Source organism: Alternaria rosae (genome assembly GCF_020736505.1).
Source record: "Alternaria rosae strain MPI-PUGE-AT-0040 chromosome Unknown BKA58scaffold_1, whole genome shotgun sequence".
Taxonomy (NCBI): domain Eukaryota; kingdom Fungi; phylum Ascomycota; class Dothideomycetes; order Pleosporales; family Pleosporaceae; genus Alternaria; species Alternaria rosae.
In genome coordinates this window covers 4,795,130-5,613,983 of record NW_025763570.1, presented here as the reverse complement: position 1 = coordinate 5,613,983, position 818,854 = coordinate 4,795,130, and the positions used below count along the sequence as shown (strand labels likewise).

General features: G+C 52.7%; 296 protein-coding genes and 3 non-coding genes across 299 annotated transcripts; 129 read left to right on the top strand and 170 right to left on the bottom strand.

Annotated features, from left to right (window-relative positions):
- Positions 1–27,737: 27,737 nt before the first annotated feature.
- Positions 27,738–28,501, bottom strand: BKA58DRAFT_465249 (uncharacterized protein). Its single transcript, XM_046174955.1, has 2 exons — positions 28,124–28,501; positions 27,738–28,043 (listed from the first exon to the last, which is right to left on the bottom strand). Exons 1-2 carry the CDS (start codon positions 28,404–28,406, stop codon positions 27,787–27,789), a joined length of 540 nt encoding a protein of 179 aa, XP_046032315.1. The 5' UTR covers positions 28,407–28,501; the 3' UTR covers positions 27,738–27,786.
- A 759-nt stretch (positions 28,502–29,260) lies between these two features.
- Positions 29,261–30,210, bottom strand: BKA58DRAFT_448226 (uncharacterized protein; the record flags this gene model as incomplete). The annotated part of the gene is made up of 3 exons (XM_046174271.1): positions 29,986–30,210; positions 29,462–29,927; positions 29,261–29,319 (listed from the first exon to the last, which is right to left on the bottom strand). Exons 1-3 carry the CDS (start codon positions 30,193–30,195, stop codon positions 29,261–29,263), a joined length of 735 nt encoding a protein of 244 aa, XP_046032314.1. The 5' UTR covers positions 30,196–30,210.
- A 1,732-nt stretch (positions 30,211–31,942) lies between these two features.
- Positions 31,943–32,700, top strand: BKA58DRAFT_465248 (uncharacterized protein). The gene is made up of 2 exons (XM_046174954.1): positions 31,943–32,026; positions 32,077–32,700. Exon 2 carries the CDS (start codon positions 32,087–32,089, stop codon positions 32,477–32,479), a length of 393 nt encoding a protein of 130 aa, XP_046032313.1. The 5' UTR covers positions 31,943–32,026; positions 32,077–32,086; the 3' UTR covers positions 32,480–32,700.
- A 2,591-nt stretch (positions 32,701–35,291) lies between these two features.
- Positions 35,292–36,991, bottom strand: BKA58DRAFT_306699 (Tannase/feruloyl esterase; the record flags this gene model as incomplete). The annotated part of the gene is made up of 2 exons (XM_046167125.1): positions 35,292–35,624; positions 35,735–36,991. 2 exons carry the CDS (start codon positions 36,989–36,991, stop codon positions 35,292–35,294), a joined length of 1,590 nt encoding a protein of 529 aa, XP_046032312.1.
- A 139-nt stretch (positions 36,992–37,130) lies between these two features.
- BKA58DRAFT_36346 (uncharacterized protein) lies at positions 37,131–38,716 on the bottom strand. Its single transcript, XM_046168830.1, has 2 exons — positions 38,485–38,716; positions 37,131–38,403 (listed from the first exon to the last, which is right to left on the bottom strand). The coding sequence occupies exons 1-2, from the start codon at positions 38,563–38,565 to the stop codon at positions 37,210–37,212; spliced, it is 1,275 nt and encodes a 424-aa protein (XP_046032311.1). The 5' UTR covers positions 38,566–38,716; the 3' UTR covers positions 37,131–37,209.
- Positions 38,717–40,053: 1,337 nt separating this feature from the next.
- Positions 40,054–41,991, top strand: BKA58DRAFT_36299 (putative glucose dehydrogenase). The gene is made up of 2 exons (XM_046168819.1): positions 40,054–40,484; positions 40,531–41,991. The coding sequence occupies exons 1-2, from the start codon at positions 40,211–40,213 to the stop codon at positions 41,895–41,897; spliced, it is 1,641 nt and encodes a 546-aa protein (XP_046032310.1). The 5' UTR covers positions 40,054–40,210; the 3' UTR covers positions 41,898–41,991.
- Positions 41,991–44,703, bottom strand: BKA58DRAFT_36293 (heterokaryon incompatibility protein-domain-containing protein). The gene is made up of 3 exons (XM_046168816.1): positions 44,120–44,703; positions 43,248–43,972; positions 41,991–43,095 (listed from the first exon to the last, which is right to left on the bottom strand). Exons 1-3 carry the CDS (start codon positions 44,487–44,489, stop codon positions 42,085–42,087), a joined length of 2,106 nt encoding a protein of 701 aa, XP_046032309.1. The 5' UTR covers positions 44,490–44,703; the 3' UTR covers positions 41,991–42,084.
- On the bottom strand, positions 44,704–46,817 carry BKA58DRAFT_36304 (uncharacterized protein). Its single transcript, XM_046168821.1, has 2 exons — positions 46,046–46,817; positions 44,704–45,994 (listed from the first exon to the last, which is right to left on the bottom strand). Exons 1-2 carry the CDS (start codon positions 46,437–46,439, stop codon positions 44,919–44,921), a joined length of 1,470 nt encoding a protein of 489 aa, XP_046032308.1. The 5' UTR covers positions 46,440–46,817; the 3' UTR covers positions 44,704–44,918.
- Positions 46,818–47,195: 378 nt separating this feature from the next.
- BKA58DRAFT_305880 (uncharacterized protein) lies at positions 47,196–48,535 on the bottom strand (the record flags this gene model as incomplete). The annotated part of the gene is made up of 2 exons (XM_046167081.1): positions 47,196–47,767; positions 47,803–48,535. The coding sequence occupies 2 exons, from the start codon at positions 48,533–48,535 to the stop codon at positions 47,196–47,198; spliced, it is 1,305 nt and encodes a 434-aa protein (XP_046032307.1).
- A 1,100-nt stretch (positions 48,536–49,635) lies between these two features.
- Positions 49,636–51,439, top strand: BKA58DRAFT_417178 (major facilitator superfamily domain-containing protein; the record flags this gene model as incomplete). The annotated part of the gene is made up of 4 exons (XM_046172628.1): positions 49,636–49,814; positions 50,001–50,435; positions 50,485–50,697; positions 50,747–51,439. 4 exons carry the CDS (start codon positions 49,636–49,638, stop codon positions 51,381–51,383), a joined length of 1,464 nt encoding a protein of 487 aa, XP_046032306.1. The 3' UTR covers positions 51,384–51,439.
- Positions 51,440–52,265: 826 nt separating this feature from the next.
- BKA58DRAFT_465241 (uncharacterized protein) lies at positions 52,266–53,861 on the bottom strand (the record flags this gene model as incomplete). The annotated part of the gene is made up of 4 exons (XM_046174953.1): positions 52,266–52,847; positions 52,895–53,044; positions 53,096–53,311; positions 53,382–53,861. The coding sequence occupies 4 exons, from the start codon at positions 53,859–53,861 to the stop codon at positions 52,266–52,268; spliced, it is 1,428 nt and encodes a 475-aa protein (XP_046032305.1).
- A 1,178-nt stretch (positions 53,862–55,039) lies between these two features.
- On the bottom strand, positions 55,040–56,122 carry BKA58DRAFT_375055 (Mss4-like protein). Its single transcript, XM_046169391.1, has one exon. The coding sequence runs from the start codon at positions 56,065–56,067 to the stop codon at positions 55,282–55,284; it is 786 nt and encodes a 261-aa protein (XP_046032304.1). The 5' UTR covers positions 56,068–56,122; the 3' UTR covers positions 55,040–55,281.
- Positions 56,123–57,696: 1,574 nt separating this feature from the next.
- On the bottom strand, positions 57,697–59,683 carry BKA58DRAFT_375053 (transcriptional regulation of mitochondrial recombination-domain-containing protein). Its single transcript, XM_046169390.1, has 2 exons — positions 59,292–59,683; positions 57,697–59,247 (listed from the first exon to the last, which is right to left on the bottom strand). The coding sequence occupies exons 1-2, from the start codon at positions 59,640–59,642 to the stop codon at positions 58,060–58,062; spliced, it is 1,539 nt and encodes a 512-aa protein (XP_046032303.1). The 5' UTR covers positions 59,643–59,683; the 3' UTR covers positions 57,697–58,059.
- Positions 59,684–59,759: 76 nt separating this feature from the next.
- BKA58DRAFT_36241 (UV radiation resistance protein and autophagy-related subunit 14-domain-containing protein) lies at positions 59,760–62,189 on the top strand. Its single transcript, XM_046168809.1, has 2 exons — positions 59,760–59,981; positions 60,031–62,189. Exons 1-2 carry the CDS (start codon positions 59,913–59,915, stop codon positions 61,861–61,863), a joined length of 1,902 nt encoding a protein of 633 aa, XP_046032302.1. The 5' UTR covers positions 59,760–59,912; the 3' UTR covers positions 61,864–62,189.
- Positions 62,190–62,515: 326 nt separating this feature from the next.
- Positions 62,516–64,083, top strand: BKA58DRAFT_305316 (TLC domain-containing protein; the record flags this gene model as incomplete). Its single annotated transcript, XM_046167058.1, has 3 exons — positions 62,516–62,701; positions 62,788–63,534; positions 63,586–64,083. The coding sequence occupies 3 exons, from the start codon at positions 62,516–62,518 to the stop codon at positions 64,081–64,083; spliced, it is 1,431 nt and encodes a 476-aa protein (XP_046032301.1).
- Positions 64,084–64,937: 854 nt separating this feature from the next.
- Positions 64,938–67,107, bottom strand: BKA58DRAFT_465236 (FAD binding domain-containing protein). Its single transcript, XM_046174952.1, has 4 exons — positions 66,888–67,107; positions 66,750–66,830; positions 66,548–66,696; positions 64,938–66,483 (listed from the first exon to the last, which is right to left on the bottom strand). The coding sequence occupies exons 1-4, from the start codon at positions 66,970–66,972 to the stop codon at positions 65,011–65,013; spliced, it is 1,788 nt and encodes a 595-aa protein (XP_046032300.1). The 5' UTR covers positions 66,973–67,107; the 3' UTR covers positions 64,938–65,010.
- A 1,320-nt stretch (positions 67,108–68,427) lies between these two features.
- BKA58DRAFT_397604 (uncharacterized protein) lies at positions 68,428–69,351 on the bottom strand (the record flags this gene model as incomplete). The annotated part of the gene is made up of 2 exons (XM_046171434.1): positions 68,428–68,591; positions 68,658–69,351. The coding sequence occupies 2 exons, from the start codon at positions 69,349–69,351 to the stop codon at positions 68,428–68,430; spliced, it is 858 nt and encodes a 285-aa protein (XP_046032299.1).
- Positions 69,352–70,398: 1,047 nt separating this feature from the next.
- BKA58DRAFT_397603 (uncharacterized protein) lies at positions 70,399–71,409 on the top strand (the record flags this gene model as incomplete). Its single annotated transcript, XM_046171433.1, has 1 exon — positions 70,399–71,409. One exon carries the CDS (start codon positions 70,399–70,401, stop codon positions 71,407–71,409), a length of 1,011 nt encoding a protein of 336 aa, XP_046032298.1.
- A 2,817-nt stretch (positions 71,410–74,226) lies between these two features.
- On the top strand, positions 74,227–74,822 carry BKA58DRAFT_36189 (uncharacterized protein). The gene is made up of 2 exons (XM_046168797.1): positions 74,227–74,524; positions 74,582–74,822. The coding sequence occupies exons 1-2, from the start codon at positions 74,377–74,379 to the stop codon at positions 74,701–74,703; spliced, it is 270 nt and encodes an 89-aa protein (XP_046032297.1). The 5' UTR covers positions 74,227–74,376; the 3' UTR covers positions 74,704–74,822.
- Positions 74,823–75,247: 425 nt separating this feature from the next.
- BKA58DRAFT_36184 (DNA polymerase family A-domain-containing protein) lies at positions 75,248–79,061 on the bottom strand. Its single transcript, XM_046168794.1, has one exon. The coding sequence runs from the start codon at positions 78,904–78,906 to the stop codon at positions 75,412–75,414; it is 3,495 nt and encodes a 1,164-aa protein (XP_046032296.1). The 5' UTR covers positions 78,907–79,061; the 3' UTR covers positions 75,248–75,411.
- On the top strand, positions 79,062–80,407 carry BKA58DRAFT_36185 (uncharacterized protein). Its single transcript, XM_046168795.1, has 2 exons — positions 79,062–79,894; positions 79,940–80,407. The coding sequence occupies exons 1-2, from the start codon at positions 79,216–79,218 to the stop codon at positions 80,161–80,163; spliced, it is 903 nt and encodes a 300-aa protein (XP_046032295.1). The 5' UTR covers positions 79,062–79,215; the 3' UTR covers positions 80,164–80,407.
- On the top strand, positions 80,408–81,937 carry BKA58DRAFT_448196 (lactate dehydrogenase/glycoside hydrolase). Its single transcript, XM_046174270.1, has one exon. The coding sequence runs from the start codon at positions 80,651–80,653 to the stop codon at positions 81,578–81,580; it is 930 nt and encodes a 309-aa protein (XP_046032294.1). The 5' UTR covers positions 80,408–80,650; the 3' UTR covers positions 81,581–81,937.
- Positions 81,938–82,467: 530 nt separating this feature from the next.
- Positions 82,468–85,382, bottom strand: BKA58DRAFT_448190 (uncharacterized protein). Its single transcript, XM_046174269.1, has one exon. It carries the CDS (start codon positions 85,183–85,185, stop codon positions 82,654–82,656), a length of 2,532 nt encoding a protein of 843 aa, XP_046032293.1. The 5' UTR covers positions 85,186–85,382; the 3' UTR covers positions 82,468–82,653.
- BKA58DRAFT_36166 (uncharacterized protein) lies at positions 85,383–86,536 on the top strand. Its single transcript, XM_046168790.1, has one exon. The coding sequence runs from the start codon at positions 85,579–85,581 to the stop codon at positions 86,410–86,412; it is 834 nt and encodes a 277-aa protein (XP_046032292.1). The 5' UTR covers positions 85,383–85,578; the 3' UTR covers positions 86,413–86,536.
- A 735-nt stretch (positions 86,537–87,271) lies between these two features.
- BKA58DRAFT_435148 (FAD binding domain-containing protein) lies at positions 87,272–88,654 on the top strand (the record flags this gene model as incomplete). The annotated part of the gene is made up of 2 exons (XM_046173314.1): positions 87,272–87,567; positions 87,622–88,654. The coding sequence occupies 2 exons, from the start codon at positions 87,272–87,274 to the stop codon at positions 88,652–88,654; spliced, it is 1,329 nt and encodes a 442-aa protein (XP_046032291.1).
- Positions 88,655–89,486: 832 nt separating this feature from the next.
- Positions 89,487–90,490, bottom strand: BKA58DRAFT_375038 (uncharacterized protein). The gene has a single exon (XM_046169389.1). It carries the CDS (start codon positions 90,462–90,464, stop codon positions 89,568–89,570), a length of 897 nt encoding a protein of 298 aa, XP_046032290.1. The 5' UTR covers positions 90,465–90,490; the 3' UTR covers positions 89,487–89,567.
- A 361-nt stretch (positions 90,491–90,851) lies between these two features.
- BKA58DRAFT_408336 (uncharacterized protein) lies at positions 90,852–91,538 on the top strand (the record flags this gene model as incomplete). Its single annotated transcript, XM_046172080.1, has 2 exons — positions 90,852–91,033; positions 91,079–91,538. 2 exons carry the CDS (start codon positions 90,852–90,854, stop codon positions 91,536–91,538), a joined length of 642 nt encoding a protein of 213 aa, XP_046032289.1.
- Positions 91,539–92,269: 731 nt separating this feature from the next.
- BKA58DRAFT_36148 (uncharacterized protein) lies at positions 92,270–93,456 on the bottom strand. Its single transcript, XM_046168782.1, has one exon. It carries the CDS (start codon positions 93,336–93,338, stop codon positions 92,352–92,354), a length of 987 nt encoding a protein of 328 aa, XP_046032288.1. The 5' UTR covers positions 93,339–93,456; the 3' UTR covers positions 92,270–92,351.
- An 834-nt stretch (positions 93,457–94,290) lies between these two features.
- On the top strand, positions 94,291–95,372 carry BKA58DRAFT_375032 (uncharacterized protein). The gene is made up of 3 exons (XM_046169388.1): positions 94,291–94,462; positions 94,511–94,982; positions 95,035–95,372. Exons 1-3 carry the CDS (start codon positions 94,373–94,375, stop codon positions 95,232–95,234), a joined length of 762 nt encoding a protein of 253 aa, XP_046032287.1. The 5' UTR covers positions 94,291–94,372; the 3' UTR covers positions 95,235–95,372.
- Positions 95,190–96,588, bottom strand: BKA58DRAFT_36140 (uncharacterized protein). The gene has a single exon (XM_046168780.1). The coding sequence runs from the start codon at positions 96,377–96,379 to the stop codon at positions 95,372–95,374; it is 1,008 nt and encodes a 335-aa protein (XP_046032286.1). The 5' UTR covers positions 96,380–96,588; the 3' UTR covers positions 95,190–95,371.
- Positions 96,589–96,695: 107 nt separating this feature from the next.
- BKA58DRAFT_375027 (Alpha/Beta hydrolase protein) lies at positions 96,696–98,445 on the top strand. Its single transcript, XM_046169387.1, has 2 exons — positions 96,696–96,912; positions 97,102–98,445. The coding sequence occupies exons 1-2, from the start codon at positions 96,778–96,780 to the stop codon at positions 98,083–98,085; spliced, it is 1,119 nt and encodes a 372-aa protein (XP_046032285.1). The 5' UTR covers positions 96,696–96,777; the 3' UTR covers positions 98,086–98,445.
- A 2,990-nt stretch (positions 98,446–101,435) lies between these two features.
- Positions 101,436–103,124, top strand: BKA58DRAFT_375022 (uncharacterized protein). The gene has a single exon (XM_046169386.1). It carries the CDS (start codon positions 101,830–101,832, stop codon positions 102,709–102,711), a length of 882 nt encoding a protein of 293 aa, XP_046032284.1. The 5' UTR covers positions 101,436–101,829; the 3' UTR covers positions 102,712–103,124.
- Positions 103,125–103,719: 595 nt separating this feature from the next.
- On the top strand, positions 103,720–104,804 carry BKA58DRAFT_408331 (AhpC/TSA antioxidant enzyme-domain-containing protein; the record flags this gene model as incomplete). Its single annotated transcript, XM_046172079.1, has 2 exons — positions 103,720–104,109; positions 104,157–104,804. 2 exons carry the CDS (start codon positions 103,720–103,722, stop codon positions 104,802–104,804), a joined length of 1,038 nt encoding a protein of 345 aa, XP_046032283.1.
- Positions 104,805–105,320: 516 nt separating this feature from the next.
- BKA58DRAFT_36008 (chaperonin 10-like protein) lies at positions 105,321–107,107 on the top strand. Its single transcript, XM_046168747.1, has 4 exons — positions 105,321–105,540; positions 105,612–105,626; positions 105,849–106,099; positions 106,146–107,107. Exons 1-4 carry the CDS (start codon positions 105,517–105,519, stop codon positions 107,008–107,010), a joined length of 1,155 nt encoding a protein of 384 aa, XP_046032282.1. The 5' UTR covers positions 105,321–105,516; the 3' UTR covers positions 107,011–107,107.
- A 2,371-nt stretch (positions 107,108–109,478) lies between these two features.
- BKA58DRAFT_35987 (uncharacterized protein) lies at positions 109,479–111,016 on the bottom strand. The gene is made up of 2 exons (XM_046168740.1): positions 110,135–111,016; positions 109,479–110,083 (listed from the first exon to the last, which is right to left on the bottom strand). The coding sequence occupies exons 1-2, from the start codon at positions 110,796–110,798 to the stop codon at positions 109,554–109,556; spliced, it is 1,194 nt and encodes a 397-aa protein (XP_046032281.1). The 5' UTR covers positions 110,799–111,016; the 3' UTR covers positions 109,479–109,553.
- A 1,778-nt stretch (positions 111,017–112,794) lies between these two features.
- BKA58DRAFT_408328 (amidase signature domain-containing protein) lies at positions 112,795–114,396 on the bottom strand (the record flags this gene model as incomplete). Its single annotated transcript, XM_046172078.1, has 1 exon — positions 112,795–114,396. The coding sequence occupies one exon, from the start codon at positions 114,394–114,396 to the stop codon at positions 112,795–112,797; it is 1,602 nt and encodes a 533-aa protein (XP_046032280.1).
- A 2,331-nt stretch (positions 114,397–116,727) lies between these two features.
- Positions 116,728–117,774, bottom strand: BKA58DRAFT_435138 (uncharacterized protein; the record flags this gene model as incomplete). Its single annotated transcript, XM_046173313.1, has 2 exons — positions 116,728–116,995; positions 117,050–117,774. The coding sequence occupies 2 exons, from the start codon at positions 117,772–117,774 to the stop codon at positions 116,728–116,730; spliced, it is 993 nt and encodes a 330-aa protein (XP_046032279.1).
- Positions 117,775–118,503: 729 nt separating this feature from the next.
- BKA58DRAFT_35929 (uncharacterized protein) lies at positions 118,504–119,589 on the bottom strand. Its single transcript, XM_046168729.1, has 2 exons — positions 119,497–119,589; positions 118,504–119,438 (listed from the first exon to the last, which is right to left on the bottom strand). The coding sequence occupies exon 2, from the start codon at positions 119,371–119,373 to the stop codon at positions 118,594–118,596; it is 780 nt and encodes a 259-aa protein (XP_046032278.1). The 5' UTR covers positions 119,374–119,438; positions 119,497–119,589; the 3' UTR covers positions 118,504–118,593.
- Positions 119,590–120,137: 548 nt separating this feature from the next.
- On the bottom strand, positions 120,138–121,496 carry BKA58DRAFT_448178 (uncharacterized protein; the record flags this gene model as incomplete). The annotated part of the gene is made up of 2 exons (XM_046174268.1): positions 120,138–121,214; positions 121,404–121,496. 2 exons carry the CDS (start codon positions 121,494–121,496, stop codon positions 120,282–120,284), a joined length of 1,026 nt encoding a protein of 341 aa, XP_046032277.1. The 3' UTR covers positions 120,138–120,281.
- Positions 121,497–122,019: 523 nt separating this feature from the next.
- Positions 122,020–124,803, bottom strand: BKA58DRAFT_304847 (uncharacterized protein; the record flags this gene model as incomplete). Its single annotated transcript, XM_046167031.1, has 2 exons — positions 122,020–122,896; positions 122,951–124,803. 2 exons carry the CDS (start codon positions 124,801–124,803, stop codon positions 122,020–122,022), a joined length of 2,730 nt encoding a protein of 909 aa, XP_046032276.1.
- Positions 124,804–125,631: 828 nt separating this feature from the next.
- Positions 125,632–127,284, bottom strand: BKA58DRAFT_305424 (XRCC4-like factor-domain-containing protein; the record flags this gene model as incomplete). The annotated part of the gene is made up of 2 exons (XM_046167064.1): positions 125,632–126,315; positions 126,364–127,284. 2 exons carry the CDS (start codon positions 127,282–127,284, stop codon positions 125,632–125,634), a joined length of 1,605 nt encoding a protein of 534 aa, XP_046032275.1.
- Positions 127,285–127,486: 202 nt separating this feature from the next.
- BKA58DRAFT_35885 (mid region of cactin-domain-containing protein) lies at positions 127,487–129,565 on the top strand. The gene is made up of 4 exons (XM_046168725.1): positions 127,487–128,008; positions 128,053–129,156; positions 129,229–129,261; positions 129,312–129,565. Exons 1-4 carry the CDS (start codon positions 127,568–127,570, stop codon positions 129,327–129,329), a joined length of 1,596 nt encoding a protein of 531 aa, XP_046032274.1. The 5' UTR covers positions 127,487–127,567; the 3' UTR covers positions 129,330–129,565.
- On the top strand, positions 129,386–129,871 carry BKA58DRAFT_35881 (uncharacterized protein). The gene has a single exon (XM_046168722.1). The coding sequence runs from the start codon at positions 129,470–129,472 to the stop codon at positions 129,833–129,835; it is 366 nt and encodes a 121-aa protein (XP_046032273.1). The 5' UTR covers positions 129,386–129,469; the 3' UTR covers positions 129,836–129,871.
- Positions 129,872–130,893: 1,022 nt separating this feature from the next.
- Positions 130,894–132,439, top strand: BKA58DRAFT_408321 (uncharacterized protein; the record flags this gene model as incomplete). The annotated part of the gene is made up of 2 exons (XM_046172077.1): positions 130,894–131,583; positions 131,645–132,439. The coding sequence occupies 2 exons, from the start codon at positions 130,894–130,896 to the stop codon at positions 132,437–132,439; spliced, it is 1,485 nt and encodes a 494-aa protein (XP_046032272.1).
- A 1,215-nt stretch (positions 132,440–133,654) lies between these two features.
- On the top strand, positions 133,655–135,346 carry BKA58DRAFT_330824 (pectin lyase fold/virulence factor). Its single transcript, XM_046168163.1, has 3 exons — positions 133,655–134,182; positions 134,233–135,002; positions 135,056–135,346. Exons 1-3 carry the CDS (start codon positions 133,852–133,854, stop codon positions 135,308–135,310), a joined length of 1,356 nt encoding a protein of 451 aa, XP_046032271.1. The 5' UTR covers positions 133,655–133,851; the 3' UTR covers positions 135,311–135,346.
- Positions 135,347–136,032: 686 nt separating this feature from the next.
- On the bottom strand, positions 136,033–137,854 carry BKA58DRAFT_448170 (uncharacterized protein; the record flags this gene model as incomplete). Its single annotated transcript, XM_046174267.1, has 1 exon — positions 136,033–137,854. One exon carries the CDS (start codon positions 137,852–137,854, stop codon positions 136,229–136,231), a length of 1,626 nt encoding a protein of 541 aa, XP_046032270.1. The 3' UTR covers positions 136,033–136,228.
- Positions 137,855–138,209: 355 nt separating this feature from the next.
- BKA58DRAFT_35863 (heterokaryon incompatibility protein-domain-containing protein) lies at positions 138,210–139,264 on the bottom strand. Its single transcript, XM_046168716.1, has one exon. The coding sequence runs from the start codon at positions 139,062–139,064 to the stop codon at positions 138,378–138,380; it is 687 nt and encodes a 228-aa protein (XP_046032269.1). The 5' UTR covers positions 139,065–139,264; the 3' UTR covers positions 138,210–138,377.
- BKA58DRAFT_35858 (uncharacterized protein) lies at positions 139,265–140,579 on the bottom strand. Its single transcript, XM_046168714.1, has one exon. It carries the CDS (start codon positions 140,290–140,292, stop codon positions 139,465–139,467), a length of 828 nt encoding a protein of 275 aa, XP_046032268.1. The 5' UTR covers positions 140,293–140,579; the 3' UTR covers positions 139,265–139,464.
- Positions 140,580–141,256: 677 nt separating this feature from the next.
- On the top strand, positions 141,257–142,131 carry BKA58DRAFT_35832 (uncharacterized protein). Its single transcript, XM_046168707.1, has one exon. It carries the CDS (start codon positions 141,424–141,426, stop codon positions 141,937–141,939), a length of 516 nt encoding a protein of 171 aa, XP_046032267.1. The 5' UTR covers positions 141,257–141,423; the 3' UTR covers positions 141,940–142,131.
- A 1,461-nt stretch (positions 142,132–143,592) lies between these two features.
- On the top strand, positions 143,593–144,888 carry BKA58DRAFT_35835 (hemolysin-III related-domain-containing protein). The gene is made up of 3 exons (XM_046168709.1): positions 143,593–144,299; positions 144,354–144,584; positions 144,638–144,888. Exons 1-3 carry the CDS (start codon positions 143,760–143,762, stop codon positions 144,839–144,841), a joined length of 975 nt encoding a protein of 324 aa, XP_046032266.1. The 5' UTR covers positions 143,593–143,759; the 3' UTR covers positions 144,842–144,888.
- Positions 144,712–145,828, bottom strand: BKA58DRAFT_375003 (uncharacterized protein). The gene has a single exon (XM_046169385.1). It carries the CDS (start codon positions 145,649–145,651, stop codon positions 144,935–144,937), a length of 717 nt encoding a protein of 238 aa, XP_046032265.1. The 5' UTR covers positions 145,652–145,828; the 3' UTR covers positions 144,712–144,934.
- A 249-nt stretch (positions 145,829–146,077) lies between these two features.
- On the bottom strand, positions 146,078–147,714 carry BKA58DRAFT_375002 (uncharacterized protein). Its single transcript, XM_046169384.1, has 2 exons — positions 147,635–147,714; positions 146,078–147,573 (listed from the first exon to the last, which is right to left on the bottom strand). The coding sequence occupies exon 2, from the start codon at positions 147,254–147,256 to the stop codon at positions 146,126–146,128; it is 1,131 nt and encodes a 376-aa protein (XP_046032264.1). The 5' UTR covers positions 147,257–147,573; positions 147,635–147,714; the 3' UTR covers positions 146,078–146,125.
- Positions 147,715–147,823: 109 nt separating this feature from the next.
- BKA58DRAFT_35802 (uncharacterized protein) lies at positions 147,824–149,011 on the top strand. The gene has a single exon (XM_046168702.1). It carries the CDS (start codon positions 147,930–147,932, stop codon positions 148,851–148,853), a length of 924 nt encoding a protein of 307 aa, XP_046032263.1. The 5' UTR covers positions 147,824–147,929; the 3' UTR covers positions 148,854–149,011.
- Positions 149,012–150,176: 1,165 nt separating this feature from the next.
- Positions 150,177–152,034, bottom strand: BKA58DRAFT_465208 (uncharacterized protein; the record flags this gene model as incomplete). The annotated part of the gene is made up of 1 exon (XM_046174951.1): positions 150,177–152,034. The coding sequence occupies exon 1, from the start codon at positions 151,851–151,853 to the stop codon at positions 150,177–150,179; it is 1,677 nt and encodes a 558-aa protein (XP_046032262.1). The 5' UTR covers positions 151,854–152,034.
- A 927-nt stretch (positions 152,035–152,961) lies between these two features.
- BKA58DRAFT_448152 (uncharacterized protein) lies at positions 152,962–154,327 on the bottom strand (the record flags this gene model as incomplete). Its single annotated transcript, XM_046174266.1, has 2 exons — positions 152,962–153,464; positions 153,897–154,327. 2 exons carry the CDS (start codon positions 154,325–154,327, stop codon positions 153,080–153,082), a joined length of 816 nt encoding a protein of 271 aa, XP_046032261.1. The 3' UTR covers positions 152,962–153,079.
- Positions 154,328–155,793: 1,466 nt separating this feature from the next.
- On the top strand, positions 155,794–158,002 carry BKA58DRAFT_448150 (uncharacterized protein; the record flags this gene model as incomplete). The annotated part of the gene is made up of 5 exons (XM_046174265.1): positions 155,794–155,858; positions 155,912–156,288; positions 156,336–156,657; positions 156,713–156,852; positions 156,950–158,002. 5 exons carry the CDS (start codon positions 155,794–155,796, stop codon positions 157,645–157,647), a joined length of 1,602 nt encoding a protein of 533 aa, XP_046032260.1. The 3' UTR covers positions 157,648–158,002.
- Positions 157,610–159,584, bottom strand: BKA58DRAFT_448146 (uncharacterized protein; the record flags this gene model as incomplete). The annotated part of the gene is made up of 2 exons (XM_046174264.1): positions 157,610–159,277; positions 159,569–159,584. The coding sequence occupies 2 exons, from the start codon at positions 159,582–159,584 to the stop codon at positions 157,944–157,946; spliced, it is 1,350 nt and encodes a 449-aa protein (XP_046032259.1). The 3' UTR covers positions 157,610–157,943.
- A 285-nt stretch (positions 159,585–159,869) lies between these two features.
- BKA58DRAFT_305172 (uncharacterized protein) lies at positions 159,870–161,425 on the bottom strand (the record flags this gene model as incomplete). Its single annotated transcript, XM_046167048.1, has 2 exons — positions 159,870–161,051; positions 161,120–161,425. 2 exons carry the CDS (start codon positions 161,423–161,425, stop codon positions 159,870–159,872), a joined length of 1,488 nt encoding a protein of 495 aa, XP_046032258.1.
- A 421-nt stretch (positions 161,426–161,846) lies between these two features.
- Positions 161,847–163,397, top strand: BKA58DRAFT_35683 (uncharacterized protein). The gene is made up of 2 exons (XM_046168667.1): positions 161,847–162,005; positions 162,100–163,397. The coding sequence occupies exon 2, from the start codon at positions 162,112–162,114 to the stop codon at positions 163,261–163,263; it is 1,152 nt and encodes a 383-aa protein (XP_046032257.1). The 5' UTR covers positions 161,847–162,005; positions 162,100–162,111; the 3' UTR covers positions 163,264–163,397.
- A 301-nt stretch (positions 163,398–163,698) lies between these two features.
- Positions 163,699–164,465, bottom strand: BKA58DRAFT_435118 (necrosis-and ethylene-inducing protein-like protein 1 precursor; the record flags this gene model as incomplete). Its single annotated transcript, XM_046173312.1, has 2 exons — positions 163,699–164,182; positions 164,242–164,465. 2 exons carry the CDS (start codon positions 164,463–164,465, stop codon positions 163,699–163,701), a joined length of 708 nt encoding a protein of 235 aa, XP_046032256.1.
- A 555-nt stretch (positions 164,466–165,020) lies between these two features.
- On the bottom strand, positions 165,021–166,336 carry BKA58DRAFT_35620 (Metallo-dependent phosphatase-like protein). Its single transcript, XM_046168654.1, has 2 exons — positions 165,177–166,336; positions 165,021–165,074 (listed from the first exon to the last, which is right to left on the bottom strand). The coding sequence occupies exon 1, from the start codon at positions 166,232–166,234 to the stop codon at positions 165,248–165,250; it is 987 nt and encodes a 328-aa protein (XP_046032255.1). The 5' UTR covers positions 166,235–166,336; the 3' UTR covers positions 165,021–165,074; positions 165,177–165,247.
- A 393-nt stretch (positions 166,337–166,729) lies between these two features.
- Positions 166,730–168,037, bottom strand: BKA58DRAFT_465203 (uncharacterized protein; the record flags this gene model as incomplete). Its single annotated transcript, XM_046174950.1, has 1 exon — positions 166,730–168,037. One exon carries the CDS (start codon positions 168,035–168,037, stop codon positions 166,730–166,732), a length of 1,308 nt encoding a protein of 435 aa, XP_046032254.1.
- Positions 168,038–169,285: 1,248 nt separating this feature from the next.
- Positions 169,286–171,678, bottom strand: BKA58DRAFT_35536 (kinase-like domain-containing protein). The gene is made up of 4 exons (XM_046168639.1): positions 171,022–171,678; positions 170,870–170,914; positions 170,543–170,787; positions 169,286–170,491 (listed from the first exon to the last, which is right to left on the bottom strand). The coding sequence occupies exons 1-4, from the start codon at positions 171,553–171,555 to the stop codon at positions 169,366–169,368; spliced, it is 1,950 nt and encodes a 649-aa protein (XP_046032253.1). The 5' UTR covers positions 171,556–171,678; the 3' UTR covers positions 169,286–169,365.
- Positions 171,679–173,053: 1,375 nt separating this feature from the next.
- Positions 173,054–174,970, bottom strand: BKA58DRAFT_35533 (uncharacterized protein). Its single transcript, XM_046168637.1, has one exon. The coding sequence runs from the start codon at positions 174,673–174,675 to the stop codon at positions 173,515–173,517; it is 1,161 nt and encodes a 386-aa protein (XP_046032252.1). The 5' UTR covers positions 174,676–174,970; the 3' UTR covers positions 173,054–173,514.
- BKA58DRAFT_448128 (uncharacterized protein) lies at positions 174,964–176,470 on the bottom strand. Its single transcript, XM_046174263.1, has one exon. It carries the CDS (start codon positions 176,120–176,122, stop codon positions 175,253–175,255), a length of 870 nt encoding a protein of 289 aa, XP_046032251.1. The 5' UTR covers positions 176,123–176,470; the 3' UTR covers positions 174,964–175,252.
- A 75-nt stretch (positions 176,471–176,545) lies between these two features.
- On the bottom strand, positions 176,546–177,906 carry BKA58DRAFT_374976 (lactonohydrolase). The gene has a single exon (XM_046169383.1). It carries the CDS (start codon positions 177,818–177,820, stop codon positions 176,654–176,656), a length of 1,167 nt encoding a protein of 388 aa, XP_046032250.1. The 5' UTR covers positions 177,821–177,906; the 3' UTR covers positions 176,546–176,653.
- A 558-nt stretch (positions 177,907–178,464) lies between these two features.
- Positions 178,465–179,617, bottom strand: BKA58DRAFT_448125 (uncharacterized protein; the record flags this gene model as incomplete). The annotated part of the gene is made up of 2 exons (XM_046174262.1): positions 178,465–179,371; positions 179,427–179,617. 2 exons carry the CDS (start codon positions 179,615–179,617, stop codon positions 178,465–178,467), a joined length of 1,098 nt encoding a protein of 365 aa, XP_046032249.1.
- A 370-nt stretch (positions 179,618–179,987) lies between these two features.
- BKA58DRAFT_330795 (hydroxymethylglutaryl-coenzyme A reductase-domain-containing protein) lies at positions 179,988–184,215 on the bottom strand. The gene is made up of 5 exons (XM_046168161.1): positions 184,041–184,215; positions 183,520–183,990; positions 183,100–183,471; positions 180,656–183,054; positions 179,988–180,605 (listed from the first exon to the last, which is right to left on the bottom strand). The coding sequence occupies exons 2-5, from the start codon at positions 183,847–183,849 to the stop codon at positions 180,224–180,226; spliced, it is 3,483 nt and encodes a 1,160-aa protein (XP_046032248.1). The 5' UTR covers positions 183,850–183,990; positions 184,041–184,215; the 3' UTR covers positions 179,988–180,223.
- A 385-nt stretch (positions 184,216–184,600) lies between these two features.
- Positions 184,601–185,635, bottom strand: BKA58DRAFT_374974 (uncharacterized protein). Its single transcript, XM_046169382.1, has 3 exons — positions 185,395–185,635; positions 185,171–185,338; positions 184,601–185,119 (listed from the first exon to the last, which is right to left on the bottom strand). The coding sequence occupies exons 1-3, from the start codon at positions 185,561–185,563 to the stop codon at positions 184,800–184,802; spliced, it is 657 nt and encodes a 218-aa protein (XP_046032247.1). The 5' UTR covers positions 185,564–185,635; the 3' UTR covers positions 184,601–184,799.
- Positions 185,636–186,819: 1,184 nt separating this feature from the next.
- On the top strand, positions 186,820–187,872 carry BKA58DRAFT_35420 (uncharacterized protein). Its single transcript, XM_046168612.1, has one exon. The coding sequence runs from the start codon at positions 186,915–186,917 to the stop codon at positions 187,629–187,631; it is 717 nt and encodes a 238-aa protein (XP_046032246.1). The 5' UTR covers positions 186,820–186,914; the 3' UTR covers positions 187,632–187,872.
- Positions 187,873–187,943: 71 nt separating this feature from the next.
- Positions 187,944–189,140, bottom strand: BKA58DRAFT_330791 (uncharacterized protein). Its single transcript, XM_046168160.1, has 2 exons — positions 188,731–189,140; positions 187,944–188,659 (listed from the first exon to the last, which is right to left on the bottom strand). Exons 1-2 carry the CDS (start codon positions 189,029–189,031, stop codon positions 188,331–188,333), a joined length of 630 nt encoding a protein of 209 aa, XP_046032245.1. The 5' UTR covers positions 189,032–189,140; the 3' UTR covers positions 187,944–188,330.
- Positions 189,141–189,850: 710 nt separating this feature from the next.
- BKA58DRAFT_448114 (uncharacterized protein) lies at positions 189,851–191,041 on the bottom strand (the record flags this gene model as incomplete). The annotated part of the gene is made up of 1 exon (XM_046174261.1): positions 189,851–191,041. The coding sequence occupies one exon, from the start codon at positions 191,039–191,041 to the stop codon at positions 189,851–189,853; it is 1,191 nt and encodes a 396-aa protein (XP_046032244.1).
- Positions 191,042–194,639: 3,598 nt separating this feature from the next.
- BKA58DRAFT_35384 (uncharacterized protein) lies at positions 194,640–196,208 on the top strand. Its single transcript, XM_046168604.1, has one exon. The coding sequence runs from the start codon at positions 194,770–194,772 to the stop codon at positions 196,186–196,188; it is 1,419 nt and encodes a 472-aa protein (XP_046032243.1). The 5' UTR covers positions 194,640–194,769; the 3' UTR covers positions 196,189–196,208.
- Positions 196,209–198,215: 2,007 nt separating this feature from the next.
- Positions 198,216–200,485, bottom strand: BKA58DRAFT_303771 (mannan endo-1,6-alpha-mannosidase DCW1 precursor; the record flags this gene model as incomplete). Its single annotated transcript, XM_046166990.1, has 3 exons — positions 198,216–198,598; positions 198,694–198,781; positions 199,322–200,485. The coding sequence occupies 3 exons, from the start codon at positions 200,483–200,485 to the stop codon at positions 198,216–198,218; spliced, it is 1,635 nt and encodes a 544-aa protein (XP_046032242.1).
- A 747-nt stretch (positions 200,486–201,232) lies between these two features.
- Positions 201,233–202,372, bottom strand: BKA58DRAFT_35367 (uncharacterized protein). Its single transcript, XM_046168601.1, has 2 exons — positions 201,351–202,372; positions 201,233–201,298 (listed from the first exon to the last, which is right to left on the bottom strand). The coding sequence occupies exon 1, from the start codon at positions 202,081–202,083 to the stop codon at positions 201,400–201,402; it is 684 nt and encodes a 227-aa protein (XP_046032241.1). The 5' UTR covers positions 202,084–202,372; the 3' UTR covers positions 201,233–201,298; positions 201,351–201,399.
- Positions 202,373–204,645, bottom strand: BKA58DRAFT_35360 (uncharacterized protein). The gene is made up of 2 exons (XM_046168598.1): positions 204,485–204,645; positions 202,373–204,428 (listed from the first exon to the last, which is right to left on the bottom strand). Exon 2 carries the CDS (start codon positions 204,369–204,371, stop codon positions 202,662–202,664), a length of 1,710 nt encoding a protein of 569 aa, XP_046032240.1. The 5' UTR covers positions 204,372–204,428; positions 204,485–204,645; the 3' UTR covers positions 202,373–202,661.
- Positions 204,646–207,528: 2,883 nt separating this feature from the next.
- On the top strand, positions 207,529–209,662 carry BKA58DRAFT_435097 (uncharacterized protein; the record flags this gene model as incomplete). The annotated part of the gene is made up of 6 exons (XM_046173311.1): positions 207,529–207,913; positions 207,968–208,182; positions 208,250–208,525; positions 208,579–209,064; positions 209,114–209,245; positions 209,294–209,662. The coding sequence occupies 6 exons, from the start codon at positions 207,529–207,531 to the stop codon at positions 209,660–209,662; spliced, it is 1,863 nt and encodes a 620-aa protein (XP_046032239.1).
- A 784-nt stretch (positions 209,663–210,446) lies between these two features.
- BKA58DRAFT_35352 (pectate lyase precursor) lies at positions 210,447–211,581 on the bottom strand. The gene is made up of 3 exons (XM_046168594.1): positions 211,012–211,581; positions 210,797–210,958; positions 210,447–210,743 (listed from the first exon to the last, which is right to left on the bottom strand). The coding sequence occupies exons 1-3, from the start codon at positions 211,331–211,333 to the stop codon at positions 210,460–210,462; spliced, it is 768 nt and encodes a 255-aa protein (XP_046032238.1). The 5' UTR covers positions 211,334–211,581; the 3' UTR covers positions 210,447–210,459.
- A 3,148-nt stretch (positions 211,582–214,729) lies between these two features.
- On the bottom strand, positions 214,730–216,843 carry BKA58DRAFT_35333 (uncharacterized protein). The gene has a single exon (XM_046168587.1). The coding sequence runs from the start codon at positions 216,492–216,494 to the stop codon at positions 214,785–214,787; it is 1,710 nt and encodes a 569-aa protein (XP_046032237.1). The 5' UTR covers positions 216,495–216,843; the 3' UTR covers positions 214,730–214,784.
- BKA58DRAFT_35323 (uncharacterized protein) lies at positions 216,729–219,468 on the bottom strand. The gene is made up of 4 exons (XM_046168586.1): positions 219,091–219,468; positions 217,402–218,874; positions 217,116–217,343; positions 216,729–216,993 (listed from the first exon to the last, which is right to left on the bottom strand). Exons 1-4 carry the CDS (start codon positions 219,148–219,150, stop codon positions 216,964–216,966), a joined length of 1,791 nt encoding a protein of 596 aa, XP_046032236.1. The 5' UTR covers positions 219,151–219,468; the 3' UTR covers positions 216,729–216,963.
- Positions 219,469–220,172: 704 nt separating this feature from the next.
- On the top strand, positions 220,173–220,253 carry BKA58DRAFT_t8. The gene has a single exon. It is a non-coding gene; the product is annotated as a tRNA-Ser (tRNA).
- Positions 220,254–220,400: 147 nt separating this feature from the next.
- Positions 220,401–221,636, bottom strand: BKA58DRAFT_35149 (uncharacterized protein). Its single transcript, XM_046168550.1, has 2 exons — positions 221,182–221,636; positions 220,401–221,057 (listed from the first exon to the last, which is right to left on the bottom strand). Exons 1-2 carry the CDS (start codon positions 221,489–221,491, stop codon positions 220,711–220,713), a joined length of 657 nt encoding a protein of 218 aa, XP_046032235.1. The 5' UTR covers positions 221,492–221,636; the 3' UTR covers positions 220,401–220,710.
- BKA58DRAFT_35282 (RNA polymerase II subunit A C-terminal domain phosphatase SSU72) lies at positions 221,637–222,851 on the bottom strand. The gene is made up of 2 exons (XM_046168584.1): positions 222,489–222,851; positions 221,637–222,439 (listed from the first exon to the last, which is right to left on the bottom strand). The coding sequence occupies exons 1-2, from the start codon at positions 222,683–222,685 to the stop codon at positions 221,782–221,784; spliced, it is 855 nt and encodes a 284-aa protein (XP_046032234.1). The 5' UTR covers positions 222,686–222,851; the 3' UTR covers positions 221,637–221,781.
- Positions 222,852–224,024: 1,173 nt separating this feature from the next.
- BKA58DRAFT_35088 (uncharacterized protein) lies at positions 224,025–226,075 on the top strand. Its single transcript, XM_046168533.1, has one exon. It carries the CDS (start codon positions 224,447–224,449, stop codon positions 225,968–225,970), a length of 1,524 nt encoding a protein of 507 aa, XP_046032233.1. The 5' UTR covers positions 224,025–224,446; the 3' UTR covers positions 225,971–226,075.
- Positions 226,076–227,216: 1,141 nt separating this feature from the next.
- On the bottom strand, positions 227,217–230,050 carry BKA58DRAFT_35234 (uncharacterized protein). The gene is made up of 2 exons (XM_046168571.1): positions 229,454–230,050; positions 227,217–229,359 (listed from the first exon to the last, which is right to left on the bottom strand). Exons 1-2 carry the CDS (start codon positions 229,776–229,778, stop codon positions 227,462–227,464), a joined length of 2,223 nt encoding a protein of 740 aa, XP_046032232.1. The 5' UTR covers positions 229,779–230,050; the 3' UTR covers positions 227,217–227,461.
- A 994-nt stretch (positions 230,051–231,044) lies between these two features.
- Positions 231,045–233,389, top strand: BKA58DRAFT_35095 (dihydroxy-acid dehydratase-like protein). Its single transcript, XM_046168538.1, has 5 exons — positions 231,045–231,402; positions 231,464–231,561; positions 231,610–231,617; positions 231,692–231,799; positions 231,847–233,389. Exons 1-5 carry the CDS (start codon positions 231,244–231,246, stop codon positions 233,289–233,291), a joined length of 1,818 nt encoding a protein of 605 aa, XP_046032231.1. The 5' UTR covers positions 231,045–231,243; the 3' UTR covers positions 233,292–233,389.
- On the bottom strand, positions 233,329–234,504 carry BKA58DRAFT_374939 (40S ribosomal protein S19). Its single transcript, XM_046169381.1, has 5 exons — positions 234,334–234,504; positions 234,299–234,300; positions 234,162–234,191; positions 234,028–234,104; positions 233,329–233,966 (listed from the first exon to the last, which is right to left on the bottom strand). Exons 1-5 carry the CDS (start codon positions 234,420–234,422, stop codon positions 233,715–233,717), a joined length of 450 nt encoding a protein of 149 aa, XP_046032230.1. The 5' UTR covers positions 234,423–234,504; the 3' UTR covers positions 233,329–233,714.
- A 589-nt stretch (positions 234,505–235,093) lies between these two features.
- BKA58DRAFT_35024 (BNR/Asp-box repeat domain-containing protein) lies at positions 235,094–236,393 on the bottom strand. The gene has a single exon (XM_046168513.1). The coding sequence runs from the start codon at positions 236,298–236,300 to the stop codon at positions 235,158–235,160; it is 1,143 nt and encodes a 380-aa protein (XP_046032229.1). The 5' UTR covers positions 236,301–236,393; the 3' UTR covers positions 235,094–235,157.
- Positions 236,394–237,404: 1,011 nt separating this feature from the next.
- BKA58DRAFT_35027 (uncharacterized protein) lies at positions 237,405–240,501 on the top strand. The gene is made up of 3 exons (XM_046168515.1): positions 237,405–237,457; positions 237,563–239,371; positions 239,421–240,501. The coding sequence occupies exons 1-3, from the start codon at positions 237,455–237,457 to the stop codon at positions 240,384–240,386; spliced, it is 2,778 nt and encodes a 925-aa protein (XP_046032228.1). The 5' UTR covers positions 237,405–237,454; the 3' UTR covers positions 240,387–240,501.
- Positions 240,502–241,760: 1,259 nt separating this feature from the next.
- On the bottom strand, positions 241,761–242,663 carry BKA58DRAFT_397540 (uncharacterized protein; the record flags this gene model as incomplete). The annotated part of the gene is made up of 2 exons (XM_046171432.1): positions 241,761–242,001; positions 242,263–242,663. The coding sequence occupies 2 exons, from the start codon at positions 242,661–242,663 to the stop codon at positions 241,761–241,763; spliced, it is 642 nt and encodes a 213-aa protein (XP_046032227.1).
- Positions 242,664–242,855: 192 nt separating this feature from the next.
- On the top strand, positions 242,856–244,254 carry BKA58DRAFT_35013 (glycosyl hydrolase family 61-domain-containing protein). The gene is made up of 2 exons (XM_046168509.1): positions 242,856–243,641; positions 243,695–244,254. Exons 1-2 carry the CDS (start codon positions 243,047–243,049, stop codon positions 244,141–244,143), a joined length of 1,044 nt encoding a protein of 347 aa, XP_046032226.1. The 5' UTR covers positions 242,856–243,046; the 3' UTR covers positions 244,144–244,254.
- Positions 244,255–245,829: 1,575 nt separating this feature from the next.
- BKA58DRAFT_374930 (uncharacterized protein) lies at positions 245,830–247,010 on the bottom strand. The gene has a single exon (XM_046169380.1). It carries the CDS (start codon positions 246,841–246,843, stop codon positions 245,944–245,946), a length of 900 nt encoding a protein of 299 aa, XP_046032225.1. The 5' UTR covers positions 246,844–247,010; the 3' UTR covers positions 245,830–245,943.
- Positions 247,011–247,636: 626 nt separating this feature from the next.
- On the top strand, positions 247,637–250,563 carry BKA58DRAFT_330752 (uncharacterized protein). The gene is made up of 3 exons (XM_046168159.1): positions 247,637–248,667; positions 248,714–249,367; positions 249,418–250,563. Exons 1-3 carry the CDS (start codon positions 247,710–247,712, stop codon positions 250,212–250,214), a joined length of 2,409 nt encoding a protein of 802 aa, XP_046032224.1. The 5' UTR covers positions 247,637–247,709; the 3' UTR covers positions 250,215–250,563.
- A 3,488-nt stretch (positions 250,564–254,051) lies between these two features.
- On the bottom strand, positions 254,052–254,705 carry BKA58DRAFT_397535 (uncharacterized protein; the record flags this gene model as incomplete). The annotated part of the gene is made up of 2 exons (XM_046171431.1): positions 254,052–254,399; positions 254,454–254,705. The coding sequence occupies 2 exons, from the start codon at positions 254,703–254,705 to the stop codon at positions 254,052–254,054; spliced, it is 600 nt and encodes a 199-aa protein (XP_046032223.1).
- A 1,941-nt stretch (positions 254,706–256,646) lies between these two features.
- On the bottom strand, positions 256,647–257,750 carry BKA58DRAFT_374923 (uncharacterized protein). Its single transcript, XM_046169378.1, has one exon. The coding sequence runs from the start codon at positions 257,556–257,558 to the stop codon at positions 256,887–256,889; it is 672 nt and encodes a 223-aa protein (XP_046032222.1). The 5' UTR covers positions 257,559–257,750; the 3' UTR covers positions 256,647–256,886.
- Positions 257,751–262,143: 4,393 nt separating this feature from the next.
- On the top strand, positions 262,144–262,800 carry BKA58DRAFT_397534 (uncharacterized protein; the record flags this gene model as incomplete). Its single annotated transcript, XM_046171430.1, has 1 exon — positions 262,144–262,800. One exon carries the CDS (start codon positions 262,144–262,146, stop codon positions 262,798–262,800), a length of 657 nt encoding a protein of 218 aa, XP_046032221.1.
- An 833-nt stretch (positions 262,801–263,633) lies between these two features.
- Positions 263,634–264,652, top strand: BKA58DRAFT_397533 (uncharacterized protein; the record flags this gene model as incomplete). Its single annotated transcript, XM_046171429.1, has 4 exons — positions 263,634–263,764; positions 263,844–263,963; positions 264,281–264,410; positions 264,470–264,652. 4 exons carry the CDS (start codon positions 263,634–263,636, stop codon positions 264,650–264,652), a joined length of 564 nt encoding a protein of 187 aa, XP_046032220.1.
- A 2,212-nt stretch (positions 264,653–266,864) lies between these two features.
- BKA58DRAFT_374920 (uncharacterized protein) lies at positions 266,865–270,135 on the top strand. Its single transcript, XM_046169377.1, has one exon. It carries the CDS (start codon positions 266,987–266,989, stop codon positions 269,972–269,974), a length of 2,988 nt encoding a protein of 995 aa, XP_046032219.1. The 5' UTR covers positions 266,865–266,986; the 3' UTR covers positions 269,975–270,135.
- A 111-nt stretch (positions 270,136–270,246) lies between these two features.
- Positions 270,247–272,429, top strand: BKA58DRAFT_34942 (uncharacterized protein). Its single transcript, XM_046168491.1, has 5 exons — positions 270,247–270,372; positions 270,420–270,474; positions 270,526–271,683; positions 271,737–272,023; positions 272,073–272,429. Exons 1-5 carry the CDS (start codon positions 270,282–270,284, stop codon positions 272,375–272,377), a joined length of 1,896 nt encoding a protein of 631 aa, XP_046032218.1. The 5' UTR covers positions 270,247–270,281; the 3' UTR covers positions 272,378–272,429.
- Positions 272,430–272,845: 416 nt separating this feature from the next.
- On the top strand, positions 272,846–273,505 carry BKA58DRAFT_298201 (uncharacterized protein; the record flags this gene model as incomplete). Its single annotated transcript, XM_046166901.1, has 1 exon — positions 272,846–273,505. A coding segment is annotated over one exon (660 nt), but the record flags the coding sequence as incomplete, so codon positions are not given.
- A 934-nt stretch (positions 273,506–274,439) lies between these two features.
- BKA58DRAFT_34916 (uncharacterized protein) lies at positions 274,440–276,864 on the bottom strand. Its single transcript, XM_046168485.1, has 4 exons — positions 276,713–276,864; positions 275,905–276,621; positions 275,723–275,857; positions 274,440–275,678 (listed from the first exon to the last, which is right to left on the bottom strand). Exons 1-4 carry the CDS (start codon positions 276,758–276,760, stop codon positions 274,527–274,529), a joined length of 2,052 nt encoding a protein of 683 aa, XP_046032216.1. The 5' UTR covers positions 276,761–276,864; the 3' UTR covers positions 274,440–274,526.
- Positions 276,865–277,136: 272 nt separating this feature from the next.
- Positions 277,137–278,851, top strand: BKA58DRAFT_374912 (heterokaryon incompatibility protein-domain-containing protein). Its single transcript, XM_046169376.1, has 2 exons — positions 277,137–277,459; positions 277,509–278,851. Exons 1-2 carry the CDS (start codon positions 277,315–277,317, stop codon positions 278,597–278,599), a joined length of 1,236 nt encoding a protein of 411 aa, XP_046032215.1. The 5' UTR covers positions 277,137–277,314; the 3' UTR covers positions 278,600–278,851.
- A 1,074-nt stretch (positions 278,852–279,925) lies between these two features.
- BKA58DRAFT_448101 (uncharacterized protein) lies at positions 279,926–282,269 on the bottom strand (the record flags this gene model as incomplete). Its single annotated transcript, XM_046174260.1, has 6 exons — positions 279,926–280,282; positions 280,453–280,497; positions 280,875–281,206; positions 281,264–281,297; positions 281,609–282,075; positions 282,203–282,269. 6 exons carry the CDS (start codon positions 282,267–282,269, stop codon positions 279,926–279,928), a joined length of 1,302 nt encoding a protein of 433 aa, XP_046032214.1.
- Positions 282,270–282,841: 572 nt separating this feature from the next.
- On the bottom strand, positions 282,842–284,794 carry BKA58DRAFT_304991 (photolyase; the record flags this gene model as incomplete). The annotated part of the gene is made up of 2 exons (XM_046167041.1): positions 282,842–283,397; positions 283,449–284,794. The coding sequence occupies 2 exons, from the start codon at positions 284,792–284,794 to the stop codon at positions 282,842–282,844; spliced, it is 1,902 nt and encodes a 633-aa protein (XP_046032213.1).
- A 970-nt stretch (positions 284,795–285,764) lies between these two features.
- On the top strand, positions 285,765–287,563 carry BKA58DRAFT_417110 (carotenoid ester lipase-like protein precursor; the record flags this gene model as incomplete). The annotated part of the gene is made up of 2 exons (XM_046172627.1): positions 285,765–286,821; positions 286,865–287,563. 2 exons carry the CDS (start codon positions 285,765–285,767, stop codon positions 287,467–287,469), a joined length of 1,662 nt encoding a protein of 553 aa, XP_046032212.1. The 3' UTR covers positions 287,470–287,563.
- Positions 287,564–287,582: 19 nt separating this feature from the next.
- Positions 287,583–291,181, bottom strand: BKA58DRAFT_330741 (uncharacterized protein). Its single transcript, XM_046168158.1, has 3 exons — positions 289,624–291,181; positions 288,846–289,578; positions 287,583–288,764 (listed from the first exon to the last, which is right to left on the bottom strand). Exons 1-3 carry the CDS (start codon positions 290,902–290,904, stop codon positions 287,821–287,823), a joined length of 2,958 nt encoding a protein of 985 aa, XP_046032211.1. The 5' UTR covers positions 290,905–291,181; the 3' UTR covers positions 287,583–287,820.
- Positions 291,182–291,309: 128 nt separating this feature from the next.
- On the top strand, positions 291,310–293,089 carry BKA58DRAFT_34861 (maintenance of telomere capping protein 1). The gene is made up of 2 exons (XM_046168477.1): positions 291,310–292,023; positions 292,072–293,089. The coding sequence occupies exons 1-2, from the start codon at positions 291,420–291,422 to the stop codon at positions 293,004–293,006; spliced, it is 1,539 nt and encodes a 512-aa protein (XP_046032210.1). The 5' UTR covers positions 291,310–291,419; the 3' UTR covers positions 293,007–293,089.
- Positions 293,090–293,389: 300 nt separating this feature from the next.
- Positions 293,390–293,706, bottom strand: BKA58DRAFT_435069 (uncharacterized protein; the record flags this gene model as incomplete). Its single annotated transcript, XM_046173310.1, has 2 exons — positions 293,390–293,600; positions 293,660–293,706. 2 exons carry the CDS (start codon positions 293,704–293,706, stop codon positions 293,390–293,392), a joined length of 258 nt encoding a protein of 85 aa, XP_046032209.1.
- A 952-nt stretch (positions 293,707–294,658) lies between these two features.
- BKA58DRAFT_34831 (uncharacterized protein) lies at positions 294,659–298,026 on the top strand. Its single transcript, XM_046168469.1, has 3 exons — positions 294,659–295,260; positions 295,309–296,833; positions 296,886–298,026. Exons 1-3 carry the CDS (start codon positions 294,741–294,743, stop codon positions 297,910–297,912), a joined length of 3,072 nt encoding a protein of 1,023 aa, XP_046032208.1. The 5' UTR covers positions 294,659–294,740; the 3' UTR covers positions 297,913–298,026.
- A 244-nt stretch (positions 298,027–298,270) lies between these two features.
- BKA58DRAFT_34823 (uncharacterized protein) lies at positions 298,271–299,590 on the bottom strand. Its single transcript, XM_046168468.1, has 4 exons — positions 299,117–299,590; positions 298,920–299,024; positions 298,736–298,825; positions 298,271–298,652 (listed from the first exon to the last, which is right to left on the bottom strand). The coding sequence occupies exons 1-4, from the start codon at positions 299,392–299,394 to the stop codon at positions 298,373–298,375; spliced, it is 753 nt and encodes a 250-aa protein (XP_046032207.1). The 5' UTR covers positions 299,395–299,590; the 3' UTR covers positions 298,271–298,372.
- Positions 299,591–301,107: 1,517 nt separating this feature from the next.
- Positions 301,108–302,590, bottom strand: BKA58DRAFT_305959 (SGNH hydrolase-type esterase domain-containing protein; the record flags this gene model as incomplete). The annotated part of the gene is made up of 3 exons (XM_046167085.1): positions 301,108–301,728; positions 301,787–302,386; positions 302,444–302,590. The coding sequence occupies 3 exons, from the start codon at positions 302,588–302,590 to the stop codon at positions 301,108–301,110; spliced, it is 1,368 nt and encodes a 455-aa protein (XP_046032206.1).
- Positions 302,591–303,450: 860 nt separating this feature from the next.
- Positions 303,451–305,258, bottom strand: BKA58DRAFT_374893 (uncharacterized protein). Its single transcript, XM_046169375.1, has 2 exons — positions 304,977–305,258; positions 303,451–304,924 (listed from the first exon to the last, which is right to left on the bottom strand). The coding sequence occupies exons 1-2, from the start codon at positions 305,025–305,027 to the stop codon at positions 303,551–303,553; spliced, it is 1,425 nt and encodes a 474-aa protein (XP_046032205.1). The 5' UTR covers positions 305,028–305,258; the 3' UTR covers positions 303,451–303,550.
- A 365-nt stretch (positions 305,259–305,623) lies between these two features.
- Positions 305,624–310,058, bottom strand: BKA58DRAFT_302766 (permease for cytosine/purines, uracil, thiamine, allantoin-domain-containing protein; the record flags this gene model as incomplete). The annotated part of the gene is made up of 5 exons (XM_046166948.1): positions 305,624–306,220; positions 306,498–307,273; positions 307,331–307,615; positions 308,460–308,529; positions 308,577–310,058. The coding sequence occupies 5 exons, from the start codon at positions 310,056–310,058 to the stop codon at positions 305,624–305,626; spliced, it is 3,210 nt and encodes a 1,069-aa protein (XP_046032204.1).
- Positions 310,059–311,267: 1,209 nt separating this feature from the next.
- Positions 311,268–313,142, top strand: BKA58DRAFT_303097 (polyamine oxidase; the record flags this gene model as incomplete). The annotated part of the gene is made up of 5 exons (XM_046166955.1): positions 311,268–311,386; positions 311,437–311,467; positions 311,582–312,043; positions 312,096–312,174; positions 312,229–313,142. 5 exons carry the CDS (start codon positions 311,268–311,270, stop codon positions 313,140–313,142), a joined length of 1,605 nt encoding a protein of 534 aa, XP_046032203.1.
- A 112-nt stretch (positions 313,143–313,254) lies between these two features.
- BKA58DRAFT_303315 (Endonuclease/exonuclease/phosphatase) lies at positions 313,255–314,457 on the bottom strand (the record flags this gene model as incomplete). The annotated part of the gene is made up of 1 exon (XM_046166964.1): positions 313,255–314,457. One exon carries the CDS (start codon positions 314,455–314,457, stop codon positions 313,255–313,257), a length of 1,203 nt encoding a protein of 400 aa, XP_046032202.1.
- A 284-nt stretch (positions 314,458–314,741) lies between these two features.
- Positions 314,742–316,246, top strand: BKA58DRAFT_352902 (peptidase C14, caspase domain-containing protein). Its single transcript, XM_046168585.1, has 2 exons — positions 314,742–315,693; positions 315,752–316,246. Exons 1-2 carry the CDS (start codon positions 314,842–314,844, stop codon positions 315,857–315,859), a joined length of 960 nt encoding a protein of 319 aa, XP_046032201.1. The 5' UTR covers positions 314,742–314,841; the 3' UTR covers positions 315,860–316,246.
- A 173-nt stretch (positions 316,247–316,419) lies between these two features.
- Positions 316,420–316,788, top strand: BKA58DRAFT_435059 (ribosomal protein S21e; the record flags this gene model as incomplete). The annotated part of the gene is made up of 3 exons (XM_046173309.1): positions 316,420–316,467; positions 316,519–316,525; positions 316,583–316,788. The coding sequence occupies 3 exons, from the start codon at positions 316,420–316,422 to the stop codon at positions 316,786–316,788; spliced, it is 261 nt and encodes an 86-aa protein (XP_046032200.1).
- A 2,575-nt stretch (positions 316,789–319,363) lies between these two features.
- On the bottom strand, positions 319,364–324,019 carry BKA58DRAFT_34651 (uncharacterized protein). The gene is made up of 2 exons (XM_046168432.1): positions 323,685–324,019; positions 319,364–323,305 (listed from the first exon to the last, which is right to left on the bottom strand). Exons 1-2 carry the CDS (start codon positions 323,891–323,893, stop codon positions 319,507–319,509), a joined length of 4,008 nt encoding a protein of 1,335 aa, XP_046032199.1. The 5' UTR covers positions 323,894–324,019; the 3' UTR covers positions 319,364–319,506.
- Positions 324,020–324,375: 356 nt separating this feature from the next.
- On the top strand, positions 324,376–327,305 carry BKA58DRAFT_303611 (heavy metal tolerance protein precursor; the record flags this gene model as incomplete). The annotated part of the gene is made up of 2 exons (XM_046166981.1): positions 324,376–324,783; positions 324,840–327,305. The coding sequence occupies 2 exons, from the start codon at positions 324,376–324,378 to the stop codon at positions 327,303–327,305; spliced, it is 2,874 nt and encodes a 957-aa protein (XP_046032198.1).
- Positions 327,306–328,465: 1,160 nt separating this feature from the next.
- On the bottom strand, positions 328,466–329,595 carry BKA58DRAFT_408280 (JAB1/Mov34/MPN/PAD-1 ubiquitin protease-domain-containing protein; the record flags this gene model as incomplete). The annotated part of the gene is made up of 3 exons (XM_046172076.1): positions 328,466–328,614; positions 328,667–329,202; positions 329,276–329,595. 3 exons carry the CDS (start codon positions 329,593–329,595, stop codon positions 328,466–328,468), a joined length of 1,005 nt encoding a protein of 334 aa, XP_046032197.1.
- A 255-nt stretch (positions 329,596–329,850) lies between these two features.
- BKA58DRAFT_374875 (histone deacetylase 2) lies at positions 329,851–332,174 on the top strand. Its single transcript, XM_046169374.1, has 2 exons — positions 329,851–330,220; positions 330,273–332,174. Exons 1-2 carry the CDS (start codon positions 330,017–330,019, stop codon positions 331,911–331,913), a joined length of 1,845 nt encoding a protein of 614 aa, XP_046032196.1. The 5' UTR covers positions 329,851–330,016; the 3' UTR covers positions 331,914–332,174.
- Positions 332,175–332,218: 44 nt separating this feature from the next.
- On the bottom strand, positions 332,219–332,986 carry BKA58DRAFT_435054 (uncharacterized protein; the record flags this gene model as incomplete). The annotated part of the gene is made up of 1 exon (XM_046173308.1): positions 332,219–332,986. The coding sequence occupies one exon, from the start codon at positions 332,984–332,986 to the stop codon at positions 332,219–332,221; it is 768 nt and encodes a 255-aa protein (XP_046032195.1).
- A 562-nt stretch (positions 332,987–333,548) lies between these two features.
- Positions 333,549–335,369, bottom strand: BKA58DRAFT_408278 (major facilitator superfamily domain-containing protein; the record flags this gene model as incomplete). Its single annotated transcript, XM_046172075.1, has 5 exons — positions 333,549–334,088; positions 334,159–334,553; positions 334,610–334,823; positions 334,878–335,020; positions 335,102–335,369. 5 exons carry the CDS (start codon positions 335,367–335,369, stop codon positions 333,549–333,551), a joined length of 1,560 nt encoding a protein of 519 aa, XP_046032194.1.
- Positions 335,370–335,955: 586 nt separating this feature from the next.
- Positions 335,956–338,828, bottom strand: BKA58DRAFT_34507 (fungal-specific transcription factor domain-containing protein). Its single transcript, XM_046168408.1, has 5 exons — positions 338,445–338,828; positions 337,629–338,242; positions 337,271–337,578; positions 337,040–337,218; positions 335,956–336,991 (listed from the first exon to the last, which is right to left on the bottom strand). The coding sequence occupies exons 1-5, from the start codon at positions 338,558–338,560 to the stop codon at positions 336,139–336,141; spliced, it is 2,070 nt and encodes a 689-aa protein (XP_046032193.1). The 5' UTR covers positions 338,561–338,828; the 3' UTR covers positions 335,956–336,138.
- Positions 338,829–339,099: 271 nt separating this feature from the next.
- BKA58DRAFT_374871 (uncharacterized protein) lies at positions 339,100–340,545 on the bottom strand. The gene has a single exon (XM_046169373.1). The coding sequence runs from the start codon at positions 340,112–340,114 to the stop codon at positions 339,371–339,373; it is 744 nt and encodes a 247-aa protein (XP_046032192.1). The 5' UTR covers positions 340,115–340,545; the 3' UTR covers positions 339,100–339,370.
- Positions 340,546–341,808: 1,263 nt separating this feature from the next.
- Positions 341,809–342,742, bottom strand: BKA58DRAFT_448076 (uncharacterized protein; the record flags this gene model as incomplete). Its single annotated transcript, XM_046174259.1, has 2 exons — positions 342,043–342,742; positions 341,809–341,983 (listed from the first exon to the last, which is right to left on the bottom strand). The coding sequence occupies exons 1-2, from the start codon at positions 342,447–342,449 to the stop codon at positions 341,809–341,811; spliced, it is 582 nt and encodes a 193-aa protein (XP_046032191.1). The 5' UTR covers positions 342,450–342,742.
- Positions 342,743–343,046: 304 nt separating this feature from the next.
- BKA58DRAFT_397506 (aldehyde dehydrogenase domain-containing protein) lies at positions 343,047–344,654 on the bottom strand (the record flags this gene model as incomplete). Its single annotated transcript, XM_046171428.1, has 3 exons — positions 343,047–343,191; positions 343,269–344,126; positions 344,179–344,654. The coding sequence occupies 3 exons, from the start codon at positions 344,652–344,654 to the stop codon at positions 343,047–343,049; spliced, it is 1,479 nt and encodes a 492-aa protein (XP_046032190.1).
- Positions 344,655–345,538: 884 nt separating this feature from the next.
- Positions 345,539–346,591, bottom strand: BKA58DRAFT_397505 (uncharacterized protein; the record flags this gene model as incomplete). The annotated part of the gene is made up of 2 exons (XM_046171427.1): positions 345,539–346,117; positions 346,439–346,591. 2 exons carry the CDS (start codon positions 346,589–346,591, stop codon positions 345,539–345,541), a joined length of 732 nt encoding a protein of 243 aa, XP_046032189.1.
- Positions 346,592–346,766: 175 nt separating this feature from the next.
- Positions 346,767–348,593, bottom strand: BKA58DRAFT_34389 (uncharacterized protein). The gene has a single exon (XM_046168387.1). The coding sequence runs from the start codon at positions 348,478–348,480 to the stop codon at positions 346,942–346,944; it is 1,539 nt and encodes a 512-aa protein (XP_046032188.1). The 5' UTR covers positions 348,481–348,593; the 3' UTR covers positions 346,767–346,941.
- Positions 348,594–348,716: 123 nt separating this feature from the next.
- BKA58DRAFT_34353 (uncharacterized protein) lies at positions 348,717–350,285 on the top strand. The gene is made up of 2 exons (XM_046168384.1): positions 348,717–349,914; positions 349,959–350,285. Exon 1 carries the CDS (start codon positions 348,789–348,791, stop codon positions 349,911–349,913), a length of 1,125 nt encoding a protein of 374 aa, XP_046032187.1. The 5' UTR covers positions 348,717–348,788; the 3' UTR covers position 349,914; positions 349,959–350,285.
- Positions 350,286–351,902: 1,617 nt separating this feature from the next.
- On the top strand, positions 351,903–351,990 carry BKA58DRAFT_t9. The gene has a single exon. It is a non-coding gene; the product is annotated as a tRNA-Gly (tRNA).
- A 441-nt stretch (positions 351,991–352,431) lies between these two features.
- Positions 352,432–354,263, bottom strand: BKA58DRAFT_34371 (uncharacterized protein). The gene is made up of 3 exons (XM_046168385.1): positions 353,796–354,263; positions 353,560–353,726; positions 352,432–353,496 (listed from the first exon to the last, which is right to left on the bottom strand). The coding sequence occupies exons 1-3, from the start codon at positions 354,223–354,225 to the stop codon at positions 352,516–352,518; spliced, it is 1,578 nt and encodes a 525-aa protein (XP_046032186.1). The 5' UTR covers positions 354,226–354,263; the 3' UTR covers positions 352,432–352,515.
- Positions 354,264–354,441: 178 nt separating this feature from the next.
- BKA58DRAFT_417090 (NLI interacting factor-like phosphatase-domain-containing protein) lies at positions 354,442–356,633 on the bottom strand. The gene is made up of 2 exons (XM_046172626.1): positions 355,406–356,633; positions 354,442–355,359 (listed from the first exon to the last, which is right to left on the bottom strand). The coding sequence occupies exons 1-2, from the start codon at positions 356,519–356,521 to the stop codon at positions 354,667–354,669; spliced, it is 1,809 nt and encodes a 602-aa protein (XP_046032185.1). The 5' UTR covers positions 356,522–356,633; the 3' UTR covers positions 354,442–354,666.
- Positions 356,634–356,707: 74 nt separating this feature from the next.
- Positions 356,708–360,293, top strand: BKA58DRAFT_374860 (glycosyl hydrolase family 47-domain-containing protein). Its single transcript, XM_046169372.1, has 2 exons — positions 356,708–356,966; positions 357,014–360,293. Exons 1-2 carry the CDS (start codon positions 356,821–356,823, stop codon positions 360,054–360,056), a joined length of 3,189 nt encoding a protein of 1,062 aa, XP_046032184.1. The 5' UTR covers positions 356,708–356,820; the 3' UTR covers positions 360,057–360,293.
- Positions 360,294–363,499: 3,206 nt separating this feature from the next.
- BKA58DRAFT_34292 (extracellular elastinolytic metallo proteinase precursor) lies at positions 363,500–365,836 on the top strand. Its single transcript, XM_046168374.1, has 3 exons — positions 363,500–364,004; positions 364,069–364,463; positions 364,511–365,836. The coding sequence occupies exons 1-3, from the start codon at positions 363,639–363,641 to the stop codon at positions 365,742–365,744; spliced, it is 1,995 nt and encodes a 664-aa protein (XP_046032183.1). The 5' UTR covers positions 363,500–363,638; the 3' UTR covers positions 365,745–365,836.
- A 718-nt stretch (positions 365,837–366,554) lies between these two features.
- On the bottom strand, positions 366,555–368,170 carry BKA58DRAFT_417087 (ER lumen protein retaining receptor). Its single transcript, XM_046172625.1, has 4 exons — positions 367,829–368,170; positions 367,659–367,774; positions 367,429–367,611; positions 366,555–367,376 (listed from the first exon to the last, which is right to left on the bottom strand). Exons 1-4 carry the CDS (start codon positions 367,923–367,925, stop codon positions 366,699–366,701), a joined length of 1,074 nt encoding a protein of 357 aa, XP_046032182.1. The 5' UTR covers positions 367,926–368,170; the 3' UTR covers positions 366,555–366,698.
- A 2,672-nt stretch (positions 368,171–370,842) lies between these two features.
- On the top strand, positions 370,843–372,579 carry BKA58DRAFT_34213 (uncharacterized protein). The gene is made up of 3 exons (XM_046168360.1): positions 370,843–371,238; positions 371,291–372,109; positions 372,159–372,579. Exons 1-3 carry the CDS (start codon positions 370,984–370,986, stop codon positions 372,363–372,365), a joined length of 1,281 nt encoding a protein of 426 aa, XP_046032181.1. The 5' UTR covers positions 370,843–370,983; the 3' UTR covers positions 372,366–372,579.
- A 4,357-nt stretch (positions 372,580–376,936) lies between these two features.
- On the top strand, positions 376,937–377,862 carry BKA58DRAFT_435039 (2,5-diketo-D-gluconic acid reductase A; the record flags this gene model as incomplete). Its single annotated transcript, XM_046173307.1, has 2 exons — positions 376,937–377,650; positions 377,710–377,862. 2 exons carry the CDS (start codon positions 376,937–376,939, stop codon positions 377,860–377,862), a joined length of 867 nt encoding a protein of 288 aa, XP_046032180.1.
- BKA58DRAFT_34194 (uncharacterized protein) lies at positions 377,797–379,327 on the bottom strand. The gene has a single exon (XM_046168356.1). The coding sequence runs from the start codon at positions 379,174–379,176 to the stop codon at positions 377,914–377,916; it is 1,263 nt and encodes a 420-aa protein (XP_046032179.1). The 5' UTR covers positions 379,177–379,327; the 3' UTR covers positions 377,797–377,913.
- A 369-nt stretch (positions 379,328–379,696) lies between these two features.
- BKA58DRAFT_374845 (ThiJ/PfpI family protein) lies at positions 379,697–380,799 on the top strand. Its single transcript, XM_046169371.1, has one exon. The coding sequence runs from the start codon at positions 379,956–379,958 to the stop codon at positions 380,712–380,714; it is 759 nt and encodes a 252-aa protein (XP_046032178.1). The 5' UTR covers positions 379,697–379,955; the 3' UTR covers positions 380,715–380,799.
- A 545-nt stretch (positions 380,800–381,344) lies between these two features.
- BKA58DRAFT_435036 (uncharacterized protein) lies at positions 381,345–382,033 on the bottom strand (the record flags this gene model as incomplete). Its single annotated transcript, XM_046173306.1, has 3 exons — positions 381,345–381,550; positions 381,629–381,863; positions 381,917–382,033. The coding sequence occupies 3 exons, from the start codon at positions 382,031–382,033 to the stop codon at positions 381,345–381,347; spliced, it is 558 nt and encodes a 185-aa protein (XP_046032177.1).
- A 794-nt stretch (positions 382,034–382,827) lies between these two features.
- Positions 382,828–387,598, top strand: BKA58DRAFT_374838 (Hydantoinase/oxoprolinase-domain-containing protein). The gene is made up of 5 exons (XM_046169370.1): positions 382,828–382,967; positions 383,144–383,157; positions 383,206–386,183; positions 386,234–386,864; positions 386,917–387,598. The coding sequence occupies exons 1-5, from the start codon at positions 382,927–382,929 to the stop codon at positions 387,336–387,338; spliced, it is 4,086 nt and encodes a 1,361-aa protein (XP_046032176.1). The 5' UTR covers positions 382,828–382,926; the 3' UTR covers positions 387,339–387,598.
- Positions 387,425–388,049, bottom strand: BKA58DRAFT_448064 (uncharacterized protein; the record flags this gene model as incomplete). The annotated part of the gene is made up of 1 exon (XM_046174258.1): positions 387,425–388,049. The coding sequence occupies exon 1, from the start codon at positions 388,028–388,030 to the stop codon at positions 387,425–387,427; it is 606 nt and encodes a 201-aa protein (XP_046032175.1). The 5' UTR covers positions 388,031–388,049.
- A 6-nt stretch (positions 388,050–388,055) lies between these two features.
- BKA58DRAFT_417080 (uncharacterized protein) lies at positions 388,056–388,708 on the bottom strand (the record flags this gene model as incomplete). The annotated part of the gene is made up of 2 exons (XM_046172624.1): positions 388,056–388,246; positions 388,292–388,708. The coding sequence occupies 2 exons, from the start codon at positions 388,706–388,708 to the stop codon at positions 388,067–388,069; spliced, it is 597 nt and encodes a 198-aa protein (XP_046032174.1). The 3' UTR covers positions 388,056–388,066.
- Positions 388,669–391,097, bottom strand: BKA58DRAFT_34141 (uncharacterized protein). The gene is made up of 2 exons (XM_046168350.1): positions 390,268–391,097; positions 388,669–390,211 (listed from the first exon to the last, which is right to left on the bottom strand). Exons 1-2 carry the CDS (start codon positions 390,615–390,617, stop codon positions 388,939–388,941), a joined length of 1,623 nt encoding a protein of 540 aa, XP_046032173.1. The 5' UTR covers positions 390,618–391,097; the 3' UTR covers positions 388,669–388,938.
- A 23-nt stretch (positions 391,098–391,120) lies between these two features.
- BKA58DRAFT_374830 (chaperonin 10-like protein) lies at positions 391,121–392,891 on the bottom strand. Its single transcript, XM_046169369.1, has 4 exons — positions 392,463–392,891; positions 392,283–392,410; positions 391,596–392,233; positions 391,121–391,523 (listed from the first exon to the last, which is right to left on the bottom strand). The coding sequence occupies exons 1-4, from the start codon at positions 392,651–392,653 to the stop codon at positions 391,320–391,322; spliced, it is 1,161 nt and encodes a 386-aa protein (XP_046032172.1). The 5' UTR covers positions 392,654–392,891; the 3' UTR covers positions 391,121–391,319.
- A 182-nt stretch (positions 392,892–393,073) lies between these two features.
- On the top strand, positions 393,074–395,528 carry BKA58DRAFT_374829 (dihydroxyacetone synthase). The gene is made up of 3 exons (XM_046169368.1): positions 393,074–393,343; positions 393,392–394,499; positions 394,548–395,528. Exons 1-3 carry the CDS (start codon positions 393,147–393,149, stop codon positions 395,415–395,417), a joined length of 2,175 nt encoding a protein of 724 aa, XP_046032171.1. The 5' UTR covers positions 393,074–393,146; the 3' UTR covers positions 395,418–395,528.
- Positions 395,529–395,552: 24 nt separating this feature from the next.
- BKA58DRAFT_34099 (heterokaryon incompatibility protein-domain-containing protein) lies at positions 395,553–397,936 on the top strand. The gene has a single exon (XM_046168339.1). It carries the CDS (start codon positions 395,820–395,822, stop codon positions 397,737–397,739), a length of 1,920 nt encoding a protein of 639 aa, XP_046032170.1. The 5' UTR covers positions 395,553–395,819; the 3' UTR covers positions 397,740–397,936.
- Position 397,937: 1 nt separating this feature from the next.
- BKA58DRAFT_34118 (cytidine deaminase-like protein) lies at positions 397,938–399,023 on the top strand. Its single transcript, XM_046168342.1, has one exon. The coding sequence runs from the start codon at positions 398,135–398,137 to the stop codon at positions 398,810–398,812; it is 678 nt and encodes a 225-aa protein (XP_046032169.1). The 5' UTR covers positions 397,938–398,134; the 3' UTR covers positions 398,813–399,023.
- On the top strand, positions 398,963–401,319 carry BKA58DRAFT_374827 (uncharacterized protein). Its single transcript, XM_046169367.1, has one exon. It carries the CDS (start codon positions 399,405–399,407, stop codon positions 401,205–401,207), a length of 1,803 nt encoding a protein of 600 aa, XP_046032168.1. The 5' UTR covers positions 398,963–399,404; the 3' UTR covers positions 401,208–401,319.
- A 66-nt stretch (positions 401,320–401,385) lies between these two features.
- Positions 401,386–403,659, bottom strand: BKA58DRAFT_306209 (solute carrier family 6 protein; the record flags this gene model as incomplete). Its single annotated transcript, XM_046167101.1, has 6 exons — positions 401,386–401,709; positions 401,769–402,148; positions 402,201–402,428; positions 402,487–402,731; positions 402,783–403,267; positions 403,324–403,659. The coding sequence occupies 6 exons, from the start codon at positions 403,657–403,659 to the stop codon at positions 401,386–401,388; spliced, it is 1,998 nt and encodes a 665-aa protein (XP_046032167.1).
- A 2,387-nt stretch (positions 403,660–406,046) lies between these two features.
- On the bottom strand, positions 406,047–411,009 carry BKA58DRAFT_34085 (uncharacterized protein). Its single transcript, XM_046168336.1, has 3 exons — positions 407,894–411,009; positions 407,630–407,770; positions 406,047–407,582 (listed from the first exon to the last, which is right to left on the bottom strand). The coding sequence occupies exons 1-3, from the start codon at positions 410,775–410,777 to the stop codon at positions 406,141–406,143; spliced, it is 4,467 nt and encodes a 1,488-aa protein (XP_046032166.1). The 5' UTR covers positions 410,778–411,009; the 3' UTR covers positions 406,047–406,140.
- Positions 411,010–412,192: 1,183 nt separating this feature from the next.
- BKA58DRAFT_397482 (uncharacterized protein) lies at positions 412,193–414,164 on the bottom strand (the record flags this gene model as incomplete). The annotated part of the gene is made up of 3 exons (XM_046171426.1): positions 412,193–412,244; positions 412,341–413,959; positions 413,991–414,164. 3 exons carry the CDS (start codon positions 414,162–414,164, stop codon positions 412,193–412,195), a joined length of 1,845 nt encoding a protein of 614 aa, XP_046032165.1.
- A 402-nt stretch (positions 414,165–414,566) lies between these two features.
- Positions 414,567–417,189, bottom strand: BKA58DRAFT_374819 (UTP-glucose-1-phosphate uridylyltransferase-like protein). Its single transcript, XM_046169366.1, has 3 exons — positions 416,901–417,189; positions 416,405–416,500; positions 414,567–416,248 (listed from the first exon to the last, which is right to left on the bottom strand). The coding sequence occupies exons 1-3, from the start codon at positions 417,003–417,005 to the stop codon at positions 414,881–414,883; spliced, it is 1,569 nt and encodes a 522-aa protein (XP_046032164.1). The 5' UTR covers positions 417,006–417,189; the 3' UTR covers positions 414,567–414,880.
- An 871-nt stretch (positions 417,190–418,060) lies between these two features.
- BKA58DRAFT_34003 (uncharacterized protein) lies at positions 418,061–419,388 on the bottom strand. The gene is made up of 2 exons (XM_046168323.1): positions 418,669–419,388; positions 418,061–418,622 (listed from the first exon to the last, which is right to left on the bottom strand). The coding sequence occupies exons 1-2, from the start codon at positions 419,272–419,274 to the stop codon at positions 418,431–418,433; spliced, it is 798 nt and encodes a 265-aa protein (XP_046032163.1). The 5' UTR covers positions 419,275–419,388; the 3' UTR covers positions 418,061–418,430.
- A 399-nt stretch (positions 419,389–419,787) lies between these two features.
- Positions 419,788–421,722, top strand: BKA58DRAFT_397479 (uncharacterized protein; the record flags this gene model as incomplete). The annotated part of the gene is made up of 5 exons (XM_046171425.1): positions 419,788–419,852; positions 419,903–420,096; positions 420,146–420,875; positions 420,922–421,516; positions 421,570–421,722. The coding sequence occupies 5 exons, from the start codon at positions 419,788–419,790 to the stop codon at positions 421,720–421,722; spliced, it is 1,737 nt and encodes a 578-aa protein (XP_046032162.1).
- Positions 421,723–421,985: 263 nt separating this feature from the next.
- On the bottom strand, positions 421,986–423,481 carry BKA58DRAFT_33909 (uncharacterized protein). The gene has a single exon (XM_046168308.1). The coding sequence runs from the start codon at positions 423,333–423,335 to the stop codon at positions 422,265–422,267; it is 1,071 nt and encodes a 356-aa protein (XP_046032161.1). The 5' UTR covers positions 423,336–423,481; the 3' UTR covers positions 421,986–422,264.
- On the bottom strand, positions 423,482–424,732 carry BKA58DRAFT_33897 (homoserine acetyltransferase family protein). The gene has a single exon (XM_046168305.1). It carries the CDS (start codon positions 424,593–424,595, stop codon positions 423,627–423,629), a length of 969 nt encoding a protein of 322 aa, XP_046032160.1. The 5' UTR covers positions 424,596–424,732; the 3' UTR covers positions 423,482–423,626.
- A 1,364-nt stretch (positions 424,733–426,096) lies between these two features.
- Positions 426,097–431,013, top strand: BKA58DRAFT_330643 (uncharacterized protein). Its single transcript, XM_046168157.1, has 4 exons — positions 426,097–429,701; positions 429,750–429,999; positions 430,053–430,450; positions 430,504–431,013. The coding sequence occupies exons 1-4, from the start codon at positions 426,434–426,436 to the stop codon at positions 430,575–430,577; spliced, it is 3,990 nt and encodes a 1,329-aa protein (XP_046032159.1). The 5' UTR covers positions 426,097–426,433; the 3' UTR covers positions 430,578–431,013.
- A 33-nt stretch (positions 431,014–431,046) lies between these two features.
- On the bottom strand, positions 431,047–435,304 carry BKA58DRAFT_33886 (uncharacterized protein). The gene has a single exon (XM_046168302.1). The coding sequence runs from the start codon at positions 434,977–434,979 to the stop codon at positions 431,374–431,376; it is 3,606 nt and encodes a 1,201-aa protein (XP_046032158.1). The 5' UTR covers positions 434,980–435,304; the 3' UTR covers positions 431,047–431,373.
- A 771-nt stretch (positions 435,305–436,075) lies between these two features.
- BKA58DRAFT_33884 (quinone oxidoreductase) lies at positions 436,076–437,424 on the top strand. Its single transcript, XM_046168300.1, has one exon. It carries the CDS (start codon positions 436,306–436,308, stop codon positions 437,356–437,358), a length of 1,053 nt encoding a protein of 350 aa, XP_046032157.1. The 5' UTR covers positions 436,076–436,305; the 3' UTR covers positions 437,359–437,424.
- Positions 437,425–438,431: 1,007 nt separating this feature from the next.
- On the top strand, positions 438,432–439,169 carry BKA58DRAFT_304163 (uncharacterized protein; the record flags this gene model as incomplete). Its single annotated transcript, XM_046167007.1, has 1 exon — positions 438,432–439,169. One exon carries the CDS (start codon positions 438,432–438,434, stop codon positions 439,167–439,169), a length of 738 nt encoding a protein of 245 aa, XP_046032156.1.
- An 890-nt stretch (positions 439,170–440,059) lies between these two features.
- BKA58DRAFT_465121 (uncharacterized protein) lies at positions 440,060–441,602 on the top strand (the record flags this gene model as incomplete). Its single annotated transcript, XM_046174949.1, has 3 exons — positions 440,060–440,233; positions 440,398–441,331; positions 441,387–441,602. The coding sequence occupies 3 exons, from the start codon at positions 440,060–440,062 to the stop codon at positions 441,407–441,409; spliced, it is 1,131 nt and encodes a 376-aa protein (XP_046032155.1). The 3' UTR covers positions 441,410–441,602.
- A 911-nt stretch (positions 441,603–442,513) lies between these two features.
- BKA58DRAFT_435014 (POT family-domain-containing protein) lies at positions 442,514–444,454 on the top strand (the record flags this gene model as incomplete). The annotated part of the gene is made up of 3 exons (XM_046173305.1): positions 442,514–442,769; positions 442,820–443,343; positions 443,393–444,454. The coding sequence occupies 3 exons, from the start codon at positions 442,514–442,516 to the stop codon at positions 444,452–444,454; spliced, it is 1,842 nt and encodes a 613-aa protein (XP_046032154.1).
- A 387-nt stretch (positions 444,455–444,841) lies between these two features.
- Positions 444,842–445,701, bottom strand: BKA58DRAFT_417061 (uncharacterized protein; the record flags this gene model as incomplete). The annotated part of the gene is made up of 2 exons (XM_046172623.1): positions 445,353–445,701; positions 444,842–445,285 (listed from the first exon to the last, which is right to left on the bottom strand). Exons 1-2 carry the CDS (start codon positions 445,692–445,694, stop codon positions 444,842–444,844), a joined length of 786 nt encoding a protein of 261 aa, XP_046032153.1. The 5' UTR covers positions 445,695–445,701.
- Positions 445,702–446,302: 601 nt separating this feature from the next.
- BKA58DRAFT_417060 (uncharacterized protein) lies at positions 446,303–447,696 on the top strand (the record flags this gene model as incomplete). The annotated part of the gene is made up of 2 exons (XM_046172622.1): positions 446,303–446,830; positions 446,896–447,696. 2 exons carry the CDS (start codon positions 446,303–446,305, stop codon positions 447,694–447,696), a joined length of 1,329 nt encoding a protein of 442 aa, XP_046032152.1.
- Positions 447,697–449,748: 2,052 nt separating this feature from the next.
- Positions 449,749–451,001, bottom strand: BKA58DRAFT_374800 (vacuolar ATP synthase 16 kDa proteolipid subunit). Its single transcript, XM_046169365.1, has 5 exons — positions 450,866–451,001; positions 450,703–450,715; positions 450,484–450,613; positions 450,163–450,423; positions 449,749–450,114 (listed from the first exon to the last, which is right to left on the bottom strand). Exons 1-5 carry the CDS (start codon positions 450,880–450,882, stop codon positions 450,053–450,055), a joined length of 483 nt encoding a protein of 160 aa, XP_046032151.1. The 5' UTR covers positions 450,883–451,001; the 3' UTR covers positions 449,749–450,052.
- Positions 451,002–451,129: 128 nt separating this feature from the next.
- On the top strand, positions 451,130–451,999 carry BKA58DRAFT_352803 (50S ribosomal protein L30e-like protein). The gene is made up of 3 exons (XM_046168583.1): positions 451,130–451,175; positions 451,297–451,455; positions 451,511–451,999. The coding sequence occupies exons 2-3, from the start codon at positions 451,365–451,367 to the stop codon at positions 451,798–451,800; spliced, it is 381 nt and encodes a 126-aa protein (XP_046032150.1). The 5' UTR covers positions 451,130–451,175; positions 451,297–451,364; the 3' UTR covers positions 451,801–451,999.
- A 1,129-nt stretch (positions 452,000–453,128) lies between these two features.
- BKA58DRAFT_330624 (lipase) lies at positions 453,129–454,326 on the bottom strand. Its single transcript, XM_046168156.1, has 2 exons — positions 453,960–454,326; positions 453,129–453,873 (listed from the first exon to the last, which is right to left on the bottom strand). The coding sequence occupies exons 1-2, from the start codon at positions 454,309–454,311 to the stop codon at positions 453,482–453,484; spliced, it is 744 nt and encodes a 247-aa protein (XP_046032149.1). The 5' UTR covers positions 454,312–454,326; the 3' UTR covers positions 453,129–453,481.
- A 910-nt stretch (positions 454,327–455,236) lies between these two features.
- On the bottom strand, positions 455,237–456,323 carry BKA58DRAFT_33745 (uncharacterized protein). The gene has a single exon (XM_046168272.1). The coding sequence runs from the start codon at positions 455,987–455,989 to the stop codon at positions 455,384–455,386; it is 606 nt and encodes a 201-aa protein (XP_046032148.1). The 5' UTR covers positions 455,990–456,323; the 3' UTR covers positions 455,237–455,383.
- BKA58DRAFT_33778 (uncharacterized protein) lies at positions 455,927–456,586 on the top strand. The gene has a single exon (XM_046168280.1). It carries the CDS (start codon positions 456,096–456,098, stop codon positions 456,513–456,515), a length of 420 nt encoding a protein of 139 aa, XP_046032147.1. The 5' UTR covers positions 455,927–456,095; the 3' UTR covers positions 456,516–456,586.
- A 393-nt stretch (positions 456,587–456,979) lies between these two features.
- BKA58DRAFT_33747 (O-methyltransferase-domain-containing protein) lies at positions 456,980–458,641 on the top strand. Its single transcript, XM_046168275.1, has 2 exons — positions 456,980–457,907; positions 457,982–458,641. Exons 1-2 carry the CDS (start codon positions 457,136–457,138, stop codon positions 458,296–458,298), a joined length of 1,089 nt encoding a protein of 362 aa, XP_046032146.1. The 5' UTR covers positions 456,980–457,135; the 3' UTR covers positions 458,299–458,641.
- On the top strand, positions 458,642–459,985 carry BKA58DRAFT_33748 (uncharacterized protein). Its single transcript, XM_046168276.1, has one exon. The coding sequence runs from the start codon at positions 458,985–458,987 to the stop codon at positions 459,573–459,575; it is 591 nt and encodes a 196-aa protein (XP_046032145.1). The 5' UTR covers positions 458,642–458,984; the 3' UTR covers positions 459,576–459,985.
- On the bottom strand, positions 459,871–461,342 carry BKA58DRAFT_306116 (FAD binding domain-containing protein; the record flags this gene model as incomplete). The annotated part of the gene is made up of 2 exons (XM_046167095.1): positions 459,871–460,363; positions 460,417–461,342. Coding segments are annotated over 2 exons (1,419 nt in total), but the record flags the coding sequence as incomplete, so codon positions are not given.
- Positions 461,343–462,591: 1,249 nt separating this feature from the next.
- BKA58DRAFT_435004 (uncharacterized protein) lies at positions 462,592–464,030 on the top strand (the record flags this gene model as incomplete). The annotated part of the gene is made up of 7 exons (XM_046173304.1): positions 462,592–462,781; positions 462,831–462,850; positions 462,919–462,952; positions 463,012–463,085; positions 463,142–463,518; positions 463,567–463,662; positions 463,724–464,030. 7 exons carry the CDS (start codon positions 462,592–462,594, stop codon positions 464,028–464,030), a joined length of 1,098 nt encoding a protein of 365 aa, XP_046032143.1.
- A 450-nt stretch (positions 464,031–464,480) lies between these two features.
- BKA58DRAFT_352795 (uncharacterized protein) lies at positions 464,481–466,103 on the bottom strand (the record flags this gene model as incomplete). Its single annotated transcript, XM_046168582.1, has 2 exons — positions 464,481–465,893; positions 465,942–466,103. 2 exons carry the CDS (start codon positions 466,101–466,103, stop codon positions 464,592–464,594), a joined length of 1,464 nt encoding a protein of 487 aa, XP_046032142.1. The 3' UTR covers positions 464,481–464,591.
- A 997-nt stretch (positions 466,104–467,100) lies between these two features.
- BKA58DRAFT_448035 (uncharacterized protein) lies at positions 467,101–468,659 on the bottom strand (the record flags this gene model as incomplete). The annotated part of the gene is made up of 5 exons (XM_046174257.1): positions 467,101–467,431; positions 467,667–467,901; positions 467,966–468,061; positions 468,317–468,382; positions 468,567–468,659. The coding sequence occupies 5 exons, from the start codon at positions 468,657–468,659 to the stop codon at positions 467,304–467,306; spliced, it is 618 nt and encodes a 205-aa protein (XP_046032141.1). The 3' UTR covers positions 467,101–467,303.
- Positions 468,660–473,065: 4,406 nt separating this feature from the next.
- On the top strand, positions 473,066–473,379 carry BKA58DRAFT_374768 (uncharacterized protein). The gene has a single exon (XM_046169364.1). It carries the CDS (start codon positions 473,108–473,110, stop codon positions 473,345–473,347), a length of 240 nt encoding a protein of 79 aa, XP_046032140.1. The 5' UTR covers positions 473,066–473,107; the 3' UTR covers positions 473,348–473,379.
- A 55-nt stretch (positions 473,380–473,434) lies between these two features.
- Positions 473,435–474,802, bottom strand: BKA58DRAFT_374767 (uncharacterized protein). Its single transcript, XM_046169363.1, has one exon. It carries the CDS (start codon positions 474,742–474,744, stop codon positions 473,749–473,751), a length of 996 nt encoding a protein of 331 aa, XP_046032139.1. The 5' UTR covers positions 474,745–474,802; the 3' UTR covers positions 473,435–473,748.
- A 91-nt stretch (positions 474,803–474,893) lies between these two features.
- BKA58DRAFT_33665 (uncharacterized protein) lies at positions 474,894–476,655 on the bottom strand. Its single transcript, XM_046168260.1, has 2 exons — positions 475,219–476,655; positions 474,894–474,937 (listed from the first exon to the last, which is right to left on the bottom strand). The coding sequence occupies exon 1, from the start codon at positions 476,522–476,524 to the stop codon at positions 475,325–475,327; it is 1,200 nt and encodes a 399-aa protein (XP_046032138.1). The 5' UTR covers positions 476,525–476,655; the 3' UTR covers positions 474,894–474,937; positions 475,219–475,324.
- A 440-nt stretch (positions 476,656–477,095) lies between these two features.
- On the top strand, positions 477,096–478,144 carry BKA58DRAFT_33592 (uncharacterized protein). Its single transcript, XM_046168249.1, has 2 exons — positions 477,096–477,414; positions 477,615–478,144. The coding sequence occupies exons 1-2, from the start codon at positions 477,274–477,276 to the stop codon at positions 477,927–477,929; spliced, it is 456 nt and encodes a 151-aa protein (XP_046032137.1). The 5' UTR covers positions 477,096–477,273; the 3' UTR covers positions 477,930–478,144.
- Positions 478,145–479,305: 1,161 nt separating this feature from the next.
- On the bottom strand, positions 479,306–482,191 carry BKA58DRAFT_33658 (heterokaryon incompatibility protein-domain-containing protein). Its single transcript, XM_046168258.1, has 2 exons — positions 482,128–482,191; positions 479,306–482,071 (listed from the first exon to the last, which is right to left on the bottom strand). The coding sequence occupies exon 2, from the start codon at positions 481,996–481,998 to the stop codon at positions 479,518–479,520; it is 2,481 nt and encodes an 826-aa protein (XP_046032136.1). The 5' UTR covers positions 481,999–482,071; positions 482,128–482,191; the 3' UTR covers positions 479,306–479,517.
- A 4,978-nt stretch (positions 482,192–487,169) lies between these two features.
- BKA58DRAFT_303268 (uncharacterized protein) lies at positions 487,170–488,879 on the bottom strand (the record flags this gene model as incomplete). The annotated part of the gene is made up of 4 exons (XM_046166963.1): positions 487,170–487,562; positions 487,615–488,262; positions 488,309–488,410; positions 488,508–488,879. The coding sequence occupies 4 exons, from the start codon at positions 488,877–488,879 to the stop codon at positions 487,170–487,172; spliced, it is 1,515 nt and encodes a 504-aa protein (XP_046032135.1).
- A 468-nt stretch (positions 488,880–489,347) lies between these two features.
- BKA58DRAFT_33508 (uncharacterized protein) lies at positions 489,348–490,721 on the top strand. The gene is made up of 2 exons (XM_046168234.1): positions 489,348–489,450; positions 489,500–490,721. The coding sequence occupies exons 1-2, from the start codon at positions 489,388–489,390 to the stop codon at positions 490,523–490,525; spliced, it is 1,089 nt and encodes a 362-aa protein (XP_046032134.1). The 5' UTR covers positions 489,348–489,387; the 3' UTR covers positions 490,526–490,721.
- Positions 490,722–492,887: 2,166 nt separating this feature from the next.
- BKA58DRAFT_33461 (survival protein sure-like phosphatase/nucleotidase) lies at positions 492,888–494,615 on the bottom strand. Its single transcript, XM_046168225.1, has 3 exons — positions 494,162–494,615; positions 493,959–494,111; positions 492,888–493,909 (listed from the first exon to the last, which is right to left on the bottom strand). Exons 1-3 carry the CDS (start codon positions 494,171–494,173, stop codon positions 493,022–493,024), a joined length of 1,053 nt encoding a protein of 350 aa, XP_046032133.1. The 5' UTR covers positions 494,174–494,615; the 3' UTR covers positions 492,888–493,021.
- A 279-nt stretch (positions 494,616–494,894) lies between these two features.
- On the top strand, positions 494,895–495,992 carry BKA58DRAFT_374757 (versicolorin reductase). The gene has a single exon (XM_046169362.1). The coding sequence runs from the start codon at positions 495,059–495,061 to the stop codon at positions 495,863–495,865; it is 807 nt and encodes a 268-aa protein (XP_046032132.1). The 5' UTR covers positions 494,895–495,058; the 3' UTR covers positions 495,866–495,992.
- A 2,025-nt stretch (positions 495,993–498,017) lies between these two features.
- BKA58DRAFT_374754 (uncharacterized protein) lies at positions 498,018–502,565 on the bottom strand. The gene is made up of 3 exons (XM_046169361.1): positions 502,169–502,565; positions 501,962–502,115; positions 498,018–501,906 (listed from the first exon to the last, which is right to left on the bottom strand). Exons 1-3 carry the CDS (start codon positions 502,278–502,280, stop codon positions 498,399–498,401), a joined length of 3,774 nt encoding a protein of 1,257 aa, XP_046032131.1. The 5' UTR covers positions 502,281–502,565; the 3' UTR covers positions 498,018–498,398.
- Positions 502,566–502,779: 214 nt separating this feature from the next.
- Positions 502,780–503,596, top strand: BKA58DRAFT_33362 (small nuclear ribonucleoprotein Sm D2). Its single transcript, XM_046168206.1, has 4 exons — positions 502,780–503,041; positions 503,093–503,125; positions 503,178–503,435; positions 503,484–503,596. The coding sequence occupies exons 1-4, from the start codon at positions 503,022–503,024 to the stop codon at positions 503,524–503,526; spliced, it is 354 nt and encodes a 117-aa protein (XP_046032130.1). The 5' UTR covers positions 502,780–503,021; the 3' UTR covers positions 503,527–503,596.
- Positions 503,597–505,729, bottom strand: BKA58DRAFT_33398 (dihydroxyacetone kinase). Its single transcript, XM_046168211.1, has 5 exons — positions 505,600–505,729; positions 505,052–505,550; positions 504,384–504,994; positions 504,204–504,338; positions 503,597–504,154 (listed from the first exon to the last, which is right to left on the bottom strand). Exons 1-5 carry the CDS (start codon positions 505,604–505,606, stop codon positions 503,667–503,669), a joined length of 1,740 nt encoding a protein of 579 aa, XP_046032129.1. The 5' UTR covers positions 505,607–505,729; the 3' UTR covers positions 503,597–503,666.
- A 506-nt stretch (positions 505,730–506,235) lies between these two features.
- Positions 506,236–507,475, top strand: BKA58DRAFT_33358 (uncharacterized protein). Its single transcript, XM_046168203.1, has one exon. The coding sequence runs from the start codon at positions 506,458–506,460 to the stop codon at positions 507,211–507,213; it is 756 nt and encodes a 251-aa protein (XP_046032128.1). The 5' UTR covers positions 506,236–506,457; the 3' UTR covers positions 507,214–507,475.
- BKA58DRAFT_33359 (uncharacterized protein) lies at positions 507,476–508,985 on the top strand. The gene has a single exon (XM_046168204.1). The coding sequence runs from the start codon at positions 507,738–507,740 to the stop codon at positions 508,719–508,721; it is 984 nt and encodes a 327-aa protein (XP_046032127.1). The 5' UTR covers positions 507,476–507,737; the 3' UTR covers positions 508,722–508,985.
- BKA58DRAFT_330590 (YjeF-related protein N-terminus-domain-containing protein) lies at positions 508,889–514,654 on the bottom strand. The gene is made up of 7 exons (XM_046168155.1): positions 513,807–514,654; positions 512,929–513,748; positions 512,294–512,861; positions 511,900–512,031; positions 511,635–511,818; positions 510,813–511,584; positions 508,889–510,752 (listed from the first exon to the last, which is right to left on the bottom strand). Exons 1-7 carry the CDS (start codon positions 514,444–514,446, stop codon positions 509,249–509,251), a joined length of 4,620 nt encoding a protein of 1,539 aa, XP_046032126.1. The 5' UTR covers positions 514,447–514,654; the 3' UTR covers positions 508,889–509,248.
- Positions 514,655–515,584: 930 nt separating this feature from the next.
- BKA58DRAFT_434989 (uncharacterized protein) lies at positions 515,585–518,847 on the bottom strand (the record flags this gene model as incomplete). Its single annotated transcript, XM_046173303.1, has 3 exons — positions 515,585–516,733; positions 516,792–517,805; positions 518,713–518,847. The coding sequence occupies 3 exons, from the start codon at positions 518,845–518,847 to the stop codon at positions 515,585–515,587; spliced, it is 2,298 nt and encodes a 765-aa protein (XP_046032125.1).
- Positions 518,848–518,881: 34 nt separating this feature from the next.
- BKA58DRAFT_33307 (uncharacterized protein) lies at positions 518,882–519,844 on the bottom strand. Its single transcript, XM_046168197.1, has one exon. It carries the CDS (start codon positions 519,650–519,652, stop codon positions 519,107–519,109), a length of 546 nt encoding a protein of 181 aa, XP_046032124.1. The 5' UTR covers positions 519,653–519,844; the 3' UTR covers positions 518,882–519,106.
- Positions 519,845–520,278: 434 nt separating this feature from the next.
- Positions 520,279–522,671, top strand: BKA58DRAFT_33289 (cyclin-like protein). The gene is made up of 3 exons (XM_046168192.1): positions 520,279–520,528; positions 520,672–522,237; positions 522,286–522,671. The coding sequence occupies exons 1-3, from the start codon at positions 520,517–520,519 to the stop codon at positions 522,520–522,522; spliced, it is 1,815 nt and encodes a 604-aa protein (XP_046032123.1). The 5' UTR covers positions 520,279–520,516; the 3' UTR covers positions 522,523–522,671.
- A 515-nt stretch (positions 522,672–523,186) lies between these two features.
- Positions 523,187–524,204, bottom strand: BKA58DRAFT_33281 (uncharacterized protein). The gene is made up of 3 exons (XM_046168190.1): positions 523,923–524,204; positions 523,732–523,864; positions 523,187–523,680 (listed from the first exon to the last, which is right to left on the bottom strand). The coding sequence occupies exons 1-3, from the start codon at positions 524,031–524,033 to the stop codon at positions 523,634–523,636; spliced, it is 291 nt and encodes a 96-aa protein (XP_046032122.1). The 5' UTR covers positions 524,034–524,204; the 3' UTR covers positions 523,187–523,633.
- On the top strand, positions 524,162–526,435 carry BKA58DRAFT_374739 (YAP-binding/ALF4/Glomulin). Its single transcript, XM_046169360.1, has one exon. The coding sequence runs from the start codon at positions 524,333–524,335 to the stop codon at positions 526,340–526,342; it is 2,010 nt and encodes a 669-aa protein (XP_046032121.1). The 5' UTR covers positions 524,162–524,332; the 3' UTR covers positions 526,343–526,435.
- On the bottom strand, positions 526,436–529,199 carry BKA58DRAFT_374738 (uncharacterized protein). The gene is made up of 2 exons (XM_046169359.1): positions 527,417–529,199; positions 526,436–527,367 (listed from the first exon to the last, which is right to left on the bottom strand). Exons 1-2 carry the CDS (start codon positions 528,819–528,821, stop codon positions 526,463–526,465), a joined length of 2,310 nt encoding a protein of 769 aa, XP_046032120.1. The 5' UTR covers positions 528,822–529,199; the 3' UTR covers positions 526,436–526,462.
- Positions 529,200–529,753: 554 nt separating this feature from the next.
- BKA58DRAFT_33026 (amino-acid permease inda1) lies at positions 529,754–532,128 on the bottom strand. Its single transcript, XM_046168151.1, has 3 exons — positions 531,200–532,128; positions 530,802–531,151; positions 529,754–530,742 (listed from the first exon to the last, which is right to left on the bottom strand). The coding sequence occupies exons 1-3, from the start codon at positions 531,703–531,705 to the stop codon at positions 529,907–529,909; spliced, it is 1,692 nt and encodes a 563-aa protein (XP_046032119.1). The 5' UTR covers positions 531,706–532,128; the 3' UTR covers positions 529,754–529,906.
- A 1,287-nt stretch (positions 532,129–533,415) lies between these two features.
- BKA58DRAFT_33003 (uncharacterized protein) lies at positions 533,416–534,444 on the bottom strand. Its single transcript, XM_046168146.1, has 2 exons — positions 533,553–534,444; positions 533,416–533,500 (listed from the first exon to the last, which is right to left on the bottom strand). The coding sequence occupies exon 1, from the start codon at positions 534,221–534,223 to the stop codon at positions 533,804–533,806; it is 420 nt and encodes a 139-aa protein (XP_046032118.1). The 5' UTR covers positions 534,224–534,444; the 3' UTR covers positions 533,416–533,500; positions 533,553–533,803.
- Positions 534,445–535,402: 958 nt separating this feature from the next.
- Positions 535,403–536,638, bottom strand: BKA58DRAFT_374733 (GAF domain-like protein). Its single transcript, XM_046169358.1, is given in 5 exon segments — positions 535,403–535,727; positions 535,782–536,086; positions 536,198–536,200; positions 536,215–536,320; positions 536,396–536,638. The coding sequence occupies 5 exon segments, from the start codon at positions 536,396–536,398 to the stop codon at positions 535,617–535,619; spliced, it is 528 nt and encodes a 175-aa protein (XP_046032117.1). The 5' UTR covers positions 536,399–536,638; the 3' UTR covers positions 535,403–535,616.
- Positions 536,639–537,059: 421 nt separating this feature from the next.
- Positions 537,060–537,148, top strand: BKA58DRAFT_t10. The gene has a single exon. It is a non-coding gene; the product is annotated as a tRNA-Arg (tRNA).
- Positions 537,149–537,479: 331 nt separating this feature from the next.
- Positions 537,480–540,171, bottom strand: BKA58DRAFT_417035 (protein-tyrosine phosphatase-like protein). Its single transcript, XM_046172621.1, has 4 exons — positions 539,870–540,171; positions 539,485–539,806; positions 539,207–539,435; positions 537,480–539,160 (listed from the first exon to the last, which is right to left on the bottom strand). Exons 1-4 carry the CDS (start codon positions 539,939–539,941, stop codon positions 537,897–537,899), a joined length of 1,887 nt encoding a protein of 628 aa, XP_046032116.1. The 5' UTR covers positions 539,942–540,171; the 3' UTR covers positions 537,480–537,896.
- Positions 540,172–540,627: 456 nt separating this feature from the next.
- BKA58DRAFT_32951 (uncharacterized protein) lies at positions 540,628–542,525 on the top strand. The gene is made up of 3 exons (XM_046168138.1): positions 540,628–541,075; positions 541,128–541,639; positions 541,685–542,525. The coding sequence occupies exons 1-3, from the start codon at positions 540,785–540,787 to the stop codon at positions 542,346–542,348; spliced, it is 1,467 nt and encodes a 488-aa protein (XP_046032115.1). The 5' UTR covers positions 540,628–540,784; the 3' UTR covers positions 542,349–542,525.
- Positions 542,526–544,000: 1,475 nt separating this feature from the next.
- BKA58DRAFT_426497 (fungal-specific transcription factor domain-containing protein) lies at positions 544,001–547,459 on the top strand. The gene is made up of 5 exons (XM_046172962.1): positions 544,001–544,793; positions 544,846–545,162; positions 545,211–545,491; positions 545,543–545,900; positions 545,951–547,459. The coding sequence occupies exons 1-5, from the start codon at positions 544,301–544,303 to the stop codon at positions 547,166–547,168; spliced, it is 2,667 nt and encodes an 888-aa protein (XP_046032114.1). The 5' UTR covers positions 544,001–544,300; the 3' UTR covers positions 547,169–547,459.
- A 1,130-nt stretch (positions 547,460–548,589) lies between these two features.
- BKA58DRAFT_434978 (chromatin associated protein KTI12) lies at positions 548,590–549,689 on the bottom strand (the record flags this gene model as incomplete). Its single annotated transcript, XM_046173302.1, has 5 exons — positions 548,590–548,874; positions 548,927–549,195; positions 549,240–549,560; positions 549,620–549,635; positions 549,684–549,689. 5 exons carry the CDS (start codon positions 549,687–549,689, stop codon positions 548,590–548,592), a joined length of 897 nt encoding a protein of 298 aa, XP_046032113.1.
- A 464-nt stretch (positions 549,690–550,153) lies between these two features.
- On the top strand, positions 550,154–550,558 carry BKA58DRAFT_434977 (uncharacterized protein; the record flags this gene model as incomplete). Its single annotated transcript, XM_046173301.1, has 1 exon — positions 550,154–550,558. One exon carries the CDS (start codon positions 550,154–550,156, stop codon positions 550,556–550,558), a length of 405 nt encoding a protein of 134 aa, XP_046032112.1.
- A 1,392-nt stretch (positions 550,559–551,950) lies between these two features.
- Positions 551,951–554,415, bottom strand: BKA58DRAFT_32912 (uncharacterized protein). The gene is made up of 2 exons (XM_046168133.1): positions 553,878–554,415; positions 551,951–553,821 (listed from the first exon to the last, which is right to left on the bottom strand). The coding sequence occupies exons 1-2, from the start codon at positions 554,025–554,027 to the stop codon at positions 552,052–552,054; spliced, it is 1,920 nt and encodes a 639-aa protein (XP_046032111.1). The 5' UTR covers positions 554,028–554,415; the 3' UTR covers positions 551,951–552,051.
- Positions 554,416–555,623: 1,208 nt separating this feature from the next.
- On the bottom strand, positions 555,624–556,842 carry BKA58DRAFT_408214 (uncharacterized protein; the record flags this gene model as incomplete). Its single annotated transcript, XM_046172074.1, has 3 exons — positions 555,624–555,826; positions 555,943–556,391; positions 556,457–556,842. The coding sequence occupies 3 exons, from the start codon at positions 556,840–556,842 to the stop codon at positions 555,624–555,626; spliced, it is 1,038 nt and encodes a 345-aa protein (XP_046032110.1).
- A 173-nt stretch (positions 556,843–557,015) lies between these two features.
- Positions 557,016–564,947, bottom strand: BKA58DRAFT_352726 (uncharacterized protein; the record flags this gene model as incomplete). Its single annotated transcript, XM_046168581.1, has 2 exons — positions 557,016–564,848; positions 564,902–564,947. 2 exons carry the CDS (start codon positions 564,945–564,947, stop codon positions 557,053–557,055), a joined length of 7,842 nt encoding a protein of 2,613 aa, XP_046032109.1. The 3' UTR covers positions 557,016–557,052.
- A 770-nt stretch (positions 564,948–565,717) lies between these two features.
- BKA58DRAFT_426492 (cytochrome p450 monooxygenase) lies at positions 565,718–567,725 on the top strand (the record flags this gene model as incomplete). The annotated part of the gene is made up of 2 exons (XM_046172961.1): positions 565,718–566,746; positions 566,810–567,725. The coding sequence occupies 2 exons, from the start codon at positions 565,718–565,720 to the stop codon at positions 567,515–567,517; spliced, it is 1,737 nt and encodes a 578-aa protein (XP_046032108.1). The 3' UTR covers positions 567,518–567,725.
- A 17-nt stretch (positions 567,726–567,742) lies between these two features.
- On the bottom strand, positions 567,743–570,365 carry BKA58DRAFT_32704 (uncharacterized protein). Its single transcript, XM_046168097.1, has 5 exons — positions 570,238–570,365; positions 569,793–570,122; positions 569,433–569,575; positions 568,828–569,298; positions 567,743–568,754 (listed from the first exon to the last, which is right to left on the bottom strand). Exons 1-5 carry the CDS (start codon positions 570,301–570,303, stop codon positions 567,752–567,754), a joined length of 2,013 nt encoding a protein of 670 aa, XP_046032107.1. The 5' UTR covers positions 570,304–570,365; the 3' UTR covers positions 567,743–567,751.
- A 445-nt stretch (positions 570,366–570,810) lies between these two features.
- On the bottom strand, positions 570,811–572,220 carry BKA58DRAFT_408211 (S-adenosyl-L-methionine-dependent methyltransferase; the record flags this gene model as incomplete). The annotated part of the gene is made up of 3 exons (XM_046172073.1): positions 570,811–571,394; positions 571,450–571,631; positions 571,691–572,220. 3 exons carry the CDS (start codon positions 572,218–572,220, stop codon positions 570,811–570,813), a joined length of 1,296 nt encoding a protein of 431 aa, XP_046032106.1.
- A 455-nt stretch (positions 572,221–572,675) lies between these two features.
- Positions 572,676–574,334, top strand: BKA58DRAFT_303756 (putative HC-toxin efflux carrier; the record flags this gene model as incomplete). Its single annotated transcript, XM_046166988.1, has 1 exon — positions 572,676–574,334. The coding sequence occupies one exon, from the start codon at positions 572,676–572,678 to the stop codon at positions 574,332–574,334; it is 1,659 nt and encodes a 552-aa protein (XP_046032105.1).
- Positions 574,335–574,794: 460 nt separating this feature from the next.
- BKA58DRAFT_417027 (uncharacterized protein) lies at positions 574,795–575,832 on the bottom strand. Its single transcript, XM_046172620.1, has 2 exons — positions 575,307–575,832; positions 574,795–575,239 (listed from the first exon to the last, which is right to left on the bottom strand). Exons 1-2 carry the CDS (start codon positions 575,711–575,713, stop codon positions 575,050–575,052), a joined length of 597 nt encoding a protein of 198 aa, XP_046032104.1. The 5' UTR covers positions 575,714–575,832; the 3' UTR covers positions 574,795–575,049.
- A 536-nt stretch (positions 575,833–576,368) lies between these two features.
- Positions 576,369–577,163, top strand: BKA58DRAFT_448009 (uncharacterized protein; the record flags this gene model as incomplete). Its single annotated transcript, XM_046174256.1, has 3 exons — positions 576,369–576,437; positions 576,494–576,669; positions 576,743–577,163. 3 exons carry the CDS (start codon positions 576,369–576,371, stop codon positions 577,020–577,022), a joined length of 525 nt encoding a protein of 174 aa, XP_046032103.1. The 3' UTR covers positions 577,023–577,163.
- BKA58DRAFT_32675 (uncharacterized protein) lies at positions 577,164–580,763 on the bottom strand. Its single transcript, XM_046168078.1, has 5 exons — positions 580,266–580,763; positions 579,458–580,212; positions 578,872–579,368; positions 578,562–578,823; positions 577,164–578,507 (listed from the first exon to the last, which is right to left on the bottom strand). Exons 1-5 carry the CDS (start codon positions 580,496–580,498, stop codon positions 577,306–577,308), a joined length of 2,949 nt encoding a protein of 982 aa, XP_046032102.1. The 5' UTR covers positions 580,499–580,763; the 3' UTR covers positions 577,164–577,305.
- Positions 580,764–581,091: 328 nt separating this feature from the next.
- On the top strand, positions 581,092–582,626 carry BKA58DRAFT_374707 (cyanate hydratase). The gene is made up of 3 exons (XM_046169357.1): positions 581,092–581,629; positions 581,677–582,113; positions 582,161–582,626. Exons 1-3 carry the CDS (start codon positions 581,483–581,485, stop codon positions 582,180–582,182), a joined length of 606 nt encoding a protein of 201 aa, XP_046032101.1. The 5' UTR covers positions 581,092–581,482; the 3' UTR covers positions 582,183–582,626.
- A 116-nt stretch (positions 582,627–582,742) lies between these two features.
- On the top strand, positions 582,743–584,524 carry BKA58DRAFT_32635 (uncharacterized protein). Its single transcript, XM_046168061.1, has 3 exons — positions 582,743–582,766; positions 582,825–584,020; positions 584,071–584,524. The coding sequence occupies exons 2-3, from the start codon at positions 582,903–582,905 to the stop codon at positions 584,474–584,476; spliced, it is 1,524 nt and encodes a 507-aa protein (XP_046032100.1). The 5' UTR covers positions 582,743–582,766; positions 582,825–582,902; the 3' UTR covers positions 584,477–584,524.
- A 796-nt stretch (positions 584,525–585,320) lies between these two features.
- BKA58DRAFT_306227 (rhomboid family membrane protein) lies at positions 585,321–587,082 on the bottom strand (the record flags this gene model as incomplete). The annotated part of the gene is made up of 3 exons (XM_046167104.1): positions 585,321–585,461; positions 585,525–586,537; positions 586,584–587,082. The coding sequence occupies 3 exons, from the start codon at positions 587,080–587,082 to the stop codon at positions 585,321–585,323; spliced, it is 1,653 nt and encodes a 550-aa protein (XP_046032099.1).
- Positions 587,083–587,848: 766 nt separating this feature from the next.
- Positions 587,849–593,520, bottom strand: BKA58DRAFT_352706 (uncharacterized protein; the record flags this gene model as incomplete). The annotated part of the gene is made up of 3 exons (XM_046168580.1): positions 587,849–590,349; positions 590,757–591,111; positions 591,159–593,520. The coding sequence occupies 3 exons, from the start codon at positions 593,518–593,520 to the stop codon at positions 587,910–587,912; spliced, it is 5,157 nt and encodes a 1,718-aa protein (XP_046032098.1). The 3' UTR covers positions 587,849–587,909.
- A 615-nt stretch (positions 593,521–594,135) lies between these two features.
- Positions 594,136–595,051, top strand: BKA58DRAFT_434962 (charged multivesicular body protein 2a; the record flags this gene model as incomplete). The annotated part of the gene is made up of 6 exons (XM_046173300.1): positions 594,136–594,141; positions 594,190–594,404; positions 594,459–594,519; positions 594,567–594,615; positions 594,664–594,872; positions 594,920–595,051. The coding sequence occupies 6 exons, from the start codon at positions 594,136–594,138 to the stop codon at positions 595,049–595,051; spliced, it is 672 nt and encodes a 223-aa protein (XP_046032097.1).
- Positions 595,052–595,489: 438 nt separating this feature from the next.
- BKA58DRAFT_32502 (phosphatase 2C-like domain-containing protein) lies at positions 595,490–597,925 on the top strand. The gene is made up of 2 exons (XM_046167989.1): positions 595,490–597,199; positions 597,246–597,925. The coding sequence occupies exons 1-2, from the start codon at positions 595,928–595,930 to the stop codon at positions 597,630–597,632; spliced, it is 1,659 nt and encodes a 552-aa protein (XP_046032096.1). The 5' UTR covers positions 595,490–595,927; the 3' UTR covers positions 597,633–597,925.
- Positions 597,926–597,993: 68 nt separating this feature from the next.
- Positions 597,994–599,739, top strand: BKA58DRAFT_352698 (uncharacterized protein). The gene is made up of 6 exons (XM_046168579.1): positions 597,994–598,272; positions 598,323–598,446; positions 598,499–598,648; positions 598,694–599,050; positions 599,097–599,206; positions 599,254–599,739. Exons 1-6 carry the CDS (start codon positions 598,105–598,107, stop codon positions 599,431–599,433), a joined length of 1,089 nt encoding a protein of 362 aa, XP_046032095.1. The 5' UTR covers positions 597,994–598,104; the 3' UTR covers positions 599,434–599,739.
- A 54-nt stretch (positions 599,740–599,793) lies between these two features.
- BKA58DRAFT_417018 (uncharacterized protein) lies at positions 599,794–602,332 on the bottom strand (the record flags this gene model as incomplete). Its single annotated transcript, XM_046172619.1, has 3 exons — positions 602,051–602,332; positions 600,954–601,831; positions 599,794–600,891 (listed from the first exon to the last, which is right to left on the bottom strand). The coding sequence occupies exons 1-3, from the start codon at positions 602,130–602,132 to the stop codon at positions 599,794–599,796; spliced, it is 2,058 nt and encodes a 685-aa protein (XP_046032094.1). The 5' UTR covers positions 602,133–602,332.
- Positions 602,333–602,588: 256 nt separating this feature from the next.
- Positions 602,589–604,808, top strand: BKA58DRAFT_374694 (uncharacterized protein). The gene is made up of 2 exons (XM_046169356.1): positions 602,589–603,633; positions 603,684–604,808. The coding sequence occupies exons 1-2, from the start codon at positions 602,997–602,999 to the stop codon at positions 604,526–604,528; spliced, it is 1,482 nt and encodes a 493-aa protein (XP_046032093.1). The 5' UTR covers positions 602,589–602,996; the 3' UTR covers positions 604,529–604,808.
- Positions 604,809–605,000: 192 nt separating this feature from the next.
- Positions 605,001–605,449, top strand: BKA58DRAFT_374693 (uncharacterized protein). Its single transcript, XM_046169355.1, has one exon. It carries the CDS (start codon positions 605,100–605,102, stop codon positions 605,328–605,330), a length of 231 nt encoding a protein of 76 aa, XP_046032092.1. The 5' UTR covers positions 605,001–605,099; the 3' UTR covers positions 605,331–605,449.
- BKA58DRAFT_374692 (uncharacterized protein) lies at positions 605,450–606,821 on the top strand. The gene has a single exon (XM_046169354.1). It carries the CDS (start codon positions 605,712–605,714, stop codon positions 606,681–606,683), a length of 972 nt encoding a protein of 323 aa, XP_046032091.1. The 5' UTR covers positions 605,450–605,711; the 3' UTR covers positions 606,684–606,821.
- Positions 606,822–606,896: 75 nt separating this feature from the next.
- BKA58DRAFT_417015 (uncharacterized protein) lies at positions 606,897–608,711 on the top strand. The gene is made up of 3 exons (XM_046172618.1): positions 606,897–607,560; positions 607,615–607,746; positions 607,801–608,711. The coding sequence occupies exons 1-3, from the start codon at positions 607,374–607,376 to the stop codon at positions 608,577–608,579; spliced, it is 1,098 nt and encodes a 365-aa protein (XP_046032090.1). The 5' UTR covers positions 606,897–607,373; the 3' UTR covers positions 608,580–608,711.
- A 501-nt stretch (positions 608,712–609,212) lies between these two features.
- Positions 609,213–611,490, top strand: BKA58DRAFT_32465 (amine oxidase). Its single transcript, XM_046167970.1, has 3 exons — positions 609,213–609,588; positions 609,639–609,676; positions 609,727–611,490. The coding sequence occupies exons 1-3, from the start codon at positions 609,310–609,312 to the stop codon at positions 611,105–611,107; spliced, it is 1,698 nt and encodes a 565-aa protein (XP_046032089.1). The 5' UTR covers positions 609,213–609,309; the 3' UTR covers positions 611,108–611,490.
- Positions 611,491–612,573: 1,083 nt separating this feature from the next.
- Positions 612,574–613,173, bottom strand: BKA58DRAFT_304143 (uncharacterized protein; the record flags this gene model as incomplete). The annotated part of the gene is made up of 1 exon (XM_046167006.1): positions 612,574–613,173. One exon carries the CDS (start codon positions 613,171–613,173, stop codon positions 612,574–612,576), a length of 600 nt encoding a protein of 199 aa, XP_046032088.1.
- A 482-nt stretch (positions 613,174–613,655) lies between these two features.
- Positions 613,656–615,730, top strand: BKA58DRAFT_417013 (uncharacterized protein). Its single transcript, XM_046172617.1, has 2 exons — positions 613,656–614,964; positions 615,011–615,730. The coding sequence occupies exons 1-2, from the start codon at positions 614,085–614,087 to the stop codon at positions 615,703–615,705; spliced, it is 1,575 nt and encodes a 524-aa protein (XP_046032087.1). The 5' UTR covers positions 613,656–614,084; the 3' UTR covers positions 615,706–615,730.
- Positions 615,731–618,935, bottom strand: BKA58DRAFT_374683 (ATP dependent DNA ligase domain-containing protein). The gene has a single exon (XM_046169353.1). The coding sequence runs from the start codon at positions 618,775–618,777 to the stop codon at positions 615,799–615,801; it is 2,979 nt and encodes a 992-aa protein (XP_046032086.1). The 5' UTR covers positions 618,778–618,935; the 3' UTR covers positions 615,731–615,798.
- Position 618,936: 1 nt separating this feature from the next.
- Positions 618,937–621,326, top strand: BKA58DRAFT_374681 (uncharacterized protein). The gene has a single exon (XM_046169352.1). It carries the CDS (start codon positions 619,130–619,132, stop codon positions 621,212–621,214), a length of 2,085 nt encoding a protein of 694 aa, XP_046032085.1. The 5' UTR covers positions 618,937–619,129; the 3' UTR covers positions 621,215–621,326.
- On the bottom strand, positions 621,327–622,853 carry BKA58DRAFT_374679 (cupin-like domain-containing protein). Its single transcript, XM_046169351.1, has 3 exons — positions 622,668–622,853; positions 622,560–622,612; positions 621,327–622,339 (listed from the first exon to the last, which is right to left on the bottom strand). Exons 1-3 carry the CDS (start codon positions 622,724–622,726, stop codon positions 621,339–621,341), a joined length of 1,113 nt encoding a protein of 370 aa, XP_046032084.1. The 5' UTR covers positions 622,727–622,853; the 3' UTR covers positions 621,327–621,338.
- Positions 622,854–623,505: 652 nt separating this feature from the next.
- Positions 623,506–625,227, bottom strand: BKA58DRAFT_408192 (uncharacterized protein; the record flags this gene model as incomplete). The annotated part of the gene is made up of 4 exons (XM_046172072.1): positions 623,506–623,766; positions 623,848–624,572; positions 624,633–624,794; positions 624,843–625,227. The coding sequence occupies 4 exons, from the start codon at positions 625,225–625,227 to the stop codon at positions 623,506–623,508; spliced, it is 1,533 nt and encodes a 510-aa protein (XP_046032083.1).
- A 571-nt stretch (positions 625,228–625,798) lies between these two features.
- On the top strand, positions 625,799–626,675 carry BKA58DRAFT_465063 (peptidase S24/S26A/S26B/S26C; the record flags this gene model as incomplete). The annotated part of the gene is made up of 2 exons (XM_046174948.1): positions 625,799–625,857; positions 625,909–626,675. The coding sequence occupies 2 exons, from the start codon at positions 625,799–625,801 to the stop codon at positions 626,453–626,455; spliced, it is 606 nt and encodes a 201-aa protein (XP_046032082.1). The 3' UTR covers positions 626,456–626,675.
- A 193-nt stretch (positions 626,676–626,868) lies between these two features.
- BKA58DRAFT_374672 (uncharacterized protein) lies at positions 626,869–627,920 on the bottom strand. Its single transcript, XM_046169350.1, has 2 exons — positions 627,333–627,920; positions 626,869–627,260 (listed from the first exon to the last, which is right to left on the bottom strand). Exons 1-2 carry the CDS (start codon positions 627,872–627,874, stop codon positions 627,089–627,091), a joined length of 714 nt encoding a protein of 237 aa, XP_046032081.1. The 5' UTR covers positions 627,875–627,920; the 3' UTR covers positions 626,869–627,088.
- A 1,919-nt stretch (positions 627,921–629,839) lies between these two features.
- BKA58DRAFT_374669 (endoplasmic reticulum vesicle transporter-domain-containing protein) lies at positions 629,840–631,711 on the bottom strand. Its single transcript, XM_046169349.1, has 3 exons — positions 631,520–631,711; positions 630,814–631,362; positions 629,840–630,760 (listed from the first exon to the last, which is right to left on the bottom strand). Exons 1-3 carry the CDS (start codon positions 631,602–631,604, stop codon positions 630,216–630,218), a joined length of 1,179 nt encoding a protein of 392 aa, XP_046032080.1. The 5' UTR covers positions 631,605–631,711; the 3' UTR covers positions 629,840–630,215.
- A 149-nt stretch (positions 631,712–631,860) lies between these two features.
- On the bottom strand, positions 631,861–632,856 carry BKA58DRAFT_374665 (uncharacterized protein). Its single transcript, XM_046169348.1, has 2 exons — positions 632,663–632,856; positions 631,861–632,556 (listed from the first exon to the last, which is right to left on the bottom strand). Exons 1-2 carry the CDS (start codon positions 632,684–632,686, stop codon positions 631,945–631,947), a joined length of 636 nt encoding a protein of 211 aa, XP_046032079.1. The 5' UTR covers positions 632,687–632,856; the 3' UTR covers positions 631,861–631,944.
- A 205-nt stretch (positions 632,857–633,061) lies between these two features.
- Positions 633,062–634,184, bottom strand: BKA58DRAFT_32244 (uncharacterized protein). Its single transcript, XM_046167847.1, has 2 exons — positions 633,839–634,184; positions 633,062–633,723 (listed from the first exon to the last, which is right to left on the bottom strand). Exon 2 carries the CDS (start codon positions 633,705–633,707, stop codon positions 633,327–633,329), a length of 381 nt encoding a protein of 126 aa, XP_046032078.1. The 5' UTR covers positions 633,708–633,723; positions 633,839–634,184; the 3' UTR covers positions 633,062–633,326.
- A 396-nt stretch (positions 634,185–634,580) lies between these two features.
- BKA58DRAFT_408188 (uncharacterized protein) lies at positions 634,581–635,735 on the bottom strand (the record flags this gene model as incomplete). The annotated part of the gene is made up of 5 exons (XM_046172071.1): positions 634,581–634,774; positions 634,826–634,864; positions 634,919–635,510; positions 635,577–635,656; positions 635,717–635,735. 5 exons carry the CDS (start codon positions 635,733–635,735, stop codon positions 634,581–634,583), a joined length of 924 nt encoding a protein of 307 aa, XP_046032077.1.
- Positions 635,736–638,333: 2,598 nt separating this feature from the next.
- BKA58DRAFT_447961 (uncharacterized protein) lies at positions 638,334–640,702 on the top strand (the record flags this gene model as incomplete). The annotated part of the gene is made up of 3 exons (XM_046174254.1): positions 638,334–638,792; positions 638,851–638,863; positions 639,000–640,702. The coding sequence occupies 3 exons, from the start codon at positions 638,334–638,336 to the stop codon at positions 640,442–640,444; spliced, it is 1,917 nt and encodes a 638-aa protein (XP_046032076.1). The 3' UTR covers positions 640,445–640,702.
- A 52-nt stretch (positions 640,703–640,754) lies between these two features.
- On the bottom strand, positions 640,755–644,112 carry BKA58DRAFT_330491 (Piwi domain-containing protein). Its single transcript, XM_046168154.1, has 7 exons — positions 643,517–644,112; positions 643,301–643,429; positions 643,086–643,252; positions 642,791–643,035; positions 641,958–642,737; positions 641,444–641,899; positions 640,755–641,390 (listed from the first exon to the last, which is right to left on the bottom strand). The coding sequence occupies exons 1-7, from the start codon at positions 644,038–644,040 to the stop codon at positions 640,974–640,976; spliced, it is 2,718 nt and encodes a 905-aa protein (XP_046032075.1). The 5' UTR covers positions 644,041–644,112; the 3' UTR covers positions 640,755–640,973.
- Positions 644,113–646,053: 1,941 nt separating this feature from the next.
- Positions 646,054–646,893, bottom strand: BKA58DRAFT_303482 (ADP-ribosylation factor family-domain-containing protein; the record flags this gene model as incomplete). Its single annotated transcript, XM_046166972.1, has 5 exons — positions 646,054–646,098; positions 646,152–646,267; positions 646,321–646,467; positions 646,598–646,753; positions 646,800–646,893. 5 exons carry the CDS (start codon positions 646,891–646,893, stop codon positions 646,054–646,056), a joined length of 558 nt encoding a protein of 185 aa, XP_046032074.1.
- Positions 646,894–648,237: 1,344 nt separating this feature from the next.
- On the bottom strand, positions 648,238–649,298 carry BKA58DRAFT_397396 (nucleotide-diphospho-sugar transferase; the record flags this gene model as incomplete). Its single annotated transcript, XM_046171424.1, has 3 exons — positions 648,238–648,694; positions 648,749–649,184; positions 649,241–649,298. The coding sequence occupies 3 exons, from the start codon at positions 649,296–649,298 to the stop codon at positions 648,238–648,240; spliced, it is 951 nt and encodes a 316-aa protein (XP_046032073.1).
- A 179-nt stretch (positions 649,299–649,477) lies between these two features.
- On the top strand, positions 649,478–651,014 carry BKA58DRAFT_374651 (mitochondrial carnitine/acylcarnitine carrier protein). Its single transcript, XM_046169347.1, has 3 exons — positions 649,478–649,973; positions 650,025–650,190; positions 650,241–651,014. The coding sequence occupies exons 1-3, from the start codon at positions 649,826–649,828 to the stop codon at positions 650,899–650,901; spliced, it is 975 nt and encodes a 324-aa protein (XP_046032072.1). The 5' UTR covers positions 649,478–649,825; the 3' UTR covers positions 650,902–651,014.
- A 58-nt stretch (positions 651,015–651,072) lies between these two features.
- Positions 651,073–652,644, bottom strand: BKA58DRAFT_302762 (mannose-6-phosphate isomerase; the record flags this gene model as incomplete). The annotated part of the gene is made up of 5 exons (XM_046166946.1): positions 651,073–652,061; positions 652,111–652,348; positions 652,394–652,482; positions 652,540–652,560; positions 652,614–652,644. The coding sequence occupies 5 exons, from the start codon at positions 652,642–652,644 to the stop codon at positions 651,073–651,075; spliced, it is 1,368 nt and encodes a 455-aa protein (XP_046032071.1).
- A 319-nt stretch (positions 652,645–652,963) lies between these two features.
- Positions 652,964–654,941, top strand: BKA58DRAFT_330477 (SGF29 tudor-like domain-containing protein; the record flags this gene model as incomplete). The annotated part of the gene is made up of 5 exons (XM_046168153.1): positions 652,964–653,102; positions 653,183–653,310; positions 653,394–653,457; positions 653,512–653,937; positions 654,238–654,941. 5 exons carry the CDS (start codon positions 652,964–652,966, stop codon positions 654,720–654,722), a joined length of 1,242 nt encoding a protein of 413 aa, XP_046032070.1. The 3' UTR covers positions 654,723–654,941.
- A 353-nt stretch (positions 654,942–655,294) lies between these two features.
- On the top strand, positions 655,295–656,194 carry BKA58DRAFT_304275 (uncharacterized protein; the record flags this gene model as incomplete). The annotated part of the gene is made up of 2 exons (XM_046167012.1): positions 655,295–655,679; positions 655,761–656,194. The coding sequence occupies 2 exons, from the start codon at positions 655,295–655,297 to the stop codon at positions 656,192–656,194; spliced, it is 819 nt and encodes a 272-aa protein (XP_046032069.1).
- A 285-nt stretch (positions 656,195–656,479) lies between these two features.
- On the bottom strand, positions 656,480–657,997 carry BKA58DRAFT_397392 (uncharacterized protein; the record flags this gene model as incomplete). Its single annotated transcript, XM_046171423.1, has 1 exon — positions 656,480–657,997. One exon carries the CDS (start codon positions 657,995–657,997, stop codon positions 656,480–656,482), a length of 1,518 nt encoding a protein of 505 aa, XP_046032068.1.
- Positions 657,998–658,174: 177 nt separating this feature from the next.
- BKA58DRAFT_374642 (uncharacterized protein) lies at positions 658,175–658,615 on the top strand (the record flags this gene model as incomplete). The annotated part of the gene is made up of 1 exon (XM_046169346.1): positions 658,175–658,615. A coding segment is annotated over one exon (441 nt), but the record flags the coding sequence as incomplete, so codon positions are not given.
- A 1,691-nt stretch (positions 658,616–660,306) lies between these two features.
- BKA58DRAFT_374640 (4-coumarate-CoA ligase-like protein) lies at positions 660,307–662,346 on the top strand. The gene is made up of 2 exons (XM_046169345.1): positions 660,307–660,554; positions 660,620–662,346. The coding sequence occupies exon 2, from the start codon at positions 660,807–660,809 to the stop codon at positions 662,274–662,276; it is 1,470 nt and encodes a 489-aa protein (XP_046032066.1). The 5' UTR covers positions 660,307–660,554; positions 660,620–660,806; the 3' UTR covers positions 662,277–662,346.
- Positions 662,347–662,810: 464 nt separating this feature from the next.
- BKA58DRAFT_434931 (NADH-ubiquinone oxidoreductase B18 subunit family protein) lies at positions 662,811–663,213 on the bottom strand (the record flags this gene model as incomplete). The annotated part of the gene is made up of 3 exons (XM_046173299.1): positions 662,811–662,915; positions 662,971–663,095; positions 663,159–663,213. 3 exons carry the CDS (start codon positions 663,211–663,213, stop codon positions 662,811–662,813), a joined length of 285 nt encoding a protein of 94 aa, XP_046032065.1.
- Positions 663,214–663,392: 179 nt separating this feature from the next.
- Positions 663,393–665,774, top strand: BKA58DRAFT_374635 (uncharacterized protein). Its single transcript, XM_046169344.1, has 3 exons — positions 663,393–663,518; positions 663,586–663,958; positions 664,060–665,774. Exons 1-3 carry the CDS (start codon positions 663,462–663,464, stop codon positions 665,670–665,672), a joined length of 2,043 nt encoding a protein of 680 aa, XP_046032064.1. The 5' UTR covers positions 663,393–663,461; the 3' UTR covers positions 665,673–665,774.
- A 70-nt stretch (positions 665,775–665,844) lies between these two features.
- On the bottom strand, positions 665,845–667,618 carry BKA58DRAFT_374633 (uncharacterized protein). Its single transcript, XM_046169343.1, has 2 exons — positions 666,922–667,618; positions 665,845–666,843 (listed from the first exon to the last, which is right to left on the bottom strand). The coding sequence occupies exons 1-2, from the start codon at positions 667,347–667,349 to the stop codon at positions 666,147–666,149; spliced, it is 1,125 nt and encodes a 374-aa protein (XP_046032063.1). The 5' UTR covers positions 667,350–667,618; the 3' UTR covers positions 665,845–666,146.
- A 1,099-nt stretch (positions 667,619–668,717) lies between these two features.
- BKA58DRAFT_397388 (uncharacterized protein) lies at positions 668,718–670,375 on the bottom strand (the record flags this gene model as incomplete). Its single annotated transcript, XM_046171422.1, has 2 exons — positions 668,718–668,980; positions 669,040–670,375. 2 exons carry the CDS (start codon positions 670,373–670,375, stop codon positions 668,718–668,720), a joined length of 1,599 nt encoding a protein of 532 aa, XP_046032062.1.
- Positions 670,376–672,065: 1,690 nt separating this feature from the next.
- BKA58DRAFT_32037 (uncharacterized protein) lies at positions 672,066–673,690 on the bottom strand. Its single transcript, XM_046167763.1, has 2 exons — positions 672,152–673,690; positions 672,066–672,093 (listed from the first exon to the last, which is right to left on the bottom strand). Exon 1 carries the CDS (start codon positions 673,637–673,639, stop codon positions 672,353–672,355), a length of 1,287 nt encoding a protein of 428 aa, XP_046032061.1. The 5' UTR covers positions 673,640–673,690; the 3' UTR covers positions 672,066–672,093; positions 672,152–672,352.
- Positions 673,691–674,306: 616 nt separating this feature from the next.
- BKA58DRAFT_32010 (smr domain-containing protein) lies at positions 674,307–675,745 on the bottom strand. The gene is made up of 2 exons (XM_046167750.1): positions 675,519–675,745; positions 674,307–675,430 (listed from the first exon to the last, which is right to left on the bottom strand). Exons 1-2 carry the CDS (start codon positions 675,553–675,555, stop codon positions 674,682–674,684), a joined length of 786 nt encoding a protein of 261 aa, XP_046032060.1. The 5' UTR covers positions 675,556–675,745; the 3' UTR covers positions 674,307–674,681.
- On the bottom strand, positions 675,746–677,159 carry BKA58DRAFT_32009 (synaptobrevin). Its single transcript, XM_046167749.1, has 2 exons — positions 676,784–677,159; positions 675,746–676,728 (listed from the first exon to the last, which is right to left on the bottom strand). Exons 1-2 carry the CDS (start codon positions 676,928–676,930, stop codon positions 675,976–675,978), a joined length of 900 nt encoding a protein of 299 aa, XP_046032059.1. The 5' UTR covers positions 676,931–677,159; the 3' UTR covers positions 675,746–675,975.
- A 98-nt stretch (positions 677,160–677,257) lies between these two features.
- On the bottom strand, positions 677,258–677,978 carry BKA58DRAFT_374626 (uncharacterized protein). The gene is made up of 3 exons (XM_046169342.1): positions 677,739–677,978; positions 677,542–677,672; positions 677,258–677,490 (listed from the first exon to the last, which is right to left on the bottom strand). The coding sequence occupies exons 1-3, from the start codon at positions 677,892–677,894 to the stop codon at positions 677,454–677,456; spliced, it is 324 nt and encodes a 107-aa protein (XP_046032058.1). The 5' UTR covers positions 677,895–677,978; the 3' UTR covers positions 677,258–677,453.
- A 3,948-nt stretch (positions 677,979–681,926) lies between these two features.
- On the top strand, positions 681,927–683,557 carry BKA58DRAFT_303194 (uncharacterized protein; the record flags this gene model as incomplete). The annotated part of the gene is made up of 2 exons (XM_046166960.1): positions 681,927–682,957; positions 683,008–683,557. 2 exons carry the CDS (start codon positions 681,927–681,929, stop codon positions 683,555–683,557), a joined length of 1,581 nt encoding a protein of 526 aa, XP_046032057.1.
- A 591-nt stretch (positions 683,558–684,148) lies between these two features.
- Positions 684,149–685,459, top strand: BKA58DRAFT_352625 (thioredoxin-like protein; the record flags this gene model as incomplete). The annotated part of the gene is made up of 3 exons (XM_046168578.1): positions 684,149–684,847; positions 684,928–685,193; positions 685,262–685,459. The coding sequence occupies exons 1-3, from the start codon at positions 684,586–684,588 to the stop codon at positions 685,457–685,459; spliced, it is 726 nt and encodes a 241-aa protein (XP_046032056.1). The 5' UTR covers positions 684,149–684,585.
- Positions 685,460–690,763: 5,304 nt separating this feature from the next.
- Positions 690,764–692,565, top strand: BKA58DRAFT_465036 (uncharacterized protein; the record flags this gene model as incomplete). Its single annotated transcript, XM_046174947.1, has 3 exons — positions 690,764–691,066; positions 691,120–691,337; positions 691,394–692,565. The coding sequence occupies exons 1-3, from the start codon at positions 690,816–690,818 to the stop codon at positions 692,563–692,565; spliced, it is 1,641 nt and encodes a 546-aa protein (XP_046032055.1). The 5' UTR covers positions 690,764–690,815.
- On the bottom strand, positions 692,534–695,194 carry BKA58DRAFT_416983 (P-loop containing nucleoside triphosphate hydrolase protein). Its single transcript, XM_046172616.1, has 7 exons — positions 694,064–695,194; positions 693,731–693,989; positions 693,523–693,678; positions 693,391–693,456; positions 693,210–693,344; positions 693,097–693,159; positions 692,534–693,047 (listed from the first exon to the last, which is right to left on the bottom strand). Exons 1-7 carry the CDS (start codon positions 695,108–695,110, stop codon positions 692,644–692,646), a joined length of 2,130 nt encoding a protein of 709 aa, XP_046032054.1. The 5' UTR covers positions 695,111–695,194; the 3' UTR covers positions 692,534–692,643.
- A 1,466-nt stretch (positions 695,195–696,660) lies between these two features.
- BKA58DRAFT_31725 (bilirubin oxidase) lies at positions 696,661–699,248 on the top strand. The gene is made up of 7 exons (XM_046167615.1): positions 696,661–697,361; positions 697,409–697,566; positions 697,619–697,788; positions 697,844–698,052; positions 698,104–698,183; positions 698,235–698,916; positions 698,967–699,248. Exons 1-7 carry the CDS (start codon positions 697,123–697,125, stop codon positions 699,166–699,168), a joined length of 1,740 nt encoding a protein of 579 aa, XP_046032053.1. The 5' UTR covers positions 696,661–697,122; the 3' UTR covers positions 699,169–699,248.
- A 1,736-nt stretch (positions 699,249–700,984) lies between these two features.
- On the bottom strand, positions 700,985–702,711 carry BKA58DRAFT_31689 (HAD-like domain-containing protein). The gene is made up of 3 exons (XM_046167598.1): positions 702,243–702,711; positions 701,883–702,195; positions 700,985–701,832 (listed from the first exon to the last, which is right to left on the bottom strand). The coding sequence occupies exons 1-3, from the start codon at positions 702,499–702,501 to the stop codon at positions 701,118–701,120; spliced, it is 1,287 nt and encodes a 428-aa protein (XP_046032052.1). The 5' UTR covers positions 702,502–702,711; the 3' UTR covers positions 700,985–701,117.
- Positions 702,712–705,202: 2,491 nt separating this feature from the next.
- Positions 705,203–707,277, top strand: BKA58DRAFT_31642 (uncharacterized protein). The gene is made up of 2 exons (XM_046167577.1): positions 705,203–706,171; positions 706,226–707,277. The coding sequence occupies exons 1-2, from the start codon at positions 705,400–705,402 to the stop codon at positions 707,140–707,142; spliced, it is 1,689 nt and encodes a 562-aa protein (XP_046032051.1). The 5' UTR covers positions 705,203–705,399; the 3' UTR covers positions 707,143–707,277.
- Positions 707,278–709,705: 2,428 nt separating this feature from the next.
- BKA58DRAFT_31614 (uncharacterized protein) lies at positions 709,706–713,500 on the top strand. The gene has a single exon (XM_046167562.1). The coding sequence runs from the start codon at positions 709,812–709,814 to the stop codon at positions 713,166–713,168; it is 3,357 nt and encodes a 1,118-aa protein (XP_046032050.1). The 5' UTR covers positions 709,706–709,811; the 3' UTR covers positions 713,169–713,500.
- Positions 713,501–714,830, bottom strand: BKA58DRAFT_31613 (uncharacterized protein). The gene has a single exon (XM_046167561.1). It carries the CDS (start codon positions 714,410–714,412, stop codon positions 713,834–713,836), a length of 579 nt encoding a protein of 192 aa, XP_046032049.1. The 5' UTR covers positions 714,413–714,830; the 3' UTR covers positions 713,501–713,833.
- A 247-nt stretch (positions 714,831–715,077) lies between these two features.
- BKA58DRAFT_397373 (uncharacterized protein) lies at positions 715,078–716,258 on the top strand (the record flags this gene model as incomplete). The annotated part of the gene is made up of 3 exons (XM_046171421.1): positions 715,078–715,474; positions 715,540–715,662; positions 716,134–716,258. 3 exons carry the CDS (start codon positions 715,078–715,080, stop codon positions 716,256–716,258), a joined length of 645 nt encoding a protein of 214 aa, XP_046032048.1.
- Positions 716,259–722,761: 6,503 nt separating this feature from the next.
- Positions 722,762–723,799, top strand: BKA58DRAFT_374584 (uncharacterized protein; the record flags this gene model as incomplete). Its single annotated transcript, XM_046169341.1, has 3 exons — positions 722,762–723,223; positions 723,327–723,674; positions 723,722–723,799. Coding segments are annotated over exons 1-2 (638 nt in total), but the record flags the coding sequence as incomplete, so codon positions are not given.
- Positions 723,800–728,423: 4,624 nt separating this feature from the next.
- BKA58DRAFT_408166 (uncharacterized protein) lies at positions 728,424–728,963 on the bottom strand (the record flags this gene model as incomplete). Its single annotated transcript, XM_046172070.1, has 1 exon — positions 728,424–728,963. The coding sequence occupies one exon, from the start codon at positions 728,961–728,963 to the stop codon at positions 728,424–728,426; it is 540 nt and encodes a 179-aa protein (XP_046032046.1).
- Positions 728,964–730,900: 1,937 nt separating this feature from the next.
- Positions 730,901–732,410, bottom strand: BKA58DRAFT_416972 (actin family; the record flags this gene model as incomplete). Its single annotated transcript, XM_046172615.1, has 5 exons — positions 732,271–732,410; positions 732,172–732,218; positions 731,966–732,112; positions 731,115–731,906; positions 730,901–731,065 (listed from the first exon to the last, which is right to left on the bottom strand). The coding sequence occupies exons 1-5, from the start codon at positions 732,287–732,289 to the stop codon at positions 730,901–730,903; spliced, it is 1,170 nt and encodes a 389-aa protein (XP_046032045.1). The 5' UTR covers positions 732,290–732,410.
- Positions 732,411–732,877: 467 nt separating this feature from the next.
- On the top strand, positions 732,878–734,025 carry BKA58DRAFT_434912 (uncharacterized protein; the record flags this gene model as incomplete). Its single annotated transcript, XM_046173298.1, has 4 exons — positions 732,878–732,886; positions 733,031–733,103; positions 733,154–733,307; positions 733,359–734,025. The coding sequence occupies 4 exons, from the start codon at positions 732,878–732,880 to the stop codon at positions 734,023–734,025; spliced, it is 903 nt and encodes a 300-aa protein (XP_046032044.1).
- Positions 734,026–734,766: 741 nt separating this feature from the next.
- BKA58DRAFT_31369 (uncharacterized protein) lies at positions 734,767–739,060 on the top strand. The gene is made up of 3 exons (XM_046167441.1): positions 734,767–734,969; positions 735,066–737,915; positions 737,965–739,060. Exons 1-3 carry the CDS (start codon positions 734,879–734,881, stop codon positions 738,645–738,647), a joined length of 3,624 nt encoding a protein of 1,207 aa, XP_046032043.1. The 5' UTR covers positions 734,767–734,878; the 3' UTR covers positions 738,648–739,060.
- Position 739,061: 1 nt separating this feature from the next.
- Positions 739,062–740,938, top strand: BKA58DRAFT_31474 (uncharacterized protein). The gene is made up of 3 exons (XM_046167490.1): positions 739,062–739,181; positions 739,304–739,317; positions 739,377–740,938. The coding sequence occupies exon 3, from the start codon at positions 739,475–739,477 to the stop codon at positions 740,750–740,752; it is 1,278 nt and encodes a 425-aa protein (XP_046032042.1). The 5' UTR covers positions 739,062–739,181; positions 739,304–739,317; positions 739,377–739,474; the 3' UTR covers positions 740,753–740,938.
- Positions 740,671–743,256, bottom strand: BKA58DRAFT_352598 (CoA-transferase family III domain-containing protein). The gene is made up of 3 exons (XM_046168577.1): positions 742,728–743,256; positions 741,953–742,666; positions 740,671–741,903 (listed from the first exon to the last, which is right to left on the bottom strand). The coding sequence occupies exons 1-3, from the start codon at positions 742,938–742,940 to the stop codon at positions 741,124–741,126; spliced, it is 1,707 nt and encodes a 568-aa protein (XP_046032041.1). The 5' UTR covers positions 742,941–743,256; the 3' UTR covers positions 740,671–741,123.
- A 365-nt stretch (positions 743,257–743,621) lies between these two features.
- On the top strand, positions 743,622–745,019 carry BKA58DRAFT_374567 (3-hydroxyacyl-CoA dehyrogenase). The gene is made up of 4 exons (XM_046169340.1): positions 743,622–744,051; positions 744,108–744,183; positions 744,236–744,617; positions 744,674–745,019. Exons 1-4 carry the CDS (start codon positions 743,870–743,872, stop codon positions 744,997–744,999), a joined length of 966 nt encoding a protein of 321 aa, XP_046032040.1. The 5' UTR covers positions 743,622–743,869; the 3' UTR covers positions 745,000–745,019.
- A 580-nt stretch (positions 745,020–745,599) lies between these two features.
- BKA58DRAFT_31352 (uncharacterized protein) lies at positions 745,600–746,604 on the top strand. Its single transcript, XM_046167434.1, has one exon. It carries the CDS (start codon positions 745,707–745,709, stop codon positions 746,382–746,384), a length of 678 nt encoding a protein of 225 aa, XP_046032039.1. The 5' UTR covers positions 745,600–745,706; the 3' UTR covers positions 746,385–746,604.
- On the bottom strand, positions 746,535–747,031 carry BKA58DRAFT_397363 (uncharacterized protein; the record flags this gene model as incomplete). The annotated part of the gene is made up of 2 exons (XM_046171420.1): positions 746,535–746,971; positions 747,025–747,031. The coding sequence occupies 2 exons, from the start codon at positions 747,029–747,031 to the stop codon at positions 746,535–746,537; spliced, it is 444 nt and encodes a 147-aa protein (XP_046032038.1).
- An 819-nt stretch (positions 747,032–747,850) lies between these two features.
- BKA58DRAFT_31282 (ATP-NAD kinase-like domain-containing protein) lies at positions 747,851–750,230 on the bottom strand. The gene has a single exon (XM_046167403.1). It carries the CDS (start codon positions 749,927–749,929, stop codon positions 747,986–747,988), a length of 1,944 nt encoding a protein of 647 aa, XP_046032037.1. The 5' UTR covers positions 749,930–750,230; the 3' UTR covers positions 747,851–747,985.
- A 1,230-nt stretch (positions 750,231–751,460) lies between these two features.
- BKA58DRAFT_31266 (spermidine synthase) lies at positions 751,461–752,869 on the bottom strand. The gene is made up of 4 exons (XM_046167393.1): positions 752,682–752,869; positions 752,435–752,615; positions 751,995–752,383; positions 751,461–751,897 (listed from the first exon to the last, which is right to left on the bottom strand). Exons 1-4 carry the CDS (start codon positions 752,710–752,712, stop codon positions 751,620–751,622), a joined length of 879 nt encoding a protein of 292 aa, XP_046032036.1. The 5' UTR covers positions 752,713–752,869; the 3' UTR covers positions 751,461–751,619.
- A 122-nt stretch (positions 752,870–752,991) lies between these two features.
- On the top strand, positions 752,992–754,248 carry BKA58DRAFT_374560 (uncharacterized protein). The gene is made up of 3 exons (XM_046169339.1): positions 752,992–753,152; positions 753,208–753,477; positions 753,533–754,248. The coding sequence occupies exons 2-3, from the start codon at positions 753,247–753,249 to the stop codon at positions 754,193–754,195; spliced, it is 894 nt and encodes a 297-aa protein (XP_046032035.1). The 5' UTR covers positions 752,992–753,152; positions 753,208–753,246; the 3' UTR covers positions 754,196–754,248.
- Positions 754,249–754,455: 207 nt separating this feature from the next.
- BKA58DRAFT_408155 (coatomer subunit epsilon) lies at positions 754,456–755,514 on the top strand (the record flags this gene model as incomplete). The annotated part of the gene is made up of 4 exons (XM_046172069.1): positions 754,456–754,480; positions 754,533–754,905; positions 754,966–755,101; positions 755,155–755,514. The coding sequence occupies 4 exons, from the start codon at positions 754,456–754,458 to the stop codon at positions 755,512–755,514; spliced, it is 894 nt and encodes a 297-aa protein (XP_046032034.1).
- A 555-nt stretch (positions 755,515–756,069) lies between these two features.
- Positions 756,070–758,551, top strand: BKA58DRAFT_31147 (heterokaryon incompatibility protein-domain-containing protein). Its single transcript, XM_046167333.1, has 2 exons — positions 756,070–757,043; positions 757,109–758,551. Exons 1-2 carry the CDS (start codon positions 756,466–756,468, stop codon positions 758,487–758,489), a joined length of 1,959 nt encoding a protein of 652 aa, XP_046032033.1. The 5' UTR covers positions 756,070–756,465; the 3' UTR covers positions 758,490–758,551.
- A 1,388-nt stretch (positions 758,552–759,939) lies between these two features.
- On the top strand, positions 759,940–762,935 carry BKA58DRAFT_408154 (Tubulin/FtsZ, GTPase domain-containing protein; the record flags this gene model as incomplete). Its single annotated transcript, XM_046172068.1, has 7 exons — positions 759,940–760,108; positions 760,161–760,348; positions 760,397–760,576; positions 760,625–760,923; positions 761,467–762,061; positions 762,108–762,497; positions 762,546–762,935. The coding sequence occupies 7 exons, from the start codon at positions 759,940–759,942 to the stop codon at positions 762,933–762,935; spliced, it is 2,211 nt and encodes a 736-aa protein (XP_046032032.1).
- A 1,460-nt stretch (positions 762,936–764,395) lies between these two features.
- On the bottom strand, positions 764,396–765,384 carry BKA58DRAFT_306506 (carboxyvinyl-carboxyphosphonate phosphorylmutase; the record flags this gene model as incomplete). The annotated part of the gene is made up of 2 exons (XM_046167117.1): positions 764,396–765,172; positions 765,259–765,384. The coding sequence occupies 2 exons, from the start codon at positions 765,382–765,384 to the stop codon at positions 764,396–764,398; spliced, it is 903 nt and encodes a 300-aa protein (XP_046032031.1).
- A 1,486-nt stretch (positions 765,385–766,870) lies between these two features.
- On the bottom strand, positions 766,871–769,776 carry BKA58DRAFT_31106 (C6 zinc finger domain-containing protein). Its single transcript, XM_046167320.1, has 6 exons — positions 769,367–769,776; positions 768,871–769,292; positions 768,388–768,822; positions 768,075–768,337; positions 767,467–768,030; positions 766,871–767,415 (listed from the first exon to the last, which is right to left on the bottom strand). The coding sequence occupies exons 1-6, from the start codon at positions 769,427–769,429 to the stop codon at positions 767,066–767,068; spliced, it is 2,097 nt and encodes a 698-aa protein (XP_046032030.1). The 5' UTR covers positions 769,430–769,776; the 3' UTR covers positions 766,871–767,065.
- A 2,599-nt stretch (positions 769,777–772,375) lies between these two features.
- Positions 772,376–774,149, bottom strand: BKA58DRAFT_31008 (uncharacterized protein). The gene is made up of 2 exons (XM_046167278.1): positions 773,870–774,149; positions 772,376–773,808 (listed from the first exon to the last, which is right to left on the bottom strand). Exons 1-2 carry the CDS (start codon positions 774,047–774,049, stop codon positions 772,468–772,470), a joined length of 1,521 nt encoding a protein of 506 aa, XP_046032029.1. The 5' UTR covers positions 774,050–774,149; the 3' UTR covers positions 772,376–772,467.
- A 736-nt stretch (positions 774,150–774,885) lies between these two features.
- BKA58DRAFT_31006 (uncharacterized protein) lies at positions 774,886–776,296 on the bottom strand. The gene is made up of 2 exons (XM_046167277.1): positions 775,827–776,296; positions 774,886–775,775 (listed from the first exon to the last, which is right to left on the bottom strand). The coding sequence occupies exons 1-2, from the start codon at positions 776,170–776,172 to the stop codon at positions 775,186–775,188; spliced, it is 936 nt and encodes a 311-aa protein (XP_046032028.1). The 5' UTR covers positions 776,173–776,296; the 3' UTR covers positions 774,886–775,185.
- Positions 776,297–777,965: 1,669 nt separating this feature from the next.
- BKA58DRAFT_408150 (guanine nucleotide-binding protein subunit alpha) lies at positions 777,966–779,232 on the bottom strand (the record flags this gene model as incomplete). Its single annotated transcript, XM_046172067.1, has 5 exons — positions 777,966–778,313; positions 778,362–778,620; positions 778,668–778,825; positions 778,875–779,059; positions 779,112–779,232. 5 exons carry the CDS (start codon positions 779,230–779,232, stop codon positions 777,966–777,968), a joined length of 1,071 nt encoding a protein of 356 aa, XP_046032027.1.
- Positions 779,233–779,912: 680 nt separating this feature from the next.
- BKA58DRAFT_374540 (uncharacterized protein) lies at positions 779,913–781,334 on the top strand. Its single transcript, XM_046169338.1, has one exon. The coding sequence runs from the start codon at positions 780,765–780,767 to the stop codon at positions 781,077–781,079; it is 315 nt and encodes a 104-aa protein (XP_046032026.1). The 5' UTR covers positions 779,913–780,764; the 3' UTR covers positions 781,080–781,334.
- A 1,203-nt stretch (positions 781,335–782,537) lies between these two features.
- BKA58DRAFT_426431 (uncharacterized protein) lies at positions 782,538–783,365 on the top strand (the record flags this gene model as incomplete). Its single annotated transcript, XM_046172960.1, has 2 exons — positions 782,538–783,083; positions 783,138–783,365. Coding segments are annotated over exons 1-2 (354 nt in total), but the record flags the coding sequence as incomplete, so codon positions are not given.
- A 1,388-nt stretch (positions 783,366–784,753) lies between these two features.
- BKA58DRAFT_397351 (uncharacterized protein) lies at positions 784,754–785,366 on the bottom strand (the record flags this gene model as incomplete). The annotated part of the gene is made up of 2 exons (XM_046171419.1): positions 784,754–785,211; positions 785,297–785,366. The coding sequence occupies 2 exons, from the start codon at positions 785,364–785,366 to the stop codon at positions 784,754–784,756; spliced, it is 528 nt and encodes a 175-aa protein (XP_046032024.1).
- Positions 785,367–787,631: 2,265 nt separating this feature from the next.
- BKA58DRAFT_434894 (uncharacterized protein) lies at positions 787,632–788,880 on the top strand (the record flags this gene model as incomplete). Its single annotated transcript, XM_046173297.1, has 4 exons — positions 787,632–787,811; positions 787,861–788,319; positions 788,371–788,609; positions 788,661–788,880. The coding sequence occupies 4 exons, from the start codon at positions 787,632–787,634 to the stop codon at positions 788,878–788,880; spliced, it is 1,098 nt and encodes a 365-aa protein (XP_046032023.1).
- A 430-nt stretch (positions 788,881–789,310) lies between these two features.
- Positions 789,311–790,022, bottom strand: BKA58DRAFT_303784 (dynactin subunit 5; the record flags this gene model as incomplete). Its single annotated transcript, XM_046166992.1, has 2 exons — positions 789,311–789,618; positions 789,743–790,022. Coding segments are annotated over 2 exons (588 nt in total), but the record flags the coding sequence as incomplete, so codon positions are not given.
- Positions 790,023–792,047: 2,025 nt separating this feature from the next.
- On the bottom strand, positions 792,048–795,997 carry BKA58DRAFT_30955 (fungal-specific transcription factor domain-containing protein). Its single transcript, XM_046167251.1, has 3 exons — positions 795,741–795,997; positions 792,373–795,681; positions 792,048–792,322 (listed from the first exon to the last, which is right to left on the bottom strand). The coding sequence occupies exons 1-3, from the start codon at positions 795,829–795,831 to the stop codon at positions 792,240–792,242; spliced, it is 3,483 nt and encodes a 1,160-aa protein (XP_046032021.1). The 5' UTR covers positions 795,832–795,997; the 3' UTR covers positions 792,048–792,239.
- Positions 795,998–808,460: 12,463 nt separating this feature from the next.
- BKA58DRAFT_30930 (uncharacterized protein) lies at positions 808,461–811,504 on the bottom strand. Its single transcript, XM_046167234.1, has one exon. The coding sequence runs from the start codon at positions 811,285–811,287 to the stop codon at positions 808,609–808,611; it is 2,679 nt and encodes an 892-aa protein (XP_046032020.1). The 5' UTR covers positions 811,288–811,504; the 3' UTR covers positions 808,461–808,608.
- Between the last annotated feature and the right edge of the window lie 7,350 nt (positions 811,505–818,854).

The following is an 818,854-nucleotide window of genomic DNA, read 5'->3' as shown; positions in this document are numbered from 1 at the left end:
CCTAACCCTAACCCTAACCCTAACCCTAACCCTAACCCTAACCCTAACCCTAACCCTAACCCTAACCCTAACCCTAACCCTAACCCTAACCCTAACCCTAACCCTAACCCTAACCCTAACCCTAACCCTAACCCTAAACACAAAGCGGTCAGCGGTTAGCGCTTGTTTCTTTCTCTTTCCTCCTTCCCACTCTCTGTCCTCTTCTGTACCACGGGCCCACCGCCCACCCCCCGTCTTCTTCTGTACCACGGGCCCACCGCCCACCCCTTATCCTCTTCTATACCACGGGCCTACCGCCCACCCCTTATCCTCTTCTGTACCACGGGCTCGCTACCTACTCTCTTTTTCTATCTACTTATTAGTCTACTACCCTTTGCTCTATTCTTCTATACTACTGTTCTACTCTACGCTACCTCTTAAAATGTACCTTCTAACCTAGTAAATTACCTTGTAAACTTATACCCTAATTACTTTCTCTAATCTTGTACCTTGCATTCTTTTCTTTCTTCTTTTTTATCTTATCTAGTCTTTATCTACTCGCTTGTAATAGCATACAAAAACCCTACTCTATCTCTACAAAATACACCTAACAAACGCTTGCTATCTATTCTACTACTACCTTGTAGCCGCTTCTATCTTTTCTTTCTTTATCTACTTATTTCTCTACTATATCGTACACCTTATCGTCTTTCTCTTCTTCTTTAACCTCTGTCTTTTCTCTTTCTCTTCGCCTGCTACTCTTTTCTTCCTCTTCGCCTTTTACTTGTCTACTCTAACCCTGCCGTAAGTACTAGAACTCTAACCCTGCTATAAATACCAGAACCCTAACCCTGCTATAAATACTAGAACCCTAACCTTGCTGTAAGTACCAGAACTCTAACCCGGCTATAAATACAACAAGTACAAATTCTATACAACTCTACTTTTTTCTTAATTCTTACTACCTCTCTCTTACTTTTTAACCCTTGTTATTGTATACAATTTCTTTTCTCTTTCTTAAAATCTTCTACTACGTATAACCTTTTCTCTTCTTCTCTTATAATTTGTCTCTTCTACCGCTATTTCTTTTAAATAAACAATTGCCTTCTCTTCTTCTTCTAGTAGCTCTTCCTCTTTCTCTAAATATCTCTTCTGTACTACGAATATCTCTTACTCTTTCTTGTAAACGTATCTCTCTCTATTCTACTCTTTCTATTCTATGTCTCTCTACCTTAACATTACCTTTTTCTACTTCTCTTTAATAACATAAAACCGCTTAGCCGGGTACATGTTTTTTCTTCTACTACCCTGCGTTACCTAAGCGCTTAGCCGCGTATATAGTTATTCTTCTCTTTTCTTTTACTCTTCTTATTATTTCTAAGCGCTTAGCCAAGTAGCAACTCTTTCTTCTCTTCTCTTTCTCTCCTTCTGTAGTATCTAAGCACTTACCTAAGTATATCTTGTTTCTCTTCTACTCTGCATTACCTAAGCGCTTAGCCGGGTAGAGATTCTATTTTCCTTCTCTATTCTTTTTTTGCTTCTTACACAGTCTTACTTCTTTACTTCTATAATTCTCTATAATATACTTATTCTATTTCGAGCAAGATAGACTACGCGCTTCTAACTTGCTATTGAAATTCTTACATCTTTTTCTATCCTTTCTCTCTCTTCTTCAACTCTATAGTATATTCTGTAATTATCTTCTTCTTTTTCTTTTAACTCTTTCTTTTTCTTTACTCTTTTCTTTCTACTCTTTTCTTACCTTCCGCCTTCTACTAACCTTCTCTTTTTATGTCTCTCTCTTCTTCTATCTTTCTCCAACTACCTGTTTCTTCTAACGCTATTCCTTATAACATAACGTTTGCCTTTTCTTCTTTCTTCTAGTACTAGTTTCTCTCACACACTTGTCTCTTTTGTACTACAACTCTCTTTTAACCTTTTCTATTAGCTCTAACTTTCTCTATTCTGCTTTCTTGTAACGCTGTCTTTACTACACTTATTCTTTTTTCTCTCCTATCTCTCTTTACCTTAACTCTACTCTTTTCTACTTCTTTCTAGAAACCCTAAGTAGTTAGCGAAGTATCTCTTTCTCTCTTCTCTTTCTCTCTTCTCTTTCTCTCTTCTCTTTCTCTCTTCTCTTTCTCTCTTCTCTTTCTCTCTTCTCTTTCTCTCTTCTCTTTCTCTCTTCTCTTTCTCTCTTCTCTTTCTCTCTTCTTATAACTCCTAAGCAGTTAGCCGGGTAGATGTATATTCTTCTTGTTCTCTTGTAACCCACTACGTTACACGCTATGCTACCTTTCTCTAGATATGCTTACTCCCCCTCTACTATGCTAAGTACAAGTCGAATCCCTACTACCATCGCGTTCGTAAACACCTGCCCCCATACCTCCTCTCTATGCCTCTTCCCTAGCCACACTGCATATGCATCGTCTCCTGTCTCCCTAAACCCTGCCTCTCCTATCGTCTGAATCCCAAGCCGTGTGAGCCGCGCTGCGTATGCCAGCGGTATCACTACATTCGGCCATTGACACCGATTCTCCATGCCCTCTCCCGTTGCACAGTACTTCTGACTCACCCAGCATCGCCGACAGTTATTCTTCACCGTCCGATCTACAATCTTCTTCCGAAACGTATCCGCGTCTGCACCAGACGCCCTCTCCCACGCTGTGCACCCTAGCACCCAGTGCTTCTTCCACTGCTCCTCTTCCTTTGTTACATACTGCTGCCCAACTACCCAGCATATCGCACACCCACCCCGCAACTCCGTAAACGTCTCCTCTACTACCGCCCATTCCCGTGCCCAATGCTCGTGCTCCTCTAACCATACCTCCTCCCCCTCCCCACACCGGTCACAACACACCCCATCCATCTCTCTACACCCTATCCCTTGCCCATCCAAGTACGAGCTCATCAGCGCCCGCCGACACCCATTCCCAATCAAAAACGCCCCCATTGCCTGCACGTCAATATCGCCGCTCTCCTGCTCGATTCTCTTCTCTACCTCCCCCTGTTCGATCATCACCACAACGTCAAACGTCTCTCCGCCTCGCCCTCCACGCCCGCTTGCCTGAGCAAAATCCGTCATGCTCCACGGCATCCCTACATGCAAGATGTACACAATCCCCGCATAGTCCACTCCTGTCCCAAGCGCGGACGTAGCCACAATTAGCCCTCCCTGCTCTACCCACTCCTGCAGCCGCTCTCCTCGCTCCTCTACGTCGGCGTGATAGTGCGCACAGCCAACCTCCCCCGCTATCCACTCACACTGCGCCTTGCTCAGACAGTACACTACCCCCTTCTGCCCTGTCCGCTCTAGCTTTTCGGCCCATCGCTTGCATACCACCACCGCCGTGTCCTCCAATGCCTTGCGTTGACACCACGACACAAAGTAGCGCGCGTTCGGTCGTGCTGTGCTTGCCCGGATATACGTTGCGTTGCGCACCAGCATGCTTGCCTCGAGCTCCCCTTCCTGCACCGGCGGCAGCGTTGCCGTTAACAACACAATCGGACATCCAAGCAGTCGCAAGTTCTTCACCTTAAGCAGATTTGCCCGCCAGTGCCGTGCTGTAAAGAGCAGATGACACTCGTCCACCACAACTCGTTGCAGCAGCCCCTTGTCCTTCATCAGTCGAGCATACCCTAGAAAGTTGCCGTTGCTCGTAATATCGCCTGCTACGTCTGCGCTAACAACCACTACAGACGCCGGGTTGCTCTCGCCGTGCTTCCACTCTATGCAGTCTATACCACAGTTGCGAATCCGGCTCACCAAGTCCTCGATCAACGCTCGGTACGGCACAACGACGACCGTCACCCCGCTCTCCTCTATGCATGCCGGCAGCGTAAACAGCAAGCTCTTGCCTCCTCCTGTCGGAAGCACAACAACAAGCGGTGTTGTCTTGTCCAGCACTGCGTACAGAGCCTGCTCCTGCTCTATTGAGCGAAACCCGACGTCCTGCTTCCCTAGCACCTGCTGCAGCGCCCGACGCACAGCCGCAGCTCGCGCATCTTCTACATGAACAGCCTTTGCTTTCGGGAGCATCGGAAGCCCTGAGATACTCTCTCGCATCGGCCTTTTCCGCTGCAGTCGGCGCTCCTCGGGCGCTTTAGCCTGTCCGTCTACACCTAAAAAGCGGTGCCAAGCGGTACTAAGCGCCCGGAACAGCATCAATAGACCGCGTGCTTAGATGCTTAACGATATCAATCGACACGCTGTAGTTGCCTACTCCCATAACCGTCGTTCGCGAGTTCTGCAGCTCAATCAAGTCCTCCTCCTCCTCGTCTACCTCTGCTTCATCCATCTCGCCAACCTCGTCTTGATACCCCTTGCCAAACGACTCCCCCACCTTCACCCGCCCGATTCCGACAGCCGTGTGACGGTAGCCTAGCGTACTCAGCTCGACGCCAAGTCGCTTACCCGTCTCACGCCGCAGCACCTTCGTAAGTCGATCTGTACCCCATGCGCCTTGCTCATTGCTCCAGATGTAGTCGTCCAACCCGCCCCCAAGCACAGTTGCTACAAGATACTCTCGAAACGGCTGCAAGTAGCTCAAGTACAACACCATCACCTGCCCTAATCGCGGCGGCAGAAAGCGCGGAACCACCTTCGGCTTGTCCCACTGAGACTGTGACTTGTGATACCGCACGACAGTCATAACAGCACCGTCTACAACAAAAACATTGCGGTCCTGTAGCAGCCCATTGCGGTGCCGCATCGTGATAATCTCAGAGCCTCGAGCCGGCTGTCCCGATTCCATGTGCACACAGCCTAGCAGTAGCGCTAAGAAGCGATCTACCTCCCGTAGATACTCCCGCACCTTTTTACTTCTCCACCGGCCGTTAGACGTCTGTAGCCGCATGCCGCTCTCTGTGCTCCGCGCCCTTTTAAGCATCCAAGCCAGCCCATCCAACAGACGGTTACCCGGGGTAGTAACAAACGACCTGCCCCGAGTCGTAAATGTAACGTCGTCTTGAATCTGCGCCAGATCCACCGTAAAGCGGTCAGCTATACGATCAACCCAGCACATCTGCCAAAACGTGTCCTCTACCTCCGCTTCCATGCTCTGCGCCATTGCGCGGAAACGCTCTATCACAATCGGCCGGCCACTCAGATAAAACACCTTCTTGTCGGGGGACCAGTATGCGTTGCCAGCATTGCCCTCGTTCAGCGCTGCGTGCTTGCCATACGCAAGAAGACTAAGCATAATGCTCAGTCGGACTATACGAGCCATCCGCTAGATACTGCTTGCGCATCTCTAAGAATCGCTCGCGGTCTTCTTCCGTCTGATCGTCGCGCTCGGCTGCGGGCAGAATCTTTTCCGCTGCTAGTACGCGAACGCAGTAGACCACGCCAGCAAGCATGTACGAGAAGTTCTTTGCTGTACGCAAGCGGTTTGTCTGCGTGTCAATGCCCAGCACAGCCAGATACTGCACCAGACCACTCGAAAACTCATCGCTGCCATAGCCTGTGAGAATAAACGAAGCTAGCGAGTCAAGCAGCGCGTTTGTCTGAGCAGCTGCGTCGCGGTTACCCAGCGTAAGCCATAGCTGGATTGCTAGCGCCTTCTGATTGTCCTTCCACGTGAACAGCTCGCGCGCATCCTTCATCTTGTCAGCCTGTACAACGCGACGCGGTTGCCGCGGTAGCACAACACCGTCGTTGTCGTTGCTGTCGACAGTGCCTTCCATGTCGCTGTCGTCGTACTCGCTCTCTGTGCCAGCATCCTCGTCGCTTGCACTGTCCACGCCAACAGCTTGATCCCGCTGTGCTACATATTCATCTACTCGACGCTCTTCGTCTGCAACGATGCGGAGATAGAAGCAGACAAATCGGACCATGTAGCTAGTGTACGTTGCCTGACTCTCGGGGTTCTGCAGTCGCGCTAGCGGCCGTTGATCGATTTCCGTCTGCTGCGCACTACGAAGCCAGCGTCGTGTTTCCTGTGGAAGCGTTGCCAAGCCACGAACGGATTTTTCAATTAGTTCTTCTGTCAGCTTAGCAGCCAGCTGCAGCTTTGCTTCGTTTCGGTCGGGCAAGCGGGCTTGATAGCCTAGATGAGCCAGATTTCGGCCCTGCAGAAACGACAACCACCCGGTTCTCTTAAACCAGCCAGTTTTGTCCGTCTTTGCAGCCTCGGCCATCACTTGCATGTCTTCTTCAAGCTGCTGTCGCACGGTCTGCCATCCGCTGAGTTGCTGCTGAACGACCTGATCTTGATCGAGTTTTTCTCCATTTTCCCCAATGCCCAAATCGACAACAAAATATTTCTGCAACCCCCCACCACGGAAAAACGTCTGAACTTTGACAGAATCGAACAGCTCGCTCTTCTCTCCCTTCCATGCTTGTTGGTGATTTTTTTTCAAGTGTTTCCGCAACACGCTCTTGTCTACTGTAAGAAAAGAGCATGTCTTGCAACAGAGCCCATCCAGCGGCGTCCCTAGCTCTTTAATCGGTTGAGCGGGTTGCTCGGGAAGCTTAACATCCTTCGGATCTAACCTCTCGCAACGCGCAAATCGCTGAAGAATCTCCTTTCGCACATTAGCGGGCGTCGCGTGTCGCTCTAAGAGATGTTTGTCTAAATTAACTACGCCGCTGCAGTGCTGCTTGCAGACTAGCACACAAAAATCAGCTAAAAAGCAGAGAATATCAGCACAGTTGTCTAGCGAAACTGCCTGCAGCTTGCTGCGTACGGGCGGGCTGCTGTTGCTGCTCTCTGCGTTCTGCGATGCGGGCGCGCGAGTGTTCCAGACGGGCAGCTCCTATTGTTAGATAACCCTAACCCTAAGCTAGATCCCACAATGTAAATCTACCTGCAACAAGTAGAAACTTTGCAGACACGCTTGTTAAGTATGCGCGAGAAACTTTTGTATGCGAATGTAGTGCTGATAACCGCTGTAGCGTAATGGTTCGGGGGGGTCGGAATTCGCGGTTCGGGGGGTGCAAATCGCTTAATCGGGACACGTAACCCTAACGCTAAGCCTATTGTAGCGCGGGTCGGGGTCCGAACCGCGCCTCATATTGGTTAGGTAGGTAAGAAAAAAGAATACCCACTCCTCCTGTATAACCCTGTGTGTCTGAGCCGTGCCTCCCGCGCCTCTCTTAGAACCCTGTATACCTAAGCAGTGCCACCTACGCCTCCGTCAGAAGCCCCCGCGCCTCCGTCAGAAGCCTGAGTGTCTAAGTAGTGCCTCCCGCGCCTCCGTCAGAAGCCTGTGTGTCTGAGTAGTGCCTCCCGCGCCTCCCTCAGAAGCCTGTGTGTCTGAGTAGTGCCTCCCGCGCCTCCCTCAGAAGCCTGTGTGTCTGAGTAGTGCCTCCCACGCCTCCCTCAGAAGCCTGTGTGTCTGAGTAGTGCCTCCCGCGCCTCCCTCAGAAGCCCGTCTATCCAAGCAGCGCCTCCTACGCCTCCTCCTTGTAGGCCTGTTAGTCTTACTACCAACGAGTAGCCGGTTCTGCGTAGATTCTAGCATATAAGAGCGGGGAAGTAGCTCGCAAAATGACAACGCTAACTACCACAGAGGCAGCAATACATACGTTTACATCTTGCATGTAAGTACGAAGCTGGGTTAGGCTACCTGTCCTGCTTCCCTTGTTAACATACCCTCTAGCTTTACACTCAATTGCTACTACAACTACAACAACGATGAAGTGCAACATCTCCATCTGGGTAGCAGTGGCTATAAGCCTTACCTCCGTTACCGCCAACCCAGTTGCCATCCCTCAACCGGCTGTCAACCCGCAACACTCGCCGCTCCTTGCGTGTATTCAGCAAAAGCATCCCAACTTCCCTACTAAGGGCAAGCCTACGCCTCAAGAGATGCGCAGCTGTCTTGACGAGGCAAAGGCAAACACAAAGCGAGACACGGAAGCGGGAAGCCCTACGGCAGACGTAGGAGCAGAGGAGCTTCTGTACAACCCAGACGAGAAACGATCTGTGCAGCCTCGATACATTATTGATTCCGTTGGACGACTAGGCAAGAGCCTGTACCTGGACAAGAAAGCAACCTGGTGTGATGGGAAAACAGTACACGATAACTTTGTGTGGGTAGCAGACATTGTATCCAGATCAAAGGATATCTGCTCACAGCTCAAAGACCAGATCGACTCCTCAGGCTTAAAGGAGGATGGTGGGGTTGGGCTTGTTATTGACAAGCTAACCAATGGACACGATAAGCAGGGTCACCAACTCAAGGACAAACGCAAGGTTACAGCATCCTACCTGCTTACCTTTGTACCCCCTGCTAAGATGACAATTAACGAGATCAAAGAGCTATCTACAGGAGTGTACGATCTCTGCAACGATGGTATTGAGCGGATTGCTACCAAGGGAGAAGGATGTACGCAGGATATTAAATACTACCGCCCAAGCAAGGCAAAGCACTACACGGATACAGGGGCTATTGGCGGCACTATCCAAATGTACCTAGGCGACTCCGTGAGCCGGGTTGCCGATCTTACTATTGGCTTCTTCGATGACTAGTCGCCTAGTAGAGCAAGCTATGTAAACCCTCTCCTTGCGCATGGAGCTGGCAAAGGATCTCTCATACTGTCTATGTACCAATCTTCTACTAGGGTATACATAGCACCGTATATAGTGTAAGCGCGCTTGTAGAGAAGTAGCTACGCGGGAATACGAAGTTCAACGTCTCTTCTGCTTTATGCTTTTGCGTAGTTACGTGTAATCTAGAGTAGCGTAGCAGTTCCTAGTATACATGGCTTGTAGTGTGTAAGAGAGAGTACAGCTGGGCTCGTAAGAAGCTGTCCGGAGGCGCAGCATATCTAATAATAGAGACCAATAAGAACACACAAGCTATTTTGGATAAGCGCTGACAAGGTAGGGATTACGTATATAGAGTAGAGTAGCTGCGCACTCTTCTAAAAAGTTCTAAGCAGCCTCCCCTCTTCTTAGTGTGGCACACACTAGATCTTGCTGACTACTAAGTACTCTCTCACGTGCGCTCTAGCGGTAGTAACCTATACAGCATGTACGCAGCTAGCACAACTGATCTCTGCAAGCTCTACGCATCACCTCGTACACGTCTGCCACCTTGTTCTTTTGTTTACTAGCTAACTAGAACAGAACATGTCCAGAAGATGTTGCTTGAGCACCTGTTTATAGCAGGGATTCCTAGCTCTACTATAGAGCGCTTCTACGAACACAGTGTAGAGAATAGCTGCTGCCATTGTAGGAGACACATTCTTTGCATCCCAAGTCCTTTGCTAACATACGCCAGACTGGTCCATCTCTTCGGTAGAGACATGGCTTGCTAGCGTATGCTCGGACAACCAGACGATAGCGCGTACAGCCGCGCCTATTGTGTACCAGATCCTCTTGCACTACAGCGCCTGGCCCTTCAAGCCAGATTGTACTACTACGCTCACGCTAGACGGCCTAGCCATTGCCATAGCGCTGCTAACAGGACAAGACCAGTTCTACATCCGCTTTGAGGACCGTTACAGCCGTTCCTACGCTGTAGAGCGACCTCGCAACTAGGCAGATAGAGGCAGGCTGCTCTTCCAAAGTCTCTGTAGCAACACAAACTGGGCAGAGGAGGCTACTTAAAACTGCAGAGCGGGCGGTGACGACGAAGACCTGGTTGCTGTGCTCTATGAGAGCATGCCACAGCGGCAAAAGCCAAATAGAGAACGCTTTCTGCCTGTAGCAGCTACACTCCCAAGCTCCTATGCTACAAAAGTAGCGAGAGAGGTACCGATCCAATCTGTCCAAGTATTGCTGGAGCTACTACTTGTAGCTGCTACACTACCACTCCCTGGCTCCAGTATAGACAGGCAAGAAGGGCTATACAACACAGCAAGAACTGTTGCTTGCTCTCTCCAGGCAGACAGTACCAAGGTAGATTGGGAGCAGTTTACCGAGTTTGCATCAAACGCTGCGGTACGCTACTCTTTTACTGCCGTTTCATCTACTACGCTAACTGAGTAGTAAGCCCCTTCTACTCGCGGAACTAGCTGCTTTTGTGTGGCATGCTTTTCCAAGCCACAGAACTAGCCAGTACGAGGTTCAGCAGTTATGGGGTGTATCACCTGCAGTAGGCTATCACACCCTCGCAGCATCAAGCCAAAGCCGCTAACCAAGGTAGTCCGTTACAACAGAGCCTTTACCTAAGCAGTCCCGCCTAAGCATCCTCCAGCTCTGCCAACTCCGTCTTGTAACCCCCGCTGCTATCCTTACGAGGTTAACGCTGCTGTCTCAGGGTAGCCCTCCTGAGCTATCGTGCTACGCTATATGGCCATTACTCGCTCTAGCGCCAACACATCGGCTCTTATATGTATATAGCACTACACAGGAAGGGCCGCTACTATTCGCTTGCTGTTTGAATGCGCCCATGGTACGGGCGAACTGCCCAGCAGAGATTCGGCGAGGGGCTTAAGCTCTTCTGCCTCCAACCGCGTACTCGGACTGTCTTGTCCAGAGTAGCCCAACCCACAGCGTGCTAAGAGGGAACTGGCCCCAAACTAGGATAGAATTGGAGGCTACTGGCAAGTTGTCCTTACACCTTGGGGGCGTGTCTGTGTGGTTTGACCAAGGACTAGAGACAGGTAGTCTCTGTGCTATGGGTCGTCCAAGGCTGTCTTTTACGTGCCAACAGTTGGAGGTCTGGAGCGAAGAATAGATGCTAACGTAGTTGTATATAGTGGCAGACATAGGTAGTAGGTAGATGAATAGAAACGAAGAACAACATCCAACCTAGCCCTAAGAGTTACTAAATAAGAGACGCCCCCCGAAGAGCTAGCGAGAAAACTGCCTGCCTAGAACTACGGAACCACGCCGCACAACTAGGCTACTAGTAGCGCAGTAACGCGGGGCCCCTAGCACGTATTGCTGCGTTGTGCCACGTACTCTACAAGCATTATCCGCGGACTGTTATTAGTCCAACACAAGGCTTACACGGCACAGCTAACCGGCCTTTGGTAAAAGCAGAGGCAGCGTCGGCGACGTGGCAGCCATGGAATTCCTCCTAACGTAGGAGTACTACGTCTCGACAAGAAATAAATCCGCTACATTTCTATCCGCTACATCCTTCTCTACCAAAAAACACCCTACGGCAGAACAATAACACCCGTATCGCAACTACCATCGCGTTGCTAAAATACTCCCCCCAAACCCGCACCGCATGTCGCTTGGCTAACCATCCTGCATACTCCTTCCAATCTCCTCCTAGCTCTCCTGTATACCCTAGCTCTCGCACCAGCCCTACGCCCGCCGCTTCACTCGCAATCGCTCGAACCACCGGTATCACTACGTTCGGCCACTGACACCGCTGACTCATGCTCTCCCTGGTCGCGCAATACTTCTGACTTACCCAGCACCGTCGGCAGCTATGAATCCTCTCTCCGCTGTCGCACACAAACCGTCGAAACCGGTCCACATCCGTTGCGGTAAGCCCTACGTGTGCTGTGCACTGCACCGCCTTATGCCGCTTCCATCCCTCGCTCCCGCTCTCTCCAGCTACAAAGCACACCCCACATCCATGCCGAATCTCATCCATCATCGCCCGCACATCCTCCCACTCGGCACTCGCCTGACCCTGCGCTTCCTGCACTTCTCCCATCCCCTCCCCGCACCGGTCGCACCCTGCGCTCTCAATGTCGTTGCAGCCTATGCTCTTCCCATCAAGATAACCGCTCATTAGCCCCCTGCGACACCCATTCCCTAGAATAAATAGCCCCATCGCTTGCACGTCCAGTTCTCCCTTCTGCTGCTCGATCCGTCGCTCTACCTCTCCCTGCTCTACAACAAGTACCGAGTCTACCATCTCCCCCGCTCGTCCTCCGCGCCCGCTCTCTTGAGCAAAGTCAATCATACTCCACGGCATCCCTACGTGCACAATCAATACAATGCCCGGAAAATCAACCCCAGTGCCCAATGCGGATGTAGCCACAATCAATCCTCCATCTTTCAGCCACGCTTCGAGCCTCTCGGCTCGATCTATTACCCCAGCGTGATAGTACCCGCAGCCTAGTGCTGTAGCTAACGCTTCGCACTGCGCTTTACTGCGGCTGTATACAATCCCTCTCTGCCGCTTTCTCTTTAACCGCACCTGCTGTCGCCGGCACATAGCTAGCGCCGTCTCTTCTGCCTTGCTCTTCTCGCACCACGACACAAAGTACCGCGTGTTCGGCCGTACAGTACTAGCTCGGATGTGTGTTGCTATCCGTACCTGCATGCTCTCTCCCAGCTCTTCTTCTCGCACCGGCGGCAGCGTCGCGGTAAGTAGTACTATCGGGCACGGTAGCAACCGCAGATTCTTCAGCTTCGCTAGCTTTGGTCGCCAGTCGCTCGACGTAAAGACGAGATGACACTCGTCTACTACTACTCGCCGCAGTAGCCCCTTGCTACTAAGCATGCCGGCATAGCTAATAAAGTTGTCGCTGCTTGTCACGTCCCCTGCTACGTCTGCACTCACTACAACAACAGCGGCCGGGTTCGTCTCGCCGTGCTTCCACTCCATGCAGTCTACCCCGCAGCCCTGTATCCGCTGCACCAGATCCTCAATCAGCGCTCGGTACGGCACCACTACTACAGTAACCCCACCCGCCTCTAAGACTGCCGGCACGGTAAACAGCAAGCTCTTCCCCCCACCCGTCGGAAGCACTACAACAAGCGGCGTCTGTCCGTCTAGTACAGCGTACATTGCCTGCTCCTGCTGCACCGACCGGAAGCCAACCTCTTCTTGCCTAAGCACCTGCTGCATGGCCCTGCGAACCCTCTCTTCCCGCGTGGTTACCGCCAACACCCTTCGCCCCGGCCCTTCTCTTCTGTTCTCCTCTTGCCGCTGCCTCTTCCTCATCCTCATCCTCATCCTCGTCCTCTCTACTACGCGTTCGCCTGTCCATGTTGCCTGCGCCCCGTCTCCCCCCGCTAACCCCAAAAACTGATGCCACCTCGTGCTTAGCGGCCGGAACGTCTCCACCGAGCGCACGCTTAGATGCTTAACAATATCCAACCGTACGCTGTAGTATCCAACGCCCATAACCGTTGTTCGCGAGTTCTGCAGCTCCAGCGCACTCTCTTCTTCTTCATCCATCTCCGCCTCCTCTACTTCTCCCACTTCGTCTTGATACCCTTTACTAAACGACTCGCCCACTACCTCCCGCCCAATCCCAACCGCTGTGTGTCGGTAGTCAAGCGTGTGTAGTTCAACCCCAAGACGCTTGCCCGTCTCTCGCTTTAGCAAGCGCGTTAATCGATCTGTCTTCCACGGCCCCTGCTCATCGCCCCATACATAGTCGCTGAAGCTGCCCCCTAGCACCTCCACCGTAAGATACTCTTGAAACGGCTGCAAGTACGCCAAGTAAACGGCCATGATCTGCCCAACCTGCGGCGGCAGAAAGCGCGGCACTATCTTGGGTTTGTCCCATTGCGACTGCGACTTGTGATAGCGGACTACCGTCATAATCTGCCCGTCTGTGACAAAGATATTACGGTCCTGCAGTACGCCATTTCGATGCCGCATCGTTGTAACCTCAGACCCCCTGCCTGGCTGCCCCGACGTCATGTGCACACAGACGAGCAACAGCTCCAAAAAGCGGTCGACCTGACGTAAGTATCGCTTTATCCGCCACCGACTCCATGTACCAGTACTAGACTGCATCCTCTGACCTGGTTCTCTCTGTCGTGCCCAAGTCAGCATCCACTTGAGCCCATTGTGGAGTCTGTTGTCGCGACGAGTAATAAAAGACTCGCCACGTCGTGTAAAGGTAACGTCGTCCGTAAGCTGATCAAGCGAAATCTCAAAGCGCTCGCTCGGCTGAGCCACCCAGAGAAGCTCCTGCCAAAGCATACGCTCCGCCTCGGCTACTACATCTTGAGCCATCTGACAGAAGCGGCTGATATAGATGGGGCGACCGTTTAGATAAAAGATCTTCTTGTCCTTAGACCAGTACGCATTGCCCGAGTTACCAGCGGCTAACGCAACCGATTTGCTGTATGCGAGTAAACTAATCATTTCGCTCATCGGACTAAAGGATCCATCCGCGAGAAACTTTTGTCTCTCTGCGAGGAAACGATCGCGGTCCTTGTCGGTCTGCTCGTCACGCTCTGCTGCGGGAAGTAGCTTTTCCACCGCAAGCACACGGACGCAGTACACCATGCCAGCAAGCATGTACGAATAGTGTTTCGCTGTGCGCAGACGATCCATCTCGCCATCAATGCCTAGCACAGCGAGAAAATGTAGCAACCCGCTGCAGAATAAGTTGTTGCTAACAGACTGAAAGATAAACGATGCAAGCACGTCGAGTAATGCATCCACCTGAGCCTCCGTGTCGGCCCCATCTAACATGTCCCACAACGTAATCGCCAGTCCCTTCTGCTCTCCTTGCCAGCAGAAGAGCTCGCGGGCATCTTTCATGAAGTCGGGTTCCTTTTTCCGGCGCGTTGGACGGCGCGGGCGGCTGTCGCTGTCGGCTTCACTTCCGGATCTGCTAGACCCAGAAGAAGTAGTATCACTCTCCTCTGCCGCATCGCTATCATCCACACTACCCTGTCGAAACTGGGCAATCCTGCGCTCTTCGTCGGCAAGTATGCGCAGCAAGTAGCACACAAACTTCACCATGTAGCTTGCGTACGTTGCCTGACTCTCTGGGTTCTGCAGTCGAGCCAACGGCCGCACATCTGCCTCCGACATCTTTGCGCTTCGTACCCATCGTCGTGACTCCCGTGCTAGCGTTGACAAGCCCTTGACGCTCCTCTCAATTAGCAGCTCTACTAATTTCCCCGCCCGCTGTAGCTTTATTTCGTTACGGTCAGGCAGCCGCATCTGGTGCGCAAGATGCTTTCGGTTCCGTTTCGCAAGATGCTCCAACCATCCTGTCCGCTTGAACCAACCCGTCTTGTCTGTCTTGGCTGCCTCTTCCTCCATGACGTACGCCCTCTCCTCTTCTTTCTTTCTAGTCTCTTTCCAATTCGCTAGTTGGGCTTCTACTACCCCAGCTTCCTCGCGGGTACTAGACGGCTGGCTGATGTCGTTGCTTGCGTGGACAACAAAGTAACGCCGCAATGCATGTTTTTGGAAGAACGTCTGCACTTTCACCGCTGTGTAGCCAACTCTATCCTTAGCGTTCCATGACGCATTATGCTTGCGCTTGCGGTGTTTCCGCAGCGCATCTTGATGGACAGTAAGGAAGTCGCAATCCTCTTCTGCGCAGTGCAGCCCGTCTAGCGGTGGGCCAAGTTCGGGAATGGGCGGCCCTAACGGTGCAGGCAGCGTGACATCTTCTGGCTGCTGAGCCCATCCATGCTGGCGGAACACAGTCGCAATCTGCGCTCTGCGCTTGGGTGGGACGGCATGCTGGACGCGCAGGTGGGTATCAATATTCTGGACAGCTGTCGCATGCTCTTTGCAGACGAGTACATGGTACGCTGGTAAATAGACAATCTTCTCTTCAATAGTGGCAGTAGATGCGGCTGCTTGTGGAGCACGGCGCGTAGAAGCGGTAGCTAGCTCTGTGTGTGCGGTCCATACAAACTCCATTGTAGTCGTAAGCTGAGGTTGGGGGAAGGCGGGAAGACAATAGGCGTAATAGGCCCTGAGTAGCCCGGCGTAATTTCCCAGCCACGCGACTTCGTCTCGCTGCCTCCCCCATCCGGGCCAGCCACAAAGCTCTCTTCACCAGTATACTTTGTCACGATGGTCATCTCTCATCAGCCTACCCTGGCGCCTGGCAACGCAGCGAGTAGTCAGTCTACAGCGAATAGATCGCGCATTCCGTATACTCCTCCTACGCAAGCCTATCGTGACCTGTTGCGAGCTGCTGCGACAACTTCCCTGCTTTCCCCCATACCTAACTCGCTTGCATACCATGCTGGCTGGTTTAGCGTGGACACAGTGGACTGTCCCCCTCTTTTTATCGCGCATTCTCTTCTAGGGGCACTTAGACTACTGCGTACCAGCCTTCCAGAAGACATTCTGCTCGATAATACCTGGCACCGACTTTTTAGCGCAGCAAGAGTCTTGGAGAGTTCTGGAGTAAGCCTACATTCCCCTCCGTCGGCGCAGAAACGTACGGCAGCTTGGGCAGGAGCCCCCGAACCCTCTCCAAAGCGCACATGCCTCGCCTCTGCCAGCGAGAGCGAGGAGGACCCTGTTGCAGGCCATCACCAGAGGCGAGGCAGACGGAGGAGAAGCTATAGTGCTGGGCAGGATGCAGACGAGACGGAAGACGAAGAAGAAGTTGCTCATGACTATAGGGCCGAGGAGGAGGGTGCTCATGACGATGGGGAAGATGACGCTACACCCCCTCTTTATACCACGCGCGTCTCCAACAACAATCGCAAAGCAGAGGTAGCACGCGAGAAGAAACAGGCAGCCGTTGCGGCCAAGCGGAGAGAAGAACGCGGGCTTGTTGCTCCGAAACCAAATGCTGCTGCTGCCGAGCAGCTAGCGCATCGTGCAATAAGCGACAGTGACGTGCCTGATATCGCCTGGATCCTGGGGCAGAGGATAGGCCAGCTCGACTTCTTTTATACTGCGCGGCTCCCCTACGTCACCGCCACGACAATGCTTCGCAATGCCCGGCAGCTTGGCAGCCCTACGGCAAGACGCGATGCGACGCAGTTTATGCAGAACTGGCGACAATCAGGTCAACCGGTTTGTATTGCCTTGCCATCAAACACAGCAGGTCAGACAAGGTCTCCCTTCAACCTCATCTGGGACGCAGTAACGCAGGCCGAAAACGTAAAGTCCACCGCGGCCATTGTTGTTCGATGGGGTTTGGCTAGCATTGGTCAGAGATACCAGCAGACGGTAGACATGCTGGAGAAAGCGGATCTTCGAAAGGGCCGGGGTAAAAGCCGGCGGGAGGGAGAGGGCCATGTGCGTGCCCAAGCCAAGCGGATCCTCTGGGAACAAGAACAACCTTCTGGTACGTGGGTGGCGTACAACAACCGGCTGAAGCGATCTCGTCGATGGTACGAAGCCGCTCAGGTGCTGGGTTGGGGCTGTCTCTTGCTTATGCCGGCGGATACAGTAACATCCTGTTGGGTGGAGCAGACGCTGCGAGTCGCGGAGTGGACAGTATGGCTACAACTTGTGCAGCGTGTCAATGCGCCTGCAGTGCAGCTCGGCCGCGAGTTCGATGCCTGGTTAGGTCCTGGTGGTCTTAGCGGCGGCCCGATTCCATGCGCAGAGCGATCTGGCATAGAGGCGAGTCAAGCCTTGCGCATCTGTGCGATTCCCGACTCGGACGAGGAGAGCAATGAGAGCGACGAGTTGGAAGACGTCGAGAAGGTCGATTTGGCAGTGGCAGCCAAGGACAAGCGCCAGCTGACTCTACCAGAGCTCGGATGCTGCAGAACGAAAGACTACGTCGAACCTGCTCGTTGCGATGAGGACCTATTACCGTGAAGTACGATGCAAATGGAAAGAGTGGCAAGTGGATAGAATTGTAATCAACTAAGTACCATCTCTTGTCCACCCCAACTCAACAAGTGTCTTCTTCGTAGCTCTCTTTCCCTCCAACTCCTAGCATCCCTCAGAAGCAGCCTCCTCATCTGCCTTTTGCCACTCGCATGCCACACCAGCAGCGAAGCAGTTTGTACAGGTTGGAGCACCAAGACCTAGGCCCTCGAGCAGATTCTCAGCGCTGATATTCCGACACTCATCTATAAGTCGCGCGCTACTCCGAAGACAGCCGTCGCATACCGCACCGTCACCAGGAGGGTAGCTTGTGCGGCTTGCGGTTGCCAACACAGCCGTAAGCGCCTCGAAGTTGATCCCGCTGCTTTGGGCTGGGTTGTACTGGGTAAGAAGCCACCTGAATGTCGGCAGGTCAGGTTGAGAAGTGTGGATGAGATTGGCGTTAGTGCGGACAGGGTCGGTAAGGTAGGACTCGATTGTCTCGCAGGCGAAGAACTCGGAGGCTGGGCTCGGAAACGTAGACGGGTTGATGCAGTTGGCGGCCTCGAAGATGATGGCGCAGGCGCGGGGAGTGATGCGGACACTAAAGAGGTAGGTCTCCACTTCATGCCTTGTTAGCTGTTGTAGATATAGCGCGTGAGGTAATGCTTACAGAACTTGACAAATCGATCGAGAGACGAGTCGTTCGCGAAGAACGCCTTGATCTGATCGTCGCTGGGGAGGGACGTGGAGGCGGACATGGTACTTGGAAAGAGTGGTCGAAAAGTGTGTAGTGGCTGACCAATTCTCTGGTAGTTGGAGGAAGAAAGAGCCAAGGTAACAAAGGACGTCTAGCTTTAAATACGTACTATCCCCTCGTCGATAATCGCACGTGTGGCCTTCACCGTGGGTTGTTCCATCACCGCCCCCTTCACTATGGATATCTTCACACGTCTGACGCCCGGATTGACTGCTGCCTTCACCTCGACAGTCAACGCAGCATCACAGCGACAATCCACTCGCCTTAGCTGCGGATATCTCCAACAGCTTGGCGCTCCGATTGGCTGCCGCCTTCACATCTGGATCTGCCAGATCCACACGTGGAGGCTGGCGGGACTTGCCGCGCGACTTTACCTCGACAATCAACCCACCTTCACAGCGACAACGAGCTCAGCGTCACAGCGATCAAGTCCCCTTCACCACGGGGATGCCCCGCATCCTAGCGCTCCGATTGGCTGCCGCCTTCACATCTGGATCTGCCAGATCCGCACGTGAAGGCTGGCGGCCGCGCGACTTCACCTCGACAAGCAACTCCTCTTCACGGCGACAATCGACCCCGCGTCACCTCAACAATCGGCCCACCTTGACAGCACCCAGCCCAGCGTCAAGGCGACAATAAGCTCGCCTTCGCCGCAAACATCTCCAGCGACCTGGCGCTCCCATTGGCTGCCGCCTTCACATCTGGATCGGCCAGATCCGCATGTGAAGGCCTGCGTCTGCGCGACTTCACCTCGACAGTCAACGCAGCATCACCGCGACAATCAACTCACCTTCGTCGCGGACATCTCCAGCATCCTGGCGCTGCGATTGGCTGCCGCCTTCACACCCCAATTAGCCAGATCCGCATGTGAAGTTCTGCGGGACTTGCCGCGCGACGTCGCTGCGGTCATTTCGACTTCACTGCAGATATCTTGCTCAGTCCAACGCTCGGAGTAGCTGCTGCCTTCACCGCAGATTGTTCCACTTTACCATTCTTCTCATTCAAGTGGCTCGTGCTTCCCTGGGTATATATTGGCGCCTTTCCGCTGCTCCTTCGTTGCAACTTCACAACTTCTCTACATCAACACAATTCCAACACACTTCTCTTACCATGGCATACCTCTCCAACGCCTTGACCTCCGAACACCTATCTACCGACGGTGTCCAAGGCCTACACTATGAGCTGATCAGCAAGGTTGGCCTCAGTGTATGTACCTTCACATCGCTACTTCACCAACACGCAACAAGCTGACCTTGTCTCTAGGACGCTATCGAGCTGCCAACTCCCGCTGAACTCCGCTCCCTCCCTTTGCTGCCCAACACCACGCTTCCCAACGACTACGACCGCACCCCCGGCAAGTTCGTCTTCGCTAATCCCGCGCGCACCTACCCTATCGTCTACAACAACAAGGAAGGCATGCTCGTTGGCAAGTCAGAGAATGGCGATCGCATCTGGGCCCACATCCATCGCGCCTACGGCAACAAGGTCCTCTGTGATCGCCCTCAACGCGCATTTATCTTGTTCCAAGCTGTTAGTAGTGGTGGCGTAGTTCAGTGTCTTTCTAGTCTTAAGCAGGTTAATGAGTGGGATGGATACATCGCGGGCGAGTGCGAGGGCCTGGTTCCGCGCTGGCGTTTTGTGTATGATTCCCTTGTTCAAGAGCTTCAGGCGGAGGCGGAGTAGGGGCTTTGAGGACTTACAGGTAGCAGTACCTTGCGGTAGATAGCATGACTTTGAGATCCAATTCTACCTCTTTCTTTCCTACCTCTTTTGTGTCGACCGGCCTGAACATCGTGACAGTACTATTGTTCCAACGTCGACGTGCTATAGCTCTACTATTATAACTCTAACTTGGAAGGCTATAGAAGAAGACGCATCTTTTACCTATCGCGAGGTAACGTACAGTCTAACGTTCTTATTAGCTACTACCTTAACTTCTGGATCTACCAGATCCGCACGTAAAGGCTCGCGGGACTTGCCGCGCACCAGTTTCGTTCCTCTGTGCCTACTTGCAGACCACAATCGCTATCTAGATCGCATTCTTCATATTCTTACAAGCGTAAGAAGTCCCTCTATCTTGCTGTTATCTAATCTACGAACGTACCTACAGTAGTATGGCTCAAGTCTTGAACTTCCTGACTTCGCGCACAGGCCTGTAGTCGGAGGTTACAAGCTCCGACTTCAGCGAGGAACGTCAAGTCTCTCCAGCCAAAGTTCACGCATAAATATCTCAACAACAGTGCTAGCTGCAGGTATTCTGAAAGATGGAATAGATTTGGAGCGTTGTCTTGCATCTTTTGGGTAAGTTGCAGCACGTTGCGATACTAGTAAAGCCCGCGGATTATGCGCACGGATTATGCCCTCTAGATTTCCTTTCTTGGTTAGCGAACCCTAACGCGATACCTAATCGAGCGCGGATTGTGCATAATCCGTCGCCTCATATTGGTTAGGTAGGTCTATGTTAAGTCTTTTATGCTCTACGACGAAAAACTACTTCTACAGAAACAATACTTTCTTTGCTAACTTAGGTCGTTTAGCCTGTGCCTAAGCAGTGTTACACGGGGTTAGGCTATACTTCTCTAGGCTCGGTCCGTACTAAGGCGAGGTAGACTAAAGCGGTAGTCCGTGAGGTTTGTCTGGCGATTCTGTGGAAAAGAGTTATCGTGGAATAACTGCAGGTAAAGACAATCCAATTCTATAAACGATAGAATAACTAGTTAACAATCTGTGTAAGAGATGAACTATTTGAGTTGACCACAATGAGTGTAATAATGAAATCCAACACATTCTTATACCCATTGCCTTAGGTCCTGTCCTCCCTGGCCTCCTATCCCAGAGGGAGGTTTGGGAGGACCGTGGCTTCCCTAGCCCCACTGGCCTCCCGGAGGCCTGGTCTTGGCGGGGTGCCAATCCTGATCACGTGACCCCGAGCCCCGCGATCATCGTTGCGTTCTGACTTGGTCGTGGTTGGCCTTCAACCCCTTCACCCTATGTCAAGGAGAGAATCCTTTGTGTTACCTGTAACATTATCCCCCCTCTTAGGCGTATCGTCCCGATACCCTGGATTATTATTTTGCCGTGCCAATCGTTGAGGCGTGGGCTGCATATAAGGTCTGCGCGCCCCGGGCCATTGTAGCCGCCTCTTCCTGCCTCCAGCGTCCCTAACTATGCCCAAGGTTCAACCCCCGACTCGCCGTGTCCGTTCGCAAAACTCGACTCAACAGCGTCAGGCCCGGGCTGATCGCGTCCGGCAGCAAGGGAACGAAATGACGTTTCGTTGTAAGCGCTGTGAGGAGAAGAACCTTCGTTGCTTCGTGGACACTGCGTCTGGGCAGTGTGCGGGTTGTATTTCCGTGAAAGCTGAGTGCAGTTTGTTTGTAACCGAGGAAGAGTGGGAAAAGGTTGAAGCTGAGAAGCGTGAGAAGCGTTTAGCGCTTCTCCGTGCAGAGGCCGAGGTCGCGCGGCTTCGTCTAGAAGTCGCGGAAACTGAGGCCTTGGAGCGTTCGTACGCTGATCGAGATCACGCGATCCTGAGCCTTCAAGACCGTGCGAAAGAGCAAGCCGAGGGGAACTCTGCCCCTGGTACGGACTTTCCGACAACCGAACCATCGCTACCCGGACCGTCGACTGACTTGGGCTGGTTACAGGCTGACGCTTCTTTCGACCCTTCTTTTGATTACTTCCTTTCCCTCGAGGACCCGGTCCTTGCTTCTCTGGGTGTTTCCGGTGGTACTCAAGTACCAGTGACTTGCAGTTCGTCAAGCTTTCCTTTGGTTCCCAAGTGTTCTGACCCTCTGGCCATCCTTGCCACTTGACCAAGTATTTCCACTGACGACCGATTTTCCGCAGGTCCCTAATTTCTTCGACCTCGTACTCGTCGTCTTCGAGCTCTATATCCGTTGCTAGCTCGGCATCTGGAGGTGCTGGTTCCAGGAGTTTCTTGTGAAAGACAGGGTGGATGTGCATGCCTGGTGGCAGTTGGAGTTTGTAATTTACTGTGCCTATTTCCTCTAGGATTTCGAATGGTCCTACTCGGAGGTTATCCAGTTTCTTGCTTGGTCGCTTAGTTTTCAGGTTCTGTCGTGACAGGAAAACTTTATCCCCCTTCTTAAAGGTTGGTCCCTCAATCCTTTGCTTATTAGCCGCTTTGGCTGTTGTGAGGTTCCTGTGGGCGATGTTCTTGCTCAATTCCTCGTGTAATTCTCGCATGAGGCGGGCTTTATCATCTGCGCCTACTGCGATGCTTTCTACATCCTTTGGGTCTCGATGAGCAGTCGGCTCATATCCATAGTTTGCGTAGTGCGGCGAGTACTTCGTGGTCGCCGATCTTGTGCTGTTGTAGGCCAATTGTGCTGTCGGCAAGAGTTCAACCCAGTTGTCTTGCAGCTTGTTGGCGTACATCCTTAGATACTGTTCCAGTGTCTGGTTCGTTCGTTCCGTCTGGCCGTCCGTTTCAGGGTGGAAGCTAGTCGATAGCTTCTTCTTTACACCCAGTTTGGCCAGGAATGTTGTCCAATATTTAGACGTGAACAGCTTATCTCTGTCCGTTATGAATTCTTCTGGTATACCATGCTCTGATATCAATGCTTTGGAGACTTCATACGCGCAGTCTTCCGCCGTGATGGTTTCTTCTGTTGGTACGAACTTTGCTCCCTTAGTTAATCGACACACGATTACTAGGATTGTATCACAAAGTCGTCCTGATCCTGGTTCTAACGATTTCGGGAGCTTCACTATGAAGTCCATCGTTACGCTGCTCCATGGCTTGGTTGGTGGCTGTAAGGGTTGTAACAGGCCGTAGGGCTTATGTCTCTTGGGCTTGTTCTGATGACAAGCCAAACAGTTGCCTAGGACATCCTGCACCTTCGCTCGCAAGCGTGGTATCGCAAACACCCTTGATAGTCGCCTAGCCATTTCTTCCAGCGATGCGTGTCCGTATTCCTTGGACTCATGCAGTTCTCTGATGAGTTCTTCCCGTATGGGTGGAGCCACGTACGTTTTCCCGACTTGGGTCATCGCTCTGAGCTCCAACTCATCTTCTTGTATCTCCCGTGGGATTGGCCTTGGTTCTAGTTGCCAGTGCAACGCTTTCCTCTGCCATTGCTGCTGTAGTGTTTCCACCTGCTCGGCCACCTTAGCTACCTTAGCTAGTTCCGGCTGGTTGTATCGTAGTGTGCCATCGGGCATCTTCTTGAACATGGCGTCGTGTGGTTCTTCATGACTTTCTTCTCGTAGGTCAGACCTCCTGCTTAGAGCGTCTGCTGCTCCGTTAAGCGTTCCGGCTCGATGCGTTATCTTAAAGTCAAACTGAGCTAACATCTCAGCATATCGGACTTGTCGTCGGTTGAGTTTCTTGGTTGTCATGAAGCTTGCCAAGTTCTGGTGATCGGTAAAAACCTCGATCGTATGTGGTAGTCCCAGCAAATAGACTTCCCATTGTTCAAAGGCAGCTACTATCCCGAGTAGTTCCTTATCGTGAACGTCGTAGTTAAGTTCTGCTCCGGAGAACTTCCTTGAATGGTAGAACACTGGTCTCCATTTCTTGTCTGGGCACTGCTGTGATAATATAGCACCGAGTGCATAATCTGACGCGTCGGTCTCGACTCGCGTTTCCCGTCTGGGGTCGTACATTTCTAGTACGGGTGCTTCGAGGAAGATCTGTTTGATTCGAACAAAAGCCTCTTGATGTTCCTCGTTCCATTTGAACCCTATTTCTTTCTTCGTGATCTCTGAGAGGGGTGCTGTGATCTTCGAGTAATCCTTGATGAACTTCCGGTAGTAATTGGCAAATCCTAGAAAGGATTGCACATCTTTGACTGTTTTGGGTTGTGGCCACTCCTGTACAGCCGCGATTTTCTTTGGGTTCATCTTAACTCCCTCTGTAGATATAATGAAGCCTAGGAATTCCGTCTCTTTGACGTGGAATTCGCACTTTCCTGGCTGCAGGTACAGCTTGTATTCCTTGAGCTTCCTGAGCACTTTCTTGACATGTTCCACATGTTCTTCGAGCGATCCGCTGGAGTACACTAGTACATCGTCCAGGTACGCTGTGACAAAGATCCCAAGGTACTCGTGGAGAGCGTTGTTGATGACTGATTGAAAGGTTGCCGGCGCGTTCGTCAAACCGAACGGCATAACCGTATACTCGAACAGTCCGTATTTCGTTTTGAACGCTGTCATCCATTCGTGACCTTCTTTGATCCTGATTCGGTAAAATCCTTCCCGAACGTCGAATTTCGTAAACCACTTAGCTCCTTGGAGTCGATCCATGAGCTCTGTAATGAGTGGTAAGGGATATCGGTTCTTCCTCGTGACGCTGTTCAACCTTCGGAAGTCGACACATAGTCGCCACTTTCCGTTAGGCTTCTTTACGAACAAGATGGGTGAGGCCATCGGGCCTGATCCCGGTCGGATGAATCCCTTCTTCAGATTCTTCTGGATGTAGTCCCTTAGCTCAGCATCGTGCTCGGGCGCTATTGGGTACATTGGTCCTGGGCTTAGCTTAGCTCCTTCATCTAGGATGATCTCGTGATCCCACTCCTGATGGTCTGCTAGATCAGTAGCCTCGTTTTCCTCGAAGAGTTCCTTGAACTCGTCGGTTTGATACTCTCGTGGTATTTCTAGTGGTAAGGGTCCTTCCTTCGTGGTCGCGACTTTCCTTATCCAAATGACTCCTATTTTCTGAGGGTCCTTCGCATAGATTCTCGCGATCTTATGCGGTGAGATGCTGCCGAATCTCCCGTCCTGGGGTGAGCTCTGATTCGTCGGGCGTGTCTCGTGGCGTACTCCTGCAACCTTGTGCACAGGTTCTCTTTTGAGTATCGTCCTCATTCGCCAGTCGATGGCGGGGTTATGGGCGTCCAGCCAGTCATAACCTATCAACATATCTAGTCCTCCTAGATCCATGATATCGATGTCCATTTGGCATTCTATGCCCGCTATCCGTAGCTTGGTGGACTCGGTTTCCATTCGTATCATGCCGCTTCCATATTCCATGGGTTTTTCGTCGGCTAGTATTATCGGAATCGGTTTACTCTTGATTCGATATGGTATTTCGTGTTTCTCAACCACTCGTGGGGAGATTAATGTCCGTGCGGCCCCGCTGTCTACGAGCGCCTGGATGTTCTGACCTTGTACAGATACGGTTGTGAGCAACTGCCTTGCTTGACCATCGGTATCCTGTACTTTCCTAAGGGTCGTTTTAGGTATGCCCTCGCCAGTGTGACCCTGTTTCTGGCGGCATCCTAGTTTTTTGCCTGCTTACCTTTCCTTTTCCTGGGAAAGTAGCCTGTGTCGGTTTTGGAACTGTAATGGATTATGCATCTGTCGTCGTAACAAAAGCTCCAATGAAGGTTCTGATGAGGTATCTTTTCCTTGGTGATTTTCTTCCTTGGCTCCGCCTTCTTGGCTTCGTGGATGGGGCAGTTTGTTACTTCGCAGATGTTTGATGACAGGGTGACATGGTAGTAGTCGTCCACTTGTCGTGCTTTCTCGAGTTGGTCGCGGTGGAAGGAACATCCGTTCTTGCACTGTGGCCATAGGAGTCTCTCATGGATTCCTATTTTCTCAGGCTCATGGAGGTGGCAGTTGTCCGCTAGACACTCGTCTGCCCACAGGTTTAGGTGACAGCACCTTTCCTGGTCCTTTCTGCAATCCTCTTTATCCTTTTGGTGGAACTCGCACTCTACTTTGCAGTCGTACCAGCACAATCCTCGGTGTTCTCTGGTGTCCCTTTCTTCGGGTCTTTCGAGGTTGAGAACCTCTGTTCCTGGGTCCTCGAAGTACGGTTGTTGGTGTATCGCCTGATGCCCAACTTCTTCGGCGTCCGGGCCGGTTATTACAATTCGGTCCCGCTTCGCACAGTCGTTGGCGTGATGTGCGGCGTCTCCGCATACCCAACACTGGTTCTTTGCTAGTCGTTCTAGTACGACTCTGTCCTCGACTTTCCAGTCGGTTTCCTTAGGTTTCTCCATCGTGAGGATGTCGTCGGCTCGCTTTGGTTGCTGGATGACCTCGTAGTCTTCCTCCATGCGGGCTTCCTCGTAGAGGTCCATGTCGCTAAGGTTGTCATCCGGTTCTATCTGAGCCGGGTAGGGCGTGCCCTGTCTGACCATCCCGATCTTGACAGCTGCTTGCTTACTTGCTTCACCCGTGCAGCAGTCTCGGGCGAAGTGTCCAACTTCACCGCATCGGAGACATGCTTTCTTGTCATAACGCCTCTGGCGTTCTTCCTTAGAGAGACCGTCGTGTCTCTTTCCTCGGGATTTCTTGTCTTTGGCCTTCTCTTGTACTTTGCCGGTCATGATGGCATCGCCATCCCTGTCATACCTTCCACGCTGTCTCTTTATGTTGGCCATGTTAGGGCGGAAATACTTTTTCTGATCGTTTCGCTCCCATAGCCTGTTGTCGATGCGTGTAGCAAGCTCGATCAACGCGTGTAGTGTTCCGGGCTTGTCGTGGTGTACAAGGCCATCCTTGACATTTTCCTTGAGGCCTGCTTCGAAGACCGTTCGAAGTGCCGCATCATCCCAATCGATCCTGGCCTGTAGTTGCTTGAACTCCGCCGTGTAGGCTGATACAGACTTGGTTTGCCTCAGTTGAGTAATCCGTTTCTCAGCCTGATTCTTCGCGTCTACTTCTCCGAAGATGCGTCCCATTTCTTGTTTGAATTCCGTCCAACTCGCGAACATGGTTCGGGTTTCTTCCTTAGTTCCATGTTGCGTGATATCCGTAAGGTAGTCGTCCACGTATGGCTGCATCCAATTGGAAGCCTTTCCTTTCAGGTACGTGCTTGCCATGAGGATCTTTTCCTGGTCGTTGGGTACTTCGTTGAACTCGCAGTACAAGTCGATGTTGGTGAGGAACGTTCGCAGTTCTTCTCGACTTCCGTCGTACTTCTCGGGTGACGCCATCTTGGGTTTCTTCGTAGTAGATGATCGTTCGTTGGGGGTGGCCATCAGCTGACTTGCAAGCTGATTGATCATGTTCTGCATCTCGAGCATCTGCCGAGACTGAACTTGGGCCTGTTGCCTAAGGTGTCTGAGCTCCGTGGCACTGGGAGTATCTTCTGTCTCCGAGTCGGATGCATCCAGCATCTCATTGTTTGCTGGTGCTGGTGCCGAGGGTCCCGGACCCTGGGCCGCGTTGTTCTGAGTGACTCTTGGGGCTGACATCTTCCTTAATCGGGCAACCTGGTTGTTATTCACGTCCACTGAATCCGATGGTGGTCAAAGTGTTACACGGGGTTAGGCTATACTTCTCTAGGCTCGGTCCGTACTAAGGCGAGGTAGACTAAAGCGGTAGTCCGTGAGGTTTGTCTGGCGATTCTGTGGAAAAGAGTTATCGTGGAATAACTGCAGGTAAAGACAATCCAATTCTATAAACGATAGAATAACTAGTTAACAATCTGTGTAAGAGATGAACTATTTGAGTTGACCACAATGAGTGTAATAATGAAATCCAACACATTCTTATACCCATTGCCTTAGGTCCTGTCCTCCCTGGCCTCCTATCCCAGAGGGAGGTTTGGGAGGACCGTGGCTTCCCTAGCCCCACTGGCCTCCCGGAGGCCTGGTCTTGGCGGGGTGCCAATCCTGATCACGTGACCCCGAGCCCCGCGATCATCGTTGCGTTCTGACTTGGTCGTGGTTGGCCTTCAACCCCTTCACCCTATGTCAAGGAGAGAATCCTTTGTGTTACCTGTAACAAGCAGCACCTGTCTTCTCGTTGTTGCATTTCGTGGATACGCAGCCGTTAGCGTATCCACATCCACTGTAGGTCCCCGATCCGGGTTTGATACAATAATGGCTGATATCCACCTTGCCATTACCCTTGGTCGTGCTGCTCATGCCATCGCTCCTGCGAGTTGTCTCTATCTTGGTTGACAGTCCGTAAATCCAAAAAGTGTCGTTACCCATAACGAGCGTTTGCTCCAGGAACGTAACGTTCGTGTCTATCGCACCAAAATCAGCCTCTTGCACTGAGTTTCGCAGACGTGGATGTCCGGCAGATAGAATAATCAAGATGACTTACAGTCCCATTCATACTTCAATCCCGTGCTACACACATCCGTCTCGGCAGGCGCACTGGTTCCTTGTGGCACGAAGCTGTAGTGACACTTTCCCTCAATGACATTGGTGATTGATGAATGGAAAGTAGCGTTGAAGTCGCGGATGCTGTAGCCTGGGCGACCGGACTGTGTAGAAATGCTCACGTCCCAGTATGTGTCCGCGAGATCGGGGCGGTCGTATTCGCTCTCTGCGACTGTCACGGCGGCCGAGCCGGCGAGCGCAAGCGCGAGGAAGGAGAAACGCATAGTCAATTAATTTAGGTTGTTGTGATAGAGGTGTGTTAAAATGCGCACGGGGCGAACTGTCTTATTTCTACAGCTGCACGGAAAAACACCTCTAGGCACCAGGGAGCTATACGAGCATGCCCCAGATAAACGGTACGCCTTACAAAAATCCTTTCGTGAACGGGCCGTGAGTGGGCCTCCCCGTCCTCGGTTCCTGAAGCTCGCTACACCTGATTGGTCGTGTAAACGGACCTGCATCTCCGACCTTCCGCATTCGGACATTTTAAAGTCGAGACCCTTTCAAGGTAAATTTGATGTGTATTTATATCGTGATGCTTAAGATGCGGTGAGTGTCTATGCATGTTGTCGTGAACGAGATATGGCAGTAGTATTCCATATGTATCTAAGTATTCGTATGTCCTCAATGCATCTCTCAATGGAATAGCAACCCGCAAACAATGGCCAGACGTACCACTATTTCAACTCTACCATGTCTTCCCATCTCTGCAATATTCCAAAAGGACCATGTCCATTCATACAGGGTACCTCCATATAGCAGCCCTGATCGTACGAAGTTCGTCCAGGTGGGCCAGATCACGTTATGAGCATCGTTCAAGCTGCGGCGCAGCTGCCGCTTACGCAAGTGTTCGGCTTCTGACATGGCGTCGAGGCATCACAGGTCCACCCAGTGCATCTGTAGATCCAAGTCAGTTTTCCACGACTCGTCGCACACGTAAAGATCGCTCACCCCCAGTTGCACTGCGCGCTGCTGCAAACGCCATCGGGGCTCAAACATGTCAAGCCAGAGTTGCAATCTGTCGTATTACTGCATTTCGCACCTACAGCGCCGGTGGTCGGAGCTGCGCAGGCGCCGTTTACACACGTGTTTGGTTTCTGGCACGGCGACGAAGCACTACAGGTCCATCCGGTACATCTGAAAATTTTTGTTAGTAAATCTCAAAAGCCAAAGGAAGGAGGATCTAACCCCCAATTACAAGCGGCTGTGCTGCAGACACCATCAGGTGCTAAGCATGTCATGCCAGAATTACAGTTCGTCGAGTCACTGCACTTCGCACCTTCGCCACCACCAGGTGGAGAGGCAGACGGTTTCGGTGAAGCAGAAGTCTGCATCTTTGTAGGAGCAGGAGTCGTTGGTGCTGCTCCAGCTTTTGTTGGCCATACGGCGCCATCCGCAGCATACTTTGTGTTGACGCGTCCTGTAAGCTGCCACTCCACACCCTTGATGACGTCGTTCTTGTTACCGTTGGGGTTCCCGTGGATGTTCGAGAAGGCGTCGATCATGATGTCGATAGACCCCGGCGACTGATGAACCGTGTTACTAAGTGATCTTGCGAAATAGTACTCGAGGAGATCACTTACAAGGACATATTTATCATCAAATGCGTCGCCAATGTACATAAGCATTTGCTTGCCAGTTTTGGGATCCTTAACAGTCGCCTCGAGACCACAGTACTTTTGCGTTGCTGCCTTCCAACCCGCTGGGTCCGAATTGTAGGTCTTGCCGCCCATCGCTTTTAGGGACTGAGCATCGTTCTCGTTAGTGACAATTCCAGAGATCTCGAAAAGGGTTGTTACCTACCACAGCAAAGACAGGATCGCTGTTATAGTACGTGTACGCACACCAGCTCTTGCCGTTTGTCGAGTCTTGGCCGGCAGAGGCACGGTACCATGATCCAATACCGCTCTGTGGACCATCGAAGAAGTTCGAGGGAAGATTGACATTGTGGATGTCTGCGAGCGCGGACCCAATGAGAGCCACAAGAGCGATGGGATAAGCAGGTGATGGCATGTTGGATTCGCTTGGAACTGTTTGTTGAAGCTTGTGAATGTTGATGATTCTGTCTGCAGCGCTCCAGCCTGTCTTTATACAACGCAGACGTCGACGTGACTATTCCCGCAGTGACCTCGATACTCTGTACCTTCTCCTGGTGCTCGATCGATGTAGGCACTAACTGAGCATATGAGGTGCACCAAGCTACACGAGGCCTAAGCTGAAGCTTGAACATCGGAGGTCACTGCATAGTAGTCCTGCAACTGCAGCCTAACTCGATTCATAACGGAATGAAGAGTCCGTACTAGCGGGAAATCGATAGAACGGATGTTAGGCTAGGCGTCCTGTGTATTTGCCTACAGTGGCATCCAAACATACAGCGGCAATGACGATCAAACAATCGAGACGCATCTATCTTCCTTCCTGGGCCTAGCCGGGGCTATTTGAAGCCCCGACACCGAATTCATGCGCTAGAAGTGCATGCCGTACATGGTTCAACCTTCTGTCCAGTTAACAAAAGGAATAACCGATCTTCCATAATTTTCTTGCCAACACATTACGTATACACATGTGCCGAGGCATGGCTACAAAATTGTGGGTTGAAGCGTGCCTCACGCGGCTTCTTGCAGTAGATCAAACCTTCACTTGTCCAAATCGGGCCGAACCGGACGTTAGTAGTCGGACGCTCCGAGATCGTGATCAACAAGACCCGAGTTCGAGAATACGAGCAACTTCGATTGGGTGACTTCATTCCTGATGAAACATGAGGAGCTTGCTACTACAGCCACAATCTACGTGCGAAGAAAGACGGCTGCATGCTATGGAGATGTCGCTGAGCTCATGAATATCTGCGAAGGACACCGAAAAGCTTAGCATCAGAAGCCTCTAATGTTTCTTGGTAGAAACATGCGAATACACACGAACGCATCATCTGCCTGAAAGTCTGAGGTGATCAAAACCAAACTCGCCTCTTGGATCTAGCGCAGATGATCGGTGTGACATGAAAAGCGGTAACCCTCAGGGTTCATTAGATCTATGAACTAGATATGAGTATGCCGGACCGACACAGTGTGCTGCCCTTTCAAGCAAGTATCAGTGTATAGTGAATATTGAAAATACTAGGGCGGTGACAGATAAAACTCTTCATCTCTTTAGCGGCTGCCGTCTATGGCACTTTCACGAATTCAATCGAAGTGAGAAGGTCGAATTGCAATAGAAATCAGAAAGCTACGTGCTTCCACTTGTTCACATAATGACATGATGATGAAAGACCGCTGCGACATCAGCGTCCGCAAAACCGGGGCAGTCATGGTCGTGCAAGAGGCAATGTTATCATATCAGCCTATTTTAGGGATACAGTGGGATAAGCTGCTCTAATATCTGACAGGCCAGTCCATGACAGCTGCACGGACGTACTTAGGCTCATGACTGACGCGTCATGTCTAAGTTGCACGCTTCGGGCCATGGTATAACAGTGCGATGTCATAGTATGATAGTGGCGGTCAACGAACTCAGCACGAGGCTGTGTACAGGCAACGTACGCAGGCAGTGACACCGGGCCGCTTGACGCCCATTGATGTGGCAGAGAACAAGAGCTGCTCTGGTGCTTGAGCAGTTGATCGGACCGTACATTACGATGTAGCATCATCAGACGCGAGGCGTAAGAAGCAGGATGCAATCGGTCCTTTGCCGGGATCTCGTATATCTGTAAGACAACTGTCAGAAGGCGATGCAAAAGCATATATAAGCCCACTAAGTCTCTGTCCCCAAGCTTATCAAAGTCCTCAACATTCGATACGGCTGTTCCACTACCCTCCATCGCTGGGGCATATCCGAGTGCCTTGTTCAAGTGAGTCAAAAGGACAGCCTGGGATCAATATGTACTGATACCTATCCTAGCATACCCAACATGGTCAAATCACTCCTCCTAGCCATCTACGCCACGACTGGTACCCAAGCCCTCTGGCTAGCTGCCGTAAACATGGATTACGGCTCAGCTGTCGGCACTGCGATATTTAGTTCCCCGTATTGCCAAGTCGGTAAGGGCAATACTGAAGCAGAAGCCCTCTCCAAAGCCAGCAACACCGTAGGTGGCACTGCAATCATTGCTGGCGGTCACTGCGATCAGCTTCCGTACCAACATACCAACCAGCTTGGCGGATTCTGGGACGATTACGGAACGATCAATTATGAGGATGACAACTGGCATTGGTATTGCAATCCTGGCCACACGAACAGGAACTCATGCGACGCCGGGAATGGATCGCCAAAGAAGAAGAGAGCAGTGAAGCTCACTGCTTAGCTCTCAGGCGACGCTAAGTATTGTATCGGAGATCTTTCGAAGGGCGTGGTGAAATGTAAAAGAGCTTAGAGACCACGTATCCATGTGGCATGGAGAATCTCTGGCTAATTTTATGAGAGCGTCGCTGTTCAACACAGCAGTTATGTAGTCACCCATTCTACTGCTTGTCAACATGAGTCATGGAAGCCTGTATCTGCCAGCCTCGCATTGCATCGTCTTAGGGTGACTACGTTCCTGCTTTATGATCAACAAATCTTGAGACTGCTTAGACGCGAGAACGAAGTGGATGTTTTCGACCACTGCGCTGTCGCTGTTGAAAGTCCGTATGGGACATACTGCCCTCCGAGCACCGTGGGCTCCAGTGCAACAACACCCGCCATTAACACGCTTCTTTCCTGATGATCCGCGCGTTGAGGAACGTCCCAGTGCAGTTGCTCGAGTTCAAGTTTGGTCATAGTGGGTTGTGCGGCTTTGCGTGCGACGGGGTCTGGGGCTCACCGCCGCCTTCGATTCGGCGGACTGAATCAGGGGAGTGCAGCGTGTCATCATCTTAGCAGGGCGAAGGAGAGGAAAATAGTATCCCGCTACGGGTGCTTTGTTTTCTTCGTGTGGTTGTTCGAGACATGTCCTTGTGATAGGATAAGGACAGGTAAGATGGGTCTTTGGTGGGACGGGTCCGGGGGATTAGCAGCGATTGGGGGCGGGGTCCGCTGCGCCCTGCTAGAATGGCCGCAGCGTGGACCCACCACTCCAACCAGCCATGAAGAGATGACATCAAACTTCGCATGATTTACACAGTGGGGCGACCGTGAGGTGGGACGGCCTCCCGGCTCTGAGTGGTCCAGACTGAGGATCTGCCCAGTAAAAGTTGCCATGGAGTCATCGTCATCTACGTGTATGAACAAGGATGCGTACGCATGCATCAATTTAGGCAACTTCGGACATGTGCGCACATTGAGGCTCTGTCCGCTTTTCTCCGATGCTGCTCTGATATAAAGATCATGCACTTTGCTGATCGATTTGCGGACGCAAGTCTACACAGTTTTGCGACAAGATTGTTGATGTCGATTGTTGAATGCTCTGATTGCTCGAACAGTGTATGCTTTCACTGTGCAAAACTCGCGAATTGAAGCCTGGAGTTCGACTAAGTTTCTGCCATTCCAGGAGTACCACGCTTTGCGAAGCGAAGTATGCTGAATCGGGATCTGGAAAAATATCTCTTCACTAAACCACCTGTCCCAATAAGATAAATGTTTTTGGGAGACTCAGTAACATGTCAGCGTCTCACATCTTCTATTTCTCTCGGCTGTGGTGTGCATGATGAACAGTTCAAGGCGGAGGGGACCGCCTGAGACTTCCGAACTTCACCTTCTCTCAGTGCAGCTCATTATTTTCAGCTCAGTATGTTTGCGTAAAGAACCTGGTACAAGGCCATATTTCGAGCGTCGGTCGGGATGGGGCGAAGAACAAGGAGCTTGTGAGCTGTATGAAAGATCAGCCCACAGAACGCGCTTGATAATGCAGTTTTGGAGGCAACATCGTTGTTTTGACAACGCTGATGTCCGAGCGACAAGCCACCAAGTTGCGGTAAAGTCCTGAACCCTCGGACGTGACCTGGAGCCTTATCTCTGCTTTTCGATCGTCGCTTACTCATTGAATCCCCGCGCTCCCCCCGTCCCGCGGTACCGGCAACGTCGAAGCCATGCGTCTCTTCGCACCTAGGACACCCTAGTCGCTGTTGTGCCCCGTACACCCACCACTCTCTGCTGGTTGGATTCCAAGTTCTTTATACTAAACAGCGAATGCGAGTAGAAGATGATTCCTTCCTTGGCCACAGCCAACGTCGGTAGTGAGCAGGGTGATGAGGATGGCGCCCAATTCTGGCGACGAGAGATGGACAACCACGTTAGAGACGGCATCGTGAACGATCGCGTGACGCAAGTCAAAGCCTCGTCTAAGGGGATTAACCCGTCGCGGAGAGAGCAAATTCTGCTTCTGCGACGTTTTCAAGCCAACGACTCCGCCGCTCTGCTGCTTCTGAGCATTGTGCGTGGACATCGAGTATATCTGCCTGCAGGCATGTCTCCCTAGCTCGACAAGGCGTCATGCGGCACTCCGAGCGACTAGCTGGGACCTGAGTTGGTATGGAAATGCGTGTGGAGGGTTGTTTTTGAAGTCCTGGTGGGTCGGCCGGTCGTCTGTGCTTTGCGCAACGATGTCCTTGATGCACGTCGGCAGCGATGGAACTAATTAAGTGCCCGCCCGGCGGATCTGCATGTACCATTTACCGCATCAGGGCATGGAATTTGGGCCGCAGTGTCATCACTATTTGTCTGATTAGCTGAGGACTGGCGGCAGCCACAATTATCGACTCTTGTTTTGTCGTTGTGGTGCAGAATTGGTGCTTGCATTTCGCGTGCTTCCTGACCGCCGTCATGTTACGCTAAAGCGAACGACTTGCAGACCCGACCAGGTGTCAAGCTCCAACAGCAGAACAGTTGCTTTCATTTTTTGGTCGTCGTAGTTTTGTCTGCACAGGTTGCCGCATTCAAGACTTGTCTCGCTTCCTTAGCAACGACCGCCGTACCATGCGCGTAGAACGTGTGCGAAAACCTTGCGTAAAGACATCGTGCAGAAAGGCAAAGGTTTTGTATTATTAGAGCATCGCACGCGAACGCCACCTCTATCTGACCCGCAGGCAAATCACCGAGAACGAATATCAAAGCTGCTTCTATATACACATCGTCGCAAGACTAGCACCGCCGCAGTGTCGTACGGTCGCACTATCGCAATCATTACGCTTGTCGCACGTTCAAAGCGCACACTCGTACGCCTCCGGCTTCGTCGCATCTGCATCCTTCGAGATAAGGCGCGTCTTCTGCGGGTACGGGCACAGGAACCTGTCGTATTGCGTTCCCTTGGTATCGTTGAAGCTCACGGGCAAGGTCTCAGGCACGACGTCATTCTCGACCCAGTCGACGAGTGCATGGAACGTGGCGGGAGGCTTTCCGCCGGCAGCACCACCGTTGCAATGCCCGAGGCCAGGAACTTGGTAGTAGCGGAAGAACTCGTCCACGTTGGCATCAAGGTCCGTCACGCGGTCGTAGTAGTTGTCGGTCGCCTTGTGCGGAATGACACCATCGGCCTGAAGAAGAGGTTAGTCGGGTTTCAAGAGAAAAAGTGCAACGGGTGAGTTAGAGTAGACAACCGTGTCGCATGCGACGAGCAGCAAGAAGCGCATGATGGGAGACTTACCAAACCGTGGAATGTCATGATCTTGCCACCAGCCTTGCGGTACTCCGAAAGGTCTGCGTCCGCAGTCTCGATGATGGAAGACCATTCCTGGACTGACGACTTGAAGAGACGCATGTACTCCTCCACCGAGCTAATCTGCGTGTAGTTCCACTCGGGGTCTTTCTTGACGAAAAACTTCAACCACAATTCACCTAGGAGCGCAGGTGCTCCGGTACATGTACCATTCGCATTGCACGTGGTTGATGCAAGGGCGACCTGGTAAGGAGTGCCGTCCATGCCATCACTGCCGGTGAGATCGCTCGCATAGTCAACTCCGTACCAGATGAACTCGCCGTCAGGTCCCCTGGGGCCTTCCCACGTAGCGTTCGCGATAACTGCGGCTCCTTCGCTGATAGTAACAGCCTTTCCGGTCGATGTACAGTTCCTAACGCTGCCAACCATTGTGAATGGGTCGAAGAAGCACTTCTCCGGGTCGGAAACGAGACCGTCGATAACGCCGTCGAGAGGGTCGCAAGCGGCGATAGCAGCCGAGGTGATAGCGTCCAGCTCACACTTCGTCGGGAATTGGTTCGTCATTGACATCATGACCTGCGCCCATGCGGCGTTGAAGAACAACTCGTTCCAGTTGATTGCAGCCGCCCCCGCATTAATGCCGTCGTAGGCTTCGGGGTAGCGCTGCGCGAGCATAAACCCCTGGCGGCCACCTTGAGAGCATCCGTTCCAGTAGGAGTACTTCGGAGCTTGTCCGTAGAAGGACTTGGCGACGTCTTTGGCGATGAAAGACTGGTCGTGAAGCGACTTGGAGGCGAGATTCTGTAGCGCATACAGATTGACATTGCCAGGGCTGTTGAGCGCCCACGGATCGGGAAGAGGTGATGAGCCCAGGCCGGCGTCTGTCGTCGAAGCCACATAGCCCTCGCCTATGGCTTCGTCCATGAAAACGTAGGATACAGTGAACCGACCAGCAACCCAGCCTCCACCTCCGACGGCTTGGAGTCGTTCGTTCCAGTTGTCGATTGGGAGCCACGTCTCGACATTAATGTTGTCGTTCTGGCCTTCATGGGTGTATGTTACGGTCACGTTGCAAAAGTCGAGGCCGAGGGCGGCGGGAGAAGGCTTGTTGGTGGTTGTGTCGAAAGCTCCCGTGTAGTTTTGGACGAGCGCAGCGGTGAGACCCGTGACATTGGCGCCAAAGACGACGGGGTACGGGATAGAGCTGGCATTGCAGGCAGAGAATGGGACGGTGAGGTTCTGCATCGTGTTGTATTGTGGAACGAGAGACTGTGGTCGGATGATGGATTGGAACGATCGCGGCATTGCTCATATAAGTAGCGATGGGATACAACAGCTCTCACCGAAATAACCACTGCATCTACTCTGGTACGACGCGCGAGTCCGCTTCGTGGTCGATGCGTGGAGGGGGACGAATACGAGTCATGGTATACGACGTATTCGCTGGTTGGCTAGGTATCGCGCTAGGGTTGCGCAAGTACCTCATTCGGCCAATCAAGCCAACTTTTCCAGAAGCTGCCCAAGAATCTCGAAATCTCCTCGACTAGTATCCTGCCGATATTGCCGACCAGCCAGACCCCGCGTCTTCGATGCAAAAGAACCGCGTAGTGGGCCAGGATGATGAGCGCTTCCGGCTTTCGCATTGATAAAAGTGCCGTGAATTCGTTGGACAGGTTCACAGGCCAAATCCAAATCAAGCCGCCGGGTCCAGGCGACTGGGTCCACGGCTCTGCATAGTCTGGTTCTGTCCGGTAAATAACACCCAGCTCAGTCGCAGCCACACGACAAAGCTGTCGAGATTCGTCGCTCATGTCAGCGTAGTCCAGTAAGTTGGACAAGCGGTCGGCTACCGCCACCGCTGTTTGCCCGTTCAACAACGACCCACGATCGATCGCATCCTCGGCTTGTCTTAGGATAGAGGCGAGGCTGGTCTTGTGTAGGAAGTTCCAGGATTGCGAAATGATGGCTCGAACACCTCGATGCAAGTTCATGTATGTGATGAATCCGTCCAGAACTCCGCCGGCTTCCGCATCCGCATGTCCAGCGACCTCGGCAAGAGCGTGCATGCTGACGAGGGTGGAGAACGACATCATGGAAATGCAGTTGTCTTGAGTGACTTCAATGTGTGCATCGTTGAAGGCACACAAAGCCTGGGTCTGGAGAGCTCTAGCCTCTTCAAGATGCCGGTCCGCTTCTTCCACGTGTTTGTAGCTCATGTGCATAGAGGACAGGGCCAGAAGTTGGTAAACGGTGTAAGGCTGTGAGAGTATCATCGGCATCAGGGCACGTAGTTGCCCGTTGTCCAGCGACCCCGTTTCTTGGACGCTTGGATACGTCTCGTAAATGAAATGACTGAACAACTGCATGTGTCGCAGATTGAACGAGAGATCTGAGCCATGTGGTGACGACGCCGCCGGAGAGAGGAAAGACAGGTCCACGGAAGACGTTACGGCTGGTGACACCGTATTGCTGTGCTCCACCGTACTCGGCACGCCATGCGAGGTTGGAGTCCCGAAGTAAGATCCTGATGTGGTCTCGGGGATTGCATGTGGCGATTGGCTGGTAACCGCGCGTTGAGACAGCTCTGTCGGCCTTTGGTACGTGCATGTTCGATCATCACGCGCGCAATTCTGGCAGGTGGGCTGTGCTTCATCACACTAATAGAATCAGCACGCTTTGTATCTGCATTGCTTCCTGTATAGACGCAGGTACCCGCGTTCAAGATGCAGGTCGCGTACCTTGATGTGGCGTCTTTTGCACTCCTGACAGCCGAGTCGAGATTTCCGATGGGATCTCCGTATAACTTTCCGCGGAGGCATCGCGGACTTTGGTAAATACAATTGTGATTGGCGAAAAGACGATTAAAAGAAATACGTGGAGGCGGGAATACGGAAAGCGGCAAGGGAGACGGCCAGCGTTGAATACGGATACGCTGACTAACCGGCGTTTCAGTTTAGCGCCATCGTCATCTGGAGATGGGCTCGGGAACATCCGTTCACGTTTCATGGATCCAGCACTGCCGCAACGATGTGGGTCTGTCATGGATCATGGTCGGTACATCGTATTGAGTGTACGGCGTACATGGCGACTCGCGGCCGAGCTCGAATATAATCGCTATGACGCGCCTGCAGTTACTACGAGGACCATACGACGTTCGTTCAAACGTACAGCCCGCGAGTGAAATTGACTGCAACGTGCGCTATGCCCCACACGCCCTTGGTACCGTCTTTGAAAGACTTCAAATCGGGCGAAACCTAGAAGAGGATGGACGACGTTTTGAGCCGGACTTGGTATCGAGGTGTCCTTCCAGACAAGCTGCGTTCTCAAGAGAGCGAACTGCTCCGCGGACTCAGTGTCCCATATCAAGAGTGTGTTGAGCGAAGTATTCTGCCACACCGCATTGAAGGAGGCCCAGTCTGGGTCGCGTTGGCCGGTTGCGCAAGTGAAGGGCGCAAACGTCACGAGACCGTGCGCTTAATTACAGATTCGCTGCTTCGTGAAAGTGCCAACAGGATGTTCTACCGTTGGTTTACTTCTGCACGTGGCAGGATGGAGAAGATGGCGACGAGGTGTTAAGAATGGGGGCGCTTATGCCTCGGTACAGAAGGCGCGGCGCGGCGATACGTAGATCCGACACGTCATCGACTAGTCAGACACCGTGCCGCGCTCAACACGAACACAGTCATACACGCATGACCGGATGATCGCCCAGACCCGAGACGGTACACGGCTTCCACAATTGCACTCCAGTGCGATTCAAACCTTCAGCCAAGGCAATAGGGATCTCGCGGTTGCCTCAGGCGTAATTCCGATAGCACACCTGGACTCTTCAACGCACAGCATCTTGAGACTCCCTGGCAACATGGACACTATCAGACCAAGCCGCAGAGAAAAGCTGTGGAGTTTCCGGCATAACGTCGAAGAGACGGTTTACGCTGCCCGGGCGCGTGAGGCTTATACGTTGTACGAGCTCAAGACACTCACTCTTATTGCTTAGCTCTTTGTTGACTTTGTAAACACATACTAAGGGCGATCAGCTTCGAAGCGCGAAGCAAATTCGACCAAGATCCTATACTTCACATCACGCGATGTCTCGTGTACCGACCCTTTACCGCCCTCCGCGATACACACATCCTGTTTTTGATCTGAGCATTCCCGACCGACCGACCATCCTACACTACATCACAGCACCAGCCGACGCCACGGACAGGGAAGGACGATGGATGTGATAGCAGGCTATTACAGGATACCGATGGACTGGCTGGCCGCTGCCACTCTTGTCGTGCGTATTGATGTGGACTGCGCAGTGATAGCTGACCGTATGACTGGACCGTAGCGGCTGACTGCATGCGCCCTAACGCCCCACCTACTTCAAGTGCTAAGGTGCGAGGTACAACGCGCATATAGCTGATTCAACGGCCTCTCGAAACCGCTTCCTCCCTTTGTCGACAAGCTGCGTCTGCAATGGCCGACGTTATCATCGTAGGCGGCGGAATTGCTGGCACAGTAGTAGCGTCGCGTCTGCACGAGAGGAAGCCATTGCTGTCCATTGTACTCATCGAAGCCGGACCCGATCCTACTGGTAGTCCGCATGTTACCATACCAGCCGCGGCCGCGAACCTCCACTTCTCCCAATACGACTATAACTACTCCACAACACCTCAAGAGCATCTCGATGGGAAGCCCAAGCGAAATGTAGGCTTCAGAGGCCTTGGTGGCGGCAGTGTTATCAACAATGGTACATATGGTGACTTCAGGTGCGCGCTATCAGCTGACTGTATCAGGTGGCTGGATTCGAGGCGATGCGCAGGATTACGATGAGTGGGCACGCGATGTGGACGATCTGCGATGGAGCTACGACGGGCTATTGCCATACTTCAAGCGCACGGAAAGGCACTTCGACCCTGGGGCAGATCCCTCGCAGCATGGTCACGACGGCCCGATGCACACGGCATCTGTCACCTCTACCAGTCGTAAATACCCATTGCGTGAAACCGTTCAGAAGCTTTGGTCGAACCTTGACATACCACATATCCATGACTTAAACGACGGCCGTCCTCAAGGCATCAGCGATCTGGTAGAGAACTTCCAGGACGGCAAACGGCAGATGGCGCATTCTGTATACCCGCTGCACGGTGTCCAAGTGCGCACATCAACCATCGCCCGGCGTGTGCTATTCGACGATACGAACACGGCAGTCGGCGTCGAGCTCGCAAATGGCGGACGGATCGATCTCAACGAAGGCGGCCAAGTCATCATAACCGCGGGCGCCTACCGAACGCCCCAAGTCTTGATGCTCTCTGGTATCGGAGACTTTTCCCAGCTATCGCAGTACAACATTCCAGTTGTTTCCGACCTACCAGCCGTCGGCCAGAATTTACATGACCATCTGATGATGTACCGCTATTGGAAGTTGCGAAACCCAGAGAAGGGTCTAGCGATCGGCTCGCCGCTCTTCGGTAGTCCAAACTACGACAAAGGGGGGCCGATAGACTTCTTGGTTCGCGCGCCCATACCCCAAGTCGGGAAACTGAAGGCAGCAATCGAGCGCGATGAGGGTCCGATATCTGATGACCACGCACTGCTCGAGGGCCCACGCACTCACCTCGAGATGCTTCTCATGTACATCGTCGTCGGGGCGGAAGCGCAGGGTCTTAGCATTCCGATTGATGGATCATCCATCATGACCTTCTTCATGGGCTGCCTTCCGACATCGCGAGGCTCGGTGACGCTCGCATCGTCTGACCCGTCCGCGAATCCCATCATCGACCCAAACTACTGCGCGACGGAATCAGATCGCTACGTCATGCGCGAGGGTTTCCGTATGCAGACCGAGCTGATGTTGAATACAGCTGAGGGTAAGGAGCTTGTCGAACGTGAATACATTCCGCTAGGCTATCCGGGGAAGTCTGACGGAGAGATCGATGCGAGAATCAAGATGGGCGCGAGTACCACGTATCATCCTGCAGGGACAGCAGCGATGGGGACGGTTCTTGATGGGTCGCTGAGGGTGTATGGGGTTCAGAACTTGCGCGTCGCTGATGCGAGTGTTATCCCAAAGCCTCTTGCAGCTCATTATCAGGTACCTGTTTACGCGATTGCCGAACAGGCTGTTGATATCGTATTGGGTGAGTGTTTCGACGTGGCATGACAGTAGATGATAATGTCGACAGACTCTTTCATGCTATGCCTCGTCTAGCCCTGTGATCGTGAGTCGCGCTATTGTAAAACATCATCTCGACCTGAACGACCTCACTAAGATAGAGCTACTCGCGCAACATGTCAACCGTCTCTAATTTCCATTTCATATGCAGACTGAGCTTCTTAGCCCCCGAGCCTTACAGCAGGGTGATTATCTTTGGACTTGGGTAGTGAGACGACGAGATTGACCTGTCGCGATCCATGAAAGCGGTGTTGTCACGCCTGAAAGCTTCGGGCGCGGGGTCGTGGATCCTGAACACCGCCACAGCCCCAACCCTTGTGTATGTTCCTTGAGCAACGTCAACTGGTACGATAGTAATACCGGTATGAGGCGTGATCATAAGCACGAAGCAAGAGTTGTGCACTTCAACGTCGAACCAGACACTGCCTTCTGCATGCCTGTCGTTCGTCATGCGGACCTTGCATACCCTGCCGGCATCCGATAGTACGGGCGATACGTCAAAGACTTCAGCGACTGGCGCCTTGATCTTTGCGAACCCGTTCTTCAGTTCTCCGAGAGGATTGACTCCCTTGGGGCAGACGTCGCATTGCAGCAATTCTGCGTATGTCTCCTGCCCAAGGTCATGATCAAGAAGATGATATACTACGACGCCTTCAACAGACGCGAAGGACCACGTCGGGGCTCTCCAGGGGTGGGAGCGCTGCGGCGTCTTGGGAAAGAAGACGTATTCATCCCAGTTGGGATCTTGCAGCCGCCATAACAAGCCTTGCAGAAACCAACTTTTCCAGATGCCAGCGAGGCAAACATCGCCAGTGAGCTTCTGTAGCGCCGAGGTTACACCAGAAAGGGCTGGAAACTTGTCGGATTGGTAGGTCATGTTGCGGGATGTGTACTCTTCAATCAACCGCGACCACACGCGCCATGCAGGGTTAAAGGCCCGAACAATTTCTGCGTCCTGTGATTGCTGGGTGTGTTGGAGCAGTGGCGCATCTTTCACGCTCTTGAGACCTTGCGCGATTCGTTCCAACGAAATCTCTTCACATGCTTTATAGTCTTCGGTGTATCCGTCTTCGGTAAGGACTTGCTCTGAGCACTCCCATTGCATTTGGTAGCTCGCGAAATGTATTGTGCGGCGTGCCAGGACACGTTCCTGGAGGACCCAGACTCGGCTCAAGAGAGGCTCTTCCTAAGCAGCGTTAGCTCCAGATAGTGGGGCACAGAAGGAAGAGGACTAGAGACTACATCAATATGAAAGCATGTAATGTATGTGACCGAACGTCGATGTAGGCTCTCGGGTGTTCATTTCTTCCTAGGTTGACGTGGGGAATTGAAGCTTACCCTTCGCATCTTGATAGACTGGTCGATGATAGACTCCATAGACCCAGGTGACATAGTCAGATCGTCGTAATAGATGTACAAGTCAAACGACCCTTCTTTGTCTGCAAAAGTGACGACGTGTCGGTCTTTGACTTTGCGCGGCTGCAGAAAGCCCTCCCCACAGTGGCTGGCACGAGTAGCAGCGGTTGTAAGGTACGCATTGCTGTACACATCAGCCATACGAGAGGCCTCTTTTTCCCAGTCCGCTTTGTCGTCTTGTATGATGCAGAGGCAGTCTGCCCATAGATATCGGACTCCTAGGTATCTGGTGAGAAATACGGCGTCGCGGAGGGTCGAAGGCAGCTGCATATATTTGATTCCTTCGTTCCCTTTATGCTTTTGCAGATTCTTCGAGGTAGTCGTAATTGGGAGGCCCTGTCCCCAACAATAGCTCAATGCGATGTACCGGCCCGTGCTACCAGGTGGAAGCTCTACAAGCTTGAGTGCTGTATCCTCGAGTAGAGCCCGTGGGTCACCGCGGACGCCTTTGAAGTCAGCGCCGATAGGCAGTGAGCCGAGGTCCAAAAGGCGGGTAGGTAGCAAAGTCGCTTTCGGCGTTGATTGTCGGCAGCTCGCATGGTGGTCGTCGCACTGACTGACCCATGCTGCCGTCTTCTGGAGCACGTAGGGATGTAACGAGTCCGACATGATCTCATGCTCCCGGAAGCAGTCCGCGACGACACTATCTGAACAGCGCGCGTCAATTGAAGCCCATGCAAGAAAAAATCTGAACAGGACTGCAGACTACATCAAGATAAAAGCCTGCAAATTAGGTGACCTAGCGTCGATGTAGGCTCCAGGGTTGAGGTTGACGTGAGAGCAGAAAGACATACCTGGGGTTGACATGTACCAGAACTTGCCACTTAGACGTACTGTAGGCATCTTTTCGCCCATGTACACGCTCAACCTGGCCGAGCCCACGCCCAATTCCAGCCATAGTCTCTCATCGAGGTCTTTGCAATTTGTGTGATAATGGTAGCTGTTACTGAGACGACTGAAGATGGTTTGGCAGAATGGGCACGATTGGCTTGCACTATTTTGTAGGTCGGACAGGCTATTGTGCCATTTGACGAATGGTTGCGTCTCGTTTCCGAAGGATTTGGGTAACGGAAACCACTGGAACTCGTCGATGTCGCTGTCGCTACGGGCAAGCCTGAGAATACTGCGGATTGGTAGGGACTTGCATGTGCTACAGAGTACCATTGTCGCTACGAGAGTTGCACCTTGCAGACCAAACGAAGATAGGAACGTGCAAAGTGGTTAACTCAACGTTGATGCGGGCTCCAAGGGGTTCAATTGTTTCTTGGGTTGATGCGGTCGGGCGAAGATGTTGCGACGAGCGTGGCATGAAGCAGGCGGCTGGTGCCTATTGAGATTGCTTCGCGGGACTTGGCTCGCGTGAGATGACAGCGGGGTTAGTACGTGGATGTTAGCTATGGAGCTGCAGGAGCGCTGGTTTCTCAAGGTTGGCGACTGCCCGGCTGAGACATCCGCTTCGATTCGAGCTCTAAGATACACGGTTGGGGTAGGCGCGAGGTATGCCTATCAGATGAAGATGCGAGGTGCTTGCTCCGATCGGAACCCAATTCCGAAGGCAAGACCAAACCTTCGCGCTCGCACATTCCTTGCTCCCTAGCCATCACACTCCTCACGCCACGACCTCGTGCAATTCACGCACGTCGTGCATCTTCTAAAAGCCTCGCAATGCTCTTTCCAGCTATCGAAGCACTCTCGATGGACACTTTGTCCGCACGAGTCCTTACACCACACGAGGTCTTCCCTGTCCTCCGGCGCGTCTCCCTTTAAGGCATGGCAACAGATAGCACATTCGCCTTCGATCTTCTGCCTACACACCTGAATCTCATCACAGGCGTCGCAAACTGAACGCTCTTCCCAATCGCCGCGGCAGACAGGGCACGTGAAGTCCCGGTGGTCGATGACGCATTGCTTACGCCAATCCTCGAAGCAAGTCCTGTGAAGGCTCCTCCCGCACGTTTTTCTACACCACACAACCTCCGACCTTTCGTATTGGGAGAGAAGGTCGCCTTCTTGGCATATGGGACATTCATCATCCAAGGGTAGGCGCCGGGCATGGGAGCGCGTACATCGGGGTGTTGCTGCTGCCGGCGTAGAGCTTGGTGATACCTCCGGCACAGTGGGGTTCGATGCGACGCTGGATGACGTGCTCAATGAGGCGCTAGACGACGCACTGGAAGACGCACTGGACGAAGGCCATGTGACGGCCGTTGTTGGCCGGCGCACTCCTCGTGCTCGTGCTAGTGTTGAGGGCGTCGAGCGTGGTGGTGCTCCTGACACGGTCGGGCTCGATGCCTCGCTCGATGCCGCGCTTGACGAGTCGCTAGACGATTCGCTGGACGATGTGCTTGATGACGATCGCGCGCCTGCAGTGGTCGGGCTTCTCACTCGACCCGATTCTGCGGTGAGAAGAGGGCAAATCGTTGCTCTGTCCCTTCGCGTGCGCAGGTTAGAGAGGACATTAGTAGGCTGCGAAGACGACAAAGACGGATCGTTCGATGTCGTTATACGAGAAAGACGGGTCTCCAACTGCGCCATGCTTTCGTTCGCAGCTTGACGGGCCGTAAGCTCCTCGATGCGGCGATTCGCATCACGAAGCGACTCTTGCAACACAGCGATGCTCTGCTCTACTTCAGCACGCGCGGCAAGCTCGGTTTCCAATGGCGCAACAACTGAGGAATAATTAGATGGCTGCGCTTTATGGTGGGCAGTAGAAGACTTGCCGTTCGCAGACCCAGGCCGTTGCCTCACCCGCTCCGACGTCGCGTCGATCCGTTCTTCTACACGATCATGCCTTGGGAAAGCCTCCCACATTCGCTTCATCCAACGGTCTAGCATCTCGTCGACTTGATACTGATGAAAACGAACACACAAGCCGTGCTCAGCGAGGCGCTGAAACTTTGGCCGGAGTCGCTCAGGGTCTGGCCCTTCCTTCGCCACATCAGCCAGCAATATTTCGATCCTGTGCACGTTGTCTTGACGTATAGGCATGCGGCACTTTCGACCACGTGAGGGCGCCCAACCAATGCAGCGGCCGTCGAGGGAAAGCTTGAGCACCGCCTCTGGGTCCCATTGGCAGCCAGCGACGATTCCGGAGTTGTATACATTAAGGGGCATGCTTGGAAGAGTATGTCTTCTTGGAGTGTAAGGGACGAAGTGGGCAATGAGTATCAAAGGTAAAGTCGTGATGATGTGGAGTTCTAACGCTGGATGGTGTCGCCCAAGTCTAGGTATACTCACCAGCGCAGTCTTCCTTGACGCTCACAGTCTCCTCAGGATGTCCACAGCCTTCCTGAGACACCCACATACCTCCGCTTGCGCCTGCTGAATCCGGACGGTCATGGCTGTGCTCGGTGCCTTTGAAATGGAATAGCTGGCCAGGCTACATCCTCGCGGTCTATCACTGGACGAACGCTAGGCACAGCGTAGCAGACCAGGTTCTCTGATGCGTAGGAGCGAGGCTGCGCGCCTGTGTTTTCATGCATCCTCTTCTGTCGAGCGTGGGGTAAGTTATGAAGGAGTGTGGTAGCGAGGCTGTGCGGCACAGTCGATCCCAGCGGCTTTCTGGAACGGCTTCCGTTTCTGACCACACAGCAAGGCTCAGCCATCGTTGGACCAGATGATTTGACAAACGGACCGTGAAGCGAAACGCGCTCGAGCCTGGAGCAAGTGTGGCTGCGAAGATGCACGTGCCCAGGTATTGTGATACCACCTTGCCGGGTTCGAGGAACGAAGTGAAGCGCTGCAGCCAACATCAGTATCAAAACGAAAGTTAACAACATCCCGACGCGATGTAAACTTCTCCGTTGTTCGCGTCTGGTCTCCTCTGCAATTAGGTGGTCGGCTTCTTTCTTGAATGGGTTCTTTTCACGACTACGGAGTGTCTGGTGAGCCCTCCTGCACTATGCATCTTGCTTTACTGAGATCATCTGATATCTCATGGTCCCAAATCCACGCCATTCGCGACTGCGCATCAATCCGCAGCGCTTCCAAATCATCGCCTACATCTTCTCCTTCGAACTCCCACAGCATGCCAGCTTCCTTGCTAGTCTTGACCAGCGTCTGACTCCGCGGCCTTCTTACCGCATCGTATGCGTGAAACACCTTCTCGAGACTAGCCTTTTCGTGACATCGGGATAACAGCTCGCTCAGAATGTACACATCTTCAATGCACATACCTGCGCCGGCGCCTTGATGCGGTGTTGAGGCGTGCGCAGCGTCGCCCACAAGGCAGATGAGTGGCTTAGCCATGTAGTAGGTGGGTGCAGGTGGGTGGTTGTAGAGCGCCCAGATATCAGGCTTCCGGATGTTTTGCATGATTGTGCGCACGGCAGGGATCCAGTGCTTGTAGTCCTCTAGCATGTCATCGCGGGATGTTTGGACTACCCAGTTCGAGTCTTCCCATGTGGGTCGCGATGAAAAGGCAACGACTATCATCACGTTAGCTAGGCGAATCGGCGGGCATGTGGAATTGTTGTACCGTTGAATAGGGTGCCGTTCGCAATGGGAAACGTCAGCACATGCCCATGATAACCCATATACATCTGCGGTGTCCTTGGTGCCTCATCGCCCAGGATCTCCACCGCCTCAGACATGGGCAGCAGTCCCCGATACGCATACTTTCCCGAGAAGACTGCCTTCGCCGTCTCCGAATCGCCCAGTACGATGGATCTCACGCGCGACTTGATCCCGTCGCAACCAAGTACTGCACTGTGCTGCGCGGTCGACCCATCGGCAAAGTGCAAGACCGTATCGATGGAGCCGTCATCAGCGCTAGTGATATCAAGTACCCTCTTCTTGAACTGCGCAACTCCTTCTGGTACCAGTCTGACCAGCTCCTCGAGGAAATGCGCTCGATGTACGCCACCTCCCGGACCCTTCCTCCCTGGTATAACAAAGATCTCTTCCCCTAGCTTGACGCCCTTCTTCCTCTCATCACCCACTCTCACCGTGAACCAGTTCGGTGAGTCGGTTACGGTATTCCCTTTACTGCATCTGACAAACGCTTCCGCGATGCGTGGATTGATGAGAGCCATTGTGCGAACCATAACCGGTGAGAAGCCGACACCCGCGCCTATCTCGCCAAAGGCTTCGGCGGACTCGTAAAGGGTGACACTGATGTGTGGAAATTTTGTTAGAAGTGCGATCGTCAATGTTAAACCCGCGATACCTCCGCCGACGATCGCGATGCTCATGCGGCTTCGTTCAGCCATGACGGTGAGCCTCTGTGGGGTATTCAGATCTGATCTCGAAGAATGACACGAGCGAGGGGCTCCGGTATACTGATCTTTGTGGAAGTTGCTGACAGCATACTTTGCATCTGTTCATGCGGGCTAGCTTTTGCTTCCTGAACAATGCAACCATAGCAACTCGGTAACAAGGCGACCCACATCATAGGCGGGGCAGGCTTACAATACAGGATTGCCATAAAGACGCGGCACGGCAAAGCTTTCATCGCGTTATAACCGATCGGCGGTGCGCCATGCTTACCGGCACCTGATCAACTGCCGCTCACTGCCAACTCGAGATTCGTTGACGTTCTCAGCATAAGCTGTGCCATTGCCTCCGTGACGCGCTCACGATAACGAAATCGCGCGTGGCGGTAAACCAACCAAGTCCGATGAACAAAGGTCTGGAGCCTTCCTGTGGACTTGCTGTTGCGGGCCGCTGCGGTGGGGGTGCCTTTTCCCCGCCGAAGGCGCCGTTGTGGCTAGGTGGATCGTAGCTTTCGTCCGAGCTTGCTAGCTCATACCATTGTGATGATACTGGGGTCTGCCGCCGCACTAGTTTCGAAACAAGCATCGCCGCCGAACTGTTCATATAGCGATAGGTTGTTGATGCGCCGTTCGTATAACCAAGCCTCGTAGGATGGAGGGAGCAAAGAGCCATGCGGAGAAAGCTCAGTTCCGCGCGATCGCCTACCCGCCCCATGTCGGACACTTCTCTCATGCCATGTCCGCGCATCCTTCCGCTGACAATAGCCAATCGCGATCGCATGGCGAAGTGAGCGTTGTGAGGAAGCGTAAGAGCTCCGTTAATTCTTCCCAATAAAAGCCTCACATCAGACCATGCCAGAAAGCTTCGCAGCTCGTAGTCGAGGTCATTACTCTCATCTTGGACTAGTACCGACGAGAGCGCAACGCGGCGAGCAAAAATGTGTTGACCGGGCGTAATTAATGTAGTCCTTCGTCTGTTCCGCAGTAGCCCCTGTCCTTGCCCGCATTGCATAGGAAGCGGTCACTGTTGGTCAACTTGGACCGGCTTTCTAGCAGTAACACCACCCCTCTTTCATTTTTCCTCGCATTTCGTCGAAATGACAGACACCAGCGTTGTCGAGAAGGGAGTTCACGTCCACCACTCACCGGTATCTCCGACAAGCTTGATATCCGAGCATGGCTTTGATCGCGCTGCAGAGAGGCGACTTATTCGGAAGCTTGACTTTCGCATCTTACCAGTACTGTGGATTCTTTACTTGGTGAACTTTATCGACCGGTATGTTTGGATGAATAACCTTTGATGGTTGCGATGCTATCACCTTATACAAGGGAAAAAAACCGAATAGGTCTGGAGCCTACATTGACGTTAGGTCACCTACTTCGCATATTTTTATGTCGATGTAGGCTGCAGACCTGTCCAGCGTTTTCCTAGATTAACGTGCTATGCTAACTCGCTCTCAAGAGCGAACATAGGCAACGCGAAGATCCAGGGCATGGAGACAGAACTGAACCTCATCGGCCAGAGGTTCAATATCGCTGTATGGGTTTTTAACCTGGGTTACCTCGTCGCTGGCATCCCGTTGCAAATCGCCTTCAAGAAATATGGGCCTAAGAGTCTTTGCGTAATGATGTTCTGCTGGGGTATCACGGTGATTGGTTGCGGACTTGTAAAGCGATGGGAAGAACTCGTCGTCTGTCGTTTGCTGGAAGGCATCGCTGAGTCGGCCTACATTTCGGGAGCAGCGTATTTGATCGGCGCATACTACTCGAAGCGCGAGTACTTGACCCGCTACGTGTTCTTCTGCACAGCTGGTATCGTCGCAGGCGCCATCAACGGTTTCGTCTCGTCGCTCATTGCTAGGATGGATGGTACCGCCGGGTATGGAGCCTGGAGGTGGTAGGTTAACCCTGGAGTCTTGTGAAATACAGCTGCTGACTTAGAATAGGATTTTTATCATAGAAGGTTGCTTGACTATCGCCGTCAGCATGGCCTGCTGGCCCGTCGTCCCCCCGTTTCCCGAGCACTGCAAGTTCTTGTCTCCCGATGAGAAGGCGCTCATGCTTGCGCGCATCCAGGCTGATGGAGGTCATGTAGTCGACGACGACATATCATTCAAGAAGGCGCTACATTTCCTCAAGGACTGGAAGATCTGGACCGGGTAAGTGGCATATGTGCCGTCGCGCATGGCTGGACTAATGATAGATCAGCGTTTTGATGAACATCGGCGTCACTGAGAATGCGAACTCTCTCGCCAACTTCCAACCGACCATCCTCAAGGGCCTTGGCTACACCGCAACACAAGCGCAGGTCCACACAATCCCGGTATACCTTGTAGGCGCTGCCTTCTCCGTCATCTTCGCCTACATGAGCGAGTGGCTGCAACGCAGATACATGTTCTACGTCTTTGGCTGGGCAGTCCTCGCAACAGGTCTCGTCGTGGAGATTGCGCACCCGTCTGACCCTAGAATCCGTTATATGGGTATATTCTTCATCGCGTCTGGATGCTATCTCGCAATGCCCATCTCCATCATTTGGGTCTCAATGAACTGCGGCTCTGGGTACAAACGCGCAGTGGCTATTGCTGCGATTATCAACTTTGGTACTGCGGGTGCCTTCATTAGCTCGAATGTCTTCCTGTTCAAAGAGGCGCCCGTGTTTCGCACTGGGTTCAGTACGGGCCTCGGTCTGGCTTGTATCGGTGTCATAGCTGCGACGGTGACCTTTTTTGGTTGTAAGAGAGAGAACAAGAAGCGCGACGAGGCGAGGATGCAGATGCCGGAGGTTCTGGACCAGAGTATGAAGGCGTTGGGTGACGATCATCCTGATTACCGATTCGCATTGTAAGACGAGCGTGATGGCTTGCCAAGACAGGGTAGCGATGCGCAACGGTTTAAATGGGTGATGTTTATATGTCTGCATCGTAGAATACCGATACAAACATAGGAAAATACAGCCTTCGGTGATCGTGACTTGGCCCAGATTTGCAGAAGATTTCGTGACGCCGTCACGTTGCCTGAGGCTGCATGGCGTTCTGGCAATTAATCCGTCTATCGTGTCGAATTGCAGAATCGTGACATGAATCTCCATAATCATCCCAGAGTCGCTGGATGCCGAGATGGCGTTGGAGTGTCGGATACTGTCAGATGAGGTACCTCACAGGTGGGTGACTAATCGGCCGTCCGACGCCAAGCAAACGTGGTGCGTCATGGCGATGTTCAACACCACGCCTCTCCAACTACAACGACGTCTCCAGCCTTTGTGGTTCGATGTAGGATAGCATTAATCGAGCCGTGATTGATTATGCGACCCTCGGCCGCTCCTGCCCAATGACAATTGCTGCGCTCTAGTTCCATCCCCCGCGCCATTCGGTCCTTCCATCGCCTGAGCCTACGCGATATATCATCCTTTTGCTAAGAGCATGTGATGCCCAGGATCTCGAAGTCTGACCTCTAAGTTGTTACCGCGTTAGACGCTGCATACCACCAATACAGATCTGTGGTGCGAGGAAGACACATTGGCAGAGCATAGACACATTGCACGGTGCAAATGTGAGGGAGTGGCAGATGATTGTAAAAGTTGATAACCATCATCGCCATACGACTCGACGAATGTCTCAGCCAGCCTTAGCTTTTCTGCCTTTTAGAAAGAGTTGAATACAGCCTGCAGTATTGTCGTTGCCCCAAAGTCAACCCTTACTTCCCATCCGCCGCCCACTGACCATTCATCTCAGCCCATCTCCTCATCTCTTTCGTCCTCCTTATCAGGTTCGTCGCTCACGTTAGCAAGGTCCTTGAGCGCTTGCTTGCACATCTTGATGTGTTCCTCGAGGTTCTTGGTCGTGACGTCGCACTTTGCGACTATCTCCTTGGCGAAGAACTTGGCACTGTCGGTATCAGGCGAGTTTCCGACGTTTTCCCAGAGGTCATGTAGGTTGTCGGGGCATGCTTCTGTGCCGTGGTAGTCGACGATACCTACAAGAGAGTCGACGTGCGCGTCCACGATACATTGCATCATTTTCACGTGGTCGCTGAGCCAGTGCTCTAAGTTGATATCCACCTTGTTGCACTTTCGAGGTGGTCCCTGAAGCTCCTCGTGGAAGTAGAGGCGCATTCGCGCAATTTCTTTGGCGATCGCAGAGTTGGTAGCTGTAGCATACATCTCGTCGTCGATTAGATAGAGGTACGCCCCCAAGCCTGTGCGGATGTCGCCGTAGGTAACGCGGGTATCGGTATTGCGGAGGTATGCGGCGTACTTGGAGACTTTGTCGGGTGTCAGAGCGCCAGTCTTCGTCAGGTTAGGGAATATATCCTGTTGTTATTAGCACTATTACACCGTGCATGACTGTTCAAACGTACCATGAGCCAGCGGTGAGCCTCTTTGGCGTCGGAATCCTCGAACCTGTGATCTAGATTCATAAGATGATAGATGGCGATAAGCTGAGGGATCTTTGCATCTTTGAAGTCGTCCTCCGATCCCAAGATGGCGCGCTCCATCTCGTCCAGTAGCTAAGGGGCGCCCGTCACAGCGTACTGGTTTGCCATCGATTGGAGGTCGACGCACTGGCTGATCTCGGGCGGGAACTCAACACGCGCATGTGACCTTGCAGGGCGGAAGCCTCCATTCTTGAGAGACGTGTTGAAATGTTCTGCGAGGTGTTCCTTGGTCAGCTGAGTCCAGTCCTTCTGCCGATCGACCCATGTAGACAAGCTGTCGTCTCGGTACCGACGGAAGAAGAAACAGTCCAAAGATTTGATGGGGTGTGCCTCACATAGCTGGTGAGAGTGAGTGATTGAGCTATTTAGACCGTCTATTACAGCCTGGATTGAAGTTAGGTGAACTTACATTGGTTAACGGGTCGCGATTGATCAGCTCGTAGACTAGCAGGCGATCTGCGTGCATAGAGTTGTACCGGACTACCACCTGTGTCATGCCGTCCTGCAATGACCAGATCAGAACACTGTTGAGGCGCATGACTGAATCTACTGATGAAGCCTTTTTGATCGTGATGGTCTTGAGTTTAGCCAGAGCCACCTGCGTCTCGGTGTAGTTACCGACAGGCTCGGCAGCTTGTTGGCGCAGCACATCGGCCCTGGCTGGTCGAACGCCGACCCAAAGACCTAGATCTTTTTGGTCGTTGTCCGCCACCGTCTTCTCTTCTGATGAGGCTTCTGCTGCTGTTTCAACACGTCCGTCCGCAGTTGCTGCGCTCGAGCTCCAGTTCTGCACGCGAAGTAGTGTATGGTCCTGGAGAACTGGTGCTTCGACGCCAATCAGAGCGAGGTTGAATGCATACCGGCGTGGAGGACCGATGACGGGCTCCATCTTGTGCTGGGGTCTTTGCGACGTGAGTGTTGTGAGAGGATGAAGAGTGATTCGGTGTTGAGTGAGTGCATGTATATATCCTAACGCCCCCGTTAGTGGCTGCCACAACAAATGCGAAGTCACCTCCGCTTTCACCTTTACCTGGCTGTTTTGACAACGGAATGAGACAACCAAGAGGATTTCGTGCCTTCGATCTTGGCTGGTCAATTCTAGGGCTGTTCCGAATAGAACGTGTATTGAAAGGGTGGCTTGTACTTGGATCAGAAGCTCGAAGTTTACTTGAAGTCCTGAGGTAGTAACATTGTTCCAGAATAAGGAACATAATATCGTCACACCGTTGTACTGGGTAAGTCAGCGTGTACCTTCTAAAATGAGGTGTACAACAATCGATGTAGTTATCCAGATGATCGCTAATTGTAGTCGTGTCCTTGACCGGCCCATTGTATCTCGTAAACCATGTGCCAATAGTCAGCCATGATCAGACGTTCGCCCGTCCTGGCGGGCGCGTCGCGACTTCGTTGTCGGCGTCTTCAAGGTTCCTGGCCTTGTCTTTGGCATTGCGGGCAGCCTCGATGGAGCGCTATCTTGCATATTTGAGATCGATCCATTTGGCCCTCATCACGTGCTTTTGGCCGTCGGTGTACGTAGCGACTGCGGGGAAGCCAGTCTCTTGTTTGGCTCTCATGCGGAAAATAATGGCGGACTTTAGATCATCTTCGCGTAATACTTGCTCTCCTTTACCTATGCGTGCGACGCGTACAAAACTTTGCATGAAATATAGCATCCTAATCTCGGCCAGTGTCAGTCGCGGAGGTTTAGTTCTGGACGGAGGCTTCAAGACATGATTATCAAGCAGGATCCGGGGGTACTGATGCTCTAGGAGTGTACTCAGTCTCTTCCCCTCGTCTGCATCGTACGCGGCGGCAACAAGACTATTAGTGCGGGTCAAGCCTTTGTTCTTAGGTAGTATTGTGAACCAGTGCAGGAAGCGACTCCACAACGGGTGGTTCACGTAAATTGGCGGTGTTGCGTCCGAAGGTGGGTCGCTCATGATGACAGCCTGATTGTCGGTTACGATACGACGCCGCTCCCTAACACAAGTCAGGAAAGCCTCAATATCCGGCAGCTAGAGTAAGTCGGTGACAATCAGTTGGCAAATCGGGCAATCTCAACGATGCGTCCATGAAGTGCAAGACATGATGTCCGTACCATCAGTTGTACAGGCAAACGCGAAGGCTATGCCACCTGCCTTACCGGTGAAGCGCTTACTCGAATACGTCTACATGCAGCAAGGCCATCATAACCTTTCATCCCGACCTGCAAAAACAATACAGTACACATATCAATCGCAATTGAGACACCGTGAAAAGGTGAAGATTGCGCACGTTCTTCAAAGCTCTTGGCGACCTTTTGCACCGTGTTATGAGCTCTTCTTCAAGTCCTCAAGACATGTATCCACCGTCTTCTTCGTGCCTTCCTCATTCTGCAGCTTCAGACTCAGACGCTCCAAACGCTCCAGTAATGCCTTCTCTGTCTCTCTGAATTTTTGATCCTCGGCCTCATCGTCATCGTTGCCCCCAACATCGCCCGCGGTAGGCGTCTTGTCACCCTCTCCACTTCCCTCAACCGCCACAACTCCCTCCGCATTCTTCTCATCTCCACTCATTCCATGAGCACTCTCGTTCATCGCAGCAGCCCTTCTCTTCTTCACCTCTTCCGCTCTCTTCAGGCAGATATCTAATCTTTTGAGACTGCTCTTGGGCCACGATTGCTTATAATCATGGCCTCTTTGCGCCATCTTCGCGCCCTTCGGCAACACGACCCAATCCAATTTACTCTCCACATGAATGTGAATGTCAGGTTCCATAAGTGACGGAAAGTCTAACGTGCCGACTCTCAGCTCAACAACTGCCTCACTCAGGTGGTTACTAGCCCAAAGCTGAACACGACATTGCGGACACTCGGCATACCGATCGACAATGCCTGGCTTGACTTCTCGACTGAGGAATGAAGGCTTCGTTGGAGATAGGATCTCGATGTTGTACAACTCGATGTTCAGGCTAAGGTAGAAGGCGCTGCCTGTCTGCTTTTGGCAGTCCATGCAGTGGCAGGCGTAGCAGTAGAGCGGGGCTGTAAGGAGCCTATAGCGGATGGTATTGCAGACGCAGCCGCCACTTAGCGCTGGGAAAGGCTTCGATGTGGACATGGTGGTGCTCGTCGTACGGAGCCGGTTCGGCTGGATTGACAGTGATTGATAAGCTGGAGGCGGGGTGACATGTAGGCGATCAGGGCTGTGACGTAGTAAGCGACCAAGCCGCTAATGGGCATTTCGAGATTAGCGTTGATTTTCGTGCGGAGGCGTCGCAACTTCAAGATAATGCTGGGAGTTCGCCAGTAACATTAGACGGTGATTTGATGAGCAGCACAATGAGAAACGACTTCCTTCCAGATTAGCTTGCAGAGGAACATTATGACACGGGGCTTGACGACGGCATGAGGGCTATGGAATTTCACGGGACACTTGACGACTGGCCGCTTGCATGCGGCAGAGTATAGCGACTTATGCCGTCAGTCCTGTACGATATCAGGAAGTACATGGTCGTACCCGTATGTCCTGAGCGAAGCATGCACTTGGAAAGGTCGCAGGATTGCCGGAAAGCGCATCTTGCAAGGAAACCACACCTCATGCTGACGGCTACAACCCCATACCCGTCAGTGGAACTACCAGCATCAAGGCTTTTGGAGTCGACAAAGTGGCTGGCGTCCTAGTAAAGAGGTTCTTGAGGTAGCTATTGCTGCATACGTGGTATTCTGTCCTTGACTTAGGAGAGTATACATAGCAATGTATACTCTAAATAAGATCGTGGTATTCACATTTACACGAAGTGGCGTAAATGTAGGCGGTAAGCGATGTGTTCTGTCATCCTCTGGTGGAACGATGGATGACGATACCGCTGAGTCCATCCAAGAACAGGTAGAAGATGAAGAACGAAAAGATGGACAAACGGCAATTACGACACCGTGAAAAGAAACGAAGAAGAGTGGGAAGAAGCGCAAGAACAAGATAGGCACCAAACACCAAATGTTATAAGCGAGTGGCAAGGATGAACCACATGAATATTTTCACCTCACAACGCATCAAGCTGCTGGAGCTATACCGCACGGTTTTGGTACATTACTCGGACGAAAAGAGTATGATACGGAGCAGATTTACATGGGCCTAGTCATCATTGCAGAAGCGTTTCGACGCCGGCACTCGATTGATATGCCGATCTACTCTGGTTCCCTGAGCACTTAAGAGAAGGATGACGTCTTACACCGGTGGCAATTTGTATCGCGTGCAACGACACCCATTGGCTTCCAGGCCAAGGCCGACGGCATCGGGTTCACCATCAATGAAGCATCACAAGTAGTCTTTGTGGAAGTAAGTAGATTCCATACAACACTATCGCTACAACTATACCAACCTGAACTTTGCAGCCATGGTGGAACTCCCTCGATACGCTTTAAATCGAGCGACGCGGTGTGCGAATTGGTCAGGAAAAGCTGGTCCACATCTGGGTGCTGCCCTGCATCAACAGCTTCGCGGACGCAATCATCAATACTGGCGCACTGCAGAAGTTACGCGTCATCGACAGGATCATGGCGGCTCTTCGAACCGCAAAGGGAGCCGAGGTGGAGATTCCGCCGCACGTTCCATAGTTTGGCAAGGTCCCGTACATACCGTACGCGCGATACAGGGAGATGGGTGCAGAAGCGATAAGCCAGGAAGAAGAGGCAGAGGCGAGGAAAGCCGCAGAAGGATAACAAGACGAACAAGAGGATGAGGGGCCAAGCAAGAGGCCCAGGCTCGCAGAGGGCGCTTACGCCGTAGGTGAAGGCTGCGCGCGAAGGTCTTGTAAGACTTCTCGACACTGCATCCTGCGACCAGCTTACACGTCATGTCAGGCGGTCACAACTACGCAGTCGCCGATGAAGGTCTCCTAGCCAGGGCCTTTGAAGTCGACAATGTGGCTGGTGTCACCAGAAGACCTCTTGTCGAGACCTTGTAGCGTAACACAGCGGAAGCCAAGTAGATTGCACAGCAGCTATATCAGTCCCATACACGTGAACGAGAACGCTTCAACAACAAATCAGTCCATTTGAGCACCCACAAATACATTTACGCGTTGTCTTGTTACATACTATACACCCCACTCTACACAGTCGCCCTCTTAAAAGCATCCCGCGGTATCGACATGGCAATCCCGCTCTTGAGTGCCGGGCTATCAAACGAGCTCTTCAACCCATCCTTCTCTTCCAGATACTCCCCTTCCCTCAGATTCAGCGCATCCATGACCCTTCCAATCTCATTTTGCTTCTCGACCTCGTACTCTTCGGCTGAAAGCAATAACGTTTCGCCGCGGGCCTTGTTGATCTCCAAGGGCTCGTGCTCGATGGCTGCGGGCCACTTGCCGGCTGCGTAGAGGGCGTCTTGCATGTCGGCCCACCGTACACTCACACCTTCCAGTGTGTAGGGCTTGACGGGTGGGGTCTTTAGTGCTTTGGGCAAGACGGAGCGGGCGATGTAGTGATCGCGGGATTCGGCCTGGGCCTTTGCTTCGAAGGCCTGCTCGAGGGTGGTGATCTCACTGCGATGACCTGCGAGAATTTCGCGATCCATCTCAAGGTCTTCCTGGGAGCGCGTGGGGTCGGGGTTGTCGAATGCCTCTTGTAGAATACGGGCTTGGTCCTTTAGCTCTTTCAGCTTCACCTCCGCACCGAGCTCATTTGCGGGCGCCGCTCGCTTGATGAGGTCTTCTTGTAGGTTCTTGAACTGCTCCGCTTTTCGCAGGGCGTATTGTAGCTTCCCCAGGCGGGTCTCGAGACTCTCCTTAGCAGCCTTTATGCTCTTCTGGTCGGCCTCGCTCTGGTTGTGCTTCATCTTCAGTTTCAGATCCATAGACCGTATTTGACCCTGCAGCCACTTGACGTTGTCCGTGGGCTTTGCCTTGGCCAGCCCCGCATTCGCCAGGGCATCGATCTGTTCCCATCGCTTGTCGAGGAAAGCCGATGCTTTCTTCTCTTGCTCTAACTGCTCTTCCGTCGTCTGGGCTCCATGCACCTCTTGTATCCGCAGCACCTCGGCCAAGTCGGCGCTGGTGTTGGCGCGCTGGTCCATGATCTTCTTGACCCTCGTCTTCTTATCCATGCGCTTGAATTCGGGATTCGTCTTGTCCCAGGCAGTCTCGTGCAGTCTGCGGAATTCGCGTAGCTTGCGGAAAGCATTGTAGCCTTGGCTGGGGGTAGGGAAGGTGAGGACGCAGTGGGGCACCCATTCGTCAGGACGTAGGGCGGGTGGTTTAGAGTGCTTGCCGATGAAGGGAAGTTGTTCGAGGTGGTGGTTCTACAAAATTAGCAAAGACCAAGCGATTGGCACGTCATTCATACATCCAAGAGTTCCTGCAGCGAGTAGATAATCTGGTTCGACCTGGTGTTGCGGAAAATGTAGATAATCTCGCCGTGCTTGGCAGTGCCTTCTGGGTCTACCACGTCACGTAGTGTGTAGGGCTTGACCGGCGAGATGACATGCTGACCGGTCGCTTGCCGTCTCGCCTTTTCGTTCACGACGGTTTGGAGGCGGAGGTGCTGTGGATTTGACTGCCTTTCAACATAAGCGGCTATTTGCTTTTGCATGTGCGCAACATGCTGAGGGGTGACACGGCTGACGGCGGTGGGGCTGGCGAAGGAGATGGGTTGTAGTGGCGGCTTGTACCGCAGCCGGGCAAGAGATCGAGGCATGGCGGCGGGGTGGTGATGCCAATGGCCGCCGGCGATGTTGGTGGATGAAAGTTGCGAGTCTCAAAAAGCACGGGCCAGGCCGCGGAGGTCCGCTTGATCCAATACGACAACCTGGAACTCCCAACGCGCAATCACCCGGCAAGCTTCTACTATGCGCTGCGCCATTGCAATTGCTCGGGCGCTGGATGTTACTCATAAAAATGCTCCGATGAGAACTTGCCCGAAAATCTCCTGTTCCCGCACCCGCCTATCAACCAGACCAGCGACGTAATGGCCGGCGACTCCCAGGCAGCCGAGCCCAAGTCTCCACCACGTGAGCGCCCGTGGCTGCTTGCATATGTATGCGCGTCGAGGATACAAGGGTTGTAGTTGCTGATAGTCCACCCAGAATCGCAAGCTTAGGCACCTCCAAGGCATCACCATCCGCAACCTCACGCTTAGTCTATCTCCCCCGAAGTCGCGCGGACGGACCATCGACGATGAGGCTATACCGAGTACACTCAAATCGCCCACCAAGGCGCTGGCTCTGAGGGAGAGCAGGGGCCTGGCGCATTCGCGATCTTCAAGCGACCTCACCTCACCCGAGGATACGCGGCGCAGCAATGGCAGCTTGCGCGAACCCATGACTCCGAACACGTCCATCAGACCCGGATATGGAAGGGGACTGAGAAGGCGCTCAACTATGGAGTGGACCAATGCGACCCCGCTGTTCCGCCAGAAGAAGCTAGAAGACATTACCGCAGGGCGCATGGCGGATACCTTCTTCAGCCTGCATGTAGAGGACCAGGACGACCCGGTATACATCTCCGAAGTCGCGGAAAAGGCGATGAATCCAAACTTCAAGTTCTTCGACCTCGGACCCTGTGGCCCTGGTGTCACGCGACTGGATAAACTCACCGTGAGGGTGTGGGCGAAGAGCGAGACGATGCAGGATTGGCAGTACCTCCTGGACTACACAGTGCAGTTCAGGTCGTTGCAGTTCATTGGCAGGACTCTCGGAAGTTTCAGACACCCACTCCCGCAGAACTGCATACTCTTCCACATGACGGACGGAATCTACACCAGCTTTACGGATCTGCCGGTAGAGGAGCGAATGCGCCCTGAGCTCCTCGCGCCGCCGAAGAATAATCCCGACGGGAAAGCCCTTACCTCCTCGTCATACGACGCCCTAATGCGACTGTCAACACTAGACGACTGTATTCAGGATGCGCTGATTACGCGAGACCGGATCGCCGACGAGATTGAGGGCATACTTGCGGCAAACAAGGAGGACATCTGCACAGTTGAGTCGGTCGCCGAGACGGAGGAAAGTCTGCGGACCGTCCAGGCTGCGGTGACTGCTGAGAAGCGAAGAATGGTGGCAGCACGAAGAAGACGCGACGAGCTTCAAGCCAACATCAAGTACCGACGGGACAAGATGCAAGCAGGACGAGACTTGCAAGCACAAGCTGAGACTGCGCTGACTGAAGAGAGAGCCAAGTGTACGGAGAGCAAAGACCTCATAGAGAAGGCTGGCGAGGACATCACTGGCCAACGGCGGAGGGTCTGCGAAGACCTCCTCAGGATATTCCCTATCGAGCCTGTTCAAGGCAAAGCGCTCGCCTTCACGATACGAGGCGTCCCCTTACCCAACTCTCATTTCGACGAAGTAAATCCGGACGTGACCTCCGCAGCACTAGGTTACGTCGCTCAAGTCGTCAACTCGCTGTCGCCCTATCTGTCTGTCATATTACCGTATCCAATATCACCACACGGCTCAACATCGACCATTGATGATCCACTTGCCGTCACGCAGGCCAATCAGAACCCCCAACGCACATACCCTCTCTACATGAAGAATGTTGTGAGGTATCGCTTCGAGTACGGTGTCTTCCTCCTCAACAAAAACATCGAAATCCTATCCAACTCTCTCGGCCTGCGACCCGTCGATATTCGCCACACATTACCGAATCTGAAGTACCTACTTTACGTCGCTACGGCTGGGAAAGGCGAGCTTCCAGCGCGGAAGGCGGGTGGCATCAAAGGCTTGTTGCGGCAGGATGGTGTACTCTCCAGAAAAGGGAGCATGGATAGTACAGTCACAGCGAGCAGCGTTGGCACACCCACAACTGAATTGAAGAAGAATCTTGAGATTGCGGGGAAAAGGCTGGAGATAAAAGCAAATGGTGCGCCTACTCAAGCACATAGTCATGCAGGGAGCAGGCTAAGACCTGCAGCATAGCGGCATAAGCGAAGATGTGTTCATGGGTATGAAGTGTGTAGTCTAGCTGCGTTAGTAGGTGACTGCAGCCATGTAAATACAAAACACCAATAATCAGCGAAATAAGCTTCGAGATTACCGTTGCTTTTGGTCCGGGTGGCTTCCCGCCCCATCATCCCCGTATCTCGATTGCTTGGTCCATGTACCTGTGACGCACGTCGCTGTTCTTCTGTCAAATCCTAGACCCCGCCGACGGGTGCCGGATCATCCTCCATCGGGGTCCAAAAAGCATCTTCACTGTTCACTCGTCCTGAATTGGATTCAAATCGCATCTCTCCATAGAAGTTTTAAGCGAGTACGCCGCTGACATAAGACATACCCCTGGCTACATGGCAGATCAACGCGCTACGGAAAGCCAAGCGCTCCACTGCACCGTTCGGAAATTGCTTGGGACGTCGAGCCAGCGAGGCCTGACTTGCGGCGAGCCTCGGGAAAGCCAGAGAAAGGAGAAGGCGACGCATCCGCTTTTATATCTTCTGTGCCGCAGGCTTTTCTTCGGAGCTTCCTGTGATACTGGGCGGTGTTTTCTTTCTTCTGAACATACGGTACATTATATTGCGACTACCGACCCTGTCTTCCCGCGTGCGGATCAACGCCTCTCTTCAACCTCACAATGACGGAACCGTTTCCTCCCCTCAACGGCGCACTGCCACATAACACGGGGGTCAACGGTGCCGCAAGACGGAGAAGGAAATCTAGTGCGCTTGGTTCCGATGTACCTGGCGATGTCGATGTACCGGCGCTCGCAACACACCGCACGAGCACCCCGCCGCTGAACAGTCCGACGAGCATGGACTCGGTGAGTTACTTTTTCCTTACCCTGACACCGATCAAGTACTTTGTTACGGACCAGTGCCAAGGACATTCGCTAATAACGTCTCCTAGAAACCAGAGAAATCCGCCCGCCGCTCCAAACGACGAACAACACGCCGCTACCTCTCCAAATTCAAGCGCCAGTGCATCCGTCATACCTGGCTGCTCCCCCTCATCATCGGCCTCACAATCGTCACCCTCTACCTCATCTACCCCTACGAGTCAAACCCGCTGTCCGCCTGCCTCTTCCTGTCCTACCCGCTCGCACGCGACGACCCGCTCATCCCCGCCCACGTCCGCGCGGACCCCAATGGCCCAGTTCACTACGGCAAGGGCGGGCGTGATTTCGCTTTCGTCGGTTTCTACATCATCGTGCTGAGCTTCACCCGCGAGTTCTGCATGCAGCGACTCATTCGCCCGATTGCGATTCGGTTCGGGATCAGGAACAGGGATAAACAGTCGAGGTTCATGGAGCAGGCGTACACGGCGCTGTACTTTGCGCTGTACGGGCCGTTTGGTATCTGGATCATGAGTCGCACGCCTGTGTGGTACTTCAACCCTATTGGCATGTATGAGGGCTTTCCGCACCGCACGCACGAGGCGGTTGTCAAGGCGTACTATCTCCTTCAAGCGAGTTACTGGGCGCAGCAGGCGATTGTGCTGTTGCTTATGCTGGAGAAGCCACGGAAGGACTTTAAGGAGTTGGTTGCGCATCATGTCATTACTGTGAGCTTGATTTGGTTGAGCTACAGGTTTCATTTTACGTACATGGGAATTGCAGTGTACATCACGCATGACGTGAGCGATTTCTTTTTGGCTGTAAGTTTGCGATTCTCTCCAACTTCAAGATTGGTTTACTAACACGATCAGACATCCAAATGCCTGAACTACATCGACTCCCCCATCGTCGGCCCCTACTTCTTCGTCTTCATGGTCATCTGGGGCTACACACGTCACTACATCAACCTCAAAATCATCTACTCCATCCTGACCACCTTCAAAACCGTCGGGCCCTTCGAACTCAACTGGGAAACGCAACAATACAAGTGCTGGATCAGTCAGTACATTACCTTCGCTCTGCTCGCATCGCTGCAGGCAGTCAACCTCTTCTGGTGGTTCTTCATCTGCAGGATCGCGTATAGATTTTTGGTGTACAAAGATGCGGATGATGATCGCAGTGAGTATGCGCCGACGGATGAGGAGACTGAGGAGAAGGAGAAGTTGATCAAGGAGGATGTGGAAGTCGAGAAGGACATGGACAGGATTGAGGAGGCGCCGAGTACGCCGGCGAATGGCGTGCCGGGGATGAGCAGTGGGGCGGATAGTATTGGGTCGAGGGTTAAGCAACGGAAGGGTGGGAAGTCATAATGAGGGATGAGAGGGGTGCTAATGGGATGAAATGGGTGATGTTGGGTCAGGACTGGAAACGGGGTTTAGTGATGGGACTGTTGCGCGCTGGACAGATATTCGACTGCCTAAGCATTGGGTGGAGTTTGTGTATAGGTATTTTTTCTCTGATGCGTACGTGAGAACGCAGTTGATGAGTATTTCAAATATTGATTCATTACATGATCATAATGTTGCTTGAACTCGTTGGTCTAGAGTTGCACGAGGTGTTCACCGTCGCGACTTCCTCCCCAGTGCGCCTCTGCTTCCCTCGGCGACGTCTGCCGGAGCGAAGACCCTGAGCCGCATCTCTGCACAGCGACCCTCGAAAGTCATCTATCGGCGTTGCCGCATTCGTATCTTCCATGGATTATCAGGGTCGTTTGCTGACATTGGGCTGTCGCGATGGCGATTGCTGTGCTGCCCTCCTGTCGATGACGTTTGCAGGCGTGCGCGGAATTTGAGCGGCTTCTTCTCTCAGCGTACCCTCGGAAACCGCCTTTCACGATTATCACATTCGGACCAGCCACGGAACATGGGTCTTATTTGCTGACACCGCCCATATCTAAGGAGGATCACTGTGTGGTGGTCCGCATGTGGGCTAGCGCGGCTGGGGAGTCATCTTCGTTCCACGGATGGCTCAGTTGGTGCATCCAGTCACCACCCCAGCTTTTGCAGCGATGGTATCGCTCCGGCGGAGGCTCCTGATCGATGCGTGAAATTGCGCTGCAGTGAGGTACCTACAATGGTTTGTTGCAAACAGCCCTTCTTGCCCTCCCACCTCTAAAAGGCCCACATTCTGGAGAGAATATTGCGAAATTGCTGTCAACAATTATCGATTTATACGATCCATCTGCTGTTATTGACTTCGTTATGTACTATTGAATAGAGTGTACTAAGCTATAGGTTTCACTTGGACAGGATCTTATTGAGTACCTGCCTTAGCTTCTTCTCACAGTCGTTGGGCTGTCCAACAGACCTCCAAGCGACGAATCTATCAGGCCGAACCAAAACACATCCGGTCTCTCCCACTCCACTCTTCCGATGCCAGTCGCGGCGAATGTCAGTATATTCCAAGCCATGCCCGATGCCATAACTGACCATTGGAATGCCCGTGGCTTTACGAATGTTTTCCGCCGCAACCCTCCAAGCTTGCCCACCAACTCCAACCAGCAAGCAAAAGGAGCCTTTCCCAGCGAGATCAAGTGTTGATTCCAATGTATGGCGCGAAGCACCATCGAGCCAGACATGAGGTAGTCGACTGCCGGGATATGTGCTGATCTGCACCTCCACGATGGGGTCGCCCTCCAAGGTAGGCCTGGGGCTGTCCTCGTCGTCCAGGTATACAGCATCAGAGGTGTACCACTGATTGTAGGCCATTCCGAGGCTTTCTAGCTCCTGCCTCTTTTGCTCTAAAGCCTCTTGGAGCCGCACTCGACGAGCTGAGCCTGCAGCGGTCGCCTGCGTCAGCTCTTCCAGCTGCTTAACTCCTTCTTCGGGTGAAGCAGTCATTCCCAGCGCTTCCCATATCTCGGAATTGGCGCGAATTTGGTTGTTGGACTCGCGCACAAGCTTTGCGCCGACTGGTTGCCGCTCCGTGTTATACGACTCCAAGAGATTGGGGCCAGCTAAGCCCTTTGCGACATACGCGACTTTCCATGCTAGGTTGTACGCATCTTGAATGCAAGTGTTGCTCCCCAAGCCAAATGTGGGAGGGTGACGGTGAGCTGCGTCACCGAGCAGGAAGACATTCTTTTCGCTGTTTGAGTATTCTTTTGCAACAGCTTCGCGGACGGTCCAAGGGTCAATCTGCAGGACCTTGACATCTATATTTTCGTCTCCGACAAGCTCTCGGAAACAATCAACAAGCTCAGGGCTCTCTGTAGTAAGTCCTTCGAATGGATTCGTGCCGCCAGGTCCAAAAGCAACCATGACCCATTCGTTCCATGGCCGAACCATGCGCAGGTGAGCAACGACTCCAGGGAAGGTCTTGCGGTCGGGCTTGATCATCCAATGGAGGCCGGCGTACTGCTTCTCCTTTAAGAGATGACCGAGTTCTGCGCGAATTAGAACATTGCAAGCCTTGGGGCCCCCTGGAGTGATCGAGAAGTTGAAATTGAAGGAACGAGCTATCTGGCTTCGCCCCCCATCTGCACCGAAAAGATACTTGGTACGGATGTTGAAGTGCCGGTTTGTTATGTGATCTTGAATAGCACAGAGGTATCCTATACCAAGATCATCACTGATACGCTCCACCTTGATAAGTTCTGTCGAGAAGCGATGTTTAAAGTTGTGATGAGAGGCATAGCGGAGGAGAAGTGGTTCGATGTGGCGTTGAGTCAAGTCGACGTATTCGCATGGAGTCGTTTCCTTCACTCGACCCTGTTTATAGCAGCGATTAGTCGACAAGCCCCCTTCTAACTGGTCGGTATTCTGTTGAGCTTACCGCACTGACTGGCATCTCCTGCCATGCCAGGACTCTCCCGTACTCTTTTTCTCCAATCAAGTTTCGGGAAAATCGCATGGATAGAGGGGTAGAGCCACGAATTGCCAGTCTCAACCCTTCATCCTCAAGATCGATGTCGCGGAGACATTCTAGATGAATAAGTCATGTTTCGGCATACGGAACACCTCTAGGGCTATCTTACCGAAAGCAAAAGGATTAAATCCGTGAGCTCTTGGTGTAAAGGCAGTAGAAGAGTCTTTCGATATCACGAGCCCGCTTAACCCTACCATCTTTGGGTCAGTAGTCATCCAATAACCTTGAGATTAGAGATATTCGTTACCATTCTGGCCCAAGAAAGATGCCAAAGCTGCTCCAGCCGGCCCAGCTCCAATGATCAAGATATCTGTTTGGACCTGAGACCCCATGCCCACTGATTGGATGAAAGGGGGGGGGTGGGTTGAGAAAGGAGTGAGAATGAACAATTTAGCCAGAGAAAAAGTATCCTATGCGATGCTTGACGCTATGCACTTGAGCAGCAACGCATTATATGTATAGTGTTGTCTCGAAGTCTGGCTATACTTTAGATTACTGTAAAATGTTGAACCTAAACATTGCCTCACTTCTCGCGTCTTCGGGACTTCGGTGTGCCGAGCTCGCCTGGTTCCAATTAAGCGTTTATTCAACTGCAAGGTGAGCTACGCGTCAAATAAAGTGACACAAGGAAGCAATCTTTCGCTGGTGGTAATGCGCTTACAGTCCACCGACTCTCGCTCTCGCTCTCACTCCTGCGACTAAAGGCTTGGTAAAATGCTAGCTTGTTGTATCCTCACACTTGTCTGGCCTTGGCTGGGCGCTGTTTGAACCATCTCAACCTATCGGCCTTCTCGCGTCTTCGAAATGTCCGAGCACCCCGAACTGACAGTCGACTTACTTGGCACTTCACAAGAGCATCTGACTTCTAGTCCCACGCGCTTGCTAACGTGTTCCACCACTCATCCGCCAGCCTCACCAAAATGAACGCCACTCTCTACACAACAATGACAATGCTACGACAGCAACGTCCCCTATCGCCTTAGAAAGACTGTAGACTTGCCCTAACTACTATTGCGATCAAGAACAATAGAAGATTACGCGTCTACAAGGTTGCGAAGCTATATAACACTCTTCGCTCTACTCTCTAAGATCGCATCGTGGGCAGCCTACCACAGGCGACTACTAACGCTCGAAAGAAAAGCGATCTATTTATGAAGATCATTCTCTCGTACAGTAGATCCAAGACCTTGATTGACGTGTTCTATCAGTAAGCTGCGCAAACACCGCGGAACGCCCGCGAGAATAGAGGCGCAATCTACGCTAATTCGAAATCGCATGCAAAAGCACCAAGTGTCATCACTAAGTTCATTAAATGAGCATATTGGGCAGCTAAGTAAAGGGGCTCAGCAGATCGCTTATAATATAGTGTTAGTGCAAGTGGAAATAGGCTACCTTCGAGACGCTGTTAACATGCTTACAAAGCGCAAGACTTGCAAAATGCGGTACGTACGCGCAGAGGAGATTTAAATAATTGGTGACGTATCTAAATTAATTGCTAAAAAGGACGGTGGTAGGCGTGAGGACGGCGAGACGACTGCGAAGAGGATGCGCGTAGAGAGGCGCTGCGGCCGTTGCAGCAAGGTTGGGCACAACTCCCACACTTGCAGGGTAGAAATAGAGGATGCAGATAATAGCGACACTTCTAAACAATACTGTAGTATTGCGCACAATATAGTAATCTGTTGTAGTGTTGTACTGCGTTGCTACGCGTGCGCTGCGATGGAGTTGGGGTGGCCGCTCGCTTCTGAACCACGTTGTACAATGTGATCTATATGATCCAATCGCATCTAAGGCCATCCCAGGAGACCAAGCGTAAGGTCCTGCGAGGACTGGAGCTGCTTCTTTTTGGCCTTCAACTCGTCCACGTCCCAGTTTGACCAGACAAATTTGCCACTCAAGAATTCTGCCTCTGGACTGACGATCCAGACTGCAAAGGAAGCTGGTAGTTCGACTACATTGCATGTTAGCACAGTTTCCGCTCAATCATACAGATATAGTAGACGATTGGGCAACTTACTGTCATCAAACTGGAAATCCAAACCACCCTCAGAGCTTTTCTGGTACATGTCTGTCTTGATAACCCCCGGGTGAATATTATGAACCCGGACCTGCGGGTTCTCGAAAGCAAAATATTCCATCAACCTAGCGGCTGCCAATTTGCTTACTGCGTACCCACTGTTTGCCGGCATGGGCTCAATGTGACAACCACCAGTTGAGACATGTACGAATGTCGGTTTCTCGGCGGCGTAGTTAAGGAAAGCTTTGGCAAGGTTAAGGGTTCCTTTGACATTGATTGTCATCCCCTTGAACCATTCCTCAGGATCTGCTTGTGCGATAGGCTTCGTGTCGGGTAAGTAACCTGCGTTACCAATGACTATATGGATTTTGCCCAAGGCTTTTGAGGCGCCCTCAAATGCTTTGTTGACCGCGTTGGCATCGGCGATATCAGCAGTTTCTGCATGGACTGTCACGCCTGCATGGGCTCGCTCTATCTCTTGTTTGGTCTTCTCGAGGCTGGCAACAGTCCGTCCAACAATAGCGATCTTCGTGCATCCAGAAGTTGCAAATGCATGGGCTATGCGGGGTCCAATACCAGAACCACCACCTGTGATGAGAACGACCTTTCCTGCCGTGGAGAGATCAGGGCGAGAAGGGTCGATACTGGGATAGGTGGCTGTGTGGAATGTCTTCGTGTAGGGTGGGAAGGCCATTGCTGTTGAATATGCTTTGCGTCGTAATGTAATTCAGGAACGAGTGGAACGGTCTGTCTAAAATTGAGAGAAGTCTAAAGGATACTTGAGAAGCGCATGGATATGTATGAACGGCTTTACATGTGAGCGGAGCTAACTAACCTTGTCTCCGGAGCTTCGAGCATGAATGTAGTAGCTTCTAATCGCCGTTGAATCGCCGTGCTACGAGAGCCAAAAAGAAATTTCTGCTTACTTACCAGCAGATGCTGCCAAGGGACTCAAGTCTTAGCCCAGGTCAGCCAATTCATATGTCATAGTCAAGCGATAGACCTTCGAAGGGGAAAAATAAAGAATGCACGGCAAGAACATATTTACAAAGAAGGCATTGACAGCAGAGAGACGGGTTAAAACACCAAAAATTAAAATGATAATTCCAGCCAGAGAGAGTTGAAATTCTCACAAGAGCACAATGAACTAGACAGAGTGTAGAGTAAGGACTCGACTTGCATAACGGCAATGCTTCAATCGTGGATTAGATATGTCATGACGTTGCTGCAATCGTTCTCGCTCTCGCGAACATCGTTCTCGCTCTCGTAAAGTTCGCTTCCGGGTAGCGTCGCGTCTAGTGGGTTGCGGCGTCATCTTCTGCATTTCTCGTTGGTCACTTTTGAGCACCATCATAGCGTGACTCGTTACCGAAAAGTGAGTTGTAAATCTCAAAGAACGCCGATCTGGCTCTTGAACGCTCTTACGCTTCTTGCATGAACATATTACGAGATGTGTAACGTCAGATGTGATCTTGGCAGTGTTGGTTAGCTCGTTCAAGTGATCGGCTTGCCCGTGCGGTACGTGATGAGGAAGTTGTTACGTTGGTCGTGTACTTTAATCCCGAGCGGCCTTGAGGTGCCCTAAACTCCGGGAAAGAAATTAGGATATGATCTTGCAAAGATATTCGTCTGCTGGCTATGTCCTACTGTGGAACTCATCCCGGATCACCAATATATATATAATACGCTCCTCCTCAAAATAGTAAAGCTACGTTTTTCTTCTCTCTACCTTTCAATAATTATGCTATCGCGAAAGTTGGTTGTTCTGCTTTTGGGAGGAGCATTGGCAACGTGTCTACCAACAGACCGGTGTGAAACCCAACCAAACTTCGACGTCGGGCTTATTGATGTCATCCCAACCATTCCTACTTTCGAAAACCTCGCTGTCCGAAAAAATGGCGAAGTCCTTATCACGTCTGTTGTCTCTTCCTGGCTACACCAAATCTCACCAAACGCTAGCTATCTGCCTATACCTATCGCCAGAATACCCACATTCACAGGTATACTAGGCATTACCGAGCTACAGAGGGATTTGTTTTACGTCATCTCCTCCAACATGACTGGGACTACCTGTTCGAACTCTGTCTGGGAGATTGATCTGCGCAACGTCACCGTTACACCCTCTGGCGACATCTCTCAGCCAGCCCAGATTTCTCTTATCCAGGAGTTATGTACAGCACGACAACTCAACGGCCTGACTGGCTTGTCTACGAATGATACCACCAACCTTTTGATTTCCGACTCGGCGAACGGTACTGTGTACAAACTGAACGTCAAGACCGGAGATTACAAGATCGTTCTGGAAGAGCCGGAGTTTGATCCTTTGCCTGAAGGTCTACATGTCGGAATAAATGGCATTCACGTTCACGACGATGCTCTATATTTTTCCAGCTTGGACCAAGGGCTCTTTGCTAGGGTTCCAATATCCCTTGCAACTGGCTTTGCTACTGGCGCGGTTGAGATTCTTGCGACGAACATCACCAACGGAGACGATTTCGCCATCTCCCCTCAGGGCACGCGTGCTTGGATAGCTACAAACGGCCCTAACGAAATTGTCGAGGTCGACATTGCAAACAAAACTCAGCGTATCGCGGCCAGTAGTCCTTTCCTAGGATCCGCATCATCGATAGCGCTTGGCTATTGGCAGTCAAAGGAGGTTCTATACGTGACTGGTGGATTAGCTGTTGGGATATCTACTAGTAAAACTCGAGGCCATCTCGCTGCAGCTAGATGGAATTGGCATGGAGTTTGAAACCACTCTTAGTATAAGCAGAAATTAGGGCTTGTTTTTTCCTTTATTTAGGTCTTACTAGGTAGAGCTTAGCTGCACAAGCGTATCGCAGGTCTTCGATTGACTGCATAGAGTGTTTTTTAGAAATAGAAGTAACTATTGCTTTAGAACTCTGCTTGTGAAGGTCGTTCTTAGATAAACTATCTACCTTTCTACCTACCTACCTCTAAGCAACTACCTGGAATTCTACTAGAATTTTAGAATCTAAGCGGAAGCGGTAAAAAGCGATAGGAAATAGAGGGTAGAACTCGACTTTAGAGTTCTAGCACTTAGACTTAGCTATCTAATATGATGTAAGATATCTATATGAGTTATTTTATGTAGAATTGCTTCGCGCAAAAAACTATATCATGCCGGAAATTGAAGGTCCATTCTCACTCGCAAGGATCAATTTCTTCGCCGTTATGGATCTCATACTCGACGTCTGGAAGGAAGTCGCTACACATACTATCGATCCAAGCAACTAGCCAGACTACACACACCTCCTCATGGACACCTTCAAAGTGAATCCCGTGCATGTCCATATACCGTGGCGAATGCTGCAAAGGAAGCGTGTTGAATGTGGCATCAGGTATTTGGAGAAGGTCAGAGAGCATGTGGATGTTTGGGACCAGATGTACCCAGGTCAATGGAGAGGCTTGCGAGAGGAAAAGGGATTGGTATTACTGCGCGATGCGGTTGTCAAGGTTTGCGGCGATGAAAAGGTGGAGGACTTTTTGTGAAAGGATATTTGAGGCTTGGGCGTGGTGATCATAGAGAGTGGTCTCAAGATTCGGTGATAGTTTCACATGTTGAATGCATCGATCTACCAATATTTTCCATCTGAGTATACGTGTCTTGATCATTCAGCTCCATGTAGTACCTAGATCTCTTTCGACTAGTGGATTGCAAAGATGGGCTACATCGTGTCAAAGATGCGACATTCTGGAGCCGTGCGAACGAGGTGATTTGCGCTATGGACCAGTTTTACAAAGCCTACAAAAGTAGTTCAGGAAAGCTCTACCACGACGAAGTTGCTGCTCTCACATGGAAACTCAGGAGGAAGTTGATCGCGTTCACATCCGACAAGACGTTTGACCTTTGTTCGCAAACTCTCTGGGTGATGGGGAGTTACATGTCCGCAATCTCGGATTTCACGCTCTTCGTGTGCCTTCAACATCCTTGACAAGCAGGCACTATTTGGTGCGACGATGTATCTCTACAATATGTTACGACAGATTGGCGATTGTCCCGAGATTCCGATCCTTGATTACTTCCGCACGCTGTTCAAGGATGTCGTATTCGCAGGAAAGCAATTTCCAAAGATGAACTTTTGCAACATCTCTGAGCTGTTCTGTGGAGCGAAGATCTTCAGCCAAACGATTACACCGCACACGATGCTTATCACTGCCCCAAGGAAGAACCCCGCCATGCTAATTGCGCAAAGCAGCGGATGTCTATGGGCACGATGGGCAGTTCGGCATGTGATAGCTTCATCACCCTCTACACGCCCAGCCCAGAATTTTGGGTCAAAGTCATAGGCGATCTTAAGATGACTCGAAGAATTGATAAGGGCCTAGGCTTGGACAACATCTTTCTTAGCTTCCCGCCATGGGAGCTTATTCGTCGTGCACAGGACGTAATCCAGCCGGAGTACGAAGGCGACTTCCCAATAGCTCGGGTGAACTGCTTTGTAGTCTTAGATTCTTGTACGAAGATAATGCTCGAGATTGCTGCTCGCTTCAAAGAAGTTCGGATATGCCATGTGGCTGCCGCAGCTCCATCGTATTCACGAAATGGTTCAAGTGATTGAAGCGCTGAAGGTTAGTATCCCTTCAGCGATAGCATGTGTCCGCCTTACAATGTACGACGTCATTGTTAGGGAACCTGCCGATGTTAAGCAGTGAGATGATAACCCGAGAGACCCTCAATGGCAACGATGTGAGAGATCATCATGAAGGCATGCGGAGGGAAGAAGGTTGAAGACTTCTTATGGAAGAATGCATGAGCGGAGGCTTGTCGTGTCTTCCTGACGGTAACGAGAGAAGTCGATGATGGACACTATGTGTACTCATAGTGTGATTTGACGGCTGTCGCTCGGTATCGCGTGTGGAAGTAAGTTTGTAGAACTGAATGAGTAGATTCCGATGAACTTGGTGATAGTGACGACCTAGGGTTTACGGCCATCGTATGTATTACAGCGGAAGGTGATGACTGCACGGCAAAGACGGAACTATTGGAATGCATGGGAATAAGACAGTGTAGGCTAAAATTGTTGTCGAAATGTTGTTGAGGCTGGGGGTGGCGAAGGCAGGTTAATTCTCGGTAGATTCGTCTAGAAGGCCGGGGGTGCGCCGCAGTGCCGATCTCATAAGCAGGGTCTTTTGCGGCTTGATGCGAAGTAGGGCCGGGCGGAACTCGGAGAGCCTCAACCTCAGTCGCATTCAGTCGCAATACATTGAATGCATCATCTTTGAGACTTGCTACCGTGAGTTCAGCCCTCGTGATGCCAGGGCCATGACTTCGTCAAAAAGTGACAGCTACCCCAGACTTCAGATTTGCTATTTCCGCACCCGACCCACTCACGTGCTGGCGGCCAAGCCTATCTCGACCTGGCACATCCCTGCACGGATCGCTCACCGCCCCTAAATTTTCTGCTCGCGCCATCTCCGGCCTCGCCTCCTTTCTCGTCAGCCCTGTCAACACCTTCCCCAGGCCCACTTTCTTTATATAAACCGTGTTCCGTGTCTGTGTCCTCTTTCTTCCCCGCATTCACTCGAAACTACGAATACCCACGTTCACTTTCATTGAAGAGGATTTACTGTACGACGACTACTATCGTTTGTTTATACGTGTCATCACAGAGATTACTCACGTCGCCACTTGTCATTACTTAAAGTGCTGTTTCGACTCGATAATTCCACCAAACCTCACACTACATCAACAAATATGTTCGCACGCATCGCCACCCGCGTCCCCATAACCGCTGCCTTCGCCGGCAAGCGCATCGCACCCGCCACCATCCGCGCCAACTCCTCCAGCTCAACCAGCAGTGCAGCACGCGTCATGGAGATGGCTGCGCAGGCCGAGCGCCCAAGTACGTCATGAAAAGAAAGAAATAGAAACAAAGAAAGTGTTCTAACATATTTGCCAGCTGGCGCCGAAGCCGCCGTCCCCGTCATGTGGGCCGCCTGCGGTGTCCTCACCTACGCCGCGTGGAACCGCATGAGCGAGCGCAGCGCGGGCGAGAACGTTGAGAAGCTTCTCATCGTTTAAGCGATGTTTGACGGATTACATACTTCTGCGATACCCCCGACACCTTCTTCCTCTTCTTCGTCGATGAGCGATCGCGACGGCGATGACGGTCATTACCTATACATGCGAGTGCTCTTTGGCATAGACGTATAGACCGCGTGTAACATAGCATGGCATCTTGCGATTGCTTGTTTGGTTTGCGGCATATAGATCGTGTCTCCTTTTCTTTTGGTTGGGTTGGATTGGATACTGGTATGGCATGGATATGTCTGGTCGGGATTTTGGGATGGCTGCGGCCAAGGATTCTGGATTATGGTCGACGGCGTTCGACTTTGCGCATCAATGCAATATGGTCTTCAGGGTTATCTCTTTACATCATCCTCTGCCAGGTTATTTTTTGAGTCGCGCATCTTCACACATGACGATGTGAGCTAGGTGCGCGAAGAATTTTCCGCGCTCGCAGTATCGTCCAAGCTTCTACTTTTCGAGTGAAAGAGAATCTCAAACGCGGAGATAAAATGATATGAGATGGAGGAGATGAACGCGAGACCAGATTTCCATTTGATAAAGTGACGATGCGCCGAACCTATGCAAGTGAACCAGACGTTGCGCCGCCCATCTGCCCAAGATAGCCCCATTACCCATCCCGTACATGAAGTTTTGCCATACAAACATCTTACAAAAAGCGTACAAGAAACATACACCCCATCTCCATCCGCCCAGCACATCCTACACCCTCGCACTCCTCACCGCACTCCTGTTATGTGTCGTATACCCATTCTGCCACCACTCGCCCGGTGCCTTCCCCTTGGCCTTTGTGCTAGCGTTCGCGCGCTTGTACACCTCTTTCCAAGGATCACTCACAGCAGACTGCTTAGCCATCTGTTCAAACTGCCTGACTTGTCTCTGAATCTCGCGATTCTCTTGTTCAATGTCCGAGACTTCGTTGCCGACCGTACTTCCGCTCTTGCTCTTCGTCTTGCTAGTGCTGCTGCGCGGCGCTGGCGTTGCGCGTAAGGGCTTAAGGATATCGCGGAGTTCCTGGTCGGAAGAGGAAATTTGCGCTTTGAGATACGCCATCGCTGTTGGATCACCTACTGCATCACCTCGAGAGAGTGTGGTCATGATCGGCGTTCGTGGCGTAAACGCATGTGTATATTTCTCCGGCGTGGGCATATCGGCCTCGCTTGGAACATGCTTGGGATCAAGCCGTGCTTCCTCGCCCTTCTCCAACAGCGCCATAATATCCAGACTCTCACCATGCGGTATCCTCTCCTTGTTACTCGGCGTAATGCAGTCCATGTCAACCTCTTTCCGCAAGACGTGATCGACGTCGACGGCGGAGAAGTAGGCACAGGATTGGGGGAGTTCGTTGATGCCCATCTGTTGGCTGAACATTGCGCGCGTCCAGACGTTGGCAACCTGCAGCGCCATTGCCGCTTTGTACCGATCTTCTTCTTTGACGAGGTACCGGATTTCGTCGTGGACGGTTATGGCCAGGCGAGCGTCGAGGCCGTAGCGTCGGGTTAGGTAGTCCATGGATACGATGAGAAGGTGGAGGTAGTCGACGCCGGAAGACTGAATCGCCCAGTTGATTCGACTTGTCATGAATCCGCCTCTTGACAAGTACCGCCGTTGCAGTGCTTCAGTGATGGCGGCGCCTAGGACAGGTGTGCGGGGTCGTTCTTGCTCGGCAAAGTCTTCCAACTTGTTGAACACGAAAGATTCGGTGCCGCCGCGCCAGAAGGCTCGTTCGTGGAGTTGCTTGCGGTTCGTCTTCTTTCCTTTTGTGTTCTTGTAGAGATCGTCTGCTGTATTTGTAGTCTGCTCGTCTGACAATGAAGGGTTGAATTGGCGGAGGAGGGTAGACGCAAACTTCAGTCCTGCGCCGTAGATTCGGCCGTAGTTGAAGACTTTGGCGTCGTTTCGTGAGATACCCAGAATGGCGGCGGTCCGAGAATGTAGATCTGTCCCTGCTGCCTTGGTTCCTTCAAGTGTCATGAAGCCGACAGCGTTACCGCCGTGGAGTTTGAACGTCGCGTCGCCGATCAAACTAGCAATCCACAGTTCCTGCGAGTCAACATCTGCCCCAACGAAGCAGTATCCTTGGGGTGCTCGTACCATCGACTTCAGCTCTGATCCAACCCGATTCTTTTTCGCGTTACTAGCCGTGAGCCATGTGTTCTCGACTGATCTCCGTGTGATAGTGCCCATGGGTATGATCTGTGGGAGGATGAAGCCGACCTTCTTTCCAGCGCCTTTTCCAGATGCAGATGCGAGTTTTGGTGCATTGGGTACTTCCTTGTTGTAAACGACCATCTGCGACATGATCCTGTCTCTTGCACTGATCCAGTACGAGCAGGACGCGTTCATCTCCAGTGCTTCCTTGGCATACGTATACTCTGATCCCAGCTTCCCCTTCTCGAAATACTGCAAATAGCCCTTGGCGAGTGGGTTGGCGCATCTTGCGAGCGGTCCGTCTTTGTGTGGGATCTTGTAGTAGACATACTCGCTGTCATCCCTAAGCTTCAGATTCTCTTCTTCCGACATGTCCAAGACCTTCAACCCTTTGTCATCGTAGGCAAAGGCCTCATCCACGGGAACCTTGTACGTCCATCCATGAACGTCCGACCACACCAGAGGATTTCCATCCCATGCCAGCTTCAACAGAATCGGCGTGATGCGTGTTCGTACGGTGAGAGCCATCGGGGCATCATTCTTGGCGAAGAGATCCTTGTACCACTTGGGCATGCCAGGCTTCTTCTGGCGAGCTGCCGGTCGAGGTGGGTCACCCTTCTTCTTCCCCTTGACCATCTTGACCTCCTGCCCTGACCAGTCCAACTGGCTCAACCAAGGGTCATTCTCATACACCTCCGGCTGCTCCTTGACCTCGAGCGCCTTTTCCGTCAACGCCACCAAGCGCTCCTTGACAGCATCGTCGAGCTGGTGATATGTCGCTTCGGCGTTGTTGAGATACGCATCCCACGTTTCGTTGACAGGCAGGATCTCGGCAGCTAGAAATCGCAATGCGGCAAAGCTTACAGGATGCGGACATGTTTCGAGGAACAGCGGAAAGACCTTTTGATATACACGATGCGTGATTTCTACATCAGCAGCACAGTAGGAGAGCAGGTCATCCAATTTATCCCTTACGCCCGCACGATCGAGCTCACCAAAGTACTCTCTCTGCGCCTTGTCGAGTGTGATGTTGCAGTGAAACTTGGCCACATCCCGTAGTGAGTTGATTGCGCTTCTTCCCATCCACAGCTCTTCCTCGGTCGGAGGAGCCAAGACCCCGGAAAGACCTGCGTTCTCCTCCGACGTAGCTGCCTTGTCCTGCTCCTCTTGGCTTTTTCTATTCTTCATCCACGACGGGCGTTGGCGCGAGCACATGCCGTTGGAGGCTACATGGAGGGACATGGTATCGACAAAGGCGTTTTTTGATTGAGAAATATTGTACTCTTCCGCTATCCTAGCTCTGTCGTAGCCAATGTTGTGTCCGACGACGACGCGGGGTGTTGAGGTATCGCCCAGTGGGATGAGGTGGCGATCTGATTTGGACTCACCCAGTAGCCATGGCGATAACCAAGCGTACCAGGCGGTAGGACTGGCGGCACAAGCCATGCATGCGAACGACGTCTCTTTCCACATGACTTCGGTGTCGAATGTGAGCATCGTCTCATCTGGCGCATCCACGGCCTCGGTGGTGCCGTCGCTGTTGTACCTGGTCCAGCCGCTCCGTCGCACCCATCTGGTTGGTTTTGGCGGAGGATTCGCCCATGCCAGTTTCTTCGCCATGCTCAGGTATGGTTCCGCCGTGTCCATGCCCAGCTTGTAGAAGTGCTCGTCGAGGCTGGTCCCTTGCAGTTCAGGCAGGTCGAACCCAACCGGCGGTGTCTGGTCCTGGTTCTTGCCGAGCAAGTCATGGCGACTGAGGTGGTCTTGGGATAGTGCGACAAGTTCGGGTGGTGGTTGGGTGCTTGCGCCGGGGAAGACCTGCGAGTGGATGTGCGAGGAAAGGTGCTGGACGCCGATGGGACTGAAGCGGGCTTCCGAGGGGACACTCAGACTCGCCCTTGCATTACTACCGTCTGCATCCGGCGACTGTGTGGGCAACGGGACTGTGGCGAGACATCGTTTCGGGGCGTTGGCGAATTGTGATTGCGCATGGACGGGTCGCGGTCGGGCGGCATTGGCGGCAAGGGAGCGACATGAACAGCGCATCGTCAGACTGGTAGACGGCGGTCACTGCATGGCGTCGGAGTTTAGAACTGTCGTAGTTGAGGTTGCAACTCGGTGTCGTCATGTTCAATGTCTAGTCCAACCGTCAGAATCTTGGCGCGCGATGCAGTTCCCCTCAGCCCTACGCGATGCATGATACAGCACGCCCGAGCCGAAGGGCGGCCGCTGCTTTTGCGTCACCAAGCCCCCGGGACTGCGACACCATGCCCAGCCCTGGAGCTACTGCCATGGTGAAGGAGCACGTTGCCCTTCCTGTCCTGCCCGCCATCTCGGCCTGCGCTTGCCACCACCATGTCGGCCGACCGCTCTCCCAGGGACGACGATGACATAACCCACCCACACGACGACGCCAACCTCGACACCCCCGATAGCCACCACCACAACCACTACTCCCCCGAAGCTTTCGACTTTGGCGAGCTGTTCGGCCACTACAGCGCACCCGCCGACGAGGGCCCGTTCGACGACGTGTACCGCGCCCCGCCCGTGCCCTACTCCACCGGCTTCTTCGACCACATCCTCAATCCAGCCGGGCTCGACCACGGACGATATTCACCCTTTGCTTGGCGCCCGTACAGCCCATTCACCGGAGAGATGCCGCCCACCACACGCGCACGCCCACAGGGCTCACGACCTGACCGTCTCGCAAATGGCTACGTCGACCTCACAAGCGCCCCCGAATCACCGCCGCGGAGAAGGAAGCCGCAGTCGCCCACCCCAGGCCCCTCGGCGAAGCGCCAGAAGCGGGACGATGGCTCAGCTACGGAAACCAAGCAGGAGAGCGCCGAGCCTGAGAAGATCGAAGAGCTTGACCTGACGGAGCAGAAGACGCCGCTGCAAGAGGCCCTGCAGAAGCAACAGGAGGATGCTGTCAAGGCGCAGGCAAAGCCAGAGGAGACTGTCACCACCTTCAACTCGTTCAACTGCGTCATCTGCATGGACAATCCTACAGATCTCACAGCCACTGCATGCGGTAGGTACAATACATACCATCTCAAGTGTTTTACTAATTGTTCAGGCCACCTCTTCTGCCACACCTGCCTCATGGAAGCCCTCATCGCCGGCGAGAACCGAACCGGGCCTCACGAAACGAAGCGTTCACAGTGTCCTGTCTGCCGAAAGACCATCAGCCGGAACAAAGCGACGGATGTTATACCTCTGCTGCTGAAGAAGGGTCTGGCTACACAGCCAAGGAAGAAAGTGGTTGCATCAGCTGCAGCACCCGCACCCAAGGTAGCTTGAGCACTTGGACTTCACGATGCTTCTTTTGCTTTCATCTTTTTTGATGTAGCCCCGGAGACCGTAAACTAAGCCCTCCTAGCCAGTCAAGAAACTGCCCCAACGCCTACCTCGAACCACTACGCGTCGCACGAGACGGGAGGACAACGTGGAGTGGGTGTGAGAGGATAGAATGGACAACGCATGAGGGGGGAAATACTGGGGGTGAGACGGGAGTGGACTGTGATGAGAAGTCAGAGCTGGTCACGTCAGTTACTCCACCAACTCGCAACTGCTTCACGAGCATGTTGATAGGCCGGCTGTCTACGGACTGCATATGCACTAGCGCCATCACGATGACGTAGCCAAGTAGCTTGCATTACCGCATTACTAGATTACAGAAGAAGAAAGAAGTCCACATCCACTAGGTGCTCCTGCCAACTCCCAACGCCACCCCTCTACCCCTCCGTCCCAGTCAATTCTCCAACTATCCCGTACCACAATACCCATCATGTCAGACCCTAAAAACACCTCATCCATCGCCATCCTCGGCGCCGGCGATGTCGGCGCCACAATTGCCTACAGCCTCATCATGAACCCTGTCGCTGGCGACATTCTCCTCGTCGACCCCAAAGAAGAAGTCCGTGACGCCCAAGTGGCAGACTTGTCAGACGCCACCTTCCATGGCAACACCAGCACGCGCATAAGAGCCGGCACGCACAAAGAAGCCGGACAATGCGACATCGTTGTAATCGCAGCAGGCGCAAAGCAGAAGAAAGGCGAGAGCAGGACGGATCTAATCGGCCGCAACAAATCCATTCTCGAATCCGCAATCTCAGATATGAAACCGTTCCGCGAGGACACTGTACTATTGTTGGTTGCAAACCCCGTCGACGTGCTCACCTACTTCGCCCAAGAATACTCCGGTCTACCCAAATCCCAAGTCATTGGTTCGGGAACGTTCCTCGACTCCGCCCGTCTTCGTGGTATCCTCGCGTCTAAAGCCGAAGTCGCGGCGTCTAGCATCGAAGCGTACGTCCTAGGCGAACACGGCGAATCTCAATTCGTAGCCTGGAGTCTGGCTTCCATTGGCGGCGTGCCTCTCTCCTCCGCGTTATCGTCCAAGCAATCAGGAGCGTTGGATAAGAACGCCATTGCCGAGGAAACGAAGAATAAAGCTACCTCCATTATCGAGAACAAGGGCGCGACAAATTACGGGATTGGTGGTGTGGCGGCGAGTATTTGCAAGTCTATTATCTTTGATGAGAAGATTGTAAGGCCTGTTAGCACGTATCAAAAAGATTTGGGGGTTTGTTTGAGTATGCCGGTTGTGTTGGGGAGGAAGGGGGTGGTGAGGGGGGTGCAGATGCCGTTGGATAAGGAGGAGAGGGGGAAGTTGGAGGGAAGTGCGAAGGCGTTAAAGGAGGTTATTGAGGCTTAGGGCGATGCGTTTCGGGGATGATGGGTGGAGTGGAGCGGTGGTGGTGGGGTTTGTGTGTCAGCTATCCGATCCTTCGGGCTGAGGGGATGTAGAAAAGGACAGCTTTTGTCTACTCTCTTCTACTTTCCTATCATCCACTTCAAAAAGGTCTTTTTCCAAAACCCAAGTCGATTTTTGCCATGGCTGCGTCTTCCGTACTCCTCTTCTACCAAAAACAAAATTATGGCAGCTCATATTGTCTCCCAGAACTCCTCTTTTCCAAAACTTCGGTAGAACCAGCACACTCGAGAACAACGCTCTCCTCACCAAATGTGGACTGCTTCTCCAGAGATTCTAACTCCTTCTTTTCAACACCACCGTTGCTCTAAATCAATAGCAAGGAATCTCATGACTGTGGTGCTTCCTCGTTTCCAAAATCCGCGTGAGTACAAATGAATGACGCTGTTCGTCGGCGTTGATTTTCATTTCTTGCCAAAATGCTTGAACATCTTGAAGTATGGGAAGAGAAGAACGAGTGCTTGACTTTTGGCACGTGAACGTGGGCGTGTACATAAAGCTGAATGTCTTCTACCTCTCTCTTCTTCATCACACATCGCCTTCGTACTGTCGAAAAGAGGTACATCGAAATGTACATGTCCGCCTCTTTCTTTCAAAAGATCACTCAAACAACCTCGTGTGACCTGTTATCTCCGCGCTCTCTAACCCACTGCGACTCCAAAAAGTGACGAGCTGATCTTTCATGGTTCTTTTCTGCCCCAACCGAAGCCGGGTTGTATGCGTCGTCGTTTCAAGAAACATATACGTTAACAAATACACGAATACTTCCAGGGGTTACTATACGGATTGAACACATCGTTAGTATCATGATTGCATGGGATCGTCTTGAAAATGTACGCAGCATGTCATATCCACCACTCAATATAGTGAAAGAGCGCTTAGAAGCGGATTAGCGGCCAAACAATTCTCCAGGAAGTCTTGAGAACCTGAAACCCAGCGACACTAATATCCATGTCTTCTCAATCCATATTGCAAAGCCGATACACCAACCCCTCATCTCTCCGAACTCAAACCATCTATCCTCCAGCCTTGCCAACCTTAGCAGCCATAGCGAACGTCTCCCTGTTCCATCCAAAGTGCTTGTTCATGCGACGACCCATACCCTGAAACATGATCGGATCGACCTTCGATGATGGATGCGGGCGATGGAAGATGATCTTACCAGGGCCAGCGTTCTCCTCGAAGATGACGATCGAGCCACCGGCGTTGTGGGAAGAGAAGCCAGCATCGGTCATACTGAGCACAAACGCGTGCCAAGCGATCTCGGCGGAGCGCTCTTGTAAGGTGTCCGGAAACATGCTGCGGAATATGGAGAGCGCACGTTTTGGCACGGGAATCAGCTTTGATGAACTCGCTACGTCCTCGGGGCGCGGAGGCGCCGGCGTGTCAGCTTTGACTTCGCCGTGCGTCTTGATTTTGTCCTTGACTTTGTGTGCATCAACTTCCATTGTGTTGGGAGCAGATAGCGGCAAAGGTAGAAATGCACTATCGCCAACGCGGTTGGTGCGCTTCTCGATATCCGAAAGCACAGCTTTTCGCTTCGCCTGGAGAAGTTTCTCGTAGTCTTCGCTCTTCCAGAACCCCAGCACTTTCACCGAGGCTCTCGTGTCTTCGACGCTGAACTTACACCGTTCGTGCCATTTCTCAAAAGACGTAGAGAATGTCAGCCAGAAATTTTGCGCGGCAGCATGGTCAGCGTTGAATGCCTCTAACCACTTCCGGGTCTTGCCGCCGGCCGGTGGTTGTGTCCTCTGTAACGTTCTGAGACTGCCTAGTAGCCTGGAAACAGGACCCAGAATGGGATCAGCCAGACGTATACGTCTCCATCCGAGGCGATCTTCCGTAAGCTTACAGTCTTCCGCATCCCTTTTTGCGTAGCTTGGACGATGGAAGCGGAGGGACTCGAAAAGCTTGAGCATCGTGGCGTAGTCTGAGAAGCGTTCGTACATGATCTCATCCATCTTCTTCCGTTCTTTGGCGTCGGAGGACTGGAGATGATCGTCCAGCATGCCGAGCAACATGGGGTAGGGCACCCGCGTAGGCATATCGTAGTCGCCAAGCATGTTGCCCAGACACCACCACAGGCGGTGCGTCTTGTACTCGTCCTCCTTTCTAGGCATATCAGGTGTCTTCTTGAGAGACGACAAAGTGGATCTATGTGCGGGGTCGTATATGTATTCGTACAAATCAGAGAAGGCTGGACGTTCATGCTTGAGTGCCGAAAGCTGCAGTGCTCGCAGGTCAATACCCTGTGCCAGCATGGCTTCCAATGACCCCAGAGCCTTCTCGTAATTGACCGGCAAAGGTGAGCCTGGAGCGATCTGGTCGCGGAATCGGTTATAGATCGACGTGATAATGTCCAACTCGTCAGCTACGCCTTGCCAGAACCAGTAAGTGTCGACGATCGCTTTGACCTCAGCCAACAGTATCTCAGCACCCCAGTCAGTGTTTCTATGGGCATCTATTGATGAGGCCTGACCGATGAGCCGTAGATACCGACGTAGGTATATCGGCTCGGTCTGCAACAGCCATAAGTGATCGTGAATATCGTCAAGCCGGGTGCGTACCTCTGATGTGAGGGCGGCGAAATCGAGGCGTGGTGGTGCAGAAGACGGCTGATGGACGTAGCTGGACCATGCCGCATCAGTCTGAGACGAAGTTCGGCCCGATGATAGCGAGTGCGTGAGCAGATCGGTGCCCTGAGGTATAGTAGCGCTAGAGCTCATGCGCTCGAGAGCCTTAGTCATGATATGCCTTAGTATTCGCAGGAGAGTCGCTTGTGCCTCAAGCAGAAGCTCAGCGCGGGGAAATCCCATGGCGTCGCGCCGATGAGCTAAATCAGCATTCCACCTCTTGAGCTTCCCGTAATCTGGACCGTAGAGTATTACACAACCTCGGTTGAAGTTGACATCTAGAAAGCCGCAGTTCCAGTTCAACGTTAGCTGGTCGTTGTCGAAGACTGCCCAGTCCTCGAATGGCGAGCTAGTACGGGCTTGGAGGAGACCGAGCAGTGTGAATGAATCTTTCGCCAGTGTAGGTACGTTCAAGTAAGGTAATAGGAACGCTTGTCGGTTTCGTTTCCTGTCCGCGCGCTTGGTCTCTAACAGATGTTGTGTGCTCATAAATCCGGCATCTGCTAATTTAAACCTTTTGCATTGATAGTCGACTTGCGCTTCCTTGGATTTGGGAAGTTCCGGAGACACCTGTTCGAGAAATGCCTTTCTACCATTTGGGCGTCGCGTTCGCCACCAGTTCAATAGTGCATCACCATAACACTGCAGACTGTCCTTCATGTACTTTTGATCTTCTTTCATATGTTTGACGTACTTGGAAAGCAGACTTTGCGCATCGTGGTTATCGATCGCCTTCGTGTAGGCATATTCGTCAAAACGCTGCTTTTCGTAGAGGCGATATTGTGATTGGCAGACCATGCATGTGCACGGCGGTGAGTGAGTGGTGACCTTGTAGTGACCGGGTACGCAATGTCCTAACTCTTCCCATTCCGAGTCTGGAAGCATATGCGGGGGAAAGTGCTCGGTAGCCTGCATGGCTTGCAGCACTTGGCTCGCGGGTGTTGCAATGAGCAGACACTTGGTAGCTGAATAGCGGTCAAGGTAGCGACGAAGACAACGAGAAGATTACGACAATGGCAGTAGGCTAAGCGGGCTAGCAGGACGTGGGCCGTGCACGAAGTGAAGGTGAGAAAGACCGGACACGGCGGCAGCCTTGCGCTAACGTGCGATCAAATCGCTCACCTTAGTCTATGCGAAAGATTAGCAGGCCAACGACGTCAAAGACGCGGGTTAGACTTGAACCTTCTCATCCTCGACTGCGATTTCACCAGGCTCATGTACTACACTGAGGTCAGTTGCTCACTCGCCCACGTACCAGTCGGGTCCCATTACTATGTGACGATTACTGACAGATCCTGAAGGTCGACAATGTCACCAACACCGCTCAACGACGCGCATCGTGGTCAGCCAGAAGATCTTACCGACGCCAATAACGCGAGCCCTTTGTTGCGACTGCCTGGCGAATTGCGCAACCGCATATACACACACGCTCTTCAAGCAGACGATGGTTTGGAGTTCGACGAAGGTGTTGATGGTCACACACCGCGCTTTCTCGGTCGTAGGCTTAGCAACCGGGACTCTCAAGGCGACTTCAACCAGCTCAAATGGGCCTGTCGCCAATTATACCAGGAGACGTTAGGACTGGAGATACAAGTCAATCGAGTGCACTTCGTTAGCCGCGGTCAATGTGTCGGACCAGGGAAACTCTTGGTGGATTTCATGCGGAACTGTGCGGCGAGTAAACGAGGATGGTTCCGTGCCATCGCCCTCTCGACAGCCGATCTTGACACCATGTGTCGTCTGGACGAATCGCTTGAACCTAAAAATGTCATGATAGCGCTGGCCGAGTTCTGTCGCCAGCATCCTCATGCCGACATTCGCTACGTCGTTCCGAGCATGGAAAACAGTGAATGGGGCGGAGACACTACAGTACAGGGCTTATTTCTGAGCTTGGTGGTACGCGGAGAGGACCTGCGTTCAGTGGCAACAATTGGAACAAACCCCACACTCAAGGAAATTGAAGAGACAAAGTGGTATAAAGACACCGAGCGCGCCGCGAAACTTCGCGTCACAAATCTGCGATTTTGGCTGGCGCAACCATCGAACCTCGAATACTTCAAGCGGGAGGTTGATGGGGCGGCCTGGCTCGATTCTGAAGCATGTCTTGAGATAGCGACAAAGTGGATCGACAATGGAATCTGAGAGTCTTTGCGGTGTGAGAAAGGCTGAGCGAGTTGGCGCTTCTCGTCTGGGGATGCGTGGATAGACGGTGGTGCGGAGAATGAGATCCCAACAAGCTTGAGACGAGGATCGAGGCTTGGCACACTAGTGCTAGCGCCGGGCATCGGCAGCGGGTCCTCCGATCTTCTGCGGGAGTCCACAACATCACGATCACCAATAAAAGAACCTTTGAAAACACCCTTGTGCCCTTCAACCTCCTGCAAATCTGGATGCAGTCTCTACATCACAGTTACGATCTCAAAGCATGCAAAAGACAGGACGTCAACGGGTCACTGCCAGACCTTATTGACAAGCTTATGCGTTCATATGCTCACGCGACAGTTCCTCCTTTCTCTCACTATTTGCAGCAATGGCTCAGCACCCATGCCCTGAGCATCTACATCATGCGCGTCGGTCTTTTTGACATTCCTGTTGCCACTCGCATGAAGTTTCGCAGTACCAAGCATCACCCAGCATCACCCGATTGCACGCGTCTTCGATTCGCGTTCGCCCTCTCATAGCATGACACCAGTGTCACAATACCCCGGCAGCAGTGCCTTTAGCCTCTATCTCACATTGAAAACGAGGGTGGGAATTCTTTGTGACTCTGCTTAACCTCCTCGGCCGAGCATGTTGAAGTTATCCACACGATCTCGGGTGTACTTCGGTTCCCGAGATCTACTCACGATGTGCTATGTACATGTCAAGTATTAATCGGCAGTTCCACGACCCACCAGCGCCTGCATCGATCTTGGTGTCGCGTGTACAGATATATAGGGTTTGAAAGCTTGTTCATGAGGTGGAGAACATCTACTACTTCCCATACTCACAGTCCACAGCAATGGCAAATCAACCCTTCAAAGTCATCGTGATCGGCGGCGGGCCTACCGGACTGACAGCTGCCCATGCACTACATCTAGCAAACATCGACTTTGTCGTTCTGGAACGAAGGGACGATGTCGTTGTCGATGTTGGCGCCAGTCTCATTCTCGGAGCTCATGCAATGCGGATAATGCAACAGCTCGGCTTACTTGACAAGCTGCTTTCAATCGGACAGCGAGTGCTGAACAACAAATCCTTCACAAAGGATGGCAAGAAGTTCGCAGACGGCACATCTGTCCAGATCGTCAAAGAGAAGTAAGTCCTGCCCAACTAGCAAACACGCTTGAGTGCGCACTGACTTCATCACAGCTTCGGCCTTGAGCCCATCGCATTTCATCGCGCCGAACTCGTACAAGCTCTCCTAGAAGGTCTTTCCGACGAAGCAAGAAAAAAATACTATGTTGGCCAGAAAGTGGTCGATATTACAACGACCGAAAGCGGCGTTGTAGTCGCCTGCGCCAATGGAACGACTTTCGCCGGATCCATGGTTCTTGGAGCCGACGGAGTGCACAGCCGGACGCGCAAGATCATGCACAAACTCTCAGAAGAAGACCGATTCTCAGCCTGCCGCAACCCGGAACCACCCTTTTCCGCCCACTACCGTTGTCTATGGTCCAACATACCACGACCATGCGCAGCTGGTCTGGGAAATAATACCCAGGGCAAAGATCGCTCACTCATGTGGATCACTGGTCGTGAACGCGCCTGGTTGTTGCTGTACGAAAAGCTGCCAGAACCGACCCAGGAGCCGAAGCGATATACAAAGGAGGAGATGGACGAATTCGCCGCTAGCTTCGCAGACTGGCCTGTCAACGATGACTTGAAGGTCAAAGACATCTACGATAGCTCGACCGCCGGCATGTCGAATTTGGACGAAGGAGTACTGGATCATTGGAGTTTGGGACGTATTGTACTCGCCGGCGACGCATGTCACAAGTTCACGCCAAATGCCGGTCTGGGATTCACAAACGGCATTCAAGACGTCGCACTGCTTTGCAACCTACTACACAATGCGACCAAATCAAGTGCAAGCTCCGATGTTAGCTTCGACGCTCTCCAACAAATCTTCCAGGAATACCAGTCTTCGCGGAAAGAGCCAACAGCGTTTGACTTTGGTGTTTCAGCTGCCGCAACTCGCAGCCACGCCTGGGCTACCCCGATCTATTGGTTTGTGGGCAGGTTTATCTATCCGCTCTACGCTTTCCAATGGCTCTTGATGAAGTATATTGTCGCTCCACGCATGAAGCAAAGTAGGGTGCTAGATTACGTCTTTGGCGAAGATCGCATCCAAGGCCGCATTCCATGGGCGTATCCTATTCACACGAAGGGGAAGGAGCTGTAGAGGCAGCCTAGTTGTTGTAGCATTAGTCAATGATAATGTGATTCAGTGTTCTTCCAACTTCGATGGCATTGGGTGATCGGCGGCCTTTGCACATGCTCTTCATGGGGAACCGGATAAATACGCGTCAGAACCCACCGTCTCACATCACGAAAAGCAAACAAGCCAGCAAAATCCCCCGAATTGAGGCGGGAGTCTCACATCGCACACTAACACGTCATACATTCGCGGGTAAATAAGCATTTGTGCGCCGGCCCTTGCGGTTGGCAAGGCTTGAATATTGTATGGCGGGGCGAATGCACAGACATCCATTTCATGTTCATTATTTATCTTCTACTTATGCATACATCTCGGGCTACAACGTTGGACGCGAGCGTAACGAGTGGGCGGTGGTGGTGATGATGTAGGCGACACGCGTGAGTGGTTGTGATGTTGACCCCGAAGGGTGGTGCGTCTCCGAAGTGCATCCCGCTGCACTATCCTGCGAGGGAGGTGTCATTCTTGAGGATCTGAAATAGTCAGAGCCATCTACTATCAATCCATCTAATCTATCACTTACATTGTAGGCGGCGAGGAGGTTCTCGTAGTCCTCACGCCTCACACAGCCGCCATGCTAGTAGGCGCATGCCTCCGCAATCTCCAGGAGGCGCTTTTCGCGCACGTTTCGCTGCCGCTGGAAGTACATGTAGGCGCCCAGCCGAAGCGACACCACCACAAGGATCCCGAAGATCCAGTTGTTGCCCGTTTTGGTGTTTGAGGACTACGTAGTATGAAAAATGAAAGAACGTAGAAGAAAAAAAGGCGAGAAGACTTCAAGAGATTTGAAAACACGTTCGTTGCTACAGGCAAAGTGCGGACATGCCTACGATGCGGTTTTATGAATTTTGCCAGTATACCCCCTCCCCAGATACCTGTCTTACGACTTCTTCGTTCCACGCACTACCCATAAGGGATCCAAATGATCTGGAAGTCGCTGCGAACTCACAAGCACTGTCCCCTGATCATCAGTGACGCGCATGCCATTTTCATCCCTCGCGCAAAGATCCACAATCTGCACATCCTTCCATCCCGCGAAATGGAGATAATCACCCACAAACTCGAGTCGCGAGCGCTCATCTAGCATCATCCACCTCCTGACCACTTTGTTTGGGAAGCACCGGTTGCTGATCACGAGGTGAACGCTACCACCCTCTTTCGTGGCCTCCAGAAGCTTCTTGCAAACCTCTAGCGGGTTGTTGAGATAGTCGATACTGACGACACATGTCGTTGCATCGAACTGAAGGTCCTGACCGTTTTCCCATGCAGTGCGTACGTCGTGTGGCGGCTTGTTCAGGTCCAGCACGCGCCAGCGATCCTGGCCCTGGAACACGCCATTAACCACCATCTCCTCCGCGTTGAGTCCGACACCATAAACCTCGACCTCTCCCTTCTGGATGGCCTCCTTGACCGACAATGGATAAAACGACTTCCAACTCGTGCACATGTCCATAATCTTCCCACTCTTCGGCAGCACAGTATCGTAGTACTGCGTCAACCGGGCTATCGACGGGTCATCGATATGCGTGACTAGTCTGGGTTGTCGGTAAAATACGCCATCGTCATTCTCGTCATATCGCACGAAATCTGAGTCTGTATATGGCCAATTGTCGTACTTTGGCGCATAGGATGTTGCTGGAAACGTCGCGGAAGTCATGTTTGCGACGGTGTAGCCGGCGAAGAAGTTGAAGGGGATGGACCGGTTAAGTGAGGAGTATGCGCGCCATGGGTTGGTGAGATTTGGTCTGAGGCTGCGGAGATAGCGGGGGAGGGACATGGGTTGATGAATTGAGGAGGGCAAAGCGTTGTAGTTTTGCTGGGAAGGCGCGTTCAGTTGGTGTGAGTTGGTTGTAAATGATGACGTCACGACACGCGGACTCACGTGCCGACGCGAAGTGCAATCCTATGACTTTCCATTGCCACCTTGTCAAAGGCTCTAGCATTTGTTCGGTCTTCAGACATTAGCGGACACGACATGTATCTAGTCAGTGGCTGCAGTACATCTGGCTCCTACAACAATACCAGCGCCTCGCTGCAGGTACCGGGTCGGCTATTCCGAGCATCGGAACTGGTGTCCCGAGCTTGCGGGGTATCTCCATCCACTACCATAAAACATTGTGAACGGCCACGATCGGTATCTACATGTTCGAGACATTGTGACAAGATGACGGCTATCCTTACTACTGCTAGACTGGTCTTCAAAGATTCAACTGCCCGTCAAAAAGCCATCGACGCGTTCCACAATATCATCGAGTTCACGACACCACATGAGCCGGAGGTTTTGCAGTATGTCTGCACGTTACCGGTGGATGATAGTCTGGGGACCGAGATATATATGATTGAGGAGTGAGTTCCTGGCTTTGGAGGAAAGCATGTCGCTGATCGTGCTAGATACGCAAATCAAGCAGCAAGTGATGCGCATTTGACAACCAAGCCTGTACAGGATCTTATACAGCTCTTCACCACTGGAGACATCCTTGCTCAGCCACCAGAAGTCCACAACTGTCCGATTATCACCAAGAAAACATCATCACCGGTACCGATCTCATCAAGTCCGGCCATTGTCCTCATGAACATTCCCTCCAAAGCGGACACATCCGCCACCAAAGAAGCCGAAAAGTGGAGCGAGCTGTCGCAGATCGTGATGAAGAGCGTGAAAGGCGTGAACTCAGTTACAGTTGTTGAGGACCGAGAAGCAAAGAGCACACGTGTGGAATGCGTACTGCAGAGTTGGGATTCGTTTGCCGCATACCAAGAGTTCATGGTCGATGGCCGGAGAGATGGGGCGGAATTAGTCAAGATTAGGCCTATTGATGGCTTTGTTGGACGTGATAGTTCGAGCAAGTTGTGAGTGACAAGTCAGAGAATGGCAGCGACTCAAAAGCTTGTCGTAACTATCCACCCTGCTCATGAGTTCGACTCTTCGTCTGCGTAATCCACATGTCAAGCCAAAGATCGTGAACTTGTAATCCTGCCTGACTAGCCCCGCGAGTCAAGTGTCGTTGCCCATATAGATGATACCAATAGTCGCCTAAATCTGCTCTCGTCGTGCCGTGTATGCCGTAACGTCGCGAGAGTATGACGGCAAACCATCCGAACGAGCGATGGTGCTGGAATAAGGTGTTAGTGTGTGACATTCGATAATCGCTGGACTAGAAAACCGGTCGTAGAAATCTGATGTAATCCTGTTCAAGGAAGGCGTCTTTGGTGTTGGAATTCAAAAGCCATAACTAGAGCATTCTAGGACTTCGTTGTCGCTCCAATACGACGCATAATCATTGCCGTATTGGTAGAGGACGATGGCGGTGCGAGCCATATCTCAACGCTCTGAGATGCTCCGTTGTGTTCGACCCAGCAATTCAATCGACGAGGACAGGTGTGACCACGATACATGCGGTACCTCGGGGAGCGTACGACCTCCGGCCAACTGATGTTATGGTTGATAGTTTGGCACACATAACGCGCCATTCTGGATATAATCCATCCTCTATGTGGGTTCATCTAGTGTACGCTTAGCCCCACAGGTATCTTTGTTGATGCTGGCAGGTTCAAGTTTGTGCTTGGAGTTTAGCGCAAAACCTTGCGCGACCATGGTTGCAACCTTGGCCTTGTGATTTCTCTGCTGCTCGATATTCCAACGGCATCGTGCAGTCCTCGAACAGGCCTAGGGAAAGAAAAAAGAGTAGTAAGTGGATTGGGAATTCGAACATACCTTGTTCCAACGAAGATCGTTCACTATAAGCGTATCTTTTGGTCCACTGTCATAAGCTTCGGTGGTAGCATCCAGCTCCAGCGCAGCCGGATCGCGCGCGTCTTCTGCTTCTTCCTGGCTTCTCATGATCCACGATTCAAGAAGCTTCTTCCGCAGCCATAGCCTTTTCAGGTTCGTTTCCAGTTCTTGAGAATCACACCATTTGTGAAGTTCGGCGCAGTGTCGGGCTGGTTTGAGTCCATGCCACATGTTCGAAGCCAGTAGTGTGTCATAGACGATGGAGCGGTCGCAGCCAGCTTCGATAACAGCAAATCGCACTGTTTCCAGGTCGGCAGGTCGGCCTAGGCGTCGATTGTGGTTGAACAGCTCTACTGCCTCAAGATTCCGTTCCAGTATAGCTTTCTTTCTTGCAGTAATAGCCGTATGTGCAGTATCAGAGTCCATCCAATCAATACTCATCGCAGTGATCCAGAGTAAGAATCGCAGGAACTCGACTTTGTCCTGGGTCCAAGAGCCCGTCAATAGCTTCTTCGGTAGGCGTCCCTTCACGAAAGCGAGTCGAGGCAAGTGACTTCTAGAGAAGACCATCTGTGAAGCATCTTCAAAGTTTGGCGGCCACTGCGCATCGAAGCAGCCTTCATCTGTCGTCAGGCCACAGAGGCATCCTGCAGGTTCAAATCGTCGCACAGTCCAGGACTTGAAGAAATCCCAGGTCATCCATCTACTGGCGAAGATGAAAGTCTGAGCCGCTGTCTGCTCGGCGCGCTTGCCTCGTACCTCAGTGAGGTAGTAGTCGCATGTTGAGTGATAGACGTATTCGGATGAGAGTCGCGCTGCGATGTAAGTTGACGCTTGAATGAGCGCGATGTTATGGTCGGCGGCAATGAAGATGGGTTGGAGAAGCTCGACGGGTAGACGTTCGATTGGAGCGAGACCCATCTTGTAATTGGGTTGCAAGATGAATGCAGTGGTAGTGAGAATGAAGCAGCCGCTGATTCGCAAGAAGCCAAACACGATCCAGCTGGAATTGGAAACGTGTTCCTGAAGGATGACCACGACGCATCTTGGACAACTCGGTGTTGCATTGGGCCGACTAGGCATCAATCCCCGCATTTGCCCATTGAGGTATGCCGCTGATTACCCCACGCGGTACTAGCGCGGCCTCGGGTTCACGGGTGTCATCCGAGGTTCACTCTTCTATTGCACTTTCCCCATCTCCAATACAGAGCTACAAAACAAATACACCGCCAACACTGTTTCCTGGGATAAGACGTCTCAAGTTTGCGACTACAAGCTCGACCGCATTAGGCGCAAACAACGCGAGGTCGAACTGCAATAATTGAACATTGACCGCGATTGCGCGTTTGTTAATTTGATGCTGGATGGACATCGACCCAGTCTGAACTCATCTGCTCAGGACTCTCAGCCTGTCATGTATAGTAATGCGCATCTAGAGGTGGTTCGCGGCCGGGCGATGTTTATCTAATATGATGGTCTAGAAGCCGGTAATTTCCCAGATTCTATATTCTCCGAGGAGCAGTCGTGTCTGAATTCAAAGAGCTCGAGAGACGCGTCTTTGACCTTGGCAGACACGATGAGCAATGTCTGTCGACAGCGAATAAGATTAGCTCCTCTGAAACCTAGCGACATTAGGGCGGGGTATTTTTCGGCACTATAGCGGGCGCAGTCATGCATCAGCTTCAACCCGTAAGCTTCAACACGTCGCTGTCAACTCGCGGAGCTTCGGTATCTCCGTCCGTACCTCGCGCATTCTCGCTACGGCAGTACCGTCTACATAAGGTAGAGCTTGAATTAGCTGGGAATATACGAACTCTCCACCATGGCTGATCTCGACCCGAGTATTTTGTTCAATGTGAAGGGCCTAGTGGCCGTGGTCACGGGCGGTGGAACAGGTGGGGATAAATTCTTTCCTAATATGCAAGTTTGTTGATTTATGGATAGGCATCGGATTGATGATAGCACAAGCACTCGAGGCGAATGGTGCGATCGTGTACATCCTGGGGCGCCGAGAGGAGGTGTTGAAGCAGGCAGCCAGTACAGCGGTATGCTCGTTAAACGACGTGCTTGACTATGCTGACATGTGATTTTAGAAGCATGGAAACATACACTACTTCAAGACCGATGTGACATCGAAGTCCGATCTCTCCGCAGCAGTCGACCACATCGCTGCTAAATCCGGCTACGTCAACCTCGTTGTCGCCAACTCCGGCATTCAAGGTCCAACACTAAAAGGTTTGGAAAAGGGCGCATCGATAACCGAATTCCGCGATCACCTATGGAACTGGGATATGGACGACTTCACGCAAACCTTTTCTGTCAATACTACATCTGCTTTCTTTACGATGGTTGCATTCCTTGAGCTGCTTGACAAAGGGAACAAAGCCGGCAACATCGAGCAGAAGAGTCAGGTTATATGCATCAGTAGTGCGGGTGCTTTCAACCGCGTACCGATGGCGGGCTATGCGTATGCTGGCTCCAAGTCGGCAGCAGTACATATCATGAAGGCATTGGCGACGACATTGGTGCCGTACGATATTCGCTCCAATGTACTTGCGCCTGGTTGTAAGCCGAAGCATTCCCTTCCTCATGCCTTTTGCTGACTAGCGTCCGACAGTATACCCCAGTGAAATGACCGCGAGCATGCTCAACCAGAAAACGTGGCCAAGAGACTTTATACCCGATCAAAGAGCTGGTAATATCAAGGATATGGCGGGTGCAATACTATTCCTCACGAGTAGAGCCGGAGGATACGTGAATGGCAATGTCCTGCTTACTGATGGTGGGCGTTTGAGCATCCTGCCTGCGACTTACTGAAATGGCAAGAGGAGGGTTCGTTTCCACTTTCTAGATCAGAAGCCTGGTTAGTTCCATTGTATATAGATCATCAAGAACGTTTGTCATTGTAGGCTACAACTGATTCAATGCTCTTCAAAGTACTCAAGACACGGAACCTAGTCTTCTATACGTTCTAAATGTGCACGCCAAACTGGGTCACTCTCTTTTTTCAGACAGCCGAGCCTCCTAGTGATGCATATGTCCAATTCTGTGTGTCCCCTACTGGTATACGAACGTCTGGGACCCACATCCACTGTGGTATTGCAAGCTTCACATTGCACTGGCATGCGCAATCGGCCTCGCGTTAGTCGCTCTATGAAAGCAGGATCCGAGCTAGTCATGTGTGGACAAATCGGAAGATCGATCCTGGTGCATGCGTCGCGTATCTCGGAGACAAGTACATTGCGGTGATCGGGAATATTAACGAGTCGTTTTTCGACTGTCAAGATCACCTCGGGACTCGGAAAGATCCACCAAAGTTTCGCACAGCATTGCACGCAGCGGAAATACACCTCGTAACATTCAGGAGTTTGAAGATGCAGCTTGTCCTCTGCGTTGATCAGATCCCGTAACTCTCGAAATCGGAAAGAACCATGCTGACAAGCTTGGAAAGGTCCGTCGATTGTCGCGTAGCATACACGTTGCCATGGGGGTTCTGAGATTGTTGTTTCGGGGAAGGCGGAACGATCATGAACACATGCGCAGCTGGCGCACCAGACGTTGGATAGTATAGAGTGAAGGGTTGCCCTGGTGCGTTTTCGATAGTAATCGTCTCTGAGAAGCCTTTTTCGAAGAGACATCATGTCTTGGCTCGCCGTTTTTGGAGAAGGCGACGAGGCGACAGATTGGCCAAGGATTTGGTAGGACTTTGTGCAGGAGAATGCGAAACAGGTAGTGTCGACATCGTCTAGGTATCTGGATATTTCTTTTACAATTTCGTAGGGAAGGTCGTATATGTTGCGTGCTTTGCCCCTGCCGTGACCGCTAAACCACGCGGCGGCTGATCCCAACAGATGGGGTAAGTGTGTTTTGACGTCGGTTGCGCCCCGCGCTCGGAAGGAACGCCAGCGCTCGTAGGTACTTCGCGTTGATACCACTGAGCGAGAGCCTTTTGTATGATGCATGGTTGTAAACGAGGTGTGGAGCAGCTGAGACTTTACGATCCAGCAACAATGTACAACTCGCGACTTCCGGAACTCATGCGATCATTATACGGTCCATTCCCCTCTGCGAAGCTGCAGCCTAAGAAAATTCACGGTATTCTGCTTTACCAGACGCGGAAAGCACATACGTTGAGTACGTTTGGTGTATGTTGTACCAGGTTGAGTCAGTCGTGGTCAGTTGATCTCATGGCAAGCTCGAACAGGTGGTTGGCCTATGACTGTTGTGGAAGGCGCATGTAAGCTGCCAAGCCAGCCTCACTTCAACCTGAACATCAACATTTCATCGCGCCGGCTCTACTACGAAACCTGCAGCTATCCTGGAGTAAGTGTACCTTGCCAAGCCGGCTTTCGAGCTCGCGATGCTCTTGTTCAACAACGTGACTGCCTTGCTGGCGCGGATACTCGGCACAAATGATTGGGTGAATGGGGTTGGCGAGGTCGTACCACCGCAACGTGAGTTCTTCTACGTTGGTGGGGAGTATCAGAACCTGTCAGTAAGTCACGCGAAGTTCACGACCGAGTTCTTCTCTCCCAAGTATGTGTGCTACACTCTGAAGGAATACGCTGCATTTTACTCTGACTTACTGCAAGACAAAATGTCGCGTATAACTTCAGGGTGCAGTTTTCTTGGAGGACAAGCTAGCTTTGCCTTTCTAAACTCTCAATAAATGCTGACCGTATAGATAGGAAACACGACCGCGCAATACATGGTCAGCCAGATCTATGTCGAGAAGCTCACCCCGGCAAAGCCAACCCAAGCCTTTCCCCTGGTGTTTATGCACGGGACTGGCCAGACTGCAACAACGTTTCTCGACACACCAGATGGTCGGCAAGGTTGGGCTTCGTTCTTCTTATCGCACGGCTATACTGTCTACTTGAGCGATCAGCCATCGCGCGGTCGTTCTCCATGGCTGCCGACTATAGGTACGATGAAGAGCTCCAGCACGGCCCTGATCGAGCAACTGTTCACTTCAACGTCATCGCATAACCTCTGGCCGCAGTCAGGGTTGCACACCCAATGGCCCGGGACCGGCGAGGCAGGCGATCCGATCTTTGACGCCTTCTATGCATCCCAAATTCAATATCAGGCTGACAACCTAATATCTGAAGCCGAGAACGCCAAAGCATACACGGCTCTTCTCGATAAGATCGGCGGTCAGGCGCACATTATCGCGCACAGTCAAGCCGGTGCGTATGGATGGCGGGTCGGAGACCTTCGCCCTCATCTAGTTAAAAGCATTGTAGCGCTCGAACCCGCGGGCCCACCTTTCATCGGAAGGATCTTCGGATCGGGTCCTGCGCGACCTTTCGGCATCACAGAGCTTGAAGTCACTTACGAGCCGTTGGCAGGGCCAAATGCGACGTACATCCAAACTGTTGTTATCCCTGCAAAAGATGTCAATTCGAGTGAATGTATCATGCAAGATGAGCCAGCGAAGCAGCTGGTAAATTTGGCGCAGATACCGGTGCTGACGGTGACATCGGAAGCGAGTTACCATGCGGTGTACGATCATTGCACTGTGGAGTACATGCGACAGGCGGGTGTGGAGGTAGATCATCTGGAGCTGGGCAAAGACGATGTCCATGGCAATGGACACATGTTCTTCATGGAGAGGAACAGTTTAGATATCGCTGAGAGGGTTTTGGCGTGGTTGCAAAGGCATTGAACTGCCCGAATTATGAAGGAGAGTGGAGGTATTCAGTAAGCTCTACATTAAGATATGCGAACCTAGAACACATTAAATACCTCCAGGGTAGGTTTTGGTGTTTGGAATATGTTTCGCGTGAGGGAAGCCTTGAGAGGAAAAGGGTGCGGTGGCACGGGTGGCTAGGAGATGATCGGCCAGATGACAGCTAGCGCGTCCCAGAACAGACTCGCAGCCCCTTCCGCCCATCCAGATGCCGCACCTTCTCATCTCCTCAACATACATATCACACGACGACCCCAGTCGTACAACACGTTTCCCTCCTTTCTGTCCGCGTTCAATCTCTCCCATATTTCGCCTCATCATACCAGCACGGTAACGAAAATTGCTCTCAAATGGAACTCGAACAATGGTCCGCCTAAACTCATCGTAGCCTGACCACTCACAGCCGCCGTAAAATAAGCGCTACCGGAACGGGGACATAATTGCGAATGATACGCATTCTGGCTATGAGGACAGTCGCTTGAAATCTTGCTTACACACAAATCTCATCGAGCATGAGGCATGGTAGGTCAAACGCTAACCTTTGCCAGTCACTTTCCCAACTATAAAGCCTGCTATGGACTCACTAATCTTGAGCTCATCATCGACCCTGTCAACATCTGTTTGCAACTGAACATCACCATCAGTAATCCCCTAAAAATACTCCGCCGGTGGTGGCGCATGTAGCCAAGGCAGCCTTTGCAAAACCATGGAGAAGTGCAGCTACGCGTTCCTGCACCGCAGCACTCTTTTATTCCACGGCCAATGAGCATGACATCAACGCTTTCAAATTTCTCGGACGATGAAGACCCGCCGCCCTATGTGCAAATCCAGCCCATCCCTTCCAAAGCGCTGTTCCACTTATGCGAGTACACGGCCGGCACTACGACCCAGCCGCGTAGTCTGTATAGCAGATATGGACCTTGGCTATGTCGATGTAGCCGCCACAGTCACGCAAGGCAGGGTATATCGCCGCCCTACATGGAGGTAAATTAGGGCTCGAGCCGCGTAATCGCCACATCGCATTTCCATCTCTTATATCTGACTGCGGCGACTTCGTTATCTCTGCGAGACGTTCAGGAAGCACTCGCTGCCTGTGATAGACCTATCTGCATTCATCTTGAGATCAACGACACCTGTGTCTTCTTATCACTGACGAGGCACTTATATGGTACAACAGAATGCGTTCGACGAGATCATAGTAGGGATAGTGGACGTGAAAGGCGAGGCAACGAGAGTAATCTACAAACCAAGAGTATAGAGCTGTTGAGGAAGGCGCAAGGGCACTGTGCTGAACTACATTGCGACACTCACTTAGGGGCGGAGTGGACGTCTGACGGCAAATCGATCGGGCTGTGGGTAATCCGAGGCGTGGGAGATATATGACCATGGAGCGCTGAAGAGCTTGGCCCTTGAGCTGGACTCCTACCTTAAAATCACCCTGGCAGCTACAACGCGCAGGCTGAAGTCACTGAAAGCTATCTTGGCCTACGTAGCCGCCACGCGCATCGCCAGGAGGGACGGCAGTGTTCGGGCCATGGACACACAACTCGCAAGGATGTCTCCATTCCAGTCAATATACCGCTATAATTCGAGGCCGATGCGATTGATCTTCCACGCTCCGTGATGGAGGTCCGAACGAGTTTACTTTGAAATTTCTTCCAGGAGCAGACATGTTGAGAGAACTGCAACGCAGGTTACCAAATCTAACTCTGGCGTATACGTCGACACTACCAGCACGCTCTCTTCGAGTGTGAACTCTTCGAATGTGGTATATTAGGCCTCGAATCCACGTTCTTTTGCTTCTCCGCAACAGCTACCACTACCGCAACCACCGCAAGCAACTACTACCAAAACCACACTACCAGTTTCGGCAGCCTACCAAAACTCTTGACAGCTTCCCCCAAATTAACTCCCACTTCCGCTTACCACCGTACTCATAACACCTTTACGTCAACCACAAAACATCGCCATGTGCATATACGAGAGAGTGGAATACATGGGCTGTGGCTGCTTCAAGAACGAGTTGGTCAGCCACTGCTCACCAAAGAGCAGAGGGTTTGCATGCTCAGATAGCGTATTCCTTAAGAAGGGGAGGAAGAGCACACTGAAGTGTAATAACCCGTGCAGATGATTCAGAGAGAGGCGACGACGAGAGGGGGAAAGCGGGATGGATAGGGAATTCGCGTGGTTTATGAGATAGTAAATGAATCATTGATGCATGATATGCTCCGGTTGTCCCTTGCTGTGATGATTGTATGAGTGTAGGATATGATGGAGTTCTGATAGCCCGACATTTGGATATACGATTGGGAGTGACACAGAGTATCCGCTTTCAATGAGAAGGTCTTGCCGAATACGTAGATCTAGTCGAGGAATATACTCGAAGCTATACGTCCACGTATGCCTCCAGGAATAGGTGTGAAAGTCTGGAATATAGTGTTGCTGCGGTTGCCACTTAGTTGAGGTGAGCGTTATCATCGTGCGTTCTCATCATGCGTAGTCACGAAGAGTCACACGAAGATATGTCGACGGAACCCACGTTTGATGCTTCGCCCTTCGATGGTCGTGAAGAGGCGATCAAGAATCCTTGAAGCTGTATTGCAATGAACATCTCCCTGTGATAGCGGCAGGAATGTGCAAAGCCTTTAAACTCCTTCCTGCTTTGATATACAAATCATACATACAGCGAAACATCATCCTCCATCATACCAACTATCCATATCCAGTAGCACAGCATCCAGAATACTCGCCAAGAACGCCAGATACCAGAGCTAAAGCCCCTATTAGCCACCCATAGCCCAACGATGTGCGAAAGATACAAAGTGTTGTTCGGTTGCGGGTGCGACAATATTGTCATCAAGTACACATGCAAGCCCCACTGCGTGGGGTCATCCATGATCAACTGGACGAGGACAGATTACAAAACCGAAATGGTGAGGGCTATCCCCCTGAAAAAAAAAGCTAGATGTGTGATGGAGACTGACATTTTGGTGATATCTAGCGTGGGAACAAATGCGCATTCCACGGAGGACCTGCAGACGAAAAGCTGGAAGCAAGAGCCTATAAGGAGTGAGGTGGGTGAGGCGGAAGAGGTGGGTGCGAGAGGTGATGGAGTGGGATGAGAAGAAACGGGATGATGAATGAGGTGGTTTACGAGCGATATCAGCTGTTGAGTGTTCAGTGTAGTCAGAATGAAATATGTAAGTCATACTCGATCACCATTATGTTGTGACTACTCCGGGAGGTGCTCAGTGTCGTTTGTCTTTGCAGGGAAAATACAATGTAGTGCTTCAGACACTACTATCAGTGGAGTGGTTTTAGGGAGTCTCGAGTAGTGATATGCGCGGCCTCGGTCACGGTATGGAGATAGGTGAGACGGGACGAGAAGGTGGGATGTCGGACGCGGCTGGCTTAGATAGAATGCATGGTCCGTACTGAATGCGATATTAGGGTATATTGAAGATGTAACGGCTGCGAGATGTCGACAGAGACGGGCAGGCGTGCCCTCACCTCTCACACATGACGTATGCGTAAACGAAGGCGACAGCAGAGGCTGAAGGTCGCGTAAGTCAGAAAGCTTGCTCCGTCATCGCACGGGTAGCAAACGCTCATAGGCGGGTCGTGCCTGCCTATCCCGAGCTCAACACCCTCAACCTGCATTACCCACCACACAGCCGCCATGGAATTCGGTATGATTCCCACAACGCCAGGTAGGTCGGAATGCTTCGGCGACCCATCGAGGCAGTCGCGCGTGCTCTACCAGCCATGCACATTCATACGAGATCCGCGACGCTAACACCTGCTGTAGTAGGCAACGACTACTATGAGATACGCGCCATCCCCGGAAAAGGCTATGGATGCGTCAGCCTCAAGCCCATTCCGCGCGGCACGCGCATCCTCGCGGAGGACCCGCTCCTGATCGTCCCCGTTGGCGACTACATGCTCTCCGATGTTCAGAAGGCCTTCGATAGCCTCACCCCCTCGCAACAGACACTCTATTACACACTTCACTCCTCCCACGGTCAGGATCCGAAGAAATGGCCGTCCCGCATCCATGAATCAGTCCCAACCCAAGAAGTTCTTCGAATTAAAGAACAACACAAAGCTCGAACGGATTCCTCACCCAGTCTAATCAGTATCTTCCAGACGAACTGTATGGAGATGAATGCTGGCGCCGCAGTATTTCCACACGCTGCCCGCTTCAATCACTCTTGCAACCCAAACGCGTGCTTCTCCTGGAACGCCTCCATCGGCAAGGAAACCATTCACGTCATGAGTCCAATCCCCGCGGGTGAGGAAATCACACTGTCATATTGCGACATGATCCACGACAAGTCGCTCCGCGCATACGAGCTCAAACACTATGGCTTCACATGTGGTTGCCCAGCCTGCAGCGATGATGAAGAGGACGAGACAACGTTTGGGTACCAGAGTGCGGAGCGGCGGTTCCTGTTACAAGAGTTGGAGCGTGAGACGAGGTTCTTCCGTGGTGCAAATCTGGAACGAGGCGCACAGCGAGATGATTTCGTGAAGAAGTTGCTGCAGTTGGCGGCTTTACACAAGGCTGAAGGAGACTATACCGCCAGGCTGGCGAACGTGTAAGTGGAAGCCGACGTGACTACCTCCAAACCTAGATTTCAAAATTTCTCCAGGGGTTGTGGAGGCCATGTAGTCGTCAAAGTGATGTTTGCTTTCAACGTTTTTACTGACTTTGGTATAGATTCCTCGATATTGCGCTGGTCTGTGAGATCAGGGGCGACCTCGGTATGGCGAAGTTGACTGCGTGCAAGGCTGTGGAGGTCAAGAGGGACTGTCAGGGGGTGGACTTTCCCAACTACAGCAGGTATGCTGACGTGCTTCATCGGATCAAGTCGAAGGTGGCTCTACAGGGTTGAGGCGAGGCAGGCAGGTGCTATGGGCTCTGTATTGGGAACGGGCGTTGCGGGGACTGTACATTAGCAAAAGCCGGAAAGGGATTCTTGGGAGTCACGGGTATAGACAAAATTGAAGCGAAGGATGAATTGCGAAGCCACCCCGTCGTGATGTTGTTCCAAGAATACCTGGTATCGCTAGCGCCACCTGCAGCCGCCCCTGCGCATACCCTGAGACACGGCAAGCGTCACGCCAACACGACTGACGGCTGCCAACGCGTCGAGCCCACCGCATCTTCACTTATCGCGCAAGCAACCATCCGCAATGCGAAAAAAAGAAAGATGACCTAGTACTAGAAGCGGACGACGCTATTCCACCCAAGCATCACGACTAACACGACAGCGGGAGCTAACAGGCAGGTTTCAACAGGCGCTGACGTCGCTGCGTGTACCTGCGTCTCACAGCGCGTCGCAAGTCTGGCGGTGTTTCGGGTCTTTGTTCAAATATCCAACAACACGCCTTCCGTGCCTGACGTTCTATACTTGCTGACCTGGTAGATTCCAGTTACGCCTTTTCGTATCGAGAGTGCTGCGCCCCCCGAGCGATCACCATTTCAGCGGCCCTCTAGCTCCGGCCCAGCTGGCATCCGTGAGCTGAGTAACACCGGACAGACAGATACATCACTACATACGCGCCCGAACTCCTTGACACACTTATCGCACGCTTCCCACCGTCACCATGGAAGAGTCAGATAGCAAGAAGGCGGCCGAGGTGCCTGCGCCGATCGCGACTTCCGCACCGCCGCTGTCAACAACGCAACTTCCCTCACCACCCCACTCACAAACCGGCCACCAGGCTGACCCGAAGTTGTCCGTCGACGCCGCAGACAGCATGACGCCCCCGTTCTCGCCGTCGAGCCAAACACCCGTCTTGCAGAAGGAACAGGAGGAGTTTGAGGGCACCGTCGACGTCAACAACGACATCCCCACCGACAAGGACCTGAGCAAGGTGGAGGATCTGCTGGTATTGGATGCGCAAGGCCAGAGCAGACCCTTCAAGGAGCTATACAAGGCGCCACATGTCGCCTCGAGACAGCTGATCATCTTCATACGGCACTTCTTCTGCGGCGTAAGTAGCGACTCACGCGCCATATAGACAGAGCTGACACACCACAGAACTGCCAGGAATACCTCCGCACAATCGCCTCCTCCATCAAACCCGACGACCTCCTCGCGCTGCCCACGCCCACCTTCATAACTGTCATCGGTTGTGGGCGCCCCGAACTCATCCCCATGTACACCGAGACCACCGGCTGCCCCTTTCCCATCTACGCCGACCCCACGCGCAAACTCTACGACCATCTCGGCATGACACGCACCTTCAATCTGGGCAGCAAGCCTGAATACATGCAAACCCATGTCCTCATAAACTCCGTCCAATCCATCTTCCAATCTCTCGGCACTGGTCGCAAAGCGCTCAAAGGCGGCGACTTCAAGCAAGTTGGCGGCGAGTTCCTCTTCGAAAACGGCGAGTGTACATGGGCGCACCGTATGAAGACTACACGGGGACATGCAGAGCTGTCAGAGCTGAGAAAACTGATCGGGCTGGATGATGCGAGGCCGCCTGTGAGGCGGAAGTGGAGTCATGATGTCAAGGAGGACAGCAAGGGCAAGGAGAGGAAGAGGGCGATGAGCTGGGGCAGACTGCGGAGCAAGAGTAAGGGCGGGAAAGACTTCTCAAGGGATGCGAGTAAGGGGTCGACGCCGGAGAGGATCATGGAGGAAGAGGAGCCCCGGAAGATGGTGGGCAGTCCTACGATATGAGCATGAGTGTATGAGGTGTTTGGTGTTTGGGTTTAACTTGGCTGCATGGTTCTGCTGGCGCTACTCATCGGTATCTGTCTACTGCGCGTGGTCTTTTCTGTCGGCTCCTTCTTACGATATCGGCAAATGAAAGCTCTTCAATTCCAGTCACACGTGCGCCGGACGATATGCTATCCATACAAGTCATCTCAACACCATGAATCGCATTGCTAAAAGCCGTATATATGTACATCACCCTGTCGTATACACCGTCCGAATCCGGCAAGTAGATCCGCCGCGCTCACATGCCGAGACAATGACATAACACCTCACTTTCTCCACAAGTGGCTAAGATGCCCGGCCCATGCACCATCGCAACCAATCACAACGCAAGATCCAGCATTTAGGCCTTGAACCGCCAAATCCGAGCCAGCTACGAGTTTGAGCCTCAAGTCGCGAGCCTTACGCGCAGCAGCACCGAGGCGCGTCCGACGAATCGAGGGCGAATGAGGGGCAATGGAGGGGCAGTTATGACGATTACCTATCACTGCGATCAGCCCCACAACGCCTCGTACAAAAGCTACCGGAGCCGCTCGAGCTTTCTGGAGTAGTGTGTTATTTCCCCTCTCAGTGACGGTATCCGTATATATAAGAGCTGGTACTTTGTTACTTCCTCTCGACACACGTCGAATACTCTACCACGAACTACTGAACCTCCGACATCAACGCTACAATGTCTGCTGATACTGTTGGAAAGGTATGCTTGACCCCGCTTCTTGCAATGGGAGCTTTGCGACGCGTTGAACTGTTGCTGACATTGTTGTGTAGACTATTACCTGCAAGGTACGTACCTTTGAGCTTCTACCTCCTACCGCGACATCGCCATCGTGTTGTCTTTCATTCTTTTGAGCTTCAGATTCCATCATCAGGCTTGGCATGCGGATCCGCAGAAGATTCGCGATGCGCGATGCGCGATGACGCTGATGTTACCGGCGAACGCGATCTCGGAAACAATAGCCGAAGAATTGAAGTAGTTCAGAAGAGGCAGCGCTGACATTATCACAGGCTGCAGTTGCTTGGGAAGCCGGCAAGGACCTCTCCATCGAGGAGATTGAGGTTCTTCCTCCCAGGGCCCACGAAGTCCGTATTCAGATCTACTACACCGGTGTCTGCCACACAGATGCCTACACACTCTCCGGCAAGGACCCCGAGGGTGCCTTCCCCATCGTTCTCGGTCACGAGGGTGCCGGATACGTCGAGTCCGTCGGTGAGGGCGTCACCAACGTAAAGCCCGGCGACCATGTCGTTGCCCTCTAGTACGTCCAAACCCCCAAGCCCTCCAACCATATCTAACAAACCCAGCACCCCCGAATGCAAAGAGTGCAAGTTCTGCAAGTCCGGCAAGACCAACCTCTGCGGCAAGATCCGCGCCACACAAGGAAAGGGTGTCATGCCCGACGGCACCTCGCGCTTCCGCTGCAAGGGCAAAGACCTCCTCCACTTCATGGGCACATCCACCTTCTCGCAATACACCGTCGTAGCCGACATCTCCGTCGTCGCCATCGAGGAAGACGCTCCCATGGACCGCACTTGCCTGCTCGGCTGCGGAATCACAACCGGATACGGCGCCGCCGTCATCACCGCCGGTAAGAACGGTGTAGAGGAGGGATCCAACGTCGCCGTCTTCGGCGCCGGCTGTGTCGGTCTATCCGTCATCCAAGGAGCGGCCAAGAACAAGTCTGGCAAGATCATCGTAGTCGACGTCAACGACGCAAAGGAGGAGTGGGCCAAGAAGTTCGGCGCAACTCACTTTGTCAACCCAACCAAGCTCGGCAACCAGTCCATCCAGGAGAAGCTCATCGAGATGACCGACGGTGGCTGTGACTACACATTCGACTGCACCGGCAACGTAAACGTCATGCGCGCCGCTCTCGAAGCCTGCCACAAGGGCTGGGGTGAATCCATCATCATCGGTGTCGCAGCCGCTGGTCAAGAAATCTCCACCCGCCCCTTCCAGCTCGTCACTGGCCGTGTATGGAAGGGCTGCGCATTCGGTGGTGTCAAGGGCCGCAGCCAACTTCCCGGCCTCGTCTCGGATTACAAGCGCGGAGACCTCAAGGTTGACGAGTTCATCACCCATCGCCAACCGCTCGATAAGATCAACCAGGCTTTCGGTGACATGAAGGCTGGTGACTGCATTCGTTGCGTTGTTAACATGCGCGAGTAACTACGCTCGGGCCCCACAGCCAAGTTGTAATGTGGATGTGTTTTGAGCGCCTTTTCTTTCCTTTGTTAGACGTATCTACGACGCGATGCTGGGGATTAGAGAGCATGGCGAGGTGTTGATGACGTATGTAGCATGAGTCGGCGTTGATGTACAAAATGGAATGAGACATGATATCACAGAAAACATTTTGATGCCTACATGACTCTTGTTATCTTCAAAAACCATACCGAAGACCTGAATTTCTGAATACATGGGTTATTCTTGAGGTTTTCGCCCATTTCTAAAAAAACTCCGTAGCTGGTATGTGTGTATTTGAAAATTTCTATGGTTACTTCAAACAGCCTCGTATTCGGTAGGTATGAATGTAAAAATTCATTTGCAGGCTTCCAAAAGTTTTGCAGTCTGCAAACAAGTTTATGCGGTTTTGCTGGCCTATCGAGAGTGGGATGCATGATTCTGGGGGAGTTTTGCCGTACCATGTTCTGAGAGGGCTTGTGCGTGGGCGAGGATATATTCGTACGTCGCTCCTTCCTTCTTTCTTAAACATCAACTCTTCACCTTCACTCACCTTTTCCCAAAATACGAAGACGTTCTTGAGATGACGGCGCTGCCTGCCACTCCAAAAGGCGTTGGGACGAATACATGTCTTCAGCTTTTGATTCAAAATACCTCGAAGTCGATACCATGTCGCTTCCTGCCTGGTGTCCATTTGAAAATATCGCGACGAAATGACCATGGCTGTCCTCTGGCACCGAAATATCACGAAATCATACCATGACCGCCGCTGTCTCTGCCCCTCTGACATCGACACATCATCAAAGCAACACCAAGGACTCTGCGATATTCGTCGTCTCCGTAGGGCTGGCAGATGTATCCATACCTTTGCGCCTCAACATATCTGTCATCTTGCCTCAATTCTTACAGCGACGTACTAGCAACGAAGACTTCAGGCTGTGAGTCACGGACAGAAGTGTCGGCCTCATGGTGACTTCTATCGTCGCGTTGACACATCTCACCACGAAATGATGCTTTCGGTGGCGGACGGTCTTCCATGACACACCTCACCACGACATGCAGCATCGGCTTCTCTCAGACTTGATCTGCAACGACGCACTCACCTTACACACCTCACTGCCTCCCTTCTCTGGTCCACTCTTCCGAGATACTCGTCTTACGAGCCTGTCTCATACCACCACACTCACACGTTCTGCTCCAGACCGGACGCGGCCTACAAGTGTTTCGGTCGACTGCGCGGAATAGCTAGATATCGAAATATACCCGTCTTGCACACCTCATTCTCTCGCTGTCCGTTCCTCTTCCTTACCACATTTCCGTCTTCGCACCTGCTGTCGCATATATGATTTTGGTAGGGTCCTTCCGCGACGCATTTGGGCGCAATAGGTTGGAGGCCAATGTCGGGCAGCAATACTCGCCTTACACAGTCTGGCGGTTGGTGCGTGCTGCTCAAGAATTGGGTTTCAAGTAGCTCTGAGTGCCATCGGTGCCAGAACTCGACTGGATCTGCTCTTGGCCTTTGCATAATTGAGCATCGGCATCTGGTGATGAGTGGTGTGGTGTGGCTACAAGTGGAAGACGGGACGAAAGCGTTCAACCGGATGCTAGATCATCTTTATATGCTACGCAAACGAATGATGAAACTTCACGAACTATTGACCCTGGTCTTGCACCTTCCCGTTCCTTTCGTGCCTGCTCTGTTGGCCTTTTCCAGCTGATTCCGTGTCTCTTTCGTACGCTTTGGGAAGGGCCTTCTTACACTGTGAGGACAAGCAACGATGTGTCACCCCGTCTCTCCTTGAAAAGGAAGATCGAGCTGGCGGTGAGTACAGGTGCGGTCGGTCCGCGTTCTACTGTTGTCGCATTGGCGCAACTTCAAAAGCCTCACCGAACATTAAATGTTCATCACAAGGGTCGATGAGAAGCTAATATCAAATTTGTTAGTCACTACGACTACTCATCTTCATGAATGCACTCGCGCAGTCAAGCTGATAATTCAGCATCCGGGTGTGTGCGTTCCGGTCAGGATGAAACAACATCGAAACGCGATACGCCACATCAATAATAGCCACCCCATCCATGCATCATGCTCATCTTAGAACCACCTAGCGCAGATCCAAAAAGCTTAGCCTGACTTCATGCCTGATTTCAAAGGCGTCAAGGCCAAATGTTAGCTCATACTACATGATCATTGCATGCGGAGAAGTTATAAACATCCATATCGTATATTCCAAACTTATCATTAAGGAGCGTAATAGACCAGGGTTCCCAAGCCCAAGTAAACCACGCAATCCACCACTTCCACCTCCATTCTATCATGCAATACCCAGTATTGACAAGCCTATTCTCTGCGCGTCACAGACGCCGCCCGAGAGATAAGCAATTAGCTCCACCCCACACTAACTATTCCAAACAATTCGAGGTATATACAACCCATTCCATTCCATTACCATAACCATTCATCCTTCTCCTTCGTGTTTATGTTTTTGTAGCTCGTAGCTGATCGTAATGTCATCGAGGCGATGCGTTTAGAAGTCCTCGCCCTCAATGAGGTCGAGCTCTTCCTCCTGGTCGTCGTTGGTGAGTGCGGGCTGGTTGCGGGCAGCCTCACGCTTGCGCTGAGAGGCGCCACCGGTGAGGGGAGCAGTGCCGGTAGTTGAGCCAGTGGTAGAGCCAGTGGCACCAGTTGCGCCAGTAGCACCAGTAGCACCAGTTGCGCCAGTGGCACCAGTAGCGACACCTGCACCGGTAGTAGCACCAGTGGCGCCGGTAGCACCAGACTGAACACCTGCGCCGGATTGGACGCCAGCTGCGGCACCAGCGTTGGCTGCGGGCTGAGCACCAGTAGCACCAGTAGTAGCACCAGTGGCTCCGGTAGCACCAGTTGCGCCAGTAGCAGCACCAGTGGCACCAGTAGCAGCACCGGCGTTAGCAACAGGGGAAGCGACAGCGGGAGCGGCGGCGGCAGGGGCGGCGGCACCAGCAGCGGCACCAGTAGCGGGAGCGGCGGCAGTTCCAGAGGTTGCGGCACCAGCGGCACCAGCGGCGGGAGAAGCAGCTATGTCGGGTTAGATATTGAATGACAGATAGTTGAGTATGGAAAACTTACCAGCAGGGGCGGCACCGGCGGCAGCACCGGCGGCGGGAGCAGCAGCAGCAGCTCCAGCCATCTGAACGGGGACACAGCCACCGAAAGGTCCAGCACGAGCGGGGTTCTGGCAACGGACCATGCAGACGTTGCTCTGGCCAGCGACAGTTCCTGTGCAGGTCATGCCAGCGGGCATGGAGACAGTGAGGGGAAGATCCTGCATCTGAGTGTCCCGGTTGCGGCCACGGTCGTTACCAGGAAGGTTGGTGGTGACAGTGGCGGCTTGCCAGTTGGTACCAGTACCAGTAGCGTCGACCATGCAAGTGTAGGGACCGGCACCGTCAGAGTTGACCTGGTGGACAGTCATCATGACTGAACCACCAGCAGAGACCTGAGGAAGAGTGGCGCCGTTGAGCTGCATGACCTGAGCAGTACCAGCCGCGATGTCGTTGGCACCTCCACCGAGTGTCTCACCGCAAGTGTCTGCGGCGGCACCACGGAAGCGGGTGGCATCCTGTTGGAAGGGGTTGCGGTTGGTGCCGTCACGAGGAGTGTTGGGGTCGACACCGATGGCGGAACCGGCACCTCCAGCATCACCAGTAGCCTTGATGATGGCAGCGTGGCCAGCCACGAGGGAAGAGGAAGCCAAAAGGCTGATGGAGATGGTGGCAATCTTGGAGAACATGTTGATTTTGTTGATTATTGTCTGAACCGGTCAGAGAAAAGATTAGGTAGTGAAGTGAAGAGATATTAGATAGAAGAGAAGAGTAGTGGTGATTACTGTAGTTGCTGGGTTGGGAACCTGTTGCTTGATGCTCTTCTAAGGTTGCGAGGCCGGCCGTCTTTATACAACATCTGACAGCACAGGCAGACACCGAGAAGGGTATTCGGCATCGTGACCAGCATCGGCTTTGGTTAGTTCCAAGGTGGTGAGGCGCTCCGGTTTGGCCAAGACGTGAGAGCCTGGGTATGATGGAGTTTCAAACTCGTCGTGGTCACGTAGAAACGTTGCATGAGGTGCGGAGTCGCTAGACGAAAACGTACGAAACGTGTTTGCGGCAACATCAACTCCACAAACATAACTGCAAAGTTCTGACTCGGGATGCGTGTGCTCGATGATCTCAGGGTGGTTTGGCAAGTGTACCGAGCCAATCTGGCGTAGATTCGACGATAATTACTGGAGACTGAGACGTCTGAGTTGGTGAAGATTCCGGTGATGAGGATGTGTCGGTACGACCTTGGCACCAACTTGTCGTAGTCAGCAACAGCGCACAGTACTGCATGAATCGTCCAAAGTTTACCGGTGGATCAACGGACATGTGGCTAGGGCGAGTTAGGGCTAAGCATTCAGAAGTCTGAGGTTTCAAAGCTTGGCAATGAACACAAATGAACCCTTGAATCTATGAAACTGAGCGTGGCTGAGGCCGCGGACGTTTATGCGTGCTATTTGGGGGTAGTTGACGATGTTCGGGCGATTGATCTACTCGAACGTATTATGAAATGTTACTTTGATGTGAGTTGAGAAGAGCTGTTGTGTCAGTCGCTGTCGTATACGATCTACGTCGAGTCGTGACTGCGCAAGTCCGTCGATCAGCCGTACTGCAATAGCCACAATGAAGATGTGCGCTGGGGTGCTAGGCGAATGCAGAGCACACCTGCAGATGGTGATCAGGGTGATCAGGGTCTCAGACTGACCAATCCAAATCAAGTCAGTGTTTCCATATCTTGAAGCGCGAGAGCGGTCAGTTGAAAGTTTCGTCGTTCCGTTCTGGGAACAAGGTTTTCTAGTGGCACATCGTCGGTTTCATCAGTGATGATACTGCATCTGGGGTAGTTTCTGTCTCCGGGGCGACCATGATCCGGCCTGAGTGTTCCGTTTGTGGCTGTTGGTGCGCAACTGGGGCGGAACTGGTGCTTGCGGTGGGGGTGCGAGGTTGGAGTGTGGTTCTGAGGCGCAGAGGACGGCCACCAGCGGCTAGGCCCGCGCATTAGTCAGGGTCTTGGCAAACCTCCGTTGCCGAACGACCGAGGCGTGTCTCACAACATCGGTCGACCTCCCAAGTAATGCAGTCGCGCTTTCACGTGCCACAGTCTTCGGCAGCGACGGCGTATCTTCTGCTATACAACCGCAGCTATTAGCTGCACAGCCACGATGCAGCGTCGGTACGTTGATGTCGTTGTAAATCCTGATACACATGCCAACTGAGGAGCTGACAGTTGCAGCAGTCTGGACACGAAAGCATGCCCTGAGCGTATGTAGAGTTCAAGTCACATGCGGCGCGCATCCGAATGCGCCATTCTCCACTGCGACGATACGATGAACTAGGCGCCGCTCGGGCCTTGTTACTTTGTCGCAACGTGCCTCACACCTTGCGAAACGCTTCAACAGTCTTCATCGTCCCCGGTCTCTACACATGGCGAGCAGAATGAAGGCAGCCTGCAGCCGGTGCCGCGACTGTGCGTTGGACGATGGGACTTGAGGAGAACTTTCTTGGGTCTGAGCCGATGACAAAGGTAGGGCTATGATGTCTTGCATGGTCGGATAGAGCAGCTGGTCTGATACATGGCTGTGATATTCCTGTGCCTCAAGCCGAGCAGTGTCATCTATGTTGACATTTTGCCGAATACATCTCACACAACAATGACATTCTGCGTCTCCAGCGCCGTTGTCGTCCTCAACCCTATTCCAGCGTTCCCAACGGATACACATCCGGAACATTTCCCGTGTTAGGCTTCATAACCGGCACACTCTCGTACTTCTTCCCCTCTATTATCTCCCTAGCCCAAACCGGACTTCTCCTGACCTTCAACAATTGCTCCACCGCATAGCCAATTCCCAATAGCTTCTCCTCTTCCCATGGCCTCCCCAGAATCTCCATACCAATTGGTACGCCAATCGGCGCCTCGTCACTTGGTTCTGAGAAACCTGCTGGCACGGTCACAACCGGCGTGCCTGTTAACGCGGCCAAGATACCGTTGCGACCAGACTGTGACGGCGAACCAATCTTGACAACGAGGTTCTTTTGCTCGGGGTAGATAATTGCGTCGAGGTCGTTCGAAGTGAATGTGTTGAGAAGCGCAAGCCTGAGATTGCGGATCCCGGCTTGGCGATCGTTGTATGTAGCGTTACCTGTGGAGGACATGAGAGCCGTGTTGACATACTCGTATTGAGAGGGGATGACGAGGAACTCTCCTCCGGACCCATTGATTGCTTTGCGAGAATATAGTTCGTGAAGTGTGCTAGGGTGCTCGCCTTGGAGAGATGGACGGGCCAGGTACTGATCCATGAGCTCGCGGTACTCGAAGCGTTGAACATCGTACGCAGTTTGGATGGCGGTTGCGTTGTAGATGGTCTCGTTGACGGGAATCAGTGTCACGCCTTCTGCGGTGAGACGCGATATGACGGAGTCCATGGCATTGTTGACCGGTGTGACTTCGGATGATTCGGTGCGGTTGAAGAAGCCGTTCAATACGCCGATGCGTAGACCTTTGAGTGAGGTGCTGGAGAGCGAGGAAGCGTAGTCGATGTTGCGAACGGGACCTGGGACAAGTGCGGTGTCGTTGTCGGCTGCATCGTAGCCTGTTGTAGCCATGACAGTCAGAGCTGTGGCGACGTCTTTGATCCTTCGCGCGATAGGACCAATGACATCGTGTGTAGTTGATATGGGTATGATGCCGGTCCGGGTGACGAGCCCACGCGTAGGTCGGATGCTACATAGGGAATTTGCTGAAGCCGGGCTGCGAAGTGAATTTACTGTATCCGTCCCGGTGCCAAATACGCAGAATGACGAGGCGACAGCAGCACCTGTTCCACCCGAACTTCCACCTGGTGTTCGTGTGGAGTCGTATGGGTTGATAGTCTGACCGCCTAGGGAAGATACGCTGATGCCTTCTAGAGCAAGCTCATGTAGATTAGCCTTGCCTAGGATGATGGCTCCTGCCTTCTTGAAAGCAGCAACGCTTGGAGCATCCGAAGTTGGCTGAGACTGTGCCAAAGCCAGATTTCCACCAGTCGTTGGCATATCCGCTGTATCGTAATTGTCTTTGAGCAGTATCGGAACGCAGAAGAGAGGACCAGTAGCATTTCCTGTCGAAAGCTGCTCATCCAGGTCGTCGGCGATATCCAAGGCATTTGGGTTCAATGTGATGATTGCGTTTGTTCGGTCGTTGTTAGCTTCGATATTGGAGAGAAAAGAAGATACCACCTCGCGGCATGTTGAGAGTCCGGAGTAGAGCGCATGGTGTACCGAGTCGATGGTCGCCTCTCGTGCATCGAAAGGCATATTCTGTCCAACCACCACGTGGCAGAGCGCTGCAAATGCTAGGCTTGTAAAGCGCACCATTCTGAATGGCTGGTGTCAGTCTCTGTACCGAAGACGTGAACTACGGACATTTACCAACTTATCGGAATTGCCATTTATACATCCTCTCAGAGTAAAGGCTTGTCATACATCACCGCGGGTAGTTATCGCGACTGCAATTGACGCGGAAAGGCCATGTTCGCATGTAGTCACGATGCTTGATAATGCGCGCCTGCATGTTCTCGCTCCAATCTTATCGCGGGTAGCCTTGCCCAAGTACCGAGCATCGGAATGACGTAAATGCCAAGACTGCTCGCACCTGCCTCATTGGTTCAAGTACACCCAGGTAGCTACATATCGGTCATATTTCTATAAACTTCATCATCCTGTGACATTTATTCGGCAAAGCTGGAAACGCATAGTCGCGCTCAACCTGCTGCGCAGAGTTATTTTGGCCATATTCCATGCTTTAGTCCAGATCTTTGGGATTTGCTCTTGACGATAAGATGGCGTCAAGCTGTCCTCTTTTGAAAAGCCCCATGAGGGCACAGAGCCAGTTCACTAGAGAAGACAGCACAGCACATGACTAATGCATTGTGGGCATTTGGAAAGAGAGAAGAGCAGACAAAACACAAGTTTCGGTTTTCAAATGATTTTTGAGAAAACAGCAAGTGTGGGGTAGAAGTGTGAAAATAGAACTGAAGGCCAGGATTGATTTGTATCGCAAGGGAACGCGAGGATGACTATTGCCACATTGTCATCATCGGGCATCATGCACCCTTTTTGTCGTCTACGTGTTACCCAACCGCAAGGAAAGACATCATTCTACCTTGTTGTAGTTTTCAGAGATTCGCATTATTCCAAACATGCATCTGGTCGTGTTAGCGTTTTGGACAACTTTATTGAAGTTAGACGCGCATGTGCGTTGTAGGTTGAACGAAAAGAATTCTCCGGGAGCAAGTGGCATATAAAGCGATGGTTTTTGATGTATGACCAGCCAATCGGTTCGACAAAGTAGGGAGGTGTATCGCACACGCTTCTCCAAATCATAATAAGTTCGCCTCTGCATTGTGAATTGCCGACTGTAGAAAGACGAGAACACATGCAATGCAGAATAGTCATGTGCAGGTATCAAGATCTCGGCATTGTAATGTATAAGTGAAGAAACAAGAAAGACAACCGCACATGTTATAACAAAGCCAATGACGACGCGGGCAGCTACATGTCCCCGTCGGTTGATACTTGCAAGTCCGGCTTCACAGACATGCATCGAATGTAGAATCTTTGGAGATAGGTGTTTGACCTTTTGCTCCATCGAAATGGCGTTCGCACACTCCCATGACTCTGAACATGTTGCATTCCAACGATTCGAAACCGCACATAGATACTGCAGTGGAAATTTTTGGTGAAAGGAGAAAATGTTTGGGGTAGTGAAGACATGAAGCAGAGACGCTGAGAGGTCTTCATATAAGGACTAGTACGAAGGAGGCGAGTGTATCAGGCAAGGCGTATGGCCGACTGAAGCGGTGGGACACGCGACAGGGCGCCGCCACAAGAGGTGGCTACAATGCGTGGAGCATGATATTGAAACATTATTGGAGCTAGAAGTATATATCGTCTTAGGAACTATCCACTTGTTACGGTTGAGTGGTATGTATGCCACACGGGATCCAACCACCCCTGGAGGCGCATGGTATAGACGTGACCTCGCGCAAAATAGCCCGCAAATGTCTGTCAATTACATGAAAAAGTCAGCAAGCTGTCGTCGCAGAGTACGTTGTATGTATTGTTTTAGATATTAGCTGTGACCTGTGTGTTCTTCTCAGCCATCGTCCCGCCGCCTTCCCATGCTACTGTCTTCTGTAGCGCTTCTTCATGTCTCCCGCCTTCCATCTTCACTCATGGTAGTGTGCTAGTCCTTAGTGTCTGTAGCCATAAAAAATTTGACGCGGTTCAGAATGCGAACAGAGCAGCGCATTCGCGTGGTGGCGGACTTTGTTGTTTCGCATCGCGAGTTTTGGGCGCAGGGATGCTGCAGATGGGCCGCGATAGCCGAACCTCGACGCAATTCGCCACGATTGAGACAGAGCGAATTGTCTCAGTAGACCTGATCGACAGATGCAATTGCTGATGCAATGGGATTTGTAACGAAATGCCGTCGTGGCCTCGTGGGTAGAAGCCGGGTATGCACTTCGTAGAAAAGTTCCGACGGCAAATGTCTTTCATGACGTCATAGGCCCGCCGCAGTCGCGCTCTGAGAAGAGGTTATATCCTGATGTCGATGTTTAAGAGCAATGTTTCTTGTCCAAAACCTCAAGGCGTGTTTTGTTGGCCGGACCGTAATATCTTCCCCAGCATCCAGTGCGCGAATTGCAGGGCCGGCATGATCATCGCAGCAACGAGTCGTGATACACTGTCGTGCAACTTCCACAACACCGTCTCTTGCCATGCGTCCACGTCAATGTTCCTAGCTTGGTCCATTTGGTCTTCAATCTGCCTTCGCAGTCTTACAGCTTTGCTAGGTAGTTCGAGACCCAGGGCAAGGTACAGCCCAACAATGATCCATTCCATGATAATTTGCCTTTGTAGACATTAGCAGATGGGAAAGACGTAATATAAAATCGGTGATACTCACATGCACAATTGCAGAGTCACGTCCCCACTGATGACGTTGAAGCGCATGCTCTTCCAGCCATCGGCACCTTCGTTGACACGCCAGCGCTCAAAAGCAAAGCACATCATGTAGACAACGTCGACGACAAAGAACGGCAGACTCATAACAACAGTCGTCAGAATCCGCACCTCGTCCCTGTCGGCAAGGTAGAGACGCGCCGAGATGACCGTGGTAGACCAGATGAGGACGAGGAAACACGCCAAGTAGAGCGAGACACCGGCTTTAGTGGCTTCCGTCGCTGCAAAAGTGGGTCCGTCTCGAGAGTCGGGATCGATGCCGCCCGCCACGATAAGAATGAAGGAGATGATGAGCGGAATGTGCACCATGAGCAGGATCCATTGCATGCGTCGGCCTTTGGGGCGCGTGGTCGTATTGAGCAAGCTACTGGTAGCCATAAACAATGGCGTCAGGCCCATGGTGGTTAGGATAGCAACACCGCTTTCCAGAGTCGTGTTGGGCGCTGAAAATTTCGGAAACTTGGTCGTGGCTGCCAAATCGAGCGACACCTGCGTGAGCCGACATATAGACAGCAGGGTGAGCCAGATCCATGGCGAGCTGTGGCCCAGGCCCTGGCGGATGATGAGCCAGATGGAGACGAGGAGGTAGAGGAAGAAGATGACAAGTGTCGCTATGTTGACAGTAGCCGGGTAGGTAACAAGACCCACCTCATCTTGCGAGGACACCATTGAATGCGAGACATTGGGGTTCTGGGCGATGGAGGTTTAGAGACGGAAAGGGACGCGAGACGGGAGAGGTTGGCAGCAGCTCCAAGAGGCTTCATCGCTAATTCCGCTGTCCGAGCGCTCCGCCTCAAACGCCAAGCGCGCTATCACGTGTCGGCGTGCATCCGGATTCCAGACCTCGAGCCTGTTATGACGTTGTGACGTGCAGTGTCGCACATCGATGTGCGTAGTTTCGACAATCGCACTTCAACTATTCTGCATATCTTCATCGCTCTCCATCGCATCTCGACGGTATACACGATATACACGCCCGCACATCCGGACATTGGCATCGTCCGATCGCGTCGGCATCGCGCGGAATTGCACTCGATGATCACGCTGCAGGTTGCCACCTAGCGGGCAGTGCCCCCGAAAATCGTCATCGCACTAAGAACGGACCACCGCGCTGCGCCTATTCTACGTCAGTAATTTCATGTCGCGATCTCCATGCTTCATGCGTATGGTGTTGCGATGAGGATGTGCGATGTTGCGCGTCGACGCGGCAGTGAAAGGATGGGTTGTCAAAGGTGTAATTCTATCAAAAGTATGTATGCAACTGAAATGCCGTTCCTATCCCTTCTATGCAGTAAAACATCGCGATAAAACAGTACTCTCGCACAACACTCTGTACACGTGGTTTTATTGCTCCAGCTCAAGCCAATTATCTCGGTCGCATCTTTTTCGAGTATTTTCCTTGATCTCTCTAGGTTCACGAGAGTCGAAGCCGGATACCGCATCGCTGCTTACCTCCAATGACTCGCGGTGTGATGCAGTGTTCCAAAATCACTCGACAAACACAGTCGACCATCGACCATACTCCTCCGGAAGCATATCGTCCAAAGATGGATCAAAATTTGCGCTGAGCGCCGAAGTCTCTTCAAGCCCGGTCGCCGCATGGGGCGCGCCGGACACATCGTTCGAGCCCGACTTATCGACATCGCTGTCTACCCTCTCCATTGCCGTCTCATCCCGGCTTCGTCTTCGGGCGGCTCGTATGACAGCAGCAGTTATCTCCTCCAGATTTCTGGCCTGCGAGTATTGATTGGGCATCTGCGCGCTCTGGCTACTGGGACCACCCATCTCATGTTCATGCGGATGAGCGTATGGCGACGGCATCTGTTGATGACCCGTCGCCAGCTGCTGCTCATGCATCTGTGCCTGCTGGCAGTGGGCCCAGTAGGCGGCTTGTTCCTGCTGTTGACGCTCTCGCTCCCACCTGTGCTTCAACTCCTCGTAGATAGGGTGCCACGGAGCAGGCGGGAAGCGCGAGAGGAGATACACGAGATCGGTCCTCGAATCATATTCTGGCTGCATTTCTCTTGCTCTCGTGACAGGTAGCCATAGAAGGGGAAACAGCCGTGGCACTTGAATGTCCCCGATCTTGTCAAGGAGCAGCAACTGTCCATTTAGACGCTCAGCGAACTCGTTCTGCTGCTCCACCGTGAAGCCGGTGAAGTTGTCTGGGTAACACGGCGGTCCCATACGCGGCGTTGGGGCAGAAATCGATCCCATTGTGGCGCTGGGAGTGGACATTACTCTCATGTTATCGCCGAAGTTTGACATGGACCGGGGAGACGACAAGACTGGGTTTCAGTCGGGATAGTTGGTGTGTTGGCGGACTGTGAAGGCTACAAGGTGAGTCAGTACGCTATTACGCCAACGTTGTGATGGATGTAGGCGTCTTACGGTTGCTCTGGCTGTCACTAACAGGGTGTATAGTGCTACAAAGTCCTCAGAGTCTTGTGAGTAGTGTCAGTAGCGGCGGTCGATAAAGTCAATGAGAGCAGCAGAATGTGCGTTCAGCTTACTCATATACTTTTACCTCGCAGTTCACGTTCACATCGACCAGCCCAAGATCCGCGGTCAACTATGGTTCAGAATCAAAATCCGTCTGACTCTTCGCTTGAAGACACCCCAACACGTGCTTTCGAAGCGAATTCACGCGTAGTCACCACTATGCCTCCCTTGCCATTCGTCTTCCAGAGAGCAAGACACAGAGTTTAATAGACGACGAGCGTACGGCCTGCGTTTTTTCCACCACAGTAACCCTATACATAGCAGCCTCAGACTCCTTCGCTCAATCTCGCGCACTTGAACACACAGAAATCTCCAGCTCGGCATAGTGATGGCCGTAAGGACGTTAGTTCCCAGGCAGCACCTTTCCGTTCTTCTGATGTCCCCCATCAAAGCGCTCAGCCAACCTTGGTTGGATTTGCGTAGGTGTCTTGGTCCTCACCAATCGCACCTACGCGACTTCAAGCATCGGCGGTCCGGCCCGCCCGCCAGTCACATTACGGGTAGACATGCATTTTTAAAAGTGGACGACAGCGCTTCGATCGGATGAGCATGCATTAGGTAGCGCGTCGGGAATTCAAGGCCCGGAGGCGACCATGAGTCGATACGCTCTTCGGAAGACTGCACAGCCAGCCTATGTCCACAACGCCACCAGCACATCAACCATCTTCCAAGACTTATCGTCCATCCAACTCATATCTCGCAACTGCCCCATGTAGTTCAACCCTATTAGCATGCGTCTCCATTTCATGCGTCTCGACTGCGACATGTAGCTCAACCCTATTGCTATCCGTTTCCATCTCGTGCCTCGACGTATCGAACCCGTCAAGTTCACGTTCCAAGCTCTTCTCTCCATCCTTGTTTGGCCTTATTTGGTTGCACGTGACCTCATTCGCTTCTTTAACTTTCCTCCGTAAAGACAACATTCGCACGCCTGCGGCTATGCCCACGAAGAAGATTACGCCACACGGAACACCTGCTGCTAAAGCGACTTTGGCGCTGGAAGAGAGGCGCCGGGCGGATGTTTGTGTTTGTGTCTGTTTCGGCCGTGCTGATAAAGTCGGCGTAACATCCATGTTACTGGTGCTTGCAAGAGCGGAGTCTTGTGCTCTGCTCTCACTGTATATCTCCGTAGTGGTGGTTCCAGGAGCCTCGCTCACGATACGAGAAGATACCGCCGCGTTATTCGAAGTCGCAGGCGTAGGCACATTCGTAATCATAGTCTCCACGACCACCCACCCCTCATCACCCTGACTCATACTCATCTTCATACTCTCACCCCCAGTCGTCTCCAACATACTGGTCTCCCCAGCCGATGATGTCGTTGCCGAAACAGGAAGGGATTCACTTGACACACCATTACGAACACCATCTCCACCACCCCTCACACTCCCACTCCCACACAAACCCCCCAAATACACTTCTGCGTCCTCAAAGTCTTGCGCCCCACACCCCGCATCCATCACCGCCCCATCCGCTTCCACATCGCCGCAAGCGCCCAGGCCGACCACGAGCCTGTTTCGGCGGTAGCAGGTACACGCGGGTTCGGTTAGCGCGCAGAATTCGCTGTTAGAGCCGTGGAAGGTGGTGGTTTCTATGACGCATTTGTGCTGTGGGGAGGGTGAGTGAGAGAAGGAAGGAAGGGGCAGAGGGAGCACCTCATCTGAAGAAAAGTCTGAACACCCTGGAGCCTACGTTGACGTTGGGTCACTTTTCTTGCATGTAATCATGTTGATGTAGGCTCCAGGGTGTTCAGTTTTTCCCCTGAATGATGTGGGAGGGAAGGATGAATGGCTTACAGCGCATAGGGAGAGATTGGATATCTGTAGTGCGGAGGCTTGTTGTTGTCGTGAGGAGAGTACGAGGGGGATGGAGATGAAAGAGAGATGCATAGTTGGGCGATGTCGCTGTCGCCGTCGAGGGTCTCGAAAGAATAGAACTGTAAATTGTTGTAAGTACAATACATCCTTCCGGGTGTATTTATGAAGATTATGGTGCGGGCGCCGGTAACACGCTCCAGGTGGTCTTTAGTGGCCGCATGCGGCCTGAAAGAAAGCCACCACTACACCAATGACGCGAGGATGTCAAAGTACGAAGTAGATACCAAGGCTCACCCTTGCTCTTGGCTGCCTTGCCAAAAGTTACATGTCAGTCATAACCGAAGAGCGAAAAGGCAGTCATAATCACGTACGTTAATCATTTCTCGTTATCAACTACTACTCAAGCAATCCCATCCATCAATCCTATTCATACCCCCATGATAAGACCATGCTTCGTATGCCATGTGCAATCTCAACGACGTATCCAGTGCGATACCAATAGCCTTGTTCTTTCCAAGCTACCTCATACTCCCATATCCATTTCCTTAATCAATCTCTTCTTATTCAAACCACCTGCGACAAAACGACCAATCGCTCAATGATCGGGGGCACATGCATTACATAGCTCGCCACCAGCGCGCTCTGTCGCAACAGTGATGTTGACCAGACCGCAAGACTCCTTTCCAATAGTAAAGTCTGAGTAATCAACGGCTGCGGGCTCGTAGTTCTGGCGTTGGTCGGGTCGACCCTGTGGTGCGGTGGGGTTGGGGAACGGAGCGGTGGCATCAATAGGAACGCCGGCAGCGTTGCAGCGACCGCCGTATAAGCCGTTATCACGGTTGTTGCGGTGACCATGGCGAGGTACTGTGTAGTAGGTGGGAGGGTGCGCGTTGTGAGGGCCAGATGGGAAACCAACCCAGGGCTGTGGGTTAACGCCGAAGTGGCGGGGGGCGTTGCTGTTGGTACGGCTATTCAGGGCGGTCCGCTCGGCGATCAGACCGAGCTGGTGAGCGAAAGGCTGGTTTGGACTAGGCTCGAGTGCCTGCGGGGTTGACCTCATACGACTAGATCCTGCATGGTAGTTTTCTTGATGAGTCTCCTCTTGACGCGGTCTAGCAAGGAGCGGCGGAGGCGTCGCCGGTCCGGGATTGGCGATGGGGACGGCCTTTGAGGAGTAAGGCGGAGCGTCGGCTGGAGAAGAGACGGATGTGCGCTGTTTCCTGGGCGTCTTCCACTTCTTGGGCGACTTTGGGCGACCGTTGCGGTAACCCTGTTCGTAAGCAAACTGTACGCCGTACATGTACCAAAGGAACGGTACGCCGTTTCTATCGAGCACCGTTGCATCTGGCAGGCCAGCGAGATCGAGAGATGGACTCAGAGGTGTGTTCTCTGTGGTGGCGTCGATCGGACTGGTCATGGTAGGTGGCTGAGGTACGAATTCTGTGGCAGTTGCGCGAAGATCCGAGCCCATACTAGATTGCGATGAACGCCCGCTGTCTGCTTGATTATGCTCACTGGGTACATACCGTTCACCCCTTCCTCTAGATGAAGATGCATTCTCGACGTCGTCGACGTGGTTGGTGAAGCTGGCGACAGGCTCGTCTTGCTGGGTGTTAAGATTTAGGTTTCCTAAGTTCAAGTTGTGAGCCATCATGACGACGATTGTGGGTACGCTGATAGGACATATGAGCGTCGTACCATGAGCAAGACTTGTCGGAACACCCCACGGCACGCTCTTGGCTGGTACGGCATTACGTACTGCGTCTTGATCGACCTTGAACGTTTGAGCGTGCTCGTAGCTAGCATCACATTCCGGTGCGTCGTCTGGCTGGTCAGGGTCGGCGGTATCAGCAGACATGGGAGGACCCTTGCCCCGAGTGAACTGTCTTTGGTCATTTTTAGAAGTAACATCAGTCATCTTGCCATGTTTGTGTGACCCAGAACTTCGCGAGATGATCGGAGTTGAACCGGTGCTGTCGACAGTGCGGACGTGACGCAGAGGGGCGGGTGCGGGAGTCTCGCGCAGGGGTATTTGGATTGCATCAAACTGGGCTGCATCCATCTGCATGGCTTCCTGCAGCTGCTTGATCTTGTTCTGCAAAGACTTGACAGATTCGACGCGCTTGATAGTACGCGTGGGGAGCGCGGTCTTGCTGGAGGCGCCAGCTCGAGGAATGCGAGACACCTGGGTAGGCGAATCTGGACTCATCGGACCGCCGGCAAGGTGAGAGTCCATGGAACCTTCACAATTGTCACGACCAGGCGTAGGGATAACAAGCGAGAGTCTCGGCGTCAAGGACTTTCGCTTTCCTTCCACGTTCGTTCTCGCAGCGGCAGATCGTGGACTACCGGACTCGTGGTACACCTGCTCGTCATCGCTGTCAGCACACAAGTCAATACTGGGGACGTCAAGGTCTTCAGGGTTCTCTGCAGCAGATTGGAAGCTACGGTCCGTGCTTGCAGGACTCCTTACTGGCGACCCCTGTGCAGTGTGAAACGAAGCCCTGCCAGTCGAAGTCGCAACGCTGCTAGATGCTCGCGAGTATCCTGCAGAGATCGAGTCGGTGTTGAGGTGTGTTGACTTGGTCGGCGACATGCGAAGGGAGAAGCTGGATGGATGGCGAGCGCTGCTACGTAGAGGCGATCCGGTGGGACTGTTCCAGGGCCGCTTCGGCGGGGAGCGATGCAGGCTGCTAGGACTAAGCGGAGACGTGGGCGATGCTATGGTGTTCTCGACAGTAGCCAGCGCTTCCTTTGTGAGATAGGTTGCGCCGTCCTTGCCAGATATCCTACCAAGATCGACGGAACTGCGTGTCCCGCGGAGTTTCTTGACTTCATCCGGATAGTCACTATCCCATGCTGTCTTGGATGTTCGCGCCTTTGCACGCTGCGCCGTTGCGAGGTTGGGGGCGGTACTCTTTGTGAGCCATTGAGTGGATATGGATTTACGGGGACTGCGCCCTGATGTACCAATGGTATACGAGTCGTACTGGTGCTCCGCTTGCTCTTGATGTGCGGCGACGTTATCGATACCGGAAGATGAGTCGGGGTCGTCGGGAGATACTTCGCAGACGTCAGGGTAAGCGCCATAAGACTCAAATCGAGCGACTAGCTCAGTGACCATACCATTATGAGTGACTTCCATATGCAACGAAGACTTTGGATCCAATGGGATATCAATGTTGACGTTGCTGTAACCTGGCCTATTCAATACAGGCATAGCGTTGTTGAGGGTGTTTGCCCGCCTTGTACGAGGACCGTCGGCAAGGGCAGAGCGTGGGATGAAGGCAGTCTGATGATGGACCTGGGCATCTCGCTCCTGGACGATAGCGTCCCAGGTCGACGCGCGGCCAGCTTCAGACGGCGTGAGAGTGGACATATTATTGTTGTTATGCTGTGACTGGTACTGCTGCTGACTATGCGTATGCGACTGCGAATGCGATGAGCTACTATTGTTGGCGGATGATGCTGGTCGAGGAGTAGATGAGCCAGATGGAGTGCCGGGGTTGTCGTCTGTACTGGGGTCGTCTGGCGAATGACTGACGCTGTGACTATTAGCAAAGACGCGATTGTGCTCAAGAATGAAGTGCTTACGTTCTAGGCAAACCAAGTGTTATCGCGTTGCTGCAGTAGGATATTCTGGTGAATTCGGCGTGTCGACAAACCGCGACGTAAGAGTAATGATAAATACACATGATGCCGGGCAGCGGTTGTCGACCGTAACCAGCAGGCAAGGCCGACGTCGATTATCCAAAAGATGTATAGAGGGAAGGGGGAGGTGAGGTGGGGGAAAGAGCGGTGTTGCGCGACCAGCAGTGACGAGGTAAACGAACGGACGTGACGGACGCGGAAGGAGCGCGCGATCGCAGGTGAAGGTGGACTTCAAGCAGGAACATTAGACACGCTTCCCTCAAGCGAACTATTGTAAATCAGGGACACTGTTTGGCAAGTCTACTATCGTGGACACTGGATTAGATTACTTGCATAGTCAATGGTTTTCTCTGTCCATATGAGATGAGCAGTGAAAACAATGACGGCTTGAACAAGCATGCGAGTAGTCGAACATGAGGCATTAACGCTGTGAAAGAGATATCAAATCCGTTGTTCTTCGCTTCGATCATCACCCTGATAGATGAACTGGAACAATGTCGTCAGAGGGTGTTTTCAGGATAGCCGCGGTATACGAGACTACTATGCCCGCCACGACTCAAAACCTCTTCTTCTTCTTTGCTTGCGCCTGCTTCTTGGCTGCTTCCTCATTCTTCCGCTTCAGCTCAGCGCGCTTTCTCTCTGCCTTCTCCTCGGGTGTTTCTTCATGTAACTCCTCGACGGGCGTCATCTCTTTCATAATCTTCGGCGGGGACGATGGAGGCTCGGCGGTAGGAGAGTGCGTTGCTCTGAAGCGCTGGGTACTTGGTGAAGCTGTCACGTCGCGTTGTGAAGCATCATCCTCAGCTTTCTTACCCTTGCCACCAATTCTGAATGGTTTCCGGGTCTTCTTGGGTGTTGCCGCCTGGTTGGGCTGAGAAGCAGGCACAGACTCTCTGGTTGGTAGGATCTCTGGTTCTGGCTCTACATCTACGGGCTTCGGTGATGGCGGAGGAGACTCGGTTGCTTTCTTTGACTTTCCGCCTATTCGGAAGCTAGTTACCTTTGGCTTCTGTACTGAGGGCGTAAGCACGTTGGGCGAAGAATGCCGTTCAGGTGTGGGCGTCCTCTTGAGTGATGCCTTATGAGGAGTCCGGCCTGGGACCTGGTTCTGACTTTTGGGGGGCGCATCCAGATCCTCATCGTCCTCAGTACTATCGTCTTCAGTCTCACTACCTTTGTCACGTGGCGAAGACGGTAATGGCGCCGGGGTTTTCACTGGCCTTTTGCCGAATTCGCGTGTCTAGAAGTCTTAGTCACTGTCCCCTATGTTGCTTCGTCATAGACTCACCTTGAAGTTCACATGGGTTTCAAACTCGTCCTCTGTCTCATCACCAGAATCCACGGCTGCTTTTGTTGGCTTCGATGCTGCAGCAGGCACTTTGGCCTTAGTCTTGGCTGAGGCTTTCGACAAGCTTAACTTAGTAGGTACCGCAGCCCACCATGTAGTCTCACGATCCCCTGACTTCAACTCCAATGGTACTGTCGGAGTGCTCTGTGCCAGTGCTTCCTGGAACAAGCCTAGCGTAGTCAGGTTTGTGTCTTTCAATTGCTCGGTATCATGCCGCCATGCTTCCTCGTGGAAAGACCGTAAAGCGGGAACGTGCCTTTCCGCTTGTTCACGTTTGACTTTCTTTCGTCCCACCTTGGTTCCACCGGCACTGGGGAAGGCGGCAGCCAGGTCCAAGCCATGGGAGTCGAACTGGTCCACAAGTCGAGTGATTGCTTTGTCTTTGGCAGCGATTGTCGAGATGAGCCCGCTTATGCGTTCATTCTGGATGTGGGAAGAGACAAGTAGCGGGAGGATGAGCTCGTTCTTAAGGTCTGCCGACATTCGCTTCTCCAAGTGAAATTTCCATGTCAAGCGACCAAGAGGCTCCGGCAGACCTATGCTGGTGTGTAGAATGATGCCATCCGTGTCATTGCGAGTGACACGACACATGGAACCCTCCACACTCAGCAGGGGTTTCTTGACATTTTCGAGAAGAATGGCAACCTGCGCCGCATCATGTTTGCTGACTTCGATTGGCGATTGCTCCAATGCAGCCCGCTTGACGATGCCATCTGTGTTTAGCTCCTCACTCCAGATGTTGCTGAGGTCGGTAAGATGGACTGTGTACGAGTCCAGGTCGAAGGCGGGTTTGATGAGTAGCTGGGGAATCTGCTTGCCGTCGGGCTGCTCGGAGAGCTCCAGCACGCGCCAACACGACATGTCAACCTGGAGAGAATGAGGTGACGGAGTGCATGTTTGCAAATGAGAGCAGACGCGTGACACACGCGACCTTTGTGGGGTTTGGGCTGACACGTGAAGTGCAGCGTGAGGCGCAGGTGAAAGGCAGCCGCGCCAAGGCTGTTCCTAAAAGGGAGTAGATCCCTGCACGCGCGGAAGGCAGCCGTACGTCACCAGCCTCGGCCAAAGATTTCGCGATCTGCGCCGGCCTGAACCAAACCTCAACAACATATCTTCATACTACAGATTCGGCCTATTGCGAAAGATGTCGTCACGTGAACCCCCCTGGCGCAATGACCGCAATCGCCTTCCCCAGCGCAATGCGCCGTCTTCGTCTATTCCAGCGAAGCGGTCAGCCGACTCACGAGCACACGACAACCCTGCGAAACGGTCGACGAACGCGGCAGAGGAGGCATGGGTGGCAGACGAGGACCGCTTCGTGCTGCAGCAGGCCAAGAAAAAGGCGGCACTACGCGTCAAGGGCGGGCGCGCGAGACCCATCGACTGGCTGGCCGTCACGTTGCGCTTCATAGATCCGACAGAGAAGTCGATACTGGACGAGGAGGTGGAAGATCACGAGCTGGACATAGTCGATCCAGAGGGCGTGTTGGAGGGGCTCAATAATGAAGATCTTGCCGAGCTAGAAAAGGAGATTGAGAACTACCTCGCGCTTGAGACGAGCAGGAGTAATCGCGACTACTGGAATGTAAGTAACTACCCCCTAGAGACTGCGCAAGGCTAACCCCTCAGTCCCTCAAAGCAATCTGCAAAGATATCCGCCGCAAATCCAAATCCTCCAAATCTGAAGCCCGCGGCACCAGCTCTGTGGCCGCCGACATCGATCAGCTGCTCTCACCCAAGACGTTCGAACAGCTGGAGACGCTAGAGGTGCAAGTCAAGAAGAAGCTCGATTCTGACGAGCCAATCGACTATGACTACTGGGAACAGCTACTGCGGAGTCTGCGTGTGTGGAAGGCCAAGGCGAAGCTGCGGCGCGTCTCGCAGGAGATTGTCAGGGAGCGACTGCAGACATTGCGCAAGCAACAGGCTGACGCAGCTGCATCTGTGCAGAACAGAATATACGCTATGCTCAACGGCACCGATGAGGCGAGCGAGGCGCAGCCAACGACTGTCGAATACGATGCAGCCTTCGATCCTCAACCCCTACTGAAGCTGCGCGCCGAAGACAAAGCGCTACCACAGACGGACGAGAAAGCGTTTCTGGAGAGTCTCGCGACCGAAAGGGGAAAGATCAAGAAGATTGGCTATGTGCCGTCACAGGCCAAATCCAGCGACCCAACCACCACCAGCAGTCAGCCCACGACGAGCCAGACTGTAACGACGAGCGCCTCACGATTTGCCCCTGTCGAGAAAGAAGACTACTCCAAGGCAACCATGGCGCTATACGAGAGAGAAGTCGCGCGAGGCGTGGAGGAAGGCGAGGAAATCTTTACGGCGGAGGAGGAAGTCACGACCGCCCGGCCCCAGTGGGCTGGCAGCTACAAGCCCAGGAAACCCCGCTACTTCAACCGTGTCCAGATGGGCTATGAATGGAACAAGTACAACCAAACGCATTACGATCACGACAACCCCCCACCAAAGGTCGTACAGGGCTACAAGTTCAACATCTTCTATCCCGACCTCATCGACAAGTCGAAAGCACCCACCTACAAGATCGAACGGGAGAACGGCCGTAAGAAGGGCCAGTCCTTCGCCCCGGCCGGTGAAGACGACACGTGCCTCATCCGGTTCATCGCCGGCCCGCCCTACGAGGATATTGCCTTCCGCATCATCGACAAAGAATGGGACTACAGCGCCAAGAGAGAACGTGGGTTCAAGAGCAGTTTTGACAAGGTATGAACTTTCTCTCCGTACTGGGATCCAACCATCTCCCGTCGTACTAGCTACGTGGCTAACGCAATGTAGGGCATCTTGCAACTCCACTTCCAATTTAAGAAGGTATGTCAAGATCGCATGACCGGAACGACATCACACTAACATCGTGGCAGATATACTATCGAAAGTAGCTAAGCCCCCTTTGGGTGACATGGACGCTTCACAGCCTACCCCGCCTGTACCTGGCCTATTCTTATACCAAACGGCGCGATAGGATAAGCAACAGGGCGGACGTTGCACAGGACTCTCCTTCATCGATAGGTACTTCTTCATGCGAGCAAGAGTGCAAGTCCAGGCTTCTCTCGTTGCGCCATCACCCGTGACCACTACATTGGCGGTGACTTTGCCCAGCTGTCCTTCCCTCACAACGCGCAGCATCTTCTTATCCGGGACCGTTGGCGGTGTACACTCCTCTTCGAGCGGTGACAGGACCGTGACGAGGGGACTATCATGGACGGCCATGGCTCTACCTGGGCAAGGGCAAAGACTACGAATGAGCTTCACCGGAAGGAAAATGGTAGAAGTCGTGTTACAGGTCTCTGTGGGGTCTGCTCCCAAACGGTTGCTCGCCTACTGCCTCTTTGCAGGCGCAGCACATCATGTCACATCCTTGCGCATGCAGAACATATGCTGTTAATGTACTTTTCGGGAACGAACTTCCAAGCGAAGAACGCAAGTCCTTGAAGGAAGACACATCTGTCAGGACGATCAATATAGCGCAGAAAGATAGTTGGGACACGTATATTGACTTCTGCAATGAACAAAATCTTGCCTCTTGCTCTTGGAGAATTCCCAGGACATGCACCGAAGGCGGACAGGAACATCGAAGAGCGGGAGACTGCAGTACAGGCGGATGGACGTTTTGATGTTACAAGTGGGCCACCCTGTATGCGCATCTTGACGTTGTGAGTGGGCGTATGCACCTTCCCGTATACCGGTGTCAAGTTGGCAATCGTTGGCTGCAGTGGTGGTACAGAGAGTCATTCACACTAGATGATGGAGTAGTGCAATGAGGGTCTCTAGGCTGCGTCTCGGGCCGTGAGGCGGTGATGCTGTATCGGTGGTTGTCGCTCCGTGACATTAGTCCTGCAGCTGCAGCTGCGGCCAGGGTCCTCAGATCCCCCGTCTTTGCGATGAGATCTCATCCTTTGTTTGTCCATACAAGCGACGCCGCAGCATCAAGCCTGCAGGTGTGCTGGCAGTAGGAACGCGCGCAAAAATCGTCTAGGTGACAATGACCAGGTTTCCAGACAATCCTCTTCGCCGGGGCATAGCGGAGCATGTTAATGTCCTGACGGCCGCTTCATTTGTGAGCATCGCCTCTTACTACTCTCATTTTCTGCCAGTCTTTTGGTTTCACACAACACGTTTGCGTATTCGTATCGATACGTTCCTTGTCTCTACTGTCCAGACCCGTGAGAGGCCGACAACACAACAGCTATGCCACATGCGGAGTCACCTCATCGGCCTTCCTCCGCAGACGTAGGTGTTGAATTCGACAACGTCCAGTCATCTCAAGACGCCTTTTGTGAACCCTTCCAGCCCTCCAAAGACGCTTTTTGTACCCCGCTTCCATTCCACACCCACAGTCCGCTGCTGTCTCTGTCCCCCAAGCTGCCTATTGAGGTCCCGCTCACCGCGCCTTCCGATCAGGAAACCGCACCTCCAAACAACCCCACTGCCCCGCACTCCGTCATGAGCCTCGACGAACAAGAGCCAATGCAGTGGACTGCACCGACCAACCCTCTCCTCAGCTCCATGACCCAGAATAGCGCGGGTTACAATGCGTCTAACCCATTTCCACCTGGTACTGGAGACTTCTACCACTACGCCGAGAACGGAATGTCCTACAACGACAACTTCACTATCGCGTACCCGATTCAGTATTCCAACGCAAGCTGCCCCCGATCTTACACCGGCATTGACCTCCCTGGCCTTCCTGCTGATATCAGTATGACCGACTCGCATCCACCCACCGCCTATCACATCGAACCGCCGAGCCACCTCGACGCTATGGACCTTTCAGACCAAGAGATCAGCGGCCAGCTCATGCAGCTAAGCAACGACTTCGACCATCATCCGTATGGTGCGCACATGAAGGTTGAGGATTCCAATGGCTACCAGAGCCCATACTCCGACCTGACGCGTGCATCCACTCCTCACGATGATCCCCCTCGATATCCTCATGATCTCTCTGGAGATGGCGTCATCGACAAAGAGCAGCCGTACGCACAGCTCATCTACCAAGCCCTGCTCAACGCACCCAGCAATACAATGATTCTCCGCGATATCTATGAGTGGTTCAAGGCCAACACCGACAAGGCCAGCGCCTCGGAGACAAAAGGCTGGCAGAACAGTATCCGACACAATCTGTCAATGAATGGGGTGCGTCATAACTCCCTCCTCCTTCACCATCCTCTCCTGCATTCCATACTAACCCACACAGGCCTTCGAGAAAGTCGACCAACCAGGCGAAGAATCCCGCAAGGGCTTCATGTGGCGCCTAACCGAAGAAGCCATCCGCGAAGGCGTCAAATCCACAACCCGCTACCGCAGCAAGCAGCCCAACAAACGCGGCCACCGGACTCAGCAACCGCAGCCTCAGCGTCAAGCCTCCGGCGCCAAGGGCGGTCAAGCTGCACGTCGCTCGGCGAGGATGAAACGAAGCGGAAGAATGCACGACGGTCATCGCAATGGCAACGACCAGTACATCTCCCGATCTGTCCCCTCGGCTTTCGATCCGAGTTATCGCAGCGTACCAGCAGACGCTTATCCGCCGAGCCCATACTACGGAAGTGACGTGGACTTTGGCTATCCATCTTCTTCTTCGTCCCGAACCGACGACTTCACCCTCAACAATCCCAACGCCAATGTCCTTGGTCCCCATCACCACACTCATCTCGATCTCTTCTCCGCACCTACACGCTCCTACCCGGGTAGTCCCATGTCGCAACACCGTCACGATCTCTCGCACTCCATGTCAATACATCCGCTATCGCAAGGTCTGCCACATGGTCTGCCTATTGGGGATACGGCGTATGTGCTTGAGCAGAGTCCAGAGGGTGGCTTGTTTAGCAATAGTCCTAGTCCGAGTGCAGATGAGCCGAGGACGCCAGTTGATCAAGGGGTTTGGCGCGAGGATGTTGGTTTGGGAATGGGTATGGGTATGGCGGTCGGACAAGGATCGGGGTGTGTGTTTGAGGATGCGGCGGGGATGGGGTATAGGGCTTATACTGGTTAGAGATAGAAGGGGGAGGGAGGGCGCATGTATGCGTCGGACTCGGTCGGTGTACTGATTACTGTATCATGTTTTCAAATTTATATCCTAGGTTTTCTTTGGTCTTGGTTGGAAGATACGGAGTTGCGGGTTGCATAGCATAGGTTTTGAGTAGCGTCACGACGCATATTGAGTGCATCATCACATCAACAGTGGGCATAGCAATGGCGGCCTACCGTCACTGGGAGCTTATTTCTCTCGTAGCATAGCAATGCTTTCTTCTACTGGCTTTTCATTCCTTCTCATCAACGTGATTGCACATCTACTCCTCTCTCCTCTCGAAGATCCTTGCGTGTAGTTGGTGGTTCAAGAGATGAGTTGTCGTCTCGTCAATTCCACAGACGTCTTGACAGGCTCAAGCGAATGACGCAGACCCCGGTTCAGCGGATGCATATTTTACTTCCGCGGTACTCTGACATGCAGGCCATAACGTTCCTAGTATCGGACTTCATACCGTAATCTCATTCAGCTGATACTTAGAGAGTGCGACAAATGAGAGTAGTATTTTACAACGACGTGTCTAAAGCGTCCGTTGGGGATGATTGGAGATGAAAAGTAAGGGCTGATTGACCTTTTGTACAATCGCGTTCCCTAGGTATCGGTCCTCTCGATGGTTTGTCGCACGTCGTTGAATTGACAGAGAAGTCTACCTGCTAAGCTTTCAGGACGGAACGAAGACAGCGCGCTTAGCTCTGGGCATTGCAGAAGTATGCTTTTGCGTTCACCCAAGACGTTATACGTGATAGGCGAATAGCTGTTAAAGGCTTCAGGAGAAGCTGGAGTTGTGCTTACCGCGATTAGTTATCCGGGCGGGCTCCGGTAATTTCGCTCCTATTGTATACCATCTCCATGATGGAAGTATCGCAACGAGGCCCAGCCCTTCCAAGCAGCCACCATGCTTAACCACGCCGGCCGTTCCGCGGCAAAATCTTCAACCGCCACGTTCAGTCACCTCACCCCAGAACACAGCCGTTGACGCGTAGAAGTCGTAGACCGTCTTTTGGGATTTGTCGTGGGGCAAGAAGCACCGGAAATCTGGGGTTGGAGAAACTCCACCAATCGCGCTGGCCAAGCGCCCAGGCGTGTGGGGAAAGCTTCGCTGATCTTGGCTTAGCGCCACAGCTCTGGCCCGTTTAGCCACTTGTGGCCGTGAGGGGACCCCAGGATGAAGTGGATGATCGAAGAGTTCCTCCGCGCCATCCAATTTTACGGGAGCGGGTATCTTGAGCTGGTTCCAGGGCCAAGGCCGCGGCTCGGACGGCTGCTAAGGATGTGATGGGGGTATATTAGGGTGGTCGGGGTCGCGATAAATTCTAGAGCTACAGACGTCGAACTCCAGCTTGTCAATTGAGATCATCGCATATACGTCTACCAATATGCGCGTCACCGAACTTTTCACGTGCGCTCTGCTGCAAGCATCAGCAGTACTATCGACACCCCTTGATGAGCGAAGCGTCAAGGTTGTCGCGTCGAAGAGGCCACACCACCCGGCGTATCCTTTTCACCCCAAAAAGGCATGCCCAGCGTCGCCGCCACGAACCAAGACCTGCAGCGTCAAGGCTCTCGGTAACGGCAAGGATGACTCTGCCAACATCTTGAAGGCGATTAAGAGTTGTAATAACGGTGGCCATGTCGTCTTCCCGAAGGACCAGAAGTTTACAATCGGAACGGCGCTAGATCTCACCTTCCTCAACAGTATCGATCTTGGTATGTCGTCTCCAAATTCAAATGATGTTCCATGGCTAACTTTCAAAAAGACATCCAAGGATCCATCCAATTCACAAACGACACAGACTACTGGCAAGCCAACTCCTTCAAGCAAATCTACCAAAACGCCACCACCTTCTTCCAGCTCGGCGGCAAGGACGTCAACGTCTACGGCGGCGGCACCCTAGACGGAAACGGCCAGGCCTGGTACGACCTCTACGCAAAGGACATCTACATCCTGCGCCCCATCCTCTTCGGTGTCATCGGTGCTGAAGGTGCTACCATTTCCGACTTGAAGTTTAGATACAGTCCGCAATGGTACACGTTTGTTGCCAACTCCAGCGACGTTGTGTTCGACAACATCGACATCTTCGGTGGTAGCAAGAGCAAGAACCCTGCTAAGAACACGGATGGCTGGGACACGTACCGCTCTGATAACATTGTGATTCAGAACTCGCATATCGACAACGGCGACGATTGCGTTTCCTTCAAGCCTAACAGCACCAACATCGTTGTTCAGAACCTGATCTGCAATGGTAGCCACGGTATTAGTGTTGGATCTCTGGGCCAGTACCCCGGCGAAGTTGATATCGTCGAGAACATCTACGTGTACAACATCAGCATGTCGAATGCTTCGGATGGTGCGCGTATCAAGGTCTGGCCTGGTGCTTCTTCGGCTCTCTCTGGCGATCTTCAGGGTGGAGGTGGCGGCGGTGCCGTGAAGAACATTACATACGACGGCATGACCATTTCCAACGTCGACTACGCGATTGAGATTACTCAATGCTACGGTCAGAAAAACTTGACTCTTTGCAATGAGGTTTGTTTCCCTACCAACGTCCCAACCTCTTCCGATGACTAACATGATAATAGTTCCCATCCAACCTCACCATCTCCGACATCACGATTAAGAACTTCCACGGCACGACCAGCAAGAAGTACGATCCGCTTGTTGGGTACTTGGTTTGCTCCAGCCCGACGGTCTGCTCGAACATCAACATCGAGAATGTAAACGTTACAAGCCCGAGTGGAACGAACCAGTACACTTGCTTGAACATTGACGGGATTGAGAGTCAGGTTAACTGCACTACCAACGGAAGTCAAGGCGGGGAGTCAGGAGGGAATTGAGGAAGCTTGAATAGTCATTGCAATACAATATTCACCGTTCAAATGCCCTTGCTTCTGTTGCTATTGTACCGTGATTATACTGCACGTTGCAGATGTTGGTCGCGGCCTATAGACTTGTTGGTGTTGGAGTTGATGGTACCAGGCTCTGCTCGCTGTCGAATGAACTCCTGAGGAAATCGAGCTCTGAGTGAAATAGCTGATGGCTTTCTAGCCCCCGGTGGCGAGCCTATTTCGACCCATGTATACCAGAGTTTCGAGTAGGGGCCTAATTCGTGATTCACAGGCCTGGAGAACGCCCTGTACCCTACATATTCTCGTACGCTTCGGGTCTCTTATCAAACTCTCTACGCAGCAGCCTTCTGACCCTAATAACATATGCATTAGCAAAACACCCAAGGCATGTCTACTTCTCCAAGCAATCTGGTACCCGAGGGTGTCGAGCGCAAGCAGAGGAGTGGATGGGATAGATGGCGTGGCTCAGCTCAGTCATATCCACACGTTCCAAGGACCAAGAACGTTACTTTTGTACGAATTTGCAGCTATGTAACTTGTGCTATCGAGCTGTACATGACTGTGCACCTCATGATGTCTGCTTTTGTCACTGATGAAGAGGCGATGAACTCATGCACTTCTGTGTGCAGCAACTTTTTCTTCATAATTTGGGAGTTAGTGGCTGGACAATGTGGAAATGAAAAGCAAACACGATGAAATTATGTGATAGACTGATGAGTGAAAAGTTATCACTAAACATTCATGGTATCCGAATCCACTCCAATCCGTCTACGTGGGGCGAAGGAAAGAAATTCCTTAACACGAGAGCTCTAAAATGCAGTAAAGAGCTCGAGATCGCATCCAAAAATCTAAAAAAGCATTAGCGAGTTATCCCGACAATATCGTCAGACCATAGCTCTACCGCCACTAGGGTAATTCCCTAAGAAACTCGATCAAGGTGTTCCCATTGCCTGGAGCAACATTGTTGAGCCTCGGATGCCAAGTGTTAGCAAACGTGTTATCGATACACCGAACTCCACCATGACTGTTGTCCAGGTATGGGATTTGCAGAGGTCCCAACCCGAGCTCATCTCCCCATGTCGCTTCTTTCGCTTGACCCCATCCATTCGTCCAGATACTAGGGCACGGAAGGTGGGCACGATCGGGGTAGGTCTTCAGGAAGTTGTATATGCAGGAGAGAACGCTGACCTTTAGTTCGCTCAAGAACAACGTGAAAGTCTGGTTTGGTGTTTCAGAATCGAGCGGATTGCGTACTTCGATCTTCAATTGGACATCGCGGTCGACCGGACTCATCGCAGATAAAAGTTGCAGTGCGTCAAATCGAACATCGTCAAGGGTGAAGTGTTCCGATAGGTCGAAGTACAGATGAAAGTAGCATGGGTGGCCCCGTAGTTGGATGGTTGTGAACCTCTCCAGCTCGGTCGCAAAGTTGTACTTCGGCGTCGAAGCTGTTAACTCAAAGGTCGAGTGATAATCGCCAACTTCCGCAATGATCATGAGACGTAACCAATGATTCACTCCAGCTAGGCTTCTCAGGTTGATGTTCGTAGTCTGTTTCGTCAAGTCGAAGGCTGGTTCCACTTCTGGGGGCTGGACCAGATCGAAGAGCATCTTTTTAATGGAAGATATGGCCATGAGGTCACAAATTCCTGGTTTCCTGTCGGGCGGAATCAGACGCAACTCATCTTCATCGCTGATTGTCATGCGGCCTTTCGTCATCCAGTTACCACCACCGCGATGATTATGGCGGTATGAAACGTATACTTCCGATCCCTTTGTATCGAGCTTGACCCTCAACAGCATGTTCGGAATCCAGTACTTCCTGAGAACGTTGGAGGGATCAGCGATGAGCGCATTCAAGCCTTTGTTGATCTTAGTCGTGTCGTTGGCGGACCATTTCGGACTGCCTTTGAAACCCATGCTTAATCTCTCAGGTGGTGTCACCAAGGTTGCAGTCATGTCCTTGTGTTCCGGCTTCCAGGTGTATTCCAGTATCGGCAAGATCTCCAAGTCTTCGTCTTGGTCAAGCAAATTGCTGATGTCGAACTGGACGACGCGAAGAGAAGATGATTGTTTGCCAATCATGCGAAGCCAGGCCATAGCCCAAGTAAAGTCACCACGCCCAAATGCATCTTTAGGGAGCACTAGGCGGAATACGTTTCGTGCATAGAAGACACCAGTGGCCTCATGTTGGATCTGATGACATGACTGGAAGAGCGCAGTTCCGGCGACGATACTTCCGGAATGGTAATCGAGATAGCTGATGTTGTTCGCGTGAACCTGAATAGGGTCATCGTATACAAAGAGAGCCTCATAGGCAGCGTTGCGAACCTCCCCAGGTAGTGTCAGTAAGGAAGGCGCATCTGGATTGATCGGGTGTGAGATTGGCGACAAAGGGTTGTCCGTCGCAGTTGCTGTACTCGTGTCTGCTCGTGCGTTTGCGATCTTGGTGGTAGCCGTGTCGATTGACTCCGCGTCACTGGCGGAAGCGGAAGTCGCACCACCGGCTGGCGTACTGGGCGTCGTACTCATGTCGCTTGCAGTCACGCTGCGGGAGCGGTTTCAATCAGCGTGGCTCGAGCGATCAGTATGTTGGAATGATGGTGCGACACTAGAAGGAAGATTATTCACTGGTAGCGAGAAAATTTGCAGGGTCAAGGATTCTGAAGTGAGAGAGCGCGACTGCCAAGACGATGGCCGTTTGCTTCACCAGAACTGAAAGAACTACGTCATGGATAGAAATGTTCGTTCTGTTTCGACCCAATGAGCAAGATATTCAGTACTCTTCCAGGGAAGGAAAGCTCTTGGAGGTCGGTAGATGTGAAGGAGTATGAGGACGATGTGAAAGGGGAGAACTATGACATTTTACGATTTTAGAACAATACCGTCGTGCAAGATGGATGCCTGAAAGTCGATTGAGGGCCACGTATCAGCTGGAACAAGACATGCGGTACTGACCTAAATACGGTTCTATACCGAAATATTGGGCGGCAGACGCAGCCGATGAAAACTCTTGTTTTACTTTGCAACATCGCTCATCTTAATTTGGTCGAGGCTATAGTGCTATTTGATATCTGAAGGCAGTTTTGAGCGAATACATGCTAGGCATATCTTGCTTAAGTCCTAGCACACGACGGATCCTTGACTGTACAGATGGATGAATGTCTTGAAGATTTATGGACGACGGCGATCCATTTAAGATGTTTTGGAGCGACTGACGGCAGGACTCGTCTAGCCATGTGATGACGAATTGGCTGTCGCGATAGATATTAGCTATCATGCTAACTTGATGGTTGCGCTCTCGGGTATCCCTTTGGTTGATACAGAGCGAATCGACCCACAAATGCTCGTTCTCGTGCATCTCGCTCTCAGCAAAAGACTCTAAGAAGTTGTAAAGGTTCTCACGGACAACACAACGTTTGCTGTTGATCCAGACATCGCGTACTGGAAGTGAAGCACCCCACGTATACGAAAGGGCGATATAGGGTGGCATTTTGTCGGTGTCGTATGTGTGGATCGTGCAGCCAAAGTCGATGCTTTCGTTCACTGGATATGGCCATGCAGCACAGTAGTAGACCTTGATCAACCGGATCTGGCGCCGGGTGGTGTCCAGAGTCTCATTGATGTATTGATCCTCGATTGGAATTGGATTCGGTGCAGCAGGGTCGCCTTCCAATGGGGAAGGAGGTCTAAGTGCCTGAGGTGTAGGCGGAATAGGCTCGGTCAGCTTCGGTTTAGACATCTTGAGCGGTGAGCTGCTATCGCTGGGCTCTTCCTAGCAGCCTCACACCGAATGCGGCGCCTTAGAGAGGACCGAAAGTTCCAGACTAGCTTGAGATACTTCCAATAATCTCCCTGTCAGAAGCTTGGTGCGAGTTGCGCAATTGATGCGGAAAGTTTGTGTGTATTTGTAAGTAGGTAAGATGGAAGACGTCCTGGGCACGGTGAGAGCGGGGTTGAGAGGTCGCCACCGAGATACGGCTGAACGCCACCACCCGCAAGCAAGAAGGGAAAGAGCGAGCTGGTCAAGCAACTTCGGGTATACGAATCAGAATGATACATGAATATACATAAGAATGACGCGATGTGTACAGTGCGTAGCATGACAGCACGAGCGGGGAATGCAATGGGGCAGACTCATTTCATTGAGTTCCAAGCCCCATCTTTTGCAACACGCTGGCCAAGTCAACCTCCACAATCTTGTCCCAGCCCCTCTCAGGGCCCCAGGCAACGCGCTTCTGATTGAGCTTGGTCTCTTCTACCAGGCCCTTCAGAAGCGGGCTGTCTTTGGACACGCTTGGGTATGCGTCAAACTCCACATCGTCAATCGACGGCACCTGCGCGAGCAAGCCTCTCAGCAGCCCGACGCAGTACTCGGTATAGAAGTTGTTCCCTACGCGCCAGCCCTCAAACACCTCGTTCGATGCCGGGTCAATCTCTACAAAGATCTTCAGCTTGTACACCTTCTTCACCGCCGCCAGGCCGAGCCGGCTATCCACGACCCAGCATTTCGGCGGTTTCGTGAAGCCCGGCCCCAGTCGCAGCTCCAAGCGCGTGAGGTGTGCGCGGTATTTACGAGGGAACCATGCAAGTAGCGGATGCTTGCGGTTTATGTAGCGCCCGTGTATGGGGAAAACGCGGAAGGTGTTGCGACCGTAGAAGACGCGCGACGCTTCGTCGTGCATGCGATGGTCGACGAGGAAGAGGCGGAGGGCGGGGGCAACGGTACGGTAATTCGTAGGGTCGAGGTCGATGGTCTTGGGGAAGACTAAAAGCTCTTCGTATATGCGCAGCCGCAGCTCGGATGGCAGATCGAAGAAGCGGAAGGGCTGGCGCTTCACAGCTTTCTTGTCATCTTCCTGCGCATCTTCTTGAACACCGGGCGGCGGTCGGGCAGCGCGCTCATCCACCAGCCGCACCTTGCTCATGCGATTGACCATGTGGTCAATCGCCTTGGTTTTACGGGCCATCTTATTGTGCAGCGCTTCCAAAGCGATCACTTCTACCGCCTTGGTCGCGCTTATGCATCCATCGTGTCACTCGTGCGTATACGTATCGGTATCGTTCGAGGCCAAGGGAGACGTCGCAATTGATGAAAATTTCTTAAGGGAATGTCTCGGAGCCACGGGACCGACAGCCCATTCGGTAGGGGCAGGCAGTTCTTGGGGGCAAAGATGTTCGTTCTCCCCAGCTTATGTCAACTTCAATCTTGTAGAGGAACAAAGAGTGAGGTCAAATTTCGTGGGTGCAACTTTCTATATGGAAAAAGAAGAGAGGGTGGCGGCGGCGTGGAGAGTTTTGTTCGAGCTCCGGCTAGTCCATTAGTCATCGATATGCCGAGGTAGTACCGTTCCGACCCCCCGACTCCGCTACATCGCCTCGCACATTAGATGGCAGACCCCACTATCCCCCTGCAGGAAAGCGATGGTGCTTCAGAAAACGATCTTTTGCTCAAATGGTTCGGCATCGAGGATCCATCAACCATTTCCCGGGAACCACGAGCCCGATGGCTTGGCTGGGCAGCCCATTTAGATGATCCCCCTCCCCTGTCTGTCGCATCGTCATCCTCAGACCCCGACTACTACTTCTCTGTCTATTCTAGCCCGGACAGAGACACCAACCCCACATTTGTACGCAAAAGTCATTCTTGGAGGTGCTCCGTTGTTGCGCTACTTGACGCACAGCTTGCGAGATACCCATCTAATCTGGACCCACGGCCTGCTGCGACAAACCGCAGTGACGTGTCTACCCCAAGTCATTCCTTGACTGCATCCGCAGTTCATCATGTCCTGCACCTACCGGAATTAGTCGAGCATGTCTTGTGCAGTGCAGACCTTCCAAGCCAACTGCTCGCCGGCCAAGTCTGTACGCTATGGCGAGCCACTGTGAAGCGCATCCTCCGAGACCCCTTCCAAGATACACCGCATCAGAACGCGGTCGAATACTCCGATGTGTGTTCGACTAACAATGACAACCTTCATGTAAACCGCGAAGAGCTACTTGCTTCTGAAGAAAAGGTCCACGCAACGTCTTTGTTCGGCCTGAGTACAAAAGGATAGAACATTTGGACGTATGCACCCGCTTGGCTTACTCAGTCGCATATGCTCAAGCCATCCGTTGCAGAGCTAGTGCGCCATGCATATCGCCGGGCGAGGGGCATCGATCCCGCCCCGGACGACGACTTCAAACCGCAGCCGCAGTGGCTGGACTTTACGCAGTTCACGCTGCATCCGTGTCTCGAGCGCCTATATACCGGCGGGTTCGAGACATATCGTGGTAGTTGTCATGTTTACTTGAACAGCAATGCTCCCACTGGAGGCCTCCTTCATCCGCCCAACTTCCCGCTTGGACCCTTGCACTCCCATATAGGATCGCACTTTGTCACCGACCCACCGTGTAGTTGCATCGGCATCTACATTCGGAGTGATCAGGACGCGGAGCATATTGGACACTACAATAAGCTACTGGCCCGCATCCACAACAAGAATGGAATACGTGTATCACATCTAACAGAAATACTGAACGCAAATACGCTGCCAGTACTATTGCATTGGAGGGGCCAAGTCGAGCGTATGCGAGACAAGTTGGCTTCTATACATCCCACCGTACTGGAGTGACCTTACTCAAAGCGGAATGCCTTCAAAGTCGGTGCCCGTCCACACTTCATACTCATGCTCGATCATCATGAGATGCATGGGAATCCCAATCTCCGCAATCATGTGAGCCAAGGGTCATTTCTGATGAGCGGTGGAGGTGTGAGTAAGTGGCGAAACGAATGGAAAACTTTGGATACCCCAGAGCAATTTATCGACGCCAGCAGTGAGTGTTGGACGGAGTGATTAGCTGATACTTTGGCTGATGATTCTTTGTGGAACTTCTAGCACGATATACCATTGAATGATTTCCTTCTGGCTGTAGAGTGTAGAACTTACTACTACTACTGCGCCACGTCAACCAGAAGGAAAAGGTGGACTCGCTGAGTTCTATGTGCGTAGTGAGTAATGTCTGGAGGATTCATGCACTTCAATGCAAATCCTTGTACCACTCGCCATAGTCTCGGCTGTTGCGAGACCAGCAAAACCCGTGCATTCCAGGTCGGGCCTAGTGCGGGTTACGCGGGGTTCCATTGTCACATCGTCCAGGCGTTTTCTTCACCCCAACTTCATCAGCAGCACGCGCCCAATCAGCTCTGCAGTCCTCAGCCATAAAGGGAATGAAAAAATGGAATGAAACAATGGCCTATCCGGACCTCGAACTCCCATCGAGCATGCGTTCGGACGAAGAGATCATCTTTGAATGGATCACCGGAGACGACATCACCAACATCACGCCTGAGAAGCGTGCCTGCTTCGTGAGATGGAGTCGTATGTACGAGAATATACATAAACAAGGAGGTTGAAGATGCCAGCCCGAACACGTACGAAAGATACTGCCATGGAAAGACAAACTTATAGCTTTTACCAATCGAGCGAGGCAGGTGTGAGATCTCTCTTAGACCGAACGCACCCCCAGCAAATCTGCTGCTAGAATTGAGCATAGAAGTTGCAGCTCTTCGCGGATGCGTAGGCGCAACCTTCGTCTTACTATCAGACAAGCATACTATGATTCAAAGTGCGGACTGGCATGGACACTACAGTCGTGCGGAATTACTTCTCAATTGGTTCTTGACGTTCGTCCTGATAGATGAGTGGATGCATCTGGAGTTTTTGAATCAATATATAGACATCTACATGGTAACACACAGGTGCCCAACGAAAGAGGATGTGCTTTGGGTATCGGGAACAAAGTACGAACCGAAACAAAACGATTTGGCAGGCGATTCAGCAACGCGAAAGCGAACAGATGAAAGCTCTGGGGGCATGCTCTTTCGACAGAGTCTGCCAACACAAACTCGGCAAGGCACTTATACCTTTGGACTTGGTGGCGTGGCAACATCATATGGAGACTTATCCTCAAAACTCAACCGTATGAAAGTCGGTTTCGGGGTCCAGCAAGCACACAGTCCTCCATCGAAATATCAGTCGATACGTCGGGAATGTTGTTCTACGCTTCCAGGGTCTTGGAACGACGGAGCCTCGGCAACGCTACGAATCAGCGCTTGACGGTTTCCAAAGGCCTAAATGTGCGCCAAGCAAACTGCATCCTCAGATGTGGCCTAGTGGCAGTCTACCAGTCGAAGATTGAGCCAAGCAAACCTTGGACTGCCGAGCAGCCGGCTACTTCGCCTTCAAATGCGACTACAAATTGGAAGCGCGCTGCCATTACACCCCAAGCAGTTGCCAATGTTTAGCCAAGGCGATGCCAACTATTGTACCTGTTTTAGCATGCCCATGGCAGACGTCATCTGCGAGAAGAGGTGGGTTCTGTGAGTTATTATAGCTACAAATGCTCGAATTTGCAGCAGTAGGTCGCTGAAATTACTATCACCAAGAACAACATGCGCAATCAAAACGAGAAGATGTCTCCGGGACCACGAAGGACCGCTGCAGGGCAGAAACACGATCCATCCATCGAAAATCCGCTCGTCAACTACGAACAATTACCAGAATGGCGCCAAGAAAACCAATACATCGTCACCAAATACCGTTCCGCCCGCAATTCATATCGCCAATCCATCAAAAGCCTCACATACCTCCATAACGAGACCGGTAACATCTACACCCACCTACTCTTCTTAGTCCTTGTCTTACTTCTCACCATCTACAACCTCCCGCAACTAGGCGGCCCAAAACAGTGGTTCCCCTCCCCACGCAACGGTGATTTACCGGCATTGTCTGCATTCCTCGGCGGTGCGGTATTATGTATGTCGTTCTCCGTCACGTACCACATCTTCCTCGACCATTCAGAATCTGTGGCGACGGCTGGCAAGCAGTTGGACTTTGCGGGTATCACGTGTCTTATTTGGGGCAGCTTGATTGCGACGCTATATTATACGTTTACCTGCGAGGCAGAGCTCATGCGCACCTATATGCTTATTGTAAGATGATTCGGTGCTGCAACGTGAATTATAAGCTGCTGACATCAAATATAGTTCACGGCCTTTGGCGCTATCATGCTGCTCTTCTTCGCTTCGCCTCTGGCTTCCAAATCTTGGGCACAGGCTCTTGTAGTTCCGCTTTTCGTCGCTTTTGCCGCTGCTGGTATTTTTCCGCTGTGGAATGGTATTCGATTGTATGGTTGGGAACGAATGGACGAGTTGGCAGGCTTACGATGGGGGTTAGCTTCTGGATTCGTCTACCTGGCTAGTCTGGGTCCCTTTATAGTGTGTAGTCGTGTTGCACAACACTCAACGATTGCTGGACTAACAGAAGACAGACGAAATTCCCAGAGTGCTGGAAACAAGGCAGATTTGACCTCTGGCTCTCGTCGCACCAGATCTTCCATATCGCTGTGGTGATTGCGGTGTGTTTGCATTTTGTTGGGCTGATGAAGGCCTATTCGTTCCAGCATATGCATACGCAGGTAGCGATTTGCCCCATGCTGAGTACGTGGAAAGATGAGCTCATATATTTGACATGAATACGATAATACGCAGCAATCGTATTGACCCCGAAAGTGTGGCTTGGTTTAGAACCCTCATAACTGAATGCTGATACCAACAACTCTCCACTTTCACCCAGCCTTATCGCCATCAGATATGCGACACCAACCCCCCGAAAACACGATACCGACAAACAATAAGAATATGACTAACAAAACACAAAACCCAATCACACCCTCTAGTCTACGCCATCTCACCTCCTCATCCCGCCATATCAGTACCCCAAGAACATCCTCAACACACTCATACCACAGCCCCAGTACTGCCGCTGGTGCACCAAAGGTGGCGTCCAGAATACACATTGGACCGTTATTTTCCAGCACTAACCTCTGCGTTTCACGGTCGCAATACTTCGTGACCCACTCATCCAGCAGCGTCCAGACATACACATCCAATTCGCACCGGAGCTGTTCGATGCTCACGACGCGATGGCGTGGCGAATGGAGCGTACGACCGAAATACATCCGCATTAAATAGAAGAACCGGTGAATTGCATCACGCGTCGTAACTTCTTCATCTTGGCCGAAATCGGCCAGCATAGCGCGTCTGAGATACCCGTCGTCCATCGCACGAGTCATGGCGCGCGGTTCTAGATACGCGACTATCTTCATGGCGTCCTCGATATGGATATCGACCTCCTGTGCCGGATTAACCTTAGCAGTGTTCTCCGTTATAGACATCAAATCGAGTTCTTCCAGCTCCATAGCAGGTCGGTACCACGATACACTCCACTCTTCTTCCTCCTCTGAAACGCATTGACATATCGGGCTACCAAATCCTTTTGTCATTTGCCTCACACACACTTTGTGGGAGCAATGGAGTGTACAATGCTGTTCTGGTGTTGGCACGGTCTTGCGTATATTGAGGACGTCTTGGAAGGCGGGGAAGCGATGGATGTTTGTATCTTCGTTTATACCGTCGAAGAGGGGGGATTGGAGTGCGACGGGGAGACGCAGGCTGAAGGAGGGGATTTTGAGACGGAGCGGTGACCGTGGAGGTGGGGATGGGTATGCGGCCAGGAAGTCGGTTTCTGTGAACTTCATGATTGCGGGTGAAAGGGTGCTTGATTGATGTTTGCTCGGGAGAGGGAGGTGAAACGCGATGGGCTTGGTTGAGATAGTTTTGGTTGTGTGAAAAGTAACGTTGTGGTCAGACAAGGCGTACACTGAGCGCTGTGTTCTGGTTCACTGAACTATGGATACATGGCAGTGGATGCACAACAGAGCTTTCACTTAATAAATGCTGGCGATGATACAGCTTGATTACGCAGAGTGCCCGTTCTTCTGGCTTGCACTACTCTCCATTCCATATATCATCTCCGCCACGACGTTCTGGCACCTCCCTTCCCCTGCGGAAACAAACTCCATCCTACTCCACCACAACAATACTGCAATAACCATCACTACAACTCCCTCCATCCTCTCAAACAGCACCTTAACTCCCCTACTCATTCTCCCCTTGATCCAATCCCTTCTTGCCATGCCAAAGCAACCTTTCAACTTCCGCGCTCTCTCCATAGCATTATCGCTCCTCTCGACCTGGTTGCGGAAACACCATTCAGATATCCACCAGAAGATGTCCAATCGCATGGTTTCCGTCATCTCTTTGACCAGCTCCGCGATGGTGAGAGTGCGGGTTTGGTTCTCGAGGGGAGATAGCGTGATTGATAGATAATTGAGCAGTTTGGAGATGAGGATGTTGGCTGCTCGCGTTGCGGCGAGGTATTGCGCACAATGTAGTGTGGTATCTCTTGTGAAGTGTTTGGATGCGCGGAGATACTTGGTAAGATTGAGATATCCCATGCTTCGCATCTTTTTTACTAGGGCGGTGGCGGAGTCAAGTTTCAGAGTGATCGTCTCGTCATGGCCGGTCATCTCGTATGCTCTTTGTGCAGCGAGAATGTCTTGGAGCCGAAGACGTGAGATCCTTTCTTGGTTGGAGGAGGTTTCTTCCAGTAGGGGGGGATGCCTGCAGCACCTGCATGCTTTGGACTCCAAATTGCGCTTCCTGTCTTTATCGGTGATGTCGCGGCATATGAGATGCACGCAGTGTCGAATGCAGTGGTCGATGTCGTGGTCATTGACTGTGACCTGATCATTATTCCGCTTCCACTCTTCCCAGTCGCCGTAATTCTCTTCATATGCCGGAAACTGCTCCAACTGATGCGCTGGCAGCTGGTGGGCGAATGGGCATGGTGACGGGCTTCTGGCTCTATCGAGAATTTCCGATATGCTCGAACAGAGTGGACGACCCGCTCGCGGAGGCTTGTTAGATGTTTTGCGATGTTTTAAAGCGAGATATGATGACGGTATGTATCCGACACTGAAATCTTCACCCAGGTGATCTGGATGCACACAAAGTGCATCGGCGACGGTTGCTAGGAGACAGAACATGTTGCTGGTGAAGTTCTTGATGGGATGAGATGACAAGATGGAGTTTACAAGAGAAGAGAAGAGAATAGTATCTTCATAAATGAGCAACAAACCTACCAGACTCCACACTGCTATATGGTACAATAGGTACCTCTGACTCTACGCGATTATCCATCTTGAACTTTGGTCGACTGGATGAGATTGTGGGCCCAGCCGACCAACCAGACTCGGTGCATTTACTGTCGTAGCTAATGAAGACAACGAAATAATAAGAACGTACAATAGTTCTCATCGTGAATCTCCTTCTGTTAATAAGTAACTAGCATGTGTTGTCTTCTCTGCGTTTTGAGCCAAACGTAAGCTGGGGTTAGTCACGGCGGTCCCGTGGAGCGCGCGTACATTAGGTAGACACCAAGAACACGGTGTGGTTTGGAAACAAAATATACAATTTGGCGCTGACCGTGGAGTTTACATAAAGCTGAGAAAGTGTAGTTGCCGTGAACCTGGATGCACCGTGGCAGTGACGGAATGTGAGACTAGGCTCATTCGGGAAAGGTTCCTTGTCGATCATGACGCAGCGCGATTTCGCATCCCACCTCGCGTCGACTAAAGCACACCAGACAGCGGCCTTTCAATCTACCACGATGCCACCACCCAGTAACTAATATCGCACACCTCGATTGCATAATCAGAAATGGCGCTTCCCCTGAGCATTTTCCTCGGCGGCTGCGTGGTCGCCATCCCCGTCGTCACGGGCGTCGCGCAAGGTGTCGAGCACCAAAAGAAGCAGAACGAAGAAGCCGCCAACGAGTCGCGCATGTGGAAGTTCAACTGCCTCGTAGCCTGCGACGACCCCGATTCGATCGCGAAGGAAGAAATTGACAATGGCATCCTCGTTGTGCGCCACGATAAAGTCTGGGTCGTGCCGAGGGACGCGGACAACAAGCCCATGTGGCCGGATGGGATAGATGGGGAAGGGAAGGAGCCTCTGCATCCATTTGCGGGCTTTTACATTGCGTACCCAGATGAAGACAGGAGTCCGCCGGAAAGAGGGCTAGTCACCACCATCAGCGACGACCCGCCGATGCTGAACTGGGTTTACTGCGACACGAAGACGTACGAGCTACGCTACTCGAACCGTACCGGCAGCATTATGCATCATGTCGGTGTCTGGGACTGGACCGAAGACGAGACGCACCTCACATTCGACGGCTGGGAAGGCTTCATGGCCATCGACGAATGGGACGGTGCCGACGAAGATCCGAATACACCGTGGGGCAAGGAAGGACTTCGCTGGGCAGTGTACTTCGACAAAGACGATAACGGGCTTAAGGGAAAACATAAAGGAAGAGACATGTTTGAGATCAGTCTCAAGCGCAGGATACAGAGCGCCGAAGAGCAGTTGAAGCAGAACGAGGCTGCGGAGAAGAAGATGCAAGTCAAGAGTCGAGGTGGTCTTAGCACCCAGTTTGCTGCGCCCCAGAAAGAGCGAGACAAGGAGTGGGAGAAGAAGTTTGGCGAGAAAGCGAGGTTGGAGCTTGAGAGGAAGTTGGCGAAAGACAAGGAAGAAGGGCAAGGCCCAGAATGGGCTAGAGGTGATGTGGGGAAAGAAGACTGAGGACTACGACGACATGAATGTGCGATTCACAGCGTCAAGTACGCCATTTTCGATCCCATACGTACGCCTTCTCCCAAAAGCGCTCCTCATCCCCTAAGTGCGCCAGGTCATGCAAGGACTATCGCGACGCCGAACTCCTCATCATCAACCAGATTGTTTAGCTCGTGGCTATTTGCCGGATAGTACGACTCACAGCAAACAGAGGCAATCCAGTCATGTTATATGATTGCTCATACCCTCGGGGTATAAACTTGGTGCGGCGATCGTTTAATTTCTCTCTCCTCAACAGCGCTGCAAGAAGGGTCATCCGGTTGAAATGTCAACCTCCTATGATCTGTCGACACCAGAGGGCCAACAGAAGTACGCCTTCTCTAAGCTGATATTAACCAACTCGGACGTGTTGGCTCAGAATCAAGCCAAACACCATCCCAATGTCGGCCTTGAGCAGTACCTATGGAAGGTGACCTATGCCATGATGGAGGGAGAGGAGCTCATTGGTTATACCAGCAATGAGGAGATGGCAAGCCTATTCCGCAACACTCTTGGTTGGCCTATAGAGAAACAAGACGGAGAGGACGAATGGACATACCAATACAGCAAGTGCGTTCATGGAGATCACTCGATGGACTGGATAGACCCAGAAGCGAAGACTACTGCTACTTATGGGTGGCGTAAGTATATCCGTACGAACTTCATGTGAGGGACTTCCTGACTGATCACACCGAAATCTAGATCATCCTCAAGTTGGCAATCCCAGCGAGGAGTCCTATCCAGCACTTGAGACGAGGTGGAAGAACTCACATGTTCAAAAAAATCGTAAGGTGATTCACTTCCCCATCTGAATTCGCTAGGCTGACTTGTTGCATAGTGTGGTGGGCGTTCATCGCGCAACGACCACCCATCGAGACAGAGAAACCCAGAGTCCTGACTGCCGATTTCCTCAAGGGTAACGAGAGACTCTTGCCTCAGCATAACGCAAAGGCACTGCTGAAACAAGGTTCTTCCGGGATTCCGAAGCTTGTTGTAGAATGGGTCGAGAGAAGCGCTCGTGAGGGTCCAACAGCTCCTCCAGAGTCTGAAGCATCTGAAACTCCTTTGGCTCCAGCTCCGTTGTAATCTACGAACTCGACGGAACAACGGGCACGTTTACTCGATACTGTCACGATATGGGTGGCTACGTACTAGATCTTATCTATTCTCCTATCTAGTACCAGGTTCTACAATAACGTGACATTGGATACGATCAAGCTACAAATACAGCAGCTAATAGCGGTCCTACAATTTGAAGCGTTCCTCAAAGGCTCTCAACATCTTCACTCTCTTTTAAAATCCATTCCCTTTCTGGTAGCGTGGGTTCTCACGATCTTCCAAGCACGGACGCTGAAATGGTCCATTTAGATGTGCCTCGAGCTGCGCGTCTTCGGCACTACGTTTCAACACTCGGTTAGGTCTAGGAATAGCCATTGGGTGAAAGTACGGAGTGTACGGGTAGCCTTCCATCATGTGCGGCATATAAGACGTTGTCGGCGTCACCGGCGATGGCTGCGTACTCCGAGAATAGATTCCATGCAACGATGGCGTTAGAAGTGGGGCGTAGGAGGCGGATGGCGAAAGCATGTTCGCAGATAGCATCCCAGGCGAGAGCAGAGCGTGATTGAAGACAGGTTGAAGGCCATAATCGTACGAGTTTCCATTGACGTTCTGGTTATTCTCGTACTGCCCGCTGTTGTCGCCCGCGTACTCGAAGACAGCCTGGATGTTGTTGGACTGGAAGTCACCGAAAACACTTGTACCAACGTCGGCAGGTGGCAGAGGCTCTGATGGTTGCAGGCTCATCGCGACATTTGAATAAAATTCTTCTTCAGGTTCGTTTGAAGGCAAGCTGATTGCGACACTTGAATCGAGTTCCTCATCACCGTCCGTGCCTGAGGCTTTATCTTCTGGTGGCGTCGTAGCCTTCTTCTCCTTCACAATCGTTCGACCTTGTTGGATATACTCCTGGCGATTCTCGTTCTGGTGATTGTTCAGGAGCGTACCTGAGTATCGCTGGGCAGGCGCACCTACTGTAGTCTCCAAATTCTCGCCCTTGATGAGTGAGAAGCATCGGCTCTTGGAAAGCCGTAAGAGTGCACAGAGATGACCCATACGCTCACCAAAAGTAAGGAAGCGTGATTGCCACATCGTTTTCAGTGGCGTCGTGTCGTAAATGGAGAATGATTTCGGGCCGATGACATGTAGATTTACGGCGGTGTCAACGAGCTGCCAGCATACTTTCTCCATGTGCTCTGCATGAAACTGTTTGGCGCCCGGAGCCAAACGGTCTATGAATCGGAACTTGTCCTGCTTTTCTGGGCAGGACAAAGTATCTTTCATTGCGTCCAGTAGCTCGGCGACGTATCCGGCTCGTTCTTCGTCGGTAGTTGGAATAGTGCTGTCATCGGCAGGCGCGACCCAGTCCTTTTCGATGTAGCGGTTAAGCATGCTGTCTTTCGCTTCTGCCAGATTCCGAAATGCCAGCCCATAAGGGTTAGGTTGAACTGGAGCAAGTGCAGCAGCGTGAGATTGTGCCGATGGGCTGGGTGTCATGTAGCCGAAACTGTCGTTAAATGGCGCGTGTGCGTCGACCGCGTGTTGTGGCGCATTCGTAGTGCTGTCAGTCTCTATGAATGAATAACGAAGAGGCAGGGTGCCTGAGAAAGGCTGGTGTGAAAGCTGCTCGAGCGTTGGTTGGTTGTATTCGTTGAAACTATATTGCTGCTGACCATCTTCAGGTGCATATAGAGGAAGATCATTCGGCTGATAATTCCCTATGTCATAGGGTTGGATGCCAGATTGAGCAAAGTACACAGGGCCGTCATAGACAGACAACAATGCGCTCTCGTTATCCATAGTTGCTTGAGATTGAGCTTTACGGAGCAATTGCAAGTCTAGGGAGCCGATGTCGAGGTTGTCGAAGCTGTCGTCGGAAGAATTGTTGTCTTGGTGGTATTCTTGAGACATGAGGTCTTCCGTGAACAGGGTCGATGTGTCGAGGAGAAATTGCGAGTATCACCCGGATTCTGATCGGTCGAGTTGGAGAGAGTACCTGGTTAAGAGCTTGGAAGGTTGTAAGCCGGTGATAGGTGGAAAGGAAAAGCTCACACATGTTCTTAACCTGTCGAGGCGCTCCCGCTTAGTGAATCTCATCATCTTTGCAAGTTTGCTACTTGAAGCATCGAGATAGCACAGTTAATTCGAGGGCCATGTTCGCCTATGTTTGCTTGCTGTCGAGAGTATTCCATGGAGAGAAGTCTTATACACTGTGAAGCGGCAATGACTGCAAATACTTGAAGGTGATGCCGACGTCGGCTGGAGAATGTTTAAGCGATAGATATGGAGTCCTGGAAAAAGGACTCGAATACTGTCGGAGTCCAAGTAAGAACATTGATGGCTGGCTTTTCCAACACGAGCTGCTTTCACCGCCTGGAAATACGATGAAGCTAATGCCGAAGTTTCACAATCAAGGGCGGCATTGTAAACTGGGTCGTTCCTTGGTTGCTGTGAATCAGTAGTTCATCGACAGTGAATTGTAGACTACCAGGACAACAAATCAGGAGCGCATTCTGGAGGTACCAAGAATGCCTAGGGTTTAAGATTCACCATGGCGAAGGGCGGAGCGCGAATGCCTAGGTGGTAGTGGGCGGCGTATTGCTGATGGAGTTCCGACGCGTCGACAGCGCGACTGAACGCGTCACAGCCGCATTCAGACATTTGCGGCTTGGTTGACAACATTCTCCTCGATACGGAAGCGGCTCCTCACCCTGATCACCTCACATTGCGTCACCGCGTCGCCATCCGATTCATCTCATCTATACACCGTATGATCGCGCATAGTCGTGAGAATTAACCGGCAATCCCCGGTATCAGCTTCATTCACCTGCTTGACCACCAAGAACCCCGCATTGGCCAGCCCGAACGATCATCAGCACAGCAGACTATCATCAAGTAAAGTCATCCAACTTTTAGGCAATCATAAATGATCATGCATCCAGATATGTAAGGTTTGGGGTCAGAACGCTGATCGTTCTTCAGCATCACGCTAGCCACCGCTATATATGACGCTAATCCAGCTGAATGACTGATATTATATTCCCACGCACAACCATCCGCTCTCCATCAAGCCGCTACATCCTCGCTCTCATCCGACGAACCGCCAAACTGCTCCTTGCGCTTCGCTTGCCGACAATTTACTTCTTGCTATTCCGTCCGTCGCATTTCTCCGCTTCGTCGCGTTCATACTCCTTCCACAGCTTCTCCAGCTGCTTCATAAAGTCGTCATCGTAGTATGACCACGTCTCTGGTACCTTGGTGTTTTTCCACACGAACTCGCGAGACCTACCATTCATTACGTTGTTGTGTCCGTTCGGGCGTTCGCTCTCTGGCAATTTCGAAAGCTCTAATAGCGTCAATCTAACGGCCTCGCGCACGAGGTGGATCGTCTTTTCAAAAGACCTGGTCTTTTCTTCATCATCTTCGTCTTCGAGCAAGACGACATGAGTCTGTTTCAGGACAGCGCTTTCTACTCCAAGTACACCCATGAAGTAACGCGATACCGGCTCACATTCATCATCTCTGTTTCTCCAACGTCAGAGCTTGATTTTGAAGGTAGACCACTCCGGGACGGTCTGTGGTATCATTACTGTGCTGCGATCGATACCTGTGGCGTCGAGCTCAATCGTATACGTATACTTATCACCGATTCGGCGGGGGCGTGTAATAAGATTCCTATACTTATCATCTCAATGCAGAAATCGAGTTTGGACATCGTCGCATGTCAAACCCCGAAGGTAATCACCATGTTGCTTTGCCATACCCGCGGCTTTATCCGCAGCCAGATTCTGTAATACGTAACACTCCTTGTCGATGAAGGTCGTCTGAGGCAACACTGAGTATGCCTTGTTCCAAGTGATGAAGTTTAATGTCGCGGTAGATGAAGCCGCTTTGAGCAATTTTCAGAAAGGAGAATCCATCGAATCGAAGACACAGACGGTCAATCCATCATACTCAGTCCGTTGTGGCTTTCGAAATACGGTCAAGCCCGTCTTGTTGTATTCATCAGCGGTCCAGCATTCTTGCTCTAGAAAGTCGATTATCGAGGTACGGAGGTCCAAGGGCTTGACGTCTGAGTACTGTGTATAGATGTATAGTTCTTGCACTGGAGTTTGTAGCTCGTTAGCGATGAACTTGTGGGCAAAGTCACCGCCAATGATCGCGCCAGTGTTGACTTGAACTTGTCTGAACACCTTGGGATCCTCGAAGAAGGTTTTGAGCTTTGTCTCAATGTTCTGGTAGTATGAAGGAAGCCCATCGCTGAGCGCAGTGCGAACGTCTGTGGATACCCGCACCAAGGTCGAGAACTCCTTCGGGCCGAGGTACGAAATGAGAGTCTTCTGCACTGGGGCTAGCGAAGACGACAGGAGGTAGGAAAGATCCATGGTGATTGCGTGGGTTGACCGGTAGAGGTTATCATTGTGCTGCAGTGTAGATTAACCCGAAAGGCGCAGCAAAGAAGTACCCGGATAGAGGAACGCGCAGGCAGAACTAGCGAGGGAATCACGTGTCGAATGTAAGCCTTGGCTTCAGTCTATCGCAACCATAGATCTCAGTAAGATCTTATCCCAACAACCAAGGTACACCACAATCACGTGCTGCTGCTAGTACCTAGAACGAGAGATGGGAGAATGAAACTTTGCACTTGAATGGCGAGGGAAGGCTGCATTGCCAATTAATTCGGTTAAAGCCTGCCGATTTGGTATTCACACAAACCTACGTCGAATCTCTAAACTTTTCCCCTATTGCCTTGCATGTGGCAAAATCTCCTGGTGAGCAGTTTCACGGCATTGATACGTTCGAAACTTATCCAGGTAGCAGGCCGGCTTACGTGTGTTGCTCCTGCGAAACATCCCATTGGCTGGGTGAATTACCCCGGGCCCGGGCAGTGCTCGGTGTACCGAACCCAAAGGTACGGTTCGCGCAACGTCAACGCAATTGAAGAGATGCAACAACAGTGTAGTGTAGAAGTATTGGGTCTTGGTCGATGACTTCCAAGGCTTTTGACCTGCCGTCATGCGCCCGTGCTCTGATAAGATAATGTCGAGAGCCACCTATCACGAACCTTGTCCTCATCAGTTCCACATCGTTTCGAGGAACTGCTCCAGGCTTCGCCCCCACGGATTGTGTGAGCACTTTATGCAAGGAAAACACCGAACAGGTCTGAAGACTACACTGGGATCAAAGACGCAAATTAGAAACCCTAGCGTCAATGTAGGCTCCAGGGTGTTCAGCTTTCTCCTTGGTTATGGCGTATGCGTAATAACATGGGTACTCAATGCAGCAACTGCTTACTTTCGGATGCATGGTCTTTCTTAAAATCGTTCCATATTTGGTTCACGAGGGCTGTGTTGGCTGCAGTGCATGCGTACGCTGGACGAGAAACGGATACATAACGGCCCATTGCCGTTCAACTATCATTCTGTAAGCGCTGGTACTGTATTCCAAGATGAAGTACTCCCCAAGTACCCTTGTTTCTTCAGTTACTTTCAGCCTCTTATCAATCTACAAACGGCAAGCCAGATTCAGCGGCTGGCGCGGCGGCTTTGTTCTCGCCATTATTGGCTCATCGCTGGTCTTGCTTTTCAACATTATATGCGCCATAGTAGCTGCTGCGGCCGGTAAACCACACGACGGGATCGCTACGATATATGCAGGCAACTGCGTCTTTTCATCACGGTTAACAACAAGTCTACAACTACTCATCAACATACTAAGCAGTTCCTTGTTGGTTGCGTCCAATTATTGTTTACAACGACTTGTAGCACCTACAAGAGAAGAAATTAATAAAGCCCACAAGAAGGGCAAGTCGCTAGATGTAGGAGTCTTAAGTCTAAGAAATCTACCCAACATGAGCAAGAGAAGGCTAGCTGTCTGGTTATTGCTTGCTGTGAGCAGCCTACCTTTGCATTTACTGTAAGGATAATTCGCTTAGTATACCAAAGTTGAGATGTATCTAACATAGCAAGGTACAATTCAGTTGTATTTCAGACAACAGCAACGAACGCCGTCGACATGACGATGATAAATGAATCTTTCCTCAGCACGAGGGGAGGATGGAAGCTCGAGGATGGTGATGATGAGTACCGTCCCCACTTCCAGGCTCTACAGGACACATTTCTGGAAAAGCAGAATTTGAGCGCGACTCCGTTCCAAAACATTTCTGCCACTGTGTGCATTCATCGCTACCAGACGGCCTTCATAAGGGCTGGTAACGGCTTCCCTGTTATGGCAACAAACTACTCAGAAGAGACAGGGGGTGCAATCGGCAACAGCTCACTGTTGGCCTACGGTATGAACATTACCGAGATGTGGTTCGGCCCAAAATTTGTTTCTCATCTCTTATGTAAGTTCATCAGGCTGTGGATTACGTACCTCACTCAAATTTTGCAGATTGTTTGAGTGAATATTCACCCGAGCGATGCCAGGTACAGCTCAACCAGAGCATCTTGTATATTGTCATCGCGTGCAACATCCTGACGACTACTCTCATGCTCATGATACTTGGGTGGATGAATGACGAAACGATCGTTACGGTCGGCGACGCGATCCAGACATTCATCCTGACACCTGACATTTCAACTCAAGATTGCTGTCTCATGACTATTCACGATAAGATATCGGAAGCGCGGAGGTTATATCATCACCAGCCCGGCAATAATGTTCGCTGGTACAGTGTTGTCAGCGGCAAGCGCTGGTTTTGTTTGCTTTTTGTGTGAGACCACGCACCTGACTCTTCTTAGTACAACACAGATTCTAACTCACTCTAGATACTCCATGATCATAGCTACAGCCCTATACTTTTACAGCAGCATTGACCGTCGCTGGGTAACGTGCACAGATCCAGGTGCCTCCGAGTTCAAAGTCGACCAAATTTGCCGGTGGAATGGCTTTGGGAACGTTAGTTTCCGTAAGTTCACATCAAGTGAATTCATTTGGACTCTCTGCACCAATTTGCAACCCTCCAGCCTGCTCATGTTACAAAGTGCTAACTCTGGCCGTATCAGGTTTTATCCTCGATGTATACCTCGGTTCCAAATCCCTGATACCCTACGTTCTTGTGGCCAATGCGCCTCAGGTGGTCATATCGCTTGTATACATCACCTACAACGGGCTTTTTACGACGATGCTCGCGAACCGCGAATGGGCGAGCTACGTACATAAACGAGCTGCACTTCGCGTCACCTTCCCAGCTTCTACCCAGCGCTCTACGTACTTCCTTTCTCTACCGTACAAATTCAGCCTCCCGCTTATCGTCGCCAGCATCTTACTGCATTGGTTCATTTCGCAGACATTGTTCATCGCACCCATTGCTGTTTACAAAAATGGCGTGCTAGAGCCGACGCTGCGAGACTGGTTCCATCACGAGGGAGCTTCAGGTTCTCTGACCGGTCTAGGGTTTTCAGACTCGGCGCTACTTGCCGCAATCATTATGGGATGTCTCTTAGTCGCAGCCTGTTTGACTATCGCCGGATTCTGTAAATATCCGACGGACATGCCACTCGGAGGCACGAATAGTGCGGTTATCAGTGCGGCATGTCATATAAAGCACAGATATGGTGGAAAGGTTGAGGGTCTAGACGATGTTGTCGAGCGTCCGTTGAAGTGGGGTGTCACGATCGAGGGTACCAAGGATCAAGTTGGACACTGTTCTTTTAGCGACAAAGCAGTCCAGAAGCCGGTTGAAGGCTGTTTATACGCTTGAAGGATGGTAGTTACATGAGAGTTTGGGATAGTCCACCCAAAGTCGTTATATGTACGGATGTCTCAAGACACAGTTATCGCTCACTAAATTACATTTGTACAAAATCTGAACATAACAACATGTGCTCAACAAGTCTAGTATCCAACAAACATGCAAGTCGCCAACGGCTCCGAATCCACCATGCATTACCACTGCCTTTCCAAAAACTCGTGATCACATAACACTCCATCGCATCATATTTCCCTCTCTTCAGCAAACTACACCCCCTCTCCCCCTTTCTCTACAAAATCCATCATCTACGCAGCCGCAGCAGGTTTCCTAGACTCCAACTTCCTCGGCGCCTTCTTCGCCGCACCCCCGTTCCCACTACCACCTCCACCACTACCAGCATTACCAACACCCTGCTGCCCCAGCTTCCTCGGTTTCCTCTTCGGCTTCTCCGCAGCAGCCGGAGCATTGTTCTCTTTGTTATCGCTGAACGACACCCTTTTAGGCTGAGCAGATCCATTCGCAGATTTGTTCGCCGTGGATTGGGATTTCTGTGATAAGGACTTGGTAGACGTTTGTTGTGTATTCGGTGTCTGCTTTTGTTGAGAGGGTGGGGTGGATTGGGTTGATGATTGGGGGTTTGCGGGGCCGCGGGTCGTTGGTGGTCGTTGGGAACGGGGTTTCGATGGTTCTTTGGGGGAGTCATTGGATTGGGGCTTTTCTTGCTTTGCGGGTTGCGTCCCGTTTGTCTTCGGTTGCTGCGGCTTCGATTGAGGAGCTTTCTGGGCCTGGGGCTTAGACTGCTGTTTTGGTTGACTCGATGCCTGTTGGGTTTGCTTTTGGGGTTGTTGCTTGGGTTGTGATGTGCCTTGTTGTTGCTGTTGCTGACCTCCACCTCCCCAAGGGTTCATGGCGGCTCCCATTCCCGCGATTCCAGCTCCCGCGGTTTTGACTGCTGACGGCATGCTTGGTCTCCAAGCAGTCATGTCTTTCGCGGACTGGGACCATGACTGCGGCATCATATCCGGTGCGTCATTCTTCATCTGTTCCAGCTCTTCTTTAGATGGTGCCTGCGTATCCTTGGTTTGCATGACCATCTTCTCCAAAGCCTTCTTCTGCGATGGCGTCGACTTGACATCGGGGAGGAAGTCACCAACGACACCTTGGACACCCTGACTTGCCATCTCTCCCAGATCCCACATTGGGCCGTTCATGGCACCGTAAACCGATCCAATACCACCACCAAGCAGTCCAGTCACTGTAGACACCGTGCCACCAACGAGGGCACCGGTCAGCTTTCCAATGGTCACGCCCGGCTGCACCCCCAATCCGGCACCAGCGGCCAGTCCCTGGAAAGCACCTGACTGCGTGTACTTTGCCGCCTTTCCAAACGACTCTGCTTCAATCTCTTTATTAATCGCTTTCGCCAGAATTTCTTCTCTTGCTTTCGCGTCGCTCGCGCCATGCGCAGCTTGCCTCAACTCCCATGCTTTCTGTCCAGCCTGCAGCGCCATACTCGCCGACACACCTGCATTCTGCTTGATCTCATGTTCGGGGACGTTGCACTGGCCGCCGCCAACGTGAATTTCTCCCATATTTTGGTTCGGTGAGTTTGCAGGCGTCGATTTCGATTTCTGTTGTGCTTGTTTTGGTGGTGTTTCCTCTTAATGCAATTCGGACAATGTCATTGTAAAGTCTAGACAGGAGGCTGGTTTGACGGGTCAATGCTAGTATGACAGCTCAAGTGCGAATACGCTACGTCATGCACGATCGACGAGATCGCCGTGGTTACACGTGTGTGGCCAGCCGACAACCTGTTTTGAGCACGGGAACGCGAGACGTAGTTTCTACAGCATGTAGGGTTATCCCTTCTGCGTTCGGCGGAACTCATCAGTAACAAGACCGATGGCTGTCACTGGCGATTGTAAGTCGCTGCGCCAGGGTGTCATGACGTCAGCGGCCTGGCGCCAGGGTCTTTCATCTACCAAATCCCGGTCTGCAGTACGCTATGAACGCACCGCGTTTTTGAGAGCAACCCACACACCCACGCTGTTGGTTCAGTCTTTTGTGGTTTTGACGCGTGCTGCAGTGTCGCGCATGTTACCCGGATGTCAAATTAGTCGCCCAAAGCTCACACGATCCCAGGTGTTTCGCGACCACATCGACATGGATGTATTGCTTCATTGGCTGTGATCAAACCGATCGGAATGCGGCTATATTTCTCTTAGAAGAGGTTACGCTTTCTTCATCGCGTCGCCAATAGAACCAGCTCCCCTTCCACCTCCCTTCAGATCCTTGTTGGTCGCCTGGATCAACACTCTCCGGTAGCTCGTCAGAGGCGGCGTGCCATTATCCGTCACCTCAAGTATGAGATGAAGCAATTGACCTTGGGCAACCGGCTTCTTGCTCATGAGCTCGACCGCGCATTTTTCCGGAGGCGGAAGCCTTACCTCAACCTTCCTGCCCTCATCGTCCAGCTTCTTGATCACAAGTTGCGCAACCTCGCTATAAACCAACCACTGCGTCGCTGTGGGTTCTCGATAATGCCACCACTTGAAAGTGAGCTTACCGCCATCGGGATCGTATGTAGCGGAGGCGTCGAGGGTAACCTTTGATCCGGCCTCCGCGGTGATTTGGACCGGCGCTAAGCCCTTGAATCCACTGATGTTGATGACTGGGTGATGGTTTGCTTTTGTGAAATCAGGCTCCATGCTCCACTTGATGCGCGCGGCAAAGTCGTTTTGGAAAGCATCGCGCCAGCGCCAGATAGTCGCATGGTTGGATGTGTACGTCCTGTCGCCAACTTTGACTCTATCCACTACATCGCTGAAGTGATTGCTGTTCAACCCTTCGGTGCTGATGTCAGTTCGCCCGTAGCGACCTCCCCACGACCCGTAGTTGGGGCAGTCAGGTACACCCAGACCGTTTTGGATGAGGTAAAGGAATGTCGGGGTATCTCCTTCCGGGATGAATAGGTAGTCAGGATACGCCTTTCCGAGTGGCCCGATCTGAATGTTCTCTTTGATCCAGCTCTTTTCCATCTTGGTGAAGTCTGGTCCACCTTCATCGAAGCCGTAGTACTTGTCGCCAGAGATGCCGGTCCACGCTGCCAAACCATACTGATTCCAGCCGTGAATGGAAGCAATGTAGAATACGTCTGGGAAGTTGTTGCGGATCCATGCACCCGTGTCATCTTGGTCGGAGATGGCATAAACGCGTAGACGTGAGAGTAAGCGCTTGGAGTCTTCAGGTTCGAAGTCGTCGTCTACTTTGAGCAATGCTGAGGCGAGTGTATTTGTTCCACCCCAGCAAAGGATCCATAATGGCTGGGTGGAGGGCGCGACGATTCGATCGTACAGCAGCTGCCCGCCTGGAGATAGCAGGATATCTGTGCCAACAGCTGACATTCCGTAAGTCTGAACACCATCAGCACTATCCACACGTGACGTGCTGCATAAGCTTGTATCTAGCAAACGGAACATACCTCGGCGCCCCTGCGAATCAACCCACGCATATGTTCTGCCGTTGGATACTGCCAGTTCGGGTGTACATGTTTGTTCAAGTTGTCGACGGCATCGGCATATGCGTCAATAATCTTCTCCATGTCTTCCGGGTGCACTTTGTTCTTCATCCATGTACTAGTGCAAGCTACAAGACCCTCCGTCTCGAATTCATTGGAATACAGCAGATACCGGCACAGCGACTCGGCATCATCGGGTTCATTCGAGATGTCAGACAAGATGAAAACGCGGGGCTTCTGCGAGTATGTCTGGAGCTTCTCGGTAGTCATGTTGGATGACCTGCTTGTTTGCGTGCTGGCGTTTAATGGTTATGCGTGCAATGAAGAGGAAGCTCTTCTTTTGATGCTGTTGAGCTTTTGAGGTTATCCGATGCTGTACCAAACACCCGAAGTTGTGCCACGGCGTCAGAGGTGGGGCTTTGAGCAACGGTGCGGTGTCCTTAGGCACCTCCTTCCGTCTTGAGGAACGCCGGCTATACTTGCCATCCATACTTCTCCACCTAAACTTGCCCCTCACCATCTGGTCCTGATGTCTGCAAATGCCTCACAGCTCACCCCGGATCCGGCACGATAGGAATACACAAGATACGTGATAGCCGTTGCCACGCGCTCTTAGTGTATTGAGGCTCAGCCGTCTGCGCCACGACTAGGCCGCATTGGACGCCAAGGCTCGCTCCTTGTGACGTAGGAACCTGCCTGCCCCGCTTCAACACCACCAGCCACGACGAGGACAACATTTCGGTTCGGAAATCAGGCGCCCAATAGCCTAAGGAATGGCCATATATTTGTGCCGTCAGGCCGACTGCCAAGCAAGTACAATCATGATCTTTTGCCGTAAGGAGTCGAAGAGGTAGGCTGTGCTTAGCTGCTACCTAGATATATAGCCATCAGGCTACTTCCCAATCGTATCACGCCTTGTTACAACTCACAAACTTCCCTTGCAGAAAAGCTCCACCATGTCAATTCACAACAAGATCCAGCTGGCAGCCCACAAGAACGAGGTATTGCTTCGTGGCCTCGAGGATACAGACTCAGCGCCGTCACAGCTCAAGCAGCAGAACGCCTACATCGCGGACCTCGATGCGCAAATCAATAACATCAGGAAGCGCGTCAACGACCTCAAGCAAAAGACAGCCAGCGAGCTGAAGGACCATGAAAAGTACCGCGACTCGCACTTCCGTCGCTTCGCCCACAAGGCCAGCGGAAAGAAGGAGAAGTTCGCCGAGAAAGCAGCAAAAGAAGAAAAGGAGTATTTCGACGCAATCCAAGAGCAAAAGAGCGCCGAAGACGAACTTGCCTACGCCAAACAACTCCGCGCCGAAGCCGAGACACGCAAGAACGAAATCTCCTCGCAAGCCCAACGCCACAACGCGCTCCAAGCCGACCTCGACGCGCTCTACAATTCCATCTTCGCGGGCCACACACCTGAGTTCCCCGACGAAGACCGCAAAGAAGATGCCTGCGACGCTGCGCACGCCCACGTCCAAGACCTCACCCAACGCCTCGAGCGCGAACGCCACATCCTCTTCCTCCTCGGGCAGACGTCTGTCAAGCTGTCTGCCGCCCGCGAACACCTCGATGGCGCATACGGCATGTCGCAATACGACATGTTTGGCGGAGGCACAATGGCCAGTATGCAGAAGCGGAATTACCTCGAGCGTGCCGAGAGCTCCATCCAACAAGTCCGCATGCTACAACAGCAGGTCAAGCAGGTTGCGCCTGAAATACCTGGGCTGGGTCAACTCAATATCGCTATGGGTAGTATATGGAGCGACGTCGTGTTTGACAATATTTTCTCAGACATGCAGATGCACGATCAGGTTAAGCAGTCTATTGCACAGGTTGACCGTGCGGGGAACAAGTGCGGGGAGATTATTAGACAGCGTGAAGCGCAGGAGAAGGGACTGCAAGGCGAGGTCGATCAGGCAAAGGCGAAGCTACAACATGCGCGCTTGGAACTGCAGCAGGCACGTGAAGAGGCGTTTAGGAGGGTGCTTGGTGGGCAGCAGCAGAATGTGGGTACGGGAGGATTTGCACCGCCTGCTGGTGAGGCTCCGCCGCCGGAGTACACGGCGCCGGCGGGTCCTCCTCCTGGGTATTCGGCTTGAGCCGTGAGGCGGTGGTTCATGCGTGTGGCGTGCTGATACGGATGGGGCTTGTGTTCGGCCCGTATACCCTCCATATTCTATGCTGTGGGGCTCGGCGCACCTTCAGTTGTCGCACGGGTAGATAGATACGGTCTATGAGTTTGAATAGTTCGTAATGACAATGGTATCTTGGCAGTCGTTCTCACTCGGTTGATAAGGAGTTCGCTTCAAGTGCAGAATGTGGAAAGAAGTGAGCAGTTTGCCATGAGTTTGCTGGAAGGAGGATGAATGTGTGAATCTGCTAGACGTGAATCGGATTTCAGACTTGTGTGGCGGAGAGCAAATGATAAAACCACATCTGATCATCACGCTGTCAAACAAGACAAATGCACAACTTCAGTCGAATGTGTAGGATTCGGGCATGCTATGCTAGACACTGCTGTTTACGCCTATTCCTCAAATGAAAGCCTCATCGAGGTAGTTGCCAAAGTTGCTGTCACGGAAAGATGGAGTCGCAGCACCAAAGTCCGTATTCTCAATCGCACTCCTCGCCGCAGCCGTCATACTATCCCACGCAATAAGTGGCTGCTCTCCACCCTGCGTCGTCGTCTCAATCAACTGGTGGTTGACCGGGAAAATAGACCTATACCCAATCCTGGGCCTGGTACCGGTAAGACTGGGGTTGGTAACTTTGTCGTAGTCGCCGTGAGCAGAAATGGCGACCCCACGGATGGTAGCAGTGGTGGACTGAGCGGAGAGCCAGACGACGATGTTTTCCCAGTCGTGGCGATGGCCGAGGCCGGGGCCTGGACTGTCTTTGGGCATGTACCAGGAGTACATGATGGCGTAGGCGCCGTTGTGGGCGGTGGCGCGGGCGTAGACTTGGCCAGGGGAGGAACTGCACATGCCGTTTGAGGAGCCGGAGGGTTGGAGGCCACCGCTGGAGGGGGTTAGAACGGGGGGGTTTTTTTTGGATAGGGATGTGGATGGGAAATTTACCCTGTGTCACCTGCGGCGTTGACGGCAGGGAAGGGAACGCAGCCATTTTCGACCTTGAGGTAGGGCTTGTATTTCAGCATAAGCTGTCCTACGATGCCAGATGGGACGGTCTCGGGGAAGCCAACAACGGCATCATGGGCGATGACAGCACGGCTTTGGAGGTTGACAGGGGAGGCGAGGACGACGCTCGCTGCTGCAAGAAGCTGGACGGCGATGTTGAACATTTTGACTTTCGCTCAAAGCGAATGGAAATAGGAATGAATGACGAGGTGTGTCAAGCGAGTGACAATGTCGTTGAACCGAGAGACTGGCTTGCTCTTCAAAGAATGGCGGCTGCTGGTAGTTTTATATGATGGCTCCGGCGTTGTTCCAGTATCGTACGGCTCTTCCCGATATCGTGCTCACTGAGTACTCGAGTCTCTCGATATTCCAATGGGGAAGTTCACGATACAGACTAGCAAAAGCGCGATACGAGCAGAACCGTGGGAAGCACACAAACAGCGCACATGCCCTCATATACCGCTAGCAATTGGCCGTTTATCCAGCTCCCTTGGACGCATAACAACGTTTCCGACGTTGTCGCTGGGGTACCTGCAGCGCATCGGCGTCCGGCACGGGACGATTCAGGCGTTGCATATTCTACGCTCGGAGTAAACGTGCGTGAAAGGCAACGCAGGATGTCGATCGACTAGATTGAGAACCACGACGGTTGCATGCCGGCGAATAAGGATAAAGCGCGTGGCTGATCGCGTCCGAGCCATTGGTGCTTGGCCGAGACTAGGCCGAGTCCGCATCAGGCAGGTGCAGGGGAGGTGAATGTGACATGCTGCAGTCTGGAGAAACAAAACGAGAGATGCATTAGATTCGTGGATTCATGCTCGTGGGCTGCCGAACGTGAGGAATTGGCGTGGAGTGATTGGACTAGTTAGACGTACCTGCAGTCACGGGGGATACAAAGCATGATCTCGGGTATCGAAGATTAGATTGTATCTCGCAATGCAGTCAATCATCCGAACTGCCTCCAGACCGTATTGCGCCGGTCTTTTGGTGGTGTCTCCGCGCCTGGCATTAGCTCGCGCAGCAGGTCGTTGATGTCGAGGCCTCGCTCTTGACAGTCGTGCCATTGCCGTGGGTAGCCCAGGCTGACCTCTTCAAAGCGCGTATTATCTATCCAGTCTGTTCGCCTGATGTGCAGATGGCCAGAGACGACAACCTTTGCGTTGTACTTGTTGTGCCAGTCTTCGGTCTTCTTTGTGCCGCACCAGAGTGAGAAGCGCGGCACTCTGAATAGCTTCACGAGGTCTTCGCGCAGCGGCCAGTGGCCTACTATGATCAACGGGATATCTGGGTGCGATGCGACAGCCGCTGCGAGCTTCTTCTCCGTCTTCTCGAGAAGCGCATTGCACCATTCGATACGCGACGAGTAGGGGTCGGGATGCAGGAGGTGCTCGTCGGTCGCTTCTATGTCTTTCTCTCGCGCCCACTCCAGCGCATCCTCTAGCTTGACATGACTAGGCCTGAAGCTGTAGTCATATAGCGTGAAGATGGGCGCAATCAGACATGGACCTCCTTCGCCCTCCCACAGCGTGTATGGATCTTCTGGTGTGATTATGCCGTACTCGCGCGCAATCGCAACGCACTCCATGTATTTCGCCTCGCCCCTCGCGCCATGCTCTTTCTCCGAGGGCAGCGTGTACAGCTCGTGATTCCCTGGCACCCAGAACACTTGCCGGAAGCATTCTTTGACCTTGGTGAAGGCTAGCCGACAGTGCTCTGCCGACTCGCCGACATCTCCGCACAGTATGAGGTCATCGTGTGGGTGCGGCAGGAGCTTCTCGAGAGCGTCGCGATTGCCCTTGAAGGAGAGGTGGATGTCGCTGATACCCCAGAGGCGGCTCTCTGGGGGGGTCTCGGCGGAAGGTGGGGAGCTTGGCGGGGTTGACGTTGTGTCGGCGGCGGCTGCGGCTTCGGCGGCGGCGAGAAGAGGGTCCATGGTGGCGATGCGACGACGGTTGACTACTCTTTAGCGACGCCCCTTGATAGAGGTTATATAGTGACAATGTTGCAAAGGGGCGTGTTGTAAAAAGTAAACTACATCATAGTATGTTCCGACGCGTGTCCGCCGTTTCGACGGGCTATTATTATCGATTCGCACAGACCAGTAAGACGTCAGGCTTCGTATCAGCGCAGGAGTGATGCATTTGCTCATTTATCAAGTATCACCTATTCGCTCAAACTTCTTTCATCCAACATACGTATAGCAGTCGTGTATCCTCGTGAGACCGGGTCCCCGCGGTCTACCGGTTGAGGTCGCAAGTAGACTGCACGATACATAGGTACGCTGGCTTTAGAGTTTCACTACCGCAAAGCTGACATGGTACACTACATTTGATCGAAAGAACTACGCACACGAATTATGAACATCGCCGATACTTGGAAGCATCGCGCGCAATAATTGATTCAGAACTTCAATATGCTAACTCATAGCTTAAAGCCGCATCAACTGAGCCATCAACGTCCATCTAGTCGCTCGGGGCACTCCCTCCGCTTCATCCTCGACCCAAACCTCGTCGCGACTCTCCCATGCATCATCCAAATCCGCAAGAATCTCCTCGTCGTAGAACGTCCATGTGGTTGGGAGCGTAAATGCCTGTAGCGTGAAAGCATCTCGCATGTAGGTGGCTCTCAGTTCTCCGCTCTCAAATTCGTAATATGCCAACGGCCGCTCTGCTTCCGGAATCTTCTTCAGCTCAAGTCGTGTCAAGCGATCCAACTTCTTGAGAATAGCGTCGCATTTCTTGTTCATCACCGAATGGCCAGTGCCCGGTGGTATCAGGTACCGATACTTGAGGACTGCGTGGCTGAGATTCTCATATAGCTGATCATATCTCGGATATTTATCCTTGATGCCCAGCGACTCGTTGAAAGCCCTGTATATAAACGGTGAAGAGCAACGTCGAAGCTCGAAACTGGAAGACTCAAGTATGGTGTCAGGCGTCTCAGGTACTGCGACACCGGCAGTGTCGAGATCGAGTATCCAGGTCCGCGAGTCTCCTATCCTGCGAAATATATTGCTTGGTCCATCCATTTCCACGCCCAGTACTCCGTCAGTCATGCAATTTTTCTCGTCGTTCCCTAGGCACTGTGCATTGTATACGTAATACTCAAGTCTCTTGTCGTCAGGTTCCGTCAGATGACACGTCTCTTTGACAAAGGTCTCGTAAGGGAATATCGTATATGCTTTGTTCCACGTCAGGAAGCGCAACTTATGGGTCTCTCGACGGCAGAGCATATGCACATCTAATTGGTTAGTGTCCCAGTAGCGAAGCTCCACATGCCTCAATTCGCCGTCAACACCTAGCTTTTCTGTGCAGTAAAGACCCTCACTCAGGTGTGGTTCCTGTGGAAATGGATCATAATGCACAAAGCCGTCAGAAGCCAGGTAATCCACTAGCGGTGCCCTACGGGTGGCTTCAACCGCTACAATTAATCGCGTACACTCGAGTTTCGAGCGCACAATGAAGCTTAAGCAGCCAATAGCGTTGAACGATTGGAAGCAGTCTTCCAGAAAAGCGCCGCATTCTCCTTGAACGGACCGGAATTCCCGAGGGTCTTTGAAGAAATGCCGAAGTTTGTAGTTGATGTTGTAGTCAGAAGCCATCAGCGTTGGCCACAAACAGCCGAAGGCCTTGCAGGTGCAGGTGAGCCTTGCGATAGCGCCCGGATTTAGATGATCGAGGAGAACGCGTTGGATGGGTGCATACCGGGGACTGAGAAGGTCGATCAGGGAAGTCATGGTTCTGAGATGGTTGTTGATGTAAGAATATACTTATGAGTAGATATAAAGCGAGAGAATCAGGAGGATAGGGGCGCCCATGATGGTTTTTATGTCTCGCTATTAGGTCCGGAAGCCGACTTCACATGCACGATATTGAATGAAAACGTCGACTTCTACGTGTAGTCAATATTCAGTCACGCAGCTGAAAACGCAATGACACGTCACAAGCAATCTATGAAAACACTGCGGTTCCTTTGATGTTGCTGCAATGGCTCCTTCCTCATTTGGTCAAATCCTTCACGGCTGTAGTCAGTATGGAAGGTGAGTTGGGCGGTGACCCGTGTTTTTGTGTCTTATCATCAACACTCACGGCGAAGGTGAAGATGAACTGTCAATTTCTCTAGCGTCTTTACCAAAGTTCTCGATGGTCACAAGACGTCACCCTCTAAGTTCTTTTCAAACGGCTACAACGTCTTTACTTCTCCAACATCTTCCGTTGCTCAAGACCACATACCATCATCACCATCATCATTACTACACCACCTGCCATCATCATCCTAATCCTTGGCAATGGCATCCCCACCCTCCACAGTGCAAACTCGCGCCGAGAACGCCGAAGCGCGTGAGCGCTACCTCAAACCTAATCTCATCCGCTCTCAGCAAGAACTACATGACGCGAAAGAAGAAATCGCGAGTCTCAAACCCGACCTCGCTGCCAGAGACAAGGAGCTTGAAGAATACAAACAAGCAGAAGAGGAGCGAAACAAGAAGCGCAAGAAGGTTGACGAAGACAAGAAAGAGGAATTCGGTGCTGGTGTCGGTAGATTGAAGAACGCGCAGGCATCTGGGGCTACTTTGAGCGAGCAAGCGCAAGCATTCCTGGGTGATAGGCCTCCCCCACTCAGCGCGCAGGAACAGGCGGCTGTGTGGTTGGCGAAGTATGGAAAGAAGAAGTGAGACATACGCCATCATCATACTACGTACACGAGAGAGCGGAAAGTTATTTTCAAACATTATCATTCATGCTACATGGACGACCACGCCACATCGGATGTTACTATAATCCATCCATCGCCATGCCAAAAGCTTCATATACTATGCCTAAACCTCTCTCTTCTCCTGCCTCATGTCATACGCTCCCATCATACCGGGGGACAGACACAAGAGACCGTAAAGCCATGCCATGAGAGGAGAAACACACAAACAAAGCTCGCGTACATGATATAACCAAAATTCGTGGAAAGAACCGGGGAAAGGGCAGGGAAAGAGTGATTAAGGAAACGCAGAAACGCCATCATGACACAGTTCTCATCCACATCTCACCAATCTTTCGCAAGCGAGGATTGTCATTGGACGGAGATGTTGTTCCTCAGGCCGCTGGGCTCGGGACCCTTCTTGTTGCGGCGGCCGAGTAATGTCGAGCTGTCCATGTTGAGCTCAAACGCACCCTTGTTCCTGACTTGGCGCTTAGCCGCAGCCGCAACAGCTGGGGAGTGTTGGCCGTAGCCACGTTCTTGCTGTCTCGGTTGTGCTTGCTGTTGCTGGCGAGCTTGGGCGGCGGCGGACAGTGTGGTGTTGCGCATCTTCTGCTCCATGCCGGATACATCGGCACCTTGAGACTTGGGAAGCTTTGCGGGGGGATGTTGCGACGCTGGATCGTATGGTGCGGACTCGGCAGCGTACTCGTCGTCATCCTCACCCTCATCAAGAGCGTTGAGCGAGTTCATAGCGTTCGCGCCGCGGTAGCCCTGCTTGAACTGCTTCTTCCGCTTGCCCTCTTCTTCTTGTCGGTGCACAGCGTAACTGACATCGAACACTTCTCGCAAGTTGACCGCTCCAGGCGAACGGAAGTCCATGCGGCGAGCACCCGGCGACTCGAGGTGGGAGAAATCTGGCTGAAGGCGCTCCTTCTTAGCGGCGGGTGTGGCGAGCGGTGGGGCGTCGTAGGCGGAGTATGTGGGCTCGTCTGCTTCACGTATCCATGGGTGGTTGAGGAACTGGTTAATGTCGTAGCGCTTCTCGGGGTCGACGGTTAGCAGATGGGAGACGAGATCCTGTGCAGACTTGGAGATGTCGTCCCACCAGGGCGACAGGAAAGTGTACTGGCCGCGTGCGACCTTCTCCGTGAGAGTCTGGATAGACTCGTCGTAGAACGGAGGGAAACCGCAGAGCAGCGTGTAGAGCACACATCCCAGCGCCCACATGTCGACGGACTTGGAGTAGCGCTCATCTTTGACGATCTCAGGGGCGGTGTAACCGACGGTACCACACGGTGTCATAGTCTGCGTATCCCAGATGACCTTGCTCAGACCGAAATCGGCAATCTTGATAAGGCCAATACCACCGGCGCCCTTGCCCTTGACGAACTCGCCCTCGTCGGCCTTGTCTTCATCATCTGGTCCCCGTGGCTTTGGGTTGCGGGTAGGGATGAATGGTGTGGGGTAGAAGAGAAGGTTCTCGGGTTTGATGTCTCTGTGATATGACGTCAGTGACTATGCTTGGCATCGTGACCAAAGATCGTACCGGTGGACAACACCTGCCTCCTCGTGCAGATATTGCAGTGCCTTGGCCACCTGGATGATGGTGTGGCGGGATAGGTCCTCGGAAAAGTACGTCAGACGGACGATTTGGTGGAACAGCTCGCCTCCGGGGCACAGCTCAAGCACAATGTAGTAGTACTGCCGCGACTCGGAGAAGTCGATGAGCTTGACAATGTTGGGATGGTCGAGCTGGCGCATAATCTGTACTTCCTTGAGGATGTTCGCTCTCTATAGGGCAGTTAGTGTCTGCCCTTTAAGCCCGTCGTGAAGGGGGATGCTGAGTCGAGCATCGGGGGTTATATTATCGCACCTCGGCTGCTTTTGGCGTCTTGAAGTCCGGATGCACATGCTTGTCCTACACCGGCCTCGCGTTGGTAACGTCCAAAAACACCCAACTGTTCAACGTGTAGGATAGGGGTGACTAAGAAATGGGCAAGGAGGGCAGGGAGGGGTAATACTAACCTGCTGTGAGTTCATCTCGAACTTGCGGACGACCTTGATGGCAACCTCGTCCCATTGGCCGGTCGTGTCTCGAGCGCGGTAAACGTTGCTGAAGGCGCCGTCGCCCATCTTCTCGAGGAGGGTCCATCGCTCGAGGCCGGGATATCTAGGCAGCTTGCCCTTGGCCTCGCGCTCCTCTGCGACGATGCGCTCGAGTACCTGGGGGTCGACACCTGCGTTCTTGGCAGCGGCCTGCTTCTTGTGGTCCCTACCGGCGGCGTGCGCTGCTGCGTCGCCTGCTTGGGCGGCAATGTTGCGGTTGTCGCCAGCGCCAGCGCCGACGGAGTAGTCGCCATGGGGGGCAGCGTGGTTCTGCAGCGGCTTGTGGTCCAATACCGGCTCCGAGATGCCATGATGTACGGGGTCGGGGTGCTGGTTGTACCGTTGATGTTGCGACTGGGCGTGGACATTGGAGACATTGGTCGTGGGCTCCGCGTTCTGGCGGGCCTGCTTGCCATGGCGCAGGAAGTTCTTAAAATTCTGTATCGCCGCCATGTTTAGTGTCTGGACGCGGGAGATGTATTACAAAGCCCGTCAATAGCGGGGTCGAGGAGGCTGCAATGGAGAGAAGCAAAAAACAAGCGGGTGCAGCCGTTTGTTGGGGCAGAGAGTAGACGGGCGGTAGAACGGCGGGAATACTCGTGTAGTGAGGGGGAGGTCAGGGAGAAACTCTGGTTGGAAAGAAGGTCATGCATGGACGAAGGATGGAGTGAAGCCGGAACAAGAGAGGAGCGACGTTGCGTCATTGGCGCACGGGCTTCATGACGCTGCAGGCTACATCATCGCCAAACAAGCTGCACCACACGCACACGATATGATGCGTGCTGCTGCCCGTGGCGCCTCGCGAAGCTTCTAGTTGTGCATCGTGCAGAGAAGAAATATCTCTGGAGTATATCGAAATGTATCGTACCTCGATGACTGGGAGGCCCATCTTCTTACGTCCTCCGCGGGGAGAAGTGTTCTTGGACTGCATGTAGGGATTCGATCTCGATGATCGTCTGCGTTTCTGTCTATTGGTGATTGACTCGGTGGAGGTATGACGCTCGTTTCTGTTCCGCGTCCCGTCTGGGAGATCTCGTGGCTTCCGCTAGTACGAGCAAGGGTTGAGTTTGAGGGCGTTTAGAGCTGAAGGATTAAATCGCGATGGGGTCGTGATATGGCAGGACAGGCGAGTAACGGCGGCAGGTGTTGCAGTAGTAGAAAGGAAGAGGAAACCGAACTCTATGTATCGTCTCTAGATTATTTGTCTTTTGCTTGGACGAGGCCATTGCGCTACTCCGCGCGAATACTCTTCAGCAATAGTGGCAGACGCTGACGCCCGCGGAATCTCCGGCAGCCTCCTCCCAGTTGCCAGTAGACTCGCAAAGTCGAGCCTGGCTCCATCTAGAGGCTGAGAGGCTCGCTAGGGACGCTGCCGCCGACGCCACGCTGCATGCAAACCTCACTCCGACCTTGGAAGAGGGTCCCGAGACGGCCTGAACGCAGCCCAATGACCGCATATAAGACCAGGGCGGCGCCCGTGATGCCCCTTCCCCCGTCAGGATTGAGATATGGCAATCTCATGGCGCATGCGTCCTCCCAGCGCGCCCGCAGTTCTAATTTCTCGCTCTTCGCGTTTCCAACGGCCTAGCAGCCTGCAGGGTCCAGCTAGCGCGGAGGATCCGTTACGTCACCGTCTAGTGGGGAACTTCATTGAAGACGTCAATTTCGCCCTCTCTCGACGTCTGGGCTGAAACATATGTGCCGCTTACGGCGTCCAGACATATCCATGTAGATCGCATTGGGCAGGCCACGAGACCTTTTCAATAATGTATGTAGCTCTAGTCTCGGTCGTGCCGGCCATGTCGGCCCAAATCCAAGGTCTTGACGCATGGGAGTCGGACCGCCCATCTATCATTGCGCGTTCGCAGGGTTGTGAGCGGAGCTGACATGGGGACTGACATAGGACTGGGCCGGTAAAGATCCCGGAGTTCAGTTTGTCATATTTGGATCTGATAACTAATAGACCCTTTCCCACGATATCCTCGTGGGAATCATCTGGACCCTCGTGGCATGACTAATGAACGTGGCCAAGCGCGGATGGCAACACATGCTGGCCGCCCTGTCACACCAAGAAAAACAGCGTCATGTCAAGTCAACGTTGGAATGAGCAATGCGACAAATGCGTGCGTGAAAGAAGGTTTGCCGTATGCGCTCAATGTCACTAGTGAGCCGGTAGCCGTGAGAAGATCAGGGTACGGCCGGCACGGAGACAGCAACATCCCGCACTTGGCAGCGCTCTGAAACGCAATCGAGTCCACACATAGCTGACGCACCCAATCTCTCCACATCTTACGGGCAAACCAAAGTTAATAATAGAGCATGTACAATGTCAGGCATATAGAACATGTGTTTGCCTGGCTGTGACACCTGTAACTTTCAATCTATTCGCACCATTTATTGCACTACTTTCACTTATAACGCCTCACACCTCACACACCCACAATCAAATCCCCACGTCTTCTTCAGCCTCAACATCCTCTTCCCGCGACTCAGCTTCCTCTCCTCCCCACTAAGATACGTGATGCACAGCTCCTGCCCGGCCTGAATATCCTTCCCAGCCTTAAAGAACCACGTCCTGCCCTCCCTCCTCTTCTCGATGTTCGGCCCGCACGAGTGATTGAAGTAGCTCGCAGCAGGCCAGCACCCGTATCCAAAGAACTCCGAGCCGTCATCCTCAAGGGAGCGGATGCCGAAGGAATTGTGCGAATCACGGGACGAGAGCGTGATGAGCGATTCCGCCGTAACTAGCGGGAGCAGCGGAAGCGGCAGGATAGCGAGGAGGTGCAGGTAGGTTCTTGTAAAGGCGCCAAGGTCGTCGGAGCTGTGGTACGGGGTCTTGTCGTCTGCAAGCGCCTCCACCCGTTCCCATTGGTCGGGGTGGAGAGACCGCCAGACCAGGCCACTGACGCAGAAGCTCATCACGTCGGGTGTGATGTTCTGCTGTAATGCCTTTTGCACGGCCTTCTTGTGCTGCTTGGTGACAGTAACTCCGGCTGCCTGTTCGCTCTCTCGTGCAGCCCGTATCAGCGCCGCTTGTGTACCGACATTCTCCCACGCCTGCTGAATTTCCTTGACCTGTGGGCGTGGTAAGTCGGTGTCCACCATGTCGCTATCCTCCTTGCTCCGCTTCTTGACGAGAGTCTCGACCGCAGTCCATGCCTGAACTCCGACCTCGCCGTTCTCTTCCCGCCACTTCTCCTGGCATGTTTCCGAGCAGAAAGCAAACCCAACCGTCTTATCCCGTATATCCAGATCCCGCCCGTAATCGTATCCGAAACATTGCCCACACACCTCACGTCGGTATTCGCGTAGCAGAACTGAGAGGGAAAGATCTTCTGAGCGCCACACTATTGTGCCTTGTGGTATATCCTGCGTAGCAAAAACTGCACGGCCGGCGGTGGGTGTATGTCGGACTTGGAAGAGGGGAGATATCGGTGCGCCCGCTGGGGGATCGCTCGCTTTGTCGTTCGGCGTATCGGTCGGGTGTATCGAGGAGGCGGAAGAAGGGCGTGAGATGCTGAAGACCGAGTCACTGGCTATAGGAATGGACGAGTCGCTTTCGGTGGCGTCCATTGTAGCAGTGTCGATGGGATTAGCAGCACGGCAAGCGGCAGATGAGTGAATCGTGTGGACGAGTTGAAGCTCCTTTGGGAGTCAAAAAGCAATACTATCGTCGAGTCCACGGAGTATACGGTGAAGAGACTACACCCCTCTTTGTCTAATAGAGGGCAGATGGCTAACGTCGCGCGGGCTGTGGGTCAGTTGCGTATGTCACGTATACTCATGCCAGAATTGAAAGATCGGAGGAAAGCCATTGTGGGTAATTGGGTATGCGGGTGGGTACGTTATCGTGACTGTTGGTTGACAGAAGGCGAGAGATTTGTGTCGGTCGTGCCTGGCCAGACCGATCTTTGGCCGTGCAAGGGGGTGTTGACGCTAGCGTACGATAAGCGAGTCCCTGCTTTTTACTTCTAGAATTCTGAAGACCTCGGCAGGTCTAACACTGCTAAGACGAGGTTTTTGTAATGCTCGCAACTAGTCTTGTGTCAATATAAATGTTTCTCACTCAAGGTAGCTATGTGTATACTTCTTTTAATAAAGTTATTCCTCATCGAGGCCAGAAATGCGCGCTGACTAAATAACAATCTAATCATAGCAAGGCTGATGCGCCAACAGAATACTCCCTTCCTAATTCTTCAAAATAATTCTCCGGTAATTCAGGACTCCGAAGCGCTGCAAGCCCTCTCGAACGCTTCGTCGGTCTATCTATACTGTCTCCCAATTGAGCAGCATCAGCCGATCGTTTACGCGGCTGTTTCGCAGGAACAGACGGAACCAGTGGAGCGATATTGCCTTCATCGAGAGTCTGTATCGTCGCTGTATGTAAAGCTTTGGATCTCTTCCTGAGAATCCGACCAGTACACGCGACAAACATGATCCGCTGCTCGCCCCTCATCAAGCAGTCGACAGCGTTCTTCGACATCAACAAGTGGTCAATCATCGAATTGATGCGCTTACGAAATGTCATCCGTTTGGATATAGCCGCCTTTATCAAGGCACCAGGGTCGTATATTAATAGCGTTCTTGGGCCATTGTTGTGGAGGCGTTCAGCAATTCCGACCAGCTCCTCGCATACTGTCCACATATCGCGGAGATGGTAAGGTGGCTGGTTGCTCCTGGTTGAATGTCTCCATCGCGTGGCGAAGAATTTGGCGGTCTCCAACGTGAGAGGAATACCCAGCATTGCTGTTCTCAAGCGGCGGACGTAGGATTTACGCTGACCATCGTCTCGAGGGATTGTCGAGTCCTTCCTAGGTGGATGCCAGCTCATGCTGCGTTCGGCATGGCAGGCTCGGGCCTCGTCGACATTCTTGAATTGCAGAGTCATGTCGCTGCTGCTTATCGGTGACACATGTAAAGCCGACTTTGGTTGAGTGCCTCCGTTTTGCCGAAGATAGTCTTGTAGAGTAGGCGCCCTCATATCGGGGTCAGAGCATTGGGGTATTGACTGTGTAGGCATCTTGTGTTGTGCCGTACGGAAGGATTGTTTTTGAATTTGGTCAGATCCAGTGGTGCCACAAGATCTGGTGTTAGTTGTGGTGGAAGTTTACACCGTAACGAGAGCCTCGGTAGCGAGCCTTGAAATACTCCAAGGGTGAGAGGTTGCGAGCGTGATAGCAGTTCACCACAGCCGGAGCCAGACCTTTCACACGTGTTTCCCATCTTGATGAAATGTCCAATGACTTCGCGGTGGCATTCACCACCCCCTCATATAGATTCTGTCCTTTGTATAATTCATTAAGTGAATATGGAGGTTTTTGTTCGTTATTCGTTGAATTCGTGTATACTAAAAGTACAAAGACTGGAGTATAGCTTTGTAGACATTGCCATGGAGCGTAAGAAGAAGGATTATATGCAGCGCCGTGTAATATGATTGCTGCTTGCGCAACTTGTATAAACACCATATAGTGTGCTTTTCTTTCTTTTGTTATGATGGCTGCAATGAGCATCGCAGCCAAACGTGTAGTTTGCCGCAAAAACGTCTCCCATCTCAGTAATGGCTCGACAACCCAAAGTCCTTAGCAACCTCCCTCCCCACCGCCTTGATATTCTCCACAATCCACAGCTGCTTATTGCTAAACACCATCACCGCACCGGGCAAGAAGGCAAAGTTCGCCGTCGTAACACCAACCCAAATCTTTCCAATCAGCGTGCCTTTGGGATTCCAAACGTGAATACCATCTCCACATCCAGCCCATACATTACCCTCGGTATCTGTGTGCAGACCGTCGGGGATGCCGTTATCGGAGTAGGCAAATGTGCGGCGGCCGGTTAGTCGCTTTGCGTCGTGTGTGATGTCGAATGCGTAGAGTGTGGCTGGTCGTGTGACGTTTAGACTGTACCCCGCGGCACCCGTGTCGGAGACGTAGAGTGTTTTGTAGTCGGGGCTGAATTCAAGGCCATTGGGTTCAACGAAGTCGTCTGCTACGACAGCAATTTGGCCTGTGGATGGGCTGAAGCGGTAGACCTGCTTCGGGAGGCTAGGCTCAGGGCGGAATCCTTGAACGTATGCGTAGTCTGGGTCGGTGAACCAGAGATCGCCTGTTACGGGGTGTTGGCGAATGTCGTTGGGTGATGTGAAGTTTCGGCCGAGGAAGTTTGATAGGATGAGTTCGGATTCGCCTGTTACGGGGTCCACGGAGACAAGACCTGCTGGGTTGACGAAGTCGCCTTGGTCGCAGTATAGTACTCGTGACGGTGTTGAGCCGTTGGTTTGGGTGCCGGGTGGATAGTAGGATGTTGCGCCGTTGGCCTCGGCGACACCTGGAATCCGCGTGGAGTTGATTGAGTAGTTGTCTGCGAGATCGATGACGGTAACGTTGATGGGGTTGTTCAGGTCTCCAGCCCAGCTACTCGTCACGTAAAGCTTGTTTGTGTCTTTGTTGTAGACACCAGCCTCATGGAAAGCATCCCAATCAAGAGTTTCCAGCAGTCGTCCTATTGCGTTTTCGCCGATTACAGATGCAAAGCTTTCATCGTATGCGAGGAGGTTGATGATATCTGGATTCGAAGCATTGGTGGTTACGATGCTGTTCAGGTACGACGGATCCGTCGCATATGATAGAAGGTCCACGGGGATGATGCTCGACATGATTTTCGTGGCGATACTGAAGATGGAGGCCTGCAAACTACCAGCGCCTGCGCATCCATCTTTCATATACCTCTCCACTGATCGTCGCGCCGGACACCTCACGGTCCCAGGCCATGATCTTTGCAACGTCACTTACCCGCCAAGTTGCCGATGCGATGCTCGTTCATAGTCGACGGAGATATGGTCGGTGAAATGCAGATCTTGGCTATATGCTTGGCTCGGTTGCTTGACTCGAGGGGAGTGTCGTATATATTGCCGCGGCGTTTGCTCCGGTGACTGCTGGTCGGCAACTTCCCCAGGTGTTGTATGCACGCCGCACACATGTTCACTCCACACGTTCGTACTAATAGAACATCGCGCTCGCTTGTGAAAGCTTATTGCTGGTGTCGCCCAAGCCATGCACTATCGAAAGGCTGAGATCTTCATGTTGAGGGCAGACCCGAGCTTTTTGGTGATCTTCGAAACACGCGAACCATGACATCATTACGACCGCGATTGCACCATCAAAAGCCGAACTTCTACATCGGATTCCATGTAAAGTGGTATGTTGCTACAGCCGTGAACATCTACTCATCCCCACATTCCGACCTGACTATCCTGCATTCCCGTGTTTTGCAGGCCGCCTTTCAAGATTGCCTTGCTCGCTTCGCCGATCTATGGTCTAGCCTTAATGCCTTTTCTTCTTCTTCTTCCAATCTTACTTGCTCTTTCTACGCAGCCATCAGGTACGCTTTAATCTCTTCATCGAAATAGCACCAATCTTCTGGTCGAACGAACTCTCTCATTGAGCACGCTATGCCCGAGCCGTTCACCAAATAAACGTACTCAGCGGGCCGCTCGTCTTCATCCATCTTCGTCAACTCAATCGCAGTCGCCTCGCTTAGTCGGTTGTAGAGCTGGACTGATTTCTCGGAGTACAGTGTCTTGATTCCGACATTGAACTTCGTAGTCGAGTATGTATGTCGCAGTAATGGATGGCGAAGCTCGGTGCAAATGTCCATCTCGTAGGAGAGGGTAAAATTACTGTCCCACTCCGGCAGGCTAAGACGAAACGTGGGGGCCTCAAGAACGGAGTCTGGAACAGACGATGGTGTAACACACTCTGTGTCTAGAGGCATCACCCAGGTATGTTCATCTCCTACACGTCGAAGCCGAGTGAGCAGTTGGCAATCTGTGGGGCGTATCTCGTTGTGTGCATTCCAATGCGCGCTCTTGACTTTCATACCGCGTACGCTGTAAAGTTTCAGATCATATGGGTCTGTCTCTTTGATTCCACGCAGCAGATACATCTCCCTCTTGATGAATGAGGTATAAGGCAACAGATGGTATGCCTTGTTCCAGGCGATGAATGTTAGCGCTTCTGTCGCATACGCATCTCGCAAGACCATATGTGTAAGGGACTGGATCTGTATGCCGATAATCATAACTTTCAGCTTGCGGCCCTCAGGTCCATTTTTCTCATATATCCTATCTGATACCACCTCTTCGTCGCGGTATCGAATGGGGCCCTCCTCTGCGTCGGTTGCATCTCGTACGTAACCTTCAACTTTCAGATATCGGATCATAGCATCGACCTCTTGGCCGACATATAGATAGATACAGTCGAAACGAGGAAGCCTGGCGAAGAAGCAGTAGGCGAAATGGCCGCCGATAAGAGTGTTCCTGGAAGAACGGCTTTAGTGTAGCGTCGATGTTGAACGTTCCACTTAGGAGCTTCTCGTTAATACTCTTGTTGATGGTCTTGCTTGTCAACATCAGAGCGATGGTCTCTAACGGGCCCAGCGAGGCCATTATAGCAACTTGGATAGGCACACATCGAGTGCTGAGCAGATCGGCGAGCGTGACGCTGGTGGAGACACCCATGCTGCCTGAATTTGAAATGCAGTGGTGTAGTTGAGTCTCGGTGATGTTCTGTGGAGGAGAAGAAGGGTGGGCAGTTGTCTGACGAAAGTCGTAATAGTCTATAGCTGATTAGGTAGTTGACGTGAAGTGAAACGCAGCAGTTCCAAAGCTAGTATTGCCTTCGGCTCTATTGTCAAATTCGCGAAGGTACCAGCACGCGCCTTTCACCGCGGTTGGATTATTGCCGAGTACGTGAAGTTCTGACGTGAGTTCACCAGAACAAATAAACGAGGGTACCCGCCCAACGCACCTGCTGTTCCAGCTACTTTGGTGAACTTTCTGACTGAATGAGGAAGGACCGACCATAAAAAAACGAAAGAGACCGCGCAGATAATCTTATCTCAAATGCATTAATGATGTATATACTGGTCCTCTCCATATCCTCCAACATAACAACAGAAGACCCATATTCTTGCGAATGCGTATGTATAAATCCTCCAATTCATCCCATCCCATCCCATTCCTTCACCCCGAACCAGATTAATCCTGATATATGCGCAAAACAAATCCAGGTATCTTCCCAACCAACATATCTACAACCCAATTACGCCAAACCTAACTCTAACCCTATCTCCTCGGCGCAATCCCTGCAGAGCTCAACGCAGACAGCGGGCCGCCTCCGGTAACAGGCGTCTGAGCCCCGGTCACAGGCGTCGCAGGCGCAGGTGTAGGTGCACGAGAAGGAACGTTACTTCTGTTGTGTGCCATGTGCGCCTTGACGAGATGGCCCGCACACAGAGCGCTGTTGAGCGACAACTCACCTGCCAGGACACCAGCGGCAATGACACGAGCGAGTTGCCTGGCGTTGTCACCGGGCGATGTTGGGTGAGCGCCACGTACACCGAGGAGGTCGAGCATGGCGGATTGGGGCTCGAGGATGGTACCGCCGCCGATGGTGCCGACTTCGATGGAGGGCATGGAGACGGAGATTTGGAGGTTACCGTTGACACTATACATGTTAGCTATGAACTTTACGTAGTCCATACTGATATAACTTACTTGTGCATGATGGTGATGCAGTTGGCACTCTCAACGACCTGCGCAGGATCCTGTCCAGTTGCCAAGAAGATGGCAGCGACAATGTTCGCCGCGTGGGCGTTGAAACCACCCATAGCACCCGCCATAGCCGATCCGATGAAGTTCTTGGAAATGTTCATTTGGACGAGATCCTCAACCTCGCACTTCAGCACGGACTTGACGACAGAACCGGGAATCATGGCTTCGGCGACAACACCCTTGCCACGACCGTCGATCCAGTTGATGGCGGCAGACTTCTTGTCTGTGCAGTAGTTACCCGACACGGTGACTACGCGCATATCTTCGAAGCCGCAGTCGGTTGCCATGACGGTGAGAGCGTGTTCTACACCCTTGGAGATCATGTTCATGCCCATGGCGTCACCGGTGGTGGCCCTGAAACGGACGTAGATGTTGGTACCGGCAATGGCAGACTTCATAGACTGGAGCCTGGCGAAGCGGGAAGTCGAGTTGAATGCGTCCTTCATCGTTCTTTGACCTTCTTCCGAGTCGAGCCAGATCTTGGCCGCACCAGCGCGTGTCAGGCTGTCGAATCCGATACAAGGTCCGCGGGTCATGCCGTCGCCAGTAACAACAGTAACAGCACCGCCACCAGCGTTGATAGCCTTTGCACCTCGGGAGGTTGAAGCTACAAGCACACCCTCAGTTGTTGCCATGGGGAGGAAGTAGTTCTGGCCGTCAACGAGGATAGGTCCAGCGACACCGAGGGGAAGGGGAAGGTAACCAACGACGTTCTCACAGCATGCGCCGTGGACAAGATCGTAGTTGTAGTCCTTGTATGGGAGCAGTGAGCGTTCGAGGAGAGTTGAGGTCTCGCGTGTAGCGTGGGTACGCGAGACGAGACCACGTCGGATCTTGACAGCGCGGGTCTTGTCACCAAGTGTCTTTTCCAGTGCGTAACCTGGGATCTTCCCCTTGAGCGACATTTCGATAAGCTCTTCGTCAGTCATCTTGGGAGCTTGCTTTTCCTTGATCATCATTTCAAGGACCTCAGCAGCACGGTTTGGTTGTCGTTGTTGTTCATCAGAAGGACCGATAGGCAGTACAGGAGTTTGCGGTACGAGCTGAGTAAGTGGCTGCAATCGAGTATCCTCGGGACCGGGTGTGCGGGGCGGCGTAGGCATGTGCATTGAAGGCACGCGGGGGGTTCCAGGCACAGTGGGCGCTCCATCTTGGACTTCTGAGGGAGAAGCTGGGGCGAGCGGCTGGTGGGGTTCCTTGATTGTCCAGCGAGCGGCGTTGAAGAGGTAGCCGTTCAGCACGACGCTCATGACAAGGGCAAGGACTATCCATTTGCTGAGGAAGGGGTCTTCCAAGCTCTTCAGTACTCCGTCGACAATGTGCGTGCTGATGTTGTTTCCAAAAGCGAACTCGTTGTCGGTGATGGACGGCTCGGCGTAGTGGATAGACGGGAACTCAAGCTCGTACTTGATGGGCATGAGGATGGTGACAATAGTAGACGTGGCGGTGGCCTTGGCTTGCTCGTAGATGTGGTCCAGTCCACTTCCGGCAACCTTGAAAGGATCCAGCGGGGGAGTGGCACCTACGCCAGCAACGTGAGCGACCTTGCTGGGAGCAAGACCGAAGCGGAGGGTTACCACGTTGAGAACGTTGACCAGGATGAATCCGGCAACCATCAGAATCTTGAACTTCGGGACTGTAATCTTCTTTCCAAAGACAGTCGTCGTGTGGTTGGCGACTTGGACATCGCGTGCGTTGGGCCAGTCGTTGTTCCGGGCGACGTTCTCGGCGACCTTGCCATCGACACCGTCGTCTTCAAGAGCTCTGCGAAGAGCCACATGGCGCTTGATTCGGTTGATCTCGAGCTTGATGGTGAGAATTGCGGTGTAGAAAGTCAGGAGCATGAGGGCGTCGAAGAAAAGGATCCAGGCTCCGAGGAAGCAGAATTGTCGTAGACCACCCTGGATTCCAGACATGGCGCCGGCAACCAGGATCAGAATCTCGAAGAAGTAGTCGCGGACAATCTCGAAACCGGTCCTCTTGATGGCAGTCTGTACAGCAGACTGGATAGTCGAGGGCGCGCCCCGCTTCTCTTCAGCCGCCCGTCGGCCATCCAGGGACGCAGAGAGCACGGCCTTGGTGAGGACAATGGGCTTCTCGAACCCGATAATGACGACGAGGAATGGGAGGCCCTCGGAAAGCAGGATCAGGTTGATGGGGACACCGAGGTAGGTTGTAACAGCGAGACCGAAGAGGAAGGCAAAGGCGGACTGCAGGAGAACTGCGGTGGCCAGCCAGAAGTTGGATCCCAGGCGCCTCATGGCGAGGAAGAGAGAGACGAAGGTCAGGTGCATGGCGAGGTATCCGAGGGCCATGATGACGATATCACCGGTATCCGCGTTCTATCGAAGTTAGCCAGATTCACGTCGAATCGCCAAACAACATACCTTGAGAAGATCCACGAAAGACGTCCACGAGTCCAGTATCCAGTTGCGTACACCTCCAGGCGCACTGCCGTTCTTGGAGGCCTTCATCATCCACTTCTTCTCCTCGCGTGTGCCTTCCTGCTCAGAGCCCTGCGACTGGGCAGCATCTTCGGGCGCAGAAATCTCCTGCATGGCCTGGAGAAAGTCGGCGGCTTCGGTGTAGGGGATGGAGAATGCGAGCGACGTGTCGTGGGAGAAGGTAGAGAAGGAGCTGGAGGAGCTGGGGAGGAGCTCGGCGGAGACATTGCTGGGGACGGATTGCTGCGAGGGCGCCGAGTTGATGGTGCTCGATTCGGGGAAGACGAGGGTGACGAGGGCGAGTTCCTGGGCGGTCTGATTTGTTAGCTGGATATCTCAAACCCTACGAATATATATTCTTACCTTATCCTTGTAGATGGCAGTCTTGGGCTCCTCAGCCTCCCACTGCCATGATGTCTCTTCGCCAATCCTGAGTCTCTTGCTGCCGGCCAGAAGAGTGGTGAAGTCGACGCGGCTCGACACTTCCTCAATGCCACTTTCCAGCAGGCCCTTGTCGAGAACGCCCAGATATGAGTAGCTGGCCACAAAGGCAATGGTGACAATGGTGTGGATTGGATGCGTGCATGCCTTCTTCGCGACGGAGAGCAGGATGGGGTTGAAGTGGCGGTCGAACCAGGCGGGGCCCGTCTTCTTCTGCTCGCCCTGCCAGCGGCTGGTGAGGTATCCGAGCATGGTGAGGTGTTTCCACTGAAGTTGATTCAGTGGGCGTGAGGGCTTCTAGAGAGGCGCTCGCATGGGATGACGCGTAGGGTGGCTGTGCGCAGCGTGGAGGGGGATTGGATGCGAGTCTCGCGTGTGACTATGTCAAAAGGCCTTTTTGCGTGTCAGTACATTCACGCCGGATATTCGTTCTTGCGGCGTACCTCGTGCACTCTCCGTGGTCGGTGTGCTATTAAGAGTCCGTCGAGTCTCCAATTTTGGACCTCTGCGATACCGAAACCCGCAATTGGCGTCGCAACACACCGTCAGACGCGCAGAGTCAAAAAGTAAGGAAAGAAAGAGGGGGAGTAGAGGCGGTGCTCACGACACTCGGTGCCGACCAGACTGAAATGTGGAGGAGGCCCCTTGCCGTCCCGCGACTTTTTTGTCCGCGCTAGACCCGACAGCCTCTCACCGCTTTGGCTCCCCGTCCGGCGCGCGATTGTAATTCGACGATAGGCGACAGATAGCAGAGGGTCCTGCAGGAATATGCGCCTAGCATTCTTCGAGTTCTAGTCCGCGCGACAGCTCAGCGTACTTGGGTCAAAGGAGAGTAGGCCGTTGTTGATGGTTGACGGTTGCTGGTTATGCACGGCGAAGTTGCGCCACGCGGAGTTTGCAGTTTGCGCCACGTACGCCACTGGATGACGCTCCAATCAGTCCCAACAACCGGATGATCTTCAGGGGATCAGCCAGAACAAGGCTGGAATTCGTGAATACTTCTGGTGGTATCAATAACAGATTGTGCATTTCTACAAACGTCGCTATCAATCTAATAAACATTCCGTTGATGCGCTTCTATGTTTCTATGACGCGCGAGTGTGTCTACAGGACAACTGCCAACTTCCTTGAAATACCCCGTGGCTTTCAAATATCCCGCCGCCGTCTGGAATACCCCGCGAGCCTGCTAAATCCTCCGTCACCTACTCAAACTTCTCAGTCATCGGAACGTCGCCGTTGGTGACCTCCTTCAAAAACGCTGTGTCCGGCCTGTACAGCATGACGTGAAAGTGCTCGACTGCATGCACACTCTTCAGGCTCTTCCAATTCTTGAACCAGACCAGCTCTTTGACTTTGGGAGCAAACGTCTTTTGCACATACTCATCAATCTGTTTGTGTGATTCTGCCGTAGAGAGTCCAGTGTCGGGGTCGTCGTCGAGTTCAAACTTGGTCCACACGACGAGATGGACAATGTCGGCATCAATACCATACGGCCAGTCGTTGTACAGGATCTTGATGTCCTCTGCGCGGGTAAATGTCATGTCAAGACGGGTAAGGTGAATGTCGAACGCACCATCAAATTGGAACGGCTCGCCCTCCGGCTCCATGCTTCCCCACTTCAGCCGCTCGTTGACAATGAAGTTCATGATACTGCCATAGTCCCTCTCCAGCCGATGCGTAAACTGCCGGTACCGCCTCAACTCACTTGGCAAGCGATGAAACTTGTCTACCCGGTTGCTATCTACCCACTGCCATCAGCGTTTCGCTTATCGCGTGTCGCATCTTCATCAATCTCACCCACTATAGCCCGCACCTCGTCCCACGACAACACCCTGTACTCCTCGTCAGGCGTCCCGATGATGCCCTTGTCTTTGTCACTAATGTCCCTTAGGAAGTCGGGACACTCGCTCGGCCATTGATCTCGAGGCACGTTGACGAGCCAGAACGGCAGCTCCTCGTGTGGCATCCTTGTGCAGCAGCTAATTCCGGGAAATAGGAATGTAAACAATTGCGTAGTCGTACAAGATTGGGATGACAAGGTTTGGGATTGCGCAGCAGGGATGATGAGCTGCCAGTCTAGGGAACCCTAGCGGTGAGCCCTAGGCATGTTGAACGACAGAAACAGCGGGTGGGACCGCGCTGAGGCTGCAAGGCCGTTGTCAAGCCATGTCAAGCCATGTCAAGCCATGTTTTGCGTATAGCGCCTTGTTTCAAGCATCGTCAAGACGGAAGGTGAGACGATCCGGCGATGTAGTTTTCGATGACTCCCGACCACGCAGACGTGGTAATAGTAAGGAGTGCGACGATGCTGGAGCTGAACACACCGCCCAAGCATGTAGAGTAGACCTGTTCTCAGCCTCGAAGAGCCGCATGCACGCAATCAAACAGCCTCATGGCCTTACCAATCAATCAGGCATCCCCCGTCTTAAGTACCCTCTCTCCAATTTCCCGCGCCTTGCCGCCATCGGCGCCATGTGTCCAGCGTGATGGCCTACAGGGATGCCATCCGCCTTGCGCCTCCCTATTGGCCACACCCAACCCGCAAGGCCGAACCTCGAAACCAACGAAAACCACCACACCGGTCGCCCCTTCGCACGACAATATCGCAGTCCTGCTTTGACACCTGGACATGAGAGTCTAGGCAAGCAGTGTTACATCACATGGGTGCAGGGCCCCATCGGCTGTTGTTTTAGGGGCCTGTATAGACAGGCAGGTGTTAAGTATGGTGGTTTCCTCTTTCTCGCCTTAACAACTACTTTTCTTTCACGTCACGACTGCGCCTTGAAGTGCTGCACCTACGAAGTACTGTAAACGATCGCCTTGATCTTCTTCTGATCTCCAACTACTGCCGCTCCTTGTCTGTTTGTATACGACGTCACCTTCCGTTCGCCAAACCATCGTCGATCAACTACTCCGACTTAAGGTTTACCTTGTGTCATTCACTACACACGCGGCGGTTTCCTGGCTCTGCTGGACCCTTTCCAATCTGCATACCCACAACAATCTCGCGTGTTGCTGTGCGACATCGTGCATCTGTCGTTTGGTGTCGTAACGCTCGTGCTAGTGGGAAGTTCGACAGAAGTTAATAGTCGACTGTTGCCTTTTACATCAACATCGATTGTTTTCATCAACCTATACCATCGGCACTACCACTCCTACTACGAGTACATATACTTTGACGGCAACAAAGTCATTACTTCCATTACCACTACTTCCATCACCACCTCCAACGTACATGCCCACCACACCGCATTAACTCGCCATCTCCTACGTACCCTCGCTACCTCAATCCACCCATCCTCCACGCACCTTTCAACATGGTCCGCGACCCCCAATTCTGGAAACGCTTCAGCGTAGCCGTCCACCAAGACGACCTGGAAAAGATCAACCACCCCCAGGACACCAAGCAATCGTACGTCAGCAGTTCCCTATCCCCTCCCCTTGGATCACCCACTTCCCAAACACACCTACCCATCACATCCCCGCCCATGGTCCAACTGCAATCCACACGGTCATCCTACGCCGCTTCGAATTCGTTATCGCCATTGTCTGTGGAGATCTTTTCGGGCGGAATGAATACGCACACGGTGCAGAAGGAGAAGGAGAAAAAGAAAGAGAGACCTCGCTCCAAACTGCAGAAGACGCCGTCCACGAAACCGTTACTCCGCCCCTCCATCTCCATCCAAGAGCTCACCTCTACCACCACACAAAGCGCCTACCAACCGCCATTCTCCCCCCTCCCCTCATCCCCCACACACCCACCCCGATCAACATCTCGCCCACACTCCTTCTTCCGCACCCCCAACCTCTCCACCCTCTCTCTCAGCCACCTCTCCGGACGCCCACAATCCCGCTTCCACTTCACCACGACCATCACGGCTGACGCGTCACACAGAGACTCGTGGCTCGCTAGTCAGCAGCGCAAAGCGAAGCAGCGGACGTGGATTTGCTGGTGTTTCTGGATTTGCTTCCTGATGCTTGTTGCCGGTGTGGTTGTTGCGATTATTATATTGAAACAGCATAAGATCATTTGAGAATGAGAGGGGATGGGAGGGATGAAGGAACGGTGTATATATGAGTGTGTTTTGGGATAGACGGAGTGTATGGGGGCGTTTAATGTCTTTTTATTCAGGGTTGGATTGGGCTGGTGGTTTGGGCATTTGGATGCTCGTTCCTGCTATCCGCGGCTTCTTTCTTTTCGATGTTTATACTTTCAGATGATACCAGGTCCTACGTGGCCACCAATGCGATATCTGCTTCTTTTTCTTGACAAAACTTCAACATGTTGCGCGTACGTGCCTTGACTTGCAAGAGTCGCCTGAATGTGGAAGCCAACGATGTATTGAGGGAGCTTTGGTTTGAGTAAACCGCATTGTCAGCTCTGCTTAGGCATCATTTCCACTTCTTCAAGGGTAGATTCCTTCGGTTGCGAAATCCCATCGGTGTTGCGCATCACTTGAGCATGACCTGGTAGTAGGGAGAGACTGATGTGAACTGACAAGAATGCTTTTACGTATCTAGTCCAGCGCATCATTCACTTTCAGCATTTTTTCAACATATTTTCAGCATGTTTTCCCAGCCTATAATACAAATGCCAATCTGCAAAGCCATGCCCGCAACGGATATCTCAGTCCCAAACAGCGCGAGCATGTCCAACGCCAAAACTCCTTTCTCTTTCACACTCATACATCCCCATTCTCCAGGCACACCTCAGCCGAGGCCGAAGATCTCCTCTAGAATCTACCCTTCGTCGCAGGCGGCGTAGGACTCCTGCTCATACTCCTGGCGTCCCGACCTCTCTCCTTCAACCACTTGCGGGTGCACATGTCCAACTCGCGGTCCAACTCGGCACTCGGTTCCTTGCGATGAATAAAGTTGCAGAAGCCGCCGCGGACACAGCCCTCGCCGCTGTTAAGGCGACAGCAGGCCTCGCGGAAATCCGTGACGGGTGAGAGTTCGCAGTAGATGGGGCGGCCGGCGTACCAGCGCGAGTTGAGCGCGTCGCATGCTTTTTGCGCGTCTTCTTCGTACTTGAAGCGCACGTAGACGTTGCCGATGAGGTCTGTAAGGTTGCGTTAGCAAGTTTCTTCTACTTCTAATGGGAAGGGTAAGGGGACGATAAGAGAGACATACGATCATTGTTGTTATCACAAACCACCAACTCCTCCACCAGTCCATATTGGCACAGCTCGCACCAGATATCCTCGTAAAACGCATCAAAGTGCATCTGCATCTGCTGCGGGTTCATCTTGTTCTTGGGATCGTACGCGGGGTTCTGGTAGAGGTTCGGCAGCAGAATCGTCTGCGAGTACGAGGGCTTGACGTGTTTGCGCGAGCAGCGGTCGCCGTGGCGGCACGCGCCGATCTTGTAGTAGAAGGAGCAGTTGACTTTGTCTTGCTCCGTTCCGAAGATGGAGGCGAGGTAGTTGGCCATGGTGAAGGTTGTGCGGGGTGTTGAATGAGGTATATGGGGCTCGCGACGGCTTTGGCAGGTGGACGGCGATGGTGTGGTGTGTGAGGTTGTCGCGCGCGCGGTGTTGGGAAAATGTCGCGATGCGCGGAGCTCGAAGCTAGGCTGAATGTCGCGGACGCTAGTGGCTGACAAAGCTCAGTGCCGCCAAGGAATCGTCGAGAAACGCCACCTTCACTTACATCTCGACAATCTACACTAATCTACTTATGATCCATGCGCACGATTATAAAGCGATCGCCATTTATTCCAAAAAAGATATTTGCTTACAGTGTGTTGAATGGCGCAGCTGTGGCGCTTGTAGACCCAACGCGCCTGCTATCATGAGTGCTATCGTGAAGTATTTGACTAAGCAAGGAAGGGGCGACCACGGCAACCATGTATGACAAAAGAAACCACGATAGAAATTCCTGAGCTCCCCTAAGGCGCTGTCATCCTTTGTAATTTCCAATTCGCTCTCTTCTCGATCCAATTCTCCTCGAGATTTCGACCCGAAGCTCAGCCTGCTCCTTCAGTAACAGCGAAGTGCAAACGCCAGGTACTTCGCGTATTGACCATGGCCCTTCTCGTTTTGCTCGTGTCCCTCTATAGCCACTCGCAGCTACATATACTGAAGGCTTGGCTCATATTCAGGACGTTCGAATAGTTGTCGTAACTGACGAGCGAGTGCGAGCCGACGTGACGTTGGCGGAGATACCTAGGTATGCGACAAAGGGGCTGAAGAGCCCCTGCAAGGCTGAGGGAGATATCGTTCGGGAGAATTCCATCGTGATTTGAGGTATCTCAGTCATTCCAGGGCGTTTCGTAGAGCTGACGAGATACCGCCCACCAGGCAATCTCTTCGCTATTCACCCAGAGGTCAGACATATCGGTGCGAGGGATGTACAACGCGGGTGCCTCACTCGTACTCCCGAGGTCGATTCTATTAACCTTTCCGCGTACACCACGGCGCCTCCACCGACCCAAAGCTCTCTTCAAACCCTGCGCAACCAATTCGAACAGCATCCTGTTGACCAGCCTGACCGGCCGCTGGAGTATAATATCAAGCCAGTTAAAAAAGTACGACCGTGGTGTGAAGAACACTTCCACGAGCGCGTATCTGATGGGAAATGTATCGCCATCAGGATCGGGATTCGCGAAACGCTTGACCGGATAAACGAGGCAGACCATTCCCACCCATGTGAAGGCTATGATATAGAAGAAGTCGAGCGGAACTCCAAAGAGTGCTTCCAGTGACCACCACCCGTTTCGCGGTGGCATGTTGACTTGGCATGGCACCCGGTAGCTGCAACAGTCTCGAGATACCGTGAAGGTCCAGTCGAAACTTGCTGAGGCTATGGAGTCGCTGAGTGTGATGAGATTGAAAGGGCGGTCTCGGAGGCGAGCGTGCCAGTAGTATAAGCGCATGTACTCGCACTCGGAGAGTATCCAGAAGGACATTGCGAAATGGAGGCTGCATGCTTGGACGTCTGCGCCATTAGGTGTGGCGAAGGTTGAAGGGACGCCGAGGTAGGTTCGCGTCCATATTGCGATTTGACCGAGGAGAACGAGAGATATTGATAATGGTATTGTGTATGACGACGGCGGACTTGGATCCACATATCTTGGACTTCCATCGCTGCTGTGATCGTTGACAGTATAGAAGATTAAGGTGAAGATGAAGGGAATTGTCATCCAAAGTAACTGAACAGCGATATCGGTATTTCCAGCAGGTCGGATCTGAAAGATGGCTACTGATAACAGGCACAGGAAGCAGTATATCGCAAAGCGGGTGTATGTTGGTATCTTATAAGACAGATGCGTCGCTGTGCCCATGCGGGAGACATAGACATGCATCGTTGAGTAGAAGAGGGGGTTTTGTGAGGTTGTACAAGTTATCGCTGAGTTTGAAGCATACATTGGTAATGTGCGCGCAATTTGCGACGTGGTACCATGGGTTGCTGACGACACTGCATTGGCGTGCCACACACACATCTTTCACCCCATTGAAGGTAGACTAAACACCCTGGAGCCTACATCGGTATTAAAATCAAAGTTTGTAAATTCTTGTCGGGATGTAGACTTTTGGGTTGCTATTGCGTTTCCTGCTGTACTTGGATATAGGGTCTTTTCTTTGCATGCGGTGCTCCTGTAGTGTTCAGTCACAATCGAAACTGCTTCCTCGTCCTCCTCTGACCCGGAGCTTTCTGCCTCTTCTACCTCTACCTCTCCCTCACTCTCAACATGCTCAGACGGACATATCCCTCGCCTCTCACGCCAAGCTCCCTCAACATCCCCCAGTCTTTCTGCACATGTGTCGCACGGCTTCAAATGTAGCTCGACGCCTACGATTGCTGGGCGATGATGGCGAGCTGATTCTGGGCAAGTAACAGTGTAGTTATGTCTGTGGCAGTGGCAGGAGAAGGAGTGGATAGTCGCAGCGCAGATACAGTTTGCTGGTTTGATATTGAGAGTTGGCATGATTTATGTCTGGGAAGTGGCGGTGCGTATTACTAGGCGATTGGTGGTGCAGGGGAGCAAGTGGGGAGGAGTCGTGCATAGTGTAGTTATCGAATTATGCAAGAGCCCATGTGAACGACGGGAAGTATTCACATGTCAAGGAGGTGATGGTGCGAGAAGGTACTTGAATGCATGTAGAGCATTATCGTGATGCTGTGAAATGTTTTGGACAGTTACGGCCTACTTCGCCGCATTATCCATCCCTCCCGTGTAAATAGTCCCCTTGACGGATTGCATTGTACGTGTTGGTTCCTTTCCTCTTCCTCGTAATACGTGTCTTGTCGAGCCTGAACGCGTTAGCGGTCTAGATCATATTCAACAGATTCCACGCTACTCATACTTCACTGTGTTTCCTCCTCACGTTGCTCGTAGACCACAATGTCCTTCTCCAACTTATCCAACTTCTTCAAATTGTCCTCTAGGTGTACCTGCTCTAGCTTTGCTAGCTGCGCCAGCTCCAAGCGCCGCTCTGAATTGAGAATTTCTTGCTTCAGTGCCGCGTTCTCGGCTTCGATAGCCAGGCGTCGGCGCTCAGCGTCGTGCGCGTATTCTCGCGCGTCTAGCATTGCTCGCCCCCCGTTGATGACGCGCAACTGGGCATCATGGGCGCGTACTGCGGCATCACGGGCGCGCTTTAGCATCGCATCGAGCTGAGATGGCGCATATGGGGCGGCGTTTGACGGCATTGTTGTAGATGTGGATGGTATGGTAATGTGTAGATGGTAAAATTGATAGAAGTAGGTAGTGAGGATGTTGTGGTTGCAAAGAAAAGCGTCCAGGGTGCGTTTGTATCCCCATAGGTTGTGCCAAAGGACGCTAGCTTGATCAAGGATGCTCCTCTTTCCTCACTCACTACTCCTCGTGAGTTTACTGTCTGCCCTCCTCTCTCCGTGTCCCAACTTCTTCCGTCCTCGCTTCCTGGTGCTCTCTCAGTATACACGCATTGCAAGATTTCTCGTATCGCACTTCGATGATGTTTGACTGCGCGCGGCTGCAGAGACTAAAGCGATTTGGCGACGACGTTAGACTTGCTGGCAATCAAGAGGTTCCTTTGCGGGGCGTATGAGCACACGTGTACATGACGAGTGTGTATTGGCACATGTTCAAGTAGTTAAAGCAGCTAGATTCGACGAGCTATAATCGTAGTTTCCACTCTTGATATGTTTCCGAGCGTGGCAGTTGTGTATTTTTAGTCTTGACGGCAGCTTATTGTTGCTACAGCGTCTTGTTGGAGTGCTTATACGAGGCTGTCGTAGTGATAGACGAGCTCTTCACGTCTGTGGTGCCCATCACTCAACTAGCCATTCGTATGCTATCGCATGTTGCCTGCCAAGACAGCAGATGGCTGTTTGCGTGAGCATATTTGATCGAGTTTTAGACGGTCTCAACGTCAACGGCGTGAAGATGCTACCCACATCAATTTGCCACTGTACTTGGAAACTGATGAATCCTACAGGCATCACCTGTCGAAGCGCTACATGGCCAACCTCGAAACCCCAAAGTCGAGACGTGTTTGCAATAACATTTCGACATGTAAGGACATTGTGAGAGATGAAATGGCACCTTCCAGAAGACACATCTCAGTCTTTAGGTTTGGGTAGCCACCGCACGAGGTCACCTGCTAAGGATATCCGACGTGGTTAGCCTCGGGTTTGGTTCCTGTAATCTGCGAGCCGTTTGACAGGCGGGGATGCTGGCCAGGCCCCCGTTTTTGCCGTTTGCTTTGCCTCAGGGCTGTTCCGCGCCCCGCCGTTTCCCTTATCGATGAAACACGAGGGAGCGATAGCAGTGTGCCTGTATGGATGAGAGGGTACCGCAATAAACATCTCATCTCGCAGCCTGTGCTCGGCATCGGAAAAGAAAAAAAGACGCATGAAGCTGGCCAGGTGTCTGGAATCTCGCTTGTCAAATATAGAGACTGGATGGGCGTCAATCTGGTCGTGGGAAAAGACTAGCTGGCAGGCATCGTGAAATGGAGAAATGCGCTCCAATCAGGCGATATCTCTATTTCCTAGGTTGAAGCCTAGCGTGGCGGCCGATGACCAATCAACGCCCGCGTGCGCTCTGACCTGAAACAGAGCGGAGCCTCCACCAAACTACCTTCACCCCACCACCCGTCGCTTGCGGGTTCACCTTCCTTCTCGAAGCGCTGCACCGGCACACATTCACCTGTCGTCCGGTGGCTCTAGACTCGCTCTCTGGCAATTCGGGTGTTTCTTTAGCTACCCGCTTTGTGATTTCGTACGCGTCACGCGCCTTGTGGGTTCACGATGGTGGGCGATGCAAAAGGCTTCACAGTATTGCAATCACTGGCTCTCGTTATTCCAACCCATCTCACCGAAATCCCATCGATCTAGATGATGCCTAGCTGCCGTCGTTGTGTCGTAGATCAACGGCACACGGTCCTCTGACACTCAACGGCCCCTCTGCATGTCTGAGGATGGCTAGCGCAGCCCTGCCATGCGCATGTATTGCCAACTACCGACTACCAGAGGCCGATCTTCGCGCCGGAGAGTACGGGAGGCTGCAGCAAGAGCGCGCTACGCCGCGACCACGCTGCGGGACGGGAAAGCCATGGCTGGCGGCTACAGCACCGGCCAGCGTTGAAACACACATCCTACACCCACACAGTCAGGCTCGAAAGCTTGCGTGCGGCGTCGCGTGGAGTGGCGCTGTGTTTCGATACCTCGTGTGTCTCCTTCTCTATTGGCTCCTGTCGCTTCTTCCCTTCTAGGCCGGAGATTTTACAACGCTCAACAGCGTCTGTCTCACCACCTCCACCCGCCTGAATAAAGGACTATGGCCGCGTGATAATGCAGTTTGTGTTCACATCCGGCTTGTGCGTCTTCACTTCTTCTCTTGCATTTCTTATTTTCTTGTAGCCTAGAGCGCGCAGTGCGTCGTTCACAAGGTCCGGTACTATTGTCATTGAACAATAGCATCGTTACGTGCGAGGTGAAGACGGATCGAGTCACACGACTATTGACGGCGCGACCACTCACAGTGCCCGCCAAGCCGATACTTCACTTTTCGTCACGATATAATTTCCTATACACCAATTCCCAGTTGTCCCGCTTTTGACAACAACACTCACGTCAGGATATACGTATCGCCAGAAGTTGATAAGACATCCGGCACCGACCATCCCACACCTTACTCTTGCAGGGCAAGATTTCGCTTTCTACACTACAACACACATCAAGATGCCTAGCATACGGAGAACTCTCACCGCCGCGCTCGTCGCCTTCCCTGTCGCTATGGGCCACAGTTGGATCGAGCAAATGCGCAACATCAACGATAAGGGTGAATACGTCGGCCAATACGGATACCCCCGAGGCTACGTCGCAAAGACCGACAACGGATACAACGGAGATTCCATGAACTATCTAGTTCCTCCTCTAACAGAGGGCGCTTACATCAGCAAGAAAACGGCGCTATGTCACCCTTCTCAAACAAAACCGGTCCAGTCTCAAGACAAGTATCCGCGTCTGCAAGCGCCGCCTGGTGGCTTTGTCGCGCTGCGGTATATGGAAAATGGTCACGTCACCGAGCCTGCTGGTCACATGCTGGGCAAGCCACCTGTCGAGGCGGGTGGCACTATATTCGTGTACGGCACTACTGAACCGAAGGAGGACGAGAAGATTTCCACAGTCATGGAGTGGACCAAAGATGGTAGTGGCGGAGACAAACGTGGCAAGCTGCTTGCCGTGAACAACTACAACGACGGTCGATGCTACGAGAAGAACGACACGCCTACCTACAAGGAACGTTCAAAGAAGTTTCCGGCCTATGCTTTCGGTCAGGCTGTCGAAGGCCAACCTGGCAACTACGCGCAGTTCTGTGAAACAAATGTCCAGATTCCGGAGAGCGCTGAGCTTGGAAAGCCATACACCCTGTACTGGACATGGCAGTGGAACACTAGGCCTGGTGGCGTGAAGGAGGGTGGTGACGACGGTCTTCCAAAGGGCAAGAACGAATGGTACACCACTTGCATGGACGTCGACGTTACATCCCCGGATGTTGCCCTGTCCGCCGATGCTTCGCCTAAGTTCGCTCTTGTCCAGCAAGATGCAGGAACAGCCGCCGTATCCGACTTCGCCTCGCGAACCGCTATCCTGACCGATCTTGCCAAGGGCGAGTGGGACTTCCCTATCTTGACCGAGATTTCACTACCAGGTGGAGGTTCCGGCTCTGGCTCTGGCGGCGAAGCTCCTTTCCCCACCAACAGCACTCCTCCCGCCGGCGCTACACCTCCAGTCACTACCAGCGCTGTTCCCGCTCCAAGCGGTGCACCTCCAGCCCCTAGCAACTCTCCTCCAGTTTCTGTCATCGTTCCTTCCGCTACCGGCCAGTTGCCATCTCCCAGCAACTCCGCAGCCTCCAGCGCTACTATGGAGATCCCAACACTCTCAGGTCGCCCCGGTGCTGCACCAACACCACCAGCTGGCAACAATGGCGTCGTCACCATTACTGACACCGTCATGGTTACTGTCACAGCGCCTGCTCCAACAGCACCTGTTCCAACTACACCCACTGCCCCAGCAATCACTCCTCCGGCTATCACTCCTCGTGCAGTGCACAGCATCTACCATAGGAACGGTGCCAAGTTTAGGGGTCTCTAGATTGCGGAAGCCGCCTGTACTCGACTCTCTTATTGCATTTCAGCATTTTCTTCTGTTACATACATACTGCGCTCTCCAGTGGCAGGCCACAGGTACTGATGACGGACACACATGATGATGACTGCATGAAAACGATTGCATGATCATGAAGGTTGGGAGGTTATTTTTGATTTTACATTCAGCGATACCCCTTGCATACATATCGGCGTTTTAGCTAGCATTTCAAGACCTATACCCAGGTGGGTTGGTCAGGCGTTCATCAATAAAAAACATATCACAAGTTTTTCACCTCAATTGCGTCTTGTCTTCTCACCGATCGTGACTGCCTCACTTCACGTTTTCACTACCACGAGCTTGTGGCACTGGCTTCACGTGCAACCACGTGTTCTAACTTCCACGTCCAAAGTCAGGCGACCTCAACGTGACATCCACAACCTCGGCAGAGACATTGACGGCTTTCTATACTGTTCCATGCAACGCTCTCTACCCAGACGCCGAGCATCTCGCATCACCTCCAGCTTCGATGCACGTAGGCTGGGAGAGGTATCCACATCGACCTTTGCGGGCAACTACGATTATGAGATGACGCAACGCTGTTCATTGTGACAATATACCGAACGCCCCTTTCCACTTGGGTCACGGCCCGGATACTACCGTTACCTTCGTCAAGATTCGTTGGCTCAGACAGCAAACTTACTCGTCATCTGTACTACGTCCAAAGCCATTAAGTCTAGACCAGCGGGATCACAACACGATGAACTTCCAGACCATTCGCACCCGTCAATCGCACCCGCCCTCCAGAACCGGGGAACTGGGTCAATCTACGTAAGGCTGAGCAAGTTTCTCCGGATTACTTTATACACATGGCGTGCCACGGCTTCATTCCGATTTGCCCCCAACAGTCCGGCAGATTGTCCTCTCACATCGAACAGTTTGGAGACTCTGCCATGTGGCTTCGCAAAAGACGTTTGCGCTAGTTTTTATGCCTCACGGTAAGGGTGTACATTCGCTGCGAACAGAGTAACCTGCATTCCAAGGTTCGATGAAGCCACACATTGTTCGGTACGTATACTCTTCACCGGTGGGAGGCAGCAGGAGGGTGTTATGAAATAACTCCGCGCTGTTCATACATTGCGAGGATTTGCCTCAAGACTACTGCCCGACTTCCCCGCGGTCAACCGTTGGCTCCCGTGAGATTCAACATGAGTGTGTTGGACGATCGCAACATGGAAGGATGGGTATAAGAGGGGAGATACGGTGGGACTTTCGCAGTCTTCTAGCAAGGCACTGAAATGAGCTCTTTACGATACATCGACCCTCCTGATTTAAACCAAATTATCCTGCCCAAATTTTCGAAGTCAATTCAACTCCACTCCCACTACCTAGGCCCACCCAACGCCATGTGCCGAGACATCTACCGCCACTACGAACGCTGCGCCCACTCTGAATACATCCAAGCTCCACCCTGCCAACACTTCCGCTCCAGTCTAAACCAGATCAACGACCCACGCTACTTCAATCGACCCGGTATCCCTTATCGCCAGTCCAGAAGGTGCCGCGAGCAGAATCAATTCGATTTTCGACGTAATGCCTATTGTACGCCGTGTATGATGACGAGACAGGGTTGGAACTTTCGCGGGTATGTGAGTGGGTTTGGAGGATGGCCCAGGTATAGGTTCGCAGGGTTTTGAGGGATAGTGAGGTCGAAGTGGAGGTGGAATTGAAAGGGAAGAGAGGGTATTTGGACGTTCGAGAGACGTTCCGAGACTTGGAAGTCACCTTGCTTTAGATGAGGCGACGACTAGCTCGGCATAAGTGCACAGGTTTTGGATAGTGATGATTGAACAACTTTCCCTCTTTTAGATACGTATCCTGTCGCTCGTTCCCATAATACGTTACAGTCGCAATTGCTCATGCTTAGACTGTACGGCATTTCTCTTCCATGCCTCCTCGTCTTCGAACTTCCCATCAATATCTCTTTCTCACTGCATTTCCACCCTCTATCCTCCCATCCCATTCCTCAGCGCCTATCTCACTTTCTTAGTTACCTCCTCGACAGGCATCGTTCCCTTATCACTTTGTAACATCGCCAACGTAAACAGTCCGGTCAACGTCAACCACACATTACCCCACACCCCAATGCTCATACTAGTATTGTAATGACTCGGCATCTTGTAATGCTGGTATGCGCCAATGCCCGTCGTGATATGATGAAACACCGTCGCAGCTACCACCGCCTTTGCATATGGAATGGTAGTAAGTTTCGTTGCGGGCGCAGAGTTGAAGGGTATGGCGTTGGTGAAGGAGACGAGGATGAGCGCGAGGGTGACGAGACACCAGCCGTCGTTGCGGACGTTGTAGGCCTCGAGATCGTTGGGAGCGAGGTTTAGTTGCGATGGAGGCCGGAACCCTGTGTTGGTATTAGTCTTGGAATAGAGAGTGAACATCAGGGGATTGAGGCTTTGAAGAGCGGGGTAGGAAGGTTGGAGACTCAAGGTAACGTACAGCCGATGACCATGATGGGGTCGTACACGCGACAGAAGCCACGCAGGGCGTACCAGAATGCTGTGCCATAGGCATACGCATGGAATACCTGCACCTATCAGTCAGCTCCTGCCTGCCTAACTGTTCTATCTCCTGGAATAACTTACAGTCGAGTTTATAGAAGGCATGATGTCGTTACCAGTCAATTGCACAACAACAAAGCAACAATTGCGCGATAAGATGAGAGGTCAATGGACGCGCGAGACCGTATCTTAAATGATGTTTGTTGACGTTCCTGGCAAGCTTCCGTGCTTCCGTACCTGCGACGTCATTATGAGAGCTTTAATAGCTCCATTGGTGTTGAGGGGCTGCAAGCCACGCCGTTAGCTTCCCCAGGGAACTGGAACATCGAGCCGCGTAGATAGCGCACCCGCAAATCGAAGATGAGATCGGCCGCGATACGATTGCGATGACGCTAAAAGCAGGGGTTAATCCGGCAGATGCATGTTCGTGGAGATGTTTTTGGAATGGTGGTAGTGTGCGCGACACGATGTGATTGCGATAGAGAACGGCCTCATGTCGGAAAAAGCAAATCTATCAGGGTATCTGCAATCAATTTCTTACATCACCACGCTATCCTCCCCGCAACACTCCTCGCCATCCTGCTCTTGCCAACTCCAATCGTCCCTTCCCCACCCAACCCCTGCATCCTCAAACTCGCATCAACGACCTCAAGCGCATACGCACTCTCAATAGGCCCCAAGTTCAGAATGCTCCCATTGTGCACCGCATTCGCCGCTGGATTAACAATCTTCTCCACGTCCTCCTTGACCTGCGGCAACAGCACAGCCGTAGCACCCAACCAGCGTGCCAACAGCCCTTTGAAAGAGACTTGATCGGTGTCACACGGCTCTTCAGCATCCTTTGCTTCACACTTGCTCTCAAAAAGCGCGCCAGTATCGGTATTTACAAAGTTCCTCTTCGAGGAAGCGACAAATCCGCGTGTTCTCTCCGTCCACTTCTCGTCTTTGGTGTGCACAGCCATGACTGCAGCGCCGTACATGTAAACGCCCACGTTGTAACTCCACATGTTGTGGTTTAGATCTGAACATCCGTTGTCTTCACTCGTGCCGTCGTAGACATTGAAATCTTGGTCCACAAGTCCGACCTTTGTACTCCAAGCATATGTTTTCTCCGCCCAGGATAGGATTTCAGCATCCTTCGTAAGTTGCGCGATGCGGGCGGCGAGTTGGAAGAAGAGTCCGTTTGTAATGGCGTTCTTGTAGTGCCAGCCGTTCTGGCCGTCTTCGCCGAAATCTACTTTCCAGCGCAGGCCACCACCACATGTGTTGTTGCCATCGATCCAACGCTGTTTTTGCTGGTCGAAGACGTTCTTTGCGAGGTCAACCCAGGCGACGGCTCCTTGTTGCGGGAGTTCCATCTCGGCGGCTGTTATAGCGGCGAGGCCCCACCACGCTTGATCGTCGTTGCCGGTTGCATCGATGGTCATGAAGTCGTTTGCGGGGGTCGCTTGACTCAGGATGGTGGTTTTGAGCAAGTCTTCATACTGGAGGTCGCCGGTGGTGGAGCCGTAGGTTAGGAGCGCTTCGACTGCGGTGCCAGATTGCCACCACCAGTATGGTTGGGGAAGGAGTGCTAGACCGGGGTTTGGGAATGAGACTTTGAGCGATGCAGCGAGAGTGCTTGATGACGATAGTAGAGCCGCTGGCGGTGGGGGCGATGGCGGTGGGGCCTGGATTGCGGCGGTTTGCACGATGAGGGCGACGGCTTTGGTGATGTAGGTAGGTATCATTTTCAAGGTTTGAAATCGGTATAATGGTATCTCGCAGAATTGAACGTAGGCTGATCAAAGCAAAAAAAGAATGTAATTTGTGTAAAGAACGTACTGGTTCACTGAACCATATAAAAAACAACCAAAGAGTGTCTGCGCAAAAAAAGATGCGACGAATAAAGAATGACGGAAAAGGTATCGAAGGGAGGAAGAAGGACAAGGGACGAGGGCTGACGCGTAAAGATAATGAGATACCACTCAACCTACCCACAATACACAACTCAGCCTCAACACAACGCATAAAATGCCATTAGTTTCATCCATCCAGCGTACTCGGCACCCACGCCGTGCCCCGACCCAAAATTAGCAGGTGTCACACATGCGCCTTGGCCTATCCACCCGCACGTGTAAATGAACAAATGCCATGCATGTGCGTTGTCGATAAGAAGACTTCTCTGGGCTTTCTGCAAAAATCTCCTGATCGACAGCTAGGAAGGGATGGTCTAGAACGGATTCGTTGGTATCTGAAACGCGATGCGACGACGTTGCGCGATGTGATTCGTCGGGTATTAGGAATACTGGAGAGGCCGAGAAGACACAGAAAGTTGCGCGGTAGGGGTCGGCAAGATCGGGTTTGCTGCGATAGAGCCTGAATTGGCGTGATGAATGTGCCGTGGTGGTGGATGTGGATGAGCGTGCCCCGGTGTGATGGGGATTGGTGTTGAAGATCTGGACTGTTGATCCCAATGCATGAATCGCGTAGGACGGCTGCGCCTCAGATCCAAACATGTGCGTGCCTTGATTTTGAGATTCGTGCGATGTATGTCATCGAAGCTGTGTATAGTTGAAGATAAGCATTCACCTCAGCGCATCCCTTCATACACACCCCATCCCTTTTATATTCCACACATATATTCCGCCTCCATCACCACCGTCTACATCTTCGCCATAACCACTCTATTCTTGACAAAACTGCCCCACCCCTCCGCAAACACTCCACCCACTCCATCTTCCACCCAGCTCACAGCCTCAACATACCTCCCCTTCTCCCTCATGATCTTCGCCCTAACCTTGACCACAGATGGCGTTACCAGATTCTTCTTATACTTGACCCGCAACTCACTCGTCGCATTCGGAATGCCATAGTACTTGAGTATAAGGCCGCCCATACAATGATCCAGCAGCGACGCCGTAACGCCGCCATGTAGACTCGCCACATTCCCGTCGGCATCATGTGCTAGCGATACTAACACGATGTGTTCCGCTGCTTCCGGGTCGGAGAGATCGTATTGTATATCCTCCTTCGCTGCTTGTCTGGCCGCCTCTTTCGGGTTGTCGCGCGGCACGATATCCTCCCATGTTGTATCCGTGTGTGTGACTATGCTGTTGGGTTCTACAACCTCCCGCCGCTTCCCATGACCCGGTTTCCACAAGTCGAGAAACGCGCGGATCGCGTCGGATGTGAAGAGGCCGCGTGTGAAGAGCAGATTCCAGCCGTCGCGGGCGTCAAACAGGCGGCGATCGTGGATGTGCGTTATCGAGGGGTCGGCGAAGAGGGCTTTACACCATTCGTGAGCGGTGAAGTCTTCCAGGTGTTCGGTTCTTCTTCGGGTGGTCATCGTAGTTCGGGGGAGGTGTAGGTATGGAATTCGCGCGGAGCGGACGATGAAGGATGATTTAAGTAGGGTCTTCGTGGAGGTGGAAACCTATGCGATAAGGCTGGCGGTATGATAAAAGGCATAGTTGCGGTCGGATTTCGTTGCGCGTCGCGTTACTTGCGAAGCAGGGAGCTCAGGTTCCGAGGTTACTGGCGATAAAGTTTAGCGCTGACGTATCTAAGATTGACCGCCGCAGGAAGGTTAGTATCACCGACCTGCATACATACGATTTGGACTTCATTTCAATCATGCAGACCAGACAAGGCACATATGTTTTTGAACGTATTTGAATTGATCCGTCGCGACGTTATCAAGTTATCAAGTTATCAAGAACTACAGTCGAACCTTGGAAACGTCGTGACTTCATGTGCTACTTCAACCTTCAAACCGTGAACTATCTCCATATGATCTCCATTCCGAATCTTGTTCCACCGAAAGGCAGAGCAAAATTGTCATCCATGCTGTTCTTCGGACGACCAAACGTGTGTGTGATCATGCTACGATGCTTGCTGCGATGATATGCTGCAGAGTCATGCTGCTCAAGAGTCGTCACGGAACGCAGCCAACGAACGGGCGCCCTCCATGTCAGCGGCATCGCGGACCTCAGGCTCCACAGTCGAGAAGCCGCCCTGCTCGCGCAGTGTCTTCAGGTTCTTACTGGTCTCGTATTGCATCGCTTTCAGCTCATTCAGCTCAGTCCGAAGCTTGGTGTACTCCTCGCTGGAAACGGGGTCGTCCAGCAGCTTCTTCTGCTTGTGGCTGCGAGTTGGAGAAGCAGAGCCAGGAGAGAGCAGATCATCAGGTGCATCGGACAGCTCAGAGCTGTTGGAGCCAAGCTCATCCATGCCCTTGGTGCCGCAATGGTAGTTGACGAAACCGGTGTCCTTGGTCTTCTTCTTGGTCTTGTCTTTGGAGGAGCTGTCACCGCCGTCGTTAAAGACGTTCTTGCCAATAGCACCCTCGATGAATACGCCCTTGCTGAAAGCGTCCTTGTTGGATGCGTACTTATAGACATGACCACGCAACTCGGCATCCTTGGCGATGAAATCACCTGCTTCGGTGCTATTCTTGCCAACATCTTGTCCGGGGACCGCGACAACAGGCTTCATAGGTGGTACATATGAGAAGGCGACGTCCATGACGGCACCAGGGTGCTGCTCGTCAGAGCCTTTGGCGAGGATATGCTTCTGTGCGGCGTTCACAGCGTCCGTCTTCGTCTTGACGGGAAATGCCTCGACTCCAGAGTCAACGACAATCGCATCGTCATTATACGAAACAGCACGCTTGACGTTCTGACCCAGGAGACTACGCTTCTGACGCTTTTGAGCCGGCTCTCGCGGTTGTACCATAACCTCCAAACCCGGGGTTGCTCCAGGATCATCAGTGGCATCGTCGTCACCGGACGCGATCATCTCAGCCGCTGTACGCCTACCCCGAATCGAACGATTCTGATGGTTCTGGTCGTTGCCGCGGCCGGCCTTGATCCACTGGCCGCGGTGCGCATTCGAGACGCAGTTGACGATGGTGCTACCGTACAGCTTGTGGGGAGCGCCAATCGTAGTCCATGTCTTCTCGTTCTTCATCAGAGTAACGCCGATCTGCTTGGAGGTCTTGAGCACCTCACAGATCCATTCTATACGCTCTTCGAAGGTCCAATCCTGGGTCTGGCTGATAGAGTCGATAATGGACTTATCATAGATGCGGACTTTGAAGCCATTTAGGTGAATGTCCTTGGCCATGCCGACGATGTCCCAAGAGCACGCTTCAATAGCCCAATCCTGGTAATAGACACCTTCACCCGGAGTGAGCCGCTTACGGTAAGCGTTGCCCAGGGTGTCCTTGGCGCGGGTCATGTCCTTGAAAGCATGCACCAATATCCCGACGTATTTGCGATACTCTTCGTCGGTATTGGGGATGGAGGGGTCGACCTCTGGAGAATACCACTGAGGAACGTCCATGGGCGCCCTAGCTTCATCTAGGGTCTTGAAGCGGAAGCCGTCGACCTCTGGAATCTCCTCGTCCTTGTCTAGACATTTCGATGTTTTTTTCTTGAGGCGAGACGGATCCTTGAGACCACTGGGGACCTTTTCCAGGCGCGTATCTGCGAGGCGGGGAATGGTAGTGGGAAAGGGATCGAGAGCACGAGCACCAACGGGGGTTGAGGAAGATGCAGTATGGCTCTTGATCACCATGAGGGTCTTGTTGGATATACCCTTGGGGGTGTCCATGTCGGGGCCGTGGTCGGTCATGTTGTCGGCTTGAGGCTGGCAGCGGGGGGTTTCGGTTTCGACGGTAACTGGCTGCAACTAAGACACATGTTAGCAAGTTCCAGCATGTAATTTCCGGTTCCGGTTGAACTTACTGGAAGAATTGATGAGAATCTATACGGCGTGGAAGGTGAAATGCCTGCGTCTCCTGACACTTATACCTGTAGGGCTGACTCTCTGGCTAGTGAGAGGACGCTGATTGAAGTAGATATGGTGTAGTGTTTACCCAGGCAACGACAGAGTGAAGTAGAAATTGAAGGTCGCCTGTGACAAGCGCGAATGGTCTGTACGCAAAGGGGATATCAGTTCCGAGAGCACGGCATTGTGCTCTGTGAAAGAGACGAAGGTTTGTTGTTGTGATCGCAGCCTGTTGTCTGGGAGAGCTGCGTGTGTATCGACCAGCACAGGCGTGAGTAGGAAGCGTCCGAGCGTCGTTCAAGGTTCTCACATTCACCTCAGAACCTGAGAGCGTTTACTACACCCACGACCCATTGCCCTGATCTACAAGCACCCACAACACTTGCTGCATGGCGATAGTGTATACTGTCGTGATGTCTGCCTTGTCTGGAATACTGGGCGAGGTTGGCGTCGTGTGAATAGCCTTGACTGCTTGCGATGTTGCCTGTGACATGTGTTAACATACTAATGACCTTACATAGAATGACTTGTTGTTGAATTGAAAGACATAAAGAGCTAATAGCATACCTCAAGAACCTCTGCGAGGCCGCCGACAATACTGATGCGCGAGGCCGTCGCTGATCGGGCAGTATGTACGATTGCAGCTGGCAGCGGCAGAGCGCCCAACCGACTAGACACCGTTTGGGTTGCGGCAAAGCAACGTCTTGCCAGACCTTCGCTCTGTGCTCTCTCCGGCTCTCTGATGAGGCGTTGTATGTCCTGCGTATGCATGCGCAAGTCGATACCGTAAAGACGCGAACGGATCTTCGTCGATCAAGACTGGCAAGCGGCAATGCGTTCTATGCGACGTAATACCTTGAGATAATGTTGTTCCTTCTCTTTCAGGTGCCCCCCGGGTTGTTCCAAGCACGAGCGTTCCAGGCGGGATGCGTCATGTGACTTCCTTACCCTGCGGGAAGGTGGACATTTTTGATCGGGAACGAGACCTGGAACAAAGGTGGAAGAGAGTACTTCCATTTCACTTGAATGTGATATTCTCGTGTTGGAAGTCGCTCTTACTTAGAGGATGTTCATCCGGTGAGGTGCAGTCTAGGTTGCGCCAGTTGAGTGGCTCGAAGGCATCGGTAGCCGCACAACCATGGCGTGGCATGCCATCGCGATGTTCAAGAAAGAGTCGGATGCTAGTGGCTGTCAATATGGGCGCGAAAAGTTTCGAAGTGTAATGATTTTGCATGGACTGGCTGGTGCGCGGCAAGGAGGAGATGTTGCCTTGGCATGTTTGTCCCGGGCGATGGCGACATCATCAGACGCGTCGGAAAGGCAGTGTTTGTACCATGCCGTCAGTTGAGCTTGTGTTCCCGATAATCTCAATTGGAGAAGCTTTGGTAAGATCGCGTTCGGTGTAGCATTGTGAGGGTCGCGGTGGCGGTGGTGGGCGTGGCCCGTCGACTTTTATGGCCGCACAGCCATCGGAGCCAGCGTCGGGAAAGGGTTGGACCGTTGGTCACATGAAGACATAATTGCCACTCCAGTGTCTGGAATCACCGGCAGAGAGAACGAACCCGGCAGTAGCAAAGTTGATGATGCTGTCGACGTTTGGTGGAAGCGGATGAAGTTGTATGTTGTGAAGGGACAAGGGGCAGACTCACCGTCGCTAGCGCGCATTGATCCCACCTCAAAATCAACGACAAACCTCCATGGACTCAGCCTAGTGCACGGCAGCTTCTTGCTTCCTTCGAGGACTGGTGCTGCACACTTCCGCAAGCTTTCCTCGAGTACACTCATGTCCAAGGGAATGCTCTTCGAAATGCCGCGATGCGCTGCTCTGCTGCAGCGGACACGCGGCTGCAGATTGATGAGCTCGCTCCGCATCTCCATTGCATCCAATCGCTCGATCTCTCCTTTTCAGATCTCATCACTGAAGATGCTACCTTCAGCAAGATGCCAGAGGAAGTTCTTGTCGCGAAGATCAGTGAATATGTGTCGACAGGGATATAGTACCATCCGATTTATCTGCTACGGAGTGGCTGATGGATGGTCTTACTTTCCTTCTCTTGGGCTCTTTGATCCGGTTGAAAGTTTATTAGAGATTGCGTCGCTTAGTTGCTCCATTTGGCATGCCTTGGTGGGAGTGGCAGTGAACAGAGAATGTCTACCTAGGGGTTAGTTGAGTCGGCATTGTCGTCTCCCGCTTGCCATCCCAGAGAAAGCGAGCATGCTTGTCTGAATGGCGTGGTTGTCATTGTTGATTTTCGAGAATCCCTTGCGTTTGCCGGAAGATTTTGTCGAGGGCAACATTTGGGAGTGTTTTGTAGGTTGAGGCAAGCACCTCGGCGGTAGTAGTCAAGTAGTGGCGTGGATTCCTCGAACACTTATAGGTAGGCAGTCGTATACGGTCCCGCAAGTAAGTAAACTTCCCTTTCTCTTTCACAGATCCTTGCGGGATGTCTTGCAATCGACTCACCGAGTTCGTAGTATTTCGAATGGTACGGCAGGAAGGATGCGGCAAGACGAGCGTGGAAAGAGATATATCAAGTTCATGATAAGAGTCCTGCGCTAAGATCACCGTGTATGAGATGGCGTCAAGGGGATTTGGCTTACTTATAGTTGATTCAGTTGAATTTATATAGTTGACCGGTCAGATACAGCGCGACACCTCGGAGTTTTATACGTAGTCGCGGTACTGACTTCGCCGCCTGTATGCACATTTCGGTAGCCTTCATTTTTCGTGCTTGGCTCTGTAGTGATTACTTTTCGAATGGCCCCTCCCCCGCCTTGGAGCGGCCGGTGTGTAAACACGTGATTCACCCTTCGACCCACTTTATCCTAGTTGGGAGCCTTCTGCTTTGCGCCACAAACAAACTCCTAGCGCGTTGTACCTCCATGGTAGTATTTCTGGGGTTTCATTTCGAGCTCTCAAGGAAAGATTAATCTCCTCAACCACTTCGATTCACAACTACAACCCGCAAGATTCATCGCACACGACGTTGATATCTCTACAATGAATTCCGATAACCCCTCAACTAAGAAGACCGACTACCCAATCACTGAGGAAGTCGACGTCGACTTTTTCATGGAGTACATTGAGCATAACCCTATCTCATCGACCGCTCCTATCGCGCCGGTGGCTCCAACACATCCTAGCTCAATCGCACAGGACGGCTTCAGGTACAACGACCCCAGCGTGTTCGATTACGGCCAATACTGGATATCTTCTCCATCTGAGAGCTTCGTAGACAACAGCGACTGCTCTCCCTATCAAGGAAATATGTACCCTTCTAGCGAGAGCGTACACGGACAGTCTGCCCCTGACTGGAACCATCAAGGAGGACACAATCACTGGAACGCTGGCCACCAGCACCATTCAAAAACCAACGTAGCCTTCGGTACGTCACTATGGTATATAACTTGTGTTTTGCGCTCACACTAACTTCTTCTAGGCGCACCCAACATCTCTTCTCAGATGTCTGCGCATCCCGCCACCGGAATAAACTCATTTTACAACGATGAGTTCACCCAAGCAATGTCTAATCAAACACCAGATCCGGTCCGAGCGCTGTCTTCGGGCTGTCTACCATACGAGAAGCGTCCAACATCCGTCGCCCCTACACCATCGATGGGTCATCTTCCTCCGTGGAGCAATGTAACATCGCCCGTACTCAACAATGGATCAGTTCACGCAACATCGGTGGGGTACGGGCCAGATGCTACCCACGGACCAGCGGCCTTTCACAGACCGGGAACTCTCCAAGCACCAGTACTTCGTACGTCAGCGTCAGTTCATACCTCACCTATGGACCGAATATCAGGGCCTCCTCGCGGAGCAATCGGCTACCAAGCACAAAAGCAGCAACATGTACCAGAGCTACAATATGCACCACGGCCGCTTCAAGTACCAGGACTGCAACATGCACCAGGGCTACGATATCTACCACAGCCGCAAGATGTATCAGGACCGCAATGCGCACCAGAGCCGCGCTGTGTACCAGGATCGCGAAGTAGAGTAGCGCCGTCAGGTACATCGACAACCCCTGATCCATCGTCGATACAGCGCACACCCGCGATCAACCACCAGACAGGCGTCAAACACCACACAGCAGCGAGGGACGACGCATCAGCGCCCCATCAGTCCGAGAACGAGGACTCCGGAGATGGCGGGCAAGCTGCGGTCGATGCGGACGCTGCGAGCGCCGCACACAAGCACATCCTCGCCATAGAGAAGCAAGCCCGGGTCGCGATCAAGAAGTTCCAAAACAAGATAAGTATCAGCGGACAGATGGGAGAGTCCATCACCCTGACGCGTACCAACACTGGAGTTGTGTTCGGTGGTACGATGTGGATGGCGCCGGCCAATGACGGGACCATTCCCACGTCAGACAAGGAGATCAAGGCACGCGTGGATGCCCTTGAGCGAGCCATGTGCAACACCACAAACGTCCGGGAGAAGACTGGAACTGGTGCATCAAAAAATCGTTGGAGCCTTAACTCTGACTACTATACCCCGGAAGAATTCAACGCAGCTGCTGGTCTGCTTGTCGTAAGTCATCTTCGAAGTGTATGCCCCTGCCTTCACTGAATTATCGTAGAAAGAGCTCATCAACATCCACACCAAAGGTTGGACCAAGCAGATCTTCGACAAGAACGAGCGTGATCAATGTCAAGTAACAATGTTCTACACGTTTGAGGATCGGTTCGAAGGTCTTCGGGAACTGCTTGAAGTAAGTCTTCTATCTTGGTGATTACACAACTCAACGCTAACTGTGCAGAAATCCAAGACGTCCGTTCAAGATATCATGAAGGGTTCCCGTTTCTTCACGATTATCGCCAACCCCCGCCTCTTGATCAATCGCACGGCGACCAACAGGACCGCCAACGTGAACAAAGCTGGTCAGATCCAGGCAGGTAAAGAGGTCATGAAGAATGGGAGCAGCGCGGAGGCTTTCAAAAGCGAGAAGAAGAACAAAGGCGAGGAAAATCAGGACAACGAGGAGCGCTCCAACAGCGAAGAGACTCCCAAGGTCAAGAAGGTATCGAAAGGCAAGAAGCGCGCTCACGAAGAGACCTTCGTTGCGGAGGATCCGGCAGGCCAACCACCTCGCAAGAAAGCAGCTGCGAAGAAGCGTCGCAGTGCATGATGGTTTGCTCCTGTGCTTTGCATATCACCGGCGCTTTATACCCAGGGTGGCGGAGTTATTTGCTTTCTGTTATTCTCTCCAAAGCTCGGCGCAGTGTCAGCGATGGCGTCGCCGCCCTGCTTACTTGCATTTTATTTTCCGTTTCTTTCCTACGATCTTGTTGTTTCCTCCAAACCAAAAGCGCTTCCTTACACACAGCGCAATCCAAACTTGTATAGTGGGCCTGTGTCGCAAGCAGGAACCGTGTTACTGTCTTCAACTTCAATGCCAAAAGTCATACCCTTCTCCACCTACTTTGACGCTGATCTTTACAACTTTGGGAAAGACTCATTGTGTTTCATCTGCTCAGGCACTAGCTCCGATGCGTCCGTAGCAGATTAAATGAGGTGCAGATAGTCGATGATAGATTAATCAATCTTACAGAAGCCCCCCAATACCGCCGAGACTGACCAATGAACCTCAACAACAGCACCTCGCTGTCACTGTGGCGCAGTTCTTTTGTATGCCTCGCCCTGCAACTAGAAATCTGAGCGATCAAGTGTGGAGTAGTCGTCGCATCCTCACTGTGGCTTCAGTATCAGACACACGAACTCAAAGGGCCTGAGGCAAAATTCGGATCACCGTGATATCGAGACAGATATTCTTGAAGCAAGTTTATTACATGCACTGCATGTGCGCAAAGGTTATATATACAAAGAATCCTCAGAAGTTTCAAAATCCACATCTACCACATCGTCATCTCCGATGACCACAACACTCTCACTCGACTAAAGTATCGAGCGAGTCGAAGTACTCGTCTAGCAAGACTTGATAGCGGAGGCAGTGTACTTGCAGTTGTTGGAGGGGCCCTTGGAGACAGACTTGGGCTCAGAGCCGGGCTTGGTACCCTGGAACTCCTCGCAGATGGTCTTGACGGAAGTAGCGCAGGTGCCGGAGATGGTAGCGGTACCGCCGAAGTTGGGGTTGATACCAGCGAGGACCTTTCCGTTGTAGGCCTTGACGTTCTTGATGACGACGGAGCGGGCGACGCTGTTCTTGCAGTTACCGCAGGCACGGTAGAGCTTGCCGAAGTTCATGACGGCTGAGAAGTGTTAGTAGTTGTTCAGAAGAGGCTATATTGGAAGGAATGCTTACTGAAGCCGTCAATGGTGACCGTGCCCTTTCCGTTGTGCTGGATGACCTTGTCATCAGCGGACTGGGCGCCTCCGCCCTTGATCATGGCGTTTCCGTCACCCTTGAGGGAAAGCGCATCCTCGCAAACGTCGACCCACCAGACGTTCTCGATGGTGCAGGATCCTGGTTGAGATTAGTCCATGTATGAATCAACATTAACGTGGGAGAATTCTTACCCTCGCAGTGGACGCCCTCAATCTGGTCCTTTCCGATGATAGCGTTCTTAAGAGTTCCGCCGTTCTTGATGAGGAAGACAGCGTCCTTGTCACCGCCCTCGACCTGACCAGTGCAGCTAGCACCACGGCCGTAGGTCTTCATGCCACCATCGAAAGTTCCGCTGACTTGCTGGGGCGCCTTGTAGGTGACGGAGCCCTTGGAAGCGGGGATCGGGAGGGAGGCGCGCTTGGCGAAGGAGGAGAACTCGCTGGGAGTGACAGCGGCAGGGCCGGCGGCGGCAAAGCCAGTGATGGCAGCAACGATGGCGATGGAGAACTTCATGTTGACGATTGAGTTGGTTGATCGAAATTGGAAAGTCGAAAGAGGATGCTTTGGCAAAGTATGTATAAAGAATGTAAGTCTCTGAAAGAGGTAGCGAAAGTGGATGCTTCAAGCAACGAAAGACTGAATGAATGTGATGGTGGTGGTGATTCCTTTTTTGCCGGTGGTCGTTGTGATACTTATACTTCCCCTCAACTCGTCTTTTGGGTACCACACTGAGGCACTCCACATTCGTCCGAAGATGTGCCATGTGGAAGACAGGGTACTGTCCCCCTCCGGCGGTACTCATGAGCCCAGGCCCAGAGCATCATGCGTATGTGAGTAGGATGGCCCAGAAGAAGACGCTCGCAGGGTTCCGAGGACGTCAGAGGCCGTGCTCTGGTGGGGCTTGGAGGTCGGAAACACGCCCAGGGCGAGATATCTCGATAGCACCCATGTCAGGCTCATTTGTATTGTGGAGTTGGTAGAAGGCAATTGTCAAGTAAGCGCCTTCTTTCATGTTCGACTCTTCCTTCCATCATTACCAACGAGACTGGACACTGGTTTGCATCTCAGAGAGACGAGTTCGAGGGAGACATCTTGTTCCTGAACGCCACACGAACGCACACGACCATGGTTTTACCACCCAGAAGCCAGGAAATCGTTACATGTCCGATGGACTAGCGCTGAATCCAGACTGTCACACCGACGCCAACGCTCGCCAAAATGCCAAGCTTTGACATGAAACCGCTCAAATATCCACAGCGTAACCACCTATCTGGAACGCCAAGGAGAACCGAAATTTCCGCTCGTCGTTCGAAAACGTCTGGCCAGTCAAGCATTTCTCCGGGAACATCATTGGGGTCCTGCCAAGACATATTTACGATTCGTGCTACGGGGCGAGCCTTGCGCTAGAATTTGGCTAGAGTGTGAGATTGTTTCGATGACTTTCTTTTGCGTATCTCCGCCAATCGTGACGCTTCCTGGAGGGCTTAAAACACCAGCTCGAGGCGTCTTGGCACGTCATGTCGCGCAAACAGGTGTCGCGCATGACGCCCAGGTGCCGTTCCTGGGTGCACCTCTGTTCACCACGCTGATTAGGATCCCGCGTGTTCAAGAGTCGCTGACAGGACTTGCTTGTCGGGTTGATGTAGCCGGCTGACGCCAACCGCCCTGGAGGTTAGCTGCGTTGCGACTCGAGACAACGTCTAAGGCTGTTCGTCAAACGATCGCTCAGCCCATCCACGGAATACACATGTTGTTGTGGTTAGTAGTATTGTGCCATGGCATGTCGATTACTGATCGATGTAGAGTCGTGGGTAGAGTCGTGGGTGGGTACTGCGCGTGTCGTGCCGTGTTTCGCGGTCGCGATCGGGTAGTTGTATTCCGATACCTCGACTTCCAATTCGCATCCTGCGTCAACACTACGTCGGGATCCTTGTTCGGTCCTTCGAAATCTCTAGTTCTGTGTAGCTATGCTTGGAGGATACGAATTTGTGTCGTCCAAGACGGAGTAATATCGAAAGTGAGAATGTACAGCCCAGGTTTCAGAAAGGGCCGCTGCAGCGGACCGCAATAGTGTGGCGCGGGGTTGTGGCGCAGATCTTGCAGGAGGTGGCGCCTGCACATCCCCACTTCCTACTCCCAACCCTGATTGCGAAAGTCTCCGGCACGGCACAGGCGACGACAATAGCCCGTTCTAGAATCATCCCATCTCGAATCCTCACCGTAACATGAACGACATGCATCTCCTTTCCAGCTACTAATGTACACGTCGTCAGCTAGCAGCATTGCACAACTGACCGCTGCGATGATGCCCAAGCGCAGATTGGACAAGAAAATTTTCTAGACTGAAACAATGTGACAAAAGATCTTCAATCGCACTTTTAGGAACATCGAAGTCATTTCACATCCCTTGAGATCCGAACTTGTTGGTCTCACAGCAGCCAATCGCATGAAGGCGTACTTTTCGAAATGAAGCTTTCATCTAGGCTGCTGGTATCCGTCCGCATAAGAAGGCGTCCAGATGACCAGCGTGGGTGTGCATGCTCTTCTAGATCTTCTGAAAGATGGCGGTGAGCTTATCTTTTTCAGGCCTCACCCCTCTCCCGATGCAATTTGCAGGAAGACGGTCACTATCTTGGTAGATCAGGAGAAGCTCCAATCGGTAGCAATGCGCCATAGAAAGACTGTACCAATTTAGTTCCGTTGCGCATCCTGTGCTTGATGATGATAACGTATAGCAATAATAGAGAAACCCCGATGGATAGAATAATTGTCCGCTATCACTCACCCTCAACATCGAACCTCCCAAACTTATCGCACTTCGCCGTCCTAACTTCCCACCCCCTCTCTGCACTCTCCTTAACAAACTTCTTCTGCCTCTCATCTGCCGGGAGTGCAGCCCCTATTGTCCTCCTCTCCCCACTAATCCTCACAACCTCAACTCCCAACCCCCTCCCAACAACTTCTCTCAACTTCTCAATCCGCCCAAAAAACTCCTCTACTACCCCTTCATCATCAACTTCTATGTCACACCACTTTGGCAGCACAAGCCTAACCACCCTCAAATTCATACACTTCCCCAACGCGACACAAACATCCCTTGAACTACTCGAGTACCCCCCACTCATCAGGAACATTAAAAGGAATCTGCTTCGCCAGTCTAGCGACCGCGCGTTTACTCACCGCAGGCCTAACCATTGCCTACCGCTGCTGTGCTTGACCTTTCGTCGATAACTGAATCGGTAACGGCAAAGTGATAGACTTGATATACTGCCATCCAAACTTCCTAGTCGTGAACATCCATGCGTTCGCGACCATCCACCCGTTCATCCCGCTAAAGCGACACTCATTTTCTCTGTAGAATTCGCGCGTTGCCTCATATCTTATTTGTTTACTTACTCTTAGTATATTTAGGTTTACGCCGCACTGCCGCATCTTGACTTTGAGGTACTGCATGTTGCGGTTTGCGGTGGCGATTTGGTGCGGGGCGATGGGGTTGTCGGTTTCAGGCCAGGGTTTGATGGGGAAGGGGAGGGTAAGTGCGGGGGTGTAGATTATATAGCGGAGTTCAATGGGGAGATTCATGAGCCGGAATGGCTTGGTGGGCTGGCTGGAGGGATTGGAGGGAAGCGGATATCTTCGCTCGGCGTAGAGCTTAGGATAGCGGGTGTAACGGCGGAGCTGGCGGGAGGAGTATGGCGGCGGTAAGATGTTGGCTGCAGGCATCGTCTCGGTTGGGACCATGATCTGAGGGTGAGGTGCTCTTGAACGTTGGCGTAGTACAAGGCGGTGGACGTAGAGAGAGGATAGAAAACTTCAATGGGCATACACGCTGGATAACAATCAGACTTCGCTGATTTACATGGCGCATGAGACATTCAGATGGTCAATTTAAGATTGTTTGAGCGCTACCACATACATCAAACTACCTGACCTGGGGTCCATCCCCGTGCCTTCCACAGTAACATTAGTCCCAATACTCCCCAGTCGTATCAGCTCCCTGTAAGAAACACCCAAGCCTTATAGTTACCCCCAGCAAAGAAGGGTGTAGGGGCGCGCTGAAGTCATACCCGAAGTGGTGGTGGGACCCACCGTCATCGTCATGACAGATAGTGGAAGTGGGTACGTAAGTCGCTATATCCACCTCGTTTCGTTCTATCAGATTGGCGATATGGTAATCAATCTCCTCTTCCATGTCTTCCGGATCCATGCCTTCCCTCTCATAGTTGATCAGGAACTTGCTACCGTTGTCTCGCTCATACTCGACTTCTTTGATGATACAGTTGCCGTCCATGATAACGTCGGGACAGGGTTCATTACTGCGATCTGGGTTTAGGTACAGTATGTCGGCGAGAAAGACAAACATCTGTCGTTGCAGCCTATATAGCATCCCCGTCTTGATTTGCAGGGGCAGGCCGCCATTGAACTGTTCAACCCACAGATTTGAGCTCACAGGGAGTTCGAGCGTTGCCATGATGATATTGGTGATTGGGATCCTGAGACGTGAAAAGTCCTCTCGCTCCGGCAGCTCGAATCGCATTTTGAGAGTAGGTGGAATACCAGGGGAATCTCCAGACCTGCCACGGAAGAACAGTCGACTAGCTGCGCACCAATCCTGCATCGATGAAAAATCATCGCACGTAGCCTGCGCGCTACGCGACGTCATCTTCCCAACGACATGTGTGTTGTGGTACTGTTCGAGGGCAAGTTCTCGGAAGCGGCGATTGATCGAAAATAGCTCGGGTAGGCGCTGTGAAATTGTGCGGCTCTCGATGTTGTACGTAAGACGATGATATATGTTTGAGTCCACAAGCATACCCATGAGGTTGTTCTTGATCGAGGTTGTGTTAAAGAGGCTCGCGATACGGAGTACAGGGTTGAGTGGCATCCTCACAAGTTGGCCGTTGCTGTCCACATCGTATAAAATGATTGAAAAGTCGGTAGCATCGGGGCCATGATGGCAAGACTTGTTCAGGATGAACGTGGCTCGTAGACCGTCGAGTGTGACCTGAATGCTGTGAAGCGACCGGGGTGCTCGTAGATAGGGGCTCATTTCCGGACTACGCTGAGGCGTTAACAGTGCAATCATCGCATTGAGATTGGAGTCGTTGATGGGGTATGGGGTTGGAATGCCCGTGTGGTTATGTGAACGAAGCTGTCGTCCCGAGAACGCGTACGACAGCTCAATATTCGCGCGCTGTCGGTTGCCTTGGCTCGTGAGGATATCCTGATATCGCCAGATCATCATCATAACAGACTTCAGGTCGATCCTATCCCTAGCAAACTGACAGCGTCCCGGGCATAGAGGCTCGAGATCGATGACCACTGTGCGGACATAATCGCGATTGGGACCAAGACCCGCCATCCACCTGCTCAGGAATCCTAGGGTCGAAGCGTCGGCGAAAGCGTCCATTTGCGTAGAGAGCATGAAGGTGTTGTCCGAGAGAAGTATACTTCTGGCTTCGTCGTAGAATTGGCGGCAGGTACTAAGCAACTCGATGTCTGGTATCGCGCAACCCATGACTGGCGCCGAGGGACCTGTCGCCTGTCCGACATATGATGGTACCAGTAAGATGTGGCCCCCGTGCTTGAAGATGTTCCGAAAGATCTTGTTGCGAAGCTCTCCGGGAAGTTGGAGCAGAGGCGAGCCCGGCTGTGGAATGAAGGGAATAGACATGTCTGACACAAGCTCTTTGTCGATGGGGTTGAGTCTGATGCAAATTGACTGCGGAAGTCGTACAGTCTGGTGGCGTAAGGTCTTTTGTATTCCGACAGAAGGAGGGGTATATCCGGTCTTGTGTGACGTCGAAAAGATTTCCCAGTGGGCGGTACTGTACGCACGAGCGCGTTTGGGAAGTATTCATTGTCCCGCTGACAGTTGCAGCATGAACGAAGCCGCGGCCCGGACCGAGAGGAACCGAAGTCTGCGCCGGAAGGCCACTATGCCCGTCCGTCGCCCTGTACAGGCTGTTTGCGATGTTCCCCTGCCTTCGCTCATACTTAGCAGTACTGAATACCTTGTGGAGTTGACCGAGTCTTGTTATACCCGGATGGCCGACTGACAGCTTCTACAGACTTCGCCGTACCGAAGACTTCGTGAAGTCGACCGAGTCCTACCATGCATCCCGATCGTCAACGAACGACTTCTACGGCAACTCTTCCATCACCTCGTCAACCTGTAAACGTCAGGTTCTTTTCTTTCAGTTCAACACTTCGGCCCCGCCAGGATATCCTCCAACGAAGGAAGCGCAGCCTGGAACGAAGCCTCCGTCAAGAGTTCAGGAGCTCGTTGACCCACCTTGCTGTATAAATGCTGATGCGGAACATATGATTCTGGTCCATCGGGCGGAAGGTACTGCGGACAGATACCAAACGCAATGGCACCTTTCTGGTCGAGGTACCGTTTGAGGCGCAGGGCGTTGCCGAAGACGCGGGCTTGCTTGATGCCGAACTCGTGCTCGATGCGCGACATGTACTTTTGGACAAAGTCTTGGCTTTCAGGTGAGGCCATGGGCATGGCGGCGGCCTGTGATGGGGGTTGTTAGTAGCAAGGATATGCTGCTGACGATGAAGATAGGACGTACCACGTAAAGCGCCCATACAGTACTGTAGCCTCCTGCGACGCGTACGATAGGAAGCCGATCCTTGACTGATCCGTTCCCCAGAAGAGCTTTGACGAGCCCGTATGTGTTACCTCGGAAGTTGCCATCGAGGGATTTGAGAGCTATGCGGTATGGGCTTGTTGGAGTGGGGGAAGTCGATCTCGCCCAGGGTGCGCCTCGTCCCGACGTGCGCGGTTCGTCGTAATCGTCATCCGGTGGGGTTGTTGCTCTGCTCGGCGCAGAATCGGGAACGTCATGCATGAATTGGGGCATGCTAGCTATAATGTCAGATTGTAACTGGTACAACGTGTGAGCACTTCTCGCTAGCTGTTCGTGGTATCTGTTGCCAGCAAGTGTTGGTGGAGTAGATGCAAAACCGGCTAGGATGCAATTCCGGATGATGTCGTGGAAGTAGATTCTGTTGTAGCGCACCCAATTCCAAGTCTGAGCTGCTGTGGCAGTCGGATAAACGTGGTAGAAGTTCTCAAAGATACACTCTCGTTTCTCGCAATGCACGACGTCGTACTCCCAGTCCGCTCCTTGATCCTTGAAGATGTTGACAGCGATGTCTTCAAGTTCAAGTGCCGACTCTATGATTTCCGACAACGAGAACGCTGACTGGTTGAGGATGCGAGCTCGTAGGTCGATGGTCTTGATGTGAAGGAAGAAGAATCGGTTTCTTGGGTCATGTGTATCCAAATGCTGAATGACTTCGCTGTTCAGATCGTGGACATATTGAGGAAGGGGAATGCCCTTTCCCATACAGTTCATAGTGAGTAGGCCAATGGTATGGAGGTACATGCGTTGTCCCGCAGGGGTAGAGAATTGCTCCATGCCTCTGAGTCTGATGAGAGATGCAGCACCATCGACGTGGTTACTCCATCCAGCAAGAGAGGTGTCATTGAACGTTGCTTCGAACATACTAAGCAGGTTGACAGCAGTAAGAGTGCTGTCGGCCTTTACATGTTCGGGCGAAGAAATTGCTTTGTTGGCCATCTTGATAGCCTCCAGGTACCAGCGTGTCGCTTCACTTTTCAGACGAGGGTCCATGTAGAGGTTGGCTACACCGGCAATGCCCAGCGCTGTCATTGTCGTAGAGACGAGCGGATGGAAGCCGTGCGTAGACAGATGCTGTTGGTACTCTATTGACTGTATGGACGGCTGATCCACTCCCGTGCAATAGTACGACATGAAGAAGTTGATGCCTTGATCGATGAGTGATGCCGTTATGGCGGTCCCCGGACATTGTTTGGCCATGATCTGGAGATAGGCCTCTCGTACATCTCTGATATCTCGCGCATCACGTGCGGCGATGGCTTTCGCATTTGATGCCTTTGCTTTTGTCTGCACATGTTTGGTCTCGTCGTGGAAGAAGGCGTCGACCGTTCGATCGTATCCCGGGCATTTGAAGTTGCGTTCGGCACACTTGAGACAACCCTCTGGTCGCTCATCGCACTGCAATAGTCTAGTCAGCGGCTCGAGTCAAGGATCTCGGAATGAATGCCTGTTTGCGAATGGGTGTGATCTGGGGATAGGCTCTCGCACAGGATACCCAGTTGGGAAGAAGCTAGTCGCGGGTTGCGGCGCCCAACGCGAACACCACGCACTGCATGCCCTTGTAGGAAAAACCAAGCCAGGTTACGTGATTACATACAATAGAGCTGGACTCACCTTGATCTTTCTCTCGCGACACTTCTTGCACCCCGTTGAAGGTCTCCCGCGATACACCATGCTGGACTAGTGTTATCGCATCAAGGGTACGGTAGACGACAGTTTCAGACAACTAGCAGCTATGGCTGTCGGTAGAGATTAGGTAGAAGTATTGAGAATTAGTTGGCCTGCGATATGTTGATGACGAAAGGATAGACAGCGACTTTTGCTCTGGTGAAATTGCGCTTGGTTGGTTCGCAGTCAGAAACACGCGTCGACGTCTATCGTGACCAAGACAACCATTCCGACTGAACTGACGCATGTCGTGTTGTAACGGCCGAGCTTATGGCGGGACGTTGGCGTTCCGACGGACTCAATGACCAAGGCAACGGGTTTCTCAGCATGCAGAAGGGCGGTGATGAGACGGAACGCCTAGCGCTAGCGCGCACGTTTCCTGTCGCGCGTTGCCTTTCAGAGGATGCTGCACGATTGGCTCTCCGCCGTTCTTTCTGCATCTGGACTTGATGCCACGGCCGGCCACCCGGGTTCGCCATGATTTTTGACTTCAAGATTGTGATGTTGTCTCGTGGAGTTACCAAGACATGAGAAGAACTGGCGTTCCTTAGGTGTTCTTCAGGTATGATGCCCGTGCAGATTTTGATTGCAGGGCAAACTCAACGAACACGAGTTCCTGGTCCGGCTAGTCTGGCGAGATCCGATCGGCGAGTGATGACACTTGGTAATCGACGTGAGCAGTTCGTGAACAGATCGTGGACGATGTGATCTAGATCGTTCAAGGCAGATTGCACGTGTTTTGAGTTCGCTGGCTCAGATAGAGACGGGAAATTTGGAAACGTCTAAACTTTGTTTGGGACCAAGCTATACAGGTTCCGCGCGTGCCATAGAACCTTCGAAGGGGATAAACTAAGATCCGTTCGTACTCGGCGCTCGAAGAAGATAGACTAGAGCGGCCCGTGGCGGTTCTCCAAGTGCATGGACTACGAAACTCGTCCGAACACGGCCGCCCTGCTTTGCCATGGAATCATTGCTGTCGCACCATATATGTCAATAGTTTCTCACACTTCATCAGCCAATAGAAACACGGCGTTGTGGCGGAGTGGTTATCGCGCAAGACTAGAAATCTTGTTCCTTCGGGAGCGTCAGTTCGAATCTGGCCAACGTCGATCTTTTTGCCAGTGTAGATGTCGTGACACGCCTTCAACTAGCCCCAGGTCCTAGTGGTGCGGTAAAAGGTATCTTTTTGCTAATGCCTGTCGATGGACTTCTTGTTCACAGCACGCTAAGCGCCAATATGAGAGGATTACAAACATCATGTAAACACCAGGTAGGTAGATACGGAATACCATCGAAGAAGTACATCGTCCAGGTTCAATGCGACTAGTGCTAGCAGCTAACAGCTAACAGCGCAAAAGCAGGCTGGCATGCAACTCAACACCACGAACTTACCGTGCGTGTGGTCAGAAACATTGATAAGTTACACCGTGTTTGAAAGAATGCGTCTTTCAGCATCGCTACCTAGATGCAAGATCAGGGAGTAGCAGAAGACCTTCGTCAAGAACACCACCACGCTCTTTGCCTCCGCGAATCCACGTCATGTTCCTCACTTTGCTCTACTACCCCTCAGTTCTGCCCATCACAGACCCCAGCATGACAATACTTCTTACACCCCACCTCATACTTCCACTTTCCATACTTGTCACCCAATCCTTTTCGTACCCAGTTCCCATACCGCTCACCAATTTCGTCTTTTTCTTCATCCCCACTTCCTCCATCACTTCCCCCCCTCTCAACACCGTCCTCTTTGGCAACAATGCTATTGCTTTCCCCTCCTCCTTCGTTCCTCCAAACCCCATTCCCGCACTGATAGACGCAAGTACAATACTCGGATCCATCATCTTGCTTTACGCATAAGGAGCGATCACCGGTTTGTTCGGCGTACCAGATGCCGAGTTTGGCGATGGGAATTTCTGGAGTAGTGTTAGATGTGTTCGAGAGAGAAACAAATAAGAATGAGAGGTGAAACAAGGAAGGCTGGTAAAGAAGGAAGATGCATGTAGGTAGTAAGAGGTGGATGACGGTGAGTAGACATACGAATGTTTTGCATGAGTTCCCATCCACAGTACCTCGTCCCGTTTCCCTCTCTCCTCGAGTTCAACGATGATGTCGACGGTGACATCCATGTAGGCGATGAAACAACACTCGCGACGAGCGTGGCGATCAGTAATAGTATCATGTCAAAGCGACGACTTCCCGCCATGTTGTTGACGCGCCGTAAATGACAATGTGTGTTTTGGTGGCGAATCTCCAATCCGCAATCTCCTTGCAGAGGAAGCTTGAGAGACGAAGATCGAAATGTAGGGAAATTACGGTAATGTTGTTGATTTACTTTTGACTTTAGCATCAACGCGCGTGGTACTGTACACGTGGCTAGCCGCAGACCGTGCCTCGAAGCTACAGCAGACGGGGTGTTTGTGCGTTTTTCGCGCTATGGCGTTGGTGATACAAACGTCATGTCGGATGTCACAATCGCGATCGTCACAAACAAACACGGGAAAGACGGTCAACACCAAAGTTTATCTTGAATGGAATCGTGAATTCGTTGGTAACTCATTAGAGATAAGCATGTCCTGCCCAGAACGCCTCGCTATGCAGTATGGGTATCGAATGTGGATAATAAACGCCGTGAGGAAACTAGACCCAGGCCAAACTCCAGAGTGCGGGCATGTTGGGCCAGCGCTCTTGCCAGGTCGCAAGGATGTCGGGAACGCGCTCGTCAAAGCCAGATCGAGCAGCTCCGCCACCGGATTGCCATCCGCTATCGCCATGTTGCTCTCTCTCCTTAGCTGCGGCCTCATTCAGAGTGAGCGCAAGGTCGAGGATAGCTTTGCCGCCAACGAGGGCTTCTTCGTGGTTATCCCTGATGTCTACGTTGAAGACGTGGACAGGGCGGTTGAGCTTTCCGCCTTTGTTGTGTAGGTCTTCCAGCACAGCATCGAAGCAGCGCTCTTCGCAGGTTATGACAACGTCAACGACACCAGACTCTGTGCCCTGCGAACCTTTGTCTTCGGCGTGGTCCAGACGTGGCTTGCCAGGCACCCAGTCTTGGAAGCGCTCAGGGTAGCCTTTGATATTCAAGTTGCGACCAAGCATGTTAAGCAGACCATTGTGGGTATAGAGCGCCGTGTTCTGACCGGCGAGCTCATCGTGGATGGCGCGGTAGGTGGTGCTGTTGAAGTTGTAGACGTTGGGCTGCGTGATGGTCGGACCGGGTAGACGGACGAGAGAGCCAGTACCAAAGCTGATAGTAGGGAGATGGGCTGAGGCAAGCTGAAGATGAGCTTCCATGGAGCTAGTCAAGTTAGCGATATGATTGGCTTGCGGATCAGCGAATGACATACCGGTTCTGGTTACTCGCACACACAGTGCAGAACTTGAGCTTGAAGCTATCGTCCGGTACCATATTCTGCTCTGCGTGCGCATCGCTGGCGCCGTCCGTACCCATGGAAGCGGGCTCAGCTGGCGGCGGCGGGGGTGGTGGAGGTGCAGCGGCGGCAGCCTGCTGCCTCGCGCGCAGTCGTGGGTCGGCAGTGGCCATCCTCGGCGGGGTCGGGTCGTGGTTCGGGGGATGTGACGAGACCGGGCAGCTCTGCAATTTCTTCACAAACGTTAGTTGTGGTTCCACGCAATTATAGATAGCAATCAAACAAGGTTCACAAGAGATCAGAATTTTCAGCGTTAATTGTGAGTCCTCAACGACATCCCAGGTAATTCCTGAGGATTGCCTAGGACAGCTCCAATATGGGTTCATCATCTCAAGGGGGCACGCAGGCACACGAAAGGAGCAAACTTACAGTGACTAAGGCGACTACTCAAGCTCATAGTCCCATGCATAGAGAGACGCGTATGATTATGAGAAGTTGAGGTGGTGGTCGTGGTGGAAGGCACGAGGCCTGTAAAGGTTGAGTCTTTGTCAAGCTCGAGCTCAGGTCATAGTCTGCTTAGTGGCTGACTAAGCGTCGGCTGAAAGATTACGCGGGGCGCCGAACACCCTCGAAATGGAGGGGCTGGTCGGCGATGCTTCATGTCGGGAATCTTGGAACAGACTCTTACCTGTTCCTGAAGCGCTCGGACAATAGCATCATCTCGTATAGGGAGATCGCCTTCATTAAAAGCGATCGCGGGTGACGTGATGCAATTGCGCAAGCATACTGTATACCCAAACGGGACACCTAGGTAACCCGGCTCAAACGCACCTGTCACACAGCGTCTTGGTCTGGGGAATGTGGTCGGAAGAGGACCATGACATGGCGAAGGGAATGATATCCGAGTCGACTGTGATGTGTTTGCCCTCGTGACAGGACGCGGTGAAGAAGGCCCAAGGAAGATGCTCGCGGGCCTGGCAGCGCATTCGACAGGCGGCGCGAGCGCAGTCCCCATGCAGCTAGTCGATGGCCTGAAACGCCTACTAAGGTGAAAGTAGCCTAAGCATGCATTGATGGGGTTTGCAATCATGGAAAGGAAGAGCCGTCAGAACACACACCCCTCGTTGATGCCAGCAAGGCTGTCTCGAGGCCTCTTGACTCGTTGCTTCTGCTTGATATTTCTCAACCGCACAAATACATTTCCATGCCTCTGCCCACTGGCGGCGCTGTCAAGTCGATCCTGAAACACTTTGGCATCTAGCACTCCCCGCCGCCTGGTGCCAAAAATAGAGTTGGCCATCACCACCACGCGCGCGCTGGTCTACACAGCATCCAGAACCTTGAGAGCCTCGCTATAGTCGCGTCGCCCCTTAGCCGCACTGTTGCCGTTCCCCTCCTGCACGGTACCCTCGAAGCCACCAAGTTGGCCCTCGGGTGCGCACCTCAGCAACCGTTCACTGGGCGAGTGTTAGCGCCAGGCCTGACCCCCACAACCCCCAGCGAGCGCTTCTCCAGCCGCTCTACAGTGGAAATATCTTCACGCCCGCCGTGCAACTCCCAATCGCCAGGCGCATCTGCACAGCCGACGTGCTGCTTCCAGAAGGCCTGAAGCGCGCCGCCGGCCCATTGGTCACTGTCGCCTCGAAACATCCGATACAAACATCGAGTCACTGCGCCATCTGCCGTCGCCAGTCCAGGTCGCGCTGATTCGAACGCTGCTTGTGCGCCTTGTGCGCTGGCCACCTGGAGCCCGTCTTCTGCTCCCGCGGCAGTTTTCCGAGTACTGCAAACTGCATACTGAGTCCTAAAGACTGCACTGCACGCCTAGCTGCGTCGCATCCTACTCTGCCACCCTCACTGCCCTCTACCGCGCTTCAAAACTCCATATAGTTACCGCCGGCGCCCGACTTGTCTATTCAAGCAATCTACCGCGCATGACAGACGCCAATTCCGCACCAGAGACGGCCGCCGACTCGCAGCGGCTGAAGAACATCACAGAAGGAGTCGCTGTCCGCGGATACCACAGCGAGCAAGATATGGCGGCCGATGTCTTATCACCCAGGAGTGACCCGGGCGCATCGGCGCAAGTCGGAGTCAATCGCACCTCCCTCCCGCCGCTCGTCACTTCCCCGCCATCCAAGGCGAAGCTCGAGCGCGCCAGCTCCTACATGAACAAGCGACTCTCGACCTTCTCAAACACCTCCAACACACACCAATCTGTCCGCTCCAGGCCGCAGTCGACTGCCTTTCCCATCTTCCACTCGAGTCTGCCCTACTCGCTCGTCCGCGACTTTGCCTACGACCCGCTGCACCCGCTCTTCTACGGCCCTCTTCCGGAACAACCTTCCGATATCTCGACACCGGCCAGCGAACACAGCCGGAGGCTTTCGGACCCGCCACCCGTGGCATGGCGAAGCGACCGAGGCGGTTGGTCCGCGGGGTCTTGGGACGAGAACGGCGAGCAGCTCCCACAAACAGCATACGACGGCGGCCCGCCCTATAGCGAGGACGATGACATATCTAGTCCGGTAGTCACAAGCCATCATGGCGCACGGCACAAGAAGCACAAGTCCAATATCGTCAATTTCGATCACACGCGTGGGCGGAGAGGCTACCCCGAGGAGCAACGGCGGGGCTCGATATTGCCTATGAACGGCGAGAGCAGTCAGTTCGTCAGCGACGAGGCTGCAAATGGGCCTGGGGGTGAGTACATCACATATCCACCCGAGTCATCGCGGCTCGGTGTGCCAGAAGGAGCTTCACGACGAGACTCGCACTTCGCAACCACCCTCCCGCAACGGGCATACGCTGATACCGACGCCGATGTTGAGGGCCCGCCGTACGACTCAGACGACGACATGTCAGAGCCCGAGGACTACATCCACGATGACAACCGATTCTCGCGCGACTACCAGTTCACCATCGCATCACCCGATGAGGAAATGCACGGCAAGGCCGTCGCCTTATTCGATTTCGCACGCGAGAACGACAACGAGCTACCGCTGGTAGAAGGACAAGTGATACTGGTGTCATACAGACATGGTCAAGGTTGGCTCGTAGCTCAAGACCCAAAGACTGGCGAGAGCGGTCTTGTGCCCGAGGAATACGTCCGTTTGCTGCGCGACATTGAAGGCGGCTGGAATGGTCTAGTCGGTGCCATACAACCGCAGCCCGAATTGCTGCCACCTGAAGCCAACAACGGGCCTGAGAGCCTACTCAGCCCGATCTCAGCCGGGCCCGAAGCGAAGACGCCCACACAGGCTGATCACCCTCAGAACTACACGCCAGTCATATCGACCTTCTCAACAAGCCACAAAGATCTGGAGAAGTATCCCACAGATAGGCTTGGCACGCCTACTACCACCGAAGGCGGCCCCTTCTCAAGAAGCAAAGACACTGGCGCTATGGAGGGTGTGGAGTCGACACCCGAGCCGCAGTCTCAAGACCAGAAGCCATGAAGATCGTAAGGTCGCTTGCCTTACCATGGGCAAGCCCGGAAACCAAACTCTACAGCGCGATAGCAAGGGGTGCTGGACCCACACATAACCAGGCAGACGAACTTGCCCGCCGAGGCAAATGAGGTTAGCCATGCCCTATCGTAGCATGGTTTGGCTGGGTGCAAAAAGAAACAAGATGCTCAACGCGTTCACGACATTCGCTTCAACCCATGTCTTTACCCAGTCTCTTATTTCTTACTAACGAACGCATTCTTCGGCATAGCGGATTCTCTTTCTTCTTCACGCGGAGCAGGGCGCTAAAATGGGCTGAAAGGGGTTGGATTAGGTCGGGGTATTACTGTTGTCACGGTAGTAGGAGGCAGGCATGAAGGTGCGACTGGAGTCGTGCCGCATCATCTCAGTATGTCGAGCTGACGAAAGGAAGGGAGCAAGACGGTTTGACGACGTCGTCTCAAATGGTCATCACACGTTGGATAGGGTTTATATGGTGGGGCATCACATCACTATCATTGTAGTTGTACATTTTTCTCTTTCTCATCTTGACGAAACGACACTTGGCTTGTGTTTAAAAAGAGGCAAGCCGAGTAATGACGGGAGGGAGTGTGAGATATGTTTTCTCACGTTGTTTAGCGATGCGAAGATGGGTGGGGGAGGCGGTTCTCAATCCGCCGTCTTCTGTAATACATGATTGTTCCGAGAGAATCTGCTTCATGTGTGCTACAACTTTGGTTGAATGGTGGTGGTGGTGGTGGTGGTTTGGTGATACGTTTTGTTATGTTGACATGTGTCTTTCTAACTACACAAGAAAACATGAGCATCGATTCTACAACACAACGACATCGAGAGCCCAGTTCTATGATATATCTACACACTCCAATTGCTGCCTACAAAACTTCTCCTTCTTTGTACTCTTGAAGGCTCAGATCAAATATAACGACTCGAACTTGCCCATCTTTAGCGTATGCATGACGGCATGCGGTACTAAAGCTATCGATAGGTAGTAGTTAGTTCGTTGCACTACACTACACGTGCGAGTCGTAACAATAAAAGACCAATTAGTAGTATTTACCTCTTGTCCCCAGTCCAACTAAGAAACAACGTGTAAGAGAAAAGCATTGATTCGTGTAGTAATGAGATATACTGTACCTAAAAAGAACTACACTCATCCCATCTAGAGATGGTGCTGGAATAGTCCACAGTACAAGATTCGGAGTGTCGTATGTATCGCCGAAAAGAGCTTTGTTTGAGACGATACCAATGTCATCATGTCATTTAAGGATGTGATCCCAATACCGTATACTATGCCCATATAACCCAGCATCAACCAAACGCCTAAACGCACACGCTTCCCAAACTTCACTCTACCAGAGCCCCAATCCTATTCCGTTTCCATCCTAATACCCCGAAACAATGAGAAAAGAAGAATACTGTACAAAACCCCGACCCCGACCCAGCCAAGCCAAGCCAGCCCAGTAAAGGAACGCCCGCCTCTCACAGCGTAGGCGCCCTTTTCAACCCCCGACAATACCTCACATAAAGCGCATCAATAAAATGGCTATGCCTGATCCCTGGCGGTCTTGCCTGTGCAAACGTCTCAATAGCATCTTCGACACTATATCCCAACCTTTCAATTAGATAAGACACCAGAAAGAAGCCCGTGCGGTTGAACCCATAATGGCAATGCACGCCAATCAACCCCAGCCTCCCCTCCGCACGGATCTTGTCGACAAGGTCGAAAAAGTCATTGACTTCTGCTGCCTGAGGCGGTTGCTTGGACACAGTGGGGAACTTGTGGTATGGAATACCTCCTTCCTCTAGGCCTTTGGGGTCATACACAGGATTATCATGCGAAATGTCGATGACAGCGCATAACTTGCCCTTCCACTGCTTCGTCAACACTTTAGGCGTATGTTCCTCATCGACCTCTCTTAGCGTCTTCATGGCGCGGAAGACGCCTGCGATGGGGGCTGAGACGGGAGGTACCGCTTTCCATTTCGCGAGATTCTTGACGTCCCATTTGCCCTCTGTGGAGAGGTAGGAGAGTTGCCACGCTAAGGAGAGGCGCGGGTCGATGTAGTCGATGAAGAAGGTGTTGATTAGGCCGGCTATGATGCGGGACGTGGAGGGCGCGAAGAGGAGGGAGTGCGCGGCTGGTCTGGGCATTATGGCGGTTTTGACGACGAGGCGGCGGGGGTGCGGGGAGGGAGTATGGGTAGTGGGGGTGATGGGGGTTGTCGTGGCGGAGAGGAGGGGGCCGTCGGTGGTGATTACGCTGCCTTCTGTTGTGTTTTCTGAGGTGGTGGAGAGACTGACGTTCATAGTGGATGCTGATGTTGATCCGATGGTCTTCGTGTCGTCTTCTAGTTTTGGTAGGTCCTTGACATCGATACCGGAATCTTGGTGCTCTGTACGTCCTGGGTTGTCGTTGTCAGGAAGGACTGCGGAGGGTACGAAAGGGGCGGCTGCAATGGGCAGACTCGCCATCTCGCTTGGAGGTTGGATGGCGCTGACATCTCTTCCCAGAAACTCGACGATCTGTTTGACGTTAGACGCAGGAGTGACTGTGTCAGTTTCACCGGCGGCGAGGAACACGGGTATGTTTAGTCCTTTCCAGACCTCCTTGCCAGGAAGACCTCTTTTCGGTGAGCCACTGGAGTAATCGGGACACATTCCACGGGCCATCCTCAACCACACAGCACTTCGGCTCTGCTTGTTGAAGCGCAATTGTAGCTTCTTCGTTTCGTCGTCAGAATCCACTCCCGCCATGCGTAGAACGCTCTTGCTGTTGACACCTCCTCTTCTATCCCAACGTCTAATCAAATCGAAGAGAACGGCAGGCATCAACGTGACGGAGCGCAGTTTCTTGACTTCCTCTTCCATCGGAGGTTCAGCTTTGGGACAGATGGCAATCAAGCCGCTGACATGCTGCGACAGGAGGTTTGCATGAGGTGAAGTTGGGGAAGCCAGGAGCGCGGCAAGTGAGCATCCCATACTGTGGCCAACAAGAACAACAGGCTGTCCATCATTGACTCCGCGATGTGCTTCGATAACGACGGCAAGAAGCTGCACCAGGGCTTCTGTAGTGTAGGCGTCCCATGACTTCGGCTCGAAGCTTGACACACCGCACCCAGGGAGGTCCACGGCCAGACACGGGGCAAGGTTGGAAAGACTGATGAGGATGGGGCTGAACTGAGCGATAGAGCCCCCAAGGCCATGGATGAACACCAGTAGAGGCACAGGACACGGATCCTTGGGAAGTTTGTCCTCTTGATGATGTGGACGGTAAAAGGTCCGGAGCCTGGGGTACACGAAGCCAGTTGACGGGACGGTGTAGGAGCGAATGGTGGAGTACTTCTTCAAAAGGCCTGGGTCCGTACCAGCAGCTTCATCTGCGGAGAATTAGTGAAACAAGGCTAGATGATCGCCAGCTACGCTACGTGATGGATGGCATCCACGCGTATCGCTAGTCCCTGGAACACTCACCAGCTGCGGTATCAGATACATGTTGGGTGTTGATGGCGGTTCCCTTGTTTCCCTTACTCCGATACCAGAGCACAGATCCAAACCCACACAAGGCTGTCAGTTGGAGCATGCCCACAAAAGTCAGAGTTAACCGGTCTCCGCTAACTACGAATGGGTTGAGAAGCCGGAGCAGACGGAGGGCGGATTGCTTTATACTGTGCCCATACCAGAGATTAAGGTCTGAAGCGGTCCGTGTCACTGGGTCGCTGGGTGAGGCAGCGAGGGGAGCCTGTGGAAGACGCAACGTGCCATTGCGGAACAAGCCAGGACGCGAATGAGGCTCCATGTCCCCTTTCGTGCTGGAATGCTGAAAGGATATGCGACGGGGCGTTCGGGTTGCCGGCGTGCGGGACGGTGACGAGCACTGGGCGGCAGCCAATCGAATGAGATGGTGCCTCTCGTGCCCGGATCGCTGGAGAGAAAGAGCCGGTGCTGAGAGCGTCTCTTATTGGAAACCTTGCGCACGTTTGGCAACGGCAAATGCGCGACTACGAAGGGTATTCCTTAATCTGGGATCTGAAGGCGCGATCGATATCTGAGGAGGATATCATCCTGACACAGCGATATGGAGAGATAAAGCGGCACCGAGCGGTTTTGCTTTGTGCGATAGTGTCTTCCAACCCCCAACTCGGCAGGGAATCGCGTGGGAGTGTTTGCGATATGGGAATTGCTTAGTAGAGAGGTTTGCGATGGGCGCATGGGCGGTATGACGTTGGGTTGGGCTGCTGCCAGGCTTCGGCAGCGGCGTTTTCACGTCCATCGTGGGAACTTGGCAGGGATGCTGGAGCCTTCTTCCAACGGCCTTCCCCTGACCATCATCGATTGCGAACTCTATGGTGAACCATACTTAGTCCTCCCATCTCCCCGTCTGATTGAGACCTGTTGCCAATTTGCGCGTGCTTTTCTTGTGATCCGGATCTTCCGGTGTGATGCCAGCGCCCCGATACACCGGCGACATGTGCTCTTCATCGTCAGTTCTTCCAGCCTGCCCAAGGCAGAATACAGTACTCCTACTGGGAACGACCCGGTACTCGGGTCAGATCGACTTACCTGACCATCGCGGTACGACATGGACAGATGAATACTGTACATAACCGACATGCAGCCTTGCGTGCTGCGACGACCATGCAGAGCGCCAGACTCATAGGATGCATGCGAGAGGCTCCCGCCATTCCCATCGCGACCTGGCGTCCTTCCAGAAAAACCCCGCGAGCGACTTCGCCGTTGCAGGCGCCGCATGTGGTCAAGCCGAAGCCGCACCGGTAGTTGCGCCGACACACACCGGATTTGGCCGCGACCAAAGTAAATTCCCCAGACCAAACCACACCGCGCTAGATGGCCTCGAATCGTCATAATCGGCTTTCAATCAGGCCCGTCGCATTGGTCAATGGCAGCGTATGTCAAACTCACGCGTCTACCATGTTCTCATCCGACGGACCCCTCCATCGTTCCGAACGTTGGCTCCAGCGCAACGTGACATAGGACTGTTGACGCCCCACACAGACGTCGCTGGGAGCCTTCGGATTGCTCCTTCGTCACTAGGGCAGCCGACGAATGTGTAGATCCCTGCTACGGGAGTACCTGGGTATACACGGTAACTGCTAGCTATCACCGTATCTCCGACTACTTCATCCTTTGACTCAACTTTACCTTTGCCGATTCCCGCATCATCTTGTTTGAGCTACCTGTGTACCTTCTCTACTCTATCAATAACACTATACTCTCTTACTGCTTACTACAAGCCAGCCGCCATGGACCCGCGCAACCTCCAGAAGCAGCGTGAACCAGAAGAGCCGCGCTTTCTCAGCTTTCCACATCTTCCCGATGACGCGAAGCTTGAGGATGGCAAGCCAGCGCTCAACAAGTACTCATCCACATTGACGGCCGGTCACAACTTCCCAGGAGCCCAGGTCCGCTACCCTGGTGCCACGGCGATTGAAGCACCCATTCACTAATGGCTCCGTCGCATAGGCAATGCTATACGCCGCCGGTGTACCATCACGGGAAGCAATGAAGACGCAGCCCCACGTGGGAATTGCAAGCGTCTGGTGGGAGGGCAACCCTTGCAAGTCAGTGTACCCTTCGGATTCGTTGCCATGATACTGATGATTTTGCAGCATGCATTGTGAGTAGACGAATGCGAACGCCGTGATATAGGCCATGTTGTAATGTCGACGTAGCATACTGATGTCAGGGTAGTGCTGGATCTCGGGAAGGAAATCAAGAAGCACGTCTTGAACGACAACATGCTGGCATGGCAATACAACACAATTGGTGTATCTGACGGAATCACAATGGGTGGAGAAGGTATTTTCACCACTGCTGGCAGCGTCCACACAATCTAACATATCCAGGAATGCGCTTCTCCCTCCAGACCCGCGAAGTCATCGCCGACAGCATCGAAACCGTAACATGCGCCCAGCACCACGACGCCTGCATAGCCATCCCCGGATGTGACAAGAACATGCCTGGAGTCATCATGGCTTTCGCACGACACAACCGTCCCTCGCTCATGGTCTACGGCGGCTCGATAATGCCAGGATACTCCGAGACACTGAAGAAGCCTATCAACATCTCGACCTGCTACGAAAGCCATGGCGCATACATATACAAGAACCTGAAAAGCGCTTCAGAGGGTAAGTTCTCGCCAGATGAGATCATGGAGGATATCGAGAGGAATGCTTGCCCAGGAGCTGGTGCTTGCGGAGGAATGTACACGGCCAACACAATGAGCACTTCGATTGAGGCTATGGGACTGACCCTCCCCAACTCCTCTACAACCCCGGCGACCTCTCCAGCGAAAATGCGCGAATGTGCCAAAGCCGCCGCCGCGATACGAGTCTGTATGGAGAAGAACATCACGCCCCGGAAGCTCCTAACAAAAGCTTCTTTCGAGAATGCCCTCGTTATGATGATGGTACTAGGCGGATCCACAAACGCCGTGCTACATCTCCTCGCTATGGCAGGTACAGCAGGCGTCCCCTTGACACTCGACGACTTCCAGCGCGTCTCCAACAAGATCCCCTTCCTGGCCGACCTCGCGCCATCAGGAAGGTACATGGCGGCGGACCTCTTCGACATCGGCGGTATGCCATCCGTCATGAAACTGCTCGTAGCAGCCAACCTACTCGACGGCAGCATCCTCACCGTCACAGGCAAAACCCTGGCCGAAAACATCGAACCCTACCCGTCCCTCCCCCAAGACCAAGTCCTCATCCGCCCCCTAAACAACCCTATCAAACCCACCGGCCACATCGAGATCCTTCGCGGCAACCTCGCGCCGTCGGGCGCCGTCGCAAAAATCACAGGTAAAGAAGGTCTAATCTTCACCGGCAAAGCCATAGTCTTCAACAAAGAACACGAACTCGACCGCGCCCTCAACCTCGGCCAAATCCCCCACGGCGAAAACGTCGTCGTAGTTGTCCGCTACGAAGGCCCCAAAGGCGGTCCCGGCATGCCTGAACAGCTCAAAGCCTCGGCCGCCATCATGGGCGCTAAACTAACCAACGTGGCACTTATCACTGATGGGCGCTACTCTGGCGCATCTCATGGTTTCATCGTTGGACATATCTGTCCTGAGGCTGCGGTCGGTGGGCCTATTGCGGTCGTACAGAATGGCGATATGATTACGATCGATGCGGAGAAGAATCGTATTGATATGGATGTGCCGCAGGAGGAGATTGATAGGCGGTTGAGGGAGTGGGTGGCGCCTAGTATGCCCGTTACGAGGGGTGTGTTGGCGAAGTATGCGAGGTTAGTGGGGGATGCTAGTCATGGTGCTATGACGGATTTGTTCTGAGGGAGATGTGCCTGGAAGAATTTGCTATAGAATCAACGTATCGTATACACCTGGCATCTGAGTGCAATGCGACTTGTGAAAGCCTTGTTTCTTAGTAGAGCCGGAATGATTGCACTTGTCCGATGATATATTTTGGATGGTCTCAAGACTCGCTCACACTCCAGCGTCGTGTGCGAGTATATTTATGGCGAAGTCACAGTAATAATCGGAAAATGCACACAATTGTCGAAGTAGAGGGTATCATGTTGCTTTTGAGGCCCAAGCCCAGTGTCATTGGAAGTCCTAGGCTAAAAGCAGGCCCGACTCAATCATGTCTTTCAACGCCATAAGCCGTAAACCGTGGTGGATCCGTGAAAACCGCCCCGCAATCAAATGCTAGACAGCTCGTTTCTTTTACACATATTCCGCATAGAAGGTGATAATCTACTCGTCATCCTCCTCCTCCTCAGCCTCGAGGGTGGTTTGCGCAATACGGTCCAAATCACGCTGACCGGACTGTGTGATGCGACGGCCACCCTTGTCCTCGTCTTGCTCGAGCACACCGATCTTCTCAAGAGCCTGCATGACCTTGCGGTCGACGGAGCCGGAGGCGTCGACGTGGTGGGAGGGGCGCGAACCGCGGTTCTTGGTCGAGCCGTGGACCTTGCGGAGGCGGCCTACACCAACGGTCTTGCGCTGTGCCATTCATCAGTATTCCGCACCTTCATGTGTTCGTTGTGGTGGGCATTTTGCGTACCATGTAGACGTGGCGGGCGACAGCGGCGGCGCGGACGTAGAACCAGTCAATGTCCTGGGGAGGAAGCTCGTTGGAGTCTGCGCATGTTAGACTGGAAAGTTTCTCGGGAATGGGAGTATGGAATCGGTGCTTACGGCTTGTCTTGACAGTGTCAACCCAGCCTGTAGATAAGTGGTCAGCGAACTGAGGTTATCCCCCATTTACGGGATTCAGGCTTCATCCTTCACCCGCTGGATAGAGACGAACCTGGACTGACAAAACATTAGCATTCGATATCATGTGGTGTTGCGCAAAGGTAAAACTTACATGGGAAGCTTTCCCTGGCGCTTCAAGAAGGCGGCATAGGCGGCCACAAACTTGTGGGACTCGATGTCCTTGACTGAAACTCCGGGCATGATTGCGGTTGATTTGGGATTGGAGGGTGGAGAGAGGCGGTTCCGTGGGCTTGTCGTTGAATTGCTGCGGCGTTCGAAGATATCGCGAGAGCCAAATTCAGCGACCCACGGTGGCTCGCTTAGGAAAAATGGTCGGGCCGGCGCTAGTGGGGCGCTAGGTGGGGTCGTGAGCCATCACTCTTTGGAGAACGCGAGCGTTGACACGCGAACATCGTCATAGCCCGGGTGTGCAACTCGGCATCACATTGCAGCGAGCTTTAGGCTTCCGCAGGTCTAATAGCTGGTCGCTTTCGATTGCACGTACTCTTACATCCCTCACAACCCGCCCAGAATCTCAGATTGTTGATACTGCAACACGATCTCATCCGACACTTTTGAAAGCTACTCAATATCTGTTGCAGAGACGTATTGCGGGTACTGCTACTTCGTATGCAGTTTGGTATATAGAACTTCTTGTCCTGTAGATCGCCTTGCGCAACCGTAACAGAGGTATTTCGATGTCGTTCGCCAAAAGAGACAATGCGAATGCGTTGGAAGGAGGAAAGCTGCTTTAGTGCTCGAGCATCTATATCCCGCTATCATTGTGGCGTAAGATACATATGAGTTGGATCAAGCATACTCATGTCGGAGCTATGCCAAAGCATCGGGAGCACGTAGAAATCAACTGAAAGAATATTGACTTCACATGTAATTGATACTATTTTTACTTGTATATTACTATACCATACATCCCGTCTACCACTTGCTGATATCAACAACGGTAACAGTGACAGAGTTGCTGTTGCTAGGCGGCAGCTGTCCACCACCCATAATCAACAACTTAGACTGGTCCTGAAGGACGCGAAGATGCCTGGTGTAAGAGGTTGCCTCAGGAGTAGCAACCTTCACCCAAGGGCCCTCTCCAAGACCCTTGTTAATGAACACCTCCGAGTTGCTGTGTGCGCTTGCAATAATGGTTCCGTTCTTGCCACCGGCAGAGCTCCAGACAACATATGGAGAACCAGTGGGGATGGTGCCGTCGGTGGACTTGAGGCTGATACCGGTAGCCTCGCCGAACTTCTCGGGGTCGGACACGATCTTGTAGTAGACGGGGAACTGGTAGGAAGTGGTGATGGCGGGTCCGCCACCGTACTCGTAGGTCATGATGTACTTGCCATTGGGCAGTTTGGCGACGGTGGGCATGCCAGGGCGGTCGGTGTAGGTAGGGTAGGTGACGTCGTCAATGACTGCGCCCCAGGTCTTGAGGTCGGTGGTTGTCTGGTGAACCATTTTCTGGCCGTAGGTAGCGTTTTCGCGCTGGTCGGAGTAGTAGCAGATGAGAGTCTTCTTGTTCATCATCAGGAAGGGCTCCCAGACGGGAGTGAGACCGTTGTTGGGGCGGGCCTCGCCACCTTTAGCGATGGAGGAGACAAACTCCCAGGTCTTGCCACTGTCCTTCGAGGCGTAGAGAACGATGTCGGTGGTTGAGAGATCGGTAGGGATAGAGGACCCAGAGATAAGAACGGTACCGGCTTTGTAGCCACCAATTGCCTCAGGTAGCACGTAGAGGAATGGCTGGTAGCGCAGACCGAGGCCGTTCTGTGTGTCTTGCACGCGCGAGATCTCCTTCCACGACTTTCCGCCATCGGACGACTTGAAAATGGGGAAGTAGACCTTCGGTGGTTCGGGCGAGTAGTTCTCCCAGGTTGCAAGGAGCGAACCGTCAGGAAGCTGAGCACTGCGCGCGTAAAGGACACCAGGGTCGGTCCAGTTGGCATCCCTAGGCGGCGAGAAGATCACATTGCGAGAGAAGGTAGGTTGTTCTGCCTTCTTGGAAGGAAGCGCAGAAACGGTCGTAGCGACGCCGATGAGCGACAAGAAGAGGGCAGAGAGACGCATCTTGAAGGCTTGAGAGATGTGCAAGATGAAGCAAGAAACGCAGCCAGTATCAACAGAGTATATAAACAAATGCCAATGCAACCCTACCGCTCAGTCAACCGGGATCTGCCATCATACCATGTGATCGATACTTTGTTCCCGGTCGGTGGCGCGAGGTAGTTCTCGGAGTCTGTCCGTTTAACGTCATGTTGCCCTGCCACACATGGCAGACATCCTTGCTCTTCGCAAAAAACACGTCGTTCAATGGCGGGAATCTGGAGACCGCTGTCCGGAGTAATTGTGGGGAACAAGGATCTTCGTCTCTTGCGGGGAAGGCGGTAGTTTATACACCGAGCAAGCCTTAGCTGACTTAGCTAATGGCTAGTCATCGAATGTGCCGAGGCGCGGAGGATGAGCTCTGTACAGATTGGTCCGGAAGAATGATGGGAGCATGTGACGAGAGTCTCTCCGGAGCTTCATTGCCAAGATCTTGGATATCGGAGGGATGCCGAAGTTTTGTTGTAGTGGTATATGTATATGTCGGAGTTGGGGGCTGGAAGTGGAAGATGGGGTGTGGCATGACGCATGGCATTGGCAGCGGGAAGGCGCGTCCACGGGTGCCATCGAACGCGACAGCTCGCTACCCCGAGCCACGAAGTCTATCTTAACATCATCGATGCTGTTGTCGTTGCGCATCCCACCTACCAGTCATGCAATGCGCGTATTGTCTCATACCCTGTGGGATAGATCCAGCGAGTTGAGCTGTGGTGGCGCGTTACAGTAAGAAGGCCAGGAGGTTCGCACAAAAGACGACACCAGCAACGCGTCTGGTGGCGAGAAGCAGGTACTACGAGGTATCGAGGCTGCGCAATCGTACATCCACGCATCGAGCGGATAAGGCAGAGTTAAGAGGACAGATAGAGATGAGGCAACCTACGCATGTGATGCTGGCTGCGTTCGGCTGATGAAGTTCGCCAATCAGCGGGTCGGCACGACAGCCTCGTTGATCGCTCTGCAGCAGTGGTGGCAGTGCAGGAACGACCGCAGCAGTCATCTCTGGTTCGTCGAAACTACAGCTGACTGCAGCCTGGACTGGTCAAAACCATCATGATGCCGCCCCTCTTTGCGTCCCTCAGGCGACTGTTCCTGCATCGCGGCGTGAACACTATGCGAACATGGTAAGTCTCTATGGCTCTCAGGCTGGAACAGGGCGACCCTTTGTCATCGCAAGGCTAAAGTGGACATGTGACATTTTGTGGTGGCTGACTTTCGCATTGGGATAGGCTTCTTCAATCGCTTCTCCGGTGCCTTTGCGCTCCAATCAACAGTACCCGATGAGCAATGATCCAAAGACATCTGATGCGGGGCGCGAAACACCTCTTCCACAATATGAAAAGACACAATCGGTGCCGTTCACTCTCAATCTCCAAGAAGATGCACGCAATCCTGGCCAATTCCAGCTCGTCTTCAACCTGGGCCCGAAACAACAATCGTCGATCGGAGTACCTCTGAGTTGCGCACCTAATGTTGCCGCGTCTACGGCTATACGAGATGGCTTGAAGTCTAGTGTCGAGAGCTCAGTTCCTCAAAAGACGAGTCCACCAAGTACTCCTCTCCACGACAGGCAAGGCTGGGCCGACCTGGACAATGTGCCTCCTGACTTTCTTAAAAAGGTAGTGCCGGATTGGAATGTGTCGTTCTCGCGGAGCGACTCAACGGCTTCCACACAATCCAAGCGACTTACCGACATCAAGGCCAGGATCAAGAAGAAAGGGAAGGGCTACGTGGTGCGCTTGTTGAAAGGCTCAACCGATTCGAACGAGATTGCCGAAGTGGATCTGGGTCAAGCGGTTGGCTCAGAACGGGTGTTTGCGACTCCAGAGCTTGACTCGGCAACTTTGCCTGCGGAGCTGTATTCTCCCCCTTCAGCTGTTGCATCAAATGCCGACAGTCTTTTGGGTCGCGACGATATCTTCGAGATCGGTACTTCCAACACATCAGGCATTGAACGACCACTGCCGTCTGCCATTCCACCAAGGAGCCATCTGCCAAATCATAGTCTAGCCAGGAGTTCGATCGCAGAGGACGGCTTCAGTGATGCTGAGACTCTGATACCAGACATTCGCTCAATCTACGACCGTATGGATGGAGATCAGACCGACGTAGAACCATCATCTCGGACCCCATCAATTTTTCCCACTCGCTCGGCCTCAGTCTCCAGCATCGTGAAGACGCCAACCCGCGGTCTGTCAGTCGTTGGACCTGTAAGGAAGCGTGTCGAGAAGAAGACACGTCCTCGAGTGAAGAGTCGAGTGGCGAACCTGGATCTCAAACGATCGGATGCTCACAAATCCGTCAAGCGTCGCGTAGGATCGACAACTCTTGCACCCGATAGTCAAGTTGTAGAGGATCTGGTGAACTCGACTACTTTGCGCCAACGCATCCGTCCGGTGTCTCGAAAGTCGAGTGGAATTGATCTACTGGCTGAGGAGTATGCCACCCGGTCACAACCGATGCGACATACGAGTGTGGCCAAACCGCGGCATCTCCGCCATGCATCAGCTGACGATCTACATGTTCCCTCCAAGCCCAAACATGGTTTACGTTTGAACACCGACGTACCTCAGACCAAGTCAGCTCATGTGTCGCCAGCAACGCGTCGCAAGAGGTCACCTAGGATACGCAAGCCAGCGTCATCTTCATCGTCATCAATAGATGCCGCGGACGCCAATGCTATGCGATCACCTGCGTCAGCAGGAGTAGGTCGTGCCGATGAACTCCGTGAAGCGCTAAGAAGAGCTTTAGATCAAATTGAGCCAGGGAATGAGGATCTTGATGATGGATTCGAAAAGCCCGCAGTACCCACCATCGTTGAGCCATCGATTGACGATCATGTTGGCGAGATACCGTTACCTCCGGAAGCAGAAATACGGATGGCATCTCCTGGGTGTCGAAACACAACATTGAGGTACTGGGGTCTTGCATTGAGTGCGTTGTCAGACAAAACCTATGAAGGTTTTCGATTGCTTCGTGATACATTCGGTACTGAACCGCCCGTGCCGCAGGGGCATGTGCGGGTGCGATGGACTTGCGTCAGTGAATCAGCATACTCTTGCTCTGGACCATGCTAACAAGATGTAGTCATGTGGTGAGCCATTGTATGACGACTTTATCGAACAGCGACCCAATGCTGCCCGTCTTCTCGAAGCTTATCTCAATCGCCCAAGAGCTCATACACCAAATAGTCCTGGCAGCCAAAGCAGTACCGCGTCGTCGATGGCCTCCATCTTTGACTCGTCTAGCAGAGCGTCCACATTGACTACGCCGTCGTCGACGTATGGCGGGCCTAACTTTTGGACCAGAGGCAGCGATCCTTCCAAGTATAGCCCGTCTCGTACCGTCGCCAGCAACCCCTTCAGTGTCCGTATGCCGTCCTTCGTCCAAGAATCCTGGCTCCTGACCTGTGCGAACGAGGGCCGCCTGACACCAAAGATCGTCCATCTCGATGTCAACGAAGGGCGTGTGAGAAGCGACAAAGATCTAGCGCTCGCATTGCGAGAGCACTACGACCAGCTCAATCGACGGTGGTTCAACTGGGCTCGTCTTCGCGGGCTGACGACTATCGAGTTCGTTCAATTCGAAGTCCATCGCAATCGATTTGCTGATATCCGTGCGACGCCGTCTATGCCGCCCAAGTCCGCTGCCTCTTCGGCTTCGACCAGCGAGCCAGAGAAGTCTGCAGCGCCGTCTCAGCATCCATACACCTTCGAGCCCAACGACCTCCTGCCGCCTGTTGGTAGCACCTATCTCCTCCATTTGTTCAAGCACCCGCAGGACTATGAGGGCGAGCTGATTACATATCTTCGCAGTCCGAAGCGGCGGCAGCGATTGGAGTTCGGTATGGGCTGGGGCGTTCATCTCGTGGAGGGATTTCTTGCGCAGCGCGTTTGGGCAGTGACGATGGGCGTTTGCGGCTTGGGTAGTGTGGTCTTTGCGATTCTGTGGACTATAAAAAAGGACGATGTGCAGGGCGCCTTTGGAGTTGCGCAGTGGGTGTTAGGTATCGCGGTTTTGTTGGTTGGTGGTATGCAGGCGTGGCTGGAGTAGCCGCTTACATGTATTTTTGAGCCAACAGGTGCCATACCATACAAGGCTTTACAGGATACAAAAGCAACACAACGAACCCAATGCAGAAGCATAAGGAGCTGTAGAGTCTACATTGACGTCGCAAGTCGTAGATACACCACCCGTATCGCACTTGTATTCCTCAAAAGAGAAAGTGCCCAAGACATGGACCAAAAAACAAGCCGATGTGGCCTTCACCTGGACCCTCCACCTAAGCAAAAAGAATGATGGCTTCTGAAGGGGTCGAACCTCCGTTTCCACGAGTAGGGCGCGCAGCTAAGGCATGGAAGCAGGCCCAAGAAATTACCTTCTTACACATACTATACATGGCCTCTGCGGAGAACCTGCTAGCTTGTGGCGTCATACCACTAGACCAAGAAGCCCTAAATGTTTTGATGAAGAGATAACGAGCACAACAATACATATAGAACCATTAGAATTGTGAAGAAAATTGAAAAGAAAGTGGGTAAAAAAATGCACTGTCCTTCACCCCAAACATGCCGCCAACGAAGATCACAGCTAGAACGGCACACACATGCAAAGAACTTCCCCTTCACCTTACCTGCCCCTTGCTTACACAAAGGCTGTAACGAAGCAAACAAAAAAAGATAATGTACTTGGTCGCTGCTAGGGTCGAACTAGCGTTTCTTACAAACAATGCAAAGCACAGCTATCACCAGTCAAGTGACCGAGACACTCCGATGCCAGCGTTAACTGACACTCTGTACCTTACAGGGAACTGATGGTGAACGTGTTACCACTTCACTGGGAGACCTGTGTTGGGTTGTTTTGATAGAGTATGGAGGGTTTACGCGGTATATGTGGGATAGTGATGGTGACATCATGTTCTAGCTGAAGGGAGAGCAACACGATGAGTGGGCGGGGAGGTATTCGACTGCTTTCGCAGTGACGGGGAAGTTGTTACAAAGGGTCCTGGAGGTACACGCAGAACTGAGATGCTGGCTGCTCAGTGCGGTGTTTCCGTGTTGCTGGACGGCACATCGCGACTACGTCACACCATCACTTTGGAGAGAACGAGACAACGACACGCCCAGGAGGTCGTTGAAGGACGCTATATTGACAGATAATTCAGAACAACGCAGCCTGACGTCCACGTGGAGTTCTGCTGAGGGAGATTGACAATATGTATGGTGGAAGTAAAGCATGCGCCGTAGAAACAGAACCATGAAAGAGCGGCTGGGAAGACGATGGAAAAATTCAGACTGCGGAGCACTATGAGACTGATTGAGAGAGGCGCACTGTAATAGACAGGCAAGAGACGGCAGCTCCGTCATATCACTCTGTGTGGATGTTCATCACGAGCTACGTTTGAGACATAGAGAAGAAGAAACAGCCTCAGGCCCACCCCATATACATCGGCAGCCTAAAAGGCAGAACGGATAAAGACAAAGGTAAAAAGATGTTAAAGTCGACGGCGCCGCGCCTGAGATGCAGTTGCACCGCCCGCCATCCAAGAAGCGCCGCCGCCGGAATCCTGACTTGATTAATATCGACGACGATGTCGTCAAACACGCCTGCCTCGATCGAGATGCATCTCCGCTCACTACCATTGGGGGCAATATTGGCCGTTTCACGTCTGAAACCAGGCTGCACATGCGAAGTTCGGTGGAGTGGCACGGAGTGGGTCCCAGGAATCGGTTACGCTGTCAGGGGTGCATAACGGTTGCGCGCGCGACGTTGACGAGTCGACAACATCGGTGTGGATATTGTGCAGGATCGAAGGAAGCTTGGTGTTGCAGTGCGTCAGATTTGGTCGGTTGGGGTGTCTTGGAGATGGGATGACACGGCGAGGTCACGGCAGCTGGTGTTCGGCAACCGGACCGTCTTACTGACGTACCTTTCAAGCCCGTCATCGAAGGCATGAGCAATAACCCTACCGTTCATCAACACCACATCTACCAACCCAGCACGATCGGATCTAGACGTCTGACAGGCGCCACAGAGTGCGGCGCTCTCTGCACCTCGTTTGACAGAAACAACTAAGCGCTTGGCGGCGTCTAGTATGCAAGGGCAAATCCAGGAACACGCGGGATGCACGTTTCGTGCGGCCCCGCTGCACGCTGTCGCTCGAACCCGAAACCACAACAACACCGACCGGAACGATTCATGACGACGAGCACGCAACGTACGATGCATACCGGAGACCGAGGACTGGATTGCGACAGGGCGCAGTGATTCTGGAACTGGTCCGGAGCCGTGGGATGGCTCTTGGCTGCAGGCAGGAAATGGCCTGCGCATCCTGACAATGTCGCTTGTCTCTCCGCAACAGGAAACATGGCGATTCAAACAACGCGGGATGCATAGTTCAGCGCGCCCAGCATGAACCCGCTATTCTGGGCTCTCATTTTGCGAGTCGCCCAGGATGTGGGTCAATGTATGCCGAGCATTTGTAGTAGCAGAGACTGAACTGAATAAATAGGGCACCTGGTACCTCACTCCAAGTACCATCGCTACAGCTTCATTCGGTTTCTATACCAGTCCCTTCTTTTCAACTCACATTCGTTCATCAAGTCCTTCACTGTGTGAAGCCGGCAGACACTCTTTCAACCACTTTCGAACTTTCGTCTTCTTCGAACCAACCAACTCCATTCTTTCGAAAAACTCCATCTACATCAGTCAACATGTACAAGACCGTTACCTCCCTCAGCGCCATTGCGGCTCTCGCTGCCACCGCCACTGCCCACGGCATTGTCAACGGCGTTACCATCGACGGTGTCTTCCAGCAGGGCTTCAGCCTCGACTACTACTACGCCAAGCAGAACAACGGCAAGGTGCCAGAGCACATCGGCTGGTACGCCGAGAACCTCGACAACGGCTTCGTCGAGCCCAACTCCTTCGGCGATGCCGACATTATCTGCCACAAGGCCGCCAGTCCCGAGGGCAGCTCCGACAGCATGGCCAAGGTCGCCGCCGGTGGCATCGTTGAGTTCCACTGGAACACCTGGCCCGAGAGTCACGTCGGCCCCGTCATCACCTACGTCGCTGGCTACACTGGCGACATTGCCGCTGTCAAGAAGGAGGAGCTCAAGTGGACCAAGATCGATGGTCACGGTTACGAGGACGGCGAGTGGGCTGCCATCAAGATGATCGGTCAGAACAACACCTGGCCCGTCACTGTCCCCGAGAGCCTTGCCGCTGGCAAGTACGTCTTCCGCCACGAGATCATTGCCCTCCACGGTGGTGGTGACGCGAACGGCGCCCAGGCCTACCCTCAATGTAAGAAAACCTCTCCAGTCACATGAAGAACCAATCACTAATTCAACTTCTAGGCTTGAACATTGAGGTCACTGGCTCCGGCACCGAGACCCCAGAGGGTGTTATCGGTACTGAGCTCTACACTGCCACCGACCCCGGTATCCTCTTCAGCCCCTACGGCGCCACCATTGACTACACCGTCCCCGGACCTCCTCTCTTCGGCTCCGGCGGCTCTGGCACCACCCCCACCAAGCCCAGCACCCCTTCCGCTGCTCCCAGCGCCAGCAGCACCCCTTCTGCTCCCGCCGCCAGCCCTTCCAGCCCCGCTGCTTCCTCCAGCCCGGTCGCTACCCCCGAGGCCGAGCCTTCCACTGCTCCTTCTGCTACTCCCTCAGCTGCTCCTTCCACCGGCGGTGACGCCCTCCCCGAGAGCTTCACCATCGACACCTTCATCAGCTGGCTCGAGGGCAAGGCCAGCGGCTCTGCTTCCAAGGCTCGCCGCCATGCTCGTTCTTTCTTGTAAGCGTTGAGGAAAAACGCTGGGGATGATATGATTTGATGGATACCCTTCTTCTGAGAGAGATAACCTTTTGATGGTTCGTTCGTTGGATACGACGACTGTTTCGCTTCTTTGTGTATATACACCCGTTTCTTGTAGCATAGCGCTTTGGTTATTTAACCGATGTTTGCACTTCTATCGCTCTACTTGAGGACTTGTGATGTAGATGGACCTTGTGCTTGCCCATGCTATCCAGCAAAACTCTTTGGTATCTTCGAATGAACCTTACTCAATCCCTCCAAACGCATGAGAGATTGACTGTCAAACAGGCCTACAGCGTCCCACTGCATGACCTCAACGTCTCCTGTATCCTCCCTCGCATCTAGATATATGTCTTGTCCGTGAATCTTACGAACTTGAATGGCAACACCTGAGTGTTCCAAATTGTGTGTCGGTCTCGCGTGGGGCTGGGATCGGTTGGCAGCGTGCCCAAGGAATGAGTTCGTCTCGCTCCGTAGTCGCAGAGGCAGTCGTGACGGCAGTGGGGGGAGAGTATGATCGCAAGTACAACACCTTGACAATCAAAAGTCAGCGTGCAGAAGCAAAAAGCGAGTCGATGGGTGTGACGTGCTCGATAGTAACCTGGATGATTGGGACCTCTCGCACTACGATGGGTCCACGTGTGGCTTCCAATTGATCAGTCAGTGGTTATGCGCGAGGTCCTCGATAGTTTTTCGACCGTTTTCGCGGCGGCTATTGCGCCGGAGCTCCACCTCCAAGGCCACACTCCTCACATCGTCTTCCATCAGACAGCACTGGTCGCGTAGCGGTTCGCGTCGGAAGAGGCCAAAAGTTGAGGCCTGCAGGTTGTGGGGCTGAGTGGCAAAGGGTGACTCGTTGGCATGGTGCATGTTATGGAAATCAATGATAGCACAGGAGAAACGAGGAAAATGACACAGAACACACACAAAGAGCAGCATACCGTCCGCTAGCGCCTTGTATGTGATCGGTCACAGAGTGACACATCAGAGCAATGAGAACATTGGATGCGTAGCACACGCAGGATGATACAGTGACACCAAGCAGACGTAACAGCAGTGAGAGATACATCGTAGACGTTGCATCGCATCAAGGATAGAAGAAAGTCAAGTCAAGTCAAGTCATTAACATAAGCCAAGTCAAAGCACACTGAAATCACAACAACAAAAGATCACAAAAGCCTTCCTCAAGGCAGTGCACAAATCACTGCACTCAATGAGAGCCCACACTCTACCCAATCGCTGCGCAATGCGAGAGGGATTCAGTCCTAGCTCTTGCGAGGCAGGTTGGGTGCCGCCGTATCGTATGCGAAGGCGGAGAAAGCCTTGGAATGACTGTGGCCGAATTAGCAGGTTATCCTAGGAAAGTGTAGAAAGCAAGCGAGGAAAACAAAGAGGCCCGGAGGCAAGCAGTAGGCGATTCTTCCACCCTGAGTTGGTGGTTCGGGCGGGGGGATGGGCTGTTTATATAGTGGGAGGGAGAGCGCCAAGAGTCTGCAAAGTACGGATCTTTTGCGGTCACGCCGACGGGAGAACGTCGGGAGATTAAAATTCGTAGTGAGGGTGAGTTTTGCAAAGGGAAGGAGTGGGGGAGTGCGGTGGTTGGTTGGGATTGGTCGGACAAGGAGCGTGTTGACGGGCTAGTGCGGGAGCATTTTGTTTTTGGTAAGACGTATAATTACAGATATGGCAGGCTACAGATGAGCTTGTTGATTATATTGATTGAAAAGACGGCATGCTGTACGATGGAATGTCTGCAAGATGATTCTGACCTACGTGTCATGCTCTAAAATTGACGATTCTTCCGCTCGGTAGCACCTCCTTCAGGCGGTGCCAGGCGCTCCAAATGCCTCCAAGCCAGCAGCTCCACCCACTTCTTGATGATCAGTTCCCAATTCCCCTTGAGCTCATTGAAGGGCTTGTAGTTATCCAGTGCAGCAGCTAGCACTTCGCTCTCATGTTCCAAATCGATACCGTGCCGAGTGAGCTCGTTCCCGTAGTTCAGCTGAGCGTACTCGTGAAGTAACCTAGAAAGAAGGGCATTGAGGTCTTCTTCAAGCTCGTATGGGGTGGTCATCAGCTTCGACGTGGCTTTCATTTGAGCGAGAAACCCACAGACGAAGGGGTTGCAGGCGAAGCTGGCCTGTAACGAGTTCTCCGCGCGCGCGGTGATGTGGCCAGCGACGCCGCCGAGAGCGATGGGGTCCATGAGCTGATCCTCGAACATGGTGTAGACGTGGTGTAAGATGACCTCAGCCTCCTCGCCCGTGAATGCGATCAGGTTGTTCATGACCTCCGGCTGCTGGCGGATCTTGCTAATGCACTCCTGGTCATAGAAGTCGTTGTCTAAGTGGAAGTCCTGCGCGAGAGGAGTAGGCTGCTCGAAGCCGACGGAGCGACGGCATGCCGAGTGAGGGCATCGTACAATTTGGTCATTGACGGCGTGGAAGGTCTTGGTGAGGCAGTCGCGGCAGTGGAGATCGTCGCTCTCATGGCAGGACAGATCATAAAGCGGGACGGTGGTCGACTTGCAGGATGCGCAGTTGTCGCCTGTAATGCCCATCAGCTGCGGGGCTTTGATCGAGGGAGTGGCCATTGAGTTGCGTGTTGCGGGCTCGACGTGCTGTTTTTGCATTGGGATCGTGGTGTTGCTTGAGTCCTGGGCTCGAGTGGGTTTCTGGACCATCACAAGGAAGAAGATAATATGAGTATAAATCCACCTACGTTGCCTCAACCTAGTATAGCCATCGCCTTTGACAATGCGACAATGGCAATGACGGGCTTTATGCGAGTTTCACAACGTCTTTATTGATCGAACGGAGTCAAGCTCACGAAAAGAGATTTAGGGTGAGATTACCCAGGCGACATAGTGAGGAAAATGACGAGAAGAAACAATGTCGTCGTTGCGCTCAGAGCCTTTGATAGAGCTGCTGGCTGTTTTGGTCATTCGCTATTGGAGACGGCAATGTAAGAACCACCGGTTCGAAAGCCGAGGATATCAAGAACCGGAAGAAGCTGATGGACATGAATCTTTGAGGAAAAGGACAGCGCGTTGTGTAGAGAGATGGAGACGAGAATATGGACTGGATGACATGGCAGAAGTTTCGCGAGATTACAGGGAGACTTTTTGACACCGTAGAGGCTGTTTCCCGTGATTACCGTAGTTTGCGAAATCATTAGAGATATGAAGCTCCAGGTGGATTGCATGGTGTACGATCGCCGTATGACGCTGCGCGCAGGGCCGGTCACATGACTAAGGAACGGACTATTGCGTGGAAAGAACCCCCGAAAGATGTCATCGCATTAATAGAGACGTTTGCAACGATGCGTGGCCCTCTGGACTAGAGCTGCCATGCGGTCGAAGTTGTGAGGTTCGCGATAAATTCCGCGGCTCCTCAGACCCCTGACATGGCAGCTGCGCTAAGATAGGACGAGATAAGTGTGTGACGCCATCGACCTCGGTGTCCGGCATAGCTCCGCGCAGCTGTCTCTTATCTCAACATCAGTCCTGACTGCCTCTGGCCAGGTGTGAAAGAGTCATCTTGTTTGTATATGCAGCTCCCGGCGAGCAATGAGAAGCCAGCAACCATGGCCGACGAAAGCACCCCGCTGATCCAGCGCGTCGATGTCCGACCCCATCGCGACCGATACCCACACCATCGTCTTCGATTCGTATGCACCACTTTGCTAAGCGCAACAATAATCGTTGGAGGACTTGCTGCAATCTTCCTCTTCGCCTTTGCACCACCCACTCAAGACGAAGTAGCCCCTGCATCACGATTCTCGGCCTCTTCCTTGTCGACCTCACAAATACCTGACGGATGGGCGCGCAAGACGGCCCTGGACTTCGAGGGCCTAAAGGCGGCACTATTGGAAACACCCAGTGCTGAAAAGGCAGAAGAGTGGAGCAGATACTACACGAGTGGGCCGCATCTTGCTGGAAAGAATCTCAGCCAGGCGTTGTGGACCAGGGAAAGATGGCAGGAATGGGGAGTTGAAAGCACCATTGTCGACTACGACGTTTACATCAACTATCCCAAGGGCCACCGATTGGCTCTTATGGAAAGGGTTGGCGACAAGGAAGACGCGGCTGACAGCATCACAAAGCAAGAATGGAAGGTCAAATATGAGGCGCGACTGGAGGAAGACGTCTTGGACGAGGACAAGTCAAGTCAGCTCGCAGATCGCGTGCCAACCTTCCACGGCTACAGCGCCTCCGGTAACGTGACGGCGCCTTACGTCTTCGTCAATTACGGAACATACAGAGACTTTGAGGAGCTCCAGGCGGCGAACGTCAGTCTGGCTGGCAAGATCGCCTTGGCCAAATACGGAGGCGTCTTCCGCGGCCTCAAGGTCAAGCGCGCGCAAGAGCTGGGTATGATTGGTGTTGCCATGTACACCGACCCAGGTGATGATGGAGAGGTCACCGAGAAGAACGGCGTTGCGACATATCCCGACGGACCGGCCAGAGAGCCCAGCAGTGTCCAGCGAGGAAGCGTCCAATTCTTGAGTAGGTTGATGCCCTCCCTCTTTTTGTGCCATTCTAACAACTACAGGCTTCGCACCAGGCGATCCTACGACACCTGGCTATCCCTCGAAACCCGGCTGCCCTCGCCAGCCCGTCGACCACGCGATGCCACACATCCCCTCACTCCCAATTTCCTACCTCGATGCGCTTCCCCTCCTCAAAGCCCTCAATGGTCACGGTCCGAAAGCCTCATCCTTCAACGAGCACTGGCACGGCGGTGGCTTGGACTACAAGGGCGTAGAATATAACATTGGGCCTTCGCCAGACGACCTCGTGCTGAACCTGGTCAACGAGCAGGACTACGTTACGACGCCCTTGTGGAATGTCATTGGAATCATCAACGGCACCATTCCCGATGAAGTCGTCGTTCTCGGCAATCACCGCGACGCTTGGATTGCTGGCGGTGCAGGCGATCCAAACAGCGGCAGCGCAGCGCTCAACGAGGTCATTCGGAGCTTTGGCGCTGCCATGCAAGCTGGCTGGAAGCCCATGAGAACAATTGTCTTCGCGAGCTGGGACGGAGAGGAGTATGGGTTGGTTGGCAGCACTGAGTGGGTTGAAGAGTACCTGCCCTGGCTCTCTGGTTCCACGGTTGCATATCTGAATGTCGATGTTGCCACAGCAGGCCCGAACTTCAAGCTCTCAGCGGCGCCCTTGATGAGCAGTGTGGTGGAGGAAGTCGGTAAGCTTGCTTTCATATCCCATTACTGAGCCTCAGCTAACATCCACCAGCTCGTATGGTCATGTCCCCGAATCAGACCATCGCTGGCCAGTCTGTCTATGATGTTTGGGACAAGCGCATTGAGACGATGGGTTCTGGCAGCGACTTCACCGCCTTCCAGGATTTCGCCGGCATTCCATGCATTGACATGGGCTTCGGCTTTGACTCCAAGTCAGCAGTCTACCACTACCACAGCAACTACGACTCATTCGATTGGATGAAGATGTACGGCGACCCGACCTTCGAATACCATGCCACGATCGCCAAGATGTGGGCACTCGTAGCAGCCAAGCTCGTTGAGACACCCATCCTCCAACTGAACGCTACAGACTACGCGGTCGGCCTCCAGACCTACGTCGACGCCGTCAAACGCAAAGCTTTCGACGCCGGTCCGCCAAACAAAGACTCCAGCGAAGTCTTTCAGCCTCTCGATGAAGCCGTCTCCCACTTCCTCTTCGCATCCATCCTCCACGACGCCACAGCCGCTGACCTCGCAACCCAATACGCCAACATTGGCGACATTCCCTGGTGGCAGCCCTGGAAGAAGGTGCAACTATACCTCGCTATTCGCGGCATCAACACAAAGTACAAGTACCTAGAGAGGAAGTTTCTGTTCCCGGATGGTCTGGACGGACGAAGCTGGTTCAAGCACGTCGTCTTCGCTCCCGGCAAGTGGACGGGCTATTCTGGTGCCACATTCCCTGGTATCGTTGAGGCGATCGAAGAGGAGAGTGAAGAGGGGGTGCAGAGGTGGGTCGGCATTGTTAGTAATGCTATTGGTAGTGCCGCGGACTGGTTGGAGGAGTAGGGCTTGGAATGTACATTCCCTTTATACCCGCTGTAAGTATGAATATAAGGATCCCAGGACCCTACATGCCGCTCGTTATGCTGTGATACGAAGTTTGTAACACGGCGTGAGGCATACATATGGCTTGGGGATGGGGAGCTGATAGGTGCGTAGGTCTTCTTGAGCTATACACATCACTGGCACGGAGGAGAACAAGACAGCATGATATGGCGAAGAGGAAACAGTCTATTCAATGGGTATCAAATCGTTATGGCCTAGGGCCCAAAGTTTCCGCCCGAGGTCATCTTGTCCCTGTAGGGCAGCACCGGCGCAACGGGCGTGGGCGAGGGCGAGGGGAGGGGGCGCCGGCGAGCGAGGGGGTGTGTGGCTAGTCTATTGGGTTGTCAGTACTGTTCCAATTAGGTATAGTAGAGGTGGTGTCGATGAAGGCATTTCGTTGAATTGGCTTCGAATGCAATCACATTGAATCACAAGGGGATAAAACTTACGCATTACTTCCCGGTCCAGCTCGTCAAACAGCTGTGCCATCAGCCCCGTCGTGTACCCCTCGAGCATGGTGAGCTCTTGGCCCAAGGCCTCGTACCGGGCGGTCTGGTATGGCATCAGGCCCGCACGTACGATCAGCGACCGATCGTATATCACCTCGCACATCTAAAATAATACAATTAGCCACAATCTAAAGGTATTGTAACAACTAAGTACATACGCGCTTGTAGATGGCGTGTAAGCCAAGCGCCATGCGCTGCGAGACGGTGAGGACTCGGTGAGGGCGGGGAGCGGGAGGCATGTTGATACTTATCGAAATTTTTGTCAGTGTTTCGATGGACTGTGAGACTGTTAGCTTGTTCCATGTTCAACTGATAATTCCATAGTAGTATAGGTGGATAGTTGGACAGGAAAAGAGGTTTTGAGAAGGTATACTTACTTGGGTGTGGGTGTTAGGGCTAAGGAGCAGAAGTTGTTCAGAGACGCGAATTTGTACCTACACATCTTCACCGCGCACACGCACGCTTTGGGAAGGGAAGTGGGGGAGGTGTTTTCACCGTTTGAAGCGGGAAATTGCACTTTACGCGGCGAGGAAAAGACGATAGAGCAAGTTTTCTCTTCGTTTAGATTTTCGTCCTCAGTGTCATATTGGCAGTCCCACGTTCACTGCTACAGGACAGAAGATCTGGCGGAGTTTGGGAGAGCTAAAGTCTCGGTATCTACGCGAAAAGAACCAGAAGATCTTGTAGTCTGAGACGCATACTGGGAGTTTCATGACAGCACCAAGTCCTCCGTACACGCCCTCTACCGAATACACCCCATTTCGACATTCTCAAAAGCTTGGAGTCTAGCTCCACGTCGCTTTCGCGCTCTATCATACGCTCGGCTCAAGGTCACCTTCGAGAGACCTTGCAGGAAGGATAAGAGACTACAAGATAGCTGTCAGCATACGATTTCAGTAAGATTTTCAGCGCAATTTGCCGATATGCTGTCTATCAGAGAGCTCGGTATGACCATAACTGCGAACCGGCCACAGAGTAGCGGTTCTGCAGTGTTCAGAAGGTGTAGTCTTCTGCCAAAGGCAGGAATCATCTTCGGACGTGGGGCTGAACAAGAAGAAAGGAGGACATACAGAGAACGAGTACCCAAACGCCGAGAGGCAGAGTCTGGATGTCAGAAGCTGCTGACTGGAGGTGACGCGGTGGTGGTGTGCGCCGCGGTCGAGTGACTGTTATCGCTCCTATACTTGCGGGGTTTGACACTGCCGTCTCATACGACGAGGAACCTGTAGAAAAGAGTGACGAGGGTGCTGATAATGCAAGAATGAAGAGAAAAGACGCAAGGGAGAAGTGGGTCATTGGGCGCGAGTGTGTAGTGGATGGAAAATGGTGAGGAGGTGGGAGAGGGCAAAATTGATGGAGCTTGTTGACGTAGCGACGACAGCACCAAGGCCACGCGCGTTTGCCTGGAGGAAGATTACAACCTGTACATGCCAAGAAGTGAAGGGGAAAAGAGAAGACGTCATAATGGTGCAAAACGTGTCAGCTTAATGCTGACTGCCATCCAGATAAAAGTGAGCCGTCGAGGTCGTAGATGCAAATTGAGTTTACGTGTTGCGTACATAGCGAGCATATGCGATGAGGCGCCCGTGAGTACGAGGTGATCTAGAGATTTCCAGGTCGAGGGACCTCTACGTTGCCGGGCTGGAGTCTATTGTGACTCGACTGGAATTTGCATGCCGTATACATAGACTATGTTGAAAGCTTCTAGCACAATAGTAATCGATGTAGCTCTCTGCCGAAGGTCTGATATCTATTATTCGAATCTGTTGCTATTGACGAGTTGCGCGGGCCGCAGTGGTATATCTACTCCTCGTCACTGGACCTGACAGAACTCCAGAACCACCAACTCTTTGTACAGTAAGTTTTGAATTCCGATTCTCATTGCGATCGTGCTATGCTGCATGAGTATCATGATAATCAAGGCTGACAATTGCGACAGACTCAAGAAGACTTCACCAATAACTTCCAAACCAACCCCACAACACTCCGGCCATCACCATACAAAAATGGACGATGGATCGGCATCATTCGCGCGGGCCCGGATGAACGCAAATCTGGAGATCGCTTCGCGTGCGCGAGAGGCCGAGCCTCCCAACATGGCGCTGTCAAGGCTCGCGACAAACATGGCGTACCTCCTCTTCAAAGACTACTTGAAGAGGATGAACCAGGAGGACAAGCAGGAGCAAGAGAGAGAGCAGGCTGCTCGCGCTGAGGCCGAGGAGACCAGGCGTCTCCAAAGCGTAAGTGTTCCCGTCTTTGTGTGCTTTGGGCTTGTCAATCCAATGTAATCACGATGCTGACTATCTACTTCTAGTTCTGGAATCGTATTCGTCCCGCCGCCCGCGATCGCGCTTTTCGCAGCGCCTTCCTCCGCACAAAGCTGCAAGATCGCCGTCGTTAATCCGGCATATACGTTATAAGGGTTCCGGGTTCGGAGCATAGCGAGGGCGCTGGGGCGTTGGTGTAGATACATCACAACAAAACACGATTTTGCACTTTCCCCATCCAATTTTCGTAACATTCTGGCGTGACTCGATCCATTGATATGTTCCAGAGCTTCTGGCACAATGTGAGTTGCCGACTACTGAGTGCTCTGACACTACAGACAGCCCGCCGAAAAGCCACCTGCTGATGACAAGGTCGTTGCGGGTGGAGCCATTTGATGTGAAACAGCAACGTAGCCCTCCTTTCTCTTCCTGAAGCTACTGGCAAGCCAGATAGCGCAATGAAAAGAAGTAAACGGTAGTCAAAAACTGAGTCTAGGACTGAACCCAAAGGCAGTCCCGGACCACAGGTGGATGTAAGCTTCGGAGAAGTCCTCATTAGCCAGTCACCGCGCAGAGCCGAAGCTGCGTCCTGTGTGTTTTCAAAAATTGAGGACGACAAACGTAGTTTTCTGGCGAAGAAAAAACATGGGCGGCAGCACTTGATAGAGTCAGAAGGGCACGGACGTTGATCTGAGTGCAGCAACCTGGGCGGCTCAGTACGTCACTGTATACTCCCACGTCCAGCGCCCCAAGTTGCTCCCGAAAATCAGCCATAACCGAGACCTTCCAGACTTTAACGACCGAGCGTCAAGTCACGTGAGGGCTGGGACGCCAAGCGAGAGACCAGTACATAAACCCCTCATCCCCCGTCCCTCCTACTCTCGCACCATGTATTGTCATCATCTTTGTGAGCAGCCCGACCATTCAGCGTACTTGCTTCTCGCGTTGCGCGGACTGCTTGCTTCACGGATGTATGAGACTCTCCTTATTTTTGAATCCAGTTGGTGGGTCACTGGGCTTGCTCAGCCCCACTGGCACAGTGTCGCCAGTATTGCACTATCTCTGGCCGACGCGACCTTTTTCATTGAGTCTTCTCGCTTGCGAGTTGCTTGAGGAAGAAGTTTTTCTTTCCATTGCATGATATCAGTCACTGACATCCTCCAATACTCCGCCGTATCCTGCTGCCTTTTGACTGCACTTTGATGTGAACGCCCAGGGGGAAGACCCGTCACAGGTGCGTGAATGGATGGTAGGAGCGGTTCTTCTTCATCATCGTTGTCGTCCTCCTCTTCGTCTTTCCTCCCATGGCGTACGAGCCTACTGGGAGTAGACTGCCTCCAGGCGAGATAGATGCGGGCACGGAGTTCCTCCTGAGAAGACATTAGTTTACAGATTGAAGGCTGAATTGGACTCGAAGAACTCACTTGGCTCAGTGACCCAAGCCACTCCATGTTCCTGGTCTCGCGTTCCAAGGCGATGTCAATCTCGATGCCGAGGAGAATGACCTCGCGCTCAAAGCGCCGCTTCACGATGCGGGCTGCGCGAAGCTCACGCCAGTTCCATCTGGGCGATGGCCGCGTCGTTGTTGATGATGTCTTGCTCAAAGACGTCATGCTCCGCAATGAGCGAGGAGGAGAGACGAGAGCGGACGACGGGGCAGGGGAAGCGGTGGTCATTGTGTGTGTTGTGATGTCGACTAAAGGCTTCTGTCAGCTACTTGATCTCAAAGCAATCAAAAAGAAGAAGATACTCACTTTTGGTGTGTGGACTGTGTTGGCTTGGGAGCTGTCTTCGACGCGGGGGAGTTATCAAGGCCAAACGCCGCGAGCGCAGCACGTACCCTACCTACAGTCCACCTATGAATTTGCTCCTCACCAGGCAGCCTCCCTCCCCAGTCACCTTCACTACCCCAAGTCATCTCGAAACTCTTTCTCACTCCAAGCCACCACGGCGGCCAGCGACAATCGCTACAACGCAACACAATACCATGCTGAGTCTCCCCTTCCTGTTCCATTCACCCACACGCTGTAGCGTCATCGCTATTCACAAGTGCTCCAAGATGATCGTCTGCGGACAGTTGTAGTTGCTGAAGGAAACCCCTAATGATCATCACAACACTTGGATACCTGAGAGCGCTTCACTCCACTCCTCTACCCCCTCCTCTTATGATCACCGTTAACGCTTCTAGTTTCTCCAAGCGACACTCTGCTGTCGCATTCTCGCCTTTGGCGCTCAACTCCGACACTGTCCTTTTCCAAGGACCTCCACGAGCTAAGTCTTCCCCGTTCCCTCCCCAATACCTGTATCTTGGCCCCGTCGGGCTACCGACACCATGATGACAAACCCCTGTAGTATTCAACGCTCAATCTTGGGTTATTCCTCCTAACTATGCTGAAAGAAAGGAGCACTGTTTGAGAGTGTCAATTTGCTATTTACTCGCTCGCAACTTTGTAAGGCTTTTTTTTAACTCAGCCCAGGTCTTCTACAACGACAAGAACACAACACCCGAACGATAACAGTGCATGTACAAAGGGGAAAGGAAAAGGATGGCACTTCAATAGTGGAACGACCAACGGCCATGTCCCAATGAATATGAGAGCTCAATTCTCAGGTTTGATGGTACATCGCCTAGATTGAAGTGACAGCTAAAACGGCTCGTGGTCTGACTTCTCCTATCGTCAGATCCAGTCGAAAGTTGCCTACATTACTCTACTGTTACTTCTTCAAGTCGATCTCGAACTTTATGTTCATGCCCTCGTATGTAGTTCAAAATGTAGCATGTATCCATGTAGTATATTCTTTATAGTGAGGCATCTTAACCTTGTCGTATGCAGTGACTCATGCGTAGCCTTGGTGTGCCTCGCCCTTATACATACCTTTCCTAGCGCGCTTCCGGCCATGCTGCTCTTGTGATAAGCCCCGGTGTCTCACTGAAAGACCTCAGTTGTGTCCAGGTACCTTCCGTACCGGTGTGACGAAACGGCGCCGTGGGCATAAGGATGGATAGGAAGTCCGCCGCTGCAGAAAAGTCGAGTTGGTAAGGGCCTTATTTCGCACTGTAGATGTCCCTGTAGGTATCCTGGGACATTGAAGTACCAAAGACTTCCGATTTCGATGAGAAATTCTGCAAACAGATCACGCAACTCGCGATCGAAGCATCTATCGCGTGTTGCCCGTGCCGTATCTAGGAAGACGTTCGTGCTGAAGTTTGCGCCGAAGGTGGCGCGGAATGCATCATCCGATCACGCTTGAGCACATCTCCGAACATCATCTTTCCGACATGTCTTTCCCTTCCCGCAACACCAACGTCTCGCCGACATCCAACAATGCAGCCGCCCATTATATGCACCAGTCGATCCCATCGCGTGTCTGTCAAGTTGTGTAGCATCGTTTTACCGACAGACGCGCGCGCAATGCGAAGAGATGGGTCGAGACTGGTCGTTTCGTAACCGCTGTCGAAGCTCGCGAGCAGAGGGGAGCAGTATCGCTGCGTAATGACGAGAATGAGGTTGTCGCGATTTGCTGTAAGCACCGATGTTCGAAGGTTTGGAGCAAATGATGCTCAAGTCGAGACGAGTGGGCAGAATCGGGGTTTGGTGGAAGCTAAAGTTGATAGCTGACCTTTGTCTTCGGCTCACGAACGTCAACAGGATGTCGGGGCAGTTGAGGGCTCTTAGCACCGGTGGAAAAGTTCGGTGAGCGACCGACCCTACGCCACGGGGGCCTTCCTCTCGGTCGTACTCCCAGGCAAGCAAGCCCTGCTTCCCATCTCCATACGAGGACACGGTCTACCCAGTTTGAGAGACCGAACGACGCTGTCAGATGCTTGCGAGGAACTTACACTGCCCAGGAGCGAGTTAGTATGTGCCTTGGTAGCCCTGGAGCCGCCAGTCTGCGTTCTGGCCCAATGGGCGTACGACCAGGTCCAGCATGTCCTTGGCCTGTCGTTGCAAGTCGACTTGTTCCGAAAGAGTGAGAGTCTCTTGTCGATCCAAGACATATTCTTCCCAAAGAGTGAGGACTGCCCATTCAGGACCGAATTGAATGCCCGTGGGATCGAAGACGTATACGCAGTTGTTCTCCAGGGTTATCTTGAATGCACAATGTATGTATCCAAAGCGCTCGCCCATGTAGTACTTGAGCTCCTCGATGTTGGTGATCCAATCAGGCTTTTGAAGACCAGATCTCAGGTCGACTGCCATTTCCACCAGACTCGTCTCACACTGTAGCCCCAGGAGATTTGCCCTCTGCCAAAGGACATCCTGAGACGCTGTTGCCGTCTCACCCAGTGAGGGTAGTGGGTTACCTTCGGCAATCCACCTCTCTCGTCGAACGAGCTCGAATTTGTGCTGGAGCTCACAGCACCACCAACCGAGGATCGCCTCGTAACTACTGGCTTGTCGGTCGTGGGTTGCACAGAAGCTGGTTGAGAGACTTCTGTTGTCGGAAATGTCTCGCGCGCAGATTCGGCAACGGGTACTGCCAGAGAGAAAAGAACTTGCAAGAGAAAGAGAAGAAATAACGGCCATCTTTAGTTTTTTATGGAAAGACGGACGACTGTTCTGATGCCAAAAACGATGTTGGTCAAGATTCAGCTTTGAGGCGAGGCAAGGGATGAGCTTGAACAGCTGCCATTGTCCGTAGCAGAAAGTCGTATTTCCCTCGAGATTCTGAATAGAGCCCCTAATATACGCGCTCACTACGAGCTTGCAATTCCAGCCCCCTCTCACTCAAGACATTGTCCGCCATATAAGGAAATATGTATCCTAACATATCAAATTACAAAGGGAGGGGACAACGTCATAAGACTAAGATAGATCGTTCGAGTCCACAACAATATGGCTAGAAGGTACGCGCGTAGATAGTGCGATACAGCACTCCACTTCACATGCTGTTGTGTAAGTCCTGACCTTCTGCCAAAAGTTCTAGCAACCTATAATCTCATGTTGTAGATGGCAAGCATACTAGACTACCTGAGTGCCGTTGTGCGTCGCTTGTACGTATCCTCCTGAACGGGGCTGATTGCTCGTACGATTAGTAAGGTTTGGTGTTCTGCTCAGTGAAGACATAAGCCAGCTGAAATTGAGCGAGTCGCTACATCCACGCTAGGGTACTCAACACCGACCTTCTACACAAGTTACGTCCGATGTCGACCTGAGCGTCGCGCTTCGAATCAAAGCATAAGGCTTTGTTGCTTCCCATTGTTCATCAAGCGTAGCACTCTATCGGTTCACTAGAGCGGTCGCTGCTGGTGCGCGCTCCCTGAATCGAACAACTTTGGGATGCCTTCGCTTGGCTTCTCCTATCCCATAACGAATGAATGAGCTAACAGTGACTGAAAGTAACCACCGCACTGAGTGTGCAATTCTACGCAACGCCGTCGCCGGCCCGCCTCCCGACGATGCGTTTTACCCGCCGACGAAAAGCCGTCAACACGCCTGACGCCCGCCACGAGCCACAATACCTTTCATCCAACAGTGAGTGGACTCAGATTGACGATTCAGATATGTGGAGACGTCAGGCGGGTCGTAGCGCCATTGCAGAGGAATGTTGCGCCTGGAAACCTACGTCACGCATGCTACAACGGACATAACAGGACATGGCAACCGCCACCACATTACGATATGATCGATCGCATACCCACCGTACGAAAGGCTCATTGGGGAAATATTTGCACTTTTCAAACAGAGGATCAGTGCAGGATCGATGGAGATACACGCCGTCGCGCACATCTATGTGCCAAGGGCAGAACATGACGCCCACCACCACATGATGAACTGACCGATCGTATAGCTATTATATACCCGAACCGATTGCGATTCGTTTTTGCTTTTCAAGAATTGAATCGAATCAGATGGAGCGGAGATATGCGCCGTCGCGCAAGTCAAGTCGCGGAAGGCAGGGCCTCACGACTGACCAACAACATCTAGTCGACCGATGAAGCTGTGCATGGGCTTTGAAACACCAGAAGAACCACACGCGAGGTAGTTTGGTCACTTTGCACTACGGTGGTAGACGGCGCGCTGCCTGTCTCAGGTGGCTCCAGGCCATCCGGCAAAGGTTGGCAATCAACAAGGCCGCGCCACTTTGACTCTGACTTTGACTTTGACTAACATCGAATACCTAGCCAAACGATCACTGCGGGTGCGCGAGACGTAGGCCGTCGTGCCGCCTGCATTTCGCTGTCCGAGTCCTCAGACCAGCATTTCACATCGACAAGGCGTCCGACGACTGCCTCACGAGCGCCCGCCTTACGAACCTCAACTATCGATACGAACCTACTAGAGCTGCGATTGTGGCACTGTGATCAAGCGACTTACAAGTTATATCGCCTTGACGGCATTGGGATGGGGAGCGATATCACAAAGGGCTACGCACGGTGTTCGACAAACATAACGATCACGTCTACAAGCGGGTTCATATCACAGGGCAAATCGTCACGTCGAGGAAGGATGGCGCGGGCGAGGATCAGGCGCGGGTTTGAGAAAGAAGCAAGAATGAAGGGAAAGGCGGAGGTTGGTGATATGGGCTATGGGGGAAAAGATTATGAGAGAGCAGGATGGCATGTGTCGGGAATGACGACGATGACGGCAACGAAGGTAGACGTAGACCTGGCCAAAGACCGTTGAAGAACGAGAAGGGATGGGGTCTGCGAAAGAGCACAACTGATACAACCAGGAACTCATGAAGAGCCGAAGCTCACGTCGAAACGAAGCCGTCACACGACTCTCTCCACGTCTTCACCGCGACCATCACGTCCCTCCTTCCTCCCACATCCTTCCAGCTACCAAACCACACACCACCGCTCCTCGACCCGCCACCCCACCTCCGCAAAGTCAAAACCTACACGGCGCGGACACAGCAAATCCAAACAACCCCGCCCCATAGCACACGAGCAATCCCAGAGCCTCAGCGAGGAATAGGAAGGTGCGGCTATGCGGCTACAAGAGACTTCTGATGCTGAAGCTTGTGAAGGGAGGTAAGGCGAGTATCTGAACACTTTTCGGGATCGGCTGGGGGGAGTGTGAGGCCGGGACATAACTATGAGGGATAATGGTGAGTAGAATGAAGATTGGAGGAGAGTGGAAGGTTGGTGGGCTGTGATGGAGGGGTTTGGACAAAGAGGGGGGATGGGAGACTAGGGGATGGGTGGACATAGGGGTGTGCTAGGAGAGGGAAGCAGAAGTGGAATACACAGCGCCATGGGCGGCCGGCCTCGCAAAGGGCAAAAGGAGTGGATGTGGTAGGTGGTATGAATGCAGTGAATGGGGGGAGAAGAGGGAATACGCAGGGCAATGAGAGGCCGAACTCAGTCGAAGGCATAAGGGGATACCGCAAGGATATGAGGGATTGATGTATGCAACAGAATCGGGGAAGAAGGCAGCCAAAGGACCGAGGGCGTCATACTTTGGCATGCTGAGAAGCAGGGGAAGGGGTTGAGAAGGGGAAGGGTGAAGCATCACGGATATAGGCGTGGTAGTCATAGGTGGTCGTGCGGTCGTATGAACAGCGACTCGCGGCATATTATCAAGCTTGGAGGAGCATGAGCTGGAGGGTTAGTCATATCTGTAGTCAACATGAAGATTAAGACTTCTTGAGTCGATCGATCAAAATGGCTGTGAGTCCAGGCATCTCATATACCGTGTCTCGAGCTGGGGGAAACCGTAGCATCAAGATGATGCCGGACAAACTTCACATCAGATCAAATACATGTCTTTCGACTTCGCGGTCTCTCAAGACATCATGAGAAAGACCAGTGCCTTGACTTGGAGAGCGAAAATGGACGTCATGCACATGCCAGTGATCATGCACAGCGATCCAGCCTGCTTTGCCAGCCGGTCTCGCTGTCGGAATTCGGTCGTTCTTGCTCAAGGGTTGCAATCCACAAGGGCTCGATGAGAAGCGTTTTTGAAGGCATACATGTCTTCAGTCATACGCAAGTCTGCAACAGGGGCTGGAAATCCCACTTTTCAGTGAGTGCAAATGTTGTGGTTGCTCCGTCATCTCGTCGGACTCAAGGTGCTTTAACGGACTTGAAGCGATTGCGGAGTTGGCGACGTCCCGTCTTGAACATCAGAAGCGCGGGTGCAGTGGCTTGTCTGCCGCCCTACCACTTTCTCCATCCACGCAATGAGAACTGCATTGCAGTCGCCGTCTCGTCGAGCTACTGCTGCAGCTGCGTGTACTTGCAAAGCAGACAAAGCTATGTCTTGAGACCTTGCTGTCGCTATCCGAAAGTCCTCAGAATATTTGCCATAGCAAACTCAGCACTGCATCGCCTTGTGTGGCTGAGGCCCATCTTGATAATCGGCTAGGCCAGCAGCTCCTAACGACGGTCACCGTCGACAATGCCCCCTTCTCCTTGCCATCGCGCTCCTTCTGCGAGGCCGTCTCTCATTTTCTGTGGCCCGTGCGCAGGTAGCGGGTGAGTTCGCCTTAAGGTGAGACTTGCACCTCCCTACCATCGACTTCATCACACTCCCCAAAGTCGCAATTTTTGCTGTGCATCCTCTTCTTCATCTTCTTGACGAACTCGTGTCATCCCCCAAAACTCCTGAAACCACACCGCCGATGCTTTCGAGCCTGCCGCGGGGTAGGATGACGATTCTGGGTCGGACATGGCGCTTCAGCCCCTCTCCGGTGACGAGGCGACCTCCAGTGGGATCAACGGGCTTCTCTGGTGCTCAATGCACTCAAGAGATGTACCGACTCCGCTCCTGATCCCTCGCTGTTGACGCCGCCGCCTTCGCCGGGCTGGTGTCGACCGATGCAGCTACTCAACCCGACTGCCCTTCCTCCGCCGCCGCTGTACCAGCTAGATGACTATGCTTGACCGTTGCTGACAACATCGCTATTCCAGATCATTACAGCAGAATAGAAGAGTTCTCTCTGGGATTGTCGCTACTGGCTGAACACCTGAGCCTGTACAGACGAACGCCGACTACCACACTCACTTTTCGTCTCTACAAAAAGTTCGCACAGGCCAGGTGTTCAGTCCGGCACGTCTTACGAAACGCACTCCTCGATCGGTAAGTCAAACGTCCAACACTGTCCAAGGTATACCCGCTTGTGCAACGCCGTACTAACGTATGAGTGCTCAGACATGCCTGCATCATGGTCTGGATAGCTGGTCATTCTCCGTGGTATGGTCCAACCCACTCGTATGTCGTCGATACAAATTGCTCTTCAACAGCAAGTGGCCATACCACGGAGCGCTCCTTCGAGCACATTACCTCCCGTAAGGGCACAAAAGCGAACATACACGCCTTGCTAGCGTTGCTAGCACACGGGCCAATAGCTTCCGTTATCAACCAGGGCGTCCTCGTCGACACGGAGGAAGTCACCTCTGGTGATAGTCGCCAGCTATCACTAGGGGTGCAAAAAGTTTTCAAGACGACAATGATCCGATCGTCATATCTCCCCTGCCGCCAGCACGACACCAACGATTTCGAAATGGTGTCTGATCAGAAGCATGGCGGTATTCGGCGTTTGGCACAGCGACATGATGGCGCCCGGCGGCGTATATGCTCAGTAAGTTCAACCCACCTCCAAGCGGCCTTTGGTCATGCTAATCTCTCGAGAAGTCATCAAAGGTTCCACCAACAACCAAGTCGTCGAAGTCCCGACGCATTCCGTCCATGGGCCAGCGTTCGAATGTGCTGTGAACGAGCCATCCGCCGATCCCCGCCAACATATCCATCAAGGTCGTACACAGATATGGCTCCGGCTACGAGATTGCTGAGAAGGCAGAAAGAAAGAGTTGAGGAGTGAGTTCGATCCACCTGCCGGTGTCCTTGGCTCATACTGCTCGGTCCAGAAGGCACCAAAGGACGTACCACCCGGAAAGTCGACAAAGTCCTGACGCAACACCATCTATAGGCATCTTCTTCCACGGAGCCACTTGGAATTTACGCACTTTAATCATCGGCGACCATTTCGATTCTTCGGCGAGACAACAAAGCGGCCATCAACGGGACGAGCAGCGTACGACACGACTTACGTCTGCAATAACGCGATGACCATCCCAAAAGTTAAGTCGCACGTCCGGCTCCGGGGCTGGTCGAAGCAGCGTAGAACCAACAAGAGGCACTACGGCGCCCTAGAACACTTCATGCCCGGATGCCAGTGTCCAGAGCCGTATCCAGGAGTAGGAGTAAGAATGGGAGTCGTCGGCTCAACAAAGCCTGCTTCCAGACAAAGACACTACCTGGACAGAACCTAGGATAGGTTCCAGGTACCACAAACCGGCGACTCTCGGGTTTATGTCTTCGATCCCTTTTTTCTCTGTTGCCGGAGCCACGCAGTGCTGGTGCCCAAGCTCAGCGAGAGCACAATGACGAGCTACTTATCGATGACAAGAAGAGAGGAGAGACATACACGCAGCTGCTTTTGTTTCATGGTTTTCTCCAACTGGAATGTACGCTCCTGTCGACTCCTCCTCCAACCAGGCTATCACAGTCGATGGTTATAGCTGTGACATCTCTGTATCATCCATAGGCGATGAAATCGGGCTACGACAACAGCCCCGGAAACCTTTCCGTGACGATACAAGGAGACGGAGTTAAAGAGGGTTGGGGAGAAGCAAGACCCCTCAGTGGTACAAGATGCGCTGGTACGAGAATAGCGCGCGTGTTCCCATGATTATCAACAGACCCAACATTGCGCCCAAGAAGGTCAAGGAGTCCGTGTCTACCATGGATCTTCTTCCAACATTTGTCGACCTCGCTGAGGACAAGTAGATGATCGTCTACCACTAGATGGTGCCAGCCTCCACGACTGGGCTCCGGCCTGCGAGCCTTGTACTCACTTCGCAGTGCGCCAAGCTTGACAGCCCTCGCGGGCACAGTCGCAGCCCGAGCAGACACCACCCAAGTCGTCAGGCAGAGGCGGCCCATCGCCACGCTCAGCGTGCCGGAGATCGCCCGATACTCAACGTGAGCACTGACCTGGAATTGACAGAATCGGAGCTCCAACCATCTCAAGACGCCCGACTGGATATCTTGGTCGTCACGGCCGCCATGCTGATAATGGTCGACGCAACTCAGCTTCAGGCTCTAGCACGGTCACCTAGCATCAGCCATCCAAGCCATTGCCCATACTGCTGGAGTTGCGCACAACGCAAAACTGATCGCCGACAGAGCTGCTCAGGCCCCCGCAGTCGAAGGTTGAAGAAGAACTGGGAAATCACCCTTGCACTACCGCTACTCGATGCGAATCGTACCTAGAACATCCTCATGTGGAGGTAGTGTAGGAATTTTCCGCAATTCCCGCACATGGATGTCACCAGACGCACTGCTGCGCGCGCAGCAAGTCGCCGAAGTCCCGGTGCGATACCATCTATGGGCCGTCCTACGACTGCATGGGTGACGACGTCGAGTGCCGTGTGTTCATGGACTCGGACACCGATCTACCGCCATATGTCCACTGCTGCACCATCTAGGCAATCGACTACCAGACTGCGCTTCGCCTCTGCCGAACTCATCGTCGTTTCGGATGTCAACGAGTGCATCGCGATCTTGAAGTCTGGGAGCACTGCGTCGGAGGCAGGCGTGTCAAGAAAATCCCCGCCATCGCCGACGACTTGGCTAACCTGACAGACCCAGACACTCGAGCATTCCATTAGCCGCCCTGCCTTCAACGCCAAGAACCACGAGGACTGCCACAACAAATTGAACATCCGACGCTACGAGGACGCCGAGAAGGACTCTTGTAGTGCGACGGTCTTTGAGGGCACCGCTCGACGCCCCACTCGGCCGTGCTACCATCGACAAGAGTGTCGCCTTCAAGATCTGCGCCGAGAACAACAGCGTCACGTGGAAAGCGATGACGATGACGAGATCACGACAGCAACATTTCTTTCCCGTCTGAACCCAACGAGGGGATCTGGATATCTCTTTCAAAAACATAGCATGAAAAAGACGCTTGGCTCGGGAACACGAAGAAGCCGCAGCTGCGTTGGCTCGATCTTGCATGAAGCGCATTGGCTTTCATTCAAGCTGTTACTATCTGGAATTGTTCGATAGTTGGATTCGTAACGTGGAATGAATAGATAGCGAGTCTCCAGCCTATACCGTCCGAGAGTGAACCAATGCTGACGTCTTCCAGGAATTATTGAAGTTCAAAAGAATCGTCTGGTTCTTCTTCCTTGCGTGATGTCGATCCAGGATGTGACGGCAGCAGCTGACTTCGACAGTGCTGGTGATGCTGATGCTTAGCTGTCTCTCGTAGCTTCGAAGATGATGGGCATCTCGTACGTGAAGCTGCGGCTTCAATGGCAGATTCCAGATAGTAAGTCGAGAGCTCTGATATGCTCTTTTGCAAGGCTGACGGTTCCGCGGTCAATTTGTCGCTGTTCAAGTCTCACTGCCGATGGCCCCTCGCCGGTATCTCGCTGTCGGATGTCTCGCTGGCGATGATCTGCAGTTTGTGTCTCGCTGGCGAAGTCACGATGCGATACTGCCCAGCATTGTTGACCATTGCTCCAGCAGAATGCACCAGCCGCCACACCATGCGGCCTGGTCAAGGCAGCTCGACCTACTGCCCACGGAAGCCGAGTATGCCACACCACATGCCCCATCGACAGCAAGATCGAGGAGCGCTGCGGGCTTGATCCACGCCTGCGCCGATGAGCAATGAACCTTTGGGTTCTCCGACAGCATGCCCATAGTCTCCATCTCTTGCTGGCGTGTATCCTCTCCATGAGTTCCTCGCGGTTGCCCAAGTCTCCCGCACAGCATGTTCTAGGCCCAGTCCCTTCATCCAAACCGAGTCGCCTTACTTTCGAGTATGCGATGGCGTCGGGTTTAGTCGTCTTCGGTATACGAGGGTTGCAAGAGTCAACGGTGGCCGTGATGGTACCAATTCGGAGGCAGTAGATGAGGTATCCATGGTCGGCTTCTAGTATAAAGCGTGACGGCCCTCACCAGGCACTCCGCGAGGGTGTCTACGTAGCCAAGCTACTGCCTCACATGTGAGCATGATGCAGCGCCATGCCGCCACAGTATCGACAGCGAGATGGACTATCGTTGTGGTAGCTGCCAGCCTTTGGCCAGCAATGGGGCATGTGCTTTGCCTCGTGCGCAGTGCTTCGGTGATGCTTGTCGCTAAGACTTATCAGCGGAGGTGAGGGCGGGGGTGTGTCGGAGGCAACTCTGAAGTCAACCCAAGGAGGATGTCGCTGCCGATGCGAGACTACAGCAGCAGCTTGTTGTTTGTCAGTCAATGCATCAGCAATTTCTCTGCACGTTCTCTTGCCCTTGCTGGTTGATGTATGTGGCTTCGAGGCGGGGTAGCGGCGGAGTAGGCAGGATCAGGGAGGGGCAGCGAAGGTCAAGCATGTCAACAATAAAGACGAGAGATACTTACTGGGGTCTTCCGAAATCTTCTCCCGCTGTCTGTGCCTCACACGACGATACCGAAGGCCCTCGCTCAGCGGGTGAGGCTCGCAGGGACGGCTCTGGCTGTTCTAAACCTCACTCGCAACGCCAGAAGCTGCGACAAGTGCGCAGACGTACTGAGCAGAATGAAGGAGCTATTCTGAAGCTTCGCGTATGCTCCATATTGCTGTCGGGGGCGAGAGGGGTGCGGGAGGCTACGATGGGTGTTGGAGGACATCCGCGCAGGCCGGATTCTCGCTGTATACAACCGGGAGGCAGTTGATCAAGTCGATGATGGCGATGTGCTCGCATCTATAGAGCTCCGGAAGAAATTCCAGGGCGATCGCAGGGGGTTGATGTGGGAGCTGCGGTGGTGGAGGGGCATATGCTCGGAATTTGGTGATAGAGACTTTGGTGTTGCAGCAATGAACTTCAGTTGACCCCAAGACCGTGCATTGTTCGGCTTCACCAACCAGCGCCACTATATACCACACCCTTCCCAACCACTCAGGCTGAGCCTATGGATTGCCCCTCTCGGTCTGCCCGTACTGGCTGCCTGGAGGCCCCTTCCTCGCCTCAGAATGGCAGGCAATACCATGTACGACGTCGTGGTGTTATCCTCGAGTCCGCCGGCCGCTTCCCCGCTACATGATGCCCCCTCCCGTCGCGTCGCCATGCTTGCGTCCTCTCCTCTCGCATTCTCTCCTCCTGCGAGCCCCCTCAGACCGGCGGCCGGCGCGTCGAAGAGCAATGCGAGAGCGGCTCCTATTCCCGAGGGAGCTGTCAGAGGATTCGCCACCGTCGGCAGCCTCATACGCTCTGAGCATTTTACGAGCCGCCTAGACGACGACTTCGATGCGATACAGCAAGCGCACTCACGGCGAACATCGCAGGATATCACAGAGCCTCCTTTGGCTGCGGAGAAGCCCAAGAAACGAACCACGAAGAAGTCTACAACTACTACTACTACCGCCACCGCTGCAGACGGCTCCGAGAAGCCCAAACCGAAGCCTCGAGCGCGCAAACTCAAACCCAAGTCAGACAAAGAAATCCTGGACTCGGACGACGAAATCCGACGCCCACTGCAACGACCTACAAAGTCCCCTTTCTTCGACGACGATGCGACAGAACCTCTGGTCGAGCCTGCGGCACCAGCTGCGGATGCGCCGAAGCTCACCAAGTTAGGCAAGCCCCGTAAGCCTCGCGCAAAGAAGGCCAAGACTGCGGAAGATGGCGCAGAGTCTGTGCCAAAGCCAAAGAAACCGAGGGTCACAAAGGCGAAAGCAGGGGCGGGGAAGGGCAAGCAGGGAGATGCGTCGCTCGTTTCTGCGCATTTCCAAGATGTGGCAGACGGAGGCGAGGGGTCGGCAACACGGCCTTCTGTAGAGGATCACGACACTCAGGTCAAGCCTCAATCGATCTGGGATGTGCCGGAAAGCCCTAAGCCGAAGAACAAGGCCGCACCGAAGCAGCGACAGCCAGATCCCATTGCAGAGGGATTGGAGTTGGAAGAGGCTGTCGTAAGGAGGAGAGATTGGACGCCGCCACCCGATACCACAATCGCATCACCGTTTACGGACTCGACTGGAAAGGAGAACAAGATCCTCTCGCAAAACGCCGATGGCTCCTTCACAAACCTCCTCTCCAACTTCGCATACGCACAATCGCCATCTGCGCAGGCCGCTGCAAAGTCGGCCACCGCAGCTCCAGGGGCCGTGGCTGCGACAAAGCGGCGGAGAATCGAGCTCGTCGAGATACCCAGCAACAACACCAACTCAAGAGACTCGTCCCCTGAGAAGGGTAAAGCACCGAAGAAGAAGCCGCGCACGATTACCGACCTCGTCACGGAGCAGTATGCCCTGAAGGATGCACAACCGGTTCCAGATGATGCGACTAGCAACTTCTTTGAGCCTCAAGCTTCTACAACTACAACAAAAGTGCCATTGAACGACGGACCGACAGCTGATGGCGATGCAGTACCAAAGAAGCCGGTGCGCAGGCGTAACAGCTCAAAGTCGGCCACAGAGAAAGCAGATCCCAAGCCAAGATCGAGGAAAGCATCTACAAAAGCTGCCGCCAAGCCCAAGCCTGTCGCGGAGAGGTTGCTCAGTCCTTCGTCTGCAATGTCGCGTTTGCAGCAGCAGGATGTCTTGTTCGGAACATCAAGTCAGCTTGTGCTTGAAGAGTCGCCGACAATGGTGCGTCAACTACAGTATGCACTGAACGAGTCTGAGCAGGAGGTCGACAATGCTGCATATGACGCGCCGCCGCGATGGCCACGGCTGGGTAGGGTGGAAGGCAAGCGCGGGCTTTGGGCTGCGAGTGCAAGAGATGATGAAGGTGGCATGCTTGAGCACTTGAAAGACGTCTATATACCCGAGCCAGACCGAACGCAAGACATTCCATTGCTCATGCATGGCACTACGGATGCACCTGATGAGCAAGCCGATGATCAATCTGACTTCATAGATATTGACGATATACCACCGGATCCGCCGCCACCAATTACCATATCTTCTGATCCACCAATGCCACCTCCCACCACTTCACGCGCAACTCCAATTACGAAATTACGCAATGATGATAACCATATCAAAGATATGGGATTTAGAGACATTGACGACTTCGCACAAGATCCACCACCTTCCGGGCAGAAGCCAGCATCGCCACATAGCTTCGTTGATATTGATGACTTTGACTTTCCCCCCTCTGCGCAGATGCGGAGATCGCCAGTTTCGATCTTCAAACCTCCAGCCTCAGCACCGATCACCATGGACGGCTCACCAAAGAAGCGCGGAAAGCCACCAGAGTCACATTCTACAGTACCCACCTCAGTCTCCGCATCATCGACGCCAATACTGAAGCCCCGCGCAAAGTCAAAGACTAAGACCAAGACGCCGTCAACCCCGCCAACAGGCTCTGGACGTTTCATCGACATCGACGAGATCCTCGACTCCGAAGACGAAGCCATGCAGCTCCTCTCTCTCACGCCGCCCCGAACAACCAAACAAGTCAACTCCCAGCCTCTATCTCTAATCACCCTCTCCCCCACCACTTCGCCTAGCAAAACGAAGACAGCGAAATCCACAACGGCCGACCCTGCCTTAACACCCATCTACCGCACATCAACCCCCCTTCTCGAATGGCCCAACATCAAACCCCAGATCTTCTCACAGATAACGAGTCATATTCGGTCTTTACCTCCAACACGCGACCCCGCCCACCCGACCTGGCACGAGAAAATCCTCATGTACGACCCCATCGTCATCGAAGACTTCACCGCGTATATCAACATGTACACGCCCATCCGCGTGTACAAGAAAGCCACGCAGAAGCAGATTAAAGCGTGGAACGCGGATATGAAGAAGCGGGGTAAAGAGGTGCTGAGTGTGGGGATTGGGATAGAGAGGCAGAGGAATGCGGAGGGGGAGTATGTGGATGAGGTGTTGGCTGTGGAAAAGGAGTTGGAGGGAAGTATGGTGCAGGGGTGGTGTGAGAGTTTGAGTATTTGTTGTATTTGGGGTGAGAATAGGACGAAGAAGGGGACGGCTAGGAAGGGGTTTTACTGATGATGAGGTGTTATACTGTTCCAATGCTCTAATGAGATACTTAGACACTGAATTAGCGTCATCGCCTTGACATCTTCGCTTCCAGAAATTCTGTCACAGACTGCATCCATCGGCAGTATTTCCATGGAGATTTTGTCCAAGATTATTCCTCGCAATTGTGCCTGCATGATGTCGAGACGTTGAAGATGACGTCGATTTGCCGCAACGGGATCGGACGGACGCTAGCACATTAGATCCACTTCACTTGCAGCGGAACAAAACCCACCGCATCCCGTGGGTTCATGTGCGAGATGCAGACGCGCACTACATGCCTCCCGCAATCCACACAAAGCATCAATGCGCGGTATGCAACAAGGTCTACTCCACCAATAGCCATCTTCGTCGGCATGAAGCGTCACGTGAGACCCTCTCACCCAATCAATCATCCTCTGCTCACAATAGCTAGATTTTGGCCGGCAAGACTTGACATGTCCATCATGCCATGCGCAGTTTACCCGACGGTAGGTTCATTTCTGAGTGTACGCGTTTGATGGTTGCTGACGTGAAGGCAGAGACCTCGCTCGACGCCACTTGTCAAACTGCTCTTCTGCTCAAGGCAATGACGTGAATTTACCCACATTGAGGCGCGGCAGAAAGCGGCTTTCATGTGATGCATGTTCGCAGCGGAAGGTGTCATGCGATACCAAGACGCAGTGTGCGCGTTGTCGCATTAGTGGCGCGGTGTGTACGTATAAGCGGCTGGACGGCGTTTCTTTGGGCGTTACTTCATCCGTCGGAAGGAGCCATAACGCCAATGAAAGCAATGCCAACGGACAGCGCGTGGGCATCTCCATCGACTTCCTCCTCAATTTCACGAATCCCTCAGGCTATCGCCCATCCGCTGCCATCGCCGCTGAAGCTGCTGAGCTGGACGACCAGGATGGCGTGACGCTCGCACAACCAGACACACATGACCAAGACATGGCGCACGACCAGTCATTCTTCGAGTTCGCTGACATCCCCTCCGTATTCTTTGGTTTCCCATTTCTGGTGTCAGGGAGAGAATACGATTATCAATCTCTGATCAAAAACGATAGTCTAACACCTGAACTGGAAGATGCGTACGCCTTGGAAGTCCGTGTGAGAGAGATGCTACAGCAGTTGTCTGCTAAGCACATCTCGATGCTTGAATGCAATGATGCATTTGATGCGACATTTGACTATCAACTTGCGGAAGCCGTCTTCACAGTCAGGAACGTGCGGCACTTTGTGTGGGCTTTCTTCCGCTACTTTCACTACTCTTTTCCTATTTTGCACAATCCGACGTTCGATATACAAACAGTATCTTTTCCGCTTTTACTCACGCTTGTCTTGTTCGGGTCGATGACGGCTTTAGAGTCGGATGCTTCCATTGGGATACGAAGGTTCTCACACGTTGCAGAGGCATATATATTTGATCAATTGGTATCACGGCAGATGTTGCAAGCTGATCAATCGGTATTGGTTGATGATGAGCATCTTCAGCTGTTGCAAGCAGGTCTATTGTTCTTGGTCTTTCTGAACAACAGTAACGAAATCGTCACAAGACGGCGAATCCGCCTTCAGCGAATTCCGTCGCTGGTGACAGCGGTGCGAGCTTCAGGCTTGTTTGCGCACAAACAAAACCACATCGTTCCCGGTCAACATGAGTATGACTGGCAAGGTTTCATCAACGATGAGATGCGATTGAGGTACTGTAAGCTCGCTCACATTGTGTGCTTAAAGTCGTTAACAACACTCGCAGATTGGGTATGTGGACCTGCTTCTTCGATACCACCCTCTCCATATTTTTCAACAATACCCCACAAGTTGCCATCTGTGAGACGACAGGTGGTCTGCCCTGCGAGGAGACTCTGTTCAGAGCTGAGACCGCCGCCGACTTCGCGCGCCTTGCATCGCTTCAGCTTCCGCGACCACGAGCGGATACATTACCCGAGCTCATGTCAAGTGTGCTTCTTTGTCCTGTTTCAAGGCATGCGGATGAACGGAAAGAGCGCGTTTCACCACTTAACATGCTGATACTTATCTGCGGTCCGTTTTCACATCACCCATACTATCGTGACCCTACTGACTCTCATAGCACTGCTATCTATCGTCATGACATCCAGGATGAGTCTCCTCACGTCTATAAGCACAGAGCCGATGCTTCAGGCCATCGACCGATGGAAGGCTCTCTGGGATGTGGTGAGCAAAGACAGCGAAGGAGGAAACTTGCCCAATCTGAGGTTCGAGAAGCACGCCGTAGATTACTGGTGGCTTACGAAGACTCTCCTGAGGGTGTCAAAGTCGGGTGACAGGAGTTGTCGGTATATGCAGCCTGTGCCTTGTGATTCGGCGCAGGACTTGCATGATTTTGTCAGGAGGTATAAGGATTTTGTTTTGTAGGCAGTGTTGCGCTCAGATACAGTCAAATACGTTATCACACAGTCGGTCGAGCAGGCTTCAGTCTTGCGTATGCGGGCTCTACGGGAGTGAACGCTACCTGAACAGTGACGTTGGCATCCCAAGATGTGGATGATGGACCAGAAAGACCTGGCGCGTGGGTCTATCGCCGAGTTTGGGGTTCATCGCCGACATGGGTTCATCGCCGAACCTTCGATGCGCCGCCGCGCCTCCGCACTACATCTCGCGAATCTAGATTTCAGCGTCCGCGGATTCCGACGCGATCTTGGTGATGATTAGCGCGTCCTTTTGCAAGGGCCCAGAGCCGCGACTGACGAAGACGTCAGCGTAGAAATTAGTATATACCTGGAACGCGTCCGCCGGGCTTCTCAGAAGAGCACGCACATCTACAATATTGCGTGAGAGACTTGCTACTGTGCCTAACCCTTCATATTAATGTACAGAATGGCTCTAAGGCGATCAGGGAGAGCGGCGACACGTACAGCACAGCAGACTGCGAGTAGCCCGATGAAGAGAAGACACTCCAATTCCTCAACTGGTGAAGAGACGCTCAACAAACGCGTCAATCGCCATGCAGCAAATCGTTCAGCAAAAAGAGACACTGTCGCACAAAGCAGTGATGGAGAAGAGAAGGAGACGAACGACCAGGCCAGCAATGTCAATGTAGACAACAACAACGCCGGTGCAGACAAGAAGTGGAAAGCATGGTCAGCCCACGCGACATCCACGCCATACCCCGACTTCGGTCATCCAACAAACCGCGAATGCCGACTCGCCTACGAAGTCCTTCACAAACTACACAACGACGCCGTGGAGGCCGAGTTCAAAGACTCCAATACACCCGAGACAATCCCATTCGTTCTCGACGCCCTCATCGTCGCCGTGCTCAGCCAAGCAACAAGCTGGAATAATGCGAAGCGCGCAATGGACAGCATGAAAGACACCTACGGCTCGGTATTCGCCTACGAAGAAATATACACCGGTGGTACGGAGAAGCTGCAAGAGACTATCCGCTGCGGCGGGCTTCACGTCAGAAAGACGAAGATCATCATGTCGATCTTGGAGGAAGTAAAACGACGGTACGGGAGCTGGAACCTTGATCACCTGCTCGAAGCCAGCGACGAAGATGCCATGAAAGAGCTCATGAGTTACAAGTACGTGGGGCCAAAGTCTGCTTTCGTTGTCATGGGGTGGTGTTTGAAGAGGAACCGGTTCACGGTTGACACGCATGTTTATCGCATCGCTGGATTGTGGGGTTGGAGACCGAAGGAGGCGACTAGGGAGAATACGCAGTTGCATTTGGATGCTGTGATTCCGCCGGAGCTCAAGTTCAAGTTGCACTTCTTTCTCATTCAGCATGGAAGGACTTGTCCTGCGTGCCGCGGTGGGAGCAAGGACACAAAGGGGTGTGAGGTGCTTAAGGAGGTGAAGCAGCAACTCAAGAAGACAGATTAGGAAGTGAATGATGAATAACAGTGCCAGTAGACGCGCTCATCAGCGGTGACGCCGTCCTCGACGCAACAACCTCAACAGCACTCCCTTTGTGTCTCAGTCACTTCGCCATTCACCACAGCACCTCGCCGCTGTGCTTCTCACCCTCCCTCTATATAAACAGCAATTTCCAAGCCCAATACTCTATTTCCCTTCAAACAACTACCCACTACCACACACACTACTTTACTACCAATTTCCAAAGCCACTTCACACCATCACTACACACCACCTCCAACCACACTACCATCACCACTACAACAACCATGCCAGGCGAAACTTCCTCATACACCTACTTCTGCTGCAACCCCTCTTGCTACGCCACCAACATCGTGCACAACGTTCCCCGGAGCCCATATCCGCAGTTCCAGCACCAGTTCAAGTGCACAAAGTGCGGCGCCCAGCAACTCACTGGCATGTGGCAGGAGTACCACGGTACTACTGGTGAAGGACACAAGGGGTTTTAGGATGCCGGTTGGGGCATACGAGAGAGTTGGGGGTCGTCGGGTGGGGGCGTGAGAAGGAGGTTGCAGAAGACAGGGGGCATTGAGATTTGCGGGCGATGAGGAGGGAGGGTGATGTAGCTGTCAAGATACCACATGATGATGAGAATGAAGTTTGTAATGCGCTTGACTACCTCCTAGTTATTGTGTGATGTTTCGTGTGTCTGAGGCCACCACCCTGAAGTCGTACACAGGTTTCTTCCTGTACTATGGATGAAGTCTACAGGTCTTTCATTCCGCCCTCCTCTAAGTGGGAGCTCCACCACGTGCACATTCTTCCTCTGCCATTCTTGTCCCTTTTCCCCAGGATGCGGCGGCATCGTCAATTTGGGCGGAGGCTCCTTGCTCACATCGATTCTTCCAGTGGAGTAGGTCCCTGTTTTGTTCTCGAATTCCATGTGTAGAGCCATTTCGCCTTCTTCGGGAACGAATCGCACGCGTGTTGGGAGCCAATCTGGCATCTTCTCTCCAGATAGAGCTTCAAGAGCTTCTAGAAGGATTTCTTCCTCGACTGTGGCAACGTTCCAGTTCTTGTGTATCTTGTTGGTTTCGTCGATTATCCAGGTTTGCATGCGCTTGGCGCGTGTGAGTTCCGTAGTCACGTCAGAGGGGCTGCCTGGCGAGGCGTATCGTGAGCGTTGGCTAGAAAGTTCTCGTGTGATGCGGTGCCATGGCGCAATGGCCATCTGGAGTGGGGTGTGTAAGCGCATTGTCAAAAGTGGGATGTGTTTGGAAATTGAATCTGCCCATCTGTGCGACTTTTGAAGACGGAGTGCGCTATCCACGTCAATGATTCGTAATTGCTGAGGTGACGGGAGTAGCGATAACGCCGCCTCAGCTGGAAAGTATCGATAAAGCGTATCCGCAAGGCCGCAGAGAAGCGACTGTAACATCCAGCTTCTTGTGCAAAGAATGAAGTCTTGTACCGACTTGAACTCCAGGGTGTCAGGCATCAGGTCGGCGACTTCCGGTGACGGTGGAATCGGTACCACAGACACGGTTGTTTCAATGAGCTCAGCTATGTGTCGCGACACGTCGATCTGCATCAAACCCTCCAAATATGACATGGCGATTGCAAGCGCAGTCGTGTCCTCGGGATTAGAAATTGCTTGTCGAATCAATGCTACCGCATGAGGGCACTGAATGAAAACGTGCATGACAGCCATCGACGCTCTTTGTGATGGCGACAGCATGATATCCCTTGTATCGATCGGAGGTGGAATTGTAGCCGACAGGTAATAGTCGTTATGGTACACTGACTTTCGACCCGTCATCATCGCCTCGTGCACCTTTTGACATCAGCAGTGAACTCCTAAGACCGAGCAGTACTCACGTCGTCGACATAGGTATTGTCAATCAAATTCCAGAAATGGTCGTCATCGACTTCCGCCACCGCTCCCGACCTCAGCAACTCGGCGATTCCGAACGCATGAATGGCGTAATACAATGTATCAAGCCCCAGAAGAGCCTGCATGTCATCAGCATGGTACGTTGCCATCCAGCAGTCAGACTGACCTCAGCAGCGTAGTGTAACTTCGTAGCCAACAAGATATCGTACGTTATCTTATTATCAGTATCCATCACGGCGAGCTGCAGTTCCTTCAGCGCTTTAGCCTTTGAAGCTCTGGCGACCTTGCGCTTCGAGTGCATATCATCTCGATACGTAGCATGACTGTCTACGAAGAATTGGACGGCCAAATCAAGCATCTTGTTCGAACCGATGCGCGAGGGTATGGACTGTATCCAGGTCCCTAAGACCTCAAAAGGCTGCCTATCCGCAGGGTCTGGTCCAAGCACGCCAACGTACCGGGCGATCAGAATGGTCTCGGGAGAGGATGGCTGGTATGGTGCGAGAGAGGATTCTTCTCGTATTTTCTGGAGGTGTACTTGAAGCGCAAGATTCTGGCGGTATTCTTTCATCTTCGAAAGCTGCATTCTGGATTTTGAACGCGGTGCCAGGGTCTGGAAGCAACCTTGTCGATCTTCGGTATGTCTTTCGGTAGTGATGCAGAGGTCTGTGGACGAGCTTGCTGAATATGGGGTTGTTGAAGACGACCGTGAACTCGCGTCAGAAGAACTCAATGGATATACAGCAGAGCTAGTCCTGGATCTTCCATGTTTGGTCAACTGCCTAGGATCCTGTACGACGAATGCTGAGGCTTTGCCGTAGGAGTAGGTACATGGTCTGTCTTTCTTTTTGCATGCGCTGCATTTGGGTCGCACTTCATCACACTAGGTATCCATCAGTGAGCACGCAGTCCAATCCGCAAGGACTTGCAATGCTTTGCGACGGATTCATAGCGAGATTTGAAAGACATCTCACCTTGACCTTGCGCTGCCGACACGTGTCGCACTTTCCAGTTTGCGTCATGACAACTATCCGACCGTGTATGCGTGACACAGTTTTGGAGCCTCAAAGAAGCCTGAATGCACTGGAGGATGGCCGTCAAAAGCGATGAGAGGTGGCTTGATCAAGAGCGCGGCTGCCTAACGCTGAGCTCCGACGCAGTGTCTTTGCGCATTGGCCACAGTCAACCCATTCCGAGAACTGTTAATTGATGCGTGTACATGACCGAGAATTATAAGCGAAAGTCTTTCCGATGTGAACTCACAAAGGTCGATAGCAGAAAGAATACCGTCCCTGCGGTTGGAGGATCCAGGCCGCAGGAGTGCGGCCAAATGCGGTTAGCCGAGGCTCTTGGCCCTGCATCCAGCTGATGATACCCCTCCCATCTTGTGTGCTTCATTTTCTCAAAGCTCTTACCATCCCATTTCTCATTGATCTTTTAGCAGTATATAGGTATCTAATGTGACGAATTCGGATATCAAGACCTCGCGATTTTCGACTCTCATCCTTAGCCGCGCAGCCTCTATAGTACCCACGTACTTGTCGTCAGCCTTGTCACCGAAGTCAGCGACGAAAGGATGGTCTTCGGTGGTCTTGGGTATGTCGTGCAGAATCGAGCGATGAAGGCTTTACGTGCACGGTCACGGCAAGCATCAAGCTCGACTGGAGACGATCCTGCCCCAGCACGACAAAGTACAACATCAACGCAAGGCCGACATCGGAGTAAATATACCTTCCAGCAAAATTAGATGAACGCTTACATACATGTAAGCCGGCGCTGGTTACGAATACCGCCCTTTACTGGCATCTGGTATAGTCCGAGTCCTGGTCCTTAGGCCTTACGAGTACGATTCTTCTGAGAGCATCAAATGTGATGTCCGACACACACGAATTCTGACGGGCAGATATTGCGCTCTATCTTACGAATGGGGACCGCCTGCGGACGACGATCCGAAGATTCGCCTCGATGGCCACCTCACTGTTGTTCGGCGTAATCTCTTCCAGGCTTTATTATCACTTCGACGGCGCTGGCAATACGAACAGCCTGCCTGCCGTGAGATATGGATAGATGCTTTGAGCATCAACCAGGCCGACATGCAAGAGAGAAATCACCAAGTTCAACTGATGTCAACGATATATCGACGAGCCATCCAGGTGTTAGTCTGGCCAGGGTATTCTGAATGTCGCAATCATCATGCTATAGCAGTAATCAACATTCAAAATTATGGGAATTATACAGATGCTGACGAGATGTTGGAGTCCGTTCCTCCGCTACTTGAGCTGTGTCTAAGATCATACTGGAATCGTGTCTGGATCCAACAGGAACTATACCTTGCCAGACATATCTTGATCATGTGGGGAGGGGACAAGTACATACGTTACGAAAGCTTCGATCACATGTTGGCCCTCATAACACGATCCGATAGTCCTGTTGCTAGGGACATGTCTGAAGCGATTGAACAGAGTGCCGCCAACGCAATCGTGACGAGGAAACGGCTGTCGATAGACTCGAACACTTTGGTAACTTGGTTGAGAATGGCGTGTCAAAGAGGACTCGAAACGTCTGAGCCACGCGATCTCATCTACGCTATGTTGGGTATCAGCTCTGATTGCCAGATTGGAGGTCTGGAACCGGACTACGGCAAGCCATTACTGGACGTGTATCTCGAAACCATTGTGTTCTGCGGATTGGACAGACCTGGGTTGGAGAACGAGCGGTTCCGACAAACGCTAGCTGAATACCTTGGTCTGCTATGGAATGACGGCATGGAGATGACAACGAGGAAATATTGCGCGACGGTATCTGGACCGCGTAGGCAAGGAGAGAAGGCTGAGTATATCGCTGGTCCTTCGACCGTTTAACAACAAGCCTGAAGAATACAAGCACTCCAATGTCATCAGGGTGACGCTTGTGTGCATATTGAGGACGTTCAGGCTCACCCATGGCATTGTCATTGGGCAAATGTGCGGACATCACGACACATCCAATGTACCCTATTTTGCGTTCGTATCAACGTGGCATAAGTATATGTATGCTTTGTTTAGTATATCGTGTAGATATGAAACCACGAAGTTCACTGTCACATCAAATAAGCATGACTAGATGTCGCGAATGTCATGAATTCTATAAACTCCCAAGACCAAACCACCTACCGCCCCACCCCCCTCAAGTATCCTACTGGCAACGACGACCAACCCTCTCCATCATCTCCTCTTCCTTCCTCTCCGCCTCCCCGGCCTCCTCCCACACCAGATCCCTCTCCCCACCCTCATCCTCCCAAACACCCTCCTCAAACCAGCTTCCCGCTCTTCCGCGACGTCCTCCGCCCACCTCTCAAAGCGGTGAGACTTGTAGAGCTCATGTTCGAGGTCAGTGACCTCTTCGGTGAACTTCTGCACCAAATGCAGTGCAAGGCGGCGGCTGTCGCAGCGGCGCCCACCAATGGTGCCGTCTTGGCCGGGAGCGAAGACAATCTCCCAAGCGTGTTTGAGCTGGGATATGAATTAGTTCTGGTTCTTTTGGACTTTTGGTAAGGAAGGGGGATTGGGGAATATACTTGTTGGCGCCTCTCAACCAGGTCGTCTTCGATCTCGTTGGCCGCGCGGATCGGGCTTGACTCGCCCTCGTAAGAGAGTGCGGTGTTAGAGACGCGCAGAATTGTAGAGGACATTGTGTAGTACTTGTAGAATTTATGATATGGTTTGTGTGGGCGTTGCGGTTCTGAAGACGATCTGGCTGTGCGACTAGACAGCCCTCCACCACCGTCCACCCTCACTGTCACCTTGTGTTCTGCAAATCCTCGTTCATCATGGGTGGACAGCTCTTATTGTACTACCTGAATACCCGGAACGGGTCTATTGTCTCCAGGATAGCGCATCAAAGCTACACCGGTAGACACCAGGCTGCCTTCAGCCCATGCTATGACCTCATAACACCGTCGTGTAGCAGTCCACGCACATCTACGCAACAGTGAAGCTGCCACGATCGATACCATAGTTTCTCGTGAACCTCCTCCCGTAATTTCTTGCTAGCTCGAACCTTAATTTCCCCTCGGGATGCGGCTCGTGGAAATTGATTGGCTGCTTCGTCTCAATCACTCCTCCCTCTCTCGGTATGAAGCGCCATACAGAGCCATACACCTTCTCGGGTGAGAGGCCAATTGTGGTCATAGCCGAGAGAAACTCAGTCTATGGGACGTCACCAGGATGCGAGCTTGCAGACGGCTGAAAGAATATAGTCGAGAAAGTGTGCTGGGTCTTCTTCCCAACGGTGAAGCGCGGTGTAGACGGGGTGTTTGTCTCCTCAGGAACGACTGCCTGCAGGTCCGCTTCAACTTCGACGGGCCCAGCGGAAGGACCGTTGGTCTTTCCTCTGGTCTTCAGTTTCTCACTCCGGATTGGAAGATCCATAGTGTCGCGCTGCTGTCCCGGTATCATCGGCATGATGTATTCTTCCAGAGCAGCATCTGTCTTCGCTTGGTTGGAGAGTTCCGCCGGTTCCACCCAGTGTGGCGTCCATTGCATCTCTTCTCGTAACGGCGCTAGCTTTCCAAGAGTATCGAAGTCTTCTTTATACAAGCATCTCTGAACGTAAGCATTGAACTTGCTCCAAAGCTCGTCTAGCCGTCGTTCAGTGGCCTATATGGTCTCCACGTTCTCTTTGGTGCGTCTCTTGCCGACAGGTTTCGGCATTATCTTTGGATGCCCAAGCTCACCAAGACGGAGAACCTCATATTCGGATTTGCGACCGCATTCTGGATCTGTGAGTTCGTCCAGCACATTCACAGCTTTTTCCGTCATCGTATTTTGTATGAGGCTCTCAGCATTCTTTCCTGTGGCCCCAGTGGTACAATATTGCTCACAAAACCAAAACATTGTTGGGCACAGCAGGCGCAGGCGAGATCGTAGGTCATAACAGATGGCTAGATCGGATAATACTCTTGCGACCATGGGCGTAATTCTATGCTTTTGGTCCTTATCCTGTAGTAAGACTCGAACCATTCCCGTGACTACGATATAAGGAACCCCAAGAGCTTCCTTAGACCAGAGCAAGGCACACAGCCATGTCACATAGTCGTTTGCAAAAAGCTTTTTCTCTGAGAATAGGGCATTACTCTGTCTCTGGATCGCCACTTACAAACATGCCGCGCATCGGTGGTGAGCCGGGGAGTAAATTTGGCAGCCTCTTAGCTAGCTTTGTAATGAGGCGCAGATCAAGGAAATCGCTTAACCATCCGACAGCCCTTGCGCATGTATCAACCTCCTTTTGGATCTGCGCCCGTGACGCCACGATCTTGATAATGATGTTTAGAGCACGGAATGCGGTTTTCCATATAGCAAGATTTTCGTAAGGCTCCTTGATGGCCATGGCTATCGTATTGTGCCAAAGGGCTCTGTGAACATCCGGGTCAGAGAAGTTGGAATCTTTCCTTCCCTTCCTATCCAATATGTGTACAGACAAGTGTTCATCTACATGCATGTACTCAGTGTAATTCACTGATGTTTCTAACAGCACATCCCACTTACACCATTCGCTGATAGCCCAGGTGTGGTCTTCCCACTAATGTATTGTAGCCAGTATAGAGGACGCGACCTTCTCAAAGTCAGACACATGTGGGAGGAGGTATGGAATTTCTTGGGCTAGTGCGAAATTCGAGTCCCATCCATTTTCTTTTATTGCCCCTATTCTGGGGTGCTCGGGCTGTTCGGGGGCTTGACTGAAGGTCGCAAGGGGCTCAAGGTCCTCGGAGGCTTGAAAAAAGGCCGTTATCCTCTCCAGACTAATTTCTACGTCGGGAAGTAGCTCAAGGCAGATTTTGACGAGGAATGCCATCAAAGGTTGCTGTATCTGTAAGACGCCAAGAGCCTCACGGGTTTTACGGCTTCCAGTGCGACCGGGATCTTCATCGGAATTTCACATGCTTCTAGATTGGTACGGTCCATCAACATATAGTAAGCCCATTCGCTGTCTTTGTGTCTATCTTTCCATTGGCGTAATCTCTTCTCCGTTTCGATTTCACCTTCTCGTTCGTCGCCTTCATCTTCGGCTTCAAATAGGTCTTTGTATTGGCTTTCGTCATTTGGGTCGTCATGTATCGGATGCGCCTTGATAACACTGATGTTGCGACCAAGCTCGGAGCTTTGCCAATCCGTCTCGGCAAAACGGTTGGGTGTAAACCGTCCGCGAGAGTTGAGAAGTTGTAAAATATGTGTTGGAGTCACGAGGTCCTCTGTATTAATATATGACCATTTGTATACATCCTCTGTGACCGTGGAAGTGGAAGCCTCGCTAAATTTCGTCTTTCCACTCTGTAGTAGTCGCGAAGGTCCGGGCGATGCTGGTGAGGCATTTGCGTATGCCATGAGCGTTCAAGAATAGCTTAGCGCTGAGCGAGCGTCTTCTTCGTCCATCTCTTCCGTATAACGCCCTCGTATCTTATCAAGACAGCGTTTAGTATGTCATACCTAGGTAGTCCTTCATTATCGACTTGCGCTTTTCATCCGTCTCTTTCTTGAACTGTCCATACGACATGTGGACTCTGTAACCATGATCGAGGAGCTCTCAGAGTCTCTTTGCGGGTTCTATTGGTTTGGGCTTGACGAAATCGGTACATTTCGGTTTCTCCATAGCTGGTCGCGGTTCCTAGAGGTCGACTCCTGAGGGCGACGGGGCAAGCTTTGGCGTCAAATTCTGCAGAAAAGCTGATAGATGCTGATGCGGCGGTAACGTGAGTGACTATGTAGGGATTGGATAAGGAAGTCAGTTCCAATCGACAAGCGCCGTGTTTACTCTTCTTGCGTTATCGCGAGAAGGGAGATGGGGACCGCGACAAAAGATATCTGTCGAGCATTGGCCCCGCATTGCAGATCCCCACCACAAAAAAAAGGGGGATTCGGCAGGCCTCGAGTAACGGATCGCGATGCAGATGTCTTTTGAAGTTCTCGGAGTTGCGAAACTCCTCATTCGAGAGCGTTTCCTTGTGTATAATTGTATAAATAACTGAAGATGCAACGACTTCAGATAGAGATGACATGCGCGGTGCCCAAACAAATGCTACAACGGAGTTGAAGCCATACATGCCTCAACATCTCATCAACAATTCTTCAAGCAGTCTCTCTCCCAATACCAGCCTTATACCTGGCCAAGCACCTCTCCCTCGCAAACTTATGCTCAACAACCGGCTCAGGATAGCCCTTCGCCTTCGCAATCTGCGCAGCCTTGCCACCCGCCGCATACGGATTATGTATAGCAGCCCCCTCCACCTCCTCCAGTTCCTTAACCCACAACTTAATGAACTCGCCCTGTTCATCAAACCTCTCCGACTGTGTCCACGGATTGAAGATTCTAAAGTACGGCTGTGGATCTACACCAGTCGATGCACTGAAGCCCCAGCCGCCGTTGTTGGACGCGAAGTCGCCGTCGATGAGGTGCGTGAGGAAGTATTGTTCGCCGAGGCGCCAGTCGAGGAGGAGGTGCTTTGCGAGGAAGGAGGCGGTTATCATGCGCAGGCGGTTGTGCATGTAGCCTGTGTGATTTAGGCAGCGCATCGCGGCGTCGACGATGGGGTAGCCGGTCTGGCCTTGGGTCCAGGCTTGGAAGTGGGCGTCGTTGTACTCCCATTCAATGTTTGTGTATTCGAATTTGAAGGGCTTGTTCATGCTGGGGTTGTGTTAGTATCTTTATGGTATAGAGGGTGCTGGTCGAGCATACCAAACGTAGGGCCAGTGTACAAGCACATGCCGATAAAAGTCTCGCCATGCAACTTCCCCCATCCAACCCTTAACACCATCTTTCCCTCCGTCGAGCTTCTTCGCGCTGTTGACGTCCCGGGCCATACGTATACTGGTTCGTGCCGCCAGTGTACCAGCAGCGTGATGCACACTGACACGCCCGGTGCTGTTCATAGCAGGGAAGTTGCGTGTGTCCTTGTATTTTCCAATCTTTTCAATCAAGAAGCGCTCGAGGCGATCAATGGCAGCGGACTCGCCCGCGGGCCATAAGTGCTGAAAACGTTCTTTCTCTTCTGCCGTCAACGCCTTGCATTCTGGTAGATCGGGGACCTTCGAGTCGAAGAGCTTAGTGAATTTCTTGCGGAAGTCTGGACGGTTTCGTCCGGGCATGGGACGCTCGTTCAGAAGATGCGGATGCGCGTGCAGATGTGCAACCCAGGCTCGGTACCACGGGCTGTACATAGCATATTGCTTCCCACCTCCTGTCTTGAGACTTCCAGGTGGCACAACGCAGTCGTCGTGGTGCGGCTCGAAGTTGATGCCCTTTTCCAGCATCATGCGCAGTAAGCGCTCCTCTCGCCGGAGCTCATCAGGCTCGTATTCCAAGTTGCAGAAGACGTTCTTCGCATTCCATTCTTCAGCCAACTCCACCAATCGCTTTGTCACGTTCTTTCGTTCGGGAATCGTCTCGATGTAGAGGGGGATATCCAGTTCTTCCAGTTCCTTCTTGAGTGTCTCCACAGAGCGCAATTCGAAGTCGCATTTAGGCGGGCTGACCAGATGAGCTTCCCAGTCCTGTGGGCTCATGAACCAAACGCCTATCACGCCCACTCCCTTTTCCCTTGCCAACACTGCTGCTTGCGATAGGCCAGTATTATCCCGTATCCGCAGATCCCTCTTGAACCAATGTACCACCGCGTCGCCATGTTGCGCTTTCTTCCCTTCTCTGATAGCCTTTCGTTTATCTTTTGTACTCGCCAACGTCTTGTTCAAGATTTCGATCGGTCGCGGTATCTCATTCTGATTGTACAAGGCGCATCGCTCGTTGCTCATCTCAGCAGGGTAGTATCGTCGATCGACTATGCCGGCTCTCTCTTCCGGTCTCGAATGGTCGAAGCCTTCTTCCTCCTTCTTCACTGCTTCTCCAGGCGCTCCATTCTTGGTGTTCTTCGCTATCGCGTCTACGGGAGGGGCATCTTTCGTAGTCACTTTCGGAAGAGGTTTGGCAATGCGCGAGCGCTTGTTGGGAGCGTCGCCTGTTACGTCGGTGTAGTTCTTCGCAGATGCGGCGTTTGCGGGTATGCTCGCTTTACGTTTCGGTGGCATCGTGGCTAGTCTTTTCGCGAAGAAGGGTGGGTGTATGCGTAGAAGGGGTTTGATGGATAGCAGAAGCCTCGGACGCGCGAGCAGCATACGCGTTTCGTCGAATCGCAAAATGGACCGAAGGGGGATAACCTCCTGAAACGAAGTTTAATGAAGCCATTGCCATGCTATACTCGACGCGTTCAGCTGTCGCGTCCCTTTAGCACCGATCGATGACGCAGATGGTCCCTGGAACATGGAGAGTCCAGATCGATGTCAGATAAGCGAGCTGACCCCTGCATACTTTGAGTGCCGCAGCACGTGTCCTCAAATACTTAGTGGTCCAGTGGACATTTTTGAGGCAACGAACAATCAACCTGTACAGACGCTATGGCCTTACCCTACCGTGCCGCCACGCATATATGCTTACGTACAGTCTGCTCTCACCACACCTAGTGCTACCTTTGGAGAGGCCGGCCTTCGCAAAAAATTATCCCGACCGCAACCTAGGCATCGACCCACGGACTCCATACCCGTTGATGAATGATAGTAATGGACTCAAGATTGGAGCGTCGCGCAAGACGTCTTAACCCTGATGCGGCCTCTAAGTACTCCGCTATACAGCAACGTCCCGAGCTCGTTGAGCCTTGGCCGCCCACAAATCGGCAGTGCCCAGGTTTTAGAAACGATATAGCACGGATTCCAATAGGCCTACAACTAAGAGCCTAATCTCCTTTTGGCTCGAGATGTTCGACCGGATAGTCATCACCGTCCGCCCATCGTCCGCCCCGACGTGGCTTCGGACCGACTACTACCTACATTGCAGACAGCTACTTGACAAACGTCTTCGGAGGATCAGATGCCACAACATTTGCTCCTAATGTGTACACATGCGTACCTCCCCAAATCTCCTTCCATCCTTTTACACATAGCATTTGGATCACAAATTTGGATCCAGCAGACTGTTCTATCGCCCATTTACAATTAGCAAAACATGCTCAACGTCAAACTGCTCACACTTCTTTTCCATCTCCTATCACACATCACATATGCATCCACCCTCCCTCCAACCGTCAAAACACCCAACGGAACACTCACCGGACTCCACAACCCACACTACGCCCAAGACCTCTTCCTCGGCATCCCCTACGCCCAACCCCCAATAGGACCCCTCCGCTACCGCCGCCCTGCATCCCTCGCCCAGCCCTATGATTCATTCGATGCAACAAGATACGGACCGGGATGCCATTCGGCGCCTGTCAAAGTACCTGTATTCACACAGAACCAACCTCCACATCCCGAAAGCGAAGATTGTCTAACACTCAATATTATACGACCCGCGGGCCTCGGCAGTAGGGACACCAAACTCCCCGTCTTAGTCTTCATCCACGGCGGCGGTTTTCAAGAAGGTAGTTCTGGCGATCAACGCTACAACATGTCCTTCCTCGTGCAAGAATCCGTTGACGTAGGCGCGCCCATCATCGGCGTCAGCATCAACTACCGGCTATCTGGTTTCGGTTTTCTGCCCGGCAGTGCGGTACTGGAGTCCAACGTAGCGAATCTGGGGTTACACGACCAGCGATTGGCGCTTTGGTGGGTGAAGGAGAATATTGCTGCGTTTGGGGGTGATGAGGACAAAGTTACGATTCATGGAGAGTCTGCAGGTGCGATGTCGGTAGGATATCACCTGCTTGCTTACGGAGGACGCGATGAGAGCCTTTTTCGCGCGGCGATTGTGCAGAGTGGTGGGCCGGCGAATTTTGCAAGAGGGATGTCTGTAAGGGCGCAGGATGGGTTTTACGACGACTTGCTCGGGCAGACTGGATGTATGCTGGCAGAGGACTCACTCGACTGTCTGAGAGGTTTACCCGCCGAGGTGCTCAAAGCCGTCTTTCAAGACCAAACGTTGCTCCCTGTCCAGGATGGGGACTTCTTCGACGGAAATTCGCGTGTGGCTTTGAAGCGCGGCAGATTCGTCCGCCGGCCAATGCTTGCTGGTGCGAATACGAATGAGGGAACTTCCTTCACCATAGGTTCCGGCTTGAGTGTAAGTACCCCCCACTGAGTTCCGAGCCGTCATTGCAGCATGGTTAGGTCACGGTGTAGCCAGTACTACAGTGGATGGTATCGCTGCTGAATACCTCGAGCGGATGTCGCCTGAAGAGCTGCAGGCTGCTCTCGGTACTGTACTGCCATCGTCCCGTGCAGAGTACGGGGGTCTGTACGGGAGAGCTACGCTGTTCGTGGGCGATCATATTTTCATGGCCGCAAGACGCTTGGGCACTGAGATGTGGGCCGAATATGGCGTTCCCGCTTATAGCTACCGCTTCGATACCGTGCCGGGTGGCGTTTCGCCCGAGACTCTGGGTGCTGCTCATTTCGCGGAGATTCCTTTTGTCTTTGGAAATGTCGACGGTGTGGGACATGAGGTCAATTTTCTTGCTTCTGATTCTACGGAAGAACGCGAGGAGTTTGTTAGACTCAGCAAACGTATGAGCAGGATGTGGTTGAGCTTTGCCAATGAGCTCTCGCCGAATGCTCATTACGCTCTAGACGATGATACGATCTGGCCGGCATACATAAAAGGAAGCGCTAGGAATGTGGTCTTTGGAAAAATTGGCATCGGTCTGGAAGAAGATACATGGAGGGCTAATGCGATTACTCGGATGAATAGCGCTGCCGTCGGCTTGGAAGCCTAGTAAGCTGCCCAGTAAGCTGTTAGTGTAGAGTTTGTAGATTTGATAATGGCGCACGCCATGTGAAATTTATATGCAACACGCAAACCATAATAACTATAATTCGAAAGTATCAAGTTCAAAGCAAGACACCCAACATGAAAACCAGTCAATTGGAATTTTTTAAGTAGTATTACTATAATACACAGGCTTACTAACAGCCTTTCTAATTCGCATCGTTCAGTAGACCCCTCAAAGCCGCCCATTTCAGCCCACCACAGCTCTCTATCGCGAAATAACAATCAATCAATCAAGCACGTATATACTGTCATCACTTTCCTCGCCTCCGCCTTCATTACGAGGCGACAATCGCTTCTAGCGACTTCCCCTCCTCTCTGGAGCTGGCCCGGGAACCATGACTTTGAACGGCATCTCGCGACCTGCGGCACCTCCGACATTCATCGGTGCGTACGGGCTGAAATGCTGTCCTTGCTGCTGCTGGTGTTGTTGCTGAGATGGGGCAGGTGCCAGTACCTGCTGTCCATTTTGGCCGGTAGTAGCAGCACTCCTAGGTAGTGATTGGCCACTGCTCTTGGGTCTGCCACCAGCTGGGCTTTGGGGACCGTACGGGCTGGGGTATGTGGGCATGTTCATGGGTGCTGGGGCAAGTTGGCGGGGGCCTCCGAAGGGTCCGCCTGCTGTGCTCGGGGTTTGCGTGAGGGGAATTCCAGTTTGGAGGTGTGGCGCGTGATGGGGATATGGGCTAGGGAAAGAACCAGTGGGAAGGGCCGCAAGTGGCGAGTACTGCATCATCATGTGTTGTGGTGGAGGCGGTCCGCTGAGGTACATGTAGTGTTGCGGTGGGCCTTGGGTATACTGCAGGTATGCTTCTGGCGGAGGGTGATGTGGACTGTGTTGAGGAGCGTGCTGTGGATGGTGTATCGGAGATGCTTGCTGGGAATGCGAAGGCTGCGATTGCGGTGTAGCACCAGTCGCTGAGCCTTCAGACTGCCGGGCACCCTTTTGCGTCGAAGATTTTTCGCGCGAGTCGGGTGTTGGGGTAATTCCGGCTTGCGCTTCCTCTTCGCGCTTCTTCGCCTTGCGTTCGGCCCACCACATGGTCATCGACTGACTGCGTTTCTCGGATTTTACGCGCGGTTTTCGTCGTGAGCCTGACGCTGGGGATGAGTCGTCCGCATAGCTGTTGTTATTTGTATACTGACTAAGGGGGGCAGTGAGCATGTACGCGTCAGGAGTACTGGATTCGCTCGGATGCACAAGTGGTACCTCTTGGTTGGGCGCAGAATACTGTAATGTGCCTTGGAAAACCGTCTCAGCAGAGTTCGGTGCCATGAGGGGTATGCCTTCCGGAAACGGCTGGGCATCAATAGTAAACTGACCTTGACCTTCACTCATTGAGTTCAGTGCTGGCGGTGGAGCGTTTGGGCCATGTGCTGAGGGAACTGGCGTTCCAGATTCGCTCGTCTTCTTTCGTGGGCCTTTCTTTACTCCATAGTCGCTGCGTCGAGCTACATTCTTACTCCCGGCTGGACGTCCACGCTTGGGGTTAGCATCTGAATACTCGTCTACGTCCATGGTTGATGAGTCCTCGTCTCCGGAACTACCGACGACTGATTCCTCTCTCATTTCTTGGATGCGTTGATGGAGCAAGTTACTAGCCGTTGTCCGGGCTCGCTTTACGCCTCGTCCTTCAGGTTCTGGCGTCTCCGAGGTTGGCTTCGCGAATCGACTAACACCTTTCTTGCGCGCGCCACCCCAGCCGTTGTGCTTTTTGGGGGTGTTGGCACCAGTCCCTGTGTCAGTACCGTCAAATTTGCGGGTGGCTCTTCGTTGCCGTTTGGAGGGCCGACCTTCACCGTCTTCTTCGTCTTCCTCTTCACTGGGAGCGGCCGACTCAAGCTGATCTCGTGTGCGACGCGTACGTAGTTCTCTCCTACCGCCCTTCTCCGCGCCTGGTCGCTGTAGCCAAGGATCCTGACAACCGGGTGGCTTTTTTGGGTCGTAGACATAGCCATACAGATCGGCCTCTTTCATGTCCTCGAAGACTTCTGGAGCCAGTGGGATACGCCCACCGTTGCAGGCCTTCTTTGCTGGATGCATGTGAGGTGCAGTCTAGAACTGTTAGTAGATACACATGAAAGAATGACAGAAACATACCCTTGCGTCCAACACGAGATACTCATCCTGCCAGGCTTTGAGGATCTGCTGCGTGTTCTGCGTCAGAGCGTAGAGATTCTCAGTACTTCGTTGCGCCGCTGGAAACTTTGTCAGGGCGGCGATGGCAGCTTGTACGTCAGTCATCGGCTTGAAACGCTTCTGCAGGAGGTAGTCTGCTTTATCTTCACACTCGGCTTCGATCGGAGAAGGCGCGTCTTCGATAAAGGGATCAGGAAGATCTGACTCGGAGAGCACATCCTCCTCAGGCTCTAGCAGTCTCGGGACTGCGGACTCAGCGGGCGTTGATGCAGAATCTCGCGGTGTCTGTGAGGCTGACTCTGGCAGCGTGATCTTGGGCACTGCAAGCTTGGTGGATCTCCTAGACGTAGGCTCTGGTCTTGACTCGTGTGTCAGTGCTGATGTACGTGAACCGCCTTCGAGTGAGTCTTGACCGGGTGGCGCAGAACCTTGGGGTGTTCTGAATGGTTTCTGTACAACGTCTATGCGATCATACTCGGCCTCGCTCTCGTCATCCTCGATCACTTCTTCGTTCTCATCATCAGAACTATGCAGGCGGTTGTTGTTGAGTAGTCGCATCGACGGCTTGGCGTTTCCGTTGGGTGTGCTCTGATTGGATGGCTGATCATCATCATCTTCTGTAAGTGGAAACATGGCGGCAGCATTGCGAGCAGCTTTTGATGGCGCGGATGCAGTCCCTCTTGAGATACCGCCTCGACCGCGTCCTCCTCGACTGCCTCTGCCGCGACCACCTCGACCGCGTCCGCCACGTGAGCCTCGACCACCGCGTCCACGACCTCTTGGCGCTGGTTGAGGCGCAACAGGCACTTCAACCTCACTCTCCTCGGCGCTCTCATCTTCAGAGTCGGAGGCATCTTCCGAGGAAGGCGAGCGTTCTAGAAGTGATCCAACTAGTGATTTGCGCTCTTTCGGGAGTTTTCCATGGTGTTTTTTGAGACCATCAAAGAATTCGGGTGACAGACCAAAGACCATGAACAACGGGTGCTCGTAAGATGCGTAAATTTCGGATGCGGACGCAGCCTCGAATGAATTACCAGAAATGTTGGAAGCTGAGCGAGTTGTCTTCCTGGTGATGGTAGGACTCAGCTTGGTGGGACTGAATCTTGGTGCAACCGTGTCTGGCGCATCTGGTTCTGATGGGGCTTGTTTTGCTGCTTGACCACGGGTCCGGGAAGGCGTGTCATCTTGCTGCGAATTGCGACGTGTAGCACCGCGCGTAGCCGCACCCCTTGGACGTGGCATCAGGAAGACGCGATGGGCCAATGCAAGTAATGATTGTTGAGTTGGGTTTGATGTGGGTGTACCTGTCGGGACAATGTCTCCATGTAGGGGCCGAAGGGGCGTAGCGCGAATCGCAAGCCTTCAGGGTGACAAAAGCTGTGAGCGAAGAAGATGAACAGAACCTTGCGCTTCCGCAAAGGGCGCGCGCAAATAAAAGCTAGCAGGTGATAGAGGGTATCTTGAAAAGGAAATGTGAAATGGAATAGTCAGTGAATCGAGTGTGATGATCTTTGTTACGGGGCGTGGCTGCTTCAGCAAAAGCGAGCCGAACCATGATCGCGCTTGGCGCATGCTCAGGTAGCCAATGACATCAACACGCTAAACTGACTGGCATCTAGCTGTCAGATGGTCCAAACAAGACGGCCATGACTTGATGTTGCAGTGATATCCGCCGACTATATACGCCTCAGCTCTCTCAGTGACTTGTAACTGCGAGCACTATCACTCCGAACTAATCTCCTTATATTCCATCCATCATGCCGCCCAAGACAGCTGACGAGGAGCTCGCGGAACTGGAAGCTCTGGCTGATGCTCCCGCACCCCCGCCGAAGCATGCCAAAGGGTCCCGCGCACCACGCCAGAAGATCCAGCGGCAGGAGGATGAAGATGCTCTGAAGGACCTAGACGAGCTGGAGCAATTGGGCAAGGCCCAACCAGCAGCTCCCCGCCAGATCAGTCGTCCAAACACACCCAAAGTAGCCTCGTCGTCGACTACATCGAGCAGTCGCCGCGCACCAGGCGTAGCTACCCCCTCTTCTACAGGATCAGCACGCACAAGCGAAGACAACCGACCTTCAGTGCCGAGAAAGTCAGGAGAGAGTACACGTTCGTACCACCAGAGCTTCGCGCCAACTCAAGAGGAGCCCGCCAAACAACAAGCACCTGAACCGCAGGAGGAGAAGCAGTCGGGAGGATCTTGGTGGGGAGGTGGATGGGGAGGGCTGGTATCCACAGCCACTGCGGCAGCGGAGACAGCGAGGAAGCAAGCCGAAGCTGCCTACCAAGAGATCCAAAAGAACCAAGAAGCCCAACGGTGGGCTGAGCAAGTACGAGGGAACGTTGGTGCCCTTCGCGGCATTGGTATGACTCATCTCACACCACATGCCATCTCAATCTAACAAGCTACAGGAGGTGAACTCGGCAAGCGTGCCGTACCTACCTTTACCAATATCCTAAACACTCTCGCACCACCCATCTCACAGCATGAACGACTCCAGATCCACATCACACACGACCTCATCGGGTACCCCTCGCTCGACCCACTCATCTACCAGACCTTCGCTGGCGTCATGGCACAAGTAGAAGGCGGCGACCTCATGGTCATCCAACGCGGCTCCGAGTCGACTCAGCGCGGATCGTTAGACGGCTACCGGGGCGGCGGCGGCGGCGGCTGGAACGACGGGCCATGGTGGCGACACACCGGCAAGCGCGACCTCTCCGTGGTCAAGGGGCTCGTGGAAGGCACAAAGCTCGCACGAGTCAGCGCGGAGTCCTACGCAAACGAGTTCTTTGGCGCAAGAGGTGGTGTAGAAGAAGCCGCCAAAGAAGCGACAGAAGTCCTCAGCGAAACAAACCCAGTTCGAAGCAGCGACATCTTTATTGCGATTCAGGCCATCAGCTACCCGGTGCAAGACGAACTTTTCGCTACGTCCTCTTCAGAAGAGAAATCTGACGTGGAAGAACAGAAGGAGGATGGGGAGGAGGTGGCTTTTGCTATCTATCTGCACGACCCTATCCACGGCATCTCCTTCAAATCTATCAGCCAGTCTTTCCCGTCGAAATGGGTCGACTGGCTAGATGCGCCGGCCAATACCGAGGCTGAGGGCGAGGAGCAACAACTACCGCAGGAGATTTATGAGATCATCGAGAGTGGTGGCGTGGATCCACGAGAATGGGTTAGTGAATGGATGGAGGAGACGATCAATTTGAGTGTGGGCATTGTTGCACAACGGTATGTAGCAAGGAGGATGGGGGTGGGAGAGGGTGGGCTAGGTAGAGGGAAAGCGAGGGAAGCTGTAGTTGATGCTGGAGGTGGTGAGGCAGCACGAGCGGGTATCATCTGAGGATATGGAGAGGATTCGATAGTGTTTCTCTGATTTCTCTGGCCGCGGCAAGGCGCTGGGATATGCTACCTGAATGCTCATTGGAATGGGCTCGGCATTTGCCTTGCGAATGAACCATTTTGTTCGACACAAAATTCCTTCAGCTTTCGTCCCATATCTTCAAGTATGCCTTCTGCGGTCGATATTCGCATGTACCCACTGAAGACCTGGCTTGTATCACGCGATAATGATCGCACAAGGCTCACGAGTTCTCATGCAAGATACCATCCTCGCTGCAGGCTCAGCCCTCCCGCGCTGGGACATTTATCTCCATGTCTCGCCGCGCAAACCCAGGTCATAATCCCACGCGCCTTGCCAGATATCTACTCCACGGTTTCAACATTTCAACCACTCTTCTTTTTCTCCGCACTATCCCTCTTATCCCTCTTCCCTCCCTTAAGTATCTCCAAATGCCCCGCCTTCTGCGCGAGCATCTTCTCCGTGTGGCCCACGAGCCCAGAACTGCTCTTGTGCTTGATCTTGTTTTGTGTTATGATCGACGCTTTCTTGGGCTTGATGACGCGGGTGCCGGTTTGTTTGCGCGCGACCGAGGACCTAGAGACAGGATGTTAGTGTGCGCTTGGTGAGATGTTGAGCGCGGGGGATGAACTGACTTCTTCGGGGGAACGGCCTTGGTCTTTTTGATTGCGCCTTGGGCCATTGCGACGGTTTACTGGTGGCGCGGGCGTGGGGTGGAGTATGCGAATGGCGAGCGTAGGTTTGACACGGAGTCTTGCTCTGATCTCGGAGCCGTGGAAAAAGGCTTAGTCGGGGGATTGATCTCCGAATACGACTAATCACACAGTAGTAGATAAATCTCCACTAATCGAGTCGGTCTTTGTGGTGGCGCTAGGGTACGAAGACGGCTGCGCGTTTCTTTGGATAATTCGCGCTTCCAACATTTTTCGCGATGCTTGGCGCCTCGCCGTCGCACTAGGCCCGGAGTGGCCTGGGCAGTTTGCGGGGGACTGCATTTAGCCTTTTCACCCACCGTGGGGAGTGCCGCTCCATGAGCCCGTAGACCCGTTTTCCAAGCCTCTTCGCGCTTCGCGCCCTGCATTTATTCTGGAAATCTCCGTCTGCTACGAGGGGGTTCAGGCGGCCACTTGCTCGTCGTCGAGGAAATGTCTGGCGAACTGGCACGGAACAATTTTTGCGTCGTCTCAGCATTCTGGAGATGGTATCTGATTGTCTGCACGCCTAGTTGGTACCAATCAATCGCACAGCGACTTTCCTACCGACTTTCCAGTGCAGTGCATGGATCCGGATATTTGCATGCTGCACGTGTCCTCCGACCTACCGCCAAGACTGCTTGCTTGCCCTTCTAGAAGTCTTGCAGCGACGAGGCGACTGGCTCATGTACGTCACATCAATTTAGCCATAGAACAACCGGTCCCGGCTGGGGTAAACCGACTAGGGTCTCTCAATATCGGGCCGTTGGCCAGCAACTGCACGCTGTTCCTGGATATGCAGTCGCTACTAGACATTTCATGGGAAGGTGGTCCATCGGTGTACGAACATGCACGATGACTAGTTGACTAAACGGTTAGGTTGGTGGAGATCTCTTGGTAACTATGGGGTTACCGTCGTGGCTATCACCGCGGCGTATGGTCTGGGGAAGCCATTCAAAAGCTGGGATTCCTCCGCGTTTCTGTGCTTTGTTCAGGACGTTGCTCGACTACTGACCAAGGCATCATGGAGCTCTTCTCTCGCACCGTGGTGGGCGCCCTCTCGCTGTCCGTCGCCTTTGCTGGCTCGGCTTCTGCTCTTGAGGCGTTCCGCAAGCCTACCGTTTCTTCTTCAGAAAGCGATGGCTCGTCTCTTATTGCCGCTCGTGGCTCTCCTGTTACTATTCATGCTGATGCTGCGGATTGGCCCGGTGTTCTGCGCGCTGCTCACGACCTTGCTATCGACTTTGGACGCGTTACTGGTACCAACGGTACACTCAAGACTTCTGGAACGCCCACTGCGAATGCTTCCATGATTTTCAATGTCACTGGTATCAGCGATGATTGGAGCGTCAGTGGCAGCGCTGCGTCTAACTCGTCTGCTGGAACCATCATTGTGGGAACAATTGGCAACTCAAGTCTTATCGACGACATGATTGCGAGCGGACTGCTAGACGTCAGCGAGGTTGAAGGTCAATGGGAGTCCTACGTTAGTACAGTGGTAAAGCAGGCTGGAAACATGACTGGCGACGCACTTGTCATTGCTGGTATGTATCCCGAGATCATCCTTGATGCTCGACGCTAACTCTTTATAGGCAGCGATCGCCGTGGTGCCATCTACGGTATCTACGACATCTCCGAGCAGATTGGTGTCTCTCCATGGCACTGGTTCGCCGACGTACCCGCGAAGAAACACGACTCCATTTATATGCTACAAACCACCAAGGTCCAGAAGACACCATCTGTCAAGTACCGAGGTTTCTTCATCAACGACGAGGCCCCAGCTCTGACCGGCTGGGCCAACGACCGCTACCCACAATCTCCCTATGGCGCACCCTTCGGAGCCCAGTTCTACTCCAAGGTTTTCGAGTTGCTGCTTCGCTCCAAGGCCAACTACCTCTGGCCGGCCATGTGGAACGGTATGTTCAACGTCGATGATGCGCGCAACCAACCGCTTGCCGACGAGTACGGTATCGTGATGGGAACATCTCACACGGAGCCTATGGTTCGCGCCACCCAGGAATGGAGCAAGGTCGCCAAGGGTGCTGAGTCTGGCTGGTCTTGGGCGACCAACAACGCCACTCTCTACGACTACTTCATGGAGGGTGCCGAGCGCGCTGCTCCTTACGAGAACGTTGTTACTGTCGGTATGCGCGGATACCATGACACCGCCATGTCTTCCGATGTCCAAACTTCGGTTCTTGAGGCCGTTGTTGACGCTCAGCAAGATATCCTCACCAAGGTTTACGGAGACGCATCCGAGGTCCCTCAGATGTGGTGCCTGTACAAGGAAGTCCAGGACTACTTTGAGGCCGGCATGAAGGTTCCTGACTGGGTTACTCTGCTCTGGACCGAAGACAACTGGCAAAACATCCGTCGTCTTCCAGTCGGCGACGAGAAGAACCGATCCGGTGGTGCTGGTGTCTACTACCACTTCGATTACGTTGGTGACTCGCGAAACTTCAAGTGGCAAGACACCATTCAGCTCCAGAAGACTTACGAGCAGATGAAGTTGGCCAAGGACCGCGACGCTGACCGTATCTGGATCGTCAACGTTGGTGACATCAAGCCCGCGGAGATTGCCATCAGCCATTGGTTCGACATTGCCTACGATATGGACTCCTACAACCACGACTCAGTGCCCGAGTGGCTCGCTGGTTTCGCTGCCCGTAACTTCGGTGAGGAGCATGCTGAGACCATCGCCGAGATCATGGATGAGTACGGTTTCCTTGCCAACATGCGCAAGTTTGAATGGGTCGAGCCCTCTTCTTTCAGCGTGCTCAACTACGAGGAGGCTGACCACATTATCGCTCGCTGGGAAGCTCTCGCACAACGAGCCAACGAGGTCAACGCCGCGCTTTCCCCCGAGCAACAGCCCGCATTCTACGAGATCATCCTGCACCGCGTCCTCGCTGGAGGCAACCACGTCGATGTACAGGTTTCGGGCGCCAGGAATATCATCTACGCGCAAATGGGCCGTAACAGCGCCAACAGGTGGATGCAGCGTGTAATTGATGGCATGAACAAGGACCACAACCTCACTCGCCTCTACCACACTCAGCTCAACGGCAAGTGGGACCACATGATGGACCAGACCCATCTGGGATACCAGGGATACTGGTAAGTTTCTGATGGCCTTGCGATGGGAGTCTTTACACTAACCCAATCACAGGCAACAACCCATGCGCCAGTCCACCCCCGATCTCCGCTGGGTCCAGACTCAAGAGCGTTCCCTAGCAGGTGACATGGGCATCTCAGTCGAGGGCTCCAACGCCACCATTCCCGGCGACGACATGTGGCACAGCAACGGAGGTGGCTCGCTGACCCTCCCTGCCATGACACCCTTCACCCCGAAGCGCTGGATCGAGATCTCACACCGCGGCACTGGAGCCTTCAACTGGAACATCAGCGCCGACCCCTTCGTCACGCTCTCCAAAGCCAAAGGAACCATGCAACCCAACGACGCCGACATCCGCATCTACGTCGACGTAGACTGGACCAAAGTCGAAGACGGCTTCGGCGCCCAAAGCAAGCTCAACTTCTCCAGCTCCACCGACTTCGGCACCCAAGGCGGAAACCCACAAGTCATGTTCATGGTAAACAAGACGTCCATCCCCTCTGACTTCAACGCCGGCTTCGTAGAATCCGCGGGTCAACTCGCTTTCGAAGCAGAGCACTACACGCGCTCCACCCCTGGTTCTTCCGACAACGAATACATGGTCCTCCCCAAGTACGGTCGTACCATGTCCGGCGTCAAGCTCGCGAACAACCTGGCCGAGGGCCTTGATTCTTCCAGCGCACCGAGTCTGGAATACGATTTCGTTACTTTTACGCCTACCACCAAGGCTAAGGGTCTCAATGTAACGCTCATCCTCACGCCCACACACAACATCAACCCCAAAGTACCTCTCGCATACATCGCGCAGATTGACAACAAGACCGAGGCCCGCCGCCAGTTTGTTATTGACCAGCCGCAGCCGAACTTCCCTGTCGGATGGGGTGTTGCGGTCGCGGATAGCGCGTGGAAGAACACCACCAACCATGGTGAACTTGCACCTGGTAAGCACACATTGAAGTTGTGGCTTGTGGAGGCAAATGTTATTCTGCAGAAGGTTGTGCTGGATTTGGGGGGCGTTGTTTACAGCCACAACGGCCCTCCTGAGAGCTACCGTGTTGGTGGTAACTCGACTATGCACTAGATAGAATGGTGCTAGAGACAAGAAAAGGACAGGTAGTGAGATGAATTCAGTAATGTAATGTATTCACTTGGAAAAGTTTGTTGAAGCGCATCAGTGGTGTAGTGAGGTTGTATGGGAGATGACAACAACGGACCGATGCGGTGAGATTGTGTAAGCGGTAGGGATGACGGTCCGATCCACGTGAGGAAACAGAAAACAGCTTGAGGACACAGTATACCTCATGTATTGATGGAGAAGCGAATATCCTCATGCCCATGCATCGCTATGCTACAATCCCGAAATCAGACCCGGAACGCCAGCAATCCATGCCCTAGTGTATCCGCTATCAAAAAAAAAACACTCAATCTGCCTCTACCCACACGACTCTTCCATGTATATTCTTCGCCTTTCCTACGCTACACCGCCAGCGCCTCCGCCAGCACCTCCAGCACTTCCTCCTGCACCATCACTTGCACCCCCTTTACCCGCTTTCCTCCGCATGCTCTTGCTGCGGTGTGAGTAGTAGTTGCTCGGTTCCTTCATTTGCTCCTTGTCGAGGCGCTCTTGGCTGGGTTGGAGTTTGCCGTCTGTGGCGCGTTCTTTGACTTTGCTGACTTTGGAACCCATTGTGTGGAGTGTTGGATGTTGAGGGGGTGGGAGAGGTAGAGGTGGGTAGTGGGGATGGTGAGGTAGGAGAGGATGAGGAGGTAGGTGGTGAGGAGGTTTGCGCGTGCGGTGGAGAGGTGGATAGAATGATTACACTGTTATCTTGTTAGCTCTTTGTCTGTAATTTGATGTGCGAAAAGTCGCGTGCGCGCTTTCGCAAAGGCAGTCTTCTACTTACGGCGGCGCTGGATGTGGTTCCGGTGCTGGTTTATTCGGTGGTCTTGATGTCGCGTCGGTAGGTTGAGGTTCTTGCCGTGAATGTTCTGGTCTAGAGTAAAGGAGGAAATTAGGGAATGGAACATTAAGACCGAAAGATACGAGATGGTTGCACAAACTGCCTAGGTAGGATTGGGCATACGTACGACAGGGATGACGTAGGTGGGTGCGGCTGGAAGGGCGGATCGGCAGGGTCTGGTACCTGGAAGTGGGGCGCAGGTGCTTTACTGGATTGGGCGAGGATGATGATTCTGGGTTGGATATGGTCAATGGGAGTGATATTGGGTTGGTGGTACTCGTTTGAAAATGGTTGGGCGTGGAATGGGAAGGAGTGTGTACTTACGGTGGTGCAGCTGGTGGTTCTGGGTCGTTTCCACCATCCGTCATTGCTCCAGGACTTGAAAACGCTCCTTTGTGTGACATTGGATTTGAGTACTGAGACTGTTGAACGAAGTGCCAGGCAGTTCTGTATACTTCAAGTAAGAGCTTGTGAGTTTCGATGACAGAAACGGCGTGCACAACGGCGATGGAAGACTGCTCGATATTGTTGATGGCACCAGAGTGGGCTTGAAGTGAAGTCATGTCAAGAGCTGGCGAGAAGGAGATATTCATGGTATCCATTGTGTCGATGACCTAAACCGTGCCTCATCCCGACTCTTATATATGATATGAGGCCTCTCATCTCAGCACGAGCATGAGCGCATTTCCAACGATCTCCCACCTGCACCGGCTCACAGCCGGAGTCATGGCTGTCGCAGCACTCTACTCTTTCGATTTGGCCCCCATGATGCCTCCCAGAAATCCCCTAACGAGTAGGAATGGTCGTTTCCATGTTGAAGAACGCGCTAGAGCAACGTTGAAAGCTCGGCCAGAACGTGTAGGGTCGGATATAGGGCTAAGTTTGGTAGCCGTGACCCGCTCGACAGCCGTTCCAGGAAGATTCATTGGAGCGACCCGATTTTAGTCAGAGGGAAGCCTGATGAGGCTCAACTTAAGCTTTCTCGCATGTGTGTCAAAAACTGACCCGTTTCGGTGTCTAAGTGCGAGGCAGTTCGGTCACTTCAGTCGGCGACTCGGGAGACTGAATTAGGTGCATCAGGCGAGCCATTGCCTTTAGTCGGGGTCGGTTCGTTCTCCAGCTTCAACCAAGCGGATCGCGTCGCGGGCGATGCTGTAGGTGATGTGGCTGTGCGTGGGGAATGGGCATCGTGTAATTTGGCTAGGGCGGTTAGAACTTCCGTTCGTGGGAGGCCTGGTAGGCCGAGCAAGAGGCTTACTCTGGATCGCCACCATGGCGGTATTGTGCAGAATAAGGCCCTCAATCATCTGTGATGGAGAGGGAGAGAGAAAGAGGAAATTGCGACATATTGACGGGATTGGGACGTGGAGACGTTTGGCCGTTCGCGCATGGCGCATGGCAGCCCCGCTTCAGCCCTGGAGGTCCACAGCACCGGGCTGGTTCCTGGCCGTGGCGGCCTCGGCCACCCACCCAATTCCCGCCGCTATTCTGTATACCCACCAACAACTGCATCATCGTCATCAATCTCAGCACACTCGTGACTCTAGCTCTCTCATCATCTCTCTTTACGTATCGCCATTCTGCCGCGACGTTCGATGCGCGCCCTTCCTATTGCTCACACGTCTCTGCCGCGGCGGGTTCCGACATCCATTTCCCTGGGAGCACCGACGCCCAGGTCTACCAGGGATCGTGGGCTTATCTCAGCCATAAATAGAGAGCTTCGTGAAACTCTGGGATTGGTCTCAGGACCAGACTTGTGACTCGTATCACAATCATGTCTGCCTCGCCCTAAGGTGAGCGGCCGTTGGGGGCCAATGGCAGTGCACGCGGAGCCGAGTTCCAGGACCACCACCAAGCCTCTGACAGCCTCGTCTGTGTGACTCTGCTTATATAATGCATGGCGAATTCACTGTGACGTCTTGACTGGTTAATAACCCAGCAGGTAAATTATTTCCAAAGATTCCAGACCATCGGCATGAGGGCCAATCGAGCTCTTGTCCCTGCTTCGACCGGTCAGATCTCGTCTTACACCTTACCACACCATTCGGACTGCGCATGCATTTCCTGTCACGGGAGTATCACGCCCTTCGCGCTTATTTATCAGCTCTGACAGGTTGAGTTTAAGATGTGATAGGAGCGGAAACAGAACAATGTCCGAACGAGCTTACGGTATATTTTTATTGCTGTTACTAGAAAGCATCCAGGAAAGAAACCCATGCCTCAACGCCAAAAAGTAAATCGATCTAACAGTCTTCAGTGAATTGTTTCTCGGCGACGAGAGGACCCAAATATTGTTGCCAGCATGAGAGCGTTTTCTACGTGCAAAGTGGTACAGGACCATTGCAGGTGCAGCCAGCAGGGCAGGGTGTGGACGTTGTGGATGACGGCTCCGCCGGCGCCGGCGCCGTAGGCACAGGACTCGTCACGTCGGTTCTATAATTCTTCTTGAGCGCCTCGACAATCAGATCGCCCATGTCCTTATGCCCGTCCTGCGTGGGATGCAATGTCCTGGCGATACGCCCATCCTTACTCCCACTCCCGCCATCGAGCGGCTGCGGCTCAACCTTCCATTCCATCCACAGACCTGGATTCGCGGGATCGCGAAAGGTAAGTACCGTGTATTGATCCTGCTGCACGGCCTCGCCCTCGGGATATCCACGTAGCTTCTCTACGACATCCTCGGGCGGGCCGGGAACGCCTGGGTCGTCGCTGGACTCGTACGTGGTAGCAGCGTCGCCGTCGTGGATGGTGACGACGAGGCGGGCGGGATTGTTCCAGATGTGTACGTTGGAGCCGTAGTTGAGCTGCGACCACCAGCTGTGGCCTGGTTCGCAGAAGCGGTGGCCTTCGAGGGCGGGGTTGATGTCGATGTATTGAATTTTCGGGTCGTTGTATTGTTCGACTGAGGAGCGGATGGCGAGGTTCACGGCGTCGACCTAAGGGGGGAGGTGGGGTTAGTGTGTGGAATGGAAGTGGCATGGAAGTAGAACTTACCAGATCGTTGAACTCCTGTCGCATCTCCTTTTTGATAGTTTGTGTCTGGCTGGAGTTTTGATACTGGACGCCGAAATTCCAGTCATTGCAGGCGTCGTCGAGGGCGAAGAAACGCGCATATCCCAGCATGAACAGAGTCGCGTCGTTGCCGCCGACAGCGGGGTGGTACCTCCAGGTCTCGATAGTATCTAGGACTGCCTGCTTAAGGCCACCTCCAACTCTGTTCCTTACTTCCTTGATCTCTGACCTGCACTTTCCTGTCGGGTTTTCGGCATTGTCATCTTCGTATTTCGTCCCATAATCTTTGTTCCTGTCGGAATGAAAGAGGCAGAAGTCGGCCATATCGTAGAATTGGGCGTTGTTACCACCAGCTTCGAGGAGAGTCATCTTGGGTCGTGTCAATTTGTCCATTTGATCGTGGATGTTCTGTCCCAGACGAGCACCGGAACATGCTCTGAACTCAAACAAGGGTCCTTGGTCGGGGTTTGGCGTCCAGTCCTGGTATTTGTCGTTGACTACGGTCGACCAGGCGTACTTGTAGCGCATGCATCCGTCCTCGTTTCCGTCGTATGCGGTGTCGTCGCTCCATTGAACTCCGCTCTGTTGTATTTTAGTCCATATCTAGGTAAGTAGCTTCCTAGTGTTGGGTTCACTTACTCCCCATGAATCTCCGATGGCGGAAAAGATGAACTCATTGTCTCGGGTTGTCAAAGTGGGATTGAGCACTACGCCTTTAGGGTAACCCAACACCGTCTGTGCTAGAAGTACTGGCCCAAGGGCGATAGCATTGCGATATGCGAACATGTTGTTTCTTTTGGTTCAAAGCTTCGTTGGCAGATATTTGTGTAGGAGAGGAGATAAGGGGAGGAACTGGTTTGTTGTCTTCACTATCCACTCTCTTCACGACCTTCTTATATCTTTCACCTTGAGTATCTCTTTCTTGGCCTACTGTCAGCAGTGAGCATGTACGAGACCGTCTGAGCAGACTTGCGATCCCCAACCCATCTTCACGAAGCGTTTCAGCGGCACGGAGCTGACATCATGGATCCTCACGTCGGTCGTGTATACTTCCCACATGTCTCATTAATCGGACATACAGTTTGGGGTCTAAGGATATACACTGGGGATGTCGAAGTGATCGGTTAAGATATTTTAAACGTTGTACAAATTATGATGGCCCGTACCCCTACGAATTGTGAAGTGAACCAACTCCCGGGCGAAAGAGCTTCTGATCCTATTCGACATCATGATGGAAGCCAAGATTGACGTTCGCCCAAAGATCGTCGTCGATAGCCTGCGCGCATTCCTTCCGATGGGGCCAATAACGCCCGGCGATTGGGGTGAGTCCACCTTGAAACCTGGGGTCGGCAAAGCCTCGCTTGGCAGTCAGAAACGTAAGCAGCAGGGCGGAAGAGCGACAGGGCGGTAGCGAAAATAATTGGAATCAACTCAACCCTGAGGCGGACAACTGATCCTGCGCGAGGCTGTGAACATGCACCAGAATATCTACTGAGCGGCGGGCCTGACCCCAATTCGAAACCTTCACGTCAGTCTTGCCGACCAGGCTGGGTGCCCAGGATTCAACATATCTTGATGAGGCGATGTTTCTAGCCTCATGAAACACGCATAGCAGTCTGTTGAAGTCACTCGTACAGGTTGATCGACAGCAATAACACCTGATTTTCAAATCGATATCAAGTAGTGCGCGAATGTAGTGACTACAGCTACAGGATTATCCCCCAGTATAATCACCAAACATGCTTTTCATTCATCGGTATCCCAAATACCGAGTGTGACATCCATCATCCCCTTATCGACATGCGCTTTCATCCGACTTCCTGCACCTCTCCCTCTGATAGCTTTGATGAACCCGTCACCTTCCTCTACCTCATCTAGTGCACTCGCATTGAACTTGATCGAGCCCTCTCTCACAGTCGCATCCATGCTGCCAAACCAACTGAATGGGTACCGCAGGTACATATCACCATCGCCGACGTAGTGCTCACTAGTCGTACTGAGAAGTGGATCGTAAATCTCATCCAGAAGCTCCCGGTTTGCGTTGTCCAGTCGAAAGTTCGTTTGACCAGACTTTGTGCTCGTATAAATCGCACTGGCATTATCCAGGCTCATAGCAGCAAATGGCCGCAGATATGCGTTTATATTGCCGCTGTCGCTTGAGAGATTAGTCGATGAGCCATGTGGTATCTGCGCAACCAGATTACCCGAAACAGTATGAATTTCCGTGCGATGTGTGAAAGACTGCTGTGGCCAGTATGCCCAAAGCGCAGCGACATCAGCCGCCCCGCTGACTGTAGATACCGAGATAAGTTCTGGTCGCATGGTCTTCCCAATGAACGTATACCGAGGTACCAGCATCAGAATAATCTGCCCGCTTTCGCTGTGCATCTTTATCGTACCTTCACAGCCGTACCATCCCCACATGACTCCTGTCGTTGAGCTAGCAGAGATGTTGTGAGGGTGCAATGGGTCTTCGCCTTTGCCACCTTCGTATGTGTACTCGCCGTGCGAGGTATGTGTGATGAGATTTTTGATCTGCCAGGCCCAGTCGTGGATCCATAGATCCATTGTCTCTGATCTGATATCGAGCACATCCAAGGGACGCACAGGTGATTCTGGACGAAAGCAAACCACAACTTTGATTTCTGTACAAATGTCTTCGTCATCGTCGGAGGGAAGGTAGTCCAGACTGAGGCTTGATGCAGATTGGTGGTAAACAACATTCTTGTAGTCTGTCGTAGAGCTGGAATTGATTTCGAGCCGGACTTCAATATCTGAGGTCTGGGCGACGTCGCCTTTCTGGACGTGAATTATACCAGAGAGACGATCGCCAACTGTGGAATTGGATTTGTCGAATAGATGCCAATGGGTTTCAGCTCCGTCGCTGTATGAGACATTGAAGCTGAACATGCGCGTTTCACTAGAAACGATCGATTTGCATTTATCGTAGTTGATGATGGCCGGATTGGTGTTGTATAAAGATCGATCCGGAGTTCCCGCAAGGTGGAGGGGACACGCGTGCCAATACAGCAATGCTATCGCAGATACGAAGAGGCCTAGTTGTGGTACTCTCCAGAGCAGACGCCGACGAAAGGAGTGTTCTGTATCCTCCCTGGTAGTCTGTGTGCTCATTAGCATCAATGAAGCGAATGTATACGTTAACGATACTAACCTTCCGTGCTTCACGCCCGCTCGAACCCGCCTTCATTGCCATTTCTACCATGATTGCGTTGTGATGTAGATTCCTTGGAGAGAGGCAGTAAGTGTGGAAACAGAACTAAACGAAAAGAATTGCAGATGGCAAGCAAAAGCAGGAAGGCAGCCATCGCGATGCCATGCTGACTGTGAAGACGCCCGGTGCCGCGCCGCACGCAGTTTCAGAAGTCTGCGACGCGCCACAACGCAGACCCCGGCATGAGGCGGACTGCACGCCTGTTACTCGCACTGTTAATAGCTCATGTAGATATTCTAGGAGGAGCCTGCGCCCGAGACGCGCATGATGATCGTGTACGAGCGGCATCCTTCGCGCTTCCGTTCCGCCCCCACACGCTAGTATCAGAAGACGAACGCGTGACGTCACAGCAGCATGGTCTTCACGGTCAAAATAGAGTGAAAGTTCATAAATGCTTCATCTTGAAGATTCCTTTCTTAGTGAGACCTTACCTATCCGTGCTATTCAATCAGAAAATTGCCAGCACTCGCCCGCTCACAGGCTTGTCCAAAAACACATATGCCAACTCCGACGCCGACGCCAGAGAAGTATGCACCAAAGCTCGTGAGAGTCTTTCGAGCGTTCTCTTGCTCGCCGTATCGAGCTCTTTACCATTCAGGGCGAGCTCGCGGCAACATGAGATAACCTTGAGCGTCGTGGGTGAGTGGGCAAGGCACCAGAGGGCAATCACCGTTCTTGTACTTCAAGGAGCACATCAAGCGCAGACACTCGGTGTTGTTCTCGGTGCATGGGCGACACTTCGTACCACCGTCACATCGCCGGTCCAAGCCGTAACACTCCGTGCATGCGACGACGGTCTCGGGGAGCTTTACATTCGCGCGCGGCGGGACGACATGGATGGCACCACGGAGACGCTCACCATTCTTGCTGAGATCCATGATACGGGCCTCCTTGAACTTGACTTCGTCCATAACTTCCTTGAGTTGGCTCTTCTGGCGATCGCAAAGAGTAGTCATCTCGCGAAGCTTGCCCTTGATGTCCTCCATGGCGGCACGGTTCCCACGTTGCTCTTGCACTTCGGTCAGCTCGAATTTTCGGACGACAAGCTCTTGTCGCAGATCAGCTATGAGCTGCTCCCGTGCAGTCACAGTGTCAGCAAAGTGCTGATTTTGTAAGAGGTGATGGTCAATGATCCGCTGATGGTCGACTGCTTTCTGACGCAAGTCCTTGATGGCATCCTGGTCCTCCTTGATGATTGCCTCAGCTGTCTTAATCTTACGGTTGTGACCTTCAATGGTCTGCTTGAGCGTCGCCAACTCGGCATCCTTAGCAGCCATCTTGACGGCATGTACACCGTACTTGTCTTCTAGCATGTGTTAGCTCAGGCCCCCTTGATACGGTATGATGTTCGAACCTACTTCCGGGGTTTGCCTTGTTAATCAATGCATTGCGGACACCTAAATGTTGGTGTTTCTTTTTAATCTCAGAATCTTTTCTTGCGATCTCAACTTCTTTGCTTACCAGCTCAGCGTCTTTGGCGTTGATCTCAGCATCCTTGACCTTGATCTCAAAGTTCCTTGCCTTGATCTCAGCGTCCTTGCTCTTCATCTTAGCGTCCAAGTCTTGAACTTCAGTCGCCTTGCTCTTCACCTCAAGTCCCTGCTTTTTGATCATCGCGTCTCTCTCAGATAGAGCGCGAGCCATCGCGGCATTCTGGTGCTCGGTGGATTCGATCTGAAACTGGACAAGGCCTAGCTTCGTGGCGGCCTCAGTGTTCTCGTCTTTAAGCATGGCAAAGGTTTTGTCAGCGGCTGCCAACCTCCTCTCTAGCTCCATCTTTTGCTTCTTGTGGATGTTCAGCTCTTGGGTCGCAAGATCCCAGGCCTGCTGAGTTATTCGTACCACCGCCTCTTGGTCGGATCCGAAACCATAGACGGCATGCTCAACCGAGTCTGCTGGGGTCGGGGGTGTATCAGGTCTAGTAGGCGCGGATGGCTCGAGGTCCGGGACGAGGAGCGGTGAAGAGATGGGTGGCGACGGGGAGCGGTGACCAGAATGATGATCGTATTCGCTGTCGGTGGCTTTGTCGTAGTCGTTGATTGTCTCGATCATGCTCTTGAATTCCATACTGTTTTCAGGGATGTATTCGGGGATGGGCTCATCTGACCGAAGCGCGGAGGTTAAAGGCTCTTGCTGCTCTTGCAGGAAAGATGCTACGGACTCCGGCGCCTTGTACGGCTGGGCCAACGGGGAAAACATTTCCGAACTTGAAGAGAGACGTGTAGCAAAACGAGGGACTAAGTGAGTGCAGTCAGTTATATGGTCATGCAAATATGTATTGAGTCACATACCACTGGCTACCGTCGGCAACGACGCCGGTCGAGGAGCTGGTGCCAGTATAGGTGTAGAGGACTTCCGCTGTCTCATGAGAGTGTCGAGACCCGCGAAGTGGTTGCGTGGAGACGACCCTGTGCGGTTCTCCGTGAGTGACATCTTACCGACGAGGCCGTTGTTGCGGATAATGCCGTTGACGCGAGTGGTGCTCTGGGAGGTGCCCTCGTCGCCGAGGTCAATGAGGTTGGCTGACATGTTGCCAGTGGTCGGTAGTGCGGGCTGTGGAGTGGGAAGGGGCAGAAGAGCTGTCCGTTGTGGGGGTTCTGTTTTGATTGTGATAAGGTGAGAGAGACAGCAGTCCCGCCAGTGCCAAGCCAGAGACGAGCGCAACAGGCAGTCACGGTGACTTACACAACAACAGCACGTTGCTAGGCCTGTGCGCAAGATAGGAAAGTGAGCTCGAAAAACGGAAACGACAGGAGAACATGCGAGGAGACTGAAGATCCTTAGATGAAGTGACTAAGGATTCTTACGACTACTATACGAAGTGGATAGTCTTTGATACCCACGTAAATGTATCCAAACTTACCAACGAGTCAGACGCTGTTGTTATGCTATAAATGTCACAGGCGGATAGCGAAGCATATACCTTTGTGCCAGGGCTTCGTCTATAAAGATCCTTTTTACCAGACCATCGCCGTTCGCTCTTATAATGCGTGCTTGATATGCTCTTTCCGGGTTGAAAGTGCACAGGAGGCGATGACATCATCCTGATTCTGCAGTGAAATGGTCGGCAAATGCCCACCGGACAACGACAAATAACAGTGTGTGAAGACACTTCACATTACTGTAGTCTCGAGATGCATACGCAATAAGAAGAAGGGCTCTTTACACAGACGCACGCCTACAATGCTTCCAGGCCGTCTCTTGCCAAATCAGCTCCTGCGTCGTGCTTGACCTTATCTCAGCGCACGTCTAATGATGAAAAGAACAGGAAGAACGAGTGAAAAAGACTTGCTATACTTGACATGTGCAATAGGAAGACTCAGAGCGCTATCAATCTCTTGCTGCATGGTTTAGTCGCTACGTCGACGTCTCCAAGCAGATTGCGCTGTGAGCGGCGAAAAAGTCCCGATCATCGGCCGAAACGCTTGAGCTCCCAGACCCTCAAGGGCGGATAGACGACTGCAGCCCATGCGAAACCGACAAAGTTGCCCATCTATTCACGTTAGCTTTGCACATCTCTGCCTCTTCACATGCACATACATCAGCTCCATAAGTTCCAACCTGCTTAGCGATCGGTCCAATGTACCAAACCTGGGCCATACACATGATGGCACCAATCCAGCCGATCACGAAGGAGGTAAAGGCAGCGATGCCAAGTGGTAGCTTCTTCTTCTGGTTCCAGACTTGCCAGTTGAAGCCAGTCTTGCGACGGAAGATCAAATGTTCCTCGAGGGTGATGGCGATCCAGACTGAGACCCAGTAACCCATGAGAGCAAGGAAGTTGGTGAAGATTTCGGCGAGATGGGCACGACCTGCTAAGGCGCAGACTGTGTAGATGACTACGCCAACGGTGTTCCAGATGACTCTCGGTACGACACTTGCGTAGCGGCCTAGGATCTGGGCATCGATACCGGAAGAGTAGGTAGGGACGATGAGGTTGGCGACGAGACCCAACGCAACTACTACGCCGCAGAATGAACCGAAAGCACCTAAGGGCTTGTATGCTTCGACTATTAGGGCGCCTTGCGATACCCTATATGCCGCTTCCCAGTCCGTGTTGATCAACATACCGCATGCTAGACCGACACCCAACATGAAGGCGAACGTAAAACTGCACATCAGACCGAACATGGTCATGCCGAATATCTTGAACGAAGATGCGTGTTCGGGGTAGTAGACGAAGTAGTCTGCTGCTCCGCCACCGTACGTGATAGCCGCAGCGAGTGTCAAACCGAAGAAGCCGATGCGATTCCCGATTATGGTATCTGGGTTTTCATCGCCGTGAGACTCGGAGGAGATGTTGAATTGCGAACCGGAGACACCAGCTAGTATACAGAGTACGACCAGTTGCGGTAACCAGGCCCAGCGCTCGTAGTAGTGGAAGATCTGGTAGCCGAAGGTTGTGATCGCCCACGCTATGATGGCTACGATGATGATGCCGACTACCACGGACATGGAGTTGCCCGAAACAGCCGAGAGTATCTGTCCAGCGACTACGCAGTCGATCATCCCGTACCCAAGCAGAACGATGATGTTGAGCAGGACGACGACCTTGGACGGCCACCATCCTGTGATATATCGTGAGAAGATCATCGTCCGATTCCCGCTCTTTGGGCCAAAGGTTGCAATGTATGCGACGACAAGGCAGCCAACGAATGCGCCGAAAACGGCCAGCAGGCAGGAATCGAGGAAGCCTAGGGCGAAGACGGCAGGACCGAGCATGCCGAGCGTGATGTTGTTGGCCGCAAGGTTGACGCTGAACCACATGATGGCCACCTGGGAGTATCCAAGCAGGCGCAAGTCCTGTCGCTCCTCCGGTTCGACACGCTCAATGCCGCGGGCCTCGAGGTTGTATGCGACGAGCCGTCTCTCAAACGTCTTCCACATCTCCTGCCATTTGCTCTGGTGTCTCACTCCTTCATTCTCGGTATCGTGTGCGCTGACAGGTAGTCCGGGTTCGTTTCTCGCATTCGAGGCGAATATGGCTTTCTTCTCATCGGGCGGGTTCGTGATGGGGTCCATGGCAGCGACCTAAAGCCATTAGTAGCAGCCTTGCGGCGAGGGAGCAAAGCATGAGTCCTTTCGCAGGCTTTAACCTGATCAAGTTCAGACCGTATATCTCAGATCGCTGCCAACGAAGACGTTGGCTAGCGAACACCGGTCTCATGCGTTCTGCTATCTGACGTTACCTTGATCGGGTGATATTCTGCTACTCGGCTGCATCCTGGCTATGTTGCCGTACTTTTGAAGAGACAATGACGCGATTCGACGGATGGAAAGTAATGACCAGGAGAGAGATTGAGCGTGAATGGAACTTGCGAGAAACGGTAGTGACATTTAAAGCGAAGGGCGACGAGCGAAAGATGGCATGACCAAGAACCCCGCTATCGTGCCGTCCCGAAAACCTTGCGCCTTTCCCGTGTCTTGGTCTGCTCACGTAATGGGATGCGTTCAGACTTCTCTACCTTTTGGTCAGACTCGACTTGTCGCGCGCATACCCGTGGACGTGTCAAAATCACGCGATGGTCGTGAAGGTGTGGGAGCAGACCTCTGTGGTCATAGCTTCCCTGGGTTCACGCGGTGTTACTCGCGGGTCAGCCTCGCCCAGCTAACATCGACGCTGCAGTTCCATGATAGCATCATCTCGCATTCAACAACAAAGAACAAAAATAATGGCAGAAATGCTACGGTGACGCCGACGAGCACATGCCATCTATGGCGACGTCACCTTGCGCATAGAGCAAGTACACGCGGCGCTCTTATCATCTTCGGCGTCAGCCAGTACCTCCCGGTCTACGTCGGCCCTGTGTCGCCTGCGACACCATGCTCTTTCCTCTAAGCTGCATATTCTCTCCGACCGTCTCTACACTTAGCAAATGTTCTACTACCACCCTACTTCCAGGTTTTCTTCGTGTTTTGGCCATTTTAGGCAGGTCTAAGATCTGCGTTGCGACACATGAACACCGGATCATCAACCCATGAACCCATGCTTATCTACGATAGGTAAGATGCCACTAACCGCTATTACTGTACCTCGACTACTACCGCCATCTCCGGCCATTGCCGTGGGACTAATGCGGGGGCAGCGACGTAGACGAGGCTAAAGTGAACGATACTTTAGATATGCATCTAAGCATGCATTATTAGGTCAAGCTTTAAGTATCTGTCGATGTGCATCAGACTGCAGTAAGTCTTGCATTCTTCAAAACTATCTCTCGACGTGTATTCATCATGAGGTTGGCGAATACATTGTTGTTGACCACTGGTCTTGTACCACTGACCTTCGCTGCGCCGGCAATCCATGGACGGGCCAACAACAGCACATGTAGGAAGACTACTGTCGCGATCATGTAAGTCTGATATTTAAAAACACAAATCAAGGTTGACTGATAATTTGTAGCGGTGGCGGAGTTGCCGGTATCACAGCAGCTGTAAGTCTACATTGAGACTCTTCTCAAGATGAATGGAACAAGGCAAATCCATCTGATTCAATACACTTCGGAGGCTCAACGATTACGTCTAATCCAGCTACTAACGGACTGTAGCAAGCGCTTGCCAATCAATCAGTTACCGACTTCCTGATTCTCGAGTACCAAGATCACATCGGTGGCCGCATGCGAAACACAAAGTTCGGTTCCGACTCGAACGGCTACCCTTATACCGTCGAGCTAGGCGCAAACTGGATCTCTGGTCTGGGTGAGAACACAGTAGACGGTCCAGAAAACCCTGTCTGGACTTTCTCAAAACAAGTCAACCTCTCAAGCCCAAACTCTGACGCCTTCTCCGTCGCGACATACAATGAGACCGGAGCCGTGGACTTTACGAACATACTGGACGAGTTTGAAGAGTACTGGAGCGTGTTCGAGCAAAGCGCTGGAACACTGCTCTCGGAAAACTTACAAGACAGGAGCTTCCGTGCGGGTCTTTGGCAAAGTGGGTGGAGACCCAAGGGCGATCCTGCGCGCAAAGCTGTTGAGTACTATCTTTGGGATTGGGAGACTGCACAGGTAAGTTAAATGGATCTACTACTTACGAGATGTGTTAACATCTTCGCCTTAGACACCGGAAGAATCAAGCTTCGTCTACGGTATCACAGGATATAACCTGACCTACTATGGGTTCTCCGAGATCAGCAACTGTAGGGGTCTTCCCATACGTATCTGAGATCGCCACTAACAAGAACTCTTGATAGTCTGCACCGACCAACGCGGCTTCAACACCTGGCTCAAGCACCAAGCCTCCAAATTCCTCAAACCCAACGACCCCCGCCTCCTCCTCAACACCATCGTAACAAACATAAGCTACTCCGAGACCAGCGTCGAGATCACCACGTCCGACAACTCCTGCATAGAAGCCGACTACGCCATCTCCACCGTCTCCCTCGGTGTCCTCCAAAACGACGCCATAACCTTCTCGCCCACCCTCCCCGACTGGAAGCAATCCGCCATCGCCACCTTCTCCTTCGGAACCTACACAAAACTCTTCTTCCAATTCAACGAAACCTTCTGGCCAACTGACAAGCAATTTTTCCTCTATGCTGATCCTACGACACGCGGGTACTACACCGTCTGGCAGAGTCTATCGACAGAAGGGTTTTTGCCTGGTTCCAATATACTCTTCGCTACGCTTGTGGATGAACAATCATACCGTGTCGAGGCGCAGGACGATGAGACTACAAAGGCAGAAGGCATGGCTGTGCTCCGTAAAATGTTTCCCAACATCACGGTTCCTGAACCCATTGCGTTCACCTATCCGCGCTGGTCTCAAACACCCTGGTCCTACGGTTCTTACTCCAACTGGCCCACTGGAACTACACTCGAGATGCACCAGAACCTCCGCGCAAACGTAGGCAGGCTTCATTTTGCGGGCGAGGCAATGAGTGCGGAGTACTTTGGTTTCTTACACGGCGCGTGGTTCGAGGGCCAGGAGGTTGGCGAGCGCATTGCGGGCCAGATTACGACAGAGTGTGTGAATAAGGGGAGTGGATGTGGGGATTACAATCGGTATGAGGTGTTGCATGGGACAACGGAGTTGTGGGAGGTCAATGCGTTTAATGGGATGGGAACGAGTCCATTTTTTGTGGCGGACACTGGGGAGGCGGAGTAAGAGAGGACAAGACGTAGGCGCGTCTTTGTATCAGTGTCGTAAGATGGCAACTGTTCGCTGAGCTAAGGGTTTACTTTGATCCCTTGCAAAGCACGACGTGAGAGAATGCTATTCATACACCATCGTTTTCTTGCTCTTTCGACGTTGTTTGGCTCCCAATCCCCTCCTTCATCTCAACTTCCGCCCAGATAGGCACATGATCACTCGTCCCCATCTCCTCCTCCGTATCCATAATCCCACAAGCCTTCACCCACCCCTTCTCCCACATCTTCTTCCCCGCAATAAAGTAATCCACCCGATCACAGCTACTTCCCCATTTCCTACCTCGTGAGTGATACGTATACCGTCTCTCATCCGGAAACATCTCCCTCCAAACATCAACACCATCAAACGGCTCCTTCGCCTTCCCACCACCTCCCAGAAGCTTATCGTGGAAGTCCGTGCGGTTGAGAACATGTGCCTGTGGGAAGATGCGTAGTCTGGGATACCCGTCTCGCTCATCAGGCGCGACGTTCATATCGCCTGCGAGCAGTACATCCCAGCCCTGTTCTTCCAACTCCCTGCATTCCCGCGCTAAAAGCTTGTGAAACGCGCGTTTCCGGTCGTTTCTTGTGCCTTTGAAAGCGCCGGTTTCAGGATCTCGATATGCGTTTTCTGTGCCGTTGACGGCGTAGATGTTGAAGATGGCGAGTTTGGCAGTGCTGGTTTTCGAGCGAAGTTCTACGACGGAAATGCGTCCTTCGTTGTCCCAGTCTACAGTTCGTATGGCGATTTTGTAGAGGATGTAGAGGTCGCGGCAGATGATACTGCATACGCCGTAGACTTTGCCGCTGCGTTTGGGTCCACGGGCGTTGTGGAGGTCGGTGGGTAGGGTAAAGTGGACTTGGTATGATGGGCGCTCTTCGTGTGAAGATCCTTCTTCTTCTGGTAGAGGTGATGCTACTGCTGTCCTGACCGCATCTTGCATTTTTTCATCTGTGTGTGCAATCTTCACTTCTTGGAGGAAGAGGATGGACGGCCATTGGTGTCTGTGTAGGAAAGCTCTTAGGGAGGCTGCCGGCCTGGTGTTCTTTGCATCTCTTATCAGCGTTGCTTTGGACTTCGAAATATGGAAGAAGTCTGTGATTGGCTTCTGCAGAAACGGAGTGATGCCGTCGATGTTCCAAGAGAAGATACGCAAGGTGTTTGAATCAAGAGGTGGAAGAGGCGTTGGAGTTGTGGGCGTGTTTGAAGATGCTGTTTGCACAGAAGCTGTCACAGCGCTTTGAGTCGTCTTGCATCGTTTCGCGGGAGGTGGACTAATATCACAGTTCATGGTACTGTAGTGGCGGCATGCACTGTTGACCACCACTACTGCCCGTGATGTTTGAAGATGTAAAATGCTTGCGCGAATGAGTGACGTCATCATATCTACTTCGCCTCAGCAGTCCCTCAGACAGCCCGTAAACGCAGCCACGTAGATTGTCTCAGCATTGATGTGTCGTATAGCTGATTACAGTATACAATCGCGCATGCACGTGGGCGGGGCGCGACGCGTCTTCCCACTAGAATTGATTGGGCAGTGATCAGCCACATCATTCACTACCCCACCACTACCAACACTTGACGTCCACGCTACAAACCTCAGCCACCACTACCCAGAATCCTTATTTCAACATCTCAATCGCATACCTACTCTATTCTTCCATCCAAGTCCAGAATGTCCTACAGACGCAAGAAGAGCCTCCTCATCGGCATCAATTATGTCGGCAGCAGCCACGAACTACGCGGCTGCCATTCCGATGTAGACAACATGGCGGAATTCCTCTCCTACCGGGGCTACACCAACTCACACAAAGACCGAGTCATCCTGACCGACAGACCAGAAGTACCCTACGACTCACCCTACTACCCCACCGGTCACAACCTACTCGCAGCCATGGACTGGCTCGTCTCGGAACCTGGTTGCACCTTGTTCCTACACTACTCCGGACATGGCGGCCAGATTGCAGATGTAGATGGAAACAGGACTACGGGAATGGATGCATCGATCGTGCCTGTGGATTTCGAACAGCGGGGCCAGATTTCCAGTACGATCTTACATGAACATCTCGTTACATATATGGCGCGGGATTGTACGCTGTTTGTCGTCATGGACTGCTGTCATTCCGGCAGCGCGCTCGAACTACCTTATGTTTACCGCTCTGATAGCGATGGGCAGATCAGTTTGATGGATAACCTGAAAGCTGGGCTTACGCTCGCCAATGAGGCACGCGATATCATCTCCGGCGGCTTTTCGTACAGCAAAGTAGGGGAGGCGAGGGAGTTGCTTGCGGGTGCGAGTACTTTCTTCAAAGGATTGAAGCATTTTGGAGAAGAAGAGGAGGAGGGTTTAGAGAGCGGGGAGTTCGCGGGCCAGTATGGGAGTGAGCAGAAGATGGTGACGATGTTTAGTGGGTGTAGGGACGATCAGACAAGTGCGGATGCGCGGATTGAAGGAGAACCGACTGGTGCTATGACGTGGTCGTTCTTGGAGATGATGAAGAACGATCAGACTCCAACTTACGCTGAGGTAAGTACTTGGCTTTCGTTTGACGCACTTTGATATTGTTGTCCTGACCGAAACACAGACACTCAAGTTCATAAGGAAAACGTTGGACGAGAGCAACTACAAGCAAATTCCGCAGCTGAGTTCAGGATTGGATATTGATCTGGATGATATGCATCTGGTAATCTGATTGTATAATGCGTCCTGAGATGGCAAATTCACAGACTCCAGCTATCATGTGTAGAGAGGGAGCTCATACTTTCTGTATCGCCAGCAAAGTCCGTCATCGAATCAATGACGCTCCGTGTAAAGAGCCTTTCTAATGAACTGAGACTGAGATGCTGCTTCACATGCATCTCCAATCTTTAATTAAGTGTTGAGAAAAGCACTTAAATTTATCTGCCCTATCAACTGTCGAGAGGTCGCATGTGTGCTCGAGCTGTTATGTTGTCTTGCTTTATAGCAAATACACCATCAGAATGAACACTTTCAACACAACAACGCAACTGAAATAGTCAGTTCAATACAGGAAGACAAATTTTCGCTCGTAATCGGGATGCCTGCTCATGAAGGTTGCGGCCCTGGGGCATAGCGGAGAAGCCATGCGCTAGGCTGATTTGGGCGCTAGCGCCACACCACCAGTGCTAAGCGACACTCGAAATTCAGTGAGTCGCAACATTGACGCCGACGACATCGACCACCACCGCAGCCACACAACCCAACCCGACTCCCACTCACACATCAATCAAAATGGAGAACGAACGCGGAGAGCTCGTCGACCTTTACGTCCCCCGCAAAGTAAGCCAAGCCCATGTCACGTTGTAAAGAATGTCTGCTAACACATCCCAGTGCGTAAGTTACCGACAACCACCTACGTGACCCCGAAACGCGATACTAATACCCTACAAGTCAGCCACCGGACGCATCATCAGGGCCAAGGACCACGCCTCCGTCCAGCTCAGCGTTGGCAAGGTTGACGAGAACGGCCGCTACACCGGCGACAACCAGGCCTACGCCATCTGCGGTTTCGTCCGCGCCATGGGCGAGGCTGACGACAGCTTCAACAGGCTCGCACAGAAGGACGGCTTCCTCAAGTCCGTCTGGAGCGCAAGCCGGTAAATGGTTGGGGATATGGAGTTGAGGTATGCACATGCGACAAGCTGTCGGATGTCTGGACGGAGCTGACTGGAAGCAGGAATTCGGGATCTGAATAGCCCTTCGAGGGCGCAGGCATGCATTTCACGGCGACTTAGGCCTTCATTTCCTTTCTCCCGCGGATCAACGATATCACGAGGAATGGAACCGGTTGAGACATGAATACCATCAAATTCACAAACCCTGTCACGTCCCATGCGACTACGCACCTTTGGCCGAGAATCGATTGTGATGTGTATCGTCGGGCAACGTGAGATGTTGGATACAGCAAGGCGCATTGATGCGACGTCTGCCCTACTAATTGATGAGAAGGATACACCATAACAGTGGAGAACGAAGTGCTCTTGAGAGTCGAGGTATTGAACGAATCTCTTCTGTCCAAACTGACCACGCGTCTTGTCTAGGTACAAGGATTGAAACACGTCAAAACGCACCCACTCCGTACTTCCGTCGCGCCGTTGCTGCCCAAACAGCCACCCAACGCACCGCACTGGCCTTGTAGCATCATCGATACCCATAACATGCGGCAGACGTGCGATACACGCATGGACAGCTTATCGAAGCGGTATCGGAAGGAGACCCTGTCGTTTTTGGCCGCGTACTTCCACGCATTGTGTCACTCTCGGACGTGCAGAAGCTGCCCGCTATGAATGACACAGATGCGGACTTGGACGTCGCCAGCACCTACACTACACTACACTACACTACACTACGATACAACATGCGCAATGACGCGGGTCTGCTTGACTTCCAGCACTGAGCATATACTGCATGCAAGAAGTATCGTCGCTTTGTTCTGGCCCAACCCACGGCATCAGCCCACCACACCTCGCTAAACCCCCATGACCCCGCAGACAACGTCCGCCTATGACATGCTAATCACAGACCCGGCATTGCGGTTGCGAGTGTTGTGTAACCCAAGGCGCGTACAACAAGAGAAGTCCAGACACCTTTTCACAACCAAAAATACACAACGACGTCATCAGTACCAGATTCTCCAACCCCCATAAATCCCATCAGCTGGCTGCATCAGCCTGTACGATGTACAGCGATTACAGATGCGACCGAAAATACTCCATTCCTGTTAGTTTGGACATATTTATCCATAGCCACCAATACACCGTCGCTGTAGCGTTCCGTCCATACAATCCCTGCAATCTACAATCTACAATCTTACCCGCAGTGAATGTTCCTCAACAAACGTCGTCATGTATGTGAATCACTGGGATCGTGGGGAAGGCGGTGATGTAGGTTTGGTAGCGGTCTTCCCGCTGGGAATGCACAGATGGAACACCGATGATGGGCCTGCAGTGAGCGAGCGACATACCGATCAGAGAAAGCTGGGGGCTGGATGCGTAGGCGTGCATGTGGTGGGCGTGGTGTGAGGTGGGATGTGGAAGGTACATGTGTAGTGTACGTACTCTTCAGCTTATGCGAAGTAGTAGAGTAGTAGAGTTCTACGGTTTACATGTTTCCCTTTACTTGGACAGATTGGCCTTACCTGAAGCCATTGACAGATGCCGGATGTGGTAAGGATTTATCAACCTTCTGATAATCGCATTGCGCTGCTTCAGTTCACTTCACACGAAAAGATCGCCATGGATTGTATACAGGCTAGGAGCTGAACCGAAGCCACAATTATTGAACAGCACGTGTATGTGTCTCAACACACAATGACGTCCCCTACGCAAATCGCAACCTATCAAGTTGCCGTATACCCAAATGATTTACTAAACATTTATCACACACACAACAAGCGAGAGGTCTCGACCTCACCCTTTCTTTGTTTTTCTCACACGAGAAGTTACTGTATATGCGGTAAATCATCATATGGGTGGGTGTAAGCGACCCATAGTCAAAAGCCGCGTGATGACAACGGTAAGGCTGCAGCAGCGCTAGTCTACAAGCTGCTTACTTCCGTTCCGGGGTGGATACTTTGTACACGTACTGGAAAAGGTACCCTTTCCATGTGCCGGCAGACGGGGCGGTCGGGCGGAGTCTGAACCCGAGTACGATATCAAGATGGGTGGTATAATAGTAGCAGAAAATATAAGAGACGGTATCGTCTTACACCCCCAGAACATCCTCTCAACTCGTCATCGCGCATCATCGCAGAAATCACATGCATACACCACCCCCACCGCCTTCCCACATTCCATCGCTCCCGCGATCCCGACCGACCATCTGCGCGCAAAAGTACCGAAAACACATACTACCACATGCAGCACCAGACATGTAAATTCCCGCTCGCTACCACGAATTACACGTGGCAGACCCACGCTTCAAATAAGTCAGCGTCCCGCATCCCGGGGAAGCGGGCGGGCTGCGCGCTTTATGAGGGTGTGCGGGCTTTTCATTGTCTTACAACGATGCTTGGCGCGCATACAAGCGGTGTGATTATGCATGTATGCGGGCAGCTCCATTTTGCCATGTACACCGACGTATTACAAAAATTGAGATGCAGATCCGACGTGAGGAATTCATGCGGAAAGCGTCGTGGTTGGATGTGTGGTGATGTCAGGATCGGACTCGAAGGGTTGCCGTGCCTGGTATTAAGTGCACGGATTTGCAAAGTGAAAGATGCGTTTCGGGCCGAATTCAGGTGGTCGAGACTTGCGACGGCCCGGGAAGTATCGATGCGCGTATTGCTTGATATTGATTGCTTCGGAAGTAGCCTTTGTTTCATCTACGAGTCGGTGTTGTGGTGCCAGAATTTGGTTGTGATTGTTGATCTGGTATCGTGTCGAGGGCAGCGTTCCGGACTGCCGAGACGGCGCGGCTTTCTTTTACCTTCCAATCATCGCCTTTTCGTACAACCTTCGATCGGTCCTTCTCTGCCTTCTTCAGGAGCATCTCTTCAATCTTTGTGTCGCGGCGTTTGCCTTGGACACAGTCGCAGAGACAGCCTTCGGTAGGACATGCGCCGTCTGATAGTGCCGGATCGGCGAACCATGTTGAAAGACAGTCCGAATGCCCTCCGTGTCCACATAATGGACACCATGTCCAGAGTGTTGCCGCAGGTGAAGACCACTTGGCTGGAATGGTCGGTGATGGGCCGTCGACGACTTGATCGCCGGCATGGTCTGGATTCGATGTGAGAGACGATCGCTGCCTTCTGTGCCCTCTATCCTTGAATGATGGCCGCGATTTCGCTTTGGATTTCTTTTTCGCGGTGATCGATTCGAAAGCCGGGTATTTACCCCAGCAAATCGGACAGGGTGCCTGCGTTCGCTTGCAGGACTCGCATCGCATCTTATCTCTAGGGTTGTTGATTGGTGACTTGCAGCTTAGGCACAAAAGCCCGACTTGCGTTTCTTTCAGCGCTTGCTCGTAGACGGCAGGATATGTCGGGTACGCTAGCCGACGGAGAGAGGCCGCGGAGTTGAATAGTGACAAGGAATGTAGCTGGAGATGATAGGAAGAAAGGATAGACTCCGCTTGGTAGGGGTTAATACCGGTAGCTATCAACTGACTCAGTTGTGTCGATAGTATGGCTTTCGCTTGTGCTTGAGTCAGTCCTAGTGCTACGAACGTATCACTGAAGACGCTCAATACATCGCCTATGTGCACATCTGGAGTATCAGAAGGACCATGCGTCTGTGGCAACAGCGGAGCTAGAAGTAGGATAAGGACTGAGGAAAACTGTGCATCTGACGCTTCCGCGTGGTATTCTAGGAGATGATTCAGCAGCCCAACGACGGAGTAGGGCGAGCCGGCCTCGGCGTCGACGTGCACAGCTTCAAAGTCGGACAGCAATAATCCTTCCTCTACTGTTGGATCAAGTACTGGAGGTGCACTTCCAGAAGTATGTGGCAGGGTGGCTGGTGGCTTGAGAACATGAGGCGACCTCACATCCTCAAAAACGTCAGGTACAATAGTTCCGCTAGCTTCCATCTCAGTGCTGAACTCGTAGGACGACGAGGAGATGCTTGTGAGCGCTTCAGAATCAGAGCTGTCATGACGAAGTAGTTGGTTGTTTCGCCGTAAATGTTCCATATCACGAACAGCTTTCTCCCCACTGCCGAATTCATCCACATTGTTTGAAGCGCTGCGGGCCGCTTTCTGCGTGTATCCTTGGTCTGCACGGAAACTTTTGCTCACGGGCATGGTCGTAGGAGATATCGAGATGCTTTTGCTCAGCTCTTGATCTTCAGCGTTCCTCGGCTTCCCGAAGCTAGATTGTTCCTGGACAGACTGCCAATTTTCCGATAGTGAATGCCCGTGGCCTAGTTGCGAGTTGGTACTCGCGAACGAGCTCGGCACAGAATTGCCCTTCTGAGAATCTGATGATGCAGAGAACATAGTAAAGCTTTCACCAGAGTCGTGTCGCTCCAGTGGGTGAGGCTCAATGATGCGCCCGGTTTGTGTGCCACTCGGTGCGAGGCTCAGTGGAATCCGTGGGGATGCACGATAGCTGCCGACCAAGGCACGGCGTTCATCGATGTCGTCGCCCGAGTGATACCATTGTGGCCCACTGAACGTCCTTGGCGGTGCAAGTGTTCGACTTGCATCGCCGGGCGGTCCAGTAACAGCGGGTGGAAGCTGATCAATGTCCTCCTGATCGATATCGAGCAAGTCTGGCCTTTCAGCATCATCCACGATTTGGGTGATGACTGGACGGGCAAGAGGGGTCGCGATATTAGAAGTGCTCTCTCGCACACTGGGCGATCGGGATGGTGATGTTGGCTTCTCTAGCGTGCTCAAGATAGCACGCACTGCAGGATTTGGAGGGATCGCCATGCGCTTGTCATGTGCCTCCATGTGCGCGGAGGATGCTCGGTGCGTCATCTCGGACGGTCGTAGGGCGGTGTTCTGCGGTCGTGACCTTCTTTGTTGTCTGTGTAACTCTGCTCGGCGTCGTGTCGCCATGGTAATGGACGCACCAACGACCCTCCATGCTTGCGCAAGCCTATAGAAGGCTGCGCGCTGCGCATACTCAGCGTTCTGCTCGAAAGCTCTCTCCAGTCGAAGAAAAGAGTCCAAGTCGGGTGGATCCGAAAGGGGTATGGTCTTGTATTTCTGTGCAAGATACTCAAAGATCTGAGGATTGGCCGCACCTGGCAGTATGCCTCGTATAGCAACCTGATTCGGTCGAAATGACTCGCTATGTGCGACCATGGAGTCACTGAGGAACATGACTTTGGGGGCAATGTCAGATGGCGGGGTACTACTGAACGATTTGGTTGATCTGTTGCTAGCAGTGCGACCATGATGCCGCTTCATTGACGATGTTAGAAAACTGTCATCTAGACTGTCATCTGCAGAACTTCTGAGACTGCCTTTCTCAGGGCTATGGCGTCTGGCACGTGGATCACCGAGGTACGTATCGTCAGTATAAGCTAGTCCTGTTGTAGACGGCTGCCGCGGTCTTCTCTGGGCAACAGCAGCAACCTCACCACTTGGCGATACGCCAAAAGCCTGCAAATTGCGCCGATCTACGGTTTTGGGAGCATGATGGACATCGTTCTGCTGGAAAACGCCTTCTTTGCCCACCGTCCACAAAGTGTCACGCGAGTGCCAAAGCATGTCGGATGGTGCGCTGGGAAACTTGTTGATCTCTCGAAATGGTAGGAACGGACGACGGAAATCCCATACATGGATGACAGAGTGTTCTTTATCGTAAGATGTAGCCAGCTGTGTGCATTGGTAGGCACCCTTTTCGTGGTACTCGTCAGACCAGTATGGCGGCCTCCATCGAGCTTGGTATACCGGAAACGGTGTGTGTAAGACGTACGCAGCTTTCTGGCGGCGTCCAGTGACGGAGAAGTCCCAGACCTTGACGGTTCGATCCACGCCAGCACTGAGCAGGTGCTTACCATCTGGGTGCCAGTCGATGGAGGTGCAGATGCGCTGGTCGTGAGCTGTGATCTTCTGCTTGGGCCCTTTGTTATGGCGGAAATCCCATCGCTGTATGGTTCCGTTGTCTGTGCCGAAAGCGAACTCTACGGCATCGGTAGGCGACCACTGGACATCACGGATACCGCCATTCATGCCAGCGTAGTGATCCCGACTACGACAGACAGTAACATCCCTACGCATGTCGCGCAAGTCCCACAGGCGGACGGTGTTGTCATGGCTGGCAGACAGCAGTAGATGGCCCTGATGAGGGTTGAAGGCCAGCTTGTGTACCTGACGCGTATGCTCGTGCAGCCTGGTGAGCTCGACGCTTGCGCGGTTCAGGTCGTACAAAATGACTTTGCCATTTGCAGCGGCAGTTGCGATGTGGGAGCTGAACTGCCCATGGGACCACTTTACGTCGTGTATGCCCAAGCCCTCGCGCTGTCGGGCATGCGAGTCGGCATAATTGAGGACCGCAGCACGCAGGTTGGTCTCGTCGACGATCTTGGCATCCTGGACGCGGACTGTTTTCAGGATCTCCTTGCCAGCGAGGACGGCATGGGTGCGTTCACGGTTGATGTCGAGGGCAGAGATGTCGAGGCCTGTCTTATGGCTTGCATCTTGGGAGTAGCCCGTGCGGATGCTGACGAATTTAGTGAGTGCGTGCAGTGCAGTGCAGGTCTAGAGAGCAGGTGCAGAGTGCGGAAGCGGTTGGAAGTGAGTGCAGGGACGGGGAAGGCACGCTCGGTGATATGTCAAGATACATGGCAGGAGGTGAGTGGCGGGAAGTGAGTGACAGGGAAGGAGTGAGGCAGGCAAGGCAGGTGAGTGAGGCAGCAGGGAAGGAACGCAACATCAGGAAAGAGCCACGCAAACGTCAACAACAGATGCAGAGGGGAAGTGTGGAGGAAATGTGGGAGTGTGGATGGAAATGGTGGGAGACGTAGCCAATAGGAGAGACAGCAATCGGGTTGCCGTATACGGCTGACGGAGTACTCGAAGTATGTGTGAGAGAAACATACCCGGCAAGTTTCGGCACTAAAGGGTTCGGAGGGCCGCCCTCGTAGCCATGTTGATGCACGCTGGGTGGGCGGGATCCATAGGCCGTCGTCAAGGGCTGCGCAACAAAACGCTCAAAGTAGGAGCGTGACTTTTGCTTGGGCAGTGGCAATGGCGGCGCCGGAGGAATCTTGGGCGACGAGACGGCTGACGTGCGACGGTTTTCAGTCATCTGAGCTGGAGGACTAGGTTCCGTCGTCTCATGGACGGCAATACTCGTGACGATGCGGGCAGTCCTAGAATGAAGTGCAGTCGTGCAGTCGTGCAGTCGTGTCAGTAATTGCAGGTCCAGCAACTCAGAGCGAGTGTGACGAGCTGCAGGCTGCTGCAGGACCGCCGCTGGTGTGCACGACTCGCCCCGTGTCCCTGGGAGCTGCTGCAGGCCGGGGTCACAGCGAGGTCTGGATGGAATCCATCATCGGCGCGCACAGACAGGGCTAATGCCTGCTGCATGTGCGCCACAAGTCTACTCGTGCTAGCTAGCTCTCGCCCATGGCACCGTCTCAGTGTGCCCTGGTGCAACATGTCACCGCGTTTCTCTTCCACAACCTCAACTCCCTCTCTCCTTCCCTTTCCTATCTCCTCCCCGTCCGTCTCTGCCACCCGTGAGTCTCGCTGCCGGGTCTCACACCAACGTGGAGAGAGAGCAACATCATGGCTGGGCCGCACCACATGGACGACCACGACCACGACCACGAGAGATGGGCCTACGCCGGCCCTGTGCGCACCACCATCGCCGTGCTGCAATATGCCTATCCCATCGTTATGCTCGTCTTCTTTCTGGCTGCCTTCACCGTCCGCAGCATTGCCGCCTCTAAATCTAATACTAATATCGCCAAACCTACCACAACCGGTCCTGGAGGAAAGCCGCTCCCTGCCACCGATCCCACCCGCAACTTCGTCAAGAAGCTCGTCCACGATGATGTCACCCAGACCCAGAAGCGCGTGTTCGAATGGGTCTCCCTCGCAGCGGCATTCACCTTTGTCGGCAATTCCGTCGTAGTCGTTGCGCATGCCCTGGCCGAGGCGGAGCAGCACTGGTGGGTGGGCAAAGCCGCAGTGGTATGTAGACAGCAAACATCAAATTCTAACCTCTAAATTTTTGCTAACATTACCAGATCTACCTCGTTGGCGCCTTCTTCGTCTACTGCCTTTTCGTCATCTCCCTCCTCGACTCGAAGCCATCTCCGACCGAGGCGCATCTGGCAACATGGAGTCTGGCCACTGTGCTAGAAATAGTACTGGTAGCCCTGTCCTTCTCCATCTACACGCATCCGCACAAGGAGCCCACCGTAGGCACGCCGGCCAAGCGATTACGATTTGGAATGACCGAGTGGGAAGCCGCCGAGGTGGCCATGGATCTGCTACGCATCGTGTTGCTCCTCGCACTCATCGCCTTCTACGTACTATTCGTCATAGTCCCACAGCGCAAATCTCGCCAAGAATCGGGCAGTCCATCCGAAAATACTTCTTTGCTCGGTAGCGCCGAACAAAACGGTCATGCGGAGAACGGTCACGCGAACGGCTCATATGGCTCAGTCCACCCCGTCGGTGGCAAACACCAGCACACCGAGGGTGCACCGCCCGCCTGGAGCAGGCCCACTGGCGCACCCGCGCGCAGTTGGTGGGAATACATCAAAGGCTACCACGTCTTCTTCCCCTACCTCTGGCCTTCGAAAGATCGCAAGTTGCAGCTCGTCGTCATCGCATGTTTCCTACTGGTCCTAGGCCAGCGCGTCGTCAACGTCCTGGTCCCAGATCTCACGGGTGAAATCGTGAAGCGCCTCAGCGACCGGGAGCGCGGAAATCCGTGGACCGCCATTATGTTGTACATTGGCTTCCGTTTTCTGCAGGGTAGCAACGGATTGCTGGGTGCGGCGCGATCTGCCCTATGGATCCCCGTTTCGCAATACTCGTATCGCGAGCTGTCCGTTGCGGCATTTGAGCACGTGCACAGCCTTAGTCTCGACTTCCACCTCGGCAAGAAGACCGGAGAGGTCCTGTCCGCTCTAGGAAAGGGCAGCTCCATCAACACGTTCCTTGAGCAGGTGACCTTTTCGGTTGTTCCCATGCTCATCGATCTGGGCGTAGCCATCGCCTATTTCCTCATCAGGTTCGATGCTTACTACGCCCTCGTCATCGCCATCGTTACATTTTGGTACATCTATCTGACTATTCGCATGGCGCAGTGGCGCGCTGAGATTCGTCGTGAAATGGTCAACGCCGACAGAGAAGAGGATGCAGTCAAGAACGACTCCATGGTGTCATACGAGACGGTCAAGTATTTCAACGCCGAAGCGTACGAGTTCAACCGCTACCGTGAAGCTGTCAAGAAGTATCAGAACGCTGAGTACAAGGTCATGATATCGCTGAACATCATGAACATCACACAGAACATGGTCTTTATGATCGGTCTCCTCGTCACATGCTTCATCGCGGCATACCAGATCGCAGTTGGAGTCCTCGACGTCGGCAAATTTGTGACGCTTCTCACGTATATGAGCCAACTGCAAAGTCCTCTCAACTTCTTCGGCACCTTCTACAGGATGATCCAGTCTGCCATGATCAACTCGGAGCGAATGCTTGAGCTGTTCAAGGAGCAACCCACCGTAGTCGACAAGGAGGATGCCCAACCTCTGGCTTCTTGTGAGGGTAATCTTCGCTTCCAGGATGTACACTTTGCCTATGATCAGCGCAAGCCAGCGCTGACCGGTCTCGACTTTTACTGCGAGCCGGGCACGACCACCGCGTTTGTTGGTGAATCCGGTGGAGGTAAATCGACCGTCTTCCGTCTTCTCTACCGCTTCTACAACACCATGTCTGGTAGCATTCAGGTCGATGGCCACGATGTGGAAGATCTCACCATCGACTCGGTGCGCAGCCACATTGGTGTTGTTCCCCAAGACACTGTGCTCTTCAATGAGACACTGATGTACAATCTCAAGTATGCAAACCCAGAGGCAACCGACGAGCAGGTACACGAGGCATGCAGAGCTGCCAGTATTCACGACAAGATCATGACATTCCCGGACAAGTATGAGACCAAGGTTGGTGACCGCGGTCTGCGACTTTCCGGAGGTGAGAAGCAGCGCGTGGCTATCGCCCGCACGATTCTGAAGAACCCACGTATTATCATGCTTGACGAAGCCACTGCCGCTCTTGACACCGAGACGGAGCAACACATCCAGGAAGCTTTTACGACTTTAGCAAAGGGCCGCACCATGCTCATCATCGCTCATCGTCTTAGTACCATCACCCATGCTGACCAGATTCTCGTCTTGCACAAGGGCAAGGTCCAAGAACGAGGCACACACGAGGAGCTGCTCGATCGCAACGGCCACTACGCCGCCATGTGGAAGAAGCAGATCCGCGCCCAGCGGGCCGCCGAACAGGCCGCCTACCTTAAGGACAAGGCTGATAGGCTACGCCGCGAATCCAAGGATGGAACCATTGGCTTCGAGGACGGAAGCAGCAGCCACTCAAGTTCAGACGACGAGAACGCAAAGAAGATTCGCTCTACTACCGGCCAGAACGGATTGAATACAGAGGATAACACGACAGGGAAACCGCATGGCCATCCTTAGACTGGCAGGTCATCATACTCCTGATGAGCGGAATTTGCTGGATTAGACGGCCGGCAAACCTGAAGAATCACTAGGTTGGGAATAAAGGAGTACCACCCGGATGCACACTTACATGGCTGGGAAACGGTCATTAGACACGCTCTTTTATGAGTGGAGATGTTGTGCTATTACCCCCCTGGGATCTGGACTAGCCACCTTACCCTACCTTCAAGACTTCAAAGTAATGGACCCCCCGAACCTTTGCATGATCAATTTCCAATCCGCGTTTTCATGGAACCAACCTACCCTTCACCTTTTCTTACCGGAGTTGATTTGAAGAAACAAAACTGTAATACTGGGACCGACTTTCACATTTCTCACAAAATACGTGTCATCGATGACAAAGGAGGGTGGGAGGCATGTGTGTATGAATCGGATGTGGGCGGCACATTGTCTATTTGATACCAAAGAAAGTACGAACGGATTATAAGACGAGAATGAACCCCCAAGGGTGCAGTTGTCGTGTCGCGGTCTAAGAAGGGGCGTATGAGAAATGATTTTACGGGTAATGGGATACGGATAAGCGTGGGCTGGTGTCTTGTATTTGCTTTTTTTTGGCTACGGAAAAAAAAATCTCATATGCGAAATAGAGGGATTGAAAACGAGGTATACGTTTGAACCATGTTTGTGCTTGACCATCTGACCTTGCGATATACAACCATGATGAAAAGCTGAGGTCATACATTAACGACAGGTGACGCGAGGATCAATTCGTTACTCCAGCGGAGAGATGACGACTTAATTGTATATCCAGCGACTATTCCGAATGGCTGTATGCTTTGTTTTATCCAATCTTGCTGTTTCTCAGTCTCAATACTGATCTACTGCACTGGACGACCTACTGCCTAACGCAATGACTGGCCACCTCTTTTCTTCTTTGTTTTCTCCCTTAGAAATACCTAACTGTGCTCTTCATGGCAGTCTTGGATTAGAGGCGAGAGGTAGGCTCAGCTCCACAAGCAAAACATCACTAGAGCAGGATTTCGTTTGTGAAGTGTCGTTGTTCTCATACATAGTCTATGCATTACCGTATCATATATGCCTCTTTTGAGTGCATTACTCTGCAGCTCATGCCAGTTTACACGCCTGCTCCTCCAAGCCAGCCTACAGGTATGCCGATCCTACTCCTCCATCTCCATATCGTCACCGCCGCTTGCTTGGCCGTTTTGCCGCGAGTTCGACTTTGGTACCGAGGCTTCCTTGTCGATCATCTGCCGTGAGACGGAGACAATGTTGTCTTCGATGAGCTGCTGGCCGACGTCTGAGATGTCTGCAGGGTATGGTTAGCAAACAATTGGTATAATGTGACGAATCATACGTACGCTTCTTGGGGTCGACCTTTCCGACGTATCGCGTCTTTAGTTGGTCCTTGGTCAACTCCGTCTCCTCCTTCACTCGCTTCTCGTAGCCGTCTGCCAGTGTGACGAGCTTCTGCAGCCTGTCGGTATTCCGCTCGCCCTCGCCCTTGAAGTCGTCCATGAGCAACGCCTCTGTCCATACGTGCTTGTGCAGGTTCATCAACATGTTCTCCTCAAGCGCAGTCTTGCGGTAGTTGATGCCGATGGAGTAGTAGTGGCGGTTCAGGCCGTGGATAAGCGCCTGAATCGATGGCTTGTTGAGGTGACCGACGTTGGAGGTGGTCTGGCGGGGCTCGTGGCCCATCATAAGAGCTTGGGGGTTGATGAGGCGGAAAGCATCGATGACGACTTTGCCCTTGACGGACTGGATGGGGTCAACGACGACGGCGACGGCGCGGGGTGTGAGCTGCTCGAACGACTGCTGGGTGTTTATATCGACCGAGGATAGCCAGCAGCCGAAACCGGGATGTGAGTGGTACCAGCCGACGACGGTCTCTTGCCTGTGTTTGTCAGTGACTGATGCGCATGTTTGGAGCGGTGGCGGCTTTGAGCGCCCAGGCAGCGATGGCGTACCTTCCTGTTTGCCTCAACATGTCCATCATCTTGGTTTGGAAGACGGGGTCTACGGCCTCGACGGAGACACCGGTTCCTGACTGCGGCATGGCAAAGACATCCACCACTCGTACTGTGTAGTCATCCACAAACTCGCCCAGCATCAGACCCATGACTTCCATGGGTACACCTGCGCGACCGTGCCGCAGCATCTTGAGGAGCGCCAGGGAGGAAATGTAGACGGTTTCGGAGTTATCGATCAGGTTGGTGTCGCCCTGGGGTCCTCCCATACCGCCCATGCCACCTTGAGCGGCGGCGAGCATCCTAGTTAACCGATCCATGGTGGAGTACTGGCGATGGTTCTTCGATGGTTTCGGGCGGGTATATGGCGACGAGGTGAGAGGATTCGTGTGGTGGGCGAAGTGTTGTTTGGTAAGGCGGCAGCGATGATGAAGCTGTTGATGCTCGGAGCTCTCTCACGTAACTGCGCGACTGCATGCGGCGATTCAGTTGTTCCGGAACCGGCACTAGACAGGGGGACCCTGTCGCAGCTCTCATGGTAATGGCGCGCGAGGGTCTTTGTTAAAGCTCCCGCCATCTCTCTGCCAGGCCCCTCTACCTTTCGCCGAATGCTGATACTCGAACACCTCACCTTCTGTAGTCACCGTCGCCAGCAACATCCAGCCCAACTTTATCAAAATTGTCACGACAATATCATCACACATCCTCACAGTCGCATAGCTGTGCGCAGCCAATACAGATATGGCCAACTCCATGGAAGCCACGACGGGCTCCTCTTCTTTGAGCAATGGCGTCGCCTCGCAGCCAAAAAAGGTCGCGTACTTCTACGACTCCGACGTCGGCAATTACGCCTATGTAGCAGGACATCCAATGAAGCCCCACCGTATACGCATGGCGCACAGCTTGATCATGAACTATGGACTGTACACCAAAATGGAAATTTACGTAGGTGGAGCAGACATCAACTCTCCATGGATCTGTGCTAACAGACAGGCAGCGCGCTAAGCCCGCATCCAAATACGAGATGACGCAGTTCCACACCGACGAATACATCGAGTTCCTTCACAAGGTCACGCCTGACAACATGGAGAGCTTCACACGTGAGCAGAGCAAATACAACGTCGGAGATGATTGTCCAGTCTTTGACGGTCTATTTGAGTTCTGCGGTATCAGTGCCGGCGGAACCATGGAGGGCGCTGCGCGCTTGAACCGAGGAAAGTGCGACGTCGCGGTCAACTGGGCTGGAGGACTGCATCACGCGAAGAAGAGCGAGGCTAGCGGTTTCTGCTATGTCAACGACATTGTCTTGGGAATCATCGAGCTACTCCGATACAAGCAGCGCGTGCTCTACATCGACATCGACGTCCACCACGGAGATGGTGTCGAGGAAGCCTTCTACACGACCGATCGCGTCATGACCGTCTCATTCCACAAGTACGGCGAGTACTTCCCCGGTACCGGTGAATTGCGCGACATTGGTGTCGGCAGCGGCAAGAACTACTCGGTCAACTTTCCTCTTCGCGACGGCATCACCGACGAGACCTATCGCAACATTTTCGAGCCTGTTATCGAGGCTGTCATGACATACTACGGGCCAGAGGCTATTGTTCTGCAATGCGGTGGCGACAGTCTTTCTGGCGACAGGCTTGGTTGCTTCAACCTGAGCATGGACGGCCACGCCAACTGCGTCAAGTACGTCAAGAGCTTCGGCGTACCAGTCATAGTACTGGGAGGTGGTGGTTACACTATGAGGAATGTAGCGCGAACGTGGGCCTACGAAACGGGAGAACTCGTCTCGACCAAGATGTCCAAGCAGCTGCCTTTCAACGACTACTACGAATACTTCGCTCCCGACTATGAACTCGACGTCCGTCCTTCCAACATGGAGAACGCCAACTCTCATGACTACCTGCACAAGATTAAATCAGCCGTCATCGACAATATTCGGAGAACCGGAAAGCCTTCAGTCGAAGCCTTCACCAATATTCCGGATGTGCCTGCGGGTCTAACTCGCGCAACGGATTCAGACGCTGAAGATGAAGATGACGATCTCGATGCCGACGAGAACAAGGATGTGCGCATGACACAGCGTCAACGCGACCAGCAAATAGAACACGACGGCGAGCTCTACGACGCGAGCGATGACGAAGATTACAAGAACAGCCTCGGAGTGCGTGAGCAGCCCGGCACCAAGAAGAGGAGACATATCACCGACTTCCCAAACCCCAACGCTGCTCCGGAGGATGATTTGGATCGCATGGAGACCAATGGTGAAAGCGCCGTATCAACACGTCAAGCATCCGCAGCCGCAAAGTCGCGAACACAAACTCCTACCGCTGGCGAGCAAGAAGCTGACGAGGATGGCGACATCGACATGGACGCAGCGCCTGCTGCGACTGCCCCCGCTGCTGGCTCCACACGGTCACAATCGCCCGCAGGTGTCGTGACCCCACCCGAATCCCCACCAGCCGCAGCAGCAGCGACAACTATGGCACCCACTTCAGCTCCCACAGCAGACGTCGAGATGGAAAACAACGACGATAAGGAAGAAATTGCCGCTACCAAAGAAGAGGGTGATGCAGAACGCGACTCCGAAAACGTCAAAGGCGAAGTCCGCACAGAGGTCGCTAAGGACTAAGCACTCAACTGGCGGTTCTTTTGCTGCATTTGCGAGGCGTTCGTACTTTCTTATCGCACTGTTTTCTGGGTAAACTTCTTCTTGACGATGGGTAGCGGGGTAGGTGTTTTGGTGTGATGGGAAATAGCTTGCGTGAGTAGCGGAAGCTAGGGATACCTTTTTGGATTTTATTAAAGTATGTTATTCTGATGCAATGGGTCTGTTGTCTGACTATCATCTCAAGTCTCATGTGCTAGAATGAATATGAATACCAAAGCGACGATCAATTCCATGTCCTAAGTGCCATGTCACCAGTATTTCCCATCTCAAGAGTAGTCACCCCAAGTCTCAACATCCCACACCGGTCTCCTTGCTACACCCCCACTCGCCTTATTCCCTCTCTTCTTCCTGACCTCTTCGCACGCATGCACCACGTCCTCATCACCTGCCAACAGTCCACCTATGACACGCTCGGCCATGCCACAAAACTTGGCAACCATGCACTTGTAATGCCCCAGCGTACCAGTCGCCTCAACCAGCACATGCATCCTTGACTTAGCAGCCGTAGACGAAATAGAAGAACCAATACCAGATGCTGACGCAGAAGTGTCACGTCGACCCCCGTCTACTTTCCTGCCAGTCACACCAGCCTTGCTATCACTCTTCGTCTTCTCCGTCGACGTCATATCGTCTCTACTCTCCTCCCCCCCCCCCCCCCCCAACATCTTACCCACTCCGTACAACTTCTCCATCTTTATTTTCCTTAGTCCCTCCATCCTCATCGAAACAGGACTTTCCCTCCTCCTCTCCTTCCCATATTCCCCTTCATCGAAAACTACTAATGCGATTTTCAATACTGTCTCTACCTCCGTGTCTGTCTCCTCTTCTTTACTCATAAGAGGTACAAGCACCTTGATAATCGGCACACTGACACGAAATGGATCGCAGTCAGGGTCGTTGGTGTAGTATCGGACGAGGAAAGCGAGGTGTTTTGATGTTTCGTTGAGAAGGGATTTGGGGATTGAGGGATGGGATAGTTGGAGGTTGAGTTCGGAGAAGATGCGGAGACGGAGGGGGTCGAGTGGTGGCGGCATTGCAGTGTAGCGGTAGTGTGAGGATTGTGAAGAACGATCCAAGGATGATGTTGGTTCAATAGAGTTGGGAGAGAGCGCGGCACAACAGAAGGTATTATAGCTAGCTGGAATGATTCCTATGAGTGGAATGCTTGCTTCTGTGCAAGTATCCAGATTATTTTTTTCCTTTGCGTCACTAAGCATCACTCTAGTGTTTGTATATAGCATGTCAAGCTGCTTTGCCGTGATGAAAAGACGGGCTGATGCATGTATGACTTCAAACTAAATGTCGTAATATGTTTGTTAAAGAACTACTCCGAGTAGCAATCCATGCACATCGCATTCGCTGCAACTTTGTGTGTTTGATTGCTACGAGTCGTCTACACCTGGCAATTTCCATCTGATGTTTTGGCATGGGTGCGACATGATCCTCGTATACGCAACTTTTGAAGAAGTGCTAAAAGATCAACAGATTGTTTTGGCGCATTTGTATCCACGTTAATGAGTAGTCAAAACATATTCCTAGCATCTTTTCACACCACTCATCACATCTACCGTCATAGCTTGTCTCTCACACGCACCCTCAAAGCCCATACAAGAATGTCATCTTCGCATCCGCATACCTCGTTCCATCCAGCCTCTCCGCCTCAACCTGCTGCGCACTCTTCCCCCTCTTCCACGCCAATTTTCTCCTATTCACCTTCACGAGAATGAATCTATACGCCGTATACCCCAGCAGCGCCGCGACCACGAACCCCAGGGTGCCGTAAAAAGGCACCAAATACCTCGGTGCGTATTTCTTGCGATACAACTGCGCTCCAACAACACCAGCGAGATTACCGAAGCCATTGACACCAAGGACGAGGGAGCGTTTCCCTGGCTCGGGATTATTGCCGCTGAGCCAGGCGACGGTTAGGGGCGCAGAGATGTAGCTTCCGGAGAGGAGGATGCATAGACCTGCGTATTGCGCCGAGTGCGAGGGCGCGGTGACGGTGATAACGAGGCCGATGAGGGAGATGAAGATACCAGCGATGATGTGGTAGCCGCGTTCCTTGCGGTGGTCGGAACTCAGGGCGAAGAGACAGAGACCTACTGCGCCGCATACGAAGGGTGGTACGGACATCTAAAACGCCGGCTATGTTAGCTGCCATGTCTTCGAATAGAGTGGAATGTGTTTGAGTCTGCAGACATACCAGATTCGCATCAACACTTGAATACCCCAATCCCTGCACCACCATGGGCATGAAAACTGAAAATGCCTGACTAGGCACACTCGCACAGATATTGAAGAAGAGTAAGAACCACAACTTCCAATCCCGCGCGGTCTCCCTCGCATCTCGTCTCGTCAGCCTCTCCCTCTCCACACCATCACGCCCAAAGTCATGCGCAGTCCACGCAGAATTATCTTTGATAATGCGCTGAACAGCGAAAACCTTTTCTTCATTGCTGAGAAACCATGCTGAGCCCGGTCCAGCCGGCAACCAGAACCACGCGAGTATAGCGACGAGGACGGTCAGGCTACCTTCAATAATGAAGAGATACTGCCAGTTATGCAGGCGTGTGTGGTTGAGGTGGAAGATTCCGAATGCTAGGTTGGTATTAAAAGTGATACTACGGATTACTGAACAGGGTAAAGTAACATACCAATAGACCCCGAAAAAGCGCCGGCAATGGCGTACTGGCCGTAGAAAAGACCAATCCGAACAGCCATGTCGTAGCGCCCGTAGAAGGTAGATAGGTACGCGATGGCTGTGGGGTAGAAACCTGCTTCGAATGCTCCGACCATAAGGCGTACGGCGATGAGACTGCTCTTGCCACGGATGAAAGCGTGAGCTAGAGTGAAGATTCCCCATCCGATCTGTTTTTGGTCTTAGACGCTATGCATGGTAGAATATATGGGTGGTGAGCTTACCATCATGATAGTAATCCAATGTTTCGCACCTAGCCATCTCCCCACCGCCGCCGACGGAGGCTGAAGCAAGACGAATGTGATGAAGAAGAGCGAGACCGATAAATTGAGATCGTCCGGAGTTGCGCCGATGTCTTTTGTGAACCCTGCATTTCAACATTAGGAGTTCCGTTCCTTTGGTGTTCGTGGGGATCAGCAAATAGTCAATCTGATCGATCTAAACATACCTTGCGTCTCCGCATTCCCAACATTCGATCGATCTAAACCGTTAAACAGGTACAACAAGGACAGAAAAGGTAGAAGCGCAATGTCCAGTTTTCGGTTCACGCGACTGGACATGGAGCGCTCCTCAGAACTGGGATTCTCCTCGTCTGTCAATGTTGTAGTTCGACCTGCCAGGTCCATAGTAGAACTCATGACTCTCGATCTTCTGCTGCTGCTGTGGACACAAGTGGAAATAAGAGGATCTTCTTCTTCTATAGTAGTAAAACCCATAGTCAAGACAAGTTCCGCGCGATCAAGTGGCCAAGTCTTAGCTAGGTAAAAGACGCCCTTGACCATTTTCCTCATTCACATGTACGTAATTGCTTTGGTGAGGCTCTTCAAAAGCCAGGACCCTGGTCTTTGGCCTCCCGTGACCCATTGTCGATATGTTACCGCTTCTTTTCACCACATTGAATTTGTCCGATCAAAGGGTGGTTATACAGCTTGGCCTGCAGGAGCCTCCAGATCGAAGCGTGCCGGGCTAAGCTTGACCAATCGGAGCCCACCGCGCAAGGTGCGACCCCTGCTCGCTAGGTGGGTTTCGACTATGACGCCTCGGACGAAAGCCAAACGCTGTTTTTGCATATGGTTGCTTATCTCGACAAGAATGGTAAAAGGGTTTTCGTGGAGGTAAAGCTGGACTGGATATGATGACATCGTTTACTATCATCGAATGGCCGTCGGGATAATACGGAGTAATAGAAACTTCTCGAAACGATCTTCCATATGCCCTCGCCGCGCGGCATCTCGAAGCAGGAGCTTTATGCACTACACGTGCCGTTACCAAGTTCTTGTCTCGTTTATCGGTTATAGCGTCGACCGGCCCTCGGTGGACCAGCAAGGTGGAAAGAGCTACTTGCCTTCGGGCGTTTCCTCATCAGTGTCACTGCAGTGGCGTGATTGGTTGTACATTCCGCGTGCATGAGAGGGCGCCGCGGGGAGAATAAGGTTTCTGATCGATCACTCGTCCGGGTAGAATTCCCGGTGGATATAGTCCGTTTCAAATGAGTAAGCTATTATGTAGCTTCAATCCGTCACTCTGCATCCAGGTTCGTAGCTCCTGGTACACAGTACCAGCTGTGGTGTTCGATGCGTTTCCTTGAAGTTCTGCGCCTCGTTGCGCATTGTACTGCGGTCCGGGAGTGTTGATGACCAGACCGGGGTCGTTGCTTTGCTCGAAGTGTCCATGACCATGGGAGAGGTAGCGGTCAACCAGGGCCTTGAGATCTTGCAGGACTTTGTAACAGTCTCTGGGGTAGTTAGTACCGGTTCTTGACTCCTCTTCGAAGGTGCGCATCGCAAAATCTATTTCCGAGCCGTACACCGGGATGTTAAGCGCGGTAGCCGTGGGTGCCGTGCTGGAAGAGTGGAGAATCTGATCTATTATCAAGATAACAGCTGCGTTAAAGACAAAGTGTAGACCGGCTTGCAGCAGCTTCCTTGTAGATCGCAATCGCTTGGCTAAAAGCAAATTTCGCTGGGCGGCCTCTGGACAGGCCTGAACATATTTGCTATGCGCATGTTGATGTACAGACCACTGGCCATTCATGTAGCGTTCAGCCACGGCTTGCTTGACAGCTGCTAGGAGAATGGGCCGAGTCGTGAGGACGATGAGTTGGTTGTAAGCTAGATGGAGGGACAGAACCGCGGGGTCAGCGTCAACGTCAATAGCTAGCAGCGGCGGTAGGTTGAGCTTCCAGTTCTCGAGCAATTCTAAAGCCTTGTCCACATGCAAGGTCGAGTAACCGCGTTGATAGTGTCGCGGAGCGATCTTGAACGTCTCGCAGACGATGTAGCCAGAAATTCGTGATAACTCTACATGCGCTCGGAGACCAGCACATGGCGACATTGAGCTGAGAAGTTTAGCAAAGGTCTCCAATTTACATGTACCCGATACTTACGGCACGTCGCATGGTAGAGGGAGCCTAATAGCTTCATCAAGTAGGGTTGGCGGACGCCCCATCAACACGGAAAGCCATCTGTCCAATACGTAGAGAGTCCAGAATGTGCGTTTGCTCCCTTCATCGTTGCAAGACCTGAAGGCACCATGTATAATAGCAATGTGAATCGCCAAACTGACCTGAATATTGTCAGTGCGTCTTGTATGCAGTGCTTCTATGGTCTCCACTCACATATACGTATGCTGCATCTCTGCGGTTAAGCTCGATGAGGTAGAAACCCATGAGTGTCAATACAGGTACATCATCCAAGGTGAATCGCACAGTATCCAGTGGATTTCCAAGGAGTTTTCGTGCACGCTTGAAGTACGCCTCTCCTGCGTGCTGGTCTGAGCGTCGGAGAGACTGATGGCCGAAAGACGTAGCTAGGGCGAAGCAGACATGGTAGAAGGCCAAGTGTCGGTGGGTGTCGACCGTCGTCATTGCACTCAACGAGACAGAAGGGGCCGCAGATGTGGGAAACTGGGTGAGATCGCCCCACCCTGGATAGAACATCAGTGAAAGCACGGTCAGTCATCCACACATAGCTTACAGTATATCCCACCAGACAAAAACTCGCCATTACCGTCCTGGATGTAAGCTCGCAGTTGAGCAAGCATCAACGCCATGTCGTCCTGATCAGGAAGCCACAAAGCATCCACACTCGGATTGGGGATTGGCCGCGAGTCGTATGTCTGATAGCGTCCAATTGAGGCAACGAATGAAGACCCATCCGCCGACTCGGGCTGGAAGGTCAGAGGAACCAAAGTAAGCATGAATTGCTTCAGGTAATCCAGAAAGGTTGCTCCAGACGTTTCACCAAAGAACCTCGGAGTGCCACATGGGTCAACAAGCAGGCGGCCATCGTTCGTGTCGGCTTGATCCAGCTCCATTGAGACGGAGGATAGAAAAGTCGGCGCGGTCGAACGCGTTCCTTGTCCGCCATGGTCGAGCTGTCCAATGATTTCGGCGGCGTCTTCTGGTGCAGCGATCTTGAACCCCGTTTCGAGTGCTGCACAGCGCACTCGCAAGCGTTCGAGCTCGTCTTTCAAGGAGTGCTTATCTGATTCCGGTGCCGGGTACTCGCACTCGCGCGAGGTTTTGCTGCATCGTTGGCACGGCTGCTCCCCCGTGCACCGAACTCGACGAACGTTGCACGCGTTGCATCTACGCTCTGTAAGTCAGTGATGCGTTCAAGGCGCGTGTTTGCACGGTGCATGACTTGAACGATGCGCGTGTTCTCCATGCTGCCAATGAGCCATGCTGACGTATGCGAATGCCAATTGCCTGGGCGACATCCGTCGGCACCGTGGTACCAGAAAATCACAACCAGTACCAACGCGAAAGATGAGGCTGGGGATTTACTCACGCTCTGACGACGCGCTTTCGTAACGACGGGTCGACCTTGTGCCGTCTTGGATTAACAGGCAGGCGCTGGGGCTGGGGAGAAGAAGATTTGGAGGAAGGTGTGAAGTTGGACTGCATTTCGGACCGAACGGTTCAATTCTGTCGGTAGTACACTCGCTGCCATGGATTGTGTGGGGAGGGATTGTGGGTGAGGAACAGTAGCACCGAAGAAGGGAAGACGCGAAATATGTTCGGAAGCGTGCAGTTGGCGGCTCCTGGACCCCACGAGCCTAGTTACACGGCACGTCACCGCCATCGTCGTGTTGAGACTTCTAAAGACCAGTATACCACTGCCATTTGCAATGAAGGCGAAGAGGTCAAAATCCCGAATGCGATAAAACAAAAATATGCGACATGTGCCATATGTTGTTTGCCTTCACGATCCAATCACACGCTCTGGGAATGCCTCCATAGGGACCGGAAGGCGCGATGGCAGGGTGGCCTGATTAGCATGCGCGAGGCTGCAGCAAGAAGTCATACCACCAACACCTCGATACCTTCACCGGTATACACGCTTTACCTCAGAAAGAGGGTATCGGGTTGTTGAATCCCATGTTTTACTTTTGGCCGGATGCCCAGAAATCCTTCGCTGTGTAAACCTATCAGATGAAGGTTCTCGTATCAACGTGTCACGCTATGACTACCGATGGTAAGAACGAGGCGCGCGCCAATGCGGTACTTGAAAACAGAAGCTTGATATTAGAGGTTTGTATACCTTCAACGGGTATAGAGATCAAATTAGAATGCTTGGAAGGTCGTTTCATGGGACGCCAAACGGTACGGATCGAAGGAAAGCCGCGGGCTAATGCGCGTCAAGAAAAGGAAAGAGAAAACATGTTGCCGCCGAACGCAAACGCAGCTCTAGACTCCGCCACATGTCGCGTGGCTTCATTTCTCCAATTCAACAGCTAATTGCCACCTGCACGCCGTCCGGATCATGTATTTGGCCTCTTCTTCGCTCATCCAGTTCATCTCTTCACCCCCATTCCACTTGATGCCAACAATCTTTCCAGCGCCCTCGCCTTTTGTATCCATTACCACAAACAGTTCCGCGACTTTCATGCCGGTCCAACTTCGATGGAAGTGCACCTTGAGCTTTCCTGCCTGATCAGGTCCCTCGCTGTAGATGTACCACTTGTCGTCCATGTCTTTTGGGGCATAACCCAAATATAACGAGTGTATTTGTGAAGGTGGGAGGAAGATATTCCACGATGTTATGAGAGGCTTGCCGGGGAATGGCATGGTTGGTAGCGCGCTTGGAAGGATGCGTCGCCGTGGTTCTGGAGACGGTGGAGGTGTAAACTCGCTCCGATTGCGTTGATATATTGGCAACTCGATGCGCTGAATGTGTGTGACCATCTTGGGCTGTTGAGGTTTCGAAGCAGCGATCGTTACGATAGGACTCTTCTCTGTCGGTGACGCCGGTGGTGTGAGAAGGTTCGACGGTCGGTGTGATGGACGGCGCTGGAGCCTCCTCGGTGACTGTGGATTGGGCGATTGTAAATAGGGTGATCGTAGCCCCTCGCTCATTAAGAACGGTGAGGGAGGAGCATCGCCACGATCCCGCCTGGAGAAACGTCGGAATATCGACTTCTTCCTCGAGAGCGGCTGTGGTGATTCGAGAGCCATCATCTTACTATTACCCCACTATGCGATTCGTCTGATTAGGTCCTGGGTGCAAAAGGCGATTCTCCAAAGTGAGTCTAACGGTGAACGAGAGTATAAACGAGAGTAATAGTCCGACCAACCTCTTACCAAACAACGGAGTGGGGAAGGGAAAGTGTACCGTGCAAGACAAATACGGTGGTGGTACTCAGCCGCACCCCTCGCGCGGGCTGAGTCTGGCTTTATTTAGCATGCGTATTCCAACTGCATCCGGACAAGCGAGTATCCCTCAGCGCACCCAGATCCACACCGTCAGCACGGAACTTCAAAACTCCTGCATGGTGTGGGCTGGCAAGCCTGAGAAAAAGTCGGGGCGTGTGATCAGCCTGGAGATGGCTGGAAAGGAGTTCTGTTGGTGGTCCGGCAATGGCAAGCGTCACTTTGACGCGGGAAGCGCACGGTCTTTGCTAGGAAGCGCCCGAAATAGTGCATCGTCAATCTCTGGGTCGATGCGCGAATGGAACTTTATCGCCGGCTGTATCCAGACTGGGGAACTCCCCTGGATTTTCCAATTTCCCATGGGTATTCTCGTACTTGAGAATTGCGAGAGCAGTTGTCGTGTTGCGAGCTCCTCGCATACGTGTACGCTTTGCCACAAAAAGATCCTTCGCCAACCTGCAAGCACGACGATCGTATCGGCTCCTCAATGCCGAAAATTGCCCACAAACCTACGTTTCATAGATATCACGGTCGCACAATCAGACCAATACACACGACTGGTGTGCAACGCAATCTGCCCAGTGAACTGTCTCTGGTTCCACAGTCTTGGATTTTAGCCACCAACAAGGCCGGACAAAGCCAATCACAATTCCATTGTCCCATCTCACGATCTGTGCTAGGCCGGGCTAACAAAGGGTAGTTCGCGCGCCAATGTAGCTCTACGACGTGATGGATGTGACGGGTGGGTCGATCGTGACCTGTACGAGTTTAGCTGGATCCCACGAGAAATTCACGAGCACCAGCGTGGCACAGGGTGTTCGCATCCGATCGAATACCAAGAGCAGACTACCGGAGAATTGATAGCGCATCTTCTAGGTCGGCGTCTCTACCCGCTGGATCGACTGGTAAACATTACGCTGTCTCCGGTTCCCTGGGCTAAAGGGTCATCGAAATTTGTGGATTGAGTTCGTCATAACGGATCGTCAGAGGCTCAGTTTATTGATGAACTAGCTTCGTTCTCCTTTTCATCAGGAGCTGCTGCATCAAGGAAAGGCAGATGATTTTCTTTTGATAAGGCACTCTCCAATGATTAGACCAGACGCGAACAAGAAACGCCAGAATCTGTACAATGCGGGGTGAGCGACTTCAATCAAAGCCACCCTGCGCCTATCATGCAGACATGACCGGTACGACAGCCAGCCACATCGAAGACTAGCCGAAGCCACAGGACGATTTACCGCGATCCAGATCATTCGCTAGTAGACTAAAGAATATCTAGAGCAACAGGCTACATATGCATCATGCCTCTTAAGAGCTCAGCCGCAAAAGATCAGCGCAGTACATCGCAGAGAAGACTTTCCAAAACGCCAGCAAGATCTAGACACCTGGTAGAATAGACGCAGTAGTAGCAGTAGAAGATCTAGACAACAGCAGTATTCATCCACTACAACACCACTACTTCTACATCGGCCCGACGACTGCAAGACTTCAGCTCCTCATTCTTACTCCAACTTCAGCACCTCGACATCCCCAGTACCGAAACTAACATTGTACGGCGCACAGTATGTACTAGTGTTGGAGTAGATATCATACTTGGGCCACATGCGGTTCTCACACGACCACACGCTACAATCCAGATCCAAGATGCTCTGAGCAGAAAGGCCGTAAACGCCCTCGCTATGATAGTCGTCAGCTAAAAGGCAGCATCACAGGAATGCGGGAGATAAAAGACATACTTCTCACACGTCCAACTCATCTCTACCGTCAAATCATAAATCGTCACATTCTTTTCATCCAGCTTCGTCGTGTCGAAATTGAACGTCGCACTATTGGTCCAGCACCAAGGGTCCTCCCTCTCTTCTTCGCCTCCTGCAGGCGCGAAGTTGCATTCGTAGGTTACGGAGGAGGAGAAGAGAGCGTAAGCATTGTAAGATACGGCGCTGCAGGTGATGGGAACTTCGATGGCGCTGTTGGTCATAGTGAAGATGACGCCTTGTCGGGGGCCTTGTGCGGATGGCGTGACAAATAGGACATAGGAGTAGAATCTGATGTCGGTGAGGGAGAGGGAGGGGAGGGCTGCGGCGGTGGGGGTTTTGAGGGAGAGGAGGGGGAGGATGGTCAGGAGGAGGGATGGGGTGTGCATGATGGCGTTTCGCGTCGAGGGCTCTTTGCGATTTTGTTTGGACTGGATCAAGGTGTCAACGAAGGAGTGAGATCGGTTTGGTGCACGCAGGATTATAAGTAACCCAATTTCGTCGCCAACATTGTGTTAACGTCAAATATGGTAATGAGTACTCCGCCATTCTCAGTAAGAAAGGTGTCATGCGGGGAATGAGTACTTCCTTCAGAAAAGCCACCCGTTGCAAGCTGGAGGCTGTGTTCTCTCGTTGGGGAATGACTTCACTGTACATTATGGTGGTCGTTGCTAGATATACCCTTCGCACTGAACCTTGCGTCACCTTTGCTCGTGGCGTGATTGTACGTGGAGTTACATGCCTACGTAGATACCAGATCACGCACGACAAACGGATGTGGCGTTGAAAAGCCAAGTGAGGAGATGATCTTGAGCAAGTCCAAATCAGTGATGTAGATTCTATAATTGGCTGCATTGAGATAAAGCAACCCGAGCTAGCTTTTCATGTTGCACGCCGTGCTCCGCAATTTACTCACTTCACTGCATTGCAACCTTTTCGAGCTAGGAAGTAGGGATGTATTGCTTAAACTATACGCAAAGCTACTCTTACTCCTTGTAGGTAATAGTCTTCATCCTCAAGAACTCCTCGATACCCCAGTGACCATTGAAACGACCAAATCCACTCGCCTTCGCACCACCATGCGGCAAGGTCCATTCATCGTGCACCGTCATGGAGTTGATATGGATAGCGCTGTATTCACCCGTTAGTAAGAGAATCTCCTTATAGTAATGTGTGCGCCACATCATGCGATATTGACAAAGACTTACCCGCTTTCAATCTGCTTTGCAATGCGTAAACCGCGACCAAGGTTCTCTGTGAACACAGCACCAGACAGACCATAGTCGGTGTCATTAGCGATCTCGATAGCTTCCTCATCGCTAGAGATCTCGATGACGGAGACAGAAGGACCGAAAGACTCGGTGTGGAAGAGGTCCATGTCCTTTGTCACGCCGTCAACAATGATGGGCCGCATACGTGTGGCCGAAGCTTCGTTCGTCTCGGGATGCTTCTCATCTTTCTCGTGGTCGCCTTGTACGACTTTTGCGCCATTCTTGACCGCATTGGCAACAAGATTCTTGTTCTTCTCTACACCGGGCGCAGCAACAAGGACAGGTGCGGGCTTGTCGCCGCCAAAGATGCCTTCGACGGCGCCCTTGAAGGCTTCGATGAATTGCGGCTTGATGTCCTTGTGCACGAGAATGCGTTCTGAGCTCATGCAGATCTGGCCTGCATGCAGGAAAGCACCAAGTGCACATTGTACTGCTGCTGTTTGCAAGTTTGCATCGTCGAGGACGATGGCGCTCGCTTTGCCACCTAGTTCGAGCAGAACGGGCTTGAGGTTCTTACCAGCTGTTGATGCGATGATGCGACCCACAGCCGTGGAACCAGTGAAGTTGATCTTCTTGATTGCGGGCTCCTCGATCAAGGCCGTGGTGACTTGCGCCGCGTCTTCGGGACGATGAACAAGTACGTTGAGCGCACCAGCGGGAAGACCAGCCTCAGTCAAGGCGCTACCAATGGCCCACCATGTACGAGGACAGAATTCGCTACCCTTCAGGATGCAGGTGTTACCCGCAGCTAGAGGGTACAGAATCGATCGCATGCCAAGCACATATGGGGCGTTCCTGGTGCTCGCATCAGCCTTGCGCGTACAAGTACCAACACAAAGATACTTACCAAGGCGCAATGCCCAACACAACGCCATAAGGCTCCTTGATGATCAACGCACTGGTGCCCTCCTCTTCACAGCTGGGAATGTGTCCCATGACCGCACTCAGCCTGCCAGCTACATCTCTCAGCATATCCGCCATCTTGGGCACGTTGAACCCATTGCTGAAGTTATCCGCAGCACCGGTTTCGATCTTCATGTAGTCTGCGAATTCTTCCGCGCGCGCATCGATTACGTCGGCGGCCTTCAGGAAGATGTTGCGTTTAGCGGAATGCTTCATCTTGGACCAAGCAGGGAAGGCGCCCTTTGCCGCCGCAACGGCACTCTTGGCCTCTTCCAGAGAGGCGGACGAAGAGCTCCATACTTCCTTGTGCGACGAGGGTGATGTTACGGGAAAGGTGGTCTTGGTCGTGACCTCCTTGCCGTTGATGAGGAGGGGTACGACGTAGGACGGATCCGGCTTAACCACTGAGGGGTTAGACATCTTTGCTTTTGACCTTTATACTGCCAATCGCTGTTGATGAGTATGTTGTTGCTTTTCAACAATAAGGACGATGTAAAGAAACGATGAAACGGGCCGTAGAAGTACCGAGATGGATTCGCATAGCAATATCGGCACTTCAGAAGTGCGGTTAGGGGGCAAGTGGCCGGCTTGTGGAGACGGCACGGGTCCGAGGCGAGTAGACGGGCGAAACCGATGCATGGAGGGGTCATAAACATTGGCATGAATTGTCGCATAATATATTACTACATGTAACAGCTTCTTCGATAGGCGAGTAGGCGGCGGAAAAATTCCATGTCGTTGTCTCGGTCACCGAGATGGGAGCTGGGAACAACCTGGAATGATCTGCTGCCGACGTCGCAAAGTTGGTGTGTGTGCGCGCGTCGTACGGAACACCTACAGGGTCTTCATGTAAGGCCTTCCTCGGTTCAAGATGCCTCGTATAGATGCATTACAGTCACAAGTTGTCGCACCCCGGATGAAGGCTTGACCATCATGACGTCATCTCTCTAGATCAGCGGGGTACTGATAAACCTTTCCCTCGCGAATTTCCACTTGCTCCAGCGTCCGAACCAACTCCATCGGGATCCACTCGAGCTGGCGGTCAACGACAGAAGGCACCTGCATGTAACTGGAAGGTACGTTCAATGTGTGAGGACGGGTGTCGCTCAACACAATGTGTATTGTTGGTCTTCCGCGCAAAGTCCATATGCCATCCGTGTAGTGTTCTAATTCGAGCATGCTCTCTCGCAGCTGCTTTGCGCAAACTCGCCAATGGCATAGCACCATCTCGGCACACTCCTCGAGTGCTTCGCATAGCTGTGCGCACGTTTCGCCGCATGAATCCAGTACGTGTACAATATTATTCATTGAATCATTGGAAGAGAATGGATATCCGAAAGTTCTAGTAGTTCCGGATCCTGAAATGGTACTCGGACACGTAGTTCTATCGTTTTACAAGGTGGCTGTGTCAACTGCATCGGGCCCACTAGGTCAACAAAAGTTCGTAGGTAAGGGGTGGCTCCAAATATGAGGTTGTCAATTTGGTCCAATGACTGAAGTTTGAACTCATACGCTTCGACGGACTCCGTTAGCTGCCGTGCGAACACAGTTTGGAAGTAAGGGTTCATCTTGAACTTTGTGAAGTCGAGCCACTTGTTTGTGTACGAGTTCAACGAATAGCGACTCCGAACCTGACCGTGCAAGATCTTGAGATGATCAGGTAGGGCCTTCGACGCGTAGATGCGAGCGGGCCAGTAAGGTGGATATATCCCGGACCACTCAGGACTTTGTGCAGTGACCCTTGCAGCATCGCATGACTCCTGGAGTTCACGTAAGAGCAGCAACTCTTGCTCAAATTTCTGAAAATCTTCGTCACTAGGCTCGGAGAGACCACCCGTGGCATTCAGGTCTTGCGAACTGCCAAGCTCTATATCTTCGTAGGGCTGCGATGGACGAAATGAATCTCATGTGCCCATCATGTGAGCAACGGTATATCTCCAGAGAACTGATACGTTCCAGGTAACGCGTATCTGGGTTTCGGCATCGGCGAAGCGGATGATTTTCTCCACAAGTTCCGGGACATGGCCAACCTTCTCGATGACACTGACTACGCGACTTCGATCCATGGGTATTGTGCGCTGGTGTTGTTCTGAATCTACGGCTTTAGATGCCGATGCAACTGTGCTACGCCATATACGAAGTAAGTTCCTCGAGAGTTGTCTCATCCTGCCCAGCAATGAAAGCACGGCGCGAACGACCCTTACTGTTCGACAGTTGGGCCATGGTCTTGGGTAGAGTTCGATACGCTTGTCAATCATGGCGAGGACCGAAGTTTTCCATCGATCCAACTCTTGTCCTTCGGGTGCTGCGTGCGCATTTTTGACTGGCGGCTCGGGGCCGCCTTCAGCGGAAGGCATCTCTCGTTGCGATAGGATGAGGAAGAGAGTGAACGATTGCTGTATGTATTGCGGAAAGATTCTGCACTCGCATTGTTTTGTGTCGTCATGTTAGTGGCGACGTTGCGAAGTTTGCGTTTGAGATGTGACCTGCGCAAACCTGCTGCCTTGGGTGAGGACACATTTTGGTACTGACTAGCATCGGCCATCACAATTTGGAACCCGCTAAAAGACCAGTTGTGTAATGCGTTATGGTTTTTAAGGCATTTGTATAATTCTGAGTCCTCTGAGTCTGCTGGTCTTCATGTAGACAAGCGGGAGTGACTCTCAGAAAAGGCCGCCATCGTGATGTCCTGAGCAATGCTGTTCCATCAATCCTCGTCGCTATACAGATCATACTCATCTGAGGAGCGCGATGAGTCAGTCTCATGACCATCCCAGTCACTGAAGGCATCGTCTTCAGTGTCTCCTGGTTCTACTACGAAGCTGATGCCTGTTCCAGCCAAAAAGAGCTTAACAAAAGGCTCCCAATCATATGTGAACCATGATGCAGCCTCTGGAGCAACCACCCGAACTTCTTCCAACTTGGGTACATATTTCCGATAAGAAGTTGCCACCTCTCTCAGAGCCTCCAAGCACTGTTGGTCCTCGGTGTGACGCCGGACTGGCGTTCGAAGCGTCAACAGCGAGGATGGTAATCGTTCAACAAAGTTATCGGTATCATGGTTCAAGAGCATGCCTAGTGGACAGCTGAGATGTTTTAGCGAAGCAAAGCCTTCGAGATTATCACGGAGATGAACGCTGCGCTCTATTTCATCCTCGACGATTGGGTCGCAGCAAACTCGAAGACTCTCAAGTGATGCCTTCTGGCAGTGTAGAACTTCAGACAGCGTTTTGTATGGCTCTCCGTTTGGCAGTGGCCGTTCTGACAGGTGAAGTTCAGAATCTGCCTCGTATTTGATACTCTTCAAGCACCGCGATGAGGAGACCATTACTTCCAGCAACGACGAGTTGTAATAAGTGCTCTCTAGATCAAGCTCCTCCAAGTCGTTGCAGGCTTTTGGGATCAGACGCTGTAATTTGTGTACGCCTTCTGCATCGAGTTGGCGATATCCATACATGTAGGTTTGGCTTAATTGCAGCTTTCGCAACGACTGCAGCCGGAATAGAGGTGCAAGTTCGCTCAAACCTAACGAACCTGCCTCGACGCTGATCGATCCTAGGTGTTTGAAGCGGTGGGCTTGAGAAGAAAGGTGACCTGTCGCGGCCTTGCTTATGAGATCGATCCAGGAAGGATGTCGCAAGTCCTCCTTTGCAAGTCCTCGAACGCTGAGACGTTTAATCTCTGGTGTGAGCAACAATATCGCGTTCTGTAGAGCGTGCTTCTGTGGCGCGTAGTTATTGAGGTAGGCTCCGTTGCATCTAGTTGCCCACTCTTTCCAGTCGGATGTACCCAGCGCGCGCAATCCTTCCTTGATGATTTTCTTGTCACTCGCTGTCGCATGGTAGCGCTGGGAGGGATGGCTACTGTACATGCCGAATTCAATGTTCATAGCGTGGACAAACTTTGCGAGCTCCGGATTCGCTATCATGGTACGGAGGAAAGTGTAGGGCTCGCAGAAAAGGCTATCGTATTTGGAGTAGATCGTGCCAATTACGGCTTGGTAGAGACGCCGACTAGTCAATGCCAGACTGAGGAGCGTATGAAGCTGAAAGTCTTCAATATCCATGCTGGGCAAGTAGTCGAGTATCTGCCACATAAGCTCATTGGGGAGATCATTTATTGTCGCAAGCGACCCGGGTGTAGGTGATCCTGCGGCAGTGGCTTTGACTCCACGCTCAGCGGCGCGTCGACGCATAGCATTTTGTGATGGAAGTAGAGGGAAGTCGCGCTCGTTGAGGACCGACATTGTGCGGCACGTGTCGCATATGGATGAGCGATCAGGTAGATACTGCGGCTGTCTGGAGGGAGTTGTGAGAGCCGAACTGAAAAACACAAAAACGGGTGGGAGGAAGATTCCCTGGTCGGATGAAGGGAGTCGGCACGTGGTCCGCTGTTGTTCTTGTCTCGATAGGGCTGAGCGCTAGACGTGCTGAATCAGCCAGCTGCAGCGCGGTGGCCGCCCTTTGCCTCTTCATTAACAGCCGACACGTTTAAGGCATCGCTGAGGCACAACGCCACCCGTCACATCCGTTTTGCCTGCGCACTCTTCCCATTATGGAACACCTTTCAGAAGAACTACTCGATCATGTAGTGTCCGAAGTCATCAACCCTCTACCGAACAGACATAGGTCACACTATGATGATCTCCTCAATTTATCACTGGTCTCCCGAACATTTTGTCGAATCGCAGAGCCGTATATGTATCGCTCGTTGATCGTCTCTGGAGACAATGGGAACGGCTTGTTGCGAACATTAAAGAAACGTCCTGATCTGCTACGATACGTTCGGGCCGCCTACGTGATGCAGTATGATCACATTGGTAAACGGATACGCAATTTCATAATAAATATACCCAGCTTGCAAGAGTTGGACTTGAACATTTGGTCTGGCACGCTATCCGACATCGTACCAGTTTTGAAGTTGCAGACCTTGAAGACACTACGCCTCTCGGGTGTTGCCGCTGGCGAGATTCCCGACGAAAACTTTGACGACTGGGAATTCGAAAACAACACACTCAGTACCCTGGATATCTCCTTCACTGATCCTAAGTTCCAATGGGAGCTCTGTAACGAAATTCAGGTCTTTGCTGCAGTGTTTCTCAATTTGAGATGTTTGAAACTGCACAGCAATTATGAAGGCAGCATACGCGATGTATTGGATGGCACTGCTTTCCGCTACCTGATCCGCGCGTTCAAGCACAGTTTTGAGACAACGCTTCGCGAGCTCACTTTCGAATACAATCATCCGAACGATGGCTTCATAATCGAAGAAGATGAGGCCGTGGGCGGGTGTGCTGGTGTAAGGGACATAATCAAGGATTCGCAGCTGGAGAAGCTCAGATTCGACACAATCTGTTTGCACAAACCCATGCAAGAAGCGAAACTACGGAGTCTCGTCCTCGGCCCGTCATGTCTACCTACATCGCTACGCACACTATATCTGCGCCACATCGTTGCGACCGGAAACCTCAATCCCAGGGAAAGGAACCTCATGCACTCGGACGAAGCGCAGTGTTTATCGCAACTCGTCAACCTGGCGGCGCGAAGATCGCGCTTTCCGCATCTGCAGAACCTGACACTAGTAATCTGTCTACCACCATTTTTCGAGGACGTTGCCGCGAGGGTCGTCAAGGTTCAGGCACGGAAAGTCAAGGTTCAGTTGGATTTGATGTTCATGTAAGGTTGTGTGTTGGCTATCGCGGCGGGCATCACTAACGGATATTAGGTCGGAGTGGGACTACGTCAGCGGTGATCTGGCAAGAGCTTGGCCTGAGTATGATCGTGCTCGAGACCCGCGAGACCCATCATATGACCATACGCTCATCCGGTACGCGTAGGCCTGTTGCCCAGCCCGCGGTTACTAGCAGCAATCTGCTTGACGGCTTCATGCGCTGGCGCGGAGATCTGTAGATCTACAACCGATCAACGCGGCATCAAATCTTTTGTCTACTAAGCCAACGCAAGGCTTCACAACTGTCATCCGCAGCTGGACTCCTAAAGTAAGCCTGAACGATGTCTAAGGTGCAGTGCCCCAAGATCGCCACCGGTTTTGCTTGAGGGAGATCGACATATCCGAGCGCACTCGTCCGATTGGCTGCATGTACGAGGTTACGAATCCCTTCAGCCACCTTCCGCGCCAACATCGCAAAACCGCAGCAAGGCCTCGCAAGATGTGCTGTAATTGTCGGTGAACACAGTTTGCGGATACGCGTACAGCAAAATGAATCTAATCGGGCCATTGATGTATAAAACCACCATGGACGCAATGTCATGCTTGCCACACATACAAACAACCATCACAATCAGCGCACTCAAACACTCTACACTTCCAACACAAGAGCATTCCCATTATTCAACAATCACTATCACGACTTACCAACATGTTGTCCCGAGCACTCACTCCCTACCCTAAAAAGCGCACCCAAAACACTCAACCAGAAACTTCTGCATATACGGAATCACAAGCTCTAGTTACAAGACCAGAGGTTCCAGCTGCAACACCAGAAGCTCCCGCTACAAAATCTAGAAAATCCTCCAAGCCCAAAAAACCCGCCCAACCCGCCCAACAACGTCCTGTCGGCGGACCTCTCAGAACAGGCCTCGAAAAGCTTACGCGCAGCGTAGAACGAGGGGTCGACCGACAAATCTTGAGCGCGCAGGTGCGGGCTTACGGCATGCCTCCATCTACTTCATCCTCGAAACAAACGACGAATATCGGTTCTATTCAGGAGAAACATGTCGCATTCGCTGTTTGATGCGCTTCCACCACTTCCCATTTCTTGTTCCGCTTCCCCCGGACACTTCATCGAACGAACGAGATTTAGGAGAGTAGATATACCATGAGATCTTTTTGGGTGCAGAGAGGGCGACGATTTTTGCATGAGCTTTGGTTTTGCTTGTTTGGCGCAGGCCGGAACGGATGCATAGGGTTATGTTTGAACGGCGTTGGTGCATACTACATGTTTTGGTTCATGGAACTGTTATCAGCAAAGGCGTTTTAGCATTATATCAGCATACTCTTTGAATCAATCTCATCGAGACTTATCCGTTACACATCGCATATACCTTGTTCCTACATTCGTGTGCCCATTTCGAATAGATGATATCGTGGATGATGAGCGCTTCCAACGTAGGAAGATTCGGAGAGGCAGGAGAGGCAGGACGCCCGCCGTTCGACTGCCCGCGCTGCACTTCCCAACCCCACCAACCACAACGTTGGAACGTCGCAACCACCCGCCAACCATTGTACCATGGCACCAAACTTTCTAATTAGTATCGCAAACACCGAAGTAACTCATGACTTGGCAGTAGCTTTTCCCGCCGTCTTGCAGTTGGTTTCCCCTCCCAGCCTTCTTGCGCCTTTGCCAGCCCCTGATAGATGTCTTCCAGTACACCGTAATGCAGCAAATACAATTGTCGACCGCGCACTATACACTGCATCTCTGCATGTTCGCCGAGATTCTTCGACCAACAGAACACGGAAAATGATGGTTTGCATGGTCTGGACCTGCAGAACCCCACTCCGTGCAACGCTATCCAACTCCATCCCATCCTGCCCTCTCAACAACACGATGGATTCCTCTTCACCCAACCCCGCATTCATTGTGATTATATTGATAATTTTTGATCTGATTTCCATCAAGCGAAACAATATTCGCTTAGATCACCAGCATCGGTGGTTTAGTGGTAAAATTAGCCGTTGCCATCCATCACAGGACAGTTTCGGCTAGCCCCGGGTTCGATTCCCGGCCGATGCATTGCACCATATTTTCTTTTTGAAGTTGTTAGAGCTCTGAGGACGATGGTAGTTGAGTCTGGGGATGTTTGGGACATTCTGGACATCAGGATTTGTACACACGTCCAGCCAGCTTTACACACATTGCGGGACGTAGACGAACGTCTAGAGTTACACTGAGCTATCCAGCGTTATTTTTACTTAGGTCTGGAGAGCCCTAGCGATGGCGGTGGTTGAGTCTGAGGGGATGGGCGACATGGCGGATTTCGAGGTCTATGCACACGTCATGTTTTTGGACAGTCAACGTCTGCGAATGGCACATTTACGATCTGAACCACTCTTGAACGAAGTCTGTAAAACACATCATCTGGGACAGTAGGACGATGACATGAAGATCGTGGTATGTTTACAATGTCCTCAGTCGACATCTCTCTTCGGGAAAAACCGTCCCTATGGATGAGCCTCAGTTTACTAACAAGGAAGCTGGAACAGGAGTCTCAGTTCATGAGGAACTGTTCTCTCCTCCAAACACCACACCACACATCACTCACTCCTCACTCGTACTACTCCCATCATCCGCAACCATACTCTTCGCCTCCTCCCTACTTTTGAAATCGCCAAACATCAAATAAACGCTCGGTACCCCATACCCCTCCAACTCCTTCCTGACCCCCTCCCTCGCGGCACTCTTAACATACCGCCTCGCCTCCTGCCACAGCCTCTCACTCCCTGCCAACGGCTCCTCCGCATATCCAATCCACTCCCCCATCCAAGCCTCCCTATCCCTCTCCATCTGCCAAAACGCCAATCCAGCCCTCACATATATCCAGCCTACATCGCTGCCCTCGAGGAACTCTGTGAGGAAGTGTTCGAAATCAGGGTTCAGAGATTCCTGCAAGATTTTTATGCTGCGGAAACCCCAAAAGGCGGCTTCGGCGTATTGGCCGAGGGCGTTGTATGCGGCGATGGTGCGGGAGACGAGTTTGAGGCGCAGGACTACGCGGATGGTTATGCCGGTTTGCCCTGCGTAACGACCACTGGTTATGGCTTCGTGGAAGAAGTCGTCAGCGAGGACGCGGCGGGTGCGGCCTGAGATGAGGATGTGGATGGAGTGGAAAGCTTTGTTGTAGAGGTCGAGGGCTTGTTGGGCGGCGGCGTGTTTTTCGTCGGTAGCGAGGGTGTTGGTGGGAGAGGGGGTGGCGGAAGCGAGGAGGACGTCGCCAGCTAGCATGTGGTCTGTAGCGTTTTCGACGGATTCGCGCAGTGTGGGGATGGGGATGGCTTGGAGGCGGGCAAGTTCGTCGCGGACGACGGGCGAGTAGCCGTGGATGTGGGTGCTGTTGAGGCCTTTTACGTGCTCGAATGGGAGGAGGAGTTTGCGTTGGAGAGGGAGGGGGATGTTGGGTTTTTGCTGTCCTTCCTCTATGTCTACCTCTTCGCCAGTCTCGGCATACGGGTCCTTCAGGACAAATGTAGTGGACAACCGATCATTAAGCATAGGATAAGACAACGCACTGTAATACCAAGTCTGCAGAAGTAGAGGCACGAAGTCAGTTATGTCTCACATGCACTTCGCACAGCCAAAACTTACCTTGGTAAATAAATGCAAGTCATCCACCAGCATAACAACCATGTGTTCTGGAACCTCGCCATGGAACGGCGCGGTAATCTGCACAACAGCATGGAAATTGTTAAACGCGTCGGCGCGCGCATCCGTGCAGACAATTGGCACAAGACCCTCGGAGGAAATGTGGTTCACTAGAACTACAACGTTGGTATATCAGCCACGCACACTAGACGGCGAAGAAAGACAAGGGAAAAGCTCACGGCGTCCGCGGCGACCGGTAAGTTCCAATTGCTCTCGCACACCGTCTGTAGCCATTAGATAAACGCGATACATACCCGCGCTCGGCCATGGAGTAGCTATCTTGACGAAGACGTTCTCTCTTCTCCATACTTTCTTTGCTTCGGCGTAGATTTGTTTGTTTGCGAGCCAGAGGTTGAAGTCCCATTGGTAGACGCCGCCGTAGAATCCTTTGGCTTCTAGTTCTTCGCTGCGGACAAGGTGGTCGGAGGGAGTGAAGTAGATGGAGTAAATTTGTTCGCGGAGCTCTAGGGGGAGGCGCAGGAAAGGGAATGGGGTTGGTGTGGCGCTGGTGGTAGTGTTCTCAGGCATCGTGGGCGGTGAAGGGGGGCCTTGGGGTGGTTTGGGTTTGGATGCGAAGGGGTTGGTTACGAGAGAGGAGAATTGGAACATGGTAGCGAGGGCACGCGGTCATAGAGCTTAGGTAGATCTAGAGAAATGTTGTACGGGCGGCTGGGAGATGCATGACGGAGGACGAATCTGCCCCACCTTTAGCTCCGGTGTTAACGCCGTGAACCGAGGCATGCACGAAAGTTGTAGTTCGATCGCGATGTATCGCTGTGCGTTCTTCTACTTATCGCGCCTGGGTCTGGGAGGTCTTTCCGCAAATGGTCTGTGAACGTACTTTGATTTTCATATCTATTGAGTGTAGTTTGCCAGGTCCGTCTAATGTGACCGTCGAAACACTCAGCCATAACAATGTATATAGTACATGTAATAGATATCCAGGACATCCATCCCCAGATGAAAAACTCCTGTCATACCCGCATCAGAGTGGAACAGTATCTTTTCGTGGTATCTTTCAAATCCTTAAACATACATTCCGCAGCCCATCTACCGTGTCTGGGTCGGCGGCACTCCCTCTTGGTGGCTAGCTGCCGCTTCAGGTGCACTCGCTGCTGAAGGGACTGTCGCGGTCTGAGGCGCTGAGTTACCTGCACCCAACCAACTGAAAGCGCCTGCCTTCATATCGTTGAGCTGAGCTTCCTGCATCTTCTTCTCCTCCTCGGCCATCTCCTTGAGCCATTGCTCTCCGTTCTCGCGGATTTGCTTGTCCAGGTGGATGTAGTTTTGCTTGTTGAAGTCGCGGTACATGTCGATCATCATCTTGCCCTCTGACATGCCCTGGCTGATGTTTTGGTCACCGAGTACCATGCCTTGTTTTGGCCCATCAAGACCCAGACTCTTCATGAACATGCCACCCGCACTTCCCTTGGTCTTCTTCTGCTGCTGCTCGAGGTCGCGCTGGAATTGTTCGCGGAGTTTGGCCTCGCGGCGGGCGTACTCAACGGGGATATCCTTGCCCTCCATAGACTTGAGAACGGTGCGGACGTCGATTGGTGTACCGGTTTGAGACATCATGGCAAGGTATTCGAGGAAGGGGATCATGGCTACGAGGCCCTTGTCGCCGGGTTCGCCCTTCCACTTGGGCAGGATGATGGCGTTTTCGGGTTGAAGCTTGACGTGCGAGGGGTCGGTATCGATCATGATGACTTTGGAGAGGTCGCGGTTGAGGTAGGAGAGGTCCTAGGATGGATTAGCAGAAATTCTACAGATCACACAATAAACATACCTTGATGTACTCGCCCTTCTCGAAGCGGGTAGCCTCGCGGAACAATGGCCACATGACGAGACGGAAGGGGTCGAGTTTGCGGATGATGGGGTCGGCGTCCATGGACTTGACAGAAGTGAAGATGACGAGTTCGTATTGCGAGCTGAGGTATCGTAGGAAGTAGTCAAGACCAGGTCGCTTTGCTAATCGGTAGCCGTGCTTTGTGGTCCATTCTGAGTGTAGCAGGAGGTCCTCCAAACTGAGTACCAGAGTAAGTTCTGGTGCGCCTCCGGGGATCTTGTCCTTGTCTGGTAGCAACTTCTGGAAGGTAGGCTCTGTGTAGTATGCCTTTTGTCCGTTGATACGGGCAGCCGCACGGGCGTACATGCCGCCCAACGTCCAGCCATTCGGAGCATCGATGTGTGCCGCTTCCTCTTCTTCGTTCTCCCAGTTTCGGCCCATGAAGAGCGCGCCCGTTGTACCGAAAAGAAGCATACCGAGGTAGGACCAGTTGGCGACACGATTCCGCCGCCTGTCGGTGCTCGTCTCGTATGCGGACTTGGGCAGTTCGCCGCCACTACCGCCCTCTCGGCCTCCCGCAGCGCCTGGTATCGGGTCTTCGTAGAGCTCGTTCGGGTCGTTGGGGTCTCGCTTCGCTTTTCCGTCGGCTTCAGCATGCTCCTCAGCGAACGTCGAGGGGATTCCGTAGCGGAGGTCCGGTAGTGGCTTTTGCGGTTGTTGCGACTCTGGGCTCTCGGTGGTGGGGTCGGTGTTCTCACTGGGTGACTTGGGCCCCGACATCTCCTCCTGTTCCGACATTTTAAAGTCCTTTCCAGCATCTTTCGAGGCTTGTGTTGCGCTCTCCACTGGTCTTGAGGGCTGTGTTGGTGTTGTGTTCTTCTCGGGCGCTGATTCTGTGTCGAATTCGGGCTGCTCTGAAGGATTAACAGGGTTGGGCCGCGCCTTGTTGGCCTCGTCGAATTTGATGGGATCTGAGGGTTTCCACGTGTTGTCTTTTGGCTTGCCGACCTTGGCATATGTGCGCGTCCATTGCGAGGTGGAAGCTATGGGTGTGATGCGCGGCGCTGCCAGTGCAGACCGCATGCGCAGGGCGCGGAAGGCGGTTCTGGGGAGCATGGCGTTAGAAGGGGGGATAAAATACAAATTAAGAAGAAAAGGCGCCTCTAGGAAACATGGGCCGGGCACATGGGGGTTGTGGTGTCGGCGGTGTTGCGATGAAATAATTGATGGAGCAGGGCTTGGCACAATGACGCTGCTCCCTCGCCAGAAATTCGCCCGTGTCATATGGCAATCGTGGCTTCACCAGTCCAGAAGGAACGCCGAACATGTGGCCCCGCTTAAACACCAACTCCCTCGTCGCCTTCCGCCGCTGACAGACTCGAGTTCCATGTCGCCTCCCAGGGACCTCTTTGCCCATGCGACTGACTGGAAGGCCTCTGCGGCGACATGCGCCAATGCCCGGAGGAGCACCCTTTCAGCTACTATGCATCCTCCTGCTCTTCATAGGCTGCTGGACGACGCCCGGTCATGGCATGACCGATGAAGCCATCGCAGAACTGAGGTAATGATATCTAGCAATTATGTTACATATATATCTAATCCCCGCAGACAAGAGACACGCGACATCTTCTACCATGGTTACGACAACTACATGGAACATGCCTTCCCAGAAGACGAACTCCGACCGCTCACTTGCGCACCCCTTACTCGCGATCGCCACAACCCCGCCCATATCGAAGTCAACGACGTTCTCGGAAACTACTCTTTGACATTGATAGACAGCTTGTCGACGCTCGCTATCCTCGCTTCCACACCCGAGGACGACGCGACTGGGTCCAACAAACCATTAGACGACTTCCAAGAGGGTGTTAAGTTGTTGGTAGAAAACTATGGAGATGGTTCGTCAGGACCTCGCGGTCGTGGGGCAAGAGCGAGAGGCTTCAACCTGGACAGCAAAGTGCAGGTCTTTGAAACTGTCATCCGCGGCGTTGGTGGGCTGCTCAGTGCACATCAATTTGCAGTCGGCGATTTGCCCATCCGAGGTTACCATGCCAGGACAGAGAGAAAGGGAGGTCGTGAAGGGATATTCTGGCTAAATGGATTCGTTTACGACGGACAACTTCTACGGCTTGCTGTAGACCTCACCAATCGACTGCTGCCGGCCTTCAACACGCCAACTGGCCTGCCATACCCTCGAGTCAACCTTCGATACGGAGTACCCTTCTATGCGAAATCACCAAACAATATGGATGCCGAGCATGGCCAATGCGGCAGGAACCCAAGCGATAAAGGGACCGAAGTTACTGAGACGTGCAGCGCTGGCGCCGGGAGTCTAGTTCTCGAGTTCTCTGTTCTGAGTCGACTGACTGGCGATCCAAAATACGAAAGGCTGGCCAAGGACGCCTTCTGGGCTGTATGGCACCGCAGAAGTAGCATTGGGCTTATTGGTGCCGGTATCGACGCTGAGACAGGACAATGGGTGAATTCTTACACGGGAATTGGAGCGGGTATTGACAGCTTCTTTGAGTATGCCCTCAAGTCGCATATTCTTCTTTCCGGACTTCCTTTCGACAAAGCGCACGAGGCTACTGATTCTCCAGAAGCCTTCCTTGCCACTTGGCTAGACGCCCACGATGGCATTCGGAGACAGATCTACCGTGGTGCGCAACATCAGCATCCTCATTACGCCCAAGTCGATCTGTACACTGGCGCCATCAGGGCCTTTTGGGTCGACAGCCTGAGCGCATTTTACCAAGGGCTCCTAACAATGGCTGGTAAGCTTGATGAGGCTATCGAGACGCATTTGCTCTACACTGCTCTTTGGACTCGCTATTCCGCAATGCCTGAGAGGTGGTCGACTGCGACTGGCAGCATCGAGCATGGCCTCCGTTGGTGGGGCGGTCGACCAGAGTGGATTGAGTCGACTTGGTACCTCTATCAGGCTACAAAAGACCCTTGGTATCTCCACGTAGGAGAAATGGCGTTGCGCGATATCAAAAGACGTTGCTGGACTAAGTGCGGGTGGGCGGGTTTGCAGGATGTACGTACCGGGGAACTGAACGATCGTATGGAGAGCTTCTTCCTTGGTGAAACTGCGAAATACCTCTTTCTGCTCTTCGACCCGTCGCACCCGCTCAACACTTGGGATGCGCCTTTCGTGTTCACGACTGAAGGGCATCCACTGATTATACCGAAGCGACTGCGTCTCACCCAAAAGATACGGCCAGATCCTGCTCTAGTCGTAGAGGTACCTCAAACATGCCCTCTTCCGCCAGCTCATCTACCATTCAGTATCTCTGCGACAGCCGCTCGGTCCGACGTTTGGCACGCTGCAAGCCTTGCCAGACTACATCTGATGCCGACCATCGAGACGCTTGAGTCACCACTTGTCGAGTTCAGCGCCGACCATCCCAGCATTTCTTTATCAGACATACGTTCACCTTCAAACTATACCTACTACCCATGGACGTTGCCACCCGAGCTCGTTCCGCACAACGCCACCAGTTCAGTATTGGCCGTGAGGACTACCTTCGACCTCTCCTTCCCCAACATGCCAAGCACATCGCTGGTAGGTGCGCTCCAAAGAGTACAAGAAGGTATCTTGGTCAACTCCATGAGCGGACTGAGACTAGGCATGGTCCGTGAGCAAGACAAGCCACGTGCGGTACAACAGCAGCTGGAGCTAGATGAGCAATTCCGCATTTATGCCATCTCCAACATAGCTCTGGGCCGCGATGAAAAGGTCTTCATGTCTCGTTCGACCATCGACAACTTCAATCCGCTTGACCCGTTCTTCACAAGAACACGAGATTCGCATGCGCTAGACTTGGTCATCGACGTGTCACCACAGCCAGCATCCGCAGCCTCCAAGACGCTGTCAGACCTCCTCAGCGATGCGCTTGGCGAAACGAGCAACCTTTCCGACATGGACATCGCCGACGTGATCGATCTAGAGGTCGACCCCGAAGCACTCGACAGCCAGCCCTCATACCTCGCCACCTTTCTCTCGTCGCTCCAAGCCTTGCTCTCTGCCCCACTACCCACATCCACATCCGCAGCATCTCAACCCCAAGATCATTCTCAGCAAACCTTGAAACGGCACTTCTTCCCCGCGGCGCTTCCCACCGGCCCCGGCGCAGCACCCATGCCCGACACCAAAGACCCGGAAATAACATACAGTCCGGACAACCCGCTTACCTGGTCAAACATCTACGTCCACCCCACTACTCTCTGCACAGACCGTCTTCCGCTCGAAGTCGCAAAGAATCATCAAGTCATCGCAATCCCTAGAGGGGATTGCTCTTTTACGACTAAACTGCACAACATCCCCGCTTACCCACCCGACGCTACTTCGCTCCAACTTGTCATCATCGTCAGTTTTCCCGAACACGAACCTGAGGAGAGGAAGTATGCTGCCAATGCCGATGCCGATGCCGATGCTGCGATGCAACAACCCCCTGTGCAGCCGCTGCTGGATGATATACAGTATACGCCTACGGGCATGCTACGCCCCAACCCCATTCCCATGATCATGGTGGGAGGAGGCAAGGAGACAATGGCGCTGTTGAAACGGGCGAAGGGAGTAGGCGTGAGGAGACGGTGGTATTTTAAGAGCCAGGGGGTTAGGATTGGGAATTTGATCGTGCTTTGATAGGGCAGTAGAGCGCGTAGTAGAGGGGTGGTAGTTGAGAAGCCAGGACCTTTGTAAACATAGCGATACAGTAGAGACCGAATGTGTACATGTTGCGTTGTCCTGTCGCATGTCTTTTCTGTTGGTACTTGACATGCTTGTAATTCTGCATAGTCTAGCGCTTACGGAACGAGCTTAACCGAGATGTAGACACACTCGCAACCTGGTTCTAGTCAGCATAGCTCCAGACTTCCTTTCAGCTCATTCAATATTGATATACAGGTTCGGCCCTATCTACGACAGTTTTCAATGTAGTGCAACACAGCAAACATTGAGGTCCACCACCTATTCATTCCGCACCGGCGATTCAACCTTCCTCTGTTAACCCTAGCTCGGAACCAAGCACAGATCACCTCAGCCAGGCAATTACTTGACAATGTCATGAGAAGTTAGTAGTGACGATGATTTTGATCAAGGTTCCCTTCGTCAGTGCCACGCAAGCGTGTCGTCGCATTAGCACAGTCCATGGATTGTATCACGATGCGATGCTCTTCGTGAAAACGAGGTCTTCACCATACAGCAGCAACAAAATTGGGGATCTACAAACCTCTCGATCATACCCAAACCCAGATCCGTGTTCTCAAGATCAAGCCTGGACGATGGAACGATGCCATTTCGTGCAGCATAAAAGTAGTTTCCCTCGACCGATTTTTCAGACCTCGGTACAACACCCTATCTTACACATGGGGCGGACCAGGGGACAAAAGATACATAAGCGTCAATCATCAAACCATCGATGTATCAGCAAACCTCTTCACAGCTCTGCGGGCGCTTCGCCGACGATTCTTCACAGTCACTATCTGGGCTGATGCGCTCTGCATCAATCAGCGAGTTAACGATGAAAAGAACAAACAGGTAGCGTTAATGGGAAGAATTTATCAACAGGGAAGGCAGACATGGGTATCACTTGGATGTCCAGACGAGAGATGGGCTGACGGTAGCTGGTCGCCACCATTCCGCCTTCCAGAAAGCGCACCGCTATGCAATCGCCTCATTCAAGGCGCCTGGAGATTATGGTGGCATCATCTTGTACTCCGGCGATCGCTTCGATCTAGAAGAGGCGTAAGCCATATCGCCGACGCAGTCCGCGTTATGAGGCCAACACGCTTACCCAACGGTACCGATGATCTGGATCGCCTGCACCAGCATCAAAAGATAGCCACAGCTATCCTCACATGGCTAGCTACCCACGAGTACTGGTCAAGAGTGTGGATCGTACAGGAAATCGCACTCTCGCAAATCGATCCAATCTGTCTCTTCGGTCGCCACCAAATTCCTCTGCTCTCGCTAGATAGCGTCCTTGGAGACTGCACGGCGCCAGACCCAGAGACAGTACCTTGTCCGGCTGTGATTGAGGAAGCATCATATCGCGCCCAGGAGATATGCATGCTAAGAGACGAGTTCCTGAAGACGCGCATAGTGCGCGTGTAGCAGGCAGCATGGAACTCTTACGAGCGTTACAATTTGCTAGTTACAGGAACGCCAGCGACCCACGCGATCACATCTATGGGCTTCGCAGTCTAATTCCGGCAGATGATCAGGAACGCATAGAACCGGACTACAATTTGTCTACATAGGAACTATACGCAGACGTTACTAGATTACTAATAGAAAGGAAGTGGTCCGTCAGCCTACTCTGCTGTGCAGTAGGAACAAGCCACCAGCAAAACGAACACAACCTACCTTCCTGGAGCCTCGACTTCCGCAAGCCGATGCCATGGCTCCCGTTTTCAAGCGACATTCTCGGTGTGCGAGAACATGAAAACATGGACAACAAGGGTCCGGACAGATTCCACATACTTCGTCTCCAGGGCGAAAGCCAAGAAGAAACCATCACTGGATTTGTCGCACCGAAAGGCTATGATGTGCTTGAACACATGTCTGACCCAGAGACGTTGCGTGATGTTTCCGAATTCTTGCAAAGCAAAATCTTTGGACCGGACGAAAGATGGAGACGTTATACAGACGCTCGTATGGAAACCCAAGAGCAATACGCGGTTTTCAGCACGGATCGAGGAAGGATTGGCAAATGTGTTAATGATGTGAGGCAGGGATGAGATATGGAGTTTCGAGGGATCAGTAATCGCGTTTGTACTTAGACCTTTGGCTGGGTCTGGAGTTCAGGAAGATGCTGCAAGGGGTAGGTATAGATTGGTCGGTGCATGTAAGTTTTTGGGTGATGTTGAGAATACGTGGAGTTCACCGGAGCAGGCGAAGAGGATGATTGAGATTGCATAAGAGATGGCATCGTTCATAAAGCACACAACTGAAGTTACGTGCGAAGAGACTCATCAGGCTCGAGCTCAAGAGGTGGAAGGGCGGGCGACTCATGCAGTTTCGCCGATCACTGAAGACACGCGCTCATGTAACGTGGGATGCGCATGCGCATTCAAGGCAGGGAGCGTTGATAGAGTCCTGAGATAAGAACGGCGCAACTCTGTGAGCTACACCTCTGGCGCAGAAGTAGGGCCTGTCTTGATTTCCTCCTCATTCGTCGCATCTATGATATTGAATCGGGAGAGTGTCGTTCTTATCGTGGAGATAAGGGGCCCTACGCTAAAATAGCTCCCTTGGCATGCTTCATCTCGTGCTTACTCCCTCCAACCACAACTCCTCAGCTGCATTTCGCCATCTCCTAAGGACTCCCGCAATGCCCTGCGTTTTCGTCGCAGCCACATGCGCCGTTATGTTGCACCCTCGATCGCCTCTGGGCAGCGATCGTAATTCCACGGAGCGGGCCTCGAAAGCCACATCATGGACCCGCTACAGCGAAACAGGCAGGCGACCAATGCGCCCAGCCTGACTATCTTTTCCACTACAGCTGCGGCTACACCGAAGGGTCTAATTAGTTCTTCCGTCATGCGCCTATCCGGAGTCAGAGGGCCTCTCTGCGAGACAAGTCTCTTGCCGGTACATTCTCGTGTTCGTTGGCAGTCTGCAATAGTCGCTTTTTACGGGTTCCTGCAGGCAAAACAAATGTAGCGACGCGTATTCCCTTCCTACCCACGGGCAAGGCGACGGCACGCTACTTCAGGGGCTCCGCCGCCGTTGGCGTCCGATACCGCATAGGTACTTTTGCCTTCTCCATGTGAACGCATGAAACATTCGTGATCTCCCGGGCCATGGCTCTATCCGGAAGGTCAGGATCGTCGCCTCGGGCACATAATGCACGATATAATGCCCAGACCAATATAACAGGGCCTCCGAAGCTTGCCTGCCTATTTCACAGTGTCGCCAAGCCTCCGCTCTGCTGTCTCCTACCATCGCGCCGGTCGACTACGCGTGCAGCCAGTCCGAGAAAGGAAGCCGGTGATCGTTCCCTTGTCGCGTGGACGCCCTACTAATCGTACGCGCCTGGTGTTGCATCAACCATTCGCTCCGTATACTCGAAAGGGTCAGGACCGAGTGTGGAGAGTCGTTCGGGGGTCAACTGTGGCGAGGTAGCTGATCATGTATAAGAGGAGTGGTATACTGTTTCAAAGCATTTCTTTTGAGCACATCACCTGTCCCTAGTCTCTCATTTCTACTTCACTCGTTCCCACGATGCGTTCCGTTCTTCTCGCGTCGCTGGCTTCGCTGTCCGCCATCAGTGTCTATGGCCACCCCCATGCTTCATGGCAAGGCCGCAGCACACTTACTCGCCGCGCTGTCGACTTGGACTCGTACCGCATGAAGCATGCTGCTGCCTACAAGAACGTGGCCGAAGTTGTGGCTGATCCAAACATCAACACACTTGCGAAGCGTGCTAGTGCGGAGGACGTTGCTACCGACCTTGTCAAGGCTACGATCCCGGATGCTACCTTCCGTCTTGTTAAGGACTCATATGTTGGCGACAACGGAGTAGCTCACTTCTACTTTAAGCAAACCGCCAACGGTCTTGACATCGATACCGCGGACTTCAATGTCAACGTAAGTCCACGACCTCCAAAAACTGTATACTCTCCATCTTGGATATCGTGCTAATACCCAACAGGTCGGTCGTGATGGCAATGTTTTCTCTTTCGGAAACTCGTTCTACAAGGGTGCTATCCCAGCGCCGCCAAGTCTGAGCAAACGTGACAGCGCCGCACCTGCCAATGCCCTGAAGTCAGCCATCAACATTCTTGGACTTCCAGTTTCTGCTGAGGAGGCCATCGCTGAGGCGAAGGAGGCTACCGAGACCTACGCTATCAAGAAGACTACCGGATGCGTCAGCGAGCCAGAAGCACGCCTTGTCTACCTCGTAGATGAAGAGGGCAAGCTCGCTCTTACCTGGAGAATTGAGACCGATGTCATGAGCAACTGGCTTCTTTCTTACGTCGATGCGGAAGATGGCGAGAAGGTGCACGCTGTTGTTGACTACTCTGCCGATGCTGAGTACAAGGTTTAGTAAGTAGCCACGACTACTAGATATGTTCATCACTAACCACGCTCAGCCCCTGGGGCATCAACGACCCATTTGAGGGTGACCGCAAGCTTGTGGAGGATGACTTCTCCCCAGCAGCCAGTGAGTTTGGATACCACAACGATGGCAAGCAGACATTCAAGACGACCCGTGGTAACAACGGTATTGCCCACACCAACTGGGAGAACGTCAGCAGCGGGTTCCTCAACCTGCCCCGTCCTCAGAGCGAGGATCTGGTCTTCGACTACCCATTCTCGCTGAACGACAGCGACTGGAAGGGATACGCCAACGCCTCCATTACCCAGCTCTTCTACACCGCCAACAAGTACCACGACGTTCTGCACACCCTAGGTTTCAACGAAAAGGCAGGAAACTTCGAGATCAACAACAACGGTGCAGGTGGTGCCGGTCAAGATTTCGTCTACCTCAACGCTCAAGATGGTTCCGGCAAGAACAACGCCAACTTTGCCACACCTCCTGACGGCCAACCAGCACGCATGCGCATGTACATCTGGAACACGACAACCCCCTACCGCGACAGCAGCTTCGACGCCGGAGTCGTCATCCACGAATACACCCACGGCCTCTCCAACCGTCTCACCGGTGGACCCTTGAACGCCGGCTGCCTTTCTCTGCTCGAATCCGGCGGCATGGGCGAAGGCTGGAGCGACTTCTACGCCACTGCCATCCGTCTCAAGGCTGGCGACACCCGCAAGACCAACTACCCCATGGGCGACTGGATTAGCGGACGTCCCCTCGGAATCAGAAACTACCTCTACTCTACCGACCTTAATCAAAACCCACAGGTCTACTCCGACGCCGATCTCTACGAGAAAGTCCACCCCATCGGCAACATCTGGGCATCCATGCTCTACGAAATCCTCTGGAACCTCATCGACAAGTACGGCAAGAACGATGATTGGCTCCCCAAGCTCGACAGCAAGGGCATCCCATCTGATGGCAAGTACCTCGCTATGAAGATCGTCATGGACGGTATGGCGCTGCAGCCTTGCAACCCCACCTTCGTCTCTGCCCGCGATGCGATTGTCGATGCGGACAAGGCGCTCACCGGTGGTGAGAACGTCTGTGAGATTTGGAGTGGATTCGCGAAGCGAGGACTCGGTGAAGGTGCGGTTTACGCTCCTACCGGCCGCACGAACAGTTTTGATATCCCTGAGGGCGTTTGCGGTGGTGGTAACTCGACGAAGGCGACGAAGATGAAGATGCACAAGAGGAGGGTTCAGCCTGTTGAGCTGAAGTACTAGATGTTGTGGACGTCAAGAGGTGTCCAGACGAGCATGATGTGGAGTTTTGCATGTGAAGATGTTGTTGACGAGTGTATGATGATACCTGCATTGGGCGGCGTTCCAGAGAGGCATATACTGCTTCCTTTTTCCTTTAATGCATAATCATATTCTTTTATCAAAGTTGCTTCCTCTCTTGACCTGATGCCCCAATTTTCCACTACTCCTTCGCCGTTTGTACTACATTCGCTATGCATAGTAGCAGGGCGACTTATACTCAGTCCAAGCGACCGGTACTTTGGTGCATATCCCACAGCTCAACCCAGCAACCCATCACAATCCTTATGCTCACACCCGTATAAATTCCCAGTATGCTCCTCTCTCAGACCCAAACGCCATCCTGCATCCTTCCACCTCCTCGGTAACCGAAACCCCCGGACCCAGCTATTTCAGGTACGCTACTCTCTACCCACATACCCATCTGTACAGCAACGCAGCGTAACCACGTGGCTACTCACTATACCAGCACATCGACAGGGTGGGGGGCTGGGGGTGCGGGAATAACACTCCCATGGACTTGGATGCGCGTCTAGCAAGACTCTAATCGCAGAAAGCACAGGGGTGAGAACGGCGATTTATGGACGTGGGTGCTAGATATGCACGAATTCCGAGAATTTTTTGGGCTTGCCATGGTAGGTGTGTTTAGCGCGACCAGAGCGCTCCGTGGCCAATGTAGTAAGTGTGCTCGTGACTTGATAGTTGGATACTACACAGGTATATCAGCTGAGTGGGTATGGTGGGGCTTGGACCTGTGCAATGTGGATGGGCATGTGTGATGAGGTAACATGTAGAGCTTGATTTATATTGTAAATTCGCTGTAAGAATGCAGACAATGCAATGAGGTAGAGCAGCGATGAAGCCGTGACCGAACGAGTATGATCCCATACCTCCCATCTAAGCGACGTGCGTGTGAACTTATTTGACAGCTTTGGAGGTTGCATCATGTTCACTGGCATCGTCATCCAGATCGTCGTCCCATTCATCTCTCCTCACACCACTTTGTTCAGCCACTGAAGTGGCAGCGCCAGGCGGTGGTGCATCTTCGTCGCTCTCGTCCTCGAACGCGGCTGGGTCAGCCAGTGGCTGACTTTCTGGGTCTGCGCTCCTTCCCTCTGGGCTGGTTCTCTTTGGCGCACCTTCTACGCCCTCATCCGCAGAGACGGAGATACCCCTCCGACCCCACTTGTTCTTTGGTTGTGTGGTATCGTTGCGCTGTCCAGCGGTCTCCTCGTCATAGTCGAAGTCCATGCTCTTCCTGCCCACGAATCGACCCACGATCCATCCGCGACCAAGGTCATCCGAGTCTACAACGCCGCCGTGCCGTAGCTTCACGCGCTGACGCGTCCAGTATACCCAGGCGAAGTCGATCATGAGTGCCGTCTGTATGGAGCCCCAGACCCACGATGTAGGATCGAGGTAGTCGTCTTCCTTGACGCCGCGCATGATCCAGTTGAGAACATATAGGGCGCGGTATGTACCCAGTGTAACTAGGTAGTAAGAGTCGATGACGGTGGGTACGGTGGTTTGGCGGAGGAGGAGCAGCTGCGGGATGACGCAGACGGATTCGAGGATTTCAGAAAAGACCCAGAGAAGCTATTGAATATTAATATCCAGTCTAGTTTATGGAGGTGTATGTTAATCTTACCTTCATAAAGGTGCTATGTCCGAGCACATGATCTCTGACCATAAGGTACCAGAATGGGGTGATGAGGATGCTGCCTAATAGACAGTACATGCCAAACTTCCATGCCTTCTCTCGCTCCCGTGTGCGCGCGTATACACTTGTCATCAGGAAGATGATGTACAGCGATGACAGCGTGTAGAATATCTGACCGATTAGCCGCGTGCGCGTAGACGTATGCCCGATCTCCGTACCTTCAACGAGAAGTTCCACGTATGCCAACCATCCTTGGTGATGGAAGAACTGAAGATATCGACATATCGTGTGCCGAAGACGAGCGCGTAGAGGACCTGGGTGATGAGGGAGACACCTGCATACGTCAGCCCATGTTGCAAGCTTCAAGTGGTTATGAGAGCCAACTTACCCTCAGCACTGCTGTTGGAGTGTATCGCCCATATGAGTATCAGCTTCGATGACGTATGCGAGACGTCGCCGAGAATATGGAAGAGGTTGAACCCCATCTTGGGGATAAATAATGCTATGCGACGGCTACACAGCTCTAGGCTAGCCGCCTGTCGCCTACGTGTTAGGGCTCAAAGCGCGCTTCCGGCACTCGGTGCCGATAGGAGGGTCGGAAATGGAGGAATGCCGGTGCGAGAAAGTTCGGCACCAGTTCCGATAGAATTCGGGGGCGACGATAGGAAAAGACGGGTAGGCGATGGGTGGGTTGGTTGGTGATGCGTAATGTCTTCCCCGGGTTTCCAGGTTGACGCAAGCTACCACGCTACATGTAACGTGCTTGGCAATTCCCAAGGGTCCACACTAGCGCGTCGGATCTGGCCTAGTCGCTTGAGCTAGCCTGGAGAATGGGAACGCGAGGCTGAAAACTACACATCTAGTGTCTGAGTTATGTGGTCTAGCTTCTGGGATTTGCAGGAGATTCAAGATTGTCGGCGAGCTTAGACGATGTTGAGAATTGCGTTTGCATGCATGCGTCTCGAGGTCTTTCTCGATAGGCGGTCGGACTGTGCACCGATCCGGCATAGGCTACCGACTGCTTGGTCAGAACGCTCATCGTGACCATGTAGCTCAGGAGTTTGGATCTACTGAAACCCATTCTCAACAAGCGCATCTTTTAGGTCGACTCGTATATTACTCGAAGAGTAACATTTGCGAGGTCGGGTGCCAGTGGATCCGGACTAGAGGACCCCAAGAGGCTCGTTTCACTTTTGAACCACAACCTGCGTGCTGGTGCAAGTTCTGGTATCGCACAAAAAGATTGCTGCGTGTCGCATAAAAATTCGAGGTCAAAAGCGGGACTACATACCAAATGTACGGCACGATAATAGTCGGGCGGTGTGAGGCGCAGCGAGCGAGCTAAGCAGACATCGTGGCTCAATTTACGCCCTGTACTATTCCGAGATGCAAAGCCCACAAGGCCTTGCAAACGAGCGTCTATATCGTCCGCGGGCCCCGTCGCAGTAGTTCAATCAGCCGGTAAGTGAATTACAACGCCGCCTAGGTGCCACCCGCAGCCTCATATCGGTGCTTCTCACGGCGAAGATCATGGACGCCTGGGTCAGGACTCCAAGGCCTCCAACGTGGCGCGCGGGACGGATGGTAGCATCCTTAGGCCAGGTACACAATCCTTCACTGTACCTAGGTATACTTCGAGAAGGTCGTATGTGTTCCGCGTCCGTAACGGTGAAGACGTTGCCAACTCCAGGCGGACATGCAGTGGTTGCGATGTGAGTGGCCAACTTCGTCACTTCGCAACATCTCAGGCAAAAGTGCAGATCCAGCCCTTTAAGCCACGTGCAGTTTGCTATACAGCATAGTCACTGTAAATACCCGCGATAAAACAGATTCACCAAGTGCCGCAACGTGTATATTTCCATTTGCACTTCGGAACGGTGGTTAACCGGGAAGGCTGAGTGAACCAAGGCAGATTCTGTGCCCATGGAAAAAGCAAGACAGAAACTGCAAGTCGAAGGACGAGCGTAAAACAATGGAGTCGTAGCTATATCAAGAGTCAAAAGGCAGTGTACCAAGATCTGGAGCCGCCGCACGCTGCGGTCGCAAAGTTCAGTGCGTGGCCATGGGCACCACCCACGCTCCACTCCACGGAAAGACCATGAAGGACACTCTTCAACACAAGAAGTGTCGCAGCTATTCTGCCGATACAAAGCCCTCGACGAAACACGGCTAACAAAGTAACGAGTGAGGATCACCGTTAGAAGACAACAAGGAAGCGGGGTCTTCGGGCACTGAACCGCCGCACAAACGAAGTCTTTTAGCCGTTCAACAACGCACAGCCCAGATTGACTAGTAGCAGATATGGCCCATGGCGGTGGGGTGTGACACCCACTGAGCATCGTGCGGAAGGTCGCTGTCGGCGGTATTCCACGGATCAGACCCGCGGTGTGGGGCGAAAATCGACATGGCAGATGTACACGCTAGCAAGCGACGTGATGTGGATAGCAGTGGTGGCAGTGATCTTCGCTGATATCGTGAGCGAGTGCTGTGTGAGGGGTGCGACGAAGAGGAGGTGAGTTGGAAGGGTGGGAACAAGGACGAAAGGGGCGAATTAGCGGTCATTGCCCAGCCAAAGCGTATATTAGCGGCCAATGAAAATTACCGCAAACGTGCATTTAAGCGCCGTCGCGTCCTTCGCTTTCAGCTTACGCACCATATGCGGGGCAATTTACTGGCTTTGAGGTACCTCGACGGCACGGCTGTCCAGGCGCACCGAATGGGAAGACACGGCTGGCCAAATTTCCTCGCTGCTGCGCGATGGAGTGCAACCCTTGTTGACGGCATCCTATGGCGCCGCCAGCACAGACAAGTTCGTCAATATCACGCTGCATCGAAAAGAGATTAACCTACTGGGTAGCGATTGTGGGAGGAGTCTCAGACGTCAGGGCCGACGTCAGGGTGGCCGCCTTACTGAAGGTTACATTCGACTTGCACCCTCAAAAATCACAGGTATGTGCACTAGCCACGGTGCCGTGTAGCGGGCACGCCCTGGCCGGCCAGGCGTGTAGCGGATTCCGATAGCAAGGCTGCCGCGACGCCCACACGGTCATGATCACCGTTGTTGCAGGACACCACCTAGAAAACCCAGCGCAGCGTTCCGGGCCAGCAAATGGGCCGGACACAACCGTCGAGCGACGCTGCATGGCTGGCCAATTCGCGGCCCAAGCGCAAGGCATGGCATGCTGGGGTCAGGGCCGCCAAACCATGAAGAGACAAGAGAAGAGCAAGGTGAAAGCTCGGGGCGCTAACCTGCAGGCCTGACCGTCAGTGCGCAGCAGCATCCTTCAAAGCCTACTGGGGGTGGCACGTTAGAGTCGACGCACTAGAAGTGACCTGCACTCGAGGCCGCTATACCGTTACCATCTTGATAAATATGACTGAGGCGTTCCCCTAGCCTAGTCGTCCAGCTCGAGCCTGAATATCATCACCGTGCGCCGCATCCTCTTCTTGCTACCGCCCGTCTCCAGTCTGCTACATTAGCGACCAGCAGTAAGGCGCAGCAACATAAGGTTCTTCAAATCCTTACTCGCAGCCGCAGTTGTCATGTCTATCATACTTGAAGGTGCTATCCTCCCTCCGCATCATCTCCAAGACAAGTCAGCCTCGTCCTGGCCAAGTCCCTACCACCCTCAGTACTACCCCGCGTTGGCCTCCTCACCTGGCACTATGTCTCCACAGTCGTTCCATTCATACAATCCACGCTTGCCAGAAAGCCCTCTCCCCTCTCAAGAACTCAACTGTCAGCCGACTACTGGGTGGTATGCCCCCTCAATTTCGGCCCCAGAGTGCCATAGCGAGGTTTGTACTTCACCCTTGTTGCGAGATCGGCTGCTCATATGCCGTCGTCTAGACCACATACGCCTCATATGGCTATATACCTCCACAAGCAGCGTCGGTCAACTTGTCACCGCCTGCGTCTACATCCTACTACTCAGCAACAGCTCCAGTGTCCACTACACATTCATCGACAGCCATCTCTCCAGGTACCGTCTATTCGCGGGACTCTGTGGTGCCAGAATCTGCACGCCCATCTGAAGAGCCCCAGTCCGACGCAAGGACTGCACTGCATCAGCCCACTTCCCGCTACAGGAGACGGTCTCACTTCATGGATCGATCCCACAGCAGTTCAGATTCGCTACATTCGGCCGCAGTGGACGGCTCCTGGACGATGAATGCACTGGGCATCCATGCAAACCACGAGGCCTACTATCCGTCATTCCCAACCCATAGTCCCCGATTGAGTGAGCCATCAACGGAGCTGTCATCCAGCCACATGCCCTCACCACAACCCCGACGCATGTACACACCGATCGCTCCTCTACCCCAGGAGACACCCCGTTCGCACGGGATCAAGCGAGAAAGGGAAGACGACGACCAAGAAGAGCCCAAGCGAAGGAAGCGATCAGACTCACAGATATCAACGCAGTTCGAGCTCAGCGAGGAAGATCGCCTACTACTCCAGCTTAAAGACGAAGAACACATGCCATGGAAGGACATCGCAGCACGCTTCCTCAAAACTTTCGGCAGGCAGTACCAAATACCTGCACTGCAGATGCGTATCAAGCGGTTAAAAGAACGGATGCGCGTGTGGACTGAAGTGGACGTCCAAGCACTGCGTAAAGCCCATGACTTCTGGGTGCAAAACAAGTTCGACATCATCGCGCAAAAGGTATGCATCACCACCATCGTAACTGGAGCGCAGCCACTAACTCCACAAGATGCTCGAGTACGGCGCAGAAGAGAAATGGACCGCACGCCAATGCTCTCGTAAATGGCAAGACATCGATCCAACGCCCATACCCTATACGCAGTTCGACCAGCACGTCCAGCACGTCCAGCAAGGCTTTGCCCCCTACGCGATGAGCCCCATCGAGCCCACGCCCATGAGCTTCCCTTCTTTCCTGCACCAGCACCATACCACCTAGTCAACCTCGTCAGTGTCAGCCTCGCCTATTACGGCTGGAGGATGCGGGTAAACCACGCCGCATCGCTCTTCCACTCTGTTTCTTCCACTACTAGGGATTGTCCCATCTGGACAACATGTCTAAACGCTTCTCGCGATGCGGCACAGACACACGGCGTTTAGCAAAGCGAGAGAAAAAACGGGCGGCTTGCATGTGGGCAGGGAGTTCTATGGGGCACAGCAACAGCATCAGCGCGCAACGCTTCTTAACGTTCGCCTTTTATGTCATCTTTCTTCTTCTTTCGCTCGATACCCTTGCTTAACTAACTACTTTTGTTGAGATATCTTATCCCAAATACATATAACGGTCATCTTCATCTCCTTTGCCTTCTTGAGTCGCAGCTAGATCTCACAGGCCATCTGCGCGGCCCCCTTCTTCTGCTTCACCATATGCGCCTGCGCACATCACGCATCCCTGTTGCGCGTCTTTTCGGCTGTAACAGTAAACTTCCTTCAAAGAGCGCGTCTGCATCTACAAAACGTGGAATGGAACAAACCGAGATCGCGTATCTTGACCCCAAAAATGTTAAACCCTTCTTCGTTTTCCCTTTCTGTTGCTCGCGCATGGCTTTTCGCACCGCCCTAACTAATCTTATGCCACCTTGTGGGGCCCTCGTTTTTGCTCTGGTCCCTCGCTCCTTCTTCAACGGGGCACCCATCTCCGTTACCCTACCCACCACCCACCTGTGCCGAACTGCGCCGCAATACAGTACAGTCGTGCCGCAATCACGATTGTATCGATTTTTGGCGCGCTGGTTCCAGATGTCTTAATAGAAAGCGCTGGGACAGGTTCGCTTAGGTCTTGACAAGGCTTTCTTATTTTTTTCGCGGCTGCTCATGTGGTTAGTGGACAGTAGACACCGTTTAACAGGCAGAATTTGGGCTTTCACCCGCGCGGCTCACATGTCTTGAGGGCGGCACGGTGGTGGTGGTGCCGTACCTTCGCGCAGACGGTCTGGAGATGGGTGCGGCGCCGCAATCGGGCCTTTCGTGTCTTGGTGCCCTGCCCGCTATGGAGAAGCGATGGACACTGTTACATTCGTCGTTCCTTCGTGTGAATCCTGTCAAAGGGCACGGGAACATGACGTGCTTTCGCGATGAATGCCAATGTGCGCGTAGTCTGACTCGATGATGCAGGTCACACATTCGGGTCTGTTACGTATAGCACCACGCAGTCTGTTCTGTCGCCTGGGTGAGATGCATCATCGCTGGCTGCGCTATTTGCTTAGCTATGGCGGTACGCATGGGTCGTGTGCATTCCGCCTCTGACTTTTCCGTGTGTATCGGTGCTTGTGTAAGAAATGTTAGTAGTAAGAAAGCGTGATCGACGCCAGCATCCCTCGTATACCTCCATTCCAAGCTCGTGACTGGTCAGCATAGTCAGCCCTATGTGTAGGCTACGTTGTACAGTCCCTACTCCACGCGAGCACGTAACAACTTACATGCCACTGTTGTAATATGCATGGGCCCATAGCGCGAGTATGCTAGGGGGTCTCAGATACGCACACCGTACCTATCCTCGTCATCATTCCCTGCGTCTGCCACTATCTTACAGAGGTAGTTTCACATTCTTAGTGATCTCTGGTCGAGACCATTCTTCGGCAGATGCATCAAGCACTGACAGACTGATTTAGCCAGTGCGATTGGAAGGCACGGATGCCATGCGGTCTCCTGGGGCGTAGTCCAAGGAGATCAGCAAGACGAACGGTCCTTACATAACGCCGTGCCGACTTGCGTGTGTGGGTATATCCTCATATCGACATCGAGCAGTGAGCTACATGCTGATGTTGCAGAGAAGAGGAGCTCGGCCGTATCATCACCGGCTGATGGGCTATCACAGGCGTATAGAGGATGGTAGTATCACCTCTCCACACTGTGTGGGGATCTAAGCAGGAACACCGGCTCCCACATGCCGTGGAGTTGTATCTGTCAATCAAGGGCCCCCGCAGTTCTGACTTCCCCTTAAGCTGTCAGTCGCTCTTCAAACGGCACGGGTGGCGTCGGTATGCACAACAAGAACTTTCATCACACACTCTATATCCTTCACTGCTGCGACATCCTTTACGCCGAGTGCTCTCTTATACGCACTGTAGATGTAACGAGTGGACAACGACTACGTACTGAGTGTAAGCACTGCTGTCAGAAGCTCGAGCTCTATGCATGATGCCACCGAGACCTTCGAGGCAGTTTCAATCGACGCATCGACAATGGCTTCAAATACGGTCTGACGTGTACCACACATCTACCAGATCCAGCACGAGCACGGGTAGAAGTAGAATAAGGACGATGCTGATGGACCGCGCGGTGTAATATCATGCATCTCGTGGCTATGACTGGTCAGCGCGTCTCGAAATCTGGTGGATGGCGACGAACGATTTGCTTGGTGATCGCCCGTGGCTTGCTCGGAAGGAGGGAACTTTCACGTCACAAGCCCTAGTCAGCTTACATCCGCTCGCCAAGGCAGTCGCGGACCGCGATGAAGACGGGTTCGTTGCGCATGTACGCAGCTTACTCCTCCTCGACGTCGCCAGCGGCCCGAACGGCCCTACGCTCGAGGTGAAAAACGGCTGGTAGCGGCCTTTCGCGTAGAAGTTCCAATGGGAGTGGTGGTAAGAGTCAGGATTTAGTGTGATAGACTTCTTCTAGAAGTCTTAATGGGCTGCTTATCATCTTAGACTAAGCCTTCGAGAACGCGCCGTGGCCAGTAGTAGGCCTCGTCGTCCGCGTGTGCTGTATACCCCCACGTTCCTGCGTCGTCGCGCATCACGCAGCGATCGGAACATACCGCCATTCTACCTGGCTAGCCGTTCACCGCTGACAGCAGGACAGTATTCCACGTTCTCCTTCCGAGCATGAGTGCCAATAGCGGCGACACTCAGGCGCAGGATGCGGACTAGTACACTCGGGGTAGGTGACATTGCTCGATTCTTCGGGATCTCCTCCGCATTGCCGAGCACGCGATAAGACCATGACCAGAGTCAGTGGAAAAAGATCCCTGTAGCTGGAGATGACGCATTGAGCGACGGTTGAGGCTTGTGTCGAGGGGTTGAAACAGATCAGGAAACGGTTTGACTGGGTCGTGAAGTAGATGGAAGGGCAAGCAACGTGACAATGACAGAGTAGCTGCAGTTGACGACTCGGCCGGGTTAGTGTTTCATGATCTACGCCCCACATGAGCAAAGGAGTGGAAGCGAAGTGTTTCCCGTTTCTGCGACCCAAACGATAGAGTCAGTCGATAATGGCAAATATTGTTGAACTGCACATGTTTTAGCCGTATCGCATGGGTTTTCAGAGGTGGCACAGAGCGACCAGGTGCTAGGCCCTATGAAGTCACCTTGCACGTGCGTGTCAGCGTGCATCCCTTCACGGCTCACCGGTGGTACTACAGGCCTGCCGAACCACTCGTTCATACACTGATGGTCGGACAAGCCTCAAGGCTACGGCAGAGATCGATCTCTATTCCGATAATGCGATCGGCATCCGTCGAAAATATGTCGTACAAAACTCTTCGACTAATGATGGAAAGCTGTTGTGCTACGCTCCGTGGAGTTGAGAAACGTAAACTGACTCCTGAGACGCTGCCGGGGTGTGCCGAACCAAGGGCCAGTCTATCGGTGTGTCGGAGAACGAAATAGGCCTGCAACCTGCTATCCACTTGCAGAAAGCACATACTCTTTACGCGACCCAGAGGTCCAAAAAGGAGGGGGTTCGGGACGTTTCAGGTCCGTGGGCTCGCATGCGCAACGTGGTATTGTAATTATCCATAGTGTCAGGCGCCTATTCGCGTGCGTTCGCCCCACCAGCTCTCGCCAGTCTGCAGCGTCTTCTCCAGATCTTCTTCGGCCCTTCTAGCGCTGACAAAGGGCCCGTCATCTCGGATCCCGTGCAGCTGAGGCCCGCGAAGCCGCCTGGGGTTCGCGTGAGAGCTGGGAGCTCGATGCCTGTCTTGCTTCGCATATATGTGTTGAGCGTAAGAGGCGTCAATAACGGCGGTGATCGCTGGCTAAATGTGTGCAGAGTGGCAGGAAAATCCGGTAATTTGCCTAATTATGTGGTGTTGCATTGGGTTGATTCGCTGCGTCATATGTCCTTAAGTGGTGACTGCAAATTGATATTAATATTGCCGCTTTGGGAATGATTGTGTGGTAAGAGGCGCGCATACCGTCCACATTGGATTGGTGGTAACTGATTCCCAAGAGGAGCGGCGATAATAAAGAAACTCCAAAGTCCGATGGAGTGACAAAAAAGTTTTGTGTCGCTACTCGGCGTAGCTAGGTAGGTGATCTTGCTACTGACGCGTCTTTAGTCTTCGGTCTTGGCGGTTTATGTCCGCTATTTCCAGGCTCGCCGGAGTATACTCCTACAGGTACCATCCCGTCTTTGAAGCAAAAGCCGCTCAAGACATATAACTATTCCCATCTATTTCATTACAAAGGTACTATGCGTACTGCTGCCATCACAAGATTGTCAAATCTACGTTCTCAATTGTCCCTTCCAAGATCACCACGGTCCTTCCATACGTCATCAGCAATCATGGCAGGGCTCACCATCAACTCGCAATATACCATGCCATCAGGCTATACGATCCCCGTGCTCGGATTTGGCGTATATCAAACACCGGCAGACATCGCTTCTGATGTGGTTCAGCACGCGCTCAAAGTCGGCTATCGCCATGTTGACTCCGCCGTGGCTTACCGGAACGAGCAATCATCTGCGGAAGGCATGAAGAAGTCGGGCATTCCAAGAGAAGAGCTATTCTTCACGACAAAGATCCCTCCGAAAGACATGAGCTACGAGAACTCGAAACAGCACATTGAGAACACCCTCAAGATCACCGGATTCGACTACGTCGATCTCTACCTCCTGCACAGTCCCTACGGCGGCAAGGAGAACCGCATTGGAGCGTGGAAAGCGCTCGTTGAGGGTGTGCAAGCAGGCAAGATTCGGTCGATAGGTGTTTCGAACTACGGTGTACATCATCTAGACGAGCTAGAAGCATGGATCAAAGAGACGGAGGCAAAAGAGGGCAAGGGCAAGGGCGGAGTAATCAGCGTCAACCAGGTGGAGCTTCACCCGTGGCTCGCGCGTCCAGAAATCATAGACTGGTGTAAGAAGCGGGGCGTACTATGCGAAGCATACAGTCCAATCGTGCGCGCGACAAAGAACGACGATCCGCTGCTCAAGCCCCTCGCGAAGAAGTATAACAAGACGCCCTCGCAAATATTGCTGAGATGGAGTGTACAGATGGTGAGAATGAACGCAATAACTCCTTGCTAGAGAGTAATGAACTGACGTTGCCATTACAGGGATTCATACCGCTCCCCAAATCCGTAACCAAGTCTCGTATCGAGGAGAATGCCCAGATCTACGACTTTCAACTCACATCTGAAGAGATGGAGAGCCTGGATACCGGAGTGTATGAGCCCTGCGCATGGGATCCCACCGTCAGTCACGACTAAGATGGGAAGAATATGCATGTATCTACTGAGAAGCCAGCGTAAATTCAAAACTCATAACGTCCCACACTGAAAATCCGCTTGTGGCCACTCGTCTTCCCCCACACACCAGTCTTTCATGTCAACATCTGTTTTCGCTTCGCATGCTACCTTCACTCTTGGGTCATCCTCGTACCAATTATCTGTCCAGTCGCCAACCCAAAAGGTTACTTTCTCCAACTCTTCCCCTTGCTTCTTGTCTCTCATATACCTGAAGATGCTCAGCGCTCCTCTGTGGCTAAGGAGTGGTGGTCCGATTCTGGTCTCCCCCTTATATTGATCGCTGAACTCGTCCGCGCCCAAGTTCCATGGGTCGAGCACTTGTATCCACAAGTCCGCTTCTCGCAATGTGGGTATAGTAGCAATCTTTTCCAACGTTTCCAAAGGCGAGCTGGTAGCGTTACGCAAGACGTTCATGCTAAGATGCCTGAGTTTCTTCGCGCTTTTCGTTATTATCAGGATCTCGTCGTCAAGATCGCCGTTATACCTCCATGGATGATGCTCAGTATCCCAGCGCATCTCAAGACTCTCTAAAGACCCGCCCTGATGGTTCAAAATATCGTCGAAAAGGGCCGTGTCGCGCTCGCCGTTGACAAGAGACAGGTGCGTCAGCATGTTCTTTGGCAAGTTCAGGATGAGTTCGCCGTCTGTTGTCTTCAGCTTCCGCAGCGCTCGGGACTGCGAGAGGACCTTTCGCACGCTGTCTGGGACTGTATCTACGGAAAGCTCCTCGATACACTTCCAGTCCATCGCATCAAGCCACAACTCCGCGTTGGTCTTCTCAAGCTGATGTTTCGATTGCGTGCACCATGCAAGCCAGCTCTGCCAATGTCGTTTGTAATACCAGTACAAGGTGTCCTTGAAGCATTCCAGTTTGCTCTGTGCGAGACACTTCGGCGCATTCCAAACGTTGCGACTTTCCCGTCTATCCCATCCGTAGTAGCCCAAAACCTGCAAAGACTTGATATCGGGATATGTCTCACCACCGAAAGGGCTCAGTGGTAGGTCCATCCGGTCTGGCCATGTACTACAGAATCCCCAGATGCTGATATCCAGGGAGGATATGTTGGGGCAGGTAAGAAGGGCGGAGTGGACGGAGTTCAAGGATGTGAAAGCGAAATGATCGGGATCGCAATCGTCGGACCGGCAAGGTTCATCGTGAATATATGCCTTGATAGAAGTGGGACAAGGGTCTTTAGGTGTCCATGGTCGGGGACGGAGGGCTAGCGTAGTTGGTAGGATGTAAATAAGAAAGAGTATGAGGGTGTTGAAGCGCATAGTAGCTGGTGTGCAGGATTGTGGATGGCAATGTCAGTAGCGTTGTGTATCGATGCATCATCTAGATGGAGTTTGCCTGATATAACATCCGCTCTGCTACAGGATGAGTCAATAAATTATTGATATTGTCATGTTGTCTTCTTGGTGTTTTTGCTGTTGCCTGAACGTCGCGGCCCCAACAAAGCTCTTGCACGGCTTTAAGGCGTCCAGGACTGCGATTCTGACGTTGTGGCCACATATGTGATGCTGCTGAATTCTTGTGGCACGAACACTGGGGGTCAATGTCCTTTGTGAATTCTCTACGACAGCCTCGTAAGTGGTTTCTCGTAGCCTGGTCATATGTATTCCCATTTCTTGCAGTTGCGCACACTTGTAGTGTAGGTTCGGAAGGCTTAGGGAATTGAGATGAATGGCACAAGCGAGTCATCTCGCGATGCAGGACGAGTCATGCAACGCACCGCCTTCACATGCGATGCGATGTGCCCCCTTCGCGTCCGAGCTTCTACACAATGACGACGATGCAAGGTTGTGCCGAGGTTATCCGAGACACAGCATCGAAGTTCGCGCAACATGTTGAAGGGCACAAGGGCTACCTAAGTGGAGAGTCGGGAAGGCGTCTACGTCATACTGACCTTGCTGCGAAAACCGTAAACATATACAACAACCCCCATATTCATCCACTCTTGTCTGCTACACAACACCCCCTGATACCCATTTGAGCTTTCAAACTTTCAACTACTCTAGATTCAATCCCAGATACAAACTCCAAGTCATTCATTATGGTCACAAACAAGAAAGTCCTCATTGTCCTCTCCGACGCGTCCTCCTTTCCCCTCTACAACACCGGTAGCGACGGAAAGACCGTATCGCAAGACTCAGGCTACTTCCTCATGGAGCTAGCGAAGCCTCTTCAAAAGATCCTCGACGCCGGCTACGAAGTCACATTCGCATCACCAGAGGGCAAGGAGCCCACACCAGACCCACTCAGCGTATCTCTCGCCGCCTTCGCCGGAAACTACTACGAGAAGCAAAGAGAGCTGGAATTAATCGAGCGCATGAAAAAGGAGAATGGCTTCTCGCGACCAAAGAAGTTCTCCGAGATCAGTGATGACGAGTTGAAGCACTTCAGTGGAGTCTTCATCCCCGGTGGTCACGCTCCTTTGTCCGACTTGGGCGACAACGCGGATCTCGGTCGCATACTCACACACTTCCACACTTCGTCAAAGCCAACGGCTGCTATCTGCCACGGACCCTGGGCTTTTCTAAGCACCAAGTACGGTCCGAGCAAGAAGTTCGAGTACGCTGGGTACAAGATGACGAGCTGGTCGGATGCCGAGGAGAAGTTGATGGAGACGATCTTCCGCGGTGAGATCGACAAGGTTGAGGGTACGCTTAGGCAAGAGGGTGCGGATATGCAGGAGGGTATTGCTAAGTCTATGGGCAGTATTACTGTGGATAGGGAGCTTGTTACTGGGGATAACCCGATGGCGGCGAATGCGCTGGGTGACAAGTTCTTGGAGATGATGGCTGCGAAATAGATGCGGTCTGGTGGAATCCCGGCGATGGTACGGCACCGTGTACGATTATATGAGCTACGAATTCATAACCAGCTACGTGTCCAGAAGTGTTGAATGCGATCAATGTCGCCTCTACTTATTGCTAATATCGGTTCTGATACTAAACTCTTCTTTTCTATACTTAACCCGCATCATCTCCTCCACGCCTCCCTCAAAAGTTCCCAAGCACTTCTGCGCGCTCCTCATCCTCCTCTCGACCAACCTCCTAAGACCTACCGCGGTCGGCCTTCTCGCCGGCATACTCTGATTACAAAGTTCAAATATCCGTATCAAATCCCTCGCATAGTTCGGCTCATACATCGTAGGCGCCAGTACAAGAAGGGTGTGCGCAAGAAAGCGACTTTGTGCGGGACCTGCATGTACAGTATTAGTGAGAGCAGCGTGCCAAGGCCCTTGAACTTTTCGTAGGCCGAGAAAAGTATGGATCATTTCCCATAGCACGGTGCTTAGAGACCAAACATCTGTCTTGCAGAAGAGCGGTTGCCGGTGGAAATAGCCAAAGACGCGTGCGTCGGGTTCTAGGGTGTGCAGATCGATGTTATTCTCGGATGCAGCATAGCCTCGCGTGTACAGGTGGTACTTCCTGGTGTACTACTCATATCCGAATAATTCGAGCATGTCGTCGAGGTCTGCTAGCACAGGTCGTGGGAAAGAACTGAACGACTCTTGGGGCTCCATGAGGAAGATATTGCTGGGCTTGATGTCGCGATGCACTTTTGGTATCCATCCTAGGGCTTCTGCTGTATCGGGTATACCTGACGTGTACGTCAAACCGGATGTAAGGTTGTAGATTACTTCTGAGAGTGTAATGAGTACGATCCAAAACATCGGTTCGGGAATCTGATCGTCGGTGTCCTCCTACCATCTCCACGCACTGTAATGCTCGATAATGCTGGACAATGTGCCTGCAGAGCAATAGTCCACGTACCTTTCCACCTCGTACCTGTGTGTGGAAGTGAAACCGCTGCCCTCGCCATGGTCATGGAAAGACCAGAACCTGGATTTCAGTATTGCGACAGAATTGGGAAGCGTGTCGATGATCCGGCAGACTGCCGTTCGCTCATTGAAGACGGCTTTGTCGTTCATTGTGACCTTCTTGATTACAAAGCGCTAGATCGATGTTAGTATGTATGAGCGACAGGAAAACGAATGTCGAAACTCACGTCGCGTATGGTGTTAATCTGGTCTAGCGCGACATACAAACGTATAGTTACGTGTTTTGCATCCTCGCGTTCGTCTGACAGCGTTTTTACGAACTGATACCAGAGATCTGAGGCCATTTTCGTTACCCTACATTGGATGTCCTGCTGATCTTATCATGTCATTGTGTTAGCGGTTTGCTAAGGATGATCGCTCTAGACTCGGAGTCATCTTGCGGTAAGTGCTCCCAAATCAGTGTACATCTGAATCTCTCATATGCAGACAATGACTAACATCAAACAAAGACGTGTTGAGATGTCGCGTCGTAGGGGTTTGCCAAAGGCCTTTGTCTTGAGGAGCAGCAGGAGGCTCGATGTATTACGTTATCGACTATGACGGTCTGAATGTGGGAATAGCATCGAATACAGCGTCCCTGTGGAAACGTAGTTTTGGCAATCCCATCTACTGCATCAAACTTCAGTGCTAATGGGAAGGAATTCGTGAGGCTGTATAGGTGGGGGTCGAGGAAGAGGCCCTACCGGAAGCACCTAAGCGAACGCGTCGCCCCCGGTCCACGCGCCGAGCATCCTCATCCACTTTTCGCGTCAAGCATTATTCAGTGATAACGGCGGCCTATGCAGCACCGAGGCAGAAGCAGATGGTCCAAGATAACACGACTGCAATTAGCTCTCACCGACCCCGCACCCGAATGATAGCTAACACCAATCATCCTCAACATTGCAATCATCGCCAGTGCCGTAATTGCGACATCCATTAGACGCCTTCCCCAAGCGCATTGGTGACTGCCACTACGGGCAGGGCACAGTGTCTGACAGAGGCAGTGGAGCCTCTGATAGCAGGAACGCTATTGTATGTGACAATGCTCGGCGCGGCCTCGGCGCATTAGCAGCAGCTCCAAAAAAGCATGGTTATAGCATGACGCAGGGCCGTCCAGTAACCCATCATCGGGTCCTCATTGTAAGACTGGAATAGACCCAGCTTCATCGCTAAACCTCAATTCGGCCACAACACCATGGCCACACCCGGTTACAGACTCGGCGTTGATGTTGGAGGGTAAGTAATGATCGCCTCAATTTTGCCTCATGAACCGGTGGGAGGACGCCCGCCCGCTAGCTTCTTCCTAGCCACGGCGGCGAACATGCAGAGCTTCCCCGAATCCACCACTGCCAGCACTTCGCGGCTTGCCTGAACACGGCCCACGTCAGGAAGCGCGGCTAACACTATCCTAGAACCTTCACCGACGGTACGGCCCTTTTCCGCAAAGTATGCTCCATCTTTTAATCGAGCCTAGTCTGCGTCATCACGCCGAATGGCGAAGCGGTACGCACGAAAGTTCCGACCAACACGACAGATCAGTCTATTGGTGTGCAAGACGGAGTACAACAGGCACGGAAAATACTGAAAGAGAGGTACAACTGGGAAGGCAGATTTGAGTACATACACCATGGCACAACCACCGGTACCAATGCGGTGCTTGAAGGCAAAGGCGCCAAATGCGGTCTCATCGTTACCAAGGGTCACAAGGACATCTTGTCCACACGACGAAGCCAGATACCAGGCGGATTAGGCTCATGGATGCACTACGAACAGCCCGACCCTCTCGTGCCTCTCGAGAGGACTGTAGAAGTCAAAGAGCGTATCAAGATTGACGGTGAAGTCTTCTATGAGTTGGATGAGGATGAATTACGAAAGGACTTGCAGGATCTGAAGAGACAACAACCGCAAGCGATTGCCGTATCGCTGATCAACTCCTTCGCTAACAGCGCGCATGAAGAACGCATCAAGGTCATACTGAGCAGCGAGTTCGGTCCAGATGTCGAAATCGTCACTTCTACAGATGTGCTGCCGGAGATCCAAGAATATGAGCGTACCGTCACGACAGCCGCCAACGCCATCGTCAAACCGGTGGTAAAGAGTTATATGCAGAACCTGCAAAAGAAGCTCGAGAAAGACACAGACACGATCCGCATCTTGAAATCCGATGGCGATTTGACTTCAACCCACCTTGCTGGCGAGACACCGGTGCGCATCCTCATGAGTGGGCCAGCTGGTGGCGTCAAGGCTGTTTCTCATCTCGTCGCGAAGAACACGCCTTACAAGAATCTCATTACATTCGACATGGGTGGAACTTCCACTGACTGCGCTCTACTTCCGGGAAGCGATGCCATCATCCGACGAGAGACCGCGATCGGTCACCTATCAGTACGAGCACCCAGCGTAGATGTTAATACTGTAGGAGCCGGCGGTGGCTCTATCGCGATATTCAATGACTTCACGAAGACTCTACGTGTCGGACCTGAGTCTAGCGGCGCTACACCTGGACCTGCCGCTTACGGAAAAGGTGGCACCCAAGCAACTGTGACCGATGCAAATTTGGCATTAGGTCGCCTTCCGTCAAAACTGCTCGGTGGAAAGTTCCAGTTGGATGTCGCCGCATCTACAGCTGCAGTCGAATCGATCGCTAAGCAAATGGGCCTTGATACAGCTTCCGCAGCTGAGGGCATCATCGACCTGGTAAACGAATCCATGCACGGTGCTCTCCGGCTAGTATCTGTGGAGCAAGGCTATGATCCACGGGATTTTGCATTGGTTGCGCTGGGTGGTGCAGGTCCACTTCATGGTAACGCCCTTGGTCAGCTTCTTGGTTCCTGGCCTGTTATAGTTCCTCCTTCTCCCGGAGTACTATGTGCCCAAGGTGATGCTATCACAAAGATGTCGCATGAGCAGAGTTGCACATACATTCGTGCATTCTCCGAGATAACCGAGGAAGAGCTCAAAGAGACGTTACTGGATCTCAAGGCCGGCGGTGTAGGAACGATGCAGACCTCGCTTGCAGACGAAAACGCTGCTCTGCACGTCGTATACCAAGCAGATATGCGTTACAAGGGCCAAGCTATGACACTTACTGTTGATCTGACTTCCGATGAGTTCAACAACTCACATAAGCTAGTGGATATCTTCCGTTCCAAGTTCAACGAAGCCCACCAACACCAATTTGGCTTTTCACACTCGCATGCTGAGATGGAGACAATGCGCTTGCGAGCCAAAGTCATTGACGCTTCCGAAGAGGTGGCTTTCAAGCCTCTGGAGGATGCCCGTACTTCTGAACCTTGCAAAGACGCCATCACAGCTAAGCAGGTTATTGTCTGGGATGGGAAGAAGGTCGAGGCAACTTTCTGGGATCGGTCCAAAATCGGAGGAGCTGGCAAGATTATACATGGTCCGGCCGTTATTACGGAGATGGACTCGAATACGCTCATCCTTCCTGGATACTACGGAAAGATCGACTCCATGGGTAATATACTCATCTGGCCCACCGAGAAGAAGGACGACCGAAAGACTGTACATACCAAAGAGTCGGCTCAAGAATTGATCAAAGACCAACCCATCATCGCCACTCTTATCGCCTCTGCACTGGGATCTATCAGAAGAGAGATGGATGCTCTCCTGCTTCGTTGCGCCATGAGCCCAGCCATCCGTGAACAACAAGACGAGTTCAATGTCATCACCAACACACGTGGCCAGATGCTTGTCGGCCAGTTTGGATCCTTCATACAGCAGTTCCTCAACGGCTGGAACGGCACAATTGAAGAGGGTGATGTGTTTGTCACAAACGATGTATATCAGATTGATGGCGCCGTATCGCATCTCAACGACGTCATCGTATTACTTCCCATCTACTATGAACACAACCTCATAGGATGGGCCGCAAACTTCGGCCACATAACCGACGTGCAAGGGAAAGTACCAGGATCTATGAGCATAAACGCAAGCACCATCTACGAAGACGGGCTTCAAATACCTATCGTCAAGCTCTACACGAAAGGTGTCTACAATGAAACTCTCGCGACGGTACTCTTCCGCAATTCCCGTGCACCAGACTGGTTTCAGAGCGACCTCATGGCTCTCGTTACCGCTTGCCGCACAGCTGCCACGCGTGTCACCGAACTATGTGGACGCTACAGTCTGGAGGTGTACGAGGCAGCTGCGGATTATCTACTGGAGCAGAACAAGCTTGCCATTAGTAGAATCATCAACGAAAAGATCAGTGATGAGGTCTCAAGCTTTACTGATTTCATCGACGACGACGGACAAGGGGTTGGCCCTTACGCGATTACTTGCTCCATGAAGAAGGAGAATGGGAAGCTCATTTTCGATTGGGACGGTACTTCACCTCAGTCGAACAGCTCGATGAATTTCTACCTGTCTATCACGTTGTTCAAGATGTTCATCGGGTACCACTTGCTGGCCATCTACGACCCTTTCGCTGTAAGTATCCGATGCCCAAAGTCCGCATGAAACCTGACTAACTCCAATAGGTGGTGAACGATGGATTCCACGACTTGCTAGACATCAAGATCCCAGCCGGTACTATCCTTCGTCCCGTGCGTCCAGCAGCCGTCAGTTGCCGCACTCATCTACTCGGTCGCATCATGGACGTATTGCAAGCGCTCTTTGGCCAACAAAACCCCGCCTACCGTTGCGCAGCAGGTTTCTCGGACTCACCTCATCTCTTCTACTCCGGCTTCAAGCCTGATGGCGAGTTCTATCTGCTCTACCAGATCGGCTTCGGTGGCGTGCCTGCGCGACCAATCGGCGACGGACCAGATTGCCACTGTCTCTTCCCAGCCATAAAGTCGATCCCGGCTGAGAACATTGAGCTCTACTTTCCCGTCATTATCGAAGCCAACGAGGCTTTACCGGATTCCGGTGGCGCAGGTTTCTACCGTGGCGGTAATGCACAGAGGACGTTGTACAGATGGCTATGCGAAGGCGACGTCAGCACGCACGACGACAGATGGTTGACCAAAGCCTGGGGCGTCAACGGTGGAAAGCCTGGAAGCAGATCGAGAAAGGTTCTCTACCGGAACAACAGCTATGGTACACCAGCCGAGAAGGACAATATGGAGTTCTGTCAATCGAAGCAAGATTTCATACACGTCTACCCAGGTAAGTCGCACTCATTCGTGGCGTGCGTGGAACACAAAACTAACACCCCCAGGCGACGTACTAGAATGGATAACCTGGGGCGGCGGCGGCCTCGGCGATCCCTTGACCCGTCCACCCGAGCGCGTAGCCCAAGAAGTCCATCGCCGCCTCGTCACCCCCGAAGGCGCTGCAGAAAACTACGGTGTCGTCGTCGACCCGCACACCTTCAAATTCGATAAGTTCGCCACGTCAACCCTCCGCAGCAAGAAACGTGAGGCGCGTTCCAAAGAGGGCGTCTATAGCACTGACAACACGATTGATCGGGGTGGTACGCTCAGTGAGCTGATGCGCAAGTGTGAGGAGGAGACGGGACTGAAGGCTCCCGTGCCGCAGTGGGAGAAGAGGATTTATGGACCGCATGCTGGGCTGAAGTATGTGAGGGAGTGGTATGAGACGATGAAGAAGGAGGGGATGGAGAGATGGGATAGGGCGTAGGACGGTTTGGTGCTATGCGTGTAACGGGGAGTTAATTATGTAGAGTGCTTTCGTGGGAAGCTACATGATCTCAGTCTGCCACCGTGCTATTCTCTCCTCTCAAAAATTTGCATAGCCCCCGGATACCTCATCTCCAACATTTTGAGCATCTCGTCGTCGCGATAGATCCATCCTCCCGGTGGCACAAAGTCGCCGTTGCCGTCCAAATCCGCGTTCTGCCTCTGAGCAAATATCTGAGCAGATCTTGGAAGTCGTTGCCCACTCGATGGAGCGTAGAGCTGCATAATAGTACGATCCCTGAAGCGGCGATGCTCTGCGCGAGCCTCTTCAGCGAACGCATATTGATGGCGCAAAACACGGCTCTTCAGAATTGTCATCTTGATGGTGTAGTGTTGGAACGGGGATGATTCATCAGGTGTCGGGATATCGGTTCCGTGTTGAGTTGGCATCGTGATTTCGAAGCCGGCGTAGTCAAAGGAACGAGCCGGGAATGGCGGTTGTTCAATGCCATCCGTGTTAAAAGGTATCATCCATAAGTGCCTATCGCCGACTAGTCGCTTTCTCAGCGTTGAGGAATTTGGACTAGTGCTTGATGAGCCAGTGCTGGAATTCAATGAAAGTGCATCCTGAAGACTTTTCGGAGCGATGCTCATGCTGCAATAAGTCCAAGCCTTTAGTACCTTGTTCAGCATCGTGTCTGCGACGTGTTTGATTAGATAGCCCTCTCGTCAGATGAAGGCCTGGTACGCAAATGCTGAGCATGCCTTATTCCAAGTGATAAAGTTGACGTCGCATGTCAACGTAGCGGTCTTTATCCAGGAGAACGGAGGCGTCTCTGTCTGGGTGATTCCCACATATTGAGATTCCTGAGCGCTGGTATGAACCATGATTGGGCACTTGAAAGTAGTCTGTCATCTTGACAAGTAAGCTCTAGAGGGGACGTAAGGACTCACGCCTGGTATAGCGTTCTTAATTATGAGCTTGTAGCCTTCGCTCACAAGAAACGATGTCAGAGCCTCGGCGTGTATTCCTTTTTGCACGAGAAGTCTTTCCAGTATGCCTGTATTAGCTTCTTTCGATGCGGGGCTCAGCGACTTCCTCGGCATGAAGCCGAACGCACGACATCCGCTGATAAGGATGTTATGTTTCGCCTGTAGCGTACGAAACCCTTTCGGGTCTATGAAGAAATGCCCTAGTCTTTTGTTGATATCGAACTGCGTGCGTTCCACTAGACCAACGTATTCACTGAACGCCTTGGTGGTGCGAGAAAGTGCAACGATGTCGCGAATGTTGAGATGATGTAACACGCTGTCTTGTGCTGGTGTGAAGCGCATCAATAGATCAACTAAGCCTTTACATTCCGGTAGCATCTTTCGGGGGCAGAGCTTGCACGATGTGCGTGCTTGTTATGACTCCGCATCGTTTGATGCTATGTTGGGAGTGATGGGAGACATGTTTGCCGGGGTATTTGATGGTCTACATATGCTGCAGACTCGAGTACGTACAGTCTAACGGGATAGTTACTCTCCTCTGTATGGGTATTGAGGTTACTGTTCAAGTGACATTGCGATTGACTGTGTTGTCATTTAATCTCAGCAATCTATACGACTTCCCTCTCCTTGATCTTCTGACCCATAGCTTGCGCATCCGTCTTGTGCATTCCAAACTTCCTCGCCTTGACTCGATTCACAAACATCTCGTCCAACTCTTCGTACGTCCGACCAGCCGTCTCGGGCTGATAAAACCAAAGATACACCAAGCACAAAACAGACAAGCCACCGAAGATGAAACCCAACTTTCCACCGAGGTTGAGCTGATCAGGGTTGAACAGGTAAGGCAGCACAAAACTCCACATGGTGTTGAGCGCGTTCTGGAGAGCGAGACCAATGGCTATAGTCTTGATGCGAAGACGTGAAGTCGATGTCTCGCACAGGATAGTGTAAGCAGTAGCCCCGATGGTGACGTTGTACCAGAAGCAGTAAATCAGGATCATACTGATAGCGCCTTTGAGTGCGGGTATTGTGCCGACGACAGCGACACCGGCTATGACAAACAAGATGATAGTGAGCACAAAGAGTCCCCAGAAGGTAAGATTGCGACGACCTACGCGGTCGACTAGGTACCACGATATGACGTTTCCGATAAGAGAGAGCACTTGCTGCACGATCTGCAACTTGAACGACATGGCGGTGGTGAAGCCGGCAAGCTGCATGTAGTATGTCGAATAGGAAGCTGCGAACACGATGCCGCTGAGTGACTGGATAGTGAGTGGCATGACAGAGATGATAGTTCGCCGGAGGTTGGATCGGCGGAAGCACTCTAGGTATGTGACGCCTTCAGTCTCGTGCTTGACTTGTTGAAGTGTCGTCATGATCTGAGCGAGCTTCTGCTCGGCTGCGAAACCGCGATGACCAAGGCTGTTGAGTGCCTTGAGTGCATCAGCCTGACGGTCCTTGGATGCGAGCCACCATGGAGACTCGGGCATGAACCAGACGAAAGCGGCAGCTATCCCAGCGAATCCGTACTGGGCACAAAAGATAGCACGATATGCCCAGCGATCGGTGTTTACGCCCGTGGAGTTGACGATGAGCGCGACTGTAAGTGGACCGAGGGTGTATGAAAGCGCTGTCAAGCATGTCAACATGCCTCTGAGTTTCAACGGGGCGACCTCGCCGATGTATGTCACGGTGACGGATGCTAGGGCGCCAACGACGAAGCCATTCAGGAACTTGCCACCGAAAAACATCTCGTTTGTCGTTGCGACGAACTCCATGGTTACTGCGGCAAAGGTGATTGCGAGGCAGATCATGACTACTAGCCTTCGGCCAAGCCAGTCAGCAAGTTGACCACATCCGAGGGCACCCACGATAGCACTGTAGCGTTAGTACTGTTTGTTCAGCCTTCGATCCGATCCAGTTGTATTACTTACGAAGCGACAGGTGCGCCCTGGAAAGCTGACTGCCACCGAGCGTCAATGACATAGCTCACAGTACCGTCGTCCGCAGTAAATGGATGGCCGAAATCTTTCCTGAACTCTGGTATACCGATAACATTTCCCGCTGCTTGGTTTTCAAAACTGACTAGCAGCACTACCCACACCATGTATATCGACCAAGCACAAGCCCAGGGGTACTTGTGGAAGGACGCAAGTTTCCCGACCTTATGGTCTTCCTGGTTAGCGAGGTGACCAAGTTCGGAAGTGGCCGCGGTAGTCGTCTTTTCCGGTAGGTGTTCAGTGAACTCAACGGTGTTGGACTTTTTATCGTCGTCTAGAGCCATGATGGCCTGGGGAAATACAGGAGATAATGATAATGATATGGCTGTGATGATGAAGATGGCGGAAGTAGGCGGAACGAGTCAAAACAAGCTCATCCCGGCTCGAATATGCTGCGCAGACCTGAGGAATACGGAGGCAGTAATTTATACAACTTGCTACAATGTCAAGGCCGCCTACATGATGGATAATCTTATGCGCATGGGATCGAGCGGTCACCGAAGACCAGTCTTGTCGCATACTGCCGGATGATCGGGTTATGTGAATACCACGTTTGCCGCTGTGTTGCTGTTCGATCCTCGTGTTCCCTCACATCGACCAAGGGTTGAGTGGGTGTGCTTCCCTATATTCGGTATCTCGGTACGTATGAGGCATCCCTCCATGTTGCATCGTGAGTGTTTCGGAGAGAGCTAGTCTCCTTACGCTGCTTTAGCGCATCCGAAGTTTCGCCAGAGTTCTGCTGCCCAATGTTCTCAACATAGCGTACGCGAAGTTCTCCCGGTCGCACTCAGAAGTGTACTCCGAAGAATTGCAGGCTGGAAACCATGGTGTAATTGGTGGGATGATCATTAGTATAATCTGGGGTAAAATCAAGTTACATGTTGTGCGGGGAAAAAGGCATCTAACCTATCGAAAGAAAGTGCGAGCGTCAATAACCGTTCTATCAGGCCGAACGTTGACATCATTGATTCGCCGAGCTGAACGTTCTACAACACATCATCCACTTCATCAATGATCTGCACCTTGATACTGCCGTTGCTCAAGTCGCCACATGTGTGCAACGCATCAAGCGCCTTCTCCAACGGAAATGTGTGACTGACAAGCGGCTTCAGATCAAGAATACCACCAGCCAGGCACTGAAGGCCAGAGGGCCATGTATCGCGGTAGCGATTGATGAATTTAAGATCGATCTACAGCAGTGTCAGCAAACCCGGTTTCAAACTTGCCCACAGACGTGAAGATCATGAAGTGCAGTCACCTACCTCGGCAAGACTCAAATGCATAAATGGAAGATTATTCATAATCTCCCTCCCCACGCCGATAACCATGACCGTCCCCCCTCTCCTCGCCGTATACGCAGCAGTAACGACACTGCTCTCCACACCCGTGCACTCCAGCACAGTCTCCGGTGCGCCATACTCGCCCACGTTCTCGAAGTCGAACAACTCTCTAATCTTCTTTGCGTTGCCTTGCGCATCTAGATTGCGATCGACCTGGTACGTGGAAGCCGTTGGTACGAATTGCTTTGCGAACGCTAATCGCTTTGGCTCAAGATCCGTGACAACGAGGGGATGCGCTCCACTTGCTCTCGCTGCAGCAAGCGCGATGAGGCCGATGGGTCCCGCACCGCATATTACTGCGCCACATCCTAGAGATAAGCCGGCGGATTTGATACCATGCATCACGACGGAAAGTGGTTCGAGAAGTGCGCCTTCGGCGTACGATACGCTTGAAGGGAGTTTGTGACACCATTTCGCGGGATGCGTTTTGTAGCGTTGGATTGTACCGTGGTATGGATAGACACCGGCGAATTGGACGTCTTCACATAGGTTGTATCGGCCGTCCATGCAGAGGAAACATGAGCCGCATGGAACGCCTGGTTCAACTGCTACACGGTCGCCTGGAGTATATGTTAGTCAGTGAGGAGGAAGGAGGAAACTTCAATCTACCAGGCTTGAGACTCGTGACACCTTCACCACATTGTAAGACTATACCAGCTGCTTCATGGCCGAGGATACAATCTCCTTCGACGACGAGTGAACCTATTCTCCCAGCTTTCCAGAAATGGATGTCAGATCTCGCAGACCGTTATCAGCTTTGAACATGCCCGTCAAGTTGAAGCGTCTTACCCGCAAACACCCGTAGCCTTAATATGCAACAACACTTCTCCCTTTCCTGGCGCATACACAGACGCTTCTTGCAGCTTCAAATTATGGTCTGCGGTGACTTGTAGCGAGGGGTTTGGCAGCGGTGTCTTGATAGTAGATTTCTGTGTATGGGCTCCAGAAGCGGATGAAGAATCTACCAGTGCTGGGGTCATGTTGACTTGTCGCGGTGTAGACTTCAAACACTGCCAGCACGAGCAACTGGTGTCAATGTAGCAGGTGAGGATATGTGCGGATCAAGTAGCCCCACATGTTCAGCGCGCCAAGTTGCCATTCTTGCCAGAATGGTAATCCCATCCTCACCCAGGGGGCCGGAAAGCGCAGTAGTCGTGGCAAAATGCGGGGAAATCTCCAGCGGGATTGACAACGTAGTGTGTTGGTGGCTCTGGTTACCGAATTTGTCTAGTTAATGGCTTCGTCACCCAATAGGAAACGATGACACCGAATTTATCTCCGCAGCAGCGACGCGTCGGATTACCGAATGTGGCATGCCCGGCCAAATGTTCTGGATAGACGTCGAAGATTAGTTCGTAGCAGCACGAGAAGTACTTATGTATGATGCGCCTCTCGATGTTGTTGGATTCGTAGATCTACTGATGTTCGTATTGTGAAGTTCGCACCTCGCAAGAGTTTCCACTACCTCACATAATGCATACTTCGCAAGATTCGCCGCAGGTCAACGGCTCGACCAGTTACGGAAAGAATGTCGTGGACGGACTTCAAAAAGAGGCGAAGCTCGAGCAATCATCTATTCAGAAGTTATCAAAAGAGCAGGATCATGTCTTGAAGACTTTTAGACTGCTCATCGCAGATCTATGCCAGCAGTTCAATGGCGGACATCCCGGGTAGGTCCCCAGTCAGTCCTTGTACGTACGAAGCTGACCATGCGACAGAGGAGCTATTGGTATGGCAGCAATCGGTGTCGCGCTGTGGAAGTACGTCATGCGATACGCACCACATACACCTGACTACTTCAACCGAGACCGATTCGTCTTGTCAAATGGCCACACTTGTCTCTTTCAATACACGTTTCTGCACCTCACAGGCTACAAAGCCATGACTTTCGACCAGTTGAAGTCGTACCATTCAGAGCGCGCCGACGCGTTGTGTCCAGGACATCCCGAAATCGAACATGAAGGCATCGAGGTGACGACTGGCCCGTTAGGACAGGGCGTAGCCAATGCTGTCGGGCTGGCGATGGCAACGAAGAACCTTCAGGCAATCTACAATAAACCGGATTTCGACGTGGTGTCGAATCACACATGGTGTATGATCGGAGATGCATGTCTGCAGGAGGGTGTTGCTCTGGAAGCAATTTCTTTCGCTGGCCATTTGAAGCTCAACAACCTTACGATCATTTACGATAACAACCAAGTTACCTGCGACGGTTCTGTCGACCTTACCAACACAGAAGACGTCAACGCCAAGATGGCAGCATGCGGCTGGGATATCATCGACATTGAAGATGGGTGTTTTGACATCGAAGGCCTTGTCGAAGCTCTGAACGAAGCGCGATCCTCTACCGAGAAGCCCACATTCATCAACGTCCGGACGGTGATTGGTCTTGGCAGTGCTGTCGCAGGCGATGCCACTGCACACGGTATGGCATTCGGAGCAGCTGATGTGGCCAACATGAAGAAAGCTTACGGCTTCAGCCCTGAGGAACATTTTGTTGTCAGCGAAGAGGTGCGCAGATTCTTCGAAGACATCCCCGCGATAGGAGAGGAGCTCGTAAAATCGTGGGAGAAGAAAGTAGAAAAGTATCAGAACAAGTACCCGGAGGAGGGTGCTGACTTTAGACGCCGCGTCGAGGGTCGTCTGACAGACAACTGGAAGGAGTTGATCCCAAGCTCGTTTCCGGAGGCGCCTACAGCAACAAGAAAAGCGTCAGGCCTTGTCTTCAACACGATTGCTGAGAAGATTAACAACTTCATGGTCGGCACCGCTGATCTGACGCCTTCTGTCAACATGAATTGGAAGGGCAAAGTCGATTTTCAAAATGTAAGCAGTGCTCATCCCATTGGAAGCGTGATTGCTAACTCCACCTAGCCCGACCTGAAGACCACATGTGGCATTGTGGGCAACTACAGCGGACGCTATATCCACTATGGTGTGCGAGAGCATGCCATGTGCGCCATCTCCAACGGTTTGGCAGCATACGCACCAAACACTTTTATCCCCGTTACATCTTCTTTCTTCATGTTCTACCTCTATGCTGCCCCTGCCGTACGTATGGGTGCCCTGCAACGCCTTCAGGTCATACATGCGGCCACACACGACAGCATCGGAATGGGCGAAGATGGCCCAACTCATCAGCCGATTGAGCTCGCCAACCTGTACCGCGCGATGCCGAATATATTATACATTCGACCAGCCGATAGCGAGGAGACGGCAGGCGCGTGGATTACAGCAATCGAGGCGAAGAACACACCGAGCATCATCTCGACATCTCGGCATACCCTTCCTCAACTACCGCAAACGAAGCGAGACCTGGTTGCGAAGGGCGCATACGTGATCGACGAGGTGGAGGACGCGGATGTGACGCTTATCGGTGTCGGTGCAGAGCTGCATCATGCTGTTGATACAGCGAAGGAGCTCAAGGCGAAGAACATCAAGGCACGAGTCGTGAGCTTCCCATGTCAGCGCTTGTTCGATGCACAACCTACACAATACAAGCGGGACACGCTGCGAAGGCATCGCGGGATTCCGGCTGTCGTCATTGAGCCGTTCGCGCCCAACGGGTGGGAGAGATATGCCGATGCCGCTTGTTGCATGAAGCGCTTCGGTCACAGTTTGCCGGGCAAAGCTGCCTATAAATATTTCGGGTTCGACGTGCCTGCGCTGACGGCCAAGGTAGAGAGCTACCTGCAGCAGGTTCGCGACGATCCGCTGCTGAAGGGCGAATTCGTCGATTTATGAGGCTGGTGTAGTAGAGATTGAGTAATTAATCGAATGTACATATGACCATACTACCCCTCCTTTGACTGCGCATGCGTGTCACCTGGGCTCTCTATCGCGATTGAGGTGGTGAAGCATGTCAGGATGCACGACGCGTCGAGCGCGTTCCGCGCCTGCTCACGTGAGTCGCAAGCGTCCCCACATGGGCACTTTGTCGGCACTCTCGCAGCTACTTGCGCCTCGTGACGTACACCCCGGTGGTGCCAAGGCGTTGCCTCCATGATCACATGTATCTCCATCCTACCATCCTACATCCAATGGCGTCTCAACCGCCTCCTGCACCGAGGAATGCAAGGCTGAAGTTTGTTCCGCGGTATCCTTCGCTGTTCTGCCGCTTCTACCCACGCGCGCCTGCCTTGCTACATGACCTTTACCCTCTACATCTTGCCCCAGTTCACTCTCACTGATCCGCTAAAACAACAGCTTATCCACACTATGTACAAGCCGCTGGCGTCGCCGACAACAATTCGGGTTCTGCACGTTCATCCTGCGCCCGAAGCAGATCCTCTCACATGCAGCCTGGAGCATTGCGATCTCGATAGAAACCCAGAGTATGAGGCCGTTTCGTACGTCTGGGGCGACTCAGATCTGTCATGTTCGATTACCTGCGATTCCAAGGTCGTCGCAGTGACTTGCAGTTTGTATCAGTCTCTCCTAAGAGTTCGGTCACCGGATCAGCGTCGGACAGTATGGATTGACGGACTGTGCATTAATCAAATTGACGATGTCGAGAAGTCACATCAAGTGCAGCTCATGCAACGTGTCTTCCGTAACGCGCACCGAGTCCTAGTATGGCTAGGTCCTGACTTACACGGCCAAGCCCGAGACGCATTCGATATCTGCGTTACGCTGGGCCAGCGAGATATGGATTCTGAAGAGCTCGAGACTACGTTGACAAGAATGAATCTGTTCATGGACAGATACCCTGGAAATTGGTACTCCTTTCGTGCCTTGTCTCAGATTCCCTGGTGGGGCCGTGTCTGGATCATACAGGAATTTGCTCTCGCAAAGGACTTGCTGTTCATGTGGGCCGCGGAAGAATCCCAATGGACGCTTATCAACCTGGCGATTAGTAACCTGTCAAAACCAGGCGTGATGTGGCGCTTCACGCCATTCAATGTTCAGATACTCGAACCTATGACTCGATTGTCTGCAATCAAGGAGCGGCGCTGCTACGCGAAGAATTTCATGGGAACGATCCATACGGCCAGGGCATTTGAATGTTCAGACAGTCGCGATCGGATCTTTGGAATTTTGGGACTCGGTTACGGCGATGACCATTGGGCAGCAGCAGACCCCGCTGGACAATCGCTAGCTAAAGCTATCATACCGGACTACGCTTTACCTGTGGAGCATGTTTATCGGCAATTTGCTATCCGGGCCCTGCAGCAAGATTTGACAGAAGACGTTTTCTTGGCGATTCAACACCAGGAACAGCTGGAACAGTGGCAGCCGGGTAACATGCCGTCGTGGTCACCACGTTGGGATCTGCCTCTTGTCAACAATTTTTCATTCTGTCACAGACTGCACGAAATTTGTAAGTTCGACGGTCTTGCCGTAGAGAATGGTATCTCGTTTAGAGGATCCGTTTCTGAGCGGCTGTCTGTATTGCAATCACACTTCGACCCGCTCGCTATTGACACTCTCAACGTGTTAAGCGCTACTTTAGAACAAATCGTCGCCCTCTCGGATATCATGGGGTTCCTGCAGTTCAGACTCCCGGGAACCATTTTGGAGAGCTTCTGGGAAGATAATATCAGGCCTGGAGAAGCAGACCCCGGATACAAGGCCGTCATGACAGACTTATGTGAGACCGCTACCTACTATATGACTTCCGAAAATCACGTCAGTGCTTTCTACGCGGCTTCTCAACACCCGGTCCAAAGATCACCAGACGCAATAGCGAATTATGCAAGACACGGAGAGCATGCCATGTTGAGGTCCATAGCGCAGCTGCTGTTGGAGACGAGCGAAATTGCATCTGTACAAGACCCGACCCTGCTAGATAAAGAAAAGGGCGAACATGGTTATTTCAAGAGGTTTTACATCACGCGTCAAGGCTATGTTGGGATGTGTCCAGCCGCCGCTCAGCCTGGGGATCATGTCGCCCTATTGTGGAACACCGATTGCCCTGTGGTCTTGCGTCCACAGGATGACTTTTATCGTATCGTTGGCGGCTCATACATGGCAGGTTTGAACAGGAAGAAGATGGAAGGCGTTCCTCACCCACTCTACGATCTATTGTCGGGCAAGCTGCAGCCAGGAATGATTCAGATCCGCTGATCGAAAGAGCTGCACATTGAGTGTGAACGCACTTTTGATCTGTGAGCAGATTCATGATGGCATCCCACAGGCCTCATGCGGCATGGCCATTGCACGATTACGCTTTTTGGTGTGAGTCTTAGTGCAAAAAGACCACATAGAACCACAAAGTAAAAAGCCAAGAGTCTACGGCTGCGGACGGTAGCGCCCCGCTATGTACAGATTCATCGGGAGGCCCCGCGGCAAGCGCCACCGGTAGCCTCCGACATGTAGATGAGGAGTAACCCCATCAACAGACACCGCGAGCGATAAGGAGGAGCAGTATCTTTAGTCTAAATTGAAGCCTACACCACTCAAAGGCTGAATCACAAGCCATCACAAGATCCATCTCAGCTACTTAGTCAAGCGTCCACGAAATGTCTTCCCACACGACCTCAATATCGCTACCACCCGAGGAGCTCGTCTCAAGCTTGCTATCTACTATCGAAGATAGCATCATACCTCTGACGCAAAAAGGCGTCTCGAGCGGCTCCAAACTCTTCGGGGCAGCTATTCTTTCCCGCAAAAACCTTACGCCATACACTCTCGCTACGAATAACGAGCGCATCTCGCCCCTCTTACACGGCGAGATCAACTGCATTCAACAATTCTGCACCGTCGACTTCCCTGACCCATCAACACGACCTCATCCCGCCAAAGACTGCATCTTCCTTGCTACCCACGAGCCCTGTTCATTGTGTTTAAGCGGCATAACATGGGCGGGTTTTAACGAGTTCTACTACTTGTTCACGTACGAGGATAGTAGGGATCTCTTCGGGATCCCGTACGATATCGACATCCTACAAGAGGTATTTCGGGTACAAGGGCAGGGCGAGACTGAAGAGCAGGTACAAATCAGGCAGCTCTACAACCGCAAGAACAAGTTCTTCACTGCGAAGAGCTTCGCCGATGTCGTTGGGGAGATTGAAGATGAAAGCAGCAGAACGAGGTTGCTAGGTGAAATTGACAGAGTCAAAAGTCTCTACAATAGTCTGAGCGAGACTTATCAAAAGGGGAAAGAGGCGGGTACAGAAAGTTCAAGTGTGTGGAAGTAGATCATGATGGTCTCTCTTTGGCACGGTCATTGTTCGGTGTTGGTAAACTTCAAGTGCGGCTTCAAGTTCCGGTTTCCAAGGTGTCGCTTTTAGCCCCGCATTTATCGATAACAAATTTCAGCTAGCTTCGACCCCTCCGAATGCCTGCGCATGTGGTGTCAAATTTCAAGTGAAAGAGAATCTGACTCAAACAGAAATTAATTCTGTCATTCCCAATCCGTGGTGCCGCATCGCGTACTTTCATCTCGTCTTCTCTTTCGAGTCTTTTCGCCAGCCCGTTGCGCAGTTTTCTGACAGGCCGCGACTGTCAGCGAGGTCATCCGGAAACGGTCGAAATTTTGGTGGGCGAAGAAGAACCCCAGCAACGCTGTATAACCAATTTCCAGAAGCCGGTCGGGGCTCGACGGCACAGGTCGGAAAGATGGCGAACAGCCAACGAGAAGATAACACAATCTACCTCACAGAGAATGAGGCGGAACGCATCCAGAACACCATCAGAGACCGGTTAAAAAAGTGCGAAGAGCAAAGCGGCAATGTAAAGGTTCCAAGAGACAAGTTGGCTGCTCACCAGGCGGCCACTGGTGCAGCTTTAATGGCAGATATGGGCGGTGCGCCAGATCCGGATATGCTTCAGACGCAAGGCAAGACGTCAACTACGATTCCGGTCATTGGCGTAGGCCGACCGTATCCGCCATGCACGACTCCGCTGTCAGATCTAGAACCGATGAAAATGTCAGATCTTAAGATGGAGACGCATCACCGTGGCCGTAAACTGGTGGTCAAGCGAGAAAGCCCTGTAGTCACACTCGTAGCGAGGTCATGGACTATGGTTCAAAATGAGGATGGGACTGACGCAGAGCGTCTGGAAATACTGCTGCACAAGTCGCGATATGGCGAGGATGTACTGGAGTCGACCAAGCTTTTCATCATCAAAGAGCCATATTTTACTCTCACCGAGCAGGGCGAGCCTACACTACGCATCGATCATCCTTCAGACCTGGTCATATGCCATGAAGAAGGCTCCAAGAGCTTCGAGGATGCCGCAGCAGCAGACAAGGCGGCCACAAGGTTCAAAATTCAAGGGAACAACGCACTCAAGAAACAAGATCTCCCATTGGCCCATGAGAAGTACACAGCAGGCCTAGCGATCGCAAAGCAAGACATTTTAGCAGAAGCGAACCCAGATCTAGCCCGCGACATCTCCCGTAATCGCGCATACGTGAATTTACTACTGGGCCGACTAGATGAAGTGAAGACCGACGCCCGCGCTTCCCTAACCGGACGCGAAGACCAAAAGTCAAAAGAACTGGACAGCAAAGCCTACTACCGCGCCGGCTCAGCCGCATACGCCCAAAGCCACTGGCAAGAAGCCAAGCAGTTCTTTCTCGAGCAACAGAAGCTCACTCCCGACGACAAAGACGCCAAACTTCAACTCAAGAAGATTGAAGCGCGTCTCCGAGAAGAACAAACAGGAGGGTACGACCTAATGAAGATCCGCACCAACCTCTCCAAAGCCCGCTCTCGAGTCGACGCGGGAAACTTCACCAAAAACACGCTCGTAAAAGACAGTCCCGGAAAAGGCCGCGGACTCTACGCGACCCGCGACCTCGCCACCGGCGACATCGTCATGTGCGAAAAAGCCTTCTGCGTAGTCTGGGGCCACGAAGAAGACACCCTAACAGCCATGACCTACGACACGCGCGACGACCGAATCCGGGTTGCACCCGTCGGCCTCGCGAAAGCACTCGTACAGAAATGCCTAAACCAGCCTTCTCAAACTGAACACCTGATGGATCTCTTCGGCGACTACCAAGGCGAAGGCCCACAGGTTTTCAGTAACGAAGACGGTGCTATTGTAGACGTATTCCGCGTCCACGACATCATGTCGCGGAACGGTTTCGGGCCTGGAAGTCAATTCGGCGAGGAAAGCGCTAGGAACGCTAGCACGGGACTTTGGCGCCACGCCGCTTATATCAACCATTCTTGCCTTTCCAACACAACGAAGGAGTTCGCAGGCGACATGATTATCATCCGCGCCACCCAGCCCATCAATTCCGGCGAAGAGATCTTCCATCCCTACGACGCGTCGCTTGATTATGAAACTAGGCAGGGTTTCCTAGAGCGGACCTGGGGTTTCAGATGCCAGTGTAAGTTGTGTGATGCGGAGAAAGAGGATGGCAAGGAGGTGAGGGATAAGAGGATGGAGTTGGTGGGAGAGGCGGATGCTTTTATTGATAAGACGCCTTGGGCGGGGGCGAAGAGACTACAGCTGAGGAAGGCGCAGGGGATACTGAGGGAGATGGACAAGACGTATGATGAGGGGAGGTGGGAGGGGTTGCCTAGGAGGCATACAGAGGGGATTAGGGCGTGGTTGGTTAGGGCGAGTCCACGATAGAGCGAGTAATGGGGGAGAATTGTTGCGAAGAATGTGGGAAGTAAGGAAGTGTGAAGATATAGGTTGGTATATCGCTAGTTCAGAGTACAAATATATGAGCAAGTGTCTAGTCACCAGCGACTTCCCCATCTATCATTACACCGAAAGAAGGACGAGATCAAGTATCAACCAAGTCCGCTCAAACCTTCGTCTGCTTCGTCTCCATCATCTTAGGCTCCTCATACGGTGGTGCAGCTCCAGTTTCTTCGCTGGCTATCGCCATAATCGTGTTTGTGTTATCAATTGTCTCCAGAGGCGCAACTGGCTTGTCACCGAGAAGGACCTTTTCGGATGGGATGATCCAGTTGAACCAAGATGGCATCAACAAACCCAGAACGATGGTTGGCAGCACAAGGTGCACGATGCTGAAGCCGTAGATCATGATGGGGTCGAACATGTGCTGTTGTGTGAACTTGGGGTAGGCGAATGAGAGGACAATGGCGAGAATGGGACCGGAGATGTACTATAAGGCAAGTCAGCGAAATGCAGGAATGAAAGTTGGGGAAATACGGTATGACATACCTTCATGATAACAGCCCAGTAAAAGGGAATATTCCAGTTCTTTCCCACTCCAATAGTAACATTCATATCCCTGGTAAGCTGGTGTCCAGGGTAGAAAGCGACCCACCAGAAGCGGCTCATGAACTTGTTGTTGCCGAAGAAGCGGGGGCCGGGGATAGCGGGTGTTCTGGCAGCGAAGATCGCGATCAAAGAGCTGACGATGAAGAAGGCGAAACCAACGCCAGCACCGGTTCCTGGAGTCGAGCCGTAAGCGACGCGTATACCGAGGCCCTGGGCGACGGCGAAACCGAAGGTGAAGATGAGGTACGCGGGCCAGCCGACTTGGTGTGCAACGTCGCGGCAGCGGTAGAGCGATGTTGCGGCGAAGGTTTCGCACCAGACTATCAAGTACTTTAGTTCGCTTCGGGGGGATTTCTAGAGTGGGAGACTGACCTGTGAAAAAAAGGGCGACGTCGTTGACGTAGGTGTCAACTGCATCGAGAGCCTGCAGACCAAACTCGGTGCAGTAGATTAGGGAGATGAGTGCAGAGACAATGGTTACAATAGTGCAGACGGCCCAGCGTGGGAGTTTTCGTCCCCAGTTCGTGTCCATGATGAGTGTAGTCATGACTTCGAGGAGAGAGAAGGCGGATGTAAGACCGAGGAGGAAGAGAGTGAAGACTGCACGAGGAACGATTAGCATGTTCGTTCATTCAGAAGAGGATACTGAGAAGCTCACAAAAAACCACGGAGAAGAATGGAGCACCTGGCATCTGTGCAAGAGCCTCGGGGTACGTGATGAAACCAGTAACGAAGGTACCGAGCTGCGTGCCGCTGGAGGGATCAATTTCCAGATAGCCGACGACACCGAAAACTGAGAAAGCGGCGATGATTTCAACAGCAGAGTTACTGAAGCCAATGATAAGAGCATCTTGTACGGCGTTGGAGTGCGACGAGCAGTAAGACGCCCACGATGTGAAATATCTAGTAATGCGTCAGTATAATTTTCTTTCTGAGACGTGTAACTAAACATACCCAAAACCAACACCGATGGAGAAGAAGATCTGACCGAAAGCCGCTTGCCAGATCTGAGGGCTCTCGAGTGCGCTGGTGCGCCATGTCGCGAAGTAAAGCTTGATGCCTTCTCCAGCATTAGGTAGCGATACTCCACGGCCGATGAGAATGATAATAAGGACGAGGGGGAGACCCATGGTAACGTAGATGACACGTCCGGTCATACCAACACCCCTGAAGACGCACAACCAGGTGACAAACCAAGTGAAAATGGCCCAACCCGCGGTTTCTCCTAGCATACCAGTCCCGACGTATTGAGTGTACGAAGCGACACTGCCATCGGGGTTGAAGCTACCAGTGGAAGCTGCGGCTGTGTTGGCAACGATGACGTTGGCGAAGTACTCCTCGAGGTCCTGGCCTTTCCAAGGCAAAGGGCTTTGGAAACTGCGGGAGAAGTACTTCATGATCCATGCTAGGAGGGGTACGTAGTAAGTAACAACAACATACTATGGGATTGCGACATCAGCATTTCTTCTTCAGTGTTGCAAGTCAATTCACTTACGCCGTTGAATACGACCGCTAGACCGATGCCTTTAGCGCGCTTGTTGTTGCTGTGCCACGCGAGCACTGGGCCACCACGGTAAACGCTACCGAGCGCGATCTCAAGGACCAGGACAGGCAAAGCGACGAAGAATAGGGCGATGAAGTAAGGGATGAAGAATTGGAGACCGTAGTTGTTGTACACGACGGATGGGAAGCGCAAAAGGTTACCAAGACCAACAGCACCGCCCATGGCGCAGAGGACGAACTGAATGCGGTTCGAGAACATGTCGCGTCCATCTTCGCTCTTCTTCGCCGCAGGCGAGAGCTTCATGAGTATGTTTTTAATTGCTGCCATCTTGACGTCTGGGCGTAGGCAGGTAGAGAATGTGAGAAGAGGAGTTTGTCGCTCCTGGAAGAGTGACGGAGTCAATTCACGACTCTGGAAAGTGAGTTGCGAGGACGAACGTGAAGGTCGAAAAGTAAGATCTGCGCAGCGTGATCCCGGTATATAGATTCGTACAATCTGATTGTCGTGCCACATATCCTATCTCTCCAAGCATGTGCCCAGCCCAAGCAATCGCCCACCTTCCTTCTACAAACAGCACTAGTAGTGTGGCGCTCGCATCCAAGGCTTCCCCAGATCCTGCGCAGAGGCTCCGTTAGCTTGGGCGTACCCTACCACTCGGGTACAACGGGTCTTGGGTGATCAGCAGCTCTACATTGGTTGGTTCGTTACATCCTGAGGACTCAACACCACTGCCGATTCCGAACCAGGCGTGCAATCATCTCGGACATGGCGCTGAACCTGTGTTGGCGCGTCAGCCACTAGGGGTGGTGATACCGTCTGGTCAGTCCAGTCATCCTTGGATTCCAAAGTACTGTTCTTGGCGCGGTAAAGCTGGCGCACGCGACAGAGCTCGACGCATCCAGATCTGAGGTAATGCTCGGAATCCGTCTATGCACTGCGAGTTGGACCAGAGTTGGCCGTCAGCCACGAGGGGTCCGATATGTCTTGGTGCCAAAGCACAGTGGTCTCGGCGCGCGTTTTCGGTTACACACGTGACCCATCGAGACGCATCTACATCAGTAATTTGGACGTCTTCCAGGTGTCTTTTGGTAATGCGCGTACTTCACAATGAAAACCCGTCTGCCAGGACCCATGTAACCCCTTTCGCCTTAGCCATCTACATTGATAGCTGGCCGGTCAGCCAGCTGGGAGTAAGGTTACGCCGAGTGATCGCTATCAGTCAGAGAGTGTCCGGCTATGCGGCACTCACTTGGCCTTGGCGGCTTGGATGCCCAGTGATTTGGGTCGGGCGTACAGTCGCTCCGACGGTTGTACGTGTTGGTATGACCCTTTCATGACTGAATGAGAAGGGGTTGGCGTTGGTAATGATGATAGGGACTCGGGTCGCTTGGCTACGGTCGCGATTCGGCGGTTATCTGCGGCATGGTGGTGGTTCTCGCAAAGCGTCGCTCCTTTTGACGTATTCTAGAAGCGGGAGTAGTCTACATGGTTTCCTGAACTGTCATGGTGATATGTGCCTCCTCTTATGTAATTGCGCTAGTCGGGCGCGTGCTGCTGTTTGGTAGAGGCGTGGAAGAGGCAGCATCGTGCCTACTTAGGTAAATTTGGAAATGTTGCGTTAAATCCTAGGAAATTTGAGCGAACAACCTGTTTCGATCGCGAAGAATCGCTAAACTGTGAAAGTTAGGGGCGCTGTCTACCGTTATATAGAACGGACCCTGATGGATCACTCGTAGGGCGCGCGGGCGGGAGTGGAGGCTAGCGCCGACTTCGGGGTTTTCGGACCCGTCTCGGAGCAAGAACGCGGCGGACAACTCACAAGGTCGACATAGTTCCAATTTGATTCATGACCAGACAACAAGTATCATGTAGTGATGCCTCTTCATGTATTCGCGCTTGTCTCCTGTTGATCCAATTGCAACGACTTTGAGTGGTGACTTTGGGTAGCTACCTAGGTAGAGATGTGATGCGAGAGTTACTTTGAGAGAGTGCAGTGGCAAGGACGATTACAAGAAGTTTGAGAGGTGCTGCACGCTTGATCTTATAGCTCTTCGATGTCTGCTCGATAATTATGCATACCCAGATATAGTCATACGTGTAATTGACATACATTTTTTCTTGAGTCCTAAGCCCAGAGCTCCCTTCCAGCTCAGCAGGCAACGAATAACTTTACTTCCACCATCCCCCCCTCCACCTCCCCTCCGCCTCCCCCACCCACCCAGTTGTTGGACCCGTCTCGAGATGAACATGCGGCGGAACTCCGCGACCACCTGCACGATGTCTACAACGCATCTGATGCAGACATTTAGCATGTGAACCATCTATTTCCGACTCTACTACTCATTACTATGGCTTCTGAGCACCACGTACCAACAAATCATAACAGCAATGGAACAAGATTGGTATCGAAGCTACAGGAAAAAAAAGCTAGGATCGATATAAAGAAACCCTAGGATAGAGGAGAGAAAGGAAGGAGAAGCAGGAAAACATAAAGGGGAAAGACCCCATACCATCCCAACCAAAACAGCCTTTTGTGCTGAACCCCCAAATCTATCCCATCCCATCCCATCCGACCCTACCCACTCATCAGAGCGCAAGACTCCTTCTCCCCCTCTCAACATCCTCAATCCACTCCCTCAGCACACCCATCCTATCCTCCTCCTCTCCACCCGCATCACCATCTCCATCCCGACCCCCACCCCCATCCACCTCATCCGTTTGCCGTCTTCCACTACCCATCTCGCCCCTCGCGGAACCAACCCGACTCCTGTTCAAGCCTCTCAATCTGCCCAAAGGGGCCAGCGCTTTCTAAACCCCAGGATTAGGCGTCGTACTGCGATCCCTCCTGAGCAGTCCTCTCCGCTCGGCCGTCTTGGGTCGTGGACTCACGCTTCCACTCGGACTGCCTCCAACCTCACTAGGCGTGAAGCTGCTACGTATCGACACCATACCCTTGCCCACACCAACATTTTGCTCTGCGCCGCTACCCTGGTCTGAGATGGTAAACTGGGTCTCACCCAACTCCTCGTCTCGGCCGAATTTACTGTGGTCTTTGACGACGAGCTTGAAGAAGGCGTCGGCTGTGCAGTTTGCTTTGAAACTCTCCTCGGAGGGGTCGAAGGCGACGGAGCCTTGGGGCGCTTTGATGTGGTCGGTCTTGTGGATTTCTTTTTTGCCGAGCGAGATGTGCACACGCAGGTTGGTGCCGGGAGGGAAGCCGTCGGCGGAGAGGACAGTGATGTTGGCAGTGCCTTGTTCGGCGCCGCCGGGACCGGCGTTATCGCCGAAGCGGCTGTGGAAGCTTTGTGCGCCCCAGCTGCGGTGGCGGTTATGGTTGTTTGCGTCTTTTGTGGGGGTGTTGGGCTCGCCTTCGATGGAGATCATGGGCGTGTCGGCTGAGGGACGGTCGGATGTGGAGGGTCGTGCGAGATCTTCTTCGTCGGGGGCTTCACCGCGCGACTTTCTGCGCTTGAAACCGCGGCCCAGGAAAGTTCCTGCGCGGACTACATTGCCACCGACAAAGGCCGCTCCTTTACCTACTCCCTTGACAGGCGCGCCGATGACTTTGCCTGGGACAGCAAAGGTACCGGAGAATGTACTGGATCCTTGACGAGATCGTACGACGTAATCTGGCTTGAACAACATTCTAAGTCGGATGGCGCCGGACTTGCCATCTAGAGCAAGTGTAACTTCTTGTTGCTGGAAAGGCTCGAGAATCTCCAGGTTAATGGATGACTTGCCGAGGAAGTCGGCCTTGTCACCAAAATCCCAGTCGTAGACGTTGACAACAAAGTCAGCTGCTGTTCGACTCCGCACAGGTACTTCGAAGTATTCGTTCCATGCCGGGTGAAGTGTCTTCTTCTGCGTCTTGGTCTTGTACACTTCCTTGTCATTGAGCATGAACTTGCAGTACGGATCCGAGAAGCCATTGCGGTCTGCAGCCGGAAGATCTGCCGCGTCGAGCACATCAACTCGGAGGGTACCCTGGTTGTTGAAGGACTCGCTGGGATCGAGACGCATCTTGACAGGAATGTACTTAAGCATGACCGTGATCTTGTTGTCGCGTCCATGCTTGTCCTTGAGCGTGAACTGAGTGGGCGTGTGTAGAGACCTTCGTAGCGTATCGATAGTATTTCCTGTGAGCTTAGCAATGACATGATCTCCATGGTCGTCGCCGTCATTGTCAACGTGCTCGATAATACGGAGGGTGATCTTGGAAAAGTCGAGCTCGCGGATCATTGTGTCGCCAACTGATCCTTGTTAGCGCGATAATTGTTAGCATTTCGGTAGAACTTACCATCATTGAAAGTCATCTTGTTGCTCCGGATCTTTGCGCTAGAATAGCTGGCATACGCCATGTCATCCATAATAACATCGACGTGGCCACCGGTCCTTGCGAATTCTCCTTCGACAAGCTTGAATACAAGCAGACCAGATTCTGCATCGCGTTAGCCGAGACTCGTAAGTATAATATAAGAATACGAGGTAAGGTTGCAAGTCAGGGTCGACCAACTCAACAAGCCAAACTCCACTGTATCCTCATAGTCGCGATGGAACCTACCGTACTGCTGCAGATCGTCCGCAGTAAGCTTCAGCTTCTCGATCTTCGGCTTTTCAGGAATTGACTCTGCTTGCTGGAGTTCATTCTTCTCGAGCTCCTTGGCCATGTCCTTCTCGTTCGATTTGAGCGATGAGATGGTACCGGCAGTCTCTGACCTAGCGATGGTAGAAGCGTTGGATACAATGCGTTGGTGGCTGAGTTTAGATCCATTAGAAACAGGCCGGGCAGCGCCGTTGGATTTGGTCTCCTCTTCTTCCTCCTCGTCCTCTTCGGGGTCCCATGTGGGATACGTAGGGTAGAAGGAGCAGGTGTAGTTGAGAGTGCCCTTGGGCTGAGAGGAACCAGCCAATCGGAGAGCTCCTGCAGTAGGCTGCTTCTGTTCATGTTCGAGGTACTCGCCGTTATCGTCTTGTTGGATGTAGTCGCCAGCTGAAAGCTCGATATGTCCTAGGGGACGGTCCTTGCCGAGGTTCTCCTCGTCCATGACCTCTAGTGTAAGCTTCTCGCGGACGCTGTGAACAGGCACGTAAATAACCTCATCCCAGTCAGGGTCTAGGTTGTTCTTGAAAACGACGGTTCGGCCTTTCTCAATGCCAGAAAGTAGCACACGGACGTACGGATCCGACTTGCCTAGGGCTTCGAGGTTACGGAGCCCGCGCGCGCTCTGGCAGTGTATGCGCATCACACCAATAGGAGTCAGATAACCACTGGAGGAGACGGCCCCCTTCAGAGCAACTGGTTTCCAGTCGAGCTTCATCTTCACGCGACCGCTTGATGTACCTGCGAGGTTGTACCACTCATGACCCTTGGCCATAAGTTCGAGCATGTCATCCATGGTGATTTGGTAGGTACCAAGAATGGGATCAGCCGCGAGATCGCGGTCGTCTTTGATAACCAGACCCAGCTTAGCCTTCTTGCGGTCGGTGATGAGCATTTCCTTTGTCGCGTCTGGCCAGATGGGTTGGTTTGTCCTCTTCATGACTCGTGACTTGTGGATTTCATGGCCGTTGAGGAGAAGGACGGCATATGGGCTGAGCTGCCCGATCATGCTCTTGCTACCGTCCATATCCTTGGCCTGCTCGACAGTGAACTTGCAAATACCCGTACGCGACTCTGGTGGCGGCTCCTTGGTGCCGTCTTCCAGCGTGGTGCCTTCAAGAACAGGGAAGAAGCGTACATCCGCTGTCACAAGACCTCGAGCACGACCTCCTGACATGACCTCTAGCTGCATGTTCTCATGATCAGGGATCTCCTCTAGCTGTTCAAGCGCAAACGTAGCAGTGCCGAGCTCCTTGTCCTTCCGGATGTCGTTGTAATCGAAGAGATTGATGGTGAGCGAATCTTTCAGGGAAGTTACGATGATGTTGACTGTCTCATTCCAGCGGGGATTGGCGCTCTCGTGCACCGTCTTGGTACGCGCAAGAACGTTGCGGTTGTTGATGGAAACCGTGGCGTAGGGGTCAGGAGTACCAGAGAATTTGTCGGGGTTCTTGAGGCCTTGAGCACCGTGGAAGTGGACTTGCAGGACTCCGATAGCTTGATCGACAGGGTTGCCCGCAAGCATCTTGGCGATTTCGATGGGGAACACGTTGGGGTCGTACATCATCGGGCCCAGGTTAGCGTGGATCTGCTCCATGATGAAAGTTTCCAATCCGGGGATGAAGTTGATATCGAAACCAAACGTCTCTCCGCCCAAAGGCTTGCAGACATAGTCGATGGTTGGGCGCTCCAGGAAAGACATCTCGACCTTTTCGATGTGAGGGAACGGAAGTTGCAACTTGAACTTCAAGCGCATCAGACCGGAAAAGGCCATGTCTTCTACGATAACATCCAGACCCTTGCTGACAAGACCCTTTCCGATGCGGATCTCTAGGACGATCTTCGGGTTAATCTTGTTCTTGATCTGCCTCGCGGTAAGATCAGCTACGTCATTGGGGGTGAAGCTGAACTTCCAGTCCATAAGAACGATATCGTCTTGTGTCTTTGGGTGCGTCTTCACGTGCTCCAATCGCGGAGGCTTCGTTCCCAGGACGAATGTCTTCATCTTCAGACTGTCCAAAAACGCCGGGGTCGATGTCGAGAGAACCTGGTCCACAGTGCCTACAATCGTGTCACACAGAACAGGCGCATAGATGGGCCAGAACTTGACGAGGAAGCTGTTGATCCACTCCAAGCTCTCCGTATCCGTCTCCAGCTTGTTCTTGGCCATCTCGCGGTTGAGGTCGTCCCGCGCATTGCGGCGCACGCGACGGATCGAGGTTCGATAGTAGGTGCCACAGACGGCCATGAAGATCATGATCCAGCCCAGTCCACCGCCGAGGATACCGACGACCCACGAGCTCAAGCATGCGAAGATGATGATGCCCGTATTGTGGTACCAGTCGCCGAAGAACTTGTCCTCTATCCTGCCTTCCAACCATGTCTGGTGGTCGGCCAGGGAGGCTTCTTCCTCCTCCTTGTTCTCGGAGCCCGGCATGCCGAATCGCGGCGCCCATCCAACTCGTTCCCACCGCTCATCCTCGTCGAGCTTTTGGGGCGCGTGGCCATTTGCTTTGGCTTCTTCTGGTGTCTCAATGGCGCCCGCTTTGGTGGGCGAGGGGAGGTCGTATTCGCCTGGGCCATTATCGTCGGCATCCGATACGAGGGCCGTCGCGTTCTTGTTGCGCTCGTGATGGAAGTTTGCGGGGACGCGCGCTCGTGCCTGCGCCCGCTTCTGCTCAGGACTGGCGTCGGGATCAAATTGAAAGGCAGCGCTGCCGCCCGCTTGCGCCTGATCAACGAGGGATTTCTCCGCCTGGTTCGCCGTAATCGAGGAATTGGGGTCTTTGGCGGCGTCGAGCAAACCTTGCTGCTTCAGCTCGGATTCACGCGATGCGGTAGCCATGTCGGCGATGTGGAGCGGAGGTCCGACCCGCTGGCGTTGCGCTGCAGTTGCAAGATGGACTGGCGTGCAATTGGACGCTCGCGATCGAGGGAGGGGCGTGACTTAGGTGAGAAACCCCAGGAAGGTGAGTGCAGAAGATAGAGCGAGCGGCTGGGTGATGTTGGGGGTTCTGGAAACCTGCTGTTTGGCTGGTTAGCTTTCCTTGGTAGACGGCGGCAGCTATGCTTTAGCGATACTGCAGCTGTACGCGGATGGCTGGCACTAACTCGCCGAAGTAATTCCTGGTTGTTGGTAGTGACGGAAGAAAAAAACAAAGGAAAGGCCGAAGGAATGACTAAGTTCAGGGTTCACGTAGTATATTGGAACGCGCAAGCGGTCCTACTCGCAATCAGGAGCTCGTGAGAGGTGTTGGTTAGCAGCTCCGTCGAACGATGACTAGCATCCCTCACGGCGATCCCCGAGCTCCCCTGCACAGCCACGCTTATGACATAGCGATCCACGCGTAATCAGCGACAAGAACCATTCCGCTGTTTTCCCATTAATCTACTGCCGTCAGCCAGTCGCGCGCCGATGATGAGAACCCCGTCTACGATTCCGTCTATCGTGACACTACTCGTCTGCAGGGCTCGCATGGTGTTCCTGTTGATTTGGCTAATCAGTAGCTCAGGGTCCATCCCGCACTGCTAAATGGTGCCAAACGTGCGCCTCCGCACTATCTTGAGCAACCCGTCGCACCCATACAAGAAACTCGGCAGGTCTCTGTAGGCTACACGGTGATGACATATCTACATAGAACAACATAATGTTACTGTCGGCTTCTACTTGCTCTATTGGTATCTTCATTTCTCTACGATTAGAGTGGTTATGCTCTAGTAATTCCAGTCTTGTTCCCGAGGTTTGTACGTCGATCCGGCACGTCAATGGTCTCCACCACATCCATCCCGCACACCAAAACGCGTGGCTCCGCAGCGTCTGCCATCCTTGGGAAACTGTTACGCTGCCCTATCATCTCCGAGCACATTTCCTCCACCTTATACAAAGAAGAAACTGAACAGGTGTCTCGGGTCTTACCGCAACTTGTCAGAGCGAAGACTACTGCAATACCTGCATAGGAAAACAACCGTGAAGCCTGACCGTCATATGCAGGTGCAGCCAAGCCTCATACTCATGTGCCACACAGTGTATTGAATTCGATACCACGTCTATGTATTACTAGCGGCCTTTGTCATACCACATGTGCATCGTCAGAGTTGCATTTTACAAGCTGAATGCGACCCACCCTACGCCACAGATCATCCAGACCAATTCACCCAACTCCATAAACCCTGTCATCACCACCCACACGGCATAGCCGATGGGTTGAAGAAACCGTTCGAGAACCCACTAACCGACCCGACTTCATAACCCGTTTCTGCTCAAAATTCCTTAAGCAGCCTCATAAACTGGCCCCTAACACTCTGACTCCTGCTATAACAAAATTTTTAGTAAATGAAATCCCACTAAGCAAACTAGCCGACAGGATATTTCCGGCCAGACACACCGTCCTGCACCCCAGACACATACCTATGCACGCGGGGATCTCGCACCCGGTCTCGATCTCGATCTCGTTCGCGACTGTCGTCTCTTGATCTATCTCGGTCTCGGTCTCGGTCGTCGTAGCTGGAGGATTTTCTGTCGCGGTCGCGTTCTCTATCCCTATCTCTCTCGCGATCATGGCGATCATCCCATTCATCCTTCACTCTATCATGACTGCGTGTCCGGGCTGAATCACGTGTACGCTCCCGCGGATATTCGACGTCTTCCGAATGGCGGCGATGGGAACGGCTGCCACCGCTGCCCATGGCGTAAGGGTCGCGGTCGCGATGATGGCGTTCCCTATCGCGATCACGTTCCCGTTCGCGCTCACGGATATAAGGTGGTTCGGCGTCGCGAGGTGGACTTACAGGGTGTACGGTCTGGGGACCCCATCGCACGCTGTTGGATGGGACAGGTCTGTAGCTGGTACGTGGGGGCATGACGGGGCGCGAAAGGTAGTATTGTTGTTTTTGTGCTTCGCGCTGGGCTTGCGCGACTTGAGTTGCGAAGAGTGGGGATTGAGTTGGTATATATGCGTGTTGGGGAGATGTTGCTGTTGAAGTTCCTTCGTACACTCGGACTGGATCATGTTGGTTTGAGTAGCGGCGCGCCTCATTGTAGGCAGGGAAATACCCTGGCTGCGATATGGGCGGCTCGTGAGATCGATGGGTACGCAGTACGGGATTTTGTCGCCGGGGAGATGGGCGATCTGGGTCGGAGTCGGAGTCTGTTGTTGATAACGAGGGTTCGCGTCGTGGTGGGTGTGGACGCTTGTGGGCAGAGTATCGAGGACCTGGTTGAGGAACGGGCGCAATGGGTGTGGCATCTTCATCTGAGTACTCGTCACTTCCATACCCGGTGCGGCCTGGGACATTCCTCTTTCCGGCGATTCTAGTACTCAAAGGGTTCAGCATATGCCTCACCCTTGAGATAATAGCCCCAGGCCTTCCATGGTCATCTCCGGGCCGTGGGGATTGCTTCGAGACATGGCGCATGAAGGTCGGACGTGGTCTTCCATTCCGATAGAGCGGGTCTTCAAAGTAGCGGTACGCGCCGGACTTCTCATCAGCTGAATTTCCCTCGCTGTCCGTCGAAGTTCGCGGTTTTGGCTCTTCAGCCACACTGCCCCCGTTTAGCTCCTCCTCCGCTTCCTTCTTAAGCCTGGTAGCAACGCTCTGATACCACGTCTCCATCGCATCATCGGGCTTCTCTGGGAAACACTCCTTTGGTAGGATTTTGGGGAAGGTGCCTCCCATTTCTAGATCGGGTATGTCATCCAGCTCCACCGCCTTCTGTAGGAAAGGCACATGCTCTTCTGGCCCTAACAGTAACTGTATCGTCTGCCATGTCACGAAGCCGTCCTTCTTTAGCGCAGGTATGGTTGGACTCGAGTAGCCGTCGTCGTCTGGCGCTGGTTGCAGGCTGTGGAATGCGCCGAGTGACCGATATATGAATGCGACAGAGGATGGTGGTGTGTCTGTGAATAGTACGTCGTAGTCGCCCCCAACACTGCGATACCAGGCTGCGATTTGCGACGGCGTAAGATCAGGCGAGTCGCTTGATCCGAACTTCTTGCTCTGCCGCAGCGCATCAGCTTGACTTGTCCCCTTTGAAATCTGGAAGCTACACTCAACTCACAATGACGTAGGCAATGCCCTTCAGCAAGCGATCGAGCAACGGGGTCCCGCATTTATCTTCCTTGAAAAGGTAACCCCAGTAATCGTATGCTTCGCGATGCGCCGCATCCGCTTGCGCTAGGTTCGCGGCGCGTTCTTCGTGGAACTCGTTATGTGGCATCGGTTCGGGTGACATACTGTCGATATGTGGGAGCAATCGCTATAAATGTGCTCGGGCATACAGATCGTCGGCTCGATGCTCGGAGCTGACGCTCGTCAGGTTGCAGTCGGTCAACCCCGCTGCGTGCGACGCGGGATGCAGGCGTGTGGAACGCGACAAACAGCGTCAGGAAGCCACGGCTGCTTATATCAAGTGCTGCTCGCCGCTATCAGCAGGCATCATCGCTATGTAATAGGCAGATGACTGGCCGACTGCGCCTCTGCACTGCGCAGGAACCGGGAGATTGGTGGGGGTTGTTGTTCGCAGGTCGGGCGTGGCTGGTGACATTCTGACATCACCGCGGTAGGGCCGCAAGGCTGAGATGGCGTGAGGCCGCAATCAGGCACCATTTCTTGGAAGTAATAAGCTGCAGATGGGTCAAGTCTTTGGGTTGACATGGATCTTCTCCATACTGGAGATTAGCTTACTACTAACCACATGTTGCTAGCTTCAAACGCAGCGTATGATGAACTCAAGCAACAACAAATGGATCATTATGGATTGTATTCAAGATGCATTCTGTCTATGATAGTACGTAAATCATAGACATGCGTGACTATTACGCCCCATTACCGCCTGAGTCTTTTGCTCAAGTACGTTGCAATGCAGTCATCCCTCGTTACCAGTGGCTAAAGAAGACCTGTATCCTCAAAAAATCTATAAGAACTGTGAAGAAAATGTCGACAACCACTCTAGTGCTCGAGTAGCCTGAGCGAACCCTGGACGACGACGTTCTCGAGGATAGAACCCGGGGGAATGTCAATGGTGGAGCCCTCGGTCGCAACAATGATGACAGTGCCCTTGAGGGTGACACCACGGCCAAGGTTGACGGGACCGGTGATGGTCAGATGGTCAAGCTCGACAATCTTGGGGATGGAGGGGATGCGGGACTGGAAGCTGGAAACCTTCTTGAAGTCGCTGCCGAGCTTGATCAGGGGGGCAGGGCCGAATCGGTTGGGGTCAATCACCAGCTGGCCGTGCTGCAGAGTGTAGAGATCCGACTTGACGAGCATCAGGTCAGAGCAGGTCTTGACTGGCAAGAAGCGCTTTCGGGGCACGTTGACACCGTGTGCGTTCTTGAAGTGCTTGATGGCGGCACCGACAGCGGTCTCGAGCTGGAGAACGGAGATGTCGGCCTCGCCCTTCTTGTCGGCCGGGATGGACTTGCCGTTGGGGATGATCTCCATAGCAAGCTCGTTGGCCTCAACAACACGCTTAATGGCCGCGAGGTTCATCCAGATGTTGTTGGTGTTGAAGTACTTGAACTTCTTAATCGACTTGAACTCGTTGACGTGCTCCTTGGGAACCTGGGCGATTTCAAGCAGACGGACGGAGCCCTCGTAGTCAATGATGGTTCCACCCTTGACGTCGGCCTTGGTCTTGTCTGTCAGCTCCATGATGTACTCGGCCTGGGAGTCGACCATGTGCTGGAGGATGCGGAGATCGACAACGGCACCCAGGTTGTCGGCGTTGGAGAGGAAGATGTACTCAATACCGCGGTCCATGAGCTTGTCGATCATGCCGGTGTTGTAGAGAGACTCGAAAACGTCACCGTGACCAGGGGGGTACCAGTTGGCGATGTCGGACTTGTTCTCCTTGGGAGCGGGCAGGAGCGAGTCCTTGAGGATACGGGGGTATCTTGATTGGTTGAAGGTGAGGATGTCGATGTTGTGGCCCTCGTACTTCTTGATGATGCTGGCAGTGTCGGTGTCGGTGTTGAACGAGTTCATCAGGACGAACGGCACGTTGACATCGTATGTGCGGTTGAGGTACTCGATCTGTCGTACTGACAGGTCCAAGAAGGACATGCCATCACGGACCTCGATGACGGACTTGGGGCCAACGCAACCCATGGAGGTACCGAGACCACCGTTGAGCTTGACAACCGCCAACTTGTTCAGGTATTCGACAGCCTCGGTGTTGGCCAGCTCATCGTAGCTAACGACCTGCTCGGCCTTCGGGGGAGCGATGCGGTTCCAGTCAATGGCAGTGCCCTTGGCCTTGTCGTTGAGGTATCGGCGGAACAGAGCGAAGAAGTTGTCCATCTCCGTCTCGAAGTACTGTAGTGGGTCAGTATACGCTCAGAATGACGCATCTCACAAGTGCCCCTCCAAACGTGCCGATAGCTTGCAGTTGCGGGATTACCCCGGGCAAGTGTATTGAGATGTATGGGTTGCAGATGGTGACGGAAAGGGTGTAGAAGGATTGCGACTGACCTTCTTCTCAGCGGGGTCTGTGACGGTGTCGGCGAGCTTGTTGAGCGCATTGCGCATTTGCGAGGCGGCGACATTGGTGGATGTGTTCTCGAAAGCCTGTAAAGTTGTCGTTAGTTGATTGAAATCGATTTGGAGAAGTTGGAGGTATTGAGACGGTACGTGTTGTCACCACGACATCACTCCCGCGGGGAGTAGGCGATGCGAATGCGGGGTGAACTCTTCAGAACGACAGCGAACACCAATTCTGATGGATCACCTAATCCTCTCGCAGGTAATCGCGTTGACCTATGGTTAAGCGGCGTGTTGCGATCGGCCAGCAATCGTTGCCAACTCAATGCCAGCTCTCCTCGGTCCCCACTATAACCCATGTCGAGACAACGGGAAGCGGTGAGGATAGCTGCGTTCGCTGTACAACAAAACCAATGCAGGTACGCAGCACTGAAAAAAGCAAGACGCACGCCGGGAAACTGCAGAAACAGAGCGAAAGATTACTTACCACATGGGACTGCGACTTGCCGTGATGGCGTTGGGATGAGAAGCCACCCTCGCCGCCCTCAGCAGCGGAGGGCTTCAAGTGAGAAGGAATCGCGCGAGATGCCATCGTGTAGTTGTGAGGAGAAAAGAGGTTGTCCCGTGAGGAGAGAGTGGTGTAGGGGACAACAAGTGTTGGGGAGCTGGTCTCCTTAAAGGCAATGGGTCGCGCTTGGCGTTGAACGTGGGGCAAGTCGAGAACAAGCTACGGCCTGGTAACGAGAACAGGCTCGGGGTTTGATGGGGATGGTGAAGAGACGGTGTGAATTTGCCTTTTATACATGCAGGTCATTGCCGCTCAAGTACTAGAAGGGCAGTTACGACCGCAGCATCTCTGCATGGCAACAGCCACGCCACCAATAGTTCCTGCCCACGACGAAGTTTTGATACTTGTTTTCACACCACCAGTGCAGCCATTACACCTCCTGTATAATGGTTGAGTTAGTAGCTATTTTCAGCCAGGCTATTCTGGTATCAGATTACAGCCTTCGAGCTGTTCCACCCAGCTTCTCACTCAGCTCTCACTCAGATCTGACCACGTTACTGTATCGTGGCTTCACAAAGGTTACACTTCCAAGTCCTCACACCATCCCGCGTCTGCCCGAATCAACAGTGACTATCGAATGGCTGCGCGGCCGCCTATCTGCTCGACCTCACGATGCACAATTGTTGAATAACTTTTCGGAGAGCTATGTCGATAAATTGAAAAGCCCCTCATCTGGCCGCCGCGCTAGCAGGGGTCTGCAGTCAGTTTGACGTCGCCCCGAGACCGCTCTTCCGACTTGCTCCCCAACAATCTTCCCCAGGTGGGAAAGTTGCATTTTTTTTCCACAGTGGCGACTGCGCGATGCAACGCGGAGGCGAAATGCAGCGGGGTTTCGGGTGATCAAGGTCTTTTGCATCTGCATAGCGCGGAGCAGCGACCTGAAGTGAAAGATAGTGGCTGCAGAAGTGGAAAGTGGCAGTGGCGCAGGTACACGTCTGCATCGCTTGGACCACGTGGGGGATCTTCTACTACTAAGTCGGTGTATTCACAAAACAACGGTGCCCATGCTCGACAAAAGCCTCAATAACGCCCATGTTCACCATCCCTAGCCGTGTTGAAACTATGCGGGCCTGTCATCGACACGACTTTCAAATCCTCGACTACACCCTGTCATTGCAATACTCCCAACAACAAGAATATCATTCGGGTGTCCTAATGGCCCTGTCTGTAGGTACTCGCGATACCAAGAACCGAGATGGCAGAAGCTTCTAACAAGCTTAGACGCTTGGCGGTTCCCGATTTCACGCCGTCAGGCTGTAAGACAGGGACAGCTATTGGAGTGGAGACTGAATCGGTACCGGTTGCGCTAACGGACCTCCCCTAGCATAAGTCAGGAACAGACGTCGTTAGCTGTTCCCGTGGCTGGCGTCGAGAAAACCTGCAGACGTTTCCACAGTCACGGCGGCGCTTTGACTCGCTGCGGCAGTTTGCTAGTAACACCACCCCACCCTAGCTCGACCGTACGGGTCGTGTTATCTCGACGGCTGGCGCATCTGCGAAGGGTACCGCATGAGGCTTGCTAACTCTCAGCTTGATCCACGCGTTCTGGTCCGCCTCTTCTGTGAAGAACCTTTGTCTAAGCTCGTCGATCAACCATGCAAGCAGGCTCTCGATCGTTTGGAATGTAGAGCTAGATATTAACTGCGCTGGTCAGTCGGTGTGCACGCATACATTGTGTTGTGCATACCTCGAATAAGAAAGTCTCTAGTTGAGGGTATCCCTCCACACGAGAATCAGCCATGTTGTCAACCCAAACATTGAGGACCACGGGCTGTTTCTGCAGCCTCTCATTGGAGTTGACGCCAATCAAGCACGGGATTCGGACGTTGTGCAGGTACAGTACGTTCGAGCTGGTGCCGGTCCCTTCAATGCGCGAGGTGATGTGTCCAGCGCCTTCGCCGAACATACTGCCTTTCAGGTAGCAGACATTAGTCTCGATCGCATACACATCTGTCGAGCCTGCAACATCGCGAACGCATTGAGAGACAGCAGTTGATAGAGCGACAGTCGACATCCAGGCCATGGAATCATCTTTGAAGCGCGCTTGTATCGCCTTGCTGAGCGTACCGTAGTGAACAGTGCTGTCATCGACGGAGTCTGTGGAAGAAGCTGACGTGAACTGCTTTCCAAGCGTCAACGTGACACTGATCAAGGCCCGCTGCTTTTTCTCACGTCCCCAAACGTCTTTCCCTGCATTCACGACGACCTCGAGATTCTGGACCATGATCTTGTCATAGTGTCCACTGGAAGCTACTTCAGCCTCCCACTGGGCCTGACGAACAACTTGGCTCATGGCAGAAGCTGGTTGGTGGGTCTGAAGAGCGGTGTTGGTCCCAAGATGGACAGAGCGTATCGTCGAGCAGCAAAGTAAGTGTATGGAACACGTTTAACTTATTGAAGATGTCAGCACAAAGTACCTGTTTGATCACATAGCAACTATGCTAGTCGACAAAGCGTGTTAATCAAATATCGAGTTTGCGATGAACAAATGCATTGTCCTCTTCGATTTCTTATTCATTCCATCACCTGACATGTAGAAGGTTTGCGCACGAAGAGGGCTGGAGCAGGGCTGAAAGAGGGCGCAGATGGTACTCACCAGGCTGAAAGTGAGTTGGGTGAGGCTCGTGGTGGGGTATATGACGAGCGCCCTCCAGATGTCTGCCGCACGGACGTTCCCGCCAGAGCTCCGCAATCGAACATTCTAGCTACACATCAAACTATAATTCAGAGCCTGTCCCTCGCACGCGTGGTATCAAAAGATTCGCAGTCACACTACAGAATCACCCACACGCATAATACCTTCACCATGGCCGACGCACTAAAAGCAGAGGGTAACAAGCTCTTCGCAGAGAAGAAGTTCGCCGAGTCCATGTAGGGTCCCCGCAAACACAGCCTAGCGACAGTTTACTAACAAATCCCAGCGAGAAGTTCTCACAGGCAATCGAACTCGACCCCTCAAATCACGTCCTCTACTCGAACCGATCCGGCGCATATGCCTCGTTGAAGGACTGGCAAAAGGCGCTCGACGATGCGAACAAGGTTACCGAGATTAAGCCAGACTGGGCCAAGGGCTGGGGGCGCAAGGGAACGGCGCTCCACGGCGAGGGTGACTTGGGTATGTATACAGCGTTCCTAAGAGAGATAATGTCGCTAACAGCCAACAGTGGCAGCCACAGAGGCCTTTGAAGAGGCGCTCAAGCTCGACCCAAGCAATGCTCAAGCAAAGTCAGGCCTCGATGCCGTCAAGCGCGCAGTCGAAGCCGAGGCGAACGACAGCGGTGTAGGCCTCGGTGGCATGTTCAACGACCCCAACATGATCCAGAAGCTCGCGGCGAACCCGAAGACCGCCTCCCTCCTCGGCGATGCAGAGTTCATGGGCAAGCTCCAGCAGTTACAGAAGAACCCGAACATGGCTGGCCAGTTCATGCAGGACCCTCGTTTCCTGTCCGTCATGAGCGTGCTACTAGGCATCGACATGTCTTTCGGCCAAGGCCCCGGTGCTGGAGGAGCAGGCGATGCTAGCGCGAAGGAGGCTGAGGAGGACGTCGATATGCCCGATGCGCGACCAGCTCCCGAGCAACCGAAGAAGGCGCCCGAGCCCGAGCCCGAGCCCGAGCCCGCAGAAGAGTCTGAAGAGGACAAGGCTGCGAAGAAGGCAAAGGCTGAGGCGGACGAGCTGAAGAAGAAGGGCACCGAGTTCTACAAGAAGCGACAATTCGACGAGGCTATCGAGAACTACAACAAGGCCTGGGAGACACACAAGGACATCGCATACAAGACCAACCTTGGAGCCGCCAAGTTCGAGAAGGGTGACTACGAGGGCTGCATCCAGGCTTGCAACGAGGCTGTCGAGTATGGTCGCGAGATCCTGGCAGACTTCAAGATCATCGCCAAGTATGCTATGCCCATTTTTACACAGTCCATCTGCTAACACACGCAGGGCCTTTGCACGTATGGGTACTGCATACGAGAAGATGGGCGATCTCGCCAACGCAATCAAATACTACCAAAAGGCACAAACCGAGCACCGCACACCCGAAGTCCTCGCAAAGCTTCGTGCAGCAGAAAAGGCCAAGGCCAAGCAAGAGAAAGAGTCGTACATCAACCCCGAAGAGGCCGAGAAGGCCCGTGAGCTCGGCAATGCCAAGTTCAAGGAGTCCAACTGGCCAGAGGCTGTCGAGGCATACACTGAGATGATCAAGCGTGCACCGGATGACCCAAGAGGATACTCCAACCGGGCTGCCTGCTTCATCAAGCTGCTAGAGTTCCCATCCGCGGTACAGGATTGCGACGAGGCCATTAAGCGCGACCCCGACTTCATCCGAGCCTACCTGCGAAAAGCTCAAGCCTACTTCACCATGCGCGAGTACAACAAGTGTATTAACGTGTGCGCGGAAGCTATGGAGCACGACAAGGACGGCAAGAATGCACGCGAGATCCAGCAACAGGAAACCAAGGCTCTACAAGCACAGTACTCGGCACGCGAGGGCGAGACGGAGCAACAAACCATGGAGCGCATCCAGCGGGATCCAGAGGTATGTCATTTCGTATAGTATATGTATAAAAACATGACTAACACATAAACTAGATCGTCGGCATCCTCCAAGACCCCGTCATGCAAGCCATCCTCCAGCAAGCCAAGGACGACCCAGCGGCTCTGCAAGAGCACCTGAAGAACCCCAGCATCCGATCCAAGATCCAGAAGCTAGTGCACGCCGGTGTCATCAGGATGGGACGTTAAAAGCAACTCCCTGATGGCACCCGGGTTCTCCTTCATGCTGTTATCAAAAAAGATGATTTCAAAGCATGAGCTCGATGATGCTTTCAAACACCTTTTCACGGATGACGTTGAACGATTTCTTCGAAGGTGATCAGTTGCAGTTTCACACACACACACCTTTTTGTATGTTTATATAAGGCTTTTTTTTACTATCTGCATAGCGTTTAGGTAATGAAATGTTGACGATTTCCTCCTGTTCATATAGTACTTCTTATGACAAAAGGGAATTGGGATGACATGAACATGGGTACATGTATTGTGTTAGAGAAACTGAGCTATGTGCGGAGCAGACTCGATGCAAAAGTTCAAAGTATACATCTTCGCTAAGTTTCTCCCCATTCAAACCCGGCCTTCTCACGGATACGTGGAAGAAACAAGCCAAACACCCTACGCCAAATCCCTTATACTCCCCTGGAGCAATCCCACTAAATACTCTACAATCCCTTCTGCAACAGAAGAAACACCACAATCACCATCCTATACTACTCCCCGCATCCATTTCCTCATAACCCACTAATAAAATCCAACAACCTCAACAACGCACCATTCTCAACTCTACACCCCTCACCCTCCCTCTGCGCGCGCCTCAACCCCTGCGCCAACCAAAGCCTTATCGTATCCGGATCGAGGTTGCGGAAGTTCTGCTGCCCTATCATGACGAAGGCTTGGGCACAGAGGGTTGTGCTTTCTGAGGGAGAGGGTGGGGGCTTGGTGGAGCAGGATGAGCATTCTAGGGTGTTTGTTGGAGGTGGCGAGGTTGGAGTTGGCGGATCGTTGCAGCAGGGTGGGGGGCCGGTAATCGTGAGGGTTGTTGTGTTGGTGACTGTGAGATGACTGTCGAGGGATGGGTCTTTGGTGGATGTTGAAGTTGACGTTGGAGATAGTAACGAGATGTTTGACTGCGTAGACGACGGCGACGGCAGGTAGAAAGAAGATCCGCTCAGGAAGGAAAGGTCGCTCATGTCTGGGACGTGGACATCAGGGTAGCTTGCTAGTTGTGGGTCGATGAGCCGATCTGGCTGGATGGATGTGAGGGCTAGCAAGGAGGTTTGCTGACTGGACGTCGTTCCTACTCCTGGCATCTCTTGACTTGTACATGTCGATATATCCACATCGTCTCCCTCTACAAATCTTTCTCTTTCTCCGCCTTGATCGTTGCTGATGTCCTGTCGTTGTAGTCCCTGCTGCTGCTCGCCCGTCACACATCCCCCAGCTTTCAAAACGGCAATCTCCGCCCTCGCCTCCTCAAGCAATTTCTCAGTTTCAGCGAGCTTCTGCTCCAAACTCGCAACATGATCCCTCTGTCTCGCGCGATGTCGCCTCTGATTCTCGCGCACGCGATTCAACGTGTGCTCTGCTGAAACGCGTGACCTGCGGCCGCCTCTCGTCGCGGCGGTATCGGAGGTGTTGTGGTCTGACGCCGATGAGGATGTGGGTGATGTTATCATTGTCATGGTTGCTGTAGATGGATTCTTGGTGTTTTGGTGGTTTTCACAGATGAAGTGCTTTGGAGGATTTTGCGCACGGAGATGCTGGGCGGCTTCGAGAACGTTGCCTGGATGGTGATGAGGCATTGGGTGTAGGAGCTTGGCGGTGACTAATCGACGATGATTGGCTGGTGGGGATCTTGAAACGTGCTTGACGTTCAGGGTTGTCAGAACATGAGCAGATGGAAAAGTTGGGCCGAATGGATTGTAGCAGTGATGTTGTTCGGTATGAATTGCATATTTGTTGGGTTGACTTTTGAAATTTGTTCGAAATTACGTTTGACGTTACTGACATGTGTAGGTTGTTCCTTGTTGACAATCTTCGACAACTTCGACGTGGGAAGGTATGTATGTCCAAACTCAATAGTTCCTGTAACATCATACCAAGCCCCGTAAGAAAAGCTTGATGCGATGATCCATCCAATCCACATCCTTCGGGTTCGCCCCGCCACCCGCAATATGTCCCCAGATACTAGGCACTATCTCCACCGTCGCATCCTCCAAGCTCTTAGCTTCCTTCTCGCTGACATAAGGGCGGAAGTACTGGTCGTATTCGCACGGCATCAGCAGAACCTTTGCTTTGATACTTTTGAGTGCTGACTCAAGATCCTCCGCCTTAGTGCACCGAGTGATATCGCCGCGCTGCCACATACCCAGCATCACTAGAAGATCATCTCCAGACCAACCCTCATAACCCTGGATAGTAGCCACATCATCCCAATCTCGCAGTTGCTGGAAGCCCATCTCTTTGTAGCATTCTTGGTCGAACCATTCGGCGCTTGTCAGCCACGCGGAATATGCCTTTCCAAATGCCCTGATACCTCTCTCAGGACTCTTTGCACTTTCCAGCGCTGCTTTGGGTCCTTCGAGGAACTGGAAGTTGTGCCTGCTTGTTTTCGCGGAGGAACATACGATTATAGCGTGCTTGATGAATTCAGGGTAAGCTGTCACCCAATGGTACGTGATCTGCCCGCCCATCGAGAATCCCAGCATGACATCTACCTCTTTGATACCGAGCTCTTGGGTAAGGAGAGAGTATTGAGCATTAATGCAGTCCATGTACTCAAGAGTATTGGGAAAGGAGGGTGTGTTGGAGGGACTAGAAGACTCGCCATTGCCGAGAAGAGCGATGAGAATGATCTTGTGGTTCTTCAGGGCGGCATTGGCGTGTGTCAGGGTGGTGTCGAGACGGCCTTTGAAGCATGTGTGTACAACCGCTATCTTGCTGTTGTGTGGGTTGAGGATCTTGTAGGCCAACTTGAGTTTCGGCAGTGTAGAGCCATTGTGGAACTTGAAATCGGAGATTTCGTAAGTCTCGAGCGGCTCGGAGCTGGGTTGGGACGACATGTTGTGATGCAATGGAAGAGACGGCAGAAGCTATGGAGATGAGGGAAAGATGAAGTTTCGCGGGGTACTGAGCTGAGGGGTGGCCTTCAGAGCGCCGATGCGATGACGATAGTATGGGGCTTTCTTCGTCATTGGCGCATGGTAGAGCCCCACTTGCGGCTCTGAGACCGCGGTTTGGTGTTCGTTGGAAGTCTAATGTGTACTTTATTCATCCATCGGCCAACAACGGCTCCTATGCTGCTTTAAGGAAGCATGGAAGCGGAGAGACGTGCTGATGGAAATGAAGATGGACAGTTCCTCCTTCTGTGCATCGTATGCCCCAGCAACGCAACGGTTATATACCGTAGAATCGTTCACTGCATGTCTACCAAGTTCTGCAAGTTTCCTCCTGGGGTGTTTGTTGGATGCTGATTTTGGGTTGCGCCACCAACGGCTTATAGTTTGGTAGATGAGCGCTCATCTTAATCCTACCATGTCGGCACACCTCTGCATATCGGTAAAGGCCATGTGGCCAATAGCGGAGGACCAAGGCCGCTAGCGTCTGAAGTAAGCACCGGTTGTTCGTGCTGCATCGCGAGACGCGCTCCAGGGAAAAGTATTTGGAGTGTTGTCAAAGGTACCATGCTTTCGTCTGGAATTCTTGCGGCCATGTTGTTCGTTCGTGAAAGCGGAACGTCAAGGCTTCCGTTCCGAGTATATTTAGACGTCGGCCAGGTGGCACAGCCGAGGCTTGAGGTACGCTAAGCAACCGCTACCCCTGTCGCGCCTTATCAACTCCAGTGTTGTTTCGGGCATAGCCCATCCTGTGGTCTTCCCCTTTGGGAGACACTCAATAGCCTTGCAAGCGAGGTATGGTTGAGCAGTTGGAGGTTTGTTGTTGTTGTTGTCGCCGTGTACCTCAGGGGGTTGTCGAGATGCGCATACGAAGAGGAGAGTGAAACACATGCCACGCACGTCATGACGATCTTGACAAGCTGGGGCCAGGATCTACGTAGAGTAAGACGTTGGGCATAGAAGACCGGGCAGTGCTGGTGGTGAGACGACAATGGAAATAGATATGGAGAAGTCATTGTCGATGCACCGGATACAACAAAGTCACTACTTGAGCCGCACCCAGACTGGAGGCGTTGCCGCCAAGGGAATTATATGCGACCGCATGTGGTAACTGGGTGAATGTAGGACCGAGTGCGCGGCGCACAGACGGGATCTGGTGGGCTGAATGTGGGGTGTTGTCGACATTGGCGCTGCGAACACGAGACATTTGCAGGCGGCCGTTTCCAAGCATGGCCAAGCGAACAAGAATCGCAATTTCGCTGTACGGCTATACGCAAATCTTGCTCGTGTAGAGAACGCCCGAGGCAGCAGACGCGAAAGGAGTTTAGGATACCGCTGCAGGCTTGCAACGATAAGCGGGCGGCGCGCAATTAGCTTCGACCCTGGGCAATTTAGCTGATAAACTACTCCGCAACTACAGCGGCGGTTCCACGACGTTGTTGGGTGTCCTGGCCGGTCCGCATTTCTGTGGCTTTCCTCCCATCAGCCTTTCTTTTCACCTGTGTATACCTGACGGCGGCATTGGTTCTTCGCATCAGGCAGTTTCATGTGGCCGGACCCTGTTAGAGAAGTGACAGACTCTCGGAACACTTTGGCCAGCCCGTCGCTGCCGCCGCCAATAATCAATTAAGCCCAAGGGACGGCAAACACGACACACGCAGCCTCGAAGCCAGGCACGCGATCACCCCGACGCGCCTCACCCGCCATTCACGGCGTGCGTTTCCACAACCAACAACCCCTCCCACCGCCAGTGATAGCACCAATCTTGGTCTGCGGGCAGCACCATGGTGGACGCACAGGATGCAGGGAGTAAGCTCTTCTCCAAAAGCCGCTGGAAGACCAAGATCTTCGAAAAGACCAACGAACTCGCCGCCGCCACGCAGCCCAAGACCAAGCCGCCCTCGGACGACCACGACATCAACGACTTCCTCAAGCCCTCGACCGAACGCGCCGCCCAGCAGCAAAAGGACGCCGCTGCAGCCGCCTCAGCCTTTCTCCGACCCCGCATAGACGTTGCGAGCGCCCAGCGATGGCCCGGCGCACAGACGATACTGAACAGCGCAGCTGCTGCCGGAAGAAGCCCAGGGCCCGGCGGTCTGAAGACGGGCACGCGCAAGAAGGGCTTCACCGTGAGCTTCGTGCGCACAGTCCCTGAAGTCATAGGCCACGGCGGTGACGAGTGCGAGGACCCCGTTGTGGAAGTTGCGAAGAACAAAAAGGCAGCGACGGTCCCGGAACCGGAGAAGGTGCAATCTCAGGTGCCGCAGGACGATGCAAATCTAGGAGCGCGCAGCAACGGAATAGGCAGGACCCCCTCGCAAACCGAGTACAGGACAAACCTCACGAGGACACGGACGAACCCCGGCGAACTATCTCCACCACTCGGCCAGAAGATGCAGATGGGCCAGATCAACACCCACGCTACGCAACTGCCACCAACGCCCCCGCGCTACATGGGATCTATGGGCTTGGGAGAGCGACCAAAGGGACTCTCCAGGGCACCCACTGGCTTTGACGGAATACCAGAGCCTATATCAATTCCCCCCGGAAGGCGACCCAGCACCAGCGAGGACTCGGTCTACTCCCAGGATTCGGACAATCTCTCACCTGTCATGTCGAGGAATATGTCAGTACGAGAACCCACTATCCAAGAAGAGGACGACTTCCAGCCAAAGCCGCTTAAGCGCACACAGACTGGCTTCAGTACCCTGGGTGACGACGATCTACCATCGCCGGTGCATGCGATACCTTCGGTGCCCAAAATGCCAGAAAGACATTTGGCTGAGCAGGAGGACGACGGGCCGAGTTCGTTTGCTGCGAGGGTGAAGCAGAAGATGCGATCGGAAGAGGGCAGAACACTGCATGAGGCGTCGCAACGGGCAGCCTCAGGTCAAAGACGGGACTCCGAGACGAGCTCCCAGCAGTCCCTCGTGGGCACACCCCCGTCTTCATATGCCACACCAGCCGCAGCCAGGACACCTCTAGAGACACCACTGTCGGATTCTAGGGGATCGCCACGCATGAGGCTGGACACTGAGGACCCTCAACGATCCAGAGCTCGTGGACCCTCTCCAGGACGGCCTGGAGCGCAATCACCACCATCCGCGTCCAAATCACAATATGTGGCATTTTCACCCTCACAAACACGTGCCTCTCCTGCTGCACGGTCGGACCCTTTTGTCAACACAAATGTACAGCGAATCCCTTCGATTAAAGAGAACGCCCTTTTCGGGGCTCTTGACGACAGCCCAAACCTCCCAACTCCACCCCAACTTCCCCCGAGTACATCCTATTTCTCGTCTGCTCAACCTCAATTGCAACCTTCTTCACTTCCCCAGCCTCTAGCAATCTCAGGACCTCCCAGCCAGTTGCCATCTCGGAACGTATCTGGTGCCAGTACCAGCGCCAAACCTGCAGCATCTCTCGCTCGTTCAGATACCAGATCTGCAAATGATTCCGCGTATCGGGATTTTGCCGAGCGCATTACGCATATGAGAGGCATCTTCCAGCTGACAGCTCAGCTCGGGGGCAACCTTAACAACCACTCGCCGATGCAATGGCTCCGCGTTGCTACTTGGTGGTTCTTGAAAGGACGTACTGGGATGGAGAATCTGATCAGAAGTCAACCGAAGTCTGCCGAGCCAATTCAAGAGCGACTGGCTCAACCACATGTCGACCTGGCCAAAGTGTGGTGGATCATCTCTGAAGTCCTTCCGAACCACCCCAGCTTACAAGGGTACGGCAACGCGTCTCCCGATGCGCAAGTCGAAGTGGCAAGACAAGCCGGAGACCATGCAAGTGCGGAGGTATTTGACATACAGAATGCGATTGCTCACTACCTCAAACTGCTTGTCGGGTCGATGAAGAAGCACCAGAGCATGCCTCCGACGCAAGCTCTTATCCAGGGACAAGACCAGAAGATATGGGAGGAGTATCCGACATTCCCCGCAGACGCGGCGAGCGTGCTGACCTCAGGGCTTCCTGTTGCTAGCGGCGGCCAGTCGCAGTTTAGCCTATCCCAGTACATACCCCTTTCTGACACCAAGACCGACTTCTGCTACTTCCGTATGTTCGTAAAAGCCTCAGTGTCGACCGATGACCCTGCCACCGACCGCGTACCGATGGATGCTGTCATTTCTGTAATGCGGTCCAAAGAAGAATACCAAGTCAAACTGGCCATTTGCAGCCAGAACAGTCTTATCAATCTTCTGGTGGGCTCCGGCTCAGTACTTGGCTGGAAAGATGTCAACTGGAAGCAGCAGGCGTCGCAACTCACTCTCCAACTAAAGCACGGATTCGTTCTGACTCTGGCGCTGCACGAAAGTGACTTCCGTAGTCTCTGGTCTATTGTCAACCACACGAACCGAGTCGAATCAGACCTACGAGAACGGAGAGACGAGCGTTTTGCTTGCAAGCTGTACCTCCAAGAGGCAAGCTACAGGGATCCTGCAAACCCATCAGCATGGCCAGGCGATCGAATTCAAGGCTGCAAGCTCATGGTGTTCCAAAGGATCGAACGAAGTAGTGAAGGTACAGGCAAGCGGAAACTGCACCGGGGCTACCGTATGGTTCTGGTCACGCCACAGCAGACCAAACAAGTCAGCTCGATCAACCACGAGCTCGGAACAAAGCAGGAACCGATGAACTTTGAATATGTGACCGAAGCGAACCAAGCTCCGGCGCTAAGACTACGATTCCGTGAAGAGGGTGCGGACAAGAAGCTAAGGACATGTGCAGCTCACCTTGTTTTCCAGAGTGGTAGGGATCGCAATGACCTCTTTGGCACTTTCACGTCCATGAATGTCGCAGAGGGCGAGACTACATTCGCCCAAGTAGCGCTCAAGGCTTTTCACATTGAGAGTGCGGATCAGTCAGAGGGCTTTACTTCGCAGGGTAGTCGGGTGCTTGAGAAGCTGCAGTGGGTGGAAGCCAAGGTTATGAACCTGGACCCAGAAGCTGCAGGATTAGAATCAGCACCCACTGTCAAGAGTGAGAGTTTGAGGATCATGTGTCGACACACTGCTGGTATCATTTCTGACCGCATGAACTTGGGTAGGTTGGGTCTTATCGGATGAATAATGCGATACTAACGACTTCCAGGATCCGGTGAACTTCTGGTCCGCCTCCCAGTCGACGGAGCCGCCGAACTCACACTCCTCCGCGAAGCTCAACAAGACATGGCTGTAGCTGTCGACAGCAGCCGAACCGACCCCTCCGTCCCTGATGAGCTAGCCAAGCTCCTCAAGACACTCACAAGCGCCTCGACGATCCGACGACTAACCTTCAACTCCTTCAACGATCTTCACGCCTTCCAGCTAGCCGTTACAGGCTTCCACGTGAAATTCGACGGGTAAGTTTACCCTCATCACCGTCCCTTCTTCTATGTAGCTAACACTATACCAGTCTCGCAAACTCCTTCTCCATCTCCCGCCGACGCATGGTCGTTCCCATCTACAAGCAATGGACCGCCACACGAATCCGCCTGCAAATTGTCGAGCAAGACAACATCATCCAACTCCTCGCCTTTTTCGAAGACTTCTCCCACGCCGACGCCATGAACTTCCAACTCCGCCTCACCGACACCTTCCAAAAGACCGACAAGAACGGCCAATTTGGACTCAAGCTTGTTGATGCGAAATTCGCTCTCCCGGTCGATGAACGCAGGGGCGAGGGCAAGATTCAGAAGGCCGAGGGCAGACTTACGGGATGGTCTGGTACCAAGAGGCGGTTCGTTTGTCTAGATGAGATTGAGTATCCGGGCGAGCATGATGATATTCTCATCATGTTTGATTCTGCTGAGAGTAAGTCACCCCAACATGATCTGATACGAGGAAAATGCTAACATAAATAATAGCACGCGACACTTTCGCCGAAGCACTCCCTGCAGCGACCATGGAGCGTAAATTCACTGTCCGAAGGAAGATATAAACTCCCTTCTTTCCCTTCCCAGCTTGCTGGACTTGGAAGACTAGCTGGCTTGCATGACCACCACCACCACCACCACCACCACACTTGACATACCACAGATGGGCATTTCCTTTGTTACCACAGAGCGTACGACTCGCCCTCATTTCCTTCCTCTTCTCTCTTCTACTCCACACCTTTCTGGACAAAGAAGACAGGCGCTTCTCTTACCTGTTTGTGTTTTTGGCGTTATGGAGCAAATGCGACACGAGATATCACTATTGGCATGTAGGGAATTCGGTGTTGCTTGTTAGGATTAAGCATTGTTGGCATATGTTTGTTGAGCGCTTGTGTTTCGATATATACCAGAGTGTGTTCGCTGTCAGATACAGATGTCTGAATGAAAGCAGAGTCATTCGACTGAATCTCGACTGAACGATTGATGCAGAGCTCGTGAACTTGTGATGTTTGAAGATGTATTATGTATATAGTTATACAGATGAAGCGAATGAGCTGTTCCTTGATTGCTCTTACGCCTACCTGCCTGCTCGCTTCCTATGCGCAAAAGAAGTCGAAGTGAAAACAAGACTGAAACAGCGAGACCTGATGCCCATTCCCCCAAATCCCAAACCTATCCAGGTATATAGCCAAAAATGCAAAAACAGGTCATGACGTCGTAAGAGAAAAGAAGGGGAAAGGGTGATATGCAATATATGTGTGCTAGGGCAATAAAAACAAAAGGGGGAATCCAACGACTTGCAAAAAAATAGTAACGCCAGTAGCCTCTAATCGCGAAAAAAAGATGTCGAAAAGAGAGCTACTATACCGACCCCGTACCCACGGGATCAACATAATACCTGCTCCCAATACTCCTCCTAATCTTCTCTCTCCTCTTCTCCGTCCTGCGCTCCCTCAATCGCTCTTTGACCCCCGAAATACCAATGTACTGGACATGATATTTCTTCAGACCGGGCAGACTCTTGCCCTGGCGCCACGAACCCCTACTTCTCCTCGATTGTTCGTATTCAATGGATACGGTGGAGACGTTATCGGGAAGGGAAGCAGTGCGGCGGAGGTCGTGGCTTGAACGGCGTTTTGAGACGCCGCCGCCGCGGTGGCGGCCAAGGGGTGCAGCGGGGGCTTGGATTATGACTTTGTCGGGGGAGGCGAGGTGGCGGGCTGTGCGGGGCGTGCGGAAGTGAGGGGGAAGGGTGATGTGGTGACGGCGTTTGTTTGTGCCGGCGCGTTCGAGACCCATGGAGTTGCCGATTAGGAAGCCGCCGCTGCCGCGGAAACCGCCTTTGAGCTTGTTGCTGATGGTGCTGGCGCGACGGGGGCGGGAGGGTAAGGGTTCGGGCTCTGGCTCTGGGTCTTCGATATCGCTTGTGTCGCCGCCGGAAGGGAGGCCGCTGTCTTCATCAGAATCGTCTTCCGAGTCGCCGTCTTCGAATCCGTCCCAGAAGCCGCGGGGGCGCCAGAAGGGGTGGAGGGTGCCGTCCTCTTCGTTGACGCTAGGAACCGAGGGGTTGCGGTGGATGTGCTGCTTGAAGGGGTCGCTGGCGTACCGTGTTCGGTTGTTGGAAGCGCGACCGAAGAGTGGTGTGATGAGGTTGTCGGAGTATCGCCGTGCTCGCTGGAGAACAGACAGTCGGCGCTGGGGGTGCGAATCAGACCGCTCGGGTGGTCCTGGTGGCGGAGGTACCAGTTGGTTCTCGAGTTCTTCCATGGGCGTGGGAGGTATGAACTTGATGATGGGTGGCTCCGGTGGGTCTCGGGGGTTCTTGAGAGGCGATTCAACACCATCAGGTTGGGGTAGGTCAAACTGCATTGGAGGCGTTGAGGGCTCGAAAGTCAGAGTGGGCTGGGGGTAGGGCTCGTTAACCTCCTCGTGAGCTTGTTGAGGTGCCTCAGGTGCCTCAGGTGCCTCTACAAACGGTGGACTGGGTGTACTCCGCACCCCACGGTCGTCCTGCGGTGTGAGATAGGTGTTGCCGGTCAGTTGACGCTGTTCTGGCAACAAGGAGTTTCCGCGTGACTGCTGTACAACGAGGAGTGAGTGATTGTTGTGGGGGTAGATGCTCACAGCAGTCGCCTCGGTGACTTCAACCGTATCGGAGAACTGGGAGAATGGCGTCGATTGGGAGTATAGGTGCCGAGCATTGGCGTGCTCTTCAGTCCGCGAAGCAGACCGAGAAGCGGACTGGTCGAAACTGACGCGGCCATGGTCTCCAGATTCAGGGCGCGATGCGTTGCTGCGGCGTTTGACCTCGTCCGTCGATGTACGGTCTTTCAAGATGGGACGCACTGCCATCTCGGGAGATAGAGATGCTCGCTTCGCCCATGATACTGGCCTTGGGCCCTGACGCAGATGAGGTGAAGTGTCTTTCAGTGGTGAAAACTTCTCCAGGTTCTCAGATGTAGCAGGGTTCTGCTTAGAGTCAACAAGAGTAGCTGACTCTGCAGTCTCGCGAGCCGCAAGTAATAGACGGACTCTATCCGTCAGCGCAGATGGCACACGAGTCTCTTCAACAGGATGGCTCGCACCCATGAAGACATCACGTTCAGCTGGCCCATCTACGCCCTGATCGGGAAGATCGGGCAATGTGTTCTCGAGATTCGCCGGCAGCTTCACATCGGTAACCACTTGTGACTGTCTTCTGTTTTTGCGCGATGTGGGTGACGTTCGACGTGGCTTTGGCGACAGTGTCGGTGACGGCGCTCGAACAGGAGGTGATGGCGCTCGCACAGGAGGCGACGGCGCTCGCATAGGGGGTGACGGCGCTCGCACAGAGATTCGCTTGACGGGATCCTCCATGGGCGCAGGACTTTCAGAGGGCCGCAGCTCGGTGAAGTTCCTTGGTTTCGAAGACAGCGTGCGTCTTGTGGCTTCAGGCGCAGAGTTGACTCGCTTGTGATAGCTACCGCCTGATCGCGCAACGGTGCTATGTCGACTGACTATGTCCGCTGCAGGCTGTAGCACGTTTCTTATTGATTCTTGATGTGCCAGGGTATGCGCCGAGCTATCGATAGTCCTCTGTCGCAATGACAGCGACGGGGACATGATGCGCGATGAACCGACATCCGAGTTGGTGCTGAACCTCGCGCTTCTGTCGGCAATGTTCGTCCTTTTGTGTACTAGGCGATGAGGCGGTGTGTCGTCGTACTGCGAGATCATTGAGTTGCGGTTTGAGTGGGTCTCAGAGCCGAGATTCGCGGGTGAGCTGTAGTCTCTCCTGTATGCCATGTTCCGCCCAGAGTGTCGCAATGTTGGGTTTCGTCGCGGTGGAGTGAGGATGACGTGCGCCGACACGACCGTCGAGGCCACGGATGCTGTGGAGAGTCGCTTGTTGGTGTTGTCGCGCTGCCTCTCGCCCGACATACCTCTGCCCTCCGAGGGCCAGCCAATTGAATGCGCAAAGTTCTCGATGGAGGGCGTGACGGGGCTGTTGTGGCTGGCTTCGACGCGTTCGCGCAGACTGGAAGCGCGTCGGGTTCGGGTGCTTGGGGTCGGTGAGGCGGCTTCGACGATGGTGACGGCGGGAGCGGGCTCTTCGACGGCCTTTGCGACGGGTGACGGGATACGCGCTGGAGCAGATGACTTGCGAGGCGTGCTGGAGGGCGTTCTGCGTTTTCTGCGAACCGTTACGTTGCGCATGAGGTCTGTGTTCCACTCCCGATCTGGGATATCCTCGACCATCTGGGATCCCTTGTCCTCCTCAGCACCGACCGTTGAGTCCACCAGTTCAGTAGTGGGGAAGTACGGGCCTTGCTTGTTCGTGGGCGTGACATCATGCTGGTCGTGCTCGAAAGCCAGGCCCAGTCCGCGGTCTTCTTCGACGGTGCTCAGCCTGTCGTTGGCGGGTGTTGCAGCTCTGCTGTCTTCGCGATCCGACGAGAAAGGGTCCTCTCTGGCGGTCTGGAAGGAATCTGCGCGCGAAGAGGGATATGTGTATATCGGCGGCCGTTCGAGTGTCGCAGTCGTGCCATTGGTGCCGTTGGAGGCGTTGGTTCGCGGTGGACTGGGATCGGGCGTTGGAGGACTGCGCGCGTTGACCGGCGTGCTGAGGGACGATTTCTGCGATATAATGGAATTCCTCACGCTGTCGGCATGTAGCGGTTGCTCGGGCATCTGTGCAGTTCTTCCGTCCTGGGAAGCTGTGGGCGGAGTAGGCGGGAGGCCGCTGTCAGCTCCCGGCAATGCGCCTGGAGATTGAAGCGGTGTATAGTGCTCGCTGTCGGCTATCGAATCCGTGTCATCGGTCGCCTGTGTGGTATAGGAATAGTCGCGCTTAAGGGGCGCTGCAGCCCTCGAGTAGGTGCGGTAGTCGTCGCTACGGCGCGGCAGGTGTTTCGGTTGGCGGAGATTCGGCGAGGCTTTGAAGGATGATTCGAGCATGGCATAGACGTCGGACTGAGGTTGTGACATGGTGGCCAGGCGCCTCACAGTGAAGGCGCACTCGAAACTCTATCCCCGTCTGCCGTCCCTATCGCTGCTGGCCCGTGTACCGGTGCAAGGTGGCTCTTCCTGCTGTTAAGAAGAAGCCATGACCCGCAAGCGCAAGACGACAGTGTTCTTCTACATGCGACGCTGGTGTCGCTCTCCACCAGTATCAGCGCTCCAGAGGTATGCAGGCTGCCGTGGGCGCAGGGCGGTGGGTGGTGACGCAGGTAGCCTCGGGATTGCAGTGCCAAGAGAACCGTTCACGATGCGATTAAGCGGGCGCACGATGGAGACTCGACCGTTGCGATATTTGGGGGCGACTCGGTTCCAGCGAACAAGATACGGCGGTGCGATAGGGCGCGGGCAGCGAATTTGGAGACGGGAGGGTGGTGTGCGGAAGGAGCAGGTCACTGCGCAATAATCGATGCGCGCCGAATTGGTGGCTTTCCAAGCTTCGGGCGACGGCGAGGGTAGCGGCTTGGGGTCCAAAGGGTCTCTCTCCTGGAGCGCTCCTGGGAAAATCGGGAAGATGCCGTGGTGGCGACTATCTATCGAGAAAAGCAACAATCACTACTACGGGCATTACTATGGGAAGGCGCTGTGGTTGGAGACGGTTGTAGCAGCTAATGCTTCACCATGAGCTCATTCGCTCCATCGCAGGGATTTGTCCCCGATCCCACCGGTCATCCCCACGGAACACAACACTTTTCTGTACCACAGCTCCTCTCGTCCCAGCCTGCATCTACCGCAAGCAACCCCTCTTTATGCACCACGTATGTGACGGTACCCCCCGGCCTGCATCGACTTGCAATCATGTGCCAAAGTAACTTCGTACCTGTTACTAGAGGATGACTAGCCCGCATTACGGCCTCAGGCGCCTATTGCATGGATCCAGACGGCCTCAGTTACTTTGCTACCTACTTTAATTGCAAGGGTTCTAGATACGTAAGCCACAGCACAAGTCCCGGTCACAGCCGTTGGACTATCTCCCGAGATCGGGTCCTCCCAGCGCACAGATTCTCCCTATAAACCACAGTACATCTGCCGTGCTACGACACATCAACGGCACATCGCGATTGATACATCCGTCTCATCGGTCGGGAACAGCTCGGCCATAGCTGACAATGAGACATCAGACATCCTCATATCGAAGTACAAGGATATGTGTGACGTCATGAGCCTCTGATGGCATCTTTACGTGCGATGCTCCAAACAGTGGAGTCTCGAGAAATTGCCTGATAAAAGAATGAACATGCCCTCAAGCATGCATCTTTACAACAACACAGAACCCCTTACAAACTTAGAAAGGCAATGTCATCTCACGACAAAATGCACGCCATTGCAGTTACCGAGTACGGCCCCATCACAAACCTGCAATCCATGTCCATCCCCAGACCCCCCTCCCCCCAAGGCCACGACATACTCGTCCGCCTACGCGCCTGTTCCATCAACCCCGTCGACACCAAAGTCCGCGCCGGCATCTACGACGACTACCCAGACTACTACACGCGCACGCCTTCCCTCCCGCAAATCCTCGGTTTTGACGGCGCCGGCATAATCGAAAGCGTCGGATCTTCTGTTACAGACTTCGCACCCGGCGATGAAGTCTACTACGCCGGCTCACCAATCCGGCAAGGAAGCAATGCAGAGTACCAATTAGTAGATTCGCGAGCCGTGGCGCTCAAGCCGAAGAGTTTGGATTGGGGAGAAGCTGCTGCTATGCCTTTGACGTGGATAACGGCTTGGGAAGCGCTGGTTGAGCGAATGGAGATACAAAAGGGGGAGCAAGCTGGTATCTTGATCATCAACGGTGCGGGTGGTGTGGGGAGTGTGGCCAGTCAGATTGCGCGTCGGGTGCTCAATTTACCTGTTGTAGTTACTACGGCGTCCAGGGAAGAGACAGTCGCTTTCTCGAAAGACGTAGGAGGCGCTACGCATACGATCAACCACCACAACGACCTCGCGGAGGAAGTTGAGAAACTGAAGCTGGAGGTACCCATCAAATACATCTTCATCACCCACACACCTACATCCGGCTACCTCGCCCCCGCCGCCAAAATCTGCGCTCCTTTTGGTAAAGTCTGCTCCATCGTCCAAGACAAAGAAATGTCCATGTACGGCACGGAGTTCATGGCAAAGAGTCTTACGTTTGTGTGGGCGTTGCTTGGCACGAAACCGTACTATGGGGTTGATGTGGAGAGCCATGGGCGCATTCTAAGGGAGTTGGCGGGATTGCTGGATCAGGAGGTGGTGAGGTGTCATTGTAGGCAGAGGTTAAAGATGGATGAAGAGGGGGTGAGAGAGGCGCATGGGATTATTGAGGGGGGGAAGAGTGTGGGGAAGCTTGTGCTTGAGTTTGCGTAGGTAGCGGTCTAACATATACGAATCATGTTATATTCCCATCAGAAAACGATCTTCCGCTTTGCCGTTGGAAGTCTAGACATCTCGACTCACTGTGTGTAGATATGGGAGGTAGAGGGGAGCAGATGGAAAGGATTCAGTGCTTAAGAGGAGCGAGGTGGGGAGTCGAGGATTGTGCAAGGGGGTGGGTGTTTGACAGCGAGGATGAGTGGTTTGTAACAGTGGGATCTTGAACAGTACGCCCAAGGCGAGCACATGTATATTGCGCAAGACCGGAATACATGTATTGCAGCTTTAGTTGCATAGTACACTCAGTCTGAGGCTTTCGATGTTGGAAGGCACGGTTTCCTATTGGCCCGTCCAGCTCTGTTCCCAGTCGTCCGATGTATGCCAAGATGTCAGTACGTCTACGTTAGATTAGAGTCGTAGTAAAGATGTAGGAGCGTAGGAGTGCAGGCGCGTATTCAGGCAGGAACTTTACAGAAACCTTTTCCTGTGTCTCTTAGTATATACCCCTCTAACAGGTAAGCATTGCGCAAGGGATAAGTACAACCGCTGCACTAAAGCTGCACTTCTTCAGCTCCGCTCCTAGGCTGTCAGGAGAAATTCAAGGCACTGTGTAAATCGCCAAAATCGAGTAGGTATAGAGTGCTCGAGACTTCTACGTTGCATGCCCCACATGATTTCGTAACTTTGCCCATTGCAGTAGCAGCACTCTAGGCTATTCAAAGCGACAGGAACGACTCGGAAAAATTGATATCACGAAACTGCAGGTATACGGCATAGGTATATTGCAAATATACAAATGCAGATATCTCGGCTCACATTCTATTCATGGTTCTGACGTAGAATCCCGCGCTGTGACTTCCTATTCGGGTAAGCATTTCCCCATATACACATCCGTTATTGTACCCCACTCCTACCGACAACTCAACCCCGCCCCTGTTCTATACCAACCCCTCGACGGCACTTCCCGTCGCCACCATCCGACGGGGCGTTTCAGGCATCTTCTGTCTCGTTTGTTTTGCGGGATCTTCCATGTCAAACCCAAGTACTCCAAAATGCCCTCTCAGAAGATGCCGATAAAAGTCCACTCCTGGAAACTTCCCCCAACGCCCCTCATTCCGAATTCGCCTTATCCGCTGCTGCACTACCCTGGACTTCTCTATGACCTCGTAACATCACCGACTTTCAAGACAGCTGAGATCCTTGACTTGTATGCATCCAACGGCTGGCAAACCCAATGGATAGCGCAGTATGGATTAGATATCCAATCGCACTACCACTCCACCACGCACGAAGCCATGACCGTTATCTCAGGCCAAGGCGCTACAATTCGTTTCGGCGTCGCTGATTCCGCGACTTGGGAACAAGGGAGATACAAACCGGGTGAGAGGGGAGATGGTGAGGAAGGGGGCGTAGAGATCCAAGCGGGCTTAGGGGATGTTTTCATCATTCCCGCGGGAGTTAGTCACAAAACCTTCCTGCCCAACCCACACAACGAGGAACTAGCATTCCACCAACCAAAGGACGTGGAAGAGGGGCGGGCGGCGGAGATTGATGAGACGAAAGAGGCAGAGAGGAGGAAATATTTCGAAGGTGTGGATATTACGGGCGGGAAGTTTATGATGATGGGTGCGTATCCTTATGGGGGTGTTTGGGACTTCAAGGTTGGAGGCGAACATGAGGGGATGGAGGAGGAAGTGTGGAGGGTTCGGATGCCAAGTAAGGATCCGGTGGTGGGGGATAGCGAGGAGGGGTTGATAGGACTGTGGAGGGGGGAGGAGGAGGGTGGTGGAGTGTTGATGGGTTGAGAAAATTGGGGTTTGGGGTGTAGGTTCTCCTGGGTAGGTCGTCGAGGAAAGTGTTGTACGAAGTGTCTTATCATCAAGGCCATTGGCGAGTCTTATTTGTATATTCTGTTGTAGCCCAAAGGACTAAGACGCTAACTTGAGATGCTATAACTAGTTTGAAGAAATTGCTTTCATCGTCTTGCCAACCTGAAATCTCAACTGCTTAGATGTTATGTTCTTCGCTTGCTTACGCACTTTTGATGGAAGGTTGGCGAGAATGATGTTAGAAAATCCATTGATGTGGAAACGTCATAATGATTCAAGATCATTTCCAAAATTTGGCCGGTTCAATTATATTTCAAAGTTCATATCCTTCTACTTAATCGCCCGTCCTTTACATTGCCAAGACATCAGTCATCACCTTATCTAGAAGGTACCATAGAGATTTGAGCGCTACCTTCAGCCGCATGTCATACTCCGAAAGATGGAATACCACCGGAGATAATCAAACATACAGTCGGAGATACGCACGGATTGATCGACTTGGCAGTTGTCGCAGTAAAGGAGTGCGTTTGGTCGAGGTGAGCGTAACGCGTAAAGAAGCAATTGCGCGCTCGTCAAGCAAGCTGATTTCTCGCGGGTGAATACCGAGATGACGTCAAAATAACAAAGTGAAGGAGAGAGTGAGCAAGATAAATAGATAAACAATGCGGCTGCCTGCTGGTTCCTTCACTCGATAGTGTATATATAATATTTCGGTGTTGTCAGGAGTTGAGTTCTTTCTTCCTCTCTATTTGCGACACCAGAACGCGACTCGCGAAAGTAGAATCAAGTGTACTTTGCGTTCTTCTCCTTCAAGTTCATACTTGACTCGATCTTCTTTTCTCCTTCGACCTACCTTTTGCACCATCATGTCGGGCCCAACCCCTCCTGCTACCTTCAACTCTTCCCCTGCGCCGATCGACCAAGACTGGGTAGATGCTGAGCTCGTCCCCTTCCTTCAGCGGGTCTACCCGGAGGAGCGCAAGACGACGATGGACTGGAACCGCGCTATTGTTTTCGGAAGGCAATGCCTGGATCGCCTCGTAAGTAACCCAAACGCTTACCTATTTCCTATCAGTCGATCCAAGAGCACACTGTGAATTCCCATTAAGCCATACAATGGTGGAAAAGTACGTGAAGTGCATCTAGGAGACTCAACAGGTACCCCTTCATCACCTGATTGCGAGTACTGACGCATACATCCCAGGATCAATATGAAGATTTCCCGTTCACGATCGAACGTCTTCGCCTCTGCCTCCTCAATTCCGAACTCTTGACACCGGCGGAAATGTCAAAGTTTATACCCATCACCGAGCGAGGCAGCCAGCACTGTCTCCGTATCTTCGCTCGCCACGCCATCGTGCACGGACCATACATGTTGTACTCCTTGGGAGAGGACCCGAGTCAGGAGTTTCCTCGACCACAGCAGACGGGTACTGGACAGGCCCCTTCGCCTTCAGCTGCGCCTGCGCTACCGCGCGCTGCTTCTGTCGCATTGCTCGAGGCCCGGAATGTTACGTTGGAGAGGGAACTGGCTAGCCTCAGTATGAGGGTTGATCAGGCTGAACGAGGTCATGAGAATGGTCGCGGAAATGGTCGTGGAAAGGGTTCGGGTGTTCATAGGGGTCGGCTTTCACAGCCTGGTGGTGGTTCGGATCGTGGCGGCCGTTTCAATCAAGGCCCTGGTGTGCCTCCAATGGTACAACAGACGCCGTCTGGTCTCGCTCCGAATGCTCCTCAGGGCTACTATCCTTACCCCAATCCTCAGTATGCGTATGGTAGTCCCTACATGGCTGCGACGGCCATGGGTAGCTACCCTATGCAGCCTTACCAACAGCAGCCCTTGATCAACCCAGGACAGCAACATGGCGGTGGCTGGACTGGTAGCCAAATGATGTATTCTACCCACCAAGACTACTCTTCGCAGACGGGAACAAGCAGCGGTTTCGCGATGCCGCCGCAGCAGGTTAGCAACCCGTATCATCAAGGACAACCAACTCAGCGTGGCCGTGGATCTTCAAGAGGCCAACGAGGACAAGCGCCATCTCCTCAAGGTCTTTCGGCTCCTCCTCAGCAGCCACCTTCAGGATCAGGTGCGAGCACTCACGTGCCTCGCCCTGACGCGGAAGAGTTCCATCCAGGTTCGGATACCCATGAAATCAATTCTACAACGCCAATGTCACTGACCACCAATAGCATCCGGAAATGGCTACAACTGATTCGGGACGGTTGATTAGAAGTCAGAAGACTTTCTCCGGCAAGTGAGATTTCGGAGAGACCGAGAAGAGGAGAGATAAGGACAAAAGTTTTTGAAAGGGTGGTCTGCAGCTGATAGCAGTTTGCCTCAGTGGATGTTACCACCTTGGTCCACTCGGAAGTAGATACCCATAGATGTCAAATCAAAAGAAATTCGTTGGTGCGGTGATCACTCCGCCATGCCTTCCGCCAGTTTTCCGCTAGCAGGTCTGTGCTTGATTGGTAGCGTGAGGTTTATGTGAACACCAATATTACCCGCCGCTTCAACACCAACCTCTCCAACTTTCCAACGCCCTGTCGCAACCACGCCGCTCAGCCATCATCTCGCGCGTGATCCATTGCAGAAGGAGGTAACCGTGATGAAACGCTTATACTGATAACCCTACGTCCAAGGCCTTGGCTACCATCCGGGCGGAGATCCTAGATCCATTCAGGCGTGTCGCAATCGTGACTAGGGCCAGAAGGGGAGGTGACAAGACCAAGAGATGGATCCTGCCTTGGCGCGTTCTGCGCGCCCGCATGGGAAGCTTCCCTGAGCGTTATCTTTTCCTACTTAGCCAGGCTTGGCACGTCTTTTTCGAACGTTCCGCCGCGACCATGGAGCAAGGCTGGTTGTTCGTATTGGCGCTCGGGTCCTTCGCTCATTCCTATCTTATCCTGATCCTGGGGCTACCACGGCCTTGGATGCCTCTAACCAACGCGCTTAAGTGCGGCAGTATGCCTGAAGGTCTGGTTTGTATGATCCTCCGACCGGACTAGGCGCCGTTCCATGGTCTTGGATGGCTGTTGATGTGATAACACGGGAACCGAGCGAACGAAATGCCATGGCGAGGGTGGGCACCATCGATAGTCGCGTGCGATCCTTGTGCAACTCTTGTCCAGAGCTTCGGTCTTGGACTTTGCCTGGGTGTATATGAAGAGGGGCATGGTACACCTGTCTGAACCGCAGGCACTCAAGTTCATCGCCCGTTGCGTTCACTTGATTCCACCGCCCGCGCATTCAATTTCGCGGTCGTACCTTGTTACCTTTGTTCTACCTGAACTTAGTTCAAGTTCTCTTCAGTACAATGGCGGCCAACACCAACGTCAAGGCGTCTCTTGAGATCACCAAGGGTGCCACTGCTATGGACCCTATCCCGCTCGACACCAGCTCCACTGGTTCTTTTGATGAGAACACCAACCTCTTGGGTCCATTCCCTACTGAGGAGGAATGGGCGACTCTTCCCAGGGTTGCTGGTCGCATCCCGTGGCAAGCATGGACTGTGGCTGCTGTTGAGTTCGTTGAGCGCTTCAGTTACTACGGTACCAGCGCTGTCTTCGTCAGTAAGTTAATTGATAGCTCGTATATCTGGGCATACACTGACTGTTACCAGACTTCATTCAAAAGCCATTGCCTCCTGGTTCCAAAACTGGTGCTGGTTTCTTGAAAAAGGGCGTCAGTTCCGGTGCTCTGGACATGGGCCAACGTGCCTCCACCGGTCTCACCATGTTTAACCAGTTCTGGTCTTACATCACGCCTCTCGGTGGTGCCTGGCTCGCTGACGAGTACTGGGGACGTTACAAAACTATCCAGTACTCTAACCTTATCGCTCTTATCGGCCACATTATTCTGATTATGTCTGCTATCCCCGCAGTTATCGTCAAGCCTAATGTCGCCATCGGTGTCTTCGCTGTCGGTCTTGTCGTTATGGGTTTCGGAACTGGTGGTTTCAAGAGTAACATCTCCCCACTCATCGCCGAACAGTATAAGGACCAGAAGGCCTACGTCCGTGTCAGGAAGAATGGACAGAAGGAAATTGTCGATCCCGCTACTACCACTGCGCGTATCTACATTTACTTTTACTTCCTGATCAACTGTGGATCTATCTGCGGTTCCATTGCTATGGTTTACTCAGAGGTGTGTTTCCAATCAGGCTGTATTGTGTGCATATACTAACGCCATCAAGCATTTCGTCGGTTTCTGGCTCTCTTACACGCTACCCACTATCTGCTACCTCCTCTGCCCCATCATTCTCATCACGATGAAGAAGCACTACAAGCTCTCGCCACCCACTGGATCCGTCATGGGCAAGGCTTTCAAGCTCATCGGCCTCGGTATCAAGCAGTCACCCCGCAGGAATACTTTCAAGGATGATGGTTTCTGGGACAGGATCAAGCCTACTGCTCTCCGTGCCAGCGGCCAAGCTGTCCCTGACTGGATGACCTTTGACGATGCCTGGGTCGATGAAGTCAAGCGCGGTATACTCGCCTGCAAGGTCTTCTTGTGGTACCCTCTCTACTGGCTCGCGTACAACCAAATGACCAACAACCTTGTCTCCCAAGCCAACACCATGAACCTCGGAAAGACACCCAACGACATCGTCTCAAAGCTGAACCCCATTTTCATCGTCATCCTTATCCCAATCATGGACTTCTTCGTCTACCCTGCTCTCCGCAAGGCTGGCGTCAACCTCTCGCCCATCAAGAAGATCACTGCTGGTTTCGCTCTTTCCTCGTTCGCCATGGTGTCAGCCTGCGTCATTCAATACTACATCTACAAGATGTCACCCTGCGGCAGCAACATCAACGCCCTCAGCAAGACACGCAAAGACTGCAACGCCGATATTTCCGTCTGGGTCCAAGCCTTCCCCTACGGTCTGATCGGTATGTCCGAGATTCTTGCTTCCATCACCAAGCTCGAGTACGCGTACACCAAGGCCCCCAACAACATGAAGTCCACCATCCAGGCCGTTGCCCTCTCTACCTCTGCTGTCTCCGCCGCTCTTGGGCAGGCCTTTGTCAGTCTGTCTGAAGACCCTCTTCTCGTATGGAACTATGGCTCCGTCGCTGTTGTTGCCATGTTCGGTGGAATCGGTTTCTACCTCACTTTCCGTAAGGCAGATGCTCAGGAAGATGCCATGAACAACATGAAAGAGAGCAAGTACGTGGGCGGCCGTGAGATCGGCGATGCTGAGAACGTCGAGACTCTCAGCATCAGGGATGAGAAGAACGAGAAGAGTGGGTTGTAGGTACAAAAGTATGGTAATGGTCATATGATAGTAATGATACGAATGATACTTCAATATTCATCTTCCAATTTGTGTCTATGTGTGAAACCATCCCATTTTAACCCATGTAGTCATCTCATGCTATACCCGCACAGTAAGGAGCCGTCTTGCGTCATCCCAGTAATAAGTCATGTGTCGTTTTCTACTGGTTACTCGTCTTCAGAGAATTACTCGAGGTTAGCCAGGCCATCTCAAAAGCGTACGAACAGCTTCAGTACCAACTAGCCTGGGTTTCCTTGAAGTCGTTACGGCCCTCTAGAACAATACTGTAATGCAGCCAGGAGGTCACAAAGATCTCAGAACACCTCGACCCATACATGTATTCCAGCGAGGAGATGTACAACATACTCAGTAATAGACACCGCCACCACTCGCGCCTCCACGGCCAAACTCACCCCTATCTCCAATACTGCCATATAGGTTGCCCTTGCCTGGAGGAGAACCAGACGGCTTCCCCGGAGTCATTTTGCCCTTGCCCTTAGGCGAGCCCACCTCACCATCCCTCGGCGGAGGTGGACCAAAAGCCGGGAAGGTGATGTGTGGGTACTCATTCGGAAGCACACCAGCGGCTCTAGCAGCAGCGATCGCGGCCTCGTGTTGCTCCATGGCCCGAAGCGCTGCCGCCGTCGGAGGTAACATCAGACCGCCGTAGCGCTGGTAGTGACGGTAGAGCAGGATGTCGACGAGAGAGCGGTTCGCGCGGATCCAGTCCATGGAGGGATGGCCGAGTTCGGGGTTTGCGATGCGGAGGACGAGTTCGTGGACGAGGGAGGGGTTGCGGTCGAAGTCGTCCTGTGGGGTGGTATTAGTATATGTTTTGTTGGAGGTATAGGTGGAGAGGAAGTGGAGGTGTGCTTACGATGGTCTCGCTCAGATATATCGCGTTATTCATGTCCGGATCGTAGTTGTAGTTAGGACGAGTGGAACCTCGAGCATCGAGGACTGTGTAAGCCCAGCGCATGAAGGGATTCACAGACGCGCCATTCCAGCGTTGGAGAGGGGTCGGTTCTTCTTCTTGGAGATGGTGGACTTTTGGTGGAGCGCGATGGTTGGGCATAGAGGGCTGTTGGGCTTGAGGAGGAGACATGGGCTCGATACCAGTGCGTGATGGGATTCGGCCATGACGAGGAGTGTTGTAGGGGCTTCCAGATGAGGGAGCGCCGCTGCGCCTAGGAGGCTGGTTTCCCAATGGGCTGGACATCTTGTTGATGTTGGAGTTGAAAATGATGAGTTAGGGCTGGAAAGGATATATCAAAGTCGATTGGAATTGAGGGATGCGTGTAAGATATAGTGGAGTGTAAATGTTGCTGAAATATCCTCAATCCCTTTGTTGATAAGAAGAAGAAGAAGAAAGGAGGAAGACGCAGAAGGAGGCGACTTTGTATCCCTAGGGGTGGAGCTACTTTCGAGGTGAGAGACATTTACTTTCCAGCGTGACCTCGAGCTTGGTAAGAGAAGATGAGCGGCGAGTGTACTTGTGACGTCTTTGACCCAGTTTGCGTTTGCTCTTGGTCATGTAAAAGGCGTATCTCGTTTGCTTAGACAGCGATATCGCTGAGGGTAAAACGCGTCGTCGCACACTCGGTTAGTACCCTCCTTTACTCTTGTTTTCGGATTATCGGTCTTTGAGTCGGTGAAAAGAGCTGCTTAGTGATTAGACTGGCAAGGCTGTTGCGCCTGGCAGGCCGCTACTTCTGCTTATACCCCCATTCTGTATATAGAGGCCCCTGATCATCTCAACATATAATCTACCTCAATTGTCGCTCAACGTTTTCTCCACTAGCAGCTCAACGTCGAAAAGCCGCCAACATGTTCCCCTTCATATCTTGTCTGGCTCCCATAATCGTCTTCTTCTTTTCCCTGGCTGTCGTATCTCTTAGAGATAAAAGTCTGTTTACGCTAGTCAAGTCATGGAGCCAACCGAAGAAGACACCTCCGATCGTGGATTTGTTGACTCGATATGCTCCAGTCCAGGACGCCAGCCTAGAGCAGCTCGACATTGCCGACATTATTTTGCTCAGTAAGACCACAAAGCCTTTCATGGGCTTCGTCAAGCTTGTGGAGCGCACTCAATTCAACATCAACGACCGGTTGAAGCAATTCGTCACTTCTCCTATCGAGTTCCGCGCTCTTCAATTCCGACACAATATACTCATAGGAGGCAATTTTGCATACGGGTTCATAGCGAGGAAGTCGATCGTAAAGACTGGCGGTAGATATGGATTGTATAGCCTCCTTGTTCAGAAAGGATCCAATGCTGATGCGTTACGCACCTTCCTTGAGAGAGATGGATACAACCGTCTCGAAACTCCCACGCCCAAGGATAAACAAGTTTCTGTAAGTTCGAATGAGCTTTCCCGACTAGTATGTTCCACGCGTGTCTCGCTAACTCTCCCCAGAAGGTTCGAATAACAATGAGTCGAGTCGATTCCGATGGAAAGTCCAGCGAAATCAGTATCGTGGAAACGCAGAAGACTCCGGTTTTCGGGGCCCTACTGCCTTCATCAACCTCTCTGAGCAACTTTGTCACCTGGAATCGCGTCTATTCTGTCTTTCCACGTGAGACGTTCATAAAGAAGAGGGCTTATCTTTTACGACACCCCACGAAAATGACCTCTTCCGAATGGGTCGACATAGAATCGTTAGGCCTCGACATGTTCCCTTTGAAACGTCAAGACGCCATAGATGACAGAGAAAGGAACACTCTGCTCTCCCAGCGTCGTGTAGGAGATGCTAGCAGCTGGGTTATTGCACTCAACACTTCTGAACTCCCTTCCATACCGTCATATCCCGACTACCTGGTCGAGTCTGCTACGTTCAGACTGACCATGCAGAATGGCGTGATGGACAGCGTCCGCCGCGGCTGTTTCAACCACTACGACCTCGATGTCTCTGTTGTCCGCGACCTCTCACTGAAACATCAGTATATCCTTCCTTATGGCATCGCAACTGAACTCAGTCTCTTTTTCAGGAATCTTACGATAGTGTCTTTACACCGCCTACCGACAGCTCAACAACCCCAGCGACTGGCCCAGATATTCACCGGTCGGCATCTGACCCTCATATCACCAGATATGGCGCAGATTGCAGAATTTACACCACCTGAATGGTCGAATTGGAAGTATCATGATGATGAGATGGTGCGGTTTCTAAAGAAGGAGTACCCCGAGTTAGAGCATGAGCTCCAGGCTCCAGGTCTATGAGTGTCGTTAACGTGCGAATTTGGCCTTGTAAATCGTGCGACATAGGTCATGAACTGTTAGTAGTACCTATAGACTCCATCTTTCTCCTATTCCAATATTTATTACCTTATAGACTCATAACGACCATGACATCCATGGAGTCATCTCTTGCTCCGCATGTAACTCGCGTGCACTTGATGTCTTCTAAGGACAGTGCCATTGTAGGCGGGCGTGCAAGACTGCGTGTGAGTCGTGCTGAGATGGATTGCGATGATTATGGCGAGGACACTCCTCGCAGCTGCCCGCGGGCGGGATCAAGGCAAGGTCGTCAAGGAGCTAGCCTGATCCAGCATCTTCATGTCATCTACGACGGAAGCAGAACTCGAAGTCTCCTAATACATCATCTCTCAAGACTCGATTGGTAGATGCATTGCTCTTAATACATTACTGTGCGCTGATTGATCTGCGCAAAGCAAGGAGGAGCCCTTCGCGATGTTGGCTGCTCACGCTAGTCCGCTCTTGGTTGCCGCCCCAACCGTCTGCGGGTGCACTCTATTGGACTTAGATCGATGCAGGAACAGTGCGATATGAGAAGATAACAGTATGCATAGATTACCTAAAGCCTTGTATATCGCTCCCTAATGACCTGGTCTTTGTTTGATCCCCCGGGTACTGAAATGCAGATCTTAGTAGGCAGAGAGACCCGTTGACTTCAAACAACCACCACGCCACATCCCAGAAACGTGAGAGCACTAGAGGAAAGCAGCATTGAAGATCAGGTGAACAAACCAACGGCGAGCCGCATATGCTGAGACCAACGTCGCCGCGGTTATGCACAGTGGCCGCGCTGCCGCGTGAAGGCAAGTCGCGGAATTGAGCCTCTTGCAGAGCAAGGAATACATCATAACGCAGCAAGGATGAAGAATACACATTGTTGCGACCACTTCTTTTTTTCTCGTCATCCGCTCCTTCTCTTTTCTTCGACCCAAACCTAAACTCCATCCGCGTACTCCAATAGCATCCACAAATCGCACATGCTACAACCGCGACGGCAGCCCCATAACCGGCATATCCTACCAACCATGTTTCAGTGACCCTGATCGCGATTCTTTCTGCTGCGGCACCTACCACCAAGGCGCCGGTCAAACAAACATTGCAGACGACGTGTGTGAGAGCAATGGACTGTGTCAAAACTACGAAGCTTTCGACGGAACGAACGTAAACGTGAAGTTATGGTGGCGAAATGGGTGTACGGATTCGACGTGGCAGAATGTGGAGTGCTTGGGGAGTGTTTGTAATGAGACTATGGTGAGTGGAGTGATCTATGCCGGACCGTGATTGGTGGTTGGGGATGCTGATAGAGTCCAGTGGTAGGACGAGAATGCGCCGGTGAGGAAATGTGGGGAGAATCGTTGGGGTTATGGTGCTGCCGAGTGTTGTAGTGAGACGGAGAACTTGTTTACGCTGGCAGCGGCCGTGGGCGAAACTACGTCTTCGACGTCGTCATCGGCATCGGTAATTGTCATCATCGTTGCCGGCTTCATCTTCAACGCCAACCATTCCAGTATCGTCAGAGTCGAGTACATCAACACTCATCCCACACTCATCACCAAGCAACAGCGCAGATCCACCCTCTTCGAGATCGGACAATTCGACCGCGTCGCAAGCGCTCAGTGTTGGAGCGCGCGCAGGAGTCGGCGTCGGTGCAGGATCGATAGCTATACTGGTTGCACTCGTTACCTTGTTAGCATGGAAGCTGAAGGGGAAAAGACGACGGGAGCAGGCTGCTAGTGTGGAGCTGCCACATAGCGCTATCAACGAGAAGAACCTGGAAGCGCAGCATTATCCTTCCGTAGCGCCGATCAAACTTTACGCCGGTAATGCAGCAGTAGAGATGGGGTGTAGGGAGCCGTCGGAATTAGCAGGGACGCCAGGACGTCTGTATGGTCGCGATGATCCGAAGGTCGTCCTACTGCCGTGAGAGTGGCATGGGGTTGTAGTCGCATCACTTGGTAGCTTGCGCACCACTATCTCACGTCAGTCCAAGCATCAGAAGAATCGAGGCGCAACATGTCTAAATGAAACCAATGCATTTCGTTTACAAGCGCAGAATGAAATTGATGAGACCCTAAAATACACGCCGTCAAATGGATCGCAAGTGCACCTCAACCGATGCCATTATTTACCACCTCGCTTCCCAACTTCGAAGCCCTCGTTGTCCGTCCGTTCGAATAGTACATGGAGACGTGAGACATGCCGCGCATGTGAGTATTGCGCGTCATATGCGTAGATCGCTGAACGACTTTGCGTATCGATGCCGTTATTTGTTTGTTGCAGTTGTGTATTGTCGTATCTGCAATCGAACGTGCTTAATCGTCTAGCAGTGGGCGTCGCTAGCCTTGGAGTTCATGAGAAGGGCAACAATGAGTCCGTAAAGACCTAGTAACTGTTAGTATAAGCCTGACTTCAGAATTTGTAACAGCATACCCAAAACTTCAGCGAAAATGAGAATCAAGATCATTCCGACGAACAGCCTGGGCTGTTGGGCAGTTCCTCGTACACCAGCGTCACCAACGATACCGATGGCGAAACCAGCGGCCATACCGGAAAGACCGACGGCGAGACCGGCGCCGAGCTGGATGAAGTTGGCGAAGAGCGAAGACTCTTGTGAGAGACCGTTGGAAATCAGGACGGACACGACGAGACCGTAGATACCAATAATACCCGCCATGACAACGGGAATAATGTCTGAAGCATGTTAGCTACGTGCTGGACGTTGCGACATCTTGCGAACGATTCGTCACGTACTCTTGACAATCAGGTCAGGGCGGAGGACACCCATGGCCGAAACACCAACACCGGCCTTCGCGGTTCCGTAGGCCGCGCCAAAGCAAGCGAAGACGATAGCTGACGTGCAGCCCATCGCGCCGAAGAAGGGCTATTTGTTCATTAGCTATGACGATGGACGGAGGTTGACGCGGTGCTGTCGCGTCGGGAGGCGAAGCGGAGGTTGGTCCGAGGACTTACAGCATAGACGGGGCTGTATTCATCATGTTAGCTATTGTACGTATAAACTGATGACGAAGAAGCTCCTCCGATGTTCAGGTAGCAGTCGCATGCCCAGCTTATCTCCAGAGAGGCGAGCTGGAGCTATCTGCATACCCAACAAGGGAGCTCCGTGTTCACTCACCAAAGTTCGGAGACCATCTTTGCGGTGATGTATGTGTTCGACGAGACGTCTAGAAGGTTGTCGAGATCTTTATTGAGATGGACGGGAGTCGTGGATGCGGCGACGGGGGCGGTTGTGATGTCGAGGAGTGGTGACGATGGTTGGCGAAGAGCTGGACGTCGCCCGGGTTTGCTCTATGCCTAGTCTGTCACTAGCGCCACACGTGAGGTGTGCCAAGTGATAATCCTAGCAGCTATGAACTTTTTGATTTTCTCGAACTTCCAAACTACCACAACCTCCACCACAAATTAATTCCGGGCGAGCAAGCAGTGTAAGTCGCATAGCTATTTCTCTCTCGATAAGTCGACATTCGTCGCCTACCCACACCGTTATCGGTTACACGAGCTTCGGTCGCATGTCTATACTCTCATCGCATAGCTGACACATTATAGGAATCCTCATTCGGACGAGCTTTAGCAGTGAACCCTACTATCCACCACATATCTCAACCTCCAACAAGATGGCCGAAGACAACAGCGCCGCCTGGCCCCAAGCCGATCAGGCTCTCTCCCAGGAGATCCTCGACCTCGTCCAACAGGCTACCCACTACCGTGAGACATAACGCTATACGAAATATATGTGAGACAAGTACTAACTTCCTACCAGGTCAACTAAAGAAGGGAGCCAACGAGGCCACCAAGACTCTCAACCGCGGTATTAGCGAGTTGATCATCCTCGCCGCCGACACCTCCCCACTCGCCATCCTCCTCCACTTGCCTCTTCTTTGCGAGGACAAGAACGTTCCCTACGTCTACGTCCCCTCCAAGATGGCTCTCGGCCGCGCTTGCGGTGTCGCCAGGCCCGTCATTGCTGCTAGCATTACGACCAACGAGGCTTCCGACCTCATGGGCCAAATCCGCACCCTCAAGGACAAGGTCGAGCGCCTTCAGATCTAGATGGATCTGCAGGACCGCTATACGCGCAAGAGGGAATGCAAGGGTTGGAAACTGGTTTCGCAATACTGGAAGGTTTACGTAGCGACAAGATGGCAGAGGCCTGGGATGGAATACGCCCATGGTCCCTGTACGTAGACCGAGAATGAAATGCCGAGCGCAAGTCGGCATCGACTCTGCCAAATCTGAATTTCTGATCCACACACTTCCTTGGTGATCTGAACTGCGCGATTTCCCGGCTGTTAACATGTCTAGGTACCACTTGTCTCGGCGTTGACCGATCGACGACTAATTTGGGGCTAGGTCCAGATACTGCCAACTCAATTTATTCACCGGGTTGAGTCTCAGCCGTAACTGCCTCACGCTTAAAGCTTCTATACGAAAATGCGCCTAATGCGATGCTCAGTCTTGAAACAGCTTCCGAAATCGCTCTAGATGCATAGGCAGGCAGCAGTCGCGAGTACAAAGACCTGGGTAGCTCAGCCCCTCATGGCCCTTTGCCTCAGCAACGATATTCTGTGGCCGCTGAACGTCAAAGAGAATCACTGTAGCTACAATAGAGAAAGATTTAGTTCGCATCGAGGAACCGCCAAAGCTGTGCAACGCATGTGCCGGCATCAACCTAGACGCCCTTTCAAAACCTAACGGCTATACGCTAGTAGCGAAACAAATACAGAAATCACACTGCCCCATGTGCAAGTTCATCAGCGCGGAACTCGGTTTTCATAAAAACATGGATGCAGAACGAAAACCAACGATTCTACAATGCTCGCTTTTAAAGCAGGAGGGTTGCGCTACAGCTCCACGCACAGAGTCAACGTCGACCCCGAAGGAAGGAATCCTCCATATGTACATATGGTACGCTGATGAAGGCAAGCCCCTTGTGCACTCTTAGGCTCGACCTTAATCTCAAACTAAGGCATAGACAATTTCGCAAAGGCCCTACAATACTGACTGGAAGTTAGATTAAACCTTGGCGAACATGCGCTCTCCCAGAAAACGTTCGACACTTTAGGCGTCTGGTTTGAGGAATGTAACTATACACATAATTGCGACAGCCCCTTGAGCAAGAAACCCACTGTGGCTTCTCACTCGGACAACAGCATCACTCGCTCTCGCAACCCACTGAATGCCACACCAACAAGACTCATACAATTGGATGCCTGATCCCCAAGTTGACACGGTCGAGGGTATTCTCCTAGACGGCGAAGGTAAAACTACCGGAGATGTTGAGTTGGACTTTCCTGAGTATCTCGAAAAGTTGCACTGTTTCTTGTTGTATAAGAACTCGCTTGGGTTCTTGAGAAACTACTACTGAAGTGCTTGGATCGCGAGACTAGACAGTATCAATGTGTCGGTGTTGGCCAGATTCACCCTGACTTTGCTGACCGGTGGGTTAAAAGGAATCAGCTGCGACGCATGGATCTGATTTAGGGCGAGTATGCTGGCACCATTCCTCGCCATCTATAGAATGTCAGCACTCAGCAAACAGTCGACTGATACGGTCTAAACGCAGCTGAGTGTTGCTGAAAAAGCGCTCTTTTAACATTGGTAAAGGTATCTACAGCTACTAGACTGCGAGACACTAGCGAGTAATTCTACGGACGAGATTTACCGCTAGATAAAGAAGATAACACAGCTATGTACACCTACTACCATCCCCACTCCGCTCATCACAGAACCACTAGAAGTGATTATGACCAAGCGGAACACCCAAAGCGCTCAGAAGAACCATGACAAGCGAAATACCAAGCTTTCCAGGCGAGCCAGCATCCAGAAGATCCAAGAACTCGTTGCGGATATCGCAGCCTGAAATGGGAACACCGTTGAACCTGTCGGTGAGGTAGTTGAGAACATCACCGGTGCTGGTCGCGGCCTGGGTGAAGTGCTCGCCGAAGGAGTCTCGGACGTATGTGATCGAAACACCCGCCTTGCAGAATTGGTCCACGAGCGCATCAGTGTCGGCGATGGGCGAAATCTCATCCTTTGCGGCCTTGTAAACGAAGATAGGCATAAACGGGGTGCCGTGGAGACCCATGGTCGCACCGGTCCTTATGGTGTTTTTCGAGATAGGGTCTACAATGAGTGTCAAGTCAGTCTTACTGTTCTCATACAGCTGTGATAGTTGGGGAGGGTCAAAGTCCCTGACGGGATGAACGTACCATCAAAGATCGCCTTTCCTTGCTTGAAGTATGAGAAGATATCCTGACCCGCACATGTTTTCACGTCGCCGTAGAAGCACATCTCACCAGCTTGGTTGAAAGCATCAGCTGTCTCGGGCTTGAGGCTGTCCTGGACATATTTTCCAAAGTCAGGGTAGGCGTTTCCCAAGCCAATAAAACCAACAGCAACGATACCAGCGAATAGACCCTTATTGATTGTGGTGAAAACATTGTTGACGTCAGGGGTCACCCCGCCGATGGCCATGCTAACAAAGGGGATCTCTGGGGCGTAGTTTGCTTGAAGCTCAGCAGCCCACTCCGACGCCAGAGCACCTCCACTATATCCCCACATCTGGACCTTTGCATCCAGCCTTTCGGGTGAGTTCTTGATCAATCTCAAAAGCTTCTGCATATGGACTTTAGCGGTAGGAATATCATCCGGACGCACCCTCGACATATTCGGCTCTGATTTCTCCCTACTCGTCTTCCACAAAGGCCCCTCCGTGGTAAAAACCGAGTCCCCCAAGATACTGCTAAACACATTATGTGGCGTTTGACCTTTGGCAGAGTCCGTAAGCTGATCTGCTTGAATAGCCTTGATGTTCTCGGCTCGGTCGGTAATGAAGATGTCGCTACCTAGCAGGTTCATTTCGATTGTGCTGCCCGGTGTCGAGAGGACTTCCTCGCAGACGTACTCGACGAAGTGTTGAGGTGGGGGCGCGCTATCAAGTTCCATGCCATGTCTAATCCTGTGGTTCACGGGGTGGTCAGTCTCACTGTCATGCGAATACTGCTAGCCGAAGGGTAGTTTGTACGGGAGGCGAGAAGCATGCGGGATCGATGATCTCGTCTTGTTACTATATTACAGTCTGGACGCTAGAATAAGAAGGAAGACAATTGTCACTGCTCTGTATAAGAGCAATTTTGAAAGACTACTCTCTGTGGTTGTTAGAACGCCTATCTTGGTGGTTGACTACTGGCCAGTTCGAAGTCTTGCTGAAAAGAGAATGCAATGACTTCCTCTAGGTGCGCAAGGACCGGCCCACCATGTACGTGCTCAAGTAGTTCGACTCCAGCGTTAGACTTGCTAGGAACTTGGAGGCAATCAAGGAATTGGACCACAGCTATCATGGTACTGAGCTCTAAGTGGATTATAGATTAGTAAGGAACATTTAAAATGGCTGGATCAGAGATCAAGTCGACTCGGTGGGACTCTCGATGCGTCGATTCGGTGTGATGTCAGATCGGCATCATCTCGCATAGGCTGATATGGGGGGAAACCGGATGAAGCTAACGGAACGACTTCGGATAGAGCTATATATAAACGCTGCGGTAAGCTTTGCCGTACAACGGTAAGGTACTGATTCGCGGCCTTGTTGTGATGCCTTTACCCCAGCCACCGGCTCAGATCATAACACTCTAGCTCAGAATGGTTGGACATGTCGTTGTTCTGGTAGTCGTCTCCCTCTTATGACCGAACTGCGAAAACAATTCATGTCTATCTTCATGGACCTTCTTCTCAAAGGGCTACCCATCATCGCCAAATGTGCCTTCGAACCAATCATCACTGGCCCTCTACTTGGCTTGGTGCTATACATCCCAGAGCAGACATGCATAAACGCCTTGGAAGCAACATCCCTCTCGCATGTCGTTGATGAATGCAATTTGCTCTGTGTACCGGGGTTTCTACCTACCATCGGAGTAGTCAGAAAAAACAATGCAGCTCTAAATTTATAGGCGACAAATAACTGGCAGATACGCGCAAGCCAGGGTTGGAACTGACCCTCTGAGATCGTGATTGTTACAGGAGGATGTAGCGGGATTGACAAGGCCATCGTGGAGGCTCTCACTTCGCACGGCATTCGCGTGGCAGTGCTCGATGTATAGGATGCGCCTGAGGCATTCGCATCAAACGAATTGCTGACGTACTTTCGTTGCGACGTCTCCAGCCCTACAGTGATAGCGTAAACAGCCGATAACATCCGCAATGGCCTTGGCCATCCCTCAATTCTCATCAACAACGCCGGCATCACGGGCTCTCACACCATCTTGAGAACCCTAAGCGAGTTTCTCAGCTGTATCTTCGACACGAACATCTTTGCCCACTGACGGCTAGTTCAGCAGTTTGTGCCGGATATGGTCGCGAGCGTCAACTCGTTTCTGACAAACTCGGCTAACGCGGACTATGTGGCAATCAAGACCGCGGCGTTGGCGTTCCATGAGGGTCTTACGAGCGACCTGAAGATCTGGTACAAGGCGTCGGGTGTCAAGACTACGATTGCGCATCCAGATTGGGTCCGCACGCCCTTGATTGAGGAGATGATCTTGAGAAGTGGCCAAGACCCAAAGATTCTCGAGAAGATGTTGATTTTAGAGAAGGGTGCTGAGATCATAGTGAGGCAGACCGTTAGCAGGCGTGGTGCGCAGCTGTTCATCCCTAGTATTGCGGTGCCTATATCATGGTTGAAGGGGTTGCCGAATTGGGTACAGGAGGTTGTGAGAGACGCGTTTGGGAAAACGAGTGCTGTCACCAGTAGTCCGATGATCGCGTACTAGATGTCAACACTCGATCAAAACGTGTATTAGAGCACTGACGCGAGGTTGAAGTTCTAGTACTGTCGTTTGCTTGCTTGTGCCAGCTTTGTCGTGAAGGCGGTACCAGTTGTACGGGATCTTGCCAAGTAACGTTGGTTGCGTTTCAACTCTCTAGACCGCTACAGTTCTTCCCAGGTACACAAGACTGTATGCCGGAGTTCTGAGAAGTGTCGAGAACACATGAGAGACTTGTTGCGGTGAACCGAGCTGGGGCGGGTACTGCCGGTGCGAAGAAGGGCCTTTTCGGCTGCTTGGGGCATGGGCCCATGTCTAGTCAAGAGCTCGGTAGGATTCCTATGGCTAATCTCATGGGCTTTTGATTCGTGTTCCGCTTTGGTACAATACCAGGAAACCTAGCTGGGCTACTGTAATGTCGAGTGCGGTTACTTGCATGACAGGAATGAGGCGTTACCAGTACGGGTATTCCAAACAAACCTAATTTGCAGGACCAGAACTTTTGCTTATCGTCCACGTTTTCTTGGCTCTGTAGCTTTATTCGACGTCTTCGCACAATCGTGAGTTCTCTGGACCAACCATCGCGTTCCGTTCAGTGTTGCAGTCCATCCATCCATTACCCAAACATGGCTGCCGAATCTTCTCTGGCCGAGACGCCAATCGGCAAATACTTCGCGTCCATGGCCGAGATGGGCGTATTGCGCGTCTTTGTTGAGCACAGCATTTTCGACGCCATTCCAGAAGAGGGAATCTCCCTCAAGGACCTTACGGAAAAGCTGAGCATAGAGTACAAACTTTTGGAGCGCTTCACGGCCTTCTTCCTCGCTACCGGCATGCTGACTAGCCCGGGACCTGGCCGTGTGGCACATACACGGGCGTCAAAAGCATTCACTGACCCCCGCATCGCGCAATTCTATTCATACCTCTTCGACAGCTTTATGGGGCCAACGATGCGGTGGACAGACTACTTCGAGGCAAACGGGCTCGCTGAGCCGGCTAGGTCGAATCGTTCGCCAGGCGGATTTGCGCTGGGCATGCCCGATAAGACGGCGTATGAGATCATGGCGGCGACACCGGGGTTGGCCACAAGGATGAATGGGACGATGGCCATTGACGGTGATATTCCTGTCACAGGGGTATATGACTTTGGCTGGGTAGCTGCATTTGCCGCGGAGAACGTCGATCCGGAGAGGGAGCTGATCGTTGATGTTGCTGGAGGAAAAGGTCAGGCGTTAAAGGCTATTTTGGAGGAGACGCCTGCGATTCCTGCCGCCAGGTGTGTTCTACAGGATCAGCCGCATGTTATCGCTGAGGCGGTGGAAGAGCACAAAGATTCTGCTGTTCTTGGCCCCGTGAAGAAGATTGGGCACAGCATCTTTGGGGAACAGCCCACCAAAGGTACGGAAATCGAGTCCTATCCTCTCGGGATACACGATACTTGCACTGGGAAACAGGCTGACCGACCACTCTAGGTGCTCTCGTGTATTACATACGTCGCGTCCTAAACGACTGGTCCGACCACGAAGCTCTTCAGATTCTGACAAACGTGCGCGCGGCTTGCGCGGAAGACTCACGCGTGTTGATTGCTGAGTATCTGCGCCCTGAACAGCCAAGTGTCTACACTAGCACCGTCGACATGTTCATCTTAAACATCGGCGGTAAGGTGCGCAGTGAGAAGGCCTTTTCCGAGCTTGCGGCGAAGGCGGGGCTGATGATCGCGTCGGTGCTGAGACATGGAAAGACGGAGTCGGCGGTGGTTGAAATGATACCCCAGCCACCGCCGATCTAGCTGGAGTGTCGCGTCTGTGCGCACAGAGACCGAAATCCAAAACGTACTAGTTCAAACTGTAGACGTGCTCAGGCCGTTCCCTACGCCTCCGTCACTCTAGCCGGAAAATACAACTAGAAATCTGCCGAGCGTGTATTATCATACATAAACTGCTAGTTGCTGTTATCGGAACGTTCCTCGGCCTTAGCCTCTCACCGCCATAGCTGATCTGGATGCTGTGATCAAATTGTCCGTCGGCCGCGTCGGCTCCTCTGTGGGTACCTTAGGTGCTGGCTGACGTGCAACAACGGCGACCGGATATCTGTAGTCGTCAACAAGTCAAAGGGCTCACAGAGCGTAGTCTCCAGCCAGGATCATGCATCTGCGGTGGGGCAGTGCAATGTTCCCACCCACAACTTAGCCGATGTGGGAAACAGTGAGACGGCATGCAATGCAGGGCTCGGTGCAATCATCTTCCATAGTTCACTTCGCAACTACTGGTGTTAGGCTGTCGGCCTAGGCAATCATCTTCACCAGTGGATGGGATGCTGACACTACCCGTATTTCGTATTCCTATACACGGTGAAAGTGCGTTGATAACAAGTGTTTTTTTTTAATGTGCGCGCAATGGGCTCTGCAACGACATGATCTCTTGATGCGCTCACTGAGTATTAGGAATTCCTCTCAGTCGGCTTCTTCGAAAAAGCATGCGAGAAGTTCGCTTTCTCAGAAAAGCACATGCGCTTTGCCAAACTAGACCTCGAAATCGACCCTTCTCTTCAGGGCTTCGAGCCTGGCAGCAACAACGTGATCATAGCTTGCAACTAATTCACACCACATCGGATCTCATGAAGTGTCTCCGCGACCTATACGCTCTCCTGCGCCCTGGCGGCAAGCTCATCATTATGGAGACCACCGTCGACAACATCCGCGATGGCATCATCTTCGGTTTGCTTCCAGGATGGTGGATGCGCGAAGGCCATTGGTGGGGAGGCGAGGATGTCGATGCTGTGCCCGGAGAGGATGAGGCACTGGGGCCTGTTCTGACCGAAGAGGGGTGGGATGCTGCGCTGAAGACGGCGGGTTTCTCAAGTGTTGACATTGTGTTTAGGGACAACGAATATAAATCTCGACACCGTGTCTCAACGCTTGTTGCAACGAGGCCAGAGGAGGCTGAGGTTGAAGCTGCGCTTGAAAGCTGGGTCATTATTGCGGATGCTGCGCAGGTTACTCATGCCGAAACGCTGATGGCGAAGCTCACCACAGTGCCGTGCAACGCGATCCACCAACATCGATAAAACATCGGCACATCTGTAAAAGTAACGCATATTGAGTTCAAATAGGTCTGTACGTATCGACATGTAAGTTAGTACACCAGTTCATCCGCGAAATAACCAACTTCAAGCTAAGTCGATTCGATTGACCAGCGAACTCACAGCTGATATGGCAAACCTCACGCCGGCGACAGCAGGGTCTGCGGATCCTCCACAACACGTAGGAGCCTGAAGATGTCTTGCTGTAATCCACGCTTTCTGAGAACTACCTAATCGGGTAATATATCTGAGGTTTGTAGGTCGTTATAGGTTTGTTACCTTACACCTGAGAAATCTTGAACCCACCCGGCAGTAGTTTCTGATAGACGCCAGTCGGATCGTACTTCTTCGCGACCTTCTTCATGAACGCCACCTTGTCAGCACCGTAAGCCGAAAGCGGATCCTGGTCCTTATCGGCATAGTTGAGATAAAGGTATTCCACCGCTGTACCTTTCTCTGTGGCAAAATTCTGAATGCCGTCGGTCAGCATCTTGCCCTGAGTAATGAACAAGTCATCATCCTTCGCCTCAGACCAAAGCAGGTATGACTGATACATGATAAAGTTTTCAGTGTAGCGTTCCAACCCAAGCACGTTGCTGCCTCTGGCTGTACTGTTCGCCGTGTAGCTTGTAGCAAACACCTGATGTAAGCACGAAATGCGCCACTGGCCAGACACCTTGGCTCGAAGCTCCGTAAGCATGATGTCGTAGAGACGCGCGGTCTCTTGAAGGGTCTCGAGATCAAGCTTGAATGAGAGAGTGCGGAATTGAACTCTAACCACTTGCATTAGCGACGATCTTATACCTAGAACAACAAGGAGGCATACCGTTTGGTCGTATCACTGCCAAACTCGGCAGCAATTGCGCTCATTGGTTGGATCTTGGTTGAATCGCTGAGGGTGTTGTTGACGGCAAAGAACTCGCTATAGGCAGCTGGGCGCACCACGGGTCTGGTGTAATCGAAAGCAGCTCTTACGACGTTGACAGGGCTGGCTGTTGAGTATCCTTGGAACAGGATCAGGGCAGCGTTTGGATCCCTGTTCGGGTCAAGACCAAAATTGACAAGCGACTTGAAATGTTGGTTGACGGTGGATGCAGGCCAGGAAACAATTCCTCCCCAAAGGTCCTCGTTCTCAAAGGTCTCCATATCGTAACGTGTTGCGATGCCAAAGTTACTATTACCCCCTTTGAGAGCGGTGAAAAGATCAGCATTGGTCGTCTTGTTGGCATTTACGATGCGGCCATCGGCAAGGACGACCTGGAAGTTGATCACGTTGTCACATGACAGTCCAACGCGAGGAGCATAGTGAGAGATTCCACCACCTAGGAGGTAGCCGCCAACTCCGACAGTACTCCCTCGTCCTCCGGCTACCATACGTCCTAATGGCTCCAGAGCTGCGTAGACAGATCCCCATCTCGCCGCTGGCAAGATACTTGCAACCTGGGAATCAGCATTGTAGGTGGTCCCATTCATGTACAGAAGGTCAATGGTGACTCCATCGTCGACGTTGTTGGCACCAGGAATGGGAGTATGGCCACCTGATCGTACGGCAAACTTGCAAGTCTTCTGTACGCTAGCAGTTGTAAGAGCCTTCACAATCGTAGCCACTTCCTCGGCGTTTGTTGGCTGTACGATACAGCTGGGCGAAAGTCTGCTCTTTCCATCGAAGTAAGAGGCGATACTAGCATCGTACGCGTTTTGACCAGGGTAGGTTACGCGCTCGGCTACAGGACTCGAAGTCAGAGCTGTGCACTAGAGAAAGTCAGAAAAGCAACGCAAGGCGACACGAAGCTTACGCAGTAGCTCGACAAGAGGTTCTGGGCCGTATTCCCCACCTCAGATTCGTTCTGGGCGTGCGTTATGCTGAGAAAAGCCGCAGCGACCAAGGTAAGGCTCAGACAGAACATGATGGACGGACAGGCGGTGATCGGCCCTTAACGATGAAGACGATGCAGCTGAGAAGTCTCTGAGAACTCCTGAAAATGAGCTTTTTTGATCTCAATCTCGCGGGTGGGCCAAATACCCATCAAACATGTGATGAACCATTGACCCAGTTGGCAGAATCGCGGATGGCAGCAGCCGCAGATGATCTCTACGCTCCTTGCGGTCAAACCGGTAGAGGTCTCCGTACCGACATCCTGACTCGAGGACATCGAATCTGGAGTCTGCCGCAGAATTTGTTGCGGGCCTAGGCATTGTGAGCGTGGAGAGAATGGGGAAGGAGGAGATCCTGCCGGAGGAACTTACTAATCAAGACAGGCTAGTCCTAACTAGGTGACGCACGGCCATCTTCCCGGTGCCAACGGAAGTACGGCTGCGGCGTCTTCTCCACAAAAGGATCAACACCGTTGCGGCTCTGCCGTCTTATCAAGCGACACAACTCTTGATCCAATGAGAGCAAGTAAAAACACGGCTGAGCAGCTTCCCCTTTCCTGACCCTGCCCCGCAGAATTTCTCTAGTAGCAACGCTACGGCAATGCCGCTGTGCGGCACAACGGGAGCTCTAACTCAAGACGCCGTACGTCACTCGTGGTGGCTAGAGGGTAATTCGACATCAGTGCAATCCAGGTACTCGACGGAGATGACCTTAAGTTCCCAGGTGCACCGAGATGGAATGGATGCACAAGGCTGGGAGCACATGTGTCGCCCACACGCCAAGTCAAGAAAACTGTCTTCAGCTGGGCAAGGGAAAGAGCTGAGGTATTCGCATAGTGACAGCTATCGATAGAGCCAGATCGAGATCCATCATTACCACTACGGGCAATGATATGGACAGGACGCATTGCATTATGCTTGCAGCCTTACTCACAATTGCGGGACAGGAATTGTCCGGATCAATCAGCCTGCGTCGCTTGGATGATTACCATTTGGCTGGGTCTGCAAACCCAGTTTGTTTCGAATCCTTTGAGAAACCAGATTCAATTGAAATCATGTCTCCGCCATGTTGTTAAGTACACCCAGATTCGAGGGCTATCTTTGCACCAAACACGCCCATCGAAAGATGGTAGACCTCACTCAGCCAATCGTACCCGCACCAGGTGGCTATGTGGTAGACCTCGAGAACCCACAACGACGAGGTGAAGCCACCATTCTCTGGATTGGGATCGTGGGAACGGCCATTTCCACTTGTTTGTTGGCCGTTCGAGTGTACACCAAAGTTATGTTAGTCAAGAAAGTGTCATCTGATGACTGTAAGTTTTCCCTATATACGCGATACATCTTAACTAACAACTGCGCCAGGTTGTCTGCTCCTTGCATGGGTAGGCGTTTAGGATTTCTGCAGTCGAAGAAAGCTCTTGGCTGACATGATCTGGTCGTCGGTTGGCAGATCTTCGCCATGCCTGTACAGTCACTCATCATTTGTAAGTTCTATCCATTGCTTCATTTGTTCTATGGAATGAGATTGCTAACGGCATTACAGATAGGGCTCCAGCAGGTCTGATTGGCGTACATGCCTGGGAACTTACCGGCCATCAACTGAACACTATCGCGAGAGTCGGTCGCCCGTCGGCAACCTCGGCGGCATCTTTCACTAACTCTGAAGACCCTAGATAACGCTGACAACCACCTTACTGTACTCGCCAGCTCTCGCCTTCGCAAAGTTGTCATTCCTTTGTCTCTATCTGAACTTGAGCCCCGCACGCGGCTTCCGCGCTGGGGTCTACTTCACCATATTCGTCGTCGTCGGATCCTGTGTCGGCATCGTCGTCTCTTTGCTTGCAGCATGCAGGCCGTTTGCGAAGAACATCGATGTCACCGTCACAGAAGGACAGTGCTTGAACAAAGCGGCGTTGTACATCGCTACTGGAGTGCTGAACATCATCACGGACATCATGGTCATCATCCTGCCAATACCCATGGTTTTGAGACTGCAGATGTCGAAGGAGCGAAAGATTATGGTGATAGGAATCTTCAGCGCCGGTTCGGTGTGAGCTTTGAAACCCAGATGCGCGAATATGACTAACTCAGGAGCCAGTACATGTGTGACAAGTGCGGTGCGCGTCGCATTACTTCCTCCAATGTTGACTTCGAAAGACGCTTCCTGGGACACTGTGTATCCGAGTCTGTGGATGTAAGCGCGCAGCTTTCGTGAAGCATCAGCTCTATGCGTCCCTGCTAACAAGCTCCATTAGCCTTATCGAAGCCAGCCTCATCATCATCACCGGTTCTCTCCCAACCCTGCGGCTGTTCGTCAGGCACGTCGCCCCCTCTTTGATCGGCACTTCCGAAGCAACTCGACCATCCGCGACGCGCCAGGACTATAGATTGGAACTACAAGGACACGGAATGGCTGATGCGTATGATAGTGAAGATGGTGCGTCTGAGAGGGAGATACTCGGCACAGCAAATGACAATGGTGACATGAGAGGGTCGTCTTGGAACTCGGAGCACAAACGCTGCAACAAACAGCAGGTGCGTGGCTTGGAGAATGAGCCTTGACAAGCGTCTTGATATATTCTCCTTGGATAGGAAGATTGTCGCATCAGCCTCATGATTTGGATTCTATACCAACACATTATACTCCACACGGTTCGTTGCGAGCCTTGCTCTTCAATTCATGCTTCGTGGCGTTGTTTCAGCTGCTTTTTGGATATGCCATTGTGGAACTACCTTCTGGTATGCATTATGTCTCCACCTTGGTTAACGGCCGCTCTGATCATACCACTGGTGCACTAGTGCTATTGACAACCAAACTATACCCACACGTTCAAGCTAGCCAGCGGGGTACCTTGCATCCGCTCGCGCTATGGTAATGCGCCTCCTAAATTAGATGACAGCTGATCAAAAACATCACAATTTCTTGTCGGATGGACGGTGTATATTATTCGCGCGGGTATCAGCAAAGCAGGTTGAAAGGATGGCGTATTGGTAAGAATGTTTTGTATTCATCAGTCAAATATTTGATGCGCTTGCAGATTTACAAAGAAAGCAGCCCATAAAAGAGTGGCATCGAGGCCGTTAAGTCAGCATTGCAAGATCCATCCGTATCACATGTCGAATCTACCCATACAAGACCACCGGAGTAGCAGCAGCAGCCTTTACGACCGTAGACATGGTAGACAGGGGAATCCACCTAGCAGCCACGGATGCCTTACTCTGTACCGGCGCCGCACCACCATCATTGTTATTCTGGCAGGTGCCGCCGGAGCACTTGTGATAGATGCTTATCGCATTTGCACCGCCGCAGATCTGGTTGACATTGCCCACACAAGACTTAGTGCATGAGCCCATGATACCGGCTTTGGGTGCGTACTTGGGATTGAGGCTGTTGTTGCAGAAACACTCGTTGCCGTTCTCAGGCGCTGCGTAGGTGAAACCGCGGGAATCGCAGTAGTCGACGCAGATCTCAATTGACATGTAGCCGTTGAAGGTCCATGAGCCATTCATGGCGCGGTCGCTCACATTGTCGGAGCCACAGCCAAGGTACTCCCAGCCCTGGATTGCGGTCAAGTCGTCGTGGTCGGTGGAGCCACCGGAGTCTGTTGGTGGTGTGGTGTTGCCTGGGCAGCTTCCCGGTGTAGCGCGTTCCGGGCCATGGGTGACGGGGTTGCAGCCGGGGAGTGCAGCAAGCTTTCCACTAGTCTTCTCGTTGACAGATAATGGGATCTTGCAGTCGTTGCACTCTCGGTCGGTGAACATGGTCACGGCTGGGCAGTCTTCCACTGCACCCCCGGCGTCGTTGCAATTATCGACGGCATTCTGAAGCACCTTGACATCCCATCCGTTCAAGAAGTCGCCGTGGAAGCCAAAGCCGGTTGCATCTCCTTGGGCGAAGACGAACGGGTGCTTGCCATCAACCCACTGGTCCGCGAACAGGGCCGTGTCATAGAAGATCTCAAAGAAGATCGATATCATGTGCACAGGATACGAGGCCGGGCAGTTGCCGCTGTTGTATACATCGCCCTCTGGGTAGCTCATATGGCTCTTGTGATCTGCGGGATCAAGATTTTTTCCGTCCCAGCACTGAGGAAAGTAGACCTGGGCTCGCAACCCGCCTGAGCACGGGTAGTTGGGGAGACCGTTAGTTTCCGGTTTGTTTGCACCAAGGCAGTTGAATGAGATGCCCTGGGCGGCAACACTGCCGTCGTAGCTGCGAGTGAATGGGTCACCGGCGACCATGCGGAAGCCCTCCGGGAAAGCATGTAGTTTCTCTGTCTGATTGTCTCCTCGACGCTGAAGGTAATAGACGGTCATGCCGCCGTTGGTGTCGTCTGGGTCACCCATGACTGGAACAGGAGCAAAGCCAGATCCGTCCTTGTATTTGACATAAAGTTGCGGCGTCCAGTAATTGGACATGTCCTCCTGTAAATTGTTAGATAAGTAGCACGTGCAACGGGGTCACTGGCTCACTTTTATCGTGCATGACGAGCACTTGGAAGCTCGGGTGTCGGCGTAGGTCATGGAGGCTTTGAAGGCGGCTCCGCCTGAGATCGTGTGGACATGGCCAGAAACGGCTCCAGGATTGACAATGGGGTCAAGTCGCTCTCGGACAGTTCGTCCCGGGCAAGACATTCGGAAGAAAGCATCTGAGGAAGCAGCAAGCCCAAGGGCGAGAAGAAGATTGTTGATGCTGAACATGTTGGGGATGTTGTGAAGAGAAAGGGAGAGGGAGAGAGATAGTTGAAGGTGAAGGCGAAGGTGGTAGAGTGAGGTGCTGGTGATGAGATTGATGTGTTGAAGACACGAGCTTTATACGGAAGTGAAGGTATATACTGATGGTGAATGCTAGTACCAATCCTGTGTGACAGATGTCAGAACGGGAAAGCATGGGACACTAGAAAGATGATGTCGAATGTCTTTGTTCATTCAGTAGTCCCGAATCCTTAGATCGAAGATACCAGTCTAGGCTCAGAGATAGCATGTATCGGGCAGAAGAGATGAATTCAAGCCGGTGAGCGCTTAGGGTAGCTGCCTTCTCGCTCTCAATCGTCGCGCGTAGTCGGTTTCTGAAAGCCGCCAGACGGCATATCGCAAGCCTATTCTCATTACGCGTGACCTCACTTTCGAGTTGGAAAATTAGATGAAAGAGCAAATCGTGGCTTCCAGAATGGCTGTGAGACCTAGTGTCTGGATGCACGCTTCTGGACGTGTATCACGTCGCCAATTTGAAAGAGGCTATATCCTGGCGCCATTTCAAGGTTGTTTTAGCAGTCAGTCACCGATACGCGTCCAATTCCGAGAAACAATACTGAATAGCGCGAATTGCTGTATGCGATAGCGGTATATATGATCTGGTGTGCGGTCCAATCCCGCTCATGCGGAAGCCGCATGGCACATCGACTGAGATCTGAATGGCGAGTCCTATTTGATCGCAGCCGGGAGATGCCCAGCGTGGTGGTAGCTCTCGAGGAATCTTGGCTCCATCGACTATCAAGTTTTGGTCCCTGGGGTGAAACTTTGTCTGAGATGCAATTCTTTAGGACGATCGCAGTATCCGGAAGTAAGGCCTGCGACAATATCGCCTTTTCGACCTCTTGCAGACTACAACACCACAAATAAGATCTAAGGGAAAAGAGAGCTAAACTACAGAGTAGCGCTCATCGAAAGCTCTCCTCGAATTTTCTCTTAGGTTGGTCGCCACTGATTCAGAAGAGGTTATCCAAGTCAGCTCCTTGTGGTACTGCGATGAGCCACTCACCTCATGACATGTGGGCGACAAGCCACTCACAATTTCCACATCACCAACAATACAGACGATGCCAAAATTCCCCTTCAGATGATTGATCCCAGGGACCATGCGGAAGCTCGCCGTTGGCTCATTTCCAACTCCCGCGTTCTTGCTAGAGGCAGTTGCCGGGCGGCCGCAGCCCCGGAGTCGAGATGTTCGGGTAGCGATGAAGCTAGCCGTAAATAGCTAGACCGCGTTAAACGATTGCGATTGCTGACGCAACAGATGGCCCGGGGACGTCTCGGAGCCCAGTCCACGCTCCCCTGCAGGACAAAATCCCATAAACTCCTTCATGAACATATACACTATCCTCCACTCTCATCTGCCGGATGTGTTCCTGCAGCCTGAAGTCTCGTCGCGGACTTGTGCCTTCCATCCACGGGAGATGCCGACCAACGCAATTTTACCTTTCACACAAGCCCTTCGATCTCTTCTGACCTTTGCACCCAGGCCCTGATGAACTGTCATGCCACTCGGCCACCATCGCTGCATTCGACCAAAGCACGTCGGTGACACAGCAAAGGTATCAGCAGCCACCGACCGAATTATCGCGCTGATAGTGCTCTGTACCACAGTGCAAGTGGGGTTGATTAAGAGGCGAGACAAAGACCGGTATCCACCAGGTGGCGCATCACTTGATACCTACGAGCACTTCAAAGTGCATAGCGCATTCTGACCCCAGGTCTTGGCGCTGTCTTCAACGAACTGGGATTTCTCTTTCTCGTGACATGTTCCTCGATCTTCTAACGCGACGTGGTTGCTGGACCGAGCCGGATTCGCGAGTACCATGGTACGAATCTGCCTGGAAACAGGTCAACAACGCTGTTCAAAAGACCAGGTTGATGGGCATGAAAGAACTACAAGTCCAGATTCAGGGCGTTCGTCGCATGCAATGTTCTCTACGATCGTCTTCAGCAGGATGAGAGAGAATGTGGGGTACCACCGCCCTTTCATATGAGGTCTGTGCATGCCGCGAGAGCCGACGACACTTTAGACATCACTACGGCCTACTGTAGTATGTGCGCCGCATGCAGGAGGTCATATTTCCGGAACTTACGAGGACAGCTTGTCTGAGTCGTCCGCCTCGCTCGGAGCATCTTTCTTGAATCGTGTCGTCGGGTGCCTAACAGACACAGTCAGCAACCGCACGTCGATTTAGGCCTTAAATTTTGACATGTGCTTCCAGGCAAGCGCGGCCCGCATCTTTGCGCCGTTGACGACGAAGCTCAACGTTAGCCTGCCTTCCATCGTCCAGACTCCACCATGTGAACTACTCGCTACTCGCTACATGAAAGCGCTATACTCACTTCAGCAGCATACGCGATTATACCCAGAGCTCTGGGAATACGCATATGGAGGGAGCAAGCGTTGATACGGAGCACGAGTCTTGGCATTACCATGTTAGTATCTACCCCCGATACGGGGAAAACTAGTAACCATCAACTCTGGTATCTCAAATTCCGGTCGGGTAGGCTGATAGTGCTGTAGATCTACTGACCATGCGTCATTCTCTTCTTACACAACACGTGCTGGGCTGGTGCAGGCTGAGCTGTTTACTCCTGCTGACAACTCATTATGCTAGCTGGCTGCAACGACTATCGTCTTTGTTGCGCAGTATGGTCGAGTTACGCCATAATCCACTTTTCGCGTGAATCATGGCCGCCATGTCGTCAAACCCAGCCAGTATCATCCTTAGAACGTGCGTTGACACCTCATCGTACATCGAATCGTACTGATATGATACGAAACTTCACCCATCTAAACTGTCAGCCAACTATCGAATGCGGCGCTACCCCAGTATCGACAACAATAGGTTCCTTGGAGTTTTGACCCGTCGAACCTTCTACTAGCAGGTCGATCAGATGTAGAGATGCAAGAGATGAATGACATCAAGCCTTTGAACGAGCATCGCTTGGCACTATCGCGTTGTCTCCACGCGACAGTCGTACGACCAATACTTCATATCGGCCCTTTTGTGAAGGAGTGAACGAGCTTGGCTTTCTGGCTACAAGCAGCCGAACACTATTGCACTCATCACTACTACGGCTATACTCGGGTACTCAGGAAATAGTTTCACGAAGGAGTTGACTAAAGCCGGTCCCACTGAGTCCTCCGGCGGCTTTGCTCTCTGTTGTCGATAAGGCCACGCCAAGCAGACCCCTCCAATGATTGGTCTTCTAGGCTTAAACTTGCGTTCTCTACAATCTGGGTAGACGGTACGGGCGATCGGTTAACGCAACGATATCCCAGCACCCCATATCGACGAGACCTCTTAACTGGTAAGCCACCAATGAGCTGATTTTCAAATGGTCGAATCACAGAGTAGCGCGATCGGGTGAATTCTCGCAACTGAAACGAACTAGCTTTTGCGGTCCCAATGTTCACTTCAACAGCTTTCAGCCACCGCATTCCAGACTCTGGGTCTCCTCGCGTGAAAACGGGGTGGGCTCACCGCAATTGCCACCGTGGGCCACCACAACACCAACGGGTGGCGGAAGCTATGCGGAACGTAAGCCCTCGTAGTACCCGGAGCAGCTGTAAAGCTAACGGGGAGGCGGGTCTGTGATCGCGTGCAAAATACCAGCTGACAACGCGCTTTTGTCTGGTCGCGTTGAGGCTCAACATGAGGGGCATCAGGGGATGTCAGGCTTCGTGTCGGATGGTATGTCCAAGATAGCTTATTGTTGAAAGATCATAATCACCGCCTGAGTTCGATGAATACACTATCTAGTGTAATATCTCCTTGGTGAAGGATAGTACTATGTATGGAACAATGCGACACATAGTCTGTTAGCCCCTGGTGGGGATCTTGAAGGGAGAGGAGGGGCAGAGCTTGGTACGAACAGTGTTCTTGACATGACGACTCTTCGGCGTCCCAGACTGTGGGAAGTCTGCCGGCGCGGCAGTGTCGGCTCTCGCAACATCGGCATCCACAACACGATATCGCAGCGGTCGACTCGCTCCCGAAACGAGTTCTGAACGGCTGCCATTCTGCGACACTGGGACGGGCAACCCACGTGTACTCCGCGGAGCAAGGTCGCTTACACCTAGATCTAGAACTAAAAAGAGCTGACACGCTATCTTGAGGCCCAAGTGGCGAAAGTATCTACATGGCCAGTGCACATGAGCAGTTCTTCACATGCAGCAAGATGGGCAAGGAATGCGCGGGCACGTCAGATGTCAGATATGCCAGATCCGCGGGAGACGGTCCTCAGCTAAGTTTGCCAGTCTCTAGATGATTGGTCAGCAGGGGTCCGATCTGGCGCAGACTCATTGCAACTCTTGGTACACTTGAACATGCGCTAAGCCTCACATCATTTCTTTCAGCCTGGATATTGCGGAACCATCATTCTCCACCACGTTTACTTCCACCCGCGCTGTTCCAACGGCTCACTCGGCGCGTGAAGCCACCAGCATCACTAAATAAGCTCACCGGTGTTAACATACATGCGCTTGCGTAACTTCCACCAGTCTGCTCGTCGCGCAATCTCTACCACGACCAAACTTATCCCGCCTATACGGGCGTGATTAGTCTTCGTGTAAATACGCCAAGGACGAAGACTAAGACAGTAAAATTTCGGAGTGACCGACGAAAGAGGGGACATGGCATGATATTCGTACAAAGAGACGCAGGGACTATTGCCTGAGGAAGGTTCGGCGTAAGAGGGAGGAAGAAAGGGCTGAAGGTTTTGCGCCCAAGACCCTAGCGAAGCGAGCCTGTGTTCTCTCCCATCAATGAATCGATGATGGCCTGACCACCAAGAAGGAAGACAAGGACGAGCTGAGACGTTTTTGTGCTGACAATCAAGGCGCGGAGATTTAGCCACAGGCCGCAGGTTACTGTTGAGTCCAGCTCGGTACCAACGAGAACGTTTCCCACTCGCCCAGCTCAGACGCCCTCTGTAGGAAAGAACGCGTCTGGACCGCTCTGCATCGAAACACCTCGTTGCGTGGCAGAGGGTGTGGCAGTTACTTTTGGAAAACGTGTGGCGGGTGAGGCTGAGATCTCGATGCAGTATCGCGGTGAACGAAGAGTTGACAGCTCTTCACCGTCCACGCCACCCGCAGTCTGAGACAGCATGAACGCACGTGGAGACAGACCAGTCGAGACGCTCGCTCGCACTGACAGCTGTATTGCGCACATAACCCCTGTCTGTCCCTCTCTTCGTCTTTCCCTATCCAGCGAAAAAGCGCGCTACAGAGGAAAAAGCAAGCTCCTAGCCACCTCTCCCTCTGCTCGGTGCCTCTCAAACTCCTAGCTTCACTCGCGAAAGAAAAAGCAGCATGCTAGTCGCCCCGAGGGGGAAGTAGGGTCTTGAACCTTGTTTCCCTGTCGTCACATCTCGTTGTAAGGTACCGAGCAGGCGTAGTCTGGATGGCCTTCCGCGGAAGCAGACACCCTGAACCTGGCTAACATCTGTCGCTGACGGTGGTGAGACCAATCCCAAAGTAGACGCATTGCTTCTGATGGAACTGCGGTGGGTATGGGATGGTGATCATTACGGGCGATCGGCGGTGCTTTTCTCATCGTTCGTTGATTGCGGCTATACGCTATTCTTTTGGAACTGTGGGTTGCAGGTTTAACCCCTTGATTGGTGTTGAGGGCGTGTAGAGGTTCGAGTGTATATATGGAGGGTACATTTCCCTTGTAAATGATCACCATCCAACCATCAGCTTTCATCTACTCTCATCAGCTCATCTGATCAGTCATCTTCTACGATCTCAACCAGACTTGGTTTTGTACATCATCACCAACTTTACCAACTGCTTTCCCACAGCAGCCACAGACACATCGCACACTGAGGTATCACAACCTCAACAAACAACCAACCACACACATCATCAACATGCCATCAAAATACTTGACAACACTTCCTCCCTGCCCGGGCCCACCACCAAACCGACCTCTGCCCCCGCTACCCTCATAACGCACACAACACATATACTTGAGTGCGGAGTGACAGCGACGACACCTCAGTCAAGTCAAAAGGAGAGCAGGAGAAAGCAGAATACCCAACACATGTACGATTACGAGTACCGATACGAAATGATACCGAAGCCGCGACTTCAACTTGGAAGGACTTGCGCGATGGGAAGCAAGGAAGGAGGCAGGAGGAGGGTGGGACTGGGAGTTGATTCGATTCTTGAGACTTCCTAGAGTCTACCTGGCTCGTTGTACGAGATTCTATTCTATGGGGAGCAGTTTGAGGAGAAGGGACGGGTATGGTAGTAGCTTAGACAGCGAAAACAACCCGGTTCAATTCAATGATGAAGTTTTGTTCACTACAATCATCAGTTTGCGCATACTCATCTGTGATGAATAGAATCCAATATGTCATGCACCTGTCCGCTGGCACTGCGATAACGCAGAGCGACGAGCCATTCACGATCTTCGCAAATCATGGCCGTCTCAGACGATAATCTATGCTCTGACGGGAGACATCGCGATTGTCAGAACACTCCATCTATCAATTGATCGCCCAATACAGTGATGAATCATTGTCGCATGCAGTATACAGACCGCTTTTTATGACGACTTGGCATGCAACACGTATCAAGTGACTTCCCATACAGCCTTGCTTCCTAGCTCCACCCTGTCAGATCGCAGAGCATACATGCAACATGCAAGATGATCTGCTCCAGTGTGTCGGGCAGTTCTGCCCCACCCCTACCCCCAGCTTATCAGATCCTCTAGCTCACCGATCCACAAGATCAGCATTGCGAACACCTTCCTGCGGACCGGGACGTGTACCTTGGTATACTACGGCTCTCCAGCTGGAGTAATATTAACCGACGGAAGCATGTAGCCTACGTAGGAAGGAAAAGAAGGAACGTTCAAAATGATCACATGAGGATGTTGCTAATCCTGTTCCATCAACCACCAACGGCTCTAGCCTCGTCCTACTTCCCGTGTTCACCGATGGAAGCATGGAGGGGAAAAGAAATGTTCGAGTTGTTCACATGCGGATGTTGCTATTCCCGTTTCAATCACGATTCCGGATGCCGCAATATCCTCATCATCCCCATCTTCATCCGCGGAAGCAAGCACCCTACGAAGGAAGGAAGGGAAGAAGCAATGTCCGAGTGATCACATGTGGATATTACTATTCCCATTTCAGTTTACCATATTGACTGCCTCAACTTCGTCTTACTTTCCATGTTCACCGGTGGAAACGTACAGCCTACGAACGAAGGGTGGGAAGAAGAAACAACCGTATGCAAGTGATCATGTGCAGATGTTGCGATTCCCATGTCGATCATCTACCACACCTATGGGACGTTGCAGTGCGCTCATGCAGATGATGCTGTCCCCATTTCATCTACCATACCAACCGCCCAGCCATCTTTTTACTTTCTCATGTTCATCGACGGGAGCATGCAGCCTATGAACAAAGGATGGAAAGAAGGAACATCCAATTAACCATATGCAGATCCATGGCTATTACTATTCCCATTCTCGATCTATCACACCATGTACGATGCCCACATCTACTTTCCCCCAGGAAAAACCAACCCATTATCATGCCTCACCTTCTCCATAACCGCCAACGTATCCCTACTATGCCTCTCCAACCTCTCCAATGCCTCCTGATCCCCCTCCTCAATACACCTCGCAAACTCCCTCGCCTCCTCTACAAGATTCAATTTCTCAGGCTCCTTCACCCCCTTCACATCCTCCCTCGTCTTCTTCTTCGGGTCCCAGAAGGTAATCTTGTTGATATCCGTGATGGTGGGTACAATCAGCGTGCCTTTCTCCCCGTAAATCTCAGACGGGGCATCGGAGTTGTAAATCTTGCTGTGGCAGAGATGAACAGTGAAGTTGGGGTATGTGAGAATAAGACGGCCGCCGCCATCAGCGCCTGTGGCGATCTTGACGGGGAAGTATTGCGACGAGGTGGGTGCGCCGAAGAGGTCGATGGCGGCTGCGACGCAGTATACGCCCAAGTCTACAAGCGCACCACCGCCCATCTCCAAGTTGAAGATGTTGGGGACCTCGCCTTGGAGCACTTTTTCGTAACGACTGCTGTACTGCGCAAAGGTAATGGATGCGCCGTATAGCGGACCTAGGTCAGACATCTTCGATTTCAGCAGCTTGAAGTTTGCTTCTTGGATGTGGCGGAAGGCTTCGACTAGTACGATCTTCTTCGACTTGGCTAGGGCGAAGAGTTCGTCGAGTTCGGCGACGGTGCTGCAGGAGGGCTTCTCGAGAATTACATTCTTGCCTGCGTTGAGGAGCTGCTTGGCTTGCTCGTAGTGCAGGATGTTGGGGCTTGCGATGTAGACGGTGTCGATCTTGTCTTGGGCAAAGGCATTCAGGTCGGTATAGGTATTGACTTGCTTGTCGGAATATTTGGATGCGAATTCTTTCGCCGTCTCTTCTTTGCGTGAGTAGACGGCTGAGAGGTTGTATTTGCCTGTTGCGTGCGCGGCCTCCACGAAGGAGTGAGTGATCCAGTTGGTTCCGATGATGCCGAGGTTGATCATATTGGCGGTTCTTGTTTGATAGAAGGCTTTGGTATGCGTTTGAGAAGGAGTTGACCTGGTATAAATACGTTGTTCGCGTCGAGGGGCAGTCGCGTTCAACCCCACTAGTAAGCTCCAGCTTCGGCTGCTAGTGTGATGTCATTGGCCGACTGTTCCGACTACCCAAAGCGGCAGTAGTCAGCAAAACTAGACACTAGGGGCAAAGGTCAACAGATGAGTAAACAGAAAGCTTGATCAAATCGGTATTGTATTGCAGGTTACTAAATGCAGTCATACTATAGGATAGCCTCAGTGCTGTTGTGCAAAACTAGAGCTTCTGAAGAGGGTATCATGCTGCGACCGTGTGTCGTGTCGTTGAAATATATCATACCATATGCGTGAAAGAGAGGTGCATCTTCGTTCCATCCATGGGCATTGTTCCGAGCCGTGCTGGATGACGATCATAATGTGAGAAGGAAAAAGTGCAGGACCAACCGTACGCCGAAATCAAACCCCAAAACTCCGTACGCTCAAAGTCGCATACTTGAAAAATGCAATGACGCTGACGGTACTAGAAAGGACGTACTCATGTGTCGTTCAATTAGTCCTCCCATATAGTGTCCAGGTCCAGGTCGACGCGTCGTTCAGCTCCACAGACACTCCATCTCTTCCGTGAGTCTCGCTTTCCGAAGCCGAGACTGCGTCCACGGCTTTCGGGCACGTCCAGACTCGACCTCCTGGCATCTCCGCCGTCCTCACGGTCCGCCGCAGCTTTGAGCCTCCGTATGCGATCAGCCTCTATGGCTTCTTCTTCTGCATCCGGGCTGTCTTCGATGGTCTCGAGAGACGAAATGGAAGGGCTGCGGGAGCGCATCGAGGTCGGGGTGGATGGCACGGACGAAGAGGCATGGGACATGGGGTAGTTCTCGTTGAACCTGGAAGGTGCGAGGAGCGGTGAGGAGGCAGTGGAGGTGGGCGTGCTGACAGAGGGGGTACTGGTGGGTGGTGCACCAAATGGTACGGTAACTTGGTATAGCGGTGAAGCTGGTCGGCGCCGCCTGGAGAGCGAGCCCGTGCTGCTGTGGAGGCTCGACACGGTGGTGCCAACGCGTGGCGTGAGTTCCAGTTCGGCGTCCTCTGATATGTCGCACACACTCGGTACGCCGTCAAAAGAGCCGATGGAGGCTGGACGAATACCCGAGCCGTACCGCTCCGTGGTTCCTACTGAGTGCGGGCGTGGCTCGAGTGCGCGTGGGCTGCGGGTCCGCTTGGGGGAGCGCAGAGGAGAAGCCGGGCAGGCGAGCGGCATCGGGGTAGGCGAGAGCATGAGATTGCCAGAGGGTTGCATGACGGTAGGCAGCGAATGGGCCCGTGTCATAGGCGGCGCATTCGGTAACGCAGACCCGCTCTGTGAGCGCAGGTGGGAGCGCGAGTAGGGCGAGCGGTTCCGTGGCCGGGTGGTGAGAGACACGAGAGACGTCAGCGTGTCAGGCTGGGGGTCTGTCTGGGAGCGTGGTGTAGAGGGCCGGCGCGAAGGCATGCTGTCGTCGGACGCGTTGCTGAGCTGGCGGGCGAGCGTGTTGCTTTCTCCCATGGTGTCGGCGGAGGGCGGGCTTGAGCGTAAGCAGGATGCGTCGTCTGTAGCGGGCTTTGTAGCAGCCGGTGCCTTCTTCGGGCTCTTGAGAGGTATCGGGCCTGTATGGGCGCTCGCGGTGGGCATGGACTTCAGGCGTTGGACAAGATCGTCGTGCTGCAGATCCTCATTCACATTCACCGGCGGCGAGAGATTTGAGGCAGTCATGGCGGCGGGCAGCGAGTATACATAGTCTGCACTCACGACTAGAGTATGGACTGGAGAGGCCGAGGTGGAGCTAGGGAGCGCAGGGGAATAGCGTGGTGCTCGTGTTGTTCTGGGCGGTGGACGCACGCTGGACCTTGCAGCGTTTCAGCCGCCGGAAACTGACTTTGTGCGCGCGCTGACTGGCTGGCGGCGGCCAAGGTATGCAGCGACAAATAAGAGCGACAGATAGTGTGCGAGGACGACTTTGTTGGAGCCCGGAGAGTCAGAGCAGTGCACGAGGAAGGTCACGATGCTGCTGCCCTGCGACGACAGAGGAGGGAGGGGCCGCGACGTTGGTACCTGCCGCCGAGATTGCCGCTATCGATCTGGGGCAGTCGCGACCGCCTCCATAGCAAAGGGCTCCCAACAATGCCGCCACCCTGCCATGCAAACAATACAACCTACTCTGTTTGCTGCACAGCCGCCCCATTGACGGTCCCTACACATTAAACTGTCATCACCACGCCCGGCACCGTCGCTCGCCACAGCCCTCTCCAGCCGCCATGTTCCCTGATCAGCGCCGGACAGGACTCTAACGGACCCTGAAATTGGCTGCAGCTGACTAGCGCAACGTCTCCACCGCCCAAGACGACAGGCACAATCCAATCACGGCCTGTTCTCGCAAATTGAGACGCTACCCGGTGCCGAATTGGGAGCTGGCTGCTAAATGTGGATGCCTCAGGCTTTAATCCACGACGGCGTGGTTATTTATGCCTCTTCCCCACATAATCTCTCGCCCACGCCCGTGTAGTGCTTGCATTAAATTCACCACCATTGTCTATGCGGCACAGGGGTCTTTGATTATCGATAATGAATGCGCGATCTTAACGCTATCGATAAGTTGCCTTTCTGTACGTACTCTAACCTTTTCCTCCATATGGCAAAACTTCCCTGTAACGACAGTGAACTCCCGAAGGAAACACGTGCCATAAACATACTGACTCGCTACCTGGGTTCTGATGAGACAAACTCCTGCTCCTAGCCGAGGCTCTCTCCTATCCGAATTTACACTTTGATGACCAGGAGATGAGGTGTTTAACAGAATGAGCAGGCAAGAGCTCCCCAAGGCGGAAGGCCCAACAATTCCCCCCATGTAGTCCGCAATGATTCCGACAGCCGACCAACAAAACGCACCACTCTTCGAGGCACACTGCGTACTCCACGAAAGTATGCTTTGAGTCGCAGCGAGCTCGGGATATCCTTCCGGTTCGACAGTCACCGATACCTTGCCCGTCTGGGGATAAGTCTAGACAAGATACTCGAATTCGTAGTCATCTGGAATACAACCTTCATCCATTGGACCGCAGTTGCCGCCATGATAGTGTCCTATCTTGGTTGTCTTGGATCGCTCCACGGCCTTGGTTAACACACCCATGACGACAGATGTGAGAGGCTGCACGTTGACCGGATTGCCAAATGTACCTCGAGAGAGATGCTGCAGTCGTTTCCGATCCCATGAGCTTCGGGCTTACACATGTTGATGATAATGTCGAATACTTCGCCATCAGGCAGCTGGAAATTGACAGCGTTATTGCGCAAAGTGTGATAGTGACAACGTTGGTCATGCACTTGGAATGGATCATGTCCAGCAGCTAGGGCCGAGCATCGAAGACATCGCCTGACATAAAGCGGGAATCTTCAAGCGCGGGACTCATGCGTTCTCATCTCCTCAAGAGCACCCCGCTGCTCAAGTTCTTCGCCATCGCGCGGCTGAGAAAGGCGTCTGCCCCCAATTTGCCGAAAACGATCCGTCTCTCCCAGCGGATGCACCGCAGTTGAAGCCAGATGTGCAGCGCATGGATTGCTCCATTGCACTTGCTACTGCTCGCTATTCCCTTGAGGATAGAGCCCCAAAAGGAACCCCACAACTATCATTCTCGGATATCTCGCGAGGCATAAAGCAATTTTCATGGCCAGGGCGGTTTCAGATTGTTGCTGAAGAAGCGTTCAGCTGGTTCCTTGATAACGCACACAATGAAATGAGCATCACCAAGGCCGCATAATGGTTCATCGAGAATTCGCAGGGAGAGAATTACTCAACCCGTCAAATCACATCCTGCGGCCTACCACTGACGGTTATAGCGCATCTCCAGTATGAATCTTGATGTTCAGCTAATTGTCGAAGCAGAGAGACGCGAACTTCGTGCGCGAACGACTAGGAACTGCTCTCAGCTCTGTTCGTATCGATCATGTCATTTCCGCTTCGTACGATCCAAGGCAAGACTTTGACTCCACAACAGGTGAAGCTACCTACCCTTATTCGTACGAAAGCTCGCCTGCTGACCGTGATATAGCTGTAACTGCAAAGCCGGACGATATGCTGCAGCAAGCGTTCCGTGGAATTCGGAGGCAAGTACACCCCAAGTCTTATATCGTCTACGAACCAGATCTGCAGAAAGCCTTAGATGCTGCCAGAGAGATAGGGACGGAAGCTAGTGGTATGCAGACGCTCATTACTGGTATTCAACATCTTGTCGGTGCCACAATCTTCTCATTGAACGACTGGGAGTCAGATGAGGGACGCGTGTAGCTCTGGGTTTTAGGGGGCGCAACCACTGTGCTGGACTTCAGATTAGCTGTGAACGAGGATATATTGCCCAGACTTACCCAATATTGTACATGCGACCCTGGGATCTTGAAAATTAGTTTTCGACTATCGCGGTACTGTCTTGGAATTGCAGGCTGCACATTCACATATTTGGGATTCGTGGGACGGATTTCTGCCCCTAAGAAGTGAGCCCTTCTCGTGTCGATACAGCGGCTGAACTCTTGATCCAACGATCGCAGTCTTGAGCCATTTCAATCACATTGCGGTCACGCTTACTTCTCTTTCTCTGTAGACATTCTTACTCTATTCATCTTCTTGGTACTCGATTTCATTACTAGTCACACCTTCCTTTGAAAGTCGTTCTGACACACTTCCTCAACTTGATGATATCTGACATTCTACTGGTCTAGACAAGTCTGATCTTCGCTCTTCTAAACTCCATCACATGATCAGGAAGTTCCATGTAGCGATTGATGAAAGTGGCGGTCGAAGGTTTGCAGCCACAACGACACGGAGGCACAATTCTTCGAACCTCAACTAGCTCTCTGATTCTTAACACATTTCCTTCTTCACCATATGAGGGCATTCCCAAGCGACTCCAGGATACAACTCCAAGTCGTGTATGCGTACGGCCCGGGCCAGGTTGCATGATTATTGCATGTACGTCCTTAAGACCGTCTGTTGGAGTGGCGGAATTGTTTTCAAAAATAGAATCGCTACCCAGAAGTAGAACAGGGAATGAACCTGACAAGGCCTGCTTCCGAAGAGAAGTCGCTGTGCTGGTATCGGCAACAATAGTCACTCTATGGGTCGGTATGGGCCAAAGAACTTGGAAACCTCGATTGGCTTTCTCATTGGAAGCGTCCTGCAACAAACGTACATCAGTGACCCATCCGTCAAGGTAGATGCATGGCTCAAAGACGACAGTACTGTTACTCGACCTTAGTGCGCTGAAAAGTCGTTCACCCTTCACAGATTGCCCTTGGTACGTCTTGAAGCTTATAGACGGCGAATCGAGGGTCATCGTAATCGATTTCCGAGAGAAAAGAGGGAGACACTTCCAGGCCGCCCAGGTCCATGAAGGAAACATAAGTCTCCTCGTCAGAAGATGCGTACTAGCATTATCACAAAAGTCTGTTGACCACGCTAATGAAGATAGCAATGAACCATAAAGTTCGTCCGCCTTGCTTGGTTCAACAACAGTGTGGTGCGTACGTGTTATCGAGCGTTCGTCACTGATCGGTAACCCCCAAAAATTGTAAACTGGATCTTCCAGCTCTTGAAATGCTTGGAATATCCCAAGGAATGCATTCAATGCATCAGAGTCTTTAGTCAGATCTCTACCAAGGTATTCTTGGATCCGTTGCTCGACATCGTTGCTTGTCTTTCCAATACCCTTTTGAGGATACACGCGAAAGGTATGTATAGTATCTCTGAACCTCTCGAGGTTCTTCGTGTGGGCCTTTTCCAGGTCTAACGGAGTAGATTCGCAGCAGTGCATATTCCAACACTGAAAATAGGTTTGCGTTTCTGTAAAGACCAGACGTCGCTTCGATAAATAATTCTCCTGGTAGGTCCATCCACGCGTTGACCATCTACTGCTCCGAATCTCCTGCCCAACATCTGGGATACAATGCAAGTAATAGCCGTGAGTTTGTACAGAGACTTGCGGCTTCCGTTCGCGAGTAGATACACCCGGAAGACCAAAGGTTGGATCAATTCCGGAACCAGCAACGATAGTGACGTATGCAGATCTGTAGACAGCATGCATATGCTGTAGTTGTATGGGCAGAACATGAGGATCCGATTGTGAGTTGCAATATCGGTCAACCCATAGGTAAGGGATGCCAAGCTCTCGAGTAACTTTGAGCGCGTCTTCGATGACCAGTGGAGCGACTGAGGGTAGTTCTGTCCAATCCTCTTGTCGCGGATCTGAAGAAGGACCCCAGCAATAGCTTAATGCCGTATAGTTGGTTTGATCAGGTGCATTGACAATTGAACGAGTTGTGCAGTCGATGAGCCGAAAAAATGGGATAGTGTCGAGCTTGGGCATCCTACAACCGCTCGTGTGATTTTGATCGCAAAATCTGAGCCAGTCCCTTGTCTGATTGAGGTCAACAGCCTTTCCTAGTTGCCCCCAGGCCCCTCTAGTATCAATGCTTGCATCAGTGCCAAGCGGTATTGGAACAATCCAACCTTGGTGCTTTTTCTTAGAAGAGCTGTTCGTCATAGAAATACTCAGCAGGATCTTGCTTGTAGCAAGGGTAGGACCATAAACGCTGTCCATATGGTGAATTCGCAACGAAAACTTGTCGGCAGGCGGCCAGTCCCAGCTCCATGCGCAGTCCTCCACAAATCTGCACAATTTACATTGTATTCTCCCTGTATTGTCTGGAGAAGGCTGGAAAGTAATGATTCCACGACTTTCGTTGGGTCGCCGTGCTAATTCCGCCTCTAGTCGCAAATCGATCGATACACACTTCGAGCAAAGCTGCTCGACATCTGAAGGCATAGCAACAAAGTCTCCAATGACTGTCAACCAAGCTCCGCCCCCCGATTTCCTTATATTGAGCTCGCGACGATTTTCTCCCAGGAACTGAGCAGGCCAATTTCCCCCAGGATTCGCGATTAGTTGGGTGACCGTGTTGTCATTGATGTTTCGCGAACGGCGGCGCTTAATGTCTCCTGCTAGTTCGCGTACTTCGCGTGAACGAACTTCGCCTGTTGCTTGAAGCGTGGCTCTGATGCTAGCAAGTAACACCTGTTCTTCTTCTCGGGTAAGATATCGTTGCTTTTCTGCCTTTTGTTTTATATCTGGCATTCCGCGTCTGCGGCGCCATGCTGTCGTGTGACGAACTCGCTTGCCCCCCAGTCCTTCCGACACCATATTGTTCAGTATTGAAGAGCTCTTTCGTCAAGTCGAGATATCCCCCTTTGAGGGAATATGTTTAATGATGCAACTGGAGATAACCTTATTAGTGGTTGGTATTTTGCCAGTATCAGCACGAATACCCACAGAACGACAATGCACCCTTCTTCCCTGGTAAAAAGGTCTTATCGGCTTACAAGATAAACAACCCATGGACTTTTATCGTTTGAGGGAAACTCCCCCTCTTAAAAGCGCTTTCATCCGTGGTCAAGTCAGCCTTTCGAGATCCAGCCTCACCGTCCTTCACTTCAGCCAATGCATCCTGGACCAGTCATACCATGAGCCTGATTGACTGCATTATCCCTTGCACAATACATCTGCGACATATCGCGTCTTTCAGAGCATAACATGCAGGAGAATACAGGGATATACTCGTTGAGAAGGCTGAATGACTTGGGTTACATGTATCATTGGCTGGAAGTGTTACCGTCTGCCTTGAAAATCAGCCTCGGTTAGGCAGACCCAAAAAAAAGTCAATTTCAGCGAACCAAATGAAGCAGACCTGCGGACTAGTGATTCTGAGTATCTTGAAACCGCCAAGTAACGTGGCCAACGATACCTCATTCGCTCAAATTCCTACCAGCGCCGCTTCCACTGCATTTGCATCAATGCTTACTCTCTATCTCACGCAGATCGGAATCGATACACCGCATTCGGGACTATTCTACGGCGTAATGCCGTCGACTATAGATTATAAAGGAAAAAAGAATGGATTCCATGGCATAGTTAAGTAAGTGACGCCGCATTCGAACATTAGGCAGTTCGAGAAAAGTGACGTTCGTGTACGGGTTCTAAAACGTGCTTGTTGTGTACTCTGATCACGCAGAGCTACTTAAAACTAGCTGCTACGCGATTATTAGTAGGACCATAACCTCACTATATTGTTTGACAGTCGCCAATGCTTTAGGTCTATTGAGTGGCTGTCGTGATCATAGCCGCCGCAGGACTGTGGGCTTGTCCAAAATCAGTTGATATTGCCCACATCTACCAAATATTATACATACGACCATAGGATCATGAAAATTAGGCTTCCCGTCCGCTCAGCCATATACAAGCATGATACCGGCGGATTAGTAGTTAGGTGGGTGACCACTAGCGAATCCCCGCTGTTGTATGTTGTTGACCTTCTTTTTGCTCTTTTTTTGGTAGTCGAACTGGAAGGTGGGCGGTGCGGGGCAGCCTCTCGGCTATCGACACCTATCTGCTTAGTACGCCGGTGGTCTTTGTTGGGGACCGCAAAGACCGGTGATACTGTTTGAACAACACCAGAGAACAGCGACAGAGTGAGTTACGTAGCATGGGGGACGGCTGGGGTTGGAGCGAAGAGAGCCTGGGAAGATCGCGGGCGATTCGATACCGAGGATGATTATGTAGAACATTGAGGTAGATACCAGAGAAGAATATACAGGAATCTTCAATCTCGGCCGTGACCAGTGATGTGATTTGGTATCTTTCTATGCACCCCATCCAGACGCCGCGTGAGAGAAGATTATGTCGCTACGAGGCCTGAGAACCATGCTTTCTAGCCATGTAAGCATACACACTTAATAAAACGCCGTTCAGCCCTTGCTGAAAGAATAACACCACCTATGCCATCGTATCGTAAACCAATATACACCAAACCCTACCTCACACGTTCATTTTTCTTACTCATCACCACTCCTCTTCTTCGCAGCCTGCATCTTGCCGAGGATAGTCTTGCTCTTCGCTTTGCCCTCGACTTGCTCCGCTCGACTCAGACCGGCGTAGAATGTGCGCACCTTCTCGTGTGCAATGACCTTCCTAGGATCGAATCGCAGGATCTGCAGACCGGCCATGCTTGTCGCACGAGAGAGTGCAACGTACGCTTGGCCCTTTTCGAAGACACGGCCAAGATCGACGCGCACGCGCTCTAGTGTCTGACCTTGTGCTTTGTGGATGGAGAGCGCCCATGCGAGGATGAGCGGGATCTGAGAACGTGATGCTTGTACCTCGCCGTTTGGTAGCTCGATTTTCCAGTCTTCGCGCTTGCATAACAGATCGCGTGTTGTGCCGTCTGCGATGGCGAAACGAACGACAGGGTATACTTGGTTGCTGTTTACGCCGAGCGAGCTCTTCATCATCTCAGTCTTGATGGCGGCCTCCGAGGGTCCACCTTCAAGGAAGGCCTCTTCATCCTCCTTATAGACGTTGAACATCTGCTCAGTCATGAAGCCCGTAATCTTGCCCAGCGAACCATTCACTAGTGTGTCGTCCATGTTTTTGACCAACATGACCTGAGCACCTTTTTTGAGATGTATTTGCGCTGGTACCATGCAGCTCTGTAGTAGCCTATCACGCTGCTCCTTGTTCGTGATCGTACCTCCGTCGCGAGCTTCGAACAAGAAGACGTTGCCGTGAAGTTGTTGCATACGCGTAGTATTTGCCCGGTCGACCTCCTGGCGCGTGGGAAAAAGTTCTGTGGCTTCGACACTCTCGTCTCCCTTTGGTAGCGGTCGTTCCAGCTGCTTAAATTTCTGGATTGAGTCCTGGGTCAGGCGGCCCTCTCGCATCTCGTTGAGCATGTTTGCAAAGACCGGATCTTTCTGACGGAAGACGTGGTGCAAACCGATAGTGTGCTCGATGCTTGTAGTCCATGTGCCTGCATCGAAAGCGAACTTGGCTTGCCGTCCGGACTCTGGTACTGGGGGTAATTGGAAGAAGTCACCGGTGATGACGAGTTGAATACCGCCGAACGGCCTGCCGTTGTTGCGAATCGTCCGCGCAATTGACTCCAGTTTGTCGAATAGGTCGCCGTCCACCATCGACACCTCATCCATGATCAGTACTTTTGTACGCATCCAGCGCTGCTTTGCCTTCTGGTTCCGTCTAATCTTCTTAACCAAGTCCTCCACAGGCTCTTTGCCAAGTCCGATACCCGCGAAACTGTGTAGGGTAACACCGCCGATGTTGCATGCTGCCAGACCCGTTGACGCTGTCACTGCCACCCGATCTGGCTCACGGGCGTATTTCCGTCGTAGGGCAGCGATGATCTCACGAAGTAAGACTGACTTACCAGTACCTGTTGTCATTAGCATGGGCGTTTACAAACATTCTAATGCACATACCAGCAGAACCGGTGAAAAAGACGCTCTTCTTGTACTCGGTCACCAGGTTCAGCACATTCTGTTGCTCTTCGCTGAGGAAGATCTTGTGAACGGTGTTCTTCTTTTTCTTCTTGATGGCTTCCTTCATGTCCTCATCAGTACCTTGGTTCGCCTTTGCTTGAGCCTTGTTTGTCTCCCTAAAAGTTTTCTGCTGCTGCTTCAAGGCGCTCTGGGTCGTATTCCAAGGGAATTGTGATTTCGACTCCTTCACTGGTGTTGACAATGCCTTGTCGGCCTCCTTGACCACCCTTTTCCTAGGGGGCGCAATCGCCTCTTCCTCGTCTTCTTCCTGTATTGACTGCTGCTTCTGGCTCTGTGCCCATGGTAGCATACGGCGCTTTGTCTTCGGTGGTTCAGGCTTCTGCGGTGTCTTGTAGTGTGATAAAGGTGAGGAAGACCATGGTATTGGCTGGCTACTAGGCTGCTCTGGTTTGATATCTGCAGTGTGCGCTCTCGAATTGTATCCTGAATCGGCTGAGCCTCCCGAACCAACGCACGGTAAGGTAGGATATGTGACAGTGCCTTTTGTTGCTGGATCCTCAACATCAAGATCTATGTCGCTATCGAAGTCGTCTTCATCGAACAAAGCCTGGGCTAGGACGCCGGGGTTGTTGCGCGAAGATGCGTGGAATGAAGCCGGCAATTCGTTCTCCTTCTCGTCAATCTCAGCAATGTTGAGTGAGGGGTAGTCGAAGTCATTCTCTTGCGAGTTCAATGACTTGGCCAGCCCATTCGACGTCCGCTTAGTTCCTTGTGTAGTTGCCCCAATGGCAGTTTTCATCTCGCTTCCTACAGGACGCGTCGACGATGTCTTTGATCCGGTGCGATTGAGAGTGTTCCCGAGCGACGCCTGCTTGTAGGCGTTGTTTGGAGGTGATGTAGACGCGATGGCATTATGGCTCTGCACCGCTGACTTGAACATGGTCGTCGTTGTGTGTGGGCGAGTGGAGAGGTAGCCAAAGTAGTGGCGGGGTGTGGTCGTGGGCGAGACAGTCGGTGGCTGCAGGTGTGATGTCGGGAGACGCGTTCGAGGAAGGTGCGTGACGGACCGTGTTGGAGGCGAATGCGTCCGAGCGGGATGCGGGATGCAAAAGAGCAGCGACCGTTTCGGATTGTACGGTTTAAGCGACGCACCTCTCTTCCCGAGGGTGGCAAGCATACAGCAAACAAAGAGAGCGCCGACAAAAGAAAGGATTACCGAGATGATGTCGAGTGTGTGCATGCCATCCGGCGCGGTGGGGTGTGAATGTTAGCATCAATTAGCGGACGGACCCACAAAACGCGACACGACATCTCAATCCGGATGCGCTAGAACAATACGTCACGTGCCGTCATCACAACGGTGTTTCTGCGGTGTATCTAGAAAGCTTGATGGAACATGCAGGATCCCAGGCACCTTGACGCAGGTACGGTATTTGACTGCCTCTAGGCGGTTCTATGACGTACTGGTGCAGACTTCACTTTGGCGAGAATACGTGTTGTGTGCTTGTGGTTTCAGTGCCTCGTATCATTCTATTACGTCTCCATCACCATCAGTACTACCATCTAGTCCGCAGTATAGTATACTGTCCAAAGTCATACCGCGACGACCAGCGCGCGCCACAAGAAATCCACTTCTGGTATCATAAGAACTCGCTTTGGTATCAAGAAGAGAATTCGCTGGTATCAAGGAGAAGATTCAACGTCATAATAGATAGTGAAGGGGTAATCAGAGCCGAGGCCTGAAGCAACAGAAAACTAACACGAGATAGGAGATTCATTTTGAACCAAACGACCGTGAACCAGATCCCACAAGAAATGTACCAGCCATGCCATAAGACAACAACGCTTGCACCATTTTGGACAACGGAATTAATAACGACTCCCTAAGAACATAAAACCGAGTAGCTGATGAAATATGACCAGAAATCGGAGCTATCCAAAACAGCGCCCCCGTAAGCAAACAGGCGTGTTGGGACAATAGAGGGCACAGCGCTGAAGAGACAAATCTAACAAACGAGGTGCTTAGCCCTGGTATCCTCCAAAGCCATTCTGGTTGAATGCTGCCTGAGGAGACTGGCCCCATTGAGGTTGTTGGGGAGCGCCACGGCCGTAGCCACCAGCGCTGCCTGGCTGCTGCATCTGCTGCTGGTAAGGCATGCCGGGGTTGCCAAAGGCTTGCTGCTGCTGCGCGAAGGGTTGTCCGCCGGGGCTGGGTCCTGCCCGCGCATTAGATTGCTTGTTTCGATACTGCAGCTTCCTCCGGTGCCGCTCACCTGAGGGTGACATGGGACCACCTTGTGGCCCACCACCATACTGAGGAAAGTACGCGCTTGGCGTCTGAGGATAAGCTGAGTTGGGACCGCCCGCAGGCGAGTAGCCCTCAAACTGGCCAGTCGGAGGACGGTCTTTGCCCCACTAGATTAAAAATGTGAGCTAAGAAATAACAAAAGAGAACGAATCAACCTACGCTGCACTTCAGAGGACGGCCGTTGACGTTGTAGCCGTTGAGCTGGCAGATAGCCATGGCAGCATTCTCATGAGTGTCCATCTTAATGAAGGCAAATCCGCGGTCAGACTGGAAGCGGGTTTCGGTGACATAACCAAAATTCTGGAAAAGCGGCACAAGGTCAGATTGAGAAGTGTAAGGAGTGAGGTTGCCGACGTAGCATGTGGTCTGCCACTGAGGAGTCTGTGCAACGACCATATCGTAGCTCTGCACGCCATGGGTAGGGAAATGATGGTGTCCGAAGGGAGTGGTCGGCGTCATACCCATGGAAGCCATGGCCTGCTGCTGGGAAATGGAAGGCTGTCCTTTCTGGTTGGCCCAGTTGCAGCGGATAGCGCGAGAGCCAAGCCACTCTCCGTCCATAGAGCTGAGAGCGCGATCAGCATCGGCGCGATCCCTAAACGCGACGAATCCGTAACCACGCGACCTGCCCGTCTTCATGTCCCACATAACGCGAGCCTCGGAAACAGGACCAAAGGTGGAGAAAGCCTGGAGGAGAACCTCGTCATTGACTTCGTTGGACAAGTCACCGACAAAGATATGGAAATGGTTAGAGGTGTCTTCTTTGGCTGTGTTGTTAGATTGGTAGGCCCAGTTAACACGAATTTCCTGCATCTGTTAGCATCACTAACATGAATTTGTCGAGCGAGCTTACATTGTTGTGAATGCGCCGGCCGTTGAGGGTGGCCATACCACGCTCGGCGGCGCCAGGGTCATCATACTCGACGAAACCATAGTTGAAGCCCTTGGAGTTGAACTGTTAGCGGTCAGCGGCACATGAATGTTGCAACACTTGCAAGATAAGCCCGGCCAGCTGTCAAGAGTCATGCAGCAGGTGCGGAGTGTTATCTTACAGAAGGAGAACTTGCAGTCTTGTCTGGGATAATCTTGACGCTCTGGACGTGGCCAGTCGTCTCGAAGATCTGACGCAACACGTCCTCGGTGACCCGCGGGTCCAGTCCACCAACATATAGCGCCCGCTTGTTAGGCTCGGGGGCGGCGCGACGGGGGACGTAGCCTGGCTGGCCGCTGGTTGGGCTCATGGGGTTGCCCGACATGGGCGAGCTGATAGCGGTCGGGATGGGGTTGTTGTTCTGGGGGATAATGACGGGTGCAAGCGGCGGCGGTGGCATGTGCTGCTGCGGCTGGCCCTGGTTCTCGTAGCCGGGAGCGCCAGCGGAAGGGGGAGGAGGCAGCTGTGCCCCAGGGTTCTGTTGGTCGGCCATTGCTGTCGTCGCGGGGATGCGCACAAGACAAAAGTCGCAAGAGGCGCAATTGGCGGCGGCGGGTATCGAAGACGTCGGCAGTGATGCGACAGTCAAGGCGACAAGGCCACGGGGAGGTCGAGGCTGGCGGGCGGGGTGGTGGCAGCTGGGTAGGCGGCAAGGAAAGTCAGTATGGAAAGCGCGACTAAGGCTACCAATAGAGAGCGGACAGCACTAGGAAAGGCAAGGAAAACAAGAGGAAGAGATAGGAGAGACGAGCGCTGCGCCGAGCTGTGACGGCAAAGCTATAATCTCCACTGTGGGGTGAGGAAGGAGAGGTGTGAGAGGTGAGCGGGCGAGGGTCGAACAAATTAGCGCGGCAGGCCACAAGGCACCCGAAGGAACGGGAGCTATGAATGTAGTACCGCTCAAGCGCTAGCCCAAGCAGCTAGCGGACCCTCTCTGAGTCCCGCGCCGAACTCCATCATCGACACGGCCGTACCTTTTCCTTTACCTCAGCATACCCACCATGGCCACCGTGATAACCCCCAACCAGCACATGGACATGCTTCAGAGCATGCTAAATGCTGTGGTACGTGATGTCACGTGTCAGCTACTGCGATCACTCTAACAGTCCATAGTTCCTCCATTCTGGTCGCTTTCTCAAAGAGGAGCAGGCTGGCGGCGGCACCGGGCGCATGAGGCAGCAGCTGCAAAAGGTTGTGCCCCATACTACTGAGCGCTTTCACGATGCGCTAGACGAGCTCGAAAATGAGGTCCGCCTGGCGCAGACCGTCCTGCGCCGGGACATGGCGCTGCTTAAGCAGGACCGAAAGAAGAAGGAGGCCGCAGCGAAACAGCACGAGGTCGAGAAGGCGCGACTGGCAGCGGAGGCGAAGAATGTTCCGGCTCCAGTTGAGGAAGAGCCTGTGAAGGTGGAAAAGGTCGCGACACCAGCACCGCCCGAGCCACCCGCGTCGCAACCGCAAGAGGCGCCCGAAGCAGCGAGCGAAAAGGAGCCAGAGGCAGAAGAAGCCCCGAAGAAAGAAGATGACGCGAAAGACGCGAAAGACGCGAAAGCACCACCACCGCCCATCGAGACCGACGTCGAGCCTCCGAAAGACCCCCTCTTCGACGGCACGCCCACCACCGGCAACGCGCAAGAGTCCGAGTTCGACTTCGATGCCATGTTCGGCGACGCGATGGACACATCTGGCGACAACCCGCATCACGACATGATGGATACCTCGGGCGACATGGACTTTAACCTCGATGATGCCAACGAAGGACCTTCGCTACTACGCGGTCTCGAGGACTTCGCCAAGGACAGCGATGACGACGCGAACCAAGCCTCGGCCATGGACATTGACTTCACCATGGCAGACCTGCCAGGCTTGGACATGAACACCGATGCGACCGCGACTACAAGCGATAATGCGACAGCCGCGAAGCCCGCAGAACCAGAGCCCGAGCCTGCAAAGGCCGAGGAACCAAAACCCACCGAACAGCCACCGGTCGAGGAGAAGAAGGAAGAGCCGACCACTACTACCAACGACGAGATGATGGACACTATGACCACAGACAACCTCGAGGACCTCTTCAACATGGAAGAGTACGAGAACCCCGAGCAGTCGCAATTCGACGACGCCTTCTTCAACTTCGAGTAGTAATCGATCTTGCATGAAAGGCGTTAGTTTAGAAACATGTAGTGCTAGATAGCGCTCTTGTTACGATATCAGGACATGGATTCGTGTGTGGCATTGGGATTACGGCGTACTGGAAGCATTTTGATACCCCAGCATATACCAGGAGGTAATTGTAAGACATTGAATTGAAGTTTGTATACCGTGCATTGTTACAACATGCCTCATCAGAGTTGCTTCCAGCATCTGCGCACGCGCCGGCTTTAGCTGAACGCGATCGACGTGGTCACTTTTTGTCCGTTTCAGGAGAATGTCGTTGTCTTGATCGAGTCGGGTTACTAGCTGATCGAGCTCTGACTCAATCTTCGTGCTACCACTGTCCGACTCCGAGTCTAATTCTGCAGTCGGTAAACCTCTCCACCGTGTATCCCCTGTCAAGATTTCGGATATCCTATTTCAAGTCCTTTCAACGTTTTGAAGTCTTTCCTCCAGAACATCGTCCACTGAGGCTTGTTTTGTTTAAGCCTTTCCAAGTGTTCATCGCCCTCTTTGGTGTTTCCCAGAAGCTTTCCATTGAGAGAACTTCTATCTCGCAGAAGCTTACTCTCGTACAGCCTTCTCCACCAGTCAAAGAAGGAGTCCTGCGCTATGATTCTCCCCATTGATATATCATCTTTCATTTCTTCGCTCGCGTCTCTCAAGACTCGAATGAAGTAGGTGAAGTTTGAGCTGCTATTCATCTCCTTAGATACTTACACTGACTGTGTAGTATGTATGACTAGTAGGTAGACTCGGTAGTCATGAATCACAAGGGTGACTCCAAGAGTATAGCATTGCGAAATTATCTAGTATTGACTCATCGACCTCGTCATGACTGCCTTTAGAATTATGGCATTGTCGTATCTAACTCTATGATGAACATCACGACTTGATATATCCTTCTCATACACATCAACGTGAATTCAATCTACCAGCAGCAGAGATGCAGCAAGCGCAACTTTCAGCACTGAATAACTCCATCACTTTTCTCCATTGATAATTCTTTCGCCGATGCCATACCTTCCACCGTCATGTATCTGCTGCACCATCACAGTCCCCCTCCGCATACGAGACATCCAGCCAACTGACATCCTCCTTGATACCCATTGTAAGTGTACCTGCCTTTTCGCCACGCATGTAGGCTTCAGATCGAGCTTGGTCTGCAGGTAATTTCGTCGCTACATTTGAATCCCAGAGACACCAAGGAGACCGAAGTCTCTCAGCAAGAAACTCCAGGCTCTCTTTGATCTCTCCCCTCAGATGCTGTTGATATATCGACATCGCTTTCTCCATATCGAATTCGTGTTCTGAACCTGGAGCTTCGTCTCCTGATGTGAACTCCTAAATCCAATGTAGCTCATTTTCGATCTCATGGAGGAGTTCCATGAATTGGAATTGCAAATCAGGGTCTTGCTGAACTTTGTAATCCAGGGAGATATTTTCTCCTGAGAGTACTCCCGTATGTTCTGCCCATGTTGCGAGGCGGTCACGCTCATGTACAATAGCATCGTGGGACAGTTTCTTCTTTGTATCCTCATCTAGCTTGTCAAAATTATCAATGACCGCCCAGTACATCTTGACGCAACGTTTATATGTGTTTCTGACAGCATGGTGGCCAGTTGTCGGGGCGCATTTTGCTTGCTTTAGGCTACTCAATCGTTCCAGGGTATCAACGATCGTTTTCCATTGATCGAACTTCTGGGCAAACTCTGGGCTCGAGACTAGCTCCGAAGGCCAAGGTCGAAAGGGTTCCTCTCTCAAGGCCTCCTCCTTCTCTCTAATGATCGCGTGGATGTCTTCCAAAGTTCCTTTCAAATCTTTAAGACACTGAAGAACCAACTTGTGTTCATCTGGGCGAATATTGTAGATGTTCTCCTTTGGGGTAAACCTCCTTAAAACGATTATCTTTAGTCTAGTTTTCCCCGGTGCGTCTTCCTTCTTGACAATGAACAGCTTTGTATCTCATGCCCATCCCTGGAAACGGTAAAACTCCTTCTCAATGATCTTTGGTGCCCGTTGTCGGTCATGGGCCCACTCGTCGTCGTGTCTCAGAGGGTATAGTATAGACGTTCTGTACTGTTCCAAACGAGCGTCGGCCAGTTCACGGATCTCTTTTATGACAGGGTCTTCCTCTGATGTGGTGCTGTGATTGGAGGACGGTGGATTAATGTATTCTTCGGTAGTGGTTGAATATGCGTGAGGTTGATCCGCCATATTGTAATTTGATTCGGTTCGATTGCTGTGTCCCGGCGAGACTATAAGGATGTCTTTCGGAAGTAATGGTGAAAGCGAAGAGCTAATCTGCCCATCCTCTTCTTAAATACATGTACTGACTGTTCCGATGATATGACTAGCTCACATACTCAAGGCTCATGAATCAGAGGAGTGACTCAGAGGTCTCGACATTTAGGCTCAAGTAGAGACGACCTAGAGGTTTTTTCATATTCATTTCTCAATCATCGTGGCGTCGAAAATCCAAGTCTACGACGAGCCACCACTCAGCTTGATCTCTCCCTCGAACCCATTGACATGCATGAAGTTCGCCCGTAACGGAGTCACACTCGTATAGCCCTGCGCGACCGCCCATCCGTCATTGCCCGGCTCGCTAGCCTCGACACTCTCATACACGTCCTTGAACGTCGGCGCCCACTTGAAGTGCTTGTGTGTATACCGCATATGCGCTTGACCGGAAGGTGTCTCTCGTCCACTATCCGTGCCAGACGCTCCACCCTGTATCTCCGAATTCGCCTTGAGTTCCTTCTTTCCGAACTTCTCCTCTTGCTTGCGAATCTGACCCTCGATGTCTGATGGCGTGTCATCTGCTTCGGAGGGTACTTCGACAACCTGGAAACAGCTTCCGCTCTTCCACGAATTCTGCAGCATGTTTGTCCAGAGGATCTTGCGCTCTCCTACATTCTCTACCAATGGTACGTTGACGGTGTAGAGATGGGTGTTTGTGTCCCAGTTATCCCACAGGTGCTGTATGAGTTTTGCGCTGAGCTCGCTCGCGTCGCTGATAATCTTAGCGTCGTGGTTGCGGTCGAAGAACGCGTACGATAAGGCGATGGACTTCATGCCGCATACTGCTGCCTCCATCGCGCCACCTATTGTGCCTGATGATAGAGAGAAGATGGCGGTGCTGTTGCGACCGTAGTTCGGGCCGCTGACTACGAGATCGATTGGGCCGCGGTCGGAGAAGTAGTGGTAGAGACCGATCTGTACGCAGGACGCGGGTGTGGAGTCGACGAGTACCCATTCTTCTTCATTGGAAGAGGGTGGTAGAGGCGAGTTATGGGTTGTGCCATGGTTCGTGAGGCGGCCCTCGGCGTTTGTTTGGAGAGGCGCAGGGCGGTAGTATGTCGGTTGTATCTGTGGTAATGAGTATGGCGAGCGGCGTAGCAGAAGTGGTGTATCATACAGACTTGCCCACAAGATGTGCCTTGCCTATCCATGACCTCTGTGTATGCGGAAGAACGACTGAAACGGTATGGCCATGCTTCTGCAGTGTTGACACTAATGAATGCACGTAGGGTGAGGACTGGTCTGACGGTGGGCCATCGTCGTTGGTGACCTAGATTGATCAGTATCTGCCATTGACTTAGTAAGATAAGATAGTCTTACAAGAATATGCATGATTGCTTATGTGGATATTGCAGCGGGTTCTGGGGATGGCTGTGTTGTGGATTGGAGACCGAGAGATGCAGAGGGGCAGACAGTGACGTGCGCTACCTACCAATAAGTCCGAATGCCGTGGCAGCGCAGGCGGTCACCGCCTCATCTTTCGCATCAACACCTCTGCGTTATCACATTTGTTTTCGCATGGCCGTTTCTTCGACAGAACGGTTGCAAACGTCGTCAACGAACGCTGCAGGGCAATGGCAAAGTCCGTGTAAAACTGGCAGTGGTACCTGCGCCATGGGTAGATCCGCTGATGCGCCCTGCATCGTGCCGACGATCAGAGCTTAGCTACGAAGAAGCTCAAGTTTCCAGGTCGCACCTGATAGCAAAGTAGACGCCTCTGTATAAGATCGAAGATATGATTAGAAGTATTCGCGACACCGGACTTCGTCTCGCATCTCCATGGCAGATCTGAACACCCTCATTCGGGGGTCAAGCATGGCCCCTCCCCCTTCCGACGTCCGCACGACAGCCGGCACTTCATCCACGACATTTCGAAACGGGAGTGCAGAGTCTACCGGGAGGTTTAGCTGTGTGTAGCTAAAACGACCAGAGCTTCGGGCGCGAAGGTGTAGAGCCGCAGGTCCCTAGAGCAGCTATTTTCGGCGTTCGTTTCTTCGGATCCCCGCCCGTGCCCGCATACCGTGAACACCATTTGTTTCAATGCTGAGACCGAACACTCGAGATGTTTATAAAGAGCCAGCACAAGATGAGAAAGGTAATCAGTATACCCAATTCATCCTCACCCACCACTTCAACAACTTCAAGCTCCCTACCTTGAAATTCTATATTTCATCATACACCGACCCATAATCATCTAAACACCAACACATTATCAAAATGGTCATCAGCGTTCCCACTGCCTCCCTCGAGGGACAGGTCGCTCTCATTACCGGTGCCGGTCGCGGCATTGGAAGGGGTTGTGCTATCGAGCTCGGCAAGCGCGGCGCCTCCGTCATCGTAAACTACGTTTCCTCCGAAGGCCCAGCAAACGAGGTCTGCGAAATCATCAAGGGCTTCAACAACGGTGCCAAAGCCGTAGCCATCAAGGCCGATGTCAGCAAAGTCAGTGAGATCAACAGACTATTCGAGGAGGCGAAGAAGGCATTCGGCAAGATCAACATCGTCATGAGCAACTCAGGAACCGAGAGCTGGGACGTAACAGAGGAGATCAGCGAGGAGAAGTACGACCATGTATTCAACCTGAACACAAGAGCACAATTCTTCGTTGGCCAGACCGCATACAAGCACATCGAGGATAACGGCCGCATCATCCTGATGAGCTCCATTGCCGCCGGCCTTCTCGGTGTCAAGGATCACGCCCTCTACAACGCCTCCAAGATGGCCGTCATCGGTTTCATCAAGGCGTTCGCAACCGACTTCGGAAAGCGCGGTATCACCGTCAACGGTGTCGCACCAGGAGGTATCAAGTCAGACATGTTCACACAGAACGCTTGGCATTACATCCCCGGTGGCTCGCCTGACTGGCCAGCGGAGAAGATCGAGAATCTGATGGCAAACCACTGCCCGCTTGGAAGGTGTGCCGTACCTGAGGATGTTGCGAGGGTCGTCGCTTTCCTCGCATCAGCGGACGGTGGCTGGGTCAACGGTCAAGTGCTGACCATCTCCGGCGGATCATCCCAGTAAGCTGAGACTGAGGTGGTGATGATGAACGAATGACGGTAGCATTGTATGTTTTCCAGCGCATTTGATAGAGAGCCCAGTTCGAAGCCATCGCTCGAATAAAACAACGAATCATAGCAAAATCACTCGATGTGTTTCCCGCGTGTGCAAACATTTCGAAATGTGTGTCGTGATGGAGGTGTGTGGGCGTGAACGAAGGTAGTAGATACCCTGCCAAGACTTACGTCACCAAACGCGATTGGGCAACGCCATCACATGGCTCGATCTGCACACCTGCTCTACACAACTGCAACGTGTATCAGCATGTAATGTGGTTGACTGACCAGAATTTAGCATCTGCAATGAACACGATCTTGTCATTCACAGGGGATTTCGAGTTAGACCAGCACGGTGGACCTTTCCCTTGTCGCTTCCATGGAAACCTCAAGCTACCAGTAAGACAACAGCAATTTGACGTCCTACTACTAACCAAAGTTCGAATATCCATGTGATTCATGCGAGCAGAATTCTATGTGATAATGTTCTAAGATACTCTTTCCTACAAATATTCCCCACTTCTATTTCATACCTAGTCATCTCACCACGCCCAAACCCCACTCGTGGTCACCACTAAGCAAAACTGCCATACATCTGCAACCTCAAGGGGTCGAGGACAAAGTCTCTGATCTTTCCGTCATGTCGACTTCCACGCTTTCTAAGCGCAGCCTGAGCGATTTTCCCGAAGAACTCCTGTGCGGAATTCTAGAGCAAGTCGGCTCGGGGCTCGACGATGAATACATCCCCGGCACCCCAGAGATGATCTACTCTCTATCTGCTACAAGCCGACAATTCAATCGGCTCACGGAGTCATACCTCTACAGGACCATCAAAACCGATCATAACCACTGCATAAAGCTGGTCCAGCGTCTGGAGAAAATGCCTACTCTAGCTCGACACATCAAGCGACTCGTCTGAGACAAGAAGTCTTATGAAACTCCGGGATGGTACAGAACGCTCTCGCGTCAGTTCAGAGCACCGAACCTTGAACGAAAACTCAATATATCCAACATCCGGTTGTACCTAATTCATGATCACTGGGGGGTTGCACGTGCCTCACTGACTCTGGTCTTGGTGCTCACCCCACAGCTAGAAGCTTTGGAGATTCTGGAGCCGGATCTCAGGTTTTCCAGCTATCGTTGCATAGATAACCTATCTCTCTAGGCTATGCTAGACGAGACCAGCCCATACTTCTCTCCCGGGGTAACCCACTGCCTCACCAACTTACGTACGATACGATTTGGCTAGCAAGGCGGCATGGACTTAACTGCGCTTTTCGCTGTCCTCCAATTACCAGTTCTGCGTACATTAAGCTTTCAAGGCCCACTCGAAGTCAGGGATGCAAATTGACATTTGACACCGATGGAACGCCTGGCACAGATAGCACAGCTAGCAAAACCTCCTCCTCGAAGCTCACCTATTGAGTATCTCCAAATCGAAAATAGCAGTATTCACTCGAAGTATGTAGCCATGATATTGCGCAGTATAAAAGCACTCAAAGAGCTCCGCTTGGTGTTTACTCTATTCAGATGCGCGCGATCGATAGCCATCTCCGAATGCAACGAGTACGGAATACCGGCGGTCCACTACCCTACCCTAAGCGGAGCTATCATGACAAATTGCGAATCCTCGGAGAACCTCACTTTACACAGTGATCTATCGGTCCCGCCACATATTTACTACTCAGCCGCGGTAGGATGTCTGCAATTGCAAAAATCTGTGACCTTCAGTATCTCAGGACCGACGTAGTAACCCTGTACCACGACGGAACATGCGAACTCTTCAATCCTCTTCCACCTAATATCCGTCGGCTTGATCTCGACACGCACGAGCCACTATGGCCATACTACAGGTGTCCGAAGGCCGCGCTTTTGAGTTTAGCTACGGACTGTGCGCAAAAGCATCCACTATTGAAAGAAATACGTATATTGCGACACACCACAAATGAATTGGCGACTTGGAGGGCGGTTTTCAGGATTTTCGGGGTGGTTGAAAAGGCGTTTGAATCGCAGAGTATGACTATCAAATTCTATATATCTTCGGTGTGATGGCGGAGGAAATGTGGAATCTATCTCTAAGTCGTAATCGCCACATAAAAAAGATTATTGCACTAGTCGAGCTCCAGTCTGAATGAAATCTGTCCTACTTCAACACCAAGCAAGCCAACATCACCAAAAGAGCAGGTTCATGTGATATGTACACTCTGCTAGAGAGAAGTTTCGCGGCACAAAAAGAACGTGCAGAGGAAGACTGCGTCTAATCTGAAGCATTCATTGGGTATATAAAGACGCGCATTCCACGCTCGTTGCTCGTTCACAGCCTGCCTGCTTGCATCAAGGCTCGATGAACCATCTATGGACTAGTATACAAAAACCGAATCATTCCTCGTGTGTTCATGCCATGTCAATGCAAATCGCTAAACGCCAAAAAAAGCCACAAAAGTGTGACGGATGGGGTATGCAGAATCGTAAACGCCGTGAAACGTCCCTCAGCCTCAAACTCAAACCGTGGGCTCTTCGGGTGTCTTGCCCATACCCTCGGCCTCATCCTCTGGGCTCTTAGGCTCGAGCTTAATACCAGCTTCTAGGCCCTTGCTTGTGGCTTCGTTGGTATCTGCTTCTTTGTTGGCAGCGCCGACGACTTCCTCGATCATGGCAGCGAAGTCGACAGTCATTCCACCGACGTTCATCTTCAGTAATGTAGAGGCATCCGGACCGGCGTTGCCATCCACGCTTTCGCGCTTAGAGCCATTCTCCATGTCAAGCATCATGGTTTCGTTGTCGAATATGTTATCGCCACTCCATAGACCCACAGTAGAAGTGTTGGGATCTTCGTAGAGGTCGAAGCCAAGTCCCGATGAGCCGTTCTTCGATGGCGAGCTGCTCACAGGCATGTCACTAGACAGGAAGTCATCGGGCAGGAACTCGCTAAAGTGAGCATCACTGCGACCGGGTGTGGTAAATGTGGGAAAAGCTGAAAAGTCGATAGTCTGCGAAGGCGACGAGATTGGGTGGTCAGACAGCAGTGCGTTGAGCTGACGGGTGAATGGTGTGTCTGGTGCAGCTGTTGTCGAACGGGTCACACGAGGACTCAAGATATTGCGAGATGGCGTTGAAGGTGCATCTCCGTTCCCTGCACCTCGTCTCGGCGTCAGAGCGATGCGTTTACGCGTGCTTGGAGTAGGGGTCTTTAGAGGATCCTGGGCAATCTGGTCCCTCTTAGGTGTGCTCTTGGGCGTAGGTTTCCGAGAACCAGGATCTTCGAAAAGGTGGGCGAGATCGTCCGTCTCTGCGGCAGGAGGGGGTGGGCAATTCTCCTTATCCGGGTTTTCTTGATCAACGATAGCCACTTGCGCCACTGGCTGCTTGAAGTACCACATCGTCTTTGACTCACACGGAATGCAGCCATCGTGGCCTATACCAGCATTCGCACAGCGGCCACATGGCCGTTCGCGGTCACAGCCTCTCTTGAGCTCCTTGCATCGTTGACACCGGGGTTTCTTGGGTGCGTCATCGTCAGGGATATACATTGGTGTGGCAATCGGAGTGGCGACATGAGCTGGAGGTGGGTCAGCCAGGGTCTTACGCCGACCTTGCTTCCTAGGAGATGGAAAAAGTAGACGCCTTGTGGGCTTTGGCGTGAGATCTTGGTCGATATCAATGGGAGACGTTTTGCTCCCTCTAACGCCAGCAGGGCTTGACTCAATGGCTCGATCGAAGGCAGCCTTGGCTGCTTCAGGATCAAGCTCACCCCTGCTAGGTGCGACAGCTGGCGGTGCCATTGTTCCGTCGATGGGCCTGTCAATGGACGAAGCAGCTTGGTCTTGATCCGGCATAGGAGGTTCAGACTCTGGCATGATGGCGTCAGACATGAGATCATCACCACCAGTCATAGACTTGGAGCGCGACCCCGCCTTCTGCTGCCTCTTGCGGTTGGCGAGACGCGCAGCGCGATCCCATACCTTCTGCGGCCTCATCGAAAACTTCTTGATAAGCCAGAGTCCGCATGGGTTACAGAGGTTGAGTTCTTCAAACGCCTCAGAGGACTTCGCAGCCATGATGTCCTTGTCTTCGCGCGTCAGGTTGTTCTTGAAGATACGGTATTTCGGCTCAGCATCCTCAGAGGACGATTCAATCACTTCGTATGCGATGATGTCGGTACCAGCAGTGTCGGTAGACAGCTCGATGTCCTTAGGTGTGCCGTTCTCCACGCGTGTGTAAGCCTTCCTCCATGTGACTGTGTCGATCTCCCCGCAGTTCACACAGTGCGGTGGCATTTCGCCTTTCCGAATAGCCGCGTCCAGCCGGTCTTTGATAACCCTCTTCCTCTTCGCGCCGGATCCACTTCGGGGGTACCCACACTCGGAGGGCGTGGGCGCATCAGACATGGGCTCTGCTCCGGACCATGTATGTGACCTTGGAAGTCCTCTCGGCTTGGACGGCTTTGTCTGCTTTGGCGGGAGATTTGGGGTAGCGGAGCGACTGTAGACTTGGGCTTCACTCTCGGCTGTTGGAGAAATATGTGACATCATGCCATCAGGCGAACCGGCTGTCGATACCGTAGCTCGTGACTTCTGCAGAGCGTTTTTATCTCCGAGGTTGTCATCCTGCTGTACCATGGACAGCCTTGCCATCAAATCACTGTCATCATTCGCGTCGTTTCTTTGGAAATAGACCGAATTGAAGATGTCCTGGTCCATGGTGTCGAAATCGAAAGCATGAGCGGTCATGTCCATCTCGATGCTTTGAGTGACTGGCTGGGTGACAGATTCGCGACGATGCTCCTGGGTTTGTCCATTCCAAAGCTTTTCAAAATCCATGCCATCGCCGTCTCGACTAGCCGGCATGTCGCTAACGAAACCGGAATCGTTTGGAGGTTGTGTCGGCAGGTCGGGGCTTGAGGCATCGGGCGATGTGGTTCGAACTGGTGCGATTGGAGGGGATGACGGCATCGGAGTATCTCCTGGGCTTCCATCTCTTTCATCTGCAGACTCCATCGCATTATCTGAGAAGACGCTACTCTCATACAGAGACACATATGGTCGTCCTCCATCCATGGATCCATGTCTTAGAGCACTAGGGGCGGGTGGGCGGCGTGATCCTCGCTGACTAAACTTCTCACCGGGGCGAGGCGTTGGCGCACGGGGCACCATATCTGAGGCGGCTCCTGAATTGCTAAGAGAAGGCTTGAGTAGGCGGACGGATGCTGCTGTGCTCGCTGTAACGCGCAGCGAATCGTTGTGGGCATTAAGTGGTGTATTCCTCGGTCTCGTGGTCTGGGTGATCCGTGCCCTCTTTTTCGGAGGTCCGTCTTCCTGTGGCTCAATGACATAAGGATCGCTAAACTGGAACTGCTGGGTCGGCTGGGCACCTTCACTCCTGACCGAGGTCCGTGACGCTGGCCGGGAGGGTGGATTATACTGATAGTGGTGGAAAGAGAGAGTGCTCATAGCAGGACTGGAAGCCCTAGTCGGCTGAGACATGAACGACATGTTCGACTGATCGTAGAAGGAGTCGTTCCGGGGTGGCTCTTGTGATGGGCTTTGGCGGGTAAGCATCTGGTGGAACGGCTCAACACCACCAATAGAAGGGCGTGGCGAAGGCTGTGCGGGGTATGGGCTGGGTTGGGCCAGATGACCCAATGCAGGGTTTTCCTTGAGAAAGTCGGACCAGGCGTTGTAATCGAACCCTTCAGGCATCAGCTGACTGAGGCTGTGGTACCGCTCCATGTTCTCGACATATTCCTTTTGCATGCATGTTGGAACAGGCACCAGCTTAAGCTTGACCTCCAAGGTTTCCTTGATTCCGTTCGAAAAGATGCCAAGGATGTTCTTGCACACGCGACCTGTGACCATGGTTTGTGAGTCTTTGGCCGGGGCATTGGGAGTTGGTGATGCTGAAGCGAGGATCCATGATAGCATGCCCTGGCCAACCAGCGGCGTTTCGTACTCGGAGAAGTCGTAAGCGTATACGGTGTAGTCATGGCCTAGTTTGGCTACGAGCTCGGGGCTGTGACAGTGAGCAGTCTGTTTCAATTAACCAATAAGCGGAAGAGTCGGCCTACCTTGCAGTCACAATAGCCTGAATGCAGGTCTTGAGTTCGATGACTCCTACCTCGGTGGTCTCGTCCAGCGATACGACAGGCACGTTCAGCACGCTTGGCAGACGGGCCAGGCAGTTTGACTTGTTCTGATCATCGAATGTGTAGAGTACCTTGACTGTGGTGCAGCTGTGTTAGATCAAGTCGTGATGAATGGGCACATGTGCTTGCCTCGCATTTGCCTGCGCGGTATTTCGTCCATTGTGCTCTCCTCGGCAGCGGACGGTGTGAGCGCGTGCTGCATCGCACCAGGATCCGGCGTGGTACTCGAGGGTGTCGACATGGCTGCCTATGAGATTGACAAAGGATAGGCGGGCCGTGATGAAGAAGAGAGGAGAAGGTTGTCGGGGGCGACGGGGTGGTCTATGTTATATCGCGATCGGTGGCTGGCGTGCGATCATCGCGAACGCGTTCGAGGTGAACTAAGAAGCGAGACTAAAAGCGACAAGAAGACGAATTGGCGGGGTAAACGGGTCTTTAAATATTTTCACGTGTAAAGAATGCCGAAATAGGCAACAGCACGCGTAAAGTGAAGGAGAGACGGGTCGTGGAGGGCGTCGTGACTGAGGTCGTGTGGTGAAAGTGAAGTTGCATGCACGAGCTCGGAGGTTTGACGCTACCCGCTTCGCGCTAACGCGGGGAGGACAAAGACGCGTGACGCACCTTCCATGCTAAAGTTTCAGCCCCACTCCCGACGCGTTGATTGGCTTCAAGCGCGGATAAAGTGTAGCTCCAGATCCGATTCTGCCAAGCTCGCTCACTTCATCGCCCTGCCTCATATCATCGCCGACCGATCCACCTCATCCAAGCGCGTTGCCGTGGTGTTCCTCCTTTCTAAAACTAGGTCAGTCTTTCCGCTCCTGGTCTGTGCATATCTTTTGCGCCGCCCCATCCTTGCGCGCTACTTCCCAGAGCAGCATATATCAAAATTCGCAGGCAGAAGCTCGAGAGCTAGAAAGTTGACCTGTAATAGTTCCAAGTCGTATACTCTCTTCCTCCCTGCTTCATCGCACGACTCGACAAAATGGTGGACGCAAAGATTCAGTACGTATCACTGCCAGAACATTCACCGCTATATGAGCTAACATTACGCAGAGAGCTTCTATCCAAGCCCCGTTCGGAGTTGACGTACGTATATCCTACAATTCACAACAACGCAGGTACTGACATTGCTGCCTAGCGAGTACGAAGTTGCTCAGGTCGAAGAACATGAGCTCACCACCGGTCCCCTCTCCATCCTCCAGACCGCCGTCCGCTCGCGCACACAAGTCCTGATCTCGTGCCGAAACAATCGCAAGATCCTTGCACGTGTCAAGGCTTTCGACCGTCATTGCAACATGGTTCTCGAGAACGCGAAAGAGATGTGGACTGAGACTCCACGGTTAGCCAACGGCAGCTACGGAAGGAAGGTCAACAAGGACCGCTTCATTTCCAAGCTGTGCGTTCAACTTATACTCTACATTTGCGCATGCGCTGACTTCTATAGGTTCCTACGCGGCGACTCGGTCATTCTCGTCTTGCTATCATAAGAGCTTGGAAGCACTGGGGATTTGGGACGGTAGCGCCAGATCGAAGCGCACGAAATGGAGTTGGAATGAATTAAAAGTTACATAAACGTCGCGAAATCGGCGAGGAACACCGAACGAATCAAACAACGATACCCCAACTTCTACTTCTTCAAACCGTCGCTCAGGCCCAGTAGGAGCTCCGCGAGGCCATGCGCGCCAGGGTCTGGAACCTCTTGGAAACCCTCGCCTCCAACGTAGACCGTTCGCCCCAAGCTCGCTTTCATACCCTTCGTCCCTTGCGCGCCGCCTTGTGCCGCCGCAGCCGCTTTGTCGATACTTTCCGTCTTGGACAGCGTCTCAACGAACGGATATAGGGCATCCATCAGCGTTCGGTCACCGGGTTTGGCAGGAGTGTATTTGCCGAGTGCCTTGAGCGATGAGTCAAGGGCCTTGGCCCAGATTGCGGGTGTGACAGGCTGTGGCGACGAGGGCGCGTTTTGTCGCAATCCATGCGCCAGCGCATTCAAGAAGATGGCGTAGATTGCACCTGACGTGCCGTCCATAGCCAGCTCCACCACTTGAATGATGTGATTCATGAGGATCAGCAGATCATCCGTCTCCTTTGCCGTTTCGAGCATCTTCAGAATTGCTGTTGGGTGTCAGCGCCAGGCATCAATGCACACGTGATGAGAGCCTACCTTCTGCGCCGCGCTTGAGTCCGATTCCGCAATCGCCATCTCCAACTATTGTGTCGTATCGGGTGACGTCCGGCTCAGCCTTGATGAGTCTGTTCAGCGCTACCGTCATGGTTGACTTAACCTGAGCATAGTTGACTGTTCAAGTTAGCACGTATACTACGCAACACTGTGGGCACTTACCTCTTAGATCACTTGGCTGAATATCTTCTTCATCTACCTGTTCCTCATTCTTCTTCGCCTCTCCACGCCTTGCCCATGTGCTGCTATTAATTGCCGCAGACCAGCCACTTGCCTCAGCGGGCGCATCGAGCAGCTCGAGCATAGAAGCGTCGGCGACTCTAAGCAAGCTAATGGAGAAGCCCAAGCCATTCAAACTGGTCATGAAGGTGCCAGCTAGAATACGCACTGGCTTGATCTTGAAGCTGTCTGCTAGTTGCTCGACGACTTCGTTCGTGATTCCGCTTAGCTCGAGTGGACTGACACCTCCCAGGTTGTTGACCAGTAGTACCACATCGTCCTTGTCGGTAATCTTGGAGAAGCTTCGGTCCTGATCGGCGACGTCCAAGCAGTGCGACAGCATAGTCTTTACAAGACCAGATAGATCGATTTTCTTGCGCTCTGAACCGGCTTCGTTGTGGATGCCCATTCCAATCTCGACTAGGCCTTCAGCCAACTCGTCTTCCTCTGCCTCTCGGCGACCTGGCACGTGGACGTGAGCCAGTGAAGAACCGATTGAGACGGTGTTGTCTGCGACGAGCTGGGCCATCTGCGTTACATCTTTGAGACTCGCTCTACGCTGACGTCAGTTATCATCGTCCTGACAGTCATCATATTGGTGTGGTACGTACCCTTTAGCAGCGAGCGCACCGGCTATTTTCTGCACAAGCACGGTTCCTGCAATACCTCTGCGCCCGACCTTTCCTCCCTTCGCGCGCCCAACACCGGCATCGTCGCCAACCACCACCATGTCGACTTCGATCCCAGCGGCACGTGCCTTCTCCACGGCCATGCCGAAATTGAGCACATCGCCAGTATAGTTCATTACAATCACAAGGACACCCTTGTCTTTTTGAATGCGATGCAAGATGCATCTTCGCACCTGTTCTGCACTCGGCGACGCGAAGATTGTACCTGCGACTGCTCCGGATAAAAGGCCCGCCCCGACAAAGGATGCGAATGAGGGTTCGTGACCACTACCACCTCCGGAAACTATGCTGACTTGCGATGCGCCATTCTTGCGGTAGACGATCTTGTTGTTGATGTCGCATTGCACAGAGGGGTTTGTTTGGGGGATGCTGAGAAGCGCGGTGTTGACAAGGTGTGTCGGGTCGTGGATAAAATGTCTCGCTGGGAATGTTAGCTGCCTGGTCGCATAGGTTCTGGTAGCAGTGCATACATGACATTGTGACTACTATGTGTTCAGCTCAATGGTATGCGCGAAATGGTGTACAACGACAGCACTGAAAGCAGAACAGAATTGGAAGAAGTAGCATGACGAAACACCAAGAAACCTTCAATACCCGACCCGACGACAAGCAATCATACCACCATTCCTTCGTGTCATTTGACATATGCCGACACTACTGTGGCCACACGGAAACGCGTCCGCGTTCCGTCTTGTTTCCAGGCATTTGGAGAGCTCCAGTGCTCTAAGTGGGGTTACGCAGATGCGTGAGGGGTAGCTTTCCATTACTGTGGGGTCGCTCCTTCCCCCGGACCACCGAGATGTCAGCAAGCATAGGCATCGGCTTCCTCTTCTGGGTGATTCCGTACCGAGTTTCGGTCTTCCGACCACTCTTACACCAAGCATTGACGACTACCACGAGCCTCATATGGGGCAGGTCCGGGAGGCTGAAGCTCATGCATGCGGCCATGCTTGCTTTTTCGCTCTCGATATTCGACGGTCGGACATCACCTACGCGCCCAGAGTTCATTACCCAACAATACGACTTTGGGCATGAATGACCGATTGCCGCCGTGATGATCGTCAACTGGGCACGATGCCCTTGCGTTTATGGAGGAGATAGCGAGACGCGCTCACGCCTACCACTAGGTCGCCATTGCAGTTATGGAGCGGTACCTAGAGTGTGAATAGATGGCACATACCCTTGGTTGCCTCAGCCTTCGACTGGACATGGTACTTTCGCTACCACGAAATTTGTGCGGAGCCACATGGACTCGCACACACCTGAAAGAATCTCAGTGTCTCATGTAGCTTCACACCTACATTCACCTCACGCCTCCCTCAGCAATCATGTCTGAGCTCGAATCCTCCGTTTCGTGGGCTGAGAGATGTTACAAGATCAATGCGAAGAGAAGCCCACTATACGCCCTTCCCTACGAGGTCCTAGCCCATATACGGGGGTACTTGGATCACACCGAGAAGATTTGCTTCGTACTGTCAGGTGCAAAGTTAATCGAAACTTTCCCATTCATCACTGTTCAAGAAGATAAAGTCGGCGATATCAGGATCGGCGTCTATGTTCGGCTCCTGAGAGACGATTTCTACAAAGAAGCTCACAAAGAATCTGGAACCTGGTGCGTCTATTGTGCAGATGTCCACGAAGATCCGCGCTTCGTCGGGAAGATGCTCTGTTACCTACCACGGGATCGGAGGTGTTCCCCTACACTCAAGCTCTGCTCACACTGGTCTTATTCTCTGGAATCTCCGAAGGCTAATGTAGCAAGAGCTGCGTCTTTCAGAGGTAGACAAGCGATGCACCTTGGTCTCAGGTACTATACTTGTGAAACAGGTTTGGAGGAAAGCCGCATATACTCGAACGGTCGTCGCGTTACATACGATCGGATCAGTGGAGACTACATCCTGAGAAGTCTCATAGTCATCGACTTTGCGAAAGTAGAAGCCTCGGACTTATATACAAAAGCTCGTGCAGACCTACAAGCCCTCGATTTCACAGCATGTCTACATATGCGAACCTCAGAGGAAAGCACCATAAAATCGTCTTGTCGATGCAGAGACCGGAGCCTTCAAAGCAGAAAAGCTGCATGAAGTCTACCGCGTACATTGCGAGCACTGTAAGACGATGGCACGAACTAAAGCCGTCAGCATCCGGGGCACTACAGGTTTCTACCGACCAGACAAGAGCTCAGGACTGAGGATAGATATTCTACGCAACTTAAGCAAATTGACAAACGAAGACAATCCGATATGGAGAGCGCATCTCCAAGAGCGGCAATTGAAAGTCACGAAGGACCAAGGCGATCTGATTCGGCTTGAACTGGGCTGGATACTACAATGAGAGAGAGAGAGTGTGTGTGTGTGAAGAAGCAAGAGCTACGTGCATGGCCTGCCAAGATGGAGAGCGTGTCGGGGCTCGCGGAGTATGTTCGGCGTGGACAAAAGCTACCCCACCATCTGATAAGATTCTGATCTACACCCCCACCAATCTGTCGCGTCGAGCTTCCCGTCCATCGCGTCCTCACGCCATTCGTCTCATCTCCAAATTTACACGTCGCATTGGGCAACCTCAGAATCTCTGCGTCGGTTTACAATAAGCGAATCTTAACGCGAACATGGCGCACCCAGGCACCGCCCACAAATACACCAAAGGCCTCATCGCCTTCGAACACGCCTCCGCTCACCCTTCGCCTTCCTACAACACCATCCTCTGGATAGGCGGCCTAACAGACGGCCTCCTCACCGTCCCCTACCCCGCGCTCATCGCAGCCTCCCTACCACCCACCTGGTCTCTCGCCGAAGTACTCATTACTTCCTCTTACAGCGGCTGGGGCACCGGTAGCCTGGCGCGCGACGCAGCCGAACTAGGGGAATGCGTGGCATATTTCAAGAAACTACGGCCGCTGAGGAAGATTGTGCTTATGGGGCATTCGACGGGGTGTCAGGACATCATGGAATACCTGCTTGGTAAAGGAAATGAGGAGAGGGAGAATGTAGATGGCATAATACTACAGGGTGGTGTTAGTGACAGGGAGGCTTGGGAGGACTACTATAAAGAGGGGGAGAGGAGAAAGCAACTAGAAGGTGCGATTGCGATGGCGAAGGAATTGGTGGATGCAGGCAAAGGCGAAGAGATCTTATCGCCAGAAAGCAATCCCGTCTTCAAAGACATGGGCGGCCCACTCAACGCATACCGCGCCTACGCCCTACTCGCTAAGAACGGCGACGACGACTACTTCTCCAGCGACCTACCCGACTCACACTTCTCCACAACATTCGGCCGGATACCCCCCACCACACCCGTCTGCTTCCTCCTCGGATCCGAAGACCCGTACGTGCCCGTGAGCATCGACCGAGCAGCCCTACTCCGGCGCTGGACGAGGATAATACGGGAAGGCGATGGTGTTGTCGATGATGAAGATGGTGGTGTGATACCGGGTGCACATCACAATCTTGATGGGGACCCCGAGGAGGTTGTGCAGGATCTCGTGAGGAGGGTTGTTGGGTTTGTTACGGGGTTGGGTGGAGAGAGGGTGTGGAATAGTACTGGCGTTGAATGTTTGGCAGGAATGGGGTCTCTACAGTCGAACAAGGACTAGGACACGCAATGTTGTACAATTGAATATCAGTGTAGATCTCTGCATGCTTCATTTGTACACACCGTGTTCTTGCCAAGTTCTATCACAGTAGATAATACATCTGACCTTTCTGCTCTAACTGAGTAGTTGTACAACACGAAATTTCAAAAACATGAGAAGCACACACTTCTTCAGTATAATATATTACCGTGGCATACTAGCCACGCACGCCACTGCCTATCGGCCCATCCTCTACTCAACGATATCTAGCTTTTGGTATCCCCATCACATCCCAACCCAACCCATAATGCCGTTAATTCATCCAATCTCTAACCCCAAAGAAAGGAAAAGAGCATCCAAAGCTCTACCGTGTACCAATAACTCAAACGCCCACGCAATGCAAAAACAACCCCACGCTATCTCCGCGACACTCAGTCAAAACCACTCCTCCACTGTTTTCCCATGAACTCTTCAAGTCGCTTCGCAAAGTACCTCTTCCGTTTCCGCTCTGCTTCTTCTTTTGATTCAGCCGGTAACACCTGGGTATCCTAAGCCCCCGGTATACCAGGCTCCTCGAATACCGCCTGAACAACCCATTGCTCGCCGAACTTAATCCCTTTCCCGCCACTGATACCAGCATTACGCCAAGGCCGATTGACACCGATATCCACGATCCAAATAAGCCACTGTGGATCGCGTCCCGAGCCATTCTGCAGCGCTTTAACAAGCCCCGTGCGAGGCGCACCAAGACAAACGATGTACTTTGCGCGGACTTCCAGCGGTTCGCCTTCTAGGATGGAGACTTCGCCTGTGGAACCGCCAACGCCGGAGGGTGTTTCGACAGCGAGACAGGCGGCGCGCGATTTATTGGCCCAGCCGACGATGTTGAGGACAACGCGTTGGTCTTCGAGGCCGAGGGCTTCGAATTCTTTGTGGCGGCCGAGCAGGGCGTCGATGATGAGTTCTGGTGGTGCCTGAAGACGCTTTAGGGCTTCTTCTGTGGCGCTCCAGGAGCGGACGGTGCCGCCGAATTTGCGGAAGAGCTCGACTTGGCGGCGGATGTCCTTATCCCAGTCTGCGTTGCGTTCGAAGCCGAGGAGAGCGACCATGACTTTCGGTCCGCGTTGGGCGAGGTGTCGTGCTGCTGCTACTGCGCGTGCGCCTCCGCGATGGTTGCCTGCGAGGACTACAATGACGGGGTTGGCGTTTAGGTTGGCGCGTGAGAGACGCATGCCGCCGGGATTTATAGCGATCAGAGCGACTTCTGCAATACCCCGTCCTGAGTTCTCTGCCATGATGTCTTCATTGAGGCCGAAATCTACCTCAGCAGTTTCTTCAACTGCCAGCATAGCGCCAGGAGTAATGGCGAAACACTTACGGTTATTTGACACCAATCGTAAGCAGCCCTTAGCGCTAGACTCGAGAGGTGACTCTGGTGGTGAAGCAACGCGTCCTGGCCTGGGACTGCCGGTAGCATGTGAGGACGTGTAGGGGCGGTTGATGAACGAACGGTTAGTACGTGGCAACACGCCTGAGCCCATCATATCCATATCGGCCTGTACGCTGCCTTGCCTTGTTGGTGCCAGCTTGACTGAAGCCCTGGACATTGCCCTTCTAGAATTACGTCCGCTGCCGAAGTCCTCCTCCTCCTCAGAGCTTGTGTTGGTCGCGCTTTTCAGCTTCCGATCCAGCACGTTTTCTGTAGGATGGAGGTTCTTCCCGCCGTGTGTACCAGGTCTTGCCAACCGATTAAAGCTGACCAAGCGATCCTCATCTGCAGTGGTGTCCTCATTCCTAATCTGATTGAACACCGTACGCTTGTCGAATTTCGAGAGGTTACTCTGGAAGTCAAACTCAGGCATGTCCTGAATATCGGTCGCGTCTTCCGTAGCCCATCCGTTTGTAGCTTCGAGCGCCTGCTGCCGTTTCGTTTTGCGATTCGACGCGTTCGCCGCTGCGAGACCGACTCTACCGCCGATGACTCCGGGAGTTCTCGTTTGTGGCTGTTCGGCGGCTTGTAGCATGGGAGTGTTTCTCCAACCATTGCCTTTACTAGTAGAGGTTAGCCCCTGAGTATGCGACGCCTAATTTGAAAATTGTAATTCCACATACCCTTTCTTAACAGCCTCAACATCACCATTCTTCCTCTCTTGAGCGGCAAGTTCCTTCTTACGAGACTTGCCTCCTCTCCGAGTCTTCTTGCCGTTGTCGTCGTTCTTCTGCGGGCTGGGGTCATCCATGGGCTTGCCGGTCCTAGTCTTGGTGATGCTTGCCCTTCGTGCAGTCACCTGTGCTGTCCGCGCCTCACTGTCTGCCTCCTCAGCATCCGCAATGTCCAGAGACGAGAAGGGACCTTCCAAAGTGGCCGCGCTTGGCTTTCGGACATTGTGATGTTTCGCATGGCCTGCGAACGAGGACGTGTTCTTCGGGAGAGCCGCTGCGCTCGCAGCAGCCATAGGCTTTATTGGCGTCGCCGGAGCTTCCTGGGGGGTTGCGGAAACGGGACCACCCAAGATAGGAGCGGTAGAAGTGCGCTTCCCCATGCTGAGAATCGCGGGGTCGACGAACGGCGCTGCTTGAGCTGCTTGAGCTGGCTGAGGAGCAGGTTGGCGAGACGCTTGACGAGCATTCTGGTAGGCAGGTGCGCCTGCAGGCGGGATCGCGGACGGCTGACTAACAAGATGCGGAACTTGCTGGCCCATATGCTGTGACTGGCGCTGGACATGGCCCGGAGGATATTGCGAGTGCGAGTATGTCTGCGGGCCTGATCGCGGCGGGAGAGGTTGGGAAGGAGCGGGCGCTGACGGATTGACCTTGATATCTGCAATCATGTCTCCGTTTACCGTGTAGGAAGCGACACGGTGACCCGAGTTGGGGAAGAAGACTACACACGTCAGCGTAAGCCCATAATCATGAATTCTGGCTGCGGCATACCATCTTGGAGAACGAGTGTAGCTGTCTGCTGGTCCACGCCGCTGACCACGCCCACGACGACAGCACCTGGGGGAGACCGCAGCGTCACCGCGACCGATAATCCGACGAAAGCGGTGGCCATGTTTGCGGTAGATCGGACGTGTTGGAGGTGGAGCGGTGATCCCAAGTCCGTTGTAACCCCAACCTAACTATTTCGCGGGTTGTGCTTTCGCGCTAGTGGTCATCCAACGGCTGCGTCTTCACATGCTCAGCATAGAAGGGACACCCGGTTACACGTCGTGCCAGGCACACCCTGTATAGAAAAGAAAACGACCAGATGCAAATAGGCTGTGCAGCCAACAATGGCATGAGATGCAGAATTAAGAATGTTCACGAGCGATGTAAATTTCTGGTTCATCTACATTCTACCACTGTGCCTAGGCGAGCACGCGCCCAGCTACTCCTTCGAATGACGTACACGCGAAAAGGAGACAGAAGGAAGAATAACTCATGTTCATTACGCGTATTCATCTAACTAAGCCCGCCTCATCGCCCAAAACCAAAGCAAATAATCCAGGGTATCCATACAATCATTCCATCTCATCGCGACTCATCAACTGTGAGGCGCAAGTCTCGTGCACCTCGAATGATAACGCGATGTTCCCAGTTCCGCATCAAACAAGTTCCCACTGTGCCACACTGCCGAACATGCACGAGTACGCCTTTTTGTTGTTCCAGGTAGTCAGGCTCAACCCACGTGCGTCCTTGTTATTAAATTCCGTCACCGCCGCAATCGAAATCTTCTGGCCCGGCGCACCGAGGTCAATGCGCGGGACGTCGAGCCACCAGATGCGCCCGTCCGTGTTGAACGGCTTGTAGTCTGGCTTCCGACCGTCCCTGCCGGCAACGCTTAGGAGCATAATATAGGGCGGTCCCTTTCCGTTGATCTGGGGATCCCAGTGCGGACAGACGAATGACATTTGGAACCGGACTACTGCTGGTGCGTAAGGGTCGTTTACTTTGATTTTGGCTTGAGATGGTTCGAAGGTTCGCTCGCCGAAGCCGTGGAGCTTCATGCCGTTGCCGCAGAGAAATAGACGCCCACCCTCGTCATGTCGCATATATTCTTCGTAGGACATGATGCGTCCGTCGGTGCGGAACTGGTGAGAGGCTTCTCCGGGGTAGTGCTTCAATCCGAAGTCGTTGTTGTCCATGATGAAATGCTCGGGAGCAAAGGCTCGTATGTATCTGGTGAGTGTTGGTCATTGATTGACGGATGATGGACTGCGAAAAGAACATAGGTTGGAAAACGTACCCTTCGCCCTTATTACGACACCCCAGGTGTCCAGCTCCCCAACAGGGATCAATAAGCTTCCATTCACCGTTGTCGATCTTGACAGCGTTCCAGGCATGTGTCGATTCATAAGGTGGTAGAGGTTGGCCAGGCTCCAGAGGCGCGTGACCGTAGCCCTTGCACGCACCGGAACAGACCATAGCCTCCAACCCAGCTTTCAGAGCCAGAGCAGCGAATAGACCGGCATATCCTTCGCATACTGCCAGACCCGATGCAATCGTCTTTTCGGGGGTGGTAGGCATGACCGTACCATTGAAGAACGAGTGAGCATCGTAGTCAACGTTATGATGAAGCCATGTGAAAATCGCCCGAGCTTTGTCTGTAGGCGAGGGGAACTGTGAGCACAGCTGATGAGCAAGCCAGCCCACGTCGGAGTTGGGAAGTTGGGTACGAGGGAACTGCGCAGCGTGATTGTCTGGACCTGAGAAATCCCGACACTTCAGACAACTTGATGGAGCAGCACCTGGTTTCGGCTTGGATGCCATGATGGCACTGAGATTTGGTCTGGACGACATTGGAACAGGTGGTGGCGCACCAAGAGCCGGGGCTGAATCAGATGTAACTGCTGGTGGCCGAGTTGATGGCACAGGGGGAGGAGTAGCCGCCTTATTATTGAAGCCCATATCCAACGCTGATCGACGTGGTGGCGGTGGTGCGATCACTCTGTTCGTTCGGGAAGTGTCGTTTGAGGATTGTCTTTGTGGCAGCGCTGGCACAGGCTGAGGTGATCGCTCGCGAACGATGGACTGTCTAGGAGGTAGAGAGGGTCTTGCCGGAAGGTCTACACATCATTCTGTTAGCGGTGCTCTCCAAGCGTGACCCAGCCATATCCTACTTACTGGGAGTTTTGAGTTGGGGAGGCAGTGCCTGGGCAGGCACATAATCCCTTTTGCTCTTCATAGCGTTCAGGGTCGCCTTGCTCTGTTTAGGGTCCTCGGGTGCTTTCTTGGGTGGCAGTGGTGGCAGCTTTGACGGGTCGTAGGCCGGAGCCCTGACCTGATACACTGTGCCCGTACTTCCATTGCTGTACCCCGAGCCATTCGTCTTCACAGAGCCCAATGACAGCGTCGATATACCCGATGCGATTGTGGAAATTGACTCGGAGGACTCGCGCCTTCGCACGCTTGATTCGGACGCCTTGCGCGGAGGCAGTGTTGGCGTTTGCCGAGGCGTGCTGGCATTGCGCGGAGGCGGACGAGGAGGCAGCGCGGGCGAAACCTTTAGTTTCTCGGATTCGTTCACTACTATGGGCTGGTTGCCGAGTTGTCGCGCGGAGGTAGGCGCATTGCTCAGGACTGGCGGGTTGTTGACTGTCTGGCGCGAGTAGGCAGGAGGGCGCGCGCTTGGCGGCGGTGGAGGTGGCTTCTTCTTTGCAGTCGAAGCATCGTAGGAGTAGGTCGGCTTCGCGCCTGGCGTAGGAGTGTGGACCTCCTCGAGGTTGAGCGCGGCAATCCTCGACTTTATCGACCCTTCAGCCATCACGGTCGCGTTAGACGCCTGTGGGGTGATCGACGGTTTTAGGTGTGGCTGGTGCTCAGTGGAGTCAACAGGAGCAGCAATTGGTGGTGTCCGTCGACGTGCAACCTCTCATTGCGCGGCGAGGGAGAGGCTACAGAGAGGGTGGGTAGAGTGAAGGAACGTGTCAGTATGACGAGACGAGGCTTGTCCGCCCAACAAGAGGCACGCCTGACCGCGAGGGATAATTGCAGGCAGAAACGATGCACAGCCTGGATCTCAGTTCGCGCTAGTCCTTTTCAGCCACACCCCGCTTAAACCCGCGACTTAAGCTTTCCCTCTCGTCTCAAAATAGCCCGGACCGATCCTCAGGGCTGACACTCTGGTGCTGGCTTAGTGGTAGATAGCTCATGGCTTTCCCAGACTATTGAATGACATCAACGTGCCTTGGTCGCCGCGACTGTCATTTGTCGTGGCACGAGGTTCGCATGACGTTTCAGACTGCGCTTACATACATGCTTATGCTGTGCACCCGTTACCAAATCCTCACCGGTGCATGGGGTCGTGCCGTACAGGTACATGCAGATGACATAAGTGGCCTCGACGACGATCTTCCTGGATGCATGAATACCTCGACGTCTGTTGTTGGTAGGAAGTTCTCAATTTTTGGATATTCTACCTTACCGTGTGAAGTAGTCATTTATTCTATGGTTGTATCACCACATGCAACGAGCGTCTGATTTTAACATTTCTTTGTTGACTATCGCACACGAAATCGCTATTGTATCAAACAAGTCGTAAGTAGAACATATGGAGTCGCCAAAGCAAGCACATAGACAACCCCTACACTCCATTCCCAATCCGCCCAAAACCTCTACCCAGCCTTTGCCGTCCATATCGCTAACCAGTCCGCCCAACTCTAACCTAGAACACCATAGCAATTTCAACTCGTGCTCGCGCATCGCTGCGCAACGATAAGAATAACGTGCGAAAAGACACTTTTACTCTTGTTGAAAGGAGAGGACGGGCAGTCGCTGAAGATACCACCAAATAATGCAATGCGAGAGCTCGCTATTCAAAACGCCAGAGAAGAGTGTGAGTGAAGTGTGGTGAATACAACCTTGTAGCGAGACGCGTGATGCGAATTGACGATGTCTAACCGCTACCTCTTGCGCTTCTTGCTCTTGTCCAGTGCTGTGCTCATGGAGTAAGCATCTTGCATCGGCATGTGATAGTCGTGCATTGGGGGAGGCGCCATGGAGGTCGCCGATGAGACTGAGTTCTTCTTGACCGAGACCCCCATGTGGCGTCCGTAGCGACCCTTCCTGCCGTTGCCCTCGTCTTCGCTGACACATCCGTCGGCACCGATTCCGGCGTCTTTGCAGCGCTGGCATGGTCGCTGACGGTCACAACCCTTCTTGCTCTTGCGGCAGCGTTGGCAGCGTGGCTTGCTCGAGAGATCCTCCTCATCGACGCCGAGCTGATGCTGGAAGTTCAGCGATGCGTTGGAAGCCTTGCGCGACTGAGAGGGGAGGGAAGATGGTGACATTGGGGCCTTGGTGGTGCCGTTGACCTTGGATTTGCTCTTGGAAGTGGCACGGGGCTTGCCAGACTTGCTCGACACGGAGCGAGCCTTGATGATGCCAGCGTGTACGCGGTGGTTGTGCTCATCGGCAATCATCTCATCACTAGCTCCCTTGAAAGAGCCATCTCGGTCGTCCTCATAGTCCTCACCACTGCTCTCGGCTTCGTCGTAGACACGCGTGTGGTCGTTCATTGCACGAGCCATGTTGTACGGGAGGGGAGGAAGCTCACTTTCGTCGTCGCTACCATCAGCGCTCTCGTCACTTGAGGATGCCGCGGCTTTTCCGCTAAAGGCATCATCGAGCGTTGAGGTAGACGTGCGACCGTGGCCGGAGAAGTTGGACGCATCACCCAAGCGCATGAGCTGGCGAGCGACATCCTCATCAGAGATGACGCTGATACTCGCAAGAGTGGTGTCAGGGGTAGGAAGGACTCCACCGCTTCCAGAGTAGCGGTAGTGGGAGTGCTGAGCAGAGCCACGCGCACGAGACTTGTATCCCTGAGCCTGGCTACTAGCTGCAGAGTATGGTGTGACTAGTCCTTGAAGATATGAACTGTCGCCCGGACCGTAGCTCTGCGGGGAGGGCAGCGGATGCGAGTATGAGAATGTCTGCTGGTTGGCAGAGTATGGCGAGCCCGCAGTGTTTCCGCTGATGCGTCGCTGGGGGGATACGGACGACTGTGAAGCATTCATGGGGACTTGAGGCGGTACGAACAGAGGCAGCTCCTATGGAAGGAACGAGTGTCAGACTAATGCACGATACATGCCCACTGTAGGTACTTACCGAGCTGTCGAATTTGGCACGCTTTCGGCGGCCACCTTCGACAATGTTGTCAACGCTAATCTCAGCGCTCGCCAATGGCTCTTTCCTTGAGCGTCGCGAGCTGCTGACAGAGCCATGCTCGTCGTCGCTGTCGCTGTAGCCGTCGCCATTGGCGTCAGCGAAGCTTCCGTGCGAGCTGTTTCCGCGACTCTTTATAGACGGGCGCATGCGCTTGTTGATGGACGCGCTCCTCCGACCACGATGTGGGGAGTGGCTCTGGCGCGCATGACGGGACCCCGCTCTCGAGCCTTGGTGATGCTGGATCGGCGGTAGCATCTGGAAGGCTTCGTCGAGGTGGGGTCGAGCGCGACGGGGCGAGATGGTCTGCTGGCGCGGATCAGGAGAGTAGTCCTCTGCATCCAGAGTCTCTGGAGAGACTCGGACGTAGACGGTCATGCCATGTTCAAAGTTCTCGAAGCGCGCAATCAGCGTGTTGCCGTGGCGGTCCTCGAATATGACGCCTCGACGCTCATACAGACCGTAGAAGTTCTTGACCGTTGTGATGATGGAGTCCGTGGTGTCGTGAGGGTATATGTCGACTCGCATGGGTAGTCGGGCCTTGTGTGCTGGCGACTGAGGGAGCAGCAGCTCGAAGCTGACGTGCTTCTTGGGCGTCTGCTTGGAGGGCGACAGGGAGTCGTGCGCCGAGCCAGTTTCGGTGCTCGGGTACACGTCCATGATGCCAGAGTCTTCTCTCTGAGGCAGCATGTCGTAGCCAGACTCCATCTGCATGGCGTCGTGGTGTCGGCCCGCTAGGAGCTCTTCCACCTCAGGGCAGCGTTGTGCGCCCGCAGCCCGAGGTTCCGCAAGCATGTTGGAAACTTGCATGCCAATGTCTCTGGGGTTGAGTTTGTATTCCAAAGCCTCTAAAACGAGCTTGTGTATGTGTGTGTGGTTGGGCGGCGCACCGATCCTGCCGGTGTCGCAAGGGCTTGGGACGGATGGCGGTCGGAGAAGGATAAACGGGCGTCGGGTCTGGGAGGCGACATGTTAGCAGATGGTCGCTGATGAGGTTTGGTGGCCTGCTGAGTGCTTCTTGCGTTGTTCTGCGAAGCCTGTGTCGGGCTGGAGGCGGTTGGGGGCTCGTCACCGCTGGCCAGTTGCGGACTACAGGGAGAAGGTGACGACAGCGCGGAACACCCAGGGGGCGGCGTCGCAGTCACCTGTCGAGCCCAAGCCGGTCGCAAAGGCCTATGGAGAAATGTACTTACCAACAGATATGTCTAGAGCGCTGGATGGGCAGTGGATGCTTCGATCCGATTCCGTGAGTGTACCGCCGCTGGCTGCGCACGTCAGGTTAGCGACCGGAATGCGCAGGGTAGGATTGACTCTATCTGAGCGCCAGAGTGCAATCTCAGATGAGCCGTAGGCTTGATGGAAAGGGTTGAGGCTTACAGAGAGGAGGTGGTGTGGGACGGAGGAGAATGGTGTGGAGGGTGGGTTGCAGATGGGAGATGTTCGCAAGCGAACAGAGACACCGACTAAGGACCAAGGACCACTCCAGGTCACGACGTACTTTCCGAATGCGCCTCAAACTAAATGGCGGTCGCCTTTACACACACGTCCAGAATCTGCGATGCAAATTTATATTGTCAAAACGGTTTGAACAGTACAGCGCATCCTCCCCGCTGCATATATGCGATTGCGCCTCCATTGGTAACTAGTATATACACTACTACACAGAACAGCCCACCTCAGTCCCTCAGTCACGCAAAAGGGCTAAGACTGCATGGCAGTTGGAGAAGCCCCCAGCTTTCGTCCCATCTGGTGTGCCTGTCTTTGAGGTCGAAACATGGGACAACTCGGCGGCAGCTATGCGCCCAATGATAGACGGGGACTAGAATGCATGCCACAGGACAACTCAATCGCTTGTTGACTATACCTGCGCAAGAGAGCCGATCTCAACAAGGTCAAACATGGCCAATGGGCGGATACGCGGCGTGCTGGTCGAGATGCGTACGTTCCATGTGAATATGGACAGGACGAGCTTTAGCACCCTGATACCCCGATGCGCCATCGCGAGCACATAAGAGTACTCGAATACTACACTCCGGGTCGCCTTCACACAGAATTCTAGTCAGAGTGCTAAGGAAGCTTCCGGTCCCGAAAGTGGGTGAAGCGCTGTGGATTCGTTGGCAACTGGTGCCGGGCGTCTATTGGAGAGATCTCCGTGTGACACTCAATGCCACACGCCTGCTTCCGTAGTTCCCCTTTGCAGACAACCGTCCCTGAATGAGTCGCCACAGGATTCCCTAGAGGCTCGTGCTACTTATGAATTACGCGACCAAGGAATTATGTCTACATGTGCTCCCGCAATCGTCTGATGATCTCGGACCCACACTTTCATGACGATGGTAGCGCAAGGCCCAGGAATCGAGCCGCGGATAGTCTACACACCCGCTGTGGTGTGGAAGCCATGCTTTGACCGGATTATCGCCGTTTGTTATCTTGCTTCTCAGATTCCGACCCTGCATGTGCGCGAGCGGATCATGGCGAGGGTACATATGTAGCGCGGCATGCGACTTCCCAAATCCGTGGCGTGAAGCTCGGACAACCACTCTAAGTGATGAGGGGTCGATTAAGAAGTCTGAACAGCATGTCTCCCGCACTTTGCGCAAACACGTTTCAGAAGGGATCCCGGTCGCGGACCATTTCGAAAGACGTTGTGCGCATTTTTGGCTCCATGCGATCTCGCTACGGATGGGATCGGTCCACACAGTTAGTCGGTGAGGCTCTCGGCCTATACAGCCCGCGGGGACAAAGCAAAGGAAAGACGCGATAACGTCGCCGGTTTCAGGGCTTCCAACGTTCCCCAGACGCATTACCTTCCTCCAGACTGCCTGGGACAACGCCGGCGCAACAAAGGCAAGCGCAGGCTGCCGTTTGATATCTGGTGGCAGTGCGCTGATCGACAGGCTGTGGCCGCCCGACGGCGGTTAGTTCCAGACCACCCTTGTGATCGCGACCACATTTGAGGCCATCCAGAGCAGCTGGAGTATGACGATATGTGTTGTTATGGCAATAGAGCGCATAAACAAGATGTTTGCAACAAGGCCGCAAGAAAGTGACCGCCACGTGACTTCGCGTGCTTTGGCTGAGTCATCCCACCTTTAGCGCGTCTTGCTTGAGATCTTTGCGGGGTACGTGTATATCGAGTTGAGGATGTGGGAAGAGGCTGAAAACGCGAAAGTACGCTCTAGATAGCACTCAGGTACTTTGCGAAAGTTTATGGGCCGGGAGATTCGCAGTGTGTGGAAGCGCAAGTAAAAGACGTCTTTTATGATGATTCTGGATGGCGCGTTCGCCTCGGCTATGACGTGCCTGTCAGCTCCGGAAGCATCCTTGGGAAGGCGCGGACCGTGCATCGTCGCTAGGACCGCTCGGGATAGTGGCCAGTATCCCTGTCCCAAGGCCAGTAAATAAACATTGCCCATCCAAACGCGCATAGCTCCAAGCTCCCATATAAGTTTACAAGCTCTTGTTGTCGTCAACACCACTCCTCGTGCCATTCGACAACGTCGACCCGTCTATCTCATCGTCGCCAACTTAGATGGAGAGTTTCTTTATATCGGCCACTGTTTTGTAGCGCTCCAACTCCGCTGCCCCTATCGTCCACTTCGCAACCGTCGCTGTCAACACAACATACATTCCGAGACTATTGTCTTTAATCGACAGACCAGAACACAATGGACGCAAAGGTAAGACTGCTCTCTTGTCTACTCTCACTATGGCGGCATGGCGGTGCGTGGACGCGTTGCTCAGCTGGCTACTTCATCTTCCGGTCTTTCCATAATCACCCAGACTGTCTTCCTTTCACAGCCGCTGACAGAATTTTCCACAGCCTCAACGTCCTGCGCGGGCTCTCCGTGTACGCGACGAGAACGCGCTGCCCCAATTACCTGCCGGCAAGACTCTGCATTCGCGCAATAAGTCAACACCAGCACTGTCCACACTGATGCAGGTCGGCGGTATCAAGGCGGCCGCAGCCAAGCGGACCGTGTTTGGAGACGTCAGCAACACACGGCAACCCATAGCAAAGGACGACGTGCAGGTCAATGGGAAGAAGAAGGGTCTTGAGGTGCTTAAGGACAACTCTGCCGTCACGGTCAAGGAGATCATCACAAAGCCTGGCGCGTTGGCACGACCCGCGCAACGCCCTCTGGCAAACGTCACAGCAAAGGCGAACGCGTCAATAGAGGCAAGCGATGTCGCGTCTACTGTGGCCAAGCCTATCACCGTCAACGCCAGCCAGCCGACTGCCGAAGTCCGCAAGGTCATAACCAAGAAATCTTCCACAGCCGTCTTCAAGGAGCCACAATCAGAACCCCTTAGCGACACAGCAACTCTCGTAGATGTACCTGCTCGCCAACTTCTCCCTACCCAGCCATCTTCATTTCCCAACGTGGACCGTGCCTCAGCACAGTCCCAACAACCAGCGACCATCCCTGAAGAGGAAGAGAAAGCCGAGTCAAAGAATGGGGCGGACGACAGGTACGAATACCTAGATGCTCTCGAGGAGCAGGCGCGCGTCCTAGAGCAGGAGCGCAACGAGGAACTCGCCAAGGTCAACGACCTGAACGGTCTCGACCAAGAAGAGTACTGGGACGAGGAGGAAGACGAGGAGTACTACGATGCCGACGGCTACACTACTGCCCGGTCTCTGCGATCGCGCGGCGACAACACAACTGGCGGTGTCACCCTTGTGCTTGCGCCTAGGGTCACTGCAAAGACACAACGCGAGCTTGAGGCTGCCCGGATATTCGTCGAAGCGAACCGGAGCGCCGAAGACGTGGAAGATGAGCAATGGGATACCTCCATGGTTGCTGAATACGGCGACGAGATCTTCGAGTACATGCATGCCCTTGAAGAGCGCATGAAGCCCAACGCTTCTTACATGGACCACCAGGCCGAGATCCAATGGTCGATGCGATCCGTCTTGATGGACTGGCTCGTTCAGGTCCACAACCGCTTCACCCTTCTTCCCGAGACTCTTTTCCTCGCCGTCAACTACGTCGACCGTTTCCTCTCTTGCAAGGTTGTTTCACTTGGCAAACTCCAGCTGGTCGGCGCCACCGCGCTCTTCGTCGCTGCAAAGTACGAGGAGATCAACTGCCCTTCCGTGCAAGAGATCGTATACATGGTCGACGGTGCCTACACTGCCGATGAGGTTCTGAAGGCTGAGCGCTTCATGCTCAGCATGCTTCAGTTCGAGCTGGGTTGGCCCGGCCCAATGAGCTTCCTTCGTCGTATCAGCAAAGCAGACGACTACGATCTGGAGACTCGCACCCTGTCCAAGTACTTCTTGGAGATTACTGTTATGGATGAGCGTTTCGTGGGTTGCGCTCCTAGCTTCCTGTCGGCCGGTGCTCACTGCCTTGCCCGCTTCATGCTGAAGAAGGGTGACTGGGTAAGCTTATATCCATGCACTTTATCAGAACATGCTAACATCGACTAGTCGCAAGCACACGTACATTACTCTGGGTACACACTGACCCAACTGCGACACCTCATCTCCGTCATCCTTGAGTGCTGCGACAACCCACAAAAGCATCACGCGGCTGTGTACGAGAAGTACACCGACAAGCGCTATAAGCGTGCTTCTATATTCGTCGAGGCAGAGGTCTCAAAGGGCTTCTCGCTGCCTTTCGTGTCTAGGGACAGCCTTGCTAGCCAGACTTGGAGGCGAAAGTGAATACACTTGTCTCCACATGGCTCTGGCTTGACTGTATTCTAACGTGGCTTAGGGCTCGTGTGATCGCGCATCTCTCCGAGAGCATCCACCAGCACCCGCCCGTCAAGAGCCAGGCAATACAAGTCAACCGGTCAGCTACAACTCAACATCAGCACCAACATGGTCACCATCGAAAACTTCTCCATTCTTGCTTATTGTTCACGGATACCCGGCGCTTTGGCGGCTTCTTGGAACAGGGTCAACACCAGCAATCTTCCCAGTCTACATTAGTCCAACCTTCGTTCGGACACCCGGTGCATGGAGTTTATGGTTATCCGGCCTGAGTCTTTTCGTTCCCTCCGTCACTGGTTCTTACTCTCTCGTCACCGTCACTCATACCCTGGCAGCTGGCAAACTTCCCTTCGACTGTATTTACTTGCTTTGGAAAGCGCTTCCGGACCGTATCACGACGAAACGAGGTCATGAACACCCACTCCCATTAGTTTAATTCTCCAACTCCCGCGGTATTCGCCTTCTGGTGGCCGTCTTTCCTCCCTTTCTCTTCTTTTGTCACTCCTCTTGGGTCGGGTTTCAGCGATCGGCGATTCTTCGACGCACAGGAGTTACATGGACACCGCACTATGTGCGTATGGGGTTTCTCTAACTGCGTTACGCGTGGCACAATGAAGTTCTTAGTTTGGACTTTTCAGTAGAGTCAAGAAAAGCGCTTAATACTTGCATCTTCAACAATGTTGACCTTGAGTGATCAGTGCGAATACCGTACAGTGAGCGGACTCGGTTGTGCATGTGATTCCGACATATGCTTGAGAATTCGTATGGGGTTCCATTGTACTTGATGATATTCGTTTGGTGGGCATCATCTCATGATCGTTGAGAGAGGTTCAGATGACACGTCCAAGCCTGCGCTGAACGCCCGATACATCCACGTACACATCTTGCTTTCCTCCATCCCAAGTCCGCCCCAGCGAATGCGCCCCACCGCTCAAGCATTCGGGTATCTCAAACGTGACTGCGCCTTTTTCGTCCCGTCGTTGTCCTTTTCACCTCAGCAAGCCAATTGCGCCCTTGCTATGTCGAATTCCGATTCGTGCGAGAAACCGTTAAACGCTGATCATTGCGATGCCTCTGCCGCCGGTGCGATCAATACTACTGAGTCACCTGGCATGCTGTCAGCTTCGCGTCATCTTGCAAGTCCTGTACATCTCTCACCTCTGACGAAGAGCATCTCGCTCTGCTTCTTGACTGTCCGTACGCGAGGCTCCTGGTCCTCGTCTTCCTCCTCCGCAATGTATATGGTCTCTTCGACGTCTCCAAGAACGAGGTTGCAATGCGAGTCGTATGCCTAGAAATGCTCTCAGCTATGCACGCACATATATACAAGCTGCAGCTTCGCGACTCACGTGTAGTCTGCCCTTGAGTTCGCGGTCGCCGCGCAATTTAACAATGACGACCTCGTCAATGCAAAGGCGCACAAGGTCGAGGGGCTCGTTGGTCTCTTCTTTCTCGTCCATGGCGGGCAATATGTCTGTCGTGGATGCGATTCGTCGTGTGTGAGCTACAGGGCGCCTCCGCGGTGAACTTTGGCAAGAGCGATCGTCTTGGCGGAAGCGGGGACTAGCGTGCACGCGAATCTAGTGGTGGGCTGGTAGGCATTGCGTCAGGGCCCAGCCCCAATCCAACATTTCTAGGTACATTCACTCTCAACATCCCAGTTTCCACCGCCGCCCTACTCTCGATCATTTTCTGCTTGCTTCGACTTTACTTGCCAACCAGCATACGCAGCCCGGACACACAAGCAATAGCACGAGTCATGGCTGAGATCCAGGTTCCCGCCCAGAAGGACGAACATCCGCTTCTAGCCTCACGTCCGCCGGTTACCGATCCCATCACCTATCTTACTATTATTGAATACAACTTGTCCGAGGAGACCTTGCCCATTCTACACGAGGTTCTTCAAGATGCAGAGCTTACTGCGACTATCGGCTGGGATCTGATACACCTGCTTCTTCCGCTGCTCCCACTGTCGGAAGATTGTTTGCAAGACATCGCCGCGAAGGGCAACCCCAGAGAGTGTGTTTTGAAAGTGACCGAGGCGCTGCGGCTACTGGAATTCGAAGAACCAAACGATCACACCGACGAAGAAGATAACGATGCAAACGCAAGCGGAAGCAAGAAAGCGGCAGAAGTCGGAATGGGCGAATCGAGCACAAGTCCTGCGTTCCAACCAGCCGTAGTCCCGCCGCTTCCGGTACTAAAGTTTGAGGTACTCTTGACTATACTTGCAACACTACATCGACGGGTCAAGACGAAGTATCCAAGCCGATTCCTGTCTACCAGTCTGCAGGCTGCACTGCTCGCATACAACAGGGCCAACACGCACATTGAAGACCTCACACTATCTGCTGTCAAGTTCGTCAAGACGCTTTCCGGCACTAAGAGGCCGCATTTGCCATCAAGACGAAGCAGCGGAAATCTGCTGCGTGTAAACACCAATCAGTCGGAGCCGGATCCAGAGGCACAGAGCGACGCGCCGAGCAGTGAGGAGAATGATCTCGTCAACCGCCTACTTCAGTCATTCCTCACGCATATCCTCGAGGATTACGTCTTGTCACTGACATCAGACGACGATGTCCCAGGTCTCGCGTGGGCCAGCAGACTGATGGAGCGGTACGAGCCCCAGCGGATACCGAACAAGCCCAACTACAAGAAATACGCGGATAGGTTCGCGGAAGAGGAGGACCTCACCTCCAGAGTTGCAATTCTTGGACAGATTGTTGCCTTGACTCAAGATCTTGGTTTGAAGTACAACGAGTTGCTACGGACCGTGATGGACACGGAAGATGAGAAGCGAGGTATCCCAGGAACAGAAGATGAGCCACCAGCCACGGCTGCCGATATCCCGCTCTCACGAACAGGCGCTCTTCTACTAATTGCCGCGCAAAACGTTAAGCAGGAACTGTATGCTTCAGCGAAGCAGGACGAGTCGTCGTCAATCGCCATATTTCCCGGACATGCCACTATACTCAGCAACTTCATCGGAACTCTTGGGCAACAGACCGTCGGCATGGAGCCCGAAGCACTGCTCGACACAGTCCTCACATTCGGCCTCATAGCACTCGAAAAGAACAACATCGGCGAGCCCAAAGACGACGAGTCATTCGCCCAATACCTCCAAACAATCTCGCTCATCTCCGCAAACTCGCCGTCCCCAAGCTTACGCGGGCATGCGCATTACCTTACCACAACAGTCCTGCGCTCACATCCCCACGATCTCGTCCGTCTAACCTTCATCCGCGACACACTAGAACACTGCCCCTACGAGAACCTCAAAGCAAGCGCGGTATCCTGGCTCAAAGGCGAGACCCTCGAAGCCAACGCTCCGCGCCCCCAATCAGCAGACGATGACCACGAAGAGACGAACATTTTTGCCACGCCAGTTGCGCTGTCCACCGTCGCGCCCTTCTTATGGCCTGATCTCACCAAGCAATATGCCACCGACGCTATCCTAGAAGAGTCATGGATGCAATTCCGTCAAGAACTTAGTTTCTACGTTGCAGCGCTCAACTTTTACTATCTGTTACTCCAGGCTAAGCATCTACACGAGACGCTTGGTGTCAAGGAGCTGAACAGCAATCATAGCATTCAGTCGCAGTATCTAGACGTGCTGAAACAGACAGCGGCGCGATTCCAGAAGGAGCTGTCATCTGGTGGTGGCGCACTCGTCGTTGAAGGTGAAGAGGCGCTGGAACAGGCTAAGGCTGATGTCGGGTTACTGGAGAAAGTCATCGAGTGGGTTGAGGGCGGGCTGAAGAAACTTTAGATAGGCGACCATGTGTGTCATGAATGATGTGCGTCAAGAGATGTATTTACGTGCAACACAACCACATTTGCGAAGAAGACCTCAATATTCACAATGACATTGTATAGCTCGCTCAAGATTTTAGAACATGCCACCGTTCATCCCTCCAAACCCTGCACCACCACCATACGATCCTCCTTGGGGTACCCACCCCCCAAAATTATCCGCCGTCATATCATTCCACAGATACAAATCTCCGTTTTGAAACGCCGCGGAGAAGTCGCCCATATCCGTGGTAAACGCCGTTTGATCGCTGATCGGCTGCGGATCAATGGCCATGTCATTCGCGTTCCATGGTGTGGGTGTGGGATACGCGTTACCCAGCGCGAATGACGATGTGGGGAGAGAAGGAGGTGGGGGTTGGTGTCGTTGCCGCTGTTGTTGGGCCGCAACTTGGCTCGGATCGATAGCAGACGCAGATGCAGACGCAGACGTATTCGCGACCTGCAAGTCCCGATCCGCAAACGCGGGAGTCTGATTCCCAGTTGCTGCTCTCACCTCATCCCCACTCCCCATCTTCTTCCTCCTCTTAAGATGCCTCCCCTCCTTCCTCCAAACCTGATATTCATCCCACCAACTCTTCAACTTCTCGTGCAGCAAGAAATTCCAATGACTCGGCACCCTGACTCTACATTCCTGCGGCCCACCAGCCTCATTCGTTTTGTCGAGCACAGTGTCGAGGTAGTAGCTTACTTTGAGGCTCTGGCTTTCGAGCAGCTCGCCCATTTCGGCGTCGGTGCCTACGGCATATTCGGCTTTCATGAGGGTGACGAGGGAGTAGACGGCGCGGACGTAGAGGGCGTTGGGCGATTTGCGGAGCTTGTCGACGGGGACGGCGATGAAGAAGTCGAGGATCGTGTGGGCGGCGGAGATGCATTTTGTGGTTGCGTTGATTTGAAGGGCGGAGCGTGAAAGGAGGGATTCGGGTTGGACGCAGTCGTCGTCTAGAGCGGGGAGGGTGATGTGGCGATTGCGGAATTCGATGACTGGGAGGTGTTAGCTGGGTCGGATGCGTTTTGATACATGAATACGTACCGTCGTAGCGACCCCCGTCCATACCGAACTCCCACATCGATAACATGTCGGAGTAGTACTCTATCTGCAGATTCAGCGTCATAACATCATCCGGAATCCCTTTCCTCCAGTCTTGCATCCGACGATCGAAGATTCGCAGTATTATCTGCATACGCAGCTCCGAGAGACTGAAGCTCGTACTTGCGTCGTCAAAGCCAAAGGCTGTGTTCGCCTCGTCGGCTATTCTCTGAAGCTTCAACCACGCCACTATCCTCTTGTCATCTAAGAGCTTTGACTTCTCTAGTATGTTGAAGCACTCTTCCATCCAACTGTTGAACAGCAGTATGTTAGGTCGTTTGAGTCGCATCGAGAAGCCTGCGCTGATGATGTAGAGGAGTAGGATAGTGCGGCAGTGCTCGAGGAGCTCCTCTGGCGAAGAAATCTTCTGGAGCGATCGAATCGCACGTTTTGGGAGTTGCTCGTGCGTTCTGGGTTTGGATGTCAAGCCCAACTCCAGAGCCATCGACGCGGCCATGTTGACCCACTGATAGATTTGCAGCTGACCCGGCGTTTTTGATGGTGAATAGTATGTAACTGTGACGATGAGCGCCTGAATAGCTTGAACTGATTTTTCGCCTTTAATGAAGGCGGAACGTGCATAGAGAAGGACGGTTTCTTCATGAAGTCGATCAGACAGAGCAGATCCTTTTGAGTGCGCAGCCGCAGCCATGATCGCATGGAAGAGCGCAGGCTTGTTTGCTCGAAGGTCGAAAACATCCCACTGTTTGGGGATTGTGATGCCTGGACATGCAGCGACGAGCTCGGTGCGCCATATGCTCAAGAGTTCGACTGCTAGATCTTCTGAAATGACACCACGATCTATAATGTCGTTATCAGAAGACCCCAGGAAGTCTGTAGGTGCGCCAGTAGTGGTAGAATCGACTGTGGACACTTTGCTGATGGGTGCTGTGACCATCGATGACGCTGTTGTGACACTTGGGCGACTTGATGCGCTAGGAGGTGTCTCCTTCCTTCTCGCATGTCCTTGATCGTCCGAGTCCTCATCGCCGGATTCCTGTTCGCTAACATCATTCGATGATCTGGCGTTGGTCTTAAGAAGACTACGCATCTGCTGTATCTCTTTCTCCAACTCCGTGACTCGTACGTCTGTCCTCTTTCTCTGTCTTCTCTTGGCTGGCGGCGCGAAAACACATGTTCGGTTCGCCTTGGCGCAACGCTGGCACTGCGTCGAGCTTGTGTCTGGGTTCATAAGGCATCGGACTTTGGAAATGCGGCATGCTTCACAAGCGCGGTTTAGTGGCTGGTCTTGAGACTTCCTGGGCTGTTCCGCGTCTGGGCTATTGACGAGTTGATTGTTCATGGTCCAGAGCGTCTGCGACTTGGTCTCATCTCCAAGGCCCGACATTCTGGTTGACGTCGGCAAAGTTGCCGCTTGTAGTAGGATGATATGTTTGAATGACTGTCGTCTTGAGATGCGCACGCATAACTTCTTTGGTCCAAATTCGACGTTGCTAACTGCGCAATTCCATGTTTGTAATCAATAGAAGATCGACTAGCACATGTGATAGCCGGTAGATCTTTCGAGGGTCCTGGGAGACACGCGGTGGAGAATGGCAGTCGCGGAACCTGTGCGACAACTTCGAATACTCGGTCCGCTGGAGTCAGTAAGGTTGATGTATGACGAACGTGGATGCCTGGGAAGCCGTTGATCAAAGGTGCCCGGCGACAGGGTCTGACACGCATCAATACTAATTAGGCACACATGTGGGCCTAGCGACTATCCTGTGGCTAAACATTGAACCCGCAATGCGCGACACACGATCTCCGCTCTGGCGTCTCGGAGCGATCCCTAGAAACCAATTTACTGCCCGTAACTTTCGTCTGCTGCATGAGAAGACACGCGTTCCGCGGCTGGCTGCCGCGCGAGAGCTTCCAGGCACTCAAGGCATTTGCGACCTGCGATATGAGCTGGAAGTACCTGGGAACACACCGCATACGCGTTCAGGCACCCAATACTTGTCGCATGGATCGGAATATTAGTTAAATCAAACAGCGACATGTGACGACATTGATGAGCATCTGGGCAGTAAGCATACGACGGAAGTATAGCCAACGACCGTTAAATCCGTCAACACGTCAACGGAGCGTTATCTTAAAGACAAAAGAGACCAGACCATTACAACCGGAGTTGAGAGTTCTGTCAAATCCGCGCTGACGTACGCTATAGAGAGTGTCACGCCCCGCGTCACTGGTTAAGGCGCCCAATGCTTTATCCGACGGCAAACCTTCGTCGGCGTAGGGCGCGACTAGCGCATTGGATGTGGAGGAATTCAGATCACAAAATCTACTTTTGAGCTCTCATCACGTTTTGAACAGATACAGTTATTCAGATGATTCATTCAACATAATATTCGCTACAAACATGGCCTTTCTATGCACCGACTTCGACAAGGCGAAGACACCACGCAAGCGCACGCCACCAATACCCGTCTAGCAAAGCCAGAACCAGAACTTCTCAAGAGCGTTACGCGGGATCTGCTCAGGCCAAACCTCCGCATCAAGCGCCGCCTTGCCGCTCCAGATATCCGCCTCAGCTGGGTTGACCATCTTGGTTCGCTTGAAGATCTTCCAGAAGGCATAGAGGAGACCGAAGATGGCAACGCCGATGTACGCAGTGAAGAAGCTGGTCAGCTCATCGGGTCCCCAAGGAGTGGTGGTGAAGACCTTGAAACCGTTGAAGAGAATGATGAGGGCGAAGTACGCAAAGCACGTCCAGGCAACGTAGGGCTGCCATTTGCTCTTGAAGATCATAGTGCTACGGTCGACGTTCTGCGCAATACATGCCGCACGGAACCGGGTGTATGTGTAGGTGATGGTGCACCAAGTGAAAAGCGACGCGATGGTGGTCAGGTTCTGGAACCATCCGAAGACCTTGTTGGCACCAGCGCTGACACTCATGTATGTGAGCAGTGAGATGGAGGCTGTGACTGCAACAGCGTAGACGGGGACACCTTTCTTGTTGCACTTGAGGAGGAACTGGGGAGCCTGGCCGTTTTGTGCGATACTGAAGAGATAGCGCGATCCGGTGTAGAGGAAAGCATTACCGGATGAGGTTGCGGAAGTCAAGATGACAGCGTTGACGATATGAGGGAGGACGGGAATGCCTGCGTTCTTCATGGCGATGACCCAGGGCGATGACTGCGCACCTTTGGCGTTCTCGTCGGTAAGTTGAGGGTCGTTTGAGCTGATAGTGGTACCAATGATGAACGAGCCAAGAACGTAGAAGAAAAGGATACGCCAGAAGACACGGCGAACAGCCTTGGGGACTAGAGACGTACGAGGTTAGTGATTGTTATATGCAGGGTCGCGACAAGACGTTGCTTACTGTTCCTGCGAGGGTCGGCGGCTTCACCAGCAGCGACTGCAACCATCTCAACACCACCGTACGAGAACGCTGCGTTGACAAGCGTAGACCAAAGACCCGTGAAGCGACCTGTATTCCCAGTGCCCACGTATTCCTTCATGGCGCCTTCCTTCCAATAGCGGAACCCTCGTCTGTCATGGTCAGGACCTCCACCGAGCATAATGACCAGACCGGCAAGGAGCAGTCCGATGATTGTTATGATCTTTATGGATGCGAAGATGAACTCGGCTTCTCCGTAAATCGAGACGGCGAAGATGTTCAGAAAGACGATGATGACGATGATGATGGAGATCCATATCGCAGGATTGTACCTAATTGGAGTCAGGAAGTGTCGAACTCGATCTGTCTGTTATACTTACTTCTCTTCCTGATCCCAGAAGTTGATCAAAAGAGCGGCAGCAGAGATCTCGGCGCAAAGAGTGATAGAGCTGTTGTACCAGTTGTTCCAGCCGACGGCAAAACCAAGAGCGGGGTCTGCATAGCGAGCAGCGTACTGCGGGATAGCACCGGGAAGCGGGAGCCATGTCGCCATCTCTCCGAGACACTGCATCATGCCGAAGACGGCGATACCCGTGATGGTATAACCAAGGAGGACAGAGACGGGACCGGCATTGGCGAAAGCACTGGCGATACCGAGGAAGAGACCAGTACCGATGGTACCTCCAAGTGCGATGAACTGGATATGGCGCGACTTGAGACCTCTCTGGACGTAGCCATAGTCCTCGGCTTTCTGAGCGGAACCGTAGACACCAGCAGCCTCATTGAGGGCGTGGCCCTTGATGTCGGTGACATCGCCAACAGCATGGTCAGAAGGGCTCTCGCCAGCGACAGCATACTGCTGCTTCTCGTAATCGTTGACCGACATATCGGGCGACAGGGAGATAAGAACACCAAGAGGTGTACTCAGCAAAGAGGAAGACTGAACCTGAGTCTACCAGGGATAACGAACCCAGGAGAGCACAAGAAGGGTAGAGGCGCGAGAGATGATAGCCTTGCAAGTCGGGTGAATGGGGGTACGAGAACAGGCTTTATACCTGCGCGTCTACGACGACCTCTTCTCGACATTGCAGCAATACCCTCGTCCCAGCACCCGGGAACCGCACACAAAAACAGAGCATGGGCTGGACCCCCAGCGGCGACTGTCATTCTGCAGACTAGTCGCGGCGCAGCTCCGTTGTGGTCTGGAAATCTTACTGGTCAATGGTGTGGTTGGGAGCAAATGATACGATCAAGATACTGACGGTGTCGCCGTCCGAATGGGCTATGCCGCCTTGAATCGCCTTAACCTCGCCCGGGGGCTGATAAGGATGGGATCGCTGTACTGGGGTAAACGTTGGGGTGACAAGCTTCGATACAAGCCTTGTCTACTCAAAGAGGGGTACAGCTTATGCACGGCATGCCTGCTTGCGAATTATCGTACAACAACCAGCCTTTTCTCAGCGCTGCTCACACGTCGCAGATACCGTTGGTACAGGGTGTCGTCAAAGCAAACCTCTTGATACACCGAGGGGTCTTCGAACAGCACGCGACCGCAGGATGGGGCGTCGGGCGTTCCAACTCGCTTAAGGTGCGATTTGGCATTGAGACAAGCCTCAATGGCGCTGAAGCAAGCAGCTATCGGGCGTCCTAGCACGCGCTAAGCATTCTCGGCAGGTGGATCCAAGCTACAACCCATCAGAACAGTTTCCACTATCGTGGGCTTACTAGGGACGATGCATCGGGTGTCGTGCGAATTGGACACCTTTCTAGAACATACTTTAGCGCGCGGGCATACCGCGGTGGTATCGCTGTCACTACGCGTTCGCGCAGTCCGTCTCGTCTCTAGTGGGATGAGAAGTGCGAGATGGCTCTGGACCACGACTTGCGCGATGCGCTTCAACGAATGGCGCGCACAAGACGTGCGTTCTGTGCAAGAACGCCCCCGCCCCTCCCGCACTGATGTGGTCACTGCACAGACAATTTGCGCAATCTACTCTGCCAGGTGTGTCGCCGGACTGCGTACAAGGGTTTGATTGGAGTCGTCAGCCTGCAGATAGATGTGGCAATCCGTATACTGGTTCCGACTGATGGCACAAGACTCTCAGTCCTCCAATGACATGGACCGATTTGGAGTTACGAAGACCGGAGTGCTCTGAGCTGACCCGAGCGTCATCCTGGACAGCCTTTTGGGCAGGTGGGTGTACTTGAGGCGTGATACTTGCACATGTGACCCATATCGAGCGTAAGACTTGTGTACTCATAAGGCTTTGTGCACTGATAAGGCTAGGGGCGGATCACAACATCCAATGGAAAGGTTTTCTAGAATGTTTCAGGCGCGTAGACGCGGTCAGCATGCGACCAGTTGAAGCCACCGGTACCTGGCTCATGCTTGCAGTCTTGGCTATATTATTTGAGAAGCCGCGGCACTCGTCACACTTCATTCAAGGAAGAACTAAACACCCTAGAGCCTACGTTAATATTAGGTCGCCTACTTTGCATGTTTTCATCTAGACCTCGGGATGTAGGCTGCAGATCTGTTTAGTTTTCTCCTTGTATGAGGTGGTCGCACTAAGAGCTGCGCGGTGGAATTTGTCGAGGGTTGAAGGTAGCTTTCTCGCTTCGGTACGGTGTATCAAAAGCGCAAGTCTGCAATTCGTTGCCCATTTGAAGGGTTCAGATGACTGTTACAAGTATCAGATCGTGATGGTACAATTCCATGATATTTATACACACAATATCAAAAGCCGTCGGCAAGGTCTCCATCCATCCCCCTGACTATATCCTTGTGTCGGGTACACAGTCGCAGACATTCCCAATGGCCCGTCCACACGCATAGCAGATGAAGGTATGTCGTTCTCGGAGTAGTTCGTTGTTTTTTTTCGATCTGTCGGATAGATGTGGCATTGTAGTCGGTAGTCTTCGAGATGCCTTTGTGTACAGCTGATATCCGCCGTCATGTCGCAGCCAGCCACCACCCAAGCGCGTTAGCCAGGTCCGATCTTGGGCATGTCGTGGTGCTCGCTCAGTCCGCTCAAGTACTTGTTGAGTTCCTCCACCTTCTCCTTATGTGTCTTGACTCCCTCCTTCTTCAACCTCTCCTCCAACCTCTTCCTTCGCATCTCGTCATACCGTCTTTCCGCTTCTGTCTTCTGCCTGCCGCCGCCCTCTCGTATCGATCGCTCTGCAGTCTCGGGTGACATAGAGCGGCCTGGTGTGCCCGAAGGTGACTTGCGCGCGTCATCGTCGGTAGGCGACCGTTTCGCGACGCCGGTGGACGTGTCTTCGGAGGGTTTTGTGGATTCGGTAGTCTTTGGCTTCTTCTTTTTCTTCTTTTTGTCCACGCCGGCGCCACCTTTGAGTTTCAGCGCACCGCCTGTGGCCGCTGTGTAGTCTGAGGAGGGCATGGTGGTGACGCGCCGGTGTATGGATGGCGGGCAGCTTTGGATGGCTGAGCGCGAGATCGATTAACGGGTCCGCACGTGATACCGTAAAAGTGGGGCAAGTGCATCGTCAACATCGACAAACTTCCTTCCACGTCAACCTAGGAAAGAAGTGAACACCATGGAGCCTACATCGACGTCAGGTCACCAGACTTGCATGTTTTCATCTTGATGTAGTCTCCAGAACTGCTTCCCTCCCTCCAAACATCTTGACACGCCATGGAAGATACCGCAGCCCAGCCCCAGCCCTTTAGTGAGGCTTCCTTGCGATTTGCGCTTGCGTATCTACGATGAACTTATACCCATCATCCCTTTGAAATCCGTTATTTCACCAAACCAGTTTACCGGTCTTCTCTACAGCTGCAAGACCATACAACATGAGATCGAAACAGAAATTTGCAAACGTATGGCTACTGCTACTGCTGAAATAGCCGATCTCGTACACGAAAGCACTGGACGAGAGATGGTGTACACACCACCTGACTGTTTCTGCGGCTGGCGCAATCTGGCCATATGCACACTTACGCATACAGATTTGTTCAATTCCGAAGGCCCATTCCTCGTATTCAGAGAATTCTGGTTCGATACTCTCACTATCCATTTGCATAACAACTTCGGTGCATTTCAAACTTCTCGCCTACATCCATACACGCTCGCGACGAAGAGCCTGGCATATCGGATGGCCAGATATGCCAAGTCGACTGGCTCGATACCAAGACTTAAAAGATGGGTACTCGTCTTCAGTGAAGCAATAGCAACTTCGTAGTGCCCAAGGATGGACGTGTGAGCCGGAGCAGGTATCGTTTCGACGGAAGCCTTCGCTGTGTATGGCAATACACCTCCAGTATACGCGGGTCAGGCGTGATCTTGTGTAAGATCCCGTCATCGACCCCACCAAACATGGATCCCACAGAAGAGGGAAGAGAGGAGATGTTTCGGGATGGAAATGGAAGAGGGGCGATGGAAATGGGATGCGGGATGGAATGAGAGTACTGTAGACATGACATTGACCGTATGAAAAGAGAACGTGCTGAAACGGCGAGCGGGCGTCGGATAGTACAGTCTGTTGATCATGCATCGTCGGAGAAAGAACGCGAGGCTCTATGGTCGGCAATGATACAAAGCAAGCATGACGAATTATATCTCAATTCAAAGAGCGAATCTTCAAAAATCGCCTCCACGTCCATGTTCCACCAAGTCGCGTCCTCGAACTCGTTGTATCTACTTCAACGCGTTTAGTGCAATTACAGTTCCGATATGCGGTAATATACGATTATACCAATCCCTCTACTGTGCCCGTCTTATCTCTTTCTACCCTATCTTGACAACTCTCCCGTATCATACCCATACCCATACCTCAAAAATCGCACGACTGCGCCAACAACTCTGCCAACTCCTCCAAAGCCGCCTGATCCTCCGCATTAAACCCACCCAGTTCCGCACAATCTATATCAATAATCGCCACAACCTAAACGCACGTCAACATTCCCGCCTTTCCATACAAAGAAAGCTGAAAACATACCTTCCCACCCTGAACAACCGGAACAACAATCTCACTCCTACTCCTCCCATCACACGCAATATGTCCCGGGAACTTTTCCACATCCTGCACCAACTGCGTCTTTGCTTCTTTCGCCGCAGTCCCGCATACACCGCGCCCGAAGTTGATAGTTTGGCATGCTACTTGGCCCTGGAAAGGGCCGAGCAGGAGTTGAGAGGAGTTTGTTGGTGAAGTGAAGTAGAAACCTGCCCAGTTGACGGAGGAGGAGGGCGAGGGGAGCGAGTGGTAGGCGTGCCAGAGGAGGGATGCTGTGTTGGAGAAGTTGCTGTTTGGTGAAAGTCACTGTTAGGAATAGAAATTTGTTGTGGGATTGGGGAGAGTGGGAGCGTACCAGACCTGTACAATGTTAGCAATCATGTCCATCCTTCTCATTCTTGAGAATTTAATATACTTACCCAATTTCTTTGCCCATCAAACAGTGACCTCGCTTGTTCAAGCACTTGTTCATAGACCTCCTTCTTACTCATTCCATCGGCAAAATCTGACGCGTCGGCGTGCACCTAACACCAGCCCTGTCAGCCACGTATTCGAGGCTCATCGTAGTCCACACTACGCGAAAACGCTTGGCTGCATACCATGGTTGTTGAGCTTTTGATATTTCTTGGAGTCGGAATTTCTTCCTGGCTGCTTATTCCAAAGTTGTTTTTGTGCACAGAACGGAAATGCAGTCGCCGAAACTTGCCGGGCAGCAGCAATAGTTAACCCACGACGAAGATTACTACTGGGTTGATAATCTACGGTGATGTCTATTTGTACTTGGGATACTGTCAAATGTGTGGGTAAGGGAAATGTCATTACATGATTGTTTACTGTTCTGGCTGCAAGAGGCTTAGGTTGACCGAAAATTGCGATCGCGTCATCGCCGTCTAATCTTATCTAGGCGTACGTGCAAGTCAACACCAAACTCCTTGTCCAATCTGTACTTTGTCGAGAACATGATAGATATCCGTTCAATGGCCTCAGTAAACAAGACATTCTACGGCTTTCGCTTCGAGAGTCTCAATTGGGAAATGCGCATCTCGGCTCTGCTATACAGTTCTCGGCCAAACCATCCCCACACCTACATACCTCCCTCCACATCGTCCAGCAAAAACTTCACCGCTATGATATATTTTATGCTCAGACATCTTTTCCCACTGATGTTCACAATGAAATTATAGTTTCAAAAACAGAAAAGCTCGTGTCGCTACTCAACAGCTACATACACGTCTTCAACCACAAGAACTCTTCATGGCAACCGGTCGGTTGGCGCAATGGTAGCGCGTGGCCCTCCTATTCCCTTGAATAATCAAAGGCCAAGGTTGCGGGTTCGAGTCCCGTGCTGATCGTACAATGGTTGTATGAGCCCACATAGTGGTTGTGAGAGGTGATACACTCAGGTCTTTTTTGGGTCGATGGTGAGATGCAACTTTTTTTTGTTGGAGGCCCATCACCTATCAGGCACCACCAACTTCACGACGGACTCACTAGACATAGCAAAGCTAACGTCTACGACACTTGGATGTATTACCTTGATTAATACTGCAATAAGACATCTTCATGGTTGGATAGATACTTATATGCAGTACAATCTTTTGTCAACCAAATTTGAGACTAGATCTTTGCTGAACATTGCAAAGCAACAGTCACAGTCATAATTGATCACGCAAAGTCAGGTTTGATTGAGAAGAACATGCCATTGTTTTTGGACAATTAGAAGTAGTCATCAACTCATACACGTCATGAACATATCCGCAGCCAGATTACCGCGAAAAGGGACAAGACTAAAGTAAAGATGCAGCAACAAGTGACTGGGTAATGAGACAGTAGAAAGAGACATTAGCACACCGCCATGCGCCCCCCAAGTAAACTCCTAGAATGATGACCCAATTCCGTTATGCACTCTTTAAGTGATCCAAAAACGCCCGCCCGCAGACGACATGTGTGTAGCGCCGAGCCCGATGGCATGCTGCTGTTCGACGAAGAATTGACTGAGACAAGAAACGAAGTGACGATGAAGGTCGTGTCCCAAGACGCCGTGCTAGAACTCCCGTAATGAAGATGCGGGATTAGAAACGCAAAATCCAGTGACGATGCTCATGACTTTGGGCGGGAGATGGCATTGCCCATGCTTCCAACACGACCGCTGGTTTTCCGTACAGCAGACTTGCCGTCGGTGCTTCGGCGTGAGGGACTCGATCGGATCTTGCCCATGTTGATGCTGCCACTGCCGCTCTTCTCCTTTGGTGTCTTTGGCCGTATGCCAGCTGGCGCAGCGTTCTCGAGATCACTCTCCTCACCGAAGCCGAAAGAGGTGTGGGTTACTGACGTTTGAACGACGGACGTGGTGCTGAATGCGCGACGCTGCTTGTCCTTGAGGGTTGGCGAGCGCTGAGGAGAGCGCGATGATGTGCGTCGCGCGATCTGGCGGAGGTGGAACTCCTCGTCCGACTCGCCGTCGAAACGTGTGATGTCTGCCCTGACCTCTGTGTGCGACCTGGTGAAGGGCTCGTTCTCGTCGATGCGTTGTGGTGACCGCGAGCCGTTGCCGTAGAGCTTGCTAGTCTTTCGCGGTTGTCCAGGTGTAGGCGCAGGCAGGTTGTCCTCTAACACGCCAATGTGGCCCGAGTTGCTTCGCTCGTTCGACTCAATCTCGCCGAGCGCGGCGCGCTTGGACGATCCGTTGGGCGGTGTGAAGGTTTGCCCGTTGCTAGCGAGGCGCTGCTTGTGCGGTGACTTTGTAGGCGTTGATGGCACGGTCTGCGCGTACTTTGCCTTGAACTGGTCCTCGTACCACCATTCCCGGAAAGTACCCTGGTTTAGGTGCAGCCAGTGCTGTTGGGGACCGACTACCATGCCCGGGCGCATGAAGCGCATGTATGCGATAATCTCGTTGGCGGTGAAGCCGTGCTTGTAGATCAGGTATGCGCCGATCAAGCAGCCAGTTCGTCCCAGTCCAGCTTTGCAGTGGACTGCGATACCGCGCTTCTGTACTGTGATCATCTCGTGTGCGAGGTTGACAAACTTGCGTACGAGGGACAGCGGTGGACATGTTCCGTCGTCGAAGATCATGTTCAGATGCTGGATGCCGAGCTTGGTGAAGTATGAAGAGGAGTACAGTTCCGAGTTGAGTCGTACGACGAGTCCAACGTTGCGCGCGCAAAAGTGCGAGAGGACGTTCTTGAAGGGACCAGGAAGTCCAGATCGCTGGATCTCGGCGATGTTAGAGGGAAGTGTTGCGTACATCGGTGATGAGGTTGGGATCTCGTGTGTGGGTTGTTGCTGGGGAGAGGCAAAGGCGAGGAAGTTGGGGGTGACCCAGTTGAAGTCGCCCATGTCTACGCGCTCAAACTTCTCGTACCTAGAACTGTCAGTACTCATCAATAGACGTGATTCGGTAAACATACTCCTCGAGGCTGAAGTCCTTGAGACCGCAGAGGCCCTCTTCCTTGGCCTTCCATACACCGTAGATGACGTCCTGGATGTTCAGAACATAGTCGGCCTGGCTGTAGCCGGCGTCGCGGAAGGGCATGCATGGCGGGTCCATCTGGGCAATGGGCGCCAGAGCAAGGTGAGGTGGCCATGACTGGATGAGCACCATGTAGCATGCGAGAATGCAGGCAGCGTTTGCGCGACCTAGGCATGTTAATTTGTGTAATTGATTGAGGAATGTGGAGGAGCTCACTCCTCGAGTCGGCGCTGCTCCAGAAGACGACGGCGCGGTCCTCGTTGGTTGGGTCGCCGAGAACCTCGTGCAGCTGTACCGCGAACCGGTAGAGGTGGCCAATGTGCAGTGGGCCAAAGTCGCCGTGAAAGGCGTTGTATAGGAGCGTCTTGTCGATACTAAAGTAGACCGGAGGGTGCGCCTTGGGGCCTGCGGCAGTAGGACCTACTTGCGCGCGCGACGATCGCTTGGAGGGCGATTGGCTCTGCTTGGGGTACGGGAACGGAGTGTTCGCATCGGGCGGACTTGTGTAGGATGCCAGGTAGAGTCTGTCTTGGATGTACTAGGAGACGGATCAGAACGGGTCCCGCAGTCGCTTTGTTTTGGTGTGTGTTGTGGTGCTCACCTCGATCACCTGACCATAACTGGTGGTGGATGCGCGCGACATCTTGGCCACTCGATCGCGTGGTGAAGCCATTGCGGAGAAGAAGGTGCGATCCGCAGGTGTTGACTACAGCTGGGGAAGGACGAGATGCCGACTTGGGACGAAAGCAGCGATGTCGGCAGCGCAGCGCAAGGGAAGATGCGTCGTCGGTATGGCTGTTGGCGGAAGTGCCGTCTGCGTCTGCGTGTCCTGCTGCGGTCGGAGTAAGGAATAACTGTAAAGATGTGTGACGGCGGATGGTTGGAGGTTTAAGCACATCCTCCATGTTGTTGTTGTTTACAGACGCACGGACTCGCCCGCTAGTTCCACTTTCGCGGTTTCGGGATGCCCGCAACGCCATCATAACAACTCTAGACGTCTTGGCCCAAGCACCATAACAACACAACAACTGGTGAGGCCCTCCCTGCTGTTTGCATTACGCACTGCCTATAAGTGTCCTGAGACATATCTCTTCGTTTGCCAGCATCTCTTGTCCCGCCGGCTACGACTCTGTTTGATCCCGTCTCTTAGGGAACCAGCAGCTCGAGACTTTGGACCTGCAGCTGTCGTCGTGTCTGCATGACCTCACAGGGTCCAGTGTACGGACTCCTAAAGGCAGCCTGCATCTCGATTGCTGCAGTAATCGCGGACATTTTGCACGACCCGCACTAGAGCCGGTCGGCATCGCGATCGTCCTCACCGCATGCAGCCATCGAACCGTTATTGTTTCTTCCGTGCTACCTTGACTGTCAACAGCCAGCTGTCATTGTACAGACTCCACAGCGTTGTCGCTGTTTGAGGCGGTATCCTTGGCGACCCACAAAACCTGTGTGTCGCAGAGTAGCAGTGGGCCGCGCCCGTGCGCTGTAAAGCCTCATCTACCATATCAAGATTACGATGATCCGAAGAGGCAGGACCCAGGGGTGGCTCAAAGAGTCCATTGATGTTTTACCTACTTGGGCAACATTCAATGGGGTCAAGTTCAACGGTGTCAAAGTAGGCCCACTGCCAGGCTATGAGGACAGAGGGTCTACAGTCATTGCCGCCGAGAAGCTCCAAGGGGGTGAGGCTGAGCCTTTACTTGTCGTGCCCAAGGAGTTGATCATCTCTCGTCAGAATATTGAGCTCCTCGCAAAGTCAGATCATCATCTGCGCGAACTTCTCGAAGGTCTTGGAGATTTTGGAAGGGTGTGGCAATTCCAGAAGAAATGCAAATGTGCCCGGGACTAACATGAAACAGACAACAAGAGGTGCTGTTCTTACTTTTCTACTTCTCCAAGCAACCATCTGCTGTCCCGATACAAAGGATGTTGGCTTGCTCAATCCTCTTACGGAATACGTCAAGTTCCTTCCAGATGAGCTGCTTCCCACATTCTGGACCGAAGAAGAACAGGAGCTTCTCGTTGGAACCACGCTCAAACCTGCAGTCAGCGCAAAGCTCAACAGCTTGTTGCGCGAGTTCGAAAACTTGCGGACTGCTACAGAGTCCATCAGCTGGTGCAAGAAGTACTGGTGGGATGAAGAAAGTGGCATGCTAGTTTTCGACGACTGGATGTGCGTCGATGCCATGTACAGATCTAGAGCTCTGGAGTTCCCAGGAACTGGCGACTGTATGGTCCCCTGCGTCGACATGGCAAACCACGCGTCAGGTGATGCGACGGCCGCATTGTACGAGACTGATGGTAACGGAAATGGCCTGTTACTACTTCGAGAAGGCAAACAAGTCGGACGTGGTGATGAGGTAACAATCACGTAGGTCATCCCGACGAATCTAAGGATGCTCGCTCACAAAGGTAGATACGGCGACGACAAAGGCGCATGCGAAAACATCTTTTCGTACGGATTTCTCGAAGATGCCATAACCTCAGCCAAAGTGGTGTTTCTAGACCTTGACATCCCAGACGACGACCCACTCAGACCAGCAAAGATATATGTTTCCAAGGTCGCACCCGGCTTCCGCATCTTTGAGAAAGATGATACCATCGATTGGGAAAGTGACTTCATATGGCTTGTTGTAGTCAACGAAGAAGATGGTCTAGACTTCAAGGTCAGACAAACTACCGATGGCAAAAGGGAAATCCAATCTTTTTGGAAAGAACAGGAACTCGATACTGTGAAACTACGAGACCATCTTGAACAAGACCCATTGTGGGATGTCTTCCGGCTACGTGCCACGGTACTCCTACAGAACCGCGTTGATGCGCAGATCGAAACGCTCATGGAAACGGAGGGTGCCAAAAGGACGGGTACGATGCGGGACACGCCGTCGAGACTTGCGGAGCGACTCCGAAGTTTGGAGCTAGACTTGCTCAAGCGTGCAGCATCGACACTTGACACCCAGGTAAGACCAATGTCTTTTCATACCCCGCACTGCGAGCTCCATCATAGTATGTTTCGGACGCAATACCGTCACAGGTCATATGTCCTAGCGTGCACTTGGACATGCGTTTGCCTAGTGTGACGGCGCACCAAAGATTGGCAGCGTGCGCTTAGTGGGGTAGACTGCCAAATTACTAGACTACTGTTCCTACATCTTGTCGCTGGAAGAACACTGACAAAGAAATAGAAAGCCAAACTCTTGGACACAGAGGCCGTCATACACTACCTGGGTCTGGATGAGGGAGCAGAGGAGGAAGAAGAAGACTTCTCTTGAACACAGCATCAGAGCACCCAGGAAGGTCCCCACGTTAGATAGGATGAGGTCGTCTCACGTCACGAAATTCATCCAGTCTAAAAAATATCCCCACGCCTCTTGCGATTGATCTTTGCCGTCCATCCCTCTCTCGAAATTCCTTTCTGCATCAACGCGGTCCGTCAAGGTGATGTCCTGCGATTCGTGCAGTAGAAGACTTCTTCACGGCAATCCAGTTTCATTCTCGACGGCTGGAGTTCATGATGTGGAGTGCGTGGCTGGTTCGAGACGTCATTGATGGCCTGATCTGACTTGCTGTCGGGAACGGGATTGTCTGAGGGCCGTCCGTCATCTTTTTGTAGGAACCATTTGCAGATCATGCTGAAGAATTTGAGTATAAGGGGTGTGGAGGGTGAGGATGGGAGTGAGATTCGAGTAGCATGGGCTCACCCCAGCTTCTGCGTGATAAGAAACTCATAGTTCGGAGAATGTTGTAGTTCATATGGCTGGCATGACCCTAGGCTTACGCTTGGTTTGTGTAGCTCTCGCGGTGGTCTTACGGTCAGGCTATATGGTGCTTTGATTGCAATGAGTGTTGCATTCCTATGCCATGGTACTACTTGTACCCCTTCACCAACAACAACTCTTGCCATGCTACATACGAACAATGTGGCACGGACGGCTTATGTGGCCGCCCTGCCGAACAGCCACTGTCTAATAATTGAGACATCCGACAATTGCTTTTTCAGCCTTACACGCAGGGTCCGGCTAAATAGCCATCATAGACACGCGAGAAGACTACTGCTCCCGTCTAGGAGAATTGATTTGCAGGTCGCAATGTGGCTTAGTCGAGATAAGCGGCGTGCCGCGCCGCCCACTCAGTGCCCTCTCATCATCCGTCCCTAGTCAATAGAACCGCCTTTTAAGCCTGTAATGACAGAGTATACAGGTTGCGTGTTCCGTGTCGACAGGGACAGTGATCCTTTTGTCTTCTAGAATGTGACACATAGAGTGCGCTGATGAGTTGGAGTCACACGCGCAGCCAATATTGCGGCTATTAGCGAATGACTGTCTGCTAGCTGCCCTTGTAGACGATGGCCATCCGGTTAAGAAGGGCGCGATATTTTGGTCGCTGCACAGGGTTAGAGTATTGCAATTGAGGGAGTGATGGGTGGCTCAATCACAGCAATCGGGCCGACGTCCTCGCATGATCTGAGCGTGGGTGTTCACCGTCGTCGAAGCCACCACCCCGCAGAAAGCTCTAGTCACCGTTGTGAGAGGCCGCTGAGGAGTGCCGAGAAAGGCCGTCGTAAATCTGACAAGCAGACTAGGCCCGCATGCTGATCGCAGCGAAGCAAGCTTTAAGGTTTAGTGAACAATGGTGGACGAGAAAGTATCGGCGAAAGATGGGCTGCTCGTGCTATCCCTTGTGGGATGGCGCCTGTCGCCCCGCAGCCGCCCACAAATTCCCCAGAGAAAGACTAAGCCAGGGTGGCAGGTGGCAGCTTACATCTGCCAGGCCGTCCCCGATTCTTCCGTCAACTCTTCTCGCTCGTCTGTCTTACGCGTCCGCCCTGACTGGTTTTGCTTTGCTATTGTGCATTAAAGTCGTGAAACGCCCTGGCGACCGAATTTCCAAACGTCACCAACGATACACCAACGATACTCGAAAACCGGAGCACCGGATGACAGAACGTGACACGACCTATCAGTGATCGCCCATTGGGCCTTGGACGGATACCACCTGACACCACCGACGACGCGTAACGAACGACGCCAAAATGCCCGGAATACTACCCATGAAAGTGATCAAGGTCGGCTCCAGCTGCCAGAGCCGCATCGCCCAAGCCTGCGACCGATGTCGCTCCAAGAAGATACGATGCGACGGCATCCGCCCCAGCTGCACGCAATGCACCAATGTCGGATTCGAGTGCAAGACGAGCGACAAGCTTAGTCGGCGCGCATTCCCCAGAGGATACACGGAATCGCTGGAAGAACGCGTACGCATACTGGAGGCAGAGGTTCGCGACTTGAAGGATCTCCTTGACGAGAAGGACGAGAAGATTGACATGCTATCACGCATGCACGCGCGCTCCCCAGCAGCATTTTCGACCGCTAGACGCCCATCTGTACACTCCCCGGGTACTTCTGATGTGCGAGAAGAATCGCAAGAGAAAGAAGAGACGTTCAAGGTGCAGCAGGCACCGCTCCTGCTCGACGATCTAAACAAAGATTCGTACTTCGTGGGCAGCTCGAGTGGACGAACACTTGTTGGTAAGATTCACGTTCTGTCAAAACGACGTGCAGCGCGTCTAACACTTCACAGAGGCGTTCAAGCAGAAAGCACAAGAGACGGGCAGACTGTCCACCGACATTAGCTCGAGCGCCTTCTTCGGCGCTGGAGCAAGACCGACTGCTACTCACCCCAAGCGCATCGTTTCATTCAAAGCCCCTCCACGTCTGGTCTCAGATCAAATGATCAACATCTTCTTTCAAGAATGGGCTCCTCTGTTCCCGATCCTCCATCGCCCGACCTTCTTGTCACTTTACGAGCAGTATGTGGCTAGCCCGGACACCATGAGCGACAAGAAGTCGATTGCACAACTTAACTTGGTCTTTGGCATTGCCGCGCTGTCAAGCGATGTATGTGCACCTCAAAATTCTTGTCTAGGAGAATACTAACTTCTCCAGCCTCGCGACGGTCAAGATGTAGAGTCGTTCGAGGCTCAGTGGCAGAGTGCCGTCGAGAGCTTCTTGATGGACAATGACGTCGCAACGCTGCAGTGCCTTGTCCTTGCCCAGATCTTCTGCCTGCTGAGAGCTGATTACTCGCGGGTGCTCAAGTACAAGGGCTTGGCCGTCGGCCTGTCGCAACGTCTTGGCTTACATCAATCCCAGAAGCGCTTCGCACTCGATGCACTGACGAGCGAAACGCGCAAGAAGCTGTTCTGGTCGCTGTACACAGTCGACTGGTAAGTGTCCTTCGGCCGAACCCTGCCGTTGCATTTACTGACCGCTCCTAGTCTCTCCGCTGCACACCTCGGACTACCGAAGCTGATCCGAGAGGAAGATGTGCACTGCGAGTATCCGGTAGATGCCGATGACGAATACGTCACCGAGAAGGGGTTCCTGCCGACCCTGCCCGGCGAGTACACCAAACTTTCCAGCGCACTGGCTCTGTTCCGCCTGTCGCGCATCCTGTCCAAGGTGCTGACGGAGCTCTACCCCGGATCGGCATCACATGACATTTCGTTCCGCACTATTGCGTCGCTCTCCGACGAGCTGGAAGATTGGCAGGCCAACCTTGCGCCTCACCTCAAGCTGACGTTTGCGCAAGACAAGCCAAGCACCAACGTCACCAGCAGCAGATCACCTGTTTTGGTATGTGACTCCAGATTTCAGACCCATTTGCCGAATGCTGACAAGCCTAGTCTCTCGCCTACCACCACATTAGGGCTTTGGTATACCGCCCAGCCGTTGTTGCTAATCTTGGCGACAAGGGCTCTTCAGCCGTGGTAGCCGTTGGCGATGCCTGCAAGCACATCGTGCAGATTGTTGAACTGCTCGACGAGCGCAAGCTTAGCTTCTCGTTCTGTCTCAACCGGAATGAGGTGCTCGTCCAAGCCGGCTTCGGCCTGCTCTTCCAGACCTTGACACTGGCTCGCGAGGGCAAGTTGATCAAGGACAGCAACCGCCTAGTGTGTTCTGTCATGGACATGCTCGAGCGTGGAAATGCTGCTGGCTATGCCGAATTCCGTCGCGTGGGCTGTGGTATCGTGGCTGTTCCTCAGGTAGAGCAAATGCCAGCCCCACCTCTTTCACGACACAACTCAGAGAGCCATATGGGAGCGCCTCTGGATACCTTCCGCGCTACCCAAAAGTCGCTCAAGGCTCTTGCAGCGCGCTTCTCCCCAAGCATGATGAAGAATGCCCGACAAGACCAAGAGCCTCGTCGCGCGACTTTGCCTGCTCTCTCGCCCAACGTGGGTGTGCATGCCAACGCTTCGTTGACAAGCTTGTCGTCCATCCGATCAGAGCCTCCTGTTGCTCGTTCAGAACCAACTTTGAGTCCGCTGTCACATCGCGCGTCCTTTTCGATGCCGAACAAGCGTCGTCCAAGTCAGCCAACTCCTCAGCACCAGCAACAACAACAACAACAGCAGCAGCAGCAGCAGCAGCAGCAGCAACGCAACATCGACTACCTCTCCTTCGCCAACGACCCACTCGCCAGCTACGCCCTCCAAAACAACCAAGGCATCAAAACCGAAGTCTCAACATCCGACTGGGAGCGTCTCCTCTCTTCACTAGACAACGGCCAAACAAACATCTACGACACAATCTATGGCGGGCCCCCAGTAGACGCCCTCGTCGACGTAGCCCCGCAATCAGCCAATACCGAAAACAGCAACGTCACATGGTCACCAAATGTCTGGAACTGGAGCGCCTATAGTTCTGAAGCCCCACCGCCTCAAAGCGTCCTCAGCTTTAGTGATGAGAGCTTGACTAGTGGCGAGGAATTCAGCACTGGTGCTTGTGACTATGGATCTACGCCTGGCAGCGATAGGTTGTACCCTGGGATCATGATTCCAGGGGACTACGACAGTACGGCGAATTTGACGGGGTTGGATGCTGCTTATTGCGGATTATAAATGTTGCAGTAGGCTCGATGATATCATGATGATTATGACGGGTTGTACAAACGGAGAATCGGTGTCTGGCGCATAGGGTTGAGGGTTCTTCACCTATTGACGATATGGGTCTGGTTGAGCTTTTGCTGCTTTTGAGATACCACGCTTCTGGCCTGAGCGACAGAGAACAGGAATGGGGATGGGATAGTATAGGAACAGGATGGGGAGACGAGCTACCTTCTTTTTTTCCCGCAAAATCTTCCGTATATAGTCTTGATTAATTTAATCCAACATTGTCTACCATTCTGCACCTCAGGATTTACTTGCCATGTTGCGTTCTTCCTCGCGATGAAGCCCCGAGTCTCATCACCATCTCCCAAACCTCCGATTATCGGCAAATGCCGTCCTAACCAACCGGATGAAAGGAAGTTATACCTCTCCCCCTCTCCAGCCACACCCCGTCACACCACACCCTTACCTACACCCCGCACCCCAGCTAGCTTACTTTGCGACCCACATGGTTCGCACGTGGAGAAATATGCGGGGTGTCAGCCTCAGCCCATTCCAGCGTCAGCTTTCCACTTTGCTCTTGCTTGGGAGTGGGGACGCGATGCAAGGGTTTCTCAATCGCAGGCATACCGCGTAATCGGTGGGTTGAGAAGAAACGCCCATTAACGCCATGGCATGGGGAGAGGTAGGGATCTGGAAGGAAAGCGGAGATGGGGTAAGTTGGTGTGGCGTAGCACTAGGGAATGTATTGGTTGAGTGTATATACATGATGTGATGAAGTGCTGCTGCATATACTCAGCTGAGACTATCCTTCATCTAGAGAAGAATTTCAAGCAAGATATCACGATGCACAGCGTCATGATCGTCGCAGGCACCTCACTCCAGCTTAGTTTGGCATTTCCGATCGGAGGTCACACACGGGGCTTACACGTCATACATCGCGATCCATATCCCATGATAGACATGTTGGTATTGGGTGGTTGAAGCTAATCGGGGTATTGTAGCCAATCACAAAAAGGTACTCGGAAAGTTTCTTTCACTCGCTTCTGAAAGGTCGACAGGCTTCATCCCTATCCTGATATTGGTGATGGTGGTGGGTATGGGTCGGCCCTTTGTAGTAGGTAGCGCGTGGGCGTTGCAAATGCGGGGTGGATCACACCACGTTGTGATAAGTGTAGGGACCGGGATGCCAATCATCGTTGCGAACGTGGTTATGGCGTACAGCTGGTGTTGAGGGGTATCGTGTGGTCGGGAGAATTCGGAAAGATGGCATGCGTCCTCGTTGTGGGAAGATTCGAGCATTGTGCCAACATTCGTTATCCGCTGAGCTGCCGGCATCCAATCTTTCCTTTCGTCCCTCAACATTCCCTTGTCGCGATGCATGCGCTCATATCCGAAGACAGAATGCTCCACATGGCTCCGACATCGCCAACCTAGCGCAGGAACTCAGCGTTGAGGTAGTCGACAAAGACCTCCTTTATGCGTGCTTTGGAAAAGCTGTGTTGACGATTCATGGTGATGAATTGGCGGCGGATACGCTGGAGTTGTGGCAGCGTCATTGGCGTGGCAGGGAGCTCGATGGGCTTCTCGACATCGGCGACGGCTATCTCTCCACCTCCTTCGCCAGGGTGATCTTTCTGGTACACCATTATCTGAGCGAGGATATCGGAGGTCGTCTTATCGAGCTCGTAGAGGTAGTTTTGCTCTGTTGCCGGCTTCTACTGCGTGTTAGACGACATCTTAACACGTTAGCAGAACGGGAGTACGCACCAGCACGGTCGCAAGGTTCGGCTTGACACTCTTCATCTTGCCATCGCTACTGACTATGGTGTCCCATATCTGGTCGCACGGCGGCTTCTCGTCCTCCTCGACGACGATGAACAGCGGACTGTCCCACCGCGTCATGCCATTGGGCTCCTCGTACCGGAAGATGAGGTTCTCAAAGTCGTCCTCCTCATAGCCGCCGTCGGTATCTTTATCCGCCAAGAGCTTCTTGTTGTTCTCGCGACATCGTTCGGCGGGCGTCCCTATGTGCAGCTCTAAGACTGTCAGTCGTGCATGCCATCTGCGCACACCGGTATACTGACAACGCAGCTTGGGGTCTGTAGGGCCTTGGCCTCGCAGTACAACTGGTACCGGAAGCCCTTGATGTAGTTTAAGCCGTCGGCGATAACGATGTCATCGCGCGACAAGACTCTTTTGACGGCGGAATATTCTTCCGCACGTGCATCCTTCTCGGCTTTGGCGGTATGGTAGACGGCGCGCGACACGCCCAGCGACTGATCGTTGATGAGATGGACTTTCAGGCGGGAAGTGCGCGCATCAGGAGGCGAGTTGGCGATCTTGGCCTCGAAGAAGTCCTTTAGCTGGAGGGCTCTGGTGGTCTTGCCCGCGGAAGGGAAGCCTTTGGGGCGTGGGTTAGCGAAAATGGCGGGGGGAAAAGCATGGAGGGGAAGGTGGAACCTGAAATTAAAACGAGCTGCCCTGGTCAGTAGGCGAATCTGGGGAAGGTTCAACGAGGACTTACGGGCATGTTGCGAGTAGGGCGAGCAATGCTTTGTCTGCAAGAGGTAATCCGCGTAAAACTAAAGAAACCTGGCGTCTCGATGCGATGGCAAGCGCGTCGGCAGATCAGATTGGCCTGTGACGAAATTCACGAGCTAGCAGTCCCGAGCCGCGGTCCAAACGGTAGCCATGGATTGTGCTGTGGTGCCTATCTTGCAGCTGCCTCTTCCTTCTTTTTGCCTGTATCCTGCTTTGCCTCACCTTCTCCCGACTTCAGCCTTTATTGCACCACGTCTAGACAAGTTCGCGGGGATCGTTCCAGGTAACGCGTAGAAGATCGCCAATACAGGGTAATATCGAGCTACCACGGGTCCATAATTACTTTACCCATACCCTCGCCTCACCCACCGTCTACACCCTTTCCACTCCTCTGCTCTCTCCTCGCCTCCTCCTCCTCCTCTGCCACAACTCTACCACGCCATTCCCGCAGCCATGGCCAACTACTCGCAACAACACTACGGCGCGCCCAGCCGACCCGCCTTCTCTGCCCTCCAGTCCTCCAGCACGCCAACCGCAAGCTACACCAGCACGTCCGCTTCGAGCCACGCCTCCTCACGCTCTTCGACGCAATCTGCACCGCCCGTCTCGCCGTCCACGAGCCCCCAGAACCACCAGTACTTTGGCTCTCTGAACCAGCAGTCGCAACAGTCGCAGCAACAGCCTCGCATGCAGGCCCAACGGCACCCCAGCTTCGAGTACCAACCGAACAGGTCAGGAGCCGGCCAGACGGCTGCTGAGACTACAAACTACCTCAACCAGGCTGCGCTGCTTGCTGAGGCTGCGAAACGGGCACAGATGGCTTGTGTCATGCGAGATCTCGACGGAATGGAACTATAGCTTCTTTGAGGCTTGGCTACAGATCCGTCGTACCATGGCAAACACCACCGCGACAAGTACATCCATACCGCTAAAACATTTTGCCGGTCAAAGTCGGCCGTGAGCGGTCTACTTTACATGTGCATGCTTCCAACGGAGTGGGTCCGTCCATCAAAGTCTTCAAACTTCACGAGGTCATCACTCCACCATTCTCACCGGAAACATTCTTCGCCATACCTTTCGCTTGAGTCTGCGGTGAAGCGCGTTTTCATGCTGCGTTTACCGACTATACTGCCCGATATTCCTACCGCGGCTACTTCATTTCGATTGTACATACTTCCCCACTATCGGACCGACTAGGCTGTTCTGTCCACTTTGCACTTTTCCTACTGCGGAGCTCGTATCTTGCCAGTTGTACCTTGGGTATCGGGCACGTTGGGGAATCTGCTGTTTTTTGTATTGTACAAGCACAGTGGCTGCCTTTGGCAACGTGTTGCCTCAGTACAATCTTGAAGGGAAACCGAGCTCCCCCATACATCATCTATCTCATAGCTTGGAGTTCCATGGCGAAACAAACATCACACCGTCACTATTCATCTTTTCTTTTCTTTTCTTATTCCCTTTTCACATGTCGCGATCCTCGAGTTCTAGATTCCTCGGACTCTAATAGCGAGACGAGCGCTTTGGGCATTGCCAGCATTTCTTTTTAGATGGACTACGCATGCAGATGCGGCATATAGTATAGACCAATCAAGACACTTTGTCCAACATCGTTTGCGTTATCGATTGTCTCGCTTCGCTTCTGCTATGCTGACACAGGAAGGCGATATTGCTTGAAGTTTGCGCATGTTGCGAAGGGACCTGCGTCGATGGATTTCCATGTCTACAGCTTCGGTAGTTTACAAGGACATCGTAATCAGCATGTACGAGAATTCGCATACGTGTCGGAATACAAAATACAAATGTGTGTATCGCGGTGAGTGGGTTATCGGGAGACTTACAAACAGCGCGTGAGGTTCTTAGGTGGTGTGCCTTTTTACGAACAAAGTACACACTTTCCTTGCGTTATGCCACTAGACTACACCAAAGACGCACCAAGAACGCATTTGTAGTCAAAGTATGGCATTTTTTTTTATAGAGAAAATATGAAGAAAGATGACAGACTTTTAAACAGTAAGCAACAATGGCGTGCTCGCTCCCTTATCTACCAACGCAGCCTCGTGCGGGGTCCTTCACCGGAACAACCCAACATGAGCCCGAGCAGAAAGAAAAGGGCGTGCATCATGCACATACATATGACCTGCATCATATAAGAACTTGCAGCAAGGCAAAAACGTAATAAGGAAAAGCCGTGAATACCAATATAAGCCTGGTCTGCGCACCGTTTGCCTTGTATGAGGCTCAACACAGACGCACTGCGTTTCTCCCTCCCTCCCTCCCTCAGTTCACTCATGGTCTTTTATTTGCTACCCGTTGCCTATTGTAAAAGGCCACGGCAACCCGTCCCCAACCACTCACTGACACGTCCCTCCCCTGCAGCGCCCCTTTGAATCATCCGACCAATGCCAGACTAACGCGTCACCACCACACGCATCTTGCGTCACCTTCTCATCCCCCATTTTACTATCGCATCGGACCAGCGACGATGGACCTGATGCTGAGGGTGTCGGTCCTGTAGCCGTGCGCGGACCGGTGAAATCTATGACCACAATGCTGCCTGACGTGTTGTCTTCGCTGGAGCCGTAGGAGCGGCCTGGTTTGATCATGAAGACTAGGCGTTGGGAGTCGAGGATGCCGGTTACGCTTCGTGTGGAGGATGATGATGAGTTGGTGGTTGGTAAGGGTGGGTTGAGTATGTTGTGCAGACGGGCTGAGCAGGGACAGCGCGATGAGGCAGGGGGCCACATGCGGATGGGCGACTGGCGGTAGCGTGTTTGGGTGTCTAGGAAGTAGGGTTTGGTGTCGTCGATGGGGGCTTTTCCTTTGCAGGCGCTGGTGCTGCCGCTCGTGGTATTGAAGGAGAGGCCTAGTTCACGGCGGGACCCTATTCGCAGTCGGAGGCACGGTGTTGTAGAGGAGCTAGGACAGCAGCGGTCGTCTTCTACGAGGTCGACAAAGGAGGTGCATGGGTAGCTGTAGGCTCGAAATTTTGTTCGGGAGAGGGTGAAGGATCGGGGTGAGGGGTCTGTTGGGGAGAACTCAGGGTGTTGGCTCCAGCTGTAGAGGTTGGGCGTGGGTTTCCAGTGGGGACTGTTGGAGGAGTCTATGAGTGGGAGGAAGAGATCATCCTCAGGCCCAAGTAGTTCGTCAGATAATTCCTCGGTATCGTCCTCTTCTTGAAAATCCATCTTAGTAACGTAGAAAGTGCGTGACTGGCGAGAAGATGCTTGCGCCCATTCTCGACGCGACTCTACAATCACCGTCTCGTTCGTACGCTCGTCAAGCTGTAGTGTAAGATCGGTCCATGAGTCATGAATTGGTCCTTGCTTGTGCTGTCGACGAAAGAGGCGCTCATCCTTCTGAACATCATCCGGTCTGTCTAATGGGAAGCGTACCACATGATAGAAGGATGTGTAATCGATCTCCTCGACCTCAAAGGTGCCCTGGTTGGAAACAGCGTAGAAGTAATCATTGTGTATTTCGAACGCGATCGTGGAGCCAATATCAGATCCGTGAAACTTATCGAGCAGTACTGGTCTTTCTCGCTCGGTTATCGGAAAGTCTTCATGGAGTGAGATGCCTTCAATCTCCCATTTGTGATGACCGTCATCGCCTATTCCAGTATGTGTGCCGTAATATAGATAATGTTTATTATGCCTAACAAAAAGCTTAGAACATTCGGCTAGTTGCACCGATTCGATCACCCTTTGTCCGTCCGGAAGGTTCGCTACTGTATTGATGGCGAATATATGGCTGTCATCCGAATTGTACTTCGGTATAGCATGCACAGAGAGGATCTCATCAGCATAATGAAGTAAGCGCACACTGATAGTACCAAATGCTCTGAACTTCGACTCCAAAACAGGCCGAATAATAGATTGGAGATCGAGACGGATGGCTTCTGTCCGCGAATTGAGATCCGTGACGTGGACCATCCCAGCGTCGAAAACACATATAATGCCCTGTTTGTACAAAAAGTTGTTTCCTTGGCCCAGAACGCGAGCCGAAAATGGGTGCGCAGTTGACAAAGCTTGTCTTCTGTCATAAATAGCCTGAAAGGCTTGCTTGTAGGTAATCTTCTCTTTTCGGGCTAAAGACGCTTCCTCGGTGTGGGAATAGTTGATCTATAAGCAGTGTCAGCCTTTGGTGTAAGCAGATTGACCGTTTGGCGTCATCTGACCTCGACAGTACGCCTGACAACTGTCCTTTCGTCTAGTACGGCTCTTAAGTGTCGACATGTTTGGCTGAGATGAACGATATCCTCAAGATCCAAATCGAAGGTGATGCAGAAGAGTAAGTCAAAAGGTAGCTGATCGAGGGAAGTCGTCATAGAACGAGATTAAGATAAATAGATATGGCGAAGAGGGCACGTGAGTAATGTTCCATGCGAGTAATTGGCTAAGAAGAAGCAAGATCTTGAGATCTGGACGATACAAGAGGGTTCAAGCTAAGGCGTGGCGTCAATTAGCTGCGGAGTACTGCGTGCTGAATGCGCAGCAAGCACGGGCTTTGAATGCTCCCACATCGCAGAGCCGCATCTCTCTGGAGCGCATCTCCATGCTAGGGTAGAGGCTAACCCATGCAATGGCGTAATCTTTCTTTCGTTTCGCGTAATCACTAATTGTTTTTCTCTGTTTAGGTCGGGAAGGCTGAGAATTGGGAGGCTCTGCAGACACGACGATATTGTGCGGGGTCGCATTGGGGCCACGAGGTGTAACGGGTCAGACCGATCAGGAACGGTCATTTGCCCTGTCGCATAGGTTTTGGAATACGACCATGTTGTGTGCAACAAAAGTTGAGTTGGGAGTTGTGCCCAGTGCTGAGCCGCATTGGTGTAGTCCCGCATGGGTAAGCGTGCGGCTCTGCTTGAGCAAAATCAGGTACCCCACCAACCTTGCTCTTTCTTGTAGTCTCAGCCTAAGAGAAACCCCGCACAACTGGGAACTAAGAACTTAATTCTCAGTACCAGATGCCCAGCTGACAGATTGACGCGCTTTGCAAGGTTACTTCGACATCGCCGGGGAGTTTTGGCCCCTATCATGCTGTACCTACCATGTACGCTCAATACATGCTCAGCCTTGCTGTACAGCCGTTGAGGTTTCGACTAGAACACTTGATCCGCCAGGCTGATTCCAGAACCGGTCAAGGCTAGTTCCTATCTGTCCAATGCTGCAATCATACAGGTTGAGGCGCAGTGCTCGTGCATGTAGTCTCTTTCATGCATACCCAACGCCCTTGGCCCTGTCTGAGCAAGGTGTCGAAGTATCGGGGAAGCGGGAAGTATACGGGGCCATCTGCAACTTGATGAAAATGTCCCACGGGTCGTTGTGCATTAGAGCCTAAAATCTCAGGAAGCCGTCAATGGGACTGACCAGTAGTGGTGTGAGTAGTACGCCATCGGGCATGATATCCATGCGGTTCTCCATGTGATTCATCCTCGCAAAGTGTTGGGCTCTTCCTCTTTGAGATAAGAGGTTATCGAAAACTGTTTGCGGACATTCATCGTTAGGCGACTCCTCGAATAAGGGTTGACTGGCCGTCCTTGCAGCCAGTTCGCCTCTGTACCGCCAAATGAATATGTACCGCGCTGTTTCAATGGTGTCCAAACGGCACTGGGAAGTCCCATTACTCCATCGAGACTGTTACACTCCTGAAAAGTGTGTGGCCTGACCAGCTCTTACAGCGACCCAACTAATCGGCTCCTAACTTTGCGACACGTAGTAACGTGTGCAGCCGCGTATGACTGACTGTCACGGTTGCTCATGTGCCTCATAGCAGCAGGCTAAGGCAATCAATCGGCCCATAGAAACGGAAGCGGAAAAGTGAAGCGACGCGGCAGAGTCTTCCAGCGTGTTGGAGTGGATGTTCGTCCTCGAAAGCGACGGAAAGAGACGCAGTAGCTGAAGATAAGCCCACGAGCATCTCGTCACTGCTCTGGACCAGCGCGTTGGCGTTCTTGACCCTCCCATCCGACATATGGCCAGCCCTTTGGTAGGCTCGAGTAGGGCGGCAAAGTATAGCGTCCCTTGCAACTTCCCGCATCCGGGCATTCCAAGTCGCATAAGCCGAAGGTCTTGCAGTAGCAGTCTTTCGCGGTTGGGCAGTGAACGGGAGGTTTACCGAAGATCACTATCAATCATATTAGCACATAATGCGCGAAATTTGAACAAGCAAAGAAAGCGCAGAGCCTCATCACGCGCGGGGACGTGGGGTAGGGCGCGAAATGCCAGCAGGTGGAGACTTACTGTGCCATGAGTACTCGAACACCCTCCCACTGATAGCATCACCCAGTTCAGTCCCCATAATCCAATCGCGATATTTCTCGTACTGCTCCTTTGTCCTCTCCCTAATCTTGTCCTTCGTCGCCGCAAACTGCGCACAGCAGCTCACACCAACAGCAGATGGCACTTTTTCACCCGGAAACAGGCTCTCAAAGGCCTTCTTATACTGTCCACCCGCATGAACGGCCTCTCTGTGTTCGCCCTCTTCAGCCAGCGGCTTGATCTCGTTTGGGCAGCCGAGGGACCAGGCGCAGCGGATGTTGACGTAGCCTTCTTTCTCGAGGTAAGGCAGCTGGAGGTGGCGCAGCATGGGGAGACCGTCGTAGTCGGGGTCGTCGTTGTGCCATTGATAGCGGTTGGGGTGGATGAAGAGGACGTTGTCGGGGAGGGATGCGTAGTGGTCGATTATATAGCTGCGATGGTATCCGTCGTTAGCATGCTGAGTATGGCAGGAGTAATGATATGAATCGGTACGTACGTCAGATAGACCATGCTCTCTCGACCCTTGTTCTTAGGCACCGTGAGCTCCGCGCTCGGATCGTCGACATGGTAGATGTTCTTCTCCCAGTCCGGGAAGTACTCCTCGAGCCACGTTGCGTTCTCGGAACTCTGGCTGGCGACGACGACGGCGGTCCGACGCGCTTTGATGCCGTCGTTGGCTTTTAGCGGCTTCCCCTTTGACTTGTGCGATGACTCGTCCGGCTGCTGTTCATCGTAGAGTTCGTCGGGAAGGTGCGACTTGGCCAATCCAGCCGCTGCGGCCGTCTTGTCCCACAGCTCAAACTTCAGGTGGACAAATAACGCGGTGAGAAGGACGATATTGACGAATATGACCACATTGCGAGCTGTGATTAAACGAGGCATGGCGCCACAAGCAGAGTACCCACGATGTTTGCACGACTTCCGGAAACCTGGGGCCAGGCACATCACATGCGAACACCAGGGGTGATCGGCGCTAGCCGATTCAAGCTCCTACTAGCGCGATATCGTAGAAAATGCTAAAAATACAAAGAGACGATCGTATTTCTCTACTACAACTTGTTTACACTGTTCTGATTGTATCAGGATTATGGATCATGCACTGCATACTATCCGCTCTGCCAGCGCCGCAATACTCATACGCGAATCCAAAAGATCCACCATACTAACTTTGTACCCCAGCGCAACATGGAACCAATTCCGCAACTCTGCGGCGATCAAACTATCGACGCCATGGTCAGAAACGGCACGCGCACAATTGACAGTCGCTGGATCAAGCAAGAGCATGGTTGCAACCGCGTTGGATATGGCTGATGTGACGAGTGTGAGGGCTTCCGCGTGGCATGCGAGCTGATCTGAGCCGGGGGCCGTGTTTCGAGCCTTTTGCACAGCAGCAGCGAATGCGTCGCGGACCTGCGCCGTGGATGAGCGGGCAGTGTCCTTTTGTAGAGTGTTGGCACCGCTCTCGTCCTGATGCAAAGCATCTTCGAATGCACGGATTACATGGGAGACGCGAGCATCGCCGTGCCAGCGAGGTCTTGCGACGCTTCGGACACCCATCTCAGCGTCGTCGCGCTCTTTTACGAGCATGTGTGCCGGGTCCATGTAGGTCACATAGGTAGCGGCGGCGAGGGGATCGGCGAGGGTCGCTTTGGAAGGCGGAAGGAAGGCTGGCTCGAGAAGGCGGAGGAAGTAGCTTTCAGATTCAGTCAGGACTTTGTTGCGTGCCATCAAATCCAGTGTGGTGTTGTCGGTGCTGAGATGGCCAACGTCGTTGACAAGGCCAAACTGAGCAGCCGTAGCAGGCAGACCCAGACGGCGGCGGTAGCGTGCGAACTGGTCCTGGAAGTTGTTGGCGGCCGTGTACGCAGCCTGAGTCGCGAAGCTCAGTACCGAGAGGATGGAAGTGGTCATGACAAAGAAGTCCAACGGCAAGTGTTTGGTAATTTCGTGTAGGTTCTGTGTGCCGAGTACCTTCGCGGCGAGGCCATCCTGCCAGCCAGGGCCTGTTACCTTGTCGAAAGAGATATCCTGGTAGGACACGGCGCAGTGGACGATGCCCTTGAGTTTACCAATGGTGGACGCGTACACAACGGCTTTTGCGACACTCTCTTGAATGCCGAGATCGCAAGCAACGGGATGTACACGGATTCCAAATTCAGCGAGCCTGTCCACTAGTGTCTGCGCTTCGGGCGCGCTGCCACCACGGCGGGACAAGACAACGAGTTCTCGTGCACCGCGATCGCCCATCCACTGGATGATAGACCGTCCCAGACCGCTCAGTCCACCAGTGATGATGTAGCAGGCCGCTGGGTCGAAGGTGACGGCTGGCGGTGCCCGCACCATGCGTACCAGTGAGTTCGATGCGAATGTCACAACTAGTTTGCCAACATGTTTGCCCTTGGAAAAAGCCAGCAATGTCTGATGGAGTTGAGAGACGTCCGAGATAGTTAGAGGTTGGATAGGGCTTATGCGGCCAGCACGGTAGTGCACGTCCACCGCGGTCATAAGTTCGGCACCTAGTTGAGGGTCACGATCTACGACACGGGCAAGATCAAAGGAGGAGAAGCTGGCGCTCTTCTGAAACAGCTCAAGGCCGATTGCACGGGCATCCTCGACATCGGCGCGGCCAATGTCAATTAGATGGCCGAGTGGGGCGAGTGCTTTCGCTGTTTCGTGGAGCATCTCACCCTGGGCAGTGCTGAGAATGACATCGAACCCCCCGTTACGTGTCGCAGCAGCAGCGCGATTGAAGTCGGCCTTTTTTCGTGCCGAAAACACATTTGATGGCGGCAGTCCCACTGCGTCTACGAGGAACTGCAGCTTTTGTTGCGAGCCAGCCATAGCAAAGACGTGGGCGCCTTTGGCCCGAGCGAACTGGATAGCAGCCAGACCAACGCCGCCAGAGGCTGACTGGATCAAGACACTCTGGCCCTGACGCAGACGGGTAAGATGTTCGAATGCATAGACTGCCGTCATGTAGACGACAGGCATGGTGGCCATGTGAACAAGATCATCAGTAGGTCTTGCTTTGCAAGCGAAAGCTGAAGGTACGCGTGCATAGTTGCCGAAGTGGCCTTTTCCTAAGCCGTAGACGGAATCTCCCACAGCAAAAGCACTCGCAACATCAGCACCGACCTGAGTGACGATACCGGCGTACTCAGATGATAGGTTGTTGCCGTCGAAGCGGCCAGTAGCCAGGACCAGGTCCTTCCAGTTGAGACCCACAGCAGTGACCTTTACCTCGACGAAGTCACGTTGCAGGGGCTGTTGGCGTAGCTCTGTGTAGGGGCGGAAGTAGAGGGAGCTGAGGATGCCCGGTGATTCAAAGGCGGCGCGAACAGGGCCTTGAATACCAAGTGGCAGAAGCTCGGCGCCATGGGTAGCCGGTGTAGTAAGGGGCTCCGCATAAGTAGACAACGCAGGCTCGGGCAGCAGACGACTCACCCACAAGCAGCCGCTATGCCAGGCAAGTTCGCGGTCCTCGCTCGTCTCGCTGTCAAGAGGTCGCTGCAAGGCCAGCTCGCAGTCGACCAGGACGCGGATGAGTTCGTCACTCTGCTGCAAATCGTCCAGGACAAAGTGGTCGGCGTCTATATCGACTGAGCAGAAGCGGCCTGTAGGTGCCTCAGTTGAGATGGTGCGTAGTAGACCACCAGCGACAGCGCCGTTAGGACTACGGCCAACTGCCATGCCTGTCGAGGTGAGCCATAGCATGCTGCTGGTGTGATGAGCAAGGTACTGGAAGAGCTCTAGCTGGCGCTCATCGGCAGCGAGCAACAAATAGTCATCATCCAGGAAAGCCACTACACGAGCGTCGGCAGGCAGTTCACGGACCGAGCTGTCGAGTGTTGCTGTGTTCGTAGGTTCTCCGCGGCATTGCAAAGCGTGGGTAAGTCGGGCGAGCAAAGGCGGTGGCTGTACTGTGCTATGGAGAAGATGCACAGGCTGAACAGCCACACGCGCCACATCCGCAGCCTTTTCAGTCATATCGACCGCGCCGGCCACAATAACAATCGACTGGGTCCATGGCGCGGGATAGTCGTCCAGCACAATATCAGCTCCTGTAAACCCAGCCGAGCGCAACGCCGCGTCCCAGCCGGCCATATCGAGAAATGGCCGCTGCACCCGTCCGTCATTCACACCGTGCCAATAGCCCTCTTGTGCACCACCCACCAGGTCAACCCATGCACTGCTGCCCATCACTTCGGCCAACACCAATTTTCCGCCAGTCTTCAGTAGTTTGCGCGCCGTCTGCAGTGCCTTTGCAACTGATGTAGCCGTGTGCATGGCCTGCGACGCAAACACCACATCGTACGCCGCCTCGAAGCCCGCGGGCAGTGTGTCATGTTCCATGTCCAGCACCGAGAAGTGCACATCACTGTAATCGTCGAGTTGCGACCGCGCCGCCTGCAGCGAGCCTTCAGTCGTGTCCGTTACTGCGTAGTCGCGGTATCGCTTGATGCTGTTCCCGCTGTTCAGCGTCTCGAGCACCAAGCGCGCCGTCTGGCCCTTCCCGCCCTTGAGCTCCAGTATCCGAAGGCTCGGGTTGGCATGGGCCATCGAATCGAAAATCGTAGACAGCTGAGCGTGAGCCCCCGCTATGAACAAGCTGTTCTCGAAGAAGTCAGCTAACAGTCCTCCTTCAGCCAGGACCGCTTCGCCACTTGTGCGCCTGTCCACGATATCCGCCATATGTTCGTGAAGCCGCTGCATACACTTGACTTCGACGAGATGGCCGTGCTGTTCGTATGCCTCTTGTAGACGCTGCTTGCGTTCCCCAGCTGACATTTCTTTCGACTGCTCAGCTTGAGCTTTCTTAGCCAATTGTCGAAGCGACACAATGTAGCGATCTGTTGTTCCCGACTCATCGATTTCCATCGAGTCAGTGTCGTTCAACAAAGTCTCAGATACGTCGACAGCAATCCACGACGCTATACTATCGAGCTGAGCAAGCACTGGTTCTTGAGCGACATTCTCCGACGGTGGAGAGAAAAGCAGACGAGCCTGCTCTTTACTGAGACTTCGGAAGTCTGGTTTGTACACCATGCGCGTGAACGGGCTTGAAAATCTCTTGGCTCCACTCTTGTCTGAAGACGTTGCCTCCAGACTATAGCTAACGCACCGGAGGTTCTCAATGTCCAAAAGGACGTCACCTGCCTCATTCTGGAGCTGGAGCTGAAGGTACGCTGATCGGAGGCCCTTGAACTCGCCGTATGCGACCGCTGTACCCGATGCTTGGGCAATGTTGTTCTTGATACGCAGCTCAGACAAGTGAATGGGAACGAATGCTGTCGTCGTTCTGTCTGTTTGGCCTCCATGGGATGCGAGGAGGCCAAGTTGGATCATGGCGTCCAAAGAGGTGGGATGGATCGCATATTCTGATTCACCACCTCTAATCATGCCTGTCGTAGTTTGTAGGTTGAGTCTTGCGGTAGCATGATTCTTGGTCGGGTCGGCTCGAATCTTAGACAAGGCTTGGAACGCAGGGCCGTAGCCAAGACCCATCGCAGCGAACTTCTTGTACCAGCTGCGCGCATTCACCGCCCGAGATTCGGAAGCTATGTTCATCTTTTCAACTTGCGAGTGCTCAAAGACGTCCACCTTGACCATTCCGGTGCAGTGTTCCGTCCATTGCTCCGTGTCACGTGTGACGGAGCTGACTGAGAAACTGACCCAGGCCGGCTCTTGTGTAGTAGCTTTGTCGTCGAGCTCCAGACTGAGCATGATTTCGATGCCATATTGATCCTCAGGGATGTTCAGCGCTGACTTAATATTAACGTTGCGAAGCGAGTGCCCTAGAATTGGCTGTGCGTCCTCGGTTGCCTGATAGAGCTGCGTTGCCGCCACCATTGCCATACACATATATCCAGCAGCCGGGAATACAACATTGGGAAGTAGACGATGATCACTCAACCAGGGAAGGTCTTTCAAACGTAGCACGTTACGGTATTGCGGTCGAAGCTTCGCGTTGCCAGCTACTCTTGATCCGATAAGGTCATGCCTGGGGATGGTACGAAGACGATATTCCTTGCTAGCCCGGGTCTCGTAGTATGCAACCGGTCCATACTTGAATTGATATGGCGGAAGATTAACAGACGTAACACCGTGTTCCAGCGCCCCAGCACCTGCATCTACTGCGTTCACGGCAGTCAAGTCGATCTCAGCGTTGAGACCAAATAGTGACCCCGCGAGCAGTAGTACAGATCTTGCATTGTGCTCACCTCGCTTCAACGCGTACGTATATGGAAGTGGCTTGCCAATGCTCTTGAGGATCTGGTCAAGCGGACCTTTCAGCGCCGGGTGCGGTCCAATTTCCACGAACGCCATAATCTCGAGTTCTTCCTGCCTGACCAAGTTGGCCACTGCGTCTGAGAATTGGACAGGTGACTCAAGATTAGCTCTCCAGTATGAAATCGGAACACTCGCTCCTGCATGACTCTTCCAAGGAGTGACTGACGAAGACCAAGGGATATGAGGGTACTTTGGGCGTTGGCCTTTCAGCCCGGACTTCTCAAGGTACGCCATGCCATCGGTGAGCAGTGTCTCATACGCATGGCCAAGCGCAATCATGTGATGTGAGTGATATGCATTTCCACCCGTCTTCAGCAGTCGGTTGAATACGCCGTCGTGCGTGAGGGTTGTAGCGAGCCGCTTCACAGCCTCTTCGTCTCCAGAGAGCGTCAGGCTGCTGGGCGAGTTGACAGCTGCAATCTTGATGTACTGCTCGAGCCCCTCAAGGTACTCACCGGCCTGCTCACAATCGAGACCAACAGCCAGCATGGCGCCCTTCTTCTTGTTCTGCGCCACAGCTTGCCCGCGGAAGAAACTCGCGGCAATCGCTTCGGCGGCAGTGATGCGACCGGCCGCGTAAGTAGCTGCCATCTCGCCAGAGGAGTGTCCCACGACACCTGCAGGGCGAACAGACCATGAGGCAAGGAGGTCAACGAGACCGATCTGTATCGCTGTGCAGACTGTCTGCGAGACATCCGGCATCTGCACGCGGTCCGGTTCGCAGTTTCCAGAGAGTATCTCTGTAATGTTCCATGACGGCGCCCCGGGTAGAGATTTGAGTACACGGTCCAGGTAGTCGATTGACGTGCGGAAGACATTGTAGTCGAAGAGTTGGGCGCCCATGGCATGCCACTGCGCGCCCTGCCCGGTGAAGACGAAAGCCAGACGCGACTCACCGGGCAGACTTGAGAAGGTCTTTTCCACATTCTCCATCAGTCCCTGCGCGACATCGTGTTTGCTGACTATGCGGAAAGTCCGCTGTGCAAGTTTGGAACGTCGCGCCGCGAGTGTGTACGCCACGTCTGCCAGTGAATGTTTCTCGATGACATGAGCGAGCGCGTCTATGTTGGCCTTGAGGGATGTGTCGCTGTGAGCAGCGAAAGGTAGCAGCACCAGTTCACGTGTGCCGATATCTGCCTTTCTTGTCTTTGTATGAGGTTGAGGCGTAGAGGGTTGAATTACCGCCAAGCCGTTCCCATGGCTGTGAGTCGGGCCGCTTGCATGACCATTTGCATGGCCATTGGTATGACCGTTCGTATGACCATTTGTGTGTCCATTGACTGTGCTGGTCCTGTCCACGATACCCGGCTTGACATAGTCCGGATACACGACTTGCACGTGGTCGAGAATGCAGTGCCCGATGGAACCACCGAATCCAGCAGATGTAACACTGGCACGTCGCAGTTTGTCTTCTGGCCATGGCATGACTTCGGTGACGACCCTGGCCTTGGCCTTGTCAAAGTCGATCCTGGGGTTCAACGTCGTCACGCCGATGCTAGGCGGAATCACTCCTGCTTCAAGGGCGAGCACGACTTTGAAGATACCCGCAAGAGCTGCAGCACCTTCAGTATGTCCGAGATTGGTCTTGACGGATCCGATCAAGAGACGGTCTTCCTCTGAGCTGGATCGTCCCGGTCCGAACACCTTGCCAGCGGCCTCTACCTCGAGTGGATCGCCGACCCTTGTGCCCGTCCCGTGGCACTCGAGAAATGGCGTTTCGGAAGGAGACAAGTTGCCGGCGTTCTGGTACGCCTTCCGGATGATGTCTTCCTGAGCAGTGCCGCTAGGGTGCGTTATCCCGCTGGAGCGACCGTTGGCGCCAATAGCGCTGCCGCGAACGAGTGCACGAATCGGATTTCCGTCCTGCATGGCCTGCTGCGGCTTCTTCACGTAGATAGCTGCAAAGCCCTCGCCACGAGCGTAGCCATCGGCGGAGGCATCGAACGCATGGCTCATGGATGTACCAGACAAAGCCCCCAGCTTGTCCATGGCAATTTGCATGCTGGGATCCATGATATAATTCGCCGTCGCTACAATCGCCGAATCGCAGTCTCCATCCCGGATCGCCTGGATCGCCATATGAAGTCCGTACATGGCAGACGTGCAGGCACTATCCAGCGTAACGCTGGGCCCGCGCAAGTTGAACACGTAGTTGATGCGGTTGCTGAGGATGTTGTGACAGACCCCGGTGGTAGCGTGTGGACGTGCATACTCCCAGTCACGTGTCTGCGCGTACGAGTTGTCATAGGATATATCGGCGACATAGACACCAGTGCGCGTCCCGTCAACACTTTCCCACGTCTCGCCTGCGCTCTCCAGTACCTCGTACACGACTTCCAGTAGCTTACGTTGGGAAGGGTCAATGGTCTCTGCTTCGAGACCTGAGATGCCGAAGAAAGATGGATCGAATAGTCGTGGATCTTCAGTTACCACGTAGCCTCCCTTTGCTGCCGTAGTGCCTGGTCTCTCTGGGTTGGGATGGTAGAAGCCCTCTGCCGAGAAGCGTGGCGCCGCCCAATCCTGATAGCCGGAGCGCTTGTTTAGCAAAAGTTCCCACAGATCCGTAGGATTACGGACGCCTCCAGCCCAGCGGCAACCTGAACTGCGTCAGCACAAGCTCATGATATATAGGTATTGCTCGATCACATACCCATGCCGACTATCGCCATAGGCTCAGGCTCTTCGGATTTAGCCATCTTCAATCGTCTAATAGTCGTTGGAAAGTGCGAAGCTACAAATAGCAAAACAATACTGAACTATTGCAATTGTTCCAACAGGCCAATGCACGTCAATTTGAGAGAATATATGTGTTGAACGGTCCTGTCCATTCCAAGGTTACCTCTTGTGGAACCCACACTCCGGTCTCTACAATCGATCAGCTACATGAACGGGCAGAAGATCATCTGTAATCCGCTGATGTTGCACCGATAGGCCTCATTACCAAAGAACGAGATAAGCCCATGCCAAGACAGTGTTCGCTGCTGAATCCTGTCAGCTTACTAGCCGTCAAAACTCGGCCGAAACCCGCTATGCAGACTATCAGCATGTTTGCACAGATGTGGGAATAAACAGGAAAGAAAGGTTATCCCTTGCGTATGAGCTCGAAAGGTGAGTATTGCCAACATCATAGACCGATGCGGGTGGGGTACGTATTGCGGTCAGCGATCAGCCGCCGACATGTCCGGAGGAAAGATAAGCCAGGTCGCTTGAACCGAAGTTTATCGGGCGAAAGAGTATAGATTCTTGGGGAGAACATCGGTTGAGCAGAGCTGGTTGTGTGCCAAATCGGCTATCTTCGATAGTTGTGCCGAGGTGGCGTTTGCCTATGGCAGCCGCTGTGTTAGAGTAGTGTCCGGTATTTGATAGACGTCTGGTTTGAACACTTGAACTCTTTGCAGACTCTGAACACGAATCCGAATACTACCTATCCTTCAGTCTATTCAAGCTTCGGCCGTTTCTTGGAGTCATGATATTCCTTCCATCAATTGACGTCTCTGGACATGGGCTGTTGTCGACCTCGTTCGGGGTCGTCGCTTGCCTTGGAGCTTTGTACGCCCTCTACCGCAGCCTCCTCCCTCGACCGCTTCCAGGAATCCCCTACAGCCAGACCTCAGCACGTAAACTGCTGGGCGATGCACCAGACATGCTACGTGAAGTCAGCGTCACTCGGGAGCTGAATGTGTGGCTGGTCAAGCAGGTCAACAAGCTCCAGGCGCCGCTGTGTCAGGTCTTCGTAGAGCCGTTCTCAAAGCCTTGGGTCCTGCTCGCTGACCCCATCGAAGCGTACGATATCATGACCCGGCGACCAGAGTTTGACAGATCGAATTTCATCACGGACGGGCTGAGTCCCATGGACGACTTCCATGCGCGAATGAAGACAGGCGCCCAATGGAGAACGACGCGAGCGTGGCTGCAGGATCTAATGAGCCCGACTTTCCTCAATAATGTGGTTGGGCCCGTCATGTTTGACAACTCGATGAATCTCATCAGGTTCTGGGAGACTAAGGCGAGGCTCGCCAACGGTTCTGCATTCGACGTCAACGATGACTTGGATCATAGTGCGCTGGATGGGATGTTGTCATTCGTCTTCGATCGCCATTTCAAGCAAACCGCGCTTGGCCCACAAATCGAGGCACTTTCACGGACGACCCCGACCAGCTTGGCTGCAGGGCCCAAAGGGGAAGTGCGGTTTCCAAAGGCTCCAGTCCACGAGTTCATCTCAGCGCTGTATGAGACGGTCGATAAGATCGATGTTGTAACCAAAGCTATGTCGCCGAGGTATGCCATGTGGTTAATTCGTCAGACACCCAGCTACAAAAGAGTGACGGCCGTGAAGAGACGAGTTGTGAGGGAACAAATCCAGGGAGCTCTGCAACGCCTCGAAGCTACGAACGACCCGAGAACCGCAATCGAGCACATGTTGGTGCGTGAAAAGAAGGCTTCTGAGAAGCAGAACCGGAAGGCCGATTTTGGGAATCCTATTATGATGGATGAGGTAAGTCATGGATAGCCTAAACCTCTTTCGGACTTGGACCTTAGCTAAAGCATCGTGCTTCAGATCGCAGGGCAATTCATAGCCGGTCTGCATACAACCAGTACGACACTTGCCTGGACATTCATCTACCTCACGCGTTTCCAGTACGTACAGAACAAGCTGCGAGATGCACTGCATCAGGCATACAGTGATGCATATGCGGAGAAGCGCGCCCCGACGCTCGCAGAACTGACGGGATCCCGCGTTCCCTATCTCGAAGCCGTGCTGGAGGAGACTCTGAGACTACACGCGACGAGTGTCGCTCGGCAGGCCAAGCGCGACACGGAGGTCCTTGGCCACCGCATCCCCAAAGGGACGAACATCGTGATGATTGCCAATGGGCCAGGCTTTCACGCGCCAGCTTTCGATGTGGAGAGTGCGCGTCGTAGTGCAACGGCCGCCAAGTCGAAAGGATGGCGAGAGACGAGCGACATGCGGGTTTTCGATCCAGAGCGCTGGCTTGTTCGCAAAGAGGGCGATACTGCTGCTGGGGTTGAATTCGACGCAAACGCGCTACCGCAGATTGCTTTTGGCATGGGCCCTCGTAGCTGCTGGGGACGGAGGATGGCGTACTTGGAGCTGCGTTTAGTCGTCTGCCTGGTGGTCTGGAACTTCGACTTGTTGGATGTGTCTCCTGAGTTGGCTGACCCGAAGGCTAGCTACGGTATCGTTCATCGGGCGGATCAGTGTCATTTGCGATTGAGGAGCAGAAGGACTCTGCGAGATGTCTAGACGTTTGGTCATTGTGAGGGTACGTCATGGTTGATGAGGAGGTGATGGTTTAGGTGTCTTTGTCTCTGCGCGCTGTGCCAGCCCGATGACGCGACCGAGCAGACCTCGGGACGCCACCTCGCACGGTTGCGCTAGAGGATCGGACCTTGGTGCGCCTCATCGCGTATCCTTGATAAACACATTCATTTCTCTGTTAGAGTAATTAAAGTATATTTATCCCAATAAGCAGCATATCTACCTTCGCGAGATGTCCGAAAGAGGACTGTACAGAAAATCGTTAAGCAGGCCCGTGTCGAGCATTGATGGAGATGAAGCAGACGTCGGCCACGAAGAGGTGTCGCTCGCCGGCTGATGGGCCTGAACCAGATTTGCGATGTTCAGTGGTGATGACGCGCTTTCTGCGCTGAGGCTAGAGACATGTGGCCCCATGCTTGTGGAATCGGACGCGTTTCTCTCGTTCAGAAGGCAGGACAACGCGTTCGCACCTTCTTCAGCCATGACGCTGACTTCAGCCAGGGTTCTTAGGCGATCGAGTGCATCTCTCGTGGCTTGAAAGCACCCTTGGCGACTGAGATGTGGTGCGCCTGAGCCGAGAGGATCAATCTTGGATGTATGGCCCGTGCCAATCACCCTACCAGCCGGGAACTCGGCGTCCTTACATACGCCGATCAGAATCACTGCAGCTTCGAATGTCGGTAATATAATGCCCGGAAATCTGGTATGAGACCCTCCCAACTTCGCGTGCAGCTCTGAGACTTCGTCCAGCACCTTGAGTGCTGCCACCGCGAGTGCCTTCTTCTGCGAGGCTAGCAGGACTTGTTTGTACGCAGGAAGTCTTTGAACTTGAGCAGCTGTACAGAGCAATAAGTCACGATAGTTTTGGCATAGACTCTCGTATATGGCGATATGCAGAATCTGCCGCTGCATAGGTAGGCGTCGTGATTGTTCGTCCCACTGCTCGCTTGGCTGAAGAGCGAACGCGGCAGGCATATTAGCGAGAAACTCAGAGCAGAACTGCTCATACTTTTCCTCGGTCGCAGTCGCGTCATACTCTGTATACGATGTCGAGGGGAATCTCCGCCAGAAAGTGGCCAAGCGAGCCTGCAACATCCGTTCTGAGAATGCTTCTGGGGCACTGTCGTCGTCCAGAATGGGCGCAAGATGCATTCGCGGAAGGTTGTCCGTGTCTAGGGAGGCGGGAAGAAACGGGATACGATCGAGTTGCCGTGAGAGCATACTACGGTTTGACTCTGTCAGAATAACAAAACGGACGTGCGACCACTTCCACTAATGACGGTAAGATCTCGTACCTGTCCCAAACGTAGAGGTTACAAAACACTCTCCGTCGCATCTCCTGTTCCAGTCCATGCATCTCTGGCATGTGGACTGTGTGGTTTCGATGGAGGCCGGCCCTCTGAGCTACCAGAGCAGCTTTGTTGAGCGTTTCCCAGAAGGCCATGTTTTGCCCTTCACACTGAAGTCGCAATCCCAAGAGCGCCAGATGCTGCACGCGTAGTAAAGAGCCTCTGGCATCAAGTCGCGCACATAAACTAGCTAGCTTCTCCGCGATGTCATCGCACAACGTACGGATCTCAGACAAAGACATTCTGCGAATGCGGTCGATAGGATGTGACGGTGAAGGAAGGAACTGGGATGCGTACGAACACATTCGCATGAGTAGTACCACGAACTCTACATAGAAGACGGATGATACAGTTCCCAAGCTCCACAGTTGTTGATACTGTGCTAAGAACCATGGTGGGTGCACAAGCTGCTCCTTCCTATGTTTATACATCAGCGTTAGCAAAACCTTCCCTCATTTGGTGACAAAGATAGGGCGATGAAGTACTCCTACTTGCGACTCATCGTCATGATTCCCGTACGGTTGACGAAGAAGGTACGAGCGGATACTCACCAGTGAATATCGTCGATATAATACTGGACCAGGAAGTCGCAGATTTGACGATCAGGCATCCTGTTCATTTCTTGTTCGACCTCCAGGGACGCCTCTCGAGTAACGTCCTGATTGCCGTGGTGTTCGCCGCTATTCAGTCCTAGCTGTTCATACCAGTGCTGGTTAGATAAATGATGAATCGATCGGTCGCTCCATTTGTTCAAATACCGCAACCACCTCACGCAAGGAAAAATCTGAACTGGTCTAGAGCCTAAATCGTCGCTAGGTCACCTACTTTGCATGTTTCCATGTTGATGTAGGCTGCAGACCTGTTCGGCTTTTTCTTAGGTTGACGTGCAACTGGAGATACGGTCGACTTACCTTGCGAACCAAGGCGATGGTATTGCATTCGCTGTACTCGAAGTATCCAAATGATTCCGCAATGGAGTTGCTGCTTGAGCCGGATGTGAAACTTCGGGGTCTTGCGTTATTCCAATTCGTCAGGGCGTTAGTGGCAGTCTCAATAGCTTCGCTGTCTTGCGGCTGGAAATCGTGATTCGCGGTGAGTTGATCATGTTCGTTGTCACGATCCTCTATCCTCTGGGTTCGTAGCGACGTGTGCTCAGCCTGCAATGCCTGCGAAGGGTAGTATGCGCACTCCTCCGGGCGTCGACGACGTGAACAGTGATCGCAGGGGTAGCGACGGTTGCACTACATATTAGCGATACTGAGTTAGCCTGAATTGTCCTTCTGCGTATTGGTATGTCCATTCATCCGCTCAAGGCTATGGCCCAAGCCGTGAGGGAACAACAAAAGACGGCCGCACCTTTTGTTTCCTGGTGTAGCACGGAATGCACGACGACACAATGCGTTTCTTGCCGGTGCTCTGCATCGTGGGGACAAAACAAAAGTGTGGAACGAAAAGCAAGCGCGCAGAATCGAAATCGAGTGTGGGGGTGGTATTTGTTGTGGTCACTACAGGGCCGCGGCGCGGCAGGTACCCTTGCACCCGCCAAGCAAGGGAACGGTAAGGGAACGGCACGCTATGCAGCGGCAGTACTGGCGCTGACAGAGGGTACCCATCAGGCCCAATATGGTGAATGGCTAGAGATAAGGTGCACTACGGCGGCAGTCTAAAAGGGCATTGAGTCACTCAAATCCAATATCCAATGCATCAGTGGGCAGTAGGGCTGACTACATACTGATGGTTGCGTACTCGCGTCGTCAGCAGTGGTATGATGGTATAAATCGACTTCGTCAAACGTGACACACTATATCCAATTGGGACCTCAGTACATGATTCACGGATGAGCAAGCCATCCCAGTGGCGGAAGTTTCGCTTTCAAAGAACCACGAAGCGCTGATATACACTATATCCCCAACCCTGCAACTGCATTACTTAGCGTTGCAAGTACACCTCAAGCAGCCCCATCAGACCTTCTGGACGGAAGCTGCGAACCTCGTATCTATCGTCCGCTTGTTTCAACAAAGCCTCAAACTCGTCCCGAGTACGCACTTTGCCACCAAAGCTCACCAACATGATGAGGTCGATCTGACGCAGGCCACGCTCAAAGTCGCGTGTGACCGAACTCTGGGCCGGGAGAATCAGGTCATTGATGAGCAGTGGTGTGTTGGGCTCGGAGCATTCGAGTCCAGGAACTAGAGAGCGCAGCATGGTGACAACGTCTTGGTCGCACCAGTTCAGCGCACACGCCCGCAGGATGTAGGCAGCTGCGTTTCCCACTGGTTGCGGCTCAAAGAAGCTGTGCTGCATGAAGGAAACCCGCTTTTTGGTGTCATCAGTGAGCAAAGACTGGCCCGCTAGATGCATGTCGGCGGAGTCCTGTACCACGAAATTGAGAGCTGGAAACTGTTCAGCCAGGGTGATGGAGACTTTACCGCTGCCACCACCCACGTCCACCACGGTGCCCTTGAGATTCCCCCAGGGAAATGCCTCCTTGAGGACGTTGATGTTCAAGTTCACTGTAGGCACATCAGCGTCAGGCTCGGAGGTTGGTTCAGAGCAAGGGTGACCTACGCTTAGCCCATCCAGCCATGGCTTTAGCAAAGCGGATAGAACGTTGGGTATCTTTCTCGTAGAACTCGAAGATTGGGAGGCCGTGTCGAGTGGTAAACGGAGTGAGTGCACTGTTGTACTCAAGTGGGGATGCTTTCACGTTATCAGCTGTGGACGATGCGGCCTTGAGCATTTCATCAACACTGTATCCAAGATGGTCAGTGTGCGGACAAATATACCATAGCTGCGATCTACGACATACGTATAGTGCACCGTAGAGCGAATCTCTTCGTCATGGTGTAGAAAATATGAGCTAGGGCTGTGGGCGACATAGCCATGGGTGGGTTCCCGAAAAATGGACTCGGTGATCAGGAGGCGGACGATGCGGCTGGTCCTGTCCAGGTCAACACCTGCGTATTTCGCCAAGTCTTCCAGCAAGATGTTGCCGTGCGCGGGAACGATGCTGAAGAAGTTAAAGTCGAGAGCCACTTGTATGGCTGCGAGCTCATAGCCCTGGCAGCAAAGTGTGCGGAAGTGACGTTTGGGGCCCTCGACAAGATATTGGAGGTCTTCCAGGGAGCGCTTCAAGTTACCATGAAGCTCAGCGTACTCAATCGTTTCTGGGCGGTCGATGCAGTCTGATGCAAACGTAGGCGAAGCATATTTGTTTGCTACCAAATAGTCCTTGATTGCCTGCGTATGCTGAGTAACTCTCTGAGCGAGGGCGAGCAAGTCGACCGGCTCGGTGTTAGGAGCGGATTTAACGCCAGCGCCGTTTGTTTGCGTTGACATGATGGTGCTGCGCGTGTCGTACTGATCGGAATGAACAACTTTCTCCTATGCTTTGAGAATACATTCTCGAATTATACAAGTCGCCAGTCATCATTTCGGTCATCATTCTCTTGCTTGAAGTTGTGCAGCTGCCGTAAGATGTCGGGCCTGATCCATCGTCAGACGTCGGGCGTAGAATGTTTGTCGCTTGTTCGGGCCAGTCAGCCGATCGTTGCTGGTTTTCGGGTGGGAGTCGTGGGAGTGAAAGGGTGCGTTGGTAATCCCACTGCTTACCTACATGATCGACGTTTTCGGCCGACATTTTACGGTCCTTGGCACCTTCTCACGTTGCGCATTACCAACCCCGAAGCTGCTTGCTGTATTTGGGGGACAAAACTTCTGCAAAAACATGTGGTTACAGCACTCCGATCGGTAAAATCACACTCCACCTGCATTTCCGTTCCTATCTCTTTCCCATGGATTCCAACACCTCTTCGACACCAGTCGCGCGTTCAATCAACGACGAGAAGCCAGCGGAGCCTCCGCTTGGCACTCTCAGCAATGCAGCGGAACCGGAGAAGCCTCCGCGTGACATTTCTGGCTGGAAATGGTACCTGACCATGGTGTCTATCCTGTTCTCCACCTTTCTCTACGCACTTGACGCTACGGTAGTCGCGGACCTCCAGTCTGTCATTGTGGAAGAATTCGGCGGCATTCAGCAGCTTTCGTGGCTGAGTGTTGGCTTCCTGCTTTGCGCTACAGCGACCACTCTTTTCTGGGGACGAATCTACGGCCAATTCGATGCCAAGTGGCTGTACATATTCCATGTGGCAATCTTCGAGATCGGCTCCGCCATTTGCGGCGCTGCGCCGTCGATGAACGTGATGATTCTCGGCCGTGCCATTACGGGCTTGGGAGGATCTGGTCTGTACGTCGGCTGCATGACGCTCATTGCGGGCACTACCACCATGTCTGAACGTCCGGTCTACGTTTCTGGCACCGGCTTTACCTGGGGTCTCGGTATCGTCCTGGGCCCCGTCATCGGAGGTGCTTTCAGCGAGTCTGCCGTGGGATGGCGGTGGGCGTTTTACATCAACCTACTCATCGGTGCAGCGTGCGCTCCAGTCTACCTATTTCTCATACCCAGCAGGGATCCTCGGCCCGGTGTCTCGTTCCACAGGCGAATTACCGACATGGATTATCCTGGTATCATACTACAGGCCGGCGCACTGACGACTTTCATCGTTGCTATCAATATGGGTGGTATTTCGTATCCGTGGGACTCAGGCCGCATCGTCGCACTGTTCGTCGTATCTGGCGTTCTGTTCATCATCTTGGGCATACAACAGTATTGGAACATACTCACAACGGAAGTCCGTCGCATTATCCCTGTGCAGTTCTTCCGATCACGGATGGTGCTCATTCTCTTCAGTATCACCGCTGCCGGTGGAGCGTGCTCTTTCGTCCCGATCTACATGGTCCCAATCTTTTTCCAGTTTACCCAGGGCGACGGTCCTCTCGATGCCGGGGTGCGGTTGCTCCCTTACATCGTCGTCATGGTCGTTACCGTCTTCATCAACGGTGGCTTGATGTCCAAGTTAGGATATGTTATGCCATGGTTTCTCGGTGGCGGCGCTCTAGTGGTAATCGGCTCTGCTCTCATGTATACAATCGATCTGGACACTGCCACGGCTCGCGTATACGGTTTCACGATTCTAATGGGTGTGGGAGTCGGCATGTTTCTTCAGGCGCCATTTTCAGTTGCCCAGGCAGTCGTCGAGCTGGAAAACATTGCACCGGCCATCAGCTTCATCACGCTGGCTCAGTCTGTGGGCATCACCCTTGCTCTGGCCATCGCCAACGCTATCCTTCTCAACCAAAGCCAGAACAAGATCGAGGGCATTCTGACTGATGTCTCTTCAGCCGATATCCAGGCCGCTATCCTCGGTGCTCGGTCGGATATCGTACAAAGCCTATCCCCAGAGTTGAAGACCCGCGTTCTTGCAGCCATCGTCAGTGCCATTAGCAAGACTTACAGCCTTACCATTGCCGGTGGCGCTCTTGTCCTTGTCCTGAGCATCTTCATGCCTCGCAAGCGACTCTTCCAGAAGAACGCTGATAGCACTGCTTCCTAAGCTGGCTAGGGTCACCTATGGTTTATGTCCTGCTTCTCTCCTGTCAGTTGGCATTGATGGAAGTTTACACCTAGTCTCTGTCGATGAGAGGCAAAGGAAAATGCGCAAATACTACGAGATCAGTGATGCGAGCATTCCTCGCACCGGTTAAAATGTACAATTACCTGAGTAGATTAGTTAATAACTTCTCCGATATACAGTCAGGCACCTTCGTGAGCGACACATAATGAATACCTAGATTCAATCTTCCCCGGTCACTGACACTCGGTATCGCAATACCGACTATCAGCAAAGCAAGTGGAGTTGGTGATATGTTGGTTTTCCTTGTAGGAGAAAAGAAGCGCCTGAAATGACATCACCACCTCGGCACACGCCGTGCCAAGCCATTGACCTAATTGGGCGATAGCTCCCTCCTATCTACGCGGGCTGTTACACTCACCCACTTCTACACGCGCTAGGTATAGTCTACAGCAAACGACACATCTTCATTCATGCAGTTGAACGGAGGCTTGGTACCCATCCGTGGAGGAGCCGTCCATACCGAAGGCCTAGATCTCCAAGGTTGCCAATACTAATGAACTTGGAAGCAGCAACGACAACCCCAAACCCATCCCCAACACTACTATGGGCATGAGACCGAGTATTTTCAAAATCTCACTCCCAACCGACCAATGCGTAGTAGCTCTTACGCCCTGCTCGTCGCCTTCGGCGAACCCTAGCGAGGACTTAAATCATAGTCACTCTTGATACTATTACATGCCACAGGCACCTCCGCTTCAATCTCTCCCCTTGCAATCTTCTCTTCTTTTGCCTTCCTCTCCTCGCGGTACACCCTCATCTCCTCATCGCGCTCGTTCTTCGATCGCATGGGGAAAAGCATACCAGGCGGCGGGTTCCACCACTGCCTAAAAGCCATCGCATCATGTCAGCGCATATTCACAAACCCAACATACGTATTGAGCATGCACTCACTCCTGTGGAACTGTTCTACCATCAGCGTCTCGGTACTTGTCTTCCGTCTCCTGTTTCCAAGGCCGTGTGTCAAGCCAGGCTTTGATCATCTCCGGCGACATGGGTTTCGCGTCGTATATCTCGTAGTCGCTTATCTGGTCGGGCGGACCAGGGAGATAATGGATCTCTCTGTAGACCCCATCGGTACCAATCGAACCGATGCAGTGTCCATCTGGATGGCTTTTCATTGACCTCATCATGGCATTAAATTGCTCTCTTCCAGTCTGAGGTTGCGCAGGTTGGGTTATCTCACTATTGGAGCCTTCAACTTGAGGCGAATCCTTTGACTCGAGCTGATCTTGGCTTCTGTCTTCGCCCTGAGGTGGTTTCGCTTGAGGTGACGGCGGCGACGCTGTTGGTAAGGACATAGTTGTTTCGTTCTCAGCGCTGGAAGAATTTGTGCGCCTATCACTTCTCCAGACGCATGTCAATCCCAGGCTCGGGGAAAACGGAGAACTTGGGTAACTCACAGTAGAGTTTTGTTGACGATGGATGGGTGAGGCGGGTAAAATCTAGCAGTAGAACATCATCCTGCTTATAAGCGGCGCCTGTGGTGCTGCCTAGCCGGCTCCTACATGACGTAGCGTTGCAACGGTACGGCACAGTCGCTGTGCAGGAATATACAACGTCGTGTTACGGTGCTCTCCTATGGAAGAGCTGCTAGTGCTGGAGGAAGAGACATGGTGTCAGGGTGAACGGCCAATCATCATGCTTATTTCTTCCCTCTGTTTAGGCAGCCTCAAATCAGGCCCTGTTTTCGGCAGACGTTGTTTTGTGGCAAAACGTAGCCAGGGAAGCGGTAGAGTAGATTGCTGATCGCAATATGTAGCACACCGTGTGAGCGAGAGCCCTGCGAGATGCAGTGATAGTCATGTCCTATATGGGATTTCGCATGCGATCTTCTATGGAAAGGCACTCCATAAAGCATTGACCTCGCCACAACATTTCGACTATCTCACACGCACACTCTATTCTATCAGATTACACTTTACCATATCTGATAATCGCGCTCCTACATTCGATATGAAGCTCTCCTCCCTCCTATCCACTAGTGCGACCTTTCTGCTGGCAGCAGCCACCCCAGATGAGTCCGTACGTACCACAACAAGCTCTACCCATGCGACCGAGTACTAACGGTGCATATCTAGTCGCTCGCTGAAGCTATGAGAAGCCTCGAGCCTGGTGACGGCATAACTTGGCTTGCAGATGACGGAGTGCTGCTTAGTTTCAACGCTGCCCGTGACACTGTCATTGACTACGCCCAACTCAACGAGCGTCAGATCGCCGAGTACACCAAGAGATACGACAAAACCTGCACTGACATGTCAGGCATATAAGTAACATGACCTTCTATGTGTCTGTCTGGTGAACTGGCTAGGCACTGACGTCATATTCAGTGATGGCCGTGCAGTGACGTCCGCTACTCAGCTTTGGGCTGTTCTAGCCGGCGTCGTCGCACGCACGTCGAATGCCAGAACATCCGAGAACCTAAAGGTGCCTAAGACGTTAATCGTGAGCGGACCAGGTTGTGTAGAGGGGGCTATCTGCAACGAGACCCCTGACTATTTTGAGTACAACTGTTTACGATGCGTCCCTGTCCGCTCAACCCCGGGGGAATGCCTGCCACAAGGTGGTTGTCCATCCATTCCTTCTCCGAATGGAGAGTGTGCCAATTGAGTACCTACGTAAACCTCGTTTCGATCCATGATGTCAGTCGCTGAAGCCCTACTCGTGCAACTGATCCCGCTCAAGCAGGAAAGTGATGACGAAGATCCGCAGCTAGCTAGATACCTTATCATGATCATGTCAGATAACGCACAATGAAAACACATTTCTTGAATACCATGCTCGCCTACTCAGCCTTTTCCATCCAATGCCCAGCGCAGTCTATACAAAGATGTCATTCTCATCCTACTTGATCATGAAATCATACCCAGGTAGACCGTTACTCTCCACAAACCTAAGTGTAAAGCTCCTCAGTAAGCGCATTCAAACCCATACCCTCCTGCGCAATATCCTCTTCCTTCAAGAAAAGCAACGGCATCTCCACCAGATTTCCCTTGATCGTACTCAACACCTCCTTAACCTCCCTCACACCCTGCTCGCCTTGAGCAAAGTTCTCCGCAACGACATGACCCCACTTGTACAAGCTCGGCTTCTTGTTCTCCTTGGCCTTTTGGTCCTGGCCGAAAAAGCGAGAGTAGTACTCGTCGTACTGCTTCCAATTCTTGACTTCGTCGCTGGGGACGGGGTGGAAGATTTTGCCGAAGGCTTGGGTGTTGGTGTGGGCGCGCCAGTTCCAGAGGGCCTGGAAGTCGTCGGAGAGAGGATCGGCGACTTGGAGGTCTTCTGGGGAGCCCCAGTCGTACTGGTTGGGGACGCCGATGGGCTGGTAGTTGGCGTCTGGGCGTTCCATGTCTTGGGGCTTGAGTAGACCGAGGTGCTTCCTGAAGAGCTCTCTGCGGAGACTGGCTGCGAATTCGGATGCGCGGTAGGTTCGACCGTCCATGTATGAATCGACGGTTTTGGGGTCTTGGATGATGATTGCGATCTCGGAGTCGTGGTCGCCGAGCTGGGAGCGGTCGTTGAGGTTGGCAGAACCGCAGATGACAATCTGGTCGTCAGCTATGAGAAGCTTGCTGTGGATGTATAGCTCCTCAGACACGAAAGCGTCCATTTCGTCTTCAGCAGAGCCCTCCCAAGGTACACGGCGGATATCCTCTCCGCCAAGCATGTAGCACTCGCTGACAGTGTCCCAACGCCCGTCGCCAAGGCCTTGTCGGCCACCGATCTTGACAGCCTCCTGTTGGTAACGGTCGTAATCACCGGGCCTGCCCTGACTCTGTGGGCCAGCATCGTACTGCTGGTGACCAGAAGGAGGACGGCCGGAGCCATCCATCTCATACACTCCGTACTCCTGGGTGGGCGGTGGGCGATAGGCTTCGTAGCCACGTGCATTGTCGTGTGCTGCATCGTAACCTTCTTGGGCCTGGTTGTAAGAGACGCCGCTACGTTGCTCGGCCTCCTTCATGACCGAGCTGGAGTTGATGCGATCGTAACTGCGAAGGTTGTAGAATCGGATGTAATCCATCGGGTTGAATCCAGCTCTAGCAATCTCCTCATAGATGGAGTGACCACCACGGTTGATGGAGTCGTACTGGACTGTGTGATGTTGTCGTCAGCATAGCACATACGGAAGAGACGAGTCCGACTTACACTCCATGATGGCTCGAGTTCCCAGCGCCTCGTCGAGCTTCAAGTCTCCAGCAAATGCAGGCACAGCAGGAATCATTACGATCATCTTGTACTTCTCGCCATTTCGTGCAGCACGAACGATGCGCTCAACCATGGCCGCGCCGATCTTGTTCTTGATCGGCTTCTGTTGATCGCCGGTGGCGGTAATGAAGAACTGGTTCTCGATGTAGATGAAGTGCTTGCTGTTTTTGATAATCTCACAGTAAGCGTTTTGGATGGAGTGCTAGTAAGATCGTTAGTCGAATTCTTCTCGGTCCGACGTATCACTGACCTCAGTAGTGACCAGGTTGTGGCTCCATTTGGCAGAGCTGCGGGCAATCTGGCAATCCACGCCACCCCTCTGGGAGCTGTGTTCCGCGTGCGACTGTTGCTGACCGTATTGCGATCCATGCTCTTGGCCGCCGTACTGCTCGAATTTACTCTGCATCTTTTGGCGAAGATGCCCACCAGCGCCATGTCCGAACAGTCCTCGCTCGCCCTCCTCTTCGCGACCAAATCCGCGTTCTCCCTCTTCTTCGCCTTCGAATCCTCGCTGTTGCATCGAAGGTGCCTCTTGGGCCCCGCTACCGGTGTCCGGTAACCTGGTGTATCGGGAAGATTTGTGAGAATACTTCTCGTCGTAGATGAAGTTCCAGCGTTGGGCAAAGTGAGTACGAAGATCCTGTACTACTGGACCGGAGAGACACAGCGCTACATCAGACCATCCCATGCGAGAGCTTTGGGTCCTGTCAAGTTTGTTGTTCTCCCAGTGGGTTACGTCTTGGAAGTCTATTCGTTGTCAGCAAATGACCTCGCCTCGTCCAGTAAAAGCGCGCCTGCCTATTGACAAACACGCCACAAACACGTTAATGACTTACCCAGCATACGGGCGTTGTTGAAGTCCTGACCTGGAAACACTATTCGGTCGATGTTTCCGGGATGTGCGTCAGCAATTGCGTGCTGGTTAGTGTCCCAACGACCGTAGCAAAGATCCAATCCTCCCATGAATGCGATGTGGCCGTCAATCAGGCAAAGCTTCTCGTGATGAGCCCAGTACATGACAGTACCCTCGTGAGCACCATAGATCGCCTTTAGGCCGTCTCCGGGAAGCTGGGCGAGCTTTGCTGGGGTGAAGGACATGTTCTTCATCGATGCGAAGAAGGAAGACTGTAGTACCGCCGCATCTGGTAAATGGTCGGGGTGACGGAAGACACCAATATTGGGGTGGAGATCTTCCAGATGGTGTTTGGTATGAGCGGAGGAGACTGTAATAGGTGGGGCAATCAGCGGATCTGTCTTTTCCCACTCTTCAAGACTTTTGAATATAACATCTAGGCCGACCCGCGTGAGGCCTTTGGTGAACCTATCCGTCGAACTCGGTAAAAGAGAATGAAGGTAGTCTGGTAATGTTGGATTCAAAAACTTACGGGTCAGAGCTTGCGTAACCTCCTTGTATACGATGATGTTGACCTTGACGCCTCGTTCTGCTGCCGCATGTAGCAGTCGGTCGACCCGGTACTGTTGGTTCTTGGCGGGCGGGCGGCGAAGATACAGCTCGGGAGAGAGCCACCAGTCGAGAATCCAGATCGACTCTCTAGCCCGCTCCAAAGCTATGGAGACGGCATACATGTAGCTATACATGTCAATTGGCAATCCGTGTATAGCACGTGGAAATCCAAAACCTACCTGCATCCGTCAACATACCACTTGGTCTCGTTGCCATGTCGTTCAGGCGCGAAGCTCAAGAAGCGGTGTTGTTCGTGGTACTCTTGCCCGGGTTGTAGCTGTCCACCCTGCTGACTCTGCTGTTGGTATGTACCCGGCGGGGGCTTTTGCGCGTTATCATCACCGGATATGGCATCCTTGAGATCGGAAACGAAGCCGTGGAGAGGGTCGTGGATCTTCTTGAAGAACGACATACCGCCGCTGCCCTGGTTTGAAGATGAAGATGTGGGTTGGTTGTTCTGTGGTGCTACTGTTAGGAATTCGTAGATCCAACTTAAGCTTCGAGATACGCGTCCTGTCCCTGCAGCAAGCTAGGCGGTGTAGAATAGGAACGCAAGATACGCGAGGACAGTGAATGACGAGGCAGCCCAACGCTATGACTGTGGGTAGTGGGGCAATTCCACTTTCTCAACAGGGCGATACACATGGAGCATACAATGACCGCATGGCGTTTCAAAGGAATGTACTGACCTCTTTTCTGCCAAAGCCAAAACGCCGACCCATGTCACCTATAAGGCCGCGATCTCCCTCTTCGCCCTCCTGCCCATGATAGTCGCCATATGCCAGATCGTCGTCTCGGCGAGACATTGTGCCGGACTGAGGCTGTCGGTTGTTTGCCACTCAGCACGAAGGTGTAGAGTTGACGGAGTGTTGATAGAGCTTCAGAGTTGGAGCTCGAGGCCAAATTGACCCCGCGTCATCATCTCAGCGCGACGGACCACGCATAACCAATGCTGGGAAGCCCGAGCGTGCGAGCTGAACATGTGAAACAGACACCAATGAAGTGCGCGCACCCTGATTTCCGTCGCTGTTGGCCAGGCGCGTACAGGCGCTAGGATCCAGCATGTAACCCCTCATAGTACCCCCACCACTACGGAGCTTCCCCCTCTTTTGACAGCTTCGCGACACTGCGCAACGTGGGCGCGACAGTCCGACCACCATATCGCATTGCGAAGAAGGCTGTAGTAGGAGCTTCCTATACTGTACAAAGCGCCCGCTCGAGAGTCCACACAATTTGTGGGCCGCATCGAGATGCGGGAACGCACATGGATGACGTACCCTTGTATCATCGGCTGCTTGAGCGGTTCGGTAGCTGGAGAGCTCCTCACCTTATCTCCCCACGTCGTTACACAACATCGTTGACATAACCGTCTCCTCAATTTGCTATATCTTCCACAATGGCTTTCTCATCTCGTCTTGCGGTTTCTGCCAGGTTGGCTTCTCGCACATTTGGATCTGTACGACCTGCTGTCCCTATCGCAGCTGCCCGTTGCTTCCACTCAACGCCTATCACCATGGCGCAACACCCAATTGCTACTTTGAACGTAAGGAGAAATCGAAAACATGGTGGAACATACTAAAGTTCGCATAGGAGGAGCTCATTCCTCGGCTGCCCCCCTCCTCTCCAACCCTTTTCGAAGCAAAGAAGAAGAAGAACCTATCTTTCGAAGCCATTGCAAAGCACGTCGGGCGCGATGAAGTTGCAATCGCCGCTCTCTTCTACGGACAAGCCATGGCTTCCGCTGAGGACATCAAGAAGCTATCCGAAATCCTAGAAATCGACGCTGGGCTGCTCGAATCGCAGCTCGGAGGCTTCCCCAACCGAGGCAGTACGCTCGACATGCCGCCAAAGGACCCTACCATCTACCGCCTATACGAGATTGTACAGAACTACGGACAGGCGTACAAGGCGGTTATGCATGAGAAGTTCGGTGATGGCATCATGAGCGCTATCTCGTTCAGCACCAAGGTAGAGAAGGAGACGGATGAGAAGGGCGAGTGGGCAAAGATTACCTTGAGAGGCAAATGGTATGTCATATCTGGCGTCGTCGCGACCGTCACTAACCAAGATGTAGGCTGCCATACTCGCGATTCTAGTGGCATTGTAAGGGGAATCAAAGATGTGACCCATGCCAAATATAATACCTCTTGTAATTGTGATTCTTTGTGTCCATTCTCGTAACGATTGCGTCTTGTTCTGTTCGACTATTGTCTCATTCTTGTAATACTGCGATCCTTGCAATGGAGCCATGCTCTTGGTTCGGGGTAGGTTTGTTGTTGGTCCACGGTGCAGCTTCCTAGGTGAGAATGCAAACGCACCGCTCTTGCCCAGAATCTCCCTCACCTGTCATTTCTGCCTGGCTCATGATCACACCGCTAGCTTTCTCCTCGCTACATATACACCCCAAGCTATAAGATTCCTTCCTTCCAAGACCACCATCTTTTCTGCATTCGCTCGGCCAAGACCAAGCTCTTTCTTTAGTACACGGTCAACCAAAGCAAAGGTCTCTCACTCTTGAGAAAAGGCTTAGTCAAAACTCAATTCTCTGCTCGTCTTCAGAGCAAGAGAAGCATTGACGGCTGCGCAAACACGTCACCTTTGTCCGTGCCACTGCACACTCCAGGGCTGCCCATCACACAAGCGTAGCCAAGACGACAACCTACATAGTTCGCACTTGCAGGTGAGCGCAGCTTTAATGCCGCGGGTCCCGATTGCCTTAAGACTGACTTCGCGCATAGTAGAAACGTGTCAAGCCCGTACCTCCAAGAACCACCCCCACGAACTCACGCTGGGACTATCACAACTACGAAACCAAGATGCCAGCCACACTCGAGCCGATCCGACGCGTCAAGTGTACCTACAAAGACTGCAACATGTCCTTCGACACAGAGAAGATCATGAAGAATCACAAGAAGAACACCGATGAACACGAGTACTGTCACAAGTGTGACGAAGACTTCGATACCTTCGAGGACTATGCCATGCACAAGATCACTCGCCCGGAAGAGCACAACCTAGCATGCCGCGTCTGTGGTGACGAGTTCAAGAGCAAGTCAGGTCTGAAGCGCCACATCGAGCTCAACCACAAGGTCGATCAGAAGCTTACGTGCATCGGCTGCCAGAAGTCGTTCTACCGCGCATGCCTCTTCATCGAGCACCTCGAGTTCGGCCACTGCGACGTCATATCAGCATCCCAATTCCAAGGCCACATCGTTCACAAACATCTGATTACCGACTTGTTGAAAGACGGTCAGCAATACACTCGCTTTCTGCAGAAGACATCCAAGTACGAGGCAGCCATCGACGATGATCGCGAGACTGGGGTTTCGCTTGGTGACGATCCTTTCGGCGACGAGCATGAGATTGGAGAGGTCAAGTACGAGGCGATCAAGCCGGATAAATCCGAAGATGAGGAACACATCCCAGTCTTCTATGGCCAGTACCCTCCTCTGCCATGTCAGGCCAAGTCCATTCCGGATGTGGACGCGGCAATTGCACCCATGATGGGCGGTATATCTCTCAACGGAGATGCTGACGATGACTCCGACTGTTCAACATCCGTTGGATCTCCTGTTCTAACTGGCTATCCTGCACGTACCAGTTCTCTTCCCGGACACTCTCATCAAGGCCAGAGTTGCTCTTCTGCACATGATGCCTCCGCAGCTCAGAGCTTAAACACCCAATCCTCCTGTCGCCAGACCAAGGTCTGGGGCTCTCGCAAGGGCAAGACAAGGAGCTCAGTACTATTCCCCAACGCCAAGCCCAACGCCCCTCCCAGCGACTTCTCCATCTCCGCCCACGATGAGACAATGGAGAAGGAGCACGGGCCAAACATCCTGCGTGACCGCTTCTGGGACCCTATGAGCAACGATTGGAACCCAGACCGCTTCTACGATCCTATTGTCAACAAGTACTACTGTCCCTTCATCTGCGAGTAAGTTCATTATCCCATTCTGAAACAAGCCCAGCACTAATCTGTCACAGGCAGAACTTCCCCATCCCCAGCGACCTAAACAAGCACATCCTAGGCGACCACCGCATCACCCGCATGAAATGCCCCAAATGCCTCAAATATTTCAAGTCCGCAACAGCCCTAATGGCGCACTGCGAGTCGCGCGGCGCCCGCTGTAACATCAATCAGACGGACAACTTCGCCATCTTCCTCGACCGCATGTCCGGCGGCTTCCTCGGCGTCGAAGAGAAGATTCGGCCTGATCACCTCAATACACGTGCGGTTATGATGCAGAACTCTGAGACGGGCCATATGGAGTTGTATAAGCCGCCGGTTGCGAGTTATCTTCAGTATACGGTTACCACGCCGCCGGATTGGAAGGATCCTGTTAGGTCGAGTGTGAGGATTGGAGGCATGGGTGGGGGGTCGCTGTGGTGAAGTGAAGTGGAATGAAGAGGTGTGGTGTGGTGGGCTGGGAATGGGTCTGCGTGTGCGGCTTTGGTGATAAGAATCGAAGACCGATTACATCCCCGCCTTGCGCCCGCTTGGTCGTATACGAGAACCACACTGGGCAAGAAATCCCCTTCAACGATATATCGACAGCACGTGTTTCATGCTCATGACCAAGCTCTGGAATGAGATAGATTGGCTTGAAGGGTCAGTCGGTACCTTTACATGGCATACCACGGCGGTACTAGATTTCTTCTTCTCAAAACGGAGTGCTCTACTATGCTCTTCTCAGCCATCGACCATGATGATACATAAAGAAAAGCACCCAATGTACCAGTAGAAAAAAATTACAGTTCTTCAATACTGAATATATGATATCCATGCTCCGCCTACAAGGCACCTGGGATTTCCAGGACCGTTATCCACGGCTTCGTGGGTTTGGTATCATATCATGTACAACTAATCCGTGTTTTCCAGGACGATCATGTACAACGCCCCCGCCTTTCCAAGACACTTGAAACATGGATCCTTGTTTCCAATATCACATCACCTACAAGGACCCGGGTGCGAACAGAGGTATCCGCTTACACTCCAACCTCCTGTATATGTCCTTAACCAGAAACAGAGCCCTGCAGTTTCCAGTGACATGGACTGAACTTCTCAAGTCACTTGTAGACACAATCAGACATCCCAGCGACTTCCCAGTAATATGAACTAGAGTTCTCATGTTCTTGCATCCACCTACGAAACCCCGGGCTCGGACAGCCCTTGCAGATCTGTCCAACACCGGAGCTTTCTATGGAATAGCACATCTGCTCAGCTTTTCTCCTCCCTACATGATGCGTCCCACCGCCATCTCGGCCATTAAATTGGGCAAATGACTTGGATTCAAACTCCGCTTGCTCGGCGCGTCCGTCGTCGTAAGATTGAGGCTTCCCATATCGCACCATGAGACTCCGTTTGTGGTAATCGGCTGTTGAGAATGTCGTTAGCGTAACCATCGCTTTTGCCACGAGAAGAAAAGGGAAGGACTTACCAAACAGCTCAAATGCTTACACCAACTACACGTATTCCTCCACTCATAAAAGTTCCTCAACAACAGGATAAACCCGATGAACACTGCCACCAGCCCCCCAGCACGGACAAGCCACCACGCCCACCAGAGCGGCTTCCTCCCCTTGAAGAAGCCCACGGGCTGTTTTGCAAACGCCGTGATCTTGCTGTTGCTGGTCTTTGGTTTGCTTTCTTCTCCATCCGCACCGAGCGATGCAGAATGGGCTAGAGGTGCGGTGTCTACGGTGGCATATGGGGGTTCACTCTGCCCCGTCCTTGCACGTAGTGACTCGGGAGAGTGGATAATGCAGATACCAAGTACGATACCCATGAGGAACCCGCCGATGTGAGAGAAATTGTCCAGACCGGGAAGGAGGCCGATGACAAAGGCGATGGCCATGTCGAGGAGGAGGAAGAGGAGGTCTTTTACGGGACTGCGGCGTGTGGACCAATTGTACAGTAAATCCAGCATGGTGAGTGCGAGGACACCGAAAAGAGAGCCAGAAGCGCCGACGGAGGTAATGCCGTCGGGGGCGTAGTTGCCGCCTAGTACGAAGCCGAAGATGCCGGCGGAAAAGTATACGAGGGCGAAGCGGAGGGGTCCGATTTCCTTTTCCATGTCGCGGCCTAGTGTCCATTGGAGGAGCATGTTGAAGCCGATGTGGATGAGTCCTGCATGTAGGAAAATAGGCGTGATGAAGCGCCACCATTGGTTGGGTTCGTGGCTGCGGTCTTTGAAGTCTGTGACGGAGGTTTGGTCCGGGACGCCGCTGCCCATGCCGCAGAGCTCGGCGAGGGTGCATTTGTTGTCTGTGAGGGTTGTCGTGTTGGGGCAGGGCCAGGATACGACGGGACCTGGTTGCGCTTCGATGACGCGCTTGATGTTGTGCATACAGGGCGTGAAGCGGGCGCCCATGTTGATAAGGACGTAGGGCGAGGGGCCGATCATGATGTTGAAGTTGGGTTTCGTTTGGATGGGGCTGCCAGTTAACATGCCTGTGGGGTGTCAGTCTGTTTCTTTACTTCCATGTGCCAGACGTACCATTCTTGATCAGCTCTCCCACGAATACACCAACTTGCACCGCCGTAAGAATATACACAACCCACGTCACCCTTCCACTAAACATGCCTTTCTTCTTTTTACTCTTTCTCCGCCTTGGTTCTACACCCATGCCATAGTACTCTGGGTCACCATTATACCGCGTCGGACTGCTGCCATCCATCTTCGGTTGGTTCTGAAGCGGTATTGCGTTCTGGTCGGCAAACGGATCTGGTTGCCGCGCGTACGGGTCGTTGATGTGTGCCGTCGAGCTATATTGTGTTGGAGGTTGGTACGAGGTATTCGAATACGAGGTATCGATGGGATAGCCGCCGAGGGCTCCGCTGCTTGCGGTTTGGGTTGGATAGGGTCGATCGCCAAAGGGCGTGCTGACGGGCGAGATGGAATGTTGCGTGTGGTTGCTGGGTATCGGTGGCAGAGGCCCATCGTTCCTGTCATGCGGCTGTCCTTGGGTGTTGCCGTAGTAGTCGTTGGCCGCCATGGTGGGCAGGCACTTGTGGTGGTATTAGGAAGGCGCGAAGGTGCACAACGTGATGCGCAGTGCAGTAGAAAGAATGCGTCGTGTCGCCGGGTGCAGTGCAGGCGAGGTCGACTATGTCGAACAATGAAGTTGTGGGGTAGACGAAGGGTTTGGCCTTGGTTAAGCTGGGGGGCGTGCGACGACTTGTCGTCTCCGGAACAGGCCTCGCGCAAGCCTTGTGTAAGTCCAGGGGTTCGTTCGGCGTCTCGGAAACACGAAAGAGGAACAAGAAGAACAGGTTAATTCAGAAAACTCAAGCACCCGTCGTTATATGCACCAACGCCAGCACACAATGCAGCCACGAAGCGAATGTAGGAAACGAGAGGCTGAGGGTTGCGGTTTGCGTATGCAGAGACCGACCGGGGCAGAAAGCGAGTGATGCTCAGCCCCAGCTGTGGAACCGGTAAAGGATGCTGTACCCTACACCTAGCGTCTAAGCGTCGATCTGTGGCGTAGACGTGCTAATTATAACTGCCGCGCACTTTGGAATCACTGACAGGCATATAGTATTGACGGAGAACGTGGCGATGTGGATGTACCATGTGTCTGGTTTTAGTTGTCGTGATCCCGCGACTGCGCGCTGGTATGGAACTACGCGCAAACCCCTGGAGCTTGTGGCAGTTACCGTTGCGCTGCTGCTGCCACTGCGGAAAGTGGAGCTAGAGGTATCCACTTGTTTACGCGGACAGTGAGACATGCGTCACCTACACATATGCATGCTGATCTCCAGTCCTCTCCTGATGATGCTGATGCAAAGGAAGAATATTACTGTATTCAAGCTATCTAGCCTACAACGGCGGTAGGCTCTCTCTGCAATTCGGACACATGAGTCGATATCGCATCCACCCTTCCAGACAACCAGTATGGAATATGTGCCGACAGGGCGTCACCATGTACTGCCTTCTCTGCAGAATCATGCTCGTCCCACCCATGCCAGCCACACTGCTCTCATCAGCCCCTGCGGGTATGACGGGGACTTCAATGTCGTTGGCGCAGATACTGCAATCGAAGACTTTTTTGCCCTTGGATTTGGATTCGCCCGAGGCTTTGGAGGATTCGCCGTCGGGGGCCGAGGCGTCGATTGTGGTGGGTGAGTCGGGCGAAGTGGTGATGTTGAGGGGCATTGTTGCGCCTTCCTCGTCTTCGCGTAGGATAGGGTGGTAATCGTATGCTGGGGGCGCCCATCCGTCTCTGATGAAGAAGCGTGGGCCTAGCATTTCCTGACTCACCAGCACTACCACTTGGATCCACACCCAGCCTGCTAGGAAGCCCATTGCTCTCCAGTCTGTTTTTGAAAACAGCACATTGTCGTCTTTCATGTAGAAGTATGCGACAGGCGCGATGCGGGCCACGCTGGTTCCTACAACGTAGTCCCAGCGCAGAGCTCGCCGGCAGTTGCGCACGATGTTCCGGTAGATCTGCGGTGCCCAAAAGGAGAGATAGATGAAAGTGATGACGTCGAAGTAAATCGCGCGGTAGGTCGTGCGCGCAGTCCCGAAGTGTATAGTTACAAAGAACAGGACTATGAGCATAAGGCAAAAGCGACTGTACAGTGCACCAAGCTCGGCCCGGGGATTGGCATTCGTTGTCGTAGCCCCGGCTGGAGTTGGCGTGTTGTTCAGACCCGGAGTGAGGTCTTCGTCAGGGTCGTCCTGGTCTGGTGCAATAATGATAGGAGTAGGTGGACGTGGCGGTCGAGCGGCAGTAGCCGGTAAGGGCAAACCGCCATCAGTGGGCGGTGTTGGATCTGCAGGCTCAGGAGCTGGAGTTGGAGTTGCGGTAGTAGTTGCAGGACTTCTTTGTCGCTCCTGACGAGCTCTCTCTGCTGCTTGTACAGACCAAATATCCATCAAGAAGCGAAGGTGTGTCAGCACAGAGAAAAGCGCTATGAACGCGATGCTGTACAAAGCCAACTGTGCCGTACCGAGGAAGAAATACATGAAGATGAGAATCAAGAACGTGAAGCCATCTCCAAGAGCCATCATAGCAATGGTATAGAAGCTGACTCGGCTCCGCATGGACGGCGTTGCTGTCTCCTTCATCTGCTTGAGAGTGAAGGAAAGCTGAAACGCAAGACTGACAGCAAAAGCAAGGATGCCATGTCTCGCGCGAACATTGAAGTCCTCTGTCTTGGATCCGACCAGATGCATGGATTCCGATGGCGGGAAGTCTGGAGGGCCCTTTGACTCAATCACGAAACCACAATCTGGAGAGAAGCCCACCATGGACATGGCGTGGGGGATGTCGTGTGGGACGGGAGCGCCAGTAGGGAAGCGAAGCTCGTGCTCGAGCCAGTCCATGTCGACGTTGGATTGACTTGGAAACTCCTGAAGATACAAGACAAATTCGCAGTGGTGCCCTTGAAACATGCCTTCGTTGTTGCCCTCTGCAGCGGATGTCCAGGGGTTCCAGTTCGGGAAAGTTCTCTTCTCCTGCCGTTCTATAGCTTCGTGGATGGTCCAGTTGAGGAATTCCTGAGAGGTCGAGTAGAAGTAAGGCGTGATCTGCAGATGAGGCAAAGCGAAGATGCCCGCGAACCGATCACTCGTAGTAGTCAGAACAGCAGTTCCACTCTTCATAAAGTGAACGCCGTGCGCCACAAACTCCCACCAATTTCCTCCAAAGCTGTCTTTGTCTCCAATGACCACTTTCGCGCTGATCTCTGATATTGTCTTGTTCGCATTCCTCCGCATTCTATCCTCTAGCTCTGTGACGTGTATCCGCAATGGTCCACCTGCACCAGTCAGGTTCCTATCGTATTCCACCAGGTTTCCAAAGGGATTATCGGGGGTGGCCGATGCGTTACCCATATCGCTGGGATGCCGTATGCGACTGAGCGGCGAGCGCGTCCATTCTCCCTGTACGTATCCAGACAGGTTCTTGTACACCGGCACACCAGCCTCTCCCTCCTGCAGCGGTCCATCCAGCATGCCCTTCCACACATCTCCCAGTAGTCGCTCAGACTGCGCCTTCGCTTTCTGCTTCACAGGGTCCAGCAAGTCCCATGCGAAGCCATCTTCATCCCTCAGCCCAGTGACGTTCAGCCACTTGTCTTTCTTCGGATTGAAATCGCCGTATCGCGTCCGATTCAGGATATCGAGTTGGTAGTATTCGCGCTCGACGAGCTCTCGGTAGCGGGTGCGCGCATTGAACGTCGGCTGTTGCGGTTCGGGCGAGTTGATGAGCAGCAGCAGGATTATGAAGAAGAGAAAAGATCGGGGGTCTCTTCTAGTTTCCATGAGGGTGGTTTCGGTTGTGCATGAGCCGCCATGGAGCGGGTGGATGCAGGCAGGCGGGCGGTAGGTAGCGTTGAACGGATGACGTGCGCAGATCCGAGGTCTCGATTCACGCGTGTCCACTATCAATGTACAGGGTCCAACGCGCGACAGCTTGGCAAAAAGTACTATCACAACTATAATCATTTCACTTGTTCAGAGTTTGGATGTATCTATCTATCGATTTCGACCAAAGGGCAAGAGGGGTATTGGGTCAATTCTATGTACACTGAGAAAGCGGGCAAGATTATTTCATCATGGCCTATCCTAAACACCTGCAAACGCCTCCATGCTGAACCTTTTCTTCGTATGCGTAAGCCGTGACTCTTTCAAATAGCATAAGGACATGACAACATCTACTGCATCGGGCTGCTGATCGCTGGTGGCGCAGCCTCCAAATCAACGCGTTGGACCGTCTGGCGTAGGTCGTTGCTGCTGCGCACGAGGTTGCCAAAGTACTTGCGAGCGATTTCGGTTTCTGCCTTAAGCTTGGTTGTCTCCTCCTTCTGCAGCTGGAGCTTCTCGACGTTCCTCTGCAGACCGATGCGGACATCGTTAGCAGGGCCCTTGAGTGCGCGGCGAACCTCTGAGCTGATGCGAAGGGCGTTGGAGTGTGTATAGTCGATCGCTGAGAGTTGTTGGGAAAGCTTTGCGCTAAGACGATGAGGTAGCGATTTAGGTACGGAAGCCAAGACGTATGATACTCCGAGAGCAACTATAGAAGTTAGTATAGATTACATAACAGCGAAAGGATGTGCTTACCACCAGCGATGAGACCGGGAATGATCAGTCTCCTCATGTTGCTCGTACCCATGACCTTTGCAGCACCAAGGGCACCGTCTAGCCAGCCGACGCCGCCGACTAACCTGCCGCCGACTACACCGGCAACAGTCATGGCCATACCAGCACCGGCAGCCTTTTCTTGTCGTTCCCATAGACTGGCAACATCGAAAAAGTCCCATAGATCTATGTCGATGTCCACCTGGCGGGCGAGAGCGTGCACTGACTTCCTAAACATCCTCTCTGGGCGGAACATGACATCGGCATACAGGTTGTTACCAAGATGTAAAACACCCAAGTTCTTGATGCCGTTGTAGCCTTGTACCGCTTGGGTTCGTGCATGTTCTTCGCACAAGCGAACCGCTTCGGTGATTTCGTGGAGCATGGAGTCTCTGATATCCTCGGCGTACTGGTAAGCTGAGAAGAGGCCAGGGTATTCGATGCCAAGATCCTGCTCTGCCACCCTAGCGATAGAGTTGTTGAGCGTGTCCCGGGTGTGGCCATAGACGTCTGATGTTGTGTCTTCGACCATACGATCTACTGCCTCTCCGGCTTCCGTCCGTGACTTCTTTGACTCTTCAAACTCGGGCTCGAGCGCCTGGATCTCCTTGGTGACACGGTCCAGTTCGCTTTGGGACACATCTCGGTTGACAGTGGCAAGGTTGTTCATGTCTCCCAGCACGTTGAGGAGATAGGTCTTCGCGGGTGCCAGCTTGGATCGTGCCCTCTTTTCCAATACGAAACGTCGCAACGAGGCCTCAAGGTCAGCAAAGTCGCGTTGCTTCTCTGCTTCCTTGCCCTTTCCCTTGTCAGAAGGGTCATCGTCGCCGCCGTCATCTGGGGGGCTCCCTCCACCACCCATGGGAATGGCGTTACTGGAGACAAAGTGTACTAGTTCGCTAGACTCCTTGAACGTGGCGGGACTGAGATTAGCGACCTGCTTCAGAATCATTTCTTGGCAACGGTTCTGATCGCGGATGGTGTCGAAGCCGTTTACCACCATGAACATGTATGCCTTCTCTCGCGCTGCGGTGAAGATGAAGTTCTTGGCGGACTCGGTGAAGTGGTTTGCTGCAGAGACGACGAAGACGACCACATCAATCTCTTCTTGGCGAGCGAAAACGGCGGTTGTCTTCAGAGAGTCGGCGTTCAGACCTGGGGCGTCAATGAGAGCGATGTCGACGACTCCGTTGTTGAGAAGAGATTCATCTACGTCCCGAATGTCCTTGACGTATATCTTGCATTGTGAGAAGTGGTCGTTGTCGATGACGATCTTCTCAAGGTCCTTCAAGTCGAATACAACATAGGTGCTCTCGTCGTTGCGGTTGTATGTCGAGCCGATGGGAATCGCATGGACTTCTTCGACTCCGCCATTCTCTCTGAAGTCAAGAACCTCGCAGAATATGCTTGTGCAGGGCTGTTGATCTTCGGGAAGGACCTTGCGTCGGAGAAGGGCGTTGCAGAAGGTCGACTTTCCGGCGTTGAGATCTCCGGTAACCAGGACCTTGCTCGATGTGTCCTCGATACGTTCTTTGAGAGAGAAGAGGTGGCGTATGCTCTGTTGGATCTGTCCGTCAAGGAGAGAGGCAACAGAGTTCTTCTCGAGCGAGTGTACCAGGTCTGTTTGGTTCCGGCCTCCCATGCGCAGTTCCAACTTCAGGACGGAGAAGTCGTGGGCCAGCTGTGGCGTAACCAGTCTGGGCTCCTCCTTGCGTTTCTGTTCGGCGGCTGAGCTCGATTCGGCGCCGAAGTCATCTCCAATTGTCGTGCCCGCTCGGCGGGGTCCTCGCGGTCGTTCGGGGGAGCGCATGTCGGGGTCGAAGTTGCCCATGGCAGACTGCGTGTGCGCCAGGCCGGGCCGTGATTCGTTGCGCAGATGTGCTTTTTGCTTTTCAGCCACCTGGACCGAGGGGTAGTGGGCCGGCCATTTCAGGTTCATCTCTTGGAAACTCTTGAGCGTCTCGATGGTGCCAGCAATTGCCCGGCCGAGGGCGTTCTTGTTCTGGTTGTAGCGCAGTTGGAGGACATGGCTGCGCTGTCGTTCGTGTTCGGCGTTCCCTGACCCGGCAGACAACATGGGTGATGGCCTGTCTTCGCCAATGTTAGACCGCCAATTCATCCCGCTGCCCTCGCCGTCTTGCATACTTCCGCCGTAGCCAGAGTCCTCGTCCAGCATCGAGACGAGGCGGGCGGCGGCATCGCTCGTGGTGCTCCCGCCGCCGACCGTCATGTATCCAGGTCCAGCATTCCGGCGCGGGACGAAGTCATCGGACGCACCACGGCGGCCGCTGCTGGAGGACTCGCCGGGCGAGTTGGGTCGGCCGTTTCGTCGATCGGGATTCATCGAGGTGGTTCGGTGGGTTGCGCTATGAGGAGGGGCGCATGTCGTGAGAGATATGGAGGGGCGGGTGTGTTGTTGTGGAGAGAGGCGGTGTCGAGAAAGAATATGCTGAGACAACGTCAGAGTTGGTGTGCACACGCCACCTCGCACCGAAACAGGGATTGGCTGTCGTGACAGCTACACGCCCACCAGGGCACTACCGCGGCATACACGTGTGCAGCTACCTCACGTCAACCTGTGTGCGTCTGGCTGGGCACTGTTTGATGCGTGAATTATTTGGGTGAATTGATGTACTATAATTGCGCTTGCATAAAGGTGGGCAAGTGGTAGATAGTTCCCTCGAGGCTCGGCATCGCCATACCTGCATCTGTGTATCTTGCCCTCCACGCCTCAACCCGGCCGAACATCGAATGACATAATCGGGCAAGGCAGCCACTTTTTGCAACTTGACGTCTCTGGCAACTTCCGTACAAACACTCGCCAGTTCAGAGCTGGTCTCTTCCTCTAGCCTCATAATCCGAACGAAGTGGTCCGTCGTATCGCGCGCTACCCGCTGCACCCACGTCTCCAAGTTTACCCCAGGATCCTCCACAAACCTCGCACAATCTAGTCCTAACCATGAACGTATGTATACCTCTTCGTATACGGAGCCAATGCTGACAAGCCTGGAAGATTGTAGAATGGGCCTTCGGAAAGCGCATGACGCCGGCGGAACGGTTGCGGAAACACCAGCGCGCACTCGAGAAGACGCAACGCGAGCTGGACCGTGAGCGCGTGAAGCTCGAGAACCAGGAAAAGAAGCTAGTCGCAGACATCAAGAAGAGCGCAAAGAATGGGCAAATGGGGCCTTTGCGCATCCAGGCAAAGGACCTGGTGCGGACACGGCGGTATGCTGAGCCGCTCTATCGCATTACTGATAGCACATGGCTAACGTGCGCAAGATATATCCAGAAGTTCTACCAGATGCGCACACAACTACAGGCGATTTCGTTGAGAATACAGGTATGGCCGATGCATACCAGGGGCAGAACATGGCTAACCCCAGGCAGACGGTACGCAGTAACGAGCAGATGATGCAGTCTATGAAGGGCGCGACAAGTAAGTCTATATCTACAATCTTTTGCTAAACCAGTCTAATATGCGCAGCACTGCTCGGAAGCATGAACAGGCAGATGAACCTCCCCGCGCTCCAACGCATTGCCATGGAGTTTGAGAAAGAGAACGACATTATGGACCAGAGGCAAGAGATGATGGACGACGCTATCGACGATGCCACTGGCATGGAAGACGAAGAGGAGAGCGAAGACGTCGTCAACCAGGTCTTGGACGAGATAGGCATCGACCTTGGCCAGGCTGTGAGTACTTATTCAACACCAAGACCGCAATCGCTAACGTCGCATAGCTTGGCGAGACGCCCAGCGGACTGCAGAAGAACGCAGTACCTGTAGCTAGGGTGGCGCAGGCTGTTGGCGGCGGCGGAGCTGACCCTGATGACGACGACCTCCAGGCACGCTTGGACAGCCTGAGAAGGTGAGGTGAAGTGCTAGTACAAGAAGCAACTTTGCCATGCCCGCACAGCGTTCTTGGCTCGGTGTCAGCATGCATGGATTTCAGGCCGACGGCTTGAATAGAGCGTTCAATCTTGATCACGTCAAGAGACAGTGCAATCTGCGTATGAAGATCTGATGATCTCAAATTTCCGCTTTTCATGTTGCGGGATAGTCATGACCGGCGGGCTGTACATAGATATGTTAGTCAATTCAAGCCGGCTCCACCGTACGCGCCGGCCTGCATGCGCGTGAGCCTAGATCGTGCTGATCCGTAGCCCAAAACCCTGGAATTGCTTTGGGTATGCTAACCTTGGTGGTGATAGAGCCGAGTCACAAGACCGTGTATTTGGCCTGCGCCGTCGCCTCCATTCACACTTGAACAGTACCTAGCGGGGTCGCCTTCTTCAGTCGAGTACCTGCACAATTAATCCCCGCACTTCCACAACAAGCAGTCGGGTTCCCATTGCTCAAGCTGTCTGCAACTCACTGCCTATCCGCCCACGCTATCTCGACGATCGTCCAATCTCAACCCTGGAACGTGCCCGCGCCTTGTCATCTTTTCCCAGCGTCAAGCCTTCTCTTGCGCCAATTGATATTTCCGGCTGCTCGCCCCGCCATACACCTTCGACGTCATCACACCTAACACCGACAACTCCCACGACTCCTCCCCTTGCATCCGTCCACATCTTTCCTAACATTCTTGTCCCTTGAGCCCCGCTTATCTCAACTCCGCGAATCCACCGCCGCCTCGGCCGCCCCCATCTGCATCGCCGCCACTACCCAGTCACCAAACGCCAGCGCCATCCTCCAAGCTGGCAGGTAACAGGCGTCGGAGCGCCCAGGGAGGCTTGCTCTCGAAAATGTTTGGCAATGCAAAGGACGACGAGAGTCCCGCCATCGACACCCCTGCCAACAATGACGCGCCCAAACCCGCAGCCCCAGCGGCGGACAACGCAGCTGCTGCACCGACAAACACGACCAGCAACGGCTCCGCTTCCATAGATCGCAAGCCCAGTGACGCTTCCGCTCCCACCGAGAGAAAACGACGGAGTAGTGGCGTATCGCGTGCCCGCGACATGTTCTCGAGCGCAAAACAGTCGCTGCACCTCGGCGGCTCTTCTCCCACCAACACCACCAACTCCACCATGACCGAAAAGGCTGCCCCCCAGACGCCCATGCAGAAGCTGGGCAAGTCGGATGCCGCTCTCAGCGTCCCCCAGGGCTCCCTCAACAACTCCGCCGGCGAGTCGGCGCCCGGCCCACGATCTACCTTCCGCGTTGGTGTTACAGAGGATAAGAACAAGAAGTGCAGACGAACCATGGAGGATACCCACGCATACCTGTACAACTTCCTGAGCACCCCAGCGCCCTCGTATGCTGCCGACAAGGCCCGCGCCATCTCCGACGCCAGCTCCACTCAGTCTGACCCTCTGTCGCAAGCCGTAGTTGAGACGGACAACGGATACTTCGCCATCTTTGATGGGCACGCCGGAACCTTCGCTGCCGACTGGTGTGGAAAGAAGCTTCACCTGATCCTGGAAGAGACGATCCGGAAGAACCCCAACACCCCGATACCCGAGCTGCTCGATCAGACCTTCACTGTAGTCGACCAGCAGTTGGAGAAGCTTCCTTTGAAGAACAGTGGTTGTACTGCGGTGATTGCGGTTCTGAGGTGGGAGGACCGAGTACCTAATGCGCAATCGTCCACCGGCTCAGTGCTATTTGCCCCCGCGGCAGTATCGGCTATCAAGCATGCAGGCGAAGGCGGGGAGGCTACCGATTCAGCTGTGGAGCCTGCAGCTGAGCAGCAAGTCGAGGCGAGATTACGAAACGAGGCCAGCCGACAACGCGTGCTGTACACCGCCAACGTAGGCGATGCGCGTATTGTCCTCTGCCGCAATGGCCGAGCGCTCCGCCTCTCCTACGACCACAAGGGCAGCGACGAGAACGAGGGACGCCGTGTTGCCAGCGCTGGTGGCTTGATTCTCAACAACCGCGTTAACGGCGTCCTGGCTGTCACACGAGCACTGGGCGATGCCTATATGAAGGACTTGGTCACCGGACATCCGTACACCACCGAGACTGTTATCCAGGCCGAGCAGGACGAGTTTCTCATTCTCGCTTGCGATGGTGTAAGTAGTACAGCCCTACATTCATGATATTCGTTAACAACCGTAGCTCTGGGATGTCTGCTCCGACCAGGAAGCCGTCGACCTCGTCCGCCAAGTTCACGATCCCCAAGAAGCATCCAAGAAGCTCGTCGACTACGCCCTTGCACGCTTTTCCACTGATAATCTCTCCTGCATGGTCGTTCGCTTCGACAACAAGGCGCTCCGGCAGCGCAAGAACGACGCCGCGATGGGTGTGGACGGTGACCAGTCGACCATGAAGGGCGGCATCACCGAAGCAGACGCCATCGTGGCTCAAGCGAAGAAGTCGATTGGCGAGCCAGAGATACCGGTCGAAGCAGCGGCGCAGGAGATTATCATGGAGGAGGCCGAGGCCGAGCCAGGACCTGAGCTCAACTTGGACGCTGCAAAGGCAGCCAGGAAACATGACGCATAATGTGGATGGGTCACTATTTGGCATATGGATACTATGAATTGGAGGAATGTTTTGGAATGGCAGGGTGGCGTGCAATGTTCATGAGGAGATGGTGGCAGTGTATGATTTCTAGCGTACCTGAGGATCCCTTTCAGGACCAGGTTTCTGTCGGGTGCATTTCCTAAGGTTAGCCGTAACTCAGAGCTGAGCGCTTCAATTCAATCAAAGCAAAGCAAGTAAAGTCAAGATGAGCTTGCCATACGTGTTTGTTTGCTGCCGTTCAGCTCCTACATCATTGTTTGCCCCGCATGTTTGCGCATTGACATTCCAGGTCCACGATGCGCTAATGACGATCGTGGGGCCTCTACCTGCACCGACTTTCACCGCATTCAAGAAATCCTGCGTCTACTAGTCCCCATCCCGCTACATCTATCCCCGAAGCTTGGATCACTGGATTCACGCTCATGCGGCTCCGAGGAGCAACGCGATAATCATGTCGGGCGTCGACACGGCAGACTCTACGACCAACGCCCTCACGAGCGATGCGCGACCCGCCTTTGTGACGCCGAGGGACCTGCTCCAACAGTCCCGAGCGCCTTTGCCCCCGAAAGAGCAGCCGCGCCAACTTTCAGCTGTTGATCGCGAGCAACTGGAAGGCCTGGTATGAAGCCTAGATTGTGGACAGTCGCTGCGGTAGCTGACAAGAGCTAGAGAACCATCAGAGCTTTCCTCAAGGCCAGAACGAGCTACGATGTTCTTCCTATAAGCTATCGCCTGATCGTCTTTGACACGGCATTGCTGGTGAAGAAGAGTCTGAACATACTGAACCAGAATGGTGAGCTTGGACATTGGATATAGAAGCAAGAGCGAGCTGACGGTGTGTGTAGGAATCGTCTCAGCGCCGCTATGGGACTCCAAGTCATCTACCTTTGCCGGACTCCTCACGACATCAGACTATATAAACGTGATACAGTACTACTGGCAGAACCCGGACGCTTTGGCGCGGGTCGACCAGTTCCGCCTGAACAGTCTGCGAGGTAAGCGCTGTGCCTCCAATACCGAACCCAAGCTCACAAAGACAGACATCGAGAGATCACTGGGCGTCAAACCCATAGAAACTATATCCATCCACCCCGACCGACCCGTATACGAAGCATGCCGCAAGATGCTCGAGTCGCGCGCCCGGCGTATACCCATAGTCGACAGCGATGACGAGACACGTAGAACCATGGTCGTTAGCGTCATCACTCAATACCGCATATTGAAGTTCATCGCCGTGAACGTCAAGGAAACACAGAAGCTGCGGAAGCCGCTGAAGGAGCTTAATGTCGGTACATACGAGGATCTCGCGACTGCATCAATGGATACACCGGTCATGGACGTCATCCACATGCTTGTTAAGAAGAGCATATCGAGTGTGCCTATCTTGGACAGAGCTGGTAAGTGGTAGTGCTGGGTTATAAAGAACTTGGCTAAGACCAACAGGTACCGTGCTGAACGTTTTCGAAGCCGTCGACGTCATTGCACTTATCAAGGGCGGTGTATACGACGACCTGAACCTCACTGTCGGCGACGCGCTACTAAAACGCTCAGACGTCAGTCTTCCCCTCCTCATCACCCACACGCTTCTAACAACCCGCAGGACTTTCCTGGTATCTTCACCTGTTCGCTCAACGACAACATGTCCACTCTATACGACACAATCCGCAGGTCGCGCGTCCACCGCTTCGTCGTCATCGATGAAAACAGCAAGCTCAAGGGCATGGTGACGCTGAGCGATGTTCTCGAACACACGCTACTGGAAGGCATGGAGGACGAGTAGAATGACGCTATCCTGGACCACTTGTCAGCGAGCCATGTTAAGAGTCTTAGACTGCATGAGCAGAGAATGAGGAGGTGCGATGATTGAGATGATGATTATTGCAGCGCGAGGACTGAGGGGAGGTTTTGGGAATGAATCAAGATATCATATAAGGAGTCCTAGGAGAAATCAGTGCGCGACTATGGGTCGTGAAGGAGGTCTAGCAAGTTCATATTAACATGATTATTATAAGTTCATCTTGAGTGTCTAAAGTATCGTCGCGTCCTGCGCCCATTTTCTAACCATATCTTGGATAGCTCCAGGCTTCTCTATAACAATATTAACTCAACACTCCCCAGGTTCTCGTATAATCAATAGTCATCAAGCTACGAAATTTACATCCCCCTCCCCACTAGCATTAATCAACTCCAGGATCTGCGACCCCCTCACCTCACTCACCTCCCCCCTCTCCACCGCCTCCCTCACAAACGTAACAAACTCCTCCCTTTCCATGACCTCCTGCCCCTCCTCGGAAAAGAGCTGCGCTGACACTTTCTCCGCGATGTCCGCTGGGATGCGTCCCGCGGCACTTTGGACGGCGAGGCCGAGGACGAGGCGTGCGGTGCGGATTAGGTGGGTGTCTGTTGAGCTGGTTGAGGTGGAGAGGGCGCGGTGGAGGCGGAGGATGGTGGTGCGGGAGTCGGGGGAAGGGGGGCTGTGGGGGGCTGAGTGGGCGGTGTCTGAAAGGGGGTTTTCGATTTCAGTTGTTGGTGTTGTTGTGGGTGGTGGAGACGGAAAAGGCTGGACTGCGGTCCCAGGTTGAGAGTGTAAATGACGGATAACAGTTGTCGCAGGCGAGGCTTGGGATGTGGTATCATCTCGAAGGGGGTTCTTGATTTCAGTTGCTGGTCTGGATAGGGGTGATGGTGATGGAGTAGACTGAACAGCGGGTTCGGGTCGTGAATGGGGTTGCCGGATGTGGATTATTGTGATTGGTGTATCCGAGAGGGGGTTTTCAATCTCAGTCACTGGTGTGGATAAGGGTGATGGTGATCGAGTAGACTGAACAGCGGTGCCAGGCCGTGAATGGGGTTGCCGGATGTGGACTGTCGTAGGCGAGGCTTGCAGCATTGCTACGGCGGTTGCGGGGATATTGGAGCCTAGGACGGAGGTTCTGGATGTGCTTTCGGGGCTTGGAGATATGTATCTGGCGAAGCCGGTGGGTATGCGGGCACGGCATGGTGTTGATGGACCAGTGTGGTGGGTAGGTCGGTGTGTGGGGATGGGGAGTGAGTAGTTTGGTGGACTTGTTGGCGGCGAGAGGTCTGGTCGGGTGTCGCGGGGAAGTGGTGTGGATCTGAAGAGGGATGGGGAGAAGGAGAAGCTCGAATGAGAGCTGGGTGTCGATGTAGATGCGCAGTCGCTGCCGGTGTCAAGAGGATGAGGTTGGGTGGTGGAGATTGGGATGAAAGCGATTGGCTATAGGAGCGATATGTTAGTGATACCCTGGGGCAAAAAGAGGAAGTTATACCCAGACTTACATCAATTTGCGGTGCTTCGTCTGAGATATCCAATGGTGAGGGTGTCCGCTCCGCCCACTCTTCTTCTTGAACCGACACATGCATATCACTACATGCTTCACACCCAAAATCCCTGCAATGAAAACCCGATGTTAGCAATCCACCACCAAGGTACGGGAATATAGCTTCGGATAAATCGCACCTCTTGCACCGTCCATGGTGGAACTTGTGGTTGCAGATTGTCCTCATTGAGGACCTCGGGGTAGATGCAGAAGACGGGAGCTTGAGATCTAGGTGGAGAAGTTCGAGCAGGAATGTCTTCAGGCGGCAATAACGACCGTGGTTAATGCAGTCCTGGAGTTCCAGGGGCGTCAGGGTGGAGTGGGATGTTGTCGCGTATGCCGGATTTGAAGCGACGGTTGGTGAAGGAGGGAGAGACGGTGAGTATAGATCTAGAAAAGATGGAGAAGGCGATATAGGGGTGGGCGGCTCGGAGGGTATTGAGCATAGTGTTCGTGCGCTTGCGACTGTGAAGACGCTGCTTCTATCCCGTCTATGTCGAGCATGTTTGAAGCGTGCGTCTTCTTTTTGCTCGAAGCCGTTGCCGAATCTGAAGTCGTATCGTAGCTCGCCCTTCCTGTGATGGGGTCTGTATTTGGATTCTGGGGTACTTGATCCAGAGATCATATGGCGAGGCCTCGTGGATGTGGTGTTGATATGGTAGTTGTAATTCATGAAGCTGTCAGAGCGTCGGAGTCGTTGTATTTCATAGTCAGACATACTCCGGATCTTAGGCTGGCGGCGGTGATGGTTAGCTTCGGAGATAGCAAGGGGGATGATGTGAGGGTATGTTGACAGCTGCTGGGTTGTGGACTCCATGACTGCGAAGGTAGAGGATTCTGGAGTGGAAAGCAGCGTGGAGGAGTGAGTGCAGAGTGTAAATACCTTTGTTCGCCCGAGATCGCAACGATGGACTGAGCTAATAGATGAATGAAGGCTCAAACGCCTTCTTTTGGTCTGATTGCACATCTGCTGACCCCATATCACTGTAGAAAGGGTACGAAAGAGGTCGTGACATTCACTGTCTTCATCCTGCTCCAAAGAGCACACATTGTTACCCTCACTAGCTTGTGAAGGATGCCTGCGTCCTAAGAAGATCATGTCAAAGTCGCTACCGTCGATTCTCGTCGTTGTGTGCATGATGTCAAAGCAATAGCGTCTTTGTCCAGATACATCGCGTAGTTCAGGGCGGCGGGACAATGACTTTATGAAGCGTACGTCGTCATTAAACTTGGTTCTGTCTTACTACAGGAATAGAATGTAAGGTTCGCGTCATTTTGCTGAAACCTGTCATCCTAAGATGATTGATTGCAATCGTAACTTAGTTTGGGAGTTAGCTGAAGAGGTCGTATTACAATATATTGCGCAGAGCCTTGAGTAAAGTTTGACTTTTGTTTCACCTCGTTCTGGAAGGCCGATGGAATCGACAGCATGGTTTGAGCGTGGTCGAAGCGATTGATTGCACCGTTATGTGACGATAACCGTTGCTGTCAAACCCGAGCGCTCGTTACTTCCTCGCTGGGTGGTTGGATGGTTGGGTGGTTGAGTCAGACTGCCGCCTGTCGCCGGCAAACTGCCCGTCCCACTTCCCAACCACCGCTCCTCAAAGTTTATGTGCCCAACCATTCTGGACGTCTTGTATGTGCGTACAGTTTGTGTCTCCTGCCATGAGCGAGATGAATTGGAGATAAGGGGCGCATTCTTTGGTGATGCCGCCCTCCGAATTGCAAGCGCCCTTCGCCTACCAACTTCAACTCCTCGCAGCCATCGACATCGACCGTATGCGCGAGCGGGATTGCTACCGTCAGTTTCTAAAGCCCTTCGGGACATTGTTGCTACGAAACACACTACAATTCGTCAGCTTGTACTGCTCATCGATTAAACTTTACCGGGCGACACGTCGACAGCGCACAGCGGCCACTAGACATACGCTTGGACATCTATTCACCACCTGTCCGCCCTCAACACGGTAACATTTCGAAACACCAACATCGCCTCATCAGAATGAACGAACAAAACGAATCCTTTCTCTTCCGTCTCCCGCGGGAGTTGCGCGATGAGATCTACCACTACTACGTCCTTGAGGAAAATGGCTATCACCACGATGCCACGTCTGACAAGCTTCGACAGGCTAGCGGACATCCGATCAATTTGAGTTTGCAGTACACTTGCAAGAAGACTGTGACCGAGATGGAGGGCCTAGCTCTGCAGGTGAATAGGGTTATCTTTCGTACGATGCTCGATTTGCCCACAGCTGGTAGCAAATTCTCGAACGCGACTGTATGGGATCATCTTCTCCGTGAACGAGAACGACCTCTCCGACGTATGTTTTGTTGGTCCCGTCCTCTGGTCACGGTCGAAGCTATACAGCGCCTACGGGAGTTGCATCCGGATAGTACTGCGGCGGAGGAGATTGAAAAGGGATTTATCGAGATGAGTGATGAGAAAGCGTTCATCGAGATGGGTGCCAGGATCGACTGGCTCGAAGGGGGAAAATTGTTTAATTCACGCAAAATTTGGAGTATAGACTATACAGCGCACTCAACTCTACGCCAAGACTTGCTACAAATCCTTTCCACCCAACCAGACTTCTGGCGGCTGACTTCCAAAGACTACACCAAGGAGCTTGAAGAAGACGACGGTAAGCGTCCATTGACTTGTCATGTTGAGCAGTTTTTTGACTTTGCACAGCCGATTGGATTGTATATCAAGATCCGGCGTACCCAAATCGAGCCATTCAGGCATTAGCGCTTGGATGGCGTCCGGACCCATGGCGAATGCCGGATCGCGCTGAGCTCGACATGATCGCCGAATTTCACTCATGGCTGCCTCGACCAGGAAAGGACTTTGATGGATGGTCGCGGTGCCGTTGTCGGGATGAGACCTACTTTTCGGCTACCGCGGTGGCTATTCAATTCTTAGAGCGCTTGCCACCAGCCACTCGGATGCATCTACGCAGTGTTGTTATTAATGAAGACAGAAAAAGCGTGGCAGATGGGAAGACTCACGCTAGAGGCCTTATCCCTCTCTGCCGTGAAAATCTCAAGATTCGGATCGAGAGAAGGGTAGATGTATTTTTCCAGCACGACTTGTTCGATCGCGTATCTTTGGAAGAAGGAATCGAGGAGATTGCGCCCTGGTTTTCTGAAACCAAGTTCCTCGAGAGGCTCGGGATGCCGCCTGGATCCTTTTCCTTGATTCTTCACGGCCCCACACCTCGAGCGAGCCAACGGCTGAGCGACCTTCTTATTAAGATTGCCATTTGGGACGAGGGCTGCACTATACTCAAGCATAGGATGGGTCACAGTTCCAAATATGTCGCCTATCCAATGTATAGAGGCTTTGCGGATGGTGTTAAGAAGATGGTTACAGGCGAGCTTCCTGCAAGAGTTGAGGCGGATATGGGACATGCATGGGATATCAACCAGCTTCTGGACGACCATGTCGGCGAATGGCCCGCAGATAGCGAAGACGTATATGTGAAGCTTACCACTGAGCATGCTGGACACGAACTGTCACTTGAAGAGGAGGACTAGACAAATGAACGGAAGGCTGGGACGTTTCGGTAGAGAATGAGTGATAGAAACCGGGTACCAGAGGGTTGATTTGCGGAGACCCTACTTGCATGACAATGCCGTTCGATGGTCAGTGAACATATGTAGTTGAGACTCACTGTGAGTTAAGTTTGTTCACTCTGGCCTTATGAGCAAGTAGTGTTCCAACGCTTTCTCGGAGTCTTCAGTTGCTAAGAATTGGTAATAATGTCTCACATGCGCAACCACATCCTCGTCTAATAATCCAGCATGTTTGCACCGGCTGGGTGATTAAAACTTTCCACCGGTCCCTCTGTGACTAAAAGGATTCAGCATCGGCCATACCGCTTTTGGGGTCTACGGTATCGTGATACACCTCCGCTGCAGCACCCTCGGCAGCGCCCTTGGGACTAGTATGACTGGTACCGAGTTTCACGTTTCCTCATGTAAAAAAAGTCTAGATATCCCGGACTATCGCATTTCAAAAGCCATTCGAAGCATTTGCGACGCCGCTTCTGTGTCTTGCCTCTAAAGTCCCATTACAAGCGCTTAGTTCCGGGAAACCCTCTCCATCATGGCAAAAGACGCGACGCTATCGAAGACTTGTGATCAGCACCAGTCTCTCATCTTCTGCCTGCCACGAGAACTGCGAGATGAAATCTATGACTACTATACGCATCAAGAGCAAGGGTATATCTACGATCCATCGGCTCAAAAGTTTCGGCTAGATAATGTACAAAAGATCGATGTCGCGTTGATCAACACCTGCAAAAGAGTGACAATAAAGATAGACGGGTTGGCGTAGGAATCAAACACGCTCCGATTCAAGGTCCTTCCGCAGATTCCTGGCGCCACGACTTCAAGCTCTGTAACCTCGTTGTAACGCCATCTCCTGGAAGGGCGGAATTACTGTCTCCATATAATGCTATCAAATGCATATCCACTTGTCACACGAGAAGCCTTGAGAGCGCTGCGATCGAGGTATCCAGGCAACACAGCGGTGGAAGAGCTAGAGAAAACGGTTATCAAGGAGGGTAGAACGGGCTTAAAGGAAGGCCACCTTTACCATGTGTGGAGATTGGATTATCTTGTCAAAGATGCTATACTTTAGGATCTTATTCAGATCATCGCTGCGCATCTAGCGTTCGAGCGCTTCGTTTCCAAAGCGTACGATCCATTCGCGAGGATGACCGCTCCGTTGAATTATGACCCGCTTATGGATGACGAAAATGAAGAGGAGTACGAGGATGATTACGACGACCAGAGCGGAAGTCACTCTCGGCCACCACTGTACACTAAAGACACCCTATTCCAGATTATCGACTGGAAGCCCACGCTTTGGTGGATTCCAAATAAAGGAGACATTGACAGGGTTGCGAAATATCTTCCAGCCGCACCAGAACGTAGATCTTTCCACAATGGTCGCATTAAGAGATTCAAAGAATACTTCTCGGCAGCGGCAGCTGCCATTCAATTCCTTGAGCGTCTTACATCCCAAAAGCGTGCGCAAGTGCGCAAAATTGTTATCCAGAAAGATTACACGAGCATAGGACTCTCCCAGACCCACGCACGCGGTCTTGTTCCATATTTGCTCGAAAATCCTAGACTTCGGATAGAGCGACGCGTCGACATCTGGGGGACTGTGCTTAACCCCAATAGCGAGCGTTCCGGCGATGTCCGGCGCTGTCTCGAGGAAGTTGCAGCGTGGATACACGAAGCAAGGATGCCATGGATTATGGACCTGCCAACGGGTTCTTTCTCCTTGGTCTTACATGCCCCTACTAAGAGAGCCAGTCAGCTCCTCTGCAATGCCATGATTGGGGCTGCGCTATGGCAGGAAGGCGCTGAAGAACTGACACGCCGGAGGGGCGAGCAGTGGGGGGTTTCTGTAGTCGATGACTTCGTCGACGTTATAAAGGCGGTGGTGCGCGGCGATGTTCCGGTGCGTTTCGAGGCAGACATGGGCGAGCTATGGGATATAGACAAGATCTTGCGCGAGCACTCTGGCCAGTGGCCCCGCACAGTTGGGGGACGCGTTGCCTTTTTCCATTTCGAGATGCTTGATGGAGGCTGGGAAGCGGATCGCGCAGAGTATATGGAGGAGGTTGAGCGGACGGATGGAATGGACGGTTGGGATCTAATGGTAGCGGAGGATTAGCAGGGCATAACTACAATGAGGGCAAGATGGTGATGTCGACTAGCAATTCTTCTATTCGCAGAAAATACGTGTCGTTACAATGCGAAAACGTCGAAACGTTTGCGTAGAGTTGCATGTGGAGGGCGCTGGCCGTGATCGCGGCACGCATGAGAACGCGCCAAGACTGATGTTTGACATGTTTGCAGTCAGTTGTGACGTCAACCCAGCCGCGTCGCTTTCAACCAGCGAGGCCGAGATTCGAGCTTCCAGCATGGGCAGCAAGCTGATCACAATTACGAAGCCCAAGATCTAGGGTGGTACGCCTTGCTCTAAATCCAGATACCCGCACATGCCAGCCATTGAAAGCGCCTGGACGCTGCTCCGGGCCGCTGCAGTGCATGAGATTGATTGGTATGTTGGCGGCATTGTCGAGCTTGATTGAGGTTAAATCAGGGTATACGCTTAAAATGAGCCCCACATCGTTACTCGCTGTAGATTATCCCGTTGGTGTTGATGTTGGCTGTGGCTTAATTCTGGGTAGGTAGAACAGGGACAAACGCAGGCACGGCAGGAACCTACGTCACTGCCCGCGTGCCTGCCTTCATAACGCGCCAACACGGACTCTTTGACTCCGCGCATACTCACGATACCCAGTTTCCCTCACTTCATTCTCTCAACTCTTACAATTGACCCTCATAAAACACAGCCAGAATGGAGACCATCACCAACCTCGCAAGCAATGCTGCTGGCGCAGCCTCGAAACTCATCTACGGCGACCAGACCAAGACCGACGAGGCAGTCGACCAGACCAAGAACAACGAAACTGCCGGCAAGGAGCCTATCTCCGGTGAGCAGGGTCAGGGCACTGTCACTCAGCCCTACGACCAGGGCAATCTTGGTGAGCCCCCACGAACCCGCGCATTGGAAGGCCTATGCTGACCCCGCTTCATAGCGACCCCTCTAGCGACCGCTGACAAGGGAACTTTCCTCGACTACTCGAACAACGAGACTGCGGGCAAGGAGCCTGTTTCTGGAGAGCTCGGTAAGGGAACTGTAACAGAGCCCTTTGACCAAGGCAACGATGGTAAGTATTCGGCAATCGATGCATACTAGACCAAAATACTGATGTATCGCACAGCCAAGGCGACCGAGCAGGCAGCCGAGAAGACCTCTGGTTCAGATGAGTTCCTGAAGCTCGACCCTACCACCAAGGGACCGACCGAGACTATGACCGAAACATCGACCGACCCCAAGATCTACTCAGACAGCAAGGACCCGTCCTACGTTGGCATGCCCATCGTGCCCCTCAATCCTGACACTGCTACGTCCAACACTGGCGCTACCTCCTCTACAACTCAGAGCACTGGCATCACCGACAAGGCTGGAGTAACGGACAAGATCTGGAAGGACACCCCGCTTGACGACATCAGTCGTTCAGGTGCACCAGGTGCTGGGCCTACTGGTCCCAGCGATGTTACTCCTGCGGCTCCTGGTTCCACCACAACCACAACTACCAGCCCTGACCCCGCCATTAAGACTACTGCTCCCGACTCTGTAACCGGTGCTTCAAGCACATACGCGGGTGGCGCTGGTACCGACACTAAGACTGATGCCGAGAAGGCCTCTGCGAACCGCGACACTCCAGAGTGGACATCAACAGGCGTTCCTTCTGACAGCAGCAACTTCGAAGCGGCTGCTGCCAAACAGAACGCTGCCTCTGGTTTGTGGACACGGGAACCCGGACAAAGTCGGGGTAGTACTGACGGTGCCGCAGGTTTGACTGGAGAGCACTCAGGTCGCAAGTCCGAGTCTGCTGATTTGACTACGTCCCCAAGCGGCGAGGAGAAGGGTGGAAAGATGTCGCACTTGAAGGAGAAGATGAAGAATAAGCTTCACATCGGCTCCAAGGACAAATAGGTGCGACGTGGAGGAATGAACGATCTTGATGGATGATGGATGAGATATGATACCACGGCAATAACATGCCACCATGTACGAGGACAATACTCGTAGTGTACTCTTCAGATAGAAATCTAAAGCGTTGAGCTCAAGTTCATCTTCCATTTCGTCCAATCATGTGCCTGGTTCGGCCTCGTGGCACTAACTAAAGTTAGCGTCGCGCCTGCCGTTCGCGATCTGACGTGCATACGCCTGACAGCGTACAACATCTATCTTATCACGCCTCACTTCCAACATAATAGCATCACGTTGGCATTACTGAAACAATACGTTGGTTCGCAGTTGTCACAAGACCAAGATTTGACAAACCGCTTCCTCTTCCAGGCTAGACAAATTCCAAGGTACGTGAACGGTTATCCGCACTTGAAGTACCGTGCCACTCAGACTACCGTTTCTATAGCAGCCTTTTCGCCAACGCAAAATTTCCTGTTCCAATATTTCTTCCTGTCTTCTCCTCATCCCCCTCCGTTTGCAGCCAACATCCTATACTCTGAAGCACAGTTTACGCATTGCCACTAGCGTGGCAACCACGCTGTACCTTTACTCTCGGAACCACGTTTCGCGGCGACTGATCTGGCAGCCTTGCTTGTCAACATAATTCTGGTCTACTCTAAAACGCGTCATTTCGGGCCCCTTTATCCTTTATCAATACAATCGTCTTATTCACTTTTGATCGCACACCATCAACATGGGGAACATTGGCAACGAGAATGCAGTTCGCAGGGCTGACATGGCGATTGATAGAACCACGCCTGAGAGTCAGACTCGAATCTCGAAGGACCTGTCTACTTCGCCACATAATCACGGCTACATGGATGAGGCGAATATGATCAGGAGAGCGGCGGGCAAGATACCGCATGTTTGCGTTGTCGGCGCTGGTGTCGCTGGACTAAGATGTGCGGATCTGCTGCTGAAACAGGGCGTTAAAGTGACAATGTTGGAAGGACGGAAGCGGGTTGGTGGGAGAGTATGTATAACTAGCTGTGTAGGTTTTGACACACGCTAATGAACTATCAGTTATGTCAAAGCGATGAGCTAGGCCATAGGGTTGACCTGTAAGTTCGCGACTTTCTATGTAGCTTGCATGAACTGAATGTCCCCCCAGTGGCCCGAACTGGATACATGGTACCGACGACAACCCTATACTAGATCTGGCCAAAGAAACCAAAACTACTACCATGAACTGGGATGGCCGCCAATCAGTCTTCGACGGCCAGGGAAATCACATGTCAGACAAAGACGCGGCACAGAATACGGAACATGTCTGGACCATCATTGAGCGAGCTATGAAGTTGTCGAACGAAACCTCGGCGACGATACCCACGGACAAAAGTTTGTTTGACTACTTCCAAGAACAAGTCGTAGAAATGTTTCCCAATAACGACGAGGAAGCAAAGAAGCAACGGCAAACCATACTCCAAATGGCGGAGATGTGGGGTGCTTTCGTAGGCTCGCCCGTTCAGAGGCAAAGCCTAAAGTTCTTCTGGCTCGAAGAGTGTATCGACGGCGAGAATCTCTTCGTTGCATCTACATACGACAAGGTACTGAAGAAAATCGCTGAGCCGGCACTGAAGAACGCGACGATCCTGTTTGAGCATAAAGTGAAGCGGATCGTATCAGAAGGCAAAGCCGAGGATACACGTGTCACTGTCGAAATTCAAGGCCAACGAACCATGACCTTTGACGAGGTCGTCATGACGGCTCCACTGGGCTGGTTAAAGCGTAATCCCGGAGCCTTCGTCCCAGAGTTACCGAAACAACTGACGGACGCTGTGGGAAGTCTAGGGTATGGGCATCTAGACAAGGTGTACATCAGCTTTCCAAAGGCCTTCTGGAATGAGTCCATCACTAACGATTCAACCTCGCCATCCGCGTCCCGCGACCCCAGCAAACCAAACGTAACAGCAACAACGGCGCCCATCCACCAAACGACAGACTCATCAGTCAACCCAGCTCACTACCCAGGCTTCACACACTGGACACATCCAACCTATGCATCTGAAACAAACCCCGAATCCTGGGACCAAGAGGCCGTAAATCTCGCCGCCCTGCCAGAAGGAACAGCCCACCCAACCCTCCTCTTCTACACCTTTGGCCCAACCAGCCTGCATATTGCACAACTCATCGCCTCCAATCCCGAAGTAAAGCACAATACCCTCCTAAATTCCTTCTTCGCACCCTACTACACCAAACTCCCCAACTACAACCCCAACGACCCCTCCTGCATCCCTACAGCCATCCTAGCAACAGCCTGGGCGAATGACGAACTCGCCGGGTATGGCTCCTACTGCAATTTCCAGGTAGGGCTTGAGAAGGGTGACGAAGATGTGGAGACGTTACGAAGAGGCTTGCCTGAACGCGGTGTTTGGTTGGCGGGAGAGCATTGCGCGCCGTTTGTTGCATTGGGGACGGTGACGGGGGCGTATTGGAGTGGAGAGGGCGTCGCGAAACGCGTATTGCAAGCTTATGGACTTGATGGGAATTGAGATAGTATTGGACTATGGCGGATGGGCTTGCTTCAGGGTACTGTAACCACGCTTTCCCGGCTTGCTTGCGATGGTCGTAATGGAACATCTTCTTTTACTCAAAGCTATCATCACTTTCCCGCATACAACAGTACAGCTTCAACAACCACTGCGACCTCGGGAACCAAGTTCAGATCCCAGTCTATATCAAAATCGCATTCTCTTTCACGATCATACGACGTTCTCACCCAAAGTGCGAAGTTTTCCCCGAACAAAAATTATGCCGGTGGGTCATCTGCATGAGTCGTCGCAAACCTCGCGCATCGCGCAACAATCCAACGCATCACCAAAGATCCTGATTTAACTTCCGCTTCCGCAGGCATTTCCATCCCCACTATCCCCACCATGCCCAATCAATTATTCCTTCATTCAGACATACCTGCATATTCCAGCAACCCGTATTCTGAATATGTATGCGAGCTAAACCGCATTGTGGCCTTCGCACCGAATCCGAACTACAGACGGGGTTCAACCGCCCGCTGCCGTTGGCGCGATGCTCCGCGTTTCAGACTTGCTCAGCTCTCCTCCACCCCTGGCCCTGGGCCCAAGTTCGTTGTTGCGTGGTTGCTTTTTCGTTCGCGCGGAGGCGAAATACGGGTTTAAGCGGATAGCGGATCTGGGCCGTTGGCGCATGCCAGAAGGAAGTTGCGACCGTTATTGGGTGGCATGTTGACCCGGGTGTTGGAATAAAGTTTAAAGTTTAGAGAACTTTTGGTGAAGGTGGGTGATGGATTGGGACGGCGATGGAGCTGGGCTGGACTGGGTGAGGATCTGCGAGGTCGATGAGGGTCGATCAACCAAACTTGATGGGAGTTGGGCTGAAGGTTTGGGTAGATACTTGAGTATATATTCTGGGTTTTTCGCTGCTGCTGTGGAGGAGTATCATCATCAAGTCATTCCTTCCTATACCACTTTCCTTACTGCTGGACATACCGAGTCGTCTTTCCTTTTTTTTTTGACCGTTTCAAACACCTACGAACAAACACATACATACATACGCATATACCTACTCGCCATACAAAATGGAACGCACATCAACCTACGGTTCATCGACCTACTCCTCAACCGCGTCGAGCAAGTCACGAGTCTCGATAAGGGAACGCATGGGCAAACCAAGCAAGGTATATGACCTGGACGATGAGAAAGGCGATGAGGTACTGACGTGTTATAGTATCTGTGGCAGATATTACTACAGTGCAAGATCCTATGATGGTTCGGCTGGGCTGAACTGTAGAACTGTGGAAAGCGTGAAGCTGAAGCGAGGGGGCGATGCGATCGAGGAGAAAGAATTTACACAGCAGCTGCTGGGCGGTCGGGCTATCAGCAGGCTGCTAGTCAACGAAGAACAAACAGGAATCTGTCATTACAGAAACAATCAAATACTGTAAATTGCTTTGCCACTTACACACTTCAGCATCCTGATCTCTTCACTCTACCTCCATGACCACCTCACCCGTCGCAAACCTCCATCCACTGAATGGGCTATCGGCATAAGCATACAACTCTTCCTTCGTGACTTCATCCCCATACTTCCCCCAGACACCCTTCCATATTCCCTTCGCTTGAACCCTGTACTTTGCCGGTTTGCGCTCAGGCATCCACGGCTTCTCAAAAACGACCTCAACCTCTTCTTCCGTTCCAGGAGCGATCGTAACAAGCGACCCCTGCGGCGGCGGCATCTTTCGATTAACCTGCAAAACGGTCTGCTCCACCTCCTTCCTACCCTCCGCCTCAGTAACCGTGAAAACGCCAGTGTTGAGTGCGGAGTCGTCAAGCGGTGTATTCCATTTCAAAACGGTGTAAGGAGTATCTGGACTGGTATTCTTGAGCTTGACGAGTAGAGTGGGTGGAGAACGAGATATTTGGCTTAGTGTAAACTCTAACCCAGGTATGCTGGTTCGACTGGAACTTGGATGTGGCATGCTGAAGTTGAGCGGCGTGGGAGACTGGTAGATGTAGAAGGCGCCGAGGAGGGAGATGACGAGGCCTGTTAGGAGAGTTGTGCGGGTGGTCCAGATGCTTGCCATTGTTAGCTTTTCATGTGGCTGGCTTGGACTGCGAAGAGGAGGACGCGGGACAGTCAAAGTCATGAAGTTGCTGTCGCAGGGACAGATAACCGCAAGGCTGCATCCGCGACATCGTATTATCGCAGGGAACTGTCGCGTGACGACGGTGTTACGAGCGAATCATCTTGTCAGACAAGATATGAAGTGCTATCGGCCTTTGTACCTCCTGGCCAGGTACCTGCCCTGCCTGGAAGCGGGGTGCGCTGCGCTATACCGAAGACAGCTGTTTGCCGGCGAGAACTCAATATATACTTCATTGAGGATCCGGGGTCAGATCGCCTATCGCCCAGAGGGGTATCCTTATTTTGTCTCATAGGATGATGAAGCTTGATGGCAGCTTGATGACTTTCACTGCTATGGGTACTATACTGTTAGTGTCTTGGCGTAAGGGTGTGGCTTCCGGGTTTGCGGGCGTGTCAGGGGACTTTATAAGTACGCTGCCACAGTCCTCACGATTGTGAACTCCGACGCCCATCCTTAAATACTAGGCAGAAGACAGTCTCGTACACACAATGGCGTGCACCCAAACGATCCGGCATGCTCACCCTCCAGGATGAACGACCGCACCGTTGCAGCTGCTGTTGTCGCCGACGCTGTGATTTCATCAACAAGCTCTATGACGCACTCATGGCATTGAATTATTGTAACTAACTGAGACATGCCGCCAGTTACTCATTGCGAAAAGGAAGGTTATTTTCGTTGGTAGGTATTTGGCCCCCAACTGCGGACGCTGCGCCTTGCGCAAATCCCCGGACTGGCAGGACGCCTGAGAATACGCCCGATCTGCAAGTCGTCTCAGATAAGGCTGACTTCGCCCCGTCCGCTCATGATTTATCTTCTTGGTATGCATCGCGTACCGCTTCGCTTCAGAAATGAAGTCTACGACGCAATTCTCTGCCGTTCGCCAGGACGTTGATGACGATGCGCGAAGGAGCGCTGACCTGCTTACCGTGGCTGACAACCACAGCGATGCCAAGTCCGACGCGCCTCACGCATGGCCTGAAAAAGATCGCAGGACGACATTCTACGAGAAATGGTCACCCTTCCCTTGGCGAGTAACCGTTATCTTACTGGCACTCCCTCTTGCGCTCGCCTGCATTGTCGGCCTCGCTGCTGCGGCAGAAACGGTATCGCAGGGCTACATCAAGGGACGAGACTGTTACCCGAACGGCCTATGGAAAGAAGCCACCGGAGCAACATGGCGCATCATGGATTCCTCCTACTTCTTTACACCGAACCTGAGTTTCGGCGCCCTCACCTTTACGCAGGTAAAGGTCATCGACGTTGCCTGGGACTTGATCATTGGAAGAGGTGGCCAACTCTTACTGGCATGGGCCAATTATCGCGTCTTCAACGAGTGGCTTGTATATCACATGGAGATGCATCACACATCGTACAAATTATACGCCGCTCTAGCCTTCGAGACAACAACAATGGCTACGTTTGGTGTTTTAGGGAAAGAGTTCCTGGCTTATGGGGCAGGCACTTGGAAGCGGTTTTTCCGTTGGCTGGCTATCCTTTCGATGCTGCTTTCCACCCTCTATGTTATCGCTTTTCCAACGCTAATGGCAGCCATGACGGGTTATATCACGACTTACAAACCTTACATTGAAGATATCGATGGTAATCTCATGGAATGGAGCAAGGCCAAGGACGTGGCTTACATCATCGAGGACGCCGATAGGGTGGGTTTGAAAGCACCCCTCGTTGTCACAGCGGATGATCAGCCGCTTATTGATGCCGTTCATCATTGTACGTATGCTAGAAGTTACTCTGGCTCTCAGCTAACGTAGTACAGATCGGAGTCAGTTCGGCAATTGGAACGTGACAGGTTTCATGACGCAAGGTTCAGACACTAAAGTACTATTGGCTGAGGCCATACCCACCCGCGGTTTTAACATGACCAATGGCAATCCCAACTTGAATATCACGGCAGACTTTGTATTTGACGGCGTGACGACGCCGACTTCTTACAGCCTCGCCATCGCAACCTTCCCCATCGAGAGCCTTGGACTAGACTCCGGCAAAAAGCTTAACGACTTTCTCCCACTCCAGTACGCCTTTGAGAAACGTCCAGATGTGAATCACTCTTACACTGGGTACTACCTGCTGGACCACGGATCTTGTAAGCCTAGCGAGACGTACCAATGGGGCTTCTCGTACATATTCCTCTTCATGGTCTCGATATTCAACTTCATCTGGGTCTGCATCATGGTCGGTATGTGGCTCGATACACGACGCGGATCTATGATGTATAGAAGTGGAAGGAGACCAGGGCTTTTGCGCAGCATCATGGATTACTCGGCTGCGATACGGGAGGAATTGGGTAACGAGGCGGATTGCCTAGAGGAGGATGAGCTGAGGAAACGATTGACGCAGAGTAGAGGGGCGCTGGTTGTAGAGAAGAGGGAGCTTAGGGTGACGAGGACGAGTACGGGGGAGATGACGAAGAGAGGTTGGAAGCGGGGTCTAACGAGTGGGAGCACGTTTTAAGATAGTGAATACAATAGCATTGCTATGAAGGCTTCGTGGTATCGTCAAATATGCATTATAGTCATTCTCCCACTGCGGGTCTGAGAGAAACGCTTAACCCCACTGGTATATCTCCTCATCGACCATGGTACCTTCATCCCAGCACTTCTGTACCCAGGCAACGCCGACTATTCTGGCAAGTCCAGTGATCTTAGTCCTTGCGTCTTTGGTTGAAGATTGCTCGTCTAGCACAACGACATGCGTGACGCCTTCCGCATCCATGTTGTCAGTCACCACGCCGCCCCCGAATTGAATGTAGCTTCTCGCTAGCTGTACTCTGAGCCTCAACATCCCGGATTGACGTCCAGGATCATCCTGAACGACAGCTTTCACTGTACCAAACATATGTGTTTTGAGATGCGCAAACGACTCTCCGTGGTCTTCCAGTTGATTTAGGAATCCCTCTCGCTCAAACGCTTCATTATCCTCCGGGACCGACACACCCTCCAATAACTTCCTCATCTCATCCACGTCCGCGATGTCACGCGCGTACGAATCCCCATGCTCATCCACATTGTTCTCGTAGTCCAGTTGATCGTCGTCATGAAGATAAAACATGTGCCTGTTCGGCTCGAACGGAAGTAGGTATGGCAGGGGAGTGGCGTCTATTTCGTTCTGCCTGATGCAATCCTGGATCCAGACGGGCTTGACAATGTTGTTCGTTGCGCGTTTCTCGAGCGAGGCCACCTTGATTAGTCGCTTGTCTGCGACGATGATGAGGTCCTTGTCCATGGAATCGCGCTGCACGATCTTGCCGCCATTGGCTTTGACTAGGGCTTCGAGATCTGCTTTCGACTTCTTCTTCGGGAAAATCTGCTCGGTCATTATGAAGAAGCTTAGGCCTTCGAAGACTTTGGACACTGGGCCTGCATACGGTGTGGTGACGGTATCGTTTCCGATCACAGTTAGTGGCTTCTTCGTTGTCCTGGCCTTCTTCCTTCGTGATTGCTCGATCTTGAATTCTTTTTCCTTCTCATTTTTGTCTGTTTCCGCCCGACTCTGTACTTCCAGCCACTCTTGTACTGAGAGGGCCTGATCCCATCGCTTGTCTTTCTTGAGTTTTTGGAAACGGGGAAAGCGAAGCGTGTATGTCATGCGGAATTTGTCACTATTTTCCACGCTTGCTGCTTTGCACTCGAGCACGACGGAATCGCAGGGTCTAATGTATTGATCTGGCCGCTCGTATTGCCGGTTCCTCTCGTGGCCGCCCAGCTGGATGAACGGAGGCGGATGTCGAGGATCCCATTTATGCCACTTACCTTCCGTGCGACTCCTTATATTAGCGTACTCTTCGAGGGTGAATCCACCACCGACCTTGAAAAATGAATAACACAGTGGGTTGTCCGCCACTACCTTGTCCTTCTCCATCAATGCACAGAGGAAGGACGAGTGGGCGCCACCGCGATGCCCAGTGCCAAAGTACCCGCCGATAACTATGCAGTCGAGCGACTCGCCGTACTCTGACATGTATTCTGGCTTCACTTTCATCCAGTCGTTATTCCTTTGATTGAGACAGTACATGGAACGCGGATTCTTTAGCACCAGACCCTCAGATGACTCTGCAACAACCTTCCGTAACTCCGGCTCAATTTCGGTATGCGAGCGTGCTTCGATGTAAGGGTGAATCTCGAGACGACGATGTATGCCCTTGACGGCACTCTCAAGGGCGCGACGTCGATCGCGTAGCGTGTACTGTGTGAGTGATTTGTCGTTCAAATAGACGCAATCAAATACTCTGAACAGTGGCCGCTGACCAGTATCTTTGTCGGTTTTGTTCTCTTTCTCGGATATTGCTGCTGTCTTGAGTGTACCGAAGCCCACGATGTGGTTCCTCTCCATATCCCAAGTAATCATCTCCCCATCGAGGATGATGTTCCTTACTTTCTTTCCGAAGGCGTCTTTGATGAAACGTGTAAGTGCACCGGCCTCGTCGCCTTCGAAGTGTTTGCCGTAGAGGTATGCGTAGTCTTTGGCTTTTCGTGACCAGAACCCGAATGTCCTTCCACCAGGTGCGTCGGGATCTTCAGTCATATGGAGCTGCATGCGCTCCCCATCAAGCTTCTCTTCAATCCAAAACATATCATCGTCCGCCTTTGCTTGAAAACGGGCCACCAATTTCTCAAAGTTGCCTACTTTGTCCTGAAACTGAGCTAGTTGGGGCTGGAAGCATTGCATCAAGCTCAGCTCAGTGCTCTCGCCCTCTAAACGGATCTGCTGGTCGAAAAGCTCCCAGCACACTCGCCGCAGATTTGACGAGATATTGAACAGTGTCTCCGCGTCCGGATGCCAGATGTCCAGGAGTGTCTTCTCAGTAGCGCCGATCTTCATCTGACGGAGGATCATGCGGATGAGCCAGGTCATCTCCTCCGCATTCATCCTTCGGTAAAACCGCCTGAAAATCTTGACTTGCTCCTCTTCGGCACCAACCTGCGACAGCTTATCCAGAGCATTGTTGACTTCGGCGATGCTCATGTCGCTGTACTCGGTCTTCATCTGCCGCATTGACAAGACATCGTAACATCGTCCAGGAAAGTCTCCCGCAGATGCATTCGAAGCTGAGCTGAGCTGACTGGGTAGCTTCCAATCCGTCATGTGTTCGGCATCAATAGATTTGGGTTCAATGCTGGTGCACTTGATCAAGATCTTGGCAATTGCCTTCTCTTTCAGACCGTACATAGCTCGATCTCTGTCCTTTTCGGGGATCATGAGACGCATCGCGGGGTAGAAGTCGTTTCCAACTTGCTTTCGCCAATTTGCAATATATCTTTCGATGATGTTGCGTTTCGCTTCATGGGGTGACAGGTTCGAGTGTCCATGAGGCCCAACTCTTCGACGAGCCCCCACGGGCTGCTTCCTCCTTTGTGTTTCCATGAGTGGGTTGAATAGGTCTGTGAACAAGGTATGGAACCGGGGCGTCTTGTGGAGGTTCAGCGGCCGGGTAGGGTACTTGTCGTCGAGCTCATCGTCATGACCATACATGAGCGTATTCTCTCTGACCGCCTCCTCATCCGGCATTGGTATGTCTTCGGCCATTTTGAGTGCATTGGAGGAGTGAGTTGATGGGTGTAACGGTTGTTTGTATATGAAGGCTGAGTCGTGGCTGCCTGGAAGCCGTATCACGCGTGATCACGTGGCTATCAGGCTGCAATGAGCTAGCGCATCTCCCAAGGCGTCACCCATGCCAGTGGGTACCTACGCCGTGGATTCACAAGGCTGACGATACTAATCTTGGAAACTGGGGGAATTGCGACTCCACAACACTCGTTTTCCCTTTAGTCCTTCGTTTCTTTGCTTTCATGTTGCGCCCAAATACCTTTTACACCCGCACTACTGTCCCCTAATTGCCCGTATACGTCATTATTACTCACCATCCAATGGACCGTAAATGAGCGCTGCACGTAATCAGGGCTGGGTCCCGCAGTCGACCGGCGATACCCAACACAACGTACGAGATGCTGCGCTACAAGGTGCCGCTCGAGCCTTCTCCAAACCTCCCGCGAAACCGAAGCCTTTGGTGAACACGTATACTGGAGGAGACAATGGGGCTTTGCTGGCTGCAACCAAAGTCGGCACAGGCAATCCGGCATCCTTGCGGAAGGACCATACCGGTGGTTCCGTAGGCGTCAGTAAGCCGAACCTATCCAAATCGAACAGCACGGCGTCGCTGAGCGTGCCTGACGATCACCCCGATCGCGCCTCGTCGCCTTCGAATATCGCGGCACGGCTTGCGGCAGCTCGACACAGCCCTCTGCGACCTATACCCCAGGCCAAGGCCGTTGTTCCGCCCGCCATGAGCGAGCAGCAGCCAAACGAGAGGGATGCACTGCCCCCCTCGGGCAGCGTAGGAAATGTGCTTGCAAGACTTGAGTCTCAGAAGCCCACGCCACAGTCGCGGAAGAGGAGAGACAGTCTCGAATCGCCTGCAGCTGCGCGCAATGCCCGACGGCCAGAGCCAAAACACAAGGCTACCGACGAGATGCCCATACCGCCAACGGATTCGCTCGTCAAGATGTTTGAGCAGGCGCGACCCAGTACACCCACTAAGCAGCCTTCCGCTCCGATACGCGTTGCGCAGAACTCTCCACCCCCCGTGAAATCGCCCAAGCCGCAGCGTGCGTTCAAACTGCCTCCCGAGCCGAAAGATGATGCACCGCTGCAGAGAGTCAGAACGCAGACACCGCCGCCCGTCAAGCCGAAACCGAAGCACAAGATCCAGCTGCCCCCACAATACGCTGATGGCAGCAGCGATCAAGCATACTTCAATACACCCAAGAAGGACCCTCTGAAGTCTCCTCCAACCAAACAGAAGCCGGTGCAGTTAGCAGCAATCAACACGTCCACGTCCCCACCTTCAAAGCCGCCGCAGAGGGGTTCGCGGCAAACACGGCCCAAGTCGGAGGACACAACGCAGTCATCGTCCTTACAACGCCGCAGAGTCTCTGCGTCTGTAGAAAGCCATCAGTCACCGTCTACACCCACCTCTTTCAAGTCAGCCAAAGAAGACCAGGAGGAGGACGAGAAGCCTAGACCTGCTCTACCTCCGCCGCGACGATCGACTGCGCGGAAAGCTGATCCTGCGCCGGCTGCGAACAAAGTCCAACCTTCAGCCCCAATACAAATCAAGCCTCGCACCCAGAGCCAGAACCCAGCCTCGATGGCTCCACTGCAGAAGCTCTCACCTCCCCGACGACCAATGTCAGCAAACAGAACAGGGTCGCCTTCAGTGTACCATAACAACTACCAGCGAGAGTCTGTCAAGCAGATTACCCAGCACATGACTGGCGAGTCTCTATCGAGCGCCATAATGGGCGCCGCCCTAGCCTCCCATTCTCGCAACGTCTCGCCGGCCCCTCGACCTATGTCAGTCGAACCTCTTTTCCCGCCACGCAAACAGCACCATCACCACTCGCCGTTCCACCGATCGCCCTCGCCGCCTAAACAGTCGCCTCCGAAAAGCGCCGGCAAACTGCGAACTACAATGCGCAAAGAACCGTCATCCTCCGACGAGGAAGACAACAAGGTCGACAAATACAAGAAGAAGGGCACACGCATCATGGGCATCAAGGGGCGAAAACACCCAAACAAACATCATGAGGGCACGCGGAAGCGATGGCGCGACCAGATAACCGAACGCGAGCGGAAACGATACGAAGGTGTATGGGCTGCCAACAAGGGTCGTCACATACCCTCACCTGATCGTGCACCACCTGACGATGACCCATCAGCCGATGTGCTGAACCTTCTCGTCAAAGAGATCTGGACGAGGAGTCGACTACCCACACCCGTGTTGGAAGAAGTCTGGGACCTCGTAGACAGTAGAGGTGTTGGAAGACTGAGCAGGTACGAGTTCGTCGTGGGTCTATGGCTGATAGACCAGAGACTTAAAGGACGGAAGTTGCCCGTCAAAGTCAGCGACAGTGTTTGGCAGAGCGCCAGGGGCGTTGGCATCAAAGTGAAGATCAAGAATTGATAATAGACGGAGACGAGAGTTAGAGAAGCATCAGCATGGCGTTGGACTTGATAGTCACTGTAGATCCTAGAGATACCCCTAATCGTAGTACAGTGTGTTTCTTTTGTTAATATGCACAGATCAATCACCTCTCGTCTTTTGCCTGTAGCGCTGTCTTTTCCTCCATGCTCAGCAAGCCGGCGCTTCGAACGAAATTCGCGGTACTCCAGAACCCACCGCTGAAGTCGAGATCGTACCAGTAGTTTACCGCGCAACAGATTCCTTCTTCGTTGCAGCTTTGGCTTACTTTGTGGTACCATAGTGCGGGTAGGTATAGCATGTCGCCTTCTTCGAGCGTTACTCGTAGTGGCTGCGAGTGTTGGGAGTACGGCGTGGTGTTGGTAGTGGGCTGATCCGGATCCCACGTTGCGAATGGGACGTATTCTTCCGGCTCATCGACCTTCATTATCAGATCGCCGTTTTTAAGCGCTTCAGGGGATAGGTTTTCATCCTTCGGAGTGTAAGTCGCGGCTAGCACGCTCTTCTCGTTAATACATCCCGCTTCCACCGGCGGCAAGAGAACGAAATGCTTCTGACCCAGGATTTGCACGTAAATGTTCTCGTAGTTGTCTTTGTGTAGAGCAGTCGTCGAATAAGAGTTTCCGAGCCAGAAATTGATGGCGTCGGGTTCTTGTTCAAGTGCTATACGCGCGAACGGTATGCTCTTGGGTACATCGGCGAAGAGCGTAGAGTACTCGTTACGCAGATTGTCATTTTGAGTTTGCGCGTAACGTGTTGGACCGCTGTAGTCTTCTTCTTGCTCTTGTTGTTTGATCTTGTCTAGAACATCCTCAAAGGGCTCTTCGGTCTCATACGGTTTGACGAATATCGCGCCACCTGAGGGGAGAGAGACGACGGAATCGGCGTTCCCGTTGGGTGTGATTGCTACGTTGACGTTTTGGCCTTGCATCACGGTTTTTAGGTACGAGGCGTTCCATGTTTTCCTGGCTTTGAAGTCTTTGGCTCCATTGCGGACGATGAAGGGTCGGTTGCGGGCGACGTGGCGCATAAATTGTAGGGGTGAGGGTTCGGTGGTGAGAGTGTCGATTGTTGAGGGGTTGAGGCCGTGGTAGGATGTTATTAAGTCTGTATGGAGGTTTAGTATTGGTAGTAAACGCGACGCGAAGGGTCAGGGCACACGGGATAGCTCCATGTGACAGTGATGTTTTCGAAAGTTTTTGAGAGAAAGACGTAGAGAATGGGAATAGCATGGAGAAGCAGTCGCACGATTTGGGAGTATACTTCTTAATGAAAATATCAAGGAAGTAAATGCATGATTCATAGTATGAAGAGGAAATGGAAGCACCTCTTACAGCATCTTGCAATGTTCCTTCCGCATCGAGGCCAGTCGGCGCATGCCTTCACAGATAATCAGTAAGAAACTGGGCAATCATCTCGTTGATAAGCCACTCACCGGAAATCAGCCTGCTCCGCATCCTTCAGTCCGATCACTTCATCTTCCATCTGACCCATGTTTGCGCGTTCATGTGAAGTCGCGCAAAGTTCGTGAAGTGGGATGCGTTATCGGGACGTTCTTTGATGTACTGGCAACGGATCCTTGCCCTTTTGCGACTAGCTTTTCAGCTACCTGAGTGTCACCGCTCAAAATTTGGTGTTTTGCTTAATAAAAAATACTAATAAATTATAATAGTAATAACTACTTCATATTCCTCGACTCCAAAAGGTTGCGCGCCTTCGTAAGAGACGCAGCGTGCGACGGCTAGACCGATCTGCTCGAGTATCTCATTGTGCGCGGGGCCCGGGCTACAAAGTTTCCCGTGTCGATCTTGTGGGCGGCCTGTAACGCAGGCCAGCTCGATATCGTGCGATGAGTGCTTAGGAGTTGAGCGCGCTTGTAGGTCTCAAGAGACGCTTTAATAGAGGCTCGTCCGACTAGACCTGTAGATGTATCCAGCTACTGTTTGTACGTTGCGGCGGAATAGAGTTACGCAAGTATCGTGCGGGCTTTGCTAGACTTTGGCGCGGACGCGAAATCTTGGGGAGAGCGCACCGTTGATTGGGGCTGTGGAGGCGGGGCTTGAAGGCATTTTGAGGATGCTAGTCGATTCGGACGCTGTTGTGTCGGATGAAGCGCTGACGAGAGCGCGGATGCGGGCAGAACATCTGGGACTGGAGTCTATGATAGGTCTTTTGGAGGGGTACACAAACACGGCAAGAATAGGATAATATGTTCGCATTGCGGTTGAAATTGGGGCCGGGTTGAGGCACTCAAAGACTTAGAGAAGAGGTACCTAGTTCCCAATCGCCTGTGGATTCCAAAATACCTTATTTGGATCTACCGCTTCCTTAATCACACTTAGCTTTTCATAAGTCGCAGCACCATAGTACAACTGATGCGCCTCAGCTGGTGTCAGCTCTGGATCCAGGTAATTCGGGTACGCCAAAAAGTCGCCATCGGGCTGTGCGTCTGTCAAAGCGGTATTGAGTCCTTGCACGAACGCTTTGATGCCAGACTCAAAAGGCGGAAGCATATTGGCCGAGGAACCGATATTCTATCAATAACGGGATTAGCTAGCTGCTTAGGGGATACTGCCCGATAAGTGTTGTCTGAAGGGGAGAGGAGAGGAGTTTACCTGAAAGACCCAAAGCGAATCACGATGCGAATACGCCGCACTATCAGGCGATGGAACATTGATCTGGCTATCCCTCCCGCCATACAGCGAGATATACGTCTCCCACGGGGACTCTGCGCTCAATCCCTTACTAATGACATACCCAGCAAAGCTCTCCAGTGCGCGCCGTGTAAGTGGCTTTGCCTCTCTCGTAACAACGGACTTTGTGTAGAAGGTCTGGTGGTTGTTGTAGCCAGTCAAAGGCTCAACAAGAGGTTCGCCTTCTGCGATGTCCTGCAGCGCATCGAGCCAGCTTCTGGTCGCGATCGTTGTGTTGTCGGCCTTCGGCAAACCCTCAAGCATGGCGGGAAGTACGGCGCTGGAGAAGTGTGTGCGGTCGCCAAAGTACCAGCCTCGGACTTCGAAGGTGCCGAATATGTTCATGTAGATCTCAAGTGTAATATTACGGTCCATGAGAGGAGAAGATTGGGCGAACTTCTGCAATTGGAGAAGGATATCGGCGACGGAAGACGAAGACTTCAGCGCGGAAGTGAAGTTCACGGAGTAGCTGACAATCTGTGCCGGAGCGGGCTGGGTCTGCAGATAGAAGGTAGTCACGATACCGATGCTATCTGCAGCTCCACGCAGAGCGTAGTAGAGTTCGGGATGGGTAGTGCGTGTGACGTGAAGTTGAGTTCCAACGGCCAGTACGACGTCCATTGCCACGATCGTGTCGAGTGCAAGCCCTAAACAATATCACGATTAGCTAGAGTCGTTACATATATTTGTAAAACAGCGGTACTTACCCCAGCGACGAGAAGAGTATCCGAAGCCTCCATGCGTATAGTGCCCTCCGATGCCAACGCCCGGGAATGTACCGTGAGGCAGTGCGGCCTGACCTTGCTTGTATACACCCAGTCCGAGGTTTCCGAGACGCACGCCGCCTCCTGCTCGAACGATACCAGTACCTTGTGACCTGTTAGCAAAGATAATGAAGAAATGAGTAAGCTGCCTGCCTTTATCCAGAGATATTTCGTTAAACTTTTGTAGATCGATTGTCAGGCTACCATTTTTGCCGCCGAGAGAGTAGCTCCCGTACGAATGTCCTCCAGACCGGGGCTGAACTTTGATGCCAGCTGCAGCTGCGCATGTTATTGAATCGGAAACTTGCTGCGGAGTTTCTGGTATTGTCACTGCCGCTGGGGTGTACTGGAGACGGAGGTTGTATGCTGTGGTGAGAGAAGTCCAATCTGAGGAGGAATTGAGAGTAGTAGGGACAGCTTTTGCGTGGAGGCAGTCCTGCAAGGCTTGGTGTTGTCGAATGACCGGATGGTCTCGCGGGTCAACGAAATTAGCGATGGCGTTCGATACGAACAGGAATAGTAGAGATGTTGAAAGCATGTTTTCAGTCAGTTGCTTTTTTGCGACTATACCTCCTGCTTCCTCGTATTACATTTTATACAATCACTCCGCCAGCACAACATGCCAAGTCCACCGAACTCCGGAAACATAAGGTTATACCAATACTACTCGGTCCTAATACTTGCGAAGCAAACGAGCAAGCAATTGCCCGTTCCAATCTCGTGACAGTTTCCGGATGGAGCTATTTGCTAGGTTTGGCCAAGTAATGAACTTCCAACCAGAGCTAGCTAGAGCAACACGTAAGACGATTGGTGAAATACAGTGGCTTTGCTTGGGGCATTGCGACGCAAAGTCCCTGTTATGACGCGGAATCGGTACTGACGAGGAAGGCATATCGGCTAATACGATGCCAAGTCCTCCGACGGGAACGTCCGAAAACCCGATAGCTCCTTTCCGATGCAAGAATCACCTTCGCGGATTCTGCAAGTCAGCATCTTTGACCTCGATGATGGTCTAACAACAACACCGCGCCAGCATTGTGGACCGCCGCGGGCACGACATCACAACCAAAAGATGCTAGAGCGATAGTAAAGCTCAGGATCCGATTGTAATGCCGCCACCATGGAGCACCCTCAACCGCTCCGGCTTTGTCCAAACCCTAGGCCGCAAGTACTTCAAACACTATTCTCCAAACCGATTTGCTAATACACCAATAGGTAGCGCGCTCACCGTCGCAAAAGGCTTTGTCTTCCTCCACGTATGCTCTTCCTACATTGGCGGCATATCCTCCACCAGCGGGATCTCTATGGTGCCTACGATCCCCCACCATTATAAGGGCCACCCATGGATACTATACTCGTCGCTTCATCGTCGCGGTCGTAACCTCCGCGTTGGTGACATCATAACCTATAATCATCCCATATTCCCCAAACAGAGCGGGTGTAAGCGCATCATTGGGATGCCGGGCGACTTTGTCAGTATTGTCACGCCGGGGCGCGGGGAAGATGATGTACATGCGGTGGATCATGAGGGGAAATGGGCGAGCGTAAGGGAAGAGGTCATAAGAGTGCCAGAAGGACATTGTTGGGTACAAGGCGATAATCTGGAATGGAGTAGGGATAGTAGACTGTTTGGACCGCTGCCGTTGGCGTTGGTCAAAGCCAAGGTATTGGCTGTTATGCTGCCGTACGGTGAGGCAAAGTGGATCGAAAACGAACGTGATGTTGTGGATGTGAAGGAGGGGGAAAGAGAGTGGGTGTTGAAGTAGAAGGGAGTATCACGGGAGGAACAAAACAACACTGGGGAGCAATATACGAGGGAAAGAGTTATTATCCTAGGCAAGCTATATACCCAAAGATCAGTCTCAAAGAGCCAAAAGGAACCGACAACGCATCAACATGTCGAACAAGCTGCAACATCAATTGTTGTCGTGGGGCTGCCTTCCAGGCGTCCGCCAAAACAAATCATGAATTTCATCATCCTGTTCATTTATCGTGTCCACAAAGATTATGACTTGCTACTTTCACTGCTTCTTCTGCGGTCTTGAGCAACACATTTTCCACCATGATCTGGGCTTTCGCGTCGTCAGGCCTTCATTTGTGACGTTAATTAGGAGCTGGGGCTGACAAACAAGAGTTACGATCCATGAGTTCTGTTGTATTCATCTAATGTCTATATCAAGCCATTGATCGCTCCATTGAGGTAAGTCCTACATTGACAGCCAACGATCCATCATCGACTCTAGCTGCACCACGGACGTTTTCTTCTCATATCCACTTCACAATTAAGTTTAAGAGATGATCTGGACTACTGTTTTGAACGCGCTCCAGCTTCAACCGTACCCATATCGCCTTCGTCGCCCTCCTCTTTCAACCAGGCCTGATATCTCAATGCAACAAGCCTAACTTAGTGTCTCAGCGACATCGGGGCTGTTGCCATCCTCTGAGGGCGAATCGGACTGAGATACACTAGGGGCAGGGTGCTCTCTATCTGATGCAGCGGCCGCTCGTGCTCGCCGATGAGTAGCAGACCGCGCGGCACGCACACGGGACGACGGTTCTGTTGATGTATGCCTAAGGGGCAGTGAGTCACCCTGCCTGAATCTAATGACGGTGCTGGATGCACGGCCTACAAATGGTACTGACTGTGTGTGATCCAGGGTTGAAGTCTGCTCGCTTCCGGAAGCAGGTGGCTGGTCCGGTGCAGTCTCAGAGCGTGTAATTGAAGCGGGCAACGCAAATCGTTCATCGTCGAGGGTTCGCCCATGGAGCATATTGCTGTTCGTTGTGGCGCGAGGGCTATCTGGGGAGAGAGGAAAGAGGGGGCTGTGTATTCTTGAGACGTCGCGGTGGATCCCTGGAGAGGAAGGATATGGACCATGTGGTGACCCTAACGATCGATTTGAAGCCATCGACGGGCTGAGTCCACCCCAAGTATCGCGCGATGGCGCAGCATACTGGGTCGACCATATAGTATTTCCTGTGCCTATAGCTCTTGAATCAGTAAGCTCTCGAGATGACCGCAGATCAGTGACCGATGGATCAGCAAGTACAGGAATCGCGATTGGTGGCGGCCGATGTGTTGTGTTATCCTGTACTCCAGATGCCGGCCCACCATATAGATGTGCAGTATGTGGGTTATTCCGGGCCATCTCTCGCAGCTGTTCCCTTCGCTCAAAGGCATTCATTGCAGGCTGTCCAGATGCTTCTAGGTTGCGGCCTATCTGTGTTTGAATCGCACGGAGTCGGTCCAACAACATGACCTGCTCCTCTCGGAGTTGATCAGTCGTGCGCGTAGCTAGGTCAAGCCCTGTCCCTGGTAATTCGCGGATTCTAAAAGGCTGTGCAGCATCTTGTGGTGAAAGAGGTGGAAAAACTGCAACTCGATTGTTCAGGCCTGGTACTTCTGTCAAAGGGCGACGCTCCGCAATAGCACGTGCTGCTAAAGCGGCTCGAGACTCGCGTGCTTGAACATTATCAATAGAAGGGTATTCTCCCGAAACGGCTGAATTTGCCGGTCCATCTCCAGCTTCTGATTCTCCAGATGCAACAAACTGGCGCAATGCCTCAGTCATTGCTGCACTGGCCCGCGAACGTTCAAACACCTGCTGTTGCTGTTGCTGTGCTCGTTGCTGCTGAAAAAGTATCTCGCGCCGAGTATCTGCCATTATATCGTTAATTGCCGCGTTGATAGGGTGTGAATTGTTTGAATGAACTTGAGGAGGTGGCCTATCTCGCTCCATTGTACCACCTTGCAAGCTCTCCGATGACTCAATACGATGGGGCCCGTAGCCAGGTAAGTGAGATCCGGGAGCGACCGGAGGTACTCGAGTGACGCTTACAACCTCTAGATCTGGAGCTGGAGCTGGAGCTAAAGCGTTGGCAGCCTGCTGTTCCTGCTGCTCATGCGCCCTCACACGCTCTTGCATATCATGAACGAACTGTGCGCGACGAGCATCAGTATCGGAACTACCAGTAACTCGCGGAGCATTCGTCGTTGGAGTCTCTACTGCACGAGGTAGCGCCGGAGGCACCGCCTGCACTACGTCCCCTGTAGTAAGACGTGGCGGTGCGGGCATGTGTGAACGCGCCGGCTCTGCAAGAAGAGTTTGCTGCGCATGTGGACGTCCAAATCGCGGATCTGGCTCGTACAACTCATGGCGACAGTTCGGGCAAGTACCTCGCTTCACACCCGTACGCGGCGCGCTCTGATCAAACCAGCTCTGTACACAAACGGTATGAAACATGTGGCCGCAAGCGTGGAACTTGACCACATCGTCTGAGAGAGGTTCAAGACAAATCGTACACTCGGCGTTGTCGGGAAGAGGCTCTGCTGTGGTGTCGACGGCTATCACTCCAGTCATGTAGAACTCTGGTTGAGACCGCAGAGTGGGCATGTAGCTTCGAGCCTGAGTTGGCTGAAGAGGCTCAAAAGACAATATGTTCTGACCACCGGCTGGCGCTAGACGCGACTCCAAGGTTGAGTCTGACCATCTAGTTCGTTCTGTAGCGGGTCGACTGTGACGAACGTGTAGCTCATTGGCGTTCTCGGTTTGACCTGCCGGCCTGTACCGCGGGGCAGGTAAAGGTGAATCCGGGCGCGGGCTGGCGGTGATAAGACGATCCTGTGATTCGGTCAGGGTCTGGTTGATACCACCGACACTTTCCGCGTTGAAGTGACTCGGCGGGTGTTCATTTTGGAAACGGCGATGAGCGTCCCTTGCACGAATCAGGCGCTCGCTATTCCGAAGCCTGGTCTCTCCTTCTGATCGTCGTTGTATTTCGCGGGCATCTTCTTGTGAAACCGACAATTCTCCACGACCGCTGAGACCAGCCATAGAAGGCAGTCTAGCCCGGAGTTCCTCCCGTACCCGATCATTTCGCTCCTCCCCTGTTTCATTTCGCGAATCATCTCGATCTTGCGGTGGGATTGGCGGCGCCATAGTCGCGGTCAAATTGAGTTGACTTGAATTGCACTGATGATTATCTTTCGGTGCGTTCGAATATCAACACTTGGCAGGTTGACGGAAAAGCTAACGGTCCAAGAGCGTACAAGGTAGAAGCTAGAGGGTAAAGGGTGGTGTAGTCGGGTGTCAGTGTTTAGTGGGGAGGTAAACAATCAAAGACCAACGAAAGTGGTGCAAGACCAAGAGACAGCTTAGCGCCCTGTGTCACAAACCGCTAAGCAACGAATGAAAGAAGGAGAAGGTGGGAGAAAGATTGATTGGAGTGTTCGTTGAGGTGCGCGCTACTTCCAGGGTTCTATCCAGGAGGGTTAGCTATGCAATGGGAGATTGTAAGGGAGCAAAAGCAACACGTACCATAGCGCAGTTCCGTAGTCCCGCAATCTCGAGGTCCAATATTCGCTATTCGTCACTCTGCCAATCCACATGCTCCATGATTTGCAGTGTCGATATATTCGTAGAAAAGAGATCATCCTACTCACAAAACTCCCAACATATCCCATATCCCGATACCCTAAACGCCATTTGATGCATCCTCCTCTATCAACCCCTCAATCCCTCCCATCTAATCCCAGCTCTTCTTCTCCACCGACGGCGTTCCCAACACACCAACGCCATCACCCCTCCTCCGCCTCTTACCCATAACCTCACTCGCCCAATCAAACATCTGCCACGCCCAACTCCCCGCGACCATAACACCGCTCACAACATTTACCAACCTAACAATCAGTCTCCAGAAGCCACCCCACTCCTCCACTACCGCCAGCATAATAGGCTCGATATCGAACTTGACGAACACGCCTGGCACGTAGGTTTCGGCGACCTTGTGGGACTGCGATGTAACGGCGTACTGGTTGGTTTTGATGGCGTGGGTCGTGTGGAACATGTTTGAGAAGGGCGTGTCGTCTTCCGATGTGCTGGCTGTGAGGTAGGGGATCATGGATGCGTCGTCGGTGTAGATGGTGGGGACGATGGAGACGTAGTACTGGAATTTGTAGAACTTGTCTTGGGGTGTGGGTGTTACGGCGATGGTGTTGTCGAGCGGGTTGACGAGGGATGGGTAGTATGGGCCGAAGGACATTTCGCGGATGATGTGCGAAAAGTTGAAGGCTGGTGGGTGTTAGTAACTGGTATCTTCATCGTTTCTGGTTCCTTGGACTTACTGGAATGGTCTAGATGCTCTCCGAACTCCATGTATCCGTGGCCTCTAGCCGTGATGTGGAAGTCGCCCTGTACCTTGTTTCCAATGATACTGCCGTAGATACGGCAGCTGTCGGTCTGACCGCGCACGCGTGGTGTCTTGCTGAACTTGCTCTTCCGCGCCTTGCCCAGCTGCTCATGTACGTCCTCAATATCATCCCATCCAGCCTTTTTATCTTTGCCCAGTTCGTGTGTCCCACTTTCGGCGTTTTTGCCGGTCCATTGCGACCACGATGTTGGGTCTTTGCGCAGGAGTTCGCCAGCTAGGGTACGGTCACCGGCAGCGTCTTGCATGTTGACGTGAAGGTCGGCGCAGCGCATGGCTACTATCATATCCAGGTTTATCCGCATGCCGTGAGCTACGCCCTTCTCAACGGCGAATGACTGTGTGGTTGTGCCGGCGAGCCAGCGCGCTATCTCGGACCAGGCGAGGTAGATGCATGTCAAGATAAGCGTCACTGTCCATGCGGAGGAGTTGCGGCCTTGTACGAGGTACGTCTTCTTGGTTTTAGCTGTAGATGTCTGTCAGCCTTTGGGTTCATCTTAGATCAAGCGCGGTGTCGCATGTGGCTGGGAAGTCGCATCACGACATATATGGACCAATCGAGACCTCCAAACTGCCTGCTACTCGTCTCTTCATTTGCACACCCGTGTAAAGACAACACTTACGAAAAGCATCGAAACTGGATACAATGCCGCCCTTGGCTGGACCAAATGGATCCTCGTCGTGCCCGTTGTCCCCGTAGCCGTTCATAATGGGCAGTCAAACGTGCAATCGCGGTGCTGCAGACCCAACTTCGATTTGGTGAACGGTTAGGTTAAGGAAAGAAGCGTGGGTGGGATAATGAACGACATTGATAGTTGGGGTTTGGGGTTCATGCCGCGTCGCGAAAGGCCACCTTGAGCTGCTGCAACGGCCCGCGTCCGTGCCCGCGGAAGAGGCCCGATTGAGAGGGCCCCGCCACGTGCGGCTTTCACCCCTCGAGTTTGTCGCTTCAACACTAGAACATTGACAACAGTTTGCAGATCATTATTTTCATTCATTAGGCTCGCTACTCTATGATATATGTATATCGCCATGCATCATCAACACTTCAAGCGTTGGTATCCGAAAGGTTGCTGAATTTGCTGTCGCCGCCCTGAGCCATGTCTCTGTTCTCAACCGCTGCGCTCGCCGCATCTGCCTTTGCGAACTTGAGCTCCGCCTGCCTGGAAGGATCGTCCTTTGTACCGATCTCACCAAACTTGGTGTTGCCGCTCATGTTAGGATCCTCTGTCAAGTTGGCGCCCTTGGGCTGGAGAACGCTGGGATCGATGTTTGTTCCAGCAACAGCGGTAGGTGCTGTGCCAGCGCTGGCAGCGCCTCCTGATGAAGCACCTCCAGAGGAGCCACCAGTAACTGCGTATGTAGGACCAACACCGGCCTCCTTACCCAGACCCTTGCCTGAGTTCATGATCTTCTCCTCATTCCATCCTTCTTGCGCGTCGCGTGCCTCGGCGTTGACGGCGGCATCGAGCTTTGTGGCGTTTGATGTGTCGTGGGTGTTTGTGGTGGTTGAGGATGATGGCTGCTTGCTTGCTGCGGCCTTGGGGTTGCCCTCGCCGAAGGAACCGTCGCCCTTCAGGGACTCGCCTGCTAGAGAGTCTGATGTGACGGTGCCGACACCCTCGTGGATGGGGATCTTAGACGCGGGGTCTGTGGTTACCTATGAGCAGTAACTTAGTGAGTGTTTCTGCGATTTCGTCATGACAAATGATGTCACGATTCAGCGATAAAGAACGAAGTAGGAGAGCGCCAGACGGAGAACATACCTTCTGTCCGTGTGAAGCCGACATGTTGTTGTTAGGTATAGTTCTTTTTTGTTGTAGTTGTTAAGATTTGGAGTGAATCAACTGGTTAATCTGAGGAAGTTGTGGTTGTTTGAGTGGTATGAGTACCTAAATTCAAGTGCAAGCTTGACCTATGTATACCGTCAGACTTCAAGCCCCGATATACTTGCGTCATGACGTCGTCACATTGAGACATCCCACCTTACTTCAGCCTTATCTAGGTGCTCAAAACAACCCCGCCTTTAGTCGAACGACATTAGTTCGGAAACCGGCAAAGGTTCCACCCAAACACGTCCTAGAATTGGGCATGCGTGCATGCTGCGGCTGACATGGCGTTGGCGTCAGGAACGGGTGCCATCCGGCCAGGTGCTGTTGGTGCGTCTGTCGCATGCGCAATCTAATCCGAATTGCGTGAGGCGTTGACACGAAGTTTGGAATAGTACGTTTAGGTCCATCCATACATTGTCGTCTTCATCACGACATCACAATTCGACAAAGAGATGACATGGTTGTTTGTTCATTCATTTCATTCATTGGTCATCGTAAGACTGCTCTTGCAGTCCGCCACTAAGCGCAGTGATAGTAGCCATAATCATACAATCCCATGATGCTTCGGGTATCTCATTACTCCTCCTTTAACAGTACTCTACTGCTTGACGCCCGCGCTGGGGTCGTTCTTCTGTGGGTATCCGTAGTCCTTGCCAGTGGTATCGGCAAGACCAGCCTTATCCTTTGCCTCGCGCGAGACAGCGTCGTTGGGGATGCCACCAAGTCCGTCCTTGGCCTCACGTCCGGAAACACCGCCAGCGCCGACAGCAGGGTCGCGGATGGCACCACCGCCGGAGGAGAAAGAGGCTTCTTGGCCACCGGAGCCAACGTTTACGGTGCTAGCATCGGCGGAGTTGAAGTCGGAGGCGACAGGGGGCTGCTCGGGGAGAGGGAGGTTGGACTGAGCCTTGTTGACAGCCTGGGTGTTACCCTTCATGTCGGTGGTGGTGGGAGCGTAGCCTTGCTGAGAAGAAACCATTTTGAATGTGTTTGTGCTGGAGAACTGTTAACACTATGAATAGAAGGGTGCTTGTGAATGGTCTGGAGGCTTCGCGCCAGGAACGGCAAACTTAACCCGTCCACCACACCATCTCTTGGAATGAAACTTACGTTGTTGGTATGGTAAGAAAGATAAAGTCGTCGAGAATGCGAGTTTAGTCGTGAAGATGTTATAGAATTTGTGGTTGTGATACTGAAAAGAAAAGAGTGTTCAGGCGCGTCGTGGTTTTATTATAGCAGTGGGGAGCGGTTGCCCCACCGGTGACGTCGATTTGATGTAATTCCCCATCTGAGATTGCCATCAAACTCTGACAAGGCCCTTGCTCACATCATCGCAGATCGGGTATGCTTCTGCAGAAATAGTTAGCGTTGCTTGTGCTTCGGAACGAGCGAGCCGCTACGTGTCGCGTGCGGTGTTGGTAGTGGAGGCGTTCCAAGTAGTGTCTCAGGCGTAAGCGACACGACCTTGGTCAGAACTTCACAACTGCCATCATGCTACCAGCCGCTTGCTGAAAGGCGAAATTTTGTGAATTGCAGACTCGGTACCATGACGAATACAATTGCATTGTAAGCTGCAAAGAGATACCCATCGTAAACACCTCCGGGGCTTTATTGCGACCCACAGATCTTAGTCCAATCGCCAACTCAATATTAGTACAGAAAAACAGTCTGAGAACGAGAACGAAGCAGTACGTAAGTGGAGAAGATGGAGCATGGAGCCCCATACAGTGTTTTCAGAATCCCAAGGACCGAACCCTGATATGCGATCCGAATATGACCAGTCTGGTACGGATATTATTCGGCCCCGGAAGTATCGTCATCGTACCGGATGATGCTCCACAACGGTGTTGGTTCATGGTATCGAGGCCCAGTTGCGCAGAAACCAATCTTGGAAGCGAGTGACCTGCACGTCCGGGTAGACTGAGTTGAGGTAGGCAGGTACGGCGAAATCGTAGCGCCCCTCTGCTGTCGCGAGGAGCGGCGCGAGCCGCCTCTGTCCAGCTGTGTCTCCTCCTAGTTGAGCCATCGTCATTTGGTATTCAAGGTCTATATAGCTGATCAGCGACTGTATGAATCTGGTAGAGACTGACTGCGTACTGGCGGGGGCTTGATAGTCAATGCTAGCCCACGGTCGATCTAAAGACATGTTAGCAAAGTCTATTTCATCGGACAAGAGATGACTATACTTACTTCGGCACGCCCTGATAGTCTCGACTAAAGCATGGACAGTCATACGCTCACCACACATGCTCATCTCTGAAGGCCAAGTTGGCATGTCGATGGCACGAACCACGAACTGTGCCACGTCGTATGCGGATGTCAGGCAGATGCAGGAGAGGTTTTGATTTGCGTCGTAGATCGGTGCCATCGAAGTCATCTGTCGCGGGTCGGCGATGAAGTCTCCCTCGTTGCCATAGCCGCTATGAATCCCAAGGCGATGAGACATCATCCCATTCACCGAGAAGCGTTCATACAGTATGCCACAGACGAAAACCGTATACTGTATGTTGGCGCGGTAGTGGTGCAACAAGGCGAGCGCAGAGTTGCGTCCGCGATCGAGCAGCGCGTTTTGGCCTCGCTGAACTGGCTGACCTTCGAATTCCGCAGGTGCGAAGCGACGAACCCGGCACTGTACAGCCGCTTCTATAAGGCGGAGTTGGGGATTTCCCATTACGGTCGAGATGACAGTATCGACACCCATCAATGCATGCTGCAGAGATGTGGGGCTGTTGTAGTCAACGACTTGACAGTTGTAACCAGAAGCGATCAGGCTCGTTTGATGCTGGTAATCGTTAGTTTGTCATATGGTACTCGGGAGATGGACTATTTTCTTCCAAAGGGTACTTACGGTTCGCGAGAGAATGATCAGCTGGTGGCTCGTCGAGTTGTTGATCTCTTGTGCTATCAGAAGCGCCAGACCAGAAGTGCCTGAGAGTGTAAGAAGGTTGCTCGAGTGCAATTTGTTTGGCCCGTGGATGGCTGCCTTACCTGCTATTGCGACGCGCATGTTGCTGGACATTGCTTTGCTTGAACTTGTTAAGTTACAAGAGGATGCTGCTGCGTATGAGCTTATAAGTTCGATCCTGTATCTTGCGTTGCACAAAGCCGGACGTGAGTTGGGCTTCAAGACTGCCTCCGTCAACCCCATCACATCGCTAACATGAAGGTCCGTGACTCACAAGGGTGGCACTGTATCGGTGAAAAGGGTGAATGTAACGCACAAGTTATCGTGGTCGGCCTGAAATATTGCAATAACAGGGGAAAGCTGCATGTATGGGAACATCGCTTACAATACAGACATATGTGGAAGTGACGCTACCAATGAGATTGACTTGTAGCGTAAAGAAACACAAGCAAAGCCTGTTATGTCAACGAGTTCCTAAAGCCCAGTCTAGTGCTAACACAGAGGGAGAACGACTGCCACCGTCTTCTGCAACGTGCATGGATGCTCGGAGGTTGGCGTGACAAGGTATAATGAAGGGCTAACGGCGGACCTCTTCGCCTCTTGGGTACAGTTGCCTGCTTTCAACGCTTTTCCCGCTGGATCAACTGTTCGCTAGTCAACAATAAGGGGCCGATTCGCTGGGGTGGTGTCCACGACAGTTCCCGTGACTCTTGGCTCAACATGTGATACAGTGGAAGAGATAGCACACTTGTTGCGGACGGCGGGCAGAGACCGGGAAGAGAGGAATAGAGGTCTAAGCCCTGCATCCGATGAGAGGACTAAAGATGAAATCAACGGAAGAAACACCTGGCCTCGGCGAATCAAAGCCGAACGAGCATCGAGACCGTGCATAGTCATGTCCTGCGACAATAGCACTAGGCAGTGAGCTCCAACCAATTGAAGGGCTAGCTGAACGTTCAGTCCCCGTCCCCGTCCCAGTAGTAGAGTGGCGGGTGTACCGTGGGAAAGGATCTCAGACCCCAGAATCCTCGTAGCAAAAGCGGAGTCTGCGTACGAAAGTGGAGCCGTAGGGCTAGCCCTACACCACGATGCGACCGCATCTTTGACCGAAGTGCAGATTCTCGGATGTGAAAACCTCATCGGAGGCTCGATGCAGTAGCTCGCCTACACGAACAGGAACCTAGCAGCCGGGTTTTCTCGTTTCGTAGGGCTGTCAGAATAGCACACCATTGGTAGTTGTGATTTGGGCAAGGGAGCCGTCCGCCAATCATCCATCATAATGGCAGGTTAGGAGGTAACTGGAGATGACGAGATAGGAAAATGGGGCCAAAACCGGTGAGGCTCAAGGATTGCACGAACGCCAAAAAGCCACAGGCGCTCGGTTAGATCTCGATGGCAAATACGTGAATGTTGAAACTCCAGAAGTGCCGCATGCAGCACGTGGATGTGGGATAGTAAGCTGTCTTACGAATATCTTCTGTCGGCTTCGGTCCGAGCAGTGCAACACTCCTTGGCTCCCTGAACACAGACATCGTCAGAGTGTACTGTACAAGGCAGAAAGACACCGATCAGTCTTGATGCGAGAGATTTGTGTAATCAAGCCACGGAAACCTCCGACTCTTTCTCCAAAACCTTCTGCCTTGTATGGTCGTCTTCACCGGTGGATGTGGGGTAGGAAGGGATTGAACAGTGAGACCGCGACTAGATCAAAGTGCATGCAAAAGGTCAGATGCTAAGGAGGACAAGTGAGTATGCGCATCTGCGGGAATAGAGATGGAATGCTGGTTGAGCATCGTGCAGCCCATCTGACGGTGAGAGTTACCGCCAAGAGCATTAGTCGTTGAGTAGCGTGTCGCTGCCTAGATTGCAGTCGCAATGATGCATACAGGCACGGTAGGTCATCGGAGGATACCGATGGTAGAGAGTTTGTGTCAGAACGTCGTGGTGAGTAGAACCGTGCGTTGTTTGACTCGTGTTTCGCGGATGTGGCGGGGTGATTGGAAGGGTTAGCGCGTCACGTGCTGACGTGTTTCACCGCGATCCTTTTTGTGTACTAGCTGCGTTGGTCCTACGCGCCTGGAAACAGAAGCATGGTTCCCATCGCGACTCCTACGCGTTTCTATCCCGCGTGGAAGCAGACGATCTCCTGAAGGAGGGCAGCAATACATCACGGGCCAATACTGCTGCAGCAACCTGCTGCGCGATAGGTTCTGCTCACACGCGTTCTTGGACGTGTTCCGAAATAGGGCTGAAAACCTTGGAAAAGCAAAACAGATAATTGTCGTCCCGCGTTCGCGTAGTTCCTTGCAAGACGCCGAGATGAACCACGAAAGGTTATCGAAGTGATGAGATGCACGCGTTTCCGTCAGCGATTCTTCGATTGGGCGTGACGGAATGTGATAAACTCTCAGCCTCATCATGCTCGCGCATGCGTGACCATCTGCAGCATGGATGATACAAGATATGAGGCTGGAGTGGTCGTGTGCACGGGCGGCAAGTTCAGTCAAGTGGTATGCACGACATAGGCAAGCGCTCGGCTCGGACCAATCTGATACGTACGCGACTGAAGACGCGCCTCGCACACTACTTTCCTGCCACCATATTGAACGCGTTATTCTTTCTACTATAACACTCTTTCATGGTAGCTCTTTTCTAATCACACCAAGTCCAATCACCAGCATTCGTTGTTGTCATCCCATCATGTCCGCCTCATCGCCCTTGCCGTCGTTTTCCTCGCCTGCGTCATCGCGTCTTCCCACCGTCAGACGCGCCAGTTTTAGTGGTCAATTGGCCTTTCTCGTGCATTCGCAGGAAACAGTCGCAAACCACATGCCACCGGATGTCGACAACAAAGCTCTTGCTCGCCAGAAGAGAAGACGTACCAGGTATGCTCTCATTCCTTCCAAGTTCTGCCCTTCCATCTCGACCGTGTCGACCCATGTTCAACGCGTTGGTTCGTGCGCAACCTACCATCGGGAGCTACTTCGGCCTACCCCGCGGGCACGACTCTCCATCACCCCATCAGTGCTGACCACGACATCTTGCAGCAAGGAAGACGAAGACGTGTTGAAGTCGGAATATCTCAAGAACCCGAAGCCAGACAAGGCGGCACGACTAGAAATTGTCCGCAAAGTCGCGCTTGGCGAGAAGGAAGTCCAGGTAAGCGCCAATTTGTCCACGTCACGAGTGTGCGCGCCTTGCTAACATCGCGTCCTAGATTTGGTTTCAAAGTAAGTCAATCCATCTGTTGTGCGCGTCGCTGGTGCTTGCTTTTCAATCGACTGTATTGAATCGCTCCGAAGTGTCGCGTGTGGCTTGGTTGTGCGCATGATTTTCGAAACACGTCCTGATCACGCTCTGCTTTAGATAAACGCCAAAACGACCGCCGTCGCTCACGGCCTCTCGAACCATCTTCCACGGCGTCGCTGATGTCTTCTTCTTCCACCATGTCGGACCCGCCCACCGAGGACGAGACGGTAGCCATTGCGCGCAATATCGATAACGCGCCGGGGCCGAAAGAGGCGGGCGAGTGCCCGAGGTCTGACCCACCCGAGCAGCCCGCAACGCCAGAACTCACTTCCGACGAAACGATCCCAGAGCCACGCACCATAGACACTGCCTTTTCCGCCAACGAACCAGAGACCGCCAATGACGTCGCCGCAGAGCCATCTACCGAAGCCCAAAATGCGGAAAATGCCTCCGCTGAACTAAGCAACTCGCAGCAGGCTGCACCATCCTCACAGGGCGCCGCGCAACAACGCACATCATGGATTTCCAACCGTCGCAGCGCGTCGTTCGTCCGCTATCTCGAAGATTACACGCCCGAAGTCATCACTTTTCCGAATCCCCCTCCGAAGCCATCTGTATCACCCGACCATGCAACCAAGACCCCTTCCCGGCCGCTGAAGCGCAAGCACTCTTTCGTACGAATAGCGACTAATGAGGACGGTACTGCACGCATCGTCACTGATCTCGACAAGACCCCGTCACCGCCCAAGTCGAAGAAGACACCCTCTTCCTTCTCCCGTGCTGCTGCTGGCCTGCGACGAAGCTACAGTGCAGCTGGCTTGAACGATCGGCTAGCCGCCGCCGCCCGAGGCGAGCCAAGCCCCAAGGTACCAAGGACGACATCGAATATCGGAAGGAGCAGGGATTCGCGCGCATGGGAGTTCTGGTGCGATCCCGAGAGCCGGTCAACAACCAGCCTGACAACGCGTGCCGAGCAAGAGGAGAGCGGCAGTGCAGCTGACGCGATCGGTATACTACGAGCGAACCGAAGGATATTAGCACAGAACCAGGCCCGCCAAAACAGCAGCCCGCTGATGGCACGCCACAGTTCACACAAAGTACAAAGCAGTCCACTCAAGAAGGCCCGCGGTTCCATGCAACGCGCATCCACCATCAACGGCCGCTTCTCCAACAACGACTACACCGACTACAAGAAGGGCGGTGAAAGCACCGAGTCGGACGAATTCCCGCAGACCGAGAGTGACAAGGAGAACTGGGAACCTGACGCGCCGAAATCTGTACGGAGAGACCGCCAAGTCGCTGCTACGCCCCCTGCTTCACGAGCAGCTCGCAAGATACTGGGAGAGAACACAGATCTGATGTCGCAGACGTCAAGTCTCGGTGCGATGTTGGCCAAGGACAAGCGGAAAGGCGGAAAGGGTGTTGTCGACCCCGAGCAAGACGATGAGCTACGGCAGTTCATGCACGGTGACGACGCGAGTGGTCGCTCGAGCATCAACTCGGCAGAGGAGGCCGGCTGTGTAGAAGGCCTGCTCAAGCTGAGCCAGGGTCAGTGGAGATGATCATCGAACCACTGCATACATTCTTAACGTATTTTGACGATGGGTTGGCGCATTGGTTCCTGGCTCTTCATCTTTATCGTTGCATTCTAGCGCTACGGCGTTTGTATTTGGTGTGGTTTAGATTAGGGAAGGCCTGCAATATGGCTAGAGGTGTTAGTGTCGGGTTATCTAGTGTTGCATGTCAACGCTTTAGCATCATTCAGTCAAGCTTCCGCAAGGTTAAGCGACTTGTTTCAATATAAGTCATAACATTCTTCAGCTTTTTTCGATCATTGCCATGCCCGTTCAACGTGTCTTGTAAAGAGTTGCACTGGATTTGTGAGTGAAACAGTCTATTGGGTAAGGAAATCTATGAGCGGAAAGCAGAGTCTATGACAACAATGTAGGAAACGCGACGCAACAGCAGACGAAAGGAAACAAGGGAAATGCGCAAAAGAGACAGTAACGAAGGAAATATGCCGCCAGCTGTGTCCCACCAGCCTCAGCGATCCACCAGCATACTCAGCTCGCCTCTCCTCCCTTTCTCGACCTACATCCAATACATGGTGCGCAACATATTCATCTGTCTCTTTCTTCCCGCGTCATTATTAGCTACGTCATGCAATTCACCGACGAACCTTGCTCTCATCCTAGGTTTGAGCCATTCCTCCAGAGCCTCGTGGACCTCAGCTGCGTCCTTCTTCTCTTCAGCAATCTCCACGTCTGTCTTCTTGTGGCCTCTGAGACGGGGTGGTCTATTCGCATTGGAGTTGTTGCGTTTCGTCTCAACCGTGGTTTCACACTGGCGGATAAGGTTCTGGTAATTGTTGCGCATGCTTGGGTTGGGGTTGTACCATGTACGAAGGTAGCAGCGCGCTCGCTCGCAGAGGCGGTCGGCATAATAGGCAGGTGCCGCGTAGGATACGCCTAGTGTAGCTCGGACGTAGGTGTGATTGAGTTTGTGTGTCTGTACATCGTTAGCCACCTTGGAAGCTTACGAGACTTGCTCGAGAGACTTACCAGGTCCTCCAATTGAGTGGTAGACATCGCCATGTGGTTTCTGATGACAGTGTAGTGAGTGGACCGAGCAGTTCCCTTGATACCGTTGTGTGACTGGAGGTAAAAGTCTGTGTAGCACGGTGATGTTATGGAGCTTTCCACAAGAAGTCCAGGCTTACAGTTGCCATTGCCAGGTATCGCATCGCCCTGTTGACGAGGGAAGAACCGGGTACTGTGTCGCTTGTTCACGATAACCGCAGTGATCTTCGGCTTCTTGACGTTCCCACCTCCAAAGAGGGTCACCAACTTCTGAAAGGCTTCTTCGATACCGGCAAGCTCTACCCTTAACACTTCGTCGTATTGTGAGGTGCTGACACCGTCGCGATAGTAGAGCACGTTTTCCGGAAACTTCTGTTTATGCCAAGTGTACCAATCGCGAAAGTGGTCAAGTAGGAAATCTCCCAAGTCGGTGATAATCTTAAGACGATATTGTTAGCTTCTGGGAGTAGGGATGTTGTTGCAAGGAAAGGCTTACCTCCTGCTTGCCTTTTTGAAGCTTGAGCTTTCCGCGGAATCTTCCACCATTTGCCTCTAGTGATCCGACAACGGCGGCAACAGAAGGGCTTCCCAATAGTGCTGCACTGCCTGGGTGTGTGCAGTCAGCACCCAGAACTAACGTGTTCTTCATCCAAGTTTCTATGCCTGGTGAGGAGTGATTGATGCCTGCCATCTTCAGGTTTGCTTTCATGGCTATGTTGGCCATGTACTGCGTGATGTTTCCACCGGGTGCCGTCATGTTGGTTTCAGTCATGCAGATCGATTGAACCGCAAAGACTCTGTCGGCCAGATACTTGAAGCTGGAGTAGAGATTCTGGTCTTTCCTGCATAACAGTAGGACGAAGATATCCGGTACTGGTACTGGTTCCTGTTTCTGTTTCAGTTCCTCTTGCTTTGCCAGATCCTCAAGGTAGGTAGCAATAGTGTTTTGGAGGTCGGTCTCGGTAGCATTCAGCGGCAAGATCAGTGGTGCGCCTTGCCTTGAAGCAGTCAATGTAACACCGGTCTGTATGAGTTGCAAGTCGAAGTGCTGCGTTAGGATGTTGACCGAGTTGTCCTCAATGCCTGATTCTACGATGAGTTTCCAAGTCACGTTTTCAGTCTTAGGCTGGAGAAATTTGGCGTTTTGAAGATTCCATCTTCCTGAATGGTTGGCTTTTTTGGTTGTAGCGCCGCTGTACTGGACAGTTGGGTATTGCAGATGGACGGAAGGTATCTGGAGCATGGTTGGATTCACACTTATCGATGCACAACGCAACTAGGCTATGTTAAAACAAAATTACTCAGACTTATTGGGTATTGGTGGCTTACGAGATTGTGGGGTTGTGGAGTAATCGGGATATGAACGAGCCCTTCTTGCTCGATTCGTGATCGAATCTCGTTTGGCCGCCGGCAAGCGTCACGATGGAAGTCGTTGGCTACTGCATCGGGTATGATCTTTGCGTATATTTGATCTGGAACGATGCGAAGATCCTCTGGAGCAAACCATGTAGGTGCCAGATTGGTGCCGATGTTCACCGCAGGCGAACCAGGATGTCGCAGTGTCCGCCCGTATTCTATCATATGGTCAGCTCCTAGCCGTGTACGTGATGAGAATTGTACCTACGCCGGGACTGATAATCTTGAACGGTAACATTAGCCCGATGCCCGGCGATAGGATTCCCTTGCGTGTCTTTGCATTCCCACAGAAAGGTCTGTGCACTGCATGCCAGTCCAAAGTTACGGATTGTCTTGAGTCTTGCGTGCTGGACGTCGAGGCTCGGTGCGCCGGTTCTATCACCCGCTGTACATTTGGCGTCTCCACATTTCTTGTGCTTGCACTTCTGATCCTTGCTGTCGCGATAGTAGTTGATGTAGACCCTGACATTCTTGAGTGCTCGCTTCACATCTTCGACATCTCCACCGAAAGGTCCGGAGCCATGTTGCAGAACTTCACTGACCAGCAACGGTCTCCAAAACGCGCTGTTGGCTGGACTGACGTTGAGAAGAACATTACCCATGGTCGCGTGTACCCTGTAGGAATAGCCTCGCAGGGACCTAAGAGGAGCAATAGCGTTGTTTTCGGATGTTCTCAAATCTCGAAAGGCATCGCGAACGTAGAACTTGTGGTTGTTGAGATGCAATGTGTTGTTGCTCGTGATGCATGTGGCTATGATGGTATTAAGCGCAGTTTCTGCTGGACTGGGATCGTAGGTTGCGGTATTCGGATGCGTCGTGTTTGCGTACGATTGTAAGCCAGCAATATCGACCTGCCCCGAGTACTGTAAAGTCAGACGCGTAGTGGTGTTCCGATCAACGATATCCAGTAGTCTCCATGCGCCTCCGACACCAGTGACTGGGTCACCAGTGGCAACGCGCACGCCGGTTGCATACTGGTGTAGGTTTATCCAGGAAATGATGGTGGCGGCGTTGTCAGTAGCGAAAAGGGTACGATTAGTGTTGAGGAAGGGCACATTTTGAATGATGGTCTCCGTGTAACGCTTCTTGCCGGCCCGTGATTCGGATGCTGGTATGCCTATGAGGTGGTATTCGTAGAAGATTGTTTTCGGGTCGAATGTCATACTGAAATAGTTTGTAATTACTTGTCCCCTGGCAGGTCCCGTACGGAGCGAATGTCTAAGAGGATATTTTGCGCGACCCTTCAAGTTGGACAGTCTCTTTCCTAGGTCACCATTGACTGAGACTGGATTGCTCGCGACATGACCTGAAGCTGCTGGGGCCGGACAAGAGGATGCAGCCTCCGTGAAATTGATAGCAGCGGAGTCTTGAAGATTGACGCTCGGGACGACCGAAGCGGTGGGAGTTGGCCCAAAGGTAGTAGATTGACGATTGACAACGATTTGACCAACGTCTTGATCTGTCTGGGATCCAACTTCACTAGCTTCTGACGACGGGCGAGCATCAAGCGCGGTGTTTGCGTTGGTGATAGTCAAAGACTGCATATCGGCTGCTAACGTAGCAGACACCGTCTCATCTGCTGCCCCGATGTTGGTTGCGCATGCCGTCCGGGTGATTGAAGCAGGAGGCGGCATTGCTGTTGGAGCAAGTTGGATGATTGAAGGAAGAGGACCTGACAATGCTGCGGGAGGAGGTGGTACCACAGACGAAGGCGTATACGTATTCACAACAGGTGGAAGGGTAGGGAGAGCTGTAGGTGCAGCGGGCACTGGCACGACATACGTTCCTATCTGCGCGGGCGGGAGTCCAGCCATGAAAGCCGTAGCCCCGTTAGCTCGAGGATGGTGCCTAAGCTGAGCATAATGAATGTACGCAACCGCGGCATCTTGTTGACCGGCATTGAAGACCTCATCTGAGAGTGGAGTACGATCGGTGGGCAAGGGATGGGCGGTAGGGCAGTCGACGAGGGCGTGTTTCTTCTTCTTGGCTTGGCCCGGTTTGCACCAGATGCATTTATCGTACTTGATATCGGCGTCGATATCGCGTTGGAATTTGGGATGAAGTGCGGCTCTAGCTGCGTCCAGGGTCATGCCTGGGATCTGAGTCATGGGTGTGGTGTTGACGGGGTGGAGACGAGGAGTCGTAGGTGGTGAAGGGTAATAGGAAAGATGTGTTGCGATGCCTCTAAACTGAATTCCTGTCTTGCGTAGCTAGACAAGGTATCAGCTGCGTTCGCTGGTGTCTGTCTCAACGTTGTTCTCCAGCATCTTCATATACCCGTCCATGAGTGTCTCATTGCTTGCTAACACCACGAGATAAGCCAACGCAATCGTGTTTGGGCGGCAGTTTTCCAACAACAAAGAGTACCCCTAAATAAGTCATGATGTCTCATCATGTCGCAAACCTAATAATTCAATGTTAGACATTAGTAAAATGACTTCAGGAACGCTTGCGAGTAGACCAATCTGATGCGCAAGGTCATTCCCATGTACCTCAATCCCAGTTAGCTCTTGCTCAGCAACGAACATTCAGCTTGTCGAGAGCGCAGCTCAACTCCATACAAGCAATGTGCGAGAGCTTGCTTACCTAACGTGCTTCAACGCATACACATCGCAGCAAGCGACAGTGCCCGCAAAGGAAGTAGAGTGAACCATAATCGTAACGAAGAAGTATCAAAGACGTACACCAGAGAGAGGAGAAGGTTGTGGGGTTGAAAGATCCGTAATTGATGAGTGCGGGGAAAGAAAGTCGCAAAGACGGGTTCGGAAGGAGCGTCAGAGAAGGTAGTCGCGGCCAACCTAGATATTAGACATCAAAAACGCCACATCACCATCCACACCACCACCACCTCAAGAAACACACACACACGGGAAGATAAAGATCAGTATCGCTTGCTTATAGACACCCCAGCCAACCAGCCAGCCACCCATCTTCAGACCAACAGAAAAAATCTACACACAAGACCAAAAGAACTGTACATATCTAATGTACAATTCCAATCCGAATAGAGCCGGAGATTAAGAAGATTACAAGGCGATAAAGTTGCGACATTAAGTTAACTAAATAGAGAGAGGGAAAAACCGGGTATATGCAGGGAAGAGCATGCAAGTCGTTCAGGTATCGCGGACAGTATTTGTGAGAGAGGGACGGGGATGCGTGGATCGGAGTAGGGGCGTTTATTTGGCGCCGGGTGGTAGCTTGACGTTGTTGGAGAGCCAGGCCTAGTAAATATGTTAGTAGGCGAATGCGCAAGTAAAGTCAAGTCTGAACGTACCAATCCCTCAAAGATACCCTCTCCCGTTGTCGCGCAACTGGGCTCCACCTTCCATACGTGGTCTTTGGCGATCTTGTCTAATTGCAGACGGTCTGAGACTTCCTTTGGTCGCATAGCTATGTCATGTCAGCCCGATATCCCCCTTCATAATTGGCTAATGTGTACGCACCTCCGCTGAGATCCTGCTTGTTCGCAAACACCAACAAAAGCGCATCCTTCATTTCTCGGTCCTGGATAATCCTTGTGAGTTCCTGCTTGGCCTCGTCGATACGGGTGCGGTCGTTGGAGTCGATGACGAAGATGAGACCTTGGGTGCCTGCAATTGCGATTAGCCACGTCATTCAATGGGAAGACATCGTAGGGGGCTGGCTGTAGTAGCAGAGAGGTCATGTGCGTGCACATGTCGACTCGCCTACCCGGAACCGTGCCTCCACGCCCCAACATACCAGAGAAGTAGTGTCTCCATAGCGGACGGATCTTGTCCTGGCCGCCGACGTCCCAGACGTTGAATTTGGTGTTCTTGTACGTGACGGTCTCGACGTTGAAGCCGACGGTCGGGATGGTGGTGACGTCTTGGTCGAGCTTGAGCTTGTAGAGGATGGCTGGGGGAGTTAGTGACAGTATATGTGGTGTGATAGTGGTGCGTACTGGTCTTTCCGGCGGCGTCGAGGCCCAGCATCAGCAGGCGCATCTCCTTGGATCCGAAGACCTTGGCCATCATTTTGGATATTGAACCTCCCATGGTGCTGATCTACGCGTTATGGATCGTGGTGATGGTGGTAAAGTGGGCGGTATATCGGCGAAAGCGAGCTATAGCTAGTGCGCGCGACGGTGGACGGTAGACGGTAGACGGCAAACGGTCGGGCGTGAGAAGGTGGGATTCAATGTTGGTCGTGTGTGGGAGAAGATGTCAAGATGTAGACGGCACAGGAGATGCAAATGTGTAGCGACTCGGGACAGGGTCTCGCGTGGGCGCTGGCGCTGTTCATGAAATGAGGTTTCACGCTGCTCAGGAGTGAAACGGCAGCAGGCGCGTTGCAGATCGCAGCAGCCAAACGTCTGTGCTCCGCCCAACGGCTTGATCGTGACGGGTTCATCCTACACGCCAACCACACACCACCATCACCGCCTCTCCTGCTTTTGCCTCAGTCCGCGAAAAGGGGCTCACAGCTCTACTACGCCCTTTGATTGCGAATCTTGGCTAAGATGAAGCAAAGGGTCTCCGCATGCGTTACTCGCTGCGTCTGCATGCACGATAGCTGCAGCTAGCCATATAGTTTCCATCAGCCTTTCCTGCCGTGTGACTTTGCCGCCGCCGTTCGATTCACCGAATGCCGGCAAACGCAGGTACGCGGCGCTACTCCTGAGATTGATGAAGCCGTGGGGTCTGCGCCGTTCGCGTGGGAACTGGCAGCAGTTCACTCACTGGATATTGCCTGTACACACGGCGTTAACGTGACGTCTTCCGATCTTCCCGTTTCGCTAGCCCTCCTTCGGGATTTAGTCTCTGCTATAGTCGGCTCAAATATCGTCGAGGCCTCATATCTCGGGCGAAATAAGCCGATGCAAGAAGTTTTCTGCGACTTGTTACTCGAATCTTCCCTCCAACTGCCCGAGCATTACTGACACTACCAAATGCTGGTCCGCGTTGCTAATAATTCCCAGCAAGCCCTGTACAAAGACCACGCAGGGTTAGTTCCGCCCATCATGACGTGGTCCACCGTGCGGACCATGTGTCAAAAGAAGCATAAGTACCGAGCCTGAGGGATTACTGAATCGGGGAGGAACCCTGACGCCAAGCCTAAAGGAAACTTGAAAAACACTATGAGAATATCGTGCTACCGAAAAGGAAGGTGTTCGTAAGCAATACGTGAGCTGTTCAATACACGGACTGTAGTCTTTATTGGATGGAATCTGTTCTTCCTTTGACGGCTGCCAAATACTTTTTATGCAGGGCAATTCTCACTCTACCCCACCGCTATGCAACGCCTCCAGGGCTCCTCCTAAGGTATCCGCCCAAGTATCTCAAACTACTCTACAGCCCTACGCCAACCACTATGCAACGCCTCTACTACACACCTCAAACCTAGAAGCCATCATCAACCCCCCTACTCGTCTCCTCCTTCCTCCTCTCATTATTAACATCCCACCACCACTGATGCGTCTCCCAGCTACTCTTCCCATCCTCCTCCTCCCACGGCTTTGGACTAAGAATATAATGCACATTCTTAACATTCTCATCCCTCCAGATCGCATCATGCACACCCTTATTCCTCAGCGTCTTGAGCGCATTGTAGGTATACGGCAGCGTGACCCAGCGCCCGTTGAACAAATCGCCCAGCAGCGATTGGTCGGCGAAATCGTAGTCTCCAGATGCTTCGTTGGAGAGCTGCTCGAGGATCAGATTGTAGGTTGCGAGCGAGGGGTTTACGACTTGGAGGCCGCCGTTGGGCATGCGGAGGCCGGCGGTTGAGGGGGCGCCTGTGTGTTGGGCGGTGGTGGGGTCGGCGTGTTGGGTTGTGAAGGCGCAGTTCTCTGGTATCCTGGAGTTATGTTAGTTGCATGGGGTGGTATACCTAGAAGATGTGTAAACGTACCAGTCCTTTGGATAATGCGGCTTCTTGAGCGGATTGCACACGCATGCATGGCTCGCAGCAAACACCCGGTCGCCCTTGCCGCCGCTACTCGGCGCATCCAACTCCAAATCCATAAGCTCGTCCATGTTTTGCAAGACCAACATGTCGCTGTCTAGCTGTACCACCCTGTCATACTCCTCCAGCGAGAACGGCGTAAGCTTGCTCCAGCAATCGTAGAAGCGCGGGTCCGCGGTGAAGTCCTTGGACTTGATCGGCAGCAGGTACTTGACATGCTGTTTCGGTATGCCGCGCTCATCGAGCGCCTTGTGGCCTTCTTCGGGGAAGGTATCCGTATACAGAGCGATGAGAGGGTACTTTGTGCCGTGCTTCTTGAGCGAGTAATCGAGGGTAAGGAGGCCGGTGAGGTATGCCGTGTTGGTAATCAGAGTCGTCCATACTGCGCCGATGTTAGTATAGCTCTTCCAAACGCGCCCCGCCAAATATCCAACATACCTTTCTTCGACTCTACACCCGCAGCGGGCGCCGTCGTCGCACTCGTAGTCGCCGACATGATTACCTACAACACGTGTATGAAATGCGCGCGCGCCAACAAAGTTATCACAGGGTATACAAAGTTGGTGAAAACAACGTCAGTAGTCGATTAGCAACAGAAAGATTAAACCGCGCCATCCTCGGTCGCACACCATCGCAAGTGCATATGGAGGGGCAGCCGCTAAGTCTATGAAGGAACCATCGTACCAATCTGGCAAGCCAATCTCAAGGGTCCAGCCCTGGAGACAACCTTGGAAGGCACTAAAACGCGACTTCAGGGGTCCGAACACCGATCTCTCGGCCCTGTCGACATCGTCACCACATCGCGGGCGCTTGTACGTTTCCGATATGCGGACCTGCAAGTTGCCTACTGACCGCTGCTGACAATTCCACCGAGAATAATGCTTTGAGTTATTCGACGGACTCCGCTCGTCCCCATCTTCGTTTCTTGATAGCCGTTAAGTATTGGGTGCTTTTTTCTCTTCGCTTTTTTTTTTGGACGGGAGGCATGGTTCCGATATTGTACTGGAGAACAGCGACGCGACAATGGCTACCTCAGCCCTGAACCTGAAAACTAGTGCTTCACAGCCGGCTGCCACCGCGCTGATAGCTACGTCTGATGAGCCGAAGAAGTCTCCTAAGCACTACCGCGGCTTTGTCGCTGGGGTGTTCAGCGGGATTGCGAAGTTATCTGGTAAATATCCCCATCCTATAGAGATACGTTGATCTGGCTAACAAGACACAGTGGGCCACCCATTTGACACGGTGAAAGTTAGGCTTCAAACGACCGAGAAGAGTCATTTCCGCGGCCCAGTAGATTGTCTCATGCAGACACTCCGCAAAGAAGGGTTCGCGGGGTTGTACAAGGGCGCTACACCACCGCTTGTAGGATGGATGTTTATGGACTCGATGTACACAGACACATACTCCCAAACAACTCACTATACTAACACTTGCAAAGTATGCTAGGCTCCCTAAGCGTCTACCGCCGCGTCCTCAACGACCGAGTCTTCAACCCCCCCTCACACCTCCAATTCGGCGAACAGCAGCGTAAACTACCCGTATACGGCCACGCATTAGCAGGCACAATGGCAGGATGGACAGTATCCTTCATTGCCGCGCCGGTGGAGCACATCAAGGCACGTCTGCAAGTACAATACGCCGCGGATAAGAAGTCGCGTCTATATTCGGGACCGATCGACTGTCTGAAGAAGATATACACCGGTCATGGAATGAGGGGTGTGTACCATGGTCTCAGCGCTACACTGCTCTTCCGCACATTCTTCTGCTTCTGGTGGGGAACCTACGACCTTTTTACGCGGCAGCTGCAACAGCGGACTTCGCTTTCTGCTCCTGCTGTCAATTTTTGGGCCGGAGGTTTGTCGGCGCAGATTTTCTGGTTGACGAGCTATCCGAGCGATGTCATCAAGCAGCGTATTATGACGGATCCGCTGGCACAAAGAAGATTTCCGAGGTGGAGAGATGCTGCGAAAGCGGTGTACAGGGAGCAAGGTTGGAAAGGGTACTGGCGGGGTTTCGTGCCGTGCTTCTTGAGAGCGTTCCCAGCGAATGCCATGGCATTGGTTGCGTTTGAAGGTGTCATGAGGAGTTTGCCGGAATAAAGCGACGTTTCCATTCCCTTGTTGTTTTGGAATTAGCGACTCATAGCATTGTGATACCACTGATAGATGATAGATGTATTATCTAGTCAAATACAATATAGCAAGAAGACGTTTCTCTTGTCGTAAGATCATCATGTCGTTTTCGTAGCCTCTTGTTACACATCTCATACCTCATAGCTTGCCCTTGCCGTCCTCGAGCTCGCAGAATGCCTTGAACGTTACCAAGCCTTCTGCACCCTCCTCATCCTCGGCATCGACATCGCTCTTGATGACGACTTCAGCTGTGGCACCGACAAAGTAGACAAAGCCTTCCTTGATCTCCTCCTCCTTTGGCCCCACGCTAATCGTTCCCTTACCCTTGGTGCAAAGGATGATGCTGGGTCCATCAATCGGATCAAACGTTGCCTTTCCTCCGACCCGGTTAAGAGCAGTCCGTACTACGGCGAACTCGGGAATCGGTGGGTTGTACAGCTTGTTACTGCTGTTGGAGCTATACGCCGGTGCGTTCAACCTGACCTGTGAGTAGTCTCTGGGCTCCATCTTTTGCTCACTGATTGGCGCATAGCTGTATGTCAACATCTTTGTCAGGTTGTCCACGTCCTTGAACTTTGGTGTGAAGCCTGCGCGGACAACGTTGTCGGAGCTCGCCATGCATTCGATGATGTCGCCAGAGAGGTAGGCGTGGATGTCGTCAGCCTTGAGGAACATGGCTTCGCCAATGTCGAGCTTGACGTAGTTAAGGAAGAACTGGACAAAGAGACCGATGTCACCGGGGAATTGGGAGTTGAGGCGAACAACGAGGTCTGCGAGCTCTTTGCCGTCATTGGAGGGTGGGCCGCCGTCCGCGAACTTGTCGCCCTCAGACTCCGCTGCCTTGACAAGCTCTTCACTGGCAGATGATAGCGCATCCTTGTCCGTATTCATGAGCTTTGTAAAGGCAGATTGCAGAGCCTTTTTGTTCTCTTGCATATCCTCTTCCTTGTCTGAGGTCTCCTTGCCACTGATGGTGTCTTCAAATTTCTTTGCCTCTTCTTCGCCGACTAGCTTTCGCAATGAAGGAACGGTCTTGAGGAAATGGGCGATTTCGGCGAGGGGTCGGAAGCCGCAGAGGCCGTCGAAGGGAGTGACCGCAATGGTCATTTCGGGCTTGTGGTTGTCATCTAGCGTGGGGTCAGTATCTTTGTTGAAAAATTCCGGCACGATGCTGACCTGGGTAGTTCTTGGGGTCGCTCGCATGCAGCTGTTCGGCGAGCTTCTTGTTTGGATGTGCCTGGATGCTCAGGGCCTTGTTGATGGAGAGCACCTTAAACAGGAAGGGAAGCTTGTTCTCGTAGCGCTCAGCAATGTCCGTTGATAACAGGGCTTGGTTTTCTTCGAAGAGGTCGAGAAGTGTTCGCTGAGTTTCCTTGTCTTTGGAAGGCAGCGACGGGTGTGTGCCCATCCATAGCTAACCGTGTCAACAACGCGTCAATCGCAGGCCGGAATTTCATACCTCAGCATATGGCTTTTCCTCTTCAATGGAGAAGTCGGAAGCGTTCGCAGCGTGGAATTTGGCGGCTGCAGATTCTTTGCCGACTTTGCCTGGGTTGGTTCAGCATACCGCTGGGGCGACAGTGAGTGATGACGCGGGGCACGCACCCCAGTCGTAGCTGTTTACACCTATAGATAGTTGGTCAATGTTGGTTCAACTTGATTTCACTATCTTGACTTACCGCATTCTAGTCTGATAAGAGGGTTCCGCATCTTGAATGTGATTTCGGTAGAGTGTGGAGGTTGCGTATGTATTGCGATGCCGCGAATTGGCGGAGGAGCTCTGGGCGGGGTCCACTTGTTTGGTCCCGCACAATCGTCACCCTGCCGTTGGTTTAAGCTCATCCCCTCTTCCATGACTAGCGTATCCTACCCTGCGTCCCGCCGACTACAGGTCCCGACGTTGATCATCTGCAGCTACTTCCTTTCCTCTACCTCAGTCTGTCGCTTCCACACCACCATATGAACTACCTGCGCCGCCTCAGGTAACACGAAAAGAGCTGGGGAGTTGACGGGCCACAACTTCCTCAACATGGCAGCCCGCAGCAGGCCCCGTGGTCAGTTGAAGGAGGAGTTCGACGAGGAAAGAGCCCTCTGGAACTCGATCAAAGCTGACGGACGTCGCGTTGATCAACTCATGGTACGAATATACTTTCTTCATCAACACCAGCGTTACAATCTGCATCTCTATATCCATCGCCATCGTTCCTTACCATGAGCGAAGTACCGCGGAATCTTCGCGATTCGGAAGGCTACTTAGGCCATAACCGAAATGAATATGGAAGAAATCGAAATGACCATGGACAAGAAGATCCAGAGGAGGAGCGGCGCCTCTGGAAACAAATCAAGACAAACGCCAGACGCGTCGACAAATGCATCGTATGGTGCACAAATCGTGCCTTGTCGCACGCTTCGCTTATATCAACTACACGAATATGTGCTCCCTTGCTGACATGCCGCAGAAAGAGTCGGATGTCTTGCAAGAAAAGATCGCTGCCCTCGTCGCAGAACAGTCTGCTCGTCAGGGTTCGTTGCCCAACTGACTACTACATGTTCGTCCCACTGTGCTAACCCGGCTAGATCGCGGCGAGGAAACCTCAGCCCGTATTGATGACGAGCTTGAAGAACTTCTGCGCGACAACATCCGTAATCTAAATGAGGCACAGACCCTTCTCCAGCCGGTCGAAGGCGGTAATGACGTCTCCACCCAGATGACACTACTGGCCGCCCTCCGTCAGTCGGAAGAGGCCCCGCCTTCAGCATCACGAGCCACCAGCGTTGGGCACGGGAAGTCTGGACGCGACCGCCAAGGCAAGCGAAAGCACAACGACAACATCGACGACCGCGACAGCATGGCTGCGGACAGTCCTGGAGGCCCCAGCCCAAAGGTCGTTATCAGCAGCCAGAAAGATCGACTGGTAGCCAAGTCGGGCAGTAGCAGAGCAGGATCGGTACCTGTTGCGAGAGAGGGCAGTGTGAAGATGGACGAAGACGACTCGGGTAAGGGTAAGATGGTTCTTCCTTCTTCCAAAACCAAGCCCACAATCAAGTACAAGACCAAGCGTTGAGCTGTACTTTGCTATCGGCGTTCACCTTAGACGGCAGACGATACCCACTGGCATATTTCCTTTCGGCTTGTTCGAGGTTTGTAGTCGGATAGGCAAGCTCATAATCTCACCTCATCTGATCTCATACGTCTTTTCATGTGCTCATGCCACCATGTACCATCTCTTCTATCATAGCGCCCTTTTTACACATCATCCCATGTCCCTTCAGACACCACGTCAGCTGACGACATCACTACAGAAATCCGACCACGTCTTTCGCCACAGACAGAGGTCCTCTACCGAAACAACGCGAAGAATCGCTCTTCCGCGTCCTCCATGTCCTTCGAAGGCGAGGGCATCTTATGTCGCGTGACATCCGTGATCGGCGAAGGAAAGCAACGTCGGTACGAAATCATCGATGCTGATCCAGACCCCCCAACACCGTCAGTACCCTATCGCGCTTCCGTTAACCACCTGATACCCATCCCGCCACCCTCATCAAACACCACATTACCAGACCTCAGCAAAGGCAAGAATGTTCTCGCTCTCTACCCAGGTACCACTACTTTCTACAAAGCGGAAGTGGTGGCTGTCTGGAGGCAAAGTGATGGCAAGGTCAAGAAAGAAGACGGTGGCAAAGAAGGAGATGGTGTGGACAATCTCGTCAGGTTGAGGTTTGAAGGTGAAGATGAGGCAGATCGTGAGATGAGTGTAGAAAGGAGGTATGTGCTGCCTGATAGATGAGCGGGTAGTCCTCCAGCGCTTCGAGAAGCGAGGTCAACTTTCGGTCATAGTGGGCTCGTATTGAGTCTGTGTAGGAAGTGTCGGATACCATTGGGGGAGGATGTTCTTTGGCATGGACTGGCTGCGGATACCTCTTGTGGTGCAATTTTGCTTTTGATTTCTCGCATAATTTAGTCACGCTTTCGTTATTAGTCCTATCAATACCTTGTTACTAGCAAAGCACATCCATCTGCAAAGGTTCGCGGGCTAGTCAAGCCATAGAGTATGGCCAAGCCACTAGTCCCCAAGCAAGCAAGCGTCATCTGGACACGTCCCAGAGCGCATCGCCAACAAGCCTCAATACTCCGCGACCCAAACCAACCTAACCCCGCACAAGACGCAGAAAAGCATTCTATACCTCGATCGAGTGTCGCGTCACTGAGAAGATCTTGGTAGGCGCCTACGATCTCACCATCAGACTTCCAATCCAATCACACGCGCGACTACCGAAGCCATCAAGCCCGCGCCGCACGCCAACTCCACCAATATCCGCAGCTACCTAATCTCCACCACCCACCCACACCATTGTCGCCATGAACAACTTCTCTTTCCTCGAGTCCTCCCAACAACAAGCCGCCCAGCAACAGCACAATCAAAATCGCCCTCCGCCCTCCCCCTCACATTCACAAGCCGGCAGTATTGCAGGATCGCAAGTTAACGGCGGCGGCCAAAACGGCGTTCCAATGGTTAATGGCCTACCCAGCGGCGGCCAGCAGACGGACATGAACCATCTGTGGGCGGTGGTGCAGCAGTTGAGTCAATTGCTAGAAGAGAACAAAGCGCAAACGAGGGGCATCGTGGAGGGTGTTGCTGCGATACAAGGGAGGGCTGCGCAAGAAGAGGGGGGTGAGGTCGGTGGGCTTGCACCAAGGACTGGCGGGGGAATGGGCATGAGGGAGGTCAATGGAGAGATCAATGGTATGTTAAGTCTGCGTTGAGAGTGTTTGGACGGCGATATTCGTCTGGACCTGGATGAACACATACTAACACACATTATAGCAGCGACAGTGGCACATCTACAATCACAGCTCTCAAGCGCACAAACAACCATCGCATCCCTAACCTCAACCAACACATCTCTCTCCGCCCTCCTCACCGACTACGAATCCGCTCTGACCCTTCTCCTCGATAAACTTCGCCCATACGCCTATTCGCAAACCTCCGCCATGCTTGCTCTGCACAAACACTACCAGGGGCTTCTTGACCAAGAACGCTCGACATCTATGGCACTGCGGTTAGAGCACGCAGACTGGCAGGCTGGGTTAAGTCGCGTCGCAGAGAACGCAAGGAGCGCATTACGATGCCAAAGTGAAGTCGAACAGGGGTTGAGGGGCAGATGTAAAGAGTTGGGCGAAGAAAATCGCGTGTTGAGACGGATGGTGGGGTGGGAAGAGAGGGATAGCAGTGAAGATGAGGGCGAGGATAAGGCATAGTTGGGCTCTTTCAAGATGTCATAGGACGTACATGCTTCACGCGTTTTTGTTATGCATAGCGTTGGCGTTTGGGGATATCACAAGTCGGTCACGCTTCTGGAGGGGCGTACCAACGGCTGGCGTATTCTTTCACCAATTGGACGCCACTGGAAGACAGGAACGTCAAACATACTCAGTTGCAAGCTCCCACGTCGCTTTCAAGCAAACAAAGTCCTGGATATATTTCCACGTATTCTACATTGAAACCGCCCACCTCTCGTACACAGGAGATTTATACATCTCCTACTATACACCACGCCGAACCCGTTCCCTGGAGCCATCGAAATCTCCACTATCCCCTCCATAACGATAGAAAATCGTAATCCACCCCGCGACATGATACGCATCCGCATCCCTCACAACCCCCATATCATCCCCTCCAAAACCGCGCACATCATATTTATGATCGCCTCGATACACAACTGAGGCCACGTTGTGCATCTCGCAAAGGATCATGTGTCCCTCTGATCTAAGCCAGGAGCGCGTGTTGGCCACATCTCGTTGCGAGACTGTGGGCTGTGGGGAAGGTGGGTCGGCTAGTGAGGCGGCTGCGGGGAGGGGGAAGAGGGGGTCTGTCGATGGAGATGGTGAGGATGGGGATGAAGATTGAGAGCGGGAACGACGGCGCTGTACTTCTCGATTGGGTGGTGTTCCAGCGCGCCTAAAATCGTATACGTCGGGCAAAGCTCCTACGACAATCTGTGCTCCTAGTTCTTCCCGGAAACGTCGGTGGATAGCGTCGTTTTGTGCTATGGTAGCGCACTCCGTTGTACCGCTATCCATTGGACTTGTTCCAGGATCGGAAAGTTCAAAGCTCTCAGGATGGGGAAGTTCAGAGGGCTCTTGCCTGGTTGCTTGCTCTCGGATTTCGCCCTCTTCTGAACCTTCCTCGTCCTCGTGAGGATGAGCAGATGCCCACCTCTCGTGATCCTCTGAATCTTCGTCAGCCTGACGGTCGTCGTCGTGTTGTTCTTGCTGACGATGCTCATCATGCACCGCTGTCCCAGCGCCCCTCTCAGCGGCCCTCTCTTCAAACTCTTGCATATTTTGAGGGACCCAGACCTCGCTCTCGGGGCCAGAATTTTGATTCACCCAGCTCACTAGCTGATTGCGTCTCCTTTCAACCGCTTGGCCTTCCAAAGAGTCCACAAGACCGTCCTCGCTGAGCCTCTCTCGGACACGATTAGCCACGACAAGCTCAAGCCAGCTATCCCCGACCTCTTCATGCTCGTCGCAGATGAACTCGTACGGTTGATGGTGATGTTCTCGATGCCATTGTATCCTTGTCTCGCGTATGATGGACACATAGTCGGGACTACCAGTCTCTTTCCACAATTCTTCCTCGTACAAGTCGTTGGCCGCAGCATGAATCCAATGATAAGCCTCGCGGATCCGGTCGTATGGCGCCATGATCTCACTGCTGTACCCTTCTTCGCTATCGCTCATAGAATCTTTTCGTTCTAGCGTCAAAACGTTGTGGAGGCAGAACACTGTCCGGCACATGGGGCAGGCGTTGCGGTTTCTAAGTGTTGAATTCACGCAATTGAGACAACATTCTTCGTGGAAGATGTGGTCGCATGGAAGGCGTATCACAACGCTATCGTCCCAGTTGTAGTCTTCCCAGCATATACTGCAGGTCTTGGGAAGCTGCTCGGAGTATTGAATGGACCTATCCATGGTAGCTATGAATTGCCCCATTGAGGGCAAGTCTGGCATGGCATCATCTTCCTGGTCAGGAACTGAAGCGGAAGTTTGCATCGACATGGTTGAGTTGAGTGAGTTGTGCCGCTACCTTGAAAGTTGGGAACATACGAGTCGACGCTTATATGCAGACTTCTTGGAGTTAGTTGGATTACTCCTATAGAGAAAGCGATGTTCACTACACGTCGCGGATAGGCTCTTGCACTTCGCGCATCGCCACGACTATATACCACACATATAATGCTACCTACAGCCATTCACTCTGAAGGCAATCACATGGCCATATATAAAGCACCAGAAGCTAAATCACTCACCGCTGCAGTCCACACCAAGATCACACTCGTAATACACATTCAACCAGCTCGTACACCCGCCGCTGGTATGGCACCCAACAACCTCCCCAGCCTGGAGGACTTCCTCGACGAGCGAATCCGACAACAAAACCGAAACTTTGGGGCCACTGGGGACTCCAACTGCGCCATCTGTCTAGAACGAATGCAAGTAGACGTACAAGAACCGAGTACCCGCCTTGCTCAACTCCCTTGCAAGCACATACTGCATCTCCAATGTCTACGGGATATGACGGAAGGCTACATCGACAACCGCAACAAGTGCCCGAGCTGTCGACAAGAGCTCTTCGAGCTAAACATGCTACCACCAGCAATGGAAGCGCTAGCGCGGAAAGAAAAGGAGACGTATTACGATCGCAATGCCCCTTTTGACACCAAGCGGTATACGGAGCTGTTGACGATCACCGACAACCTTTTCGACGAGCAACGCAGACTCCATGCAACTGGTGCGGAATGCTATGTTGGGATCCCAAAACGTGTATGCGCATTGTGGATCCAGGCGGGGCATCAAAAGAAGATTGTATGTGAGGCGCACGCTATAGCTGAATCTGCATGGTTGGAGCTTGAGGCAGCGCGGCGTGTGAGAGATCAACTTAACCATGCCAACATGTTGGCCACTTGGTCCAGTCGTATCTTCATGGGTGCACTGGAGGTTATGCAGGACATGTTCGAGGAACAATTTCAGTGTTCAGATGATGAACGCGAGCTAGAGGACCGTGTTTCGATGACGGAAGAGGAGGATATTGAGGAGGAGGAAGAGGAAGGGAAAGAAGAGGTACATGAACGACCAGACCCGCAGCCGTTGAGGGGATCTATGAACGAAGTTTTTGGCGGAGCTATTGGAGCGCCGTGGACGCCTACATCTCGGGATTATACTCCCGCAGAACAATCCACAAGTATCCTGAGAGCGACACCACCACGGCGATCGACTCAGAGTCTACCACCACCAAGCATGGAGACGATGTTAATGGTTAGAGACTGGCGCAGACAGACACGTTCCGCACCGTCAGCTGTAACAGAACCTTCGTCTTCGCCTGCATCATCAGACGATGGATTTGTAGCTGACGTAATGAATCGTGTCCGCGAACAAAATCAAAGCTTTCACCAGCATTTCCTCCAAGTCCGCGAGAGACTTCAGCGAGATCGAGTCATCGTCCTTGAGCTACGTAATTTGGCCTCGGCGGAGATATGCGGGAACCGAATGCGGCGGATCAAACTCCTTTCTGGAGATGTACTTGGAATCGTGAGGGACATTGATGGATACGACATTGTGGGTAGCATCGCGGTGTTTTGGCGTTGGAAAGCATAGCGTCATGCGCTTCGAGTGCGTTTGGACGTCAGACCGCCAGTGACAGGTTAGTTTGCAGGCTACAAACGCTGTTCGTGCGTTCGAATGGAAGTGTATCGTTTGGTTGGTTGGCTACGTTTGTTTGGAGTTTAGAGCATATGACCTCCGCACGGCGTTCTCGGGACGACATGGTGTTTCAAGAGAGCTGGTTGCGTCATCGACGAACAAAATTCACGTCGATAGCATATGTTGGACGTCATGCTGATGAATACCTCGTCCCATATATCCGCCCTCTGGCGCCGTGTCGAAAGTATATAAACCTCACTAGATCCCCCAAACTTCTTCTTTTCCTCATTACTCAGACATGGACTGACCAAAAATGACAACCCTCATATGGGATGTCTGTCTAAAATCACGGTTCCTACCTGTTCATGTTTTTGCTTGAGTTGAGAAGAAGATTGCCATGTCGAACAACGTGGCTTGAGACGGTCTGTTGACATGGCGCGCTAAAATTCGATTTGAGACATGCCCTCAACATGACTTTCACGCTTGACATTTGTACCTAAGCATAAAAAAACGACATAGATAAAAATAGGGGATTGTTTGAATGAGCAATGAGAAAAATAACGGACGAACCCTCTCAAGAAGCATGCCCAGACGTCTGCTCGCTAACCCCTGTCCTTACCCCAGACTTCTACCTCGGCACAACTAGCAATCCCCCGCTTAACGCACCTCACCACCTTCACATCCGTCCCCCGTCCGAGCCCACTTCTAACGCAATCGAGCTACCCGAAGTGCTGTCTTGGACTAGTTGCCCCGTTCATGCAGTGGCGTCAGCAGAGATGCCTCGGGGTAGAATGAAACCGGTAGGCGCGCTGGGCTGGGTTAAACCATCTATGTATCGCGACTTCCTATGTCGAATACCGTAGTTGTGTTGTTTCAGACATCGCGATAGCTAGACAGGGAAAGGAGTTGGTAGAAGGTAAATTGTTGATCCTGGATGTATGCATGTACTTGATTGAGTGGTTGCTGATGGATGCCGAGTAGGATTCGCTGACGCCTACACCGTTCAACTCTGCAAGCCATCAACAAGGGCCACAGCACGGAGCGCGTCGTGGATACAATTAGTGGGTCAAGAAGCGAGAGTGATAAGAGTGGACCTCGTCAATACAAGTTGCTGCTCCTCTTCGACATCTTTGCGACGTTTCCTCGGCCAGCACATTGAACCGCCACCATGGTGATCAAATCCCGGTACTCGTTCCCTATACCCCAGGTTTCCTTACCGACGTATATCTTCGACTCACCCAACGTCGAACTACCGAAGGAACCATTCTACCTTTCGGCAAGCGAACCTGAAAAGTACAACATCTCGTTACACGACCTTCGTCTCTATGCGAAACGCTTTGCTTCAGGTCTGCGGCGCGCAGGTCTCCAACCGGGAGACCGCGTGCTGCTCTACTCGGGGAACACGCTCTTCTTCCCAGCAGTAGTGATGGGTATCGTCATGGCAGAGGGTGTCTTTACCGGCGCAAACCCGACTTACATTGCCCGAGAGCTAGCATACCAATTGAAAGACAGCGGGGCGCGCTTCATGATATGCGCAGAGGGCAGTTTGGACACAGGAGTCGCAGCTGCGAAAGAGATTGGCATGGGTTCTGAGCGCATCTTTGTCTTTGACGATGGTATTGCCACCTTTGAGGGCCGCAAAGTGGAGAAGAGTATGGAACTCGGAAATGTTCGCCACTGGACTGAACTCCTCGATACGCCAGAACGCGGCGATGCATACTCTTGGCCAGACCTGAAAACACCAGAAGAGCTCGATCGCATAGTTGCGCTCAACTATTCCTCAGGAACAACTGGTGTTGCAAAGGGCGTCATGATAACGCACAGGAACTACGTCGCAAACTGCAGCCAACAGATCCACATCCAAACCACCAGTCCCGACTACTATGAGAAGCTAAAGACGAAGAAATACCTTTGCTTCCTGCCCATGTACCATGCTATGGCGCAAGCCATCTTCTGTTTCGGTGCGGTGAAACAACGCGTACCCGTCTACATGATGCCCAAATTCGACTTTGTCGAGATGCTACAGAATGTACAAAAGTACCGCATCACCGACATGGTCCTGGTACCTCCGGTCATCGTAGCCATGGCAAAGCACCCAGCAACGAAAAAATTCGATTTGAGCTCCGTGACGGGCGTGTCCTCCGGCGCTGCCCCACTCGGTCGGGAAGTGATTGAGGAATTCGAGCGGCTATGGCCGAATGGTCAAGTCAATGTCAAGCAGGGCTACGGCATGACGGAAGTGACTTGCGCAGCAACCACATTCCCCCCGTCTGCCTACTCGTCCAGCTTTTCTGTTGGCGAAGTACTAGCAAATTGTGAAGCAAAGATCGTTGTAGATGACGACGGCAAGGTCGAAGCGCCACAAGGCGAGCGAGGCGAGATCTGGGTTCGCGGACCCAACATTATGAAGGGGTACTGGAACAAGCCCGATGCGACCAAGGAGACTCTAACGGAAGATGGGTGGTTGAAGACGGGAGACGTGGCATACGTGGATGGGCAGAACCACTTCTTCATAGTTGATAGGAAGAAGGAATTGATCAAGGTCAAGGGTCTACAGGTTGCACCGGCGGAGTTGGAGGCGTTGTTGCTGGACCACCCAGATGTGCAGGATGCTGCTGTTATTGGCATCAAAGCGTAAGTTGGCCCGCGTTTTCTACAGTCTGTATCAACTGCTAACTTTGTCAGTAATGGCGATGAACTGCCTCGCGCGTACATCATGCCTCAGTCGCCCGACAAGGCGACTCCGGAGACTGCTGAGAATATCAAGAAGTGGCTTGCTGAGCGTGTCTCCAGACATAAGCGCTTGGAAGGTGGTGTGCATTTCATTGAGGCGATTCCGAAGAATCCCTCTGGGAAGATTCTGAGGAAGGAGTTAAGGGAGAAGGCTGCGCTGGAAGATACCAAGGCGAAGTTGTAGATTTGATGGAGGCGTTCATAGAGGTAGAATCCGTGCAAGATAGCGATTCAGGGTTCGGTATGGGTCGCAGACTGATCGAGTACGCGTTTCATGTCAGAGCTGTTGTTTCTTGCTTCGACGCCTTTCTTCCAGGATGTCAATTGTCCCCGAAACATTGGATTTGATATCTTCGTAATTCTTGCTGCTTTGATATATACATGCAGCATGCTCCACCCGCGACTGACATATTCATCAGCTGTGCCTGTGAACAACACCCTAGTTGCTTCGCTGTCCGTTCTTGGCTGCCCTCAGCTCGTCCATCTTCTTGACCCGCTCCTTGAACTCGTCGTACTGGCACTTTTCGTATGAATGCCTCTCGTTCTAGAATTCTCGTCAGCCGCCCGCTCTCGTCCTTCTTCGTCCCATTCTCGCATACCTCGCACTTCCATGGTAGGTAGTACTCCTCGTACCGACACCGGTTCAAGGGGATAAGAAGATGTGCGCATGAGTCTCGGTAGGGAATCGGTAGTTTGGCGGCGCTCATTTCCTCGCGGGTAGCCTCTGCGGTCCCGTCAGTCTCTATTCCTCGGAGCCAATTGCGTTAGGATGCGTGGGCGGACGTACTCCTCGGCTCGCCGTCGAGGCCGACGGCATGCTTGATGGTATCGGTGACAGTCATACTGGCGGCCCGGGGTGTTGATTATCGTCAATGGCGCGCGGGGGGCTGGTGGGCGGAGGTTCGTCTGCGGGCGAGCGTGGTGAGGTTCACTCGGTGTCGGCAAAGGCAAGCTGACGACCCCGATGCTTGGCAGGGCAGTCGCGAACGCGGACTCCCAACGCGCCTTCCCCCAGGTCTGACGCGAACCGCAGACACGCCTTCACGAAATCACTTGACACGCCCCGAGACACCCTTCTACATCTAATCGAATGGTGAAGATGCCCCCCGCGCCCGATGGCAAGATTTACTCGGCAACATACAGTAATGTGCGCAGTCCCCACTGCTTGCGACACCTCACCATTGCGACGATGCACTGACAAAGCCCGCCTGCAGGTCCCCGTCTACGAGTGCAATGTCAACGGCAACCATGTCATGCGCCGCCGCGCCGACGACTGGATCAACGCGACCCACATCCTCAAGGTAGCCGACTACGATAAGCCTGCCCGAACCCGCATCCTCGAGCGCGAAGTCCAGAAGGGCGTGCATGAAAAGGTCCAGGGCGGTTATGGCAAATACCAAGGCACATGGATACCGTTGGAGGAGGGCCGACATCTGGCAGAGCGGAACGGCGTCCTGGACAAGATGCGCGCCATCTTCGACTATGTCCCTGGCGACCGGAGCCCTCCTCCTGCGCCCAAGCATGCGACTGCTGCGTCGAATCGCATGAAGCCGCCCAAGCAAACTGCGGCGGCGGCAGCTCGGAATGGTAAAAATGTCTATTCGCTTGAGTCTATGCAGTGTAGGGGGTCACTCTCATTGGTCGTTGTCAAGCTTGAATACGGGACATGGTGCTGACTGATATCGCAGCTTTCGTGACCACGAGCGCGCAGTCGCAAGTTAGCGAAGAGCCGTACGAGGCCTCTCAGATTAGGTCACAGATCTTCCGCGAAGAGACACCGGACAACGAAACCGTTATTTCCGAGTCGATGCTGGGCGACGCAGATATGTTGGATTCATACTCGACGGGCGGCAACAGGAAGCGCAAGAGGGGAATGGATCAGATGTCTCTGCTCGACCAGCAACACCAAATATGGGCAGATCAGCTGCTGGACTACTTCATGCTGTTAGACCACGAATCCGCCGTCTCATGGCCTGAACCACCGCAGAGCATTAATCTGGACCGGCCGATCGACGAGAAGGGACACGCAGCCATGCATTGGGCGGCGGCTATGGGTGATGTGGGGGTTGTGAAGGAGTTGATACACCGGGGGGCGCGTATTGATTGTCTATCAAACAACCTAGAGACACCACTAATGCGTGCTGTCATGTTCACCAACAACTTTGACAAGGAGACTATGCCCAGCATGGTTAAGATCTTTCAGCAGACAGTTCATCGGACAGATTGGTTTGGAAGTACCGTGTTCCACCACATCGCAGCGACCACGAGCAGCTCGAACAAGTATGTTTGCGCTAGGTGGTACCTCGACTGCATCATCAACAAATTATCGGAAACATGGATACCAGATGAGGTCACGAGGTTACTCAACGCGGTAGACCAGAATGGCGACACAGCGATTATGATTGCTGCGCGGAACGGGGCGAGGAAATGCGTGCGAAGTTTGCTGGGACGTAATGTCTCAGTAGACATAATGAACAAAAAGGGCGAAACGGCAGACGATCTGATCAGGGAACTCAACAGTCGACGACGAACGCATGGACGCCCACGGCAGGCTTCATCGTCTCCTTTTGCGCCACCACCAGAACACCGACTCAACGGACACGTCCCGCATCTAGATGGCGGACCGCTAATTCCAGTGCCATTCCCTAGCATGGCTGTCCGAGAACCTATCCAGTACCGCTCGCAGACCGCTTCAAATCTCATGAACAAAGTCGCGCCAACGCTGCTAGAAAAGTGCAAAGAGCTAGCCGAGGCATACGAATCTGAACTCCAAGAAAAGGAAGCAGAATCCTTCGACGCAGAACGCGTAGTCAAGCGACGCCAAGCCGAACTCGAAGCCGTACGAAAACAAGTCGCCGAACTACAACTCATGTCAAACGGCCTACACATTGACCTCAACGACGACGAAGCGGATCGGCAGCAAGAAGAGGAATTGCGGTTACTAGTGGAAGAAGCCGAGTCGTTACTTGAGATTGAACAAAAAGCCGAGCTCCGCCGACTATGCAGTAGCATGCCGCAGCAAAACGCCGATACTTCGCCTGTGGATGTGACAGAGAAGATGCGCCTAGCCCTCCTACTACACCGCGCGCAACTCGAGCGGAGAGAGCTCGTCCGAGAAGTCGTGAGTAATCTCAGTGTAGCAGGCATGAGCGAGAAGCAAGGCACGTATAAGAAGCTTATCGCGAAAGCGCTGGGCGAGCGGGAAGAAGACGTCGAGTCCATGTTACCGGAGATTCTGCAAGAGTTGGAAGAGGCGGAGACACAGGAACGGGCGGAGGGACTGGATGGAAGTCCGTTGTAGGGTTTCTCTTGGGGTGTTGGGATGGGAAGGGATAAGATCGAGGTTAACGAGTATTTATGACTAAGATAGCGAGCATCTATCTCTTAATGTATACATGTATTCAAGCCTGGTTCACCACCCAACGATTGGGTACTGTGTAAGTTTTTGTGACACAGACACTGCTAACATCCACTGATAGACCAGCATGATATTATAATCTAGTCTAGGGGAGCAGCAATAACCAAATTCTGAGCAATACAATCGATTCTAAGCAGCGAGCTACAGTGTCTGACAATGACAACGTCACCACATTGGGTATACCTAGGTAGATACCATCACAATTCCGAACCCCCCAAAACCAACCGTCAATAACCAACGATCAACCGCGCAATAATCCAATTCCCGCCAAAATCCACCTTGACGCCTTATAGACCCCCTCCCCCACAACAACAGCGCGCACCTTTAACTCCGCCTAAGGCCTGGTCTTGATCCGACCTAGCCATAGAAATAGTCCCCCTTCCTCCTCCCCGCATCCAAATTCAGCAACGCAAACCTCTCCAGCAAAACCGCCCTCTGCACCACAGTCTCCTCATCCTCCTCATCCTCCCCCTCACCTCCATCTCTCTCACCAACCGGACTATCCACTCTCCGTCCAACATACCCATTCTCCTCCAACACTTCCCCCAACGCCGTACGCGTACTGCTCTCAAACGCAATGCCGAATCCGCCGCCTGTTCGTGACATGGCAGTTGCGGTGCATAACCAAGATTGCGTTGCGGAGGCTACTCGGCTTACGGTTGTGGTGCCGGGGGTGGAGCGGCGGTTGGTTAGGAGGGAGAGGGCGGCGAGGGGCTTTTTGAGCTTGTTTTTTAGAGATCGGGTGAGCTGGGTGGGTGTGCGGTGGCGGGGTTTAGGTGGTGGTGGTGGTGTGGTGGAGATGCTGGTTTTGGGGCTGGCGAGCGTAGTTGTCAAGGGGGCCGGCAGGGCGAGGGTGATTGTTGGTGGTGGTGGTGATGACGGCGTTTTGTCGGCGGGATAGGCGGAATGGGCTGTTGAGGAGGATGAGGTTGAGGTTGAGGGCTTGGGTGTGTCGACGGTGGTTTTCGAGACATGGTTTCCTAGGGGTGTGGAGGGTTTTGCTGGTTCACTGGATACGAGACTTGTGAATCTGCGTCTGATTTTTAGGGTGTTGCTGGGAAGCAATGTTGTTAGAGTCAAGTTGGGAGGAGGGCAGTTGTGGGGTAAGAAGAGGGTAGAGATGAGTACTTACAGTGAAGATCTGTGCTCGGAATCTTGATGAGGCAAGTCCACTGGCTGAAGGATTGGCGATGGTGTTGAATTGAAGCGAGATGGTATCGGGGTTGAGAGCTCTAATCGGCGAGGTTGTTTCGGACAGGGTGATGGCGAAGCTGAAGTTGAAGGTGTTGCAACTGCTGAGTTGGTAACACGCAGCCGGTTCTGTGCTTCGCCATCTTGACGACGTGGCACCGGCTGAGCCCGTGGTGAAGGGTATTGACGAGCTCTCAGCGCATCTGGGCTTTCTACCCGGCGGTGCTGCTGCTGAGCCACTGGCGATGGAATCCAAGAAGGAGACGAAGATGGGGACGACGCCTGAGGTCTTGACCGTGGCCTATCGATACGCAATGGCCTGGGCACGTCGACATCCTTCGCATCTGGTACAGACTGGAGCAGAGGCATGGCTAGAACGAGGAGATGGATAACAGTTGGTGAACGCACGCCAATGAATAATAGAAAGGTGTTGAGAAGAAATACCAAACGTCAACTGGCACAGTGGAGGTTATCAGGGGAAAGAGGAGTCTCTTGGGGAACTGAGGTGCCAGGTCCACCGGCCGTCTTGTACTGTGCTGCTTACATACTTCAGGGTGTTCTCGCGCTGTAATCGCTTTCTCGCCCTGATGCAGGTGTGTACCCTACCGTCTCGTCTTTGAGCTCCGGAGAGTTAGAAGCTCTTCGCTTCCAGTGTTGATGCATTTGGTACTGTTGAGACTCAGGGTCGAGGGTTTTGTGCGCACGCATGTGAAAGCAGCTTTGTGAGGCATCTCGATACTTCCGACCGTAGCGGTCCATGATCAAAGACGTTGATGTAACCCTGGAACTTGGGGACAATGCATATCTCGTCTTGACAAGAAACAGCGATCAACTGTGTAGGCAAAACCCGCCCCAGCGCACTGACTGAAATATCAAAAAATGCTGTCAAACGAGAATAATGTGGCCGAACACCTACTGATATACATCCTTCTCCCTCGTAAATCCTTATCCAAAGAGATCCTTTCTCCTCATCCAGTCTCCACTACCTAGGTTTCCATCAAGGGCCAACCGACAACGCACCCACGATTTCCATAATACTACAACAACGACACCCGCATCATTGCATCACGTTTACTTCTCCATGTTTCTACTCGTAATGATCTCTAAACCATTTTCGTCCGACTCATGCAGTGCGCTCGGCATGCCGTTCCCTTCGGACAAACAAGGGAAATGCACAGAACTATCAAATCCAAAAACTGTAGTGAACCGAACCAAAATTCCATTCTAACATCCAGGGTGACAATTACAGTCTTACCCTTTGCAACGCCTAATCAAACGCCCATCTATGCATGCTATACTAATAATCTTGCCAAACCAACGTACGGCGCAATGTCAAAGATTCTAACCCAATATGCCTCATTTACGGCGCGTAACGAAGTCCGAAAAAAATAAAGGGTCTGCACAAGGCGAAGGTGCCGACCATGAGAGCCCGTCCCAGATGAACCACCACCCCAAAATGTGCAGTGCGCTACACAATTCCAAAATAAATGAAGACAAAAGAAGCTCTACGCAGCTACACTGGACAAAACACCAATGTGACCACTCCCACATGCCATGACCTGAACGTACTCTCCGTCGGCATTCAACATGATGCTCTTTGCAGCCTCTTCATCCACTGGCTTTTCAACTTTCTTCGAGAAAGATTGAGGAATTCCAGTAGTACTTTTCGCTTGGGAAAACAGGCTTGAAATCGGGATCGTCGTTGGTTGGTCAAGCAGTGCCGCAAACGCAACCCGTCTAATCATCCAATTCACTAGGCGCCTCCTCAAGTTTATGTCTCCTCTCCTCATCCATCTCTTTGTAACTCGCCCAAGACAGCAGACTAAACGCGCCAATAATAAGCAGTCCACCAACAATAGCTGCAGGTGTAAGTGGCGAATTGAGCGGCGGGGGTAGAAGCTGGTCGACGAGCGCGACGATGAAGATGGTGAGGAGGGCAGCGACGGAGGAGAGGACGGGCGAGGTGAGGGAGATGAGTGCGAGGAAGGCTCCTGAGAAGGCTGGTAGAACGTTAGTATTGCAGTGTTTTGGGGAAAGAGCGAAGGGGGGGGGAACATACTAGCATTAGCCAAAACACTGATTGCCATCATCCACGCCTGCTCTCCATGCGGCAGCTCGAACAGTTCCCATCCCATATAATGCAAAAATGGCAGCGGAATCCACAGCACGCTCAGCGTAAACGCGCCGATCAAACTACCAAAGAGATTCGCGAAAATAACACCTTTGTTCGGTGCGGCGCCTTCTGGTGGACACGCCAGCCTCTTGTACAGCACTTCGTACAGGCCATACAACACACTGCCAATGCCAATGACGAGGTTGCCAAAAGCGCGATTCTCAGCTTCGTGCGACGGGGGTGCCTTGTCGCCGCCGGCTCCGCCTCCGGATTTAGAACCGTGTTTCGCGGGGGACTGGTCGCCGTATGCGACGACGAAAACGCCCACGATGGCGATGGCGACGGCAGCGACTTTGCTCGCGCGGACTTTCTCGTGGAGGATGGGGATGCTGAAGGCGTAGGCGAAGAAGGCGGAGCAGTTGTAGATGGCGGTCAAGTCGCTGGCTGTCGTCTGGTTGACGGCTACGTACCAACTTCCTCCTGCGAGCGTGAGAGCGCATGTGATGAAGGCCGTCATTTTGAGCATGTAACGGACGGGCGAGACTTGGGACTGGCGCGGCGTGGGGTGTAGGTTCTGGTGCTGGACCATGAGGGCGGTTTGGCGCAGCAGCTGGACGTGGCGCCGCCAGAAGGTCGGCCACGGCTCGTTCCAGTGCTGGAGGCGCAAGAGGAAGAGGGTTGCGGGCCAGAGCACTATCCACGAGCCGTGCGTCATGTACAGCATGCAGTACGGCTTCTCCCACTTCAACTGGTGCTGGATGTATACCGCGGTCTCGGTCTGCACTGTGAAGCTCACCAGACTCAGCGCAAGCAGAAAGGCGGCGTAGGTGTACTTCTTCCGCGTCTCGTGCTTGGCCTGCATCTCTGGATCCCGCTCGTGGAAGTGATGTGTGCTCCTTCCCAACAACCCGTCGTCCATGTTGTCGTCCTCCGTCTTGCGCCCGAGCAGGGGCGCATTTGCGCGCCCATACTCGGCGTGGTCCATTGAGGGTCTCAGGTCTGACGGCATAGCCGCGTCGTGTTCATCCCAGTCGTCGAATTCGAGTTCTGAATTGCCGGGGCTATCTGGTTCTTTGAGCGCTGACTTCCCGTTGGCTTTGCGATGTTGGCGCGACGAAGAGCGTGTGCGAGAGAGTTGGCGGGAACTCGACCCAGAAGCAACGACGGGCGAGGTACTTCTATTTGGGGGCTCGAGGGTGAAGTCTTCGGAGAGGGTGTGGACGAGGGTTTTGCGAGGATGCGGCGGAGGCTTCTTCCTCAGCGGTATGGACTCAGCAGGCATAAGGTGAGTGGAGGCGCAAGCGAATGACGGTACCGGATGGTAGGTGGGTGGGACCGCTGCAAGCGTGTGATAGTCTTGGGCGGCAGGACACTATGCTGTCTTGGATAGTGGTAAGCTGGTGATATCCAGGTGTTCACAATGCGATTCGGCCAAGCCCCTGCATGCCGTAACCTCCGTGAGAACTCCGCCCCAAGAGCCCCAGGGTCCAATCGCGGCCAAGCTACCTCCGTGCCCACGCGTCCCAGCATGCCCACAAACTTAGACTCGACCCCTTTCATCTCCATCCTCCAAAAACTCTCTCCGGCTCCATCACGTCCGTCGTGAAGGTTGGGTGTCGACCGCAGTCCGTCTGAATCACGTCATAGCTTAGCCTCATGCGTGATCGAGTCACAGCCGCCTTTGGTCATGTGAAAGTCGTTAACCCCACGCACACCACCCATGTGCAAGCAAGTGACTCGCATTAGCGGCACACCCGCGAACCATGAGCGCGGCCGGATGTTTTTGAGATACACGCGGTAGCCTGGGAGCTTCGGGTTGCTAAATGGGGGTATCGCTGGCGGAGGGGAGAGACGTGGTGATTCCGCTTTCCTTCTCCGCCTCGCTCCGTTTTAGCAAGCACCTCATACAATAAAAGAAGTGAACACCCACCTACAGCAGAGGAAAGATGTAAATAAACCAAAAGTCTACATCGGTTTAAGAGTTTGCAAACTTTCGTTTTGAGACTAATGTAGACGGCAGGGTGTTCACTTTTTCCCCTTGTATGTGATGCAAGCACTCGTTACAAAACGGTCTAACGTCCCACTCACGATTACATTCGCTACAGATGTGTAACCATCCAACATGACAGGACATGTGAATATTGATCCAAACTATCGAACAGGTTGCTCTTCGCATCGTCGCAGAACGCAATGAAATTCGCTAAGGAACAGTGGAACAAACGAGGGAGACTTCATGCATACAATACCCCAATCCATCTCTGATTTGGTATAGTATGTCGTTGTGTGACAGTTAGGACAGATTTGCAACCCCTCAGCGTGCCGTGAGTACATTTTGGAATTCCATGTACTTCTGTGGTACAACGTTTCAACCACCCTTCAACTCTGCAGCGATTGGTAGGATACTCAGGGTTTTCGACCTCATCACATCGGGAGTTGTGTTTCTTGGACGGCTCGTTCAAATCTTTCAAGTCTTCTTCGTTGAAATGTGGGGTAGACAAGGTAGACCGCTTCCCCATCAGTTTCCCCTTTGACCCTGTGGATGTTTCGGGCCGGCTGGTTCTCGGGTCCTGAACGTACGATAGGTTATGTTCTGTGTCAAGACGGGTTGTCAACGACATTGCCGGTAAAGGTGGACATCTGTCACAAGGAACAGTGTGCTCTTCTCGTCCTTGAATCCAGTATCCTTCCGTCTTCCCGCTGCTAACTTCGCACACCTTTTCTTCCTGTGGCGGACACGTATCCATATCCCCAAGCGTACCAGCCAGGAAGAACGTGGCATAATTGGGAAACTCGGAATCGTCGTGACGTGTACCGACTGGTGGCAGAGCACGTGAGGGTAGACTATGCCTCGGGTGATGCTCATGTTCGCCTAATGGAAAGAGCGCTGGCGGGCTCTGGGAACAGTTGGCGTTCTCTGTGGCTGGACATGGAGGTGGGTTGTTAGGTCCTACCGCTTCCGCCAGCCATCTCACACGAGGAAAGAACCAAACACGCTGGAACCTACGTTAATGTTAGGTTACCTACTTTATATGTTTTTATCTTAATGTACGCTGCAGACCTATTCAGACTTTTCCTTGTATGAGGTGCAGTTCTAGCTCTGCTGAACTATGACGCATTAATTGGTATTGATGGATGATACTTGGGTACATGCGATGGCAGTTGGTTATCGGATTCCGGGATTGTTGCCTACCTAGGTATACTGAACACAATCAGTGCAGTCTTCCTGGGCTACACAGATGATCTATCGCTTTTTACCTCTTCAATCAAAAGGTACCCTCCGCAACCCCCTAGCACCGCCTTTCCTCGCCTCACCCTCCGCACCAACCGCAGCCGGTACACGGATACCACAGCAATCGCCCCACCCTGCACTTGCGTGTACATGCCGCTTTCCTGTCTCATCGTCAAATACCTTGACCTCTCCGCCTTCCTCTTCCTCTTCCTCCTTCTCCACACCCGCCTCCTCTTCCGTGCTCATGCCATCAACCGGCGGCACCAAGCTTCCAAACAGGAAATGCTGCATAACAGGTAGCTTCTCCAGAATCTCCTTACGGAACATTTTCCGCATCCCGGATTCAATCTTCGCCCATGACTTTGCAGAGGATATGTCGTCGAGCATAGGGGAGTGCCAACGCAGACCCTCGACGTTCTTGACGGAGTTGACAAAGGATATTTGGTCAAGGTAGAGGTATTCTTTGCTCTCCTCTTCCAGTACCAAGGCGTTGTGTATGCTCTTCGGTGTAATGTAGGGATGATGAAGCAGTTGCGCTGCGCCAAACAGGAAGGGCAGGAACTGATAGTCGTCCAGGCCCCAGACGCCATGCGAACCCGCTGGCTCGAGATAGTATGATTCCTGGACGCGGCGCATGAGGCGCAGATATGCGGGGAGGACGACGAGGGCGAGCGCGGGGAAGGTAGTGTCGGGGAGTATGCCGATGCGATTTAGACAGAGTAGCCAGAGGAAGAAGTTGAGTTCGTGGCCGGAGCCATAGTCTATTCTTCGCTTGTTTCCGAAGGAGTTGTGGAGGTACGTCGCTATCTCGTCGACCTGCGCCTTGTCGCTTAACCCGAGTTTCTCGTGCCATAGCGATAACACCGTTTCAACTTCATCGAGAAAGGTTCGGAAGACTGGGTTGCCGAAGCGCGAGCCTGTGTCTTCTGGTGGGCATCTGTCTAGCACTTTTTCTGCTTCTGCTAGTATCTGCACGACTGTCTTGACGGTGTCTGTGACTTCTTCATCTTTGATGCTCGAGATGCTGCGGTCGCGAACCGAGTCGGCGATGCCGAACACGAACGCTTCGACGAGCGTGCATGTCTTACTCCTGAGAAACAGCTGGTGATCTTCTGGGCTCAATATGCGCCTCGACGGTCGCGCGTATGTGTGTCTCTCTAGGTTCGGCGGCGCGGGTAACGAAGGCGTCGGTGGGGGAGGGGCAGACGGCGGTTCTCGCGATGTGGGGGCGCGTTTGCGGGGGATAAGCTTGGGGAGTTTGGCGCTGAGGTCTGGCGGAGGCGACGGGATGGCTGGCGGTTGCGTCTGTGTCATCATGTTGTGTACTTTGTGTGTTGGTAGTTTGGGTGTGGAATGTTAGGATGCTCGGCGCCGGAGGTGCATGGAAAGTGGAGGAACGGGCCGCGGCTCCGTGAACGTCATTCGCGACTTTCGTCGAAGACGTTTGTTACACCACACTAATCTATCGAAGCTTCTGTTGCATTCAAAGAACGGGAGATCAGTAGAGACAAGATGACACCGCTTGTGTTACCGCATACTTTCCCCATCCTCCTTATCCAGGTAAAATGCATATGCAGCCCCGCAAACACCATGGACCCCTTCCCGACACATCTCCAATCCGTCTCTATAGCACACAAGACGTCACCCGTTACACGAACCCTCGCATAAACGTCGTTACATGCATCTTCGGAAGTAAGGGAACGCCTCCGTCGTACCAGGCTGCTCGGCAGGGTGCGCCATGATGTCAGCAAGTTACAACCCGACTCCATTGTCCGAAGTGTACTATGCATGTCTCGGCTTGATTGAGCATTATACAGGTTGCAGTGAGCATGTTTTCATCATCTTCGGGCGCAGCGCTAGTATCGAAGCGAAGGACGATGTCATGTGGGGCTGCCACGACCAAGTTCCATATGAGCTTGAACTCCTCTCTCTGATTCTTCGGTGCGTTCGATAGCGCCGTTTCTTTCTTTAATCGAAGTGGATCGTTTTCACTTCATGCCATTTGTCTGATATCATCATCCGTTCTTGATGATGCTGCTCTGCTGTCTTTCTGTGTCGTCGAGAAGTCCGCACAACTTTTGTGTCTACATGGTGGATCTCTTTCCTATACGAAGGAGGTTTAACTGATCAGACTCAAAAATGAGAGGCAATGCACAAGGAAACGCGGCATTGAAGCAGAATGGGCTGTACTCTTAGCATGTTTGCAATATCCAAATATATACCTTCTATATACATCGAAGTCGTCCCTATCCAAACTCATCCCTTCATCCAATCCGCGGGTATCAAATGTGTCCTGCAGGCCTCCACAGCCCTCCATGTCACCCTCTGCGATTTACACAAGAGCAGGCCAACTGAGCCCTTACATGACCGTACAGCACCCAAACTTCTTGAGCAACCTGGACAAGCCCTTCTTGGCCATCTGCTCAATCTCATCGTTCTGGCCCTGCTGTTGTCCATGATGCTGTTGGCCACCGTGTTGTTGACCACCGTGCTGCTGATGACCTCCATGTTGCTGTCCCCCATGCTGTCCACCATGCTGCCCACCATGCTGCCCACCATGTTGTCCAGGATAACCACCATAGCTTGGAGCCTGAGGCGGCGGCGGCATCTCATGAACATCACCACCCTGCAGGTTCACAAAGATTCTGCCCTCGTTCTCCTCCGTGCGGTACTGCAATCCCAATTCGCGGCACACCTGCTCGACTCTCGGCTTGATCTTCTGGACGTGATTCCTGCTGTGGTTACCTTTGCCCACAATGACGTGCAGATGGCCTTCTCCCCTCTGTCTCGCAACCCTGATCCTCTCTTCCAGAACATCCTCGGCTTCTTCTACGAACAAGCCGTGGAGGTCAATGGTGTCGCCCGCGACTCTGCCCTCGGCGTTGTTTTCCCGGAAGATGTAGTCGCGCGCTTGACGGTTGTATTGGTCCATCTTCGCGGCGTGGGCTTTGCCTTCTTCGGACAGCTCGTGGGCTCGCGCTCCATCGCCGGACTCGTAGGCTTGGTGGGCTTTGTCGAAACAGGAGGATCGCTTTCCGGCTTCTTGGCGCGCAAGATCTCGGAGACGGTCGTACTCGGCTTCGGTATCGGCGGAGGCGTGGTTTAATGCTGTCAATGTATGTTAGGTAACGCGCGTTGTAGGCTGCGAACACCGAAGTGATTGTTCTTCGCGGCGTGTCAGGCTTCGAGTACGTACAGCGCGCACCCAATGAGTGCATTTCCATAGCGGCCATCTTGTCGCGACACCAATTGTAACAATAAAAATCGCGTGAGAAGGGTCGGTGATGCTGTGTTGTGTTGTTGTCGAGCGACAGCACACATTAAGATGAAGCTCGGAGCCGCTAAGCGGGTACATGCAGATGCGCAGGGTCCAGATTTGACGTGGCTCAGCCGTGAAGATCGGGCAGCCCCATCGTGGAGTATCCAAGATTGAACCACTGACACGGTAACAATGCGCTGTAATGCATGTAGAGCGGTGTGAATATGGACTGAATTGGCTGGGTATTATTATCGTACGATGCTGTGTCTGCCGCTGGAAAACTCAAGTAGAGCTTGCGCTGTGATGCCGCCAACATTCTCCAACCCCTGCAATTCGTAATACGACTGTTCAAGGCTGATGGCTGCGACGTGGATTGGCAAGATCGAGTGTCGCCTTAGAACCGAATCTTCGGCCCAACGAAGACGATCAGGAAGGCGATCACCCACAGCCCAGCGATCATGCCATACAGCTTGATCCTGTCCCACCAACCCCTTCCCTCAGTCATCCTCCGCAGGGCACCCATTCTCCTGCTGGCAGCATCCATGTTCAACGTGTTCTTGTCCAGCCCTGCAAGTGCGCGATCCACTACGCCTTTATCCCCTTCGAGCGTGTTTCCAAAGTGTATTGATTGCTCTTTCAATTGTCTTGCCATATCTAGCAAGTCCGTCGTGAGCTCTTCTTGTTCGTTGCGTTCGTGGGAGAGGAGCGCCTCTGTTTTTGCGAGCGAAGGGTCGGCTGTACTTGAGGTAGATTTGGACGGAAACAAAGAATTGCCGGATGCTGATTGTGTCCCTGCTGCGTTCGCGTCCGGCTTGCCTCTTCGGCGCAGTTCTGATGCAATGCCTTGTGCTGCATTCTGGAACGCTTCGTTGCCTTCTGTAGATGTCGACACATCGCGTCCGGCTTCCGTCTTTACTCTCGGTGCATATGAAGGAAACTGATCCGCGTCTTCTTCATCAGAATCTACCGATCCGTCTGAGTCTGTGTCGTCTAGCTGATTAAGCTCGTAAATCCGCTGGTTGAGTTGCTTTATGAGTTCGCGTTTCTGTTGTAGGTCGTTTTGTAGTTCGGCTTTCTTCGACTTGGAGGGTATCGTAGAGGCCGAGTGTTCCAGGCTGAGGAGTAGGGTACGGGCATGTTCAATGTTCTATAATAACGTCAGTCCATATCATGGATTATAGGTATAGGAATGTGAAGCTTACCGCGCTCACGCGTGCGCGCTCGTAGTTGGACTTGCGCAACTGTGGTGACGGGTCGATCAGTACCAAACGGTCTAATCTAGACAGCAAGCGATTGAGGTTGATGCTTGTAGTATCGCCGAAGCCTGGCGAGCGAGTCCTTGTAGTCATCGTACGGTATGTGGTGGTGCGCTCGACGGTGGTCGCGATGAAAGCAGGCAAGAGTGATGAAGAGGTAACGTTAGCGGGGTAGGAACTGGTACACGTTGTTTCTTAGGTCAAAACATGTGTTTTCGCCTTGTAAGTTCTTCGAGTTTCTTGTTCTGTTACGATAGTAAAGAGTTGCGCTGCGTTCAGTTTGGGAAAGGCATCGTTCATGTGAATTTACGTGTTCTCTCCCGACGTCACTTTCGCGACCACCAATCGTGGCATGGTGGGTCATCCCCACACTAGCCTAAGCTTGTGTTAAGATTGACATCACAACATCTGGTACAAGCCTCATAAGAACAAATAGTTCATAATATGATACATCCTCTTGGTATAATACAAGTCATTTGGTCGTCTAAAAACTGACCAATTCCATCGCTATGCTGTTTTTGCGCAAACGCGGCAATGCATGCTGCATCGAACTCCAATCATCGCTATAACATACTGAATCAATAGACCCAAAGGAATATCAGAGTTGCTAATCAGGCTACTTCTGAGAAGGTGAGATTGGACCACGGGTGAAGCTACAAGGTTTTAGCAAAATGTCAAGGCCCAGAAAAAGAAACATGACGTACTTGTTCCAAAGAGTTCCAATGAAGCCTGGCTTTCCGTATGCGTCGTGGAATGACTGCCTGCGAGCCATGCTCTCTTCGTCTTGACGACGCTTGAGAGCCTCTAGGTTTCCAAATCGCTGCGCGGCGGAAGACTGAGAGATGTTAGGAACTGTTGGTATCACGAAGTGTGGACATGAGCCCAGAGTCGATGAACATACCCTACGACGGCCGTCATAGGATGACGAACCAACTGAAGACTCTGAGGAACGGCGGTCGGCCTCTTGCTTGGGTGCTTCAGGCATAGCTGGGGTGGTGTTGTCGCCAAAGACCTTGTGGTTCTGGGAAGAGTACTTCTGCTGGAATGGGGAAGGCATTGTGTGGTGTAGTTGGGCTGATGGAAGTGCTTGAGAAGGATGCGGTTATTGGACTCTGTTGATTGAAGCTAGGTATATGTTTGAACTATGATATTGCCTGCTCAAAGGAAAGCAGCAGCTTCATATAGCCGTTGTTCAGCTGAATGTCTTCAAAGGTACGATCGCTCGTGGCCTGACCATTACGCAGACGATATGTGATCGTACCAATCAGACGATGCTAAACTTCCCCCGCATTCCAAACGTGCAGCTTGGACCCTGATTTCTGTAACAATGACATGGAAAGGGCAACTGCTGAACGCCAACCTGCTTACGAGCTCACTGATCAGAGCAAAGGGTCCTTATCCAGCGAATCAGGTCTTGATGATTCATACGCGTCATGTACGGCTCGGGGCTGCATGGCATGAACCACCGCTATCATGTCCTCCACAACGTGACTTCGATCCAGGCTGACAGTCGTGGTCTCGAAGACTGTCTGGGAGATTCCAGAACCGGTTGGATTGTCGGCGAACCCTTGGATACTGAGTCACGTGTCTATACCATTCATAGTATCCCGATCGCGCTAGCCTTTGGAGGTAGATCGGTCTTGTCCCGATCACTGCTTCATCCTGGGGTAAACTGGGGCCATGACGGCGTGGTCGACGGTGTGTTTGAGAAGAAGACCTAAAGCAGCTACGCGCGTTGCCCTGCTTCGCAACGAGCTCGACCAGCTCGACCAGACGGCTAACTCCGTACAGCTGCAGAGCGCTGAATCTGCCAAACCCTTATCGCCAGGTGGTACCTTGACATCGTGTGCATACTCCGGAGTACCGTATCAACTAGGTCATCGTTGTTTGTTTTTCCACGAACGCTGTTGATGCCATCAGAGAACGTTTCTCGAACTACTCACATTGCTTTATGTTGCGTTCCACCAGACCCTGCAAATCGTTCAGTTCACGGTCAAGGGGGCGGACGGGATCAAATCTGGGCCGGACAAAATCACGTGCATGACGTCAATGGCTGACTAAACATGGCGCGTTACCCGATTCAATAAGCGAGGATGGAAGAAAATGTCTTCAGCTCTTGCACTGCAGAACTTCTCCTAACCTTCCGAGGCCACTCGCCTCTTCGATGCACGCATCCGCCAATCTTTCCGCGACATCGACGGCGACCGGCGCATCCTGAGTCAAAGAAACCGAGGTAGAAGCGACACGCGTCCTGTGCCGTGTCTTTAGAGTTTGAGGCTCCCCGCCGTTGGGTATCAAACTGGTTCTTACAGGTGAAGATTGGCAGGTACTGATGCAGATCTCTCGGACACAGAAGAGCCGGGCCGATGAGAGAAAATCTACCTCGTATCCAAGCTGTCCGAGTTTTGTCGCACAACACTCTCCTTTTCAATGCAGCAACACACACATATGGCGCAAACTCAGTGCGTGTCATCGACTGCACTGCCTTGTATCGACGTTCGCCTTGCCGTCGCCGGCCGAGGACCCTGACAACTGACAGGTCCACGAGGACGCCACCATGTACCAAAGGTATGTTACATTCGTCGTTCGCCTCCCCCTATCCTGATGATACCACAATTTTCAAAGCATAGTTCATCTTAGTCTTCGGACAGTGAGGAACGAAATCAGCAACGTCTTTCGCTCCTATCTGACACAAAAAACCCACAATTATCCACGTCTACCTTCTGGTCGAACACATTCTGACAATGAATAGACTTTCCAAGGTTTCCGCACTGCAAAGAGCATGCGCCACCAAGTAGGCCGTAATCTGAGGCGCCTACCAGACACCCGTGACCGGGCAAGGGATGTGCCGCCTGGTAACGTCTCTAGGCTAAATGCTGTGTGTGGTTTCCTCCAAACAGCCGCCGACGATGCCCGTGCAACAGCGCACGCTTGATAAGGAAATCCCAGTAGAATTGTATCACTGTGATGTATGCAGGTGCCGCCATGTCTGTCGTGAAGAGATGTCAGATCCGATTCAGAAGTAGCTCCTATCGCCGCATATGTGCGCGCGCATCTCCTTCTATGAATAAATAAGATTTCAAGGGGGCAGTCAGTGCGGAACGTTGCGGGTGAGCCGGTTGAAGGGAGGGAGGGACACCGTTGTCCCATACACCACATGTTATCAATCAAACGTTATTGCTATTGCGCATTCCCGGGAGGCGCGCAACGCTCAGCCTCTCCATTTGCATTGTTGCCATGATTTGAGAGGATTATCCCCGGGGTAAAGTTTATTCATGTTGATCGCGGGACTACACGAGAATCACAACGATCTTGTGTACCTCCGGTGCAACAGGCCCTGATTTTGCAGGTCTGGCGGCGTTGTCGAGCCGCCATCCGGCCTCGCGGTTGGTGGTTGGCACCGGCGATCGCTTCCCACTATGCAAGCCCGACAATCCCCCGGCAACAATTCAGTTTAGATTCCCACAATTCGTACCCATGAGCGACATCGATATTTCGCCGACTCGGAACACTGTCCTTCCAATGTAAGTCGCGAGACGTGCAGGATAACTGGGGATCCGAGCGCCGTCTCTGTGACGTTAGCGTTTGACACAAATTGATAAGAAAGCCGCCTTCCCAGCCCGGCCGCCAAAGGATTTTGGCCCATTGGTTTTTGTACCGCCGAAGCACCGTAACAGGATTTTACTCGTGGGATATGCTTGTGGGGCTGTCTCCTATGCGTTGGCACTCGAACTAAGCCACCAACCGGTCAGCACGCACGCCCTCCCACACATTATTGTCCCGCTCGCTTCCTCCCTCTCTTTTCAACTCAACACCACATACCTACCTACACACGACATCTGCAATCGCCTCTGCAAACCAGCATATCCGAGCGATTTTTCTGGCATAATTTGCTAGCAACGACCATCAAAGACGACACTCTCAAACAAGAGCCCTTGCTCAGGATGACAATTCGGAGCCCAGACGGAGCCCTATCCAGGTACTTACTGCCCAACGGTTTCCCCCCAACTTATGTTCTGCTTTACGCGTTTCTTACCTTTGACTACGACATCCTGTGTTGCTAGACTCATGTATTTCTTTCCTACTGTTTGTTTTTTGTTTGCCGCCATTACAGCCCGCATGGATGCCCAAAGGATGCCACAGGATACCTTCCAACGGATGTGCCGCCCTGGTACAGGATCTCCACATGGCCACTTTTCTTCAGTAACCTAATGCCGGATGCTTCCCTGGACAGCCTTGGGAGCCCGAGAGACGTAGCGCACTGCCCTTGCAGTGTTTGTAGACACGACAACCACGAGGCCTCGCTGCCCCGACTTCAAAGCTATCATGCAGAGCTCTTGAATCGGCGGTCAACAGTCACGAGTGGATCCTCGCGCTAGTCACATGCGCTACGACGCACCATCTGGAAGATGACCAACAACAACGGTATGCAACCCTGCACCGCCCCCAGGACAACGTAGGCAACTCTCAGCAATGTCGTTCATTTATGTCATGTTCGACTGCGCTAAGCGACACACGACTGGTAGTATCAATGTACGCAATCCACACCTATGGAGCCCACAAGGATGGAAGCTATCATGGACCTGCCTGCAGCACCCCAAGCCACATGGACCTCTCATGGACCCTGCCACGGTTTTCCACTGGACGCTAATGAGGACCTACCATGGTCATGGACTGATTTGGAGACATTTGGATGATACGAAGTACGTACTGTAGGCTGAAGCATCAGCCTATTCATATCGACCTATTGATCCGAGACTAACTTGACTGTTGTTGAAGGAGCATAAGATGTTCTGGATGATTTGCTCCGCTTTCATCTCTCCTGGCCTCATTGGACGTTACTGGATCTCATTGGACTATACCCTGGACTCCCAACTTCTCGCCAAAGGACTCGTGGATGTTACAGCTCACCCACAATGCCGTCCTCGTCTCTCCAGGAATCAGGTCACTACCCACAAACAATCCCAATATCACTGGCTTCCTAAGGTGCGTGCTAACCCCTGACGCCCTTGCGCTACTTTGACTGACTCCTTTATAGGCATCCTCGGACATACTAACATGGCGTTTTCCTTTGTACATCTTCACGAACATGCTAGGTTTGCGCGTTTGGATACTAACTTTGGTGTCCAGCGACTCTTTCTTCGACTCACCGCCGGAGACTGCTTTCTACATCTCGAACATCACTGAGTGGAGGAAGGAAATCCCAGCCCCGGTCGTTTCCGCACCGGACTTTCCTTTCTCTTCAGACTTCCAGGACATGCACACAGCAGAATTCTTTGAACTCAAGGATACTGCTTCGGAGTGCAGCATGGACAGCGCATACCAGAGCCAGACCGGCGCCAGCCGGCGCGGAGCCCAGAAGCCGGAGCTTCACCACCAGGATAGCCGGATGAGCAGCCAGTTTGTTGGCAGCGACATCTACTCCCCGACAATGAGCTCGGAGAACTACAGCACATTCCCTGAGACCCTGGACATGAGCCACATGCAACCAGCCACATCCGGAACATGGAATGCCACAGAGGGACCCCTCACATATGCTAATTACTCTACAGCTCAGGACTACACACACTACTCGCCAGCGAACATGCCTCGCTTTGCACCTTCCACCATCGCCGACTCACCACAGTGGGCTGCATCTGAGACCAACTTCCAGAACAACCCCTTCACCTTCACATCATGGCCGACGAACGACACCATGTTCAACTCGCCTCAGCGAAACTGGCATAGCGCCTCCTACGATGCCTCAGAGCGTCCCGCCACCCTACGCAACTCATCGTCATACTCTCTTCAAGAGGAGTCACGGCGAGCTTCAGCACAAGATGCTGGCTTCGGCGCATTCGTCGGTACTCCGACCAGCACCGCTAGTGTTCACTTCCCTCAGACAGTCAACGTTCTCGAGGACACCAAGCCCTCGTCTGTCGCCCACTCAGTGGAAGATAACGAGGACAGCCTCTCTCAGTCTGAGGCAGCTGAGACCAAGCTTGAAGAAGAGCGCACCAAGGTTGCCCGTAGCCACCCTCTCTACCAACAGACACCAGACAAGGATGGCAAGTACCACTGCCCTGAAGAGGGCAAGGCCGGATGCACCCACAAGCCTACCGCTTTGAAGTGCAACTACGAGTATGTATTTTTCTTACACACACCCCAACACGTACTGACATTTTCAACAGCAAGTATGTTGACTCCCACCTCAAGCCTTTCCGCTGCAACAAGAAGACCTGCGTCGGTGTGCAGTTCTCTTCTACTGCATGCCTCCTCCGTCACGAACGTGAGGCGCACGGTATGCACGGTCATGGCGCGAGGCCGCACCTGTGTCACTTCCGCGACTGCGAGCGCGCTGTTCCAGGTCACGGCTTCCCTCGTCGCTACAACCTCTTTGACCACATGAAGAGAGTGCACCAATACGATGGGCCCACTACTGAGCCATCGCCGCCTGTCCAAGGACAAGCTCCTCGCAAGTCGGCGTCTCGCAAGCGCAAGGCCTCGGCCGAGGAGGTTGGTGAGAAGCGCGTCAAGGTTGTCAAGCTCACTGCCGAGCAACAACGCCAGCAGCGACGAGAGGCCCTTACCAAGGAGTTCTTGAGCAAGAAGCAGCACATCATTGATGTTCTGACCAATCTCAGTGCCCCCAACGAGCTCGGCGACGACATTCAGCTGACGAAGGAGGTCGTCGGCCTTCACGACATCTGCACTCAGTACCGAGATGTCTTCGGCGGCTGAATGAAGCACACGTCTGGTAGACTCCGTCTGCAGAGACAACCGCTAGCAGGTTTGTCATCACAAAGCCGGACCCCTACCCTTGTTTTTTCAATGCATACATATCGCGTTTGATTTTCTGCGTTCTCCGAAACCCGGATGGATTCCCGCATGCCTCGCGGATGAAGGACCATGACTTCCCACAAGTCTCGGATGGATGCCACTTGCCCTGGATGGCCACAAACTCCGGAGAAACCCAGGATACAGAGCCAAGGACATGTCCCAGCCGTGGACTCGGATGCCAAAGGATAGCTAGTCAGCTCTTAGAGCGACAGCAACCCCGCTGAAGGGGAGAAGGACTGAGGTCTACTCATTGCACTATGCATGGCATGAGTTGGTTGATGTATCAGATTGATCTAATGTTAACGGAAGAGTGTAATTAGTACAGTTGTATTTCTTTGGCTAGTTGTCAGTTTTCGGAAGGATGACCATGGAGAAGAGGTCGGTCTTGTATAGCCATCATTACCCGCCGCGCGGACGTTGGTGGCTGGAGGAGAAATTGTTCTTGTTTTTGTACGTAGTGTTGCTATTTATCCTGTTGTTGCTTTATGTAAACGACCTCCTTAATGCATATGTGACCATCATGTCGTTTACGTGAACAGAGGATGTGTGAGTCGCTGTCTCATGGGTGCCCTCACCACCTCCGGCACACTTCGGCAGCCCCTCATGCTTCCAAATACCTCTTCTTCTAAGAGAAGGCCGATCGCGTGAAGTCCCAAATGTAGCAAGTAATCACCGACGTCGTCAACGGCGCCCCACCGCCAGATGCATTTTCGTCCGTCGCAAGCAGTGGGTGGGACAAGCCGAGGTTGTGTCTGACCTGTCAGCCCGGCGGCCAGAGCCAAAGATCGGGTCTCCATCAGGGTCTTTATTGCGTAAGCCCAAACCATCAGTCAAACTAATCGTGCCTGGCTAGACCGAATCTTCAAGTAAGCAGAAACACGGTCAACGGAGTTCCGCGTTTGCGTAGGATTATCAGAATTTACGATCACATGTCCATGATTCGGTTGGGAGGGGCGACAAGCACAGCCCCGCGTATCGCGACGAACTTCAGACCTGTTTTGCGACACGACTTAAAGCTCCGAAGCCTTACCACCACTTTTGCACCTCTTGCTTCTACGACTTCTACACGCTCCTATATCCCTGTTTTCGAGAAGAAGGATTTCTACGTAAGGAAAGAAGTACCAGGACGAATAGCACCCTACACAACCATGGCCTCCGCAACGAGCTTCTTCGACTTCAAGCCCAAGGACAGTACGTCACTCACCTCTGCCCTCTCTCTCTCTCTCCCCCATCACCCATCTCCCAGCAACAGCAACTAATAATACCACCAGAAAAGGGCGCCCCCTACGACCTCGCCAAGCTCAACGGCAAAGTCGTCCTCGTCGTAAACACAGCCTCGAAATGCGGCTTCACCCCCCAATTCGAGGGCCTCGAGAAGCTCTACAAGGACGTCAAGGCCAAATACCCAAACGACTTTGAAATCATTGGGTTCCCGTGCAATCAGTTTGGTGGCCAGGACCCGGGCTCGAACGATGAGATTCAGGAGTTTTGCCAGCTGAACTATGGTGTTAGCTTTCCGGTGCTGGGAAAGATCGATGTAAGCAACGAACGAACCACGACTTGTGCGACACACGAACACACGCTAATTACTTTTTGTTGCGATAGGTCAACGGCTCCTCCGCGGACCCTGCCTTCGAGTGGCTCAAGAACGAGAAGCCTGGCCTCATGGGCCTCAAGCGCGTCAAGTGGAACTTTGAGAAGTTCCTCGTTGGCAAGGATGGCAAGGTCAAGGGCAGGTGGGCAAGCACCAAGAAGCCTGAGGATCTCAAGGCGGATATCGAGAAGGAGTTGGCTGGTAAATAAACGGTGGGCATGGGTGGGACGTACGGCAGATACAAGGACGGGGAGGCTTGATACTGGGGATAGAGGATATATAATGGAGTATTGATACCACTTGCATTGAATGGAATTGATGGCATATCGAATAGAGTGGCTGTGCGTGAATGTGGTCAGGCAAATAGCGTGGTGATCGGTGATAACATTCTGCTGATCGTAGGAAGGGCTGGAGTATACACCGAGTGTACTCCTTGCGTCCTCGTCGCATCACCGAAGCAGACGTGTGGAGCGTCACACCATAGAAAGAGGACATTCTAAAAGCCATGGTACCCCGCAGCATAATCTTCCAGAACACACATGAACAAACGCATGGCTGACAATCCTGTTCTCCAAACGTCCCTAGCGGGTCTTGGATGCAGGTGTTAAACCTCGCCGCTCGACGTCCTCATTCCTGCCATTATACCCTTCCACTCAGAATCATTTTTTCAAAAAAAAAATTCCTTCCGTGGATGTGCGTTCCTTCCTCTGGCATTCCTTGGTCACTCTCACAAAGTTCGCGGCTCAAGACGATATGTCTGAGTCTCGGGCAAAGAGGCCGTAACCAAAATCACACTTGTTGACCGGTCATGTGTTGCCTCGGTCCCATCTACATATCCACCTTCGAAGATTGTCAAAAATTGGCCTCTATGAATTCTATGAGTCGAGAGCCAGCAGACGGGGCCTTCCAAAAGAAAAGCAAGACATCATCAATCGATGCAAGATCAAAAATACCTAAAGCCATTCGATGTTCTCGCTGTCATTCCTCCTTTCCGAAGCACTCATCTGCGCAAACTCAACAGCTGATACTTCATGTTGGGTCGTGCATTAAGCAGACGAGGGGTATATAAATATCGTCTTCCACCCCATTTTACCTTCTTCTACAACACCAACATTCCTCCAAAAGTTGATTTCCAAAAAAAATCTGCCAAGAACCCATGAGTGGAAGACTCCTCCGTTCGCGCAAGAAAGACACCAAAAACGAACGAGACACAACGCATGATCAGACTGGCGACTTCCTGTCGCATCATAAACAGTAGCGCAAGCGAGAATGACTGAGGTTGTCCCAAAAAAGTCATGGCCCTAATCGTTCATGAGTGTTTCCCCGGTTCTGAACTTTAAGAGATTGTGCTTTCTACGGATTTCGAAAACGCATGTAATCACTGCTGATGCTGCTACGAAATTGAGCTTACTGATAGTCATGCGAGCGAGATTCGCGGTATTTTGATACATGCGTACCAAACATACTGCAACGCGCTCTCATGGGTTGTCTGAGTCCATGGTTGCGCATCGTGGACCATAAAAGGCGCGCGACTTCCCGCACAGTTACCACTCACCTCTTCCACAACACTTCTATTACTGTATTGCAACAAAAAGAGATATCGACACGTCTGACGGAGTTGCCGTTGCGTGGATCTTTCCAAAATCCACTCCGGATTATCACATGCAACGAGAAAGAAGCCCTGTTCATTCCTTCCCTGATACTATGTCGTTGGCGCTCTCTGAGTAGAAAACAAACGACGACGTAGCGATGAAGCGGGTGCACTGACAGCCAAAGTGCGTTCTTCCATGTCTCCACCAAGGACTACCACGACTGCGCGAATATCTTTCGCCCAAATCAATGGCAGCCTCTGTATTCACTCTCGCCCCTTGATTGATTTTCATTTTGTACCATCATTCCTCTTGGGAGGAAGATCGAAAAGGGCCGCTCATACAACTGATGTGTGACAGACCAGCCTACTCTCACACTTACTGGGCCGGGGGCGCGGTGGTAGCCATGCAGACGCGAACGATCTACACCTTTTGACAAATTACCCGATTATGAAATAGCCCACCCACAAAAACTCTAGAAACATTTCAACATTAAAGTAGCTCTGCAGTACATGGAATGCTATGCCCGAACCGAATGGATACAAAGTAGACAGGAAGTATGACGAGGAATAATAGAGGGTAATGTGGAACTCACAAGTATGTGACTGATCGAACAAACAGCATGTCAAATCATGTAATTGTAGCCAAGTCGCACTTTGACCAAACGTATAGCTTCTCTTTATCAAGATCTTGCCAGCACGGCCTCGAGTCACCAACATATGACGGCGTCATCAACAGGTCAACATTTAGTATATGTTCTGCTCCTTGGTTCTTCTTCTTTCTCTCAGCACACATTCCAACTTCGCAAATTAGCAACACTCACATTACCTTGACGGACTACTATCCAAGTCAATCCACAATGGTGAAGAAATCGAGGAAGGCACCAAGCCGGCAACATATATTGGACGGCGCCTTCGTAGCCGGCCCGTGATCTTGTTCAGAGGGTCCATGGACACACCATTGGGAGGACGGAAATGGGGACACATCCACAACACAGTACTGGCTGCCAGACCAGGATCCCCCAAAGGGCGAGATGCCACGCCATCCCAAACATGGATATAAGGCAGGCCGTGAGCGCGGTGAGAAGGCCGGCTGGGATCAACGTGGTATGAGTGAAAGATTCTCCATGGGAGCCTTTCATGGTTATCATGATGGATACGAGGACGCGGGAACGAGTAGAGCATATGAGAGGGAATTTGGGCTGGGAACGCCTATCGGAGGGATGTTTGAGTATGATCATGGGTATGAGGACTATGCTCCTGGTGGATATTTCGATGACTTTGATGGAGGGTTCGATGGGTATGGCGGATATGTCGGGTATGATGAAGGTTACGGTGGGTATAGGGGAGGGTTTGACGGTGGGTACGGAGGATGCGATGGCGGATATGATGGATACGATGGGTATGGCAGGTATGACGATGGATGCGGTGGATACGATGATAAATTGCGGAGGGGGTTATGGCGGAGGATATGGCAGAGGATACGGCGAAAGACACGGTGCACATGGCGGAGAGTTCGGAGGCTATGGGTTTTACTAGTCATTTCGATGAGTTCCAGTGGTGGATCGTGGTGTGTACCTTTCGCCCAGAAGACAGACTACTACTGAGCTTGTCAGCTTCGTTAGCTTGCAGTAGTCTCTCAGAATTGGTCCTTCTTTGACACGTAAAGGTGACTACGTCAACATCCTTTCCGATCAAGAGTGAGGCCATCCGATGGCGATAGCCAAGGAAGAGACCTTCGAGCACATGAGCCGTTGAAGCAACCGGATCGATCGAGAAACGAATAGATGACCGACTGCTGATATCTGCTGCGCGTTCGCCTGACGTAGACGTACTGAACAACAGGCTTTGCAAGGATGCGAGTTGGTGTTGTCGTTGTAAACCCCTGATTGTCAGGACGCAGCCCTAAAAGGCTGCGCCATGCGACAAAGAAGCCGCGCATGGGTAGTAGAATGCCGGTCGAGATACGATAGCCTGTGTATACTAAGGCTCGTCAGTTGATGGAGGCAATGCTTCGGATCCATCAGCTCAGACAAGTCTCGGTCCCGGACGGTTGACATTGGGGGTCGTGTTGCACGCGATGCCGCATTGCGGCGAACATGGTAGATTTAGTGGGGCACCAAGGCACTGGAACCCATTATCGCCATCTCTGCATCACGTCAGATATGCGTCAACACCCGCTTTCCACATCGCAGTCGCGAGCTCCTCCTCATCATTGTACCCGATGCATCCATTAATCAGCTGCACAAGGTGTGAATTCGGTGCACGTTCGTGCTCATTCGGACGAAAAGTAACGCTTCCTCTACTAAAGAGAATTGGCATCTTCGATCTTCGACAATTTGTAAGGAAACGTTCACTCAACGCGATGTACCCTTCTGAGCTGCATTCATTACTCCCCACAAGGAAGTATTCTACCACATACTACAGTATTATTGACGAAGAAGACAGGCGATATTGGAACTAGCTATTGTGACCCTGGCCGCCGTTTGTCGTGTCACCTGCATCATCACATCTCGTCATGGCCTTGTGCGAAGGTGCATATTCAACAATGAAAGGAACGCTGAGGAACTCCAAGGAGAGAATAGCTCAACACCGTGAGAGCTCTGGTACATTGTCAAGTCAAACAAACGATATACCTCCATTGTTCGCCGTAGACATCCTTGATCGCCATAAACTACGTTACTACGTAACACATTCTTCCGGCCTTGTGCGCGAATCCGCCATAGACAGATCCATACACTTGTAGACTTCTCGTCTTGGTCTCAGTTCAAAGGGTGTGCTTCGCCTTGTTTCTGAAAGACACGCGGGTTCGTCGTGGACCAAGGCTGGCTGTCGGGCTTTTCGCTCAACCACCGGGCCATGACGACGTTTGCCATCTGCAGAGACTTATCTTGCCTCTCTTGAGGCGAGCATACAGGTACTGCTGGTGTACTTCGGGAACTTTGAGGGGCATTCGAGCGAGATGGGCAGCTGCTCTGATCTGCCCAGGCTCCAAGACCTAGCAAGATGTGCTTGTCTGCAACCTCTTCACTGTTAATGCCACGTTTTGTTAGAAATTCTTGTCAAGTTTGGAGTTGGCTGAAACCCACCGGCATACAGCTCTAGCGCGGATATCCATGTGGTCGTTCTGGTGGCCTCCCACTTGCGTGCGAGGGTCGGCAGCACCTAATGGGTAGCGGATCAGCATCTTCACAAACGATACCGAAGTATCCAGGCGCCTACCGTAGGTGTAGTATGGAATCCCCATTATTTATCAGCTCGACAAACTGGGAGATATAAAATGTGTTTGCAATTGCACGAGATGGTCATTGCATTCCACATTTATATGGGGATTGAAAGAGCTCGTACACTAGCCTTCAATCGAGGATTTGATCCGGATGCCTTCATTCCATGTTTCTTTCTTCTTGTCAATACCTACTTTCCAAAAGTGCGTTACACATTCGAGGGACGTTATTGGCTCTATGGTCGGATTTAGCCACCTAGTATCGAACAATAGGGCGGGGAATGCGTGTCACCCACCGTTAGTCTTGCAGGCGGAGCGGCGTTGGACGCATCATCTGCTGAACTTGGACACACTCAAACATCTAGGGTTAATCACTATTGCTGACGGCGGATGCATAAAAAGAAGCATTATGGATCTGATTGGCCGATCTCGTGTACTGCACTTTTGTTGATTGGTCGCATTGTGAAAGCAGGTGGTACACTGCCCAGACGTAGAGCCTTATCTGAATGGCGTAGCGTCTGTTTGGTGATTGGCTGCTGCCATAACGCACTTTTGGTGATTGGCTGCTATCGTGACGCACTTTTTGTAGTCAGTGCTCCGGTGAACATATGACCAATCTTGGAAGGCCATCTGTACAAGGCGTCAGACCTCGGGAGGTGAAACTGGGGCATAAATTTGACCAATTTCCCGTCTACCTCGGGGTTTCGATCTTCGTATTCGGTTCAAAGATCTCTACCGTGTGATCCAACAGCCGATGGCTTCTCTCCGAGGTATTGATTTTGGCGTTAGCGGGGAGTCGAACCGTACTAGTCACAACATCAGCAATGTACAGGCGACCGCCAGTTCAGGCAACGGAAGTACCGACACTGTCAAACGTCGCAACAGGCACAGCAATGCTGATTGGGAACGTAAAAAGCTCACGATCATACAGCTATACGTTGAGGATGAGCTCAAAACCGAAGAGGTACTTGAGGCACTCAAGGAGGTGCACAATTTCCCTGTCGGGTAAAGTGAACACTATACTCATACTTGGAATGCGACGGCTAACATATCTATAGACGCAGAAAGTTCTTGGATATGATCAAGATGTGGGGCTTGAAGAAGAATTTCGAGAAATCGGAAATGATGATCCTGCTTGCAAAGCAAGATGCTCGTACGCGCATGGGGCGACAAACAAGATTCTACAGGAACGGCCGGCTCATCAACGAAGAGCGGCTCCAGAGGTTTCGTGTTAGAGACCCTGGATATCTAGGGGCGCCGGCTTCACCATCTATGCGTTAGTGTATACTGAGATCTTTGTGCCAGTTCGCAACCGCTAATCACGTTGTTTAGCGACGCCCGCAGGATTCTCGTATAAAACGCCGAAACTAGCTGAGGACGGTTCACCATCATTAGAAAGATCTAGAACAATCTCGGCATTCGAAGAGACCTTCGAAGGCAGTCATGATGTTACTACAGTACAAGCATATCGGCCCGCTAGGCTTTCGGATGTGCTAGATCGGAGCCACATACATCAGATTGGAGCCTTTGCCTACAGTTACTTCGGAAAGCCTCCGATCACAGACAGCACCAAGGCTTTGGAGCGAGTTATGGACCTGGGCAATCTGTTCATGGATTGGATTCGTCATTCTCCCCCGCTCTTGGCGAGCACCACCAGGAACGGCTCAGCGGCCAGACCAGGGGTACCAAGGTTTTGGTTCAAATCGTCACAACAGACTCTGAGATCGGCCGATACACTGCGCAACAGGATTATGCTACAGCTCCAGAACTCAAGTTTCATAACTCACGAGCTTCTTCATTTGCGCGATACCGAGATTCTGCTTTGGAGGAAGAAATGGGCGTACATGACAGCCGAAGAATATGAGAGCATCAGCAACTTATCAGCTACGCACTTTGGCGCTACAGAAACATTTTACTCGAAAAACGACTTAATCCAGGCATTCGTCACAATGCACTCTCCCAGAGACCATATGTCCTTTGTATTTCTCGGGGTTTCCATTGCTGTCAGTCAACACGAAGATCCTTGTTGTGGCTTCTGCGAAAAAGATGCCATGTCTTTGGACATTTTGTGCAAGGGCAGAGCCCTTCAGGTCAACGTACCGCTCCGGAATAAGCACACATATATCTCCCAGCCGGAAAACTGGTTGATCAGCGAGACCACCGAGAGAGGATCATGTCTACGGTTTACAAAAGGGTGGTCAGTACACACTTCTTGCAAGCTCCACCGAGACGCTGTTTTGGACGAGCCTTGTACTCTCAATTACGATAGCTATATAGAGACCTGTCGCTGGGATCCTGTTGCTGTTTCAGGGCACCGGGACAGTTTTCAGCCGTACATATCATCGGATCAAGCATCCAAACATCTTTGCGAATCGTTCAGGATGAACGAAGAAATACGAAACAGAGAGCAGCATTTCATGCCGAATCAGTCCTCACAAGAGCGGTGGGATCCTTCAGGTCAAATAAGAGTTGCTGAGGATATATCTGACAGCGACTCAGATTAGGGATGGTGATAGGGGGAACATGGGGAAGGAATAATATCGTGACATTTGAATGTGTTGTTTAAACCCTGCTGCTAGCTTTTAGTCATCAATTCGCTGGCGTTTTGAGCTTCTATCTTCTTGGTCCTCAACAGTAGACTTCTCAGCAGTCGGTGCCGACACAGATATCGCAGTACGTAAACCCTGAGCTGTCAAAACCTTGCCTTTAAAGAAGCACCATTTCATGCCTGTCTTGACGACCTTTTTAATCTCGCGGCCATTGAGATCCCAGGAAGCAAGATCTGTGAGCTCTTCCTCAGATACTTTCACACTCACCAACGTGGATTTCAACATGTTGTTCCAGATTGCTCTCCTTGCCTCTTGGGAGAGTGTTGAATGCATTAGGTGTATATCCATCCGGGACGCAAATGCAGGGTCGATAAATTCTGGCATGTTAGTAGTAAGGAACAGAATGCCACTATAGTATTCAATGAGTCTCAACATGACTTCTCAAAGTCAGTACATTTCCTAAAGGCAAGGGTCGGCACCGCTTACCGCAAACGGTGTCTTCGCGTGTGCTCATTGTTCCCTCGCGTTTTCCAAGGAATGCGTCGGCTTCTGTCACACTTCTTAGTCAATTCCATATACTAAGGATACGGAATGTTCACCATCGAGGAGTAATACAGCGTTCCACTCCACACATAACTCGAACAATCGCCGGAGATTGCGACTAATGGTCATAGGGGTACCTCCTAACATTTCAGCCTGCACGCGATGCAACGGTCTCCTTGCTCTGTCCGCAACTAAATGGTTGAGCATGGCTACTGCTATCATCGCATTGAATCTTACCTGCTTCCACAGTCAAGGTTTTTCCAGTACCAGGTGGTCCGCTCAGCAGAACGACAAGGCCTTGTCCTAGACCAAATGTCAGTTAGTCATGCATAAGTATGCTCAATGTTAGGGCGGTAAGTTATCACTGACCCTTTCCCTCCACAACATCCTGGGAGACTCCCATGGCATCCTCATGTTGTTGAACAAATGTAAGCAGGAGCTCTTTGCGTTCATTTGCAATAATAAGATGATCGTATGCACGATCATTCCATGTTATCTCATCGAGGTGATCGATATTGAGCATGACTGTGATGCAATCAGTTGTAGTTTGGAAGCTTGGGCGATGTAAAATATTTACACCATTTGTTCTCGCGGAACGAGAATCCCGGAACATTAGGGTTCAGGAGTAATAGCCACAGTTTCTTCGATGCAACTTGTGCGGAATTAACGTCCTGCTTTTCTTTGGAAGGCCGAAGACGGGTCCGAGATTCACTTTGTTCTGAATTGCCGGCCTGCTCGGATTCTTTCGCTGATGGCTCCAAGGGATCGACCCTAGGGGTCCAGTATGGGTTGTATTTGTAGTAGGTAAACGGGTCTACAAGTACTCGCCCGGTGACCTTGAAGGCATTAGTTCTCTATGAAGATACGAGACTAGATATCAACTGAGATGGAAACTGAACATTCTACTTACATTTGCGCTTTTTCGCCGTCGCTGATCGTCTTCATCCTCGTCATCCTCGTTGGCGCAAAGTCTTGCGTCGCCTGAATACTCTCTGTGCGCCATACCCTGATAGGCAAGGAAGGCTTTTCCGCGCGCGATGAGTCTCCTCTCAATGGCCGAAGAGTCATGGTGGAAGGCAAGAGGGTATGCAGTCAACTCAGTGATTCGGTGAGTGCCATGGAATACTGGCTGTCTTAGGGTGCGCTCTTCCCACCCGAAGTTCGTCCCGTCAAAATTGACGACACGACATTCGAGTAGAAGAATAGTAGGGTCTGGGGATAGGCGAATTTCAAGGAGTTCGTACAAAGCGTCTTCCCCCTCAGTCTTGCTGTAAATCACTATTCCTTTCGGAAATATTGTCCACAAGTATGCGCAGTCGATCATCTGTTTTTCGTGTAAATCAAAAATTTTGGGCACGCTCTCGCGAAAGAATTCGTCGAACAAATCCAGGAGAATCTTGAAGTGAAAGCTTTCTTGACTCATTTGAGGGAAGGATAGGTACAGTTTTCTCAAAGTGCCGGAAGTGAAGAACAGCACCTTGAACGGGTTGTAGATGGTGATCTTGGCTTTACCCTCACCTAACATCCCAGCCTCAGCAAGAATTGGCCCGATGTGTTTCCGAATGATAGGACTTTGAATGACGATGAATTGTGCAGTCGTAGTCTTCAATCCACCCAGTGTGTCCTTCTGATGGTCCTTGCCCATGTAGACCCGTATGGCGACTCCATCGTACTTTTCTTGGGCATCGGCTGGTACAGCCTCAGGCTTACGTTCGACCCAGTTTGGACAGCATTTGCATGTCTTTGGGCCTTCGTAGAATCTTTGGAGAGTAGCATGTTCTCCAAAATTCCCCGCTCCGTCTGTTTGTAGTTCGTCTGCGATACTGTGGACTGGCGGCCTCCGCATCAGTCCGTCGTTCAGGTGCGACAGTTCCGGTGGGGCAATTCCTTCTGGCGGCGAAGCAAGCTCCAAGCCCAATGAGGGGAAAGGGTGGTAGAGATCGTCATGATAGTCCATGACTCAAGGTGCGATACGGGTATTCAGTAGAAGGTAATACCGCGCAGTAGCTGGCGGATCTTCGTACTCTAGAAGAAGTCAAGGGAGCGATGCGGCGTGAAATCAGGCTACCAGACAACAAGTCACGAGATAACCGAAAAGGGTGGCGCAAAACTTTAGACCGCAAGGCCGCCAAGGATGGCCCTTCTCCGATCAACTCAGCCTCACCGCGTATGGATGGTGCAGGCATTCTATAAAATATTCTCCCCGCAATTAGGCAGCAGCTATTGGGGTTTGAGAATGATAGCACAAGCCCGACGCGCTAGAAGCACGTTACTCCGCAACTATACAACAAACGTTGTAGGAGCAGTTGTGGTAGTATCCAGCCTCATGACTAGATACATGAAGAACTTCAGCCTCGTACGCCACCGCAATATTTCAAGTCGTTAAGCGGATCTTTGCGTAGCTCTTCGCGCGATATTTGGTATCGAAGTAAGGTATAGCTAGGCATGGAATCTAATAGCACGAAGACGCCTGATGAGGACTCGACGATGTCACTCAAGGCACCAAAAGATTAATTCGATAAGCCGATCCTACAGCCATTTTTTGAGGGGTAAAGTAGCCTTATTACTGGGCCATAGCATATGTTCTGGTAATAGACGCGCTGAAATGATATGAACAGGAAGTACACATTCGAGCTAACCCACTCTGACAATGTACTACGCAGCCCTCAGCCACTGAAGCCAGTAAAACCAGTAAAGCCAACCAAGCAGCCGGATAATGAGCGAATTACCACCTAGTCGTGTCTATCACATCTTCACTCAAATAATGTGCTTCATATCATGCTCTGCGGTGGTGTATCTTGGTGTACTTTGCCACAGTGTCAGCGTAGTTCCACACAAGATCTGATTCCATCCCTCAAAACACAACGAGCCATGAGATACAAGTACACATGTACTGCCCGGACCATACCGATATTCGAAGGGCGTGCATCTCCACATCGATGATCGATTGCCGCTTCATGGCTCTACCGCGCCAACGATAGCAATCTCCCGAACCAGACGAACAGAGCGTGCCGTACCACTACATATCATGCGGTATTCGAAGCCGTGATGCCGATCATGGCAACAAGCACTGTGGCAGTGTGGCAGATGCGACATGCCCATAACTCGCGTTCAGCCTCGTCATCATGCTAGCGCTCGGCTATATAACAAGAATAGATACCAACGTTCTTTTTGTTAGAGTGGGGGATATTGAGGTCGTAAGGCGCTGCTTGGCCTAAGCTACAGCATCTGAGTGACTCATGTTTCAAAGCAGGAGGGGCATGAGAGAGCAACTGATGCGCGACTGTAAGCTTGGTGATTGGCAATCACAGATAAGAGAACGCATGCAAAGGCGGTGCCAGTGTCTTGCGCATGCGTTCATGATGAGTGTGGTTACCACGAGTGGAGGCCGCAGTGTAAGGAGAAAGCGCAGCCAAAGAAAGCATTAGTGTGACCGCTTTGGGCCTAGACACCATCTGCACGCGGGGAGGGTCCACGGATCATCGCAGCTCCTTGCTCACGACATCAACTCGTGCGCCACGTTGTAATCGCATAGCCGCTTCGTCTATTGAGTGATGGAGAATGGTATAGTGCTCCTCTCATGTATAGGTCTAATGATGTCGGCTACACTCACTACACACCCGTGGCGTAATGCCGCAGATCCCCCTTGCCTTCCTTTTTCTTGGCTTTTCTCTGCTCAACATGCATTTTCGATAATTCCCCTTAACTTCCTTTCCTGGGATGGTGAATCATGGCTCCATCAGAAGAGTCACTACGTACCGATCCGCATGCTTGGGAGACAGCCACAACAGTCCCTGCGCTTGTCCTTCGTTTTGCCAGATACGCAGGATCTATCACATGGCCCATGTCTCATCAAACCGATCGGTTCTGTTCTTATACGTCAACAACAATTTTTGATCGCTCTCCCCTTAAAGCTTTCAAGATGCCTCCCCATCCGCGGAACCAGGCTGGTAGAGTTTCCCTTCCAAGATGTTTTCTCCCTTTGTCATTCGTTCGTTTCTTTTCGTCGGCTGTCTGATACGCAGCATACGTGCCACTCCTTTAGTCAGCGTAACTTTACCGTCACTCATTCCAATTCCTAGCCCAACTGGTGTACCACCATATGACACGATACCCTCAAACAATAAGACCGAAAGATGGGACAGTCCAGAATACACATGGATCTTCCAGTATCCCCTTCCAATACCTGCTGTGAAGGAGGTCAAATTGTGAGTACTCCTTACTTTGAACATAGACCAGCACTGATAGTAAGTAGCACCTACACCAATGAGACCACCGGTGCCCTTATCGACTACTACGAGGTGGAGGTCAAGGCTGCTACCCAACAAATATACCCTAATTTGCCGGCAACCACTCTATACACATACGATGGGTCATCGCCGGGACCGACATTCATGATGCAAAAAGGGCGAGGTAAGTCTCGGCTTCATTCTGTCTATAAAGTCGAAGCTGATCCAGTCTCTAGAGGCAGTAGTGCGATATACAAACACCAGTCCAACAAACTCATCAGTCCATGTTCATGGCCAGTATAATCGTGCTCCATTCGATGGCTGGGCCGCAGATTACGCATTCCCCGGTCAATACAAAGACTACTACTATCCGAACGCACAGAACGCTCGAACTATCTGGTACCATGTCAGTCTTTCTTGGTCTCTTTCCATCTTGTTACCCGCATATTGACTTTTAGCAGGACCATACTGAACGCCAGACTGGCGAAAATGTATACAGAGGTCTCTCTGGCTTTTACATCATAACGGACGAAGACGAACAAGCCCTCGGTTTGCCAACTGGTGACCATGATATCCCTCTATCCTTGAGTGCGAAGACATACAGTCCTGATGGCTCTCTCCTTTTCGATACGAATAATAATACGGGACTGTGGGGCGATGTAATCCATGTGTAAGCACGCATTGGTTCTGATTTTCGAATTTATAGCTGATCCACAAGCAGAAACGGTCAGCCATGGCCGTACATGAACGTTGAGCCACGCAAGTATCGTTTCCGCATTCTCGACGGTACTATCAGCCGTTGTAAGTCGACATGCCGTATTCACCAGTTACGACTCCATTAACGGTATCTAGCCTTTGTCCTATACTTGCAAGACGATGCGACTGAAGAGACCGTTGACTTCACCATGATCGGCTCGGATGGAGGGCTTTTCTCCCACCCTGTCAACACATCGAGCTTCGCTATCGCCGAAGGTGAACGCTACGAGATCGTCGTCGACTTCGCCAACTTTCAAGGCAAGAACATCACGATGCTCAACGAGCGTGGAATGGCAGGAAACCTCGATTACGCCGCGACCGACCGCGTCATGCGCTTCGTAGTCGGCGACACCGTGATAGATTGCACCAACAACGATCCCATACCATCCGACCTTCGTTACATCCCTCCACCTCCGGAAACCAACGTCACCAAGAGCTTCAAGTTCTCCCGAATCGACGGCGAGTGGCTTGTCAATGGTGTAGGCTGGGAGGATATCGAGAACCGTATTTTGACAAGACCTGTACTGGGAGAAGACGAGATCTGGGAGTTGAGACACGGAGGTGGGAATGCCTCGCATCCTGTTCATATCCACTTGGTCGACTTCCAGGTGCTGTCTCGTACGGGTAACCGTAACGAGGTGATGCCATATGAGGCAGCGGGTACGAAGGACGTCGTGTGGATCGCTCCTGGTGAAGTTGTCAGGGTTGTGGCTCGCTACGCACCGTGGGCAGGTGTTTACATGTTTCATTGTCACAACCTCGTCCACGAGGACCATGAGTAAGTTGTCTCGTTAAAATCATACGATATCCAACACTAACAGTGGGCAGCATGATGGTCGCGTTCAACGTCACGAACCTTGAGAAATGGGGCTACGATAATTCCACCATGTTCATCGATCCCATGGAGCCCAAGTTCAGACCGAAGAACATTGACGACGCAGACTACACAGAAGAGGCTATACGAGATAAGCTGGACTGGTTCTACAGCCTCAACGCTTACGACGAGCGCTCTGAAGCGCTCTTTGAGTAAGGAGGCATCGTCACACGTAGCCGAGCCTTTACGTAACCCACTCTTTTCCTTGCATATATACCAATACCATTTGTTTGTCTCGACCACTGTGCTACTGCGTCCTCTACAGTGGAGTGTTGTTTGAAACTGCACATCTGATGCATGGCCAAACAATCCACGTATGCACATGTGTATGGAATGTTGTCTTCGTTTTCGCTGTGAGCCCTCTACATGCACGCTCGCCAATCGGATTCCAGGAGGGCGAGAAACCTACCATCCGCACAAACTTTCTACCAACATCTTGGCCCTGACTAGTGGTTCACGCAGTATCATCCTCTCGCTCGACAATCATTTCCCAGCCTCAACTTACAACTGCGTACACGTCGAATGCCGAGCGGACCATCGGCCATTTGCATTAGCGACCGCTTATCTGCAACCCTCAACTGCAGGGTCCAGCATACCTGTCAGCGCAGGTCGAACAGCCTGCTGCAAGACTTCATTACGGACCGACAAGAACCAAAACGCCTCAGCCAGCGGGGAGACGGTACAATCTGCTCACTTGCCAGAAGAGGAAAATGAGACAGACGGGATCTTCAGTGTCAGATTGGCTGTCAATCAGGATCACTGGTCTCACGTTGAACCAGCTACCCCCCAACCTCTACATGCTTGGACCTTGAAGAGCGCACAGGGTAATTCCTCGTTATTTCACGTCCAGCACCGCCTGCAAGGCCACCCCAGATCGTCAGCGGCCGGCTGTTGTCAAACGAGTCGCGGGGTCCAGGGCCATGAGTCAAGCGCGAACTCAGACTGTCAGTGTCTTGTCGGGCCAATCTCGAGAGTTTAGAATATAGCCGTACGTTTGTCTCAGAATTGTTTGTGACACTATTCCGCCGGCCCTCATCCACCCGTTGAGAAAACGATAAGATTGCGCGAGAGAGTGGGATGGGATGGTTCGTCGTGTGCCCCTCGCAATGAGGGGGGTCCACATGTGGCCCATGTTGCAACGTCGCCTCGTCGATCGATTCGAAACATGTCCGAGCTGCTGTGCTGTGCTCTACATACGGTACACCACCGTTGGAAGATGTGTTATCCGTGCCTGCCGAGGATGTGGTCCACCTATGCATGTCACATGCCGTCGTATCAGTATCTCGTAGTGGAGCCAGACACGAAATCGCGATGAGGGACCTAACCGTGTCTTTGCAACTTCCTCTTACAGTTGCGGAACATGTTCCGCCATTGACAGTCACGCAATCGATTCTCTCACAATTCTCTCAACCCACACACCCACAATTAACTTCCCACAGTCTCACTCCACGTCTCTCGCATCGCGATCCCATCGGCCAGGCTGTTCTCGGCCGTTTTTCGTTGGTGACGTGGGCTGATATCATGAAGGCCGTCGTAATCCACAAGTGTCGCTGGTCGCACTAACCCGGCGACTACGAGCCACCTCGGCCCGACTCAGGCGGTTCGCAATACAAGCTTCGCGGTGTTGAGCGCCGTGTGGAAAGTGCCGGGTAACGCGGCGTGCGCTCCTCGTCATTCCGGGTGAGAGTGGTCGAATCGGAAGTTGCCGCCAACACTTGCTCGCTGCCTTTTGGTAGGATCTATCGTTAAGGAATTTGTAGGCGAGGTGATGGGATGAATAAGGCCGGACCGACTTGCTTGCGAATGCAGACGTCGGTAGTTGCTTGAGATAGATGGTCATTTGCTTTGAAACACGCGGTGCTGTTCATCGTTGTTCAAAGTCACGATGTGCAACAGAGAGATTGGCTGATTGAAGTAACAGGGCAATTTGTGCCTGCCTGGTATAGAATTGTGTTTGTGTCTACTATTGCGCGATCTAGCTATGTCCATGACCTATAGCGACTGCTGCATTATAGTTGCCGAAATCAAATGAGGTACTACCCATACGCCGTGCTATGCATAACGAAAAGCAAACAAGAGAAAGAGAGAAGAGAGTCAAAAGACTTCTACTCCTCAAGCACACCAGTCTCCATCATGCTCTCCCGGAGGGCCTTCTTGTACTCGCGCTCCATGCCGTGCCTGACAGCATCCAGAACGTTCTTCACGATAGCCTTGGGCTCAAAGCGAGGTGTGGTGCCGCGCTGGTAGACACCAGTCTCGACTAGGATAGAGTACCAGTTTGCGGAGTCGGTGTGCTCGTTGTACTCGTTGGTACCCCTCACATCGGACTCGGGTGTGTCACCTACAAAGTAGACAGTTGATGGAGCCGAGTCGATACCGTGGGTGTCGCGACGCCACTCGGCAAGAAGGCGGGTAGCGAATTCGAAAGTGCCAATCTGAGGCTTGCCAAATGCGGTTGTCTTGAGCTCGCGACCAGTAACAGCCTTGAACATGGCCTCGAGCGAGACACGGAGAGCGCCCATACCAATACGGGTAAGGTCGTGAGAAGCACTCCAGACGACATCGTTGTGGGAGAAGAAGACTGGTGGACCTTCGTCGAAGTTGGCAGATCGGGTTCCAAGACGACCGTTCTTCGACATCAGCAAGTCGAGGATGATCTGCTGATCCGATGCCCAATCGCGGGAATCGGCGAAAACAAAAATGGCGTCAATGTCAACCTCAGCGAAGTTACGGACTCGCGAGTTCTTGTATTCTTCCTCAGTGAGCTTGCGGAATGGTGTGGTATCTTGGTTGTCCTTGATGATATCTCCTGGAGTAACGCTGGAGCAATGTTAGTTTATGTCCTGGATAATCGTCGCGGACGAACTTACACATCCTTGAAGCCGTAACCCTCGGCGACAATGCGACACTTCTCGCCCTCGCCTCCAACGACGAGAACGGTCTTGTACTTCTCTGCCATCTCCCTCATGGGTGTGTGTCCGCAAATGAATTGTCCAGGCGATACTTCCATCTCCATTTGCTTGCTGAGTTGCACGCATCGCTCGGCTTCAGTCTTGCCGCCACCGTTTGTGACGAAAATGTATGGTACAACAATGCCGTACTCGTTCTCACCGTTGAGCATCTTCATGGCTTCAACGGCTTCTGGGATGGGTCGTCCGCCTCGGATGAGGACACCATCGATATCTAGGATGCATTAGAATAGACTTGCTTCACCATGATGACTGACATACCAAAAGCGAAGGCGTATTTGTCCGTAACGGAAGTCTCCGGGGGGGTGTAGCCAGGAGATCCAGGAGTGTTGGCAGCGTCAAGGTGATGTCTAGCGGTCTCAAAGGCACTAGCAATCTCGGATGCTTTTGACGACGGAGCCATGAGATGTTGTGGGGGAACGACGACCGTTGGGCCCATCTTGATGTTGTCGCTGGTGGCCTCACTGGCAGAGAGGCGACGCATGCCCGTTGAAGGGGCTGCTAGGGAAGGTGCCGACATGGTGATAGAATGTGTGGAGTTTGGGTTCGAGGAAGTTTGCAACGTGTGTTTGTTGCAAGAAGTTGTACAGTTGTGGTCTGAGCAAGCCTGAAAACGCTGGAAGTTCAACAGCCTTTATAGTTTGCGAGCCCGATAGGTAGGTAATGTCTCCAGAAAACCCCTCAAAGGAAGCGGAGAGAACTGTGGGTATGTGGGTAAGTGGATATGTGGAGGTGGATTGATGGTTGGTTTGCGCGCAGATACCCAGAGTTTTATACCGAAGGGACAAGGTAGTCTGTACTTCGCCCCCCTACACTGTTCAAACGTCCACTGCAACTTTAGCGGCACGGTACACTGCGCTTCTGCGTGAATATGCCGGACCCTGAACGATAAGGGTATGGCTTGGGATTCTGTTGGATGGCATTGCGTAGATCTATGGCGTCACTCGGGCAGATTGAGAGCAAGGGACGGTTTTGCAACACCGGAATTCGATAGCGGTAGGGAGAGCCCAGGCGTGCGCTTCTGACATGTAGTGAGAGATTGTGGCATGTTTCTCGATGCCCATTCGACAAGTAGTCCGGTAATGTTGCAATAATAGTGGGTATGACAGTCACGGTACAGGGCCTCCTGCATCTCAGGCGGTCTCAAAGTATTGCCGTCCCATGCGCGCCATGTGGTAGACGGCCGCGGTTGGTGTTGCTGTGGAACTGTGTTGCAGAGTTTTGAGGGTCTTTTGCGCTAGTGATGTCATATCTGATTAGCTCGCATATCGCTTCGGCGCCTTGGAACAGCCATTCGAATCGGCTGGGGCTTCCGCAAATGAAGAGCCTCAGGGACTCAGGGCAGGCGATGCTGATGAGTCCCTTTGAAGTCTACCATCTGCTCTGATCGACAGCTCCTCGTTTCCGGCGAGAACCATCCGGCCGACAATTATCGCCAAGTATCGGAAGCTAGATGAGGCAACTTGAGGCTCAAACGTAGGCTATCTCGGCAGACATGCCAATCCGTCTTAGGCTCTTAGCCTTCGTCCGTCGTCACCATATTGAAAAATAACCTCGACTAAATAACACAGCATCGATACAGATGAGATACACCTGCGATTTCATGCGCGGGCCTTATCGCTCCCTTTCACATGTCGAATGAGACGACTGACGCACCTTCGTTCCGAGTGTAGGCGCGTGCATTGAGCCATATCTCCCCAGCTTACATGTGGTGGGCCGCGAGTAGAACCAGTACCCACAGGCATAGTCTCAGGCCATAGCGCTTGACGTAACTGTACATGAATGTACACCGCAACTGGCGGCGCATGTGCAGTATGGACTGCGGCGCCAGGAAGCATGTATGCCATCATTCCGCATTATAGGATCGGGCTGCCATTATGGACATGGGTCGTATTTAATCAAAACCAAGCTCAACACCTGGTTCAGAGAGAGAGAAAAAAAAAACCCCCTCGGAAACTAAGCTGAACGACTGTTGATGATTAGTGGTGGGCGTAGTGGACGTAGATTGAGGCATTTGGGTGGGAACGCAACACGAGTGCCTGGTCAGTCTGGGAGAACACATTTAGCGGCCAGTCAAGTCACGCATCCTGTGCACATTGGCGCTTTCAGAATGCCGCAAGACCCGTCTAGGACCGGAATCCCCTCTGCAAAGAGCAATGATCTGAGATAGCTCCAGCATTATGCGGCAAGCGCACTTGTCGCGACCGGTGTTTTGGCTTCGAATTCAAAGAGACGGATGAATGGGGTTTGGTTGGAGGTGGTGGACCTTTGTATGGGGCTTTGGTCGTCGAGCACGTTCTTCTCCACCTCTCCACGATTTCCCCAGGTGTTGCCCCAAAGTTTTGAGTTGTGGATAGCTCTATAATCGACCTTGCAGAATTGGTCGTCTTCGCATATGTTGCTGTATGCGTTGAAGATGGTGTAGCAGCGCGATGATCCCTTAGGTCCAATCTCCACCACCCTCTGGCCATGAATGTAGAAGATTTTCTACACCCACGGGGTTCCCGTCGCAGGGTCTCGGCACATCTGCGGCGGTCCACTAATTTTGCGGAGGGAAGATGGAGGCGCTGATCGATCAGGAGATTGGACCCTCGCATCTGTAGTCGTTTTGCCGCCGGCACGACAGATCCGAGCATGAATCGTGCAAGAAACTCGAGCTGTACAGCTGAGTCTAACCGAGGAGGATAAGTAGGCCAGCGCTACGAAAGGCGGAGTGACGTGCTGCAGTTGTGTTGCAGTTCTGGGTTTCATGGGGGGGGGGGGGGGTTGACGTGAGAGAGGAGCTGCTGGAGAGGGCAGGAGCTGCCCGCTGTCAGTAGCCAAGCGCGCGCGCAGCACCTGGGCAGCTACAACGAGCAAAGTGCACCTCGCCCAAGCACGTATCGGGACATCCTCTCCATCAAGACGCACATATACAGGACGACTCCGGGAAATCCTCGACGCGTGAGAGTATGAACTGGACAGGCGGCTCGCTACAGCGCACCAAGAAGGCCAACACGGGCGTGCTCCAACAGCAGAGAGCATACTTTGCCAGAGCGCGAACGCAGCTCCAGAATGATACTAACTCACCTGTCGCTCCCTTTCGCCCTAGCTATTTGCAAGACGACGAGGACTCTTACCTTTTGGGCCTAACACCATGTGGCTCAGGCTCAGTGCGACACACAGGGCACACAGCAAAACGTCGCTGTGAGAGAACGCAGCGTGAGCACACGCCAGGCAACTATCAGCCAACTACAAAACATCATGAGACAACGTCACATGGAGAGCTACTCTCGAACGACCGGCCTACCCATAAAGGTAGTAGTGACGACTCGTCACTTACTTACCTAAGTGGCCAGTAGATACTAATAGAAAGATAGGCTTGCGTGACGGGAAACGCAAGGCCTCCGGAGTGGATACGGAACTGCACTTACTCGAAATGAATAGGAAGAGGCTCTTAACACAGCAAGATTGGGTCGGTATCGACCCATCGAAGCCAGTCAGTCTGCAGTTCCGCTCAAGCAGAGAGAAGAGCAAGATCGGCAAGCGCAGAAGAACGACAAGAGGACGCGGTGCAGTCCCAAGACGAAAGGACAATGACGAATTCGGAAATGAAGACCATAACTTTGAAGATGACGCCTTTGCCCAAGTCCTTGGACATAGTGTTCCACGCCAGCGTCTAGATGATATTCGAATCCGGATTGGCACAGATGCAATGACAAACACTTACTCTACACAATTGGATCAATGTGCGCAATCGCATGCTTCCTCCGAACCAATGCTTTTCGACCAGGAGGAGCCTCTTGCACAGCTATGCTCAGCGAAGCCATCTGTCAACCTTGAGCTTCTTGCAGCAACTAGTGCTTTCGAGCAAGCTGATGTTGCTTCCCGTGCGCCGTCGACCGGTGAGCAACCTCAGCACCATGGCTTTGTTCGGCGCAGTGTAGCTAGTCCATCTTCAGGTGCCTCTGAACAGAAGAGCTCCACGGGTAATCCGCTTGAGCTGCAGTGTCAACCTGCGATAATAACTTCTCGTATGAACGGGAGCTCTACGCATGACTTCCGACTTACGCACTATGCTTACGGCGAAGAGCGCGCATTTCGTTTCGCCTTCAGCGGCTCCAACTCTACTGCATGTGCCCGTGGTTGCACTGCATCGGACGGCCACCAGATCGGTGAGACAAAGCCTTTTAGCGATCCAGACTCGGCAGGTGAGTCCAAGATGGGATATGTGCATCAGCTCAATATTGATAGGGAACGATTAGTCGGTGTTGACGTTTCCGCTGCCCACACAATCGTCGATGAGGGTCCCTGGAAGACGTATCTCGCAATCTCCGATCATTCAAGCCACTCCGACACATCCATTCCATCCAGAAGCAGCGTCCCGCATTACCCCGCCAAGAGACACAATAACGAAGCTGCAATAGACTGGTCACAGCATGCCACTCAAGGTCAGGGCAATGAGAGTCGCATTAGCTCGTCCTCCATTTCCGCCTCTTTGCCCGCTTTGAAGAGAGGTGTAAGAAAACCAATATCGGCGCATGCCTCCGACATGGCCATCATTCGTCGGGACAGACCGGTCAACGCTGCTGTGCAGAGTCTGGATGAAGACGAAAGGAACTGGCAAGCGTTTGTTTTCCAGAGCGACGATAAGCATCAAGGGATGCATGATCATGCACGCAAGACATCCCCGCTGGTTCCAAAATACTCGGAGAATTCATCCTCGAGGTGTCTGCCACTCTCTCGCGCTGTCAGCTCTGTTAGCCCTGCAACGCACGAGTCTAGACCTCGAATTGCTTCTGGCACGGGCTACGACGCCTTGGAATCCAGAGCTTTAACGCCATCAACATTTCGCAACGCCAATTCATTGGAACTTTGTGGATTTGTTGAGGGAATGACCGAGAATAAGCAGGGCGAGAAGATGTTGAGTCGCAAAGTGTTCGACGGGCAGTCCCATGCATCTCTACAGAACCACGCATCTTCAGACATAATCTCCTCACGGGTCCTTAGTGCCACGACAACGTCCCGCATCTTGGAGCAACATGCCAGTGCCGTTGCACATAATCCAACATCGTCGAACAGACGCATATTGTGCGGAAATTCGCAAGGGTCTTCCTCTGGCTGCGATATCCTGACGAGCGATGATGGGACACTCCACCTCGTCGATCCTAACAGACGTTGACAAGGTACATGCTGGTTGGCCGTCTCAGTGCAGACGCGGGATGCCTGAGGCTGAAATTTGGTGGAAAGTTTCGGCTCTTCCTGTAACATGGATTCGCCATTTCATGCCTATCGATATGGCAACGTAGTACCATGGTAGGCTAAGAATCAGCGTGCGACCTACTGCCATGAGCGAATCAAAATATTTTATGGGGCCTACATGTTCTCATTGGCCCAGATTGTGTATGATGAGCAGCAGTTCATGTCGCAGTCCGGTAGCATGAGCTCAGCTCAGCTCATGGACACAATAAGATTCCGATCGTCCGCGCTGCTCAACGTTCGGACAGCATCGGCAGCGCGAACATGGCGTAGCAGAGGGATGCAAAAGCTCAATGCAGAAAGCCATGTGAAGATAGCGATATGAATATGTGGAGGCATCACCCTTCGCACAGGGAATGGGTACAGGGCACTGAATGCAAGGTATCTTGGCCAGAGATGCATGTCATCGATTGCAAATGTTTCGAGCAGGCTCAGAGCAGGCGGGGCTACGTGCAGGGCTATTTCGGGTGAGCCCTACAAGTTGTGACAACACAGTGCCGGCCATCCTTACTTAGCGAACGGCAACGAGGACAACGGCGAGCCTACCGGATATGCGTCCGAAGGGCTACCAGAGGCCGCTGGTGCCCAAGGGCCGAATGCGGTGACACGACATCAGGACATGAAAGGAATCAGGGCATGAAAGCGGCAGCTCAGGATACGCAGCATCAAAGAAACGATTGGACAAAGCGCAACGATGGACTTTGATGCATCACACCGCCCCAAGTCACATGGACATAACGAAAGTGGAAAGCCCGGCACGTTGGCATCGTGTGCAGTTGATGTGCGGGGGCGTCGTGGTTTGATTGGCACCAGGGCGCCAGGGGCAGGAATCCTTCCTTCTCGAAGCTGTGGAAAGTTTTGTGGAACAATCACGCGACTCGCAGTGGCAGGGCGATGCGGATACGAGCATTGGGCGCACCGCATTGTCGCGCCATTCTTTGTGAGAAGCGGTACGTGCAGGAATTGTGAAGCAGCCGAGTCGGCTGCAGCAAATTGAGGGGCCAGCACAAGGTTGGCGGGCGTCGACGGCGGATCCCTGACTTTGCGCCGGCCGTCAGAAGCCGGCTATGATGATGGAACCGTTGTGCCGGCTTCGCACTTGGGTTTCACTTGCCCGCGCGCCACGTGTGAGAGACGGGGGATTCCACCGCCACACTTGGGGCGTTTGCACAGCGGATGCGACTGGCTGGACGACTTGTTTGACACACGACGGCCATCCAGCCAGCGACTGTGGGCGGAATGCAGTACACTGATTGCTTCGTGTGACTCGGACACACCGTCTTGCTGTGCCAGGCCAGTCAGAGGCTAGCAATACCGCGCGCTGTGGGTGTCGGCGCTGCGGACACGATGTAGCAAACATGGCGACGGTGGCATAGTCGATGCTACCGAGCCGGCCTGTACGCATCAAGGTTCTGCAACAGGGCCAGCGCAACATACCGGTGAGTCAAAGTTGATCGACGACACACGAACCGAACAGCATCAGGGCCGCTGAGGTTGCTTCTTCGTGCATGCCATGCCTCTCCGGGCATACCATCCCCTCTCCGGAAGGCACGGCATCGTGACAATGGATCACGGCTATGGGCCATGGCTCCCCGTGAGGCAACTCGGTGGACAATGAGACGACAGGGCAGTGCATGTTCTGTTCTTGTTCATCGTACCATGGCTGCCGCGCTGGGTGCCTGTGGAATGCCGTGGGATTCTCAGGCGACAAACGGCGAGACGTGATGATTGGCGGACCCCATAGTATAACCATGGGCTGCGTCATACAGGACACCGTTGCTCAGTGGGGCCTTAACCAGCGTCGCGGCTCTCGCAGTCGAGCGCTAGGCCAGGAGACAAACAGGGAAGTGCCCTCGGAGCCCGAATTGAGCGGAGGCGGATGGAAGCCCGAATGACTAGGAGTCAAGGGATAATCGTGTGCTTGTAAGATTTAGCTGAAAATTCGGTGAGCGCCTTGTCTGTTCCTGGCCCAAAGACGGCCGCCAAGCGCAGCCGTTGCCCATATACTACTACCTGTCTGCCCTACAGCCCACTCCTCTCTCACACTATCCAGCACTACACCCAATTGCAGACGCATCTTTGGTCCACGTCAAGCCCGCGACCCTCACACCACCGACAATTTGACCACGACGACGACGATACGCCGCCTCACCACACCCTTCTCCGCATTTCCTGCAGCATCCACTCGCGCGCTGACTGATTTTCGCCCGCCCTGGTCTGCCGACTCGATTCGCTTGCAACCCCCACGACTGCTCCGGAGTACTCAGATCCCAAATCATCCATGCATCGTGCATGCAAGTCAATTCTCCAGTAATCCCAGCTGACCTGCGTCTGCGTCTGCATCTTCGCGCAGCGCGCGCTTCCCAAGCCCGACTCGTCATAGCCCCAACGCATTCCGTCAGTCTCACGATGCGAAGCTGCTCCTAGCCTGAGCTTTTCCACCAGGACCCAGCAGGCTGTTGATCCTGTCTGCTTTTATTACCCAGTGGCGCCCGCTCGCCGTTACGCTCCTTCTCCCTCACCACTGCCCGCGCCATGAAGATTTACTAGCCCGCCCCGATCCATCCTCTTGCTTGTTCCACATCCACAACCATGTCGCTGCTGCACGACGCCATCTCGCGACCGCGCATGCCTTCACCCTCGCCCAGCTTCGGACGCGCCATCACCATACCCGCCCGCTCCAGTCCCGCCCTGACGGCCTCGTACCTCAATGGCTCTCTCAATGGCTCCCTGCAGTCCACGCCCGAGGGCATGGTGCCCGTCTCGTCCTCGCTGCCCGCCATTCCCTCCTACACCTTGCCAGAGTCGCTCCTGCCTCCACCACCCGTCCAGTCGCCGCCCACGTCCTCACCGTCAGCCATGGCCGAGGCCCTAGGAAAGGGACCGGGGCTGATCCGCAGAGTGAGCCGCGGCGCGCAGGGCATTCCAGGTCGCTTCCGCCGAGGCAATGCGTCTGCGCAGCGCGACAAGAGCTCCGGTCCTGTCATCATGCGCCGCCGCAGCGACAGCAGGACTGCCGCCGACGCTGACACTGGCATCTCCGACTTCGACGCCTTTGAAGAGGAGGAAGCCGTGGAAGACCCCTTTGAGCCCATCCACGGCCTCGGCATCTCACACCCAACACCCAGCTTCAGCTCAATACCAGACGCCGCCGTCGTCGCCCCCGTACGCAACTCCCGCCTCGAGCAAGGCACCGTTTTGAGAAAGATTACCAAGAAGGAGAAGAAGGAGATCAACCTGCGGCTCGATCTGGAATCAGCCAAGGTATTTTGGGATTCCTCGCGCCCCTCCAAAGCCTTCTACATCGACGATGTCAAGGAGATCCGCTCAGGTCCGGAAGCTAAGCACTACCGCGAAGAGTGCGGCCTATCCGAGAACTGGGCACCTTACTGGTTTACCATTGTCTACACCGACACAACACGCTCCAAGGGCCGGATACGAACAATGCACTTGATTGCGCCCGACGTTGGCATTTTCAACATGTGGACTCAGACGCTTGAGTCTGTATCGCGCAACCGCATCGACCTCATGGCCGGCCTACTGGGCTTTGCCGACAAGAGCGCGAAGCTCGTCTGGCAACGCGCAATGAAGAAGCGTGGTGAGGGCGACGAGACGCTCGACTTCCCCAGCACCGTCGAGCTGTGCCGAAGCCTACACATTAACTGCACCGAAGCCACCCTTCGCGCCTACTTCCAGAAAGCCGACACTCTCGACGCTGGAAAACTAAACCAATCGCAATTCTTGTACTTTGTGCGACGTCTCAAGGAGCGCAAAGACATCAAGGCGATTTACAAGACCTACACGTCTGGCTCAAAAATTGAGATGGACAAGCACACTTTCTTCGACTTTCTGCAGCGTGAGCAAGGCGTAGACGTAAACGCCGATCTCGAATACTGGACCAATACCTTTGAGAAGTTTGCACGTGCAACAAGACCCAGGATGGCTGCTACTCCAACCGAAGGCGGAGAGGTCCCACTGCCATTGGCCATGAACTTCCCCGCTTTCCAGACGTACCTGACTTCTGCTGCCAACTCTATCCTCAAGCCAGTCGGCCAGCCACAGGAGCTCAACCGACCCTTGAACGAGTACTACATCTCCAGCTCCCACAACACCTACCTGCTCGGTCGTCAAGTTGCAGGCGAATCAAGCACTGAGGCATACATTACTGCGCTTCAGAAGGGCTGCCGATGCCTCGAGATCGACTGCTGGGATGGTGCCGACAATATTCCGGTCGTCATGCACGGCCGAACCTTGACTAAGAGCATCCTTTTCCAAGACACCATCAAGGTCATCAACAAATACGCATTCACGGAATCACCGTACCCAGTCATCCTCTCGCTTGAGGTGCATTGCTCTCCGGTCCAACAATCTGCCATGGTCAAGATCATGATGCAGGAGTTTGGCGACAAGCTGGTCCTCCAGCCGCTTGACTTCGAGTCGCAGTCGCTTCCCTCACCAGAAGAACTAAAGCACCGCATTCTCATCAAGGTCAAGCGTGCTGCTGGTGACGAAATCGACACCAGGGCTCTTATGGGCGAAATCACTTCCCGAAGACAGCGCAGCTTCAGCTCCCCCTGGTCGAGACCCGTCATACTGAACGACAACCTCATCCCAAACTCGCCTCTTCTTTCCAGCCCACCTTCAATGAGTCCACCAGAGCGAGCAGCATCCTTCTGGGCCACACCACGAACTTCAAACAACACGCTACCCACTTCTGCAGCCGTGAGCTCAGCTGAAGACAGCGACAGCCCCAATGCAACCACGGCAGAGACTGCCGAAGTAGTAGATGATCGACGTAAGCCGAAGAAGGCCAAGACCAGCAACATCACGAAAGAGCTCGGCAATCTCGGTGTCTACACGAGAGGAGTCAAGTTCACAGACTTTGGCAGCATCGACGCAAACACCTTCAACCATGTCTTCTCCATCAACGAGCGCGCTTTCGAGAAGCTCACCAAGCCCGGAGCCCGGGAGAAGCACTTGCTTGAGGAGCACAACATGCGTTGCCTCATGCGCGTCTACCCTCACGCCTTCCGCATCAACTCGTCGAACTTCGATCCTCTCAAGTTCTGGCGTCGCGGCGTCCAGATGGCTGCGCTGAACTGGCAAACGTACGACCTCGGTCAACAGTTGAACGAGGCCATGTTTGCTGGTGGCGAGGACCGCACAGGCTACGTGCTGAAGCCAGCAGCCCTGCGTCTTGAGTCACAGACTCCAGTCATTGGTCACAGAAAGGCACCAAAGAAGGAAGTGAAGTTCACTGTGCAGATCATCTCTGCTCAACAGCTCCCGCGCCCCCGCGGCCTTGGACAGGAAGCCAACATCAACCCGTATGTTGAGTTCGAGATGTACTGTGCCGAAGACATGGGTGCGAATGCCACCGGTATTGGCGGCCAGGACGCATCTGCTCGCAATGGCCACTCTGGCATCGGCAACCCTCTGCGCAAACGAACACGCATCGTAGAGGGCAATGGCTACAACCCCGAGTTCGGCAACGAGATTGATATGACAGTTACGACCAGGTACCCCAGCCTTGTCTTCGTCCGCTGGACTGTCTGGAACTCGCTCGATGCACGAACGACCAATCACGCCCCTCTTGCTACATTCACGGCCAAACTCAACAGCATCCAGCAAGGCTACCGCCATCTCCCGCTTTACGACAGCAATGGCGAGCAGTACCTGTTCTCCACTCTCTTCTGCAAGATCAAGAAGCAGGACATTGTCGACGCACCCGAGCCTGCCGCCAACTCTTCTTGCGGATCATCCATTGAGCCTGCCAGCCCACTTCAAGAGCCCACCAACACCAAGGCAAGCCGCAGCTTCGTGAGGCGCTTGATCAGCCGTGCACCCAGCGAGCGCAGGAAGCGCAAGGAAGAGCAACAACGCGCGGGAAGCGAGTCGCGCGAATCCGACCTAGACTCCATCAGTCGCTCGAGCACGTTCGAGCGATAGCGTAGCATGACGCCACTGCTTGCAGCTGACGACGCGCCACGCGTCGATCCGGCTTGTATCATACATCTCATCTGTACCGACCTCTACTCTGCTATCCTACGGCGTTCCGGTTCGGCATCTTCCATTGGTGCCTGGCGCCACGACAATGGCCACGGCAAATAACTCCGACCCATCCTCAATCAAAATCCCGCGTCCTGGCCCAACCGCATTGTGTTGGCAGGCCCGCTTCCGACGGCTATCAAAACTCCATCGAACCGCAACTTGGCCTCGGCACTCAAAAGTTATCGTTGATCATGTGTCCTCTTGGACACTGATCGCCTCGTCCCACTCTTCGCTTCTAGCATATACCCGTTTTCTACAACCAATACTTTGTTTTCACATCGGTCATCGGCGCAATACTCAACCATGGGGGACCAACAAGGATCGTTTGCCGGCGAGCAAACTTTGACCTTAGTTACTGCATCTTGGCGATATCCCATAGACTTGCTTCTTGAGCTTCATCGCTCGATCATTACCTGTACAAAGCTTCTACTGTTCTCTCTTATTTCCTTTGTTAGCGACCTCTTAACGACGCGACGACAACACAAAACTGCTTTGCATAGCATTGTTTTCAATTGCCGAGCCTGCGGTGCGGGGTTTCCGCATGGGCGGTCGGCTGTTGACTTTTAGGGTTGTTTTCTTTCTTTCGTCTCCTCCTTCCAATAGAGGACGATCAATTTCGCTTCGATGCAGGACATGGTTTGGTGCAATCTTTTTCTCTTCACTTCTATACGTGGGCCGGCCCGGTCTTGCATGCTAGTCTTGCAAGGAAGATGGGGTGGGCATTGGCGCATGTTCACTCTTTGGCTTGTTGTGGGTAAATGGGCATGGGCATGGCGTGGGATAAGGTTAATCATCAGGAAGATACCACTCAACAAACACTTAGAAATGATACCACACGACTTCAGCGCCACGATTGCGCAGATTTGGAAGTCAAATTTCCACACAAACTCCTTCTCGATGCTTCCATGCTCTGACCACCGTGATGATGAGCACAGAAGATATTTTCCCCGTCGCTCAGGAGACTGGACTGGCGGGTGGAAAGGGGCGATGGGTTGGGAGCGGGCTGGCCTTGCAGCCCGATCGACGCAGCCGTTCACGATCTTCGTCTCGAGAGCACGAGCTACGCTGCCTCTCAACCACTTCCTCGGAGCCGCAACGCCGCCGCACGCCGCAACGCATGCGCACGGCAGACATGCAGACATGGTAATTTGAACAGTGACATTTCCAGCTAATCTCTGGCCGACCACGTTGACGTGGCTAGCTTCCGTCCTAACCTCGTGTTCTTCCAAGCGTTACCATGCGCACACTACAGCTGGCTTTACTATTGCAGTAGCTTCTTCGCGAAAATGATGAATGACTTCTGCCAACACACCCCACACTCACTCTCCACATGCAGCACTAAACACTATACTCCGCACCCGTTTTCACTACATCATGACAACACTATGCACTTGCATCTGCAACAACACCGCACCGCTCCAACGTGCGGAGAAAACCACGAGCTTAGCTAGCTAGGTCCGTTGACAAAGAAGAAAAGAAAAGAAAAGGAGCAAGAGCCGGTCGTCGATCTGGACCGCTGTGGCGCACGGGTAGGGTTGAAAGCAAAGGTAAACCTTGCGCATGGCCGAAAGCTGGTTCGTAGCACCGGCGGCGGAAGTGTGGGTTCAAAGTTCCCCGCAGAGCACGGGAACGCAAAAGCCACTATCCGGTCTTGCGGGTGTTGCGGATGTGGTTTGGGCGCTGCGCTCTGGACTGGGCCTTTTTGGCCGCTTGCTTGCGTGAGAGGAGAAGATACTGGGAAGTGAGGCAAGTGGTGAGGTAAGGGGAAGGACAAACTAGGCTAGGGGCGCAGGACTTGCGCGAAAGGATGGATGGAGATGCGCGGTGCAGATGGTTAGTGTTTCCTGATGATGATGATGCCCCCGTACCGAAAGTATGGAAGGAACCGTTCGAGGCTGACAGCTGCGCGTTGGGAACACGCGAAAAAGCAAAATCAAAGAGCGGAACCAGGACGGCACGATCCGATCACCGCGGTAACGTTACACAACCTCCATGGCGTATTCAACCAAGCTCAAGTCCAAGTCCAAGATACGAAGGCGCGCAGTCAAATTCAATAGTCTTGCTGCCTGCCTGCGGCTGTGCCTGTGTGACGCGAACTCTGGTCTTTTGCGGCTGTGCGTGCGCTCCTCTTCGCATTCGTCTACTTCCTGCCTTCCTCCGTTCCTTCCCGTTTCTGACCTATGACCGTGCATTACTACGGAGCAGTGTGCAGATGCAGACGGGGCTTGGGTCATGTACCGAGTCATGAGCCATGTGTATATATGTATAGTATGTTACACAGCATGCACGCAATACGTAGTGTCCGAGCGCAACGCAGCGTTCCTTCGGCGTGAGGTGTTGCTAAGTCTCGCTGCGCGCGTGCACGTTCGCACGCAGGACACGCATGTCGCGGGTAGGTAGACAAGGGCGCGTGTTGGTAGTAGTTAAGTAATGTTTCCCGCTGCTGGCGCTCTGCTCGCGATTTGTCGACATGGAGATCTTGGGCTTGAGGCACACATTGGGCATCGGAGATGGTGGATGCGAAAGCATGCAGAACATACGCGAGACATTTACGATGTGGATGTCACTTCCTCACTATGTGAATGGCTCGCCTGGTGAGAGCTACTACGCATCCGACTGCCGCTTGAGCGAGAAAATCTTGGAAAGGATTGCGGGGCCGAGCTTCATGTACGTGTTCATGTACGACTGCCCTGCGAGGCGGGTGGATGCGGAGCTGAGAACTGCCATGCGAGAGTCTATTTGCTCGGATGGTGATCCGATGTGTTTTATATGTCACGAGTATGCTGTATAATGGTTAAGTAGCAGCGGGAAAGGCAGGTGGGTGTTGTGCCTTGCGTTTACGATGCTGTATGACCGTGAGTAGGACCGATTGCACTATCTATTGCGGAGGTTGCAGTATGCAGTATGCACGAGGCTGAGAGTGGATGTTCGCTGCACCGAAAAAGAAGATTCGAAGAGGTGAGGCATATCGGATTTGTGTCACCGTGATTCTGATCGGTGAAGATGACGCTCCGATTCTCTCGTAAGCATTAAGCTGAGTTCTGAGTTCGCACAAAGGTCGGGGCGTCTGGTATGGGTACCTCGCTTCTGCAGGGCGTAAATGTTCTATGTAAGGATTTTGCGAAATTGGTAACCTCCGCAATTTGTGAGATAAGCGCGCTCGACTCGGTGGTAGGTGCTGGGTATCCACTCTGTTCCTTGACTGTGAGGCTTGCGACGTGGTGTTTACCGCACGTGGCGCCGTACTCCGATTAAACGTCAAGCCTTTGACTTGAAGCTGGAATGTCCTTCCCGCGCCTTTCGTATTCGCCGATCATCTTGTGCAGGCGCAAGCCGCGGTTACTCAAGATTTCTTCGCCAAATTCTTCACCAGGTAGGGTCCCACAGTGGATATGCGAACCAGGAGGTGAACAACGTGGTATTCCTTGTGGGGGCTGCGCATGAACTGATAGCCGGCTGTATGTCAGATGTGAAATCTTCCGGTGGGCTGTCCATCTTGCGAATGAGGCGTCCTGCATAATGAAGACGCAGGAAGCTGTCGCCTGATGGAGTCGATGTAAGATCGTATATGCATGTGGAATCAAACATGAAGCTCAATGGTGCTGTCTCTCGCTTCGCATTGTCGGGAATATCGGATTGAGAGATGAACGTAGTGCATAAGCTGCTGACTAGCAGGAGGCTTGCAGATGCGTGACATTATCATTGCGATAATGACGAGATGGCCTACTTCGAATTATTCTGCAGCACAGGGCTAGGGATCTTCATATCTCAATAGGCATCGTAGGCCAGAAAGGAGACTGCTTACTAAAATATATCCAGATAGCCGGTATATCTGGTCACCTCTTGAATCCGCAAGTGCCGCGAGAGGGTGATCAACCAACATAAAGTGATATGTTCTCATAGCCCAAGAGTCGATCGACGTCCTAAGTACGAAGCTCATTCGACCATGCTGATGCGGTTATCTCTGATACGACTGTTTGAGCCAGCCGCATATGGCGTGGTTTTCAATGCGTCAGGTACTATTGGCGCGATAGAGTCGATCATGTCACTTCACTCCTGTTCCTTCGTCCCGCTGTAACATCGAACAGTCTGGGGCCTTATCCTTCAGCGAAGCAACGGAGTAAGCTGCGCGTGGACCAAGACATGTACACGTAGCCTTGCGACGTCATACGGCGAAGTTTCATGCCTCAGCCGAATCGAGATATGCGCCTTTTACGTACTTCGGGTCGCACGCCATTGCCGGCACTAGATGTTGTGATTTTGTAATACATCCAGGCCGAGATACCTCTTGATGCTCTCTGAAGCCATGTAACCAAAGTCGTGAAGTAGGTAGCTTGCAGCTTACTAGCAACATCATCCCTGCCAGAATTACATCGCGGGCTGGCTGATACAGTATGCGCATGCTGTTGGAGGGCAATGCAAGTGGTAGAGAACGCATGCAAGTCGTGCCGCAAGACTGCACCCCGCACCAAATAAACAAGTGATCGATCATTCGGCCAGTCCCGTGCGGCACGTTGCTGCCTTGTCTCTTGGAACCGACGAGCTTACCCATGTGGGATGCAGCGGCAGCCGCCACTTCCAATAAGTAGGTGTGGGGCACTCGGATGATCTCCGGCGATAGTGCTCGGCGAGCTGGCATAGCATTGCGTCGGCAGTACGCAGCTTCGGTGTAAGAAGACCAGATACATCCCCATGTACCGGTACATTGATGTTGGGCCGTTATACAGACGCGGGAGTTAGAAAAGGTTGTTTTGGTATTGGCTGACGTCGTCGATGGTGTTACTGTCCCAATCGCTCATGTGGGTTGTTTTGCAAGCCGTGAAGACCTGGCTTTTCGAGTTGTATAGAGTATCCGGGTAACGTGAGCCGGGCGCCCTTACCCAGCCATGGTGAAAGCGAGATTTGGGGTGACTGGTGAGTCCTCCGGGTTGGCAGTTGGGAAACGTGCCATGGTGAAAATCGTAACTGACTACTGCGTTTGACGTCATACAAGAGAACGAATACCACCGATGTGAGTGACATCTTCTGAGATAAAGGGAATCAGTGAAAGCCGTGAACCGTTACTACAGGCATGGTCGAGCAGCAATCGTGAAGTCCTCAATTCGCACTGTGGCGGATCTTACAGGGAAAGAACGTAAAGTTGGCGAGCATAAGCGCGTATGGTTTCGACTTTGTTATACAAAAGACGTTGGCACTAGAAGAAAGGGTCCATTAATGCGGCTCTGCTGCAGGTCATTTCACTGACGATCAAAAGCCGTTGAGACACCTAGCAGAGCGCCACTGCCATGGATGCAGACGTTGAACTGACTGAGTATATGGAATGGCGGTGTTGAGCAGTGAAAAGAGAAAGAAAAGAGATGAGACTCGAGCTATGGCCTTGGGGACAGAGTGAGTGAGTGTCTTGTGGAGGAAAGAGCGATGCCTCCGGTAAAAAAACGCGCTAAGCCTTGTGCTCCGACATTCCGACCCCGCTGGCTGCTGCAACCTTGAGACACAATTCTATCTCCGCCACACAACCACTCTCGTGCGCAAACACGCCCAGCGCCAACACACATACACACACAACCTCCCGCTGGAAATGGTGTGAGGTTAATACACCACTCTCGACTCCTCCGGCATCAACTGCCCCCGAAACTCTCATCCCGACCCCACAAATTTCGAATAAACCAGGAAGCCTTGAACGCGAACCTTCACCATGGAGGGCGCCTTTACGCATATGGGCAACCACCTGGTGTCTGACTCGGCTGCCACCATCAACGCCGGCGACGTAGATGAGGGCATTCTCGACGGCGACCTTGCCCGCGGCGGTCTTTCGCGTAGGCGACGCGCAGATGACGACGAAGAGTACGATGAAGACGACCTGGAGAGCATGGCCAGCATGCCAGTCGGTGGACGCAACGGCCAGTCTGCTATGCGGGCGGACGACGCCGAGGTCGAGCTACCAGCACATGCCTGTAGGTAACGATGGTCTGGGAGGGAATGAGAGGCATACTAATATCCCGACTAGGCGCATACTGCGGTATTCACAACGCCGGCAGCGTCGTGAAGTGTCTCGCCTGCAGCAAGTGGTTCTGCAGCGCCCGTGGCAACTCGTCGTCCTCGCATATCATCAACCATCTCGTCCGCGCCCGTCACAAGGAAGTCCAGCTCCACCCCGCCTCCTCGCTCGGCGACACGACGCTCGAATGCTACAACTGCGGTACCAAGAACGTCTTCCTCCTCGGGTTTATCCCCGCCAAATCAGACACCGTCGTCGTCCTCCTATGTCGCCAGCCATGCGCCTCTATGCCTTCGCAAAAGGACATGAACTGGGACGTGTCACGTTGGCAGCCGCTCATCGAGGACCGCTCCTTCCTCCCTTGGCTCGTGCCTGCCCCAACCGACCAGGAGCAACTCCGCGCCCGCCACCTGAGCCCCCAGACTATCGCGAAACTCGAAGAGTTATGGAAGGACAACGCGAATGCTACAATTGCCGACCTTGAGAAGGGCGCTGGTCAAGAGGAGGTCATCGCCAAGGTCCTGCTCCGCTACGATGACGCCTTCCAATACCAGAATGTCTTTGGTCCCCTAGTCAAGATCGAGGCCGACTACGATCGCAAGCTGAAGGAGTCGCAGTCGCAGGATAATCTCGTGGTTCGCTGGGATATGGCCTTGAACAATAAGCACACAGCCAGCTTCATCCTCCCCAAGCTCGAGCTGGGTGACGTCAAACTCGCAGTCGGTGACGAGATGCGATTGCGCTACACAGGAGAACTTCGCCCACACTGGGAAGGCGTTGGATATGTCATCAAGATCCCAAACAACCAGTCCGATGAGGTGACGATTGAGCTGCGCACCAAGGGCGACCACAAGTCCGTTCCTACTGAGTGCACCCACAACTTCAGCGCCGACTACGTCTGGAAGGCCACTTCGTTCGACCGCATGCAGCATGCCATGAAGACTTTTGCCATTGACGAGATGAGTGTTTCAGGCTACATCTTCCATCGTCTTCTCGGCCACGAGGTTGCTTCCGCACCCATGAAGATCCAGATTCCCCGCAAGTTCAGCGTTCCAGGTCTTCCTGAATTGAACGCTAGTCAAATCAACGCTGTCAAGAGTGTTCTTCAAAAGCCGCTCAGCTTGATCCAAGGTCCTCCTGGTACTGGAAAGACTGTCACCTCAGCCACCATCATCTATCATCTCTGCAAGATCAGCGGTAGCCAGGTCCTGGTTTGCGCGCCCTCCAACGTCGCTGTTGACCAGTTGTGCGAACGTATTCATCTTACTGGGCTGAAGACCGTTCGTGTCACCGCCAAGTCTAGGGAGGATGTTGAATCTCCCGTCGGCTTCCTCTCCCTTCACGAACAGGTCCGCATGAACGATACCAATGTCGAGCTCAACAAGTTGAACCAGTTGAAGAGCGATGTTGGTGAACTGTCAAGCCAGGATGAGAAGAAGTTCAAGCAGCTCACCCGTGCAGCTGAACGCGAGATTCTGAACGCAGCCGATGTCATCTGCTGTACTTGTGTCGGTGCTGGTGATCCTCGTCTCTCCAAGATGAAGTTCCGCACTGTCCTCATCGACGAGTCGACACAGTCAGCCGAGCCAGAGTGTATGATTCCTCTGGTTCTAGGATGCAAGCAAGTCGTGCTTGTTGGTGATCACCAGCAACTTGGACCTGTCATCATGAACAAGAAGGCCGCCACAGCTGGTCTCAACCAGTCTCTGTTCGAGCGTCTTGTCATTCTAGGGTGCTCTCCGATCCGTCTCCAGGTTCAGTACCGTATGCATCCCTGTCTGTCGGAGTTCCCTTCGAACATGTTCTACGAAGGTTCTCTTCAGAACGGTGTCACAATGCAGGAGCGCATCCGTCGCGATGTCGACTTTCCCTGGCCCGTTGTCGACAGCCCCATGATGTTTTGGTCCAACCTCGGCGCTGAAGAAATCTCAGCCTCTGGAACATCCTACCTCAACCGTACCGAGGCTCAGAACGTCGAGAAGATTGTCACCCGCTTCTTCAAGGCCGGTGTGCAGCCTGGCGATATCGGTATCATCACCCCATACGAAGGTCAGCGTAGTTATGTTGTCAGCTCCATGCAGGCAACAGGCAGCTTTAAGAAGGAAAACTACAAGGAAGTCGAAGTTGCCTCCGTCGACGCTTTCCAGGGTCGTGAGAAGGACTTCATCATCTTATCATGTGTCCGTTCCAACGACCACCAGGGAATCGGTTTCTTGAGCGATCCTCGTCGTCTTAACGTCGCCCTGACCCGAGCCAAGTACGGTCTTGTTATTCTCGGTAACCCCAAGGTCCTGTCGAAGCATCCGCTGTGGCACTACCTCCTTCTTCACTTCAAGGAGCGCAACTGCCTTGTTGAGGGTCCTTTGACCAACTTGCAGGTCTCGCTTCTGCAATTCAGCCGCCCGAAGCAGACTTACCGTGGCCCTCAGCGCTACCAGATGGCCTACCAACACGCTAATGCTATGACTTCTGGCCGTCAGGCTGGCTTCAATGGCAACAAGCCCCGCCAGGAGTATAATGACAACGGCTCGATTGTCGGCTACATCCCAGATGATGTCTCTTCAGTCCACTCTTCTGCTCTTGGCGGTGTTGGTGTTCCGTCCAACTACCCTCCCATGTTCTCCAACTTCCAGGAGTCATGGCCTCTTCCTGGTCGTCCCAACGGTAAGGGCAAGAATGGCGCGCCTGCAAGCGTTGCTGGTGAATCGGTCGCCGCTAGCGAGCTTACCGATACTCGCAGCGATGCGCCGGGCGGTATCAGTCTATCTGGCCTGAGCTTGAACGACTACAACAAGCCGACTTCCCTCAGCCAGTCTGACCGCCTCAATCGCTACGTAGAGACCACCCGTCAGGGTCCCAACGTTGGCACTGGCTTCGGTGCTGGTCGCGGTCTGCGCAGTGGACTTGGTGGCTTTGAGGATGACGATGCTCGTAGCGTTTCCACGGCTTTCGCCAGCCAGATAGGCACTGGCAACAACGGATACGACTGATCTCTTGTTTACTAATACCGTAGGAACTATTCCTACTGGTTACCTACCACGTTTTGGCTGCTAGCCGCTCTTCCACCCAACGGGGCAAGATGCTTCACAGGGGGTCGTCCGACCCGCAGTGCGCTCCGTCGGCAGGACCAAAGAAGGCGACTGCCAGTGCGTTAGCACAGATATCGGTATTGGATCAGATTCGCCCTGCAGCCCGGCTTGGCATCTCACCTTCAGGTGCTATGTTGCATGCGGTTGCATGCGGATATCTGTGCCAGCAAGATATCGTACTTCAACTTCGGCCCGGCAGAGGTGTACAGAAGACGCAAAGCAGGATGAGGATTCCGGCCGCAGTGCAGAGGTCTTTATGGACTATATCGAAGACGTAGCATTCAATTCTTCACACTCCTTGTTACCCTCGGGGGCTTACCACAAACCTTGCATGTAGAAAACGGGGAGAAAATCATACTACAGTCGTTGCTAGAGAATAGAAAACCTTGCTTTACCATACTTCAGTACCTGAGCTAAGTGTTGACAGATGTTGAGATGATTTGTTGACCTTGACTTAGATTTGCCTCCTTCTCAAACCAAGCTACAGGCATGGATCAAGAATCTCATGTACTGTCTTAACAGTCCCAACGCGTTACTTGATCACTTGCATGAGACCTCAGTAGTAGTCGTATCCGCCATACCTACCATTCCCTCCATAACCCCCAAACGGCCCATAATCGTCGTATCCATCATACCCTCCACCAAAGCCATTATATCCTCCGTAGCCATGCCCACCATACCCGCCTATGCCACCAGTGAAGTCATTGTAGTCTTCATAACCCCCGAACATATCACCGCGAAAAGCACCTTGTTGATACATTCTTTCGTGACCATAGTCGTCACCATCGTTGTGTCCATCGTACATTTCATCAATGTTTCCCTGCATGAAGCCGCGTTGTCCGCCTTGGTTGTATCCATGGCGTTATCTAGTAAGATATACATGTCAGCATGGCGAGAAACGATGCGTAGCACGTAACACCGTCTTCAAGAGGCTTGACAAAGAAGCCTTGAGACTTGAGAGATACTCACCCAGCCCCCCCTCCACTCTTATGATTCTCCCGACACGCTTGATCAAAACCCATTTGAGCGGCTTCGTCGTAAGTCTGCTGCCGTCCGCCGTTGCCAATATAGTCTGGTGCATCGACATGGCCGGAGAAATAGCGGTGGGTTCCGTCGCTATATGTTTCGTGGCCGATTCTGTAGTCACGAGGGTCGTTGTGGTCATAGTTCGCGAAAGGGTCGGGGTGATCTTCAGTACGGCGGCTTTTGCGAGAGCTTTTGCGAGGCATGATTGGTTGTTATGTGATTGAGATTGCTAGGAGTAGCTAGGAGAATGTGTTTGAAAACGTGGGTGCTGTGGAATTCAGAGAGCATGCACTTGAATGTTTAGGCAAATTATATATGCAGTGCTAAGGTAGGCATACTCATTGATGACGAGGCTAATGTATTGAGGATGACTGACACAACAGTCTGCCAGCATATGAGAATGGGCGTGTTGATGATGTCGCACTTGCTGTACAACATAGAGTTATACTTAGCGGGGATACTGAGCTTATAGAGTGATAGTCCTTATCGTCGTGTGAACTTCCTCGCGCACTTACCCAACAGAACGTTGCGAACCACATGCGTTGTTGCCATCTGTTCGCGATGGCCGACGCACCACATTGAATGAATGCAAAACACTCACAATGTTTTTCTCACATCCGCCTCACGCGATCGAATACTTCTCGAAGTCCTTTCGCCACCGCAACAATAGCCACGCGCGGCTCGCTCGTCTACTCTTTAAGCCTCACAATTGTTCAAACCACCCACACATGTAATGGAGTCTCCATAGGTATCCATGAATATGGAGACCTCACCTCACCATCAAGAAACGACTACCCGGCCAACAAGCGAGCTTGTCGCAGACACCAACGCGCGTCGCCATGGACCTGTATCCTGCCACCCTCGAGCACCCCACGCAACCGTTGCAGCAAGGAAGCGGGCATGTCCGACGGGGCCTCACAATCCCAAAGGAAACTAATCCCGAGTTCACGTAAAAAAACGAAGACGCTTGATCCCACGCGTGGTTGCCGCAAAGATATCCATGTCCCGTTCGTGCATGGCGGGTCCTATACGGTCCGATAATAAAGGCCCGACGCGGCTGATCTGTGCTGCGATCGCGATCGTGGAGGTAAAGTACATGTGACTGTAGGAATACTGCGATCGAAGATGGTTGATTGATCGTGTTGGGCTGCAGTCGAGATTTTCACTGTGGTCGTAAGCAAGGCTGTTAGTGCTGGTCAAGTTACTTTGACAACCTCCACCTGGTGGATGAGGTACCTTGTCGGTTGCTCCCAATTACTAGGTCAACATCCCACCTGATGTTCCCCACGCCTGTCTCTTCATAATCCATGACGGAACAGTTTCCTGCGTGAGTTCATGCTATTGATGGGAGGCCTGGCGCAGTTGCATATTGCAGGTTCCCTTGACATGCCATGCCTAGACGAGAAAGGTTTCCGTGCATGTAGTGCTTGACCACATCTAGAATGGACTCCTTGAGCAGGCTTCGTGTATCTTCCTCTTCCAATCCTTGTACCATCGATGAGAAGCCAGCGGTGAAGTGGCCTGCGCCCACCTAGGAAAACAACGGTGTTCCGTCATTATACTTGTCCGCCTCCTGATGTCAACAATGACGCATAGGTACAGGTGAAGATGACGATGCAACCTGAACTTAACCTTCTGGATCAATCGTTGCATAAGTTGACTACGCGCTGTGAGCCGATGGGTTGGTAAGACGAGAAGTCGGTGAGAGGATCTGACCACTCTCCGCAAAAGCTCACGCGGCATTGCGGGGTCGCAGATGATGCGGCTCTCAAGTGGGGTTGCGGAAGATACTCGTTGATGTGCACACTGCATTGCCATGGTCGTTATGATGTGGAGAAAGTTCAGCTGTGAGAGGCGGTCCAAAGGAGTCTCCTGATACATCATCAGGGTGACTTGGATATTGTGTGGAGCGCCGCATCATTGATCTGTATTTCAGGACCATCGCGATGGTTATTGTAGATGTTTACATGCTGCTCTTGCATCGTTGAGGTATCTTTCTCCCAAAGGGGTAGCGGAGAGCAGAGGTTATCTAACCGCAAGAGGCCTAACCTCGTCGACGCATCCCAGATCCCAGCGCAACCGCCGCTGACGTAGTTTCTTTCAATCGTCATCTTGACTTTTCGATCCCCAGCACCTTTCACATGCGAAATGATTGGCGTTCCTGAAACACATCCCCATCGTTCCTGGATGTTCCTGAATTACGTTCGACTGACAAATCGCGCAGGCTGTGGAGTAAGAATGTGGACCTGACTCTCTGCTACAATCGAATCGACATTTTCCACACGAGGGACCGACGACGACCCGATTCCTGGGCCTTCGATTCGTGTGTCGTCATGTCATCCGTCTCATAACACTAGCTGCGGTTCGAACCAAATTTTCCAAGATTATGGCGTGAGAGGCGCAATGGCAAAGTAAGCGGTGAAAGAGCGGCAAACGTACGGCCACGTGCGTCGTGCTTGGTATGCTAACAACTGACAGAGTTCAGCGAGCCGACTTGGACAGCGTACGCTAATGGCTTTCGCGCCTCGTGAAGTGGAGGCAGCGTCGATACGAAATACCGCGTGCCGTCTTGTGGAGTTTGAAAAATACCACCGGTTACTCATCGTTACATGGACATGCACGTAATACTGCACCAATCATGCTCTAACTCGTTGTATAGTAACCGGACCCAGGGTGTTGTACGATAGAGCGACTTGCGACCAATGACGAGTAGCAGGTGCGGCTCTAATCTACCCTGGAGTACGTGCGATTGGCTTGAATGCAACTACTGCAATGTCGACTCAAGACGGACGAACAAGCGAGTAGTATCTTCGAAATGATTTCCCTGATCTTCATGAGCGCACGCACGTGATCTGCAATCATCTCGGCGGTCCACGAGTAAGAGGCTACAGTCGCGCCACTTCCTCCATCTTGAGGTTTCCCTGGCTCTCCCAGCATATACACGCGTCTCTCTCTGCATCGCTCTCATCGTCACGCGTCATCAGGGTGCCACGACCGTTGCGCATCACATATTCCACTGACAACAGCATCGATGCCCGGATGCTCGCAAACAACCGATGCCGAATCCCTGCATAACTCTTGACCCACACATATGGCATTCACTCGGCATCTTAGATCCGTGAAGGAAGGCGCACGGGGCACAAGCCTACCACACCACACCAACCAACGGCTTTCGTATCAAAAGACGCAGGGAAGCCGGTCCCAAAACGAAATAATACGGCGATAAGAAAGACCCTGTTTTTCTGTGGCATTCCTTTGCGATCTTGAGCGGGCTGTGCAAAAATAGCATGTGTTGTCAAACTAAACCCAGTCCAACTGTTATCTCTGGTACGTTTTCGTTGGGTAGGTGTGGGTTTGGGACAACAAAGAGAAGGAGATTACCAGCACATTTGTTGTACAGGAAGACCCTAATTTCAACAACACAAACAATATGCGCAACACATGCATATTCCCGCAAAAACAAGCACCCATGCGCAACATGCAACACATCAATCACGGTTCCCCTCGAAAGCATCATCTCCAAACCCCTTCCGGGCCAAGATCACCCACCCGGCACACTTCACCCCAAGCAGCAACCCACCATGAAGATCCTTCACAGCACTGCGGGGCACCTTGCGCTTGGCAAATCTCACATCCCCCATCACCCATTCAGAAGGATGATCTTTAGGCCATCTTCTTTGTTTCGCAGACACGCAGGTTTACGCGAACGGCGAACGGCGACCAACGCCAACGCGCCGCCGAATGATCAACATGAACAGCGATATCTCAGCTGATATATGGCCATGTGTTGGCGGTGATCGAAACATGTGGTCAACGGGCCGTCTAAACCTGCTTTCTCCTTTCCTTGCCCTTGTCTTTCATCACGATTGACCCGGAGCTGTGGTGGGAAGTGCCGCTGGATGCGAAGCGAGAGTGCAACTGCAACCATAGCGGCAGCGGACCTTAGTCACATAGTAGCCCGTGAACAAAGTGCCAACACCAGTGCAAAGGTGGATTGGATGCGCACAGCAGATTAGGAAATTACCAACCTGCAAAGAAGAATCAGGGTCCGCTCACACGGGTTAGTTGACGCTACGATGCGTTGGCTTCAACCTTAGTAATTATGGAGTATGTGGGGAATATTCTTCCTTCTCATCGACTCGCATTAGGAAAGTGCAGGGAATCACGTTTAGCGGTGGTGGTAATTAGCGACTCGTACCACGTCTTGTACACGAACAAATACATGTCCGCTGTTTTCGGCGGCTAGCAGGTGATCGCGTGTTTCAGAGAGGCGAATGTGGCCGGCGCGCGCTACATGCTGGGTAAAGGATACGGGGTGGGCAAGTGGAGGGGCGTGGTTTTTTAATGGGGGCGAAAGAATGGGGAAGGGAGGACATGAGTCGGGTAGGTCGGCATGCTCGGGTCGTACCTATCTGGATATGGCGGAGTGAGAGGGAGGAGGTGGCAGTGTTGACCAACAGGATGAGATATGAGATTGCTAGATCGAGGCATTGTTGGCATGCATCACGGAGGCGAAAAAAGGATGATGAATGGGATAGAGTTGAATTGTCATTGCTAACTACGTGAGGAAAGAGAAGGGGGAAAAAGACCCGTCATCTGTCCAGCTCGACACCAACTGGTGGAGCGCTTACAGTGAAGCTATGGACAGGCGAGATGCATGCATGCGGTACGTTGTATACTCCGAGTTTGAAAAAACGCATATTTGGGTATTTGGGAAAAAGCGATCGGTTGCCACGCTCCAGCACTTGGAGTGTGAGAGTGAAGAAGAAGAAGAAGAATGTTGCGAGTCCGTGTTTGCTAGAACGAGCCGTTCCATCCGTTCTCCGTCTATATGTGTACGATTCGTGTGCTAGTTTTATGTGTTGTGTTTGTGATGGTGATGATGAACGCCGTTGATGCTCCGTGCCGTGGGGTGATATAACTCCGAGATTGCTGGACAAATGGAAGGACGTAGAGTGGCTAGTTGTTTCGGTGCCGTATCCGAGTGCGAGTGCTTAAGTGGTGGTGTGTTTGTGTTTGCTTTTGTTGGTGGCGGGATAGTCAATGGCCACCAACGGAGGTTGCACGGCCGGGGGAGTACTCTCCCCTTCGACGAGCCTCCTCGCGAATGTACTTCTCAACGTGCTGGTCGGCTTCGGCACGGCTCACGCCAGCGGTAAGGTAACCGCCAGCGTCCTCTTCGAGTTCCAAAGGAGTGACTACCCCAGGGCTGGCGAGTGGCTCTAGGCGTGGGCTAGTTGGCTTCGGTCCAAAGCCCCTGTGTTGACGGCTGGTGTTGGCAAGGAGTTGTTGCTGGTAGAGGTACATCTGTCTCTGAACCTCGTATTGCCTGTTGCTTGATCGAGGCGAAGCGGGTGAGTTGGGACTGTCAGGACCCGCAGTAGGTGTGTTTGCATGGCTTGAGCCTTGGGACGAAGCGTAGTTTGCTGGGTGGAAGCGGGGTAGAGAAGGAAGCCTCAGGTGTGCAGCAGGGCCGGTGTTGCTGGATTGTCGTGGGTTCATGGCTGGGCGACGTCGAGCCTGGGAAGGAATGTCGAGAGGCTGTGATCTGGGCGAGAGAGGCGAGCTGATGGCAGGCATGCTGCGGTCGGCAGTTCGAGAAGACATGTTCTGGTGAGAGGTATCGGATCTGAAGATGACTCGCGAAAGGGAAGGCGAAGTCGGCGGAGATCGCATATGACGTGTGGCGAGTATATCTCGCGTTCACTTGGAGGAAGGAAGGGTGCGGCTCCGGTGAGTTGTTATATCAACTTCTCCTGAATGACAGTGAGGAGAGGGATAATCGAAAGATAGAGTACCGTGCTTGCAGGCAGCAAAGCACAGAGCAGCGGCGGTGTCTAATATATCTAGCAGCGGGAGGGTCCAGCAAAGGCTTGGGACTTGGTGGCAGGGCTCGGGATGGTGGCCGATCTTATTGGAAAGGTACAGTGTTGATCTTCCGCTTGAAGGCGCACCGTCGTGCGGTAATCGTTCCTGAGAGGGTAACAAGCCTGATGCACGGCTCAAGTGGACCCCGTTTCAATGTGGTGGAAGCACAGGCGCCTGCTACTGGCAGCACACCAAGCCGGTGTCTATCAGTTGCAACAGGTGGCTGCGGGCCGGTTATGGCGGAGTACAGATGGCGCGTGTGTTTTCCCGAAACCTGGGTCCACAATCAAAGTAAGATGGAGTGCGTCGGCTAGTCTGAGGTGGGCGCAGAGGAGGGAGGGTTGAAAGCTAATCTAACAGTGAATAGGATAACTGGTACACAGTGGCCTTTACATAGCTAGTACCGACGGAGGACAAGGCCGCTACAGCGAGGCGCGCCATGTTTGCAGACGCTATAACCTCGTCATTTCACCTCGCAGGCCTTGGTTCCGCGGTTTGGGCGGGGCGCTGAATTCCTGCCTCGCTAACCATGCGAATCGTCCAACACGCCTAAGCAGCTTGTGCAGCTTGTCCGTTATGACGCAGTGCAGCATACCCGGCTCATGATTAAGACCGAACACGTGCCCGCCTTAGAATGCCCGGCGCTAAACGCGTGGTGTGAACACAGCATTGCAGACTTCCCTCAATTGCCCTGCAGCGACATGGTGGGTGTGATAGGGTACCGTTGCATCTGCAGTAGAGCCCTGCGGCAGGTTGCAGCAACGTCTTTTTTTCTTTCACGTCCGCGCGCGTGCTCTCTCAAAGTACGGTCTGATGAGACAAACGGTAGCGCCTACAAGACATGACACCACCACATTGTGGCCGCAACGCCAAGTGCATTGCACCTGTGCAGCACGGCTGCGGCATTCTTCGTAAAAGGGCATGCACATATTGGATGAATGTAACGACGAAGACCGATCGTGATCTATCATGCGCCTTTTTCTCTGCCTATCCCGAAGTTCACCCTAACATCGCCGAAGATTATATGTGCGATATTATTTGAAGGGAGAGCCGCTCGCACGGTACAAACACAGCTGCACAATCCCATATTACCCAACATGCGGAAATACCGCCTGAGGAGACTGCCGCCGAAGCCGCTCCTACACATAATTTCTCCATCGTCTACTGAGCGCTGACCGATGACGCCAGCACACGAACTCTAATGTATGTGATGTTCTTCTAGAGAGGGTCCGGCTTTGCTCGCCGCAATGCAGTGCTGTCACGTAGTTTGGCTTGGGCACCAGAGGACAGAGGTTAGCGCGGCAATTATGGGAATCATTTGGGCATCCCGTCAATGCGTCAACTCGCGATGAGGAAGTTGTATTGTTGTATCGCTTCGTAGATCTCCCGCGTGCGGCTCAGGTAGATGAAGCCATGCAGCCGGAGGAAGAGCTCGGGCACATCGAGTTGGCGCAACGCATTGGATTGAGGCTGTTTATGGAACACCGAGGTAAATCACGGCAAACAAAACCGCTTTGAGAAGGTGTGACAGATGGTAAAATCACCAGCGACATGTCTCGGCTCGCTCATACTACTTGCGGTACGCAGTTCGTGTCATGAAATGTTTGGATTTGTTGGTTGATGTATGTCGCTGCATGCTTTCCTTAGTATCATCTCGCGCCCAGCTTCTCCAGCGCCTTCGCGCCCTGCTCCTCCCACTCCGCCTTTGATATCCACATGTTCTCTTTGTCGGCCATGATGTGCGCGAGCACGGCTCCACCGAGGAACACCATGTGCCTTCGCCGTGGCGGGTCTTCGATGCGGACCTTGAATTTCTGTGTATGTGTTAGCAGAGTTTAGCCGTCATAGTAGGTGTGTACCCACGTTAAGTCGCTCCGGGTTTCCGCCCAAGACCTTGGTGAGCCACAGCTGCTTGAGCTCCTTCTCCAGCCGACTTGGCAGGCCCGGGTACATGCTGCTACCACCACTGAGCACGATGGCCTGGTATAAACTGCTCCTGACATCGACATCGGCCGCTTGGATCGTGTTGAACAGGAACTCGGCGATACCGGGCTGCTCAACGTCCACAAGATGCGGCTGGAACAGACATTCGGGAGCCTCAAAGCGCTCGCTGCCAACCCGGATGACACGACCATCAGGTAGAGTGTAGGATTCCACCAGCACGGTTGTGTCTTCGCTAAGGCGCTGGTCCAACTCAAGGTCGTATGAGACGTAGCAAAGCTTCTCCTTAATCTGACGGACCGTCTCGAAATCGGCGGTTCGGTTGAGGGCGTATCCTCTCCGTAGCAGGAGGGCGATGAGGTTGCGGGTCACGTCGCGTCCGGCGACGTCGAGACGGCGTGTGAGATGATTGAGGACGGTGCTTTCGTATACGGGAACAATATGCGTCACACCATCTCCCGAGTCGACGACTACACCAGATGACAATCCCTGCGCGTATAGAGCTAAGACGGCCTGGATCGCCACGTATACACCTCCAAATCCGTAGCGCTCGAACATGACTTCGCACATGGTCTCGCGGTTCTTGAGCGGGTTCATTGGCGGTTCGGTGAGGAGGATCTTGCGGCCTGTAGTGTCGAGCTTCATCTTGTCGTGGAAGGTGTAGTCCCAGACGTGTTGCATGTCATCCCATCGCTTGACGATACCATTCTCCATCTACGGACAAGACAGCGTTAGCTCGGAGGCAACTTGAGAGATCTCAAAGATGCACATACAGGGTACGTGATCTGAAGCATTGAGCGCGCTGCCGCTGCTTCGTCACCGCACATTATGTCTTTAAGCTGGATGTCACCGCCATCTCGCTCTTCGGTTCGCAGGATGGGTCGGCCGACTATCGAGGGAAACTGGTGGTCGGGGAAGTTCTAATGAGCGACCTCTTAGCTTTTGCCGTGACCAGTCTGCCGCTTTACATAGTACATACCTGTCCGGCGTAACCCGCCTTGAGGAAACCCGTACCGCCATCGAGGACTAATTGGAGGGTAAGTAGAGCTTCACATATAGCTGAGGCAGCTGCGCATACCAATGGGAGCTTCAGCCATCCTGTGCAAAGCTCGAAAGGGTTGTTGGGGCTGAAGGAGTGGATGTTGGAAGCTGGCCGTAGCTCGGGGCTGCCTGCCTTGAGGTTGACGACGTTGGCGGGGCGCATGGTTGGCCAGGGGTCCGTGAGCACTCAAACGGGCAATGCGATGCTCACGGCAACTTGAAATGCGTCACTTTATATCGTCAAGACTTTAAGAATACTATAGGCTAATAGACTGTTAAGAAAAGAAAGGCGATGCATAACGTTTATGATATGCCACATATTCCATGGCGCTGCAGGTCTGTTGTACAAAAGAGGTTTCTTCCTCAATAGCACATACATACGATGATTGACATCACTGCACTCGGAGGCCTGTTGAAAACCTAGTACTCCTACACTTCATCTCTATAATTATGCCCAGAACCAAGGTGCTTAGTTGTGGTCACCCACCTCATGCTAGTCGCATGGTCACCCACCTGGGAACTTGAGGAAGTCGCGACTTGCGCATCGCTTAAGGCATGGTCCGAGCGCCTCCTGCCCACTTCAATATCGTCGTTCGGCAACACCAAACTTTCTCTCCAGCCAGTTCAACTAACAGCAGGTCAAGATGCCTTTCGTAAGTACACCCTGAATTGCGTCCGCAATGCAACTCTCCATTCCATTGCCATACGGCAACCCCGCTTCGACGAAAGTCGAGTGGAGTCTTTGCGAGATGCTTCGAATGCGGGTTTGAAGCGCCAATCGCTGACTCTGTCAAAAGTCCAAGCTCCAGAAGAACGATGCCTACTTCTCGCGGTACCAAGTCAAGTACAAGCGCCGCAGGCAGGGAAAGAGTACGTATCAATCAAACCGTCAAATCGCGACTGAATCTAACAATCCGCAGCCGACTACTACGCCCGTAAGCGGTTGATCACCCAGGCCAAGAACAAGTACAATGCGCCCAAGTACCGCCTCGTCGTCCGTTTCACCAACAAGGACATCATCTGCCAAGTCGTCCACTCCGAGATTGGCGGTGACAAGGTCTTCATGGCTGCTTAGTACGTCCTAGCGACTGCGCTTCGCCAGACTCTTGACTAACAACAATTCAGTGCCCACGAGCTCAAGGCTTACGGCATCACCCACGGTCTTACCAACTGGTCCGCCGCCTACGCCACCGGTCTTCTCCTTGCCCGCCGTGTCCTCAAGAAGCTCGAGCTTGATGAGGACTTCGTTGGTGTAGAGGAGGCTGACGGTGAGTTCACCCTCACCGAGGCCGCTGAGGTTGACGGCGAGGAGCGCCGCCCATTCAAGGTCTTCTTGGATGTCGGTCTCACCCGTACCTCCACCGGTGCCCGTGTCTTCGGTGCCATGAAGGGTTGCTCCGACGGTGGTGTCTTCGTTCCCCACTCCGAGAACCGTTTCCCCGGATACGACATGGAAGGCAAGGAGCTCGACGCCGAGACCCTCCGCAAGTACATCTTCGGTGGTCACGTCGCTGAGTACATGGAGACTCTCGCCGACGACGACGAGGAGCGCTACAAGTCTCAGTTCAGCGGCTACATCGACGACGACATCGAGGCTGACGGCCTTGAGGAGCTGTACCAGGACGCACACAAGCAGATCCGTGAGGACCCCTGGAAGAAGGAGGAGGGCGAGGCCCCCAAGAAGTCCAAGGACGAGTGGAAGGCCGAGTCGCAGAAGTTCAGGAGCAAGAAGCTCACCAAGGCCGAGAAGGAGGAGCGCGTCAAGGCCAAGATCGCCGAGATCACTGCTTAAGCTGTTTCTCTTTCTTGTTCCTACTTTGCTCTATCATGACAAAAGCACGGCTCTGGCGTCTGGGGATGACATGGAAAGGATGCCTGCCGTGGCAGGATACATCTACTGTACTTAGCCTCACGACCTCAATGAGATGACGAGACGGCACGCCGCGATTGGCTACCACAACAAGATACCCCCCCAAACAATGTGCCCCTACTGTTCAATGTGTGTGAAATGTTCTGAAATAGCAACATGTGACACGCGCGTGTGGTCGGTAGCGGCCGACACCACATGGCGTGCTGTCACGGGTTTGACCATGTGGAAAGACAAGCACGGGTTGCTGTTTTTGTGTGGCCATGACGGTCAGGTGTTTCAGCGGTACTAAGGGAACAGTCGGTAGTCAACGCTTTGCTCCGCGGGATGCATCAGCCAGCAGCAGAGTGAGGCATGTGGATAACTTGCGATTAGGTTGGTTTCAAGGAAGAGGGCAGATAGATATATAGGCCATCCTCGCAGTCGATCATGATGTTCGGCAGGATTGAGGACGCGATAGAGCTTGGTGTGGAGAGGAGAAGGAGACCCGAAGCAGTCAGCCGACACCTTTCGTCATCGGCCGGCTCCCACAGCTTGCAGTGCACGTTCGCCATAACATCGCATCGGCCGAGTATCGCACAGAGCAGCTCCCAGAAATCACGCAGCCGTCAGCCTTGAGCGCAGCGAGTCGTTGAAGTCGCACGGAACACGTTATCTGAGAGAGTTTGCAACATTTCCAATCGGCGGATTCTCGTGGAAGCAGAAACCCCGCTGACTTCCGTCCGCCTCACCGAGGCCGTTTGTAACCCTGACGCATGGCGAGACGCCTATATACGCAATGACAGCCGTACAAACACCCGGCGATACCGCGTCCGCCATGGAAGACATTCACGGTGTTGATGTATCATGGCTGCATCACTCGACTAGAGGTAAGTGAGGCCCGCTTACCTTGCTGGGTGGAGACGTCTCGGCTTTGCGGCGCAACCCTGAGCTTGAGAGGCTACTAACATGTTGCGCCTGAGCAGACCATCACCATCGCCAGCAAGCGCCCTCGTCGCCCGGCCTGACCAGAGATGCGCCTCCCAAGACATCGTCGCATGGTGGCCTACCCGCCAGACCCCGCCACGATGAGCAGCAAAATAATGAGCCGACACCGGCGACTACGAGACCCGCATCACCGCCGCGACCGCCCCCAGCTGCTGCAGCTGGCCCAACTCCTCCACAAAAGATACCAAAGCGGCCAGCGCTGCTTGGCCGGGGCAGTACCGACAAGAATGGCAGCGGCACGACGCCACCCGACTCCAAGAACAGCTCGCGACGCAACTCGTGGATGAACAGCATCAGCTCAAAGTTCTCGTCGCAAAACTCGCCCGCCGCAACCACACACACCCAGGCCCAAGGCTCGCCCGCTGCTGCGAATGGCGCGACCAACGCCTCACCCTCGGCCAACGGCGCCCTGAACGGCATACAGGCGGCATCAGGAGGCACTAATGGCGCGCCTGAGCCCTACATTCCGCAACAGCCTAAGAGCTCCTTCGTAGGGAATGTGCTGCGACGTCTGTCATCTGGAACCCAGGTTGGCACGGCTGGCAAGGTCTATCCGAACGGCGGCATGTGCCCGCGCAAGATCATGAATGTCGACCCCAACCGAGAGCGATGTCTCGTCCCGGAGCTGGATCAGAACAAGTTGCGCAAAGTGGCATTCTGTGTGGATGTTGAGATAGCTGGAGGGCCCAAGTACAAGGATGATGTTGAGACAGACGATAAGACCAAGCGCAAGGAAAAGAAGCTGAAAGAGCGCGGCGAGGGCGAGGCGCTCAAGAACCCAGATGCCGTAGCTGAGGAGAAAGACAAGGACGGCGTCGTCTCCATCGCCCAGGAAGTCGTCGGTAACGATTCCGAGTCGAACCCAGAGGGCACTGTCGTGCACGAGGACAAGCAGGAACCGAGCCGGAAGAAGGAGAAGAAGAAGCGATCCGAGGCTGAGCGCAAGGAGCGGAAAGAGAAGAAACGCAAGAAGGCCGAAGAAAATGGAACAATCCCCATGGAGCTTACCAGAGACGACGACAGCGCCAGCGCCGAAGGAGTACCTGCTGCGACTGGGGCCCCGACTCCTCGCGCTCAAGACCGACCTACGATCGACCCACTGCGCATCTACCGAAGATGTTGCCAACTCCGCGAATCTCCCATACTCAAACGCATTAGCGACCAGCTTGCGGCACCACGCGCGTGCTCCGTTGTTCAGCCAGGAGTTGTCACCTGTCTGGACCTGACAGGGTCGAGGTTGCAGCTGGCTGACGTTTTGACGCTATCGGACTGGCTCGCCATCGTACCTGTGAAGAAATTGTTTTTGGAAGACGCCGATCTGAATGACGAGAAGATACGGGTCATACTCGCTGGTCTCCTGGCTGCCAAGGTTCCTGAGCCGCCGAAGCGACGTGATCTATCCAACGACGGAACACAGGACGGGCTGTGCCAGCAAGGCTCATGCGCAGTCAAGAAGCTAGTTCTCAAGAACAACCCAAAGATCACAGCTGAAGGCTGGAAACACATCGCTCTGTTCCTATACATGTGCAAGTCCATCATGGCGGTCGACGTGTCGATGATACCGTTTCCCAAGTCTCGCCCGCAGGTGGCTTCCCCGCCTACGAACAGCACACAGGCGCCGTCACCCACCAAGGACGCTAAATCGGCAGACGTAGCTGAAATATTCTCCAAGGCCATATCGGAACGACTGGGCGGTTCAGAACTTCAAGAGCTAGCCATGGCTGAATGCAACCTTACTTCCTCAAGCATCCGGAAAATCATCGACGGCTGCGTCATCAGCGGTATTACACGTCTTAGTCTGGCGACGAACGACATTGACGCTGAAGGCCTGGAGCACGTCCTGCACTACTTGCGCTCTGGTGTTTGTCAGGGTATTGATATTGGAGGAAATGACCTGAGATCATTGATGGGCAAGATTTGCGAAAGTATCAAGGACTGCCCGAACAGCCCACTCTGGGCACTGTGCCTACAGGATACTAATCTCACTCCGGACGCTCTCAAGACACTTATCCCGACTCTCATCAACCTACCTTCCTTCAGATTCCTGGATCTCTCGCATAACAGAGGCCTCTTCATGGGCCAGACATCCCTGTCTCTCCTGAGGAAATACATGCCTCAATTCAAAGAGCTGAAACGGATACATCTCATGAATGTCGATATGAAGCCAGAAGATGCGATCGCTATTGCGGAGATTCTGCCGGACTGTCCTCACATCGCACATATCAATATCCTCGAGAACCCTGAGATAACGCGCGTCGCAAGCTCGACCGATGAGGAAACACAAGAAGAAGCTGCTGCGTTGTATGCATCACTGACTCTTGCGGCTAAGCTGTCCAAGTCGCTCATTTGTGTCGATGTCGATATTCCAGCTCCGGAGCAAGGCGAAGTAATAAAGGCGCTCGCCAAACAAGTCGTCGCGTACTGCTTGCGCAACATTGAATCCATCAACGAAGTGCCAGAACTTCGAGCAGCGCCTAAGCAAGTCGAGGTTCCAGATATCCTGCTGCGTCTTGTCGGTACGGAAGACGATTACAAGGAGACCGACAATGTGTCAAATGCAGCAGATAATGACTACATCGTGGGAGGCACAGGAATTGCGAAAGCGCTTAGCTACTGTCTTTCGCACAAGGAGAACGACCTTCGAAGGGTGTCTGTCCCAGCAAGTGGTACTTCTACTCCTAGGAGCAGAAACAGGGTACCAGTGTTGGAAGAACCAAGCAAGGCCAGAGCCATGTCCAAGGATCTTCTTGAGACTGCGCGAAACACACGGTCAAGAATTCAGCCTGCACTCATCAGAGAGGCGAAGAGTGACAATGACTTGAACTACCGTAAGCTTCACAAACGTTTTGTCATGTTGATATGCTAACATCCTGATAGGTCGTTTACTTTTCCTGGATACAACACTACAAGGCATGATCCAACGCTTCGAAGACGAATACCCAGAGACGCGTCTCCAGCCATCTGATGCCGCTTCCACGACGAGCTCCAAACTCAGCAGCTCACCACCCACCTCCTTCGTTCCGACACTCGAGAACAGTGTCTCAACAGACTTCACAGCTGATCAATCTGACGAAGACGAACCTTCCACCCTACGCTCGCGCCACAACTCCGACGTCTCTCTCGCGTCCCGCCACATGTCCCTCGAAGAAGGAAGACTCCACCGCTTCGGCCACCGCGTCCGCACCGGTCTTTTCAACCCATCCCGCCCCACTACTCCTGACGTCTCCGAAAACCACGTCTCCTTCATCTCGGGCACGGCAGACGATCAAGGTCTTCCCGAGCATCTTCGCACCCTGCGCGCATACTTTCAGAACTACAGCGGTGACGAGATGAGGCATATGATCGAAGGCAAAGGCTGGGAACAGGCTTTCAACAGCGTCGTGGAGAATGCTGAAGAGTTGAGGAATTTGGAGAAGGAAGACCCGGAGCAGTTCAAACTGTTCAAGGAGAGTCAGATTGCGGCGCTGAAGAATCGGAATCCGGATATTTTTGCGCCGGGGGAGAAGGGTAGAGAGAGTGCGGAGACGGATGGTGGGGATGACTTTGCTATTGAGGATTGAGGATCGAAATTCTGAGGTGGGCGTTGGGGAGCGGCGAGACGGCTGGGAGTATTGGGCATGGAATCAAGGTAATATCCGAATCCGCTGGCTTGAGCTGAGAATGGTAGTTAGGACGCTAGCGCGCGCTCGCCAGCAGCTCACATGTTCATTCTTTGTATATTTGTAACATAAAGCCATGATGGCTAGCACATCGCCTTATATGGCGTCTTTATTCGAATTCTCGTTATACATTACCATCACTTTGATCTTGTTCCAGGTGTTTTCGATTAGGTAGTTCTGGTAACAGCTTCTCGTGCATTATGTATCGATGGATGGGTGCAGCTTCCCGCATTTCACGTGACGGTCTCGTGATCGCAGTGTTGGGTATAAAAGCCCCTTCTCTTCTACATGTTTTCTTTCTTCGTCACACATTTCCTACGGTTGATTAGAAATGTCAATATCACTCCGCATGGCCTGTGGAGAGCTCCGCTGGCTCGAATTTCTGGACATTTATAATTTCAACGCAAGAGCTATGGTTTCATATCACTAGTAAAGGTGAAAGCTTTCATATTTTTTAAATATGGTTCGCTCTAGGCAACAGTTTGTTTTCTGGCCTATCAAACGTCGCTCAATTACCTGTGAGATTCGAGTGGTTGACCTATGTGACTCAACTATAGAACCTTGGGTGAAGGTGAGAGAGCCTGAAATTACTGCGCGCTAACTTTCAAGCAATTAATAACCTCTGCTCAGCCTTATTCTCTCATGTACCTTCCTTCTCACAACAGAACAATTAATTGCCTACCTCGAGATTTGTTCACACTTACTATCGACTCAACAAGACATTGAATATGTCATCCCCACTACTTCTCCCAGAGGACACTGTCAAGCGCCTGAAACTCCGAGACTCCTCCCTTGTCGGCGCTGAGAAAAACGGCGCAAGAAAGATATCTATTGGCCTCCTAAGCCCGCCTTCATCGAATACTTCAAGAAGTGTCTCAACCGCGTCTTCAGCTTCCGCTGAAATCGTCTACATCTCTGTCCCAACTCGACTTGACTCCGCTCAAACACTCGAGTTTATGGGGCTGACTCCGGAAAAGGCGCAAACATTATACGCCAGCAGACAGCAGCGACAGCAACAGACGCAGAAGAACATCGACCTGCAAGGATGGGTAGTGGAAAATGTCGTCTCGCTTTGCGCGGACACACACGACGACGGCGATGATTGGAAAGAGAAGATGCAAGAAGTGGGTGTCAAGCAAGAGATTTCCGACGCCTTAATCAAGGAAGAACACTATGCGATCCGCGGAGTGCAGTCACTCTCGATGTGGCTTCAGGACATCTTGGAAACCAACTATCTCGCACTCGTCGACATGAATGCGCGTATTCTACAAGAGCTCGCACCTCCATCGGGAGTGAACCTGAGGGGAGGAGAAGGGGAGCCATACACCGTACCTCAAACACCTGGAGGCCATATCACGCTGTTCAAGAGCGTGGAATTTAGACGATGCGCAGGATGCATAGCCGAAGATGGATCGGTGAATCTCGCACGACTAGAGTCCACCGGACCAACAGACTTCTCAAGACGAGGGGGACTCTACTTCACTCATCAGATCTGGGTCTCAAACCACTATTCATCGCTGATCACTGACGCTTGTCCGGTCGCTGATCGACGGACAGTCGAACTTCACGTCCCGCTGTCCCACCTTGCGGAGATGAAGGTCTGGGATCTCAAGTTCGAAGAAGACAACTTTAAGCAACTCTTGTTCTTCTCAAGGCGCGACGAGAAGTATCCGAAGCCGATCTCGCAACTACGCGCTTCTCACGGCATCATATCTGGACCTATCGGACATGTGCACAACCTGGCATTTGGCAAGATGAAAAGCTGGAACGAAATTACAGATAAGCATCAGCTTCAAGAACGAGAGGCGTTCGTTGATATTGAAGGTAACGAGAAGGAGACTGTCAAGTACGGCAAACAATGGGTGTGGATTAGCGAGAACTCTGTTGCGCAGCTTGAAGAGGAGTGCAGGAACAAAGTGTATCTGCGTCGGCCGGAGCAGGGCCTCAAGTTGGTACCCCAACCTGGGAAGGACGAGTTCGTGAAGGGCAAGGGTATCATGAATTAGCTAGCTCTTTGTACATGACAGAGTTATACTTGGCGGATCTCTGGAAGTACGGGCCTTCTCCCGTGCTCAGCTGGGTATTTAAGCTCACTTCTTTGTGTTGTGCTCTCACAAACTCCAAGCAACTCATTCTTCTCTTGAACATCCAAAAAGTGCAGGTCAACGCGCCATGAAGATCATTCCGTGCTGGTATCTATTCTATACGAAATTGGTGTTTGGGCAGAACGGAAAGATATCAGGAAACGCATGATGTTTGCGGCAAACGTCCTACTCGCTTTGTGGCTGATTCGTCGTAAAACAAAACTGGCAAAAACTCCCACTAGAAGTCCTTATCTATGAATGGTCTGGTTGGAGGCGGTATCACCAATGTGTGATCATGCCCACGTCTCATGCTTTGACGCACAATATCCCACAGGCCCATGGGTCCAGCGAGGACTGACATCCTCGTTGTCAAATCGAACGATCGGAGACAGTATTGAGTGCTTCTTGCCATACGCCGTATCGTCGAAAGTGACCATATATCCGTCACGGTGCAGAAGGTCTGAATGGCTTGACCAAGCCTTCCCAAGGATGTAGAGAAGATCTTCCACGTGCAGATCCGGTGTCATGGGTTTGAAACCAAACTTGTCCTGGATTTTCTTCACTGTATCCGGCGAATACAACCCGAATGCCTCTCCTAGCTGTATTACATCCACCGACGTTAAGACTGAAGTGGCGTGATACGATCCGCCCTTGATTGCGCGATCACGTAGAGCAAGGAGAACGTTGACGACACCTACCGCCCCAGCTAGCATGTCGGCAACGGGAAGAGCAGGGAGCACACTGACACCGTCCTCGAATCCATAAGCCTTGCCGCAGACATAAGAGCATCCAGAAGCGGCATCAGCAATCTGTTGGAATCCCGGGCGTTCTGCATAGTAGCCGTCCGGACCGTAGGTGTTGAGATCGATGTAGACGATTCCTTTGTTACGTTGCCTCGACATCTCAACCAAGTCCTGTAGCCCAAAGCCCTTCCGTTCGAGAGAGCGTAGGCGGAATGCTTGAATTATAACATCCGCACCCGCCATCAGGTCAGTCAAGGCTTGCCTGTCTTCCTCCTTCTGAAGGTCCAACGCATATGTACGTTTACCGACTGTAAGCGTAATACTCAAAGGCTAGTGAATGTCAGATCGATGTAAACATAGAGTGTACAGCGCCTCGTACCTGCAGATCGGGGAGATCGGGGCTTTGAACTTTGATGACGTCCGCACCCAAGGCTGCAAGAGCTGCTCCCATTGCTGGGCCAGCAATTACGCGGGCTATTTCAACAATCTTGATGCCGGCCAACGGGCGAGCATCACTAGTCTGTGGAAAAGGTACAGGTGGCAATGCTGAAGTGCCCTTGACCTGTGCGTAGTCGATCAAAGGGTGCGTAGCCAGTCGCTTGCCCATCGACGTTTCTCTCCAGTGTTGTGGTGTGAAACAAGTCTGCCCGCAAAATCCGTTCTCCATGTTTTTGATGTCAAGTTCGGCAGCCGAATACTCGGAGATGGTGGATTTGATCAACTTATAGGCCTCTTCTCTGGTCCCAACAGGGGCTTCTCCGTCGATGCCGTAGGCCTTGAAGAATGCTGGGGCGTTGAGGTTACTCATTACCTGATACCAGACGCGAGGATCCCGAGTCGGGTAGATGGCCCACGAGCGAATATACATGTGATTCTTGCTAACGCAGCCCTTGTCAACATCCAGACTGGCTTTTGTAAGGGTGCCATCGGTCTGGACATCACCGAGTCCTTTACCGTCGATGTCGACGAGGGCTACGGTGGCAGGGTACAGACCACACTTGTCAGTGTCGATGTGGATTTTACCCGCTTCGATGCCTTTAAGTGCGCTGATCTCTTTGGCAACAATTCCGATCATGGCATGTAGAACGGCGGACTACGCAAAGGAAGTGAGCACATTGTGATTTTTTGAAGTTTTGGGAGGAATGAGTACGCACAAAGACCTGCGATTTCAAGGGTCCTGGGATGATGGGTAGTTCACCCCCAGAGAATTCGACATTATTCAAGGCAGCCTCCTCGGTCGTGAAGCCAGGTGTGATACCAGCCAGGTGTTTCAGTAGTCTACTCGCATCGGCAGGTACACCAATGAAGTCGCAATCAACGAATGTTCCAGGGCCAAAGGTGTCCTTTGTCGTTTGATGCGCTGCCATGACGAGGGTACAATCGTGCTTAGAGAAAATTGATACTAGCTAATTGGTGAAGGAAACGAAGAGAATGCTTCTCTGAGAAGTAGAAGAATTTGCAGGGAGGAAGTCTGTAGACATTGATGACATTTATAGTGTGTGGATGAACTGCTTTTTTTGAAAGGACCAGTGTGTAACGATACCTGGGAGTCCGCAGCCAATCGTATTGGGAAGGGTAGCATTCCATTGACGGCTGTGATTTACGCCCGTAGACGGCAGTAGCGTCTTCGAACGCCGAAGTCTTGATGCCAGGTGTAGTGTCTAGGCTGCGCCTGCAGAACAGAATGTCGGCACGTTGGGTGAGGCCCGGGGGAGCCGATCGAACCACGTGAAGAGCCTGGGCCTCGGTTGGGTTATAGTTCTGGCTCAACGTCCCATTGGCTGACGGCCCATCTTGCCTCGGCACCGCCAATTGGCTCTCATCCATGGATTGGCTAGGACGGTGTTCAATCTGTTCCACTATCAAGTGATGATGATGTTTGTAGATCGAACCTTGCACGATGCAACATGCAATGTCGTAGACTCTCTAACAAGACTCGGCCGACCTTTCGGGCGAGACATGGGAAGATCCGATGCGACACTGGTTGCAGCTCATTCGCAAGCAGTACTCCTCAGCAGATCTTCTAAGCGGATGTACTATGGTGACGCTGTTGAACTTCGTGCGAAAAAGAAAGGCCTGTTTTAATGCTAGTTGCAGCTTCCCGGCCCTCACCGTCTAGGCACACCATCTGAATGTACACCTCCATGCAACAGCCCGGCCGATACGTACCAAAGTCGATTCAGTTCCCGCGATCGCATTAAAGGGACGACGGCTCCCGTCAAGTAAAAATCCAATCGTTCCTCACAGATTTTTTCAACCATTCTTCGCAGTCTTAGGGCTCCGTTGTCTCTGAGATATGTCCATTCGTACAGTCGGTATTGTTGGCACTGGCGTGATAGGAGCATCATGGACGGGCCTCTTCCTCGCTCATGGTCTGCGTGTGATTGTTGCAGATCCGGCACCTGGCGCAGAGGAGAAGCTGGCCTCCTATCTGCAGAGTATCTGGCCTGCGTTGGAGATCATGGGTCTCGATGAGAAGTAACTATGACACTACACTCATGTCTGCCACAAGCTGATTCTAACTTTCTATCAAGCGCCTCTGTTTCGAACTACGAGTTTGTAGGCGCGACTCTAGGCAGACACTACAAAGACGTGGATTTTGTCCAAGAGGCGAGTGTATAGAGTCTGCTCTGCAAGTTCACCAGCTGATAGGATGATATAGAATGCGCCCGAAAGGCCAGATCTCAAGACAAAACTTCTTGCCGAGATCGACGCGGCTGTTCGACCAGATGTTGTCATCGCCTCTTCATCTTCAGGAATTCCAAGCTCAAAGTTCATCAGCCAATGTCAGCACCCAGAACGAGTACTCATTGGCCACCCGTTCAACCCACCTCACCTCATGCCACTTGTGGAAGTCGTTCCGCATGCAAATACAAGTTCGTCAGCCATCGTAAATGCGATGGCCTTTTACGAGTCCGTGGGACGTCGTCCTGTTCACATCAAAGACGAGGTACCCGGTTTTGTCGCCAACCGTCTTCAAGCTGCCCTTTGTAATGAAGCATACAGCCTAGTGGCTCGTGGAATAGTCACCGCCCAGGATCTTGGTGAGCTCCTCTTTTTCCCCCATGTCTTCCTCGATTTGCTAATCACAGGTGCCCAGACGCTTGCATCACTACTAGTCTGGGACCTCGGTGGGCCATGGTTGGGCCATTCCTCGCGAACGCAATGGGAGGGGGCGGTGGTAGTGAGGGATTCAAACACCTTCTTGAGCATTTAGGACCTGCAAGCCGAGTCTGGGTCGAGGATATGCAGGAGCACAAGTTCGACTGGTCACAGGATAGCATTGATGCCTTGGGTTCAAGCGTTTCAGACGAGCTTCAAGGTAAAAACGTCCAAGAGCTCGAGCAAAAGCGGGATGACGACCTCGTCAAGTTCTTCAAGATCAAGGGCGCGAGGCGTACGAGCTTCCATGGTATTGCGCTTTAATCCCATTGATCCCATAGCATGAGTACCATTTTTGTCAAGCGCAACGTTTTCTAGTGTTCATATAAGGTCTGGGGCTTTCGTAAATTTCTAGGTCCCCCCTTTTTACCTCACTCCACCTCAACACAGCAAGCAACGTCCATGACTTCGTATGCACATTTCTCACTCTATTAAACATTGAGAAGTCCCCGTATGCCCACACATACATATTTCTCACTTTATTGATCATCAAGAAGTTCCCCATATGCCCCACAGTCACCTGTGGCATTCGTCAAATTTCGCAGCCATACGCCTGTAGTCGCCTGGTACATCAGCTTCGCTCACCGTGCCACACTACTACTACTGCGTCTATTCCAGCCTATACTAACCTGAATATTTAAGTATGCAAGTTTTCCTGTTTCTACAAAGTGGGGGTGTAGTTAATAGTACATTAGGTGTTGTCTTTGCTACTACAAAGCCCTTCCGGCCACATAGCAATTGCGCAGGCAGCAGCGACCGTGCCACATAGCTCGCCCGTCCGGTTCTAACCCAAAGGCGAAACGGCAAGGATACCCCTCATGCTAGCGTCTTATTGTGCCAGACGAATCGCCTTTTTTACTACTTGGCCTCTGCCTGCGCAGCCGTTCTAAAACACTAAGTACGCCTACCAATGCTCACTCATACGTACACCTCTACCCAAGCCACTCCTTGTCTATATTTTTTCCGCCGCTATGGAACAAATCACGAAGTTTGTCGACCACCTGTACACGTACCCAAGAGTCGATCAGCTCCACATGTATCCTAAAGATTGGAACAATCAGCCGGAAGAGGATAAAAAACAGTTTCTAGAACAGTTTCTGGACCATTGGGGCTACACAATTTACAGAACATATTATGGCCCTGGCTCTGATGAGAAGTGGGTAAAGCTGCTCAAGATTATCACCGACGGTGTGGAAAAAGGTCTCGCCAAACTGAAGGAAGCGGACAACAAGCCTGACGCTGTCACGAAAGCAAGGGATTGGTTTCGACTCGATGCACGTTCCCTTCCCACCACCTTAGACGGATTGACGATAGAAGACGTCCGGCAAGTCTATCGGGAAGGAAATGGAGGTCAACCGATGAGGGGGTTACAGCGTAACAACTGGGGTACCGCTATCTTCCTGGTGGCGGATGCTCAAGTGCTACAAGAACCTGACCTCAATCTGCTGAAAGTTGGGGACGCGAAGTACGACCCTGTTGCTGCTGTGCCAAAGAATCCCCGGGTTGGTCCGCAGCGATACTTTGGATGGTTTACTATCCCAACGACAGCCGTTTTAGACTTTTACAATTGGATGGATATATTCACATTTGAGGAAACCTTCAGGCAGGCATTGCCAGGAACACAATGGGATGCATATGAACGGAAGTAAGAGACCCCGTCTATGTGCCGGAGAAGAGTAGAAAAGAGAAAATGAAGTTATAGTGGACCAAATTCTATTTGAGCGAAGTGTATTAATGCAAATCTACCAACTGGTCCTACCACGACCACTGCCTCTACCAACTCTCATGCCTCAACATTCTCAATCAACATCCAAATCACCACCTTCCATCTCTTCGCTCCTCCGCAATTCGATCAAGTAGTATATCCCGATTGCAGCCAAAGCTACACCTTGTCCAAGTAAGACACCAAGGATCGTCCCAAGAAGCTCTCTCTGGTAGCTCTTATTTTCTCCCTGCTCTTTCTTTTGCCGTCCCTTCTCCCGACGTTCCTGCCGCTGCGCCTGCTCCCGGAATCGTCCGCGTACACCTTCAAACATATCGATATCATTCTTCACCATACTCTGTACAATATGCTGTCGCGCCTTGCGCTCAGTCGTATTTTGCTGAAAGGCAAGTTGCTTGATGATGGAGTTTTTCATCATATCGACTTTTGCGCGGCGGTGGGCTTCGAGGCTTTGGGTACGGGCATTGTAGTTTTGCTCGCTGTCGGCGCCGGAATAATCGGTTGGCGTATTGGCTGCGCGTATGAGGTAGTACTTTTCCAGCGCTTCGACTAATTTGTCTTCTGACTGAACATGTCTTCCTTTTCCAGTAAGAGGCGCCTTGAGTTAGACTCGTTCGTATGCTGCAAATGGGCAGGTGGCGCAGTGAAGTGCTGAATTGTGGGTAATGCGTTCTGCAACGGGTTTTGAGACGGGCGTTGCAGCAGACACCGCTCGTAGTTGCCGCGAAAGTGGGTTTGAGGCGTTCAGGATGCGTGTGCGCATCATGGGTCGAAGAAGCGACATTTTGGTGAGACTGCGTTGTTCTGATGCCCAAGACGACCTCGGGGGATATTATAGTTACGTGAGTTGTTTGAAAAGCTTTTATGTATGCCATGTAGGCAGCAAGATAATAAGTATCCGGTCGTGATCGTCATCTAGTTCTTCTACGGTTTTCCGTTGTAATACCACGGTTCCAGAGAAGACACTCCACCAATCTTGACACATCGGAAGGAACCGGCTTGGATACCGCTAATCCATCCCTCCATACAGGCTGTGGTAGCAGTAATCGTGTACGGAAAGAGGCGTTTGCGGAGAAAGAGTGCGTATACCACCTATGTACACGGGCTGAGGCGCCGTGTTGGCAGACGGGCGTGTAGATGCAGCTTTCAGACAAAAGGAACAGGATCATATCAAAGCCAACGGAAGGCAGGCAAAGGTCGCCGAACCAATCGCTTCTCCATTCATCACCACCATCACTACCACTATCTACTACCATCTACATGCTTTCTAAGGATATCATAGCTCTCGCAATATACGCTCATCAACAAACCAACGCAAGCGAATGACATGAAATAATGCTGGGAAACATGCTTATGCGTGTGACGTCTACTCAACGACCATCATATACACAACCAAAAAGAAACCACCGGGACCCGCCCAAGCAGCAATACGATGCGTGAGTGGATGACCAGTGGGAAGAAGACGGTAAACCTCCCCTGTACGTCATATACACATCCACCTCTTTCGCAGGCAAGGGGATGGCAAGCCTACAAGAAAGGCAGCACCACACCCTTCCTCATCGGACTCCCCCTCCCATCCACCGTGCTCCCCTCAGCACTGTATCCAGAATCGCGATCGACGTCGTCATTATCAAAGTCGATGTCGAAATCCGGTTCTTTTTCCTCTTCAGCCTCCTCGCCATCCTCGTCGCCGTCCCACGCTTTCTGGGTCGCGCCACGTGAGTTCCAGCGTAGCGTGCGGCTGATGCTATCGAACCACTCGGTGGGCTGGGAGAGGACGGTGGGGAAAGGGTACTGGGAAGCGGCGATGGTGACGTGGTCGCCCTGGCGGAGCTCGACGCGGCCTTTGCCGTCAAAGGCGCAGTAGGCGGTTGCGCGCGACTTGAGGGGCACCGCGATGCGGAGGAGCATGCTGTCGTTGAGGAGCATGGGGCGGAAGGAAAGGGTGTGCGGGCAGATTGGGGTGAGGAGGATGGCGGGGATGTCTGGGTGCACGAGCGAGCCGCCTGCGGAGAGCGAGTAGGCGGTTGAGCCCGTGGGCGTGGAGAAGATGACGCCGTCGGCTTGGACTACGGTGAGCAGGTTGTTGTCGCCGTAGAGCTCGAGGTTCGAGACGTAGGGCGATGGGCCGCGGTCGATGACGAGCTCGTTGAGGACCTCGAATTGCTCGGCTTCAATGTGCGATGGTGAGCCTTGGGCGGCCGCGTTCTTCTGGTACCGGTATACGGTGCATGTGAAGCGCATGCGCAGGTTCACGCGCATACCCGTTTCGCACATGATCTTGTCGAGCGCGGGCCTGTACTGTGCGAACTCGAAGTTGGTGAGGAAACCAAGGCTGCCGAGTGAGAAGGATAGAATCGGCGGCACGATGCGCTGGAAGAGCCACGAGGTGAAGAGTACGGTGCCGTCTCCACCAAGAGTAAGGACAAGGTCGAAGATCTCAGGGGTTTCCCAGCACAGATCTGGTGTCCACCAGCGCAGCATGTTCTCGTAGCGCTTGTCCTTGGCCAACAGCGAGGCTGCGTCGAAGCGCTTCGACTTGCGCAGCTTGTGATCTACGTAGACGTTCACTCCCACGTCTGAGCCGTAGCGCGAGGTCGTCATGAGCCATTCTGCCAGCTCGCGCGTGAGGTATACAAGGTTGTTATCCCGGGCCTTGGTGACAATCATGACATTGCGCACCGTCATCTTGATGGGACGGCGCTGCAGCTGCTTAGAGACCTCACGGACGCTGTTCGCCGTCTGCACGAGCCTCGAATGCGATATCGTGTCGTCCTCGGCATCGTTCATCTCTTCCATGACCTTTCCCAGGTTCACTGCCTTGTCAAACTTCTTGTGGAAAAAGCATGGTGATGCGAGCGCGGCCATCTTGCTGGCGGAAAGGTCGGCCGAGTGCAGTTCCAGCTCGTTGAGCGCCTTTGCGAGTTGCGAGTGCGTGATGCTCTTTGAGCGCGCGCTCTTCCCTGCGCTCTCCATTATGGCGGTGTCCATGGACTGTGACGTCGACGAGGGCGGTGGCCGAGACTGCAACGCCTTGAGAATGGTCTGGCGGGGGATGGCCGAATCGATGGAGCAGGCGTTCTTGCGGTGCTTCCGGATGCGGTGCTCGCCAAAGGAGGGCACGCGCGGCAGGACAGACAGATTCTCGATGGACGAGGACTTGGTGATAGTGGTGGGGTCGTCGTTGCGGGAGGATTCGTCCGATGTCAGACTGGCTGGGTGTTGTGTTGCAGCGGGCGTACCGCCAATTTCTCGCGGTACTACCGACGCATTATACGGCGCGTCCTGGGGGCAGTGGACGCTGGTCTGCGGAGGCTGTGGAGACTCTGGGCGGGTGGGATTATTAAATGAGGCATCGGCATCGACGGGGTTAAGGTCGGAGAAACTTGAGTTGGGCGCCTGTGGGGACAGGAGCGGATGAACCTTGGCCGGACTAAACGGCTCCCCATTCTGGTATGTTGCCGATAACATCGTCGCTTGATTCTGTCTTACTGATCGAGCACTGGTCTAGCGCGCTTGGTGTGCTAGTTGGCGAGTGCGATATTAATCGGCGTCGTTATTCGGTTGCGGCGGCAAAGTATGTACGCGAAGTATGTACAGCGAAAGATGAACGTAGCCAGACAGTTCGGTCAAAGGTAATAAATGCTCCAGGCAAAATGAAAAGGAAGAGAAGGAAGCGAGGGATCGTACTACTGCATGGGCGCGAGTCGTAATGTTGGATGTGATGGCTGCTAACGGTGAGCGTGTAACCCGCCGTGGAAGTAAAGATTATATTGAAGGAAGAGCCCGGCTCGACCGTGTAAAAGTGAAGAAAAAAGAGGATGCGTGAAGTGTGCACGACGGTGTCGTGGCCGAAAGAGCGAAGGCGCAGGTGGGGGAAAGACAGTGGTGCAGCTTGAGGCAGGTATTAGGCACGATGTGAGACCTACTATATTCACTCTCCGTCTCGATGACATCTCTGCCACCGCTATTCTGGAGCAGTGCCACATCACGATCCTATGCGCCAGCCTCAAACCAAAGATCCCGCCATCTGTAGCGGCTAGCCCGCCGGCAACGTTGTGACACTGCGCGTGTCACAAACTCGTGGGTCCACGCCGGAGTATCTGCCAAACATAGAACGACGCTTCACCCCAAACCGCGATCTTGACACAGATCACAACGGCCCAGAAGTTCCTGTCATCCTGTCTTCCAAGGCACGCTCCACAGTATGGCCACACCGCTGGATTGACAGAATCCTTCGATGACCCTGAGCGTTCATGGTCGAGAAGCGCTCGCTCACGGACGGGTCTCAGTTGTCGGATCATACCGACACCCTCCGTGTTTGATCCACACTTCGTTTACAAAGCCACAGCGGGTACTACGGTCAAGGGGAATTGTAATCGTGATTCAGTATGAATCGCATCGCCGCACAAGTTATGCCATCTGTCGGCTGTACTAGCGAAATCATTTGTACGACGAAACAACCCAACATGGCCTAGTCCGCGTCCAACAGTAGTCTGTTGCTTCGAATCTTCACCTGGTACAGGAGAGTTTTAGGCGAGACAGCTCACTCCTCGCTAAATGTAGACCTCTTGACACGTCTATCGGGCGATTGCGGATTGCATGACATTGCTGCCGTTAGTACCGATGGCCCACAGACCTCATACGCCACGCATGGCTAAGACATGGAATTGAGATGTGGCAAGCGTGTACGGCACATGTCGCGTGGAACACAGAGTGAAGTGGGCTCATAACCGCTACCGACATGGTTGCAGGACCCGTCTCTGTATCGTTTCTGTCCACTCATAGGCCAGCGACTGTGTGTTTGCCTCAGGGCTAAAGCTGGTTGCTGAAACTCGCGCATGATATCAGCCTGCCCAGGCACGATTTCTCACTAAGCGTCCAAGAGCCTCAACTGCCGATGTCCTGGAAGCTGGACGCATTGTTGTGCGCTGGCAATGTGGGGTGCGGTCCGAAGCGCAAGAAGTAACCAGGCGCTTGTGCCTGTCAGTTTGCCAGCTTGGTGTAGAATGTTCGTAGTTAGCAAAACAAGCATGTCTGAGCGTATGCAGTCGAAAGTATCGATGTATCGTTGGGTATGACTTTACAGTCTTTTGATATTCATCACATATCGTGGTATCTAGTGAGGTCGTAACGAAAAGAAATTCGACAAGCCATACGCTTATTGGAGAGCCTTGCGAGCAAAGGTGGGCAGAACGAAAGCCGCCTCGTGGATCTCCTTGCTGTAGTACCTGCAAAGCTGCTCCTCCTCTTCGGTAGACCAGCTGCGAAGGGGCTTCTTGAGGTCGCGGTTGGCATCCTTGCTGCAGACCATGAAGCCAATCTGGCCGGAGGGGTAGGTGGGGATGGTGGTGTAGCCGTACTCGACGTTGGGGAAGACCTCCTTGCAAGCCTTCTTGAGGTTGACAATGAGGGGCATGTGAAGCCATTGGTTCTCGGCTATACAAGAATGTTAGCCATTGACCAAAGCAGCACCTTTCCGGCGCATGGCGGTCGAAAAGTGGACATAGACTGAGTGGACTAGGAGAGGGCTTACAACCTTGGGTGGTAATGACACCGCCTTCACGGAGCGCACCGTTGAGCAACTCGAAGTAGGACTTCTGGAAGAGAGCCTCGGCGGGACCCTCTGGGTCGCTGGAGTCGGTGATGATGACGTCGAATTCGCCCTTCTTGTCCTCGAGGAACTTGAAGCCGTCGCCGACGATGGTGGTGGTCTTGGGGTGCTCGAAGCCGACGGACATGCCGGGGAGGTATTGCTTGGAGAGACGGATGACAGCCTCGTCGATGTCGCAGAGGGTGGCCTCCTTGACGCAGTCGTGCTTGACGACCTCACGGAGGACACCGCCGTCACCACCGCCGATGACCAAGACCTTCTCGGGGTTGGGGTGGGCGTTCATGGCCAGGTGGGTAATCATCTCCTGGTATCTGCTCTACTATCAACCATTGTCCGCGCCTTTCAATTGGGGTGTAACGTACGAGAACTCGTCGCGCTCGGTGCATTGGATGACGTTGTCGAGGACAAGGACGGTGCCGTAGTTGGTCGACTCGAAGATGAGGACGTCCTGGTACTTGCTCTTCTCGTGGTGAAGAACCTCCTTGACCTGGAGGGTCATGGCCTGGCCGGGCCACATGCCGGAGATCTCGCGGAACCAGCCATCTGCACCGAATGTCAGCAACTGAAAGGATATAGTTATATGACTGTTGAAAAGTCGACTTAACTTACCCTTGATGGTAGGGTGTTCAATGGCAGGCATATTGAAGGATTTGTAGGTGGAAAGGGGATTATAGAGTGATGGACGTGATCTACGGAAGTAAACAGAAGATTGACAGAGCTGTCGCCGGATATATATGGGGACCTTCAGGTTGGCGGAGTTTTTCCTGGTGTTTGCGTTGGGCACAATTTTCTAGGCCTATGCACGTCACTGGTCGCGCGCGCCGTACCTGCCCCGCCATCCCCCACCATCATCCCGGGAAGGTCCAGCCGCCAGGCATCTATATTGGGTAGCATTATCTCCATCTCAGGTCTGCGCTTCATGTTTGCCATCCCACGTCCTTTCTTTGCGTGATTTTCGCGGGCAGACGACGCGGATGCGACACCGAGTTGATGTAGAGGGTGGCTAAGGCAGTGCTGACAACGAGGGCGGCCGTAGCCTTCCAAAGTTCATGCTAACACGTAAATGGCTGTAGACTGCAGGTAGGAAGGACATAAAGAGCTGGGACGCAACGCTCATAATGAGATCAACGCGTAGATTTGTTACCACTGGGCATCACTCAGAATCAGCCCAAATATGACCGAAGTCGCCCCAGTGCAAGACCCAGCCCAGGAGGAGCGCAGCAGAGTAGAGCAAGTTGTCGCGACCAAGGCATATGTGAGGAATCCTGAGCTACTACCATGGTACACGAAGGAACTCGAAGAGCCAAGTCCGGAAACGCGAGATCTGTTTGAAAAGTACAGCAAGGTACCACCAGCGGACATCGTCACGCATATCAAACGTGTGAGAGATGAAGCATTCTCAGTAGTGAGTCTAGTCTACCGTACGCAACAAAAGCGCAGCTGTACTAACAACTTTGCAGTTTCCGTATCCCTGCCTGGGAAACTGGGGTTTTCTGAACTTCTCCATTGAGAAGAACCCGGCCTACCAAGAAGTTCTCGGTCGCATCAAGAACGGGGAGCAATTCCTTGACCTTGGATGCTGTATGGGCCAGGACATCCGCAAACTGGTCCACAACGACGCCTCCTCCGAAAACACGTTCGCTTCCGATGTCAAAACAGACTTCTGGGGCTTTGGCTATGATCTATTTCTCGACAAGTCAACTCTGCAGACACAATTCATGGAAGCCGACATCTTCGACGCCGACTCCGAGCTGAAGCAGGTAGACGGTAAGATCGACATCATCAATGCCGCCTCATTCTTCCACCTGTTCGACTTGGACGATCAGGTTAAAGCTGCTAAGCGCGTTGTTCAGCTGTTGAAGCCAGTGCCTGGCAGCCTCATCGTTGGAAGACAGGGTGGCAGGCCTGAAGCCGGTAGCTTCGCACACCTTATGAAAGAGAAGAGCGCTTTTTGGCACAACCCAGAATCCTGGGCGGGGATGTGGAAGCAGGTTGGGGAAGAGACTGGAACGGAATGGAAGGCTGAAGCTGTACTTGGTCAAGAAGATCTATCCAAGAGGATGAAGACGAAGCTTGTGCCTCCGGGTACAAGATTCATGACCTTTACTGTCCGTCGGGTGTAGGAATTTTCTGTAGGGGTAATATTCGGTATTGATAGATGCAATCATTAGCCCACATACGTTTCTGATTCAGTCTCTGTTGACATGATCGTGGCTGCCACATGGGGATTGCGGAGCAGCAACCAATGAGCGCCATCCAGGGTCCGAGCAAACAGGCCAAACTCAATCTGGCTTCAACACCATTGCATCTCCAATCCAAAGCCCATTGATACCAAATCTTCCCGTCGCTCACCCACTAAAGCCACTTCACGAATACGTCAATCATGGACCCCTACTCGCCCGAAGGAGGTTCGTCGAACCGCCTGCCACGCCAGCTCAAGCCCCACTAACGACTGTCCAGAGCTCATAAACATCCACTCGGCCTTCCATGCCGGCGCCTACCAGCAAGTCCTCGATTTCGACACTTCGTCCTTTTCCGCATCAAATGCGCTCCCCGTTCGCGTCCTCAAACTTCGCAGCCAAATCGCGCTGGGCCAAGCACAAGCCGTTTCCAGCGAGCTCGCATCCGAGAAGACACCAGATCTGGTCGCAATGAAGCTACTGGCAGACTGTGAGCAAGGCAAGGACGTAGTAGACCAGGCGAAGAAGCTGGCAGAGCAACATGGGCAGGAGAACCTGACGGTGCAGCTTTGTGCGGGCATCGTCTTGGAGAGGGCGGGCGAGACAGAGGCTGCGCTTGATGTACTGAGCAAGCACCAGGGCAGCCTGGATGCGTACGTTGAACAGTCCCTTTGCGTGGACTATTTTGGGAGTCATGGCTAACATGCGAACAGGGTAGCACTCATTGTACAAATCCACCTTCAACAAAACCGCACAGATCTGGCCGCAAAAGAGGCCCAGCGCGCACGGAAATGGGCACAAGACAGTCTTCTAGTCAACATCGCTGAGAGCTGGGTTGGCATGCGCGAGGTATTCCCTCAATACATCACTGTCACATGTCACAACACTAACACCGCACTCAGGGCGGCGAGAAGTACCAATCCGCATTCTATGTCTTCGAAGAACTAGCCACAACCGCCCAATCCACCTCCCCACACTCGCTCGTCGCACAGGCCGTATCGGAGATCCACCTCGGCCGCCTGCCAGAAGCCGAAGCCGCTCTACAACAAGCCATTTCCATCGACGGCACCTCGGCCGACACAATCGCAAACCTCATCGTCCTCAACACACTGTTGGGAAAGAAGGAAGAGACCGAACAGCTGAAAACACAACTGCAAACCTCCGCCCCACAGCATAGGGCAGTCGCAGACTGGGCGAGCAAGAAGGCCGAGTTTGCCAGTGCCGCCGCAAAGTACACACCAAAGTTTGAGGTTGCTTCATAGGAAGAGGACGCCTTTGCGCACTTGGTGTCTACAGGCGTGGTGTATCAAGACGTGGATCCCACCAAGTTTGAGCCCAAGATCTGACCTGAAGAGACTAGATTCGACGGGGCTACTTAGCATGAGCGGGATGCCAGGATTGTGGAATGGGAAATTATGCATGCGTGGGCGTATCCGACGGAGTAAGACTTGGAGGCTGCCGGGGCTTGGGCATATGATAGCGATGATGAAAGTGAGGAATATCTGTGAGAACGAATAGACGACTTCGTGAACATGATGTATTCATACTTCCATTGGTTGAACCGAAGATGAACACAGAGAAGTATTCGTCGTTTTTTTCACGCGCTAATATTCCAAACCGCACACAAGCATCACGTTGTCTAATCCTATTTGTGTCGACCTTCGCAGTTGTTAACGCTACCAGGAGAACATCTCAGTTGATTCCTCCCGTGTAGAGAAAACAGACGATTTAAGTAGGCTTAGATTCATTCTACTAGCTTGATTGCGAAGATAAGAGTGTGGGGGCGAAAATAAGTATGCCTCAGCCTTGCGTGACATCTGGATTCCATACCAGGGTGGCCCGTGCACCAGGGTCCTTCACAGTCACTGTGGGGTAAACATCATGATAGCATCGTCCGTCAGCTTCACGTCAACAAACGGAAGAATATCAGGTGTATCTACTCACAACATAAGTGGCTCCTACAACTGTCGCATTCAAAGTTTTGTCCACACTGACAAGGCTGAACGTACCTAGGTATGCAGTTCCTCCTGTCCACATGTTTGTGACATCACACCACTTACGCCCGTCAGCACTTGAGCCTCTCCACGCAAACAGCCAGCCGATACCACGCGTGCCACCTAGTTTAAAGACCGGCCTCCCAGTAACCCGGGATTAGAAGCAATGACCCACCGCCATCCCAGGGCTAGCATACCGCAAGCTCCGCGGCTCGCATCATGTCCTCGCTACTAGAGTACCGACCTCTAGCGAAGGATGAGTTCCGACTGCTAATTCTCATCCCTGCAGTATCAATAACAGCCCCACTCAGAGTGCATGTCTTCCACGACAATGTATACAAGCCTGAAGCATCCTACGCAGCACTATCGTACACCTGGGCATCCAAGCTCGAAGGCAACGATGATAGCAATGATGTACTCGAGTCCGTGGATGTGGACGGACACGAAACATTCCTGCACCAGAATCTAGCCAAGGCACTGCGGTCTATTCGTCGCGATATCCCGCAGTGTATCTGGGCCGACGCACTGTGTATAGACCAGAACAACATTCCTGAGCGCAATATCCAAGTTACACTCATGCGACAGATCTTCTCCAACGCGACGAATGTTTGGGCTTGGCTGGGTCCGCCGGCGAAAGGGAGTAATCTTGCCATGGACTTCCTCGCCAACCTAGCCAGTCGTTCTGATGAAGAGGGTATTGGACCGTGGTTGGGGAACGAAGGCATGCATCCAGATACATACCCCACATGGGAAGGCCTACGAGCCCTAATGGCGCGGAACTGGTGGAAAAGAGCATGGTAAGAGATGTCCCTGTACGAACTGCATATGAGACATGTACTGACTTTGTACACCCACTTCTCAGGATAGTACAAGAGTTCGCTTTAGCCAAAGACGTCGTCTTCATCTGCGGCACGCGCCGTCTTTCTGCCGACGCCCTCGAAGCAGCCGACCACCTAATCTTCATGGAATTCACGCCCTCGAAGAACGAGCGCGTGACCGCTCTAACGCGAGCCGTAGACATCAACCCGCGCGTGCTCGACCCAGCCCGGAACCTAATGAGTCTGCGCCGACGGCTACAAGAGGGTGAACAGCTTTCTGCCTTGGCAACGCTGCAGATGACAAGATTGACTAATGCGACGGATCCGCGCGATCATCTATTTGCTAAGATTGGGCTCAGTGGAAAGGAGTTGGTGCAGTTGTGTCCGCCGGATTATAATGCTGAGGCGGAAGATATTTGGTTTACCTTCCTCAAGGAGTTCATCAAGCAGAAGCAGGATCTTTATGTTATCTGCCTGGCGGGAATGCAACCAAGGACGTATCACGCGCTGCCCTCTTGGTTACCGGATTGGGGGCCTTCGAAACCGCAATACATGCTCTGCTCGCTGTTCACGGGGAAGCAGTGGCCGCTCTTTGATGCGGCGAGTGGAGCGGCCGCTGTCGCTACTATCTCGAGCGAGAAGATGGAACCGGGCATCTTCCTCAGGTGCAAAGGCCTAGTCGTCGATACTGTAGACGGCGTCGCGGGCGATCCATGGTGGAAAGACAGACCGACTTCTCTCCGCCAGTCGAAATGTAAGAAGAACGCGTATGGAACACAGGTCGGTGCGTTCGAAGCGTTATTGAGGACAGTCACTGCCCATACGAATCGCATGGGTGCTTGGGGCCCTCCTCCCCCGGAGTTCAACACCATCTTTGCGAAACGGTGGCATGAGCTGAGGGACACGACGGCACCGTACGAAGCTGACGACACTCTCCCTCTTCCCCTTCCGTTCTACATGCGTGCGTCGGGTTTCGAGCGCGCATGGCGCAGTATGCGCAATCTGAAGTTGGATGGCGTGGAGCTGCATGAGCATGTTGAGGCTGGTTTGATAGACGCACAGAACAAAGCGCAGGCGTCGAGTTCGGTAGCCTCAGGAGAGACACAGTTCGATTTCTCGGCTCCTGCGCCGTTTCATCCGCTGTGGACTGCGCTGGAGCATAGTGCTGGTCAGGTTTGCTACGAAAGGTTTGTTTATACGACCGAGGGAGGGTATATTGGAGTTGGTTCTTCCACTGTAGAACCGGGGGATAAGGTTGTTGTATTGCTGGGCTGTAAGGTGCCGGTGGTGTTAAGGCCACTCGAGAAAGGAGGATATCAGCTCATTGGGGAGACCTATTTGGATGGCATCATGTATGGTGAGATGGCAAAGGATATAGGGAAGGAGGGGTCTGCTGTGCCGGTTGAGGATCTCGATATTTATTAGGTATAGAAATTTATTTCGTTGGACGTGTTGGGTCAATAGCTGCACGTAGAGAATGCATCACAGTCAGCTCGACGACTGAATAATTGAACGACCAACATAACGATTGACTTCCAAAATTAGGCAGACTTGACAAAAATAGATTATCGGCTTTTCTTAATGTTGGCAGGCTCTCGTGAGGCTGATGGAGTTGGAAGCGAGACCTCAGCTCTACCTAGGTAATAACATACACCAACGCTCTCTACCATAAAGGCTCGTGAGCCTAATCAAGTACGTTTGTCAGCAAGAGGAAGGTAAGTACACGTATACAGTTCCTTGAGTACGTTGAGTGTACAAGTCCTTGGGACCGTTCGGAGAGGAATTAGTAAGGCCACCTACTACCAGCCTATTTCCAAATTCCAACCCCTCACAAGACTCAGCCTCAGGCACGCCACCAGAACACTAAGGCTTCTCGTCGCGCGAACAAACACCGCGTCGGCCCCGCGTGTGCGAAAAAAAGCGGATAGACGAGTAAGATCCACGTGATGCAATCAGATTATCTTAGAATTTCCGCATACTCGCGCCGCCACGCCCGAGCGGTCAACAGTATGCGCAACTTTTAATAACCCTTGCATACAAGAGGATCATATGTAAGTGCCGTGCATACGGGAAAGTCATCTCCCTGACAGCAACCCGTGCGGCGTGCGCAAGCTGCACGCAAGCCAGCAAGGACCTGATCGACGCGCCACGCGCATTTAGCGGTAGATCAACCACGGCACCGGATCTGATGGAATTTCACCAACCTTCGCGCCTCTATCACCGCTGTCCGAGAAGTCCATTTCCTCCGGGCGGTGAAAGACGCATGAGAGCGCGTAAGAAAGGATAATCCCTCTTGTAATAACACTTAACACGGTCGCGTATCTGACACGTACTGCGTGAGACAAGGGGTTGCATACCTGCAACTCCAACTGTTAGTGGCGCCCGGGAGCTGATACATCCGGAGCTCGTGAGCTCCATCTTGGAACGAAGCTTAGCCTGCCCTGCCAGCCAATACGGGACAAGCTGTGTCTCCATCGGTCTGCAATTTGCAGCTTACCATGCCCGTTGCGGTAACATGGGTGGCTGATTCTGGGACGGATTCGGTATCCTGGAGTGCAGTTATGTGGGTTGGGATGGGTCCTGCTGCACGGCGCATTTTCTGTGTGTTGCGGCCAGAGAGGGCGCGTTCGGCGGCCGACGTAGGAATGGGTCGTAGAGATCCCGCGCCGCAAATTTGCCTTGCGGGTGGACTTGTGGAGAGGGGAGATTTGGATGTTTGTTTGCCGCTGTTGTGAGATTTGTATACTTTGTCTTCGTGCTCAAGTCGCGCATACGTTTGCTCGTTGTCCTTCGCTGTACATTCCCCGAGTACCACGCTACCCCAAAGTCTCCGCTCCGTCCGCTTTCGGAACCGCCGCGCTAGAAGCATTTCGTCATGTCTGAGGTCAAGATAGACACCGACAGCGCGTTCGACGTGCAAACACCATTGCTCGAGAAGAAAAAGATGGTCGTAGGAGTACCGCCGGTGTTTGAGAGCCTCACGAAGCAGCTCGACAAGATTGTAGAGCAGCCACTACTCGGCCCGAAGACCAAGTTCCCCGCAGGTAGGAAACCTATTGAGTTCTGGTGGCGAATGTAAATTGACCAGCTGTATAGCTACGTTTGCGTTTGCGCGTAAAGATGTGTCAGGCAGGCGGTTACCACAGGCTATTGCCCACCGAGGGTACATGGCCAAGCACCCCGAGAACACTATGGCCTCGTTAAGAGGAGCGGTCGAAGCAGGCGCAGATGCTCTTGAGACAGACATACATCTGACGAAAGACGGTGTAGTCGTATTGTCCCACGTGAGTCCACCCAGATCAAATAATGATGGCCAACTGACTCTTTCGCAGGATAGGAACTTGAGAAGATGCTTTGGGAGGCCGGAAAAAGTTATAGATTGCGACTATGAGTTTATAAGTAAGCTGAGAACGTTGCAAGCACCACACGAGCCGATGCCTCGTCTTATGGACTTGCTCGAGTATCTTGCGCAGCCTGGATTGGAAGACATCTGGGTTTTGCTCGATATCAAGGTATATTGTACTAGCCAAGTTATACAAGCATTTGCTGACGCGATACAGCTCGACAACAACGCTGACGATGTGATGCGCTTGATTGGTGAAACAATCAACAGCGTGCCGGCTTCTCCGTCAAGACCGTGGCATAAACGTATTGTCCTTGGGTGCTGGGCAGCCAAATTTCTTCCACTATGTTCGCGGTATCTGCCCGGCTTCTCCATCTCGCATATTGGCTTCTCAACACTCATTGCGTCACATTTCTTCAGTGTACCGAATGTCTCGTCCAACATGGCCCAGGCCATTCTCATGACGCCATGGGGCAGGATGTTTATACGGCGAGCTCAGAGCGACGGTCGGCCCGTGTACGGATGGACGGTGAACTCGGAGAGCCGGATGCGTTGGGATATACGGCAGGGCCTCGACGGCGTCGTGACGGACGACCCGAAGCTATTTCTGGAGATCCGGAGGTCATGGCACGAGGGAACCAAGGATGGCGTGACGATGCTGATGTGGCTGGATGTGTTGCGGTATAACTTCTTCTGCTTGATCTACACCTTCTTGTTCCAGTGTTATTTTGGGTTCCAGGGCAAGTCGTTAGTCAGGATAAGGGAAGAAGAGGAGGAGCAATAGACTAGCAGTACGCGAATATCAACAATGACACTCAGAAGACATGGACTGGTCGTGAGAGTGGCGAATATCAGCGTTGGCATGGTGGAGTGAAGGCCATGGTGTTGGGTGGAGAGAGCTATGACGGCAGGGTCCAAACATTTACCTAGCGACCCGACGCGTGCACCCCGCCCAGAGCGCGTTCGCATCCCACCACGTTGCTGACCAACACCACCATGCCTAGGTACGCCCGCATATATATCAGAATGCGGTCACATGTTGTAGCTAACATGCGCTAGGGAAATAATAACACTGCAGGCGGGCCAGTGCGGCAACAGCGTTGGGCAGCAGTTCTGGCAGCAGCTGTGTCAAGAACACGGTATCAATCGCGACGGCAACCTCGAGGACTTCGCGACCGAGGGCGGTGACCGCAAAGACGTATTCTTCTACCAGTCAGACGACACCCGCTATATTCCCCGCGCCATTCTTTTAGATCTCGAGCCCAGAGTCCTCCACTCGATCCAGTCGAGCGCCTACAAGAACATCTACAACCCCGAAAACTTCTACATACACAAGGATGGCACCGGCGCCGGTAACAACTGGGGCATGGGCTACAGCATGGGCGAGCAGGTCCACGAGGATATCCTCGACATGATTGATCGCGAGGCAGACGGCTCCGACTCGCTTGAGGGCTTCATGATGCTGCACTCCATCGCGGGCGGTACTGGATCAGGTCTCGGCTCCTACATGCTCGAACGGCTCAACGACCGATTCCCCAAGAAGCTCATCCAGACATACAGTGTCTTCCCCAACACACAGGACGGCGACATAGTGGTCCAGCCATACAACAGTCTGCTGAGCATGAGAAGATTGACGCAGAACGCAGACTCCGTGGTAAGCTGCCTAGTGGTACTTGCGTACATTCATACTGACCTCCCAGGTTGTCCTTGACAACGGAGCGTTGACTAGGATTGCTGCAGACCGACTGCACGTTATGAACCCGTCGTTCGAGCAGACCAACCAGCTGGTGTCTACCGTCATGTCCGCCAGTACCACGACTCTTCGCTACCCCGGATACATGCACAACGATCTCGTTGGCATCGTCGCATCGCTCATTCCCACACCGCGCTGTCACTTCCTCATGACTTCATACACTCCCTTCTCCGGCGAGAATGTAGAGCAGGCCAAGACGGTTCGCAAGACAACCGTCTTGGACGTCATGAGACGACTGTTACAACCCAAGAACCGCATGGTCTCCACCAACCCCACCAAGAAGAGCTGCTACATGTCCATTCTGAACATTATCCAGGGAGAAGCAGATCCATCAGATGTACGCCTCTTCCCATTGATCGCTTGAATCTAGCTCACTGACTCGCAGGTACACAAATCGCTTATGCGCATTCGCGAACGACGTCTCGCTACCTTTATACCATGGGGCCCCGCCTCCATCCAAGTCGCATTGACCAAGAAGTCGCCCTACGTGACCTCTTCGCACCGCGTCTCCGGACTCATGCTCGCAAATCACACGGGTATCGCTACGCTCTTCAAGCGCATAGTCGCACAATACTCCACGCTCCGTAAACGCAACGCGTTCCTTGAAAGCTACAAGCGTGAAGTGCCCTTCAAAGATGGTCTCGGCGAGTTCGACGAGGCTAAGGAAGTCGTGCAAGGTCTGATTGCTGAATATGAGGAGGCCGAAGATGCCGACTATTTGACCAAAGAGACGGCGCCGCCTGCGGATGAGGAAGCTGACAAGAGAGTCGGCTAGAAGTCACCTGAGCAATTACTGGATTTGGCATCGGCGTCATTGGATGGTGCAGTGGAGTCAAGGGTGCCCAACTTTGAAGTCTATTTCACGGCGTTGGCGGACATGCAACGTAGATCACAGACCTACCGTGATCCTGAAGCTGATTATCTTCTATCTTTCCCGCATCGTTGTTACCATTGCGGTCATCATGGTGGGAGATATCACGGGTATTGCTAGTTCTGTGAGGGCAGATTTCCTTTGAAGAGAAAGCCAGGAGTTTGTATGGTAGCGAGCGCAAGATAATCGACCCACCGAGGTTTACCAGGGACTGCCTACTCAAGGCAGCAATTCCACTAACTGTATGTTTGTAGGGCCTGTAGCAAATGGACCGTGGTACCGTGGCTGGAAAGCTGTGGTGACTGTCATTCTCTTGCATCTCTATTGCTGACCCAAATCACTTCAGTGGAAATAATCACAGGTCATTGCGTTGAATCCTATGAGTGAACAGCAAGGCTTCGCAGTTATACGTATAAAGTGTACGCAGTTTTCTCCTTGCATGAAGTACCTTCGTAGCAAGTTCACTGTACCTACGACAACGTTCACTACCAAATCAACTAACTACAAAGACACATAACGCCTCGTAGGAACAACCCAAAATACCGAGGCTATCACCCAAGATGTTCGCGTTAAGCATCCGATCCGTCACCAACTCTGGAGTAGTTGGTCCCCTAGCCATCTTCGCCCTCTCCACGCAAACCCGCACCCTTTACTTCTGCGGTCCTAAGCACAGCGATCATGATGCTGACCTACCCATCTCTGAACACTACCACGCACGTCTACCGACATCGGATCTAAAAGCGAAGTCCACTGCAGTTTCGCCACCAACTACTACGCCTACCCGCCTTCCTCCTCCCACTCAGCCTACCACCACAACAGACACCATCCCCAGCCTGAGAATCTCCGTCACGCACCCGCCGCCAAACCTATCAGCTCGCCATACAATGCCCTCTGTCAGCAAGCTCGAAACCTCTAGGAAAGCGTTTGAGCAGCTAGAGGCGGCAATTCACGATGTAGCCACAGACCACAACAACACCACTGCCATTGTCCAGGAGATCGCAAGGCTAGAGTTTGAGCTGAGGAGGGGTCAGATCGAGGGTAAGCCTTTTAAGGAGTTGGAGAAGGTCATGAGGGATATTGAGGATTTGAGGAGCGTGTTGGAGAGGATTGGGAAGAGGTGGGGAATTTAGTGCGGCGTTGGAGATTGTGATTAGGTACGGTCCTACAAAGAATGGTCGTACAGTAGCTTGGAGGGAGGATTCTCAAGATTTCACCATGAATGCCACATCTAAACAAACACAAGTATTCTTCGAAACTAGTTCAAATGCAAAACGACGAGTGGTATATAGCACATTTCCCACATCCCTCTCCCCCCCCCCCCCCCAAAAAAAACGCCCCTCAAGACTCACTCCCTCCCATCCCCCTCACGCCCCATTCTTATAACTCAGACCCCCAGCCTTAACATCAAACTCCATCAACTCATCCAACCCACAAACCTGAAACAACTCCCTAGGCCCATACCTCTTCCCATCCTCCTCCACACTCTTAACATGCCCCGCCTTCATCTGCTGCACCGCTTTCCTAACCGCGGGATACACGACCTCGCACGCCAGCAGCGGGAAGATGGCAAGTTTATACCCCATGGACTTGCACTCTTCGACTGAGAAATCCGGGGATACGCCACCGGGTACGCTGTTGAAGAGACAAGGTGTAGGCGCTAGATCGGAGCATATACGCTGAGCGTCTTCCGCTGTTGTCACGCCTTCTAGGAACGCCATGTCTGCGCCTTGCGCAACAGCCGCACGCAGTCTGCGCAATGCTTCTTCATACCCGAAACCTTGCAACGCGTCTGTCCGAGCGATAATAACGATATCACCCCCACTTGCCTCCCGCGCCAGTCTCGCAGCGCGGATCCTAGCTTCAAACTCCTCGACATCGACGAGCTGCTTGCCGTTTAGGTGACCGCACCGCTTACTCACGACTTGATCTTCGAGGTGCAGACCCGCGACGCCCGCGCGGATGTACGATGTTACTGTGCGGCCGACCATGACGGGTCCGCCGTAGCCGGTGTCTGCGTCGGCGATTAGGGGGGTCGAGGGCGAGATGGAGGCGAGCATTGTGGCGTTGGTGAGCATGTCTGTGAAGGTGGCTATGCCCATGTCGGCGGCGCCGAGGCGGGACATTGTTGTTCCTGCGCCTGTCTGGATATGTGTTAGTCAGGTTGGTTTGGTGTTGTTTGACATCGTGGAGTGAGGTGTTTGTGGATATGGAGGTGGTTGAGACTTACCATGTACAGACAATCTACGCCTTCTTGGAGTGCTATCCGCGCTGTGAAACCATCGTATACTCCGGGACAGGATAGGAACTTATTTGGATCTGCCAGCATGCTCCGAAGTTTCTCGACTGCCGTCATCTTCCTTTCTGTTTGCCCTGCTTTGCTGGATCCCATATTGCCTTCTCTTCTTCGCCTTGACAATGTGGATAAGAACAATAACCCAACTCTTTACGGTGTATGCGCAACCAAGTCTTTCTCGATATCAAAAGGAGCAAATTCAATCACTTCAAGAGGTATGATGTCCTCATCAGGTATCAAAACGAGCAGAAGGTACACGCAGCGGCCTCACTATTAGCCCGCTGAGTATCGGCGTCTTGCGTATACACTGTGGCGGGCCGCAACAAGTAAGGCTGGGCTATCCACGAATAGTCGACCAGATGCGGAAGCGATGGCCTTACGTACCCGTCTGCGAACTAGGGAGCCTGTCAACCCGAAAAGCGACCGCGGATTTTCAGATAAGTTATACACTCGCATTACCAACCGGACCTAACTCCTACGCAACCTTTATATAGAAATCTAATAGCTAACTTTGGAATAAGCATCGAAGGGAAAAATAATAGTAGCCACACCATTCTTTCAGTTGACAAGGTCTACGCCGCAGATATGCAGACCAGTGTATCCCTCCCCCGTCTTTCTCGGCCAAGTACTCCGTAGCCATCTGGTTTTGTGAAAAGATCTTCTTTTGCGATCAATGGCGAAAACCTATCGGGTGAACATTCAACCAGCAGTATATACATTAGAACTGTGAAAAGACAGAATCCACTCACGTCATTCTACCTCGAGACGATGCGAAAACACCAAGGAAAAGGCTGTGGTGGTGACCACCCCCGCAATGGCCCTGTTCCTCTGCCTGCTGCTGACGTAGTGTCGCGCCGATGTTCGCCGGCAGTTTGACCGGTAGGAGCGTCATGCTTGTCCCTTCTCACTGGTCAGACAAGACTGCAAAGTTCAGTTTCGCCGATGTCATGGTCGGCGCGTTTGAGGCGGGAGGCGATATCGTATGAGAAAGGATTGAAGGATGGAATGCCCCGTTGGGCATACTGGCCGATGCCGAAGTCTCCTGGGTAGGCGAGCGAGCGCATGGGGGTTGGTGAGAGGGGTAGACTGGGATTTAAAGTGAGCTGTTGGCCGGCATGGCAAGCTTTTCCTCTGGTGTTGTTGTGCCTGTTCCTCTTTCCTCCTCCACCTGGGTACCTGGGTACACACGCCTTCAGGAGCGTGGTGCACAAGGCGCCGCTAGTGGCCCATCAGGGTCAGCCTGCGCGAGACGGCACTACAGGTGATCGCACCCACGTTTTGCTTTTTGCTGCAAGGTTCGTCTTGTACCTGTCCCCACTGGAAAGAAGACCCTTAGTTATCGTATACGCCATGGGAATTGATTTCTATTGAGTTCGGAGTTCGTTCGGTCAGGTCAGCACACCACCCCAGCTCTTTGGCGTCGCGCCTGTTCCCAGGTAGATGCAGCGTGCATCGAACCGATCGAAAAATTTGCGCAACGACGGTCTGTTCCTGGACTATTGTCTAGCGGTGTACCGATCCCGCGATCGCGATCCCGAATCCAGATGTTTACGTTTGGGAGGTCTCCGTAGACCGTAGCTGGCGTCTTCAACGGACGATCGGGGTAAAGTAATATCCATGGTATTGCGTATCTGAGTAGGTATACGGTATCTGAACGCTTCAACTCCCGCACCAGGCGAGAAACCGCTATTATTACTCTTCCATCGCGCCCGATTCATCCCCTCACACGGATCCTCGACGTCTAACCGTAGGTGTATGCCATATTCGGTGCGCCTCCGGGCCCTGGTGCTGTCATCATTGGATTCATAGGACCAACCGGCACATTGGGCATTTCCGCATTCGAGAATTCAAAGCCGGCCGCCCAGTCGTAATCGGGAAATTGATCAAGCATTGGCGGCACTCCGTAATCTGGACCTTCCCAGGCATCGAAGCTCATTACGGATGGATCCTGTTGCATCTGAGGATTCACCAAGCTGGGGTCGAATTTGGTCACTGGGAGTTGTTGCTGTCTCATCGAGGGATCCGGGAGTTGTTGATGCTGCTGCTGCTGCTGCTGCTGCTGCTGTTGGTGTTGTTGTTGAGATGGGTATTCTGACATGTTTGTTAGTTAAGAGCCCGTCAGACTTGAGGTAAGATGCTTACGAGGAGGGTTCTGCTGGACGTTCTCGTGCGAAAGAGTCACTTCGTCGCCGTACGGATTCTTCATGTTGCTGAACTCTTCCCGCCAGTACCAGAACATGTCGTAGCTGATGCTCATGCTCAATCGCGTCCGCAACCTCAGATACAGCGATTCCACACGGCCATCCTTCTTACGGAACACCTTGTCGCTACCCCACAGATCTTTCATGATGTGCGCAGTCCGGAAATGGATATCTCCTGGTTGTAACGAGACATTCTTAAGGAAATCATACGCTTGTGAGAAAGCTCGTTCGCCGGCAAGTACATCCAGATGTTGAGCGAGCGGACTTCGAACAAGTCTGAGAATAGTAAAACCGGCGAGAGTGATAGTTCGGTCAATGAATGATTGCGAGACGGAGGGTAGAAATATTTTCTGTGTCGTTTGCATTGTCGAAGCGGACTGGATTACTGAGATGCAAAGGGAGTAGAATCGTGAAAGACCCTCAGCATCGGGTCCAGGGTTCGTGGGGTGAGCAAAGAAATGGAACGCCATAACGTGTATACGTGCACAGCTAAGTTGCAGGGTATCTATTTCGTTAGTTCATGTCTAAAAAGAGCCTGATTAGACTTACCAAGTTCACTTGGAGAAGACGGGGCCAAACTGAGGAGTTGGGAGTCGAATATGCCGATCAACGACCGCAGTACACGAACATCACAGTGAATGGATTGTAAGTTGGTCTTGCCCATGGCTACCATGGCACGCATGAGGATGATGTAGACTTTGTGCAAAAACTGTAGGTCAGACGGGAGGTATGGAACCATGTCTTCTCGGTCTTGCTCGTCGCCATCGAAGAAGGATTCAGCAAGAGGCGGTATACCTTCAACACAACTCGTTCTATATACGGTTAGCGCGGGTCAAAGTATCACTTTGTCTTGAGATCTCACCTTATAGAAACGATGACGCAACACAGCCAAAGTCTGGCGCGTTGCACCTTGAGCGACTGGTCCTTCTCGAGTGGTGTCCTAGCAAAGTCCTGGCCGACACCTGCTATGTGCAGACCAATTTGTGTTGCTAGATGTACTGCCGATCCACACATGAGGTGTGTCGTGTCTTTGTACATTGAGTTGGTAGGTAGCCGCCATGTGCAGAGTATCAGTAGACCTTGGATGATCGGAACTTGTGAGGTGCGTAGCGCCATCGAAGAGAATGCGAGCTGGGTGATGGGCTGACTCGTCCTTTCGAGGACTTCATGTTCAGAGTACCGCCGCGATCCCGTGACCACGATAGTCCAAAACAAGAACGGCGATTGGTCATAATAGTCATTCGGCCCTATTGAAGGGTCCAAGATAGGAAACAGCGGATGGTATTGGGTAAAGTAACTGCAGTCATGTTAGCATAGATAAGAATGACATCCTGAGTCAACGTACATGGTGAAGCAATCGTCAATTCTCTTTGAATCGAGCAAGTAGCCGTCTATCACACGCGGTACAGTGCCGTGATGATCGGAGCCTTTTCGCGTCGGCGGCCTCGAGTCGAAAGCTGGTGACATTGAATCTGATGCATCTGTCCTTCCGGAAGGATCAGAATATGTGCCCGAAGCGTGTTCAAGCGGAGCGTAGTTTTGCATGTCGACGGTCGGTGATGCTGTCGATTGTGGGTAGTTTGCATCGCCAGGATTCTGCCCTTGCCTCATATTCCATCGCAACTCTTCCAATTCGCGTCGCATCTCTGCCTTTGTTTGGCGCAAGTTCCTAGTTGACGTGGGAAGAATGCGGCATTCGAGGCCCATCTTCTTGCAGCGACCGCATGGGTCATGCGGTACCTTGTGCTGCTCGACATCACATCGGATCTGCCAAACAAATGATCAGTAAACCATCAAAGCCATTGCGAACGTTGTCGCGATCCATTGAGGTGGGGAAGTACCTTTTGCTGTCGGCACTCGACACATGCCTTCCGTCGCGGAGTGGTCATGCTGGCCTGATTCATCTAGTAGGTATCCACAGGGAGTTGGCGAGCGGCAAGCATAGACTACTATAGTATTCCGCGTCTCAATCGGCGAAAAAAGGCACATAAGAAGGTGTAAGGTAGGAACTTCGCTATGAACTGAAGAACCACACTCGCGATTAGCACCTACGTCGTCATCAGGGCGTGTTGCAGCGGTGCGAATCGGATGGCGGGGGAATGGGACCGAGTAAAGGACCGATGGTGATCCTTTTCTCAGCAAGCACGTCTCAAAGTTTTTTTCTCAGCTTCCCTTGGCTTCTCGCCCTGTGCTAAATGTTTCTCTTAATAATGTGCCATGCTAGACGACGCTCGTGCGCAATGAGGCTAACAGGCTTTGTTGTCTGTGTGGAAGGAATGCATGTCGAGACGCACGCGATTTTCATCGGGACCCACTTTCCCGCCTAAGCCCATGCGGACCTAGTGTTTTGCGTAATGCTGTCTGAGCACTGCACTACTTGCATGGCTTGCCGCCATGTCATGTCGAGTGAACGCATCTCTTACACTGTCACCCATACATTGCATCTGTTGGGCATTCAAGCTTTTGTGATCACCGTAGCGCAGCCGTTTTGCCACACCTGGCTGGGGAGCCAGCCACCGAGGCCCTGCTCTCCGCCGTCACTCTTCACCATCAACCACCTCACTTTGCCAGCCCTCAAACGTGTTTGGTGGGTCGAGTCAATGCAGTCGTACCTGATCCTCATCTTGGATGACACCCCTTGCCCAGATCGGGCTTAGCAGGCACGAACGTCCCAGTAGCTTCACTCCATGGGCGGGCACTACCCATCCGGTGTCGACGGCTCAAGTTCGCGTTTAGAGTTCGTACGAAGCCACTTTGCCAGGCATTCGACACCGGCATTGCACTCGTTGCGCCACATCGAAGCGAATGCGACGTGAGAAGGGTTGTGTGCCATGACAATGCATCTGTGGCTGCCGCCTGATTCCGCCTCAAAAGCAATGAACGACAGCGGGATTTACTGACTCTAGCACCTTCACACGTGGACTATGGACACTCATAGCTCTGCCTTGGCCTCCTGCAATTCCCAATGATCGTCCAACACATGATTGCTGTGCGCCAGCCGCTTGCTCGGAACGGCAAAGCTGCCTCGCTATCATAACCAGCTCACAACACTCGTCTCGCTGTCCAAAACAGCTCATTCCACTTCACCGACTCCAAGCGCGTACATGGTTCCCCTGGTCCTGGCGAGACTCACCATCCCCACACACACTCCTTCCTTTCTTCCATACCTTCTAGCTCAGGGTCTCTCCGCAAGCCACCTCGCCTTCGTAGGCAAGTCGAGCGTCCATCCCCACCAGCTCCGCGGAAGACAGATGCAGCGCAGATCGCAACGGACTTGCAGATCAGCCACACCAAGTAACCTCATCCTACTCATGGCCAATGAGCGTGTGACATCGCTATCTACCGCATATCGCGTACCAACAGACAGCAGCGCACACAATTGTAAAGGCGGAGCAGGGCGGGGATTCCGGGGAGGATTCTCGGAACCAGGAAGTATCCATCCTGTGTGCATTAGATTAAGCACAGCCCGTGTGGTGAAGACGCTCGGTCGGGTTTTGCGTCCAAGTCCGCAAACAAAAGTCGTATCGTAGGACTTGCATGTACCTTGCAACCTGCGACTACGGAGATTTTCTCATGACGTTGTCTGGCCACGTTCTTTTGTTTGCTTTTTCGAGGCGGAGTAACGGAACTTGGAGCATCGATCGAGCCCGCAATGTAGGGAACGGTAACGCTTGCTTTTCCCCCAGTTCTGGACTCTCCACCTCGCCGTTCCTGGATCGGTCGCGTGCCTAACCGAAGAGAGGGTGCGAGTCCCGTCGACCGAGGAGAAACGCAGATACCAACAACTTCTCCAGTGAAGTAAGCGGTGCCACGAGACTCGCATTCAGGATGCAGCTGCCTTCGCTACCAATGATCATACACATCGGTTACGTCTCGAGACATCTCAAAAGACAGCTGGTCCACTGCATTAGGTACATACTGTAAGCGAACACAAATCTCTACACAGCCTCCTCTAGATTGTATCCTCATGTGCTTCCAACCACGATTATGGCACACGACGTCGTATGGAAATCTCCGCTTGCGCTGTTGTCCGTACGGATCCATGAATCAGCTGCCACTGTAGGTGATGTAGGTGGTGTACATGGCGCAAAGAGCGCTTAGCCTATCCGGTGGGTCGACTCCTTCAGAACCAAGATACTGCGAAAGCAAGGAGGCAGATCTAGAACCGACATCTCGACTGGCTCAAGACAACGCCTCTCCCACTGAAATCAGAGCCTAGAACTATCAGGTCGGCGAAGGAAACAGGAATATTGACAAAGACTTCCAAATTGCAGACCTCGTGATCCCTCAAGCTTTGCCTCCACCCAAGTGACGAGGAGAGGCTCACTACCAGCAACCACAACGAGGCCACTCAAGACAAGGCCTCTCTCTCAATGGAAACAGAATCTAGAGCCACCGACGCAGCGAAGGAAGTATGGACGTCGGCGAGGTCTTTCGCATTGCAGATTTCAGATCCCTCAAGCTTTACCTCCTCCCAGGTAACCAAAGTCCTACTTCAATGACCAACCCGAACCAAAGCAAGACGCCCGTCTGGGCCGAGTTACGTTCTCTTCTCTGCCGCCACCAAGATGACGACGAGAGGCTCGCTACCAGCAACCGAAAAGAGCACATGGTACAGGGTTTCCAAAGGAATCAAAAGAGACAAGCCCGCAATTCACAGCTCAGCAACAGACAAACAATATTAATCGTAACAGATTTCTTCATCGATATCAGTCTACTCTTTCGTTCCGCAGACGCGAACACAAATGCAATGGTATAAGAATACAGTAATACAAAGAGAAAAGGAAAAGTCGAGCCAACTTCCAACAACAGTAGACATCCAGCAAAAAATGCGTACCGTTCATCCCTTTCCATATCTCAATCAGAGCACTCCTCCCACTTCTATCTTCTCATCTCATACTCATACTCATCTTCTATATCATAACCCCCTCACTCTCTCCATCTACAACCTCAGTCCCCTGCGCATCTTCCTGCCCTTAGCTGCAGCACCCACATCCTCGGCGCCGCCATCAGGGTTGGTAACCGCACCAGGGAAGCCCACAAGGCTGTTGAACTGATCAGCAAGCGCCTTGTTCCTGTCTCCACCCTGGACAGCCGCAGCAGCGCTCTCGCAGGTAGCTACAGCAGCCGCATTGGCCTCGCACACGTTGGTCAGCTGGTTGCAGAGCGCGTTGGTGATGATGTCCGGGTTTAGGGCTTCGCCTTGACCGCCGCGGGCGAGGGGGTCTGCGATCTGGAAGGTGAATTCGTCGGCGGCGCGGCCGTTCTCGCCGCCTTGGAAGGTAATGGTGGGCGTGCAGAGACCGAAGTCTTCGGCGCCGCCGGCACCTCCTGCTGCTGCGTTGCCTGCGTCGGCTCCAGCATCTGCACCGGCATCGGCACCAGCGTTGTTGTTGGCGTTGTTGTTGTTGTTTCCTGCGGCAGCGTCTTGCTGGTTGTTTGCGTTGTTACCGGCGTTGGCGTTGTTGTTGTTCTGGTTGCCGGCATTGGCGTTGTCGTTACCGGCGGCGGCATCTTGCTGGTTGTTGTTTTGGTTGTTGGCGTTGTTTCCAGCGTTGTTTCCAGCGTTGTTTCCAGCGTTGTTTCCAGCATTTTGCTGGTTGTCAGCTGCGTTGTCGTTGCCAGCGTTGTTGTTACCAGCCGCAGCATTGTTGTTGTTACCAGCATTGGCGTTGTTGTTCTGGTTGTTGTTCTGGTTGTTGTTCGCGTTGCCGTTGTTCGCAGCATTGCCGTTACCAGCATTGGCATTGTTACCAGCATTGGCATTGTTACCAGCATTGGCATTGTTACCAGCATTGGCATTGTTACCAGCGTTGGCATTGTTACCAGCGTTGGCATTGTTACCAGCGTTGGCGTTGTTACCAGCAGCCGCCTGGTTGCCACCTTGAGCAGCACCGCCCGCAGCAGCAGCACCACCAGCGGCAGCAGCACCACCAGCGGCAGCACCGGCACCACCAGCCGAAGCCTGGCTGACGACGAGGTCACCGAGACCAGCCTGGTCCATGAGATCAAAGACACTCAGACCATCGGCAGCAAGAGGGGAAGCGGCACTGCTCGCGCTAAGGGCCGCAGCATCACCGTTGACATCAACATCAGGGTCGATGAGAGGAGTGATACCACGGAGTTCAGCAGTAGCCGGAAGTGAAGCATCGCCACAGACGTTCTGTGCGTTGCCGCCAGCGAAGGGGTTGGTGTTCTTCTCCGCAGTCACCATGCCAATGGCAGCAGCAAGGGCATCAGCACCGCCACCGAGTTCGGTGAAGATCTGATCAGCACGGACGAGCTGATGTATTTGTTAGCATAAAACCCGGGGATGTGGAGGTAAACAAGTGGAGGACACATACCTTATCGCAAGAGTTTGCTCCACCGAGAAGGTCAGAGATGGCCGCACCAGCAATAGTAGCAGCGGCACCACCATCACCACCCTGAACACTGCTGATGGCATCGATGGGGACTTGCTCCTGACCGAAACGGGCCTGAACGTAAGCGATCATAGCCGCGATGATGAAGGTCTTGGAAACCATGTTTGCTGATTTGTTGTTGATGTGATTTGGAATCAAAAGACGATAATAGTAGTAATGCGTTAAAACGTTAAAAGTGGGAAAACGAGAGACTAGCTCTTGAGTGAAAGAAGTAAGTAATAGGTAGAGAAGTTGTTATAAAGGCCGACCTGGGCGAAAGAATGGAAAAAGTGCTGTAAGAAGCGAAAGAAGGGAGTTTGCTGGATGCTACTGTTGACTTTGCTGTTGTCGAAGTTGCTGGCCTTCAAACTGTGGGCGAGGTATACCAGGCTTATATATCGCACTCATGTGTGCCTCTCTCCCCAAGGGACTTGTCTCCAAGCGCCATGCCTGGAGGAGGGATCACTTGGACGTCTCAACCATGCACCCAAGACGTGTATCCCGCCTTCGATCCGACGCCCAGAACACAGCGGGGTCTTGAAAACGCAGTGGAAAAATGACAGAGGGGTGTTCGTGCCAAGGCGTCATGCGCTCTTGAGCGTGCTGGAACGTATGATTGCCGGGCTGCGACTTCGCTACGCCTTAGGAGCCGTCTGTTAAGGCTCCCGTGCGGGGCACCGACTCAGAGTACTGACGTGCGTGCTGCCTGATGTTGGGGGTGTTGTGACGGCCTCAGTCGCGGTGGGGTTTCATGTGACTTTGCGACGCGGGACTACGCCTATAGCGTAGTATAGCCGCCGTCAACAAACGTCGCTTGACAGCGCCGATCATCAATGCGTTCGATCTTGAACTTCCATTCGAATTCTCAGAGACTCTTTGCAATGCATGAAGAAACAGCGAGATGCTCGGGCAGAAACACAATGCAAGGGAAATGCACGTAATGGTGGTTATTGACGGTGGTATTGGGAAAGAAGACGCAGCCCTGTCCGGTGCCAAATGCGATCAAAACAAGCTGCTCAAAACACCAGGACAATGCGCGAAATTCGAGAGATGAGTCGAGTAAATTCGTAATGCCTTCTGTCAAGCGAAGGACGGTAGGGAGGCGACCGTTAAGCCGCGGGTGTTATTCCTGGTCATTGCGACCGGTTTCGCGGCGGCGCAGGCGACATCGAAGTCCCAAGGCCAGCAGTCGGCGAGTCCATGAAGTGATTCTCTTCGACCTGGCCATGCATGTCTATAACGCCAACGCTATGTACTCACTACAACCTATCGAGCTTTCTCCGCAACAGCCTCGTCCTCTTCATGAGCTTCTTGTACTTGTGCTTCTTCATCTTGAGCTTCCGTTGCCTCTTTACACTAATCATATACATGCCGTATCTTCGTCGCGCAACGTGCTGGCGAAATGTGCTTGGCTTTCTCTCTTGCGCGGGCAGCGGGACTTCGGTTATGCGCTGGTTGATGCTAGCGGAGAGACCTTCAGCGGAGTGGGACTCGGCCTGAGGCGCGCTCGCTAGAGGATCGTAGGGCTCGGGTGCCGCTGGTGCTTGGAAGGGAACAAGGCGAGCAGCCCAGTCTTCTACGTTTTGCTGTGTGGGTTCAACATCGAGGTGGTATACCTCCTGTTCCGATTGTATCGCATCGGCTCGCTGCTCCTCCTGTGCATCGATCTCGGCGTTTACGCGGTCCAAGAAGCCAGCGAGGACGTTCTTGGTGGCTTCCATTCTTTGGACGTCATTCGCCCGGTTCACGTCAAAGAATGCATCGAATTCAGCGGTCGACGTTGCGTTGGGGAAGGAGCGCGAGATGGAGATGGGGCGGTGGAGGCCGAAGAAGGCGGATAGTTTGACATCTACAATACGTCAGCATATGCAAGGCGAGGTGCATCCCCGCCGCATCTTACCGTCTTCCCGGAGGTGGTTTGTTGGCGGTACAAAGGGCACGTTGTTGCCTGTGGTAGCCGTCGAGGGCTCCTTCAGCTTCTTCGTCTCCTTGGACTTCTTTCCAGCACCCTGGAGCTCTGCCGTCGCATTCTGATCTAACTCGGTGGGCTTCTTCTTGCTATTCGGGGGTGTGGACGGCTTCGAGGACGAGTAGCGCCGCTGGTGGCTGGGTCGGAAGGGTTGTTGCGGCGCCGTGCTGGTGCTCAGCGCAGAGCGGGCGCAGCGGGTGAAGACATAGGAAGCCGCAGGCGCAGTAGAGAAAGTGTTTGCAGAGCGGGCGACTCTGCCAACAGCGGGCGAGAACATGGCCAGCTGGATGGAGGGGTATTGGGTATGACGAGCGTGTTGATGAGGCTCAAGGCGGCCGGCTATCAGGACTTGCTGCAGGTGCTCCACGCGCCGATGTTTCCCCGATTGGCACTAGCACGGCACCCGTCACGAGAGCATTGCACATGTCAGAAGCGCGAAGCGGTCGAGAGTACGGTGAATGTCCACGGGTAGTTACCCGGGTCTCGTGGCGAGATATCGGTGAGTGTTCTAGATCATCTCTCCCGCATGTTCTACTGGTATCTGTAGAAGCATCGTGACTTCAATGCACCCGCTTCTGATACTCGTTATCTGCAATATAGGATCCATGGATGAGTACCAATCGGCCAACGAGAGAGCGCTGTTTGCACCATCAATTCCATTCAATTCATGTATGTGTATATCTTACAGTTTTGCCTGCTGCCCTTCTCTAAGCGTCTACCCACGATAACACTTGGTGTTAGCAAGCGCCTACTATCGCCCTCTGACAGGCCTTGCCCACTCCTCAGAGCAAGGGATTCCCCCATTCACACTACCTCACTTCGCATCCCTCCACAAACCACACTGCCCTCACCAACAGCACCCTTTTACTCACCTTGCCAATACACTGAATGTGACCTCACAATCCCATTATGAGCGCCTGACCATCCACCCCGCATTTCCAATGCATCGCACTGCACTACACTACAATCCATCTCGCCCTGCCTATACACATCCACCCATCCCATTTCTCTCCACTAAAAACCGACGCCACAAGTCCAAGCCAAGCCACTGGCTCAGCCACTCCCTCCTATCTGGAGGGATAGACCCTCCTCCCACATCTGCGACGTGCGAGTCAACGTCCCACGCCGGAAAGAAGCGGCACGGACCGAGAGCGACTGGTTCGGTCTGTAGGCAACCACGCCGCAGAGGCGCATGATGCATGGGCGTTGACGAACCCCGCGGGATGCGGCTTCTTACCATCTTGATCATATCGTCCTTCGCTTGCGATGGGTAAATCAGGGTAAATATGATGTAAGCTGCAAGTTGCGTCCTCGAACATGGGGCTATGTAAGTGGCTATCATATATGCGACGACACGGAAACCACGGACACCGGAGTACGTCAAGATGAACATGCTTCGGAGCTGGGTAAGATGGTTTGTTGATATTACACTGCAGCAGCGAAATGTACCTCTACTGCATTCCCCGCTGCACGTCAAATGCCATGTAATATGTGTTTTTTTGGACATGGCACTGCCCAACCCCAATCTATGACCCTGCCCACTCTCAGTGAGCAACTGCGCAGGACTACTAGGTACACAACACCTAATGAACGGTAGTTGTCCAAAGCCGAAATAGGGAGGGAGATTTTATCAGCCCTTGTATCTGTCAACAGTCGAGTTCCAAGACATGCTCGTCTCCTCAGATCTGCAATACACTATCAATCTACAAGTGCGTGTATCCGCTTACTAAAACAAACCAGGAGAGAAGAAAAAGGGACCAAGATCAAGACTAGAATCAAGACCAAGAAATTAAGTCGTGAGATCGTCATGTACTGGCGAAGATGATGAAGAAGCGGAGAAAGGGATATCAGGGGTATAAAATGGAAAAGGGCCGTGGAAGTCGTCTCTTCTCGTCCACTAAAAGTCCGTTGCTACTCCGGTCCCGCCAGGTGGACTTCCCAGTTCTAGGGCAGGTGGGTCGACAGCGCGGGCGCGTGTGCGTGTGCACCCCTGCTTTCGCGTGGGCGCGCGAGCGCTCTCCTGGGCTGTGTGTAAGACGGCGACGATCGCAACGCGACCATCCGTGATTACTATAGTATCAGTGCGTTGAGGTTGCGCTGGACGATCATGTCTTGTACAGACGCCATGGTGATCTTGAGCAGGTTGGTGTCGGTCGCGTTGGTGTAGTGCACGTAAACCTCCTTCTTGGGCTGTCGGATGAGGTTGCGGAATTTGTTGGCAAAGAACTCTTTGCCTGCTTCCACATCTCTGTCGCCGCCGGTGTAGTCGGAGAAGACCCTCCTGATTGGGCTCATGCCACTTGCTATTTTGTCGGTGAAGAGATCGATCTTGTTGAGGAAGAGGATAAGTGCCGACTTTTCGAAGTACTTGGAGTTGGATATCGACTCGAACAGCATCAGAGCTTCGTGCATTTGGTTCTGTTTGTGTTAGTGGATGTGACGTATGTACGTGAAAAGGTGACTTACGCCATTCCGATCTTCTACTAGCACGTGGTCGTATCCGCTAATGGCCACGAGGAAGAGCACGACTTGGACGTTGTCAAAGACGTGGATCCACTTCTTCCGCTCTGAGCGCTGACCACCCACGTCGACCATCTTGTATGTGAGGTTGCCGAGCTCGAAGATGGTCTCAGAGATACCGGTGGTCCGTAATCGCGTGCGTAGGATGTCTTGGTCGGTGGGGAGGAAGTCCCGTTGGAACAGACGGTCGATGTTTTGGAAGAAGCTGAAATGTTAGTCCGGGGGTGGTGGAGATGGAGTAGGAGAACGTACTAGTTCAAGTTGTCGTGCAGCGCATACTGGTTGCCCTTGAGAATTGTGAGCTGCACGCCCTTGTCGGCCCAGAGCGAGTTGAAGGCTGTGTGAAACTCTTCTGGCATGGGCTCCTCGGTGCCAATGTCGGGTGCGGAGTTGACCATCTCGGAATACCGCTGTCGCCTGTTAGTGGTGTTTGGGCATGAAGCATTGGGCAGGACATACGATGTTGTCGTCGTCCTCAAAGTCAATGTCATCCTCCTGCATGGCCGCGTAGATGGTCTGGAAGGCCGAGACCAGGTTGTTGAAGATGGTGGCCCGCCATGTCTTGCGCTCGAGGCTCTGGAATCCGCCTGCGTTGATGATGCGCATCTGCTTGAGGACGGTCGACTTGCCGCTCTCTCCGGCACCTGCACTCTTGTCTCAGTCACGCTGTATCACCGGGGCCTATTTAATGCATACCGAGTAGCAGCAGCTTCACCTCGCGCTCAGCCCGCTTCCGGTCGGCGCGGAGGTTCTTTTCGATTTCGACATTCTTCCTCGACTCGGGGTCGGTGGCAGAGGGTTTTCGTCCGAAGCACATGATTGCCGGTGCCATAAACTGCTATGGGTGACGTCGTGGAGGAGCTGGAGGCAGCGGCGATGGAGAGGAGAAGTCGCGACACGCTAGGGATGGGCTACGAGCATACAGCAGTAGCGAGGGAGCAGTCAAGGCCTACCATGTGTGTTAGCTGAGGTCCTAGCGGGCGTGACTCGTGCAGGTAATTGGAATCTGAGGCGAGCGGGAGACGCTACCGGAGGTTGGGAGGGGTGCAGTAGAGCGGTGGTGGTGGGTGGTGTACGGTGCTAGCTGGTAGACGACGCGACTGAACGAGGGACGAAGAAGCAAAAAAAGTATCTCAATGGACAGGCAGGAGGACGCAAACGAGGCACTATGCAGCACTAACACTTCGACTGAACAGCCGGGACGGTATGCGACTGGCCTAAGAAATAACGTGTCGGCAAAGAATCCCTGATCTGCACCGTTCGCGATGAAGGCCCATGCTCGCAGCAGCAGCAGCCGTGACCCAGCTGGGCGGGCAGGATGATATTAAATGTCTTCCCGCGACACAGCGGCCAAGGGCAGGTCAAGCGTGCAAGCCCGACGTTCGGCTGCCAGTCCCCCATGCGGACGCGATCGGCACACGCAACGTGATGGTCGACGTGAAAGCCACGAGACACGGCAACCTGGCGCGACGATCGATTCCCGCTGCATCCAGTCCAACCACGGGCTAGGAAGCCTGCTGCCGTCGCTCGTCAACATGACTAGACATCTGCTCCCCAACCTGATGCTTCGGACCTCTACCGGTGCCTCCGCGTTTCACTCGTCCACCGTAGGGGGCTGCCTCTGTACGCTGCTAGCCCTGCCGTCCAGGCGAGTGCAACATAACTAGCTCCTTCTGCCGGCTCGTGCGCTGCTTGCCCAACTTTTGCCTGCTTTCTTCCCCGTCATGATGCATTCCTACACGCCAGCTCGCCCGTACTGCTGCAGGACGGCCTAGGTAGCAATTCGGACTATGTTTCAGACGCTGGATGGCGGCTCTTTCCGCGCCATACCTCCGAAAGTGGACCCACCCCCATCACCTCCAATGCTTACCCAAGACGTCTCTTTTCGGCCTTTCTCTCTCGACAAGTTTGTGATTGCTGCCTCTACGGCCCTTTTCACCTCGCTTCAACCACTTCAGCCACTTCAGCCCGAGGTAACACGCTGCGACCCCCACTCGCTTGGTTCAACGGCCGTTCCCCATGGCCACTTGGATAAATAGCGAGGAGCCCCTAAGGGACCCACAGCAACATAGTCCACGAGCGTCCAAAACCACAACGAACTAGCGCCGTTCCAACATCCTCAAAGGGGCGGACCGTCCTCTGCGCGGGTGTTCGGCTGCCTGCGTGTCTGGAACTTTCCTGTTCCACCCTGAACCCACTCGATGAAAATCAAAATGTGCCCTCTGCACGTCTGAACACGGGGAATACGGCTAACGCAATCGATCGTGGTCCATCGCACGCCGGCATGACCGTCACACAGCATGCCGAATGGGAATCTGACCCGTCTCCCTGGTTTGACAGGCAAGCTGAATGGCGTTTCTGTTGCTTTTTGTGTTTCTGTCCCGTAACCGAGGCTTAAGCCGCGTCTTGCCATTGCGTTGTCAGCATTTTTTGTTTGTTTTTGAGGGGACGTTGATCCAACATCGTATCCTGAATCAGCCAAGAGCCACGTTCCCGTTTCCAGGTCGCATGTTCAGCTTGGCGGGCTGTGGGGACCATGGACTTGTTCTCTCCACAAGTTACATCTTAAGTAATCAGCATTCCGCGATCGCCCTGACAAAACTGTGTAACGGTACTTCAACATGTAGGTCTGAAGAGTCGCTATCGCCCGCGGGCTCTTGCTGAATTTACGTTCAAATGTCACGAGGAACGTCTGTTGCCCAGGTGGCAGCTCTGATAGCGAAAACACCTGATTCATGTCTCTTGTCGAAGATCAATCTCCTTACATTCTCTTGCAGCCAGGTCTCTTTGCTTTCATCTCATCATGCACCTGTTCTGTCTTTCCTATCTCCTTCCCGTTTAGGAAAAATGGAAAAACCTAGAAGTCTACATCATCTCAGGATATTATAAACTTACACTCTTAGACAAATGTAGATTGCGGCGCACTTGTTCAGTGTCTTCCTTGTATGAGACATCTCCGCTCTTCAGCATGACTGCCAACTACCCGTAGCTCTTTCCAGTCGTTATACGGGCGTGAATAAGGTAAAGGCAGCGACTCTCTCTGCTAGTACGTGACCATGTAGTCCACACTTTTCATTTCTCACTTCACCGCAAAGATGTCTTGATTGCATACGTCTACCGATAGCACTCTCATCGATGAGGTTGGTTCGATTAGGTGGCGAGAGTACCTGCCTGCGTTGTTGCCCTGAGGCCGAGCGCGACTGCCCTCTACCTTCTGTCCACAAACACGGCGCCAGCTTCACTCCACCAACCAGAATATCACACCCTCATCCTCTCCAATTGAGCTGTCCCACGCCCTTATAGTTTTCTGCCGGCAATCGTAAGTCGTATCCTTCACTCATCGCATTCGACTACATCGTGTGCAACGGCGACCTCACTTTCACATCCGATCGTAGTGATTGACAACGGCTCACGCCCAGCACAGAACTCCGCGCTCTCTCCATCCATCACGCAACATGGCGTCCGCAAAACCCTACATGGGCCCCGTTTCTCTCGGATACTCCAAGTATGCTGCTCCGCACTTGAGGAAGGCAACTTTGGTCGCGTCCATCAACCCCTCTGCATCTATCGCTGCTGCTTCCCCCACTGTCGATAGCACTATTGTCACCAAGGAGCAGATTACTGCCCCCAACACCAGCGACTCCCATGTGGCCCTCAAAGACGCTCACCACAACGCTGACGCAGACAGTGGCGCTCACGTAGTCGTCATTGCAGCCCAGAACAACCCTGATGCGCAGCTCGCCATCTCCCAAGGTAATGCTCTGAAGGACCAAGTCGCCAAGCATGCCAAAAAGTTCACCAGGACTGTCTCGACCACAGTCACCAATACGCGCCGACTGTTGGAGTTGATCCGCGCAGAGTCACTGGATGCGACCAACCCGACTGTCGAAGCCCTGTGGATTGAGCTGGAGGCGCTCTTTGCTGCGGCAAATGAAGCCAAGGAGAAGCTGCCTGCGTTCCTCGAGAAGCAGCGTGACAACATGAGCTTATATCACAGCTCGATGGTGAACGAGGCCATCAAGGATTCGCAAGACGAACTCAACATTCAGCACAAGAAGGTGAGTGACTCTCAAAAGACTCGTCATACCGACGAAACATTCACTAATTTTTCGCGCCATGTAGGTCAACATCCAGCACAACCTCATTCTCGAGCACCAAGAGGCATTCCTTACGCACAAGGAGCAGACTACCGAGAAGCTGAAGGAGATCGATGCCCTCCAGGAGCGTGTGTCACGTCTGACGCTCGAGAAGGGCAACTTCCGCACCGAGATCGACAACTATGCGCACCTGCTAGAGCAAGCGCGCTCCGCAAAGGAAGAAGATCTCCGCAAAGTCGACGCTCTCGAGAAGGAGCTGGAGACTCTCGTGGAATCCAAGAAGCAACTCCTTGCCGAAGCCGACACCCTGCGCAAAACGCTCCAAGACCTCCAGGCTAAGACGAAGGCCGACGAGCAGGCGACAGCCGATCGGTTCACCGCCGAGCTAAAGTCGACTGCCGACCTTCTCGCAAAGGAGACACAGAAGATAACGGCTCTAAATACCATGATCAGTCAGTTAAAGGGAGGCGAGAACACTGCTAGTCTCGAGGCCGAAAAAGCAAAGAAGGAAAACAAGACTCTGAACGAGCGCTATAGCAACCAGGCAGCTGAGCACGGAAAGGCATTCGCGGTAAGAGACAATGCTATAACAAGTTCCATGAAGATTGAACTAATGTGTTTTCAGAAACTCAACGAGCAGGCCAAGCAAGTTGAAGGCTTGAAGGCCGATCTTGGTCTCTACCAGAAGGAGAACGCCGAGCAGAAGCAGCGTCTTGTCTACCTTGCTGACCTCGAGACCCAGGTTGCTGAACTATTCCGAGCAAAGTCGGCTCTTTCCGAACAAGTCAGCACTCTCAGCGCCGATTTGGAGGCCAGCAAGAAGGAAGAAACCAAGACCAAGATCCAAATGGAGGGGCTTCTGAAGAAGCTCGAGGGTCTTGACGATGAGGTTGACCAGCTAGAATCGCAGAATACCGAGCTTCTCACCAAGCAGAAAGAGCATAGGACAGCTGTGCAGACCTGCGAGTCCCTCAAGGAGGAGAACGCCAAACTCAAGGCAGAGATCGACGAGCTCAAGGCCTCCAAGAGCCCCACTTTTGCTGCTGGTGGCTCTCCGTCCTTCATGAACGACGAGAAAGCACGTGCTCGAGAGGACAAGATTAGAGAGCTCGAGAAGACCGTACTAGAATGGACTGAGCTGGCTAAGCGCTCCTACAGCGAATACAAGGAGATGCTTCCCACTTACAAGAAGGCCGATCAGTACCGTCAGGACGTCGTTGACAGGGACGAAGTCATCAGGGGCCTGGAGCTCGAGCTTGCCCAAGCCAAAGTTTCCAAGACTACTAATGGTGTTGGAGCTGCAGCCTCTGGCAGTGATGCTCTCTACTGGAAGAACAAGTATGAGGCTGTTCTGCTTGCCGTTGACAACTAGATGCGAGCTTCTCTTCAAGCCTGTCTGAAAAGTGGATGGGAATTGCGATGGAAAGTGAAGTATCAGGTGTCTTTCGATATGCTTGACGAAGGTAGTCCCTTCATACGATATCAAAACACAGCTGCTATAAAATGAGATACTGCCACGATGGAATCTAACTAGTTGACATTGAATACCACAACAAGCGTGCTGTAGCCTACATTGGTATAAAAGCAAACGTTTCTAAGATCCCAAGGCAATATAGTCTCCTGGGTTAGCTCCATTTCTAGCTAATTGTAACGTGGACCGAAAACAATAACAGGTGCGCTGCGACTACGTTAGTAGAGAAGTGAGAATGAGCAAAATCCGACGGCAATGTAGACAACTGGGTCATTCTTGTTGGCAGCTAATTGTAACGTGCACCAGAGAGAACGACAGGCGCGCTGCAGCATACATTAGTAGCAAAGAGAACGTTGTTAAGGTCCTAACGCAATGTAGACTTCTAGGTCGTTTCTATTGTCTTGTGGAGAAGCTAGGTGGCGGTATCCTCATATCGAAAAGCATACACACTACGCAGCGAGGTAGGCTGACTGCTCAGAGGCGGGAGATCTGATATACACTCCCAGGGTAACTATTCCTCTCGAAATGCAGTATAAGACGGCAGAAGAGGCATTATTGGGAAACTCAGCTTTGCGTGTTGGATGATCTTCACGGGGGGTTAGTCGTGTATGTGAACGAAAGGTCGACGTAGATGTCGTTCCGGATGCGTAGGGTCATCGTCTTCTCTGATGTGGTGTTGATAGTCTCCTGTCCCCTCTATCGCCGCTCTAGGAAGCTCGTGTTCAGCCGGTGTGTGACAACGATGGTGTCTCCAAAAGCCCTTCAGATTCCTACTCCAAGCTTCCGTAGATATACAAGCCGGCGAGCCAAGGCTGGCCGTATGCCCGGGCCCGGTACTTCCTGATGTGGGCTATCCACAGGTCATTGGGTCCTTCTTTCAATACCCTCCCCGTTGCTTTTCCCGTTTCTTTTCCCGTCTCGTTTACCATTCTTTCAATCACTTGTTTGGAGGTCGGCTCGCTGAATTCATATCCATATAATACTCCGACGGCTAGGAACGTTATACTAGGGGCTAGCAGTAGAGTGAAGATAAAGTATCTGTGGATGTTGGACACGGGCTTCTTGAGTTTGGACTTGCCATCTTTGCGGAGGAGACAGGTCTTTGGACCTTGTTTTTGTCTGTATCTAATCTTCCGTGGGGGTGAGATAGAAGGGGCTACTCGAGCTGTAGGGCGTCGGGGTTGGGGTGATGATGTCTTTGGAGATGCTACGGTCTTATTGTACGGGCCTAAGAGCTGGATAGACGGTCGGAAGCTACGAGATGGGATGGGACTCATGCATCTCGAGGCGGAGGGTCTTGCAGGTGTACGGACGAATGAAGCTCTTGATGGACTCATGGGGTACACAGCTGCGGAGCGCAGTGCGCTTGCCGACCTTAAGCATGGTGCCATCTTACTAAACTGCGTATGTCTAGACTGATTGTTGAATACGAGTAGAACTTGTTTTTTTTGTATTCTGAGGACTTGAGAAGAGGTTTGTTGCGTGTTGGTGAACACAATGCAATACTATATTGTTCACCAAGAAAGAAATAGTGTTGCCAGATCGATCCCTTAGTTCACCAAACGTGTCCATTGCTAGTACCCATCATGACCCAACCATGGGCGATTTTACGGACCTCAACGTATCCGCCAACGACATCGCCTCTATTGCTACGCGAGAACACCAACTACTCACTGAAGGCTCGCACATGTCTACGAGATTTCTCTACAGGGCAAGTTGGATATGACCAGGCGACGATGAGGGCGGATAGGGGAAGGCCCAGCTCCGGTGGGGCGTGGCCGCCCATGCGAACCTTGATTGACAACCACTTCACCAATCTCGCTCACCCTTCTCAAGTCGTAATGGCACGCGCCCTCATCCCCTTTAGCATGCGATGCTCGACACGTTGACGATCATGTCCAACTGAATGCTTGATATAAGTTCGGCTCACGACTTGCCGACAAAATTTTCCAAGCACGGACGAGCCAATCGCATTCGAGAACTCTGAAAAGACACTGGCACGCCGCTTGGACGGCGATGCGCATCTGGCGAAATGGGTCTCTAACGGCGTCTAAGAAAGGGTGAGCCTTAGATAGTTCAAGATCTGGCGAACGAGATGAGCGCAATCTCTCTGTCTGGATACGACACGCGACGTTTAGGTTGTTGTTTTTCCCCTAGTCTCGAGATTCCATGGCGGTTGTTGCCTAGGTGTGATTGCGGTGGCAGCTAAGGAAGGTGCGCTGCAGCTGCTCCCGTACCGGGATGTCGCGCGTCCTGGAAGCATTACAACTTGAGGTCGAACAATCGCGAAGCGCAGAGAGTAGGAAAAAGTAACAACCATCGTGAGAAATTGCACGGACAGTGAGATAAGCGCGAAAGAATGAGAGGCAGCTAGGTATGCCCAATTGTTTTCGCTTTAGGGCTTGGGTAATGAGGATTCATCATCGCGCAATCTCTATTTGCGAATACTCTGAACTTTCTTACATCATTACTGCTCATATACTGCTAACCGATGTGTTCGTTAAAGCATGGTATCCTCTTGAGACGTCGGGAATAGAGAAGAAAAAGGGAGGTGTTCGTCGCGCGCACGATCGAATGACGTCCTCGTTCATGCGCCCGGATATACTTTACCCGTTTCGAAACAGCGCATCGGCTACTGACCCGACGACTTTCAATCTGAAACACTTCTTCCAACCCCTTCCCTCGCGATTCATCGATTTCGTGTTCATCTCTGCAAAATAACCCAACAGTAGACTCTGCGCGCTGGGGATGCCAGTCATTACCGAACGGCATAACTGCGGCATTCCGGGCCTACCCATTCCGTACCATACGCTCGGCGCAGCCGACCTGGTGTTTGCAATGCATCGATTTAATATCGAGCCGCCCCCCAAGGATAATCGAGGTTGCAATTCTCCGCCAGTACACGGGCGCAGTGGCGTCTTCGGCACGTGGCCTGTTTGGAGCGACGTTGGAACGACTTTGGAACGTTGCGCAAACCCAGGAGAAGTATGCACGGCCGCGGCATTTGCCATGTTTCGCACATCTGTGCGACGTTGTCCTACTGTGTGGCAGCTATCTCAGTAGCCATGACCATCGCTGATCTGAATGTCGTCAACCCACCGCTTAAAGGGCACTGAGCAGTTTCTGCTTTTTTCTCCTAAGCGTACTAAATGACGGAGCCCTTCCGCGTCAGCACAAACCATGTGAGTCTCGCGAACTAACGTCTATCTCAGTTAGCGAGCACGAACTTCCCCAGGATACATCGGAAGATACAGCTGTTATCGTGCGACGGCGCCCGGGGCTTGCCCACTACCGGCATAGTGGTTCCACCAACCATCCTCTGAGATGGGACTCATTTCAAAACCTCCGAGTCTGGAATGTCAAGCAGATTGTCGCTTGCTGGGCTGTGATCGATACTAACAACAGGAAAGCCGTGTAATCCTTGCACGGGGATGCGCAAATGTCATCTAGACTTCGTGCCGCTTCGCACTTTACGGCGTTTCTCGTTCGTCGTTTCTTCCATCCACCACCCCGGTCATTCAGTGTAGAGTGCCGGAGGCATTCGTTCGTTCGTTTCTTAAACTTTGTCGGTCTGCGACTACATCACACTCTTTACGGTCTCCTTCATTTCGCTTCTATGCCGCATCCCGTTCCGACCGTGAGGAAAACATGATCCGCCGGAACCACGATGATTCGGGTCACCACTACGTGGATCCTTCGCTCCAGCTGAATGTTGGGCTATGGACGATGTTTGCTGGGGCATCACTCTTCCTGGCGCTCCGGATATGGATCAAAGTCACTCGTCGCCACGGTCTCTGGTGGGATGACCACATCCTCCTCGTTGCATGGGTAAGGCACCTGTTGGGCTCGCAGATAGCTGTAGCTGACGTTGTACCAGGTCTTACTGGCTGTCAATAACGCCATTATCTCTACCGAGTATGCCACGGGCTACGTGACCAACAAATGGGACGACCGAATGCACATCCTTATCAATATTACTTCCTGTGGAACCCTGATAAACCAGTCGCTCACCAAAACCGCCTTTGCTGTCACTTTGCTCAAGCTGACAAAGAACTGGGGCCAATGGATTCTCTGGTTTATCATCGGCAGTATGAATGCATACATGATTGCCAAGGTCATTCTCCAATGGGCAAAGGTGTGCGGCAAGGAATCCTATGATGTCTGGTACCGCTTTGATTTCTGCCTCGACTCAAAGTTTAGGGACGACTTCAAGGAAGGCGGCAATGTGTACAACATCATCATGGACTTCATCCTCGCAGTCTTCCCTTGGGTCATCACATGGAACCTCGACATGCGAAGAGTGGAAAAGATTGGGCTTTGCGTTGCCATGAGTCTGGTGCGTCTCTTCAAGTACGCCCCTATAATGCATTCACTGACTTTCGAATAGGGAATGTTCGTTGCTATTGTATCTGCTGTACGCACGGGCTGGAAAGACGAGGGCAACGTAAAGGACGAGTGGTACTTCTGGCGCAACGCTCACTCCAACATTTGGTATTCCTCGGAAATCGTCGGCACCATCATTGTCCAGTGCATACCCGTGCTGCGACCTCTCCTCCGGGACATCAAAACCTCCCTTACATCAAAGAAGCTGGCATCCACTGCAGAAGGAACCAATCGCCGGAGCCGGTACGTCTCTATCTTGTATCTCCGCTATCGCAAAACGCTAACCGCATACAGTGTTCCATCCCTTTTCGGCTTCGGTTTCGGCCCCGGCCCAACCATCGGCACCAAATCCACGCACAAAGCGCACATCTACTCTGACGGACGAACGACCTTCAACGATACGAAAAGCGAGGGGCCTCCCGATTCTTGGGACACTCAGGGTATCTATCAGAAGAGGGAGTTTGAGTTGACCACCATGGAGGTTAAAGCGCAGAAAGGGAATGAGATGGTGTAGATGGGTGTAGATACATTGGCCACCTACGGGGCGGGCAATAGCTAGGATAGAGAATGGAGACGCTTCGCTGCGATCGATATATGTGTCAAGTGGAGATTTTCAGTGATACGAACGTTACGGTTATTACGGTTGATTTGATGATTAGGTAGCAATACTCGATGACTGGCTTGGAATTTACGCTTTGGCATTGTTGGTGGTCGCGGAGTTGCGCTGAATTACTTGCCGCTTTTCGCCTCCTTTCTTTGTACATATTTGAGATGGGGGTATGAACTACCTATATTGTAGTATGGTAGCTTCAATGGACCAGGAATAACACATCTCCATGCTCTGAGAGAACGCATCAACACTCCCAGGATATCATCTCAATCTTCTCTTCGCCATACGTTTCCCTCATCCCCATCTCATCTCCACCCACACGCCAGTGCTCTCATCATCTAATACTTCTAACGAGCTCCCTAAGATCGCCACCTTCCACCCACTTCTCCTCTCCTCCACCGCCAACACCCAATCCACCACCACCGCCGCCACTGACGCCCCATCCCTCCCCTACGTCGCCCACCACCCTCGCCGGCTGACCACCCACCACGGATCCCGACGCAATGACCATGTTCGCCGGTACAACGGTGTTTGGTAATATCTTGACGTTTTCCTTAATAATAGCAAAGGGACCGATATTGCAGTGATGCCCGATATGCACATGAGAAGAAATGGAAATAGCCTGAACAGTCGAGTTTGGTCCTGTTGTCACATCCTTTAGTATAGCACAACGAAACAAGCCAACGAGTGCTGCACAACATGTATGTAGCTCTTTCGCACCACAACCAAGGAGAAACAACAATCAGAACAATGAAAGAAAACATACCAACAAAAACATTATCCCCAATCTTCATCGGATAATAGTGCACCTGGCCCCTACTAATCCTACTCGGCGGCTTAATCACACTGCCCTGGCTGATGACCGTACAGCGCCCTATGCTGATACTCGTGGGCGTTACGTCTTTGCCTGAAGAAGAGGGTGCCGAGCGTGTGGGATGCAGGTCGCCGCGCAGTTGCACGTCGGCCATGATGACGGTGCGGCCGCCGAGCGTGATGTTGGCTGTGCCTGTGATGGCGCTGCGGCGCGAGACTTTGTTACCGGAATCCTAAAGGTGGTGTTAGTGGAGAGGGTCATAGTTTGGGGTTTATGTTAGAGTGGGAAGGAGGGAGATATGTATAATGTTTTTCTGGTGTTTTGTTGATGTGGGAGGGACATACGGTCTCGATGTATTCCCCCTTAGGAGCGGCTTTACGCGCTGCGGGCCGTGACATCTTGACAGCCGATACTCTTTTATTCTCTCCTACACGTTCTTCTATTCGAAGTTGATGATAAGCGGGTTATTCGCTGGAACAGACGCGCGATTGTAGTTGTCGTGAAGGAGCGTTTGAGAGTGGAAGGTGCACGCGACCCAAGCTCAAGTTCCAGCCAATCAACGCGTCGCGATCAGCTCTTCGCGTGCCTGTGGCAGGTAGTCGCGAATGACAGGGCTTACACCTCGTTTTTCTGCGCGCGTAGAATCTACAGACGGAGGGAAGGTACTTTGAAAAGCTGAGATCGGTGTGAGATCACTGTAGCTGATCTGTAGCCGACGAGTCTTTTACACAACGCGCCCATATTAGGCACAATAGAAAGTACTCCATTCCCACCTTACACACCGCAATAGTACACCACATCGCATAGCGAAGTCCATTTCCCATCCATCTCTATACTATCCTCCTCGTGCTACTCGCACTTTTGCCCACATCCAATCGCCGCGCAAACGCACGCTTCACCTCACCCGATCGGCCCTACCCATGGCTCAACACACTCAAAACGTAACACTCCCAAGACCGGTCTCTCACCCCAATCAATGAACAATCCTCTCAATCCAGGAACAGCAACATTCCCCCGATCCCTCCCTTCCAAGTTCCGCAGCACACCCTGACCCTGACCCTGTTTCATTATCCACCCTGTACCCTGCGCCGTCCTCCATGTCATGTCCGCGCTATTTCCACCCATACCTAATCCCATGATCACGCCGGAGCTACCTCCGACGCTGTACACGTTTGCGGCGAGCGGCTGGATCGCCGCCAATGGCCCGCCGTGTTCCATGTCATCCGAGCGCATCCGGGGAGTGGACTCGCACGCTCGTATGTACACGTGGTGTGTGGTTACATTTGGTTAGTGCGTTAGTCTTCGATCTGCATACGAGAGGCTTTACGCGTTGGAGCTTGGCGGCGGCTTGGGTGGTGTGTTTGGGTTAGAGGAGTGAGGCTGTGAGGCTTAGTTGCGCTTGGGCTGGGCGTGGTAGTAGGTACGAGCATCGAGGGTTGGTCATCGGGATGGCGGATTGGTTGGGGGCTTCGTGTGGTGTAGTCTACCGTGAAGATGTGCGCAGAGACGAGGACATGTCCAAGTCACGCAATACGTCTTTCGGTAACTAGATTTCATTTCGTTGAAGGGGCCCAGATCTCGTTCTTACCCAGGTGTCTCTTGGCTATCTTTAGGTTCAAAACGGCGTCGCCGCTGTTTGGTTCGAGAATAACGCCGCAGTTGTAAGCCACCCGCTAAGATGGTGACACAGTACAACGAGCAAATCAGAATGCTTGGTGAGCTTGAGTCTCATGTAGGTCTTGCAGCGGAGAAGGCGGTTGAAGCATCAGCGGCATGTGCTGGCGTCACAAGGCATAATGGAGTTCGGAGCGGTAAGTTTTTCATTCGTGATGCAGGTCTTCCCTGGCTGCGTGATCAAAATTGACTTTTTGACCCATTGTCCCATTTGCGCCGCCCATACCCTATCCCTATACCCGGGTTGTCGTAAAGGATTGTTCGTAGCATCATCGTTCTCTGCGCGTGTTACAGCCACCACCGGGCAAGACACAAGTGCTCAGCAGCAATGTGTCTCATTACGTATCGCCATGTGTACAAACTTCCTAGTAAAATCCGAAAAATCAAGATGAGAAGGAACGCCCTGCGTCCTGTCCCCAACGCCTGGAATAATAAAAATAAGAATCGTTTCGGCAGCGATATCGTCAAACATAAGTCGACGTATTGTAACTGCACGTATCTCTGGAATTATCCACACCGGAATAATATGTACCTGGAAGACGCGGGGCTCCAGCTGTCGCTAAGCGACTAAAGCAGTGCGGCCAATTCAGATCAAGGAAGCCAGCTGTACAAAAAGGACCGATCAATGGACGAGGGTGCGGTCGTTGCTTGCAAATGTCGTAACCCAGTGGAAAATGTGGTTGAAAAAAAGGTATCCGAGAGGCACACACGGTGCAGTAGGCATATTGACAGCCGAAGAAGTCTAGTACTGTACAAGCTCAGAGAAGGCGGGTGATTACTGGATATGAAGCGAGTTTTCTGCGCGCTGGCTGATGTGCTGGGCATGCGCCTCCAGTGCACGAGCTTGAACATGGGTCACTACCGGTATATTAGCAGACGTTGTACATATTTTGAGCTAGCCGACTCACCAGGCCAGACAGCGGCCTTTGACAGCATGTAAGCCGTCACCATCAGCAACTTGGTGCCGTAACCACAATGTCCGAGGTTGGAAAGACTACCTAGCATCGGTAGGTTGTTTGACGAGATGTCGTAAGCCAGCTTCATATCAGCATGGTGGAGGATGTCGGAGATCTTCTGTAGCAGCTTTATGTCTTCCTCTTCAAGGAGCACAACAGCTGGCACGCCCGCAAAGTCAATCTCGTCTCTGCCGAGCACGCCCATGTGGCGGCCAACACGGTCTTGCACAGTTGCAACCCATTCGGCAAGAACCTGGGCGCAATCGAAAGTACACAATGCGGATGAGTTGGGCAGCTCCCGAGCCGTGAAGTCGGCGTATGAGGCACCCATCTTGTCTGCCATGGAAAGGGAGTCAGCAGCGTAGAAAGCGGCCTTTCGGAGATGCCTTTCACGTTTGGATGACTGAGAATTGGAGAACCCATTTGCCGCATTTCCGGGACTGACATGGTCCTGTGAGCCCATCTGGCCTGGGGAACCTTGGTTGAGATCCATCGATGCAAATCTCTCGGGCGTTCCATCTGCTTGACCCACGATATCGATGCCTCTGGCGAGTTCGTTCGCCATGCCGTCAAAATCGCGTTGCCACAAGAGCTCCTTCGCGCGACCTAGGTTGACGAAGAGTCTAACATAGGCCAAATCCAGTAATGGGATACAGTCGGCGGAAAGAGGACCAAAAGGGCTTGGGCGCTCAATACTGTGGTTCGGGTTGGCTCTCCACGCGACTTGCCAGGCCTTGAGAGCGGGTTCCACCTGAGCATGCATGGCCTCTGTCTCCTGAGCCTTCCACAGGCGACCGTTGTGCCTGTTTCGCGTTTCCCAAATGTAGACGTGCATGGCATTTATCAACACATAGCAACCGAATGTGCTAGGTCGGATGTCGCTCTCAGATGGTCCGTTCATTGGCTGGCCGCCTGCAAATGCCTGGGGGTAGGAGTTCCGCATCCGTGAGGTGGTGTTCCTTGAGCTGGCTTCGAGAAGGTATGTCATGGCCGAAATGAAAGACAAGCCTCGAGTCTGAGCGATCATTGGTCCTCCCATGGCCACCCACGTTTGAGGGTTGTCAACAGACCAGAGATCCTCTTCACAGGGAAGGTCTAGATGTATCTCTGAGTTTAATATGCGTGGGGAATGCGCGTAAGCGGACACAAGCAAACTCGACATGGAGAAGATGGCAAAGTAAGTCCTCTTGCGCTCTTCGATCTTCTTCCACTGAATCCATTGAGCATGCTCGTCCACGCTATCAGCATGTTGGCCATACTGCGAGCTCGATTCGTCTGACATGTCCACATTGTCGCCATTAGTATGATTGGGTGGACTGGAAGAAGTCTGCTCCGGAGGGGCTGGCTTATCCAAGCCAGCAGCTTTAGCAAGGCTTACAAGCGCTGCACAATGAGTGCTCGCAACCTCGGCAGCCTGTCTATCACCACAGCTGTGGCCGAAGATGAGGTTGAGCAGCATAGCTTGCACTAACCAGAGTGGTGGTTTGTTGATGTGGTCGTTTGCGGCATTCGACCCGTTGACAGCCGAGAGTCCAGCTTTGCGGCGCTCATCAAGGTAGAACAAAATCAGCTTCTTTGCAGCCTCGAACAGTTCTTTTGCGACATTCTGCTCGTATTCGTACAAAGCACCTATCGCAGCCATTGCAAGAATGAGACATCCGCCGCCACCAACCATGGTATCTTGGCTATAGTTTCCGGCCGAGCGAAGTTGGTAGGTGTATGCCGGGGTATCAAAGGAAAGTGTCGGAATGTGCAAGAAAGGTAAGTGCGGGTGAAAATAGTGAATGTACGCATTGACGTAGCGCTGGATGTCGACAGTGCTCGGAAGTATACCAGCCTGTGCGGAAGGCTTCCCAGTGCCATTGGACGACAGGGGTGAGCTGATGGCCGGTTGCGAGAACCTCCGTTGAGCTCCATGACCGTAGCCCATTGCTTGAGTCAAGTTGAACATCATAGCCTGCCGCGTAGAGTCTGTAATGGTTTCAGTGGAAAATGATGAGACAGAACTGTGCCTTGCGCTGCCGTTGAATGAGGAAGATGATATGCTGCGGGCATCAGAAGCGAAAGTCATGGGCGTCTGAAAGTACTGATTCGGCATACCGGGTATACCAGCTGAAGGGCTCATGGCCACTAAAGGAGGTGGAGTAGACGAGTAGAAATCATTCTGAACGCCATGATCGCCTAGCTCTTGCGGAGTGGTGTTGTTCATCATAAGTTCAGGGAAGACCGGGGCCATGGCATCGAGTGTGAAGGCAGTTGGGTTGATGCTGGTATGCGCTACTAGAGGGTTATGCCACATAGCTGCAGTGTTTTGTTGGCTTGAGCCGTCCAGCATCATGTCGTTGAAAGCACCCTGACTCGCAGTGCTAATGGCCGATGGCGAGGAGCCGTCAAGAGCCGACTCGTTGGCTCCGGTGAAAATCATGTTGCTGTCGATGCCCATGCCCCACCCGAAATCGTCTTCCTCGATAGGGTTGTTGCCGGCGAAGGGGTTGGCAAATTGCTTGAAAGGCGATTGTGGCAGTGCGATGCCTCCATTGAAGTGGTGCAGCTGGTTCGGGTTAATGGTAGAAGCCGCTGACGAGCCGAAGAACTTCTCGAGCTCACGGTCATCAGAACCAGCCATGCCTGGGATGGGAGCTGTGCGAAGACCGCCACCCATACCAAATCCCATGTGGGTATCTAGTCGTGGTAGACCGTGAGACTGGCCATGGTTGCCGGCAGCTGTCGACATGCCCCTGTAGTCAAATTGGCTGATACCCGATAGGCTCGAATGTTGTGAATGACCTGGGTGGCCTCCCCTGCCGCCAGCTATCGATGTTCCATGTGTGGCGAGGAAGCTGTTGAGGGCGCTCGGGTCGATGTGGCTGATGGTGTTTGCGCGCGGCCTCATGACATTGCCCTTGGCGCCACCCGCATTGCTTGAGACTGAGTTCTTGCGTACTCGGGCGGCGGGGTTGGGCGGTAGGCCGGTCGTGCTTTCCCTACGTCCGTTGCGGGGTCTTGTGTTGGTTGCGCCTTGTTGATGGAGCTTCTGCTGGTGACGTAGGAGGAGGTCGCGTCGCGCGAAGCATCTCGTACACTGGGGGCACTCAAAGGGCTTCTCTTTTGTGTGGGATCGCTCGTGTCGCTTGAGATGCTCTAGGCGCGCAAATGAGCGTGTACATGTCGCGCATACGTGCGGCCGGGGCTTGTCGTTCTTGGGCGGAGGGAAGGACTGGACGGTGGGCGAGGTTGCGGGCTTTGCTGTAGATACGGAAGCTGCGATTAGCAGTCTTTGTCAGCTATCATGGCGTTGCGTGGCGTTCGCTCCTACTCACAGTTGCTGGTGCTGCCTGAGCCGTTGGAGTCGTCGCCAGGCGAGGTCGAGGGGCCTGGCAGGCTCGTGCTCTCCACTTTGGCCATGATCATGTATGGGATTGGTAAAACACCAATCACGCCCACGATCGAGATGAAGGTCACTCGGCCTCAAGGTGACTGGAAGCGGACTACTGATGGTGCTACTATGGTAGCTGTCTTAGGTCGAGCTCGTTGCAGCTCGCGGGGCAGCAAGCTCTCGGAGTCAACAAAGAATCTACTGAATCAGAGGCTGCCAACACACACACACACACAAATGTCAGCGAATGACGAGGTACGACCAGCTGGAGCAGACGACAGTACCTTGTATAGACCTCTAAGGTGGAAGGAGCGTCTAAGAGCTTGTTTACGCAGCGTCTCGTGGCCGCAGCTTGTAGCAATGGGATATCAAGATGGAATTGAATCTTGGGATGACAATGCTAATGTACAGCAAAGGCTAATTGTCAGCTCCAGGAGAGCTTGGTCGGCGTGGTCGGAGGCGGGCAAGCTGGGTATCTTGCAAGACCTCGCAACAAGAGCAAGCCTACGCTGAGCGAAGAAAGGCACCAGAGAAAAGGACGTGTGATGTAGTTGGATCGGTCCGTACATAGGTCGGCGTACGTACGTGTCTACCGCTGGTCCCGGAGAGCGTGAAGCCAGTGCGGGAGGCCTGTGGTCAGCAGTAGCAGAGGCAGTGGCAGATGGTGGAGCTGGTTGAGCACGAGGGTCCAGCCTTGATGTAAGCGTCTGTACCAGCGGTGCTTGCTGGAGGCGCCGGCGGCTTTTGGCTGGTACGGCCCAAAAGGCTAGATTACAGCGCAGACACAACCTTCGGTCCCGGGGCAGGGCAATTGGGCGACGACACGACGATTGGCCGGAGATGCAGAGGGCAGGCCGAGTCTGGGGAATCGGGCACGGGCCAAGGTTCGCGGGACGAGAGACGAGAGAGCTATAACAACGAGCAGCGAGAGTCAGGAAGCACGCAAAGCAAGTCGCACTCGGTCAAGCTGTGGCGAGGGTGCTGGAGGTGTCGAGATCAGGCACAGCGACGGCGGCGGCGGCCTCGTCGAATTGTAAGCAGATCCCCAGACTTCACGGCTCGTAAAGCTTTGGAGCTAGGCGGCGAGTGTGTCATGCAACTGGCCAGCGCCCCAGGTTCTTCGACGGGCCTGCAAGCACCAGGGCTTCTACCAAGTGGAGCCCCCAGCAAACGGCCACTCTGGCGCAGGGGTCCTGTCCGGAGTACTTCCGTTCGAATGCCCTCGCCTTTACATGCTCGTCTGAAGAGGCAGCGATGGGCGTCTGCGATCAGCAGCGTCGCCTTCAAGACTATTCGCGGCTTGGCTGCAGCGACTGCGCCAGGGGCCCACAGCTACGGCCTCGGCTCCCTGTAGCAATCGTCTTCGCTGCAGTACACTGCACACCCATCCACCTACGTTATTAGTGGAATCGGCCTCGAAGAGCAGGCCGCAGCCTCTATAGCATGCTCCCGACTAGTTCGGCTTCATTTCGCCTGGCGGAGATAGATTGTCGAGCTCCAATGGCCTGCCGGTTGCATATTAATTAGCGAGAGAGCTACTCGTCCCTGAGGATACCCAGAGTACTGCACGGGTCTAGAGGCACGACCATGCTCGGGCTTCCGAGAGCGAGTTTCAAGAGCCTGTCACCGATAATGGCGAACGATGCTGGATGCTGCGAGATGCGCGCACAACAATGGGCCTCGCATACACGGCCCATGCAGCTGCCGCCGTCAAGCGCCTAACTACAGGAACGGGCAAGTACTGACAGCACGCTACGCCGCCCCAGCGCTCCACTCAGCACCGCCGGGCGACTTCAATTGCTTTTACACAGGCGGATCGCTGCTTGCGCTGACATCGGTGAGGGCTGCAACACCTGCAAACTTCCCCAGGAAATCCAAGGTTGAGCCTGCAGAGCTTGGACGGCGGCAGCAAAGGCGGCTAGCCTGCTTCGAGATCTGGGGTAAAGCATGGACCGCCCCGAGACCCATGCTACATAGCGCCGCATGACCACGGCCTGCAAAGTTCCCATCGCCGTCGTCCTAGCCCTTGTCGATGCTGCTCGACCCGCCCACCTATCACCGCCTCGCAGCGTTGATCCCGTCGTCTTTGCCCGTCTGTTGAGTACATGCGCTTGCTGCAAGAACCGGTACTGCAACGTCGGGAACCACAGTTGCCCCATTGTAGCAACGGATGTGGAATCAGCCGATGACAGCGACGACAAAAATCTCTCACGCCCTGTACCATTGCGCAGTCCGCGGTGGGTATACTACTGCACCTGACCTTCGGCAGCCCAGGACCCTGACGCTCTCGGTCTGTCGCGTCGCCCTCCTACGCGTACTGGAGCGTCCACCGCGCATGACGGCATCGTCAGGCTACTATCGTCTTTTCGGCCACCCGCTACGCTCGCTTCGGCTTAAGCAAAATGCTGCTTCGCCAGTCGGGTCTGCATTGCCAAATTCAAACTTCGGCTATGACCATGCTGCTATCTCGCAGTTGAGATATTGCAAGAGACCCTAGCCAGTGACGTTGCGCTCTGTGGCAATGAAGATCGGCTGCTGGTGTGCACGACCACAGTAAGCTCGTGGCAGATCTACAATCGAACGGCCACATGGTGGAGCCACGGAGTAATCCTCCAGCGACACCAACGCCATCTACGTCAATCGAAGCACTGTAGAAGATTCATCGAAGGAGCAGGAGCAGCTTTCGAATTCCTTCTGCTGATCGTGGCTGTAAATGTCTCTAAGCCAGTCAAGATCGTCTATGCAAATGCAGTTGTGAACGCACATACCACTTGATCTGCATCCCGGTCCTTGTCTATACTTTCTGACATCTCACCAATTGCTCGCCAAACGCAGTTTTGCTGATCGATAAAATCCCCGGCAACACAATTAGCATGGATCTTCCATCACTTCTGCCGATAACTCTAGGGGCTTGACCTTGAAATGCGAACGTTCGAACTCCTATAATTCATTGCGATTGGTGCGAGGAAAGCAAACACACCATCTTACGATAGCTTGTGTATGTACCAGATTTGCCATGTTCGCATCTGTCAATGCGCGTCTTACCACCGAGCAGCATTCTCGCGGCCGCGTAACGACGACACATTGGACCGCTTGTGCAGCATGACGTGCTTCCTTTGTGTAACCATCGGGACGAGTCTACAGCACAAATCGCGAACATGATGCCGGCCGACTCGGAAGCATATGCAGATATCTAATGACGAGCGTCTGCTTCTTCCCGTTCGCTTCGTGCCCGCTCGAACCGATGACGCACGCCTAACCCGATAAGGATATCCCGGCGCACTCCCCAGACAATTGCCCCTCGTACTTCATCTCGACTTCTGCGAACCGCCAGCAGTGTTGCGCCCTGCAGCTCCACCTATCACACACCTGCATATCGCACCTATGAGCCGTTTGCTGTTGCCATCCGTACTGGGAGCTATTCGGAGTAACAGGTGCCAAAGCTGAGTCTGGAAGCACCACAAACACAACAGATCAGCGTGCATGCAACGCAAAAGCATGGTGTTCCACTCAATTGCACGCAAGGCAACGGCACTATGTATTTTGCCTTGGACATACTGCAGCCCTCGTTCTAGTTCGCTTAACGCAGTCGACAAAATCACCCCATATTACTGCCAGCTGCAGTCGTTTGAGCCTCGACGTTGAGCGCCCAAATATAACGCAGTATTGCTGACGCCCAGCAGTCTACCCACTGTACAGCACCAGGAGAAGCTAGACCTGGTGGGGCTTGACACACGATTGAAGCGACGCTAGGATTTTAGTCTGCAGCTCACGTGCACGCTTGGTACGTACCTCGCCGCATCCTATGATGATGCACTGCCGCTTCGCCACTGAAGCTCTGTACCTGTGACTCTAAGCGCGACCGATGACTTTACGCACAACCCTTTCGATTGAGTTGCGAAAGAGCCAGACCCGACGTCATGCCCACAGCGACACGATCCTGCAGGAGCTGCGGTACTTTTCAGCGTCGTCTACAGAAACCTACCGCTTGGCTTTCATTGCCATCTCCCGATAGGTCAAAACTAGACGTCTTCCGCGGTAGCCGATAGAACGTCTCAAGTCCGCGAGTTGTGCTTGTGACACCTCCGGCTATGGTAAGCTTTCGACCCGGCTCCGCGACATCTCCAACATGATATGTTGAGGCCGTACACTACTCCGATTATGAGGCGTTTATGCACACTCGGACCTAAGGGTGGCTGTTCTTTCGAATGCAAACTTGCTGCAGCATGCAGATGAAGCGAAGGTCAGCGGTTCGCCGCAAGCTATCCCAGGTAAAAGCCACTCGAGATATAGGGTCTAGCCTAGCTGTCATTCCCAACCCTGTGGCTTTGACACGTCCCTCTTACCTGTTGAGACCGTCTCTTGACTTTGTTTTCCCATCAAGTTGCGTACGCACCGTTTAACTTTACGCATCCTGTCGGCTATTTGCGGTCGCCTCATCTTCTTCCAGAAACCCATTAAGCATCACACAAACGAGAATTTCTTCACGGCGATACCTATTTTCTCATACCGCATCCCAACACCCCACGCCGCCGGGAAAAACCCTTTGCCTCCGCGCCCCAGCATTCTCCACACAGTATCCACTCATCTATGCCAGGAAAAGAAGCCCACGGCTCAACAGCGGCAGATGAACAGGCTACTAGCTTTTCGTGAACCTACTAAGTGGACCGATCACGGTGGCTATGTAACGTCACGGCGTCCAGCTCCGCGCCCTGTTGCGAATGGAAACTCTTTACGACACTGATACTTACTCCGAGGTATACTTGCTACAACCTATACTTGCACCGTGTGGCAAGTCAAAAGAGATCTCTTCACGGTAACAGGTATTCCGGCTACGGGATACCGTTCGCAGCTCCTGCATGCTGTTGTATGACCTGCATAATGCTACGCAGCCTGCTGACGCAACACCAAGTCCTTTTTGCGCAGCCCTTTTCCAGTTTCACACGACCGGTATCTGGCATGCATGCGAGAATGTGTATACCGATGTTCGGGCGAGAGATAGGGTTTCGATCTGGGGTGTGAAGGCTAGGCCTGATTGATCGATGTCGGGACGGCAGGTGATGGTATGACGGCATGGCGCTGGGTGCGGAACTGGCCGCTCGCATAACGTACCGAGTTGCTTCCCACCCTACGATCTGGAGGGCTTGCGAAGATCTTCGGGACTTTACTGCGTCGTTTCTTTTGGATTAGTGGGATGAAGAGTGGTGTGGGTGGGAGGTGTAGAAGGCTACGGAGAGTTTAGATGACGCTGCATCACGAACAACGAGTGATGACTGCATCTTCATACAAACCATAGCATGAGTACAGACACAGCCGTTTCGTTTCGACTTGAGTTTCTCTCTTCCGCTTCTTCGTCTAACTTCTTCCAATACTACTTCACCATAATCAACTCAGACTTCTACAGTCACGTACATAACCATCGATTGGAGCGCAACAAGTATGCGCGAGTTCTTCACTCCTTTCATTCTTCACTGCACTCTTCATCAAAATGTCCGTATGCAGTCTGCATCTCGTTCTTGCCCTGTATGAACTACAGTTGTCACCAAACCGATGGCTTGGCAAGTTCACATTCCCATATAAAGTGATCGTTTCTATTCTTCTCTCGATGTCCCATAACCTCTCTTCGCTTTACGCCCCGGAAGCAAAAACGCATCGAGCTTTTTCGAAAGGACGACAATAACATAGTATGTGTGGTCTGTTCCGACGCAATGCACCCAGAAGACTACCAACAAGCTGCTCATGTTTCCTCTCTCTTCTTTCTCTTTCCAAACGTCTGGGTTGCGACTTTCCAAAAGGTATCTCCGCAGAGGCATGGTGCTGAAACCACCGATGCCTGCATACATGCTGCGAGCGACTGTTCGAGAACGAAATCGAAAAAACAAATGCAACTTCTGATGTTCGAAGTCTGTGATGGCTTTGCGAAACACCAAAAGAGCATACGAGTAATTCCCATGTCTGTGGAGAAAGGCACTCCCGAAACAGCACATACAACCCACCTCTCAGCGCCCTTTCTCTGTTCTTCACATATACTTCACCAAAACGTTTCTCAAAACAATTTTCAAAGTTTTTCTTGCTCCCCGGAATCTCTTCCTTCTAAAACACTGTATCTGCGCTTCTGATGGTTCTGCAAAAAGTCAACGAGGATATTGCGATGCTCTCAGCGGTAGCCCTGCCTACAGAAATACTGCACGATCTGTCTCATGTTGTGTCAAAGGCTATGGCTTGCTACATGGCCTCCAGCCCGTTCGCCGCTTAGCACAGCGAAAGCAGTCGAGCTGCTTCCCACCTAGATGACACCAAAAGTTTACGCTTTTCGATACATCTGTGTGAAAGCTACGTGCGGATTTAACATTATGTTCGTTGGTAGGGATATATAACGCTTATCCTCGCGCCGCTCTTTCCTCTCTACTTCCTCCCAGGTCTAAGCATCCTCGAAACGTGTTTTCTCAACAAACGGCATATGAGAGGGACATGTTTGTAAAGTTTCCAGTGGCTACTTCTTCGAATAAATTGACCGACCCAAAGCTCCACGAAATTATCGCCCGAGCATAAGATGTCGACTCTGGCCTTATCCATAGAAATCTACGGTCGAACTTGTCTCCGACTTGTTCACTTCTGCCCGACACTTCACCAAAATTCGCCACTTTCCTCCTATGGTGGGTTTCATCGCTGAGATACCGAGTATCTGTCTGAGTAAGGAAAGATGGGAGAATCTCTGGCATGACCGTGGGCTAGACTAGAGCACATAAATTTCTTACTGCTGCCGGTTCTTCTTCCTTCCTCACTATAGCTTTGATGAGATTTTTTGAGTTTTATCAGAACAACTGGTACGAATATCTATGTCTCCGAAAGGTTCACAATCCGGAATGATGTCTCTGGCTGTTCCCTCCTCCTGCTCTTCCAACCGAGCGTATCCAAAATAATCAAACATTGACCTTATGGGAAGTCGGAGGAAAGCATTCCCTGGCACACAAAAAGCGACGCCCTCAGCCTATGCCTTTGTGCTGTTCGACATATAAATCTACCTGTTGCGCTGCATCTCCTCTTCTTTTACTACAGCATGTTCAGCCACCATACTAAAAGTCTTGGACGATGTCCAAATGTCTCCGGGAAAAGAGCTACGAGCGACGTTCGGATGGATTTGCCTTCTTCCCTTCGTTTTTATGGGTCAAAATTCCTACTCCTACGATATCTTTATATCTACACTAAGGAGCAAGATCCAAAGCATTCTATGTCTACGAAATGTGGCCTGAAAACAAAAGAAATCGCGAATGACATCATGTGTGCTACTTCAGCGCGGATATACAAACCCTGCGTTAACCTTACTTCCTTGTTCCTCCTAAACCTAAACTTTCCATCAATCCTCTCAATCGCTACACCAAAAAAATGCCGAACCTCTTTATGATGTTCCTGGGAAAAGAAAAGCTTCCAGAAAGACTCGCATGTGAAAGGTTCTCTTGTACCCAAGCTACCTCTTTACATCAATTTTGTGCCAGCGCAAGGTTTTTGTGCATTAGCCAGGTTGTGGAGAAAATATTATTGTGCATCATCTTTTTTAGGGATAGAAGAAAGCTTGTGCAGATTGGCAGTGTGTCTTCGCTCACCAAAAGAGCACCAGAAGTACGTCATGTCTTCCTGCTGTACTGTCGCGCCCACATACATAAACCACCTCGACCTCCTCCTACTTCGATTCTGAACATCACTCTATCCTTTCACTGTACCAAAATGGGTGCTGCATGAAGTGATGTTTCCGCAAAAGATACGTAATGTTGTCCATGTGCTTCCTCCTGTTTCCAAAATACAGCGAACCCACCTTCTATGGAGATAGAGAAGCAGACGCGATAGCTCACCTGTCAAAATGATGCAGACCCAAAAATTAGGGAGAGTGATGGCATGCTCTGATTGAGAAGAGCTGAATTCGTTAACTCCGAAAAGTCGGCAGTACCGTCAATATGGTGTTCGTTTGACGGCTGCTGAGTATATAATCTTCTCCAGCCTGGCATTCCTCTTCACCCTTCGTCAAAACATATGTGCCGCTTATTCTCCGGAATGACCGGAACGCCATGCAAATGTTTCTGGAAGCTGTGACATCTATCACACCTGCCGTTCTCCAACCGTCCCTCTTCAACAAACACAACGTGCTACATGCCAATGTCATGAGTGCGGAGGACAGTTTATCAAAATGCTCGTCATGAAAGCCATATGGTCACTGAACACAATCGAGACAAGACTCATGCGAGGAAAGAGGACCAAATTTCTTCAAAAACAACCTTCGACTTCTACACGGCCGACGGGACCTAAAAAGACTTGCTCGACAATGGCATGTCGTGCGCTCCGTTGTGTGCAGTGGCACCAAAAACAGCCAAACGATTTTCATGGAGAGTGAGCAGTGTCACGAAAAGTCCAGGAGAACTGTCTATGATCCTGTCAGAAGAGACGAAACCCTATATGCAAACTTCGTTTCGGGTTTCGTACATGCATATAAAGCCTTGTCCATCCGAGTCTTGTATACTACACCTCCTCGATCCTTGGTCCAAAAGGGTCTTCTTTTGGGTTATGTGCCTGGAAAAGTACTGCCGATCACAGTCATGGTGAGAGCGGCCTGTGGGAGTGTGACTGGATGAACAAAACCGGAAACAGCAAATACCATGTGCTGTCTTTCGGTGCTGCGGAGTATAGAAATAACGCATGTCATATCCCTGTCACATTGGTTTCACAGGCGCCGGTCATGTTGGTCATGTTGTTCATGTCTGCATTTCTCCTAAAGCCGACTGAAGTCTTGTTCATACATAGTCTCCATAACCATATATTCATGATCCTGTGCTTATATCTCAAAGACACCACCCATCCCCACCCTGACATCCACAAAGTCTGGTCTCCACCCCTTATACTGCACCAGCCCCCTCTTAACCTCCCTAACCCTCTCAAGTCTCTTCTTGCCCTCCTCTTCCTGCGCCTGCCTAAACGCATCCTCGTCGATTTCAAACTCGTCCAAGCTGCCCAGGCTCTCCTGTCTCGGCTTCGGCTTGCTCGCCGCATCGCTTCGTCGATGCGCGGGGTTCTGACCTGTGAAGGCTGAGATGCCAGACTGGATGACGTCTTGGAAGGACGAGTGTGTTCGGTTGGTGAGGGCTTGACGAGATGGCGCTCCGGAGAGGTCGACGTCGTCGAAGCTGTTGGAGCTGTTGTAGGGGTGCGAGGCGTCTGCTTGGTCGTCGATGGGAGGCTGCATGTCGCGGCGACGGTCGCGCCATACGCCGCGGCGGAGTTCGAAGTTCTCTTCCTCAAGTTCGCGCACTTTGGCGAGGAGACGATCGCGCTCTTCGTCTAGGAGTTCTTGAACGCTGGAGTCTTCAATGGAGCCGAGATCTGCCTTGCGACGGCGTTGTTCTGCTTCTCGGAGACGCGCGTTCTCATTACTGAGACCTGTTATGCGGGTTCGTAGTTCTGTTGCTTCGCGCTCGATCTTCTTGTGCTCTTGCAAGCGCGTTTGGTTTCGTGAGTCATTGTCGCGGTGTAATTGTGTGAGGGTTTCGATCTTCTTCTCAAGCAGTTCTGCGCGCGAGACTGAGTCCGAAGCCTTGCGGTTCGCCGTGCCCAATTCAGCCTCTAATTGTGCAATGCGTGTCTGCGCAGAGTCGCGATCCGAGCCATCCTTCTCTGCCTGGTCACCAGCCTTGTCCAGGCTCGCCTTGAGGTCCTGTAGCTCAGTCTTCGTCGAGCTTGCCTCTTGTTCTGCCCTTTGCACTGCAGATTCCAGGCTTGTGATCTTCGACTGAAGCTCGTTGTTCTTGTTCGTTTGCTCTGACAGCTGTCTGTTGACGTTCGATATCTCCAGCTCGAGTGACTCGATAGTCGCGGACTTCGAAGCGACTTGTGCGTTCAGATCATCGATGGATGCGCTTTGACTAGGCGATGCGGTCGACGTGCGGCGTATGGACTTGTTGCTTTGCGTTTGCGCCTGCGCAAGCTGTCTCTTTAGCGATTCAACTTCCGCTTTCTATACCGGGGGTCAGTATTCCGTCCCACGCTCCAATGTATCCATAGATGCATACCAGCTTGTCAGCCTCCTTGCCTTTCTCTACCGCGAGCGCAACATCTCCTCGACCTTCTCGCAGCTCCTCTAACTCTTCCTCGCCCTTCTTCCATCTGGTCTGGTTCTCTTCAACTTCGCTTGCCAGTCGCTTGTTCTCCTTCTCAAGCTCCTCAATCTTCTGCGCTTGTTCACGGTAGACCTCACTCGCAACCCCTCCTCCAGGCGACAGAGGCCCACCAGCAGCTCCCGAGCGGTAGAAAGACTCAGAGCGTTGTCGCGAATCAACGGCGACTGAAGGCTTGCGACCATGCGACGGCTTGGGTACGGCTAGCTCCGAGGGCTCGTCGTCGTCCTCTGCGGGTGGCTCCGGTACGCTTGTCGCTTCTACAGGTTCTGGCGCCACTTGTTCGGGCTTCTCTTCGGGAGAAGTTGCTTCGGTCGGGGTTTCAGTCGAGGGTTCGGCTTCAGCGGGTTCCTCAGTCTTGTCTCCCTTCTTCTTTCCACCACCCGCCTTCTTCGCCTTCTGCTTCTTCAATTGTTCATACTGTTGTAAGTGTCAACATCTATTCAGGAGTGAAAGATCTCGTTCGGTCTCCGATCCAAAGAAGACACCATTACCAAGTGCATCTGAGCAATGGCAACCTTCAGGAAGTAATGAGACATGTAGAGGGAGGACGTACGCGTTTCTTCGCCGCTGCGATCTTCTCCGCCTTCTCCTTCTCTTCGTCTGCCATGTTCGTTCGCGATCGTGTTGGTGGTGTTCAGGGTCTGGAGGTAGCTGTGGAGCTGTTGAGTAGCTGTTGCGGGGAGCTCCAGTCGTCACTGCTCGGTGATGCCAACTTGCCCGCACCGCGAAAGCGCGCTAACACGGACCGAGACTAGCTGCATTTCACGATGCTGAAGTTTGACGCGCATTTGGCTCTGCTACGAGGAAGGAACTTCACTGCTGAGAAGATCTTATGTTTGACGTCAATTCAAAGTTGAAACATGTATGGCATCCACGCATCACCTAAGTTGACTAAGACAGCGCCGACTGGAGCACTTCGGACCTACGATACGCATCCAAAGATGGTATACGTATCACTCAAATGTACCATTTGGCATCTCAAGAGAACCTTGGAACCGAGAGATGTGTCCTGGTCTTCCACTCTATACACCAGTGTACTCCAAGACTCACTCCAGCCCATTCCTACCACCTCACCGCCGTATTGTCATTGATCATGCCATCCACCCCACACAAAGCACATCCCCCCATCTCCATCTCCCCTAGCAACGCACCCCAAACACCCTCACCAGCACAGCACAGCCTCAGCACCACCCCTCGCTTCGCCATCATCCCGCACCCCAGATTCTGAAACACCAAACCCGCCCTCGCTTGACTCGTACCTGCATCGCGTCGCTCACCTTGACTCAATCTCACCACCTGACACTCCCGAGGTCCATCTACAAATTAAATGATCACCAACGCAGCCGCCTGCCTCCCCTGCATATCTTGCTAACCCCACACGCGTAAGCACAACGCAGATAATTGAGTGCGGGAACGAGACAGGAACAGGAAAAACGGTCGGCCAGCGGCCGTACTATTGATGAACGGCAATCCTTCATACAACAGTGCGCAGACTCGGCGCGGAGGTTTCAGCGTGATGGGGGCGGCTTTCGTAACGACGGTCGCATGTCCTTCCCGCACTCTATGTCACTTTGCACTTTACCGTTTAGACGGCGTGGCTCTGACTAAAGTCATGCATGGGCGTGGACGGTGGCGGCTCGCTCGGGGCAAGTGAGATGAATCTTGGTTCTTGTCCCGCTGTCACGCGGGCGATTTGATGGGATAGTAGGGGCCAGTGCGCGATAACGGCTTTGCATGAGCTGGTGGCCAGTTCTCTGGTTCTGGGTTTATTGTCGGGGGAAGAACTGATAACGGATAAGTGAGTAGACAGGCATGTTGGCGTCAGAGACATATTGCAAGCGGCTCAAGGTAAGCGATGGGTGAAGAAGCGAGATTTGCATCGTCACAACCCAGCGGGGAGAGTTGTTTACTGAAAGTGAGAGTCATGAGAGAGAACAGAAAGGCCAGGTAGATGATTCAGAGTTTGATTGTTTTTTCAAGATTGCAGCCATTCATCCAGCTCAACGCACTATCTATCCTTTCAAAAGCTCATGGTACAGATTGCCCAACGAGATTTGCCGCCATGTTCAAAGTACATGTGTCCCACCATCCTCAGCTTACTACAGCATACCGTGATGTATGTACTGCTTCATAATAAACGACTGTCAAGAAAAGCAAGTAAAGAAAGAGTCCTGTCGTAAAATGTCTCCCAAGGGGCAGAATCGACCGTCTCTGAGAGAGTGTGTGGATGGTATAAGCAAATATATACCTCCAATAGAGTGTGGAGCAAGGAAATTGAATGTGCGGTCGGTGTACGGTTGCCGCCGCAGTGAAAACCAGTCAAAGTATGCCAGGTGAGGATACATGCAAACATGCAAACCACAGTATTCCTAGATACCCATCCTCCTAGTACTCATAAGGAAAAAGATGCTGTTCAATGAGAGTAAGAAAAAGTCCGGTTCGCGTATGCATCGCAGGTTGGTAATGCGCCATTAAATATTCATCGCTTGTAAACTCCGTGGTCATGCGAGAGGGAAAAGGTGATGTATGTGCTCATGCAAGCACAGACATAATGTCATATGATGTGGAAACAGCTATTGGAAAGCAAACTGTAAGTCGTCGGTTGGGGCAAGAGCCAAAGATGTACAAGTCGTGACAATAGTGAACACTTCAGGTCTTTGATGGGGAAGAATCTCTGGTATGCTGGAAGAACTTTTTCAGTCTGCTTCCAATATTCTTCTTCTTTTTGTCTTTGGTAGGCTCGCGGTGTTCTGACTGTGGACGCTGCTCAATGGAAAGCTTGCTGCGCTCGCTGAAAGAGGAAGAGGAAGTTCCCATCAGCCTTGAAAGACTAGCAATGCTAGAGCGCTTGCGACGGCGAGACTCAATCTCACTGGGATCGGAGGAGAGAGACGACGTGCGGTCGCCAAATCGACGGGGACTGACAAGCGGGAATGCATTCTGCATTGCACTGGTCATCGTCGATCTGGAAGAAGTCAGAGACGGGACCTCCGTAGATATGCGAACTTCAGGTCCAGGCTCGCCAAAGCGGGGAGAAGGCATCACGGGGTAGTCTGTCATCGAGGAAGCTGCGGTGCCTCCACGGCCGTTATCGAACGAAATCTGACTGGATCGGCAGTCTGGCGATGAAAACGAAGAGGTAACTGTGTCAGGTGTCATGAGACTTTGTTGACCCAGCGGGAGCGACAAGTTCATGGCAGGTTGATGATGCTTTGGCGAATCCTCCATTGGCTGGGCGGTGACAGTGGAGTCGGACGAATGTGTGAGTGATGATGTGCGGGGCTCCTCATGATCTTCCACAACTTCAAAAGGTTCTGAGGCCTGTGTTTGCTCAGAGACATTCTCGCTGGACTCAACAGGTACTGCTCGAGGAGACAGTGGCTCAGATGCGTCAACTTCTTCGTGCTTCGCAGTACGCTTAATGCCAAGTCCGTCGTTGAAGTTCCAGTTGATAGCAGTGCCTTCCTGCTTCGCATCTGCCTCCACGACCGAGATTTTCGGCTCTTCAGGTTCTGCAGCAGTAGACTTTGCCTTCGCAGTCTTTGCTGGAATCGCCAGCGTTAGATCATCTTCGGGTTCCTCCTCTTCGAACACATCGGCCATAGGAGAAGCATTAGCAACTGCTGATGGTCGGTTTTCAAAGGGTACCAATTCAGGTGCGCTCTCCGTCCTCCTGTGCGAAGGCGCAATGCCGCCAGCACTGTGCATAGCTCGTCGGTGTGCCGAAAAGCCCCGCTGATGGGTTCGAGGGCTCGTGCCATTGGGAGTGTTGAAGGGTCCAAGTGCGGCATCAAGGTCGATCACTGGGCTCATGATGTCAGAATCAACACGTTTCAGCTCACGTGGTTGCCACGAGGCGTAGTCGGTGTCAATCTTTGGTAGAGGAACTGAATTCTCGGTAGGGGAGACGATGGTGACTGTGGTGTCATCGTCAAAGTTGGGCTCAAAGTCCATCTCGTCTGATTCATCCGAGTCTTCAGTGTCCATTGCCGCATTTGGTGGTGTCGGAGATCGTGCCTTTGCCTTTTTGCTGTGCTTTCCTTTCCTAGTGATGATGGAGTTTGCCCATGACTTGACTTTCCGGGGTTTGCGACCGCTTTTGCGCGATGCAGCTTTCGGCTTTGCGGCGACCTGTGCTGAGTCATCATCTTTAGTGGGTGATGCTAGAGGTGTGTCGAAGGATCTGGAGAGTGCAGGGTCGGAGGCGCTGGTAGGAAGGGTATGAACTGAGTTGTCACTGCGGTCCTTTTGGAAGAGACTTCGTCGCTTGGCTTGTACTTTCGGGGTGGGCGCGGTTGGCGAGATGGGCGAGATGGCGGACGTGGGTCGCTTGCGTTCCAGGACTTCGCCATTCAGGCGGCTGCCCATGAATTTGTCGAGCACCATTCCAGCTGTGCTTGGCCGGTCCTCGTCTTCAACTGTGTTTAGGGTTGTGCTAGGGCGTCCTGGTCGCACAGGCGCCGGGCTGCTGCAACTGACAATCGACGACAGGCTGTTGGCAGCTGAGTGTCCCCTGATCGTTGAGATTTCAGTCTCAGAGGAGATGGTGGAGAGCGGACGGATGGTCTCGATTCTATCGGAGAAGGTAACACGGGCCCTTGATGGTGGTCGCGCCTCATCGTCTGCGCCATTTTCGCGTAGCGAGGGTTGCGAGACAGATCTGTTGAACTTATGGCCAAAAGCGAACTGGTTACCCTCGGAGGGTGTGTTCGGCGCGCTGCCAGTTCGTGCTGGAGCAGGTGGGTTCATGATTGTAGTCAGGTCGTGAGAGGAGATGGCACCCGAGCGACGATGAGCGTGTCCGCGACGACCTGCTGGCGGACCCGGACGCAGTGTCGAGCTTGGTGTAGGAAGGACATCCTCTCCCTTTGTTGGGCTGCTGCTCATCAAGGCGGTGCCGCCGGGTCGCACGTCACCGCCAATGAACTCGCTTCCTCCGCGTCTGTGGCCATGTGCCGGCTTTGACGGCGATACTGGTACAGGCAGTGTCGCCGGTGACTGTGGTGGTGAGGATTCAATGGTAGCCGGCTTTGCTGGTCCTGCAGGATTGAAGGAGAAGTCTGGTAGAGCGTTAATAGACTTCTGCCGGTAGTGCGGCATGGAGCCACGACGGCCAGTTGGATATGCTTGCAGGGACATCGGCCGCGAGTTTGTGGGTGCAGGCTCTGAGGAGGCGGTATCTGGTCCTCGCATGGGGAAGGAGAATTCCGGGTTGGGGATGAGCTCAATGGGGCCGGCATTGGAGTGTTGTCGACGCTGGTAGAGCGGTGAGCCGACGCCAGCCTGCGACTGTGTAGCCCGGTGTCGTGGCAGGGCAATTTCGGCCATGATGAGTCTACTAGCTGCCCTGTCGGACGCAGCGATCTGCGACGATGGGGCTTGACGAGATTAGAGATGGTACCGCCAACGGACGCGCAGCACAATGCTTAATGTGCGAGCTAGACAGGCGGTGCGTTCCAGGGACAGCTCGCCGGACACGCGAGGACAGAGTGTGGTTGGAAGGGTGTTGAATGGGGTGCTACAGGCGTGGGCACAGCGGGCGTGAGACGAAACAAGCGCTGTCGAGGTACAAGAGCTGACGCGATTACTACTGACACATAACAGTCAGCACGCGCAAGAGCAGATTGCAGGACCGGCGGTGAGGTTGTGCGAGGCGGGCGAGGTGCGTACAATATAGGTCGAGGTAGTGCTGCGGGTGGAGTGGGCAAGTCGGTAGGCTGCCGTGGTGGTAGTCGCAGTGAGTGAAGCCAGTACACCCAAGATTAAGGAATGACGGGGGAAATGAGCGGACAGATGCCTAGAGTCGCCTCAATTAGAGTGAGTAACGACAATGGGCTCCAGAGTGAGGTTCGGCAGGGCGCGACGGGGACGACGGCGAGGTGGTGACGGTGAATTGGCGGAGGTGGGTGAGAGACGAGCACCAGGGCAACTGTCGCTTTTGTCGGTCGTTCCTTCCCAGGCGGGCTCCACGCTAGCACGCACCACCACACCGCGCAGGGATCCCCGGTTCGTGCTTTACCCATGCTAATCGTTGTCTCCCTCGTAATTTCACGCCTGATCCACACGATGCCGCGACGCGCTGCCAGGTACCAGCCAGGCACCTGTCGCTGTCCGTTGCTTTTGCGGGCACGTCAGTCGACCTGTTCCCGCACCGCAACAACACAATGAGCCGTAGCAAGGCCATCCCTCCGCGGCAGCCTCACACGTGTGAAGTCACGACTCGATGCCAGGGCGACGTGGGAGCAAACCCTTCCAGCGCTCAGCACAACCATGATGTAGCAGTCCCATCGGTTAACCAATGCCTGCCGATAGTGTACTAGAGTCGGCCGATAGCTGCTTAGCCTTGTGTAGTTTGCCAGTTCAGTTCCCACCAGGTTCCAAGGAATCAGCACTACCTGTACAGCGTCACGGCACTAGCGACAGCCAGCTACAATTTCTCCAACGTGTGCGTGACAACTGTCCAATAGCTACGTGGTGGTGCCTCGTGCAGTGCATGCGGCTCTCGACAAGTCTGCCGTTGCTGCCGTCGAGCTGCGCACCGCAGTCCTGGCTCATATCGTCAACCCTTACGCGCTGCAGGACCCCTCCCCTTTGAGGCGGCTGCACGCGATATGCATCGTCTTCGCTCTGCTTGTCCATCTTCTCCCAGTGTGTCTTGGCTACATGCCGCCAGCCGTCCCCTCTCCACTAACAGCTGCCTTCCCGCGACCACCCATCGGGCAGCGCGGCTAACAATCAAATCGCAGCGCTGCTGCTTCCGCTGCATGTACCGCAGCTGGCACTACCTGCCCACGCTCCCACTCCTCCCATCCGAACTGCCCGACATGTTCACGCACACTCGGTCTCGAGACAGAAGGATGCGCACTCGATGTTTCACAGCACCCGTTCGAGGTGGGGCTGCGTATCCCGGCACATGTATGGCCAAGCGTGCATTTGATATGCAATTCGGACCAATTGACTAGACTACACCCGTTTGATCCTCGCTATGCAGGGGCAATGACGCCTCGCTATCCCCCTTTGGAGCCACGACGGACGCTCGTCCTCGCCACCATAAATAGGATGTGATAGACGAAATGCGGAGAAGCGGGATGCCAGAGGCAAGATGCAAGGCTTTGTTGCCGTCCGACGCCCACATCCTGCCGATGAGGAAGGTCGAGCGCAAGAGAGTTGAGCCACGGTTTCCACGATACTGAATAGGTCAAGAAGTAAGCCATCTCGGATCCGGACCTGCTGACCTACTACAAGCACCTCCAAGTATGAGGAGACAAGGAGCAGATACAGATCTGCCCAACCCGACTGCATCCATGCTGTACACACAACTTTCTCTCCATTACTGATAGGACGGGCCTGGGCTTCGAGGGCGCAACAAGTTCAGCACCATGTCTGTCTCATACCGCCACAACGGGGCTTGTAGACTCGGCTTCGTACCACATGGCCACTTCGTCCCGGTCTTCTTCAGATAAGAATTTGTAACCTCCCAGAGCTTCATTGCCTTCAGGTCAGGGCAATCTAGTCGACATGTCCCTGCATGCGCGATACTGCATTGCTGCCCCATTGGATGCATCGACATTGCAACTCCTTGCGCTTTCTAGAAAATGTTCCGGTTCGCACCTGCATGTGGAGATAACGATGTTGCTTCGCACGTCTAGGGTTTGTGCAATCTGGACATGCTCGGCCTTTCCATTCCTCATCCCTTCCCTTCCAACTAAGCACGCTTGCGAATCATTCGCAATATCCTCCGACGTCATAAACATGGAGTCCCATGTCTCCCGCTGTCTGCATCATCTCCAATGATCTCCAGGGTCCATCTCTCATCGGCGCAATGCGCCGAGCTACGTCCCGCAATTGAAAAACTCTACTTCATTTTTCTTGATCCACTGCTTCCTGCCATTTGCAGACGGAAAACATTGCTGCCAAGGCCCCCATAGTGAGCATGTTTGCGAGGATACGACGATTCCAATCTTGAAACGAGTCCGAAGGTTACCATGCATCGCGCCGCTCGGTACTAACAACCCGATCTGTGGAGCGTAGTGCACACAACGGCTGTCCTTCTGACGACCATCTCAACGCTCAGGCTGCGCCGTCGAATTTAGATCTGTCTTTCTTTCTTTCTTCGATCACGTGTCGAGCGGAGCGGTGAACGAAAAAGCATCGTACAACAGAGGTTAACCCCTCGTCCTTGGGGTACAGGACCCGATAACTCCAGCCTGCACCCACGGACCGCGCCTCTGTTTTCCTGAAAACTCTACATACACAGAGTCGTTTGTATTATTCTTGGAATTGCGCACGCGCGATCACTATACCAAAGCTATGGCATTGCACAGCCACGGTGCTGCTCTATACGATACGAATGTCTCCGGGTCAGCCCATTGGTTTGCGCGCCAAACTCCCTGCATCAAACCTTCCGCTGGCGCCCGCCTACGCGTCGTTACTTGTCAGTGTCAAGCAACATCGTATCGTCAACAACGGCCTCTATGACGCGTAGCTACCAAACTCCAATTCAGGGGCCAAGGTCGCGCTGGCCGATGGGCGATGCGATGGCGATGCAATTGGCGATGCGATGGCCGGCGGAGGTTGCTCCATCCGACCATCCACATTTCCTAGGATACTCGGACTCTTGGAAGTATTGTTTTCGCTGGCCAGGTTGCGAGGCGTACGGAGAGCCAAAATTGCGAATCTCGTTTCACGTCTGTTTTGATCCTCAGGAAGGACGAAATTGGCAATCTCCGGGCCTGTCTTTTGCCCTCTTGCCCAAAGAGGGAAGCGCACTGAGATTTGCCGGCACTACAGCCAATAAACAATCCGCCGCCACAGCTGCGCCTCCCCTGCTTGAACACCACCTGACAGCCTCACAGACAAACCTCAGACCCAAGCGAAGCGAGCATTGTTTTTTTTATCCTGAGCAATCGTCATAATGCCACGAGCACCATCGGCACATTCGCTGGCTTGACGTAGCCTTGCAACCAAGGCAACGAGTACATGTGGGAAATTGCGTTGCTAGGTGGGCCGGGTAATTTGCTGGCTGCACACCAGTGCAATCCCTCACCCAGCGACGTGTACACAGCGAAGGAGCGCCGCCTGGGTCCGCAGAGCCGCACTCTCGAAATGCTTACATCCAACCACGCGTATTCCCAACAGAAAAAAGTTCATCATACTGCAAACCACCCAGATGGTCGTCCAGCGTGGTCTGAAATGTCGTTCGTTGCCTCCCGCTCGCTTCCGGTTGTTCGCCCGGTCCAAAGTCTAGGCCGCCATCTTCCCCAGACGAACCAGATGCTCCAACCCCACACCCTACTACCACACCTGAAACCATCGCCTACGTACCGGCAGTTCCAGACGCACAGAAAAGCATGTCTCAATACCTCCAGACCGCTGCTTGTCGGGATGGCGAGCGAATTCCAACGATCAGCGTCCTGCACTGCGCTACTAGGAGATCCAGACAGCATCAGTCTCTTTGCTCTATACTTGGCTATCAGAGCTCTGGCCAGTTGTCGCAAGAGCTGATAGCTTAGCTTTAGCTACTACTGCCGACCCCTCGATTGCGCGCCCCTCTTTCGCTAAGGAATACTGCAACGAGACGACGGTGACAGCTGGCTGAGGCAGTCCGGACGCAGCGCCACTTCGTGACAATCTCTGACCTGGAACCCCGCAACGGAGTGACCGACGGTTGCCTCTTGTGTTGTTCTGGCTGAGAAACCTTATTGGGCGATTGCACACCACACAGAGTTAGCAGAATTCCATCCGGGACTCGATGTGAACTGCCACACAGCTCACACCACCCGTTTGGTCATAAGCGCGATAGGTTTGTCGTTGGATCTGACTGTGCGCCGTGAAACGAATCTCTTTACATGACAACTATGCAAGGACAATGCAAAGTTACCGGGATCCGCGCGCCAGTCAGCACCACGTTTCGTCCAGCTCACATCAGAAGTCTATCTTGCTTCGAGCTCGTCAGCCTGCATGGAGGACTGCAGAGAAGCGCTGAGCTCACCTGCTACATGTACGAAGAACAATTCTTCATGCACATCCAACGTAAGGGTCGTTTGTGTGACTAAGCTTTCCAGGCGGTTCTGTACCATCAAGTCGATATTGACGATACTGTAGCTGCTTCTAGTGCATGTAGTGCATGTAAGACACGATCCTTTTTCCTCTCTATGGTGGGTGGTTACGAGCACTCATTGGACCCTCGACCCCTTACATCGAATGCGCTCGGATGGGAACCAATAACCAACAGGGTCGTTGATCGCCCCCTGGACACTAAGGAACCGCACTCTGCTCAAGCTCCCAGATACCGGAGCGGGTCTCAGCGGTTGATGGGCTACAAGAGTTCGTTGCTACAAATTGCACATGTTGTTTGTATGCGCGTAAAAAGCCGGCGCGAATGTAGATTCGCGGTGAGGTAAACATCGATCTCGAATTTGGAGTATCAATCTCGACTCCCCTAATCAATAAATCCTCACTCTGCAAACCATCCGCAAAGTACGAATACGCTCTCGTCGGCTCCATGACGGCAATACTACCAGAAGGGTGTGTGGCACCTGACCATCACTGGCAGACGTTTCTGTCGCCGTAGCGCTGGGATTTGCATCGCTTGTCCCATTCCATCGCCCAAAAGAAAGCAGACATGCGGCACAGCAAACCTAATTCCTATCGATAAGGCGACCTCGTGGTTATAACTCCTGATCGGTCAACATCTTGGGTCCCACGGGGCGTGTTCCTGGACTAGGGCGTTGCGCCACCAACTTTGAGTTTGCTGATATGAGAAGCTATGATGAGGATATGCATGTGATGAGCCGCTTCATGCTTAGCTGTTGATTCTGATGGCGCTAACGTATCTCAGCATACTCTCTACCAAACTCTTGGTCGCCTAACGATGTGCTATCGTACGCGAAGATGTCGGCTTCGAAATGATGCGATGGCGTTGATAACATGGCGCCATTTTACAATCTATCGTAAGCCTATACGCGCTGGCCAGGTGTAGCCAAGTCCCTATACTAAGATCCTCATCGGCGAAGACCGGAAGGAATAGTTCACCTCCGACATGCACATTCCTTCCAAACCCCAAAACACGGTCTCATCGGACCAGCGACTCTTTCTAGACCCCAACGGCCCGCATGATCAGGAACAAAGAGACTTCCTCATGGGGATGTCGCTTGGATGAACGGTCTATCTACCCAAGCGCTTGCTCCCGCTGGGTCCGCGCGTTTAGTTCCAGCGGCCGTCGGACTGGGGCTGAAAAGGTGAAGGGATTTCCTGTCTGGTCATAGTCAGATACTACGAATTCCCATTGTATTGGTACTCAGGACACGTACTGGCGTCTACATCTTGACCAGGTTCATGCGAACGATCAGACTACGAAATATGTGCTTGTCATGCTATTGTAGACAGCATTATTCGTGATACTCATAGCCCAAGGACTGATATACAGTGCGCTGTGGGTCCATGACAGCATCTCAATGAGACGTTAGCAAGACTCCCGAAGAATTATTGAAACATGAGTAGAAAGAAGAACGCGTCAAACGCTATTCACATACCTTGAATTGGTAGTCTCAAACTTAAACAGTATACCTCATCCATTGCCCTCGTGGCGCAGAAGCCAATAAACAGTCACCTACCACATACATACAACCCATGTTCAAGCGCTATACACCATTACCTACACACATGTCCGCATCTCTCATCTCTCCAAAGTCTTCTTCACCGCACCTTTCCCATTTATCTCTCCCCTCTCTCTCGTCTCTACTGAATCTCCCCACAATCCCGACATTTCAACAACCATGGCCCCTTAGTCGCCCACACCACTTCCCCCCCGCAATCTTCACAAGTGTCACTCAGAATCATCACGTTCCCGTTTCTGTTTTTTTCTCTCCTTCGTCTCTGTAGTAGATGCCTTTATCGGTTTGTATATACATGTTGTGTTTGTGCATATCGGGAGGCGTGGGAGAGGATCGCACGGAATCCGGTGATGAGGCGCCGCTGGTAGATGCGATTGGTGTCAGTAGTGAGGGTTTGGATGAGGGTAAGGGTGGAGATGTGTACCTGGAAGTCGGGGTGCGGGTGGAAGTGGAGGTAGGAGTTGGACATGTTGTACCCGAGACGCCGGGTATAACTGGGTTTGTATGGGCAGAGCCGTAGACTGAGAAGTAAACCTCATGCGGCTTGGGTTTGCTTTGAATGGACATGATGTGCTTTTGATCTTGGTGATGGAGCTATTGGACCTCGCAAGCATATGCTTGAGCTGGGTTGCGAAGAACCCCAGAGCAACACGTTCATATAGGTTAATGGCATAGCAAGAGAGTTTCCGGGGGTCTTCGGTGTGTGTTGGGGTCAAACACGGTTCGCTGACGATGTGGAATAGTGAATGTGCAATGCTACTATCGTTCGAGATCGACCGTGCGCGGATACGTGCAATAGGAGTGAATGCCATTTCACGCTCTCACTTGAGTATCCACACAGATTCGGTAAGGATTTTTTGTTAGTTGGACTAGATGAACAAGACTATCAAGACGCTTTCGTCGTGAAAAGAAAATCATAACTGGATATCATAACAGGAGTAACCTAGCTCATAGACTACCATATAGAAAAAGCTACAAACCAATACACGTAACTTAAGAGGGGCATGACTTATTGCGAAGCTACAACCGTAACAGGTGCATATTTATTCTATAATGCGTCCTTCGCCGCACATACATCGTGACATTTTGCTGTAGTAGTAGGAGCTCAATATCTTCATGTCGCTTCCCGCTTACTACATCCCGTCATAAATACCTTGGATCAACGTCGAGATCTGTCGCCTGGCCAAATTAGTGGTACATCCGCCGCGAGGGATTAGTTGGGAAACTGACAATCGAGACAGTCGACGCTGGTTTCATCCGAGGTGGGCAGAGGTAAGGGG

Coding starts and splice junctions, on each gene's coding strand:
- BKA58DRAFT_374829 (XM_046169368.1), top strand. CDS start 393,147: ATGCATACTTCGCAAGATTCGCCGCAGGTCAACGGCTCGACCAGTTAC. Junction 393,344..393,391: donor TTCAATGGCGGACATCCCGG/GTAGGTCCCCAG, acceptor ACCATGCGACAG/AGGAGCTATTGGTATGGCAG. Junction 394,500..394,547: donor GCAAAGTCGATTTTCAAAAT/GTAAGCAGTGCT, acceptor AACTCCACCTAG/CCCGACCTGAAGACCACATG.
- BKA58DRAFT_35533 (XM_046168637.1), bottom strand. CDS start 174,675: ATGGACGCCACCGAAAGCGACTCGTCCATTCCTATAGCCAGTGACTCG.
- BKA58DRAFT_35683 (XM_046168667.1), top strand. CDS start 162,112: ATGTCAATTCACAACAAGATCCAGCTGGCAGCCCACAAGAACGAGGTA.
- BKA58DRAFT_32635 (XM_046168061.1), top strand. CDS start 582,903: ATGCCAGCCACACTCGAGCCGATCCGACGCGTCAAGTGTACCTACAAA. Junction 584,021..584,070: donor TACTGTCCCTTCATCTGCGA/GTAAGTTCATTA, acceptor AATCTGTCACAG/GCAGAACTTCCCCATCCCCA.
- BKA58DRAFT_33658 (XM_046168258.1), bottom strand. CDS start 481,998: ATGGTGTCGGAAGGACTGGGGGGCAAGCGAGTTCGTCACACGACAGCA.
- BKA58DRAFT_36185 (XM_046168795.1), top strand. CDS start 79,216: ATGTCGGCCGACCGCTCTCCCAGGGACGACGATGACATAACCCACCCA. Junction 79,895..79,939: donor TCTCACAGCCACTGCATGCG/GTAGGTACAATA, acceptor CTAATTGTTCAG/GCCACCTCTTCTGCCACACC.
- BKA58DRAFT_36184 (XM_046168794.1), bottom strand. CDS start 78,906: ATGCGCTGTTCATGTCGCTCCCTTGCCGCCAATGCCGCCCGACCGCGA.
- BKA58DRAFT_374875 (XM_046169374.1), top strand. CDS start 330,017: ATGGCCAACTCCATGGAAGCCACGACGGGCTCCTCTTCTTTGAGCAAT. Junction 330,221..330,272: donor ACACCAAAATGGAAATTTAC/GTAGGTGGAGCA, acceptor ACAGACAGGCAG/CGCGCTAAGCCCGCATCCAA.
- BKA58DRAFT_375003 (XM_046169385.1), bottom strand. CDS start 145,651: ATGACAAAAGGATTTGGTAGCCCGATATGTCAATGCGTTTCAGAGGAG.
- BKA58DRAFT_31352 (XM_046167434.1), top strand. CDS start 745,707: ATGGAACAAATCACGAAGTTTGTCGACCACCTGTACACGTACCCAAGA.
- BKA58DRAFT_374672 (XM_046169350.1), bottom strand. CDS start 627,874: ATGAATGCCTTTGAGCGAAGGGAACAGCTGCGAGAGATGGCCCGGAAT. Junction 627,261..627,332: donor TCAACCCTGGATCACACACA/GTCAGTACCATT, acceptor ACTGCCCCTTAG/GCATACATCAACAGAACCGT.
- BKA58DRAFT_374739 (XM_046169360.1), top strand. CDS start 524,333: ATGGCTGAGATCCAGGTTCCCGCCCAGAAGGACGAACATCCGCTTCTA.
- BKA58DRAFT_33508 (XM_046168234.1), top strand. CDS start 489,388: ATGGCCACCGTGATAACCCCCAACCAGCACATGGACATGCTTCAGAGC. Junction 489,451..489,499: donor AGAGCATGCTAAATGCTGTG/GTACGTGATGTC, acceptor AACAGTCCATAG/TTCCTCCATTCTGGTCGCTT.
- BKA58DRAFT_34389 (XM_046168387.1), bottom strand. CDS start 348,480: ATGTCGGTCCTCAACGAGCGCGACTTCCCTCTACTTCCATCACAAAAT.
- BKA58DRAFT_32912 (XM_046168133.1), bottom strand. CDS start 554,027: ATGACGACTTCCCTCGATCAGCTACCTTTTGACTTACTCTTCTGCATC. Junction 553,822..553,877: donor TTGTCAGGCGTACTGTCGAG/GTCAGATGACGC, acceptor CACTGCTTATAG/ATCAACTATTCCCACACCGA.
- BKA58DRAFT_35095 (XM_046168538.1), top strand. CDS start 231,244: ATGGACCCGCGCAACCTCCAGAAGCAGCGTGAACCAGAAGAGCCGCGC. Junction 231,403..231,463: donor ACAACTTCCCAGGAGCCCAG/GTCCGCTACCCT, acceptor TCCGTCGCATAG/GCAATGCTATACGCCGCCGG. Junction 231,800..231,846: donor AATCACAATGGGTGGAGAAG/GTATTTTCACCA, acceptor TAACATATCCAG/GAATGCGCTTCTCCCTCCAG.
- BKA58DRAFT_374871 (XM_046169373.1), bottom strand. CDS start 340,114: ATGATGGCTCTCGAATCACCACAGCCGCTCTCGAGGAAGAAGTCGATA.
- BKA58DRAFT_374540 (XM_046169338.1), top strand. CDS start 780,765: ATGGCGTTTCTGTTGCTTTTTGTGTTTCTGTCCCGTAACCGAGGCTTA.
- BKA58DRAFT_34507 (XM_046168408.1), bottom strand. CDS start 338,560: ATGCAGTCCAACTTCACACCTTCCTCCAAATCTTCTTCTCCCCAGCCC. Junction 338,243..338,444: donor CGAAAGCGCGTCGTCAGAGC/GTGAGTAAATCC, acceptor TACAGAGCGTAG/ATGCAACGCGTGCAACGTTC. Junction 336,992..337,039: donor CCTCTACCATGCGACGTGCC/GTAAGTATCGGG, acceptor TAAACTTCTCAG/CTCAATGTCGCCATGTGCTG.
- BKA58DRAFT_33461 (XM_046168225.1), bottom strand. Junction 493,910..493,958: donor CACATCTTGTGGGCAAGTCT/GTATGATACACC, acceptor TCATTACCACAG/ATACAACCGACATACTACCG.
- BKA58DRAFT_34085 (XM_046168336.1), bottom strand. CDS start 410,777: ATGGCTACCGCATCGCGTGAATCCGAGCTGAAGCAGCAAGGTTTGCTC. Junction 407,771..407,893: donor GGACGATCTGCAGCAGTACG/GTAGGTTCCATC, acceptor AACGCGATGCAG/AATCTGGTCTGCTTGTATTC. Junction 407,583..407,629: donor CAAGATGACTTTCAATGATG/GTAAGTTCTACC, acceptor AACAAGGATCAG/TTGGCGACACAATGATCCGC.
- BKA58DRAFT_374976 (XM_046169383.1), bottom strand. CDS start 177,820: ATGAAAGATGGATGCGCAGGCGCTGGTAGTTTGCAGGCCTCCATCTTC.
- BKA58DRAFT_374923 (XM_046169378.1), bottom strand. CDS start 257,558: ATGGCCGTTATTTCTTCTCTTTCTCTTGCAAGTTCTTTTCTCTCTGGC.
- BKA58DRAFT_35282 (XM_046168584.1), bottom strand. CDS start 222,685: ATGGCCACTGCCGACCCACGACTGCGCGCGAGGCAGCAGGCTGCCGCC. Junction 222,440..222,488: donor TGTGCGAGTAACCAGAACCG/GTATGTCATTCG, acceptor TAACTTGACTAG/CTCCATGGAAGCTCATCTTC.
- BKA58DRAFT_33897 (XM_046168305.1), bottom strand. CDS start 424,595: ATGTCGTCCCAACCCAGCTCCGAGCCGCTCGAGACTTACGAAATCTCC.
- BKA58DRAFT_374681 (XM_046169352.1), top strand. CDS start 619,130: ATGAGCGCTGCACGTAATCAGGGCTGGGTCCCGCAGTCGACCGGCGAT.
- BKA58DRAFT_34861 (XM_046168477.1), top strand. CDS start 291,420: ATGCCGCCCAAGACAGCTGACGAGGAGCTCGCGGAACTGGAAGCTCTG. Junction 292,024..292,071: donor TGGTGCCCTTCGCGGCATTG/GTATGACTCATC, acceptor AACAAGCTACAG/GAGGTGAACTCGGCAAGCGT.
- BKA58DRAFT_33307 (XM_046168197.1), bottom strand. CDS start 519,652: ATGCGTCTGGGGAACGTTGGAAGCCCTGAAACCGGCGACGTTATCGCG.
- BKA58DRAFT_465236 (XM_046174952.1), bottom strand. CDS start 66,972: ATGGGGTCTCAGGTCCAAACAGATATCTTGATCATTGGAGCTGGGCCG. Junction 66,831..66,887: donor ATCTTTCTTGGGCCAGAATG/GTAACGAATATC, acceptor CAAAGATGGTAG/GGTTAAGCGGGCTCGTGATA. Junction 66,484..66,547: donor AGGAGATGCCAGTCAGTGCG/GTAAGCTCAACA, acceptor TGCTATAAACAG/GGTCGAGTGAAGGAAACGAC.
- BKA58DRAFT_31106 (XM_046167320.1), bottom strand. CDS start 769,429: ATGAATCAGGCCAGCATGACCACTCCGCGACGGAAGGCATGTGTCGAG. Junction 769,293..769,366: donor TCGAGTGCCGACAGCAAAAG/GTACTTCCCCAC, acceptor TTTGTTTGGCAG/ATCCGATGTGATGTCGAGCA. Junction 768,823..768,870: donor ATTGACGATTGCTTCACCAT/GTACGTTGACTC, acceptor ACATGACTGCAG/TTACTTTACCCAATACCATC.
- BKA58DRAFT_330491 (XM_046168154.1), bottom strand. CDS start 644,040: ATGACATTCGACCCGAAAACAATCTTCTACGAATACCACCTCATAGGC. Junction 643,430..643,516: donor AACGCTATTGCTCCTCTTAG/GTCCCTGCGAGG, acceptor CGCGTTTTGGAG/ACCGTTGCTGGTCAGTGAAG. Junction 642,738..642,790: donor CTCCACAACCCCACAATCTC/GTAAGCCACCAA, acceptor AACATAGCCTAG/TTGCGTTGTGCATCGATAAG.
- BKA58DRAFT_30955 (XM_046167251.1), bottom strand. CDS start 795,831: ATGATCATGGCCAAAGTGGAGAGCACGAGCCTGCCAGGCCCCTCGACC. Junction 795,682..795,740: donor CTCAGGCAGCACCAGCAACT/GTGAGTAGGAGC, acceptor TGCTAATCGCAG/CTTCCGTATCTACAGCAAAG. Junction 792,323..792,372: donor AAAGGCCGCTGTCTGGCCTG/GTGAGTCGGCTA, acceptor ATATACCGGTAG/TGACCCATGTTCAAGCTCGT.
- BKA58DRAFT_36293 (XM_046168816.1), bottom strand. CDS start 44,489: ATGGTACTCTGTAGCACATGCAAGTCCCTACCAATCCGCAGTATTCTC. Junction 43,973..44,119: donor CTGGTACATGTCAACCCCAG/GTATGTCTTTCT, acceptor CGCGCTGTTCAG/ATAGTGTCGTCGCGGACTGC. Junction 43,096..43,247: donor AGTCTATCAAGATGCGAAGG/GTAAGCTTCAAT, acceptor AACGCTGCTTAG/GAAGAGCCTCTCTTGAGCCG.
- BKA58DRAFT_330791 (XM_046168160.1), bottom strand. CDS start 189,031: ATGGCCAACTACCTCGCCTCCATCTTCGGAACGGAGCAAGACAAAGTC. Junction 188,660..188,730: donor TTGTGATAACAACAATGATC/GTATGTCTCTCT, acceptor GCAACCTTACAG/ACCTCATCGGCAACGTCTAC.
- BKA58DRAFT_417027 (XM_046172620.1), bottom strand. CDS start 575,713: ATGTCCTTACCAACAGCGTCGCCGCCGTCACCTCAAGCGAAACCACCT. Junction 575,240..575,306: donor GGTAGAACAGTTCCACAGGA/GTGAGTGCATGC, acceptor GATGGCTTTTAG/GCAGTGGTGGAACCCGCCGC.
- BKA58DRAFT_374679 (XM_046169351.1), bottom strand. CDS start 622,726: ATGGGTCAGATGGAAGATGAAGTGATCGGACTGAAGGATGCGGAGCAG. Junction 622,613..622,667: donor GCGGAGCAGGCTGATTTCCG/GTGAGTGGCTTA, acceptor TTATCTGTGAAG/GCATGCGCCGACTGGCCTCG. Junction 622,340..622,559: donor ATTGCAAGATGCTGTAAGAG/GTGCTTCCATTT, acceptor ACCTCCATACAG/ACTTAATAACATCCTACCAC.
- BKA58DRAFT_374669 (XM_046169349.1), bottom strand. CDS start 631,604: ATGAACGGCTACGGGGACAACGGGCACGACGAGGATCCATTTGGTCCA. Junction 631,363..631,519: donor ATCCAGTTTCGATGCTTTTC/GTAAGTGTTGTC, acceptor AGACATCTACAG/CTAAAACCAAGAAGACGTAC. Junction 630,761..630,813: donor AGAGCATCTAGACCATTCCA/GTAAGTCCAAGG, acceptor AACACCCACCAG/CCTTCAACTTTTCGCACATC.
- BKA58DRAFT_417035 (XM_046172621.1), bottom strand. CDS start 539,941: ATGGCTTCACCACGCGATCGAGTGGCCAAGATGTCGCGCGCATCCACC. Junction 539,807..539,869: donor GTTATGGTCAGGTGATCGAG/GTGAGCACCACA, acceptor TCCGTCTCCTAG/TACATCCAAGACAGACTCTA. Junction 539,436..539,484: donor GAGCAGCGCCGACTCGAGGA/GTGAGCTCCTCC, acceptor TAACATGCCTAG/GTCGCGCAAACGCTGCCTGC.
- BKA58DRAFT_35987 (XM_046168740.1), bottom strand. CDS start 110,798: ATGTTCTCCAAGATTGCCACCATCTCCATCAGCCTTTTGGCTTCCTCT. Junction 110,084..110,134: donor CGCCGGTGCCGCCCCTGCTG/GTAAGTTTTCCA, acceptor AACCCGACATAG/CTGCTTCTCCCGCCGCTGGT.
- BKA58DRAFT_34003 (XM_046168323.1), bottom strand. CDS start 419,274: ATGAGCCAAGTTGTTCGTCAGGCCCAGTGGGAGGCTGAAGTAGCTTCC. Junction 418,623..418,668: donor TAGAGACTTTCTTATTCGAG/GTATGCACAACA, acceptor TGACCAGCGCAG/TTAATATCTAGCTCTACATT.
- BKA58DRAFT_352598 (XM_046168577.1), bottom strand. CDS start 742,940: ATGGCAGCGCATCAAACGACAAAGGACACCTTTGGCCCTGGAACATTC. Junction 742,667..742,727: donor CCTTGAAATCGCAGGTCTTT/GTGCGTACTCAT, acceptor TCCTTTGCGTAG/TCCGCCGTTCTACATGCCAT. Junction 741,904..741,952: donor CCGATCTCCCCGATCTGCAG/GTACGAGGCGCT, acceptor GACATTCACTAG/CCTTTGAGTATTACGCTTAC.
- BKA58DRAFT_374827 (XM_046169367.1), top strand. CDS start 399,405: ATGGCAGATATGGGCGGTGCGCCAGATCCGGATATGCTTCAGACGCAA.
- BKA58DRAFT_33665 (XM_046168260.1), bottom strand. CDS start 476,524: ATGACTGCCTCAAATCTCTCGCCGCCGGTGAATGTGAATGAGGATCTG.
- BKA58DRAFT_448128 (XM_046174263.1), bottom strand. CDS start 176,122: ATGCCTACACAGTCAATACCCCAATGCTCTGACCCCGATATGAGGGCG.
- BKA58DRAFT_34099 (XM_046168339.1), top strand. CDS start 395,820: ATGACCTTTACCCTCTACATCTTGCCCCAGTTCACTCTCACTGATCCG.
- BKA58DRAFT_36008 (XM_046168747.1), top strand. CDS start 105,517: ATGTCTGCTGATACTGTTGGAAAG. Junction 106,100..106,145: donor GACCATGTCGTTGCCCTCTA/GTACGTCCAAAC, acceptor TAACAAACCCAG/CACCCCCGAATGCAAAGAGT.
- BKA58DRAFT_32037 (XM_046167763.1), bottom strand. CDS start 673,639: ATGATGACACAGACGCAACCGCCAGCCATCCCGTCGCCTCCGCCAGAC.
- BKA58DRAFT_375032 (XM_046169388.1), top strand. CDS start 94,373: ATGATAGCACAAGCACTCGAGGCGAATGGTGCGATCGTGTACATCCTG. Junction 94,463..94,510: donor AGCAGGCAGCCAGTACAGCG/GTATGCTCGTTA, acceptor ATGTGATTTTAG/AAGCATGGAAACATACACTA. Junction 94,983..95,034: donor CAATGTACTTGCGCCTGGTT/GTAAGCCGAAGC, acceptor AGCGTCCGACAG/TATACCCCAGTGAAATGACC.
- BKA58DRAFT_35832 (XM_046168707.1), top strand. CDS start 141,424: ATGCTCAAGCCATCCGTTGCAGAGCTAGTGCGCCATGCATATCGCCGG.
- BKA58DRAFT_330824 (XM_046168163.1), top strand. CDS start 133,852: ATGCGCGTCACCGAACTTTTCACGTGCGCTCTGCTGCAAGCATCAGCA. Junction 134,183..134,232: donor CCTCAACAGTATCGATCTTG/GTATGTCGTCTC, acceptor ACTTTCAAAAAG/ACATCCAAGGATCCATCCAA. Junction 135,003..135,055: donor ACTTGACTCTTTGCAATGAG/GTTTGTTTCCCT, acceptor ACATGATAATAG/TTCCCATCCAACCTCACCAT.
- BKA58DRAFT_352803 (XM_046168583.1), top strand. CDS start 451,365: ATGGCCGAAGACAACAGCGCCGCCTGGCCCCAAGCCGATCAGGCTCTC. Junction 451,456..451,510: donor CCAACAGGCTACCCACTACC/GTGAGACATAAC, acceptor ACTTCCTACCAG/GTCAACTAAAGAAGGGAGCC.
- BKA58DRAFT_34942 (XM_046168491.1), top strand. CDS start 270,282: ATGCCTCCCGCAATCCACACAAAGCATCAATGCGCGGTATGCAACAAG. Junction 270,373..270,419: donor TCGTCGGCATGAAGCGTCAC/GTGAGACCCTCT, acceptor CACAATAGCTAG/ATTTTGGCCGGCAAGACTTG. Junction 271,684..271,736: donor AACGATGAGATGCGATTGAG/GTACTGTAAGCT, acceptor CAACACTCGCAG/ATTGGGTATGTGGACCTGCT.
- BKA58DRAFT_375022 (XM_046169386.1), top strand. CDS start 101,830: ATGCTTCGGCGACCCATCGAGGCAGTCGCGCGTGCTCTACCAGCCATG.
- BKA58DRAFT_35835 (XM_046168709.1), top strand. CDS start 143,760: ATGCGCAATCAAAACGAGAAGATGTCTCCGGGACCACGAAGGACCGCT. Junction 144,300..144,353: donor TGCGCACCTATATGCTTATT/GTAAGATGATTC, acceptor CATCAAATATAG/TTCACGGCCTTTGGCGCTAT. Junction 144,585..144,637: donor CTAGTCTGGGTCCCTTTATA/GTGTGTAGTCGT, acceptor AACAGAAGACAG/ACGAAATTCCCAGAGTGCTG.
- BKA58DRAFT_35885 (XM_046168725.1), top strand. CDS start 127,568: ATGTCGTCACGTGAACCCCCCTGGCGCAATGACCGCAATCGCCTTCCC. Junction 128,009..128,052: donor GTAATCGCGACTACTGGAAT/GTAAGTAACTAC, acceptor CTAACCCCTCAG/TCCCTCAAAGCAATCTGCAA. Junction 129,157..129,228: donor TCAAGAGCAGTTTTGACAAG/GTATGAACTTTC, acceptor AACGCAATGTAG/GGCATCTTGCAACTCCACTT.
- BKA58DRAFT_417087 (XM_046172625.1), bottom strand. CDS start 367,925: ATGGGGTTCAACCTCTTCCATATTCTCGGCGACGTCTCGCATACGTCA. Junction 367,775..367,828: donor CTCCAACAGCAGTGCTGAGG/GTAAGTTGGCTC, acceptor TGACGTATGCAG/GTGTCTCCCTCATCACCCAG. Junction 367,612..367,658: donor CGTGGAACTTCTCGTTGAAG/GTACGGAGATCG, acceptor CTAATCGGTCAG/ATATTCTACACGCTGTCATC.
- BKA58DRAFT_374633 (XM_046169343.1), bottom strand. CDS start 667,349: ATGCCTCTGCTCCAGTCTGTACCAGATGCGAAGGATGTCGACGTGCCC. Junction 666,844..666,921: donor TCCGAGCACAGATCTTCACT/GTAAGTACTCAT, acceptor ATTGCTTCCCAG/CAACACCCTAAAAATCAGAC.
- BKA58DRAFT_34651 (XM_046168432.1), bottom strand. CDS start 323,893: ATGACTGAAAACCGTCGCACGTCAGCCGTCTCGTCGCCCAAGATTCCT. Junction 323,306..323,684: donor TTAGTGCCGAAACTTGCCGG/GTATGTTTCTCT, acceptor TAAATTCGTCAG/CATCCGCACGGGCTACTCCC.
- BKA58DRAFT_31006 (XM_046167277.1), bottom strand. CDS start 776,172: ATGTTCTCGCCCGCTGTTGGCAGAGTCGCCCGCTCTGCAAACACTTTC. Junction 775,776..775,826: donor AAACCACCTCCGGGAAGACG/GTAAGATGCGGC, acceptor GACGTATTGTAG/ATGTCAAACTATCCGCCTTC.
- BKA58DRAFT_374651 (XM_046169347.1), top strand. CDS start 649,826: ATGGCTACCTCAGCCCTGAACCTGAAAACTAGTGCTTCACAGCCGGCT. Junction 649,974..650,024: donor CGGGATTGCGAAGTTATCTG/GTAAATATCCCC, acceptor AACAAGACACAG/TGGGCCACCCATTTGACACG. Junction 650,191..650,240: donor TGGATGTTTATGGACTCGAT/GTACACAGACAC, acceptor ACACTTGCAAAG/TATGCTAGGCTCCCTAAGCG.
- BKA58DRAFT_374893 (XM_046169375.1), bottom strand. CDS start 305,027: ATGGTAGAAATGGCAATGAAGGCGGGTTCGAGCGGGCGTGAAGCACGG. Junction 304,925..304,976: donor GCGGGCGTGAAGCACGGAAG/GTTAGTATCGTT, acceptor ATGAGCACACAG/ACTACCAGGGAGGATACAGA.
- BKA58DRAFT_374819 (XM_046169366.1), bottom strand. CDS start 417,005: ATGGCATCTCGCGCGATTCCTTCTCACTTGAAGCCCTCCGCTGCTGAG. Junction 416,501..416,900: donor GCAAGTCGCAGTCCCATGTG/GTAAGTAATCTT, acceptor ACAACTTTACAG/GCTTTCGAGAACACATCCAC. Junction 416,249..416,404: donor CAGACCCCGCTGAGAAGAAG/GTCAGTCGCAAT, acceptor GACCCACTACAG/TACTTCGAGACGGAGATGGA.
- BKA58DRAFT_36140 (XM_046168780.1), bottom strand. CDS start 96,379: ATGCATCATACAAAAGGCTCTCGCTCAGTGGTATCAACGCGAAGTACC.
- BKA58DRAFT_35088 (XM_046168533.1), top strand. CDS start 224,447: ATGACAGACGCCAATTCCGCACCAGAGACGGCCGCCGACTCGCAGCGG.
- BKA58DRAFT_33358 (XM_046168203.1), top strand. CDS start 506,458: ATGTCTGAGCTCGAATCCTCCGTTTCGTGGGCTGAGAGATGTTACAAG.
- BKA58DRAFT_374738 (XM_046169359.1), bottom strand. CDS start 528,821: ATGTCGGGCCTTGGAGATGAGACCAAGTCGCAGACGCTCTGGACCATG. Junction 527,368..527,416: donor GGACGGGGGTCGCTACGACG/GTACGTATTCAT, acceptor AACACCTCCCAG/TCATCGAATTCCGCAATCGC.
- BKA58DRAFT_33592 (XM_046168249.1), top strand. CDS start 477,274: ATGCCTCTTCCCCACATAATCTCTCGCCCACGCCCGTGTAGTGCTTGC. Junction 477,415..477,614: donor TATCGATAAGTTGCCTTTCT/GTACGTACTCTA, acceptor CAGAATGAGCAG/GCAAGAGCTCCCCAAGGCGG.
- BKA58DRAFT_374640 (XM_046169345.1), top strand. CDS start 660,807: ATGGTGATCAAATCCCGGTACTCGTTCCCTATACCCCAGGTTTCCTTA.
- BKA58DRAFT_374692 (XM_046169354.1), top strand. CDS start 605,712: ATGACCGCTCCGTTGAATTATGACCCGCTTATGGATGACGAAAATGAA.
- BKA58DRAFT_35360 (XM_046168598.1), bottom strand. CDS start 204,371: ATGACCGACCACGGCCCCGACATGGACACCCCCAAGGGTATATCCAAC.
- BKA58DRAFT_34141 (XM_046168350.1), bottom strand. CDS start 390,617: ATGGCTCTAGACGACGATAAAAAGTCCAACACCGTTGAGTTCACTGAA. Junction 390,212..390,267: donor CAGGGCGCACCTGTCGCTTC/GTAAGTAATACA, acceptor CTAACGCTACAG/TGCTATCGTGGGTGCCCTCG.
- BKA58DRAFT_374757 (XM_046169362.1), top strand. CDS start 495,059: ATGGTCATCAGCGTTCCCACTGCCTCCCTCGAGGGACAGGTCGCTCTC.
- BKA58DRAFT_35323 (XM_046168586.1), bottom strand. CDS start 219,150: ATGGTGTATCGCGGGAGACCTTCAACGGGGTGCAAGAAGTGTCGCGAG. Junction 218,875..219,090: donor GTCGCGAGAGAAAGATCAAG/GTGAGTCCAGCT, acceptor AGACTATTGCAG/TGCGATGAGCGACCAGAGGG. Junction 217,344..217,401: donor CTGTATGGGCGCTTTACGTG/GTACGTCCTATC, acceptor CCCCCATCACAG/GCCGCCGCCATGCCCATGGC.
- BKA58DRAFT_374694 (XM_046169356.1), top strand. CDS start 602,997: ATGAACGAACAAAACGAATCCTTTCTCTTCCGTCTCCCGCGGGAGTTG. Junction 603,634..603,683: donor GGAGCTTGAAGAAGACGACG/GTAAGCGTCCAT, acceptor GACTTTGCACAG/CCGATTGGATTGTATATCAA.
- BKA58DRAFT_374920 (XM_046169377.1), top strand. CDS start 266,987: ATGGCAGGCAATACCATGTACGACGTCGTGGTGTTATCCTCGAGTCCG.
- BKA58DRAFT_448196 (XM_046174270.1), top strand. CDS start 80,651: ATGTCAGACCCTAAAAACACCTCATCCATCGCCATCCTCGGCGCCGGC.
- BKA58DRAFT_33003 (XM_046168146.1), bottom strand. CDS start 534,223: ATGCCCTCCTCAGACTACACAGCGGCCACAGGCGGTGCGCTGAAACTC.
- BKA58DRAFT_32465 (XM_046167970.1), top strand. CDS start 609,310: ATGGGGAACATTGGCAACGAGAATGCAGTTCGCAGGGCTGACATGGCG. Junction 609,589..609,638: donor GGAAGCGGGTTGGTGGGAGA/GTATGTATAACT, acceptor ATGAACTATCAG/TTATGTCAAAGCGATGAGCT. Junction 609,677..609,726: donor CTAGGCCATAGGGTTGACCT/GTAAGTTCGCGA, acceptor ATGTCCCCCCAG/TGGCCCGAACTGGATACATG.
- BKA58DRAFT_465249 (XM_046174955.1), bottom strand. CDS start 28,406: ATGCGTTTCTCCTTCCTCGCGCTTGCGCTCGCCGGCTCGGCCGCCGTG. Junction 28,044..28,123: donor ATTGAAGTATGAATGGGACT/GTAAGTCATCTT, acceptor TTGGTGCGATAG/ACACGAACGTTACGTTCCTG.
- BKA58DRAFT_35234 (XM_046168571.1), bottom strand. CDS start 229,778: ATGGAGCCTCATTCGCGTCCTGGCTTGTTCCGCAATGGCACGTTGCGT. Junction 229,360..229,453: donor TGTATCTGATACCGCAGCTG/GTGAGTGTTCCA, acceptor AATTCTCCGCAG/ATGAAGCTGCTGGTACGGAC.
- BKA58DRAFT_35384 (XM_046168604.1), top strand. CDS start 194,770: ATGCCTAGCATACGGAGAACTCTCACCGCCGCGCTCGTCGCCTTCCCT.
- BKA58DRAFT_35367 (XM_046168601.1), bottom strand. CDS start 202,083: ATGACCACCCGAAGAAGAACCGAACACCTGGAAGACTTCACCGCTCAC.
- BKA58DRAFT_330795 (XM_046168161.1), bottom strand. CDS start 183,849: ATGCTCGGATACCTCACCAGCCGCTGGCAGGGCGAGCAGAAGAAGACG. Junction 183,472..183,519: donor CTGCCATCTACAAGGATAAG/GTAAGAATATAT, acceptor CTAACAAATCAG/ACCGCCCAGGAACTCGCCCT. Junction 183,055..183,099: donor CTTTCGTGGATCTTCTCAAG/GTATGTTGTTTG, acceptor TAACTTCGATAG/AACGCGGATACCGGTGATAT.
- BKA58DRAFT_34831 (XM_046168469.1), top strand. CDS start 294,741: ATGGAGCTCTTCTCTCGCACCGTGGTGGGCGCCCTCTCGCTGTCCGTC. Junction 295,261..295,308: donor CGACGCACTTGTCATTGCTG/GTATGTATCCCG, acceptor AACTCTTTATAG/GCAGCGATCGCCGTGGTGCC. Junction 296,834..296,885: donor CTGGGATACCAGGGATACTG/GTAAGTTTCTGA, acceptor ACCCAATCACAG/GCAACAACCCATGCGCCAGT.
- BKA58DRAFT_375055 (XM_046169391.1), bottom strand. CDS start 56,067: ATGTCCACATCGAAGCCTTTCCCAGCGCTAAGTGGCGGCTGCGTCTGC.
- BKA58DRAFT_417090 (XM_046172626.1), bottom strand. CDS start 356,521: ATGCTCCCCAGAACCGCCTTCCGCGCCCTGCGCATGCGGTCTGCACTG. Junction 355,360..355,405: donor AGAAGGGCGAGTACATCAAG/GTATGTTTATTG, acceptor AATCCATCCTAG/GACCTCTCCTACCTCAACCG.
- BKA58DRAFT_374683 (XM_046169353.1), bottom strand. CDS start 618,777: ATGGCCGAAGACATACCAATGCCGGATGAGGAGGCGGTCAGAGAGAAT.
- BKA58DRAFT_330643 (XM_046168157.1), top strand. CDS start 426,434: ATGGTGGACGCACAGGATGCAGGGAGTAAGCTCTTCTCCAAAAGCCGC. Junction 429,702..429,749: donor TTCTGACCGCATGAACTTGG/GTAGGTTGGGTC, acceptor AACGACTTCCAG/GATCCGGTGAACTTCTGGTC. Junction 430,000..430,052: donor TTCCACGTGAAATTCGACGG/GTAAGTTTACCC, acceptor ACACTATACCAG/TCTCGCAAACTCCTTCTCCA.
- BKA58DRAFT_417015 (XM_046172618.1), top strand. CDS start 607,374: ATGGAGACCATCACCAACCTCGCAAGCAATGCTGCTGGCGCAGCCTCG. Junction 607,561..607,614: donor CTACGACCAGGGCAATCTTG/GTGAGCCCCCAC, acceptor CCCGCTTCATAG/CGACCCCTCTAGCGACCGCT. Junction 607,747..607,800: donor CTTTGACCAAGGCAACGATG/GTAAGTATTCGG, acceptor TGTATCGCACAG/CCAAGGCGACCGAGCAGGCA.
- BKA58DRAFT_35881 (XM_046168722.1), top strand. CDS start 129,470: ATGCGAGCAAGAGTGCAAGTCCAGGCTTCTCTCGTTGCGCCATCACCC.
- BKA58DRAFT_375053 (XM_046169390.1), bottom strand. CDS start 59,642: ATGCCTCGATCTCTTGCCCGGCTGCGGTACAAGCCGCCACTACAACCC. Junction 59,248..59,291: donor CGCTGCAGGAACTCTTGGAT/GTATGAATGACG, acceptor CTAATTTTGTAG/AACCACCACCTCGAACAACT.
- BKA58DRAFT_352698 (XM_046168579.1), top strand. CDS start 598,105: ATGTCGGGCGTCGACACGGCAGACTCTACGACCAACGCCCTCACGAGC. Junction 598,447..598,498: donor GAACATACTGAACCAGAATG/GTGAGCTTGGAC, acceptor CGGTGTGTGTAG/GAATCGTCTCAGCGCCGCTA. Junction 599,207..599,253: donor CGCTACTAAAACGCTCAGAC/GTCAGTCTTCCC, acceptor AACAACCCGCAG/GACTTTCCTGGTATCTTCAC.
- BKA58DRAFT_375027 (XM_046169387.1), top strand. CDS start 96,778: ATGCTCTTGTTCAACAACGTGACTGCCTTGCTGGCGCGGATACTCGGC. Junction 96,913..97,101: donor GGGAGTATCAGAACCTGTCA/GTAAGTCACGCG, acceptor CTGACCGTATAG/ATAGGAAACACGACCGCGCA.
- BKA58DRAFT_33747 (XM_046168275.1), top strand. CDS start 457,136: ATGGCTGCCGAATCTTCTCTGGCCGAGACGCCAATCGGCAAATACTTC. Junction 457,908..457,981: donor TGGGGAACAGCCCACCAAAG/GTACGGAAATCG, acceptor CGACCACTCTAG/GTGCTCTCGTGTATTACATA.
- BKA58DRAFT_374693 (XM_046169355.1), top strand. CDS start 605,100: ATGGCAAAAGACGCGACGCTATCGAAGACTTGTGATCAGCACCAGTCT.
- BKA58DRAFT_34823 (XM_046168468.1), bottom strand. CDS start 299,394: ATGGATACCATGAATATCTCCTTCTCGCCAGCTCTTGACATGACTTCA. Junction 298,826..298,919: donor CCACCTACGTCATCCCTGTC/GTACGTATGCCC, acceptor CCTTTACTCTAG/ACCAGAACATTCACGGCAAG. Junction 298,653..298,735: donor GAACCACATCCAGCGCCGCC/GTAAGTAGAAGA, acceptor ACAAGATAACAG/TGTAATCATTCTATCCACCT.
- BKA58DRAFT_32951 (XM_046168138.1), top strand. CDS start 540,785: ATGATCCGAAGAGGCAGGACCCAGGGGTGGCTCAAAGAGTCCATTGAT. Junction 541,076..541,127: donor GTCTTGGAGATTTTGGAAGG/GTGTGGCAATTC, acceptor AACATGAAACAG/ACAACAAGAGGTGCTGTTCT. Junction 541,640..541,684: donor GGTGATGAGGTAACAATCAC/GTAGGTCATCCC, acceptor TCACAAAGGTAG/ATACGGCGACGACAAAGGCG.
- BKA58DRAFT_374838 (XM_046169370.1), top strand. CDS start 382,927: ATGGCCACACCCGGTTACAGACTCGGCGTTGATGTTGGAGG. Junction 386,184..386,233: donor CCATCTACGACCCTTTCGCT/GTAAGTATCCGA, acceptor TAACTCCAATAG/GTGGTGAACGATGGATTCCA. Junction 386,865..386,916: donor TTTCATACACGTCTACCCAG/GTAAGTCGCACT, acceptor TAACACCCCCAG/GCGACGTACTAGAATGGATA.
- BKA58DRAFT_374800 (XM_046169365.1), bottom strand. Junction 450,424..450,483: donor CCCTGACCTGATTGTCAAGA/GTACGTGACGAA, acceptor AACATGCTTCAG/ACATTATTCCCGTTGTCATG. Junction 450,115..450,162: donor CATTTTCGCTGAAGTTTTGG/GTATGCTGTTAC, acceptor AACAGTTACTAG/GTCTTTACGGACTCATTGTT.
- BKA58DRAFT_374860 (XM_046169372.1), top strand. CDS start 356,821: ATGCGACTGACTGGAAGGCCTCTGCGGCGACATGCGCCAATGCCCGGA. Junction 356,967..357,013: donor GAAGCCATCGCAGAACTGAG/GTAATGATATCT, acceptor TAATCCCCGCAG/ACAAGAGACACGCGACATCT.
- BKA58DRAFT_34194 (XM_046168356.1), bottom strand. CDS start 379,176: ATGCGCTTCAACACCCTCATACTCTTTCTTATTTACATCCTACCAACT.
- BKA58DRAFT_36241 (XM_046168809.1), top strand. CDS start 59,913: ATGGCCGGCGACTCCCAGGCAGCCGAGCCCAAGTCTCCACCACGTGAG. Junction 59,982..60,030: donor GCCCGTGGCTGCTTGCATAT/GTATGCGCGTCG, acceptor TAGTCCACCCAG/AATCGCAAGCTTAGGCACCT.
- BKA58DRAFT_31008 (XM_046167278.1), bottom strand. CDS start 774,049: ATGGTTTCCAAGACCTTCATCATCGCGGCTATGATCGCTTACGTTCAG. Junction 773,809..773,869: donor GAGCAAACTCTTGCGATAAG/GTATGTGTCCTC, acceptor CAAATACATCAG/CTCGTCCGTGCTGATCAGAT.
- BKA58DRAFT_352902 (XM_046168585.1), top strand. CDS start 314,842: ATGTCCTACAGACGCAAGAAGAGCCTCCTCATCGGCATCAATTATGTC. Junction 315,694..315,751: donor AGACTCCAACTTACGCTGAG/GTAAGTACTTGG, acceptor ACCGAAACACAG/ACACTCAAGTTCATAAGGAA.
- BKA58DRAFT_33909 (XM_046168308.1), bottom strand. CDS start 423,335: ATGCCTCATCACCATCCAGGCAACGTTCTCGAAGCCGCCCAGCATCTC.
- BKA58DRAFT_35149 (XM_046168550.1), bottom strand. CDS start 221,491: ATGCTAAAGTCAAAAGTAAATCAACAACATTACCGTAATTTCCCTACA. Junction 221,058..221,181: donor GGAACTCATGCAAAACATTC/GTATGTCTACTC, acceptor ACACTACTCCAG/AAATTCCCATCGCCAAACTC.
- BKA58DRAFT_31689 (XM_046167598.1), bottom strand. CDS start 702,501: ATGTCGGCACCTTCCCTAGCAGCCCCTTCAACGGGCATGCGTCGCCTC. Junction 702,196..702,242: donor CAAATACGCCTTCGCTTTTG/GTATGTCAGTCA, acceptor AATGCATCCTAG/ATATCGATGGTGTCCTCATC. Junction 701,833..701,882: donor GGTTACGGCTTCAAGGATGT/GTAAGTTCGTCC, acceptor ACATTGCTCCAG/CGTTACTCCAGGAGATATCA.
- BKA58DRAFT_330741 (XM_046168158.1), bottom strand. CDS start 290,904: ATGCCACGTCCAAGGGGTGCGGCTACGCGCGGTGCTACACGTCGCAAT. Junction 289,579..289,623: donor ATCTCGTGTTGGACGCAAGG/GTATGTTTCTGT, acceptor TAACAGTTCTAG/ACTGCACCTCACATGCATCC. Junction 288,765..288,845: donor CTCAATGAGTGAAGGTCAAG/GTCAGTTTACTA, acceptor CGGTTTTCCAAG/GCACATTACAGTATTCTGCG.
- BKA58DRAFT_374845 (XM_046169371.1), top strand. CDS start 379,956: ATGGTCACAAACAAGAAAGTCCTCATTGTCCTCTCCGACGCGTCCTCC.
- BKA58DRAFT_33745 (XM_046168272.1), bottom strand. CDS start 455,989: ATGCCGGCGTTGTTGATGAGAATTGAGGGATGGCCAAGGCCATTGCGG.
- BKA58DRAFT_330752 (XM_046168159.1), top strand. CDS start 247,710: ATGCAGCTCCCGGCGAGCAATGAGAAGCCAGCAACCATGGCCGACGAA. Junction 248,668..248,713: donor AGGAAGCGTCCAATTCTTGA/GTAGGTTGATGC, acceptor TAACAACTACAG/GCTTCGCACCAGGCGATCCT. Junction 249,368..249,417: donor CAGTGTGGTGGAGGAAGTCG/GTAAGCTTGCTT, acceptor AACATCCACCAG/CTCGTATGGTCATGTCCCCG.
- BKA58DRAFT_330624 (XM_046168156.1), bottom strand. CDS start 454,311: ATGTGGGGATATAGTGGAGGTGCTCTGGCGTCGGAGTGGGCTGCTGAG. Junction 453,874..453,959: donor AGGAAAGGCGATCTTTGATG/GTACGTTCATCC, acceptor CACTCATTGTAG/ACCCTATCTCGAAAAACACC.
- BKA58DRAFT_31613 (XM_046167561.1), bottom strand. CDS start 714,412: ATGTCTGCATGTCTGCCGTGCGCATGCGTTGCGGCGTGCGGCGGCGTT.
- BKA58DRAFT_32010 (XM_046167750.1), bottom strand. CDS start 675,555: ATGGCCGCTATGGAAATGCACTCATTGGGTGCGCGCT. Junction 675,431..675,518: donor GCACTCATTGGGTGCGCGCT/GTACGTACTCGA, acceptor ATACATTGACAG/CATTAAACCACGCCTCCGCC.
- BKA58DRAFT_35620 (XM_046168654.1), bottom strand. CDS start 166,234: ATGGACCCTCTTCTCGCCGCCGCCGAAGCCGCAGCCGCCGCCGACACA.
- BKA58DRAFT_33886 (XM_046168302.1), bottom strand. CDS start 434,979: ATGTCACAACCTCAGTCCGACGTCTATGCCATGCTCGAATCATCCTTC.
- BKA58DRAFT_32704 (XM_046168097.1), bottom strand. CDS start 570,303: ATGCAGAGCACCGGCAAGAAACGCATTGTGTCGTCGTGCATTCCGTGC. Junction 569,299..569,432: donor TATATCGACGATATTCACTG/GTGAGTATCCGC, acceptor GTATAAACATAG/GAAGGAGCAGCTTGTGCACC. Junction 568,755..568,827: donor AACCTCTACGTTTGGGACAG/GTACGAGATCTT, acceptor GTCAAACCGTAG/TATGCTCTCACGGCAACTCG.
- BKA58DRAFT_33778 (XM_046168280.1), top strand. CDS start 456,096: ATGGTCGCGAGCGTCAACTCGTTTCTGACAAACTCGGCTAACGCGGAC.
- BKA58DRAFT_375002 (XM_046169384.1), bottom strand. CDS start 147,256: ATGTTCTGTCTCCTAGCAACCGTCGCCGATGCACTTTGTGTGCATCCA.
- BKA58DRAFT_35802 (XM_046168702.1), top strand. CDS start 147,930: ATGGCGCTTCCCCTGAGCATTTTCCTCGGCGGCTGCGTGGTCGCCATC.
- BKA58DRAFT_31266 (XM_046167393.1), bottom strand. CDS start 752,712: ATGCCTGCCATTGAACACCCTACCATCAAGG. Junction 752,616..752,681: donor TGAACACCCTACCATCAAGG/GTAAGTTAAGTC, acceptor CATTCGGTGCAG/ATGGCTGGTTCCGCGAGATC. Junction 752,384..752,434: donor ACCGAGCGCGACGAGTTCTC/GTACGTTACACC, acceptor ATAGTAGAGCAG/ATACCAGGAGATGATTACCC.
- BKA58DRAFT_35420 (XM_046168612.1), top strand. CDS start 186,915: ATGGTCCGCGACCCCCAATTCTGGAAACGCTTCAGCGTAGCCGTCCAC.
- BKA58DRAFT_426497 (XM_046172962.1), top strand. CDS start 544,301: ATGCCCGGAATACTACCCATGAAAGTGATCAAGGTCGGCTCCAGCTGC. Junction 544,794..544,845: donor GAGTGGACGAACACTTGTTG/GTAAGATTCACG, acceptor AACACTTCACAG/AGGCGTTCAAGCAGAAAGCA. Junction 545,163..545,210: donor TTGCCGCGCTGTCAAGCGAT/GTATGTGCACCT, acceptor TAACTTCTCCAG/CCTCGCGACGGTCAAGATGT.
- BKA58DRAFT_31725 (XM_046167615.1), top strand. CDS start 697,123: ATGTTTTCTCCCTTTGTCATTCGTTCGTTTCTTTTCGTCGGCTGTCTG. Junction 697,789..697,843: donor CTCGAACTATCTGGTACCAT/GTCAGTCTTTCT, acceptor GACTTTTAGCAG/GACCATACTGAACGCCAGAC. Junction 698,184..698,234: donor CGACGGTACTATCAGCCGTT/GTAAGTCGACAT, acceptor AACGGTATCTAG/CCTTTGTCCTATACTTGCAA.
- BKA58DRAFT_33398 (XM_046168211.1), bottom strand. Junction 504,995..505,051: donor GGTGCGCTCGCTGCTAAAGG/GTACGTACCACA, acceptor ACGTCAGCGTAG/AGCGAGTCTCAAAGATGTAA. Junction 504,339..504,383: donor TCAGCCAAGTGATCTAAGAG/GTAAGTGCCCAC, acceptor TAACTTGAACAG/TCAACTATGCTCAGGTTAAG.
- BKA58DRAFT_374665 (XM_046169348.1), bottom strand. CDS start 632,686: ATGTCGGCTTCACACGGACAGAAG. Junction 632,557..632,662: donor CGGCTTCACACGGACAGAAG/GTATGTTCTCCG, acceptor TACTGCTCATAG/GTAACCACAGACCCCGCGTC.
- BKA58DRAFT_33362 (XM_046168206.1), top strand. CDS start 503,022: ATGGTGGACGCAAAGATTCA. Junction 503,126..503,177: donor AAGCCCCGTTCGGAGTTGAC/GTACGTATATCC, acceptor ATTGCTGCCTAG/CGAGTACGAAGTTGCTCAGG. Junction 503,436..503,483: donor GACCGCTTCATTTCCAAGCT/GTGCGTTCAACT, acceptor TGACTTCTATAG/GTTCCTACGCGGCGACTCGG.
- BKA58DRAFT_448190 (XM_046174269.1), bottom strand. CDS start 85,185: ATGCAGGCTACCGAGCACTTTCCCCCGCATATGCTTCCAGACTCGGAA.
- BKA58DRAFT_374768 (XM_046169364.1), top strand. CDS start 473,108: ATGAGGATGTTGCTAATCCTGTTCCATCAACCACCAACGGCTCTAGCC.
- BKA58DRAFT_34118 (XM_046168342.1), top strand. CDS start 398,135: ATGTCTTCCCACACGACCTCAATATCGCTACCACCCGAGGAGCTCGTC.
- BKA58DRAFT_36304 (XM_046168821.1), bottom strand. CDS start 46,439: ATGCCCCTTAATGTATACAACTCCGGAATCGTCGCTGGCTGCCAATGG. Junction 45,995..46,045: donor ACGGCCTGGGTCTGCGAACG/GCAAGTCTTCTA, acceptor ATTATTCCTCAG/TTGTTGCGCCATTGGAAACC.
- BKA58DRAFT_35027 (XM_046168515.1), top strand. Junction 239,372..239,420: donor TGCGGGTGCGATGGACTTGC/GTCAGTGAATCA, acceptor AACAAGATGTAG/TCATGTGGTGAGCCATTGTA.
- BKA58DRAFT_374754 (XM_046169361.1), bottom strand. CDS start 502,280: ATGTCGACACCCTCGAGTACCACGCCGGATCCTGGTGCGATGCAGCAC. Junction 502,116..502,168: donor ACCGCGCAGGCAAATGCGAG/GCAAGCACATGT, acceptor GCTGCACCACAG/TCAAGGTACTCTACACATTC. Junction 501,907..501,961: donor CAGGCTATTGTGACTGCAAG/GTAGGCCGACTC, acceptor TCACTGTCACAG/CCCCGAGCTCGTAGCCAAAC.
- BKA58DRAFT_374635 (XM_046169344.1), top strand. CDS start 663,462: ATGGTGAAGATGCCCCCCGCGCCCGATGGCAAGATTTACTCGGCAACA. Junction 663,519..663,585: donor ACTCGGCAACATACAGTAAT/GTGCGCAGTCCC, acceptor GCCCGCCTGCAG/GTCCCCGTCTACGAGTGCAA. Junction 663,959..664,059: donor GGCGGCGGCAGCTCGGAATG/GTAAAAATGTCT, acceptor CTGATATCGCAG/CTTTCGTGACCACGAGCGCG.
- BKA58DRAFT_32244 (XM_046167847.1), bottom strand. CDS start 633,707: ATGGTTTCTTCTCAGCAAGGCTACGCTCCCACCACCACCGACATGAAG.
- BKA58DRAFT_35929 (XM_046168729.1), bottom strand. CDS start 119,373: ATGTCAAACTTCGGCGATAACATGAGAGTAATGTCCACTCCCAGCGCC.
- BKA58DRAFT_374930 (XM_046169380.1), bottom strand. CDS start 246,843: ATGGTCCAGAAACCCACTCGAGCCCAGGACTCAAGCAACACCACGATC.
- BKA58DRAFT_374830 (XM_046169369.1), bottom strand. CDS start 392,653: ATGACCCCAGCACTGGTAGATTCTTCATCCGCTTCTGGAGCCCATACA. Junction 392,234..392,282: donor TGTCACGAGTCTCAAGCCTG/GTAGATTGAAGT, acceptor CATATACTCCAG/GCGACCGTGTAGCAGTTGAA. Junction 391,524..391,595: donor TGCATTTGAGTCTTGCCGAG/GTAGGTGACTGC, acceptor ACACTGCTGTAG/ATCGATCTTAAATTCATCAA.
- BKA58DRAFT_31147 (XM_046167333.1), top strand. CDS start 756,466: ATGTCCTCGCTACTAGAGTACCGACCTCTAGCGAAGGATGAGTTCCGA. Junction 757,044..757,108: donor AACTGGTGGAAAAGAGCATG/GTAAGAGATGTC, acceptor CCCACTTCTCAG/GATAGTACAAGAGTTCGCTT.
- BKA58DRAFT_35333 (XM_046168587.1), bottom strand. CDS start 216,494: ATGTCTATTCCCTTCATTCCACAGCCGGGCTCGCCTCTGCTCCAACTT.
- BKA58DRAFT_36189 (XM_046168797.1), top strand. CDS start 74,377: ATGTTCGCACGCATCGCCACCCGCGTCCCCATAACCGCTGCCTTCGCC. Junction 74,525..74,581: donor TGCGCAGGCCGAGCGCCCAA/GTACGTCATGAA, acceptor CATATTTGCCAG/CTGGCGCCGAAGCCGCCGTC.
- BKA58DRAFT_34916 (XM_046168485.1), bottom strand. CDS start 276,760: ATGACGCAAACTGGAAAGTGCGACACGTGTCGGCAGCGCAAGGTCAAG. Junction 276,622..276,712: donor GTCGGCAGCGCAAGGTCAAG/GTGAGATGTCTT, acceptor ATGGATACCTAG/TGTGATGAAGTGCGACCCAA. Junction 275,679..275,722: donor ACAATACCTATGTCGACGAC/GTGAGTACTGCT, acceptor TGATGTCAAAAG/GTGCACGAGGCGATGATGAC.
- BKA58DRAFT_35858 (XM_046168714.1), bottom strand. CDS start 140,292: ATGGCCCGTAAAACCAAGGCGATTGACCACATGGTCAATCGCATGAGC.
- BKA58DRAFT_374767 (XM_046169363.1), bottom strand. CDS start 474,744: ATGATCAACCTCGGCATCATCGGAACCAACTGGATCACTCACTCCTTC.
- BKA58DRAFT_32009 (XM_046167749.1), bottom strand. CDS start 676,930: ATGACTACAAGGACTCGCTCGCCAGGCTTCGGCGATACTACAAGCATC. Junction 676,729..676,783: donor AGCGCGCACGCGTGAGCGCG/GTAAGCTTCACA, acceptor ACGTTATTATAG/AACATTGAACATGCCCGTAC.
- BKA58DRAFT_417013 (XM_046172617.1), top strand. CDS start 614,085: ATGAAGTCTACGACGCAATTCTCTGCCGTTCGCCAGGACGTTGATGAC. Junction 614,965..615,010: donor TATTGATGCCGTTCATCATT/GTACGTATGCTA, acceptor AACGTAGTACAG/ATCGGAGTCAGTTCGGCAAT.
- BKA58DRAFT_31282 (XM_046167403.1), bottom strand. CDS start 749,929: ATGTTATCGGCAACATACCAGAATGGGGAGCCGTTTAGTCCGGCCAAG.
- BKA58DRAFT_465248 (XM_046174954.1), top strand. CDS start 32,087: ATGGTCAAATCACTCCTCCTAGCCATCTACGCCACGACTGGTACCCAA.
- BKA58DRAFT_32675 (XM_046168078.1), bottom strand. CDS start 580,498: ATGTCGTTCTTCAAGAAGATCCACGACCCTCTCCACGGCTTCGTTTCC. Junction 579,369..579,457: donor CAACAACGCCCGTATGCTGG/GTAAGTCATTAA, acceptor GACAACGAATAG/ACTTCCAAGACGTAACCCAC. Junction 578,508..578,561: donor AACTCGAGCCATCATGGAGT/GTAAGTCGGACT, acceptor AACATCACACAG/TCCAGTACGACTCCATCAAC.
- BKA58DRAFT_374912 (XM_046169376.1), top strand. CDS start 277,315: ATGGTCTTCGGTGGTCTTGGGTATGTCGTGCAGAATCGAGCGATGAAG. Junction 277,460..277,508: donor AACGCAAGGCCGACATCGGA/GTAAATATACCT, acceptor CATACATGTAAG/CCGGCGCTGGTTACGAATAC.
- BKA58DRAFT_30930 (XM_046167234.1), bottom strand. CDS start 811,287: ATGGCCGAAATTGCCCTGCCACGACACCGGGCTACACAGTCGCAGGCT.
- BKA58DRAFT_374567 (XM_046169340.1), top strand. CDS start 743,870: ATGTCCATTCGTACAGTCGGTATTGTTGGCACTGGCGTGATAGGAGCA. Junction 744,052..744,107: donor ATCATGGGTCTCGATGAGAA/GTAACTATGACA, acceptor CTTTCTATCAAG/CGCCTCTGTTTCGAACTACG. Junction 744,618..744,673: donor AGTCACCGCCCAGGATCTTG/GTGAGCTCCTCT, acceptor ACAGGTGCCCAG/ACGCTTGCATCACTACTAGT.
- BKA58DRAFT_36299 (XM_046168819.1), top strand. CDS start 40,211: ATGGCCGACGTTATCATCGTAGGCGGCGGAATTGCTGGCACAGTAGTA. Junction 40,485..40,530: donor CGGCAGTGTTATCAACAATG/GTACATATGGTG, acceptor TGACTGTATCAG/GTGGCTGGATTCGAGGCGAT.
- BKA58DRAFT_36346 (XM_046168830.1), bottom strand. CDS start 38,565: ATGCCTCCGCGGAAAGTTATACGGAGATCCCATCGGAAATCTCGACTC. Junction 38,404..38,484: donor GCAAAAGACGCCACATCAAG/GTACGCGACCTG, acceptor TGATTCTATTAG/TGTGATGAAGCACAGCCCAC.
- BKA58DRAFT_35536 (XM_046168639.1), bottom strand. CDS start 171,555: ATGGCGGCGATACAGAATTTTAAGAACTTCCTGCGCCATGGCAAGCAG. Junction 170,788..170,869: donor AGACGCCAAAAGCAGCCGAG/GTGCGATAATAT, acceptor ACTGCCCTATAG/AGAGCGAACATCCTCAAGGA. Junction 170,492..170,542: donor GAGGCAGGTGTTGTCCACCG/GTACGATCTTTG, acceptor GTCATATCACAG/AGACATCAAACCCGAGAACC.
- BKA58DRAFT_35352 (XM_046168594.1), bottom strand. CDS start 211,333: ATGAAGTTCTCCATCGCCATCGTTGCTGCCATCACTGGCTTTGCCGCC. Junction 210,959..211,011: donor TGAGGGCGTCCACTGCGAGG/GTAAGAATTCTC, acceptor AATCTCAACCAG/GATCCTGCACCATCGAGAAC. Junction 210,744..210,796: donor GGTCACCATTGACGGCTTCA/GTAAGCATTCCT, acceptor AACACTTCTCAG/CCGTCATGAACTTCGGCAAG.
- BKA58DRAFT_33884 (XM_046168300.1), top strand. CDS start 436,306: ATGTCATCTCACGACAAAATGCACGCCATTGCAGTTACCGAGTACGGC.
- BKA58DRAFT_416983 (XM_046172616.1), bottom strand. CDS start 695,110: ATGGACTATCATGACGATCTCTACCACCCTTTCCCCTCATTGGGCTTG. Junction 693,457..693,522: donor GGATGTTGTGGAGGGAAAGG/GTCAGTGATAAC, acceptor CATTTGGTCTAG/GACAAGGCCTTGTCGTTCTG. Junction 693,048..693,096: donor ACGCGAAGACACCGTTTGCG/GTAAGCGGTGCC, acceptor GACTTTGAGAAG/TCATGTTGAGACTCATTGAA.
- BKA58DRAFT_34292 (XM_046168374.1), top strand. CDS start 363,639: ATGCGTTCCGTTCTTCTCGCGTCGCTGGCTTCGCTGTCCGCCATCAGT. Junction 364,005..364,068: donor CCGCGGACTTCAATGTCAAC/GTAAGTCCACGA, acceptor AATACCCAACAG/GTCGGTCGTGATGGCAATGT. Junction 364,464..364,510: donor GATGCTGAGTACAAGGTTTA/GTAAGTAGCCAC, acceptor AACCACGCTCAG/CCCCTGGGGCATCAACGACC.
- BKA58DRAFT_33026 (XM_046168151.1), bottom strand. CDS start 531,705: ATGTCGGTCAACGATTACGAGAAGCAGCAGTATGCTGTCGCTGGCGAG. Junction 531,152..531,199: donor TTCTGGGATCAGGAAGAGAA/GTAAGTATAACA, acceptor GACTCCAATTAG/GTACAATCCTGCGATATGGA. Junction 530,743..530,801: donor CGCCGACCCTCGCAGGAACA/GTAAGCAACGTC, acceptor GTACGTCTCTAG/TCCCCAAGGCTGTTCGCCGT.
- BKA58DRAFT_375038 (XM_046169389.1), bottom strand. CDS start 90,464: ATGTCCCTCCCCCGCTATCTCCGCAGCCTCAGACCAAATCTCACCAAC.
- BKA58DRAFT_36148 (XM_046168782.1), bottom strand. CDS start 93,338: ATGGGTCTCGCTCCAATCGAACGTCTACCCGTCGAGCTTCTCCAACCC.
- BKA58DRAFT_35013 (XM_046168509.1), top strand. CDS start 243,047: ATGTACAAGACCGTTACCTCCCTCAGCGCCATTGCGGCTCTCGCTGCC. Junction 243,642..243,694: donor CGCCCAGGCCTACCCTCAAT/GTAAGAAAACCT, acceptor TTCAACTTCTAG/GCTTGAACATTGAGGTCACT.
- BKA58DRAFT_34371 (XM_046168385.1), bottom strand. CDS start 354,225: ATGTTCCAATTCTCCTCTCTCGTAACCAACCCCTTCGCATCCAAACCC. Junction 353,727..353,795: donor TACCGGTCGCCGCGGACGCC/GTGAGCTTTTCC, acceptor TTGTAGTTCTAG/TGAACCACATTTCCTCCGAG. Junction 353,497..353,559: donor ACTTGCATTTATTTACCAAG/GTAAGTTTTGGC, acceptor CTACTTCTGCAG/ACTTGGTATTACAGTGCGTT.
- BKA58DRAFT_36166 (XM_046168790.1), top strand. CDS start 85,579: ATGTCACCAACACCGCTCAACGACGCGCATCGTGGTCAGCCAGAAGAT.
- BKA58DRAFT_33748 (XM_046168276.1), top strand. CDS start 458,985: ATGCGAGAAGTTCGCTTTCTCAGAAAAGCACATGCGCTTTGCCAAACT.
- BKA58DRAFT_31474 (XM_046167490.1), top strand. CDS start 739,475: ATGTCATCCCCACTACTTCTCCCAGAGGACACTGTCAAGCGCCTGAAA.
- BKA58DRAFT_33281 (XM_046168190.1), bottom strand. CDS start 524,033: ATGGACGAGAAAGAAGAGACCAACGAGCCCCTCGACCTTGTGCGCCTT. Junction 523,865..523,922: donor AACTCAAGGGCAGACTACAC/GTGAGTCGCGAA, acceptor GAGCATTTCTAG/GCATACGACTCGCATTGCAA. Junction 523,681..523,731: donor CGAGATGCTCTTCGTCAGAG/GTGAGAGATGTA, acceptor ACAGCATGCCAG/GTGACTCAGTAGTATTGATC.
- BKA58DRAFT_33359 (XM_046168204.1), top strand. CDS start 507,738: ATGGCGCACCCAGGCACCGCCCACAAATACACCAAAGGCCTCATCGCC.
- BKA58DRAFT_34353 (XM_046168384.1), top strand. CDS start 348,789: ATGGAACACCTTTCAGAAGAACTACTCGATCATGTAGTGTCCGAAGTC.
- BKA58DRAFT_330590 (XM_046168155.1), bottom strand. CDS start 514,446: ATGGCTGAAGGGTCGATAAAGTCGAGGATTGCCGCGCTCAACCTCGAG. Junction 513,749..513,806: donor TCCCCAACTCAAAACTCCCA/GTAAGTAGGATA, acceptor AATGATGTGTAG/ACCTTCCGGCAAGACCCTCT. Junction 510,753..510,812: donor GTTGAGGCTGTTAAGAAAGG/GTATGTGGAATT, acceptor AACCTCTACTAG/TAAAGGCAATGGTTGGAGAA.
- BKA58DRAFT_33289 (XM_046168192.1), top strand. Junction 522,238..522,285: donor TGCTGAAGAAGGGTGACTGG/GTAAGCTTATAT, acceptor AACATCGACTAG/TCGCAAGCACACGTACATTA.
- BKA58DRAFT_35024 (XM_046168513.1), bottom strand. CDS start 236,300: ATGCGTCTCTCTGCCCTCTTCTTGTCGCTCATCGGCGTCGCTACGACC.
- BKA58DRAFT_31614 (XM_046167562.1), top strand. CDS start 709,812: ATGTCGCTGCTGCACGACGCCATCTCGCGACCGCGCATGCCTTCACCC.
- BKA58DRAFT_374733 (XM_046169358.1), bottom strand. Junction 535,728..535,781: donor CGGTTGTTCAGGGTGGGAAG/GTATGTTTTCAG, acceptor ACGTGCGTTTAG/GTTGTGGCGATTATTGATAT.
- BKA58DRAFT_374626 (XM_046169342.1), bottom strand. CDS start 677,894: ATGCCTTCCCCATTCCAGCAGAAGTACTCTTCCCAGAACCACAAGGTC. Junction 677,673..677,738: donor CCTATGACGGCCGTCGTAGG/GTATGTTCATCG, acceptor AACATCTCTCAG/TCTTCCGCCGCGCAGCGATT. Junction 677,491..677,541: donor ATTGGAACTCTTTGGAACAA/GTACGTCATGTT, acceptor AAAACCTTGTAG/CTTCACCCGTGGTCCAATCT.
- BKA58DRAFT_374939 (XM_046169381.1), bottom strand. CDS start 234,422: ATGCCCGGAGTTTCAGTCAAGGACATCGAGTCCCACAAGTTTGTGGCC. Junction 234,105..234,161: donor TGACACTGTCAAGACAAGCC/GTAAGCACCGAT, acceptor TAACATGCGCAG/ACTCCAACGAGCTTCCTCCC. Junction 233,967..234,027: donor TCGCCCGCCACGTCTACATG/GTACGCAAAATG, acceptor TGAATGGCACAG/CGCAAGACCGTTGGTGTAGG.
- BKA58DRAFT_374560 (XM_046169339.1), top strand. CDS start 753,247: ATGACCGAAGTCGCCCCAGTGCAAGACCCAGCCCAGGAGGAGCGCAGC. Junction 753,478..753,532: donor GAGATGAAGCATTCTCAGTA/GTGAGTCTAGTC, acceptor ACAACTTTGCAG/TTTCCGTATCCCTGCCTGGG.
- BKA58DRAFT_34213 (XM_046168360.1), top strand. CDS start 370,984: ATGTCTATCATACTTGAAGGTGCTATCCTCCCTCCGCATCATCTCCAA. Junction 371,239..371,290: donor CCCCAGAGTGCCATAGCGAG/GTTTGTACTTCA, acceptor GCCGTCGTCTAG/ACCACATACGCCTCATATGG. Junction 372,110..372,158: donor TCGACATCATCGCGCAAAAG/GTATGCATCACC, acceptor TAACTCCACAAG/ATGCTCGAGTACGGCGCAGA.
- BKA58DRAFT_31642 (XM_046167577.1), top strand. CDS start 705,400: ATGAATAGGAAGAGGCTCTTAACACAGCAAGATTGGGTCGGTATCGAC. Junction 706,172..706,225: donor TAGCGATCCAGACTCGGCAG/GTGAGTCCAAGA, acceptor GGGAACGATTAG/TCGGTGTTGACGTTTCCGCT.
- BKA58DRAFT_35863 (XM_046168716.1), bottom strand. CDS start 139,064: ATGTCTAAACCGAAGCTGACCGAGCCTATTCCGCCTACACCTCAGGCA.
- BKA58DRAFT_374707 (XM_046169357.1), top strand. CDS start 581,483: ATGGCTTTCTCATCTCGTCTTGCGGTTTCTGCCAGGTTGGCTTCTCGC. Junction 581,630..581,676: donor ACCCAATTGCTACTTTGAAC/GTAAGGAGAAAT, acceptor AAGTTCGCATAG/GAGGAGCTCATTCCTCGGCT. Junction 582,114..582,160: donor ATTACCTTGAGAGGCAAATG/GTATGTCATATC, acceptor ACCAAGATGTAG/GCTGCCATACTCGCGATTCT.
- BKA58DRAFT_32502 (XM_046167989.1), top strand. CDS start 595,928: ATGTTTGGCAATGCAAAGGACGACGAGAGTCCCGCCATCGACACCCCT. Junction 597,200..597,245: donor TCATTCTCGCTTGCGATGGT/GTAAGTAGTACA, acceptor TAACAACCGTAG/CTCTGGGATGTCTGCTCCGA.
- BKA58DRAFT_31369 (XM_046167441.1), top strand. CDS start 734,879: ATGACAGCCGTACAAACACCCGGCGATACCGCGTCCGCCATGGAAGAC. Junction 734,970..735,065: donor GCTGCATCACTCGACTAGAG/GTAAGTGAGGCC, acceptor GCGCCTGAGCAG/ACCATCACCATCGCCAGCAA. Junction 737,916..737,964: donor TGACAATGACTTGAACTACC/GTAAGCTTCACA, acceptor ACATCCTGATAG/GTCGTTTACTTTTCCTGGAT.
- BKA58DRAFT_374974 (XM_046169382.1), bottom strand. CDS start 185,563: ATGCCACACGAGGAGCTGCCGTTCTGGCTCGTCAACGTGCCTCGAGAT. Junction 185,339..185,394: donor CGAGGTGCGGGCTATAGTGG/GTGAGATTGATG, acceptor GGCAGTGGGTAG/ATAGCAACCGGGTAGACAAG. Junction 185,120..185,170: donor CGAGCCGTTCCAATTTGATG/GTGCGTTCGACA, acceptor TTACCCGCGCAG/AGGACATCAAGATCCTGTAC.